We start from the raw sequence: 1153433 nt of genomic DNA on the forward strand, positions 1-1153433 counted from the left end.
GGTCATCATCCCTGAGTAGATGGGTAATAAGTAATCTACCGTCCTTGTCATGCGTATGAGAGGTGAGTGTTAGATTGGATTTTTTTTAGATTAAAGTTATCACCCCTCCCTTTTTGTGGATTGCTGAGGAGCATAGGGTGTGAGAGACCCAGTGGAGGTTGATAAAGCGCAAGTCATCTTCTGATAGTTTAGTCTCCTGCAGTAGAATGACATCCCCCTTGGATTTAGAAAGGCATTCAAAAACCTTGTGTCTTTTCACAGGGTGGTTGAGACCCTTAACATTCAGCGAAATTACAGTGAGGTTCTCCGTTATTGAGTTAGTCATAGTCACCTATCCAAGCGGCGCTGAGGGAAGTCGCCCGTTTAAAACAGTCATGGGCAAAGGAAGAAGTGGTAAACGGAGTTGGCCAGTTACTGTCTCTGTGGATGGGTGTACAATCGAGCGCAGTGTGCGCAGTCATAGTAGGCAGTGTAAGAAGGACCTTCGCAACAAAAAAGAAACAAAAAACAGTAAACAAAATAAGTTGAAACTACCAGTGAGGTGAGAGACCTCAAGTTTGCCCCCCCTCTCCCCAACCACCCCCTCCCCACCTTCCCCCACCGTCTGCTAAGAGAACAGAGGATACTAAAATGGGCCATGAAGTTTCAGGCTGGGCAGGTTGCAATAGGAGCCTACGATAGCCCTGAACAATAATTGCTGAGTGAGGAAGCAACAAAGCAACAAGTGCAAAGCAAAGGACAACGGGTGGATCCATCGGAACAGCTCAAGAATCATAAATTGTGAATGACATCTGCATACCCTCAACAAATTCAACATGGCATAGTTTGTTCATAAAGAATAAGCAAGGATACAACCAGCAGCCCATCAGGGGCAAAAAGCACACAGAGTGCTGTAACCTAGTGGCCAACCAACGTGGTAAATGGCAAGATGGGACTCCAGATCAATCAGCACATGCACAGAGTCCAGAGCACACATCACAGAAGGACTTAGGAATTGATGGGCGCATCTAGTTTGGGCCGGTTGGGGGAGGGGGGAGTGTGACAGGGGGGGGAAGTTTGGCCTAACGGGGGGGGGGAACCTAAATGATTGACAAGTTTCTCTTTTTCTTGTTTGTATGCAATATGTAATATAGTACAGACATGCTTGGTACATCCACTGGTCATTTATTATACTGTAAATGAAAGTTACTATTTTACCTCTGTTAACACTGAACATGATTCCTGATCTGACGATGACAGACAATGCAGCCGGCCCGAGAAGGGATGTAGGCGAGTGACACTGTACTACTTACTGTTTCCACTGGTTAAAAATTTAAAAAAAATAAATACATAAAAAAATTTAACACAAAAAAAAAGTAAATGGCAAGATGGGAAAAGATATGGAAACTGATATTACCTATAGTCACTGTAGATGGGTACATCGGAGCAGTTCAAGAAACATTAATTGCGATCAACATACCCTCAACAGAATCAACATGACATAGCATGCGCACAAAATTAAGCAAAGATGCAACCAGTAGCCCAACAGGGGCAAAAAAAAGCACCTCAGCGACGTGTATGGCATGATAGGAAACCAGACCGTACTCATAGCCAATATAGAAGGCCTGAGTTATGAGCAAGCGATGCGACTGGATGCGTGGCATATCAGGTGTTTGAGGCGTCTTGAGAGTCCGTTTTCCGTTTATTGGGCCAACCGCTCGACAGGTCCATGTTCTGGGTTGGACATCCTTCCAAGTAGTTTGCTAGTTCACGTGGATCAGAGAAAAAAAGCTGTTTGCCTTTGTCAGTGATTCTGAACTTGGATGGGCCAGCAAAGGAGAACAGGATGCTTTTTGCTTTCAGCTTGTCTCGGAGTCGGAGAAAGCCTTTCCGCAGATCTACTGTTTCTTTGGAGAAGTCCTGGGTAAATATTATCTTCTGGCCTTCCCATAAGATCTGGTGTTTTTTCCTTGCGAACTGCAGGATGGATTCGACGTGCTGATTTTTAAGAATCATGTCCATGGTGGCTGAGATGTCGGCCCTCGCTTTGATGGGGGAATCCAAGAGTGTAGGTTCTGGTCGCACTTTCTTGGAGTTATTCCGTCCTTCCCTGTCCGCCATTTTGGCACAAGAAGCGGTGCGAGGGCAGCAGGATATAGCGGGGCCCCGTAGCAGAAGAGGCGAGATCTACAAATGAGGTTCGTCAGCTGTCAGGCTGGTTTCCGTGGGCCTCACGGTACAATGAGTGGCTCCATGTATTGAAGTATGATGAAGGTCAAGCCGCAACAGTCCGCGTTACCGGCGTCTGGTAGTGACTAGAGTAGTCAGGTAAGTCTCTGGCAGCTTGGGCTAACGTACGTTTTTTGTTTTTTTTCCTGGTTACAAGCCGCAGGCGGGCAAGTAGCAGCGAACCGAGGCGAGCCGTCCCAGGTGTCTCTGCAATATGTGATGTCCGTATTGGTGGGTTTTTTTTAAGTGCGTATGCCGTATAGGCGCTGGTACCGTTGTTAGGCATGGATTAGTGAATTAGGTGCGACGAGATAGAACAATCACTGCTGAGCACACTGCCATTTTAGAGTGCTGAGGCGCGGTATAGGCTATGGCAAAGCGTGGCAGGTACAGTGTGCCTCTCCAAGTAAGCGCTAGTGGCTTGTATGGCTCATAGGACGACACCGGAAAAACTCAGGACCATTGTGGTGGCAACAGAGAGCCAAAACCCGGGGCACAGTGGCATGGTGCTGTGGCTGGGAGAAAGTCAGTATTGTAGCACCATGTTGCTGCTGAGGAGCACAGAGCCAGGGAACTCCGGACACACAGTGTGTCTAGGGGTGGTTTGTTGGTGGCTAGCAGAGGCAGGTAGTGTGGCAAAGCACCGTAATAAGAACAGGCTAAAAGCAGGTGTCATCGGGCATTTTAGCGCGAATCAGCACTGGAGCGTCTTCAGAACCGCCATCTTAAAGTCAGGCACACGCTGGGGCTCGTCTGGCAGGAGCGCCGGTAGCAGGTAAATTGTGCACCCACCTCAGTGAAGGAGGTCTCGGCAGAGGTCTTAAAGGCTGGGCAGCACGCCCGTTGTGTAGCAGGACATAGGAGGCTGAGCGATCTCTGGGGCGGAGGAGACCCTTTTCATCGGAGCGCCGCCATCTTAAGGCTCCGGCCCGGAGACGGAGAGCGTATCGTCTCGCTCAGAGGTGAGGATAGAATTGCGCTGGCGGACCCAAAATACCTTCACAGAGCTCACGGCAGGCAGCGCGGATTATGGCATGTCAAGTCGGCCGTGGCAGGGCTGGTGTAGCTCCTGAGGAATCGCTCCTCTGCCTACAGAGCGACGCGATCCGGCAGCCATCACCGCTGCCGTCCAAGCCACGCCAATGTCTTGCATTTCTAACCACTCTTAACGCATTATATATAAAGTGCCAATTTGTGCTGTTGATGTTGATGGCTCATTTGGCTGTTTCTCAGTTCCAGCCCACAGGTACAGTTTTTCTAGTGCCCCCTTGCAGCCTTACATCGATGCGAGAAATTTAAAATGCAGGAAGCTTGCTGAAGAGACTGTTTAAATATATTGAGCTCCAGGCTTGTTTGATCCTGTGAAGTAAATTGAGACTGTTTAAATATATTGAGCTCCAGGCTTGTTTGATCCTGTGAAGTAAATTAAGACTTGTATCAACGTTGACTGCTACAAAATATGGCGGCGGAGTGTTGCACGGTATGCAAGATGCTATTACATGGATAATGTGTGTTTTCATTTAAAAGAAGCAGAGAAAAAGGAAGCCTATTGCAAGTCGTTTCCTTTCATACAGTAGACCTCAGCTAGTCTTCTGGATTGGTTCCCTCGTCGGAAGCTGTCGTTGCCACTTGCGAAAGAACAGATGATCTCAGGTGCCGCTGAGATGAGTTCTGCTCTTGGCAAGGTCTGAGTTAAACTCACAAAAGATTCCTGGAGAAAAGCCACCTGAAATAAATGCCCCGCCAGTTACAACCCATTTGCAAATCAAAACATAGTACTGATGTGTGGGGCCGATGGACAGTCGGTGGTCACTTGGATGGCTATGTTACTCCCTTTATGGCTTTCCATGTGCAGTGAAGTTACACTTACTCTAGGAGATGGTAAGTGATTAGAAACTCAGATGCAGCATATTACTGTAGCTAGTACTCATCAGCGTCAGTGTCTAGTCAGTGTTGTAGCTTAAAAAGAATAACAGAACTTTATTAACAGATATGATTGAAAAAGAGCAGCTAAAGCTTTCGTATGCTTAGAGAACCACAAGATGCTGTCATCCTCCTGACCCAAGATGCAACCCAGAATTATTTATGTGCTTGTCGCCAGATTTGCTATTGGCCCTATGGTGAAGGTTATCCTACAGTGCATGGTGCCAAATTTGCTATTGGCTCTATGGTGAAGGCTATCCTATAGGGAAAGCACTGGGGTTGAATTGGGGGGGGGAGGTCTGTTTTACCACAGTGTTTACTAACAATGTCTGAATCAATAGGGAAGTGGTGGCAGATAAAACAAATCACAAGAAGCAACCTTGCTGTGATACGCCGTAAGTAAGTGTTCTCTGGCTGTGGGTTTAAGTCAAGACACCTCCGCTGGCTGATGCTAGTTTGAGAATAGCAGAATCCTCGATTCCCAAAAACCCACCTCCCAAAAACAGTAGTACCTCACAAGTAAGTCAACTGAATTTCACAATGCCATGAGTTTCACTGTCCAAGTCCGTGGTGATCAGGGGTCCAGAAATCATATCTACGAAACTTGTTCAGAACACGGAAGGTCCCAACTGGTTTCAATCTTTTGCAGTGACGATAGATGAAGAATCAGGTCTTCACCCATTATAACACCTCTCCACAGTGGGGGGGGTGGTACTAATCTTTAGTGGCCTATATTCCAGAAATTACAGGTAGCAGTCATATTTTCTGGTGGTGGAGATACACTGCCTAGGGGCAGCCACTGGATCACAAGGCTTCGTCATTTCCCTCGGGGAAATGGTCGTTAGGGTTGTGGATCAACAGCAATGTTAAAGAACCATCCTGTGACATTATTTGTTGGATGACCTATTCAAAATTATATCATCTCTGGCATCTAAAGGGCTAGAGAAATGGTTCAACAAGTTGCAGAATTAGGGTGGCTGCAGCAACAACGTAACAGACTAGACCCTACATTGTCAGATGAAGGTCTGGAACTTTAGGCCTGTCTGGGTCTGGGAAGGACGGATTCTGAGAGTATAGGGAGGGTCGGGCAGTGCAGACTTGTATGTGATCTTGCAGAAAACCATCTCTGCAGCTGCTCAACCTGAGAAAAACAGTTGTATGATCTTTGGTCTTTGTCACAGGTCATCTGTGATGCAGGGATTTTGTGGCCCTGGGCATTTTCAGTTCATCAAGGCCTCCTACACGCGTGTCCTTCTGTCAGTTTGAACCTGTGGAGATCATCCACCAGTCAGGCAGCTATATTCATTGAAGGGTAATCCAGCTCTGCCTTCCACAGTTCAAAGAGCAAGGGTCCCCAGGAATCCAGGCTATAACCCAGCTGGGGGGCGAAGGGGTGCACCACTAAATATTCAGCCCCTTCAGTGTATCTACCCAACACTGGTCTAAAGTGTCTTCTATTTCCAAATGACATACAATATACCAGCTTGAGTAATTGATCTCAGTTCTCCTCTGGGGATTGGAGCAAAAATACTGAGCCAATCAAAGTTACGCATTCTTTCACAATATTCTCCCAATCTAGGAGATTCAAAATGTGTTCCCAGTTGGGGAGAAGTACCTCTTTCTTCTCTGGGTCCAGCTGTCCTAGGCATTTGGACATAGGGATTCCAAGGTCGGACCAGTTAGTACTGGTCAAACGTTTTATGACTTGGTCTAGTCAGAGGTCCAACAGGCCACTCCGCACCCTACATGTGCCTCTAGAACTAAAACTATTTGTTTGTTTTATTTATGTATGTAGTAAGCAGCAAAAATGTTTCAACCAGAAATATTGTACATAGCATAAATGATAACGCATAGGTCATTTAAATGTGGTTATTTGCACAGTAGGTGTTATTTGAAGTTATGTTTTGACAGAGCCTATGCGCGAATCAGATCATGGAACAAATAGCATAACCTTTCACTCGATAAAGAACAAAAAGTACAGCAAGAGGGCTTTTTATGTACATATTTACAGGTGGATTGGGCATTACCTGTTTTGGTTTACATTCTGTAGTAGGTTTCTTTCTTAATTTCTGTCAAGTTTTGAACTCCGGTGGGTAGGTGCTATGGCTGTTAGGCAGTAAGCAATTTCAATAAAACAGACCAAACAAGTAGTTGGCACTTTGAATTGAATACTTGCTAGTTTGTCAGAGACGGCATGGGCCCAGGTTCTTTCACTTAAACACTAATATTAGCAATTTTTAAATGGCCCTGTTCGGCCATGAGCCAGCCGTCTTGGTATCTTCATGCTGAGAAGGTGGGGTGTGGGGGGGGGGGGGGGGGGTTTAGACATGATAGTCAAATTGGTACATCAATTCTCTATTAACTTCCCCACACCAGTTAAGAAGCTGGGTAACATCAGTCACAAATAACTCCGCTAACAATGACCCACACATTCCCACCACTACATCCCTTTGATCCACTGACTATCAACACCATTGTCAGATTAATTAACTCTGTTTTAAAAAAACAAAGACATTACAGCACAGGGAGAGTATTCGTACTATGTAAATAGTGCCCATTATTCTCAGTTACAATGACAGTAGTGCATTGACCGTGCACAAGTAGCAGTTGACCACGGAGCTGGGGAAGCGGGTTTGAGTCCGGTCAGAGATGCTCAGTATCCTGTGATTTTTGGCAAATCACTTAATCTCCCCGTGCCTAGCGAAAATGAATGTGTCCGTCTGTGACGCAACTGGTGCTGATATAAAGCGCTCTTATACCTTTGGGTCTAGTTCGCACTGTATAAAGCTAAAAACAAAATAACTCTGATTACTCAGTCTCTAGTTCATTGCAACTCCTATGAAGGTGATGTAAAGTCATTGTCCCTCATCAAATCACTCCAATGCAATCATCCCTCATTTCAACATTGTCCACTCCTCTCCCAGGGAGGCATATTTTCCTCTACCTTTAAGTTGGTAGTGGATCACAAGTACTTCTCAGATTATTCCTCAAATTATCGTGTGATTGTGATAGTCCTCCGAGATAGCAGCAGAAAGGAAGGGAAGGTATGGGCCTGCTATATTATTCAACCATGTAGCTGCTTGTCGATTGCCATTAGTTGAGTTTATTATGTTTCTGTATATGGCTACACCTTTGGTAGACCATCCAATTCATAGAGATCTTAAAGTGACATCACAGCAAACTTGTCTTGGAAAAATGTGTGTGGCAACTTTTTCACCAACTGGTCACCATGCGGATCCTTAAAGCACCTGAATTTTTACCTTTGTCAACAACACCAGGACTGAAAAGTGGTCTAAGTACCTGGGTGAAAGTGTCATGGAAAGTGTAGAGATGAGATTTGTTCTCAGCATTGTAAAAGGAGACTTTTCCTGCCTCATAATCCAGGAAAACTCCCACTGCTCTCGGCACTGGTTTAGGGTTAATCTGTGTGGTGGAAGAAGTGAGAGCGCTGTAGTTGTCGCCATCCCGAAGCCGAACAATCCAGTATCCCGCTTCTGGCAGTAGTATGATCCGGCCCTTCCTTCTCGCCAATTCACTGCAAACTCCAACTCCCCAGTCGGACTTGTGCCCCACTTCTACCTCCCAGTAATGCCTTCCTGAGGAGAAGCGCTCACATCCCAGCACAACAGTGTAATGATCAAATCTATCATTGGTTGGTGGAAGGTCCTGCTTTGTGTCCCCGTCCCTCACACTTTTCCAATCTTCGGACAGAATGAGGTAAGGATGGGCAGTTTCAGGAGCCAGGGTCACATCCACTGGAGAGGAAGAGAAAATAACAGCTCAATTCCAAGAGTCACATTCAATTTCCATTGCAAGATTTGCAGCACGAGTCAATCCCAACAGCTAATAACCATGTACCATATCCTCTACCTAATCGGTTCTTACCTTGAGGTCCGTGGACCCCTGGAGATGTGCAAATGTTTAGTAAATTATATAATAATAACACATTAATAAAGGATGTAAATAAAATAGAAAATGTAAAAACCAAATAATCTCGGATCAGAATAGTTTATTTGAGAAAGTACATTGATTTCTTTTTTAATCCTATTGTAAAAATGTTCGCATTGTATCTAAGGGATTCAGCAGATTTTTTAAAACTCGTCTACGATGTCAAATTGGAACAAAAGATGGTACTTGTAACATTGGATGTTTCCTCGCTTGTAATGTGAAGAAATGTTAAACAGGAGGCTAAAACCAATTTTGGTGTTCTTAGCTGGATTTGTGGGTGCAGCCCAAGTGCACCACATAGAATATATGTAGTATGGCAATGAGTGGCCTTAATTAAACAAAAAGACAGCAGACTTTGATATGCTAGAGGATAGTATATTGCTTCGTCTTTTAGAATTAGAAACCAAATTGAAATTGTTTGATTTGTCTATATTTGTTTGTGGATTAAATTAAATATTTCATCCTTTAGTGAATTTCTTTGATTGTTTCTGTAGTTTTATGTATTGTTTTGAGGTTCAAATAATACTACTAATTGCTTAGCCCGGGATCTATGGTTTCCATTAATAAATTGGTAGTGGTCACTAATTTCCAATAATGGTTTTTGGTGGTCTCTGAATGCCAGTAATTACTCAGTGGGGGGTCCACAGAAGATAAAAGGATAAGAGCTGTTGCTTTACCTAAATCACTGGCGTATTAGCGCTCAAAACCCAGCTCTCTGAATCACGGCATAGAACTTCACCCGTAGCTCCCAGAAATTGCAACGATCAAGCAGCGTAAATTCCTTCATCACAGATTTAATACCCACCAGTTGCTGTAAGAACAATCAAATACAGTGATATCAGTTAGTGCGCCCTCTAGCGGTAGTACTGATATCACCCAAAACCTGTCAGAACTGCAGTGTAGACCCGCCAAATCGCATAGTAATACACGAAACTGCAGAAGTAACATTTGTGGACGTAATAATCCAACAAAAAAGCGCAATTTACGCTTAAAAAGTTATTTCTATAGTACGAGATGTGAGCATACACCTCCAAGATAGTGACTTCCTCTGCCATCACAAGGGGCATACAGCCGGGGCTAACTGCCATGGGCAGTGCACTAAAAAGGGTCTGCTATTCACCTCACAAGAACAGATGAGCAGAAGATTTCTGTCTCTCAATAAAACAGAAAAACAAGGTATAGAAGATGTTATGAATCCTGCAATCAGAGAGAGGGGTTTTACAGGGCCTCGTGAAGCAAGTTTGGGTATTCTTTCCTGCAAAGAGCATCCTCCAGAATACATGCAGGTTACCAGTTGCATTGCAATTAGTCACTTCTATTACTTATATTTTTTAAACAATTCTTGTGGCAGATTTACCAATGTAGCCCCCAAAGCAGTGCAGTAGCCAAAAATGCTGCGCTGTTGCGTGATCGGGAGGTAGCAGGAGAGCGCCATGACTACAGAGATATGTCTCTCTCCTTCCATCTCCCTAGCACTGGCGCAGAATTTTGCTGCCAAGCGTCAGGCAGACACCTTAGCGCCATAGTGGAAAGGTGTTTGTCAGAGTCTAGCATAGGTTTTGTACTGGAATGGTTCCCGTCCAGTGCAAAATACTATGCCTAGACAACATTTAAAAGATTCCTTCTTTGTATGTGTGCTGTACAGTGCAGAACATATGCTAAGTCGGAAAAGAAATGAGAAAGGACATTTCTCTTTTTAACGGCGGGTTTTAAAAGGTGCTATTTTTTTCCATGCAAAACCCAGTCTCACATTTTTGGTAGATAGGGTTTTGTGTCAAAAAGTGTGATTAGTTGCATGGGAATGCCCTTGGCACTAAGTAATGCAAAGCAGCGCTTCACGCTGCATTTTGTTACTTTAACCCTTTAACCGCGGCGGAAATTCCGCCGCGGTGCAGGTGATTTATAGCGTGGGCATGGTTCGGACGGTCCTCCGCACATGCCCACCGTGACGTCGGACGGCCGGCGGCCGGCCGACGCACGGAAGGGGTTAAAATAACTTCCAGTGCAAAAGAAGTTTTGTCCTGGAAAGTAAATAGTTGAAAAACATTTTGTGCTGGTTTGTGGCACTTTATGATGTCAAATCAGTACAAAATTTTTGTAAATCACCCCCTCTGTGTTCTGCTGCAGAAAGGGGGTTTTTGTACCAGAGCATGATTTAAAAAAAACAGTTTCAGGGCTCTTGTCAGGAGGCTACAAAAGCTTTCACCACACGTTGCCCCTGCTGTGCTGCCAATGATAGTAACAACTCAACTATTAACCCTTACAATTCTCAAGTGTGACAATACAGACTATTCCAGGCCCCCAAAGCTATACGAATGGCTTGGGTGGCACGTATTAGTAAATTTTAATGTTCATTGAATTAATAATTAACTGTTTTTGTGGTCATCTCTAAATTAGCCAGACAGTGTGAGCTTGTGGCCGACCTTCTCAAGCGCTGGTGTTGACGATTAAGTGCTGGTGCTGAGAACCAGAAACCACCGGCTCAAATTAAGCACTGTTTTGTACGTACTGACATTTTCATATATTTAAATATTGCAGCTTTTATTTTAACTGCAATGGGTACAGCCATGCCAGACATTCATTATTTACATAGTAAGGGAAGTAGCATTGATTTGAAAGAGCTATGTATGGATTTCTGCTGTGGAATTACAAGTGTGCTACCTATAAGGACCATGGGGCTTTTATTTTGTCAAAGTGTCGCATGCGCGGGTTCACTTTATTGTCGGCCATGCCCGTTTCTTTACACGCGGCTTGCCTAAAGAAAGGGGCGCGGCCTCCATAAATATGAAAGCGCCGTAAATCAAAACATATTTGCAATGCAATAGGTCTCGCATTTGCGAGAGTTTAAGCTATTGTGTTTCCAACAGCTCAAACTCTCATAAATGCAGGATCTATTGCATTGCAAATGATTGTTCATTGGTGTAGGGTTGGGCAGTGTCGATGATGCCCTGAAGGTAGCTGCCTTATGGTGCTAACGCACATTGTATTGTAATGTAATTGCATTTATAGAGCGTCAAAGCGCTTTTTCGGCGAGTAGCACGCTACTCCGGGACCCATAGAGGATTAGTGTTGAATTAGTATAGTGAAACATGCAAGTACATTTTAAGTGGTAGATAGGTTAGTCAGTTATTTGGAATGATAGCAGAAGGATAGAGGAGGAAAAAGGTTTGTATTTATATAGCGCTTGTTTCCCTTGATGGGGTGTTGACGCACGCTATTCAGGAAGCCCATAAAGGATTAGTGGTGAATTAATATGGTGAAATATGAAGTAATTTCAGTGGTGGATATGGGTGTTTAACCGCTTTTCTGGCGAGTAGCACACCACTCCGGAACCCATAAAGGATTAGTGGTGAATTAGTATAGTTGAATATGGAATTTGAGAAGTGAACATGTTAGTCTGTTCATTTTGACTGAAAAGGATAGTGGAGGAATAAAAGAGTGAAACATGGTTTTTTTCTTGTTTTTTTTTTTGCAGTAGGAGGAGGCTTTTGCATGAGTAAAAGGAGTTTTGGGGGGAGGAGACAGAGGGAAGAGTTTAGAAAGGTTTGTTTTTAGGGGATCGGTATAGTAAAAGAGGTGTCAGATGATGCAAGGAGGGGTAGAGTAGGAGAGAGTCTAGAAAGGGTTATTTTGGGGATCATAATAGTGGTATGGGGTTTGGGATAAATGAGAGTGGATATAGAGGATATATTGATAGATGTATAGGATGAGAGATAGGGTAGTGCATTGGAAATAGTAGTGGAAAGATGTTTGAGATGAGTCAGAAGGTTGGGCTAGAAGATATGAGTGAAGTATAGGCTGAGAAATAGGGTAGTGCATTGGAAATGCTAAATTAAAAGAAAGTGATAAATATATAGATCCATAAGTACCATGAGTTTGTGGATGTGAATGGTGTGGGCTGGGTATTACTAAAAGGGTTAATGGGCAGCATTTCTGGCCCTGGTCCCAACCAGGTTCAAACAGGCAACTGCCCTTGTCCTCTCCGTCCTTTACAGGCTCAAACAGGCAACTGCCCTTGTCCTCTCCGCCCTTTACAGGCTCAAACAGGCAACTGCCCTTGTCCTCTCCACCCTTAGCCTCAACGCCCATGCTGAGACGCCCTAACCCTGGCCTTTTATAGCCCTAGTAATCAGGTGACCCCTTCAGCCAATGGGAACCCTAGCCCTAACACTATCCAATCACAACACTAGCCCTAAAATCTAGTACCAATAGGAAACCAGGACATTACAGCCAATCTTAGCCCTAGTCCAAGCACCCAAACCGTTCAAAAACCCTGTTCTCTACGTCCAATAAAGGCCCTAGCCCTACCAGTAGTCCCAACCCAAGTCCAAGCAACCAATGGCACAGGAAGCCCTAGTACCTACTTCCAATAGAAAGCCTAACCCTACTCTTAGTCCCACACCTAGTCCAGCAACCAATCACACCATAAGCCCTAATCGCTACTTTCAATTAAAGGTCTAACCGTAGCCCTAGTCCCCCCTATTCCTAACAACCAATAACATAGGAAGCCCCAGTCCCTTCTTCCAATAGAAATCCTAACTCTAGCCCTAGTCCCAACCCTACATTGATTGAGTCACAGACCCAGAAACCAATCAGAACCCTCAAATACCCAAACAATGAGGACACTAACCCTAATCCAATAGAAACACCAGATACAACCACCAATCAGTGTACACATGTACCAACCACTAGCAGACTATATAAGGTCCTAGCGACCTCAGACAAGGTTTGCTGGTCAGGGAGTTGGAAGCTGCTTCTCCTGTTCAGAATCTCGTAGGAGACAGACAGGCTCAATCCACACTTTGGACTTCTGCAGGTAAAGGCCTCACTAACTTGAAATCTAACAATATTGTTTGAATAAAACTTTACTCCCTCTCCTGGCCAAAAAACATTGTTCACAGTCCCTAGTAAACACAGTTTGAACAGCTCACAGAAGAACTCTCTGATGTAGAATATCCCTGTTGCTGGGGGGGGGAGGCAGGGGGGCTGGTTTCACTGGCTTGTGAACACAAAATGGTGGCTGGGGGTGCACTGTTTTAACATACAGGTCTTAGCACAGAGCAAAGGAGAAATTTGGAGGGAAAACTGAATTGTCGCCAGGAATGAGAGGGATAAACTACAGAGTTTGGACTGCAAATCCCACAATTCAACACGTTACATGGAAGCTATCATGGGCAGGAAACACCACTAGTTTAAAACACAAAACAGGTGATACAATATGCAATCACAGGCATGTTAAAACTACAATTTTAAACTGTAACAACCACAGGCAAAGACAGTAATCACAGAAAGGGAAAATCGATGTTTTTAACAACTTTTATTTTGGGGTAGAGACATCACTAGTCTTTCTCCTTACCACTTCCTGGACTCTGCTCACTGCAATCTGGGGCACAGGTAGGCTGCAACTCACAAGATGGAGGAGAATGAGTTGGGGTGCACCCAGAAAAGCCTTAAGGGGCCTGGGCAAGTGTGAGGGGAGGGCTCAGAGTTGCCTGGTAGCTGAATAGCCAATGGTCTGCTGGGGTGGGGGCTGGGGAGGTCTGCTAGCCTGGGAGTGGGGGCTTTGGAGCTGCTTCTCCTGTTCAGAATCTCCTAGGAGACAGACAGGCTCAATCCACACTTTGGACTTCTGCGGGTAAAAGCCTCACTAACTTGAAATCTAACAATACGGTTTGAATAAAACTTTACTTCCTCTCCTGGCCAAAAAACGAACTGTACAGTCCCTAGTAAACACAGTTTAAATAGCTCACAGAAGCACCCTCTGATGTAGAATATACCTGTTGCTGAGGTGAGGTGTGTGTGGGGGGGGGGGGGTTAGGCACTGTGTATATGACTTGGAAGGAGGAATTACTGACGGACCAGAGAAGCAACTAGAAGCACTGTCTAGAGCACTTAGAATGAGGAATTACAACTGAGAACAGAGACAACTTCAGCACTGTTTAGAGGACTTAGAATAAAGAATTACTGACAGGACCAGAGAAGCAGCTATCAGCACTGTCTCGAGGGATGTATGTCGTTACAACGCATGCTTTTTCCACGCATGCCTTTACAACGCAGGTTTTACAACGCAAGTCGTTACAACGACTTGCATTGGGGGGCGCTGGATAGTGGAATAGTTTATTTACTATTCCAACTCCAGTCCCCGTGGATAGTAGGGAAGGTTTTGGATAGTAAATTAAACTATTCCCTATCCTACGGCACCCTCCAGCGCAAGTTGTTGTAACGACTTGCGTTGTAATACCTGCATTGTAAAGGTACTGCATGGAAAAGGTCTCGTTGTAAAGGATGTTTCCCGTCTCGAGGTCTATGAATGAGGAATTACTACATGGAACCAAAACCCAGCGGCATGCAGCACTGTCTAGAGGACTTAGAATGGAGAAGTGACAGACGTGAGCAGAGAAGCAGCTGCAGCACTGCCTAGAGGGCTTAGAATGAGGACTTACCACAGGGAACAGAAACACAGCTGCAGCACTGCCTAGAAGACTTAAAATTAGGAATTACCACTGTCACCAGAGACACAGCTAGTAGCACTGTCTAGAGGAGTAGGAGAGAAGTTGGGCTAAGGCAGTCGACCTAGAGTCTGGGGAAACTGGTTAGTCTCTGTAAGGACGCTGAACATCCTGCGATTCTGGGCAAATCATTTCATCTCCCCGTGCCTAACAAAAAATAAATGTGTCCTCATGTAACTCAACTGCTGCTATGTTAAGCGCTCCAATACCAGATACCTTTGGGTCAAGTTTTTGCTATATAAAACTCTGTTAAAAAAAATAGTGGGGAACTACCACTAGGAACAGACATCTGCAGCACTGCTTAGAGGACTTAGAATGGAGGAGGTACCGACGGGACCAGAGAAGCAGCTAGCAGCACTGTCTAGAGGAGTAAGAATGTGGAATAACCAAGGGGACCAATTTGAAGTAAAATGAACGTTAAAGATTTGGTGCATGGATTTGTAAATCTCTAGGGTGTGTTGCCTTTGGACAACTTTTAGCAAAGTGAAATAATGTCACCGGCGCAAACCTTTTGTCAGAAGTAGGCGCCAGGATGGAAGCCAGATATGGCCTAAGAAGGACACTCGCCGTTTTTGTTTTGCAACTGACCTTGCATTCTGCTAACAATACCAAACTGTAGTTTGGAAGACAAAAGGGTTGGTTTTGAGCAGCAGTGAGGCGTGTACTGCACTGAGTAATGTGTTCATTCCGATTTTGGTGAACAAAACGCATTGTTTTCAATAATGTGCGCAGATTTTGCTTACAATAGAATTATACATTTTGTCTTCCGACCTAAACTCCACTTCTGTACTGTTTCTTTTGCTGAAGCTCCCGAACGCTTTCAATACAAAAACTATGCATGCCACACGAAGGATAACACGTGAAAAATTACTTTTACTTAGTGTGGTGCGCTTGTTCTAAATTTGAAAGCCAGAAACCAACAAGCAGTCTGATTTCCAGAGGAGGTATTTCAAAAGAAAACCAGTAATTCTTTGAGAGAGGAGGTGGCATAACATGGAACCAGGGTACCGTGTTAGAGTCTAGCGTTAGTTAATTTCTCCTGTGTCAAAGCAAAATGGAACAAGCATTGGCATAGCCAATAGGGCTTGCCTCTGGGACCCCACAAATGTTTAGCCATGCAACGGTTGATGTTGTTGCACCAAGGATATTGTGCTGCGTAACTAAATACCCACAAGGTCCCAAAAGCGAGACCCACTGGCCACGCCAATGCTTGTTTATTTTGAGGAGGAGAGTACCGGCACTTCTCAAGAGAAATATAATACTTTTAATTGGAGAGTACCAGCACTTCTCAGAAACAAGCAGGTACTCTGATTCAGAGTACCTGAACTTCTATTTTCCATTTCAAGCACTGACCAGCACCATGTTTTTGCTGAGACTCCGTAGAGCTCACTCAATTGTCTACGTTCCTCAGTTTGATAAGAGGCACCATGAAAGGTGTTAGCCACCATCTTCCTAAAATACTTATGGTCATACACATGTTCTAGGTTTTCCCATGTTGTACCAGCATCCAGTGTATTCCATGTTTTAGTCCAAAAACGTTATCTTTCACAGAAGGAAAATGAAATGTGATTTGGCACACTATGTTCACAAGACGAATATCCACAAACATGAACAAATAGATATGCGTCCAGGACAACATTTAGTCAAGGACTCACACATGGAACGCTTGGCACCCGTACAGTGTCGCACATAAATACTTACAGAGCATTACTCAGAAGTCTGAAACATCAAGTGCACGAGACTAGCAGAGAAAATGGTGTACATGTGATAAAGATAGCTTTATAATTTATTCCCCAAAAGTATAATGCAGCAGAGAAGAAATCTCCAACATGTCACTACTAGCGGAAGTGACGTCTTGCACCTTTTGACCACGTCCAGGTAGTAGGGTTGATCAGCTGAAAGAAACAGACGGAAAGAAATAAGGAAGAAAAAGAAATGAAATACAAAAAAAAAAAGAAAAAGAAGGAAAAAAGAATCCACGATGGACACAAATAAAATAAAGAAATGAAAATCGAAGAGGACAAAAGGAACTACAGAAATAGACAAAATAAGCTATTGAGGATGAGAGAAGTAAAAGAAAGATTGGGAGGCAAACAGAGAAAATAAATATAGACTGGGCAGATAAGATAGCTCAGAGGACGAAAGCACTGATTGCGGAGAGCTGTCTGAAACTTTAAAGTCACATCTTGGAGTCCTGGTGGTTCAAATTAGTCTTTCCTTCTTCCGAGGTGGCTAAACAGCACAACATTGAGGTGCAGAACTACAAACATTCTATGCCATCAGCGTTAAATTGTTATGTAAACATGATGCACAGAGCCAGACTTGCAGAAGTATACAGCCAGCTCGGTGGGGAGAGACATTGCAGAGCGAAGCATTCGAGCTAAGACTGCAGAAGAGAAACAGAGATGGGCTGCAGCAATCACGAAGAGATGGCATGAAATAAACAAGCAAAAGTGACGCGGCCGCCCGTGAAAGCAAATCTGATCGCGATTGCAATTATGAACAAAGGGTATGCGGGAAGAAGGGGAAAAGGAAAATTAAACTGACGAGGAGGGAGTGGGAGGGGGTAGGGGAAGAGTGGAGCAATAGGAGAGCGGCGGAAGCAACAGAGGGCAGGAAATGTGAGGGGGAGGGGAGCAAACTAACAGGGAGAGAGTAACATGGAGCAAGCTGGCGGCTGCGCGCGTGAACGCAAGCGCTAGACCAGCAGAAGCCTGGGGTAGAACTTTTAAAAGCACACAACATAATGTCTTGCAGAGCAGCGCATGCGCTGACTCAGTGAGACCTAAAAAGGAGTGTAACCAGACAAACACAAATAGACAAAAGGGCAATGACGCATGTAAAAGGGTCAGTCGCATGGGGCAAGAACCACGCATGGAGGGAAGAGACAAACAAGATCAATTAACCAAGGAAAGGAATTTTGAGAAGCACACAGGAATAAATGGCAACTGAGGGGCGTGCTGCATGCCCCTCAGAGAAGAAACACAATGTCGCGAAGCAGCACATGTGCTGCTTATGCGAGACATAAAAAAAAGGGATGGCTTAAGCGTAAACCAGGGTTGAGAGATGTACAAAATGTAAAGCGATCTGCATTAGTATAAACAGCACGTCATACCTCCCTGCTATTCAATCAAGACTTAGCTATTAAAGGGTAATTTCACTGCAAAACAGAATTTGCGGTTTATGTTCTTGCATGTGGATTGAGAATACAATGGCAGCACAGCTCTGTCTGAGTATAATAGAATTCTTGAGCACGAGAGCAGTGGCAATGGTCAACAGATGCCAATAAGAGATAAACCGATTGCATCTAATAGCATAAAATTACCGTTTTGCTAGGGAAAAACCATCACCCAAAAGTATCAGCTTTTACTCTGAATAACATTGCACTGGCAATTCTTAAACTAATATTATGGTCCAGCCTGGATAGGAGAGAGTCCGAGTGAGCGTCAGGAAACAGCTGCTTGGGCACTGGTCCGGGGGTGTGTGAGTGGTTCATTAGAGAGCAAAGAGTTAAGGGTGGGAGAGGAAATGTCCAGGTTTAGCAGCAGAGGTAAGGTGAAGAGAAAGAAAGGTGCATAGGGAAGACACAGAGGGGCTTATTTACAAGCCCCTTGTGCTACCCGTGCGTTACTTTTACATGTTAAAAATGACGCAAAAGTGGCACATGGGGCTTGTAAATAAGCCCCAGGGTGTTTGTTGCAAGGTGTGCGGGAAACAGGTAGAGGGTGAGAGGTAGGATACGGGGAGAAGAAAATGGGGCTTTGGAAAGGAGGGGACTTGAGAAGTGTGATCAAGTTAGAAAAAGGTTGAAGGATAAAATAACATGTCCTGTATTCTGCAGAAATAGGTTCTTGGGAGAACCAACTATTTTTATGCTGGGCCCCTCTAAGGTTTGTGACAGCCCTGGTGGAATTCTAATATCTACAGCATTGTGTTTCCACTGAAGGCAGGTCACTATGTCAATGATAAACAATGCAAGCAGCCTACTTGAGTTTCAGCAGGAAAACTGATGTGTTTCCCTTCAGAAAACTTACCAGCGAGGTAATAAAAACTCAGTAGAGTTCAAAAATGGTGAAATGGAAAAAACTGGGTAATAGACAGGAGACAAAAAAGAGCTACGGAATTCTGATAATATCTTCCAAGAGTGATATAGGCCACAATGAGCCTGCCACTTTAACACCTAAGAGATCAACAATCATGATCAATTTTGCAGAGAAGGTGGATATTTGAAAAGAAACTACTAAAATATGAAGTTGAGTAGAGAGCTGCGACTACAATTCATTTATTTGTGTTTGTTTGTAAGACATGGTGTTTGCATTATAACTTTGCACTCAGCAGTACTGGTGAAGAAAGCCCTGATGTAGCTGCTTAGCTTTGCCAAGACATTATTAACAGTGTAATACAATCTCCTTGCAAGAGTCAGGCGAAGGGCTCCCATAGAGAGATGGCCTTGCACGTTCTAACCCTCGGCTCCATAGCAAATGCAGCAGGTTAGCAGGGGCTACGGTGCATATTGTGAGGGAATGGGGAAGGGAGGGACTAATCGAAGTATTTAGGATGGTTGACAAGGGGAGGGATTTCTCTTTCCTTTCTCTAGAACCACCAAGGTTGTTCCGGGTGAGTTTTAGAGAGGTGGGCTATTTAGGAGAATGCAGCTTTGAGCCCAGTTTATGGGTCCAGGTGAGCAAGTGTGGTGGCGCTTGTCACTATGCACAGTTAGAAGGGACAGAGACCAGTGAAGGGGGTGGAGGCAGTGCATGCACATGGAGGGGGTAAGAGAGCTAAGCAGGAGTAGATGCAGGGAAAATGATCAGGGGATGATGAGGCAGGGAAAGTCAATCAGAAGTCAGTAGGAGGTATGTGCAGGTCAGAAAGAGTTGCTGGGGATGGTCAGAGGGCCTAGGGGGTATACGTGTAATTGAAGTTGATAGAGGGGAAAGAGAAGATCCAAAGTGCATGGTAGATGAATATTGGTGGAAAGTGAAAAGTGAACATTTGTGGAGGCAGAGGGACAACTGAGGGCAAGTCTCCTCCAGACCTGGAGTATGCCTGAGTAGAAGGAAAGCAGGAGCAGCGAAGTAGGCGGATTGGCAGTCCATCAAAGTATGGCTTGGGGCTGTGGTGTCAGCAAGAAAATAGAGATGAGTCCAAGGGGGGGCCATCTCCACAGCAGTGCAGATACAGATAAAGGATTTATCTGATGTGGGATGGTATTATGTGGTAACCTTGTATTATAAACAGGATATGGAGGGAGAAAGGTGCTATAGGGATCCAGATTTTGGAAGAGGGGTGGTGATTGAGAAAAAAGGGGTAAAGGGCTAAGGGAGCTTTCAGGGTGGGAGGTATGGGACAGTGGACATGGTAGGCAACAGAGGGGCACAGAAGTACCATAAGGGGTTCTAGGCAGCATTTTTTCAAAGTCCAGAAGGGAGTTTGAGCCAGCGAGGGGCTAAAATACGAGTACAGTGATAGAGAAGCAGTACAGAGACAATGGACAGAGCTTCGAGGTTAAAGGGCTGCTTCTTATTTGACATGGGATCAATCATTGTTTATGAATACTTATTCATGCTTTTGGAGTTAACCAAAAAATTATTTTATTCCTCTATTAGAATGAAATGTTTTAGCAAATTTGTGGAATAGCTATAGGCTCCAGCTTGGCTCCATTTTATGAAAGCCTCTTTAAAGGGATGTATGAGAGACAGTGAGCCTGGAGAGGGGAGCTGTTGCAAAAGCTGTTCTTTTGGAGAAGGTTTATTGATGATATACTAATAAAATGGCAAGGTGAAATGAACAAACCATTGGAGCAGCATCAAGAATTAAACAGAAATGCGTTCAATGCAAATTTGACTTTGGAATACAGTGCCTAATTTGTATAATGATAAATGAAAGTTTGCCTAAGAACCTAGCAGCCGGTGCTGACAGATGTTGGATTGCAGATCATCAAGACTGCATAGTCTTGATTCAACCACATTCCTCTTTCTACCACCAATGAGGTGACTTACACAAGGAACAGAACAATTAAGGGCCTAAATTCGAAGAGTGATTCAGTTTCTTATACTCATTCTCCCAAGAAATGTCAACCTGGCTACTTTCTCTGCCAACTGGCTGTTGCAAATATGGATCCTGTATATGATGTCCATACATACCAGAAAAAAGCAGTACTATTTTAAAAGTTCCGAATCAAAATCCCAACAGAAAAGGCAATTCATAAATTGCAAGACAACTTTCAATTATAGACTCCACCAAGCATCAATTGAGGTGTAGGTGGAATGAACATGTCTGAGCAATGAAGAACAACAGTAACTTTTTTTAAACATTTCTCAAACCTACATGAGGAAACACTGCTTAAAATCATTAGGATATATGGAATTCGCCATTTGGTGCCAGCCTGGTGTGGAGCGCAATCGAAACTTGCATTAAGGGAGAAAGAAGTATACTGGATACACACATTTGGATAGAGTTAATCATGGGTTATCTACTGAAGAGGAATTTCACATTTTGCTTTATATTATAAAAGGATAGGCTACATTACATGTAATAAAAACTACATATGCTGTAACATGTTCAACTAATTAAAGATGTAAAACTATGTTATTTTAATTTTTGCAGATTTTCAAAAATAATCGGAATGTTGAAATCGCTGTATTCCAAATTTCACCTACAAAGTTTGCATTAGAGTGTAGTATGGATTTAGAAACTAACCCCATCCTTTGTTGACAGAAACTGGTAAGTAGATAGGGCATTATGGGAAACACTTAACCATTAAATAAAACTTTCTCATGGCCAATTCCTATGATATTTGTTGGCATAAGATGCTACTCTCCAACCTTGTATCTGTAAACAGAGATTTGTGTTTTTATCATGGGGGTTTGAGCCCCACATAGCAGGTGAGAACGTTAAAGTTACTAACTTTAGTGTCATTTCATTCTGGACTCAGCACCAATTGTGTTATTAGCAACTTGCTCCTGACATGGAAGTCAACTGCTGGTCATTGTATTAGAGGACTGGCAGGCTGTAGGTTCTCTGTTGATTTTTAGCACTCTAGGGTTGGGTATTAAGAGTGTGAAGCACTGTAGGTTCCTGAGTGAGGTATTGATTTTCTTTCCAGGTCATAACTCAGGAGCCAAGATGCTGTTGTTTTTAAGTGAAGTAATGTTTTCAGGCTAGTGAGTCAGTATCTGCAAAGTTGTGGTATTTGCAGTAGAATTTCAGGGTATTTGAGTTAGTTCCAGTTTGGATTTCATATTCACATCCAGCTATTGCCCAAAGGGTAAACAGAGTTTCTTAGTAGAATATCTATTGAAAGTAGTGGAGTTTTAGCGCACATTCATTTAGATTAATCCTACAGGAAGGAAATACTAGATAGCGAAAGAAAGAATCGAAAGAAAAAGGCCACAAAACAACTTTTAGGACAAAGTAACACCAAAGGGTGACTGATTACCAACTTTACAGCCAACTGCAGAGAACTGCGATGGTCACCAGCTTTGCCTCCAGTTATGCAAATGTATTCATGGGGTGGTGGGAGGAGCAGGTGGCCTGGAGTGAGACTCTGGTTGGGTATATAGAATATGTGATGTTATGGATACGATATGACTTGATCATAATTTGGAATGGTTCTCAGAAACTGGCAAAGGAATTATTTGAGGTCCTGAGAGTGAATAATCTTAATATTACTCTTACAGGCATGGTCAATGACCTAACAGTGGATTACCTGGATGATAAGTTATTTATAGCAGATAATGTCCTAGTGACCTCACTGTACAGAAAAGAAACAGCAGGGAATAGCATACTGCATTACGTGGTGCACACCCAGCAGCACTGATAAAGAGTATCCCTATCATAGTCAAACTGCAATACAGTTGAGGTATTTGAGAATGAGCAGAAGGTAATGCTAACTAGATTCAGGGCCTAGGGGTATGATGATTGAACATTACAGCAGGGGGTGGAATTAGGTTGCAAATCAGAAGAGGGAAGATTACTATTAGAGTAACAGTTTAAAAGAGAAAAGGGCAAAATCACGTTTCATTAAAACATTTAGTAAGCAACATAAGAAAAAACATGGAATCTTTAACAAGCATTTAGAAATTCCTATGGCTAGATCCAGTAATACAATTGAAGTTAACCAGTAAACGTAGTGTCCCTTTCTGGAGGACTTCATCATTGAGATGCAAAATTAACAACTAATCATTTCTCCATAAAAGGTAACACAGTTACATAGTAAGGACCCAAAAGTTTCTATAAATGTCAGAAATGTAAAGCCTGTAAAGTAGGAATATCGTGTAAGATGTATAGGGAAGTACTTACTGGGAAAGAAAGGAAAGTTACCAAAAGTTTGACATGGAAACTGAGCTATGTGGCTTACCTTTTGAGTTGCCCTTGCTCTAAGAAATATGTGGAAAGCACCATCTTCCCAGTACATAAACATATTCTAGAACATATCAGAGCCACAACGGCAGGATTTTCATATATATGTTGTACCCATCATAGGTTTCAGGATAATTATATTATAAGTGTGGAAGATAAAACATTATTTTCTGTATATTAGTTATCTACACTGCCTGTTTTGCTTTGATTGAGACATGTATGGTAATTCTGTGGCAGATGTGAGAGTCTGTTACCACTTTCTGCTACTTCACTGTTAACAGGAGCTGTGAGCAGAAACGAAGTGATTTGAGAATTCGAAAGCCAAAATGCATCACCTGTTTTTGTGGCCCTACCATTAAAATTAATTAAGCACTACTTGTCCCAGAGTGCCACCTCTTCAGTTGTTTCTCTGGATGGTTGATATATATATATATGGCGGTGGCCACTGAGTAGTTATAGCTAGGACAGCTGGTTCATAGGAAAAGCGTTTTTGTATAGCCATTAAATTTTGCCAAGAAAAAAGGTGGGTCCCGAAATCCAAAACCCTCATGCATTCTCCACAGACTTCTTCAGAGAAAGCTACAGCAAAAACTGCAGAATGGAATTACACCAACTTTGGCAGGAAGCTAGATCTCGGTCCACTAATTGTGCTCTTTGTGAGTTGAGGTAAATTCGGTCAATATTTTTTGAGAAATTAGGTTAAAAAATAATGGTATATCTGAACGATTGGGTCCGTGAGAGGCTCAAGAGAGTCTTGTGGGAGCGTCAGTTTAAAATAAAGTGTTCTGATTTGCCCAGAGAGCTTTATTTCCTTTGAACCACCTCTTCCCCACAGGAGTCAGACTTTTGTGGGAGTGAGCGCTCTGGCTGCCAGCAACATCAGAAAAAATGCTGCTGGCAGCCGCTACAAGACTCAGGGACCTAGTCCCCTATCCTGAAGTAAAAAGGGAAAAGTAATAGAAATGAAAACAAAATTTATAAAGCGCGACAATCATCTAGGGGTATCTAGGCGCTAAGCAGAACCTTACAGGCTGGGAAGATCCAGAAAATGGAAGAAATATTTGGAAAAAAACAGGTTTTTAGATTTTTTCTGAACTCTAGTAAGTTTGTCTCGAATTTTAGTTCTGCCAGAAGTGAATTCCATAATCTCGATGTGCATTAGACTAAGCCTCTTCCACCCCACTCTTAAGTCTGGGGATTACCAGGTTTCCACTTGTGGATGAGTGCAGTGAGCGCGCTGGAATATATAGTTGAAAATGCTGTATGAAGTAGTCTGGGTCGACAGCATGTTGTGCCCTGAAGGCAATGCATAGTGCCTTAAACTGTATACGTTTATTAATAGGGAGCCTGGGTATTTGAATGAGTGCTTGAGAGACAGATGTACGTTTTGGAATGCCCAGCAGTAGCCTAGCTGCCGCATTTTGTAGTGTTTGTAACTTATGTAAAAAACGTTTTTGAATGTTGATAAAAAGTGCATTGCCATAGTCTACTTTGGACAAGATCAGAGTTATGACCACCCTCTTTTGCAGGCTTGGTGGAATGAAAGGTAATACTTTCCTTAAGGTTTTCAGAATGAGGAAACATGAAGAAGTGATGTGATTTTCCCAGGGGGTAGGCAGACTCCCCAGTTCCTAAGGCCACCACTTGTTTGACCAGAAAGAAGGGTTGTTGCCAAACAGCAGGACCTCCAGTTGCAGATATGGAGCATACAGTCATGGAACTGGCCTTCCGTGGATCTAGGATTATTGGTGATGGAGACAATGATCTGCGTGTCATCTGCATATGAAACCAAGGAAAAACCGAGGGGCATATTATCAAGAACGGCGTTAAAATTATCGCCGGTTTAGAGGCAGAAAACTGCTGCTAAAGCGGCGATAATGGGGTTGATAATATGCCCTGGAGAATTACAATAGAATCCCATGTTCACACCAGAACATGGACTTCTGCCGCTAAACCGGCGATAGTTTTTAACGCCATTCTTGATAATATGCCCCCAAATGATTTAATTAAAGCTGCAAGTAGAGTGACATAAAGATTGAACAAAGTGGGGCTCAAGGATGACCCCTGAGGGACTCCACAGTGTAATGAAAAAGCTGGTGAGGTGAAATCCTCTAAGGAGACTGATTGCGGTCCGTCAAAAAAGAAGTCTTGAACTTGTGTGCGTTATCTTTGATCCCAATTGATTCAAGGCGATCAATGAGAAGAGCATGGTTGACCGTATCAAATGAGGGGATAGATCCAGAATGACAGGGCCTGATTTCCCCCACTGTCTATCGTTTGCCTAATTTCTTCCAGGGCTGTAATCAGCACCAGTTAGATACTGTGGTAAGTTCGAAAACCGAAGTGTGTTGAATCCAAACTTGTTTTTTTCTAAAAAGATGGTCAGTTACTTATTGACAATTTTCTCAACCAGTTTGGAAGGAAATATTAATCGAGTTATTGGTCGATATTTGTTGGGGTCACCAGTGTCTAAGTTAGTCTTTTTTAATAATTGCAGAATAGATCCTACCTTCCAATCTTTTGGAGAAAAAAACAGCTTCAAAAAGATTGTTAAAAATGGCCATGAGATGTGTGGCTATCACCTCTGGGGCTGAATGAATTGTTCTGGCCGGGCATGGGTCCTGTGGTGAACCTGATTTGATCTGCATCAGTATGCTTTGCGTCTGATCAACCGTCAGAGGTCCAAAATAGGATAAAGCACTGATATTGTGTGTCTTTCGGAGATTTAGAATCTAAGTCAGTCGTTTAGCTCAAGTTTAGAAAGGAATTATAGACAGACTTAACTTTATCCTGAAAATGAAGTGCTAGTTTGTTACAGAATTGTTGATTAATATTTGGGTTCTTAGGGTCAGGAAGTTTTGATAATTTTTTAACTGTTGCGAATAGTTCCTTGGAGGAGTTAATTGCTCCTTCTATTTCTAAGAGGTCAGAGTAGGAATGCCCTGACCCACTAGGCCCCATGGGGGGGGACTCCCGCAGGATCAAAAAAAAAACGCAACAAAATAGCAGAAGGGCTGCATTCAATATAGGGAGGTGGCCACAAGGACCCCTCCCGGAGCCATTAAAGGCCCCAGGAAGACCAACCCCCCCCCCACGCCCCCGTGCCAACATCATGAAAAAAGTGGAGGGTGCCACAACCCCCCACCCGAGCTATTAAAGGTCCCGGGGAGTCCACCTGGAGCCAAAGATCTGCAAAGATGGGGTGTGGATCCGCGCAGTCTACCTTACTGAGCATCTAAAGGCCCTGGGGAACTAATTCCCTGGGACCAATATCAATATTGGAGGGAAAGGGAGCACACCCCCTGGGCCGATATTACTGAAAATGGGAAGGGGACATCAGGCCCCCCTCCCAAAGACATTAAAGGCCCTGGGGAGCACACCCCCAGGGCTGATTACTTTAATTAAGTGAACAGGGTTGCACAGCCCCCTCCCTGAGCCCGGGGACCTTATCTCTTCGGGCCGTCTCACTAGCTATGTCCTGGAGAGCCACCCTTTCTGGACATAGTGGTTTCCCTGCCTGCACCGGCGCGTGTAGGGAAACCTATGTTTGCTCCCGCATGGTGGGAGCATTTTTTAATCTCTCACCACGCAGCAGTAAACACTGAGTCTGCTCCCAGCCAGTGAGAGCTTTAAAAATGTTCCCTCTTGCTGGGAGCAGACTTTTGATCTGTTTCCCTGCCCGCACTGACGCGGGCAAGGAAACAGATCAAAACATTGCTCCCACCCAGAGGAAGTAGCATTAGTAGCTGCTCACTGCGGGCAGGAGCAATGCCGGCTCCCGCAGCATGCAGGGAGCCGGTGCCGGCCGTGGGGGCCCTGGGGCTCCCCCACAGCCCCAACAAGTGTATGGCGAGTGCCTGTGTGGGCACCAACCTTTATTAGAGTGGGCCTGGGCAAAGGGGTCCCAAGGGCCGGAAAAGACTCCGGGAGAGGGGCACTCCTCTCCTTTAATTTTAGTACTGGCCCTGGAGTTTCCAGGGCCTAACATGGCTCGGGAAAGAGGACCACAGGGCGCCCCTTTAAGTTAAAACAACGGCCCTGGAGGATGGAACCCCAGGGCCAAACAAGACTCTGGGAGGGGGGCCACGCAACCCCCTTCCCTTTAATTAAAAAAAATATACCTGGGGGATGAGGTCTACAGTGCCTAACAAGGTTCGGGGAGGGGGGGGCCCATGGCCCCCCTCGCCTTTAATTTTAGTAATGGCCCTGGGAGATGGGGTCCCCAGGGCCTACTTAGGTTCAGAGAGGTGGGCCACGGGCCCTCCTCCCCTTTAATATAAATAAAAAGAAACCTGCCCTAGCGGATGGGGTCCCCAGGGCCTAATAAGGCTCAGGAAGGGGCCCAAGCAGCACCCCTCCCCTTTAATAAAAATAAAAAAACAGCCCTGGGGGATGGAGTACCCAGGGCGTAATAAGGCTCGGCGAGGAAGGCCACACAGTCCCCACCTCTTTTAATGATACAAAAAAGCCCTCAGAATAAAATAATCACAAATTGGAAGAAATTAGAAAAATTATGACTCAATAAAATGATCAAATACCCTTGCCCAAACATAACCATACAGATGTGAGGCTGATATTACATGTAAATGTAATTAGTGAAGGATTCCCCTAAAGATATATATTCTCTTTCTAGTAATCTCTGCAGAAAAGCAACAGGGTTCATATTCATTGAACATCACACAAATGAGTATCAATGGACTTTACACACATTGTGGCTGTTGCAGCACCACATGCATTATCACTAAGCACAAAGTAGCAAGTTATCATTTTTAGTCACACAATTACAAAGCACAAAGACAAAAATGTCGGATTTTGCAGGTTATGTGCCAAGATTTAGTTAGACAAGGATATCCTTTTTAGTTACCTGCATGTCTGCGAGCCCATCGCCACTCTGAAACCGAGAAAGAAGAGCAGACATCAGAATGATACTGAAGCATACGAGTGTCATGTGCAGTGCAGTGTACATTTATTAATAGGGAAGCCCAAAAACATAAATAAGAAATACTGTAATTAGAGAATTTGCATCGTTCTCTGAAGTATCTTGAGCTCATCAAGCCTGGCACTTTGTTGAATTTGTAAAATAACCTTGCCTACATTTACATTGACCATGTACGTCTGCATTGTGTAAGAAATGTGTTATTGATGTAACGTTATCTTGGATGAGGGCATTGGGGCACACTGAACTCACAGTTGGTACTTGATGGTACAGTAACAGTAATTACCATGTGCACTATCACCCGACGGCTACATAACTTGGTACCACTGCCTTACTCTCTAAATCTGTCTTTGTGCTTATATCATGATAATAAGTGTACATGTCCATAGCTCGCAAGATATTAAACTCAGTTTGGGGGTCACCAAGCCCATCTAGCTTGTCGATTTCTCAATCTACTGTAACTTCATATCCTCTAAGAAATCTCTACCTCTGTCTTTGCCATGACAATGCAATTACATATTATAAACTGAAAAGGGAGCTGGTGTGGGTGGGCAGGGGAAGGCTGGTGTGTAAGTGTTTCTGTGTGTGTGTGTCTATGGGGTCCATTTTACTGCAGTCACCAGGTCTGTCTTTGCAATATAACACCTTAGACGATAGCTAAATAGATCATCAAAACCATGCACAAATATACACAAAGACAACCAGACTTGCTTGATATGTTAAATGCCCTGACCCACTATAACCTTGCAGACCATGCTTAGGGGTACATTTACAACCTGGTGGACAGTCGACAGGTCTGTCAAAAAGGATACGCCCATGGCTTCTGTCACTCAGGCAGCTGACTGTCTACCCTATTTAGAGACCCCTCCCCCTTTGTGGCTGGGATTTATGTGCTGTGAAGTCAACTGCCATGGTAGCACCCCCTTTAGAGCACTGCTGAATTTTTGACCAGGCACCATTTAAAATCATACATTCAGCAAACTTCTTTATATTGTGAAAATTAACTGTCAAAGTGGGGAGCTTCTTTCTCAAAACAAAACACAGATGACCTGACGTGCAGGGAGCTTTCTTCCTGCGTATGATGGGCAATTGGACACTTCCCTGGAGAGCTCCGCTGCCTCACATTATAATCCTTCATAATCCTGCCCCAAAATTACTCCTCGAAGCCAGGAATGCTACTAGCAACCCCCCACCTCCCTAACCAAATGATAATTGAGGCATTACTGGAGGCGGTGCATGGGTGACTGGGCCTACGGAGTGGTGGTGCTGTGGCCTGAACCAAGGAGGAGGTCGTACCGAGGAGGGCGCTGTGGGAGCTGGACGTTGCGCCAGTGGAGCCGGATTTGGGTGCAGAGAGGGCTGGCAGCTCTTGATCCCAGGAAAACAACTGTAAGGCTTCAGCAGAGAGTAGAGTTTCTGCAAGATGCAGACAGCACTTTCGGGCCAGTGCCCGTAGCGGCCGCACTGCCGTGTGGAGGAGGTGTCGTGACTGGAGTCTGGGCGATGGCCATGCTTCGATGCCTCTGAGACCCCGTGGACACTGAGCCCTGTGAGGACATAAGTAACATGCATCTGAATCAGCAGAATCTGAAGCTCGCTGGGACCTGATTGGTCTGCCAGACAATGAATCAGTGCGCTCTCTCTCTGATGGAAGTGCCTGATACTTTAAGCCTTATGTGCCCCGAGCCTGGCTAAATGGACCACCCCCTGCTGCCGGAATGAGGAGCTGGACCTCTGAGAGTCATAAGTCACATCACATGCCTTTCCAGGACATCCTAAGATGCACGCCTCCATCAGCTGGGAAAGCTGGTAACGAGAAGCATGGAGTACGACAGTGGGACTGTACATTCTTATACTGGGGGTCTAGACAGACATCCTAGCAAACCAAAGGCTGTGCGGGTGTGAGTGGCTCTGCTTTTGCCTTTCCTGTATTGCACGCAGGATACACCGTGGGACTAATTGATACCTGACCCACCGGAGTCTGGACGTGTGCCCTCTGGACTGGCCCTGATTTGCTAGCCCCGGGTGGGAATGAGTTGCTACTCCCCAGGCCCACATTGATAACCACTGCAAGGAGCCCTTGGGTTGTCACCCTGACCTCTGGTGGAGGGACTTTGGGAATAACTCTGGTGACAAGTCATGAAGAGCAGGGTAATTGATTGGCAGTGGAGTGCTCTCTATGTGAAAATGGGAAAAATATGTCCACCAGGGCTCCCCAAGGCCATACATCACCCAGTACACGCACAGCACAATACCAAAACCCACCAGACAAACGAGTGCCAGGACAGCGGATGAGCAGGGAGTACTGGTAGAGAAGCCCACTAGAGTCAAATTACTAGCAGCTATACACAAATCACAAATGGCAGTGGAAGGGAAAATAGACACTGTCTCTATTGAGGTTAACTTGCTCCACATAGCCCTACGCAATGTAGTAGAAAAGGTCCGGGTAGGTGAATACTCCCTTGACAACCTACAGGCAGAGGTGAACAAGCTGAAAGAGCAAAAGTCTAGAATGACTGCGACAACCAAGATGCTGGAGGACAGACTAGAAAACAGGGAGGGACGCTTGCAATGCAGCAATCTGCGAATGCTGGGCTTCCCAGAGGAGGTTGAATATTCCACACCAGAAAAATGCTTGGAGTGGCTTCTTGCCTCACTGAGATCACAGAGCCTGTTGACGATGTTTGCCATAGAGCACATGCATAAGACCTAAATGATCAGATCCCCCCCCCAAGTTCCTCCCAGGCCTCTCACAGCAAGTATATTTAACTACAAAGACCAGGACATAAACCTTAAGGCAGCCAGAGAGGCAGTCCGCATACACTACAACTATGAGACTGCAATTTATCCTGAATATACCAGGAAGGTCAAAAAGAAGAGAAATATCTTCATATACATGAAACAAAAGTTGTGCACTCTGAATTTGCCTTGCACGCTGTTATACCCAGTTCGCCTCTGAGTTGTGACACAAGATAAGGCACACTTCTTTGACCGAGGGAGACTCCCGGCAATGTAAAAAGTTTAAAAAAGGAGGGTGTGGACAGCAAGATACAACTGGGACTCATGGATTGACATTCCTGGGGAATCAACGGACACTCAGGGTGTATGTGCGGGAACAAACAATAACACGAAGGAGCCAAGAGGGGTCTGGAAAGGTATATAAGGGATCGCCCTCCACTCTAAACAGTCAAACAACAACAAGATCCCTATACCTGGGGTGATTAATACATTTCACAGACATGAGTAAACATCACTTCAGATTTTATTTTTAACATACCGAAGTGGACCCCTGCTATCTATCGCAGTGTGGTCAATCCTCTAATGTCTAATTATCCCCACTTAATCTATTGTTCCAGAAAATTAAATACTAAAGTCTCTATACAACCAGTGTCCAGGGTGATGTCCAACAAATGTCTGCCTTTTTTTACTGGCAGTACATCTATCCACACTTTACCACATGTGCACAAACCTCAAAAGGAAAAATGTGTGGTGGAGAGGAAGGCACCTCACGGGCGAACAACCCTCGGGGATGTTGGCAGATGTTGCTAACTCAAAGCCCCTTTCTCATCATCGGTTGCCTTTCAATCCAAACAAAAAACAAAATGAATACAACACATAAACTGAAATGCGTGTGCAGGTGCAAAATAAAGAGTATCACAACATTAACTCATAACGGACAGAGTGACATAAAATCGACAGCCACACCCACTCAATTACTTTATTCTTAGATTCAGTGTGAGCTGAAGAGTTAAAAGAGAGGTTGGTAGCTTAATATCGCCTACCAGTACCTGATACCAACATGTTTCACTGCCCCAAACATTTCGGCAGATTCATCAGGGTATTCAACACTCGGTCACTGCACCAATTTTTTGAACATCCTTTCTGGACACTGTTGGATCGAGACATAAATAAAACCAGAGCCATGCCCACGAGTCAATATGGATTCATAGGTTTCCACATTAAAGTAAAGGTTGCAAATATCCTTATAGTGATGTAACTGAAAAGTAATCATTATAATTACCCCAGGCCAGCATGGGCAACTCATACCGGCCGACCAAATCACACTTTGAATCGTTTAAAATCGATTGCACTGTCACGTACGGTGAGGAGTGGGGGCTGGTAGATGGACATATTCAGCTTCTATAACAAACGGATAGTCAGTTCATGTAGTGTTACTGCGCAGCTAGGGCTGAAGCTACATAACGAGGCGCTTCGTGTTTTTGTGTTTGTATGTTCTGATGCACCGCGCCCCCCACGTTGTTAAAAGATGACTGTGGCGGCGCGTTGTATGAGACTGTGCGGATCCAATCTGCCCGCGCTTGGTGGTCATAATGCGCAGTTAAGGTTGCCACGGGCCCCAGTATTTTCAAGGCTTTGATATAAAACACGAGTGAAATTAGCGCTGTTGTGCAGTTTCATTGTATAGGGTCTGAATGTTTCATACTATCTTTTCTCATTTCCTATAGATTGACAGTGCAATCGATTTTAAACGATTCTAAGTGTGATTTGGTCGGCCGGTATGAGTTGCCCATGCTGGCCTGGGGTAATTATAATGATTACTTTTCAGTTACATCACTATAAGGATATTTGCAACCTTTACTTTAATGTGGAAACCTATGAATCCATATTGACTCGTGGGCATGTCTCTGGTTTTATTTATGTCTCGATCCAACAGTGTCCAGAAAGGATGTTCAAAAAATTGGTGCAGTGACCGAGTGTTGAATACCCTGATGAATCTGCCAAAATGTTTGGGGCAGTGAAACATGTTGGTATCAGGTACTGGTAGGCGATATTAAGCTACCAACCTCTCTTTTAACTCTTCAGCTCACACTGAATCTAAGAATAAAGTAATTGAGTGGGTGTGGCTGTCGATTTTATGTCACTCTGTCCGTTATGAGTTAATGTTGTGATACTCTTTATTTTGCACCTGCACACGCATTTCAGTTTATGTGTTGTATTCATTTTGTTTTTTGTTTGGATTGAAAGGCAACCGATGATGAGAAAGGGGCTTTGAGTTAGCAACATCTGCCAACATCCCCGAGGGTTGTTCGCCCGTGAGGTGCCTTCCTCTCCACCACACATTTTTCCTTTTGAGGTTTGTGCACATGTGGTGAAGTGTGGATAGATGTACTGCCAGTAAAAAAAGGCAGACATTTGTTGGACATCACCCTGGACACTGGTTGTATAGAGACTTTAGTATTTAATTTTCTGGAACAATAGATTAAGTGGGGATAATTAGACATTAGAGGATTGACCACACTGCGATAGATAGCAGGGGTCCACTTCGGTATGTTAAAAATAAAATCTGAAGTGATGTTTACTCATGTCTGTGAAGTGTATGTGCGGGAAGACAGCACCCTGAAGGCTAAGGAGAACAGTACTTCAACATGGGATCCTGCCACTGGCTCCTCTCCCCGGAGGAAATGGAGAAAATGGAAGACACGGTGGAGCAACAGAAGGACAATGAAACATAAATACTGCTTGTCTGATGGTGGGTAGGGAAATGGGGTAAGGGCAACATGCAGAGAGCTAAGGATGTCAATTGAGATTAGGCTGCATCCATTTAAACAATGTTCACAGAAAAGCATCCTTTTTTTCCAACATACTTTAATTGGTGTTTCAAAGATATACAACAATAGGGTAGCAACCCATGTATATACTTAAAGTTAGCATTTCAAACGTGCAGATTCTGAAGTAATATTATTAGAACAAGAGTTGCACACATAATTCCAAATATCACCACAGCAAGCATATTAAAACATTTCTAAACTTAACTTCAACCCAGCTAATATATAAAAAAGAAGTTAGAAAATTGGGGCACCGTATGAAGGGAGGGGGCGGGAAAGTACAACGTTCTGTCATAATGACCATCCCAACAACTCCCATCGAGGGAGCATTGGGGAGGGCAACAAAATAAAAGAAAAAGTGGGGAGTTGTCCAGAGTAGTGTTGGGGCTAAGGAGGCCTTTCATTATCCTCTCTGTAGTGCTTCAAGGCCCAGATTTTCAAAACTAGCATGGAACGCAGCACAGAAGAAAAAAATGATGCTGCGTTGCATGACAGTGAGGGAGCAGGAGAGTTCCATATCTACAAAGATGTGGCTCTTTGGTCCCCTCTCCCTAGAGCCGGCACTGATTTTAGCTGCTGTGCGCCAGGCACACACCTTTGCGTCTTAGTACAAGGGTGTGTGCCTGAGTCTACCTTAGATTTTGTACTGGAAGGGTAGCTTTCCAGTACAAGATACTATACTTGGACACACTTTATAACTTTTCCTACTTTGTATGTGTGCCTGCAAAGTCCGAAAAGAAAGAAGAAATGGCATTAACTTTTGGCACTAAACCCTGTCTACTACTGTTTATAGATAGGGTTTTGTTTCAATAGGCATTGGTGGTTGAATGGGTACACCCATGTAACACCACCTTGGCACTTCGCACTGCTTTGCGTTACTTTCAGGGTACTTTCCAACACAAAACAAGTATTGCACTGGAAAGTAAACTTGGGGAAAAAAATTGTGCTGGTTTGCATTACATTTTCTTAGGAGAATAGATTTTCCCTTCGCAATTGTGTAAAGCAATAAGGTCTAGTATTTTGTGTCCCCCCATTTTGGGCAAATAATTTTTTCTGTCAAAAAGTTAGGGGATAAATCCGGTTAAATATAGAAGAAAGGGAGCAGGGGTCAAAATGCACCCTTGTCTAGCACTTCTTTGAATGGTAATATCCACTGTCAATTCTCCTGCTGGTCCCCACCTAACCCTTGCAAAGTTTTCTGAGTACAGGCCTTGTATAAGAGACAATAGACCCAGGGGAACACCTACCCTGTGCAAGACCTCCAAAACTTTGCCCTCAGGACAAGGTCAAATGCAGAATGGAGGCCCACAAAGGCAACAAATACTGCCCCCCTCCCCCCGGTTAATGTCTACATTCTTTCATTTAATGGAGAAAAAAACGCATTATCTGGTTGACTGTACTAATATTTTGTCAAAATCTTGCCTGAAGGTGGGACAATACTTTCCTTGAGGAAATCTGCCTACTATAGACTTTTTGTATATTATCATTTAGGCTTATAGGCCTGTTATGTCCCGGGACCAGCTTATCTCCCTTTTTAAATGTAAATGTAAATGTAGAGTATTTATATAGCGCACTTCTACCCGGAGGCCTCGTAGCGCTGTCTTCATACCGCTGTGGAACCCATCCTGGCTTTCCTGTGAAATGTCCACTCCTGGGCACCCCCAAGGTGAAGCCAGGCATCCAAGCGCTGGTGGGGCCGTTGTGGAGATTAAGCAAGCTATTGCCCAAAGTCACAGAGTGGGACCCATGATTAGACTAGGCACCGAGGCGAGAATTATCAGGTCCGGGGCAATTGAGTTCAAGAGCCGCCGAGGCGGGAATTGAACCCTGGTCCCGGGCCAGACCTCTGCATCAGGGTCTGCCGCTCTAACCATTGAGCCACGTTTCTCCACTAAATATGGGGATTATTACAGCACCTTTTCAAGAGTTTGGGACAGAGTCCCTGCCAATAGAGCATTCGAATGGGAGTTCACACATGGTCCCCAAATCTCGGCCTCAAAGCAAAATAAATCAGCAGGAACTCTGTCCAGGCCAAGCGCCTTCCCTGGTGTCTGTGCCTGTATAACAGCATCAGTTTCCTCTATTGTAAAAGGCCTTTTCTCAACATGTCATTGAATGAATCATTAGAACCAACATATGGAATGTCTATTAACTCTTCATCTAAATTTATGTCTGCATAATGGATTGTAAAGTGTTTAACCCGCTGTTCTGTAACCATATGACAGTTGGGGCGAATTAACTCTCTGCAACCATTATGTGCAACCAGGTTTCAAAAGTGCTTGTTATCTCTTTGTTTAACGGCAACCAAGAATTCACCCCAGATGCTGGCTTCCCACTGGCTTTACTGGACTTGATAATCTCAACATATTCCTGTCTCTTTGCTACAATCTCTGCTCTTTGGTTACTCCTCAGAACAATAACCAAATCGTTCTTGGCCATTTTACACGAGTCATCAACCATTCATTCACTCTCGTTTTACGAGAGACCCGGCTGTTTTTACAGTCTTTTATAAATATATTCTCGAGCTTGTTAAAAAGGCTTTTATTGAGAATCATAATCTGCCAAGAGAGTCAGGGTCTGGTGCTCAAAACTTTCAATTCACCAGAGACAATAGTATAGCGTTTATATATGACTATATCAGATTTAGAGACGACCTCCCATCTGACATTCTGTTTGTTATTGAACAAAACAATGGGGGAAGATAATGAAATTGGGTCTAAGCACTCCATGTCCAATATCCAGTGTAGTGTGATTGGGAAATGGTCGCTCTTGTGACGGTAAATAACTTGTATGTTATTTCATGCCACGTCTGCATATCCATTAGAATATAATCGATGTGGCTTTTACAGTTGGCCCTCATGAATGTTGGCCTAACATCTATATCTGAGTTTAATCGACCATTATACAGTCTCAGGCTATAGGAGACCACAATATAAACAAATCTGAAGAGCAGCTAGGCTCATTCTAGGTGATTTTCTGTGGTCAGGGTAGGAGGAATACCCGAACATTAATCTTCACCCCTAGATAGATCAATAGGAAGGGTATACGGTTCAGACATACATTAAAATTACCTGAGATGATCGCATTATGATTACAACTAAGGCCCTCTAGGAAGGTATTCAAGCTTCTTAAGGTCGGAGAAGATTTGATGAAAGGGGTCGACCTGCTGTAGATGTTAATAAGTACGAGGACCCTAAATTTGGTGATATCTTGAGTACTAAAAGATCCAAGGAATTAATATTGGTTCTCTGAATGGCACAATCTAAAGATATTTTCAGACAAATAATGAGCTCTCCTGAGAGTCTACCTGCTGATAGAAGCCTTAATGCTATAGGTTGTAAAACCCTGCCTATGAATTTTCGTAAGGGCCCATGTCCCTTGAAAAATGCATATGTGAAAGTTATCTATAAAAGAGCCCCAATCTTCATCATCTAATTTGGAACTAATTCCATCAATCTTCCACAAAACTAAGTGCAGAGAAGACATATCCTTTTGTGCATACAATTCATATTTGGAGACATTGACACTAGCTGCAAACTATTATTTAAGAAGTGAGCTACATTAGTGCCCTTCTTCATATCTTCATTTGGAGCCAATTACCCCAAGCTGGGTTAAAAATGCTCTTCTCTTACTGTTAAAGAAGGTAATTGAGTCATTGTAGCCAATGCACTCGCTTGATAAATACCAAAGTTAACCCCAAATTCCCAACCTGCTCAATTTCTCTCCTTGTTAGAAATCTCACATCCACTCCATTTTTAAGCACAAGCATATCCGAAACTGGGGGACTTGATTGAAAACAAATTTCGGAGCCATTTGGGGGGAGGATTCATTGGTCTATTGAGATCAAGTCCTCAACCAATTCAAAGGAGGTTAGGTTTAATTCAATTGAATGTTGTACTCCCACAGGCGCTACAGAGTGTTTTGCATAATTAATATCAGAGTAAACAATCGAGTGACATTTCCTAAGATGCCTAATCCAATGTAAAGCCTTATTTGTCAGGGAATCGTTATTTTCAAAAGAACCAGACGGCAGCTTAGATGCTCTCGCCATAAATACTGAATAGCCAGCTCGGGTGTCAGGTACCCTGCGGTCTCCCTGTGGGGACAGTGTAAGAAGAAGGCATATGTGTGGAATTGGGCACCCCATAAATATGACCCGCTTTATTAGGCTTTGTAGACATAGGACAAATAGATGGCAGGCGAGCATTTGAAGGGCACGGTAACACACTCTTAGCCAACCCACTGCCTAAACTATCATAATAACTACCCCAATGGCTTTAAATAGTTAATCGGAAGGATGCAGATTCAATAGCAGTTGCAGATAAGCTATTCATAGTGCCCTGACCTTGTTGGGATTGCAAAGTCCGGGCACTATGCTTCCACTGTGATGAGAATTTTAAAGGCCCTGGTTTAAGGGTTTTCGCCACATCCAGGAGAATTTCCTTCAGGTTGGTAACCTCTTCTCTTGGAGCTAATATCAAACTGATTGCTTCACTAAGTGTTGAGGGTGCCTGAGCAGGTAAGCTATATAGGGTGGGTTTAGGCAGTATCCGTGAAGGAGAAGCAGAATCACCTACTTCATGTAACACCACAAACCTGTTACAACATTCTACATATATGCATGCTTGAGTATCACCCTTGTGACCCGAGTTCGGCGAGGGCTCCTTATCTGGGGCCAATGTAACAACAAGCATGGAACAGCAGGCAGAACCGACTGGTGCTATGATAGCGTGTTTCCGGTACCCTGGTTTTAATTTAAATAAATATGGAACTTTCCTCTCTCTATTAACTTTAGTAGCTTTATATCAAGTATTACCTTTGTTGCCTAGAATAGACCCCACGTCTTCTATCATTGTATCAATCGCATTTGTTACACACTTTGCTGCCACACAGCTTGACTGCTTTGGAGTTTTGTACGTTTGGGCGGCACAGTCTTATCCACCGGACTATTTAAAGCTTTTTGTTTCCTCATTCTTTTCACACCTGTATAGGCTTTACATAGTAATAGCTGCTGTACTTTCAGTTATCTGGAACACTAAAGTCTTGGAGCTTAAATTTCTGAGCCGGGGGGAGGGAGGAGGTGGCCCTGCACTGCTTCTTCCTGGCGCTGACGGGCGCAGGACAAGCCAACCCTAGGCCTGGGCTAAGGCAAACAGGGCTGCTAAAAAATACTCCCAATGGTGTTTCCCAGGAATCCAGTCCCCACTAGTTCGTTTCAAACAATCCGGGCAATCTGTGACCTGGAGTCCCCCTCAGAGCGCATCGTAGGTGTATGTTTACCTGGGTTGTGTCATGATACAGTTTGTGATGTGACTATGGGGGCTGAGGGGTGCATCAACCCTGCATTCCAAGCCCAATGTTGAGGGGCTATGCCCTGTATTGCCGTCCTCACATTGCTTGGAGTTTGTCATCAAGCAGGCAAAGTCAATCCCCTTGTTGGTGATGCTTACTCTCAATGTATCTCTTAATGCTGATTACTGCTACTCCCCCGTCCAAAAAAAAGCAAAATAATCTAACCTGTAATATGATGCAGATTTATATTAATTTGTGGCTGGTTCAAACTACAATGCTAGGGTCTGTTGTCTTTGATTCCATGTCATGTTAATCCACATGGGATGGCTGAGTGACCCCTAAAAGGGAAAGGCTGGCCTGTGTCCTGTCCCAAACAATATACCCCCACCTGGCCCCAACAGGTGCAGGCATCTAGCCCAGGGGGAGGTTTGTGCAGGAAGGAGAAGTTACATGGTACTGGGATCGAACGTGCCAAGGAATGTTGAGACCCAATGACTCCTACCGTGACGCCTGAGAGCAGCCTTTGGAATTCAAAAGCCAACAGTGGGAGCAGTCAGTTTGTTTCCTGGTGCACTTACAAAGACACACCCACCCACCATCTCTTTCAGGAAGAAACAGTGGTGGCTTAGGTTAGGAATTGTCATTAACAATCATAACAGTAATGCAGCGACTGATACCAGCTTAGATATCCTGTAGCGGCAACTACTCCTGGGTGTTTGTTTACGTGGGTTGTGTCATGGAATGGTTCTGGGTGTGAATATGGTTGAGGTTTTGTGTTCGAGCGGCACATAAGCCCTGCATTCCTGGATTAGTGTAGCTAGGCTATGCCATGCATTGCCAGTTCAAAGTTGATGCGAAGTTCAGTCCTCAAGCAGGCAAAGTCTCCCTCACTGTTAGTGATTCTTAATGGAGCTGTATCTGTTAATGCTGAATACTGCTAATCACCCCTTCTACCATCAAGTTAAACTACCAATCAATCAGGATTTTTAAAACGTGGCTTATCACCTGTTAGGGTATCCAGTTTGTAATATATTGGAAACCTATATTTGGTTTAAACCTCAACCTAGGAGTACATTTCTCAATCTTTCACACAGTGCAACACAGCAAGCCAGCTTGCTGTGATGCACTTCGTGAAAGGGAAATTGCAGGAATGTGCCATATTTAATATTATACGACGTATAAGGAAACCTTCCTGCACAAAAACAATCCTGAAAGGCATTCCTTCTTTCTATGTGTGCTGCATTCTACATCACATATAGAACGAGTTACAAACTAGGTGAAATAAAGATAATTATCCTTGGTTATGCCTTTTCTAGGGAGGCGTCGCATTTTGACGCATTACCAGGTCTACCCCACTAATGGTAAATCTGGGAATGGGCGGATGCGTGGGAACAACCACCCTCCACCCATGGTGGAACGCCTACGTGGAGCTGAGTAAAGCAAGGGCAGCGATTTGCACTGCCTTGTGTTACTCTAGATTTATCAAGCGATGCTGGGTCATGCAAGGTGGCCTTGCATGGCTTGATAAATCTCACTTAGGTTTTGCGTCTTGTCCCCAGTGTCTGTTGTCTTTGACTCTGTGTTATGTTATTGTGCAACAAAGGGATAGGAAAGGTGTGTCTGGTATGAGAGAGGTGGCAGGTGAACCTCAAAAGGGTAAGCAAGGTCTGTGTCCTGTCCCTGAGAATCCTTATACAAATCTAAAAAAACATTTGGTTACAAAAAAGGTCCAAGATAGGTCATATAGGATATTTTTGATACATTTTCCAAGGCTTCATGAGGGACCTCCCGCTTAATTAGATTAATTTAGGTCTCTGGCTAGTCAGTTACTATCCTGTCTACCAGAAGAACAAGTTACTTACCTTCGGTAACGCTTTTTCTGGTAGATACTATATCTGCCTGTGGATTCCTCACCTTGTGAATATCCCCTTGCGTCTAGTACAAAAGACAGAGCCACCCAATTATCCCTCGAGGACTGGGTATGATAATGACTAATCTACATAAATGTCCCCTCAGGAATTATTTCAAAACTCCTTTACTATTTATAAGTTGTCACAGTAAGTGAACATAGGTTACGTAATACATAGGATATATCACAATACTTTTTTATTCACAAAATAGATTCAGTTACGGCAACAACAATACTACTAACATTTCAAAATTCTTTTGTAAGCAGTATGTAACATCTTTTGCTTATTTCGTATGGACAGATGATATACCATACAACATATGATTTTAGAAAGCAATATAAAGCTGTTTACAAAATGACACAAAAGTTCACTTCTAAGCAAATCGATGTTAAGAAGCGTCGACGTTTCGGTCCACTATGGTGAAAACATTCCCAGGACCATCCTCAGGACGAAAAATTGTTGCACAATCCTAATACTTCCAGCCGGAAGTATATATTTAGTCAACTGGACCTCAATGTCTAAAAGAATCTACAATCAGAGTTTATGTCCACAATAGTTGAACGTGCCCCAGACGTATTTTTTCACTTAATACGGGGCTTTGTGTCTTACAAGTACACTTGAAGCAGGAAGCAACTACTGCCTTCACTGACCGACCGTTGATACTCGTCCCCTTGCGTCAGCAACATTCGGAAATTCTTTTTGTAGCTTCGCGCCGACGTGGATCCGGACGTCACAGAGGCACGGCACCGCTCGCGACTCCGCTGACGTCACCGACGCCTATAATAGGCCCACGCCGGCGTGATGACATCAGTTCCGGCCTTTTTTCCGTGCCTTCGAGGCACACGGACGGACCGATGACAGTAGACATATACACAGTATACACAGTATAGAAATCAAGGTAACACACACAGTGTGAAGCAAATGCAATAAAACATTTGAAATAAACAACTCCTTGACAATAAAATAATACATTATAGAAACTCTGGCATAGAAGAGTGGACAACGGGGAGGCGGGTGGGTCAGTGAGGAATCCACAGGCAGATATAGTATCTACCAGAAAAAGCGTTACCGAAGGTAAGTAACTTGTTCTTCTGATAGATACATCTGCCGTGTGGATTCCTCACCTTGTGAATAGAGTCCCACAGCAGTCCCCACTCCCGGAGGAGGGTGTCCACTCTTCTAGACCAGGAAATCCTGGAGGACAGAGCGTGCAAAATGACCTTCCCTCCTCACCTCGGAATCCAAGCAGTAATGCTTCGCGAATGTGTGGAGGGAAGACCAAGTTGCTCTACAAATATCCTCAACAGGCACACATCTAGCCAACGCTGAGGTTGATGATTTAGCTCTCGTAGAATGAGCCCTTATACCCTCTGAAGGCTCCTTACCGGCCAAAGAGTAGCAGATCTTAATACAGAGGTCGATCCATCTTGACAAAGTCCTCTTATGGACCGCTCTTCCTTTCTTGCAGCCAGCAAAGCCAATAAAGAGCTGGTCATCCAAACGACAGTCTTTAGTCCTGTCCAGGTAAAAAGACACCGCCCTCTTGGGGTCAAGACGGTGTAATCTCTCCTCCTCCTTGGAAGGGTGTGAGGGAGGATAAAAGGTAGGAAGGGTAATGGATTGACCAAGGTGGAAAGAAGTCACCACCTTTGGCAGAAAAGCAGCCCTGGTCCTAAGAACCATTCGATCAGCATGAATGGACAAGAAAGGGGGCTTGTGACTAAGAGCTTGAAGCTCACTTACCCTCCTTGCCGAGGTTATTGCAACGAGGAAAACCGTTTTGAAAGTCAGACCCCTCATAGGACATTTGTGAAGAGGCTCAAAAGGAGCACCCATTAAAAATGTCAAAACAAGATTTAAATCCCACTGAGGCACAATAAAAGGGGTAGGAGGGAACTTATTCGTGAGGCCCTTCAAAAACCTTAAAACTATAGGAGATTTAAAAAGAGAAGGCTGGTCAGGCAAACAGATAAAAGCCGACAGCGCAGAAAAATAACCCTTCACCGTGGCCACAGCAAGCCCTTGCTGTGCCAGAGAAAGGGCAAACTGGAGAACATCAGATAAATGGGCCCTCAGAGGGTCTATAGACTTCTCCCTGCACCAAGTAACAAATTTAGACCACCTATAAGAATAGATGGACTTAGTGGAGTCACGCCTGGCTGACAAAATGACATCCACCACATCGTGAGGGAGAGAAAAAGAAATCAGGTTGCCTCGTTCAATCTCGAGGCATGAAGGTGTAAGGTCTGGAGGTGGGGGTGTAGAACCTACCCCTCCATCTGAGAGAGGAGATCTGCCCTGTGAGGGAGACGGAGCGGCGGGTGAGAGGAGAGGTGGAGAAGGTCTGAATACCACACCCTTCTTGGCCAATCCGGGGCGATCAATATGACTTGGGCCCGGTCTTGGCAAATTTTCCTCAGAACCCGAGGAATCAATGGTATGGGAGGAAACGCGTAAAGGAGTTGCGAGCTCCAACTCAACTGAAACGCGTCCCCCAAGGCTCCTTGCATCGGATACTGGAGACTGCAGAATGAAAGGCAGTGACCATTCTCGCGAGTGGCGAACAGGTCCACCCGAGGAGTCCCCCACATCTGAAAGATGTTGTGAACTACCCCCGGATGGAGCCTCCACTCGTGATCGGCAGAGAACTGCCGACTGAGACTGTCTGCACGAACGTTCTGAACTCCGGCCAGATGATTTGCCATCAGACAAATCCGATGGTCCTGAACCCAGGACCAGAGATGCAGAGCCTCTCTGCAGAGACACTGCGACCCTACTCCTCCCTGCTTGTTGATGTACCACATCGCGGTCGTGTTGTCCGTCAGGACCTGAACCGACTGACCGCGAAGGGAAGGGAGGAAGGCCTTGAGCGCCAGACATATCGCCCGCAATTCTAAAAGGTTGATGTGAAGCAACCTTTCCTCTGGAGACCAAAGACCCTTGACCTCCAGGTCCCCCAGATGAGCACCCCACCCGAGAGTGGACGCATCCGATATCACTGTGGCAACCGATGGAGGAATCTGGAAAGGCTTCCCTTGAGACAGATTGCCTTCCACGCTCCACCAAGACAGATCTGCTGCAGTTTCTCTGGAGATCTTCACTGACTCCCTGAGATCTCCGTTGTGCTGATACCACTGCCTGCGGAGGCACCACTGGAGTGCCCTCATGTGCCAGCGTGCATGGTTGACCAACAGAATACAAGAAGCCATCAGACAGAGCAGGCGAAGAACCTTCAGAACTGAACGACCGCTCCATTGCAGAACAAAGGAATCATTTCCTGTATGTCGCGAATCCTTTGAGGAGGAGGGAATGCGCGACACACAGTAGTGTCCAGTACCGCACCTATGAACAGGTTGCGCTGTGAGGGCACCAGGTGAGACTTGGGTACATTTATCGAAAAACCCAACCTGTGCAACAACTGAGTTGTCTCTTGCAGATGATGGAGCACCTTCTCTGGCGACTCCGCCTTGATCAGCCAGTCGTCTAGATACGGAAACACATGTATCCCCGTTCTCCTGCGATGAGCTGCCACCACTGCCATCACCTTGGTGAAAACTCGAGGTGCAGTAGTAAGACCAAACGGAAGGACCACAAACTGGTAGTGTTGTGACCCAACCGTAAAACGGAGATACTTTCTGTGCGACTTCAAGATGAGAATATGAAAATACGCATCCTGCAAGTCGATCAACACCATCTAGTCTTCTTCTAGCAGCGCTTGAAGAACCTGCGCAAGAGTGAGCATCTTGAACTTTTCCTGTTTCAGGTAAAGGTTCAAAATTCTGAGGTCCAGGATTGGCCGAAGCCTGCCATCTTTCTTGGGGATCAGGAAATACCGGGAGTAGCACCCCTGACCCCTTTCCTGCTCTGGAACCACCTCTATCGCACCTTTTCGGAACAAAGCCAGGACTTCTTCCTGCAGGAGAAGCAGGTGGTCCTCCGAACAATAACCTTGGCAAGGAGGGTAATTGGGAGGGAATTCCTGAAAAGGAAGTGCATACCCATTCTCTACAAGATTGAGAACCCAAAGATCCGATGTTATTAATTCCCAATCTTGTAGAAAATGTGTAAGCCAACCCCCCACTGGGCCCACATGATCCGGAATGGCGGATCTAGGGCTGCTTTGCTGCGTTGGCAGGGGGTTGGGAAGGGGAGGAGGAAGAGGAGGAGGAAGCTTGACGAACTCTAGGGCGGGATCTTTGCCTGCCCCTGTACGACTTGTACAGCGTATTCTGCTGCTGTTGTGGCTGCTGCTGAGATGGTCTGTAAGAACGAAAGGAAGATCTGCCAAACCCTCTGAAGCGTCTTCCAGTAGTACCTCTGGACTGGAGAGCCAAAGATTTTGCAGTGGCTCTACTGTCCTTAAAACGTTCCAAGGCAGCATCAGCCTTCTTACCAAACAATCCTGAGCCATCAAAAGGCAAGTCCATCAAAACAGACTGAACGTCTGCAGAGAACTCCGATGATTTAAGCCAGGCAGCCCTCCTAGTGGCCACGGAAGAGCCCATGACCCTCGCCACCAAATCAGCAGTGTCCAGACCACTCTGAATCACTTGTCTCGCAGCTGCTTGAGTGTCCGATATCACCTCCTGAAAATCTTTCCTCTCTTCCTCAGGGATTTTCGGAACCAACTGCTTGACAGAATCCATCAATGCATGAATATACCTCCCCATCAGACAAGTTGCGTTAGTTGACTTAAGCGCCATACTGGCTGAGGAGAAGACTTTCTTAGCGGTTTGATCCTGCTTCCTGGATTCCTTATCCCCAGGAACCTGCGGAAAAGCCCCAGCAGACATTTTCGAACAGGCAGCCTGTACAACTAAACTCTCAGGCAGGGGGTGTGTTGACAAGAATTCAGGGTCACCTGGAGCAACTCTGTACCTCCTCGCTACTGTCCTAGCAACTGCAGGAGCAGACAAAGGCTTCTTCCAGACTTCATAGATGGGCTCAGATAAGGCATCATTGAAGGGTAACATAGGTTCAATAACAGATGAGGGTGAATGAAGAACCTCAGTTAAAATATTTGGCTTATAATCAGCAGTGGGCAGAGTAATGTTCAATAAACTCGCTGCTTTTTTAATAACGGTGTGATAAGGCACCACATCTTTCGACGGTACATTTGACACTGAAGTCAAGCCCCACTCAGGAGACAGTTCAAGCCCACTGGCCTCACCCAAGTCCTCAAAAGGATCTTCAGAATCCTGTAACTCCCCTTCTTCAGTATCTGAATATTGATATCTTTCTTCTTCCAGAAGTCTCTGAGCTTCTCTCCGAGATCTTTCCTTCACAATAGAAGCCAATGGATTCGGAATCGACGGGGTCGGTGCCGGCGTCGAACCCGAAGTCGGACGAGGTCGTTTTATACGAGGTCGAGCAGAATCCTTCTTCGGAGTCGTAGGTATCGGCGTCGATGGAACCGGCGTCGACGGAGTCGGCGTCGTGCGCTTCGGCGTCGACGACACCGGTGGTGTCGGAAAATGCCAATGCGGTGGTATAGCCGGCATAAAAGGCATGAAGGGCGCAGGGGCATAAGCTTGGGGAACACCCAAGTTAAAAGCCATAGGACCCGTGGGACCAACAGGTGCACCAGACGGGAACATTGCCCTGGAATAAACTCCAAACATGGCGTTCAGGAACTGAGATGGATCCTGACCTGGAGTCGGAAAATCCGGATATGGACCTCTTGGTTGTTCCTGAGGAGGCGGAGTCGAAACGACGTCGACCTCTTCATCGAGTCCAGGAACCGGGGTCGACGAACCCGCAGGTACCGGAACCTCGACTTCACCAGCCCCCTGCTCCTCACTTTCATCCTCCTGACCAGAAGGATTGGATAGAACTGGAGAATGGACCTGCTTCTGAGACTCGGGCGAATTCGGATGCGAAGCCTCACCAACAGAGTTATGATCTTCCGATTCCGAAACTTCCACTTCCTTACTCAGAAGTTTGACCTGGGACTTCGGTCTTGAACTAGAGTCCTTTTCTGAGGGATGACGTGACTCATGGCTCCTCTTCTTGTGCTTCTTCTTCGAAGATTTCGAAGCATGAGCCGAAGACGACTCCGAGCGTGACCTCGAACGAGACCTCGACCTCGAACGCCGAGATCGAGACTTCGAAGACTTCTTAACTCTCTTATTCTTTAGTTTTGCCACGAGGAGTTTCGTCTCCCTCTCTCGTAAAGCCTTCGGGGTCATCTTCTTGCAGCAAGGGCAATCTTCGACGTCATGGTCGGAACTCAGGCACCAGACACAGCATTCATGCGGGTCGGTTATAGACATTGTCTTGCCACATTCCCCGCAAGCCTTAAAACCAGTCTTCTTCGACGACATCTCGAAGAAATTAAAGATAGACACAGTAATAGAATAATAGTAACAAAGTTACTGTGAAGCTACAGTACGATCCCAGAAAACCGTTAGCGTCGACGACGCGGAAAAAAGGGAACTGATGTCATCACGCCGGCGTGGGCCTATTATAGGCGTCGGTGACGTCAGCGGAGTCGCGAGCGGTGCCGTGCCTCTGTGACGTCCGGATCCACGTCGGCGCGAAACTACAAAAAGAATTTCCGAATAATGCTGACGCAAGGGGATATTCACAAGGTGAGGAATCCACACGGTAGATGTATCTATCAGAAATAGGTTTTCCAAAAATTGGTAGTTGTTTCTATTGCCATCTTTCCAAAATCTATGACTTATTCTTATGCTCTATAGTCTGCAACCCGCACAACTTAAATGGGCCACGATGTACAGCTATATTTGAAAAACAGTCTCCCATACTTGAAATTATATTTGTTTCGCACTGTTTGAACGGTCTACTTTTAGGGACTTAGATTGTCATCTCTTCTGGTGGCATATTTACAAGGGCACTGAGCCACAGGAGCGTCACTTTTGACAACGTTATATAAATCTGAGGCAGCGCCAAAAACTAACGGCATGCAATAGCAGGTGTTAGAATGGCACAAGGATAAATACTTCTATTTCTCCTCGATTTTGCTTTTTCTATGTGTATTGCATTATGCAGCACACATAGAAAGAGCAAAATGCCATTAATGATGGTTTATGTGAAGGAAGGTGTCCCTTTCTGCACATAAACAATCATTAAGTAATGACGATTTGCTACTTCTATGTGTGCTGCAGAATGCAGCCCAGATAGAAGTAAAAAATTCGCCATTATTGATTGTTTATGTGCAGAAAGAGACACCTTCCTGCACATAAGTAATCATTCCCTGCAACGCAAGAACCCTTGAACTATGGTGCAAGGATGTCTGTTTTGGCGCTAGAAAACTATCTTTTGAGCAGCACTAGGGAAAACACACGGGCGCCACATATTGTTGTAAATATGGCGCATCCTTGCGTTTTGGAATTGGAGCGCAGGGCTGCAAATTTTTGCCACAGATCGGTGCTCCGCCATTTCTTTGTAAATATGCCCGTTAGTGCCTACATTATCATAGATGCATTGCATGGAAGCTTGTTCCTATAACCCCAAAAGGTACTCGACTCTAGAAAGCTTTGAAGGGTTAAACCGTTTTTTTCCTCCCTTGCGATTGAAAGTCAAGTTCAATCTCTGATCTTTCTCCTGAATCAGCACCTTCAGAGGTTTAAGGGTGCCCAGACGTTGTCCGTAGGCATTCCTCGCCTTCCTCCTTGTCATATGGATATGCTCAAGATGTTTCTCCATCCCCTTTGTCATCTCCTGTGTCTGAGGGTGGTGAGGATCATGACCGTAAACCGGCTTCAAGAGTCAAGCTTGTCCAACATTCTAACATGTGTTTCATCTTCAAATGCTTGGCATACAATCTTCACCAACAGGTGGATGATGAAGTGCCAATAACTAGCAAATGGCTATTTCAACAATTTCAGAATTTGCTGGTGAACTGGGAGGTTGAGGACTACATGAGTGAAGGGATCCTCAGAAATTTGCTTTGCCAAGGTTTCTCACGAAGCTCTACCCCCTTGCCAGGGGGGACTGGGTCTTCCTTCAGCTTTGACTTTGGACCCCACTTTGGCCTATCTGGCAGGCCGCTCCTTTGTGGTCACTGATGAGGTATTGGGGGCTGATCTTTTGAATAGACAAGTGGAATCAGCTCCCTAGATGGGCTATGCCAGATTGAATCTAGCTACCAAAACTGTTATTTAAGCTGTGTATTCCTTTCAGTCCTTTGTTAAAAACTTTCAGGCCATGACACCAGCTATTAAGCCTGGAGAGCCACTATTTGGCAAGCATCAGCCTTCAGGCTAAGTTTCTCTGTAATATTTACTGAAATGGACTCTATGTTGTTGCCTGAGTGATTGGAAGCTTGAAGTGGCTCGAAAAGCAGCTCTATAAAGGTTGCTCTTTGGAGGGTCTGTTCTGTTAAGGGGACAGTTGGAGGAGCAGTTACACCAGGCCTTCAAAACCCAGATTCATATTTTCATGTATCAGTGTGGATATATGGAGGTCCTACACTCTGGAGCTCCACTGTGACATAATGCAGCAATAACAGTGGGGCAATTGGAGGTACGCTGGACGATCTGGAAGCGGTGTGAAATTCAGTGCCAGGCTGACATGCCGAGGGAAGGAGAGAATAAATTAGTTCAAGAGCTACATGGAGATTTTAACCTACCACACACGCCAGCTTGGAGATGCACTCATTTGAAAAGTGCCCTTTCGAAAAACACTTGGGAGGGCGCCCAATGAGCTAACTACCGCCCCAGGAGATACTTACTTTCACGTGTAGAAAATTTGGGGGATACAATTTCTGAGTTATACACTTTTATCATTGATCGTGCCTACTCCTTAGACACATCGAAGAGACTTAGAGGGTGTGGAATAACCGACTTGTGCACACATTTGAGGATGAGGGAAGCAGGATTGAAGTTCAACCACTTCAAAGTTCTCAATGGATGGCACTGGATGCTGATGAAAGTTTGCGGTTTGAAATTAAGCCAAGTGACGTCCTGCTGGCGACGGGAGGGGACATAGTCCATATTGTATGGGAGTTCTAAAAGTTTTCTAATATTGGCAGCGGGTATAGACCCCCCCCCCAGAAACAGAACTGCGAGAACACACTGCCATTTGGGGCGCCTACAGCACTCCTTCATGATTTCTTGAGAGTATCCCCATTAACATCCCATGTGAAACGATGGTTATCGACGACACTAGTAACAGCTAGAATGGTCATTTTGAGACTCTGTTAAACTCAAAGAGCCCCCCTCCCACAAACAGTGAATTGAAGATGTCTATGAAACTGCTGGATATGAGAAAATAGTGTACTGACTCAATGACAACATGCACAAATACGATGAGATATGGGGCTTTATTTTAGAAAGATGACAGGGGTAGATAAAGTTTGCATATAAAAGGGGTTCATGAACGTGTGTGGGGTTTTGGTCTTGTGTTTATTTTATTCATTTGGGTGGAGTGGAAGAAGGTGGGGAGATGGGCAGGGAAGCAAATGGGGCGGGGCAGCGGATCAGCAGATTATTATGCTTACGGGAGGGTTATAGTATACGTGCAGTATGTTGTGATGTTTGGTCCTTGTTTTGGGGAAAATCAATAAATAAATAGTATCAAAGAGTTTAAACCTGCATCAGATGAAAACGTTCAATTAATGAGCGGAGGTGGAGGGCCTGGTGATGAAGTATATGGCCTTACGATGAGTGAGAGTCTCTAGGCCTACTAACAGCAGTTTTCAGAATGGTGACCTTACACTCTGCTTCCCAATTGGCTATAAGGGACATAAAATATGTGAGATAATACCACAATTGGCTCCCACTTCCCCTCCCTAGAGTGCTTCATGTTTATGAACTGAACGCTAGAGGGTGTACACTTGGGGTCTTCCTCTCTTCCTTTCTCTTCTCTAGTTGCGTACCTTTAAAATCTGCCACAGCTTTCTGTAAGTCCATGTGCTGTTGGTGGAAATGATGGATCTCCTTCTCTGGCTCTAGGTACTCTGCCTCTGTTTTCTGGACATCCACAACTTTGCACCTGAAAAAAAAGTGAAAGCGTGAAATGCAACCCACCATTCCTTGAGGTGTACACCGAGTCAAGGAAGGTGGCACCAAGTCAAGTAATCAAGTTGAAATTTAGGTTCTACGTCTTGCAAAACCATTGACTCTTACCCATGTGTTCGAACAGTCTGGTTTTCAATAAAAGAGTACATTTAATCAATGTGTGATTATGGAGTCCATGTAATATTCATTAAGCTTTTTATTAAAATGTAGAAACATTTTGAGCCTGTGGGATTACAAAATAACATATGATTCAGCTCAGCAGCTGACGATCTCACATGTTGAAGATCGAAGGTCAATTAACCAAACGTTATGGACACCTAAATTCCATTTAATTGCAAAACAATCAATTTGTATGAGTTAAATCGACATACTTGGCAAAAATGTTTGTCATGGCAATTGCCCTTATAGATACAGAAAATCTGACAGTATATTGTTATTTTTCAGCATTTGTAAATGCAATCCCAAGGCAGTACAAAGGCCATTCCAAGAAAGCCCACCACAATACAGTGAGCAGCCACAACTTAGCAGGTTTCAGGAAGTTCACAAACAACGTGGAGGTAGTTTTGCACACACCAAAAACACACACATCTACTTTTGTGAAAATCAGGAAAAAGTGCCTTTCCATTGAAGGAAAGGGCAGGGAACATCCCCATATTTAATGTGGGTCTGGGGGGGGGCCCTACAGGGAAAGATATTGTTCCTGCGAAGAGGAAACTAAATTGAGTGTACAAATGCATAGGTTTACATCCAGTATTGAAGTTGAATTTTACACTGGTGCAATTCAGAATGCGATATTCGTGCCCTCTTGAGTACTAGTGAAATCTAGGTCTGTCATAGATTTCCATGTATATTCTTGGGATTTTTTTCTGGATTCATTTAAAATCCTAAATCTACTTAACACTTGTGATTAACCATGGTATTTGTAAATCGGACACTATGGGAGTTGCAGCGCTGCCGGAAGATTGCACCCAACACCAACTTTGCTCCAACATCTCAGGAACCAAGTTCATAAGATGCGCACTTCTAAGGCACAAAATTCACGATTTTAAGATGCGCACTTCTCAGGCACAAAATTCATGATTTTAAGATGTGCACTTCTGAGGCGCAAAATTCGCAATTTTCAGATTTGCACATCTCAGGCACAAAATTCACGATTTTCAGATGTGTACGTCTCAGGCACAAAATTCACGATTTTAATATGTGCAATTGAGGACTAGTTAGCCAAACGCTGATGGTGGAGCAGGGTGTGGAAGAAAGAAGCAGTAAGAGGCTGCTGTCAAAGTCAATAAAATACCTAATAAATAATCACAAAATGTTGTATTTCAGTCTACATGACATTCCCCTTCAGTCAAGAAGATTGAGAAAGGGAGTGAATGTTTGAGTAAGTCAGTGGGCAAATGAGTGATTAAGCAAGAGTGAGGCAGGAACATAACTTAAATGTGGGCAGTGCAACATAATCACCTCTTTGTAGTAAGGTCCACGGTGGATTACATGCATGCCATACTTGCAAAATGTAATTTCATTACATTCGACCGTACCTCCATAACCTCTGTTCATTTGAGGACTATATGCACAGTACTTTAGGAAACATGTTGTGGGTGAATAGTAAATACGAATCACACAGGAACGTGTTGGAAAAACAGAGAGTCATGTTACAGGAGTTTCAGGCTAAAAAAATGAAAATGAATGGAAATTGTAAAATTACGTGTGATTTAAAAAAACATTGAATCCAATTACCAATGTAGTGTATTTCATATAGGCTTTCTGTACCTAAATACACATAATGACATAGACCTGAGAAGGACTATGAAATATTAAGACTTGATAATTCTAAGGGCTCCAAGTTCAGATCTTAGACAATCTGCTCATTGTACTAAAGAAAGTAAATGGTCTTACCTGTTCAGGAGCGTTCTAGATGCCTAGAAAAAAGGACAAAAGGGAGTTACTTTTTTACTGGAATATCGATCATTATTGAAGGTAATGCAAGAGCAACATTTATGGTGCTTGATAATGAAAAGGGGATTCTAAATACATGCAAGCAAAATCTAGTTATTTCTGGAGAGAAAGGAGAGAGGAGATAAAGGCCAAGATACATAAAGAGTTTAGGTAGAACAGCGGATAGTCATTGAAACCACATTGTCAATCAGACAGATGTACAATATGAAAATGCAGCATCTTGAGTGTACCCAAGCCACGTAAGGTATTTTAAGGGAAATTAAATACAGCCAGAAGATGAGACACAACCCACACATCACTATCCCTAGTTTAAATAAAATATGCTTGTTAGAAAACAGTTTTCTAATCAGAGATAGAGTGCTAACCTGCCTAACAGAATGACTTAACTTACTGGTAATCTTCAATACTACTCATGGAAAAGTGAAAGGAGCTTAGCTCACAAATATGCTTGAAGCGATATATACTCAGTCAGCATCAAACACTTCCTGTTTGCTTCTCCTCTATCTCAGTCGGGATACGTCAGGGTATAGAGGGGATCTGAGCCTTGGAGGGCCCTGTAGACTTTAATCAGATGCACCACTATGGGTACACCCCTAAGTAGGGCTTCGGAACCAGGAAGTTCTGATACATCTGCAGTATCACTGGGCGTTGATTCACCAAAACCTCAAGGGTATCAAAAGCCCTATAGCATCATAGCTTCCAGCCACCAAGAAAATTCCATGCCCCACCCCTCCACCCCCAGCCTCCCCGACACCTTATTTTTTACTGCTCTGTATTAGGGACATGGCAAAAACTGTTTACAAAAGAAAGTAAACACAGCTATTACAGAGATAATTTCTATACATTTCTGCTGCTTCCTTCTTGAACCCTGAGACAGCAAATGTAGTAATGGGCATGCCAGGGATAGCAGTTTTTACCCCTGACTACCACTAATTAATGCCCATACCAGTACTTAATCAATTTTAGGACTGCAGAGGGTTGCTTCTCCAGTTTCCTCACCTGCAGTAGGTCCCCACCAAGCTGTCGGTAGTTCTCCTCTATCTCTTGGATGAGTTTTCTGAGGCGGGAGCTACGTTCTTCCAGCTTGGCGACATTACACTGAATTGTCTTCAGAGTCTTCTCTTCTTCCAGTTGAAGTCTGGACAGAAGGAATTGCTCTTCCTCCTTCAGAAACCGCTGCAGACCCTCAAACTCCAACTCAATTCTCAGTCTCTGGCGCCTGAATTGAGTCTAAGGGACGGAAACAATAGGTAATGAAGAGGTAATGCACAAATATATTGAAAATAAGAGCAGAGTTCAGAAGGAACATGATGGCCGCTTGCAAATTGGTGATCGTATGAGCAGCACAAATAGCTATGGGCTCCCAATACAACACAGCAGGGTACAATGTCTGTCAGTTTCAGGTTGCAACAGAGGGACAGTCTAAATAGTCACCTCACATCAAGCCAATTCTTTTTTCCCTATATTGGCTCCTCTCCCCAGCAGAACCATAGTATATTTCCTATAAATTCCTCTAACTGCAGAATCCTTCAGTGTCTGAAAAAAGAGCATAAGCAGAGGGATTAGCTCCACTAGAAGCATATCTGTACTCCTAAAAATAAAGCAGTTGAAAAAACGTTCCTCGACTAGTCCTCAACCTCGTGAGCACTTTGGTTGTGGAATCCTCTGTTTCTAGATTTTAAAATATTTTAATAAACGTTTTTCAGTTTAAAAATTAATGTACCGATAATTTATATTAAAATATAATTAAAATACTCTCAGTTAATTCTGTACATACATTTTGAAAATACATAAATAAAAATATATGTTTTTCTTTTGGTGGGAATTTTTTTAATTTAATCTTCAGATCTATCATTTTAATTTACTTCATTATATTCAAAATGTTTCAATTAAAATTAGGTTAATAGTGCAGCAGCATTTTTTATTTCGTTCTACATTTAAAATAAATATATAACCTTAATTTACATTATTTCAAATAAAAATATCTTTAGTAATTTTTGTTTAATAAACTTGCTTTTGAAATGTAATACAACGGTGTTCTCTTAATAAAAAATTATTGAAACATGTTTTATACATTTGTCAATATTTATGCCACATGTAGTCCCGCTAGATTTAGATTTGTGCAGGATGTCGCCATACGTGGCAGATCTAAAATGAGGTCGGACTAGAGACTTTGAGGGACATGTAAAGTGAGATTATTCCGTTTAAACAGCAAATGCGAGCAGTTTTGGGTGCAGATGTTTAAGCCAGACTAATCTAGATTTTATATTAGGTTAAGCAACTTTTGCAATTAGATACCAGGGAAGGAACTGGCGGATGCAATTATATGCATCATACTTCCTTCATGTCATATAGGATGAATGATAATAGGCCAACATACTGTTGGAACGGTAGCAGGGGAGAGAGAGGGTGTAAAGCTTGTATATCAAAATATCAATGAGACATGCATCGTCCTAGTAAAATATTGAGACCAAAATACCGTGAAGGTAGGTATATGTGGGTAAAGATAAATGTAATACTCTTAACTCCACAACTACGTACCTTCAAGGTGGATAGACAGGTAGTTAGTTAGGTAGGCAGGCAGACGGACGGACGGACGGACGGGCAAGCCGATGGACAGACAGACAGACAGACAGACAGACAGACACATGGATAGACACCTAGATCATTAAGGTTAAATATATTTCAGTGGTCAGTATTCAGGTTACAGTTTTTTTGTAGGATGATATTTCCCACAAGATCATTCTGGTACTATACAGCATGACAATGCACATGTGTTGAAAATGTAGCCCAATCATACTGCATTGAACAGTTTTTTTTAATTAAGTGCATGTGCTACTGTGAGCACAATATCTAGTAATTTTCTTTGCATTGTTACAGAATGACTGTTTCTCATTTTCTTCTGGTGTGTAAACAAATCACCATTGTCTAGTTAAATTAGCCTAAAATACCCACAACGACTTCCATGGAAACGTATGGGACTTACTAGCAAAGACGAAAAATCTCATAGGATTTACAACAGTCCAAAGCGATTTACCAACTTTGAGCTGCTCTACTTCAATATATCCGAGCCGGCTCAACATCTCCCATGCTCAAGAAGTTTAAATGAGGGTTCTTTGTCGTCTCCCCGATTAAAAGTATAAATATCACCGTCATGCCTCGAACTTACAAGATACTATGGTCCTCTGTTGGGAATAGCTTGTGCAGGATCCACTTGCAGAGGAGGGGAGATGGGAGAGGTGGAACAGGCAGGGGGAGAGGTGCAGGGGAAGTTGTGTTGTTAGGGCTCTCCTGTTGACTGTAACCATTAAATTAAAATAAGCACAATAAAAACTGAAAACGTTTTTACCCTCGTGGTGCAAAAAAATACTTCAAGGTCATTGTGTATGAGAAAGAAACTCGAAAACTTTAAGGGCCTAGAATCTAGTGTTGATGACATCCAAAGGCCTTACCAAATAAGCTCAGAGGCATGTTCTGGGACACAAAGAAAGGATGAAGGGCATAGTCAAAAGCCATAGCCTTTGCTTAGAGGCAGTTAGGTATGCAAGGTCTGAAACTGGGCCAAGGACAACCCTCTCACGCTTGGGTCCTAGCGGTAGTGAGGGCAAGCTGTCACGGGCTTCTCAGGGAGGTTTGGGTGGAGTAATTTAGGCTCAAGAATCAATACCATGGCCCCAGCAATGCAATAAGAAAGATGTCCAGTCTAGTGCTCCTCTATGTGGAAAAAGAAAAGTGTTTATCACACAGAAAACATAGAATTCTGCTGCACCATCAATAATGCATAAATACCCGTTCATGGGTGTGAGTTTTTGTGCTCTAGTGGCTTCTGCCGACTAGTTCTCCACTTGCCACTTGTGGGTCTACTGGTCTGTGGGCTCCCTACCTCAGGCCAACGTTCTTGGTAGATTGGAGGGAGTCCTTCGTACCCCCAAACCTCCATCTACTCTTTGCACCCAGTCTCTCAGGTCAGAGCCCATTCAGTCACTCACCAAGTTTGTAGCAGCAGTGCTGGGCCGTGTTTGCCCCCCTCCTGCAGCAGGATCTCATTGGAAGAAAGAAGGTGATATACAGTGGTCTTCTCAGGGGTGCATGCCAGCCTCGATGGGTTGCTGCAGGGGTGGAGGCTTATGTCGGAGGTCCTCTTCTGCGTGACGAACTGCAGATCTGCAGCTCACTCCTACATTCCAATCAGTTCTTGACTCATGGCCTGGGTCACTTCGAAACTCCTGTGATTAGTTGGCGCTTCTTGTTGAACGCAATAGCTACATCCCTGCAGTTGATTACTTTTGGGTGCACTCAATGCCAGTCTTATCTCCCACACACAGTGCCTTCAGGCAACAACATCAATTCTCTGTCAGAGGGACCCCACGCCAGCGTCATTTACAGCAGTGTCTTGCTTGATCCTCTCCTCCTGAAGAGCTGTTTCTTCATTTGCTCACAGGGAGGGTATCTTAGCATCCAGCACAGTCAAGTGATTCCTCCTTCAGACTGGACTCCAAGCAATGCCCATGACTATGAGGAGTTGGCGTTCAGTGCGAAACCAACCCTTGGTTCGTACGATGGGATTTGAGCTGCCACATTTATACTGGGCTTGTAAACAGAGAGGGCCCAATTCACAAAGGTAAACTTAGACCTGAAGTCTAAGTTTAGACCTGAAGTATAAGGGCCCAATTCACCTTAAGTCTAAGTTTACCTTTGTGAATTGGGCCCAGAATGTACATTCCAAGTCTGCTTCCTTGGAACTGTTTTGGTTTAGTCCCCCCTATCGTGTCCTGTCCAGTCCATTTTCTAGGCCTGACATCTGTCTGTAAGAATACTCTGTCCAGCAGGACGGCCTTTTGGTGGAGGGCCCACCTCAGAAGTATAAAGAGGTGAGAGCAGTCTGCACCCAGTTAACTACAACCGCTCCTCACAGAGATCATGAAGAACAAGAGTATGTGCCCCTTCAGAGGGCTCCTTTCCCTAACAACATATACTGCAAGCATTATCCTGAGCTCCCTGCCATCAATCTGAAGGTAGCTGCAGTCAGAGCAGTCATGGACAGCCCAATGCAGCAGGAATGGTTCTGGCACGTCTAAGGGAAGCATATCTCCTCTTTCCTCGCCATATCGTCTGGCGCTCCGACCTCCCATCTAGGTGATTCATCAATACATTTAATCTGGCCGGAGAAAGCAACATCTAGTAAGTTTTGTACTCTATGTTGTGTTCCTGTCGCCAGTTGTTGTGTTCCTGCTAGACAAACTCACGCAGAGACAGGTCAGTTACATAGGTTGCTTTATTCGTCCTTTTGTTTCTGCTTCCTGCATGCACATCCATGCCCTTGCCCTCCTTGTCCAGGAATCCCCTCCCCACTCCCTGACTGGAAGTGGTGTCGGGTTACTGTCCCTCCCAGCATGCGGGTGCAGGTTCCTAGTGCCCCGGCAACAGGGAGAGCAGTCTTCTATCACTATGGGGGTGCACTAGGTGCAGCCCTGCCAGTTCAGGACTATGTCTAGAACCTATCATTGTCATAAAACTGGGCCTTAGATACTGCATACATACAGGATTAGTGTACACGTAGAGCAGGAGACATGACTGTATATCACGCATAGACATTACCATTCCAACAACATGTAAGACTATAACCATAACCGCTCCGAAATCTCCCATGTGATATTATCCACGATACTAATGATGACATCATTACTATTACTGATGGTATCACATATGACTTCACGAATGGCATCACATAGGTCATCACAGACGCAAAAAAGATGGGATTGGTTCACACATGTTTGCTGACGGAGGAAATATACACTTTTTCCGGTATGTAATTTCGACCTGGACTTCTAGATGGGGACTACTGTGACACTGCATTTAATATTTATTGCTGGAGACTGTAACTAATAATAAAAGGTCTGACAATAACCCAGGCAAACTATTCCTGATTGGTTAGTCATTGAAATGTGTTCTTTACTTTACTTGTATTGATTGTAGAGTGAGTGCATTTTGTGACTTCAATATAGAGGGATCTATGAAAGGAAAAGGCTATAACTTTCAAAGGTTTTCTAACACATAGCAATTAAAACCTTTTTAGGGCTCGCACCTCGTGATGCACTGCGCAGCAGTGCTCGCGCAGGTGAGCCGTTTTGTAGGGGGTTTAGAAACGGACTCTGGAATCGCACACGCTTGTGCGTGTGCTTTTATTTTTGGGTTCCGCTATTGGGCTTTGCGCGAGTGTTTTTTTAAACAGACGACGCAATAGGCCAAAGGTCAGCGCATTGCTCCGCCCCTGGTCTATTGGTGTCTGTTACGTGCACCAAAGTCCATATGTCTTCAATTATCGTGCCCAAACACGGGCGCGATAATTGAAGACATATGGCGTTTTTATTTTTTTACAATGGCGATCGCAAAAGCGATCGGTTTCAGTGCCGCTAGTTAACATTCCAAGGATGATAAATTGAGTAGAGAGGATATTCGATATAGTTCTTTACTTAACTACCTATACACCAAAGGAGACTAGAAAGGGTTGCATGTGTCATAGAATGAAGGCTATTATGTATTACACAGGCTTGAATCCAGGCAGTGCAACTTAGGCAGCCATCCTTAGTAGGTCGATAAAATTATGGAGACTATAAAGTAAGGTAATCTTAATCATTGTTATTTACAGCACAAGTAAACTGCAAGCAAATAATATATAGTCACTGTAATTTGTGTATGCCTGTCTATATAATCGTGCTATTATAATCTCACCAGTGTGACCCTGAACAGAAGTATCTTACAGAGCAGCACAGAAACCAATATAAAGCATCAGGAAGACAACTCATCAAAGAACGAACTGCACCTCTTAGATGTGGGGTTTGGTATGTGCAATAGAAGAGGTGTGACCCAGCAGGTCTACAGCAGATTGGCAGAGGCACCCCCTTGGGTCAAAAACTGCAGCACACCCTGAAAGGGAGGCAAGCTGACTTCTAGATTGACTTCCATGCCACTTTCAGCACATGCCAACTTGCATATTTGTGAAAGAATTCATGCAGAAAAACACATTTGTCCGGCACCTAGATATTCACCAGAGCCCCTAGTCATTATCAGGGTGCTGACTGCGGTGTGTGCTGGCCGTCAGTCAGTATAGAGGGTAAAATGAACTCAGTGGCTTGCCATAATGCACCCTGTTCAAATCCCGCACTCAATGCTTCGCAAGAGACCGCACATGACTACAGAAGCACACAGAAGCGGCGCATTAACCGGAATTTGTAATGCAGATGAATGTAGAGGAGTTTCCCTTGTGACAGGCTCATAAATAAGGCATCACGCCCACTCTAACTGCACATTCAACTATTTCTGTGTACTCATCTGTTTCATCTGAAGCAGCTTCCATGACACTTCCAGAACAGGGGGAATACTTTGATTCTTCCAAATAAAAGCAATAGTTATTATATTGTCATAGGAAACGTGTTCTATTCGCCAAACCCCTGAAAGCTCAATGTAGACATCACAATACCTACGACTTGCTCTTTTCTTTTGTCTTCATCTCACAGAAAGTATCACTTGACAGTACCTCGACTGTCACCCACAGCACTCGTGCTTTACTGCACCCTCTGCTGTTTCCTAACATGATGTAGGAGTTATCCAAACCTCCTGGCTTCACTTCACAAACTGCGGGACCGTCCCACACCATCTGCCTTTACCACACAGCGCTCAGTATTTTTACTTCTCTCTGCTTTCACTGCATGAAACTTTTGGTTTTCAAGTACTTTTACCCTCCCCTACAATGAATGCACAACTTTCTCACGTCTTATGTCTCCTTCGCACAAGACGCATACCTTCCCATACCTTATGCCTTCACCGCATGAAGCATTACTTTTATATACTGCTGGCTTCACGCGCTGTATGCCTTTCCCTCACCTCTGCCTTCAGCTCAAGATTCATGCATATGATCTCCCCTACTTTAACCCTTGCTCCCCATATAGGTCATTGCTTTCCAGCACTTCTGCCTGCAGCAACTCCGCACTTTCCCCTATCTTAGTTCGTGAAATCCCTTCAGTGGGCTCCTGGACTCCCCTCAGGCTCTTGCTGCTTCCTCTGAACTCCTGACGTCCGTGGCTGCCTGTGCGTTGATCCACCCACGAGGAGCGGGTTAGAAGCCCTCGGAGTCTCTTAATTCGTGTAATCGCCCGCCTCCCTTCGCGCAATCGCCATTAGAAAGGTGACGTCGCAGTTGCCGACGAAAACAAGCGTTTTTCCGAGCGTGGTTTGCTGATCTGGCACTTGGGTGTGCAGCAGGGTTTCGAAGCAGCTCTGTCTGTCCAGCGATTTCCACATCTCAAGTAAATATCTGTGTGAGAGAGAGAGAGAGAGAGCAAGCATCGCTCTAGAGCCCCTGCGCGCGGAGGCTGTGATCAGACCGTAATCCAATCCCACAGCCGCCGTTCGCACAGATTCCCTTTCTGGGCGCCAAATGGCTGCTGAGAGGGTCCGATGGCTCAGTGAGCTAATGCATTCCACTATGGAAATGTCCCTGGCCGCTTGGTCACCATTTCGAACCCCTGAGGGCCCAACTAGTCTTTCATCCTCCCGAGGTCGAACACGAGTGCTACCGAGTTATAAAAAAAGAAACATCAGTTTAAATGGAACGATGGTTCAGTACTTTAATTCGAATTATGGCATGACAAAAATAGCTTTCTAGTCTTCTAAGGAGGATATATTGGGCAATACCAACAACGGTTATTTACGCTATACAAAAACAAGCGCTGAGAGACAGCTTGGGGCCAATGTGTGCTTTAGAAACACACATGGGAGCCCTGCTTCTACAAATATCAACACCCGCTGGAATTATCCAGCAGTAAATGCCAAGCTTATGCTGCAGGGTTTATAAGAAGATGCAAATTATGCAGCACATTGTTTGGCATCATCAGCTCATAATTTTGGCATTTTAAAACACATTTGTACAGAAAGAATTCAAATATTCTAGAAAATACAACCCTTTCTAAAGAAAGACAACTACCCTAACTCCGCAGATCCCAATTCAAAATGTTAGTTACCAAAAAAAAGCATTTGCAATGCAATAGGTCTCGCATTATTAAAGTTTGAGCTTCTGGTGTTGCATTATTTAGCAATGCCAATAGCTCAAACTTTAATAATGCGAGACCTAATGCATTGCAAATTCCTGTCTTATGTTTACAAACTGAACTTTCAGAATAGTTCCAAATATCCTAGAAACTGTAAAGTATATTTGAGGCAGCTTTCACTCTTTGGGCAGGATTCATAAAAAAGTACGAATTCAATTTTGAAATTCAGAAAAAGTTAATTTGTACTTGTAACAGGAATTAGTCATGCTTAATGGTGTCCTAGTATGGTGAAATATTTAGCATCAGTAATTATTTTCTCGGGTATGATCACTTCAGGGTGGCGATGCCATGAAGGTGTGGAATCAAAGACAAATTCCCAAATTTGGGGTATTTATTAACTTCTCTGTGACCCGTTCCCACTATTGAACTAGACCCTCAGACCCTCATGTATCAACGCAGTTTCTCAAAGAAACAAAATGGATAAAACTATTAGATACACTAGGTCCTTAGTCCTGTCAATCGTGGGTGAAGATATGTTTTAAGGTGGGTTGGTACATTCTCACATTTGGTGTGGGTGTTGGTAAAGGGCTTTCTCCACTATGAAAAATATTTGCCAACTGGTGGAAAATAATGAAGAAACGTAGGAGTGCAATGGCACTAATGCAAATGCATTTTTACATGCACAAATGTACATGGTGTCCAATTAGACAAGTGGAGCTGCTTCTGCATATACTTAACTGAAAATCCACAAAACTCTCCATGCATAATCCTGTAAACTCATGACTATCAGAGGTTTCCCCAACTTTTGAAACCCTTTTAAATTTGGAAATCTGCAATGATTTCATTGAGTGAACCTACAGGAGCAGCTTCATGAATGTTTTAAGAAACTGACCCCCTATCCTTAAGTGTGAGCAGAAAAGAGGTTTTAGTGAGGTCAATTCAAGCTATGAACCAATACGTTTTCTTTATGTGATGCATACAAGATAGTGAGGTCAGATCATTCCTCCATTTTAAATTCTGTTCAATTCTAAGCATTGTAAACTAGACATTCAGTGCATTTTTTGAAGCAAGAGGCACGTCAATCGTATTTACGCTTCCAGTGCTATTTACCCCCAAGTTACTTACCTTCGGTAATGTTCTTTCAGATAAAGACTTCTAGCAACAGATTCCTCACTGACTGGCCCTGTTCTGCTGTTGGACTATAGTCATTAATAAGATCCCAAGTCTAGCAATCTGCACAATGTTCACTGCAATTTGCTTTTAGGATTCTGCATTTGTGGACGCAAATGCTCTCCAAAGCAACTAAAGTCAGCATGCAGGGGTGGCGCCCCAGAGGTTCTGCACGTCATTTACAGAGTGGAACAGCATCAGTGCGGAAAAGCACTGTGCTACCTACCAATGTGTAGAGGTACTGCTGAAACGTTTCCGGATCCAGTCTGATACCTGGGGAAATATTCAAAAGGTGAGGAATCTACAGCTAGAAGTCTCGATCAGAAAGCCAATCGGTCTCAACAATTTGAGAGCTATTGGCTTTGTCAATGTAAATGTGTTTCAGCTTTAAATGGCCAGATGGTAAGTGTTCCTAAGCTGATGCAGCACCCAAGCATCCATAGCTGATGCGCCGTTACTCCTTTGTGTAACTACGGGCATACATGATCAAGGCATCCCAAATTACATTTGCCATTTGATAGAGAGAAAAACACAATATGAAATGTGTCAATTCCTTTTAAAGAGAGCTGCAAACATTATCTAGTAAAATCATATTTATTTTGTTTGCCTCGCAAGAAAAGAAGGTACCGTCTGCCTTAGAGCAAGTCATATGTGTACCTTGCATGTTACACATACATGCCTGCTGAAGGTACTCAACCCACTGAGCTATCTGACTGGCTAGAGGTATCACAGCCAACAGTCATCAAAATGTAGAGCTCATTTATTTATTTATTCAAAGTTTTATATAGCGCGAACAAGATCTTAGCAGATATCAGAGCGCTTTACAGTAGGGTGAGTAGACATAGTAATTGGGTACAGTATAGTGCACGGTAGCATAATAGGATAACAATCATGTGCAATAAGATACAGGTAAACACTCAGCTAGACAGTAGAATAAGGTGGTGTAGAGTCTTTGCTCTAACTAAAATAGAGATCATGAGGTAGCAGAGAACACTCAAATAGACAAAAAAATATAAGACAGTGCTGAGTCTGAGCTAGCTACAACACAGGTCTACAGATAATATTAAACATTCAAATAGACATTAGGATAGGGTGGTGCAGAGGGACTCTGATCCAGCTGCCATGGAGATCAGTGGATACCAGTAAACACTTAAAAGATAATACTATAGTACGGTGCAGGGTCTATGATCCAACTGCAAAAGAGGTCAATAGGTCATGAACAGAAAGTTAATGGATCACTAATTATCCGACGTTACAAGATCGGTGCATAGACTCTGAGCAGCAACAGTGTGGATCATGTAAACTTGGCCATAAGGATGGCTTTCACTTCTTTCTTGAAGAGTACAGTGGAGGAGATAATCCTCGTTTCAGGAGGGAGTGCATTCCAGATCCTCGGTGCCATTCCTGAGAAGGAGCGCTTGTAGGTTTTTTCCCTACGGAATCTGCGAGGTTTCAGGAGCAGACTTTTAGTACTTCTATTGGATCTCGAACCTCCTGATATAGTCAGCTTTTGAGTGAGGTAGGTAGGAGCCTTGTGGTGTATGGCTGAGTGTGTCATAACCGCAATTTTCAATTGTATTCTGGCTTCGAGGGGGAGCCATTTCAGCGATTTCAGGTCAGGGGTTATATGAGAGTGTTTCCTTGAGCCCGAAATGAGTCTCGCGGCCGCATTTAGGGAGGCTCTTAGGGGTGCTGTTGTTGCTTGAGGGAGACCGCTGAGGGCCACAATTCCATAGTCTATGCGGGGGATGACTAGTGCTTGTACAGCAGTTTGGAAATCCTTGGCTGGCAGGAAGGGTTTGAGTTTCCTTAGAGTGTTAATTTGAAAGTTAGCTCCTTTCGTTGCTTTGCTAATGTGCTGTTGCATATTGAGCTTTGCGTCAAGTGTGATGCCTAAGGACTTCGCAGAGTCCACGATGGTGGGTTGGACATTGAATGCGGTTAGGTGATTGAGCCATATTTGGGTGGTGGTAATTTTCGCAGGGGGTGATATCAGGAGGAACTCAGTTTTCAATGCATTTAGTTTGAGGTGATTGTCGGCCAACCAAGATTGGGTGTTCCTAAGTGTGCAGTTCAGAAGTTTGATATCTTCCGGGGATTGTACCTTTAGGTATAGTTGAGTGTCATCGGCATACATGTGGAAGTGTACATTGGATGCCTGGAGCAGGGTAGCGAGTGGTTCCATGATGAGGTTGAACAGCGTGGGTGAGAGGGAAGATCCTTGTGGGACGCCTAAATCTACTGGCACTGGAGAGGACAGCACGTTGTTAATCTTGAACTTCTGGGATCGGTTGTGAAGGAAGGAAGTGAACCATTTGAGTACAGTCCGGGATAAGCCCATTCTGGTATTTAGGAGCTCTAATAGGTTCTCATGTTTGACCGTGTCGAATGCTGAGGAGAGGTCCAGGAGAATGAGGAGGCAGGAGTCGTTGCGATCCAGGATTTGGAGGGCGTCATCAATTATGTGTGTCATGGCCGTCTCTGTGCTGGGTTTCGCCCGGAAGCCCGATTGGTGAGGGTCGAGGAGTTCGAACTGGCCAATGTGTTTTGTTAGTTGGAGTTGCACACATTTTTCCAACAGCTTGGCCAAAGTGGGGATATTGGTGATAGGGCGGTAGTTGTTTAAGTCAGCCGGATCAGCTGTCGGTTTCTTGAGTATGGGCATGACTTGCCCCACTTTGAGGGAGTCTGGAATGAGACCTTGCTGAAGGGAGCTGTTAATGATTTTTGTCCAGAGTGGGAGAAGCACGGGGATGAAGTCTCTAACAGCATTGGCAGGTAATGGGTCTGTGAGGTGATTAGAAGGCTTCAAGGAGCCGAGCAGTTTGTGTATTGCTTCTTCAGAGTAGGTTTCGAAAGACTACCAGGAGGCGTTATTTTTAGGTTGAGTGTCAGGCATTTTGGTGATGCTCGGGTATCGTCTTACATCATTAAGGAGGTCATTCCTTATGTTGTCGGTCTTTAGCTTAAAGAAGGCAGAAAAGTCTTCACAGTGTGGGATGATGTTTGTTGAGTCGTTTGAGAGAAGGGGTTGCGTCTTGGTTTGAGTTTTGACTAGTTCGAACAGCTTTCTTGGTCTGTTTTTTGCTTGGTCCAGCTGGAGGCTGAAGAAATCAGATTTTGCGCGCTTTATTTTCCTAAAGTAGGCATTTCTCTTGCTCTTAAGTATTTTGCGATGCCGCGATGAGGGGACTGATCTCCATGTGCGTTCTGCCATTCGCATAGCCCGCCTGTCTTCATTGAGTCTGCCATCATACCAAGGGTTCGAGATCTTGGTGGAGACTCTCTTTAGTTGCAGTGGGGCGGCTTCATTGATTATTGAGTTCATAGAGTCGAGGTAGTGGTCAGTCAGTGATTGAACATCAGAGGTGCCAGGAGGGGGAAGGAGGCTATTGGTGAGGTGGGGAGGCAGGGAGTTGGGGTTAAGGTTCTTCATGTCCCTTTTCCAGATCTTAGATTTGGTGGGTTGCGCCGAGACAGGTTTAACCTTTTCATTGATGAAGAAGGAGATAATGTGGTGGTCTGACCAATCACAAGGTTGGATTGCCCCTAATTGGGTGGAGTCTTCGTTGGCGATGATGAGATCAAGTATGGAGCCTTTGTCGTGTGTTGGGCTGTTGCATATTTGAGTGAGGTTAAACGCGTCAAGGAAGGATTTGAGACTATTCACCACTGCGTCTTTCTGATCGTTCCAGTGGAGATTGAAGTCACCCAGGTAGATTTGCGGGATCTGCCGACCAGCATTGGATGAGATCGTGTCCATGAGTTGTTGGGTGAAGATGAGGTTGTCCCTAGGCGGGTGATATATGAGATGTAGAGCACATACTGGTTTGCCCTCGCTGGAGATATCAAGACAAATGAGTTCGCAAGACGTGATGGAGGGGGAGGTTAATTTAGCAACCGAGAGGTTGCTCCTGAAAATGCATGCGATTCCCCCGCCCGTCTTGCCGGTTCTGTCAAGTCTAATTATGTGGTAATTGTGGGGGACTAATATGTCCATGATAGGTGTGGAGGCTTCAGTTAACCATGTTTCCGTCAAAATGGCTAGGTCAAGATCCATTGATGTGACGAGATCTGCAATGTTGGAGGAATGCCTCTGGGCCGATCTACAGTTGAGTAGGATGCAATTGAGTCTGGGGGTGAGAGGGGTGGTCGAGTGTTCTAGCGCGAGAGGTATTTTTCTGAGATTGCTGGGGATAGCGCATCGGCTGCTTAGAGTTGGGTGCCTAATGGGATTCGAGAGAATTGTGGGTATGGGGAGTTGTGAGGGCGTTGTGCGCTTTACCGGGCCAGGGCCAAATGAGCGGAGGAGGGTGTCTATGTCATGAGCCGTCAGGGAGTTATGAGCGCGACGGGGGCGGTGGACGTTGTTGCGGTCGGGGATAGTGGGCCAGCGCGGAGAGTGTGAGCCCACCCGTTTCACCCATGGAGCGAGATGAAAGCGAGGGCCTGTGCGGAGGGTGTGACCTTTGTTGGACACAGAGGTGTTGGTTGTAGGTCGGTGTTGTCTGGGGTGTGTGTGGAGGAGTTCTTTGATGGTGTGGACCTCGTCTTTGACTTGTAGGAGCGTTGTTAAAATCAGGTCGAGCTGTGAGTAGGGGCTAGCGTTGGAGGTGAGGGCCGTAGGCAGGTTGTTGAATAGGGAGCTGAACTACGAGCTGGGGTCGGGGGGGTGGGGTGTGCCATTGTCCGTGGAGTGTTCTGCGGTAATAGGGGGAGGGGTGGTATTCGGTGGGTGAGAGAGGGTGTGTGCGAGAGGTGTGGGTGAGGGATGGGTCGGCTGGGACGTAAGGGCGGGGACGTCGTTGGGGGGCGATGCCGGAGAGTTATGGGAAGAGTGAAGACTGAAGACAATAGGGGTGTCAAGAAGGTAGTGGGGGCTGAGTATGGGGGGGTGGAGCGGGGGGGATGTTGAGGAGCGGGGGGTGGTGGGCTCTGTGTGTCTTGTTGGGGGGGTGGGGGGGTGAGGAATGAGAATGGGGGGGGTAGGGTGAGAGAGATAACTGCTGCGGAGGAGGGGAGATATGCTCAGGTCCGTTGTGGGTACCGCAAGACTCTTAGGAGGAGTGGAGTGGGTGGAAGGTAGGGTGGGGGTAGGTGTGATGTGGGAAGGTGTACGATCTTCGTCCATGAGTGCAGGGTGAGGAGTGGAGGGGAGTGGAGTAGAGTGGGGTGGAGTGGAGTGGGGTGGAGTTGAGTGGGTGAAGTGATCTTCGACAGTGGGTGCGGGGTGTGGGGTGGAGTGGATGAGGTGATCTTCGACAGTGGGTGCGGGGTGTGGGGTGGAGTGGAGTGGAGTGGTGTGGGGTGGTGTGGAATGGGTGGAAGGGAGGGTGGGGGAATGTGCATGCATAGATTCAAATTCAGGAATCCTTTATTTAATCTATTCCTGCAGCCTGTTTTATTAGTAACCAGAGAGCCAGTTATGACGTATTCTTGTTTTATGTAACAATCTCAGGAGTGAGATGGGGGGTGGGAATGAGTGAATGAAGGACAGCCAAAACAAGGCTGTCACATGACCTACCAAGGCAATGGAGACCATGGAGGGGATTTATGATATACTGTGCCCTGTACTCTAAACCGCAAAACACTTACTTTACAGATGCACTCCTGCACCAAGGAGTGCAGTTGGTGGCATGTGGCGCTTTACAATGACCATCCAGTGAATTGAAACAAGCCCTTCCGGCAGCCTGTTTCATTAGTAACCAGAGAGCCTGTTATGACATGTTCCTGTTTTTTGTAACTTTTTCAGGGATGGGAAGGGGAGTGAGAATGAGTGAGTGAAGGGCACCTGAAACAAAGCAAGACAATGACCTTGCAAGGCAATGGAGAGCATAGAGGAGATTGCTAACTTTCTCGCTCTCTCCCTGCAAATGTACTCCTGGTAATTGAAAAACATGCTGTAGCTTGAAAAAGAAGTTAGGAACATAATTTACAGGCCTGTTCCATTATGATAGGAGAAGCATAGGACAAGCGGCTAACGGCGTGGGAGGGAGCAAGCAACAGCGGGAGGAGGGTGAGTGGGGGCAGGATAAGAAAAAAATGAGGAGTGGGAGACCAATTTCATGATGGTCAGAGCACATGGCAGGCAGGGACGGGGGTGCAGAATGAAGAAAGCAACAGCAGGAGGAGGGTGATTAGGAGACAAGATAAGAACATGATTTACAGGCCTGTTTATAGAAACTGTGCAGTGCTCAGAGCGAGTGAAAACACGACCGCTCCTGAGGTGGGCTCTTAAAGAAAAAAGAAGTTTCTAAAATGGTCATTAATTGTAAGGAGTGGATGGATAATAGTAATTGGTCCATGCTCTCGGGAGGGCTAAACACATAAAGAGGATGCATGCCATGGACAAATGGGGAGAAAGATTAGAACAGCGACGATGGAGCCAGCAAATGGGAAGCCTATGGGCGGGCTGAAGTTCACAAAGTATATATACAGCATGTGCTGTCTAGAGCCAATACCTAAAAATGTGCCAAAGAATATGATTGTATTGAGGCTGTGCGCCATTTTTACCCAAGGAAAGCTGAAAGGGGAGGTAAGGCTGAGCAGAAATAAGAAATATTATTTCTGCTATCAAGTTTCACATCTTGGCTGAGCATTTTACTATGAATATCATTGTATATTTGTTTTAACCTTATCCAGGATGCTCCGTTTTTTAGTGTATCGTAGATTGTTATTTGAAATATTGTGAGGTCTGCACAGAAGAGCTTTATCCCATTAAACCACTGTTTTGCTTTTAATTGGCCCTTAATCGATGGTTAACTGATAGCTCCTTGTTCTTGAATTCTATGTATAGATGGACGGTAAACCTTGATGTTAATAGGGTGTCAGAAGTATGGAGTTTACCAAACTCTGAACACTCCTGCTTCTTACTACAACCAAAACCAACGTGTGCCACTATTTGAATACTTGTTCATGGACGTCTGGTGGAGATCACCTGACTCATTTCACATAATTACATGAACCAGTAATTGGAAGATCCTGGAAAGAACATGTTCAGTTTGAGGTGGAAGGCTCATAGCACAGCACCAATTCATACTGACACCTGTGATTCCCCAGGTTCGATTTTAAATCAGACAATCCTACGTTGTGAGAGCGGTTAACGCAATACTTTTCCTAAGTAAAAATCGAGTTGCCTGTCCAGTGCTTGTTTCTGGTGATTTTGTTTTGCAAATGTGCTCTTTGATGGAGCCTGTGGCATCTATATATGACCTTACATTGCCGATCATATTTATCCAGACATATGTAAAAATGCAAAATGTACCACTAGACCCTCCAATATGCTCCCACATCCCGCTGATATGTGCAGTAGTGCCCTTACTCTAAGTCCCAGTTGGATTTTTCACAACCCCAGAGATTTCAGAGAGGATATTGGCCAAACCCAACTCTGAAAATTGTTCCAGCACTACTGGGGACATGACAGCCCTTTCTGTTCTGAAATCAGCCCCCTTGCCGGCTTTGCACCAAGGAAATACTAGTGTTTCAGAATGGCCAGTATGTCCCTAAAAAGACCCTGATATGAGTCGCTGTGGAAAGTAGGGCAGGTAAATTTGTAGACAATGATTTCAGTTTGATATCACAGGCAAAATGGACCTGACTGACCCGAGCAGAAGTATGCATTTTAATTTCTCAACATTGGCTATAGTAAGCAGTCGACGTATTCTCACACAATTTAGTTCATCAATATGTACCAGCTGTGAAGGAAACTGGACAAAGTACATACGATTTATCGGGATCTGTAAAAACAGTTTCCTTCCAATCAAACTGAATGCTTTGTAAATGGCTGCACAACGAAAGGAAGAACACGTGCGAGAAGAAAAACCAATATAAGCAAGTATAGCAGACTATAGCACAAAAATAACAGAAAATCAAGAGGTAGAGGCGGTAGAAAACAATAAGGCGCCTGAGAGCGTGCACAAGGCCTGGCAACAAGCTCTTTGAAAGATTTGATGCATGGGCGAGAGATAGCCTTCCCATAGCTGGAGGAGGTCCCGAGTAAGCAGCTGCTGCTCTGGTGAAGGTTTTCATTCACGGGCGGGACTTTCAAGCCATACCATACACAAACATGTTGTACCAGAAACTCTACAGAGAATACAGGACACTCCTTACCCGACAGCAACCATCCCTCTCCTCCTGTTGCACTTTCTCCTTAAGAACTTCTTCTAGGGCCGCTTGCAGGGCAGCAAGGCATTTCAGTAAATGTGGCTGCGGAGGGACAGAACACACGTCAGTACAGAGATCAGTAGAGCAACACGTGCAGTGATATTGATGCTCGGGTGTGTGAGGAACCTACCTATACTAACCCAATTATTGCTGTCATTTACGACCCAATTAGGGAACTAGTTAGTATTCAATATAAATGTAACCTTCTAGAAGGTTTTCCAAAGTCAGATGTACTATATATGGCCAGATCATTCGCTGAGGCCTTAGGGAGCTGGGCCTCTTTAAACTGTCTACCTATAGAGGCATACAGTGCCTACAAGATAGCTTGTATCACACATAAGATGCATCTTCAGGGCAATCCCGAAACCCAAGCTGACCAGCTCACCATACCTAGACAAAACAGAGTTGAAAAAGGTAATTCATCTCTATGGCTCATAATCCCCAAAAGATCAGCTTTGAAACACTTCTTCTCAAGTAACCCGCCCTAAAATCTGGATCTCCCCTCCGACATTTACACGCTTGGCCACCACCTTTAAAGAGTTCAAGATTAATCTAAAATAATACCTTCTAAGTACCAGTAAGTTCCAAAAATCATGTACCTGCATGACCAAATGCACAGTATTTCGTTAAGTATATATGCCCATAATTTTATGAAACTGAGTACTTGATTATGCACATCAGGCACTTGTTAAATTGTATTTCCTCTACTCTGCTTTTCCTTGTGATGTTAAAGTGAGTTTTTCCTATTTCTCTGCAGTGTTCTCACCCCCACCCACCCCAGTGAGGATCACAACTGTGCTACACGGAAGCCAATAAAATAATATAGAAACTGTTGGCTGCTCCGGCTAGCCTGAAGTTGATGGCCTCTTGTAAGGTGGAGGCGAGGAACCTTTTGCTGTTAGTCTTACCTGGAAAAGTGTGTTGGCTACAGGAAGGAGGACAAGGCCAAGCAAGCATTTTGAAAACCCTCATCAAACAATATTACTGCAGAAAACTGACATATCTAAATATGTAATTTAAAATTAATGTATTTATCATTTGTCAGCAAGTTTAGAAAAAACACATAAAAACTATGTAGCTACAGATATAAGTTTCATTCTATAATAAAATTATCAATATGTGCAATGCATAATAGAATTCCTTTTCACTTTAAATTACAATACCATTACTCCTCAGCATCATTCGCACTGATATTTTAGCAACAACATATTGTCAACAACAGTTACAATTAATTACATTTTAATTACAAAGCCATGGTACAAGTTCAAACAGAGTGATTGACGTTTGCCAACATTATTGCATGATCTCAAGGCAATGATCGTGATATGAGATTAGATAATACATCCTAACAAAAAGTCAATGTTGCCCTGGATGTCTGAACACAGTTCTCTAGTAGTGGAAATATTTGTTTCTCCTTATATTTTTGAGATGACGGTTCAATGACAATATGGGACATTGACTCTTCCGATACCCTACATGGCCTGCAAGACGTATGACCCCATCAATCCCAGACCAGGCACCAGTGATTACTGGGAATGTGACGGCCATGAGAGAAGCAAAACATCTAACAAGCAGAAAGCTGATGCGAAGAGGTAAGGAGTCTGCAGCAACACTCTCCAGGGAGACACAATAAAAACATGAACTTAGGCACACCCATGGAGAAGAGATGATGAGTTGTATTTACTCATAAGCGAGCCACTGGTCGTGCTTGGGCTTGTTCCAGATACATGCCGTTAGAAGAACATAATTAGGACAAGTTATGTGTAAATAAACCTTGTGTTTTTTTAATTGTGGCTGAGCTAGGTGCTCTTAAAGAACAGCTTGTTCTTAATTAAATACATGTCCCCTCTTACCCTATTTGGAAACACTGTATAATTTATTAGAACTCAAAAACTTCCGCCTCCAGATTTCCCAGTCATGATTTAACAACTAGGCAGCACTGAGAGTTCTTTTGGGCCAATAAGCCCAACATAGTTGCATTTAATGTGTTCGGGCCACTTACATTTGTCTATACTATACTACTGGGTAGCATAACTCCTGACGGTGAACGACTGGATGCACGTGGGCTGGGAGAAACCGGCATACTGGGGGGTATAGTACTGATTGGGCTGGATAATGTAAGGTATATTTTATACTGAGTGCCACTCCTCGGACACCTCCCAGGACTGACCAGGATAGTGTGTCTTCCAGGTTTGGAGGGCGGCAGTGCCTGGATGGGCTGGGACCACAAACTTACACAGGGAGTCCCCTTTGGGCAGGTAGATGGCTGGTACGAGTGGGGAGCCGGGTGGGGGGCGAATTGGCATTTCGTGCCTGGGAGACGTGTGGGACAAGGACCATATCCGCTCCTCTCAGGAGCTACAGACTGAGTTTAATTTGCACAAATCCCAGTTTCTCTTTTAGCTACGACACACCCTGTCCGTGTATCAGGATGCCCTGGGGAAGGTCCATGGGTACAGCCCTCTTGAGGATCGGGTGCTGATGGGCAACTTAAGAAAAGGACAGATCTCTCAGATATACAAGACTGGTCATGCACTCACCTGTCCTGCTGGACGCCCTGAGGGAACAGTAGCAGGCGTCAGTGGGCCCACTGGAATAGGCCGACTGGCGGGACACCTGTACGGCCCACACTTCCTTACAATCTCGGCATGACTGCCTCGTCAAGTTTAAGTACCTGCATCTGGCATATATCACACCCTATCGCCTTTGAAGTGCCCAGGTGTGCCTTTGTCTGCATGTTTTCACTGCCCGGAGTCAAGAGGAGATTTTTATCATGTGGTAAGAGCCTGAACCGTTATACTGCACTTTTGGTCTGTCCAGGATAGTGGGGTAGCAATTATAGACAGGCACTACTGGGCATCCTGAGGGACTTAGGAGGTCCAGGGGAGGGGGACAGGATTCTGGTGAGGATGGGTACGTTGTTGGATAAAAGAGATTTAGCTAAATATTGGAGGTCCTCCACTGCACCCCCTCTGGCGCAAAACTAGAGGAAACAATTCACACTGCACGTGGTTGCCCCAGCAAATACGACAGAGTTTGGGGCAAACAGTGAGCCCACCACGGACTAGGGGGACAAGTTGAGTAAAGTGCTAATATACACATTAAAGGGGGTGGCGAGCGGCCTGGATGTGGCTGCGGGCTTAGTGGGAAGGTATTGTAATTAATGTGTCCATTTGGAGAGAACAGTTTGTCATCTTAAAAATCAATAAAAATGTTCTTATTAAAAAAAATAACCAGAACTCACATATGGTGTTGCTGTCTGATTGAGGTATGCTTGGCAAAAACCTACTCACTATAGTAATCATCTGCAGTCAATGGCCTACAATTTGTCAGCAAAGCTTTGATTTGGGAAATGGAAGCATTATACTAGGCTGCTCGTATTGCTGGCGACTTCACCAGTTCTAAACTTCTACCCAATCTCATTAGTTGGCCTTGTATTGCTGTTACCCCTTTCTTGATATCGCACCTCATGAGAAAAACTAGTCTTCTGTGTACCAATGCATGTTGTGCATTCAAGCATTTCGAAAGTCTATGTCAACTGCAGGCAGACAATGTGCTTTGAAGGCACCTCACCCATCAGTCCATGTATGATATTGTTACAGTTGGAAGGGATGCCTGTCTGGAAGACATTTACCTAACATATGACAATGTATTGAATCTCTCCACCTCCATCAGACTTGTTCATGAATAAGCAGAAGATTAATATCCTTAGGAAAAGGGCTGGATGGGTAAGAGAGTCTCCACTACTGGATGACAATACACAAGTGCAATTCAATAAAGAGTAAACCTGACATGCCTCCTAAAAGCACCCACGATGCTCCCAGATACTGGAACTTCTTGCAAAGAAAGTTCATTCATAGAACCAATCTGAGATGACACTGAAAAATACCCCTCTTGTTCTGAATTCATATAGTGATATTTGATACTTTCTGAATCAGATGCAAGAGTATGTCCACCAACATATATCAGGTCAGTGCAGAATGGTGACCTTTAAAAGTGGTGAGGCGTAATCCTTGGCTGAAATTTCAGTGAGCAAGACTGACTTTCCATGAACTGGTTTGGAGAGTTCGCTCACATACAGCTGCGATCAGTCTTACTCTCTCACTCATATTCAATATCTTACTTTAATTCATACTTTTACTTACTCTGACTCACTTGGCCTCGCTGACTTCTGCAGTCTCACTTATTCTCATTCAGTCTCACTCATTCTGTTTCAGTCAATCTCACTCTGACTCACTCATCCTGAGTCACTCAACCTCACTCTGACCAACTCATTCTCACTTAATCTCATTTTGACTCACTTAGTCTCATGTGCACTCCTACTCACTTGGCTTCTCTGTAATTCACTTAGTCCCACTCGTTATGATTCACCTAGTCCCCACTTTGGTTCACTTATTTTCACTCATTCTAACTCAGTCTCACTCACTCAGTCTCACTCATTCCAAGTCTCTCCCAGTCCCACTCATTCTCACTCTGACTCACCTTGTCTCACTCATTCAGTCCTACTTATTCTCATTCACTCAAACTTCCTCTGACTCAACTAGTCTCAGTCACACTCTTTCTCACTCAGTCCCACTCATTTATTACCTAGTCTGATTCAATCAGTCTCACTGATTCTCACTCTGACTCACTCATTCTCTGACTCACTTAACATCAGTCAGACTGTGACTCACTCTCACGCACTCAGTCTCACACTCGGTAACACTCAGTTACACTCATTGTCGTTTTCCTTCACTCACTGTCATTCATTCTCACACTTCATATCACTCATTCTCACTCACTCTGACTCACTCCCTTACTAACTCGTTTTTCACACATGCACACACTCTCTTTCCCTGCCACCAACCTTCACCCATAGGCACACATTTAAAAACTTTTTTTTATTTAACTTGCTGCCTATGCATGTCCAGTTTGAACCATGTGCATTGATGCTGCCAACACTAGAATATGAAACTAAAACCTTGAACTTGTATAGTCTCAGGCACCAGTTTTCAGTCTCTGATTTTCACCGCACCCTTTACAAACTCTGTGATGAGCTGGTTCGCCTGTAGCCACGGACACTAAAGGACTCAACCCAGCAGCGCTCATGGTTACCTTTAGCTGCGACACTTTAGCACGCCACAAATTGGGTGATACACTGAGGCATGCTACGGCCCTGAGGCCAGGGCTGGGATTTTACCAGCCCTGAATAATCCCTCTGCTGGCTGGTGCATGTGCTTTTAGGTACCTGCGCGAACCGTCAAGAGAGAATACAGGCTGTTGCTGCACCTGAAGTTGGTTGGCATTTTTCTTTTATTACACCATGATTGAATAATCGGTTATCACTCACTTTTGCGATGATAAAAAAAGACCAGAAAACAAGAAGGGCATAGCCCTGAAGCCCATAAAGGAGAGCCGTCACTAGTGTGAAGGCAAAAGGAACCCCAATACACCACCACATCATTACATAAAAGCTAATATGGAGTAAAGATGGTTAGTGCAGGCTCAGCAATGGCACTCACATCAATAAACGGTGAACTCTCTTCCAGATTAGATGGAACCCTATACTGGGGTTGTTAGCCCAATATATAACTTGTACAGAGCAAACACCTGTATCTTTACTCTGGCACTGGGTTACATCAGTAGTCTTCAAATTGTGTGCCAGGCCCCCTAGGAGCCATGAAGAAATCTGCCCAAGAGGAGCACTTAGTTTATCCCTGGGAAACATAACAACATATACACCGAAAAGCAGTGCTGTCATTTAGAGAGGAAAATGGAGTGGCTTTGTGCGACTGTAATAGGCCATCAGAAATGTATATTGCCATTCATTTCTTGGCTTGAAGATGGTGTCTTTCCTCAGATAAGTCTCATCTCCTCATTTCCTATAACATCGAGCTGTGGATGAATAAGGCTGTCGGTCAGCCAATAGCATGTTGGCAATCATGTATTTAAATGTGCTTTTCAAAGGGATAACTTAACATTCCAGAAAGATATGTATTATTAACTATGTTTGGAGATGCCACGTAGTCGCATTTCTTGGGCAAAACCTTTTAGCTAGTCCTGGTATTTTACCCTATGGTGTGTTGAATTTTGAGACTTAAAGTTTCATTTTTAACACTGCAGCTACAGGATCAATAGTCCCACCATCAAAAGTGCTCCTGGCTAAAATTCCCGAAATGGCTGACAGTGTCGCACATGACATGGAGCCAACTGTCAGCTAGGTATGATAATGTGAATAATAAAGTGATCGTGTTTGTCAACATTCTTTGGATGGACTATGATGCAAAATGATGGGATCCCCTTGCAAAATGTGATAGGAGGCCCTGCAGTCTACAATATCTCACAGATATTCCTTGGGGTGAATGTTGGCACCCTGAAGGGTTGATGACTGCTCCAAATTGCAGGGGCCTGTGTGACACCCCAATATAAGGGGGTATTCCACCACAATATCGACAACAGACTACTGTGGGTCAAAAATATCGATGACCAAAATATTGTGCAGTTAAGTCTGTATAGGTAGGCATAGGTTTACTACACTTAACTCCACATATGTGAGCCTTGGTAATGCATATCTTCTGTGCAGGGTTGGATTGGGATTAAAAAGGGGCCTAGGCGCGCCAAAAAAAAGTGGCCCACATTTGCATACTGTCTTTCCACAAAAACTGCTTCGGCGAAATTTACTAAAAAGGGGGGGTGTAAAAAAATGCACGGATTAGTTTATACTGGTGAAACACAACTGAAAACAAGTGAGGCCACTTTTGTTCAGGCCCCCTGCCCCTTCTCAATATGCATATATATATATTAATAGGCCGCCCAGCGAGAGAAAGTAAGTGCCACCTCTACCGTTGATAAAAGGGAGGTAGTGGACACCCATCTACCTCCAGAAAGGGCACTCACTGGTCTGCTGGCGCCATCGAACAATGCAGAAACTGCCTAAATCGGCCCCTAAGCTGCTCAATAAACAGCCCACAGCTGGAACAAGGATACCGGCCCCTCTGGCATTGCCCGAGTGCCCGCGTTACCAATCCGACGCTGCTTCTAGGTACGTACATGTAGAGTTCAGAATAATAAATCTGTACTTACCTATATGCAATTACCTTCTAGATATTCTGATCCTTGATATTTTTTGCCACGATATCCAGACATACAACCATATGTGGGGCAGTAGGTCAGTTTGGGCTAAGAGATTAACCCCTTCCAACATCGTGGGGCTCAAGTTAATAACCTAGTCGCACATGGAAGAATTCCACGACCCAAGACTGTGTTCTTGTACTATTATCTCGCTTGCATTGAGGACTTCTTCAACACATTTATTGACTAAGTGATGACAATACTTTTACTGTACCTTGTATTCTTCGCTGCCATCCTCTTCAGATCCCCCGTTGTGACATTGATCATTTTGGGGTTCCCAGCACACTGGACACACACTGGACCTCTTTACTTGACTGTGGCCTTCACAACAACTCCTCTGCGGCCTTGCCGAGGCCTCCATCCTGATCTGCCGAAAGGCCTGCGCGACGGCCGAGAGCTCCGTGTTGGGCCTCAGGCCGCTCTGGCCGAATCGGTGCCGGCACCTCGGGCACGAGATGGTTAAATCTTGCTGCTTCATGTAACGGCTGAGGCAGGAGCGGCAGAAGGTGTGCCCGCACTCTATGGTCACCGGGTCCGTGAAGTACTCCAGGCAGATGACGCAGGAAGCGTCGTCACCGAGCGCCGCTGCCGGGTCGGGGCCCGTGCAGAGGGAGGCCGAGGGCTGCTGGGCGCCGGGGGCCGCTGGCGCGCTCGCGGCCATGGCGGCCTCTCCCAGTCCGGCGTGTGGACTGTGAATTCCGCGCTCGTGCTTTCGCTGGCTATTTGTGGAGAGGAGTGTCCCTGGGTGAGAACACTTCTAAGCGCGGGCCCTCGGAGGCAGCAACAAAACAAGCCGTACCCAAGTCCGTCAGGTTAGAGGGTGATCCGACCAGTGGAACGGGTTTGTACGAGCATAATGTGGTACAAAAGTCGGGGACACAAGCTGATGTGGAAACTCATGCCCCTTCTGGGAGGATAATTAGACGGGACGATGGACGCAGATCCCAGGCTTATACGTTTTGTTTTTTTCCACGGTGACTAAGCGCACTATAATATCCTACTTATATTTAAATGTTATATTTGCCGAAGAGTTTGCGTGCACCTGTCTGTGCACTTCTTTGTGTATGCACCCGCACATTCTTAGTGTGTGTGAGCAGAGCATGGTGTAGTGTTGGGCCCTAGGCCCACATTGCGGCGCTCATGGAGACACGGACACAGGGTAGTGGGTTACTAAACTGGCCAAGAGCACGTGCGCTCCGCCCTATTTATTAACTGTGTCACCTGACTCGTGACATCAGTGGTGGGTGGGTGTAAAGTGTAGGTTTACATGACACAACAACTAGAACGTGTCCAGCAGGACACTACATTCCTCCCCAACTTCATAAAAGTTGAGACAAAACAAAAGTCCAAACCTGTGGGAGGAAAAACACAAAATATGCCACCTCATAATTTTAGAAAGTCTCTTCAGCTGCTTGCTATATGACGACGGTGGAAATTTCCAGCTGAAACATTCGTTCTCTTGGGCTAGACGTCGTGGTCCTCGGTGGGCGTGCTCTTCTGGACTTGCGCCATGGCAGTGTGTTCTTCAGTCAGTTGAGAGCTTGATCATGGGGTGACGCCGAACAGGATGACCAGAAGGTAGACTTGATGGAGGTTGTCTTTTACTAGTCCGTTGGGTTTCTTCACTGTAGGCAGCTTGGCTTCACATTGCAAAGGAGTGAGTGGTTGAAAGGCATCCTTCTCACTGGGACGCCCCTCTCGCGGGTGTTCTCCTGCCACGAGATGTCCCGGAGGCCCTCTTCTTCAGGTTTCCGCTGGGCAGGGTGTTCTCTGCAGCGTTGCTCCAACTCCACAAGCCGGTGTGAATGTAGGAGGCGATGAGATTACTACCATGCATCCGTAGCTCCGCCTGGAGGGTGGCTGTTGACTCTTTCCTTTGCGCACAAGTTCCCCTTTTTCCTGGGACGTGCAGGGTAGACGGCGACGAATCCATCTCTCGTGTCGGGACCCTCTGCCACCGGTGTCCCTGAGGCCTTTGCCCCTTGGATATCCACGGGCTGGTGTGGGGTGGTCAGTTCTCCCTCTGCTGGGCGTCTGAGCGTTCTCCCCATCCAGACTTCTGCTCAATCCCAAAGGTGGGTGTTGCCAATGGTCCAGCCTGTTCATTCCTGCAGTCGACGGGTTGTCAGAGGACTTGTAGGTAGGGGTCTGTTCTTCACCTAGTGCTACTGATGTTCCTCTGGACTTGTAGGCCCTTGTATTCGATGTTGTGGTCCGTGTCACCTTCTCTTCTGGTGGGTGTGCAGACTTGTCACACCGCTCCTCACCTTTCTGGATGTTGCTGTTCTTGATGGCGTCGTGCCACTTGACTCCTTTCTTTTTCTCTTTCCTTCGTGGCGTCGAGCCCTTCTACTCTGTTTTCCTTTTCGCGGCGTGGTCTGGTCATCTCGCTGCTCTTGTCCTCCTAACCAGGCTTCTCCGAGCGGCGTGCACTCCTCCCGTTTCCCTCTGGTCTTGTCCTGGCTCTAGGACACTGTCTTCTTTTCTACTCTGTGACTGGACCAGTCGCCGCGACCTTCTCCTGTTAATGGTTATATTTCTGGTTCTTAAGGGTGTCGAAGTTCGTTGGTTCCTTGGTCGCGGACCACGTCATACTTGAACTTCTTGCCAGTCTACACTGCCGGTCGCTGGCAGTGGTGTTGATTGGCGCAGGTGCTGATGGCTGGGGTGATGGTGGTTGCCAGCCATTTAGAGATTCGGGATGATAGGTGTTGGGGACTTGCTGGGAGCGTTGGATGTCTGGAGAGATTTGGCAGCCATGTGCCTCCGCTTTGTTGATGTTGGCCTTAGGTGGCGGCTTGACACGTAGAGTGTTCGGTTCCTCTCTTGCCTGTTGGGGGGCCACTGCCGACCCCATCTTGAGGCGATGAGAGAGCGGCCGCTCAATGCTGATCTCCACCCTTGGCATCTGCGGACGAGAGCAGGGAAGCCGACTGACTCAGACTGCCGACGCTCGGGGATGGACGGTCGCCTGGGGAAGCGTTGGGATGAGACATGGACTGCGCTTGCTGCGGCTTATGTTTGGTTCATCCGTGGGGCTGTATCCTGGGACGTCGGTCCGCCTTGGTGGCTGTCTGGCGTGTCAGGGTGTGCTTCTTGGCTGGCTGTGAGTCCTCGGTGTTCTCCCTTTGTTGGCTTGTTCAGTCCACCTGTGCTCATCCGGTCTTAGGGGTGACAGAGCTGTCACTCTTCTTTTCTTCGAGGGCGTTGCGTTTGGACCTCGAGGCGGCGCTGTCGTGGCACCGGCTTCTGTTTTTGCTCTGGTATGCTTGTCTGGACTAGTCACTTGGTGACGTGTTTCTTGCTCGCTGGGCGACGTGACGTTCGGTCTTGTGTCGCTGGTTGTTGGAGCACATGGTGCTGTGGCGGCCTGCCACGTGGGGTGTGAGACTCCTCTCTTGCCGGTCTTGGGTCGTGGCTGACTCCGTCTTAAGGCAGTGTGAGGGAGGACACCGTGGGTGGTCTTCGGCCTACTGTAGGGCTTCGCTGTGGCGGTGGAGATGTGTTTTCTCCAACCTGCGTTCAGCAGTGTTTCCGTGTGGAGAGGTTTCCTAGGTGCTGACTATGCAGTCAGGTTCACTGGCGCGACTTCCTGCGCGCTTCTGGTTTGGCGTGTCCTTTGCGGACTCGGTTTTTCTTCTTAAATGCTTCCGAGGATCTGTGTGATCATTGTTCTTTTCCGTTGCAATGCTTTAGCGTTGGCGCGCTTTGGATTCCATGGGCGCACTTTGCTGTGTGTTCTCCCGAGTGTCCTGTGTGCAGTCCGTTTCAGCTACTGGGTGTGAGCAGGCGGTCTTTCTGGTGATGGCGGGGCGTCCTCTGAGATCTGCTGGCTGCGGTTGCCGATCAGTTCGTGTGACGCTGTGTGGTTCTTGCACTTTGCTGCTTGTGTTGCTCTTGCTTTGGTGCACTTTTGTCCGCGCTCTTCGGGTGCTTCACTGTGTCCGGAGGGTTGTGCCACCGCTCCTGTGACTTTCGCTGGTGTTTCTGTGCGGGGTTCCAGCTTTGGTGTCGGTGTAGTGTTTCAGGAGGGTTGCGTCACCGCTCCTCTGACCTTTTCTATGGCGCACTTGCTGCGTGTTGTCCCGAATGTTCTTGGGTGGAGTTCTAGCACTCCTGGCGCGACCCTGCGCTTCTGGCGCGTTCCTGGGCCATCTCCTTTTGCCCTTGACGGCTGTGTAGTGGTCTGGTGTCACTTGGGCGCGGCAGTGTTCATGCGCACTCTTCATGCGCTCGCTGTTGCCATTCTTTTCTGTCCGTGGCGATCTGTGGTACAGGTCTCACCCTTGGTTTTGAACCTGGCGCCGTATGCAGACAGTCTTCTTGACGTCCCTGGTTGTGTTCCGGACAAGGTTGCCCTTTTCTTTTGGGCGCTGATGCGCTGTGCTCCTGTAGAGGTGTCACGATCCCTTGTGTGCACCGGTTCTAATCTTGGATGTGTCCTGGTGCAGCTACAGGGATTGCTTGTCTTGTTGTAGGCTTGTTTTTGTTCGTCGTGCAATACTGTGCAGTACCGGGAAATGGCCACTAGATGGCAGTGTAGGATTAGGCTTTTCTTCAGCAGCAGCCTTCTTTTCTTCGTAACTACTTTCCCGTGTTGTTTGTGCTTGAAGGACTTGTTCCCCTCGACCTGCACAGAAGCTGCAGCCACTGCTGACCACCGGCGTCTGGAGCAGGACACCGCCCTTTTCCCCGGTAAGTCTCACCTCCGTTTTTTTTTTTTTTTTACAGGCTTGGGGCAGTAGGGCACAAGCATTTGTGTCTGAGGTGCGAGGGGGGGGAAACGCCGGCTGAGTCAGCGCTGTTGGTGTTCCACCTGGGTGTGCCCTGTGTGTTACAGGTGCTGGGAATGTCTGCCCAGAGGCGGTAACTGCAGGCACTTCCCAGGCCAAAGTTCCTCTTCCTTGAGGCCTCTCTGGATCGGAGCTAGCAAAGCGGGGGCGGGGGGGGGGGGGGGGGGGGGTCAAGCAGTAGCTCTGCCTCGCCGCCGCTACAGATGCCTCCTGGTGCAGGGAGTGGTGTGTACTTTATTTGTCTAAGACGGACCGCTCCGCTTGAAGTCTCCTCAGTGCAGCAGCCGCAGGGAGCGCAGACGACGGGGCTATGGCTTGCTCTGGGGTAGCAGGGTTGCCGCACGGAGATGGACGAAGGGCCGTTTAGTTATGGTGGTGCTTTGCTGGCCTTACTTTGCTCGGGCCGCTGCCGGCAGGTTGCGGGTGGGCTCCGCTTGCACTATGTGTCCGCCCGGCAGCTCTCCACATGCTGCGGGCGCTTCTCTCTCGTTTTTTTTGTTCATTCACCCCGCCGCAGCCTCACACCACACGCGCTGCGCGGCGGGGACAGGGGTGCTGCAGGTAGGCCGTGGGTGGGCTCCGCTGGCCCTGCTGCACATCGGGGAAAGTGTTGGCCGGCTCCAGTGTCTGTGTCGCGCTGGTGGGGCCACGTTGTAACCTTACAGCGGGTGGGCTCCGCATATCGTTACTGTCTGAATGGGGGGTCGCTTCAGGCTCACGCGACCCCCGAGGGCATTATCAGCGCCCGGGCTCACCTCTGGCCTACGGGCTCTTCTGCCTCGCGGGTGGGCACTGCGTCGGTCTCCACGTGGTGGGGCCTCAATTGCGGCCGATGCGGGTGGGCTCCGGTCGGTCAGCTGTGTCCCTGTGCGCCTTCCTCAGCAAGGCAGCACTCGGCAGGGCTGGAGAGGTTCGGGGTGGGCTCCCGGTCACCTCCTCGTGGACGTGCAAACCCGGGGCTAGGCACTCGCTCAGCAGGCCTCTCGGTGGCCGTCGCCGATCGTCGCAAGGGGGGTGCCTTTAGGTAGGCATCCTTCTCTCCCCCTTCTTCTTCGGCTGGTGCACGCGGGGGTACAGCCACTCTCGTCGCCAGTGTAGTGTTGGGCCCTAGGCCCACATTGCGGCGCTCATGGAGACACGGACACAGGGTAGTGGGTTACTAAACTGGCCAAGAGCACGTGCGCTCCGCCCTATTTATTAACTGTGTCACCTGACTCGTGACATCAGTGGTGGGTGGGTGTAAAGTGTAGGTTTACATGACACAACAACTAGAACGTGTCCAGCAGGACACTACACATGGAGAAGCTGTGGCTGAACACGTCGTTTGTCAAGAAAAACAAAAACGACACTAGATAAACCTAGTACACGGTTGTGTAATTGTTGTGTTGTGGTTTACCTTGTGGAACAGGCAGCATTTCTTCGTGTCGTCTGTGCTTACTTCAGCCAGAGTATGCCTATGAGGCAGTGCTGCAGGAAGAGTGACAACGTATTTTATAATGTTAGTTGTGCTTCTGTGCAGAGTTTAAATTCTGTTAACACTTGCGAAGTGGGGTAGATAGTTATAACGCTACTTTTACTCAATGGTACTAAAGAAAAGAAGCATCTGCTAAACGTGAAAAGATTTGACCTTCTCTCTAGGTGCGTGTTCATGCATGTGAACTGTTTTAATTTGGTGCTAGAGGGCGGGTTTATAGAGATATAACTATATGTCAACCTCCAGCAGCACTTTCTCAGAAGGTTGCACAACTTCTAGGTGACGAAACTAAGCTGTTGGGGTATCCAAGTCGCCAGTGGCCTAGGAAGGGTGTCCAGGGTCGGATTGGGATGGTGGGCATTTTGCTGGTATCTTTGCCGCAGTTCTTGAGGTTTGATGTGGGACGGTTTTTTCATCATCAACGTTCAGGCCTGCTCTGCTGTTATGAACTCGAGAGGCTGTGTCAGCCCCTTCCCAGCACGAGATTATCGCAGACCATTGTCATATATAGACCATTGTCATACATAGAATGATAATAGGCCAGCCCCAGCATACACAGCATGTGGTGTGTGCTCCTGCCCTAGACTTGTGGTATGATGGTGAGGCCTCGCCAAGGGAAATGCTGCTTCTGAGCAGCAGAGTTTTCACTCCTATTGGAAGGGGAAGTGATGGGGGCAATAAACAGGGTTCTGCTTTTGTCCCAGCAGTGGATTGTCACGCATTCTTGCTGCTCTACCAACCCCCCATCTCAAACCCAGAATTTAACCGGAAAGCAACACCCCTGTCTTACCTGTCTCTTGCAGATTTGGCACTTAATTGAGAGCCTTTGTCATCAGATGGCATTGGCAATGAGTTTCCATAGCTTTAGTGCCACCGCAGTGCAGGTTTTAAATTACCTCAGTCAAAGGATGGCCCCACAGAAAGTGTTACTATTTTACAGCAAGATCAGATGTTTGATCATGTACTACTTCCTTAAATCAGAAAAAATAAATCTCTTATCAGTACACCCCAGCAGACAGCATGTTAATGACTGCGCTATTTTAATGATTAAACTACGGTCGTAAACACTTTCAGTTTCACTGGTTTTGACAATGGTCTGCGATAATCTGTGCTGGGCTGGGAAGGGGCTGACACAGCCTCTTGAGTTCATAGCAGCAGAGCTGGCCTGAACTTTGATAATGAAAAAACCGCCCCACATCAAGCCTCAGGAACTTAAATAAGAAAAAATAAAGCCCTTAAAATAGCACAGTCATTAACATGCTGTCTGCTGGGGTGTACTGATATAACCAGGGCCACTGGAATTATGCGGCAGTGGAGGGCCATATTATGCAGCAGGGCTGAGTAAATTATAGGGCAAGAAAAGGAAAATTATGTGGCATAATGCAGCACATTTTATGATAGTATTACTTCATTTTTTAAAACATTTTTATACTTGTGAACAGTGTGTGCATTGGCTGCACCTCATTAGTATCAGTTTAACACTCAACAAAAAAAATAAGTAACAGAAAGTAGAGCAGTCAAGCATTGCAAAGGGCCTTCTACTCTGCGGCAACACGTGTTGCTGCGTTTTAGGTAACTTTTGAACCCTTTGAGCTAGAAACACCTTTTGTTGTTAAAATCTGCGGATTCTGCAGAAGATTATGGAATATGTGGCAAATGCAGCAAATCTATATGCAAAAAAACGCTGTCGCTGCACAGTCACATCCTTCCTGTGGCCATGGATATAACTTGCAGGCTTCATTTTGCACAATACCAACCCAGTTATTCATCTTTCTGAGACCAATGGATCATGGTATTAAAAGCACCTGTTAGGTACAGTGCTACGAAATGGCAGAAATTTCAGTGGAATGCACTATGTAACCACACAAATTGTACTCGCAAGTAACAAGGACCCCCTGATTGTGGATCAAATTCCTGGGTCAGGGTAAAAAGTATAATGACAAATAACAATCCCAGGCAATATATAGTTTGACGAAGCAATGTTAACCAGCAAATTACAAATAAAGCTTTACAATTTTTTTTTTTTAAATCACACATTTTAATGATTTCCATGAACATTCAAGTTAGTTAAAAATTAATAACACTTTACAATATGACAACAATATACATAAAACATATATGCTGATAGATAGTGAGATATAAGTAGTGATGGTTTCTTCTGAAGAAACCGTCACTACGTACATCTCACTATGTCAGGAAATGTCAGGAAATGTGGGGTTAGACAGATTAAATACTTATTCCTAGGAAGAGCTACTGTTTATCTGCAAAAGTCTTACCCGGAATACCAGAGTGCTCCATGAGAAGCTGACAGACACTGCAGCTAGTATGGGAATAGATATTTCAAAATCAAAGCCATTACAAAAACTCTATAGAGCTGATTTCTCAGACAAAGACTTAGAAAACATGAATGTAGCAGGGAAAAAGGCACAAATCAAAGAATTATTGACTGTGCTGCAAAAATGGGGAGACATAGAAAAATGGAAAACCAGGTGGGCAAAGAAGAAAGATGAGACTAGATCTAAACAGACGTCTTCTGAGTTCGTTCTAAAGGAAGCTGACAAGCCAGAGCAATTATACCCCATGCGTGAAGTGCCAGGTGGAAAGTACGTGCACGTTCCATGGTCCAGACAGGATATTGTGTCCTTTACCAATGACTTTCCCAAATTACGAGAAAAGCCTGTGGACTGGTACAGGCAGGTGGAAAGGTTCGTAAAGGTGCAAAAGTGCCTGTGGAAAGACCTGGATGGGTTTTTCGACATAGTGGTTCCTGTGGATTTATGGACCGAATGCAAAGTTGCCGTTGATTGGCCTAATAAAGAATACTCCAGTGACCCTGTTACTGGTGCTCCCTCAGATGAGGTGATGAGGAAATATGACCAGGTCATGTTGCACCTAAAGAAAAAGGTGCCTGCAAAGGAAACTGATTGGACCAAAATAGACAGAACCACGCAGGAAAGGGACGAGACTGTGCACTCCTTCTATGAAAGACTGTTGCAGGTATTTAAAACATACAGTGGTATAGATAACATCGAGATGAAGGATATGACCCACTTCATTTACAGGTTTGTAAACGGTTTAAGACCCGAAATTTGCCAGTGGATCAAAGATAATAAAATTTGTTGGCAGTCTAAGAAAATGGATGAGGTTTTACGATATGCAAAGTATTGCGAAGTTGAGATGGCAGAAAAACGAAAGGCTCTGAAAGAGAAAGTCATGTGGGCACAGGTAAAGTTGGCAGAACAACAGGAAAAGCAACTGAATAAAATGAATAAGAATTCCCAAAATCAAGGCTCTGGGGGTGGAGGGAAGCCCAAAGTAAAAATGAGTAGAGAAGAAGCTAAAAAGAAATTCCCCTGTCACCAGTGCGGAGAAATTGGGCACTGGAGAGACGAATGTCCATATTTACAACATGGTAACCCCCAAACCACTGATTTAATTCCACAGACGCAGAATGAGAAACAAAGAAAGACCCAGCATCAGGTAAAGGCAAGTCAATTGCCCCGAGCACCTAAACCGAATTATAAAGGGAAAACACCACAGGGTGATGATATAGAAATCTGGGGAGGCAATGAGGATAGAAATGCAGCAACTTCGCAATCTTTGTTGAATGACACTTTTCTCTGTGACGATCAATACTGACGGGGCCTGAGAGGGGAGGACGAGGAGTGTGTACTTGGCGCCTCCTTGCCGGTAGACCAGTCAGGGCCATACATTGAAGGAAAGGTTGACGGAAATGATGTCACCTTTCTATTGGACACTGGTGCTACCCGTTCTACTGTGAGAACAGCGGACGTTCCAAACCTACCCCTCTCGGGAGAAGCAATCCAAGTAGTGGGCGTGTCTAATCAATTGATTAGTACCCCAGTTACTGAGCCCATGGAGATCACAATAGGGAATTTCAAAGAAATGCATAGATTTGTAGTTTGTGATACCAGTCCAGTAAACTTACTGGGACGTGATTTGTTGTGCAAAATGAACTGTACCATCTTTTGCACACCAAAAGGCGTCGAGATTCAAACCCCAGACGAGGATGGCATATACAAATTAATGTTAATTAGACCAGACTCAGAAATTAAACAAATGACTATACAAGACTTACCCGAAGAACTCCAAAAGACAGTGAAACCAGAAGTATGAGACTTTACTGGAAAAGATGTAGGATTAATGGCAAATGTAGACCCAATCAAAATAGCCATGAAAGAAAATGCAGTTTACCCCAATACCAAGCCATACAAAATGAGTGCAGAAGTGAGAGCAGGAGTTGCCATTGAAATAAAAAGACTGCTAGAAGCAAACATCATACAAGAAGTGATGAGTAGCCCATGTAACTCACCGATAATTGGAACCAAGAAACCTATTGGCAAGTACAGGGTAGTGCAGGACCTGAGAAAGGTAAATAAAATTGTCGTTCCTTGCTGTCCTATTTTTCCAAACCCAGCAGTGATACTGTATCAGATTCCCTGGGATGCTGAGTGGTTCACCGTGATAGACCTATGTCATGCATTCTTTTCGATCCCATTGCATCCAGACAGCAAATTTCTTTTCTCATTTGCTTTCGACAGTCACGTGTTCGTTTGGAATCGTGTCCCTCAAGGGTACACGGAAAGTCCCTCTATCTTTAATCAGATTCTGAAAAAGTGTCTTGAATCTTTAGTCTTACCTGGAAAATCTGTTTTGGTGCAATATATAGACGACCTCTTGGTGGCGTCTAAAAGTCAGAGAGATTGTGTTGTTGACACCATTGCCTTACTGAATCACCTAGGTGAAAAAGGACATAAAGTATCTCCTGACAAATTGCAATTCTGTACAAAGTCAGTAAAATATCTGGGGCACCAGATAGAAAAAGGCGTCAGAAAAGTTACCTCAGAGAGAGTCAGAATAATTCGGAACATGCAGTTACCCCGTACTCAGAAAGAAGTCAGAATGTTCCTTGGGGTGGTAGGTTACTGCAGGCAATGGATTGTGGGATTTGCAGTCCTGGCAAAGCCTTTGATAAAAATGACAAAGAAAGGAGCAAAGGACCCAGTGGAATGGGATGATGAAAGCTTAACCGCATTTACTAAATTACGAGAATGTCTGTGTACAGCCCCTGCTCTAGGGATGCCTGACTATTCCAAGGAGTTTGCACTGTTCTGTGACACACGAGATAATTGTGCACTATCCGTCTTAACTCAGGAGCATGGTTTAACTAGACGTCCAGTGGCATATTTTTCCGCCACTTTGGATCCAGTTGGATTACCCGGATGTTTGAAAGCAGTAGCTGCAACTTGCACGAGTCTAGAACAGAGTGAATCTATTGTTATGGGACATCCTGTAACTGTGTATGTTCCACATGCAGTTGTGATTTTACTGACCAGAACTAAAACTCAGTATCTCACCCCTAGTCGGCTGACTAAATACGAGAGGATTCTCGTGGGTGCTGCGAATGTAGTCATTACTCGGTGCAACATTCTGAATCCAGCCACATTGCTACCTGACTCAATGACCGCAGAAGCAAAGGGAGAGGACGAGCATGACTGCATTGACCTGACAGAATTTAGTACTAAACCACGCCCAGACATCAAGGAAGTGCCCTTGCCTGTGGAAGATGAAGAACTGTTCGTGGATGGCTCATGTATGAGACACAAACTTGTAGGCCTAAGTGCTGCTTATGCTGTAGTCTCAGTAAAACAAATTGAAGAAGCATCCTGTTTATTTGGAGTGAAGTCTGCACAAGTAGCCGAATTGATTGCATTAACAAGAGCCTGTAAAATTGGGAAAAACAAAAGAATAACAGTATATACTGACAGTCAATACTGTTATGGGGTTGTGCATGACTTCGGCCAATTGTGGCTACAGAGGGAGTTTCTGACTTCTTCAGGTACTCCCATCCGAAATGGAAAAGTTGTACAAGATTTACTGGAGGCAATCCAATTACCAAAAGAATTGGCAGTGGTCAAATATGCTGCTCACAAATCTGGCACTGACCATGTGACTTTAGGAAATCGATTTGCTGATGAAGTGGCCCAACATTGTGCCAAACATCGCATGTCTGTAAATATCAAATTGGGGGACCTGGAACCAGCTGCCAACTTATGGTGTTTGAGGATGTGCCTACCTGGGAAGAGTTGAGAGATTGGCAGCATGCTGTGCCATCAAAGGAAAAGGAAAAATGGAGGAAACTTGGTTGTCGGCAGAGAAGTGAGGATGGTGTCATTGTGGGCCCAAATGGTATGCCTGTGTTGCCTAGACATCTGCTTGCTTCAATGGCCAGGTTGATACATGGAAATTCACACATTGGTAGGGACGCCATGGTTCTGGTTTTCCAACAAACATGGTACAATCCAAAATTCAGGAAGGTAGCAGAGTCACTCTGCCAGAGGTGCGTAACATGTCAGCAGTTTAACGCTGGGAAGAAAACAGTAGTCGAATTGGGAAAAATTGGAAAATCAGGAGGTCCCTTTGTAAGAGTACAGATTGACTTCATCACACTGCCTCGTTGTGAGGGAATGAGATATGTCCTTGTCATTGTCTGCCTGTTTTAAAAATGGGTGGAAGCCTACCCTGCTAAAAAGAATGACGCCATAACTGTAGCCAAATTGTTACTGCGAGAATTGATACCTAGGTTCGGGGTGCCAGTCACAATTGAATCAGATAGAGGCGGACATTTTCAGAATGAGGTGATTGATCAGCTCTGTAAAGCATTCAAGATCACACAAAAACTGCACTGTGCATATCGTCCAGAGGCTTCTGGAGTGGTGGAACAAATAAATGGCACTATAAAATTGAGATTAGGAAAGATGTGTGAATCTACAGGCATGAACTAGATAAATTCTTTGCCTCTTGTTCGGATGGGACTCAGAAGTATTCCAGACCGAAAAACAGGCCTGAGCCCTCATGAAATCCTGATGGGAAGAGTAATGAGACAAGCATGGGTACCAGGACATAAACTGATAAACATTTCTGATGATTTGGTACTTGAGTACTGCAAGCAACTGGGTTACCAAGTGCGTTCTATCTCTCGCCAGATTGGGGAAGACGCCGTCGCCAATCCGACAACTCCAGTCCATAAATTGGTTCCAGGCGACTGGGTTGTAATAAAGAAGCATACTCGTACAAATTGCCTTGCACCGAAGTGGGGACGACAACGCCAAGTGATACTGGTGACCACGACAGCGGTGAAGTGTGCCGGCGTTCCAAAGTGGATCCATGCCAGCCGTACACAGAAGGTGATCCGAGACGAGAAAACTGACGCTGAAGGTTGTCCTGCTGAGGGGTCTCCAGATGATGGTCCTGAAGTAGCTGACGACGAACAACCGAGCACCAGTCGAGATGAGTGGATACCCATAATCGACCTGACTGACGACCCCATCAGAACAAGAAGTAAAACCTACACAGACAGAGAGTGGGCTAGAGAGGAAGAGACAGGCACAGGCGAAGACAATCAGGTTATCGAAATCCATGTAAAATCTGAAGACGAAGAAGGTCAGACAGGGACAGAGCAAGTGATTGACACACCTCCACAAACTCCTGAAGTTGAAAAGGGACAGATCAGAACTAGTGTAAAAGTTCAAGCAGAAGAAAATCAAGGGTTCGAAGGGCTTGAACAGGACCAGATAGAAATAGAAGAACGTGTTCAGGACACAGAAATAAAGACACCCGAAAGCCAAACCCAGAATACACCTGAACAAGGCCAGCTTAGTAACCAGGCAGAAGAAATAGAAATAAGACCTGGGACTAGTCAGACAGGAAGGGAAGAAATAGAAGCAGAAGTGCCACAAACAAAAGAACATTAGAAGAAAGCCAAATCACAGTGCCAGCTAAAAGACTCAAGAAAAAGAAAAATATCGAACCCAGATATATTAAGAGACTGAGACTGAGACTAAAAACAGTAGAAGAAAAGCTCGAGCAAAGAAGGAAAAGTTCCCGTATTGCAAAGCAAGCTGGAGAAAGTTCCAAAAGAAGAAGTGATCGAATAAAAAGACTGAACGAGAAATATCAGGATCCTGAATGGACATATTTGATCTTGGAGGAGTTTGAGGATCTTGATATAACTGACGAAAGTGACGAAGAACAGACAGATGATCATTCTGCCGAAGAAGACGAACCACCCTGAAGTTGCGCAGTGTAAGCTACCTGTGCAAAGTTACAAAGAGGGGTTGAAAACTTCTTCTGAACGAAAATGTCTGATTCAAGTGTGAATGGAAGGCCTAGACGCAGTTGTTGTAAAACATGCTGCAAAGTATGTATATGTAGCATAGCTATAGTGTTAATAATTTGGATAGGACTAACAGTTTTCATTCCTTATATGGTGAGCACAAATACTAATATTGACCCTACACAGACTGTGACCACTGACACTGAAGAACTGACAACACGAAGTGTAGAAAGACGTGAAAAAGCACTTAGACAAACAAAATCAGACTTAGAAGCACCAGATGAGGAAGGACTACATTATCACGGAGTTAAGAACCAGACACATTTAAATGTATTCGCAAACCTGTTAGTGCATTATGTAGAAACCATGGAGATAGAAGACTGCTATGTCTGCATGAAGCTACCCACTTCTGTAGCTGAAGGCGTGACTTATCATCACCTACCTTTGACCTATGGAATTTCCTGTAGTATTTTAGCTAGCTTATTTTACAAAAGAGGACCGTTACAGTACTACTACGCTAACTCTGACGTGATATTTTCTGAACTTCCAATACGTGGAAATCTGAATCCTGTACATACTAAAAGTGACGTTACACGTTATATGGGAGAATACTTTCTGACTATAGGTACCATAGACTTAAATGAAGCACACAGAGATAACTTGACCTGTTCATTACATCAACAAGAAAAAATGTTTCTAAACATGGCAGAGAAAAGAAGGGAGAGTTTCCAAAGAAAGGCAAATGATAAAAGACAGAAAACTCCTAAATGGGCTGAAAACATGGAAAGCACCTCAAATGGTGGGAGTGGTCCTGCTTTGTTGCTGGATTTCGAGAGAAAAGGGAAACTGTGTCTTCACCTCGAAAAAGACTAGTTATTAAAATAACATTTTCATTGGTTCCAGTCAATGTGAGCACAATTACAAGGTAATTGGAGGTTGGGGTTTCAAAAATGGGTCAGAACCTGTGTTTCCCGGAATTTATTATATATGTGGAAACAAGGCTTATTTCAAATTGCCGGATCACTGGTATGGAAGCTGCTACTTTGGCATTGTCTTCCCGAAAATATACCATGTGAATGAAATTGCTGGAAGAAATGAAAACACTAATGGCTTAGTGCGTAGTAAAAGAGAAAGCGTAGGTGAAATAATGGGTAGTATTTTTAGTGCACTGATACCTGGAGTGGGAGTGGTTCTGAACACACACAGAATTTGCAAATTATCCACAATAGTGGATGTGTTGTCCACTGACACAGCTCATGGATTCCTGCTGGTCAATACCGAAATGGTTGCGATCAGATCTATGGTTTTACAGAACAACTTGCGCTTGATACCTTATTAGCAAAAGAGGGCGGAGTCTGCCAGATGTTGAAAGCGCAACATTGTTGCACTTACATACCGGACAAAAGTGTACAAATCAAAAAGTATGTGAAGAACATTACTAATTTGGAAAAAGAACTCAAACCACTGGAGGTTGATAGTGCCTGGAAGAGACTTACTGATGGTCTCTCCGCTGTAGGTCATTGGTTTGCTAATTTAGGTAAAGGTTTATTGTTTAAGGTACTGATGCCAATTGGAGTGATAGGGTTTGTCATATTCCTCATATTTGTCTGTTGCAAATGTCGCAAACACAAAGAAGTACACTGTGAATAAGAGAGGTGTGAAACGGAGTGTGGATGAACTTGAATTGGAAAACTTAAATAATAAGATTTACAAAAAGATGAAAAATTCTCACCCTGATAAAGATGTGAAAGAGAAATTGAATCGAATGTTGGAAGAAATGGAAATGCACAAAGTTTGAAAAGTTGGCATCTGGTTCCATTAGTTTGTGATGATAGTAAATATTATCAAAGAGGGGATTGATGGAGCAAGATTTCGCATATTACGCAACTTGCTTGAAATCAAGAACCTCGAATAACTTATAATCCTATAACTCAACCTGTACGTCTTACTAATTTCCCTTTATTTTTTTGATGTTTGTGTATCCTAGTGACGCTTGCCTATGTGTTTACTAATTCAAATAACCCTTGTTCCTAAAATGGCCGCCGCTTGATGGGTTTCTTCTGCGCATGCGTTAGTCACACTCACGTGACGTGACGTATTTGCAGTTTTGGTGGGAATTCTTGCGCCTGCGCACTTGCTTCTAAAATGGCTGTCTGTACACTCACACGGTGAAGCTTGCGCAAAACGCTTTACGTTATTGTTTGTTGCACTAATTCATAATGGCATCATATATTTTTATAGTAAGAGGTATAGAGTAGCTATTCATGAGTCATTATATTTTATGTTATTAACTTGTTTTCGCTTACTTTTCATGTACCGCGCTATTGGGGGTCTGAGGGAGACGCGAACCATCTTGAAAGTCTCTACTGCGCATGTCGCGCAGGCAGAGAGAAGGCAACCTTGAGCAATGGAACTCAGCCAGCTGGCAGCCACAGTCAAGATGCTCCTGTGAACGCGACCTGTGACCCAGCAGAATGGAGCTGATCTGTTCCTAACTTGCTACAAATGTTATTTTCTATTGTATTCTGTCAAAATATCTCGTGAGAACCCCAAAATCACTAGGCGGTCCCAGAGCATGCAAATTTAGACTTGTAGACGTAAATTGTGATTGGTGTGTTAACCTATCCTATGTGGAGACCAATCGAAATTGGGTATTCGGACGCTTGCAACATTTGGGGGGTGGTACACTGACCCGAAAACAGTATAACTAGCCTAGGTTTAGCTAGAGAAATTGTCCGACTTGTCTGAATAGCTGACCTGTCACTGACCCAACGCACTTAATAGGTGACTGATACAGAGGTGCTGCGGAGCACTCTGTCCGAAATATACCATAGACTCAAGAGGTTTTACTGAACCTTAAGTGCTGGCGGAGCACTTTGCTGGGGAGTTCAATAACCCAATCGGGGTTCCGGCTGATAGCTGCAGAGAGGGTGGAGTGCAGGCGTTGCTTCCGAACTGTGGGTGCTGGTCGTGCCTTGGTGGTCCTGTCCTGATCCTAATCTGGTTTTCCTGTCCTGTCCTGGGGTGTCCAATCTGCACCTGCTGTCCCATAGATGACTGTCCTTCCTTGGGGTATTTCCTGTCCTTGACTGATCCGTGGCCAGGGTTGGTCTTCACACCAGTCTAGGTAAATATAGTGTTGAAACTCTATACTGCACCTTTTATTTTTCTGTGTTTGCTTCAATAAGGCATACCTTTGCATTCGTTAATTTTCCATGCTTTCCGCAATCTGCTATATGAGAAGTCGTACATTTATTCTCCATAGCATGTTCCTATGTTTCCCTACCTTTAGAGCACTTTTTCTCCATACTGTTTATGAAATATAGATGTGGTTCTATAATTTTCTCCTGTAAGCTGATTTGAAGTAATATTGCTAGAACTATAGTATGTTCCACTTTTTTTCCCTCCTATAGATATATAGGATTTCCAGTCTTTTTATCCACTCTTGAAGTACTTTCCCCAATAGTAAATTCTAGTTCGTGCCTAAGTTTGCCCCATTTAGAGTTATCCATTCCCAAATCTGCTTGGCATATTTCATTTTGTTCATATAGAGACATAAATGGTTGCTTTAAAAATTGTATGCTCTCCGAATCTGAATTCTAGATAAACTTTTAAAACTTTCCAGTAGTCTGTGGTCATTTTAATGAAAGTATAAGAGTATATGTTGGTATTTGGGTTGTCTGCCTTTCTTTTTCAGCTAGCTCCCTGATCCATTGTGATCATAGGTACCCGTAACGGTGGATTGGTAAGTCGGGTACATGAGGAATAAATAGGAAGGAACCAGGGTTACTGGTAGTAGAGTGTAAGGTCACCCGATTAATGTATATGATAAATTGAAACAAGTATATGGGCCTGGTACGTGTATGGTGAAATTATTTGGCCGGGTGACCTGCGATCTCTATCACTGTTACCCAGAATCGCTCGCAAACCTAAAAAATTGATAAAAAAACACATTTATCTCACTTTTCTGTGGTGGAAAGTTCTGGAATCTGCGTGGATCAACAAATTTCCACCCACCCCGCGTTCCCCAAAGTCTTAAGAGAAAAATGGTACCTCACTTGTGTGGGTAGGCCTAGTACCCGCGACAGGAAACGGCGCAAATCGCAACGTGGACACACCACAATTTCACCGTGAAAAATGACCCTTTTTTGGCAAAGTACCTAGCTGTAGTTTTTGAACCCTAGCTCTGCTGGCACCTAGGGAAACCTAGCAAACCTATACATTTTTTAAAACTAGACATCCAGGGGAATCCAAGATGGGGTGACTTGAATGGCTCACACCAGGTTCTGTTACCCAGAATCCCTTGCAAACCTAAACAACAGTAAAAAAACAAATTTTCCTCACATTTCTGTGATGGAAAGTTCTGGAATCTGCGTAGATCCACAAATTTCCACCCACCCTGTGTTCCCCAAAGTCTTCCGAGAAAAATGGTACTTCAGTTGTGTGGGTAGACCTAGTGGCCGCGACAGGAAACCGCGCAAAACACACCGTGGACACACCACAATTTCTCAGTGAAAATTGACCCTTTTTTAGCAAAGTACCTGGCTGTGGTCTTTTAATCCTAGCTCTGCCGCCACTTAGGGAATCCTAGAAAACCTATACATTTTTGAAAAACTAGACGCCCAGGGGAATCCAGGATGGGGTGTCTTGACTTTCTCTCTCTAGGTTCTGTTACCCGGAATTCCTTGCAAACCTAAAAAATGGTTTAAAAAAACCACATTTTCCTCACATTTCTGTGGTGGAAAGTTCTGGAATCTGCGTGGATCCACAAATTTCCACCCACCTCGCATTTCGCAAAGTCTTCCAAGAAAAACGGTACCTCACTTGTGTGGGTAGGCCTAGTGCCTGCGAACAGAAACAGCGCAAAACGCAACCTGGACACCACAATTTTACAGTGAAAAAGTCATCTTTTTTTGGCAAAGTGCCTACCTGTAGTTTTTTAACCCTAGCTCTGCCGGCACTTAGGGAAACCTAGCAAACCTATACATTTTTGAAAACTAGACACCCAGGAGAATCCAGAATGGGGTGATGTGACTGCCTCTCACCAGGTTCTGTTACCCAGAATTCCTTGCAAACCTAAACAATTGTCCAAAAAAAACACATTTTCCTCACGTTTCTGTGGTGGAAAGTTCTAGAATCTGCCTGGATCCACATATTTTCACTCACCCCGCGTTCCCCAAAGTCTTTCGAGAAAAATGGTACCTCACTTGTGTGGGTAGGCCTAGTGCCCTCAACAGGAAACGACGCAAACCGCAACGTGGACACACCACAATTTCACAGTGAAAAATGACCCTTTTTTGGCAAAGTGCCTAGCTGTAGTTTTTTAACCCTAGCTCTGCCGGCACCTAGGGAAACCTAGCAAACCTATACATTTTTGAAAGCTAGACACCCAGGGGAATTCAAGATGGCTCACACCAGGTTCTGTTACCCAGAATCCTTTGCAAACCTAAACCACTGTCAAAAAATTTCTGTGATGGAAAGTGCTGGAATCTGCGTAGATCCAGAAATGTCCACCCACCCAGCGTTCCCAAAAGTCTTCTGAGAAAAATGGTACCTCACTTGTGTGGGTAGGCTTGTGGCCGCGACCGAAAACCGCGCAAAACGCAACGTGGACACACCACAATTTCTCAGTGAAAAATGACCCTTTTTTGGCAAAGTACCTGGCTGTAGTTTTTGAATCCTAGTGAAGAACCATTTATACCCACTTACTGGGTCTCGGCGGGGGGGAACCGCCCAAGTCTTCCATACCCTCCTTATATAGAAAAAGGAGACACAGGAGCCTTCGTCTGCCGGAGGAACCAAGTTTTATTCGAATAGCCCGGGCTATGGAGCAGAGTCCCAAGCTCGTCGGAGACAAGACAGAGGAGGCTGCTGCGTCACTCCGCAGCTTACAAGCCTCATATACACATTTCCCACCTTAAGAAACCAGTTCGGATGGGGGCCTGGCGCCTCCGAGTCAGAAGGCAGTTACGCCATTCTTTGTTCAGACAGGACGGTGCCGCAACACATGGTACAAAAGATTACGGACAGATCTTGCAAAATGGGATATGTACGTGAGAGAACAGACAGATCTTGAACAACAGAATATGTGAAAGAAACACGTTCTGGGACGGTGGTGTGACCAAATCTTGCGAAACAAGGTTGGTGTGTGCAGGAGTTCAGTCCGGGGCCAATTCTTTGTTCCCTTTTTCGAAATTGGCTCCACCAAAAGGAGCAGGAAGGGCAGGGTGGTCGTGACAGTAAGAGTTTAATCAGACATCAGCAGAAACCACCAGGAGGGTCATGCAGAGGTGTTTGACACGAAATGGCAACGCAAAAATAATGGAGTCCTAACACAAAATAAATGCCGACAAGAAGGACACTTTTCCTCAGCCCTCCTTTTGCCATTGAGTGGCAAATACTCTAGGAAACGTCGATATTCATGAGATAATCTGTTTCTTGTTGGAGCATCATCTTCATATTTGTGTCGGGAATGTTAGAAGGTTGAGGCTTGAGAGCCTGAACACAGATTGCACAGAGCATTGGCAGGCACTAAATGCACAAACAGCAGGAGAGTAGGACAGCTATTCCCAAGGCAAGGAAGATGAGGACCCTCATCCCCACTGGGAAAGGAGGCCCCAGATCCAGGCTGTGAGGGACCAGTTGCTTTCATCCTGATGAATTTCAGAGGAAAGGTGATGCAGACGTTGGATGGCATCATATACTGTGGGTGCGTGATCTGGAATATACACACAGCAGCTGGAGCCAATCAATTTACATACACCACCACGATCAGCAAGGATGATGTCAAGGACCATACGATTTTGAAGTGTTACAAGGCGGTTTGCCTGTAGCTCTGCAGTGATGTTGGAGAGGGCACCAGGTGTTTCTGTGATGGTGGCCTCAAGGACCCTGGTCAGTCGTCGTATAGCCCGACTGTTTGCCATGGGGCCCCAGAATGGGAGGAAACCCTAAAGAAGTCCCCGGCTTCCTGGCCTACTGTATCCTAAGTCGATATGACACCCTTACGTGAGCGGTGCAAAGCGCCGTTCATCGACAGGTGGTAATCTCCATGGGTAGAATACCTTGGTGGAAGGAGGAAGGCCAGATAGGAGATACCAGACCAGTTACGGGGGAGCAAAGTGTAGGCTGCTGTGCCACAGATATAATAAGTGTTGGGGGAAGCCACCAACTTTGGAGGAGATGTAGAGTTTAAAGTTTTAATGGTGTCACAGATACTAGCACCAACTTTCTTTCGTTCCCAAGCCATGGATGCAGACACGGTCCCGCACATTTATAACATTCAGAGTGTTTTGTACATCAGGTAGTAGCTTTCTGGCGTGAAATTTGGTAAATGTTTGTCGAGAAGTTGAGTTAAATACCACCATCTCACCGAGTTCATCCGTCGTTAATAGCAATGTTGATGAGCCGGTCGGGCAAAAAGGGGTATTGGTATTGCCAGACCTGTTTCGCCAGAAGTCATCTTGAAATGTTCCAATGGCAGAATTGGCAGTACCATTGATAATATAGGCCTCCTGCATCAACATCAACCATGCAAGACAGGACCCAGAAATGGAAAAAGGATAAGGAAAGAATGGGACAGGTTGTGTCATAGCATGCAGCATCAATCCACATACCCAACAGTTGGAAGTATTTATGATCAGCTGAGGATGATGTAACATCTGGACAAAGGTGTTATTGAAAAATTCTGCACAGCGGGGTAATTCGTGGGCGGGTAACGTGAAATACTGATGCTCTGCAGGAGTCGAGGTAGGAGTTGGTGGGGTAACAGGATAGTAGATCAGTAACATCCAACCGATGATAGACAAGATGATTGAGACAAACAGCGTCACCACGGGGGCCACAAAGCACTTGCTATGTAGGAGACTGGCATATTGTTTCTGGATTTGGATGTATTGGACTGCAATTGTATTAAGCCAGTGACCACTAGCGGCTGTCTGTGATTGGTGGTTGCTTCACTGGATGCAGGTGCCAAGAGCCCTAGGGGCGTTCCTTAGTCTGACACACCAGCACCGGTCTTAGCTGGGAGATCACAGCTCTACAGCCTATAGGTACCTGGGTGAAGTCAAGTGCAAGCCTTCCTTCTGGAACGCAAGTTTTATCGGGTAGAAGTAGGAACAGTATGATCGGGGAATAATTGTTCCTGATGCTGAGCAGAGTGAGGGGATTGTTCCATCTTTCCCTTCAGTATACTGTCACTCTGCTTTCGTAGATGTAAAATGTAATCTTGCGTCGCTGAATGGAACAAACATCGGGACTATTTCTGTCTCTGAGTCTCCTCGTCCTTCTCTCACCCACTGATCATAGGGGAGAGGCAGAGGCACTCGTCTACAGTGTGTTTCGTGGATCCAGTTCTTCCAACCTTCAACTTTCACGGCAGTGCGGATGGCCAGTAACACCTGACGGGGCTGTGTCCAGCGGGGCTCGAGGCTCTTAATACGTTGAAAGTTACAAATCAGAACCCAGTCGCCAGGTTGGATAACGTGTCCTGGGCCCTCGCTTTTATCAGGTATGGCATCATGCACCTGGTGGTAAAGAGTACAAAAGGTGTTAGTCAAACTGTACAGATAATCAGTCAACACAGGGTATTCAACATCAGACAGTTTCTGGGGCCGTGGAACACCCCACACATTGGCAGGCCTACCGAACACAATCTCATGGGGAGATAGTCCTATCCTGGTATGGGCCGTTGTCCTGACAGACAGCAGAGCATCAACCCAAGTGACACCTGTCTCGGCTATAATCTTGGCCATTTTAGTCTTTAGGATGCCATTGTACGCCTCCACTAGACCTGCTGACTGGGGGTGGTTAGCTGCATGAAATTTTTGTTTCATTCCCAGTGCTGAACAGACATTCTCCATTATTTGAGCCGTAAAGTGTGTCCCGTTGTCACTCCAGACCAAACGTGGCAAACCAAATCATGGGAAGTATTCTTTCAATAGTATTTTGGCGGTAGTGATAGCGGAGCAGTCTTTGACAGGGTAGGCCTCCACCCATCGGCTGAATGAACAGACCACCACCAGGACGTATTTTAAATTGTTACATCTGTCTATCTGGATATAATCCATCTGGATGGCTTCGAAAGGAAAGGTAGGGGGAGAGAATCCTCCAGGGGTTACTGTACCTTTTTCCCGGTTGTACATAAGGCAAATCATGCATGTTTTGACCATCCTCTCAGCATATGCTGGTATCTTTGGGTTATACCAGGTGGGTTCCAGCAACTTACATATCCCTTTCGCACTAATGTGAGCAGGGCCATGAGCCATCGTTAATACCGGTAGCACATCACTGTCGGGCAACATCCATTGTCTCTCCATAGTGACACGGGCCCAACAACCATCTATTTCCTTTACCGCCAAATGCTCTGTCCACATCCTCAGCTCCTCAGGGGTAGCATGGGACTGAATATCGATTACACTCTGTACTTTGCAGAGTAGGTGCTGGTGAGTGTAGTTGTGTCTTGTAAGTGAATTGTATATTTTTTCTAAATATAGTTTTTTGTGAAAAAGTCTTACATTTTTTATCTTACTTTGCGCAGTGTTGGGGTTGTTGAGTTGTTTGTGCAGACTCCTTTATTTGTAAGGATAATGGCTAGCCGCCGGATTACTGCTCAGCAAGTTGTTGGAATGCTTTTTGATTCTTCCTCTGACCATGGTCCAGAGTCTGACTCTGATTCTGAGCCAGAGGTGGGAGGTGAGATTCAGGTAGTGAGTTTTCTCTACACATGGCTTCATCTGATGATGAAGACACTTTGAGTGCTGATGAAGCTACTTTTGGTGTGGATGATGTGCCTGTGGTTGGGGAGGACATTGCTGTGGTTACGGTTTGGGAGGACATTGTTGTGCCTGTGGTTGCGGAGGACATTGATGTGCCAATAGTGCGGCAAGAGACATCTGGGCTGCAGCCTGGGGCTGCTAGACTTCCAGTTGGTGTAGTGAGACAAGAGGCAGCTGGGCGGCGGCCTGCGACTGCAAGACTTGACGATGAAAGTTCTGACCTCTGGGTTGCACCAGGCATGGTGCAGCCGGCATTGCCTGAATTTACTGGTGTTCCAGGGTGTAGGGTGAACACTGAAAACTTTTTGCCTATTGATTTTTTCAAGTTGTTTATGGATGATGTGTTTTTGGCAGAGATTGTAGAGCAGACTAATTCGTATGCTGAAAATATTTTGAGGGTGAACAGTGCCAGCCTTAAGCCCCACGCTAGAGCTACCCGGTGGACTCCCACAAATTTGGAGGAGATGAAAAAGTTTATGGGTTTAACTTTTTTGATGGGCTTGCTTAGGAAACCATCAATGGCTTCATATTGGTCTACTAGTCCCTTGATGGCAACAGCTATATTTCCGGCAGTCATGAGTCGTGATAGGTATTTGCTTTTGCTGCGGATGATGCATTTTGTTGACAATAGTCTTGCTTTGCCACGAGATCACCCTGATTGTGACCGTCTTTTCAAGATTCGGCCTGTCATTGATCATTTGGTTGATCGATTTTCTGAGATCTTTTATCCTGGGAAAGAAATTGCAGTGGATGAGTCTTTGCTGTTGTTCAAGGGCCGCTTGGTATTTCAGCAATACATTCCTAGTAAGAGGGCACGCTATGGAATCAAACTGTATATGCTGTGTGACAGTGAGACTGGATAGGTCTCCAATTTCAGGGTGTACACTGGTAAGGAATCCAGGATTAACCCCCCTGGTTGTCCGTCGACTTTTGGAGTGACTGAGAAAATTGTGTGGGAACTTGGTCGTGGATTGTTTAACAAAGGCCATCATTTGTATGTCGATAACTTCTACACTGGTGTGCGGTTGTTCAGGGAATTGGCCAAAGTGGACACTGTTGCTTGTGGCACAATCCGCTCAAACCGTAAAGGTTGCCCAAAAGAACTAGTTTGTCGAAAGCTTGCTCGGGGACAGTGCAGTGCATTGCGTTGTGAGGAGCTTCTAGCTGTGAAGTTTTCAGACAGGAGAGATGTCTACATGTTGACTACAATACATGATGAAAGCACTGAACCGCGGACTGTTTGGGGTCAGGTTGCAGAAGTGCGCAAACCTGTGTGCATACTGGACTACAATAAGTACATGGGTGGTGTTGACAGAGTTGATCAGAGGTTGGAACCGTATGCTGCTCTTCGTAAGGCTTACATTTGGTACAAGAAGTTGGCTATCCATCTTTTCCACTTGGCAACCTTTAATGCTTTTATTGTGTTCCAGAAATCTTGTCCCCAGTCAAAGTTGTCTTTTGTAAAGTTTCAGGAGTCTGTAATAGGCAGCCTTGTTTTAGTGGAACAGGCAAGTGTTCCTGGAGTTGGAGTGGTGGAGGATGTTGCCAGATTGAAAGATCGCCACTTTCCTGATACAATTCCTCCTACAACCTCAAAAGACTTTCCCAGTCGGAGATGTAGAGTCTGTTGGCAAAGAGGTTTGCGGAAGGAGGTTCGCATGTACTGCCCCGACTGCCCTTCAAACCCCGGGCTGTGTGTACCTGCTTGTTTTAGATTGTACCACACGCAAAATAATTTTTGGGAGTATCAATGAGTGGTAAAGTGAACTGGTTGGTCTTTATTCTGTAAAACTTATTGTTCAGTTTCAAAGTTTGTATTTGTGTAGTCTTTTTAGATTTAGTTGTCGAGTTAGTAGATTTGTATCAATTTGCAATTTGTTTTTGTTTCTCTTTTATTTAAAAAAAAACTAAAGTATGATGTTGGTTTGCGTGTAGTGTCCATTGTCTGACTGTGTGCATGGTTTGGCGCTTGGCTGCCGGTGTCTGTGGACTGGTGCTTGTCTGGCGGTGTCTGCGGACTGGTGCTTGTCTGGCGGTGTGCGTGGTCTGGTGTTTGGTTGGCGGTGTGCGTGCTCTTGCGCTTGCCTGGTGTTGTGTTTGGATTTGTCTTTGGCTGGTGGTGTTCGTGGAGTGGTGCTTGGCTGGCGGTGTGTGTGGAGTTGTGCTTGGCTGGTGGTGTGTGTTGAGTGGTGCTTGGCTGGTCGTGTGTGTGGAGTGGCGCTTGGCTGGTGGTGTGCACGGAGTGGTGCTTGGCTGGCGGTGTGTGTGGAGTGGTGCTTGGCTGGTGGTGTGTGTGGAGTGGTGCTTGGCTGGCGGTGTGTGTGGAGTGCCGCTTGGCTGGATGGTGTGCGTGGAGTGGTACTTGGCTGTCTGTGCACGGAGTGGTGCTTGGCTGGTGTTGTGTTTGTGGAGTGGCGCTTGGCTGGTGGTGTGCGTGGAGTGATGCTTGGCTGGTGGTGTGTGTGGAGTGGTACTTGGCTGTCGGTGTGCGCTGAGTGGTGTTTGGCTGGCGGTGTGCATGGTCTGGTGCTTGGATGGTGGTGTGGGTGGACTGGCGCTCGGCAGGCGGTGTGTGAGTAGTTACTTTCTGTTGGTCACTACACACACTGCTAGTTGAGTGACACTCCACACAGTCCATCATTTTGTGTAGTTGCAGTGTCAGAAATGACGTGGGCGTGTGAAAGTGATGGGCCCGTAAATGGCGCTGTTTGCTGGTGTGAGTGTTGAAATGTGATGGGTCCGCGGCTGGCGGTGTGAATGTTTTGTATGTGTCACGCGTACGAAAGGTGTATGAATGGCCTGTAAAGAGGTTGGTGCCTTGACGTGGCTTTACAGCTCACGAGCTGTGAGTCAGTGGTTCAGTTTATCATACTTTCAATTATACACAGTGTATTTCATTTTTGTGAAATTACTTGCGTATACAATTGTATGTACTGAATCATCACTCACCCTCGTGCCAAATCCAACCAGTATGTGTGTGTGCTTGCGGATTAGATGGGTGTGCAGTAATAATTGTTTTTTTTCTCTTTCTGCAGTAGGGTGTACCTTGTCCCTTATTGTGATTGTTGTTGTGTGTTGCTTTTCCATTCGGATGGTGTCAATGGTCTGGTTTGTATCAGGTATGAAAGGTGCGTGAATGGCCTGTAAAACGGTTGGTGCCTTGTCGTGGCTTTACAGCTCACGAGTTGCGAGTCACTGGTTCAGTTTTTATGCATTTATCTATTGACAGAGCATTTCATTTTTTTGAAATATCTTGTTAATAAAATTTTATGTACTGAACCATCACTCGCCCTTGTGCCAAATCCAACCTGTATGTGTGTGTCTTTGAGGAATAGATAGCCGTGCTTGAATGTTTTACTTTTGAGTAACTCTGTTAAGGTGTGGTATCATTTTACTCGGGAGAACAAGGGGAACGCTGGGTGGTAGGACATTTTTGCCGGCACGGCGATCCCACGCCAAAAAGTTTTGATAAGTGCAATTTTTACCTAATTTTAAGGTTTGCAAGGAGTTCTGGGTAGGAAAACATTGGGGGACCCACGCATGCCATACCTCCCTGGACTCTCCCGGCTGTCTAGTTTTCAGAACTGTTTGGGTTTGCTACTTTCCAAAGAATACCACCCAGCCCCGGGCCAAAAACTCAGGTGCCCCCCTCCCCCCAAAAATCAAAGTTATATTGCTTCAGGGTATTTTGAATTCACCACCATACGATTTGAACCTTTTCCTGTTGCAGCCACTATGGCTACCCACACAAGTGAGGTACCGTTTTTATCGGGAGACCTGGGGGCACGCTGGGTGGGAGGTAATTTGTGTGAGCCCAGTGATGCCACGCTTTCCCACACTAAAACTTGTGAAAAAATTGATTTTTTTCCAGCTAAAAATGAGGTTTGCAAGGGATTCTGGGTAAAGGAACGTTGGAGGATCCACGCAAGCCATACCTCCTTGGAAGCCCCCGGGTGTCTACTTTTCAGAAATGTGTGGGTTTGGTAGGTTTCCCTAGATGGCTGTCTCGCACGGGGCCGAAAACCCAGGTAACCCCTCTTGCAAAAGCTAGTGGACTTGACATTGTCACCATTGTCAAATTCACCAGCTTTTGCAAGAGGGATTATCTGGGTTTCTGGCCCCGTGCGAGGCAGCCATCTATGGAAACCTACCAAACCCACACATTTCTCAAAAGTAGACACCCGGGGGCTTCCAAGGAGGTATGGCTTGCGTGGATCCTCCAACGTTCCTTTACCCAGAATCCCTTGCAAACCTCATTTTTAGCTGGAAAAAATCAATGTTTTCACACGTTTTAGTGTGGGAAAGCGTGGCATCACTGGGCTCACACAAATTACCTCCCACCCAGCGTTCCCCAAGGTCTCCCGATAAAAATGGTACCTCACTTGCGTGGGTAGGCATAGTGGCTGCTTTAGGAAAAGGCCCAATTCTTACTGTGGAGACCAAAAAATTTCCTTTAGCCAAACAATCTTATTTTTTGAGGGGGTCACCTGAGCTTTTGGCCCGGGGCTTGGCGGGCATCTTTGCAAACTACCAAACCCAAACAGTTCTGAGAACTAGACACCCGGGGGAGTCCTGTGGTAATACATTCTTTATTGATTGGTTAAAAAAACCATTTACAATTACAACATGACAAGAAAATTAGTAAAAGTGAATCCGATAAAATGAGTTTAAAACAGTTAATTTAAAATAACTTAAGATTCAGAGGACCAATGAGTTCTAGTAGTGTTCCGGTACAGTACTTAAATCTGAATTATTTGTAGACTGGTTCTGATATTGTGTCTGTTAACACCACCATCTGCTATAATGGGGAAACTTTGGGTTGGAGAGTGGCTTCGAGGGATTTTATCGCTTTGTGGACAAATTTTGAAAGCCCAATGTTTAGCTTGACGTTGTCAGGGTCAAGAGCGGCCATTATTGCCTGGCGGCAAGATCGAACTTCCAACTGGATAAATTGGCCTCGCAACAGTGAGCGTCTGACTGTGAGCAGTGCAGGACATGCACAGACGATATGTTCAATTGACTCTGAATGGTAGCCGCACAATCTGCATTTCGTGCAACTACTTGGCCGCCGCCATTCCGGGAGGTTCTTCAAAAAGGGCCATTCTCCCATCCTCAGGGCTAAAAACTTGCGTTTCCAATAAAGTGCGTATGTGCTTGACAAGTAGAGCGGTGGAACACCCACTTTAAGATTGGCGATTACAGCCCAGGCATGTCTCCTCTTTGAAAGGATCGCCCTGTCAGAGTGGAAGGACCACAATCTAACAGATTTTTTGATAGCAGACTTTAGCACCGGGACAGATGGATTTATGTCCCAGAGATCTTTTGCACCTAATAGCTGTAGGCTGTGGTCCAGGAGTTGCCGATGCTTGTAGCTGGTCTGTTTATGCTGTATTTCCTGCCAGAGTCGGGCCTTCAAAGAACCCACCTCGGCCTGGCGCAGACTATGGCACAGTTTGATGAATGCACCTGCCTCCACTCCATGCTGGTCTTGGGAGACCCAATTCAAGTCTCACTTGAGCTGGTGAGGCAGATTTTGGCAACCCAAATGCTCTTTTGAAGATTTTTGTTATTAACTTGTTTAATAGAGTACTGGTTGCACCTTTGGTGATTTCGTGGCCATAGGTCAGGGAGTTGATTACTTTGGTTTTCATTACTTTCAGCATAGGTATTAAGCTGGGACCTAGTAGCTGTTTTGCCAGCTTTGCAGCAACCACTTCTAGCGACAGAGCTTTCATTTTTAAGGCTTCTTTGTGCTTGATAAATGAGCCTCTTCTATCCAGATGGATGCCCAGGTATTTGTAGCTGTGGGTTGAGTCTAACTTTGTTTTGCTAAAATACCACCTTTCTGTTGACCTTTTTTGCTTCCCAAAAGAGATGGTTTTGGTTTTTGACAAGTTGAGCTCTAGATGATTACATGTCGTATAGGGTAGCAATTCATCCAGCAATCTCTGGAGACCCACTTTTGTGTGACTTAAAAGCACAAGATCGTCGGCATAAAGCAGGTTAGTGATGCGAGTCCCATCAAGTTGAGGAGGGTGGCAGTTTACACTGTCGAGAACTGGAGAAAGATCAGATATAAACAAGTTGAAGAGAAGTGGGGCCAGTACGCACCCTTGTTTGACGCCGGTTTCGGTTTGTATCTTCCTGGAGACATGGCTGCCTTCGCCTAGCTTAATTCTTATCCACGTTTCAGTGTGGAGTTGAATAATCGCCTGAAGGAGAGACTGCGGGATGCCCCACGATTGTAGTTTCTGCCATAACAGGCCCCTAGACACACGATCAAAGGCGGCTTTGAAATCTACAAAGCAGCAGTGCAGCGGGATATGTTGGCAGGTCGCTTTATCCAGCAAGACGGTTAGCGCTAGCAAATTGATTGTGGTACCGGTATTAGCCACAAAGCCCGTCTGATTGAAAGGAAGGAGTGCAGTTGATTCGGTCCAAGCCTGTAGCTCCTCCAGTAGAATATTTGCGTAGTACTTGGACTCCACATCAAGAAGCGCTACCATTCGGTAATTTTTTGGCTCATTTCTCTTCCCGCCTTTGTGGATTGGATGGATAACTGCGCCACGCCAGGATTCTGGGACCGTGTTGTTTAGACTGCAGTAGAGAAATAAAGGGGTCAAGTGTTCTGACCATAGACTGATGTCAGATTTAAACATAGCTTGGGGGAGACCGTTTGGGCCTGGGGCTCCATCGGCTCTGGCTTTCCTTATGCAGCTTGAGATCTTATTTTTTAAGGCGACCAGCGACACCGTAGGCTCCAGTGCAGTGTCACTCGATAGTTCCTTGTGTGACAGATCTTCAGATGGAATTGCTGCAGGGGAAGCCCGCCTCAAACTCTCCAGTCCCAGAAGAAATCTCGTGGAGTTGACAGGGCTGGCAGAGTTGGTGCAAGCTTCGTTTGTGTCGGTGACTCTGAAGTGCAAAGATAAAAACTTGTACCAAACTGCTTCGCTGATGTTTGCGCTGCCGTATCCACTTGCACTTTGATTACTCCTATTTACGAGAGACCAGAATTGCTTTGGGTTAGGATTTTTACTTTCGTGGATAAGCTTTATCCAGAATTGATCCGATGCCACTCGTTTTTCCTTTTGTGTGGCGATTCTGAAGGCGGCTTGAGCTTGCTTATAGTTATTAAAATAGGTTTTGCTGCTGGGGGACTTTCTTGATTGACGGAGTGCTCGATTCCTTTCGGTTCTTAGTTTCCTTGTGGCTTTTGAGATATGGAATTGTAAGGTTTGGTTTCTTTGGCCCCTCTTTATTGGAAGTTCCTGGAGAAGGAGATTTGTAAGAGAGGTCCAGCCGCTGACAACGTGGGTATTTAGCGCTAAAGAATTTTGTAGTAGGGCTCTGCTTTTTCCCGTCAGGGATGGAGCCGAGGATTGTGACCACTTTATCCGCTTTAAATCCTCTGTGTGACTCCCTGAATGGGAGTGGGCCAGTTCTTGATGATATGAGTTACTGGTAGAGAGTGTTATTATTTGTGCCCGATGATCACTCTCTCCTTGTGGAGCAATTTGATAGTTCTTAATCCTTGCCAGTATTTCTCTGCTCCCTAGGGTAAAGTCCAAAAAGGAAAGGGATCTGCCGTCTGACCGGGTCCAAGCGTGAGGGATGTCAGATGAGAGGCGCCCATTCAGTATGGTAAATCCTAGGCTGTTAAACTGCATTGCCACGTATTCACCCAATTTTGATGATTTATTTCCAACCGGAATTGACGGGGGTGCAAAGTGTAGGGGAATACTGGGAGGGTCTGATCCTGGGTCGTCGGCAAGGTTGCAATAAAGATTAGTGTTGAAATCACCTGATATTATGCCTGGTATACTGCCATACTTGCCAATTAGATCGCAGATAGAATTGATCAGGGTATCCATTTTGAATTTTTTCTTATTGGTGCAGGGGGATATATAAACATTGAGAATGAGCAGCTCGGGGTCCGTGGGTGAACTTCCAAGGATTATTCCAGAGAGCCAATTCTCTTCAAATTTAATCTGTTCGATGCATTGGGCTATTTTTGTCGAAGCATAGATCGAGAGACCGCCGCTTGGTCTACCGAACTTGGACTGCCTGGTGGCAGGGGTCATAAACTCCAGATAGCCCGCTATTGGAATACTTTCTCCTGCCCATGTCTCCTGCAAAAGGAGGATGTCATATTCTTTTAAAAAACCTAAAATGGCGGGAGATTGTTTTTCCCGACCAAATCCGTTAATGTTCCAGGAGCATATCGTCAAACTATGGTTAGTGATGGTTCAATCGGACTGGTTTCTAGATAGAATCCCCGGCAGCCATAACCAGTCTGCTTCACCAGGATTTCGATGGTTAATTGCTCGGTCGGTGGTTCCCGTTTGAGAGGTGCCTCTTGCGGACCTCAATACAGAATAAGGGATTGAGGAGGAACTAGGAGTATCTGCCTGGTTATTTTCCAGTATTGAGGGATAACGAGGGGGACTTGGTATTGTTATTAATATCCCCCATGCTTTAAATTGATCGATTTGCGTCAGAACCAAATCCCGAGTTGCCGGTGATGCCAGTGTTACTAGTGTAGCTTCGCCCATGTTGGAACCGATGAATGGAACAAATTTGATAGCAATTATATCTCTCGATTGCAGTTGATTCAAATGTGGTAGGGTTTTAAAAAGTTTTAATATATTCCCTCGGTTAAGGAGGTCATGGGGGCCCCTTGAAGTAAATTCTGGGATAAGCAACAATTCGGTGTTCTCATTCCTGCTTTGGGGCAAGCTGGATTCATTGACAGTTACTGACTGTTTTTGCTTTGGTTTTTCCCCCAAGTGCTTTCTTGGATCTGTGGATATGGTGAATGATAAAAGGGGGAATTCCTTGTAGTTGGTGTTTGAGGAATATGGGGCTTGGCTTTTGTTTGGAGGCACCAGCTTGCGACAGTTTGCTGGATTGCCGACGTGCTTGCGACCAGATTCTGTGGCTGTGCTCTGCGTGCATAAGTTGTTCTCCTTAACGATGGGAAGATGAGAGAAGGTGATTTCCTGAGATGGCAAGTGAATAGTTGCGAGGCTGTGTTGCTCTGCTTCCGATACTGGGTGCTCTAAAGATGGTTGTATAGAGCTAGAGTTTACTTGTATGGGCGGCAGGAGAGGGTTTCCAGGGACTCGAGGTGGCACTGACAGCTGGATGGGCCTATTTGAGGGACCTGTCTGAGGGGACTGCAAGATCAGTGATTGTTGGAGACTTGTCAGATCTCCTTTCAAAGATAGTGCCAGTGCGGCCGGTGGAACGTTTCCTGAACGTACTGCGTCGCTTCTAGGAGAGTTGCTTATGTTTGAGTTTGTTACGTCAATTTTTAATTTGTTCCGGCTTTTTCGTTGTCTTTTCTTTTCCCTTTTTGACATCCGATGTAGATTATGATTTCTAGATGGTTCGCTGGTCGGTAGATTGACTACAACTGATTCTACAGTGTTTGGTGAGGATAGACTGGAGTGGGCTTTCTGGCAGGGTGACTCATGTGCCTGGCTTGGCGCCTCGGTTGGAGAGGCTAACGACTTGGACTCCAATGTTTTTTTTATTTCCGTTAGGACGGCTGAAAGAAATTGGGGCAAAGATGAGAGGGCGTCAATTATGGGGGAGCAACAGCACACTGATTGCACCAGTTGAGTTTGGGCTTGAGCTTTTATAATAAAGGCGTTTAGCGCCTCCAATTTTTGATCAATCCCGGCAGTGTACACCGCAAGTGTGTTTAGTAGGTGCACCTGCATGTCCATCTTATCGGAGTGATATGTTAATGCTGCTGACGTTGTTTGGAAGGTTTGAAGTAATTGGGTCCATAGATTGTTGAAGTTAGCCGAGGGGTAACTGTCCTGCCTTTCGGGCTCTTTTGGTTCAGTATTAAAAAACGATAAGTCCAGAGAGGTATTGATTATATTGATATTTGACCCCTCATGCATGACCTTTTGACCCGCTTCTTCGCCTTGATTTTGCTTATCCAGAGAGTGATCTGGATCTCGTTGGGGTTGGGCCCCGGCCTGTACAAATGAGGCTTTTGGGCTCTTTTGGGGCTTGTACGATTTAGGAACGGTTGGGGGGTAAAATACGGGTGAAGAAAGCAGGCTTAAATTTAGTAATGGTTGGAAAGTTGGCGGATCAATATTGCTGTGCAGCGTTACATTGGATGAGGCTTGTTCTAACGGAATTAAATCATGGGCTGATGGTTGAAGAAGGGGCTCTTGAGATGGACTGAGGACAAGGACTTCTCGGCCGCTTTTGCAGGGGGATTCTGTTACTGATGATATAGTGTTAGGTTGCCCTAGGTCGAAGTGCCCTCCATCAACAATGTGAATCATTGGCTGAATCGTAGTTTGATATGGCCGTAGCTCAGGAGCTGCAGGGGCAGGTGCCCGTTGTTTGTCCTGAGTGCTTGTGTGGTTTTTTCTTGCTGTGGCTGGGACTATGACCCTAAAGTAATCCCTTAGAGTGGGTTTAATGTTTGTTGATTTGAATTGATCTTTGGAGCCGGACAGTTGTTCCTCGACAGTTGAATAGGGGTATTCTAACCCTGGATCGGACACAGTCCTTTGGTTTACTGGTGTTTGAAGAGGCAGGGGTACCACCGGGGGTTCAGCCAGAGGATCACAGAGGTCCATCTTCTTTACACCTTTTTTGGGAGGTTTTGGTGGAGCTGTCCTTGTTCGTCCTGACCTCATCCCGGGTGCCCCAAGGCTTTCCAATTGATACGAAAAAAAATCCTATTGGCTATTTTGAAAAGTGGTCCGGGTTAATAAATTGGGGCAACAAATTAAATTGATGTGAACCTTTTTTTCTTTATGTTGAAATTTATTAGATATTTGAAAAGGTTTACCAATACCGGGAAGATTCTTGGGAATCCGCTTTTCCAGAGCCCAAACAGCCGTTGTGGATTATATTTCCTGGTTTTTTCCTTGTTTTTTCCTTTTGTATTCTTTTCGGCTATTGTGTTTTAACATTGGGTATCTTTGGTTGTATCTCAGTAATTTAATTTATCTGAATTATTAGGTTCTCCTTTTTTCCTAATTTGATGGTTATTGACTCTGATGTTGTGGATAAAGGCGGCTGATTATTACTTTTGTTCCTGTATGATTGTAGATTTTGAACTGTATTATTCAATTAGCTGCTGTTCGGGTGTTGGAATTATACAGTTTTCGCTGGAATGCTTTGCATATATTTTGATATGACCTAGACTGAAGGTTTTCCCCCTCATGCAAGGCGAAAGTTGGGGCAGGACGGGGTTGGTGGATAGATATGGGGGGGGGTTGCGCTCCTCAACCCCCTTGGCCTGCCCGTTGATGGACTCCCCCTTTTACACTGCCTTTTGATGGACCATTGTAAGCTCGAGAAGCTTCTCCCCCAGGGCAGAGGGACAGAAGGGGTGCCTCTCACCTTCTAGACTTGCTTCCGCTGCACGATCCCCTGGCTCTCCTCTCCTCCCCCTTGGAGATAGAGGCAGTGGTAGGGAGTGATAGTCGTCTGGGCGTCTGGACGTCTGGATGCGGCTGAACGTAGAAGCCGGGCAGAAGCAGAGGAGCGGGGGAGCTGAAGAGTAGAATTCACGGCTCGACCCCTGCTCAACTCGTTCTCACGCCGCACTCAACTCTCAGCTCTCTGCCTCTACCGCTGAGGGGTCCGCTGCTGAACTCCAACTCCGGCCCCGAACTCCAACTCCCCTGCTGAGCGGCCACAGCGCGGAGGAGCAGAACGGGGAACCGGGAATCGGACCGCCGAGATGGGCCGCCTGCCTCGACTGCAGGGCCGCGGAAACACAGGACAAAGCAGCAAAGCAAATGAGCGGGAGGTCAGGGGTACTGTAAAGTGCTGTGGCCGCAGTTTTTTCCGCAAATTTTTCCGCAGCCACTCCTTCGCCGCCTCGCCACGCCACGCCGCCTCGTCTCTCACTGCTCTGCTCTGCACTGCACTGACGACGAACTGCAAAACCCGGACTGGATTCTCAAACAGCAACCCGGGGGAGTCCAGGGAGGTATGGCATGCGTGGGTCCCCCAATGTTTTCCTACTCAGAAACCCCTGCAAACCTTAAATTTTGGTCAAAAAACCCACTTTTCCGTACTTTTTTGGGTGGGATCTCGCTGCCTTCACAAATGTCCTACCACCCAGCGTTTACCTTGTTCTCCCGAGTAAAATGATACCTCACTTGTGTGGGTGGGCCCAAGGCATGTGACTCAGGCTGGGGGGCTTAATTTGTAAAACTTAAATACTACTAAATACTACATTTTTCAAAATTCATTTTTGGCGTGTTCTGCTTTGGGGCACCCACACAAGTGAGGTATCCTTTTACTCGGGAGAACAAGGGGAACGCTGGGTGCTAGGAAATTCTTGCCGGCACGGCGCTCCCACGCCAAAAAGTTAGGAAAAGTGTTATTTTTACCTAATTTTAAGGTTTGCAAGGAGTGCTGGGTAGGAAAACATTGGGGGACCCACGCATGCCATACCTCCCTGGACTCCCCCGGGTGTCTAGTTTTCAGAACTGTTTGGGTATGCTACTTTGCAAAGAATACCACCGAGCCCCGGGCCACAAACTCAGATGCCCCCCCCCCCAAAATCAAGGTAGTTTTGCAATAGGGTAATGTAAATTCACCACGTACGATTTGAACCGTTTCCTGTTGCAGCCACTATGTCTATCCACGCAAGTGAGGTACCATTTGTTTCAGGAGACCTAGGGGAACGCTGGGTGGGTGGAATTTTGTGGATCCACGCAGATTCCAGAACTTTCCACCATAGAAATGTGACGAAAATGTGTTTTTTTGGTCACATTTTTCCGTTTGCAAGGGATTCTGGGTAACAGAACCTGGTGGGAGGCAGCCGAGTCACCCCATCCTGAATTCCCCTGGGTGTCTAGTTTTCAAAAAAGTATAGGTTTGCTAGGTTTCCCTAGGTGCTGGCAGAGCTACGGCGCAAAAACAAAAGGTAGTCTTTTTGGCCAAAACGTGCTAAATTTCACTGGGAAATTGAGGTGCGACCATGCTGCGTATTGCGCTGTTTCATGTCGCAGCCACTATGCCTACCCACGCAAGTGAGGTACCATTTTTTTCGGGAGACCTGGGGGCACGCTGGGTGGGTGGAAATTTGTTGATCCACGCAGATTCCAGAACTTTCCACCACAGAAATGTGAGGAAAATGTGTTTTTTGGTCAAATTTTTATGTTTGCAAGGGATTCTGGGTAACAAAACCTGGGGGTAGGCAGACGAGTCACCCCATCCTGAATTCCCCTGGGTGTCTAGGTTTAAAAAATGTATAGGTTTGCTAGGTTTCCCTAGGTGCTGGCAGATCTACGGCGCAAAAACAAAAGGTAGTCTTTTTGTCCAAAACTTGCTAAATTTCACTGGGAAATTGAGGTGCGACCATGCTGCGTTTTGCGCTGTTTCATGTCGCAGCCACTATGCCTACCCACGCAAGTGAGGTACCATTTTTTACGGGAGATCTGGGGGCACGCTGTGAGGTACCGGGTTTTTAGGAAACCGGTGGTGCCAGGGGACAACACCCGAAGACCTCTGAGTTCTCCCTTGTTCCGGACCACAGAAACAAGAGTCTTCTAGTCGCCGTCAGAGATCAAGTTTTTATTGGTAGCTACCAAGTAACACGTGTCCTAGAAGCACGACAAACACGGGTCATGTATTCTCAGGAGACTGTACGTGTTCGTTTTTACAGAACCAGTCTTCTCCTTTTATACAGAAATAATGGCTTCAAGCAAGAATTCTTGAGTTTATGATACGGCTGTAAACATATTTCTGTAATAATACAAAGTGCGGCGTCACGTAAGCAAACCCACATTTTAGATGTCCAGTTCGTGACAGATTACCCAGCAAGATCCGGGACTTCCATCAGATATCGATGAAACACCAATAAAGGCAGGTACCACCCAGTCATAAAACTGGCCATAAAGAAGAAGTATGGACAGGTGCATGTTTGTAGAAAGCATGTTCTGTATGGGGTGAATGGTTTTGTGGAATGTTATGTGTCGATAGTATCGTATTCGGCCACTGGGCGGGGAGCCGCCCAAACAGGTTTGGCTTAAGGCAATGGAGTCAGTTTGGACAGGTCAGGGGGAAGTCAGGGAAGGTGGACGTGTCCTTTTGAATCAAGCTCGACCTTTAATTGACTTAACATGAGGGCAAGAAGTAAGATGGATGCCGTTCACAAAATGGAGTCTAAGGAATTGGGACGGGAACTACGGTTTAGGGGTGTTGGCAACCCTCGATTGTCACGCAAATACATAGGAATGATGTCCTAATCATTATCGGTTCACGGACACTAAATTCGTCATGGTACGTTGATATTTTGTGACACGGGTATTGGACCTCGATATTGGGATAACAATAGGGTCCAGATTTTCAGAACTACAGACCCTCCTTTTGCCCTTATGTAAGGCAATAACTCATGTTAATCCGAGTCCAAATCTGTATGAAGGAATTCGTGGAGATGCTGCTGTAACATCATCCTGTTGCTTAGTTCGTCCCTTGACGCAGGCTTCCGTACACATGAAGTAGCACAGAGGCCACAGAGTGCAGGAGCGCACTGGACACATAGGCAGAACATAAACAGAACTGTTAAGATCATCCCAATGAATATTAGCGTTTTCCATCCCCAGGCAGCGATCAGTCCCCAGAACCACCCTAGCAAGGACCAATCCCCTTTCTCAACGTGAAGGGAACCAGATATTTCATGTAGTTTAGAGATGGCCTGGGATACTGTCGGTGCATTATCAGGGATGAATATGCAACAACTGGATTGGATGACTCTACACACACCACCACGATCGGCGAGTATGATATCAAGGGCAATTCGGTTCTGAAGGGTCATAAGTTGATCCGACTGAAGCTCGGTTGTCAAATTGCCAAGTGCTCCGGCCGTTGTAGTCACGGCGGATTCAACTATCCTTGCTAACTGGCGAATATTCCTGCTGTTCACCATAGGCCCCCAAAACGGCAGAAAACCTTTTGTGAAGTCAGCGAATTCCTGACCCGCGGTGTCGTCTTTACTCACGACACCTCTAGCTGTCCTTGTCCGATGGTAATCTGCTCGGGCCGTGTAGGTAGGAGGCAGCAGAAATGAGATGAAACACGTGCCTGAGAAGTCAGGGGGTAACCAGGTATAGGCTTGGTCGTGGCAGACGAAATACGTGCCTTTGGCTGCTAAGAGTATAGGAGAAGTTCGGGAGGCGAGCACATATGTTTCTGTGCAAATGCTCTTTCCTAACTGTGCAGTGGGATCTCTACCAATACCTTGTAAACATAGGTGACCTCGGTGGGGCACTATCCAAACTGGGCGGGATTTCTTTGCTGCCTGGCTCTTGATCAGGTAAACGCCATGTTTGGTTACGTTCCAACGAGTGTATGGGGTCAGTTCGTCTTTGGGGATAGTCAGATATGTGTCGAACTCTCTACTCATATTTCTTATCCCTGCTATTAGTGCCTTGTTACTGGAATCGCTTTCAGTGGAACGGGTCGGGTATGGTTCTAGGGCGAATAGGAACATGGTCTGAAAAGCCCACAGAGAACCATAATAACTAAATGGCAGGATAAAGTATGGGATACCCTTATCCGTCGTGTGCGGCATGAGTCCGCATATCCAACAGTTTGATGTGTTCATTATAGACTGGTGTTGGTGTAGGAGTTGGATGAAAGAGTTATTTACAAATTCGAGCCTTCTGGCAGACTCGTGTTCAGGTAGAGGGTGAAAAGAATGTGGTGAGAGAGTGGGAGAAGGCGTCGGCAGAGTGTCATTTGAGAGTAGGGAAACTTGAGATACGAATAGAGCATAACCAATCAAAAGCATCACAGTGCTACACAGCATTAGAACACATATTATTAAAAATCTTTTCTTGGACAGTATAGTACACAATTGTTTTTCAAAGTTCGTAAGTTTGACAGGTCTCTCTACCCTTGGAAACTCCATCCTCTACTTGCTGCCCGCGGTGGTAGGTTGATTCTGCCAGGGAGCGCGCTCCGTTCGGTCCGGGGTGACTCCCTCGGACCAACCAGAACCGTGGACCTAAAACTTCCTTGGTTGCACTCCCCACACTTCAACCGCGACCCTAGCAGCAGAACCGGATGGCGGTTCGAAAATCAAAAAATGAGCTAGTTCCCTGGGACGAGAGAGCTGGAAGATAAAAATTGTTCTTGGGGGAAAAGGGAAATCACATTAGATCAAGGTTTTATTAGTCCCTGGGGCTGGATCTCAGGTTGTATCGTCGCTTCTCAGGTATGGTGTGGTCTTTAAACAATGTCTCAGGTTCGGTAGTGTCCAATTGCATAGATGGTGACACACGTCCTTGCAAAATACGATCACTCTCCTTTTCGGTACCAGTCTCTTTTAAACGTGCATCGCTGAAAAGGATGGAACGAGGTACGGATTCGGTCGTAGAGTCGGCAAGTCCTTTATCGACCCACCGGTCGTATGGAAGGGGCAGAGGGACCCGTTTGCAATGGGTCCCATGCACCCAGTTCTTTTTGCCGTCCACCCGAACCGCTGATCTCGTGGAAAGAAGTTCCAGGTATGGTCCGGTCCACCTCGGCTGTCCGTTGTTGGTGCGCTGGAAATTCCGCACCAATACCCACGTACCGGGTTTGATTGTATGACCTGGATCGTCAGAGGCTGGCGGAGAGGAACTGTGAACCTGTTGGTGTAAAACACGCAATTTAGCTGTCAATTCGCAAAAATAATCAAGCAGTACGGGGTGTTCTATTTCACGGAGTTTCTTTGGTCTTGGCACGCCCCAGACGTTGGCTGGGCGGCCAAACACGATCTTGTGGGGGCTAAGACCTAGTCTGGAATGGACGATCATCCTAGTTGACAAGAGTGCTAGGGGCAAGGCGTCAGGCCATTTAAGACCTGTACTGGCTTGGATCTTGGCTAGCTTGAGTTTCAAAGTGCCATTGTAGCACTCTACCAATCCAGCTGATTGGGGGTGATTTGCAGCGTGGAATTTCTGGTGTATGCCTAGACATTCACACACTCTCTTCATCACTCGTCCTATGAATTCACTTCCATTATCACTCCAGACAATTCTAGGCATACCGAATCTCGGGAAGAACTCTTTGACAAAGGCTTTGGCAGTTGTCATAGCAGTATTGTCTTTAAGGGGGTACGCTTCCACCCACCTTGAAAAAGCGCAAACAACAACGAGCACATACTTTAGATTGTTGCACCTTTCCATGTGAATGAAATCGAGCTGCAAAACCTCAAACGGATACGTAGGAGGCGCAAAGTGACCAGCTGGAGTTGGAGTTCCTTTACCGGGATTGTGTTTTAGGCATATCATACAGTTTCTGACCACATTTTCTGCATATTTTGGGATATTGCTATTCTGCCATACTGGGGCCAATAGCTTACATATTCCTTTCGAACTGATGTGTGCCATGCCGTGAGCCATTGTTACTACTGCAAGTACGTATGCATTAGGTAGTAGCCATCGCTGGTGTTCCGATAATTCGACCCAACAACCATTCGCATCCAATCTACCCTTACTTCTTCTCCATTCATTCAACTCATTCTCAGTTGCCTCAGCTTGTATGCATTTTACGCTTTCAATGGTGTCCTCACACATTCCCACATCCGTAGTACATCCAGCGGGACCCGCAACATACATTCGACTCATCGTGTCCCTTGCGGTCTCTTTCGCAACCTCGTCTGCAAATGCATTCCCGCGGCCAATATCGTCTTGAATTTTCTTGTGTGCACTGCATTTCATAATGGTAACCTGTAGTGGCATGGTCAGTGACTCAAGGAGCTCATGAACTAGCTGACCATGTTGTATCTTTGCACCATGTGAGGTAAGGAAACCACGTTCACGCCATAATCTCCCAAAACTGTGAGCCACGCCAAAGGCGTATTGGCTGCCCGTGTACACATTCACTCGCTTTCCTTTTGCTAACACGCATGCTCTGGTAAGTGCAATGATTTCCGCAGCTTGTGCAGAGTTGTGGGAAATACGTGCGGTCTCTACAATGGTGTGTAATGTTGTTACAGCATATGCAGCAGTCGTATCACCATTCGGTAACTTGAAACATGAACCGTCAACCCATAAAGTATCATTGCATTCAGGAAGGGGAGTGTCCTGTAAGTCTACTCTCCCTTTTGTCTCTTCTTCTGTCCTAAAGCAGCAGTCATGTTTATCACTCTTGTCTGTTCCTGTCGGAATGGGTAATAACGTTGCGGGATTCAGTGTATCACACCTCTTTATGTGGATGTGGCTTGCTAGCAACGTCAGTTCGTAACTGGATAGTCGAGCACTAGTAAGGTGTTGTGTCTTCGTCCTGTTTAGTAAAATGTCTACTGCGTGCGGAACCATAACGATCAGAGTATTATTCATGACTAATCCAGCGGATTGTCGAATGCAGACAGCTGTTGCGGCGGTAGCCCTCAGACAACTTGGTAGTGCCTTAGCCACAGGATCCAGAGTTGCCGAAAAATACGCGCATGGGCGCTGTCTGTTCCCAAAATGCTGTGTTAAGACTGATAATGCACAACCTTCCTTCTCATGGACATATAATGTAAAAGGCTTACTGTAGTTGGGGTTTCCCAACACAGGGGCTGAACACAATGCATCACGCAATTTGTGAAAACTCGTCTGACAATCTTCAGACCAGGGCATAGGATTGGGCGTATCTTTACGGAGTAGTGCCAGCAAGGGTTTAGCTAGCAGTGAGAAATTCGGTATCCATTGTCTACAGTACGATGTAATACCCAAAAAAGCTCGAACTTCTCTCTGTATCCTTGGGGCACTTAGTTCTGCAATTGCCTGTATTCTTTCTGGTGTCAGTCTCCTTCCCTCCTTCGACAAGACGTGACCTAAGTAGGTTACTTTTTGTCGGCAAAATTGTAGTTTGGAAAGGGAGACTTTGTGCTTCATGTCACATAAGTGATGCAATAATGATAACGTAGCTTTCTTGCAAATGTCTTCAGTGTCCGCAGCGATCAGCAGATCGTCTACGTACTGAATCAGAGTTGAACCACTTTGTAGAACAATCGTGTCTAGTTGTGTTTTCAGGGCCTGACTGAATATGGATGGACTTTCGCAGTAGCCTTGAGGAGCGCACTTGAAGCGGAAGCTTCGTCCTCCTAAATTAAATCCGAAAATATCTCTACTCTCCTCGGCAATCGGGATACTGAAGAAAGCGTTCTTCAGGTCAATCACCGAGAACCAATTTGCTGAAGCTGGAACCATTGTCAATAAAGCAGTAATGTCGGGGACGACTGGAAACTGTGGGATAACTATCTTGTTTACTTCTCTGAGGTCGATCACGAACCTATACAAAGGGGGTTGTGAAGGATCAGTACGTTTTAAGACGGGCAAAACCGGACTGTTGCAGACATTTCCTGTCGTTTCTTCGATGACGTCTTTATCAATCAAATCATGAACAATTTTCAACAATGCTTTTTCGCATTCGCTAGATATTTTGTATTGGGGAATACGTGGCAACTTAACGTCGGCTTTCAACGTTATGACATATGGTGTTATCTCCAAACGACCTACATCATTAGAACCATTAGCCCAGAGTATATCAGGAAGTGACAATAATTCAGTTGGAATATTTTCCTTTGATAAATACATCGAAGATATGACCTTCTTGCCTAAAGTAAGTTGTACTCCCGAGGGAGAACAGTACAAGGTCGCATATAACCTTTTTAGTAAGTCCAAACCTAGCAAATTTTCACCACAACCTGTTGTCAAAATGAGGGGTGCTTCTAATTCGCATGGGCCAACAGAAAGAGACATAGGACTAGAGATCGGGTTTCTAACAGGGGCGCCAGAGAAACCTACTGAGACATTCATTTCGCCAGACAAAGGTGCGCCAGGAAGTTTCGAGTGCATGATAGAACTTTTTGTGGCACCAGTATCCAGCAGAAATGGCTCTGACACTCCTGAGGCTATTACCTCGACATAAGGTCCATTCTGATCTACCGGAACTGAGACAACTCCCTCTCTTTGTCCATGGCTGTCCTAGCAATCGTTACCCTCATTTTCGTGTTCAGCGTAATAGTCGTCAGCATAGTACTGAGCTGATTTAGACGATGAATTATTCTGTTGGTCAAAGCTATTCATGGACTTCTGTTTGCTAAATCTCGCTGATCTGCCCCGAGCCTGCGCTAAAACCATTTTATCTTCAAGCGCTGCGAGGCCCCAGGGCAGTTATGCGCTATACAAATGCAATTTTTCAAAAGAAGTTGTATTCTGAGTGAAATTTCCACAGCCTCTACCTCTAGGGGCATGTTGAACACCTCTCCCCCTTACACCTTGACCACCGTTTAAACGTCGTGCAAGAGCCGGACAATTATCCTTAAAATGACCCTCTTCTTTGCAATACGCACATTTATTCGGGCCATATGTAGGACGCTGGTGGGAAAACTCGTTACCTTGCGCGTTCCTCGAATACTGCTGTCGTAGTTGATAGTCGGGCTGACTAGCCGTGCGAGGCGGATAGGCCTGCTGGAGGAGAACCTTAGTTTTCAAATCTTTCGTCTTTATATCTGCCTTGTCTAGCTCGTCTTTACGCCTATTCTCATAGTACTGGGCTGTAGCTAAAATCTGTGCTGACGTAGAGACAGCCCAAGCACTCTCAGAGTCTTTTAGTTTATTACATAGTTCAGGGAGCAAATTATGTACGAACTTGTCCACAAACAATCTTTGGCCACCCTCGGTAGCCATATCTTGGCCACTGTGGTCGGTGAATGTTTCCTCAAACCTCGTGAAAAAGTCAGACACATTCTCATCTTTCTTTTGTTTACATGCTGATAGCTTGTCCCAATTTACGCGTACTTCAGGCATTATTGTCTTCATGTACGCTATAATTCTACCGGGAAGTTCAGCTATTAACGGCTCAGGTTTAAAACCACCGACTTGTCTAGCATCTGTAGTCGCAATGTTCGCCCATGAGTCATCTAGTTCCTGATCGTGATCCGTATGACGTATCTTGCTCCATAAAGGATGTGGAACAACGTTCCCAAATAACATGTCTACATCTGCTAAATTCATTATACATGAGCTTGCAGTTTGCGATAACTCCTTATAATACCCAGTTGGGTTCTTACGAGGGTCAGGTAGTGACTGTTTGAGTGCTAATACTTCCGATCTTTTCCATGGGACATGTACCCATACACGCTGGAAATGGGGCAGAATTGGTGGATTAGCATTCGCATCACCTTCCCTCCAAACAGGAGGAACCTCTCTCATGGGGTACTGTTTCGCTCTTTTCCTACTAGACGTACCAGATTCAGACGATGACCCAGAGTTACCACCTGTGCTTCGATATGATAATAATACCTCAACTGCTTTGTCGACATCGGGACCTACAATCATGCCTTCCCCGAATTTAAATCGTATACTACACAACTTTCTACAGTTGCTCTCTTGACCATTATCTTCCAAATCCTCACACAGAAAAACACACATCTGTTCAAAAACATATCTTTGCGTCGGTTCATCCCATTGACGGAAAACGTTCATGACGGACTCTACATCATATCTGGCTGTATCCAGAGCCCAATTCCGTGCTAACTTATTCAGGCATTCCCTCTCTCGATAATCAGGCATTTGGCTTCGTAACTGTCTTAGTCCCGTATTAGGGGTCGTTTTAGGCGACCGAAAAGTGGTGAAGGAATGTTAGTAATAATACTGGCCGTTTTATGCCAGACGGAAGGTGAAAGTGGAGGAATAACTGGTGTCAGAACAGAGTCACGCAAAGCAGAAACAGAAGCGTTCGCAGAACTAGTATCGGAAGAAATAGAAGGTGCGCTAGGCGAAGTTGTAGAAGGAACAGTAGGAGAAATAGATGCGACTGGTGAGCCTTGAGGAGGCTGCACTAGAGAAATAGAAGCCAGCTGAAGAGTAGCTGGTGAGTGCTGTAGAGGAGCTGGTATAACAGCTACCAGAGGTGCAACTAAAGGTTGCGGAGGTGCTGTGGCATTTTGCGCATAGGGTGGTGGCGAACTCAGCAAATGCGCCATTAATGGATCTTTCTCACGCTCTTTTACTGTCTCTTGCTGAAGAGATGGTAAAACAGGATAGCATTTATCTATTGCCATTTTACGTTGCCTGTGCAACTGCTCACTTATTCGATCCTCTTCGTTGTCTTTAAATTTTATCGCGGCTTGTATTACCGAAATACCCCTTTCCCTCTTATTCTTCTTTTCTAGTTTAATTGCCTTTTGTTTGGCCTCTTTACGCCATAAGCGGAAAGAGTCAAACATCGCCGGTCGGGCTTTCTTTTTGAACAGTTTGATCTCTAGGTTATCTAGAATTTCTGAGTCGAAACTACCATATTGGGGCCATTTTAAAACACCATCTTTACGGGTGTATTTTATCCACACTTCATTATATGTGATAGGACCTACGCCATGTTTCACATAGAGCTCATACGTTGGAGTTCCAATTGGAGGAACCAGACACGAATCCTCTAATCGGGAGTCCCTATTATAACCAAGACAAAACAAGTTTCCAAGTCTGCTAAAACCAGGCATCTTCGCTCACTAGTCTAGCTTCAAACTTCAAAGGTTTATCTATTATGATATTTCTCGTGAAAACACGAGTCCTTTGGCTTTGGGGCTTGCAAGTGCCAAATCAAGTCGTATCTCCAGGATACCAAAAACTAAGGACAAACTAAGGACTGGGAGACGCTCCACTTATACTTAACTGAAGTATTTGAAGATCGGTGACGTCGCTAGAAGACTCGTCTATCGTTTCGCTCTACCAAGGATCACTGGGTCCAAAACAAGGCGATAGTCAGGGCAGCAGTCCTTCATAGCCGTCGGGACGCGGGGAACCTCGCAGCAAAGACCTTCGGAACCACGTCGACATACAGGGGTCGCTGAAGTGGCTGGCCGTCCTCCGGAATTTTCACACGAAGCTCCTCACGAACATCTGGCTTGGACCGTCGGCGCTTGATATCGCTCCGAGTTGGGCGCCAATTGAGGTACCGGGTTTTTAGGAAACCGGTGGTGCCAGGGGACAACACCCGAAGACCTCTGAGTTCTCCCTTGTTCCGGACCACAGAAACAAGAGTCTTCTAGTCGCCGTCAGAGATCAAGTTTTTATTGGTAGCTACCAAGTAACACGTGTCCTAGAAGCACGACAAACACGGGTCATGTGTTCTCAGGAGACTGTACGTGTTCGTTTTTACAGAACCAGTCTTCTCCTTTTATACAGAAATAATGGCTTCAAGCAAGAATTCTTGAGTTTATGATACGGCTGTAAACATATTTCTGTAATAATACAAAGTGCGGCGTCACGTAAGCAAACCCACATTTTAGATGTCCAGTTCGTGACAGATTACCCAGCAAGATCCGGGACTTCCATCAGATATCGATGAAACACCAATAAAGGCAGGTACCACCCAGTCATAAAACTGGCCATAAAGAAGAAGTATGGACAGGTGCATGTTTGTAGAAAGCATGTTCTGTATGGGGTGAATGGTTTTGTGGAATGTTATGTGTCGATAGTATCGTATTCGGCCACTGGGCGGGGAGCCGCCCAAACAGGTTTGGCTTAAGGCAATGGAGTCAGTTTGGACAGGTCAGGGGGAAGTCAGGGAAGGTGGACGTGTCCTTTTGGATCAAACTCGACCTTTAATTGACTTAACATGAGGGCAAGAAGTAAGATGGATGCCGTTCACAAAATGGAGTCTAAGGGATTGGGACGGGAACTACGATTTAGGGGTGTTGGCAACCCTCGATTGTCACGCAAATACATAGGAATGATGTCCTAATCATTATCGGTTCACGGACACTAAATTCGTCATGGTACGTTGATATTTTGTGACACGGGTATTGGACCTCGATATTGGGATAACAATAGGGTCCAGATTTTCAGAACCACAGCTGGGTGGGTGGAAATTTGTTGATCCACGCAGATTCCAGAACTTTCCACCACAGAAATGTGAGGAAAATGTGGTTTTTTTGTCAAATTCTTAGCTTTGCAAGGGATTCTGGGTAACAAAACCTGGAGATAGGCAGTCGAGTCACCCCATCCTGAATTCCCCTGGGTGTCTACTTTTCAAAAATATATAGGTTCGCTAGGTTTCCCTAGGTGCCGGCTGAGCTAGTGCTCAAAAACAAAAGGTAGTCTCTTTGTCCAAAGAGCGCAAGATTTCACTGGGAAATTGAGGTGCGACCACGTTGCACTTTGTGCAGTTTCCTGTTGTAGGCACAAGGCCGACCCACACAAGTGAGGTACCGTTTTTATCGGGAGACCTGGGGGAACGCTGGGTGGGTGGAAATTTGTTGACCCACGCAGATTCCAGAACTTTCCACCACAGAAATGTGAGGAAAATGTTTTTTTTTTGTCAAAATCTTAGCTTTGCAAGGGATTCTGGGTAACAAAACCTGGTGGTAGGCAGTCGAGTCACCCCATCCTGAATTCACTGGGTGTCTACTTTTCAAAAATGTATAGGTTTGCTAGGTTTCCCTAGGTGCCGGCAGAGCTAGGGTGCAAAAACTACAGGTAGGCACTTTGCCAAAAAAGGGTCAATTTGTAACTGCAAAATTTAGGTGTGACCACGTTGCATTTTGCGCCACTTCCTGTCGCAGGCACAAGGCCGACCCACACAAGTGAGGTACCGTTTTTATCGGGACACTTGGGGTAATTCAGATTTGTAAATCAACTGTTATTACCAATTGAGCTTTCATGCATTTCTCCCTTTCAATGAAAGACATTGTGTAAAAAAAAAAAATCTTTTTGAAAAATGACCAATAATTCTCATGCTAGTATGAGTATTCCCAATTTTGAAAATGTGCAATTATATACTGTTTCTGAACTCTATAATTTGTACCCAATTCAGAAATACATAGGTGTCTTTCATACAGATTATTCCATGTATACATTTTCCAAGACAAATTGCTCTATACCCAGTAAATGAAAAAATACCATTGCAAGTTGCTGCTCAGTTTTTGGATCTGGGTTCGTCGGGTTCATGGTGAAACTACAAGTCCTATATATCCCCACAACCAGGAAGGTCTAACAAATGTAACGGTATATTGCTTTCCAAGAGCTGTCAAAATTAGAAAAAGTTATAGGTGAAAACGTTGAGACAAAAGGCTGTTTTTTTCAACAAATTTTCAATTATTCCAATATCTAACTGTTAGTTTCTATAACGAAACCTTCATGGATTTAGACAAATGACCCTTTTCTGAATTCAGAATTTTGTCTACTTTTCGAAAATGTAAAGCTTTCCAGGATCCATTATTGCTTTCAAACTCATTTCTACCATTAACTGGAAGGAGGTGGAAAGCTCTAAAAATAGCAAAAATAGGCTATGTCCCAGAAAAATGCCAAAACTGAGTAAAAAATTTCGGTTCTCTGACAAAAGACTGGCATTCCCTAAAAGCTGAGAAAATGGAGATTTCAGCCCCACAAACCCTTTTTTGATACCATTTTCAGGGAAAAACCCAGAGGCTTTCATTTGCAGCCCGTTTTTCCCATTTTTCTGAAAAAAACAAAAAAATCACTTTATTTTGGTTAATTTCTGGGACCCCTCCAAGGGAATCCACAAACCCTGGGCGCCTTTAGAATCCATATGATGTTGGAAGAAAAGGACGCAAATTTGGCGTGGATACCTTATGTGGTCAAAAAGTTACAAGGGCCTAAGCGCGCACTACTCCAAAACGTCAAAAAAAGCCTTAGCACAGGAGGGGAAAAGGCCTAGCAGCGAAGGGGTTAAGAACCGGAATAATGGGACTGTTACAGATATTACCACGTGCCTCCTCCACTACGCCTTTGTCCATCAATTCAGATATTATTGTTAAAAGGGCCGCTTCTCCCGCGGGCATTCGATACTGTCGAAGGCAGGGAAGGATGGCGCAGGGCTGAATACGTACAACATGAGGGGGTATATTGAGACAGCCGACATCAGTGTCTGATGATGCCCAGAGGGAGGAAGGTAAAGACTGCAACTCTGGTGGGAGGGGACCGGACAGATACATATAGGACGCTGCGGTGGGGGAAAATTTTTAGGGATACACCTTGGAGACGCATGCAGAGCTTTCAGTAAATCCAGGCCTAATAAGTTTTTGCTGCAACCTGTAGTGAGGACCAAGGGAACATCAACATGTGCGGGGCCAATATCGGGAGGGAGGGGTTCAGAGACAGGGCTGGTCACGGGTGTTCCTGCAAAACCCACGGAGACATTCAAGTTGCCAGAAAGGGGTGCCTCCGGGACTGACAGACGTGCAATAGAAGACCTGGTGGCCCCAGTATCCAGAAGAAAATTCTGATTGTTTCCCACACCTGACATTTGAACATAAGGGCCCCTTTGATCCACTGGAATTTGCACTCTAGTAATACCCCTTTCCTGGCTGTCCTATGCTTGATAGAACCCTGTCTCATCAACTTCGTCATAATCATCATTCTAATAAGTGCGTGTTGCTTCGTATCCATCAAATCTATTGGCCGGGCATTGCCGGACAGGGGCGTCATCCCTGGACCTATGCTCTTTGTCCTGCGGACGGGGCCGGCCATGGTCCCTAGTTGGCCCCCCCTCCCTAGGAGCACGAGGCCGAGTCTTCCCTGTTCTGATGTTTTCAGCTAATACGGGACACTCATCTATCAAATGGCCGTACCCTTTACAATAAGCACACTGATCTGTTTGAAGGGCTCCCGTGCATTAAGGGCCTGAGGGGGTAGACTGGCGAGCCTTCGGAGGGGGTGGGGGCTGTGGTCTGAAAATCCCGCAGGCATCGGGACCTCAGGGAGGGTAAGCCTGCTGCAGAAGTACCTTAGTCTTAAGATCCCTAGCCTTCTTACTTTCCTTCTCTCTAACTTCATTCTCCCTATTCTTGTGATACTGTGCTATAGCCAAGATACCAGTCATAGTCTGGGCAGACCATGTACTCTCAACTTTCTTGAGCCTGGCGGAAATCTCTGGAAATCTAGGGAAGCAAGTTGCTGACAAACTTATGGACAAATACTGGGCTAGAGCCTGGGATCCGGGGCTCCAAGCCACTATGTCCCTTGTATTCTGTTTCAAAACGAGTAAAGAAGTCAGCCATTTTTTCATCTTTTCGCTGCCTACAGGCATTTATCTTATCCCAGTTAATGACTGTTTCTGGCAAAAATGTTTTCATAAGCGTTATTATTTTACCGGGCAAAGTCAGGATGGCAGCTTCTGGCTTAGTCCCTCCTGCCCTTGCATCTTCCATAGCTTCCAGATTGGCCCATTTACCTCCCAGCTCTACTTCATGGTAATAATGTCGAATTTTACCCAAATTTCAGTAGGAAGGACCGTACCAAAGAGCAAGTCGATGTCTTAAAGAATAAGTGTACCAGCAGATATTATCTGGCCTAATTCTTTGTAAATGGCATCCAGATTTTTTCGAGGATCTGGTAACTGCCCTTTCAACTGCATTACCTCTGACCTTTTCCAAGGGGCATGAACCCATAGCCTACGCCAGTGGGCTTCAACAGGCCCTCTGCCATTATTTTGAGCATCGGTGAGTGCGTTAACAAAGACAGGGGCCGCCTCCCTCATTGGCATAGGTGTCTCTAGAGGGGGTTTGGGGAAGGCGGTCATTTCACGGTAAGCTGTCAAAGCAGACATAGCGCCAAATATCCCCTCTCCCTGCACATCGCCTCTTTTTATTTGTGACCTGAGGCCCACTAATCCGGCGGGTATCTGCATAAATGAATTCTCGAATCTCTGCATAACCAAGGGACACATGTATTCAGCCCAGGTGGTCTGTTCCATAATCGTCCACTGGGAAAAGGTGGACCATATTTCCTTAAATGGATAAATATTCCCGCTATTTATCCAACATTCACACTGTTGCTTTTGCAGGTCATCTTCTCGAAGGGACGAAAAGCTGACTGCAGAGCGCAAGGAAGCCAGTCGGGGGGAATTCAGTAATCTATATAAATCCTGCTTAACCATAGACCACAGGGAAGAAGGGAAGGGGTGGGCAGGGGTAAAGCTGCAGGGATTGGGCGTATGGGGACTCGTCATTCCCATGGCGAGGACAGGGGTAGTGTGCGCAGTCGGTGTCATAGGCGTCAAAATAGGGGGGGTCGGTGTGACGGGGGAACAGTAGGAGGGGCAGTGGGGGCAGGAGTGTGCAGCACGGCTGGTGCAGCTGCATGCGTGGCAGGGGGTGTCAGTGCAGGGTACATGGGGGCATAAGCAGGAGGACTTTCCAACATGGTATCGAGCAGAGAATCGCCCTCTTCTCCCGCTTCCATAAAGCCTTTTCCTTTCTCTTCACGGGCCGGGTAGCACTTCTGCACCCACGCCCTATGTTCCCTATCAGCTATCTCTACAGATTTTTCCATTGAGTCCTGTAAGTGCTCCCTAGCATGGTCAGCCATTGACATCCGCTCCCGCTACCTTTCTAGTGCCTTTTCCTTCTTTGCTCTCTGCTCAATTTCCTTCCTCCACAACCTGACAGACTCAAACATCGAGGGACGAACCTTCCGTTTTAATAGTTGTTCCTCTAGATTTGCGGGTCAAAAGACCCATAAGGCGGCCATTGTAATTCTGAGTTACTTTGTTTAGTGTATTTGGTCATAAAGGGGACAACATTATAGCAGAAGGACCATGTTTAGTGTACATAGTGTGACCAGGGGTACCCTCTGGAGGAAGCTGACAGACCGCCTCCAGCTGGGAGGCCTGCGCACATATACAACAACATCATTTCTTAAAATTACTACTGGCCGACATGTTTGTAAACAGATAACAGACAACAGCGGGTTTAAAAAACTCACCTCGCTGGCTTGGCTTTTGCAAAAATCAATAACAGCAGAATCACACAGCCTCGGTGGGTGATCAGCCCACCCTTACCTGACAGGGGTAGTTCTCTTCTGCAGACGTAGGGCTGTGTCCTGTTCCAGAAATCACTTTGTTAGGGGACCCCAGCGAGGACGCGGTCATGTGGCCCAGACCGGGCAGGGAGGAACAGCGGGCAAGTCGTTCGGCTACCGGACTGCAAGAATCCCTCGGGTAGGGTACCTCCGTCGGAGTCTCTCCGTGCACCTCCTCACATCCATCGGCCCTGACCTTCGTGCTCATGGGGTCCCTGTTCAGGCACCATTTGAAGAACCGTTTATACCCACTTACTGGGTCTCGGCGGCGGGGGAACCGCCCAAGTCTTCCATACCCTCCTTATACAGAAAAAGGAGACACAGGAGCCTTCGTCTGCAGGAGGAACCAAGTTTTATTCGAATAGCCCGGGCTATGGAACATAGTCCCAAGCTCGTCGGAGACAAGACAGAGGAGGCTGCTGCTTCACTCCGCAGCTTACAAGCCTTATATACACATTTTCCCACCTTAAGAAACCAGTTTGGATGGGGGCCTGGCGCCTCCGAGTCAGAATGCAGTTATGCCATTCTTTGTTCAGACAGGACGGTGCCGCAACAGATGGTACAAAAGATTACGGACAGATCTTGCAAAACTGGATATGTACGTGAGAGAACGGACAGACCTTGAACAACAGGATTTGTGAACGAAACAAGTTCTGGGACGGTGGTGTGACCAAATCTTGCGAAACAGGGTGGGTGTGTGCAGGAGTTCAGTCCGAGGGTGGTGAGGCCAATTCTTTGTTCCCTTTTTTGAAATTGGCTCAACCACAAGGAGCAGGAAGGGCAGGGTGGTCGTGACAGAGTTTCATCAGACATCAGCAGAAATGACCAGGAGGGTCGTGCAGAGGTGTTTGACACGAAATGTCAATGCAAAAATAATGGAGTCCTGACACAAAATAAATGCCGACAAGAAGGACACTTTTCCTCACTAGCTCTGCCGGCACTTAGGGAATCCTAGCAAACCTATACATTTTTGAAGACTAGAAACCCAGGGGAATCCGGGGTGGGGTGTCTTGACTGCCTCGCACTAGGTTCTGTTACCCGGAATTCCTTGCAAACCTAAAAAATGGTTAAAAAAAACACATTTTCCTCACATTTCTTTGGTGGAAAGTTCTGGAATCTGCGTGGATTTACAAATGTCCACCCACCTCGCATTTCGCAAAGTCTTCCGAGAAAAACGGTACCTCACTTGTGTGGGTAGGCCTAGTTGCCGTGACAGGAAACGGCGCAAAACGCAACGTGGACACACCACAATTTCACAGTGAAAAATTACTCTTTTTTTGGCATAGTGCCTAGCTTTTTAACCCTAGCTCTGCCGGCACTTAGGGAAACCTAGCAAACCCATACATTTTTGAAAACTAGACACCCAGGAGAATCCAGGATGGGGTGACTTGACTGCCTCTCACCAGGTTCTGTGACCCAGAATCCCTTGCAAACCTAAACAATTGTCCAAAAAAACACATTTTCCTCACATTTCTGTGGTGGAAAGTTCTAGAATCTGCGTGGATCCACATATCTCCCTAGTGGATATGGGATTATGAGAGTGGATAGACTGTGTGGCAGAGGAGGGGGCATTGCTATCATTTTTAAACATGATATTCAGTGCTCTCTTGAGCCAGTTGACATAGCAGACAGTGAGGCAGGCTCTTTTATGATCAGGACAGGCATTAACTATGTCATCAAAGGCTGCTGGTCTATAGACCTCCGGGACCCCATATGAGGTTTTCATCTAGTCTGATTGACTACCTGCACTCCGGTATGAAAAGCTACTGGTGTTGGGCGATCTTAATCTGCATTTTGATGATGCACTCAACTCAGGGGCACAAGAGCTTTGCCAGGAATTGGCAGTGCTACAACTACTGTTAAAGTCAGAACTTCCCACACATAAGTTAGGTCACTTACTTGACCCTATCTTTGCCAACTGGGGCGCGCTGGAAGTGGAGCGCCCGCTTCCGGTGTTGTGGTCTGATCATTTCCTGATTTCTTTCACGATAAAGCTGCCCTTGCCCAAAATGCAGAAGAAAGCTATGATCTGTATAAAATTCAGGAAGTGGGCTGTTTTTTCTCAGGGGAATTTTAATCAGGTGCTTTTGTGGGATGGACCACCTTGTGGCCCGGATGCAAACTTGGTTTACGAAGCCCTTGAGGGTCGTATTATTGATGCACTTGACTGTACCACACCCTGGACACAAAAAATGTCTAATAAAAGACTCAAATCAGCTCCCTGGTTTAGTGAGGAGTTAAGAAGCGCTAAGTCAGCATGTAAACGCCTAGAAAGGCGCTGGAGGAAAGTTTTCTCAGTACAACTGGAAAGGAATATAAAATCTGCCTAAAGAACTATCATGCGCTTATTAGAAAGGGGAAGGCAGCCTATTTTAAGGAGAGGATCGAAACAGCGTAGAATTCAACCAAAGAGCTGTTTAAGGTTTTTAAAGAAATATCTTCGCTGACATCCATTGCAGCACCCATTGCAGGCTCTGAGGAATCCTGCAATCGAGTAGCCGAATATTTTGCAGGTAAGGTGGAGGAAATATACTCCGCTCGGGATGGCAATAGGGTGGAGGTGATACCTGCTGATGTTTTGGAAATACAGGGTCTTCACGAATTCTCTGTACCCTCCCCTGACACTCTTAAACAGATAGCCATTAGTATCAATTCGGGCTCACCAAGGTGTTGTAAACGTATCTAGGACCCTATTTAAATATTCCCGATTCATGCCCTTATGTGGTTATAACAAATCCTACCCTTATAAAGGCATAAGAATCATATCCATATTTAGTCATAGCCAATGCAGTCCAAATACGGCAAGGCTACTCCCATAGACTCCTAGACAGTACAACGCGTTCTTTAAACAAACCAAGCCTCCAGCAGCCCGGGAATTCCCCTGCTTTTGTTTTGATTTGTCCAAGAACTCCTGGAGTCCTGAAAGAACTGTAAGTTCTTAGTGACGTCTTATGTCCAACCTTACGTCAAACCCGGCACCTTCCAGGTATAAATATACCAACAGCTGCCCTAACAAACACACAGTGGTTTGGAGCAGAGCAGCTATCTACTTGCCCGAAGCCCAGCTGATGCGAGAGCCGAAGGAAGCCGACCCTCCCATTTGACGCACTGGGAGAGACGCTGTCTTTTCTCCTACCGAGAAATCCAGCTCCAGTGTTTCCAGTCACCCTTGCGGGTTTCTGGGAGATCGAGTCCTGAGAACGAGATACAAGACCTCCTTCATTCTATAACCAAGGTACGGAGCTGATTAGATCCTCAGAGAATTCTTGATTCAGATTCTTGGCAAAAACTAACTTAACTTAAACTGCAGCTCACTTACTCCTTCCCACGTACTAGGCTTAGGTTAGGTACACCGGGGTAGGCGTATCTTAGAAGCACCAGTTGACTACGTTTAGTCAATGATTTTATGTATGTATATACTTTATCCATTTTAAGTATCATATGGCTCAGAAACCATATAAATGCTTTTACAGTATTATTTCATAATACTCCTTTTACTGTACGCACTTTACTTTATGACAAGTATTACAATTGTGGCAATTCACTTCTCTTGCACGAGAAAGAGGACTGCTCAATAAATAACTTTTATTGAAAACGCCCGTCTCTCTCTTTCTCAGCACTCTGGTGAAACTAAGCTTGCACGATTGACTGAGTGAAATAGCTGTCTATTGTTTTCACATGACTCTGGAGATATACTCCTTATTCTGGAGGGAGCAAAGTTGGCATTTTAATGCGGTTGTCAGAAGCTAATCCCTTCTTGTCTATTCAGGAGAGTTAACACCTTCCTGTTTACTCGAGAAAGTTTCTAGTGACCTCTGAGCTAGCTGGCATTCATAATTAAGTCTAACATATTCAATAGAGATCTAGTCGACCTCAGTCCTATGTCTAAACTATCGTTTATGTTATTCCAATGCGCAGAGCCTATTGGGAATATAGGAACTACACTACAAAGGGACCCAGCTACCCCATAGGCGCTCAGAGGGAGTATCGACATACTCGAGCCTTTTATGAGACATCTTTTAGAGCTGTCTTTTAGTTCAGGAGTGGTCCCAAAAACATGGAAGGAGACAGTTGTTCTCCCTCTACAAAAGAAACCTCACATTAGTGCAGATCAGCTTGATAATTTACGACCTATCTCCTTGCTCCCTTATTTTGCGACGGTTGCGGAGAAGGTTGTTAATTTACAACTTACAGAATATATCTGTAAAAACAACCTTCTCCATCCAAACTCAGTCAGGCTTTAGGGCCTTTCATTCCACCGTATCTGCCCTATTGTTTTCGATTGAGACCTTTCGCGAATATGTGGACGAAGGCCAGACGGCAGACTTAATTCTTTTAGATTTAAGTGCCGCCTTTGATATTGTTGCCCATCATATCCTGTTGCAAGACCTAAAGAGAGGAGGTGTAATAGGTGGTGGCCTGAAGTGGATGGAATCCTTTCTATCTGAGCACAGCTTTCAAGTTTTGCAGGGTACTCACTACTCCAGGAACATCAAGCTGTTACAGGGGGGGCATCAGGGATCTACTCTGAGCCCGACATTGTTTAATCTTTATGTCGCCCCCTTGGCTAAAATCGCGGATAGTTTTGGGATTAAAACTCTGTCCTATGCCCACGACACCCAGCTGGTGGTCTCCCTCACCCAAGCACAGGCTGGGGCTGCCGCCAATTTTGTATCCTACCTTCAAGAACTGGCTGTGTGGATGGCAAACAATTGCCTGAAATTGAATGGCAGCAAGACCGAGGTGCTGGTGATAGGGAGGGCGCCTTCTGTGTGGTTGTCGGCATGGTGGCCCCAGTCTCTGGGCCCCACTCCTACACCTTGTGAACAAGCTAAGAATCTGGGGGTATGGGGGGACAACAAGCTGTCTTTTGACTACCATAACAGGCGGGTGGCATGCGCCTGCTTTGGAATTTTACGGGGTCTACAGAAAACTCTAGGCACCCTGCCCACTGCATTGACGAAGACTATGGTCCAAGCTTTGGTGACTTCTCGCCTGGATTACGGCAATCTCCTGTATCTGGGTGCTACTGCCAAATGCATGCGGAGATTGCAGTGTATCCAGAATGCAGCAGCAAAGCTGTTTTTATGCTTCCAAAGAGAGCCTCAGCAAAAAGGGCTCTGGCTTCCCTTCATTGGCTTCCAATTAGGGAGAGAGTACAGTTTAAGGCCCTGTGCGTTAGTCACCGGATTTTACAAAGGAAGGGGCGGTCGTACCTGCATGATTTTTTAACTCCCTATGCACCGACCAGACACCTGAGATCTGGTGGTACAGGAAAGGTGTGTGTTCCCTACATCAAGAGAGCCAGGATGGGTGGCCGCTCCTTTCGTTTTTTTAGCTGCACAGCTGTGGAACACACTTCCTCAGAGCCACCGGTTGGAGTGCTCTTAGTCTACTTTTCGGAAAGGTTTGAAGACCCACTTGTTTCCTGCTGTATAATTGTAGACTTTAGCCTTAAGCCATTGTGTTGCTGCTAATTGAGGCCGGTATCTTAGCGCAGGGACACACTGGCCCAGTGTAACCAGGTGCTCTACAAAAGCAACTATTATTATTTTATTATTATTTTCACTCACCCCGCGTTCCCCAAAGTCTTCCGAGAAAAATGGTACCTCACTTGTGTGGGTAGGCCTAGTGCCCGCGACAGGAAACAGGGCAAAACGCAACATAGACACACCACAATTTCACAGTGAAAAATGACCCTTTTTTGGCAAAGTGCCTAGCTGTAGTTTTTTTAACCCTAGCGCTGCCGGCACCTAGGGAAACCTAGCAAACCTATTCATTTTTAAAAACTAGTCACCCAGGGAAATACAGGATGGGGTGACTTTTGTTTTGTTAACATTTTTTTTATTAGGGTTTTCTACATTTCCAGGATAGGTCGCAGTACAATCAACATAGATGCAATCATTACATGACAAATACAATTGTGGTACGATGACGACAGGTCGGCTTTTCTCTCCTGGGTGAGACAGTCATGTATAGAGTCCCTGAGTTCGTCAGTAGGCTATCGTGTAGTAGAATGCCATGTCTTAGTGTACCTGATCCCGTGGTCGGTATGATCATGGGGTTGTGAGGGGCTGTTACCCTCTGTCAGTGTTCCACCCTATTCAACTTATGCCAACAGTAATGTTATGTGTGAACTTGTCGGACTTGAACTTGCTGACTGAGGCTGAACTGCGATCCGCGGGGGAGGCACCCCCGAGGGGTGAAAGGGAAGGATGGAGAGGAAGGTAGCGTGAGGGAGGGATAGCGGCGAGCGTAGGGGGCGCAGCCCTGTAGGGCGATGTCCCGGCGGGCATAACTGGGTGGGAACTGGTTGTGCGTGTCACGGGGGGGCAGCGTGATAAATGGAGGGGGGAGATCTGTGCCCCGTAGCTGTGGACCACCGCCTCTGGGTGGGTCGTCGCGACACGTCGGCTACCCTACAGGGGCACTATGTATGCAGTAGTGGTTGTGTTCGTGGGCCGGGGTCCCGAGGGGGGTCGTCAGGTTGGGTCTGCGTCGACTCTGGGGTGTCTCGGACTGTCGTTTCGTGCTTAAACTGTATCAGCAGGCGTGCCCATTCCATAGAGATAGGGTGTTTGCGCGTCCCTTTTACCTCTTCATCTCTCAGGATCTCCTCTTCCGCCGCACCCCACTTATTTACGGCTCCCACCCAGGCCGCTTCCGGCGGTCCTGTTGGGGCCCTCCAGTGCATGGCTATATTCCGTTTGGCCAGGAGGATGGCCAAGGATACGAATCGCCACTGCAGCTTCTCGGATTTCTTCCTTTTATAGATACCCAGGGCGCAAGCCTCCCAGGTGGTAATGTGTTGCAGGTGCACCAGCGCGCGCAGCGTTTGGTATACCTTGTTCCAGTATGTTTGCAGGGACGGACAGTCCCAGAACATATGTTGAAAGGTTGCATTCAGCCCCTGACATCGGGGGCAGCGGAATTCCGTGTCGGGATAGTATTTATGCAGCTTGTCGGCTGTTAGATAAGCTCGGTGTAGAATGTTGAATTGTATATTTTTGAAGCGGGCGTTCCGGGAAACTTTTTTGGGGTACTCTAGCGCCCGTGTCCGCTCCGTGTCGTGAATAACTCGTCCTATGTTGTCTTCCCAGGACTGTCGCAGCCTATCTAGAGGAGTTTCAATGAGTTCCCGAATGGCCTTATAGTGCTATGTCACCAGGTGTCTGCTCGTTCCCATGCGCAGTATTGTGTGTAACACTGGGTGCATTGGGGGTTCTCCCGCCCGCGGGTCCCTTTATGTTCGGCTGCTGTCTATCAATTGTCTATGCGTTAGGAATTGCCCGGGAGGAAGGTCGTGCCATTCGATCAGTTGCTCGAATGTCTTCAATTGTCCCTCCTGGAACAGGGCTTCCATTTCAGACACCCCACTATCCGTCCACGACTTCAGGTCCCTGTCGGTGTAATATTCCTCTTTCCAGGGAAAGCCTACTAGGGGGGAGCAGCGGAGAGTATAGCGGCCGTTCTTTGGATAGTCTGTGAACGCGCATCATGCACTTACGGGCAGGATGGGGTGACTTGACTGCCTCTCATCAGGTTCTGTTACCCAGAATCCCTTGCAAACCTAACAAATTGTCAAAAAAAACAAATTTTCCTCACATTTCTGTGGTGGAAAGTTCTGGAATCTGCGTGGATCCACAAATTTCTACCCACCCCGCGTTCCCCAAAGTCTTCAGAGAAAAATTGTACCTCACTAGTGTGGGTAGGCCTAGTGCCCGCAGCAGGAAACGGTGCAAAACACAACATGGACACACCAAAATTTCACAGTGAAAAATGATCCTTTTTTGGTAAAGTGCTTAGCTGTAGTTTTTGAACACTGGCTCTGCAGGCACCTAGGGAAACCTAGAAAACCTATACATTTTTTAAAACTAGACACTCAGGGGAATACAGTATGGGGTGACTTGACTGCCTCCCACCAGGTTCCGTTACCCAGAATCCCTTGCAAACCTAAACAATTGTCCTAAAAAGCACATTTTCCTCACATTTCTGTGGTGGAAAATTCTGGAATCTGCGTGGATCTACATATTTTCACTCACCCCACGTTCCCCAAAGTCTTCAGAGAAAAATGGTACCTCACTTGTGTGGGTAGGCCTAGTGTCCGTGACAGGAAACGGCGCAAAACGCAACGTGGGCACACCACAATTTCGCAGTGAAAAATGACCCTCTTTTGGCAAAGTGCCTAGCTGTAGTTTTTTAACCCTAGCTCTGCCGGCACCTAGGGAAACCTAGCAAACCTATACATTTTTTAAAACTAGACACCCAGAGGAATGTAGGATGGGGTGACTTGACTGGCTCTCACCAGGTTCTGTTACCCAGAATCTCTTGCAAACCTAAAGAATTGTCAAATAAAAAACACATTTTCCTCACATTTCTGTGGTGTAAAATTCTGGAATCTGCGTGGATCCACATATTTTCACTCACCCCGCGATCCCCAAAATCTTTAGAGAAAAACGGTACCTCACTTGTGTGGGTATCCCTGGTGCGCGGGACAGAAAACGGCGCAAAACGCAACTTGGACACACCATAATTTCACAGTGAAAAATGACTCTTTTTTTAGCAAAGTGCCTAGCTGTAGTTTTTGAACCCTAGCTCTGCCGGCACCTAGGGAAACCTAGCAAACCTATACATTTTTTAAAACTAGACACCAGGGAAATACAGGATGGGGTGACTTGACTGCCTCTCACCAGGTTCTGTTACCCAGAATCCCTTGCAAACCTAAACAAGCATTTGCAATGCAACAGGTCTCGCATTATTAAAGTTTGAGCTATTGCCATTGCTAAATAATGCAACACCAATAGCTCAAACTTTAATAATGCGAGACCTATTGCATTGCAAATGCTTGGTATAACTTGGTGTGGGGGATTCTATGTGTGTGGTGCTTTTTTTTACTTTATTACTGCTTGAAAATTTGCACAAATTCTTTACACCTTGCCTCCAAGTTAAGCCCGACTGCTCTGTGCTAAGCTACCAGATTATTGAGCACAGGTTAAGTTAGGGTTGGCTTGTGCCTCAACCAACAACCCAATTTCTTACAGGTGGCACTTAACGTGCCCTCTGGAAGGAAACAGGCCAAGAATGTGGGAGATCGCACTATTGGGGGTAATAGGCATGTATGTCCTGCGAAACAGACGGAGAAGAATGCCTCCTCTGCCCCACCACAACTATTTTTGGCAGTAATGCTCACATATGGGACCTGGGAAATTCATGTCCCTGTAGGTTGGGGAGTTATGTTTTTTTTTGGGCGGCGGCAAATATAATTTGCAGTACTAATGTGTCACTCAGCACATCACCTATGCACTTACATGGTAGTATTTGCTGCAGCAAAAGAAACATAAGAGGGCTGGCCTTGGAGACCTCCCAAGACCATGGAGGTTGGTCATCAACGGGGTCTGGTTCGCAGGCCAGACCCTGCTCCGCATGGCCAAAGAAGAAAGAAAAAAAAAGGGATGTCAGCATCAGCTGTAGCAGTATCTTCGGAGTGCTGTTCCTCTAGAAGTGCACAAAATTCTTATTCTTATAACTTAATAAAATTGCATTCCTATTTTGATGTTTCACTTCTGAACATTTTTGATTCCATACGAAAACAATTTTTTAACCATTTCTCTACCTCTAATAAATACTTTACCCTACAATAAGGCATGCTTATTTTTTAGGTTTATCAAATCACTGAATGCATGCCTAGCTTTTGTGAGCACTGGTAAACCTTCTGAAGTCTGAAAATATGTAAATTATACATGTATATTTATTTTCCCGTATTTTCTATTGTTGGATTATAAAAGTGTTTTTAAAGACAAACTACAATTTACTTTCCTTTAAGGAAAAGATTCAAAGAATCCCTCAACACTGCAGCTGATTTTATAGAACCATTATTCAGTTCTGTGAATTGTGAAATCTCAGGTAAAATATTAATTGAACTTCGTGTCATGCAACATGAGTGTGTTAAACCTCTCAAGTTTATATGAAGAAATATGGCCCAGTGCCAAAGAAAATGGCAACGACAATAACATGTTATACACAGAAATGATGCGAATTCAGAGAGATGTGCACTTTAGTCAAAAGACACCATTTTACTGTGGGTAATAATGGACTCAGATTACAGATACTAGAGGGTGTGATAATTGTGAGGTGCTATATTACTGCAGTATTGTGAATTCGAACCCTCAGATAAATTGCACCTGCTTTTCAATGGGTAAAAAGGTCTAGGAAAAATCTCAGATGGGTAGGTTTATTGCACAAGACTCCCAATCTAAAACTAGTCTCTTCCTACGTCCCCAATTTTTAACAGGGGGTGTGGAGTTTTACAACACACCAAAAACAAAAATGCTTGGGGTACAAATTTAAACAGTTTATAGTTACAACATTTCATGGCTTATTTTTTTTTAACTAAATAGCACACAATCCAAGGGGACTGACTACCAGGTGAAGACTATTTTCTTCAGCAGCAGTACTCAGGAAACTGCTGAGAATCACATCCCGTCACCACAAGCAATGTGTGGTCCTCCCACCTCCAAAATGATCATACAACTTCATAACATTCCTCTGTATTCAATCCTGAAGCTCTCTCGGAAAAAAGCCGATCTGCAGAATGTGTCACTTTGTGGAACATATACAAGCCAGCCGACATGTTTAGGATGAATGGCCATTTCTCTGGACAGGAACTGCTTAGCAAGCTTTGCCGGTTTGCAATTCAATGTTAACAAAAAAAGAGCTGAAAACCTGACCAAGCCAGACGTCAGCTGATATTTGGTGAGGCTCTCAGCAAATTGCAGCAGACTGTTGGGTGTAAATAACAAATAGGTTTTATTCCTCTATGCTAATCGATATAATCCTTGAGAGAACCGATACAGACCAGTATAGAGTAAAGCGAGCCACAGCAGAACAGAATGCATTCACGTTGAAAGAGCCTATCAGTGGAACTTATTGTTGCTGAGGGAAAGTGCAGATTAGTCAAGGTGTCCTTGCAGCCGAGTGAACTGTAAACACACATCAAATAGTTTCACCACATATTGCAATTTTGCATTGCAAATGCTTGTTTCCATTTCAAATTATGCCAGCAGTAGCATAATACACAAATAAATTTCTTTCAGGAAGGAAAGGGTGCAGGACCAGGGACACCTAGTGACAACCTGTGGTACTACCCCTTATGTTCTGGTCAGTGGGATTGGTGTGCACAGCTGTGATTCTGCAGCACCAAGCATTCTCTGCTATATATAAAGCTCTTTATTAAAAGGCGGTCATTCATCATGCGTGTGCCTGCTACAGCAGTATGAGCACTTATTAAATACACGTAATTATAGATTCGCTGTGTGTGTGCCCAGTTCGTGCCGCAGTTTACACCAGAGCTGCTGTTTGTGGCCGGTGAGGGTGCCTTTCGCTCAATTGTGCAGTGTGTGTTAGATTACAGTGAAATAGTTTGCAGATTACTTTGTCTACACCCCTGCTGATGGTGTCTGCACTCACACAACGCATCAGCCCAACTTAGAAACAACTGGCAGGCAGCATTGCGAGAACGTGCTGGAGTCTGAGCCGCTCCCAGCGGTGCAACCCGTGTCCTGGCCTCGCCCTCAACACATACAGATGGCTCTCACACGCATAACACCCCCGAGATAAGCCTCGAAAACACAGGTCACAGCGGTCGCTTGTGCCGGTGACACCATCTCAAAAGCATGTTTAATTTTAAATCCAAAGCAATCCATTAGCAGATCTTACACATGAGTGTAAACACGCGTAACTTCTGGACCATTTTACACACACGCAGAAGGCGGGCGAGCAGACAGGCCGGTCAGAAATCCTAGACTACCCGGGAATTCATGGAAATTACAGCCTAAAAGAGCACACATCACACAGCTATTCCTTTTATCCTGGTCAAAGAATATTGATGACATCAGATGAGCGCTCCACTTTCTGGAGAAACACATACACCTCCCAAGTGTGAAAAAAATTCAATCACTCCAGAGGTTAATTAGTGGAGAGAAAGATATGCTCCCTCGGTGGAGATGAATCCTAGATGAAGCATTATGTAAATGTGAGCGATTGGCGTTGCAGATGGTAATTGTTTTTTTCCATTTCAAAGTATGCCAGCAGTACGCAAAGAAATTTCTTTCACGAAGGAAAGGGTGCAGGACCAGGGACACCTAGGGACAGCCTGTGTTACTGCACCGTTTTCTCCGTGAAAATAATTTCTTTGTTTATGCTAATACTGGCGTACTTTGAAATGAAAGAAAAATTTGCATTTGTAATGTCAATAGCTGGCATATTGACTAATACGAGTGGTATTGCACTGCAAATGCTGTGAGCAGCCTCTTGTGTGGCTTCAGCAGTAAAAATGTAATTGCGGCAGGAAGCAAAGAATAAACATTCAATTTGCCCAATGTAAGTTTAAAGGTTGGTCAAAGTAAAAGGAGACAGGCAGCCATGGAGGTCAGAACAAGCCCGGAATTGGTAAACGCACGTGCCACAGCAAAGCATGTCATTTCTATTAACATGCCCGTTGCTGTGCACGATCATTGTTGCTCCTCCCACGGCCTATTGGTGTCTGTTACGAGCTTCCTGCCGTAATAGACACTAATGCGCGCGACACAAGTGGGAAGTCTTTTGTTATCGGAAGGCCAAGACCAATAACGTTACACCAAACAAAAAGGCACACGCACGAGCTTCCAAAGTGACTGCTGAAACCCTGTTTTTCGATTACAAAATGCCTCGTGCTGCGCGAAGCACAGCTACGCAGTGCAACGCTAGGCGCAAGACCTAAAAAAAAATTAAAAACCACATTTTCCTCACATTTCGGTGGTGAAAAGTTCTGGAATCTGCGTGGATCCACACATTTCCACTCACCCGGCGTTCCCCAAAGTTCTCAGAGAAAAATGGTACCTCACTTGCATGGGTGGGTCAAGGATCCGTGACAAGCAAGGGCCCAAAAACGATTGAGGCAACATCAAAATTACCCATCACAAACCAACCTGGTTTTGCAAAGGGGATCCCATGAGTTATTGGCCCTGGGCTCGGTGACCATCCAGGGAAACCTACCAAATCCACACATTTCTGGAAACTAGACACCCGGGGAAGTCCAGCGAGGTATGGCTTGCGTGGGTCCCCTAACGTTTTCCTACCCACAATCCCCTGCAAGATCATAGAGGCAGATTAGCCTAGAAAGGCTGCATAGAAAACAATTGGAAAATTGGCGCCGTGCCTTTAAGACCTTCAGGAACGCCCAGGCTCCCATCATGCACCACAGGTGACAGTTAGGTCAGTTCTTTTTTCCGGCTCCTTCTGTGAGGATCCTGGAGCATTGAGCTCGCCAGTTAGTGATTTTTTAGCATTTTTTTCTGGTAAAGTGAACTTTTTTGGTTTCACTCGACGTCTCTAGTACTTAGCTTACTAATACTATTATTTTTTCTGACTTTTGGCTATTTGTTCCTGTCCTGTCAAAATGCCGGCCTTATTTAATAAGTGCCCAGCCTGTGGAAAAAAGATGGCTAAGTCAGACCCTCACTCGGTCTGTACTGCTTGTTTACCTTCATCCCACAAGCCAGACCAGTGTTACCACTGCAGCAAGTTTTAAAAAAGAACCCTTCGAGAAAGCGAGAAGATTAAGCTGCACTCCATGCAAGAGAGAGGGAAAGAAACAGCAAGTGGGCGAGAAGAACATCCTTCAAAGAAGCCCTCCTCTTAAACAAGGTTGGAGCGCAAAGAAAAAGGTGAGAAAAGTAGACATCGGTCTCATACGCCATCATGGGGCAGTTCGACATCCAAAATACCTTTGTGTTCTGAGTCGGCGTCGAAATCGACGTCGAGACGTCCTTTGCTGTAGAGACATACTTCGCCGTCGAGACAAGGTGAGAAGACCCATAAGATGAAGTTGACACCAACGCGTAGGAGGTCCAAGTCTTGCTCGCCTACGACGTCAAGAGGCCGGGGCTCGACGTCAACACATCAAAGTCGAAGCCTACCACCAAGAGGGACCATGCCGACGTCGAGATCACCGCCTATGTCGAGAAGTCCAATTACATCAACGTCGAGCCGAACACCATGGGCTTCAATGCCGAAGAGACACAGGCATTCAACGTTGAGACGCATGACGTTGGCACATCCGTCGCCGAGGAGGTCGATGTTGAGGAGGTCGCCGTTGAGGAGATCGACATCTCGAAAAATACCCCCTGTGTCTAGAAGAAGGTTGCAATCGAGGTCGACGTCGAGAAGTTCACACCCAAATCATGGGTCTCCGCCTGCAAAGAGATCTAGGGCGACGTTGAGTGACCGTTCGACATGGGACGCCCAGGTGGTGATGTCAAGGAGTGTTTCTTCCTTCCCAGGACTTCAGATAGTGCAGGTCACGCCTGAACCCTCACCAGTACCGTCTCCAGCCCCGCAACTAATATATCACTGAGATGGCTAGGGGACATAAGAGAGGGAAAGATCCGCAGGATTAATCTGCCACGTTCCCCTACAAGATCCAGATCGCCTATAATTCAGTCCGTACACTCTTCTGAAAGACATGAGCGTGCCACTCCACAAAGGTCCCCATCTGTAAGAAGGCGATCATCACGTTCTCCTAGAAGTTGGCCTCCAGATCTCGACACCGCTGTCCTAGAAGACGGAGCCATAGATCTTCTTCATGGTCGTCAGACTCAAAAGCTGACTATTCTGCTACTCTTTCTTCCTCTACTCCGAGTAAAATATCGCCCATTGATGATATTCTGACCTTCAGTGAGGTTCTCTGCCGAGGGTCTGCGAAACTTCACATTGAAATGCCTGTCTCCGCTACCAAGACATCAGTCATCTTTGAAACACTGCACCAAAGGTCTTCCTCTAGACCATTGCTTCCTCTAGTGCCTGGATTGCTGGAGCCTGCACTGCAAAAATTCCTTATCCAGCATCGGTGGGGGCAGCCCCATCTCGGATCACTAAGAAATATAAGGCTCCAGAGAACGACCCCTTTTTTCTGAGGCCTGACCCTCCACCAGAATCAGACAGGGGCAGCATCGTCTGCTGTTATAGGGATTCTGCTCAGACCCAGAACTGTGTACAGAGACTCAGGACCTCAGTGAATTAGAGTGTACCAAAACTCACCTTAGTACCCAAAATCCCCTACCCGACTAGCCTCAGTGTTTCATTAGCTCTTCGTCCTATAGCAAAGTTACCAATGATTAGACAACCCAGAACATGCGACTTAGGATACCTCAGGTAAGGTGGGAAACATGAACACTCTTTCGTTATACTCTCATACCAGTCCAGAACAGGGAGTAAAGGGAGACACGAGCAAGTTTAAAATGTTTATTTTAATGCCGTGATCTCAAGTGCAGCATCTTAGCTAATACAAGCAGACATATGATGAGAAATAAGATTGTCAGCATAGTTACTATTCCATAAAATACAAAGGGAGAAAGCATGTTATAATGCTAAATCGAAACAGGTTAAATATATACCTATATTTCACCCTCCCTTGCTAGTAGGTTATTTTATAACTAAAGAAGGTCTCTTAGGCTTGCATAGGCGACCCCATACCTCAGAGTTTAGCAGGAGTGAATCACATCAAGTTCTGCACAAGCTCTCAGCATACCAAAGTTCTCCAAGTATGTTCAATCATGCCAATACAGTGTATTATTAAAGGCGCCCGTATCTGAGTTGTCCACAGCTGCATATATGTTATGTCTAGAACATGCGCTGATCAGTTCGAACAAAAGCAAACGTGTTGATATAACCTTGAAAGCCTCGGCACTCACTGTTCAGACTACCCTTACAAAGCAAGTCTAACAATGTGGAAAAACAAGTTATTCTCATGTGAAGCAAAACTCGCAGCCTAACGTGAAACAATAACTAACGTGTGTGCCGTGTGCAAAAGAAAGCAAAAGGTAAAATGGCGTTTAAACTTCTAATAAGCTTATGCTAACTTAACAATGTAGAAATGCAAGGCTCAGCCCCACTACACCCCTTAATCGGAGCACGGATAAGAAATGTGGGCATAGTAGGAACGGAGAGTTCAAGTTCGAGAGATAGAATCAAGTTCAAATTTTGCCATAATGAAAAAACGGGAGCAAACTCAGAATTTCGGGAAAAAAACTCCAAATTAGTAATTACTTTTGGTCCTAGTAAAGCCAATAGGCCTAAAAAAAATAGTAAAAAAATCTGATGTGCAACATGTGACTCCAGTCGTGATTAAGAGAGGGCAGGAAATGCACCTCACTCCAATAGTGTATATGCGCAGTACGTTGCAACAGCGTCCAACAGGAAGTCATTGTTCTCATCTGAAAACATTTCAGCCATCCAGTTTAGTAACGGGAATGAACATACATGTTCCTCAAGCACCAGAGCCTCTAGTACCATCAGAGGACAACTCGGATTTACTTCAATATAACTGCGTGCAAAGAAACCATGCGCCACTGCAAAAATATTCCAACGTCCCAGGACTCCATGCATCGCTGCAAAGGCCATAATCCCGCCGCCAGAACAAAGCAATTCATGAGCAACTAAGGGGCTCGTCAGTTGATCATAATCTGCGTTGGGAGACACCGTACTGCAGAGACACAAATCCAAAGCCCATTTGAAAGCGCAGCTCAGGCAATGAAAGACAGGCTGGACGCAAGTGAAAAAGGAAAATTGGAACAATAATCCATAAACTGCACTCAATGTAGCAAGAGGCAGCGCTCCATAGAAATTAAGCATTCGTTTGCGGAGCCGCAACAGCCGGGGCAAATCGTCTCGTGGCACAGGATGTGCATCCATTCTGAAGTAAACAAAGTAGTAGAAGCACTCCACCAACCAGAGCAAGCATCAAGGGAAATCCACCAAAGAGACTGGAGAAAAGCGAATGAAAAAATGCTGGGAACACACCGAATATAGTTTGGAAAGAAGTCACAAGGCCACTGCTAACAACTTTTAAAAAGTGAGCCAGCCCTGTTGTCGAGGAGGCATTAAAGATAGTGTGAATTAACTCCCCAAAATGCAGGGCAGATCGGTATTCAATAAGGCATGCACTTCTGTGCGGGTGTTTGCCACGTGAAGGACAAATGTTTTACGGGCAGAAGTAAGGGTGACTTCTTTCTGGGACAAAAGAGCTCTTATTCAACTCATCTTGTTGAACTCTGCCTTCGAGGTCGGAATCGACGGCCAGATGGAAACATCCAGCTTCCCATGTGGAGGAGGAATCATTACGTTTTTACAACAAACTACACATTGGGAGACCGTAACGATGTAAGGAATTCCGGCCAGCATCTCACAACAATCTTCATTATTTAAAAGTAAATAACTACAGTTTGCTAGTAATGTGAATGTGGGTGTGATAGCAGATGTTGGTGTTCCTTTCAAGACACAGGCCAAATTAGGCGCATACTGATTACACAAGCCATGTAAATGGATATTCCTACACACTAACGAGTGATCAGGTGTTGTTGTGCAATCTTCACCATTCAAATAAACCTCTTTTCCCTCCCTCAAGCACTTATAAGTAAATGGTAGTGACCAAGCTTCATGAAGATAAGCGGTACCCAGAGGTTCATACCTGCCAATAGCATAGTACTTCATGCAAGCTTTGAACTTGAACAGAGGGAAAGGTAAAGGTATTAGCCCATGTACGAACCACACAGCAGAATTTGTCTCGACCACAGAAAACGGAAAAGGTTCTAACTTTTGAATATGTAACATATAAAAATTTGCATCTTTCAAAGACATAAATTGCTGTTTGTCAGGCAAATTAAAGGGGGCAAATTATAAGGACGTGTTCATGTAGTCCCAAGGCACTCTTCCGGACTTTAACGTTTGTAAAGTCCATGCAAACTGCATAATGGAACGTAATTGATTTTGACCATGGTACAAAACAGAGATATCTTCTTGCACAATATCAACAACAGACAAAACAATATTATCTAATGTGTAAATGCGGGAAGAAAGTGTGTTAATGCTGTTATCTTAAAACTGCTAGGACTTTTTCTAAATTTGCTTGATCTATAGCCCTTAAACGGGGAGCAGCCTCAATCTGGGACACTTTCCAAACTTCGTTGTAAATAGCATATATCAACCTTTCGGATCTGCCAGAAGCAGGGCCCTTAACAAAGTCATTCAGATCAACATCGTCAGTCAATTTAGACAAATGAAGCTTAACTGTCGCTAAAGTGGAGTGTTTGAGCCAATTCTGACACAGCTTGCCTACTGAATAGGTAGTCACAGAATGGTCACTCTCAAAACGGGGATTCACCCTAACCTGTGTGTAGCCAGGGGCTAAACCCAGAAAACGACGTTGGCAAGAATCCACACTTCTGTGCCACAACAGCCAACCTTTAGGATCCAAATTGGATATGTTAAAAGTAGAATTCAGCAACATGGTCTGTAATTCTCTAATAGAAATACTGGTATTATTATCCCACCTGGGTATTTTTCCAATTCTGGAAAAGAAGGAGCATTTAATTTTTTAGTTGTAGCCAATCCAAAGCAGGTGGTTTGTGAAATAGTTGAATTCAAAAGCAACATATGGTTCGGGATGAGAAATGCACGATGCAAAGCTTTGGTGCCTTGCACTTGCCAACTTTTAGAACCCCAAACAGATTTAAGATCAATAGTATCTTTCCACAGGTCATAGCACCCAATAGCCAATTGATCAAGAACAGACTTGGAATATAATAATTTTGTGTGGGTTCAGTCTAACTTTGGAAGAGGACTTTTCGGTCATCTTAAAATAAAATACATTAGGATTTGACTGATTGAAATCAGTAAAATAAGTGAATCTCTTTAAAAGAGAATTTGAGCTGCCTTCCACAGGAGCGGGACAATGTTCCCATTGCGTATAATTAACCACATTCCTCCTTGTGTTTGCCTTTTGCAGGTAGTGATTGCCATAGTGTTGAAAACAGAACAAATCACCATAATTAGCTGAATCTAAATATAAATCCTCAGCATCAAAAGCAGCATAATATTTCAAATCTGAAAACAAAGCCTCTACGGCTTGAACATTCCAATCATCAGAGCGTATATTTTGTTTTATCACATCCCCCATAGAAACTCTTAGTACATTCGGGACATTTATAACCTCTGTGGGACCATGTATATGAAATTTAACAGCATCCCATACAATCCCATCTAAAATTGGCCAAGCAGTAATGTTTACAAACCTCAGGTCCCTCTTCAATCTGTGTGATGAGGAAAGGGGGGCCAATGTTCCATTAATATGTCGAATAGCAGTCCTCTCTTCAACGTAGTGTCCATTCACAAGACGGAAACAAGCATTGAAAATGCAATAGGTCTCGCAATAGAAGAGTTTGACATTTTTCGTTTTGCATATAGATGAGTGGCGTTGCGTGGATGAGTGGCGTTGCGTGGATGAGTGGCGTTGCGTGGGTGAGTGGCGTTGCGTGGGTGAGTGGCGTTGCGTGGGTGAGTGGCGTTGCGTGGGTGAGCGGCGTTGCGTGGATGAGCGGCGTTGCGTGGATGAGCGGCGTTGCGTGGCTGAGTGGCGTTGCGTGGCTGAGTGGCGTTGCGTGGGTGAGTGGCGTTGCGTGGGTGAGTGGCGTTGCGTGGGTGAGTGGCGTTGCGTGGGTGAGTGGCGTTGCGTGGGTGAGTGGCGTTGCGTGGGTGAGTGGCGTTGCGTGTGTGTGTGGCGTTGCGTGTGTGTGTGGCGTTGCGTGGCTGAGTGGCGTTGCGTGGGTGAGTGGCGTTGCGTGGGTGAGTGGCGTTGCGTGGGTGAGTGGCGTTGCGTGGGTGAGTGGCGTTGCGTGGGTGAGTGGCGTTGCGTGGGTGAGTGGCGTTGCGTGTGTGAGTGGCGTTGCGTGTGTGAGTGGCGTTGCGTGTGTGAGTGGCGTTGCGTGTGTGGCGTTGCGTGTGTGTGTGGCGTTGCGTGGGTGAGTGGCGTTGCGTGGGTGAGTGGCGTTGCGTGGGTGAGTGGCGTTGCGTGGGTGAGTGGCGTTGCGTGGGTGAGTGGCGTTGCGTGGGTGAGTGGCATTGCGTGGGTGAGTGGCGTTGCGTGGGTGAGTGGCGTTGCGTGGGTGAGTGGCGTTGCGTGGGTGAGTGGCGTTGCGTGGGTGAGTGGCGTTGCGTGGGTGAGTGGCGTTGCATGTGTGAGTGGCGTTGCATGTGTGAGTGGCGTTGCATGTGTGAGTGGCGTTGCATGTGTGAGTGGCGTTGCATGTGTGAGTGGCGTTGCGTGTGTGTGTGGCGTTGCGTGTGTGTGTGGCGTTGCGTGTGTGTGTGGCGTTGCGTGTGTGTGTGGCGTTGCGTGTGTGTGTGGCGTTGCGTGTGTGAGTGGCGTTGCGTGTGTGAGTGGCGTTGCGTGGCTGAGTGGCGTTGCGTGGCTGAGTGGCGTTGCGTGGCTGAGTGGCGTTGCGTGGCTGAGTGGCGTTGCGTGGCTGAGTGGCGTTGCGTGGGTGAGTGGCGTTGCGTGGTTGAGTGGCGTTGCGTGGTTGAGTGGCGTTGCATGTGTGAGTGGCGTTGCATGTGTGAGTGGCGTTGCATGTGTGAGTGGCGTTGCATGTGTGAGTGGCGTTGCATGTGTGTGTGGCGTTGCATGTGTGTGTGGCGTTGCGTGTGTGTGTGGCGTTGCGTGTGTGGCGTTGCGTGTGTGAGTGGCGTTGCGTGTGTGAGTGGCGTTGCGTGTGTGAGTGGCGTTGCGTGTGTGAGTGGCGTTGCGTGGGTGAGTGGCGTTGCGTGGGTGAGTGGCGTTGCGTGGGTGAGTGGCGTTGCGTGGGTGAGTGGCGTTGCATGGGTGAGTGGCGTTGCGTGGGTGAGTGAATGGTTAGCTGTTGCTTATGCGACGTATAGCACTTAATACTAAAGTAGGCAGACCTTCTTAGCCTTTGTGAGAATAATAGCAAAATAAAAATAAAAACCAGATCAAGTCAAGGACGCAAACGGCACCATGCTATTGTTTATTTACTCAGATGATTTGCATAAAAATGTAACTTGTGAGCACGTTTCTCTAACTCTCCAATAATCCCATTACAACACTTTGTACAAATGAGATTGGGACTCATCCTTCCGAAGTCGAGAAAAATGTGCAACGCTGTGTTGAAGTTAATTTTTTTAATTAACAAAATGCAAATAATGTGGAGAGATTTCAAGTGATTCAGGAATGGGCGCCCTTGTAAAGAGAAAGTACGGCCGGCCTGGGCAGTGATAGGGGAGGAGGAAGGAGAAATGCGAGTCACGGCAGCAGCAGCCTTTGATGTGCCTGCCGGCCGGCCGTGAATAATTAGGGGGTGAGAAATGCGCTCGGAGGGCTGCCTTTGATGTGGTAATGCGAGGCAGGCAGGCAGGCGGCTGGTGGCATTGTGCACGCGCTTTTTAGGGCTTGCGCAAGCGCAATGACCTAAAAAGCACATGCACTTGAAGGAATCGCCAGTGGAATCGCCAGTGGATAAACACTGGATAAGCCCCTATAGAGCTTCGCCAGCTATGCGCTGAAGCGCATCAGCAGGCGAGCCCTAAAAATACACCACAAATCCATTTGACATAAACAAAAAATTTAAAAAAGTACCAACCAAATGTAACTCCAAGGAGGAATCAAAAAATTTTTTTTAAACATGTTGCAAAAACAGAAATTTTTGACGGGGTCTTTGATGTGGTAAAGTTAGTGTCAAATTAAAATCTGGACTCAGTGGCCAAGCATGTCTGTAAATCGGGCATCGATAAGTCTGTGGGGTAAGTATACTCAGTCTCATCAAGATGAGCATCAGGTAGGGTATTCAATAAAGGACTTGAAATTGCAGGCATCTCGAAGGCAACGTCAGACCTGTTGTTTGTAGCCGGAGCCAAAACAGAATTTCTCAGTATCGATGGACAGGAGACCGCAGGTATCATACTAAGAAGAATCGGCCACTCTGTGTAATTTGACATTGTCAATGGAGATGTACCTTTTTTCCTTTCGACCTGGAAGTGGAGGTAAAATGACTGTTCTTGTGCCCTGCACGCCAAATACATGAACTGGAGCTCGATATGAGGGACCAAACGCTTTCTTTTTCTCGATCTACTCTCGGATCAGTTCTCCAACTCGGGGTAGCCAGCCAACTACCGGAATCTGCAACGCAGCATCAGATGTGGAAGGCAAGTGTTCCTTTGCAAGACTATCTCTCGTCTCTTGTAGATTCTGTAAAACATTACAGTGTTCATCTACGTCAAAGGGGGCAGCAGCCGCCGCCTGGTCTAGACCTTCAAGGTCCGGGAAAAACATTTTGATACCAAAGAGCATCTCGTATGGGGTCCGCCCACCCAGTGACCTTCTAGGGAGATTATTAAGTGCACACTGTATGCTATTGAGACGGGCCAGCCAGTTCCTGCGGGTACCTATAACCCAAGCTGTCAATAATTGCTTTAAGTCACGGTTCATCCTCTCCACAACACTATTACCCTCAGGTCGGTATGGAGACGAAAATTTGACATGGACCCCCAATGAATTCATGGCATCCTTGCATGCCTTAGAGGTGAACGCTGGACCCTGGTCCAAATGGAAGGTGCCACACGCAAAAATTCCCACAAAGACACGCAAATCTCTTATGCCAGATCGTGAATCAGCACTTCAGTGGGGCCACACCCATACAAAGCTCGTGCAAGAATCAACTGCAACTAAGATGTACTTATACATAGTATCTGAAGAAAAAGGACGCAGTGGTCCAAATAAACACAACCAAGTGGTTTATTGGAAATGTACAACTGTGTTTGGGGCGGACGCGCAGCAGACGAAGGCTTTATCTGCTGACATATGTCACACTGAAGGACATAATCACACGTCTGTTTATACAGTCCCCGCCACCAAAAGCAAAGTTGTAGCTGAGATACAGTGGCCGAAACGCCCACATGAGCGGACGCAACACCCTCGTGGGCTGCTGTAATCAGCGCTGACCTTTTTGTCCGCGTTGGGAATCAATCTGTCACCAACGTCTAGTATTTTCACATAACAAACTTTATCAGGACTTAAATGATAAGAATACTTTGAAGGAAATCCAGTAGGATATTTACTTCCCTTCTCAGTAGCGGCAATCGCTGCCAAGATATCATCAATCTTACTTTTGGAACGTGTAACTGCTGCAACCAAATATGTCGAAACTGCTGTCTTCGCGGCCTCATCGGCCAAACTATTGCCAACAGCGTGAACTCCCACACGCTGATGACCAAGAGTATGAATTACATACACGAGCGGCAGTTTCTCTTTAAGTTCAGCCACTCGAACCCAGATCATTTTGTGTTTGATTGTGCTACCTTTGGAGTCACGATAGTCGTTCTGAGTCTAGATGAACAGATTGTCATTGTAAGACTGGACACAGTAGTAAGAGTCACTCACAATAAGAGTAGTCACACCAGGGTCTGCTTACTCCAATGCAAGCATCAGAGCACGCAGCTCCGCTAACTGGGTGGTACAGTCCCCTAATGTCTGTGTATGCACAACATCGGACTTGAATTCTCCATCCACCATGGCACCACCCACAATAGCGCAAGCTGAGACGTATGCGTGCTTAGACACATGCGCAACTTGCGCAGAACCATCAGTGTAAATGATACAATGGAAATCCTCCAAAAGGGCGCATAGTCAAAGGGGCAGGATGAACAAATTCATACTGCAAATACTCCTGCGACCGTAAGGAGGCATAAAAAATGAACGTGACATCCGGAGACGTCAATGATGTTGCCCATTGTATCTACCATGGGTGCAAAGCTTTAGAATTAGGTACACTGGCTTTCGTCACTGCCTCCAAGGCAGGATACGGGGTAACAACCAACATGCGTTTTCCCTGCGACAGTGCGCGTTCCTTCAGAATCGTCATTTGCACTGCTGTCAAAACTTTTCCACAGTGGAAAACCACATTTCAGCTGAAGTGTACAAGTGTGACTTGTAAGCGATAGGTACTGTGTCACCTTCATTAAAGGTAAGGTACGTGAAACCCATCGCCCCAGGGACGATTCTTATCACCAGGTTGGTGTGGTTATCACGAGTCAGTAAGAATTTAGATTCTAGCAGATCAGCCTGCAAAGATTGCAAAATGGCTGAATGTTCAGGCAGCCAGCACAATTTGGTAAAAGTTGGTTGTATCAAAGCATATAAAGGCTTGATACCCTGGGCATATTCTGGAATGTAAATTCGCCCGAAATTAAAAAATCCCAGCAAGGATTGCAATTTCTTCAGTGTTGTAGGAGCAAGCAGTTGTGCGCATTTCTCCAAGAAGTCAGGAGCCAATCCTCGACCTTCATTGTTGAGCTCATAGCCCAGGAACAACACTGTGTACTCTGCAATGTGAGACTTTGCAAAGTTGAATTTGTAACCGAAGTCAGCAAAATTGCAAATTATGCGGTCAACGTGGCACAGATGCACCCATCGTCGTCTGTGAGATAAATGTCATCCACATGCGAACACGCATCTGGGTCGATTCTCTCCAAAAGAGAAACTATACGGGCAGCAAACACACCTGGACTATTCTTATAGCCCATTGCCAAACGTTTGAATTTTTTCTGTGTGTCACCACTAGTGAAAGCAGTCCATTGACTACTTAAATCAGAAAGATTGTGGGCAAAAAAAATATTAGATATGTCAAGTGTGGTTTTGAACCTTTTACGCACAAGACCATCCACTAGGGCAGAGCCGTGGGTATTCTGTACTGCACAGGTACTGCAATGCGAGATTAGATGCTGGTAATCCAATACCAAACGGTAAGAACCATCAGGTTTGGTCACAGTAAAAAGAGGGTTATTCATTGGAGACACACAAGTTTCAATCACACCTTGATATTCCAATTGTTCAAGGATTTCTGCGACTGAAGCTTTCGCTTCACGCCGCATGGGATATTGAGGTTGAGGCTGTGGCATAGACCGCAAGGGAATCTCATGCTGGGGTGAGAATTTATCCCAACCACAGTGAGTACGCTACAATGCAGGCGCAAGGGCCTTAACCCACTCTTCTGCAAAATTGAGCGCATGCTCCTTTGACAATGTGTGCATGAAACTAGGGAGGATTACCTCCTCCCCTCTCGGAGCTGCAAGAACAAAAGGTGGGGGCCAGTCAGCCTCCGCTAACAAAATGTCGTATGTAGTTGTAAGATTTTCCCAAAATACCCCTTTTATGGTACGTTGTAGGTCACCTTCAATTAAAAGGCTGATTTCAAATAACCTATCAGGGGGAGCTACTCTAGTATCAGCTGTCTCAACAACAACAAATTTGTCAGTTGCTGTCACCTTCAGTAGTGGACGCAGGGCCTCTCGCACTATGGTAATCTCCGCCGCGCTGTCCAACAGTGTCAGCGCCCACGTCTGATTCCGAAGCTGCGTTCTCACTATCTGTGGCGTATCTCGCTGTTAAAGCAGCAACTTTCTTTTTCTGAAACTGGGGTCTTTTCTGTGAAGAATCGTCGTGCTTGCCTTTTCCTTCTTTCAGGCGGGGCTGGCTCTGCTGGCCACCCCTTCCTCCGCCGCTTCCTCCACCACCGGACGATGAGGCCGATGTGTCCTGTAAAGAACGAGGAGAACGTTGATCAGGAACCTGAAATCGATCAGGTGACTTAATCGTAGTGTGGTCGCGCAAGTCATCAGAGCGCTCAGTAGACGCAGGCACTGGTGACGCAGGACGGGACTCTGTTTCTGTTGTTGTTTACCCTGTTTCTTGTTTTTGTTCCAAATTTGCTTTGGATTGATCGTCTTTTTCAGACTTTGACCCTTGAGTCTGTTTTTTATCTTCAGCAAAAAGGGCTTGGCACCTAAACTATTACGGCGTATGGTCTTATAAGCCGCGGTAATAATTCTCGGTAACTGACGGGGTTTATCCGCATCGGGGACCTCGCGTAAGGCATTAGACACTTGGAAGTTCACCGCATCTCCCTTTATATTAGAAAAGACGAGATCATCAAATGAGCCGAGTCTCAATCCCAATTCAACCGCAGCTTCAGGACCATGTTCATCTTGAACGCATTTGATGACCGTCGGCAGGACAGCCATTGACGGAGTGCCGAAGCACCTCCTGTACACTGCCGCAAAGATTCTACCCCATGACTCGCAGTCACCGGCTTCAGGTACCAAGTCCTTGGGTAAACTAATTGTAAGAATTCTGTGTTTTTCTATAGGACTCGAATTAGGAAAAACTGCTTCCAGCTGGTCAAATTTTTTGGCAAGCCAGAAAGGCATATCATCCTTATCCTGGGGGCGCTTGCCCATAACCGCATTAACCATGACGGGACTAAGCTTCATCCCGCTCGGTCCAGCTCGGAGCGCCGCAAAGCCAGGGGCCCCGCCCTGGAAATTGCGTGTAATATATTGAACCAAGGCCCTAATAACTCCAATTGCGGAAGTATATAGGGGCCTCAACTCAGCAACGGGAACTGTCCCCACACAAGGATGTGGGGTAAACCCAGCCAAAACAGGCCAAGAGGCGCCTGGAATGGACAAAGGACCTAATCTAATCGCCGTTAAACTGTGGGGAAGGGCGCCATTAAACCTAACTCGGTGCTGACATGCAGAAATCGGAATTTCCTGTGTCCTATAAGGAACATATTTCCCAGGCACGACTGTGTGAGTGTAAGTGTGAAACACCTGAGTAACCACATCCACTGGTGGAAACGTCACCCATGAGTAGCAGATCTCAAACGGGTAAGCTACCTCAGCACTCACCACTAAAATAACTGCCATGCCCTCCAAGCCAACGTTATAAGCCTGCAAATGATTGCGGACCGCAATGCGACTATGCTGCGGTATGTCAACATCAGCCATAACAACACAGTTAAGTAAAGTACAATGCAAAACAATGTAGCACAACTGGGTAGTAATTCAAAAGTAAACCGTTTTGAAAGATTCAAGCTTGAAAAGACCTATGTAACTATAGGTAGGTTTATCTGTCACCACTGTTAACTGGAAACAATAGTGAGGGGGTTAAGGACTGATATAACCACTACTCGAGCGTCATTAGATAAGGCCACCAACGTATGGGCGCCATGTTGCAGGGATTCTGCTCAGTCACAGAACTGTGCACAGAGACTCAGGACCTCAGTGAATTAGTGTGTACCAAAACTCACCTTAGTACCCAAAATCCCCTACCAGACTAGCCTCAGTGTCTCATTAGCTCTTCGATCTATAGCAAAGTCACCAATGATTAGACAACCCAGAACATGCGACGTAGGATACCTCAGGTAAGGTGGGAAAGATGAACACTCTTTCGTTATACTCTCATACCAGTCCAGAACAGGGAGTAAAGGGAGACACGAGCAAGTTTAAAATGTTTATTTTAATGCCTTAATCTCAAGTGCTTTAGGAAGCAAGGGGAGTTAGGTCCTGGGGCTTGTAGTCAGTTGGACCATTTATAATTGAGAAGAGGGGACAAGTGACCGACTACACATTATTTTAAACCCACTATTAAAGGGAAAACAAACCAAGTGATACTCCTAGGTTGTTGGGGTATTTGTCATTCGTACCCTTTTAGTTTATTTTTTTAAATATAAACATCTCATCTGAAAAGGACACTTTACGTTTTCTCACAATTGATCCATTTTTCTTCATATATACAAATATACAATACATTTAGACAATACAACACTTACATGTACAAACTTTCTTTAGAATATATACAAACAAGTATTTCTCAAAAAGAGAAACTGATATTTCTCAAAAAAGGACAAGAGTCAAACTCACGACTCACAAAATGATTCAACTACAAATGAATGAAAACAATGTTGTTCAAACAATAAATAAACCGTAAATTAATTCTGTGGTCTATTCAACTACTGATAGCTAATCTTTTTTGTGTGCCGACGCGTTTCAAACTCGATGTATTCAATTGTCGAGTTCTCTTCAGGGATCTGTCTCTTGGATTTTTCTAGAATTATATAAAAGAAAGTATTTTCACTTATTTAATCCATGTGCCGTCTGCTTTACAAGAAAAACACTCTAATGTCACCAGTTTTACCTCTGTCCCAGCAATCGCCGGTGCGCAGGTACTTTGTTTACTTTCCACTGCGGTTCAATGGACCTATAAAGGAGTGGGGACATGGTATGATTTTCTCCTCAATTTGACTTGGTACGAAAAAAGCGCATACTTTAAATCGGCATACCTTAAAGTGTAGGCAGGATTCTTGCGTGTACCCTTAATGTCAATCCTCATCAAGAAGAAACCTTTTTCTGTTCCTCACGATATTTGGGCTGCCTAAAAATGACAGTACATTACTTCAAACATTGCGTCCGATTAAATTAGACTAATAAGGCTAATGACCCCTCCGTGAGGCATACCTGGCGGTCTCGCCGATTTTCACTGACGCTGCGGCGTCTCTCTGTGTATTCTGTGTTTGTGCCTAGAAATGACAATACATTACTAAGCAATTGTGTTCGATAGAAATTTAAACTACCCAAGGCATTTCACACTCAACAAGGCATACCTGGCGTTATTGCCGGTTAACGCTTGGGCTGCAGCGTCTCACTACGTATTCAGCTTGTACTTCGGACTTCTATTATGAATTCGGGGCGCCCGCTGTTCACCTATGTTTATTAAAAAAAGCTTTTAGACTTATGACGCCGGGAAGGAGACATTTCTTACCGCTAAAGTCTAGATTTCTCTTACTTTCAAGGAGCGGCAATCCGGCGACTTCCTTAGTGAGTCTGTGGATGCGGCGGCCATACTGACAAGGCTTTTTAAAAAAACACACAATGACATTACTTGGTGTCTGGTTCAGTTCCCATTGGCGGCCATCTTTGAGTGGAGTTTCTAGTAGTGAGACAAGTTGTGTATAATGTATTTAATAACGTGCAAGTTACCAGGCATGATGATTTTGCATTTAATATTACAACCTTGAAATTTCTGATAGTGAATTCATGCCAGTAAGCGCGCTATTGAATTTAAGTATTAGGTATGCCTCCTTCTGCAACAATATTTCATCTGGATCCATAAGCTTGGTTTGTTGCAAGACATACAAGACAGTCCACTCAAAGTCATTTTTAGTGTGCTTCTTCTCAATGAAATGTTCGACCATAGGGGCGGTTAAAATTCTATTTTGTAACCTTGATTTATGTTGTGTCATCCATGTATTCACTTGCTGTGTAGTTTTGCCAATATAAAGTTTTTGGCATGGACACACAATGGCATACACTACATTGCGTGTCCTGCAGTTAGAAAAATGCCTTGTCAGTATGGCCGCCGCATCCACAGACTCACTAAGGAAGTCGCCGGATTGCCGCTCCTTGAAAGTAAGAGAAATCTAGACTTTAGCGGTGAGAAATGTCTCCTTCCCGGCGTCATAAGTCTAAAAGCTTTTTTTAATAAACATAGGTGAACAGCGGGCGCCCCGAATTCATAATAGAAGTCCGAAGTACAAGCTGAATACGTAGTGAGACGCTGCAGCCCAAGCGTTAACCGGCAATAACGCCAGGTATGCCTTGTTGAGTGTGAAATGCCTTGGGTAGTTTAAATTTCTATCGAACACAATTGCTGAGTAATGTATTGTCATTTCTAGGCACAAACACAGAATACACAGAGAGACGCCGCAGCGTCAGTGAAAATCGGCGAGACCGCCAGGTATGCCTCACGGAGGGGTCATTAGCCTTATTAGTCTAATTTAATCGGACGCAATGTTTGAAGTAATGTACTGTCACTTTTAGGCAGCCCAAATATCGTGAGGAACAGAAAAAGGTTTCTTCTTGATGAGGATTGACATTAAGGGTACACGCAAGAATCCTGCCTACACTTTAAGGTATGCCGATTTAAAGTATGCGCTTTTTTCGTACCAAGTCAAATTGAGGAGAAAATCATACCATGTCCCCACTCCTTTATAGGTCCATTGAACCGCAGTGGAAAGTAAACAAAGTACCTGCGCACCGGCGATTGCTGGGACAGAGGTAAAACTGGTGACATTAGAGTGTTTTTCTTGTAAAGCAGACGGCACATGGATTAAATAAGTGAAAATACTTTCTTTTATATAATTCTAGAAAAATCCAAGAGACAGAGCCCTGAAGAGAACTCGACAATTGAATACATCGAGTTTGAAACGCGTCGGCACACAAAAAAGATTAGCTATCAGTAGTTGAATAGACCACAGAATTAATTTACGGTTTATTTATTGTTTGAACAACATTGTTTTCATTCATTTGTAGTTGAATCATTTTGTGAGTCGTGAGTTTGACTCTTGTCCTTTTTTGAGAAATATCAGTTTCTCTTTTTGAGAAATACTTGTTTGTATATATTCTAAAGAAAGTTTGTACATGTAAGTGTTGTATTGTCTAAATGTATTGTATATTTGTATATATGAAGAAAAATTGATCAATTGTGAGAAAACGTAAAGTGTCCTTTTCAGATGAGATGTTTATATTTCAAAAAATAAACTAAAAGGGTACGAATGACAAATACCCCAACAACCTAGGAGTATCACTTGGTTTGTTTTCCCTTTAATAGTGGGTTTAAAATAATGTGTAGTCGGTCACTTGTCCCCTCTTCTCAATTAATCTCAAGTGCAGCATTTTAGCTAATACAAGCCGACATATGATAAGAAATAAGATTGTCAGCATAGTTACTATTCTATAAAATACAAAGGGAGAAAGCATGTTATAATGCTAAATGGAAACAGGTTAAATATATACCTATATTTCACCCTCCCTTGCTAGTAGGTTATTTTATAACTAAAGAAGGTCTCTTAGGCTTGCATAGGCGACCCAATACCTCAGAGTTTAGCAGGAGTTAATCACATCAAGTTCTGCACAAACTCTCAGCATATGAAAGTTCTCAAAGTGTGTTCAATCATGCCTGCACAGTGTATTATTAAAGGCGCCAGTATTTGAGCTATCCACAGCTGCATATATGTTATGTCTAGAACGTGCGCTGATCAGTTCGGACAAAAGCAAAAGTGTTGATATAACTTTGAAATCCTCGGCACTCACTGTTCAGACTACGCTTACAAAGCAAGTCTAGCAATGTGGAAAAACAAGTTATTCTCATATGAAGCAAAACTCACAGCCTAACGTGAAACAATAACTAACGTGTGTGCCGTGTGCAATAGAAAGCAAAAGGTAAAATGGCGTTTAAACTTCTAATAAGCTCATGCTAACTTAACACTGTTCGAAATGCAAGGCTCAGCCCCACTACACTGCTGTACCCACAGATAGAGACAGTAAGGCCATAGATTCTGTCTGCAAGAGAATGTGCACGACCTCAGCCTCTTACATGAAGGTAGCCTGCGCCTCGGCCTTGCTGGGTCGGTATGACCATTCTTCGTGGGACTCACTTTCACGCTTCACTGAGAAGCTCCCAAAAGAAGACAATCAAGATTTCCTGGAAATCCTGCATGAAGGTGGCTTGGTAGCCAATAAAGTTATCAGTGCAGCGGCTGATGCCTCTGATCTCGCTGCCCATGGTTATGCTCATGGGATTTGTGCCCCTCGCTCTGCCTGACTTGGATTGACTGGTCTGAAGCCAGGGGCACAACATCGCATTCTCAATCTCCCCTTCAATGACACATCACTCTTCGGCTCTCATGCTGATGACGAAATGTCCAGGATGAAGACCGAACTGGATACGGTGAAGGCGGTTTGGCTCGAGAAGAGGAATTACTTCAAGCGACGCTACCACCCTCACATCGGCGACAATACCAACAGAGGGTTCAAACCCCTCAGTGGTCCTCCCAGCAAAATCAAGGAAGATAACAATCCTACAAGCGTCGTCATGGTAGAGGAAGAGGAGGGAACTCCAGACAGTCCACACCTGCTGCCAAACAACAACAAAAGCAGTGAGTGCTTGCTTCCCCTAACTCCGTTACCCACTCTGGTGGGGGAAAGTGTCAGTTTCTTCCTGGAAGAGTGGACCAAGATCACACTAGACAAGTTGGTGCTGAATATTGTAAGGAATGGGTATACCATCAGGTTCAAGTCCCCTCCACCTTCTATTCCTCCTCAAAAGACTGTCTTCCATCGCATAAATCTTCTGAGAGAAGAGGTGTCCGCTCTACTCCTAAAGGAAGCCATTGAGGAGGTCCCATGGCATCAACGTGGGCAGGGAATCTACTCTCGATATTTTTTGATCCCAAAGAAAGGTCCAAACAAGGAGTTCATGCCTATACTAGATCTTAGACGTCTCAACAAGTTCATTCTGAGAGAGGTTCAGAATGCTGGCATTACATCAAATAATCCCACATCTACATCAAGGGGACTGGATGTGTTCCATAGATCTTCAAGATGCCTATTTCCACATACCAATCTCTCAAAAGCATGGGAAGTTTCTATAGTTTGGCATCCAATCAAACCACTTCCAGTTTACTGTCCTGCCTTTCGGTCTGAAGTCGGCTCCTCGCACATTCTCAAAGTGCATAGCAGTAGTAGCTACTTTCTTTTTTTTTTTAAACAGTTTTTATTGCAAAAGGTATAGCATACACAGCTGGTCATTGCCTATAACCCTGGGGCCGGCAGCGTATAATAGTCACGGAAAAACAGAATAGTACACAGCCTGTGTGCCGACATCCCGGAGGCTCGGCGGCGATTACAGATCAAGGCGTGATGCTAAGACCAGGAATACGATCGTAAGGTAGTGTATTCAACTGCTTGGTATTTTCTTTTGTAAAACCAACGACAACCACATAATTGGAACATGCAAAATAAGAAGAGCAGAGTCAAATAATAGTCACAATTGGTGTAGCAAATAGGAAGAAACAGCACAATAAGGACGCATCAGTAATTAACGCAGGAGCCTTCCCACCGGTCCAGCACGTGACATAGCTAATTCAGCAGTTGGAGAGTCACACAGTTCACCCCTGTATACATTCTAGTGACCCCACTTCCTGTCCCACACCTTAGGGCAACCCCGTACCTTGTACACCGTCTTTTCTGCAATCATGCAGCGATCCATTTCAGCCACCCATCCCACCACCAAGGGGCTATTTCGGGAGCCCCATTTCATCGCAATGGAGCGTTTAGCTAACAAAAAACCCAGAGCTGCCCATTGTAGTTCCTGAACATTAAGGTCGTTGGCACCCCAGACATCAAGGACACATGGCCCCGGCAATGGTGGCAGTGGCTTACCCAAAGAATCGCCCCAAAACTCCTGCACCCTCGGACAATCCCACAGTATGTGAAAGAAGGTGCTAGGTAAGTTACAGCCTTGCAGGCACAAGAGGTCAGGGCGCCGCCCAATTTTCGCCAAAGTAAGAGCGGACATGTAAGCCCTATGTAATATCTTCAACTGAATCAGGCGAAACCTATGGCAGATAGCCAATTGTCTAGGGGACATGAGGGCCGAACGCCACTCTTCCTCATCGAAGGGGCCCAGGTCCGCTTCCCATTTGGCCCGCAGTGACGGGAAAGAGTTGGAGGTTATTACACAGTTTTCGGTAGGTATAGGAGATAGCCTTCTCAGGGAGCGGTTCAGATAACAATCTGTCCTCTAGGGGGGAAATAGGAGGAATTGAAGAGAGGTCTGGAATGGCGGACCGAATGGCATGTGAAATTTGCAGATAACGAGAGAATTCTGTGGATGCCAGGGAGTATTTAGTCTGAAGAGCACTAAAAGACAGGATTGAACCCTTGTGAACCAGATCTCCCACCTCAGAAATCCCTATCATGTCCCACTTGTCAAATCCCTGGGAGAAGCAGAGGGAGCCCAAGAGTTGCGACGACCACAAGGGGGTAGCTTTAGAGAGCGTGTCAGCCCATCCCAAACCCTTGTTGGCTCTGTGCCACAGTGTAACTGTGTGAGTCATGGGGCCGACGTATCTATGTTTAGCGGGCTTGCTATAGAGGGCTCCTAGATAGCCCTCCCGACCAGTTTGAATTCTATCAAGGAGGAAGGCCGGGTTAAGGGGTGAGCCGTGTACCCAGTGGTTGATAGCCACCAACTGTGACGCCCAATAGTAGAGGCGGAGGTTGGGCAGGGCAATGCCTCCGTCATACCAGCCTTGAAAAAGCTTAGACAGGGGAATCCGAGCGGCACCACCGTCCCACAGTAGAAGACAAAGCTCCCCTTCAACCATGCGAAAATAGGAGTCAGGGATCAAGAAGGGGCAGTTTTGTAGGGCATATAGAAAGCGCGGGAGAGCTAGCATTTTGAACAAAGACGCTCTGCCCGGAAGAGACAGCGGGAGGGATCGCCAATGTGCAACGTCGCTGCGGAATCTGCGCAGGGGGCCTAATAAATTACGATCATGAAATATCTTCGGTCAGGCGTGATATAAATGCCAAGATACTGGAAGCCGTCAGTGGCCACCGCAATGGAGAACCCCCGGGGCAGTTGGGGAGGGGGGCCATGCAACATATATAGCGTGGATTTAGTCCAATTAATCGAATATCCCGAATATTTGCCAAAGTTGGTGAGGACGTGAAACAAGCTATTAATGGAAGACCGAGGAGAGGACGCACAAATCAAGATGTCATCAGCATAGAGGGAGATTTTGTCCGTCACGTCGTAATTCCACTGGAGACCTCTGATGGAGACGTCCGTGCGGACCCAGTATGCGAGGGGCTGGAGGGTAAGGGCGAAGAGCAATGGAGATAGAGGGCAGCCCTGCCTGGTGCCCCTGTGGAGACGAAACTGGCGCGAAGTGTGGTCGTTGACCCTGACCTGGGCAAAGAGGTATGTGTAAGTAGCTGCTTTCTTGAGGAAAAAGCAGATCTTCGTCTACCCTTACCTGGACGACTGGCGTCTCAAGAGTGCGTCGTCAACTTTTCTGCAGCAGCAACTCGCGTACTACATTCAACAACTACTTCGGCTTGGTCTACACGTAAATTTAAAAATACATCCTCAATCCAACACAGATGATACTCTACCTCGGCGCAACTTTGTACACAGTCAACACAAGAGCGTATCCTTCGGAGGAGAGACTATCATCCATTCTCCACAAGTGTCAAACTCTCCTGAAGATACCTCAGCCCACGGCAAGGCAGATCTCATCTCTGCTGGGTTTGATGGCCTCATGCATTTTTCTAGTCCCAAATGCCAGACTTCACATGACACCTCTACAACAGACTCCTGAGGATCAGTGGTCTCAAATCTCCAATCATTGGGAGGACACTTTAACCTCTGTCAAATGGTGGATGTGAAAGATTCATCTCATCGTAGTAGTCCCCTTTCAAGAGAAACTGCCCAAGGAGACTCTGGTGACGGATGCGTCCCTTCAAGGATGGGGTGCTCATATGGGACCACTACAGATCCAAGGAATGTGGTCAGAGAAAGAGCAACTATACCACATAAACATGCTGGAACTCAGAGCGGTACATCTAGCTCTCAAAGCGTTTTTTCTTCCCATCAAATCGACTACTCTGCTTGTCCAGATGGACAATACAACAACCTGAACAAGCAGGGGGGCACCAGGTCCAGACCCTTGTCGCTGGAAGCACAGGCGATTTGGAAGTGACTTTTGGCACAAGACATGAAAATCTCTTCAATTCACTTACCAGGCGTCCTCAATGTCCAAGCGGACGGTTTAAGCAGGCATTTCGCAGAAGCACACAACTGGGTGCTAAAACAAGAAGTGGTGCAAGACATCTTCAACAACTGGGGAACACCAGACATCGATCTCTTCGCGGACGCCGAAAACACAAAATGCTGCGTCTTCCCCCCAGGTACCCGCAACCAGGTTCCAAGTGGAATGCTCTGTTGATAGACTGATCAGAGACATTACTCTACACTTTTTCACCAATTCCCCTCATTCCCACGGTGATCAGGAAATTGTACAAGTCCAAGACAGAGATGATCCTGGTTGCTCCAGAGTGGCCTCGCCAGTGGTGGTACCTGGACCTTCTTCACCTGTCCAAGGTACCACACAGGAGGTTGCCACGTCATCTGGATCTGCTGACCAGGGCTGGGGGCAAGGTGTTCCACCCCAACCTGCCGTCCCTGAGGTTAGCAGCATGGCTCCTGAGTTCATCCAATATGGACATTTAGGCCTCTCTCAAGACTGCATGCAGCTCTTGAAGGAGGCTAGGAGACATTCTACGAGGAAGTCTTACGCTTTTAAGTGGAAGCGTTTTTTACATGTGGTGTACTGCTGAAGGTCATGGCCCTGTTTGACGTCAGAAACAGGTACTGTTTCCATACTTTTCTTTGGCCAAAGCAGGCTTGCAATACTCCTCCATAAAGGTTCACCTGGCCGATTTAATAGCATATTGAAAGTTTCCCACTCAGGCTTCGTTCTTTTAGATGCCAGTTGTTAAAGATTTCCTGGAGGGTCTCAAGAAGGTCTATCCTCCTGTTGGGGCTCCATCTCCTCCCTGGTTGCTGAATATAGTCCTCTCTAAACTAATGGGCCCCCCATTTGAACCCATTCACAAAGCTTCCCTTAAGCATCTTTTGTGGAAGACTGCTTTTCTCGTGACAATCAGATCTGCTCGCAGGGCAAGCGAGATACAAGCCTTATGCTCTACAGAGCCTTATCCCGTTTTTCGCGCGAACAGAGTGGTGTTACATATTCACCCGAGGTTTCTTCCTAAGGTGGTCTCGGATTTTCACATCAACCAGTCAGTTACTCTTCCTACTTTCTTTGCAAACCCTGTCACTCCTGCTGAGAGAGCTCTGCACTCTCTAGACATGAAAAGAGTGTTGAAATTCCATCTTGATAAAACAAAAAGTGTACGAAAGTCTGACCAACTGTTTGTGAATTATGGTCCGTTAAAACACTGGTTTCCCTGCCTCTAAAAGGTCAATTTCTAGATGGATAGTGTCATGTATCAGGTTATCTTATCAACTGGCACATAAGCAGCTCCCGGGCAAGCTGAGGGCGCATTCTACAAGAGGAAAAGCTGCTACGATAGCAATGCTTAGGAATGTACCTATTCAAGAAATTTGTAAAGCAGCCACATGGCGTTCTGTTCATACTTTCTCACGCCATTACTGCCTTGATTCTGATACTCAAGCTGATGCTCAGTTCGGTCAAGCATCCTTGAGAAATTTGTTTGGGTAATATATATTAATATATGTTGGGAAAATGGTTTTGATATGCTGGTATTCATCTGCAGGGTACGGGGATGGGCTTGCTACACTATTCAGTGCTTATGACTATTGATGAGTATCCCCTGGAAGAGAAGGATACGTTGCTTACCTGTAATCCTAGTTCTCTTCCAGGGGTTTACTCATCAAAGTCATAAGCAACACTCCCTCCTCCCCAAACGAATACCATGTCTATATATATGTACCTGTTACCCATACTGTGATTACACTGTTATACGCTGTCCAAAAGAACTGACCTAACTGTCACCTGTGGTGCAGGATGGGAGCTTGGGGGTTCCTGGAGGTCTTAAAGGCACAGCGCCAATTTTCCAATTGTTTTCTATGCAACCTTTCTAGGCTAATCTGCCTCTATGATCTAGCCTTTTTACCTTTGAAAATAAAGGTTGTGTGCTTCAAAGCACACTCAGGGCAGTTTTCTTTATATATATATCATATGTATATCATGACTTATATCTCTTTATTTTTTCAAATGTAAAAGATTTACATGCAATGATGGCAGTTTTGGAGCCTAGTAATATTTCAGGCTGCATATGTATATGTATAAGCATATTATCTGTATATGTATAAGCATATTATCTATATATATATGGGTATATATATATATAACATCCATCACCTCCTCCAACGACGAGAGTGAAGAGGCCACATCAGGGGAACGGGTAAAACCAGCTTTTATTCCACTGCAGCAGGTAAAAGAGTCACGCATCACCCGCAATAAGGCGAATGCATTTCGGCTTAGTATTAGCCTTCGTCAGCGCGACAGGTGTGTATGCTTCAGGTGGCGGCAATTCTCACTGACAGTGTCACTCCCCACCTGATTGATCCAGCACTAGTCCGCCCCTTGTGATGCAAATACCTATCGCCAGTGTCTCTGGTATGTCGCATAATGTACCGCGACTACCAGTCCCAGCATGCAGATCTGTTGCTTGTAACTGGTGAGTGTAGCGAGGGCTGATGACAAAGCGCTGTATTCGTGAGAACAACTTCACACTTGCTGACATGGAACACGCCGTCCTCTCCAGTCCCCAAACCGTCTCAACCTCCGTGAATCTGGTGTCCATTATGCGGGGGCAAGGAAGAAATTCATATCCTGCCCAACGTTGAGCCGATTGACTCTTGCACCGCTACAGTTTAGTCCAGACCAGGGGGTGGGCTCTGGCAAATCCCGGTACCCCGGGCGCTTCCAAACGCCACCGAAGCAGCAACCAGCAGGTCAGAGCCAACTTAAAGGGACGGGGGCCTCTTTGCGCAGTGCTGGAACCTGCGCTGTAAATAACATCCATCACCTCCTCCAACGACGAGAGTGAAGAGGCCACAGCAGGGGAACGGGTAAAAACAGCTTTTATTCCACTGCAGCAGGTAAAAGAGTCACGCATCACCCGCAATAAGGCGAATGCATTTTGGCTTAGGATTAGCCTTTGTCAGCGCCACGGGTGTGTATGCTTCAGGTGGCGGCAATTCTCACTGACATAGTGTCATGCCCCACCTGATTGGTCAAGCTATCCAGGCTGATGAAGGCTGATAGCCAGAAACCGGTCCTTGGATGCTGGATTCCGGTCTGGGAAAGACATGGCTTGGTAGTTCGGACTGGACTGTTCCCATGAGGCACAGGGTCAGAGCTGATTTGCATATAGCCAGTGTCTAACCCAGGGTGGTGTGGAGTGCAAAAAAACGATGGATTTAGGCCCAGATCCTTGTACTGGGGTGAATGTATGACATTGTTCTACATTCTGTCCATCAACTGTGTTTTTTGCAATTTTCACCCCGAGTGGGCTGGGTATGCTCAGACGTGAGTCCCAGGCTCTCCACACCACTGGAGTCAAGCTATCCAGGCTGATGAAGGCTGATAGCCAGAAACCGGTCCTTGGATGCTTGATTCCGGTCTGGGAAAGACATGGCTTGGTAGCTCGGACTGGACTGTTCCCATGAGGCACAGGGTCAGAGCTGATTTGCATATAGCCAGTGTCTAACCCAGGGTGGTGTGGAGTGCAAAAAACGATGGATTTAGGCCCAGATCCTTGTACTGGGGTGAATGTATGACATTGTTCTACATTCTGTCCATCAACTGTGTTTTTTGCAATTTTCACCCCGAGTGGGCTGGGTATGCTCAGACGAGAGTCCCAGGCTCTCCACACCACTGGAGTCAAGCTACCCAGGCTGATAGCCAGAAACCGGTCCTTGGATGCTTGATTCCAGTCTGGGAAAGACATGGCTTGGTAGTTCGGACTGGACTGTTCCCATGAGGCACAGGGTCAGAGCTGATTTGCATATAGCCAGTGTCTAACCCAGGGTGGTGTGGAGTGCAAAAAAACGATGGATTTAGGCCCAGATCCTTGTACTGGGGTGAATGTATGACATCGTTCTACATTCTGTCCATCAACTGTGTTTTTTGCAATTTTCACCCCGAGTGGGCTGGGTATGCTCAGGCGTGAGTCCCAGGCTCTCCACACCACTGGAGTCAAGCTATCCAGGCTGATGAAGGCTGATAGCCAGAAACCGGTCCTTGGATGCTTGATTCCGGTCTGGGAAAGACATGGCTTGGTAGTTCGGACTGGACTGTTCCCATGAGGCACAGGGTCAGAGCTGATTTGCATATAGCCAGTGTCTAACCCAGGGTGGTGTGGAGTGCAAAAAAACGATGGATTTAGGCCCAGATCCTTGTACTGGGGTGAATGTATGACATTGTTCTACATTCTGTCCATCAACTGTGTTTTTTGCAATTTCCACCTGATTGGTCCAGCACTAGTGCGCCCCTTGTGATGCAAATACCTATCGCCAATGTCTCTGGTAAGTCGCATAATGTACCGCAACTACCAGTCCCAGCATGCAGATCTGTTGCTTGTAACTGGTGAGTGTAGCGAGGGCTGATGACAAAGCGCTGTATTCGTGAGAACAACTTCACACATGCCGACATGGAACACGCCGTCCTCTCCAGTCCCCAAACCGTCTCAACCTCAGTGAATCTGGTGTCCATTATGCGGGGGCAAGGACGAAATTCATATCCTGCCCAACGTTGAGCCTATTGACTCTTGCACCGCTACAATTTAGTCCAGACCAGGGGGTGGGCTTTGGCAAATCCCGGTACCCCGGGCGCTTCCAAACGCCACCGAAGCAGCAACCAGCAGGTCAGAGCCAACTTAAAGGGACGGGGGCCTCTTTGCACAGTGCTGGAACCTGCGCTGTAAATAACATCCATCACCTCCTCCAACGACGAGAGTGAAGAGGCCACAGCAGGGGAACGGGTAAAAACAGCTTTTATTCCACTGCAGCAGGTAAAAGAGTCACGCATCACCCGCAATAAGGCGAATGCATTTCGGCTTAGGATTAGCCTTCGTCAGCGCCACGGGTGTGTATGCTTCAGGTTTATTTATACATGTAGATATATGCATATTATTGGCTACTGCTCCGGGGTCCCCGCACATGGGCGGGACTATTCTGTGCTTATCACTTTGATGAGTATACCCCTGGAAGAGAACTAGGATTACAGGTAAGTAACTTATCCGTCTTTTCGCAGGCATGTGCATCTTCTTGTTTTTTTAGCCTTGCTGCACAGCAGCTGGGATGCTGTACAGTGTGGCTAAAAATACTGTAAAAGCCAATACATTGTCTTTGCCATTGTTGCACTTGATTACCCTGATAGTCCCACAGATTTTGCCTGCAGCAACCAGAAATGCAAAACGAACAATTGATGGACGGAATGCCTAACAATGACTAACACTTACCCACGGTGCAGAGATCTGGTCCTAAATCCATCTTTTTTGCTTGTTGTGCGTCCCATGCTCGCTATGCCATTGGATTCAAGCTAGCCTGGCTGATATGGGATGATACCCCGAAACTGGTCCCAGAATGTTTATTTTCTGGTCCTGGTAGGACCAGGCCTGGCAGTTCGGGCTGGACTGCTCGGACTAATTTGCACATGGCTGGTTTCATACTGAGGTGGTTTGGCGAGCAAAAGTTCAATGGGTTTAACCCAGATCTGTGACTGGGGTGTATGCTTGACAATGTTTAACATTCTGTCCATCAACTTTTTGTGTTGCTTCAGCTATCACAAATGCATGCAGACGTCTATACCTAGCAAAACACCTGTACAGCATGTTTAATCAGTCCAAAACTGCTCCGATTTGCAAATGTAGGCCACTTTTCATTAGCACTGTTAGAACTTTTTTTTCGCTAATGGCGATGGCAGGTTACTTTTATTTTGGTACCTGGCCTATTCTCTGTCACTACTGATTGTGTTTAGCTTCTTCATTATTGGTGGGTAGCAGTAATACATAGACCCTTGACCACCGGTGTGGAGATCAAGAATCCACTATTCGGTGAGTCATCAAACATTTGAGGTGAGGAACCATATTGGAGAACATTAGAAGAGAAATTTGTCTGCAGACATGGACAAGTGTCATGAGATAAAGGTAGGGTGGAGAATCCAATAGGAATGTGATTCCGCACTCCTTTTCTTTTAAATGTTATTGAGTGTAGGTGATGTGTGTAGAATTTTCCTATAGGTCGGTGGTGCGTAGGTAGGTTACCCTACTGAGCTGTTAGGGTACTTCCAATATGTATAGCCTGCGTGGTTCCTGGCAATCAAGAATCACCCCTGCCTCGCACTCCTTTTGATTTTCCTTGAATAAGTAATCCACTTGAATTCGTTATTTTCATAAAATTTTTTATTTTTTATTTCCAGGTATTTTCATTATTTTCAATGAGCATAATTTCTGTATCTTGTATTGTTTTCATACAATTTCTCATGCATTCTCTCCCTGAAGAAGGGCTTTATGCTTGAAATGCATTGGGAATTAAAAATGCATGAGAAATTGTATGAAAACAATACAAGATACAGAAATTATGCTCATTGAAAATAATGAAAATACCTGGAAATAAAAAATAAAAAATAAAAAAATTTATGAAAATAACGAATTCAAGTGGATTACTTATTCAAGGAAAATCAAAAGGAGTGCGAGGCAGGGGTGATTCTTGATTGCCAGGAACCACGCAGGCTATACATATTGGAAGTACCCCAACAGCTCAGTAGGGTAACCTACCTACGCACCACCGACCTATAGGAACATTCTACACACATCACCTACACTCAATAACATTTAAAAGAAAAGGAGTGCGGAATCACATTCCTATTGGATTCTCCATTATTCTTCCTGAGCAAAAGGATTCACGCACCACAAACGACCTATATTCAACAATGCAATTCGCAGAAATTGCACATACCACCGAACAAAGGGCAGACACTCTAGTTTTCACAGAGGAGGACACTAGTCGCATTTATTCCTTGATTGAAGAAACAGAGGAAATATGTCCTGGTATAGGTTCTAAAGAGTCTACAATTAAACAACTACTGTACATATCCAAACGAATAGTCAATCATAAATTACACGCGAGTACATTAATAAAGTACCACAAAACGCAAAGGATTCCATGAGGATTAAGGATATCTTTAAAATCAACCCTATGTAAAAATAACGCAAGGTTCACGGAGCGCTGGCACGCTATATTGAACAAGTGTTCACTCGACTTGATCTTACTAATAATTGAAGAGTTGGCCAAAGTAATAGAGGATCTCACAAAAGAAATAAATCAAACCAAAGAAGATCTATCAAAATTAACAACCAAAGAAGAATGGAATCAAATTTTAGAAGATACAAACAAAAAATTGGACGAATACACAAAAGAGATAAATGACAGGAAGTTGCGTAAATTCAAAAGGGATACTACTGATTACCGCTTGAGTGAAGTATATACATGGGCGGAAATTTATGCAAAAAGACGCCAACAAAAACCAAATGCATCAACCAGTGAAACCTCGTCAGATGGTTCTGAATACAAAAGACCAACTTTTGAAAGAAGACCAAGAACAGGTAAAACAATTCAAAAACAAATAGGAAAAGGTACTACCCAAGAAACAATCAATGTAGAAGTACCAACAACATCACAAACCCCAGTCTCTTTTTTAGAGACAGGTCCCGGACCTATGGTAGAACCTGGAGGAGCAAAAAAACAAACAAACACGGAAACGGTGGCTCAAAACACCAGGAGTCAGAAACCCTAGTCATAAATATCTCAAAATACAAAATGAGTGATATTGAATTAAAGACACTTCAAAAAGGATCATCATATGTACCAACATACCACTCAAATCAACTAGAAACCAAAATATGTCTGTACAAATTTCTAAGATCGTTGAGATTAAGACACTTTTTCAGTAACGTGATTGAACCAGGACCCACTACAGGTGAAGAGAACACACTAATGGGACTCAGATCTAAAAGCAAATTCATGGCCCCTGTAAGCCATAAAGTTCTGGACGCCTTTGAGAAAGTGGTAACAGTGGATTTGGAAGGAATTTTCAAACGCCCTAGACCCAAGCACACCAACTTGTCGTCAAAAGAAAGAAGTACACTGCAAAACCTGGCTAATAATTCCCAGATCACTATCAGACAAGCGGATAAAGGGGGCTCTTTAGTTGTGATGGACACAACATTTTATGAACAAAGTGTAAACACCCACGTCAATGACACCAATACATACACAGTCATCACCTCAGACCCCACGAAAGAATTCATCAAAGTCTTAAACAACATAATTGAAACAGCTATGAACTTAGGAACCATTGGCTCGAAGGAGAGAGAATATCTAACAAAGACCAATCCAAGTATACAATACATATATATGATCCCTAAAATTCATAAGCATGCAACAATACCACCCCTACGACCGATTGTATCAACTGTTGGATCAATACACGAACCTGTGGGTAAATATATTGATAGACACTTACAAAATATCGTTCAAAACAGCAGCACTTACATAAAGGACACAACTCACTTCTTAAATATACTTGAAGATGAAAAAGACAAATTTACCAGTGACATGCTCATGGCAAGCATAGATGGGAAGTCGTTATACACTTCCATACCCCACGACTTGGGTATATCAGCGGTAGAAAGTTTTTTAGTCAATGAGGACAAATCTGAAAACTTGAAAGTGTTCATAATGGAGTTGCTATATTTCACGCTTTATCACAGCTACTTTGAATGGAAAAACAAATTCTACATACAGGCCTCTGGTACATCTATGGGCAATTGCGCAGCTCCTTGCTACGCGAATACATTCATGCACAGATTTGAGATCGACCATATACTTAACAATGAACTATGGCAGGAGAAACTAATTACCTACAAGAGATACATCGACAACATTTTCGTCTTATGGAAAGGGAATCAAGACAGCCTAGAGCTAGCTCTAAAAAATTTGAACTTGGTTAATGAAAGGATTCAGTTCACTTTTACCATCAGCAAAAAAGAATTATCATTCTTGGATGTACTGATAAATAATAACGAGGGAGTGATTACCACCAGTGTATTTTCAAAACCAACTGACAGAAACAATTTACTACATTACAATAGTTTTCATCAAAATTCACTCAAACATCATTTACCATTCTCTCAACTGCTGAGAATAAAAAGAATAGCATCGACCGATGAACTATACCAGAAACACAAAAGGGAAACATTGGACAAATTCAAAAAACGAGGATATCCCGACACCATCCTGGAATCAGCTGCGGAAAGAGCAGATAAACTTCAAAGGAGACATTTACTTACACAAACGACGAAAGAAGAAGAACAGAGAATGGTATTTGTGTCAAAGTTTTCCACAAGAAGTGGAGAAATCAAAAGAAGTATCAAAAAACACTGGCCACTTCTAACCCTTGAGGATGACTTTAAAGGAATTTTCAGGAAACCACCCATCTTTGCTTATGAAAGAACGAAAAATGTGAAAGAACTAATCAGACACACCTCCAACCAAACGGCTATGACCTACAAAGGCACTTTACCTTGCCACAATTGTGGCAACTGTTCAGCAATAATAAAAAGTAACACTATCAACCACCCTACAAAAGGAACACCCATCAAGTTGAAAGTAACAGGCACATGCGATTCGAGCAACTTAATTTACATGTTAAGATGCCCGTGTGGGATGTCATATGTGGGCAAAACCCAACGTAAATTAAAAACCAGAATAATCGAACACAAAAGTAACATCCGACTAAAAAAACAAAAATCGCCTATTGCCATGCATTTTAATGAAGCAAATCACAACGTGAGTCAACTTCGATTTTGCATTTTGGAAATGGTGTCAATCTTGCCAGGCAGAGACAATAACAGTCACCTCTTAAGGAGAGAAACTTTTTGGATAAACTTTCTCAACACGATGAATCCGTCTGTACTCAATGAAAAATTAGACTTTAATTGCTTTTTATAAATCTGTTTTTCTAATTTTGATTATCATGTTTTGGATGTAATCATGTATGAGAATCATCACAACTACGTTGTGATTACACTGAATCTAATGCGTTGTATGTACTCCATTCACTGAACATCATTGAAACTTGAATTTTTGTTTTTGATTGATTATAAGTTGGACATGAATTAAAATCATAGCATTGTCAACAAAATTCACTTTAAGACCCCCACAGCCATTTACACTTTAACCGCTGTTCGTTTTAAACCACCGCAATTGCAATGTTAGTTAATCGAGTCCTTCATTTATTTTTAACACACACGATCGTAAACAGGACGCCTGTCCTTCGTTTCTTTTTTGCACCCTCGACATTAAAACGAGGCGGTTTCCGGTCACATGATCGGACCTTGGAAACAAGTTCAACTAACCCGCGGGCAGCGGGTTATTGGAAAGACGGGAACACCGGTTATGAGAACCACAGGTAAGACGCTATTTCAGCGTCATTTGATCTCGCTATACATATCGAGCGTAACTCATAAAGACAAAGTTTACAAACTTTAACGATCGCCCATTGGTTTTTAGATCGTGGTCCCAGACTTTTATCGTTTTGAAGATTTTTTATTGTTTTGAACATCTACGACGACTGCGTAAAGGTCAGTTTCAATATTCCCCCAAAAATCTCGTTTTTAGATTAACAGGGTTATAAAGGTCTCTTTACACCACCATACATTCTTCTGTTCATGTTCATAAAAAGGCTAATGTTGCACTTATCAATGTGGGGGTCAAACACTCTGAAAACAAAATTGTTGAAAACAATGTGTATAAAATTGTAACACGAACGAATGTATACCAATTTACTAAATCACCATATATTAACTGTTTCAGACAAGGAATCCCCTGAAGAAGGGCTTTATGCTTGAAATGCATTGGGAATTAAAAATGCATGAGAAATTGTATGAAAACAATACAAGATACAGAAATTATGCTCATTGAAAATAATGAAAATACCTGGAAATAAAAAATAAAAAATAAAAAATGTAATGAAAATAACGAATTCAAGTGGATTACTTATTCAAGGAAAATCAAAAGGAGTGCGAGGCAGGGGTGATTCTTGATTGCCAGGAACCACGCAGGCTATACATAAAGGTAGGGTGAACAGGTGTCCTAGATTTGCCGGGACAGTCCCTGTTTTTCACCAGCAATCCTGACAGAAATTGGCAAATTGAGCACGTCTTGGTGGGTCGATTGCAAACAGAGGAAGACATGCTTTCATATGTTTCATGGCGGGGCTTTTTAGTAGCTGTTATCAGATAGAAATGTAATTAACATGCATGATAATGGTTTCAAAAGTTTCATTTAATGTGTTCTGTTAGTGCCTCATTATCTCTGTGTTTAAATGTTTATGAGTGCTGTAATTTAAGTCATTCTGTGCCTCTTGGTTGATGTATAATTTTTGTATTTCCTCTATTTTTGCGAAATGTCCCAGTTTTTGTTTTTCAAAACATGGGCATCCTAGATAAAGGGCTAGTGCCATGGTGCAGAACAGGATGGGTATGGTATAGTGCATTAGAAGGGGGGAATGCTCTGGGTGGTGGCAGCCTGGCAGGACACCACCGTGCAAGCAGTTGTTGTCAAGAACATAGCGGCACTCCACTCAGCCTTTCATCCTCTCAAGACTGATAAAAAGAAAACTACTGAGTTGGGTAAAAGTGAACATTTGTCTTCACCCATCATCCCAGAAAAACCCACCCAGAGAAGATCGGGCAGCAGATGTGCCTGCTTTGCTAATTGCATATTAAAATTCTGTATATGAACTTCCACCCCATCACTTTTTGCAATCACCAGCTGCCACTGGACAGGGTCACCCTGGTTGTTAACAAAAACAGAGCGCTGGTGGACTGGGCAAGTTACGAGGAAAAAAAGATGGCAGTCAAAAGGCAGCTTACCGCCAGATCTCCCAGCGCTTACAGACCCAAGTAGCGTGTGTGGCATTGAAGCAGGTCCGGCTCTAGAGGGTGGGCCAGGTGAGTCAGGTCCACCCAAGGGAGCCCACTTGCCCTCCCTAGGCGCATTCAGAAGCCGAAGAGTGTACATTGTGTGCCCTGCCAAGTGCCGCGCATGTGTTACTCTAACTCATCATCATCATCATTGATAACTTTATTTCGGTCACCACAGACCATAAAAGTACAGATAAAATGCATACATACAAACAGCTAAAACAATAAATAGCATGTCCAGTAAAATTTACAGCTAAGAATAGATTAAACCTAAATAGTTATCAAGATAGACAAAATAAAAACTAGAGATAGACATGATTTATCATAAAAAGCTTTTCAGTCTATGCCACATGCCAAGTAGGAACCGTGAGACAGCAAAAACAATAGGGGGGTGGGTATCATACCTTAAGACTCTACAAGCTTGGGCACATTGGCTGACGCCTAGATTCCTACAGAGTAGGATCAACCAACATTTCCTTGTGAACTGATAAGCAGGGCAAAAAAAAAAAAAAATACATCTTCTCGCTTATAGTTGCATGCAGGGCACCCAATGTTCTCTGTGTTAGCCCATTTACAAGTAAATGCCCTAAGTGGAAGACTACCGATCCTAAACTGCATGTAGAGTTTTCTCGCAAGTGAGGAATAAATCACATCCAAAGAATCCTCCTTTTTAAGTTCGATTTTTACTTGGAGGAACTCTATCGTCAATTTTCCTACGGTAGTACACCTCTGTAAGGATAATGAGTTGTAGCACCTGAGATGGTGTATCAATTTTGCCTTAGTTATCCCTGGACAACTTTCTTCAGGATTATCCCACAGCTCAGGTAAGCCTGTACAGCTACTGAGTGCCCTAATATGTGAGTGTCACGGAATATTCTTTGTTTTTAAAGAATCCCACACCTCGATAAATTCTTCTTTATAAGAATGCTAGTTCAGGCACTGACCATAGTCTCTTCCAGTTCAGCATTCAGCCGTGCAGCTGCTGCCTCCTCTAGAGGATCTAACCTTAGGTCCATACGTAGGGGAATGAGTGGTGTACTAACTGGCAGACCCAATAGATTCCTCATGAAGGTATGCTCAGCCTTCATGAGGCTGGGTATACGTTGGTGTCCCCATAATTCTGCCCCTTACATAGAGGCCATTCTGGCCTGAAGTTTGTAGATTTCAATGACCGGGCCCACTGGCTTAAAGTCTGATGTTCTCGGCACTCTGCCAATTTCACCCACCACTTGGGATAGCCTTAGGGCCGCCTTTGCTGTCTGAAAACCCCAATCGTGATTTTCAGATAAAGTAATACCTAGGTATCAAAGGTTCTAACTCTTTCCAGAGGAGTACCGTTCAAGAGCGGGTTTGGGCGGGTCTGTTTAGGGGGATTAAAAATCATAAACTTGGTCTTATCCAAGTTTATCTCTAACCCACGCAATGTGCAAAATGCTGCGAAACCGTCTGAGATGCGTTGGATGCCCGTTGATGTTTTGGACAAAAGCAAAGTGTCATCCACAAACATGAAAGCGGGCACCCGACCGGACGCTAACCTAGGTGCATCATTGTCCTTAACTCTAAGCAGATGATCAACTAGGCCGTTTATATAGAGACAAAACAAAGTTGGAGCCAGGACGCAGCCCTGGCGAACCCCCTTCTTCACGGGCAAACGAGCCGACAGTTCACCATGTCTCCCACACCTAACATGGGCATAATTATCCGTATGGAGTCTATTTAAGACATCCAATAAGTAGGTGGGAAGGCCCAGATCCATTAGCACTCTCCACAACTTTCCCTTAGGCACTAATTCAAAAGCGGCCCGCAGGTCGACAAAGATGAGGTAGAGTCTGCCACCCTCCACTCTCACCGTTTTCCAAAATAACACCTGGAGCCTAAATATTTGGTCTAGGGTAGAAATACCCGTCCTGAACCCAGCCTGAAGAGTACTCAAAATCTCATTTTCCTCTATCCAGCCCTGAATTCTGTCTAAAACACTCCTGCCCATCAGTTTTTGCGTGGTGTCTATCAAACTGATGGGCCTATAGTTAGACGGAGTTAGGGGGCAACCTTTTTTTATGGACAGGGACTATCTCTGCTTCAAGCCAGGTTTCTGGTGGGTCCATCCCCTTCAATATTGCATTAAATAAAACGACCAAATATGGTGCCCAAATTTTCGGTTGAGACCGAAATAGATCTCCAGGCAACTTATCTAAACCAGGTGCCTTATTGGGTAGAAGTTTAGCTATTGCAGCTTCAACCTCAACAAGCGTGATATCAAAAAGCCCACCCAGTCGATACTCGTGGAGGGCTCCTGGTGAAGCTAGCAAGGGGGCCACTACGATCCTACCCAGAGCAGTATCCAAGGGCCCCGCCAATCGATGCTCATGGAGGGGTCCTGGGGTAGGAAGCAATGGAGTCTCCTCAGCCTCACACAGCACAGCATCCATCGGCCCCTCCAATCGACACTCATGGAGGGGTCCAGGAGTTAAGACTGAAAAAGACTCCCGACTGGGATTAGCATAAAGTGCTCCAAAGTGTGCTTCCCAGACCGCAATTGCTATGTGCGATACGGGTGCTAATCCACCCTCACACACACCAAAACTAACAATGGCCCAGAATGACTTGGAATCCTTTCGTAAGAGTGCTGATCTTAGTTCTTCCCATCTATTCATCTCCCAGTCTTTCTTTTCCCTGTTGATAACCTAGTTATACTTAATCCGACATTGTTTAATGCCGGTTTTATCCTTTTCTTTTATTGCGGTTAGCATATCTTTTTTTGCTTTCCGACAGAATGCATCATAACAGGGATGGGTTAGAACTGGGCTTAGCTTCTTGCTTCCATGAGGGTAAAACACATCAGACAGTTTAGCGACCAACTGCTTATGCGTTTCTAAAATCTTGATCTGAGAATCCCGCTGGGGATCCTTTGCTCCCAACTCTCCCATTTCTATCAACTGCCGTAGTGCCAGCTGGTATATTCCAGCAAGTTTGGCTGGAGAACCCTGCAAATTGCACCATTTAACTCTCCTCCTATTATTAGTTAGAAGGAGGGACTGTTGAGCAACATTAGACTCAGGGGCTGGGTTAGACAACCCAAAACTCCCAGGTTTCATTGTCAGGACCAGGGCATTATGGTCACTGTCTTTCCTCATGTGTACCCTAGAATCCAGGATCTTATGCCAATGTCTGGGCTCAACCATTATGTAATCAATAATAGGGTTTTGCCCTACTCTATTAAAAGTTGATGAGCCCGGTCTATCTGGTTCTACCCTCCCATTACACGCCCGCAAGGACGCTGTAAGGGAGAAAGATTTGATTTGAAGAGCCAGAGGAGTCCATGCTCTGGCAGGTGGTATCTGCGGATCTGGGACGCACCAATACTGGTCCTCATCAGCTAATCCTCCCATATCTAAGCTACTAAGAGGTTCAAATTGACAGTTGAAGTCACCTCCAACTATTAGGGCTACTGTTGGATCGAGAGTCAGGATAAACTGCCTTAGCGTGTCAATAGTGCCAGATTCCTGCCCACACTTCGTAGGCCTGGAATAGATGTTAAGTAGTGCAATCCGGGTGGAATCTAAAAGCGTTAAAAGAACACATTGAACGTCAGGTGAGTCAGTTGGAATATGAGCTGCTTTGGCACCTAAGTGTGTACCCACCAATGTGGTTTGGCCTCCCGAGGGTCTGCCACTTCCCGAGTTGTAGCCAAGATATTAAAAGTGGCAAATCTGGCCATTACAGTCTCTTCCAATGCCCACATCTCCAGCATCAAGCAGATGTTGTGTTTTTCTATAAAAAGACCCCACTCGGGAACGGATAGTTTATTTCTGATCCCTGCCAGATTCCAAGACAGGATTTTGATACTACCCTCTATTGCCCTGGTCCCTGTTAGACCTAGTTCTCTGACTGGGCTATAATTCCCAACATATGAAGCTTCACCAGTTTCTGCCTCACTAAGACCCATTGGCCTCACGGTTTCTTGCGTACTTTCTGTGTCCCCGCCAATTAGCAACTCCGCTATAGTGTCACCTACCTCCGTCTGTGTCTCAGGAGATTGGGGACCAATATCTACAGCCGGGTTATCCTTCCCCTTAATCTGCCCACATTATCCCTAGTTGCCACCCTACCCCCGACCCCCACTTGTTGAATAATGATTGGGGTGTAGAGAGTATTAACATCAAGATCACTCCCCACTCTCACTACTTGGGGGCCTGAATCGTCAATCCACTTGATCTAAAGTACTAAACCTATTACTTTGGGGAAACAATGAAAGTAACGGAGTAAATGGGTATGAGCCCTGCCAATTTGGTGCCCCCTCGTGATCTCTGTCAGGCTGCCTGTTCTGAGCCCCCCAAGGGTGCCCGCCTCTATTTCGTTTAGGGCCCAACAAGGGAGCAGGACAAAAATAGGATAAATGTAAGGGTTGAATTTGTGATCCAGACCGAACTGAGGCCCCATTACAAATGTGATCCACAGCACACATATTCCTAAAGTTAATTATTACACAGTCTCCCACAATGGTTTTTTGTCTTGTCCCTAGCCAATCGACTCGTCTTACAAAGAGTATTTCAGCAGAGACCTGTAATGGGAGAGGCCTGTTAAGATTGAGCCAATGCATACATATGTTTGTAAATTCGGCATATTCCCCGGATTTCCCCTGACTTAAGACTGGCACCCCTGCAAGCACCACCACATACGGTAGTGACTCTGGGGGAAGATCAATGCGGGGTAGAGCTTTTACGAGCCTATCCCCAGTGATGTTTCCGCTAGGTAAAAATTGTTGGACCACACCCCTTGGCACCCCCCCTGATACGCCCCTTCCAGATAGAGCGTTGTTATTGTATACATTGCTTTCCCTTAGTATTAATGGAATGGCATTAGAGGGGGGATTATGGTTTACCACTACGGGAGATGCAGCAGGTAAGTTATTGTTAATGAGCAGGTCATTAGAGTTAGAATTGCCTGCTCCATCTCCGTTTTGCTGCAACCCATCAGAAGTACCATCACCCCCCATAACATGTGTGTCTACCCGTCCCTGGACGGAATCAAACGGTGACTCTAAATGCAGGAGTCTGTCTTCAATCAAATTAAGTCTATCATAGATGGGAAGACAAGTTTTAGTAAAAATGAGTTCCAGTTTCGCTCAAAATGCAGTTCCTAACTCTGCAGGGTCTACATCCCTAAAGTTCGTTTCAGCAACAACCAGTTGAGTATTCTGCGGGCTTGTGGCACCCGCCTCTGCTACCTCCTTTGCGGACTCGGGTATAAGGTTTTGTTTCGATCTCGCCTTTGGCCTCGAGTCTGACGGGCCAGAACCTTTATGATTAGGATGAGTTGTGCTTATGCTAGGTGGTGCAGCGTTCGTGCTATCTGATAAAATGCACAGATCTTCACTGCTTTGCGTTTGATTTCCCACCTCACTGCTAGCTCTTATTAAACCAGTGGCAGTCCCCGATTGGTGGTTTGAGGACAGTACATGCAACAAGGGGCCCAGAGATGACCTTTTATCGAAAGCGGGATCCAGTGACAACCTTTTTTCAGTCAGTTCTATTTCACGAGACAGCACGGATTATGTCCTAGTAATAAAATTATCCAAGGTGCCCATAAGTGAACCATTAATGTTAGACTTCCTCCCCTTCAGTTCCTTAATGGTGGCCATAACGGAGACAAGAGGAAGAAAACTGGCTAAATAAGTATTGATATAGTTGCTACTCCGTTAGGTGCACTAACCTTGATTTACAGATGAAAGAGGGTGGCCCCGTCATGTCCTCATCCGGTCTCGAACGGGCCCGCCCTTGGCCCGGGCTTCGCCCGGCGTGCGCCCGTGCGCGTTCTGCAAAGCGGTAGGTGTTGACAACTAAGTACAGGCAGGTAGAGGGGCGGGAAGAGGCACACAGCTGCAGGCTATCACGAGGCTGCTGGTCCTCGCAGTCCCGTCACAGAGAAAACACCAAGAGCACCAAAGTCCAGGGAAACTGCTGCGAGCGGCTCCCGCGGAGCGGGGGGCGCGAGCAGTTTATCTGCTGGCAGGTAGAGGGGCGGGAAGAGGCACACAGCTGCAGGCTATCACGAGCCTGCTGGTCCTCGCAGTCCCGTCACAGAGAAAACACCAAGAGCACCAAAGTACAGGGAAACTGCTGCGAGCGGTTACTCTAACTAATTTTGGCAAATTCATTGCATTACCGAAACCACCCAAGATTGTCACATGACGCAATTATGTTTAGTAGCGTGTTCTTTCTCAATGTGCTTGCACTGATGGTGTTGATACTTGCTCTGCCTCCGGTGTATTATTTCTCAGGTGCAATAAAATAAAGTCAATAACACTTCTCAGGCAGGGAAAAGGCGGTGGTAGCCCTCATTGCCTGCAGTTCAGTTATGCCCTTCCAGGAGGTGGGTTGTGCCAGCCCCACATGGACTGCACAGCCTGCTTGGGACCTCAGAGTGAGAAGATAGCATGGGGAGGCGATCGGGCTCTACAGTTGAAAGCGTCAGAGCCGAGCACTCCTAGCCTTAGCAGCCTAACTGTTCACCAACTCCAAGCTAGACTAGGAGGCCATCGATTAGATCTGCTCCAGCGCTTTAAAAGTGAGGAAAACACGTTCTAAGAGGCTCCGTCATGGTTGTCAGCGCTGGTATGCGAGTCTGAGAGTGTGTACTGAGCTTTATTTTCCTATTATCGTTTTTCTGTTTTGCCCTTCCCATCCATCACTTGGAACCCATCTTCTTATTATCATGTCCTTCTGTCTATATTGCTTGCTTCTTTCTATCTTCCTTGTCACATCTTCTCCCATTTCACTGTCCCCTTTCTCCAGCTGTCTCTTTGTGTTACGTAAAAAAAAAAAAACTTTCCAAGTTGTTTCTCTCATGGTCTTACTTCCTGCCTCCTTGTGTTTTTTCTCTCCGTACCTCTTCCTATGTTTCACCTTCCCTCTCTATACCTCAAAGATGAATACGGCACTAATGCAACAGGTGCAGTGGCACCAGATCCCAGAGGTGCAAAGGACCCACTACACCGCTGTTTTGGTTATCTTTCATTATTCAACAGGCAATAGGAGGAACCCTTTCTCCTTCTTAACATTAGGGCCCAGGGTAACCTTTCTACACAGATACTGTCTCACTCTATTGGGCGCCACCATTTATCTCACTTTGTTTGTCACTTTCACTATCTGTTAGCTGTCTCCCCACTCCCAAACACTGTTTCTTATCTTCCCGCCTTTCGTTTTCTTCCTCTTCCATATTCTCTTCCCATTCCCCCTCCGCTCCACTTTGTCTCGTTCTACCTTGTAAGTAAATCTTTTTCCGTACAAACCACACATTCCCGGACCTCATTCTGATTCAAGACCAGGTAGCAGTAACTGGCTAGAGAAGAGATTTGAGAAGTGGCAGTAATGCAAGGAAAGCCTCACAGTGAGGGCACAACCCCCACCACGCCCTCTTTTAAGATGTAACACATACCTGCACTATCAACAGACACAAGAACTGACAGCAGAAGACCTTTAGGGGGTGGTTCGCCTCTCTGTCCTGTGAACAGCTGTTGCTCTGTACTGTCTGGAGTAGTTAAGGCTAGCAGCAGAATAAGTACCCAGGATCCCCCACCCCCCTGATCAGGAATATTGTGGCACTACACTAGCCCCTCCTCAGGTTTGTTAGCAGAAAGTGTGCAAGTACTTGGGTCCTCATTCATCAAGAGATGAGAAAGTGCTGTATATTAAGAAGGAAGTGTGGGGTTCATATTACATTCATTAGCTAGCAGAGTCTTCAACACCAGGTCTCAAGTATATGGGCTTACACCAGAACAGGTACTAATTGGTTAGATAAACTGACTGCAATTTGCCATCCAGGAACCTTTTTTTCTGTTGTATTTTGGGACTTGGGATTTTGGTATTTTTATTAAGAAAACAGAACTACGAGTACCAAAATTCAAAGATAAGTCACCTGGCAAGTCAGTAGCTTTTATTTTCAACTGTTTGCTATATATTGTCACTCAAAGTGTCACACTTGAGGTATATAAATATCACACATATGAACACTGCTAACATAGAATTGTCAAACATGTACATATTGAAAAAATGGCAGCTATGCTACGTTCATGTTGTTTTTTAAATGTTTGATGTGTACCTGTAGCGTATCCTCTGTGCCTAGCATCTCATTCACATGAGAGCTAAGGTGATAACACTTTTTTTGCTGCAACAATCTCATTGCTTTCTTTAGTTGCTCACAAGGATGAGACACTCAATGTCAGTGAGGGGCAGATTTTTACTGGCAAGCTGTTAATCTGTAAACTGCCAATTGAAAGGGTTGCCTCAATAAATATATATGTTCTAAACAATAAATATTCACAGTTAAAATGTAAATGTTTGGCATTACCTGGCCTCACTAAGGAAGCTAAACTGAATTGTTAGTAATGGGCAATCTACAGGACACATTAATAAGCAATAGTCTACAACTCAATCCTGGTCAAAATGACATAAGAACATTTCACAAACCACTTGTGAGTTGAGGGTCTTGCCCACCTAATCAAGCAATTACTACATTTGTTTGTGTTGCTTTTACTGCTATATTGTTGTTTACGCTGTACATGTGAAGGGCACTTAATTGATGCAACAGGCTGATACTAATTCGGTTCAATATGATTATGTCAGCTGCATACTGTAATATTGATGTCAAGTTCCACCCCTGCTTATGGGATCCAGATTTATGATTGGCCAAAGCAACCCCATAGTCTACTACATAGAGGCTGGACAAGAGAAGGGTGATCACACCACCTTATTCCAACCCTCTAAAAAGATAGGCCCTAGAGAATAAAGCAGAGACAGTGTTAAACTTTATTTGAACTGAGGTTCTACTGTATAGCTGCCAAATAGCTTGTAACAATATGGAATTTCCCAGTTATTAAATGTATTCAACCATAAGTTCTTATCAACTCCAACAAATGCTGTTTCAAGGTTCATCAAGCAAGCATACAGTAGTTCCCCAGCATTAACATATTTGCAAAAATAGGCAGTGTTAAAATTGTGTCTGATGTACCATTAAGGAAGCCTATTTAAAGAATGGCAAGAGATTTTTGTGTGCGACCCAAGTTTGTAGTTCATGTAACAACTTCAACATCAAGTAATGTCAATAGTCAATAATTTGATAGGTCTATGTGGGAGGCTGTTTTATATAGCGGGCACAGCAGTGTATTTCGTAAACCCTTGTTGATTTTTGCCTACCTCCCCATGCATATTCATGGCCCACCCAAGTGTTTTCATGGCCCTCCCAGGTTGAGAACCCTGGAGCCGTGCCTGCATTCAAGCAGTGGCTTGCCTGGCAGAGACACACCAGAAGAACTAAGGAAAAGCGACACCATCCTCCTGAAGCAAACTGCAGGGCGGGGGAGCCAGCAAGCCACGAGAACTTTGCAGCAGGACAGGCTGGAACTCTGGATTACAGAATGAGGCATCGTGGTGGAATTGCCAACTCCGCCTGAGTGCAAAGCGTTCAAATGGAAACGAGACTCAGAGAGTGATCTGAAGCCAATGAGGGGGAGCAGGGGTTTAAAGCATTGTCAGAAAGATTGCGGGGGCATATAATTTTAAATACATTACCCAACAAGCCAGACGCATGAGTGGAAATTGAGGGGCCGTGGAAAGGGAGAAGAACATTGATTGTAGGCATGCTATATGAGAGAAAACATACTATTTTGTAAAGTAACAACATTTTTGAAGACTTTCAAAAACAGAGAGAGGGAGAGAGTGTGTATGCGTTTTTGTCTGTGTGTGTGTAAAAATTCCTGGTGAATTACAACAGACTGATCCTTTACCATCGCGCGTGTTGCCGAATACTGCTGTTGCCATTTTTAAAATTTTCACTTGTATAATCTAGGCACTTTTGCTTTTAATTGCGCCGTTTGTTTCTGCTTGTATTCGCGCTACTGTATTTTTTGTAAATCATCTGACCAGCAACGCGGGGGCATAGTGAGGCTTACCTGCACTGTAATAGTTCTTTCACCCGCATTTAGCGGGGCTTAGATAGAGGGGCTCCTGGGTTCCTGGTGGTGCTACTCCGACCGCCATCTTAGGTGGGGGCTAACGCTTGGGCCACTTCTGGCGCCATATTAGGTGGGGCTAGAGGCTCTAGTAGCCGGAAGCCCGGGCATTGGAGAGCTTATTTAAGCTACTCCCTTGGTAAGTGCCACAGATCCTTTACCATCGCGCGTGTTGCCGAATACTGCTGTTGCCATTTTTAAAATTTTCACTTGTATAATCTAGGCACTTTTGCTTTTAATTGAGCCGTTTGTTTCTGCTTGTATTCGCGCTACTGTATTTTTTGTAAATCATCTGACCAGCAACGCGGGGGCATAGTGAGGCTTACCTGCACTGTAATAGTTCTTTCACCCGCATTTAGCGGGGCTTAGATAGAGGGGCTCCTGGGTTCCTGGTGGTGCTACTCCGACCGCCATCTTAGGTGGGGGCTAACGCTTGGGCCACTTCAGGCGCCATATTAGGTGGGGCTAGAGGCTCTAGTAGCCGGAAGCCCGGGCGGCGTAATAATATAAATAGGCATGTGTAAACAGACGCACAGCGGATGCGCGCAGCGGACGCGCCGTAGGTGCGCCTGAGGTAAGCCTGTTTGCGCCCGTTCGCGTCCCTGACGCGGCCGGAGCGCCGCTCTCGGATACCTCTCTTCCATCGGGCGCTCAGACGGACTTACACGCATCAACAGAGTGTAATACAGGGGGAGAACAACATCAGGCTCTCTCTTGCGGACTTTTAAATGTCCGCTCCCTCGTAAAACACTATGCTGAAATCGCCCTGGTAATAGAATCCTACCATCTGGACATACTATTTGTGACCGAGACCTGGATTAAGGCAGACTGTGAGGTGGAACTCGGTTGGGCGTGCCCACCGGGATACCTCATAAGACACATTCCTCGAGGATCCGGGAGAGGGGGTGGAGTCGGTTGTATCTTTAAAGACTCAATCTCTCTCCTGCAGCTAGTGGTAAAGGAAGTCTAAGTGCCTTAGACAAGCCGCCCCGCCCTCTCTGCTGCCAGATGGCTTTGTGTTAGGAGCGAGTGTGGATGAGAGTTATGAGACTCTCTGCCAGAAAATCTCCACATCGCTGGACTCCGTGGTTCCGAAAAAGAAAATCAAAGATAGACCCAATCTTGCTATGCCATGGTACTCGGAAGATCTCCGGCAGCTCAAGCTACAATGTAAACGGGCTGAGCGTACCTGGAGGAAACAGTACCTGGAATTGCATAGGGTCCTCTTTAGGCAAGTTTTGGCACGCTACAAGACTAAGATCAAGCAGGCTAAAGCCAGCTTTCTAGAATGCTCTCTGCTGGCAGCGGCTAATAAATCTCAGGCCTTATTTAAGATCGTAAAGGACCTGGCCCACCCCGGATGTACCAAAAACACCATTCCGGCCTCACAAGAGCTTTGCGATCAGCTTGCACTAGCCTTTGAGGAGAAGATTACCGGCATTCTAAACAATCTCCCTTCTTCAATCGGGAGTACTTCACATGATTCCATCTCGCCTGAGAGTGAGAAGGAACGCACTACCTCGGCAGAGCTAAGCACGTTCCCGATACCATCGTTTGAGGACTTTTGTTCGTTGGCCGACGGGGTGACCTCTGGTTCTCCTTTGGACCCTCTACCACCCAGATTCTGGAAACTCTGTCGTGATGAGCTTTTTCCACCACTGTTTCTGACATGCTGTCAGTCGCTCACCACGGCACGGGTACCAGACTGTTGGAAATTGGCGGTGGTTTCTCCACTGCTAAAAAAAGAGAACCTGGATCCCACATGTCCAGCCAATTTCAGGCCCATCTCCCTCTTGCCTTTTCCCATTAAGATCCTAGAGAAACTTGCCACAAAACATCTATCCAACTTTCTCGAGCAGAATGATTGTTTGGATGTGGCTCAGTTCGGGTTTCGACCGGCACACGGGACAGAGTCAGCTTTGGTATCCGTTCTTGACGATCTTCGGACGCGGGTCGACATGGGTCAGGCAACCTTTCTAGTGTTGCTTGACATGTCGGCCGCGTTCGATACGGTTAACCATGTGACTCTGATCAGGAGACTGTCCGAGGTGGGGGTGTCAGGGTCGGCTCTCGAATGGGTGATATCTTACCTCGAGCAAAGACATCAGGTAATTGCACTACCACCCTACCAATCTAACATCAAGAGGGTAGGTCAGGGTGTTCCCCAGGGCTCGGCCATCAGCCCCATTCTCTTCAATTTGTACCTCCGGCCGTTAATCACACTGATCAAGTCATTCGGCATCACGGTCACCAACTACGCTGATGACACCCAGCTTATCTTCTCGTTGGAGGGTAAGGGGGGGTGTCACAGGAGGTGTTCCATCGTTGCATGAGGGCCACGGCTGTTTGGTTAGGGAATAACTCCCTTCAATTCAATTGCTCGAAAACAGAGGTTCTACACTGCTCCTTGGATCGGGCTCCTAGACCCCTTCCCCACGGTTCTTGGCCGCCTGACTTTGGGGGTGTAAACCTGCCGGCTGATTCCGTTCGGAATCTGGGGGTGATGTTCAGCTCCGATCTACAACTGGGCTCCGCAGTAAATAAGACTGTGGCTACGTGCATGGGCCTACTGGGATCCTTGAGAAAGATCTTACCGTTACTCCCAGCACCGGTAAGACCAGAAGTAGTGCGGAGCATTATCCTTAGTCGTCTGGACTATTGCAACGCACTGCTTCTGGGGGCTCCAACTACCGTGCTTGGGAAACTTCAGCGGATTCAGAATTGTGCCGCGAAGTTGGCGCTTTCAAGGCGCCGCTCGGATTCCTCCACTAAGGCACTCAGGGACCTTCATTGGCTCCCAATTTTCCAACGGGTGAATTTCAAGGCTCTGTGTATTGTCTTTAAAGCTTTGCATCATCAAGGCCCGGTCCCTTTACAAGATCTGTTCTCCTGGTATACCCCCGTAAGATCTCTTCGGTCGGCGTCGGCCTTCTTGGTGGTGGTACCCAGGTTTCGGAGGACCAGGATGGGAGGTCGCTCCTTTAGGACAGCCGCGGCGCAACTGTGGAACTCCTTACCATTGAGCCTCAGGAGCGTGGAAACCCTTCCCATCTTTAAAAAGGAGCTAAAAACTTACCTGTTCCCTAGGACAATGTAGTATGTGTAGAAGCTGGTAAAATCTCGCTCTGTGTCAGAAACAGTCGTAGCGCCAGGATGCCCGGTGGGTGACAGTGATAGCGCTTTATAAGAACGCCTATACATACATAAGTACAGGGATTTGAGCTTATGGGTTTCTCTATCACCGCTCAAGGGGGTACGCTGATGGCTGGCCTTTTATGCTATAGGCCACCTTCGTCAACTACAGCTGCCCTCCAGTCTCTGGTCGATCTGATCTATGATCTTTCAAATTCCCACTCCACGTTTTTGATACTGGGCGATTTTAACCTTTGGCCCTCTGGCCCTCAAGATCTAGCCTATAGAGAACTTTGCCAAGCGTGTGGTAATATTCAACTTGAACAGCTGGTTCTGTCATCTACTCACACGAAGGGGCACATACTGGATCTGGTATTTGCAGAGAGGGAATTAGTCATCGTGGAAGAAATTTTAGATCAATGCTGGACCGACCACTCACTGATCCTTTTAACCATAGCCCAGCCTGCCTTAATAAAACCAAGCAACCTGGAGAGCACTAAGCTCAATCGACAATGGACCCGCCTGTTAAAGGAGCCGATTCGACCCATGCTGTTGTCTGGAACTTTTAGGATGGAGGACAGTGCGGATAAGAGCTATGCTGCCCTCTGCCAGCAAATTCTGACATCACTGGACGAGGTGGCACCTCTACGGAAAGTGAGGGATAGACCTAGAGGGACTAACGCCTGGTTTACTGAGGAACTTGGCCAGTCCAAGCTCCACTGTAAGCAGGCGGAACGCACATGGAGGAGAGGGTACATGGAGCGGGACCGGGCTGCATATAAAGCTACTCTGCTGGAATATAAGCTCCAGCTAAGGAACGCTAAAGCAAGGTTTTTGGAAGATACCTTGGCAAAAGCTCCTAATAAATCGCAGACCTTGTTCAAACTGGTTAAAAGCTTATCCAATCCCTCATGCGCGGTACCATCTATTCCTGCGTCTCAGGAACTTTGTGATTCCTTAGCCCTCGCTTTTGAAGAAAAAATTAGGAACATTCTGAATGGACTAGAAGCCCCCAGACAGCACGCACCAGCTTTGCTTTCTTCCTCGGTATCCCTTTGTCATCTGGAATCCGAAGAGAGTAAAAACAAGGAGGGGACCTCCCAGTTGCTAAGCTTCCCTGCTCCTTCACTGGAGGAATTTTGCGCACTGGCCAACGGCGTATCTTCAGGTTCGCCCCTAGATCCTATGCCGCATAAGATTTGGAAGGCCTTTCAAGACGAGCTGTTTCCCCCGCTACATTCAATTTGTTGCCAATCGTTGGCTACAGCATCAGTTCCACACAGTTGGAAGTTGGCAATAGTAACACCTTTATTAAAAAAGGCTACCTTGGAGCCTCTCTGCTCAGCCAGCTACAGGCCTATTTCGCTCCTTCCATTTGCGATAAAAATTATGGAGAAGTGGGCTACGAGAGCCTTGGCCAACTTCCTGGAAACCAACTTCTGCCTGGACGCAGCACAATTTGGCTTCAGACCGGCCCATAGTACTGAGACTGCTCTGGTCACCGTGTTGAACGATCTGCGAACGCGTGTCGACAGGGGCAAGTCAGCATTCTTAGTGCTGCTTGACATGTCGGCTGCGTTCGACACGGTGAACCATGAGGTCCTACTGGGCCGTCTTCGAAATGCGGGAATAACCGGCCTGGCCCAATCCTGGTTAACATCATATCTCGGCAATAGACAACAAGCTGTGGCGTTACCACCTTTTCACTCTGCCATACGACAGGTGAACCAAGGTGTCCCCCAGGGATCTGCGATAAGCCCGATCCTTTTTAATCTGTACCTCCAACCCCTGATACAACTTATAAAGTCATTCGGCATACAAGTCATCAAATATGCCGATGACACGCAATTGATCTTTTCTTTTGAGGGTTCTGAGGTGGTTTCGAGGGACACTTTTCACCATTGTATGTCGGCCACAGCAGAGTGGTTGCAAGCCAACTCACTCCAATTCAATGGGTCGAAAACGGAGGTATTGCACTGCTCCTTAGACCGACTCCCTCGTGCTTTGCCAGAAGATTTCTGGCCTACTTCTATACCATGTTCGGTGGAGGCTGCAGAATCAGCTCGTAATCTGGGAGTTGTATTTGAACCAAACTTACAACTTGATGCCTCGGTGAACAGGACTGTAGGGACTTGTATGGGTCTGCTCCGCGCTCTTCGGAAGATATTACCACTCCTTCCTCGGGAAGCTAGAGCAGAGGTAGTGCGTAGTTCCATTCTCAGTAGGTTAGACTACTGTAACGCACTACTCCTGGGAGCTCCAAAGACCCTGATTCTTAAGTTACAAAGGATCCAAAATATGGTGGCTAAATTAGCTCTGTCTCTCCCGCATTCGGCTTCTTCTTCTGGAGCTCTGGCTGATCTTCATTGGCTACCGGTCCAGCAGGGGATCACCTACAAGGCTCTATGTCTTGGTTTTGGAGCTCTGCATGGACAAGGACCAATACCACTGCAAAATCTTTTCTCTTGGTATCAAGCTGCCAGACCCCTGAGATCCGCCTCGGCGTTCCTAGTGAGAATTCCTAGGATAATCAGAGTGAGAATGGGTGGCCGCGCTTTTAGCTTTGCAGCCGCCACAATATGGAATACTTTACCTCTGACGCTGAGGAGTAGACAAGATCTGGTTTCTTTTAAAAGGGATCTCAAAACACATCTTTTTCCAAGAGTAGTTTAAAGCATACATCGGATGGTTGAATTGATCTCAGCGCCAGGATACCCTCTGGGTGACAGCCGCGCTTAACAAGCATTAAATACATACATACATACAATACATACCATGCCCTATTTACCACCAGACACATTTCGTAGGGGTGGGGGGTGTAACACACACTCCCAATTCCCCTTCCCCTCAGCTGTGCCCCTAAGAGGAAGTGATCTACATGCCTCTTTCGCTCGGAAGGCACTGAAGCCTGGCATCTGCCCCTGAACACAATTGCAACAAAGATTACCTGGCTCTTGAGAGATTCAGCATTAGGACAAATGGCTTCATGTTACCACTGATCGCTGCTGGAGAAGTATCTAAATTGATTTAAAAATGTGGCTGGAAAAATATTTGTGTTTTGTGCTCTGTGAGCTTACACTTTTCACTTCTGACTCAGAAGACCTTCCTGAGAAAGTAAAAGCAATATTTTTTTTAAAACAACTTCAATTAAAATTTTATGACCGAGGATTGAGAGCCAACAGTGGCTCTGAATATGTGAAATTGTTAAAAACGTAGACAAATCTTTTGAATTCTATGCTGCAACTGACATGTGTTAGCTATCTTGCTTCTACAACCCCCAGGCCTAAGTTTTCATAAAGCTCTTAGATCTAAGACCTACCGAACGCCGAAGCTATAGGGATCGTTCCATAATTGTCAAATTGAAGTTAGAGATGAATAAAAATATTAAAAAACATGTATAAATGGAGTGGGTAGGGGCTGGAAGCCAGAACTAACAATATCCCTTGCGGCCTATATAGGAAGGTTCTGTCGGCCTCTCCTCATAAGAAATGACAGACTTTAAATGTGCTTAAGCCTTTTTTAGGTCTCGCCTTTTCCATTCCGGAGGAATGGGAAATGGCGAGAATTCAAGTGCTCAAAATCCTCGTGAAACCACCGCTTTTTTCGTGCGGTTTTCTTCGAGTTCACGTGGCCACAGGCACGCGCTTTTGGGCCATAAACTTTCACGGCCATCTGTTCCCAGCTCCAGCACCTCCCCTCTCTCTCCCTGCGCACACCCTTTACTTGGATTTCTCCTCCCCCTCCCCATCCGGCTTCCCTCCGCGCGCCTGCCACACTTCTCCTCCCCTCGCTCGCATTCCCGCCCCCCCACCAGGCTCTCCCGCCCCCATCCGTGCTTGTTTCTTTTGGTTGACACACTCTACAGATTGCATCTTTGGTAGCTGGCTCTGTCCTGCCTTTCTCGTCCGTCCATCTGCTCCTTTCCACCCTTCCACTGTTGTGCTTGCGAGCAGGCTTTCACTTCTATTCACTTTGGAAGGAATGATGGCAGAATCTGGGGTGAAACTGAGCAGTCTGCCTGTGTGATAAGGAAAGCAATGGACATCTGTAGTCGTAGAATGCCAGATTCAGCGGCTGCAGGAATGTGTTCCTCTGTTACCGTACTCGATTATTTCGGCTTGGAAGCCTACTCAGCTTTCCTTCGTTCTGTTTTTTTGGCATTTTCTTTTTTATTTGCCTTCAAATATTTTCGCTTTCGTTCTTCGCTTTCTTTTTTTCTTTCTTTGCAGGCAGGTTCTTTCCATCTCTCTCACCCCCGCCTTCTTTCGTTAAATTCCCTCCCTCATTCCTTCCCGCCTTACCTCTTTCTTTCCGTTTGTTTTCTTTCCTTTTCCCTCTTGATCGGGTCTGTTATATTTCTTTTTCTGTTTTCGATATGAACATTGTCGTCATCGCAACAGTTTTATTAACGCTATTTATTCCGCTATCGAAAACGATAACATAGCTGGCTCTGTCCTGCCTTTCTCGTCCGTCCATCTGCTCCTTTCCACCCTTCCACTGTTGTGCTTGCGAGCAGGCTTTCACTTCTATTCACTTTGGAAGGAATGATGGCAGAATCTGGGGTGAAACTGAGCAGTCTGCCTGTGTGATAAGGCAAGCAATGGACATCTGTAGTCGTAGAATGCCAGATTCAGCGGCTGCAGGAATGTGTTCCTCTGTTACCGTACTCGATTATTTCGGCTTGGAAGCCTACTCAGCTTTCCTTCGTTCTGTTTTTTTGGCATTTTCTTTTTTATTTGCCTTCAAATATTTTCGCTTTCGTTCTTTGATCCTTTCCCCCCTTCTCTCCTCTCTCCCTCGCTCCACTTTTTTCCTTCTCTCTCCCTCTCTCCTTCTCTCGCTCTCCCTCTCTCTCTGTCTCCTTTGCTTTCTCTATCTCTCTCTCTACTTCTCTCCGCCCACACTCCTCACTTACATGCTCTCCGATTCTCCATCACTGTGCCTTCCTCTCTGCCTTGCTCTCTATCCTCTCTGCTTCGCTGCATCCCCCTTCTTCCATGCTGCCCGCATCTGTCTCCAGACTCCCTTCCTCCCGTTTTTATCTCTCACTAACACACCCTCTCGTCTTTTATATCTTTGTGTCTCGCTCATACTTTTTTGCACTCATCACCTTTCCTCATCACCCTCGCACTTCATTATACTTCTCTCTTGCACTCCTTCCCTATCTCTCTCTCCCGCCCATCTCAGTTTACTTTCTCCCCTTCTAGAAGGGTGTAAAAAGGCTGTTTATTAGGGAGCAGGGTGGGCAATGAAACAAACATCATAGCAGGATGGGCAATAAAACAAACACCCTTCAATAATTAAAAAAATTAAAAGCCATTGTTATTTGTAATATCAATACATCTAAGTCACGTCAATACAAAACGTGGCATTACAAATGCTAAAAGTGTCACATTTGCTAAAGTTAAAAGTATTGGCATTGTAAATCACAAAACATAAATATAAAATGTCATTTACAAAACCAATAGCTCCAACTTTCCTACTGCGAGACCTATTGGCAACGCCAGTGCTTGTTTTACTGGCACATGCAGAAGTAAATAAAGACAGCGTCACAAGTAGGAAACTAGAGAACCCTCGTACACCTTTAAACATAATTTTGAAATCTCTGAGATTTTCCACATTCAAACCTTTACAAACTGGTTTTGGGGTAATTGTAAGGCTGGGTGATGTGTTTTCGAACTCTGCTCTGAAATAATTTGAGCAATTAGAGTACAGAATTGCAACGTCATAAAAATTACTTTTTATGTACATACAAATTAGATTTTAAAAATGAGTTCACCAAAGTAACTCCCTCCACTACATCACAGTAATACTGTGGGATCAGGCCCCTTTTTGACATGGTCACCTCTTTTTTTACTGGTATTTGCTGCAACGTTTACTGAAGTGCACTGGGCTCCTAATAACCAGGACCCCAGTGACAGTTTTCTGTCCCCAAAACAAGGTAAACTGTGCAATTGTTTCATAATTGGCAAGCCCTTTAGCACCCCTGTAAGTCCCTAGTAAATGGTATCCCTGGTACCTAGGGCATGGGCACTAAAGAGGACCCCCTAAGGGCTGCAGCATGTTTTGTGCCACCCTAAGGGACCCACCACCAAACTCATGCAGATGGCCATTGCATGCTGCATGAAATGGTACAGACAAAAGTGAAAATGCGACATGGCACACACCCTGTGGGCCATGACCCCATACACTGCACGAACTATACGTAAGGCACCCTTACAGCCCTTCAGCAGGCCTTACAGGCCTAAGGCAGGGTGCATTAGGTTACATGTGAGGACATATATCCTTGAGCAGGTCTGCACCGGTGTTGACTAGTCCAATTACCATATAGTATAAGTGTTTAAATTGTTTGTGAACAGGGAAACCATCTTAAGTATATGTACTGGACACTGGTCATTACGAGTTCCCCAGATACATGATGGCTTAACTAAAACCGATGGTGTTTGGTATCAAACCCCTTGTCTAAATAAATGCATACTGATTCCAGTAGTCCTTTTATTAATACTTACACCCAGAGTGTACCTTAGAGATGCCCCCTGAAAACCTACCTACCTGTAGTGTGCCGGCTGACTGGTATTGAACAGCCTGCCACCACAGATGCATTTCTGACCCTCGGACGTGAGAGGCAATGCTCTATGATGTAAGAAACAATGCCTGCTCTGGTTGGAGGTGTTCTTACCTCCTCCAAGCAGGATGGGTAGTAATCCGCATATCAAGGCAGGATGCTTCAAAGACCTCTGCCGGCTTTGATATGCGACCCCAGCTTCCCCCAGATAGGGGAGAAGCCATACACTGGCCAGGGCCCATTTGGCACCAGGACAGGCAGGAAAATTAGCTAGTCAGGAGGCGTGTTCACTGTCAGGCTAGTTACACCGCTAAGGTGGGCTACCTGAAGTGAAAAACAGAATTTCGCCATCTTGGTTCTGGTGAAACTAGATACACTGGGTCAGAGTTATGCCCACTCCCCACAGGAAGTGGTCATACACGGGGTCTAGACCTTACACTCCCCTTAAACACACCTACATTCAGTATTTATGTGGCACCCCTGACACCAGCAACTCGGATTCGATGGGCACAAGAAGAAGAAGACAAAAAAGAGCAAAGAAAGCGAGAACTGAGGACCAGTTGCAGACTTTTTGGCGCCAAACCTTGCCTGCCTGCCTGCACTTGCAGGCGCAGGCAGGCAAGTAACAAACCAACTCATCCTGATGCATCTGCCAGAACCCCAGTAGGCTGCCTGCACTTTGCAAACTGCCAGCAATCTCCCTTGAAATAGAGGAGCTTCTCCCTTGCAGCTTGAAGGCACAAAACAGCAAAGTCCGGTCCATCGTTCTGCTGCTCCCCAGTCTCACTGATGGAGAAGCCTTCCATAAACAGGTCACCATGTTCCAAGAGGTGGTCAGATCCATCTCCCCACCAAGTGAGAAGATGCCAGAACCAACCAGAACCACACAACACCAATACCAGGGGTACAGGACCCCTTGCAGCAACCAAAGCCTCTCACAATCCAATCCGGATTCCAATAACTCCAAGACCAAGCAGTCATCGAGAGATGTCAGCACCACAGAGACCCACTTCAAAAGTGGCCCAGCTGTCCTGTTTTTGTCCCCTCAACCGGTGAAGGCAGACAACCGTGAGTGCCCATGATGCACAAGCCCAGCCAACGTAACCATTCTACACCCGAGCTTACAGCCCAGGTTTCCGAGAACAAACTGTGCTTCACAAACCGAGCCCCTCCCCTCCCCCCATTGGGAGCTCCCGGGCTTGTCCACGAGTGCCTCTCTTCAGCCTGTTTCTAGGTCCCCCACCACCCTCCTTTGGTGTAGCGAGCAAAGCTACTAACCCAACCAGCACCTCTGCACGCGGATGCCCCAGAGTGAGTAAAGACTAACTCCGGGTGATTCTTTGAACCGTGGCCCCCTACCACCTTAAGTCCTGATGGGGAACCCCAGAAATCTATTGCAAGTAACTGTATGTAGTATATGCCTTTTTTCCCCATAGGAAAGTATTGCCACTTAACACCTTGAACGCTATGGGGATTTTTCTCCTGTGCTGGGATTCTACAGATACCACTTTACATGACGAGCTGGGCTCGTCATCAGCGTAGCAGGAGGCTACTGCATGACGAGCCCAGCTCGTCATGAGCGTCGAAGGGGTTAAAGATGCATTTAAGTGAATATTTTACTTATCTGTAAAAATCAATATTTCAAAAAGTACTTATTTGATAGCGAAGATCTTGGTGTTAAAATTGATATAAAAATCTGTGTTATTTTTCTAAATTGGTCTTGGATTTATTGTTGAGTGTGTGCCTCATTTATTGCCTTTTAGCACTACCCTCTGATAAGCCTAAACTGCTCACCCTCACTACCACAAAAGAGAACATTTGGATTTGTTACTTGTGCCTCTGTAGACCAATAAGGATTGCCTGAACTCTCTTCAAAGTATAACTCATTTTGGTGCACTATATAGAGAGCCAGCTTCCTACCAATATCTTAACATTATTTTTAGGGCAGATCCCTCCATCTATTTGAAACTTATATTCTGATTTCTTATAATGAAGTCCAATGATAGGGAGGTCTGGGCTGATAAACAGGGTTGAATTGGGATCAAAAATCGGCCTGGGCACACCAAAAAAACAAGCATTGGCATAGCCAATAGGTCTCGCTTTTGGAAACTTATAAGTGTTTAGCCATGCAACAGTTGATTTTGTTGCACCAAGGATATTGTGCTGCTTAAGTAAATACTTATAAGGTCCCAAAAGCGAGACCTATTGGCTATGCCAATGCTTGTTTATTTGGCCCCACAGCTTCGTCAGTGTCACAATTTCTTTAGAATTATTAACTTTTGGTCTTACACAAAATACTCATTAAAGACCAACAGCAATACAGACCAGCAACCAATCTTTGCCCAAGTACCTAACGAAAATGCGTGAAAAAAATGTTTCTAAACAAGTTCATATTGTCACAACATCTTTCAATTCCTTGTGGAGAATGCAAAATAAGACTTCTAATCTTAGAATATGCCGAAGCTTCTCCACAACTATTTGAACCTTTTCAGATTTATACAGTGCCCACAGCCAAACTGACCGAGAAATTTTTAAATATGAGTTAAGGCGAACATCTATATATCTTTTTTATTGTATATCCGATTGATGTCTTGAACTCAATTTCAAACAGTTTTTAACTAATATCTTCTGTCACCTCTCACTTGTAACAAAATGTTTGCCTCCATTTTCAGGACATTGCCTTGGTGTATGGAAGTGGTATTTCTGTCGATTCTAATATGTTGTTTGAATTTAGTACTGCCTGTTTATGCTCTGTTCTTATGAGAAACTCAATAAAACAAAGTAAAAAAACAAAAATAAATCTGTGTTAACTGTGTCCCTCATTACAACAAAACTAGCAGCTATGCAAGTGATTGCCCATGTGCCCCATTTACGCTAACTAGTATTATGCGGCAATCACAGAGCACTACAGACCGAGATCCTGAGATCTGTTCACAAAACGAGAACATGTATGCAGTGCAGTTTCGCTTGCTTACGTTTTTTTGTAGCTTAAAAAACATAAATCATAAAAAAGCAATACAATCACTGCTTTTGTGTTTCCAGTGTATCACCAAATTAGTATTTTTCTGTGTTATTTGCATGTCTTAAAAACGAAGTATTGGGGACACAGGAGTGCACTGCTTTTATTCCAAAACCATCTGAATTTTGGCGACCAAAAATATTAATAGGATAACCTCCTCATGAAGTGGCTGTGCTGTGTGTATGTGTTACACGGGTGCTTCCTTTTCAACTATCAAAACGTGTACAATAAACAGACAAAAATGTCTAAGATAAATCAATAGGAATGGGGGTTCTAACTATGTTCAAAAGTATTAAATATAATTAGTGGGCTTACTGATGCACCAAACTGCTAGTGTCTTGCAGGCAGACACCTAACAAGTCGCACTTCTGTAGTGAGTTAAACGCCAAGAAAGGCAACCTTACTCCTGAGCAATCTTGACAACTTTACTGGGTGAGCCTCACGTACCTGCATTTATCATTAGAATGTCACGTTTAAACTCAAGAACACCCGCCCCGATCTCAAACCTGTATGACTGATGTTTGTTTGCCTGTAATAATCTTTTTATCCTTTAGTCCAAATTTCTACGGAATGCAAAAGTGAAAGTCGCAGTGAGGTTTCAAATCAAAGCAAATTAAAGACGTACAGATCCACAGCGGAAAGGCTTTTACCGTTGTTTACTGATCACATTTACAGGAGCGGGCCCCTTCTTTAAATACACAGCAGGCTCAAACACTAATAAGCAGCAAGACCCCCAAGATGCACGAAGCCTTGCCTGTAGCTATGCCCCTCCCACAGAATAATCGTGACACATCCAACCCCAACCCACTAATAACCCGACACTGCTATCTCTCTCCTTCACAAGACAACAGCAGAAGAGTTCATTCATCAGCTCCTCCACTATCCCGGCATGCAGCTCTTAGACTACCAAAAACAAGCCCGGATGTTGTGTGTGCCCATGCGCGCTGGAAGAAAAAAAAGCACCCGAGTAGTACTCTGGTGCGCCGGCAAAAGTAAAAAAACAAGAAAAGACAAGCGCCTCGCGCTGTAAGTTTACATTGGAGAGGCGCGCGCGCTTGTGCTCGTAAGAGTAAGCTGGTGGCTGCCTTTGGCAGCACTTTAAAAATCTGCTTACTAAATGTCTCGCTAGACCAGCGAATGCGCTGGCTCTAGCGAGACCTAAAAAGTGGCCCACATTTGCATTTTGCCTTTCCGCAAAACACTGCTTCAGCGAAGTTGTATGAAAAGAAAGGGGGTTGGGGGCATGTTTTATTGAACTTCACTTAGATAAAAAAAAATGCACAGATTAGTTCACACTGCTGAGCCACACATGAATGCAAGTGAGACCACTTCTGCTAAAGCCCCCTGCCCCACTCAATCAGCATACTTTAATGGGCTGGCCCAGCTTGATAAAGGGAGTGATACCTCCGCCCATCTGCCTCTAGAAAGGCCACTCAGGCACCCACTGGGCCGCTGGTGGCATCCTAACAGCACTAACAGCTTCCAGGCTGCCCAAAAAAGCAGCCAACATCTGGAACTCGGCTACTAGCCCTTCGGCCATTTGCCGAGTGCCCGCTTTACCAATCCGACCCTGCTGATAAATGGTCCAACTAATAAAATTCACCCATAATCCATGCTGAATCTGAGCCAGTGGTTGGCGGTTGGGCCCACCGGCACTTTTTTTATTTTTTTTATTAGACATCAACAAAGAGCAAGAGAGGGAAAAACACACAAACAGGAAAGAAGAGGGAAGAGAAGGCAAAAAAACATGAACAAGGGAGAAAGCAAGAACGTGCAAGACTAAGATAAAGGGACAGGAAGTGCCTGGCAGTTTATTAAAGAGGCATGAAGTGGATTCAAGTCTATGCAGCCTTGGTATTCGATGCAGGACATTTACTAGCACCTGCTGTTGTCTTTTGAGCAGTGCTTTGGGCACTGGCACTTATTATGTCACAAATTGAGCACTGCCCATATCTTCTGAAGAGATTTCAAATCTACTCCAACAGTTTTTCCAAATCATCACTTCCACACGCCTTAGACGTCAGGTCTATCAAACACAATACGACTTCGACATTACCCAAATTAAACTTTCCAAATAATTTCCAATATAATTATGAGTAAGTAGATTCTATTTATACGTTCACCAGCTGTCCTGAACTTGGGTAATTTTGGTTCATCGTCTTCGAAAAATTAAGCAAAATCATGAGAACGTTGCTTCAACCAGACCCAGTTACTATACTATTAGATATCAATATCAACAACCACACCATATATGCTTTTGTCATTGCACAGCTCTTAGTTTGAGAAAAAAATGGAAGGTCTGTAAAGCCCTGGTTTTTGAAGACTGGTGGCAAGGAGTATTATCAATTGGAACACAGTTGGCCGATAATAGAGGCAGCCTACTTTATTTTCTTCATAGATGGGCACTACTGGCTTCATATTTGAGTGATAGACTGTATCACATGTATGCTTTTTGCATATCGTTCTTTTGCCAATAATATAAACAAGTTTTTAAAAAAAGAAATTACTACTTCCACGCAACAAAATGTACTTCACTTGAAAATGATAAAGATTTTTTTAAACAAATTACTACTTCTACAGCTGCAGTGTTGCTGTCAGTGATGGCATTCAAAACGTTATCTATTCCTTTCACACAGCCTTCATTCAATAGCTCTGCACTCTCCCTCTGTACCTCCTTGCATACACCAAATTCAGTCCTTTCTCCTTTTACCCACAAACACACTTGAGGCAGCAACCAAAATGGGTCTACTTAAAAAATATAAAAATCATTAAACCAGAGTTAAAATGAAGTTTCCAACAAAGATAAAATGCTAAAAATCACATTTAAAAAATGGATTGAAAAATACCACAGTCCATCACCACCCCCTTTTGTACCGCTTTGTTCGCCATAAGTTGGCAGGGTATGCTCAGACGGGAGTCCCTTGCTCACTTTGCCACTGGATTCAAGCAAGCCGGGCTGAAGACGGTTGAAATGCCAGAAACCGGTCCTCGGAAGCTTGTTTCCGGTCCAGGGAAGGCATGGCTTGGCAGTTCGGGCTGGACTGTTCCCATGAGGCACAGGGTCAGACTGATTTGCATATGGCCATGTCTGAACTGGGGTGGCAGAGTGGGCTAAAGAATGGTGATGGACTAAACCCAGATCTGTTGACTGGGTGTGAGTGATTGATTGGTTCAGATGCTCCGTCCATCACCACCCCCTTTTGTACCGCTGCAGTTGAAACAAAGCTTTAAACCATATATAAAGTACAATAAGGTATGTTTGCAACCAAAAGAAATTCAGAGAAAAAACACAGTTAAGCTGAAGTTATGATTAAAGGACCCATAAAATATGATAACTTACATTTAAAACAACCTCAGAAATTCACTGAAGAAACCCCAGTCAAAGTACAGTTATGGTTATAATACATGTAGGTACTATGTAGCAGAATTATGGTTGTTTAACGCACACCAAGCAAAGCTGCTGAGTTGTGTTGTGTAAGAGGAAGAAAGCAGCGAAGAGCTATATTTATTTATTTTAAAAGGCCTGCTGCTGGTATTATTCCATGCACTGACGCACTAACAGGCTGCCTATCGACATGCACCACCTTTTTTTGTTTTTGAGTTTTAAATAGCGAACACTCGACCCAAAGACTTCAGAGCGATTTACAGAAGCACCAGTTGCATTACAGACAAACACATTAATTTTGTTAGGCACGTGGGATTAATTGATTTGCCCAGAATGACAGGGTGTTGAGGGTCCTGCCGAAACTCGCATCACGGTTCCCCATGCTACGGGGCGACTGCTTTAGCCCTTAAGCCACATCCTCACCTTTGCATCATAGTGCAGAGGTGTGTGCAAGCTGATAAATTATTGAATATTCCACACATTGTAGCTGTGCTCCACAGTGCAGCACACATGCAATGTGTGGAATGTTTGGAGATACAAAAACATTTCTCCTCTTTAGCGCTTGCTTCAAGAAGACATAACTTTATTGATGCAAAGCATGTCTGGCTACTTTAGTAGATCAGGCTTTGACAGAAAAACTATGGGTGGTTATGCTGATCCGCCAAAGTTATACTCAAGTCAATACCTCTTTGATGCAAACCGACACAAAGCACTATTTGCAAGGAGGAAAGAACAACTTTCTAGGGTAAAATACCTATTATGCTGGAAAGTAAATATCTTTAAAATATTTTGCGCCACTTTGCATCGATTTCTGTGATTTTGCCCCAGCTCAAATCCTTAGTAAACTAAGCCCTATAACTTATGCTTCATTAACCAAAAAATATCACTGAAACAACTGCACTTAAAGTGAAGTTATGTTTACAAAATAAACCCAAAATCCCATAAATTCATACGTTTTGGGTCGGTGCGCTAAACATAACTTGCACCGCTGTCATGCACTGCTTATGACCTCACATTTCACTGATTACATGCTAAATTACATTTTTGATGACATCACTGCTGACATCTGAAAAACATCATTGATGATATCCCTGCTGCCAATATATATATTACATAATATATACATGTGATGGAGTGTAAATTGTTGAAAAACGTTTACCTCTAGCAGTTCTCTTTTCTAACTGTATTTACGACTAATATTGATAAAGTTGATATGATAATGAGTTAAAATATGAACGTGAAAATGGTCAACTGAATCGTAAAAGTATGCAGAGTGTTCGAAAACCTTATTATTAAAAATATTGGCAAGAATAACCTGAGTGATAAATGTGTGATATAAAGAAAAATAATGAATAAGATAAAGGTAAGTGTGATATATATTAAAACATAATGTGATGAAAAAGAAATTAAATATGCAGAATGATGCTTAGGGATTTGCTAAAGAATCACTAGTTATTGAAATAACAAATACTAATGTGTTTTACAGTTTGAATGTAATAATTAAAGTCTGTAACATATAGAGAAGAAAGTGAACATTAGAAAACACATGTAAATAATGTACTTTTGAAATATATGTCTATGAGAAGTTTTCCTAATTAATGTGTGACAATAATTTAGATGTAGTGCATTACAAATGATTTTTATTAATGAGTTTGGTTATAGTGTCATAGTGATTAATGTGAAAGTGATTCAGCTACATTTTCATGTAGGCCTCAAAAACGTTTTATTCTGCTGACCTGTGCCAAAATATGGAAAAAAGTTATACTGAATAGTCATTCTGCACGCTGTGAGAACTTTTTGTGAAGTTGCTTTTTAACAAATGATGTTTCTTCCTGTCGGACATTGTATGTAGAGAATTAGTAACAATAGATAGAAAACCCAGGAAGAGTACTCGACTTTAATGACGGAAAGTATCTAAAGAAAGGTCCTGTAATGGTTCTCAGGCAGGTTCCACAGGAGCGCCAAGGATCCGATGAATATTCCACAGCCTTCCCCTACGGCCTTCCGACTCTATCAAGCACTAGAGTACCGAGAGGCTCGCCAGGGGAAAACAGGGAGACAAAACAAGGAAAGGCGGGGGAAAAAATATTCTTCTTGGTATGACGACTTCTGTGTGGTTGTACAAGCACCTGGCCTGGACCTCTGATGGTTGTAGAGGCTAAAACCAAAACAGGAATTACTAACCCTCAGAAACATGCACAAAAGAACAGTAGGCACATTTATAGGTTAAGTGTATTACATACCAAGAGTAAATAAATTCTGCTGGCATAGAACTGTGTATGGGGGACAGGAGTTAGGTTGAGCTAAGGTGAAGGAACAAACAAGAAACACAATAATGATTACTCGAGGAATACTGTGCACTTGTCTAACACTGTTCAGGATTATAGTTGTCTTACTTGGTCATATGTAGAAGACTCTTAAACCAACATCTGTATTGCTGTAGAGCCCACCCGAACCAGACTGTAACATTCACGTAGAATTAACTGGCTGAATGTAAAACAAACATACATTAATACAAGTATGATTTCATAGAGAATAACATAGAAATAGCGCACTGCGCTGTTACCGTGATTCTGGGAGTAGTGTAGATGAATCATTCACGAGTCCACGCAAGTGCAGAACCCACACACAGCACGTATGGCCAGGAATGCAGGAAGTGAGGTAAGATGAGTAGTACCAAGAAGGAAACAAACTGCGGGAAAGGGAATCACCGGATGGCGGAGACTAAGCCCGGCCGCCGGGTGAGGGAAGGGCAAAAAGACGGCTAAATACCTAAAGGGTCCCCTGCTGGTTAGCGGGAGAAACAGCCCGGCCAGACGACGGAGTACAAACCCGGCCGTCGGGCGGAGCCCAGGAAAGTGGAGGAGAGGTGAGAGATTGCCCGGCCAGACGACGGAGCACAAACCCGGCCGTCGGGCGGAGCCACAAACCAAGGGCAACACTGACACTCTGCCCGGCTGGACGGCGGAGTCAAACCCGGCCGTCGGGCGGAGCAGTCAATAAACAAACGGGTCTCAAGGACTAGTTCCAGAGCTAGGAACTAAAGCAGGAACAAGAAGATAACCTATATCGCAGAGGAACGAAGGAGAGCTCGTTCCACCACAAAGGGAAATCCGGAAATCAGGCAACAGGAAACCAGGACAGGAAACGCTGTAACGGGAGCTTGACGCAAGAACGTAAAGCGTCGCTCCCAGGGCTCTAACAGCTTATGAAGGGGTTACTTAAAGGGACCGCTCGTTTGCGGACCTCGAGGCATGACAGCACACTCCCCCCACAACTCCCCTCTCCAGGTTTGGGTTTGTCAGGATGACCTTGGTGAAACAAACGAATCAGACGTGGGGCATGGATATTAGTGTCAGGTTCCCATGTACGCTCTTCTATTCCATACCCCTTCCAGTGCACCAGATACTGCAATCCCCTTCCTTTTCTACGGGAATCCAGAATCTCTTCCACTTCATATTCATCCGAATTTTGGAGGTACACAGGAGCAGGTCTTTGGGGCAGTTTGGTACCTGGTTCAACCGGTTTCAACAGGGAAACGTGGAACACGGGGTGAATCCTGAAAGAGGGTGGAAGTTCCAGTTTCATGGCCACCGGATTTATCATCTTCAGCACTTTGTAGGGGCCGATGTATTTAGGGTTGAACTTGCGTGGACCCCTCAATGTTATATGTTTTGTGGAAAGCCATACTCTGTCTCCTGGAGTGTAAATGGGTTCTAATCTCCTGTGTAAGTTAGCACCTTCTGTGTACCGCACCTTCGCCATATCTAGACAGTCGATGGTATTCTTATGTACCTGTTGAAGTTTCTCTAGTCTGTCAATGGCAGCCGGATTGGATCCATCAGTATGGACTACTGAAGGCAATAGCTTGGGGTGATACCCATAAGAACAAAAGAAAGGGGTTGTGTTAATAGAAGAATGCGGGCTGTTGTTGTATGAAATCTCGGCCAACCATACCAACTCATCCCAATCACTCAATGACTGTAATACTTGATTACGTATGTATTGTTCAAAACATTGATTGACCCTTTCTGTCTGTCCGTCTGTCTGCGGATGATGACTTGAGGACAGTCGGACATCGATTTGGAGCATGGAACAGAAACTTTTCCAAAAACGTGACACAAATTGGGCCCCCCTGTCGGACACTAAGACGGAAGGGACCCCATGGAGTCTGGTTATGTGTTGTAGAAATATGGAAGCCAAGCTAACTGCTGTCGGTAAGCCCTGTAGAGGTACGAAATGGGCCATTTTCGTAAATAAATCCACCACTACCAGTAGTGTGTTGTTCTTCCTCTTAGTCACAGGCAAATCCACTATGAAGTCTAGTGACACCGTATGCCACGGGCTTGGAGGAGATGCCAACGGCATGAGCAGGCCAACTGGGTTAAGGTGAGAAGCCTTAGTTTGGGCACAAACGTGACATGTCTTCACATAGGTCTCTATATCCTTAAGCATACCAGGCCACCAAAACCTCTCCCTCACTGCCTTGGTGGTCTTCTTTATACCTGGGTGTCCTGCCACTGGATGTGAATGATACCACTTCAAAACTAGTTGTTGTAGGTCCATAGAAGGTATCACCACTCCTCCCTGTACCCAGACTAAACCCTCTTTCACAGTCATGTCTTGGGAACCCACCAACGTTGTCATGTCTACTGCAGCCTGGCTCCTCTGAACCTGTGCTATGAAATCTTCTTCCTCTGAGGTCCCTCCTACAATACTAGTCCTAGGGATGATGTACGGTTGTTCAACTACGTCCGTAGGTACTTCAAACCCTAATCTTGACAGAGCATCGGCCTTTCCATTCTTTCTCCCTGGTCTGTAGTGAACTGTAAAGTTGTATTCGCTAAAGAATTGTGACCAACGTAATTGTCTCATAGAAAGTGCCTTAGCGGAATTGATATATTGTAGATTGCGATGGTCCGTATATACCACCACGGGATATCTGGCACCTAGTAGATACTGCCTCCATTCTTCGAATGCTTTCTTGATGGCCAGTAATTCTTTGTCTCCCACTGCATAGTTGTATTCAGCAGGGGTGAACTTATGGGAATAATATGCCACCGGATGACATTCGCCTGACTCCGTGTCTATTTGGGACAACACTCCACCCACTGCCACCAGTGAGGCGTCTACCTCCACCACAAAGGGAAAGGCCGGGTTCGGATGACTCAAAACAGGAGCGCTAGTAAAGGCCTTCTTCAGCAGGCGAAAAGAATCGGCTGCTGCTAGGGACCAAACGAAAGGGACGCCTTTCTTCAACAAAGCAGTGATAGGTGCCACGAGTGTAGAGAAGCCATGTATAAATCTTCTGTAAAAATTGGCCAATCCCAAAAAACTTTGGATCTCTTTAATCGTACGAGGCTCTGGCCAGGACAAGACTGCCTCCACCTTAGCGGGATCCATGCTGAGACCCCAAGGAGACACTATATAACCCAAAAAGGGGACTTCTTGTGTATGGAAGTTGCACTTTTCAAGTTTGCAATACAAACGATTCTCAAGTAAACGTTCCAACACGTTGCGTACATGCTGTACATGTTCACCCAAAGATGAAGAAAAAATCAGAAGATCGTCAATATATGCAATGACGTATAGATCCAGCATTTCTTTCAGGACCTCGTTTATAAAAAACTGAAACGCTGCAGGAGCGTTGCAGAGCCCAAAGGGCATCACCAGATACTCATATAGCCCAAATTTAGTACAGAACGCGGTCTTCCATTCATCTCCCTCCCTGACTCTCACAAGATGATATGCACCACGCAAGTCCAGCTTGGTAAAAAACTTGGCATTGCGGATTCGGTCAAGGAGGGAATTGATCAGAGGCAATGGATAACGATTCTTGATCGTGACAGTATTCAACTTCCTGTAGTCAATACAGCACCGCAGACCTCCTTCTCGTTTAGGGATGAAAAATAGAGAAGAGGAGGCCGGGGAACGGGAAGACCGTATAAAGCCTTTAGCAAGCATGTCGTCCAAGTAATCGCGTAAATATATATTCTCCTTTTCTGTAAGAGCATATACTCTGCTACATGGAATTCTGGCTCCCGCCTCTAGGTCTATGCGGCAGTCATATACCCTGTGTGGCGGGAGGATCTCTGCTTCCTTAGCATCAAAGACCGAGTGCAGATCTTGGTAACACGAGGGTAGTTTAGTCTTGCTCTCATCACTACTGCTACATAAGGAACCCATGTCAACTAATGTACCCCCCACTGGTTCTCCTGGTTTAGGTGGAAACGTTATAGTCGAGGTTTCCCAATTGATGTTAGGGTTTTGGGCTCTGAGCCAGGGTATGCCTAGGAGTACTGGAAATTGCGGAGAACAAATAAGGTCAAAACTTATGTCTTCGTGATGTTCGGGGTCTATAGTCATGTGTAACACAGAGGTATGATGTGTCACAGGGCCTGAGACAAGGGGACTACCGTCAATGGTGGTGACATGACTGGCTATTGTTTTTGGAGTACAAGGTAACATGTTTTCTTTGGCCCATTCTTGGTCCATATAATTTCCTGATGCCCCTGAATCAATCATTACTAGCGCATGTAAACCATGCGCTCCGCTAGACAAAAAGGCAGACACATACATGTGATTCGTTGGGGTGTTTCTAAAGTCAGTGGAAGAGACGGTTAATCCTAACCTACCTGGAGTCCTTGTCTCACAGGACTCCAGGCTTCCTAGTTTCCCGAAAACTTAGACTGTGCGGGTTTTATAGGACAATCCTTCAAAAAATGGCCTGCCTTCCCACAATACAGACACAGTCTGAGTGTTCGTCTTCGGTGCCTTTCCTCTTGTGTGAGAGGTCCCCTCACTATGCCTATCTGCATGGGCTCGCTCTCGTCAGTGGATTTCTCTGCAGTGACCTTCTTTTCCCGTAAAGGCAGATACCTTGCTTCAGGTTTACCCTTCTCTTTCTTTCTTTCTTGTTGTCTGTGATCTATCTTTACCACTAAATCAATGAGCTCGTTACATGATGTAGGCAGATCTACAATTTGTGATAAAGCATCCTTCAAGTCATCTCTGAGACCTTTGTAAAACATGGTACCACGTTTCTCCTCTGGCCAGTGGGATTCGACTACAAGTCTACGAAAAGAAGTAATGTAGGACACGAGATCTTGATTGCCCTGTTTCAATGCTAATAATTCTGTATCCGCAGACTGGGTGTATACATGTCTATCAAAAAGTTTACGAAACTCCCTCCTAAAAGCGGGGTAACTGTGTAGCAACGGATCATCCCTGTCAACTAATGGTATGGCCCAATCTGCAGCACCCCCACTAAGGTAGGAAATTACGAAAGCTACCTTAGCCTGGTCAGACGGAAAACATGCAGCCTTACAGGAGAAATGTAGCTGACACTGACTAAGGAAGGCGGCACATCGTGCCCCGTCTCCAGAATACCTTTCAGGTGGTGCTAAAGGTAGAGAAGGGGGTGTGGTTACTTGAACCACCGACGGGTTTCCCCCGGTAGCTCCACTCGACTGTTGTCGCTGTAATACATCCATTCTGGATATCAATGCTTGGGTCTCTACCTGTAGATTCCCCAACATACTAGCAACATCAGCCAGGGATACGGCATCGAGATCCATGACGCTCGGGCAGAACAAACCACGTGGGCTTTACGTTCTGTAATGGTTCTCAGGCAGGTTCCACAGGAGCGCCAAGGATCCGATGAATATTCCACAGCCTTCCCCTACGGCCTTCCGACTCTATCAAGCACTAGAGTACCGAGAGGCTCGCCAGGGGAAAACAGGGAGACAAAACAAGGAAAGGCGGGGGAAAAAATATTCTTCTTGGTATGACGACTTCTGTGTGGTTGTACAAGCACCTGGCCTGGACCTCTGATGGTTGTAGAGGCTAAAACCAAAACAGGAATTACTAACCCTCAGAAACATGCACAAAAGAACAGTAGGCACATTTATAGGTTAAGTGTATTACATACCAAGAGTAAATAAATTCTGCTGGCATAGAACTGTGTATGGGGGACAGGAGTTAGGTTGAGCTAAGGTGAAGGAACAAACAAGAAACACAATAATGATTACTCGAGGAATACTGTGCACTTGTCTAACACTGTTCAGGATTATAGTTGTCTTACTTGGTCATATGTAGAAGACTCTTAAACCAACATCTGTATTGCTGTAGAGCCCACCCGAACCAGACTGTAACATTCACGTAGAATTAACTGGCTGAATGTAAAACAAACATACATTAATACAAGTATGATTTCATAGAGAATAACATAGAAATAGCGCACTGCGCTGTTACCGTGATTCTGGGAGTAGTGTAGATGAATCATTCACGAGTCCACGCAAGTGCAGAACCCACACACAGCACGTATGGCCAGGAATGCAGGAAGTGAGGTAAGATGAGTAGTACCAAGAAGGAAACAAACTGCGGGAAAGGGAATCACCGGATGGCGGAGACTAAGCCCGGCCGCCGGGTGAGGGAAGGGCAAAAAGACGGCTAAATACCTAAAGGGTCCCCTGCTGGTTAGCGGGAGAAACAGCCCGGCCAGACGACGGAGTACAAACCCGGCCGTCGGGCGGAGCCCAGGAAAGTGGAGGAGAGGTGAGAGATTGCCCGGCCAGACGACGGAGCACAAACCCGGCCGTCGGGCGGAGCCACAAACCAAGGGGAACACTGACACTCTGCCCGGCTGGACGGCGGAGTCAAACCCGGCCGTCGGGCGGAGCAGTCAATAAACAAACGGGTCTCAAGGACTAGTTCCAGAGCTAGGAACTAAAGCAGGAACAAGAAGATAACCTATATCGCAGAGGAACGAAGGAGAGCTCGTTCCACCACAAAGGGAAATCCGGAAATCAGGCAACAGGAAACCAGGACAGGAAACGCTGTAACGGGAGCTTGACGCAAGAACGTAAAGCGTCGCTCCCAGGGCTCTAACAGCTTATGAAGGGGTTACTTAAAGGGACCGCTCGTTTGCGGACCTCGAGGCATGACAGGTCCTTTTGAAAACTTCCATGGGAAAGATGAAAGTTTATCACAAATAAAATTTAACAAATCAGATGATATTCAAAATGTATTACCTATCCTTCCGGATTTCTAAGATTATGTCTTCATCACACCATGAGCAGACCATTGAAAGGACCAATGAGCATTCAACAATTTCGCTAAAAGAAACATTTATGGGTGTATACGGAGAACATTTGGGGCCCGATGTAGGTCGGTCGGTAACGGCCGAAAATCGGTATTTTCGGCCGTTACCGACCGGTATCGAGCCCTCGGGATGTAGCAGTCCGAAAACCGCCCAATTCGGTGAAAATACCGAATCGGAAAGGTTACCGAATCGGTATAATACCGAATCGGAAATGACACAGAATCGGAAAATATACCGAATCGGTAAAAAATTGGGAATCGGAAAAATCACCGATTCGGTAGAATACCGATTCGGATAAACACAGATTCGGAAACAAAAACCGAATCGGTAAACTCATCGATTCGGTAAAATTACCGAATCGGTATAAAACCGAATCTGTTGGAAAAACTGAAGATTGAGATGTAGGAAAGCTCTGAAATACCGAATTAGCGTCAAATTCGGTATTTAAGAATCGGTATTTACCATAGATTGGAATCAGGTGGTAACCAGGTGCGACCTATAAAAAAGGACCCAAAATGCAATTCTTCTTGCACCATGCCGGCATTTTATGTCATAGCAAGACGGCTACGGCTACAGCAGGATGGAGAGAGGGAATGGCTGAGACAGGAGCAGGTGTATAGACAGCGGATCACCCTGTTCATGCAGACAGATGCAGAGATCCAACAGAGGTACAGGCTGGACCCAGAGACCATTCTAGAGCTCATTAGGGACCTCCAACCCCTGTTTCAGCACCCCACCCCAAGGGCACACGCAATCCCAGTGCACGTGCAGGTGCTATGCAGCCTACACCTGCTTGCGTCTGGCAGCTATCAAAGTGCAGCAGCTGCGGTAGGAGGGGTGACCCAGAGCAGCCTGTCAAGGTTCTTCCACAAGTTCCTTGACGCCATGATACAAAGGATGGACCAATACATTTCCTTCCCTGCATCCCATGCAGAACTGGTACAGACAAAAGCAGACTTCTACCACATAGCAGGATTCCCCCACATCATTGGCTGCATAGATGGCACGCACATTCCGATTTGCCCCCCTGCTGACACGGAATACGTATACCGCAATCGGAAGTCACGGCACACCATAAATGTGCAGGTGATTTGTAATGCTAAGTGTGTCATCACTGACGTGGTAGCAAAATTTCCAGGGAGTACCCATGACTCCTACGTCTTTCAAAATAGCGGAATTTATGCACGGCTGATGGCAGGGGAATTCGGTGAAGGATACCTCCTAGGTAAGACACAGTGTCAGACCCCCATAACCTAAATAGCAGTGTGAAGTACATGTATGCATGTGAGTAATGTTACCCCTTTTCCTTCTAGGCGAGAGTGCATATGCCCTCCGCTCATTCATTCTCACCCCCTACCTCAACCCCTCAACACCCAGCCAAAGGAGGTATAACCGTGCGCACAAAAGCACAAGGAATGTAGTAGAACGGACCTTCGGCATCTGGAAAAGCAGGTTCAGATGCTTGCACAAGAGCGGAGGTGCAAGGCAATATACCCCCATCACCTGCTGCAAGATGATTGCAATCTGTGCAATGTTGCACAACCTTGCAGTCAAGAAGGGCACAGAGGTAGAGTTGTCTGACTACGAGGACCCTGACGATGACATTGCTGTGCCACAATCACAACCTGCTGGAGTGTCTACACCAAGTGATGGCAGGGTCAGACGTGAGGAGATAACAGGTAACTATTTCTGAGTGAGTACAGATGCACAGACACGTTATGTATGTGAAGAAATGTAAATTTTAATTGTGGTACAACGGTGCAGCACTGATGTGCAACTAATGAAAAGAATAACAACAATATGTGGTCAGGAAATAGGCCGGGTTGACTCACCCACACTGGCAGTGTCATTTCTTGCTGCGCTTTGCAGACCCACTGGGATGCGGCTCCCCCCCCTTCTGCATGTCCGGCTGCCTCTGCGGAGCGCCTGGAGCTCCGGCGCGGCTCGGACACTGCGCTGGCAGGACTGCTGCGGCTGCTGCTGTTACCAGCCTCGGCCACGTCCAGGGCAGGATTCACTACTGTGTTTGAAATAATGAGTGTCTCCATGGCACTGGTGATGCGGGCCATGCCCCTGGTCACCTCCGCAGTGTTATTAGTGAGGCACTCCTCCATATTTGCCCCTCGGCGGCACAGCAGGGCTGTTGATGCGGCAAGCCGGTTAATTGCCTGGTTCTGAACTCGGCCATCCCTGCGCCTTATGTGCTCATGCTGGTCCAACTTGGCACACAGCTGTGTCATGGCAGTTGTCATTCTACCCATGCCTGTAGCCATTTCCCGGTTGCTTGCAACTAAATCAACTATTCCCTTTGTCAACTCCCCCATCTGCAGGTTATGTTGACGCAATTGCCGGTGACAAGCGAGGATGGACTTGGCCTGCATCCGCTGTATTCGGACCATGCTCCCCTCAAGCCCTTGGAAGACGCTGCCCTCCCGTGATGGGATAGCACTGCTGGAAGTGCGTGGACGCCGGCGTTCGGGGCTGGTGTGCTGGGTGGCCTGCTGTGCCACAGGTGTCGCAGGTGTGGGTGCTGGTGCCTGACCCGCAGCTCCCTCCATGATGGACAATGGGGCCACAATACTCCTCCTGGCTGGAGCAGTGGCAGGTGCTGGCTGTAACCGTGTGGGTGATTTCTCTGGTGAGAAATGCAATATTGGGGATAGTGACAATTGGGGGGAGTGGGGAAATAAGAGGGCATGTCCTGAGTCATCCTCATGTGTCATGGCGCTGCTGTCCTCCACCTCCTGCGACTCATCCATACTGCTTGGCCCTGCCACCTCACTGTCCGCTGTTGCTGGAGCTGACACTTGTGCAGCTGCTGCTCCACTACCTGATGGCGCCCCTAGAAATAAAGTAGCATTTGTCAACTGAGTGGAAATGTCTTCCTGTCACTACAATACATGCATTGCACATGTCATTTTCATTACTCTGATTATTTCTTAAGGTGCAATGCAGTTTAATGTGCACTGTTAAATGTTCCTACATTAGCTGGCTACATTTCCCATCATGCATTGCACATTTATATTTCTAGCAGTACTGGACTGGGGTTTGGCTGTACATGGGGGCCAATGGGGAGGTGTCTGGTAGGGTGTGTCATGCTGTGCATGTTTCTTACCTTTTGATTTGGCTCTGGCTGAGCTGTCCATGTCCCCAACTCCAACCACGCTCTCCCTCTCGATTGTTGTGGACACCAGTTCCTCCAGTTCTGTGAGGGGGGGCGCGGGGTTCCTGCCGCCACCGGTCAGTCCTGCCTGCTTGGTGATCTCCGCCAATTTCCTCTTGGTGAGGCTCCGGATATCATAGAACCTCTTCTTGAGGTCATCCATGGTCCTGGGGGTCACACCAACTGCATTGACCCTCTCACTGATGGCACTCCAGTTTCCTTTTTGTTGACTCAGGGACTGTGAGGGACAGCCTCCCATACAGCTGCCTGTGGACCCTCATCACCTCCTCCACCAATACTTGCAGCTCATTGCTGCTGAACTTGACCTTACGCTTTCTGTCAGCCTTCTGGCTCTCAGAGCTGCTTGCCATTTCCACTGTTTTCAAAGTACTCCCAACACTCTCTCTGCTGCTCCCTCTCACTGCTGAGCTCTGGCTGCCTCTCCAGAAAGTTCTGATGAGTTGCACCTGCCTGGGTTGCCACTCCCTGCTAGGGTGGGGGAGGGTGCTTCCACCTCATTGGCTGCTTTCATTAATTTCACTTCCTTGTTTGCCGATCACGTGTTTACCGATTCGGTATTTTCCGATTCGGTATCTACCGATTCGGTAAATACCGAATCTGGAAATACCGATTCGGGAAATACCGATTCGGTTTTGACAATGCATTCCTATGGGCCTTTTGGCCCATACGGTTGTATTGCCATTACCGATTCGGTATCTACCGAATCGTTATTTCCCGATTCGGTAAGTGTCGAAACACGATACCGATTGTTACCGAATCGGTATTTTAACACATTTTTTTCTCTGCATATCATTTACCGATTTCAGAATACCGATTCGGTAAAAATCGGTATTTTAGAATCGGTAAATGACTTTTACCTACATCGGGCTCTTGGAGTATAATTGCCGTGCAAAGGAGGAGCAATGGGCTTGCTGAATTTCTTATTCCCTGCATGGCATGCTGAAGGACTAAACTCTAATTTTCCTTCATGCCAACTCTGAACTGAACTTTCCTGACTGCGAACTCGAAATCTGCACTGTGTCGGCTGGCAACGTTAGCAGAGATTAACATTTCAGCTGAAGGGTTACTGACTCCATCTGTGGCATTTTAGCTCGTCGCCATGTAGGCCGCAAAGCCGGGGCTCAATTGCAGGACGGCTGCAGGGTCAGTACACCCCCAGCCGTTGCGCCGGGTGAAGCGGAGCGGACCCACCAGCGCAGGTCTCCCGCCGTCTCCGTCATTCACCGCTCCTCCTCGCCTTCAGCGGGGCTCTCGGGCCAGGTCACTGTCGCGCCCGGGGTCGGTCTCACCTCACAAGTCGCACTACTGGGCCGCCATTTCCCCTCTGGAGCACTACACAGCTCTGACAATCTTGCAGGAAAGACGCCTCGGCGGGGGTCCAAAGGCAGCACGGGGGGCAGGAACAGAGACCCACCACCTAATCGCTTCGCATCACCTCAGATGGCTTAAAATACAGCAGGATAGCCGCAGGAGGGAAGGAGCTCGTCTAGGCAGCGGCCATTTCCCACGGCTGCAAGCCACGCCCCCCTCCTATTTCTGTTCTTACTAGCTTGACAAGAGCAAAGATGACCTCTTCTTGCCTGCAGCTGAAAGACAAAACAGCCTTAGTATAACCATGCTGCAAGATTCTTCCCAACATCTCTTCCTTTCCTACATGCTAATTATCAATGCAACTACAATTTCTCCTTTACCTGAGCAATTCTCCATAGGGGATACTAGCCTTTGAATGATGAGGATGAAAACTACATGCGTGTAACATCGAAACACCCTATGTCTTTTTCCTTAATAGTTTTGTCTCTAACTGCCCCCTGTTACAAATACTAGTAGGTCAAGGAATTCCATTTTTCATTGCACTTATATTGCCAGAGAAATGTAAATTAAGATCATTTTGGTTGAGTGCCTCAATGAATTCAGTGGCAGCCTAGAATAAACCCCTCCATATCAAAAAGAGGTTGTAAAGAAATTGGAGCCAACAAATGACATGCTAATCCCAAACATTCCTGAAGCAATTGATGAGTACCTGCTCCTCCCACCAGCCCATATGCAAACAAGGAAAGCTGGGGGGAAGCAGGTCCTATAGCCCTACCATGAGCCTGTCTGAAAACATTATTGTGGAAAAGAAAGATGTTATTTAAGCACCACTTATTCATTGTGATCGACATTGTAACAGGTTTGTACAGATTTAATGGCCAACTTCCACAGCACAAATTCCATCATCATGATTGATACTGATATATAAAGAGGAAACGTTATCACAAAATAGAGGCGCAGAGGATATGCTCGCGTACATCCCCTCAATAAGTATCTAGTGCATCACAAAAGGTAAGGGAGCTCACCATACACAAGAGAAAAAATGAGTCACAAGAAAAACAGGTTCCTAAATTTTAGGAAAGTGCTCAGCACTTGTAAACAATTTTACGTAACAGGATTTCTGTTAGACTGAGTGGGGAAAGCCACCCTTTATGTAAAAGGATGCCCCACACACATAATAGTGTCATGCTTCATCATCGGCATCCTCTCCCCACCATGGTAAGATGGTACCACCCGGGTGGACTCAACCTCCTCAAATACTTGACGGTAGGAGGGAGTTCTTGAATAAAGCTACTGGACAAAAGCGGGATGCAGAAAATCTAAAACTACCTTAGAGTTCCTCTGTTATCACCTTTATTAGTGAGGACTCTAGGTACATCTAAAAATACTATATCTGGCGGGTAAACAGAGAACAATGGCTGAAACCAGTCTCGAACTAGCCAACATGTTTCTGACAGCAGTAACTAGCCTAGCTTGTCTAGGACAATAATCAAGGCTCTTCGGATCCCTAAATCTAAAACATAGTGTCAATCTGCCTTATAGGGTAATGCACCAACATTACGACGGAAAACACAAAACACACCCAGGCGAGTCCTACCTAAGTTTTGAATTGACTTGATAGGTCAACCCTAAATGTTTTAAAAGATATTGGTAATCTGGTCAGGGAGGGGTGGTGTCCTTTGTACTCACACATACATCAAAAGGTCCACCACACCCGGGGACCTAGAAGTGCCCACTCCTTGCAGATGATGAAGGATGACACTCCTGTGTGTGAGGCGTCCTCTTCCATAAAGGATGGCTTTCCCACTCAGTCTAACAGAAATCCTGTTACGTATAGAACTAGTTACTTACCTTCGGTAACAATATATCTGGAAGAGACATATATTAGTTATAGCTTCCTTACCTTAGAATTACCCCCAGGCGTCAGACTGGATCCGGAAATGTTGTCTTTAGAAGTACCTCTGCGCATTGGTAGGGGGCCTCGGTCGATTCCACGTCAGTCGTTGTTGCCAGAAGGACGTCGCGGTGTCTACCTGGACGCCGCCCCTGCGAGCTGACGTCAGTTCTTTACATTACATTCCACGCCAGAAGTGTAGAGCCTTGCAAGACACTGACCACTGGTGCACATAACTAGGGCCCTGAAAGGGAGTCCCTCACTCTAGAAGTCAGTTCGCAGAACGGGGAGGATGGGTGGGGTGGTAAGGAATCTATAAGTAATATATGTCTCTTACAGATATATCGTTACTGAAGGTAAGTAACTTGTTCATCTAAAAGAGACTATTAGTTATAGATTCCTTACCCTAAAATAGATACCCAGCAGTACCAACCCCAGAGGTGGGTCTGTGAACCAAGTTCACACCAGAAAGTCCTGGAGAACTGAACAGCCAAAGAAGCCATGTCTCCGGCCTTGACTATCCAGGCAGTAATGTTTAGTAAACGTGGACAGTGATGCCCATGTGGCAGCCTGTCAGATGTCGCTGAGGGGGACTCCACATCCCAAAGCAGTAGTGGCTGCCGTAGCCCTGGTGGAATGGGCGCGCAGTCCTACCAAGGAATAGCAGTTTTTAATGCAAAGGACGACCCATCGAGAGATGGTCCGTTTTTGCACGGCCCGACCTTTCTTACTGCCCACATAGCCAACAAAGAGTTGATCGTCCACTCCGAATTGTTTTGTGCGATCCAGATAAAATGATAGCACACGTTTTGGATCCAGACGGTGGAGAATTTTCTCCTCCTTGGAAGGATGCGGGAAGAAGGTGGGCAAAGTAATGGTCTGTCCTATGTGGAAAGAGGTAACCACTTTGGGAAGAAAAGAAGGTCTAGTTCGAAGGACAACCTTGTCCGGTTGGACAGCAAGGAAAGGAGGTTTAGAAGATAGAGCCTGAAGCTCACTCACCCTGCGAGCAGAGGTGATGGCAACCAGAAAAGCTGTCTTGTAAAGTCAAGAGTCTGAGAGGACAATTATGTAGTGGCTCGAAAGGAGCACACGTGAGGTAAGTTAAGACCAGATTCAAGTCCCACCAGGGCATTACAAAAGGAACAGGAGTAAAGAGGTGAGTAATGCCCTTAAACACCTATTTTCAGTAGGGGACTTAAAAAGAGAAGGCTGATCAGGAAGGTGAAGAAAGACCAAAATGGCCGAAAGATAGCCTGTAAGAATGCCCAGAGCAGAGCCCTGCTGGGCCAAAGAAAGAATGAAGAGGAGAACCTCTGAAAGAGGGGCAGAAAGGGGGTCCACAGACTTTTCTGTGCACCATGCCACAAGTTTGTTCCATCTACAGACATATACCGTTTTAGTGGAGGGCTGCCTGGCTACCAAGATAACATTACAGACTCCGGGAGGTGGGCGAAAGCTGTAACTGTTGCCGCTCAATCTCCACGCAAGGAGGTGGAGGCTGGACAGGTTTGGGTGGAGGACCGTCCCCTGCTACTGCGACAGAAGATCCTCCCAAAGAGGCAGTCTGATCAGAGGATCGATGGCCATGTTTAAAAGCTCGGGATACCAGACTTTTCGTGTCCAGTCCAGGGCCACAAGAATGACTTGGGCTCAGTCGCGCTTGATCTTCTTCAGCGCTCTGGGCAGAAGTGGTATAGGTGGAAAGGCATATAGAAGACCGCAATTCCACTCGCGTCACCGAGCGTGTGCCACCTTGGAAATTCCAACGTGCAGAACTGCTGACATTGCACATTCTCTTCGGTGGCACACAGATCTAACCAAGTCTCTCCCCACTGCTGAAAGAGACTTTGCACCACCTCCGAGTGAAGACACCATTCGTGTTCCATCAGGCATCCGCGGCTGTGTTCTCCGCCCTGGTGTTCAGAGGACCTTCCAGGTGTTGAAGCACCAGGGACATGCCTTGATGTTTCATCCGTGTCCAAAGGTGAAGAGCCTCTTGACATAGGGTCCATGACCCCCCGCCCTGTTTGTTGCAGTAGTACATGGCAGTAGTGTTGTCGGTGAACACCTGTATCTACCCTTCCTCTAACAGAAGGAAGGAATGCCTTCAGTGTATGACGATTCGCCCAGAGCTCCAGAAGGTTGATGTGGAGCCCGGACTCCGCTGGAGACCAGAGGCATCTGATCTCCGCCTCTCCCATGTGGCCGCCCCATCCCAGGAAAGACCCATCTGTCACCACTGTGAATTGTGGTTGGGGATGGGAGAGGGATCTGCTGTTGACCCAATCCTGGTTTGTTAGCCACCACTGCAATTGGTGTGCAGTGCCCTCTGAGATCTGGATGCAATCAGAAAGATTCCCCTGATGCTGCGCCCACTGGAACTTTAGGTCCTACTGCAGAGCCGGCAAATGCCACCTGGCATGATCCACCAGCAGGGTGCAGGAGGCCAAGAGGCCCAGCAGCCGCAGGGTCATTTTAAACGAAATCCGGGCTAGAGGCTAAAACATTGTTATCATAGCCTGAATAGAATATCCTGGACTCGCTGCTCGGGAGGATAAGCCCGAAACTGCGCTGTATCCAGAACCGTTCCAATGAAAAGGAACTTCTGAGAGGGAATCGTGTCTGACTTTGGCACGTTGATAGTGAACCCCAGTGAGTGTAGGAGGTCCGCCGTAGTCTGGAGGTGGGAGAAGAGCCTGGGGTGAGCTCGTCTTCAACAGCCAGTCGTTGAGCTAGGGGAAGACTGGAACCCCTGATCTGCGCAGATGAGCTGCAACCACCGCCATCACCTTCGTGAACACCTGAGTGGTGCTGGTAAGGCCAAAGAAGAGCACAGTAAACTGAAAATGGTCGTGGCCTAGAGTGAACCGTAGGTAACCCCTGTGGGCTGGCAGGACAGGGATGTGAAATTAGAGTCCTGCAAGTCCAACACTACCATCCAGTCTTCATGGTCGAGGGCAGCGAGGACCTGAGCTAATGTCAACATTTTGAACTTCTCATTCCGGAGGAAGTGGTTGAGATCCCTGAGATCCAAGATAGGACGCAGGCCTTTGTCCTTCTTGGGTACCAGGAAGTAGTGGGAGTAACAACCCCAAACTACTTCTGGAACAGGGACTCGCTCAATAGCTCCCTTGGCCAAGAGAGCCACAACGTCCTGACAGAGAAAGGCCAAGTGATCCTCTGACATGCGATGGAGTGTTGGTGGCATGGAGGGAAGGGGGAGGGAGTAGCCCCTTCAGACTATCTGCAAAACCCACCTGTCCGACGTGATGTTGTGCCAGTGGGTGAGATGATGGTGGAGCCTGCCGCCTACTGGCAACTGGTGGCCACAAAAGGTCGGACTAGGAAGGTTTAGAGGCTGCTGCAGAGGGGGCACTGGTGGATTGGCATGCCCGCTGGGCCCCATTCCCATAACACCGGGTCCCACGACCCCGGCCGCGCAGAGGCTGGGTAGCTTGCGCCGGCCTGTGGCCCTGGGTGGAACGTGGTGGGGCACGCCTTCCGTAGCCACAAAAGGGGTGAAAGGCAGACTGAATGGAGCGAGAGGTTGCAGCGAGGCCCAAGGATCTGGCCGTAGCCCTAGAGCCCTTGAAGTGCTCGAGCACATTGTCCGCCTTGTCGCCAAACATGCGACAGCCATCAATGGGCATGTCCAAAAGTGTCAGATACAGAGAATGGTACCACTAACCTTATAGCCAGATACAGCGGGAACGATGAGATGCTTATTAATCCCTTCCCCTACCTGGTACCACCCATGAGTTTGTATCTAACACTGCACAGGTATTACCATGACCAGGGAAAGGGAAAAAAGGGATAAAGAAACAATAAAGTTGCAGCCGCTAGGTTCAGATAAGGGATGTCCTCAGAGATGATGTACCTCACGCTCCTACCATACAACCCGCTGACCCTGTAAGTGAAATACAAAACACACATAAGTAACGGTTTCTCACCATTTATCTCCCCTTTGTCCCCTATGTGTGGTGTTACTTACATATCAGACAACTGCATTTCACTCAACGTAAATAGTCTCAAAAATAGGAAAAATAAAGAAAAAACAAACAAAAAGAGTTTCAGAAATGTCTTGTACTCGTAAATATACTGATGAGGTACTTATCTTACTGCAGATAATCCTCGGGAAATGTTCTGTACTTCTGAGAAGTCTCTCAATGCTTTAGAACAGTTTCCACAGGTTTCCACACATCCGATTTGGTTTGAAGCAGGTACAACCCTAGGATGCAATACACAGGCTTAGAGCGCCCTCTAGCGTCCTCTTTTATGCTGTAACTGCTGAATTATCCAAACTGCTGGATTCCTTGTGGATTCAATTGTACAAAAAATATGAAACAAGTTAGCTCTTCCGTAGCGCAGATGCCACCCATAAATACTCTTGACAGGAAGAGAAATGCTTTCGGTCTCTCACTACCGCAGGTTCCTCTCCATATCACAACCTGTTTAGGCAGTTGAATGCGGGTAGAGCCGAAGGACGACGAGCTTCTGCGTCCCGTGTCGCGTCTGCCGACGGACGGGGAAAAGGCGAAAAGCGACGGTGCTTCTTCGCCTTCTTCTTGTGCTTCGACTTACCCAATGACGAAGACTTCGAGGAGGAATGATGGTGGTGACTGCACGACAGGTCCCGTGACATCCCTCTTGACCGGGACCTCGAGCGGCACGGAGCGGACTGGCAGGCCTCTAGAATTTTTTGGGACCGCTCATACAAATGCTTTGAGTTCATGGCCCGACAGTCAGAGCACGACTTTGGGTCGTGGTCACGCTCCTGGCATCAGAGGCACACAAGGTGTGGGTCCGTGACTGACATCAACTTGTGACAGGAGTCACAAGGCTTTAAGCCGGTCCGACGATGGGACATCCCTACGTGCACCAGAAGTTGAATGACTAGAAAAGATGTCGACAAAAGTCAAAGTATTAGTAAAAAAATTACTATATGTATAGCCTTGTAAATGTGTGTATAATATATATATATATATAGATACACACTTACACCGATATAAGGCGACGTATATTAACATTAGCTATGGTAGGACCTCCTCCCCACTCTGCTTCCCCTCTGTAGGGTGCATGCAGCCGACCAGGAAAGAAACAAATACATTATTTCAAACTTTAGACGGGCCCTGTGAAAATGAAAACATACATTTCTATTCTCCTTTGCAGGATGATTTGATCTTTGTCCCAAAAACTGGGACATGTATTTAAATTATTAAAAGAGTCTGGACACCGGGACGGTCCTTTAAAAACAGGGGGAAAGCTGGGACGTCTGGTCACCCTACATTTAGCTTCAGCACAACACACTTGGAATGCAGTTCCATGGTGTAAGCCATTACTTTAAAACACGATTTCCATAGTGGCGTTTCCGAAAGTGACAAACCATTGTCTTATGAATGGATTTTTATGATCAATGTAAGAAACAAGGAATCTTTTGACATCTAAAGTGTGTAATACTCTTTCTGAAATTAATCACGGTTGTGGAGAGAAAATTGGTAAGTCAATAGTATGATTAACATGGAATGTGGAAAAAACTGTAGCAAAAAGCAAGGGTTTTCCTTAGACTGACCTGCTCTTTGTGACCCAGAAAGGTCCTTCCGCCGTTACAGCTGGCCATATCTACTGGGCTCAAAAGGAGGCCTCATAAGCCATATAAGAACAACATTAAGGTTCCATGAAGGGATCGGTGGTGTTTTTGGTGGAATAACTCTTTTTACAGCTGGAGTCTTAAATAGAGATCGGTGTTGTCTAACTTGCATCTAGATGGTTACAGCTACCAAATGTAGCCTACAAGAGGTGTGTGCTAGGTCTGTTTTTGGCAAGTGAAGTAGATAACAAATAATGTTCTTGTACCCAAGCCTGGATAGGCTTCTTGTTCTACTGAGACAGTAGCATAAAATTCTCTTCCATCTGGCAGTGTGACACACTCTTGTAGTAGGTCTACGTGTCTCTTTCAAAATAACAATACTCTTTTCAGGAAGTTGAAGCTCAAAAAAATTCTATGACCTCAAGAACAAAATCACAAGATTCAGTGCTTTGAGATGTTGGTGCTGTAGTTGCCCCTGATGTTGTGTTACTATATCTGGACACAGGCGTAGCTTACTCTGCAGGTAAATAGACATATCCAGAAGCATGAACTATCATGGTTGTCTAACTCTTGTGGGAGAGATTAAAATCAGTTTCATTGATGTGTGGCTCTTTTTATACACTGCATACAGAATCAGTGGTAGTGGGGGATATGTGTAGGTAAAGAGCCCTGGCAAGTTCATTCATATAGCATTGTCCATTGACCGTGGATGAGGATAGCTGGGGGGGAGATTGAATGTTTCACATTTTTTTGTGGTGGCAAACAGATCGACAGTGGGTGTTCCCCATCTCTGAAAGAACTGTTTAAATACCTGGGGATTCATTTTTCATTTGTGTGCTTGTTGTTGCATCATGCTTAGCATGTCTGCAAAGTTGTCTATTCTTACAAGGCACTCAGCTAAAGAAAAGGACCTTGTGATGAAAGTCCCAATCCTTATCTTTTATACTAAGGGTGACAACTGAGACTAATGAGTGCCCCCCCCTCTTTCTGAATGGAACATGTTGTAGTCAAATTGTCTGACCGTACAAACTTGTGTTGTTGCAAATTAGGGTATAAAATGCTACAAGTGCCACTGGCACTTACATCAGCTCCAAGAAACTGAAGTGCATTTGTTGCTGTTGCTCCATACAGGTTCCCAGAATAATCAGGTTGTCTAAATGCGCCACCTATCCTACGAAGGAAACGTCTATGGCAATGGTCACAAGTGGTTAAAGGTCGATAAATGATCTGCCCATTAACAACTCGGTGTTGCTCCACCATTCTAATTGTGCTAAACACTGCTCTACCAACACCATGTACTCCGATGGACTCGAAGTCTCTGACCATTGCCTCGACTTACATTCTTATGGAGGGCGCAAATAAAGGCTATCATTTGGAACTATTGTAATGCAAGACGCCATCATCCCCAACAATCGTATGACCATTCTCACTGTTAGAGGACACAACTTTAGGTAAGGGGACAGCAGCCTTTGAAATGACATCACTCTCTATTGGTCCGGACAGGCCTTGCCTGTCGCCATGTTTATTATGGCATCCAAAAGGGGTTGTGGTTGTTGGGGACCTAGATGTAATTTTTTGGCATTTACTGTAAAGCTCAATCTCTGTAGAAGTGCTGGACATTGCTGCTGCTCTTTATCAACCAGTCGTCCAGATATGGAAAGACATGAATGGCGCTACACATTTGGTAAATACCCATGGGGCTTTCATGATCCCAAATGGTAGTACTTTGAACTGATAATGTAGTCTGCTAAGCACAAACCGAGGTAGCAATGATGTACTGGTTGAAGGGGCCTATGGAAGTAGATGTTTTTGAGTTAGAGTGTCGTCATGTGATCAGTTCAAAAGCAGAATGACATCTTCGAGAGTTGCTATCTTGAAGTTATCGGACGCTACGTAACAGTTGAATAGCCTGACATTTTAGTATTGACCTCAGTGTGCTGCCATTCTTGGGGATTAGGAAGTATAGTGGGTATGCTACTTGTCTCTTTTGGTGCAGTTGAAATGCTTCCATTGCAACTTTCTGGAGCAGTGCCTGTGTAGTGTAGTTCCTATATTCCCAATAGGCTCTGTGCATTGGAATAACATAAACGATAGTTTAGACGTAGGACTTAGGTCGACTAGGTCTCTATTGAATATGTTAGACTTAATTATGAATGCCAGCTAGCTCAGAGGTCACTAGAAACCTTCTCGAATTCACAAGAAGGGATTAGTTTCTGACAACCGCATAAACATGACAACTTTGCTCCCTCAAGAATAAGGAGTATACCTCCAGAGTCGCGGAAACAATAGATAGCTATTTTACTCAGTCAATCATGCATGCTTAGTTTCACCAGAAGTGCAGAGAAACAGAGAGACGGGCGTTTTCAATAAAAGAGGTTATTTACTGAACAGTCTTCTTTCTCATGCAAGAGAAGTGAATTGCTACAATCGCAATACTTGTCATAAAGTAAAGTGCGTACAGTAAAAGGAGTATTATAAAATAATACTGTAAAAGCATGGTATGGTTTCTAAGCCATACAGTGTTTAAAATGGATAAAATACATACAATGATAAAATAATGACTAAACGTACTCAACTGGTGCTTCTAAGATACGTCTACCCCAGTGTACCTAACCTAAGCCTAGTACATGGGAAGGAGTAAGTGAAATGTAGTTTGAGTTAAGATAGTTTCTGCCAAGAATCTAAATCAAGAATTCTCTAAGGGTCTAATCAGCTCCGTACCTTGGTTATAGAATGAAGGAGGTCTTGTATCTCAGTCTCAGGACTCGATCTCCCAGCAACCCGCAAGGGTGACAGGGAACAGGGAAGCACTGCAGCTGGATTTCTCGACAGGAGAAAATACAGCGTCTCTCTCAGTGCGTCAGCGGGAGTGTCGGCTTCCTTCGGCACTTGCTACAGCAGGGCGTTGGGCAAGTAGATAGTCGATCTGCTGCAAAACACCGTGTGTTTTGCTAGGGCAGATGCTGGTATATTTATACCTGGAAGGTGCCGAGTTTGACATAAGGTTGGACATAAGAGGTCACTAAGAGCTCGCAGTTCTTTCAGGACTCCGGGAGTTCTAGGAAAATCAATACAGAAGCAGGGGGAATTCCCGGGCTGCTGGAGGCTTGGTTTATCTAAGAACACGTTGTGCTTTCTAGGAGTCTATGGGAGTAGCCTTGCCGTATTTGGACTGCATTGGCTATGTCTTAATATGGGTATGATTCTTATGCCTGTATAAGGATATGATTTAATATAACCACATGAGGGCATAAATCGGGAATATTTAACTAGAGTCCTAGATTCGTCTACAACACCCACTCCACGTATAATGTCCATCATTACTAAATACTAAGCAATTTGAAACATATCTATGCATGTGTTTTCCATCCCACCCCAAAATACATAAAATGCATTTGAAATGGTATAAACACGAAAAATGAGTATTATACTGTATGTTTTCAAGCAGTGGTATCATTCAGTTAATATATTTTTAGTACATTGGAATATTGACTGAATGAAGCACGAAATTTACATTTATGAAATGGCTCTTAATACAGAAGAGAGGGTCGATACCATTTCATCACATATTTATACAAGACAGTACATGTGCTAGAGGCTAAGTCAAAATATTGTCTCTAGAGTTTTCAAAAATAGAAATCTTGTTCTCTAAGAATAGTTCTACTTTAAGCAGAGGATCATGTGCCATAAGGTAAATATTTTGACAACGTGGAAAAATATAATTTCTCTTTCAGGGAAAAAATAGTTCCAGAGTTTTTAGAAGTTCTGTTTATCAAAACTGAAGGCCGAATTCAGAGTTCAGGGAACGCTGTGTGCTCGTGTTTTCAAAAGCTATTCTCGTTGTTAGGAGAGAACATTAACTCAGATAGGCTGGCAAAGAATTCGTCTACAACAGTAGGTGAAAGTTGGACCATGTCCGAAAAAGTAGAAATAGTGCATATGTGAGATGCATTGCCGTCATCGGTGTCTAGATCAGCAATGGTCACAGAAGGTTGTATCTGTGTGCCGCTTTCATCTTGTACCTCACCGCCACCTAGTCGTAATGGTGAGGTCTCAACGAATGCCGTCATCAGAATAGGTAGCCGCTGGGGACAACACGTTGCATGAGCCGTTACCGAACCAAGCAAAGTATCGATATCCATAGGTACTGCTGATGGGAGTGTGAGACAGACGTCTAACACGCATTCTTCTCCACAGAGCAGGCATCGTAGAACAGGTAGGATGCAATCTTGCCAGATTGGTCTGAACGAAGGAAACCAGGTAGTATTCAGATCTCTTAGCCGAGCCAAGCCGAGGACTTTAGTAATCCGATCTCGGTATCGCATTGCTAGGAGCGTTTCTTTCATTGTAGCCTGAGTTTTGTCTGTGACTGGACTTGCCATATCGGAGCAGAAGGAACAAAACTAAGATTCCTGCTACGAGTCCCAAGATGAGAGGCAGGCCGCCGAACACAGAGTGCACAAAATTCGGGAAGATGCTCAGGACTGCTTCAAAGGGTGCTAACAGTCCCGAAAAAATTGTCTTAAATACATGTGTGATGCCACTACGAAATGCACGGGGCAATTTGTTGATAATAATGCATGTATCTCTGCTGCTGTCCTTGCGACTTGCAGATCATACGTTTCTCTAGACGAGGTTAAAGGCAGTTTGTAAGAGAATGGACTTCATTCTGCTTAAAGTATCAATTTGAATAGAAGAGATATTCAAAGAAGGCCATATCGTTGCCTCCTTGTCTGGCTTGCTGTTTGGATACAATACTTGCATACAGCAAGTGACCCTGGATGTAACACTGACGAGATAGGCTGTTCCTGGCAACATGCCACTACAGCTGCAGTCACTTAACATAACGTAACTGCCGTTGGAAAGTTGTCTGAAAATAGGCTCTATTTGTGTAGCAGGGGTGCCGTGCAGGTGGCATGAAAGGTTATTTGATGAACCTTCGCAGGCTCCATGCAAGTTAATTCCTTTACACAGAAGTGTACCGCTCAGTGGATTTTTATAGTTGTTACCACTAAGAAATACCTCTTTTTTCCCCCCACTCCAACATCTATGTGTGTTAGGTAAATTCCAGGTTGACTTGATGTACCCTTTACCCAACCTTTCATACAGGCCCGCTGGTATGTGCTTTTGGCAATATTGAAACTGAAAAGTCGTTATCGGAATTGTAATGGTGCCATGTATTATCCATTCAATGACAGGTTTTTCGGAGATTGTCAATGGTAATCTTTCTAGTTTTTCAATGCTCAGCACCGTATAGTCTGCCCCTCTTTGTGCCAAAGAGATTTGTTTATCTGTAAGGTTAAAGACAGAAAACAATGACGTTGTGTTGATTAGACGCCATGGCACGTAGCCTGAACAGAGATTTTGTAACGTCCAGCCTAACTGTACAATAGAACGTAATTGGGACTGGCTATGTTGTAACATTAGCATATGCTGTTCTATTATATCAATAGCAAATGATACAATGCTGTCCAGTGAATAAATTCTGGAGGACAGAGTCATTAACCCATTGTCCACTACAGACAGTGTTTTTTCTAAATTAATACGATCAATTTCTCGTATTTTTTCAGCAGTTTCAATTTGCGTTACTTTCCAAGCTTCGTTGTAAGCAGCATATATACCAGCATATATGAAACGTTTTTGACGCTGTTTGCGAGGACCCAATAAGAAATCTCGCAAGTCAGCACCTTCTTTAAGTAAGGTCAAGTGTTGCTTAATTTCAGGTAGTGTGGATTTCTGTAGCCATTCGAGGCATAGTTTTCCTACACTGTATGTTGTTATTATCCCTGGATATTGTCTCTGGGAATAACTTGGATCTGGCCTGCTCTGTTTGAACCCCTGTGTTTTGTTCAGGAATCTATCTTGACAGTTATTAGTGTCTGTGGGCCAGATCAACCATTTTCTCCAATCAGGATTAGTTCTATTTTGGTGTAAAATATGGGCTATGTCTAACTGCACATCTGTAGTGCTATTACTATCAGGTATGGGCTTTGGTATAGACAGTTTGTTTAAGTCCTCTATCCTGGCTAGGCCAAGACAGGTTGTTTGTTGAATGGTGTCATTCAGGAACATTATCTGTTCTGGGATCATGCAGGCTCTGAATAATGATTCTAAACCATGTACCTGCCAGTCTTTTGTACCCGAGACAGTTCTTGTCTCAATGTTGTTTTTCCAAAATTCAAAACCAAATGTGGACAATTTTTCATAACATTTTGCAGAATATATCAGTTTAGTATTTGTCAACATGTTTTTCATTCCTGTCTTATTTATAATCTTAAAATAAAATGTTTCTGGATCAGTGTTATTAAACCCTGAAAAGTATTGGAATTTCTCATAAAATGTTTTCAAGCTGCCTTTTGGGGGTGTTGGACAATGTTCCCATTGATTATAAGTGAAAACATTTCTAGGATTAGCAGATTTATGCAAATAGTGGTGCCCATAATGATTAAAGCAATACATTTCTTCATAATCTGATGAACCTTCTAAATAATCATGTTCCGTAAATTTTGCTGACATTTCTAAGTCTGACATCATATTATTAATAGTTTCAAAGTCCCAATCATCAGAGAAAGTGCTAGGTGATACAAAGTCACTTAAAGAAACCTTGAACTGATGTGGATATTTCAAGAGTTCAACCGGGCCATAGATGTCGTAATCAGTAGCGTCCCATGCTACACCACCAGGTATAGGAATGGCTGTGATGTTTACTGATGATAGTTCTCTTTTTTCAATGTGAGAAGATCTGTGAGGCTTTAGAACCAAGTTGATTTTCTGACTTGCTGTGCCCATTGTACTGTATTTTCCATCAATCATTCTTCCCAAGCTTAAAACCAAAATGAGCCAGAGTAGGAGGAAAAGTACACCTAACACAATCCACAATTCAATCCATGGTGAAATCAGATATGTTTCTCCAAGTTGATGAAAGAGTTCAGTTATTTTTTCTTGGAAAGTTTTATTTGCTGGCTTTTCTTCATGTTCACTTGGATCTTCAGAAAAGTCATCGAAATTGATGAAGTAGGCAGATGCAGTTCTGTCAATTGTTGTAATTGCTTCCGGACTTTCATTAATCTTTGCATTTGTATGGTCAGAGGCTACATCATTGTAGACAGGTATTTCTTGACGAGCTGTTGCAATTTGGATTTCAAGAGGCACAAGTTACATCGCTTTGTTCCATAGTCCTTCTTTATTCACTGCAGGTTTATCAAATGTGATTAGTCTCTCAGTTTGAACCTCTTGGATTGTAGCAAGGTTTGATCTTCTGCTACTTCTTGGGAGTCCACTGGGCCTACTACTTATTATTGGCCACATGATTGTGGTTTTACCAGGTCGATTGACACAACTCTGTTCTCCTTTTTACCAGCAAGGGGCGGTAGTACTACTGATCTTGTTCCGCAGATTGCTAAGACAGGTACTGCTTTCCTGTAAGAAGGCCCAAATTCCTTCTTCACCGCGATCTTTTCTCTGACCAGATCCCCAATCTTTGGAATCCAGACAGGTCTTGCTGGGACAGGTGGTTTTTCTCCAGTGGCCGTTGGCTTTAGCTTTGTGTTACTTAGACTTCTTCTTGTCTCATTTAAGTCCTGTAAAACAGCCAAACGATCTTTGATATCAAAGGTTTTTTGTTCCACCACTGAAGTCTGACTATCGAGGTCTTCGATTATCATTCTTGTACCAAACAAAAGTTCATATGGAGTGATTCCACCCAGAGAATGTCTTGGCAGATTATTAAGACTACATTGGACACTTATTAGATGTTTGACCCACCCATCACCCGAACCTAATATCCTCGCTGTTATAGATTGCTTTATGTCACGGTTTTTTCTCTCCACTACCGCGTTTCCCTCAGGATGGAATGGACTAGAGTACCGCAATGCAATGCCCAAGCTGGCCATGGCCTCCTTGTAAGCTCGAGAGCTAAACGCAGGACCTGGTCAGAATGTAGCATGGCAATTGCGTATGTGCTGATAAAGACTCGCAAATCTTTTATAACAGTTCTGGCATCAGCCGAGTGCTGGGGCCACATCCAAATGAATCTCGTCTTAATATTTATGGGATCGCTTCTTTCCGTGTGGACGTCTGCGTGTAGATAGCCTAATGTTGTCTAATAGAGGTGTCTGGGCTGGTCTTACTGTGCCTGAGTCTGGTATCTGGTCCGGTTCACAACTGCGATCTCTGTTGCAGTCCTGACAATCTAATGCAAAGTTATAAACATGCACGCTCATCCCCAGCCACCAGTATTTTGATTGCAATTCTTTTAGAGATTTCAAGATCTCTTGGTGCCTCAGACCCATTCCCATGTGTGCTTCTTGAATCAAGTAAGCCCTCCGGTTCGTGTTTGGAATTACTCTGTCCCCCACTCCAGGGATTCGAGCAAAAGGAACGGAGTTCACATCAATTATGTATGTATTATTGAGTGGATATTTTAGAGGTAATGCCGCCTAGTAACCTTTTAATGAGGCTTTTACTGCCAGCATGGTTTCTCCATCTATTTGTTTTTTAGAATGCTTTTTTGTAGCTACGGAAGCCGGTTGAACAGCTGCCGTTGTGGCTTTGTTAGCCAATGAATTCCCTGCAACGTGAACACCATCACGTCGAAGACTCTGCGTATGTATCACGTGAGTCTTTCGTAGTTCTTTCTGTAAAAGAACTACTTGTTCCCATAGTTTTTTATGCTTTATTGTGACAGCTGTCTCATCTTTGTAACCGTTTTCAATCCAGGTCTGCATGAAATCATTGTAAGACTGGACGCAGAAATGCGAGTCGCACACTATTAGTGTGGGGAATTCGCGATCCGCATTCTCAAGCGCCATCTTTAAAGCTTGTAGTTCAGCTCGCTGAGCTGTACAGTTTCTGAGTGATTCAGTTTTAGTGACCATTGGTCTGAATTTACCTATGCGCCAGCGACCTTTAACAATCGCGCATGCTGCATTGTAAACTTGCTTATCCTCAACGTAGTGTTGTGCAGATCCGTCTGTATATATTATACGGTCGTAATGTTCAAGAGGCAGAATTTCGATCGACAGAGGACATTCATGTTCAAATTCTAGATGTTCTAGCTTTTTCATTTTGGGATCAAATGCGTGTATCACGTCTGTTGCAGCAAGAGAATTAACCCATTGTATCCATCTCGGATGTAAAGCTTTAGCATTCAGAATGCTGGCTCTTGTTACTGCCTCTAGGGCAGGTACAGGTGTAACGATTATTATACGTTTACCTTGTGCGAGGGCTCTTTCTTTTGCTACAGCAGTTTGGACCACAAGAACTTTTTCAGTAGAACTGAATTTCATTTCAGCTTGTGTGTACAAGTGTGATTTATAAGCTATTGGTACCGTTTCTCCCTCATTAGAGGTCAGGTACGTAAATCCGCATCTTCCTGGGATGACTCGGATTACAAAGTTGCGTTCGTTTGCGCGTTTGCAGTTTTGTTTTAGTTAACATGTCTGTTTGTATTGATCGTCAAAATTTTGTGTGTTTCTGTGTCCAATTAATTGGTTTGAAATCAGGTTTTATGAATTCGTAGAGGGGTTTAACCCTCTCTGCGTAGTTTAGAATGTAAGTTCTTCCGAAATTCAGGAAACCTAGAATTGATTGTAAGTTTTTCAGCGTTTTTGGAGCTTGGAGTCCTGCACACTTTTCTAAGAAGTTGTCTGCTAGGCTTTTGCCTTCACTTGATAACTCATATCCTAAAAATAGGACAGTGAGGTGGGCAATTCGTGATTTTTTAAAGTTGAATTTGTACCCTTCAGATGCGAACCCAAGTATAACGGTGTTCACTCTTTTCAAGTGTGTCTCCAGGTCATCGTCTGTAAGATAGATGTTATCGACATAAGATAATGCCTCATCATCATACATTTGTAGTAATTCTGTTACTCTGGCTGAAAATAATCCTGGGCTGTTCTTGATTCCCTGGGGGAGACGACAAAATTGCCTCTGGGCCCCCACACTGGAGAAAGCGGTCAAATACCTGCTTTCTGGTGCAATGTTTTGACAGAAGAAACCATTTGAAATATCTAATGTCGTTTTATATTTTTTGCGCACGATGTTATTCATTAGTGCTGCACTGTGTGAGTTTTGTACTGCAAATGTTTTGCAACAAGAGTTTAGGTGTCTGTAATCCAAAACTAGACGATATGAATCGTCCGGTTTGGAGACAGGAAACAAAGGGTTGTTCATTTGTGAGGTGCTTGTTTCAATCACCCCCTGGTATTCAAGTTGATCTAAGATCTCCCTGACTTGTTTTTTAGCTTCTTGCTTAACAGGATACTGCCTCTGTGCAGTAGGTTGATTTTTTAACTGCATTTTATGGTGAGGAGAGTCCTCATCCCATCCTACATGATTTTTATATAATGCATGGGCTTGGGCCACTGCCCATTTTCTAGCATATGTGTATTTTTTATGAATTGGAATGTGATTTGAGAAGGCAGGCATAATCATTTCTTCGCCATATGGGCACTCCCTGACAAACTCTGGTGGCCAGTCTTTCTCTGCTAGAAGGATATCATAGCCTTGAGATAGATTCTCCCAAAAGAGACATCTTATTTTCCTAGTTTTGTCCCCTTCTATACATAATGTTATTTCATATAATTTATGGGGTACACTAACTCTGGTGTCTGCAGTTTCCACGTGAATGGTATTCATTCGTGTCCACTGTCTCCAGAAGGTTCATCAGGATCTTGCGAGCTATGGTCACTTCTGCTGCGCTGTCTAGCATTGTCTGGGCCCATTCTCCGTTCTTGAGTTGTGTCCTCAGAATCCTCAGCATGTCTTATTTTAATAGTAGCTACCTTCTTTTTTGGAAATTGTAATTTTTTACTTTGATGAGCAGGTTCCTTGTCTTTGGACTTGACGCGCTCTTCTTTATGTTCTGACCATCCTCTTCTTTCCGATTTCTGTGAGGAAGTCTGAAAAGATCGAGAGGGACGTGTATCATTATCTTGATATCTGTCAGGTTTTCTTAAATTGTCCCTAACTCTAAGGTTGTATCTTTTTAGGTCTCGCCTGTCGATGCGCATGCGCATCGAGCTTGCGAGCCTATTGCGGCTTAAACAACTTTTAACTAAGAAGCAAGGAATCGTGGCGATTCCTTGCAGTGCCCGTGACTTTTAAGCTCAATGCGCATGTGCATTGAGCTTAAAAGCGCGTGCACAGCCGCAATCGCCATCTGTTCCTCTCTCCCGCATTCCTCCGACACCTTTTGAAGTGAAGCTTAGCTTCACTTCAAAGGCCCGGCTTCTTAACACCCACATGCCGCTCTCCCCGCTCCGCCCCCTCTCCTGCCCGCCTTGTGCATTTCTCCTACACCCCCTCCCCACAGCAATGCCCTCCGTCTCCTGATCTTCACTCATAAATATATATTTTAGTTTAACAAGGGAAATTCCCTTCAGACAATAGCACAGGAGCTTGGTTTTGTACTTGTAGACGTGCGATTTCATTCGACTTGAATTATTTTATGTATTATGTCAGTTATGTATTTTTATTGCCTTTTTTATCTTCCATTTGGATGTTTTCCGCGTTCATGTAATTAATACACAAGCGTTACATATTTACAAGTTTGATTGCATCCACGATGAAGGCACTGCTGGACAGGAAACAAAAAGCAGCAATACAAATCTGTTTTATTTTTTTTGCAGTGCGCCATATTTTATCTTCAAGTATACTGGCTGCACCTTTCTAATGTTTATCACGGCGCAGCTCACTTTGCTGTTCCCGGCAACTAATACTCATGAGTGGAGATGACTTGCACTGAAACACTCCACCCATGTCGCTTTCTAAATCCTGCCCCCCGCAGCTAATAACCATTGGTGGAGCTGACTCGCTCTTCAGCACTCCCCATGTCGCTTTCTAAATCCTGCCCCCCCCCCCCGCAGCTAATAGTCGTCAGGGCTGACTCGCTCTTCAGCATTCCCCTTGTCGCTTTCTAAATCCTGCCCCCCCCCCGCAGCTATAACCATTGGTGGAGCTGACTCGCTCTTCAGCACTCCCCATGTCGCTTTCTAAATCCCCCCCCCCCCCCGCAGCTATAACCATTGGTGGAGCTGACTCGCTCTTCAGCATTCCCCATGTCGCTTTCTAAATCCTGCCCCCCCCCCGCAGCTAATAGTCGTCAGGGCTGACTCGCTCTTCAGCACTCCCCATGTGGCTTTCTAAATCCTGCCCCCAGCAGCTGCCTCGAACTCCAGCACTCACCTCAGCGCCACAATCGCCTGCGTCGGCTCAGTCTGCATAATAAAGATGAGAACTGAGGGTTTGGGGGAAACAAAAACGCAAGTGCTGGGGCGGGGATATGCTGTTTACCACAATGCGTTATTTGTGCAATCAAATGATGCATTTCTTTGACAAGGGAAGCACAGTTCATTTTCATACATGCCCAATTATATTACATGTGGTTTGAAAAACCAACAGGGCTTATTATGCTTGTTTCACAAAATATAGAGCAAGTGTGTATTTATTCCTTTTTGTCACCCTCGTGTATATCTCCCTCCTCCACTGCACTCACTCACGCTTTCTAAATCCTGCCCCCCCCCCCCCCCCCCGCAGCTAATAGTCGTCAGGGCTGACTCGCTCTTCAGCACTCCCCATGTGGCTTTCTAAATCCTGCCCCCAGCAGCTGCCTCGAACTCCAGCACTCACCTCAGCGCCACAATCGCCTGCGTCGGCTCAGTCTGCATAATAAACGGCATTACCCTGCTACTCGCTGATCTCTGGACAGGTTCCTAAAGTTTTAGAAAAGGCAGAAATGTCCGCTTGAAAAAAAAAATCATTGGGCTAACAGAAAGGGGTGATTTTGGCAAAATTACTGGAATTAATGTTGACACAGCAGTTAGTCTTTTTGAAGAGGCATATTTACTTGAATCTGTCCCAAAGCAGAGGTAATGTCTGTTGTGTTATCTTTGCAAGGCAAGCTTGGGTTGATATGTGTTTTAAGAGTTGCTTCTCTTGTCACTTTTAGACCGTTCAGCACGTTTGGTACTGGGGAACACTGAGCATTCCTGAACTGCTTGGGCAATTGGGGCTGCATCAAAAGAACACTAGATTGGGGTTTCCTCTCCATGATCCAAATATTTTTGCTTTTTTTTTACGTTGAGCCTGGTAGCAGGCATGCGCTGCTCTCCGAGGTTTGTTGTATTTAGTCACGTTGGTCAACCATGCCCACCACTTTCCATTTGTTCCTACTTGTCCATTTCTAACAATTGCTAAGGCATACAATCAAGAAATCGCTGTAACAAAATGCCCCTACACTTGTGTATCGGATCTTTCCCTGTTTGCTCGCATACTATGATTACTTTAAGGTACACGCAAATAGGAAAACAAACAGACTGCATTTTTACTTATGTTTATTTTGTAGGGGTTTCCTTTTTACTGTATTTACTGAAGATTCATAAAATATTCTGAAGAAAAAAATAGCCAGGTTTTAAGGGATTTTCCAAATTTAATTTGGGATTGTTTCTTGGAAATTACTATCACAAGTTTATTCCATTGGCTATTACTTTTTTTGCATTACTTCTTCCCTATGTCTCTCTCCCCCACTCTCTTTCGCTCTCTCGCTCTCTCTCTCCCCCTCCCTCTCTCTCTCTGTCTCTCCCTCTCTCTTTCTCGCCCCACTCTAATTCTCTATCTCTATTCTTTCTCTCTCTCTCCTTAATTCTCTGTCTCCTCCCTTTATCTCCTTCTCTTTCTCCCCACTTCTTTCTCTCTCTCTCTCTCTCCCCCTTCATTCTCTCTCCTATCGTTCTCTCTTCTCTCACTCACTCCCCCACTTGAGTTCAATCTGCCATTGCTTCTTCCATTCTTTCTCTCTTGTATTCGCTCCTTCACTTTCCTCCTCTTTGGCATGCAGGTTGTAACAAGCATTGGCATAGCCCATAGGTCTCGCCTTTAGGACCTTATAAGTGTTATTTTATGTATTATGTCAGTTATGTATTTTTATTGCCTTTTTTATCTTCCATTTGGATGTTTTCCGCGTTCATGTAATTAATACACAAGCGTTACATATTTACAAGTTTGATTGCATCCACGATGAAGGCACTGCTGGACAGGAAACAAAAAGCAGCAATACAAAAAAGCTCCAACAAGCTCTGCTCCCTTCCGCTCTTTCTTTCCGTCCATGCACAGCCGCAATCGCCATCTGTTCCTCTCTCCCGCATTCCTCCGACACCTTTTGAAGTGAAGCTTAGCTTCACTTCAAAGGCCTGGCTTCTTAACACCCACATGCCGCTCTCCCCGCTCCGCCCCCTCCCCTGCCCGCCTTGTGCATTTCTCCTACACCCCCTCCCCACAGCAATGCCCTCCGTCTCCTGATCTTCACTCATAAATATATATTTTAGTTTAACAAGGGAAATTCCCTTCAGACAATAGCACAGGAGCTTGGTTTTGTACTTGTAGACGTGCGATTTCATTCGACTTGAATTATTTTATGTATTATGTCAGTTATGTATTTTTATTGCCTTTTGTATCTTCCATTTGGATGTTTTCCGCGTTCATGTAATTAATACACAAGCGTTACATATTTACAAGTTTGATTGCATCCACGATGAAGGCACTGCTGGACAGGAAACAAAAAGCAGCAATACAAAAAAGCTCCAACAAGCTCTGCTCCCTTCCGCTCTTTCTTTCCGTCCACTTTCCCTCTTTTTTCTCCCTCTAGCTCCTCTCCCAGTATATCTTTCTATATCCTTTTTCCTCGCCACCAACTACTCACCCCTTCAATCCCTACTGTGATGAAGTTGGAGACAGTTGTTCCAAACCGACCTCCAATGGTGCCAGCCCCCCGGTGAAAATAAATTCCCATTGGCATAAAAGGCCATTGTTAATATACCTGCATATGGTTGACTCACCGAGCAAAGATGGAATCAGGCACACACGCTTCACTGCTAATCCATACAATTTCAGTTTTCAGTCTTTCTTTTACTCTCCACGTTTCTGCCTCTTTCACTCTCTCTTCCAACTCTCTCCCCCCTCTCCATTTACTTACACAAATCTCGCAGATACCCCAAGCAGCAGTGCCCGCACTACCAATCCTTCTGTTATGCCACATCTCTCAGCTTACATATTCCTTCGCTCTTTCTTTTACTCTCCAAGTTTCTGCCTCTTTCACTCTCTCTTCCAACTCTCTCCCCACTCTCCATTTACTTACACAAATCTCGCAGATACCCCAAGCAGCAGTGCCCGCACTACCAATCCTTCTGTTATGCCACATCTCTCAGCTTACTAATTCCTTCGCTCTTTCTTTTACTCTCCACCTTTCTTCCTCTTTCACTCTCTCTTCCAACTCTCTCCCCCCTCTCCATTTACTTACACAAATCTCGCAGATACCCCAAGTAGCAGTGCCCGCACTACCAATCCTTCTGTTATGCCACATCTCTTAGCTTACAGATTCCTTCGCTCTTTCTTTTACTCTCCACGTTTCTGCCTCTTTCACTCTCTCTTCCAACTCTCTCCCCCCTCTCCATTTACTTACACAAATCTCGCAGATACCCCAAGCAGCAGTGCCCGCACTACCAATCCTTCTGTTATGCCACATCTCTCAGCTTACATATTCCTTCGCTCTTTCTTTTACTCTCCACGTTTCTGCCTCTTTCACTCTCTCTTCCAACTCTCTCCCCCCTCTCCATTTACTTACACAAATCTCGCAGAAACCCTAAGCAGCAGTGCCCGCACTACCAATCCTTCTGTTATGCCACATCTCTCAGCTTACATATTCCTTCGCTCTTTCTTTTACTCTCCACGTTTCTGCCTCTTTCACTCTCTCTTCCAACTCTCTCCCCCCTCTCCATTTACTTACACAAATCTGGAAGATACCCTAAGCAGCAGTGCCCGCACTACCAATCCTTCTGTTATGCCACATCTCTCAGCTTACATATTCCTTCGCTCTTTCTTTTACTCTCCACGTTTCTGCCTCTTTCACTCTCTCTTCCAACTCTCTCCCCCCTCTCCATTTACTTACACAAATCTCGCAGATACCCCAAGCAGCAGTGCCCGCACTACCAATCCTTCTGTTATGCCACATCTCTCAGCTTACATATTCCTTCGCTCTTTCTTTTACTCTCCACGTTTCTGCCTCTTTCACTCTCTCTTCCAACTCTCTCCCCCCTCTCCATTTACTTACACAAATCTCGCAGATACCCCAAGCAGCAGTGCCCGCACTACCAATCCTTCTGTTATGCCACATCTCTCAGCTTACTACTTCCTTTGCTCTTTCTTTTACTCTCCACGTTTCTTCCTCTTTCACTCTCTCTTCCAACTCTCTCCCCCTCTCCATTTACTTACACAAATCTCGCAGATACCCCAAGTAGCAGTGCCCGCACTACCAATCCTTCTGTTATGCCACATCTCTTAGCTTACAGATTCCTTCGCTCTTTCTTTTACTCTCCACGTTTCTGCCTCTTTCACTCTCTCTTCCAACTCTCTCCCCCCTCTCCATTTACTTACACAAATCTCGCAGATACCCCAAGCAGCAGTGCCCGCACTACCAATCCTTCTGTTATGCCACATCTCTCAGCTTACTAATTCCTTCGCTCTTTCTTTTACTCTCCACCTTTCTTCCTCTTTCACTCTCTCTTCCAACTCTCTCCCCCCTCTCCATTTACTTACACAAATCTCGCAGATACCCCAAGTAGCAGTGCCCGCACTACCAATCCTTCTGTTATGCCACATCTCTTAGCTTACAGATTCCTTCGCTCTTTCTTTTACTCTCCACGTTTCTGCCTCTTTCACTCTCTCTTCCAACTCTCTCCCCCCTCTCCATTTACTTACACAAATCTTGCAGATACCCCAAGCAGCAGTGCCCGCACTACCAATCCTTCTGTTATGCCACATCTCTCAGCTTACATATTCCTTCGCTCTTTCTTTTACTCACCACGTTTCTGCCTCTTTCACTCTCTCTTCCAACTCTCTCCCCCCTCTCCATTTACTTACACAAATCTCGCAGAAACCCTAAGCAGCAGTGCCCGCACTACCAATCCTTCTGTTATGCCACATCTCTCAGCTTACATATTCCTTCGCTCTTTCTTTTACTCTCCACGTTTCTGCCTCTTTCACTCTCTCTTCCAACTCTCTCCCCCCTCTCCATTTACTTACACAAATCTCGCAGATACCCTAAGCAGCAGTGCCCGCACTACCAATCCTTCTGTTATGCCACATCTCTCAGCTTACATATTCCTTCGCTCTTTCTTTTACTCTCCACGTTTCTGCCTCTTTCACTCTCTCTTCCAACTCTCTCCCCCCTCTCCATTTACTTACACAAATCTCGCAGATACCCCAGGCAGCAGTGCCCGCACTACCAATCCTTCTGTTATGCCACATCTCTCAGCTTACATATTCATTCGCTCTTTCTTTTACTCTCCACGTTTCTGCCTCTTTCACTCTCTCTTCCAACTCTCTCCCCCCTCTCCATTTACTTACACAAATCTCGCAGATACCCCAAGCAGCAGTGCCCGCACTACCAATCCTTCTGTTATGCCACATCTCTCAGCTTACTAATTCCTTCGCTCTTTCTTTTACTCTCCACGTTTCTTCCTCTTTCACTCTCTCTTCCAACTCTCTCCCCCTCTCCATTTACTTACACAAATCTCGCAGATACCCCAAGTAGCAGTGCCCGCACTACCAATCCTTCTGTTATGCCACATCTCTTAGCTTACAGATTCCTTCGCTCTTTCTTTTACTCTCCACGTTTCTGCCTCTTTCACTCTCTCTTCCAACTCTCTCCCCCCTCTCCATTTACTTACACAAATCTCGCAGATACCCCAAGCAGCAGTGCCCGCACTACCAATCCTTCTGTTATGCCACATCTCTCAGCTTACATATTCCTTCGCTCTTTCTTTTACTCTCCACGTTTCTGCCTCTTTCACTCTCTCTTCCAACTCTCTCCCCCCTCTCCATTTACTTACACAAATCTCGCAGAAACCCTAAGCAGCAGTGCCCGCACTACCAATCCTTCTGTTATGCCACATCTCTCAGCTTACATATTCCTTCGCTCTTTCTTTTACTCTCCATGTTTCTGCCTCTTTCACTCTCTCTTCCAACTCTCTCCCCCCTCTCCATTTACTTACACAAATCTCGCAGATACCCTAAGCAGCAGTGCCCGCACTACCAATCCTTCTGTTATGCCACATCTCTCAGCTTACATATTCCTTCGCTCTTTCTTTTACTCTCCACGTTTCTGCCTCTTTCACTCTCTCCTCCAACTCTCTCCCCCCTCTCCATTTACTTACACAAATCTCGCAGATACCCCAAGCAGCAGTGCCCGCACTACCAATCCTTCTGTTATGCCACATCTCTCAGCTTACAGATTCGCACTTTCTTTTCCTCTCAACGTTTCTGCCTCTTTCACTCTCTCTTCCAACTCTCTCCCCCCTCTCCATTTACTTACACAAATCTCGCAGATACCACAAGCAGCAGTGCCCGCACTACCAATCCTTCACACACGCAACGCCACTCACACACGCAACGCCACTCACACACGCTACGCCACTCACACACGCTACGCCACTCACATACGCAACGCCACTCACACACGCAACGCCACTCACACACGCAACGCCACTCGCAACGCCACTCATCCACGCAACGCCACTCATCCACGCAACGCCACTCATCCACGCAACGCCACTCTTCCATTTGCAAAAAGAAAAATGTCTAACTATTCTATTGCGAGACCTATTGCATTTCCAATGCTTGTTTCAGAGGGCTCCCGTTGTGGAGACTTGTCCCCTCGTCCTGGAGATCTATTTCTCCGTTGGGGAGACCTTCCTCTGGACTGAAACTGTTTTTCTCTGGGAGTGGTTTGTTTATTACCCTCCCACTTCTTTTTGATAGTAATGAGATTATTCTTAATAAAGCTTTTTTCAGGATTTTCAGTTAGTTGTGGTTTTAGTGGTTTCCCACCCAAACTATCTCTACCTAATTCTTCATAGCACTTTTCAATTATCCTGGCAAGTTCAAAGGTTGGTCTTTTATTTCTGTTTCTTTTAATTTTTGGCGGATCGCCACAGATGCTGCTTTTCCTTTTATGTTGGCTAGTAGTATAGCCGAGACTTGCTTAAAGTCTTTCAGTAATTTCATACCTAGATTTAAAGCAGGCTCCGGACCGTATTCATTTTGAATCTGTCTTAGTACATCTGGTATAACCGCCATCGATGGAACACCATGTGTTTTTGTGTATATTGAAGCAAAGACTGTTCCCCAAGTGTCACAGTCCTCCACATGTGGTGCGATCCCCATTGTTAGACAGATTGTCAGAATTCTGTGTTTTTCATGAGGTGTACTATCAGAAAATACTGCCTCTATTTGAGTAATTTTTTTAGCGGAACGGAATTTGTTACCGTTTTGCGGGTAATTTGCCAATGACTGATTGTATAGTCTGTGGTGTAATTTTATTTGTGTTCCCCTGGTGAGTGATGTACTGTGGAATGTTTATTGCTGGTTGGACTGTTAAAGTCCGCATGACATATTGGACCAATTGTCTATGTATTTTACTTAATTGTTTTAGCTGAACTAAAAGTTCTCTGTCTGACATTTCTTCAATGTCAGGATGTGGTGTATAGGTGGCTAGAACCGGCCATGTGGCTCCTGGTCTACCTAGTGGACCGATCCTGGTAATGTGATTTTGATGTCTTAGGGCGCCATTAAACCAGAGCTGATGCTCCTGGTAAGTTAGTTGAATTTCAACGTCCTCGAAAGGAACGTATTCCATCGGAGATTCCTCTGCTTTGTAGTAGTGGAACTCGTGTGTCACAGCATTTGCTGCTGGAAAAGTTATCCATGAATAGAATACCTCTGCCTGCTGATCTTCATGTGCCTCTACCACAAATACGACTATACCACCTCTTGATGATACTCCATTATTTATAAGTTTGTAAGTTACACTTCTTATATTTATCGGGATCTTTATAGCCTCCGGGTCATTTTGGAGGGCTGTGTCATCTAAGACTGCTTGAGCTTCTATTCTAGCTCTTTCCCTTTCGTCGTCACTTTCCGGCATTTTGGTGACAGAAAGTTTGCAGAGCAAGTTTCAAGGAAACAAAGATTAGGTGCACAATATTTTGGAACACTGTATCCTTCAACGTTGACTAAACCAAAAACGAATTCATAGGATTCTCCTCCTACTAAGTTTTGGCGGATATTAACCTTTTACCCACTCCAGACGTCTATTGGAGTTTTTACGTGAAAAAAGGGGTCTGTGTGAAAAGCACGACTGAGTTACTCTAGTATCTAGCGTTAAATTATCGCCTTACCAAACGTTGGGCACCATGTAGTGTAGTTCCTATATTCCCAATAGGCTCTGCGCATTAGAATAACATAAACGATAGTTTAGACATAGGACTTAGGTCGACTAGGTCTCTATTGAATATGTTAGACTTAATTATGAATGCCAGCTAGCTCAGAGGTCACTAGAAACTTTCTCGAATTCACAAGAAGGGATTAGTTTCTGACAACCGCATAAACATGAAAACTTTGCTCCCTCAAGAATAAGGAGTATACCTCCAGAGTCGCGGAAACAATAGATAGCTATTTTACTCAGTCAATCGTGCATGCTTAGTTTCACCAGAAGTGCAGAGAAACAGAGAGACGGGCATTTTCAATAAAAGAGGTTATTTATTGAACAGTCTTCTTTCTCATGCAAGAGAAGTGAATTGCTACAATCACAATACTTGTCATAAAGTAAAGTGCGTACAGTAAAAGGAGTATTATAAAATAATACTGTAAAAGCATGGTATGGTTTCTAAGCCATACGGTGTTTAAAATGGATAAAATCCATACAATGATAAAATAATGACTAAACGTACTCAACTGGTGCTTCTAAGATACGCCTACCCCGGTGTATCTAACCTAAGCCTAGTACATGGGAAGGAGTAAGTGAAATGTAGTTTGAGTTAAGATAGTTTCTGCCAAGAATCTAAATCAAGAATTCTCTAAGGGTCTAATCAGCTCCGTACCTTGGTTATAGAATGAAGGAGGTCTTGTATCTCTCTCTCAGGACTCGATCACCCAGCAACCCGCAAGGGTGACAGGGAAACACTGGAGCTGGATTTCTCGGCAGGAGAAAAGACAGCGTCTCTCTCAGTGCGTCAGCGGGAGGGTCGGCTTCCTTCAGCACTTGCTACAGCAGGGCGTCTGGCGAGTAGATAGTCGATCTGCTCCATACCACCATGTGTTTTGCTAGGGCAGATGCTGGTATATTTATACCTGGAAGGTGCCGAGTTTGACGTAAGGTTGGACATAAGACGTCACTAAGAACTCGCAGTTCTTTCAGGACTCCGGGAGTTCTAGGACAAATCAATACAGAAGCAGGGGGAATTCCCGGGCTGCTGGAGGCTTGGTTTATCTAAGAACATGTTGTGCTTTCTAGGAGTCTATGGCAGTAGCCTTGCCGTATTTGGACTGCATTGGCTATGTCTTAATATGGGTATGATTCTTATGCCTATATAAGGATATGATTTGATATAACCACATAAGGGCATAAATCGGGAATATTTAACTAGAGTCCTAGATTCGTCTACAACACCTGCACTTCCTCCAGCAGCAGCCTTTGATGGTCCTGGCTGAATGTTTGATGGTGAGGAGGTATGCTTAGGTGTGTGGTATGGGAACTACAAGCAGTATCCTTTGTGTACTATGGATCAGGCCCACTTGTCTGGGGTTCTTTCTTCCCAATGTGGAAGGCATAACCTTATTCTACCCACAGCAGGTGTGTGTAATTTGAGGGGAATGGTGGGCATGTCCCTGCTTTGAAGTAGAGGAGGCCTTACCTTTGTTTCGTCTACCTTTCCTGCAGCTGTTGCCTGGGAATCGGGTCTGGGGAACATTGTCAGAGTCAGGCCTTCCTGAACGGACTACTGCTGCTGAAAGCTGGGGCACTGTGTTGTTGCTGCAGCCTTCGCACTTCCTCTCACCTGCCGGTTTGTGTGCCCAAACAGCCTTGACTGTGTCCATTTCCACCTTGACTTTCGCAAGCATGGAGTCTACTCGAAGTCCAAACTAAAGAACACCATCAAATGGAACACCAACTAGATGCTACTTTAAATCAAGGTGGAAGCATGACATCCTGGGCAATGTACGCCTTTCGACAAGGGCAGTGGTGTTGGTCTCTTGTAATGCAATGTCAGCCGCATCGAAAGCACATTGTATATCGACATTGGGAGATTATTTTACAATCATGCACTAAACCCTTGCCCATCTTGTGTTAGGTCTCCAGCAGTTGTTTCAGCAGCTGTACCATCTCCTCTAAGTGATACAGGTCATACCTGGATAGGAGGCCCACTGGATTGCTGATGTGTCACCGCTTTACTACTCCTACAGCCAGTTGCTTGCCTGCTGCATCAATCTTGGGGTCTTCCTTTTTTAGTGATGATCTTTGCCAGAGCCTTGGGTATAGGTTGTCTTTCTGGCAGTATTTTCTGGAGGGTGTTGGGTGGCATGTAACCTCTTATGTACTACAGTGCATTCTTCTTGACTCTCACGGCTTCAACCCTTATGTTTACCAGATTCTTTAAAGTGCCAGGTGCACATTTAGCCATGCTCTTCAGCAAGGGCAAGAACTGAAGTGATTGTCAGTTTTGTAGAGTGTTTCGGACAGAAAAAACTCTTCCTATGCACGCAGCTCCACCTTGTGGAAATCTGTATCCCTCTGGATGATTGTGTGATTTTTCATGGTGAAGCCATCACTGGGTATAGCTCTAAAGATATGCCTTCCAGGCAATCTACAATGTAGTTGTGCCAGGGGTGGTCATCATCAACTGGAATGGGCACATCATAGGGACCCGAAGGATGTACATTATGCTCATGGTCAGAATTAGTGTGGGGCAATGGATGTGGTGAAGCTAAATATGCTGGTGTGTCTAGGTGGGTATTTTTATTTTATGGGGAAAAACAAAGTTACTTACCTGTACACAGTGGTTCTCCAGTATTGATATCTTTTATAGATTCACATGCTTAAATCTGCCCCGTCGTCATGGTGGGAATCCCACAGTAACAGTACAAATAGCAGTATTAAAGACATTACAATACCCCTCCATAGAAAAGAAAAGCACAATTTAGCAACCTTTCAACCTCATTTAATAACATCCAAAATTCAGCCAATTACAGCAGAGTCCTCAGAGTAACCTTCCCCTAAAGAACCATAATACCTTAGATTTCAAGAACAAGTGCATATATGTAACCAAGCTTATAGTTATTCCAGGCGATAGGAGGGCCAAAGCAGGCTTGTGGACCATTTCCTCGTCAAGCTCTAAATATTTGGTTGTTGGAGGATCCAAACCGCAGTAAAGCCATTGGATTTTTATAATCTCTTGAGGACGTAGTTAATTCGTAGAGAGTATACCTAATTTCATATCTCACTATACTCATTCACCACTAATCCTTTAAGGGTTCCAGAGTAGCGTGCTACTCGGCGAAAAAAGCGCTTTAACACCTCATGAGGAGTAGCAAGCACTATATAAATGCAAACCATTTTTCCCTCCGCTATCATTCTCAATCCAAATAACTGACTAACCTATCTCCTGCTAAAATTATTTTCATGTTTCACTATACTAAGTGAACACTAATCCTTTATGGGTTCCGGAGTAGCGTGCTACTCGCCGAAAAAGCACTTTGACGCCTTGTCAGGGGTAGTAAGTGCTATATAAATGCAATTACAATACAATACATTATAGATTACTCAGAGGTAAAAAGATGAGCCTGATCGGTGAGGAGGAAGGATCGCATGTGAATCTATACAAGTTATCAACAGTGGTGGCTGGTGACATTTGAAAGTGGTGAAGCGTAAATACTGCACTGTGGCAAGCGTAGTGTAAGGGCTGGACCCACCTATGGGGGGGGAGGTTCAGGGTGGGTTGGGGGTGTTCTCCCCCGAGAAATGTTTGAAAAAAGAGTGGGCAAATGGTGCATTCTCAAGCAAATTTGAGAAAGAGGTGGCTTGGCAAACACATCTTTCGGAGTAGCCAGACAAGTCTCTTTGCACTTGCACAGATACATCACTCTCCCTGCATTCACATAGGCACACTACTCACCCTGCACTCATAGACCCATTACTCACTCTTCCCTGACAGATCACTAAGCCTGCATTCACCCATCCACATCACTCACCCTGAACCCACACAGGCACACTGTTCAACCTGCACTCACACAGACATCACTCACCCAGCGGTAGAAGTGGGCGGGGACGGAAGGGCACGGCGTGCCCCGACTTCTAAAAATTATTTCAGTCCGTTCCCCTACTTCTTTCTTTCAAAAAAGCATCCCGGGACGGCAAGAATAGTCTTACTTAAAACGATAACTTTTTTTTCAGCTTCCAGGGGCTGCTCGCACTTCTCTGTGAACTCCAGAGGCTGCAGCAGTCCCCGCCCCCCATGAGCTCGCACAGACTGAAGGCAGGCCCATTGCTTTTCCGATTGAGGCTGATTATTCCCTTTGGAATGACAATGCGCCCGCCGCGCTGCCTGCCGTTAGCATATGCCAATGAGATCTGCATGAGGTGTCTCTGGTATCTGGGTGCAGGCCATGGCTCGTTGTGCAACAAATATACCAATGTACACTCAACTGTGATTGGCACTAAAACAAGGGCTGTTTTCCAGTGCCTCTGTAAGCAGGAAAGAGATTGAGACTGAAAAGGGGAATAAATTAACTCATAGCCAAGAACAAATATTGGGAATTTCTGCTGTATGTATATGTGCTGTATGTGCTTGGTGTGTCTGTGTGCCTTTGTATGTGTGTGTGTTTTTATTTTGTGTAACGTGATTGCGTGTTTTGCGTTTATATGTGTGCACATTCTTGTTTTTATTGTGGGTGTATTTTCATTGTTAATGTTGTGTGTGAGTGTGGATTGTGTGCATTTGTGTGTGTGCGTAGCACATTATACAGCGGTACAAAATGATGTGGGGCTCCTTCTGCCTCCACCTTCCTCTTCACCAGCATCAAGCTATGAGTAATGAACATCGACCAAATTTTGCTCATTATGCTCCCAGGGCTCCACTGCTGCCTTCCCTTTTGTGTGGGCACGGCTCAAACTTAAATGCCCCTTTCACGCAGCATGAATGAACTTCATTTTCCCAAAAATAACTTTGTACTGATGGGGAGAAAAAAGGCACGTTGTTTGGCAAGGAAGGACAGACAATTGGGACAAAATGAAGAGGTTTCTGTTTTCATTATGAGCATATCGCTCCTTTATTCGCAGTTGTTTATACATTCCCAGCACAATGATGCCTCTTTGTAGTAATATGCTTTCCCTTTTACACTAGGAGCATACTCATGCCCTCACATCATGACCATGGCAATAAAATACTAAATGTGGGTATAATGTCGATTTGTATTCGGCGAAAACGCTCAAGGTACACATATACAGGCAAAAAAAATATTCGGCTAATACGCATTTATCATTCGCATGAGGAAAACCAGAGTATACCTGTGAAAGGAAAAAATGAGAAGCAGACGATAATAATGATGAAAGCAGGCGCAGCGCTAGCCCTAAACTATAAAGTGCAGAACCCGTGCATTTTTTAGATATGTACATGGCGGCCCATGAAGGGGGCGACATGTTGATAGATAAAAAAAAAAGAAAATAACATGAAACCGGGTGCAGCGCTTGGCACTGTTGTGATAAAATCCTGCAAGCACAAAACAGAATAAATAGTCCCAAACAAAAGACATAGACACTGTACTGCGTAACAACACCGTAGTTGGTCGGTGCTGCTTCCGATACAACGGAAGTGATGTTTTGGAACAGCCAACCTATTCACAGCCAAGAAAGAAGAGCATCGGAGGAGTTAGCCAACTGCAAGCGGTAGGCGGGATTCCACGCCAGTATACTGCTTACTCCAAGTCTTGCAACAGCGCATGTGCTGTCTAGCCTCGACCTAAAAAAGTATCTGTACGTTGCCGAACATAAGTGGCAGCCCTCGCATATGTCTAACTCGAAGTCATCGGCATGGACTCAGTGCTGCTCCCAAGGCTGTTCCTGCTAGAAGGTTACCTTCGGAAAGTCAAAAATGTAAAGTCCAAATGCAAAAACAATCTACGAAGTAGGACTCAACCCTACCACACCACTGTTCAAAGAGAAGACACATGGGCGCCACAATGTCAAGTCAGTCTACATTAAGGAATTGGTCGTGAAACCGATTCCCCAGCTGATTCCGATGCGCCCCGAGTTTTCTGGGCTATCGATAATGCCTAAACAATTTGATGCCTTACAGAAGGCTATGCTGCAGATTTTGGCACCCTCTGTTTGGCATGCATTCAGACCCCAAGGAACATCAGGAGCCTCCAGTTGGGTTTCTGTCAGCAGATTTGTCTTCAGCAGCAACTGACATTTTGGGAGCCACGTCAGGCCACGTACTAACTTTATTAAAAACATCAAATCCTTCTCCAAAAACTGCACCGGGCTAACATGACGGTGCCTTTGTGGCCAGCGTCGCAAGAGAATCTGGTGCTATTTCTGATGTCAAATACTGTACTGATTCCAGTTCGATTCAGCCGATGTCACAATTTAAGATTTCAAAAGAGCTCTTCATACAGCTTGACTCTGAACCAGTTTATGTACCAAGGCGGACGCAACAGCAGAGGCTTCATTATCTTTTTTGGCTCTCATTCCGTGCCCCAAGAGGGAGATGACGATGGGGTTGTTTTTGATAGGCACTTGGTCAAAGCCCTGTTGCTGCTCACAGGTAGATAGGGAGGTGTCCAGGCATCACAGACCAGTTCCTGACAATCCTGATTTTTTTTTTTCACTAAACATACTACTCCAGAGGAGAGGCTTCAGTCAGCAAGAAGAATCGTATTTCATTCCCTACAACTCCTCTGGACTGGGTGAATTGGGAGTCTGAGATGAAAGCAGCTTTCCGAAAACATATGTTATCTTCTGCTAGCCAGGCATTGATATCAGTCAATGTTGTTTGTTTATAAGGTCGCTACACGCATGTTCTCTGGGACATGGCCATTGGAATCTTACTGGGGGTCCTGGAAAACCTTAGGACCTCTCTTGCTCAGACGAATCATTGCTAAGGAGACGCAGGCAAGTATGTGATTCATGCCGTCCTAGATACTTCTGATAACGGACGCTCTTGAAATGTTTTCTTGTATCTGATGTAATTTGTAACTGATGTAATTTTGTGGAACCTTATGTAAAGCGCTCTGATACCTCCGGGTCTAGCCAGCGCTATATAAAACTCAGAATAATAAAAATAAATAAAATCCTAGTTAGTGATTACAGAGCTTTCCCCAAGCAGAGTACTGTGGGGAACTTGCCACCTTGTGTAATTTGTCAATGTTGTACACAGAGTGAACTGGGCAGGAGCAGTGATGGGAAAGAAGAGGTGACTGGGCAGGAGAGTTGACTGGGCAGGAGAGGTGACTGGGCAGGAGAGGCAACAGGGCAGGAGAGGCGACTGGGCAGGAGAAGTGATGGGTCAGGAGAAGTGATGGGTCAGGAGCAGTGACGGGACAGGAGAGGCGACAGGAAAGGAGAGGTGAACGGGCAGGAGCAGTGAACGGGCAGGAGCAGTGAACGGGCAGGAGCAGTGAACGGGCAGGGGCAGTGAACGGGCAGGAGAAATGACAGAGAAGGAGCGGTGACAGGGTAGGAGAAGTGACTGGGCAGGAGAAAGTGACAGGGCAGGAGAAGTGACTTGTACTTATATTCCTTGCCTATTTATTTATATACTATTGCATGCCATATACTGATGTGTCTGCAAAGCATACCTGTTGCCCCAAATTTTTGTCCTGAATTTTGACCCCTTGTCCTGAACTCTTACACTCACCATCCTGAATTTGCACCCATGCCAGTTGGCCAGCCTAGTCTGGAGTGCCTACAACCTCCTCCCCCTTCCCTTCTATTTACAGGCACACAAACTAGTTTATTTTATTTTAACAAACTGACTACACTGAACTGAGTACCTGTGCGCCCTAAACTGGAAACACATTGAATAACACAAGAGACTTGGGATTAGACAGTGCCGCCAAATCTGGGACTAGTAGAAAGGCCATGAAGAGGCAGAACACACAGCTCCTATTCTAAAGAGCTGGGTGATCCTCTGCCTTGACAAAGCACCGTCTGGGTCACACTGCTTCCAATCCACTTATGGCAAGCGTGTCTCTGAACCAGCAAGAGGAGAGTTTAGCCTCTGGCACAACACAGGAACCTCTGCCTCAGCAAGGGTTCGGCTGGGAGTTTCCCCGGCCTGGACCCAAACCCATCTGTGCACAATACAACTTCTCTTCAACTCAAAGTCACAGGACTGCAGATGCCATAAATGCATTCTGCCTTTACCTCTGTTCTGTTCGGCCCTAAAAAAATTACAAAATTGGCTAGAAGTTAAAAGAACATTATATTGCTTGTTAGAAAGATTATGTTAAAGGTGCAAACTTTAAAACTTCTGCCAACAGATTATGCATAGTTAAGCACAGGCAGGAATTGTACCGGAAGATCAAAAGGGTAAGTGGTCCTGTGTGAGGGTCCTTATAAATAACATTAATGTGCTTACCTCAGAGGTCTACCCAGATACCTTCTTTTGTGTACCAAACATGCTCATGTGTGTCATTCAGGCAGGAACCCAATTCAAAGGATATTCAGGAAGAATCTGTATCTTACACTAACAGTGATCCATGACATTTATATCTAATAAGTATACATATCTGCAGTATTGCATTGAAAAAAGTAACTATGCCGGACTGGCCGTTCCGGGCATCAGGAGTTTCCCAGGGCTACTGGAAGGGTAGGGGCCAGTTTAGTTTGGGGGGACCGGTTTTGTACAAGTGCAGGAGATTTAAAAACACAGCAAAGTTCTTTGTATATTCAGCAGGTTTTCGTCAACAATACAAGTGCCAAGACAGCTTTGGTGATTAATGTACCTGCTGGAGAGAGATGGGAGCGTGTTTTGTCTAGTGGCTGTTTTACTCATCTAAGGTAGCGCAGAGGCGTAATATGCCTGCTGCAAAGAACATGAACCATGCATATCAAAGAGCAATATTTTATGTGCATAGTTCAGTGGGTACTGCTTTGTGTTCACTTCTCGAATTAAAGGACACTTGAATACATATAACCTGGCAGTTTGAGCTGGACTGGTCCCATTGGGTGCAGGATCAAGACTGATTTGCATATGGCTGGGTCCAAACTGGAATGGCATGGTGAGCAAAAAACAATGGATTTAGGTCCAGATCTCTGTACTGGGGTGAATGTATGACATTGTTCTGCATTCTGTCCATCTTGTTCTTTTTGCTTTTGTCATCCCGAGTGGGACGGGTATGTCCAGACGTGGGTCCCGTGCTTTCCATGCCACTGGAATCAAGCTATCCTGGCTGATGAGGGCTGAAAGCCCGAAACCGTTCCTAAGATGCTTGTTTGCAGTCCAGGGAGGACCTGGCCTGGCAGTTTGGGCTGGACTGTTCCCATTGGGCGCAGGATCAAGACCGATTTGCATATGTTGCATGCTTTACATAAACCTGCATTCTCTATGAGTGTTTGCTTTTTCCTGAATTAAACCTAAAATAACATGTTTATCCATTGTTTGAATTAAATAACGTTATAAGCTGTAACTGATCAGTGAAATGCTAAACAAACTAAAAATTGGAATGTTTTGCTATTTCTAGCCACACACCTGACTCCACCCACTGATCCAATCTTCGGGTATTCCCGTACCCTGATTCTCCACCCACAGTTCCCCTACTTTTTTTTCCCCACTTCGACCACTGCACTCACCCTTCGCTGCACTGCACTCAATAGGTTCAATATATTAAAGCCTGTCTAGGCCAACATTGCCTGGTAACAGACTACAGTAGAACCCCCATGCTTCGGCAATCCCCAGGAAAGCCCATGGAACATAACACCCTACAACACGACTTAGTCATAACAAGTCCTCACTGCCCACCTCCACGTTTTAAATTGTATCACATATGCAGTCTGATCACCTTAAACACAACCCTGACCTTCTGAAAGCCGAGAAGCGCTACTTTAACAACCAGTTTAATGGTGCAGCCTGACAATCACAGAACTTCAAAATGGCAGAAGTGGCTTAAAAGCGCTATATAAAAATGTTATTAAATTGAATGTAAAAGCAATGCGGCTACAGATGGGTGGGAACCAGAGAACAAGGGCTCCTGACAGGGCCAGGAGGTAGGCACTGGAAGCAGACTTCCCTTCTTGAGACTAGTCGATGGCAAGCCTTTTAGGGTGATAGGGCTGGGGAAGAGTCAGTCAAGCATGGCATGGCATGCATGTGTCTCCGGAGAGCTAGACAGAGCAGGGCGAATAGCTCTCAATAGTGCAGCAGGTGCAGTGGCACTGTGGCCACTGCAGTGTTGCCTAATTATAGGTGGTTTTTCAACACCAACTGGGGTGGTGGATGTAGGAAGGTAGATCCCTGATTATGGTTGCCCCCAACTTTTTGCCTGGTGTTTTGCTGGTTTTCTGACTTAGTTGACCTGGGACCCTGCTATTCAGGACCCCAGGCCTACTGCTCTCTCTGTAAAATGGATTCCATGTACCTTAGGTACATATCTAATTGGATACTGAGTCACCTTATCAGTCCCTGTATAGTGTACCTTAGGTACCCAGGGCATAGGTGTACCCAGAGCCTACCAGGGGCTGCAGCATGTATTATGCCACCCCTGGCTGGCCATCCAAATCTGACACAACTGGCTGCACGACAGCTGGGGCAAGGTGGTGTAATCACCCTTTGCTTTAGATATAGTATACCTATATCTAAACCTAAATGGGCACACAGATCTCCTATCAGTCACTCCTATGGCAGGCCTTGACAATCCTGAAGGCAGAGTGCTTGGAATCGTGTGAGATAGTGCTCTGGCATGAGCTGGGCCTGTCTGCGGCTTTCGGGACCCATCCCTTAGCCGTTTCCATGATATCGCATACCATATACTCTTAAGTGCATTATAATCCTCGCGGTTAAATGCCAACTCTGGTATCGCTTTATCAAAATATGTCGAGTAAGGTGTCATACGAATTGGAATACTAACCCCTCGCCAATTCTGGCGACGGGGTTAGCATTCCACCCTTCTAGAGGGACACGACATGTATGTAACCTGTAACCCTGGTTAAAGTCAGACAGAGCCTTAGCTCCACAAGATGGATGCTGCCACCGAGACACAAGTCTGCCCTCCTGCTGCTGGGAGTCCTCCCAGCCCAGGAGGCAAGGACAAAGGGTTTCCTGCCAGGGGCGGTGCCAGCACCGTCCCAGACAGGATTTTGTGTATCCTAGGTAGGCAGGGCTTTAGAGGAAGGTGACTGCAAGTGGCACCCCGGTGCTCACTGTGCATAGGCCGGCTGGAACCAGTTCCAGGGGCACTCCAGCCCCTGATCTGGGGAAAGCCCGCCAAAGGAGAGGGGTGTAACCACCCCCCTCCTAGTCCCACCCATAGGGCAGGACTTAGTCGCGTGCCAGCCCCTTTTTGCAGGATAAAGGTAGGAACTGGCCCCCTTCCAAATTAGATCAATCTTTGAATCCTGAACCGACCTTCTACACGAAGAACTCAAGACTCTTCCCAAGATTTCTCCCTTGTGACTAAGGAGTAGTCACCCTGCAACAGCAGGCACCAACCAAGCATCGCAGTTTGTTGCCAGTCTCTCCTCCGGATCAAGACTGCTCCAGCATGACGAGAACCGGCTTCCCTGGCACCTCTGACCTCAACCTACATCATCAGCCCAGCTGTGATCCGTGGGTGCGACGAGACCTCGAGGGACCGGCCATCTTCAGAACTGCACGACGCTTGTCCAGCACGACCACCGAGTGACCCTCGACTGAGTGCTTTGGGGTAAGAGAAGCCCCGACCCTGAGCAGCTCCAGCACCGAAGTTCAGCCCCCCTGCATCCACGAGATCTGCGTGGGGCCCTTCTGCTTTTTGCTGCTCACCGCGTTGTCCAGGTCACTTGCCCGTTGGCTAGTGACCCTCTGACGACGAACTCTAACGACAAACACCGCTGGTCTGGTTGCTCCAGACTGGCCCTTGCTTCCCTTCTTCAGAGAAGCACCCTGGACCCTCCTGGTCCACTCAAGACGCCATCTTAGGTCCACCGCGTGGGCCTTGCATTTGCCAAGACTTGTTGCCCCAATCCTGGGTCCAGCGACGTCGACAGCAGAGACCTTCGTGGGACAGCTCGCACCTCCATCCTGGTCGCCGACAACGCCTCCTGGTCCGAGAGACTGCAGAGCCCAGCAGCGCCCACTCACCTGGCTGAGGTGACTTCGTCCGGTGCCATCCTGGTGCCCACCTAAATCACTGGCTAGTGATTCAGAACTTGGTCCCCTCTGCTTACAGGTTTCTTCTTCCCTGATCCAGGCTTGGATCACCACGAACTCCTTCACTGGCCGCCTGCCAGCACCTTCTTTCTTCAGGCTCCTGGATCTTCAACGAGGGTTTCCGACGCAACTTGAACCCTATGCAGCCGCAGCCCCTGGGCTAGGTAAACTGAGTACTCCGGTGCCCCAGCATAGTCCAACACCCTAAGTGTTCGGTTCCACCCTTGTTTTCGACCCACCTAGTCGGGTTCGCCCGAGAACAGTAACTTTGCAAAGTGCTAGTATCCATAGACTTGTTCCCGCATTACGCGTGAGAGTTCCCACTCTGCACACGGCGTCCTTAGGCCTCCTGCTTCTAATCTAAGGGTTCAGCATTGTAGGCCTAGCGTTTCTACAGTCTAGAAAAGTATTACTTACCTGCTAGTAACTTCGCATTCCACTTCTTGTGTATATGGTTTTTCGTGCCCCTCGGGCATTTGTGTAAATTGTGCGACTTTCAGTAATTCTTTAAGAGTTTTGTTGTGTGCTTAGCTCCCTGTCTCATAAAGAGCCAGGGTAGTCTTGTTATAAATAAATATACTTTATTTTTGATAACAACTTGTGTGGTGTCCTTTCACTTGGTGTTCAAGGGGTAATGTGATGGTAAAACAGCTGGCTTAACACGCCCTCTAGAGTCTTAGCCTTAGACTGCTCGTATCCATGCTACTAGGATAGCTGGTCTATAAGGTTGACTTACAACCAATCATCAATAAGGGTTGTTTGGACTGATACATAGTGATCAATAGAATAGTGAGCACTGCATATCAGGCCAACTTCTCACAGTGGAGCCCTTATCCCTGTTCGCATTAGGGCCCTCACTACGTCACTGGGACAGAGTCAGTAGTAACTCAGGCAGCCGTGATCACAATCTGATGGCGTCATATTTTGTGCCTCACGTGGCAGGAGCCGCAGGCCTCGTTCCGGTTATCTGGCGCAGTGGTGCCTCCTTCGATAGCAAACACCATCAGTGTAAGCATATGCTGGTAGACGCTCTATCAATCCGTCGAATGGGCTATGAGGCTGGCAATCGAACCCTAGCATGTCATTTACTCCTCTAGAGGCTGAGTGAGTTAACTGAAATAGTCTCTTAACATATCCACGGACCAAAAAATGTTTCTACACTAAAAACCTGGGGCTAGATGTAGGTAAATCTTTTTTACCAATTCTAAAATTCCGAATTGTACCGATTCGGTATTTTAGAATCGGTAAATTAGATGTAGGTAATAATTCAGTATTGTTTACCGAATCGGTAAGATTCTGTAATTACCGAATCGGTATTTACCGATTCGGTAATTGCCATTCATTCCTTTGGGCCTGGAGGCCCATAGGAATGAATGTCAATTACCGAATCGGTAAATACCGATTCGGTAAAATTGGGAAATAGTCAAGGGTGGCAGGGTGTCACTTTGACACCCTGGTGCACCCCTGATTAGTGCTTGTGTGCCATATGGCACACATACATGCCCTAAGGGCATGTATGTGTGCCACATGGCACAGGTGTAAATGCACATATTTGCATTTACATAGGAATTCATTATTTACCACCAACTAATAGTTGGTGGTAAATAACGAATCCTTAAAGCCCTGAAGCACTGTTTACAGTGCTACCTACATCTCAAAATACAGATTCAGTAATTTTACCGAATCGGTAATTTGACCAAATCTGTAAATTTACCTATTCAGTAAAATTAATGATCGGTAAATTTACCGAATCTGTGTTTTTAATGCCCTACATCTCAGTATCCAAATACCGGTCGGTAACAGCCGAAAATCTGTATTTTCGGCCTTACCGACCGGTATTTGGATACCTACATCTGGCCCTTAGTCATTAAAACGATTCTAACCATTATGGAGACGCTCAGTCCGTCAAGGTAGCACTATGAGGACTGGCTCTGTTCGCAGGCAGTTTGTCTCACTCGTTCTCTCTCTCTCTTTGTGTGTCAGTCTCGTTCTTTCTCTGTCTCTCTCCACAGTTACCTCTTTTTATCTTTCTCTACCCCCTCTCTCGCCGTCTTTCCTTTTAGTCTTTTCTTTTTTTGTTGCCTTTTCTCTCCTTCTCTTCCTTCCTCTCATAAAAGCAATCAATTAGCAATGAAAGGGCAAATGGCTGAAGCAGCCCATACCAGCAATATTTGAACATCTTGCCCTTGAATTACATGCAGATTTCCGCAGTCGGTGCAACAACCACTGAGCAATACACTACCTGGGTAGAAATTCCAGTTGACCAAGTTACAAATGGCGTTCACTTGGCCCGGCAACTGGCTTGTGAGTTTTCAGCCTAGTGTTAAACTGCTTTGGAGAAACCCCCCGTTGGGATTCCAGTAACATCGTGCAAGTGGAAAGGTGCGCATTGATAAGTTGCTACAAGTAAAATGTGCTCGGTTTTTGTCAGCTGGTCATAAGTAACCCAGTGTCCTGTCCAGTGTCCACAGACCCTTGGAATGCAAGTGGGTAAAGCAGAGCCTTTCTTCTTAGTGCACTTGTAACCCACCCTATCAATTATTCTGACCTACGTGCATATTAGGAATGAGAGCGCAGCTTGCCCCAGCCATTCCTCGAGCCTTTCAATGATTTCTTTGTGTTCGAGGCTATATTACGATCCAACCCCGCTTCTCCCACCCTCGTCCCTCTCTGATGCTCCGGGTCACATGAGAGGAGATCCGAACGAAAGGGGGGTGAGACCTTGCCCATTATTCCCACTAACACCCCCCCCCTCGTGGCACTTTACACCTACTCTTAGCCAGTTCATTAGTGACAAAAGTGGTTAATGGTGGCCCGTCAGAGTGCCTCACTCACATTCTGCTTTTTATATAACAACACATCGCTGTTTTTAGCATGATGTTCGCTAGAAAAGTGCTTGCTGCCCCTCTTACGTCAAGTCCGGTGTTCCACTCCGGGGAGATTCATTGAGTGCAGCACTAGAAGCAGCGACAACATCATGAAATAAATGCATACATTTTACTCTGCATTATTTGATTTCTTATTTTTCATAACACTTACAGGGAACCAGTCGCGGCTCGCATCGCAATACTCGCGGGGGGCCAGGGAATAAAAAATAAAACAAACTTACCTGACAGCCGGTCCGTGCCACCTCTGCTCCCCTTGGCGCCTTCACGAACGGCACTGGAGTGGCAATGGCAACCCCTCTCAGCCAATACTGGCGCTGCTCCTGCAGCACTAGGTTTAGCTAAGAGCAGGGTTACTAGCCGCCCGCCTGCCCATTAGGAGACCAAGGTTTAAGCCTTTGCTCAACCCTCGCTCTCCTAATGGGCATGCGCCAGCCGGAGCAGACACTAGTGCGCATGACTGGGCACGGCGGAAACATTTACCAACCTTCACCAGTCATGCGCACTTGTGCTGCTGCCTGTTGCCCCTGGTCTGACAATCATGTCAGTTAACATGACGCCGGATCGCCCACCCCCTTCAGACTCTGAAGGGGGTGGGTGGTCCGACGTCATGCTGACTGACATGATTGTCAGTTCTCCCTCAGCGTCTTTGAACTTAAGTAAACTGAGTCAGTTTACTTAAGTTCAGAGACACAGAGGGAACTGCGGGAGCGGGCGGGGAGGCAACGCCCCCAATGGACGCACCCCCGCTGGTTATCAATACTGGAGTACCACAGCGTACTGGTGAGTAACTTGTTTTTTATCCAGTATTGTATCTTTTATAGATTCACATGCTTGAATCAGACTAGTTAGCAGTATACCAGCAATAAAACAAAATAATGGCGGTGGGAAGGCGACTTCTAGACAACATCTCTACCAGATACATCGTTCCCGAAAGTAAGTAACTCGTACATCTGATAGAGACATCTAGCCGCAGATTTCTTAACTTACAATAGATACCACAGCCATACCCCAAAAGGGAGGTGGATCTGCGACAGAACAACAGAAAGCGCCAAGCTTCCGATCCAGCAACAGAGTGACGAATAAGGGGAGGAAAACTGTGGCGGAACAGCCAAACAGTAACCCAAGCAGCTCGAACAGCAGAAACAACAGGATAAAAGATATCCTAAAAATGCCAGAACGGCATTATACCATACCCATATAAAAAAAGACAGGTAGAACGGCATGATCCCTATATCAGAGCAAAGAAAGAGGGCGGAAGAAAGACCACTCTCTTGTTGTGTGTCGATTTAGATTCCGTATGAATTTCCTGATTCATGCCCTTATATAGGTACAATTCACATTGCCCTTATTTAGGCATAGAAATCCAGCCCTTACTTAGGCATTGCTCATGCTAACCAAATACAGGCATGGTTACTTACATCCGTTCATCTATTTCACAACGAGTTCTTGGAAAACCAGACTCTTAAGCCTTTAGGACTTCCCCTTGCTTGAATATTGATTTCTCCAAGAACTCATTTATTATGCATGAACATCTATTCCTTAGGGGTTCATTCATGACGTTCTTATGCCCGACTTTTACGTCAATACTGCATTCATAAACACCTTCAAGGTATAAATATAACTTCACTTGCCATGGCAAAGCATGGTTCGGTCCACGGTATGACTGCCTACTTGCAAGACGCGGCTCGCCATGGCAAGTTCGGAAGGAAGTCAACTTCCCAACAGACGCAGCCATCCTCCTCGCAGAGAATCCAGCTCCAGTGTTTCTGACTCCCCTTGTGGGGTTTTAGTGATCGAGACCCGGGAAAGAGATTCCAACCTCGGTTCAATTCCCCGCCTCGGCGGGTCTTGGGCTAAGAATTCCACGGACTCGATAATTCTCGCCCCGGTGCCTCCTCGACTCACGGGTTCACACTCTGCGACTCTGGGCAATAGCTTGCTTAATCTCCACAACGGCCCCTCGTGGCGGGATGCCTGACTTTCACCTTGTGGATACCCTGCTATCTCACAGGGGAATACCAGGACGGGTTCCCTAAGCAAGCGCCGGGACACCCACTGCGGGTAGCTGTGCGCTATATAAGCTCAACTACATTTACATTTACATTTACATTCTAAGGTATGGAGCAGATTAGAACCTAGAGGGACTCTTGGCAACTATAGCTAAACTAAGGCGATAGCTAAATAGCACCTACTTCTTCCCTCGTACTGCACTTAGGTTAGGTACATTGGGTTAGGATTATTTTAGAAGCACCAGATGAGTATTTTAGCCTGTGTTATTTATGTATCTATTTTTGTGGGCTCGCTTGTGGAGGGTCCCTGAGCTAGCCTCATATGCAGCAGGCTTGTCTGAGGTGATCGCAATGGAGGGATGGCATCGAATCAAATGGCTAAGGGATGTTAAGAGCCTATTGGGAGAGCTGGGGTTGGATGACTCTTGGGCTACCCGTTCTGCTCCCCCCAAAGCCACCCTGAAAAAACTATACTGGGAGTGGGTATCGTCTAAACTCATTGGCAATCCTCGTCACTGCAACTCAACCGCAGCATTCCTAAGAATTAAAGACGTGGTTGCATATGAGCCTGATCTGGACTTCATTTCTATTCCATTGGACAGGGCTCTCTACTTTAAGCTCAGAGTGGGTACTCTACCTTTAGGCAACCTGGTGTCCAGGTGGAAATCATCTTCCCAGTCCTCACCCTTCTGTGCTCTGTGTTCGACACGGGTGGAGACGGTGGTACACATTCTTTTTGAATGCCCAGACTATTGTGCTCCAAGGAGGCGCTGGCTTACACCAGTGTGCAGACTTTTAGGTACACGACAGCATTTGGTGGCCCTCCGTATCTTACTGACTGATACATCATCTCCCATTGTCTGTGGTGTTACTAAATTCTTAAAATGGGTATGGGCGATCCGTTCTAAAAGGCTTTCCATTTCCATTTAATTCCTTTTTAATTATTTATTACAACAGTGTTGATTGTTTTATCCTTTTTAAATCTATAATGTATTTCATCTTTGCCTTAAGAATGTAATTTTTAATGTATGTACTGCTTTTAAGATATTTATGTATCGGAATAAAGCATATATCACTCACTCGAATATATGTCATAGCTACAGACCATGCTATGGCAGTATTATTTAATCCTACTGCTAACACTGTACGTATTATACTTCGCATTCTGTCTTACGATTGTAGCAGTTCATATCTCTTGCATGAGAAAGAAGACTGTTCAATAAACCCTTTTTATTGAAACGCCCGTCTATCTAGTTCTGTGCAACTCTGTAGAAACGAAGCATGCACGATTGAGTGAAACGGTTATATGTTGTTTCCACGACTCTGAAGAGATTGTTCCGACTCTAAGGAAAACAAAGTTGTCATGTTTATGCGGTTGTCAGAAACGAATCCCTTCTTGTTCATTCAAGAAGTTTCTAATGACCTCTGAGTTAGCTGGCACACACAAGTAATTAAGTTTAATGTACTCGATAGAGACATACTGACCTCAGTCCTATGTCAGAACTATAGTGTATATTATTCCAATGCGCAGAGCCTATCAGGGATATAGGAACTACACTACATGGCGCCCAAAAGTTTGGTAAGGCACTAATTTAACGCTAGATACTGAAGTAACTCAGTTGTGCTTTTCTCAGAGATCCCCTACTCATAATACTCCATAAGACGTCTGGAGTGGGTAAGGGATAATATCCGCCATAGCGGAGTAGGACGAAAATCCTATGTATTCGCTTTTTGGTTTGTTCAACGTTGAAGGATACAGTGTTCCAAAGTATTGTGCACACCTTATCTTTGTTCCCTTGAATCTTGCTCTGCAATTTTCATTAAATAAAATGTCTCTAAATGGCATAATAACACCGAAACCAGTGGAGCTACAGGCGACAACCCCGTACCAGCTTTTAATCATACAGGTTTTAATGAAACCGATGAGAATGCTATAATCATTCCTCCAAATTTAAGGAGAGCCATCACTCTAAAACTTATAAAACATGGCCTAACACCAAGAGGTGGTACAGCAGTTTTTGTGATAGAGGCACATGAATATCATCAGACAGAGGTATTCTATTCATGGATAGTATTCCCAGAATCAAATCCAGTAACACGTGTTTCACTTCTATAAAGAAGATCAACCACCTGAGGAATATATTCCTTTCGATGATATCGACATTCAACTCACATACCTGGAGCATGAACTCTGGTTTAAAGGCACCCTAAAACATTTAAATACCATTACCAGACTCGGTCCACTAGGTAGACCAGGAGCAACTTGGCCGGTTTTAGCCGGTTATACACCTCACCCAGACATTGAAGAAATGTCAGACGTAGAATTACTTACTCAACTCAAAGAGTTAATCAGAATTTATAGACAATTGGTTCAATATGTCATGCAGCCTCTCACAGTCCAACCACCATTACTTATTCCACAACAAACCTCCCACCAGGGGAATACACTAAAAATCACATCACAGACTTTACACGCAGACATGGGAAAATTGCCCACAAAACGTGAACAAATTCCGTTCTGGATAGCTCAAAAAATTACTCAAATCGAAGCGTTATTTCCTAATACCAGCCTTTATGAGAAACATAGAATTCTAACAATCTGTTAACCAATGGGGATAACCCCACATATGGAAGACTGCACCACTTGGGGTACAGCCTTTGCAGCTATCTACACTAAAACACATGGTGTTCCGTCTATGGCTGTAATACATGACGTCCTGAAATGGATTCAAAACGAATACGGGGCAGAGCCTGCTCTGAATTTAGGTAGGAAATTACTAAAAAACTTCAACCAGGTCTCAACAATAATATTATCTAATATTAAAGGAGACGCAGCATCAGTGGCAATCCGCCAGAAACTAAGGGAATTTGATGTAACAGAACAAACACAAGAAATAGCCAGAATAATTGAAAAATCTTATGAAGAATTAGGCAGAGACAGTTTGGGTGGGAAACCAGTTAAACCACAACTGTCTGAAAGTCCTGAAAAGGCCTTTACTAAGAACATTCCTACCTCTTCTAAAAAGAAGTGAGAAAATCACAAACATTCGAAAGAGAAAGATTCTCAACCCCGAGGTTGGTCTCCTCGAAAGTAGCCCTCTGAAAGGAGGAATAACCTCAGGAATAGGGATCATTTGAGAAAACCTGACAGGTATCAAGATACTGATACATGTTCCTCTTGTACCTTTCAGATATCGTCACAGACATCCGAAAGAAGAGGATGGTCAGATCAAAAAGAAGAACGCGTGAAGTCCAAAGACGATAAACACGTTCAGAAAAACAAAACAAAACCTCAATTCTCCAAGAAGAAAGTAGCAGGTTTAAAGATCAGACATGCCCAGGATTCTGAGAACACAGCTCAAGAACGGGCAATGGGCTCAGATAATGCTGGACAGTGCAGCAGAAGTAACAATAGCTCGCCAAAACCTGAAGGGACTTCTGGAGACAGTGGACCTGAATGAAGACATTCAAGTTGAAACTGCAGACACCAGGGTTAGTTCTCCACATAGGTTATATGAAATAACACTCCGGATGGAGGGAGACATACCAAGAAAAGTGAAAGTCCTCTTTTGGGAGCAACTTTCAAAGGGTTATGATATACTTCTAGCAGAACGGGACTGGCCACCAGAATTTGTCAGGGAGTGCCCACATGGCGAAGACATCATTATGCCAGCCTTCTCCAACCATGTTCCAGTACATTTAAAATATATTTATGCCAGGAAATGAGCAGTTGCCCAAGCCCCAGCATTATATAAGAATCATGTAGGATGGGATGAGGACTTGCCTCACCACACAATCCAGTTAAAAAATCAACCAACTGCACAAAGGCAGTATCCAATTAAGCAAGAAGCTAAAAAACAGGTCAGGGAGATCTTATATCAACTTGAATATCAAGGGGTGATTGAAACATGCACCTCATCAATGAACAATCCTGTGTTTCCTGTTTCCAAACCAGACAAATCATATCATCTAGTTTTGGATTACAGACACCTAAACTCTTGTAAAACATTTGCAGTGCTAAATGCCCATAGTACAGCATTAATAAATAACATCGTGCGTAAGAAATATAAAATCACATTAGATATTTTTAACGGTTTCTTTTGACAAAACATTGCACCTGAAAGTAGGTATTTGACCGCTTTCTCAATAATGGGGACCCAGCGTCAATTCCGTCATCTCCCTCAAGGATTCAAGAATAGTCCAGTGTTATTCTCAGCAAGGGTAACAGAGTTACTATAAACTTATGATGACGAGGCATTGTCATATGTCGATGATATCTATCTGACAGACGATGACCTGAACAGGCACTTGAACAGGGTGAACACCATTATACTAGGCTTCGTCCCTGTGTGGGTTATAAATTCAATTTTAAAAAATCAAGAATTGCCCATCTCAACGTCCTTTTTTTTGGATATGAACTATCAAGTGAAGGCAAAAGCCTGGCAGCCAACTTTTTATAAAAGTGTGCGCTGCTCCAACCTCCAAAAACGCTGAAAAACGTAGTTGATTCTAGGTTTCCTGAATTTTGGAAGAACTTACATTCTAAACTACGAAGAAAGGGTTAAACCGCCCTACGAATTAATTAAACCTGATTTTAAAATCACACATTGGACAAAAGAACACAGAAATTTTGCATTCACTTCAAACAGACATGTTAGCAACAAAACATTTACAAACACGCGTACACGTACGCAACCTAGTGATCCGAATCATTCCGGGTCAATGCGGATTCACCTACTTAACTTTTAATGAAGGTGACAAAATACCAATTGCATGCAAATCACATTTGTACACACAAGCAGAAATTAAATTTACATCGACAGAAAAAATTCTGACAGCAGTTCAAACCTCTGTAGCAAAAGAAAGAGCCCTAGCACAGGGGAAACGCATTATGGTCGTAACTCCTGCACCAGCCTTAGAGGCAGTTACAAAAGCTAGCATTCCGAATCCAAAAGCTTTATATCAAAGATGGATACAATAGGTGAATTCTCTTGCTGCAACTGATGTTGAATATGTTTTTGATCCTTATTTGAAAATACAAGCATTCCTGCAATACGAACACAAATGTCCTCTGCCTACTGAAATTCTACCTCCAGACCGGTCTGAATGTATAGTTTATACTGACGGATCAGCACAACCCGCTACAGGGGCTAAGCAAGCTTATAGTGCTGCATGCGCGATCGTTAAAGGTTGTATGCACGATGGCAAATTCAGACCTCTGGTCACGAAAACGCAATCTCTAGGAGATTATACAGCTGAGCGAGCTGAACTACAAGCATTCATAATGGCACTTGAATGGCACTTGAAAATACGGATCGCGAATTTCCCACACTCATAGTGTGTGATTCCTTTTACTGTGTTCAATCTTACAATGAATATTTACAGAATTGGCTTCAAAATGGTTTCAAAGATGGAAAAGGTGGCACAATCCAGCACCAAACGCTTTGGGAACAAGTAGTTCAGTTGCGAAACGGACTACAAAACACTCATGTCATACACATGCTGAGTCATCAACGTGATGGTGTTCATGTTGAAGGGAATTCATTAGCTGATGAATCCGCGAGAGGGGCTGTGCAAACGGCTTCCGTAGCTGCAATCACTCATTCAAAAACAAAAATAGACAGTGAAATAATACTGGCTGTCAATGCTTCCAGCAAAGGCAGCAGTACAGCATTACCTAACAAGTTTCCACTCAAATACTCTTATGTAATTGATGCGAACAGCGTTCCGTTTGCTCGAATCCCTGGAGTGGGGGATAAGGTAATTCCAAACATGGAAAGTAGGACAGCTTTCATTTACGAAGCGCACCTGGGAGAGGGTCTGATACATCAGGGGATCTCTAAAACAATATTAGCAATAAAAGAAACGTACTGGTGGCCAGGGATGAATGCACATATTCACATCTTTGTCACTAACTGCATAAACTGCAATAGAGATCGCAGTACGGAACGCCACCAGATACCAGACTACAATATAGCCAGCCCAGTACAGACACCATTGTTAGACAGCATTACACTATCTACATGCAGGCGTCCTTATGGATGAATACAGTCCCACAAACACTAAATCAAGGTTCCTTTGGATGTGGCCTCAGCGCTCAGCTGACGCTCGAACTGTTATTAAAGATTTGCGAGTCTTTATCGGCACATAGGCAATAGGCACACTGCACTCTGACCAGGGCCTTGCGTTTAGCTCTCAAGCTTACAAAGAAGCCATGGCCAGTTTGGGCGTTGAATTGCGGTACTCTTCTCCATTCTGTCCAGAAGGAAATTCGGTTGTGGAAAGAAAAAAACGGGACATAAAGCAGTCTATAACAGCTAGGGTATTAGGTTCGGGTGATGGGTGTGTCAAACATCTTTATGGGGTCCAACGTAGTCTAAACAATTTGCCAAGAAGTTCTCTAGGGGGTGTCACTCCATAAGAGGTCCTATTTGGGACAAGAATGTTGGTTCCGGATCTTGATTGTCATGGAACAGTGGTGGAAAATAAGAAATTTGATATCAAAGATCATTTGGCTGTTTTACAGGTCTTAAATAAACTAAGATCGGAACAAAGCAATGTGTTCCTGAAGCCAACCACCACGGGGGAAAAACCAACCGTCCCAGCAAGGCCTGTCTGGATCCCAAAGCTTGGTGATCTAGTCAGAGAAAAGATCGTGGACAAGAAGGAATTTGGGCCTTCTTACAGACAAATATATAACAAGGTATAGAGAGCAAAGGGATTTTATCCACTTGAGTGGACGGAAGGGTACTCCCGTTCCCCTGGTTAGGTAGCTATATAACAAATTGAGGAGTACCACCAAAGATAAGGCTACGCAGCTCTGTTGCCTCTCCCCTCAAAACCCCGTGCAGCGAGCATTTCTCCATTACGGAGTTTTTGCAATTTTATTGTAACCACCTTTGGGTTGCAATTTATTTTTACCCACTTAGCAATTTCGCTATTTAGGGTCCTGAAAGGGTTGCAGGTATGGCAGGGTGTTAGTGTACCTTGACCACCCAACTCCTTTTACATCCTTTTGGTCCTGAAGAAAAACCGGTAACTCCCACTCTGGTTTGAAACATGTAGACCTACACATACTATGGATACACTAGGTCCTATTAAAGCCTTTATTGTATCAACACACACTGTTTTTAATATTGTCCAGTAGCCTTGGAATAAATAATATTTGATAAGTCATACCAGGACAATTTTTAACTCACTGACTTTTTTCCTTTTTTCACATTCATCACTCACATACCCGCTCCACTGTATTTCAGGTGTCGCAGCACACCTTGGCGGCACTCGGCTGTCAAGGTGGCCCCGATGATGAAGCATGTCACCGACCAGGTCGGTGAGTGAGGGGTTCCTAAAAAAAGAAGGACTTCTTCTTTCACACTAGTGTCTCATTCCACCAATATCGGCTGCGTAGCCTTATCTTTGGTGGTACTCCTCAATTTGTTATATACCTTCTTACAGACAACCAGTACCTGTCCTAGCAATCCACGGATCAAGAACAGTTTTACTGCTGCCCCTTGCTGGTAAAAAGGAGAGAAGATTTGTGTCCATCGACCTGATCAAATCACACTATGTGGCTAATACTAAGCAGTAGGCCAAGTGGACTCCGACAATGTAGCAGACGTACTCCGCTAGCTACAATCCAAGAGGTTCAAACTGAGAGACTCATCACCTTTGAAGATTCTATAGTGAGAAAAGAAGGACTAAGCAACAAAGCTATGGAACTCGTTCCTCTTGAGACCCAAATAACAGTTCGTCCTGATACACCTGTCTACAACGAAGTAACAAATGATCAAGTGGTTCCAGCGATTTCAACGAATCCTGATGCAATTCCAACCATTGACAGAACTGCCTCTGGCTATTTCATTAACTTTGATACGTTTTCTGAGGATCCCAGCGTACCTCAAACGACGCCAGCACAAAGAACTTTCAAAGAACAAGCAACAAACTTTTTTCATCACCTGAAAAAGACTTATCTGGTTTCACCATGGATTGAACTGTGGATTATTTTGGGAATATTCTTCTTTCTACTTTGGTTAGCTCTGGTAATAACTCTGGGTATGCTAATAAATGGAAGATATATTCAAATGGACACAGCAAGTAAAAAAGTGAACTTACTTCTCCAGCCACACAAATCATCCCATTGTGAACAAAGAGACTTGTCAGCAGTGAACATCACAGCCGTTCCTATACCAGATGGTATAGTTTGGGACAGAACTGAATATGACATTTTTGGCCCGTCTGAGCTGTTGAAGATTCCACACTTATTCAAGATTCCATTAAGTGACTTTATTACCTCTAGTATCTCTTCTGATGATTGGGACTTCGAGACTGTTAACATGATGGCTGGTCTAGAAATGTCTGCAGTATTCACAAATCATGAATATTTAGAGGGTTCATCAGACTATGAACACATGTATTGTTATAACCATTATGGTCATCATTTCTTGCACAAATCTGCAATACCTAGAAATGTATATATGTATAACCAATGGGAACATTGTCCTACACCTCCAAAGGGTAGCTCAAAAACTTTTGCAATGAAATTTCCATATATATGAGGGTTCAATTTGTCCAATGCTGAATAATTTTATTTTAAAAATGTGAACAAGACAGGAATGAAAATTATGTTAACCAATACAAAACAGATTTATTCTGCATCCTTTATTGCCCAACTGTCTAGACAGGGTTTTGACTTTTGAAAAGACAACATTGAGACAAAAACTGTCTGGGGTACAAAAGATTGGCAAGTGCAGGGAGTAGAAGCTTTGTTTGGAGCCTGTATCATCCCTGAGCAAATTATGTTTTTGAATGACACTGTCCAACAAACGTCTTGCCTTGGGTTAGCCAAGATCAAAGACATGAACACACCGACCATACCTATACCTGCAAGTAATAGCACTACACGGGGGGAGATCGACGTATATAATATATTGCATCACAACAGATCAGATCCAGAATTTAAAAAATGGTTACTCTGGCCCACAGACACAAACAACTGTCAAGATTGTTTCCTGAACAAAACACAGGGTTTCACTATCAATAGGCCAGACCCAAGATATGTTCAAAGACAGCATCCTGGGGTAGTAACAACATACAGGGTAGGGAAACTATGCCTTGATTGGCTACAGAAATCTACACTTGAGGATGTAAAACAACACTTATCTTTACTTAAAGATGGCGCAGACCTTAGGGAATTCTTGCTAGGACCAAGAAAACATTGTCAAAAACATTTAATATATGCCAGTGTATACACTGCTTATAATGAAATATGGAAGATTACCCAAGCAGAGATTGCAGAACGAATACGAGAAATTGATCGTATTAATTTAGAGAAATCTCTCTCTATAGTAGACAATGGGTTAACGACTCTGTCGTTCAGGATATATTCATTGGACAGCATTGTGTCTTCTGCCATAAACATCATGGAACAAGACTTGGGCATGTTGCAACATGGTCAGTCTCAATTACGTTCTATCAAGCTATTGGGCTGGACGCTACCAAACTTGCATGTAGACTATGTGCCTTTGCGTTTAATCAACACGTCACTGTTTTCTGAATTCAACCTCACTGATAAACAGATCACACTAGCACAAAGGGGAGCAGACTATACGGTGCTGAGCATTGAAAAACTGGAAAAACTACCATTTACAGTGGTAGAGAAACCAGCTACTGAGTGGATCATACATGGTAAAATTACTCTGCCTGTTACAATTTTCGATTTTCAGTATTACCTAAAACACATACCAGCAGGCAAATATGAAAGGTTGGGTAAAGAATACATCAAGACATCCTGGGATTTACCATACACATACAGATGTTGGAGTGGGGGACGTGAAGTGTTTCTTAGCGGTTCTAACTGTGAAAACGCACTAAGCAGTTCACTCCTTTGTCAGGGTATTAATTTACACGGGGCCTGCAATGGTTAAACTACGAACTTATCCTGTCACCTGCAAGGCTCACCAGCTGCAGTGATTAATCCAATTTTTCGACTACTTTCTAATGGGAGGTACCTAATGTTGAATGATCACATCTGCTGTAGCATGTTGCCAGGTATTCCATATCTAGTCACTGTTTCACCCAGGGTCACTTGCTGTATGCAAGTATTGTTTCCACAAACCAAGACAGTCAGGGAGTCGCCTTTATGGCCTTCACTGAACATCTCTTCTATACGAATTGATACTCTAAACATAATGAAAGCCATTCTGTTACAAAAAACTGTGCCACTGACCTCGGCCAAAGAAACCTATGATCTACAAGTCGCAAGGACTTCTGCCGAGATACATGCCCTTTTGAATATAAACTGCCCAATACATTTCTCAGAAATGTTGAAACGTATCTTAAACATGTCTGATACGAGCGGTATTGTACATCTATTTAAGAACGGGTTTTCAGGACTGTTAGCACATTTTAAAGCAGTCCTTGGAATACTTCTCAACTTTATTTATTTATTTATTTGTTATTGCATTTGAATGGCGCAACAGCTACCCTGAGGGTTTCCCGGCGCCCTGGATCCGAATTACTGGTAAGAGAGCAGAGGACACTTATTGGTCAAACAGCCAAGATTTCACTCCCTTGCGGAAGCGTAGATAGCAGGGTTCAAGCCGTAGGTGAAGGGGGAGTGAATTCCACAGTGCCGGTGCTATAAAGGAAAAAGAGCGACCTCCTAGTCTAGCCCTTTTTACCCTGGGCACGATGAATTTGGCTTGGTTTATTGAGCGTAAATTACGCGTAGGCAAGTATTTTTGTACCATTTTGCATAGATACTCCGGGGCTGTACCTGAGCTAATCCTGTGCATATAGCACAATGCTTTGAATTTTACTCTGCTGGTTACTCTCAACAGTGTAGTTTTTTAAGATGACCTGTCATCCTCGCACGTCCTGGGAGATTAAGGAGCATTCTGGCCGCGGAGTTCTGGACTACTTGCAACTGGTTCAAAGCGCTATTTGTAACTCCTAAAAATAGGACGTTGCCATAGTCTATTCTTGACATAATTAGGGACTGTATGACAGTCCTCTGAGCCCCATCTGGCAGTTGCCATAATATTTTTCTCAGCCATTTAAGGATGAGAAAGCATGTGGAGGCAATTTTGGCTGTGTGTGTCCTCATGGACAACTTATCATCGATTATTATCCCTAAATTATCCCTAAATTGCGTGCCGATTGCACTGCGGTCGGGGTAGTGCCCATTTCCGCGGGCCAATGAGTTGGGCCCCAGAGATTCTTGTGATTGCCAAAGATGAGTAGCTCTGTTTTATCCCCGTTCAGTTTTAGTTTTGTAGAATGCAGCCAGTTGGCCATTCTGAGTAGACCAGAACGGAGTGGAGAGATGTCAGATTTATCTGTAGATGTGAGGGAGAACACAAGTTGTGTGTCGTCCGCATACGAATAAATGATGAGGCCCATCTCTTCGGCGATTTTGGCAAGGGGGTGACATAAATGTTAAAAAGGAGGGGACTCAATATAGAGCCCTGGGGTACTCCATAGGGGGCCGTAAATACTTCTGACCGGTTGCTTTTAGAGAAGACCTGGTATGTTCGCTGTAGGAGAAATTGCTCCAGCCATTTTAATGCTTTCCCACTAATTCCAATGTCTTCCATGCACTTGATGAGGGTTGTGTGGCAAATGGTGTCAAATGCGGCACTCAAATCTAGAAGGATGAGTGCCGCAGTGCCTCCTTTATCAAGTTCTTGACGTATGACCTCAGTGACCCCAAGTAAGGTGGACTCCGTAGAATGGCCTTTTCTAAAACCTGATTGTGAGTAGTGCAGAAGGTTATTACTGTTGACAAAGTCTGATAGCTGCCTATTAACATGTTTTTCTAGGACTTTTGACAGAATGGGTAGTAACGACACTGGGCGAAAATTGGAAAGCACTTCAGGGTCACTATTGGCTTTTTTTATCAGGGGTACTACCATAGCGTGTTTCCAGTCGTTTGGTAGTGTTTGGCGGACTGCCACTACTTTTTAGACTTGTTGCAGGGATCCTATTTTTGCTCCTACTGCTGCGATATGGCAAGCCAAATCACCAACACCACTCCAAGCACCATAGAGTGAGCTCTATTGGAGATGAAGTGTCGTGAGCGCATCGCCCAAATTCTAGGGTTACCTCGTCTACGAGAATTAAATACTACATAGTTTCTGTCATTCAGGCCAATTTGGCAAGATTGCATCTTACCTGTTCTACGCTGCCTGCTTTGCGGTGAAGAATGCGTGCTAGACATCTGTCTAACACTCACATCAGCCATGCCTACGGATTGTGATGTATTCCTATAGGTTCTGTATCGATCCCCCTATTCCTGACCCTATTCTGGTTAACAAGTTAACTAGCAGCCATCCAATGAGGCAGAAAACCCCCATGATGCAGGAACCGTTATCTGATAAAGCCACACTACGGCACAGGAACGTGTTATCTGATTAAGTCATAACGCTTGCTATCTAATTAGACAAGCGATATTCCTCCAGCCCCCGATAAGGCATACGGAGTTCTCAAAACAAATCAAACCTATGACAGACCTGGGAAAAACCCTGCGGCCATTGTTTTGATTTCACCGAGAACTTCAGCAAAAGAATGTGCTAACGACCAGGTCGTATGACATCCTTATTGACGTATCTATGTCCATCCTTACGTCAATCTCGGCACCTTAAAGGTATAAATATTACCGATATTGCCCTATGCAAACACACGCGGTGGTGACGAGATCGGAGCAGCCAGACTTGCCGAAGCCCAGAGCAGAGCAGACCCCGCTGGCGCAGCCCCGCCTTCCTGACGCGCTGAGAACGAGACGCTGCTTTCTCCTGCCGAGAAATCCAGCTCCGGCGCTTCCGGGTAGCCCTCGCAGGCAGCCTGGAATATCGAGACCAGAGACGAGAGATACCATCCCTCATTCATCCTAGATTCCAGGTACGGAACTGAATAACCCCTTGCAGAGAATTCTTTAGTCAGTCACTTGGCAAAACAAACTTAACTTAAACTATTCCCGCCCACGTATTAGGCTTAGGTCAGGTACACGGGGTAGGCGTAGTTCGAAACACCAGTTGAGTACGATTAGTCAAATGTAAATGTGTATGTATTCATTTTATTCATTTTAAACCTTCATATGGCTTAGAAACCATATCAATGTTTTTACAGTATTATTTTATACTTCTGCTTTTATTGTATGCACTTTACTTAACCATAAGTATTGCAATAATATCGATCCATTCCTCTTGTATGAGAAAAGAGACTGATCAATAAATAACATCTTTTATTGAACACGCCCGTCTCTTCCTTTTCTCTACAATCTGGTGAGACTAAGAATGCACATACTGACTGAGTAAAATAAGTCGTCTTTTGTTTTCACACGACTCTAGAGATACACTCTTGATTAGGGGAGAGCAAAGTTGTCATGTTCTATGGTTGTCAGAAACTAAATCCCTTCTTGTCTATCCAGGGAGGTTCAACTCCTCCTTGCCTATTCGAGAAAGTTTCTAGTGAACTCTGAGCTAGCTGGCAAAACCCAAAACTTTAAGTCTAATATCGACAGTAGTAGACCTAGTTAACGTCTGGTCTAGGCCTATACTATTGAAGGTATTATTCCAATGCGCAGAGCCTATTGGGATAATAGGAACTACACTACAGGATATCGATACTCTGCTGGACCCGGTAATGACCCATGCTCTGTGTTGTCCCCAGCGGCTACCAATCCTGATGATGGCACTCACTGAGATCTCACAGACGCAAATTGCTACTGCTGAGGTACGAGAGGAAACAACAGGCGCGCAGGTAACATCCAATACAAACATTGCTGATGCGACCAATGCTGAAGGCGATGCTTCTCATCTATGTGCGGTTAGTCTTCTAAACGAGGTAATCCAACTTTCACCTACAATGGTAGATGACTTTTTGTCTACAGACATAGAAGATTTCATGTTTTCTCCCAGCGCTAACACTGACTTTTGATTTTGGCAAACAATGTTCTGAGAGACTTTGAATTTGACCTTCATTTTTTTTAAAACAATGCACTAACTTTGGAACTTTTTTCTACGAATAATTTTTTTTCTTCAAATTTGTATTTTTCATTTTTTGGCACAAGTAATCTCCTTATAGTAGAACTATTCATAGAGAACAAGAATTCTTTGAATACTTCCAGATACAATATATGACCTTCTCCACAACTAAATGATTATGTAATCTGAAATGAAATGGTTTCGGACCTTTTTCTTCTGTGTTTGTTTGAAATCTGTTTTATTTTCGAAATCAAAAACATAGCTTGAGTCCATATGTACACAGCGTTAAGCCCACAACCCCTTTTAGGGCCGTCCGCGTTACTTTCAAGTGTTTTCCAATGGATAGGAGACCAGTTGCAGGTTGATCATGACACAGCAATTCTCCTACAACCCTTATTGGGACGGCTGCGTAAGCTAATACCTAAACCATTAGTAATGCTCTGTGGGATAGTTCAGGACTCATGTAGAACCAATAACATTCGGAACATGGGCTAGAGGCCCCTACAAGGGGATAGTGGTAGATGGACAGAAAAGGCTCGAAAAAGAGAGGAAAGAAGATAGAGGAGAGTCAGAAAGCTATGTGGGTAAGCTGGTGTACTGACAGGGAGTGGCTTACGGTGGTGGTGGTATCCGGCGTGGGGAACAACAGGGGTCTTACTGATCATTGAAGGAGCAGGCGGGCATGGCCAATCGAGTTACACAAGCAGCCTATCCGGGTCTGGCGGGAGTGTGGCATCCTCAAAAAGTTGCAGCGCTCTAAGCTTGGGGGGCAAGTGTCGTGCATGTTCTATTTTACAGAGATATTAAACTAAGGGGCGCCATATAACATTAAAGCAGGTGTCCCGTGATTGCAATTGCGCTGTGAAAAGTTCCATAGTTATTACATGCCACAAGCGCACGAACCAAGCAGCAATCGGGGGTGTCTCTGCCTTTTTCCAATAAAGCGCTAAGAGTTGCTTAGCCGCCCCCAGCATGTGAAGTGCTATAGCCCAGTCACTGCGGGTGAGTGCTTTTAAATTATCAGGTTTAATGCCTTGAAGAATCATGGCCGTAGACTCAGGCAGGGGGAAGCCCAGCACTTCCTTGATATGACTAAGGACTTCCTTCCAGAGCAGGGTCAGGAGCGGGCAAGCCCACCAAATGTGAATGAAGTTGCCAGATGCATTCGAACACCTCCAACACAAGGGGGACGTGGCAGGGAACATTTTGTGCAGCCGGGCGGGTGTATAGTACCACTGTGTCATAATTTTGTAAGCATTTTCCCTTTGCGGGATGCTACGATAGACCCTAGGAATGTCTCGCCATAGTCGGCTCCACTGTGTGGGCGTGATTTCCATGTTGGATGTCACTTGCCATTGACGCTGATATGGGTGCGTGGCCAGCACCGGTGGGTGTTGTAGAATCTGATATGTCTGGGACATGAGGCCTTTCGAGTCATCAAAGGAGCAGACCAGCCGCTCAAAAGGGGTGTATGGCCATGTAGCAGCCTGCTGCATCTATGGTGAGGATACCCAGTGGTGCAGCTGCGCATACTGGAGCCCCGCGTCTAGTGGGAGATGGAATTCTTCTCTGCACTGGGCGATCGTTTTTATGAGTCCCCCCTCGAACAAGTCCCTGATCACTCTGCAGCCCCCTGTGACCATTTGGCAAATGCTGGTGAATGGATGGCCGGAGGGAATAGTGGGTTGCCTGTTATAGGAGTATGAGGGGAAGGGAAGGTTGTCAGTCCCTTACGTGTTGCTACCCTGTCTCATATATCTAGGACCGTTTTAGTAGGCACTGCAAGATAAGCACTATGGGAGCGTGCCGTACGGTGGAGCCACGTGAGGTCCCAGAAAGTACATCCCGTGACCATCCTATCCATATGGAACCATACTTTTTCGCTTTCAGTGGTGGTCCATTCCGAGACAATACGGATGTGCGGCCCAGTAGTATTCCAAAAGGTTAGGGCATGCTAGTCCCCCCCCTATCTCTTGGCAACATGAGGATCCTGTGGGAGAACCGCGGTCGGCGTCCACACCCTATAAAGTTAGTGATATCCTTTTGGAGGCCCTGTATCTGTTGTTGTGGAATAGGGGTGGGAAGACATTGGAATAGGTATAAGAATTTAGGGAGTATCGACATTTTGACGGCATTAAGCCTGCCGAGCCAAGAGATAGTGAGGACTTTCCACCTTCGCAGATCCTCCAGTACCGTTTTCTTGCATTCTCGCCAATTTACCTGAGACAATGTGTCCAAAGAAGGCGTCAGTTGAAGTCCTAAATATCGAATATGGTCTGTAGTCCATGGATAGGGGGCAAGTGCTTTCAAAACTAGCACCTCCCCCGGAATCATGAGGTTTAAGGCCCAAGATTTGTTATGATTGACTTTGAGGCCTGGTGCCCTTTCAAAGTTCTGCAATAGAGCGTGAAGCGCCGAGAGAGAAGTATGCGGACATGTCAACGTGAAAATAAGGTCATCTTCGAATAGTGCTACTTTATTTTGCCGCCCCCAAGAGCGAGGCCGCGGATGTCAGCATTCTGTCTTACAGCTCTGCCAAGGGCTCAATTACCAGAGCGAATAGCAGAGGCGACAGAGGAGAGCCCTGCCTGTAACCCTATGTATGAAAAAAGACTCTGTGAGCTGCCCATTAACTCGGACTCTCGCCTGCGGGAGAGATAGGGGGCCATGATCATAGAGATTATGTTGCGTCCCAAGCCGATCTTGCGGAACACCGCACAGAGAAAGCCCCAGTCCACCCGATCGAACGCCTTCTCCGCATCAAGCAACAGAAGGCAAGCCGGTATGTTCCAGTGATGTGCTTTCCCTACCAAATACGCAATTCTACGCACATTTTTCCGCCCCCTGTCTGTTGCGAATGAAGCCAACTTGGTCCGGATCCACAAGGCCAGGCATGTGGGGGTCTAGGAGTTTAGCTAACATTTTAGTATAGAATTTGAGGTCAGTGTTCAGTAATGCGATAGGGCGGTAGGATGGACACAGCGTGGGATCTTTACCTGGTTTGGGTATAAGGGCTATTTCTGCCATACTCATGGAGGGCGACGGCCCCTCTGTGTCCGAGAAGGAGTTATATAGACGCAGCAGGTAGGGCTGAAGTTGTGAAATGAACATACGGTAGAAGGCCATCGACAAGCCGTCCGGGCCTGGCGTCTTTCCAAGGGGGAGGTCTTTGAAGGCCGCAGTCAGCGCCTCCGCCACGAGGGGGCTATCCAGTTGCTTAGCGTAGTGTGGGTGAATTGGGGTCCAGGGGCACTGATTGTTTTAAAGCAAGCAGGGACCGCTCAGCCCTATTAGTTCGCAGGGAGCGAAGTTGACCCCGAAGGTTGGCACAGTTCCGCCTGTTTGCAAGTGAAGAATGCTCCTGATCCTGTTTCTCCAGTGTCTTAATGTCTTTGGAGAGGCTATCCTCTAGGCAACTAGCGTGATCGCTACGGACGTGATGTGACCACGGATCGTCGCCTTGAAGGCGTCCCACACTACCGGGAATGGGGTCTCGGGTAGATCATTGCTCTCAAAGTAAGAGTCAGTGGCAGTCCGTATCGTCTTCACATTGGCCGGGTCCCGCAGGATGTGTGGCGACAGGCGCCACTGTGCCAAATGAGTGGGGCAAGCGGCTGGATCCTGCAGGAGAAGCTCAGTGTTAGCGTGATCGGATATCAAGGTGTCGGACAGGGATGCCGCCAACATATCCCGTATAAGGGTGTGCGATACAAATATATAATCAATGTGCGAGTACGAGCAGTGAACGTGCAATTAGAAGGAATAATCCCGGACGTCAGGAAAGTGATATCACCAGGAATCAATCAAGCCAAGGTCTGTTATTTGCTTCAGGAGTGCAGAGGACATGGTACCCGACCCATTCAGGGAGGCTTCGCTGCGATCCATCGCAGGGTCCACCCCAGGTTAAAATCCTCCTCCAAAATCAAGAAGGGGCCGCCCTGGGGCACATGTTCCCGTATTAGCGTGCGGAGGTAGGAGTCCTGCATCTGGTTTGGTGTATAAACATTACACAATGTGAGTAGGCATTTTCCAATCTCCACCCCTGCCCTGAAAAAACGCCCGCCTGAACTACGGAAGACTTTTGGGGTCCCCTGCCTGATACCTTTTTTGCATAAAATAGCTACTCCAGCCGTTTTGGTGTCCGTCGAGGCTCAGAATTGGAGGGGATATTTAGGGTGCGCCATGCGAGGGGTGTCAACCTTTAACAGGTGGGTTTCTTGAAGAAAAATGATGTCTGGGCTATTGTGTAGTATGTAACGCCACACTTGCTGTCTTTTATTAGGTGAGTTAAGCCCATTAACATTAAGAGAAAGTACCTTCAAAGGATCGGGAAGAGTCATAAGCACATCAGCTCACCGACTAGGCCAGCATGCTCCCCAACAAGACCTAGCAAACCAAAGGAAGCAGGGTGTAGGGGCAAGCCCTTCCCATGACCCGGGGTCTACTGTAGCCGTGGAGGTCCCCACCCGCCATATCAGAGGAAGAGTGAGAAGGAGAGAGGGAAAGTCAAGTAAATAGTACGAAAGAAGGGAAAAAGCAAGATGAACAAGCAACATCGGCCAACCAGGCCACATTGTTCTGTTCCAGTCGTGGGTCACCCTACACCCTAGGGTTAGGGTGGACCCACAGATGTCACTCTCTCAGGAACAGAAGGGGGTAGATCTTCAGCTGTATCCAAAGGCATCCACTTGAGGGGAGCTCCGACTCCAGCCATCCCGCGGAGAGGGAGTTGGGGAGGCGCCTTCAACAGAGCTACAAACATGAGAGTGATCGGGTGAAAGTCATGGTCCTCAATACAGAGGTCAGAGAATAGTACGGAGTCACCTGTCTACTATCAAGGGACTGTGGGATCTAAGCCTGAGTCCGAGTTGTCTCCCTCAAGGGATCTGATGTGCTCTATAATGTCCTGCTTAGCCTGGGACGACGATCGTTCATCTAGTGGTGGTGAGCGTCTGCGCAGGCGCACAGTGCACCAGGACGGCTTGGCAGGCACCTGCACAGAGGGCGAAGGACGAGTGGGGCTGGCAGATTGCGAGGTGGGGAGGTGGAGCAGTTGAGACGCTTCTCGGTAGGAATGTATTACTCAACGCTTAGATTCCCATGGAAAGATAAGGGCGAATGGATGACCCCACTGGTACAGGATGCCCAGGCTACGCAGCTTGTCAGTGACCGGTTTGAACTCTCGGCGGCGCCGCAAGGTATTGGGCGCTAGGTCCTGGTAGATTTGAATCTTGTGGCCATCATATGTGAGGTCCTACATCGCTCTCGCCGCCTGAAGAATAGCTTCTTTCTCCCTGAAAAAATGGACCCTGGTTAAAATGTCTGGGAGGAGACCCGTTCGGCCCGCGGGCCCAGAGACTCGGTGAGCCCGGTCCAAAGCCAGCAGGAGGCATCGTCGTCCCCCAGACCTCGTGAAGTAGTTGTGCCACATAGGTCATTATATCCTTGCCTTCTGCTCCAAGAGGAATCCCCCGGATGCAGAGGTTGTTCCGGCGACTGCGATTTTCCAAGTCCTCTTGCTTCAGCTGCAGTTCTATATTCTGGTCCTCCAGGGCGGCAAGGCGCAGCCAGAGTTGCTCCTGATCCTCTGTATGGGCGATCTTCTCTAGTCCGTCTACTCACTCGCCCAAGTCCGTGACCTTCTTCCTGAGTTCCCGGACACATGAATGAACTTCGGAGCGCAGAGATCCGATTTTAGTTTTTAGTTCCGACATGAAGGTTGCCATGAATGCCTGTGTGACCGGTAGGGAGTCACCCTCCGCCGGCGGTGCCATCTAAGCCAAGGCAGACGAACCGGCCTTGCACCACATTGCTACCACACTAGTGTCCCTAGAAGTTGTTGCCGAAGCGTCCTTGCCTCTGTTGGTGCGCGTCATTTTGGCAGGGTAAATTGTTCACAATGCTCCGGGTACTAGGGGCAGCAATGGGCCGCGTGACTGCTTATTAGAGCACCCTACTGCCAAGCAAGCTTCTCCTCAGCCCCACCGGTCCCAGTACTAAGAGAGAGAGCAAATGGGAGGGCGTCCGCTCCCTGACCCCTCCTAGCACGATGAAGTCACAGCCTTCTCTGTATCAGCACCCTCAGGCAAAACACTCCAGATGCTGAGAAGGCCCCTACACCGAGCCAGGGAGTGCAAGTGTCCGCGCACAGAGCCTCTGGCAGTTTAGCAATGCCCACATGTACTTCGCACCCCACCTTTATGGCTGACAAACTTGAAGCTTTTTGGGTCCAACAACGCACTCTGCCCAGCTTGGAAGTATCTATCACCCCGTCCATGCCTTACGTACTGCCTCTGGTACTGGTCAGTTCACGCACCCATCGGAAACTGCACCATCTTCGCGCAGAGGCTCACACCCCACCTCCACTTTGGACCTCGCCGCGCAGCACCTTATCCGTCGTCTCTCCACACCTCTCCTCTTGCTCCTCCCCAGTCAGCCCAGGGCAAATCACAGGTCCTTCCACTATGTCCCTCTGTGCCCTTCCAACCGACGTTGCAGGGATCACAGGCCTCCCAAGCACATCACCGCGCAGCCTAGTGTCCCCAAAGCTGTCCGGTGGAGGAGTCACAAAATGGCACAGGGCGCCTATTCCTGCCGTGCCTCTCGCTCGCTGCCCCCAGCCTCAGCGTACCTGCTGTGAACGCCAGTGCTTCAGAAATCCAGTGCCCACACTTAGTCTCGCCAAGTCCCGCACAGCAGAGGAGTCTCCAGGCGTGCGTCGCGGTGCAGAATCCGCCAGGTCGGCCAAACGTATCCTGCTTCCGCCAGCCCTGATGCGGATTCCGCTGACGCGGCCTCTATTGTGTCAGCGGCCCGTCCACTCCAGATGCCACCAGTCACACAAAGGCAAAAGCGCCGCCCGACACCCAGCCTCCGCTCAGCACAATCTCTATCCTACCGGAGTCTCAAGGGGTCACCAGGCTACAGGTAGGACTTCGCTAGGATCCACACAAAATGGCGGCCGTCACCGCCAGTCCACCGGGTCCCAGTCCGCCTTCCTCTCTCCACGGACTGTCGCCGAGCAGCGGGCAGTCCGGCACCCGGTTCCTCAGGGCACAGCAACCTGCGTCCGTCCAGAGGGTGACCGTCACCACCTCCAGGCATGAACCGTTGGGCAGTCTCCACTGGGCCTCTCAGGCTCCACCCGTCTCAGACTGTTGCAAGGTGGGCTCCGTCAGCGTGGTCAGCAAAATATCGCCAGCTCGACCCCTTCAGCTGTCACCAGTTTGTCAGGGGAACCAGCGCCGCTGGGTCTCCTCATCACTCGCTCCCCAACACTCAGGTGCCCTGAGGGATCGCCAGGACCCAAGGAGGGCTCCGTCAGAGACCTCGCAAAATGGCGGTCCGCTCCACCAGGCCTCCACGCCGCCATCGTCCTTCGTGCGGCAGACCGCAGCGGGACAGAATGCAGCCCCTCAGCTGATGGCCCTGGTCGCCGCCGGCAATGTCCACCCCTTAGGTGACTTTCGTGGCTCCGCTGTAATTGCTTATAACAGTGGCGGCCAGCCGGAGCCCCCCGGAGATATGGCTCACTCCATCGCTGGTTAAGCCAAGCCCCCTTTCCTCTGTGTTTACGGGCCATTTCATAAACGCATATATATGTATATTCATTCACTTAGCATTCATTGCCAACTTATGCTTAGAATGAAACATTGCTTTCATATGTACAGCACCATTGCATTTTATGCATCGCAACAGTTTTAAAAGCATTTTTTACAATGTATTTTTAGACATGTTCTTAGCCATCCATATGTAGCTATGTTTTAGACGCACTGACAAGACACTGCCATCCTCCTCACAGAGAATCCAGCTCCAGTGTTTCTGACTCCCCTTGCGGGGTGTTAGAGATCGAGACCCGGGAAAGAGATTTCAACCTCTCTCATTCTAAGGTATTGAGCAGACTAGAACCTCCTAGAGGGACTCTTGGCAACTATAGCTAAACTAAGGCTATAGCTAAACAGCACCTACTTCTTTCCTCGTACTGCCCTTAGGTTAGGTACATTGGGGTAGGATTATTTTAGAAGCACCAGATGAGTATTTTAGCCTGTGTTATTTATGTATGTATGTTTATGAATATATGTCATAGCTACAGACCATGCTATTGCAGTATTATTTAATCCTAATGCTAACGCTGTACATATTATACTTTGCATTCTGTCTTACGATGTAGCAGTTCATATCTCTTGCATGAGAAATAAGACTGTTCAATAAACCTTTTTTATTGAAACGCCCATCTATCTATTTCTTTGCAACTCTGTAGAAGCGAAGCATGCACGATTGACTGAGTGAAACGGTGATCTATTGTTTCCGCGACTCTGAAGAGATTGTTCCGACTCTAAGAGAAATAAAGTTGTCATGTTTAAGCGGTTGTCAGAAACGAATCCCTTCTTGTTCATTCGAGAAGTTTCTAGTGACCTCTGAGTTAGCTGGCACACACAAGTAATTAAGTTTAATGTACTCGATAGAGACATACTGACCTCAGTCCTATGTCAAAACTATAGTGTATATTATTCCAATACGCAGAGCCTATCAGGGATATAGGAACTACATTACACTCTGCTTAATGGCGCACAAGGAGTACACCGACTGAAGCTTGAAATCAACTTGAAGTGATGCAATCCAGCCAAACAGACTAGCCTATAGAAGGAAGTCGAAGGAGCCGGTGTCAAAGTCCAAGGGCAAGAGCTAGAACCTGAGCAATGCTTTGGAAATAGCTAGCGGAACAAGAAACATGCCAAGTGTACACCTAACCCCAAAAAAGGGAAATTAGGGCCAATTAGCATGAATCCTGAACCGCTGAAGCAGGTAGAATAGGCAGCCGGCAAACGGCCATAGAGACCTTAAAGTGGCCTACACACGAAGCATAAGATTGCCCAACCGGGCAATATGAAACCAAAGTGAGAAACAACCCACAATATAAACTTACAGGCAGTAGCCAATGACCACTGCCACCAGAAGAACTACCCCGCAGGCGTATCTTTAACAAGAGCAGGTGATAATTTGGAAAAAGGGCATATCTGAAGGAAGAGGCCAAAAACACCAAGTTAATGAATGGTGGAAGAGACTCAGAATCCGAGACCAACACAGCAGAAGACACAAGCATATGTCAATTGGGAGATCACTCCAAGAAGCGGAAGCAAGAAAGACTGTATGCGCAACTCGTAACCACTTAGAAAAGCTCCCTGACACAAGGAGATATTGGTACAAAGTTCGCAACCATGACAAGAGGTGGCAGCGTAGAAAGAGGAAACCAAAGGAACCGGCATGTAGACATAACGTAGATGCCAGACCAACCCGGCACATTGAAAAGTAGGTAGGAGCCGTTTGCGAAGAGTAGACCATGAAATCTCCAAAGAGATGGATATCCACAGCGAAAACAGATGGTACCAGGGAAGCATAGGATACTGTCGCAGGGATTCTGCTCCTACACAGAACTGTGCATAGAGACTTGGAACCTCAGTGAATTAGGGTGTGCCAAAACTCACCTTAGTACCCAAAATCCCCTACCAAACTAGCAATCAGTGTCTCATTGGTTCTTACAAACTCCCAATGTTTAGACAACCCAGAACATGGACTTAGAACACCTCAGGTAACGTGGAACACATGAACACTCTTTCGTTATACAACCATATCAATCCAGAACGAGGAGTAAATGAAGACACGTGCACATTTGAAATGTTTATTTTCTAATGCAGTGTTCTCAAGCACAGTATCTTAGCTAATACAAGCAAACATATTATAAGAAACAAAGTAATCAGCATAGTTACTAGTCCGTAGAATACGAAGGGAGCAAGCATGTTAAAATGCTAGAGGGAAGAAGGCTAAATAGCACCTAAATCTCACCCTCCCTTGCTAGTATATTATATTATATCTAAGAAGGTCTCTTTGGGTTTTAGCAGGGCGGCCCCATACCTCTGATCCTAGTGGAAAGGGATCACATCATCTTCCACCAGCTCTCTGCATGCGAAGCATCAAGTGTGTGTGTATGCTCTGTGCAGTACAATATAAAACGTGCCTAAAGCCAAAGTTGGCCCAGCTGCATGTATGTTATGTCTAGAACGTGCAAAGATCAGACCTCACAACAACCACTGTGTTGAAATATCCTTGAAGGCCTCGGCACTCACTGTACAGACATAGCTTACCAAGCAAAGCTGATACAATAGCAAAACACATTATTCTTGTGTGAAGCAAAACATTCTACTAGGCTCAAAGCTCTAATAACAATATGTGCAGTGTGCAGAAGCAGCAGAAAGGTAAAATGGTGTTTAACCACTTGCATGCTAATGACAAGGTGAACTCGTCATGAGGCACACTGGATCTGTGCTCATGACCAGGTCAACTCGTCATGTATAATGGGATTCATAAATATGCAGCACAGGAGGGGAAAACCCCTTAGCAGCCAAGTGGTTAAACTCCTAATAAGCTCATGCTAACTTAACACAGTGTGAAGGCAAGGCATATCTATATGACAATACCGTGCCACAGACACTCAATAGGCACATGGAGCCCACATCAACCCCAGGCCGAGGGAGATAAGCAAGGCTATATAAAAGCGCACAAGTACCCCACATGGAGTATGCATACCCCGGAACACCTCTTAGGGCAAAAAGCCAAGTCCAAAACAATGCAGCAACGAACCGAACCCATGAACAGAGTTCCGGGCCGTAATGACGTTACCGAGCTGAACTACTGGCTGAAAGCCACAAGCAGAGGTCACAGCAATCTGTGAAACACGGCCACAGAAGGCCAACAGGCAACCGAAAGCAAGATACATCCAAGAGACGCTAATAAAAGGGTAACAACCTTGACCACATAAAAAGAAGACGTAAAGCTCACTGCTCACATTAACACAGAGTGTATCTAGAGGCTATATTAAACATAGAGCGCATCTAACGGATGTGAAAATTAAAAAGTACCACAGAACACAGGCCTAAAAGGACCTAAGGGGGAGGCAAAGGCCCACCAACAGCCGGTGCACCTCCATCTTGGCGTGAGCATCAAAGAGCAAAACCCCATCAAAGGGTAAATCAACCAGACGTTCCCTGATGTTTTCAGGGAAGACACTGTCTCGCAACAAAGCGTGATGCCTTAAGGCAACAGAAGTCGCCATGGCCCGGCCCAAAGAATCCGCAGTATCTAAGGCTGAACGGATTGTGAATTTGGCCAGATCATGGCCTTCCCGACTGGAGTGAAGAAGATCAGGGCAAGCACATTCGGAGGTGGCAGTAAGCAAAGACTCTGCAGAGTCCCCCAGGGCAGAAGTAGCCCGAGCCAAAACACACACGGTATTTAAAGACCGAAGGGCTGCACTAGTGGATGCAAAGACATTCCTATCCCATGATTAGAGCCACCTGGACTCCCGAGAGGGAGGAAGCATTAAAGGGGGTAGAGAAGGAAAGGCAGTCTGTAACACAAACCCCTGCGCATCAGGGTGCATAAAAAGACAAACCGGATTGTGTGGAGCTAGGCGGTGGCGATGCAAAAATGAGCGCGTCACTGCATCACGTGAAGAAGGGCGGACCCAGGTACCCAAGAGGGCATCATAGAGGGAAGCCTCAAAAGGTAAAAGTGGCTCCACATTGCAGGACCCACGATGGAGGCCACCAGCAAGGGGTCCCCCGACAAGGGGGTAGAGGGGGGTTGCATATTCAAGATGCGGGTGGCCGAAGAAACCACTCTCAAAAAAGCCACACCAGCCTCAGTGGCCCTACGAGGAGGGGAAAACAGCTCATCAGTGGGGGAGGATTGTAGGCTGACCCTCCCAAGACACTGAGGGTGTGCCCAGTGCCCCAGGGAAGCGAGCTCCATGGAAGATTGAGGATCCTGACGGGGCTCCTGGGGAGGCGAAGTGCCTGCCGGCTCTGGCTCCACAAATTCTAAGGGGTGCACTGGTAGCACTAGTTCCGGCGACGCCGGATGGGAGAGCTGCACCAAACCCTCTCCAGCGGCCTCCATGGAAGAATCCAGAACTCTGTGTCCACCCGGCATCGAAACGACACATTAACGACATGTGTGCCTTGTCAGGCGCCGATTTGGCAGCCTCCGGCATAGAGTCAGCGCCGAAACTATAATAAGTTCCCCTTCTGAAGAAGAAGAGGTCGCCGGGGCTCTGATTCCGGAGAAAGGAGCGGCGGCAGAGCTGAGGAGGCGAGCCTCCGGCGTCGGGACGCCGCCGACCCCAGCTCCGGACGGGCGTCCGCCTGCCCGGACGGCTGGGGTGTGCTCAAGTTAGGGCTATGAGCACTGGCAACCACCTGCGGCACCACAGGGAGCCCCGTGGGGCTATGCAGCGTGGCAGAGGTGACTTGAGACGAAGAGGGGGACCGCGCCCTAACAACCCCATGTGGAGCGTAGAGGTGGACCCAGCTGGGCCGCGCACTGACACCACACCTCCGACGTTCCTAGAAGGTAAGGGCTCAATAGGCGCCGGGGACTAACTTGCCGCCGAATCCGTCAGAGACCCCACAAGAGGTGGAGGTTCCCAGGACGCTCCAGGAATGGGAGAGGACTCAAGGGAGGCCTGTAAAGCCGTAGCATAGGCATCCATTTGGACCAGAGTCGCTCCAACACCCAGGGAGGGTGGATAGAGGGGGGGGCGATTGCCAGGAGCGCACGTCCGGAAAGTTCCGGGAACCAGCGCCCCCGACAAGAGAAGAAGGTGAGGTCAATGACCTAGGCGACATGCGCCTCGACTTACCAAGTGGAGAACGACGGCCCCGGGCCCCAGAGGGCGATCAACGGCGGAACCGGACAGTAGAGGGACCTGCAGTCTACGAAGAGGCCGGGGGGCGAGACGACTCGGACCGGGACAGCCGTGCCGAGAGAAGCTTCAAACAGCACTCCCGCCGAGACTTCAGATGTTGGCAGGCTTCACAGTCCGTGAAGTCATGGTGCTCGCCCAGGCATAACATACCTGACGTGGGTCCCGTGCTCTCCATGCCACTGGAGTCAAGCTATCCTGGCTGATGAGGGCTGAAAGCCCAAAACTGGTCCTAGGATGCTTGCTTCCAGTCCAGGGACGACCTGGCCTGGCAGTTCGGGCTGGACTGTTCCCATTGGGCGCAGGGTCAAGACTGATTTGCATGTGGCTGGGTCCAAACAAGAATGGCATGGTGAGCAAAAAAATGATGGATTTAGGCCCAGATCTCTGTACTGGGGTGAATGTACGACATTGTTCTGCATTCTGTCCATCAATTGTTGTTTTTGCATTTGTCACCCCAAGTGGGACGGGTATGCCCAGACGTGGGTCCCGTGCTCTCCATGCCACTGGAGTCAAGCTATCCTGGCTGATGAGGGCTGAAGGCCCGAAACCGGTCCTCGGATGCTGGTTTCCAGTGCAGGGAGGACCTGGCCTGGCAGTTCAGACTGGAGTGTTCCCACTGGGCACAGGGTCAAGACTGATTTGCATATGGCTGGGTCCAAACTGGAATGGCATGGTGAGCAAACAAATGATGGATTTAGGCCCAGATCTCTGTACTGGGGTGAATGTATGACACTGTTCTGCATTCTGTCCATCAATTGTTTTTGAGCTTGGAAGGAAAGCGCTCAAGATCTTGTGCCTCCTTGCTTTTGAAGGTAGAACATAGTCATAGTATTGTTTGTCCAGATAAGAACTGAAGAGCCCTGGATTCAAGGTAAGAAGATTTTCAGGCCCAAGAACAGCGCCCTTAGCTCTTGAAGGTTTATGTGGCATTCAGACTCCTGCTCGGACCATTTGCCGTGAACTTGAAATTCCTGTAGGTGAATCCCCTTCCCCCATCCCTCCATCAATGCATCAGAGGTCATCACTAACTGTGGCACAGTGTGAATAAAAGAGCGGCACTGTGTAAGATTTTCCTTGGTCCTCCACCAAGTCATCATAGGAGCCGAAATGTGAATCATGTCGTTGAACGATCCTTGGGATTGAATCCATTGTGTATTCAGCTGCTCCTGCAGCGGTCACATGCAGAGATGGCAATTGGGGATCAGTGGGATGCATAAGGACATCATCCCCAGCATGGACTTGAATATCCTCACAGAAACTGACCTTTTTGATGAGAGAAACTGTGTTATCTTTTGAATACGTAATACTTTTTCTTGAGTGGGAAAGGCTTTGCCGAGATCCATATCGAGGCATGCCCCCAGAAAAATCAAGGGTTTTGGAAGGAATTAGGGATGATTTTTCCAAACTGAGATTAAGCCCTAGAGACTGAAAGATTTTGGCAGGCTTGAGTGGAAGCTTTGGCCGCTGGGAACTTGAGAGGCTTTATTAGCCAGTCGTCCAGGTAGGGAAACACCTTGTGTCCTGGCAGTCTTAGGAAAGCTGCTACCAAGGCCATGCATTAGGTGAAAACACTGGGCCAATTTTAAACCAAAAGGAAGCATCTTGAACTGATAATGGTACTCTGCCACTTCGAACCCGAGACATTTTTGATGCTTGGGGTGAATGAGAATGTAGAAAAAGGGGATCTCCTGTAGAGAGCATCATGAAGGATTGTTTTTTGATGAACTTGTTCAGCAACTGGAGGTCCATGACCAGTCTCCATTTTCCTGTTTTTTTCTTGATGAGTAGGAAATAAGAATAAAACTCCTGATTGCATTGTTTGAGGGGTACCTCCTTATGGCGTGTTTGGAAAGGAGTGATTTTATTTACTTATTGAGATCTGGTAGATGAAGTGAAACGTTCCGCAGTGGAACATTTGGAGGGTGCTGAACGAATTCCAGGGTGTGACCATGCTGGAAGATGTCTAACACCATTTGTTGGATGATATGGAGTTCCATTTTTGCAAGAAGTTTAAATGGTAGGACTGAATTGCTGTGGGACTATGATGGCAGGGGCCTGGTGATACTCATTGTCTCCCGTTTGAGTCCTGGGACCTTTTGGCAAATTGCTGTCGCTTACGTCCTGTTGGTCTTAAATAGGACTGAGCAGCATTGGTTCGGAAGGATTGATTGTATGGTTGGTACATATACTGTGAGTAAGTCTGGAACCACTGTTGGAATCGCGGCTGAGATGTATCTTGCCCCCAAACTCTACCTCGAAAGGACATGAAGTGGCATTGCTGGAGAGTGGCTAGTGATTTTGCAGTGTCCATGTCTGCTTTTAGGGACTGTAGCACCTTATCAATGTGCTTACCGAACAAACACTCCCCATCGAAGGGCATATCAAGTGCTTTGGCCAGCACCTCAGGACGAAAGGTGGTCGCTCTCAGCCAACCCTGTCGATGCAACACTGCTGCTTCTGCCATTTGGAACGGTGGTAGATAACACATCCATGGCAATCTCAATGAGCTCAGAAGATGCTCTTTCCCCTTCCGACAGAATGCCCTTTGCTTCCTTCTTACCTTTCTGAAGATGCTCCAACAATGAGGAAATGTCTGACCACATCTGCCAGTCATATCTTCCTAAGATAGCCATGGCATTGGAGGCCCTAGTGGAGGGGGTCACCAGAGCAGAAAACGAATAGTTTCTTACCTGTCGGTGTAGTTTTGCAGCTTGAAGATCTTTCTGGATTCACTATGCTGTGTATTATTGGGGAACATCCTTTACAACGCAACTTTTACAACGCACTACCATTACGACACAACTTTTACAACGCAAACTATTACAATGCATAGCGCTGGGGGGCGCTCTAGGATAGGGAATAGGTTTAATTTACTATCCAACACCTTCCCTACTATCCACGGGGACTGGAGTTGGAATAGTAAATTAAACTATTCACTATCCAGCGCCTAAAAACACTATGCGTTGTAAAGGTATGCGTTGTAAAACTTGCGATGTAAAGGTAGGCGTTGTAAAAGTATGCGTTGTAACGTCATACATCCTGTATTATTCCGCGGTCTAGTGGTTGGGTCCAGAATCGTAGTCTTTTCTTTTTTTCCTTTTTTTTCCATAGCCTAGTTGGGCGTCCATGTCCCACCTTCTGGTGTACTTCCTGTGACTTTGGCGTGCTTCCTGTGGAAGCTCCCACCTTTGGGCGCCATCTTCGGATTCTTTTTTTCTTGTTTTTTTGTTCTGTTCGTGAATCCTTGGCAATGTTTTCAAGTTCTTCCTTAAAGTAAATGATTTTCCACTTTGTCTCTTAAGTGTCTTTTTGTATTTTATTCCTTGTATTTCCAGCTTCTTCTCCTGCCTCATCTTTCTGGCGGAGTCGGGTGGGTTCGCTTGTGAATCCAGAAAGATCTTCAAGCTGCAAAACTACACCGACAGGTAAGAAACTATTCGTTTTGCAGCGTGAATCTTTCTGGATTCACTGTGCTGTGCTTAGACTTTGTAGCGGTTTGTTATGGTTGTGGCGGCTGGGTGGAAGATGAGCGTTGGTTGTTGAATATATGTTGAAGCATTTTCTGTCCTACTTGTGCTTCCTTGTTCATTTGTATATCCACGCAGTAGTGCTTAGTGAACGTGTGCAGTGAAGCCCACGCCAGGCGTATGTCCTGAATGGGTGTGTTAGCCAGGAAGGCTATTGTTGCTCCCTTTTTCCTGGTAGAGTGGGCTTGTGCCCTCTCTGTTAGTTCTTGCCCAGCCAATTTGTGGCAGAATTGTATCGTTTGTGCGATCCATCGTGTGATGGTGTCTTTTGTTACTGGTCTACCCAGGAAACTGGTTGCGAAGGACACAAAGAACTGCTTTGTTTGCCTGTGCTCTTTAGTTCTTTCCATGTCATGCATTACTGTCCTTCTAGCGTCCAGAGTGTGCAGTGCCCTCGCTGCGCTTGTGGATGGCTTCTGAAAGAAGCTCGGTATTTGTATTGTTTGGTTCATGTGGAACCTTGACACCACCTTTGGTATAAAGTGTGGGTCCGTTCTCATTCCCACACTGTCATTGTGTATTTGGATGTAGGATTCTTGTAGCGTCAGTGCTTGCAGCTCGCTTACCCTGCGCAGCGAGGTGATTGCCACCAGAAAGGCTGTCTTCATTGTGAGCATTTGTAGTGAGGCCTTATGAATGGGTTCAAAGGGCGCTTTCATAAGCTCTTTTAGGACTAAATTGAGGTTCCATGCCGGTGCCGGCATCCTCTTAGGTGGTGCGATCCTTTTTGACCCTTCCAGGAATCTCTTAACTACTTGTGATGTAAAGAAGCTATTTCCTGTCTCTCCTCTTGTGTAGGCTACTATCGCTGCTAGGTGTACTCTTAGCGAGGATGAACTTATTTTTTTTCAACAGGTGTGTCAGATATTTTAGCACTGTTGATTCCCTTGTCATTTTCTTGTGTAGCTTTTCCTTGCTGCACCACTGTGTGAACCTCTTCCATTTTGCCACATAGCACCTTTTTTTTTTAAGCTTTATTTTTCAGTTTTATACATACATAAACAAGGTATATAGCACATTGCGGCATATAGTATCGGCATCAACAAATATATATGCATTGTGATATGCATGACATGATACAACCCCTGGTGTAAGTGGACAATGGAATGTGGGGGAGAATCGAAGACATATCATAAGTTATTTAACCGGGTATTTACAATACAAGGAAATATCTGCTTCCCTCAGCCCCCCTAATGCAAACAGAACTTAAGTGTGAGTGACAATTAATAAAGACATTTCAACCCCATGGGTGCCTATCCCGGTCAATGCTCCTAGCCAACCCCCTCGGGATCGATACCACTAGACGTCTGTGAGTCATGCTCAGTTTGTTTCTTAGCAATGTAAGTTTTGTATGGTCCCCAAATATCCACCAGTCGCGAGGAGCTAGGGACCAAGGTGGCGTATACCTCGCAATTTATGTTGCAAAATGCCAAGCTGCGAAGCCATGACTGTAGTGAAGGGGCCCTCTTGCTACCCCATTCTAAGGTAAGGAATCTATCACTAACGTGTCTCTTTCAGATGAGCAAGTCACTTAATTGTAAAGGTTTTTTCTTTTATAGACTCATCATTTTAATATTCAAGAACAAAGACCAATGCACACTCTAATTAATAAACAGTGATGTCAGTGTAGACACTTTAGAACATGGAGACAAAGCCATTCATTTGCAAAGAAATAATCGATTTCTTTGGAAGTCTGTCGTTGGAAACTGTCTTTAATGTTCAAGAGAACCAGCCGACACGTGTTTCGTCGTGTATGGGACAATCTTCCCGCAACTCCTCAGGGCTGGGGGGATACAAAGAGGAGGTGATGGGGTACATGTCAACATCATACAGAAATCAAAAAAGTGTATAACCATATTCTTAAGATTAGAGCCTAGCCAAAGGAAACCACTGGAAACGTGATCAAAAACCACGGTGATGTGAAAGCGGGTGACGAATTATGCACAGGTGACTGAGAGAATCTTGTGGTAAAATGTTAGATCCAAGTCGCCTGTGTCATGCGTGATGTAAAATATAGAACACAGTGTGAAAGAAAAGGTATTGTCGTGAATAATAATAGTGGGGTGCGTAGAGTGGGGGACACGAACGAACCATAAAAGTGAAACTAAATAGAGGAGTGTCCTATTGATAAAAAACATGCAAGTGTTGAAGAAAACCTTGACGGACTGATTGAAAAGATCATACCTAAGAAAAAAAGAAAACTTGTTGGGAGAGTCTGGAAGACAAAAGTAATTTATTTATTTTTGTTCAAAAGTTTTTGTTGGGAGCTTCAGAGATATACAGCTGGACAAAAAATAATAACAGAATAGAATAAAGAGTACATACCTAACAGCAAATACGGAAGTAACAAAAATTGGCGTAAGTGGGCATGCACATGAGTCGTGTCAGAGATCTTGCAGTAAAAATAAAGAACATAATATACACGTACGTTAACCAAACAAGTATTCAAAGGAGAGTTGCATCCAATGTTACATGACGGAGTGTATACAGAGACCTAGAATGATAGTATCACCTCCACAGCAAAACAGATACAACGTAAGTTATACATGTATGTGGAACATAAATGTGTACATGTGAGAGTTGTAATAGGTAACTCTTGACGATCAGCGTACAGGGTCATAGATTAGTAACTCTGCCACCCCAGCAGGCAAGTTAGGAAGGTGAAAATATGGTATGTGCGCGAGGTGACCAAGTTTCAAGGAGGCTTGTATAGGTCAAAGTAATCGTCCAGCGAGGACCAGATTTTCCTGAGTGGCGGACGCCAAGGGGTTGTGGCTAGGTTTATGTTGTCAGCCCCTCTTAAGTTGGTGACCCAATTCAACCAATGGGGGAAAGAAGCTTTGTTCGTGCTTTTCCAGTTATTAAGTATGATATTAACCGCAGCCGTCAGCAATAGGTCGAGTAGGGCTTTGTCATTATCATTGAGTGAGACAGCTTTGGCAAAACCTAGGCCGAGCGTTGAGAATTCCCTTGGGAGGGTGATATGAAGGACTTTTGATATAAAATCAAAGATTCTGTCCCAATAGGAGGTTACACAGGGGCATCTGAAAATTAAGTGTTCAAGGTCCCCTCCCTCACCTGTACAGTTCCAGCACGTGTCATCGACCTTGATTTTGTGCAGAAACAGCCTCCTAGGTGTCCAGAAGGCCTTATGAAGTAACCAGAACTTGGTTTGTGAGAGTGTAGGGCTTATTTTGTGGCGAGTGGTGGACTCCCAAGTTCTGGCCCAGTCTGCCTCTGAGGTAGGTGTTGATGAGAACGAGTCCCAGTAACGTTGGAGAGGCTTGGTTAGGGAGGACGATTGTGGGCGAATAAGTTTATATATTCTAGAGACTTGGTGGCCCAGTTTGTTAAGTGAGGTGAGCAAGCCGGGGAGGGAGGGGGTGACGTCCTTCAGGTTAGCTTTAGTTAATGCAACTTTAATGTGTAAGAAGTTATAGAATTCAATGTGGTGTAGGAGGAATCTATTCTGAAGGTCACTAAAGGTGAGTGGTAGCGAATTTTCGGTGAGTTGGTGGGGGAATAGTATACCTCTTTCTATCCAAGTGGAGTAATTTAGTTTTCCCTTTGTATGTTAAGGCGGCATTGTGCCAGAGCGACTCCCAGTTTGAGTGCCGGAATTGATGTGGTAGGTGTTTACTAACTCGTAGAAGGGCCATTTTGGTATTCTTGAAGATAGGGCCCGAGCCCAAGGTGGGACGGAGTTTAATGATGAGTAGGGCACAGGGGTTGAGACCTTTTAATATAGACCTTTCCACAGAGAGCCACACAGGGGTATATTCAGTCTGTGAGGTTAGCCAGTACGAACCCTGTTTAGCTAAAAAGGCAATTTGGTAAAGTTTGAAGTCTGCCAGGTTGACTCCCCCTAATTTTTTGTCTAAACGTAGTTTCTTTAAACTGATTCTGGCTTTCTTACCCTGCCTTAGAAAGGACGAGATCATTTTATCTAATTTACAGTGAAACTCTTTGGAAAGCATGAGTGGAAGCATTGTGATAAGGTAGTTGACCAGGCGGGATATCATCATTTTTATGGTTCCTATACGACCCCACCAGGTAATGAAACGGGGTGACCAACCGTCAAGCAGTCGTTTGATTTTGGCCAGGGTTGTATTTTCATTATGTTTAAGGGTACTTAGTAGGTCATCGGTAAATTCTATCCCCAAATATTTAATCATGTCAGTTTGCCAAATTAGGCCTGAGTCGCCCAGCACTTCTCTAGAGGTGTGGACATTTAGGGGTTTTACCTCGGATTTATCTCTATTTAATTTGTAGCCTGATAGGGAGGAGTATTTGTCAATTGAGGACATAAGCCCAGCGATGGAGTTAGTAGGGTCTTCCGTAGTGATTAGGATGTCGTCGGCATATGCTGCTAATTTGACTCGTGTGTCACCAAAGGAGATACCCGCAATGTCACTATTATTTTTGATATCTGTAAGGAGGGGTTCAAGGGCTAAGAGAAAAAGAGCTGGGGAGAGGGGGCAGCCTTGTCTGGTACCCTGGTGTAGTTGGAACGGGTCGGATAGGGTGCCGTTTATAGCTATCCTGGCAGATGGGGCAGAGTATAGGGCCATCACCATTCTGGTAAAGGAGTCGCCAAGGTTGAAAGAGTGCATGCACTGCCTTAGGAAGGACCACGAGACCTTGTCAAAGGCCTTTTCCGCGTCCAAGGTTATCGCTACCATTGGGGAGGAAGAGGTCTTTGCTTTTTCTAGTAGGTGACACAGCAGTCTCGTGTTGTCGTTTGACATCCGGTGTTTTAGGAAGCCAACCTGCGAAGGGCTAATCAGTTTGTGGAGGATGGAATTTAGTCTGGTCGTCAATATTTTTGCATAAATATTGCAATCAAGGTTTATCAAAGAAATGGGGCGGTAATTTTTAGTGAGGAGGGGGTCTTTCCCTTCTTTGGGTATTACTATGATCGTTGCTTCACTCATCGATGGGGAAACATCGCCGCTGGACACTGTAGAGTTATAAAGGTTGAGGAGCGGAGGGCTAAGCTGGTCTGTAAAGGCCTTATAGAAAGACGCTGTGAAGCCGTCCGGGCCGGGGGCCTTATTATTCTTCAGAGTATTGATTGCTGCTCTGATTTCTGTGCTAGAGATTGGGGAGCCTAGGTGAGTCTTATCTGTTTCTGAAAGTTTGGGAAGGTGGAGTGAATTGAGGTAGTCAGTGCAGGCTGATTCGTCTAGTGGTTTGTCGCTTTTATATAGGTCTTCGTAGAATGCTTTGAATGTGTCAAGGATATTAGATTGTTTAGTGTGTGTGTTGTTTCTGGAATCTTTAATGGACGATATGGTGGACAGTTTCTGTTTATGTTTGAGATAGGAGGCTATCAGCTTCCCTGCTTTGTTTCCCTCTCAGAGTTTTAGGGCCTTGAAGCGATTGATCCATACCCGCGCTCGCTTGCTGGTGATGGTGTTGTATTCGTACTTTTTTTTGGTTAGTGTATCTAGCAATATAGTGTCTAACGGGTTGGACTTGTGTTGGGCTTCTAGTGCCCCAATCTGGTGTTCCAAAGATTCTAGTTCTTTATTTAGTGCCTTGTTCGCCTTGGCTCTGATGTTGATGATGACCACTCGGATCGTGGCCTTCAGAGCATCCCACAGGGTGTTGGGCGTAGTGTCGGGGGTGTCATTTATGGTTAGGTAATCCTCAATGGCGGTAGCTATTAGTAGTTTGTTTGTGGGATCTGAAAGTGTTTCATCGTTAAAACGCCACCTCTTGGGTGGGAGAATCGATTTGGAGCCAGCCAGCTTGGTGCGAATACAGGCGTGGTCAGAGACCAATTTAGGGGCTATTTCTGTTTCCTCAATAAGATGTGTGAAAGGGCTTGAGACCAAGATGAAGTCGATGCGTGAATAAGATTTGTGAGGTGCGGAGTAAAAAGTATAGTCCCTACTGTCCGGATTTTGGAGGCGCCAGGAATCTTTCAGATTATACCTATCACAGAGGCGAAGGAGGGCGTCATGCGAGCGGGATGGGTGGAAGGAACATTTAGATTGCCTATCAAGGATCGGGTCAAGGGGGAGATTAAAGTCTCCTCCCACTATCATCAGGTCTTCCGAGGGGATGGGTTCTAATGAGCGGGAGACTGAGTCCCAGAATTCCGGGTCGTCAGCATTTGGGCCGTAGATATTTACTACATGAATGGGGTCGTCCTCCCTTAGTAAGTGTGTAATGGAGAGTCTACCTACTTCGTCGTGAGAGTGCGAGACTAGTGTTAGATTAGCTTTTTTCGCTAATAAGGTGATAACCCCTCCCTTCTTATGAGTTGCTGGTGAGGTCAGTATGTGTGACGTCCAATGGATGTTCAGAAAGCGTAGGTCATCCTCAGACAATTTGGTTTCTTGGAGTAATATAATGTCCCCCTTAGATTTGGTGAGATACTCGAAGATTTTCCTCCTTTTTACCGGATGGTTAAGGCCCTTAACATTAAGAGAGACTATCGTGAGATCATCGGTTAGTGATTTTGCATTAGCCATAGGAGATGGGTATCATCGCTGGGAAGTTGCGCGGTAAAACAAGGATATCAATGGGTATCGCCGTGATCTGGTCATCATGTGGGTCATTGTGTGGAGATATATTGGATTGCAACGAGATACATGTGTCAAATGTGTAGTAAGTAAGCATAAATAATATACAGTACAAAACAGAAAGAAAGATTAGGATACTTTGAACTCTTTTAGCTCCGTTTTCTCCCTCCCCTGTCCCCACCCCCCTCCAACCCCCTCCCTCTCTCCCTCCCTCCCCTCCCCCCCAAATACGTACATCGGGAGTGCGACGGCAGCCCCGTGCAAGGCGGAGTCAGGGATACATAGTTGGTAACAAGTAAATTCCCTAGACATTTGAGAATAACATGGTATTAATGAACACGAAACTCGCTTTACACTTCATGGTGCTTAGCGGCTGAAAAAGTCTATTAACTATAGCGGTAAACATTGGCTTAGGCGTGAGAACGTAAGCATTTCACGTTAAGGCGAAATGAGTTTAACGATAGCATTAGAAAATACAAGTATAGACGAGCATTAATGAATAACAATAGTGCGACATTAAATTGCGGCACGAGGCCCGCTTGCATTAAAGTTGTGGATACCTGCACCCGCCGAGAAGCAAACTGAAGAGGAAACAATGGCACACTGTTAAGAACAATAAACTCACTATACAGGAGAGTGAACATTGAGATGAATGGCTTCAGTACTGAAGCGGCCGATGTCCGATCACAGGGCATGATGCTAGGATCATAAGAGCATACGGTGTGGCGAGCTAAACGGAGGGTGAGTTCACGTTTTCCTTTTGTTCGAGAGGCCGGACGCTAGGTCCATTTCTTGTTCGCGACGATCTTCAAGTAGATCAGCAAGGGCTCTGGGGTCCGTAAAGTATTTTGGATGGCCATTGACTACAATCCTGAATTTCGCCGGACCAGCAAAGGAGAATGGAATATTTTTGGATCTGAGTCTGTCTCTGAGCTCCAGGAAACCTTTGCGGATTGCCACCGTGTCTTTTGAGAAGTCTTGCGTGAAGATGATTTTATGGCCTTCCCATGAGATGGAGTGGTTTCTCCTTGCGAAGTGAAGGATCATCTCAACGTGCTGAAACCTGAGCGGTTTGCAGATCAATGGTCTGGGGCCATTGGAGCTCCTGGAAGTGAAGGTGGGGATCCTGTGCGCCCTGTCCAATTCAAGACCGTGTGGAAATTCTAATTTGGTGATCATGGGAATCCACGATTCAAGGAAGGCCACGCAGGAGTCAGCATCTTTTTCGGAATTCTCTGGTACGCCAAAGATCCTGATGTTACCTCTTCTGTTCCTGTCTTCCAACTCCGCGTTATGGCGTTTAAGTTCGTCCGTGGTTTTTTCTAGGCGTTGGATCTTGGAAGCTGATTGTCTTGTCTGGTCCTCCACGTCACTAATACGTTGTTCGGCCGCACCCAAACCTGTGTTTATTGCACTTATATCGGCTCTGATCGCAGTGAGTTCAAGTTGCATAGAGTCGGTATTGGATTTGGTGGATTTTAAGAGATCGTGTAGGTCTGCCAGTTTTCTGAGAATCATATCTATATTGGCTGCCATATCCGATTTACTTTTAATGGGCGAGTCCAAGAGTGAGTCCGGTTTCACCTTTTTGGTGTTGTTTCTGTCCTCCCTGTTCGCCATTGTTGCGTGAAGTGCGTTGATGCCTGCAGGGAACTGGGTGGTCCTTGTAGCGCCTGTAGGAAGACACTGTGGGCTGGCAAGGCTGGGCACCCACGAAAGTAGGATCGGGTGCAGAACTACTGCTGTGCTTGGGATCTCGTGAGTAGTTCAGGACCAGGATCCAGGGGTGGAAGGACAGTGGCTACAGTCTTATGGCAGAGCAGAGAGCGTGCAGAGAGGTACGTAAGCGCTGTGACTGAGCGCTACTGCAGTAGATGGATCACGCTGCTCAGATTAGGCTAGGGGTGTGTTTCCCCGATCAATAGGAGACGTTTGGCAGTGAGGCAGGACTTGATGGTCACTTGGGAGGCAGCACCGGGCACGTGGCACGAGTAGTCGCTTCCAAGGATGGTATGGCAGAGTGGAGCCGCACAGATGCTGAAGAGACTCACTGGGATGGTGAAGTTGGGCTTTAGAAGGGCTTTATATGGGTCTAAGAAATGCATAAAGGCTCACCGTGTGCCCACGCAGTGAAATTCGCAGGGGTCGCCGCCGCCATTTTGGGGTCAGGCACGTCGAGCCGATCGGCCGCTGTCGAGTCGTCTACTTGCCAACATCCATCACAAGCGACACTTAGGGTTGATTTTCGTAGTGTTGTGGCGCTTCCCCAGCCTGGGGTGGTCGTCTGCTGAGAGTAGGAGCATTGATTAGGCTCGCGGGGTCAGGCGGTGCAGCCGCGACCGGGCGCCGCCATTTTGAATATAGCCCGGGTCGGAGAGCGCACAGCCGACAAGGTCTAGAAAAGACCGCAAATGACGGTTGCAGGCAGATTTCAGCCCACCGGAGGGTTCAGCATGGTTCACAGTGCCGGCTTCTCGGATTTGGGATGAGTTTCGCTTCCGGAATCAGGGATGGCTGAGGTATCGCTCTCCCGTTCCGCGGAGCACTCGGTTCAGGCGGCCATTCCTCCTGCCGTCCAAGCCATGCCCCGACAAAAGTAATTTATATCCAATAAAAATACCATCCTCCTCCGTATGACTAGAATCATAATTACACTAGCAGGGAGGAAAAAAAAAATCCCAAGGAAGGGAAAGGATGTTTTTTTTTTTTTTTTTTTTTTTTTTTTTTCCCGCAAGACCTTTATTAACATATAGCAGGTGACACAGCATGAGCCTACAACCCTGAGGCCGGCTCGCTACGTAAATATCAGCAACCAACATAGGATAAGTACGTCGTGTATAATCAGCGTTACAGTGTGAATCAGAGTTCTTACGCACGCCCCACATATGGTTACTAGCCGGTAAATGAAATGAGTCTCACTTTTTTTTTTTTTTTACACATTTGTTTTCAACAGTGAACAAAAGAACAACTTTCCCCAACTTAGACCGTAAAGTGCTATCAGTACATATTAAACTTCCGTTATTATGGTAGTCACAGTTCCCCTTAGGTTCCGGCCGGTACATGACTCATGTATGCGTTGTTTACCTACACAGTACCCCAATCAATTCAATCCAATGGTCGGTTCTCTTCATCATCCTGTATGGAAGCGAGGTACTCCTCTAAATAACCCCAAATACTCTTGGGCCTAGATTTCGCCGGCAGTAGCTCCTCGTATGTTTGTAGCTTATCCCGGCAAGTGGACATGTCATGCAACCATGTTTTTACCTTCGGCACCTTGCGACTGTGCCAGCATTGTGCCACCTGTCGCTTCGCCAACAACAAGGCTATGACACAGAACTTGCGTTTCAACGCCCTGAACTGCGGCACTATCCCTAGCAGACAGACTTTGGGTGTGCATCTCACCTCTTCCTCCAAAATGATAGACAACGTTGCGGTGACCTCCACCCAGTAACTCGCTATTGTGGCGCAGTCCCATGCCAGATGAGCGAAGCCCGCTCCCTCTCTGCTGCACCTTTTGCACCTATCTTCCTCCTGCAACCCATATCTAAGCAGTTTTGTCGGCGTGTAGTAGAGTTGGTGAAGGAATTTAAAATGAATGATTCTTAAATTACCGTTGGGTGTCAGAAGTTGAGTCAGTGCACAGGTGCCAGCCCATTCGTCGTCTGTCAGTGGGGTGTCTAACAGTGTATCCCACCGCCCCTTGGCCTTCAATGCGTGTCCCGCTAACTCGGCCTGTGCAGCTGAATAGAGTCTAGAAACCAGGTGCGATAAATCGGTAGTTGTGATCAATAGTTGTAGTGGTGTAAGGCATTCGGGTTCCAATGGGAACGTCGGATAGTGTTCCCTCAAAGCCCTTGTGAGCCTGTAATATGTAAAGTGGAACATGGGAGTCTGGTTCTGGATGTAACCTAACTGGTCTAGGCCCACAAACGTGCCCCCCTGAAACACATCCCCCATCCTGTCAATGCCAGCTCTACTTAGCAGGGACATTCCGACACTCTCCCTAGTGACTGACAGCTCCTGATGATGGTGTAATGACATGGCCGGCGCGTACAGTGGGGTTTTATGAGCCAGCTGTCCCAGCCTGTGCCATGCTTTGACCGTGGTGTCCACAGTGTTAATATCCCTAGTATGCAGCGGCGGACGTGTGTGTGAAATAATCGCTGAAAGGGGAATAGGATGCGCATCACTCTCCTCAATAGCCGCATGTGTGATGTATGGGACCGCATGGTACCAATACGCCGCGTATTGCGCCTGTGCACAGAGGTAGTATAGGAGAAAATCGGGCACGCTGAAACCACCCTGTGCAAAGGGGAGTGTAAGAGTTTGCAGATCCACACGTGCCTGTTTGCCAGCCCATATCAGGGTCCTAACCAAGGAGTTAATGCGGCGGAATATAGCCTGCGGTGGTGTAATCGGGACGTTATTAAAGAGGTATAATAATTTGGGCAGCACGTTCATCTTTACAATAGCTATCCTGTCAGCCAGCGAGAGGGGCAAATGTATCCATCTCTGGACACTATCCTCCAGCCTGGAGAGTACCACACCGTAGTTCGCCCGCAGTACCTCTTCTGGGTCTCTATGGTACATTATTCCCAGGTATCTGACCGGGTCTTGTTGCCATTCTAGCGGGAAGTCCACCGTAAACTGGGATGTAGTGTCAGTGAGGGGTATTATAGAGGATTTCGCCCAATTTATAGCCAGCCCTGAGTGACCTCCGAATCTGATGTATTCCCTGAGTAGTGAGTTCAGATGAGTCTCAGGGTCACGGACATAGAGTAACATATCGTCCGCATACAATGATATGTGAAGCGGCCTGGCTATGAAGTTTAACGCCGATTCTTTATAGTTCTGCCTTATCAGACAAGCCAAAGGCTCCAGCGCCAGAGCGAATAATAGGGGCGATAGCGGGCAGCCTTGCCTCGTTCCTCGCTCAATAGCAAATTGATCCGAGACATAACCATTGATTCTAATCCTTGCACAAGGCTTCGTGTACAGTAAGGAGACCCATTGCACAAATCTCCTAGGAAACCCCATTCTATTCAGGACGGTGAGCATATATCGCCACTCGATGGAGTCAAACGCTTTTGCAGCGTCAAGCATGACCGCCACCGCTTTGACCGAGGGCTGCAGGTAGTGTGAGAGTGCAAACAGGGATCTAGTGTTGTGCGTGGTCGATCTGGAGGGTATGAAGCCAGACTGGTCCGGTAGGACCAGACTGGTCATCAGAGGAGATAGACGTTGCGCTATAAGCTTCGCTAGGATTTTAGAGTCCACATTGATCAGTGACAGTGGCCGGTAGGAGTCGCACTCCTCCGGATCCTTAGATGGTTTAAGGAGAGCGATGATCATTGCTTCGCGTAGTGTGGGGGGAAGCAGCTCCTTTTCAAAGGAGGTGCCATACATTTTCACCAGGTGCGGTGCGACAATATCTGCATATTGTTTATAAAATTCCGAGGTATACCCATCCGGGCCTGGCGCTTTACCATTTGGCAGCGAGCCTATTACCTCGGTCACCTCTTCCGCCGTGATAGGCCTGGCTAAGGACTCCCTATGCGCATCCGACAGCCAGCCAATGGCTACATCGTGCAAGTAGTCATACGTGTCTTCCGCTGAAGCCGTAGGTTGGGATTGGTAGAGTGACCCAAATGAGTCCACAAAACATTTCAATATATCCGCAGCATGCGTTTGTGGCTCCCCCTCTCTGGACTTCACCCTGAGTATAGTAGCCGGACCACGGCCCTCACATATCTTCCGAGCCAGCACAGCCCCAGGCCTACCCCCCTCCCCAAAGGCTCTAGCCACATGCGTGCGATTCAGGTACTTCATTTCAGATTCAAGAAATTCTGCGTGCTCAGTGTGTATGACACGCAGTTCAGCCAGATGCGAGACATCGTTAGTGGCCTCATAGAGGGACTCCAGGTCTCTCATCCGCTGCTCGCATCTGCGGATTTGGCCCCTGATATCCTTGAGAACCCCTACAGTGGTTCTAAGACAGACCCCTCTGATCGTGGCTTTGAACGCCTCCCAAAGGAGGCATGGGTCATCAGTCGAATGCTCATTAGTTGCAAAATAATCCCTTATCGCTGTTCGTATGGTATCAGCATATACCGTGTCAGTGAGGGCTCGTGAATTGAAACGCCATTGGAAGGGGGGGGGTGCATAATGTGGGATATCCAACTGTAGCAGGACGGGATTGTGATCAGAAAGTGTGCGGGGCAGCACCTGCAAGTGACGTACCCACAGCGCTAGGTCCTTGGTGCCCAGCCAGTAATCTAGTCTGGACCAGCTATTATGTGAAGCCGTTATGTGTGTGGCCCCAGATGCATCCGCATGTTTCAGCCTCCAGAGATCTGCTAAACCCATGTCTTTCATCATGTGACCCACCATTAGGCGTGACTGTTTGTGTTGTTCCAATGAGTTAGATGAACGGTCCAACCCATCTCGGAGGGTCATGTTCCAGTCACCCCCGCATAGTATGTGTTCGCTATTGTGTTTCTGCAAGTGATCCCATACTTCCCTAAAGAACTCCGGGGCGTCCGTGTTTGGACCGTATACATTCAACAACGTCACTCGCTGGCCTCTTAGTGTACCTGATACTAACACATATCTCCCAGCTGGATCTTGTGTCACTGTCTGAGTCACAAAACCTACCCCACGCTTAATCAATATGACCACCCCCCTGGAGTAGGAAGAGTATGAAGCTCTGTGGACTGCCTCCGCCCACCTCGACCCCAACTGAGCGTGTGAATGTGGTGCTAGGTGTGACTCTTGTAGAAACGCTATGTCCACATTCCATCTAGTCAGGCTTGCAAAGATCTGTCTGATTTTACGAGGCTGTGAGAACCCTCTAATATTCCAAGTAATAATGTTCAAGCTGCTCCTACCCGCCACCCTCGAACCCATCAAGTTTGATCAATACAATACATGACAGCGCCACATTTGTCAACTGTGTTGGAATTACCAGCGTCCCCTTCTTAGGAGCACCTAATTGTACAACAGCAGTCTGAACCATCGGGGAACCACAAAACAGGAGATGTATATCGCACCCTGACGGTCCATTCATACATGTAGGCAACCCCCCACCCCTTATCCCACCCACTCCAGCAACCCCAACCTGCCGAAGCCTTACCCTTGCAGTGCACCATTCCCTTAAACTCAGAACCATAACTACAGTGCTCAGCTCCGAACTTTGATTGGGTTACACCCTCACGGAGGTCCGCTGGAGGCACAACTCTCCACCCGATGGACGGGTGTGGGCGACCCTAGACAAACTATAATGAATGCAATGCAAGTGTTCAACCGCCGCCACCCCCCCACCGCCCCCCAACGACACATCAACAGCGCTGTAGAACAGCCACATTCCTAGGAAAAGCCCTTCACACCTTGACGTCATAAGGCCAACAGGAAACAATACATTCCTCCGCCCCCCCCCCGACCGCTGACCCCCATTTACCGCATATCGGAAACAGCAAAGACAGCGACAGTTTGATGCGCCCAATAGTGGGAGCCTAGTGGGCAGCTTACATATCACGAGGTCCTGCGGTCCACAATGTGCGAACCATGCTTCACAGTACAGACCTCCCCAGTGCTCCAATTGTCCTCGCCAACGTTAGTAAGTGCAGCACAATGGGGGGGGCTGGCAGCGCAGAGTGTCTACAATCCATAGTCCGTATCACCCCCACACAGTTGAGCAGCAGTATCAGTGCCCCAACGGGTCCTTGCCGTCCAGCCATGCAGGTCTTACTGCACCAGTATCTCGGCTCCTCACTCAGGAGATGTGCGCCAGGCTGGGCCTACCAATGCAGACAACAGTCGCCATGCTAGAACGCTCATAAGCGGACAGGAAAGGAACTCATCTTCAGTCCGATTCATGATGCCGTTCATTTTGCGTGTCGTCTCTCATGTCGCGCTGCACCTTCTTAACAAATTCTTGTGCTGCCTTCGGAGTCGCCAGGATAATCGCTTTCTCCTTCCACACCACCCTGAGGCGTGCCGGATACATCATTGAGTACACAATGTTCAGGTCTCGTAGTTTGGCCTTGACGTTGGTGTATTCTTTCCGGGCCTGCTGGACCGCGACCGTGTGATCTGGATAAAACTCTAACGAGTTCCCTTGATGCTGTATCTCTCCTTTTTCTCTTGCCAGTCGAAGGATCGTGTCCCTGTCGCGGTAGTTGAGGATGCGCGCCACAATTGGCCTCGGCCGGGCGCCAGGAGGTGGCCTTGGGGCCAGTGACCTATGTGCCCGCTCCACGATGAAAAGTGGTGATAAGGCCTCAGCTCCGAACAGGTCTTTACAGAGCGTTTCCACGTAGGACTCCATCCGCCCTGTGTTGGTGGACTCCGGCAGGCCCGTGATTCGGACGTTGTTGCGCCTCGAACGCGCTTCCAAATCCTCCTCCTTCGCCTTGATTACTTCCAGGAGTCGTTCCATACCAGCGCACTTGGAGGTGGAGGCACGCGCCTCATCTTCGACCGCAGAGATTCTCGTTTCGGCCTCGTCCAGTCGCTCGCCATGCTTCTCCTGCCGCGCCGCCATGTTATCCATTCTGCATGTTAGATTATCCAGCTTCCCATTTATGTCCTGCAAATTGGACTGGATAGCCAATAAAATCTTTTCGATGTTGTTGCTTGGCCCCGTATTCTCGCCATCTTCCACCCCATCCTCCGTGGGTTTCTGCGCTTTTCTGGCCTCGAACGGCAGTTTCTGTTGTTGCTTGTCCGGTTTACCCATGGCGGCGGCCGGGCACACTGTCTTCTTACTTGCGGGCCCCGATGCCCTCGTGACTCTTGCCGCCGTCGCCGTGGTGATCCCCACAAGGTGTGTGACAACCTTGCGCTAAGCTTCTCCACAGAGCCGCGAAGGGGAGAGAATCGGTGGTAACGTGGTTACTCGCAAGAGGCCCAGCCACCCACAAGCGCTACTTAGCACGTCCAGCAATTGGCCACGCGGTCGTAGTGTATTTGCGACGACCTGCGGCAGCGCACTATGGCAGTTGGCTCCCTGTTCTCGCCGCACACCGGGGTGGCACGTGGTTGCAGTGGGCTACACGTCTGCTTGCTGTGCACAACCTGCACTGCTCCTCCAACGCGGTATGCAAACCGTGCACGCCAGCACAGTCGCCCTACAGGCCTCAGCGTAGTTCGGCAAGGAAACCGGCAGACCCGCAGGGTTTGGGCCCAAGTGCGCTGTGTAATGGGGCTGCTAATATTCGCGCCGATTCGCGCTGACCGCCGCCATCTTGTCAGGCAAAGTCAATTGCGCCATTGCGAAGGTTCTAGGCGCCCCGCAGCCTGGGGGCGCATGTTAAGGGCCCCGGTACGTCTTGCAGTGCACAGTCTTACCCCAGCAGCGTTGTAGGCGGTGTGGAAGGTCGATCGCATCTCGCCGGTATCCCGTTAGATGTGCGTTTGTCCCATAGCGTCGGCCATTTTGTCAGGCACTCCAAGGCGTCTCCGCTGTTCACGGCGATTATGCCGGCAATCCTCGCTCTGTGGGGCGCCCGCTGCCTCACATTTAACGCAGCAGGTCTTCCCCCATCTGGTGATGTGCTCAGGGAGCGGCAGGCCGGGGCGACACCGGCGAAATCACGCTGAGTGGACGATCGCCCGGCGGAGCTGCTGCTCAGGCAGCCATCTCGCTGTGCGCCCCCTAGCGCCTCCCCAAGGGAAAGGATGTTCACCGCTCCGTCGGTGATACTTCCGACCCGCTAGGGACCTGGACTGTTGAAAAATAACGTGGTGGTTGGAGAGATCTAGTGGTGAATAACAAACAGAGCAAGCACAGTGAGCAGCTCTGAGTAATGACAAGTTTGAAAGTAGTACGAGCACTGCTGTGGTCATAGATCTGAAAGCGGTTGCCTGCTCACCTATTCAGTGTAATATCCGTGGTGCGTGATATAGCAGGTTGGATCACTCACATGGGACACTCCAAACGAGTTGGTAAAAGCTTGTAAAGACTCTAGTGAAGAGGGTGACATAAGGGAAGGAGAGTTTCGAAAGACTATGAAACAGAAAGTTCAAAGTTTAATCCGTAATTAAGTGCCGGTGAGCCAAGAGGTATTACGGACGGTATTATCCATAGATGTTGGCATAAAAATTGCCCCATGAGTAGTGGCTGCTAGGTCTGGAAAAATTACAAATTAAAATTAAAACGGCACCAACGGTGCTTGCTTAAAGAGTTATTAAAAAGGCCACGTTGTTACAGTAAAACTGTAAAAAAAAAGGCTAAATCAGGAAGATAGTACGGAGTGCCGGGCGGGAGAGAACGTAAATGACACAGTCGAGTTGAAAGTGCAAATCCACACGTGGCCTAAAGGAGTCAGTTGTGTAAAACGACTCGGTGAAACGCCCCTAGTGATGGCCTGATTGATGCAAATGCAAAGGACAAAGCTCAAATCATACATGGTACAGTAAAAGGGGGGAGGGGTTGTGTTCAGTGACTAGTAACGTGTATGGCGAAAATCCTGGGTGAAACGCGGAGGTGAAATCTAAAAAATGCGGCGGAGCACACACTTACTTCAATAAATATGTGTGTCTCCACGCTGTTTGGGCGGTGAAGATTCGATAATCCTTAGAATGAGCTGCCCTTATGGAAAAAGAACGAGATATCATTGAAGCATCTAAGGAATGTTTCAGTACAGAAGTGGCGAAATGTACAGGAGCCGTCCTGAAACTTACTTCTGTCAACAGACGGGTGCGTCCGTATCACAGCTCTTCCCTCTGTGTACCGGGTATGGTCACGGGTAAAACTCCCACCGGAAGTCCAATAAAAAGGAGATTCCAAGAGCACGGTTAGAACCCGGATGTAGAAAAGCTAGAATGCTAACTAGTTAGTTATGTTTACGGCGTCTGGCACAAGAGAATACGTTCGTACGTCCTGTCAACGTGGTAAATTCCGATTTGACAGAGACAAGAGCGATTGAAAGACCGATAATATACAGAAGGTTTTGACAAATGGCATCGACGATAATTCGGTGCCTGAATGAGAATCGGTTATGACAACCGGCATCGATGATACTTCGGTGCTTGAATAGGTTTATGTTGTACATAGCTTTTCCCTTTCAGCCCTCTCCCTGCTTGCCCTAGCCCCAACCTTCTAGATTGCTTACATGGTTCTCTCTGCCTCACCTTCTGATTCCATTCTGTGGCAGTTACTCGCTGGCCAGATGAGGATACGGTCCTGTTACTTTTCTGTCTGCTGTATTAAACGACTTACCTGCCACCTATCCGGATTTGGTGTCTTCTTTTCATTTACAACATTTTGGCGACTTCTGGACGGGAGCATCTGGCCAAATGCTGCTACAGCCTATGAAAAGACAAACAAAACAGTGATCCGTTCCTCGACGAACCCACGAGCGTCAGCGCTTTGAACCCTCGACGACATCTTCTCCTGCAACTGTCGGATGTCGAAATTTTCCGGATTTTACTTCCTCTTTCAGCGTTTTTGCCTCAGTGGTTACTACCGACAACGTCACCTGACAACCAAGCCTGAGGTGCGTAGCAACCGAATCAAACGTCGTATATGTATCTTGCGTAGCCATAGCAACTGCCTTGACAATTTCTGCTACCGCGAGTGGTATCTCGTGCCTGGACTACGCATTACCGCATCACGTACCTGGTAGTTTACTGCATTTCCGGACGCCTCGCATTGTCTACGTAAGGTCATTGACGTGACCTTCGTGACGACATACGCTGGCGGCCATCTTTGTTTACATCTGCAGTCCGATGCGAACAGTGCATCAGTCCGATGCGAGCAGTTCTTCACTAAAGGATTACATTTAAAGTCGTTGGCACGCAATAGTTTTACCACTCAAGTAAGCACGTTATTTAATACTTTTAACGCATGGAAGTGTAGCGCTGAGCTTATTTATTGGACATCGTTTTTACATGTACCGTTTGTATTGAGAGTTCAGTATCCCGTGGTCAATATTCATTATAATGGCGCAATCTATAAATATTGCTCTTCCTCCTCAGTTCCTGAGTGAACCTGGCAATCCTTCTACACCTTGGGAGGACTGGGTTATTATGTTCAATGACTACATTGAAGCCTTGGATGGGGAGGGTTTCTCTGCCAAACGTAAGAAAGCCATCTTGATGACCACATTAGGCAAAGAGGGACAAAGACTTTTTAAATATTTACCTCAGGTTCTCTCTGCCACGTCACAACCTTTGGACGAATTTGAAGAAGCTATTGCCAGACTGGAGAACAGATTTGGAAGGGAGGAAAACCTAATTCTTCAACGGTATAGGTTTTACAAGAACAAACAACTTGAAGGCGAAAGTATCGATGAATTTGTTGCCCGCCTTCGTGAGTTGTCAGTCAAATGCAACTTTGGCCAAATGGCTGACGAGCATATCAGAGACCAATTGGTTGTACAGGTCAACAATAGGAAAATCCAGGAGCGCTTGTGGGCTGCTAAGAACCCCACTCTCAAGGTAGCAATCGAACTTGCTAAAGTGGTTGAGGAGAGCGAAAAATGTATTAAGGAGTTATCAAAATGTGGTTCTGACACCAAAGTTGCTGAAGTTTCTCATAAATTGGTGAATAGTGATATCAGTGATGACGAAGCTGCCGCTGTTGCGATTGTTAGAAAGAAAGGTTATGTGTTACAAAAGAAAAATATGTCTCAACAGTCGTTCAGTAGACCACAGTCACAACCTGGTAGCAAGTTTGTATCTAAAATGTGCTCTAGATGTGGGGGTTACTCTCATTCTTCCGATGCCAAGTTTTGTTTCGCTAATAACAAAGAATGTTTAAAATGTGGTAAAATAGGCCATTTCGCAAAGGTTTGTAAGAATAGAACCAATCAGAGGGTTACTGTGGTATGTGACTACAATGAGTTGAAGCGTGATGTCAACAAAATATTGATTTTGTATGATTCGGTGTGTACATGCGATGAGAAGAGAGAGCGTATTATTAAAGCAAAGTTTTTGATTGATGGGAAAAAGGTTGATTTGATGGTTGACACTGGGTCCAAGTGGACTATCATTCCCTCGTCTATGTTGCATGAAGTTTGGGGTAACAAGGATTTGGAAGAGTGTGATATTTTTCCATCCGGATACCAGGGTGAAAAAATCAACCTCCTTGGTTACTTCAATGCCATGATTCTTTTCAAGAACAGGTCAACCCAGGGCAAGATTTATGTGTCTGTGGATGGTCCCGCAATACTGGGTCGTTCTCATCAGTACGACCTACACATTATTGTTAATCCCAGAGCAGATGAACCCGTTCTTGTTGTGGATGATTGTTACATTGATGACATACTTGCCAGCCATAGTCAGGTTTTTCGTGAGGAACTGGGTGAACTACAAGGGTACACACACAGGATACTGTTAAAGGAGGGCAGTATTCCTGTACAGCACAAAGCGCGGCGTGTTCCTTTTGCCTTGCGGGCTGAGGTTAAGGCTGTTCTTAATGAGATGTTACAGGGAGGTATCATCGAACCGATTGAAGCCTCCCCATGGGTTTCTCCCGTAGTCATCTCGCAAAAACCTGACAACAAGATTCGTTTCTGTGTTGACCTACGCTCTGTGAATAAATGTGTGGTAGCCGATGTTTTCCCTTTACCCAATATAGGCGAATTAGTGTCCACCCTTAAAGGAGCTAGGTTTTTCAGCAAACTAGACCTTAAGCACGCCTATCACCAGATTCGTCTGGATGATAGCTCCAAACATCTTACAGCTTTTATCACGGGCGAGGGAACTTTCCAGTTTACCCGCTTACCTTTTGGCCTAATCTCCGCTGCCAGTGTTTTCCAGCGCATGGTTTCTGAAGTGTTCAAAGGGCTAGATAAAATTATCTTCTTCCAAGATGACATTCTCATCTTTGGCAATACATTGGAGGAGCACAATGATGTTTTACGCAGTGCTTTAGGGAGAATTGTAGATGCTGGTCTCACGTTGCGCCGAGAAAAATGTGCGTTTTTGGTTGAGGAGGTTGAATATTTGGGTTTCTGTCTTTCTGCTGAGGGTGTAAGACCTAAGAAAAATCTTTTAGAAGCTATTGAGCTGGCACCTCCCCCTGTAGATAAAGAACAACTCAGGTCCTTCATGGGGCTAATTGAGTTTTATTCTAAGTTTGTCAAAGATTTTTCCTCGAAGACTGCTCCCTTAAGAATTTTATTAAAGAAAGGAGTCAAGTTCTCTTGGACGAGTGAGCAAGAGTCTTGCTTTAACTGCATCAAATCTGAACTTAAGTCCTCAGGTGTTCTCACTCCTTTTGATATTAGACGTCCTTCTATTCTGATGGTTGACGCAAGTGGTGTTGGTCTTGGAGCTGTTCTTCTTCAGAAACATGAGTGTGGCGAAAAAACTATCGCTTTTGCCTCGAAACCTCTGTCATCCTCTGAGGTCAACTATTCCGTTATCGAGCGAGAAGCTCTTGCGGCTGCGTGGGGAGTTAACTACTTTAGAACATATCTGTGGGGTTCTCGGTTTGTTCTCCGCACGGATCACAAACCCCTTGTAAATGTTTTAGCACCTGGTGGTACAGGCAAGGGCTCCCCTAGATTGGCCAGGTTAGCTTCTCGCCTTCAGGATTACCAGTTTGAGGTTGAATTTGTTCACGGTTGGAGGAATGTGCAAGCCGACTGTTTGTCGCGCCTCCCGGTTTCTTCCCCTAAACCCGGGGGTTACTTGAGTGAACAGTGTGATGATAAAGCTGTTGCCTCCTTACATGATGTCGTGTCTTTGTGTGAGAGTTCCTTTTCAGCTGAGGAGTGGTCCAAGGGTATGGATGAAGATCATGTTTTGAAAGCAGTTATTAATCTTGTTCTCAAGGGGGCAAGAAGAGAAAGTACCTTAGAACCAGCTGTCAGACCCTTTCTTAAAGTTGTTAATGAGTTGTCCGTGTTCGGGAAAAACGTACTCATGAGGGGTGATCGCTACGTTCCTCCAAGCTCTTTGAGGGGAAAGATCCTCAGTTTAGCTCATGAGGGCCATTTGGGCCAAACCCTTACTCAACGGCGTGTAAAGGAAAACTTTTGGTGGCCCTCAATCGACAGCGATGCTGTAGATTGTGTGGTCAAATGCTCCTTGTGCATGGAAGGAGAGAAGCGTCTCAAAGTTATAGGTTCCCAATCAGTTGGCAACATTTCCTTTAAAAGCTTGCCTTGGCATACAATATGTTTGGATTTCATTGGCCCGATGTGTGAACTGCCATTAAATCAACGTTTTGCAGTAGTTGTTGTTGACTGCTTTTCCAAGTGGCTGACTGTACGTTTCATGAAGGAGATCACAACTGACTCCACTATTCTTTTTCTCAAGTCTGTTTTTGTGAATGAGGGTTACCCTTCAGTTCTAATTACGGATAACGGTACCCAGCTCACCTCTACCAAAATGGCTTGTTTCTTGCGTGAATGTGGTATATCTCATCACCGCACCTGTCTTTATAATCCCGAAAGCAATGGTCTGTGTGAAAGGGTCAATCGTCTGGTCAAGGGTGTGATACAGATGTCAGTTGCTAGCGGGTGTTTTTCTGACGAGCGTGTGCAAGAGCTGGTTTGGGCTTACCGCTCAACACCCCATGGGCAATCTGAAAAATCCCCTTTTGAACTGATGCGTGGGCGTTCCCCTGTGTCCAGGCTAACTCCTTCCTGGTTGAGAGATGATGGTAAGCTTTCTCCTTCTTCAAAAGCTTCCATTCTTCCCATATCCACTGGTGATTTGGTCAAGGTTAAGCCGGGTCGCTGCTCTAAGGGCCTCTCTAAGTTCAGTGGTCCCTTCCGAGTTAAGAAGGCTTTTCCTCATTTCGTTCTACTTGAAAATGGTGCTAAGTGGAACTACAGAAGGGTTGCCTTATATCAGAAGGAAGTCCCCAATACCCAAGATTCAAATCTCTATTCTGCTGAGACAGGCTGCAGTGGCTATATGTTGTCTGCTCGACGGGATTCTGATTTGTGTGGTTCGCCTGCTGTACGGGGGGAGGTGGGTGGTGGCGATGCTCCTTCATCAGTGTGTGATAATGTGCTTGGGAGTTCTGATACTATTTCTGATGTTCCTTCTTCCTCAAGGTGTTCTCGTTCCCGCCATCCTCCAGCTTACCTGAGTGACTATGTTCAATAATGTTTGTTACAGATATTTTGTTCTTTCTTTCTCTCATTTTTGTTTTGTATCCAAAGGGGGGAGATGTGTTGTACATAGCTTTTCCCTTTCAGCCCTCTCCCTGCTTGCCCTAGCCCCAACCTTCTAGATTGCTTACATGGTTCTCTCTGCCTCACCTTCTGATTCCATTCTGTGGCAGTTACTCGCTGGCCAGATGAGGATACGGTCCTGTTACTTTTCTGTCTGCTGTATTAAACGACTTACCTGCCACCTATCCGGATTTGGTGTCTTCTTTTCATTTACAACAGTTTACAAAAATATATTTGTGTTCCGAGTAATTAAGCGTCGTAGTGCGTCACCAACAAGTGTATATTCGGGCATGCTAGGGTAGTGTCCTAGTGAATTTCAAAGCATGCACAGATGCTGGCGTGACTGTTTATAATACAAATTCAGAGATTATAAATGACAGAATAGAAACACGGTTCTTAGCAAATCCAAAGCCTGGTTCAGAAAACACCAGAAAATTGGAACCTCACAGAGGCCATGATTATCAGAGTGAGAAGCACGCTGTACATTCATAACAATATACGTGATTAGCTCCACCATTTTTGAAAAAGAACAACGTCATGCTATGATAAGTGCAATACAATCGTAATCAGAAAATTCATTAAAATGAGACATTTCAGGTGTAGACGGACAAGGTGGAAAATAGACCTTGTGTTCACTCCTTGTGTAGCCAGCCATGGTATGCTGTGATTGACGATTGCAGTTCAAAATTATTTACCAATGTTAGAAATGTGTCTAGTCTCGGTGACAAAAAGTAAATTCGGTAAATACATTTTCTTTAATTCTAGATTAAGTATTCGATACAAGAGCTTGCATTACTAAGTTCGATATATACTGTAAAGGACTGAAAGGCCAGGCAAGGCAAACATATTACATTGTACAGTATAGTATTTTGCAGATGGGTATGAGTGTGTGAAGATTGATTAACAAGCAAAGGAGGAATTTCTCTACATGGGTCAAGGGAGATGTCATGAAACAATTGACCTGATCCAATCGATCAGATAAGTGGCCATGATTGCAAACTACATGGACAACAGACATTAAAATATGGAGAGAAGTACTAACAAACACGTTACAATGTAGACAATACTATGTGTTAAGCTTCTCCGAGCACATATTAGTCCCCCAGAAAGTATTGTAACTCATGGTCATAATTGAGACCGCAGTCCACTGCATGAAGGTGCATAATCCATAGGGCCTTGTTGCGTCTCAGTTGCAATTCTCTGTTACCCCCTCTGATATTCTGTGGAGTGATTTCAATACCAAAGAATTTTACCTTTGGGTGACCTTCACGCGGTGCCTGACATGTGGCAGCATGCAGTGCAACAGGGTATTTGGGATCTTGTTTATGGATCACACGTATATGTTCTGAGATCCTGTCTTTTAGGGGTCTGATCGTGCTCCCCACATAACATTTTCCACAGGTACACTCAATAATATATGTCACAAATCTGGTGGTGCAGTTTATATTGCTTTTGATGGTGTATTTCTCCCCATTGGTGCCGGTAAACTCCTTAGTGTCATGTTTAGCCTATCTGCACATCGAGCAAAATCCGCATTTGTAGAAACCAAGGCTGTGTGTTGTCAGCCAGTTTGATGTGGTGACGTCACGTGGAATGGTAGGGCTCAACATATTCCTGAGAGTGCGGCCTCTTCTGTACGTGATCAGATGGTGGTCAGAGATATAGTCATTAAGGCTCTTGTCAGTTTTTAGTATGGTCCAGTGTTTAGACAGACTCATGCGTATGTGACGATGTAGATTAATGAAGTCTGTTATCACGCGTACAGCGTTTCCTTGGGACTGTGTGCGAGTTCGTGAAAGAAGAGTATCAGCCCTTTTCACCTTTCTGGCACTTTCTGCGGCTGCTCGAAGTGTAGTGGTAGAGTAACCCCTTTTGGAGAACCTATTCTGAGTTTCTGAGAGGTGTTTATCAAATTCTTCCACCTCGCTGCAATTCCTCCTTACTCGTACGAATTCTCCATATGGTAGGGCTTGAATTTGGTGTCTGGAATGCGAACTGGGAGCGTGAAGGACTGCATTGCAAGCTGTCTCTTTCCTAAAGAGTTTGCTTTGTAAGTGATTGTCTTTCACATAGAGTTCTAGGTCTAGGAATTCCACCTTCTCTGTACTGGAATTCATAGTAAAGCTTATTTGCCAGGTGTTGGTGTTAAGATGTTGGAAAAAAGCCTCAAGATGACTCTGGGTGCCTGACCATAGTAGAATGCAATCATCAATATAGCGTCCCCAGAAAATTATGGAGTCTATAAATTCTGCTCCTTTCGGACACCAAATTAAGTCTGCCTCAAGGGACCCCATAAAGAGATTAGCAAATGAGGGGGAGAATTTGGATCCCATTGCCACCCCTTTGGTCTGCCTATACCAGTTTCTGTCGAAAACGAAGAAATTGTTATTCAGAATGATCTCCATGCAGATAAGCATGGTGGTATGTTGCCACATGGTTGCAGGCCTGTTTTGTAAAACTTTCGTGACCGCCTTCAAGCCAAGTTCAGGATTAATGCTCGTGTATAGAGCGACTACGTCCAGTGTCGCTAGAATGGTGCCTGGTTGCCATTGGAGGTCTGTAAGAGTGCTGAGGATGTGTTTGGTGTCCTGTATGTAGGATGGCAGGTTCCGCACTATGGGGCCCAGAAACAGGTCTACGTACTCTGCTATCCTCTCCGTAGGCCCACCAATGCCTGAGACAATGGGTCTGCCTGGTGGGAAAGGCATATTTTTGTGCACCTTAGGTAATGTGTACAACCATGGGTGTTGGCCGGGAAACTTTCAAATAGAGGTATTCGTCATTGTCTATTAGTCTTGCCTCTTTCCACAAGCTCAATTTCCTGTTTATTTCAATTGTCAAGGGTCCTATGGGATTGTGTAGCAGACGTTCGTAACATGTGTGGTCATCTAGTTGGTTGAGTATCTCTGCCTCGTAGTCCGCTCTATTCATTACTACTACGTTCCCTCCCTTGTCAGCTTCTCGTTTAGGGATTTCATGGTCATTGGTCAATAAGGCTAGTGCAGAGCGTTCACCCCTTATAAGATTGTCTCTGTATCTGAAAATCTTTCTACCTCTTTGTGGGTCTAGTTTGTCAATATCCTCCAGTACTCGTTTGTGAAAATTGTCAATAGGATTTCCTCCAGGTAATGTGGGAATCCATCTTGATTTGGACCTAAGACCACTGGCAATGGTCCGGTCTGTTTCAATGTCTAGTTCTTCCAAGTTCAGCAATAGACAAAAGAAGTTGGGTTACCTGTACGTCATTAATGGTGAGCATATCAGAATCAAAGATAGTGGGAATATTTGTAGATGTTTTATTGGAAGATACATTGCAAGCAAAGTGTTTCTTGGTTTCAAGTTCCTGACAAACTTGAACAAATCAATTTTCAATCGACAAATATCACCAATGGAGTATGGATTGTACGAGAGACTCTTACTAAGGAGTGAAACCATGTTAGGTGAGAGGGTTTTAGAAGAGAGGTTAATAACGAATAGTTTTCTTACCTGTCGGTATAGTTTTGCAGCTTGAAGATCTTTCTGGATTCACTATGCTGTGCATTATTCCGCGGTCTTGTGGTTGGGTCCGAAATCGTAGTCTTTTCTTTGTTTTTTTCGTAGCCCAGGTGGGCGTCGGCGTCACCCCTCTGTGGGTGTATTTCCGGTGACGTCGGCATGCTTCCTGCGGAAGCTCCCACTCTTGGGCGCCATCTTCGGATTCTTTTTTCGTGTTTGTTCTGTTTCCGAAGTTATGGCAATGTTCCATTAAGTCATTGTTACTTTTAACCTTTATGGTGTTTAGTTTTAGTATTTGTCTCTGTTTTTACCACCTTTTCTCTCTCCAGCCTCATCTTTCTGGCAGAGTTGGGTGGGTTCGCTAGTGAATCCAGAAAGATCTTCAAGCTGCAAAACTATACCGACAGGTAAGAAAACTATTAGTTTTGCAGCGTGAATCTTTCTGGATTCACTATGCTGTGCATTGATTTTGTAGCGGTTTCTCATTTCTGTGGCGGCTGGGTGGAAGATGAGCGTTGGTTATTGAATATGTGATGAAGCACCTTTTGTCCGACTCGTGCTTCCCTGTTCATCTGTATATCCACGTAGAAGTGCTTCGTGAACGTGTGCACCGAAGCCCATGTTGCCGCCAGGCATATATCTTCTATGGGTGTGTTAGCCAGGAAGGCTATTGTAGCACCCTTTTTCCTAGTGGAGTGGGCACGTGTCCCCTCTGCTAGTTCTTGTCCTGCTCGCTTGTGGCAGCGCTGTATTGTTTGTGCGATCCATCATGCAATGGTCTCTTTGGTTACTGCTTTTCCCATGAAACTGTTGGCGAATGACACAAAGAACTGTTTTGTTTTCCTGTGTCCCTTCGTTCTCTCAATGTAGTGCATGACTGCCCTTCTGGCGTCCAGGGTGTGCAGAGCTCGCTCTGCGCTAGTGGCTGGTTTTTGGAAAAAACTCGGTATCTGTATAGACTGGGTCATGTGGATTTTGGACACCACCTTTGGCATGAAGTGTGGGTCTGTTCTCATCACAACCCTATCATTGTGTATTTGTATGTAGGGTTCTTGTAGCGTTAGTGCCTGAAGTTCGCTTACTCTGCGTAAGGACGTTATTGCAACCAGGAAAGCTGTTTTCATTGTTAGCATCTCTAGGGTGGCTTTGTGAAGTGGTTCAAAAGGCTCTTTCATGAGTTCCGTTAGGACTATGTTCAAGTTCCATGCAGGTGGTGGCACCCGTTTTGGTGGTGCGATCCTCTTCGCTCCTTCCAGGAATCTTTTCACCACTTGTGATGTGAAGAAACTCTTGCACGTTTCTCCTCTTGTGTAAGCGACTATCGCTGCCAAGTGAACTCTTAGCGAGGATGAACTAAGGTTCCTCTCCAGCAGGTGCGTGAGGCACCTTAGCACTGTGGAGTCCTTCATTTTATTGTGAAGCTTTTCTCTTCTGCACCACATTGTGAATCTTTTCCACTTCGCAACATAGCACTTCCGAGTGCTGAATTTTCGTGCCTCTCGAAGAACCCTCAGGGTGCTTTCTGGTAGTTTTAAATGTGCAAACTCTATGTCCTCAGGAGCCATGCCACCAGGCTCAGGCTCTCTGGTTCTGGGTGCAGCACTTCTCCGTTCTGCATGGAGAGTAGGTCTTTTCTTTTGCCGAATCTGTGGGGTGCACACTGTGCCATCTCCATGATCTGCGAGTACCATGTCTGTCTGGCCCACTGCGGTGCGACCAGTATCAGGGTCATGTTGCTCGTTCTGCACTTGCTGAGCACTCTGTGCATCAGCGGTATCGGGGGAAAATCGTAAGCAAATGTCCCGGACCAATCTATCCATAGGGCATTCCCCAGGGATCCCTCCTCGGGCTGTCTGGATGCGAAGTTTTGGCATTTTGCATTCTGGCGTGTGGCAAAAAGGTCCACTGATGGTGTTCCCCATCTGTTGAACAGCCACCTTGTCTCTTGTGCATTGAGCTCCCACTCGTGGGATGCCGATGTCTGTCTGCTGAGCCAATCTGCTTGTACGTTGTCCTTCCCTGGTAGGTGTATGGCTAGCAGGTCTATCTTGAGTGGGATGGTCCATCTCCATATCTCCTGTGCTAGCTTTGAAAGCATGGCTGACTGTGTCCCACCATGCTTGTTGATGTAGAACATTGCTGTGGTGTTGTCTGTTTGTATCAATACCTTGTGTTTATACAGCCACGCTTAGAAAGCTTTCAATGCAAGGAAGATTGTCTTCAATTCCAGGTAATTGATGTGCTTGGTCGCATCTGCTGGCGTCCACAGTCCTCTCACTTTGAGTTCCTCCATGTGAGCGCCCCATCCCTTCAGGGATGCGTCTGTGGTGATGGTCACTGTTGGTGTTGGGGGCGTTAGAGGCTTTCCCCATGTTATGTTCTCCATGGTCCACCATGTCATTTCCTTCTGCACTGAGTGTGTTACAACCACTAGATCTTCCCAACGACCTGTAGCTTGTGACCATTGCTCCTGTAGCCATTCTTGAATGGGTCTCATGTGGAGCCGTACATTTGGTACTAGGTGGATGCATGATGCCATCATGCCCATGATCTTGCTCGCAGTCCTCACTGTTCGAGCTTGCCCCTTCTGGTAGAGTCGAGTTTCTTTCACTAGCGCTCTCGCCCTCTTCTCGCTGGGGACCACCTTGCCCTGTAAGGTGTTGATCTGTGCTCCCAGGAAAATCTTCACTTATTCCGGTTCCATTGAGGATTTCTTCCAATGGATGGAGAACCCCAGGTTTATGAGCGTGGCCGTCACTGTTTGTGCGTGCCGCTTGCATCTCTGGTATGAGTTTGCTTTTACTAGCCAGTCGTCCAGGTAAGGATATACGTGTATTCCTTTCCTTCGTAGGTGTGCTGCGACCGCAGCGAGGCACTTTGTGAAGACCCTTGGTGCTGATTTTAGCCCGAAGGCTAGTGTTATGAACTGGTAGTGGTTTTCTCCGATGGTGAATCTGAGCATATGCTTGTGCTTTCTGTTCATTGGGATGTGTAGGTAGGCATCCTTGAGGTCTATTGTGACCATGAAGTCCCCGATTTGCAATTGCGGGAGCACCTCTTGCAGGGAGGTCATTTTGAACTTTTGCGTTCTTATGAATCTGTTCAGGAACCTTAGGTCCAGAATGGGTCTCATAGTTTCGTCTACTTTTGGTACCAGGAAGTACGTTGAGTATACACTTTTGTTCCTTTCCCTGAAGGGTACTGGTTCTATGGCCTGCTTCTGCAGGAGCTCCTTTGCTTCTTCCTGAAGACGCTCTAGTTGTTTGTTTGCTAGTGGTCTTCTTTTTGGTTTTCTGCTTGTTGGCCTCCCCTCCAACTCTATGCAGTATCCGAATTGGATGATGTTGAGAATCCATTTGTCTGATGTGATTTCTCTCCATTTTTGGAGGTAAAATCTTAATCTTCCTCCCACTGGTGTTATGTGGTCCTAAGTGATTAGTTTGCGTAACGCTTGATCCCTCTGTACGTGCTGCACCCTGGGATCATTTCTGTGGGTGGGCACACAGAGTTTTTTGAAGTCACTTAGAGGCGGGCTGCTGACCCCCTCTTTTATTCTGTCCACGTCCATTTCCTCTCCCTCGAAAGGACTGGCCTCTTGGCTGGTACTGCCAGGACTGCCTATGCTGACCATGCTGAACTTGTGTGTCTGCCTGGTGCTTTTGTTGGAAAGCCTGGTGTGATGTACCTGGCTGGTTTCCACCTCTCCCGCTGGGTCTTCGTGACGGGGTGCCCCTTTTGCCACCTCTGAACTGCAATGCTCCCATGGACCTTGGCGTTTCGTTATCCTTTTTCAGTTGGCTGAGCTTCTCATCAACTGGTGCCCCAAACAAGGTTTTGCCGTTGAACGGTGTGTTCAGGATGCTGTGCTGCACCTCGGGCTTGAAACCTGAAATCCTGAGCGAGGCGTGTCTCCTCTCAGTGATGCCCATCATCATGAGCCTGCTGGAGGTGTCTGCTCCATCCAGGGCAGTCTTGAGGCAAGAAAGAATTTGCTGCGTTCTTCCCTTCCTCCACCAATTTCTCGGCATTTTGCCTGGAATCTTGGGGCAGGTCTTTCACCAACTGGCCGAGCTCCTCCATGATCTGGTACATGTGCCTGTTGATCAGGGCATTGGAATTCGCCCTGCGCCAGTGGGTTGCGGCATTCCGTTCAATCCTTCTGCCCACCAGGTCCATCCTCTTGCTTTCCTTATCTGGAGGTGGCCCAGAAGTAGTGGGCACGTTTGCCCTCTTTCTTGCTGTGGCTGTGATGATGGAGTCTGCTGAGACCGTGCCCTGAATGTAGGGTGGGTCTTTTGACAAATGTTTGTATTTTTTCTCCGCCCTGGGGGTGACCGCCTTGCATGTTGCGGGCTCCTTGAATGCTTCCCTTCCCTGAGCCAAGACGCTGTCGAGCATGGGGAGGTACTGGCTCTTCGTTTGGGTGGGGAGCAGTGTCTCTAGAAGGAAGTCTGCCTTCTGCTGCTCTTCGTCGAGCTTTAGCCTGAATGCCGCTGCGGCAGTCTTTATCACAGAGTTGTAGGCCCCGATGTCGTCCGGCGGCGAGGGCCTCGAGGGATATGTGTCGATGTCCTCCTTTGGGCTTAAGGTGTCGACATCCAGATAATCCACATCTTGTGTTTCAGAGGGAGCAGACCCGGGGTCCGTCCTGCTGTCCTCTCCCTCCTCATAGTCGTAACTATAGTAGGGACTCTCTTCCTCTTCCTGGTCTATTTCCTCGACGTCAGCCGCCTGTTCCTCGGCGTCATAGTCTACCTCCTCGACCACTTCTACAACCTGTGCCTTGGTTTTGTGGGGGATCGTGTAGACCTTCATCTTGGCGTCGAATTCCTTCTTCCGCTGCAAGATGCTCTCCAATTCGGCCTCGAGGCGCCTTTTCTTTTTCTCCATCTCGGCCGCGTGTTCCGCGTCGGATGGCTTGGCCACTCTTTTCGGCGGTTGGCTCGACGCCGAGCTGATCCTCGGCGTCGAAGGCTTCGTCGCCGAACTGGATTTCGTGTCTCTGGTCGGCGTCGACCTCGAAGGTGCCTTAGGGTCCTTCTCCCTCGACGTCGAACGATCCTTTTCGGGAACGTTTTTCGACGACTTTCGCTGTTCAACAGCCCTCGGCGCCGGGGACTCCTTCTCAGAGGATCTGCTGGGCCTGGATACAGCAGCGGGCACCGAAGTTTTCGGCGCCGGCGCTTTCGGGGCCTTGCCCTCGTTCTTTCGAGACTCAGAGTCTCTCGGGTGTTTAGGGGCCGTAGAGTCTCCTACCTTATCAGAAGTCTTGGTATTATCGGTCTCTACGACTGTGTAGCTGTCGTCTTCGGCGGCGGCAATGTCCTCTTCCTCGGAAGACATTCCCAGTTCGTGAAGGGATGGAGTCAGGGCTTTGCCCTGCAGGGTGGCGTGCGCTACCCTCTGCCTCGCTCTCACACAAAGGGTCTTCGGGGTGAAGACGGAGCAGGCGTTGCAGTCCTCGCTCCCGTGGTCGACCGGTAGGCAAAGGTTGCAAACCTGGTGCTCGTCCTTCTGCACGTACTTGTGGTGGCAGTTACGGCAGAACTTGAAGGGCGTGTTGTCCATCTTGAGCGCTCAGGGGGCCCCCTGGTCGTGCGTTCGTCGACGGGCGTCGAAGTTTTCTCCTTTTCCTTCGTCGGCCCTTGGTTGATGAAGTCTCTTGAAGTTTTCCGAGTTGTTTTCCGTCCAATTTCTGTATTCGTCGTCTACTTTCCCCAAAAATATCTGGAGCCCAAACGGGAAGGATCCAGACCCGACCGCGGAAAAAAGAATCCGAAGATGGCGCCTAGGAGTGGGAGCTTCCGCAGGAAGCATGCCGACGTCACCGGAAATACACCCACAGAGGGGTGACGCCGACGCCCACCTGGGCCACGAAAAAAAACCAAAAAACAAAGAAAAGACTACGATTCCGGACCCAACCACAAGACCGCGGAATAATGCACAGCATAGTGAATCCAGAAAGAATCACGCTGCAAAACTTGCACTTCACTTTCTGTGGGACTGGTTACTTCCTCATGGTCCCTGATCTGAGTTTCTGCCTGTAATGTTCTGTTCCTGCCCCTTCTCCCTCTGCAGGTTTTGGCTCTAGCCCCTCTCTGGTTGCTGGTAATCTGTACCCCCACCTGATACGTTGTACCTCCTGTAAAAAAGAAGATGTGTGTTGACCTGCGTTCTCTGAGGTGTTGGACTCGCTTTCAATGGTGCTGATTGCACTTAGTGAGGTGTTACTAGAGGAAACAAATAGGTTTCTTACCTGTCGGTGTAGTTTTGCAGCTTGAATATCTTTCTGGATTCACTATGCTGTGCATTATTCCGCGGTCTTGTGGTTGGGTCCGGATTCGTAGTCTTTTCTTTTTTTTTTTTTTCTTAGCACAGGTGGGCGTCGGCGTCACACCCCCTTGGGTGTATTTCCGGTGACGTCGGCATGCTTCCTGCGGAAGCTCCCACTCTTAGGCGCCATCTTCGGGTTCTTTTTTTTTTTTCGTGTTTCTTTCGTTTCCAAAGTAATGGCAATGTTCTATTTAGTTGGTATTTACCGCTTTGTACTTTTAAAGTCCTTTCTTTAGTTAACCACCTCTTCTCTCTCCAGCCTCATCTTTCTGGCGGAGGTGGGTGGGTTCGCTAGTGAATCCAGAAAGATCTTCAAGCTGCAAAACTACACCGACAGGTAAGAAAACTATTCGTTTTGCAGCGTGAATCTTTCTGGATTCACTATGCTGTGCATAGATTTTGTAGCGGTTTCTCATCTCTGTGGCGGCTGGGTGGAAGATGAGCGTTGGGTGTTGAATATGTGCTGTAGCACCTTCTGTCCAACTTGAGCTTCCTTGTTCATTTGTATGTCCACACAGTAGTGCTTCGTGAACGTGTGCACCGAAGCCCATGTTGCCGCCAGGCATATGTCCTCTATGGGTGTGTTAGCCAGGAAGGCTATTGTAGCACCCTTCTTCCTGGTGGAGTGAGCACGTGTCCCCTCTGCCAGTTCTTGTCCTGCACGCTTGTGGCAGAGTTGAATTGTCTGTGCGATCCATCGTGCAATGGTCTTTTTGGTTACTGCTTTCCCCATGAAGCTGTTTGCGAATGACACAAAAAACTGTTTTGTTTTCCTGTGTCCCTTTGTCCTTTCAATGTAGTGCATGACTGCCCTTCTGGCGTCCAGGGTGTGCAGAGCTCGCTCTGCGCTAGTTGTTGGTTTTTGGAAAAAACTCGGTATCTGTATAGACTGGTTCATGTGAAATTTGGATACCACCTTCGGCATGAAGTGTGGGTCAGTCCTCATCACAACTCTATCATTGTGTATTTGTATCTAGGGTTCTTGTAGCGTCAGCGCTTGAAGCTCGCTTACTCTGCGTAAGGACGTTATTGCAACCAGGAAGGCTGTTTTCATAGTTAGCATCTTTAGGGAGGCCTTGTGAAGTGGTTCAAAGGGCTCTTTCATGAGTTCCGTTAGGACTGTGTTCAAGTTCCATGCAGGTGGCGGCACCCGCTTGGGTGGTGCGATCCTTTTCGCTCCTTCTAGGAATCTCTTCACCACCTGTGATGTGAAGAAGCTCCTGCACGTTTCTCCCCTTGTGTAGGCGACTATCGCTGCCAAGTGAACTCTTAAAGAGGATGAGCTAAGGTTCTTCTCCAGCAAGTGCGTCAGGTACCTTAGCACTGTGGAGTCCCTCTTCATTTTATTGTGGAGTCTTTCCTGTCTGCACCATATTGTGAATCTTTTCCATTTCGCAACGTAGCACTTCCGAGTGCTGGGCCTTCGTGCCTCCCGAAGTACCCTCAGGGTGCTTTCTGTTAGTCTCAAATGTGCGAACTCTATGTCCTCAGGAGCCACGCTACTAGGCTCATGCTCTCTGGCTCTGGGTGAAGTACCTCTCCGTTCTGCATAGAGAGTAGGTCTTTCCTCCTGCTGAATCTGTGGGGTGCACACTGTGTCATCTCCATGATCTGCGAGTACCATGTCTGCCTCGCCCACTGTGGTGCGACCAGTATCAGTGTCATGTTGCTCGCTCTGCACTTGCTCAGCACTCTGTGCATCAGTGGTATCGGGGGAAAGGCGTAAGCAAATGTCCTTGACCAATCTATCCATAGGGCATTCCCCAGTGACCCCTCCTCGGGCTGCCTGGATGCGAAGTTTTGGCATTTTGCATTCTGGCGTGTGGCAAACAGGTCCACCGATGGTGTCCCCCATCTGTCGAACAGGTACCTTGTCTCCTGAGCATTGAGCTCCCACTCGTGGGATGCCGATGTCTGCCTGCTGAGCCAATCGGCTTGTATGTTGTCCTTCCCTGGTAGGTGTATGGCTAGCAGGTCTATCTTGAGAGGGATGGCCCATCACCATATCTCCTGCGCCAGCGTTGAAAGCGGGGCTGACTGTGTGCCCCCCTGCTTGTTGATGTCGAACATCGCAGTGGTGTTGTCTGTTTGTATCAATACCTTGTGTTTGTACAGTCTTGTTTGAAAGGCTTTCAGTGCAAGGAAGATTGTCTTCAGTTCTAGGTAATTGATGTGCTTTGCCGCATCTGTTGGCGTCCACAGTCCCCTCACCTTGAGCTCCTCCATGTGAGCGCCCCATCCCTTCAGGGATGCGTCTGTGGTGATGGTCACTGTTGGCGTTGGGGGCGTTAGAGGCTTTCCCTTTGTTATGTTCTCCATGGTCCACCATGCCATCTCTTTCTGCACTGCGTGCGTTACAACCACTAGATCCTCCCAACCGCCTGTAGCTTGTGACCATTGCTCCTGTAGCCATTCTTGAATGGGTCTCATGTGGAGTCGTACATTTGGTACCAGGTGGATGCATGATGCCATCATGCCCATGATCTTGCTCGCAGTCCTCACTGTCCGAGCTTGTCCCTTCCGGTAGAGGCGAGTTTCCTTCACCAGCGCCCTCGCCCTCTTCTCGCTGGGGAACACCTTGCCCTGTAAGGTGTTGATCTGTGCTCCCAGGAAGATCTTGACCTGTTCCGGCTCCATTGATGATTTCTTCCAATGGATGGAGAACCCCAGGCTTATGAGCGTGCTCGTCACTGTATGTGCGTGCTGCTTGCATTTCTGGTATGAGTTTGCTTTCACCAGCCAGTCGTCCAGGTAAGGGTATACGTGTATTCCTTGCCTTCGTAGGTGCGCTGCGACTGCTGCGAGGCACTTTGTGAAAACTCTTGGTGCCGATTTTAGTCCGAAGGCCAGTGTCGTGAACTGGTAGTGGCTTTCTACAATGGTGAACCTGAGCATGTGTTTGTGCTTTCTGTTCATTGGGATGTGCAGGTAAGCGTCTTTGAGGTCTATTGTGACCATGAAGTCCCCGGTCTGCAATAGTGGGAGCACCTCTTGCAGGGAGGTCATTTTGAATTTTTGCGTTCTTATGAATTTGTTCAGGAACCGTAAGTCCAGAATGGGTCTCATTGTCTCGTCTACCTTTGGTACCAGGAAGTACGTTGAGTATATTCCTGTGTTTCTTTCCTTGAAGGGTACCCGTTCTATGGCCTGCTTCCGCAGGAGTTCCTTTGCCTCCTCCTGAAGACACAGCAGCTGCTTGCTTGCTAGTGTTTTTCTTTTTGGTTTTCTGCTTGTTGGCCTCCCCTCCAACTCTATGCAGTATCCGAATTGGATAATGTTGAGGATCCATTTGTCTGATGTGATTTCTCTCCACTCTCGGAGGTAAAATCTTAATCTTCCTCCCACTGGTGTCATGTGGTCGTAGGTGTCTAGTTTGTCTTGACCCATCTGTACGTGCTGCGCCCTGGGATCTTTTTTGTGCGCGGGCACACGGAGTTTTTTGAAGTCACTTAGAGGCGGGCTGCTGCCCCCCTCTTCTATTTTGTCCCCGTCCATTTCTCCCTCGAAAGGACTGGCCTCTTTGTTGGTACTGCCAGGACTGCTTCTGCTGACCATGCTGAGCCTGCGAGTCTGCCTGGTGCGTTTGCTGGAAAGCCTGGTGTGATGTACCTGGCTGGTTTCCGCCTCTCCCGCCGGGCCTCCTTGACGGGATGCCCCTCTTGTTCCCTCTGAACTGCAATGCTCCCATGGATCTTGCTGTTTCGTTATCTTTTTTCAGTTGACTGAGCGTTTCATCAACTGTTGTTCCGAAAAGCGTGTTGCCGTTGAACGGTGTGTTCAGGATGCTGTGTTGCACCTCCGGTTTGAAACCTGAGATCCTGAGCCAGGCGTGCCTCCTTTCCGTGACACCCATCATCATGAGCCTGCTGGCGGTGTCTGCCCCATCCAGGGCAGTCTTAAGGCAAGAATTTGCCGCGTTTTTTCCCTCTTCAACCAGCTTCTGCCTGGCATCCTGGGGCAGGTCCTTCACCAACTGCCCCAGCCCCTCCATGATCTGGTACATGTGCCTGTTTATCAGGGCGTTGGAATTAGCCATGCGCCAGTGGGTCGCGGCATTCCGTTCGATCCTTCTGCCCACCAGATCCATCCTTTTGCTCTCCTTATCCGGTGGCGGGCCCGAGGTAGTGGGTACGTTAGCCCTCCTCCTTGCTGTGGCCGTGATAATGGAGTCTGGGGAGACCGTGCCCTGAATGTAGGCCGGGTCCTTTGTGGAATGTTTGTACTTCTTCTCAGTTCTGGGAGTTACTGCCTTGCATGTTGCGGGCTCCCTGAATGCTTCCTTCCCCTGAGCCAAGACGCTTTCGAGCATTGGAAGGAATTGGCTCCTCGTTTGTGTTGGGAGCAATGTTTCTAGAAGGAAGTCTGCTTTCTGCTTCTCTTCGTCGAGCTTGAGCTTGAAAGCTGCTGCGGCAGATTGTATCCCCGAGTTGTAGGCCCCGATGTCGTCCGGCGGCGAGGGCCTCGAGGGGTAAGTGTCGACCACCTCCTCCGGGCTGTTGGTGTCGACATCTATGTAATCTACCTCCTGTAGGTCAGAGGGTGCCGACTCTGTGTCCGTCCTGCTTTCCTCTTCCTCCCCATAGTTGTAACTATCGTAGGGATTCTCGTACTCCTCCTGGTCGTCGATCACCTCGACGTCCTGGTCTTGTTCCTCGGCGACTTCGGCGATCTCATCTTCCTCCTCGACCGCCTCCACCACCGGTGGCTTGGTCTTGTGAGGGATCGTGAAGGCTTTCATCTTTGCGTCGAAATCTTTCTTCCGCTGCATGATGTTCTCCATTTCTGCCTCGAGGCGCCTTCTCTTCTTCTCCATCTCGGCCGCGTGTTCCGCGTCGGATGGGTCGGCCGTTCTTTTCGGCGGATGGCTCGTCACCGTGCCTTTCGGTGTCGAAGTTTGACGTCGAACCGGATTTTGGGTCTCTGGTCGTCGTCGTCAGTTTTGGGTCTTTCTCCCTCGGCGTCGATCGATCCTTTTCGGGGACGATTTTCGACATTTTCTGCTGATCAGCAGCTCTTGGCGCCGGGGACTCCTTCTCGGAGGATCCGCTGGGCCTGGGAGTAGTCGCGGACGCCGCCTTTTTTGGCGTCGGCGCTTTCGGGGTCGTGCCCTCGACTTTTCTAGACTCAGAGTCTCTCGGGTTCTTGGGGGCCGAAGAGTCTCCTACCTTGTCAGAAGTCTTCGTGTAATCGGTCTCTACGACCGTGTAGCTGTCGTCTTCGGCGGCAGCGTTGTCTTCTTCCTCGGAGGACATCCCCAGCTCGTAGAGTGACGGAGTCGGGGCCTTCCCCTGCAGGGTGGCGTGTGCTACCCTCTGCCTCTCTCTCACACGAAGGGTCTTCGGGGCGAAGGCGGAACAGGCGTTGCAGTCTCCGCTTTCGTGGTTCACCGGTAGGCAAAGGTTGCATACCGGGTGCTGGTCCTTCTGCGCGTACTTGTGGTGGCAGTTACGGCAGAACTTGAACGGCGTGTTGTCCATCATCGAGCGTCCAGGGCCTCTCTGGTCGCGTGTTCGTCGACGGTCGTCGAGGATCTTGATGAAAAACGCCTTCTCCTTGCTGACTTTTCGTCGATGAAGTCCCCTGGAGTCTTCAGATGACTTCTCCTCGTCTTTTCTGTATTTTCTTTCTTCTTTCTCCAAAAATGTCTGGAGCCCAAACGGGAACGATCCAGACCCGACCGCGGAAAAAAAGAATCTGAAGATGGCGCCCAAGAGTGGGAGCTTCCGCAGGAAGCATGCCGACGTCACCGGAAATACACCCAAGGGGGTGTGACGCCGACGCCCACCTGGGCTAAGGAAAAAAAAAAAATAAATAAATAAAAGAAAAGACTACGAATCCGGACCCAACCACAAGACCGCGGAATAATGCACAGCATAGTGAATCCAGAAAGATTCACGCTGCAAAACTGAGCTTGCTTCTGTAGGTGGTCTGGTCAGTGCATTGTTGCTGGTTGTGTTACGTATCAAAGAGTCATATTTCTTGGCGTATGTAAAGATTCTACCACTTATGTAGTCTGCCTCATCTCTCTTGAGTTGTCTGGCCTTTCTAGTTTTGATGTCGTTCTGGTGTTTCAATAGTATCTCATCTAGAATCGTGTAGTTCTTGACTGTGGCCTCTGGGAGATTCAAATCCTTGATCTCCTGTTCCAGCGTGGTTATTTCTAACTGGAGTTTGGACACTTTACGGTCCGCATTTTCAATGAGTATATCCATAAGGGTAAAGGAGTTGTTGGTAAATGCTTCCTCCCACTTGCTCAAAAGATCTAGGTCAAGGTCATCGTAGGTAGGGAATATCTGAGCTCTAAGTCCGTCAAGGTTTTTTTAACACTTGCATGTTTTTTATCAATAGGACACTCCTCTCTTTAGTTTCACTTTTATGGTTCGTTCGTGTCCCCCACTCTACGTACCCTACACTTTTTATTCATGACATACCTTTTCTTTCACACTGCATTCTATATTTACATCACGCATGACACAGGCGACTTGGATCCAACATTTTACCACTAGAATCTCTCAGTCACCTGTGCATAATTCGTCACCCGCTTTCGCATCACCGTGGTTTTTTTATCACTTTTCCAGTGGTTTCCTTTGGCTAGGCTCTAATCTTAAGAATATGGTTATACACTTTTTTGATTTTTGTATGATGTTGACATGTACCCCATCACCTCCCTTTGTATCCACCCCAGCCCTGAGGAGTCGTGGGAAGATTGTCCCATACGCGACTAAACACGTGTCGGCTGGTTCTCTTGAACATTAAAGACACCGTTTCCAACGACAGACTTCCAAAGAAATCGATTATTTGTTTGTAAATGAATGGCTTTGTCTCCATGTTCTAAAGTGTCTACACTGACATCACTGTTTATTAATTAGACTGTGCATAGGTCTTTGTTCTTTACTGTACACAGTGTTAGCCTGGGCTGACACTGAAATTGGGGGGTTATAGGGCTCATCCCCTCACCCGCTCTCTTTGCACCTCACTTTCCACTAGGATTCGTCAATTATCATTGCACTAATACTTAGCTGTGCGCCCTTTCTTGAACCTGACTAAAAACATTTTAATATTCCCCCACATCAAACTGAGAATCCTCCAATAAAAGAAACCTCTAACATGCTAAACAAAACACTCCCTAGATATGCTCTTTTATTAAATCAATCCAGCTTAACTCTACCCATAATCAAAAATGTTCCTTTATCTGTATTATTGCACTTCACTGCACATACTTTTCACCCTCTAATCATCTCCAACTTCTATGGTGACAGAAGTGATGCCTTTGCTCGGTGTTCAGTGCTCTGTGCTATCGAAGTCAATCACTGACCTCAACAGGCTGCTTCAAACCTTTTTGCCATGCAGTGACCTGTAGGGAAGAGAGGAGATATTCTTCATTTGGCCCCTAACGTGAACAGTGTGACATGGCTGAAAGTCTATGGTAAGGTGGATTGTGTTGCTGTTTCTTTTCGTCTTTCACTCATTTGCTTCTAAAGAGGACAATGTCGAAAAGGACTCTCTTTTTACTTATGTCGGCAATGCATGCTGTGTGCAGCAATCACATAGAAACTAGTTAAACATGGAATTCCAAATGAGATGTTCGTGGAGACATTTATCAAAATATTACAGCAAAGCACATAGAAAAGTGTTTAGCAGTCAATATCTGTGTAAAAAATGAAACCATATCTTTCAACAACAAAGTGGAATTATTTCCAATTTATATTAAACATCACTTTATGCTTTCATTTTGAGCTCCAGCTTAAAATTTGCACAAACAATGATTTTGATTTAAACATTTATTGCCGGAAAATATAATGCTGGCCTATGTCATACATTCATATAGACACTTTTGTGATTGCAAGAATTACACTGATACACACAGTCATAGGGTGAAAGCTTTCCCCACTTCTCACCCATCTCCAAAGTCACATTTTCATGAATCTGTAACTTTCAAGGAAAATGGGGTTTAAAAAGGCTCTTATGTAGACATTTCTAATAGTGCAATGCCCAGAGGGGACTAAAATCATTCAGGTGCTTGAAATACTCCTGTTACCAGATGAATTCAAAGGACATTTTGGAGGACAGGATTGCTTTTTTAACACCACTGTAGACAGTGTCGCTCTATTCCTGCCCAAGCCACCTTCACAGAGCTACTGGAAACCTGCATTGTTTCAAAGCACATGCAATTGAGAGAACTTAGTGCAAACAAAAAAGACATGGGGTTAGAAGCAATCACAATAGCAATCATGCCCTTTCTTCACACTTTGATATGGGCACCACTCAGAAAAACAGCTTGGCAGGAGGGCATAATTGAAGAGACCCATTGAAATGGATGGAATGCTGCATCTCACATACAAGTGAGGGGTTTTCTAAACATACATAAGGCAAGTCGCTATCGGGGACAATTAACAATGAGAAATAAACCATTGATGCGTTAAATATGCCATAAAAGTTGACCTTTTAAAATCTGCCACACTTCAACCTCTATTGCTAGCTACCAATTTTATGTGTTTCCCCGCTTCAAGCAGTAGTCCCATATATTATCGTATAACTCACTTATTGTAAACATTTTATATTAAGCACAAGATAAAAAATATCTAATGTGTTTTAACACAAGTAAATAAGGATGGGAGCAAATTGTTCCCAATAGCTGTGCAAGAGATCTTATAAAGCAGTAATCAGGCATAGAAATGAAGAACATTCCACTCATTTTCACAAAGGTGAACCTGGCCCACATATACACATCAAGAAGCCAAAGACAGCTAGCAGTTCCAAATGGCCATTCTGGTAGCCTGAAGGAGGCCAGGTCCATTCGCTAAGACATTTGTAAATGTTTCCACCAAATGAGGCACAAGTTCATATTTGGAACTCAACTATAGCAAGAATAAAATTGTTTCAAACCTCAAAATGTCAAAAGAGCATCAAACAATCTGCTCTATCACAAAGATACAACTTCCCATTATCTGTATAACAACCATGATGGCAAAAGACGTTACTGTAAAACCAGCGAACTGACTAGAGGCCTTCGGCTGACGGGTTACTCCGTCACAAATAAGATGGATATCCTGTCTGCTGTATTACAAGAGCCACAGGATATAATACACTTGTAATTCAATGAATGGGATCTCCGTCATGTTGGAGAGGGAGTAACTCAACCACCAAACTATAAATCAGGCCGTAGATTATAAACCGCATACACACCATCGTCTACCATATTACTAGCACATCGCTGCATTCTGGTTAACCAGAGGCACAAAATGTGACCAGGAGAGAAACATGTACTAATGCTCTCTTCTCCATTACTCCGGTTCCATTCCCCATCTCGTTCATTTCAAATAAAGGCCAGAAAACAAAGCTTTTTGTCAAGACATTAAGTGTCAAGGAGCTACCATCATGTATAGAGCTAATTTTATGTGGCAGTATATGAATGTAAATCAGTAGCAGCATCTAAAATACTAGCTATTACATTCAAATTACAAAATCTGTTTCAATTTTTTTTAGTTTGTCCAAAATGATTGTTTCTGACTAATTTTTACCAAACCCATCCACTTATATTTCAAACACACAGGGTCTCAAAAAATAATTTAAATTTGTTTTGCATAATTTGGTGCATAAGACGTTTTGCTGCAGTTACTCATTCTCTGCTAAGTGAGTTAAATTAATATAATTTTTATCGTAAACAAAAATTTAAAAAAATTGTAGGATTTACTGAAAGTTCATAGTTTTATCAGCACTCAAAGGCTGTAGCAAATGCAGAAATGATTAACAAACAAACTGAATTTATTTTAAAATGAAGTTGAGGGATGAATGAACGCCAACAACATTTGCAATTTCGAAATTAAAACTCTGCATTATCATAATGTAGCACTTCAAATGTCTTGCTACACGCACTTTGGGTACACCTACATACTCCTAAAAGATGCTCTCAGGTTACATGTTTAGTCTATCATGCCTTTAAAGGGGGAGGAGGAGGTTAGATGTCTCGCAAAATATTTTCACTGCTTAATCAAAATGAACATCATGAATTGTGGTTAGAATGTCCCTATTTTGCACCAAAGTATAAAAAACCTGAATAGAAATTTAAGTCAAGTCATGATGTCGGCAAGCCACTAATGAGTGAGCCTCAACGGGTGAGACATAGTAATGACACACATCAGAGGGTTTGTCGAAGCATTTACTGCTACGCCTATGCTTCACTTGTTGCGGTCAACAGAAGGGTGACCCATGCTTTTATTTTCTGGTGGCCTTTGATCCTATCAACATACTGCTGTATGCATCCCTAAATCTATTTCCAGCCTATATGCCAGTGCACAACACACAGTGTAACTGCAGCGTAATATCTTTGAATTGGATTAGCCCTCTTAGGCGTGTTCTTATGACATTTCACAAGTCTACGCTAGCTGTAATAGTAATTGATATGTAACAATCTAGGCAATCATATAAAACAGACCAATGTCAAGAATATTAGTAACAAGGAAATTAAGCTACAACAATATTATAAAGTTCCAGGGTTTTATTGATAATTAAACAGAAAATCATATTTCAAAACATAAAATATATTCAAGTTAAAAAATTCTACAATAGGAGAATTGACATAATAATAAAGACATTTTGCATATTAAAACATTCTTTTTGTAAAAAACGAGGAGTGGCAAATTGGTACTCTATGCGCGTTTCGGCGACCAGCGCCTTCTTCTGGAGCAGCCACGAATGATTCTACAAAATACAAATTTACATGAAAAGAAAAATTACCCACAATATAAGGATAAAGAAATGATATACAAATTTAACAATTTCTTTTGTACAATACATTACATTGTACCACTGTACTATCACACCATGAACATATGAGTCTGAAAGATTTTATCAAATTCACCCTTTCTCTTTTTTGGTTCACCCACCTAATGGCAAGTGTCGCAAGGAAATGAAATTGCTAGTATGGATGTATTATGACATGTTATATATCCTGTAATTCAACAAGGTTTTAAGCTACAAAAGAAATTGTTAAATTTGTATATAATTTCTTTATCCTTATATTGTGGGTAATTTTTCTTTTCATGTAAATTTGTATTTTGTAGAATCATTCGTGGCTGCTCCAGAAGAAGGCGCTGGTCGCCGAAACGCGCGTAGAGTACCAATTTGCCACTCCTCGTTTTTTACAAAAAGAATGTTTTAATATGCAAAATGTCTTTATTATTATGTCAATTCTCCTATTGTAGAATTTTTTAACTTGAATATATTTTATGTTTTGAAATATGATTTTCTGTTTAATTATCAATAAAACCCTGGAACTTTATAATATTGTTGTAGCTTAATTTCCTTGTTACTAATATTCTTGACATTGGTCTGTTTTATATGATTGCCTAGATTGTTACATATCCATTACTGTTTTTTCCCTGGTCTAGGAATCTGATTCTTATTGAATACAGGGGGTCCTTGTTACATATACACTACGCTAGCTGTAATGCCCCTCAGAAATAGATGTTTCTGTGCACAAATCCTCCTGATTGCTAATAAGCCTTGATCTTGATCACACCCCATTTATTTTGCAGCCAGGTATATACAATACAGAGACGTTTTCCTCAATCGCATGATCCATAATTAATGCAGATGGATGGGTAAATTATTTTTGGAATATTCATCGGCAATAGGGGACAATAAATAAATAAAAAAAAGTATGATAAATATATCACCTCCAGCAGAGGTGTTTTTCTTTTTCTTCTTTCAGTTTCGGCAGTGAAAATCTGTACAGTACCTGGACTTGAAAAGGCTATGCGGTCAAAAAAAAAAACACTCACTGGTAAACAGTGGAACTGTCACACTAGAACCGTCAGATGTGACCTAGATTTAAGCCACTTTGCTGGTGTTTCTTCTTAAAATACTTAATTTGATGTAATGCTGCCTCTGCCAAGCCTTTTTCTTTTATTGCCACAGAACACTAGACTCTCTCTTAGAAACATGACCACTGCTCGCTACTGGCCTCACCAGCGTCATGGCTCTGCGCCTGCGACACAGGGGCAAACCTAAGGCTGATTGCACTTTCAATAACATTGTACAGATGGAGTGCCAGTATTGAAACTATAGTGATTCCTGCTTCCATCAACTGTGACACCTCAGAACGTAGATGCAGATCGCAGAGGTAATGCCAGATTCACATTCTTTTACATTTTTGCTTCAACTCCACTGATCTTTCCTTTTTGACCCTAGCCTATGCTCGGGCCAGGTGAGCGGTGGCGCGTGCTCTCTGCACTCCAGGTGCCTGCCCATTTGTTCGGGTCAAAGAGGACTGTAAACTTCTAACTCCTGTGGAAATTTTGCTCAGACATTTACAACACACATACACTTTACAAGTTACATCTCTCTGAACTAACACTGCACGTTAAAATAACAAGGCTGTTTTAATACAAGTACCTTTGACAAATATTTGGTTATATCAAACCCCTGAGTCAACTGTACCGCGGTACAGATCTGAAGAGAATCTGAGACTACTCAGTATATAATCTTCATCGCATTGTCTCACCCATGGTGCAAGTCCCAAGGAATTCCCTCAGCCTGGAACTGGAGCTCGTGTCAAGAGTTTTTGTCCAGCATATGTTCCAGATTTGCGGCTCTGATTGTTGAAAACAAGTGTGCAAATTAGAGATATCTTAGAGCAAAAGCTCTTACTGATCGTGTCTACCTCCACAATGCAATAAAGACACTTTTGCAGTTCTTTCAACAAATCTATCCAATGTCAAAGCCCCACTTCTGAAGAGTCAGTTATAAGCTGTAAAAGTCCTCTTTTTGGTTTCCTTGAATCATTTGGCAAAAGTCTGGCTTGCAGTTAGTTGCACTTTGCTCCACAGTGATTGTACTTGACAGAAATAGAGAAAAGAATCGCCTCAGTCAATCCTGCAGCTCATATATGCCGTCCGGTTAAAAAATAAAGTGGTTTGTCATCGCTACTGTTTGCTGTTTGGAACTCATCTCGGAGCCTGAACTGCCACTCGTCTTCAAGTTCCAATCGCACAATAGTTTGTCGCAGTGAGCTTCTGTCTTGGCAAATGACACAAAGGGTGGCACCTGGAATACAAACAGAAAAGTTGTTGTTTACTGATCAGATATAAATCCAGATTTATCTTGCAGATTTGCATGGAAAGTAAACCAAATATACTTTTAATAACAGTAGCTGACCATAGAATAAATCCCAAGTGCCCAAGTTAAAGTGGGCGAATGTGCAAAGATGATCAATTCTGATGCAGGCTACTTAGGTAACCCATACCGTTCACTAACTGCGTTTTTCAATGCCCGCCCCATGTTGCATTTAGGCAAATGAGGAAAGATGCGCCAAGCTCGCACATCAGAGGCACAACAATACTTTATTCACACAGGGATGCTCCACATTAGACACTACATCCAAATATGAATAGAAATAAAGCTGATCTGGCGAGCAACCACCAAAAAGTCGTTATAACCACAGCCTGGCCCATTCCCTTACTATCAAACTGCACTTGTGTCTTGAGTGTAAACAATTCTCAAATTAGCCTTCTTCTCCAAGTGATTCTACCAAATACAAACTCTTAGAATAGTGTGGAAGTACTCGAAGTTGCTACCCCAAAAAGGCTTTTCTGGGTGCCACTATGTCTTTACTGTGGAGCCCAATTAAACCAGAAGCTAGTTCTTGCCCAGTGTTAACAGAATTACGTGCACCTGCATACTGGTTTAAAATGTACTGGTGGACAATAGAGCGATTTATTTATATTTAGTTTGGGATATTGTTGATCCTGAGGACCTTGCCCCACATGGCATCTGAGCTCTTTACATAAGAATGTATGATCAAGGAGGCTACGGTGCATGACCTACACACAGGATTACACAGGGTATGTGAGCAATTTTCATCCCACTGGGAGAGAGTGGTGCACAGGAGTATGGTGGAAGATGGAGGAAAACAATGTACCCTCGTACAACAATTCAGTTTCCAGAGGTGCCTATCCAAAACCTTTTACTGTGAACTTAAGTTGCTAATATAAAATAGAAATTAAAATTGCAGGTTCTTGACCAATAATACATCCTTAGGAAGATAAAAGCTCCTTAATGTGGTTACAGTAATAATTAATGTTTTGTAACTAGTTAATGATCATTTCCCACACAAGGTGAACAAAACATGTAATCATGTCTATTAATTAAGGTCTACTGGATGTGAAGGAAAATGCTACTTACCCAGTATGCATCTGTTCTTGGCATATAGAGCTGTAGAGCCATATGCTGTGCATAGATCACCATCTAGTGTTGGGTCTGGATGTTTGCGCTTTGTTTTTCCTCGAAGCAGTCTTTACTGTCACGAGGTAGGTGAATCCTCCTTTCAGTGATAATGTGCATGGGCATCGACTACATTATGAGATTGTTTTCCCGCAGAGGGTGATAATGGAGTTAGTAAGAATAGTAAAAGGAGATGTCCATGAATGCATGTATATAAGCAAGATGTTACTGCAAGAGGTATAGGTACCCGGGGAGGCAGGTGGGCGCATAAGACTCTACAGCTCTATATGCCAATAACAGATGCATACTGGGTAAGTAGCATTTTCTGTTCGAGGCATATGAGCTGTATATCATATGCTGTGCATAGACTATATAGCAGTTATCTCCCAAAGCGGTGGCTAACCTGTGTCTGTTGCAGTGGTCTGAAATAGTGTACGTAAAACTGCCTGGTCCACTCGAGCTTGTTGTCTTGCGAGCACATCTACCCAATAATGTTTTGTGAATGCGTGAGGTGTAGACAATTTTGCAGCTTTGGATATGTCATCTATGGGTATATGTCCTAAGAATGCCATAGAAGCCCCCAGTTTGCATGTAGAGTGTGCTCTAGGGGAACTGTTAATGTTCGTTTTGCTTTTGCATAGCATATTTGAATGCACTTGACTATCCACCTTGCAATACCCGATTTTGATATGGGATTGCCTTTGTGTGGTGGAGCAAAAGCGACAAAAAGTTGATTTGTGTTACGGAAAGGTTTTGTCTTTTCTATGTAGTAAAGCAATGCTCTCTTCACATCTAATGTGTAGGGCACATTCTGCCACTGAATCTGGTTGTGGGAAGAACACAAGTAACTCAACAGATTGATATGAAAAGCAGATTTGACTTTAGAAAGGAATTTAGGATTAGTCCGAAGAGCCACTTTATTTTGGTGCATTTGTAAAAAGGGTTCTTCTATAGTTAATGCCTGAAGCTCATCCACTCTTCTGAGTGATGTGATGGCAACAAGGAAAGCTGCTTTCCATGTGAGAAACTGCAGTTCCCATTTGTGCAATGGCTCAAAGTGTGGACCCTTTAGTCTGGAGAGAACAATGTTGAGATTCCACACTGGAGCAGGTGGCATTCTCGGGGGAATGACTCTTGAATCCTTCCACAAAGGCTTTGATAACAGACACTCTAAAAAGAGATAGATGTACTCTGGAGGTATGCAGTTATTGCAGCCAGATGTAATCGTATGGACGTATATGATAAATTGGAATTTATTTATTTATTTATAAAGTTTTATATAGCGCGAACTTGATCCCGAAGGATATCAGAGCGCTTTACAATTTGAGGCAAAGGTAATGTTAATAAGATTGAATTCCAAGAAAGAAGAGCCCCTAACTTGTCCCCAAAAGAACGGAGCACGTTATCTTCTCTGGCTAACAACAACTAGTTGACTTATCAAAAGACTGACAAAGGTAGGGCACTCGTCATGATGGACATCAAATTTTACTAATCTAGCGTGCTTACACAAGTTGAAGATACAAGCATCTACATATCCTTAGAACAAGATCCCACTGAAGATTATCAGTGCATTCTCAAGCTAATACTAGAAAGAGCATTGAATGGGGAATGAATCAACAATAAAACTTTAAAGTTTTTATACACCGAGTATCCATGCCGGCCGCAACTCTATATGCTGCCTAAGATACACAAACACCTGATCAATCCTCCTTTCAGACCAATCGTATCAGCGTGTGGATCCATTTCTGAACCGATTGGTAAATACCTGGATTTTTTCCTTCTACCCATCGTACAACAATGGGAGACACGCATTAAGGATACCACTGCATTTTTGAATATGCTGACCACATTGAACACTGATCACAGACAAAACTGGTGGCTTATGCACCATTAATGTTGCCGCACTATACACTTCCATCCCTCACAATGAAGGTTTAGAAGCAATGGAATGGGCTCTTCTTAAACAAGACACCATAGTAGTGTTGTAGATATAACAAATAACATATCATGTTCTGTACAGAAGCATCAAACAGGTTGATGTGCTTGTTATTACAGTAAATCACAAACCTCATCCACTTTGCTGCATAGCAGGCTCTTGTGGTAGGCTGTCTAGCCTCTTTGGAATCAAACGTTTTTATTGAGCAGCATAGTATCCCATAACACAGCTTGACTGCCTACATCCATCGGCCGGCAGAGCACAGTCCAGCAATATTTGCACACAGCCTTAGGGCCTACACCCCTGTGGGCGACCCGGCGAGAACAAACAAAAGGCCAAGCGGAACAGCTAGGCCTATAATTGATACTGCATTTTATAGAAGAGAAAAAACAAACAGTGACAGAAAGACAGAAAACCACCCACCCCCCCTACCCGTCCCCACCATCATTCCCCCCTCCCCCCGCCTCCCACCTCCGCCCTAACCACGCCTCCGTAACTGCCCACTCCCACCTCATCGCCGGTACCTAGCAGACCAAACCTCTCTAGGAGCTTGCAGTCTGTGGCCCCAATGGAATAAGTTGTAGGATTTGCAAAAACTTGGGGCATGTCACTTCGCGAAAATCGAGTGATAACAAGTGTATGAATGGTTCCCACAGCTCCGCATACGTCTCACCCCTGCCATCCACACAAAGCGACAGCCTCTCCATGCCCAGCAATAGCCACAGTCGTCGGATCCAATCTCCCGGGTCGGGGGCATCAGGGGACCGCCACTGCGCAAGGATAACTAGGCGCGCAGCCAGCAAAGCTAGGGCTATCTGCCTACCCCGCAAGGAGCGCAAGGGGAACACTTTAGAGTGTGGTAGACCAAGCAGCACATGCTCCGGGGCTCTGGGGAATGTGGTGTTGAACGCGTCAGCCACGTCGCCCAGGACCGCTTTCCAGTATCGCTCTAGTTTGGAGCAGTGCCAGAGCAGATGCGTCAGGGTGCCCGTCGCGCCACAGCCCCGCCAGGATAGACTCGGGCATTTAGGGTCCTATACGTGAATCCTAGCCGGGGTATGGTACCAGTAGGACACCATTTTGTAGGCCGATTCGGCCCCTGCTACGTTAGCTGCAGTGTGGTGTGCGCGATAGAATACCTTGTCCCACTCCTTGCGAGACAGCGGGTGGCCTAACTCCGTCTCCCAGCGAACCTGCGCCTTAGTACGCTGTGCATGTGGCCGCGCGGGAATCAGCGCGTAAAGTTCAGAGATGAGCTTGCGGTCGTCCTTTTTACAGATCACCCAACGCTCCAGCTTTGTCATGGGACGGGACATGGCAGCTACATTAGAGGGTTGCGTGACCCAATGCGCTACCTGCGAGTAGGGAAAGGCGTCGGACTCAGGAAGGGCAAAGTGTTCCCGACGCAAGGAAGAGAACGGGATCAGCCCGTCTAGATCAAAGAGATGACCCACCCTCTTGCAGCCCTGTTCTCTCCAGCGCTGGAAAACTGGCGACGCACAGCCTGGGGGGGAACTCTGGATTATCGATGATGGGCGTCATGGGCGATGGAAAGGTGGTCCAGCCTCGTCGGTGCGCCAGTTGGTCCCAAGCAGTCAGCGTTGGGGAGGTGACCGGTGAAGAATACAAGCCCCATGCTCTGTATTTACGCGGGAGCCACAGTTCTCGCCAGATATTGCAGCCCGCCACTGCCTGGTCCATAAAAAGCCAGTGTTTGCTGGACAGCGGTCTATTCCACTCAAGGATATAGCGCAGGTACGACGCCTGATAGGATGCCTCAATGCATGGGAAGCCCAAACCGCCCTCGGCCCGCGGGACCGTGACCCAGGAGAACGCCAATCGTGGACGCTTGTGGTTCCACAGAAATTTGGTGAGCAGCCCCTGCAATTTCTTCAGCGCACCCGGTGGGGGACGTAGGGGCAACAACTGAAAAAGGTAGAGAATGCGCGGGAGGATCGTCATTTTCACCGCCGCCAGTCGACCAAACCAGGCCAGTTGTAACCGGGACCAGTCCGATAGGGACCTGGTTGTCTGCTCAATCAGTAGTCTGTAATTGAGGGAAACAGTCTGCGCTATCTTGGGCGCTAACCGAATTCCAAGGTATGGAATGTCCATACGGACCCATTGGAAATCGAGGTCCCTCTGAAGGTCCAGGGAGTCCTTGGCCAGGACCGAGATATTAAGTACCTGGGATTTGAGGAAGTTGACCATAAATCCAGTAATCGCTCCGAAGTCACGGAGTTCGTGCGACAGGTGCCGCAAAGAAGTGCGAGGGTGGGTGAGCGAGAGGATCACATCGTCGGCGTACAGACTCACCTTGTGCTCGTCCGCGCCTAAACGAATTCCCTGGATGGCCGCGTTATCTCGGAGACGCTGAGCGAACGGCTCCATATAGAGCGCGAAGAGCAATGGCGACAGGGGGCAACCCTGCCGCGTCCCGCGTGTGATGGGGAAATGTTCCGATCTGCAGCCATTGATCCGCACCGCTGCTCTCGGGGAGGCATAAAGGCAGCGCACCCAGTTAACAAAGGTGTCTCCTAGCCCGAAGGTCTTCAGGACCGCGAACAGGTACGACCAGTCTACATGGTCGAAAGCCTTCTCGGCATCAATGGATAGAAACAGGGCCTGCGTACGGGAGCGGTGCACTGAGTCCATTAGATGTAGGAGCCTCTTTGTATTTTCACCCCCCTGTCGCGTGGGGACAAATCCCACCTGGTCAGGCTCGACAACTCCATCCATGTGAGGACTGAGGCGAGCGGCTAAAATGCCTGCGAACAACTTCATGTCAACGTTGAGGAGCGAGATGGGGCGATATGAACTACACTCCATTGCGTCTTTGCCTGCCTTGGGGATGACCGTGATCACCGCCTCCGACATAGAGGGAGTCACCGTCCCCGTCTCCCGGAAGGAGTTAAAGAGGCGAGTTAGGAAGGGCATAAAGTTCTCTACAAAACTTCTTATAAAAGATGGCCGAGAAGCCATCCGGTCCCGGAGACTTGGCTTGCTTCAGCCGCGAGATCGCGGAAATGACTTCTTCAATGCGTATCTCCGCATCAAGAGCCGCCGCCGAACCCGGGGAGAGCGGCGTGATTCCGCATGTCGCTAGGTAGGCTTGCACTCGGTCAGGGTCGGACGGCTCCCGTGTATACAACGTATGATAGAAGCGTTGAAAGGCTGCCGCGATATGATCGTCTGCCGTCTGTTCCACCGCCATCGAATCACGAATGGCCGGAATAGCCGCCTGCTGCGTGCGCGCCCGCAAGCGGGGCGCCTGCATATTGCCCCTCTTATCGCCACTTAGATAGAACTTGTGGTGTAAACGCAGGAGTGCATATTCCGCTCGGTCGAGATCCAAGTGTTTGAGCATGCGCCTCTTCGTCTCCAGTTCCCTCCAGACAGACACGTGGCGCCCCGGTCCGCTTATGGATCGCCTCCAACCCCCGGACCTCACTCTCAAGTTCTGCGCAGCTTAGCCAGGGACGCCGAGATCGCTATGAAGTCGCCCCTCACCACTAACTTAAGCGCCTCCCACACCGAGCTCAGCGGCATGTCATCTATATCGTTGGCCACAAGGTACTGTGCAATCGTGTCTCACATGCGGTCGACTACCGATTCGGAATTAAGGAGGGAATCTCGCAGGCGCCAGCCCCCCGTTGGTCGCTTGTGTTCGTTACCGGCCACGCGCACGGAGATGAGGGCATGATCGGACAGCGAGCGCGGGGCTATCTCCGCCGCAGAGAGCTGGGGCATGAGCGAGGTGGAAGCAAGGAAGTGGTCTAAGCGCGTGTAGGTTTTGTGTGCCGCTGAGTAATAGGTGTAGTCGCGCTCTAGCGGGTGCGGAGTACGCCATACATCATGAAGCCCCCCTTCTTGTAACCACAGTAGCCCTCCCTTGGAAATGGCCCCAGCTTGGTGTGAGCGGGCTTCTGACCTATCTAGGGATGGGTCCATGACCAAATTTAGATCACCTCCCACAAGCACCCAGGGATCTGGCGACGCCAGGGCGTCCGCAAGCGCTGAGGTCAAGAAGGGCTCTAGCTGAACATTAGGAGCATAGATAGAGCCCACTGTAAGGCGAGTATCGCCTCATTGGATCCTAACCGCTACAAAACGGCCTTTAATATCGACAACATGAGACAGTATCTTACAATAAGCCTTGGCCCCAATGAGGATCGCTACTCCCTGCTTCTTCGCAGCGCAAGAGGACCACACCTGTATCGGAAAGCGCCTATCTCTCATTCTCTTAGTATCCTTGGAGAGGAGGTACGTTTCTTGCAGCAAGCAAATGTCGCCTTCCGCACCCTCCAGTAGTCACAAAATGGCCGCACGCTTAACTGGGCTGTTGAGGCCCCGCACATTCAGACTAATAATTTTCAGTTCCTTCCCCATCATTCCGGCATAACACTGAGGGCTCTAGATATGCTTTGCGCACCGTACATTGGCAGCAGATCACGTAGCATCATCTTGGAGGCATTCAGAGACTGACCCCACACCCCATCCCCCTCCCCTAGAACCAGAAGGAAAACCCCGATTAACAGAATCCCCAACAATGTGACCGTACCCCCCCGCAAAACAGGCAAAATGAGGGAACAATAGTCCGCCACACAAGTCCAAAGAACAGGGGGCCAAGACTCAACCCCGCTTACCACCCAGGTCCTGATGCAGGGCATCCCCCTTGGCGGGAATGACACAACGTTACCCATCTGGCTCCAGACGACAGTCCCCTCCGGCACCGGCTGTCGGCCTGCAGAGGCCAAGCATGTGAAGATAGTGATCAGGAGCCCTCCGGGGCCTCCGTCACCTTCGCCACAGAAGCCACAGCCGCTCCTCTCTCTCTCAGGCTGATGGACAAATCAGGTCCCGCTCGCTTCACTGGCTTGCCCACCTTTTGCCACTCCGCGGAGCGGCGTCGCTGGCGGGCAGGGGAGGCCGCAGCTCCAGGCGGGGTATCAGGTCGATCCAGCCCCAGGATTTCACGCGCCGCCTCCAAAGACAGCACCTGGATCAACTTGCCTTTCCATTTAAAAACCAGTCTGAATGGGTGCCCCCAAGAATAGGGAACCCCTTGCTCCCGCAGAAAGGTGGTGACAGGACGAAAGTCTCTACGCTTGGCCAAGGGAGAGGTCGCCAAGTCCTGGTATAACACCGGGCGATGGTCACGGAACTCGAGGGGGGGCGTGCTCACGTGCCTTCCTCAGAATCCGTTCTTTGAGCTGAAAATCGTGGACGCATACCAGGATGTCCGGGGGAGGAGCATTGGATCCACTCTGTAGGCCAACCCTATGAACCCTGTCCATCTGGATCTCTCCCAGATCCTCCACGTGCAGGACGTGTCGGAAGAGAGCTTCAACGTATTACCGCAGATCCGCTCCTTCTTCTTTCCATGGGACCGCCCGAATAATGATATTATTACGACGGGACCTATTCTCTAGGTCCTCCGTGTGCGCCTGCAAATCCAAGTTCTGCTCTGTGAGGCGCTGGACATCTTGCTGGAGCTGATGGATATCCTCGGCGCCCCCCCAGGTCGTGTTCTGTCTAGCCTCTTTGAATATATTCATGCAGTCTGGCGGTAGTTTAAGATAGCAAAACTCTTAAGACTTCAAGAGCCAGATTGAGTTGACTGTTAGGTCAACATGGCTCTGTGTGAGGAGATTGGGTGTAAGACGTAGTTTTTGGTGAGCAACTACTGAGAGTTCCAACAGGGTTGTGAACCAAGGTTGACGTGCCCATGTGGGAACAACTAGGATTAGAGTCAGGGACGGTTGTTTGAGTTTCCGAACCACTAATGGAATGAGTGGGAGAGGCGGAAAAGCGTAAGCAAATATCCCTGACCAATTCAACCATAGCGCATTGCCTTTGGACAATGGGTGTGGATTCCTGCTCGCGAAGTTTGGGCATTAAGTGTTGAGTTGTGTGGCGAACAGGTCTATGTGGGGGAACCCCCACATTTGGAAGAATGGGAGAACTTGAGGGTGTATTTCCCATTCGTGGATTTCCTGTGTCTGGCGACTGAGCAAATCTGCCATCCGATTGTCTACTCCTCGAAGGTGTTCTGCTAGGAGATATATTTTGAGATGTATGACCCATTTCCAGATGGTCTGTGCTAGTTGGAGAGTGTGTCCCCCTCCCTATTTGTGTATGTAGTGCATGGCTGTCAAGTTGTCTGTACAAATTAGGACAGTCTTGCATACCAGCTGAACTTGAAATGCTTTCAGCGCCAGAAAAATCGCTAGCAGCTCTAGATGATTTATATGAAGCTGCTTCTGCTGCAAGCTCAAAATGCCCAGAATTGTGTGGGTTTGGAGATGCATTCCCCAACCTGTCCGTGATGCGTCTGCTGTTAGTACTATCTGTGGAACCGGGTCGCTGAATGTATAGAGAGCAATGGGTGCGGCGTCTACCAACACTAGATCTGATAACTGACTGTGAGCTTGGTTCCACTGATGTGCTAAACACTCCTGTAGTGGATGCATATGAAGTCTACGTAGGTGTAATGAGTAAATTTGGATCAATGGTTGAAGAAGGTGGAATGTATGGTGGAGAAGGGTTAGTACCCACATTTTTCCTTTTGAGAGAAATGTGGTAGTCTTCTTGTAAGCCCATTTTCCTCTTCTCAGGAAATCTGGCAGGAATCTGTCCAGTTTCTGGATTAATTACAATCTCCTTTTGTTTCTGATCCGAAGGTGGAATATCGGTTAGAGGCTCTTTAGCTGAAGTACTTTCTTTAGACGCCGGTTTTGGTGTCGAAAGTTTCGGCTCCAAAGTTTTTGACTCTGAAGATTTAGCCTTATAGACCGGTGGCACGGAAACGAGAATGTGTATGGATTTCGACGCCGAAGGTTTCGGGTCGGCACCGGCGTGGGGATGAGTAGAACCCGAACCGGAAGGCTGTTGTTTATGTTTTGGCGCCGAGCTCAAAGGTGGGGCACTCAAAACCTTTTCTCTGTGCCAACCTTGGCCCGAAGGCAGAGGAGGGACCATAGCCTTTTTATGGAGGAGATGGTAGGGGAAGGAAGTCTCTTTACTCATGATCAGTTGTCCCGTTGTGAGGTCTTCGACATCAGAGTCGACTTCAGACACAGAGATGTGTTCCTCCTCCATTTTGGCTTCCTGCGCTTGTGATTCTTCGTGTTCGGACTCATCTCCGAGAAGGTCCTGCGTGGAGCCACTTTGCTGGTACATTTCGTGACGTCGAGCCTGACGGTCACGGAGCATCTTTGATCGAAATGAACGACACGCGTCACAGTCCTTCTCGTCATGTTCCGATGATAGGCAAAGGTTGCACACTTTGTGCAAGTCGGTGCGCGGAAACTTTGCACAAAACCCTGGACAGAACTTGAATGGAGTCCATTCTATCGACTGCTACCAACCCTGGCGCGGGTAGACCCAACGGCCTGCCACGGATCTTCTGATCGAAGGTTTTCGAGCGTAAACGACAAGAGACTGGGAAACGCGATCGATAGACAATCCCGTCAAGGGTAGTGGATCGCGAGTCGAAGGAGGCCCGAAGAACAGTGCCAACCCAGAGTGCAACAATTCACATCCAAACCCGATGGCAGAAAAAAACAATCTAACAATGGAGTTGATGCGCAAAATCACCGAAAGGAGGAGTCACCTACCTCGTGACTGGGAAGACTTCTTTGAAGAAAAACAAAGTGCAAACATCCAGACCCAACACTGGATGGCAATCTATGCACAGCATATGATCTACAGCTCCTATGCCTCGAACACTATTTTCTTTTACCAACCTAGGATCAACAGTGTTTTCTTGGAAGTTAAAACCAGAATTTTCCCTCTGGAGCTCCTTATACACACTTGGTCATTTACTCCTCACTCAGGCAAAACACTATAGTGCTTATATACTCTTATTAGAGTCTCTTAGTTTAATCTTGGGGAAATATTGATACATCAGATAGTGTTTGGCATGAGTGAGGAGTAAATGACCAAATTTGTATAAGGAGCTCCAGAGGGAAAATTCAGTTTTTAACTTCCAAGTTACATAGGAACTCTGTCCCTCTGGATTTGTAGAGCCCCTCTCCTTGTTTTCAAGGTCAACAGTGTTTTCACCATACTATCTTGTTTTTCGGCATTACTGAGTTGATTATAACTTACAAGGGAACAGTATGCCTCATCAGAGGACCATTCCACAACATTCTGTGTAGCCCAGTGGAGTGTAAATGCATGGATCTACTGGCCCAAGTTACAGGATACTGTTAAAAATGTCAACAAAGCATGAGTGAATACACACTTTGTGCACCTTCTTCTGCATGACTGCCTACACCGGGCTCCGAGTCTTGCTGGGGCACTTTGGAATCGGACCTAAGAACATTTACACCGACCTGACCTGCTGCCACTCGCTGTTTGTCTCCCCTGCCGCCGCTGCCTACTCCAACCACGCGGCCGCAGTGGGGGCAGACTACAGCCACCAGGTCCACCTGCGCCCACGCACATGCCCACTTCCGCGCCCGGTGGTGCTCAAAGGAGAGACAGCGCGGGGGGGGGCACCGGGAGAAGCCTGGGACAAGGGCGGGACCGTCTTAGGCCCTTCAGAGGCCGATTGAGGCCGGGCTGGGCTATCTCTCTAACCTGCCAATTGGACTAGGAGCCGACTCAAAAGGTAATTTTTTCGGGATTGAATTACAGCTAACCTAAGAATATGGCTAAACAGCAAGCAAAACCCCTGTTAGAGAAAGCTCGTTCTACTATCAACACTTACCTGACAAAAGCAGTTAATGTCCTAGCCGAAGAAATTGACCGCACGGACAGGAGTTTATCTAGGGGATCCAGTATACTGTTTAATGAACAGGTCCACTTAAGTGATGATCCCCTTTCAGTCAGTAAGGAAAGACTATTCACCCCAGCTATGGCTACAACCCCCTCCGCTACAATAGATATATTAGATGGTGAAGTCTATACTGATGGAGAGCACTCACGTATTTCGGTTACACCTACATTACCTATCTTGGTGACCTCTCCTGCCTTGCCAATATTAACAAAAAAGAGTACAAAAAGAAAATTATGGGGCAAGGCAAATTGGGGGCGAAAAAGGATAAGAAATTTACTACACAGGGGACCCTAGCCATACTGAATAGCAAATCAGTCCCTGATGATGTTATAGGTGACTTAAACATAGAAACAATGTTTGGGAAGTTAACAGAGCTCCTTACACGAGAAGGTAGATAATTTAGCTAGGGAAGTGCACAAGTTAAGTGGAGAGATCGACAAATTTAGTTTGAGAGACCAATTACTCCACCCAAGGGTATCTACCACCACCAATACGCCCAATGAACAGCCCAATCCAGTCGTTAATGGAAGTGGGACTTCACTAGTTCCTAAAATAACCAGGGAACAAGGTTATGGGAAGGTCCCCAGGAACCACTTATCCCCTAGTAGAACTGTAAAGGGAATCACCCCGTTAGTACAGGTACCCCTGCCCAATATGTTAAATGACAAACCGAACTCAGGAGAAGATCAACCAACGGGAGCTAGAAAGATGCCAATAGATGAGACCAATAACGCAGGACATGTGGATTTACTGGCACGTGGTACAAATAGGCCCCAAGCATCTATTAACCTGCAGCCCGAATATGGGGCTTATGAGGCAATTCTCACAAATGTGCCAAAACTTCGAGAAGACCAGTTAGAAACCCACGAAACACTCAAAAACAAAACACTTCATTGTTTATCTAAAAATTGCGGCTTCCCTGTGGAACGGGCCGGGCAGATATTACTGACCCAAAGGGTGGGGTGGATTGGCCCTCTTACCAAAAGGTGTGAAGGTGATTGTATTATAATAAACTTTAGGTCCCCCATTTGGGCAGAGAACACCTTATTAAGTACCCCACGACCTTCGTGTTGGGATTTCAATACAACCCTTTCGCCCCTGGGATATTTTTATAGACATATGATGGAGTCATAACGCCGATAACCTTAACCCAAATTATTGTAATTTCAAACAGAGAGCTATACCGCCAATACTACCTCCCATTTTTTAGTACCCGTATATAACAGATTTCAAGCACTCAGCCCCTTGGAAGAAAATGACTGACTCCCAGAGTGCGAGGGGACTATACTGAATCAGCATAAGAAACACCATGTGGAGGAACAGAATATTGGATTAGTATCAACTGAGGAGCAGATAATCCCGATCACCAACAGTAATACATTTTTAACCCGAAATCCTTCGATTGAGGTTGCCACTCATGATGGGTACACGCTTGTAACCTGGAACATAGCGGGACTAGAAAAGAAGCTAGATACACCATTTGAGTGATTTCATTACCTCAGGCTATGATATTATCTGCCTGCAGGAAACATGGAGCAGAGAACCAATCTATGTTGAGGGTTATACATCACATTGGTTAAGTGCAAATACACCAAAGGCGGGAAGAGCAAAGGGCGGCCTTCTGCTGCTTGTTTCAACTAAGTTAACTGGGTATAAAATCAAAGGCTGTTCTAATGTAGATATGCATAGCCAGGTAATACGGATTGAATTCCGCAGGGGTAAAGACCTCATCCTGATTAACCATTATAACAAAATGTTTACCAGTAGTAGGGGGATTTTATTGCAGGCCCTAGAAAAAGAGATAGATAGAGTTTTGGCACTCTCTAGCAAACTGCCCATTATAGTATGGGTCGGAGATTTCAATGGCAAAGTGTGCCCTTTGGCACAGTCCAAGACATGTGGATTTTTGAACGGTCACGATAATGCGGATGATATCAACACCAACCACTTACACTTCCCACATGGAGATTATGGCTCAACCCTAAATACTATGATGGCAAAATTTTACCTTGAACTACTTGATTGCTCCAAGAGAAGGAGTAACATTAAATGTCCAACTTTCACAGGCCGAAACGCTGACAGTAATATTGACCACATTTTAATTTCTTGCAATGAGTTATACGCAAATTTGTGGATCTTTGAACAGGCGGGTAAGCGACCACAACAGTATTTCCATCTCATTATTATGTTGGGTAAACAAATTAAACAACACTGATGAATGTATCTCCAACATTACCCCAATAAGACCCAATGGTATGAGGATCAAATGGGATGGAGTAGATCCTGCAAAGACCCAAAGGGAGGTGATAACTAAATGTCGGGAAGAAATTGACCGCTGTCTTAGCGATGAGGTCCATCCACATGCATTACTTATTATATTTTCCAAGATAAATAACATAATTAATAGTATCTTTACCAGCAGGATTAAAAGTAACAAGAAGACTAATGTAGGTTGGTTTGATAAAAAATGCTCCCAGGCTTTACACAATTTGAAATCTGCCTTAGGTACTAAACCCTGCAACCAACCACTTATCCATGACCTTCGCCTTACATATAGGTTAGTTATTAAGGCGCGGAAAAAGGAGCTTCAAGAGGAAGCGTGGGGCAAATTAAAAACTTGGCTGCAGATACAAACAATAGCAAGTTGTTTTGGGAGACTGTAAATAGTACCTTTCTACAAAATGACTGTATGCCTGAACTTACCTCACATGTAAATTGTAACGCATGGATCGAGCACTTTTCCAACATTTTTAATCCTGATAGGGAGGCTTCAATTTTAAACTCAAATTGTGATTTTACATGGCCTACCTTACCGCTGCTAATTAGTACAGAAGAGGTACATGAGGGGTTACTAAATAGCAAGGGAGGTAAAGCATCAGGCCCTGATGGGGTCCCAATCGATTTATATAGAGATGAACCGGACCTCTGGGTGCCATTGTTCGGTAGGATTTTAAATGCCGCAGCAACTGGAGATTTTCCTTCTTCATGGAGCCAGTCAGTGATTATTCCCCTTTTTAAAAAGGGTTCTCGTTCCGAAGCATGCAATTATTGCCCAATATCCCTGCTAGATTCATCTGTAAAGGTTATGAGCAGGATGTTATTGAAACGGTTGGAAACCTGGGCCTCAGACAATAAGATTTTATCCCCAGTGCAATATGGATTTAGGAAGGGCATAGGAACTTTAGAACAGTGTGTTAACTTTGATTTGCTTATTAGTAAATACACACTAGTGAAGGGGGGCAACTTGCTCTTATGTTTTGCAGACTTGAGCAGTGCCTTCGACCTTGTGGACCATTCGCTCTTGTGGTCCACTCTGCTCGAGTCTAGGGCCCCCTGAGAGATTGTGTTTTGTCTGGCCAGAGTATATGAGAAATTATCGTGCAGTGTACGATATGGGCCTACAGGTGAACGTACTCCTTTTTTTGATGTAAGAAGGGGCATCCGGCAGGGTTGCGTGCTGGCCCCTCTTATTTTATTTATTTATTAATCAAATTGATGTTATTTTAGGTCAAATATCGGCTGATGCCCCAATGATTGACAAGAAACCAGTCCCAATTTTATTATATGCGGACGATGCTGTTTTAATCTCTCGTACCCCCATAGGCCTCCAGCGGCTTATTGACAATTTTAAAGAATTTATTAATGGCAGAAAACTTTTAATTAATAAATCTAAAACATTTACCATGATTTGTGGCAAGAAAATGTATTTAACAAGGTCCTTTTATCTGGATAATACAAAGGTGCAAATGGTTAAGTCATTTTGTTTTCTAGGCTTAACCTTTGCCGCGAACGGGAAGTGGCTAGCTGAATTTGAGAATATATGTCATAAGACGAACAGGAACACCAACAGAATATTTAAATTTGCTACAAAACTAGGGGACCATAGATTAAAAGAGATGGTAGCGATATATAAAGCCAGGTGTGTCACTCGTCACTTTTTCCCTTACAGATCATTTGATCTTATTGGAATATGATGTTCTAATGCCTATATTGTGCATTATTGCTTAGACTATCTGTTATTTGGGGAGATTGATTATGCATTTTAAATGACCATGGAAGACAGCATATAGGGAACTTTGTATAATGCTGATTTTAGAATATATAGGGCACTTTGCTCTGTAACTTGCGTATTTTGCACATTATTGCGTATGGATTTTAAATGTCCAGAAGGTATTTAACAGCGTAATTTGCACATCGTGGATCTTAGAATGTTTAAAGGCACCTTTCTGGGTAATTTGCACATGATGTTCCCCGCCAAGAGCATTTGTTATCCACTGTAATCTGACTGATATAACAACGAATAATAGATTCTCGTTTAGCGACAACGTACAGTTTAGGCTGCAAGAGTTATATGTTATGGTGTATGTATAATTTTATGCGTCAAATAATTTGTCTATGTTTTTTTCCTTGAAGATAGAAATAATGATAGGTGTTGTCACCAATATTGAAGGATAACATTACTAAATGTATGCATTTGTGATGATTTTAACATGTTTATTTGTGATTGCTTATATGGTTGTGCTTTGCAAACCGAATAAAGCGTTTTGAGCTGAACTGACTGCCCACACGACAATGCAACGTACCACCACTTGTGAAGTTCAAAATTCGCCAACCTAAAGGCCACCATGCAGGCCTGAAGACAGTTTGATGGTGGTGAGTGACATATTCCAGAAAAGGGACAGCAGAACTATTGCAGCTCAACACTCATACACATATTTTGAAAATCATGACAAGAAGACCCCAACCAAACAATGATGCACTCAGGCAGCACCATGTTTAAGCATTTTCTGTAAGTCAGTATGACCATTTGAGCCCAAGTCCTAAAATAATTGTCAAAGGGAATGTTAAAAGTGAGCATGAAAGGTGATAGTTCTACAGTGCACAACAAAGGGACCCATTCCAAAATTCAAGAATACTACGGCAGGAACTCCGAACCAAATAGGAGACAATTACAACTGTGGGAATAGGCATGTCCATTAAATAATAACATATATCAAAAGAAGCTGTAGGGCAAAAGTAGAGATTGAGATCTACATAATTATTTCTTGACCTCCTTTGCAAAACATACAGTTATGCTCCTCCTTTCAAGTCTCACTTTGTAACAAACATAATTTAACCCTTGTATATTGAGTTTACCAAGTTCAGTTTCCATAGTAGTTCGACAAGACAAATAATGAATCAAAAGTAAAGAAAACCTTACTCACTATGAAACTAAAGATAGTCAACTCTTCTATCAAATAGGAAATTGATTCTTCTGCCCCTCCCCCACACACAACTTCCTCCCAGCAACAATTGTGCTTCCACCATCAGTGTAAACCTTTATTACAAATGCAGAAGAGAAGTTACCTTTAAGAAACTTGAATTTCTTTAGAAGGTCAGCACCCACAAAAGAATCACAGAGGTAAAGCAGAAGTCCGCTGAAGGATACCCCTTCACAGTTCACATTTACAGAGTGGGGTCTGGAACTGACACAGCATATCGACACCTAAAACAGAAAACAGAAAGACGCTGCTGTCAAAAGCAAAAGAAAGAGGCTGGGAACCTAGTTTTGTTCTCCGAAAGTACAAGAGTCAGGCCTCTTTGCGAACAGACCCAGCATGCATGCCATCAGAGTTTTAAAACTCTGCCTATTCATATAATGTTTTTGTCCCATCACTTCTGTAGCATGGCTGAATCTGGTATGTTGGCTTTTTTGTGGCCTTTGCCTGTTTCTTATTCCAGTTCCTGCTTGTCAATCTTGTGTTTGTCCCTCCCATTGAGCTCAGCCTCTTTACCACTCCTTTTGATGGTCTGGCTTCTATGCTTCAACTGCTCATTTTCAAGCACTACTTTTTTCTTTTGAGTAAAGCACTCTATGAAAGTGCAGGTTTTTTTTTCTAGTTCCCTTCATCAAGTGCTTAATCTTTGCTGCTCTGCATCATGTGTGTTTTTCCCCTGACCCCTCGATGTTGCACTCGCCCTCATGTACTTCTCCCCCATCCTTTGTTTCTCCCCCCACCCTCCTGTGTAGCTTCTGTCACAACGCTGTGTGTGTTTATTTCGTCCTACCACCCTCCTGTTCTATTTTCTGTATCTTCTCCTCCCCACACTCTAATACTTTTGTCCTCCCCGCATTGCTCCCTCCACCTATGACCTGTGTTGCAAACCCTGCACTTCAAAAAATGTATTTACTCCCCCCCAAAAATTCTAACCAATCCAACATGGTAAATGAAAAAGAAAAAAAAAGCTGCAGTGTCATTTTGTAGGCACATGCATGCACCTAAGTAATGCAGGATCCGCTCCATCGTAGGCTTCTTTTTTTCTTATTTTGCCACAGGAGGAATGCTATTCAGCATCACTAAAATATATTGACAAAGCCAACAGTTCCCAAAGGAGAGACATACTGGTTTTGCCAATGCTGATAATTAACCAGACACACTTTATTGTTTAAAAAAACGAAAATTCAGTTTTCAAAACACTCATGAGATGTATGTACCTCTGGTCCAACATTTAAATAGCAGTCAATTGACAGCACAGGATTTTTATAGTTGTTGACAGCCTTAGGGAAAAGCTTGTACGTAGCGTGCTGCAGGAACTTCTCCAGAAGGAACTGAGCCGGGGCTGCCAAGAGAGTTTGTTCACTGTCAGGAGCACAGACATAGTGCACAGGAGAGATGGGGGCTGGGCTTTCAGACACCTAGTGCGAAAAGTGAGCAAAACAAAAGACCAGACAATAAAAATAGGGTAAGAATAAAAGTGGTATAATGCATTTTAAGGCCAACATGTCCCTTTAAGGTGCATACATTTGATTAAGTAACTCCCTAAGGTAGTTCAAAAGTCACAAATAACAGCTTCACACGACACTGTGCAATGTTTTCACCTTTTTTTATAGTGGAGAAGCTCGTCTCTCTTCTCAAGATGCAAGGCACAGAAGTGCAGCTCTTAAGTGCCAGATTACTTCATCACCTCTCAAGAGTATTCTTTTCAGGCGTGCTTCCATCAACCAACTTATAGCAAGACATTTACCGCACCGAATTAGATGGGGATCAAACGTCTTTTCTTTTTCAGACACAGATGTTTATTTTGTCATTGGTGGGCCACCATACTGATTTCCCCAAGCAATGTAAAGTTACCCATTCTCCAAGCAAAAAGGCGGCAACACTTCTAAAAGAATGTGCTGATAACCTCTTAGTAATTCAATTAACACAGTTTTGGCCACCACAACTACACTTGCCAGTCAGCTTTTCTCAACGTTGGAAAATTGATCTGCCAAACATTTCAACTCTTTTACACGGTTTTTCTTCTTTTAAATGGTTACAATTGGATGGTAACAGAAGCAGAAGTGTCCCAAGTCATTTTCAGATGTGTGTATAAAAATGTACGGGGTCCCACTGCTGACACATTCATTCACATCTAGTTCAAGTACAGCCAAACATATCCCTTTAAACTGAGTGGACATCAAATGTTTTTCTGGTTGGTTATTTGTTAAAATCAGAATCTTTATGTTTAGCTTTAATATGCGATGTAAGGCTGTCCCTAAACTATACACACTTACCATAATTTTGGGCTTTATGACAAAGTCCTTTTGCCCTCCGACTGGGATACACTTCTTCATGAGGCTGAAGGTGTTGAAGCAGCAGATCAGCAGGCCGCTGCTATTCGTCCTGAGGTTGAAGTCCACATCCTCACAAAAGTACCTAGGTATAGGAAAGATTAAGTCTGATAAAGCTCACCAAACCCCCTGTTATTTTAAGAGGGAAATTATGAATTGTGTTATGTCTCACAATGCTAGAAAGCCAGAGTGGACTCTGAAGGGGGATGGGGGGTGTAGATACCCAGTGAGAAAGAAACAACATGAAAGCTGGAGACTCACGTGCCAGCAGCCCAGGCAGTAAGCAAACCAGGAACCATGGCAGCCAATGAGTGAGGCGTCTTTTTGTGTTGCATGTTCACCCTAAGTGGGATGGTTATGCCCAGACGTGGGTCCTGTGCTCGCTGTGCCACCAGTTTCAAGCTAGCCTGGCTGATGAAGGGTGATGCCCCAAAACTAGTTACAGGATGGCCTGGTAGTTCAGGCTGGACTGTTGCCATGGGGAACAGGGACAAGACTCATTTACATATGGCTGGTTCTGAACAGGAATAGCGTGACAAGCAAAATAACGATGCATTAAACCCAGATCTGTGACTGGTGTTGAATGTTTGGCAATGGTCAAGATTCCGTCCATCATCTTTTTGTGTTGCAGCTGCAATAGATGTCAGCGAGTCAGGCAGCCTGTTTACAAAAGGCACTGGCATGGCAGCTAGTGGGCCTCGGCAACCAGGAAATAAGCTAACACATCGGGCAGGCAGAAGGCCAATGACACAGCAGGCCAAGGACCCAACAGGCAGCACACCAGGACCCTAGCACAGCAGTTAGCAGGTCACAAACCAGTCAGTGTTCGAGATAGTTTTGTACAATAAAAATTATCCTGCCAGAATTGTTCCTACCTATTAACATCATACTGCACGTTCTGGGTCAGGTCCACGTTGAGCAGTATTAGATCATGGACATGGCACCTGGAGAATGGAGGTTTCGGCCTCTTGGAATTTAACTTGCTGTTCCACTTCTGAATGCTTAGCATTGCGTAATGAGTGATTTTTGGCGTTGCTTCTATGTGCTGCAGGACACACTTCAAGGAAATATTTTTATTGCTAACTGTTGGCTCCGGAGCTTGGCTGTGAATGAAAAAAACACAAGAAAAAGTGTTAGGTAAGAATAAAATTCAAGGATTAAACAAATATGCACGAGAGAGAAAAAACGTTCACAGAAGAAAGAAGGAAAGGATAACTTTTGGGCTATGGGACAAATCAACACTGGTGCCTGGTCTCAAGAGCCTTTTTTTTTTAATTGAAAGTTTCCAGTGTCGAACAGAAAATACATCTACTGAGAATACATTACAATGCCGCTCCACAGACAATATAACAAAGAACAATATAACCCATCCCGTAATAAGAAACATTAAAGAACAGGTACCACTTTGTGAACAGAAAACCACATACATGTCTACATCTCAATCCTACTGTACTACATGCTTGGATTGTCCAAATTTATTCCGACTCTAAGTGACTCACTTCCAGCATTAAGCTACCCATCCACCTGTTCACACTGTGCCAATAAATATTCCTGTAAAGGAGCCCAGATGTCCGTAGGTCGTGAGGCCGTCGGTAGTTCCCCAGCATACACTTCCAGCTGCTCACGACAGTATACCAGGTCCTTTATCCACATATCAGCTTTCAGACGTAGTCGACTATCCCACGTGAACAGAACCCGCCTCTTCGCCAACACCAAAGCTACCCTTACCAATCGTCCCACTACAGCTTTCAACCCAGGCACATACCCTAACAGACATTTCAATGGTGTGCAGGCAACCACTTGGCCGGTCATGGTGCATATAGGAGTAACAACCTTCTCCCAATATTGATGTACCAGCCTGCACTGCCACGCAAGGTGAAGGAAATCAGTCCCGCCCTGCCCACACCTTTTACAGCAGTCCGAGTCTCTTAGTCCCATCCTGTGCAACTTCTTGGGAGTGTGGTATACCTGATGAAGGAACTTCAGATGGATAATTAGTGTGTTACAATTAGACGTCAGTCTCCCAGTTAACATGCATACCTGTTCCCATACTGCTTCAGTCATCAGGGGGTCTAGTGTAGCGTTCCAACGTTCCATACTTTTATCCACCCCATGAAATGACTCCTCCTGCATTGCCCTATATAACCTAGTGAGCAGCTTCTTTCTCGAGAAAGCGACTATGATCAACTGTAGCACCTTCAATGCTACCGGTTCATCTGGGAAACTAGTGTAATGGTCACGTACTGCTCGTCGGAGTCTTTAACAGGTGTACTTAAAGAGAGGCGTGGGATTTTGTATATATTCTAAGTCATTACTCGTGATGTACTTTCCGTCAAGATACAAGTCGCTCATATGTGTAAGACCTGCCTCTCTGAGGGCTGTAACTTGGCCTCTCTCTCCTGCAACGGATAAAGCAGCATGTCGTGTCCCTCTATAGGCAACGCTGGAGCATATAGAAGAAGCTTATGGGCCCACCTCCCAATCTCTTGCCACGCTGAAATAATGCTGTCTATCGTGTTTATCTCTAACTTGGGCGTCTGCCTATTGGTGTGGGTGACAATGCTTTTCAGTTGCAAAGGATGTGCGTCCCCCACCTCCACAGCCACATGCGGGATGAAATTGTGAGTCCTAAACCAGAAGTACACGAATTGATCCACATAAATAGTACACAAAGAGATCCGGAGCATTGAATCCCCCTTTCTCAAATGGCAATGTCAACGTAGACCAGCTTATCCTCAGTTGCTTTCTCTCCCATACTAATCGCAATAATTGGATCTGAACTGTTTGAAAGAAATGTTTAGTCAGGTTGGTAGGGATATTGCAGAACAGGTATAGAAACTTGGGGAGAATAATCATTTTTATCACCGCTATGCGGTCTGCCAGGAACAGTGATAAGCAAACCCAATGATCGATCTGCTGCACCAGCTCGGTGTATGCACAACCATAGTTCTACCTGATTAAGACCTCGGGGTCTCGATGTATCCATACCCTTAAGCATTTGACAGGTTCTTCCGACCATACTAATGGATATTCCACCTGGGGTGATTCTGTGACAGGCGTCAGTGGAATTATAACGGATTTCCCCCAATTTATTTGAAGCCCTGAAGAGAGACAAAATTTGATGTATTCACGGACAACCGGGGAAAGATAGCGCTATGGTTCACGGATATATAGGACCATGTCGTCCGCGTATAGTGAAATTACGACCGGCCGATTGTTAAAATTTAAAGCAGCCGCCCTAAGAGATTGTCTGATTTTACATGCTAATGGTTCCAATACTATGGCAAAAAGAAAGGGGGACAGGGGGCAGCCCTGTCTAGTGCCGCGCTCTATACTAAACGGTTCTGATGTGAGCCCACCCACCCTGACTCTCGCAGAAGCGTCGGTATACAGGACCTGAATCCAGCTAACAAAAACAGGGGGGAACCCCGTCCTATTAAGGATGTACATCATGTACTTCCACTCTATAGAATCAAACGCTTTGGCAGCGTCTAGAAGAATTGCCACAGGCGGCGACTCTGGATTGAGAACATGGCAAATATCGTACGTAGGTTGAGAGAGGTCGAGCACTCCGGAATAAAGCCGGGTTGATCTGGTAGCACGAGAAGTGGCATCAAAAGTTGTAATTTAGTGGCTAGAATCTTCGCCAATATCTTTGCGTCCAAATTTATCAAGGATAACGGGCAATAGGAATCGCACCGCGAGGGAGAATGATTTTTTTTTAACAAGGTGATAATTAGGCCTGTCTCAGGAAAGGGGGGAGAAAACCCGTCTCGTGGGCCTAGGCGTACATTTCCAATGTATGTGGTGTAAGTAAATCAGCATACGCCTTATAAAACTCCGCCGTCAGACCATCTGGCCCCGGAGCCTTCTTATTTGGCAGAGAAAGGATGGCCTCTTTAACATCCTCTTCATCAATGGGTAGGATACTTTCTATGTACATCCAACAACCATGCACAGGCCGTGTCATCCAGATATTCATTCATAGCAGACTCGGTCCTAAACATGGATTCATAAAATACTCGAAATTGCTCTACAATACTGTGTTGGGAGTGATGGTCTTCACCGGCGTCATCCACTATAGGATCAAGCAGGGGTTATCATTCCTGTCTCATAGTCTATTAGCCAAAACCCTACCCAGTCTTCCACCCTCGCCATATGCTCTAGCCACAAATCGTTTAGATAAATATTTTACTGCCATAGCTGCTAACGAATTATACTCCTCTATGTGTTCGTGAATTCTGGCCAGCATCTCGGTGGATGGTCCATTAGAGTATTGGGACTGTAATGCCCCCAGTTGCTCTTCAAGCCTCTGCAGTTATCCCCTCAGGTTGTGGAGGATTCCCGCTGAGGTGCTTATACACACCCCCTGATAACACCTTAAAGGCTTCCCTCAAGGTCGCCTGGCTGTCGACTGTGCCCATGTTCAGGTCAAAATACTGTATAATAGAATTCCTAATAGTCTCTGCATAAACCGGGTCTAGCAGGAAGTCAGCACGAAAGCGCCAGTTGAATGGTTGGTGCGGATTGGGGGGTGTATAGCCATTTCAAGGACAACAGGATTATGATCAGATAAGGTTCTCAGGAGCATGTAAACCTTCTCCACCCATCCATTGGCCTCCTCACTAAGTATCCAGTAATCCAACCGAGACCAACTCTGAAATGCAGGAGTGATGTGTGTGCCTTCCATAACACCTTCATTACGCAGCTGCCAGGCGTCCACCAAGCCCACCTCCACCATGACATCGTGAATGCACTGCGCAACTTTAATCGTTCGCGCCCCAGTTGGATTAGATTGGTCTACATGCGAATTAAGATGTGTGTTGCGGTCACCCCACATATAAGTGCAGCCTCCAGCAAGTGCGTAGCACACTAAACAGTTGTAAGAACGGTGTCGTATCATCTACACACAGGGTCATATATGTTCACTATTGTCACCAATACCATCCCCAGCTTCCCATGCGGTCACCCCCACATATAAGTGCAGCCTCCAGCCAAATGCGTAGCACACTAAACAGTTGTAAGAACGGTGTTGTATCATCTACCACAGGGCCAGATATGTTCACTATTGTCACCAATACCATCCCCAGCTTCCCATGCACCATAGCCCAGCGGCCTTCCGTATCCACGCGGGTCTGTATAGGCGTGATCGGGACCCCCTCTTGGTAAGAATAATGACCCCACCTCGCATACATGGAGAAAGATGAGGCCAAACGGTAGGACGCCCATCTGCGCGCCACAGAACCCTCTGTGTGTTTGCTCAAGTTTCCTTTAAGGAACTCAAGAAACAACTTTTTGTGGGACCTTAGGTAGAAAGGTCCCGCCCTCTTTAACCATGTGATCAAGCAGAGTGCATCCACCCGCCACTACATGTCTCTGGACACATATAACATTTCCATCCAGCTGAGTTGGCTATATCAAGCCACTTGTCCTGGGTATCGAAGTGTCCTAGACTACATCAATCTCACCACAAATATTGTACAATCCACCCAGCCAATACATCCTGCGCACTTGTGCACACATTAGCACAGGTCCAAGCCCCTCTTACTGTTCATTCATCAATGTCAGATGTGTGGTGTGGTGATTTCCGTCGACTATGTAGGGATCGAGCATATTCCATCGCTTGCTTGGGACTCGTGAATATTTTGCCGTTGTCCACTTCCCCAACTCGCAGCCTCGCCGGGTAAAGCATGGCATAAGGAATCTGTTCCTTAAGCAGCACCTTCTTAACACTTTGAAACTCCTTCCGAGCCGCCTGCACATTTGCTGTAAAATCCCGGTAAAATGATAAAACATTATTTTGATAAGTGATCGTGCCCTTTCGCCGAGTTACCCGCAAGACAGTGTTGCGATCCCGAAAGTTAAGCAGTCTGGCAATTATAGGATGCGGTGGAGCACCAGGTGGCGGGCGCGCCGCCAGGGATCGGTGGGCCCACTCCACAGCAAACATAGGAGACAGTTCGTCGGCTCCGCAGATTTCATGTAGCGTCGTCTCCATATAATCCTCCACGTTGGTGGATTCTGGAAGGCTTAAGATGCAAATGTTGTTGCGTCTTGACCTTGCTTCAATATCTTCATTCTCTGCTTGTATGACCACAGGAAGTTTCGTGATGTCCGAAGTCTTAGCTGCCACCTGTTGCAACCCATCCTCCACGTCTGAAGCGCTGCTCCACTTTGCCGATTCGTGCCGCTTGTTTGTCCAGTTTCGCGGAGAAGTGATCCATCCTGCCGTTGAGGGCCTCAATTTTCCCATCTATGGCCTGGAGACAAGCCTAAATGGCAGCATACGACTTCTCCAGGGCTGTGGGGCCTTGTGACGTCGACTCCAACTCCGAGTCTGAGGCTGCATTTTGAGCAGATTTGCCGCCCTTGCGTAGTTCAAAGGTGAGGTGCAGTGGATTCTTTTCTGGCTTACCCATGCTGTCCGCCACCCAAAGCTAGGGTTCAGCGCCGTAAGACCAAACAATGCTACATGTTACAACTCACTGGAAGCACCCTTGACGTCTTTACTGTAGATTTATAAGCAGAGTGAAAGAAGAGCAGCCCTTAACTCTACCGTCTCCCGATCTGTAGTAGCGGCAGTCGCAGTTAACCCGTGGCAGCTCAAGCAGGCAGGCGCTTTATTCTGGACAAATTCTATGGCGCAATGTGGGTGGTCACTCAATCAGCACAGGCGCTGCAGCCGCATGCAACGTTGGCTCAATCTGACTGGCCATACAAGAGATGAACGATGCATGTCAATAGAGGGCTTTCAGGGTGTGGCTTAGGTAAAGCAGCACAAGGGAGGAGGGCACAGATAGCGAGATTCACGGTGAAGAGGCAGAATAGTGACCCATGCTGATGAAATGCACGCTCAGCCACTAGACGGGGAACCTCAGGCAAGCAGTCCACCTAGCCTATGCGGCCTGGAGACCAGCCGCACTGCTTCGCGCATATCTCCCCAGCGGTGTTCACCACATGCATGTAATCCCGTTAACAGTCAATTCGTGCTCACCTCCTTCACAATTAAGGATCGGGTGTCGCCAGCATGAGAGTGGAGAAGGGTCCAAATCGGCGATGCACCGTAGCAAAGAGTTTCGGTGCCGACGTGATTATCAGCCGTGCGGCTTATGCGCGGCCCAGTCTGTGATCTCGCGCCGGCCGCTTGCGTGTCCCAGTGGCCCGGCGCACCTCGCAAATTACCAGCACACTCAGACCGTCCGTCAACGCTGCTACGCTTCACGGCTCCATTGACCTCGAGGCACTGCTCCAACCTGTGCAGTGTCTGCCGCTCTCCGATCTGTCCAACATACCGCAGAATAATAATAATTTCAGGCAGCTGGAGGGCACGAAAAGCGAGGCACCCTCGCTCACTCTGCAACCATAACCACGAGGGCGGAGCACCTCTCTCGCAGTCGATCTCGTCCAGGGGCTCCCACTGTGCTCAAAAACACATCAAACGTAGTCGCTCTACGCAAAGCTCCGCAAAACGGCAACAAATCTCCGCAAGCACGCAGAGGTCCGCAAACACGCATTTTGAAACCGCAAACAAGTAAAAAATTCTGTGAAGCTGTGGAATTTATGGCAATTCCGCGGGTTTCAGCGGGATGGTGTATTGGCTCATTTTCCTATCGAAGTCCTTTTTCCACTGCAGGATGCTCGCCATTTCGGCCTTGGGCCTCCTCTTCTTCCTCTCCATCTTGGCGGCATGTTCGGCGTCGAGGGTTGGAGCGCCTCTCTTTGGGGCCCTTCCTTTCTCGGCACCGAGGTGTCCTTTTCAAGGGCAACCTTCGACGATCTTGGTTTTTCGAGGGCTTTCGCCGATTGGGATTCCTTTTTAAAGGATCCGCTCGGCTGACTGTCCTTGGTAGTTATTGCATTCATCGAGTGTTTCGGCAGCAATGCTCCCTTCGAGGACTTAGCTTCACTTCTACGAGTGTCACTGGGGTCTTTAGCCTCACCCTTTCGAGTGTTGCTCGATTGTTTTGGGGTCGACGACTCCCTTACCTCCTTAGACATATTCTTATGGACCTCAACGATCGGGCAGTCCTCCGGTGATGTTGTCCTCCTCTCCACTGAAGAGGCCCAAGTCTCGGAGCGATGGAGGTGGCCCCTACCCTTGCATGTTGTGGTTCGCACTTCTCTGGCTCTCCCTTACTCTGAGGGTCTTGGGTGTAAACGCCGAGCACGCGTTGCAGTCTTTGCTGCTGTGGTCGAGCTGCAGGCAGAGTTTGCAGACTGGATGCTGGTCCTTCTGTGCGTATTTGTTGTGGCAATTGGTGCAAAACTTGAATGGTGTTTTGTCCATCCCCACGCTCAGGGAGCCCCCTGCGAGTGCATTCTCCGTAGAACATCGAGATCCCCTCATCGTCCCGGTTACCTGACCTTTAGTCCGGTGTAGCTGAAAACTTGATTTTCAACGATTTTCTACGATTTTTCTCGATTCCTCTTCCAAAAACTCTGGAACTCTTCGGCAATGATCCAGACCCAACGGCAGAAAAAAGAATCTGAAGATGGCGACCAAAGGTGGGAGCTTCCAGAGGATGCACGTCAACGTCATGAAGGACACCAAATGGTGGTATGTCGACGCCCAACTGGGCCACGAGAAAAAAAAACAAGCACTGGCGTTGCCAATAGGTCTCGTAGTAGGAAAGTTGGAGCTATTGGTTTTGTAAATGACAAAGCCCTTTATGTTTTTAAAATGAAAACAAAAATAAAAGGCATTGTTATTTGCAATTGTAATAGCTCCAACTTTCCTACTGCGAGACCTATTGTGAGGGGGTTGAGGGGGTGAGGGGGTGAGAGGGTGTGAGAGTGAGGGGGTGTGTGAGGGTGAGGGGTATGTGGCGGTGTGAGGGTGAGGGGTGTGATGGTGAGGGGTGTGAGAGTGAGGGGGGTGTGTGAGGGGGTGTGGGTTCTGAGGGGGTGTGAGGGGGTGAGGGAGTGTGAGGGTGAGGTGTTGTGAGGGTGGGTGAGAGTGTATGTGAGGGTGAAAGGGTGTGTGAGGGTGAGAGGGTGGGTGAGAGGGCGAGTGAGGGTGAGGGGTTGTGTGAGGGTGAGGGTGTGTGAGGGTGAGGGGGTGTGAGGGTGAGGGGGTGTGAGCGAGGGGGTATGAGGGGGTGAGCGAGGGGGTGAGCGAGGAATTCAGGTACAAAGACAGAAACATATGAGAAGTGCGGCTGGTTATCAAAAGTAGGACAAAGACTCAGAGGAAGAACGAACGAGGTACATACATGCATACATAAAGACCGTCAGAGGGGGAAGAAAACGACAGAGAAAAAAAACACATACATGAAACAGAGAGGGAGGGATAGTTTGACTTGTGAAGACAGGGAAAGAATGAAGAGCTGCAGCAGTAACCAGGCAGAGAGATGTGCTGAAGTGAAGCAAAGACACAGGGGGAGAAGAAGAGCAGAGAGAGGAGGTGCAGAGATAGTGAGAGACAGACAAACAGGAGGAGAGAGGGGGTGGGACAGAAGTGCACAAATAGATGGCATATAGGAGAGAGAGATGGCAAGAATGAGTACAAGACCTGGCAGATGAACAGATAGAGAGGGGGGGGATAAAGGCCGAGGGAGACACGCGATGAAGAGGAGAAGGAGAGAGACAATAACTAAAATGGAGAAGCGGCTACAGCTACAAGAAAGAGGAAAAGAAGGAGGAGTGTGATTGGATAGAGTGCGAGGGGGAGGGAAAAAGAGGAGACAGTACAGCGGGGTAGAGAGAGAATGGAGGGGACAGAAAAAGAAAGGGAAAGCGCGAGGGGTGGAGGAAGAAAGAGATCAGGGGCTAGAGACAGTGAGATGGTGTGACTGTGAGAAGGGTGACAAGCAGATAGAAAGAGACACAGGATAAGGAGACAGGGTGAGAGCGACAGCAAGAGGCAGAGAGTGACGTCACAGGTGGAGGGTGCGATAGAAAGTGAACGTTTGTGTATGGGAATGAGAGAGAGAGTGACAGAGAGAGAGAACCATCGAGTGCTGTAGTGAAAAGATAGGTGCCTGGACGCTTTGTATGTACATCCGTCTCATTACTAGTGCAAACACAAAAGTTTCACCTTTTTAAAGCACATGGATGGATGACAGCCAGCAACACATGATTGGGGGTAGGAGGAGTAGAGTGTGCGTGTGTGGGGGGGGGACACAACGTGAAGGGTGGAAGCAACAGAGTTGACCAGAAGCTACACGGATGGCATGTGTGGAAAGGGAAGAAGCAGAGGGCCTCATGCCCAGTAGTCCGAACAAGAAGTGTGTGTGTCAGTCGAACAAGTTTAAACAAGAAGGACTGGGCGAGAAGGGAGGGGGGGAATAGCAGCAGCAGCAGATGAGCCTGATTAAAGCTGATGAAAAGGGAGGGGGAGGAGGGAGTGCGATGCGAGCAGCAGCAGGGAAGGGGCGGAGAGGAGGCTCTGATGGAGAGCGACGCAACCACGACCATACACAACATTGGTGGGCCACTTGCGAGATCAAAAGATGCTTTAAAGACGAGCAGCGAAATTGATTCATGCCCGGTTTCAGTAACATTCAGCTATTGCACCACTTAGGTGACAGGATAAAACAAGCAACACACCAAGCAGATGAGCACAAAGTAAAAGCGGCGCTGTTATTTAATAAAGGCCTAAGGGCATGTTGTGTCAGAGGTGGGAGGTGTCTGGAAGCGGCACTGTTACTAAATAAATCAAGGAGCACAGGCATGCTGTGACGCAGGTGTGAGAGGTCTGGCAGGGAACAGATGGCCTGGCCGTGAAGCAGGGGGCGGGGCAGCGCTGGGGAAGCCTGTGGGAGGGTGATTGATGCCTTTGATGTGGGGAGGGAGGAGAGCCTTTTGCGAGCCTTGTGCAGGAGAAATGAACAGATGTCCGTGAGGTGTGGGAGGAGTGCCTGATGCGCGTGCTTGTTTGTTCACGTGATTCATGTGAACTGAAAGAAAACCGCGGCTGAAAGCCCTTGGTGGTTTGACGAGGATTTTGCCGACTTGAAATCTCGCTCCCTCAATGCGCTTGCGCGCATTGTAGGTCACGAGACCTAAAAAGAGAAAAGAGACTCCAATTCCGGACCCAACCACAAGATGGCGGAATAATGCACAGCATAGTGAATCCAGAAAGATTCACGGTGCAAAACGGAATTTACCGCCCCAGCCCTAAAAAAACCACAATAGTCAAGAGAGGCAAAGGGAAGGCGAGAACATAATAAATGAAGGGGAGGCAACATATTTGCTCCACCAGCTTGAAAAAGACAAAGTGTGAGAGACCAAAAGAGGAGGGACGGCTTTAGCAAGAATTTACCCCACTCCACTATTCCTCAATCTATCTTACTCCACTCCAATCTGGACCCCACTCCATTATATCCAACTCTACCCCTCTCCAAACCACCCAATATACCCCAATCCACTCTACCCCAATCTACCACACTCCATTCTACTCTACCCAATACACTTCAACCGATACTACCACGTGCCACTCAAATCTACCCCACTCCAGTCAAATCTAACCCACTCCACCTCACTCCAAACTACCGTATCCCAAACTACTCTACTCCGATCTACCCCATCCAATCCGCCCCACTCCAATCTACCCCATCTAGTTTACTCAATCTACTCTACTCAAATCTATTCACCCTAACCCAATCTACCCAACGCACAAGTTACTACTTGTGTAACGATATATCTGTAAGAGACATTAGTTAGTGATAGATTCCTTACCTTAAAATATCCCCAGGCGTCAGACTGGATCCGCAAAGTTTTGCTTAGCAGTACCCCTGCAGGCGTACACCGTCTTGGTGGAAGGATGCCTGGCAGCCAGAATGACATCACAGAATTCGGAAGGAGGTGGGGACTGCACAGGTTCGGATGGAGGACCGTCCCCTGCTGCTGCGACAGAAGATCCTCCTGAAGAGGCAGACAGATCGGGGGATTGACGCTCATACCGAGTAGCTCGGGAAACCATACTCTTCGAGCCCAGTCCGGAGCCACAAGAATGACTTGGGCCCGGGCGCGTCTGATCTTCTTCAGCACTCTGGGCAGAAGTGGTATAGGCAGAAAGGCGTAAAACAGACCCCAGCTCCACTGGTGAGGAAAAGCATCTCCGAGCGAGTGCCGCTTTGGAATGCCTTTAGTGCAAGTCGGATCGTCCGACGCTCCAGAAGGTTGAGGAGGAGCCAGGACTGTGCTGGAGACCAGAGGCCTCTGCATCCCAGGAGGGACGCATCCATCACCACTGTATGCTCCGGTTGGGGGAGGGAGAGGGATCTGCCTCTGACCCAATCGCGATTCGTGATCCACCACTGCAACTGCTGCGCAGCGCCCTCCGAGAACTGAACGCAATCGGACAGGTTGCACTGATGCTGTGCCCACTGGAACTTCAGGTTTCATTGCAGAGCCCGCATATGCCATCTGGCGTGTGTCACCAGAAGGTGCAGGAGGCCATCAGGCCCAGAAGCCGGAGGGTCATCCTGACGGAAACCCGAGATAGAGGCTGAAAGAGCAGAATCATAGCCTGAATATCTCAGACACGCTGTTCGGGAGGATAAACCCGAAACAGTGCCGAGTCCAGAACCGCTCCGATGAAGGGGAGCGTCTGAGAGGGACTCAGGTGTGACTTTGGCACATTGATGGAGAAACCCAGCAAATGCAGGAGGTTGGCCGTAGTTCGGAGGTGGATGACAACCATCTGGGGCGAGCCCGCCTTCATCAGCCAGTTGTCGAGGTAGGGGAAGACTGACACCCCTAACCTGCGCAGATGAGCTGTGACCACCACCATCACTTTCGTGAACACCCGAGGGGCACTGCTGAGGCTGAAGGGGAGAACGGCAAACTGAAAATGCTCCTGGACTACCGTGAAATGCAGGTAGCGCTGGTGGGCCGGCAGGACGGGAATATGGAAATAAGCGTCCTGCAAGTCCAATGCCACCATCCAGTCTCCAGGGTCAAGGGCAGTCAGGACCTGAGCCAGAGTCAGCATCTTCAACCTCTCCATCCGGAGGAAGCGATTGATGTCCCGGAGGTCCAAGATGGGCGTAAGCCCCCCTTTTCCTTCTTGGGGACCAGAAAGTAGTGGGAATAACTACCACTTCCTGACCGGGAACGCACTCGATGGCCCCCTTGGCCAGGAGGGTCGTTACTTCCTGACGGAGAAGAGCCAAATGATTCCCCGACATGCAGCGGTTCCGAGGTGGCATGGCTGGAGGGGAGGACAGAAAGGGGAGCGAATAAGCGTGGCGGATTATCTGCAGCACCGACTTGTCTGATGTAATCTCACGCCAGTGGTGGAGGTGGTGACGAACCCTGCCACCCACCGGCGTGGGGTGCTCCCTGGAGCTCGGATTAGGAAGGCTTAGAGGCGGCAGCAGAGGGGGTGGAGGTGGACTGACCCACGCGCTGGTTGCCAGACCCGCCCCTGCGGAATCCACGGCCACGCTGAGGCTAGTTCTGCACAGGCTTGTTGGAGGGATGCGCTTGAGTGCCCCTTTCCTAGCCACGAAAGGAACGAAAACCAGGCATGGTAGGGTTCTTTGTAGAAAGATCCAACGACTTGGCCGTAGCCCGGGAGTCTTTAAAGCGCTCCAGGGCGTTATCTGCCTTATCGCCAAAGAGGCGGGAACCATTAAAGGGCATGTCCATGAGCGAGCCCCGGACATCGGGTGAGAACCCACTTGAACGCAACCAGGTGTGGCGCCGCAACCCCACCGTCGTGGAAATCGTCCTACCCAATTAATCAGCGGTATCCAAACCGCACCGATGGCAAACTTTGCTGCATCCTTACCCTCTGCAATAGCTTGGGAAAGGACAGCCTGGACCTCCTCAGAACACTGAGGTAAGACCTGGGCCACAGAATCCCACACTGCATGGGAGTAACGGCCCAAAAAGCAGGCGGTGTTTACCGACCGCAGGCCCAAGCTGGCTGAGGAGAACAACCTCTTGCCAAATTGGTCCAGCCGCTTAGAGTCCTTGTCCGGCGGAGGTGAGGGAAAGGCACTCTGCGACGTCGAAGCATGAATGACCAGGCTCTCAGGCGTGGGGGTGAGCGGTCAGGAAGGCGGGATCACCAGGTGCCGGGCGATGACGCCTAGCGACGTTTACATCCACCGGCCTCCCCGTGGCCGCTCTCAACCAAGTGTCCAAAAGGACTTCGGTGAGGGCCTCATTGAAAGGGAGCAGCGGCTCCGACGACGCATACGCGGTCTAGAGCACCTCAGTAAGGAGGTTGGTCTTGAGGGCCACCATAGGGAGGTCGAGATGGAGAGCCTCCGCCGCCCAATGGAGCACCACGGTGTAGGAGGCACCCTCCTCCAAGGTAGGCGGAGGAGAGGAAAACCCCGGGTCTGAAGACACATCCATCCACAAGGTCGTGCACCCAATCCTGCTCGGAGTCACATTGCCGAGGGAGGGGGTCCACGGACCCGTCCCAGTCTTCATCCGGCTGCGGCGTAGCTGGGGCCGGTGGTGGCGGCAGAGGCGGAGCCGGAAAAGGGACAAACGGCGCAGGCTGGGCTGGGCCAGAGCAGCATCCCAATGCAGATCCCAGGCCGGAACAAAATGGTCCGGGAACCGGGGCAGGGGTGGAAGGAACGCCACTTAGTGCGGTGCCTGGGGCGTAGCAGAGGGTGGCGCCAGGGCCGTAGGCGCTACACCTCGTGACGCAGAGGCCGGAGCCAGCGGCGCAGGATCCTGTGGCACAGGGCCGGAGGCTGAGCCGCCAGGCCAGCAGGACCTGGACACGGGACCTCGGGGCCCGAACCTGTAAAGGCAGTCCAAGGCAGCAAGAAACTCTTGCAGCTGTTCGGTAGTTGCTGACGGACCCGGGTATAGCGGGTAGGCCGCGGGATTCCCAGACTCCAAAGGAGCAGCAGGCGGGGAGCCCCTGTCCCCCTCGTCCGCCTCCGGAGAGCAATGGGGGGACGTCGGAAAGCGAACGCGCTTCTTGGATTTCTTTTCATGGTATCGCTTACCGGAATCTGAAGGTGAAGACTTGGAACCCGAGGAGCGATGGCTCTGGTCCCGCGAGGGGTCGCAGGAACGGCCCCTAGACGTGGGGTGGCGGTGAGAGGATTGCCGGACTTTCAGCAACTTCCGGCGCCGCTCCCACAGGGCCTTCGGGCCATGGCTCGACAGTCTCGGGAGTCATGGTCAGTCTCTAGGCAGTAGAGGCACACGCCGTGGGGGTCCTCCACCGACATGTTACAGTGACACGATCCACAAGACTTAAAGCCTGGCATCCCTACGTGCACCAGGAGACAGAAGGGGAGACAAAAGTCTCAAAAGAGTAGTCAAAAAATTACTGAGGTACATGCTCAATCCAGATCTGCTCTTTCGGCGCGGAAAAAGAAAGAACTGACGTCAGCGCGCATGGGTGGTGCCTAAGTAGTCTCCGTGATGTCATCTTGGCGCATACGACGCCAGCGACGTACGCGGAGCCGCACGACGCCACCTACTCATGCGCAGGGGTACTGCTAAGCAAAACTTTCCGGATCCAGTCTGATGCCTGGGGATATTCTAAGGTAAGGAATCTATCACTAACATGTCTCTTTCAGATTGCAATCTAGCCTACTCCAATCTACCCCACCCCATCCTGATAAACCCTGACACCACTCTATCTAACTCTACTCCAATCTACCACACTCCTATCTTTCTCACTCCAGTCTACTCCACTCCAACTCTTCTCTACTCCAATCTACCCCAATCCATTGCACTCATCTATACCCCAATATATCCCACTCTAATCTATCCCAGTCCACCCCACCCCAATCTACCCTAATTTAATCATCTACCCCATTCCCCACTCCAATCAACTCCACTCTAACCTACTTCAAACTACCCCACTTTACCCCCACTCCATTCCTTTTAACCCTACTATAATCCACACAATCTACCCCACTCTAATCTACTGACTCCACTCCAATCTACCCCACTATCCCTCAATCTACCCCATTCCACTGTAACCCAATCTATCCCACTCACATCTACCACAATTCACTCTATCCCAATCTACCCCACCCCACTCTAATCTACCCAACCCAATCTTTCCTATCTACTCCACTCTACTCCAATCGCCCCCACTTCACCCTACTCCAATCTGCCCTACTTCAAATTACCCTACTCCAATCATCCATCCTCAATCTACTCCACTCCAATCTACGCCACTTGAATCCATTCTACCCTACTCCAATCCACCCAATCTACCACAGTTTACCCTAATCTACCCCATTACACTCCATTTACATTTACCCCATTCCACTCTTCCTCAATCTATTTTACTCCATTTCAATCTAGATTCCACCCATATATATCCAACTCCACTCCACTCCAACCCAATGTACCCCACTCCAATCCACTCAACTCCACTCTACCGCAATCTACCACACTCCATTCTACTCTACCCAATACACTTCACCCCATACTACCACGTGCCACTCAAATCTACTCCTCTCCAGTCAAATCTAACCCACTCCACCCCACCCCAAACTTCTCCACCCCAATCTACCCAATCTAATATGCCCCACTCCAATCTACCCCATCTAGTCCACTCAATCTGCTCTACTCTAATCTACCCAATCTACCCCACTTCACCTCAATCTACCCCAATTCACCCCAATCTACCGCACTTCACCCTAATCTACCCCACTCCACCCCAATCTACTCCACCCCAATTTAATAATCTAACCCACTCCCTCACTCCAAACTATGACAATCTACCCTGCCCCATCCCAATCTATCCCACTCCCTCAATCTACCCCAATTCACTCCACTCCACCTGAATCTATCCCACTCCACACCAATATATTCCACTCCACTCTTCCCCAATCTACCCTACTCCCATCTACCCCAATTCACTCCACCTGAATCTACTCCAGTCCACCCCAATATATTCCATTCCACTCTTCCCCAATCTAACCTACTCCCATCTACCCCACTCCAATGTACCCCTCTAATCTACCTAAATCTACTCCATTACAACCTAACCCACTCCATTCCAATCTACCCCACTCCACCACAATCTACCATGCTAATCTACCCAACTCCCAAACGCCAATCGAACCCAATCCACCCCATTCTATTCTATCCCACTCTATCCCCACTCCACTCTACGCCAATCTATACTATTCCACTCTACCCTAATTCAGTCTACACTGCCCCACTAACATTTAGCCATACTGAACAACACCCACATTGGTGTTCAACATGGCAAAAACACATTGCCAATAGCTCTTGCATAGGTGAGACCTATTAGCTATGCCAATGCTTGTTTACTCTTGGCATTAAATGCATTTGATGCAGCTGGTTCCCGGAAGGCCTCCCATCCTTAGTTCAAGACAATCAGCAGCCTCTCATTTGGGCTAGAGGCAAAGATTCCAGAAGGAAACATGACTGAATGCTAGTGTTTAAACTGGACCCAATAAGTATCTGCTGCCTTTTTTATTAGAGCTGTATGTACGAGAGTCTAGGCGAGTCGCTATAGAGGTCCTGTCACTCTCCTGCAGTTTCTCCTTCCTGGAGGGATTCCTGCTAAACTTGGTCCTCTTCTGTCTCTTCTTCATACTTGAGGAATTCCTCCTCTACCTCTTTCTGGTGTTTTGGTGTGGCAGAAGGTATCAGCTCCGTAACGGCCTGTTCACAGATTCGTTCCCTCAATGGTTTCAGAGGAATTCTCTAGGTCTTGAAGTGTTTGTTGAACTCCCTGTACGTCTTCATCAGACCCTCCATTTCAGCCTCAAGGAGCTGCTGGTGGCCAACTCAGGCTTTCTCTTTATCACTAAAACCTTCTTTTTGCGTGTTCCATCTGCCTCCCAAGCTTTCAATCACCTTTTGGTGTTGAGCCCACTTTCGTGGGTTTGCCTCCTACAGTGTCTTTACGTCTCAAGCTATGGGCTTCTTTATCCTTATCTACTTTCGATCACCAAAGCTTTTGGCATCAAGGTTGATTTGGCTCTGTGTGCTCTGTGTGAGTTACCTGGCATTTCTCGATTTATTCATGCTTTTTCATTTTTGGCCGCAACAATTTTTCGGGCGTTGGAGCCTTCCTCCTTATACTTCCTCAGTGTCTTCATGGGTTTCACATTCCCTCAACAAGCCAGAATCCTTGAGAGAACCTTGCTTGTGCTGGAACTGTGCTATGCCATAATGTGCCCACCTCTGTTTCTGTCTTGCTTTCAGGGTCTTTTGCTGAAATGTGGCACATACTTGATATCTTTCAGGAAGCAAAGTTAGCACATTTCGTGGTTGTTCTTCTGTGCAAATTTGTGTTGGCAGTCGGTGCAAAAATGGTTGTGTTCTCCTTACCCCTTGTTCATTGTCTGACCCACATGGTTGATTTCTACTTTCTTGAAGACTTCAACTATCTTTGGTTTTCCTCAGTGCTTTTGTGCTTCTCCTTCAATGTCCATTGGTAAATCAGTTAAAAAAGTGACCTTTAGTGTTTTCTTGGATCTTTTGATTAAAGTTCTTTCCTCTTTAGTTCTGGAGCCCTTGGATGTGCTTCCAGACCAAATGGCGGAAAACAGAATCTAAAGATGGTGACAACGTTGAGGGATTCCTGGAGGCATGCAGCTGATGTCATTCATGGAGGGAGAAGTGACTAAATGGCTGATGACTCAACAATGTCCACAACAAACCAAAAGAAAAAAAAGACCAGAAAGACTACAGAAACCAATTCCGGAGCCAACCACTACACAGCAGAATAGCGCACGTGACTCCAGAAAAAATGAACAATGCAAAAATATATTTTAATGTGCGCCGCAAGGGTTGTCAGGATTGCCTGCCTGGTGACCAGACCCTGTGCCCAAACCCTCTGCGTGGGGGCCAACCTTAATGCCACCTTAGCCATACGCAGTGGGAGTTGTCTGCAGGATAAGCCCTGCACCCAAACCCACTGCAGCCCTTCCCTATGGGCAATCCCTGCTGCACATAGCCTTTAGTGATTGGCCCACCCATCTGAGGGCAGCCAACCCCCACAGTGCCTTAGGCTATGTGCCACAGGCCCTTTAACAAATCCCCACTGTGGCCAGGTCCTGTGCCCAACCCCCACTGTAGCTAGGCCTTATGCCCAATATGCAGCAGTGCCTGGACTTGGGCAGGGTGCAAAGGAAGAAGGCACTTCAACACCACTCATCAAGCCATCGTCAGGTACACTAGAAGGAAACTAAGGTTATTCTCATCATAATTGTAGCAAACTCTAACAATGGGTGCACAATCAAAATAACCAACCTGAGCTGCTCTGGAACATTGCTGTGACTGTTCCATAAAACGCAAGAATCATCCATGACAACGACAAACGGCCACACACACTGGCGTTTAACACCCAGCTCTTCCATGCGGTTCCTTTCCAGCTCCAGATTATGGTAGGACAGTTCCTTTATAAGGAACCTTGCAGCACCTGTGCAAATAGAAAGGTCAATAAGATGTACGTTACTGTTACAGTTTATCCCCTAACTGGATAGAGATTACCCAATTAGCACTAATGCTAAGAATTGAGTGTCAACTTGCACAGTGAAGAAGGTCATGAATTTGAAGACAAGTGTCACAATCTCAAACAAATACACTAGATCGAACCACACCATGTTAAATCCAAAATAAATTTAAAAAATTGTTTCCAAGACTAGTGGGTTCATTTAGAAATAATGCAAAATTTCAAGGTCAAGAGAGGAGAATCCAACAATCTTTAGCAGTTTTACCAGCCTCATCTAATCAAAACATTTCATAAATAAAATATATGTATATAAAATTAAAGTCTCTGGCTTTTTTCATCCATTGGTTTGTTCTGGTGACAACCACATTTTGCTTGCCTCCCTGATAGTATACAGCTATGAGCCAATGTGTCTGCCCATTTCAGTCGCTGGTTGTAAGGCACTTTGTAAGGCACTTTGGGTGACCGTGTTTCTCCTGGTCACGTGCACATCCATATCAAAAGAGAGCGGTTCACTTCTAGGACTGGTGGACCCAGCACTACGTTTGTTCATTTTTACCGTTGTATTTATTTAAAAGCTTATACCTGCCCTCTTTAGTTTTTATCTTTTAATTTCAATTGCCTATACTTTTAAATAAATTGCATGCTTGCGAAGGCCAGATCTATTGGCTTCGCCAGTGCTTATTCGCATTGAAATTAGACATTTGCCTGCGTGAAGACTGGAGAGTTATGAACTTTCTGTATGCAGGGTTTGTCGACCTTCACTCACTGCTGTGAAACGAAAAGGAAGGTACCAGACAAATCACTTGAAGCATTTGAAGTGAAACGAGTTTGTTGGTTGGCCGCGTGATAAGGCTGGCGATTGAGCGCCCATAAACCCTGTCCCTTGAATGGGAACTTGACTACGGTCTTTTTGCGCGTTGACTACAGCTTTTATCAGACACTGCGACTGAGATCTAATACGATTGAAAAGTGCTGACCAATCTGGGCTCACATAATTTGGAATTCACTTTCTGGACTGTATTAACTATTTTGTTACCTTGAAGAAGCCTGCAACGGGTGAAACGCGTTGGCTGTTGTGTACTTAATAAATGAATAAAAGGATCAACAATACCTCCTAGTGAAAGACTGACTTTTTTCTGTCATCATTGTCCTCCATCATCTGTAGGATTAAAACCTACGAAATGTATGTTTGTGTATCAATGCCTCTCTCAATTTATGTGCTTTCAAATCACTGAAGTATTGACATGGACAATTCCTGAACGTCCTGCACCCATCATAGGGAAAATGCTACTTACCAATATGCATCTGTTCTTGGCATGTAGAGCTGCTGAGTCTCACACTGAGCATTAGATCGCCACCTGGTGTCGAGCACAGATGATTGCATGTTGTTGTCGTCTTGGAAGAAGTCTTTGTAGTCAAGATATAGGTGACTCCTCCCTTGGATGATAGTGCGCATGGGCATCGACTCCATCCTTAGATTGTGTTTCGCCATGATGGGAAATGATGGAGTTAGTAGAAGTAAAGAGAAAAGATGTCCATGCGTGTGTATCTAAGTAAGATAGAACTAGAACAGACACAGGTCCCAGGGAGGCGGGTGGGTGTGTTAGACTCTGCAGCTCTACATGCCAAGAACAGAGGCATACTGGCAAGTAGCATTTTCTGTTCGAGGCATATGAGCTGCAGATCTCACACTGAGCATCGATTATACAGCAGTGTCTCTCCTAGCGGTGGTCATCTGTATCTGCTGCAGTAGTTTGAAAAGAGTTTTGAGGACAGCTTGGCCTACAGCAGCTTGCTGCTTGGCTTGCACATCAACACAATAGTGTTTAGTGAAGGTATGTGTTGTAGACCATGTTGCTGCCTTGCAGATGTCTTCTAGGGGAATGTTCCCTAAAAAAGCCATAGAAGCTCCTAGTTTGCGTGTGGAGTGCGCTCTAGGAGGAATTGTTAATGTACGTTTTGCTTAGCATATTTGTATGCATTTTACAATCCACCTTGCAATCCCAGCTTTAGAGATGGGTTTGTCTTTATGTGGTTGCGAGAAAGCTACAAACAATTGTTTTGTTTTGAGAAAGAATTTGGTCCTGTCAATGTAATAGAGAAGGTCTCTTTTCACGTCTAGGGAGTGTAGAACTCTTTCTGCTACTGAGTCTGGGTTTTGGAAAAACACTGGCAACTCTACTGATTGGTTTGGAAGAAATGGAGTAATGACTTTAGGAAGGAATTTGGGATTTGTTCTTAGGACCACTTTGTTATGATGTAATTGTAAAAATGGTTCTTCTATAGTGAAAGCTTGAATCTCATTCACTCTCCTAAAAGAGGTAATAGCAATAAGGAAAACCTTTTTCCATGTGAGGAATTGCAGTTCACATTTATGTAAAGGTTCAAAAGGGGGTCCCATGAGCCTGGTCAGAACAACGTTTAGGTTCCACCCTGGAGAGGGTGGTAACCTAGGAGGAATGATTCTTTTTTATCCTTCCATAAATGCTTTAATTGCAGGTACTGTAAATAATGACAGATGTTGTCTATTTTGTAGGTATGCAGCAATGGCTGCAAGATGTAGACGTATAGATGAATATGCTAGATTACATCTTTGTAAGTGTAGAAGGTAGCAAATGATATTCTGGATGGAAGCATCCAGGGGATCAATTTTATTATTGGTGCAGTAAATGGCAAATCTTTTCCATTTTGCCACATAGCAAGCTCTAGTAGTAGGTCTTCTGGCTTCCTTAATGATATTCATACAGCCTGGTGGCAGGTTAAGGTAACCAAACTCTAAGACTTCAGGAGCCAGATCGCCAGATTCAGTTGACTTGGAACTGGATGTCTGATGTCTCCATGGTTCTGCGTTAGCATGGATGGTGTCAGACACAGTCTTTGGTGTGTAACTAGAGAGAGATCGAGCAGCGTTGTGAACCACGGTTGGCGTGCCCATGTGGGAGCTACTACGATCATTTTGAGAGACTGTTGTCTTAGCTTGCGCACTACTAGTGGCATTAGTGGGAGTGGCGGAAAAGCGTTCCCAAATCTGCCTGACCAGTTCATCCATATCGCATTGCCCTTGGACAGCGGGTGTGGAAACCTGGCGGCGAAGGATGGGCATTTTGTGTTTTCGTGTGTGGCGAACAGATCTATGACTGGGTGACCCCACTTGTGAAAGAATGGTAGAACTACTTGCGGATGTAGTGCACATTCATGAATCTGTTGTGTCTGTCGACTTAATAGATCTGCAATCTGATTGTGAACCCCGGGAAGGTGTTCTGCTAGTAGATATATGTTTTGTGGAATGGCCCATCTCCAAATGTTCTGTGCAAGCTGGGACAGTTGCAGAGAATGTGTGCCTCCTTGTTTTTGAATGTAGTACATGGCTGTCATGTTGTCTGTCCGGATCAGGACAGCTTTGTTCTGTACATGTACTTGGAAGGACTTCAGTGCTAGGAATATTGCTAGCAGCTCCAGGTGATTGATGTGGAGCACTTTTTGTTGAGTGGTCCATCTTCCCTGAGTTGTATGGTGTAGGAGATGGGCTCCCCATCCTGTCAGGGATGCGTCAGTTGTAAGTACTATTTGTGGAACAGGGTCGAGGAACTGCCGCCCTCTGGACACGTGTTTGGTGTTCCACCACTGCAGAGAGCGATGTGTGCGGCTGTCTACCAACACCAGGTCTGTAAGTTGTCTTTGAGCCTGGTTCCACTGATGTGCAAGACATTCTTGCAATGGGTGCATTTGCAGTCTTGCATATGGTACAATAAAAATGCAAGATGCCATCATGCCTATTAGTTGCATGAACACTCTGGCTGGGGGAAGAGTGTTGGTCTTGAAACCTTGTGACTAAGGCTTGAATGCTCTGTATCCTGGCTGGACTGGAATAAGCCAGAGCTGTAGACGTGTTTATTGTAGCCCCTAGGTATTGATGTACATGAAAGGGCTGGAGATGCGACTTGGTGTAGTTGATTGTAAACCCCAAATTGTGCAATGTTTGAATGGTCTGAGATGTGTGTTGGACACACTGATTGAATGTCTTGGCTTTTATGAGTCAACCGTCTAGGTATGGGAAGACATGGATGTGTTGCCTTTTGAGATGTGCTGCTACTACTGCTAGGCACTTTGTAAACACTCTTGGTGCAGTTGTGACCCTGAATAGAAGGACTTTGAACTGATAGTGTCGTTTTTCTAGTACAAACCTTAGATACTTCCTGTGAGAAGGATGTATGGGAATGTGGAAGTAGGCGTCCTTGAGATCTAGTGTAGTAAGAAAATCGCCTTGTTGCAATGGGAGCACCTGTTGTAAAGTGATCATATGAAAATGATCTGAGGGTATATACTGATTGAGGGGCCTGAGGTCGAAAATTGGTCTTAGTGTCCCGTCCTTCTTGGGTATTAGGAAATACAGTGACTAAACCCCTGTTCCTTAATGTTGTAATGGAACTATTTCTGTTGCGTCCTTTTGAAGCAATCATAGAACCTCTTGTTTGAGCAGTGTAAGATGTTCTGTAGACATTGGACGCTGTCTGGGTGGTATATGTGGAGGGGTAACTGTAAGTTCTAGGCTGTAGCCATACTGGATAATCTGTCTTACCCACTTGTCTGTGGTGATGGAATTCCAGACAGGTAGGAACTGTGTTAGTCTCCCCCCCCACAGGAGTGGAATGCTGTTGGGGGAGCGGAAGGAAGGAAGTCACTGTTTTGTGGTGGGAGAGGTTCGATTGTTATTACCTCGACCTCTACCATTGTTGTTGTTGTCTCTGTAGCCTCCTCTAAAATATCCCCTATTGGAGGATGTTTGCGTATTGGTTTTAAAGGAAGCTGAATTGTCTGCTCCAGCTTGTTGGAGACTCCTCTATAGAAGGAGCGACGAAAGGAGCCTCTTGTTTGTGGGGACTGCAAAGCTCCCATAGATTTGGCAGTATCAGTGTCCTTTTTTATTTTTTCAAGTGCTGTGTCTAAAGCTGGGCCAAAAAGCTGCTGTTGATAACAATGGCTGATTTAATAAGGTAGTTTGCACCTCTTGCTTAAAGTCTGAGATGCGTAGCCATGCATGGTGTCTAAGGAGGACACTAGTGTTTATTGCTCTAGAAGCTGTGTCTGCTGCATCAAGTGCGCACTTGATAGAAGCATTAGAAATTAGCTTTCCCTCTTGGATAAGGTCATTAGCTTGTGCTTTATATTGGTCAGGTAAGAGTGTTTCTAGCTGATCATAATTAGCCCTGTCGTATCTTCAGAGGAGGGCTTGTGTATTAGCTATGCGCCATGTGTTACTTGCTTGGGCAGCTATTCTCTTGCCTGAAGCATCTATCATCTTTGACTCTTTATCAGAAGGTGGCACTTCACCTGATGTTTGGGAGTTTGCTCGTTTTCTTGCGTTTGAAACTACTAGGGAATCTAAAGGTAGTTGTCCCTTAATGTAGGCAGGATCCCCAGGAGCAGGCCTATATTTCTTTTCTATTCTGGTGTTTATGATCCTAGCACGTACAGGATCTTTAACCACTTCTGGTGCATGCTTAATGACCCCTTTGATCATAGGTTACATCTGAACTGACTTTTGGAATTGTTCAAAAGTGTCAAGTAGAAAATCTTCGTCTGCCTCATCTGAGAGCATTGTGACCCCATGATGGATGGCAGCTCTATTGAGTAATTGTCCAAACCCAATATTATCTTCTGAAGGAGATCGTTTGGATGGGTATGTATATGGGTCAGGGATATCTGGTACACTTAGTGGGACATCAGGTGGGATTGGGTACTCCCAGTCAGGTGGATCTGTTGGGTAGTTAAAAGGGTCATTTGGGTTGTCCCCTCCCCCCCATAATATCATCATCATCATCATTATTATGAGGAGGTATATGTTATGGTGAAAAATTAGTAGGAGAATTTCGAGGAGGTGAAGAAAGAGGAGGTGGAATAGAGGGAGGTATAGGAGAAAAAGGGCGCATAGGTGATGTGGCAGAGTCCTTCTTTACAGGAACTGGAGGTGGAGGTGCTGTATCTAACTTCCTCTTACTGTCTGGTACAGTAGAGACATGTCATGTCCTTGGGTCAATATAGATCTTTTTCTGTGTAGGATCAGGGTGAAAAAGCTCCTCTTCTTCAGGAACTGCTTTAGGTGCTGATTTTTTCGGTTCCGAGCGTGGTGGTCTCTTTTCTTTGTCCTTAGCCTTAGGAGTTGTGGCAGAGTCCTTTGGCATAGATCTTTGCTCCGAAGACCTTGGCTTTGGAGCCGAAGCTGGTTTCGTCGGCTTGGAAGCAGGCTTTATTATGTTCGAAGCCGGTTTGTCTTTCAGAGTCGACGGTTTCAAAGTGGCTTTCGGAACAGGGACTTCTTTCGGTTTCGGTGCTGAGGGAGCTGGTGGTATCGGCACATGCAGTTTGCTCGGTCCTGAGCTACCGGAAGGCTTTTGTATTTTCTTCAGAGCCAGACTCGAAGGCGGGGCTTCTGAAGTAGTTTTTCGGTCTCGACTGGGCCCCGGAGGCAGAGTGTTGACCTTTGCCTTCGATTTAGGTGTTGGGGATGGGGCAGGGGCAATAGTACTCACGCGTTGACCCGAACGTATGGAGTCATCAGAGTCGTCTGCCCCAGAGACGATTTGGAGATCTTCGGAATCTTCCTCTGGGACATCTGGACCCTCGAAGATGTCCTCCGGTTCCGGAGCTGATCTCTGCATGATGTGTTGACGGGCATTCAGATCCCGAATGGTCTTCTTGGATCAAAGGGATGCGCAGGCTGGACAGCTGGACTCGTCGTGTTCTGGTGATAAGCACAGGTTACAGACCCCGTCATGGTAACTCTGCGGGAATTTTGCTCCACACTGGGGGCATTTCTTGAACGGCATCCTTTCCATGAGCTGGAGGCCTCACGGCGTGTATAGGCCCAACGGCCCGCGTCGACAACCGGAATCGAGCTGATGAGATCGAGACAATGGTTCTGGATGTCGAAAGTGGTTTAGAAGAGTTAAAGTAAGTTTTTGACGCATCAAACTACTTAGAAAGTAGTTTTCGAACCGGAGCGGAAAAGTTACATCCGAACCCAGTGGCGGGAAAAAACAATCTAAGGATGGAGTCGATGCCCATGCGCACTATCGTCCAAGGGAGGAGCCACCTATCTCGTGACTACAAAGACTTCTTCCAAGACGACAACAATATGCAATCAACCAAGCCCAACACCAGGTGGCGATCTAATGCTCAGTGTGAGATCTGCAGCTCATATGTCTCGAACATGCATTTACCTCTCACATGCTCTTAGATCCCATCTTCTTAGGTGCACATCCTAGTTTCCGTCTTTGAATGAATAGTCCAAATACTTTGGATGTTACAACCCTTAAGCCTCTTCACTGTTTAGTGACCAACAGCTTTCACAACTTGTGTGTTTGAGGTATTTGTGTACCATGAAATTAGCCAAAGGAGCGCTCACCAGAGAACTCTGAGAACTGCTTGGTGCGGCATGCTCCTAAATCACTCAGTGGAAAATGCAGTCAGATTCTATCACCAACTCACCAAATGACGGCCTGCTATTAAGAACTTGTGATTCACCTTACTGACCCAATTATCTGCTTCCCTTGCAAATGAACCACGTGTCTTTTCCATCATCCTATTGATATCCAAACTCCACCTGGATCCCATGCTTAATTTGTAAAAGGATAAGTGCCTTTCTCCAAAGTTTTGCTCAGAAGCCCACAACAGGTGCTATTGTATGTTGGTGGTGTCAAATACCAAGGCTGCACAGTGTTGGTTCCACCTCATGTCTCCGACCAGACACTCCCTCACTCACTCTTTTAGAATCCTGCTTTCTGCCTGTTGTGTTTTTCTGCCTTTCTCGTCCTCCTTCTTTTCCCCTTGTGTGTTTTTTTCTCTGTTGCTTTCGGTCATGGTTTAATGATAAATGAGAACTGCTGGTTCCCAAAAATGAGTGCTGGTGGCCCCCACCTGTAACCACCACCTCAAATGTATAACTGCTTATATCATTCTTCAGGCTGCTCTTATTCAGTCCCAGACTAAACCCCACGACATGGGAACCATTTTTTATATCCGGATACCAGAAAATCTGCCTTTTTGGTTCAGGAAAAAGAAACTGCAGACCTTATTTTAACGTTATGAGTCTCTGACACAAAAACAATTTGATATTTTGAGCACTACTCTGGTAATAAAGGAAACTTTGCTAAAATGGGCTTACCGACTCCAGCATTGTTGAACATCCCAGGCAGCACTAGAAATATGTGATTGGGCCAGCATCTTCGATAAAGTGGCATTTCGTATTCTTTGACTACCAGGATGTGGAGGTGGCTGATGCCCTCCATGGCATGGAAGAGGTTCAGAAGGCCATGCTCATGCCGCCCACTAGAAGGCGTGAATATTGGACTCTTCAGTGTGTTTAGGTGCTGCTAAAAGACGCACAGGAGGAAAGTAGACAATGCACATTATGAGCCGATGCACACAGTGAAAACTTTAAACAAAGCAATCAATAGAAGCACTGTAGAAAGAGGCCTACCTTCTCAGATACCAGCGGGAGGCGCATACTTTCCAAGTGCTTTCCTTGCTTACTGAAGACAAAATGGTGCTCTTTTGACTTTGGGATGATGAAGTGAAGTTGCACCTCTTCTCCTAACATAGAGGAGGAAAAGGTAAAGGCATGCAGGGAGGAATCGGGCAACTGCAAAAAAAGGAAAAGAGTATAAAGCTCAGAATACAATACATCACAAACAGAAACCACTGCAAACAAGACAACATTTGGTCTTGTGTTACATTTAAATCAGGCATGTGTAATGTAAGAGCAAGAGTCATTTAAACCCAGCATTAACAGCAGATCAGAACCAATGAAATTTGGAGAGTATTGACTATATGTGTTGCGTCATGGCGGAACACGGTCTCAGCCATTTGAACTAAACAGGAGAAGCCTAACTGATTATGACTACAAACAATACTCGTTTCTATGTTTGAAGGACTAGTGTGAGACTATGTATACTAAGTTCACGAAGATATGTAATTGAGTACAACTTATAGATCCCGACGATGGATATGAATTTAAGTTGGACACCATCGCAGAGGTAGATGGATATGGGAGAAATCATGGAAACCTCCGTACTTAAATATTTAGGAACAATTCATTTGAATTTCTTTGGCCCTGAAGAAGCCCAAATGTTGGGCAAAACGCATTGGCTGTGCTGAACTCTCGCTTACATTTAAGAAGATGTTGAATAAAAGAATCACAACAAGCAAAGAAAAGACCTGTTGAATCTTTCTTTTGTGTAATAAATACAACAACGTGCTGTCTCATGTTTTCACTTTGAAATTGCCTCTCTACTCCTTGGTATATATTAGAAAATGAAAGGCTAATGCGGTGGCTAGCCTTTTGAGGTGGGCAAATATCAGAGGGTTATCTAGAATTTTGTTTTAAAACACATGTAGTGATGCAGTAAATAGTATCCCTTGCTGCCGATACTTGTTCAGTTTGCAGATAAGAACCACCAGGCCTACCTGTTTTCCCAGTTTTCGTAAATGCGCTTGAGCTACTGATCTCATGTAGTATCTGGATTTATCATATACTCTCTCTGTTCTAATGCCCATCCTTTTTGTTTCTGGCCTTTCTGAAAGTATGCACGCCCCTATTTCTACCATTTCCACTAATCAAACATTTATCATCCTTTTTTTGAAAAAATATGATTTAATGTTGATGTGGAACTGCAGCCCCTTCCATAGCTTCATATTGAGACCTCTGAAATATGCTGCCATATCTTAATTCAAGAACTGAAACATGATAGATTCACTGTGACAGTCTAGCACTCCATTAAACTACCCACGAGGCATGTCTCAACCGTTGCATTAAAACTGCATTTAATCGAAATCAATGCTCCCTTCCCCTTGTTTTTGCAAAAAAAGGCAACATTCACCTCTTATGGTGAATTCTACTTGCCATAATGGTTTATAACTCAGACAATGGTAGCCTTCAAACAAATAAAGACACTTAACAGTAGATAACAAAAAACAGATAAACAGAATGAAGGAAGAAAACATTAAGAAAAATAATTTGATAAAAAACTGCCGCTATTCACCTGTGCCAAAGGGTTGACATCCATGTACTGATGGCACTGCTCGCAGTGATGGAATGTATTATAAGCAGCATATTTTGTTAACATCATTGACACTGTCTCTCGCTTGCGAGGTTTCTCAACCCTCCCCTCTTTATCTTTGTTTGCTTCTGTGGATATAAAAACATAATACATAAAAGGTTTCAGCCTGCCTAAAATTCTGCAAGTTTCATATGCAATTTTAGTGTTGAAGCCCATGCCCACAACTATACTTTACATGCATCATTAGTTCCAATGGCTGTGGTTTCAAAAGAAAACCTGTCAGCAACCACTGAGCTCAAAAGCATCAGCCTCAGATCCATGCTCAAAAATGCATTTGCACAACAGTTTCATGCACATAAATACAGTTTACACTGACCTTGTTTAATTCTTATGAGACTATCCGTAAACACAGGGCTCACTTGACTGTACTTTGGATCATGAACACTTGCATCAAAATTCATTTTACTGAAAACTTCAATGTCTGGCCACTGACCACTGACAGACTGTGTGATGTCACCATTTTCAGTATCACCTAAAAAAAGAAAAAGCATGAAAGGAATAAGAAAGTAGTGAACAACAGAACACTCATCTAATTGTGTATTTTATGGAGAAATGTATGTCTCGAGGCGTAGGAGTGATGAAATGTGTTCACCAAGTTTTATAAATACAAATTCACTGCTTACAAACTGTCAGCCCTACACTACAATGGTTCTACCGGGAAGAATACAACTCAGAAACACATATTTCAGTACAGTTTAATGATTCTTGTTTTGAACACTGTGCACATACAAGGGGACACATTAACGTTTTTCTAACTCAATGCATAAGTTCCGCACCAACTCTTCAAAATTACACCAGACATCGAATTAGAGAAAAAAATGCTGTTTTAGCAGGTGTTTTCTCAAACAGGTGATCAATACACTTGACTATGGCATTTTAGTAAATCAGAAGGAAGTATTTTGCAAACATGTTAACTGAAGTTAAATATAACACTATTTCACATCCTGTGATTTTAGTCAATATGATAAAGCATAAAAAAGATTGTGCATCATTAACTTGAGAGACAATTTATAATGCAATTAGGCTTGCTGTGTGACTTAGGTTGTGGGGAAACTTCCCATTATTCAATAGGGGTCCACTTCTTCGAACCCACGCTTACACAGGCAATACATATTTGGGTTAATCTGCACTGTGCTTGGGGCAAGTCTGGTAACATTCTAACCATGAAGCATAAATAAGCTATTAAATTAAATAAAAAAACTAAATTTTAAAATAGACTAAAATATGCAGCTAAAAACAATCAGAAAAAAAGATCTATATCAAGGTTCATACTTGTGTAAATCTCTTGCTCGTCATACACATCTACTTCCAGTAAGCGTATCAGCATGCGGAAGAGGATCTTGAGAAACTGCAAGTAAGCACCCGTCTTTCCTACCTGGCAGGAAGACAAGAAAACACATTTAATCCAAGTGAGCAACACTGCCACAACGCCAACACGTAAATATTCATATATGCAGAGATACATTAACATTTAATATTTGGGCAAACAACTTGGCTTTGTTATAGGTGCACTGACCTTCTGTGAGAACTTTCTTTAAAAGAGGATTTTAAATCTTTTGCTTCATTTGAAATGTAGACATGCAGTCACAGATAAATTCTAGAGACCCTCACAATGACCAAAACGTATGTAAAACAGTATATATATATAAATCCATGATGAGACAATAGACATGATTTAGCTACGAGAGGACATCTCCCACATGAGATGAAACAAACTGAAACTCATACATTCGGCAAGCGTGTGAGTTAGTAAGAAAGAGATTCCAGTTTGGAACTTTTACATATTGTTTAAAACAAATAGTAAAAAAACTAAAGTTTGTCACCCTATCACGTGCTGAAAAAGCACTTCGTTTTAACATCAACTGGGCCACAAGTTTGGCTTTGACCATTACTCTGACTTGCCTTCCCCTCGACCTGGTAAATTTACTATTGCAACTCCAGTCATACCATATTCCAGTCCTAATAGGTCTTTAAACTAGAAGATCGCAATGGTAACTTATCTGTAGGAGCAATTTTGAGGCTTGAAGCACTTCCTAATTTCAATGCTGTCCGTCATCTATTTGTTAGGTCTGGTATTGGTTATTTTAGTCCCTTTTCTTGTAAATTTGTTGTGAGCATTGTCGAGTTGTCGACCATTTGGGCACTTGCCTGTCCTTGCTTGAATGGTTTCACACATACGCCCTGGAAATCCTTTGAAGTATTTCTCACCTTCAGATGTTTCCCCATTTTCAGCAATTTCCTTGTATAATATTCTCGTCCGATACTTTACTTCGCTTGCTTCTTATGCAAAATCACTTCATTTGAGAAGATGGGAGGGTCGCATGTGAATCCAGAAAGTTTCTTAAAGCTGTAAAATTACTTCTATAAGTAACCATTTTGTTTTGCAGCATGAATCTTTTCTGGATGCGCATGCTGTTCATTGATTTTGTATTGGTATTCTCTTCCCTTGAGAGCCTGGGATTATAACAGTGTTTAGTGTCCTTTGTCCCATCTGAGCCTCCTTATGGGCTTGAAGGTCTGCCTAGTAATGCTTTGGGTGTAAACAGAAATCCACATGGCTGCAACGCAGATGTTGTGCAAATATGTTAGTCAGGAACACAAGTGTTTCTCCTTTCTTCCTTGTCAAGTGTGCCCTTGTCTATTCTCTCAATGTCACAATAGCCATTTTGTAACATGTCTGGAATGGATAGACTATTCATCTCACAACAGATCCTTTAGTAGCTGGGGGAAACTTTGCCTCTTTGTGTAAATGAGGTTAACAAGCCCTTCCAGATTGCTTTTGGTAAGTAGCAAATAATCACTTTTCTATAATTCAGCTTATGTAGGATCCGCTCTGCATGTGTATTAGGCTGCTGAAAAAACACTTTCCTCCCTTCACCACAACACCCCTTACCTCCCCTCTCCAACACCCATGTATGTCTGGAAAGCCTCGAGGGCTAACACAACAGTTTACAGTTCCAGGATGTTTATGTGTTTCACTTATTGCTCTGAGCTCAGTGTTGTGATGGTTAGGGAGGAAGTTGGTAGTATGAAAGGCCTGCCACTGTAATGGTGTTTGTATTCTACCACTGTATCCCCTAGTGTACTCTGTGATAACCATTAGATCCTCACAACTCCCCATTGGCACCTGTGACCATTAACCGTTGTAGCTACTCTTGGAGTGACCTCATGTGAAGTCGTGCATAGCATATTAGGGGTATGAAGATACCTTCATACCATCAATTTCTCCACTGTCAAACATTGACTATTTTGGGAAAGTTGAGCTGTGCCTGGGCTTTCTGCTATAGGGAAGGCCTTGGCTTCCACTGAGTTTTGAGCCGCTTCTGGGAAAGTATTCTCACTCTTTGATGACTGTTCTAAGTTCAGGGAGAAGCCAAGTTTGTGAAGTATTCTTATCAGACTTTGTATCTTGTTCTAGCATTGTTTGCACAGCTTCGCCTTTTCCAGCCAATCATCTAAATAAGAGTAAACTTGTATATATCCCTTCTTGGCAGCTGTTCTGCTTCTACAACAAGGAACTTTGTGAAAAACCTTGGAGCAGACTTTACCCCAAAGAGTAGGCCCTGAACTTGTGATGTACCCTGGCCACAACAAATTCACTTGTAAACCTGTAGAAAGCCATTAGGTCTAATATGGATCTGTGTGCTTTGTCTGAGTTTGATAAACCAAATACACCTCTTGTTTACTCTCCTTCAGTGGTACCTCTGCTCGACTGCCCTCTTAAGTAAGAGATCAATGACTTCCTGCCATAGACGCCGCTATACTTTTTTGCGCCTGGTTTTATTGTTGATAGTTTGTTTACCAGTTATATGCAGTACCCATGTTCAATTATGTTTAATATCAATTTGTCAAAGGTGATTTTCTTCCATTCCTAGGGGAAAAATCAGAACTTCCTCCCACAGGTCTTTTTGTGTAGAAGGGATCTGTAGTGTCACTTACTGGGGTTCCCAAATGTCTGATGGCGGTTCCTCTTCTTCTGCGTTTCACTCTGTAGGAACCTGGCTCTGTATATGGTATGCCACTAGGTGGTTATAAAATGCAAAGTGCTCAGGGGTTCCCCAAAAGTATTCAGTGCTCAAAGTAAAACCCAAAGTGTTCTATTGGTGGTAGTGTGGGCGAGCAGCTTAGGCCTAACCCAGAGGAGTGTAACATTTATTGCACAACAGTGATCAAAAATATGCACACAACTCAAATAAGAGATCCACACCAATTTTAGAAACCTATAATATGGTTGTATTTTATTTTACAACCAAGATCTTTGCAGTAAGGTAAGTATGTTTTTAAATAAATAATATATTTCACTTTTAAAAATCGACACTTAGAATATTTTCTGAACAGTTCAATGTTATCATATGTGGAAAACAATATCGCGGTTGAACAGGTAAGTATCACATTTCCAGTCTTCGGGACCAAAGGTCAGCAAGGGTCAGGTTAGTACCAAAACTGCACCACTAGCGGCACTGGGGCAGCCAGATGCAAAGGTCAAAATCGGAGCTTGGCCCAATGCGTTACAATGGAGACTGGGGTGCTTGGAGCCACGCTGCTTGCAGGTAAGTAGATCAGTTTCAAGTGCCAAACTTTGGGGATTAAGACCAGCACGGAAGGGGGGGGGGCACAAAGCAGCACCAAACATACACCACCAGTGGCACAGGGGTGGCTGGGTGCAGGGTGCTATTTCAGCGTCTGGAGCCCAATGCTGTTCAATAGAAAATCAACATTTGGAAAACAGGCTGCGGGGGGGGGGGGGGGGGGGGGGGGGGGGAGAAGTTATAGGGACACAGCTGGTCCGACTCCGCAAAGCCTGGGGGCTGCGGGTGCAAGGGTGCCTTTAGATGTCGGATTTCTTCTTACTGGGCCGGTCGCAGAGGGGAGGGACCCTTCAGGTTAACACTGCAGGCACAAAAGTGTCTGTTTGTATATTGTCATTGTACTTCCACCTTCTTCTCCTGCCTCATTTTTCTGGCGGAGGTGGGTGGGTTCGCTAGTGAATCCAGAAAGATCTTCAACTTGCAAAACTACACCGACAGGTAAGAAACTATTCGTTTTGCAGGGTGAATCTTCCTGGATTCACTATGCTGTGCATAGACTTTGTAGAGGTTTGTTATGTTTGTGGCGGCTGGGTGGAAGATGAGCGTTGGTTGTTGAATATATGTTGAAGCACTTTCTGTCCTACTTGTGCTTCCTTGTTCATTTGTATATCCACACAGTAGTGCTTAGTGAACGTGTGCAGTGAAGCCCATGTTGCCGCCAGGCATATGTCTTGAATGGGTGTGTTAGCCAGGAAGGCTATTGTTGCTCCCTTTTTCCTAGCAGAGTGGGCGTTTGCCCCCTCTGTTAGTTCTTGACCTGCCTGTTTGTGGCAGAATTGTATCGTTTGTGCGATTCATCGTGCGATGGTTCCCTTTGTTACTGGTCTACCCAGGAAACTGCTTGCGAAGGACTCAAAGAACTGTTTTGTTTTCCTGTGTTCTTTAGTTCTTTCCATGTAATGCATTACTGCCCTTCTCGCGTCCATAGTGTGCAGTGCCCTCTCTGCGCTTGTGGATGGTTTCTGAAAGAAGCTTGGTATCTGTATTGTCTGGTTCATGTGAAACCTTGACATCACCTTTGGAATAAAGTGTGGGTCCATTCTCATCACTACTCTGTCATTGTGTATTTGGATGTACGGTTCTTGTAGCGTTAGGGCTTGCAGTTCGCTTACCCTGCGTAGCGAGATGATTGCCACTAGGAAGGCTGTCTTCATCGTGAGCAATTGTAGTGAGGTCTTATGGATGGGTTCAAGAGGCGGCTTCATAAGCTCTTTCAGGACTAAATTGAGGTTCCATGCCGGTGGCAGCATCTTCTTTGGTGGTGCGATCTTTTTAGCCCCTTCCAGAAATCTTTTTACTACTTGTGATTTAAAGAAGCTCTTTCCTGTCTCGCCTCTTGTGTATGCTACTATCGCTGCTAGATGTACTCTCAGCGATGTAGAACTAAGGTTTGCTTTTAGCAGGTGTGTTAAATATTTTAGCACAGTTGATTGCTTTGTCATCTTCTTCTGTAGCTTTTCCTTGATGCACCATTGTGTGAATTCGTGTGGTAGGTCTTCTTGCCTCTCGTAGCACCTTCAGTGGGCTCTCTGGCAGTTTGAGGTGTGCAAACTCTATGTCTTCAGGAGCCATGCAGCTAGGCAGAGGCTCTCTGGCTCTGGGTGGAGTACCTCTATGTTTTGCATGGAGAGTAAGTCCTTTCTTTTCCCGAACCTGTGAGGTGGTCCCTGCGCCATCTCCACAATTTGAGAGAGCCATGACTGCCTGGCCCATTGTGGCGCCACTAGGACCAGTGTCATGTTGCTGGTTCTGCCTTTGCTGAGTACCCTGTGTATCAGTGGTATCGCGGGAAAAGCGTAGGCAAATGTTTTCACCCAGCTTATCCATAGGGCATTCCCCTGGGATTGTTCTCCTGGATGCGAAGTATCGGCATTTTGCATTCTGGTGTTTTGCAAATAGGTCTATTGTTGGTGTCTCCCACCTTTGAAATAGCCTCCGTGTTTCTTGTGCATTGAGCTCCCACTCGTGGGATGCGGATGTCTGTCTGCTGAGCCTGTCTGCCTCCACGTTGTCTTTTCCTGGTAGATGTATGGCCAGGAGGTCTATTCTGAGTGGTATGGCCCATCTCCATATCTCCTGCGCTAGGCTAGATAGTGCTACTGATTGTGTTCTTCCCGGTTTGTCGATGTAGAACATTGTTGTTATGTTGTCGATTTGTATCAACACTCTCTGGTTGTACAGTTGTTTCTGGAAGGCTTTTAGGGCAAGTAACACGTTCTTTAGCTCCAGGTAGTTGATGTGGTTGATTGCATCTGTTGTAGTCCACAGACCCCGCACCTTGAGCTTGTTCATGTGTGCTCCCCATCCCCTCTGGGATGCGTCTGTGGTGATGGTCACTGTTGGGTTTGATGGTGTGAAAGGACTCCCCATTGTTATGTTCTTCTTGTTCCACGACGCTATTTCCACTTGCACTGTGTGTGCGTTACAACCACTAGATCCTCCCAACTCCCTCTAGCTTGTGACCATTGTTGTTGAGCCATTCCTGGAATGGCCTCATGTAGAGTCGTATATTGGGGACTAGATGTATGCAGGACGCGATCATCCCCATGATCTTGCGCACTGTCCTCACTGTCAGAGCTCGCCCCTTGTGGTACTGACGTGTCTCCTTCAGCAGGGCAAGCGTTCTCTTCTCGCTGGGGAACACTTTGTTCTGTATGGTGTTGATCTGTGCACCCAGGAAGATCTTCACTTGTTCAGGTTCTATTGAGGATTTTCCGCAATGTATTGAGAATCCCAGATGTGTCAGCGTTTCTGTGACCTGCTGTGCATGTAATTTGCATTGTTTGTAGAAACTTGCTTTTATTAGCCAGTCGTCGAGGTAGGGGTTTACGTGAATTCCTTCCCGCCGTAGGTGCGCTGCTAAGGCAGCGAGACATTTGGTGAACACCCTCGGTGCGGATTTTAGTCCGGAGGCCAGGGCTGTGAACTGGTAGTGTGCTTTGTCGATAGCAAATCTCAGCAGATGTTTGTGCTGCCTGTTCATCGGGATGTGTAGGTAGGCATCCTTTGGGTCTATGGTACATAAAGTCTCCGTCCCTTATCTGTGGAATGACCTCTTGTAGGGAAGTCATTTTGAATTTTGTGTCTTTATGTATTGGTTTAGGAACCGCAGATCCAGGATGGGTCTTAACGTTTCGTCCACTTTTGTTACTAGGAAGTAGTTTGAGTACACTCCCTTGTTTCTTTCGTTGAATGGTACTGTTTCTATGGCTGCCTTGTGGAGGAGTTCTTCTGCTTCCTCTAGGAGTAGCGCTAGTTCTTTTGCTGAGCGCGCCTTTCTTTTTGGTTTCCTGTTTGGCGGTTTCTTTTCCAGTTCTATGCAGTATCCAAACTGTATGATGTTTAGTATCCATTTGTCTGTAGTTATCTTCTTCCATTCCTGGAAGAAGTGTTTTAGTCTGCCTCCTACTGGTGTTACATGTTCGTTCATCTTTAGTTCGTGTAACCTCTTTTTGGTGACTTTGTTGTGCCCCTCCCCTAGAGGTGTTGAGTGGCTGGGCACGCTTGGTGTTGTGCAGTCACTTTGAGGTGTATTGCTGGCCCCCTCTTCTTGTTTGCCCTCGTCCATTCGCTCTCCCGCAGAAGGACTTGCCCTGTGGCTGGTATTGCCAGGATTGTTTTTGCTGGCCCTGCTGCGCCTGATTGTCGCCCTCATAGGTCTGCTGGAATGTCTGATGAGATGTTCCCGGCTGGTTTCCCCCTCTTCTGCTAGGTCTTCGTGTCGGGGTACCTCTTCTCATTCCTCTGAATTGCAAGGCCCCCATGGACCTTACAGTCTCATTTTCTTTCTTGAGTTGGGTGAGTTTCTCATCCACTGGTGACCTGAACAGGGTTTCTCCATTGAAGGGGGAGTTCAGGATGTTATTCTGAACTTCCGGCTCGAAGCCTGATAACCTCAGCCAGGGCTGATTTTAGGCATGAGTTGGCTATATTCTTGCCTTCCTCCACCAGGTGTGCTGCGCTCTGCTGGTATTGCTCATGGAGGTGTTTGAGCAGTTGTCCGACCTCATCCCAATGCTGGTACGTATGCCTGTTGAGAAGGGCATTAGAGTTGGCAATGCGCCAGTGTACTGCTGCATTCCTCTCTAGCTTCCTTCCAGTGAGGTCTATCCTCTTACTCTCTGTCAGGTGGTAGGCCTGAGTTTGTGGGAACGTTGGCCCTTTTTTCTGGCTGTTGCTGCAATGATGGAGTCAGCTGTGACGGATCCCTGGATGTAGGGGGTGTCCTTAGAAGAGGGTTTGTATTTTTTCTCTGTCCTGGGTGTGACAGACCTACAGCTTGCTGGTTCTTTGAATGCCTCTCTCCCCTGGTCCAGGACACTTGGTAGCATGGGGAGGAATTGACTCCTGGTTTGAGTGGGGAGCTGGGTCTCTAGGAGGAAGCAGGCTTTTGTTTTTTTCCCCGCCAGCTTCACTCCATAAGCGGTTGCCGCATTCCTGATGACCATGTTGTAGTTCCCAATGTCATCTGGCGGCGAAGGCCTCAAAGGGTACATCTCCACGGCCTCTTATGGGCTTTCGGCGTCGAGGTCCTGCCAATCCAGGTCCTGCGCCACCGAGGATGCAGAGTCCAAACTCGTGCGCTGGTCATCTTCGCCTTCCTCGAAATAGTATAGGCCCTCTTCATCTTGGTGTTCCTGGGGCTCGGGAGTTTTCGGCGGCTCTTCGGCGTCAAACTCCTCCTCATCTTCGACGATACTCGTCGCCGGCTTTGACGGGATGGTAAACCTCTTCATCCGCTCGTTGAATTCTCTTTTCCTTTGCAGGATGTTATCCATTTTGGCCTCGAGCCTTCTCTTTTTCCTTTCAATCTCGGCAGCCTGTTCGGCGTCGAGTGTTTCGGACGATCTCTTCGACGTAGACTTCGAAGAAGCCTTTGGGTCCTTTTCCTTCAGCGCCGAGTGCTCCTTTTTGGGGGGGGGGTGCTTCGACGACCTATGCTTTTTATGTGTTTTCGCCGCCTGGGAGTCCTTTTCGAAGGATCCGCTGGGCTGTTTGTCCCTGGATGCAGCTGCGGCCGTCGAACTTTTCGGCGCCAGTGCTCCTTTCGTGGACTTAGAATCTGTTTTTCGAGAGTCTGTCAGAGCTTTAGGGGTCGACGTCTCTCCTACCTCTTTTGTAGTTTTCTTATCGGTCTCTACGACCGTGAAGTCATCTGCTCCCTCAGCGATGTTGTCCTCTTCGTCACTAGAGAGGCCCAATTCCCGAGGCGACGGAGGTTGGCCTTATCCTTGCAGGCTGTGGTTGGCTATCCTCTGCCTCTCTCTAATCCTGAGAGTCTTTGGCGTGAAGACGGAGCAGGCGTTGCAATCCTTGCTTTCGTGGTCGACCGGCAGGCAGAGTTGGCAAACTTGGTGCTTGTCCTTCTGCGCGTACTTGTGGTGGCAATTGCGGCAGAATTTGAACGGAGTCTTGTCCATTCATGCGCTCAGGGGACCCCCTGTGTGCGCATTCTCCGTTGGATTTCGAAGTATTCGAAGTTCTCCTCCTTCTTCGTCGTCCCGGCTCGGTGGTCTTGTTCCTGGATATATTCTCCAAACTTTTTCGGTAGATTTCAGCTTTTCCCTTTTTCTTTTCTCCAAAAACCCTGGAACCTCTGGGTGACGATCCAAACCCAACGGCGGAAAAAAGGATCCGAAGATGGCGCCCAAAGGTGGGAGCTTCCGCAGGAAGCATGCCGACGTCACAGGAAGTACACCAGAAGGTGGGACGCCGACGCCCACCTGGGCTACGAAAAAAAAAAGAAAGAAAGAAAAGAATACGATCCCGGACCCAATCACTAGACCGCGGAATAATGCACAGCATAGTGAATCCAGAAAGATTCACGCTGCAAAAATATCTTTTTTAAACAAGCAGGAAGTGGGATAAGGGAGAGGGTGGCAAATGCAGAGCACTTTCAAAGTCGCTTTGATGTTCTCAGTGGCTGCGCGGCTCACGGAGTGCTTCAAAGCGGCCGCGAAAATCCTCCCAAAGGCTGCAGGCGGACAAATGGTGCGCGCGCCTGTCGCACATGCACTGTCCCCGATCCGCCTGCAGACTTTGGGAACATTTTTGAAAGTCCCTTACTATACTCTCGCTGAGCCAACGCGCAAGACCTAAAAAAGGAGCACTTTCAACAAACAAAATCTTTATTCTTCGGCACCAGAGCCCTCAACCATGTCTCCAGATCAATCAGTGGGGAAAAAGAACACTCAACAAGCTGTGGTTACTGCAAATGCTCTGATACCCAGGGTATTGGTGCTGTGAGGCTCCTGGAGGATCTAGTATCTCGAAACTTGCTGGAGAGACCGGGCAGACCTCCTAGAACCACTAAGACCTCCTCTTGTTAAGATGCTCTCTTGGTGGACCCGGTAGCCAGCAAAATGGAGTACTGGACATGTGCGTTAGGTGCCTGCAGATGCAGGGGAGTGGCTCCTCCACCCCAAGGGAGATGCTGCTTAGTTGCTGAAGTGCTGGACAGTCCTCAAAGGGTTTGGAGAGGGTACTCAGCTTCTGGACAAGTCGGTGTTCATGACTGTCGTGGTGCATGCAGCCAGGCAGAGTTTTGTGACAATTTCAGTGCAGGACCTCCGTTCTCACGTCTTCGGCTCTTCTTTCTCCTTCTTCTGTTCCCAGGTAGACTAATCTGAATTCCTGGTGTCAGGGGAACCCCTAAATACAGATGTTTGGGCCGTTTAGGAGTGTGTAGGGCAGCAAACAATGGGCTACTTACCCCTGGGATGACTACACCCCCTATATGACCACCTCCTGTGGTGAATGGGCATAATCCTGACCCAGAATTTCTAGTTTCGCAAAATTCAAAGCTGTGAAATCCTTTCTTGGCTGTTCACTTCAGTTGGCCCACCTCAGGGGTGTGCCAAGCCTTAAAGTGTAACTCACCTACTGACTAACTTCCTGCCTGCTCTGCTGCTAAATGCGCCCCAGGGCAGGGGGCGCTATTACCCAGATCTGAGGGAAGCCGTTGTCACATATCAAAGGCGGCAGAGGCTTTGAAGTATTTGGCCTTGACATGCTAATTCACTAGCAATCCTGCTGGAGGTGTGATCACCTTCTGCCAGAGCAGGCGCTGTTTCTGACCTCAGAGCAAGCTCTCACCTACAGGGGGGTCAGAAACAAGTCTGTGGTGGCAGGCTGGGAGATGCTAGTGATTCAGCACACTAGAGGACTAGTAGTAGTAGGTTTTCAGGGGCACCTCTAAGGTGTTCTCTGGGTGCATGTCATAATAAATCAAGTACTGGCATCACTACAGATTTATTAAGACGAGGAGTTCGATACCAAACATCATTAGTTTCAGAGCAGCCATCATGTAGCTGGGTAAATTGTATTGACCAGTACATGTCCTTTAGATGGGTGCTTGATCACTGGCAATATCTAGCAATGGAACTAGACATTTACATGGGCCTATCTGCTCATGCAGATGTGCCATCATATAGAAGATAATGCACCCAGCCTTAGGGTTCTAAGGCCGGCTGTGGGGGTAACTTACATACAGTATAATGCAGTGTACCGTAGCATGGCACACAGTGAGTGTTCCAAGTCGTGTTTTCAGATTCGTTGGCACTATTTCACGCATCCTGCATTTGCAGTCTGCATGCTGTTTGGGTGCGGGTCCCTTAGGGTGGCATAATACATGCTGCAGTCCCTGAGGACCCTCATTAGTACCCATGCCCTATGTGCCAGGGGTACCATTTACTAGGGACTTACAGGGGTGCTAAACTCCTTGCCTATTAGGTTAAAATTAGACATTTACCTTGTTTTAAGGGAAAGAGCACCTGCAATGGGGGCCTGGTTAGCAGGGAGCTGGTATTTCAGTCAAAAGGGATCAGTACTAAGGCAAAAGGTGGGGGTGACCAGGTCATAAAGGTGGTGGTTGTGGAAGGAAAAGGTGCAAAAAAAGACATTAACATTGCTACCACACACTGGTCCCCTTTGTTTTTTTAAGGTCTGGCTTGACAGCACACCTATTCGAATGTGCTATTTTTTGCCAATTATTGAAAATATACAGTCAGTGGACTTTGGATCTGTCCATATGAGCAGCTCTCTCTCCAACCTTATACAATTGGCTGTTTAGTGCATCATTGTGCAAAGTATGGAGCGCTTGCAATAAATGTAATGTATAAGACTATTTTACATCTCAAAAGTACAATGAAGAAAATCCAATCTTGAATTCTTTATCTCATCAAGACTCACTTTGTTTAGTGTGAAATCACTTGAATTTCAAAATACATTGGCAGTTCTGTCCCAGATGAAGTTTGTTGTTAACAAATCGGCAATGCTAAACAGAACCTTATTACACAGAGGTTGCACTATGTTAACAGGCAAGAGTGAACGCACAGCAGGTTTGCTAGGCAAAGAGATATGCTGTACAGAGGAAACAAATATTCATGGAGATGCCACAATGTGCAGATTCCAGGAAGTACACGTATTGTTGTCACACTTTGCAGAGAAGCCATAATGAGCAGAGACCACATTGGGCCCCAAACTGGGGTGAAATGGTCTACTCTATGGATACTCTGGACAACCATCTGCTTGTTCACTGGATTCTGTTCAGGTGCATATTTCCACATAACCTGCTACTTTCATACAGCATTTGGAGCTAAACAAAAAGCTTTGACTGCACACTACAGAAAAAGTCGGTCAAGAGAACAGGTAGCTGGCATGTGGGGACAAAAGCACCATCACATAATCCTATGAAAGATTTAAGGTGCAATTATGTGTAAATAATAAAACAGAAAAGGAGAATGGCTATCCCAAAGAGCCCGGATATCATAATCCTAGGAGCCTAATTAGGTAATACATAGTCACAGGTAACAAATAATGGGAAGGTAATTTCCCCATATGTTAATAGGAGGGAACTTAGTCTATGCTTGCTCAGTGGAGCTTCAACCGAATCTTGCTTGTAAAATGGCCAGAGAGAGTGGCACCTACTATTTACTAAGAAGAAACTATACAGCATACTTTATACCCCACCATCAAAACATTTGGGAGGGTATCGTGCCTTGGGTGCCTCACAGCTATGTGCATGCAATATACAGGATCACATATTAAATTGAGTTTTGCAAAATAACCTAAGAAATACCATGCGGTAATCAAGTCCTTAAGCATGACCTTGCATACACATACCTTAGATAATTTTTAAAACGGTCTAGCCAAAGAGAAAGCAAAATCAGGGACAAAAAGAAAGCATAACTTGAAACAATTCAGGACCCGGTGTTTTTCATCAAGACAGAATTAAGAGTGAAAAATCCATCCTTTTCAATGGCAGGCTAATAAGTGTTTCAAATGTATTAGATAGATGGGTTGAGCTAGGCAAGAGTGATGCAGCATAGCATTAGGTCTGTGGCTCCAACTTCAGCCTGTGTGTGTTTGCACCCCTACTTTAATTTTACTTTCTAATCCTTGGAGTGTTGTTGGTTGAGCTAGGTAAGAGTGATCCAGCATAGTAATTAGGTCTTGTGGTTCCAACTTCAACCTGTGATTGTGTGTTTGTACCCCTAGTTTAATTTTACTTTCTAATTTTGGGAGTTTTGTTCCGATTAGTGTTGTGTGTAGTTATAGGTTCTTTTACTGAGGCTTTGACTTGGTCATGTGTTACAGCTCTTGTTCTCAATGTGCTCCCATTATGCATCTGACAGTTAACTTGTAATTGTGGGTTGTCATCACTTAAAGAGTGTTTATGTAGTGGACTTGTGATTTACCACTAGCCCACGCAAGTACAACTTTGGCATGGAATAGCATGAAGTTATGTACATATTAATATTCTTGACAGAGCTCTCTTTACACTGTGTGGCATTGAGTGCTAATATCTTCCCCCTAAGTCTGGCACCGGGAGCCCCCCAGCAGCAGTTCCAAAACACTGTCTATATGATGTTGCTGCCCAGTGGTCCAGTTGTAAACTTCTTCCTCGTGTTTAATAATTAACTGCAAAAGCCCCCCAAAGCTGTCCCAAAATTGGCAAGCAAACGTTCAGTCTGCCAAAGGAATATGTTAATCACGGGTAATGGACACTCTACTGCTGATCCAATACTATCTGTGAAAAGTCATGTCACTACTATTGAGTGATAATTTGTATGGCGGAGTGAGCACCCTGCTGTTGTTTGGCAGCATTTCAAATCAATAGCACGTTTGGACAGTTCTCATCATTTTGAGAGGTTGGGGGAGTGTTGATTCGAATTCTATCAAATATTACATTTGCAAAAGTGATTACCAGGCAAAGGTTGGTATTGTTATGTTACGCTACACAGGGTTGTATAGTGCTGCACTTCCACTAGTATGTTCTGACTGCTCTGTCAGAGTTTGGGGACTTCTCATTTTGGTCTAGAGGATTCCACTAATGCTCAAAGTTAGTAGTCCAATTGTTGAGATGATGCATCAGCTGCTAGATGCTATTGTGTATTTGATTGGTTGCAGATGTGATGTCAAGTGTTATCTGCTGCGTGTAGCCAGAGATCATGTTCAACTCTAGTCCAACTTTTGAGTTTTCAGTGTAGCAATGGAAAGGTATTTATGCTCAAAGCTATGCAGAGAGATGGCCCAGTACAACTGAAGCTACATTTGGTAACACCATGAAAGAACATAGCACATCTTTTGTATCTTCTGTAAATACATGGAAGCATTTATTTGCTAAAAGTTCGAAAGGAGATTTTTTTCCCATCACAGATCACAAACCGTTCTAACAGTTTACTAAGTCTGGATCACTTATGTTAGACGAAGTTTGAAATGGTCACAATCTTGCAAAAATCATCTATAAATGTGCACTGGACATAGAAATCGTTATGGTTACTCTCTAATCTAGCACAAAATGTTTGGCAAGAAAAGAGCATCCTGAGAAGGAGATTCCTTCAGACCAACACAAAAAGATGAGGGACGGAAGTAATTTGAAGTATAATCCTTCTTGTACTAAAGTTGAAACTGACCTGTCTTTTTACTCTGCGAAAGTGAAAATCTGTTTAAGAAAAGAAGCCAAATGACTATCCAATAACTCAATTAGAATGCAACATTTTGTATAACCATTTTTAAAATGTAACTGCCAAAAGCTCTCCTTGTGATTGTTTTTTTCATTTTAAAAATGTAATTCCATAGATTATTCGGAGTGATTGACGTTTTAGGCAGAAAGTGACAGAAGGTCATTAGTGGATGCAGCTTGAAACTTGAGAGGTAAATATTAGTCAAGATTTTGGGGTTTGCTAACAACTTGCTACAAAGCATGCACATTTGTAGAGAAGAACATGGGATGAGAAGAGGAAGTCTACCAAGATGGCATGCACAAAGCTAAGGAATGGGGCAGGAGTGGTATCGAGAACAACAGAGGTAAAGGTTGTGATCATAAAAGAGAGAAGTAATCATTCTTAAAATATGTCCTGCGTTTCATTTTAGTAGTATACCTTCATTTGTTTTGTGCAAAGGGAAACAGAAAATGTCTGTAGGCTGCTATGAGTCTGAGACATTATCAGGTCTAGTGTTAACATTCACACCCTGGTTCTTATAGGTAGGTATTTGATTTTTGTAAACATTACAGATCCACTGCTTCGGGTTGGGTAATGTTTTTTACTGTCCTATCTAAAATACTTACCTGAAATAAAAAAGGAAGAAGCTTAAAAAAAAAAGCATATGCACTAGAAACCAACATTAGCCAATCACTTAAATTGTCACTTAAACATGCCACATTAGAAATTGAACATATAAAAGAAAAAAACCTGTTAACCTGTGGGGGTCCAGTCAGAAGCAATCGTCGTGGGTGGGTATTCCTACAAACAGCTGCTTCCCCTAGATTGTTAAAGTCTGCATGGTGCTGCCTCGCTGTGGTCCACTGGCGGTAGTAAAGTGACTGGTCTTCACTGTTCATGTCCTTCAAAAGCAAAGGCCTCAAAGAACTCAGCCAAGATACATCCGCATGAGGCAAGAGAGAAGACGTGGAAGGCAACTGTCCGCTTTTCTCTGAACCCAGAAGACTGTAAGCCGCTCTGGATAAGATTACAATTCGTGGCAGTGCTGGAGTCAAAGTCCTTGCTTCTTTCACAGACTCCCCCGACCACTCCAAAGCGTGAGATACTGAGGATGATGACAATTTAGATGTGGTGCTGCTTGCCATCTGATTCCCCAATGAGTCACATTCCTGTTTGCAGACCTCCCTGGCAGTGGAGTTTGGATAAGTGCCTTCATCCACAGAACTGTTAGCCACAGTTTGAAAGTCCAGAGAGGGAAGGTGCCTCTGGGAATGGTCCGTAGCACTAGAAGAGCTCACTCCATTTTCAGCAATGGAGCCTGTAGACAATAAAAAAGAACAAGCTCAAGATCAGGGATGCCAGATCCAGTATCAAGTCAGACGGACATGACAGTGACTATTATCAACGGGATTCAGGAAATTGAAAGAAAAGACATTCAATACACTACTTTTTGATAAATAATTGTGGCATTACAATTCTACTGGGGTTATTCACAAGGCAGGCACCAAAAAGCGTGCAGACTTTAAACCATATATATATTATTCACTAGTCAGACACTTTATGATCAATCATGTAAATTGCTGCAATAATAGATTTGGTATGAATACCTATTGAGCACACATTTTAGAAATGCTCTGCAATTTATATATTTAAATTCAGATTGTAACCCAATTGTTTCTCTTTTTTTTATTAACGGACAAGGACTGGACTTAATTTATCAATTTGCTTTATGACTGAAGCCAGTTGATGCTGAAATGCATTCTGGCAGTGAAAATGAAGGAATATGCTACTTACCAGTATGCATCTGTTCTTGGCATATAGGGCTGCTGACATTCATATCTGTGCATAGATCGCCGCCTAGTGTTAGGTCCGGATGATTGAACTTTGTGGTCCTGAAAGAGTCTTCGAAGTATCACGAGATAGGTGACTCCTCCCCTGGACTACAGTGCGCATGGGCATCCTCTCCATGCTCAGATTGTTTTTCGCCATTGTGGCAGAGATGGAGATAGGAAAGTAAGAGATGTCCATGCTAGAGATAATGCTGCAGCTGCGACAGGCGCCGGGGAGGAGGGCGGGCGATATGAATGTCAGCAGCCCTACATGCCAAGAACAGATGCATACTGGTAAGTAGGATATTCCGTTCGAGGCATGTGGGCTGCTGAATTCATATCTGTGTGGTGGCCACCTGTGTCAGTTGCAGCAGTTTGGAAAAGAGTTTTGAGGACAGCCTGGCCTACAGCAGCTTGCTGTTTTGCTTGCACGTCTACACAGTAGTGTTTAGTGAAAGTGTGTATGGTGGACCATGTGGCTGCCTTACATATGTCTTCGAGAGGAATATTCCTTAGGAAAGCCATGGATGGCCCCATTTTCCGTGTAGAGTGCGCTCTAGGGGGGATTGTTAAAGTGCGTTTAGCTTTTAGATAACATATTTGAATGCATTTAACTATCCATCTGGCTATTCCTGACTTTGAAATAGGATTTCCTTTGTGTTGTGGTGCAAAAGCAACAAACAGCTGTTTTGTTTTCCTAAAGGATTTAGTTCTGTCCACATAGTAAAGTAGAGCTCTTTTTACGTCTAGTGTGTGCTGGGCTCTCTCAGCTACTGACTGTGGATTCTGAAAGAATACTGGAAGTTCAATTGCTTGATTGATATGGAAATTGGATACGACTTTAGGCATGAATTTAGGGTTTGTTCTAAGAACTACCCTGTTAGAATGTACCTGCATGAAGGGTTCTTGATTGTTAGTGCTTGCAATTCGCTCACTCTCCTGAGTGAGGTGATGGCAACTAATAATGCAACCTTCCACATTAGGAATTGCAATTCGCATGAGTGTAGCGGTTCGAAAGGAGGTCCCATGAGTCTGGTAAGCACTATATTTAGATTCCAGACTGGGGAATGAGGGTGTCTTGGAGGGATCACCCTTTTTAAGCCCTCCATAAATGCTTTAATTGCTGGTACTCTGAACAGTGAAAGGTGTTGCCTGTTCTGAAGGTATGCTGCTATAGCAGCTAGGTGTAGTCGTATGGAAGAGTATGCTAAGTTACATCTTTGTAAATGCAGCAGGTAGCATATAATGTTTTGTATGGAAGCGTCTAATAGGTTGATTTGGTTATTGTTGCAGTAAATAACAGATCTCCATTTTGCTGCATAGCACGCTTGTGTGGTTGGTTTTCTTGACTCCCTAATGATGTTCATGCAGTCTGGGGGCAAGTTAAGGTATCCGAACTCTAAGACCTCAGGAGCCAGATCGCTAGGTTAATCTGATTGGGATCTGGGTGTCTTATTTCTCTATGGTTCTGAGTTAGAAGATGTGGAGCAAGGCACAGTCTTTGATGAGGAACTACTGAAAGTTCATGGAACGTTGTGTACCATGGTTGTCTCGCCCATGTGGGAGCAACTAGGATTAGGGTGAGTGAGTGTTGTCGCGGTTTGCGTGACACCAGCGGGATCAACAGTGCTGGGGGAAAAGCGTACGCAAATCTGCCTGACCAGTTCATCCATATCGCATTGCCCAGTGACAACGGATGTGGGAATCTGGCGGCAAAGTACTGGCATTTGGAGTTTTCTTTTGTGGCAAAGAGGTCTACCTCTGGGTGACCCCATTCCTCGAAGAATGGCTGGAGAACTTGGGGGTGAATCTCCCATTCGTGTATTTGTTGGCTGTGCCTGTTGAGCAGGTCGGCAATTTGATTGTCCTTCCCTGGGAGGTGTTCTGCTAGGAGAAAGATGTTCTTTTGAATTGCCCACTTCCATATGCTCTGCGCCAGATGGGACAGCTGTGGAGAGTGAATTCCTCCCTGTTTCTGGATATAGTACATTGCGGTCATGTTGTCCGTCCGGATCAACACCGTCTTGTTGTACACGTATTTTTGAAAGGCTTTTAGGGCTAGGAAGATCGCTAGCAACTCTAGTTGGTTGATATGCAGCCTTCTTTGTTTGTTTGTCCAGAGCTCTTGTACTGTGTACTGAAGGAGATGGGCTCTCCAGCCTGTCAGTGATGCGTCCGCTGTTAGTACTAGTTGTGGAACCGGCTCTTGGAACAGTCGCCCCTGTGAAAGGTTTTGTGGGTTCCACCACTGCAGAGATTTGTGTGTGCGACTGTCCACCAACACTAGGTCTTTTAGTTGTCCACGAGCCTGGTTCCATTGCCGTGCTAGGCATTCCTGTAACAGGCGCATTTGAAGTCTGGCATGGGGGACAATGAATATGCAGGAGGCCATCATGCCTATGAGCTGCATGAAAACTTGGGCTGGCAGGGAGTGCTGTGGCAGGAATTTGCGGATGAGTATCTGCATGCTGGCTATCCTTGCTGTGTTTGGGTACGCCTTTGCCACTGAGGTGTTTATAGTGGCTCCCAGGTATTGCTGTATGTGGGAAGGTTGCAGATGCGATTTTGTGTAGTTGATTGAAAAGCCTAGGCTATGTAGCAACTGGATTGTGTGGGACGTGGGTGCTGCACACTGTTGGTACGAATTAGCTTGTATGAGCCAATCGTCCAGATAAGGGTACACATGGACGTGTTGCCTCCTGAGATGCGTTGCTACTGTCGCTAAGCATTTTGTAAACACTCTTGGAGCAGTGGTAACCCCGAAGGGCAAAACCTTGAATTGGTAGTGTTGCCCTTGTATTGTGAACCTGAGGTATTTTCTGTGGGCTGGATGGATGGGTATGTGGAAGTACGCATCCTTGAGGTCCAGTGTTGACAGGAAGTCTCCTTGCTGTAGCAGCGGGAGCACTTGTTGTAGTGTGATCATATGAAAGTGCTCCGATAGTATGTATTGATTTAGGGGCCTGAGGTCCAAAAGTGGTCTTAGAGAACCGTCCTTCTTTGGAATAAGAAAGTATAGGGAGTATACTCCTTTCCCTTGTTGGTGGAAAGGGACTTGCTCTATGGCCCCCTTTTCCAGCATGCTTTTCACCTCTTGTTGTAGTATGGTGATGTGTTCTATGGACATAGGATGATGTCTGGGTAGTATGTTTGGTGGCGTAGAAGTCAGTTCTAGGCAATAACCAGACTGGATAATTAGTCTTACCCACCTGTATGTGGTGATTGCGTGCCAGACAGGTAGGAACTGTTGTAGTCTGCCTCCGACTGGTGTTAAGTGGTCTGGAGGCAGCGTAATGAAGTCACTGTTTTGTGGTGGTGGAGGCTATGGTGTTATTGCCTCCCCGCCCCCTTCCCTTATTACTGTTACCTCTGTAACCACCTCTGGTGGTGTTCTTTGCGAAGGAACCTTGTGTGTTACCTTTGTAGGAGGCAGATGTTTGTGAAGCATTTCCTCGTGTATTTGCTCTGTATGAGGAGCGTTGAAAGGAGCCCCTATGTTTCAGAAATTGCAGTGCACCCATGGATTTTGCAGATTCTGTGTCCTTTTTCATTTTGTCCAAGATGGTGTCTACCGCAGGACCAAATAAAAAATCTGGGTTGACGGGTTGATTTAGAATGGTGGCCTACACCTCATTCTTAAAACCTGAAACCCGCAGCCATTCGTGTCTGCGGAGGAGGACACTAGTATTAATGGACCTAGCTGCAGTGTCTGCAGCATCCAGCGCACATTTAATGGAGGCATTTGATATGAATTTTCCCTCCTGAATGAGATCATTTGCTTGTGCTTTAAACGGCTTGGGCAAATGTTGCATAAGACTTTCGAGCTCATCATAGTGCGCCCTATCGTAACGAGCCAGTAGGGCTTGTGTGTTAGCAATTCTCCAAGAATTGGATGCTTGTGCCGCTACCCTTTTGCCTGATACCTCTAGAATTTTTGACTCCTTATCAGGGGGAGGTGCTTCCCCTGTTGTCTGAGAGTTTGCTCTTTTACGTGCGTTAGCAACCACCAGTGAGTCTAGCGTCAACTGGCCCTTGATATAAGTAGGGTCTGTAGGAGCCGGTCTATACTTTTTTTCTATTCTGGGATTGATTACCCGTGCCCTGGCTGTGTCCTTGAATATGTCAGGTGCATGTTTTAGAACTCCCTTCAACATGGGAAGTGTTTTGACACTTTTCTCTGCAGTAGTGAAAGTGTCAAAGAGGAAGTCCTCTTCCACGGGGTCACTGTGCATGTCCACGTTGTGGAATTGTGCTGCCCTGTCTATGAGTTGGTTAAATACTACTGTGTCATCAGTGGGGGATGGTTTAGTAGGGTAAGTGGGCACATCAGGGATGGGATGGGGGTCATAAGGGTCAGTTGGCTCCTCCCAAGGTTCTTCTTGGTCAGGATCTTGAGGAAAGTCATAGAGGGGCTGTGGTTCATACCCTGTGTCCCCCTCATCGTCCCCGTGGTGAGAAGGTGAGGTAGGTGCTAAGGGATTGGAAGGCATAATAGGTTGAAAAGGGATTGAGGGTCTTGTGGGAGAAGTGCCAAAGTCCTTTTTCTTCAGCGGGATAGGTGAATCAGGTTCAAAGTCCAAAGGTCTCTTTTTCCTATGCAGGATGGTAACTTTACCAGTCTCTGGGTTAATGTAAATTTTTGCTTGGTCGTCGGATGGATCTGGGTGGAATAGTTCTTCCTCTACAGTCCTGGGTTTAGTGTTGGAATTTTTTCGGGTGGACAACACCTGGTTTGTCGACGGCCTTTGGTGTTTTGCTGGTTTTTTTCGGCTCGGGCCCCGATTTCAGCTCGACGGGTGGTTTCGGATCGACCGGAACTTTCGGGTCGACACGTTTTTTGTGCTCCGTAGGCTTCTTTGAATGAGTGTCTTTCACCGGATCGATGTTCTTTTTTGGATCGACCGGTGTCTTTGGAGCTGTTATCTTTGGGTCGACAGGTTTGTCCGGCTTCGATGGTTTCGGTACGGCACCGGATGCTGGGTGGACGATTTTCAGGACCGCAGGCTTGGTCGGCTCGGCAACCTTCTTCGGTTGGGCGCCATTCGGCTGCGTGCCCTTGTTCGGGTCGACCGATTTTTTGGGGTCGGCGGCTTTTGGCTGAGCGGCCCTTACGGCGTCGACAGTCTTCTTTGGCTCGACGCTCTTTGGCTGTGCGGCCTTTTTTGGATCGACGCCCTTTGGGTCGGTGACCTTTTTTGGCTCTGGAACCTTCTTCGGCGCGATGGTACTAGGCCCTGGGGTTTCTGAAGGTTTCGGTTTCGGAGCCAAGCCTGAAGACGGGGATGTCGAAAGTTTTTTATGATCTTGGTTAAGGCCTGTTGGAGTAGTCCTCGACTGTGACGATCTCTAGGTCTGAGTCTTGAACGTCCGGTAGGTCCTGGTCATCATCGAAGATGTTGTCCGGTTCCGGTGCCTGTCGCTGCATTTCTTGCCTAGCGGCCCGTCGGATCCGTATGGTTTTCTTTGACCGGAACTGGGCGCAGGCCGGGCAGGTTTCTTCCCTATGGTCTGGGGAAAGGCACTTGTTGCATACTGCGTGTTTATCAGTATGGGGAAACTTGGAGTGGCATTGTGGGCAACTTTCAAAAGGGCTTCTTTCCATCGACGGTTGGCTCACGTGGCGTCGAAAAGGCCCAGCGTCCCGCGTCGACGACCGATTCGAGATGGAAGTTTGTATCGAGTAGAGAGGTACCGAACGAGAACAATACCGTCGAAGTTGAAGGCCTTTTTGCCTTTAGAAAGTTTTGTTTTCGATTCCTAGTTGGAGTATAGGAGTTTGCATCCGAACCCAATGGCGGAAAAAAACAATCTGAGCATGGAGAGGAAGCCCATGCGCACTGTAGTCCAGGGGAGGAGTCTCCTATCTCGTGATACTTCGAAGACTCTTCCAGGACAACAAAGTGCAATTATCCGGACCCAACACTAGGCGGCGATCTATGCACAGATATGAATTCAGCAGCCCACATGCCTCGAACTACGGAGTTCCAATTTATGAATGGAGACAGGTGGAGAGAAAAAATGCTGAAATACTAAGACCAGGATCAGGACAGAATACATTGCAAGGCTGAAAACATAAGCACTAGTCAAAATACAAACAAAGTTCTTTACACTCTAACCCCTCAGTTGGCTGTCTTTCACCACGCACAATCTGTAAGAAATCAGATTTGTGGTGGGTTGTGAGTTGCAAAAGACATAACCAACCAAGGGGTTGTAGTGAGAAGAAGTAAGTTATATTGTTAACCATTAGCATATTCTTCACCGGCACTTCAGTTGGAATTCTGAAAACACTATTGACTTCAGAGTTGTTGTTTGGCAGCACTGACAAATGGTAATGTTGGTCAGATTCTGTACAAAGAAAGGTTTTTCATAGAGTGATGCAGACAAACACCTGACCAAAAAGATAGTAACAGAACACGTGAGAGAATAACAATGCATAGTGTGCAATGAACAAATCTTTTCTAAAAGTTTGAAGAGCTACAGAAAAGGGAGATGGAAACAATGGATCAGGTGTTTTTTTGTTTTTTTTGTAAAGATGATTAAGAACTACAACAGAATTAAGAGTCAATAAACCACTGTAGAAAGCGGATGAACAAAGATGCAAAACGAGGGAGCAATTGTGAGTATGTAGATTTGATCATCACAGTAAAACACACTACTGATTCCACAGGATTAAAACAATCTGTACTTTGTGAATAAATAATAAGATTATAAAGAACTTTTTGATCACTACAGAAACTGACCAGAAGTCCCAGTGACTGCGCTGCTGTTACTCTGGGGCCTTTCCAAGTCTATTAGAAGCTCATCAGAGTCATTCTCACTGGTGTTGACTTTGTCCTGCTCCTTCTCACTGAGGTCGAGGACTGCCATAGGCTCTCGAATGGCTTCTTTGGAAACGTAACAGCATGCAAGACCAATCTCTTGCTCCAGGGCAGTGCGTGTTAAATAACTGGAATCAATGAGTCGAAGGTCACAGTATTTCAACGATCTAAGAGCAAATAAATTAAACACTTGTAAATCCAAGTAATCGCAGCCAGCGCGCTAAAGTACCTCCTGAGCGGAAAATGCCTGTATATTGCAAAAAGACTTAGGCAAGTTAGAGAATTCTTGATTGTAATCAGAACTGTGGCACAAGATGTGGTTACGTAGAAAAGGAACACACAGAAAGCAGGTGCATCAGAAATGATCATTACAATAAGGTTACATTCTGTACTCACAACATATGTCTTCTACTCAGTTTCAACGATGCCCACCCCACCCGAAATTTGCCTAGAAAAAAAGTGCAAGTGATATACAAATCTTGGACTGGGAAAAACTCATTAAATAGATAAAATTGCACGTTTTTCAAACACAAGGCTGATATGTGTGCGATTGTGAAACTAAAATAGTGATCTAGTCAACAAATTTCCTTTGCCTTACCTCCTTCATTAATTGTTACAAAATGTACATGCCTGACACTCAAGTCTAAAAAGAGGCAATCTTCTAGTAAAACATAACAAGAATCTACATAAACGTCAAACCTTGCTTTTAACGACAAACTGTACCTTGGGAAAGTCTCTCCAAGCGGATCCTTCCCTGTAAGGATCACGATGCAGGGCAACCCCTCCAAATCAAGGTACGTCTGAGGACTCCAGTCTTCCTGACTGCAGCCTGTCCAAGCCTTCAAATATATTAAAAGACTCCAAGTTAGAAGTTTCTGTATTCTAGCTGGATTAGATGAAGAACATTTCCCACCCAATCTGAAAGATTATAGTATGAAAAACATCTGCCCTCACAGCATGCTGTTTTTGAAGTTGTGTGCAAACATCATTGATGAATGAGAAATATACTAGATGAAGTAACTGTCACAACACACTATTGCTGAGACTGAAATCTGAAGGTAGGATTGAGATTGTGCTGCAAGAACAGAAGGTGAACAGCATTCAAGTTAATATGTAGCTGCTTTTTCAACATTACAGATATTTGCCACTGGCAATCATGTTTCAAGCGCATACTTCCTGCAACACAATGTCAGCGATCTTGGTGACCTCCAGAAGTCACATAAGAAAGAAGCCAATAGCAACCATTCAGAAAGAACCATATAGGCTCATGTTCCCTTGAACAGACAGGTGTCTCACACACACTAAGCAGCAGCGATGGACAGCCGTTACAGAGAGTAGAGTTGTCATTCAGAAAGCTAATTTAGCCAGGGCCTGATGAGACTAAGTTTCAACATACCAGACATGGGCTTTTGCAGGTTGGCAGAGAACAAACCAGAACAGAACTTGGCCCTCACGCCAACTCAAGTAAAGAACTTCCATCTCAGTTGATATAGCAATGACTCGGGCCTCTCAATTATCTTTCAACTATGCAATATGATTGGCTTTGAGATTCTGAATGAAAGGTGAGCACGTCCGTCAAGACATGAACAGAAAATGACGTTACAGTCCGCTACTCACCACAAATCATTCATTCTTCTGCAGGATAGAGCCATCATATGGACTTTGGAGCCTGGTGTGTTCAAGTGTCAGTTTTAGACAGAGAAATGGGATTTCTAATCTACTACTCGTGGACAACTAAAATCTGAAATAAGGGTTTTTGAGAGAAAGCCCAAACATTACTGTACTTCAAATTTAAACAAACTCAAACTGGTCACTCACCTTCAAACGGGCCACAAAGTGCTGTGCTACATTCAGTTCTGAAGCCGGGTTTCCGAGAATAATTTCAAACCGGTATTGCAGGCCAAGTTTATCTCTGACTTCTTGCAGTCTTTCTTTTGCCAACATGGCCAGCTGTACCGAAGGGATCCGAATGATTAACATATGCCCCTTTCCGCTCTTGTCTTTTCCTGGGGAAATGAGAAGATCGTCGATGATACTGAGGGTCTCGGGCGTAGTGTGATCTCTGAGGGAAGCCATTGTTGTAAGAGCCATGAGGGCTTCAGAGTATTGCTGTATAAGGAGGTAGCATCGGATCACCATACTGTGCAGTCGAGGATGCCTGAAAGAAAAGACTGCGGTTTTAAAAACAACAAGCACTACAATGCATCAGTCAAAGTAACTCAGACAAAAGTTGATCAGCATATATAAAAATGTAAAGCCCAGGAAACAAGTTCACGAGGAACCATGAAGGAAGATTTGCTTTGATCTGTTAACCCTGAATTTGCTCCAAGTATGGACAGTGTTCTTCACAATACACACATTGTTATGGACTAGAAGTCTACGTTGTGGATAAGAACAATGAGTTGCAGAGACTGTAAATACTGGTGTCTGAATATGCGGAGTGCAACCAGATATAGTCTTTAACTCTTGATGTAATCTACTTTAGGGCTAGTTATATAGTACATTATAAATAATAATATATTGCAAAAAGTGTGCTGTCTTTTAACAATTTACAATTGAATAATGTTTTTTGAAGGAACATTTCGAAGCAAGCCCACTGCAATGGTGAAATCGACATGACACAGAATAGCGTGTACAACAAATACTCAGCCCGACGAGGAAGCCTATCTGACATGCCCCGACAGGAAACGCATCAGTCAAATGCACAGGCAAGGAACCCCATGGCCCACAATCGGACAACAGGCTTTTAAATTTAGGAAGCACAGAATTTCAAAATAATTTGCATATTTAGACACAAAACACATCTCTAGGAAACTGCTTCAGGATTTGCACCTTGAAGAGATCATGTATGTAGGATGTGACAATATACAAGCATAGACATTCAGAAACAAATAGCATGTTCTGTTCACATGAAACACTGATGGTCTGAACAAATAGCCTAGAATTTGTAGCAGCCGTCTATGATTAACAGACAATGTGATAACAGCACAGCATGCTACAGACACAATGGCAATGTGTGCTATATTATCACCAGAATAGCGCCAGCTGTGTATACCACATGAAGTCATTATGTCACCAAGAAGCTGGATGAATAGTAAACATAAAAGATACAGCCTCCTTCATTAGTTACCTCTCCAGGAGTGTGTTCACCATTTTCTCAAATGTTTCGTCACACCTTAGCAGAGGACTTGTGATTCCCCAATGTAGGGAATTGCTGTACTCATTCAAACCGAAGTACATTTTTTCCTGTCTATCCATCTCCTCCTGCAACACAGGAGCAAAAACACAATCAGATGAAGAGGCACAAGACAAATAATACCATCAGAGAGGATTACAGCTATGACCTCTTTCCCACCGCAGCATTGAAGTAAAACCGTTTCAGCCCCTGCCACCAGAGGACTAGCTTTTAATATGGCTATTGAAGTCCCAGGAATCATATATTCACATCAGAAATGATCAGGCACACAGATACATCAGCCAACGTGAGGGAAGATGGGACTTTCTTATTTCAATTATGCCGTGTTGCCAAACGTGTGTCAAATTACAGAATGTGCTGGTGACAGGAGAATAGAGTATGCAAACTAACTTTTGTATAACAATTACAAATTGTAATGATTAAAGGAAGGGAAAGGGGAAAAGGTACTTTTGCACTGTTTCCTTGCAATCCATAGTTGCTTTGCATCAAGTGAGCATAGCCAATATCAACCTTACTTGGCAAAGAATGAGAAGTTGATGCCGAATAGCTGTCAATCTATCAAAGCTACTGGCAAACATTGGGATTATTGACATTTTGTTTTCATACCTCTACATAGAGAATTATAGAAGTCTTGCACCATAGCTTATTGCAAGTTACATAATTATAAAAAACAAGGGAACATGGACTGACTTATGCCATCAGGGGAAGGCAGCCATCAGCTTAACATGGGCATATTCACTTGAACGGACAGCCTTCTGTGGCATTAATAGCTAATTCGGTCCACCTCTTTGCTATAAATCGACATTCCTTGACTAATCATCTCTGCCAATGAAAATTCAAATCAATAGAAATTTGAGGTTTTTAAGCGACCCAACATATTTTCTCTTTAATGTCCACTGGTGCAATGTCATGATCTGTCATGATCTGTGACCAACAAAAAAGCATCAGTGGCTTTTTTAAGTCTTGACATCAGTGAAATGTTAACAACTGTAGAAAAGGGAGCGTAATGCAATTTTAGGAATATAAACAAAACTTACCACGCTGTCCGGCTGGATCCAGTGGACCTCATTGCAAGAGCTGATCCTGGATTGCTGCGTTTGCAACGCGTATGGGAAAGAGCTGACCTGCAGCACAATCAAATTGAGGGCGTCCAGCACCTCTCTGCAGTTAATGATTCTATCTGCTAGCCCCTGGCCAGGCTCCCCGTGGGACAGTGAACCGGAAACTGCACTGTTTGGGGCAAAAACACAGCATTGTCAATACCTAGGTGGGAAAGGGGGTACTTCAAACATTATAGCAGACATTTTGTGGAAACCACATTGTAGTTCTTGCTGTGAAAAATGGTGTCCACTTCTCTGAGTTCAGAAATGCTACAATTTTAAAGGAGCACATATTTTACTTCGGGCAGGTAAAAACTGCGCATTTGCTAGATAGCTGCTGTTAACAATGCTTATTGGTAAAAAGGAGAAAATAGGAGAACAAGTTATAATAAGTTATACAATCAATCTACACTAACTACTTGTGTTTGGATTGTGAAGAAAAAGGTTTTTAAGCTGCTGTCAGGTAAGGGGTGTGTCAAAGGAATGGGGAACGGGAAGTAGTATGGTACATAAATTAGCATATCACCGATTAGCATATCACCGATTTATTCTTAACTGCACAACATTGGGGTTAGAAATGTTTCTTCATTTGTTTATCTATCGAAAAGATGTAAGTTAAACACCTGTGAAGATTCAATCAGTCATGTAGACTGCCCCACACCGATAAACCACAAACAAGATGAAATGTGTCTCCAATTGTTCAATATCTTTGGAAGATGCGGAACATGCACTAAGAAATTCACATTCAAAGTTGGATTTCATTTAGGGCATGACTTTAAGCATTGGTTGGAATGTAATAAGCTAAAATCTGGATGCTCTTAGCAAAGAAAGGTACATACTGACGTGGCATGATTTTAATGAAGGTGCCATCTTAGGGACAGATTTCCACTGTGCTCTCTGCACACATGCATAAGTAGAGGAACTGCCCAGATATTGTTTTTAAATAATACAATTTTAAGTTAAACATATGATCTTGCAAGTAAGTTTAATTAAATTGCATTGGCTACATACGATGGATGGGAAGGGGTTTGTACCGTAGTAATATGTTAAGCCGCTAAACTCAAGAACAGCAAGCAATGGCAAAGCCAACAAGTCTCACCACTAAGATTGGCCTTGTCAATGCTTTTTAGTCATGATGGTCAACATCTCAATGCATGACTAAATAAGACAAAAAAGCCTAGAGACAAGCACAACGTATTCCTACTAAAGGAAGCTGTGCTTTTTCTAATTTGCCAATCCAAGTTGTATCAGCAAATACAATAATAAAACATGTGTGAAAGTGTTTTATTTTTTTATAAGTGACAATGAGGGGAGAATTATGGTGGGTGTGGGTGGGGTGAAGCAACACAAAGGGTCTGGCGGGGACAGCGTAATGTGAGAGGGGGAGCAAATGCATGCAAAAACAATCGGGAGAGGACACAAGAGTGCACGCAACATGGAGGAGGGGCGTTGGAGAAACACACAGGCGTCAGTTAGCAACGCAGAGTACAGGAGAGGAGACGTACGTAAGGGACACTGCTGGAAAAACACCTTCTAGTGAAGAGCTTAACCAAAAAGAAAAACAATGCTTGAAAAGAAAGGGGAGCGAGAGAGAGAATGTGTGTATGTATGTGTGTGTGTTATTTAGATTACTTTTCTGTTTACTCATTTTTGATATGCTAGTTTTCTTGGATTATATTTGTTGTTTAACATGTTTGGAGATTTCAGTCTTTCAACCACACACAGAAATGATTACCTCGGACAATTTTAAAGACAACAAAATATCCAAAGATTTTCAGCAACAACAAAAAAAAGTTCTAGCAAACCAACATATTAAAAACTTTTAAATCTTTATTTTTTGGCGAAATTCTCAATTTGCTAATACCGGATTGATGAAAAATAGGAGCTGATTGATTGAGCCTAATATACAAAACACATACTACAGACAGCCCTCCCATCTTAACATCCAAAAGACAACCAACAGATTTTACAGTGAGACCGTTTCTAACTCACAGGGTCCCTCCAATAGTCCTCCGTAATCCTACTGCACATTTCTTTCATTGAATGCCCCATCTTCTTCCTCAGTAGCCAGCACTACTGCCATTTACCACAGAGACTAGTCTCAAAACAAGACTAACCCCATAGATCATCTGTTGGGCCACTGTGTTATGGATAGTGCTGTGCCAATAATAGATAGTGTTCTGCCAATAAGGACACTTTTGGGGCATACTGAGTTCAAGACAAATACAATTAATGTTTGGAGACAGAGTTTTTTAAATGCCACAAAGATGTCTTAGGTTTCCAATCCGGCTTTCATTTCAATAGTTTTGAATATTCCAAAGGGTGGAACTCTCCTCCATGTCACTGGGATGGCAAACTTCCTGGCGCTTTCAAACATCAGATTGTATCACATACATCTGTTACAATTGAAATATTACACTAGATTCTTACAGGCAATTCATTGAATTAATCGGTTTTCTAATATAATTACAATGTCAAATTTATTTAACAAAAATGCAGCCAAGTCCACATTTTCTTCAAAACTTCATCAGAGGGGCAGCCTCTTCAACTGAAAATAAACATGTACAGTCACTGCCTGACCCTCAGTTGTGGTCTTCTGAAAAATGGGGTGTCTCACAAATTATTCTAAGAGGTACATGCAGAACTCACGAGTCAGCAGTTCTTTCAGCGATAAATGACCCAAATGTAAGTGCACCATTCTGAAAAACACAAGGAGTTTAACCGCTCTCCTCATTCTGCATCCATTGCATAAGCGACAGGTTCATTCTGTCCCGAACGATGAATTAGAAAATTAAGCCAAGGATATATTTCAGACCGGGACGAACGCCACATTAAAAGTTATGATCATGAGTTACAAAGCAGTTGTGCAATTACCCAGATGCAAAAGAGTCACCTATAAGTCTGCTCCTCTGAGCGTGTCTCATGCTCTTTGGAGCATTTTTCATCCGTTTAAGACAGTCAAGGCATACAATGTTCTTAAAGTATATAAACTTAACAGCAACCTTCTCCGCTACAGAAGCTTGCTTGCCCGCCAAGAGCAGGACGTGATGTTCGGCTTGGTGAAATGCTTGGGTAACTACTCTGATGCCCTGTAGTGGGCATATTATTCTCCAAACGAAAGGTTGTTTCCAGGCCAATGATGTCTTACTGCGATGCTGCTGGAGAGGTCTCAGGTGAAATTAAGACCCTTCAACCTTGTAGGAGAATACAAGTGCACATGCTGTTCTTCAGGGACAATTTCTGCGTCAAGATAAAATATTGTATTGGCTTCAACTCCCAATTGTTCCAGGAAAAAAGGTTAAAAATTCTGCTCGGACTTCTAAAGTCCCCGTACTTCAGACGAGCAGGTAGCCAGAAAGCAAACATTTGAGTAAATTTATAATTTCCCCATGAGTGAATACGCTAATCTTGAAAGCCCAACTTTCTGTTCTAATGGTCAGTGGAGGTAAGAAGACGTGGGCAGGGCTCACTGCAACAATGCTGTATGTTCAATATGTTTGAAGCCGGCTGTGATTAGTGCGATATACAAATCAAGATAACATAACATATATCGTAGTGTAATTTTCAGAGCACAATACAGCTCCTCTGTAACACGGTGGATGAAAACCACTGCAAGAGACAGATTATGGTATCAACAGTTGTATAGCTAATTTTCGTGATCTTTTAAAGATTTCAGGGTCTAGGGCCTAGGCATCCTTTCTACAGCGTCTAATATTTCTTATTCTCCGGAACAACGTTGGCCTGGTGTCAGTATAAAATATTGTTTAGTATTTGTGTTCACGGGTCAACAAGCCGAAAGTGGTTTATATAATTGTGACATAGATCCTTGATAGGCACTATGTGTATATAACCTTGCCATAGGATTTTGGCATTCATTTAGTTCTTTCAGGGTGAATGAATGATGGTCTACTGCCAAGCTGGAGGTGACTGAAGTATGCCCCGTCGCTGATCCTACTGCTACCAACAATCATTCAACACACTAAGCATTTAGTTACTGCATTTAAAAAAATACATCTAAGTTCTACTGGTCATTCCTCACTTCAGTTAGCTTGTTCTTTCCTCCGCTCCTTTATTTAGGCATGAATACCAAGGACACTAAACATGTTTACTCGTTTTTTGTGGAAAACGCAAAATAACTTTCACGAAAATGGAGTATATACCATGCATCATTCTTCGCTAAACAAATTCTACAGTCAATAAACACCAAAAATCCGACTGGCCAGCAAACCAATTCCCTGGTTGGATAAGGGTGATAAAATCCTGAATCAAGATATTCCTACATTCATTCAGGATATTTTTAATCTATAGCACTATTATTATTGGGCAGCTCTTACATGGGAGCCGACAGCCCTTGGGATCTATATACGAGAAAATAAACACGTGGCTTTGGCCCGTATTGCAGATCTGGCCATACTGCTCGCTAAGCACGTCCTCACCGTGCATTGAAGAGCTCCCCAGCCACAATTCCCGATACAATGGCAGGTTGCTCTTCTGCGATGGGGAGAGCCCAAAGAATGAACCTCCACAGAGAAGCACGTTGCCTCTGCAAGCAGCCCATAGCCACAGCATGGGACATCATGCTTACACAGTTCAGTAAGGAGATGTGGAAGGCTGGCGCCCCCTCTACCCGCCAGGGCCGTATGGCTACACCACCCATCCCATGTAGACCAGGGCAGCACCTGATATGAACACCTCCACCCCTCCCCCAGGATGCCCTGGCCTCTCCCCATATCCTGCCAAAGACCATCCGGCAACTATCTCAGCTGTGGATCTTAGCCCCTACCATAGTGACTCCCAGTTATCCCTAACTGCCAAAACCCTCTTCCTGTATCCCTGGTCACTCACGCTCGCACCGTTGTGCACCCCTGCCCTCCCCCATATTCACTGTTCAAGAGGTATATCCACCTGATAACATGTTGGAGCTGCACTCTCCTAAAAACATCCAGCGTGAATTGCATAGCCATCGCATTCTCCTTCTACTCATGAGCTAGTGATCAACAGCAAGCGTTCAAGCCGTTATTTGACAATTGTATGTAATTAAATGTCATATTGACTCTGCCAAGATGCATTAAAATGAAAAAACATCAAAAAGTTTTTAAACCAGCATTTGCAATGCAATAGGTCTCGTATTTACGAAACTCGTAAATGTGACACCTATTGCATTGGAAATGCTTGTTTGTAAAAGCACCCATGCGGCGCTTTCACTTTAATGTCGGCGGCACCCTTTTCCTTAGATGAGCTGTGGCTTAAGAAAGGAGCGCAGCCGCCATTAAAGTGAATGCACAGTATACGCCCCATGCCGTGGTTTCATTTTAATGGCAGCCACGCCCCTTTCCTTAGATGCGTCTTGTCTAAGGAACGGGGCACGGCTGCCATGAAAGTGCGGCATGGGACAGTTTAAAAAAAAAGTTACAAAATACTAAAGTAAAACCATGCGACCGCGTTCGGTGCCGAAAATAAACCAAAGGCACGGCCGCCACTGTATGAGCGTGTTGTGCTATTAAAAAAAGAAAATTATTAAAGCAATGAGGGAGAGCGTGTCTTCCCTGCAACGCAGGCAGGAGAAAACCATTTAAGCAAACAGTGCTCAGAGGCTGTAAAAAAAGCCTACCGAGTAACAACACATGTAACAGGGGTGTCCTCATGGGAGATTACAAAATGAGACAAGGCGTTACTAAAGGAGGACAACTAACACTATTGACCAATGAAAAGCCACAGTTTCTAAAGGACAAAGACACAAGCCAATGAAAAATATGGGCAGAGCGTGGGCGAAGCTTTAAATCCATACCTGAATACAGCATGCCTCACAGAGCAGCACGTGCGCTGCGCAGGCTCAACTTAAATATCAACAGCGGCCCTACTGACGCGCCTACTGTGATCGTCCATGCTGTGTTTTCAAGGAGTGCAATTAGAGCTAATCTATTGCTGTCCTCATGCACCACTGCATCCTCAGCATCAAAGATATCAGACCATCGGCAGAAGTGCACAGATTACTCGATATAGAGCACATTTTGAGTGAAGTAGATCCATCCATCAATGAATACACTGTTAGTGCCTCCCTAACTTTCCTTTGGTTAGCTCCAGCCTGTTCATTCAGAGATTATTTTATAAATATTTTGCTCTTTCAAAGATGCAGATTTTTGCCTAGCTTGAATAATGGCTTGAATACTGGCAAATGCATTTGTTCAATAAGTCAGAATTCTACACATATACTACTCTTTACATTCTCAAAATGTCTTAATTGCACTTCCTCCAATCGCTAGTATAAAACTGACAACAATGGCCTGACAATGTCTGCATGTGAGCTAAGCTTTAATCTGTTGCAGTTATGTCTCTCTCGCTCATAGATGTGCGCCACGCCCGCGTATATCCTTCCAACGGAAATTATTAGTGCCTTTTAAATGCATCACTTTACTTTTGGCTTTTGTGATCATTTTTGTAATGTATCAGGCTACAGGTGACACCATCAACAAGCACAGGAACTTAAGACCAAAGTCAACTAAAATTAAGCAAGGAGTAAACCAACGCAATAGCTTAAGTGAAAGTTACAAGAGTAGATTTTGGGTGGAGGCCCTGTAATAAAGGGGAATGTATGGTTGCAGGTGAACATTACTCAAAAATCTGCTGGTCTTCAACATACCAATGATTCCCATAATGTGTGCTCAAGAATAAACTCAACATGAGACCATTATCAAAGATGAGGGGGGAGTAGAATCCAAGATGTCATGGAGTTTATTATTGGTAGGTGTGTAAAGAATTGTGCTCTAGAACAGAGAAACTATAAAGACAGGAACTGGTGGAATTTGACGCACTACTGCAAATTCCTTTCCAAGTGAAACTGTGACAAGTGCGTAAGGCCACTGCTATCATGAACGTACAACTGTACTCCTAGCCACTGGAGTGCAATGCCAGGAAATGTTTCATGACACTGGTAATTTTCATCTTTTTTCATTTTTAGAGAGATCTTTGTCCAGAACGCTTAAAGCTTGTAAACAGAAATGCATTTACAATCAACCTTTGGGATTCCAAAAGGTCACCAATAAAAGACCAAAGAAGGGCAAGTCCCCAAGACGAGTCAGCAGTTATGTGGTTCATGGGTGCTGTGATGTCTCAATCTGGAAACTTGGGAAAACCTACACCAACGTAAACTTTATTCAGATTTGTTTTGAAGATTAACTGCCCAATCTGAAAAAAATTTATGATCTTATTGCAGAGTTTATCAAGAATTCTAAAGTAAGTTAAGAGATTATAAGAGATAGATCTCCCGTCAACTTTGTGCCCCTGGGAACTGATGACAGTGTGCTTGATCCCGCTAGAGTATAGATAAATATGAAAACAATATATTACTAATATATTACTATTTGACAGCGGACATCTTTGTGTCAAGACATTTCCTCAAATGTTGGCACAGACCTGGTACAAACATTGCAGCAGCACTTCCCTTGACACAAGGGCCTCATGCCCATACTGTACACATACATCATGAGGATGTACTAGGTACACCTTTATATGACACAAAACAGACAGATAGACAAACAGATCGATCTTATCAATAGTGCAGTGAAGGGGGTGAGGATCCAAGAGGCCCGAGTTCGGCAAGTGTTTAGCCAGAAAGTTTTTGACTACGTTTCTCAAGCGACATTGTGCAATGCCCATATGCAGGCACGCACACAGCATTTTTCAACTTGACGAGGATGCACAATGCAAGCCGTTCATCAGCCAACAACAATGTCTGATATGGAGTTAAGTGCAGCAGGGAACAGTATGGTAGGCATACTGCAGAAGAGGACTGACGAGGAGACAAACCATATCTAAATATCTACAATTACAAAAAGAAACACTGAAAGCCCCAAAAATATAACATAGCATACAAAAGGTCAAAAGAGGCAAACTAAATCCAGACTCGCAGTTAATCAGGGCTCCACTCTGTCCAACCTAAAAATACAGAAGAAAAGTGGAGCGGGTATTATACTCAGGTAGTGCACTTGAGGAGCATGCAGCTGTGTCAGTAGAAGCGAAGGATGTAGAGTGGCAGAAGAAATCATTCCCCGCAGCTTCTACAACTTTCTATTTCTAGCCCTTGAGTAACTGGCTTACCAGCATCAAGATCTTGAATGCAGCTCTCTTGTCGATGGAACGAGCCCTCATCAACATGGTCTAATCATTCATGATCTTGGATCACACAAGCAGCAGGATTTACAAAACAAAGAATAAGAGGCTTAAAAGGCTCCTCAGGCTTTAGAGAGGGTATTTCAATTGGAAAGACAAGCAGACAAACATCACTGACTGCTCAATAAAATATGCCCATTGATAAGTTTAAAAAGGCACCCCCCAAAAAAGAACAACTTGAACCATTTCTAAAAAAAATAGCTCTATTCAGCTCAATTTTCACAGTAACTCAAAAGCTATTGTTCATCAACCAGAAATTAAGGGATTCATTAAAACTCTTGACACAAACACTTTAACAACCAACAAACTCAAGAGTGGACATTATAAAATAGGAGGCAAGGCCCTGCATTGCTGGATTCAGCCCCACTGCAAGTTTAATAACTTTATTTAACATCACCAAGAGCCTCAAGGATCTTACACCCGTGTAATAATTCAATCTCTTGTGGGCATGTAACAGTAGGTCTTTAACTGAACATACTAGTGCATTTTGAGAGTTTTAGTTAAGGTTTACGTCAATTGAACTAACTGAAGAAATGCAGCTGATAAACAATTTGTAAAGGGGAAACAAGTGACAGAGTTGTGAGAGTGATAAGAAGGCACCTGTTCACCATGCTCATCAGTTGATTATGTGACATCAAAGAGCAGTGCAAATATTTGATAAAATGAGGCTCTAAGAGCAACTTGGCATTTTGCATATGCATTTTAGCGTTGTTCTACTTAAGTTTGGATACCGGTTTTTGGTCCTGGGGTACAAACATTTTTGGGCTCATTAACCCTACAAAAACTTCAAAACACAGGGTGTGCGACTGCAAAAGGACTTTTTACAAGTGCCCCTTTAAATGCTGGAAAAGTCTTTCCGACTCATACAAGGGTGTTTGCAACCCAATCCAGACACAAACAAGAGGGGGGGCAAGAAAGGAGCGTCTCACTTCTAAGCTGGAAAGGCATACAGAAGTGGTTTCTGATTGCAATTGTCATTGCAAACCTTTGATCAGTTTGATTGGGGTGGTAACTGATCATTTATATAATCTTGTTGGCGGCCTCAGGAGAAGCAAGACGTGGGCCTGAGGACCACTGCCTACTCACCCGAGGTCTTCCTAAACAGGAAACCCTTTTTTAAAGCAGCATCTCTCCATTTAATGGACACAGTATGTTTCTCCCAGTATACCCACTCCAACCTCAATCGCCCCAAGATTTGCACCTTTAAAACACTTGCCTTGTTAGGTCAACGTGGGAGTTGTCATGAATTAAAACAAAAAGCGTGTATGGATTCTGTTTAACTCTTCTCATGAAGCCTTCAAACTTGGTCTGGATGTCGCCGTCAAGCCGCAGAATGTATTTTTCTGCCTTCTGGCAAGCCATACTTCTCTCTTCTAAACTCAAGTCTGCAAGGACTCCTGTAACAACAAACATTTTGTCTTATTTGAATTAAAAACATGGATGAAAACTTTGTGTCTGGGATATAAAATGGTAGCTGGCACCATGAAAGGAGGATGAAATTAGATACAAATCAGCTTTTCTTATGCCCATTTATTAGCCTACAGTCCATGTTTTCTCTTATTTACCTGACTGCTGAATCCTTTGAAGTGTTTGCTGAACCAAGACTTCAGAACGAGAGACCAGAATCAGGAAATCCACTTTGCTGAAGCGAGCCAGATCCAGACTCTGGCTGCTGCTGTCGGCGATGGCGCACACTTGTGACAAAAGCTTCCTTGCAACCACAAGCTGTGGCTGATAGATTTGGAAGCTCTCAACATCCTGAACTAGACAAAGAGAACCATCAGATTATTATTTTTGCGAGAAAACCAAAACCAGTTTACAAGGTAATCAGAAAGAGCACAATATGAACAGGTGCAACCATCAAGTGCTCCATAAAACAAGCATTTGAGAAGAAGAATCTATCGACTGCAAGAACATATAAAGACAAATATACACAAACAAGAATAATGCAAAATATGTCCATAAATACAGTGAGCGCATTTAGAATCAGCAACACATCACAAATTCCATTACAGCACACACAGCGTGACTTCATGTATTGGGGTAAGATAATTTTAAAACAAAGAAAATGTGAAGACAGGAGAGTTGCTCCCAAAATGGTAGTGTAATATAAATTGTGGTCTCTTTGCTTACACAAAAACTAGTACGCTTTCCAGTATTTAAAAAAGTGCATTAAAATGAACATGGCTTAAATAATAAAATGAAAAATAATAATATAATGCACCATGTTTGAAAATAATGGGCAGTAAACATGAAAGCATCTCCGGGGTCCTCCAGCCTTAACCAGCCATCTGTATTCCCTTGTGATGAGGTACCGAATGTTCTATGTACCAAAATAGGTTAAAGCTGAAAATATAAATGTTTTGATGTTGCTGCATTGACTTTCAAGTATTTCTATCTAATACTGTGAAACGGTATAGGGCTTCCAAACTTCACTTGAAATGCACTTGCATTTGGGAAGATTAATATCCTAACCTACGAAAGATGCAACAATGATGTAACTTTTGGATGTAAATAAATAAATGTAGGAATTTGTAAAGCGCACAGCTACCTCCACCGGAGGTGTCCCGGCGCTGTCCGTATACCGCTTAGGAACCCTTCCCGGCTTTCCTGGGAAATGTCCACTCCTGGGCACCCCCAGGTGCAGCCAGGCATCCCAGCGCTTTTGGGGCCGTTGTGGAGACTAAGCAAGCTATTGCCCAGAGTTGCAGCGTGGGACCCATGATTAGAACAGGCACTGAGGCGAGAATATCCAATAAGGGGAATTAATGAGCCGGAGACCCGCGGAGGCGGGAATCGAACCCTGGTCCCTGGCCAGAGCTCTGCATCAAGGTCTGCCTGCTCTAACCATTGAGCCACACTTCTCCACAAGGAGGTACCAGAAGGTAGTCCACAATGTGCATACGGCACTCGGTTCTTTATAGCAGTGGTAAAATCAGCATTACCAATATACTGCAGGAAATGGAAAGCTTTTGCCTTGACTGTCAGGATGCACGCTACAAGAAAGGTGGAAAGTGTTATTAATTGTGCCTTTGCCATAAGGAAACAATAGGGACTTCATTGATGTGCCCACAGGATCAGCTCTTGCCAGAATGAAGTAGTAGTTACTCCCTTCCTAAAGGAAAGAAGACAGATTCACTAAAATCAAGATTGTCCCCTGCTGCTCTCCAACTAAGAGCACCTTTCACAGAAAAGTCTATCTGGAACAATCTGAGCTGGTCTCGATAATTCCTACAAGCATTCCTTTGTGAACACTTCCATCCAAGTTGCTCCTCACAAATGTGTTTGCATGAAGAGTAGGATCTCCGTTTCACAAGACTACAATGCTCGGTAGCTCCAGAGATCAAAGCCTAACTTCAGTGGTGGCTGGATGTCTCCAATATGTAGAAAGGGACTTCTGTTGCATCCAAACCCTCCAAGGATTGTTACTACAGGTGCTGGTTCCCTTGCCTTGGTGGCTATGTTGGAGGGTATAACACTCCATGGGAAATTGTCTTTGATGGAGGCTCATCATTCTTTCATATGGAAAGAGCTGTCCGCATTGCTCAAATCACCGAGATTGTTCCATCAGCATGTGCAGGCGTATCATGATTTGATAATATCAGACAACATGGTGTTAGTGTCTTATGTGCATCGTCAGAGGGAGAGGGTATCTTAATTCAACACTTGAGAGGATGTGGCAAATCCATGGGGATTTTTGGCAGAATCCCAACTATTGACCTTGAAAGAGATTCACATATGGAGGGGTAGACAATATTCAAGCTGATCTACTGAGCATAAAGTTCAAGTTCATCTCTTTTGCTCCATGGTTGCAGCCTTGGGAGCAAGGGTATGAATGGGTTGTTGGCTGCTTGCCCTTAGAAACTCCTTTATGCCTCCCTACTCCTACCACCAATTCCCAAGTTGTTAGCCAGGGTTCACAGTCGATAATCCTGGTGATTCTATTTTAGTCCTGGTATCCTCTCCTGAGCTCTCGGTCTCTATACCCTTAGTGACGAATCCTCATGTATCCCTTTCCTTTTCACCCCTGGAGGTTTTCAATTCTGGAGAGACTCTGTCGTACAAGTTACTTACCTTCGATAACGATATATCTGTAAGTAACATTAGTTTTCTACCCCTATGTCCAGCCTCTTTATTTTCAGCCTGTTCATCAGCCTTCGGAGGGAGGGAAGGGCTGGGGGAGAGGTCTGAGGACCCTCTCCCAGCACGGTGTTAGTTTGACCCGGACTGGGCAGAGGAACTGGGGGATGCCAGTGGTCTTGACACCTCTCCTAACCTTGGCATGCCAACTCCTCCTACCGTGGCTACGGAGGAGGGTGCAAGTTACGCAGTGGTGTTGCGTAGGGTGGCCGAGGCTCTCCACCTCGAACTCCCTACAGTGGCCGTCAGGACTAACCTCTTGACAGAAGTGCTCCTGCCGGCGGCTACCTCTGCGGAGCCACTGCTGCCTTTTAATGATGCACTTTCAGACGTTCTTTTAGGCATCTGGTCCAGGCCCAACACAGGGGATCCTGTGGAAAAGAACGTGGCCCGATGCCATCGCCCAGGACCGGGCGACCCCATTTTCCTTTCCCAACACCCCACCCCTGAGAGCTTGGTTGTCCAAGCCTCTGTGTCCCAAAGCGTATTCCCTACCACACCCCCGGACAGGGAATCCAAGAAACTGGAGCAGGTCAGTAAGAAGATTTTTTCTTCCGCCAGTTTAGGGCTGCGGTCTGTGAACACTGCATGCCTCTTGGCTGGTTATTCCCACTCTATGTGGGATACGGTGGCGGAGGTGCTGCCTCAGTGTCCGGAGGAGGCTCTGACAGTGGTCTCTCAAGCTATTGCTGAAGGGAGAGATGCACCAAAGTTCACTATTCGATGTGGCCTTGACAACGCCGACTCGCTGGACCGAGCAATTTCCACTCATGGCTGAGGACAACTGGGTTTTTGGGGGATGTCCAGAATCCCCTGATGGACATGTCTTTTGAAGGCATTCGCCTTTTTGGCAATAAAGCAGATAGTGCGTTGGAGCGCTTTAAGGACTCGCAGGCAACGGCCAAGTCCTTGGGCCTTTCCGCCACGCGCCCTCCTCCGCCTTCTGCTTTTCCCTCCTTTCGTGGCCACGTAAGGGACGCCTGACACGTTGGCTTCAGAGCCACAGGCCTCTGCAGTAACAGTCTCACTGCGGACGTGGGACCCTCTGAGGCGGGTCAGGGGGCCAGCGGGCTGGCCAGTCTACCTCCACCCCGGCCACCACTGCCTCCTAACCTTCCTAGTCTGGTCTTTCAGGCCCATCAAACGCTAGTGGGCGGCAGGATTCACCATCACCTCCCCCACTGGTGCATCATCACTTCGGACAGGTGGGTTTTACAAATAGTCCGAAGGAGCTACTCCCTCCCCTTCGAGACTACCCTTCCAGCCATGCCACCCCAGTACCACCGCATTGCAGTGACCATTTGGCACTTCAACAGGCAGTCGCGTCCCTATTGTCCAAGGGGGCCATCGAGCGCATTCCTGCTCCAGAAGTAGGACGTGGTTGTTATTCCCACTACTTTCTGGTACCCAAGAAGGACAAGGGCCTGCTTCTTATCTTGGACCTCAGGGATGTCAATCGCTTCCTCCGGAAGGAGAAGTTCAAGATGTTAACTCTGGCTCAGGTCTGGTCTGCCCTCGACCCTGGAGACTGGATGGTAGAGTTGGACCTGCAGGACGCATATTTCTAAATCCCTGTCCTGCCGGCCCAAAGGCTTTACCTGTGGTTCATGGTAGGCCACGAGCACTTTCAGTTTACCGTGTTCCCCTTTGGCCTTACCAGCGCTCCTCGGGTGTTCACGAAGGTGATGGCGGTGGTCGCAGCTCATCATCGCAGATCAGGGGTTCCAGTCTTCCCCTATTTCGACGACTGGCTGTTGAAGGCGGGCTCGCCCCGGACAGTCGTCTCCCACCTCCAGACTATGGCCTACCTCCTGCATTTGCTGGGGTTCTCCATCAATGTGCCGAAGTCGCACCATTCCCTCTCAGAAGCTCCTCTTCATCGGAGCGATTCTGGATACGACACACTTTCGGGTCTATCCTCCCGAGCGGCGAGTCCAGGATATTCAGCCTATGATTCCGATCTTTCGGCCTCTATCCTGGCTTTTGGTCAGGATGACCCTGAGGCTGCTGGACCTCAGGGCCTACTGTATCCTGCCGGTCACTCATGCCAAACAGATGGCATATGCGGGCTCTGCAGTGGGACCTGAAGTTCCAATGGGCGCAGCATCAGGGAAACCTGTCTGATTACGTCCAGATCTCGGAAGGCACTGCACAACCACTGCAGTGGGGGCTCACAAACCAGCATTGGGTCAATGGCATATCCCTTCCCCAACCGGAGCACACAGTAGTGACGGATGCGTCCCTACCGGGATGGGGTGGGCACATGGGAGAGGTGGAGATCAGAGGCCTCTGGTCTCCGGCGGACTCCAGGCTCCATATCAACCTTCTGGAGCTTCGGGCAATCTGACGTGCAATGAAGGCATTCCTTACCTCCGTCAAGGGGAGAGTAGTGCAGGTGTTCACAGACAACAACACCGCCATGTGGTACTGCAACAAACAGGGCAGGGTGGGGTTGTGGATCCTATGTCAGGAGGTCCTGCGCCTCTGGACATGGCTGGAACATCAGGGCATTTCCCTGGATGTTCAACACCTGGCAGGTTCACTGAACGCCAGGGCAGATGAACGCAGGTGCATGATGGATCACAAATGGCGTCTTCACTCAGACGAGGCGCAAGGTCACTTTCAACAGTGGGGAGAGCCTTGGTTAGATCTATTTGCCACCGAACAGAACGCCCAATGTCAGCAGTTCTGTGTGTTGGAATTTCAAAGGCGGCACTCGCTAGGTGACACTTTTCATCGTGAGTGGAGTTGCGGTCTGTTGTACGCCTTTCCGCCTATACCACTTATGCCCAGAGTGCTGAAGAAGAGCAGGTGCGACCGGGCCCAAGTCATTCTTGTGGCTCCAGACTGGGCTCGAAGATTTTGGTATCCCGAGCTACTCAGTATGACCATCGTTCCCCCGATCCGACTGCCTCTTCTAGAGGATCTCCTGTCGCAGCAGCAGGGGACGGTCCTCCACCCGAACTTGTCCAGTCTCCACCTCTTAGCGTGGAGATTGAGCAGCGGCAGTTGATTCCTTTCAACTTGCCTCCTGAAGTCTGAGATGTCATTCTGGCAGCCAGGCGTCCCTCCACTAAGAACAGCGAACCCGTGGCTTCCCCTCCTTATGAATCACCATGATAGTAGCAAGACGCTGGTCACGAGGAAGGGAGCCGGTGTCTCGCGACTCTAGAAACATATCGGAGCCATTTTGTCAAGACACAATTGGTACAATTCAATGGGAAGACCATTGGGACCCATGGCCTTGCCAGAACGCACTGAACGAATGGCAGTAGCTACCTCATCCGCCGAAAGTGCCGCATGCATTAGGTCTCTGTCAGCCTCAGACAGGCAGGGCAATGTAATATCGCGGAGCAACAAATTTGAGTCCTCCTCCGGCCTGTCAGAGACCGGAGAATACACAGTTCGGAAGTGTTCCACAAAGCACTCAACAATTTCAGCCGGGTCAGTCACACACACTCCGTCAAGGTTCTCAATCACAGGGACTACACGACTCGCCCTTTCTTTCTTGTCCAGCCACGCAATCAATTTACCCGCCTTATCCCCAACATCATACAGTCTGCCCTGCTGTTCTCTGCTCATGACTTTAGCAGCATCAGTAACCAGGGTCCTATAATCTAATTGTTTGAGACTGAGAGAATGAAGCTTGGCATGGGACACATGGAGCTCCAAGTCACCCTCCAGCTCGGCTATCTCTGTCTCCAAACGGACCACCTCTTCGTGCTTACTTTTCTTGGCGTTAGCAATTAGAGATAAAGCCTGCCCACGTATCACAGTCTTAAAAGCTTCCCACAGTGATACAGCAGAGGACACAGACCCCACATTTTCAACAAAATATTGATCGAGGGATTTCATCAACTCAGCACGGGTCTTGGGATTGCGAAAATACCAGGGGTTTATTGGGGCGACTCGTCCCTCATTACTCATAGTAGTATCCATGCTAAGCCACAACGGGGAGTGATCAGACATGCCCCGGGCAAGGTGCTTCACCTCCCTGATAGAGGAGGCCAGCGCCGCCGGCATCAGAACATAGTCGAGTCTAGACAGACTGTCATGGGCTCCAGAATGGAAGGTGTATTGCACCTGATCTGGATGTAGCAACCTCCAACAGTCTACCAGGCCCAGGGTCTCCAAGAACCCACTCAACCAGGATTGAGACTTGATAAGATCTCTAGGGGGGTAGCGATCCATGTTACCGGAGACAACCGAGTTGAAGTCTCCGCCCATCACCAAGATGCCCTCTGGGAGCCCCAGTACCACACGCCCAAGATCCGCAAAAGTCGAAGTCTGTAGACCCGGCGGGATATATACAGTAACAAAGGATACAGTCCTCCCCTCCCATCTACCAGTAAGAGCAGCGCAGCACCCCCTGTCGTCAAGAATCACATCGTCTATTGCCAAAGGGAGGGAGGACCTGACGAGGATGCCCACACCCCTAGAACCAGAGGTAAATCCAGAGTGTGCCACAAGGCGATACCCTCGCCGATTCATGGCGTGGCACGTGTTCCCAACCAGATGCGTTTCCTGCAGCAATACAATATCAGGGGAGAGGCGCCGCAGCAACTGTAAAACCACACCCCGTTTTATCCTATCCCCCAATCCATTGACATTCCAGCACATTAGTTTCAACCCACTACCCCCCATCCCGGAAGAAGTGCTGAATCCACCCCATAGCGAACACAACGACCAGATCAATAAAAGAGACGCTACGTTGCCTTGAAAGAAACTCACAAACACCCAAAATCCCCCCAACCAGAAACCGTTACAACGCCCCCCACCCTGCACCCCTGCGTTAGACTCAAAAGCCACCCCAACTTGCAGTGTGTCTGTCGCCCTATCATTAAACTAGTCTACAAGAAGAAACCCCTGAGGAGGCAAGAGTCCCACTCCCCCCGCCACCTTCGGGTATACAGCAAGAGAACACAGTAGTAAAAGAAGTATCGAACCCAGCCGAATGTCATGTGAAGTGTTTAGAAATCAGGAATCATAATGTCACTCTAGTTCCGACACACCGCCCTTGGCTCCACCCGGATGCCTGGTCGAGTCATTCTGTTTGGGAAGGGTATCCAGCCAGTCACTAACTCAGTCGGGACGATCAAAGAAGAAAGTCCGGTCTTCGTATTCGACACGCAGCCTGGTTGGAAATAGCATTGCATATTTCAGGCCCAAGTCTCTCAACCTTCGCTTCACTCCCTGAAACCCCATCCTTTGCCTCTGAACAAGCTGGGTGAAGTCCGGGTAGAAACTCACCATCGTGTTCTCGAATTTTACGGGGCCACTCACTCTCGAGGCCTGCAGGATAATGTCTCTGTCTCTGAAATTGAAGATCCTGGCGATGATAGGTCTCAGAGAGGCACCCGACTTCGGTTTTCCGCCTGGCACTCGATGGGCACGCTCCACGGCGAAGAATTTACTCAGGCCTGTAGGGGCGAGGTGATTCAAGACGAGGTCCTCCACAAGGAGATCAGTTGCCGGAGCACCATAATCTTCAGGGACCCCAATAAGGCGTATGTTGTTGCGTCGGGCCCTGTTTTCAAAATCCTCCAGTCGATGGGCCATGAGATAGTGGGAGGATCGCAAGTTTCCAACTTCCGTCTGCAGATCAGACACATCGGTCGTGAGGATAGAAGTCTTCAGATCTAGAGACTTGACCCTTTCATTGGTCTTCGACAAATCAGCTCTGATCAAAGTAACATCAACGGCTACAGTGTCAATTTTGAGAGCGACCGCCTCGTACTGCTGACCAATGGAAGCCTTCATGTTGGCAATTGCGCCCATGACATCTTGCAGAGTCAATTCGGACGACGCAGTCAGATCGTCCTTGGGGTCCTCCAAAACTCGACCGGTGCCACCGGGGGACCCCTTGGGTTGAGTATAGCGATCCATGACGTTGGTTTGGATCGGTCCCCCACGTAGAGGCGTTTTGGTCTTCCGAAAGCCTGGCAGTCATTTTGAATGGTGAGCCCCGAAGGGGCCCGCGAGACCTGGTGAAAATGGCCGCTTACCACCAGACCACCGAAGATCACGAAAGTGGGCCGTAGGGGCGAAATTAGCAGCTCAGCCCAACACCCACGACCGTTGGCATACAATTAAGAAGCGGAGTTAGGCTAGACCTTGGTGGGGGCGCGAAGCAATCCGGCAATCAGATGAGACCGGAGGCACAAAAACGAAACCTCAACTCAGGGCAACAGGGGTAGCCCCTCAGGCCGTTGTTCAACTACTTCCCGGGGTCTTGGTGTGCCAGTCCCCGGTGTCGCCGTAGGGCGGGCCTCAAAAACTGCGATCAGCTTATCTGCGGTTCCCGAAGTCCAAATGAAATTTTGAAAACAGCTAAGGTGTCAGCTGAGGTTCATCTTCAAGAACCCGTCGTCAAAGTCAAGATATCTGTCAGGATATATGCGGAGGGCGGCGAGGGACTCGGGAGCCCTGTGCTCACGCGCCCATCTCGGATGCGCGCGAAGCTCCTCCTCGGCGGCATTCTTTTTGGTGGCGCTATTCTTTTAGCCCCTTCCAGGAATCTTTTTACGACTTGAGATGTAAAGAAACTTCTCCCTGTTTCTCCTCTTGTGTATGCCACAATCGCTGCCAGGTGTACCCTCAGCGAAGATGAGCTTAGCTTAGATTATGTGCGTGAGGTATCTTAGCATCGTTGATTCCCTGGTCAGCTTTCTATGGAGTTTTTTCTTGCAGCACCATTGAGTGAATCTTTTCCATTTTTCCCCATAGCACTTGCGTGTGCTGGCCCTTCTTGCCTCTCGCAGCACCCGCAGGGTGCTCTCTGGTAATTTTAGATGTGCGAACTCTAAGTCCTCAGGAGCCAAGCTGAGAGGTTGAGGCTCTCCGGTTCTGGGTGTAGAACTTCTCCGTTTTCCATGGAGAGTAGGTCTCTTCTTTTTGAGAACTTGTGGGGGGGGCCCTGCGCCATCTCTATTATCTGTGAGTACCAGGTCTGCTTGGCCCATTGTGGTGCCACCAGGATGAGCGTCATGTTGCTCGTTATGCATTTGTTGAGAACCCTGGGGATCAGTGGTATTGGGGGGGAAAAGCGTAGGCAAATGTTTTTGACCAGCTTATCATAGGGTATTCCCCTGGGATAGTGCCTCTGGTTGCCTGGATGCAAAGTATTGGCATTTTGCATTCCGGCGTGTTGCAAACAGGTCTATTGTCGGAGTGCCCCACCTCCTGAATAGTCTCTCCGTTTCCTGTATGTTGAGTTCCCACTTGTGGGATGCTGAAGTCTGCCTGCTGAGCCAATCTGCTTCTACATTGTCCTTCCCTGGCAGGTGTATGGCTAGCAGGTCTATTTCGAGTGGTATTGCCCATCTCCAGATTTCCTGTGCCAAGCTTGACAGAGGGAATGATTGAGTTCCCCCCTGTTTGTTGATGTAAAACATCGTTGTGGTGTTGTCTGTTTGTATCAGCACCCTCCTGTTGTGCAGGTGCTTCTGAAAGGCTTTGAGGGCAAGCAACACTGTTTTCAGCTCCAGGTAATTGATGTGCCTGACCGCATCTGTAGGGCTCCACTCTGAGCCTGTTCATGTGTGCGCCCCATCCCTTCTGGGATGCGTCTGTGGTGATGGTCACTGTTGGGTCCGGTGGCGTTAGAGGTTTCCCTATTGTTATCCTTTCTTTGGTCCACCACTTTATTTCTTCCTGCACCCTGTGCGTTACAACCACTAGATCTTCCCAACTTCCTGTAGCTTGTGACCATTGCTGTTGCAGCCACTCTTGGAGTGGTCTCATCTGTAGGCGTACATTGGGGACCAGGTGTATGCATGACGCCATCATTCCCAAGATCTTGCTCACTGTCCTCACTGTCAGAGCTCGCCCCTTCTGGTAGTGACGTTTCTCCCTCAGTAGGCTGAGTGTCCTCTTTTCGCTGGGTAACACCCTGCATTGGACGGTGTTGATTTGAGCTCCCAGGAAGATCTTCACCTGCTCTGGTTCCATTGAGCATTTTCCCCAGTGTATGGAGAATCCCAGGCTTGTTAGCGTTCTTGTGACCTGCTCTGCATGACCCTTGCATGTCCTGTAAGAGCTTGCCTTTATGAGCCAGTCGTCGAGGTAGGGGTACACGTGTATCCCCTTCCTTCGCAGATGTGCGGCCACTGCTGCGAGGCATTTGGTGAACACCCTTGGTGCGGATTTTAGACCGAATGCCAGGGTTGTGAATTGGTAGTGATCCTTGTTTACTGTGAATCTTAGCATGTGCTTGTGCTTCCTGTTCATGGGGATGTGCAGGTACGCATCTCTGAGGTCTATGGTGGACAAGAAGTCCCCGGCCTTTATCTGTGGGATGACCTCTTGTAGGGACGTCATCTTGAATTTTTGAGTCTTTACATATTTGTTTAGGAACCGTAGATCCAGGATGGGTCTTAGGCTTTCGTCCACTTTTGGCACCAGGAAGCAGCTTGAGTACACTCCCCTGTTCCGTTCTTTGAATGGGACCGGTTCGATGGCCTCTTTGAGGAGGAGTTCTTGAGCTTCCTCTTGGAGCAATTGCAGCTCTCTTCCCGAGTGCTCTCTTTTCTTTGGCTTTCTGTTTGGTGGTCTCTTTTCCAACTCTATGCAGTATCCGAACTGCATGATGTTGAGTATCCACTTGTCTGTGGTTATTTTTCTCCACTCCTGGAGAAAAAATCTCAGCCTGCCTCCTACTGGTGTTACATGTTCTTTTGTGTCTTGTCCGTGTAGCCCTCTCCTCTTTGTTTTCCCGTGCTCCTCCCCCGGAGGGTTCGAGTGGGTGAGCACCTTTTTCCGTGTGAAGTCACTTAGAGGGGGGTTGTTCACCGCCTCTCCTTCTCTGGCCCCGTCCGTTTCCTCTTGATCGAAAGGACTGGCCCCTGTTCTGGTAGTTCCAGTTTTGCCTCTGCTGGCCCTGGTGACCTTGGTTGTCACTCTGTTGCCCCTGGTGGAACGCCTGGTGTGATTGTCATTGCTGGTTTCCACCCCTGCCGTTCGGCCTCCGTGTAGGAGTGCCCCTTCTCATCCCCCTGAATTGCAGGGCCCCCATGGACCTTGCCGTCTCGTTGTCCTTCTTCAGTTGGGTGAGTTTCTCATCAACTGGGGCTCCGAACAGTGTTTCACCATTGAAGGGTGTGTTCAGGATGTTGTTCTGAACCTCAGTTTTGAAGCCTGAGATCCTGAGCCGGGCTTGCCTTCTCTCAGTGATGCCTATAGCCATCAGTCTGCTGGATGTTTCAGCCCCATCCAAGGCAGTCTTCAGGCACGAGTTAGCAATGCTTTTCCCCCCTTCCACAAGGTTTGATGCCCTCTCACGGTATTGCTCCGGGAGGTGCTTGAGCAATTGGCCAATCTCATCCCAATGCTGGTATTGATGCCTATTCAGGAGGGCGTTGGAGTTAGCCATCCGCCAGTGCGTTGTGGCGTTCCTCTCTATTTTTCTGCCCTTCAGGTCCATCCTCCTGCTCTCCTTGTCAGGTGGTGGCCCAGATGTTGTTGGGACGTTGGCCCTTCTTCTGGCCGATGCAGCGATTATTGAATCTGCTGTGACGGTCCCCTTGATGTAAGCAGGGTCCTGGGAGGAGAATTTGTACTTCTTCTCCGTCCTCGGCGTGACTGATCTGCATGTAGCCGGGTCTTTGAACGCTTCCTTCCCCTGGTCTGTGATACTTTTCAGCATGGGCAGGAACTGGCTTCTTGTCTGCGTGGGGAGCAATGTTTCCAGCAGGCAATCTGCTTTAGGCTTTTCCTCTTCCAGCTTAACCCCATAAGCTGCTGCTGCCTTCCTGACGACCTCATTGTATGCCCCAATGTCATCCGGCAGCGAAGGCCTCGAGGGGTATGTCTCTACAGCCTCCTTCGGGTTTTCGGCCTCGATGTCCTGCCATTCCTGGTCTTGGGCCGTCGAGGATCCTGAGCCCTAGCTTGACTGTTGCTCCCCATATTCCCCTTCTGTGTAATAGAGGTCCTCTTCGTGTTCCGAGGGCTCCGGAGTTTTCGGCGGCTCTTCGACGTCGAACTCCTCGTGCTCCTGCACCTCAGTGACGGTCGTCGCTGGCTTCGAGGGGATCTTGTAACTTTTCATCTTTTTATCGAAGTCTTTCTTTCTCTGAAGGATGTTCTCCATCTCGGCCTCAAGCCTTCTTTTCTTCCTCTCCAACTGTGCGGCCTGCTCGTCGTCGAGCGTTTCGGCTGCTCTCTTCGACGGCGTCATCGACGTCGAAGCTTTTTTCGGCTCCTTTTCCTTCGAAGTCGAAGACCCTTTTTCAGGGGCTTGCTTCGATGACCTTGGCTTTTCGCAGGTCTTCAGCGCCCGGGAGTCCTTCTCGAAGGATCCGCTGGGCTCTTTTTCGGAGGATGCAGCTTCGGACGTCGAAGTTTTTGGCGCCAGTGCTCCTTTCGAGGCTCTGGACTCTGACTTTCGAGAGTCTGCCTCAGGCTTTCGAGGCCCTGTCGAGGTCGTAGACTCTCCTACCTTGTCAGACATTTTCTTATCGGTCTCTGCAACCGTGAAGTCATCTGGACCATCGGCGATGTTGTCCTCGTCGTCGGTGGAGAGGCCCAGTTCGTAAAGCGTCGGAGCCTGGCCTTTGCCCTGCATCGTGTGGTGAGCTATCCTCTGCCTCTCTCGAACCCGGAGTGTCTTCGGCTTGAAGACGGAGCAGGCGTTGCAGTCTTTGCTCTCGTGGTCCGTTGGCAGGCAGAGGTTGCAGACCGGGTGCTGGTCCTTCTGCACGAACTTGTGGTGGCAGTTTCTGCAGAATTTAAAGGGTGTCTTGTACATCCCAGCGCTCAGGGGGCTCCCTGTGTGCACATTCCCCAAAGGACGTCGAAGATCTCGAGGTTCTTCCCTTTCTTCGCCGTCTCCTCTCTGATGGTCTTCTTCTCCCAATCTTCTCTGGCCTTTACTGTCGAAGAGTTGTTGTATTTCCTCCTTTTCTCCTCCAAAACTTCTGGAGCTTCACGCGACGATCCAGACCCAACGGCGGAAAAAAGAATCTGAAGATGGCGCCCAAGGGTGGGAGCTTCCGCCAGAAGCACGCCGACGTCACCGAAAGTACACCAAATGGTGGGACGTCGACGCCCACCTGGGCTACGAAAAGAAAAAAAAAAAAGAGAAAAAAAGACTACGATTCCGGACCCAACCACCAGATCGCGGAATATGCACAGCATAGTGAATCCAGAAAGATTCACGCTGCAAAAAAACAACTTGCACACATCCGGACCCAACACTAGATGGCAGGAGTATGCTGAGCATGTGCATCTACAGCCACACATGTCGTCAAACACTCATATTACTGGTGTGATGGACAAGCAAATATATTTGCTTGCTTATTGTTTTATCTTTCTAATGAAATAGAAAATAATAAAATTAATTTAAAAAAAAGTTCCATCTGTCACAAATACGTTTCTATGCTCTATGCATCTTTAAATTCATTGGGTTGCATTGGTACATGGATGGTGTTCCTCGCAGGTCATAACTGGGATGAGGGTAGTAGACACAATTGACTGGTTACCTATACGACATCGTCATTCCTTCTAGTTGTACTCAACCATGTTACAGTCATTATGACCAACCCTCCAACCTCTGGCAGTACAGCCTCTTTATGGCAATCAGTATGGATGGTTGGGATTCATTAACTGCATTTTCATGGTGTTTCCTTTTACAATGAGTGGGTTTAATCTCATTAGTGATGACTGTGCCAGGATGAGTAATACTAGGAATATTAAAGATTATCATAATGGGGCCATTCCTCTGAAAAACCTAATCCTCCCCTGTGACCAGAATGCTAATTCGGGTTAAGTCAACGCCTTCATTTTACTTCAAGCAACTCCTCTTCAGAAGCCACCTCTATTTCTTCCTCCTTTTCTTCCACTACAGACTGCCACAATTACTTTCAATGAGTGTTCTGGGACTCCTGATACTTTGAATCTTATGGCAAAAATGACTGCATTTGCGATTAGAGAAGTCTGTTTGAAGCACTACCTCTTTGGCATGCCACTGTGAAAGCTCCTCATGCAGTATTTTACCTTCAATTAAAAAAAATGAAAGAAATCCCAGATTTTTTAAGTCTCTTGATTTCCTGCTCCTATAGTTCTCCAGTTTTTTTTTTTACTCATGTTCAAATCTGATGGTGGAAAAAAAACCTAAAGAAGGGGATGAATAAAGAGGCTTTGTGAAACTCTAGTTGTCTGCATACTAAAACATTTTAGAGAAACTGTGCACTTTTCCAAGCTAACCACTACATGCACAGGTTGGATATGCATAGCATGTATACCTAAGCTATAATAACATATCCATGTTGCAAACCTGTGGATCACTAGTTATAAATAACACCCATCACTACAAACTGCCCATTTGTGGCAACTCTTACCTGTGCTCTGAGTAGGAACCATGACAGACGCCTCCTGAGCAGACAAACAATCATTCACATCTCCATTAAATGGAACAACAACATTATCTCCTCTTCTCTGCTGTATGCGCTCCAGTAACTTGTCCAAATCATCACCTAATGCAAAAAAAACAGCAATACAAATTGTTATTTGCAAATAGATATTTTTAAGCTCAAGTGGCATCTCTCTCTCTCTCTCTCTCTATATATATATATATATATATATATATATATATATATATATACATAAATACATACTAAAAAACACAAAGGTTAAAGGGGCGTTATTGTTAGGTGAAAATGTCAATAAAATATACTGTTTTAAACAAAACCACTTAACTTCACCAGTTATAAGTTATCTGAAGCCCCTACGAGTTAAAGCACATCAACATATATAAAGGAGACCTATTATCTTTATCAAAAAGTCACCAATACCTATAATCAGATAAATATTTTATAAATGCACATGTTGCAATGTTTAATAAAAGTGAATGTTATAAAATAATTTTAATAAAACCTTATTAAAAAATCATCAACATGTCAGATTTTCTTTTTTTTTTTTAAAACACTTGTCAGGCCACAAAATGAAACACCACATGGGGTCCCTGCACTTCATCTGAAGACAGCCACGGCCCGTGGAGGGAGTTATGGTGGGGCGGGGGAGGGACAGGGTGGGGGGTGCTAAAAACCGGAGTATGGATAATTGAAGGTAAGTAAACAATTTAATAAATTAAACATATTTCGTAGCGCGGCCTGCATCGCAAAAAATTCATTTTATTAATTAAATTGTTTACTTACCTTCAATTATCCATACTCCGGTTTTTAGCACCCCCCACCCTGCCCCTCCCCCGCCCCGCCTCTCTGCCCCACTGAAACTCCCTCCACGGGCCGCGGCTGTCTGTAGATCATACAACTACACCTTAGAATGCGTCAAAAAAGTATTGTAAACTCTCCTGGGGATCATGGATTAAATGACCCAGGAGACTTACTGTGTTTTTTTTGTTGCAAGTTTGCTGTGGGGCTGCTGCACTCCCTTGTGGCCCTCTCGCAACATTAAAATAAATGGTTGGTGGTGCCCCTGCCTCTTCTAAGGACACCACCAGCAATAAAAAAAGAATAACTGAAAAAAGCCCCAGGACATTAAGGGGCGCTTCTGGGCGCTCATTTATTATTTTTGTTTTTTAAAGTGGGTTCCCCGGTACCTAACCGGGGCACCTCCAACATACCCAAATGGTTGGGGCTGCATGGGGAGCCCCAAGACCTCCACTGCCCCTTCCCACCAAGGGCACCCAAAACATATGCCATTGTTGCGCCCAACCCCGCTGGACATACCCAAATGCGGTACACAGCGAGGGATATGTAGGTTGCATGCAAGGCCTGCCCTCACGGATTGGAAATTAAGTACAGCATTAAAAAAAAAAGAAGTAAACAAAAACGTATTTATGGTTCTGGGTCAAATGGAACTTATGGTTATAAATGCACATAACATACACCATAAACCACGTCGCCCACTATGCTCAAAAAATGATTTGCCAATGGTGTGCAAACAGAGAAAAGCTATCAAGACTACATGCTGGATGGCATGAGTTATTGCTTTTATTCTGCATGTTTGTAGCCATAACTTGTGATGTTCAATGGTTTAACACATTTGAGCTAGGACCAGACTTCAGTTTTTAACACATATGTTTCAGCAAATATATTCCTGTGATTAGCATCTAACACTGTTTGTCTTCTCCCTGGCAAGGTGGTGTGCATACCGGCTCGGGCAGCCCATGTAACAATAAAACAACATTCCACTTCTTGCAGAGAAAAGGCATGCTCAAAGAGTAGATGGGGTACACTTATTAGTCTAGCGGATCTAAAAGATGGGGCAGTTTGTTTTGAACTATCTGGCATTGGGATTGTAAGAAGCAATTTGGAACAGGTTTCTAGCTAAGGTATACTACATGTGATGGCAATCATTCTTACATCTTTACGAAGGAGGAGGTATTTTCAACAAAAAGACGTGTTATACCCATTTGTTTTGCACCTTGAGAGAGGTGGGGCAGGATCTGTATTAGGCAGCAGGTAACCAAACAAGAAGCAACGTTACTGTAGGGAAAAGAGGGCTACTTAAGCAGTACAGTCAACACTATTCAATAAACAACTGTTTCAGGAAACAAGGGAAGCTACTGTGGGATAGTGCCCCTTTTTGACATATTCACCCCCACTTTTCGACTGGTATTTGATGTGGTTTTGACTGGGAGTGCACTGACTTCCTGCTAACCAGGTCGCAAGTGCCAGATCTCTTTCCCAAAATCGTACCATTGTTTCCCCAATTGGCAATACCTTTAGCGCTCTCTGTAAGTCCCTAGTAATGTGACCCCTGTTACCTAGGGCAAGGAGTCTAAAGAGGGTCCCCAAGGGCTGCAGCACGAATTGTGCCATCCTAAGGGACCCTTCACCAAACACATACAGACTGTGTATCTTAGTGCAGACAAAAGTGAAAACATGACATGGCATATATCCCTGTGTGCTATGGCCACAGACACTACATGCAGTATAGGTAAGTCAGCCCTACAGCAGGCCTTACAGAGCCAAGGCAGGGTGCACTATACTACATGTGTGGGCATACGTAAATGAGCAGATATGCCCCCATGATGTGGAAGTCGATTCTTAGATAGTACAAGTGAACAGGGAAGCCATTTAAGTACATGTGCTGTACACTGCTGAAAACAAGTTCCCCAGCTACATGATTGCTTCACTGAAACCAGAGATGTTTGGTATCAAACATCTCGTATTAATATTCCCACACTGATTCCAGAATGTGGATTTATTCATTCAGGCACCCAGAGGGCACCATAAAGGAGCTCCCTGAAAACCTACCAACTACTGGTCTGCTCACAGACTGGTCTTAGCCAGTCTGCAACCACAGACGGGTTTCTGACCCCCAGGTGTGAGGGCCCTTGATCTCAGGAGGTCAGGAACAAACAAAGCCTGCCCGGGCAGAGGGTGTTTACTTCCCCATCCAACAGGATGACCTACGAATTAGGATGCCAAGGCAGGGAGCTTCAAAGAGCCGAGTTTCTTTGGTATCCACAGGAGAGGATGCCAAACCCCCTTGACAATGGCCCATATGGCAGCTGGACAAGGCGGTAAAATTGATAGAGTGGCGTGTTCCACCCATAAGGTGGGCTACCTGAAGTGAAACCGAAATTTCAGAGTCTGCCATCTTGGTAATGTCAAACTTGGGGCCTCTGGGACAGAGTTATGCCTGCTTCCCACAGGAAGTGGTCATATAGGGGGGCGTAGTGACACCAGAGGTAGGTAGCCAATTAGCTACTACCCTACACTCCCCTAAAACCTCTAAACTCAGTATTTAGGGGAGCCCCTGGCACCAGAAGAGCAGATTCTGCCGACCTGAAAGAAGACAGACGTGAAGAGTCTCAAGAAGCAAGAACATAACAACCAGCCACTGACTTGGCACCAACCCTGCCAGCCGGTCTGCTGACTTAGACAGTTACGCCAAAGATGGCCTGCAGATGCTATCTCTCCAAAGCCTGGACAACCTACCAGCACTTCGTCCACGAACCAGGAACTCCAGTGGAGCAGCAGAGCTGCTTCCCTGCATCCTGCAGGCATCCAGAAAGACCTGAGAGGACTTTTGGACAGCCAAAAACCCAATGGAAAGCACCACTGCAGCAGTGCTATCTAGCCCAAGCTGAAGTGGGTCAATGGCCCTGCAAAGACAAATCCCACCTTGGCCTTACCCACTGTGAATTCACTAGTGACGCCTGCAACCTCTGTCTGCAGGCCTCCTTGACTGTGAGGTTTCCCGGTGACGAAAACCTGACGCCTAAAGACATCTTTACACCCATCACCCCTGGAGAAGAGGACCAAAGGTATCTCCATGTCCCCGAGCAATCTGAGGCCTGGGCCTCCCTATTGGTTCCGCCCGACTAGCCTCCAAGTCCAAACCTGCAGCCTTGTTTTCAAGAAGAACGATCCCCATAGACTAACACTAGGCACCCAACGCTGTATTGCACCACTGCACCCAGCCACCATGGTGCTGCTGGAGGTGACCTGCTGGTGTTGCTTTGGACCTTGCCCCTCACTCACCTTAAGTCCATGAGATTGGTCAAGTAAGTTGCTGTACTCTACCTGTATGCCATATTTGTTTTTTTCACCCACAGGATAAAATTGCAGCCTCTCAGAATTGCAGTCTACTTCTGAAAACGTCCAGTATTTCTACCTAGAAATGTACTTACCTGATTGTATTGATTCTGGTGCCTAAATATATATATATATATATATATATATATATATATATATATATAGGGACATGTTATTTTTATAAAGTGGTGCGGATCTCCTTATTGAGTTGTGTGCACCATTTGTATTCAATATGTGTGTATTTGCAAATGTCTAAAACTCCTCTTTGAAAAGTCTAAGGCTGCTTGACCACACTACCCCCTAGATGAGTACCTTGAGATTGCCAGAGCAAGCCCCTGTCCACTTTTAAAACAATACCAGGACTATTTGCAAAGTGTACATCCTTTTGGTGTACCCTATAAAAAGACAGCTTCCTACAGCTACTAGTGAGGTTTCAACCACTACAAAATCTATACACAGTATTTGAACATAGAATAGAGTCAGGCTTCTAAAGAAATGCTTCTAAATTCATATTTGAAAACTATCACTTTAAAAAGATTCTTCTCAATGCAGTGATTTAATCTGATGTGCTAATGTGAAACGGTTCTGCATGTTAATGCACATTGTTTGAATTTTGAGAGACCTTATCACATTATATGCCTTTCTTTAACTTCAATTAACCTTTAAATGTAGGCTTGCCTTTTTATTTAACATCTTTTTAATGTTAGTGCTGAGTCAAGTGACCAGCAGCCAGGTGCTGGCGTTGATCAGGGAGCCGAATGTAAATGTCAGGAGGGCTGCATGTAGCCTCCAGGCTCTACTTTGAGTATCACTGATCTAGAAAAATCCCAAGCTGCAAAATAACTGTGTACATATGAGTAACTGATATATTTTAAGAGCTTGAGTCCTCTTCTAGATTCGTACGCTGTGCATAGATTTTGTAGTACTACTGCCACCATGTGGAGGAGGGTTTTAGGGCAGGGCATCACTAAAAACAAAACGTTTTAATATAGTCTCATCTACAATTACTTCTGATTGTGACTCAATATTAATGCACTGTTTTGTGACTGTACGTATTGACCACGTGGCAGACAATAGCTAAAATGACTAAGGTTGCTCCCTCTTTCACAGTGAAAGTGCTTTTGGTTTGTTATTAGCGTTTTATTGGCTAATGTGTAAGGAATTTGCATTCTCTGCACAATTTAGTAACCGACAATTTTGAAAGAGGCAAACCTAAAAGAAGCAAGCACTATGAAAAACAGATTCGTTTTTCTAATATTTTTGTGTTTTACCAATAACACATCATGGCTCTTCTAACATCAAGAGGATGTAACATCCGCATTTGAAAGCGTCTGTACAAATGCAGAACTTTGGATAGATCAGTCGATGTAAAGGAGATATACAATTTTAAGAATAAATCTACAGTAGATTTTCTCATAACCACCTTAAATTTGTATACAGACAGATATTCTTCATCTATTTACCGTGCTTGCCATTCCACTTACTATACGTAATGAAGTGATTGAAAATAGACTTTTTTTAACTAAGGAGATTTACCTCATTCTTCTGTGCTGGTTCAAGAGGTAGTGTTGCTAGTACTAAGAGGATATAGCTTCTTCGTTCCTTCCATTAATCACTGTATAATTGAAAATCACACACTTAAATGTCATTTATTCCTCCTGGGTATGGTGCAATAATTGACAAAGGCATACTTAAGATGCCTAGCTATACATAAGATATTCCACCAACACGGATTGATCTCCTTTTGTTTCCACATCATTTTTTTCAAACACCAGTTTAAGTGTCTGCTCTATTTTGCTGCGTAACATTTTCGAGTTGATAGTTTCTTAGTTTGTTTAATGGCTTCCATACAATTCTGCGGAAGATCCAAAATTTGACATTTTAATACTTCCGGAGCCATGTTGCTAAACGTGGGCTCTGATAATCTGGGTGATATATAATTCCATACTGCAATGGCAATACATATCTCACTACAAGTATTATTACATTCTGTTGAGCTAGTTGTGTTACTAATGAGAACCATATCTGCAAAGCCCCCAATAGTGACACTGAATACGTTTTTTAATGTTTTGAACTTGTTGATTACTTTTGGAATCAGATGTATAAGTAGAAAAGAATACCCAAGTGACTGTGGTTGAAAGTGACTGGCTGGATGTCTTAGCATTTTGTATTTTCTTTTATTGCAAATAAATCTATTCCTGGTGTGCTCCATTTAGTAAATTTATCTTTTAAAATGTCCTTTTTTAATTCCATTTGAGGAAGTACCTGACTGACACTGAAGAAAACAGCTTGATTTGTTCTCGTCCCTGTTAGAAGACTGGAAAGAAATACATTGTTTCTTGCAATGGCTCAATGTCAATTTCTTTTGAGATAATCTTGACAAAGGATCTGAAATTACCTGTCTCTGCTTGTTCAGGTAGAAAATCGCTATTGTGCTGCCTGTTAGTATTTCTTTCGGAGCAAGTAAAAGTGTATTTCGTAAAATTAATTCCATAAAACTTGCACACACTAAAACAATGATTTAAATGTAATGTTACAAAATTGTTAAGACCAACTGAGATCACTGAAACCTGACATAGCATAACTCTCTTAAAAACAATAAAATCACAAAATGGCACTCTTTAAAAAGAAATAAAGAGTGGAGCAGGTCCAGTAACCCCACCTAAAAAACAGAGTCAGACAAATAGAAAGGCGGTGATCTGTATAAGCAACCCATTTTGGCCTAAGCTAGAGTTTAAGACCTTTGCTTTCCTTATTAATCCGGCCATAAATAAAAACTTGCTTAGAGCAAAGACAATGTAAATAGTTGTGTTGTCCTTCAAGATTGTCATTGCCTCCTGGTATCTGCGTAAGCCATAATACAAACAGAGTAGGCATATCCATTTTCCTCTAGGCTTTGCGTATGCTGGACAGAAAAATAATACATGGTGTATGGATTCATTTGCAGCTAGCGAGCACATAGTGCATACGGATGAGTGAACAACGCTCCTGTTCAAATTCCATAGAGCAGTAAATGACCCCAGTGTATCACAGCGAATTTTAAATGGAAGGTTTTTGCTAGTTGCTGGAACGGGAGTTCAAGAAAGGTTTCATAAAATGGGTGATCCTTGATAGGCAGAAATTGATCTGTCAGCCTACCAAGTAATGAACTGCGAAAAAGACTAGTGCATATGTGTTCCTCCAACGAGGCGGGATCTGACCAAATGGATCCAAGGTCCAATTTTTCAAAGCACTGGTGGACATATTTGAACCAGGGAAAAGCCAGGGCTTTCTTGAATACCAACTATTCCTCAACAGCCATCCGGTATAGCCTCAACTCTACTGTGCTCCAGAGCCTCAGCCAATACAAAAGGGGGCCTTATTCTGGCTACTTCTCCAACTCTTTTTATGTTGACATCATAGAACATCGGTATTAAGGGAGTGCTCGATGGGAGATGGAGTAGTGAGCGGACAAACTTGTTTTTGCTTATGATGAGAATGTCTAAATTAGCATATCCCCAAAGTTCTGCCCCGTACAACGTGTCTGAATGGGTCTTTACTTTGTAGAGCTCAAGAGCCGGGAGAGGAGCTCTTGATATTGTTCCCTGGCACCTCCTGTATATTGTTGAGGCCTGGAGTTGAGTCACAACCCTTCTTTTCTCTATGTGTGCAGACCATGACAATTTACTCACGAGCATTATGCCCAGGTCCTCAAATCTAGATACTCATCCCAGGTTTTCATTTGCCAGAGAGATAGCTGCTTAAAAGTTTTGTGTGGTCTAACAGCCATAAATTCGGTTTTCAAAATGTTGATCTCGGGGCCCTTAGCTAAAAAACAAAGTTTTAAAATTAGTCAAGAGCTGCTGGAGGCCCATTGGGTTCTGGGAGATTAAAAGGGTTTCATTGGTGAATAGGAGTGTGAGCTCCCTAGACCCGTGCAGTTTAGGTGCATCTATATTCCCCTAGGGAGAGAGCTTACACTAGGTTACTAGGTTGTTAATATATTGGGGAAAAAGGGTAGGGGCCAGTACGCATCCTTGCCTCACTCCCCTGGAATCTGAATTCGGTCAGTTAATGCCCTCCTGTTCCCCAATGTTAGTATTTGAATTGTTTGGACTTGAATTTGACTTTAAAAAGCCTTTATTAATAAAAATATCATGTTTAATTCTAGGTAGTTTATATGTTTGGAAACATCCTGTTTTGACCTCTGACTTTTAAGATTGTGAAGTTGTGCTCTCCACGAGTGACACGTCTTTTGTAATGATGGCCGTTGAACTTTGTGTTTTGTATAATTTGCCCCCTTTAAATTGTTCACCACTGTACCTCCTGCACGTTGCAAGAGCTTTATTCTCCAAGTTTGCATTCACTTGAGATCACGGACTGTTCATCAATTCTTGAATGGATCTCATGCGAGGTGCTGCATTTGTTATCCAATGGAAGTGTGTGAATTTCCAATTACTTCATTAATGTTCTCACTGACTGAGATGCCTGGGCAGGCCTCGGAAAATCTACTCACCTTCTTGCTATGGTGAATCGGATTTTATCAGGTTGAGCTATTTTTAGCACTTACTCAGCCATCCGTTCTGGCAAGTGAACTTAAGCTGAAAGGAACAGGTGTTCTGTTCATTCAGAAAGTGAGCAATAAAGAGGACTTTAAATCTTGTTTTTATCCTGACACATTTGCTGTCTGTTCAAGGACAGAGGACAAATGTCAGTTTTACTAATTGTTTTTTTTATACCTTATCCTGGAAAATTGTATTCACTTTTCTTTCTCTTATTACAGTTAGAGGTTTTTGTCAAGTGAGAAATCTGACAATCATTGTGAAATAAAAAGGCTGTAAGATGTCAGTTTTTCCCTAACATACAACATTTAAACAGCTTGTAAATAATAGTGCAAGTATTTAAAAATATATCAGGAATTACGAAATATTTTTTTGGGGCAATTTAGAAGTGTGATGTAAACTTACATAGGGGCTAAACAAATCAGAACACGTTACTTAGTGATGTTCAAATGACATTTGCAGAAATCTTATTTCCAAACATTACACATTATATAGTTTTATCAGCAAACTCACGTTCAGTATGAAATGTTGAAGCCATTTCAATTGAAAATCTGTTGACTGCAAATAAGTGTGCTACCACTTCATGCTTCATGGATGTACTTATTTAAAGTGAATGTTTTTAAACATGATTTGAGAAAAATGATTGCCCCCGCCCGTATGACAATGCGGTTAATGAACTGAGAGGCAAGGTAGTTGTCATGTGTATCCTTTATTTGGCTATATTTGTATTATATAAGGGACAAACGTTTAGTCTATTAAATCAAACAAAAGTGTTTTTTGTACAATACACATTCTGAAATTGCATATTCGAAGGTGCTCTCATATGTGATAAAGAAGAAAATGGCGGCTCAGTGAATTAAAATATTTGCCCAGGATCCCAATTTGAAACCAGTTTATGGGTCAAAAGAATTATAATTAGGAAGATTATTTAAGTCACTAGATCTGCAGATCTATTAAAATTATTATGATTTTTCAAGGCCTACTGGTATAGATGATACAGAAAAGGGGGTGGTGATGAACAGAGTGTCTGAATTAAGCAGACCACTCTTACCCAGTCCAAAGATCAGGGCTTGATCCATCACCGTTATTTATCTCACTGCCCCATCCCAGCTCAGAACCTGGCTATATGCAAATTAGTCTGTCCCTGGCCCAGTGCATCATGGGAACAGGGCAGACCAAACTACCAAGCCAATTCTTCACCAGAAAGGAGACAAGCTACCGGGGACCGGTTTCTGGCATTTCAGCCTCTTCGGCCCGGCTTGCTTGAATCCTGATGGAGCAGTGAGAAAGGGACTCATGTCTGAGTATACCCTGCCACACCTATAGTGGCCAAAAACGATACAGAAAAGGGGGTGGTGATGAATAGAGTGTCTGAATTAAGCAGACCACTCTTACCCAGTCCAAAGATCAGGGCTTGATCCATCACCGTTATTTATCTCACTGCCCCATCCCAGCTCAGAACCTGGCTATATGCAAATTAGTCTGTCCCTGGCCCAGTGCATCATGGGAACAGGGCAGACCAAACTACCAAGCCAATTCTTCACCAGAAAGGAGACAAGCTACCGGGGACCGGTTTCTGGCATTTCAGCCTCTTCGGCCCGGCTTGCTTGAATCCTGATGGAGCAGTGAGAAAGGGACTCATGTCTGAGTATACCCTGCCACACCTATAGTGGCCAAAAACGATACAGAAAAGGGGGTGGTGATGAACAGAGTGTCTGAATTAAGCAGACCACTCTTACCCAGTCCAAAGATCAGGGCTTGATCCATCACCGTTATTTATCTCACTGCCCCATCCCAGCTCAGAACCTGGCTATATGCAAATTAGTCTGTCCCTGGAAGCTTGTTTCCTTCCCAGTGTAAGAATTGGCTTTTGTAGTCTGGTCTGCCCTGTTCCCATGATGCACTGGGCCAGGGACAGACTAATTTGCATACAGCCAGGTTCTGAAACTGGGATGGTGCAATGAGCTAAAAAACGGTGTTGGATCTAGCCCTGATCTCTTGACTGGGTGAGAGTACTCTGCTTAATTCAGAGACTCTGTCCATCACCACCCCTTTTTGTAAATACTGGTATAGATGAGCTTGTTCCTGTAGTTCCAACACTCGCCTCTGAACTGGATATGCCATTATCAATTCTGTACTCATAACTGCCCACAGAAAATTCTTGTTTCTTATACACTGATGATGACTTTTTCATTTTGTCTGTGAACCCCAATTGGTACAGTAGGTCTACTACCATCTGGAGATTCAGTTGACATTGTTGATACTTGCCTTGACCAGCCAGGTATCAATGTATACATGAATTCCTACCCTCCTGAAATGTGTTGCCACCACTACCAGGGACCACTTGAAGACCCTTCGTGCAGACCTTCCCTCAAAGGACGAACCTTTAACTGATAACAAGAACCTTTTTATTACGAACCTGAAATATTCCTGTGAGCAGGAAGAATTTGTATACTGACCTAAGCATCTTTAAGATCTATGGTGGGCAAGTTATTCTTTTCCTCTTTTCTTTTTTTTAACCAATTGCGGTAATACATAATGTGGTTCAAGTGGCACAAATCTTAGGTCTAATAGAGGTCTTAAAGTCAAATCCACTTTTGGAATCAGGAAATATACTTAGCATACTCCTATATTTCATTTGTGGAGTGGTACCTCTGCTACTTCATTCTTGAGATTCAAACATTATTTTAGGACTTCTTGATCCAGTATTTACAACTGTCCTTGCTTGTGTGTGTCTCTTTGGTGTACATTTGTTTGTATTTTGTTTTGGAATCCTGTGTAATATCCAAATTTTAGAATGTTTAATACCTATTTTCAGCTGTGATGAACTGCCACATGGACCGTCCTTAATTCTGTCCCTCTGCTGTTGTTACATGTGATGGGACCAGCACTAAAGAGACATCTATACATACATAGTAATACTAGATGTAATAGATCTCATCTGAGTAGCTGTGTTACTGTCTGAATCAGTGTGGGAGTAGATGTCTGAGTGACTGTATGGGTGTGTGAGCAGATATGTGAGCAGCTGTTTGGGTGATTGGGTTGTTGTATTAGAGAGTGAGTGGGTGTGTGAGTGGCTGCAGAGGTGTGTGAGTGGCTGTAAGAGTGGCTGTATGGGTGAGTGTTGTCTTGCCCTGGAGCAAATTGGTTGCCTACCCTGGTTGTTTTGGTGCCATTGGGACTGGCCTTGGAAACCGGAGGAGGGATTTGTTTTTGAGGCATTGTACTGCCAGTTGTCTATCTCGCCCCTGGGTGTCATCTACGAAAGTAGCTTGTTATTTGCAATGCCACTATTGACTTTGCACTGTCATTGGCTTTTTTTCAATTGTTTCAGATTCTGATCCATTGCTGGAGCAATGTGTCCCCTCTTAAAGCTGGATCAATAAAATTTGCTGGAGCTTTCCTTTGGAATCCTGAAATAGCGGTCGATAATGGCCTTCTGGCTAGGTAGCTGAAACAGACTTTGAGTAATAATTTGCAAATATTTTAAAATCTTTCACTATTGACTTGACCCTTTTTTGGTATTGCTCCGAAATGTAACTCCAAGTTTCTTCCCCCAGTCTCAAAAGTTAGCTTTCTCTATACGGTGGTGGGCCATGTATCCTTGAGAATTGGGGCTGTTATCCTGGCTCTGAAGACAATATAAGAGTAAGGCTTAATATGTGACCTAAAGTCAGGACCATTGTAAATATGCGACTGGGGGCATAAAATTTGAGGCAGGGTTGACTAAATTATGCAACAAGACAAGGAAAATATGCTGCAAGACAAGGAAAATTATGCTGCATAGAGAGACTTTTTTATACTACTGCTCCATTATTTTGTAATTTTGACACATGGTAATACTGTCTGGGCAAATTTTTCCCCTCATTAGTAACACTTCAAAAACCAAATACTGAAAGAAAAAAAGAAAAAAGTTGACCAGTTAACCTCTGCAAAGGGTCTTCCACTCCACATGAACCCACGTCACGTTTTTAGTAACTTCTGATCAGTTTGAGCTAGAAACAACGTTTTTTGTAACAAATCTTCAGATTATGCACCAGATGATGAATTAAACAGCAAATGCAGCAGGTCCATAATTATGCGTAAAATGCACTAGATTTGCATCATTCCAGTGGCCCTGCTTAACGTTTTGTCGGTTCTGTGTTTATTATGTATTTTTTTTATTCTAGGAGGTACTGCTCTAGAAGTAGCTTGTTTTTGGAAGACTTTACAACTTTGCTGCAAAGCTGTCAGAATCATTAGAAGGTAAAGATTTGTCCTTAATATTGGGCGTATTCATTAATAAAAAGCATGACTCCTTCTGCTTGACACCCAGAGTTTACAAAGCATGTATGAAGTGTACACTGTGTCAAAACTGTTTATGCGGTCCTTAATTACGGGTGGTGCAACTTGTTTAAATGACAAAAAAAATGATTAATGCTGGGCTACAAGAGTAAGAAAATAAATAATAGGGATAAGGGAGACTGAAAAGAACAAGCACTAAAGGCAACTAGCCAGGATCACAGACTTTGTCGATGGTGAGATTGAGGATTAGCAAAGAAATAGCCAGACCAAGGAAGAGACCACTTTATCCCAACAACTAGATGACGGAATAATGCACAGCATTGCGAATCCAGAAAGATTCACGCTGCAAAACTCTAGTGACCCTGTCCAAGTACTTGTAAAATAGAAGAAAGTTTTTTTTTTTTTTTATAAACGGTGTGCGCAGACTTCATCTCACAATAGAATTGCATTGTCCTGTTATTTAAATAGCGCCATATGTACCCCTTGCAAAATGTAAAAAGAAGTCTGGATGGTCTGATGCATTTCATGCTCCAAACAAGGCCAAGAAGCCCTGAGATTCCTAGTCAACCTTGAGTTTGTGTTTAAAAAGGTTTTTTAATTTATAGTGTCAGAACATGTAAGTGGGGAAAATTAATGGAATTCCCCAGAAAACAATAGCCACATACAACACAAATACAATACAGTATTTTTAAATATGATGGTTTTCAGAAAATAAGTTTACCAAGAAAAATAGGGAACAAATGTACATGGATGTCCAGAAACACGCACCAATGGAAAGTGGTGGATGTGCTCAACTGACATTTCACAAAAGGTATTCAATAGTATTTAGGGTACATAATCTGCAACAGATGAGGGAATAATGGGTTTTAAAGGCCATACAAAATAGCAATTTAAGAGTTGCAGTATCAAATGATCACTGTAAAAGGGCTGATCAGAGTGAAATAAAAGGAACAGGCACTGGCAACGCCATAAAGTTGAACAATCACACTAAAGCACTGACATATACAATGTAAAACTTTCTGCTGCAAAGTGCAACAATTAAAATAAAAAGGGCTGGTTTGTGTCTGCAATGTAGGGATGAGAAAATTGTAAAAAAAATGAAAGTAAAGTTAACTTACCTTTGCCGGGCCGTCGGTCTGCGTCATCTTCTCTACAACAGGTAGCAGGCGCAGGCAGCCTCCCTCCCCAAAGCCAGTCACAACGCTGCAATGGCAGCATTGTGATTGCCTGGGACGCCGACCCTACAGGCGTCTATGGGGAGGCCATTTTCTCTATGTAGGCTGCATGCAACCTACACAGAGAAAATGCAGCATGCATATGACTGGTTTGGTCTGCCCTGGGGCCAACCAAACAGTCAGCGCCACAACAGTGGGCAAGCCACTCCTCCCCTGCCCTCGAGCAGGACCGCCCACAGGCCCAAACAAAACCTGCCCCACTGCTTTCTCGCAGTGCATGAAGCAGAAACATAAAATGGCATTAAAATACCATTTTATGTTTCTGCTTCTCTCACTGCGAGAAAGCAGTGGCGTGACGCTCTTCCGCCCACATGGAGGAGCTGCCCCTGCATAAACTGTGAAAATGTCATTACATGTCAAACCTAAAGAATGGTGCAAGCACCATTACTTGTCAAACCTAGAAAGGAGCCTGCATTATCAACACATAAATCCAATTATTCAACAATGTCACTGTATAAGGACTGTAAATGTAGGCAATTTAATAAGTCAAAAAAATATGTAATTAATGCATTCAATAAATTTGCAAGCAGAACCATCAAAATAAATTAAAGAACTTGAGTCAAGGAACAGTGTGCAATGTTACAGGCCAATCAAGGCCAGACCGGATGTTCAAGTAGAGTCCCTCAGGACACGGAAAGAAATCAGTGACCCAGTTCTCATCCGCTGCATCTTGCTACTATGGCATTTCTGACATCTCTCTTTGTAAAACTCCTAAAAATGTTAACTCTACAAAACCTTGCAGAAATATTGTTAGCAGGAAAGCTACATGCTAGTAATAGAACAACATTACTCGGTGAAATGCACTAAGGGACAAATCAGCATCTCAAAGGAGCAGACTTACCCAGGGAAGTGTTTTTGAAGTGAGATGCTAGGAAGCTGACCTTGCCTGTGATGAGCTCGTAGCTGATCTCTTTTAGAAATTCACTGGTGGTAAGCATGCTCTCTGCCAGAGCTCTAGACTGATACTGACCTGTGTACAAAAAAACCCCAACATAACACTAATTATTGCAATGTACTACAACAGCACGCAAGGTCAATTGGCTCCAGTCTAGCAATAAAAAGCTAAATTGTGAGCAGAGGAGGCAGTCTATCATCTCAAATATAATAGTTAGACATCAGATCCAAAGGTTTGTTCCACATCCTCAGAGCACTCCCACGACCTGCACAAAACACCCGAACTGCCCCAACCCTCCTGCAAATCACACTATATTTCTACACGGCAGTAACTGACACCCCTGAGTGTGCTGCCTCACTGTAAATTATTCCTAATCTTATCTCAATGCTTAGTCTAGTATTCAGCGCCTACTTGCTCTCTAGCCAAGGTCACATTACACAAACACCAATAGATACAATCATATATACATAAAAGAGCAAAATTGTCTACAAAAAAGTATGATCAGAAGGCTTGTTAAGTATACATGCTAGCACATATGAAAGTGACACAATTGTGAACTAACATTGTCTATGCGTAGAATATTTATTGGAAAAAAGGCGACCAACCACGCATAAAGTTAATATAACACTGAATGTGATGGTATACGTGAACCAATAAGAGTAAATAAACGAACTGCAATGTGTTCCAAAATACAAGTAAACATGTTGAAGGGAAATTCACATTACACCAAGGCAGTTTCACATCAAAATGTTAATTGAACATGTGTTCACCATCGGTTCACTAAAGTCAATCACTACAATAGCTCAATAAGCTTCACCCTCCTTGGATTCCTCAATCTGATCATCAACAGGAATGTACGAATAATTGAATGTTGTTCATGCAATTGTCATACATGTCAAGCATGAGATAGCAAGGATTTTGATGCATCTCACTTGAGTGAGATACAAAGGCAAAGGTAAGCCGCATTTCCAGTAGATTTGATCAATGTCCCTGTGTTAAAGGGGTCAAAAACGACAGCAAAGGGGGCATTGCTTGGCAAGCCAATATGGCGGACGTGTGCTGCGAGCGCTCCGTCCAGCATAATATTTATCCTTCACCATCCTGCTTCTCCGGTCACATCCTGAGCCCCAGAGCTGCCCCGCAGACATGGGAGATTGGCGTCTCTTACCTGAACCGCTCCCGGCTTTGTGAGGTGGCCTGTGGCGCCGTGCGGCGCATGCAAGAAGATGGGGCCTACATGCACTGTTTGACATAAGTATGCATATGCTCATGGAGCACATTCAATTGCATTTACGCATTGCCACAGGATTATTAAGACAATATAGAATTATGTATACATGTATAATTGTGCAGTGGATGTTGCTACATATAAAGCTTGAACAAACTTAATATAATTTGTTTTAAAATAAAATACATTTTATTTTAAAAACATGTATATAGGTGACTGCATAAATAAGGAAATCTTTTATCATAGCTATCTACAATTGGGGAGAGGATGTGACCTAACGGATAGAGCGGTCGACCTTGAAGCTGGGGAACCAGCTTAGAGTCACGGCAACGACGCTCAACATCCTGTGTTTCTGGGCAAATCACTTAATCTCCCCATGCCTAATAAAAACAAGCATTGGCATAGCCAATAGGTCTCGCTTGTGGGACATTATAAGTGTTTAGCCATGCAACAGTTGATGCTGCACCAAGGATATTGTTCTGCAGAATTAAATACTTATAAGGTCCCAAAGGCAAGACCTATTGGCTATGCCAATGCTTGTTCTGTTTCTATTGCTACCGCCTCAGCCCAGTGGCTGTGGCAGGTGCTGCTTCGATATGAAAAGTGCATGATCTAATAGTCTACTGCTTGCAGCCTGCAGCCTGTCTGTGTGTCTGCATGAGCAGAGAACATAATACAAACAGGGCAGTGTTAAATGTAGGTCTGTGAGCCAGTCTCCATTATGCATATGGCATAAATGATGCCGTTTTAGGAGGAGGCCTGTAGGTCCACCCAACCTGAGCACAGTATGGACACACATAGCAGATAATTTAGAATCTGTCAGCGGACCACATGCCAATCCTATGAAGAGTGCTTTTATATATCTCCTGTCATTATTAAAGATGCCATTCCCAGGCTGGCTCCAGCGTTCCCCCTGGGAGGCAAAGGCATGAAGGGACTTGTGTGCGCGCCAACTGTACACAGACAGGGGGGAAATAATGGTATTCATCACAGCTGACGGTGACAAATCTGCATATGCAAGAGCGAGAGATGGCGGGAAGGGAGAGGAGGGAGTAAATGTTTCAGGAAACGAGGGGCATATGAACAGGTAGTAGAGGAGGCAATGAGATGGGAACTGGGTAAGGCAGGAATGGGGACGCAGAAAAAGAACACCAGGGAGAAAGCGGGAGAAGGAATGTCAAGTATTGTTTACGTAATACTGGAGTACAGGAAGACATGCAAGGTGAGGGACTGCAAATGGACGGAGTGAGGTACACAAAGAAAAAAATTAAAAGAGAAGAGATTATTTCTGACATATAAAATAAAGAGCAGGCATGTAAGAGGAGAGACGTGAAAGAGAGAGAAGAGGAAAATGAGGGATGGGTGGAGATGGCAAATAAAGGAGAACGACAGGAAAGGAAATTCTGAGGCGAGAAGACGACAGAAATCGGGAAGGAGAAAGAAGGAAGAGGCTATACAAATTGAAAAAAGCGAGAGTGAGAAAAAGAATACAGAGGCAGCAAGAGATCCGAAGTCAGAGAGAGATGGAGTTAGAGAGGACAACAGATAAAGGACGTCAGATAAAGAGAGTGACAGTGCAACAAAGGGGACAGAGCACGGGAGAGAGAGCGACAAAAATGAGGGCATTAAAAAGGGACTGGCAGAAGAAAAAGGAAAGAAGGAAATAAGGAGATCGTATGTGAGACACGAAAAAGAAAACATGGGAAAGAGAACGTGATGGAAAGAGAAGGTGACAGAAGTCAGAAGAGTAATCAGAACACATAGCTCGGAGAGTTTGAACAATAAAGAAAAAGTGAAGAACACTGGAAAATAGTAATACGAGTAAATAAGAAGGAGAGGTGATTGAACAGTGAGGACTGATTGAGATGAAGGGGGAAAGGTGGAAAATGAGACGGAAAGGTGAAAAAGAGAAACAGAGGAGAAAAAGAATAGCAAACATGGGATATGGGGTTGGAGGGGGTCAGTAAATAAAACAAGGAGAAACACGAGAGACGGCCTGTGGCCGTCAAAGTGAAAGTACGGCGGAGGGCATTGCTGTGGGGAGGGGGGGAGGAGAAATGCGACACGGCGGGAGGGGGCGGAGCGGGGAGAGCGGCATGAGGGTGTGAAGCAGCAGGGGCCTTTGAAGTGAAGCTAAGCTTCACTTCAAAGGTGTGGGAGGAGTGCGGCTGAGGGAACAGATGGCGATTTGATGATGTGCACGCGCATTTTAGGTCAATGCGCTTGCGCAATGACCTAAAAGCGCACGGGCACAGCACCAAATCGCCAGCTAGTTAAACCTCTGTTTAAGCCCCTTTATATCTCGCTCCCGCTCAATGCGCATGCGCATTGAGATAGGTCGCTCGACCTAAAGAATGTGACCATCTGTAATGAACTGGTGCTCATGTAAAGCAGTCTGATACCCGATATGTAATGAAATGAAATGAAATGAAATGTATATTTGTAGAGCGCGATTGCTGCCCTGAGGCGTCCAAGCGCTAATGACAAGTGTGGTTTGCTTAACAGCGGGAATTCGCTGAGGGATTAGTGAGGAGCGTTAAAAAGGAAAGTCTTCAACTGCTTCCGAAAGGAGGACAGATTAGGGTTGGACCCGAGTTGAAGGGGGAGTGAATTCCATAGCTTGGCGGCGTTGTAAGTAAACATCCTGCCGCCAGCTCTTGCCTTTTTTAGGTCGAGCCTAGACAAAAGCAAATGCAAAGCATTTGCTGTGTGGGTCGACAACTATAGTCAGCCGTCTTGTGGGAATGTGAGACAGGGGCCGGGCACGAGCGTCGACTTCACCTCGTGGGCGCGCACGCCCAGGCCGGCGCCGTGCCCGTCCCCTGGCTCAGATTAACCGCAAACACACACACACGCAGGCACGCACACAGACACACATACGCAGGCAGGCATACACACACACAGGCAGGCACGCACACACACACACACACGCACGCACGCACCCCACTCCCCCACCACCACCACCACTCACGGGCTCACGCGCACACACACACGCGCACACACAGACACACATATCCCCCCCTTCACTCACCGTGCTCTTTTGTCGCGTCGCCTCGCTGCGCTCCTTTTCTCCGGCGCATCTCCACACGCGGGGCACTTCTCTCGATTTTCACGCTACCGCGGGGCTCTCCCTCCATGATGGGAGCCCCGCATCAATGAGCAACACCGGCCTCTTCTGGCCGCGTCACAGGACCCGCCCATGTCACGGGCAAGGATGCCTGACTTCCTGGTTTCGCCCCGGCTGGCAACACTGCTTTTTCAGCGTAAAGCTCACGCGTGCATCCCTTAGGTTTCGTTTTGAATTGTTTCTCATAATGACGGTGATTCCCCGGTGCGAGCCTCCGTTAAAACCAACGGGGCTATAAAAACGACTAATGTTCCAAGCGTGTGACACTTGGGTGAAACAATCTTTGCAGACCATGGTGTGTACTTCAAGGCTGTTCCCAGGGTGAGCCTCCAATGGAACCAATGAGTTTATTCGGATTTGCGTCGTTTGTGCGCAAAGCTGTGAGGCACAGTTCAGTCAGTGGTGCTGTCCGAGTGACATTGTGTTCGTACTCGCTATGTCCCATGTCGGGAGTGACTGGTTCTTGTAGCTCAAAGTTCTCAAGCGGGCCCCTTCTAAAGTATTCTTTTCTCACCCGTGCTGCGATTTTAGTTCCACTTTTTTCACACAACACACCCCAACCCTCAATTCGACCCCTACTCATTTTTTAATATTACTATGGTATTTGCTCCATGTGCACGGGCACCGTGCTTTGATTCAGCATAGCGCCCCCTTTCATCTTCACAAAACAGACGCTGCACTTTCAGCACAGCGCCGGTATTCTGTTGACAAAGCCAATAACTGCAAGGCTGGGCTGCAGACTTGCAGCTATTAGCTTTGTCAACAGTATACCGGGCGCCCGCTTTATAATTATGACGGTAGGCACTGGGCTGATGCAATGTGATTTTTTTTTCTACAACTCACTAGGTTTGTCCCATTTGTTGCCTCCTTACTCGCTCACACTCCTCCCTTCTTCTTTTGTTCCTGCTCCTTCAACATGCCTTCAGCTTCACACAGCAAGCCTGCAAGCAGCAAAGTGTGTTGTGAGGAACACATGATGGGGGTGCTGGGTATTAAAAGACCAGATTGTGTTGCTTTTGTTAACTTTATTTACACCGTGTGTAAGCTTGATGTGTTTTCTAAGTTACTCAAAAGTAGATTTTGATTTGGGCGTCGTTTACATGTTGTTAGAGCCAACCCTGCTTGCTCCACTTGCATTTTCATACCAGGTTTCTAATGCAATTAGGAAACTTAGTCAGGCGTTTTTTTAATAGAATTAACACATTTCCAGACCAACTCTCGGTTACAAAACATCATTCTTTCCGCTGCCATGCTTTCTTACCGTTTCGAATTATGGAGACGTGTAAAATGCCCAGGAAGTGTACTTAATGACTGGTTTCCCACTTTGAACAAGTATTTGCAATGCAATTGGTCTCGCATTTACGCGAGTTCAAACTATTGGCATTGTAAATGGCAATGCGTTTTATTTATGGTTCAAAAACCAAAACATAAATATAAGGCATTGTCATTTACAATGCCAGTAGCTCAAACTCGCGTAAATGCGAGACCTGTTGCATTGCAAATGCTTGTTATTCTAGGGACTGTGGCCATGAACGCCTGGCTAGAGCGAAGATTTCTACTGGGATGGTACTGTGTTATTAGTTCACGGACGATAGCCGGTCCTGTGTCCCAGAAGGCTTGATGGGATATACACATAGCCTTAAAGGCAATTCTTTGTCGTACTGGTAGCCAATGCAGACTGCTCAGTCCAGGTTTGGCTGACAGTCTATGCGGCAGCTGGAGCAATGTGCGGGCCGCGCAGTTTTGAACTATCTGCAACTTACGCAGTGTGTATTCAGGGACACCGAGATAGAGGACATTGCTAAAGTCCAGTCGGGACTGAATCAGGCCCTGAATGGCCACTTGTTTTGCCTCCATCGGTAGGAGTGGAAGAACTTTCTTCAACATCCCAAGGAGACCAAAGCAGGTAGCCGAAAGTTTTGTGGCCTGGGTATTAAAAGATAGAGCTTTGTCCAGCCAGACCCCCAGGCTCTTTATGTTGTCCTTGGGGGTTGGAGGGGTGCCTAGGCACGGGGGGCCAGAGGGAGTTGAAAAATATGGGGCTCGTGGGACCCAGGAGCATCAGCTCCGTTTTGTCCCCATTAAGTTTGAGGGAGGACAAAGTCATCCAACCCTATACCTCCTCCAGGCACTTCGTCAGCCCCGCTGATGCTGATAGGCCATCCTCCTGCGCCAAGGAGACCACTAGCTGAGTGTCATCCGCGTAAGAGATGATTTTAATACCAAACGGGCGGACAACCTCAGCTAGCGGTCTCATATAGATGTTAAAGAGCGCAGGGCTTAGGGAGGAGCCCTGCGGGACTCCACATCTCAGCGGCCTGCTCGTGGATACCATGTCTCCATCAAAGATTTGGAAGGACCTGTTGCTCAGAAATTATTTGAGCCACAGCTATGCCCTGCCTGATATTCAGACATTCGAGAGACGGCACAGCAAGGAGTCATGGCTGACCGTGTCGAATGCCGCGCTTAGATCAAGGAGGATCACTGCCACTGATCCCCCTTGATCCAAGATCCTTCTGGTTTCCTCGGTGACTGCCAGCAGAGCGGTCTCCGTCCCATGTCTGGGTCGAAAGCCCGTCTGGGTGGCATCTAACAGCTGGTTATTCTCGAGAAAGTCCACCAGATGGATGTTGATGTGCCTCTCGAGAATTTTGCTCACCCAGGGGAGCAAGGAGATCGGACGATAACGAATAGTTTTCTTACCTGTCGGTGTAGTTTTGCAGCTTGAAGATCTTTCTGGATTCACTATGCTGTGCATTATTCCGCGGTCTTGTGGTTGGGTCCGGATTCGTAGTCTTTTTTTTTTTTTGTAGCCCAGGTGGGCGTCGGCGTCACACCCCCTTGGGTGTATTTCCGGTGACGTCGGCATGCTTCCTGCGGAAGCTCCCACTCTTGGGCGCCATCTTCGGGTTCTTTTTTTGCCGTGTTTCTTTTGTTTCCGAAGTAATGGCAATGTTCTATTTAGTTGATATTTTACCGCTTTGTACTTTTAAAAGTCCTTTCTTTTTGTTAACCACCTCTTCTCTCTCCAGCCTCATCTTTCTGGCGGAGGTGGGTGGGTTCGCTAGTGAATCCAGAAAGATCTTCAAGCTGCAAAACTACACCGACAGGTAAGAAAACTATTCGTTTTGCAGCGTGAATCTTTCTGGATTCACTATGCTGTGCATAGATTTTGTAGCGGTTTCTCATCTCTGTGGCGGCTGGGTGGAAGATGAGCGTTGGGTGTTGAATATGTGCTGAAGCACCTTCTGTCCAACTTGAGCTTCCTTGTTCATTTGTATATCCACACAGTAGTGCTTCGTGAACGTGTGCACCGAAGCCCATGTTGCCGCCAGGCATATGTCCTCTATGGGTGTGTTAGCCAGGAAGGCTATTGTAGCGCCCTTCTTCCTAGTGGAGTGGGCACGTGTCCCCTCTGCCAGCTCTTGTCCTGCACGCTTGTGGCAGAGTTGAATTGTCTGTGCGATCCATCGTGCAATGGTCTTTTTGGTTACTGCTTTCCCCATGAAGCTGTTTGCGAATGACACAAAGAACTGTTTTGTTTTCCTGTGTCCCTTTGTCCTTTCAATGTAGTGCATGACTGCCCTTCTGGCGTCCAGGGTGTGCAGAGCTCGCTCAGCGCTAGTTGATGGTTTTTGGAAAAAACTCGGTATCTGTATAGACTGGTTCATGTGAAATTTGGATACCACCTTCGGCATGAAGTGTGGGTCCGTCCTCATCACAACTCTATCATTGTGTATTTGTATGTAGGGTTCTTGTAGCGTCAGCGCTTGAAGCTCGCTTACTCTGCGTAAGGACGTAATTGCAACCAGGAAGGCTGTTTTCATAGTTAGCATCTTTAGGGAGGCCTTGTGAAGTGGTTCAAAGGGCTCTTTCATGAGTTCCGTTAGGACTGTGTTCAAGTTCCATGCCGGTGGCGGCACCCGCTTGGGTGGTGCGATCCTTTTCGCCCCTTCTAGGAATCTCTTCACCACCTGTGATGTGAAGAAGCTCCTGCACGTTTCTCCCCTTGTGTAGGCGACTACACAAGGGGAGCCAGAAGCGAGAAGGGTGAGCGGAGGCCACAGCAGGTTGCACAAGCGATATCGACCCAAGGGCAAACACGCGGACCCACTTATGGATAAAGGGGGTTCTTTTAACAGCAATTTCTTCTACGGGAGCCTGGTATGCACCTCAACATAAGGCTACCTGGTACAATAAAGGGAGAAAATTAATACGATAAGTGCAAGAAGTACGCTGACCCAGACACAACCCTGATGAAATCGCCGGTAATGTATAACGCGGCGATGAAACATGTTGGTTTTTATTAGAACAGGCACACGGCAAAGAATAAAGTGGAAAGTGCTAGTGGAGCCCAGTTCTTTTTAACCGAATAGGTCCTATAACTCATAACCTGGAGGTTAGGCCCTATCACTTAGGTGGGTCATTCACACAACTACACTGAGTTTCTTTTTGTGCACAGTTTTATCCCCTTTATTTTCAAGGTTGGCAACTGCTGATGATGATAAAGCGGGGAGTCAAGCGAGAACCAGTTTGACAAATCCCCCTTGGTGGTTGCTCCCGTGAGGCGTTGCCAACCTCCCCTCCCCTTTTTTCACCAGAGAAGGGTAGAGTAAGAGAGAAGTATAGCACAAGGAATTAGCTTGCACACACATACGTGGTTTTAGACATGGATATGCAAAGAAAGAGTGACATGAGACACTGAAGTTGGTAGTAGGAGTAAGATATACCCACTACTGAGATTGTTTGAAAAACCCAAGTGAAGGGATAGTTCACCTTGTTGTAAGGGCAGGCACAGTGTTTTGAGGAGTCGAGTGAGTAGGGGGCAGCCTGTACCCAGTCCAAATCCCCTTTGGGCCCCTTGTTGTTTGGAGGCGACTATCGCTGCCAAGTGAACTCTTAAAGAGGATGAGCTAAAGTTCTTCTCCAGCAAGTGCGTCGGGTACCTTAGCACTGTGGAGTCCCTCTTCATTTTATTGTGAAGTCTTTCTTGTCTGCACCATATTGTGAATCTTTTCCATTTCGCAACGTAACACTTCCGAGTGCTGGGCCTTCGTGCCTCCCGAAGGACCCTCAGGGTGCTTTCTGGCAGTCTCAAATGTGTGAACTCTATGTCCTCAGGAGCCACGCTACTAGGCTCATGCTCTCTGGCTCTGGATGCAGTACGTCTCCGTTCTGCATGGAGAGTAGGTCTTTCCTCCTGCTGAATCTGTGGGGTGCACACTGTGTCATCTCCATGATCTGCGAGTACCATGTCTGCCTCGCCCACTGTGGTGCGACCAGTATGAGTGTCATGTTGCTCGCTCTGCACTTGCTCAGCACTCTGTGCATCAGTGGTATCGGGGGAAAGGCGTAAGCAAATGTCCTTGACCAATCTATCCATAGGGCATTCCCCAGTGACCCCTCCTCGGGCTGCCTGGATGCGAAGTTTTGGCATTTTGCATTCTGGCGTGTGGCAAACAGGTCCACCGATGGTGTCCCCTATCTGTCGAACAGGTACCTTGTCTCCTGAGCATTGAGCTCCCACTCGTGGGATGCCGATGTCTGCCTGCTGAGCCAATTTGCCTGTATGTTGTCCTTCCCTGGTAGGTGTATGGCTAGCAGGTCTATCTTGAGAGGGATGGCCCATCTCCATATCTCCTGCGCCAGCGCTGAAAGCGGGGCTGACTTTGTGCCCCCCTGCTTGTTGATGTAGAACATCGCAGTGGTGTTGTCTGTTTGTATCAACACCTTGTGTTTGTACAGTCTTGTTTGAAAGGCTTTCAGTGCAAGGAAGATTGTCTTCAGTTCTAGGTAATTGATGTGCTTTGCCGCATCTGTTGGCGTCCACAGTCCCCTCACCTTGAGCTCCTCCATGTGAGCGCCCCATCCCTTCAGGGATGCGTCTGTGGTGATGGTCACTGTTGGCGTTGGGGGCGTCAGAGGCTTTCCCCTTGTTATGTTCTCCATGGTCCACCATGCCATCTCCTTCTGCACTGCGTGCGTTACAACCACTAGATCCTCCCAACCGCCTGTAGCTTGTGACCATTGCTCCTGTAGCCATTCTTGAATGGGTCTCATGTGGAGTCGTACATTTGGTACCAGGTGGATGCATGATGCCATCATGCCCATGATCTTGCTCGCAGTCCTCACTGTCCGAGCTTGTCCCTTCCGGTAGAGGCGAGTTTCCTTCACCAGCGCCCTCGCCCTCTTCTCGCTGGGGAACACCTTGCTCTGTAAGGTGTTGATCTGTGCTCCCAGGAAGATCTTGACTTGTTCCGGCTCCATTGATGATTTCTTCCAATGGATGGAGAACCCCATGCTTATGAGCGTGCTCGTCACTGTATGTGCGTGCTGCTTGCATTTCTGGTATGAGTTTGCTTTCACCAGCCAGTCGTCCAGGTAAGGGTATACGTGTATTCCTTGCCTTCGTAGGTGCGCTGCGACTGCTGCGAGGCACTTTGTGAAAACTCTTGGTGCTGATTTTAGTCCGAAGGCCAGTGTCGTGAACTGGTAGTGGCTTTCTCCAATGGTGAACCTGAGCATGTGTTTGTGCTTTCTGTTCATTGGGATGTGCAGGTAGGCGTCTTTGAGGTCTATTGTGACCATGAAGTCCCCGGTCTGCAATTGTGGGAGCACCTCTTGCAGGGAGGTCGTTTTGAATTTTTGCGTTCTTATGGATTTGTTCAGGAACCGTAAGTCCAGAATGGGTCTCATTGTCTCGTCTACCTTTGGTACCAGGAAGTACGTTGAGTATATTCCTGTGTTTCTTTCCTTGAAGGGTACCCGTTCTATGGCCTGCTTCCGCAGGAGTTCCTTTGCCTCCTCCTGAAGACACTGCAGCTGCTTGCTTGCTAGTGTTTTTCTTTTTGGTTTTCTGCTTGTTGGCCTCCCCTCCAACTCTATGCAGTATTCGAATTGGATAATGTTGAGGATCCATTTGTCTGATATGATTTCTCTCCACTCTCGGAGGTAAAATCTTAATCTTCCTCCCACTGGTGTCATGTGGTCGTAGGTGTCTAGTTTGTCTTGACCCCTCTGTACGTGCTGCCCCCTGGGATCTTTTTTGTGGGCGGGCACACAGAGTTTTTTGAAGTCACTTAGAGGCGGGCTGCTGTCCCCCTCTTCTGTTCTGTCCACGTCCATTTCCTTTCCCACGAAAGGACTGGCCTCTTTGTTGGTACTGCCAGGACTGCTTCTGCTGCCCCTGTTGAGCCTGCGAGTCTGCTTGGTGCGCTTGTTGGAAAGCCTGGTGTGATGTACCTGGCTGGTTTCCACCTCTCCCGCCGGGCCTCCGTGACGGGGTGTCCCTTTTGTTGCCTCTGAACTGCAATGCTCCCATGGATCTTGCTGATTCGTTATCTTTCTTTAGTTGACTGAGCTTTTCATCAACTGTTGTTCCGAAAAGCGTGTCGCCGTTGAACGGAGTGTTCAGGATGCTGTGTTGCACCTCCGGTTTGAAACCTGAGATCCTGAGCCAGGCGTGTCTCCTTTCCATGACACCCATCATCATGAGCCTGCTGGCGGTGTCTGCCCCATCTAGGGCCGTCTTAAGGCAAGAGTTTGCCGCGTTCTTCCCTTCTTCAACCAGTTTTTCGGCCTTCTGCCTGGCATCCTGGGGCAGGTCCTTCACCAACTGCCCCAGGTCCTCCATGATCTGGTACATGTGCCTGTTTATCAGGGCGTTGGAATTAGCCATGCGCCAGTGGGTCACGGCATTCCGTTCGATCCTTCTGCCCACCAGATCCATCCTCTTGCTCTCCTTATCTGGTGGTGGGCCCGAGGTAGTGGGTACGTTAGCCCTCTTCCTTGCTGTGGCCGTGATAATGGAGTCTGCGGAGACCGTGCCCTGAATGTAGGCTGGGTCCTTTGAGGAATGTTTGTACTTTTTCTCTGTTCCGGGAGTTACTGCCTTGCATGTTGCGGGTTCCCTGAATGCTTCCTTCCCCTGGGCCAAGACGCTGTCGAGCATTGGAAGGTACTGGCTCCTTGTTTGTGTTGGGAGCAATGTCTCTAGAAGGAAGTCTGCTTTCTGCTTCTCTTCGTCCAGCTTGAGCTTGAATGCTGCGGCGGCAGATTTTATCACCGAGTTGTAGGCCCCGATGTCGTCCGGCGGCGAGGGCCTCGAGGGGTATGTATCGACCGCCTCCTCCGGGCTGTCGGGGTCGACATCTATGTAATCTACCTCCTGTAGGTCAGAGGGTGCCGACTCAGCGTCCGTCCTGCTGTCCTCTTCCTCCCCATAGTTGTAACTATCGTAGGGATTCTCGTACCCTTCTTGGTCGTCTACCACCTCGACGTCCTGGTCTTGTTCCTCGGCGACCTCGTCGATCTCGTCTTCCTCCTCGACTACCTCCACCACCGGTGGCTTGGTCTTGTGAGGGATCGTGAAGGCTTTCATCTTAGCGTCGAAATCTTTCTTCCGCTGCATGATGTTCTCCATTTCTGCCTCGAGTCGCCTTCTCTTCTTCTCCATCTCGGCCGCGTGTTCAGCCTCGGATGGATCAGCCGTTCTTTTCGGCGCTTGGTTCGGTGCCGAGCTTTTCGGTGTCGAAGTTTTCGACGTCGAACCGGGTTTTGGCTCTCTGGTCGTCGTCGTTAGCTTAGGGTCTTTCTCCCTCGGCGTCGATCGATCCTTTTCGAGGACGATTTTCGACGTCTTCTGCTGATCAGCAGCTCTCGGCGCCGGGGACTCCTTCTCTGAGGATCCGCTGGGCCTGTGAGTAGTCGCGGACGCCGCCTTCTTTGGCGTCGGCGCTTTCGGGGTCTTGCCCTCGATTTTTCGAGACTCAGAGTCTCTCGGGTTCTTGGGGGCCGAAGAGTCTCCTACCTTATCAGAAGTCTTCGTGTAATCGGTCTCTACGACCGTGTAGCTGTCGTCTTCGGCGGCAGCGTTGTCTTCTTCCTCGGAGGACATCCCCAGCTCGTAGAGGGACGGAGTCGGGGCCTTCCCTTGCAGGGTGGCGTGCGCTACCCTCTGTCTCTCCCTCACACGAAGGGTCTTCGGTGCGAAGGCGGAGCAGGCGTTGCAGTCTCCGCTTTCGTGGTCCACCAGTAGGCAAAGGTTGCAAACCGGGTGCTGGTCCTTCTGCGCGTACTTGTGGTGGCAGTTACGGCAGAACTTGAACGGCGTGTTGTCCATCATCGAGCGTCCAGGGGCTCCCTGGTCGCGTGTTCGTCGACGGTCGTCCAGGATCTCGATGAAAAACGCCTTCTCCTTGCTGATTGTTCGTCGATGAAGTCCCCTGGAGTCTTCAGATGACTTCTCCTTGTGTTTTCTGTCTTTTCCTTTCTTCTTTCTCCAAAAATGTCTGGAGCCCAAACGGCAACGATCCAGACCCAACCGCGGAAAAAAAGAATCTGAAGATGGCGCCCAAGAGTGGGAGCTTCCGCAGGAAGCATGCCGACGTCACCGGAAATACACCCAAGGGGGTGTGACGCCGACGCCCACCTGGGCTACAAAAAAAAAAAAAAAAAGAAAAGACTACGAATCCGGACCCAACCACAAGACCGCGGCATAATGCACAGCATAGTGAATCCAGAAAGATTCACGCTGCAAAACTACTGAAGTCACCGGGGTCCAGGTTCGATTTTTTTTAGCAGAGCACGGACCATGGCCCGCTTCCAGGCAGGAGGGACGGTACCGGAGGTGATTGAGGCATTCAGGAGGTTCATGATGGTGGGTAGAACGACCTGAGGTGCCAGCATCATAACGTCTGGGGGTGCTGGGTCACATGGTGACCCAGATTTTACTTGGCGGGCTAAGGAATCCAGGGATTCGGGATCTAGCAATGGGAAGTGTTCCAAAATTATCGGGAGTTGTGATGGAGCATCCTCCAGGTTTGCCTGTCCCTGAACTCTGGTGCTATGGAAGGAAACGAGGAGTAGATTTGATTGACTTTTGAATGCCATCCCACTCTTTAGCACCGCAGAACCCTCCAACAATGCTAGTATATCTACCCCCTCGATACCCTGCCCGTTTTCCAGCTCACTACTCAATGATTCACCAATGGCTCTCACCACAAACCCCATCCCCAATCCACCTCCTGACCAGACTTTATCCACCCTCCAGCAAGTCAAAGAGGATATTCTACAAATCAAAAAAGATGTCCACGCAATCAAAGAGCTTCTCTCCTCACAGCCCAGTCTACCTCCCACCATCCCTCTACCCTACAAACGACGCACCCTCCCTACATACCCTCGCCTCCAACGACACCCGCGTTGGCCGACTATCCCCGTTCGCATTAACGCCCACCGCCCCCGGCGTGTCCTAAACCCTTTGTCGGACCGTGACTTATGCTCTCTACTATGCTCTTATGGCCCAGGTCCGGTAAAACACATACCCAACACACCCATCCCCATACCCACAATTCCTACAAACCCTCTGAGGCTCCCATCACTCAACAACAGAGGTTCCGTCCCTAACAACCTCAGAAAAGTTCCCCTCACATTAGAAAGCTCGACCACCCTTCACTCTCCCAAACTCAAATGCATCTTACTCAACTGCAGATCGGCCCAGAGACACTCCTCCGACATCGCCGATCTCGTCTCAGCTAGGGATCTGGACCTGGCCATTCTAACGGAAACGTGGCTTACTGAAGCCTCTACCCCGATTATGGACATACTAGTCCCCCCCAATTATCACATCATTAGGCTGGACAGGTCTCCTGGCAAGACGGGCGGGGGAATTGCATGCATTTTTAGGAGCAACCTCTCCGTTACTAAAATCACCCCCCCCTCCTTCTCCTCCAGTGAACTCCTCTGCCTCGACATCACCAGCGACGGCAAACAAGCTTGTGCTTTACATCTCATCTATCACCCGCCTGGTGACAATCTCATATTCACCCAACAACTCATGGACATGATCACTTCCAATGCCGGTCGGCAGACAACCCAAGTCTACCTGGGGGACTTCAATCTCCACTGGAACGATCAGAAAGACACAGTGGTGAATAGTCTCAAAACTTTCCTTAATGCGCTTGACCTCACCCAAATATGCGATAGACCAACACACGACAAAGGCTCGATACTCAATCTCATCATTGCCAAAGAGAACTCAACACAACTGGAGGCGATTCAACCCTGCGACTGGTCTGATCACCACATTATCACCTTCTTTATCAATGAAAAAGTTAAACCGATCCCAGTTCAACCAATCAAAACCAAAACATGGAAAAGGGACTTGAAGAACCTTAACCCCTCTACCCTGCCTCCCCACTTTGGCAATCTCCTCCTTCCCCCTTCAGGTGCCTCGGATGTTCAATCACTGATGGACCACTACCTTGACTCTATGAACACAGTAGTCAATGAAGTCGCCCCACTGCAACTGAAGAGAGTCTCCACCAAAACTTCTAACCCCTGGTATGATGATAGACTCAATGACCACAGGCGCTCTATGTGAATGGCAGAACGCACCTGGAGATCGGACCCTTCAGCACTACACCTCAAAAGGCAAAAAACAGGCCAAGAAAGTTGTTTGAACTAATCAAGACCCAAACAAAGACTCAACCACTACAATCAAACAGCACAACAAGCGACATCCCACACTGTGAAGCCTTCTCTGCTTTCTTTAAGCTAAAGACTGACAACATAAGAAATGACCTCATCATGGATGTAAGTCGATTCCCCAACGCCACCAGAATGTCTTACACTCAACCTAAAAACAAGGCATCTTGGCTGCATTTCGATACCTACTCGGAAGAAGCAATACGCAAACTGCTCTGCACCTTGAAGCCCTCTAATCACCTCACTGACCCTCTACCTGCTAATGCTGTAAAAGACTTCATCCCCTTGCTCCTCCCTCTCTGGACCAAAATCATCAACAGCTCCCTGCAACAAGGCCTCCTTCCGGACTCCCTCAAGGTGGGGCAAGTCACGCCTATACTCAAGAAACCTACAGCTGATCCGTCTGACCTAAACAATTACCGGCCCATCACCAATATCCCCACCCTGGCCAAACTGCTGGAAAAATGTGTCCAACTACAACTAACTAAACACATTGACCAATTTGACCTCCTCAACCCTCATCAATCAGGCTTCCGAGCGAAACATAGCACGGAAACAGCTATGACACACATAATTGATGACGCCCTCCAAATTCTTGATCGTAATGAGTCCTGCCTCCTCATCCTTCTTGACCTCTCGTCAGCATTTGACACGGTCAAACATGAGAACCTGCTGGAGCTGCTAAGCACTAGAATGGGACTATCGGGAACTGTTCTCAAATGGTTTTCGTCCTTCCTTCACAACCGGTCACAGAAGTTCAAGATCGACAATGTGCTATCCACACCTGTGCCTGCAGATCTAGGTGTTCCACAAGGATCCTCCCTCTCCCCCACACTGTTCAACCTCGTCATGGAACCGCTCGCCACCTTGCTCCAAGCTTCCAATGTCCAATTCCATATGTACGCCGACGACACACAACTCTACCTAAAGCTACAATCCCCGGAAGATATCAAACATCTGAACTCCACGCTTATTAACACTCAATCTTGGCTGGCAGATAATCACATCAAACTAAATGCTCTGAAAACCGAGTTCCTACTTATCTCACGCCCCGCCGAAAATATCCATCACCCAAACATGGCTCAATAACCTAACAGCACTCAATGTCCAACCTACCATCGTGGACTCGGCGAAATCCCTAGGCATCACACTCGACGCCAAGCTCAACATGCAGCAGCACGTTAGCAAAGCCACAAAAGCAGCTAATTTCCAAATCAACACTTTGAGGAAAATTAAACCCTTCCTCCCTGCCAAAGACTTCCAAACTGCTGTACAATCTCTAGTCATCCCTCGAATAGACTACGGAATTGTGGCCCTCAGCGGACTCCCGCTATCCACAACTGCACCCTTAAGAGCCTCCCTGAACGCTGCAGCAAGACTCATTACTGGCTCAAGAAAACATTCACATATATCCCCAGACTTAAAGTCTCTAAAATGGCTGCCTTTTGAAGCCAGAATACAGCTAAAAATTGCAGTTATGACACACGCGGCCGTGCACCACAATGCACCCAACTACCTCGCTCAAAAGTTGTCTATCTCAGGAGGTTCGAGGTCCAATAGAAGTACAAAAAACCTACTCCTGAAACCGTGTAGATTCCGGAAAGAGAAAACATACAAACGCTCCTTCTCTGGAATGGCACCCAGGATTTGGAACGCGCTCCCGCCTGAAACTAGGCTGATCTCCTCCACTGCACTCTTCAAGAAAGAGGTGAAAACCATCCTTCTTGCCAAGATCTCCTGAACATGAGTGGTACTGTATCCGAGACTCTGCATTGCTTTGTATCACTGTTCACCTTGTCCTCTGGCACTTTACCTCTAACTTGATGTTGTCACTACCAATATATGACTCACGCTGATTCACTCTCCAGATGCCCCCACTCAGTGTTCTCGCTTCACTAAGACTTTGGTATAACCCATCCACACACCCAAGATGCACCGCTATAGTGGGATCAATGACTTGTACCGTCTTATATTACTTGTTTACCTGATTGTATATTGATATGTTTTATGTATGTTACTATTATCCCGCCATGTTTTGACTACCATACGCATTGTGCCAGTACCCATTATCCCTGTACACCCCTACTGCCCCTACCCTTTCTTTGTGAAGCGCTCTGATATCTGTAAGGATCTTGTTCGCGCTATATAAAACTTTGAATAAATAAATAAATAAAATAAATTGACTTTGTGATGGAAAAATTCTGCCAAGTCATTGCAGTGGGCTGTGGTTTTACCCGGGTGCATGCCGGGGGAGGGAAGTTTGGTGAGGCTTACGGGTCTAGTTTGAGCTATATAAAATTCTAAAAAAATTATTTTTAAAAATTGCTTCACTATTGAATTACATTAAAAATTGAAAAAAAATACTTAAAGTACAGCAACACTTGAAAGTCTGAGTTAATTAAATACAACTTAAATCTACATATATTACATTACTTATACATATATACCTTACATGTACATATGTATCATTATATTTATTACTTTGCTTCTAATTCAGCATCTCCAATGTACTACCCTACATCTCACCCTATACCTCTCGCAATATATCCTCTACCTCCACTCTGACTCATCTCAAACCTCGTTCTACTGCTCTTTCCAATGCACTACCCTATTTCTCATCATATACCTCTCAATATATTATCTACCTCCACTCTCACTCATCCCAAACCCCAATCTACAACTGTGATCCCCAAAATAACGCTTTCTAGACACTTCTCTCCTTACATCTTATACCTCTTTTACTATACAGATCTCCCAAAGAAGCCTTTCTAAGCCCTTCCCTCTGAATCTTTCCCCGCCACCTCCCCTTTACTCATCCCAAACCTCCTCCTATTGCTATAAACACCCCCCAAAAAAACTTTCTGAACCCTTCCCTTTTCTATCCCTCCACTATTTCTTTTCAAACCAAATAACAGACTAACATATCAGCTGCTCAAATTAATTTCATATTACCGTAAACTAATTCACCACTAATCCTTTTTGGGTTCCAGAGTAGCCTACTACTCGCCGAAAAGCGCATCAACATCTCATCAGGGCTAGCAAGCGCTATATAAATACAAACACTTCCCTCTTCTAACCCTCTACTATACATTTCAATTCAGACTAACATGTCCACCTCTCAAATTAATTTTATATCTCTCTATACTAATTCCCCATTAATCCTTTTTGGGTTTTAGAGTAGTGTGCTACTTGCCGAAAAAGTGCTTTGACGCCTCGTCAGGGGTAGTAAGCGCTATGTAAACACAATTGCAATGTTTTAAAATGGCTTCCTAGTTCACTTGCACTGGCTGCAATAGGACTGACCAGCACAGGGGCATTTCTGCTCATGCAGGTATGCCCTCACAGGTAATCCTTCAGCACCCTGCTTTAGGGTTGTCAGGCATGCTATATGGGTGACTTACAGATATCACAGGCAGTGGTAGGGAACATGGCACACAGGGATGCGTGATGTTGTGTTTTCACTTTTGTCTGCACCAAGACACGCAGCCTTCAATGGCAGCCTTGCATGTGCTTGGGGAGGGGTCCCTTAGACTGGCACACTTCGTGCTGCTGCCCTTAGGGACCCTCTTTAGTACCTTATGCCCTAGGTACTAGGGGAACCATTTACAGGGGACTTACTTACAGAGCGTGCTAAAGGTTTTGTCAATTGGGGAAACAATTGTGCAGTTTTGGGAAAGAGCTCTGACACGGAGGACCTGGTTAGCAGGAACCCAGTGCACTTCCTGTCGAAATCACATCCACTACCAGGCAAACAGTGTTAAAAATGGCTACTTTCCTAGTGACAACTGTTGTTCTCTGGATGATAACTTTATTACCATGTAAGGAATGTTTTTTCATGACATGAATGATATACACCATTGGGTGTTTTGACCTTGAGTTTTGCTTTGGTATAAGGTGTCTAGATATTGCAAGCTCCTTCCCCACTGAAGACTTATTTTGTATCTTGGCAGTTTTTGGACGTCTGTACAACTCTGAAATGTACATCGGCAACAGCAGTTCTTATGAAGTGTGATTCATCAGCACTGATTGTTTTATTTCACTGCTTTAAATCAATCTTTTGACTGAAAAATTCTTGAGTGATTGCCCAATGAGGTTCAACGGACTTGTGCAACAGTACTACCTACAGGTCTCATGGAATTGGCTCAACATGATTTGTTGACTCTCAATATCCATGGAAGATCTGAGAGTAACCCTTCTTTAAGTAAACATCCGCTGACTGATTTGTTTTCCAAACTTTGACTAGCTGTGCAGGCCATCATTAAATATCAGGAATATAAAGAGCAAGTCTAACTATACCAATTTATGCTGCTAAAGTAGTTATGGTCAGTGGAAACAATCGGTATTAAACAGAAGAACATACAATTAAACTATACACAGACTCTCAATGAAACAGCAGAAAGCTACTTACCCAAGACAAGGACGCAAAATTCATTGCCTCGGACCTTCGAAGAGCAGATTGCAATGACATAGTCTGGCACCCTTTGCTGATGGTTCACTTCACTGAGAGATCTAAGTGTTTCAGAAATTCCCTCTGCCAGAGAGTTTTGAGTAACCACCACATGAACCAAATCTCGGGAAACACTGGCAGTTAATCTGGCAAGCCATGGTAGCTGTCCTGGTGACATGGCGATACTCTGTGCACTCATCTGCAATGATCGCTCTTTCAAAGTGAACTCCTGCATTGCTTTGAGCATGATCTGTTCAAACTCTTCCCGTAGCGGTATTTGATAAGGACCTAAATAGAAAAAACAATTGCACCTGTAAGCGAACGTGGAAGATATTTCCAGCTTTTACTTGAAACATGTCAGAAAAAAACATACAACGTAGCACAAAGTAATAAAGGCACCATCATGAATCCTTACAAATACACGTCTTAGGGCAGCAAAGTCTTTATACACACTGGAGTATGTAACCTTCAAGTTTCAATGCATGTACCTGACTGCATAAAGGATTCTCAACTCTCGAGCGTTCATCACAAATACACAAAAGAGCAAATACCAAAGTAAGACAGAATCTCTCTTCATCACCATGGACTCCTCCAAGCAGGTGTGATCACTATGAAGGGGCCCTCTTCTCTCCACAAGGAAGTGTATCAGCTTAGATCAGGGTTTTCCGTCAGTCCTGGAGGGCCGGATCCATGGCATATTTTTAACATATCCCCATGTAGATAAATGTAGTTATCTTAAAAATCTGGCATGGATCCGGCCCTCCAGGACAGACTTTGGAGAACCGTGGCTTGGATGGAAGGAACCCTCTGGGAACACGAAAAGCAGATGTGATTTTGCTTGTTTGTTTGTCTGTTTGTCTGATCCAGGCTGCTGAGTATGTATGAAGGAGACTTCAAGCAGTGAACATGGTCACATAGAGGTCAGTTATGACGCAAACATTATTAGTAACTCGTTAATGGGGACTCAAAATCAGGACTTCAAGGTCAAGCCAATGTTGCATGGAGAATTGTAGTTATTTTTTTTATTTAAATGAATAAATAAATAAAAACCACTTGTAGTCAATGTTTTACATCTTTGGTAAAGAGGAGAATAAATAATGTTTTGACTCTCCAGTTCATTTCAACTCCAGTTTGTATCTCTAAGTAAAAGAACTGATCCTGTGTTAATGGCAAGCTGTGGTGTTTTGCTTCATCAGGAACTAAAATAATTTCCATGTGAGGAATACTTTTGTAAATGCTCATGTTCTAGTAAAGTGTCTTTGTTAGTAATTTGTTACCAGCTCACTTTTTTCTCAGTCTCCTGCATCAGACGTTCAGTCTAATGCACACTGTACACACAGATTATGTGATTGCTATAGCCTTGACTCCACACTAAAAACCACCAATGCTCAACCGTCCATACACAGAAGCCATCCATCACTTGCAGAATCATCAACATAGCTGTCTGGCTGCACAGCTTTTTGTATTCTTTAAACAAGTGCAAGAGGAAAATTCAGTTGACTGGTTGCAAAAGGTATCAGGTGAATATCTAATGAACTGAAACAGCACTTTTTTTGGGAAATCCGTACTGGAATCTGTTGGTTTCAGATTCCAAACTTTTTACCACTAGCCTGTCATAATTTTATCTTTAGACATCATTTATCACCAATGAACTGGCATTTCGCAACTCTGAAAAAGAAAACATTATTATAATCCAGGGTCTAAAAGATGCTCTAATTATAATAAGTACAGTAATGATGGTTTCTGTGGTATCTCATAATGCCACCAGGCCACAGGTATCAACGTGAAAAGAGAAGGGTTAACCTGGGGACTATACACTATCTGTGCAGACAATAAGGACTGAAATGGGAAGATTTATTGAAGTATGCTATGCGGACGGATTCAAAGAACTCATAAAAGAAAACCCGAAATCTATAAAGTGTAGGTTTTCTCCTATAATTTGTATGACTTGAGACTTTATAGCAGTTTGCAGAAATCCCCTAGACTATACGTGGAAAACATAAAAAATCATAGTTTACATGAACATGTTTAACCCTACACTGCAACATGGAAATTCTGCAATATTTCTATAGCTGAAGTTAGGAGCTTATTATGCGATGCCAGAATGGAAAATGCCTGGACTCTTACTAGTAGCTCCCAGACTAGTTTCAACACTGCATCACACATGTACACAGCAGATGTTTATAGAACCATGTAGAACACCATGCATATCAGACATCCACTCACCTCCCCCCCCCAAAGATTTACCAGGGTAATTTCACTGGGAAAGGAGCTCCTTATTCGAATTTTTGAAGCTCAGAAGAAGGAAAACGAATCTCTAGGTAACTAATGGGAGTCTTTGGCAACCAAGTACCATAACTCTGAATGCAGCGGTAAAACCTGCCCTGTGGTATTGCTATCTTCTTGGGCAACTTTAGCCCTGAAAAATACTATGAAGCCTTAGAATGAGTCGCTATGTCTACACAGAGCAAACATGCTCCATATGCTGTTTCAATGAATGATATTCCAGAAGTAAAAAACTATTAATGTACAGAAACATATAGCCAGAGAATAGGACAGACATCAATGCTTACGAGAGAATGGGCTAGAATGTCTGCAGGTGGGTGTGAAGTAAAAGTAAATCTTATTGTATCAATGGCACTTCGTGGAAATAGTACAAGTGATTGGTCTCTTCCCGGTTACCCATTAAATGCAAAATTTCGAAAAGCAAACAAATGTTCATGTATATAAGTTTAATATTAAAGGCTTTGAGAGTTTGTCTTATTCTTGCACCAGTGATTTGTATCACCCGTATTGGTGCAGACAGACGGAGTGGTGAGTGCAGTTATGTTGCATATGTCGCTTCAAAGCCCTCATCATCATAGCATTAAAGAGTAAGCGGGTAGCTTTTGGGGAAGGGTATCACCCAGAATGAAGGAGTCCATTATCAGAACAAATATGTGCACAAGGAACTTTTAATATTAAATTCCGGTGCGTTTTTACAGCCACCCACTTCAGTTTAATAGACAAAAGACATGCACACCATCTGTCTGATTCTGAAGTAGCTGTAGTTTCTGGCATATTTTTAACCCTGGTGACAAGTCACCGAGATTGTGGCTGCTGTATTACCGGTGAAATGCTACGTTATAGGGAGCTCTTATATATATTTTTCTGGATTTAAGCATCCTTTGCAGCTATGGAAATATTGTTAAGCCGACTCACGATGGTATAAGCCATTACACAGACAGGAATGTGGACTAAATGTGATAAGGATTTAGGTCAGGTTAATTTTACAATGTCACTGGATGCACATGTACATCCTATAAATGTCCATATTGCCATAGCTAAGGGGATTATGATTTGATAACTAACATCGAAGTGCACACGAACAATAAATGTAGACATCACAAGGTTACATTATGTTAGCCTTCACCATTATCTAACCAGATCTCTCCATTCCTTCTGTGGTGACATCAACCCTATCCGAGTGTAGTGGTTAATGACTTTGCTACATGCATAATGTGATACTGGAGCATGAAACTATGACAGAAATCCTAGCCTTGCAGCACAAGGGCTCGAACAGAGACTGCACAGGTGCTGGGTGAGGGGACTAAACAAGATGCACATGTGCACTCCTTTAAGGTGTCTGGCTGCATGTGGGTGCCTGCTGTGAGAGCACAGGCATGAAGAACGAGGCTGATCATATGGGCACAGATAAACCATTGCTGGAGGAATAAGAAGTCTACATGACTTTTCTATTTTAACCAAAACCTGAGTGTTTGTGGTTGGGCAAAGTTAGCATGGTTTTAAAGTGAGCACCAACCAGGCCCACCTTACTAAAATACCCTGGGATAACCATTTCTAACTCCCGTGGGTGCCTTCAAAGGGATTTTAGTTTTGAACGTCTTGCTTGGTCACAACCTACATACTTTCATCAAAGCACAACTTAATGCCTTAGAGTTGCTGACCGTGTCTAGATTTGGTCTTTTGCACAAGAAAGAAAGGCAGCCACCCTCAAACAAAAGTTATCCCCAACGCCACGCAGTGGACAGTTGGGCATTGGCACTGGTTCGAACTGAGTGAGATAGTTTGAAATCTACTCTGCTGCCAGCCCATCTACATTTAGTAGCAGAAACCCAAAATCAGTAAGAGTCCGTTGTTTTAAAAGATCAGCTACGCAACGGCCTGCACTCACCATTCTAAACTTACAACTAAAAAGTGGCGCTAGAATTATAAAACCATCATTGAAAGTCAAAAACCTTTTCTATACCGTACTTCGAAAATTATTCCTCAAAATGAGTAAAGAGTAAAAAAAGCTCATCAGCCACTTTGCTGATGTCTTTTATCGGTTGTCTGGGGAAGTTGCCTTTAGAGGAAAACACTTTAGAGGCTACTGTAGACCCTTTACCACCAGCCCCAAAAAGGTAATGCGGGAATGCTTATTGTGGCCTGGGGCTACACGGGCACTTAATGGATGAGTCTCTTGGAACTGACTCTAAACTCAGGCTAAAGGTCAAAAAAGTGAAATTAGTTCATTGATCTCCACCAACACCTCAATTGAAATCTGTCATCATCTAAATGGAGGTGGTAGCCCAGGGAATAAACACGAGAGAATGTGCAGAAGAGATGCTGAGAATAAAAAAGAAGCAAATACCTCCACGGCACCAATTTAAAATAAGGCTGAGTCAACCTTGCAGCGATCAGGAAGGTAAGAGGGAGTGTTCGAGAGACAATGGACCAAAAAATGGTCTTCCCCACCAGCATCGTTACCATGGGTGCCAACCAAAATGCGTGTAGAAAATTGCTGAGAAGGAATATGCTACTTACCAGTATGCATCTGTTCTTGGCATAGAGGGCTGCAGAGTGGTACATTTATGAATAGATCGCCATCTGGTGTTGGGCTCGGATGATTGCACTTTGTTTTTCTTCTGGAGAAGTCTTTGTCGTCATAGGTGACTCCTCCTCTCGGTGTTAGTGCGCATGGGCATCGGCTCCATCCTTAGATTGTTTTGCCATAGTAGGGTTAGATGGAGTAGTGTAGTGTAGTACATAAAGATATGCCCATGTAAATGTATCTAAATAAGATAATGTTGGGACAGACACAGGTTTCCGGGGAGGCAGGGAGGGCATGTACCACTCTGCAGCCCTCTATGCCAAGAACAGATGCATACTGGTAAGTAGCATATTCCGTTCGAGGCATATGGGCTGCAGATGGTACATTTATGAATAGATTGTACAGCAGTTACCTCCCTAGCGGTGGTCACCAGTGTCTGTCGCAACTGTCTGAAATAGAGTTTTTAATACAGCTTGGCCCACTCTGGCTTGTTGTGCAGCCTGTACATCAACACAGTAGTGCTTTGTGAATGTATGTGGTGTAGACCAAGTTGCTGCTCTACATATGTCATCTAGGGGAATGTTCCCTAAGAATGCCATAGATGCTCCTAGTTTTCTTGTGGAATGAGCTCTAGGAGGAACAGTTAATGTTCTCTTTGCTTTAATGTAACATATTTGTATACATCTTACAATCCATCTTGCGATGCCTGCTTTAGAGATAGGATTGCCCTTATGTGTTGGGGAAAATGCTACAAATAGTTGTTTAGTTTTCCTGAAGTCTTGTGTTCTTTCTATGTAGTACAAAATGGCTCTTTTAACATCTAGTGTATGTAGAGCCCTTTCTGCCACCGTCTGTGGCTTTGGAAAGAAGACTGGTAATTCCACTGGCTGATTGATGTGGAATGCTGAAATTACTTTAGGCAAGAACTTTGGGTTTGTTCTAAGAACCACTTTATTCTGGTGTATCTGTAGGAATGGTTCTTGTATTGTTAATGCCTGTAGCTCGCTTACTCTTCTGAGTGAGGTAATGGCTATAAGGAATGCCACCTTCCATGTAAGGAATTGTATTTCGCACCTATGCATAGGTTCGAAGGGTGGCCCCATTAGTCTGGTGAGTACTACGTTGAGGTTCCAGACTGGGGAAGGTGGTAATCTTGGTGGAATGACTCTTTTAAGACCTTCCATGAATGCTTTTATCGCTGGTACTCTGAACAGTGATATGCGCTGCCTGTTTTGTAGGTATGCTGCTATAGCTGCTAGATGTACTCTGATAGATGTGTACGCTAGATTACATTGCTGTAAGTGTAACAAGTAGCAAATAATCTCCCTTGTTAATACGTCTAGAGGGTTGATATTGTTATTAGTACAGTGTATAGCAAACCTCTTCCACTTAGCTGCATAGCATGCTCTGGTGGTTGGACGTCTCGCTTGTTTAATTATTTCCATGCAATTTGGGGGGAGATCTAAGTACCCAAATTCTAGGATTTCAGGAGCCAGATCGCTAAGTTCAATTGAGTTGGATCTGGGTGCATTATTTCTCCATGGTTCTGTGTAAGGTGCATGGGTAGAATTCGTAGCTTTTGATGTGGCACTTGTGAGAGTTGCAGGAGCGTGGTGAACCACGGCTGTCTTGCCCACGTGGGTGCTACTAGTATCATGGTCATTGAATGTTGTTGCAGTTTCCTGACCACTAATGGGATTAGTGGGAGAGGGGGAAAAGCGTATGCAAATTTGTTGGACCAATTTATCCATAACGCATTGCCCTGCGACAGGTGATGTGGGTACCTGGACGCGAAGCTTTGGCATTTTGCGTTCTGATGAGTGGCAAATAGGTCTATCTCTGGTTGTCCCCATCTTTGGAAGAATGGCTGCAGTATTTGTTGGTGCAGTTCCCATTCGTGTATTTGTTCGGACTGTCTGCTTAAGATGTCTGCTATCTGGTTTTGAACTCCTGGTAGGTGTTCGGCTAACAGATAGATGTTTTGAGGAATGGCCCATCTCCAAATTTCCTGTGCTAGTCTGGATAATTGGAGAGAGTGCGTCCCCCCCTGTTTTTGAATATAATACATTGCTGTCATGTTGTCTGTTCTGATCAGGACTGCTTTGTGGATAACATGTATCTGAAAGGCTTTCAATGCTAGAAACACTGCCAGTAGTTCTAGATAGTTGATGTGCAGTGTTCTTTCCTGCACACTCCACCTTCCTTGTACTGTGTATTTGTCCATATGTGCTCCCCATCCGGTGAGCGATGCGTCTGCTGTTATTGTCACCTGTGGAATTGGCTCTAGGAACGACCGCCCCTTGGTAATGTTTGTTCTGTTCCACCACTTCAGAGAGCGGTGTGTGCGGACGTCTACCAACACCAGATCCGTAATCTGTCCTTGAGCCTGATTCCACTGTGTCGCTAAGCATTCTTGTAGCGGACGCATTTGTAGTTTTGCATATGGTATTAGCAGTATGCAGGATGACATCATGCCTAATAGCTGCATGAACACTCTTGCTGTTAGTGAGTGTTGTGGCTGAAATCTCTGAATGATTGTAAGCATTGCTTGGACTCTGATTGGGTTGGGGTACACTTTGGCTTTTTCTGTGTCTATGGTAGCCCCCAGATATTGTTGAACTTTGTTTGGTTGTAGGTGTGACTTTGTGTAGTTCACCGTGAACCCTAGCTGGTGTAGTAGCTGAATTGTCTTTTGTGTGTGTTGCAGACACTCCTCTTGCGACCTGGCTTTTATTAGCCAGTCGTCCAAGTATGGGAAGACATGAATTTGTTGTCTTCTTAGGTGAGCTGCTACCACTGCCAGGCATTTTGTGAACACCCTTGGTGCCGTCGTGACACCAAATGGGAGGACTTTGAACTGATAATGTTGTCCTTCTACCACAAACCTGAGGTATTTCCTGTGGGCTTTGTGAATAGGGATATGAAAGTAAGCGTCTTTTAGATCCAGTGTAGAAAGAAAGTCCCCTTTCTTCAGTAAAGGAAGTACTTGTTGGAGCGTGACCATGTGGAAATGTTCCGAATTTATGTATGCGTTGAGAGGTCTTAGGTCCAGTATTGGCCTTAGAGACCCGTCCTTTTTGGGGATTAGGAAGTATAGGGAGTATACTCCTGTTCCCTGTTGGTGCTGTGGAACCTTCTCTATGGCATGCTTTTCTAGCAGTGATATTACTTCCTGTTTTAACAGTGTCAGGTGATCTTGTTTCATTGGACGCTGTTTGGGGGGGATGTTTGGTGGGGTAGCTGTGAGTTCTAGGCAATAACCATGTTGGATAATTTGTCTTACCCACTTGTCTGATGTGATGTTTTCCCAGACAGGTAGGAACTGTGATAGGCGTCCCCCTACCGGTGTTATATGGTCTGGGGGAAGCTCTATGAAGTCACTGTTTTGGGGTTGGAGAGTTGCGGTTGTTGTTGTTTCCGCGACCTCTACCCTTGTTGTTGTTACCCCTGTATCCACCTCTAGAATTACCTCTGGGTGATGTAGGTGTAAAAGAGGTTTGCTGTTGGTTTGTACCTGTACTTTTGGATCCTCCTCTATAGGTGGATCTACGAAAGGAACCTCTTTGTGTCGGCTGTTGCAATGCTCCCATTGATTTAGCCGTTTCTATATCCTTTTTCATTTTTTCTAGGGCCTCATCTGTCCCTGTGCCAAAAAGTGTTTTCCCATCAAAAGGTTGGTTAAGTAACGAGGTTTGTACCTCTTGTTTGAATCCTGACACTCTGAGCCATGCATGTCTCCTTAACATGATGCTTGTATTTGTCGACCTTGCCGCAGTTTCTGCCGCGTCTAGGGCGCACTTTATTGAAGTGTTAGTAATTAACTTCCCTTCTTGTATAAGTTGATCAGCTCTCTTTTGATGTTCTTTAGGGAGATGTTTGATGAGTGTTTCTAACTCATCATAATGCGCTCTGTCATACCTTGCAAGTAGTGCTTGCGTATTAGCTATGCGCCAACTGTTTGCCGCTTGAGATGCTACTCTCTTGCCAGAGGCATCTATTAGTTTAGACTCTTTGTCAGGAGGTGGCGCTTCTCCTGTAGATAAAGAGTTTGCTCTCTTGCGAGCGTTTGTGACCACTAGTGAGTCTAGAGGAATTTGTCCCTTAATGTATATTGGGTCTTTTGGAGCTGCCCTATATTTTTTATCAATTCTTGGGTTCAATACCCTAGCCCTCACTGGGTCTTTGAATATCTCTGATGTATGACTGAGAAGGCCCTTTAGCATTGGTAGTGTTCCTGATGTTTTTTGTGCAGTAGGTAGTGTCTCTAATAAGAAGTCCTGTACTAGAGGTTCTGTATGTAGGTCTACCTTATGAAATGTTGCTGCTCTAGTAATGAGTTGTGCAAACCCAGTATTGTCATCAGGAGGTGAAGGTTTTGAGGGATATGACTCAAGGTCGGTATCATTACCTGATCCCACATTATACTCCTCCCATGGGTCTGCCTCCTCTGGGATTGTGTCCTCATCATCCCCAGGGTGTCCCCCCTCCCCTGTGTCACTCTCTCCATCTGTTGTAGGTGTAGATGGACGTGTGGGAGGAATATCTGGCCTATTGTGAGGAAGAGGCGAAGATGGTGTGTGAGGTTTGGGAGAAGGGGGAGGAGTTGTATTCGTCCCCATTGTTCTCTTCTTTGGATGAGCCTTGTCGTCCAAATGTTCATGTTTCCTCTTTTTAGGTAGTTCTGTGACTACCTTGCCAGTCTTTGGGTCAATAAACAAAGTCTTTTGTTTAGGATCCGTTCCGTGTTCCTGTGTCGGTACCGCAGTTTTCGGTTCCGAAAGGTGTTTTTTCTTTGAAATGTCCATTTGTATTTTCGGTGCCGAAGTTTTGTTCGGATCCGACTTCTTCGGTATCGAAGATGTCCCCGGTGTCGAGGGTGTTTTCGGCGCCGAAGCGTGCTTCGGTGTCGACATGGACTGCTTCGACTTCGAGCTTTCCTTGACCTGGTGCTTCGGTGTCGATGTGGTCGGTTTATCGGAACCGGAACCACTATGATGGGGGACCGAGTGTTTCGGTTTCTGTTTCGTTGCCGGGCTCGAAGGCGGGGCGTTGGAAACTTTTTTCGGTTGTCTGACCGGGCTCGAGGGCGGGGTCGACACCGTGCGGGGTCTGTTTTTCGGTAAAGGGACGTCGTCACTCACGGTTTGTTGGACGTCGATTTCCTCGACGTCGGACTCGTCCGCTTCTGACCCCGCCTCGTCGGCCTCTTCTTCCTCCTCTTCTGGGTGCTGGTCCTCGAACAGCTCCGGGATTGCTTGTGACTGCATTCTCGATACCTCGTGTCTTCGGGCTCGACGGTTTCTAATCGTCGACTTTGACGAGAACGCTGCACAGGCCTCACAGTCCCTGGATTCGTGTTCAGGGGACAAGCAGAGGTTGCACACTTCGTGTAGGTCCTTGTGTGGGAACTTAGCACCACACGTTGGACATTTTTTGAATGGAGTCCTTTCCATGGACCCCGGGCTGGACTACGTCGAGTTTCTCGTAGTCGTCGTCCTTCGAATCGCGTCGGTATGGAGTGAAGTCGCGTTCGATAACGATACCGTCGATTTGGAAAGGAATACGCGCCGGTTATAACCTTCTTTGTTGAAGTCGGTCCGGAGCGCTTCGATCCTCATCCGAACCCGATGGCGGAAAAAAACAATCTAAGGATGGAGCCGATGCCCATGCGCACTAACACCGAGAGGAGGAGTCACCTATGACGACAAAGACTTCTCCAGAAGAAAAACAAAGTGCAATCATCCGAGCCCAACACCAGATGGCGATCTATTCATAAATGTACCATCTGCAGCCCATATGCCTCGAACACACATTTATAAAGTGCCTTTAATCACACCCAATATAAAAGTATAATGCAAAGGTACACAAACAGAACAGTAAAGAAATTAAAGAGTAAAAGAAATAATAATGTAAAAAAAAAAAAAAAAAAAAAATATGGCACTTTATGTGCCGTGGCTAATCAGTATATTAGTTATCAGTCCATAATAATAGCCTAAAGCAAAAACACGTATAATTGAAGAACTGCTTATGGAAACAATACACTCTTGAAAGGAGAGTGACAACAAATCAGTACACAAATTGGGCAGTGTTGCTCGTCAAATAATGGATTCCCTCTCTTTTTCACTGCCAAACAGGAGGAACACAAAGGTAAAAAAAAAAAAAAAAAAAAAGGATGGGTGCCGAACAAAAAGCAGATTTATAGATATAGAATATCTACGGTCTTCATTAAGTAAACTATAAACGAATTAGAAGATATTATTTTCATGATAACAAAATAACAAAACATTTTGAAAAGTCCTACTTTTCTCTATACAATTGGGCTTGGATATAAAGGAGCACAGAAGCCTATCAGTCTTCACACAACCTCTTTACACATCAATCACGTGACATCCCTGCCTGACCTCTCCAGAGAGCACTGGTCTCAACTTCAGTGCGAAGGAAAATAACGCAACCAGTTATCAGTGCATAATGGACACAGAGTAAAGGGGTTAAGCCACCCGCAGTTCCATCAGGAGCCCAAGCCTGACAACTTGTATCGTCAATCAGAGTTTCGTGCACTTCACAGGGTCAGAATTAGACTGAAGACCATTTTGTATGTGCATTGGTTCAGAACACTCACCACTTATATGATCTTGAAGGACTTTCAGAATCTGGGTGCCCATTACAGATGTGGGATTCTCTTTGACAAGAGTTAAATCCATATACTGATCATGTACAAGGTAGTGTTTTGTATAATTTAGATGCGACTCATACCGGATAGAGGCTGGGCCACTTGGAGCAGACTAGAAAATTAGCTTTACGTGTTTGTTATGTTTTCAGGCATTCTTCTCCATTACATCGATTTGACGCTATTCTACGCATAGGTAGGTGATATGAATTTTACTTCTAAAAGTTAGTTCTAGGGTGTACAAAATGTACCTTCTTTCTTCGATAAAGCAGTGTCATAGGTTGGTTACACATTCACACTACCACGACACGGCTGTGGGTCACTAATTTCGAAACTATATTTTTTTAAGTCCATTTAAAGTATGGATGAGTTTAGAATGCGGAACTGCTTACCCAGACGCACGAGATACTGACTAGTTAAAAGTATCATGTTCTCCACATTTAATAAATGGCTTCCTGCAACGCCCAGCTCGTCCAAGTCCTTGTTTTGCAGCTGCGGTATCTTGTAGCAGTTGACCAGCAAAGGGCTGACTACAATGTCACCCACATTTCCATAGAAGTATGGTAACGTACCATAGCCTGCAACAGAGGACAAGACAAGTTTAGTAATATTAGGCTTTAAATCAACCATAATCAAAAAGGAATGTGGGGACATCACTCTGCCAGAAGGAAAATCTCTGTACATTTCTAGGGCTTTTTCCTTCTCTTCCCTCTCAGCTTCAGTTCTGCTTCTTGGGTAGGCTATGTGGATGAAACAATTTCATTAATAATCTACCATAAATGGGCAGAAACAATGGCGATAAAACCTAGTATGCAAAAATGTTTCCAGCCAACTTTTTTTTAGGAAATGCACCTTAACCGTTTTCTCTGTATTAACTTTACTTACAGGAAAAGGGAACCTAGTTTCCATGCCCATTCAAATACATGCCATATCAAAGTAAGTTAATATCCAGCTATATTCATAGATGTATTTGTTTTTAATAGCCTTTTTACATTTTCTATTCACTTTTTAAAATGATAAAAAGGGTATAACAGATTTCATAATGTTGCAAAATATTTTAAAAGTTAATTGTGAGAAAGTGGCTCTATATATACTGGACCAGAATAAGGTGCAGTGTGTATAGAGTCCACAATCCCAGAGGTATAACAGAGGTTAAAGCCAGGTGTGACCTTACTCTCTAAAGTGGTAGCTTGGTCGAGCAGTAAGGCAGTACCAGAGGACAGTGTAAAGCATTTGTTGTACACACTCAGTCAGCAAAAGGTTTCACACACTCAAAGACTGAACTCCAGCCAATTGTTTTTGTATCAAAAGATATAGTTGTTTTATTTCTAGAACCACCGGGCATCAAAAATAGACTGTTCTCAATATGAGAGGTCTCAGATGAGTACCTTTCAGAAAGGCAATAAACTTTGTAAAGACAATAGGTACAGGGGTTGCAGTATGCAGCACAATCCTACACACAATTTAGCATTGAGCTCTATGGATTCCCTTATATAAACACAGGTGATTACTTTGTAAATTACTGTGGTAATTCCAGGACTGGCTCCTAGGTTTAGTCCTGGGGTCTAAGCTTTAAACAGTTTAGCAAAAAGTTTTAGATATTGTGGTGATTATTCAGGAATAAAAAGCGATTTTAAAAGTTCACACTTAGAAACTTTTCAACAGAAATCAGGCAATGTTATCTAATGGGAAAAAATTCAGGTTGCAGGTAAAGTACAATCTCGTTACTTTTGTAATCCAGTACTGGTCTCCTGGGGCCAGCACTGGGTTCTCAACTCAAAACAGGTAAGTAATTACGGTTCAGTATTTCGTATGATTTTTAAAGAATATTTCTAGTTTTCAAAAGTAGACACTTAGAAGAAATTTCATAGAAAAGCAGACAATGTATAGTACTGGCTTCTCTCCTGATCACAGGTGAGTATTTCGGAATTCGGATGATTTTATATAAATATTTCAAGTTTTCAAAAGTAGACACTTAGAAGATTTTTCGAGTCAAACCAGTCAATGTTATTCAATGACAGGTAAGTGAGTTACCGGTTTCCTGGTGAGTACTCGACTGGTGAAGTTGTGGTTCTGGGTATGAACTCAGGGGTCCCCCAGGGTCAGGTAGGTACAGTTGGTACAAACTCAGCGGCGCAGGGGCGGCCGGGTGCAGAGGTAGTTAGGCCCAATGTTATCCAACGGGGGACAGGGGTCTTCCGGTTGGTGGCTGCTGGCTAGCAGGCCACGTGGCTGTGGGAGCTGGGCTCCTGGTCATTTGCTCAGGGCAAAGGGGGAAGCAGGATAGGACAAAGGTGGCACAGCCAGCGGGACTCGGGCAGCTGGGTGCAGGGTGCTTTTGAATCGTCGGGCGCTCAATGTTATCCAATGAAGAAAGGTCAAAAGGGAACAAAGGCTGCAGGCTCGGGGGCGGAGACTCTCCAGGGGCAAGCCAGCACGTCGAGAGGTAAGTTGGGATCTTGGAGTACAGGTCGGTACCCCAAAGGGAGGCACAGGGGGCTGTAGCGCGCCGGGTGCAGGGGTGTCTTTGGGAGTTGGAAAAGCTTACCCTCAGCTCGTCGCGGTTGGGGGGGCCCCTGGTTCCGAGTCTGCAGGCGTCGTCTGGTTCGTCGAGGGTCTTTGGGCACTGGACTTCGTGTCCCATCCTCGTGGTCTTGGATCACTTGGGCACGGGCTGGGCTCGGCGGGTGCAGAGTGGGCTGGTCCGGAGCTTCCTGGCTGGCCCCAGGGGGGTTGTTGCAGCAGAGCCTCTTCTGATGGGAGTCACAGTCTTTAAGAGGGTCAAGGCAGGCAGGTCCTCTGGGTGTCCCAAGGTTGCAGTCCGCAAGAGTGGCCGGAATTTAGGCAAGAGCAGGTTCTAGTATCGACAGGCCGGTAGGGCTGGGGCCAAGTCAGTTGTTGTCGTCCTGTTAGCAGCTGCGCAGCGGGTCGTCTTCTTCTTGATATTCTTTCTTCTTTTGGTATCGGGATCTAAGGAAGGAAGGTTCAGGGAGCCCATAAATACTGAATTTAGGGGCGTTACAGGTAGGGCAAGGGCAGGGACCAATAGGTCCCGGTCCTGGGGTGGGTACACCCCCTAGCCTGCTCCTCTCCTGTGGGAGGGAGGCAGGAGCCTAGCTGGGATTGGGCAGGGCTCCCCATCTTCCAGATGGCCGGAGCCCGGGGTCGTGCTTCACCTCGTCTTCCCCACCTGAGGGGTGGGGTTGGCACAGGTTGGCACACCCCCCTTCCTGACATAGTTTTTCCCCCCAGAGTTGGGGTCAGAACTGGTGGGGGCCAGTTGCTGGGTACAGCAAATGGTCTGGAGAAGCTCACAGAGGCGGCATGCCTTTGAAGCTTCCCCCTACCCATCCTGGGCCCCTACCCATCCTGGGGGAGGAGACCTAGCACCTCACCCAGGATGTGCATTGTTGCAGTCCCAGGAAAGCGTGGGGCTCTCCACCCAGGGGTCCAGCAACATGTCTGCTGTGTGGCAGCCTCTGCAGCCACTCAGCCCAGACGTGGATTGTAGATTAGGATTTCAGAGAGCATCTCTAAGATGCCCTCGGGTGCATTTTACATTAAATCCCACACTGGCATCAGTGCGGGTTTAATGTGCTGAGAAGTTTGGTACCAAACTTGTCAGTCTTCAGTGTAGCCATTATGGTGCTGTGGAGTTCGTAATGACAACCGCCCAGCACCATATACTCTTAATGGCATCACTGCACTTACAGTGCCCAGGAAAGGCCCTGAGTACTGTAGGGGCACAGGGGTCATGCACCTGTGCCCACACCTCTGGCATAAGGCACCCAGCTAGAGGGGTGACTGAAGTATGCCAGGGCAGTGGGTTCTGTGCGCATGGCACACAGGGTTGTGTGCCAAGTCGACTCTTGGTTTAGCTCTGTACCTAGACACTCAGCCTGCAAAGGCAGTATGTGGGTGTCAGGGTACAGGGCCCCTGAGGGTGGACAATAAGTGCTGCAGTCCTCGGGGGTCTTCTCTGGTCACCATGCCCTGGGTACCTAGGGTACTATTTACTAGGGGCTGACAGGTGGCCAGAGATGCCAATTGGGTTTTGGTTTCAACACAGCTTTTAGGGAAGGAACACAGGCCCTGGGTCCCTGGTTGGCAGGGACCCAGGGCACACTCAGTCAAAGCACATCAGCAGTTCAGAAAAAAGTGGGGGAATATCAGTGCAAGGAAGATGGTACTTTCTCACATTAATATAAAGTTTCACAGTTAATAATATAGCTTGTAAACCTGCGTTATTCTATTAGAAAATTATTTTGGTCAAAACTGTGCCAGACAAAGCAATAGTCTTTGTTATGTGATCATGTGCATTGCAAAAAAAAATTGCAAAAAAAATTATACGAAAAAATATTTAGGAAAATGATTTTTATCACATGCTCCTTATTTGAGGCTAGGTGTACCATAAGAAAAGTGTCACTGGAAAGGTAATAAGAATGCAACTCACTATTTTCACTTAGGCAGTAGGGCGAAAAGCAATCAAGACCCAATCATCATGCAAGTGATCTCAAAGGATAGTGGTGTCCAAAAGAAGTGACCAGTGGAGCTCTTGTGCTCACTGAAATAGAGATGTGCCACTGGCAGCCATCCCAGAAGAAATCTTCTACATTGAAAAGTAAATAACTACAAATTGGTCTTACCTATGAGAATAACCGGTCGCACTCCTGAATTATTTAAAAGGTTCTCAGGAACAATTACAGTCTCGCCTGCAGGGATGGGTTGTGGTTGCAGAATAGCACTCATCGCTGTTTGAGAGAGTGGGACTGGGAAAAAAAGAAGAACACAAAAAGGCCACAGAGTTAATAATCTCAGAACACAAACAAAAGAATGTGCTGAATAGGAAGATACACCAGCAAAAGGTTTGCACGTTGTTCCCTGCCCCACCTGGTTAGTACTTTAATGGAGGAAAAAAACCAACTCTGAGAAAATCAAGCAGAGCCTACCATCCTCTTTCGCATGCTGATTTGTAAGAGCATTAAACTGCTTCAAAACAGTGCTGCAAAAGTGCAGATTCTTCCACTGCTTGCACTGCAAGTGACCATATGCTACAAAACCCTTCCAGAAGGAATGAAACTGCAACAATTTCAGTATGAAAACATCTGATTGTTAACACCAATCTAAAAATATTGTTTTGCCTATCATCAATCATTTAATCCAAAAAGGAAAACCACTAAAAAGGAGAAAAATGTGTTTTTGTAATTTATTACTTAAATGGAATTCAGCTTAAACTTTTTAGGTCGAGCTTAGCACAGAGCGCATACGCTGCGCTATGGGGAGGCCTCTTGGATTCACTCCAGACTGTCTCGAAACTTGTCCGTGTGGTTTTTCAACTTCCACACATTCTATTGGCCTTTACATGTGGCTTTCAAAAATGAAAGCATGCAATTGGCCAAAGGCGAGTGCATGTACCACCAATTCTGTAAATGTTCACTCCCATGGCATCCAGCTGTCGGGAGCGAGCAGCATCGTGCAGGGTGCCAGCTGCATTCCTCGTCGTGGATCATTAAACACAGCGCGGTTGCTTTCAGTTTAGTGGCCACGCTTATTTTTTTCACTCCCTGCCTCACTCCCACGGCATCCAGCAGTTGGGAGCGAGCAGCGGCGCCAGCTGCATTCTTCACCGTGGATCATTAAACACAGCGCGATCGCTTTCAGTTTAGCGGCCGCGCTTGTTTTTTTTACTCCCCACCTCTCCTCTCTGACCATGCCTCCCTCCTCTCCTTCCGCCCCGCAGCCTCTCCACATTCTCCAGCAGTTTCACATGTGTATTTTCTCACTTCCACCTCTTTTCTCGTTTTGATTTCCCTTTACATCTTCAATTAATGCCCCCATACTCCTTCCCCTCACCCTCATTACCCCTGCCCACTCATGTTTACTCAGTCTTTACTTCTGATCACAAATTCCTACGTCGGCTCTGCCTTGCCCCCCCTCGGCTTCTCTCTCACCCCCACTGCCGTAGATGATTTCCTCGCCCACTTCACAACCCCTAACTTCCCCTCCTTCGTCGCTTCTACGAAACCACTCAGCACTACCCTTTTACCCCTCACCCTGAAAATGTATTCTAACTCCCTTCCACACATTCCCTCCCGCACTCCCTTTTGCCACCCTCCCGTACATTTGCCCCGACACTCCAATTCTTTGCTTGAGTCCTATCTTGCCTCCACACCAGGTCCACATCTCACTTCCACAACCCTCCCCTCATGCAATTACCCCTTCCTTTTACTACACGCCCCATCCTCAGCACCCAACTTCGCCTCCCTCATTCTCATCTCCTCCTTTACCACCTCCCCACATCCTTCATAGCAACGCCAATTCCTTCACTCACCTTCACCCTCTACTCTCCATTCCCTGTTCCACCAGCCATCAATCACCCCTTCTTGCCCTCGTTCATTCCCAGCTCTCTTCCACTAAGATCCACTCATCCCTTTCTCCCTATCATACGAACTTCCTCCACGCCCACTCATTCCTACACCCATTCTGTGTCCACTGTGTTGTACGTGTAGCACGTGCTCCGCGTTTACCTTGTATTGTGTGCTTAACTCTGTGTACTCTCGTCTACTGGTACTTGATTTACGTGTACTCTGATGTTTCTATATCTTTTTACCCTTTTTAAACATGCTACCACCACCTGAATGACTTCCATAGCGACCTTGCATACTGCACATGTACTAGGTGCTTTGTGGCAGTCGTGTGCGCATGCTTTGTGCTCGACATGTTTTATGTGCAATATACTACTACCTTGTTCTGTGGTCTCGGTGCTGTACATCTACCGACCTCTTACCTGTGTTTTACATGCACCCTTTCTACCCCGCGCTTTGCATACACTAAGCTCTAAGTATGTATTGCCACAACAGGGCCCTACTGTGATCCCTGCTGTGCATATATTTCACAACATATTGCCATGTGCTCCTTGTGGGGTGTATATTCTGTGTTCTACACTTACTCTGTGCTATGCACTCTGCTCAACTTACACCATGTTTCCCGGGTTTTACATGTATTTGTGCTCACTGCAGGGGACTGTGTTCGACCTCACGGTCACAAGTCTAAATCCCAGCAAATTCACTCAGCCTTTCATTCAATCTGAGGTCGAGAAACTGAGTACTATTGAGTTGGGTAACCAATAGATGTCTGTTATTCAGCACCAAGATGCGCATTTGCGGGTGAAAGTGCCCTTTACAAATACACGTTATGTTATGTTACTGTGATGAACTGCACCCACCTAACAATAAAACTATAACAAAAAGGCATTAGAACAGGCAGGGAAAAATTGACAGCATTGCATAAACAAAAAATCTAGAAGACCTGTTTGGTGTTAATTCTGGTTTTTATTAGGGTACTTCAGTTGTATATAATGTGTTCTAGGTTATATATAAGGTGACAAAAATGGTTATAAATACTTTTTTTTATTATAACATAACTTTTAAACATGCTGCAAAACATTCACAATGCTCTACAACACATATTAAAAACGTTAACAAAGCCAATAGCTGTCTAAATACTTATAAAGCCCCAAAGGCGAGACCTATTGGCTATGCCAATTCTTGTTGTAAAGTGCCTCCTGGCCCACATAAACGAGCATTTAATTCTGCAGGCTCGTCTTGCAGGCTCGTCTTGTTTTATAAACGGTTAAAATGAATAAATATATATGTAGATAAATAGGGAGGTAAATGAAAAGTATGCTCCCCCAAGCTGATTCACTGACTATATGACAAACAAGATCAAGTTTAAAAGACAATGCCGAAATGTGTCAGCAAGAGAAGAAAGCAAGTTACTTACCTGTAACTTTGGTTCTCCAGTATTGGATACTTTCATAGATTCCCAGGCTTGTATCATTTCCCGTCGTCGGAATGGGAGTCCCCGGTATACATAAAATAACAATAGAAACCATTACCAAAACAGAAACTAGGCCTAGGCCCATTCTTGTTTTGCAACCAATCCACCTCTTTTTGTAAAAGAGACCAAAAAAAACGAACCAATCAGATTAGCCTTGCCCCTTAGAACTCTCCTGAGAGAAGCTCAGAACCTCAGATTTTCGTAGCCGTTGTGTAACCACACCATTGAAGCTGCTAGAGGCTGAGCTTTCCCAGGGGAGGAGGGTTGGTCGCGTGGGAATCTATGAAAGTTTCCAACACTGGAGAAACAAAGTTACAGGTAAGTAACTTGTTTTCTTACTCCAGTATTGGAACTTTCCTAGATTCCCATGCTTGTATCAGAGTAGCTAGCAGTTATCAGCAAATTGTTGGAACCATGACCATTATAAATAGGACTCCCGGTTTTATGGCATTTATTTTTAACATTTCCGTCTGTATTTATCCATATTTATTTTTATGTCATTTTATCTGTATATATCTGCATTTACTTTTTTCGCACACAAAAAAATAGGTTGCAGCTAGTATTTTTCCACATTTATTTAAATAGACAGTGCAAATGGTTGTTATAGGTTTAGCTGTATGTATATATGCGCCAAATAGGTTTTATGCAACATCCACCCAAAAACATTTCTGTTAGATCAAAACAGGAACTCACATATGAGAAATAGGAGTGGTGTCACAGAGATTACTTGCAGTAATATTAGTGGTCTGATGCTGCGTTACAATATTGAAAACACTGACCTGGCCAAAGACAGCAGCAAGCTCTCAATTCAGAAAAAAATAAGGGCCCTTGCATTAGTCCTGCCAGGCTCTATTTCCCTCAAAGCCCTGAAGCATGAAGCCTAAAATATCCAACAAAACCCATGTGAGCTAGCAGCTTTTGATTCACATTTTTAAAACTAAGTCCTTTGCTAGTGCAAACCCCTTTTCCATAAGTTAAACAGTCCCCGCTTTGAAGACATTGGGCGGGTATCACTTCCCTTATTTTACATTGTACTGCCCCGTAGCATTTGAACAATTTACTTTAATGCTGTAATCCCACACAATGTAGCTGCAGCCACAGTTCTTCCTCACACTGGGGAGAAAAAAAAAACAAGTTAACTTGAAAAGGGGTTTACAGATATGCCCTGGCTGTCTGTCTCTCAGAAATGTTGTTTCCTCATGCTGCACCAAGTCACGGAGGAAAGTTGCAATTTAAGACCTGAAAGTGAATGCAACCTAATTTTCTTAATGTGTTTATATTGCCGATCTATCTGACCTCTTTGGGTCACACATTTCTGCCGGTCTCAATAGCTCCAAGTATTCACGCTACTAACAACGCCCCTCCTCCTCAAATATTAACACCTGCAGTAGTGCGAACAGTGAAATATAGGTCCACCCCCACCCTTTTATTAACCTGTGACCTAAAACTCACTGAGGTGCAAGCTCAGCGCCGGAGCTCCGGAGATGTCAAAGGAACAGCTGAAGGAAATTCCAGCGCCTACCAGCAGGTGCTAATGTGGGCAGCCCTACATGGCAATCAGGAAAAGGCAGGTAACCCTGGCTGGAGCATGGATTGCCAAACAATTCTCGGCATCCGAAAATCCAATTTGGTTGTATTTTTCCGCTTCTATTTATAAATATAGACAAAACTGGGAGCCTTAATTATAAAACCAATAACAAAGCATTAGCAAATTCACCATAATGACAATTGCAATGGTCAATAACATACTTAGAAACTGTAGAAAATATAAACAAATGAGGTTCAAAAATGCACTAGAGCTGAAAAAACAGTAACATGGAAGGAGGGATGAAAAGGAAAGCTCACCACTACTGAAAGAGGTTCCTCAGGACTGCCTGGCCGACTGCTATGTCACGCTGCGTTGCAGAATCCAGGCAGTAATGTCTTGTAAACGTATGAGTACTGCTCCAGGTCGCCACCCTGCAGATCTCACGGATAGGAACTCCGGCAAAGAGGGCTGTCGAAGAAGAAATCGCCCTCCTGCAGTGAGCACGACCAGACCTTCCAGGGGCTTACCCGCTGCTCTGTGACAATACTGGATAACGCTGGTAATCCATTGAGCAATCTCCTGCTTGGAAAGGGGAAAACCCTTACGAGGGTCACTAAAGGATACAAATAGTTGAGAAGACTTCCTGAAGTCCTTAGTATGTTGGAGATAGAATTTTAAGCACCTCTGAATGTCCAGTGGAGTGCCTTTTCTGCCGGAGTAGCCGGTTGAGGGAAAAAAGTTTTGAGTATAGCCGGCTCATTCAAATGATAGTCTGAAGGCACTTTTGGTACGAACCTTGGGTTGGTACGCAGTATCAATGTACCCTTTTTGAACTGGAGAAAGGGTTCCTGAATGGTGAAAGCCTGAATTCACCCACTCTTCTAGCCGAAGTCAAGGCAAGCAGAAGAGCCACCTTATAGGAGAGGAATTTCAACTCCGCCCGGTGAATAGGTTCGAAGGGAGGCTTCATGAGCTGGGCTAGAACCAAATTAGGATGCCAAAGAAGAGGAGGAGGCTTGACTGGAGGGAAAACTCTGAAAAGGCCCTTGAGAAACTGTTTAATTATCCTTGCCGACCAGAAGGAAGGACCTGAAGACGTGCGTCTGAAGCAAGAGATGGTGGCAAGATGCACCTTGATGGAAGAGTGAGCCAGTCCCGATTTTGTTAATGAAAGAATATATGGAAAAACTTCATGCGGTTCAGAAGAAAAAGGATGGACACCCTTTTGTTGACACCAAACGCAGAGACTCTTCCACTTCAACTTGTATGTCTTGTTGGTACTTGGGGCTCGTGCCTGAGAGAGAACCTCTCTACATTCTGCTGAAAGGGTCAAACCAAGAAATTCTCGCTGCTCATGAGCCATGCCGACAGCTGCAGAGACTGAGGATCCGGATGCCGGGTCTGGCCCTGAGACATCGTCAGCAGCGAAGGAATCGGCTGCAATGAAAGTGGAAAGTCCATGGAGAGGAAATGAGGCTCTTCTGAACCAAAAGTGTTGGGGCCACGCAGGAGCTATCAAAATCATCTTGCAAGGTTTCGCTTTGAGCTTCCTGAGAAGCCTGGGGATCAGAGGAATGGGGGGAAAAGCGTAAACAAATGCGCCTGACCAGGCCATCGAAAACGCATTCGCCAATGATCCCGGATGGTGAAGCCTGCTTGCGTAAATCGGCATTTCATGTTCTACGGATTGGCAAAGAGATCTATGGAAGGCCTGCCACATCTGCGAAAAACCTTCTGCAGAGTGGATTGGTCCAATTCCCATTCGTGGCTGACTGGTTTCAGTCTGCTCGGCTTGTCCGGTGCCTTGTTGAGAACGCCTGAAAGGTGCTCTGCCATGAGTGATACCCCCTGCTGGATTTTCCATTCCCAAAATTGCCTGGGCATCTTATGACAAAAGTCGAGATCTGGTGCCACCTTCCTTGTTTATATAATGCATGGCCGTCGTATTGTCTGTACGTATTAGAACTGCAGACTGCTGTATTTGCAGAAGAAAAGCCTGCAAGGCCAGGCGAATCGCTCCGAGCTCTAGCAGATTGATATGTATAAGACTATGTTGGGGTAGCCAACGGCTGCTTACATGAAGGTCTTGCAACACGGCTCCCCAGCCCTCCAACGAGGCGTTGGTAGTTATTATATGAGGAGCAGGGGCGATCCTGAAAGAAAGACCCTGAGAAATGTTTTCCTCGTTGGTCCACCATGATGCGGCGTCCCTCATGGCCAGGGTAACTAAGACCTTGTTGTCGAAGGATCCGTCGACTTGGCGCAATTGCAAGTCCAACTCCTCCTGGAGTGGACGCATCCGCAACCTGCAGTGAGGGATTAAAGGAATGCAGGAGGAAATGGACCCTAGGAGGGACTTGAAGATGTGAACTGAAAGTGGCTTTCTTTTAACAGCAGACGAGCCATGGCCATCAGCTTTTCTTGCCTCTCCAGGGGCGGAAAAGTCTTGTTGATGGACGTGTCCAGAATGGCTCCCAGAAATCTGGCTGTTCTGGATGGACAGAGAGTTGACTTTTCGGTGTTGAGATTTAGACCGAGATTGCCTAACAGGCGTGTGCACACCAGGACTGATTCTTCTGCTGCATGCTTGGTAGGAGCCTTCAGCAACCAGTCGACCAGGTAAGGGAAGACCTGATGCGGTTTTCGTAGAAAAGCTACTACCTGAGCTAACAGCTTTGTAAACATCCGGGGAGCAGATCAGAGTCCAAAAAGTAGGACCTTGAACTGAAAGTGGCTCTTGGCAACTGTGAAACAAAGGAACCTCCTGTGGGCTGGATGGATGGGTACGTGGAAATACGCGTCCTCTAGATCCAATATGGCCATATAATCCCCCGAGTTGAGAAGACGAAGGATGTCCTGCAGAGAAACCATTCGAAATGATTGTTTGATGAGATAGGTGTTGAGCTCCCTCAGATCCAGAATAGGGTGCCACTTTTCTAAAGTCTTCCGGACCAGGAAAAACCAAGAGTAGAAACCCTCTCCCCTCTGATAGAGCGGGACCAGTTCTATCGCTCCTTTGAGGAGCATTTGATGGACTTCCAACTGTAGAAGACAAAGATGTTTTGACGCAGTGGCGGGAAGGGGCTTTGTAGGTGGTGCTTGGACAAATTCCAGAGTATGGCCATATTGAATGATCTTCAGCACCCAGGGGTCCGATGTGATTTGCTGCCAGTTGAGTAGGTAATTTGATATTCTGCCTCCCACTGAGGTTACAGGAGGAGAAAGAATAGTAGAAAGAGCCAGCAAGCTGTTATTGACGCTTAGAGTCGTCCCTCCCCTGGCGTCCTTGTCTAGAGAAAGAGGATTGATTTTGCCGCTGATTGTAATTCGGGCGGTAAGACTGCGGGGTTGATCCATATGAGGTATACCGTTGTTGGTATCCTCCTCTGTACGTGGTATTACCTAAAACATGGCTCCACGGAAGGGGAACTTGCGGTACTGCAGTCCCTAAGGATTTTGCTCTTTGTGTCTTATTTTAATGGCCTGAAGCGCATCATCAATATGCTTCCCAAAGAGCGCTTCACCATCAAAGGGAAGATACAAGATCTTGTTCTGTATCTCCGGACTAAGCCATGTGGCCCTCAGCCAGCCTTGACGACGGACAGCAGCGCCCGCAAGAGAGCCGAACGCAGTCGTTGCAATGTCCATTGCACAGTCAATAACTTCAGCAGATGTTACCTCTCCCTCTTGGAGAATCTACCTCGCTTCTTTCTTCATATCCACTGGCAAGTGGTCCAGATAGGGGGGGGGGAAGGTCGCACCACATCTGGCAAACGTAGGGTCCAAGTATCGCTAAGGCGTTAGCAGCCCTTCCAACAGGCTGGACATAGAGGAAAACCTCTTGCCCGCATTATCGAGGCACCTGCCCTCTTTATCTGGAGGTGTTGTGAGGGGAGCAGAAGGATTTCTGGATTTCCTTTGGGCAGCCTGAGAGATCACAGAGTCTTGTTTAAGCTGGCCAACCAAGCAGGCTGGGCTATCGTCCGGAGCCTTATACTTTTTCTCAAGGCGAGGAAGCACAGGAATTACCGCGCCGGATTCCGCATCACCTTCAGCCCTTCATCCTAGACGTGACCAACTAGAGGAATAGATCTTACAGATCTTTTGTACGGCTCCTTGAAGTCACAGAGGAAGCATTGAGACTAAACCGTGGGCATGGGCAGTTCAAATCTCTTAGTCGCCCGCTCCATCAAATTATGGAAACACCCTATGTCTGCAGGGGGGGGGGAAATCAACCGGTGCAGGTGCAGGAGAAGCAGGATCCGGAATGACAGTCATCCCACTCTGTGTCTGGATCTGGGACCGTGACCTGTCCATGTTCCTCATCCAAGGTGTCATCCTGAACGAGAGGCACGAGAGGTGGTGCATACTGGGCCACAGGCATTGGCTGAGGTGGTGGTAATTGAGGAGTAGTAGGCGGAGCCGGCAGAACAGCAGTAACAGGCACCACCACAGGAACTGGAGGTTGTGTTACAAACCTCCTTCTATAGTCCTAGAGCATGGTCTGCAAGTCCGCTAGTAGGGAGGAAGGCATAGAGACCATCTCCTGCTGGTAGTCCTCCTGATAATCTGAGGAAGGGTCATATTTTTGTTCCTCCAAGTATTCACCCTCAGAATCTGTGTCCTGACATTTGACATGTAATTGAGAAGGGCTATTCGCATAGGCAAATTGTCTATCATCCTCATCAGATCCCTCTTCTTCAAGGAGGAGTGCAGGAGGTAGAGGAGTCACCCTCCTGGGAGACGTCATCTCAGGTGTAATCTGGCGTTTTCTGACAGAAATAGTAATTTTTTCCACCGTCGACGACGTTGTGAGTCGTTGACGAAGAAATGGACGTTGTCGATGCAGCAGTCGTCGAGACCGTCGGCACCCCAGCCATAGTCGTCGTCGACGTGGTAGCCGTAGTCACCCTCGTCGTCTACATCCTCGTCGACAACACCATCGACGACCACACCATCGACGACCACACCATCGACGACCACACCATCGACGACCACACCATCGACGACCACACCAGCGACGACCACACCATCGACGACCACACCATCGACGACCACACCAGCGACGACCACACCAGCGACGACCACACCAGCGACGACCACACCAGCGACGACCACACCAGCGACGACCACACCAGCGACGACCACACCCTTCAGACCCATGAGAGGTATTTTTTAAGGCCTTACCAGGATGTTCTTCAGACAGCGAAGGAGGTGCTCTACCCCTTTTTACCAACCTTCCGGAAGAGGTAGCAGAGGATGCTTCATCACTGTCACTGGAGACGGGTTCCTTTCTTGACTTAAGTTTCTGGATCCAGGTCAAAAGACATCCTTCATGGTCTCGCAGCGTTTTTGTTGAAAAAGTGCAGCATATTTTACGATCTTCTGCCTTGTGGTCTGGGTACAGACAGTAAATACAATCCTTGTGCTTGTCCTCCACATACAACCCCTTCTTAGCACAAGTTGCACAGGCTTTAAAGAGGGCTTTCTTCTCCTTATCAATCATCTGGACACAAAGTTCAAGCAGGCCTTGAAGAAAAAACAGGTGAAAAAAACGGTAGAGTTAAGGATAACCGGAAAAAACTTGGCAGAGCTCAGTGGAGACTCCATTGCACAACTTGCGGTAGAAAATCGGAGGTTCGGAGCTTCTCTCAGGAGGGTTCGAAGGGGTGAGGCTAATCTGATTGGTTGTTAATTTTTTTTGGTCTCTTTTACATAAAGAGGTGGATAGGTTGCAAAACAAGAATAAGCCTAGGCCTAGTTTCTGTTTTGGTTTCTTTTGCTATTTTATGTATACCGGGGACTCCCATTCCGACGACGGGGAATGATACAAGCATGGGAATCTATGAAAGTTGAAATACTGGAGTAATTAAAGTATGGACCGTGTGAACACAGACTGATGTCCATCTCTATTTAACATGGCAAAATAACTTCTTTATAAAGATTTATTATATGGATAGCATACTGAGATATACAGAAAAGGAGGAATGTTCTTAATACTTCTTAACCATTACACTACAAAAAGAACAACCAAAATACACTCTAGTCTTACTGTTCCCACAAAACACCACCCCACTCTTCTCATACAAACTTTTTTTTTTTGCCAATAACTCTTATGACTTGTGTGAGCTCGTTCTATTTGCTCAACATCTGAATGTATGCTTCTATAGATGCACATTTCCGTGAATACAAGTGTAAGCACAGACATTTTTCAGAGCTTTGGTGTTTAAAAAAAAAAGAAATATTCTCATGCAGGTTGATGTTTCAGGCATTTTATAATGTTTGTAAACTTGTGCATCTTTCATGCTAATTTAAACAGATTTTATCCAAAAGAAATGTTCAGCAGCACACTAGTATGTAAAACAATTTAACAAGAAACCTAAAATGCTCATTTCCAACCTGTAAAAAGAATAGAATTGAGAAAAAAACGTGCTGGTCCTAAATTTTGTGTGCATCTAACTATGCAGTATGTTTTCCTGCAAAGGAATATTTGATTAGAACTGCTAAGCAGCTGTGCCGTTGAGTTTTGAAGACTTACCGGTTCTTGCAAGTGGTCGGATGGCAGGGACTTGGACAGGTAATGCAGGACCAGTAACAGGAGACCCTGGAGACCAACCCCGGTGTCGCTTCTTTGGTGGGCCAGAACTAGCCATAGACACTACAGGAGGCAAAAGGATTTGGAGCAGGTTTGAGAAAAGGCATAAAGCAATGCAATGTGTCTGTGCATTCACTTAACATGCATGAAACCCAGAATCAATTAAAAGGGTAGGTTTCTATGGAATGATTTATAGCACATTACAGTACGAATTAATCTATACTTGCAGTTAAGAGACCTTTTTGTTAAAAACACATTTCTTTGTTAACTCAACATCAGAAATCACATCAGAAATCATAACTGTTCAGCTATTTATATTAGTAATTTATGGATTTTAACTTCTCATTGGGAAGAATTACGTAGGGGATCAGATGGATTAGGCAAGTCAATGAGAAGTGCCTTGATAGATTTTTCATGATAAGTGCTTCTTCCGCTTTACTGAGAGCCTATAGATTCTAGAAGATTGTTCCTGATGGTAATGCTCAGAGACATCTCCGGTGCCAAATTTAGGCTGAAGATTGATCACAAGAGAAATCAAACATGTTGTAGTCCCCTTCCACTATCTTCACCCAGTGGGCAAATTTGTAATTATCAGCAACAGACCAGAATAAAATGTCTATTTCGTCGTTAGAGCCATATACTGCGAAAAGTGTCGATTTGGTAACCCACTTACACAGCCACCCTCCCCCAGTCTAGTACTGTGCATTCTGTACTACTACATGTCGTTTCCAGTGTAAACACTGGGTCATGGTACATCAATAAGGATGTACATTTAGTTTTACTAGGGTACTGGAATGGTATTACAATGGAAACTAGTAATACATTAATTTCCGCTACAACATGCAGGCCTCTGCCCCTTCTGATGGTCAGCAAATGGATACATCAATCAGCAATGTAGGACACTTAGCGAGGATAAATATGTGACATTAAAAATATATATATTAAATAGCCCAGTCCTGCAGTATTCCTTATGGAAAAGGGCATGAACCATGAAAGTGAAGCACTCTTAATAAAAACGTGAATTGAGCTTGTTCTGCTCAAGTACATTCTTAAAGACTCTCACAGTTAACTCTGATCATAAACTTAAAATACTGATCTGTGTTACTCGTAGTTTAAGGTTTAGGTTACATTTACATATACAATTCTGAGCAAATAGGTACCAACTATTTTATCATCCATGTAGCTAACAGTAACATTTTCTGATTAGCTTAATTTAGCTTAATAAACATATGCATAAGTGAGACCTCCGGACTGACCATAAGATCACGAAGAGGTGCCAAGCACCCCAAAGTTAAAAACAAAAGTACTACGGTCATAAAATCCTGGGTAACAACTTGGCCTGCTGGCAAGAGGGAAGGGTATCAAATAGATATACAATAGAAGGAACAGCAGAGAGCCTTGGGTGATGGTAGGGCACAGTGGCTAAAGTGAGTAGTCTTACATCACTGGAGTTAGGAAAGAGAGAAGCAAAAAGTAGCAAAGGCAAATCTTTTCAAGCCAATTTATTGTATTTTATGAGTGCAGCAGTAATGGATGTGGTTAGGTCAAGAAGCAGCAACAGTGCACAATTAATAATATTGTGATGACAAGGACATATGCAGAGCTCAATTTAGTCAAATGCACAAGTCTGTTTTTAATTTTGAGGGCACACACACACAAGTGAAATTGCTCTGTAACGCCTGATTAACTTTAAAAGGTCAGAGATGTCATGTTAGAATGGGTGTCCGGATGACCCCACCTTGAAGAGAGTATCGTAACATGCATAGAAAATTAGAATTGTAATGTCTTTCGTTTTCTAGGGTAGATTAATGACTTTTATAGGGAATTTTGCCTAAAGCAATGCAAGGCTCTGGAACATTTGCAAACACTTGTTTGTATATGTTGAGGCTCACCCCAAATGCTTTTACACAATTAATATTAATTTCAAGCTCTCCATAGAAGGTTTCTAATGCACAAGTTACTGCTTCTGTAACAAAATATCTGTAAGAGAAATTAGCTTTGCAGCGTGAATCTTTCTGGATTCACTATGCTGTGCATTATTCCGCCGGCTAGTGGTTGGGTCCGGAATCGTAGTCTTTTCTTTTTTTTTTTCCGTAGCCCAGGTGGGCGTCGACGTCCCACCTTTTGGTGTCCTTCCTGTGACGTCGGCATGCTTCCTGCGGAAGCTCCCACCCTTGGGCGCCATCTTCAGATTCTTTTTTCCGCCGTTGGGTCTGGATCGTTCCCGAGAGGGCTCCAGAGATTAGGAGAGAAGAGAAGCAAAACTCGAGATTTTTTGAGAAAATCGATTGAGAAGACGAAGGAAGACTACACCATCGAAAGGACGACGAAGAAAGAAAGAATTTCGACTAAATATTAGTTAGTGATAGATTCCTTACCTTAGCATATCCCCAGGCGCCAGACTGGATCCGGAAAGTTTTGCTTAGCAGTACCCCTGCGCGTTGGTAGGTGGCGTCGTGCAGCTCGGCGTCCGTCGCAGGTGTCGCAAGCGCCAAGATGACGTCACGGAGACACAACTTTCCGTGCCGAAACGCAGAGCCATGCAAGAGACTGACCATTGGTGCATAAAACTAGGGTCCTAAAATTTGATAACCATAACCCTAGTAATCAGCTTGCAGAACGGGGAGGATGGGTGGGGCGGTAAGGAATCTATCACTAACTAATGTCTCTTGTTACCCAAGTAGTAACTTGTGCATCTGAAAGAGACATGTTAGTGATAGATTCCTTACCTTAGAATAGATACCCCAGTAATACCAACCCCGGTGGTGGGTTTGCGAACGAGATTACACCAAAAAGTCAAGGAGCACAAATCGGCCAAAGAAGCCGTCTCTCCGGACCAGACTGTTAAGGCAGTAGTGCTTCGTAAACGTGTGCAGAAAGGCCCACGTAGCTGCCTGACAAATGTCCTGCAGGGGAACACCGCGTCCCAAGGTAGTAGTGGCTGCTTTTGCCCTGGTGGAATGGGCACGCAGCCCCAGAGGAGGCTCCTTCTTAGCTACAGAGTAACAGACTTTAAGGCACAGAACGACCCACCGGGAGATGGTTCGCTTGTGCACGGACCGACCTCTCTTGACGCCCATGTAGCCAACAAAGAGTTGATCATCCACCCGGAACTGTGGTGTACGCTGCAGATAAAAAGCAAGCGCACGTTTTGGGTCCAGCCGGTGGAGACTCTCCTCTTCTCTTGAAGGATGCGGAGGCGGAAAGAAGGTGGGCAAAGTGATGGTCTGCTCGATGTGGAAGGGCGTAACAACCTTTGGCAAGAAAGAAGGACGGGTCCTTAAAACCACCTTGTCTGGATGAACAGAAAGGAAAGGAGGTTTAGAAGAAAGAGCCTGGAGCTCACTCACTTCTGGCAAAAGTGATAGCAGCCAGGAAAGCACTTTTTATGGTAAGAAGACGTAAAGGACAATTATGAAGAGACTCAAAGGGAGTGCACATCAGGAAGGTCAAGACAAGATTTAAGTCCCACTGGGGCATTATGAAGGGTACGGGTGAAAACGTATGTGTAATGCCTTTGAGGAAACAGTTAACTGGGGACTTAAAAAGAGAAGGCTGATCTGGAAGCCGTAGAAAGGCGGAGATGGCAGAAAGATAACCTTTGACAGTGCCCAGAGCAGATCCCTGCTGGGCCAAGGAGAGAAGGAACAGAAGAACCTGAGAAAGAGGGGCAGAAAGGGGATCCACAGCCTTTGCTGTACACCATGCCACAAATGTGTTCCACCGGCAGGCGTATACCGTTTTAGTGGAGGGATGCCTGGCTGCCAAAATGACATTACAGACTTGGAGAGGAAGGTCAAAAGCAGTCAATTGTCGCTGTTCAATCTGCACGCATGGAGGTGGAGGCTGGACAGGTTCGGGTGGAGGACAGTCCCCTGCTGCTGCGACAGAAGATCCTCCCGAAGAGGCAGACGAATCGGGGGAAGGATGCTCATACTGATTAGCTCGGGATACCATACTCGTCGAGCCCAGTCCAGAGCCACAAGGATAACTTGAGCCAGGTCACGCCTGATCTTCTTCAGCACTCTGGGAAGAAGTGGTATAGGCGGAGAAGTGTACAGTAGACCGCAGCTCCATTCAAGACGAGCGAGTGCCGCCTTGGAAATTCCAACGCGTAGAACTGATGACATTGCGCGTTCTCTTCAGGGGCGAATAGATCTAAAAAAGGCTCTCCCCGCTGTTGAAAGAGGCCACGAGTTCAGACAACATTTGTGATCCATCAAGCACCGGCGGTTGAGTTTGTCCGTCCTGGCGTTCAGAGAACCCGCCAGGTGTTGAACCACCAAGGGAATGCCTTGATGTTCCAGTCATGTCCAGAGGCGCAGAGCCTGCTGACATAGATTCCAGGACCCCACCCCGCCCTTTTTGTTGCAATACCACATGGCGGTGGTGTTGTCCGTGAACACCTGCAATACACTTCCCCGGACAGAGGGAAAGAATGCCTTCAGTGCAAGTCGGATCACCCGAAGGTTGATATGGAGCCGGGACTCCGCCGGAGACCAGAGGCCTCTGATCTCTGCCTCTCCCAAATGGCCGCCCCATCCCAGGAGGGACGCATCCGTCACCACTGTGGGCTCCGGTTGGGGAAGGGAGAGGGATCTGCCATTGATCCAATCGCGATTCGTGAGCCACCACTGCAAATGTCGTGCAGTGCCCTCTGAGATCTGGACATGATCGGACAGGTTGCCCTGATGCTGTGCCCACTGGAACTTCAGGTCTCACTGAAGAGCCTGCACATGCCATCTGGCATGGATCACCATCAGGATGCAAGAGGCCATCATGCCCAGAAGCCGGAGGGTCATCCTGACCAAAACCCGGGATAGAGGCTGAAAAATCGGAACCGTAGCATGAATATCCTGGACTCGCTGCTCGGGAGGATAAACCCGAAACAGCGTCGAATCCAGAACCGCTCTGATGAAGGGGAGCTTCAGAGAGGGACTTGGGTGCGACTTCGGCACGTTGACGGAGAACCCCAGCAAATGCAGGAGGCCGGTCGCAGTCTGTGGAGGTGGGAGACGACTGACTGGGACGAGACCGCCTTCAACAGCCGTGGTAGGGGAAGACTGACACCCCCGACCGGCGCAGATAAGCCACGACCACCGCCATCACCTTCGTGAACAACCAAAGGGCACTGGTAAGGCCGAAGGGGAGCACGGCAAACTGAAAATGCTCCTGGCCTACCGTGAACCGTAGGTCGCGCCGGCAGGACGGGGAAGTGAAAATAAGCGTCCTGCAAGTCCAACGCCACCATCCAGTCTCCGGGGTCCAGGGCAGCCAGGACCTGAGCCAGAGTCAGCATCTTGAACTTCTCCTTCCGGGGGAAGCGTTTGACATCCCGGAGGTCCAAGATGGGGCGCAGGCCCCCTTGTCCTTTTTAGGGACCAGAAAGTAGTGGGAATAAAAGCCACACCCTACTTCCTGACCGGGAACGCATTTGATGGCCCCCCCTTGGCCAGGAGGGCCGAGACTTCCTGATGGAGAAGAGTCAAATGAGCCCCCGACATGTGGTGGTACCGGGGTGGCATGGGGAGGACAGAAAGGGGAGTGTCGCAACCAAGTGCCCAAGAAAACTTCGGTGAGGGCCTCATTGAAAGGGAGCAGCGGCTCCCACGACGTCTGGAGCACCTCTGTAAGGAGGTTGCTTTTAAAGGCCACCGTAGGGAGGTTGAGATGGAGAGCCTCTGCAGCCCGACGCAGCACCACGGTATAGGAAGCGCCCTCCTCCATAGTAGGTGGAGGAGAGGCAAACCCCGGGTCAGTAGACACATCAAGTTCGCCTGCATCTTCAAGGTCGTCCACCAAATCCTGCTCGGAGTAACACTGTCGGGCAAGGGGGGGCCTCGGAGCCGACCCAGTCCTCGTCCGGCTCCGGTGTAGAGGGAGCCGGTTGCGGCAGCAGGGCCGGAGCCGGAGAAGGGACAAGCGGAGCCGAAAACGGCGCCAGCTTGGGCTGAGCCAGAGCCATATCCCAAATCGGATCCCAGGCCGGGACGAAATGGTCCAGGAACCGGGGCAGGAGCGGGAGAAACGGAAACCAGCGCAGCACCGGAGCTGACGGCGCTGCACCTTGTGGTGCCCGGGCCGGAGCCAGCGGCGCAGGATCCTGTGGCGCCAGGGGCTGGCGCTGGTGGCGGAGCCGCTGGGCCCACAGGATCTGGACACGGGACCGCAGGGCCCAGAGGCAGGCCGGTGGGAGCCCGGGGCCTAAAAAGGCGGTCCATGGCAGCAAGAAACTGTTGCATCTGTTCGGGAGTCACCGACGGGCCCAGGTATAGCAAAGCCCCTGTCCGTGGAGCGAACACACTTCTTCGACTTTTTATGGCGTCGCTTACCGGAATCTGAAGGCGAAGACTTAGAGCCCGAGGAGAGACGGCTCCGGTCCCGCGAACAGCCTCAAGACCCGGAGAGGCGGTGAGAGAAATGCCGGACCTCCAGCAACTTCCGGCGCCGCTCCCGCAAGGCCTTCGGGCCATGGCTCGACAGTCCCGGGAGTCATGGTCGGTCTCCAGGCAGTAGAGGCACAGGCTCCCAGACTCCACTAAGCCAATCACAATGCTGCTGTCACAATGACAGCAGCGTTGTGATTAGTCTGAGCACCATAGGCGCTCAGACAAGAACTGGGAGGCTGGGCATGTTCTCCACCCAGGCTGAGCATTACAGTCTGGTGGAGAACATGTTAAGTGTGCATGACTGTTGGGCCGGCCCAAGACGGCTGGCCAAACCGTAATGCGCCCTTAGAAAGTGCCCTAACCACTCCTTCCCCTGCTGTGTGAGTAGCCCAGCCTCATCACGCCTCGCAGAAATGCCTTAGCAAGGGGAAACAAAAGGTAACAGTGTGTTGAATATCATTTTCTTTTTTTGCAGTGCTGAAAATCAGTGGCATGACTGTCCTCTGCCTCAGTGGAGAAGCTGCCCCTTCGTAAAGGGTACCATAGGCATTATCCCATTAAGGGAATCTATCTCAGTAAACATTGGCGAAGCTTTGAAATTAAGGTGATCCCTTAATTCGATTAGAGTGCATTGGATCACCAAACACATCTTATTGTAGCTTTGAGGTAAATGTGTTTAGACAACATTTGCTTCCTGAGTTTGTTTCACTGCTGCAGCAGGTAGGCCCGCGGGTAGCCATGAGCTTTACAAATCCAATACAGGACACTAGATAAGCCTGTGACATCTTTGTAAAACCATGCACCACCTAAAACTCACATGTACAAACCAGGCCTCTGCAAGGCTTTGAAATGAAGCTGATCTGTAAGTCTGAAGACAGAGCACAGACTCTTCAACATCAGTCATAGCTCTTGATTGCAGTATGGGGTTAAATGCTTCCAGTGTTTGTTTACCAAGACTTTGAATGTCAAGCTTTCCTGCTGTAATGGTTAGGGAAATAACACCTTTGTGGAACCACCCCAAAAGTTGGCACACTTTACATAGCAGCCAGTGAATGATTTTGATGTTCAGCTATGCACAGCCCAGTCCAAAATCTCTTAAGAGTCAGGAGCAGTCACTTGCAACTTTCTCCGTGTCTCAGTTCTTTAGTTATCTCAGTGACCCTCATAAAGCAGTGTGGTGATCCCCTTCACTCAATCAGTTCAAAGGTGGTTTGTCATATCTGATGCACTTTCTACTTCAGAGTTCTGACTTTTAAAATCATGTTATTATGTAATTTCCTGAGGGGATGCTGCATGTCTGGTCCCTCTCCAGACTACAACTCATTTTGTGCTTTGAGAATCTAAAGTAAAGACTGTTACGTTGCTAGCCAATTAAAAACAAGCTTATAGATGTGTCTCAAAGCTGCTTTGTGAAGGTATCCAAAGGAGATGCACAAAACTTAGTGACTGCTAGAGTCAATCGAAGCATCATACAAGCAGAGGCCAACACTACTGCAGAGACAACAGCAAAAACATTCCAACGCCCTATCTGAATGGATGATGCAAACTGCAAGAACAGTTGTGTAGGGTTCGAGTGTCATGTCCTTTTTCACTCTGAGTTCCAGGATGAAATATTACTCCCTTCCTCTCATGTGGACATACACCATTGTCCAAAGTACTTAAGTCAAGGTTTGTGCCAATCAACCACTCATGAGGCTGGGCTGTGCCTGATCCCCTATTCTGTAATCTGAAAAGGTCTGCAGGTACCCCGTTCAATGCCCTTTTTATAGTCAGACCACTTTGCTGTTCCTTTCTCCCTTCCAATACTCTCTGTGCCTAGAGAACATGGGAGGACCGCTCAGTCTACTTTTCTAGGAACTAGACGAAACTCAAAACTTCCTCTCTGAATTCCACTCTGGAGTCAAATACCCGGCATTGAGTCACTCAGTGGAAGCAGACTCAGCCACCATCAGCAATTGTCTTTGGTTCTTGCTCGACTTCATTTTACCTATTAAACATGCGATGAATCATAGAACCCTTCCCCCAGCACCATGGTTTAATGATGCCTTGCACGAAAATAAAAGATCTATAAACATTTGGAAAGAGTCTGGCGCAAATCTTACTGTGAAAATTATGAACAGAAGTATAGACTGGCTCTAAAAGCTTTTTCTAAAAATTGCCGCACTACTTTATTCTCTTTCCATTCCAAAAAAATATCCATGGCGCAAAATTGCAAAAAAATCCTTTTTCAAGTGACAAAGACCTTATCAGATTTCACAAATCTTTCTCCTGTGGTTTCTCTCTCGCAGCCTCAGTGTGACTAACTACAAGCTTTAGCTCTAAAAATGATGCTGACATTCAGACTTCATTTTTTCTACGCCCGACCCCAACGGTCGTCAGTCAGATCGGAGTTCAATAACACCTGTGTTGCCCCTGTGATCTGTGATAACACCTGTGACTACACTCAAGTTGCACTTGTTTGCTCGCAACCATGCATAAGAGGTTACCCACCCTGGCACCTGCCCCGCATTGCTCTCGGAGTCCCTTTCTGCCCTTGGTCCACAATTTCTAGGAAAACAAACTCAACATCTGAATGCATTACTTTCAGAAGGTAGCATTCCTAAGGTGTGGAAACACGCAATGGGAATTTCTCTGTTGAAAAAGATGAGTCTTGACTTTTTTACTTCATCCAATTACAGGTCAATTTTGCTCTTGTGTACACTGAATAAAATCCTGGAAAAACTTCTCCACCCCTCTTAATTGGGTTTCAGAGCTGGCTACAGTATGGAGTCAGCCCTACTCGGAATCACTGAACATCTAAGGTGCCAGTTAGATAAAGGCGGCACTGCTGCTTTGATTCCTCTAGAACTCAGTGCCGCTTTTCACACGGTTAACTATAGCAGAGCTCAACAAATCTAAAAAATCTTACTGGACCTGCAGGTCGAGTAAGTAGACTTTTCTACTCGACCTAACATCAATTGCACTCGACCCACAAATTGGCACCTGGAACTGCAGCGACAGATATCACTCGCCAGGCCGGTCAAGTAGGCCTGAAAACTGACTCGCCCTTGAAGAAAGTCACTCGCATTGGCGAGCGGTCGAGTACATTTGTCGAGCCCTGTATAACCTACTCCTCCGAAGATTAGCAGATGAGTGTGCATAGCAAGCCTTTGAACTATTTAAATGCATTTCTATTTTTATTTTGGAGCTAAGCTTGGGAGTGGACAGGCGAATTCCATTGTGACATGATGGTGTATTCTCTTTTTTCATTAACAGTCTGACTAGATTGATGTGTCCAACTTCCGTGCTGTGACGAGTTGTCTAGCCCTGAAGAATTTGCCGGAAATTATAGGCAATGAAACATGTTGACATGTGAAAATGGGTATGCATGAATAGCTACCTGTTCACATTTTTAATTTGACAGTTCACCCTTAGTGAAGAATAAAGTTATCGTGTGTAAGGTGTGCCTGTCAATTTTAAACTCTTTTTTCCGTTACTAACATAGAGTGTAGTTATTCATCATTCTCTTGCACTCGCACGGTCTTCTGTTGTTCTTTTCTTTGGACACTTATTTACTTTAGACAAAGTGACTACCGATGATGAGAACAGTGGGCTTATCTGGTGAGTACCTGCCAGTTACCCCTTTGGTGGCTCGCCCGTGAGGTGTCACTTTGTCTCTTCACACATTTTTTCACCACGATTTTAGGTGGAAGGATGGATTTGAAAAGATACAGCAGCCACTCAGTATCAATCCTCTATTAGAGGGACTGTCATTGGATAAGAGTTCTTTACTATAAGTGAAATGGCATGGAAGTGCTGCAAATAACCATAAGAAAGGAATTAGGTTTGTTTTGCAAAAATTAAAAGTAATGCACATACGTCGTAGAGTAGGAAATAAAAGTGATCTACACACGATACCTTTTGCCATAGAGAACGGGTTTTGTTGTTGGATATGATAAGCCCTTGACTTGGCCAAGTTCACTCTTGCAGGACTGTGTCTTTCAGATACATACTCAGCAGCATTATTTATAACCTTATCCACTATCATTTAGCGAGCCTCAGGGCTCCTCTCTTAGTCCGACCCTATCTGATCTCATTGTAAGCCAACTTGTGGATATTTTGGAGAGCTGTGGTTTCACTTTTCTCATATGCGGACGACACCCAGGTTGTTGTTTCCTTGCCACCTCAGGAGAACTGATGCCTTAAGAAAGGTTCTGCATGGATGAATGCTAACTCCCTCAAATTGAATGGGGAGAAGACCGAGACTCTGTTGGTGGGCAACTAACCTCACCTTTGGGGACCCCATCTGTGACCAGAGGCTTTTGGTGCATCTCCAACTCCTGTACCCATTGTCAAGAGCCTCTGTTTTTGGCTTGACAACAAGCTCTCAATGAACCATCAGATTACCAAGGTTGAGTCAACCTGTTTGGGAACCCTAAAATGGTTAAGGAAAATCCTTGGATGTCTTCCTGTCTCAGCTCAAATAACAGTGATTCAGGCCTTGATTATTTCCAAGCTGGACTTTGCCAATATATTCTTTTGTCTTGTGTCCCTAAGGTTTCGCTCAAGCCACTTCATATAGTGCAAAATGCAGCCGCAAGACTTTTACTGCATCCGCCTAACTTTATGTCTACGGCGACACTTCTTCATTATCTTCACTGACTACCAATTTAGAGGCCAGTTCAATTTAAAGCACTATGTTACACACGTAAATGTATCTCAAACACTGGTACTCACTATCTCAGAACTTTGGTGCTGTCCTACATGCCAAATTGTTCACTGCGTATTATTAACTTCAATCTTCCTGCAGTTACCAGAGTGAGGAGATCCCATCAAGGGGGTCGGGACTTCGCCTACCTGGGTCCAATACTGTGGAACTCATTACCATCCTTCATGAGATCTTGTCGCTCTCTCTCAGCCTTTTGCAAACTGTTAAAAACTTGGTTGTTATGATTCAGTGTGCACTGCTAGTTTGACTTGTGGTACCATGAGAAGTTTAGCGCAGGGAAGCCTCTTATTGGGTAGCCATGCACTTTATAAATCTGTAATAAAAATAATAATTTCACTGCAGCTCACAGATTGTTTCAAGCTGTGGGGAAAAGTTCAAGTTGGGACGAACAAAACTGCCTGAAAATCACAAAGCAAACAAATGGACATGGCGGCTACTCACCTTGATCTATAGCCACACAGCCCGGGCTAGGAGACGTAGAATGTGGCACATGTCTGGACAGCACTGTACTCCTCCCACCATTATTACTGCCATTAGCAACGTCAGGGGCACGTAACGTAAGAGGGACTAAAAGTAAATAAAATTAAAACATTTCAGGAAATGCAGCCTAAAAGTTTAATAAAGAGCAGTACAAACAGGGTGGAAGACTAATGTGAGGACGCCAGTATCCCTCTTGCCTTAAAACCAGAGCTGCTTTATGAAAATATAGAGACACTGATTAAACCAGGCAGCACAGCATCCAAAATTCAAGACACTTTAATACATCAGGTTGTGCAAGGTTGCACCAAGTATTATTGGAGGAAAGTGCGCAATAATTATACTGATTGAACAAAGGAAAACTGTAAAGAACTGGATGTAAGCTTGATCCATGCAGAAAGGATTAAGTTCAAATAGTTGTAGTGTGATCAGCAGTACCATATAAAGGTTGTTTTTTCCTTCTATGTGCCAATCATAAGTCTGCAGATCACATGGATACGGGTACATAACGAGGTTCCCAAAGTGAAAAAAGTTGTGGATCCACAGCAAAGGAATTACATCACAATGGGAAAGGGGTGCAGATGGAAAACAGCAGCAAGAGTAAAGAGGAAGCAGTGGTGAGGGGAATATGGTATGAGGTTGGGTAACAAAACACAGGAACGTGGCAGGAGGGAAATGGTTATTGCAGAGGCGTAGACCACAAGAAGTATTTTAGGGTCTCTTTTGTCCTGGGCCTTTCCATCATCACTACCTCACCACGTTTATGTCTCAGCATTCAAGCCTTTGAAGAAGCAGGTTCAGAGAGGAGTGTGTCAGCTACTTTCTGCTACTGACCATAAGCACAAATGAATGTTAACTGGTCACCGTCATTGCTTTAAATTAAAGAATCTTCTCCCTGACAGTATTCATCCTTACAAGTTAGGATTGGTCTAAGTGTCTCAGACCCACAACAACATATGGAGGGTTGTCCACCTAGCAAGGAAGGTCATGAGGAACAACATTTTTGTAGTACTTGTTTACCTGGACACCAAGAAGACCCTTGACCGGTTAGAACGGTGCTTCCTCTTTGGGTCTATGCATAGAGTGGGCCTTGGACCCAGATGTATCTCAATGGCTGTGTTTTTAAATGTTTCCCCCATTCCAGACTGTACTGAATGGCTGGCTCGCCGGCTGTTTCCTGCTGTGCAGGAGTATAGAACAGGGAAGCCTCCTCTTCACGCTTTAATTTGCGTTTAGCATAGAATAGTTGGCATTATGCATCTAGGCAGACAAGGACATTGCAAGTATAATATTTGGACAAAATACGAAATAAATTGAGTTTGCCAGGGGCTCTGTTACTAAGCAAACTAAGCAGTTGGGTGCCTCTGAAATTAGAGCTCGGTTTAAGGCTGCTTGATTGAAATCTGAAATTCTTAATCGCATGTTGTCCCAGGAAAGGGGCAGCTCACTGAAGGCAAGAATACCATTCAGATGGTGAAGATGCCAAATAAAATCCCGGGGCCGCGGTTATTAACCTTTTGACTTCTGTGATCTCCCACTTCCCCATAACTGCAATCTATGGACCACACATTGAATCATAGCAGCATGTATGATGGGACCCCCTCAAGAGAACAAGATGTGGCCAAGGAACAGAGGGGAACAGAAACACAGAATTATGTAGCTGTGGTTTGGCTTATGTGGGTGAGACGGGTCGTGAGTTCCGCGTCCGTTTCAGTGAACACAAGTCTGCCATCAGGACCAAAAAGTTATCAGCCCCTCTAGTCCAACATTGTCTAGAGAAATCCCATACGGAACATGAGATTAAATGGTCTATTTTGGAAAAGGTAGTACCTAAAATGGGTCAATCGAATGAAATCACTCGCAAAAAGCGTGAAACTTTTTGGATTTATCTTTTGGATAGTGTCAAACGAGGTTTGAATGAGGAATTATCTTGGTATGTGTTGGACCCGGTCCTTTGGGCAGGTTTACCCCGTGACTTTGTGCTTTTTCCTAGCCTGTTTTTGGAACCTGGATTGGTGATTGTAGGCCTCTGCGCACTTTTTCACTGTGGTACAGTGTAAAGTGCGTGTGCTTTCTGTGTATGGATGGTGAGTGACCTGCCCTCCCATAGGAATGAATGGGGAATATGTATGCCCATGGTAGATTCCTGATGCATGGGGAGTGCAGGGGCGAGTTTGATATGTATGAACTCGTGAGAATGAATGCTGCAGAATGGTGTATGCGGCATGGCTGTGTGTAGCCTAGAAGCGCCACTTTTAGAAGTTGGCATAATTGTGTAGTGAGTCTGCTAGCACGCGATTGGCTGATGGGCCTGGCCCAGGCATGCCTCGGCCTGTTGGTAGATGGACTGTCTGGAGGAGGGGGTCTGAGTCAAGCCGTAGATGAAAGGCCCCCCATCTGCTGTTAGGGGGGAGTGGAAAGAGCTCTGGTGGTGCCAAGCTGTGTCTGTCGGCCCACCCTGGATGACTCTCCCTCCCGATGGCCCCCTGTCACCTCTGACCTGAGGCTAACAGGCGAGGGAAACCAGATACTCCCAGAGCTTAGGGCTCGCCTACACAAAGACTTCTAAAGACTTCAAAGCTTTTTCTGTGGATAAGAAGGGGCTCTGCCCCTTCCAAAATGTTCTTCTTTCTCTGGAGTTGAATCGACCAGGGGTGGGTGCTGCCCAGCTCCTGGATGTCTGGACTCCTGGGGGACCCCTCTGCCCTGCCTGGGCTGAGGAGGGGACTTGGCTTTACCCCTGGGAGGCTCTGGGACCATGGCAGCATGGAGAGGCTGCCTTTTCCTGTTGAGAGCGCTTTCTCTGGACTTCCTAGCGCTTAGGAGCGCTTTTATGCTCACTTATAGCGCTGGACGCGCTGAGGCTTCTTGCCCGTATTTATTTAATTTTTTACGAGTGCCCACCTCGATCTGCCGCGGAGAAAACAACCACGAAGGGGCCGCGACCGGATTGGCCGGGACCCGAGGAGAGCCGTGCTCTGATTGGTCCTTGGACGGGAGCCTGGTCCAGGAGCCGCGCTGTGGTTGGCTGACCCCTGGAAGCTGCGTGACGTGGTGGGGAGCCGAAGAGGAGGAAGGACGCATGGTGGCCGGGAGAGGGCTGTTCCCGCTTCCCCCTGCCTGGGGAGAAGCTCTGGGTTGTCGTTGCCGGTCTCCCGTGTGGAGAGGGAGACCGGAGATTCCCCCGCCGCCAGTGGAAGCCGCCACATCGAGGCCGGCGGGAGGAGCTGCCGTCTGGAGGAGCAGGCGGGGCTCCGGCGGCAGGAGCAGAGAGCCCCCGCGTGCAGCCGCCGCCTCAGGAGACCGGTGAGTGGGGTGCGGGCGTTTGACCGGCCCTAAGACGCTGGGGTATGCAGGGCGGCCCCCGATGGCAGTGGGCCGCCCCAACGTCGCGCAGAGCCTGTAGAGGCTCCCACAACCCGGGAGCAGTATTTGTGCCAGAGTCCCCCGTGAGGGACTCCAACGGAGCGAGGATGCTTTGGGCGGCCCCGCTTGGCAGAGGGCCGCCCCGACGATCGCGGGGCATATTACTTGGAGCCCTGTGAGAGGCTCGTGCCCGCATGTTGTTTGGTGAGCCTGTTGAGGCTCAGGAGGGCGGTTTCTTGACTCGAGTCCCCCGTGAGGGACTCCAACTGCCCTAAGTCGTGTTCAGAGCCTGTTGAGGCTCTTGGGGGCCATGTTAGATAAGTAGGGGCGTCGGGGCATATTGTCGGTGCCCGTCCCCTCCTGCCTGGGAGAAGCTCGTGTCCAGGGAGGCTCCAGGGGGCATGTTGCTGTAGAGCCAGTGTGGCTCCAACGTTTGACCCGTGTTGGCCAGGGCCTGTGTGGCTCCAACGTGCGCAGTGTTTGTTTTAGAGCCTGTGTGGCTCAGGTGGCGCCGATTTGTTCTAGGGGCTACTGAGAGCCCTGCCACAGCTTCTGGTACACAGTTGCCCAGCACTTCGTGGGCAGCTGCCACGTTTAGGCTTTTTGGTACTTTGAGACTGGCGCTGCATGGCAGCGCACCCTGACACTGAGACTCAGGGCGTTCTAGCCCCAACAAGGCCAGTTGGCCTAGGGACTGCCACAGGTGGTGGCTTATGTAGGTTTTGCGCAATTGTATGGTTATTGCACCTCTGAATGTATTTCCTTGCATCATGTTTTATTCCTGCACCTCTGAATGTTTTAGACATCATGTGACTTTTGCGCTACTGTATTATTCTGGTACCTCTGAATGTAATTTTATTGCATCATGTGCTTTATTCTTAACACCGCTGAATGTGTAGGTTTATACATTATGTGTTTCTTTTTATTACTCCTCTGAATGTATCTTTATGCATCATGGGTACTGTGTTCTTTCTTAGACCCCTAAACGCTGTGTGATACTTAGGTGGTTTTCCTTTACTACTCCTCTGAATGTGTTTCATACATCATGGGTAATGTGTTCTTTCTTAGACCCCTAAATGCTGTGTGATACTTAGGTGGTTGTTCTCTTTAGTACAGGTGGTCCTAGTGAGGTCCTGGTCCCCTGCGTGACAGTCTCCCAAGGAGTTTAGGGTTGCGTAGGTGGTACTTACCTGTCCCCAGTAGTTACTGGACGTGATCTATGACTGTTACTTTGTGTTACAGTGAAGTTTATATACTTTTATTCTAATTTCTGACAAGTATTTCTATATCTGCAAAGTGTTGATTCAGACAGTGGCCCATGTGGCCCTGTCTTGTAAATAATCCCTTGTGAATATTGCCGTGCCAGCTGGCACAATGTACATGTGTGATTTCTATCTGATATGTTTTGACAATACAAAAGTTATTTTAATATAACCTTGTGTGGAGTCTCTTTTGTGGTGTGCCTAGTATGTTGTTGCTGTCGTGCGCTGACGCAAATGCTTTACACATCGCCTCCGAGTTTAGCCTAGACTGCCCGCGCCATGCTACCTAGAGGGCGAGCAGGGGTTATCTTGGCGTGTGACTTCCTTGCCCTGACTGGAATGGTGGTTTCTGCCTGGCTTTGGCATAAGCCTTAGCCTACCAGAAATAGCCGGTTTCCAACATTGGTGGGTCAGCGGTGCGGATTTGGACTTGCGTTTGCCCAGTGCCATAGCGACAACTGGCTACATTACAAAAACTCTGCGTTTTTCAGATAGTCACATATTTGGGATTATTGTTTTTGATTTTGTTTTTCCTCAGAAGTGTCATTTTCAGATGGTGTTCCTGCGCTTTATGTTTAGTGGCAGATGAGAGAAAATGACAGGGCGGGACGCCAGTAGATAGGGGAGGTTCCCATAGGTTAGGAATCCCTTGCTGGGTCCAGTGTCTAATCCCTATTCCTGTCCCTGTGTGGGTAGATGGAAGAGAGGGAGGGTGGAGGAGAAATTGCTCGCTCAGGAGGGTGGTTATTCCCTGAGTGTAGTGTGTGTGTCTGGATTCCCCAGTATGGTAGGATCCAGTGGTGGCAGCTTAAATGTTTCCGGTGCGTGAAGTCCCATTCCCAGTTCCCAGAGTATGGTGCCTGGTGCTCAGTAAGAGGGTGACAGGTTGAGAGTCAGAGGCAGTGAGGAACTGTCTCACCAGTCTGGAGGGGGAGTGTGTGGATGAGTGCCGTGTTGAACTGGAGGAGTTGTGTGAGTTTTTTAAGGAGCTTGCACGTGAGGTGTACCTCTGGTGGTGTGCAGGAGATCCTGCAGAGGCATTGGACAAGAAGGTGGATGTCTGGCGGTGTGCTGGATGTCGTGCAGAGACATTAGAAAGTGATTCTAAAAGTAGTGGCTTGTGTATCTGATGACCCTGTGTAGGTGAAGAGGTTCATGTGTAGCCCAGCTATGTCCCATTAGGATGGTAGGGGTGTAGGGGCTCACGTCCTGTCTCAGTGGAGGTGGAGTGAGTGTGGGACGGCGTGTCCCACGTTGGCCCGAAACCCTATCTCAGGGCCTGGAGGGTTCCCTAAGGGAGCGCCAGGTCAGGGGCCTAGGCTGTACTTCTAAGTCATTTGAGGAGGATCTTCCTGTGTCAAGAGGACGGGGAGTGTCTGTAATCAGAACTCCGGCGGTCCTAGTGTTGGGCAGTACCGCTTCTAAGTGGAGGGTGCAGAAGTCCTGGCTCGCTGAGCATTTGACAGTCTAGAGTGCTTGACCATTTTTTTTTTTTTTGGGGCCTCTGGAGGTTGTTCCCCGAGGAGGGGGGAGGCCAGGTTCAGGTTCAGCCTGACCTGGAGGGAAGGGCATCTGGAGTTAGTGTCCTGACCGGTTGTTGGCTTCCAGGGGTACCGCTCCCAGGTGGGAGGGTGCAGAACTCTGGAGGGGGGTGCAGAGGGACGGTGTCCTTACTTCTGACCCCGGTGGGAGGAAAGTGTGTTGCTGATACGCCGCTGGTGTGTGCTCTGTCTAGCCGGGAACATACTGAGAATCACCCTGTGATAGGGAGTACTGGAGGGGAGTGTGTCGCTGCTACGCCGCTGGCGTGTGCTCTGTCTAGCCTGAGACATACTGTGCCTGTGATAGTGGAACTGGAAGGAGGTGCAGAAGGACGGTGTACTTCTGACCCCGGTGCAACTTAAGGGTGTAAATCCTAGGTTGGGAGATTAGGAAACTTCTAGGTCAAGAGGAGTCTCTACTAAGGTGGATCAGCTAAAGAGACTGAGGAGGCGGCCCTTGCTGTGTGTTCTGGGGCCCACCTGCAGTTTGTTGTTTCCACTAAGGTAGAGGAAAGGGGGCTTTGCTGTGTGCTGTGTCCCCCCACCTGCTTGAAGAGGGACTGTGCTGTGTGCTTTGTACCTCAGAAGTGGAATCGTTTCCAGGTGATAGACCAGTGACGGAGTGAGGTCCTGATCTGGTAGGAGAGTTGTGTTCTGGTGAGTGCTTCGCTGTGAGGGTTATTCCTTCACCCTGACTGGAAGCCAGGGTCCCTACTTGGTCTAAGGTACTTACCTCTGCCAACTAGAGACCCCCAGTTCTAACATTGGTGGAGTAGAGGTAGGATCGGGCATTCTTGCTGTGACCTCTAGTCAGCCTGAGGGTGTGGTCCCTAGGGTATAGGATCAGTGGTAGTGTAGCTACCCTGAGAGAGAGAGTGGAGATTGGCTATTGTGTGCCAGGGGCTTCTGCCCCCACTCTGTGGATTGGTTAGGACCTGTGATCGTTGGGTGGCCTAGGGCCTAGTCCTGGCTGTGGATGACTAGTGTGTACCAGTGGGGTATCCTAGTTGTGTCAGAGAGCTTTTGTGAGGGAAATCCCTGTGGGTTCAAAGTGGCGAAAAACTGTAAGGTGGCCCTGCCCTGCAGGCCCGTCTCCGTGGTTTTGTCGCCCAAAGCATTGAAGACCATCAGTGTAGTGATTGGTCTACCCTGCGTTTTGTCTGGAAGGGGGATGTGTTGGACCCGGTCCTTTGGGCAGGTTTACCCCATGACTTTTTGCTTTTTCCTAGCCTGTTTTTGGAACCTGGATTGGTGATTGTAGGCCTCTGCGCACTTTTTCACTGTGGTACAGTGTAAAGTGCGTGTGCTTTCTGTGTATGGATGGTGAGTGACGTGCCCTCCCATAGGAATGAATGGGGAATATGTATGCCCATGGTAGATTCCTGATGCATGGGGAGTGCAGGGGCGAGTTTGATATGTATGAACTCGTGAGAATGAATGCTGCAGAATGGTGTATGCGGCATGGCTGTGTGTAGCCTAGAAGCGCCACTTTTAGAAGTTGGCATAATTGTGTAGTGAGTCTGCTAGCACGTGATTGGCTGATGGGCCTGGCCCAGGCATGCCTGGGCCTGTTGGTAGATGGACTGTCTGGAGGAGGGGGTCTGAGTCAAGCCGTAGATGAAAGGCCCCCCATCTGCTGTTAGGGGGGAGTGGAAAGAGCTCTGGTGGTGCCAGGCTGTGTCTGTCGGCCCACCCTGGATGACTCTCCCTCCCGATGGCCCCCTGTCACCTCTGACCTGAGGCTGACAGGCGAGGGAAACCAGATACTCCCAGAGCTTAGGGCTCGCCTACACAAAGACTTCTAAAGACTTCAAAGCTTTTTCTGTGGATAAGAAGGGGCTCTGCCCCTTCCAAAATGTTCTTCTTTCTCTGGAGTTGAATCGACCAGGGGTGGGTGCTGCCCAGCTCCTGGATGCCTGGACTCCTGGGGGACCCCTCTGCCCTGCCTGGGCTGAGGAGGGGACTTGGCTTTACCCCTGGGAGGCTCTGGGACCGTGGCAGCATGGAGAGGCTGCCTTTTCCTGTTGAGAGCGCTTTCTCTGGACTTCCTAGCGCTTAGGAGCGCTTTTATGCTCACTTATAGCGCTGGACGCGCTGAGGCTTCTTGCCCGTATTTATTTAATTATTTACGAGTGCCCACCTCGATCTGCCGCGGAGAAAACAACCACGAAGGGGCCGCGACCGGATTGGCCGGGACCCGAGGAGAGCCGTGCTCTGATTGGTCCTTGGACGGGAGCCTGGTCCAGGAGCCGCGCTGTGGTTGGCTGACTCCTGGAAGCTGCGTGACGTGGTGGGGAGCCGAAGAGGAGGAAGGACGCATGGTGGCCGGGAGAGGGCTGTTCCCGCTTCCCCCTGCCTGGGGAGAAGCTCTGGGTTGTCGTTGCCGGTCTCCCGTGTGGAGAGGGAGACCGGAGATTCCCCCGCCGCCAGTGGAAGCCGCCACATCGAGGCCGGCGGGAGGAGCTGCCGTCTGGAGGAGCAGGCGGGGCTCCGGCGGCAGGAGCAGAGAGCCCCCGCGTGCAGCCGCCGCCTCAGGAGACCGGTGAGTGGGGTGCGGGCGTTTGACCGGCCCTAAGACGCTGGGGTATGCAGGGCGGCCCCCGATGGCAGTGGGCCGCCCCAACGTCGCGCAGAGCCTGTAGAGGCTCCCACAACCCGGGGGCAGTATTTGTGCCAGAGTCCCCCGTGAGGGACTCCAACGGAGCGAGGATGCTTTGGGCGGCCCCGCTTGGCAGAGGGCCGCCCCGACGATCGCGGGGCATATTACTTGGAGCCCTGTGAGAGGCTCGTGCCCGCATGTTGTTTGCTGAGCCTGTTGAGGCTCAGGAGGGCGGTTTCTTGACTCGAGTCCCCCGTGAGGGACTCCAACTGCCCTAAGTCGTGTTCAGAGCCTGTTGAGGCTCTTGGGGGCCATGTTAGATAAGTAGGGGCGTCGGGGCATATTGTCGGTGCCCGTCCCCTCCTGCCTGGGAGAAGCTCGTGTCCAGGGAGGCTCCAGGGGGCATGTTGCTGTAGAGCCAGTGTGGCTCCAACGTTTGACCCGTGTTGGCCAGGGCCTGTGTGGCTCCAACGTGCGCAGTGTTTGTTTTAGAGCCTGTGTGGCTCAGGTGGCGCCGATTTGTTCTAGGGGCTACTGAGAGCCCTGCCACAGCTTCTGGTACACAGTTGCCCAGCACTTCGTGGGCAGCTGCCACGTTTAGGCTTTTTGGTACTTTGAGACTGGCGCTGCATGGCAGCGCACCCTGACACTGAGACTCAGGGCGTTCTAGCCCCAACAAGGCCAGTTGGCCTAGGGACTGCCACAGGTGGTGGCTTATGTAGGTTTTGCGCAATTGTATGGTTATTGCACCTCTGAATGTATTTCCTTGCATCATGTTTTATTCCTGCACCTCTGAATGTTTTAGACATCATGTGACTTTTGCGCTACTGTATTATTCTGGTACCTCTGAATGTAATTTTATTGCATCATGTGCTTTATTCTTAACACCGCTGAATGTGTAGGTTTATACATTATGTGTTTCTCTTTATTACTCCTCTGAATGTATCTTTATGCATCATGGGTACTGTGTTCTTTCTTAGACCCCTAAACGCTGTGTGATACTTAGGTGGTTTTCCTTTACTACTCCTCTGAATGTGTTTCATACATCATGGGTAATGTGTTCTTTCTTAGACCCCTAAATGCTGTGTGATACTTAGGTGGTTGTTCTCTTTAGTACAGGTGGTCCTAGTGAGGTCCTGGTCCCCTGCGTGACAGTCTCCCAAGGAGTTTAGGGTTGCGTAGGTGGTACTTACCTGTCCCCAGTAGTTACTGGACGTGATCTATGACTGTTACTTTGTGTTACAGTGAAGTTTATATACTTTTATTCTAATTTCTGACAAGTATTTCTATATCTGCAAAGTGTTGATTCAGACAGTGGCCCATGTGGCCCTGTCTTGTAAATAATCCCTTGTGAATATTGCCGTGCCAGCTGGCACAATGTACATGTGTGATTTCTATCTGATATGTTTTGACAATACAAAAGTTATTTTAATATAACCTTGTGTGGAGTCTCTTTTGTGGTGTGCCTAGTATGTTGTTGCTGTCGTGCGCTGACGCAAATGCTTTACACATCGCCTCCGAGTTTAGCCTAGACTGCCCGCGCCATGCTACCTAGAGGGCGAGCAGGGGTTATCTTGGCGTGTGACTTCCTTGCCCTGACTGGAATGGTGGTTTCTGCCTGGCTTTGGCATAAGCCTTAGCCTACCAGAAATAGCCGGTTTCCAACAGTATGTGACCAAGTAATTAAATCACCTCTCGATTCACCATATACTCATTTTGAGACACTCACTGATAATCTTTAGGGAAACATCCCTTGACAACTGACTGATTTCTAATGTGCCCTTGATATTATTGAATTTGGTATCACCAGTCGCTTCACGCAGGAATACTGTCCCCTTCTATGCACATCGCATGTATGGTTCGTAATGGGAGAATTTCGACTAATTTGGGTTTTTATTTTCCATTTGGTTTTTTCTCCCAGTTGGTTAAGAAAACTAAAATAATTTTTCATATAACCTACGGACCCTCCCCCTTTTCTTTTTTGGGGCACAATCCGATTAGAGTGTTTCCCATTAGCTAGATGGTTATTGCATTCTTAGTCCACTGTTGATGTTTATTACGAGAGACGTCCTCCTCTACCTTTACTCTGAGGACTCACTCGCGTCTAGTGTGTTCCCCTCGCAAGATGGAGTATGCCCTATAGTCCTCTGTTTATGTTCACTGCTAGAGGCGTTTTTCATCACGTTCACATTATGCGAGATCTCGCGTGACTGATGGCTCCGTGAGACAGTTTAAAACGGTACATCGAACCCCCTTTAATGTTTGTCTAGTTTTCCGGCAGTGGTGAGGGTCGGCGGCGTGCTTTTACGAGTTGCAAGGTAGGCGTGTCTCACGGGTAGCGCTATGGCCCTTGTGTAGTCGTACTAGGCTTTTGGGCAATTTCTCTAATGATAAATAACAGGATACTTACCCTTTGGTTGCTCGTATATTGTCGTGCCTTGAGCTGAGAATACTTGAACCTTCCTATAATCGGTTGATCACATACATGCCCTATTGATTTTACTTGTGAAATTAGGGGATTTCTCTTACAACTTAGGCATCCCTTATTTAAATGTGGATATTGTACGCTGAAATACGTGTTACTCGCCATGTCGTCTCCCTTCCCCCCTTTTTTTTGAGTAACATATCGATATATTCTCACATTTTAGGGACGCTGAATTTTGGAATACCTGCACTCTATGAATTGGACTTTCGTCGCCTATATAAGTAAGATCGCGCTTAATATAACTGTGGAGTTGCCACCTTTTGGATACAACTGCTTAGTGTATTCCTTGGTCTAATTCAGGATTTTCGATTCTCTTTTTCTCTTTAGACTATGAATTAAGCAAATCCAACCCCCTCGCCGGCCGCGTTAATTTGAGTCATAAAATATCGACATCAGTAAAAAGTGTGCGTGCTTTGAAGATTGTGTAATACCGAATCCTATTTCCATCTCGGTTACGTTAATTTGGGCTTAAAAAAATCGACATCATATTAAAAAGGTGCAGTTCCATATAACATATAGACCAATTCATTACCCTTGAAGAGTCTATTCTCCACTCATTACATCGCTGTACTAATAATTTCTTTTGTAGCCACTTAGATGAGACGTAGTAACTGCCAACTGCTGACATTAAGCCTTGAAGTATTGACGTTTTCTGACACCACCGTGAGCGGTGTTATTGGTAAGTTTTCCATCCTGGAATACAATTGAGCCTCAGTCAGTTCCCCTTTAGCAATCCAAACTAAAGCCTTTTTTAACCTTCCATGTAGATGCTGTGAGTCTGTTTCATCCCTACGCATGATTCTACCTACACAATCTCAGGCGATAGGATATCCTTGAGTTGCATTGTAAGTAGATTGCGATTTATGTATTGTATGCTACGATGTGGTTGTATACGGTGCTATAATCTCTTTTGCAGAATGATAATTTCTGTCATTACTGCTTTGACCCTTGAAAACGCGATTTGTGACACAGTTTGCCTTGTCATGTTGGTACTATGAAAAGATTTTTCATGTGTAGACACGACTTGTAATGTGTATTTTTAGTAGTCCTTGGTCACGTTGATGAGCTCCTGTAGTTAAACTGAACAGTGAATGAATTTTTTATGAATAATCACTATATGGTGACACTGTTGTGGTGACAGAATTTCTCTTTTTTATGTATATTTTTCAGATCCCCTGGTATCTGTTCAAACATGATGAAAAAGGTCCTGATGAAGGTGGCCTAGAGCCGCCGAAACGCGCGTAGACCTGTTGCAAGGGCTGAAAATTACATCTTGGGGCCCTATCAATGGCATTGTGATCTTGCCAACCCAGTTCCTTTTCTTCATTTTAGGATGTGATTTGACTGTGGTATGAGTGTTAGTATGTGAGCAGATTGTCTGGTATGGTTGATACCAAGGGGTATTTTTCTAATGATATTTATTATCTATTTGTGTTATTTCTGACTTTAAATATGAAGTAAAAAAAAAAATTCTCCTCGAAATAAATAGATGCATTTTTTTATGAAATTTCTAATCTCTAAAAAAGTATGTATATGAAATGAAAAAAGTGAAATAAAATATTTTTTGAATAACTTTTGTTTAGAATAAATCCCTTTTGTCACCCACCTTTGAAATCTAAGGATGTATACCAATTATTGAAATGTATGGCCACTGAAGCTACATAATTCCACACATTGAATCATTACAGAAATCCGGGAACCCCTACTCAGTCACTACTGGAAGCCAGGTACCACGGCCTGAGACACTTCTACAATTTCAACCTCCAAACAATACATAAAAATACAGAAACAAGTATACATCAAATAAGTAAACAAATCTGGAAATTTTTTATTTAATTTACAAAACGAAAATAAAGTTTTAATTTTAATAGGAAGCTTGGACCTTGTCTAAACTAGTTTTTTTAATTGTAAATGTTAATGAAAGAGAACCCAACTGCGGACTTACAGCTCTGCACCTCACGCTAGTTTCATTAGTATCAAAGTCCTGCGCACTAGCACTCCAGCAACTGCCGCTGTATGGTGCATCTGGGTTCCAGATCGTTAATCGATAAAGCGAATGGGGGTGTGCCAGGTAATGAAGTCCAGTCAATCTTGTAGTTTCAAAACCTTTATTTATGCTTATTTTTTCTCAATAGAACATACAGCTCAGCCAACGCGTTTCGTTCCAAAACAGTAGGCGATAGACAAAGCGGTTTCTAAAAAAGTAGAGTCCGAGTTGGTGGTGAAAAAGTATCCACCTGAAAGCGTTAATCTTTCTGCACAGCTTGAGTTTGAGCCCGGGAAGGACGCAGCTGAATCTTAGGAGTGGGAGGAAGAGCTTGGGAGGGCTGGTGTTGAAAAAACTCAGACCCCGGGTGGGAGAAAAGTTACATAAGTCAGCTCCTAAGAATCAGCTGCGTCCTTCCTGGGCTCAAACTCAAGCTGTGCAGGAAGATTAACGCTTTCAGGCGGATACTTTTTCACCACCAACTCGGACTCTGCTTTATTAGAAGCCGCTTTGTCTATCTGTAAGGTTGGGGGGGGGGGGGGGGGGGGAGAGTGGAGGGTTGAGGGCCTGTACTAATGTCGGCCACCAAGTTGGTGTGCTTGAATTTTGATCAGAACAATAAAATATTTGAAGCAATAAAACCGAAATTGTCAGGGTTCGTAAAAGTGTTTGACAGCTCAAGTTTGTAGAACTGAACTCTTATAAACAAACCCTTAATAGATCTCAAAAACTTAAATCAGGAGTCGCAGGAGTTAGGGGCCTGGGTAGTTAAATCAATGGAAAACAAATAATAATAATATAGGTGAAACATTAACATCCCACACATTATCAATATTGTACAAAACAAAGTAAATCCTACCTGAGCCGAATGCCTTCCCTATGAGCTGCCCCGGCAATGCCAGTGGCTTTACGATGCCTTTGTTTCGTGGCATAGACAGGTCCTGGGTCCCACTCAGGTTAACAGCAGCAACTCCTTTGGCTGGACTGTATGAGGTGCACTCTGGTAAGGGAAATACTCTATTAAATTAAAAGCAAACTTTGCCTTAAGTCATGGACTGTCAGGTAAGTCCCATTTTCCAGAAATAGAGGTTTAAAAAGGTTTTATTTCACAGCATATACAACTGATACATATAGGATAATATTACAAAATAAACCTAAGAAATGTTATAATCGATAAATGAAATAAAAGCATTAAGTATCTCACCCACAACTACAGGGATTACCCTAAAGGACACACATCTGATCAAATGCCATTCCCTGCAACAAAAAAACCACAATGCACAACGTACGGGGTATGCACGAGAGCACACTATATGTATCATTTTATTTTCAGGATTGAATCAATAATAACTAATAACATTGATCATGACAAATTAGCATCATACACAATCCAAAGCACATCAGCTAAAAATTGTAAAGATTCGCTCTAATTAGATGTCGTCTGAATTTATGAAAAATAAATTAGAAACAAGTTTTAAAAAGTTATGTGAATAATCAGAATCGTTACATTTAGATCCGTTTTTTCAATCAATAAGTGAAGGAACTATCACACAAAAAGAGACAAAAATAATCGGTGGGATTGTAAAGTAATGTCAGAATGCTAGGACCAGGATGCTTGTATCCAGTCCGGGGAGGATTTGCCTTGGCAGTTCGGGCTGGACTGTTCCCATGAGGAACAGGGTCAAGACGGATTTGAATTTGGCTAGGTCTAAACTAGAGTGGCACGGTGAGCAAAAGAACGATAGATTTAACCCAGATCTCTTGACAGGGGGTAAATGTGTGATTTGCTCTGCATTCCAGCCATCATCTGTGTATCTTTTACTTTCTCACACGAAGTGCGCCGGGTATGCCCAGACAGGGTCCCGGGCTCACTGTGCCACTGGATTCAAGCTAGCCTGGCTGATGATGATGGGTGATGTCCCGAAACCAGTGCCAGGAGGCTTGTTTCAAGGCCAGGGAGAATGTTTGATTTACTCTGCATTCCGTCCATAATCTGTATGTCTTTTGCTTTTTTGCCCCAAGAGTTTAACGTATACATACAGAAAAACATTCAAAACCAAAATAAGCATTCGCAAAGCCAAATGGTCGACAGACTTACTAGTTGGTAGTGTCAGTGCTTGTTCTAGAACTATATTTCATGTCTTGTGACATGTTCTTTGCTTATTTCACTGTTTCTCTATACCTTTCCTTGTGAAGTGCTCTGCAACCCGATGCCTAGGGCCTTGATGCACTATATCAAGAATCTAAACAAATAAATGGCTACAATTGCAGATTTTCCACAATGTACTGCTCAACGAGCAAATATGTTTTTTCTCCAGACCATGACCAATAGAATACCAGTGTGGTTAGGTGGCAGACAACTACACACGAAAGAAGTGGGAAACATTAGATTTCACAGTAGAATTGAAAACCTACAAAAAAAGGGAAACCAAATAGCAACCGCTCCATTCATCCCACCCAACAGGTAAGACTCCTTTAGAAGCAGAAGTCTTAAGCACAGAACATGCTGTCATACTGTGCACCCTATGCAGCTCATGCCTCCCAAAAAGACACCTTCTACCTATTTTTACAGAGTAAGAGAGATACACACACACACACACACCCCATCACCATAAACACACCCACCAACCTCATATGGAAAAGCAAGGGTCTCTTACAAAAACATGCCAGTTGAACAGTCTCCTCTGAGTGTGGGTTAGAAGGATTGCACTCAAAGTTATAATTCTGCTGCCATTACTGTCTGACATAGTTTGAGATGACGAGGCACTAAACACTGACTCAGGCTGGGAGCTCACTTTGGACTAGATTCAAGGACGGATAGAAAAGTATATATATGGACCACTTCTAGTGATCTTGCAGGTTGTCCAGTTTATTGGAGGACAAACATGTGCCAATCCTGAAAAAGGTAAAATCGTACTGTTATATTATGTATATTTATCAAGCGCATTATCACCCACGAGGGAATCGTGGAGAGGAGCAAGTGTGTGTGCCAAGCCCTGCCTATGGTTGTGCAGATTTGCTTTTGCAAGGCATTCAAAGAGCTCACATCTCCACCAGAAGGGGGTAATAACTACATTTAAGAAGATTTCCTCTTCACAAAAATCAGCTACAAATTGTGAGCAGCTAGTGAATAATGGGCAATTTCTTTCCACCTTTTCCATTTGCCAGGGTGATTTATATTCACGTCTCACACTGCAGCAAGGAGGAAAACGTTGGCAATCTTCACCAAGCAGTGCAATAAATTTCAGTCAAGACACTTTGAATTTTCAGTTATTTTACCTGTCTGCATAAAGCCTGACTTGTACCCATTAGTCGTTTCACTTTCTGGCGTTGAAGAAGGAGACCCTGAACAGTTGGGTTTTGTGGAATGGCTACCAGCAGGCGAAAGCCGACTTCTACATTCTGCAAAGTCAACAAACGATAAATTACCAAAGCGAGATTCCCTTGAACAAAAAAAATTATCACAATTACATGCTTACATTTTTCCACATTTACATTTTGTGTAGTGTGTACGCGAGAAACCTCCACACTGGTTTTTCATTGTTCTCTCAACATTTATTATGTACAAAAGAAATCCATCCAAATAGAGTAACTAAAAGAGGACACCCAGCTGCCTAACGTCTCCATGAAAGATTTAACACGTACAACTCCTACTCAGGACTGTGAAGGATCAATGAGGACAAACTGAGTATATCACACAAAGGATTTTTTCCATGACGAGGTGAATTAATGTGCAAGTCAAAAGTATATTACACATGTTCACTAAAAATGGTTATAAATCAGGGTCTTAGATGCAATCACAAAATAGTTGTTCCTAGTCAACTAACGATGAACAAAATGGGCTACAACTCACCCTAAGTTCTGTATGTGGCAATCTTAATTGCAGTTATACGCTGAGCCTTCACCACATTTGATTGAGTTGCATATTTCTGAGGATTAGACCCTTTGGGGTGCCTATAGTATTTGAGTGGTGACAGTCCCCTCCACCCATACCTCACCAATGAGATGGGCTCATAAGCTAAGGGGTCTTCCATAGATGTATAACCTACGTGAGTGACTTCGACAAAAGCAGCATATTTTGCTGGCCTTCATCTTAACACTTCCTGTAAGTACCGACTGTTGTCTGTGAGACCCACCAGTGTGTGGGTGGAGGGATTGGGGTTTCAACGGACACTGCCAAAGCCCTACAAAATCAAAATGACTTTTCTTCACTGCTTGATGTGAAGTGATAAGAACGATACAGTTCTTCTGTTATTTAGGACTACCTCACCCGAGCTCGGGATTTCAAAGGGTCTGCCTGTAACCGATCCCAACGTTCAACGCACTTTCTACATGGCCACATTGGGCAACAGTACAAAACACTAGCAACTTCAGGCTCTGGCCGCTGACATTCTCTGGGACCTACAGTAAGGATTTAAATCCCGGCAGAACAAACAGCCTTTAACCTATTTCAGGGGTCTACATTGACTGATGGGAAGCCCTTTAGCATTAGTTGCTTCGAAATGTCACAGTTGTGGTAACAGGCGTTATGTAAAAAAATTTAAAGTTGTTAATTTTATACATTTAGTTTAGCCTGTAATTGCTTGGAGTTCGTACTTTGTTTTAAGCATAAGAAAACTTGCGGAAACCTCTCTGGGTTATGCAGCAGGTAAATAAGAAGTCCTTCGTAAAAAAAGAAAATGCAAAATATAAGCAACAAGTTTGGAGACCAAAGCAGGCCACAGATTAGATCCTAAGTAGGGTGTGCCATGTTTTTTTTCCCCAACCTTTGCAAAGGGCTACGGAAAACACTGAAAAAGTTTCCTTTCGTGACATCCATTTAAAAGTTGTGACTTTGGCAACAATTTATGTTGAAAATAACAAAACGTGGGTGGAGGGCCAAAGGGATATTTATAGACCAGCCTAGGTAGTACCCCTTAAAGAGATAAATGAACCACAGGAAAACCTAGGGGTCTCTGTAGGAAAGTATCATGGAAATTCCTAATTACTTAACCTGACGTCTAACATAGTACATCTGGTTGGAATCAAGACTAAATAGTTCTGACAAGACACAAAAAACCTAAAACGGGGGGCCACCAGTGATTGTAGATCAACAAAACCTTTTATAGGATTCCCATCAAAAGACTTGTGATGATCAATATTATCATTTGGTCGTCCTTAGGGTCGTTTTATGTTGCACATAAGTTATGTAAAGTTATTGTGGTTGCTGATTGCTCGTACTCCTGTAAAGGCTTCATGGCACTATGGGGAAATTATCCTTCCTCACAATCAAATAATACGTTTCTAGAAGAATATTCTTTGCACAGAGCAATTAGTGTTCTTTCATCGACACAGAAAAGCTCTGCAAAATGTACACTTGCAGACAAAAATTGCGAGTACGTGTTCCCGCATGGAATTATGCTGCAAATATGAAAGAGGGGTGACTGGAATACTGCAGGCTGTGATCTGCTGAATTTTATTCAAATAGGATGAGAATTGCATCACTCTGAGGGGAAACAAAACTGCATCTGGGTAAGAAAACTGGGACTCTGCAACCATTCTTAAGGGTGAAAATCAGAAATGTCACAGCCTGACAAGACAAAAACAAAGGCACGTGCCCTAATTAATTCTGAAGTTCTCCGTTATAGGTGCTGCTGGTTGCACAAGACAATATTCAAATACAATGGTCTTCAACCAATATTTTCACAAGAATCATTTAATCAAAACATACTACAAAAATCCTTCAATTTATGGGATATGTCTCACAGATCAACCCTATACAATCAATGTATTAATTCATATGGAATAAAAGAAAAGCAACAGCAATCATTACAAAATCAGGAGCAATTTTAATTCATTGCCTACATCACTATCTCTATATAAGAGAATATATGGGTTGCCCAAAGCGAGCGTGCATAAGATAAAGAATGTAGAGTGCTTAGTGAAAGAAATAGAAAATAGAGAAACATACAAATATATTTACAAATTTATATGCGAATTACATCAGTTGTCATGACAACGTACTTAGGTGATGGGGAAGACAAAGGTCTATCCCACAGGATGGCAGAGAGGAGACTGCTATTTTAGAGGTCCACTATGCTAAGATTACATTAGATTTATGATCCGATGCCTAATCAAAATGTCGGGTCTTCGATAGCTTTGGTGGCTACGACTAACAAAGACCACATGCATGTGGACTCTTGTGAGAAGGGTGGAATTAGGAAAATGCAAAACATCAGTGACGTGCATCCAAAAAAACCTAGCCCATCGGCACACTGTACCTTCTCTGTTGCCTTTCCAGCAGATGAGGGGGCCCTTTGACAGAGCTCCTTGGGAGTTCCTCACTATGTAGTACTTTAAGTGCTTCTGCTTCTTCGGCTGAGTTGTGAGCTTCAAGTTGATATGGTTCGAGAACTCCGTGAAATATCGAAATCCCCTCTCACCACAACCTACGCAGTTTCCGGAGAAACCTACAAAACGGCAAGAAGACAATTTAAATCCACTTCCAACAACCAACGCAGAAAACGTTATTCAAAGTAATCAGTTCAATTAACGTATAGTGCAAAAGGGAAAGAGTGAAGGAGATGGAAAGGAAACCAAAAAAGAGCGAGAGAGAAAGTGATAGACGAGGAAAAAGGAAGACATAGCAGAAAAGAGATGTAAAGAGATACATAAAGTAGTGAAAATAGGGACTGATGATGCACACTGCTGGAATAATTACAAAAAGGGGGTGGTGATGGACAGAGTATCTGAGTTAATCAGAACACTCCTACCCAGTCAACAGATCAGGGCTTGATCCATCACCGTTTTTTAGCTCACTGCACCATCCCAGTTCAGAACCTGGCTATATGCAAATTAGTCTGTCTCTGGCCCAGTGCATCATGGGAACAGGGCAAACCAAACTACCAAGCCAATTCTTCACTGGAAAGGAAACAAGCTTCCGGGGACCGGTTTCTGGCATTACAGCCGTCTTCGGCCCGGCTTGCTTGAATCCTGATGGTGCAATCAGCAAGGGACTCATGTCTGAGCATACCCTTCCACACTCATGGTGGCCAAAATAATTACAAAAAGGGGGTGGTGATGGACAGAGTATCTGAGTTAATCAGAACACTCCTACCCAGTCAACAGATCAGGGCTTGATCCATCACCGTTTTTTAGCTCACTGCACCATCCCAGTTCAGAACCTGGCCATATGCAAATTAGTCTGTCACTGGCCCAGTGCATCATGGGAACAGGGCAAACCAAACTACCAAGCCAATTCTTCACTGGAAAGGAAACAAGCTTCCGGGGACCGGTTTCTGGCATTACAGCCGTCTTCGGCCCGGCTTGCTTGAATCCTGATGGTGCAATCAGCAAGGGACTCATGTCTGAGCATACCCTTCCACACTCATGGTGGCCAAAATGATTACAAACAGGGGGTGGTGATGGACAGAGTATCTGAGTTAATCAGAACACTCCTACCCAGTCAACAGATCAGGGCTTGATCCATCACCGTTTTTTAGCTCACTGCACCATCCCAGTTCAGAACCTGGCTATATGCAAATTAGTCTGTCCCTGGCCCAGTGCATCATGGGAACAGGGCAAACCAAACTACCAAGCCAATTCTTCACTGGAAAGGAAACAAGCTTCCGGGGACCGTTTTCTGGCATTGCAGCCGTCTTCGGCCCGGCTTGCTTGAATCCTGATGGTGCAATCAGCAAGGGACTCATGTCCGAGCATACCCTTCCACACTCATGGTGGGCAAAATAATTACAAAAAGGGGGTGGTGATGGACAGAGTATCTGAGTTAATCAGAACACTCCTACCCAGTCAACAGATCAGGGCTTGATCCATCACCGTTTTTTAGCTCACTGCACCATCCCAGTTCAGAACCTGGCTATATGCAAATTAGTCTGTCCCTGGCCCAGTGCATCATGGGAACAGGGCAAACCAAACTACCAAGCCAATTCTTCACTGGAAAGGAAACAAGCTTCCGGGGACCGGTTTCTGGCATTGCAGCCGTCTTCGGCCCGGCTTGCTTGAATCCTGATGGTGCAATGAGCAAGGGACTCACATCTGAGTATACCCTTCCACACTCATGGTGGCCAAAATAATTACAACAAGCATTTGCAATGCAATGGGTCTCGCATTAGGAAAGTTTGAGCTATTGGTATTGTAAATGGCAACGTTTTTTTTTTTTTTTTTTAAATAGCTAAATTAATAGCTTTGTCATTTACAATGCCAATAGTTATAACTTTCGCAAATGTGATACCTATAGCATTTGTAATGCAATATGTTTTGTATTTACATGACTTAGATGGCATCCCAGAAGCGCAACGGAAGCATCTAAAAAAGGAAACATTTGAAAAATAAAGGAACAAGCTTCTTGGTAAAGCACAGAGAGTAAGCTTTATAAGTAGCATCAGTGGATGTAGTGGAATAGAAAAAGTGAAGATTGGTGAGAATTCCCCAAGTGAAGGCCCCACATGGATTTACAGATTACATTGCTCGACTCCACCAAGTCCACGCAACGCCGCCGGCCTGCGACCAGGAAGTCAGGCAGGCCGGGCGGGACAACCGGAAACAGGAAGTAGGAGGGCGGGAGCCTACCCCGCCTCCCACGGAAGAGCCGCGATTGTTTGGAGCACCAGAGCAGGCAGGAGCCTACCCTGCGCCCCGGTGCCGAAGAAGGGAGGAAGAGTCCTGCTGCCGGTGAGTGGGGCTTCGCCTTCTTGATGGGCTGCGAGGGCGGGGGACATGTGTGTGCGCGCGCGCGCGCGTGCGGCGGCGGGCTGTGTCTGTGTGTGAGCGTGCGTGCGTGTATGTGTCTTGGAGTCTGTGTGTATGCGTGTGTGTGTGTGACTGTGGGGGGGGTTGCCTGTCTGGGTGCCTGCGTGTCTGTGTAAGTGCGTGTGCGCGCGTGTGTGTGTCTGTGTGCATGCATGCGCGTTAGGCTGGGAGTATGGGAGGGAAGTGCACGGCGCCGGACGGAACGTGTTCGTTCGCGCACACGAATCCAGGAAAAAAAGCTCATACACCCCCTTTTCCTCCTTCCCCCCAGACCGATAACTATACGTCTCCAGCTGGACACATGCATCCTTTGGATGCATTACCAGAGTGACCCAAAAAGCAGCAGCCAGCCAGGAGAGTAAGGTCAGGCAGAGCCCTATTGATCCACGGAGAGAAACATCAAAGTCCAGATACAACTCCTAAAGCCAATGACCTCTCGCTGTGCAACACGCTGAACCAGAGGCTAAAAATACAGACTAGCCGCAGTGCAAGAATCCGCCAAAATGCCACCTATTCAAACAAACCTTCATTGTGTAGCGCAACTCTCAACGATACACGAGATTGACCCGGTTCAATACCACGCGTGCCCCACATTGTACGGACAAGCAAGCCATGCACTTCCTACATCCTGTCTATATCTGGATCCAGTACTCCAATCAAACGCAACATACATCAATGCCTCCTGCCAGTGATACATAGAACAATGTAAGTTCATATTAGAACGGACACTTCCTATCACCTCAAGGCGCGACATTGAGTCCACATCAGCATCATAGCGGCAGGAAACGGAAGTTCTCTAGTTATGTAAATTCAACTTCTCAGGGCAAAGGTCCAAGCATCTCTGCTTGATGCCAGCTTTGAAAGGCCTTGTCCATCTAGGGGTCAAGGGTGTATCTGTTAAACCAATTCCAAGTAAAGACTAGGAAATCACTGATAATATAGGCTTGTTCGACAACGTCATTTACAGGAAGGATATATTTGCGAGCAGACATTGAGGTCTCTCTGTTCCAGGACAACAGTCTTGTTCTCATGTGTTAGTTCTTTATACGAAAAGGGTTGATGAAATAATTGTTGGTCATATAGTATCTGGAGCGCTGGGACAGCCGTGGATACCAGCAGTGCCCAATACAGATGGTGCCCAGTAACCTCTAAAAACGTTTGATTCCAGAGAACAGGTCTACACCGTCTCGCCTCCAACCTCTAGGATGGGATCTTTCTTTACAGCTTAAGCAGACTGTGGCTCAGACCAGTGAACAAAAAAATCTCTTCACCCTGAAACCCACTTTTCTGGGAGAAATGACCATCTCAAAGCGTAAGTTACAAACTTCACACCAAGGTCCGTAAAATCAAGAACAGGTCTTCTCTGCCGTGCTTTGGGGAAACCACAGAACCTTCCTTCTCCTGGGTCTTAGCCTAGAGCAGAGGTCTTCACAGTGCTAGAGTGGGCCTTAAATGACCCCAGGGCGCTCCAGAGTCTGGTTAAAAGAAGCATCGTGCTGATAACAGAGCTTTATTTTAAGCTGGAAAAAAATAAGCAGCAGTAGCCACTCTGTATGGGCCATCACAAACATCTTTTGTCATTTATATCTGGCTAGGAGTCTGTGTCAACTCCAAATATGCTACTATCCTCCAGCCCCATTCCTAATATTCACACTGTGGATACTCTTGCATGTTAGTAAGGCGTAGCTGGCCAGAATAGTTTGTTTGGCAATCATGTATTTGACTGCGTTTTTTTAATGTAAACATTTAACATAACTGTACTGTTTAAATAAGACTAAACATATTTAAAAACTGTAAATGCAATAGATTAACTGTGAAAAGTTCTGGGGGGCCCCCAATAATTTGTGTTTTTTTTTTTTTAATGCTGTGGGAAGGGGGCACGGCATTAAAAAGAGTGAACACCACTGGCCTACAGAAATGCCTGCAAGAACTTTCCCCGTAGGGTGCCCTTCCTCTCTAGATACCCCATCAACTCCAGGGGTCCCTGTCTCACCTGGCACCTCACAGAAAGACTGCAAACACCCTCATTTACTCTGCCACCTTGACCCGCCACCACGCACACGCGTGCCCTCTACACCCGAGCACGTGCTCGAAGACTTTTGCAGTGTGCATAAATTAATAACTCACCGCATTGTGCTAGTATGTACTGAGGCACGCCCACCACAAACAAACATGCATGGAATCCAACATGGGTCAGAATTTGTGTTAAGGCGATGGGGGAATGGGAATTATGCTGGACAACCATTTCACAGCAATGATAATGAAACTCTGGAAATAAATCGAGAACTTTAAGGACGTGAATCTCAGATCCTGGCAGGGCAGCTAGCCCTAGTGGTGTAATAAATTACAGCTTCTCCGTACCCAGAATTGTGAGGCTATGTGGATAAAAATAAAATGCAAAAATATATATATATGTAGTTAAGAGTTTTACTAAGGCTACGTTGAAAGTTGTTTCCTTCACAGGCTCCTGGATACTTCTCTGTTGCTCTTTACAGCCGGAATTACATTGCCAGAAATACCGAGACACCCCACATCAGGTGTGAATAGCTCATGCCAGTTGCACTGTGGGACTTGCAGTTTTAAGCATAAAGTTCCAGTTCACCAGTAGCAAAGCATGTCTAGTGCGTGGAGCAGCGGCAGCAGCGCGCACCAAAGCGAGGCGGTAATGGATAAAGCTGCGTAACAGTGCAGGTGAAAAACACTATTTAAAATAAATTTTAAAAAATAGGGGACCATACTTGGTCCATAGTCGTGACGACAGAACCCCGTATACGATCTAATTCAATGAATTATTAACATTATTTTCACTTTTAAGAAAGTTCCACTCACCTGCTGCCACTTGGGGATCCGAACAGACACAAAAAGATCATAATTTCGGCCGCAGCATGTTAACACGGGGGCTCCAACCCGCCCTGCTGCTGCCGCTCCATCTGCAGAAATATTTAACACCCGGGGTAGAATTTCGTCTTCGCCGCCACTATGCCTCAGCCACGCCCACCGACAGGGCAGTTCGTACGTTCACAGTATCCCGATCTGGTCCCCCCTGCAAGCAACAGGTGCCCTTTGACCCCAGGCCGCAGAAGACAACGGGTTCTCCTCACCGGCATAAAGGGGGAGTGAAATAGAACTGTGGGGTCGGGGCTAGCAGCCTCACAAGTGCCGTGCACTCAGATCCAGCCCAGAGGAAGTCCGGGAAAATAAAACCAGAAGCGCAACGGAAGCATCTAAAAAAGGAAACATTTGAAAAATAAAGGAACAAGCTTCTTGGTAAAGCACGGAGAGTAAGCTTTATAAGTAGCATCAGTGGATGTAGTGGAATAGAAAAAGTGAAGATTGGTGAGAATTCCCCAAGTGAAGGCCCCACATGGAGTTACAGATTACATTGCTCGACTCCACCAAGTCCACGCAACGCCGCCGGCCTGCGACCAGGAAGTCAGGCAGGCCGGGCGGGACAACCGGAAACAGGAAGTAGGAGGGCGGGAGCCTACCCCGCCTCCCACGGAACAGCCGCGATTGTTTGGAGCACCGGAGCAGGCAGGAGCCTACCCTGCGCCCCGGTGCCGAAGAAGGGAGGAAGAGTCCTGCTGCCGGTGAGTGGGGCTTCGCTTTCTTGCTGGGCTGCGAGGGCGGGGGACATGTGTGTGTGTGCGCGCGCGCGTGCGGCGGGCTGTGTCTGTGTGTGAGCGTGCGTGCGTGTATGTGTCTTGGAGTCTGTGTGTATGCGTGTGTGTGTGTGTGTGTGTGTGACTGTGGGGGTGGGGGTTTCCTGTCTGGGTGCCTGCGTGTCTGTGTAAGTGCGTGCGCGTGTGTGTGTCTGTGTGCATGCATGCGCGTTAGGCTGGGAGTATGGGAGGGAAATGCACAACGCGCGGCGCAGGGCGGAACGTGGGCGTTCGCGCACACGAATCCAGGAGAAAAAGCTCGTACACCCTCGTGTCCTCCTTCCCCCCAGACCGATAACTATACGTCTCCAGCTGGACACATGCATCCTTTGGATGCATTACCAGCGAGACCCAAAAAGGAGGTGGCGATGGACAGAGTATCTGAGTTAATCAGAACACTCCTTCCCAGTCAACAGATCAGGGCTTGATCCATCACCGTTTTTTAGCTCACTGCACCATCCCAGTTCAGAACCTGGCTATATGCAAATTAGTCTGTCCCTGGCCCAGTGCATCATGGGAACAGGGCAAACCAAACTACCAAGCCAATTCTTCACTGGAAAGGAAACAAGCTTCCGGGGACCGGTTTCTGGCATTTCAGCCGTCTTCGGCCCGGCTTGCTTGAATCCTGTTGGTGCAATCAGCAAGGGACTCATGTCTGAGCATACCCTTCCACACTCATGGTGGCCAAAATAATTACAACAAGCATTTGCAATGCAATAGGTCTCGCATTAGGAAAGTTTGAGCTATTGGTATTGTAAATGACAAATATTTTATTTATGTTTTGGTTTTGAAAATAGTGAAATGAATAACTGTCATTTATAATGCTAATAGTTTTAACTTTCGCAAATGTGACACCTATAGCATTTGTAATGCAATATGTGTTGTATTTACATGACTTAGATGTATTGATATTACAAATAACAATGGATTTTAATTTTTTTAAATAATTAATACCTAAATAAAAGTATTGTAATTTATAATGGCACTAGCTTTAACTTTTGTAAATAACTTTTGTGAAGATTACGTTTAGTGTATTTTATCGTGAAGAAAAATCAAGAACAGAGGTGAAATATTAACATCCTTTTGTGACATTTGTAATAAAGCTTGAAACATTGAGAAAACATAATTGAACCACTTGTTGTTGAATGGTTGCACAGATTGATGCTGTGGTGGTGCAGATTGATGTATTGGCGACGAGTGATGATGTGGCGTTCAGTCATGCTGTGGTAGCGCATAGTGATGTTGTGGTGCCCCTGAATGATGTTGTGGTGCCCCTGAGTGATTCTGTGGTGCTCCTGACTGATTCTGTGGTGCCCCTGACTGATTCTGTGGTGCCCCTGACTGATTCTGTGGTGGTGCTGAGTGATGCTGTGGTGATGCGATAGATAGAGTGAGTGCGATAGATAGATAGAGCGACACAAGGGGGATGGGAAAAGTCTTATATTGGACAGCAGGCCAGTCACATTGTCATAAATAAAATACATGCGTTGGGTTGAAAGGGACAGAGCAGCACGGCACTATTCGCACTTTCCACCACTATCCCTCTAGTTGCGTTTTACTAATCAAAAAGTTGTTACTCTACAATGTTTCACTCCAAATGTGTGCTATTGCAACACGCTGGGGAAGCCTGTGGGAGGGAGGCTAAGATTCAGCAGGTAGACGCTGCAGTAGTTTAAGTTTCAGTTGGTGCAGGCTAGATACGATCCCCGTGACAATTTGTAGCAGCTGTTGATGACCGCCCAGGCTTGACTTTTTTTGGGCGAACTTTTTTTGGGCGAACTCTTCTGTGTCCTTTAACCACTTTGCTGCTAAGGTACTCCCTCTTCTTCCCATTGACTTTCCATTGAAATCAATGGAAAGTCCATGACGAGTTACCCTTGTCATTAGCGCTGAAGGGGTTAAGAAAGAGATTTTAGCCGTTGCGGAGTTCACTAGATTTTTAAAGACATTATATGAAGATGGCAATGCTCAGAGGTTTTCAAGATGTAGGTTATTTAGCGATTGGTCCAAGAATTCTTTAAGACTATTACTGCAGCCATCTTTAATAATTGCAAATCACCTTGTTTGACATTGTTCAGCTGTGGTGGCTGGTAATTTAGCAGGGAAGGGGCTGATGGGACACACATACACACTCACAACCATGCATGCGTGTACACACACACATCCATTCACAACCCTAATTACTAACTATTCAAACAAACACGCATGCACCCACCAAACATTAATACAAACAAGAGAGGCCAAGAAGCTCATCTCAGTAGGCGGCTGAGCGCTGTGAAAGCAACGGGTCTGAGCGGGGGCCGTGCCTCTTTCTGCATCACTCGAAGCACACGGAAAAGGAGGGGGTGGGGGAGGGGGAGGGCAATGCTGCATTTGTTCTCGGAGGGTAGGGGAAGGGCTCAAAATGTGAAGCGGGAGGGGGAATACCCAGAAATACTAGTGACGTACATGAAATTAAGTGTTGTAAAATAAAGAGTGTGCAGTGCACTCTGATGTACATACAGCACTGTGAATTATATAATGAATTGCACGTTAGGTTTCACAGGGCTGTGAAACTCCACCCATCCAAAGTGGAGCGATACGGAGCCCTCCTACAGTGTGGTGGCAAACTGGGGAATGGAAAGCAACCGACAGAGTTGCACACCGCCGAGCAGAAGTAAAGGCCCGTGTGTTAAAGCGCGGTGCTTGACGAGCCGCATAAACAAGATGTTAATTAGGGGGAGGAGAAGTGAGGCCGAGTGCGCTGGGGAAGCAACAGATGGCTTTGATGTGAAGCTCTTGGAGGCAGGCGGCTCGGACAAAGCTCGTGCACAAGAGCACATGCACTCGTGGAAATCCGCTTGGGAGAGCTTAGTGATTTAACTCTTGGTTTCACCACAATAGACTCGTCCTATTCATTCCTGCAGAATGGAATAGGCAGAGACCTAAAAATACACAACATGTAAGGATGACACTTTGCATACGTTAGACAGTGACACATGAAGATGAGACAAATGTAGTAGAAGCACTGTAAAAGTGTGTTCTAAAACGTGAAGATGAGGTGAAGATGAAGAAAACATATATCAGACCATATTAATACTTCTAAACTAGCTGCACTAATACATTTATAATGCACATTCATGTATATTGATGGAATTTTGACGTTAAGTGAAGTGGCCTAATGTTTAAAATCCTTTCTGCTGAGAATGCACCAGCTAGAAAAATCGGTGCAAAAACATGTAGAAATGAAGTACAAGCTTGAAACTTCACATGGTTCTATTAGAACTTCTATAGTTTATGAAAATATAAAAATATTTTTGTGATAAGAGTTTAGAAAAAATATGCACTTATATGAATGTGGATAAAAAATTGTGGTAGTTGTGCATTTCTAAAGTTAGCTATTTTCAAGTAACAACTAATGGTGATCATTCTTTATAACCTTTATGTGGTTTGATTTAATTTCACTATATGTGAGATTCATTTAGAGCTCAGTTAATTTAAAGGTGTGATGCTAACTTAAAAGGTTTTCTAAATGCTTTTTTCTAATGCTGACGTTTCCTTTGAAAGGAGCCGACTACCTATCTTCAGTCAGCCCTGATATTTTAGTAAACACTTTGTAAAATGGGATTTTTCAGCCCACACATACTAAGCTAAAATAGAAATAAAAAGAATCCTAAAAAAAATCTCACTTTTACTTAAAAATCTAATAAAGGCTAACTGTATTACACATGACAGAGGACCATTTGGAAGATTTGCAGCAGGGGCTAAAAAATGTTTGGCCAAAAAGGGAACAAATGGTTTCAACTGAGGTAGAAAAGGAGTTTTCAAGAAGGGAATAGGTCTCTAAACAGTTCGAATTCACAGAAATGTGATCAGTGAGCAGCCCAGACTTTCATGGTGTTGAACTGTGACATGCTAGGCCATTACATCTATATTGTATTAGACTAGCAAAGTACCAGGATGGATAGAGGATCCAAAATATTCCAGAATGTCCAAGGTTTTGTGGCGGCACGTCAGGGTGTGAAGGATGGGGTATCGGGTTTCTGTGTTAAACACTCATGAAGGTACTGAACAAAAACTGAAGATAATGCATTAATAAAATAAGGTCAATATTTTCGGGCAGATGGCTCCCCGTCAAGAGATGTAAAGCTAAGGGCAGATTACAGATCGCTATGCTGCAGACTTTAAAAGTACCAACCTATCCGGCACCAGCAAATCACAGCATTTCTCCTTCCCTGCACCAAACACTTTGAATTGTTCGACTACATGACAAAAGCTCTCATGAAAAGGAAAGGAAAGCTTGGAGAGAACATGATCCAGTACACGAAGCTGCCGCCTGCAGGTAACCTTGGAGGGGAGCCTGCAAGGTTACTACTGCACGAGCTGTGCAGGCAGCTGCAGCGCCGGCCGGCTCTGCCATCGCTGCGCTTTGTTACGCGTCTGATGTATGTGGGAGTCAGGGAAGCTACTCTGACTGCTTCATGAGACTCTCCCTGCATGCTAAACACGGGAAAACCTCCGCGTGGCTCAGGAATCCCGACTCTCCTGACGCCGCAGGATTCTGCGCGCGCTGCATTTCAATTCCAATAAAGCGCCACTGATTAAGATGAATGGGGCTTATTTGATGCCGTTTTTTTCCTTCCCGCCAACTCCCAGGAGTGGAGAGCGCCTGCCAAGGAAATGCCTCAGACCTGATGTAGGGGAGCTCCCCGTGGCAGGGATGGTAAAGTAAAATAACGATGCTCCGGTAGATTGTGAGGCACCTCTGCAGAGAGGGGGAGGGGAGGAGTGGGTACACGTCTGCAGTACCTCGGCACCGTGGATAAAATACAAGCAACTTCTTATTTCACACGGAATCTCGGACTAAACGGTTATTGGACGGAATCGTAGGAGACGATATAACATAGAAATTTAATTTCCCAATCAAATGTAATAAAATATCCAAGATTTTCAGACAACTATGTAGTCATCCTTTACCTATGTGAACGTTAAGCAATGATTTCATTTGGCTGAGGGACTTTTAAAAATGAAGGAAGGGATGAACGGAGCTGCGTTTAATATTGATCCTACAGAAAACAAGCACTGAGCAGGGAAAACATTACAAGCATTACCCCTTCCTCCGCCTCCGTTGCTGCTCGTCGTGTCGGCCTGCGACCAGGAAGTCAGGCAGGCCGGCGCGACAACCGGAAACAGGAAGTAGGAGGGCGGGAGCCTACCCCGCCTCCCACGGAAGAGCCGCGATTGTTTGGAGCACCGGAGCAGGCAGGAGCCTACCCTGTGCCCCGGTGCCGAAGGAGGGAGGAAGAGTCCTGCTGCCGGGCCCTGCAGCTGCCGATGAGGAGAGCCAGCCGCCGCACCAAGGAAGCCGGTGAGTGGGTTGCTGAGCTGCGGGGGGGCGGGGCCTGTGTGTGCGCGCGTGCGGGGGCTGTGCCGCGCGGCGGGGGGGGGGGGCTGTGTATGTGTGTGTGTGTGTGTGCGTGCGTGTGTGTGTATGTATGTGTCTTGGAGTGCGTGTGTGTGTGACTGTGGAGGGGGGGAGCGAGTGTCTGGCTGTATGCGCGCGCATGTGCACGGCGCTGGACAGAACGTGCGTGTTCGCGCACCCAAATCCAGGGGAAAAGCGGGTAACACCCTCTTGTCCTCCTTCCCTCGTGACAGGCAACATTAGGTCTCCAGCTGTTACCAGCTCGACCTAAAAAGGGGGTGGTGATGGACAGAGTATCTGAGTTAATCAGAACACTCCTACCCAGTCAACAGATCAGGGCTTGATCCATCACCGTTTTTTAGCTCACTGCACCATCCCAGTTCAGAACCTGGCTATATGCAAATTAGTCTGTCCCTGGCCCAGTGCATCATGGGAACAGGGCAAACCAAACTACCAAGCCAATTCTTCATTGGAAAGGAAACAAGCTTCCGGGGACCGGTTTCTGGCATTGCAGCCGTCTTCGGCCCGGCTTGCTTGAATCCTGATGGTGCAATCAGCAAGGGACTCATGTCTGAGCATACCCTTCCACACTCATGGTGGCCAAAATAATTACAAAAAGGGGGTGGTGATGGACAGAGTATCTGAGTTAATCAGAACACTCCTACCCAGTCAACAGATCAGGGCTGGATCCATCACCGTTTTTTAGCTCACTGCACCATCCCAGTTCAGAACCTGGCTATATGCAAATTAGTCTGTCCCTGGCCCAGTGCATCATGGGAACAGGGCAAACCAAACTACCAAGCCAATTCTTCACTGGAAAGGAAACAAGCTTCTGGGGACCGGTTTCTGGCATTACAGCCGTCTTCGGCCCGGCTTGCTTGAATCCTGATGGTGCAATCAGCAAGGGACTCATGTCTGAGCATACCCTTCCACACTCATGGTGGCCAAAATAATTACAAAAAGGGGGTGGTGATGGACAGAGTATCTGAGTTAATCAGAAACCTCCTACCCAGTCAACAGATCAGGGCTTGATCCATCACCGTTTTTTAGCTCACTGCACCATCCCAGTTCAGAACCTGGCTATATGCAAATTAGTCTGTCCCTGGCCCAGTGCATCATGGGAACAGGGCAAACCAAACTACCTTCCAGTAAAGAATTGGCTTGGTAGTTTGGTCTGCCCTGTTCCAATGATGCACTGGGCCAGGGTCAGACTAATTTGCATGTAGCCGGGTTCTGAACTGGGATGGTGCAGCGAGCTAAAAAACGGTGATGGATCAAGCCCTGATCTTTTGACTGGGTAGGAGTGTTCTGCTTAATTCAGATACTCTGTCCATCACCACCCCCCTTTTTGAATAGCACACTGCTGGAAAGCATACAAAATTAGGGTAAACCATATTTATTGAAAAAAAGCTGCCTAGTTTAAACTAGAGAACCAGGGTCAGTGATAAACAGAGAGATCAGAATGAAACCTCAATAAAGACCCCTGGAGAGACATGAAGATAGAATCTTAGCTGGGTAAGATGTAGCATAACCAATTACTAGAAGGTTCCTAGGCCCCTTCATACATTAAACTTAAGTATCAAGATTACGCAGCCTCGCTTCCTGAGGCAGTTCTAGAGTGAGAGGAACTGTCTACCGAAACAGAGACGATGAAAGAAACAGGGGATTCCTGCGGTGACAAACCCTTCCCTTGGTTTCTCTTCGAAGGCCATAAGACACATGCAAAACTGAAGGAGAACATCGATCAGAATGTTTTTGCTACTTGTGGTTTAAAGCATGCCTTCGCCAAGCTTGTTTAATAAAGGGGTATTTTTCAGCTTTTAAATTTTGCTGAGGACATGCCACGTACAGGGTGAAGAACGCTGCAAATGTCACCGAAGCTTAAAATATGGATATAGCTTTATGCACTTTGCCAGGGCATGGACACGTTACTGGAATTCCTCATCCATCTAGTTATTTATATGACACAACGAACCATTTCTATCTCAATCACCTAGCAAGCATTGCTGTGGTAGCAGCCAACAAATAAACCATGCCAACCCAGAGTCTATGAAACTTTGATGGATTACTGGACCAGGCAGGATTGAAAAGTGCAGTGTTCTACAAACACGATCAACAGGAGCATCCAGTCAGTGAAAAGAGAGACTTCTAAACCAGTCGTATCGCTTCACTTTGGGGAAAACTTCACGCTTAATCTCCGTAGGTCTTGGATCGCAGATAACTCAACATTTTTGGCTCTTGGTCGTGGAAAAAAAGGCACTGAAAAGAACAGCACATTCTCCATTTTCCCAAAAGGATTAAAACGAAATGTTTCTTTCCCACCGTTCCTTTGCAATAATTGTCAAACTTCTCAAAGGCTTATTATCGCAGCTTCACAATGCTGGAAGTTCTGCAGCTTGTCTATCTATGGCATTCAGCACATTATAAATCACTGAGACACCTAGGATAATTTTCACTTTTCTGCAGTATCCAGCTCTTGCAAGAGAACAACTCTAGCTTAAAGGGAAAAGGGGCATCTTTGCCAGAGTCCGACCGAAGCAGTCGGGTGGAGCAGGACATTTTAAAAAGATCTCTTTATTGGCATTTCAAAAGTATAAACATGAAGCCCAGTTTGAAACAAAAAGAAATACCATTCGGAATCAATTACACTCGGGTGGAGCAGACTTGTCATATGAAATGCTTGGTCAACAGAGCAAGTATCACAGATCTTTCAGAATGGAATTCACTGAAGTAATTATACACTCGGGATAGAGTTGCCAGTGCAATTAAAACTGGAGTCCATAAGTTCCTCACAGTGGTCAGAGGGCTGCCCAAAACAGTTCACGATGAATACTTCAAAGAGGTCCAGGATGCTGCAATCTCCAGTTACCTGGAAAAGGTACTGTGCAAGAGGTGACATCTGGTACTTGACCTCCAATCCCTTTTAATATCAACGATGGGAGCAGAAAACACAGTAGGATGATTCGGAGGTCAATCAAACATTCACTTAAAACAGCCCGCTGGATTTGAAGTGTGTGTCATGTTCTACCCAAAGCACACTACAACATATGAACTTCACGAGCAAAAGGTTAAAGGAATAAAAAAGAACTATTATTTCAAAAGAAACGAGATCCTGAGGGCAGCCCATTGACATGTCCTCTGCAAATAAGGAAAACCAACGATTGGGCATGAACGATGCAGATGTTTATATTACTGTACCTAGAAGTGCATTTTTTCCATTGTCATCTGGTAGAAACCGTTTGTCAACAGCACACACCAGTATGTGCTCAGGAAGATTTGGTGTTTTAGCTCCGACCAGAAGAAACCCTGCTGGTACCTCGATCTGCTCCGGGCACACCGACACCAACCGAAGGTCTTTTCCAGCGAGACAAAAACCTGAAAAGTAAAACAACAAAAAATAGTCTTCAACATGCTTCCATGCAGTCTTGGATGAGCTAGTCAAACAGTTTAACAACAAGATGAAGGTCTGTTTACAGCGAGCACGAGTTTCAAAACAACGACAAATAACTTGTCCAACAACAGCTCCCATAAACAAACTGTACCGCTCTTAAGACCCTTTCTGACAGAAAGGGTGCTAAACATGCTGAAGCAGAGGTCAGTTACTCAGAGGTAAACTGTAATGAGGGAGATGTTGTGTGGGCAAACTCTGAATTAGGACCATATGCATGACCTCCCTCCCCCACAAGGAGGCATAGTGTCCAGAGACCGACATTACCGGCCTGTCCAAAGGTAGAAATGAGGTTTTACTGGTACAGAGAGGAGAGGGGCAGGGGGGCGTGGCCAAGAGCCGATCATGGCGGACGTGTAGTGAAGAAGCTCCGTCCGTAGCCCTTTGAAACTAGCTATTAATCCTGTCTACCTTCAACGCAACCCACCTCAATCTTTCGCCCGGATCTACACCAGAAGAGCGGCGGGCAGTGGCGGCGAGCTGCCTTCTTCGGACACCGCCTGCCACCCTGGTGAGCTGCGGAGACTGCTGGGGCCTACTGCGCAGAGGGAAGCCGCGGCCTCAATTAACCCGGAGGCCTGTTTGCTGCTGCTCTGCCGGCGAACTGCCGAGGGGGCGCCGGAGGTGCACTAGGGCGCGAAACTGAGTGCGCCTGCAGCCGGAGGCTGGCGCTTGATCCTGCCGGCGCCGGACCGCCTCCCCGGTCGTTGGTGAACCCCTGGGGCCCGTCCTGACCTGACTGTCCTGATTGCGGCCGGGGGAGCGCCGGACTGCGCTGCGCCCGCTGGGCTGTCGCGGTGGTGCCCGCGCCCAGCGGAAAGGAGCGTCGGATGAGCTGAGGGGAGGACACTGGTGCCCTTAGGACTGCTACAGTTGCATGGGACGCCCGGCTTCCGCCCGACAAGCATTGGCGCCGAGGCGGTGTCACGGGCGCCATCTTGCCTCCACCCTGGACACCCGAGGACCTAAGAGAGACGGCGCGAACACTGGCGCCACCCGCAGCTCTTGAAGGTAGCGGGGGTGACACGGCCCTGGGGGCGTGACGCGGCGCCGGCGCGACCCCTGCAACCACACTACCGCTGAAGACCCCGAGCAGCATCGAGGGGTCCGGCTGCACAGAGGCCCACGTGGCGGGCCGCTGACTACAAGACCGCCTTCACTAGGGCAGGTATGAGGCACCACACTGCTGTCCTGCCTCTGGCGGTCCCCTCCTCCTGCAGCCTCTTGACCATACCCACCACCTCACCGGGACCGGCACGGCAGCTGCACGGAGGATCCTCCACGGGGCGCCACCACACTGACCAGAAGTGCCGCCACCGCTACAACGCCATTGACCCTACCCGGCGCCAGGGATTCACCACTCCCATTGTCTTCCCCGCTGTGACACCGGTGGCCGCGAGGAGATTCTAGACACACGAAGCGGCGCACTGAGGGCTATACCATCTGTGGACAGAAACGCGACTACCCCGATGCCGCACTGCATACTAGATCGATGGGACGACACAGGGGCAGGACCCAGGATCCCGGTGCATCGACGGACATGCAATCCACCGGCTCGGAAGACCCTCTGTCCTCCTCAAATATGGACGTTATCCCGCCGACTGGGAAAGGGACGCAGGACGCCAAGCTTGACCTTATCCTCAACGAAATACGAGCCACACGGGAGACACTGGAGACGCGTATCGATAGCATGGCGACGGGTCTCTCGTTGCTCCGAGCAGACCATAATAAACTTGCGGAGAGGGTCTCCGAACAGAAACTTGCGCTAAATGATCTCATACCTCAGCAAACGGAACATTTGACGAAACAGGAAGGCATGGAGAAACAACTCAAGCAGCTGTGGGACAAAGAGGACGATGCGGAAGGACGAGCTCGCCGCAACAACGTCCGCATCTTAGGCATTCCGGAACGCAGCGAGGGAAGGAACCCTACCCAGTTTGTGGAGGACTGGCTTAGGCAACTGGTGGGTCCAGAAGATCTTACGGCCCTATACAGCGTAGAGAGGGCGCATAGAATACCGTCCAAACCGCCGCAACCAGGTGCACCCCCACGTCCTTTGATCGCACGCCTCCTTCACTACAAGGACCGAGACACTGTGCTACGCGTGGCCCGAGAGAAAGCGCCGATTCGCTATGAAGACAAGAATATCTCCGTGTATCCTGACTTCACGCCCACGGTGCAGCGTGCCAGGTCCACCTTCCTAGGGGTAAAACGCAAGTTACGTGAGAGAGACTTGAAATACGCCCTTCTGTTCCCTGCCCGCCTTAAGATACTGCACGGTAACAAATCATACTTCTTTTACTCGCCGGAAGAGGCAGCAGAGTGGATGGAGGCAACGCTAACTCCGCCGGCCTCACAGGACCCTTTTACGGCCGCCAGGGGAGACGGCCGTCGGGGTCGCACAGATCGGAGAAGCACCACTTCAGACACTGGACGAGCCCCATCGCAGAGGACAGCGCCAACGGATCAAGCCGCTATAGACCGTCTAGCAGACCACACACCGGTGGTTCAATTGACGGAAGAGGCACTCGCCGCCCATGACGCGGGCACAACCAGGGGCCTGATTAGCAACTCTGACACGCACACGGAAGTGTCAGGATCAGCGGACAGCATACAACTCTTCCCCAAGATCACGGCGCAGATGGCAGAAGAGTTTTAACGTCAACATCCTGACCGCACTCCGGGTGGTAATGTATTGACTGTATCATTCCTTGCACACTGGTGGGTTGCATGAGGGCTTGGTTTACTAAGGGCCGCCATGCCACCGCAGGCCAGTACAAGTAAGGCACTAGTGGACTGCGCCCCCCACCGCAGGCACATGGAACTGTTTGACTTCTGCCCCTGTTGGGCATCATGGTTCGGACCTCGAGCCCGTTGGCCTGGGGACCTTAGTGTTCAGGGATTAACTGTTTGCTTGACACTCCTCTTCTGCTATAAGATGTACCAGGCGCGTGCACCCACGTGCTCAGTTTTGCCACGCTACACGATCAGACATGGGGCCACTTAATGTTTATAACTTGTGCACCTGGAATGTGCGGGGCATGGGTTCGATTCACAAAAGGCACAGGATACTCGCCCAGCTTAACCGTAGGGTAATTGTGATAGCCTGCCTCCAAGAGACACACCTGAACTATGCTGAAAGTCTGAAACTGCATAAGAAGTGGAAGGGTCAACTTTTCGCTACGTCCTACTCCGCATTCTCTAGGGGGGCCGCTATTTGGCTCCGTAATTCTGTCCCCTTCAAGCCACTAGATCAGAGAATTGACAAGGAGGGCAGATATGTATTTGTGAGGGGCTTACTTGATGGGGCTACTGTTGTGATTGGATGTGTGTATTCACCAAACTCGGGCCAATCAGATTTCTTGGTAAATGTCAATGGGGTCCTTGCAGATTGGGCGGATCATCAATGGGTGGTTGGAGGGGACTTCAATGCTGTATTGGATGTTGCACTGGACAGATCACACCCCCCACTACACGCCACGGAAAGCAGAAGACAGGCGGATGCGCTGGCACAATGGGCGGAGGGATGGGGTCTGGCAGATGAATGGCGCAGTACACATTTACAGGACAGGGAATATACCTTTTTCTCCCCGCCACACCAACTTCACACCAGGATAGACCGCATTTTTTGCTCCCGTTCCTTACTAGGATCGGTTATTCAGGCCCAGCACCTGGGGAAGACCCTCTCTGATCACAATCCTGTCGAGATGACATGGCAATGGGGCCGACAGACGACCCCAATCCCGACTTGGAGATTACCCACGGAGCTGCTGGAAGATGCAGTCTTCAGGTCGACTGTGGCGGATGCCATTGAGAGTTATTTTGACATGAACACTGATACTGCCAGCTCCCGACAAATAGAATGGGACGCTTTTAAAGTTTTTATCAGAGGGGAAGCGATGGCCACTAGAGTGGGCATGAGGAGGGCAGTGATTGAAGATCTGAAAGAAGTGGAGGGTAGACTGGCAACGCTGGAGTGTGAAGCTGCGGGCACAAACACACATTTCACGCCACTGCAGGACGCGCATGTAAAACACGCTGCATTGCTAGAAGACCTGAGATTGTTAGACTACAGGGAATACACAACTAGATAGCACACACAGGCAGACAGGTCGGGCACTATGCTGGCCCGTATCATACGTGACTCCCCAGTGCACCATCCCGTCTTAGAAATACTGGACCAAGAAGGCACACTAGTTTCGACTCAAGCCGGAATCAACGCCGCTTTCGAGGACTATTACACCACGCTTTACAGCCCACACAGCTGCCTCTCACAGACCGCATTTGAGGGATTCATGAGGGATTTAGAACTACCCCAACTCACTGACAGGCAAAGCGACGATCTGAAGCGTAGCATTACTGTTGCGGAGATTAAACAGGCAATACGCGCACTTCCGAGAAACAAAACCCCTGGGACGGACGGCCTGCCGGCCGAGTTCTATGCCACATTCATAGACCTACTAGCCCCGCGCCTCCGTGCCATTTACCTAGAAGCGCTGCGGACTGCCTACTTGCCGCAGTCTTCCCTCCAAGCTTTGATAACCTCCCTCTTAAAACCAGGTAAGGATGGACTGCGCCTTGCTAGCTACAGACCCTTATCTCTCCTTAATACCGACTACAAGATTCTGAGTAAAGTGCTAGCGACGAGACTGGCACAATACATCCCGCAACTGATCCACCCTGACCAGTGCGGATTTGTACCGGGCAGGAGCACGGCCATGAATCTTAGACGACTAGCCCAACTGATGCTACGAGACCCGACAGACATGGGCTCTGAGGGATGCATCTCACTGGACCTGAAGCAGGCCTTCGATTCCCTCAGATGGGATTTCATGTTTGCTGCGTTCACGAAGTTCGGGATACCTCCCGAGTATATCGCGTGGGTCAAGCTGCTATACACACACCCCACGGCTCGGGTACGCACATCCAGATACATCTCAGGTCCCCTAGCCATAGCGAGAGGTACCAGGCAGGGTTGCCCACTCTCCCCGCTCCTCTTCATCCTGGCACTTGAACCACTGCTCTGTAAACTCCGGACTGTGGCCCCCCACAGTGGCATTCGGAGGGGTGAGACAACTCATATAGTGTCCACCTATGCTGACGATATTATCCTATACCTACATGATCTGCGGGGCGACCTGGACCCTATCCCTTCTATATTCGAGGACTTTAGATCGTTATCTGGCCTCACCATAAGCGAACCAAAGTCTTATGGGTTTACCTTTGCTGCCCCTGACTCGACCACGCCACTGCCCTTCGCGCCACACGCGTTTCAAAAGGCATATACTACCTTCCGATACCTCGGGATACAAGTTTACAGGGATGCCGAATTAATGATTGACGGCAACCTCGGAAGGGCTATGAGGACACTTAAATCTCAGATACAATTCTGGTTGTCGGTGGCCGGCAGAATAGCCATCTCCAAGATGGTGATGCTTCCCCGTCTCATCTACTATTTCACAAACTTGCCGTTCCTGATCCCTGCCGCGACGTTCAAGACACTGGACACACTCCTCACGGAACTCATCTGGGGACAAGGGCGAAGGCGCATAGGCCTTGCTAAGTTGCAGCTCACCACTGGCGCAGGAGGTATGGGAGTACCAGACTTCAGGGCCTACAACTTTGCATGTCAGCTGCAGTGGCAAGCCTATTGGCTTGCTGGTAGAAACCTACATGAGATTGACATGATTGAAGACGATCGCTCCAAAGGGAAAATTCATGCCCTGCTCTTACCCCGCTCGGAACTGCCGAGAGACACCTCACCGCTTCTCCGACTTGCGGTTCACTACTGGCGGAAGGCGATGAAGTACACGGCCCGATGTCATCATATGCCCCCACAATTCCACTACTGGGTATACCCCTGGGGTCGGGACCGCTCACAACTCACAAACTTGTGCCATGGCAAGACGCAGGTGTAACACACGTAGGAGACCTTTTTGCTGAAGGGCAGATGCTTTCCTTTGCAGACTTCAGGGCCGCACATGGCGTCCCCGGGGGATCGTTCCTTCTGCATGCTGGCCTCCGACGATATGTACTGGGAAGATGGGCGCCCGAGGGAGTAGAACCACCCACGAACCCCTTACTGACGATGCAGTATCTCATGGGAATGGGAAGTTATCTAACTAAATGGCTCACTGCTAGCATTAGAACAGGACGGGCGATCTCACTGTCGCCTCTCAAGACCAAGTGGGAGGGTGATATAGGGAGGCCACTACGGGACAAGGAATGGGAGCGGATCCTTCAATTCCCCAAAAAAGTAGCTAGGAACCCCAAATTCAAGTTCATCCAGCTAATGGTCCTGCATAGAGCATATTTAACACCACACCGTATACACGCTATGTTCCCCAACGCAGCCGACACCTGCCCTAGATGCGCTATAGATGATGCATCACTGACACACATGTTGTGGAGCTGCCCCAAACTAGGCTATTACTGGACTACTATTAATGACTCGCTCATGGGCGCAGGTGCTTTGATACAGACGCTCACCCTGGAATACACGCTCCTAGGGTTGGGCCCAGCAGCGCGTAAGAGGAGCGTAGCAACACGTTTTGCTGATGTAGCCATGTTACTTGCGAAACGTGCCATCACGATGAGGTGGAAGTCTCCCAGGCCACCTGACCCCGAATTATGGAAAACGGAAGTGATACGTTGGGGCAAGGCAGAGGGTGAGGCGCTACAGCGTGAAGAACGCAGAGGTCTCAGGAAAACACCGATCTCATTGGACTGGTTTACCATTCTGGGGAGGTTCGAGGCAGGGGGTGATGATGAGTCTGATATTTCAATACCGTAAACTGAAATGTGTCCTACAGTCGGTGGGCTTCCATGTGCCATGCACAAACGTATTGCACTAGACTGTAATACGTGATACCCCGTGATACTATTGCTTATGCCACTGACTGGTTGTGTAAAAATGCATATTTGATCAGATCTGTTCGTTGGGTGCAACCTGGTACTAACTGATGTATAAGTATGTACAAAGAGAGTGTCTAGGGTGGGTTTTCTTCTTGTGGGTGGCGGGAGGGAGTTCTTTCACTTCTTGAGGGGTTTGTTCAACTACTTGAAACTACAACAAAAGTTAAACTGTATAATGTACCTACTGTTATTAAGCCCGGAAGAGCTTCATTACTTCATGATATGTCATATGATAACAATTCTGTACTGTTGCTCTGAACACTCTGCTAATAAACAGATTTTTCAAAACAGAGAGGAGAGGGGCGAGATACTTATACTCAAGTCTAACAATTACTCAGATACTTCCAAGGGTGCACCCAAAAGGCACACGCTGATGTATCTGTGATCGTGCAAAACTGACTTAGAAGTCTCAGGCCATCATTAAAAGTTGTGATGTCAGATGGGTGCAAACTGTACGCTCGGTAAATATAGTTTGCATGGAGCCCAGTATTTGCCAGGTACGCTATTTACACCCGACTCCAACTTTAGGACATCGAAATGGGATATACTGTGAAAATTGTGCACGCTTCCTCCTTTCTGTGAAGTAAAAAAATGGAAATTCATGCGATATGTCTGCAAGATTTTTTCCCAATTTTACCTGAAAATCATACTGGCAAAAACCCCTGGTGTACAATTAGTGTTCTAATTCTAGTCTTGATCTTTGCACGAAAGGGAATTACCAGATACCTTGTAATAACATGAACAAATTAATGAATAAATCATTTAATGTGTATGACTAACTAAAAGCATTACTCAAATGCCTTATGTTAAAATCCACACAAACAAATATGATATATATATGGTTTGCACTCCGCTACTGTAATTCACATAATGTTTATCTTCAAGTGCAGACTTGGCAAATATTTTACATGGGAAGTCCAGAGCCTTTCGGCTGTCTTTTGGCCGTTCATAAAACATTCTTTAAAATAGTTGAATAATCACGGCTGCCTTGTTTGGTTCCAGGCTTTGACGTTTTATTGCATTATATTAAAACATTTCCCATATCGAGCCAGAACCATTATGTCTGTTGAGTTCCTTGTTGCGGGTCAGTATTCCTTATGTTAAAAACATAGGTTTTAAGAGAAACAGGTGGGCAAACCCAAATTCCGGGTACCAGAATAGTAACTGTGTAAACTATTCTTTATTGCATGTGCAAAATCTGCATTTTGGATTGATGCTGAATCTTTTACTCCAGTTTGGTCGTGGTTCTTGAGTTGGTAATGCTAGAAACGTGGCAAGCATTATACTTCTCCTGCCTTTCAGATAGTACTGCGGTAGTAGGGCTTCAAGAGAAGGTAAGTTCATGTGTATGTAGTGATTCTGTCAGTTGTTCTGCAATTTGCAATGACGTTTATTCATTATTTCTTTCAGAGCTGTAATCAGATACTAAACTTGTAGCGTGTGCATGCCATCTAGAAGACAACAATTCTCCAGGTCCCCTTTTGTCAGGCATGGGAGACAAAGGCTAGGATATATACGTCGTTTTCGTCTGGGGCTGAAACGGGACTGCCTCTCTTACAGTGCCAATGCATGCTTTTCAACTTTCTAGTGTCTAGAGCAGAGGATTTCAAACTGGGGCGCAGGCACCCCTAGTGGGGGGCTCAAGTGCACCAGGCTCTGGCCATGAGTAACATTATGCTAATAACAGTGCTTTGTTTCCAGCAGAAAAAAAACATGAGCGGCAGTAAACCGCTCTGCAATAGGCCGTCACTTACATCTTTTGTCATTTGTATCCTAGCTGGGAGCATATGTCAAAAGGGGAGGGCCTCCAAATATTATTCAAAACCCCCACTCCCATTTCTAATAATCTCACTGTGGATACTTCTACATGTTAGTAAGGCCTGCCTGACCAGAATAGTGTGTTTGGCAATCATGTATTTGATTGGATTTTTAAAACAGGAGCAGAACTTCAATGTAATGTTCAAAAAAGTCTAGACATATTTAAACATTGCCAATTTAATAGAATAATTGTGAAAACTTCAAAGGGGGCCCAAATGATGTTTTCCCCCCACTAGGGAGCCTCGGTTTGCTCAATACCATTAGCAGCACAAACGCGATGCACACGTGATTGGCAAACCCTGTGACCGGAATTCTGAGTCACCAGTGCTGCTGCTTCGAGTCCAGAGCACTAGATGTTCTTTCTGAATTTTCTGGCATTACAGCACTGGCCCTTTACCGGTCTGTGGGGGATTTGGAGATATTCAATCTCTTTCAACCAAAAATGTCTGTCATGCTTTCCTACAATGCACGCAAAGGCAATGGAAATGTCTGCTGAGAACCAGACACAAGCAAAATGGAAATACAATGGGTAAATGGGGGCAGAGCGAAGGGAATGGTACTCCTGCATGACCCTGGCTGTCAAGAGAATTGTGGGTAGCAAGAAAACATAATTTCGTACTTATCATATTTCACCATATTAATTCACCACTAATCCTTTATAGGCTTCCTGAATAGCGTGCGTCAACAAGCGAGCGATAAATAAATACAAACCTTTTTCCTCCTCTATCCTTCTGCTATCATTCCAAATAACTGACTAACCTATCCACCACTTAATATGTACTTGCATGTTTCACTATACTAATTCAACACTAATCCGCTATGGGTCCGGGAGTAGCGTGCTACCCACCGAAAAAGCGCTTCGACTCATCAGGGGTAGTAAGCGCTATATAAATGCAATTACAATACAATACAACATTTCGCTGCAGGGTTGACTAAATTATGCGGTATGAAAAAGAAAATTATGTGGCGCATGGTGCCACATTTATAGCTACTATTACTTGATTATTTTTTAAAACGTCTACATGATGTAATACTGTTTGGGCAAAGATTTCACCTCACTAGTACCAGTTTAACAACCAAATACAGAAAAAGCAATCCAAGATGCTCAATTAATGGTTGCAAAGGGCTCTTCGCTCCGCGCAAACCCATTCATCAAGTTTTTGATAACTTTTGATCTGTCTGAGATAGAAAAATGTTTTATGGTAAAACCTACAGATGATGAATTGTGTGGTAAAAGCAGCAAATCTACAATAATGCGGAAAAAAGTTTCACCAGTGGAATCGCCTAATTCCAGTGGCTCTGACTATGACACATATTGGAGGAGGAAGAAAGGAGAGTTCATACGGTGTATGACTGCAGTCCGTAACATGATGCACGCTAACATTGTTACATCTATGCCAAGAATGAAAAAAAATGCGTTTCCAAGACCTTTTAATGTGATTTTGTTAGATTTAGACTAAAGAACCACGTTATCAAATGTCTGGAGAGGTTTGGAGGTCACTCTCCAGTACCGAACACACTAACAGCCCCCACGGTATCCCTATATTCAGCTACTTCTCAATAGGATAAAGGGTATCGATAAAGCACATCTTTGCAACGGCTTCTTGGCGCGAAGGTCAGTAAATTATATGCAGCAGAATGAAGGAGGAAATTACCAACTGTATAAACACATTTTAAATGTTTCCGAAAATAGTGAAAGAAGGCTGAGAGCGAAGTTGGAGAGGCAGCAGGTTCTAGAGTTGGGATGCTGCAGTGGAGAAAGACTTGTCTCGTGTGCAAACTTTCCAAGTACAAGGAATTTGTTGAAGGAGATGGGCTTGCTTGTCTTAAGGAGCAAAGGACTGATACATTTTACGGGAAGTGAAGGAGAGGAGGATAAATATGCTACTTAGTGGATGAATGTTAATGATTGAAAGATGGTGCATTTCCTAAACGGGAACCAGTGAGGTCATGGCAAGATTGCGGAAATATTATGAAGAGAATGGTTATCCACAAAAACACATGCTACGAACAGTGTATTACCATTTCTTGCAAACTCTAATGAATTCAGCAGCTGCATACTGGATAAGCTATAGGCAGGGTCACAGGAATGATGCAATTCTGCGGCCACAAATATTTTCAGCATGTACCACATAACATAATCCATCATCTGATGCATAAAATGCAGATTTTAAACAAAGAAAAATTGTTCCTAACTCAATCAGATCAAAAATGTTTTTATTTTTTTCTAAATGGCGAGTAGGGTGCCTGCGCACCAGAATGCTTTTTGCAAAGGTTGACTGGTGTTCTTTCGTTTGCTTATTGCTACATTTGGTTGTTAAATTGGCACTAATAAGGTGAACTGTTTTCCTAGACACTCTTACCAGCTGTACAAATAATAAAGTAATAGTATCACAAAATGTGCCACATTATGTCACATATTTTGCCGTTCCTTGCCGCATAATTTAGTCAACCCAGCCACATACTTTGGGCTTTGTCTGCTGCATCATTCCACTGGTTGTAGCTATAGGTGACTGAGGAATTTTTCCACTCTACCATATGCTATTTACATAGGTCAGTCTACACTACATGAAGGCATGTACCACCGGAGCATGCAATTTGGAATCAACAAAAGGTACAGTAAACCACGTCAGAGGATAGCTGGCTGCAGATGCCTCTCTCCCACCGAGGCACCTCTTTAGTGGCACTGCCTCTTTCTTCATAAGTCAACCAATTTATTCATCGACTCCCTGGGTGGACAATGCTTTTTTATTTTATGCAAGTTCTTTAATTTGTTGTCTCTGGGCCCCTACTTGGTCCCTAAACCTTCTGTGAGCATCTCTGTCAACTGCTAATGGCTTCTTGTAGGCGCTATGTAAAAACTTCTCAATATATTTTTTAAAAGATGATGGTCACCCTGGGAGACCCCTGTAAGCTCAGGGCGATTTGGGACCCCTGCTTGGATCCTTGAAAAGAGCCCTCCCTGCACTACGCAGAAACAAGATGGCTGCTTCCAGCCCCATCAGCATTTGTATCTGGGGGAAACCCGCGGCTTGTGTGAGTGAATATTTTACAGACAGAACAGGAGCCCCACACCCATCAATCAATTCCAAGCAGTGGGCAACCACATTATTCTGTTTGCAGTCACCAAAAAAACTCTTGCAGGAAGCAACCCAAAACAAGGTATGTGCAGCACATTCAAAGTCTGACAACTATTCTCCACACACCATTTCTTGTGGGTGGCCAATTGGAGACTCTCCCCACTAAAGAGCAAAGGAAAAAATAAATTAACATTACTCAGGAAGGTAACAGCATTTAGTGCTGGAATAATTTACCATTTGAATCCAAGGACGTGATTTAACAAGTTATGCACAATAGCTGTTTTTCCTTAGATTTGATAGCTCTTTTTCTGTTGCCAGGAACACAAATATTACTGACAGCCACTTTTTACTCTTTTTTTAGGTCTCGGCTAGCCGCGCGAAGCGCGTCTCCGCCGAGCCCCTATTGTTGGCATGTGAGCTTCCCAGGAGACAATCCTGGCCGCGCGCATCGCCTTGGAGGCGATTCCAAACTGACACGCGCATGTGAACGAGCGCTGCGGCCAGGCGCTGTCTCCTAGGAAGCTCAAAACACCACACACACGCATGCACATACACACACAGACACACACGCCGTCGCACACATCATACACACACACACGAGTGCACCGAGCCCCCCCCCCCCTCTTTTCAACTTACCAGTTCAATGTAGAGGGACTCCGCTCTCCTTCTGGCGTCCCGAGACGCTTTCACTCCGCCTGCCTTCTTTTCCGGTGCAGACGCAGCCCCGCCCCCGTCACAGGCGACTTTGCCTGACTTCCGGACACATCGCGGAAGGAGTTTGTATAGCTGTGTGTGGAGTAGCTGGGTGTTGGAGGCCCATCCCTAGTTTATCGCTTACAAGTAACCGGTGCTCAAAATGTATTCGTTTGTGGACCGTCATCATGGTCGCTTCTGGCCCGTTAAACTTCCTTTAGCACGATGCAGAATTTCCCCAAGATTGGTAGATTAGGGGTTTAAAAGAATGCGCCGAGAAGTCGCTGGCTGCTCACGTGTCCTAACTTCACGCGTATCATTTAGTAGTTGTTTATGACCCAAACTGCAGGTTAGTTAAAAAAAAAAGTTCAAAAGATTAGAAAATCTGCTTTAACTTTTGACACCGACGTGTTTTTAGCTTTGGGCTTTATTGACAGACTTCAACTCCCACAATGCAGCGTCTGAGTCCGTAAAACCAAGAGCCTGAAAATGAGGGTTGGAATTCTCGTTGAATGCACCCCCTTCGCCCCCCGAGATAATCTGTTTAGTATGTGTCCCGAAAAGGCTAATGTATACATATGTACTAATGGAGACGTGTTGCAATAGGCATGCATAGGATAATCCGCTCGTCCTGTCGCTCATGTTTAGAAGAAACGCTCGAAGTGTAGAAACCATGTGTGGAAGTGTTGAGGCAAAGAGAGCTTTGGGTTCCAGGAGGCCCGGGCGCAGTGTTGGAGTCGTGACTAAACACACAGAGAACAAACGTGCAGCGGCCAGCGGGTGAGCCGTGTTTGAATAAGTATGCACTTTGTGCGTACCTAATGAAAGCGCTGTCACTACGGAGTAGGTCGGTAGGCCTTTTATTCTACGTAGGAGGCAGTGTCTCGTCCTTCGCCTCTAGGCTGGCGCGCCGCGGGACCCGCTCAGGGGAAGGGGCCCAGTGTCGGCCCCCGAGAGGTCACATAAATGCATTTGAGGGCAGTGGTGGGCGAGTACACCTGGAGCCGGACCCCTCCCCTCTCAGCCCGCTGGAGCGGGGGCCCAGAAATCCGCGGACCAGCCCGCCAAGGACCGGCCTCTGCGCGGGTCACCTCGGGGTAAGTATGCACAGGTGCATGGGGGAGGGGAGGGTCAGTGGAGGCCAGCAGGCCAAGTAAACAGGCTCGAGAGCGGGAGCACTTTACTGCCGCCGGCCTTGCAATGCGAGTTACCGCCCTTGTTTACAGGCGAATTGTTACTCTTCAGGGGCAGTATAGGCCTTCATTCAGTATAGCGTGGGCGGCTTGTGTGCATCCAGAGCCTGGCTACTTAAGTGCACCCAGAGCCTGGCTACTTAAGTGCACCATGGAGGTCTCCTTAGCGCATTTCCACGACTCCCAGGCCTTCCGCCTTTCCCTTGCACTGCGATGTTTGCAGCCCTCGAGGCGAGGAAAGCCACTCTCAAGCCATGCCGTTGTTATCTGCTTGGGTTGGAAGCGATCCGATGAGAGGGTCCTGCCCCACTTCCACTTTCCACTCCGGTACTCACGCAAAGGTTACAACTTAACGCTAACTGCGAAGGGACATTAACCGTAAATTCACTGTGGGATGTTCCAACTCAGTCTCAGGACGAGAAAGAAGTGATTTTCATGCATCTATTCAAGGCATAATCTCTACCGTAAATAAAGACCAAAGAAAATGTGGACGGGGAGGTAGATTCAGGTGGGCGGCTGGTGGTGGCAGGGATGGAACGCAAGCAGAGAAAAGCGTGGGTGGCACGAGTTTTACATCGGGTTGTGGTGGCGCGAGTGGCTTCCAGAAAGCCAGGAAAAGGAGTAGGTAATGAAAGTATAAATGGGGAGAGAAAACAGGCCAGGCCATCGGGGAAGTTTGTAGATATTGAGCATTCAACAGTTAGGGCAGACAGAAAATGGCAGGGTGTGTGCAGAAAAGGTGAGGTAAGGTAGGAGCAGGCAAACGACGGGGGTGTTTTAATGGCGCGTTATGGAAACTGTTGGGGGAAGCAGAACGAGAAAGAAATGCGAAGACCGTTTGGAATTAACAAGACAGTTTTTTACCCCCTGGTTAGCTCTATTGAATTGGTGTTGGAACTCACAACGTAACATATGGTGCCCAAATTGTAATTGGTTACGCCACTTGTTTTAGCAGTACCGTTAGACGCCTCAGTATAGCCTGCTCTCCGGTTTGTTTTGACACGAGCGGGGAGTGCTGGCCGTTGTCTTTCGTATGGTAATGAAACGCACACAGACGGAAGTTGGGGGTAAGCTTAAAAACTGTTGGCTCTGCCAAAGAGTGCCTCGATCTTTTGTTCACTGCCGCCCAGTGTTAGTTAGCCAGGCGCGGTAGGAGGGCTTTATGCAAAATCACGCATTCCATTAAATGGCCTGCAGAGAAAGCGCCTAGACTCTAGGCGCTAGAATCTGGGCTAGGGCATAGACACAGAAAATCACATGGTGCACAGACTCAGCAGCGCCCGAGCGACCACACATACGCTGGGTATACTGAAGCACGTGGTATACAAAATCCATTATTAGGTCGCACAAAATTATATAAGCAGAGTTGCAAAGTTGAAATTGAGCCCGGGCGCTTGTAAAGCATCAGAATGCGGGACACTGTCTTTTCTCTAACTTTTGTAATTTATTGTGCACACGGAGATGCCAGTGGCGAGACTTATTGTATTTTATCACACGGCGGAATATTGTTTTGTACCTCGTTATATGGCATTGGAAGCGTGTGTGTGCAGCGCTGACATTCATTTAGTATGGGCTTGTTATTGCTGATGGTTTGCAAAGCATTTTTCATTACAGTTACAAAGGCGTGCTTGGGCGAGAGCGTACATCACACTGTCACTGGCTTTTTGTGGCCGTGTCTCCTTTCCAGGAGACAATCCTGGCCGCGCGCATCGCCTTGGAGGCGATTTCAAACAAGCCCGCGCACGCGAACGCGCTCGCTGCATTCTCTCAGACACACACACATGCGCCCATGCACGCACGCACATACAGCCCCCCACACACATACACACGTGCACGCACACAGACACACGAGTGCTTTTCTTCAGTAAGCTGCTTAGCCCGCGCACCAATTTTCAAAATTCGTTAAGTTTGCTAACATTTAAGTCTGAAAAAAGTCTTTAATGCACCAGTCGGCAGACCCATCTATTTTTTACAAGATGCAAGTAAAGTTGTAGGGGAGAGACTATTAAACCATCTATTTGCTAAACTAAGTTTTCTTTTTAGCTGCCTATCACTTTAAAACACTGTTTGCATATTTGACAAAATATGACTTTGTTAAACGTTGATACTAAGGCATGGCTGGACTCTTCCTAATATACATCGGAGTTTACAGATATATTTTATCAGAATTAGAAGCAACGATTGTTTTTTGTTATTTATTCTGTTATTTATTCTGTAGCCCCTGCAGCATGGGTGGGAAACAACTGCTCTCGTTTAGCCGCGAATAGCAAGTCCGAAGCGCTTTATTTTTAAACCCACTGTCTGTGCAACTTTACCTCGATGCTGCTTTGATTGAGAGGAACCATAAAGAGATGTTTGTCAGAGCAGTGAGTAGTGAGTAGTGAGTAGTGAGTGCAGAGTGGTGAGTGCAGAGTGGTGAGTGCAGACTAGTGAGTGCAGAGTGGTGAGTGCAGAGTGGTGAGTGCAGAGTGGTGAGTGCAGAGTGGTGAGTGCAGAGTGGTGAGTAGTGAGTAGGGAGTAGTGAGTAGGGAGTAGTGAGTAGTGAATGCAGAGTAGTGAGTAGTGAGTAGAGTAGTGAGTAGAGTAGTGAGTGCAGAGTAGTGAGAGTAGTGAGTAGTGAGAGTAGTGAGAGTAGAGAGTAGTGAGTAGTGAGAGTAGTGAGTAGTGAGAGTAGCGAGTAGCGAGTAGAGTAGTGAGTAGAGTAGCGAGTGCAGAGTAGTGAGTGCAGAGTAGTGAGTAGTGAGTAGTGAGTAGAGTAGTGAGTGCAGAGTAGTGAGTGCTGAGTGCAGAGTAGTGAGTGCAGAGTAGTGAGTGCAGAGTAGTGAGTGGCTGGCCCTGTTTCTAGCTCAAGCGGCACCGGCACCTGTAGTCTAAAGATAATACCTCTGCCTCAAGTGAAGTACTCTGGTACCCAAGGATGACTAGCAAACAATATTATTCACAACGTTGCTTACTATTCAGCAACATTTGACAGTTTGCAAATCATCTTTATAAAACAATTCAGAGTTTGATAACAAATTAATGCAACACATTGTAATATACAATGCCAATAGCTCAAACTTTAATGCTGCGAGACCTATTGCATTGTAAATGCTTGTTTATTTTTATCACAAATAACTTTTTTTTAAATGTCATGATTATTCAATCAAATTTACTATGCTCAACATTCATATATTACTTGCTGACGTATTTGCTTCACAAATGGAAAATAAAATTCATATTTTATACAAGGGTCAGGATTACATTTTGAGTGGGGATTTTTTTTGCGGAGTGTTATTTCTCACCATTCTGCTAAAAGACAGACATGTGGGGAGTTGGAGATGATGGTGGGAAAGGGGTACAGTTGTGAGCTGGGAAGAAGTCACAGAACAGGCTCAGCCTGAACACAGGAAGGACAAGCCTACTGATCGGGGACTGTGAAGGAGGAAGCAGGAGAAATTTGACCAGGGAGCTTTAATGAACGCACCAAGAGTTACGCAATATTCATGGCATACTAGATGGAGAGAAAGTACTAGGAGCGGGAGGTACAGAGGTGAGAAAATGTGAGGCATAGGGCAAGACCTTTGATTGCCCTTGTATGCTAGATACGTGCTCAACCTGGTCCCCGTTCCACTAAGGCTGCACTACCAACTGACTCCAGTGTGACCAAGAGCTGGTACCATCAAGGACTTCGATGCAGTGTGTGAGAAGTTGGCCTGGTATATGATGTTCACTATTCTAGTGAGCACCTTGCACCAGTCCAAACAACCCTTATGGTGATGGTTGTAAAGTCAACCTTATAGACCAGCTATCCTAGTGGTAGCATGGACAAAAGCAGTCTTAGGCTAAACTCAAGAGGGCATGTGAAGCAAGCTGTTTTACCATATGCAATCCTTTTAATACCAAATGAAAGGACACCACACAGGTTATATATTCAAAATATATATGTATTTATTTCTTTTAAAACCCTCTATACTCTTTATGAGAACAGAAGCACAAGCGCATAACAAGTTACTTAATATAGCGTACAATAAGTTGCACAAATATGGATAGGCCCTGGTGGCCCGCTAAATCATATACTAAAATAGTACGTCACGAACAATGGTATGGCCCAGGGCCTTGGGAATCGCTGTGGCTACACTGGGCTAACAGTAGTTAGGGAGCAGGAGGCCCACGGGATGCGGGTGCAGTGTCTAAATGCACACGCGTGCACACATAGAAGTCAATGGGTGCGTAAAGTTAGAAGGTTAAAGGTTTAGGAGTCTTCCTACTGGACTAGAAGCTAACCACTTGAAACTAGGACACTCGGAGAGTTAATCTTTACAGGAGCACCGCAGTACTCGCTTTACCTCACCCACAGGAAGCGGGTGCATAGGTGTCAAAGTGTGTCGGGTTTCGCCGTGGAGTTCTATGGAGCCTTGGAGAAAAGATGCTGCAGGCGACCAGGAGAGAAGAGTCCGGTTGGATCCAAGGGTGGATCGAGGATGAAGAGTACCTGAAAGCAGAGGGGACAAAGTCTGGGTCACTAGCCAGTGACCAGGATGGAACCAGGAAAGAACCAGGAAGGAACCAGGCGATGTCGGGAAGCAATCAGGTGATGTCGTGAAGCTTGTCTCTGCAGCCACGTGGACCAGGAGGTGTCGACGACGACCAGGAGCTGGATACGGACTGTCCCACGAAGGCTCTCGCTGTTGGCGGTGTCGGATCTCTATTCGGAGTCAACAGGCCTTGGCAAATGCAACCCACGCAGGAATCGAAGATGGCTTCTTACTCAGGCCAGCAAGGACTGAGTGGCTTCTCCTTCGCAGGGAAGCAAGGCCAGTCTGGAGCAACCAGACCAGCGGTGTAGATTTCAGATTTCGTCGTCACAGAGGCCACTAGCCAACGGGCAAGCGACCGGACAGACGCGTCGAGCAGGAAAATGCAAAAGGGCCCCACGCAGCACTCGGTGAGTGTGGAGAGGTGATCGCCGGTGCAGTTGGTGCTCGGGGCTGGGGCTTCTCAATCCCCAATGCACAACTTCGAGGGTGCCTCAGAAGTTGCACGGAAAGCAATTCGCTAGCTTTCCCAGATGGCCGGTCCCACGTCTCTCGTCGCCTCCACGGGTCTCAGCTTTGCTGTGGATCGGGCTGTTGGATGTCTGGAAGTCCGGGTCTTGTCAGGCTCTGTGTTCGGGCTCCCGCAGGAGCAATGACAAAGCAAACCATTGAGCGCTTGATGGTGCCTGCTTGCACAGGGTGGTCACTCCTTGACCACAAGGGAGATTCTTCAGTCTTCTACGTCGAGTAGGATGTCGAAGGTCCAGAGTTTCGTATCAGAGTTTCAGTCCGGATATATCCAAAGTCTTGGGACTCAGCTCCTACCTATATACCAAATCTAGGGGCTGGATTACCAGCTAGGTCCCTCCTATGGGTGGGACCCAGGAAGGGGATGGTTACACCCCCTTCCCTTTGTCCAGTTTCTTGCCAGAGCTGGGGCTGGAGTGCCCCAGAACCGGTTTGAACTGGACTATGCATGGGACACCTTGTGTGCCCCAGGCAGTGTCTCATTTCATTCAGCCCTCCCTGCCCCAATCCACTATCTCCTGTCTGGGGTGGTGCTAGCACCTCCCTGTGACAGGAAACCTATTGTCCAAGCCTCCATCACTGGAAGGACTCCCAGCAGCAGGAGGTCAGACTTGTGTCTGTGGCAGCAGCATCCATTTCGTGATGCTGAGGCTCTGGTTAACTTTAACCGGGATTAATGGAAGTAACATGTCTTCTCCCTCTAGAAGGGTGGAATGCTACCCCGGTCGCCAGGACTGGCGAGGGGGTAGTATTCCAAAGCGTATGACACCTTACACGACATGTTTTGATAAAGCGAAACCAAAGATAGCATTTAACCGCGAGGTTCATAATGCACTTAAGAGTATATGGTATGGCATTATCCTAGAACAGCTATAAGGACATGGTTCCGAAAGCTGCAGACAGGCTCAGTTCATGATGGAGCACCATCTCACATAAAACCAAGCACTCTGCCTCCAGGATTGTTAAGGCCTGCCATAGGAGTGACTTATAGGTGCATATGTGTCCAGATATAAGGTTAGACATAGGAATACTATATCTAAGCAAGGAGTGATTACACGACCTTGCCCCAGCTGAGTGATCAGCCAGTTGTGTCAGTTTGGATGGCCAGCCAGGGGTGGCAAAAGATATGCTGCAGCCCCTTGTAGGCCTTGGGTGCACCTATGCCCTGGGTACCTATAGTACACTGTACAGGGACTCATAAGAGTGACCCAAATCCCAATTGGTGATGTACCTAAAGTACATGGTGTGAAATTTAGAGAGAACAGCAGGGCTGTGGGTCTGATTAGCAGGCCCACAGCCACATTAAGTCAAAAACCAGTGAAGCAAAAAGCAAAAAAATGGGGTGACCATAGGAAAGCAGACCCTACTCACTTACACAGTGTTTCCAGATGAGGGCTCAGGAACTGCACAAAACACTTCTGAGGATTTCTCAGCAAACCACAGACAACCTTTGGAGAGACCCACAGAACTGGATACCAGACTCTACAAGCAACTTTTTAACTGACCAGAATGCACCAGGTGATGTATCCAGAGATATGCACAATACAGCAGCAGTGGCAGCCAAAACGCTACACAAAACTAAGTAAAGTAAATCCGCCAGTACTAGTTCGATAGCTGCTACTTTTATTATCTCTCTCGCAACAACATCACACCAAGAAACCCACCACCAAACACTACAGGTAGTCACCAAAGATAGATAGCATGATAAATCACAAATGAACACGCTCCAGAGGTGGATCGTGTTGGATTGCCAGCTGCAAAAAAAATGGGGGAAAGGAAGGAGAAGGAAGTCCAGGGACCAGATCAAGGATGTCCACAGGCAGGGAGGCGGTAAGCATCACAGGCCTATAGCAGTAAAGAGGTGGCACAAGTCTCAGGCAGGGGTAGGAATGAGCTTAGATATGACAGGGCAGGCTGGGCAGGAGGACCAGCTGAAATCTCATGGCAGCATGGGACCAGACAATGCCCTACCGCCTCCCGCCCCCACACACACAGAAAGCAGGCCTACCCCCAAAAATAAGAGAGCAGCTGTCCACTGCGGATAGGTCAGCCAGCGCGAGTAACTGGGATCTAGCGCCCCAAGGCCTGTTAGCTATGAAGTTCACACTGCCATGCCTTAGAGCGCAGATGGCAACAGAAACACGGGAACTAGGCCCGTGAAGAGTATGAGCTGTAACCCTACAACCCTCAGAATAGCTGGCCATGGCAGAAGGAGGAGGCTGCATCAAGGATGCCCAGGAAAGAGTCCTGTGACTGCACAAGATATGACAGGGGGGCAGCCAGGAGAAGAAACACCACGATAAAGGCACAACTAAAGATAAAGCCTCCAAATGACATTTGTAGCAAGGTAGTTAAAATACAAAGACCAAGGGAGCAAACGTGGTTATGAACTGCAAGTGTCAGAGTGGAGATCAAGTTCCACCTTTTTGAATCAAGAAGTCAAACCAGGTAAATTAAAAATCTACTCTTATGATCAATCTTTCTCCTTGCAACTTTGTTCTAGCACTTCTGGCCAGGGGCACTCCTTCGCTAAGGCGGAGAAGCGTCGCCCCTCTCCCTTTCAGCACTGCAAAAAAAAGGAAAAATAAAATGATAACGCGCTGTTACCATCATTTTAGTCTTCCGTGCTGAGGCAGAATGTTTGGCAGGCCGGCTCGGGCCAGCCAAACAGTCATGCAAACTTTGCATGTTCTCCACGCCTGGGTGGAGAACATGCTCAGGCTCCCATTCCCCATCTGAGCGCCGAACCACAGCGCTCAGACTAATCCCAACGCTACATTGCAGCGTTGTGATTTGACTTAGGGGAGCCTCAGTGCTTCCTGTTCGAACAGAAGCCAGGAAAAGGTCCGAGAGGACAGAAGAGAGGCAGGAGCTAGCAGGTAAGGGATTTTTTTTAATCCCCCCTTACCCGCCACTACTATTGCAGCTGCCATAAAGCACAAGTCTTTGCATGTGATGAGCCTACTATTCCCATAGATAATTGCACCTCATTTCTTTCAAAAGCATAGTGGGAGCAACTGACCCACTTACTTGGTCCATTCCACTTGTAAAACAGAGCCATTCGCCCAATGGCTCCCTTTCTTTCACTCTCAATCGTAAAACATACAATCCGGCAAAAGAGATCTATGAGATTTGAGGATGTGGAGGTTTCTTGCGTTTGCCAGCCCAGCTGCCGCTCTTAAAGGCCCATCACTGTGCGGCTGGATTACAGCCAGGAAGGCGGAGAGCAGGTCCTTCAAGCCAGTCATAACATGATGGCCCAGCCAAGAGAATAATTCATCAGTGCACAGGCTCAGCCCTGACATGAGGAAATAAAAATTGAGGACAGTTGGCAGTTGGAACGCTGTTTACGTTGGGTTGGCAGACTGACCTGCTCAGGCTGTTCCCGGCCCCTTCTTTGTTTCTGTGTTTCTAGATCAAACAAATCATATCACACCTACTCCATCCCTCTGAAGAGCAATGCAAATAGCAGAAAGGGGCTCGGAGGGGGCAGCCATTTTGAATTCCAATAAATACTTAACACAGTTTCACTGAGATGTCACTAGCAGCGGCATGGCACCTTGCCTTAAATTTCTTCTAATTTCAGAGATCATTTTCTCGTGAGGAATCCTAAATTTGCATTATCAATTTAGCAACGTTTTGTTTTTCATACGATCCATTGTAAAGTGATGAGCCCCCCCCCAAAAAAAAATCCTAGTCTGGGGTCGGTCGTAGGACCTAAAGCGTTAGGCAGGGTAACATATACATTCTTCTCCAATAAATGCAACCAACCACAGGACGCACAAGAGGCGCAACAGTACAAAAAACACTCAACTGATGTGTAAATTACCACGGGTGATCAACTACATAGCCAGTCACCCAACGGGAACTGTGGTAATTAGATATTTTTTTTAAGTTAGGTTAAAGTGCTGTCCAAATGGTCGCTATATGACACTGGAGGCGATTTGTGATTAACATTATAAAGACATTGTGACATGAAACGGATACTACATGTGGGAAGCAACTTGCAAGCACAGGTGAGGAGGCAAACCATTAAATCATTTTGAAAATGCATTTGAAAAACAGCATGTGTGAATGATTAGAAGGGCAAATGTAAACTGTCAGCCTCATGTTTATATGTGTTATTATTTTTATTCTGAATTTCACTGCAATTTGTATCACGGTTTTAACTATGTAAAAATTTACTAAAAAAGAAAAATATTCTAAGCCTATTTTACTCTTCCATAGACAGACCGGATGGAGCTTAAAGTTTTGTGTACCATTCATTTCTGATTCATGTAAGCTTCCAAAATGTCAGGCAGAGCAATCCAGGAATATTTTTAGAGCGCAAATCGCTCCCCCAGGGCACGAATAATCACAGTTACCCACTGTTAGAAATTATGGGCTCTGGTTGGCAGTGGTTGGCCCACTGTCCAAGCAGGGACCCTTACTCTAGTCAGGGTAAGTTACACTCTCAGAATATCCCACGGTCACCCCCATGGCAGCTTAGCAAAAGAAGGCAGGCTTATCTTAGAGGCAATGTGTTAAGTGTGTATTTACAACACACACACACACACACACTAAAAACATCACAAAAGTACTCCACAGCAGTTTAGAAACATAGCCAATATTTATCTGAGTAAAACAAAACCAAACCGACAAAAATTCAACATACACAAAGCAAGATACAAATGTTCAAAGATTAAATGTAGATATAGTGCTTAGAAACCCAATAGCTCCAACTGGGACAAAACAAAGTGCTTAACGAAGTCAAATCCAACAGTTCATTGCTGATCACGATGGAGCACAGACTGGCTACGGAGTTACACAGACCGCGTTTACAGTACCTTGGAAATCGATGAGAAACAAAGACGTTGCATAGCACATGGGAGGTAAGGCGTCGCTGAAGCAAGTTCTGCATTGGTTCCTTACTGCTACAGGGGAGGTGATGCGCTGGTTCTTTACTGCCAGGCAGGATGTGTGATGCATTGGTTTCTTACTATTGCAGGGGAGGTGATGCAGCGTTGGTGACGAGGCGTTCGTTCTTTATGATGGTGCTGGGGTCGATGAAGCTCCGAAGGTAAAGCTGCGAAGCGTAACTTTGCGGTGTCCATGTCGCATCACAGGGCCACAGGTGCTGCCGTAGAGTCGGCTGTCATGGATGTCCATGACACGGCACTCGAGACTCACGCGGTGACGGGACTTCGGGGGTGCTGCGGCGGCCTCGGCATGCACTGCAAGTCATGGTTTTTGCACTCGGCAGGGACCACAGCTCTTGACCAAAGTCACACTCGAAGTCGATGTACAGTTTCTTCATGATGAACACAGCAAACAAATTCCCATGGCCCAGGAACTGGATTTGGCACCACTTGACAAGTTGGAACTCCCAGCAGAGGAGTCTAGGTGCTGCAGGTGAAGTGAAGTCTTCATTTGCCTTGAGACTTCCAACAGGAGGCAAGCTCAACTCAAGCCCTTGGAGAACCTTACAAGCAGGATGTAGAAAGTAAAGTCTAGTCCTTTCACTACCAGGTCAGAAGCACCAGCAGCGGCAGGCCAGAACAGCAAAGCAAAAAAAAAGTGGCAGTCTCTCCTGACAGCAATAAACTCTTCTTCCTAGCAGGATGTCCTCAACCCAGAGGTTTTCTGAGTATATGGTGTCATAGGTCCAGTGCTTATACCCATTCCAGCCTTTGAAGCAGGGATGCTTCAAAGGGAAGTCTTTGTAGTGCACAATACCCTCCCTTTCCCTGCCCTGGCACCTGACACACTCCAGGCAGTGCAGATTTCTTTGTGTGAGGACAGCACAGCCATATTCAGGTGTCATTGTCAACTCCTCCGACCACTCTTGCTTAGAATGGTGATTGGCCATCAGGATATGCAGGGCACAACTCAGCTCCCTTTGTGTGACTGTCTAGAGAAAATACACATACAGCCCAGACGTGTATTCAGAGACAGGGAGAGGCACAGAATGGTTAAAGTAAAGAAAATGCCAACTTTCTAAAAGTAGAAAAACATGTAGGGCCCATTTTTCTGGTCCCTATCAAGCTGCACAGCGAAGTTTGCCAAAAATGAATCCAATAAATCAAGTGTTATTTATTTCTTCAATCATTCCACTGTTTCTCCATATTTGACGTCCATTTCTTTACTCTGTCAATTTATTATACTCATTTTAATCATTGTTCTTGGTTTTTTCATAAAGCACACAGGAGAATCAAATGTTTCCTTATGTCACTACGTTTTATTAAAAATCACCCAATGCATTTCGGGGTAAACCCTTCGTCAGGGGCATCTAAAAGGGATAGGGACCAGAAAAAATAGCCCCTACGTGTTTTTTCTACTTTCATTGCGCAAGTGGGTGGAGCGCGTCTAAGTTTGCAAGCCTACAGTGGTTTGATGTTTGATGTAATGGAACAGAATAATGTGGTATAAACCAGGAGAAAGAGGAGTGCATTCCAGAACCTCTGCTAATTATGAAACTTTCTAAAAGTGGCATTTTCAAACCTGCAATTTAAAAAACAACTTCACCAAAATATGCAGTTTTAAATTGAGAGTCCATAGACACCAAACTCTAATTTTCGATCAGCTCCCAATTGGCAGATACAAGTGTAAGATGTTATAAGACAGCTCCAGTGCTAAGCTGTGGGAGAAATAGGCCTTGCTGTAGTGAAAAACTAAATTAGCAGTATTTCACTACCAAGACATGTAAAACACAACAGTACGTGTCTTATCTGTTAAATAAACTGCATCCTGCCTATGGGGCTACCTCTGTGCCTACTTTAGGGGTGCCTTACATGTAGTAAAATGGAAGGTTTGGGCCTATTAAGTGGGTGCACTTGCCAGGTCGAAACGGCAGTTTAAAACTGCACACAGACACTAGAGTGCCAGGCCTGAGACATGTTTGCAGATCTACTTGTGTGGGTGGTACAATCAGTGCGGCAGGCCCACTAGTAGCATTTGGTTTACAGGCCCTGGGCACACTGTACTAGGGATTTACTAGTAAATCAAATATGCCAATCATGGAAAAACCAAACATACCATGTTTTAGGGAGAGAGCATCTGCACTTTAGCACAGATTAGTAGTGGTAAAGTGTCCAGAGTCCTAAAACCGACAAAAAGGAGGTCAGACAAATAGGAGGAAAACAAAAAAAAGGCCAGGTCCAACACCCAGGGTAACCCAACTAATTTTTTTGACCTGGCTAAAAGGTGAGGAGACCTGTCTGGAATCAACAGGTAACCACAAGATGGGGTTAGGCATTGATCTATGAAGAGGATGCATTAGCAAATTAAGTATACTTCACCCGGTGCCTCTCTTTATAAGCCATTAGCCGTTGGGGTAATCACATGGCATGCAAGACATCATGCAAGACTAAAGCAATAAAGGCTCTGTGGAAAAACATGAACATTCAGAGACAACCCTTCAGACACCGCATACCGGGTTAGGATTCCAAAGGAACTTTAACTATACCAAGCAACGCATGGTGGAGAGTAACACAAACCGTCTGTCGTGCAAGCGCCTTCTGGGGCTGGTTTCTGGGCGTACGGGAGAGGTGGGCTATTGGTATCAGACAGGTCTTCCTCTTCCTCCTCTTCCTCCATTTCGGAGACCGTCTGGCCGGTGGTAAGATCGAAGCTGCCGTTCTGGGTGCATCGGTGGCCAAGTTCTTTATCCAAGTCCTCCACTCTGGGCTTCATGTCTGAGCCAAAAGCAGATACACAGTTACCTTTATTTTGAACAAACAAAAAAAAGTCCTGGTTAAGACAATTTGGAATTTTAAAGTAAGCAATGCAGGTCCTAAACACGCTAAACGTCAACACATGTGAAAATATAATACATTAAAACAGCATTAAAAGAGGCAAAAGGTCAAAGAACACTAACACCTAGGAGCCTCAAGATTTTAGTGTGTGCGTAAATTAACTCCATACTCAGTCACAGTGTAGGTGGTTCCAAAGGGCCAGCCTATTATTCAAAATTATCTCAGTTTTATCTGCATTTCATTTTAAATGGTTGTTACCCATTCATACCTAGGTGAAGTGCTTTATATAGGTTGTACCGTCACAACAAATATATAACTGTAAGCCATTCGCATAACTGTACAGACTGCAACCTCGTGTGGCCAGCTCCTTTATTAGTGATCTAGCATATAAGTTGAATATAATGTGTGACGGATTCAAGATCGCTTTCATATTCAACGAAAAACTCTGTGACCTTGGCTCTAGTTTTCAGCAGAATAGGCTGCAAGTGCAACAGTAATAGAAACTACACCTTTGGAGTTGCAAACTTGAAGCAAACAGCCAGGAGCTGTCAACCTGATCAATGACCAGGATGATTGAAGATTTAGTGAGGAGTAGCACCATGTGTAGGGCTGCTTTCAGAGGAGTCTGTACTTTTAATGTGAAAGACTTAGGATCTCAAACTTAAACCCACTTGATTGACAAATCATCATATGTGATAAATGCGATTTACATTGTATTCAAATTGAATGTTGTTGAAATAGAGGGACATGTGAATAATGCATGTGGCTAACAGATGTCATACTTAATACGTAAATAATAAATCAGAACAGACAAAAAGTATAAGCAGGACATACTTAAGTGCATCTAGGAATAAACACGTGCTAGGAAAATATCAAAAGTAAACAGGGCAGCTGCATCCCCCTAATGTTTCAGCATCTTATTACCAGGGCATCACAGTGGGACTGGTTTTCTTACGAAAATTACTATAGAATGGGTTACAAATGTATTATTGCCCAGAGTGTCATCTGCAGGCATGTCCACCAATATACATCAAATATTTATATAGCACTATTTGGTATATTAAACTTCTTTGTAATGTAACTTATGTCAAACTACGCTCCTCAATGAGCGCTGAAGCCCTTTAAATGGCGCACTATGTCTTGTCATCTGCTCGAAAAAAACACCCCTGGAATGATCTTTTCTGGCCACAAGAACTGGGCATCACCTCCACGCCAGTTCCTGTTGTAAAAAATCTGGGCATCAAGATTGATGGCAATCTATCCATGACTAATCAAGTCGCCACAATGGTCGGCACCTGTACGGGCTTAATGAGACAGTTGCGGAAACTGGCCCCCCTCCGCTCATTTACCACATTACATATGATTGTGTCGGCCACGACTATGGCAATGCTCTCTACATTGGCCTCCCCGAGAAACTTCTCAGCTCCAGGTGACCATGAATGACGCAGCCAGGCTGATTTTTAAGCTCCCTAGAAGGGCCTATGCCACTCCTCTGCTGTGTAAGTTGCGTTGGCTCCCCATCAAACAGAGAGCTACGTTCAAGTGCCTCTGTATTGCTCACAAAGCCATTTATGGCCAGGCCCCCGTGTATATTAAGGAGCGCCTAGGAAACTATGTACCAGGACGTACACTGCGGTCGTCCGAGACAGGTCTGCTGGCCTGCCCGCGGGTCAAAACCGCATCCAAAGGCGGCAGAGCCTTCGCTGTCCTGATCCCTCAACTTTGGAATAAGCTGCCTGAGAGCCTCCGCAAGGATTCGGCTCTCCTCCCATTCAGGAAGTGACTCAAGACCCTTCTTTTTAGGGAAGCTCCAAGTACAGCCTAAAGCTTTCGCCAAGTGCATGTTTGGACTGCTGGTGGACGCTGGCCACTCTCTCAAAAGCGCTTAGAGACCCGCCAGTGATTATGCGCTATACAAACCTCAGTTAACAATAACAACATAACATAACAAACTCATTTTGTGTGCCAATCCGGCAGCATCCATAAGATACACATAGAGAAAAAGCCCAAGCAACCAGCAGAGCCATTGCAAGCCACAGTGTGCATCTGCCCTGCCTCCTCAATTAACCTTTAAGCACAAAGCAAGGCCACTTTACCTTCTGGGGTGAGAACAGGATGTTCAGGGTCCAAGTAGAGCTGAGAGAAAACCGGCCTTGGCACAACACTGCTGCACCGGAGCGATGCCTCGATGGAATTGTGAAGTGCTTCCTCAAAACGGGCAGACTTAAGTTGCCCAGCATATGAATTCCCCATGATCTAAAATAAAATGGGAACAAAAACATTTACCAAAAATTCTTAAATCTATAAACGCAGATGCAATTTGGCAACAGTGGCATTGCAAAGTTCGTGAGAAAGAGAGTGGGAATATAAATAGACACTATATATATATATATATATATATATATATACACACATACATACACACGCACATATAGCACTGTGAAGTACTGGTTCTTGGTAAACTACAGGCAGGGCCACTGGAAGTACGAGTCAGGGGATGACCAAATTATGCGGTACAGGTGACTAAATCATGCAGCAAGAAAAGGCAAGTTATGTGGTGTGATGGGGTACATAATTTGGTAGTATTGCTTTATTGTTTTGTCATGCTTGCACTTGCTGACATAGTCTGGGCAAAGATTTCACCTCATTAGTACCAATATAACACCCAAATACAGCAAAAAGCAACAGAAAAGGTGACCAGTCAACCTTGGTAAAGGTTCTTCCACTTCAGGGCAACTTGAGTAGCCGCATTTTAGTAACTTTTGATCCGTTTGAGCTAGAAACATTTCTTTGTTAAAATCTGCAGATTATGCAGCAGATGATAGGCTATGTGGCAAATGGGCAACCACATAATTATACAGAAAACACCACAGCCGCAAACTCGCATAATTTCAGTGGAGCTCACTTCAGGTGACTTTGCATACAGTTATTATCATGCAGTTACAGTGTGTACTTTTAATACTACCCATTGTAAAAAGTAACAAGCATTGACAACAACCTTCTGTGTTGAGCAAACATTTGATATACCTGCATACAGAAAGAATGTGAAGTAATAATTGGCCAACAGAATTCTCAAAGGGAGTGTACTTGTAAAACAGATGGTATAAAAGGATCTTGTGTGATAATAGGTGTCAGGGACAAACTTGAAAATCTTAATCTGGCTACAGGTTTTCTAAGAATTTCACAGAATTTATAGTGTAAGAGTGGCAGAGACTAGGACTAGTCTTCTCATCCTCAAGGTTATTAAACAGCCAAACAAAGCCTGCAATGCAATGCAACACAATGAAATGGGAAACCTAGATACATATGGGCCTTTGTGTACAATGCCAAGACCATCGTGTGTCCATGGCTTCTTACACACTTGGGCGCCTAAGAGCCGCAGTACTTTGTGGGGTCCTGTGGTTCCTGGGGCACAGAAGACACTGTCGGAAGCCTGCAGCGGCGGCCTGGGTGAGTTTCTCACCTGAGCTCATTTCATCTTGTGCTCCTGGCTGCTGCTCTCTTCAACTTCAAAGTAGCCACCACCAGCCTGAGGGTTTGTTGCTGCCTTTTAAGGAGACTCCGAAGCTGGTCCACTTCAAGTTTTTGTTCTCGTTCCCATCATGGCTGCTCTTTCCTTGACTTCTTCCCGACTTTCCCAATCCATCATGTGGTGTTTGCTGCCATTCCTTTTTCACTACTCAATGGCCTCAGTCTGGTTGGAGAAAGCATTGTAACAAAGTCGTATTTCTTTCCTTGTTTTCTCACTCCCTTTGTTTGATGATCCGGACTCTTCACGGTTGGGAATTCCTCGCCTTGATTCCAACTCCTGGTTTTCTCCAACGCTGTGATGACTGCATCAGCAACACCCTTGGCGTTTTTCTACGGAGGGGGTGGCAGCTTCTCGAGGGCACTTGCCTACCACATATTCCAGTGTGTGGTGGCATTGTGGTTTCTGGAAACAGTTGCCCTTACCTCGCACAGTCGCTCTACAACGCTTGAAGCACTGAGCTGTTCACAGTTAATTGTGCTATGTGTTACAATAAGCACAACTTCTTTCTGCAAACTTACTAGCAATAATGTTGTGCTGGTAGCAATAATGTCGTGCTGGTAGCCATTTCACAAGCTTGGAACAAAATGTTCTAGCGATTTGCTACACTGAAGTGGTACCCTTTTGTAGGAGTGCATTCTATGTTACTTTTCTTAAGGTGAAATTTCTGCATTTCATAATGTTTGACCTTTACAAAGTTTCTCAGTGGGTCTTCGCCCTTGCAAAGCTTCTCTGTGGTTAAAGGCATCATTTTCGCTCTCCACCATGCTGTTAAAGGTCTGAGGCCTTTCTCCTCACCAATGACTGCAATCAAGCTGAAACCTGATGATATAGTACAGCTACAGTAGCTGGTGCACATGAGCAGCCCAAGATGATGGTACTTAATGGGGTTTCTTGTTCTATAAAGGCTGTTTCTTTTTCAGTCTCTTTTTTCCTACGTTTCAAAACCTGCAATTTACCCAGTCATTATTTTATTGTCATGACTAAATACATATGAAGGTCCTTCTTGGACAGATGCTCACCCATCTATAAACACAGTGGGGGCAATCAGCAAGCACTGCCTACTGCCAACTGGATCTGCCCCATTGGGACAATGGGACCTGCTGAGGCCACCGCCTGCATGGGAAAGGTGCGAACAGGGTCCACACAATCAGCCTGTCATTTAGGCGTGCCCAGGAGCTCACCGTTGCCGGCCATCCTAGTCACCTATGTGACAGTCCTCTTCTACCCACCTTAGTTGAAACCCGCAGCTTTGCATTTCGCACAGCAGACTACTCGTGCGTTGTTGGACTACTCATGTGAAGGCAGCTGGGACGTTCAACGTTGCTTGGCATGCTCTTGAAGCACCACCAGCCGCCATCTTCTACGTTCAGCAACCAGGCCGGGGTACTCCACTTCCTGCTTGTCAGGCTACAGAGAGCATTCCCTTAATGCACCTTCCTTGATTGCACGGTTGAAGTAAGTTCAAAGTGAGGCACTACTGCCTTAAGCAGTAGCTCTGGGTAAGGGGTTGTTGTTCTTACAAATCTCTGCTAGCAGTGAGCAAGGAGGGGTGGGCATTCTGAGTAATGTGATTGGGAAATCATGTAATCCCTGGCCTTTCACTGAAGGCGGCTCTCTGTTTTTAATCACCTCGGAGTGCGGGTTTATCAGTGGTTACTGAAATCACATGGAAGACGGGGACCTTTGAATAAGTTATGCAAGGTGCCAATTAGCACATTACATAGATTGTTCAGCAATTTGATAAGTGTGCTTTTGTTGCAGGTCTCCTTCCCCGCTCTTCCCTTTCCTCAGTTGTGCACCTCAAACTTCTGTGCTGTAATAGCATCCAGAACTGAGGCTGTCGAGAGGTGGACCAAACTGGACAGCGAACCAACCCTGAGGGATCCAATCACGATATCGCTGACAATTCTTTAACTGAGCGATAAGTGGGTACCAGCGCAGCATAGCTGACTGGAATATACCTGGGGTGTTACATTTGATGTACTGTTACTGAACGTTATGCCTTCAGTCCTGTTTTAAATCGCTAATAAGCTTGAAGATGCTTTTCAGCCAAAAAAGGGTAGTACTTAGTTACTAAAACATTTTTAAAAGGCGTGTTGGGACACAGGCCTAGCCAATGTGAAAAAAGGTCAACATTATTAGAATAAGTCACTGCCAACTGGTGGAGAGTTAGGGTACTGAGCCAAGGGTGAATGCATGTGAATTCACCTGCAGGTCTCATGCTGGCAACCCTCACCTCCTAGCTCAGAAAATCAAAGCATTGTGCTGCTTAATGTGGTGTGTACCCGTTACACGCTTTTTTTCATGTGAGTGCTGTGTCAGAGTAGTCTGTGCCACCCACCTTCACATTCCGAGTGAGAGATGTGCCTGTATGAGTGCAGAGAGAGGAATGGGGGTGAGGAAGTGTGCCTGTGCGACTGAGGTGGTGTGCCTGGGTAATTGCAGGGTGAACAGGTGAGCCTGTGAGAGCAGGGGGCAGGCAGCACTTTGAAGCCAGATCTGCTAGCATTACCAGTGCTTGTTGTGCCTTGCCGTTTGCTTTGGTGGAGGCAACGACAGCATACCAAAGACGAAGACATCCAAAAGGCAGAGCACGGCCCTCGTTTTATTTCCATGTTTACAAATATCCCACAGCTGTTGCCTTCATTAATTATACACGCAGCCGTCAGATCAAAGCCCTTGAGACTTCACACGCCAGAGGCGCGCTGGCCAGGGCGCACCAGTGCATTTATGAGCTGCGACCATCACACTGACGCGGGAGCCCACCCCCAGAGCCATCACTGCGGCAACTGGCAAACTTGGCGGCAACAAACTCAAAGGGGACGGAGGTCAATCGGAGGGAGGTGCCAACCGTGGGAGGGGGTGGCCAGAGGACAGTCAGTGCAAGATTATGGTGAAGGTTAGCATCCAGCTGGTTTGGCTCAGAGACACATGGCTGAGGACAAACGCAGGGTCTGAGCTGCAGATACAGGGATCGTGCGTGCGCCTTAGGGAGGACAAACTTATAACTTATCAATATATTCTGCAAGTATTTGCACCTCGCCGCTCATCACTTCACAAGAGACCGGAGAATATCACACGGGACCCCTGGAATGGTCCTTGAGAGCAATGAAGAAGTCCAAACGCAAGGTCAGGGGTAGAGCAGAGGTCTACAAGCTTTTTTGGTCCGAGCAAAATGTTTTGAAGCTGTGCCTCCACTCCAAAACAATATGGCAAGGATTTGGGGAGGGATGATCACAGGGGGTGGGGATCATATGATCATTTCAGGGGTGCTTTTCTGTAGCTCGTAATCAACACTAAATGGGGCACTTTTAATCATTTTTTTTTAAAAGCACCCGCATCAAACAAGAACAGAATTATCCAAAAACACTACTGCCCATATTAGGGGTGCCGTGGACCCCAATGAACTCCACCTGCTGCACTAATGATGTGTGTAACTCTGAGACGAAGGCTCTCTCTTCTTTCACTCCTTCCCCACCATGTCTGACCATCAAATCAACCTCAAAGCAAGTCCAGTCTCTATCTGAAAGAAAATGAGCTACTGCATGCTGTTCCCCTACTTGTACGTGCCAAGGGAGCCATCTGCCCTAATGCTAGCAAAGAAAATGAGCCCCATGCCCATTTTTTTTATTGTAAATCATTCATAATTGTAATGCAGAGGCCCCCTGGTCAAAAGGGTCACAGCACCTGTTTCACTAATGATAGGGACTGCCTTGTTGCTTCTGACGTTATTTAATGACATGGGCGCCCATCTCACAGCATCCCTCTCCCTCCCATCTCTCAGCGTCCCTCAAATTTCTCTGATACCCAAATCAAGGTGTCTTCGCTGCTTCATTTTTCTTCTTCCTTGCTCCAATGCTCAGAGAAACAACGGCGCATCAAGTATGAGCGGGCCTCTAATGCAGCAGCAGCACCAATGGCGCCTACAGCTCTGCGAAACCGGGTGCCTTCTCTCCCCACACCACAAGGCCATTCCTTCTATGCCAGATGCCCAAAGCAGGCTTTCTGCCCCTTTGTGTAAAAAAACAACACAAAAAAGCACATTTTGCGCAAAGCTAATGGACTCAGATTTATGGTAACACATATTTATTCTTTTTGAAAGGTAATATATGTATCCGTTAAAAGGAGTGCACCCTTTTAATGGACACACATATGTATGTATTATGCAGCAGACTGTTTTATACAGTGCAATACAATAAAAAAAAATGGCATTCACAGTGCTTTCAGTCACAGATTGACAGATCAGGACCTCGTAGCACTATAAACAAGTGCAAATCGCAAAGTTTGAAGATCTCTGGGGGATAAATAGATTTACTTGCAAGCAACCTACAAGACTACTTACCTGAAGATGCGAACTGCTATCCCCTCTCACACATTTTTTCTCTTCCGCTTTTGCTCCATATGCAATATTGCATTGCGACATGATTACGTCAACAAAGCCAGAGCACACTTCCAAACCTCATTCATGACACCAGAGCACGAAATCTATAGACAACCACTCATGCAACAGTCCTTCAAATATTTATAACAAAGAGTAGATAACTACTCGTCCAGCTCAAAAGCGCTATGGCTTGACATGGGGTAGGAAAGCACTATATAAATGCCAATCTATACACTGAGAGCCTAGATGGGGAGAGCTTTAGTACTAAAGCTCAATGGGGCAAATGTGATATTTGAAACTGACAACACCGAGTGAAGAAAATGCACACGTTTGAACTATACATTTTTAATTCACAGAACTATTAAACATGTTTACACTTTTCATAAGCACAGGCACATCAAGCAGTTCACCCAGAATCACATGATTTTGTATCATGCACCTTAGACAGGGTCAGAACCCATAGAACCCAGGACTCCAGAGTCCCAAAAAAGCAATCTGGAATCTAGAAAAAAAACATTTCTCTGCGTACACAGCGACTGCAAGAAAGTTTGCAGTTTCACCAAACAAGATATTTAAAAAAACTCAAATGAAATAAAAACATGTTTTTAAAAACTACAGAAGAATTCATTCCTGCCTACCCACAGAAGGTACCATCAGGCAAAGAGGGACTAGCGAAATTGTTGGGAACTTTTCAGGAATACGAGAGCAGACTGGGTTTACACGGCTCAAACTTTGACTGTCTGGGCCTTTTACTACTGATTTCCTCAGGTTTAACCTTACTATTGAGATCAAAACTGTGCATCATGTACATCTCTTTAACAGCCAACCGAGGGTACCAAGGCTGAGCAGCCCAAGTCTTACTCAGGGAGGGGGTGTGAGGTTAGAGACTAAAAATTCAGCAAAACATGAAACAAAAGTTAATAATCTAATGTCCAGTCAGTGCTTAATCTTTCAAAAGAGCAAGCGCTTCAGTAATTCAAACTCAATGCAATAAAGTACATGCAACGCAATGCTGTACATTACCTTTCAGAGGCCAAAAATTAGTAGTTGGCATGCTCATAATATTCTCAACATTTAACTGGGGAGGTAGCCTAGATGAAGGGTGGCCTCCAGTGCTCAGGTTCTTTGCAGTGACACCTGGGGTTGCGTTCTGACTTTTTTCCATCCCCTTGTGTTTCATGGTGCTTTTGATTCTTCAATAGAACTTGGGCAGATTCAAGCTCCACAGTACCCTCCATTCAAGGTTTAACACATTCCAGTCCACAGTCTTGAGGCACTTTCGGGCTCCAAGGCCTCACTCTTGCAAAGAGGGGCAGATTATTTCCTTGTTTTATAGTGGACAGCTTTGGTTCGTCCTGTGTCTACTCCTTCAGGGATCCTCTTCTTCTGAGCAGATTCTTCTTTGTGCGAGGCCAACACCAATGCTACTCCTGAGCAGTTGGTCAGCTCTCTCCCTTGACGGGTGCCATCTTGGCGGAAGTCCCCAGGTTACTGTCCCCGAACCGTGTAAGGGGATTTTGCAGTAGCTAATCCAGCCACAAAGCACCGTTTTTGCTTTTTCACCAGTGGTGTCCACCTACTGGAAGTTTCTGTCCAATCTTTATACTGAAGTTGCAGTCATTAGTCATGAATTCCAGAACTCTGCTATGACATCAACTCTGGTCAGTTCCTACTTTTTGCTATTTCACTGACTCGTCCAAGAATGATCTCTCAAGCAGGGAGGTGGGTGGAGATGGGAGTCTCCTGTCATGAAAGAACCCAAAACAAGGGTACAAAGTAAATTTAGGCTATATCGCTTAGCTACCTTTTAACATATGGAAGGTAAGGCCGTCCAGTGAACATTAATGCAAGAAAGGCATGAGAAACTCGATAGGCGTAAAAGGGGCCCACGTATTTTTCCTCCATACCAAAAAATCTGACCCAACCCAAAGGATCCCAGGAATGTCCTGTAGGAGCCCTGCAGTTCACATCTGCTGACATGAACTCTCTCCGCACTGAACTGCAGATGCCACTGCCATGCATCAAAAAGATTACTCCAGTCTAGCTATTACTACGTCACAGATGCTCCACACATATGCAACATACAAAGATGGTATAAAAACACAGCTTCAATGTCCAACATGGATGGGCAAAGGACCCAGAGGCAAGGGACTGGCAGACCGATTTAAAAAGGTGGGATGTGGCAGTAAATAATTCCCACTTGCAATAACAGGTAAAAAGGCCTGGCTTTCCCACTACAATCTATTTGCTGCTGCGACTGCCAGTTCTCCACAGCTCAGCAGGCAGTAGTTATGTTCGATATAGAAGGTGTGCTCAGTGTACCCTTCAAGACCAAAGAGCTCCACTCTTGGTTGCGTTCCCTTCTCACAGTAAAGCCTTCAATGCGCGCGCATACTGGACTGTCGCGAGTGCTGAACCATACAGCAAATTAAAGTGTACTTATAAGTCACTGATTCGCTCTGTACAAAAATGAGAATACACCTATGTTAGAAACACAAGAAGCTTCAGGAGAGGACCCCAAGGGATCAACAGATGTGCTTAAGCAATCCAACTTCTCACTCACAGATGAGGTATTGCTTCCTCTCGAGTCACAAAAGGGCCCACAGAGTGTGCAATTGCTGTGCACCGTAACCATTAATCGAATCATAATGCTGGCACCAAATGATCTAGGAAATTTTACTCCCATAAATCATAAAACTTGATCCCAGTGAGCCATGGCATTTGAAATAAGTCCCACGAGGCACTCATTCTTTGTCGGACACAAACCATTACAAGTTTGTCAGATGACCTACACGGGTTATGTAATGGTTCCCATAAAACTGATTTGCAAAGAACAGGGAAGCCTATTGTTTGCAGCAAACACCTCTGTGGAAGCTGCATTTGGTTATCTCCAAAAGACGAAATTGAAACTGGAAAAGGCAGATGCATGTCTCATTATAATATGGACCTTTGACTGCCACTGGCATGTATTGCAGCGCTTTTAGTAATCTGGCAGTTGTAAAACCTGGTTCCATGGCTTTAATCATAGACCAGAGCCTGATTCAGCTTCTAATGTCTCAGTGATATTGTTTTTCTGCTTATATGCGGTTCGGAGGGTTTATTACATTCATTGAGCTTTGGGTTATCGTCAGGGCACAAGCAACACCTAAAACAGCATCAGGCAAGAGGCTTTAAAGTGTTAGTTAAACTAGACTTCCTCCTAGTCAGAAAAGATCAATCCTGGTATTGAAGAATGACCAAGAGGTATGGACAAATGTTCACTGACAGAAGCATCACTATACCAAATGAGGGATTCTTCCCACAACCACAGAAAGATTAGGGGTCCTCTTTGGGATCAATTGGAATTGAAATGAAACAGATATCAGTTTATTTCAGCCGTACACCTGGGGACACCTGGCTTCCCTATACCTGCGGAAACCAGGATCTCTCCTGATGAACATCTAATGCAGTCCGCGTAGACTACCATTAAGACTCGATAAAAATCAAATAGCAAAAGTATTGTGTGTACCATTGCAAGTGCAGTCTAATATCTAAGAAACAGGTATTTTGCCTGGAGGTTTGGAATGACTAAATGCTACCACAAGATCACTTACAGAAAGCCTATGTTAACTATTCAGTTTCTTTTAAATATTGGCTTTTATAAAGAAAAAAAAACGAATGGCTCTACTCTAATTGGGGGAAGAACAAAAATCAGATTATGATGTTTCTGGTACATATGACCAACACGTAGGCAGAAAAACTAAGACTAGTGCATTACAAGTGGAAAAAAATTAAGGCTAGCTTTGTGTGTCTGGTAGAAGTGGGGGGAGAAGAGCTCTCTGGGCCACATCTGCTAATGGGAAAACGAGAAGCCTTGAATGGGAAGACAGGTGGCCGAAAACCACAAAGCCAGATGACATCTCACCATAAGCTGTGACAAGTGGCAAAGAAGCAGATTAAGTCTGAACTGGTCAAGCGCAAAACTGAAGAAAAAAAACACTCCGGGCTCCACACGGCGCCTGCAGCCATCTGACCACAGGCCGAGCAGCACGGGCCGCCGCGTGTCACAAAGGGCACAGGGTCTATTCAGACCGGAGGCTGCCGGGAGGGACGCGGTTTTCATTTTCATGCAGGTCTGCAAAAACCAATACCCTGCGTATGAAACCAACTCACCGCCCAGTGTGTAGAAAGGCGCCAAAGACAATGCACAAAAGTCAAAAACAAAAGGGGGCAGAATGACACCAAAAACCATTAACTCTGCTCTTTGCCCGGGTTATGACGAAGTGGGTGCAAGTTGAAGGCACTCGATGCGCCACTGCTGACGCAGACAAAATATAGGCGTCTGAGAGACCGGAGAGCCTGGGAATGGCTCGGATATCTGTCCTATCAGTTTATTTGCGTAGATCTTTGAAGCAAGCGGCTATAGAAATGTACAAACAGTACTAACATGGCGTGTTGTTAAAGCAGCAGCTGCACTCGAAATAAACGTCTACAGGAAAAGGGGGCAAATGTTTCACAGAAGTAACAGCACGCAGGAGTCACGAGGGTTATTCAAAGCAAAGTTGGGTCAAGACTAAAACGGAAATATGGAAGGAGTCGGAACCCAGAGGCACACTTTAAGGGAGGAAAGAACTAAAACACCTACTTTTGTAAACCCTTCCACCAACGTTTGGAAACACCCCCCCAATTATCTTTTCAAACCCCAATGTCTGCCTTTCGTACCAGACCGTCCATCTGCAGCAATACACTTTCGACACCTACCCCGAAATGGTACCTTCAGGAGGCCATGGGACGGGAAATGGACCAAGATTGTAATGTTGCGCAATGCTACCATCATCTACGATGCATATTTTTCCATTTGATTCTTTCAGTCCTGCTTCTAAAGTCTGGGTCCCGTTTCAGCTTGATTCTGGGACTTCTGGTAGACTGGAGCCATTGTCCTCTGGTGTTATTGTGTTTTGTCAGGGAGATAAAGATTGGACAATTTGATTTATTGTTTAGTAGAGTTAAGTTCGGGTAAGTGATGTGATCAAGTAAGACCAATCTTTTGTGCTGTGAGCCAGCTCTGGACTAGACACACTAAGTTGAAGGCAGTTTTCCCGTATGAGACAAGAGTTTTCTCTCTAAAGAGCTGTTCTGTTTTAGGATTCAATGTGCGCTAGCAAGAATGGAGTACCAGTGGCTACCCCATAAACCATGAACGGGCAGTGGCACAACCAGCTTTAAACTATCACCAACCATTACATACATGCCTTGTTGAAAAAAGAAATAAAGGAGAGAAAAAAAGAACATATCTTTTTTAGGGTAAAATGTACTCACATGGACTCCAAAAGCATAAATGACCATTAGAGAACTGCTCCAATATATTAGTGAGCAAGCTCTTGTACCCTGGACAACATTTTGAAGAATGGGAAAATGTAAAGCTCAAATTTAGTGCTCACAGAAGCATATGGTTTTTTCTTGCGAAATATGAAGCTCCAAGCTTGTATCAAAACAAAAAAAAACTAGACCTGAAAGCGCAAAGCCTGCAGCAGTCTGGCTGACAGACGGTAAGAGCGGCACGCGCCACATGCCACAAAGGCCACCGGGCCCTATTCATATCACAGCTTGCCCCCAAGCACAGTTGTTTTCATTTTCCTGTCATGCCCTTTCAACTCTAATCAGCGACCTATCCACCCCTTCTCTTGAGTGTCAACTGTTAGGCTTGGAAGACAGACAGCGACATCCCGGCAAGTGCAACGCAGTGAGTGCGTTGCTTTGGAACTTCCAAACCCTATGCTCTTACGCTGCATTGGGTTTTCCCTCACCGGATTGTTTTGGAGCACAGAGGATCTGAAAGTGTGTAATCAGGGGCGGCTGTCATGGTCCCAGAGACATTAGAGGGGCACTTTGTTTTTAGATGCCCCTCAAATGTCTTCAGCACCTGATGGCCGCCTGTCCCTTTACATTTACCTTTTGTAGTTTTGTGTGGTTTCAAAGTGTTTTGTTACTTCTCTGATTATCATATAGTGTATATGATGGTAATTTTATCTTTGGTTGTAGGAAGGAGTGAGGTCAGTATTGCTCCAGTTTTTTTTAAATGCTTTTGGGGAACTTTACATCTCATAGTTTCACAGATGAAGACATTAAATTAACAAATTTGCTCCTTGTGTGGGCAGGCAGGTGAGCAGACAGGTTTGTAAGCCTACTTCTGAGGGGGGCACAAGTAGTGCTGCAGGTCCACTAGTAACATTTAATTTACAGGCCCTGGGTATAAGGGACACCAATTTACAAGGGACTCACAAGTAAATCAAATATGCCAAACAGGTGCAAACCAATCATATCGTGCTTAGAGGAGCGAGGACATGCACTTCAGCACCGATTAGCAGTGGTAAAGTATCCAAAGCCCTAAAGCCAACAAAACTAAGGTCCTAAAAATAGGCAAAAGAAGGCAAAACATTTGGGGATAACCCTGTAAAAAGGGCCAGGCCCAACAGTTGTCATCTTAGTTTATCATTTTTGAAGGTCCTGAAACTGGGTAAGACTTGTCAAGCATTTATACTTGGCCAACAAATAACTCCACTGGGCTACAGCAAAGCTTACCTCAAATTTTTCTGTCAGAGGGAACTATATTTCTTATCAAAATAAAGGTAGCAGAGGGATGTGTAAACCTGTCGGATCCCATCTTGGCCAGATCATTTGAAGGTCATGCGAGTTCATGTGGGGGAGGGGTGGGGGGAATCTGGTTGAAAATCCCGCAGTATGTTAGAATCATACAAAGAGAATAATCTGTACTACACAAGTTGCACATCTTGCTTTTGGTAGCCAAGAAGATTAAGGAGAAATTATCTTTTGCGCATGTGGAAGATTTAGAGCATGCTTAGCATTTTTTTTCTTTAGCAAGCACAAGTCTGTACTTTTGTACATTACTAGAAAATCTTCTCCTTGGCCACAACCTTGGAGGTTACAATGGACCATAGAGGGTAAGCGCACTCCAAGGGACCAAACACACTAAGTCACAAAAAGACTCAGTGCATTGAACAGGCCTAAAATATATAAATCACTAAAATCCATTCTATCCCCAAAAACATCACAATACCAATAAATATTGTTGTGTACATCATACCTACAAAGCTACTTTATGAGATGCACAAACCTCAGATACCATTTTTGCCTTCAAAGGCCCTGTTTATAAATACTTGTGCGCACCCACACCGCTCCGGAACACACAAATCATGTTTTTCCGCCACTCATTCCACAGGCACAAACAACACTCAATCACATAGGCTACATTCTCGAACACTACCCTCAAGCATACACTCTTACTTTCCTTGACACAGCCAACTTAAAAACACACTAGTTTCTGAGACACAACCCAATGATTCTATGCACACATCTTAAGGTAAAGACAAACAATTCATGCATCCACATACACCAGATACAACACTCAACAGGTCTATAAGCACTTCCATTAAATAAAGGCACGTTAAGCAGGTAAAGCTCTTTTGAGTCTGGTGAGAATAATCCTGGCTACGCATGGCCACACATCATTGAAAAAGGTAGGCAGAAGATAGTAATCTTTAAAGAGGCTTTTCCTTTAGAACAGCACCACTCATGCTGATCACAGTTCCATTTACAACGACCCTTCATTCCAATCCCAGGTTAAACATGTACAGATACACCTTTCCCACTCATACCCGCGTCGGTGAATTTTACTTCATCCTTCATTTCCATGCATTCTGCACACAAACATACTGCGCCCAGGAGCTGGACATAAGCAAGAAGGCAGACACATGGAGCAGTGCACCAGGAATAGAGAGATTTGGTAAGAGGTGAAAGCTACATACAACAGCACAGCATATTGAAGCTGGAACATAACCTAGAGACGATATGGTTAATGTAAAATGGCTTGACTGCAATATTTTCCGTCAAGTATTAATGGTCAAAATAAAAACAAAATGTAAAAAAATAAATATATATGGCATGTCTGAACCTTTACGCGTCTCTTTGCATTACGGAAAAACTAAAATCTACCTACTGCTGACAAATCCACCTAATCCCATGAGCGTCATAACTGCTTCTTGATGTTTTACAGTCACGCCACTAACTATTTAATCAATAAAGTCACCAATTTCATCACACAAGACCTCACCGATGGCACATTTGACCTTCGACATCAGAATCTTTCATATTGAATTGTTTTTAATTCAAATTACTTGTGAATGTGTACCATAGTTATCATGCGTCAACACGACCTGGAAAATGAAGTGGAGCAGTTCATTAACTTTGCACAGAAAACTTCAATATTTATGCTATATAGCCTTATCAACCCGTAAAACATTCAAATCAACAATTAAAAAAAACTATAACATATGAAATAGTTAAAAGTTTGCGAGGGCAAATATAGGCTTTCTTTTCTTCATAATCTCCTTCAATTTGTCTACATTTTAACAGTGATACTGCAGTCCAATTGCATTTAGTGCCAGTTAAAGTATCTGTAATGTGATGAACTACTCACATCTCTCTTCAACATGCAATTTGTACGAGGATAATTACTTGCGCACAGCTGTTGATCATAACAGCAGCTTTAATTAGTCTTTAAGTCTACCTACTTCTTCATTACTCCACAACATAAGCTCTACAAAAACATAGCGCCTCACGTACAAGGTTTCTAGCGTTCTCAAACCCTCTGATTCGATAAATCAGAGGGTTGGAGGATGCCAAAACCCTTTTTCAAATGTACTAAACTCATTTAATAATTCAGCAAAGGTTTGTCAAATCGCTAAATGGGTTTAGGAAACCATTAAGAATTGCTATTTGGAAGGACTGTTTTAAGGGCGTCCTTTCCAAATACTGATGTATGTATTAATGCTCTTCGACTGAAAATCAGTCACAAAACATTAATAGTTTACCACTAACTTAAAGGAGGTGGTAAGCCATCTGCGAACAGGAATGGATCTCTAAGGGTTCGCTTCCTCTTTGAGCACGCAGACGAAAACGTTTTTTAGGAGTAGTCAGTGGTCAATGGGGACCTCTGACTACTCCTATAAAATACTTGTGTAACTATACATGTTTTGCCTAAATGCATCGCGTTTTCCTTTAAGAAAAAACAGGATGTGTTTGTAAAAACATAATTCCTTTACTTAAAAGCAATCTCGTCACCACAGCAGGTCAGCATCCATGTTATTGTGGCCAATCAAAGCGGGTTGCAATTTGTGACCTTCCTCATGCATATTAATGAGATGGTTGAATTGCAACCCCCTACAAATCAGTATTTTGAGAGCTGACAAAGGTAGGTGCGCAAAATACCAATGCATTCGGTAGAAGTCGGTGCATAAATTCTGACCACTTTTACCAAATCCAATTTTGTGCATTTTAAATAAGGAACTGCAAATTGTTACAAGTTGCATTAGGCGATTTGTTTGGAATCTTTGAACATCTGTCACATAGCTGTTTAAAATAGTACTGCAGGCATACATCTACATTTAATATCAGCCAAGATGCCGATCTGCTGTGAATGAATCCGCAGCAGGACACATAGTTGCAGACACTGGTATAGCAAGCTCTACTCGCCACACAACCTCTTCAGGGACAATTCGCCTGTGTGTTTGCAGACATTCTTCACTTTATTTTCTCTGTGAGAAAATCTGTTTTACTTGGATACTGAAAATTCTATTTCCTATGGAATGCTTATGTGGACACCTTTTGCTCGACAAAGCTACTGTAGCCTTTCTCATGAGGTGCATGATATATTATTCCGATCACCAAAGTCATAAAGGCAGTGTTTTATGTCATCTGTGATATTATGTTTAAGGTCAAGAGCAGCACGCGTTATATATATTAAACTAAACTATCCATAGGCTAGAATGCATGGTCTTTATTGGTTCACTGCATAAATCATGTTCGTTCGTGGAAATTAAAAATATTAGTAAAAATGTAATTGATAGTTAGGATATAACAGTTACATGCTATGATAACAAAAAAAAGATTGATACTGAAAAGCTTGGAATAAAAGTCCTAAAAAAGGGGGGGGGGGACCTACCACCAAACAAAAATTTACCTGTGTGGTGATTATGCCAGGTAAACTCAGGTCTACTGTTGTCGTTTCAACGAACTGTGATCTTAGCTCACATTGAAAATGTTTCCTTTTAGGTCGAGCCTACGAGACAGTGTTTTGAGCCATCAATTTCTTACCATTGGTTGACTTTCCCCGTCATTCTCATTAGTTTGCTTCATTTTTAGGTCTCGCGACCTATCGATGCGCGCATGCGCATCGAGCGGAGCGAGAAATCAAGCGGCGAAAACATCATGAAACCACCAGCTTTTTGCTGGCGTTTTCATGGCGTTTTCATGCAGTTCATGTAAACCACGTGTTCAAACATGAACGCGCATCAGCCTCCCTCCATTTGCCGCAGAGCACATCAAAGGGCTTCGCCCAGCGTGCGCTCTGCGGCTTCTCGGCTTCTCCTCCCCTAATTAGTCATTTTCGCCGCTCCCCTGCCCGCCGTGTCGCATTTCTCCTCCCCCCTCCCCTTCTCTGCCTTCTGCCTTCCTTTCCCGGCGCACGCATTTTTTTTTTTACTCCCCCCTCCCCTTCTCTGCCTTCTGCCTTCCTTTCCCGGCGCACGCCTTTTTTTTTTTTTTTACAAGCCAAGCCGGCGGTAAACTGAGGTTTTTTTTTTGCCGAGTTTTATATAGCGCGAACTAGACCCGAACGGAATCAGGTATCAGAGCGCTTTACATATTTTCCTTCTTTGCTTTCCTTTCTTTAGAGTCCCCTCCTTGCAGCTCTGGAGCAGTTTAGGGTTAAACATCATCCAAGCAAGCAGTGTGACGTAGCATCATGTTCCCTCTTTCCCTCACTCCAATTCCCTAAAGTATTCCCCCCCCATGCCCTGTCATTCCCTCTTCAATTGTGTTGCAGCGCTTTAAACGTCTTAAACGCAATAAGCACTATACAAGCCAATACATTACATAAAGTGACATCCTCCCCTCGCCACTTCTGTGTACCTTTCCCCTTCAGATGCAGCGCTTTGACTCTATCTGCCTTGGCGGTAAACTGAGTTTTTTTTTTGCCGAGTTTTATATAGCGCAAACTAGACCCAAACGGAATCAGGTATCAGAGCGCTTTACATATTTTCCTTCTTTGCTTTCCTTTCTTTAGAGTCCCCTCCTTGCAGCTCTGGAGCAGTTTAGGGTTAAACATCATCCAAGCAAGCAGTGTGACGTAGCATCATGTTCCCTGTTTCCCTCACTCCAATTCCCTAAAGTATTCCCCCCATGCCCTGTCATTCCCTCTTCAATTGTGTTGCAGCGCTTTAAACGTCTTAAACGCAATAAGCACTATACAAGCCAATACATTACATAAAGTGACATCCTCCCCTCGCCACTTTTGTGTACCTTTCCCCTTCAGATGCAGCGCTTTGACCCTATCTGCATGTGGCATAAGCACTATCTATGCAAACTGCTGACATATTACATCGGGTTTTCCTGTTCCCTCTCTCTAATTCCTTTTCTCCTTCCACTTGTTTCTCCTCACCTTTACTGCTTCCTTAAAGTACTAAGTTGCACTATAAATGTAGGGCAACTTTACTGTCGTATAATAAGCAGCCAACGTGACATAACTTCCAGGTTCCTTTCTTCTCTCTCTCCGGCTCCCTCCTGTGTCCACTCCTTCCCTTGCTTGCCCCCGCTCTGCGCATGCGCCAGCTGTTTGCAAGCGTTTATTAACAAAAGGAAAACATAGTCTGGGAATCACAGAGGCGGGTAACAGGGGGTCCTCAAGCATTGGCATTGCCAATAGGTCTCGCTTGTGGGACCTTATAAGTATTTAGTTTTGCAGCACAATATCCGATTATGCAACAAGGATATTGTGCTGCAAAACTAAATACTTATAAGGTCCCACAAATGCGAGACCTATTGGCAATGCCAATGCTTGTTGTATTCCAGCTTTTCAATCTTTTGTTTGCCCCTCCCAAGAACACAACCTCTTTATCATCTCTTTTCATTGGCTGCCATCTAAACTTCTATTGTTTACGTTTCAGGACTACTTTTTACTTTTGTGCTAAGCATTCCATAGGAGTGCATGTATTTTCCAGCTATTTCCCTCTTATATTGGTCTCCCTCTGCACTCAGTGTTGCTCTGTCACTCGTCACCTCTATATTACACGCTCTGCCTCATATTCATCTCCCTGTTACTTTCTTGTCTGTGTTTCTCCTCACCCACCACAAATTCCTCTCACCAGTTGCTTCTTCTCCCCAACCTACTCTTCACATTATTTTCCCCACCCGAGCTCTCTGCTATGCTCCCCCATCTCTCTGTGATGCTCCCTCAACTTGCGCTTAAAAAAAAGAAATATCTTGCTTTTATTTTATTGTTTTATTTACCAATCCAGCTTGGTAAATAAAAACATTTTCATTAAACTTTTGTTTCATTTAGCCACGATGCACAGCATCGGGATGCTGTACCGTAAAGCTAAAAACCACTGGCAATGCCAACAGGCCCCGAAAAAGCAACCTACTGGCTTCGCAAATGCTTATTTTAGTTAGTGACACTGCTTTACTGAAGGTATAAAGCTCATGGAAGAGTGTATTTTGGCCAAACTAGGCATTGTTTCTAAACTTTATTTTGGTGCATATGCATGCACAATGTTGCATTTTCCCTTAACAAATGTGGCTTCTTTTATGGTCCTTTCACTTCAGCTTGTTTTTGGTGTCCTCGGGATCTGAAATGCAGAAGACTTGCAACACAACTATTTATCAACAACAAAGCATCAAATACTCTCACACTGCTAACCACTACACCTTACTAACACCAGGCACCGGTCCCCAAAGGAATCCTGGAAACCAGGTGAAATCAGATAAGCATCCCAACGCCATACTATGCACGCCACACACACGTGTAGAACGTAACACGTACTTAACAAAAATGCACGTTCCTTTCTACAAATGTACAGGCGCTTCCTCAAAAAATACATTCACTGTCTCCAACAGATAATCAGTCCCAACAAATGTACGTTTGCTGGAATGAGCATTTAACTAACATTCATTTGTTTGTCTAAGAGCACATTAATCAGAGCAAAAGTACATTCGTTGGGTTCTGGTCTATATATTTAGACTAATTGATGTGGCTTGGTACACGCATCGTTACCTGCTCACATTAAAGTGTAAAGACGCAGGGCTGTTAATCTAATGGCCTTGTGCAAGCCACATTGGAGCTGAAATCAGATCTCCCGTTTGGCCTGCATCGTAAACGGCTGGATCATTTCATCAGTTTAAACTACTTTCGTGGTACAGGCAGATTCACAGTGGATATCAAGTCTGGTGAAATGTGAGGCCGACAGCTCTGACCTATTTCAGGTCTTTTGTTTTGCAGGAGCCCATGTTCAAAGACTACTCAAAAACTGGTCCAGTAAACCCGTTTTAAATAAAGTGGTTTTACACCAAATTACTCGTGAACCCAAAAATAATGCAACACAATTTGATGTACTTTTTGTCCAAAACTGACAAAGGTGTGTGTGTGTGTGTGTGTGTGTGTGTGCGTGCGTGCGTGTGTGTGTGTGTGTGTGTGTGTGTGTGTGATTACGGCAGTATATTAAAGAAAAAGACCCAAACACACCCCCCAGAAGCGCACACGTGCCAAAAGAAAAGAAGCCTTTGGCCATTCTCAAGAGGTCCATTGGTTAAAAGCACACTCGGCTCATGAATATTTAACTAGTCGCTTGGGTGGCACTATGGAGTGCCATGGCAGGAAGAAGCATGCCACTAAAGCCAGGCCATCTTAACACTGCTCAATATTTTAGAGATGTCAGGGGTCAGCGGGTCACACCCTTAAAGTGGCAATGCGGTTCCTTCCAATATCTCAGCAGAAACCTAAACCAAATTCGCCCTCTAAACACACATTTATGGCCACAGCTGCCTTCCCAGACAGAAAAGTGCCACAAATTACAGGAGACCAAAGTCACAGAGGATGATGAAAGCAGGCTTCAGGTATGTAGTTGAAAATGTATGTTCCTTCTTCCTTGATATACGAAGGCAATAAAAGGTGGTCATATTATCCACACATCCTAACTCATGCTGGTGCATTGTTAAAAGTGAGAAACGATGAAAAGGTCCACACAAAAGTGGCAGAAGGCCACTCCTTTTAGGAGAAATTCAGCAAAGCCACAGAAGGTTACTCTAGTCTTCCTACCTAGTGTGTTACATTGTAAACATCACACAAAAAGGAAAGAAACGACTGTGCCAGAGGGAAGTGGGAACATGTTGAGAAATTAGGTGCTGTCTGCACAGATCGGCAGTGCCACATTCAACCCCAGAAGCTTGACGAGGGAAGGGCCCTTATAGCTAGCGGCTACTGCTTCAACAAGCATTGGCAAAACCAATAAGTCTCACCTTTGCGATCTCTGGGATTTGCTAATTTTTTTAATGAAGTTGTGCAGCATGGCCACAGAGGAAATAAAAAATAAGTAACTATGACGCAGCCACTGTGTCATTTTGTTGGGATGTGCACCACTCATACACGTGTCTTTAATAAGCACATGGGTTTTTTTTTTTTACTGATCCAGGTTGGTTTGGTAAATAATTAAAAAATAAATAACAGGTGAGGTAAGCAACAAGGAGAATAACCGTGGAAGAATCACAAAGGACACAGAATCACGGAAGGCGGGGTCAGAATCAGCACAGATGGCTGCAGGAGAAGTACATAACGGGTAGAAGAGAGCAACACGTAATATGAGGGAAGAGAAGTACATCTGCAAAAGAGTAGAACGTGGAATGAGCAGCACACAGGTAAGAAAGCATCGTGGGGAGAAGCACGAAAGGTCAAGCACAACATAGAGAGAGGTGGAGAGAAGAATGCAGGTATGAGCAGCATAGAGAGTTGTGCAGGAGCGAAGAGAAGTACACAAGAGAAACAGCGGGAAAACCCATGCACTCTCATGCAGAGGTTAATTAAAAAAAGAAAAAAGGTGAAAAAAGTAGGCAGTGGAAGCACACAAGTAAGTAATCCATGCTCCAGGGAAGGACAAACAAAAGAAGAGGAATGAAAGTTCAAAAGCCCACACAACCAGTCTTTGAAACAGGACTGACTGCGTTTGTAGATTGCTTTAATAAACGCAAACCATGTGGTGTGATGAACACTACGTGCTCTTATTCTCACTGCACAGCAATTAAAAGTGTACAAAGCAAACTAATATGAAGCAACATCCTACCATACAGCTCCTTCTCAACGTTCACATACCGATTTTCATAGATAAGGTGGGCACAGGTTGATACATAGCTGTAGACTTTGTGTAAATGCTTCTTAATCTTTGATATGACTCAGTTTTACAAGATACCTAGATGCATAGTTTCAGTTGAGAACAAATTACTCAAGTAAACAAACACAAGCCACAACTTCCCGTGAAAAGAGCAATCCAGTAATGAGTCGGAAATGGTTGTTAAAAAATGAAGAGCTTCTACAGGATTTGAGAGCCATTTTGAGTCACAAGATGGTGGTGGTTACGGCATGGTAGTGGTGGGGGTGAGGGAGTGTGGTGTTGAGGGTGGGATAATGGCAGTGGTTAGGGTAGGGTGGTGCTGGTTAGGGTACTGGTAGTAGACTCGTTAGGCAGGTGGTGGTGGTGATGAGGGCAGTAGAGATGATGGTGTTATAGTTGGTGGTGGTTAGGGTTGTGGTAGCAGGGTGGTGGTAGACGGGCTATGGTGGTGGTGGTGGTTAGTGTAGTAGGTAGGGTGGCAGAAGGGTGGTGGTGTTAGGGTGCGGAGGGTGGTGGTGATGGCAGTTAGGGTGGTAGTTATGCTATGGTGGTCAGGGTAGAGTGGTAGTGGTTAGGTTAGTATGATGGTTGAGGTGATGCTAGTGATTAAGGTGCTAGTGGTAGTTGTTAGGGTGGTGGTGGTGGTGCTGGTGGTAGAATGGTGTGTTGGTGGAAGGGTGCAAGTGGTACTGTTGTTGTAAGGTGGGTGTGATAGGGTGGTTGTGGTAGGGTTGTAGAATTATGGTGGTGGTGGTGTACAGTGTTGGGTGTAGGTGGTGCCTGCATGTGCTTGAGCAGATGGGTGTAAAAGACTTTGTTTAGATGTTTATGATCCCCTATTTCCCCAAACAAATATAATTCATATAACATTTTTTCGAAAGCATATGTGAAATATTTTAAAGAGGGAAAAGGAAACATTCTGAAAGGGTAGACCATGGACTGGACAATTCGCAGACGACGTAATTCCTTTGTAAATTTTGAACAATAAAAAATTAAGGGGCCGATTAGGATCGTGGTGAATCCGCATCCTCCGGGCTGGCGGAAGCCACCGCCGGCCAGGAGGATGCGTATTCACCGCTGCGGAGGCTCCAAAGACCCACCGCCAGATTAGGATGGCTGGTGGGTCAGGAAGACCGTCCGCCGCTTTTCCACCGCGGTCGCATTCCGACCGCGGCGGAAAAGCTCTGATATGGTGGCGGTGTCTATCAGACACCGCCAGCCATATTAGGATGGGGCAGAAGACATGCTTTTCCGCTGCGGTTTTTCCGCAGTGGAAAAGCATGTGGTCTTTCGTTTTTGGGGGCTTGTTGCGAGCCGCCAGGGTGTTGGGGGGTCCACATGGGGGGTACCTATGGTACCCCCTTGCATATGCATGCACAAAGCGGCAGGCACCGCGCGGTGCCTGCCGCTTTGTGCATGCATATGCAAAGCATGCACTTTTAACCTTGCGGCGGGCGCTGCTTCAAGCAGCACCCGCCGCAATGTTAAACATAGGGTATGTGACCGCCAGGGTGGCGGTCACATCCTAATCTGCATGGAGGGAACGCCACAGCCCCGCCGCACCCACCTCGGGGGTGGCGGACGGACGCAGGTCCGTCCGCCATCCTAATAGGCCCCATAGTGTGGGAGACCTGGTTAATGACAGACCTGTAATATAGAAGTAGCAGTAATATAAAAAATGAGTTATATTATGATTGATATGTAGAACTGCTCCTCCTCCTATACTCATTGTGCCACCATAATCAGGGTCCTGCTCTCTATCCACCTTAGTAACGCCAGAAGCAACTCAGACCACATTCGCCTCGCTATTCCAACCCCAGCATGCATCAGCCTGCTTACAACATGCATAAGCAGCAAGTTGCACCGTGGGACTTGTAGTCTTCTTGCTTCTCCTTTTTCAATGGTAACTGACACATTCTGTCTCAAGGGTCCACACGTTATGTCGCCACCGCCAGGGGTACATGTATTTCTTCGGGGTTTTTAAATCGTACATGGGGGTTAGTAGGTGGTGAGTCAGTTGACTTCTTTAGGGAAATCACAGATGCCTTGGGGCACACAGTCACCATAAATGTTACTCTTCTGTCTGACCCAAGCTTGTTTGCCACAAACCTCATATGATGTGCTTGTTTCATGTAAAATTGAAATAGCCACAGTAGGATCAACTTGCTGACTTTTTTCCACTTCCTATTCATACAACACTGAGGCGGTTGAAGGGGGCAAGAAACAATGCAGCGCGGCTCAGGGGGTGGATAGACGGCCTGCAAACACATGCACTTAATAATAAAGGAGTGACTCAGCAGTCAAGACACACTAGCTCAAGCAATAATGTGCACTCCGCAGTTGAATACATCTGAGCAGGCAAAATGCTGTCACTCACAGTGCAAACGAGCCAATGGCCGAGTGGTGAGACCCACTGCTCAATGCTGTGGTGGGCAGAAGCAAAATATGAATGTCACCTGAAAAGACCAATGGATTAACAATTTTTAGAAAACAAGCATCTTGCAAAGAAATAAAGCGGACGCTAGGCCAGAGCTACCAAGTACCATGCAGCTGTTAAAGTGAGACCACTGGAAGTAATGAAAGAAGAAACAAGCATTTGCAATGCAATAGGTCTCGCATTATTAAAGTTTGAGCTATTGGTGTGCATTATTTAGCAATGCCAATAGCTCAAACTTTAATAATGCGAGACCTATTGCATTGCAAATGCTTGTTTAAAATGGATTTAGGAGCTAGTTGGATGGATGAATGAGTGAAGGGATGATGAGTGAAGGGATGATGAATGGATGGATTGATGGATGGATGACTGAAATAATGGATGGATGATTGAAAGAGAGGGTGGATGGATGGATGATAGGGTGGATGGATGGATGATTGAAAGGGTGAATGGATGAAAAGTATAGATGCACGAGTGAGTTAAAGTATGGATGGCTGACTGCATGGATGGATGAAGTAAAAGGGTGGATAGATGCATGAGCGAAAGGATGGATGGATGAGCGAAAGGATTGATGGATGAGCGAAAGGATGGATGGATGAACGAAAGGATGGATGGATGAGTAAAAGGGTGGATGCTGGGGCATTATGAACACCACCTTTAGCAGCTACAGCCAGAGTGATGTTCTTGATGGGCCTCTTCTGTCTGCAACTTGGCAGGCAAAGGCGTGCGAGTGATAGGATGGATGGATGTGAGTGAATATGTGGATCGATGGGAGAGTGAAAGGATGGATGGGTAGATGGATGAATTAATGATTGGGTGTAAGGGTGGATGAGTGAATGGGAAAATAGATGGATGAGTGAAAGAATGGATGGATGACTGAAAGGGAGGATGGGTGGAGGGATGGATAGATAAGAGGGTGAATGGATGAGTGAAACTCAGAATGGACAGATGATGAGAGAAAGGAAGGATGGATGAGTGAATAGGTTTAATGGATAGGTTTGGCTATAGATGGGCAAGCAGACAGAATGAAGAAAGACTGAATGATGGATGAAAGAATGAGTGGACGACAGATGTAAAGGTAGAATGGTAGATTTCACCAGGTGGAGGGAAGGATGAATGGACTGATTATTAGATGAAAGAGACAAGAGAGGTCTTCTGGGGAGGGTCGTGTTGACTCGATTTGTTTGCTTTGTACCATAAGAGCTTTGGTTTGAAGTTGGGCGGAAGGGTATTTTCATTTTCTGGCTACTCACTTCTGTCCCTCTCTCACTCTGTTTTGCTTTTGGGACACATAAGTGCAGTTATTTGGTAGCAACGACACCATATGCGGACCTTGCCATGTACAATAACATCATCCGAAGAATAGTAAATTATGGGTAATTACATCTAATCTCATGAAATACAAAAATGCATTTGATGCCATATAGTAGCGTAAAATGCAATCGACGTGAGAACACATTTAAGGTCAGAATAAGTAGCGCAAGAAACATAAGCGTTACAAGCTGCAGCCTCTAAGTTTTCGTCATTGGGATTATTCTCATTTTCTGTGCGCGTGTGCAACACGTTTTATGCAAAAGGAATACTTACACAACAATAGTTTAATTTGGGGATTTACTCGTAACAAGTGTAAATTGAAATTACAAGAGATTATAAATAGAATGGAAATTTTGACGGGTCATTGTTTATCTTTTGCAGAGGTCTTATTTGCACAATGTCATTGTGGAAACACAGAAACAAACATCCCCGGTCGCACTCTATCGTGCAAACCGAGCAACTGTCACAATCCACTTTGCAAGCTTTTGTGGGCCGATGCGGGGCTGGGCGTTATCTGCGAGGACACCTGGGGGGTGGGGGCTGTCAGAAGCGGCCCTTTAAAGGGAAAAAAGAGCCAATGTCAGCGAGGCGAGCCTTTCCCGCTGCCCAGCCTCCCCGTATTCCAGACTGGGTTCTCTACTCGGGGGCTTTCCAGCTGGTTTTCCGGTCCAAGACATGTGCTGGTGAGATTTACAACCCAGTTCAGTTGTGCAGATTATGTACTTTATAACAGACTCTGTTGTGCCGAGGAGTCTTCGGCGTGTCCAGATGTGCTGATGAGTCCTCCTGGATGCTACGTTGTATCAACAATGTTAACAAGACCGTGGAAACGGAGAAAGGACTACTGTGAGCACGGTACGTGCTGAAGTAATCAAAGACATTTGGAAAAAGAAATAGAAAACAAGCACTCACCTGGGGAACAACGGAGGCCCAGCACGGAGCGGGCATTTCGGCAACCCCGCCCACGGCCGCGGTAATGTGCGCTCTGAAAAACATGAAGCACACTGACAGGGGGGGGGCGGGAACGGACAGCGGGAGGGGGGTCTGGAAGGCTTCCTCCGTTGATAATGTGCGCTCTGAAAAACATGAAGGACAGGGGGGGCGGGGGCGGGAACGGACAGCGGGAGGGGGGTCGGGAAGGCTTCCTCCGTTGGCGGTCGGCCGCGGAATGAGAACACAAACATGGACGCACCAAAAAAATAAACCCCGCCCACGGCCGCGATGACGACATCGCAGAGGCGGAGATGGAAAAAATCTCGGGAACGCCCACGAATCTGGTCCGGCCATGACAGACAGATCTCTGTTCCAATGGCTAGCCTCCATTTATGGAGCTAGCCAATGGAAGCAGAGGCGGGACTAAGCCCCACACTGTAGAGACATAAGATTTCTCCTGGGCGGAGCTAGGAGCTCCGGCCCCAGGCGAAACCTAAAAACAGGGGTTACAAATGGTGGATTCTCATTAACTGGACTACCATGTAGATGACGACTGCTACAACGACATGGCAGTGCATCTTCTCGGCTCTATTTCCTTGAGAATTGGGTTAGAATAGTAAATCTGCCTAGCTTCGTGGGCTACATAGAATACAGAAAGCAGCATCCAAAAAACAATTGAGGAAGTAAGAGGCAGCAGTGATAGAATCACCCTCCTAAGCTTAGTATGTAAACAAAGCGATTCTATCAAAAGTGATGGAAGTGATTTTTAGGGCTCGCCTGCTGATGCGCTTCAGCGCATAGCTGGCGAAGCTCTATAGGGGCTTATCCAGTGTTTATCCACTGGCGATTCCACTGGCGATTCCTTCAAGTGCATGTGCTTTTTAGGTCATTGCGCTTGCGCAAGCCCTAAAAAGCGCGTGCACAATGCCACCAGCCGCCTGCCTGCCTGCCTCGCATTACCACATCAAAGGCAGCCCTCCGAGCGCATTTCTCACCCCCTAATTATTCACGGCCGGCCGGCAGGCACATCAAAGGCTGCTGCTGCCGTGACTCGCATTTCTCCTCCCTCCTCCCCTATCACTGCCCAGGCCGGCCGTACTTTCTCTTTACAAGGGCGCCCATTCCTGAATCACTTGAAATCTCTCCACATTATTTGCATTTTGTTAATTAAAAAAATTAACTTCAACACAGCGTTGCACATTTTTCTCGACTTCGGAAGGATGAGTCCCAATCTCATTTGTACAAAGTGTTGTAATGGGATTATTGGAGAGTTAGAGAAACGTGCTCACAAGTTACATTTTTATGCAAATCATCTGAGTAAATAAACAATAGCATGGTGCCGTTTGCGTCCTTGACTTGATCTGGTTTTTATTTTTATTTTGCTATTATTCTCACAAAGGCTAAGAAGGTCTGCCTACTTTAGTATTAAGTGCTATACGTCGCATAAGCAACAGCTAACCATTCACTCACCCACGCAACGCCACTCACCCATGCAACGCCACTCACCCACGCAACGCCACTCACCCACGCAACGCCACTCACCCACGCAACGCCACTCACCCACGCAACACCACTCACACACGCAACGCCACTCACACACGCAACGCCACTCACACACGCAACGCCACTCACACACGCAACGCCACACACGCAACGCCACACACACGCAACGCCACACACACATGCAACGCCACACACACATGCAACGCCACTCACACATGCAACGCCACTCACACACGCAACGCCACTCAACCACGCAACGCCACTCACACACGCAACGCCACTCAGCCACGCAACGCCACTCAGCCACGCAACGCCACTCAGCCACGCAACGCCACTCAGCCACGCAACGCCACTCAGCCACGCAACGCCACTCACACACGCAACGCCACTCACACACGCAACGCCACTCACACACGCAACGCCACTCACACACGCAACGCCACACACACACGCAACGCCACACACACGCAACGCCACACACACACGCAACGCCACACACATGCAACGCCACTCACACATGCAACGCCACTCACACATGCAACGCCACTCACACATGCAACGCCACTCACACATGCAACGCCACTCACACACGCAACGCCACTCACACACGCAACGCCACTCACACACGCAACGCCACTCAACCACGCAACGCCACTCACCCACGCAACGCCACTCACCCACGCAACGCCACTCACCCACGCAACGCCACTCACCCACGCAACGCCACTCACCCACGCAACGCCACTCACCCACGCAACGCCACTCACCCACGCAACGCCACTCACCCACGCAACGCCACACACCCACGCAACGCCACACACACGCAACGCCACACACACACGCAACGCCACACACACACGCAACGCCACACACACATGCAACGCCACTCACACATGCAACGCCACTCACACACGCAACGCCACTCACACACGCAACGCCACTCACACACGCAACGCCACTCACACACGCAACGCCACTCACCCACGCAACGCCACTCACCCACGCAACGCCACTCACCCACGCAACGCCACTCACCCACGCAACGCCACTCACCCACGCAACGCCACTCACCCACGCAACGCCACTCACCCACGCAACGCCACACACACACGCAACGCCACACACACACGCAACGCCACACACACACGCAACGCCACACACACACGCAACGCCACACACACACGCAACGCCACTCACCCACGCAACGCCACTCACCCACGCAACGCCACTCACCCACGCAACGCCACTCACCCACGCAACGCCACTCACCCACGCAACGCCACTCACCCACGCAACGCCACTCACCCACGCAACGCCGCTCACCCACGCAACGCCACTCATCCACGCAACGCCGCTCATCCACGCAACGCCGCTCACCCACGCAACGCCGCTCACCCACGCAACGCCACTCACCCACGCAACGCCACTCACCCACGCAACGCCACTCATCCACGCAACGCCACTCATCCACGCAACGCCACTCATCTATATGCAAAACGAAAAATGTCAAACTCTTCTATTGCGAGACCTATTGCATTTTCAATGCTTGTTTTTTTAGGTATTTTGGTTCTTGTGAAGACCAACTGTCTTGTGAATAAAGGGGGGGGCCCTCTCTGCAGTTGGCAGAAGGAGAGCACTATGTGCTTTTAAAATACCCCTCACACAAGGACCTTAAAACTTTTCTTTTTCCTAGAGCAGATTAATTTGTAGACTTGATGGTGGAACTGATCTCAGCGCCAGGATACCCGCTGGGTGACAGCTGCGCTTAACAAGCATTAAAATACATACATACATACATACATACATACATACATACATACATACATACATACATACACTATGAATCCCATAGTGTCATGCTTCATCATCGGGGTCTTCCCGTCCCTCTACGGGGCGGGGCGTGCTGCGACCTACGAGCTACGCGGGAGCACTCTGAAAAATTGACGATAGGCTATGTGTAGTGTAAGGACAGTGATTAGTGATAGGGGTGTAGGGACCTATATACGTGAATAATGTGAAGAAATATTAAAAATGGTTAAAAAATCCCTGGCTAGTCGAAAAAATTGATTTAATGGCAGCGCACAGCTGCGGAAGTCTAACCAGCCTTTCCACTGACAGCTTCCACACCAACGTGCTTCACCAACACACCTTTTTCAAGAAATAACTCCGGAATAGAGACTTATCTTAAATATGGCCAATGTAGGCCTTGCCTTCACTGAGGAAGAAATCTCCAACCTCATGGCATCACTGGGTACCTTCGAGGGCCTTAACTCTGCAGTACCAAGTACCAGCAACACTGACTGAGATGAATTGGAAGAACTACGGAGAACACAAATAAAAACTGCCATCCATGGTTTACTCATGTCTGAATATCTACGAGTAAACACTGCCCCACCTGGCTTGGTAGTCCACAACGAACCATACATTTTTCTGGACGGTAAAACTTTTAAAATCGATTGGTCCCAGCTTTCTTGGCGATGCACAAGAGATTGGATTGTGCTCATAATAAAAACTGCCAGCAGACTGGCGTCTGAATTGAAAGTGGAAATTCAAGCCATTGAGGTTCGTTTGAAAAATTATGAGTCCCCCACTGCTTTAAAAAAACATCTTGATGAACTGAATAAAACTCTGAATGACTTTGAGACTTCGTTAAAATTTAGCAAGTACAAGATATTCAAAAAAGACACTGGACGGTGGACACAAGAAAAAATCTACCCATATATAAAAGATGATTATAGATCCAACAAAGACAATACTACAGATGATGATTCATCGGATTCAGGTTCAACTGGCTCGAACTCAAGCAGAGGAAAAAACCCTAGATATCATGGTACTCGCCAAAACTACAGGCGACCGAATTTCAAAGGAACAAGAGGATGGTACAATCAACCGCCTCCAATGATGTATCCCCCTCACCAATTCGGTCCCCCACCATTCCAACATCCACAAGGACCATATCCCCCATGGGCCTACCAACAGGACGATTATAGCTATTACAATCAACAACCTTTTTTAGGGGCGCGCCAAGGTAGCAACAGGGGACGGAACCGGAGGAGTACAACTGTATATTGGAACACAGAAGAGGAAGAACCAGTAAGAATGTCAACAAGAAGCATGACGGGGGCGGCAAAGAATCGGAAATGAGCCTCATAGTAAATCTTACCGACTTCAATCTATCGGATGCACAGAGGGAAGTGCTGGAAAAAGGACTGGGCTATGTTCCTACAGCCAACATGGATAAATTCCTTCTCTGCAAGGAAGTACAGGAATTTCTGAGACGGTTGAAAATCCAGATCTATTTCAAGGACAAGGAACAAGAGGATGGTCAAAAAGGTGACACCGGACTGAGACCCAAGTCCAATTTCACACCTATGGATAACACCCTCCCAGTTGAGGTTCTCACTTTCGAGAAAGCGGTCATGAAGGACCTAAGTGAACTGGACGCAAAGGAGAAGAGATTGTTCCACAACATCACCACTGTGGAACGACTAGCACTCCAGGAACTGAGCAACAACACCGACCTCATAATAAAACCTGCAGATAAGGGCGGCGCAACGGTGATTCAAAGTAAACAACAATATGATGAGGAATGTGCAAGACTGCTACAAGACCAGCGCAACTACGAAATACTGAGGACTGATCCCACTGAAAAAATCCAGGTAAAGATCAAGAGCATGGTGGAAGAAGCGTTGGCCCACAACTGGATAACCAAGAAGGAGAGTGACTTCCTGTGTCAGAAGAATCCCGGAATCCCGTACCTATATACCCTACCAAAAATACACAAACGGCTGGATAATCCACCTGGACGGACGATTGTGTCAGGGATCGGATCGGTTCTAGAGCCTGTCCCCAGATTTGCTGACGCATTCCTTCGCCCAATGGTACAACGGACCTCTACATACCTTAGGGATACTAAGGATGTACTCAATCTCCTTGAAGATATTCCCTTTGATCCATCCTCCCAATTATTGATCAGCTGTGATGTGGAGAGCCTTTACTCCAGCCTCCCACACAATGAGACTCTGAACATCATTGAGGACGTCCTATTTGAGGACGATTGGGAATACCAAACACCCAGAAATATCGTCATGGAGTGCTGCTCATTAGCACTAAAGGAAAAAAAAATTGAGCACGATGGCACTCTCTATTTGCAAAAACACGGGACCAGCATGGGGAGCACATTTGCTCCCAGCATAGCTGGTCTCTATGTGCACAATTTGGAAACCACCAAGATACTACTTCCCAACAATCCATTTAGACACAACATAAGAACATGGAAGAGGTACACTGACGATATTCTCATCATCTGGGATGGTGATGAGAAAACCTCACAATCCCTAACATGGCTGAATTTACAGGACCATTTCCTAAGATTTACGAGTACTGTCTCGAACAGTAATCTCGTATTCCTGGACCTTAATATCTTTCCCAAAGATGGAAGACTAATGACCACCACTCACTTTAAAAGTACTTCCAGGAATTGCCTGTTGTACGAAAGTTTTCACCCCAAACATTTATGAGACAATCTGCCCTATGGACAATTCCTCCGTCTCAGACGGAATTGTACCGAAACAGTAAATTTTAAACACCAATCGGAGGATTTGAAGAGGAAACTAGAAGTCCGCCAATACCCAAAGAGGATTATTAACCAAGCGTTTAAAAAGGCTCGGAACAACTGCAGGGAGAGCCTACTGGAAGAAAAAACACCTAAGGAGGTAGACAAGAGACCAATATGTATTACAACGTACAATACTTGCTCCAACCAGATCTCTAAGATTGTTAATAAACATTGGAGAATTCTAAATAGTGGTGGACTACAGTTGCCCAAACTCATGTTTTCCCATAGAAGAGAAAGGAGTATCCGAGATATCCTGGTACACACCAGACCGAAAACACTGAACAACAAATCTAGTAATGACCCAAACTTTGTCCAAGGCCACCACCCATGTGGCAATTGTAGAGTGTGCTGCCTAACCAAGAAGAGCAAAAAACTGTCCTTCAGAAACGGAACCAGCTGGGAGCAGAGACGCTTCACGACATGCAACCGCAACAACGTTGTATACCTTATCACGTGTCCCTGCCAGCTTGAATATGTCGGGATGACTAGCAGGGCCGTGAAAATAAGGAGGAATAAGGGGAACACAAGAGTACGATCAAATGTCAGCGAGCAGGCACAAAGCTAACCACCCACTTTCTAGAAAAAAAGCACAAACCAGAGGAGATGTCATGGACAATAATTGAACAAGTGGATAGAGAACAATTCCTCCTAGAAAAGGAACAGAGGTGGGTGTTCCGTTTAGACACTAATAACACCGGCCTTAACAACGACATCCCGTGGGGCCAACTGTGAAAAAAACAGCATGATACATGATTTCACCTTCATGCTTGAAACCCCCCATGAACTGTCTTTTGAATATGTGTAAAAGCCTGCAAATACATGGTCTGAGTAGGGTCCCTATTCCCGAATTCAGCGTTTCATCCTACTGGACAATGAAAAAAATAGATCCACCGGGGTCTTATTTTAAGATTCTTGCTGCTGCAGGTCCGATTATGTATGTGTCAATGGATGAACGCAGTATGGCAGTGTCTAATTAGGGACGCCGAGTGTTTGAAAAACACGAATTGACAATATCGGCTAGTTCTAATTTAGTTTGTCACCCCGACCATCGTATATACATTTCCTCTGAATAAATAAACATATCATTAACATCATGATTGTAGCTGCTTAACTTCCTTACGATCAGATACAAAAATAGAAAAAAGACTTTCCGTTTTTCCTCACATATGTCCATTGAGGAACGGCCATCTTTGTTGGCACTCTAGCTTTCCCGAGCCACGCCCACTCAGCCTACCGGGAGCACTCCGGCACAAATACCAAGTCCCTAGCAGACTGCCGGTAACCCACGGAGCTGCTGCAGGGAATGGATTAACACAGAACTGATCTAACGGCCACGTAAGTCAGACTCAGTCCTTGGGTCTTTAAAAACAAGGTCAGATGCGACCCGGGGGCAGAACCAACACTCGTTCAGATACACTTCCAGTGATTCGGTTTCCTTTTTCCTTTTCAGTACTCCGCAGACCAAAAAAACCCTAAGACGAAAGCTCATGGGGCACGCAACTATAAAATAAAGTGTATGTATCAATGAGGACATTTATGCGATGAATACATGTTTTTTATCTCTATTCCGTTTATGTAAAAACGAGCTATCTGACCAACGTAAGGGCTCATTTTAAATACAGATTAAGCTCCTACTGGAATTGTCTTAGGGGATTTAACACCATTCCCTTCTACTCTATTCTAATCACAACGACCCAGGAACTGGTCGGTCGCAAGGTGTATGTGTGATGTGTGTCGAGGTGTGTTTTTTTATCAGTGTGAAAGTTCTGAAGGGTGATTCCACCCACTGACCGTAACCGTAGACTAGACATTACTGGTTCGTCTTTGATAAATATGCATATCTATTGCAAAGTACCTAATGATACAAGAATACAATGTGATTCTTGGTACGAATGTGTTTTTTGAGAATCACGGTTAACTATTTCCTCTGCCCCTTTTTTTCCCCATTTGTCTCCACAGGGACCACAAAAGGTCGCATTGTTGCGACCAAGTAGACAATACGTTTTGTTCTGCTCTTTTACCCCTTTTTAATTTTTCCAGCCAGCGAAACCATTAAATCAATTTTTTCGACTAGCCAGGGATTTTTTAACCATTTTTAATATTTCTTCACATTATTCACGTATATAGGTCCCTACACCCCTATCACTAATCACTGTCCTTACACTACACATAGCCTATCGTCAATTTTTCAAAGTGCTCCCGCGTAGCTCGTAGGTCGCAGCACGCCCCGCCCCGTAGAGGGACGGGAAGACCCTGATGATGAAGTATGACACTATGGGATTCATAGTGTGTGAGAGGTATTTTAAAAGCACATAGTGCTCTCCTTCTGCCAACTGCAGAGAGCCCCCCCCCCTTTATTCACAAGACAGTTGGTCTTCACAAAAAACTAAAATACCTAAAAAAACAATCACTTCCATCACTTGTGATAGAATCTCTTTGTTTACATACAGAAAGCAGCAGCCAGACAACTACTTAGACTACATAGCCATGCTCCCGTCTCACTAGGTCTTTAGTTTTTCCGCTGGGTGACTGGGACTAAACATATATTCTTTTAAGCAATGTGCCATCTGCAGCACTAGGCTATCCTTCCCTCAACAAAAACTCCATGCCTATTAACACTGTATTGCTACACTAGAGGCTGGCCTGGCACTACTGAAGCTCACAGTCCACCCAGCCAAGCTCTGGAAACAGATTCCTGCAACGGTAAGAACAACTGACTATCACCGTGAATTTTCGTGAACGTTAAAAATTTGCACTTTCGAACACACAAAACTGTATAAAGACAAGCCAGCCATAATAAGAATAACAACAAAAACGATAATAATAATAAAAGAGGAAGTTCTTGCATGCATGGACACCTCTACTTTGAAACTTTTCTGCAACACCTCTGCTTATGCCCAGCTACCAGCCCATCACGCAATGGCGAGAATGTTCTTGATCCTGTCACACCAGACCCCACACCACTCACATAGACAATCGTATGACCGACATCCTAACAACTATGCACTCTTTAAAGCCTTAATTCGAAGTGAAGCGTAGCACTTTATAGCTTTCCCGTCGGTATGAAGATCTATATAAATTCTGCAATATTAACTCCTCTGAAGTAAAGGCATGATGGCGTAATAATGGCGGATGTAAGGTCCAGTGGAAGTAGCAGTTAGGTGCTGCAATAGAGGGGCCGCAGAAACACAAATGACATAATCGACATGTTCATCCAGTCACTGAGCTGGGCACATTGTCCAATCGCCTGCTCCAATAAACCAAGGACGGTAGTTTTTTGTTCAGAAAGCATTTGTGTCTACCTTGAATCACAAGTTTCATGAAACCGGCCACTTTAAAAAGCAACTTATAATGTTCTCTAACTCAAGGCTGTAAACTAACCTAACTAGTAAAGAGCTGGAGGGGCAAATATTTTCTCAAATAAGCAACAGCCAAAACAGTGCATATGTGCAGTGTTCTCAGTAACCTATTCAAAGAAGAGGAGCCTAGAGTCTGAGGAGCGGACGGGTTAGGCACTTACCTGTGGTAAATTAAGGGAATGTAAAATCGACACAAGACCACAGCGAAAAATCTAGACTGTCCCAAATCCTAGTTCTACCAGCACCAAGTAAGTTAATTCCCGCAACACAGATCCGAGATGCCTTCTACATAAAACAAGCATTACCCATCTAATTGCAGATACTGTTCGAGAGAGACGCTGTTGCCCAAGAGGGGCCATTATCCCATTAGAAGGAGGAATGCCTTAATGGCAACACGGCCATTAGCTGGTCAATTACCCCGGCCATGGGCGGGGAACGCCGCTCCTGGCGAGCGCCCCGTGGCAGGTCTAAGACGGGCCATCTCCAGCTCTTCACATGATGTGATAAGAGAGAAGCAACAAAGGATCCCGAATGCCTGAATGAAAAGTCTACCCACTAGGGAGACACTGAAATCGAGATGCAGTGTCCCCTTGGCACCCTTTATCGCACTGGATCGAACGCCCTTCACCTTTCAGGTTCCCTGATACAGGTCACAGTGCTGGGCCTATTCGCGCGTTGAGGCTTGCAGCCGCATGCACTGGCCACCTTTCGCAAGCACCTCGAGCATCTGCCTCATAAACTGGCCACAAACCTCGTTTGATTTCACCCGGGAGCCCGCCTTCCCGTTTCGCCAGTGTCTGCCGTTCTGCAGCTGCTGGGCAGCCCCCCCCCATGGACAACATCTGCGGCTTACGGGGCCCAGGCACGTGCCCCGAGCATGCACGGAGCTCTCAATCCATACCCAATTCAGACTGGGTGTGAGCACACCAAATCACACAAAAGGAGGGAATTCAATTACTGCAGCAGCTTGCTTCAGCCCACCATATGTACACGCCTGGGAGGATCTGCGGAAATTGAGTTAGAGTTTGCGCAGTCTGTTGCGGGTTGTGTTCTTTCATCGATAACCTCTTTAGCATTAATCCAGACGGCCCACTGCCTGGCAAAAAAAGGTCAAAGAGTATTCAGAAAAGGAATTCAAACATGGCATCTGAAACGTGCATCTATCTACCCAATAGTTGAGAGACGTATGACCCCAGATCTGGTTCCGGTTACTTAGGGAAGAACAATGCAGGGCGATGTCCACAGGCTTCTCTGAATGGACAAAAATGTCTGTTTTCTGTTAAGTAAGAATGGGCACTGTATGCTATACTTGGAAACCTGCCTTTAACAGCCAGTTCTGAAGCGGGGTTTATGGTTGCAATGCTTTATAGATTTGCATGGATCCGGGACCACAGATGCGAACATACTTTTTGGTAATCCATTTTCATTCTCTACCTCTTGCCCGTCCCCAGAGAAACTATTGTGGCCCAGCCTTGCGGTTACCCTGCCTGCCCTGCTTTTTCTTCCTCCCATTGTCGGGGGAGGGGAGGCTGACAAGGAAGTAAAGGAAGTCCATTTCGATATAAACTCCTCCTTCACTCTACCGACCATAAACCACAGCCAAGTTGGTTTAGAACTACACGCCGCTTGCATCAGAAAGGGTGCAATAAATCTGGTCACTGTTTAGAGAAAGTGCAATGCTGAGTCAGTTTGCACCATCTTAAACTCAATATCTCCAAAGCAGGGATTTTAGGCCTAGTGAAACCTATACAACACCATCTCCATCAACTTTCTGGCCAGGGAGTTTGGGGGCCACCTCCATTACTGTTGCCAGTAGTGAAGTATGTAGGTGTCAAAAGTGACTGTACAGGCTCTGTCAGATCAAATATCTACGATGACTAAAGAGCAAGTAACTTACCTTAGGTAACAATGTATCTGTAAGAGACATATTAGTTATAGATTCCTTACCTTCAAATTACCCATAGGCATCAGACTTGATCCGGAGAAATCTTTTCGTAGCTGTACCCTTGCGCATCAGTAGCTGGCGTCGGTCGACTCCGCGTCCGTCGTCGCCAGGATGATGTCGCAGTGTCTACTTAGACTCTGCACCTGCACGCTGATGTCAGTTCTGACACAACTTTACACGTCAGAAGCGCAGAGCCATGCAAGACACTGATCACAGGTGCACAAAACTAGGACCCTGTAAAGGAGTCCCAAGCCCTAGAAGTCAGTTTGCAGAATGAGACGGATGGGTGGGGTGGTAAAGAATCTGTAACTAATATATATCTCTTACAGATACATCGTTACCGAAGGTAAGTAACATGTTCATCTGAAAGAGATTATTAGCTATAGATTCCTTACCTTAGAATAGATACCCCAGCAATAATAACCCCGGAAGTGGGTCTGCGAACTAAGTTCACACCAGGAAGTCCTGGAGAACAGTACAACCAAAGAAGCCGTCTCTCCGGACTGGACTATCCAGGCAGTAATGCTTTGTAAACATGTGCAAGGATGACCACATGGCTGCCTTGCAGATGTTAAGTAAGAGAACTCCGCGTCCAAGGCAGTAGTGACTGCCGTCGCCCGGGTAGAGTGGGAGTGCAGCTCCACAGGAGGTTCCTTTTTAGCCAAAGAAAAGCAGATCTAAATGCATTGCACTGCCTGACCTTTCTTGGCGCCCACGTAACCCATGAAGAGTTGATCGTCCACCTTGAAATCTTTAGTGCTGTCAAGGTAGAAAGACAGCGCACGTTTTGGGTCCAGACGGTGGAGTCTCTCCTCCTCTTTGGAAGGGTGCGGAGGCGGGAAGAAGGTGGGTAATGTGATGGTCTGACATATGTGGAAAGAGGTAACCTCCTTGGGCAGAAAAGCGGGCCTAGTATGGAGGACTACTATGTCCGGATGAACAGCAAGAAAAGGAGGTTTGGAAGATAAGGCCTGAAGCTCACTCACCCTGCGAGCAGAGGTGATGGTAAGCAAGAAAGCAGTCTTCGAAGTGAGATGACGAAGAGGACAATTATGTAGTGTTTCAAAGGGAGCATACATAAGATATGTGAGGAGAAGGTTCAGGTCCCACTGGGGCATTACGAAAGGAGATGGAGGAAAGAAATGAGTAATGCCCTTCAGAAATCTGTTAACTATTGGGGACTTGAAAAGAGAAGGTTGATCAGAAAGGCGAAGAAAGGCCGAAATGGCCGAAAGATAGCCTTCTAGAGTGCCCAGACCAGAGCCCTGCTGGGCCAAAGAAAAAACGAAGATGAGAACCTCAGAAAGAGGGCCAGAAAGGGGATCCACAGCCTTTGCTGTGCACCATGCCACAAATGTGTTCCATCTACAGGCATATACCGTTTTAGTGGAGGAACGCCTGGCTGCCAAGATTACTTTACAGATTTCAGGAGGAAGCTTAAAAGCTGTCAACTGTCGCTGTCAACTGTCGCCGTTCAATCGCCACGCAAGGAGGTGGAGACTGGGCAGGTTCGGGTGGAGGACCGTCCCCTGCTGCTGTGACAGAAGATCCTCCCAAAGATACAGTCTGATCGGCCATGCTCAAGAGCTTGGGGTACCAGACTCTTGGACACCAGTCCGGAGCATCAAGGATGACTTTGGCCCGGTCGCGCTTGATCTTCTTCAGCACTCTGGGTAGAAGTGGTACAGGTGGAAAGGCGTACAGGAGGCCGCAACTCCACTCGCGATGAAAAGCGTCGCCTAGCGAGTGCCGCCTTGGAAACTCCACGGCTCAGAACTGCTGACATTGCGTGTTCTCTTTGATGGCGAATAGCTCTATCCAAGACTCTCCCCATTGCTGAAAGAGACCTTGCACCACCTCCGAGTGAAGACGCCATTCGTGATACATCATGCATCAGCAGCTGAGTACTTCTGCCCTGGCGTTCAGGGAACCTGCCAGGTGTTGAACCACCAGAGATATGCCCTGATGTCCCAGCCATGTCCAAAGGCAAAGAGCATCTTGAAATAGGGTCCACAAACCCACCCGCCCTGTTTGTTGCAGTACCACATGCTGGTGGTGTTGTCAGTGAAAACCTGCACTACGGAAGGAATGCCTTCAGTGCAAGACAAATCGCCGGGAGCTCCAGAAGGTTGTTGTGGAGCCTGGACTCTGCTGGAGTCCAGAGGCCTCTGATCTTTGCCTCTCCCATGGGGCCGCCCCAGCCCAGGAGTGAAGCATCCGTCACTACAGTGAACTCTAGTTGGGGAAGGGAGATGGATCTGCTGTTGACCCAATCCTGGCTCATGAGCCACCATTGCAACTGGACGACATCCGAGGGGTGCTGGTAAGGCCAAAGGGAGCACAGTAAACTAAAAATGCTTGTGGCCTACCGTGAACCGTGGGTAATGCCTGTGGGCAGGCAGCTGGGATGTGAAAATAAGCGTCCTGCAAATCCAACGGAACGATCAGGTCTCCAGGGTCGAGGGCCAACAAGACCTGAGCTAGTTAGCATTTTGCACTTCTCCTTTCAGAGGAAGCGGTTGATGTCCCTGAGGTCTAAGATAGGATGCAGGCCTTTGTCCTTCTTAAGTACCAGGAAGTAGTGGGAGTAGCAACCACGACCTACTTCGGGCACAGGGACGCTTTCAATGGCTCACTTGGCCAAGAGAAACGTAACTTCCTGGCGGAGAAGGGCCAGATGATCCTCCGACATGCAATGGAGTGTTGGTGGCATGGAGGGATGGGTAGTCTTGAAGGTGAGGGAGTAGCCCCTTCGGACTATTTGCAAAACCCCCCTGGCTGACATGCTGTTGCACCAGTGGGGGAGGTGATGGCGGATCCTGCCACCCACTGGCATGTGGTGGCCCTGAAAGGTCGGACTAGGAAGGTTTGGAGGCTGCTGCAGGGGGTGCATTGGTGGACTGGCCTGCCAGCTGGCCCCCAGACCCACAACACTGGGTCCCACTCCCCGGCCATGCAGAGGCTGGGTAGCTTACGCGGGCCTGTTGCCCTGGGTAGAACGTGGTGGGCACCCCTTCCGTAGCCACAAAAGGCAGACTGCATGGGGCGAGAGGTTGCAGCGAGGCCCAAGGATTTGGCCATAGCCCTAGAAAGGCTCGAGTGCGTTGTCCGCCTTGTCGCCAAACAGGCAACGCCATCAAAGGGCAGGTCCAATAGGGTCGATTAGACATCCCAAAGAAGCAGTGGACCTCAGCCAAGTGTAGCGGCTCAGGGATACTTACGTTGAAATCATTCTACCCAGCAAGTTGGTCGTATACAGCCCACATCGGATGGCGAACTTCACTGTGTCTCTACCCTCCGCGAAAGCCGGGGTGAGCACGGGCAGAGCCTCCTCCGGGCAATGTGGCAGCACTTGCCCAACCGTGTCCCACACAAAGTGTATATAACTGCCTAAGAGTCACGCGGTGTTCACGGACCGCAGTTCTAAGCTGGCCGAAGTAAACATCTTCCCAAGATGGTTCAGCTTCTTGGATTCCCTATCTGGGGGAACCGTAGGGAATGTGCCTTTTGAGGTTAAGGCTTGGTCCACCAAGCTCTCGGGGGTAGGGTGAGGAAAAATGGGTCACCCGGAGGCTCGCGGTGGCGTCGGGCAATCACCCTATCCACAGGAGCCCCTGTCCTGGGCTTGGACCAAGTGCCCGGAAGGATGTCAGTGAGGGGGCTTATTAAATGGCAGCAGGGGCACTGAAAAGGCCGCTGCTGGCTGAAGCACCTCAGTCAGGAGGTTAGTCCGGACTGCCACCGTAGGATGCTCAAGGCCCAAGGCCTTAGCCACCCTACGCAACACCACAGCATACGAGGCTCCCTCCTCCTTGGCCAAGGTAGGGGGAGACAGCATACTAAGGTCTGGGGAGGTATCCACATCACTGGCATCACCCAACTCCTCTCGCCAGTCTGGCTCCTCAAGTTGGTCTACTAGAGTCCTCCTCACCCTCCTCTGGCTGCCACTCAGGGTAGTAGGGAACGCCAGGAATGAAACAGCAGGACAAAAGTACCCTCCAGGGCCAATACAGACATCGGTGTGGTGCCATGTCCATATCGGGGGTGAGGCTGGGGTCGACGCCAGTTGGGGCACAACCAGGGGCGTCATCACCAGAATCGGCGCCGGGGAAAGTACAGTGAGTCAACCAGCACCTATCCAGATCCAGGCCTGGATCCATTGGAGCCCTGCGGCTCCGGAGCCGCTGGCATCGAAGGCCTGGGGCCCCCACCCAAGTCAGTGGGGCCCAAAGGCGTGCTGTGCAGCGCTTCATAAAACTGACGAAGCTGGGCAGGGGACGCTCCGGCTCCGGTAAAGGGAGGGAAGCGCAGAGTCGTCCCAGAAGCGGGCTCTGAAAAAGGAGCCGGAGAGCGACGACGCTCCGGGTCCTTTGTTGCGTTGGCCGACGGACGGGGAGAAGGCGAAGAGCGACGGGGCTTCTTTGCCTTCTTCTTGTGCTTCGACTTACCAAAGGAGTGCGAAGACTTCAATGACGAATGGTGATGGCTTCACGACCGGTCCCACGACCTTCCCCTCGAGCGGCATGGAGCGGACCGCCGGGCCTAGAGAAGCTTTTGGGACCAGTCCCGCAAAGACTTCGGGTTCGGGGTCCGGCAGTCAGAGCACGACTTCGGTTCGTGGTCACGTTCTAGGCACCAAAGGCACACAAGGTGTGGATCAGTGACGGGCATCAACTTGTGACAGGAGTCACAGGGCTTAAAACCGGGTCGACGGTTGGACATCCCTGGTGCACCAGGAGTTGTTAGACTCGAAAAAGATGTCAACAAAAGTCGAAAAAGAGTTAGTAAAAAAGTGACTAAGGACACGCTCTCTCCGGATCAGTGCTGGCTGGCGAGGAAAAGGAAGAACTGAAGTCAGCATGAAGGGGCGGCGTCTAAGAGAATGCGACGTCATCCCAGCGACCACGACGCCGAACGTGGAGTCGACCAATGCCACCGGATCCAGTCTGACGCTTGGGGTAATTCTAATGTAAGGAATCTATAACTAATACAGGGGTGTGGAATTTATTGAAATATCTACTTGTCCATGGGGCACTTTGCTTCATAAATCTACTTGTCCTGTAACAAAATCCACTTGTCCCTTTGGTGCCATGTGGTTCGGCGACAAATTATGGCAGCAATCTCATTATGTAAGCGCTCTTATATAGCCTCTCTGATTATGCCAGGGCTCATACCGTAGTAGTTTTTGAATACTAGCAATCCCTTTATGTTGCCACGTTTCTGCAGATCTACATATTGGGACTGAAGGTAGTGGTAAGTAATAGTTCCAGGGTTGGAATGCCCTTTAAGTCTGTGCAAATCTACTAACTTGCATGTTTTAAGGGTTTTCAACAACTCTTCTCTAATCTTTTCCCATACTGAGAAATGTTGAAAATTTACTGACAATGGCAGAGATAAACCTTCTTCCAGAGTTGGGAAAAAAGTGGTTGATGGGAAAATGACCTTGCAAACACTCGGGTTTTCACTTGAGCAAATCTACACATGCATATTTGCTCATGATAAACTGCAGTTCACAAATATTTTCCAGGAGTACATTTCTTGTCCTACTTCTATAAATTCTTGTAAATTCACGAAAGCCATATAGCTGCACTTAATGCAAGGACATATACCAAGGGTGCACTTTTGAGACTTTCTTTAATAATGGGGCCCTTAATTTGGTCTGGCGTTAACCACAAACCTTTGTGTTTATTAAAATTCTCTCTCCCTCTCTCTGAATCGGCTGGCTTCACTGTGAGTGACAGCATTAAGCTCTTTCACAAGGAGTATATTGGCACACAAAGTAGTTTTGTTCAGTGGCAGTAACTAATGTGGCAGTGTGTGCTTTTTTTAGAACTATTTTTTTTGTTGCTTTTGCCAATGTTTGTTATAATGGAGAGGGCCCGGCAGCTCTCACATCAAGAAAGGCTTTACAGAAACCATGCCAAAACAAGTCGCATATTGGCAAAACTAAAAAGCGGACCACTAATTTCAGACCACTGGCTTTGCCAATGCTTGTTTATTTTTATGTTACTCATAATCTTATTGAAACTGGTTACACTGATTTTCCAATATAAATATTTTTGCAAAATACTAGCATGCATCAACACATCTTACTAAATGATGCTGCAAAGAAACGGTACCTGAAATTTCACAGTAGTTTAGCAAATGTATTTTTTTCCTACTTTCATTTTTTTGGGAACATTTTATATTGAAAGCAAAGAGTTATTAATCTTGCTCTCAAGCTTCTACAAATATTTGCATCTAATCAGAGAGCATCCTGGGAGCATTATGCATAGCCTCATATTGCTACACTTTGAAACCGTGAGTACACATTTTTATACTGTAACCACTGTCAGTAGTGCAGTCAGAACTTACATTTACTTAGAGCGCGCACTCTAATAATAAAGGCTTTCAATTAATGAACCATAAATACAAGTTTGAACAGCATTAACATAGGCACACAAATAATAACTTAACTTCAGGCAGTGCCCTTCCCTGGCCCTTAATGTGCTACTGCAAACTGGCAGCCAAAGGGTTTGTGCTGAAGAGGGTTGGGCCTACTTGTCCCAAGGACAAAATACACATTAAAACTTGTTGCCCTTGACCCCAAACAATATGTCCTGGGAGTCGGGCTATAGGAATTCCACATCCCTGCTAATAGCCTCTTTCAGATACCTGCTTATTTAAAATGCACTCACTCAAATGAGTGCTCTGCATGTTTAATGCTATTAAAGAAAGCTGTCCCCATCAAGGAAAATATGTAACCATAACCACAAAACTACAATCAGAGTTGGGTATATTACTGTCCAAATGGAAGGTATTGTATTTATTTACACATTCAATAAACATGAAGCAGCATATAGTATCATGAAGTGAGCAGGAAGCGACGGGGGTTCTGGAAATCAACAGATTTCCTGACCTCAGACATATAACTGCAAATTGACTTTTTTGGTGATACATAAATTACAGCAGTCACAGTAACAAGATCATCTTGTGCTCCACATTAATCATAAGTAAGAGTTTGGAGTCAAGATGTGGTTGTGTGGTTGTCGACGACATTTCAATACCCAACGGAAGTGATGGGATCACCATCAGGACAAGTGAATCAGAATGCCTGAGAGGTTGCCTTAGTAAGGAGGGGGAGTGGGGGAGGAGAGTGGAGAAAATGGTGGGGGGGGGGGGGTTTGGGTGAGAGGATGGGTCGTCCAATGTCTCAAAATTATTAACCATATTATCGGTGATGTGGAAGTGATAGGTTGTGGTTCGTCGCATACTAGAGACCAATACTGGTTAACCCCTTATGAGCCACAATGAACTCAGGTTTAACTTGTGTGCAGAAGTGTGTGAAGTCATGATTGGCGTGGGAAGTGGGATGCAGTTACGTCGCACATTCAGGTAGAGGTATTGCGCAGAATGTGGCAGCCACTCTATGATTACTTATAGTGCAGTGTGCTTGGGAAATGCTGCACTTAGTGTGGGTCCTGGATGAGGACCACAAGGTAGGGTGTGTGAAAGGAATGGTGTACAGCCCATGGCAGCAGAGGCTCAGAAGAATTGCTGAAAGACATTCAGTAGGTGAGGGCCAGCGTAAAAGGGACGTAGGGAAATGTGAGGGAGACCATGGTCTCCAAGGGACGCCTAACCAAGATAGGATTGGTGCATACTGCTACCCATGGTCCCTCTTGACTTACAGGGTTCCCTTGTCCTTTGTTCACATACTGCGTGTTTAAATCATCTCAAAGAATCACTATTCTGAATGCAATTATGTCGTCTCGTTTGGATTACTGCAATTATATTTATTCGGGCCTACCAGGCTGTCTCCTCAAAAACTGCAATTCATCCAGAGCAAGATTGGCTACAAAGATACAAGGCAGCGTTGCTACCTGATGTGCTTGAAAGAGGGCGAGGCCATCTGAAATTTAGGAGAAACTTGAAGCTCTGGTTCTTTCCCCAGGCGTAATTGAAAATAATCCAAATAACTACTAATTGGTTTATTACCTTTTGTTAGAACCATAATGCCCCAGTGGAGATATTAATGTGCTTTATAAAAAACAAACAAACATAAGGCAAAAAAATTGCAATTGCTTTCGGCTGCGTAGATAGGATACTGGGGGTACTTGTATCTCACAAATAATTTTGTAAGACAAACTCGGCCAGTGAAATGAATATAAAATGTCTAATGTTTATATAATACGTCATAATTGTGTCTAAACTTCCTTAGGATACTCAAACTTTGCAGATAAAGGAACTAAGCAGCTGGGAAGATAAATCAAGTTACACAGATGCACACATGTTGGCATTTGGAAAAGCTACCATTGACAGTCTAGTTCCATATCGCAACTGACAATTTGCAACAAAAATAAAACTGCACCCGCCATGCCTGTCAACTTTCTAGAACCTTTCATTACACTGATCGGTGCTACGTGAAATGAAATTCCTCATCTGTGATGCAGCACCTCTGCGTTGCAACACACAGAAAAGATTTAAATGCAAAGATTTCAGGAGCTGCGTCTTGTATACTTAATCAGTACCCCAAAGTCTCTCGAGGCACTCAGCGCAACATACAAAATGGTAAATAGAGGAATGCACAGCTAACCACAGATGTAAGCCACATACTATTTTGGCTAGAAAGCAAAATAAGGGTAAAAGTGACAAGACTACCACGCGGTCATCGCACACCGGGTTCACTCAAATATGGACATTAAAGCTTCAAATCTTTCTGGTGTACTAGAGTAACAATTCAGCTACATTGGGTGAATCCACACATTCTAGCCCGGGCATTTAAATCGAAAGGTTCTACATTAAAGCCACCACTGCTAAAAGGGAGTGTGAACATATTAACAATCCAGGAACAGATAAAACAGTCTGTTTCAGAGCACATTTAAGGAACGTGGCCTAGGGCTTTCCTCATTTAAGAATAATGGAAATCAATCTTTTCCCCAGCATATTAAAGAAAATGGAAAATATACATCACAAGCTCTCCTTATTTAAAACTCTCCTTGCCACCGAACAGTACCTAATCTCCACCATCCTATTGATTCCTCTCACTAACCATTTGCATGAAATCACATAGACACTCTAACAATCACACTTCACTCCTAGTAATTTAATCTGTCACAAAGAAACAAGAGTAAACGCATGGCATGGTTTCCTGAGAGCACATGATTCTAATCCCAATAACCAACACTAAGCACTTCTTTAACCACTAACCCTGGGTTCAGAGCAGAGCACTACTCATCATAAAGCACTTTAACGTCTCATCAGGGATAGTAAATGCAATTACAATTACCAGCCGCACCACCAACAGAAATTGTGCAGTGATGGAGTTAGGCAAATCCCGCCTCAGAAAATCGCAGAGCCTCCCGCTAAAGAAACGTGATCATAATTTTATTAACAATTCCCGTTGGTTGATCGTACCTGCATCCATGCTGGAGGGCAGTGAGAGCTAGAGGGAACTTTTGGCGATAGGCTGCATTGTAAACACTCTCAGAAAAAATTAAACCAGAGATTTGAAACACTAGTATACATATGTAAATCAATGTATTGATTGAGTTGATTGAGCACCCATCTCAATTTCTGAACACTGCTCCTTGTCCTGTCTCTAGACCTTCTGAATGGACTATAGGCTCCGACTTGCTGCTAAATTTTCAGTAACTCCGTCCTCAGCCAGTTTAATCTTGCCGCCATGGAAAGTATTTATAGCACTATGTACTTTTAATCGTATCCTATAAAACTTTTCTTCACATGCTTTTGTTTTAAATATTGTATGGAAGCATTGTATCTCCACTGAACTGATTTTAGCATGACTTTTGGATTTCAACAACATTTAAGTAATTTATACATCAGGTTGTTAGTTTAAAAAGTCTTCACATTCACAAATTTCATCATGTTTATGCATTCTGTTTTGCATCACGTGAAGTACGGAAGACAATATAAAAAAAATAATGAAAAACTTATGAAAATGCAAAAATAAATTCGTTTCAAGTACAGCAAAACTTGAAAGTTTGAGTTTAGACACTTTTATTTACTTATGTATCTATTATTTTACTCAGACTGTAGTAGAGAAAAACAATAATATCCTTTGACTCTCTCCAACGCACTACTCTATGCCTCACCCTATACTATGCCTCTCTCAGTATATCCTTAACCTCCACTCTCAGACTCATACCAAACCTCATTCTACTACTATGAGCTCTAAAATAACCTTTTCTAGACTCTTCCTTCCTCCATCCCTCCTTGGCTCATTCCAACCTCATTTAACTACTATGATCTCTCAAACAACCCTTTCTAAATTCATCCCTCATGTATACCTCCTTTGACTCATCCCAAACCTCATTTTACTACACTGATATCCATAATACCTTTCTAGAGATTCTACTCTCCTCCATCTCTCCTTTTATTCACCCCTAACCTCATCTTACTACTATGATCACCTAAATAACACTTTCTAGACTCTCTTCTCTTGCATCCCTCCATTATCCTATTCAATACACCTAACACACATGTCCACCGCTCAAATTAACTCATATTTCCCTCTACTAATCCTTCTAGCACAACTTGGAAGCTTTCAGAAATCAGGAGAGCTCTCTACACCAAGTTAATGGACTCTTACAATGATTTGTGGATATTCATTTCGTTTTTCTGTACATACATATCCCTAAGGAAATTACTTCCATCTACAAGATTTGATTGTAAACCTTTGCACAGGGAAAATTATCCTCTAACCATGATTGAAGGACATCAAATAGTAGAACACACTTCTGCCTTAAACTACACACAATTTTGGTTCAAGCAGTCACCCACGGCAAATGTGTTGGAGGATGCTCTAAAACAGCCAAAAAATGTAACTAAATTCCTGCCAGAAAAAAACAAAGTGCAACTACCTCCAACCTCGCTCTTTCCACACACCCACCTTTATGACACAAGCTGCAAAAAAATTAATAAAGGCAGGTACCCGCACGCGGACTTCTATTCTCTGTGTTTTCTGCAACACCCCATGCTTATGCACAGCTATCAGTTTGTGGGACCATAAGAGTACATTTTCAATTCTCAGGCACCTTGCTCAATATCTCGACATTCCCAGAGTAGAAAGGGAAACCAAACTCTGTAATCCCCACATTTTGGCTGCCATCTTAGACTGGTCTCTCTCTCTCTCTCTCTCTCTCTCTCTTTGTCGGCCATCCTGGACTAGTCTTTCTCACTACTTGAACACACCCTAAGAAAGCCTCATTAGGCTAATATTAATTAGCGAATGTCTGCTATTATTGCAGTATCATACCTCCAATTGCTTTTAATGCACCGATCGTTAGCTCATACAGCATCCTAAGAAATGGCCTTTTTAGACTACTCCTTTTATTGCAGTATTATATTTTTACTTGTTTATAATGCACCGATCGTTAGCTCATATAGCACCCTAGGAAATGACCTCTTTAGACTATTAGCAACTAGTGAATGTATGCCTTTTATTGCAGTATTATACTTCTACTTGTCTTTAATGCACCCATCGTTAGATCATATTGCACCCTATGCATGATTTACTTGATTGTACTGTTTGCTCCTTCCGATTTATTTGTCTGACGATGTATTGTTTCTCATCTGATTTACCCGTCTGACTATGCTCCCTCACGTACTCCTTCTATGTAAAGCGCTCTGATATCCGCAAGGATCTTGTCCGCGCTATATAAAACTTTCAAAATAAAATAAATAAATAAAAATAAATAAGCCCAATCCTAACACACATACTATAAACCATGTACTGCGAAAAAGAGCCCTGGGGCATAATGTGAATCGTGCACTTCCTGGCATCAGCAGGGCGATGCAGCACTAAATCAAGTATACATTACAGTACAAAAGAACTGGAGCAAGGTCCACAAATGGAGGTGTGGCATATTTAAGCAGAGAAGAACTAGATTATATATACATACATAGACACACACACACACACGCTAAGACAGAGACTTGAACAACATTCTGTGGAGTGGTTAGGCAACGTATGCTGGTACGGTTTCCTATTCTGCCAAAACAGCCAGTGATCCAACGAGATTACTGACAAGTGCACCATGTATCGCCCTACTGCACTGAACTGGCCCAGTGTGCCCCTCTGTATGAGCTGGGCTGGCACCTCTTAAACCAAAAAGCATACAGCTCAGAGAAGCTTTGAGGCCCGAAATTGCTGACTAAGTTGCCTGAGAGACAGTGCGGGGTCCAGAGCCATCTAAGACTGGCCTTGATGGAATACTGTGTACCAGCGCCTGGATACTGCCTGGGGTGATAAGCCGCGCTATATAAATACTGCTTGATTGATTTTCAATGCAGTTGCCGTGAATGTTTTGTCTTGTGCGTAAGAAATCGTATAATTGCATGCTTTTTCAGAGAAGTTCCTAAATTCGACATCCTATAGAATCCTTAACAGATGGTGCAAACTGACAAAGAATGCACGGAATTTGCATAAACGTAAATTACTTTTATAGGCAGGTAGACTTGCTCAAGCCCATGCATAGTCCAGAGCATTTTTTCACAGCATTAATCTCACTAGTAAGTCTTTTTTATCTTGACGCAATACCCAAGCCCTGCCGTGGACACCTCTACAAACAGGGGCACCATCTACAACCCCCATGTTTACTGTAAGGCTGGGTGGGGGAGATGGAACGGGAGGGCAACGAATGCATACCCACGCCCCATCCACCCCCACTTCTCCCTCCCACCCACACGCCCATCGCTCCACAGAGTTGACAATAATTGGCTTTTAGGCTCTGCTTAGTCTTTTAGATAATTAATTGATTCTTTGAGCATGGAAACGCATTTCCTGAATTTTCAGCTAATTGTTACCAGTTGTTGGCGCTCGTGTTGCACTACTGTTCGCTGTTGCTCGAGCTTCCGTTGTCACAATGCTTCACACTGAGCCACGGTTGCACCCGTGTTTGTCTTCAGCCAGGCAGTTCCTGCTCTGAATGGCGGTATGGCTCAGGTCATGGGCGGCCTGTCCAATCAAAACTCCAACCGAAGCTCTGTGTCCTTGCGAGGCGCCGTGTCACATTGGCCAGCGGATCCATCCGCAGCCCCCTTTCTGGAAGTTCCAGGCATTTACCAAGTGTCGGGGCCGGGGACTTTCTCCCGTCTCTCAGATGCCAGGGATTCCTTTGTAGCGTCAACAAAGCTCTCTGGGAGCAGCTCTGGGTCTCCTATAATTTACTCGAGGCAATTCCAGCGAGAGATCAAAGTGGCAGGAATGTGACCTCCAAGGTGTCACGGCAACACATACCGCTGACAAGGTGCCTCCCTCCGCCCCTCGCCAGCGCCATTATCTGACCCTTCCCGCCCACCCCCACAGACCTCAGGTGCTCGCGCCGTCATGCAGTTAAACCTGCACCTCGGCACCATTATTTCTGGACAATAGCATTGACTTCCGAACAACGGCTACTGATTTTATTTTAGCAAAATAGGAATTCCTCTCATGCAAATCTGTAAACACGCAGCGTGTGTCGAGCGGGTATTGGGTTTCCGTCCATAGGTTTGTGTCCTCGTCACCTGGACCTACAGTCATATTTGGTTATGTGATGGGCCATATTTAAGTCACCACGTCCTGAGTTTGTGCCATTCTTCTGAACGTTTGATATTAATCACTAAAGCACATCAGCGGCTGATCCTTGGTGAAAACTGCTGTTGCTTTGAGTTTCAGGAACAATTTCCAATGTTCCCTGATAAGTGGGAGCTGGGTTGGGATGTTTATGGTGTAGCCTGGGCCCAGTCATGCAAGCAATCGAACAATAATGCGAACATATTTTTAACTGAGCGACTCAAATAAAAGGTGTACTATTTGGCGATTTAAAAGTACTAAATTCACTGTCCTGGGAAGGGATCAATGAATGGTCGAGTCTGCCTTTCCGAGATTCGAACTCGTGACCTTCAGATCACCGTGGAGGTTAACTTACTCACCACATCCTGTTGGCGGTATGATAAAAGGCTGCTCATCTTATTGCTCTTCATAACAAGAAGGGCGTGTTTAACTTGATGGAGAGATCCAGAAGCCGTGCCAAAGGATTAGCCAAGTGAAACTAAAAGCGCATGGATGGTCCTCTGGTGTGCCCTGGTCATGTCCCCAGTGCGCCCCGTCCAGAGTTGTGCACCAACCCCAAAACCTAACAATGATCATATATCACAACCGGATGGGTCTAACATTATAGAAGAGTATTTGTCCATTCCGCTAGCTACCACCACTGCCAACATTTAAGGAGATTACAAAACAAAACCGACCACAAGACTAGTGGTGACAGAAGGTGGTGATCAGGCAGAGATGTCCTAATCCTTTGTTTGTTTGATCAGTTTGCCACCCATGGACCAGGAGTCCAGCTCTGGGGCTTCTGGGTCACCACTGTGATTCCATCTATAGACTATGAATCCAGAAAGCCACTAAATGTGCGCTGGTGGTGACTGAGTAAAAAACTCTTCTGAGAGGGTGGCCGAACACTCCCAGAGGAGCAAGTGTGACAAGTAGGAGACTACTCCAAAGAACATGTATGGGTGGCAAGGCTGACGCACAGACCCTACTCGTCCCCCTTGCCCCCAGCACCACCAATGGACAGCACAGGAAGCTCTTTGCTGTAAAACCTGGGCTCCACTGACAGAATTTTTAGGGAACTCACCACACCTAGCCTTTGAAGTGTCTCTGGCTTGGAGGTAGTGATTCATCCAAACCGGGGTATGAAGGATGTACATCTTCTGACGCAGATGGAGGTTTGAGAATGACCAGGGAAGAATTCCCAAAGCGCCACCTTGCGCTTGTGTATCTCAGTACATAATTAGTAAAGTGATTAACTAATCACTTATATTTCCAAAGAGCACCATATGTTCTGCACCCTCTAATTCAGATGCTGAGTGGGATTCAGACTTCCTTCCTTACTTTTTTGGTCAGATGTTTGCATCAGAAAAGTCAGTTGTCCATGTCCACAACTGAATGGAGTGGCTCCCATGGGTTCGTCCAGGCAACTAGCGACCATGGTTAGAAGGCCATTTAAATCCCACTGGTGTGCAGAGCATAAGAGAGATACTTTGGGTGGGTGCTTCAAGGTACAATACCCCAGAGTAGGGGCCCACAAAGGATCACATACCTTCTTCGAGAATCAGTCTTACTTCTGTAGCAGCCGGGCAACAAAGGTACGAAGGGTCATGCTCAGGCCCATCCTCGGAGAAGGCCCTGTGTAACAAGTCACAGAACACTGGTTCAGCTCCGTCAGTGGACGACAACTCTGCAACTTCCAGCCATGTTGTACTAGTGTCTGCTGCAGTTTCACAGTGTTGTTATCCGGCCTCCACAGGGAGGCCACGACTGAAGAATTTACACTGGGAATAAAGCTAGATTCCCTTTAGGTAGCTTGTTCCAATCTTGACCAACAATCAATCAAGCTGCCACACACAGATCAAGTATTACCCTCACCAAACTCACTTGTCCACCATAAAGACGACTGAACCATATAAAACAAGGAATAACACAAACCACTTAAATAAAAAAACGTATACATTCATTTACTCGTCTTAAAAAGGATTTTGGGTTTCAATGAAAAGCACAATCCCTGTACAGCACATCAAATTAATACTAAAACAAAATGAATTAAAAATCGATCAATAGCACATCATAAAAGAGAGAGTATGAATGAATGAAGCCTGATTTATATAGCGCTACTTAGCCCAGTGGGCGTCAAGGCGTAGAGTATAAGAAAATTAGACAGATACAATATGTCTTTGTCACACATCCATCATGTAACAATATCAGGAGCACAGAATTCAGCAATTGTACAGTTGATACTCTAAACCGTGCCTTTTGTTGACGGATTGCGTATTGGTATTAGGGCGTCGACGCGTTTCAATGGTCGAAATTATATTTCCATCTTTGTCAAGACAACATTATATACTCTCTTTATTTGGTAAAATAGTAAGGTCACCTTTTAATCAGAGGAGAGAGGCACATTCCATATTGTTGTTTGTTATTGATGTCAAATGTCTGGTTGGAATTATTTTGAAACCCAGAACACTCAGATTGAAATTTCTTTTCAAATTCTGTCTCAGAAGGATACTAATAAAATCTACCCTTTAACCCCTTCGATGCGGATGACAAAGCCAGCTCGTCATGGGCGTAACCTGCGCTACGCGGATGACGAGCTGGCTTTGCCACAAACCGCGCATTTTTGAAATTGCAGCGCACCTCGGGAAAACGCGGTAGCGGTTAAAGGAAACACTGCTAGTTTGAAGCAAATTTTCACGTTTTCTTACAGCCAGCTTCAAAAGTCCTCTCAGATAAATCGGAAGTCATGTAGTTTTGTCCTCCCTGTAATATTTAGGGTAGAACTTCTGTGGAGTGTTGAGCGGTCCAGCGTAGGTCTTCTCGCTAATAAAGTCCAGCGCTATTGTGGCATGGTACAGTTTAGAGTGAAACAATCATTGGTAACCGCAAGGCCATTGTTAGCACTGCACACTTGGTATATTGACCGTGGCTTGCCAGTTAGCAGAAATGTAGCGGTCACTGTTACCTGTCAAATGTAAAGATAGCCCCGTCGCACTCCACCACCTCTGATATGTTGAAGGCTGGATTATGCATGCATGCATGCATGCAGGGTTCAAAATGTGCATGGATGCAGTGTGGCCTATGTGGGAAGAGTTTGGTCACATATATAGGGTTCTCGGATCAAAATCAATTTCTCTTTTAAATGTTCCACCCCAGCCCCTCAAATCTCGCCTCGGCCATTAAAATTATTTTGCGTTTTAGTCAGCAGAGAACCAAGGTATTTACTCCACTAGCAACTTCCAGGTACCGACGTAATCGTGTCTGTTTTATTTTTATTTATTTATTCATGCGTTTTTATATAGCGCAGACTTTACCCGAAGGCGTCAGAGCGCTTCACAAAAGGAACAGAAAATTACATGTGAACAAATTACGAAAGCAGACGTTAAGTTACATGAGGTAAAAGTGACAATTGTGAGCAACAAAATACATGAGGTAGCAAACAGTGCATTACAGGAGGAAAGAGTGACAAGTGTGCAGGTTACAAGGGAAAACAAAGTGCAATTAGAGGTAATATACTGCAATATAGGCTAGGCTAGACACTCAGGCACAAGAACAAACGTTACGTAGGCAATGGTCGCACTTGTGCAAGTATCAAAAGCAAACAAAATGTGAGAGGTAGCAAACAGTGTGTTACAAGAGAAAAGTGCCATGTGCATGTTACAAAAGAGTACCAAACACAGGTACAATGGATAATAATGCAATAAATGGAAAACACTCCAACCACAAGAACACATTGGGAAGGCACTTCCATAGTCATGGAGAATAGAGTTTTCAGTAATGGGAGGTCTTCCTTCAGATAATAGAGAGGGTGTGAATTACTTTTGGAGGTGTCTTTGGAGGAGGAGAACTTTGAGGTCAGTTTTGAAGGCCTGGGAGGAGGTGGTGGTCCGGAGCTGAGGCGGAAGTGAGTTCCAGATTCCCACCGCGTTGCCTGAAAAGGATTGGGCCATCGATCTTTCCTTCTTGAAAGTGGGAGGTTAAAGCAGTAGGTTTTCCGCATTACGTGATGGTCTAGAGCCTCCGGAGAGTTTCAGTTTATTCGCCAGGTAGCAAGGAGAGGAGGAGTGCAAGGCTTTGTGGGTGATACAGGCAGTCTTGTAGATAGCTCTAGCCTCGATGGGAAGCCAGTGGAGGGTGGATAACATCGGTGTGATGTGGTCGCTTCTTTTGGCCCCATAAATGAAACGAGCTGCTGAGTGGAGAACAGATCTAAGGGGGGACAAGTGGGATTTGGGGAGGCCAGTAAGAAGAGAATTGCAGTAGTCCAGTCTGGAGAGGACCAGCGATTGCACCAGGGTTTTAAGGTTCTGCTCCGGGAAAAAGCGACAAATTCCCGAAAGAAGGCGCAGCTGGTATCGAGCACACTTTGCAATGGAATTGATGTGGGAGATTAGATTTAGTTTTTTGTCGAGTATGACACCAAGGGATTTTGCGCTGTCGACAATGATGGGTTTATTATTAAGTAGATTCATCTGATCCATCCATGATTGAACCGGGGGAGGAGAGAGTGAGGAGGAGAGGAGGAGGAATTCAGTTTTGGAGGGATTCAGAATCAGTTGATGAGTTGACATCCAGTTTTGGATGGAGTTGAGAGTAGAGCTTAGGATGGAGAGATCGTGAGTGGAGGCAACCTTGAGGTAGATTTGAGTGTCGTCTGCATAGAGATGATGGTGGATCCCGGATTTACTTAGATTTCCTAGTGGTTCTAAATCGAGATTGAACAATGTGGGTGCAAGTGTAGAGCCTTGAGGAACACCTTGATCTACCGCCACAGGAGCTGAAAGACTGTTCGCTATTTTGATCATTTGGGATCTATCTGAGAGGAAGGAGGCAAACCATTTAAGCACAGTGCCCTCCTTGCCCATTCTCTGTTGAAGAGTGTTGAGGAGGGTGTTGTGATTGACAGTGTCAAAGGCTGCAGAAAGGTCTAGGAGAATTAGAAGACAGGACCCCCCCGAATAGAGTATCCTCAGCGCGTCATCAACCACTTGCAGTAGGGCTGTTTCAGTCCTGCGGTTTTGGATGAAGCCGGACTGACAATTGTCAAGAAGATCATTGTCCTTGATATGGCGAGAGAGTTGTTTCACTACACATCTTTCTGTGATCTTCGCAAGAAAGGGTAGATTAGTGATGGGGCGGAAGTTCGCATCAGCAGTGGGTTTTTTAAGCAGAGTGGTGACCTGCCCAGTTTTGAAGGAGACAGGAAGGGAGCCTTGACAGAGGGAGAGGTTGACCAGAGTGGTCCAATAGGAAAGGGAATGGGTATAGAAGTCAATGGCACTGGGGATGGGGTCCAGAGTATGGTTGGAGGGCTTTGTTTTGCGGATGCACTTGAGGAGGGCATCTTCAGATATTGGGTCAAAGTTCTGCCAAATGGCTGAGGATTTGCACTCCTCTGGAGGGGTAGGATAAGCGACCTGATCCACAAGTGAAAATCCGCTGCTTTATTTGTAGAATCCTCCAACTTGGAGGTTGGGGGAGAGCAGTTAGGAATCTTGATGAGATCGAATAGTTTTTTGGGTCTATTTTTGGCTGAGTCAAGAAGGGTTTTGAAGTGCGATGCTTTCCCAAGGAAGATGTGCTTGTGGTACTTGGATCTTGCTGAACGAAGCGTGGCCAAATTATCGGTGGAGGGCACTAGCCTCCATTGTTTCTCCAGGAATCTTAGCTGCTTCCTTTCTTCATGGAGGGATTTGTTGAACCAAGGTGCTGAGGGAGTGGGCCTTATCTTTTTGCTTTTGAGTGGAGCGACGTTATTGATTTCGGCTGCAAGGACTGTGAGGCATTGGGAGGTGAGTTCGTCAACATCTAGGTTCGGGTCCAGCCTTGGAAGTGATAACAAAGCTGATTCACAGAGGGAACCGACATCAATATTTTTAGCATCACGGAACCAGGAGGTAGCCCTCTTAGGTTGGCCAAGAGTTATAGAGTGTGATAGGTGAAGAGAGAATGGGATGAGGAGGTGGTCGGACCAGTCTACATGAATAGGGGTAGTGATAGAGAGCATGCCTGCTTTAGAAATAACAAGGTCCAGGATTGAGCCCTTAGAGTGTGTTGATTCTGTGCAGCGTTGGATAAGATCGTTTGCAGAGAGGAAGGTGGCCAGCGAGTTCGCAGAAGAGTCATGCGGTACGCCCCAGTGGAGATTGAAATCACCCACAAAGGTCTGATTGTCACTTCGCGAGTATTGGTCGCTGATGAAGTCAGTGAGTTCCTCCATAAACGAAGGGACACTACCAGGCGGGCGGTAAATGACATGGAATCTGAGCGGTGGTGCAATTGAAGCTCAAGAGAAAGGCATTCAAAGGTGTGGAAGGAGCTGCTAGGAGAAGCCTTAAGTTGAAGGGAGTTTCTAAAGATGACTGCAACACCTCCCCCAATGTTGTCAATTCTGTCATTCCTAAATATAGAATAGCCTGTGGGTAATAGGAGATCAAACAGAGTGAGAGGTATCGTTGAACCAGGTCTCTGTGAGGAAGATCATGTCAATATTGTGAAAGGTGATGGTATCGGAGATTTTTTTGTGTTTTACTGCAGATCTGCAGTTGTGGAACAGACAGCGCAGCTCTGTCAAGACTGTTTTGGTGACGGGGGCACTTGGGCTCTGAAGGGTGATCGGGATATTGTACTTATGCTGGGGTGCTCGGGAGGGTTTAGGTGGATGCCTGGTTCTGACAGAGGAGATTGTTGGAATAGTGTAGATAGTAGGGTTACTAGGGGATGCAGGTTGAAGAAGGGTGGCGTTCAAGGGCTTGTGTGAGTTAACGAAGTTTGCGGACGACAGTTTGAGCTTGGCTGTATTGGGGTGAGGGGGCGAGGTGCAACTTGTGGGAAGGTGTAGAGGTGCATGGAAAAGTGGAAATCTTGGAGCTTAAAAGTGAAATGGCAGCTACAAGCTGGGAGATGGAGGTGATGAGAGCCTAGCTTATTTTCCAGAGAGAGTAAGGCAGAGCACGGAAGGTTGGGTGGCTCGATGGAAACAGGAGGGGGTGGAATTGGTGGTGGAAGGCAGGGAGAGGTGGGGGGACAGGAGGTGAGTTGGGGTTTAGGGTTCAAGAGTGGGGAATGGTGGAGGTTGAGAGCGGGAGTTGGTGAATCAGAGGTGAAGGGAGAGTTGTCTTTGTTGGCGTTGCAAGAGGGAGAAAAATTAAGGACATATTTAGGGGGAGATGGGTGCGGAACAAGGCGGTGAGGTGGAATGAGAGGGGAGGACTGTGCCTGTCCGGTGACCCGTGCTGCTGAGATCGCCAACACGCACCTCTGCAACAATCCGAATTTATAAAATAACTCTTAAAAAAAAAAAAACATCTTTTACGGGTTGCTTCATTACATTTAGAGAGCATGATGTAGTGTTCTTAGAAAATAAAAAGCCATCTGACCGCTTTGGCTTTCTCCTCTACTCCCCCGCCCCCCTCCTCCAGCCCCCTCCCCCAGCCCCACTTCTCTCTGCAAAAAGCCACTGAAATGATAAATATTTGGGAAAGCGAAGTACACTCCAGCCCCTCAACTGTCCTTTCCAGGCACGCTCACGGCTGCCAGAATTTGGGCGGATTGGCCTTTCATTTCGACAAAAGCAGGCATTCCTTAGATAAAGCCGCGCTCGGCGCCCACAGGCCAATAAACCCTTTCTCACAACACAGGCGCTTCGAGGGGACTCCGTCGCGGCCTCAGGAGGCTCCCCTTTTTACACAGTCTCAAAATACACCCCACGGTGTCTCGTTGGCCCCACTCAGTGGTCCTTTGACCTCCCCAATTGTTAGCGCCTAGCGGCAGGAGCCACAGAATCTGCCCCCACCGCTACGCCTAATGCGGCTTCCTTCCTGGCTTTGGTGAAACCAAATGCAACAGTTCCTTTCAGTCCCCCCTCCTCCCTCGCCACTTACACTTCTGCTCCAGATGTTAGGATTGAAATGTTGCTGACTGGGGGCGTGCAGGGAGGGCGATCTCGCATCTGTGGAGCAACAGCCAAAACACAGAACAGAACAGAGGCTGTGACAATGACCGAGCGCTGCTCCCCCACTTCCCGGTGCCCCAGCGTTGCCCCCAGGATACAACCGGCCATAAAGCAGCAATATATCTGTGGCCACATGACAGCGCCGAGCCCCTTGACACTGGCACACAATGAGGGAAGTGGAGCTCTAGGACAGAACGCACAGAAAAAACACCATAACCCACCCACGTTTCTCCACGCCCACTGCCAACACACTCTTCCCACCCCACAACCAAACAACCACTCCTACTCGCCGATCTCCAGACTCACCACCCTACCTACCCCTCTACCATCCTCACCCAGCCACCAACCCTCACTAATATCTTGCCAAAATCCAGGTCCCAACCCCACACCCTCCACCAGCACCAAATTCACCAACTCAACCACCATTGAGAAAACTCAGCTCTACACCATCCAAGATGTAAATGCTATTCCCCGCCAGCTTCATCCGTGCTTTAAACATAGCTCCCACCCCTGAATTATCCTTGCTATCATCCCCACCCCACCAAGCCATCAACTCTCACAAACACCTTGCTACTATCTCAGCCTCAACACTATCTCTCAAAATTCAATACCAGCATCATAATAGCCGCCAACCGCACCCAGCCACCACCCTAAATCATCAGTATCACCATAATACCATTCAAGCGCTCAACCAAACCAGTGCCCATGCTCACAATCACTGTCACTATCCCTTCCATCCCCTACCCGCCACCATCCACTAGCCTGTCCCCGAGGCTCCAACCCTCACTACCATCCCCAACTCAATCCCATCATCATGCCACAGCTACCATCAAACAGCAACCATCAAAATGAGGATAAGGCGAGAATAAAAAAAATGATCACACAATCACAGCAGCAATGGAGTTCCCTCTTAAATTAAGGAAGTTAATCTTTGCTCACAGAATTAAAGATTTCAATCTTGGAATACCCCAGCTAAAGCGCGAAACTGTAGTGGAACACCACAGCTGCCGGCAAATGCAAATTTACTACATGCAAACTGCGCCCACTTCTGTTATCCATGGACCTAGAATATGGAGTTTGTTGACCAGCAGAGATGTTTACATTTTATTTGAGGAATGGATCTTCTCCGTCTGAGCTTATGTGAGAATTGAATGACGTTTGCTACATACATTGTTTGACTGCAACAAAAATAACGGACACAAAAGCCTAAAGACTTACTCTAGATTGGTGTAGGAGCTGGGCTTCAATTTCCTCATCTCTCCATTTTTATCATCCACGGTTTCCCCTTATGCATCACCACATGAGTGCTTCCTACGTGTGCCCTGCTCTGCATCCCTATCTCAGTTTCGTTTCAGGAGTCACTCTTCCCCTGGATCTGGCTTTCCCTCCCGGTGACCGTGAGAGTCAGTCTTCCCTCCATCCCCCCCCCCCCCCTCCATGTCTTTTCTCCCTTACCTCACAACACTCCTGCGCCCCAGCTCCACCTCCCACCTTCCTAACCTGGGTGCCCACTCTTAACTGCATCCTCCTGTGCCAAACTATTTCCATCTGAGCATCCCTCACCATATGTCCTTCACTGAGGGCGCCCATCTCAAAGTACCCTGTGCTATCTATGTTGTCCTTAGCGTCTCTTGGTCTAACTCTGTACACAAGTTCTTTCATCCCCCTCAGCAGGTCTCTCTTGCTCAAGTCCAATTCTGAGGTTCTCCATTTCTAACCCCCTGCCACTCCTGCTCCAGCCGCTCTTGACCTCAGGCACCTTCTGTCAGGCTGACTCTAGGGCCACAGTCCCTGTGCTTCAGTCTCCTTTACTTGGGGTCTTGCTGTGTTGTTCTCTCACCCACAAGTCTGTCCAACCCTCCTCCTCATGGATTCACCATGGACATCACCTCGCACAAGCAACTTTCTCTCTACCCCCTTACATGATGGTGCCTCTACCCTCATTTAGTCTCCTACAAATCACAGTGTGTCTCTTGCCTGACAATGTCTCGCTCTCACCAGCCACTTGCATATCTCCATCCATCCCACTGCTATCTCACACCGTCACTTCCGGCCGACCTTGGCCCCTCCCACCCCGGAGTCCACCTGCTGCTAGAACCAGTTTGAGGGCCTCTGGCAGCTGGCAGGTGGCTGAAGGCCTGCAAACAGGGAGGCGATGAGATTAGATGTAGCTGTTTGTAATGGGAGCTTAGAAAGGACAATGGAGGGGGTGGGTTACACGGGGGAAGGGCCCCCACACACCTGTTACAGTGCACGCATGGGAGGGGGTGTCCGTGGAACAGCAACAATAGCAGTGGACAAGCCCTATAGCAATATTTTGAAAAGACATCAAGCGGAGGATACCAACACCTCTCCTACAGATTCAACCTTGGCACACCCCGAAAAGCACCAGCACTTGGATCTGACCTGCGTGTGAGGTCACAAGAAACTAAGCCACACACATGAAACATTGTTATGTAACAGGCAGGGCTGCAAGTGCATTAGCACGGTATGATAACGCCAAAAGCAAGGTTCATGTTAAAATACACCCGGATTATATCTGCACATTGTCGAACATGAAACAGGGCCTCGACCATTCACAGCGGAATGGAGGAGAAAGGAAACATTCGCAGTATTGTATAAATCACATCTACAATAATTTGCGTCACATCTACATTAATTTGCGTCACATCTACAATACTTTGCGTATGTGTGCGCATATACAATGCATTCTCGCTCTAATACATATATACAAAAAAAACATGCGCACCATTTTAATAAAAAAGCATACAAAATAGCACTTCAATTACGCCATTCATTTAAACCGCCGATTGTATTAGAAACATACTTCACAGAGTCAAAACAACAGCAAGGTAAAGTAAAAACCATCCTGTAATCTATCTGATAACTGTACTTGTATTTATAGATTATTCAGGTGTCGAAAGCAGACAAAACATATCAAGGGGAAAGCAGTGCGTTTCGCAACAAAAGATGATAGATAACATCAAAGACAAAACAGGCACGGGTTCAGAGTAGCATATTATTAAGAGGCGGTACCTACTGCCAGTGGTTTCAGTCTGTTGGAAATGCATTCATCTTGGTTTCGGGGAGCCAGCCATCAGAGAAGCCCGAGGCCAAGTTGCCTAAAGCCTTGGCTATCACACACCGCCTGCAACAAAAACACAAGATTACAAATGCATTCATGCTTACAAAACTAAAACAGGAGTAAACAAACAAGAGCAGCAAAGCAAACTGCCTAGCACACATGTTCAAGTGTTATAGGGAGCAAAAGAAGGGGGTGGCTGTGGGAACGGCGTGTGCGTCTTCAAAATAAAAAAATTAAAAAAGTTAAAAGAAACTATTGAAAACTAATGAGGCTTCATTATAAACGTTCTATGTGGCATTGATGGTGAAAATTACCTTCAAAAAGGAGGATCTGCCTAATCAGTGAGTAGTGTTGTGCTGCAGCGCAGAAATGTGGGCTCCTGGATTCGTGTGCAATTTATGGCCTGGAAAGGGCCATAAATTTGACACGGTTGGACTGAGCCTACCCTTGAATTCTGACATTCTTGACCGCAGATTACACTCACTCGCGGACACACCCACCAGGGCGGCGGCCAACGCTCCCGCCTGCAGGGCTCGCCCCCGGCACCCCGGCCAGGGAGGGGAGCCGGCGTCTACCCATGCATGGCCGTGTTACACCCACCGGGCCCGGTGCCACGCAGCATCGCCGGTGACTGGCAGCTGGCAAAGACACGCGCTGGAAGGCACCTGAGCAAAACTCTCTCTCCCCGTCACCTTCTCCCTCCCCCTCTCCTAATTACAACCCCCGATCACCCCGCCACCCGTTGTGTATCTCTTTAAATCTTTCGCTCATTCTGTCTCTGGTGTGCTATTAAAAACACTGTGCCCGTCTGGGCTTGTCTATCTGTCAGCGGGACAATGCCAGGCGGGCTGGCCACGACAGACAAGCGGAGGCGGCTTTTGGAGCCAACGTGTGCTGGCCTCTTAATGGCTAACGCATTACTCTCTTCGGAGCTGCAGTTGGTGAGCAGAGCAGTTCAGCGGCTGCAAAATGCAACCTTGGCACGCATGGCTTCGTAAGGCTGCCCTCAGAGGCCAGCAATCAACACGGTCGCTAAAAGACTGAAATCGGAATTTGTGAATGTATGGAGCTTTTATTTTTTCGTACCCGGACAGTTTTTTTTGGGTCCGGGCTAGACCGTAACACTGTATCAGAGTAAATACAGCAGGGCCACTCAAGGATTGTTCGACTTCAGCCCTAGGGGGGCACACCAAGCTAGGCTGACGGTGTATAATTGGCTTTGGTTGCGCCTTTGTCTCACAGAGACAAAATAGAGCCGACCCAAACATTTCATGCATTGACTTTTCTTTCCCTCGCCCTATTGCAGTTATAAAAGACAACACATCAGACACATCTAATCTGAACATACAAAATATTTTAAAGGGTGCTTTCTGCTTTGTGTCTGTAGTTGAGCTGCAATTTATATATGTCTAACTGAAGACCTGTGGTAACCTAGTGAGTGCTCCGTTTGTATGCAATTCTTGACATGGGGGTGCTGACACTCACGCTTTACTGTTTAAGTCAGTGGGCATCAGTGATTCTTGCCGAAAATCAGTTGCCTGCGTTCCCTTAAGCTTAAAGTTCTACAAGAAAACCTTTCTGACGTTTTATGGGCTGGGTCCAACTCAACATTTATCCAGTGACTGAACAGAACAATATTTAATCAGGAAAACTGCACCCAAATCATAGCTTCCCTGCTTGACAAAATGTGTGATCGTTGTCAAATGACTTTACTTCACTGTGCCTCGGTTTACTCGAGGGTCGAATCCGAGACCTCTTGTGGATATTACGTTTAGAATGTGTGCTATATAATAACAATTGTGAGTGATTGACTAGACAGTTGCTCCACATACACAATATTGCTTGTACATACAGTGAACATGACCCACTGGCTTTCCTTGGTGCACTCATGCCGATTTTTTCAGGACATGCAGGTGAGGAAAAGTTAATGTTTAAAAAACATTACTTTCGACTAATGCCAAGGGAGTGAAGTGTTCGTGAAATAAGCTATTTTTAGTCTGAACGAATCTTTCTTTCATGTTTACAGGACCTTTGCAGCATCATTTGACTCCCTTGCTGTCTCGGCCCGGGTTTTTTACTCTGAAAGCAAAGCCAATGCTCGTCTCTGCCGATGAATCTCCAGGCTTGCCCACCCCTAGCCACACCTCGATGTGTGGGAGAGGCAAGTTAAAAAGGCATGTTTTGAAATTATCATTTCCAAACCGGGTGATACTGCTGGCTTTAGAAGAGGGGATGTTCTTCTGGTGAGTGCTAATGACAGGGCTACGTAGATACAACGTCTCCTTGCAGCTCCAGTCCCAGGCTAATAAAATGCAAGGCATACGATGGGGCACTAACAGTAGCACAGAAAGTGTGACATAGGCCCTAGTGCTTGGACGGAAATGAGCCCCGGGATGCTGTCTGAATGATAAAATGCAACAATAATGTGGTTCACTGGGCCCCTCTCTTGCATCTGGGCCCCGGTGCACTGTACCTGCAACACCAATGGAAGCGACGCCCCTGGCCACTACCGGGTATTTTAATTTTTGGGGGAAGAAAGGGGCGACGAAATGAGTTAATTAAGATGCTAAGAGCTAGAAACTTCATAACCCCTGAGTGGAGATTTGGTTTTGTGACTAACATTTCTAGCTGTGTCTCCGGATTTACCACACTGTGTGATCCTGGGCATACGGATTCACCCTTCTTCATTTCCTTTGTCTGATAAACTGGCCAAATTAAGAACGCCTGGAAACGGGTTTAACACCACAGTTAAGCTATATATAGGTGGACATCTGCATCTGAAAAGAGCATCTTCGTCTCCCGGGAGGCCCTTGGCGGCTGTGCATTCAGTTATTTGACGGAATCAAAATGAGAATTGCCTTTTTGTTCGAGGGGCGGGCCCCGCCGCCATTTTAAAAGATTAGCAGCTGATAAAGCTGCCAGAAGGTACTTAGTATAAAGCAGACAGTGTGTGTCCTTTGATTTTATACCGCCTGCACAACTCTCGATACCCATTCCGGCTAACACACGTGCCAAGGCGGGTGTGATGCCAACGTAGGCACAGAGCTGCCTGCCAGCGATGTCTGTCACGCACTGTTAAAGAGGTGCGCCAGGGGTGACAGAAGGAGCGAGAAGGCCCACTGGGCACACGCCCATGTTTATAAGTGGCACACAGCTATCACGAATCACTGTTTTGTGCTGCGCTTAAACACAAGCGCAGCGACCATTTAACGATATTCAATCAACCACAGCAAAATAACATGCTACACGTGGCCCCCTTAAACCAAGTCACACGTGTCTTTGTAGCAGGCACACCAACCCACCATCTCATCAGTAGTGAAAATGAATCACTTGACAGTATAGATTTACAAAGATTCACACATTCAGTAAAATACCTTCATTAGTTGAGTTTAAGGTGACGAAAGGGCAGCTCCAAGCGGCCTCCGGCCCTGCTGCAAAAGGCCTTACTCCGAAGTATACAGAGAGATCTCTCGGGACAAAGTCACAGCCCCAAGAGTGCTTTAAACGCGAGGACGGGTGCACGCTGTATACAGCATAAAGCACCCCGGGTCTGGTTGCCTATGTAGTTCAAGCATCAGCGACCCAGCACCAGCGCCGCAGAACACGTCGAGGGCACACTTCACCCCAAGGAACCGCACAGCCTCTTCCTTAAGGTCAAAGACGGACAAATCCCTTCAAGCTCCGGGTCAGGGCCCCGCCTGACCCCAAGCGTCCGTGCAAAATCCCCACACCCCAGACTGACTGCAACAACCAGGGCCGCTGCGACGACCAACTGCCGGAACCCTCTAAAACACACGCATCACCCACTCCTGTACCTTTGCATTTATAACATGACAACTTTTCAAAATGTGGGGGGTGATTCTCCCGGCAAATATTCCCAGGCATCTGTTTTTGGCTTCAGTAACGTAATCTGTTAAAGCGATTAAACAATTCCAGCTCACCTACTCAATTATACAGGGAATTTCGGGTGCACGGAGAGGTCACCTGCCCCATTAAAGGTAAATACTCAATTTGCGTTTTAAAAAATAAATAAACCATTAAATAGGTTTTCTCTACTGTACCTCCGCTTGGGGTCCGAGAGAGGGATCCACACGCCACGCACTCTCGCCTCCCCGCGAGCGCGAGGCTCTGCAAATGGAAGCCCCCCGCAGCCCGGGGGAGAAGGGGCGCGCGGCAGCCCAGCCCCCACGGTATCACAGATGGCGGCGAGGCCAGGCGGCTGCACCGCTGATAACGCCACGGCGCGCGGGGCTCCTCTGCGCGCGGCGGGCGCTGCTGCTTCACGTGCCGGCGGGGGCCGCTGGGCTCTACTGCCGGAGTGGTGGCAAGCGGGCCCTCTGTCCCCGGCCGCGGCCTCCCTCCCCGCCGGCGGCGCCCGGCGCACGCCCCCTAGCCTTTGTTGTTGGGAACTGCAGCTAGTCCGTGCAGCGGGCGAGGGGCGCCGCCTCAGAGCTGGGCGGACCTGGGCACCGCCGCTGGCAGCCCGAAGACCGCCTTTCCAGCCTCAGTCATGCCTCAAAATATACCCCTACTCGGCTCCAGCAAAAACCCGCATCGCCGAGTGCTCCTCTCGCTCATGAAACCAGAAAAAGCAATCCACCAAGGACAAAAACTCAACAGAAAATGCGACAACGAAATGAAAGGAAATACCTGAAACGGGCAAGCCTCTATTTAAAGGAAGAAAAAAAAATACAAGCATGCGGATTTATTAAGTACCATGTATGTGGACGGTGTGATTGGATTTACAAAAAAACGATAACATCGTAGCCGAAGTGTAAATGGGTATGCAATGCAGCGACGTGATGTTGTATGGAATATATACACTAAACAATTATCTTTCGGTATTTAAAAAGGTACCTGGATAAACTACGAGTTAAGCAAATACTGGCTCCACTTTTATTTGGATCTCAATGTATATATCACTATATGAATGGTGTATGCGTGTTTAAATGAACGAAAGAGCGCTATTCCAATCTCACAACTGGCTAAGTGCATGCACTATAATACAGTCCACGTTGATTGAGCACAGGGACAAAGAAAGGATTATTGCCATTATAATGGAAATAAAAACAAGGCATGCGCAACCCACCATCTACAACCCTTACATTACCATCGGTCAGTGATTGGTGCAAAATAAGTATCCCTCCGACCCCTCTGTATATATTAATGTCATAGTGCTGTGCATGTACTCGGCATTGCAAAAAAGACTAACTACACATGCGTACAAACCCCTAGACCAGCTGAGGAGATGTAAAAGACACGAGGCGGCACACTTGGTGTCTGAGCATTGCCACGGGGACAGACAGGACTCTCCTGAGCAATATCCCGGGCTGCGTCTGTTAACAAGCCATTATACACATTCCTAGAAATGGGGCAAGGCTACATCATTTCATATCACTCTCGAGTGCCAGCGACTCCGGCAGGGGCCTAGACTCACCAGCGCACGCACGGGAAGCCTGCCAGGTTTGCCAGCTACATCCAACAGCACGGCCGTCTGTCTGGTCTATGCACTCCAATTTACTGTTAATCCAGGATTTACACGTTTCCAAGACAATTCACCGATTCAGGTAGAGGTCTGTGAGGGTCTGACAGTTGATAGGCTGTTTCTTTTGCTGGCATCAGTGGGCCCACCGATACTCCAAATCTTTCACCCGACCACAGTCGTCAAAATCCAAAGGCGTGTTCTTCACCAGGAGGAAGGCACACCACCCACGTCACCAGAGAAGCGAGATTTCCGAAACCTTCAGAACACGACCCTTGAATCATCTCGGTCCTTTCTTCACCGCGTCCTCCTTTCTTACATTTCTCATTTCTTGTCTGTCACTTCAGCAGTGCCCGCTTTCCTCTCCGCCCCTCACCCAACCCAGTCCTTTCTTATTTTGGCCATTTGCTACCCCCCTCCTCCCGCCCCCAGCAGTTCACTTGAGACCCATCCATCTTCCTGTCCCCAAAAGTGACAGATGCTCCGAGGAAGGTTCGCATTGGCCGAGGGAAGACAAAAGCGAACATCACCTCCAAGAAACTACAAGGAATGGGGGCTGCGAGCTCTGCTCTGAGGGGCTTCTACCCACCCCTGCTGGACCATAAACCTCTCACAAGTGCACGGGGTCGGGGAGATGGGGGCCAAAGAGAAATGGAAAAACAGAAAAAAACTGAAAAGACAGTGGGAGGCCTGAGACGCTGGAAAAGGGGTTATAAAAACACGCCTTCAAAAGGTTTTATATTGGGTGCAATTTACAGGCCAGTCAAGCGTTCTAACACACAGAATAAAGAAAACAAATACAAGGGCCGCTACGGGAACATTCCAGGCGTCGCAAAACCTTAAAGTAGCACATGGATGTTCTTGCATATATGTCAGTCACACTTTAAAACACTGCTGGAAATTCCACTTGACCAGCTGCTAATGGGTTCTATTGGGTGCTGTAGCTGGCCTTTGATATTTATACATTTAATTATTTATTTAATGCAATTTTATATAGCACGAACAATACCCAAAGGTGTCAGAGCGCTTTACAATAGAATGAAGCAAGTTACATAAGGTACTCGTGAAGAAGTTTACATATTAACAAGTTACATATACAACCACGATTATACAAATGGAAGGTGGCATAATTAGGGTCAAACAAGAATAGAATACATATTTACAAAATTGAGCTCATGTGAATGCCATGAGGGCATTGACCTGGGTTGAAGTATTCCTGGGAGTTTCTTTGGAAGCAAAGAGTTTTAAGATCGGTTTTGAAAGGCCAGCAAGAGGCGGTGGTTTACTGATTACCTGAGAAGGATTGCACCATAAATCTTTCCCTTTTGAAAGTAGGAACTTCGAGCAGTACGTTTTCGGCATTGCCTGAAGGTCTGGAGCTGCCTGATAATTTGAGTTTGTTGTCCAGGTATCGAGGGGTGGAGGTGTGTATGGCTTTATGGGTGATGCATGTAGTCTTGTAGATTGACCTAGCTTCAATGGGAAGCAAGTCAAGAGAAACAAGCATTGGAAATGCAATAGGTCTCGCATTAGAAAAGTTGGAGTTATTGGTCTTGTAAATGACATATTTTATTTATTTGTTGGTTTTTAAAATTGCTAAATTGATGGCTTTGTCATTTACAATGCCAATAGTTATAACTTTCGCGAATGTGACACCTATAGCATTTGGAATGCAACATGTTTTGTATTTACGTGACTTAGATAATGCAACATGTTTTGTATTTACGTGACTTAGATGGCAGCTCTGGTCGTTAGGCCACATCTCTAGAGAGCAGGAGAGTGCAGCAGGGGAGAGAAGCACAGAAATGCAATAGGTCTCGCATTAGGAAAGTTTGAGCTATTGGTATTGTAAAGGACACATTTTTTATTTATGTGCTTGTTTTGAAAATAGCGAAATTAATAGCTTTGTTATTTACAATGCCAATAGTTTTATCTTTCGCAAATGTGACACCTATTGTAACACAATATGTGTTGTGAGGGTGAGGGTGAGGGGTTGAGGGTGAGTGAGGGTGAAGGGTTGAGGGTGAGTGAGGGTGAGGGGTTGAGGGTGAGTGAGGGTGAGGGTGGGTGAGGAGTTGAGGGTGAGGGGTTGAGGGTGAGTGAGGGTGAGGGTGGGTGAGGGTGAAGGGTTGAGGGTGGGTGAGGGGTTGAGGGTGAGTGAGGGTGAGGGGTTGAGGGTGAGTGAGGGTGAGTGAGGGTGAGTGAGGGTGAGGGTGAGTGAGGGTGAGTGAGGGTGAGGGTGAGTGAGGGTGAGGGTGGGTGAGGGTGAGGGGTTGAGGGTGAGTGAGGGTGAGTGAGGGGTTGAGGGTGAGGGGTTGAGGGTGAGGGGTTGAGGGTGAGTGAGGGTGAGGGGTTGAGGGTGAGTGAGGGTGAGGGTGAGTGAGGGTGAGGGGTTGAGGGTGAGTGAGGGTGAGTGAGGGTGAGTGAGGGTGAGTGAGGGTGAGGGTGAGTGAGGGTGAGGGTGAGTGAGGGTGAGTGAGGGTGAGGGTGAGTGAGGGTGAGGGTGAGTGAGGGTGAGGGGTTGAGGGTGAGTGAGGGTGAGGGTGAGTGAGGGTGAGGGTGAGTGAGGGTGAGGTTGAGGGTGAGTGAGGGTGAGGGGTTGAGGGTGAGTGAGGGTGAGTGAGGGTGAGTGAGGGTGAGTGAGGGTGAGTGAGGGGTTGAGGGTGAGGGGTTGAGGGTGAGTGAGGGTGAGGGGTTGAGGGTGAGTGAGGGTGAGGGGTTGAGGGTGAGTGAGGGTGAGTGAGGGTGAGTGAGGGTGAGTGAGGGTGAGTGAGGGTGAGTGAGGGTGAGTGAGGGTGAGGGGTTGAGGGTGAGTGAGGGTGAGTGAGGGTGAGGGTGGATGAGGGTGAGTGAGGGTGAGTGAGGGTGAGGGGTTGAGGGTAGGTGAGGGTGAGGGTGAGTGAGGGTGAGTGAGGGTGAGGGTGAGTGTGAGGGGTTGAGGGTGAGGGGTTGAGGGTGAGTGAGGGTGAGGGGTTGAGGGTGAGTGAGGGTGAGGGGTTGAGGGTGAGTGAGGGTGAGGGGTTGAGGGTGAGTGAGGGTGAGGGGTTGAGGGTGAGTGAGGGTGAGGGTGAGGGGTTGAGGGTGGGTGAGTGAGGGTGAGGGGTGAGGGGTTGAGGGTGAGTGAGGGTGAGGGTGAAGGGTTGAGGGTGAGTGAGGGTGAGGGGTTGAGGGTGAGTGAGGGTGAGTGAGGGGTTGAGGGTGAGTGAGGGTGAGGGTGGGTGAGGGGTTGAGGGTGAGTGAGGGTGAGGGTGAGGGAGGGTGAGGGTGAGTGAGGGTGAGGGGTTGAGGGTGAGTGAGGGTGAGTGAGGGGTTGAGGGTGAGGGGTTGAGGGTGAGTGAGGGTGAGGGTGGGTGAGGGTGAGTGAGGGGTTGAGGGTGAGTGAGGGTGAGGGTGAGTGAGGGTGAGTGAGGGTGAGGGGTTGAGGGTGAGTGAGGGTGAGTGAGGGTGAGGGTGAGTGAGGGTGAGTGAGGGTGAGGGTGAGTGAGGGTGAGTGAGGGTGAGTGAGGGTGAGGGTGAGTGAGGGTGAGGGTGAGTGAGGGTGAGGGGTTGAGGGTGAGTGAGGGTGAGGGTGAGTGAGGGTGAGGGTGAGTGAGGGTGAGGTTGAGGGTGAGTGAGGGTGAGGGGTTGAGGGTGAGTGAGGGTGAGTGAGGGTGAGGGTGAGTGAGGGTGAGTGAGGGTGAGGGTGAGTGAGGGTGAGTGAGGGTGAGTGAGGGTGAGGGTGAGTGAGGGTGAGGGGTTGAGGGTGAGTGAGGGGTTGAGGGTGAGGGGTTGAGGGTGAGTGAGGGTGAGTGAGGGTGAGGGGTTGAGGGTGAGTGAGGGTGAGGGGTTGAGGGTGAGTGAGGGTGAGGGAGTGAGGGTGAGGGGTTGAGGGTGAGTGAGGGTGAGGGTGAGTGAGGGTGAGGGGTTGAGGGTGAGTGAGGGGTTAAGGGTGAGGGGTTGAGGGTGAGTGAGGGTGAGGGTGAGTGAGGGTGAGGGGGTGAGGGTGGGTGAGGGTGAGGGGTTGAGGGTGAGGGGTTGAGGGTGAGTGAGGGTGAGGGTGAGTGAGGGGTTGAGGGTGAGTGAGGGTGAGGGTGAGTGAGGGTGAGGGTGAGTGAGGGTGAGTGAGGGTGAGGGTGAGTGAGGGTGAGTGTGAGTGAGGGTGAGGGTGAGTGAGGGTGGGTGAGGGTGAGTGAGGGTGAGGGGTTGAGGGTGAGTGAGGGTGAGGGGTTGAGGGTGAGTGAGGGTGAGGGTGAGTGAGTGTGAGGGTGAGGGGTTGAGGGTGAGTGAGGGTGAGGGGTTGAGGGTGAGTGAGGGTGAGGGTGAGTGAGGGTGAGGGTGAGTGAGGGTGAGTGAGGGTGAGGGTGAGGGGTTGAGGGTGAGTGAGGGTGAGTGAGGGTGAGTGAGGGGTTGAGGGTGAGGGGTTGAGGGTGAGTGAGGGTGAGGGGTTGAGGGTGAGTGAGGGTGAGGGGTTGAGGGTGAGTGAGGGTGAGTGAGGGTGAGGGGTTGAGGGTGGGTGAGGGTGAGAGGGTGAGGGTGAGTGTGGGTGAGGGTGAGTGAGGGTGAGGGTGAGGGTGAGTGAGTGAGGGTGAGTGAGGGTGAGGGGTTGAGAGTGAGTGAGGGTGAGTGAGGGTGAGGGTGAGGGGGTGAGTGAGGGTGAGTGAGGGTGAGGGTGAGTGAGGGTGAGGGGTTGAGGGTGAGGGGTTGAGGGTGAGTGAGGGTGAGGGTGAGTGAGGGTGAGGGGATTGAGGGTGAGGGTGAGGTGAGTGAGGTGAGGTGGTTGAGGGTGAGGGGTTGAGGGTGAGTGGGGTGAGGGTGAGGGGTTATGAGGGTGAGTGAGGGTGAGGGTGGTGGTTATTGAGGGTGAGTGAGGGTGAGGGGTTGAGGGTGAGTGAGGGTGAGTGAGGGTGAGTGAGGGTGAGGGGTTGAGGGTGAGGGTTGGTGGTGAGTGAGGGTGAGGGTGAGTGAGGGTGAGGGTGAGTGAGGGTGAATGAGGGTGGGTGAGGGGTTGAGGGTGAGTGAGGGTGAGGGTGAGGGTGAGTGAGGGTGAGGGGTTGAGGGTGAGTGAGGGTGAGGGGTTGAGGGTGAGTGAGGGTGAGGGTGAGTGAAGGTGAGGGTGAGGGTGAGCGAGGGTGAGGGTGAGTGAGGGTGAGTGTGAGGGGAGATGTATATGGGCATATAACGAGAACGAGAAAGCGAAAGTGAAAGAACAGGTGATGTGGAGGACTCAGAGGTAATCAGAACGGAGCCGAACGCAGAGGAGATGGCTTCGAGCTCCAGTACAGATAGAGAGAGGAATGACAAGGACACGAGGGCAGCTTGGGAAGGACTTCTGCTGATTACCTTCAAGTACCGTCTTCCACTGCCAAGTAAACTGCTCTCAGGACAGAAAGGGCAGAGGGGGAGCATGAAACAGAAGACAGGTATAGTGACTAAGCAAAGGGCAGGGCGACAAACAAGAATAATGATCATACGGATAGGGGTTCAAAGGCGGCAAGGATGAGGCTCATGAAATTACGCGTTGGCAATTTGGATAAATACATTAAATGATTACGTTAAACAGAGTAGGCTATAGCCAGAGAGAGGAGGCATGCAGGGAAAGAAGTTAAGGCAAGAGGGAATCCAGGCCAGACTCTCCTGCTCTGGATTCATAATAGAGTGTGAAGAGGGTTATTAGATGACGTGCAATATTAGGATGTAAAACTGTTAACAAAAAAAACCTTTAGAAATAAACATTTTTACGCAATAAAGTGCTAAAGTAGTTGATGCACTAAAATCACACTAACGCTGCTATGATTGGTTCCTGGCAGTGCTCTTTGCAACCAGACTGGAGATGCATATGAAGCGGTACTGATTCTCACAAGAATGAAAACTGGTCTAATGAACAGACTATATGTTTACAGACTCATCTATGAAACAGCAACTTTGTTACCCACAAAAACATAACTAAAACAGACAATAGGTCCAGGTCATTGTTGAGATTGCACACAACAACTTAAGACACCGAAGGGGAGACATACGGCGGGCAGGGGAGGGGGCGGAGCGGGGAGAGCAGCATGAGGGTGTGAAGCAGCCGGGGCCTTTGAAGTGAAGCTAAGCTTCACTTCAAAGGTGTGGGAGTGTGGCTTTGGGAACAGATGGCGATTTGGTGATGTGCACGCGCATTTTAGGTCAATGCGCTTGCGCATTGACCTAAAAGCGCACGGGCACAGCACCAAATCGCCACAGTTAGTTAAACTTTGTTTAAAGCCCTATAGTCTCGCTTCTCTCAATGCGCATGCGCATTGATAGGTCACGAGACCTAAAAAGCGAGTAACCAATTGCAATGAAAGCTGTACAACTTGAAGGTAGTTATTAAAGTATGAACTAGTCATTTGAGTATAGTTAGGCATACTGAGATTTACCTGGATTTTCTTCAGGGCATATGCTATTTAATATCAACAACTCCAATTGCACAGATCTAATTGAAACTGGGCAACTGGCAACTGCACAAGAACACTTTCCTGGCTTCAGCTTACACCCCATTTATATAACATATAACTTGGGTAATAAAAGGCACCTAAATACGAAAATCTCCAACAACAAAGAACAGCCATGTTAACCTCTCCCATCAACACATTACGGACAAAGAAACTAAATTAAAAAAATACAGGGCAGGCAGTCCTTCACTACAAAAGATAGAAATATGGTGTGAAACCAGGTACCATGACCACCCCTCCTCAATATCTTGTGGTGCGGTGCACAAAACATGTCCATACTGAGGAAGACTTGAAAATGTTAAAAAAACAAGTCTATAATGCAAATGAGGGAGAAAGAAACCCTTTCTCTCAAATCACCTGAAGGAACACACCTTTTACTATGAGGCAAAAGACCCTGCAGAAACTGTAAACTTGGGCCCAGTTTACAAGTGGATCAGAATGAAACAAAGTATTTAACAGACCTAGATCCATTACATAGCGACACACCAGGGAGCATTTTTTTTACCAGTAGCGGTCAATATTTTATAGTTAAGTTTTCCTCTTGAAAGTGAGGAATTATATGCAGAACTGGTGCATTCCACACCGAAATCTGCCAGTGTCAGAGAATGGTGAGAATGGCAACGGGTGCAGTCATTATCGCACATCTCATAATTCCAATCGTTGCACAAACATGGTTGCCACAGTGATAAGAATTTAATGGTTTACTTGTAATCAGAGCCACACACATTATGTGGCAGAGCAGGACCAAATGTGCACTACAGGTCACTAAATTTTGAGTCAAGGAAAGGAATATTATCCACCATAATGCAGTACATTTTATTGCAGTTTCAGCTCTTTAGTATCAGTTTAACCCATGAACAAGCAACTTATTCACCTTTAGTAATGCTCTTTCTGATGGATACTGTATTTAACTGCAGACTTCACTTTTTGAATTCCCCCATGTGCCAGACTGGTTCCAGACATTTTTTAGCTATTGATATTTATTATTTTATTAACAGTTCTGAACTCCTCAACACTTCCATCATCACAGCCACCGTATCAAACATCTGGAAGCATGCAGAGGTCAAGCCCCTCCTGAAAAAACCCTCTGCCAACCACAACAAACTCAAAACCTACCACCAATCTTGTTCCTCCCTTTCCCCGCCAAAGTCTTGAAAAAAGCCACCCACCATGAGCTCACGGACTACCTCGAGACCAACAACCTGCTCAATCCTTCCGAATTCGGCTTACGACCAAACCACAGCACCAAGACTGCTCTTATCGCAACTAATGACGACATCAGACGCCTTCTCGACCAAGGTGGAACAGCAGCCCTCATCCTCCTCAACCTTTCAGAAGCGTTCAGCAACGTCTCCCATCAAACTCTGATCACCAGACTCCACCACATCGGCATCCAGGGCAATGCAGTCAACTGGATCTCTTCCTTCCTCTCCCGCTGAACCCAGAGGATCTAATTACCACCCTTCTCCTCCGCACCCAATGACAACCTATACGGCGTACCCCAAGGATCCTCCCTCAACCCCACCCTCTTCAACACCTACATGACACCTCTGGCAGATATCGCCCATGGAGTCAACATCATCTCCTACACCGACGTCACCCAGCTCATCCTATCCCTCACAGAAGATGCCAGCTCCACATGGGCCAACTTCTACCACACCATGGCTAATATCACCACCAGGAAAAAGACCAACTGCCTCAAGCTCAAATTGGATAAGAGAGAGGTAATCATCTTCGGAAAGAAGCCCTCCCTGTCGGAGGAAAAGCCCCAATGATGGACAGTATCGACTACCAGTACGTCAGTGGCAAAAACATACCACTAACAGAAAGTAGTTATTGAAGGTCCCACAGATTTTTTTCCAGGGGTCCTCCAAATAGCATGATCCCACTCCCCTCTGATGATTTTGATATACACATATGGAAGCAGAGTGGGTCAATGACCCTTGCCTCTTCTTCCCCTTTTGATATTTAGTGCCTCTGGTGGCAAGACAGGACTTAGGAGTAACCTCTGAACCACCAGTTGTTGGTGAAATTGGCGGGCCAGGGATAGTAAGCTCAAGGAGGGGCCCATAGCATAGCTATAAAACATCTTCAAAGCTACATATGTGTTAGATACAGACAGTCTGGAACCATTAAAGTCATTCATATGATTCTGTTCATGCTTATGAATGCTGACTACTGTTCGATAAAAAGAAATTTAAAAAAAAGTCATATTCATAAGGGACGCATGCATGTCCTCAGTGGAGCCTGTAGCACACATCCAGGAATAATAGCAAATCACTACACTAGTGCCTACATAATGACCCACACATACAGGTGTCAAGCCTAACCCGTAAAATATACTTAGCCACACCCTTGCCTTCACGAAAAGTCAGTGCAGTTACTTTGCAACTCCTCAGGAAGGGTGGACACCATTTCACTCACAACATCCTAGAGGGCATGGGTGTATCTCCCCAATAAACAGCATTCAGAGAACGCAATGCCAAACTGGCAGAAGAGAATACTTTTTTGCCAACTGCACCTTGATTCTTTATCAGGCAGCAGTAGTTAAGGCATTCAGGTTCACTGTGCTTGCAGAAGACTGAACAGCAAGGCTTTCTGGTTGAGGTTCTGTAAAAACAAGGCAAGATCACAAGGAGCAAGTATAGGGCGTCAACAGGAGGAGCAACTTAACTGTGGCGCTGAACATTGTTAAGACTATGCCACTGGTTCCTACCAGGACTTCATTGCAAGCTAAGATCTAAAGGGATCATTCAGTGAAAGGGAAGGACCCACCTGCGGAAATCAGATTGGGGGCCAAGGAAATCCATAAGGTCCATAGGCATTATCCTTTTAGACCTCTACCTGCCACAGTCTCGAACATGGCGTGGAACCTCAGGGTGTATCAGATGGTGAATAGGACAGACTTTGAGTGTCAAAAATATATATAACCAAAACCAGATGCAAGGGTTAAATGTGCACAGTATGATACATTCATTTTGAAGAGGCTTTGTGACCATTAGGATAATTGTTTCCATGTGTCAAGTAATTATATTGTGCAATGAGTGAGGCTTTAAATAGTTATTTTCTCTTGTCAACTTTACTCTACTCTGGTAATTAATTAGAAGTTGATATTCGCAGTAATAAATGTGTTAATTAGTACACTTCTAAATAACATGCTGTTGGGCCACATTAATTTTCACTGTCACGGTATATTATGTTACCTGTGAGAGCTAGGGAGGGGGTTTTTAGTGAGGACAGGAAGAAGTGGCGCTCAAACTTGTTTGCGTGATGTTCGAGGATTTTAAGTAAGTACAGTGCTGCCAGGTTGGGGGATTTACGCGATAACCCCCAGATTTGTGTGGGTCAAGGGATCCACACTGGAAACTGAGCACAATCCCAGGCACACGTGGGAGAGGGTATTTGCAAAGTTTGTGTCAATGTTCTTGTTTGTGACAAAGCGGTGGTTGACAAAGTGTGCGTATTGAAATTTTTTTTTATAAATCACAAGGCAACGATTGTATTGGACAAAACAACCAGCCGACATGTGTTTCGTCACAAGGAGTTATCCTGTGACTCTTCAGGGCTGTTCCAAGTCGGAAGAGGAAGATGAGCAGGCCCCAGGTGTCCGGTGATAATTCCAACCCGGGCTGGGGTATGAGATGAGCTTGATTAAAAGCGTGGATGGTTTGTGTTATGGGATGAATGTAACTGCTGGTCCTGGATATAGGAACAGATGTTGTAAAATCAAAGGAGCCCCGGAATGAGATCGGGTGGCAGTGGAGTCAGACGCGATAGCCAAGGCGGGTCCGCGCGGCGGTAGAAGGACAGGTGGTGCCATGAAATCGGTGTGTAGGCGTCCAGTGTCTGCAAGAGCGAGGTGGAGATTCTAGAATATTAGGGGGTTGCGGAAGCCGGATCGAAAAACTGTTCTTGATGTCCGGGTAGGGACATGTGGTGCGGCGGGTTCACCTAAAATATCGGGAAAGACGCGGTGCATCGACACTGGTGCACCGCGTCTTTCCCGATACTCCAGGCGAATCCGCCGCACCACATGTCCCTACCCAGACATCAAGAACAGTTTAGAAATTAAGGGGCAGCTGCTGGCATACCGCTTTTGGATTAAAGGCCTCGCTCTAACGATTGGAACTGTATACGTTCCGAACACGGGCCAGGAGATATTCCTCAGAACCACCCTATCAAAGGTTTTAGAACCACAAGATCGCTTCATTCTGGTGGGAGGCAACCTGACTTAGTCATGGACACAATAGCAGACAAATCTGGCAGCCGATATTCCCAGGTGGGGGAGGTCTCGGGAGAGGGCAAGAGATGGCTGGAGAAAAGGGGCTTGATAGACCCGTGAAGGGGGTCTCACCCTTGGGCCTCCCAATTTTCCTATTACTCACATGCACATCACACCTATGCTAGATTAGACCACTTTTTGGGCTCCGCGGAGGTCCAAGCGACGATAAAGGATATCTATATTACAGCCAGACCATGGGGGTCCCACGCATAGATCGGCCCGTGGGTAGCTGGTGGTTGAGGGAGGCTATGCTTCACAAACCGGCAGTACAGGAGCAAATCCTCTAGTGCATTAAGGAGTACCTGGAGATCAATGATACCCTGAACACTTCCGTAGCTACACTATGTGTGAGGAGCGCTCAAGGCAATTGTGAGGGGTGAGTTGATCGCTCTGTCAGCAGCAGAAAATAGGGAGCGCAAAGCTAAACAGGACGAACTTACAGCTCAAATGCTTGAGCTGGAGGGAGTCCATAGCCGAACGGGAGCGCCTAGAATTTGGCGGCAACTGAAGAACGAGCGAGCCCTGCTGGAGGGGCTCAACTTAGCCAAAGCAGAAATATACAGCTCTTCGCTTAAAGCATTCTTATTATATAGGAGAGAATAAGACAGGCCGGATGCTGGCTAGCAGATTGAGGGCGAAGACACAGCAGAGTAAGGTTAAGGAGATCACAAGTCCAGAGGGAGGCAAGCTCACTGATGACATAAAAATAGCACAGGCTTTTCAGGATTTTTATACCGCTCTATACGGGGGGGATTGTTGTCCACCCCACATATAGATGCCTACCTCAGAAATGCACACACGACAGCGCTAAACCAGCACAATAGAGAAGTGCTCGATGATCCCATTCGCATTGAGGAAGTGGTAAGAGCTATCGCCCGCCTTAAACTCATGAATGCCCCGGAACCGGATGGATTCTCGGCTGGGTTTATAAGAAGTTCTGTTCCGTTATAGCCCCAATACTTACCAGACTTTTTAATTCCTTCACAGGCCCAGGTACAATCCCCCAGGAGATGTTACTGGCCTTGATAGTGCTGCTACCCAAACCGGGTAAGGACGCCTCCAATTGCAGCTCCCATCGGCCCATTTCGCTGCTTAATGTCGATCTAAAATTGTTCACGGGGATACTAGCGACATGCCTGGGTCCCCTTATGCCGGGCATAATTGATCCAGACCAATCTGGCTTTCTACAGTCCCGGCAGAGTAGTGACAACACAAAACGTATATTTCATCTTAGAGATAAAGCCTACCGCACCAAGATGGATGCTCTCCTTTCATGAGTGGATGCTGAGAAAGCATTTGACCGTGTGGATTGGCGCTTTTTGGATAGAACCCGGATACATTTTGGCTTTAAGACAGGTTCCGAGCATGGATATCGAGCTGCTACACTAACCCGAATCAGAGAAAAGCTGGCTTTTCCAAGATAGGTCAATAGCCCAACTGAATCTATGGAAGGTCCCCTTTCTTAACCAGACTCACAGACTCCCCGGCCTTCGGGTTTCTCCGGTCACAGACTATTCTGAGAGCGTGGGAGTTGGTAGCGGTAAAACGTAGCCGGACGACATTTCCTTCTCCCATGACACCTCTTTTTGACAATAAGGAGTTTTCCCCAGGCATGAACGCAAGGGCTTTTTCTGTTTGGAGGGCATCCGATTGCCGGTCAGCAGGCCATTTCTTCGACCTTGAAGGTATCATCCCTTTCCAGGACCTCAAGAGCGACTATGGGCTTCCGGACACAGAGCGCTTTCGATATTTCCAGCTCAGACACTGGTTTCTCCACACTGAAGTTCACCCTAGCGTAGCCAGGAAACTAACTAAGTTCGAGAAGTGGTTATATACCAAGAATACTGACAAACCAATGATTTTTGACATTTACGACATGCTCAGAGGTGGGGCCCCCACAGAGCCAACTGCAGGTCAGAGGAGATGGGAGAGAGAGCTAGGGAGAGAACTAACGGGTAAAGAGTGGGCGGACATCTATTATCGCACGAATTGCGAATAGCTAGCAAGGAGGCAGCAGTTAAGGTGGCCATGTATTAGCATCTGACTCCGGCCCCCTTATACAAGGGGAATACAGCACGTAGTCCGCTGTGCTGGCGTGGCTGTGGGTAGGATGGCACTCTAGTACATATACTATGGGACTGCAGAGAGCTACAGAACTACTGGAAGGAGGCTATGGATGATATCGACCGCCAATTCGATACCGAGATACCGCGTTTTCCGGCATACGTGATTTTGGGGCTTCCCAACCCCATAACATACCCACTTAGGCCCAGCCAAGGCAGATTAATGGGGATAGCTTTAGGAGCCGCTACTCAGAACATCCTTTCACACTGGGGCTCACCTACGATCCCGACACGGCTGGGGTGGCTACATAAACTATGGTATATTATAGGAATGGAACGCATATATACCTCCTTATCTAACGCTATGGCCTGCTTCACAGATGCCTGGCAGCCACTGCTTTCTCTTCTGTCGATGGAGATGAATGAGATCACATGCCCTAAATATATTCGCCTTCTCTGGCTCACAAGCTTGGCTCCCACACCACAACATATGGAAATTACCCCATGACTTTCCCTTTCAACAAAACACACCCTGGTACACTAGGAAGGCACACCAGGTCGGGGGAGTTGGGGGAACGGGGGGGTCTACTTTTATTTCATTAAAAGGCATTATATCACCAATCCTCAACGTCTGGCTGCTTTCACAGCAGCTACTAAGGCAGCGAAGGAGGAGTCTTGCGGCAGTTATGTTGCTAAAGGATCATTGCTAACAGGATGGGACCTATTTCAGAATTGACGTGCACGTGCCTTATGTATGTCCTCATTGGAAATGTTTGTACCTCTTTTTTGATGCAAATGCCAAAAAAACCAAAGTTAAACCAAAAAAGTTTCAGGGTGATTCGTCAAGCAGGGCACAAGAAAAATAGGGTTCCCCAAAATATTTTTCCTCATGCAATCTCTATTTGGAATTTGCATTTGTTTTAACACGACTACAGGCCGGACCGCTAAATGGATTTACAACAAATTTGGCAGAAAGCTAGCTTTTGGTCCAGAAAGAACACTTTTTAAAATTTTATGTAAATGTAAGAGTAATTAAATAAATAAAATAAGTGTATATCTAGGGAAGCAGATCTCAGCAGATCCAATTAAATATTACTTTATGTTAAAAAATATAATAATTCACAGAAAAAAAAACAAAGGTTACAGGGACGTTATAGTTAGGTTAACACAAAACCATAGAAATTAATCAGTTATAGCTATACTTATCTGAAGAAACTATAATTCACACAGTTATGTTAAACTATAACTTGTGGTCTAAGTTACTTAAGAATAACTATAAGTATAACTAAAACTGATGAATTTCCATGATTTTTTGTGGGTAAAACTTTAACCTATCTATAACATCCCTGTAACGTTTGGTTTCTTCAGTGAGTACATATATATTACCTACTGCTGGTTGCCAGTAGGTAGTTAATAGACAGGACCATGTTTTCATAGGAAAAGTCTTTTTTGACTTGCCTATCTATATCTGTGGCACAGTTTGACAAATCTTCACAAAATTTCCCCACAAAAGTGCCTCAGTGATTCTAGTTGTGCATGGAAAGTTTTAGAGCGATCCGTCAAGCAGGGGCTGAGAAAAAGGGGAGGGGGTAAAAAAAACGTACATTTCCAATGTTAATTCTCATAGAGTCTTTAGACATGCCTGCAGCCCAAACTGTTGGACGGAATTATACCAAATTTGGCCGAAAGGTAGCTTTTTGTTCACAGATTACGCTTTCAGTTATTTGGTGTAAATCCAATTAGTAGGTTGCTGGAAATTATAAATTCAAATTTGTATATTTGTGGTTGTGAAGCCTTTACGAATAACAAGCTTGTGCAGAGCTCTTATTGGCTGCCGACACTTCAACCAGGAAGTGTTGGTAGCCATCTTGGGATTCTGCTTCAGGCGAGTCCCCCCCCCCCCCAAAAAAGCAAAAAAATGAAAAGGGGGCAGGGTATGTATGGCATTGGTCCTGGGGTCGCAGAGGGACCCAGGCAGAGCAAAAAAGTATTTTTTTTTAAAAGTTATGGCGAAATACGCAAAGACCACCTTCTGCTAGAAAAACAAAACATGTGCGTTCTCCCGTGCTTGTTTTTAATGTCTCCCACGGGTGAGCCAGGTCCCGCGGGCATGCAGATATTTATGAATAAATGGATGTGGGCACGCAAGGCCCCTCTCCAAGGGCCTATTGATGCCCAAGGGACCACATGCCTGGGGCTCATGCTAATAATAATAAGGAGGGCCTCACAGGTCCCCCCAAGCACCGCCACCTCCCTGGGGCTATTTAGAAAAACTAATGTGGGGGACCACACGGATACCTCCAGCCCGGGGACTACCACCTCCTTGGACCTACAATACACATTGAAGAGGGGGGTCGGCACGGACCCCCGGGGAACACCGTCTCCCCGGTGGTTGAAAATCAAAGGAAGGGGTCAGCACAGACCTCCTCCTGGAGCCATACATGACTCTGGGGACCGCCACCCCCCAGGGCTGACTCCTATGTCCCAGGATGCCCACCCCAGGACATAGCTGTTTGCTTTTACTTGGTAGGAGCTTTGACAGTTCCCGCCAAGCAAAAGGAAACACTTGACTTCCAGCAAGCAGGAGCTGTCAAACTGCTCTTGCTTGCTGGAAGCCGAGTTTTCATGTCTTTACATACCCGCAAACATCCGGGCAGGGAAAGAGATGTAAATATTGCTCTTGCATGCAGGTATCTGCCTTTCCAGCAGCTACCTGGGTGCAAGAGCAATGCTGGCTCTCGCAAGAGGAGGACAGGTGGCTGGGAGCCTTGAGGCTACCCCTTCAGTCCCATAGCATAGCACTGGGTGCGCTCCAGGACACCCAGGGAGACATGGCCAGGCCCTCAGGGATAGGGTCCCAGGGCCAAAATCGGCTAGGGTAAGGGGGCTGCACAGCCTCTTCCCCCATTAAATTGTGGACAGGCCCCGAGGGAAGGGGCCCCTGGAGCCATTCTTGCCCGGATTCTGATTTCACAGAAATTAAACCTCAACAGGAGGCACTTACAAATATAATGCCATGAATGATGTAATATGTGAGGGCATAAGCAGTGCATGGTTGGGGTGCAAGTTAAAGTTACCTCTGCTAATTAGAACTGGTGAATTGCTGTGTTTTTTTTGTTACAACAATACATTGGCTCTGAACTTTTCACCTAACTGTAATACCACTTTAACTTTTGTTTTTTATAGTGAATTTTGATTTTTTTTCTCCTTACTATAACTTCACTTTAATTACATAAAAAAGATATATATCACTTTTATCACATAGATAAAGATACATATTAAGTAATATTATAATACCATACGTAAAGCCACCCCCCGCCGTTCACGGCCTTTGGCTGTGAGCGGCTGGGTTTTGGTGAAAGGATTTGCCTTCGGCCAACCCCTCACATGCAGCCAGCTACCTGCCAGAGGAATCATGTGGCCCACCCTCCAAAATCCAGTACTGGCCTCAGGACCATATCCCCTGGTACCAAAAGCATTTATATAAAGAGAGAGGGCGCACTGTCCCCCACACCAAGCCCAATGAGCCTCGGGGACTACATCCCTGGGGAGGGTGGGAGGGAGCAAGCATCACGGGCAAGGGGAGGGTGGGAGGGAGCAAGCATCACGGGCAAGGGGAGGGTGGGAGGGAGCAATCATCATGGGCAAGGGGAGGGTGGGAGGGAGCAAGCATCACGGGCAAGGGGAGGGTGGGAGGGAGCAAGCATCACGGGCAAGGGGAGGGTGGGAGGGAGCAAGCATCACGGGCAAGGGGAGGGTGGGCGAGAGCAAGCATCACGGGCAAGGGGAGGGTGGGCGAGAGGAAGCATCACGGGCAAGGGGAGGGTGGGCGGGAGCAAGCATCAGGGGCAAGGGGAGGGTGGGCGGGAGCAAGCATCACGGGCAAGGGGAGGGCGGGCGGGAGCAAGCATCAAGGGGAGGGTGGGCGGGAGCAAGCATCACGGGCAAGGGGAGGGTGGGCGGGCGGGAGCAAGCGGGTGGGAGGGAAGGAGCAAGCATCACACAAGGGGAGGGTGGGAGGGAAGGAGCAAGCATCACGGGGAAGGGGAGGGTGGGAGGGAGCAAGCATCACGGGCAAGGGGAGGGTGGGAGGGAGCAAGCATCACAGGCAAGGGGAGGGTGGGAGGGAGCAAGCATCACAGGCAAGGGGAGGGTGGGAGGGAGCAAGCATCACAGGCAAGGGGAGGGTGGGAGGGAGCAAGCATCACAGGCAAGGGGAGGGTGGGAGGGAGCAAGCATCACAGGCAAGGGGAGGGTGGGAGCAAGCACAACGGGCAAGGGGAGGGAGGGAGCAAGCACAACAGGCAAGGGGAGGGAGCAAGCACAACCGGCAAGGGGAGGGTGGGAGGGAGGGAGCAAGCATCACGGGCAAGAGGAGGGAGCAAGCGTCACGAGCAAGGGGACGGTGAGAGGTCACAAGCAACACGGGCTAGGGGAGGGTGGGAGGTCGCAAGCAACAACAGGATCCTAGGAGTGAAGAAGTAACTGACAACGGGAAGTTGGCAGGGAAGAAGTGACATGGACAATGGATGACAGGGGAAGAAGAAAGAAAATAGTGCTTCAATCACAGGACAAGCAGCGGAAAGACACTAATCAAAATTAATCAATCAGGACTTGGTGGGTGCTCCAAACAAAAGAAGGGGAAGTGAAACTGGATGTTCTGGCCAATTAAGAGGTAGCGAATAAGTGTGACAAAGCCCACAAATGTTTTTAAGACCCTTTTAGTAAACCTAATTTTTTGCGAGCAACAGCGCATGTGAGGTCTTGGGAGAGAACTAAATAGTATCTTTGGGTCCTATGCCCTCGGGTAATGAGCAACGACACATCAAACCTCCAGAGAATAACTGGAGACCCATTTTATAACAGGCAGAAAGTAGTAGCTTGAAAGGCCCAGCTAACTCATGCAAGCCGAAAAAGTGCAACAAAGGCACATGTATTGAAATATCTGAGCACGACTTTACATGGCAATTAAACTGGATACCTATTGTACCTGCAGAGGACCTACCTCACTGTGGTCCGAAATGCTAAGTACACATGAACCCTAACCTTATGCCTTCTTAGTAAGCACCAACTATATCAAGAAGCTGAATGACACCAAACCAGGCCGAAAATATCACCAGCACTGAACTGGAGAGAGATAGAATGTATATTGCCATGCTGTAGAGACTGTATGACTCCAAACTGGACATGTGGTCAATGGCGGGCACCAGACCGTCTAATTCCAGACTAGAAAGAGAGAATATTCAACACCACATCGGAGACAAGGCTGAGAAAAAGTGCCCAACACTAGACGTGACAGAGAAACTGGACCACAGTATATAACCATGTCATTTTCGTAGTCTATATTGCATTTATACGGTCCTTTGGCTTCTTTAAAGAGCCAAGAGGAAACAGAATAGGGTATGAAAAAACAGGAAGGACAGGCAAGAAAGGTATACATAGGTCAGACCATCTCGAGTTGGTTGCTTTATAGAACTTAGATTGGTTTTAGACAGCTTCAAAGCTTGTAGAGACAAGAAAGTCATGAAAAGGAAGTGGAAAACCTGACAAAGAGGGTACAGTGGAATGGAAAGGAGTGCCAAGGTAGTCTCTTGCATAGAGCTTTTTAGGCAAAAGGGCCACTTGAAAGTGCTAAAGAGAACAGAAGGAAAAGGGACGAAGCTAGATAGATTGGTTTTTTTTTGCTTTGATTGTTGTCAGCCAGTTAGAGAGGCTAGGAGAATCCATCCAAAGGAGGAGGCAGAGTATTGGGAAACCTCGAAAGAGAGACATATGATAGTCTGCTGCAGAACTAAGAACAGAGTTCCAACCCTGACTTCCCTTGTACATTGTTTAATCCATAGGCAAATCACTTCAACTGCATGTGATTTACTTCTTTTATCCGGAACAGAAAGGCTACTCCTTGAAACAAACCTAGACATGCAGATGTACTTTTAGTGAACAAACATGGCTCTGTCTGCAGAAAGAGAAGAGGAATGCAGTCTGTGCAGGGAAACAGCTCGCGGAAGAAGATGGGAGCTCCAGTGAACCCGGCAGTGCGGCCCAGCCCTGATGGACTAACAAAAGAAGCAAGCACTGCGCTGGGAGCAAAGTTCAGGCAGGGCCGAACCATGAAGAGCAGGCAGCCCCACAGCGTGCCCCAAACTTTCAAAGCACGCAGAGCAAGTGGGCAGAGGTAGGCTTTAATTTCCTAACTGTGCAGGCAACAAGGAGGAGAAACAAGCATAGGGTACAGCTATCATACTGGCATTTGGGCTGGTTGTATCCACAAGGCCGCAGCTACACAGAAAGAAATCTGAAACTTTCCATCCTCTGAGAAAAGAAAGATAGTCTGAGCTGAGCTGATGATGCCTAACTAATGCGCCCAGTGATTAATCAATACAGAAAGAGAACTGACCAATTGTTTAGCAGGGCCTCCACAGGTCTTCCTTCCCTTGCTTCACTAAATACATGAAAAACAAGAAAAAGAAAAAACAAGCATTTGCAATGCAATAGGTCTCGCATTAGGAAAGTTTGAGTTATTTGTCTTGTACATGACAAATTTGTTATGTATGTGTTATTTTTGAAAATTGTGAAATTAATAGCTTTGTCATTTACAATGCTAATACTTTTATTTTTTGACAATGAGACACCTATAGCATTTTTAATGCAACATGTTTTGTATTTACGTGACTTAGAAGTATTGATTTTACAAGTAACAATGTTTTAAAAAAAAAAAAATTATTCCTTAAATAAAAGTTATTGTAATTTATAATGTCAATAGCTTAAACTTTTGTAATTAACTTTTGTGAAGATTATGTTCAGTGTATTTTATTGTGACTAAAATATAAGAACAGAAGGAAAATATCAACATTTTCTTGTGACATTTGTAATAAAGCTTGAAACATTGAGAGAACATATTTGAACCAGTTGTTGTTGAATGTTTGCACAGATTGATACTGTGGTGGCGCTGAGTGATGTTGTGGTGGCGACAAGTGATGTTGTGGCGTTCAGTGATGCTGTGGTAGCGCATAGTGATGTTGTGGTGCCCCTGAGTGATGCTGTTGTTGTGCGATAGATAGATAGAGGGAGGGGGAAAGATAGATAGAGTGAGGGCGATAGATAGATAGAGTGAGGGCGATAGATAGATAGAGTGAGGGCGATAGATAGATAGAGTGAGGGCGATAGATAGATAGAGTGAGGGCGATAGATAGAGTGAGGGCGATAGATAGATAGAGTGAGGGCGATAGATAGATAGAGTGAGGGCGATAGATAGATAGAGTGAGGGCGATAGATAGATAGAGTGAGGGCGATAGATAGATAGAGTGAGGGCGATAGATAGATAGAGTGAGGGCGATAGATAGATAGAGTGAGGGCGATAGATAGATAGAGTGAGGGCGATAGATAGATAGAGTGAGGGCGATAGATAGATAGAGTGAGGGCGATAGATATAGAGTGAGGGCGAGAGAGTGAGGGCGAGAGAGTGAGGGCGAGAGAGTGAGGACGAGAGAGTGAGGGCGAGAGAGTGAGGGCGAGAGAGTGAGGGCGAGAGAGTGAGGGCGAGAGAGTGAGGGCGATAGAGTGAGGGCGATAGAGTGAGGGCGATAGAGTGAGGGCGATAGAGTGAGGGCGATAGAGTGAGGGCGATAGAGTGAGGGCGATAGAGTGAGGGCGATAGAGTGAGGGCGATAGAGTGAGGGCGATAGAGTGAGGGCGATAGAGTGAGGGCGATAGAGTGAGGGCGATAGAGTGAGGGCGATAGAGTGAGGGCGATAGAGTGAGGGCGATAGAGTGAGGGCGATAGAGAGAGGGCGATAGAGAGAGGGCGATAGAGAGAGGGCGATAGAGAGAGGGCGATAGAGAGAGGGCGATAGAGAGAGGGCGATAGAGAGAGGGCGATAGAGAGAGGGCGATAGATAGAGAGAGGGCGATAGATAGAGAGAGGACGATAGATAGAGAGAGGGCGATAGATAGAGAGAGGGGATAGATAGAGAGAGGGCGATAGATAGAGAGAGGGCGATAGATAGAGAGAGGGCGATAGATAGAGAGAGGGCGATAGATAGAGAGAGTGAGGGCGATAGATGTGTGTGGTTGTATGTGTGTGGTTGTAAGTGTGTTGTTGTGTGTGTGTGTGTGTGTGCGTTGTTGTATGTATGTGGATGAGAGCAGCCTGATTTCACTAGGCGCCGCTCTTCTTCGCTGTATTTTAAACCTTTTATTCTTGCCACTTGCACCAAAATTGTATATTTTGCGCACTTTGTTCCTACCTGCTTCATTTGTTATCTGGCTCCGAGGCCCCGTTCCAACACGGCTTGTGCCGATTGCTTGGAGGGCTACACTGGAAGGCACAGAAACACCCTCACTTCCGGCGGATGCCGAAAGTAGCGCTCCAGTCTCTCGACTGCCCCAGTCTACAAAGGGCGGAGAGCAAGCGCAAGCGCAGCGGACGCGCGCAGCGGGCGCGCCGAAGGTGCGCCCGTCTGCGACCGTCCGCGCCTAGGGCCACAAACTCTGGTCCATCGGCCTCGGCTCCACTTCATACCTACCATCATCAAGACCTCCTCAATCTACGCCCCTCCACGACATGTTTAGACTGTACCTACAATCTACATGATCCCCTCTACTATCTCAAACCTTGTACTCATTGTGGTTTTAAACTGGAGGCCCCTCAATTAATACATGCCTATACCCTGTCCCCCTAAATTAATCCCAAACTTATCAAAGCCTCACTTATTAACGCTAGATCGTTAAGTAAGCATAAAGAGGAAATCGCTGATGTCATTTGTAGTGAAAAATTGGATATACTGTTTCTTACTGAAACTTGGACCAACCCTGCATCTGACCCCGATCTCCTAGTAGCCATACCGGAAGGCTATAAAATTCTTAGGCAAGATAGACAAACAAAAACGGGAGGGGGGATTGCCATTATATACCGCAGTCAGTTGAAAACCACGATCAATCCTTTGCCACTCTCCACATGTGAGGCCCTGCAGTTTACCATAGTTTTAGGCCCCTCCAACCACTTTAAAGGTGTCCTCTTATACCGTCCCCCAGGAAGTAGAAGCAAATTCCTAACTTCTTTCGCTGAGATGATGGAATCTCTAGCCTTAGAAGATACCGCCACCATCCTAGGAGATTTCGATTTCCCTTTAGAAAATAAGACTAATAATGACACCAAAGCCCTTATCACCGACCTAGAATCTCTTGGACTCACTCAACGGATCACAAACCCTACGCATGAAGCAGGGCATACTTTGGATGGGTTATTTACTAATGACAACAACTTACTTATTACGGAGATCATCCCATTAGGATGGACAGATCACCACGCAGTAATTTTTACCATCCCATCCTATTCGTCATCACTCAAGGAACATAATCCCCGACCACTTAAAACATTCAGACCATGGAAACACATTGACCACCAACAACTTCGCGATCTGCTATCCGCCTCGGCAGCCAATTTACCCCAAGACTCAAATAGCGCAGCCAGAGAATACGCTGCATGGCTTACATTGGCTCTAAACAAACTAGTCCCCACTAAAACCATTTTTAAAAATCGCACCACCCCTTCGGCACCTTGGTACTCTGAGGATCTTAGGCTACAGAAATAACTTTGTCGCAATAAAGAAAGACACTGGAGAAAGACCTACTCCGCTGAAGACAAGGCTATCTATAAGAGAGAAATGACCCTGTATAAATCTCTTATCCAAAATGCCAAAAGCACATTTTATTCCTCTCAAATAGAGCAAGCCAAGAACTCCAACAAAGAACTTTACCAAGTGGTAGCCAAATTGTCTCACTTGCCTCCCCAATCCACCCCTAATTCTTCCCAAGCATTCTGTAACAACCTGGCCACTTATTTCTTTGATAAGGTAAATGACATTTACACCAATCTTTCACAAGAAACTCCCATAGACACTTGCCCGAATGTTGTTCTCATCAAACATCCTATTTTTTCACAATTCCTAGACACTAACTCTGTCCAAGTTGCTGAGGCCATGAAATCTATCAAATCAGGATCAGCCAAAGATCCTTGTCCTGCCTCAATTCTCCTCCCTATCTCTGATATCATTGCACCCCAACTTGCTAACATTTTTAACATCATGTTTAGCACTGGAATCTATCCTGCAATCTGGAAGGATACGCTTCTCAAACCCTTACTTAAAAAACCCCATCTGGATGCGGAAGATACGAACAACTATCGACCCATAGCCAGTTTGCCACTTCCAGCAAAAATAGTCGAAAAACTCATGAACTCTCAAATCTCTCAATATATAGAACAACATTCTCTATTAGACGATAGTCAATTCGGCTTTCGCAAACTGCACAGTACTGAGACCGCACTCATCAAATCCACCGATGAGATAAGGAAAGCACTTGACCAGGGAGGAGCGGCAGTACTCATTCTTCTTGACCTCACAGCGGCCTTTGACACGGTCGATCATAACATCCTGATCGACCGTGTCAGTGCCATAGGCATTCAGACCAAAGCAAAAGACCTATCGAGATCTTTTCTAGCCGGCCGTACCCAGACAGTTCAGCTAGATACCTTCCTGTCTGAACAACTGGTCCTACCTTGTGGTGTCCCCCAAGGCTCATCCCTCAGTCCAACCCTATTTAATATCTATGTCACTGATTTGGCAAGGGTTATTAAAGATTGGGGGATGAGCCTAACATCCTACGCTGATGACACCCAGTTGGTTCTTACCATCAAGGAGAATGGAGACAAAATTGCAGCCAACTTTCAGCAGGGCATGTTGGCCATCAGTAATTGGATGTCAGTAAATTGTCTCAAGCTGAACTCCAATAAAACTGAGGTCATGACCTTTAGCAAGCTTACCCCTATGTGGTCCGATACTTGGTGGCCCACGAACTTGGGCCCTCCCCCCCTCCCATCTACCAAGGTTAAAAATCTAGGAATACTTCTAGACAATAAACTTACCTTTTCATCCCATGTCAATTCCACTGTTGCATCATCATTTTTCAAACTGAAAGCTATAAAAAAGATTCTCCCATTCCTTCCTCCCAATTCCGGACAAATATTGGTCACCTCATTTGCCATGTCCTCAGTGGACTACTGTAACGGACTTTTGGTTAATGCCCAAGATAAAGTCATCAAGAGGTTACAGTCTATACAGAACGCCGCGGCCAGACTGCTCTCGAACACTCCTAAATTCAAACCTTTTTCTGACACCATAAAAAAATATCACTGGCTCACTGTCAGAAATAGAATAAAGTTCAAGGCGCTCTGCATCGCCTATAAAGCCACGCACAAACAAGGCCCACATTTTCTCATTGATCAGTTCACATTCCATGTCCCTAACCGATCACTCCGGTCAATGAACAATCTCACCATGACAGTCCCACGCACTAGAACGGTGGCATGGGGTGATCGTAGCTTCCATGTTTCAACGGCAAAACTCTGGAATTCCCTCGATCCACACGTTAGGGCTGCTCCCACCTTGACCGTTTTCAGGAAAAAAATAAAAACATGGCTCTTCAACCAATAATTCAATTCCCTTTCTCAAGCTGTTTTTCATCCATAGCGCCGAGACGCCCTTGGGCAATTGTTCGCGCTCAACAAATCGCATAAATAAATAAATAAGTGTGTGTGCGGTTACAGAAGGATGTATGTGGAAGAGAGCAGCAGATCAGCATATTATAAGAGAACAGGGAGTTAAAGAAGGATGCATGTTGAAGAGATCAGCAGATCAGCACAGGAGAAGAGAACAGGGAGTTAGAGAAGTAGGCGGTGAAAGGGAACAGCAGATCAGCACGGGAGACGAGAACAGGGTTTTGGAGAAGTGGGCGGCCTGGAAGAGAGCAGCAGATCAGGATGGGAGAACAGAACAAGGAGTTAAAGAAGGAGGCGGGTGGTAGAGAGCAGCAGATAAGCACAGGAGAAGAGAAGAGAACAGGGAGTTCAAGAAGGAGGCAGTTGGAAGAGAACAGCAGATCAGCTCAGGTGAAGAGAACATGGAGTTAAATAAGGAAGCGGGTGGAAGAGAGCAGCAGATCAGCACAGGAGAAATGAACAGGGAGTTAAAGAAGGAGGCGAGTTTTAGAGAGCAGCAGATCAGATTGGAGTTGGAGGGTGGATTTGGAGGGTGGAGTTGGAGGGTGGAGTTGGAGGGTGGATTTGGAGGGTGGAGTTGGAGGGTGGAGTTGGAGGGTGGAGTTGGAGGGTGGAGTTGGAAGGTGGAGTTGGAAGGTGGAGTTGGAGGGTGGAGTTGGAAGGTGGAGTTGGAGGGTGGAGTTGGAGGGTGGAGTTGGAGGGTGGAGTTGGAGGGTGGATGCGGAGGGTGGAGTTGGAGGGTGGATGCGGAGGGTGGAGTTGGAGGGTGGAGTTGGAGGGAATGATTGTTCCCCTTGATAGGCTCATCAGTACAGGATCCCTCCTTAGTCCTCATTAGGTCTGGCTTGAGAGGACAGCAGTAGTCTATTACGTGTAGCACCTAGAAGCTTACGCTTACTCCGCAATATAAGGCACTGAATATGGGGTGTTTTAGCCAATACTGTCTACAATATGTGCATGTTGCGGTGTGCACGGTTGTGTACTGCTGTTTAAATGTTTGGTGTGCGTTTGTGTTGGTTGTGGCTGTATTTTTCTACTTGGGTGTTCATAATTTGCATAATTTTTCCACTTCAGTGCACGGATAACTGACATTTATTTGGCTGTAAACGAAATGTTGTTGGAGCAAAAGCCATGATCACACAAACGAGGTGCACTTCCAGTTAGTCCAGAAAATCTTTATATGCAGCTAAATGTCAGGGAGAGAAGGTCTTTATAACCCATAAACTCGTTTTAAACATCAGAGAAAGGGCACATGCCCATTCAAACGGAGACATGGAGCAGATGCGTGTCCATGTTGGTTTATCTTATATCATTACACATCCCAGAGTAAAGAAAATCCACATAAACACAATGTATCCTGCTCTCTGAGTCATTAAAATTAGTAATGGCGTGTGCCTTATTCGTCAAGAGGGGCTGTTAAATAGCACATAATCTGCACTATGTATCCGGACGTTCTGTTAAATAGCACTGGTTATATAGTATTTGTTCAAATGTCCCCTGAAACAGTATATATTCAAAATTAGTGGTGTGTTGTGTGAAATACCAAAGATACACAACATTACTTATCCGTATTCCCTGTGAAATATCTCAAATCTAGTATTATTTAGCCAGATAGTTGGCTAAATAGCAGATTCTACACTGTGTATCATGTTGTTCTGTGAATTGGCACAAATTCACCTCAATTATTAATGTTTTCCATTAAATAGCGCACAATTGCACCAGCTATATGCGTACATACAGATTCTGTACTGTTGCAAACTGTAATACCGACCGGTTTTACTATTAATCAGTGTAATGGCACTCAAGACACAAGACACAGTGCTAAAAACACACAGAGTATAACTACCAATAAAGTAATGTGAAAATCTTTCTTTGAATACGAATACTGCAGCCACTGTAGGACAAAATAAGATTACTAAATATCTCTGATCACACTTAAAACAGACTCTCTATCATTTCGCGAGATGTGATATAATCGCGAAATCAGAAATAAGCTGACTAGCGCAATGACAGCAAAACTCATCGTTTTGTAAAAAAAAAGCTCTGCAGTAGGCAGCCGAAAACAATGGTTACATTTTAAGGCACGCACGTCACCACGTGCTGCTGTATAGCCGTAAGAGCTTCCTGCTGCCTCTTGCCACATTACAAAGTTGTTGAAAGAAAGATGAGAAAAGGAATGCAGTGCGTCACTGGCAAACTCTGTAAAGTGGCGCTGATGTGTTTGGGTATGAATAAAATCTATCTGGTCACCTTGTCTTATTTTACTTATTTATTTTGACGGACTTTCTCGGGGCTAGGACGCCAGGAAGTCGCTTTACACTGAAACACAAGGTGTCAATGCTAAAGCGTGAATTCTTATTGAAAGGCGTTATCGCAATTAGACTTTACTGCCAAGCGTTATGTGACATAAACTGGTGTTCTTCAGTGACATCCTTAGTGGCTTTGCATTGGTCCTAAAGCGAGAAGGGCTGTCGGTGGTAAAACACTTTCCTGAGCTGTGTGCAGACAGCGGTAGGGTTGCTGGAAGGCGCCGCAGGCAGCATGCGGCCTGGTTGCTGTGTGCTCCGGTTCGTTGGTCTCACCTCGGTGCAGGGCACAAGTCCTAAGAACACATTGCTTTGAAGTCTGATGCAGGGGGCGGAGAGCGGCAGCTTTGAAGGGTGATGGGAGGCGGGAGGCACAGACAAATGGTTGTTTGTGACGTTACTGGTTGACTTGGCTGGTGTGGCGGGGGAGCGGAAGGGATTACTTTGAAGTCTGATGCCGAGCGTCGGGGAGCAAATGGCAAGCTCGTGCACGGGCACATGCACTATGCGTAATCCGCCTGCCAAAGCCCCTTGATCAGCTTTCCTGATCCACCTCTATATGTCTCGAGCTGCAATGCGCTTGCGCATTGGCAGGTCGAGACCTAAAAAGTACCTCAATCTGAGCGCAAGCAGCAGAGGAATGCTAATAAAGCAATTAGTCAGTACATGGTCCGTGCACCAACGAAGGAACAAACGCAAGAAAAAGAAAGTGAAATCAAAGTGCTGATCAATGAGAAGCAAGGAAATAATAAGGGCAATCAAGCTAATCAATAGTAAGCAGCGGGTGGGCTAAAAGCATCAATTGTAAGTAAGGGGTGGGCTAAAAGCCCCTTTCCAGAGGCTGATTGTCACAAGCGACAGTGCTTGCGCGGTCTGAAGTGAAGCCCAAAAACAAGCTTTTCCTCATACGGGTAGTTATGTGCAGATTTCCGAATCTGCTAATGCAATAATAAAGGCTTTTTCTAATGGCTCCAACTTGGAAGCTCAAGTATGATTTCTCATTGGCAGAACGGTTACAGGTAAGAAAACGGTTTTCAAATATTTGAGCACACTGTTAATATTCCACTATACTAAAGGGGAATAATGCTGTCATTATATAGAATAGAGGTAATACTGTGTAGGCCTCTGAATCATATTGGCTCACACCACTACTCAATATCCCAGCACTCGGTAATTCAGAATTACCAGTAAATTTCATATGACAAAATACGCAAAAAATGTAACATGTAGGGTTTTAAAAGTGAGGGAATGATTGTGATTTTTTTTGCTGTTTTCAACAGTTTACCTTCTCGTATGATTTGATAGATCGAACATTCTTTGATGGAAGTTATCGAAGTGGAGACTAATAATAATCCTTTTAAGTAGAACTCTCAGACATATGGTGCTAAACATAAACCCGCATCGGCAAAACCAGCAAGCGTGGCCTTGGCAAGTTGGTGCGATTGTTAATTATTTTCCCATTTATTATAGCAAGCATATGCCACAAAAAATAAAACCAAAAAAAGAAAATATGATGCTGCCTAAACATGCAGATCTGTTGACAGGGTGCGAGTGTTTGATTGGTTCAAATGCTCCGTCCATCACCACCCCCTTTCGTACCACTTTGTTCGCCATAAGTTGGCAGGGTATGCTCAGACGTGAGACCCTTGCTCACTTTGCCACTGGATTCAAGCAAGCCGGGCTGAAGATGGCTGAAATGCCAGAAACCGGTCCTCGGAAGCTCGTTTCCGGTCCAGGGAAGGCATGGCTTGGCAGTTTGGGCTGGACTGTTCCCATGAGGCACAGGGTCAGACTGATTTGCATATGGCCATGTCTGAACTGGGGTGGCAGAGTGGGATAAAGAACGGTGATGGATTAAACCCAGATCTTTTGACTGGGTGTGAGTGTTTGATTGGTTCAGAAGCTCCGTCCATCACCACCCCCTTTTGTACCGCTTTGGCCGCCATAAGTGTGGCAGGGTATGCTCAGACGTGAGTCCCTTGCTCACTTTGCCACTGGATTCAAGCAAGCCGGGCTGAAGACGGCTAGAATGCCAGAAACCGGTCCTCGGAAGCTTATTTCCGGTCCAGGGAAGGCATGGCTTGGCAGTTCGGGCTGGACTGTTTCCATGAGGCACAGGGTCAGACTGATTTGCATATAGCCATGTCTGAACTGGGGTGGCAGAGTGGGCTAAAGGACGGTGATGGATCAAACCCAGATCTTTTGACTGGGTGTGAGTGTTTGATTGGTTCAGATGCTCCGTCCATCACCACCCCCTTTTGTACCGCTTTGGCCGCCATAAGTGTGGCAGGGTATGCTCAGACGTGAGTCCCTTGCTCACTTTGCCACTGGATTCAAGCAAGCCGGGCTGAAGACGGCTGGAATGCCAGAAACCGGTCCTCGGAAGCTTGTTTCCGGTCCAGGGAAGGCATGGCTTGGCAGTTCTGGCTGGACTGTTCCCATGAGGCACAGGGTCAGACTGATTTGCATATAGCCATGTCTGAACTGGGGTGCCAGAGTGGGCTAAAGAACGGTGATGGATCAAACCCAGATCTTTTGACTGGGTGTGAGTGTTTGATTGGTTCAGATGCTCCGTCCATCACGACCCCCTTTTGTACCGCTTTGGCCACCATAAGTGTGGCAGGGTATGCTCAGACGTGAGTCCCTTGCTCACTTTGCCACTGGATTCAAGCAAGCCGGGGTGAAGATGGCTGTAATGCCAGAAACCGGTCCTCGGAAGCTTGTTTCCGGTCCAGGGAAGGCATGGCTTGGCAGTTCGGGTTGGACTGTTCCCATGAGGCACAGGGTCAGACTGATTTGCATATAGCCATGTCTGAACTGGGGTGGCAGAGTGGGCTAAAGAACGGTGATGGATCAAACCCAGATCTTTTGACTGGGTGCGAGTGTTTGATTGGTTCAGATGCTCCGTCCATCACCACCCCCTTTTGTACAGAATAGTAGAGGTGGCACACAAGCAAAAGGTGCAAGGACTGATATTGGCCTTATGCAGGTGTGTGTTTTGCCTTTGTTGTTATTTGACTTATATCACACAGAAGAGGTTAAAAAAGGAAAGTAATGCATAATGTTCCCCAAGGGGAATACGGCAACCAATTTTAATTCATTATGCAAAGGACACCGTAATGTTTGATCGTGCTCCTGCAGGCCTGGCTCCTAAAAGATTTAATATAGGTCATGCCAGAACATGGCTTGGCAACTTAATCGCTTGAAATTGATATCGGCATTGACGGTCAGGACAGAGCACAATTTCTGGTAATGCAGACTCCACTTTCCATCCTTTTGATGTGAACCAAGTATCATGACACTAAGGGCCTGATTTAGAGTTTGGCGGATGGGGTAATCTGTCGCCAATGGGGCAGATATGGCGTCTTCCTTATTACCAGTGTGTTATATCATATGGGACTTGTAATAATATGAATCAATCGCTCACCAGTCTATATAGAATACATTGCAGATTTCAGAGCCGTAAAACCCGACACTCGTGCTTTACACAGCCACCTCTTGTTCATATGTAGGAAGCTGGCTCTGTATATACTATACCAAAATGAGGTGTGGTATGTACAGAGTCCAGTGGAACCCCACTGGTAGGCAGAGGTAAAAGTAGATAGCACCTTACTCTCTATCTATTTGTGGTAGTGTGGGAGAGCAGTAAGGCTTTATCAGAGGGTCGTTTTTTTAGGTCTCGGCATAGAGACGCGCGAAGCGCGTTCTCGGCAGAGAACTATAGCAATCGTTTCTGCCGACAAACGAGAAAAGAGCTGGCCACGCGCCCAGCATTCTGAATGGAGAGGGAGCGACAAGAGCTGGCCATGCGCGGATTTGGTCGCGCGCACGCTCACGGCGCCAGCGTCTCCGCCGCGCGTAGATGACTGCTCTCTTCCTGCTTTTTGTATGTTATTATTTGATGATACATTTCCTGTGCAGCGTGTGCGTCGCGTCTTGTCCTGTGTTACCCTTCATCCGGCACAATATATATATATTTACACGCATATTTATTGAACTTTCGGAAAAGTTTGGTAGGATTGGGATCGGCGGGTGTCCGGGGAGCCCCCAGGAGTCATTGAGGCGCTGAGGGAAGCATGGACCTGCTAATCTCGGGCTGATCTTGTCAGAGGAGAGCCGAGGGGAGCGAGGGAGAGGGAACTCCGGCTGGGGCAGCAGCGCCTCTGAGGTTTGTCGCTTCTTTTCCTACCTAAAAAGCAGCTGGGCAGGGGGTGGGCGTGGGCGGCCACGGGCGCTGCTCCTGGGTCCGTGTGGAAGGCGCCCGCGGGGAGGGCGGGTTGCAGCGGTGTGCGCGCACGCCAATGCTGCAGGAGCAGCGGGAGTCCTGCCGGTTCTCATATGCAAATGACCGCTTTGCTTGTAACAAAAGCCTTGATGCTCGCTCCGGAAGAATGATCAGACAGTGCAAGAGCCCCAGGCCACTTTCGCCATGTTTGTTTACTCGTGATCGCATGGCGGTTGATGTGGCACTGGGGTGCTTCGATTGTGCTGGATTTCGGGGCTGGACGTGGGGACAAGTGACATTTGTTGTTTTAGGAGTTAGCAACTGTTAGACCTGTCTGGATTTTTTTGCGCAGTCCCTCCTCATTATTATTTATTTTGTCCCCTTTTTGCCCCTCATACCCTTACTATTTTTTGTGTCTACTACTTTTTAGGTGTTGGTCAAGGGGATAGGTGTTCTTTTTCCCCCCATAATCTTTTACCTCAGGCCCAGAGGCCTGTTCTGACAGGGAAGCTGGCACCACCTAAAATGGTGGCCACCAACTGCCCCCAACTGTCGCACCTAGAACTTGGCCATAGCTTAACATAGGGCATTCCAGAACCTTCTGGTCCATGCTGGACCATTGAAGGGCAGCCTATAAAAGGCGGAATGCGAGGCAGCCATTTTGTCTACCTGTGGAAGTCAGCTGGAGGACAGGTGGTAGCTGAGGGTGGGAAGAGGTTGGACTCAGGGTTGACCTCCTGAACTGGGAGGCTGCTTTACTGGTTTAACCCACTATTCCCCTGTTGGTTACTCGCCCTGGCCCCGCTGTGGGAAGTTGCTGGAGACCCTGGGCGCCTAGTTTGCCCCTTTCTAACTAATAGTGGGGAAGCCCTAGGAGAAGGAGACTGCAGCGCTGCGGAGCGCAGTCCTCTGCCCAGAGACTGGTAATTGAGATAGACTGTTCCCTGGTCCCTGATTCTCTGGAGCGTCACCTCTCACCTGCTGTGGTGGAGCGCCACTGAGGAGAGTAGAAGCCAGGAGAAAACGGGCTGATCCGCCCTTCTGAACCCCCAAGTTGGCACTGGACGAGCGGCGCCGTTGTGGAGCCGAGTTTGTGTGCCCTGTGGTGAGAAGCAGACCGGGGAGAGCCCTTGTCAAGTGCCCAGAGGAAGAGCAGCGTCAGACAATCAGCGCGGTCTCCGGAGGTGAGACACTCCTCTCTCGCGCATGCCCAGTGGCGCTGTCAGGCTCCGTGAGGCGGAGTTGGAGTAGTGCAGGCGGGAGCGAGGGAAGCGTCGCGCATGTCTGGAGGATCAGCGCGACCCCTTTCAGAGTGAGGAGAGCGCCGCGCATGACTGGAAGAGCAGCGCGACCCCTTCCAAAGTGAGGAGAGACGCGGAGAGTCCCTCGGCGGTTACTACACAGAGGAGCTTTTCCCTTCCCCCCCCCCCCCCGGCTCGAGCGCCCTGCAGTGAAGTGAGCGCGAGCGGGGAGGGAAATATCTGAAACCCCCAGCGGCCCCCTTCCTTCTGAAAAGTATTAGCGGGAGCGGAGCAGCGCGACCCCTTCCCAGCGCCTGTGTGGCTGTGCTGGCGAGGAGGCGGCGCTGAGAGTAAGAGACCATCAGCGGTGAGCTCCAGCTGCTAACGCTGCATCACAAGTAAGGTGGGGGATCTGGGTTAGTAAAGACTGGACCACGAGAAAGGAAGGTCCTACAATTAAAGTACTATGAACAAGTCCCTAGTGTGAGTTCATGGGACAGGTTTAATGAAATTGTGATCTTGAGACTGGGGGGAAATCTCCCAAAATACTTAACCTGGTTATTGAAGCAAGATAAGATTGCCAGATTGATGAACTGAGTAATACTGCTGGTTAGGATGTTTGTTTTTATTACAGAGTGGGACAAGTGAAGAAACTAGATAACAGTAGTGATAGAAGCCAAAGTTAATTAAGGTTGCTGTCTGATGCCATGTTTACTTTTGACCATAGCTCTTGAAGCAGGTTCATATTCCTGGAGGTGGCACTACTGATGTTCATGATGTCCAAATGAAATGAAAGCTACTGCTGATTAACTTATTATTAATTCAATAATATCTTCTTGTGCTTATATTGTATGATAGTTTTCTCTCCCAAAACTCTAGTGAATTGCTCTTTACTTGATTTATTGTAAAGTACTGAACTGTAAATGCTAACCGAATAAGAGAACAGAGTATATTATTTTTATAAAACAGTACTTATTTTTCCACATTTTTGGTGTAGCGTTTTCTTTTGTGTGATATTGCGTGATTTTACTTTTGGGTGGTCTGCAACCTTAACACTGTGCCTCTGAAATGCATGTCTTGCCCTAGGCCAGGCTACCCAGTTCCAACATTTGGTGCCTAGCGGTGGGATAACTGACTTGGTTGCAGCTACTCACTAGTAATTCAACGCAATACACTAAAACCTACACCAGGAGTTTTCTCCTTGCGGCCCTCCTAATTTACATTTTTGTTTTTTCTAAATTTATTTCTGGTGGTGGGTGGAGGTTGACCCCAGGACACTTTCGGTTTCCTCCTGTGTGAAAAGTTTATACTCAAAAATGGAGATAAATGTGGAAGAGCTGGATAACTATACTGTGACCCAACTAAAGGACTGGTGTCAGCAGCAAGGTGTGTTTTTCAACAAGGGTGCCAAGAAAGGCGAGCTGCAGACCAGCATACGGGCATGGGTGGAGGCTCATTCCGGGGAGGTACCAGTGTCAGAGGGGAGTGACAGGGACACTGTCGTTGAGACTGCAATGCTGTACCAAACGGAGGGGGGAAATCTACTGACAGGTTCCAAGACACCTCCCAGGGCAGGCAGCAGCGTCTCAGAGAAGGGTTTAACTGAAGCCGAGCTAGAAGATAGGAGGGAGGAGAGGAGAATGAGGCTGGAGTTAGCTAGGATGGATATGCAAAGGGAGGAAAGGAGGTTAGCTCATGAGCGAACCCTCAAGGAGATGGACCTACAGGTCCTAATACGAAGGCCTCCCACTCCAGACAATGGTGGCAGCGAAAAGAAAGTAGACACCAGGGAATCCAGACCCTACTTACCTAAAGATGTCATCGCTAGTTACACCTCAGGTGATGACATTGCCAAATGGTTAGCCGCCTACGAAGTTTCTTTAAGGGCTCATGGGATCCTAGAAACTCACTGGGGAGGTGGATTGTACAAATACATGCCACCTGCTGGCAGAGACACCTTGTTGGCTCTGGGGCAGAATGAGCAAACCCACTACCCTGCCATGAAGGTGGCACTGGTGAAAAAGTTTGGACTTACCCCTGAAAGGTACAGACAAAAATTCAGGGGAAGTCACAAAATGAGTAACCAGAATTGGGTAGACTTTCTAGACTACGCCAAGAAAGCTTTAGAGGGTTGGGTCAAGGGCAGCGAGGTAAAAGATTATGAGGGGCTGTACAACCTATTTTTGAAGGAACACCTCCTCGAGAAATGTTTTCCCGAGTTGCGCCAACACCTGGTGGACAGCAAGCTGACCGATCCCCGCAAGCTTGCAGAGGAGGCGGACACTTGGGCAAGTACCCGGGTGTCCTCCAAGGGGACTGGAGGGGATTCTCAAAAAGCCGGACAGGGCGCCCCCCAGAAGAAAGAGGGAGGGGATAAAAAGAAGGAGTTCTCCAAAGGTCCCCAAAATAATTTCCAAGGTAAGGGAGCAGGTTTCACCCCTAGGGCAAACCCGCCCAGAAACCCTAATCCTGGCCAAAGCCAGCAGCCAAGGGTTCTCCACTGTTTTGAATGCGGTGGTGTTGGACATTATAAGGGAGATTTCAGATGCCCAAAGAGACCACCCCCTCCCACCGGAGGAAAGTCACCGGGAGTAGCTAGTGTAGCGCTCGGGGAGGAGTTGCCCTTAGATAAGGGGGGTGAATGGGCGGGTGTCACCTTAGTGTCCCTGGGAGAGCGGGAGATGGTGCCAAAGATCCAGGTGCCCCCAAATACTATCAAGTATGGGCAATGGGTTACCATCAATGGCCAAAGAGGGGAGGCTCTGAGAGATACAGGAGCCAGTATGACTATGGTGAGAAGTCAACTGGTGTCTCCAGAGCAGGTTGTTCCTAATGTACTCCACCCCGCCGCGATGGCTGACGGCAGAATGGGCCACTATCCAGTGGCTGAGGTTCCCTTTGAGTGGGAAGGGGTTGCAGGTTCACTTCGAGTTGCCGTAAGCCCTGCCGTGCCAGTTGATTGTCTGTTGGGGAATGACATGGAGCACAACACTTGGAGAGAGGTGGAATACCGGACGCATTCTGCGATGCTGGGTACACCTGACTGGGCCTGTGTAAGCACACGGTCTGCGACTGCCCGGAGAGGGAGTTCGCCTGGGTTGGAGCCTGGAACAATGGCCCAACCCGCTGCCAAAAAGGGTCAGAAACGGAGACAGGGACAGCCTGCTCCAGCTTCCACGCCCCATGTGACAGATCGGCCACCTGCGGTGGAAGGCCAGGAGTCCGTGGAGGGGGAAGTAGACTCTCTGGAGGATTTACCCATCCCTGCTGAATGGCATGTGGAGGGAGGTCCTACCAGAGAGGAATTCTGTAAGGGGCAGAGGGAGTGCCCTACCCTTGAGGGACTGAGGCGTCAGGCTGAAGCCCAGGCAGCAGGTGATGCTACGGGACACCACCATATTTACTGGGAGGATGGCCTCCTCTACAGTGAACCCAAGGTACCTTTACCTGGCTCATCAAGGGCCTTGGTGGTCCCGCAGCAGTACCGAGCCTTTCTGCTGGAATTGGCTCATGCGATACCACTGGCAGGACACTTAGGCCAGGACAAGACCTTTGCACGGCTTGTCCTCCACTTTTACTGGCCTCAGATGAAAGTGGCGTCCAACACATACTGTAGGACATGTGTATCCTGCCAGGCCAGTGGGAAGACAGGGATGAAGCTAAAGGCTCCCCTGGAACCACTCCCTGTCGTTAGCACCCCCTTTGAAAGGGTGGGCATCGACATTGTAGGGCCATTGGATCCACCAACAACAGCTGGTCACAGGTTCATCCTGGTTCTGGTGGATCATGCCACACGGTACCCAGAGGCCATTCCTCTGAGGACTGTTACTGCACCTGTGGTAGCTAGGGCCCTGATGGGAATCTTTACTAGGGTAGGATTCCCGAAGGAGGTTGTGTCTGACAGGGGGACTAACTTCCTGTCTGCTTACATGCGGACCATGTGGAAGGAGTGTGGGGTGACCTACCGATTCACCACTCCCTATCACCCCCAGTCCAATGGACTGGTTGAGAGGTTCAATAAGACCCTGAAGGGCATGATAAGAAGTCTGCCAGAGAGCTTACGGAGGAAGTGGGACATCCTCCTACCTTGCTTACTGTTCTCCTACAGAGAGGTGCCACAGAAAGGAGTGGGCTTCAGCCCGTTCGAATTGTTGTATGGGCACCCGGTGCGAGGGCCTCTCAGCCTGGTGAAGGAAGGATGGGAGAAGTCTCCCAGAAAACCTCCCCAGGATGTGGTGAGCTACATGCTGGCCTTCAGAAGCCAGATGGCCAAGTTGTGGAAGCAGGCTGCTGACAACTTGGAGGCCAGTCAGGCAGTCATGAAGGAATGGTATGATCAGAATGCTCACCCGGTGGAGTTGGAGCCTGGCCAGAAAGTCTGGGTGATGGAACCTGGAGAGCTAAGTGCCCTTCAGGATCGTTGGACAGGCCCCTTTGAGGTGTTGGAGAAAAAGGGTAAGGCCACTTACTTGGTGGATCTTAAGACCCCGAGGCAGCCCTTACGGGTGCTGCATGCCAATCGCCTCAAACCCCACCATGAGAGGCCGGAGGTCATCCTCATGTTGGTGACTGATGGTGCTGAGGAAGCAGAAAGCGAGCCTCTCCCAGACCTCTTTTCATGTCAAGAGAAGGATGGGTCGGTGGAGGGAGTGATTCTCTCCCCGTCTCTCACTCCTGAGCAACGAGAGGATTGCCGACAGGTATTGGGGCAATACTCTTCACTGTTTTCCCTTGTCCCGGGAAGAACCCACCTGTGTACCCATGATGTGGACACAGGAGACAGCCCCCCAGTGAAATCCAAGACCTATAGGCTGTCGGACAAGGTGAAGGCTAGCATCCATGGCGAAGTTGCCAAGATGTTAAAGCTAGGAGTGATAGAACCGTCCAGCAGCCCTTGGTCCAGTCCGGTGGTGCTAGTCCCAAAAGCTGCCCCACCGGGCACCACACCAGAACTGAGGTTCTGTGTGGATTACCGAGGACTGAACTCAGTTACCAAAACTGATGCTCATCCAATCCCCAGGGCGGATGAGTTGATTGACCGGCTAGGAGCTGCCCAATACCTAAGTACCTTTGACCTCACTTCAGGGTACTGGCAGATCTCCTTGACAGATGGAGCAAAGGAAAGGTCAGCCTTCTCCACGCCTGAGGGACACTTCCAGTTCTGTGTGATGCCCTTTGGGCTCAAGAACGCCCCTGCCACATTTCAGCGACTGGTGAACCAGGTCCTCTCTGGAATGGAGGGTTTCTCGGCTGCTTACCTGGATGACATTGCTGTCTTCAGTAGCAGTTGGGAGGACCACTTGCAACATTTGCAAGCAGTTCTCCAGGCGCTGAAACAAGCTGGATTGACCATCAAAGCCAGCAAATGCCAGATTGGACAGGGGTCAGTTGTGTACCTAGGACACTTGGTGGGTAGGGGGTCAGTGCAACCCCTGCAGGCAAAGATTGAGGCAATCATGGCCTGGGAACCCCCCAAGACACAGACTGAGGTCCGAGCTTTCCTGGGCCTCACAGGTTACTACCGTCGCTTTGTGAAGGGGTATGGCACTATTGTAGCGCCCCTCACAGAGCTCACCTCAAGGAAACAACCTCGACGGGTAGTTTGGACAAAGGCTTGTCAGCAAGCCTTTGAAAAGTTGAAGCAGGCAATGTGTGAAGCACCGGTCCTGAAGGCTCCCAATTTCTCCAAGGAGTTTATTGTGCAAACAGATGCATCCGAACATGGCATTGGGGCAGTGTTATCGCAACTAAATGAAGAGGGCCTGGATCAGCCTGTAGTCTTCTTATCCAGGAGACTGCTTCCCCGGGAACAGAAGTGGAGTGCAATTGAGAGGGAAGCTTTTGCGGTGGTGTGGGCTCTGAAGAAGCTGCGGCCATACCTTTTTGGCTCGCACTTCCTGGTTCAGACTGACCACCGCCCCCTTCGTTGGCTGATGCAAATGAAGGGGGAAAATCCCAAGCTGTTGAGGTGGTCCATCTCCCTACAGGGAATGGACTTCCGGGTGGAACATCGGCCTGGAGTGGACCATGCAAATGCAGACGGTCTCTCCAGGTATTTCCGCCTTAGTGATGAGGACTCCCAAGAGGTTGGGTAGTTCTCCCCACTTTCAGCTGGGGGGGACGCGTGTTAGACCTGTCTGGATTTTTTTGCGCAGTCCCTCCTCATTATTATTTATTTTGTCCCCTTTTTGCCCCTCATACCCTTACTATTTTTTGTGTCTACTACTTTTTAGGTGTTGGTCAAGGGGATAGGTGTTCTTTTTCCCCCCATAATCTTTTACCTCAGGCCCAGAGGCCTGTTCTGACAGGGAAGCTGGCACCACCTAAAATGGTGGCCACCAACTGCCCCCAACTGTCGCACCTAGAACTTGGCCATAGCTTAACATAGGGCATTCCAGAACCTTCTGGTCCATGCTGGACCATTGAAGGGCAGCCTATAAAAGGCGGAATGCGAGGCAGCCATTTTGTCTACCTGTGGAAGTCAGCTGGAGGACAGGTGGTAGCTGAGGGTGGGAAGAGGTTGGACTCAGGGTTGACCTCCTGAACTGGGAGGCTGCTTTACTGGTTTAACCCACTATTCCCCTGTTGGTTACTCGCCCTGGCCCCGCTGTGGGAAGTTGCTGGAGACCCTGGGCGCCTAGTTTGCCCCTTTCTAACTAATAGTGGGGAAGCCCTAGGAGAAGGAGACTGCAGCGCTGCGGAGCGCAGTCCTCTGCCCAGAGACTGGTAATTGAGATAGACTGTTCCCTGGTCCCTGATTCTCTGGAGCGTCACCTCTCACCTGCTGTGGTGGAGCGCCACTGAGGAGAGTAGAAGCCAGGAGAAAACGGGCTGATCCGCCCTTCTGAACCCCCAAGTTGGCACTGGACGAGCGGCGCCGTTGTGGAGCCGAGTTTGTGTGCCCTGTGGTGAGAAGCAGACCGGGGAGAGCCCTTGTCAAGTGCCCAGAGGAAGAGCAGCGTCAGACAATCAGCGCGGTCTCCGGAGGTGAGACACTCCTCTCTCGCGCATGCCCAGTGGCGCTGTCAGGCTCCGTGAGGCGGAGTTGGAGTAGTGCAGGCGGGAGCGAGGGAAGCGTCGCGCATGTCTGGAGGATCAGCGCGACCCCTTTCAGAGTGAGGAGAGCGCCGCGCATGACTGGAAGAGCAGCGCGACCCCTTCCAAAGTGAGGAGAGACGCGGAGAGTCCCTCGGCGGTTACTACACAGAGGAGCTTTTCCCTTCCCCCCCCCCCCCGGCTCGAGCGCCCTGCAGTGAAGTGAGCGCGAGCGGGGAGGGAAATATCTGAAACCCCCAGCGGCCCCCTTCCTTCTGAAAAGTATTAGCGGGAGCGGAGCAGCGCGACCCCTTCCCAGCGCCTGTGTGGCTGTGCTGGCGAGGAGGCGGCGCTGAGAGTAAGAGACCATCAGCGGTGAGCTCCAGCTGCTAACGCTGCATCACAAGTAAGGTGGGGGATCTGGGTTAGTAAAGACTGGACCACGAGAAAGGAAGGTCCTACAATTAAAGTACTATGAACAAGTCCCTAGTGTGAGTTCATGGGACAGGTTTAATGAAATTGTGATCTTGAGACTGGGGGGAAATCTCCCAAAATACTTAACCTGGTTATTGAAGCAAGATAAGATTGCCAGATTGATGAACTGAGTAATACTGCTGGTTAGGATGTTTGTTTTTATTACAGAGTGGGACAAGTGAAGAAACTAGATAACAGTAGTGATAGAAGCCAAAGTTAATTAAGGTTGCTGTCTGATGCCATGTTTACTTTTGACCATAGCTCTTGAAGCAGGTTCATATTCCTGGAGGTGGCACTACTGATGTTCATGATGTCCAAATGAAATGAAAGCTACTGCTGATTAACTTATTATTAATTCAATAATATCTTCTTGTGCTTATATTGTATGATAGTTTTCTCTCCCAAAACTCTAGTGAATTGCTCTTTACTTGATTTATTGTAAAGTACTGAACTGTAAATGCTAACCGAATAAGAGAACAGAGTATATTATTTTTATAAAACAGTACTTATTTTTCCACATTTTTGGTGTAGCGTTTTCTTTTGTGTGATATTGCGTGATTTTACTTTTGGGTGGTCTGCAACCTTAACACTGTGCCTCTGAAATGCATGTCTTGCCCTAGGCCAGGCTACCCAGTTCCAACAGCAACCAAACGTTGCACAGTGCGAAGGTGTTGATCCATGAGGGATTGCTTGGTGGGATGTTGGTGGTGCATTCTCAGTTGCAGCTGGATGAGTGGATGATGGTCAGCTGCACATACTGAGATGTTGTATTGCATGCTACTGCCAGGTGGGTGGTTTTAGAGTTCATGTAGCTGCAGAATGATGTGAAGATTGGCAGAGTCCATTCCAAAAAAAGGTAGCTCTCAATATGATGGTAATCAAACAACACATTAGAGATCACTACATTTAATCTGATTATAGTCTAATGGAAGTGAGGCCACAATACAACGTGTCTGCTGCCCATAAGGACATAAGGTGTTTGGTCCATCCTGGCTTTATTAAGGCAAATTAGAGTTTTCGTTTGTGTGTGCAGGGCTCAAAAAGGCTTGATGTGACAGAATGTATAGTAAACAAAGAAACAGGAAATACTTGCATCAGCCTACTGCATAATTTGATCTTCCATCAAAGGAGTCCGTGAGGAATACCGAAAAAGGTGATGTCACGAGGGGAGGAGCTGACAATCAAAATATAGAATTTCAAATAAGGATTATCCAAGGAGCAATTATATCTAAAGTATGCCTCACGGATGCCTTTCTGTTTGCATCAAGTGTGATTAGACCTATGAACTTGCCTTAATTACACAATATTTTTAACTTTTTGGCGCCTCGCTTAACAATTTTTTCCGCTCTCAATTTTTCATCCCTACAGGGTCAGGCATATTGGCAGTTACCAGTGTGTGTTTCTATTGTCCTTAACTGCAGTTTTATCTGGGCATTGCACTTTTACACCTTTTAACCATGTTAATTCATGCTTTCCATTCCCCCCCTTTTTTCCCCACAGATTCCTTGGATTTGATACATTACCTATATTTGGCCTTTTGATACCATTTTCAATGCATTTACATCTAACTTCCTTGTTTACTTTATTTTTTAAACCCCCCCCGCGCATTTCTCGCCTCTAGCACACAATTTTATGTACAGCACATTCAGCCTTGTGCCAGCCGAGTAGTCTGCAACCTCCTTAATGGGTAACTTCGCCAAACTCAGAAGACGACCTTTGTGCTCCGGATCTGTGTGGCACAGTGAAGTACTGACATAATGGGAGAGGTGGTAGGCTGCCAATCATCGCGGCAGTATTGGCAAGCGTGCTTCGATCAGTTAGGTGTCCGTGTCACCCTGTTGAACGGCCCACTCCTGCTCTTTGAGACTAACTCAGAGCCCGTACTTCCTTCGCAATTTGAGGACCGTGAATGTGTGTGCTGCTACCCCAGGTACTGCTGAGTCTAATTTCACCCTCACAAGTCATGATTCACTGCCATTAATTTATGAACAGCTCACTCAGAAGACAATAGCAACTTTAAAGTACATCTGTCAGGGTCACAAAACAGCCTTTTTAGGTCTCGGGACAGTGCAGTGTAGCAGTGGGTGGAGTCCCGAAGATTTTATGTTTTGGAGTTAGGGGGGGCTTGAACCCGCCTCTCTCCCCCATTGGCTGGCTTCCTAAACGGAGGCCAGCCATTTGAGGAAAAGGGCATCACTCCTAAAAAGCCCCGTCTCTTTCGGATTGGGGGGCGTGTTTTGGCGTTCTTTCGCCCTGTGACGTCATCCATCACTCAGAATGCCAAAAACACGCCCGACTCCGAAATTTTCGGAGCTTTGTGGCAGCCATTTCTGCCCGCTGGGAGATTCAATAAAGATGTTAAAAACCTGTGCTCCACTAAAGTACAGCTCTTTGTATTCGTGCAACCCCAAAACTCTGTCCCATCCATGATCGACCCCAGAGCCTTGATGCTGTCGATCTCGAGCTCTAGGGCCCCCCTTCTAGGCGCCTGATCACATTAAAGACCTGTTGTCTTGGCCAATCCTTGATGCAGTTGGGTGTTTTCAGAAGGGTTTCCACCTTGGGCAACGTACATCAGCAATGGATGATGAGTGTGGGGGAGTTGGGGACAATGTGGAGTTATCTGGTTGGTAGTGTCTGGTCTCTCTTGGGGTCTGTGATCTGCAAGTTCCCTCTTTTCTTGCTGCAATCCTCAAAAGTCCCGGTGCGGTTCTTCGTCCTCTCTCACCCTTACTGCTGCTCTTTCCTCCGGTCTGGGCTCGAGATGCTGGCAATCCGGGCTGCTCTCACTTCTCTGGCTAATCTCGGCTCACTCTCTTCCCTTCCTGCTCCCACATTCGTGTTGTTTCATCAATATGGGCTTCCGGTTTCTTGCTGGCATCACCCCTTTTATCTTGACCAGTTCGGAGCACACACGCGACTGCCCCCCCCATTCCTCCCCCCCCAGTTATTCAGATTCAGAGTGCAGATGCAGATTCAGAGTGCAGATTGTGAGTGCAGAGTGCAGATTGTGAGTGCAGAGTGCAGATTGTGAGTGCAGAGTGCAGATTGTGAGTGCAGAGTGCAGAGTGCAGATTGTGAGTGCATATTGTAGATTGCGAGTGCAGAGTGCGAGTGCAGAGTGTAAAGTGCGAGTGCAGAGTGTAAAGTGCGAGTGCAGAGTGTAAAGTGCGAGTGCAGAGTGTAAAGTGCGAGTGCAGAGTGTAAAGTGCGAGTGCAGAGTGTAAAGTGCGAGTGCAGAGTGTAAAGTGCGAGTGCAGAGTGTAAAGTGCGAGTGCAGAGTGTAAAGTGCGAGTGTAGAGTGCGAGTGCAGAGTGCGAGTGCAGAGTGCGAGTGCAGAGTGCGAGTGCAGATTCAGAGTGCAGATTCAGAGTGCAGATTCAGAGTGCAGATTCAGAGTGCAGATTCAGAGTGCAGATTCAGAGTGCAGATTCAGAGTGCAGATTCAGAGTGCAGATTCAGAGTGCAGATTCAGAGTGCAGATTCAGAGTGCAGATTGTGAGGGCAGATTGTGAGGGCAGAGTGCAGATTGTGAGGGCAGAGTGCAGATTGTGAGGGCAGAGTGCAGATTGTGAGGGCAGAGTGCAGATTGTGAGGGCAGAGTGCAGATTGTGAGGGCAGAGTGCAGATTGTGAGGGCAGAGTGCAGATTGTGAGGGCAGAGTGCAGGTTGTGAGTGCAGATTGTGAGTGCAGAGTGTGAGTGCAGAGTGTGAGTGCAGAGTGTGAGTGCAGAGTGTGAGTGCAGAGTGTGAGTGCAGAGTGTGAGTGCAGAGTGTGAGTGCAGAGTGTGAGTGCAGAGTGTGAGTGCAGAGTGTGAGTGCAGAGTGTGAGTGCAGAGTGTGAGTGCAGAGTGTGAGTGCAGAGTGTGAGTGCAGAGTGTGAGTGCAGAGTGTGAGTGTGAGTGCAGAGTGTGAGTGCAGAGTGCAGATTGTGAGTGCAGAGTGCAGATTGTGAGTGCAGAGTGCAGATTGTGAGTGCAGAGTGCAGATTGTGAGGGCAGATTCAGAGGGCAGATTCAGAGGGCAGATTCAGAGGGCAGATTCAGAGGGCAGATTCAGAGGGCAGATTCAGAGGGCAGATTCAGAGGGCAGATTCAGAGGGCAGATTCAGAGGGCAGATTCAGAGGGCAGAGTGCAGATTCAGAGTGCAGATTCAGAGTTCAGAGTGCAGATTCAGAGTGCAGATTCAGAGTGCAGATTGTGAGGGCAGAGTGCAGATTGTGAGGGCAGAGTGCAGATTGTGAGGGCAGAGTGCAGATTGTGAGGGCAGAGTGCAGATTGTGAGGGCAGAGTGCAGATTGTGAGGGCAGAGGGCAGATTGTGAGGGCAGAGTGCAGGTTGTGAGTGCAGAGTGCAGATTGTGAGTGCAGAGTGCAGATTGTGAGTGCAGATTGTGAGTGCAGAGTGCAGATTGTGAGTGCAGAGTGCAGATTGTGTGGGTGGCTCTGCATGTGTGTGGCTTTGTGTGTGTGGCTCTGTGTGGGTGTAAATGCAATAGGCCATGCATTTGCGAGCGATTAAGCTATTGGCATTGTAAATGACAATGCCATTTATTTATGATTTTAAAAAATAAAAAAAAAATTTCATGAGCAATGCCAATAGCTCTACCTTTAATAATGCCGAGACCATTGCATTGTAAATGCTTGTTCAAAGAAAGCGGAAGGTGCACACGTTGCGGAGTCAAGAGGCAGCAGTCAAAGTATATTCCAAAAGTACTTCTTTTTATTTCAATAAATCCTTAAAAACTAGCACACAGCCAACGCGTTTCGTTCCCGTTTTTTTTGCCAGAGGGAACTTTGTCAGGGCTGTAATTTCATAGACAAGACATAATTTTAGAACCACATTAACCAACTTCTAACAGACATTTAAAAAAACATTGAAGGACAACATTCAAAGACATTTTAGAAAATCATCTCCAAATTAATAAAAACGAATGAGAAGTAATTTCATACTGTACAACAACTCATATAGGAGATAAAGGAACCCCAATATGATAATCAAACCCCCAAAAAAGGAAAGAAATCAAGACCCCACATAGAAACCACAAATATCAAAATACATATAAAAATATCACGTTTTTACACACACAACAAAGAGATTATCCTACTCTGTCATAAGAAGTGCCTACGCCTAATACCAAAAATCTATATACAATTTTATACCCAAATAGAAAGACAATAAAATGATCTTAAAAGTGTCCATATATTTTGAAAAAAAGCACCTTGTTTTGGAAATAAACGGAAAGTACCTCTGTAGATTACAATCTGTCCATTGGCATGAGACTGGTGCATCATTATAAATGATCATGTAAACAAGGCATCTACCTGGAAGGCCATAATAGAGCAAAATAAGTGATAATTATAGCAGAGTAATCTCTATGTTGAGTACTCCAATCGAATAAGAGACCTATCGGAGGAATAGTATACGAGTGAATAGGGACTAAGAGAGAAGCAAGCGAAGAGAATAATCAGATCTCACCTCTTTTATATGGTCTTGAGCAAAGATAATAAGTAATATCAATAAACACCTCTGAACGGCGGGTGTGGGAAGTGATTGCACCACCCTAAAAATATACTGTATATAAGGACTGGATGTGCAGGGCCTTGGTCTTCCACTCACCCTTTTCTTTGTTAGTTTATCAGAGGGTAGTGTTAAGCATTTGTTGTACACACTCAGGCAGCAAATGATGTCACACACCCAAAGACTGAACTCAGACCAATTTGTTTGTATAAAAAAATATTATGTTATTTTATTTCTAGAACCAAGTCCAGCCTGGAGCAGGTAAGTGGTTTTATACTTTGCAGTAAACCGTACAGTTGAATCCAGTTGTATATACCTGGCTTTGGTTACAGATAAATCACGTGTAATGCAATACTTTGAAATACTGTACATATGCTTTGTAATTACTTTAGTAGCTTGGGTTATATTGCTCTGCAGAATACTTTTCTTACAAAGGGTAGTATACCGGTATACTATACTGGGACATTTCCTGAATAAAGGTAAGTAAATGTAGTTGTGTTATTAGAATACAATTGTGTAGGTTTTTATAGATTTTCCAACACCACACTTAGAAACTTTTTACTATACTGGGACATTTCCTGAATAAAGGTAAGTAAATGTAGTTGTGTTATTAGAATACAATTGTGTAGGTTTTTATAGATTTTCCAACACCACACTTAGAAACTTTTTCACAAGAAAACAGTCAATGTTATCCTATGGGAGGAAATGGAGTTATCAGTTAACAGGTAAGTACTTTGCTGTGAGAGTTGGGGTTTCTGGGGTAAGAACCAGGGTTCTCCCAGGGTCAAGGATGCACTTTCAAAATACCCTCCGTGGCACTATGGCAGCCAGGTGCAGAGTGCTGAGGCCCAATGTTATCCAATGGGGGATAGGGGGACTTTGGTTGGTAGCGGCTTACGAGCAGGCCGCAAGGTTGAGGGAGCAAAGCTTCTCATGTTAGGCTCAGGGCACAGGGGGATCCGAGTTAGCACCCCAAGCACACACGCAGGGGCGGCTGGGTGCCCAATGGTCGTGGGGTCCTCCAGAAAGAGACTGCAGGCGGCGTCTGAAGTGTCGAGGCGGGTCAGAGATCACCAGATCTCAGGTCAGGATCACCGGGGAGACCTCCTTGTGGTGTTGGGACACTTGAACTCGGGCCGTGGGCTTCGGGTGAAGACTCTCAGTTTTGGCTTGGGCCAGAGTCTGTGGGGGAGCAAATCCTGCTCACGGGAGACAAAGTCTTTGGGGTTGAAGGCAGGTCTGGTCCTTCAGGTTCTTGAGGTTGCTGGCTGCAGGACACACCGGGATTTTGCTGGAGCAGGTTGGATGTGGGGACAGGCCGGTAGGGCTGGGACCAAGTTAGTGGGCATCCTCCTCTTCTTAGTTTCAGCATGGCTCTTCGGTCCTTCTTCGCTTCTTCTTGGTCGGTTCTTGTCTGAGACAAGGTTCAGGGTTGCCCCTAAATTCTAGATTTAGGGGAGTTACAGGTAGGTAAAGTTTGGGGCCAATGGGTCCTTTCGTTGGTGTGGGTCCACACCCTATTATGCCACCCTCCAGGGGGAGGGGGGCATATGCCTCACTCTGGTTGGCTGGGTCCCCCCATCTGCAAGATGGCATGGACAGAGTTTGGCTTCACCTCGCACTCCACCACTTGAGAGGTGGATTTGGCAAATGTGGGCACCTGGCAAAAACAGGTGATGGACAGAATGCAGAACATTGTCATACATTCACCCCAGTACAGAGATCTGGGCCTAAATCCATCGTTTTTTTGCACTCCACACCACCCCAGGTCAGACATGGCCATATGCAAATCAGCCTTGACCCTGTGCCTCATGGGAACAGTCCAGCCCGAACTGCCAAGCCATGTCTTTCCCGGACCGGAATCAAGCATCCAAGGCCCGGTTTCTGGCTATCAGCCATCATCAGCCTGGATAGCTTGACTCCAGTGGTGTGGAGAGCATGGGACTCACGTCTGAGCATACCCATCCCACTCGGGGCGACAAAGGCAAAAACAACAGGTGATGGACAGAATGCAGAAAATTGTCATACATTCACCCCAGTACAGAGATCTGGGCCTAAATCCATCGTTTTTTTGCACTCCACACCACCCCAGGTCAGACATGGCCATATGCAAATCAGCCTGGACCCTGTGCCTCATGGGAACAGTCCAGGCCGAACTGCCAAGCCATGTCTTTCCCGGACCAACCGGAATCAAGCATCCAAGGACCGGTTTCTGGCTATCAGCCGTCGTCAGCCTGGATAGCTTGACTCCAGTGGTGTGGAGCAGGTCGGATGTGGGGACAGGCCGGTAGGGCTGGGACCAAGTCAGTGGGCATCCTCCTCTTCTTAGTTTCAGCACGGCTCTTCAGTCCTTCTTCGCTTCTTCTTGGTCAGTTCTTGTCTGAGACAAGGTTCAGGGTTGCCCCTAAATTCTAGATTTAGGGGAGTTACAGGTAGGTAAAGTTTGGGGCCAATGGGTCCTTTCCTTGGTGTGGGTCCACACCCTATTATGCCACCCTCCAGGGGGAGGGGGGCATATGCCTCACTCTGGTTGGCTGGGTCCCCCCATCTGCAAGATGGCATGGACAGAGTTTGGCTTCACCTCGCACTCCACCACTTGAGAGGTGGATTTGGCAAATGTGGGCACCTCCCTTCCTCACTTGGTTTTCCCTTCAATTCTCTCGCTCCAAGTGGAGGTCAGAACCAGTGAGGGTGTAATCCCTGATTGCCCTCGGGATTTGGTGTGGACCTAAGGTTTACTCGTGGCTCTCCTGTACTAGAAGAAAGCAGACTCAGGACAAGGAAAAGGTTTGAGGGTTCTTTACTGGTAATACAGAGTTTCAACCGAGGGATATATTTCCCTAGAAGCACAACACAGGGTTAACGCCACCCTATATTTCTCTACCTTCCTTAACCGTCCTCCGCATGAGTGCCCGTCCAGACACTCTCCAACGGAGGGCACCTTACACTGCAATGGCCGAAAATGCCAATCGAATACCCGGTTTCAAACCGTCCCCCGCACGAATGCCAGTCCTGGCACTCTCCAACGTGGGGTACAGTAATCCTGGTTAGCTTCACCAGGGTTTAAGGACCCAAAGTCAGTTAGTCCATATGTCACTTGAAACCCACGTTGATGGGTTCGCCTCTCAGAGAGCGCAGTTAAGTCACTGTGTTCCCAGAGCGTGGAGCTGTACAGTTCAGTCTGCTCTCAGTGATACGGATAGTTCACAAGTCGGCTACACCGAGCGAGCAGTTAAGACACTAGCTCCCCAGTGCATGAATCAGTTCTGGAGCGGTTACAGTTCAAATCGCTCACTGTGCTACAAAGGTAGGCTCGCACCTGCTTGGCGCCGAAAGAATACTCTCACAGCGCTGGGAGGCTCCGTTGGTTCCAACGAGTTCGCCTGCACTAGAGGGAGACGCCGCACTAGACTAGCGGCTGCTGGGTAGGGGGGTTGAGCTTCCCCTGTATAGAACCTGAAAGCAAGCGCAGGAGAACGCCGTCTCTTACCTTGCTACGAAGCCTCGGCGTAGCGTCAGCAATAATCAACAGGGTCCGCGGACGCCGCCATTCCTTAAATACTGCCCGTGTGCAGTGCGCATGAGCCGCGCATTGCCTCACGGGAGTTGTAGTCCTTTCCGGTATCGCGAACCCAGAAGTGTAGTCCGCGGCGTTCGCGCTGTGTTGCTTTTCCTTCTTCGTTGTTCGCGCGCCCTCGGGAGACGTATGACAGCACATCCCTCCTCACACGGCTCCCACCGACAGGCCAGGCTTTTCAGGATGTTTCTTGTGGAATGCCGCAATCAACCGGGTGGCAGAGAGGCCCGCTACGGGCTCCCATGTCTGCTCCTCCGGACCGTACCCTTTCCATGCCACTAGGTACCACAGTTTGCCTCTTTTCCACTTCGAATCTCGGATACCTTCCACTTCATAATCCAGGTTGTCCTCCATCTGAACCACCACAGGAGCAGGGGGCCGAGAGGACACCGATGGCTTCAAAAGGGATATGTGGAATACTGGATGTATCCTCATGGAGGAGGGCAAAGACAGCCTCATGTTCACAGGACTGAGGCACTTCACGATGCGGAACGGACCAATGTATTTAGGGTGAAACAGGCTATGCTTCCTGAAGTGCATGTTGCGGGACGAAACCCATACGTAGTCTCCTGCCCTGTACAATGGACCAGGCCTCCGGTGTTTATCCGCTTGGGTCTTGTACCTGTCCTTGGCCTTGGCCAAACACTCCTGAGTACGCCCCACCAGTTCCTTCATATGGGCTGCTCTCCGGGTAGCCTCAGGCAAGCTCCTGGCCCCTGTTGGATGTACCAATGGGAGAAACCTGGGATGATGACCATAGTTGCCGTAGAACGGCGACACCTTCGTGGAGCTATGCGTGGCATTGTTGTACGCTATTTCGGCTAGCCACAGATGTTCCACCCATTCCTCTTTCCCCTGATCGATGTAACACCTGAGGTATTGCTTGAGCGTTTGGTTGAGCCTTTCTGTTTGGCCGTCTGTCTGTGGATGGTAGCTAGTGGACAGAGCAGACTTGACGTGTAAGGAGGCGCACCAGGTTTTCCAGAACCGTGCCGTGAACTGGGACCCTCTGTCCGACACGATCACTCTGGGCAATCCGTGAATCCGTACCACCTCTTTCAACAGCAAGTAAGCCAGTTTCCCGGCCGTTGATACCTTCTTACATGCTATGAAGTGTCCCATCTTTGTGAGGTAATCTACCACCACCAGAACCGCTGTCATCCCCTGATCCACCGGTAGTCCTACCACAAAATCCAGGGAAATGCATTCCCACGGCCTATCGGGCGTTGGAAGAGGTTGCAGCAGGCCTTGAGGTTTTCTGTGATCAGCTTTCATGGATGCGCATACCTCACATAACGCCACCCACGCCTCCACGTCCCGGCGAAGGCCTGGCCACCAGAAGTTCCGCAGGATGTACTCTCCCGATTTCTCTGATCCCAGATGTCCGGCACTTGGCGATTCGTGGACCATCTGAAGGCTTGTTTCCGTAGTTGTAGGCTAGGCAGCAGCATGCTGCTCCCTTTCATAGGGATACCGTCCTGCATTTGCCACTCAGGGTGATGTTTTAGCCACGTTCTCCACTCCTGAGTCCGTACTCCCATTTGCACCCTTTTCAGGAAATTAACGGGTTGGATCGCCCCGATTACCTTATCGGGTTGAATGATGGAGGCCACTGGTGCAGGGATGAGTGAAGACACCGAGGACTGGCGGGAGAGAGCGTCTGCTTTACGGTTTTCCGCTCCGGGTCTGTAGGTGATGGCGAAATTGAACCCAGAGAAGAAGATCATCCACCGCATCTGCCTGGGGGAGAGTTGCCTGGCCGCTGTCATGAACTGGAGGTTCCTGTGATCCGTAAACACAGTGACTACATGTTTAGCCCCCATCAGCAGATGTCTCCATTCCGAGAAGGCGTCCTTGATAGCCAGCAGTTCCTTCTCGGCTATATGGTAGTTGCGTTCGGCCTCGTTCAATTTCCTAGACATGAATGCCACAGGGTGTAGCTCACCAGAGTCTTGTTGCCGTTGAGACAAAATGGCTCCCAGAGCCACATCTGATGCATCCGCCTCCACTATGAAAGGTAGGTCCGTATTCGGGTGGGCCAACACGGGTGCCGTTCCGAAGGCCTTCTTCAAAGCAGAAAAGGCAGTTTCTGCTTCAGGGGTCCATAGAAAGACATGCGCTTTACGCAGTAATTGGGTGATCGGGGCCACCAGTCCCGAAAAGCCATCGATGAAACGCCTATAGAAATTGGCAAAGCCTATGAAACTCTGCACTTCCTTGACGTTCCGAGGCGTTGGCCAGTCGTTTATAGCTTTTACTTTCCGCTCTGCCATCGTCTGCCCCTCTGGGCTCAGCATCACTCCCAGAAACTCCACTGTTGTGACGTGGAAGTCGCACTTGCTGAGTTTACAGAACAACAGGGGTTTTCGTAGGACTTGCAGAACATTAGAAACATGCTGAACGTGTTCTGTTTCGTTGTTGGAGTATACCAATATATCGTCAATATATACCACGACGGAAACGTCCAGCATGTCCCGGAGGACATCGTTCAGAAAAAACTGAAAGGCCGCTGGGGCGTTGCACAAGCCATATGGCATTACTAGGTATTCGTACAGTCCAAACCGTGTTTTGAATGCCGTTTTCCATTCATCCCCTGTTCTCATTCGCACTAAGTGATATGCCCCTTTCAAGTCCAGCTTGGTATAGATCTTGGCCGTTTTCACTTGCTCCAACAGAACATTGATAAGCGGTAATGGATAACGGTTCTTTACCGTGATGGCATTGAGGGCTCGGAAGTCCACACAAGCGCGGAGTTCCCCATTGGCCTTGGGGATGAAGAAATGGGGAGAGGCGGCCGGTGATCTTGATGGGCGTATGAACCCTAGACGTAACATGGTGTCGATGTATTCCCGCAGGTGTACGTTCTCTGGTTCAGACAGAGCGTAAAGCCGTCCGCTCGGGACGTTTGCCCCCGGGACCAAGTCTATCTGACAATCATATATGCGATGCGGTGGGATTCTTCGGCTTGAGTGCTATTGAACACGTCGGCGAATGCCAGATAGGCGTCGGGTAATTCCACACGTTTTTCTGCTGCTGTGGCAACGGCATGTGGTATCGCGTGCTTTTCCTCCTGAGCGGGAACAGACACCCCGCAGTTGCGGGCACAGTAACCAGACGTCATGTTTATGCTATGGGATAACCAGTCTATCGAAGGGTTGTGTTTCTGGAGCCACGGCAACCCCAATATTACTCCGTATTGGGGGGCTTGTATGATACTGAAGTCGATGACTTCCGTATGTTCTTTCCCGTATCGTGTACTGATGTTCCCAGTATGTTGACTGATGGGTCCAGAGGCCAGACGCCTACCATCCACTGCAAAGACGTCCTCTGCCACTGTCTTAGGTATAAGCTTCAGAACGAGTTCTCTAGCCTTTTCTGCATCCATGAAGGTACCCGTGGCCCCTGAGTCCACCATGGCTTCTACCGGAGACCACTCTCCTTTGACTTGTAGGTGAATGGTTATGAACATGTGTCTTGGTTTGGGCAACGTTTTCACTTGTACAGAAGGGATCAAACAACGACTCCCGGAATCCCCTTCATTCTTCCTGGAGCTCATCAGTTTTCCGCAGGGTTGTCGATGGGCGCGACTGTTACTCTTGGGCCCTTGAAACGACTAGTTTTTCGGTTTAACCGGACACACTCTCACAAAGTGGCCTTTCTTGCCGCAATACAAGCACAGGCCTTGCTTGCGGCGTGATTCTCTTTCTGTGGCCGTTAGGCTGGCCCTTATGGCCCCTACCTCCATGGGCTCGGTTCGTACTGGGTGGGGGGTTTCTGTGGTTCCAGGAGACCCGTGTACAGGCAGGGTTTTATCTTTTTTCTTGTGATCCCCACGGCGTTCCCCTAATCTGTGGTCAAGCCGAAGGACCAGACCGATGAGTGCTTCACACGTGGCTGGTTGGGGGTCGATTTGGGCTACCACATCCTTCAGCTCTTCACTCAAGCCTTGATGAAAGAGCGCAGCCCGTTTTTCATCAGGCCATTTAGTTTCCGACACCAGTCTTCGAAAAGAGTTCATGTATTGTACTAGCCCACTGCTTCCTTGGCGTAGCTCTAACAGCTCTCTGTCTGCTGTATATGAATCGGCTCTCCTGTCGAACACCTTTATGAATTCGTCTTGGAAAGTGTCCCAGTCGTGAATGAGAGGATCGTCTCTACTCACTAGTGGCACCGCCCACTGTGCTGCGTTCCCGGCGAGATATGAAATCAAAAAGGCGACTCTCGCCTGGTTCGTGGGGAACGACCTTGGCTTGCAGGAGAAATGCAGCGCTACTTGAGTGAGGAATACTTGCACCGTGCTCGGATCACCACTGTATCGTTCGGGGGTAGCAAGCGGTATAGACACAGGCAACTCCACCACCACTGCAGCCGGCTGAGGCCCCGCAGGCGTACCCGCGTTGAACGGGTTCCGTTGGATGTGCTCCATTCTGGCCCGTATGTCCGCCGTCTCCAACCTTGAGGCCGCTAGCTCGTTCTGAACTGCCAGAAGGGCCGCTAATACATCGTCCATATCTGACATACCCTTTCACCCAACCGGGAGGCCGATTAGACTGTTAAAGGTTGATTATTTTGTAATCCCTGATTGCCCTCGGGATTGGGTGTGGACCTAAGGTTTACTCGTGGCTCTCCTGTACTAGAAGAAAGCAGACTCAGGACAAGGAAAAGGTTTGAGGGTTCTTTACTGGTAATACAGAGTTTCAACCGAGGGATATATTTCCCTAGAAGCACAACACAGGGTTAACGCCACCCTATATTTCTCTACCTTCCTTAACCGTCCTCCGCATGAGTGCCCGTCCAGACACTCTCCAACGGAGGGCACCTTACACTGCAATGGCCGAAAATGCCAATCGAATACCCGGTTTCAAACCGTCCCCCGCACGAATGCCAGTCCTGGCACTCTCCAACGTGGGGTACAGTAATCCTGGTTAGCTTCACCAGGGTTTAAGGACCCAAAGTCAGTTAGTCCATATGTCACTTGAAACCCACGTTGATGGGTTCGCCTCTCAGAGAGCGCAGTTAAGTCACTGTGTTCCCAGAGCGTGGAGCTGTACAGTTCAGTCTGCTCTCAGTGATACGGATAGTTCACAAGTCAGCTACACCGAGCGAGCAGTTAAGACACTAGCTCCCCAGTGTATGTTTCAGTTCTGGAGCGGTTACAGTTTAAATCGCTCACTGTGCTACAAAGGTAGGCTCGCACCTGCTTGGTGCCGAAAGAATACTCTCACAGCGCTGGGAGGCTCCGTTGGTTCCAACGAGTTCGCCTGCACTAGAGGGAGACGCCGCACTAGACTAGCGGCTGCTGGGTAGGGGGGTTGAGCTTCCCCTGTATAGAACCTGAAAGCAAGCGCAGGAGAACGCCGTCTCTTACCTTGCTACGAAGCCTCGGCGTAGCGTCAGCAATAATCAACAGGGTCCGCGGACGCCGCCATTCCTTAAATACTGCCCGTGTGCAGTGCGCATGAGCCGCGCATTGCCTCACGGGAGTTGTAGTCCTTTCCGGTATCGCGAACCCGGAAGTGTAGTCCGCGGCGTTCGCGCTGTGTTGCTTTTCCTTCTTCGTTGTTCGCGTGCCCTCGGGAGACGTATGACAGAGGGGCAGTTGCTGGAAGCAGCAAAAGGCCTGGCGAAGCTCACAAAGGCCGCAAGCCTTTGAAGTTTTCCCTTCGTGGATCCTGCCCATCCTGGGAAAGGGGGTTTGGCACCTCGTCCCAGGATGTGCATTGCTTCAGACCCCCCAAGAGCAGCAAACTCTCGACCCAGGGGTCCAGAAACATGTCTGGTGGTGGCAGCTGGCGAGCAGCCACTCAGCATGGACACTAGTGTTGGGTCATTTTTCAGGGGGCATCTCTAAGATGCCATCTGAGGGCATTTTTCATCAAATCCCACACTGGAATCAGTGAGGGTTTAATAAGCTGAGAGATATGAGACCACTTCTCGGTTTTCAGTAAAGCCAACATGGTGCTGTGGTGTTCGTAATAACAAACTCCCAGCACCATATACTCTTAATGGCAGTACAGTACTTACAATGTCTAAGAATTTACTTAGACACTGTAGGGGTACAGGGCTCATGCACCTGTACTCTCACCACTGGTATAGTGCACCCAGCTAGAGGGATGGCTAACCTATGCCAGGGTTGTAGGCCTGTCGACTCTTCACTTTGTTCTGCACCAAAACACACAGCTTGCAAAGGCAGTGAATGTGTAAATTTACAGGGCTTCTAATGGTGGCACTATAAGTGCTGCAGCCCTTAGAGGCCTCCTCTGGCCACAGTGCCCTTGGTACCTATGGTACCATTTACAAGGGACTGACCAGTGGCCAAAGAGTACGAATTGGATTTTGCTTCTGATGTATTTTAGGGAGAGAACATAGGCCCTGGGTACCTTTTTGGCAGGAGCCTAGGGCACACTCTGTCGAAGTACACCAGCAATTCAGCAAAATGTGGGGGCAACCATGCAAAAAGAGGGCACTTTCTTATACCATGCCCCTCTCTTCCAATTTTAACATACAGAAAATAAAGGCACTGCACACCTGTCTTCATAACCTTCCAACCATCCCCTTGTCTACCACACAGCAATGCTACTATTCAAAGACAAGTCCATAGTCCATCCCCTCAAATACAGCCAGTCTCCCCACCACCCACCCACAGACAGACCCTACAAAATACTAGCCAAGCAGTTTAGACGAGGAGACAACATCCACAAATCTTCTCAAACATTCTGGGAACGAATTCAGCTGTCATCTTAGTCAGAACACTGATCAACAACTCCTTAACAGGCATTTTTTCATAAAATGAAATAAGGTACTCATATGTCTAATATTAAAGAAAAGAAACCTGGACCCTCGGCACCAACAAATTCAGATTGGTAGCAAATGGGACACTCCTTGGCTGACTTTTATAAAGAGAAGCCTTTGCCCAGATGTCACAATTAATTGAAAAACACCATACTTTCTGATTTCTAAACGGGATTGTCTACGGGGAGGCACCTAATCGCTATCTGGGACAACCTTAAAAACACAGTACACCAGAATGGGTTGCTGCTGTGCTTCTCTTAGACCTTTCAGTTGCCCTAGATACAGTCAGTCAATCATGACACACTACATATCTTCAGTTGAATCTGGGCCGCTGACCAGTGGACGACATGGTGCCACCTCAAGTTGAAGGCCTGCATAATTGAAATGCTCACATATGGTGACTAGGAAACTTATAACTGGTTTAGGATGGGTGCACAGCCTTTGAATGTAAATTAATACAGATTGGGTTCTCCTTGGGTGGCGTTAATACCCCTAAATACGCCAATAGTAAGTACGTGAAATGTGATACCAGTGGGTCACTGGGACCATCCCCTTGGGAACACCTTATTTTCCTCTTATCAACAGAGGATTCCACAAAGTAGATTTGGAGCATCAAGTTTCATTTATTTTTCAATGTTCATTGTATGTAGATTCAAAGCAATTCGTTGTTTAATTTCACAATCTTTTGAGCATAAGTGACATATTTATCCAAAAGGCATCATAATGATTCAAAATGTCCAATGCATTTCGGGCTACGGAATGAGCCCTTCATCAGGGAATCATGCTGTGAAAAGAAATCATAATTTGTAACCTCCTTTCATATGACCTTCCAGTGTGCATTCATAGAACAAACCAACATAATCAACTGTGACTTATAAGGTGCACGAGGTGTGTTCACATTAACAGAGAGCATAGTAAAAAATGGTGACTTACATGTCTGTCTCGTGTTTCTGGTGAGTGTTCAAAAAATGTAAAGAAGCTGAGAAAGAAAGAGAAAAGCGCGGGTTGTTTTACAAAGTTTAACGCAGTGTTTGGAGATGCAGCGTGGCCGCGTAGGTTCAAGCAGTCGCACTAACCTGATATTAGTCGAACCGAATTCTAACAGAGGCGAGAGTGTCAGCTCTCCGAAAGTTAACGTTCTCAGAACAGCTCAAGATTTCTTGTTGCAACAATGTTGCTATTCCGCTTGTGCGTTAAGATGCGGTCCCGGTCACATGATGACTGGAATCAGAAGAAAGACTGTCGGGCAATGGTAAACGAAAATTGTGGCTTAAGCTACGGACTCGGTTATGTCATAGGGGGGCGAAGCCTGAATTGAAAGGTGTTTGAGAGCCAGATAATGTGAATGTGAAAAAATAAAAATAATAAAAATTAAGAACGGTAAAGAAAGCAAAGTAAAAGTTACAGTAATCATCAGAGTGCGGTCGCGAACCGGTGTTAGAATTTTTTTTTTTTAATCTCGATGAGATGTGCTCGAGTGTGTTGTGCCATTGAAGAGTTCAAGTTTAATGAATGCTTTCTAGGGTGTAGTAAGGTCTAGACAGGGGTACCAATCAGAAGACGCTAGGGCAAATTTACAATTCATGCAGAAAATCATAGGTAACATGAAAATTCACTTCTGTCATTGAGTCCATATGGTTTATGCGTACACAATTTATAAATCCAGTAGTTCTCTCTTTGAAGTATGTACTTGGTATTGTCTCTTCCTTCTTTTTTGATGATGGTTTCAAGAATCAGGAACTTGAGTTGGGCAATGCTGTGTTTGGCTTCCATAAAGTGTGTTGCAACGGTGGATTTTGCATTTTTCATCCGTACATTTGACTTGTGCTCTGTGAGTCTTATCTTCATCTTGCGTTCGGTCTTACCGATATACAGTTTGCCACATGGGCACTTGAGAGCATATATAATGTTAGACGAGTCACAGGTGGCGTTGACTCTTAACTTGATCTCCTGTCCTTTCATGGGATGATTAATCTTGTTGCCTTTTATTATATTATTACAATGTCCGCAATTGTAACATGGTTTAGTTCCATGATAAAATTCAGAAACAGGATCTAAACAAATTCAAATACCAACGACACACAAACAGAAACATTACTCAGAAGGACCTGGATACTTTGAAAAAGCTATCTCACAATGACAAAATAATCTGCACCAAAGCCGACAAAGGTGGCGCAATTGTTATAATGGATCGAGAACAATATGAATTAAAAGTTATGGAACATGTGAATGACATCGACACCTATATGAGACTTGAACAAAATCCAACCATGGAATTCTCACTAAATCTCAAAGAAATTGTGGAAAGAGCACATGAAATGGGTACAATTAATGACAGAACAAAAAAATTTCTGTTGAAAGAGAACCCAAAAAGTCCCACTCTAAACATGGTCCCAAAAATCCACAAAAACTTGTTAGATCCTCCGTTAAGACCAATCGTGTCCACCCGCAACAGCATGCATGAACCTGTAGGACAACTACTGGATAAGTACTTACAACCTGTAGTCAAAAACATGGCAACTTATCTAAAGGATACCACAGAGTTTATAACAAAACTTGAGACCATCAGATTGGATCCTGAGGAAACCATAATCCTATGTACAGCAGACGTAAGGTCACTATATACCAGTATACCGCATTCCATGGGCATAGAAGCCATAGAGAACGCACTAACCAGCACAGACCTTGATGTGAACTTTCAAACATTCCTGATGGAATTAATGCTTTTCTCTCTCTACCAGAGCTACTTCAAACACAATGACCAGTGGTATTTACAACTGGTTGGGACAGCAATGGGCAATTCGGCTGCGCCGGTCTATGCGAACCTTTTTATGAAGTTCTATGAAGAGAAACATATACTTTCTAACGAACAATGGATCAAGAATCTAAAAACCTTCATTCGATACATAGATGATATCTTCATAATCTGGTCTAGCACTAAAGCAGAATTACAAGAAGCTCTTATACAGTTCAATCAAATTGATGAAAGAATCCAATTAACATGGGAAATGTCAGAGACCACCATTACATTTCTAGATGTCAAAATCATTCGTACTAATAAAGGCCTTGTAACTGTTCTATACACCAAAAGCACGGACCGCAACAACATGCTTCACTACAACAGTTTCCATGAGCACAACCTTAAGAGATTTTTACCTTTTTCTCAGATGGCCAGAATCAAGAGGATCACGTCAGAACCCAACACTCTACAAAAAAGAATAAAGGAGATGGAAGACAAATTCAAACAAAGAGGATATCCCCAACACATCATGGATGACTCAAAACAGAAACTTGAACAAAAAGACAGAAGCTCTCTATTACAACCAAGTCATAGGAAAGAGCAAACTAGGATAGTTGCCATATCCAAATTTTCAACAACCAGCTATCAGTACAAAAAGACCATTCTGAAGCATTGGCAAATGCTCACTCTGGAACCAGACTTCAACCAGAGCTTTAGAGATCCTCCGCTATTTGCGTTCACGAGATCAAGAAATTTAGGGGAAATGATACAACCTAGAACTCCTACCTCTGAAATTTATCATGGAACTAAACCATGTTACAATTGCGGACATTGTAATAATATAATAAAAGGCAACAAGATTAATCATTCCATGAAAGGACAGGAGATCAAGTTAAGAGTCAACGCCACCTGTGACTCGTCTAACATTATATATGCTCTCAAGTGCCCATGTGGCAAACTGTATATCGGTAAGACCGAACGCAAGATGAAGATAAGACTCACAGAGCACAAGTCAAATGTACGGATGAAAAATGCAAAATCCACCGTTGCAACACACTTTATGGAAGCCAAACACAGCATTGCCCAACTCAAGTTCCTGATTCTTGAAACCATCATCAAAAAAGAAGGAAGAGACAATACCAAGTACATACTTCAAAGAGAGAACTACTGGATTTATAAATTGTGTACACATAAACCATATGGACTCAATGACAGAAGTGAATTTTCATGTTACCTATGATTTTCTGCATGAATTGTAAATTTGCCCTAGTGTCTTCTGATTGGTACCCCTGTCTAGACCTTACTACACCCTAGAAAGCATTCATTAAACTTGAACTCTTCAATGGCACAACACACTCGAGCACATCTCATCGAGATTAAAAAAAAAAAAATTCTAACACCGGTTCGCGACCGCACTCTGATGATTACTGTAACTTTTACTTTGGTTTCTTTACCGTTCTTAATTTTTATTATTTTTATTTTTTCACATTCACATTATCTGGCTCTCAAACACCTTTCAATTCAGGCTTCGCCCCCCTATGACATAACCGAGTCCGTAGCTTAAGCCACAATTTTCGTTTACCATTGCCCGACAGTCTTTCTTCTGATTCCAGTCATCATGTGACCGGGACCGCATCTTAACGCACAAGCGGAATAGCAACATTGTTGCAACAAGAAATCTTGAGCTGTTCTGAGAACGTTAACTTTCGGAGAGCTGACACTCTCGCCTCTGTTAGAATTCGGTTCGACTAATATCAGGTTAGTGCGACTGCTTGAACCTACGCGGCCACGCTGCATCTCCAAACACTGCGTTAAACTTTGTAAAACAACCCGCGCTTTTCTCTTTCTTTCTCAGCTTCTTTACATTTTTTGAACACTCACCAGAAACACGAGACAGACATGTAAGTCACCATTTTTTACTATGCTCTCTGTTAATGTGAACACACCTCGTGCACCTTATAAGTCACAGTTGATTATGTTGGTTTGTTCTATGAATGCACACTGGAAGGTCATATGAAAGGAGGTTACAAATTATGATTTATTTTCACAGCATGATTCCCTGATGAAGGGCTCATTCCGTAGCCCGAAATGCATTGGACATTTTGAATCATTATGATGCCTTTTGGATAAATATGTCACTTATGCTCAAAAGATTGTGAAATTAAACAACGAATTGCTTTGAATCTACATACAATGAACATTGAAAAATAAATGAAACTTGATGCTCCAAATCTACTTTGTGGAATCCTCTGTTGACTAGGAAACTTATGACACCAGGGCCGGACTGGGAACGAAAACCGGCCCTGGCAAAGTGTTCGGCCGGCCCCCCAGGGGGGAGATTGAGGGTGAGACCGAGCACTTTGCCAGGGCCTGTTTTCAGCCGATTTTGTTACAGGGCCGATCTTGCAGCTATGCTGCATAAACGGCCCTGTAACAAAAACGGCCCCCAGGGGCCGAAAACCGGCCCCACCCTTTACGGGGCTCCGGGGGATTGCCCGGTGCCCGCAACGGCCAGTACGGCTCTGTATGACACACTCTCCCCTGGCTAGAAAATCTAGGATCACCCCCGCAAATATCCAAGGAGGTACAAAACTTTGGGATTACCATAAACTCTATGCTGTCAATGAATGCCAAGTGGATAAGCTATCCAGATCAAGCTTTCTTACTATGAAAACACTGCAACGCTTCTTCCCAGTCTTAGGATTTTCCTCACAAGGTCCAAGCAACAGTCGCTTGTCGTCTCAAAACTAGATAACGATAGTGGTCTTTAACATGGTTTATCTTTCTCAATCATGAGAATACAGAGTATTCAGAACTCTGCTGTCAGACTACTATATGAAAATCTGCAAGCCTTGATGCCCTCCACTGGTTAACAATTTCCAAAAGATCCTCCTAAAGGAAGGAAATCACAAAAGACATCCAGCAAAGGTCCTATGCAGTAGACTGTCACCCTGTATCAAAATCCCAGCTTAAAATAAAAAAACATGGATGAAACATCTTTCTCTGTGCAAGCGGCTAAACTGTGGAATTTGCTACCCCCAACAATAAGATCCGCTGAGAACCACCATCTCAACTTTAGAAGACTAGCAGAAAGCTGCCTCTTCCCTACATGATCGCAAAAACCACAACAATGTACAGCAATAGTATGAAAAAATCTTATAACATATTTTAGAAATCTGCTATGAATATAAAAATATATGTATAACTTAAACATGTCTATATGTGTATGTATAGAAACACTGTAATGGGCAAGTTTAAATCTGTAGATATATAGGTCTGCACTTGTACTGTATAGGTCTGTACTTTGTATATGTGAATGTGAATGTATATATATATATATATATATATATATATATATATATATATATATATATATATATATATATATTCTCTCTCCTCCAATGCCGGTCTGTGCACTTTGGGCTGTCGTGGCGCGGTCCTGGTTAGGCCACCGACAGGCCTACAATATCCACACCAATTACCTCCAAAATAGCGAAGTAAGCCAGGACACACGGAGTTCGTTGCAAAATTTAATGGCAGAATGAAAAAGTACGACGCGTTTCGCCGATAAGGCTTGTTCACGCTCACCGAACCAAACAATGACAGCCATTTTTAAAGTGCTGAAAACACACCCAGTGAAAACAATTATTCACAGAAGCCTTTACATGGTCGCCATATTGTACTATGTAAATAACATGTATCAGTATATCTCATAGCATAAATAAAACATAATATAGAGCTGGGGCTAGACATGCGAGTATTATAATAATTACTCAAAGATTGTCCTCAGAGCGCAATAATTACATAGTGCGATGTTACCCATCAAATTGTGTTATATACAACCATTTGATCATTCATATAATTGCAGGCCCGATTATTCAAATGCATATGAAAATAAATTGCAAGAGTAATTCATGTATAACATTAATCTCATGTATTACACCGAGTAGCGATCACAGGTTATTCACTAGTCCGTAATCTAAGCGCTCATTGGATGCTTCAATGCAAAGGCATGTACGTCCCCCTTTGATTGGATATCCGTTGCTGGGAAACAAATTAACAACATAAATCTCGTTGAAGACGTGTAACCCTTAGAACTGAGCCCAAGTGGGCATATAAATACAATTACATTCGCCCCATTGGCATATCTCGGATGAGCGCACAGGTTGTAATGATTGCCCCAATTATCGCCCCTGTGGGCTTTCAATGTCAGTTCAAAAGAGAGTCCAATATATATATATATATATACATACATACACACACATACATATATACCTGTATCTACGAAAAAATCAGATTTTTTAAAAATACATCCTTTATGTATATGTAACATATGTGTGTTTAATAAATCCGTATAATAGCTAGCTACTGTCATATTGGCCAGTATTGCTGTCAAACACATCACAGCTGTGCCTATTATTTTATGATGGGAACTCACTGGCATGCATGGCTCCCTGTTCAACTGTAACTTCTTCACAGGGATTAGCACCAAGTAAATAAAAATGTAAACGTATGGTGCAAGAGAGTGATATTTCAATGCACTACATATACTTTGTGCAATGTCCCATCACTTAAGTATTGAGGTCAACTCGACTATGGAAACAAGCTCTATGCTGGAACCACCAAACGGCTCCTGAACAAACTCCTAACCTTCCAGAAAGCAGCAGCAAGACTCGTCCCCAACCTACCATGCTGCACCCACACCCAGGGCTTAATTTGAGCCAGAGCTTTCCGGTGCTGAGCACCGGCACTTAATTGGTTTCCGGTGCTCAGCACCGGCACCTGTCAACACCTCACTTAGGGCAACACCTCACTTAGGGCAGCCTGCCACAAGGCAGCGCTGCTCATGCAATTTAGATATGAGCAGTATAACAGTGGTTTAGGAAAACAATGCACATGAAAAAATTACTAATACCTGCCTCCCCAGCCATTCCTTTAGCTTTGGGGACCTGGTATAATCTGAACTGTCGCATTTACATGCGAGCGAGATGGTTAGTAGTTGTTTTGGCAGCGATGACAGGGGCGATGGGTGGTGCAAGCTGCAGTGGCCTCCTGGTCAGAGCCCTGGCACTTAATATTTTACAAATTAAGCACTGCCCACACCTCAGAGAATTCCACTGGCTCCCACACAAAAACACAATACAGGCTCCTCATGCACACATACAAAGCACTACACAACTTGGGGCTCACATACCTTACCAGCTGTATAGCCTTCCACCAACCCTGCAGACACCTGCGCTCAGAACTCTGTTGCACACGTACCCCCACACATACAAAACCAGAGGAGGAGGGTGCGCCTTTTCTTACATTTTCCCCAAAACATGGACCAGCCTCCTTCAGCACATCAGAGCTTCTACATCGCTTTCCGAGTTCTTCAACAAGGTGAAGACCTGGCTCTTTGAATAACCTCCGGCAGTCGTAACCCTTCCCCTCCCCCCACCCCAATCTCCGCACCTACCCACCTGTAAAGCGCACTACACAAATCTGCATAACATAAGAAGCCCTAACATAACCAAGATATTAGGAAGGTCCAGCAAGTGAGCCGGCGCATCCGTGCAATCTTATCGTTAACTTGTTTTGACCTCAGGTAAACCCGGTCATCAATTTAGTGAAAGCAACAGGGTTATTTCCCTGCCTCGTCTTTCAGAGTCCAACTCTTCTCAGTCCCACCACTCGCCGACTGGAAAACATGGCCTTGAAGTGACAGCTACAGCAAACAAATGTCTCATTTGAGGGGCGCTAAAACGCGCGGATCAACGAACTGTTTAAAACACAATAGGCTCAATACGAATGCAGAATCCGCGGGCCCCTTAGCAAGCCTTTGTCGCCTGGCTGAGCAAAAACAAAGGGCTGTGCTCAATCCAACTCCCGGCCGGTGCCAGCACTCCGCGCACAAAACAAAATCCATCAAACGGAGCACACATTTGCACTTCAAACCTCCCCCCCAAAAAAGAAAAAACACTCCTTAAAGTCTTCAGCTAAGCCCCAGGCTGCAGCCAATTCAATCATGGGAAGTGAAAGCCAGTTCCTTCTTCGCCGTTTGGCTTCTAAGCTGGACAGTGGTGATGCCTGCCAGACCACTGTCAGAGGGCTACTCAGCCTGGCACCCAAGGCAGGTATTAAAGTTATGGCTTCAGACTCTGTTCGACCCATTTGTCTCCACTCGTGTGAAAAGGATACAGTGGTTCAAAGACAACAACTGGGTTTGCACCCAATATTGCGCACTCTTTATTTCTGTTCGTTGTTCTAAAAAAACTCAAAAGTTTTGTTTAAGGCATTAGTGTACGACACAGACCTGTGCCATCAAAGAAGTGTCGGTCATGCAGGTTGCCTCCCATATGATTCCATCACAGTGTGTGAATTGTCGTGAGGTGATGTGTACGTTAAATAAACATTTCTCGTTCCTCTCTGCCCATCCAAATCACGCCCCATCGCCTGTTCTTCAGAAGTCATCATGATGGGTGCAGCCAATGACCAATTAACACACACAAACAGAAGATCATTACAAAGAGAGGGGTGTAGTTATGCTGTGGGCGTTACCCGCTCAGGGGACAGGGTGTGGCTTAACGGCCAGTCTTGGCCACTCTGGAACAGGGGAACCAGGATCCAGTCTCGGCGTCGGCTCATCAACCTGTGATTCTGGGCAAATCACTTTATCTGCACCTGCCTAACAAACATGCATGTGTCCTTGTGTAATGTAACTGGTGCTCGTGTGAAGCGCTCCAATACCTTCGGGTCGAGTTCACGCTATATAAACCTGCAACAAAAAACCTGAAGTACAGGTTAAACACAAACGGCGGAACAGTAATCCCAGAGTTGGACATCAGGCTTCACCACCCGCCTGCATTTGTGCGATGTGAAATTTATGTGGCAAGATCAGACTGTGAAACAGATGCTAAAAAAGAAACCTTGCAATGAGCATACCACAACCCACTTCCCTTACTCATCCAGCAAACCACACATCGACAAACGCATGTCACCTGCGCCACTAAAAGCATGAGTAGTTGAATGTGGGTTACTTAATCGAACATGAGCTAAACATCGTTGCTTCCTAATTACCTTCAAAACTGGACTCCTTATTGTTTTATTGAAAATGTGTGCAGAGAGCAAGAGGAGGGGAAAAACGCACCTCAAACAAAGAAGCAAGTGGGTAAATTCAAAGAAGCAGTAAGTAACCCTTGAGAAAGGAGGATAAAAAGATGAGAACAAGCAACATTGATTCGAATATAAACAGCTCTTAACAGATGGACAAAGTTAGTTCTTATCCAGTCAGCCTGGATTAACTAATCTGTTGGCCGTATAGTTGAAGGTATTCACACAGTTTTTTTTAAATGACCCCTGTCAATGGTGAAGGAGGATTTCAGCAAGAGAGACTTTAAGAGTGCTCAGGAACACCGCACATTGTATCAAATCAAGCAGACAAAATGGCGTGCCTCGTTCAGGAAGCACATAAAGCAAAGATGCACCTTAGACAAACCTTCTAGGCCATAGGTAGTGTTGGTAATTACCAGAAACGTCAAAGTAGGCTGCTCCTGGTCCCATAGTGGCATAACATATGATTAATAAAAATGGGTTTGGGGGAGTATAACTATAAAGCAGTAAGCTGAAAACATGGCACGAACTGGATATATGATGAAAGTAAATGGAAGATCAGACAATACTATGAAACCCCCACCTCGCAGGCCAAGCCTGCACTACCGGTGTTCTCTTTAAAAATAAAAAATAAATCCTACAGCATTAAGACGCACGCCCAATTAACTCATGTAAGTGTAGGTGCTTAAACTGCCCATCGTGTTTACTATGTAACAATTACATCGTGTTTGCGATTTAACAATGAGCTTTTACAACTAGAAAGGACGAAAAATAAGCATTTAAAAAAAAGAAAACAATATTCCATGACCCTTATGTCAGAGCGTTATTCCGGGATATAAATTCCCTACATTCTTCAGTGCAACTTCACACAGTCGACATAGGTGATGGCAGAAAGGAAGGTAAATATATTCTTGTAAAACTACCCCTGTGGAATATTCATCCTCACGCCAAGCTTATGCAGAGCCAACAGTTTACTGCAACATGTTAGAAGACAGTCCGAACCTCACCAAAATACTACCCAAACAGCCCACGCTATAAAATACACTCTACTAACCAGGCACAACAAAGTTGTTGCTTGCCCGACCATCCAGGAAGTGTTTCGAGGACTCGTTGGGAACAGAAATGCACTATATATGTGTTGCAATACTTAACACTAGACTAGCAAATGTTCCCTCAAGTTCCATTTCAGGTGAGCGAAAAGCCGCTTCACGGCCCTTGAACCAAAAGGCCGTTTCTGATGCGAGATAACAACCGACTGCGCCCTGCTTGCTGTTGCGGCCATTACCAAAGACACGGCCAGGAAAGCAATCTATTTATTTAAAAGTATATCCTGTACTGCCATTTTTTTTTTCCAAGCGGCGTTCAGGACTCGCTGCTGCACAGGGGCTCTTGTCCTCACAAAATGGGCCGCAGGAGCTTCAACAAGAAGACACGCCGTTCCTTTAATGGAAGTTAAGTGGCAACGCGCTGCCCTGCCCTGCCTTCGCCGGTGCACAAAGAGAACGGAGCCTAACGGTTCACCGCGAACTAATCATTTCTAGTGAGGGCTGGGCGCGCGGCGCGTGGTTACGCAGTACAGTGTTCTGTGACGCGCGCTCCCCTTGACCCCGTCGTCCCGCGCGCTGACTGCGCACGTGCGCTGCTTACAGCGGCATAGTTCACCTCCGCCGCGTGCCAGGCACCCTCCCCTTTTCCCAAGCACAGATAGCTCAACGAACGGACGCCTCTGCGTTTGCCTGCTGGTCATGTATAAAACACACATTTCAAATGTTTGGACTTCCGTCTCAGTCTTGGTCAAAGGGACGCCATTTTTTTTGTAATACAGGTTAGTCGGAATTTTCCAGGACGTTAATTGAATTGGACCAGTGAGTGTGTCTCAAGTGGGATTGATAGCGAGAGTGCTAGGAGGGTGCTGAACTTGGATGCTAAATGTCTTCTAATGTCAAAAGCAGCTTCTTTCATCGATTCAAATTGTAAAGTCGGCTCATGAATGACAAAGCGGTGGGCATTCGTTACAAGGAATGGTAAATATAAAATGCCTCTAAATATTTTTGAATGCTTAGCTATTAAACCTACTACTAGCAATAGACAGTGTGCTTTGAGTCTACCCTTTCAACGAATGGCATTCTTTAACTAGTCTATTTCAGCCATTTCCTGGAGGCTTAGTTAACCACTCCTTGGCAGTGGCGTAGCAAGATCAGGTGGTACCCGGTGCGGAAAATTTCTTGTAACCCCTTCCCGCCCACATTGAAAGGATTATAATAATGAGAAAAAAAAGTTTTGCCATTTTGTCACCCCCTCCGTGCCATTTTGTCACCCCCGTCAGTGATGACACCCGGGGCGGCCCGCTCCCACCTTCCTACGCCACTGCTCCTTTGCTTCCTCACTTAATGCTATTGCCTGCTTGGTCGTACCCTTCCGCCTCCATTCTAGTGGCTGCCCTGAACTGCATGATGGACTACTGTAAACCTATAGTCCTCTCTATACACACCTGCTGGCTCCCTCTCAAGTGTCTCGCTCTAACGTGGTAACGCATTAAACCCAGGCTGACTGGCTTTGGCAATACTTTGTATTTTTTGTTTTTGGTTAAGCGCAAAATCTGCTAGGAAGATAACAGAATGTTTTCCTTTTTTTTTAATTCATAAGACACACTGTCATCCGTAGACGTCACTAAGATAAGATGCAAGGACAACATCACACAAGAGAAAACTACAGGGAGAAGAGCAAAACAGAAAGGTTTTTGCACTCAGTTCATGGTGCACATTAACAAAAAAGTCCCAGCAGAAGTCTACTCCACAGCCTTGGGCCAAGGACAGGAACAACCCTGCCACCGCGAGCGCATGCATGGAGTGAAGGAATTTAAGAAGCCTGAAAGTGACAGCTCTTAGCAACTTCGCAGGCATATGAGGTCAGTCCAAATGCCTACCTCTGCCTTTCAACTGGCACAATGAACATAACACACGGGTTTTAAACGACAACAATCTACAGACAATACTGAGACTAAACAAAATAAAACCCAATGCAATTCACTAACAGGATTTTCAATACACAAAAGAAGGTTCACGGACAAAATATACTTTCCTGTGAAATGGAATGACCACAACACACAAATGAGCCCTTGTGAATTCATTAGCTGACAGGGTGGCACGTCGGTGATTAAATCCCTTGCAACGGTGCCTGGCTGCCCACCGAGCATGGGAGTGCAAAGGGCATTAGATGAGGCACCAGACGTGAAAGAAAGCAGGCAGGCCTGGGAAGTCAACAAAGGGCAGAAGCAGTGCGGATGAATGCGTTGCTTGACTCAGCATTGTAGCCTTCCCCGGGTTTAATAACCCACTAGGTAGATTAGCCTGAGGCTACAAAGAGCCAACTAATTCACAAAGGGGGTCATTTGGACATGTGAAGAAAGCATCTTCATTAAGCCGCTGGGCGTTTACTGCCCAGTCATAAAAGTATTTGAGCTCTAAGCCACATGTGAGCCAGTGAGAGGGTGCTAGACCTGGAGGTCAGGTCCTCCACGGGGTGGGCCAGCACTTGGGCCTCTAGGCCGCCATATTGTTTAAGAAGTGGCAGAAAAGCTTGTGGCCTGACAAAACGTTTTCAAACGCAAAAGAGCACCGAGCAACCCTGCAAGGATAAGAACTGTAATATGTTAACACATTTTTGCGTGCAGCCATTTTGTGTCACATCAAAATATTACTGGATGGTGCCCCCTGCGACTGCAAAGTAGGGCAACACAATTTTATCTACACCCGTGTTTGCATGTTGTCCAACATAAACTTTGCCTTACAAAGAAGTAATACTTTTAAGTAGGGGTTATCTCACGAAAGGGAATGAAGCTTCAGGGGAGGAGGGAGGCCATTATATTCACACAGTAGTGTCCCTCAGGAAAATCAGCCAGTTAAAAAAAAAAGACCTGGGTGTGGGTTTAAAACTCAGTAATGATAAATTCCCTAGCACCAGTTATGGATGAGGTGAAAACTCCAATATCTTCTGTTGGTGAAATTAAAAAAGTAAGAATGAACTGCAGGCAGTGTTTCTGCCCAGTTGGGTAGCAAATTATCTCAGTTATCAGAAAAACTCGTACCTTGGTGTTTCTCTAAAAAGAGAAGTTTTGTGGCAAGAAACAAAGGTAAATTGGAGAATATTTGCAGCGTTTCAGCACAGACTAAATCCTCCTATCATTAAGCATTTGGAGAAATAGGCAGATTTGCCCGCAACCCTTCAACTCCAGGATTTTGTAGCTTGGAATGGCAAATTTTGTAGCAAAAAAACAAAGTTTGCGATCCCAAAATTTGCAGTATTTTAGCAGCAGGGAAAACATGGTTCTCACAAAAATACAGCTCAATCAGTACTGGAAACTCTGGCAAGTCACTTTCTGTGAAATAGGTAAAAACAAAGGAAGTAAAACATGCAGACTCAGAAAATATAAACCATACGAAAACATATTGCGCCATAAATGCACAGCAATTTGACGGCCCTTGTAGAGGTGGTGGACTCCATTAAACTGGCACTAGACCAGGGAAAACAAGATGCCCCGGTTTTATCAGATCTATCAGTGGTTTTCACACACTATCCTCCTATAGTGGCTCGAAGATTTCAGAGTTGGAGGTCTTGCCTTGACATGGATTCGCTCCTTCTTAGAGTACATAAGTCAAGCAGTCTGGATGGTTCCACAATCCTCCAATCCTAAAAAGCTGAAGTTTGGCGTGCAGCAGGGCTCTGCCTTGAGCCCAACCCTAGATAATATTTGCATGGCTCCTCTACCACATTAGTCGAATCTTTTGGGGTCTGGATTGTTTCTTATGCGTATGATACACAGCTCCTTCTTGCTATGGAGAAGGATACATGTGTGGCATATACTGCCTTTAAGAATTATCTGGAAGCGGTCTTTGAGTGGAACATGGGAAAACAGATATATTGCTGTTCGAGTCTCCTTGTTGGGGAGCTGATTGCTGGCTGGAGCGGGCCAACTCGCCCCTCCCTCCAACCACCCTGGCCAGTAACGTAGGTGTAAGACAGATCTCCACCTGAACATGCATCCTCAGATATCCACAGTAGTGTGTGCATGCTTAGTTTTAATAAGGTCCCTGAAATGTTTTTTGTCCTTGCTCCCTTTCCAGGTGCAGAGGACAGCGATTTATACTCTGAGCATCACTCTCATATGCTTCAATGCTGCCTGATCGAAAGCAGGAAGTTGAAGTAATGTACACCTTTTATATTTACATACATTCACTGCAGCAAAAAAACATAAGTGTGCAAAGACATAAGTGAGACAAACGCATGCACCCTACTGACGTGAAATATCGTACAGTAACCATTGTTACCTGGGATAAGGAAAAAGACAAGTCCAAGACTCGCTTGAGTGAAACCACACACACATCTGTGCCAGAAACACATACCTCTTGATACTACTAAGTCAATGAGATCTTCACTTTTAGCTGGAACTACTAAAAAAGCAAGGTGTACCTAACTTACCTTTTATGCCAAGCGGTTGAAGAGCCGGCGCCTTCAGTGGGTCCACCCAATGGTCCTGCCCTCTAACCATTACACTTACTTACTGTCCCTTCTCATGATCAACCTGTCATACCTAGAACGTTCACCCGATATGCAACCTCTTCCACAAGGTGCTTTCTAAGACATCCAGGGGCCCGCCGAACAGGTGATACCAACAAGCATCCCATGTCTTTTGGGCGCATTAAATCGGAATGCATGGTGCCACAGCCCTGGCCAGCCAAGTTCTCAAGAGGCACACACCTAGAAAAGGCAAGACGTGTGCATGATCACCAACCTTACAAACAGCTCCCAACAACTGGAGACAAATCAAAGTATACAGCAGTGTCTTTTGCTCTTCTGCCTTGAAAGCGGTACATTAAGAGCGCGTGCGTCTACTGCGTCTTGATACTGATTAATCTGCGGTGTACTGAGGCCGAGTAATCTGTGAGGCGTCCATACTGATTAATGGCAGTGTCAAGCGACGGTGCCAATTACAGCATTTGGTTTGTTGGGCCTGCACTCCTTTTTTGTTTTGACAGCTCTAAATGCCTTGCACGCAGATGGTCTTAGCAGCACCAAACATCTGCAGCTGGGAGCATGAGAAATGGAAATCAATACATCAAGCTCTTTCACCAAATCAGCTGCCCAAAAGCAGAGGTGGGAAGGAGAGGTCGTTTTCCTCGCTGGGGAAGCGGGTTATTCCAAGAGGCAGAATGGAACAAGCTCTACCCTTGATGAATGACAACCATTAACCCATCTGATCGCATTCCTCGCCCTGCCCTTCACCCCCAAATAGACACCGAGGGCTACTTAGCGGCTCCCATGTTATCTGGAGAGAGTCCAATTCAACACTGATTAAGTTGCCTCCACCGTTAGCTTAACCTTTGAAACATGCCAACCTGCGGACCAAGCCATCAGGTGAGGTCAGCACAACCTTGTCCGTCCTAGCATTCTCTTTTTATTTGCACAGAAAACAAATATGTGTTTAGGGACTCGGTCCTGATAAATGGTAAGCGCGCAGTAAAAAGCGCTTGCATTGTGCCAGGAGAAGCTACAGATATTTTAATCTACACAGATCCAAAATGAATTTAAGAAGAGGGTCAGGGGCGGGCTAGCAAGGGTCGGGTGCAATAACCGCGGTTTTCCACGGTCCCAAACTCACTGCCAGAGTTTACAGTTAGATGGCACTCTTCTAGCTTACTTCTTTGAGTGCTTGTATGTACCCTGCCTCTTCTGCCCCATCGCAGTGCCTCTGAGAAACTGACTCAGCGCCTCATCTCAGGTCTTTCGGGTTAAGGGTTGCTCCTCCTGTTCTCCATATCACTTATTACAGCTTTGCCCTCTCTTTGCAAATTGGTTTAGAAAGGGGGTTAGCCAGGAGAGTCGCCACACTTCTTTTTAGCAGTGAAATAAAAATAAAATAAAATGATAACTCTCGTTATTATCATTTTTGTCCCTCCTGTTTCTGCAGCTTTGTGTGAGGGGGCAGGGGCGTGGGAGGAGTGGTAGCACCCTCCTAAGTGCGCAATGACTGCTTGGCCGGCCCTCAGGGGCCGCCCAAAACAGTCTTGTGGACTTTGCATGTTCACCATGCAGGTTGCATTACAGCCTGCATGGAGAACATGCCCAGGCTCCCAGTCAGCGTCTGAGTGCCGAAACAAGGCGCTCAAATTAATCACAACCAGGGCCGGACTGACTACCGGGCGTTTTGGAATTCTGCTGAGCTGGGGGATGATTTCACTGCGGTGGGGGCTGATTTCGTTCATGGAGACCTGCGTGTACTTTGAAATAATTAAAGCAAAACTAATTTTGTTCAGTACACGCAACTCCCCATCAACGAAATCAGACCCCAGCTCTGCAGCATCCCATAACGCCCAGTGGCCAGTCCGGCCCTGATCACAACGCTGTTGTGATTGGGAGACTGGTTGTGCTACCTCTTGTTCAGGTCAGCAAGGGAGAACTACGGAGGAGAGACGTGGCGAGGAAGCAGCAAGAAGGTACATTTTTTATTTTATTTTTTGCTGCCCGCTTCCCCAGCGACCACTTCCCTCCCGCTCCTGCCCCCGCACTCTGATCCGTGTTGGCCGCCGCTGAGGTTTGCCGAACCTTGCCCGCTAGAACTACACTGAACAACAATAGGAAGAGACCATGCCGGTCTTCTTGGTTCACTGCCATTTTGTCAGTCAGTTCCTAACTTACCATAAAGAGTCCCTGGCAGTGAAACACACAGACTCAGCAGCAGGGCTCGAGTCGGGGTACCACGCGGGAGGACGGCGTCCCCCCACTTATTTTACCGGGGGGACGCCGTCCCCCCTGCCAAACAGCTAGACTTCACTCTTTGGCTTTTCTCGGACGAAGAGCACGGCACCTTTCGTGACGTCACTTCCAGTGACAGCGTACCCCCACTTTTTTTTTTTTTTTTTTTGAGGACTTGTGCCCTGCTCAGCAGTACTTGTAGGACGGAGGGAAGGGTCTCACCCATCATGCTTTTGGGACTACCTCTTTCTAGTAGCCTGGCTATGGCAAAATTCACACCCAGGCGGCAACCTTCGTTTCAGTCATACTGGAACTCAGGTTTAGAAGAAAGGAAGAATCTTGCTGTGGCCAAAGAAAGCACTCACCCAATTCTCAGTTTCAGTTTCTTGTGCAGTTTTTTACCCCGTTGTTCTCCCGTTGGATATTGCCACACCTGCACAACACATTGGATATATTTGCTTCATAGATGCAGATAACAAAAAAAAGGGGGGTTGGGTAATGCCAGCAACAAGGAAAGCACAGAGAGTAGGGGTAGAAGTAACATAGAGGACATGAGCTGGCGGTGAAAGAGCACAGAGGAAGGGTTTGAAAGCAATATGGAGGGCAGCTGGAGGAGTACACAACATGGACGAGAAAGCACCATGGAGTGCGAGGGAACAGAAACGCAGGCAAGAGAAAGAGCACAAAGTGGAGTGGTGTGAAACACACAGGCCAGAAGCAATGCAGGGGAGAATCGCACAAGGGCAAGCACTAGAGACTTAAAGCATGGGCAAAGTAGGCCCTGGCCCAGGGCCAAAGCCTTTTAGGAGGGGGGGGGGGTGATAGATACGGCTCTGTTCTCCACACAGTCCTGCCCCGATGACCTAGAATGCTTCTTAAAAATAGATTGTTTTAAGCCCTACTTTCTTTTAAAAGATGTTTAATTCGGGTGATGCGTTGGAGTCTTTTACACACATTACGCAGAGAAATGTGCTTATGTTTATCAACACCATGCAACATCCGAAACAAGTTTCTCTTAGATCGAAATATGACCTACATATGAGAAATGGCAGTGGTTCACAAAGATTATTTGCAATAAAATTAATGACCTGCTGCTGGATTACAATATTGAAAACACACATCACTATCACTGATTAAAATATGGAAACACATTAGACCAGTGTGCCTGTGTAGTATCAGAGACTTAGCTAAAGAGGACATAAAAAAGCTGACATTGGATCCTAAATTTAAATTGGTAACGAAGAGGGACCACAAAGTCCGTAAGATATCCCTGGCAAGCACATCACGGAGGGGCCTGGGGCACAAGCCTACAGCAAAAGAAACATGGAGCGTGGTTAAGTGGAAAAGAGAAATACACTAGAGAGACAGCTGGAAAACCCATGCACTATCATGGAGTGGTTAATCAAAAAGAAGTGTCTGAAAAGTGAACAGTGAAAGGACACAAGCAATTAGGCCATGCTCCATTGGAAGGACAAACAAAAGAAGATGAATGAAAGCCCACACAACGAGTCTTTAAAGCAGCATTGTCTGCATTTGTAGATTGCTTTATTAAAATGTACATGGCAATCAAATGTGAAGCAACATCCTACCACAGAGCTCCTTCTCAACGTTCACATACTGATTTCCATGGATAAGGGGGAGGGGGTGGGGTTGATAGATCGCTATAGGCCATGGGTACTCACAAACATTTGACCAGGGGCCACAAAGTACTGTTTAAGGTGAGCCAGAGGGACGCACGGATGCCAGCAGGGTGGGGGTTTGGGTGGGTCATGCATTGTGTAAGGCGGTTCAAAAACATGTTAAATAAACGGGCAAGCATTTATTTGCAGGTTAATAAATACTTGCCCATTTATTTAACATCTTATTCTAAATATTAGTACTCCCAAACAAACAGCAGCTGGTGCTGCTGTTCACCAAGGGGGCTGCATTTAAAGGTCAAGAGGGTCGCAAGCGGCCCCTGGGCCGTACTTTGAGTATCACTGCTATAGACTAACACAAACGTACGTCACCACTTTCTGTGAAAACAATCAAGTAACGAGTTGAAAATGGTTGGTAAAAAATGAAGAGTTTTTACAATAAAAGAGGCAGGTTGAGTGAAAGGGAGGGGAGTAAGGGTGGTGGTAGTGTGATGGTGGTGTTCGGGTAGTGGTTGGGTGGTGGTGGTAGTGGTAAGGGTGGTTAGAGTGGTGGTGTGAGGGTGGTTAAAGTAGAGGTGGCGATTGGTGGTGGTTAAGGTGGTACTGGTTAGGATGATAGTGGTTAGGGTATTGGTGGTAGTTAGGGTATTGGTGAAGATTGTTAGGTCAGGCTGATGATGGTTTGAGTAATGGTGTTGCTTAGGGTAGTGGTGGAGGTGGTGAGGGTGTTAGGGTATTGGTGGTACGGGTGGTTAACATAGCAGTGGCTAGGGAGTTGGAGGTGGTTATAGTGGGGTGGGAGTGGTTGGTGGTAGGTGTTAAGCTGGTGAGGTGGTGCTTAGGGTTGTTGTTATTAGGGAGGTAGTACTTAAGGTTGTGGTGCTTAGGTGCATGTAGATGGTCTTATTTAGGGTGATGGTAGGGTTGTGGTTTCTGCAGTGTAGGTTAGGGTGGTAGTTAACGTGACAGTGGTTGTTAGGGTTGGGTGGTGGGTAGGGTGGTGGTGTTTAGTGTGACAATTGTGGAAGTTAAGTTGGTGGGCAGGGTAATTGTTATGGGGTGGTGGTGTGGGTGATGGTAGGGGTTATGGAGGCGATAGTGGTTAGGGCAGGGTAGTAGTGTTTAGGGTGGCCATAGGCTCGGTGTGGTCGTAGGGTGGGTGTAGTATGGTGGCTCTGGTTAGGGTGGTGGTGGAACGCATACCGATGTGGGAGGACTGCGGGGAACATGTAACCACAAGGACAACGAGGAAAAACAAGCATTGGCAAACCAATGTGTTGCTTTTGAAATTAAATGAAAAGAAGTTTTATAAAGCGCGGTTGCTGCCCTTGGGCGTTCAAGCGCTAAAGAAAATGGTGCTACCTGATGAAAACGGTCGACAGGGGGGTTTTAGTCAGATTTATTAAAAAGAAAAGTTTTAAACTGTTTACGAAATGAAGACAGATTGGAGTTGGATCTAAGATAGAAGGGAAGTGAATTCCACATTTTGGCCGCGTTATAAGAAAACGACCGGCCTCCTGATCTTGATCTCCTAATTTTGGGGACTGTGGCAAAAAAGGCATGAGTAGAACGAAGCGGTTTATTGGGAAGGTACGGAGTGATTAAAGAATGATTAATCACAGGACCTTTTTTCCAATAAGCCTGATGAGAAATACACAGGGATTTATAATTAATTCTCTCCCTGACAGGGAGCCAATGTAGACTCCTCAGCCCAGGCTTAGCTGAGAGCCTACGGGGGAGCTGAAGCAGCGTTCGCGCGGCACAGTTCTGAATTAACTGAAGTTTCCGTAAAGTGTACTCAGGGGCTCCTAGATAAAGGGCGTTGCCAAAGTCGAGGCGAGACTGAATCAGACCTTGAACCACCATTTGTTTGGCCTCGAAGGGCAAGAGGGGGAGAATCTTCTTGATAAGTCTGAGCAGGCCAAAACAAATGGCTGATAGCCTGGTTGCCTGGCTGTTAAAAGTAAAGTACCTGTCCAGCCAGTTACCAAGGCTTTTTATGGTATCTTTGGGTATTGGTGGAGGGCCCAGACAAGAAGGCCATATTGAGTTAATCGTAGGGGCAACGGAGCCGCCGAGGAGCATAAGTTCAGTTTTGTCTCCTTTGAGTTTGAGACATGAGGCAGTCATCCACTTTTTGACTTCCTCTAGGCAGCCCGCCAGATCAACCTGTGCTGATTGACAGTCTCGCTGTGTAAGAGAAACCACTAGCTGAGTATTGTCTGCATAAGTGATGATCTTAATACCATAGGGACGGACAATCTCAGCCAGCGGTCTCATATATATGTTGAACAACGTAGGGCTCAAAGATGAGCCCTGCAGTACCCCACAGCCTAGGGGTCTACTGAAAGAGACAGTATCCCCTTCAAATACCTGAAATGATCGGTCACTCAAAAAAGACTTGAGCCAGGTTATCGCTCTCCCTGACACTCCTAGGCTGAGGAGTCGATACAGTAGAGTTCTGTGATTCACCGTATCGAACGCGGCACTTAGATCGAGGAGGATGACTGCCACCGATCCCCCCCGATCCAAGATCCCTCTTGCTTCTTCTGTTACCGCAAGCAGGGCAGTCTCTGTGCCATGCTTGGGGCGAAAGCCCGTTTGGGTAGAATCGAGCAGATGGTTGCTCTCGAGGAACCCCGTCAAGTGCCCATTGATGTATTTCTCGAGGATTTTGCTCACCCAGGGAAGCAGAGAGATAGGGCGGTAGTTACTAGGGTTGTTGGGATCCAAATTTGGTTTTTTTTAGGAGTGCTCGTACCATGGCTTGTTTCCACAAGGGAGGGACAATGCCTAAGGATATGGATGCATTGAGTAAGTCAAGAATAGTGGGGAGAATAGTATGAGTGGCAGCAGCTAGGGTGCGAGGGGGGGCTGGGTCGCAGGGGGAGCCCGATTTTACTTGAAGCAATATGGGTCCGAGCATCTCTGGATCTAACAGGGGGAACTGGTCCAAAGTGTTTAATGAGTGCTGCATGGTATCTTGAAGGGGCGGGGATGGACTATCAAAGTAAGAATCCGTATCGGCATCGGGAAATGACAGGTAAATTTGATGATATTTTTGGAAAAAAGAATTCCGCCAAATCGTTACAACGGGATTGTATGTTGTGGTTAGATGGCGGGGTTTGGGAAAGTTTAGTAAGACTTTTTACAACCTGATAGATTTCTTTTGGTTTGGAGCTAGCCGCCATGATTTTTTCTGTATAGAAGGCGGATTGCGTAGTTTTAATCTCATTTTTATAAGATTTTATCGCATCCCTATATATGATTTAATCAGCTGCAGCATAGTCCAGTCGCCACTTCCTTTCCAGTTTTTTACACTGACGTTTTTTCTCCCTGAGCCCAGCCGAATAACAAGGAGCAGTTTTCCGAAATCGTTTCGAGGTGGTTTTACGAAGAGGGAGTGTGGAGTCAAGTGAATTCGAGATCCAATTATTGTAGTTGTTATTGGCTAGTATGAGTTCCTGATTAGTTAGAGGTCTGGAGATCTCTAGGGCTACGGTCCACTTGTCTAGAGGGAGTTTAGACCAATTGCGTGATTTTCATGAAATAGGGATTAAGGGGGGGGGGGAGAATTATGTATGTTCCAAACAAGAGGGATCAGGGAATGATCCGTCCATGGAAGACGGATAGGACAACCTACCTTAAGATCAACACAATTACTAAACACAGGATCAAGAAGATGACCTTTAGTATGGGTAGGGGAAAGGACAAGTTGTTCCAATTGTAACGCAGAGAGACTGGCTACCAGCTCCAGAGCTGTGTGGTCGAGGTGTTGTCAAAGTGAATATTAAAATCACCTAGCAAAGTAAAGTTGGAAGGAGTGGTGGCTAGGTCGGCGGTGGTGGAGGGGAGAACAGTATGAAACTGTTTTAAAGGTCCAGGAGGGCGGTATATAAGTATTCCAGAGAAACTATTATTAGGAGAGAAGCCAACGGAGAAGGACAAACTTTCACAGTCTGGGATGGAATCAGAGGAGCAGTGGCACGTAAAACGATCTTTATGTATAATTGACAGGCCACCTCCTTTCCCATGGGAACGGTCTTTACGTACGATCTGATAGCCTAGAGGAAGTGCTTGTACTAGGTCTGGTTCGGAGTCAAAGGTTAACCAAGTTTCAGTTAAGAAAATTGCATCTGGCGCAAGTTCATCTAATAGCAGGGCAATTTCTGTACGATGTTTAGGAAGGGACCTGCAGTTCAAGAGATACATTTTGAGTTCCAACCTTTCTTCTTTATGGTTGATGTTATTAAGCTCAGTGTTGCACTGGAGGCAGATGGTAGGCAAGTCTAATGGGTGGCAGGAATGATGGCACAGAGCTTTTACCTTTGTTCTTAAATTAAGGAGGGAGTGGGGGCTATAGCGCCTGAGGTGTTCAGGAGAGGATGCAGTGGTTGTGGCCCCTGGCCCCAGCCGGGCGCGGACGGGCGCAGACGGGCTTACCTTAGGCGCGCCCGCTGCGCGGCCGGCATGGGGTGCTCATTATAAAGAAGAAAAGAGGGAGTGGCCAGACCACTACACCGGCAACACGATCTTACCCCCAAGATGGCAGCTTGCTCCCTGTAACAGCGCCTAGTCGGCTGTAGGGGATATGGTGCAGTGAGGCGAGTGAGGAGAGATAGGTTGTGCGGTTGTGCAGGTTAAAAATGACAACAGTTATAAAAATGTTATCAGCGACGACTAACTCTCCCAGCTTCCGCCTCAGGAGATGGCACAAAATTCTGATAAGCGCGCGTGGCTATGAGCGCGACTTATGTACAGGTGAGGGTGGGCGGGAGGTCCAAACCACTACACCGGCAACCCGATCTTACCCCCAAGATGGCGGCTTGCTCCCCGTAACAGCGCCTAGTCGGCTGTAGGGGATATGGTGCAGTGAGGCGAGTGAGGAGAGGTAGGTTGTGCAGGTTAAAAATTACAACAGTTTTAAACAAGCATTTACAATGCAACGGTTTCACCTTTGTGAAAGTTAGAGCTATTGTCATTGTAAATGACAATTTTTTTATTTATGTGTTGGTTTTGAAAACAGATAAATAAATGGCATTGTCATTTACAATGCCAATAGCTTAATCTCTCGCAAATGCGAGACCTATTGCATTTGCACCCACACACACACACACACACAGAGCCACCCACACACACACAGAGCCACCCACACACACACACAGAGCCACCCACACATAGAGCCACCTACAAAAAAAGCTAGCCACACAGACAGAGCCCCAACACACACCGAGCCCCATCACACACAGAGCCCCAACACACACAGAGCCCCAACACACACAGAGCCCCAACACACACAGAGCCCCAACACACACAGAGCCCCAACACACACAGAGCCCCAACACACACAGAGCCCCAACACACACAGAGCCCCAACACACACACAGAGCCCCAACACACACAGAGCCCCAACACACCAAGGGTGGGGGATTTCTATCGCCCGACGCCCGGAACATGTGGATTTTTGTCAGAGACAAGAAGTTTTAAACTCTATTTTGTCCGATGGACAAGCAGACATTCTTTCTACACTGCTAAACCGGACTGTCAATTATTTTTAACGAGCAGCCTATAAATCTTTGTCTAACTGTTTTCACCCGTAAATACAGTAAACAGAACCTGTACTGTGGCGTCTCTGATCACAGTTGATTAGAAAATTGGAAATGTGGAGAAAACCTCGCCAGTGGAAGGAAATGTTGTACAGGCTCGGATTGGCCGGAAGCCCGAGTCTGTTGTCTAGGCTGAGATCGGTTGTTGTTTTTAGTAAGCTTGTGCACCTTTAGCCCCTCTTTTCGATGGTGAACTTGGTTAGGACATTATATGTTCTTTTTCCGTGGCGTGCGCGTGTCCCATTTTGTTTAAAAATGTTGCTCCATGTTAGCGAAAAGGGTCTGCGAGCCCAGGGCGCTACGGGCACACAAGAGCAATGGAGAAATGCAAAGGCGTCACACAGGACACAGTCGACTCGTCTCACTTTAAAAGAACCGAATACATCTGATATTTGTGCATTCCCACTGAGCCAGCACAAAGCCGTTCTTTACTGCACACCGACCTTCACCTCTGATGGTGGACTGTGCCGTGTGCTGTTAAGAGTCTGCAAGGCTTCTGAAGGGCTTTAAGAAAGGTGCAAGTAAGAACTTAGTTGAAAAAATACAACATTGGCGCGAGAGAAAAAATTGAAGTAGTTGAGGCAGTTTGAAAGATTTGTTGATGTGAGTAAAACGGGATTGTTCTAGGTCGGAAAGGAACAGACTGTGTCAGTCTTCAAATGCCACCGTCACTGGTTAGTCATTAGCTAACTAAGTCTGCCACGGGAAACCCACACGTCTGCCTTGCGATTGTTTGCAGCGTGCAGAGTGAGTTTAGATGTGGACTACAGCCTGCCGACCCCCATATTGCCTCACACTGTAAACACAGAGGATGAAAGAAGCAATGACTCGCAAAAGTGCACATGACACATATCTTCACATGCAGGGTGAATTCCTGATCGACCTGTGGAATCGCAACTAAAAAGGAAGTATGTTTTTACAGGTCCATTTAAAAGAGTATGCCAATTCGTTTTACAGTTAAATGTGCACACAAAAAAAATCTAATGAACGGTTTCCAACTTCTAATCTGCCACAGAGTGGAGTGTTCTTTCTCAGTGGTTAATCTACATTAATGTGTCATGACTGATGGCGAGGGTTGTGACTATCAGAAAATGTTATAGCCGCAACATCTGCATGTCATTCTGTGCCTGTTTTGTCTGAATTTCGTTTTCCCCGTGTTTTGCCTTCCTTCCTTGTTGCCCGCCGCCCTCCGCCCTCCCTTCCCGCCAACGCCGCTTTTCCCCGCCCTTTTTTGTATTCTGTACCCTCCCCGCTCCCGCCTCCCAGCTGCTCCGCCCACCCGCGCACTTGGCCTTAAATGGCGACCGTGCGACGCAGGTGAGTGTGACCCACTTGTGGGACACCCCCGCGCCGCACGGCCACCAGCTGCTGCGTGTGCCCCTTGCATCCCTGTGCCTCGCTGCTGCCTCGTTCCTGATTGCCGCCGCTGCGGTTGTTTTGCCCTTTGTTTTCACGTGAATTTGTGCCTGCTTGTCTTAAACCCGATTTTTCCCTTGTTTTGACGAATCTTTGTGCCTGTTTTGTCTGAATTTCGTTTTCCCCGTGTTTTGCCTTCCTTCCTTGTTGCCCGCCGCCCTCCGCCCTCCCTTCCCGCCAACGCCGCTTTTCCCCGCCCTTTTTTGTATTCTGTACCCTCCCCGCTCCCGCCTCCCAGCTGCTCCGCCCACCCGCGCACTTCGCCTTAAATGGCGACCGTGCGAACGCGCAGCGTTGACGCGCAGCGGGCGCGCCGATTGTGCGCCGAAGGCGCGCCAAAGGTAAGCCCGTCTGCGCCCGTCCGCGCCTGGACCGCGCCCAGGGCCAGGACCCCTGGCCCACGAAGACCCCGACCGACCCGCCTGACGTACGCCGCCGCCACCCTCACCGCTCTCAACACCGGCCGACTTCCAGACTGCCACCAAGCCACCCCACGACGCACCCACGGACCGTTCAGCTGCCACGCCTGCAAGTTCACCTGCACCCGGACCTGCCTCGCACCAGCACCCACCAAGTCGAACGCCAGCAGCACCCACCTCAAGTGCATCCTGATCAACACCCGCTCCGTCCACAGACACGCCATCGAACTCTGGAACCTCCTAGACGCCACAGCCCCTGACGTTGCCTTCCTCACGGAGACCTGGATGAACGCATCCTCAGCTCCCGACATCGCCATCGCCATCCCAGAGGGCTACAAGATCGTCCGGAGGGACCGAAACGCCAACCAGATGGGAGGAGGCATCGCCATCATCCACAGGAACACCATCCGTCTCACAACCAGCACCGACAACACCCTGACCAGCGCCGAACACCTGCATTTCCAGATCCACACCAACCCGACCACCACCCTCAGAGGCACCCTGATCTACCGACCCCCGGGACCACGCACACAATTCAGCGAGGACATCGCCGACTTCGTCAGCCCGCATGCCCTCCCCTCCGCTGACTACATCCTCCTGGGAGACCTCAACTTCCATCTGGAAAACAACAACGACCGCAACACCACCACCCTGCTCGACAACCTCGCCAACCTTGGACTCAAGCAACTGGTGTCCACCCCCACCCACCTCGCCGGACACACACTCGACGCAGTCTTCTCTTCCAGCACAGACATCGAGTTCAGCCACGCCACAGAGCTTCAATGGACGGACCACAGCTGCGTCCACTTCACTTTCAAGAGAACGACGACCCACCAACACCAGCAACAGGCCGCCCGCAGAAGCTGGAACAAGATCACAGCAGACCAGCTCGCCACCTCCCTGAGCCAGCACCCCCCTGCCAGCTCAGCGAACCCCAGCCAGGCCGCCGACAACCTCACGAAGTGGATCAGCAACTGCGCGGACGAACTCGCCCCTCTGAGGACCCCGCCTAGCAGACCCGGCAGCAAGAAGGCCCCATGGTTCACCGACGAACTCAAGAGCTCCAAGAAGAACTGCCGAGCCCTCGAGAAAGTCTGGAAAAGGGAACCGACACCAGACAACAGGACCTCCTACAAACTGGCCACCCGGAAACACCACCAGCTGATCCGCGCCGCCAAGAAAACAGCATTTAAGGACCGGTTGGACAACAACGCACACAACTGCAAGGAACTCTTTAACATCGTGAAAGAGCTTTCCAACCCCAGCGCAGGAAACAACGACGTCACCCCATCGCAAGACCTCTGCAACTCCCTCGCTTCATACTTCCACAACAAGATCACGGACATACACAGCAGCTTCAACAACCAACCAACGCACACCGTGACCGAACAACCACCCCCCACCACCATCCTTCACGCCTGGACCCCGATCAGCACCGAAGACACCATCCGCACAATGAACTCCATCCACTCCGGATCACCGACCGACCCCTGCCCTCACCACGTCTTCAACAAGGCCGACGCTGTCATCGCACCCCACCTGCGAGACATCATCAACACATCCTTCGACACCACCATCTTCCCGGAGAGCTGGAAGCACGCCGAACTCAGCGCTCTACTCAAGAAACCAACAGCGGACCCCACCGACCTCAAGAACTACCGCCCCATCTCGCTCCTCCCGTTTCCAGCCAAAGTCATCGAGAAGACCGTCAACAAGCAGATGGCCGCCTTCCTCGAGACGAACGGATCCCTCGACCCCTCACAGTCCGGCTTCCGAGCCAACCACAGCACCGAGACCGCCCTCATCGCCGCCACCGATGACATCCGAGCCCTGATGGACAATGGAGAAACAGCGGCCCTCATCCTCCTGGACCTCTCCGCGGCATTCGACACTGTCTGCCACCGCACCCTAGTACAGCGCCTCAGCAACGTCGGAATCCAGGACAAGGCGCTGGAATGGATCATCTCCTTCCTCGACGGAAGAACACAGAGAGTCCGCCTACCACCTTACAAGTCAGAGGCCTCCGAAGTCATCTGCGGCGTCCCCCAAGGATCATCTCTGAGTCCCACCCTCTTCAACGTCTACATGAGCCCCCTCGCGGCCATCGTACGCAAACACAACCTCAGCATAATCTCCTACGCCGACGACACCCAGCTGATCCTCTCCCTGACCAACTACCCCGCCGCCGCCAGAGCCAACCTGCACGATGGGATGAAAGAGGTAGCCGAGTGGATGACGATCAGCCGCCTGAAACTGAACTCGGACAAGACGGAGATCCTCATCCTGGGCTCCTCACCCTCCGCCTGGGACGACTCCTGGTGGCCTCCCGCCCTGGGCACCGCACCCAAACCGACAGACCACGCACGCAACCTGGGCTTCATCCTGGACTCCTCCCTCTCCATGACCAGGCAAGTTAACAAAGTCTCCTCGACGTGCTTCAACATCCTACGCATGCTACGGAAGATCTTCTGGTGGATCCCCACCGAGACCAGGAAGACCGTCACCCAGGCCCTCGTCACCAGCCGTCTGGACTACGGCAACGCCCTCTACGCCGGTACCACCGCCAAGCTCCAGAAGAGACTCCAGCGGATCCAGAACGCCTCAGCCAGACTCATCCTCGACATCCCACGAACCAGCCACATCTCCGGACCTCTGAGAGACCCTCACTGGCTCCCCGTCAACAAAAGAATCACCTTCCGCCTCCTCACCCACGCACACAAAGCTCTACACGACCGAGGCCCGAGTTACCTCAACAGCCGAGTCAACTTCTACGCTCCCAAACGCCACCTCCGCTCAGCCAACCACGCCCTCGCCGCCGTCCCCCGCATCCGAAGAGCGACTACAGGAGGACGGTCCTTCTCCTACCTGGCCGCCAAGACCTGGAACTCCCTCCCCCCCGACCTGCGCCTGACCCAAGACCACCTCTCCTTCAGGAAGAAGCTGAAGACCTGGCTGTTCGAGCAGTAGCGGAACCCCCCCCCCAGCGCCTTGAGACCCTACGGGTATGTAGCGCGCTCTACAAGTGTCATTGATTGATTGATTGATTGATTTACATGCCCTTTATTTTGTTAGGAAAAGAAAATCCTGCACCTACAGCTTCATCCACCTTTGCGTTTGAACTGCATCAGCAACAACCTTGGACCACTTTTCTCAACCCCATGTTTTCGGGAAAAAATGAAGTACAGTCTGGTATATGTTTATCAAGTCCCAGACACCAAAGCACGGTCTCCTTAGTTTCCACTTATGCTAGTGCCAAAAACAGAACAATTTATTTTTGGAGCATTATTATGGTGGCTATTGCCAATTCAACTGACTATTAAATAAATTAGTTTTTGTCGGTCTTTCCAATACAATAATAGATGGTTGGGTGCACTTGTTTTCCCCTCTGAACGCATTTCCACTTTGTGAAGAAGTCTTACCATTGGCAAGCACAGCTCAATTCACGTGTTTAAAATGGAGTTCTAAGCAGCCTAAGGTCTGTGAGTATGTGGCAAAGGAGAAGGAGCAATTGCCACAAAACAAAATGTGATTTCGAGCCAGTGTGCTGGATAATGAATGGGAACGGGCCTCTGGTGGGATGTGGAAATGAAATAGAGTCTGCGGTGACAGGGAGGAGGTGAAGGGGAACGGAGCGTTTGTTACAAAAGTAGAGGAAAAGGAAACATGTAGAGTATGGTTGAAGAGTAGCTGTGCAGACAGAACAGCCTGCTTATGGTTAGAAATTTGAAGAAAAATAGGTATGTAGCTGAAGGTGGGGGAATGGCGTTGCTGGTGACAAAGTGGATACCTTAAGGCTAGTTTGGACCTGTGTTGAGAAAATGGCAATGAAAGGAATTGAAGAAATACTGAAACTTAATGGAAGACTGCACTGTGAGAGAATATATGAAAGGGAACATGTAGGGTGTGGTGGGAAAGCAGGGGGGAAGCATGGAGAGTTGATAAAAAAGAGGGTGAAGGGAATTTATGCTATACTCTAAGAGTTGAGTGAAGGAACTCATAACTCTGTCATGTGTATGGGGATATGCAAGCCTATGGTGTGTGAGAATACAGAAACCAATAGATTTAACACCCATAGACCAGCACATCCATTTAGGCAATAGCTGGGACAAGTTGATCTCTTCACAGGACAAGTAGATTTCTGTTGCTTTTAGTCCTCTGGACAAGTAGACTATTTTCAAAATTCCACACCCCTGCACACACAGAGCCCCAACACACACACAGCCCCAACACACACACAGCCCCAACACACACACAGCCCCAACACACACACTACAGAAAATAAGTTGAGGACTGTGCACCAACGCTCTGTAATGAGTACACATTTGCAGGCAGCTGCACACTGTAAAGATTGCACGCTTCCCGGGCTGGGGCGAGCTGCCGGCCTCGGGATTGGACGGCAATGATCTCACGCTCACCGGAGCCTGCGATAGAGGCACCAAAAATAGCCTGATCCTGAAAAGGAAGAGAAGAGGAGATGTTGCACAGTCAGCCGCCACAGAGCGCGGGCACACACACCACACACACACTTCCACTACCGTGCATTACAGCATGGGCACCACCCAGGGGCTTCAGGTGCGCCCAGCGGCGGGGACCCCAGTACGGCTCACTGGACAAACGTGATATTTGTATACTTACCGTGCAGCTGTAAGCAGGGGTAAGCAGGGTCAGGGAATAATCCCCCGTAGAAATACATTTAGCACACTATCCTTGTATGGGAAAATAAGAAAACGCGTGCACGTGTTTTTAGATCTGCTAGAAAATAGTGTATAATTATAGCTATTCTTAAAATTACATTTTAATGCAGTGCAAGAAATGAGCTCTTTTAAAATAACACATTGAGTTGGGCGTGTGTACACAATATCTATTAAGAGCGTGTGCGAGTGCGGAGTGGGCTGTGGGTGGGATACATGGCGATCCATGGATAAGCAGCAGGGTGCCCGCTTCCTGATCAGTGTAGAAGCTTCCTGGGCTCAGCACCAATCCTACCCACCAGGCCTGGGCAGGGGCTTCCGCCACCGCTCGGCCTGGGACCTTGTGATAACTAGGCCAGCTGAAGGGACCGCTCCTGCCCTCGGGAAACAACCCTGCTGGCTGCAAGAACTGTGTCTAAAGGAATTATTTCATTTTTCGAAGGATTCTGTTTTTTTTTTTAATATTGTAGCGTCAAACATTCTGCCCGCTAATGACAGCTTCATGGCGCACTCTTAACTAGATGTACGTGAAGGTTTAACCAGGGTCAAATTCAAAGTGTGGTACATGCATTTCAGGCAAGCAGACTGTAAGAGTACAGTCACTGTACTTGGCACACACAGCTGGCATGAGGGGCACCAAGGTCAATGGGTGCCAATCGCCAGAGAGGGGCTGGCGGGAGCTCCAGGAGTGAGGGCGGAGGGATGGAGGGAGAGAGCATCGTGAATCTCTCCGAATCTAATGAAAGCCCTTCCTAAGCCTGATGTATTGCACCTGGCAGTCACTTGGTCTGCTCTAGCTATTGAATAATTGAAAGGGTCTGATCGGGGGGGGGGCCTTCCCGGGAAAGTGTCTCTACATATGTACATTTCCAGGCGGACCTGCTCGGCTCCCCCTCTCTGGAGCAGCTTTAAGTGTTCCACTCTTCGTTGTGTGTCTTTCCTTCCCTTGTTTATTCGTTTCCTGTCCCTTGCGATCTTTCTATGGTGGGCGTTTTTGCGGCGGTGGGAGGCGCTGTCTCTTCTGGTGACCAGAGAGAGCAGACACGAGGGGCACAGATTGAGCGAGGAAAGAGGAGGGGTGAGAGGAAAAGAGACTGCAGGAGGGGAGAGAGAGTGAGAGAACGAGAGAAACCGAAACTGTAAGAGGGAAGAAAGAAAGCTGAGAGGGAAAGATGTGGAGAAAGCACAAGAGAGAGAGAGAAAGGGGACGGAGTAAAGGGGTAGCGGCGGGTCATGGAATGAGCCGAGAGGGCAAGAGGTAGATTTGGAAGAGGAAAGCAAAAGAAAGATAGGGCAAGTACAATGTATCAATGGAGGATGTGAGAGGATGGGAGGGAGAAAGGAAAGGAGGGGGCATCCGAAATGGAGAGGGGTGTGTGAGGACAACGGTGAGCGGGCAGGAGGGACGGCGAATGGAGGAGGTTGAGCTGGTCGTGGTGCGAGGAGAAGAATGAGAGGGAAAGGCAGAGCGAGGAACCAACGAGGAAATAGAGGGGAACGCGAGAGGGGACGGCTGGGGCAGAGGGGTGAGTGAGGGCAGAAGAGAGGGAAGGTAGGGGGACATTTAAAAAAAGTGTGAACGGGACTGATGAATGGGGGAGGAGCTGGGGAGGGAGTCTTATGGGTGAAGAAGACGCGAGGAACAGATAGGAAAGAGGACGAGAGAAGAGAGCCAACGGCGGGCAGAGGATGGGGACGGAGTGAAGACAGGCAGGAAAGGATGAGATCACCAGGGAAAGAAGAGAGGACAGTAAAGGGAGGGGACGAGATTAATGAACAGAGGCCACTGGGGTAAGAATAAACTGTTGGCGAAGTGTAAGCTTACAAGAGAGGCGGAAAGGAGTGCGGGGGAGATGACGAGTTTTACTCCGCCCCACCAGGCAAAACATTCGTAAACCCCAACTCCACCTGGGTAGATCCAGTCAGAAGGGACACCAGCTTACTGGGTGCCGCAAAGGAAGTTACGGCGTGGAAGGGTGCATAAAGAGGCGCGTGTTTATTTCTGAAGATTTATCAATATGCAAACACACCATATGTAAAGCTGTCACCGTGCCTCTAAACGCTGTTAACAACAATGGCTACAATAAACCGACTAACAAAACGCTAATTGTATTGCCTCCCGGACACACTTTCCCAGCGATTCGACCAAGTGATAAGCAGATCTCTCCAGGAAAACCTTAACCCGCTCAGCTACCTCATCAGCGCGCATTCAGGCTGCCCCGTGCCAGCCCCGGCCACCCACACTCTCAGGCGCGAGGCCAGCGAAGGAAAAGAGAGCCATTGAAAGCAATATGTCTTGCTTGGCGGGGAAGGGGGTGTTTAGGGTCCGCTTGAGGGGGACAGCGGGAGGGGGGGCGGGCACACAGACAGTGGGAGGGTTAACGGGCTCACGCACAGCGGGAGGGGGGCGGGTTAACGGGCTCACGGACAGCGGGAGGGGGGCGGGTGAACGGGCTCACGGACAGCGGGAGGGTGGCGGGTGAACGGGCTCACGGACAGCGGGAGGGGGGGGCGGGTTAACGGGCACACGGACAGCGGGAGGGAGGTAGCGGGAGGGGGGACGGACAGCGGGAAGATGGTCAGAAAACAGCCAGCGGGACAGGGACAAGGTTAACAATAAACACAAACATCGGTGTAAAAAAAAAAAAAAAGTACACACCCACAGTGGCTACGTCTTCATGACGTTGCGGAGAGGGAAAGAATCGGCAGAACGCCCACCAATCGCCTCGGGAAATTACGGACAGTTCTCTCTTCCAATGGCTAGCCTCCATTTATGGAGCTAGCCAATGGAAGAGAGAGGCGGAACGAAGGCCACACTGTTCTAACATAAGATTTCGCCTGCGCGAAAGGCTGCGCAGTGCGCAGCTTTCGACAGGCGAAACCTAAAAATGTATCAGCGACGACTAACACTCCCGGCTTCCGCATCAGGAGATGGCACAAAATTCTGATTCTTTTATGCAAGATCTGTTTGCTTTTCCAATGTGTTTTAGCCACGATGTACACCAGCAGGTCTGCTGTTCAGCTAAGTTAAATGTTGTGGCGTGGAGGAGAGTAGAGTGGAGGAGCGCACAGAGTGGAGGGGCGCACAAAGTGAAGGGGCGCACAGAGTGGACTGAAGTATCAGCGTGGGGTGTTGTAGCATGGTGTGGCGTAGCATGGCTAGAGTGGAGTGGCATAGACTGGAGTGGCTTAGACTGGAGTGGAATGGAGTAGATTATCAGAGTGGAGTAGAGTGGAGTGCAGTGGTGTGAAGTGCAGTGGCCTAGAGTGGAGTGGCTTTGAGTGGGCTAGAGTGTAGTGGCTTTGAGTGGCCTAGAGTGAAGTGGCTTTGAGTGGCCTAGAGTGAAGTGGCATAGAGTGGCTTGTAACAGCATAGAGTGGCGTGGCCTAGTGTGGTGGAGTAGAGTGTGGTAGCATGAAGCATCGTAGAGCAGAGCGGCACAGAGCAGAGTGGAGTACAGAGAATCTTCGCCTCATGCTCGACAGAGGAGACACTGCCGCACTGATTCTATTAGATCTCAGTGCGACCTTTGATACCATCTCCCACACCATCTTACTCGGAGCACTAGACTCCCTTGGGATTGGTGGCAAAGCCCTGAAATGGCTGTAATCTTTCCTGACTGATAGGACCTTCGAAGTCTTTTCCCAGTCCTCGACATCTAAGATCCATGCCTCCCCCTTTGGAGTGCCCCAGGGTTCAATCCTTAGCCCTCTTCTTTTTGATCTATATGTTACCCGCTGGCTTACATCGCGGAGCATGCAGGACTCACGCTGTTTACTTACGCGGACGATTCGCAGATTGTCTTTTCCCTTTCACAATCGGATCGGTCATCTACCTCCCTCCTTCAGTCTGGACTTGGTGAAATAGCCACATGGATGAACCAAAATCTGCTCAAGTTAAATGGGGGGAAAACGGAGATTCTTATCCTTGGGAACAAGCATGATCTGTGGTGCTCCAAGCATTGGCCGACTGTAATGGGCCCCATTCCACCCGCATCTACGCATGTCCGCAATCTGGGGGTGACCATAGATCAGGGGCTTACAATGCAGAAACAAGTGATGAAAGTGGTGGCCACCTGTTTTGTCATCTTGCGCTGGCTGAGGAAGCTTTTGTGGATGCTGCCTGCCGATACTCAGAGGTCGGTGGTCAACGCCTTGGTGACCTCCCGGTTGGATTACGGAAATGTACTCTACCTGGGGGCTACCAAGGCTATCACCAGGCGCCTCCAAATGGTCCAGAACGCCGCGGCGCGATTACTTTGCGGCTGTAAAAGAAACAAACCTATTTCAGGACGTCTTAGGGAACTTCACTGACTCAGAGTGGAGAGCCGGGTGAAGTTCAAAGCCCTAAGCTATTTGCATAAAATTAAAGCAGGCACAGCTCCAAAATATTTGAAATCACTGGTTAAGACATACTCCCCAAAACGCACACTGCGGTCGTCCACCCAAGAACTCTTTTGTGTGCCCATGGTCAGACTGGCAAGAATGGGCGGAAGGTCCTTCGCCTTTTTGGGGCCCAGGCTATGGAATTCCCTCCCATTGTGAGAAAAAATGATTAAGGAGGCCCCCTTCGAGTAGTTGTAAGGGACTAGGGGGATTGAATGTAGAAAATATGGGGTGTCCCGCGTTTACAGGACGACAGGGCCTGTTATCCAATGGGACAATGCTGCATCTATGGGGTTCAAGGAAGGTCCGGTATGGATTTGGCAGCCAACCACCTCTGATATTTAAGGGGCTACTTGCACACAAGGTATCTTAGACTGATAAATAAACCATAGAAAACATGAGGCACTTTTAGAAACATACAAAAAAATATATGAATAAAAGGAATTAAAATATATAAAGGGTGACACTCTTATATGCTAATACCAACACACAGTGAAATAGATTCTGGTAGAAAAAATACAAATTTATTTTCATAATGCACGTTAAAGCATGTCATAATGTTAAAAACAATAATAAAACAGTAAGCCCAATGTTATACACTTAAGATTAAACACATAAAAACATTTGAGGTACATAACATCAAGAATCGAAGATTCAGGTCGACGCAGCGTTTCGGTTTCTTTTATAAGACACCTTCTTCAGGACCGATTCTTAGAATTTCATGATTTTTCTGTTAGGTTCCACTTATTTCAATAGCAGTTGGAAGTACTATTTCCGTATCAAATCAAGGAGTTTTTTGCCTCCAGTCTTATACGATCTGTTGGCGTTCAATCAAATTCATTCTGGGGTGGGTTGCCTTATTGTTTTGAATGAAAAGGCCTTCCACACTGTGCGAGGGAGCCACCGTTATTTTCTTAGAGGTAGAATTTCAATTTGTATGGTTGCAAACCGCTGTAGTAGGCTGCACCTTTCTCTGGAGGTACCCAGGCAGTCTTGCGAGTTGTATTTATATTCCGCCTTTTCTTATGTCACCGTGCACTTTCTAAGTTGATTCGGCCTCCCTGCTCCTCGACACAGCTTCTCCCGCTCTTCGCTTCGTGGTCGAACGCATTCATATATTTTTTTGTATGTTTCTAAAAGTGCCTCATGTTTTCTATGGTTTATTTATCAGTCTAAGATACCTTGTGTGCAAGTAGCCCCTTAAATATCAGAGGTGGTTGGCTGCCAAATCCATATCGGACCTTCCTTGAACCCCATAGATGCAGCATTGTCCCATTGGATAACAGGCCCTGTCGTCCTGTAAACGCGGGACACCCCATATTTTCTACATTCCCTCCCATTGGCCATTCGCGCCGAGAGTTGCTATAGCCGTTTCCGAAAAGCAGTTAAAACCTGGTTGTTTAACCAATAACCTATGATTCATTGGTTTGTGGCTCTTGTCTCAGTTAGCGCCGGGAAACAAGTGTTGTGGTGTAGAGTGGAGAAGCTTGGAGTTTTCGAGTGGAGTGGCGTAGCATAGCAGGTGTCATAATGTGTTGTGGAGTAGAGTGTTGCAAAGTGGACTAGTGTACAGTGGAGTAGAGTATTGTAGAGTTATGTCAGTGATGTATACATGGTGTGGTAGCTCACTTTCAGTACAGACAACACATTTTCAATTGAAACGACCATTACATTTGCACAGACATACAATTTAACTGATAAAATTATACAGCGCACAAACAATAATGTGTGGAAATTGTATCACCAAGTGTATTGATTTGATCATATTAAAAAAAAAATCCACCACAACTTCAGATTTTTTTTTTTTAACTGCTTCATTTGTGCTTTCCTACTTCTGATATATTCTGAAATATTTGCAGTTCATTTATAGACATTTAAAATGTGTTATGTGCTAGAAAAATAGCATCCTACAGTTGTTCCTCTCACATGGGTAACCAGCAGGAAGGTCACATAAATCCTCTCACTTTGTAGTCAGAGAAAAAAAAGTAAACAACAAGATCTCTTGAAAGACACACCCTGATATTGGACTGCCTCAGGTGAGGCCTAAAAACAGTGGAGAAAATCAGATGCTGCACAGCTATGGAGAGCCCCTAAAAACAGCTTGCACTAGCCTCCACACCAGAGCCTGCACTATCACTTCTACAAAGCACCGTAGCACAGCTGTGAACTGCTCAAGATGTTCTTGGCAACTGGACCACAACAAACACACAGATAACGGTCAACCGTACCAACCCAACATTTCCCCAAAACGCCTTGATTCCAGCAACAAACTTACACGTGCATGGATCAGCACTTCAAAATCTTTAAAGACATTCAACTAATGTCATTTCCATACACTTGCAAACGAAGGGTTGGTCAACTTTTAATGAGATGACAAATTGGCTTCACAAAGACCCACCAACCAGTGTCCTGCTTTTTGGAAAATAATCTATTAACTTCAAATTAAAGTCCAAACACGAGAGTTGGCATAAAAGGGGCAGTGTGTACAGAAGGGACAGCAAGCTTGAATGGTAAGACAGTGAAAATAAAGAGAAGCAGATACCATAAACGAGTAGTAGAAACCACAATTGAGGCACAAACCACAAATGACATACAGCAGATACTACAAATTGAGGGGGAGTGGCGTGGTGGGCAATTGCAGTGAGCAAACATACGGAGCAGGAAGCAGTAAAATCATAGGGACAAATCCTTAGGTGATCTTTACCAGCAAAACCTCTGTTCCCTCTCTCACCACAAAGCACTTCATGGTAGTCTAGCAGCGACATGCAAAGTTTTAAATAAAAACCTTTAACAATAAAATCCTACGTTTTGGAATTGAATAAACTCTAGCTGGCCTAAAGAATCATTATAGTTTTGTCCCTATAATCTCTGCCCCTCAAAATGTTTATTTGCATCTACTGGTCATCCCAGACCCAGGAACGGAAAACAAAATCCTCCAACATATAATCTGCATAGAAAATAAATATACATGCATGGAAGCAAAATTAGGTAAAAGTCTGTGACCATCACCCATTAAGGAATGGTTACCATTCATAACTGCATAGATTATTTAGCCATTTTAGTTAAAGAATTGTTGCACAACAGTGTGCCAGAGTCCTGGTCGGAGTGGGCACCGGACATTTCCCCGGTGAGCCGGAGGGGTGGGGGCCAGTTTAGTGGCTGTGGGGGCTGGTTTTGCAGCAGTGCTGCAATATTGGCCCCCTGTAACAAAAGTGGGAGCGGTGCTTCTTCCTAGCACCCCCCCTACCTTGGCCGGTCGAGCAGCAATCTGCCAGGGCTGGATGCAGGTCTCAGTCAGGCCCTGGCCAGAGTGATTGCGCGTGCTACAGAAGGACAAGAAGACCAATAAACAAACCTCTAAGGGACCAACCCAGCTTGAACCTTGTGAATAATTGAAGTGTCAGAACAATAACATTTGCACGATCAATATGCTGCAAATAATTGGACAGTGAGCTAACAGCTGCCCAATTAGCAGTCGCAGAAGGTTTTTTTTTTTTTTACTGATACCCAATACGATATTTGGGATGTATGACGTTACAACGCATACTTTTACCACGCCTACCATTACCACGCATTTTTTACAACGCAGGATCCATGACAACGCATACCATTACCACGCATGTATTTACAACGCATATACCTTTACAACGCATACAATTACAACGTAAGTATTGGTAAGTATATAATATTTTTTAATATTTAATTTAATTAAAATTAATATAATGTAATTTAATTTAATTTAATTTAAATAATTTAATTTAATTTAATTTAATGTAATTTAAATTTAATTATATTTAATTTTTACACTGTACCCTTTTACCCAAAAACCCAAAACTGACCCTGAACCCAAAAAATACCCCTTTTACCCAAAAACCCAAAACTGACCCTGATCCCTAAAAATACCCCTTTACCCAAAACCCAAAACTGACCCTGAACCCTAAAAATACCCATTTACCCAAAAACCCAAAACTGACCCTGAACCCTAAAAATACCCCTTTACCCAAAAACTAAAAACTGACCCTGAACCCTAAAAATACCCCTTTACCCAAAAACCCAAAACTGACCCTGAACCCAAAAAATACCCCTTTTACCCAAAAACCCAAAACTGACCCTGAACCCTAAAAATACCCCTTTACCCAAAAACTGAAAACTGACCCTAAACCCTAAAAATACCCCTTTACCCAAAAACTGAAAACTGACCCTGAACCCTAAAAATACCCCTTTACCCAAAAACTGAAAACTGACCCTGAACCCTAAAAATACCCCTTTACCCAAAAACTGAAAACTGACCCTAAACCCTAAAAATACCCCTTTACCCAAAAACTGAAAACTGACCCTAAACCCTAAAAATACCCCTTTACCTAAAAACTGAAAACTGACCCTAAACCCTAAAAATACCCCTTTACCCAAAAACTGAAAACTGACCCTGAACCCTAAAAATACCCCTTTACCCAAAAAATGAAAACTGACCCTAAACCCTAAAAATACCCCTTTACCCAAAAACTGAAAACTGACCCTGAACCCTAAAAATACCCCTTTACCCAAAAACCCAAAACTGACCCTGAACCCAAAAAATACCCCTTTACAAAAAAAAACAAATAATATTTTTAATAAAATAATATACTTACCAATACTTACGTTGTAATGGTATGCGTTGTAAAAGTACCTGCGTTGTAAATACATGCGTGGTAATGGTATGCGTTGTAATGGATCCTGCGTTGTAAAAAATGCATGGTAATGGTAGGTCGTGGTAAAAGTTGCGTTGTAAAGGTTGTATACCCGATATTTGTATTGGAAGGCAGGGAGTGAATATCCTCTTTGATGCATTGGACTGTCCCCGGCCGTCCGACGTAACGGTCACCATGTGCGGAGGAAGGCCGTCGGTCCGCTCACGCGTGGAATTCTTCCGCTCACGCGTGGAATTCTTCCGCCACACGGGGGAATTCCAGCCGCTTCGGATATAGGTAACCACCAGAGTGGGCCCTGAAATATACCACAAAGCCACAACCTGTTGTAGAGTGTAAACAGAAAACTGGACATGTAGAATCTACAGGGCCGTCAGACAGCGAAATGTGCTGTAAGGGTTGCCCCACCAGCCAGCATCTGCCTTCAATATCTTTCTATCTGCTAAAAAGGGGTGCCTGGAAAAGGACTAAGTCAAAAGGCAAAATCTTTGACCAGGATGAACCTAATTGGTGTATCTGACTCGCCCTCCATAGAGGCCAACCTTAAATTTCACCATGGTCCTGGTCTAATGCTATCACCGACCCGCCCTCCATCGTGGCCAGCCTCAAATTTCACCATGGTCCTGGTCTAATGCTATCATGGACTATCATTGGCTTTTCATGCTTCTTGACACTATTCTTACTTAAAACTTTAAAAATTCATATCTCCGGTTCCCCTTATTGGATTATTGTGCTTTTGGTGTCTTTTCGTTTATTAAATGTTACTCTATTCTTCTCATTTGGCTTGAGATTATTATTCTTTTACATTCTGACTTTATTACTATTTTGGTACTGCGTAAATATTTTACACATTGCCAAACATTAGGCCACAGCTATTGAAGGGGGGGTGACTTTGACCGTGACAAGCATTGTTCGTGCCACTGGTTTCTAAAGCTGTTCATTGCTTTTGATTTTTTGTTACAACGAAAGTTCAGTTATAACATGGATTTCAAAAACCTGCATATTATCCGGGTGGGGCAATAAGCATTTGATAATTGGTGTACCAGAATTTCCACCACATCCGCTGTGGAATTTCCAAAAGTGCTAGAAATGGAAAAATAGAAGTGCAGGTACTACCTGCTTGCTTTTGAGCAGTGCCGGTACTCTCCCTCTGAAAGTAAAAAAGTGCCAGTACTCAGTATCAGACAGTACCGGCCCATTTAAAGCACTGATTTCCAATGAGACCCTATTCATAAAGCAAGACTGATTAAAGGTCTCAAGTAAAAAAGTCAATGCTGAATGCCAGCAAATAGCGATCAACACCACATCTTTTTAGCTTATACCTGAGCCTGTGATGTCGGTGTTAATGCTGGCACTTGGGAGTTTTGCACGCTTTCTGGTGCATTGGTAGTTGGTTGAACCCCTCATTACTAGATGGCTGTATGTACAGGTAGGTACATTTGCCCCAGAGAAATTCAATGCCACACCTTGCAGTACAGCCACTGGGTAAAATTACCCTTTCAGATGTCAGAATAAGCTGCAATGTGCTGATATTTGACATATTTACCCCATACACAAACGTCACCCGAAATTACCTAGCAAAATCTGCACAGAAATACCGGAACTGGGAGCAAACACTGGGTTCACTTCCTCTGTGTTTCGGGACAAATCACAGTGTGGGCTTAGTATACTTTGCAGGGTTTTGCTGCCTCCAGGCAGATGCCCAGGGCGAATAAGCAACGCCAACAAGTGCCTCAGTGAACCATCCACAAGTCCAAAGGACTAACTATACCCGCCTTTTCAGCTCTGTTGCGGTGACCTCTCGGTGGCATCGGAATCCCTGCCCCACACTGAGCCACAAAGCCCAGCCCCAGAGGCCTGAACCCGGCTGAGCCGCGCTGCGCTGTGCGGGGTCGGCCGAACAAAGCGCTGGAAACGAGGGTTAATTTGCCGTGCACGCTCACAATATTAGCCTTTATCGAGTAACATTCAAGGTCAGTCACATCAGGTTTTTTTAATGTTCTCTTTTGTGGCCCGACTTCCCCAAGCCATAAAAGGGAGGCCTGTCCCCGGAATGTCAATAACGGGCCCTCTGACACCGCGCCATTTATGTGAGATACAAAGCATTGTGGCGTCAAACGCGTTTCCTCCTTAGTAGCCACTTCAAGGATAAAAAGCTGAGGCCATGATAACATACCAGTAATAATTCGAATTGTTGTTGCTTTGAGCATCCGCTTTTGCGACAGGCATACGCAGATCCCAAAAGTCTGTCACAAGGTATGTCAATAACACCCCCATATAACACTTTGCCCTGCTCTTAATGAAATCAACGCCTGAAAGCTAAGCCGCGCTCTAAGATCATACACAGGCCGCATGCCGTGAGCACTGACTGAACAGATGAAATAAGGCCTTGCACGTGAAAGGTCTAAAATTCAGGCACTAGGAAAGTACATGAAAAGACAAGGAGACAATCACTGGCAAAGCCAATAGGTCTCAGCTTGAAAATGGCGAGCTATTGGCTTTTGCAATTCTCTACCCTCAAAACGCTCGAGTCCAAACGCAGGCGCGCACAAGACTGGCAATCCTGGAATGGGTTTTACATTAAAGGAAACCCTTCAAGAAGGCCAATAATATGCATGTATTATCTGTGACGTACATTGCTGGAAATATGGGGTGGGGGCGGATTCATGTTCCAGCAGCCATTTCTGGGCCCGGGAAAACATGCTGAATTTATTCTTGTGTCATTTTCAGGCACTAGGACACCATTGTGCAGTGCCTACAGGTTCTCTGAACCCAGTGGTGTAAGTGGGGGGAAATGAGCAGGGGAACTGTGGGCGGAGAATCAGAGGGCGGCAATAACCTGAGGATTGGGTCAGCGGGCGGAGTCAGATGTGTGCCCAGAAAGAGCAAACCATCCCAATTTTTAGTATTTGTTTAGCATTTCACTAACCAGTTACAGCTTATTACATTATTTAATACAACTAATGGACACATGTTTATTTAAGGTTTAACATGATTTATTGAGATTTACATGCATTCACAAAGTGGGATACGTTTTCAATCACAGAATGCCCAAATACGCTTAAAAATGGAATCACAAGCCTTTGTCTACGAGCCATGGAGTTTCTGTCATCAGCACTTTGCCTCCTTTTTCCACAAGTGCAGTTCATACATGAATGGCGGTACAAAAGGGGGTGGTGATGGACGGAGCATCTGAATCAATCAAACACTCACACCCAGTCAAAAGATCTGGGTTTAATCCATCACCGTTCTTTAGCCCACTCTGCCACCCCAGTTCAGACAACTTCAGTATGGATTGTGGTAGACTGGCCTTCAAGGGTTTACATATTTTTTTATATAACAGTTGGCAGTGTACACAGCATCAGCATTTCCATCAAAGTGAGACATTCACGCATTGCAATCAGATTTACAGACAGGCCTTCAAGGTTAACCCACACTTGCCACCACTAGGGTCCACTTTCTGGTGCTAAGACATCTGGGGTTCTAAGGTCTAGTAGGGCCTTTTAAGGTCTAGCATGAGAATGTGCTCCCTCAGGAGAGTGGTCTGGTGGAGTGGTCATGAAGGCTGAACCTGGTTCCCCAGTTCCAAATTCGGCAGCTCTGGCCATAGTGCCACACCCTCTCCCCCACTGAACACCATACTGCCCCTCTGAGAAACTTGCACTGCCTTCAGCTCAGCTACAACCCAATTGTTCCCCGCTATGAACACCTGGGTGTGACTTAATTCAAATTATGCACTAGACAAGAGTAATATGCAGCTAAAAAAAAAGTAACAACATTCCAGAACAAGCAAACACTCATAGGGAATGCAAGATTAGGTAAAGAATGCGAAATGTAAGCAGGACCAATAAACAACATCGTTACCTTAACGCTTTTACACTCATTATTCAGAAATCAGTGAGTGCTTTCACCTGAAAAGTTAAGGACATGGGCACATGGCCCAGAAGGGACCCATTGCAATGTCCATTGCTTATATCCTTACAAAAAGTAAGCAGTATGGTTTAAATGGACCACATTCATGAACACATAGGCACAGTACACATTTTGTTGTCCAATAGACCCATCAACCAGGTATTGCTATACCTCCAGGAATGGTGCACTTCCTCACCTGGGCAAAACAATGTTGTTCAAAAAAAGACAATAAAAACTAAAGTAGCGTTTAACTGGCAAACTCTGTAAAGTGGCACTAAAGTGTTTGGGTGTGAACCAAATCACTCTGGCCACTTTGCGACCACTTAGCCTAGCTTTATGCAGTTATTTATTTTTCATATTTAGAACCTTTGATTTCTCTCTTCCCAAGGCTGCACTTTGGAATAAAAAATTTGAGAAAAAGACATTTCCAGCAAAAGTGTTTTTCTGTTTTTGGATCTATTTCACAGGGGAACAAATAAACTAAAGAAGTGGAATAAGAACCGTTTCCTGAAGTCACGGTTTTCAGCAAGTAAGGAGGTGCGAAACAGAAAGAGAGGGAATGAGATGAAGAAAGAGGGGGTGGGGGTGGGTGCAGCTGCTAGTGGCAAAGCAGGAGAAGTGTACAATGATCTGTCTTCTCTGGGCAAAAAGGGAAAAGACAGAGTCCTATTCCTTCTCTGCTCACCCGCCAGTCCCCGAACGGCCATGAACACAGAGCCTTATTTATAGACCTGGGCTATTTCTGCCATCCTGGAATGCATTTTAATAACACAAAAGTAGGGGAATGGATCCTATTACATTAAAGACGTAGGGGTACGCCATGCCCTGCCAATCCCGCCCGCTTCGACCACTGTCTGACTGCATCCCATTTGGTGCAGCAACCTGCAGACACAGAGAGATCCTTCTTATTTTAACATCTAGCTGGGACCAAAACAATGGCCATCATCCCTCATTTAATTTATCATACTGGTTGGGAGCCATCTGGAACCTAATACAATGCATTGCAATGGAAGGAAACAAAAGGCACACAGCGTATCACTTCACAAGTACTTAAGAGAAAATATTGGAGGCTGATTTTTTTTACTTTCTCCAGTTCCTTATATAAGAGATGTGCTTGCACTGTAGGAATGGAAGATTTTTATCTGTCTGTATGTGTAATTACACAAATATGATTTGAATGACTCCTATTTTTTTTATTTAATCCTTATATAGTGCTAATTATGGGAGAATCTCTAAAAGGGGTGTAGCAAAGACGTACAACTAAGAGCCTTTTTGAAGCTACGTGGCCTATGTAATTAAGACCATGGCTTCAAATAAGTAAACTAAAATTCTGCAGTACTTTCCTAAGCAGTCTCTCCCTGTTGGACACTTTTACCTTTTTTTCTACCCCACAATCTTCTTAAATCGCCCCTCTGCAAATCTAACATGTGATCTCTTTCGTCCTCAACACCATATTTTCACTGTCCTTTTGCACATAATTCTTTTTGTCCTCTCCAATTAACCAATCCCCCTACGCACAACCCACCCACTCACTAACTAGTAAACACTGCATTATCTTTTCCTTTGTTGCTGTTAATATTTCAACACCAGTATAGCTCCTTCACATACCTTCTCAGCGAATCACAACTACAATTGGCACATTTGTCGCCATTACCATATGCGTTCTGCAAAGAGGCCAAGAATTGGATGTGCATGTAGCCTGAACAATGTAATGACCCATTGATCGGCACTATGGGAAAAAGCATGTCCTTCAGTTCCAGCTTCAGAGCCCTTGGTCGTGCCTTGTCATACATACTCACACACAGGTGTCCACAGTTTGTGCCATACAAGAGTTGTGTGTGTGTGTGGGAAAAAAAACCTTCAAAAACTCAATATTGGAAACCTGGGCTCACGGCATGTTACGTTATTTTTCACAGCCTTAATGCGGTTCAGCCCTAAAGGCAAACGATACATTTTTCGATAAACGTTATCTCATTTCTTTTACTTTCCGGATGCAAAGCAGAAAGTATGAAACGTGGTAGACGCGGGACAAAGCCAAGTGGGTACAGGCGAGCATTGACCAGCGGGTACAGGCGAGCATTGACCAGCGGGGTCCACCCCTTACTCACTGTAAATCGCTAAGACAATAGGTGCAGTAACATAGAAAGCATTGGCAACGGCCTGAAGCCGGAGAAGTGTAAAAATGCCCCCACCTCTCAGCACCCTGTCCCCTCTCACATAAAGACCGCCTCGGAGAGGCACAATTAATCATTTGACTCCTTGACAAAGAGGCCCCTTGAAAGTCAAAACAAAGATCCCTCAGACTTCCTCCTAAGACAGGAGCCTGTCTTTATCCATCACTCCTCCTTCCTGCTTACCTCTACCCCGCTTCCACAACAGGCGAAGAACAGATTAGACAGGCCGGCAGGGGAAGGGGGAGGGGGTCACCCCTAGATTGATAACCTACCAGTGGGCTACCGAGGCAGACCACGTCCATTGTTGGAAACGCTCTACAGGGCAGCAAAATGCCACCGTAAACACAAAGGTCAGCGCCACTGTCCTTTTCAATGATTAATATCTTCGTGAATGTGTGGCCCAAAAGCTCCGTGTGTTATGCATGGGTGTTCCCAAATATGAACATGGTGTGACGTGGCCGGGACGTTGGATGTGGCCCTCCTTGAAGGAATGTGGGATCCTGCAAACGCCAGGAGTGGTGGGTCCTACGCCACTGCACAAGAGATTGGTGCAATGAGTAGCGGTCGACAACCAATCAGGCAAAAACTGGTCATCGCATCATAACATTGACTGCGTCCATTGGTCTGAAAATGAAAACACCCTTTAAGGTATGCTTGGAACAATGATACCAGCTCAAAATGATAGAGTGGCTACAGCGTGGCAGGGTGACAAATAATGCCACATTAAAAAGGACCGCAGAAATAAACTAGGCTAAAGCATGGCTGCAGTGGAAACTTGAGTAGATCGACCTTTGATATATTTTGCTTCCAAACATTCATTTGTATTAAAACAAATAATCTAAGCCATGGTATCGGAATTCTGCAATATGATTGGCTGCTGAACTGGCCAGAAACTATATGAGATGTCATGTGTGTATGTAAAGTGTGTGTGTCTGTCTGTCTAGCCCTGCCTAAGGTAGGTTGGCTAATTGAAACCCCAGGTCTTCAGCTTCTTAAGGATTTTAGGAAGAGAGGAGCAGAATAAAGTGTGGAGTAGGATGCCATCCCACTCTTTAGGAGCAATGTAAAAGAACACCTGTCATCCTGAACTTTTTCTGTGTACGTGGGGGTACGTGCGCAGTGGAGGTGTCTGGTTGGTTGGTGGAAGAAAATATGACTATTCATGTAGGTGGGGCCTAAGCGGTGTAGTGTCTTGAATGTGTTTGTGAGGAGTCTGAAATTAGTGTTTTTGTGTATCGCGAGCTAGTGAAACTTCCCGAGATGTAGTCTGATGCAAATGCTGTGTGGGAGGTTGAGGATGAATCTGGCTGCCAAGTTGTAGTTTTCTGGTGAGTAGTATGATGACCCCGGCGTAGAGGGTGTTCCCATAGTCTAACTTGCTGGATACTAAGGAATGAGGGCTTTTTCTAGTTTTGCTTCGGAGCCATATGAAGATCTTCCTCAGCATCTTCAGGGTGTGGAAGCAAGATGGATTCAGAGGTTCTTGGTGAGGGTCGGAGTTCGGCATACCTCCAGTTGACGTCCCATGTTGGGGAGTTCTTGCCGAAGATGACTGCTTCTGTTTTTCAGTGTTGAGTTTGAGACAGTTGGCTTTTACACAGTTCGAGAATTCGGTCATGCAAGCAAGGAACTTGTTTCTTGTGTTAGGGGTCTTGTTGGATAGGGAGAGTGGGAGGAGAAGGGGCTTGATGGTGGCATTTTTCAAGGTGTCTGTGAATGTGGCAGAGTCAATGGTGGTGTTGAGGATGGGTGCTAGTGCTTCACTGATCTGCAGGAGTCCTCTGGTGAAGATATGGTTACATGGGGCACCTTCACTGATTGGGCGAGAGGGAGGCAGTCCTTTCTCCCTGCAGAAAATGTACTGTAGGTGAGAATGGGAAAAAGTTCCCATCACAGATGTGCTTCTTCCTGCACTTAAACAGGACTCTTCCAGCTGCTCCCTACAACTGGGTTGCATTGGAGGGAGTAACCTGGGCAGGGAATCAAATTGGTAGTGGACCACCCAAGTAAAGGATGGCGATTCATAACTTATGTTCTCCGAATCTGCAGGTACTCAGTGGATACTGGAAAGTATGTGTTGTTTGTTCACAGATGACCACTCATGTCCCAGAGCCTCAGGCACAATTGCACTACACATAAATAACTAAGTTACTTTTTGAATACTTGACTCTCAAGCAACAGCATTGGCAATCGGTTTAGGCATACTCCACGGAGTGACGGCGGGTTTGAGACTCAGATACTGTATGACACACTCAAGCGCAATCCTTCACTCTAGCCAGGTCTTTTAAAATTCTAGTCCTTATGTGACCCAAATAGATCTTAATCAGTAAGGCAACGTTTAACAAATAAACTATGGATCCTAGGGCCTTTGTTAACATATGGGAGAACATCAAGGTGCCTTCAATTGACTAAGAGAGCCTGTTCATGCAATATTTAACTATGGGATGTGTTTGCTCTGTTCAAATGGGGCATTTGGTCAGTAGCCCTGGGTGCAAGCGAAGGTTACCAAGAAGCAGAATAGCAGATCATAAAAGTTGTCAGCTAAGAGTCTACCACCCAAAAATGAACAGCCATCTAACCCAAGTCAATCGTACCGATTTCAGGGTATCCAGGGCTGCCCCCATTGGTAAAGTACTTTGGTAACTACATTTTCCTTGTAGAGTACTGATCCGAATATATCGAAAAAATTACAATTACCTATGTCTCCCGTGGTGATGAACGAAGCTGCATTTTATTGCACTGAAGTGCAAAACCTTTTATTAAAGGTATACAGGTTTGCTCCACAGCAAGTCCTGCTGCTAAGGACCACCAATTTAAATATCATCATGGAACAAAAGACTGTCCTTTGACTAAAAGTCCCAGTGTATCAAATGAGGAAGGAACACTGGTGGGGAAGATTGGCACAACCTCAGTCTTTCTGATACAAAGCCAAACCAAAATGGCCAGATCAGGTATTTTTTTCCCTCTCATTTCTCAAAATACAAATCAGATACCACCCCCCCCCCTCCCTCTCTCCCCCGGTTTAGCAAAAAACACAGGAGGCTTTGAGCAGCTGACTTCAGTGCTATATGCGAAGTGGAGTGACCTCGATTCTTATCCAAGAGTGGATGCGAGGTTGTCATATATCGACACTGTTCCCCGGTGCCCTCTTCGCTTCACCAAAAATAGGCTGGCTGAGCCCAGGAAATCTGTGCTCATGCTGCCAAGAGCAAGCTTTTTTTGATCCTAGATGCAGGGACTTGCTGACCCTCTGCATTTCATCAATGCCAGAGCGACCTGGATTATGGCTCTTTCCTCCAACAAAAAACATTTCATCTAGTGTATGTTCCACAAAACCCTATTGAAATTGGCCTTCTAGATTATAAATGCATTCCAGCCGAAAACGACCAGCGCTAATCAGAACAGGGATTATTCACTGAAACCAAAATGACAGTGCCCCTCATCTCTCTGCCATTCTATTGGCCACCCTCCTAGAAAGCTATACCAATATTAGGAAACTTATTGATTGCTGTTTTTAACTGACTAATTTAGTAAAATCCTGCTACTGTGGTATACTGCAGCATGTCACAGCAGTAGGAATACTTTACTCTCATTGACACAAAAAAGGTGGATTTTCTTCTGAAGGAAAGAACCCGCCCGGAAGGGAAGGGAGACCTTCTAAGCAGTAAGGGAAGAGTCAGATACGTTTTCCTGGAACGTGAAACTTCAAAATAATGAAGTACCGGCCTGCCCATGCAATAGAAAACCCACAGTACCAAAGTAACATAGTGGGGTGTCTTGAAATAAAGGGGAGTAAAAGGCTTCCCTTTTTATACACAACCCTCACTCACTCTAGGAGCGACAAGCTTCATCATCAGGTTCATCCTGGCTGCTTTGGCTCGGCCGTATTTCAGGGAGCTCCTTCTGTATATTTTTTTGTGGCTGGGGATTAATATTGCTATTAAACATGACTCATCCACACCTAGGTATCCCTTTATTTCCAGGATGGATGGGCACTATAAGACTATTTATACTCATGAAAATTATGGGGAGGGGCAAAAAAGGAGTACAATGGTACTATGACCCTCAGCTTGACAACATGTTTTTGCCCTATTCTAAGTGCCAAACTTGGTCCTGGCCATTCCTCAGAACAAAAGGAATGTCAGTGTCCCGGTGTGATTCTAAGGTTCATTACACACAAATGGCATGCACATATAGTTGCATGCGGTACAAAAGGGGGTGGTGATGGACGGAGCATCAGAACCAATCAAACACTCACACCCAGTCAAAAGATCTGGGTTTGATCCATCACCGTTCTTTAGCCCACTCTGCCACCCTAGTTCAGACATGGCTATATGCAAATCAGTCTGACCCTGTGCCTCATGGGAACAGTCCAGCCCGAACTGCCAAGCCATGCCTTCCCTGGACCGGAAACAAGCTTCAGAGGACCGGTTTCTGGCATTCCAGCCGTCTTCTGGCTAAGACGGCTGGAATGCCAGAAACCGGTCCTCGGAAGCTTGTTTCCGGTCCAAAGGCTGAAGACGGCTGGAATGCCAGAAACCGGTCCTCGGAAGCTTGTTTCCGGTCCAGGGAAGACATGGCTTGGCAGTTCGGGCTGGACTGTTCCCATGAGGCACAGGGTCAGACTGATTTGCATATAGCCATGTCTGAACTGGGGTGGCAGAGTGGGCTAAAGAACGGTGATGGATTAAACCCAGATCTTTTGACTGGGTGTGTGTGTTTGATTGATTCAGATGCTCCGTCCATCACCACCCCCTTTTGTACCGCTTTTGGCCGCCATAAGTGTGGCAGGGTATGCTCAGACGTGAGTCCCTTGCTCACTTTGCCACTGGATTCAAGCAAGCCGGGCTGAAGACGGCTGGAATGCCAGAAACCGGTCCTCGGAAGCTTGTTTCCGGTCCAGGGAAGACATGGCTTGGCAGTTCGGGCTGGACTGTTCCCATGAGGCACAGGGCCAGACTGATTTGCATATAGCAATGTCTGAAATGGGGTGGCAGAGTGGGCTAAAGAACGGTGATGGATTAAACCCAGATCTTTTAACTGGGTGTGTGTGTTTGATTGATTCAGATGCTCCGTCCATCACCACCCCCTTTTGTACCGCATATAGTTGCATGCAACAGGAAATCCTACAGGTCTATCCAGGGACTGGTACAAAAGGTAACAGCGAGCAGGTAAGTGCGGTGCCAAGTAGGTCCATGGCCGTTTCAGGACCCTTAGAATCTCCGATTACCGTGTCAAACCAGCATCCGCACCCCGTGGGGCTAGAGTATAACATCCGTACGAGTATGGTGTTTCTAGTACTTTTGTACCAGTCCCTCAACGGGCACAAAGCCATACCATTTGCATGCCATTGAATATGCATGCCATTTGAGTGTAATGAAGCTTAGAATCGCACCTGGGTACGAATATTCCTTTTGTTCTGACGAATGCACGGGAAATATATAAATGTACCTCCTCGCCGCGTCTCTACTCCATCGTCTCTCCGCGCCTCTCTCCCGGCTAGAACAGGAAGCACCCAGGTTCCCCAAAGCCAATTACAACGCTGCAGTGCAGAGTTGTGATTGTTCTGAGCGCTGTGGCTCGACACTTAGGCAGGGACTGGGGGCCTGGGCATGTTCTTCACCCAGGCTGTAATGCAGCCTGGGTGGAGAATATGCAAAGTGCGCATGACTGTTTGGCCGGCCAAACATTCATGCGCACTTCCAGAGTGCCAACCACTCCGCTTCCTGCTCCTCTGTCAGCAGAGAAGCCCAGCCAAGCTGATGCAGCTGGAAAAAATAAAGTGATACTAATGAGTTATTATCATTTTATTTTTCCTTTATTTACACTGCTGAAAAGCTGTGGGGCGACGCTCCTCTGCCTTAGCAGAAAAGCTGCCACTGGGGAGTAGTATATTTTTAATGTATTATTTATTTATCAAAAATGTTGGCCTTCGATTAGCCAAATCTCTGATGAGAAACTGAAGCTAGGACCCGTGTTCTGCATGTGTTTCCACTTCAAAGAGCCCCAGTCCCTGTGTCTTCACAAGCCTTGAAGTGTTCTCGATCACATAGGACATCAAGTTCCTTTCAGCTATGGCCTAAAACTATGCCCAGAACATGTAGTTCCAATACATATGTCCCATTACATTTGCTCAGGAGTGCCTCATATACTGAGCCCATTACCTTATTTCTGATGCTGGAGTAACTCCTACAGACTATCTGACCTCAAGTGTACATTCGCATCCGTGCAACTATAGAGAAGCAGAGGGTTGAAGAGGCAGGTCTCCACCTGTATTAGCTGTACGACTCTACATTTTCAAGTACACTTCATTCTCTCCTTGCGGCAACACAAGATTTACTTTGGAGGGCTGGGCGAGGTGTGTCAAGGCGTTTCAAAGTATCAGCCAACAGAAATAACAAGCACTGGCAAACCCAATGGGGTTGTCGGTACTTTGCAATTGTAAACACCAGTATTTACATACACTAGTTTTGTTTGCATTTTATGCCCAAATGCTCTCCATCACATTAAATAAACCTCTACTGGCGTTGCCTGTGCTGGAGAAAATGTAGTAAAAAGGTATAGCTTTCTGAACGGAATGCATATTGAAGAACTGAATGTATTTTTCAGATGGAAAATAGCCCTTAGGCTTGCCTAGAAGGCAGATTTATATACCGAATTGCCAATGCAGTAGGTGAGGTAGATAGTCCCCTGGGTAGAGCCAAGACTAGTGTAAATACATTTTAAAGAATTGGCAGCAATATATCAGGTAGACAATTGTACTGTCCTACCAGAGAACTCTTCTTTTGTACATATTGTACATTTTGCCCACACTAGTTGCTACATGCTGTGGGGCTCACTTTTTGCATTTGCACTGTGCAGTCACTTACAGCATCTACATTATTATGAGTACTGTGTTGAAATTTTGATACAGAAGAAGGTTGATAAAGAAAGTATTTAAACGTTCTATGGATTTGTATATATTGGATATATTTTGAATTATGCTAAGGCGAGAATCACGAATGATAAAGTGATTCCGAGAGGAACATTATTTTTGGATGATTTTATTACCTCAGTTCCTTGGAATATTGGGTGTCCAGTACCTTTGGTTGAACTTTTTTTTCTGTACGCAGTATATATTTTGTTTAATGTTCTGATATGTATTCTAATTTACTACAGATATTTTGTATTCCAGCAAATGCACAGTGGCGGGAAGTCCTTAGCACTTTTAAATTGGAGTCCAGGATTGCTGGATTGAAGCTTATACATTGTAACTGTTTACACCAAGTACATGCAGGGTCTGACCGGGACACAAAACCAGCCACTGGACCAAAACAAAATTGGCTTACATTAGCAAATGTTATGTTATGTTATGTTACTGTTTGTTTTGTAGAGCGCTCAGCTGCTCCAAAGAGCGTCCCGGCGCTAAAGATCATCACACCAAATACCAGCAACTAACACAAAGCCATAACGGCACCAGAATTAACCATAACAGCATTACAGGGCAAAAAGATACGTTTTAAGTCCCTTCCTAAAAACAGAGAGATTGGTGCACGTCCGCAACGTCAGGGGCAGAGTGTTCCAGAGACGGGGTGCAAGGTAACTGAAGGAACGACCTCCACAGCGAGCACGCTTCAAATTGGGTGGTTAAAAAAAATAGCCCACAAAAAGAGTGCATATCAAATAAATGGGGACCAGATTATGTTCCTACTGCAGCATCACAAAGGGAGGAGGGGAATACATATATCGTAGCCGTTTTAAAAAGCTCACTACAAATTGTGACTTAAACAATAAGGGCTGACCAGGCAAGCGTAAGAAGGCTGAAAGTACCAACAGATAACCCATAACCATGCCCAAAGCAATGCTTTACTGGGCAAGAGACAAAACAAACAACAGAACGCAAGATAACTTGCATCGAGGGAGTTAATCTGGCATGTGCTACCCCAAACCACAAATTTGTTCCCACAAAAGGCATATAAAGTTTTCCATCAAGGGACGCCTGGATCAAACCACCTCTGGAGGAATATAAAAGGTTTTCAGCTGTAGCAGCCAAATCTCCATGAAAGAAGATGGAAATTGCAAAGGGCTGGGTGCAGAACCCTGCCATGTTGCTGCAACAGGGCGTCCTCCCAGAAGGGCAATCTGATTGGAGAACATATGCTCAAGCCTAGCAATTCTGGATACCATACTCTCCATGCCCAATCTGGAGCAGCTATGATGGCTAGGGCCCAGTCAGTCCTCATGTTCTTGAGAACGTGGGACATGAGTGGTATTGGCAGAAAGTCATAAAGGAGTCCAGAGTTACACTCAAAGCGGACGCATCTCTGAAGTGAGAGATGCCCTGGAAACTCCAACATGCAGAAGCGCTGACATTGCACATTCTTGGCGGTGGCGAAGAGAGTGAGCCATGGTTCTCCCCATTCATCGAAGAGACCTACTGCCACCTCCAGTTGTAACTGCAACTTATGATCCTCTAGGCACCAGTGGCGGAGTTTGTTCACCCTGGCGTTCAAAGAGGCCACCAGGAAGTTTGCCAACAAGAAAATTCCCAGGCAGTTCAGCCATTTCCAAAAGGCAGAACTATCTGGTACAGGGTCCAAGATCCCACCCTGCCCTGTTTGTTGAAATCACACATAATGACGGTGCTAGCCGTTGGCACCATAACCAGCCTCCCCATGACGAACAGAAGGAAGGCTTTCAGCGCCAAGTAGATGGCCCTCAGCCCCATCAGGTTGATGTGAAGCTAGGACTTTGGAGACCACTCCCAGATGGCCACCTCTCAAAGGGTGCAATCCATTAATATGCACAGGAGCAAAACGACGACCGTTCCCAATGCCCCACAACAGTTTCCCAGTAACACGTAATATCTCGTGAATAACTGCGAAAACCACTGAGGGAAAAGGGGATGGGACAGAAAAGAGACGGTCATAAAATATGTTTGCTCTCGTAACTCCTCCGGTTTATTCACTCTTCTTTCGTGTTCTTTTCTCGTGAATTTTGGTTACTGGGAGTTGAACTGCAAGAAAATGTAGTCATTAGACAACTATATACAATTAGAATGAAAATCAATACTTTTCCTCTAAGTATTACCTACCCAAATATCCTGTGCCCTATGCCTCTCTTCATGTAATGGATTATATTTAGCTTTCTGTAACTTTTTAAATTTCACGATGTTTTCTTTTTCTCTAACACTTGTCTTCTCTTCTGTTTTTTTATTTTTTACCTAGGGCGTTCTCACCTATTCTCCTGCACTGACGCAGCTCCAAATGGGTTTCTGGTACGTATAATATCTTTTTCTTTCTTTTCCAGAAATTAGTACTCACTGTAGAAAGTATTTCCCATATAGTTTTCTCTTTTGAAACCTTACTAACTACGTATATACATTTGGATTAAATGTCTGCCCTAGCTGCAGCTCGGAACTAAACTTTACGTGAGTTTAACTGTAAATGGAAAGCACTATGTTTCATTCACAAATTTTCTATGGTGCGGAATGACTTGTGCTGACTCTTCCACCATATGTGTAACACTGCTCTAAAAGTGTGGTATGCTAAACTCGCTCAGTTGCCCATGCGCTGCTGAGGAAATACAATCTTCACAAAGACTCACTGCGAGCATGACCATGAGTCACTAAGTAACATTATTCAGTTTACTGACTTGCGCTTCAAGTTGACCCTGCTCACTCTGGCTGAAAAACTAGACGCACCAAAGATATGCCAAAAACTGCTGCGCAGCAAGTTTTTCCCTGACTAAAACTTTCGCGCCAAATCCCTGAACACGTCCTACTGCTCTAATTCCTCAGGTTTAGTGCGCGCTAATGCGGGCGCCTCACCTGTACATTCCAAATTGCCACAGACTGAATAGGAACTAACATGCTGCTCGTTAGTGAACATTTTGGCGGCCATCTTGGGTTTCCTCTTTGCCCAATAACTTCTCCTGTAATTACCTATTCTAGTCTCTGTAGGGGTCCTAAGGCGGGTTAAGCTAATTGAAAAACCTTTCCTTTTGAAGGGCTGGGTGATCCTGACACCACCCCAACCCAGAAGTGATGAATCAGTCACTACTATGAACTCTGAAGGGAGTAGAAAGAGGGGTCTGCCGCTGAACCATTCATGGTTCAGCAACCACCAATGCAGATATTTTGCAGTCTTCTCTGAAATCTGAACATGGTCAGACATGTCCCCTTGGTGTTGAGTCCATTGGGACTTCAGATCCCACTGCAGAGCCTACTGCAGAGCCCCCATATGCCACCTGGTATGGTCGATTAGCAGCATGCAGGAGGCCATCTGCCCCAGTAGCCTCAGACTCAACCGCACTAAAACCCAGGACAAAAGATGTAAGATCTGGATAATAGCCTAAATGCCCAGGGCTCTTTTCCAGGGGAAAGGCACAAAACCAAGCTGTATCCAAAATGGATTCAATAAAAGGGAGCATCTGAGAAGAAGTCAGAAGTGACTTTAGTGCATTGATTGTAAACCCCAGGTATTACAGTAGGTTTGCCATATGTGGTTGGTAACTGCCTTGCATGAGCCTGCCTTTAACAACCGGTCATCGAGGTAGGGCGAAGACTGAAACTCCCGACATCGATGGTGTGCTGCCACCAACGGCATCACATTAGTGAACACCCAAGGGGTACTGGTGAGGTCAAAGCGGAGCACTGCAAACTGGAATTGTTCAGGTCTCACTACAAACAATCCAGTGGGCTGATGAGAAGGGTATATAGAAATAGGTGTCCTGCAGGTCCAAAACCACCATCCAGTCTCCAGGCTTGGGAGCAGATAAGATCTAGTCTAGGGTGAGCATTTTGAATTTGAAGCCGTTGAGGGTGCAGGTCCAAAATAGGCAGCAGTCTTCCATCTTTCTTTACACCAGAAAGTAGCAGGAATAAAAATCACATCCTAAATCTGGCGCTGGCACCCTTGCACTTCCTGCTGAGAAATGGAGAGATGGTCCTCCGTCAGTCACCAGGACAAATGTGGGAGGTGTGATGGAAAAGGGTAAGGCGTAGCACTTGCGATCCATCTGTAGTACCCACATGTTCGATGTTATTGCTCCCAGCCCGGAAAAAAAATATGTGAATTTTGGAAAACAAATATGTGAATTTTGACTTGCACAAGAAGGATGTGCTCCTGTAATAGCACACTAAAGAGGTTTGGCAGAGAGACTGCAGGGGGTGTGGTAGACTGAGCGGCCCATTGACCATAGCCATGGGAGATGTGGTCAGCATGGCCTCTACTGCAAAACTGCTGGGTTCCTTGTGGAGGCAGGACAAACTGACAGTATGGGCACCTTGGCCAACGCAGTGAAAGGAGAGCTGGAACTGTGATGGTTAGTGAGGTGGGACGGACAATCCCAGTAGCTCTACTCTCTTTAAAACGCTCTAGAGTGGAATCAGCAATGTTCCCAAACAAGCGGGTCCCCTTGAAGGGGCATGTCCATCAGGGAGGACTGGACATCTCCTGAGAACCCAGTCTATTGCACCCAAGCAAGGCGGAGAAAGGCAACACTGATGCTGATGGCTTGCCCGCTGCACTCGGTGGTGTCCAATCCCCAACACATTGTGAACTTGGCCACAGCACAACCATCTTGAATCACTTGAGCAAAAACAGGTCAAAGAACTTCAGGCAAACTAAGTAAAACCTCTGCCACCGATTCCCAAAGGGCATGGAAATAGCTTCCTGACAAGCTAAATGCCAGGCCGGTAGTTGATAACACTTTTTTCCCCAAACGTTTCAACATGCTTGGACTCCCTGTAGGGGGAGTGGTAGGAAGGTGCTGGGGATTAGAACTGCTTGTAGAGGCTTACTCCACTACACTTTTGGAGGAAGGGTATTGTGAGAGAAAAGCAGAGTCATCTGGAGGAGGGCAATTTGTCGATTGACTGGGGGACCAGGACAAGGGGTGACATAAGCCCCCATAAGGTATCAGCCAGAGCCTCTTTAAATGAAGAAGGGGCACCAAAGTGGTTTGCCCTAGTTGGAGGACTTTAGTAAAACGGTTATCTTAACCTCCAAAGTGGGAAACTGGAGGACAAGCGCTTTAGCTGGCCTACGCATCACCATGACATAGGAAGAGGACTCTCCTCTGTGGCCAGTGCAGGGGAAGAGAGTAGACCCGTTTCAAAGGAAGTAGAGACACTAGCCTCCTGCAAGTCATCATAACGATTATCATCCTGGTAAGGTTGAGCAAACTCATCCCCCAGATCATAGTCGTCATCGGAGTTTGTACCAAAAAGAGAATGCAAGGTATGTTGTCTCCAGGGCTCAAGTCGAGGGTACCTGTGGGTGGACGGCTTCCACCCACTCATTTCACAGGGTGGATGCTGTCCACCCTGCTAAGAAGTTGAGCCCCACTCTAAAATATGCTGAACTCGGACCGGTGTAAGTTTGAGACACCGGGATTCATTCAGAAGCGCCTGCTCATTATCTGCTTTCCTTCCGAGCAGCAATGTGCAGACGGGCAGGGGGTTTTGTTATTTGAGACTCCAGCTGGGCCATAACAAAGGCCGAACTTAAGGTCTCATTTAGCCTTCTTTTCCCCAGTATCCAGGCTGGGGGCTGCCTGTAGCCTCACACCTAGATGTAAATGCAGAGGAAAGGAAACAAAAGCAGCAGCTTGTTAACACTTCAAAGGCGCATAAGAGAGGCATGATTTTGACTTTATTCGGACCCCCATATGTAATAGATATTCATGCACTGTAAGAATGCCAGATACGTTACTCTGTCCAGTACAAAATCACAATTTAAATACCAGTATTTTTTATTTGTTTTACAGCGCTATTCATCCCTATGTAGGATGCCAGATCACTTTACAGCAAACAAACATATTATAGTGTCAATAAATCACACAAGTTTGTAAATCATTGCACAGGATGTGTTGCATAAGACAGTGAGGGTTACTGGGTGTGGGAGCCACATATCATCCTTCATAGCTCACTGTGCTATATTAGAAGCATTACAAATGCAACTGCATGTAACAAAAGGATCTCTGTGTTCAAAGCAGTAACCAACTTACCTATCTACATAAAATAAAATCTGCCATCTGTATGTTACATGATGTGCTTTGCAGGAGGCGCATTAGCTCTGAATGCTACTTTAAGTCAAAACTGGGACTAAACAAAAACAGATTTTCCCATCAAATGTGTTAACCACCAGGCAGCTAAAGCGATTACATCTACATGGAAATGTGCTGTACATGGAATATTACGCCTGGTGGGGTAGGCTGGCAGCAGAGTTAGTTTTTCAATCCTGGGTAAAAGAACCTGTCACTTCCTGTGAGGTCACTTCCTGCAGTGCCACCCGCCGGGATGTCACTTCCTGTAATACTACCTAACTTGGAGAGTCCCTTCAACTCTTTTTTTAGGACTTGTGCCCCGGTTGCCTCCCTTGTGGAGGCAGTAATTTAGGTGAGGTAAATGGCGTCTTGAGTGGCATCGGGTACAACTTTGTTTGAGGTTGGACCGGCATCAAGTCAAGAGAACTTTCTGGCATCAGCATCAAAGTCCAGGGCCAGTGTAGCTCGTAGAGCCGGAAACTGGGTCAAATGGGAGCCGGACAGAAGATTGGCTCGGGGGTCCAACTAGCGCCAAGGGCAAACTCGCCAGTGGTACTCCAGAGAAAGGGCCCCTCTGCCCCTTGAGGCCTGAAGGCGCGCCAGAGGATGTCAGCAGGGATTAGAAGAGCCAAAGCATAGTTGCGTGGATCTCTTCAATCAGATTTTGCGAGACTGTTGTCCCCAAAAACTTTGTGATAGAACCAGCTCAGGGTGGTGTGATGGAGCAGAGTACAACTTTGATTTCTGGTGCTTCTGTTTTGACTTGCATGATGATTTTGACCGCTATGGAGACTGATCTCTAGAGCAGCTACGTTGACTCCGATAATGGGACAAAACTTTGGATGCAGACCGCGTCGTGGAGCGTTTTCAGCGTAGTGTGTTTTTATGCTTGCTGATGTAAAGCCACGCCTCACAGTTCCTGCTGGCCTTCAAGTTCATTAACGCGCAGGCGATGCAGCCCTTGGAGTTGTGACTCAACCTCAGACACCACAGGCATACCTGATAGGGATCTGTCACAGACATGTGTTTGCAACAGTCACTACAGGTTTTAAAACCGGTTGTTTTTGGGGGTGACATCCCTTGCACACTGCAGAAAGATTCAAGGTAAACGTCTCAGAGAGACAAAGTGAGCTACGGATCAGTGTCTGGTGGTGTTGAAAGAAAGGAACTGACTCCAGCATGCAGAGGTGGATCCTTTATAGACTCTGCTTGTTATTTCAGGAGTGGACTGGCATCAGTGTAGCACCGCCCACCGCCCCGAGGTACTGCTAAAAGGTTTCCGGATCCAGTCTCACGCTGGAGTAATATTCAAAGGATGAGGAATCTGCAGCTTGAAATCTATCCGAATGTAACAGTTTAATGAAAACCAAAGGTTTCCATTACGTCTTCATCATATGCTTTACAGATTGCAACGAGGGCAGTTTCTGTGCCTTTTGCTGGACAGAATCATGTTTGGAAGTCTGAAAGCATGGAATTATATGCAAAGAATTGTGACATCTGCGCGAATGCTGCTCTTTCTATCAGTTTGCCCAGGAAAGGTCCATTTGAAATTGGTCTGTAGTTGTCGGGGTTAAGCGGGGCCAGGTTTGTTTACTTTAGTAGTGGGCGTATGTATGACTTGGATCTTAGGGAAATATTCTGGTAGTTAAGGAATTGTTGATGATTCTTCGTACTAGTGTGGCAGCAGAGGTGATTAGAAAAATTGTCTTGAAAAGGTTTGTGGTGGAAATGCATCAGAAGGACTACGAGCAGGCCTGCTTGCTTTGACGAGGTCCATAAATTAACAGTGTGAAATTTGTTGGAAGGAACAGAGAGGCTGGGTTACTGTATTCTTGGATTGTTGTTTTGAAAAATGGTCAGTGCTGGTGTTTTTTCTTTGCTTTATATACGAGTCCAACGTGTATGCTTTGGTCATGTAATAATTTGCCAGTTTGTCTGCGAATTCTTGAGTGCTCGGATGAGCTCCTTCCAGACAATTTGGTTTACAAAATTCTGTGAAAAGTTTATATTACACAGTGTTTATATATATATATATATATATATATATTCACTGAAAAAACCATAGGTTTCAGGCCTGATATAGTTAGGAATTAGCATTTAAAAAACCTTAGAAATTCACTGAAAAAACCATAGGTTTTAGGGGTGTTTAGTTAGCTGGACATTTCACTCATACAAAACAATTGAAATTCCTCCGATATAGTTAGTTGTACTCACTATATCTTGCACGCCCGCAATCCACTGCTGATGAGGTCACATATTACATCATTCATGACATGGTCAGTGACATCACTGATGACATCTCAAAATATGCTTCGAGGGGAAGAGCGCTCACCAAGCTGGCTTCTCGGTTCACTCCGGAAAGAGTTATTTTTCAGAGCTACGTTACTTTGCCATTGATGCTAATCAACCCTTAAATCTGCTGCTGCACCACCAGCCTTGCTTTGCAATGCAATAGGTCTCACAGCACTGAAAGTTTGAGCTAATGGCGCTGCATTATAATTAGCAACGCCAATAGCTCAAACTTTCAGTAATGGGAGACCTATTGCATTGCAAATGCTTGTTTGAGATAGCGTGATACCTGGATTCGGAAAAGTGAGCAGTCCTATGATTATACCCGTTTCATATAGTTGCTTTGGTGTAAAAACCCTGGTTGGTGTGCCGGCCCACTGCTCGTGCATCAGGTGTGAGGGCATTCCATGTTTTTCACCTGGGATTCCAGTAGCTTTTGGTGATGTGGGGACATAAATTTATTTTAAAAAAGAGGTGCCCACATTCAAATTGGATGATAGCACATCAGATTACACGACTAGGCACTGGCAATTGCTTGAGTTCTATAACAGAAAAACGCCTACAGAAGTCTGTTGATAGAAGGACTCTTGCAGCAATTTTGTCAGCTGTGGGACCATAAGACCACAAATCTAGTTGTGCCTTTACTACCCCCCCCCACCAAATGACCTGATCCTTGGCAGATGACTCAGTCAGAGTTCACTAGAAAGAAGGCAAGAGGTGCTCATACATCCCCAATAGAGTTTCACCGGGATAACCAACTTCTTGCAGATAACAATCACTGGGAAAGGGGGCATCTGGACAATCAAAGCAAGAAAACACACTCTTGCCAATTAGATCTATCCATGGCAGGTGGGGAACACACCCACAAAGATATGGATAAAACTTTCAGGGAGTCAGATAAATGATAAGATACTAAGAGTAAACATGTGCTAAAGTATGTTGAGACCAGAAGCCTAACAGGAACACCATCCTTCCTAATAAGCAATCACATTGCACTGTTACACTGTAAACAGTATTAAGAGAGCACTTAAAAAGTGTATGGTGTCATTCTCCGGAACTGCCCGCACCGGATTCCGGATACATATTTTGTAGCAGTGGAAGGGGAGATACGTACACTGCTCTGGGATGGTAAATCCCAGAGGATTGCGCTTCGGAAATTGATGAAAGGATGGTATGATGGGGGCATTGCGTTACCTGACATAAGGTTTTATTATTGGGCTTCTCAATTGGTGGCTGTGAACAGATGGAGATACGCCCCGCCAGATGACCCTGCATGTGCCCTAGAAAGGAATCAGATGGATCGTTCGGGCTATCGAAGGGCTCTGTACTCCCGTACTAAGAAGCAACAATATACTGGCCCCACGTTACATACGGTACAGATCTGGCGGTTAGCTAACTCACGTCTGGGATGTGCAGGGGTGCTCACCAAGGCAACGCCACTGTGGTATTCACAGAAACCCGGCATGCTCTGCTACCACCCCGGGTTTGATAGGTGGGATGTCATTGGTATCTCGACAGTCAAAGACTTGGTTCAAAGAGGAGCGATTCTCAGATTTGAGGAGCTGCAAAGGACCTGCCACTTGGCACCAGGAGAGGTTTTTAGGTATCTGCAAATTAGACATGCTTTGCAGGCGGCCTTCCCTAGTTGCGAGGACATACCGGAATCGTCACCCCTTGAGGATCGCTTGTTAGATGGGTTGTTGCAGTACAAGGCTCCTTGACCTATAAAAAACTTAGTAATAATTTGCCTGATACCTTTGGAAAGCTTAAGGAGCAATGGGAGGGAGACCTTGGGCCGATTGATGAGGAGGACTGGAGACAGGCTTATGTCGCCTAGAGAGGCTGCCATTACGCTCAGATTAAGATTAATACAGCTTCGTACCCTACACCGCTCATACTTAACAGGAATATTATTAGCAAAAATCGGATCTCGACAAAACGACCTGTGTCTGAAGGTCTGCCGACATCCGGCTACCTTCTATCATATGGTATGGGAATGCCCGTTTGTACGGAGGCTATGGGACAGGCCCTCAACACATGTACAATCTGCATTGGGGACGACGCTGAGCCCGACGCCCCGATTGGGCTTGCTTAATGTCTGGGATGATACAGACCTAACTGAGACAGAACGGCAGTTGGCAACGCTATGCTTTACGCTAGTCAAGAGGGAGATAGCGAAAGGGTGGGGCGGAGTGGCGCCGCCGGCAGCGGAAGTATGGCTGAAAGAATTCGATAGATGTATGGTAGCGGAGAAAGAAGTATTTATAGCCAGGGGGTGCCCGAAGAAATGGGATAGGAAATGGTCGAAGTGGAATTTCTATATGGGGGAGATATGTGTGGTGGAATTGGAAATGCGTAAAAGTAGAGACAGAGAGGTAACTGTTTAATATATATGCTTCTCCGACCTTTGTCTCAGGTGCGGTGTTAAATGTAACTTGCAAGTGCTGTATGTAATTAATGTCGGTCTGTCATGCACTTTATTAATAAAAACAATTACAAAAAAAGTGTATGGTGCGCAATATAAAACCTCAGCAGTCCACTGCCCTAAGATCTACAGTCCTTGGGCTTTTAATGCAAGTTGTAACTGACACCAGGGCCCATGTTAAACATAGGGCACGCTTTCCTGGTTTGTGCCATGGTGCACCTTTAAATAAATGCGCCAGGTGCAAACAAGGACAGTGCGCCCTATTACAGATAATGCAATGCCCCCAAGCCGCTGTGAACTCACACCTGCCCTGAGGGGCAGCACATTAGGGAAAGGCACTCCGGCTCTTTGACACAGCCAACCTATCTTCCACAGAGTAGGTGGCAGCTCAGCCTCCTTTTTAACCCCTTCACTGCGGCGCCACCGTGCTTGTGATGAGCTCAGCTCGTCATGAGGCACAGTGGAGCTGCACTCATGACTAGCTGAGATCGTCACAGCCACACCCGTTTTGGAATGTTCAGCACAGCGGGGAAATTATCCCCGTGTGTGAACGTTCCAACGGCGGTGACGAGCTCAGCCCGTCATGAGTGCAGCTCAACCGTGCCTCATGACGAGCTCAGCTCGTCATAAGCACTCAACGGGTTAAGGGTGGACTTGCATCCAGTAGGCAGGCGCAGTGTGTGACTGCCCCGCCTGCCAGGTGAAATCTGGGGGGTGGGCATCCATGGCCCCCTACCTCCCATTTCAGACAGCATACCCTCGGGGGAAAGGGAGGGGCAGGGACCTCTCTTTGGCGCATGATCAGTGTATCTATTGAAGGCCTCTTTGCCTCTGTGCCTGCATCCATAATACACTGCGGGGACATACACAAAGTATTTCCCTCATAAACATGAGGGCATGCCGTATGCTAATGAGGGAATCCCTGATAGAATCACGCTGACATGATCTGTGATATAGAAAGGCTTACAAGCAAGAGTCTACAGGCTCTCCTGTAATACCAAAGTGCTCTGCGAACGTAGTGAGCAGGTTCACACACCAGTTGCGCCCCTGGGACACTTTCTGTAATACAGCTACATACCAAACAAAAAGGGCAGCTGCCCCAAATGAAAAAAATAAAAATCGACCTTGCAGTGCCAAATCAAGATGGCAGGCTCACCATTGGGATCGCTGACTGCACAAGCCCGAGCCTGGCTCCTCTTTTTAACAGTGACAGCTGAGATATGTTTCACCCGGATTGCAGTTTGTTGGGTCCAGCCTGTACTCTTCATAATGAACATGCACAACAGTTTAACAATTCTTATCTGCCGCTAGCGGTACAGGCTGTACCGAGCTCTTCAAGCCAGTACTCCCCTAACCATTAATGGAGGGCGGTCTGCAGAGACGCTCAATGCTGCTTCAGAATGGTTGACTTCACCAGTGAGGGACACTTCACTCCGGCTTCCTGCTCTTGTGTAATCAAGTGATGATCAGGGAGCCTTTAACCCACTGCTACTCGAGACGCTTTGTAGGCAGGGTCAGCGTTCATCTACTTTCAATTACCTGCTGTGCACAAGACTTGTAGTCTTGCATACTTTTCCACAAAGGAGTTATATTATATATATCTATATATATCTATATATACATACACACATACATATAAATACATACATAAACACACACACACACATACATACAGTGGAGAAGTGTGGCTCAATGGTTAGAGCAGGCAGACCTTGATGCAGAGCTCTGGCCAGGGACCAGGGTTCGATTCCCGCCTCGGTAGGTCTCCGGCTCATTAATTCCCCTGACTGGATATTCTCGCCTCAGTGCCTGTTCTGATCATGGGTCCCACGCTGCAACTCTGGGCAATAGCTTGCTTAGTCTCCACAACGGCCCCAAAAGCGCTGGGATGCCTGGCTTCACCTGGGGGGTGCCCAGGAGTGGAAATTTCCCAGGAAAGCCAGGAAGGGTTCCTAAGCGGTATACGGACAGCGCCGGGACACCTCCGGTGGAGGTAGCTGTGCGCTTTACAAATTCCTACATTTACATTTACATACATACATACATATATACACAAACACACACATTGTTTTTTTACCATTCTGTACATTTAGCTTTACTTCACCATATCGAGGGCCATATGTAGGTAAATTGAGAATACCGAATCCTAAATACCGAATCGGTTTTAAGGATTCGGTATACGCGATGTAGATAACATTTCGTTAATACCGATTTCGGACAAATCGGTAAAAAATGAGAATGAAATACCGAATCGGTTGACAGAATCCATTACCGAATCGGAAATACCGAATCGGTAATTCAAAAATTCGTAATTTGCTGAATCAGCCAATCCAGATTCACCCAATTACCTCCCAAACAGGAAGTGGCCACACCCAGCCAGGTGCACAGGACCTGGAGCTCACAGTGAGGCAGGCAGGCAGGCAGACAGCCTGGTGAGCTGAGGAGCCAGCAGCAACACAGCCACACAGCCACAAGCAGGACTGCAAAACAACAACAAGCATTGAAATGGCAAGCCAGGACAGGAAGAAGGAGGGAGGTGACAGAAAGAGAAAACTCAAGTTTAGTGACAAGGAGCTGGAGGTCCTGATCCAGGATGTCAGTCAAGAGCACCACAAGCTTTTTGGAGCCCAGTCCCACCAAGTGCCAGAGTCACAGAAGAGGCAAATCTGGAGTGGCATCAGGGACAAAATCAATGCCATAGGTGTGACCCAGCGCACCATAGAGGACATCAGGAAGAGGTGGTACGACCTCAGGAAGACAGCCAAACTGAGGATGGCAGAGAGACTGAGGCAGGCTGGAAAAACAGGAGGAGGGAAAAACAGAGCCCCAGTACCAACACCACTTGAACAAATGGTTGAATCCACCATCCAGCAGGAGAGTGTAATTGGCGTGGGAGACGCCGACAGCTCCGCCAGAGCAGCTAGAAAACAAGGTAAGAAGCATGCCCAGCATGCTGTGCTACCCCCTCCCCAACCCCAATCCCCATAGTGGCAAAGGGGCTCCCACTCCACCCCATGTCTTACTGGATACCTGCAATGCATTATGGGTGATGTAGTCAGAGGGAACACATGAATAGGACAGTCAGGCTAGCAAACACAATAGCATGGTAAAGTAATAGGCAATGTCAGGACAACCACTGTGCTCTGTAGGCATGTTGTTTAATGAAATCACATGGCAGACAGAGCAGTGAGTATATCTACATTTGTGTCATTACAGGCGAGTCATCTCGCAGTGCAGCAGAGAGCAGCCGAGCTAAGTCAGCCAGGCCGGAGGGGAGGCAAAATGAAGACGCCAGCAGGCCTGCAGGGACCACAAGCTCTGCGTCATCACGGCCATCTATTCCACCACCACAGCCATCACCACAGCGCCAGGGAAGTCCACAATCCCCTCTCACACAGTCCCCACTGCGAAGATCACCAACACCCCCACCCCCGCAGTCAGGCAGGAGGCATGCCGTGGCCACCCTCCAGCAGATGGAGGAGTCAGATGAGGAGGGCAGAGGGGGCGAACAAAGTCCCATAGGGGAAAGATCCAACAGGGAGAGGTGTAGTTCTGCATCCAAGGGTACCCACATCTCATCCAGACGCCGCAGGGCAAGGCCGGACAGCCCAGAGGCAGCCGAGCTGGGTGACAGTGTGTTCGCTGGACTGGAAGGCAACATGCTGAAGGTCCAGCGCCTGCAATGGAAAGAACTGAAGTCAATGCACAGGGAGGTGGCACACATGAACAAGCATATGCACAGGATGGAGAAGGGCATCAGTGCTATGGGGGAGAACATGAGTGCAGGAATGGAAAGAGTGGCTACTTCGGTGGACAACCTCTGCAGCCAGCTTGAGCAGGACCGTCTAGCCAGGCGCAGGGAGAGACAGAGGCTCCAGGGCTATACCAAGTCGGTGAACCGGCTCGCCACTTCAACATCACTGATGTGTCGCAGGTCCATCGCCATGCAGGAGGAGATGGCGCATTGCAGCAGGGATGTGGCCAGGGGGATGGTGTCCTTGACCTCAGTGCTAGAGCAAATCCAGAATGCTAAGGCCGCCACAATGGAAGGGGGGGGGGGACAGTGAGGAGGCCACCAGCCGTGGTAGCATCACGCCCTCACCCACCGAGTTCAGAAGGCGTAGTGAACGTAACGTGCCTTCACATGAACAGTCCGACACACCGGACAGTGTTGATAGGGAACGGTCACGGGCAGCACGTGGCCGCAAGAAGTAAGGACCTATGGCTGTTGCCAAGCATGAGATGGGTGATGTAACCCATGTCCAATTGGACATTGCTCACATTACTGGGGGTGTGCCTAATAAACACCTTGAAATGTAACTGGAACAGGCTCTGTGTCGTTACTCACTCAGAAGTAGTTTGCCGTTATCTCTGCCCGTCTCTGTCTCCCATCATGTTCAATAGCAACACCTACCGAAAAAGGCCAGTTTTCGTTGTTACCGACCGGTAATTAGCCATGTGAGATGTACGTAATACCGAATGGATTCGTTAATAACGAATCGGTAATAAATTACCGATTCGTTATTTTCCGAATCAAAATTACCGAAACAAATATTACCTAATCGGAAATAACGAATCGGAACAATCCCCAAAAATGCTATGTAGCAAACCTCGGTATTACCGAAAATGACCCGATTCGGTAATAACGATTCGGTATTTACCACTTTTCAGGAGCATGTGGTAATCAGGTGGAGTGCATAAAAACAGGCCCAAAATGCATCAGTGGGAACACAATGGCGCGACTCTACCTCATTGCAAGGCGGCTACGCTTGAGAGCAGCAGGAGTAAGGATCTGGAGACGGGAGGAGCAGGTGTACAGATTGCGCATCACATTGTTCCATTTGACAGAAGCAGAAATTCATGAAAGATACAGACTGCACCCTGATACCATCCTGGAGCTAATACGGGACCTAAAACCCTATCTGGAGCATCAGACACCAAGGGCCCACGCTGTCCCCACCCATGTCCAGGTACTCTGCTGCCTGCACCTACTTGCATCAGGAAGTTTCCAGGGTGTGATTGCTGCAGTGGGTGGAGTGTCACAGAGCTGTTTGTCCCGTTTTTTCAACACTTTCCTAGATGCCATGATGGACAGAATGGAACACTGCATTTCCTTCCCCAGTACACAGGCGGAGCTGCAGAGGACCAAGCTGGAGTTCTACCAAATGGCACAATTTCCACACGTCATCGGCTGCATAGATGGGACCCATATACCCATCTGCCCACCTGCAGCTAGTGAATACATTTACAGGAACCGCAAATCCACCCACTCCATCAATGTACAGGTGATATGTGATGCCAAGTTCTTAATTACTGACATCGTGGCCAAATTCCCCAGGAGTAGCCACGACGCGTACATCTTCCGGAACAGTGGCATCCATACCCGTCTGCTTGCAGGTGAATTTGGAGACGGATACATACTAGGTAAGTAAATGTGACACACTCTGATGTACACCCTGGCTAAAGCTATTGATCACACAACATAATGCCACTTACATCTGTACATAGGTGACAGCGCATATGCCCTCCGGCCGTATCTACTCACACCTTATCTCAACCCAACCACCCCGAGGGAGAGGAGATACAATGTGGCACATAGGAGCACACGCAACGTGGTGGAGCGCACGTTTGGATTGCTCAAAAGCAGATTCCGTTGCCTCCACAAAACTGGAGGTGCACGTCTCTACAGCCCCATCAAATGTTGCAAGATTATTGCTACATGTGCAATGCTACACAATCTGGCCATCAAAAAAGGAACAGCAGTGGAACTGACTGACTCAGATGACGAGGACGAGGACAACCCTCAGCCAGAGCCCAGCGCATCTGTTACCGACCGGTAATCGGCCACCTACATATGGCCCCTAGACTGTAGCAAATTTGGTTGTTCATTTATGAGAAATTACCAATATATGCTATTCTTTAAATAACGTTTTAAAAAACTAATAATAATAAACTCCTACTTACCACACTAGCCATGCAAACAGTAAACTTATTTCATCTCAGCACAACGAATGTCAAGTGGTGCGCGAATACCTTTCTGGAAATTAATCTAATCCAAGTTCACACATAGCTAGAATAGCAAACTGCACTTCAGCAAAACAAAATACAATAAATAAAAATAAATGTAGAGCACACATTGCTCTCTTTCTATATCTACTCAGGAACGGCCGACTACCCCCAGAGCTTCAACCCCAGATGTCCATTTCTTCTCAAATAAATTGCATTACTGCTGTGTCACTTTAAGTTAAGGAATGGATGGATTTTTTTTGCATCATTTTACTCATGACTAACGAAGCACAAGAGTATTGGTGCTCCAACATGCATTTCAGAATAGTAATTTGATTCACATTAAAACACAATGTCAACCCACAAAACCTATATTTCTTCGAGTGTCTGCATTTTACATCTCTGTTAACAGTGGATTTATGCTGTAGGTAGCTCCTAGTAACACTCATTTACCATTTCAGGGATTTTTGTTCTTTCAGACTCATTTAAATCTATAGGATACATATGCAGAGCAAAATACATTCCAAAACCTTGCCATTTCCCTTAGTTGCATTAGACGTCCTTTCATTACCCATTACAGAGTCACAAGATTATTCCTTGTTGAAGAAGTCACATCTTCAGGCATGCCAGCCCACATGGCTCCCAGAATCACAGGGTGGGAGAGAACATAAGCTGAAACCCCTGCATCGTGTGGGTTTCCAGCTCGGGTTTGGTAGCTGGACACAGCTGATGTCCATGGAGGGACTTTGCAAACTCCCAAGAACATTAGTGGCAGCATCAGGATCTTTTTCGTGTTTGGGGAGGAGGGGTGTGGAGGATCAGTATTTGGCACAGAACTCCTCCCCCTCTCCATGGCCCTTCCTCTTCTGCCTAGCAAAAGTCACACTATGTAGGCCCCACCCCTTTAAATTTCCTGCCTCCTCTTACACTGTGAGATTTCTCTCAAAGTTGGGAATCATCACTTGCCTGGATCGGAAAGAATCGGCAAAAAGAGATGGAGCCTTGGTGGTTCAAGGTGTATGAAATCCCACTCACCAGGCCCAGGAGTGGCATAGCTGGAGTGCTGCGTACCCGCTCTAGCCTTAACGGTTGCCGCTATTCCCTCCAGCCACACTAAGCAGGAGGGAAGAAGTGAACCTTCAACAGACAAAAGGACTAAATTGCTACCCACCAACTTGTCCCCGTATGTGACGCCGCCAGTTACATGTACAACGGAGCAATTCAAATGTCTAAAGTGGAACACAGATGGCAAAACTATGTTAAAACAATTGTGTAGTCGTGAGTACATGCATCGTTGAGCATCGCCCATTCACCAGTTGGGTGAACAGATGTGCTGTACTTTTCACAATAACATAGTCACTACTGCATTTCATTGCTGAGAGTTTGTTTAATTTTGAGTGTTCTGGAGGCAACAAGTCTGTTTGGGATCCTTGCAGGCCTTGGGCTCGTCTTGTTCTCCATCTTCACTTTTTCCACTTCCAGCTCAAGAGTTGCGTGCCTAAACCCTGCTTGCAGCGTGGACCTTACCCATGCCAAGAACAGAACATGCTGCACTTCTGCTCTACCGTGTTCTGTACAGCTTGCATCGATCGGCCCATTCTGCAAAGTGGGCAAGCCCCTCGTGGATAAGCTATACATTGACCCACTGCATTTCCGCTCCTCCCCTGATATACCTTACTTGTTCAAAGGTCCCAAGGCTGTTCACCTAATGGAGGACATTGTAAGAAAGAAAATGCTTGCACAAAACTTGAAAAATGAGGTAGATACACTGGGAAACACTAAAGAATAAAAAAAAGAATGACTAGTAAATTAATTTTGTATATGTACACTTCACTGCACTCACAAACGTCAAGCACAAATAAATCAAGCTGGCCATGGCAGAAATTATCAAAGCTAGGCTCACCGTGTGCTTGCAGGCTAGCCTGCCATGTTCCTGGGATGCTCGGTCAAGCTAGCTTGTCATGTCCCAGCTGCAGCCTGCACACTTTATCTTCACATGTACTGTTCTTTCTACAAGTGATTCCATTCCCAACCTCTAACCCAGAAGGGTCACTTAAAACCAACCCAAGCAGACCACTTTTTGCCACAATTATAACAGAAACGAACCTCTGGAGCTTGCAGTGAAGCAGATGGGGCAAGCAAAAAAAAAAAGACACCCAAGGACAGGACATTTGCTCCGAGGTGAGCATCCGGCCAGGGCGTTTGAGTGACACAAGATGCCACAGTGACATTACAAACTCCAAGGCTCACTCACCTTGGGTAGCATTCGCAGCTCACTGGCATAGGTTTTGTTTCTTACAAAATACCCCAGTGTCTCTCCTTACAATTGCTTGAAGAATATTACAAATCGCCTGATGTCTGCGCCACGTGCAGACATCTCACGTGAGCTACTCAGGCCGCATCAAGTGACGCCAGGCCCTCGTGTGCAGCCGAGCTAGCTAAGGGTTGATGTTTCTCAGTACAATGCATCTGGCTAACAGGAGTCCGTGCTTATGGATGAGAAAAAGCAGACAAAGGGCAGGGAAAAGTTAACGCTGTGCAGAAGAGGGGCTGACTTGCCTCAAGCGATGAGTGAGCGCCACAACCAAAGCGGGGATGGGTAGTTTGCACTTAGTTATATGAAGGCAAAGCTGTTCAAAGTCAGAATGGTTTTGCCAAGTCCATTTACTTCCCACCAATATTCTATCTGCTAGTATTAAGATCTTTAAAGTACCATACCTGGTGCTATACAAATATATATATATATATATATATATATATACATATACATATATATATATATATATATATATATATATATATATATATATATATATATATATATATATATATATAATCACAAAACTATGGAAAAACTAGGTCCTAACTAAAACTACCTACTGGCGACCGCTAGTAGGATATATATATATATATATATATATATATATACGAACACAGAATCCAGGCGAGCCCGTAGTTCGTTCCAAAGATCCTTAATTTGGCAGTCGCAAAGTCGAGGGAAAAACTCGGTCCTAACTAAAACTACCTACTGGCGACCGCTAGTAGGATATATATCCTTTCATGCTCTTCCACAGTGTCAATTGCGAAATAAGTCATTTTCCTCCAATCTCCATTTTGGCATGACAGAAGATGTTTCGCTGTGGCGTATGATAGGTCTTTATTTTTGACTGCCCTAATGTGCTCCAATATTCGCTTTTTCAGATTGCAAATGGTGCTGCCTATGTAAAGCATCCCACAATTACATTGAATGGCATACACCATGAATATATATACACAGAATTCAGGTAAAGGAATCCAGACAAGCCTGTAGTTCCTCCGAAAGGTCTTTATTCGGCAAACACAAAAGTCGAGGGATAACGCGTTTCGAACAACAAGTTGTTCTTGGTCACATGACACATGGCCCGCGTTCATCTCAAACCACTATTTAAAGGTATAGCCACACAGAATCATAGAAATGGAAAACATTTTTCCTTATACGCTCAATAATGCTTGAAAACGTATTAGCTTCAATATCAGTTATTGTCACTGACAGAAATTCATATAATGTTTACAATTGTGATTAGTGTGAAAAAAAACATGATTTTAAAAGTGCAAAGTGCAAAATAATACAACCAGCTCTTTGTAGCAATGCAGTCCATTTTGCAACAAAATTACGGAAACGGTCCTTGATTAAGGTATAGTACCCTTATAAAATACAGTATCATTTCTTCATAGACATATATATATATATAAATAATATACACACACACACAGTATATATATATATATATATATATATATATTTGTTTTATTTATATGTACACACACACACATATATATATATATATATATATATATATATACACACACACACACACACACACACACACACACACAGCACAGGTGATCTGGTATTTAGGAAATCAGATGCTGCCGACCTGAAAGAAGATGATCAACGGTAAAGAGTTGCAAGAACAGAAGACCAGCAACTGACTTGGCTCCAAACCTGCTGGCCCTTTGGACTAGTCCTGCAGCTACCTGTGCCTCAAAAAGCCTGGAAGGACTTCCAGCCTTCAACCAACACTCCCATAGCGATGCTGCTCCTCTGCATCCTACAAGCAACCCAGAAGAGCTGCGAGGACTCCGGACCACCAAACATCCCGACAATGGAAAGCACCACTGCACCTGTGCACTCTAGCCCGAGTTGAAGTGGGCCAACGGTGCCATTGTGGTCCCCAGACCCCTCCAGAATTAAAGCCCACGTTGGGTTTCCCAGATGTGGACTTCCCGACGCCGCCTGCAGCCTCTTTGTGCAGCCCCCCTCTACCGTGTCTCCGGTAACAAAAACCTGATGCCTCAGGACACCTCTGCACCTGGCCGCCACGGCCTGAGAAGAGGACCAAAGGTGTACCCATGTCCCCGAGCATTGTGAGACCTGAGTCCCCCCTATTGGCTCAGCCGAACTGGCCCCCCAATATAAACCTGCAGCCTCTTTGTGACCGGACCGATCTTCATTGACTTCAATGGGGCACCTGACACTGATTTGAACCTCTGCAAGCCCCTGTCCACTTATAAGGGATACCTGGACTCTTTGCACAGTGTGCCTCGTCTTGGTATACTATATAAAGAGCAGCTTCCTACACACAGCTGATGTTTCAAAGCATTAATGGAAAGCTCCCCAGCAGTCCATTCATCAGTTCAACCTTCTTCGAGTAACAGTCTCAAGTACATATAACAATTCACAGTACATTCAGTAGGCTTTGTTGTAAGCAGCAAGTTGGTATGCTGCTGTCATAGAAGCATCCACATGCAACAGAAACACAGCATGAGCAAGTAGGACTTCAGAATACATTTGACATATTAAAAATAATCATAAAAGTGTACAGAAACGGCCGTGTGTGAGGTCTTCAGCACTTAATGAGAAGCAACTTTAAAAAATACCACAAGAAAAAAAATGCAGCTTCGCCAACGGTACATGTAGTGAGTGTCATGGCCTTCTACAAAAGAGAAGTCCCTTGGAAGGAAACTAGCTGAGAACTGTCTACATTCCCTGGAATGTTCACTTTTAAAAAAAGTGCATTATCCTGGCAATTTCAATATTTCATAAATTGTAAGCAAGGCGCTGGATACCGGAGATACCCAGGAGCCTCAGCAGAAATGTATATTTCATGTAACGTACAGCAGTGCAAGTTAACCTGCACTTGGCTCGCCTCATGTTACCAGTATACACCCTGGGGACGCAGACAGCCTTGAACTTGATAGCCAGGACTCTCAAAAACAGTGTACTGAAAGTAGGATTGCACGGCATTACAAGTATCTGAAACACGTAAATCTAATGCGAGCCATCCAACACTACATTACTCTAAATCGGTCTTAAGTTTGCTTAAGAAATTTGCATCCAAAATTTCACTGGACACGTCTCTAGATTTAGTCTCTTTAAATCTAAACTCCTGAGCGAGACGCATTTTTAAATGGAACGCACATGCTGATGTAGAAAGATGCAACATTTGTTGTAAATAATCAGCTTCCATTGGCTTCAAAAGATTCTCAAGTAAACATTACAAGTTTGCACAGTCCCTTCATGGGGCAACAGTGCACAATTGCTGTTTACAACCCTGAGGAAATCCAGTAAAGGGACGATTCTGCTCCATTTTTAGAAATTTTTAGTGTGTTCATTTTTTTTTCCTTCGTGCGTGCTCAAGGTTAAACACTACAGCATCACCCAAGGAGCATGAATAATTATAAATGTCATTGGTCACCCCCGACCCCATCACGTGACATCTTATGCAAGGGCGGCGGTAGGAACGTGCTTATGGTACCTGCAATTATCAGAGAATTTCGTCAAAAAGCTACGAATACAAACTCACTGCAGCTGGTAGAATACCCTACGGGGCGGCACAAGGAACTCCTCGGACTGCTCGTGTTTCCATTTTGCTGCCAGACTCTCGGACCATGAGAATGCCACTGACATTCTTCCATTTGAAGTACGCTTTTTTTCTTTTTTTTTTTTTTATCTCGCACCAAAATGGGCAATTACGCCATAAACGGCAATGGCGGCGCAATTAACCATTCTCACCGCCCAGCAGAGGGGCGGGCATGTGCACAAATGCTTTTTACAGCATCAGTAAATTTTGTGTCACCCGGGAACAAGAACTACTAATGAAAAAAAATGTTGGCAAAAGAAATGTTCATCTTGTACGTAAGTAAACTTTACTCCATCACAGCTTTCTGATAAAAATCTAGTCAGTGCAACCAAACATGCCGGTTTTAGTAGCCCGCCGTGTGCTAGTATAAAGTATTTAAGGGGTTTTCAGCAGCGCAAAATACGACCCCAGCCACCCCCTAAAGATAAATGCCCCAATAAATTGCAGTGCAAGTGCGTGTCAGTGCTAATGGCGTTTGTGCAGAGATTACGAGGCAGGCCCAGGAGGGGAAAGGGCAAGTAAAGAAAGGGGGTGGGCAGAGGGCAAGGAGAGGTCAGCTTCGGTTGAAGACATGCTCAAGTGCCTCCTTGCTGAGGTTTCGTTTTCTTTGAGGCAGGAAAGGTGGAGCAAAAAGTAAAAGGTGTGGGATTGCAAGCAATGCAACATGGAGGTCACCACTAAAGTGCAGCCCCTTTAACCAGTACTGTGTTTTTAGCCACCATCGCTTTGATTAGTGGGACTTGTAGTTTAATGTTTCCCCATAAAAAGTATTGGCATCATTTGAAAAGTACTCTTGGTTCAAAACCCATTTCAGGATTACAGATTCTGAAGACAGAGAACCAGTTGCCAAGTATTTAACAGTGCATTCAGATGGCACAGGGTGACTCCATATTGAAAGGAAAACCCATGTTTCCAGTTTCAGAACTTCTTGTAACAAATTAATGCACTCTGGGTGTTACAGTCCTTGTTCTCCATAACTGGACTAAAGATCTAAATTAGATGGATTAAATCAGGAAATCCCAGGGAAGCATGATGCCACCCACCATCCGCCCGCAAACAAAATGGCCTAACATAGTAAGCCTGGGGTTTGATACAGTCCCGGACAGCATCTTACATGCTTTCCTTAGCCGGGGAGAGTGCATCGGTTTAATAATGATTATATGGTGAGGCTTTGTAAAGCAGAGATCAGACAGTCTCCGATTAGCCTAAACAGTTTCTCGAGGCACTAGGACAGTCCCTATAAATGAAGTTGCCATAAGCAATTTTCAGGACATACACATGAAAGGAACACTATGGAAATATGTTTTGGAGATAAACCGCCTCCATAGGTTTGTACATAAACTTGGCATGTACCTGGTTTGCCTGCAACCCGGATGCCATGTGATGGTAACCCAAGCTAAAACCTGGTTATTTAGCTAAAGCTTGAAGGTATGGGTGCAGTTGTGCCCTATTGTAACTGCATGTATATGCTGGCAAGATGCTGAAGCACACTGGTGGATGAGTAGAATGCTAGACCATAATGACTGGTTTGGAAAAGTATTTAACTGGACTGTAACTTATATGGAAAGCTTTGTAGTGTAGTGCTTTGTAGACCAGAGTGGTGCCCTTATTCTGCCTTTGGTCGCAGAACGTAAGAATGTAGTGGAGGAAAAGACAACTGAGCAACAGTATTTCTATGCTTACCATTAATTCCTAGCTAATTTCTAGCACCCTTGGGCATGTAGTGGATACTAGCAGCCACTGTAAATGCTAAATTATAAATGGTGTTTGAAGTCCAGCAGCAATTGTCAATGGAGCCACCCAAAGGGGTGTACTGGTTACAGAAAGCCTGCAAGCAACTTTTTTTTGTTCTCACATTTCCATCAACCCTTCCCTTCTGGAAAATATTGCTTGCTTGACTCTCATCACGTCACCCGCCATAAGGAAACCCAACCAGGACTCAGTGAGCAACTGGGGGGAAATACTGTGGGTATGTAATGCTCATGGGGTAACAGAGATGGTAGTATGGGAACGCTGTTTAATTAGTAGGTCTGACAAATTGGGTCGACGGAGGCTTTAGGAGGAGGAGAAGTGGGGAGTGAAGGTTAAGGAGCTGGTGATCTGGTCTACAAAAGGAAGACACACTTAACACCCGTCATTAGCCTTGATGCCCAGGCTGGGCCCCTGAGAGGAGAGGTCATACTGGCAGGTGGAAGCCTTGGTCACCTTATCAAGGGCAGAACATCCCTGAATGAGGGAGGGACTACAGAAGAGAAAAGATGCTCTGTGGTGGGCAAGGTGGAAAACGCAAGCCCCAGGAAAGAGGGCCAGTGGCCCCAACAGAGAAGGGAAAACAGGAAACTAAGGAAGCAGAAGGCTCAGTGGGGGCACAAATCAGAGGGGCCTCAAACAAGAAAGATCTTTTTAATCGGAGTTCTGACTACCAGTACGCAGCACAATTATGGGGGGGGGAAACATCAAGCAGATTGATAAACTGATTACCCCGAATGCAGACCATCCAGGATATCATTTTACAGCACACTTACAACAGGTGTATTTAGTATTATAATTCATCCGCCTAAGACTGGACAGAGAAAATAGAGCATTTATAATGAACACTAGTATTACAGGGGCCAACAATCCAGTGTAGGGAAAAAACTCTTTTTTACTTAGCCCTGTATCGCTATAAATCATCAACAGGCATTTTAGAACGTTGCTGTGGTCATCACAGGATATCCTCATTGATTTATATTTATAGTACACAAATATATATTACGTGGAAATCCTGAATATGTGGCATCGATCTGGCTGGTTTGGAACCAAGTTACACACACACACCTCTAGAGCAGGATTATCCAAGGAATAGCTCGTATGCTACTGGCAGCCCTCCAGCTACCTGCACATAGCTGTGGTGTGTGCAGGTCAGCCTGCCACATTAGAAACTTGTGTTTGGCTACATTATTATGAACACCCAAATTGATGTATATTTGAGACAAACATCTGTGTGTGTTCTGAACTCATAAGCGGATGGATGTTGGAGATAAAAAAGGACTGAACTGACGAAATATATTAAAAGCTGATACTTATAAATCATGTTGCGCTGGGAGAGCTATTACTAGTATTATTAACTTGGTGCCAGGGCATTTTAAGTACAGGTGCTATGTATTACCCATGTAGAGGGAGGCATTTTACATTGACAATGCTTTTTTTTTTTCATTCCCTCTGTCAAACAAGAGGTGATCATTGCTGCTAAGCTTGCATATGGTGAAAACTAATGCAAGCTTGTCTGATGTGGTCACTATTACATTACAACACTAATCATATTAGTAGCTTAGGATAATTTTCATTGACCACAAGTAGCTATCATTACAGAAAAGGTTGGAGGCTCCCCCTCTAGAGCAACTATTGCCCCCTCGAAATGTGAAAGCACACACGAGGCACAAGAAGAACACCAAGTGACTTATGTTAAAGATTTGCCGGAAGCCTTCCCTAAAGTTGCCCATCGTGTACATTTTTTTTTTGTTATTCCTTCAGAGCCGTGATGATGGAGTGGGCGCGCGAGGCTTCCTAGACGAGTGACGTGATTGGCCCCGAGTGCCGCGCCGCGTGGCAGCCCTGGTTGCTCGTATGAAGCGGTATCAAATTAAGAGACCGTGATGGTGACCTTTGATTCTATAAACATTAGCCATTGTAGAGCGGGCGACCTCTGTGCCCCCATAATTCAGACACCAGGAAAAGGCAACAAGCAGCCAGCAGGAGGCGGCAGGAATGAAATAATGACGGCTAATTTAGATATCAAACATCTTCCCCGAAGGGGGAGGGCGGAGGAGTGAAGGACAGGCTTAGGATCAGAGAGGATGTTCCCAAATTGAAAAGCTTAACAGGTTTCTAAATATCAAGAGTAATAAAACTGCAAAATCGGAAAAATCTATCCTTCCCCTTATCAATAGTGTTGTTCACTGATACACAAATATGTAAGAAACAAATGTAGCCTCAAGGCAGTGATGAACAGGGAAATCTGAGCACCTTGTAGGGTTTCTTTTTAACGCTGATTCTTGTGTGAAAAGATTTTGGTGACTACTTTCTTCAGTCTGCTGAAACACCTTTACGAGCTTGCTGACACTGCTAAAATCGTGCCCCAAGTGCTCTCCTTTTCTTGTTGAAAGACTATCCCCCACATGCATCAAAGGTTTTTGGAATCGCAAACGGTGCGAATCGGAAAATTCGGCCGTTTGCGATTCCAAAATCACTTTTTGCTATGCATGAAACTTGTAGGAATTTTTTGCACTTCTAAAAAATGCGTTTACATTTAAGGAATCGCATGTGTGCGATTCCTTAAATGCAATGCATGATTTTTAAAAAAAATGCGAATTCTAAAATAGGAGGTGCAAATTAACACGAGGTTGACCCTCGTGTTAATTTGCGAAAATTTGCAAAAAATTGCATTTTTTAAACATGCATGTTACAGACACACATGTCCTTAGGACATGTGTGTGTGAAACATGCACTTGAAAATACATTTCAGGGGTGCAGGGGGGGGGGGGGGTCCAAAGGACCTCCCTCTGCACCCTTGCAATGCATCAACAAATTGCGAGTGCAAAAAAAAAAATGCAAAACGGCATTGATTCCTATGGGCCTCTAGGCCCATAGGAATCAATGTAATGCCATTCCTTAATTGCGATTCGCAATTAAGGAATCGCAATTTCCGAAAATTAAGGAATCCTAAAAACTTTTAGGAATTCTTGATGCATACGATTTTGCATTTCCTAAATAGCGATTCCTTAATTTTCGCTATTTAAGAAATGCAAAATCCTAGATTGATGCATGTGGGGGTAATCCCAAATTTCCCAAACTCGTCCTCCTCCTCTAGAATAAGGCACGCACATCCGCTCGATCCCTACCACTTTTTTTAAATATCAACTTAATAGGCATCGCCACCGGTCACTTGCCCCTCCCCAGCCAATGCTGACCCGGCAGTGCCACATGTACAGGCACCACCATTTTATTTTAGTATGAAACTGTTAAAACATTGTGGTCAGAATGTACACCACATATACATAACTTAAGAAGGAAAAAAGTTATCAACTCATGAAGAATACCCAAAGCCATTTAGCTTTTAAGGAAAAACATTTCTAAAACCCCTCACAAAGGCAGTCTCTAACCTATACCACACCACTCATTGGCAATGCCAATAGGTCTAGCTTACGAACAGACATGTCTTTCTGTCACTGATAGGATTGGGCACTCAATAAGTTATTATGCATGCTCTCGAACTCATCTTTGCACTCATGCAACCATTCACTGGCTCATTCTTGCATTCACTCTCGGACACAACCACAGTAAAACGCACAATCTCAACAACATGCAAGATAACAGAATACAAGTAGAAAACAAGCATTTGCAATGCAATAGGTCTCGCATTTGGGAGAGTTTAAGCTATTGGCATTGTAAATGACTATGCCTTTTATTTATATTTTAACCCCTTTAAAGCGTTGTAAATAGACCTCCCCAGTGCTGCGCTGTCCATTGGAACTAGTGCTGAATGGACGTCCAACGGTCGTGCGCAGCACTGGGGAGGTAGTGGCCGTGACGACCGTTGGCCGACGGCAGCAATTAAGGGGTTAAAAACCAACACATAAATAAAAGGCACTGTTATTTACAATGCCAATAGTTCAAACTGAGTAAATGTGAGACCTTTCATTGCAAATGCGTGTTAGTAATTAGGATGAGTCATACAAATACGCAGTCATAGTCTAACAAGGGTATCACGGAGGAACTGCATGATGAACAAAAATAAGTTCCAAGCTGCACGCCGTAAGAAATGAAGTTGTGCCGCGAACCACAAATTCGAAAAAATAAGAGAGGGTGGTGGACGCCACACTAATAATGAGCTCAATATCACCAGGCATTTTTGAGCAAAAATAATCATTAAAGCTAATAAAAAATACCTTATATGTCTACACAAATCTTCCACGTCTGTATATAGTTTAACCATGTTCTGGCCGGTGCCCCGGGGAGGCTCGCGGATGCTTGCTCATCCTCCTCCCCCCTTGTACCTAACCGGGCTGAATCCTGAAAGTGGCTAAGATGGGTCTTGGGCCGCTGCAGGAGCATGGATTGCAACTTGAGGAGAAGTAGCGCAGTGTATGCGGATCAGGGGGACAGTTTAACAAAGGTTGCCCCGATATAAAAAAGGGCAGACACTATGGAGCGGACACTGCGTTTGGTAAAAAAAAAAAGAAATCAAGATACTTGAAGTGCATGGATGGGGGCGGGAACAATGCATCATGGAGGAAGCCTCCACGGAGTCTTTAGTGAGCAGCGCCCGCGTCCCAAACCGTGAAGCGCAGGTCTGTGCAGTGGGGTGAGGGTGCAAGGAATGGAACATATTTAAAATAGGCGCTTTGCTGAGTTACTAAAAAACAGTTTTGGCAAGCTGCGCATACCCACGCAGCTACCATTGTTACTGCTCAAAAAGAAAGAAACAAATTGAAGAAAAAAACAAAGTCATGCTTCGAGCACAAATAAGTAAAAAAAAAAACAATGGAGGAAGCGTCCACAGATTTCTCAAATTAACACAGCGCCCGCTTGTGCAGCGTCCGTACAGGGGGAGCTGGGGTGGGGGGGCGTATTTAAAACTCACAGGCGACGCCCATTAAACACAAGGTACACAAAGCCTATAACATACATCATACTGCACCTGGGACACTGTGGAAGGCACATCACTACCCAAAACCTGTAACAACATACTGCACCTGGGACACTTGTGCTAGGCACATCACTACACAAAGCCTGTAACATCATACTGCACCAGGGACACTTGTGCAAGGCACATCACTACACAAAGCCTGTAACATCATACTGCACCAGGGACACTTGTGCAAGGCACATCACTACACAAAGCCTGTAACATCATACTGCACAGTACCCAGACAGTTTCCTGCACTAACCGCCCCCTCACAAAACGTGCTGATCACACACATCCACCATACAACCAAAGGCAAACCTGGATATTAATATGCCAACATTAATGTGACGTCAAACTAACAAATACACAATAATTTGTGATGTCACTGTCTAACATTGTGCCTCGAACTCCACAGTGCACAGCGCATTGCCGGGGACCTCACAGAGCAGTTACTTAGAAAACGACCTTACCCCACTCCGCTGTGACCTTAAAGTACATCTTCTATATGACGAACAGAATAAGTTAAAAAAAATATTTCTCAACTACAGTTAAACAAGTTCCCGCTTCCCGCCGGGCCGCCGCGCTGCCTGCGACGACCCGGAAGCGGTTGGGCAGCTGGCCAATCGCAGCGCAGCCCCAACCGGAAGTCCCGCCCCCATCGCGGCGCGAGAGAGAAGCCACTGTCCGAGGAGCCCCGAGGGCTCCTGATCGAGTCCCGGTCCCGAGATGGGGGACCGGGTGAAGAGCGGCCGGGCGCATGAAGAAGGCGGGGCTCTCATGTGGTGAGAGTGCCCCGCAAAGCGCAACCGCCGCCCGAGAGGCACGCCGAGCACCGCCAGAACAGGTGAGTGTGTTACGGAGGAGGAGGGGTGAGTGGGGGTGGGGTGTGCGCGTGTGTCTGTTGTAGTGTGTCTGTGCGTGCGTCTGTCTGCGCGTGTGTCTGTTAAAGGGGGGTGCGTGTGTGTGTGTGTGTATGCATGCAGTGTGTGTATGTGCGCATGCGTGCGGGAGCCTTTCTGTGCATGGGAATAGCAGGGACGGCGACGCGACGTGCGCGCTCACGAGCTACAATCTCCAGGAGGACAAGCTCGTCACAGTCTGCTGTCTACATTCCCCGGAAAGCCCGGAAAGTGGCGACATAAGTTGTCTCCCTAGACAGCAAAAGCTTCGCTTTTGCTTTCGTCTAGGCGAGACCTAAAAAAGAAATGTGGACATTTAACCATGGCGCATGTCCACCTTGTATACCGTTGTTTTAACCACTTGGGAGCTTCGTAAACATACCTCCCCAGTGCTGCGCTGTCCATTATCCGGTGCTGAACTGGACGTCCAGCGGTCGCACGCAGCACTGGGGAGGTAGTGCCCGTGACGACCGTTGGCCGACGGCAGCACTTAAGGGGTTAAATCTCCAGCATAACCGCCATGTTTAGAATCAACGTGTTGTCCGTTTTGGAATGGTAAAACAATGATACAACCAAACAATCACAACAGCATTTCTCAGTGATCGCCTGGTTTAGAGGAAGCGGCCATGCAAGATGTGATGCAATGTAGATGAAATGAACGGCAAGCAAACAGCTCGTTAGCACTGCCTGAGGAGCTATAGTAACCTCGTCAGAAAAATAGAAATAAAGAGAAGCAAAGAAATGAAAGGGGCACTATTAAAAGATGAACACTGAAAACGAAAGGACTGTCCAACCAGCCCTGACACTGAAGCGCACTCATTAGATGTGCATGTGATAAAAAAAATGCAGTCATTCACAGGGCAAGAGCCAAACACCGTTCCGCCATCACATGCAGTCATGGATGAAAGCACAGTGTAAATGACACTCTGACAGACCAATATTTCTAGGTTCTTCCCTCTCTTAAGTTTTCTCAGTCCATAACTAGGGTGCCTTTTCCAGCATTTTTCACCATCATACAGGGCAGATTCTACATGTGTAAGGGCAGCACAACAGTCTTTGTGAGTGCCGGGATCTCTTCCTCATCGGTCCCCTACTCCTGGAAAAGTTAAAGACTTTCTTATCTCTGGGAGGGGACAATTACCCTTTTACTCCTAGAGGGCCCTGGAACTAATGCAATGGGGACAAGTGATTCTCGGTGAGTTACCAAGCACCCATTTAGGTCAACTACAAAAATCCCTTAAGAGTATGACTTTGAGAACATCGGTTGTCTGCACGCCACCCCTTGGCTGCTGTCATGTGCTGAGACCTCATGGAAGGAGAGTCCCCACAGCCTTTAAGTTCCATAACCATCATCACACCACCCTGGTCTTTTCGAGGCATACAACACCATCCTATTCACTCATCCACCGGGTAATGTTAAGCCATTGTTTCTCAATTACAGCCGCATGGCTCCACGATTTTGATTCAGATACACCAGAAAATTCAAGCCACTCCAACACGCAACAAGGAGAAGCAAGAAGATAAATATATGCCCACCTGAAACCCCGGATTCTGGACTGAGGTCGAGGTGGAAAGCTCAGGGTCTCTCAACATTGACCAAACATCAGATGGAAGTGCTTGTGGGGGATCTGTCATAGGAGCATCTTAGAATTTTATTTTTATCTCCATTGAATTTCAAGGAATTCAAGGATAACCAGGAGGTAATGTGATGCATACATTCATGAAAGATGTATAGATTGAAATGAGAAATAAAAGCAACCCTTAACACCCTAGAAGTACTTCATGTGCGTCCCGCGAAGTTCCTAAAGAGTTAATTGACTTGTTTTACACTTAAAATTACATCTTGTAGAGAACAATGAGAGGCTTCCTGGGCAACTGAAGTCAGCTAGGAGCAGGTTATACATCTCTGATGAAACCAAGGTTTTTTTTCCAATCCATCTTAGGTGGGCGTTCATCTTCTGTACCAGACACACACCAACCGGGTATCATGGGAATTACACAAGTGAAGCAATAACTTCTATAATAATTGTAAAAAAAGGAATAGGTAACATGAAAAATTCTATCTGGCAACATTTAAGGTGCCTGCATAAATAGGACTGGATTTTACCAGAAAAATAAAAGGTTACCAAAGTAGACTGAGCAAGTTTGGGGGTTAGCACCCTCAAAGCAAGAATCGGCCGCTGAGTGGCACTATTCTCCACTATGAAAGCCTCATGCTCAGCACAAAGAAAGCTTGGCATACATGGTGTTCCCTCTCTCCCAAATCATTGGGGAACGGAACGAGACAATAATTGTAGGTCTAGAGAACCGAACCGAAGACTGTTCTAATATAAAACTAACTACTGTTACCACTGGGACTACTAGGGCAGGCATGTTCAGACTGTGGTCAAACAGGACACAGATTGTACACACCATTTTCTGAGAGAGGTACGGGAGTTACAAATCATTAAGTAGTGCCCAGTCATTTGAATGCCACTTCTACGAGGGTAGCTGATGGGTAGTAAAGAAACAGGAGGTTTTCACCTAATATACAGCGAGAACAAAGACCAAGCCATCTATATAGTTTATAACTTGAGGTGTAAGAGATCCCTTTTTTACTCATGGATAATTTTATGTTGCCTTTGACTCCTGCTAGCCTCCCCACTTGGCCATTCGTCATGGCCAGGAGCTCTACTCATGGGCAAGAGATGAAGGTGATGTGGAGAGCGGCATGGACTTACTATACATAAAGTATATATAATAAATAACCATGGTGGCTCAACTCCTTCCAGCACCTCCTTCAGGTTCGCGGAGACACTGCAGTGGAAGCCAGCTGCAGCCTCTCTGACGTCACGTTAGGGTACAGTAAATTAAATTGTATACTGATGTGATGTCAAAGCAGGTCACTGCTACTGCAAGTTTCTTGCCGGCCATACATGCCCCTATAATGAAGTCCATCTCTGTTTGCTTCCATCCCAAGCCAAGAAGTCCCATCATTCCTGAACCTGCAAAGGTTGGACCACACATTCCAGGATGCAGTGAGATGGAGAAATAGAGCCAAAGTAGACATGCTTATTGGGGTTGTCATGTAACTCAACTAGAAGAACTGCATCATGAAGAGCGTCCAACCTTGCTATCCAGTTTCTTATGCTTCATGTACTGCTTACCAGTGAATCAAAATATATACCTGTAGGGGGCGTGGCTAGCAGCCGATGATGGCGGCAGCAACCTAGAGAGGCTCCCGTAGCAAGGCGGCTTCCCACATCAATCCGCATGCCAATCCGCGCACTACTCAGTCCGAAGAAGGTGTTCTGGGTGCGGTGACCGAGCGGCACCGGCGCATACAATTTGGGAGTGCCTGGACCCCGATTTCGGGGCGAAACTTCAACTCCGTCCCCTGGGCGAGGCGGGCCTGGTGACACGAGGCGAGCATCGGTGTCAAGTGAATCCTGAGGCCGGGCGGAAGTTCATCCTCCCCGGCGCATCCATCCGGAAGTGGCCGACGACGCCATCGCCCGACACCTTTGGCTGGCGATCCTTCCCCGCCGGCTGCTCTGCCCCTCCCGTGGAATACACTGTGACGCTGGGCATCTGTGCCCCTTGGCTGCGCTCGGCGCGGACCGGAGGTCCTGCGCGGCACCAGACGCCGTTTTGCTGAACCGGCCGGGGCCGCCAAGGCTCCGCGGCGGCCGGCGACACCTGCATGGTACCAACGGACGTTGTCATCCCACGAGTATTGAACCCCCCCCCTGCATTCCCTAATTTCCCCCCCGTGAACGGCGACGGACCTCTGGCCCGTTCCAGCTTGGACTTTGTCTCACTGGCCAGCAATGGCGGGGACGGGAAAGCGACAGCTTGCTGCCCAGGCGAAGCTCGGGAAATATGCCTATGAGGGCCAGTCGGCCACGCAATCTGAGCAGCGCAAATCATTGGGGAAGGGTTCTGACAATGACGGTGCAAAAAAGGCCACGCTGGACGACGTGCTACGGACACTGGAGCAGGTGCAGGCCACGGTGGGTTCGACCGCGACGGAGGTTACCCTGATCAGAGCCGACCTCCAGAAAATGAGCGAGAGGGTGAAACAGGTGGAGGTAGTGACCAAATCTTTGATAGAAGACGTTTCGGACCTGCAGGTGGAAATGGAGAGGCTGCGGGCGGACAATAAACTTTTGAAAAGTAAGCTGGACGACCAGGAGGGGCGTTCCAGACGCAACAACGTCCGTATTTTGGGGGTCCCGGAGTCTGAAACGAGGGGGGCCATGGACCTGTATGTTGAAGACCTTATTAAGACCAAACTGGCCCCGAAGGGACTGTCAAACTTCTTCACAGTAGAACGGGCCCATCGGGTCCCGGGCGGGACGCCCACCCCGGGTGCAGCTCCGCGCCCCATCCTGGCGAGACTCTTCAACTTTCGAGACCGCGATGCAGTCCTCCAGGCCGCTAGGGTGGCGCCGCCCATCCAAATCCAGAATTCAAGGATTTCATTTTTCCCCGACTACACGGCGGAGGTCACCCGCAAGAGGAGGACTTTCCTCGAAGTTAAAAAGTCGCTTCGCGACCAAGAACTGCCGTACTCCATGCTGTTTCCGGCCCGGCTACGAGTGGTAGCGGATAAGAAGGTCTGGTTTTTCGATTCTGCAGAGACTGCCAGGGAATGGCTGGATGGCTGGCGCACAGTGGACCGCACCTCTAACCGTCGACGCAACAGATCGGGGGGGACAGGCCGGCGGGGCTCCCGCTCCCCTTCAAGGACCAGCGAGACTGGATCACCACCGCGAGACCAATTGGGAGCGGCTGGCGGCAAATGAGGATGCCACAAGGGACTATCGAGTTACTCCTGAACTCTACTCCCGCTGTTTCTCTACTGAGCCGCTAATGGACGCTGGCTCGGACGCCTGAGGGCCACAATGGGACCGCCTGCTTTGGGGGACACTCTCCCCCGACGTGCAAGTACTCTGTTTCAGCTAAGGGTTAAGCGCTCTGCTAAGTTGGGGTGGCGGGCAGTTTTGAGTCCGTTTGGCAGGGAGGCAGGGTGGGGGGTGTTGGGAGGGGGACTTGTTTGGTTTTACGGGAATTCATGCTATCGTATGAACAATGTAGAATGTACTGTGCTGTTTACTGGAACGGTGCTGGGTGGGTGGGCTGTGTGCTTCGGGTTCAGGCCCCTGAGTTTCGATGGTGATGGGTGAGCGGCGTAACATGATGCAGGCGGGTGAGACACAATTGGGCGGCTCCTCCCTCAAGCTTCTGGCATGGAACGTGCGTGGATTGGGTGATAAAGTGAAGCGAGGCCTTGTTCTGTCCGAGGTCAAACGACATAAACCTGACCTCATACTCCTTCAAGAGACCCATCTAATGGGTACTGCCACCAAGGCCCTGGACAGGCGGGGGTACTCGATGTTGGTCCACTCCGAATTCTCCACTGGGTCCCGGGGCACGGGTATCCTGCTCAGAAAATCCTCAACTTTTATCACCATTTGCACAAAGACCGACTCGCAGGGCTGTTTTGCGGCAGTGAGTGGTCAATGGGAGGGGCGCCCCCTGACAATAGTATCAGTGTACATCCCGCCGTCCTTACACTCTGTGATGCTGCCTGCCCTGGGCGATTTCCTACTGTCCCTCCCCGAGGGTGACACCTTGTTGGGCGGGGACTTTAATTCCCCTGCCGATCCACTACTCGACAGGTTCCCCGCACCCGCTCTCCCCGGGGGTCCCTCCAGATTTCAAAGGTTCATTGAGGCGTTGGGGCTGGTGGACATATGGCGGCACGTCCACCCTACATTACGACAGTACACCTTCCATTCCACCGTCCACAATAGTCTGTCCCGCATTGACCACTTTCTGGCGCTCGGGGATGGGTTGCAGCGCGTGGAAGAGGTGCTCATTCACCCTAGGGGCATTTCGGATCACTCCCCACTGACTCTCACCATTACTTCACGACCACGCTCACGCCACCGTGTCTTCCCGATGCATGCCTCATATCTTAAGGTGCCGAAGGTCCGGAAAGCACTACAGACCGCCACAACACATTACTTTATGGAGAACGAGCCTACCGCAGCCTCGGCTGAGGTGCTATGGGAGGCCTATAAGACTGTCCTGAGGGGGCAAGCCATTAGCTCCGTAACCTCGTATAGGCGAGAACGGGCGGCGGACCACTCGACGCTCGAGATACGACTGCGCGACGCAACCGCAGCCCATGAAACGGGCCCCACTGACGACACACTACATGCACTCACGCTGGCCCAGCGTCTCTATACTGACCATGCTCGACACATTGCCCAAGATCACATCACTGACACACGAAACAGAGTGTATGATCTGGGGGACAAAGCAGGGAAAATGCTGGCCTGGCTAGACAAGAGAGGCGGGAGTGCCAAAGGGATCCAACAGGTCAGGGATGACCTGGGGAATATTCACACGGACCCAGCTCGGATAGTAGAAGAGCTAGCTGCCCACTTCGAGAAAGTCTACACCTCGGAGCGGGACGTCACGGCCATAGCGGCCCAAAGCGCACTGTATGATCTGCCCATCCCGGCGCTGTTGCCCGAGACGGCGGCTGAGCTTGAGACGCCTTTCACTGCTGACGAACTGCGGATCGCCGTTGGGGCCCTACATACGGGCAAGGCGCTCGGACCAAACGGCATTCCAATTGAGTGGTTCCAGGACCGCTCTGCTGTTCTTAGCCCATTCCTGCTTCGAATGTATGAGGAGTGTCGTACGGCGGGGATACTCCCGTTGGACCAACGAACGGCCACGATAGTGGCTATCCCTAAGCCTGGCAAACCTCCGGAGGACTGCTCCTCATACCGCCCTATCTCCTTACTCAACGCTGAAAGTAAAATCTTGGCGAAACTGCTGGCAAATCGTCTCCTGCCCCACCTCTCAGATCTAATTCACCCGGATCAGTCCGGATTCATGCCCCACAGGAACACCTCGCTCAATCTACGACGGGTGCATGGGGTGTTGGCCAAGGCGGAGGCCCTCGACGAACCAGCGGCCATCTTGGCCCTCGATGCCAAGATGGCCTTCGACATGGTTGAATGGGCCTATCTCTTCGAGGTTCTCCAATACATGGGTTTCGGCCCTGTTTTCATTTCCTGGATTAAACTGCTGTACACTATGCCGGTAAAAAGTAAAAGTAAAGTAAAGTCCACATTTGTAAAGCGCACAATCACCCGTAAGGGTCTCTAGGCGCTGGGGGGCCGTCGGGAAGATTAAGCGAGCTATTGCCCAGAGTCACATGGTGCTGGGCTAACCTGCCGCCGGAGCTGGGGATCGAACCCTGGTCCCCAGATTCCGGCGTCAGTCGCCCTGGCCGCGGCGCCACAGCGCATGTTGTGGCGAATGGCCACATTTCGCGCTCCTTTCCGCTCAAACGCGGCACTCGGCAGGGCTGTCCTCTGTCCCCCCTACTTTTTGCACTGTCGCTAGAACCCTTGGCGATCCGCATTAGGACCACCCCCTTGCTCAAGGGGATTCGATGGAGGGAGGGCTGGGAGGACCGCATTTCGCTCTACGCGGATGATATGCTTGTATACCTGACGGATCCTGACCATGGCATCCCGGCTCTTTTAGATGTCTGCAATGCCCATGGGGAGGTGTCGGGCTACACAATTAATTGGACTAAATCTGAACTATACACCCTGGCGGGCGGCCCACTCTCGGTTGGCTTTGACTGCCCCTTGCGGTTGGCCGGCACGTCCTTTAAGTATCTTGGTGTTCATGTTACGAAGGACCCGACGGAATTTGAAAAGTTGAACTTGGAGCCGCCGCTGGACCGCCTTAGGCGAGATGCGAGCTTCTGGGCAGGATTACCGCTAACGATGTTGGGAAAAGCAGCCCTCTTTAAGATGAAATCCCTGCCCCGCTTTCTGTATATTCTGGACAACACCCCCTTTGCAGTGCCCCCCAGGTACTTCAAGAGGGTGGCGGCAGTGGTCACTAGTCTACTATGGCACAATCGCCCGGCACGGATAGCTCACGCCAAGCTCTGTAAAGGTTGGTACGAGGGTGGCATCGCACTCCCTAACCTTCAACTTTATTATTGGGCGGCTCAGCTTAGGCCGATTAATCAATGGCTGCATGCACCACAATCGGACCCTGCATTTCAGGCGGACCGGGCCCAGCTAGGGGCGGGTACCCTGCTGGCCCCGCTCTATGACAAGCGTAAGCTCAGGTTGTTGAGGGGGCCCACTAAGATTACAGTTTCCGTCTGGCACGCAGCCACCGCTGCGCTAGGCTGGAAAGATACTATCACTAAGCTCACCCCGCTTTGGGATTCCCGTGTTCTGGGCAACCTTCGGACCAGCAAGGGGTTCTCCCGCTGGGATGCCATAGGCATCTCAACAGTGGGAGACATGTGGGACCATGGGGCTGTCATCACGTTTGACCGCCTGAAGGAACTCTACGAAATGGGACCACATGAAACCTATCGGTATGTTCAAGTGCGTCATGCTCTGCTGGCGGTTATTCCGGTGGGGTCAACCCTCCCGGAGTCGTCCCCGCTGGAGGATCGCCTCCTAACTGACTATATGGTGGAGAAGGCCACCTCCCTTACCTACCGGAAACTCCTGAATAATTCCCCAGACCCGCTGGTGCCTCTTAGGGGGAAATGGGAGCAAGACGTGGGGGAGCTGGATGAACACGAATGGAACGGAGCACTGGCATCCCCTAAAGAGGCGGGCGTGTCCTCTAGAATGAGACTCATCCAACTCAAGGTTCTGCACAGGGCATACTACACCAGGACATTGCTTCATCGCATACAGCGCGCCCCTGACCCCTTCTGCTTGCGCGGCTGCGGGGAGGAGGGCACACTACTCCATACGCTCTGGGACTGCTCCCTTATACAAACGTACTGGTGTCGGGTCATGCGCACCGTCTCACAGGTCCTAGAGGTCTCCGTGCTTCCTGAACCACGTCGCTGTCTTCTTAATGTGTGGGAACCAACTGACCTGTCCCGACATGGTCGCCTCTGGGTGACGATTGGTATGATGATGGCGAAGAGGGACATCGCGCAGCGCTGGGGGGTGGCGGATCTGCCGAAGGCCTCCCAATGGTGTGTAAATATGGATAGGACCATGGTCACGGAGCGGGCGGTGTATTTCTCCAGGGGGTGCCCGGCCAAGTGGAACAAAATTTGGTCCCCATGGAATGTTTACCGAGGTAAGATTTGTGAGCCACTCCCTGAAGGGGACGCACTGGAGTCGGATGATGATGAGTGACTGAGAGGGGAGGGCATGATGGTGGGGGGAGGGGCTGCACTGGGTGGGGGCGTTATAACGGGATGGGGCAATAGCCACGGTATTTACCAAAATGTGAAAAGCGCAATCTGACTGGACTCAGGGGCGCATTTCCACCTGAATGGCATTCAGTTTCCTGTGTCGATGGCAACGTGATTTCCCGAAGTTTGAATGTTTTTCTTCCTTTTTTAGGTGTTAACCATAAAACGAAAACCTCATAATTTGGCAAGGACCATTCGCTACTCCTTCTTCACAATTTCCTTTTGGTGCTTTATCCTTCAGTCCTTATGACAGCATGTATTGTGTTACTGCATACTTATTGCCCACACGCAATGCTAGCGGCCGGCCCGGTTGGGTTGTAGGCGACGTGCTGTGTACTGATTTGTGAAGACTCAATAAAGGTTTTCAAAAAAAAAAAAAAAATAAAATAAAAATAAAAAAATATATATACCTGTAAACTTTCCCCTCTGCTGCTTGGACAGACTGGAGCAGATGGTCGGGAAAAAGCGGTTAAGCTAATTCTCAGTCTGAGATGGTGCAACACATTTTTTTTCACCAACCTAATTATAAGTTTAAAAGAAGGACTCTGCTAGAGAATCAGGGTGAATAGGCATACGACGACGAAGGGGACACCTGTCCAGTTGTTACAAGCAAGCTCAGTTGTTGTGTGTGGTCCAAAAAAAAAACGCAGCCCGTTACAATAGCATTCATATGGCATTGCTCCTTCGTGGTTAACGAGCAGTTCAACAATGCTCTCTGGATTACATTTCTCACCTGTGTAGACCGGAGTTTTTAAGATAAATATTTTACAGATTTCACATTCTCAGCAGCTTCATCTACAAATGATTTCAACCTGTTCGGCATGAAGGAAAGTTTTTCCTTTATTGCTTTCAAATTATCTTGAATATACAGTTTGAGGGACTCTATGGTAAAGCCAGCTTCCTAAGGATCATGGTTCAGCACTATGTCAACATGGGTGATTGTTGCTGTATCCGTCCCCTAGCTCTCTTTGCCCTATGCCAATCGGATCCCACCAGATAAGTGCATCATCGATTTTACCTTCTGTTCTTGTAAAACCTTCCCCTCAACCTCAATGCAGGTCCCTTACAAAAGCCCTTCATTGTGTCGATTGTAGGAGAGTAGGGTCTGCTTCCTATGGTTATCCCCACTTTTTGCTGTGATTCTCTGGTTTTTCGACTTTAGTGTGGCTGTGGGCCTGCTAATCAGGCCCGCAGCCCAGCTGTTCTCTCTCTAAATTGATACCATGTACTTTAGGTACATACCAGATTGGTTACTGGGTCACCCTTGTGAGCCCCTGTATAGTGTACCATAGGTACCCAGGGAATAGGTGCACCCTAGGCCTACCAGGGACTGCAGATGTATTGTGCTATCCCTGGTTTGCCTTCCACACTGACACCACAGGTCTGTTCACACAGCCTGGGTAAGGTGGTGTAATCACCCCTTACTTAGATATAGTATCCCTATATCTATGTATACATATAGACACATATACACCTATAAGTCACTCCTATGGCAGGCCTTAACAATCCTGGAGGCAGAGTGCTTGGTTTTATGTGAGAGGGTGCCCTAGCATGAGCTGAGCCCCTCTGCAGCTTTCGGAACCATCTCCTTATAGCTGTTCTATGATATAGCCATACCATATACTCTTAAGTGCATTATAATCCTCGCGGTTAATGCGAACTTTGGTTTGGCTTTATCAAAACATGTTGTGTAAGGTGTCAAACACTTTGGAATACTACCCCCTCCCCCGCAAATTCTGGCGGCGGGGGTAGTATTCCACCCTTCTAGAGGGAGAAGACATGTAGTTACTGGTTTACACGGTTAAAGTTAAACAGAGCCTCAGCATCACAAAATGGATGCTGCTGCCACAGACATGAGTCTGCCCTCCTGCTGCTGGATGAAACTCCGGCTGGGGTGGCCTGGACAATAGGTTTCCTGCCCAGGGAGGTGCTGGCACCTCCCCAGACAGGCCTTTTGTGTATTGGGGCAGGGAGGGTTGCATTCAGTGAATGCTTTCCAGACACTGCCTGTGGCACACTAGGTGCTCCATGCATTTCCCAGTTCAAACCGGTTGCTGGGGCACTCAGCCCCAGCTCTGGCGCGAAACTGGACAAAGGGGAAGGGGTGTAACCACCCCCACCCAGGTCCACCCATAGGAGGTACCTTAAAGTTTGTCCAACCCCTAAACTTAGTACAAGTATAGGATCCCAGTCCCTAGGACTTTAGATTACCCTGGATTTTGAAACATAAATCCTGGACCTTTGACATTTCATTTAGACTGGAAGACGGAAGATATCTCCCTTGTGGTCAAGGAGTGACCACCCTGTTCAAACAGGCACCAAATGCATCTTTGCCAGTCTGCATTTTCGAGGCTTCCGCCCGATCCCGAAGAATCTGCGACACAGGACACTGACTTCCAGACATCTCTGACCCCAACCTTCGCTCACAGCAAAGCTGAGACCCGTGTAGGACACGAGAGACGTGGGACGGGAACTCCTGGACATCCTGCATTTTGCTATCTGCAGCGCCTTCGAGGTATACCGAAGTTGTGCATTGGGGTGCTTGAAGCCCCAGACCCAAGCACCTTTTCCACCGAAGCACAGAGCTCCACACTCCACGAGTGGCCCGTGGGCTCGCTTTGTGCATTTCCGCTCGACGAGACTTCGTGGTTCCTAGTCCGTTGGCTAGTGAGCCCCCAAGAGGACACACCTTTAATCTAACTTGATTTCCTGGTTGTTTCAGGCTTGCTCCAACTTCCCTGAAAATGAGAAGTTCCACAGACCTTGCTGGTCTGCACCGAAGTCCATCTCGACATCCTGCGTGGGTTGCGTTTGCCAAGGCTTGTTGAGTCCAATCCGGATACCGACACCGCAGTCAACTAGGTCCTTCGTGGGATAGCTCGAATCCAGCTCCTGGTCATCGTCAACGCCTCCTGGTCCTCGTGGCTGAAGAGACAAGCTTCACCTTTTCACCTGAAATCACCCGACATCTGGTGGCCTCTTCCTATCGCTGCCCTGGTCACTGGCAAGTGGCCCAGACTCTGTCCCTTCTACTTTCAGGTTCTACTGATCTTCGATCCCCCCTTGGATCCACCCGGACACTTTTTCTCTGGTCGCCTGCAGCACTTCTTTGCAGATCTCCATTGAAATTGACGACGAATCCCGACACCAAAAGAGACCTATGCACCCGGCTTCCGTGGGTGAGGTAACACGACTACTCTGGTAGTCTCGAGGGTATTAGCCCTCCTAGTGTCTAAGTCTAAAAGGGTTCCATCGTAGTTCCTTGAGAAGTGTCCTTAAAGTGTAAATTTGTAACTTGTTCGTTTCCCATAGAAAGTCAATGGTAACCCGCGGCTGTGTTTAGACACTGCACGCGTCTCCCGTGGGCCTCCTACATCCTAACCTTTGGTTGTTTAGAGTAGCCCCAGCGATTCCACAGGCCACAGGTCCCAGGCCTGCTTTCTAAGTCTCACGTGGTTATTATACCACTATTTTAGTATATGGTTTGTGAGGCCCCTAGGGCAAAACGTATATTGTGCAACTTATCGTATGCTAATTAAGTAACTTGTATTGTACTTTTACCTCTGACCTCATAAAGAGTGCAGAAGGGTTGTGTTTAGAATAAATACATACATATTTGATATATACCTTGTGTGGTGTGCTTTCATTTGGTACTCAAGGGATTATAATTGGTAAAACAACTGTAGGAGAGTAGGGTCTGCTTTCCTATGGTCACACCATTTTTTGATTCACTGGTTTTCGACTTAATGTGGCTGTGGGCCTGCTATTCAGACCCACAGCCCTGCTGTTCTCTCTCTAAATTTCACACCATGTTTTTTAGGTACATCACCAATTGAGATTTGTGTCACTCTTGTGAGTCCCTGTACAGTGTACTATAGGTACCCAGGGCATAGGTGCAGCCAAGGCCTACCAGGGGCTGCAGCATATCTTATGCCCCCTCTGGCTGGCATCCAAACTGACACAACTGGCTGATCACTCAGCTGGGGCAAGGTTGTGTAATCACCCCTTGCTTAGGTATAGTATTCCTATACCTACCCTTATATATAGACACACAATTGTAATTCTGAAGCTTATAAAGCGCATGGTTACACTTACCAGTGTGTCCCCGCGCTGAATAAACCGCTGAGGAACCCGTCCTGGCCTGTTCCTGTGAGGCGGCTAACTCCTGGGCACCCCCCTGGTGAAACCAGGCATCCTTAGCAATTAGGGCCGGTGTGGAGACTAAGCAAGCTATTGCCCAGAGTTGCAGCGTGGGACCCCATGATTAGAGTAGGCACCGTGCCGAGAATTATCGGGTCCGCGGACATTTGAGCTCAAGACGCTGCCGCGACGGGAATTGAACCCTGGTCCCGGGCCAGACCTCTGCATCAGGGTCTGCCGCTCTAATCAGTGAGCCACACTCCTCCACATATGCACCTATAAGTCACTCCTATGGCAGGCCTTAACAATCCTGAAGGCAGAGTGCTTGGTTTTATGTGAGATGGTGCTCTAGCATAAGCTGAGCCTGTCTGCAGCTTTCGGAACCATGTCCTTATAGCTATTCTATGATATAGCCATACCATATACTCTTAAGTGCATTATAATCCTCGCGGTTATTGCTAACTTTGGTTTGGCTTTATCAAAACATGTCGTGCAAGGTGTCATACGCTTTGGAATACTACCCCCCTCACCAGTTCTGGCGACGGGGGTAGCATTCCAGCCTTCTAGAGGGAGAAGACATGTTGTTCCTACTAATCCCGGTTAAAGTTAACCAGAGCCTCAGCATCACAAAATGGATGCTGCTGCCACAGACACAAGTCTGACCTCCTGCTGCTTGGAGCCTTTTCAGCGAGGGAGGCTTGGACAATAGGTTTCCTGCTAGCACCACCCCAGACAGGCTATAGTGTATTGGGGCAGGGAGGGCTGAATGAAATGAGACACTGCCTGGGGCACACAAGGTGTCCCATGCATAGTCCAGTTCAAACCGGTGCTGGGGTAATCCAGCCCCTAAATTTGGTATATAGGTAGGAGCTGAGTCCCAAGACTTCAGATTTATCCTGACTAAAACGTGAAACGAAACTCTGGACCTTCGACATTCTACTGCAACTAGAAGACTGAAGAATCTCCCTTGTGGTCAAGGAGTGACCACCCTGTGCAAGCAGGCACCATCAAGCGATCAACGGTTTGCTTTGTCGACGCTCCCGCCGGAACCCGAGCACAGAGCCTGACAAGACCCGGACTTCCAGACTTCCAACAGCCCGATCCACAGTCACAGCAGAGCTGAGACCCGTGGAGGCGACGAGAGACGTGGGACCGGCCATCTTGGAAAGCCAGCAAATTGCTTTCCGTGCAACTTCTGAGGCACCCTCGAAGTTGTGCATTGGGGATTGAGAAGCCCCAGCCCCGAGCACGAACTGCACCGAAGATCAGCCCTTCACACTCCACGAGTTCTGCGTGGGGCCCTTCTGCATTTTCCTGCTCAACGCGTCTGTCCGGTATCTTGCCCGTTGGCTAGCGGCCTCTGTGACGACGAACCTTTTGGTTTACACCGCTGGTCTGGTTGCTCCAGACTGCCCCTTGCTTCCCTGAAAAGGAGAAGTCCATCAGACCTTGCTGCTCCGATCTGTAAGCCTTCTTCGATTCCTGCGTGGGCTGCCTTTGCCAAGGCTTGTTGACTCCAATCCGGAAGCTGACACCGCCGACAACGAGAGCCTACGTGGGACAGTCCGTATCCAGCTCCTGGTCGTCGTCGACACCTCCTGGTCCACGTGGCTGCAGAGACAAGCTTCACGACATCATCTGATTGCTTGGTGACATCGCCTGGTTCCTTCCTGGTCACTGGCTAGTGACCCAGACTCTGTCCCCTCTGCTTTCAGGTACTCTTCATCCTCGATCCACCCGGACACTTCTCTCCTGGTCGCCTGCAGCATCTTTCTTCAAGGCTCCATAGGAGTCAGCGACGAAACCCGACACACTTTGACACCTATGCACCTACTTCCTGTGGGTGAGGTAACGCGAGTACTTCGGTGCTCCTGTGGGTATTTAGTATCCTAGTGTCTAACTTTCAAGTAGCTTTCTCCTTGTCCATCCGGAAGTGACCTAAAAGAACTAGTTTCCAATTCTTTCGTTCCCATTCTAACTCTATGGTAACTCGCGTGTGTGTAAAGACACTGCACGCGCATCCCGTGGGCCTCCTGCTCCCTATCCTTTGGTAGTACAGCGTAGTCCCAGCGATTCTCCAGGCCCTAGGTCTATCCTTTGTTCGTGACGTGGTTCTTATACCACTATTTTAGTATATGGTTCAAAGTGCCCCTAGGGCATTACTGTATTTTGTGCAACTTATTGTATAATAATTGAGTATCTTGTTATGTGCTTGTGCCTCTGACCTCATAAAGAGTTCAGAGGATTAATTTAGTAATAAGTACATATATTTTATATATATATATAACCTGTGTGGTGTCCTTTCACTTGGTATTAAAAGGGATTGCATATGGTAAAACAGCTGGCTTCACCTGACCTCTTGAGTTTAGCCTAAGACTGCTTTGTCCATGCTACCACTAGGATAGCTGGTCTATAAGGTTGACTTTACAACCATCACCATAAGGGTTGTTTGGACTGGTGCAAGGTGCTCTCTAGAATAGTGAACATCATATACCAGGCCAACTTCTTACAACAACTTGCTTAATTCGCTCTCTGAAGGCTTAGCCTGAAGACTGCTCGCCACTGCTACCCCTAGGATAGCTTTCTATAAGGTTGACTTTACAACCACCATCAATAAGGGTCGATTAGACTAGTGCAAGGTGCCAACTAGAACTAGTGGACATCATATCGATGTTCGAAAACATCTAATCGCCTGTGAGGTAGTCCTTGTAGATGATCATGGCTACAACTGGGTTATGTTCCTCTTGGAGTGCAGATGGGGTAAGAGTGTGCAATAAGAAGAAGTTGGCGAAAGGAGGAGATGAAAGATGTTAACCAGGAAGTACTATCTAGAAAGGAAACGCTGCAATGAAATTCCATTTTCTCAGGCATGAACTGTAGTTCACAGGAGGAAATCCTAGTTCAAAGCAATACACAAGGTGCTCCAACTTTCAAAAGGTACAAACTGAACGATACAGTTACTTTAAAAAACAAAATCTGTAAGGTCTCATCAATCAGACTGTAGACTCTTGGTTTTAACTTTAATAGGACATTACCTCAAAACTACATTTATTTTATTTTATTTGCTGGTTTGCATAGCGCTAGGAATAGACTCCCGAAGGAGTATCTCCGCGCTTATGACAGCTGCATCAATGAACTAAGTAAGTAATAGAGATGTTAAATTTTATTTACAATAGATAAATGATCAGGATCCGGAGAGAGGAGGATTAACTACGATAAACTAAACAGAAAAGTTTTCAGGTCCTTTCTAAAGCGGAGATGGTTGGGACATTGTCTCAAAGAGAGTGGGAGCGCATTCCAGATAATAGGACCCACCACAGACAAGGCCCTGCCACCTAATCTAGTTTTGCTGATTTTAGGTACATTCAGTAGCAACTGTTCGCTGGACCTAAGGGTACGGGCAGGAACATATGGGACAAATTTTCTTGCCAAGTATTCTGGTCCTAATTCATGAAGACCCTTATGAATGACACAGCAGGTCTTAAACTTTACTCGAAGACGTATAGGCAACCAATGAAGTTTGTGTAATAAGGGTTTCGATGGAGATCTGGGGGGTGCATTAAGCACCAACCTGGATGCAGTATTCTGCACTACCTGCAGACGATCTAATACCTCTTCATTTGCACCTGCCAGGAGCCCATTGCAATAATCAAGACGGCTGATCACTAGAGCCTGAACTAAAGTTCTCCTGTGGGAGTCAGGAAGGAATGGAAAAATCCTACGGAGGAGACCTATCACGTGGAAACAAGATCCCACAGTGATATTGACATGCTGTTTCATGGTCAACTCCGGTTCCAATCGTACCCCCAGGTTCTTGATTATTGATTTAGGTTCAGGGACTGGGCCTAAGTCCAGTGGCCACCAATCAGGGGACCATTGGACCCTGGCTTTGTCGAAAAGCATCACCTCGGTCTTTCCAACATTACATTGAAGAAAGTTGGAAGACATCCATCTCGCTATTGCCTTCATCCCATCGGAGAAAGATTGTATAATCTCCGGAGTTAGTTGTTTAAAAGGGAAGAGCAGCTGTGTATCGTCAGCGTAGGACACTGGACAGAAGCCAAATGTTCTGGTTATTTCTGCCAAGGGAGCCACATAGGTGTTAAACAGGGTCGGGCTCAAACACGATCCCTGCGGGACCCCCTTGGTGATCTTAACCTCTTCCGACCTAAACTCACCCATGGTGACAGATTGGGTGCGGTTGGAGAGGAAGCTTTTAATCCAGTCCAGTGCCCTACCGCCGATTCCACTCACAGACAGTCGTTCGATCAAGATGTTGTGTGAAATGGTATCGAACGCTGCCGATAAATCCAGCAGCACCAGGACGACGGAATAACCATCGTCCTGGTACATGCGTAGATCGTCTGTTATCGACAGCAGGGCCGTTTCGGTGCTATATTTTGGCCTGAAACCTGACTGTGATGGATCAAGGCTGCCTGAATGTTCAAGGTAGTTAGAAAGATGTTTATTGGTGTGCTTCTCAATGATTTTCCCTACAAATGGTAACAAGGATATCGGCCTAAGATTAGACATGTTGGTCCAGGGAGATTATGTATTTTTTCTAATAGGTCTAACTAGGGCCTTTTTCCATTGCTGAGGGACATTTGCTGTTATAAGTGAGAGATTCACCAATCTCTGGATGTTGGGACCAAGTGTTCTCCCTAAAGGTCCCATAAGCCTGGCTGGAAGTAAATCAGCCGGGCTCCCACTTTTGATGTCAAGAAGCAGCTTCTGGACCTCAGGTAAGGATATTTGAGGGAAATCATTAAAGGAGTAGGAATTAGTAGGCACAGATTGTACCATAGTTTGATTATCCAAGCTAATCGAGGTTGGAATAAGTGCCTCTATCTTTTCATAAATGGCATCAATTTTGTCAATAAAAAAGTTCGAAATACTATCACAAAGATGTTGAGATGCCATATCTGCACTTTCGCATGCTACAGGTTTTAAAAAGGTATTAACAATCTGGTACAGTACTTTAGAATCGTTACCAGCTGCCTCTAACTGTAAAGTAACATGGTTCTTGCGTGCAGATCGTATAGCTTTGTGATATATATTAAGAGCCTTTTGGTAGTTGGTTTTATCTTCCTCTATGTGGGATTTTCTCCATATCTTTTCGGTCTTTCTAGCCCTGCGTTTAAGACTCCGCAGTTCTTCCGAAAACCAAACCTCGTTTCCTAGCAAGGCATTTTTTAAAGGTTTTTAGCGGAGCAATTTGTTGAACCGCATTATTTATGGCTAGATCCCATTTGGAAAGAGCGGTATTTATGTAATCTGTGGGCAAAATAAGAGGAGAAAGATATTCCTGTTCAAAATTAGTATAGGTAATTTTATGCCATTGTCTTCGTTTGGATGGATTTGAGCAGGGGGAATGGGACATACATTTTTCTCAGGCATAGAGAACTCAAGCACAAAGTGGTCTGTCCAATGGTATTGTTTAGGTACATAGCATTCAATACCAGAAAAGTTGGATATTATCATATCCAAGGTGTGCCCTGCTTGATGTGTAGGTCCCATATTACATTGTTTTAGTCCTAGTAAGGATAGATCTACCAAGAAGGATTGTACCTCACTATTATTTTCTTCCTCGCTATGAATGTTAAAATCTCCAAGCAACAAAAAATCTTTATCTGGGCGTACATGGGGTGCTAGTGCTTCCACTAACTGTTTAGAAATACCTTTTATGGGGCCTGGGGGGCGATAAACCAGAGCTCCTTTTCTACTGTGTTTAGCTGATAGACCGATCCTAAAGATCAACACTTCAAGATCCGGGTGACACCATTGATCAAGAGACGAAACCGAGATGCTATCTTTAAATACAATGGCTAATCCCCCACCTACTTTTTTGGGTCGGTCCATTCTAATAATCTTATAGCCCTCCGGTATACCAAGGGTGATAGCTGGAGTAGAGTGGGGTTTGAGCCATGTCTCCGTTAAAAAACACAGATCGGGTTTATGTGTAGAAATAAGGTCCCAAACTTCAATATAGTGCTTTGCTAGGGATCTTATATTGCATAATAAGTTCTTTCCACCCTGTACTGTAACCGTAGAAATATTAACAGTATGTTGTTGGGGGGATGTATCTTTTTCTATCTGAAATTGAGTATGGCAAAATCTACACGTAAATGGTCCTTCAGGAGAAAGGTGGTGTAATTGCTTGCAGTTGTTTGTAGGGTGATTAGAGCGTAAACACATTAAAGCCCGTGAAGAGTAAATCGTCCTAGATCTCAACTGGGAACTTAATAAACTGTAATTTCTGAGTCTGTCACAAGCAATGGATCATTTCCTTAAACCCTGGCACGCAGATGGGTACTTTAGTTCTATGATAGTTAGGATGGAAAAGGAGTCGTACATCTCTCCCCTTTTTGATATGAGATGAGACAGATCAGCACCCAGAATTCTCTTAAAGAGTTCCTAACAAGTTCCCAAAGTGGGCACAACCCTGACGGACCCTCAACCTGTGCAGTCCAGTCACCTGGCCATCCTTTCCCACTAATGCAACTTCATGAGATGTTCAGTGTGGGGTAATCTGTTTGCAGTTTATTGATACATACATTCAGCAAATTAGTGCATGCAGACGAGAACTTAATGTGAGACAAGGGACCCTTTTCATTATTAATTACATCTAGCAATCCGTGTTTTCAATACTGGTATGGGACTGTTGTTGGCCCCGCCCCCTTCTGGGTACTCGACAGATTCCTGGCTTCAACTTGCTACCAAATGCCTGTTTACCACTGCCGGGCCCTGGGCCAGTTTTGGGCTGATAGCACCAAGTCTGCACTACTGAGTAACCCTCATCCTTTTATCCCGCTGCCAAGCATCCCAGAGCCTGCGGAGTACAATACCTTCCCCTTCAGGTTGCCTGAAGCCCCAGGTTCTTTAAATTCACTATATTTTGAAACCCTTTTACTGGCTCTCCAACCCCCACCCCTCCAGGTTCCCCGTTTACATTTGTGTTCCAAGTGAAGGTTGGTAAGTAAAGCGCTGCAATAACCAAAAAGCTTTAACAATGTTATTTATATGTATCGTTAACCCTAGGTCTTTTAATGTTGCAGACCAATCCTGTGCACAGGAAAAGGACCAAACCCTTGCTCATTGCAGCATCTGTGTAGAGCTCCAATTGGCGCAAAGTCACTCAGAGCTGCCTCTGTATCAACGTCTGATTAAATCTGTCCAAACAGGCTATAGCATTGATTTTTACCTACTTCCCCTGCTAGTAGGAAAGCCATCCAGGTAATATAAAATATCGCCTTCTGGGTGCTCCTTCTTGAGGGTGCAATCAAGGAAAGTGGTGCACATTACAAAGTATGCACATAGTATGGAGCAACCCATTGGTTGGAATTCGTCAAAGTAGTGCTTGCCTCCAAATGTAAAACCCAACAGGATGAAACTGTCAGGGTGAACTGATAGTAGTCTTAATGCTAACTCGATATCTACGTTTGCCATTAGTTCTCCGGCTACCCACTGCTCTCACCAGCTCCAGTACTGCGTCGAACGAGCTGTAAACACTGAGCAGTTATCGTGGTTAAGCTGGTCATTCACTTAGTCATCCTCAGAAAAGGTTACGTAATGTATCAACTTGAATTGGGCCAGGTTCCTTTTTGGGCACCACACCCAAAGTGAACACTACAGATTCTTTCTTTCGGGGGTGGTATGTAAAGGGTCACTTTATACTGCCCAGTTTTAATTCATCAGTGATTTTCTGTCGGACTAGGTTGAGATGCTCTAGGACAGACTTAGGGTTAGTGCCAACCCTATCCCTCGCTTGACCTTAATAGGGTATGATTTAGCCTTCTTCAAAACCTGACCTAGGAGTGTTAGCCTGTTTTCGCCTATGGTACTGATTCAGGTATGATCAGAGCCTGTGCTTGCTCACTAGTATATATGAGATAGGATAAATGCAATGTTTTAATCCTAAACATAATTATTTCTGCAAGCTTTTTGTCATGGTCGGTGGCAGGGGGTCGTATTTCATTTCCTGGTATGCTCCTTTGTGTTTGTATTCCCTTTCTAATTTTTAACACTCTGTGGCTGGCTGTTCTCCCCCACATGATATGGGCCTAAACTTGCAGGCTGGTCCCAAAGGGGCAATCACCTTTTTCGTACCTCCAGCTGATGGCATTGGCACCCTTTGCACCACCATAACCCTTCTGCATCTAAGGGGGTCTTTGTTTTATATAACCGCAGACTTTTTCATGCTTAACTTTGTAAAGTGTCTGAAAAGAATGGTCTGACCTTCCAATTCCTTCTTGTGCATGTACCCAGACACATCTTTACGGTCCTACTCTAAGGTGGTCCATGTATGCATTTTTTACTAGGACCCAAAGTCAGATTTCAACCAAGTGTCACTCCAAAACATTCTCTTTGCTTAATGTTCTTTTTATACACACGCAGCTATATGTCTGCAGCATACCATGGGAATTTCTCAAGTTATACATTCTTTTATTTGAAATGCATCCAACCAGTTTCCAATATTTCTTTCTTTCCTCACTCACTTTCTCCTTTTTTTTCCTTCTTAATTTCTGATCATGATTTAGCAGTAGAGGCCGCCACAAACAATGGGTGGTGGGGCGCGAAATATATAAAAATAAATAAAATACGTACCTAAAGCCAACGGCCGCCTCCCGCATCACACTTCATCCTCTCTTCCTGGCAGCCTGTGGAACAGACTCTCAGACAAACCAGAGAGCAGCGCGGGGATTGGCCTGAGCGGGCTGAAAAGACGCCCTGCTCAGGCCAGGGAGTATGTGGGGATTTCTCCAGCCCGGCTGTTCAATGGAGCCAGGACTTTTACATGCATTAAATCCAAAAACAGAGTAAACAATTCTGGTGTAATTTGTTGCAGGCATAAAGTCAGCACTGAGCAATTAATACATGTAATATTTTAAAATATGCACCTTAAAGATAGAGGGCACCCACTGGATTTTAACGAGAAATATCAGTTTTTTTCACAGAAATAGTTGCTAAGGTAAACATTACCAAATGTACAGTAATCAAAGAGGTTGCTCAAATAAAGGGGGAGGGGTGAAGGTAAAGTGCTTGTGTGTGCAATAGATCGAAGTAGAAAGGTCACAGAGGGAAGCTAGTTAAAAGGAGATCATTACAATACTTTTACAGCCTCAACTGGTTGCAAGAGACATCAAAACCAGTTGATTGTGGCCTGTCCATAATAAATTACTTTGTCATTATTCAAGACATTTTTACAAGAAAAGTTGCAGTGAAATATCGACTGTTCGTTGGACGTCTTGGCTTTGTTGTCCAGGAGGAAGGGCAGAAGGTACAGGAGCCATTTTGCTGCCCTTCAGCCTTCCGCCAGGTTATGGCTTCTGCCTATTGAGTGAATGCTGCCAGTGAGTGAATGCTGTGCATGCCTGGCCCCTAAACATAACTTGAGCCTCATAAAAAATGTGAACCTCATTGAAGCAGTCACTCCACCACCATAGAGGTCTGGCAAAACAATGCAAGGCTACTCCGGGTGTTTCTAGAACAGTTTCTTAGCACCCAGGAGAGGGCTTCCACCTCAAAATTGATGGTGCCATTCTCCTACAAGACCCAAGCACTCAAGGAAAGGAGGGAACGCATAACTGGAAACATCCTACCTCTCCCTGACGTGCTCCCTGCGGAAGTAGACTCTGAATGTGAAGGTATCAATTGGGGAGGAGGAGTCTGTTGCGTGGGCTTTCTTTTAGTTCCAACCCAATCACTGTGCTTTAGTACTTGGGTTCCTGGGGTTTCTAAATGCACATTTTTTTTCCTGACCATCTCTCTCCCGAGCTGGCTCCTTTAGCCTTCTTCCAAAAAACCTAACTGCGCTTTCAAAGCATATCTTGTTCCTTTCACTTGTGCTCCCCATCTCTACTTCGACTCCATCACCCTACACCTCCTTCCTCCAGTCCTCCCACTCCAGACTTAGACAGCATTGTGAAATTACTGAAAAGTAACCGGGCAGCACTAGATAAAACACAAAAATTACATTGCAACAAGTCCCAAGTCAACTAATAGATTAACTAAAAACATACATTAAGTACAACTTTTTGCCCGGAGACAGGTTTTCCAGACAGAAATTTGATCTGAATCCATTAAGAAATAGCAAGCCGTAAGCCTTTGAACAGATGGAAATGAAATGGTAGTCCGGTGGAAGCATCTGCACATTTAAGCTGATTTTGTTTTTGGGGTGGGGGGGGGGGACATACAATTATATCATCCCGCAATCCTCCCAAAACATACTAGCAGCAGTGCTTTAGTTCTGCTACTTATTTAGCACACAACACACAAGTTTCCTATATATTGTTTTACATGGTACATCAAAAACCCATCAAAGCATGCCTTAAAAGCTTCCCACATAATCCACTACATATTCCCTTATCCTTCCAACCATGCGAAAGTAGCATTTTGTCTTGAAGACGTTAAGTAGACGCTTTTATCCGTCTTACAACCCCCTTGGTCATTGTAAGCTTAAGCGTAACCATAAGAACCCTGAAACACACTTAGGACTCCCCGGTCCAAATCTTGCGCGCAACTCTTTCCACATACGCCACTGTACAAACCCACACACTAGCAATCATGCACAACTAATGGAGTAGCCTCTCGTTCTACCACCTGGAACAGCAATGAGGCCTTGATGCAGGTTTGAGGTGCTATCAATAAGCAAGAACACATTACAACTTCTGGATGCCCCCACCCCTCCCCGTGAAGTTCCTTTTCAATTGTATGTATTGATTATCCTGTGACCCCCTGATGTAAAATCTGCAACCTTGAACGTACCTCTGTAATGTGTCTCTCTGCTGGTGTTTTATTTCAATAAAAAGAATTATAAAAAACCCAGAAAAAAACACATTACAACATGAATGGACAACATTTGGGCATTGTAATCAATTCAGCGCCTCTATACCATTGTGCCAGATCAATGAATCAACCCCATAGCTACTTTAAAATAATGTACGCAGAATATCACAAAAGTTAAACTTCCATGTTATTACAGCAACACAGCTTGAAGACCCTGATAAAACATTGGTTATTGCTTCACAGATTTGACCCTAAAATCAGTTTATAACATAACAAATTGGGCCATGCCCAAAAGGCTTAGTTTTTTTTTGTACTGTAAGGATGTAACTTCTTGTGCTCTGGGTATATTAAAAAACCTTTGTTTATAACATGACAAAACAGCACGGCATGAGCCATACCTGCAGGTGTGCAGTGTAATATGCGTTTTATTGGGGGGGGGGAAATGGCGGCCGTTGGTTAGCGGCGGTCGGAGGCGCTCTCTCTCTGCCGAGGCACACAAAAAGTGTAATAATGGCTGAATGGGGCTTTGCGGGGGGTGGCCGACCGGAGGGAGGCTCGCCCCCCCGGGGATTTTGGGGCTCCGGGAGGAAGGGGAGGGGAGGTAAATAAAGAGGACACAGGAAGGGACTTTTGGGCTGGTTGGGCTGGGCGGCGGTTTTTGGGCTCCTTTTGGGCTGGGGGGGTACATAAACGGCCATTTTGGGTCACTGTGCACCATTTTATGGGACAGTGACCCAGCAGCCGGGGAGGTTAAAGGGTTTTTTGTCGTAGTGTGCATTTAGGTGGTCAGAGGGCGTTGGCGCGCTTATTGCGTGTTAGGGAGATTGTGTTTTCCTTACTTCTGGGCAGGCTTGCTGGTCGGTGGAGGCGCGAGGTGACAGGCGGGGCGCGTAGACGACGCGAAGTGCAGAGAAGATGGCGGCGGACGGCTTGGCGGATCCTCGTGTGCAGGAAGCGCTGCGCCTTCTTGGGGAGGCGGGCAGGACGGATCTCCTCCGCAGCGATGTGCGGGTAAGGCCTCCGCGGCGCGCTGCTGATGGCGCCGCGGCGGCTGTTGCGGCGTGTGACCCGCCGCGATCACGTGCGCGGAAGGGGGAGGGGGCGGGAGCGGCGAAGAGGGCGGCGCGCGGTGGCGGCCTGCATGCGGCTGGTGCGGCGAAGCGAGGAAAAGGCCCGGGGAGGAGGCGCGGTGCTGGGAAGAAGGCGCCTTTAGTTTTTGTAGGTACTGCCGAGGGGCTGGGGGGGAATCGGAGTGGCGGGGGGGCGGGGGAGAATGGCCCAGGAGGATCGGGCATGGTCGGGGAGACAGGTGTGCTGGTATCCGGGGACGCGAGTGCGGGGGTGGAGGGAAGACACGAGGGGGGCGGGGCCGGGGGGCAGGGACAGGTGGAGGAAGCAGTGGGGGGGGCCTGGAGGGAGAGGGGAGAGAGGGGCTTTTGGAGGGAGCGGGTGGGGGCCCGGGGGGGGAGGAGCAGGGAGGGTTGGAGGGGGCAGGGGGGGAATCCCCATTGCTAATTGAGGATACTGAGGGTGAGGATGAGGAGGAGGTGGGGGGCGAGAGCGGGCTGGAGGGGGAGGAGGCTGAGGATGAGCTTATCATTCCGCCCAGCATTAGGGGCTCACCGCGGGGCGGGGGGCGGAGGGGGCAGGGGGTGCGAAGGGTGGCAGACGGGAGCAGGCGGGGGGTGGGGGATGCGCCAGGGGGTGGGGGTGGACGGAGGAGGGGGGAGGTTTTTGGGGGGACCCAGCGGGAGAGGTTTCGGTTTTGAGGGTGCGGGGGGGAGTAGCGGGGGGGAGATGCGTGGTTGGGGTGGGTGGGGGGGTTTGGGAGGGGGAGCGTGGGGCGGTCCGGGCGGGGTGGGGAGCTGGGGGTGGGGGGAGAGCGGGTGGGGAGGTCGTCCGGCGTGGCGGGGAGGACATTCTGCAGCAGGGGGGAGAGGCGGTTGGGGAGGTAGTGGTGACGGTTTTGCCCCGGCTTGCTGGACTTCCCCGTTTTTCTCTTGGCAGGAGCAGTGGGGTAGGGGCTCGGGTGAGCAGCATGCGGCTCCACCCCGCCGAGCGGATGGGCCGGCTCTGCCTAGTACGGGCGGTCTCGCTCCAACGAGGGACCTGGGGTGGTCGGAAAGAAGATGGACGGGATGTAGCTCTCCAACGCCCCCCTCCCGATGGGTCGAGCCGGCCGCCGGGGGACGGGGATGGAGCAACGATGCAACGGTTTCTTCTGATTACCAAGAGGGTAGACGGAGAGTGAGTGTGGACTTAGGTGCATTGATGACGGAGTGTAGGGCCAGAGCAGGGTTGAGCAGGGTATCCATTGGTAGGATTTTGGGGGAGGGGACAGGGAATGTTGAGCTGGAGTCGGAGGAAGAAGGGGAGCTGAGGGAGGCCGGGGAGGAGGTTTGTAACGTTGTTGGCAGTGTTTTACAGGAATGCCCCCGGCAAGTGGTGCCGCGAGTGACGGCCCCCCCAGCAGATCTGGTTAGGCGGCGGGATCCGGTGAGGACGCCAGCCTTGACGCCAGGTAAGACCAGTACGGGGTCTGGGAGTGGCTTGGGCACGCCTCAGGGAGGCAAGGCGGGAGGCAGTGGGGTCGGAGGTCACCACGTGTCGGTGGGGACTGATGCGGCGGGAGGGGATGAGGTGAGACTGGTGAAGGGTAGGTATGTGATGGATGCCGGTGTGTGTACAGAAGCGGTCAGCAGGGCGTCGGGGAGTGCGGGGTCAAGCTCGGCGTCTGGGGAATTAGTGGCGACGTGCGCCGGAGCGAAGGGGAGCAGCGAGGGACCGGTCGCGAGCGCAGCGTTGGGGACTGCTGGGACGGACGTGGCGTCCGGCGGGTCGGCGGCGTCGAGTGCCGGGGCGAAGGAGAGCTGTGACGTACCGGTTAAAAAGCTGCCGTACATGGGGGTGGCGAAGCCGTTGGGGGCGCATTTGTCGATGGCGACCAGGGAGAAAATATGGAAGGGGGAGTATGTCGAGATCTTGAAGTTGCTGCATCGGGAATTGACGGCCAAGGAGGGGTCGAAAGAAGAGGAGCAGGAACTGGCGAGGCGGCCGAGAGTGCCGGTTACTATCGAGAATTGGTCGGCGGCATTTTTAATCTATGCGAGCGTATACTGTGAAAAGTATACTGACAGGGCAGTCGCGCTTTTCAAGTACATGGACGTGGTGCGGCGGGCGCAAGTGACTTACGGGGGCAATGCTTGGTCGCATTACGACGAGGAGTTTAGGGCGCGCATGGCGTCGGACCCGGAGGCTAAGTGGGGGGAGTTGGATGCGGACCTTTATCAGCAGACGATGAGTGGGGCGAAATTTGGCCGCACTATCTACACGGCCAGTGGGTTGCCACTGGCTCCCTCACCCTTTTTGGCTCGCACCACCCGTGGGGGGGTGGGACCGGGGGGAGCCGGGAGCTACCAAAGCGGAGGGGCCTGCTGGGATTTTAACAGGGGTTCCTGTCTCCGGCAGACGTGCAAATTTAGACACGAGTGCTCCTCTTGTGGAAAACGCCATCCGGAATCACGATGCTGGGGGCTGTGGGGAGGCCCCACGCAGGGCCAATACCCGGCTCCCGTGCCCGGCAGGGGGAGGGGAGGGGGAAGGGGGGGGTGCGAGTACCTTGGGAAAAGGCTCGTACACCGGTTAGGCTGGACCGGTTGGAACCCCTCTTGGAAGTTTATCCGCGGGCGGATGATGCGGCGGTGCTGCGTCGGGGTTTCAGGGAGGGTTTCCGGTTGGGGTACGAGGGTCCGCGGATCGCTCGATGGGCGGAGAACCTGAAGTCTGTGAACGCACACAAGGGCATCGTCCGGGAGAAGCTCTTCAAGGAAGTGAAAGAGGGGAGGATGGTGGGACCTTTCGAGGTAGCGCCATTGGAGGACCTGATCATTTCACCCATTGGAGTGGTCCCAAAGAAAGAGCAGGGTCAATTTCGCCTGATTCAACATCTCTCATGGCCGGAGGGCGCGTCGGTGAACGATTTTATCTCAGCAGAGTTGGCGTCGGTGTCCTACTCGTCCGTGGACGTCGCGAGAAAATTGGTGACGACGGCGGGGCGGGGGGCGCTCATGGCAAAATGCGATGTAAAATCAGCGTTCAGGTTGCTGCCGGTTCACCCGGCGGATCATCAGTTGCTGGGGATACAGCTAGACGGGTTCATTTTTGTGGACAGAGCGCTGCCGATGGGGTGCTCCGTGTCGTGTGCCTTGTTCGAGCGATTCAGTTCTTTCTTGCAGTGGGCTTTTTCCTGGCGCACAGGCTCTGAGGCGATTACGCATTATCTGGACGACTTCTTCCTGGTGGGTCGCCCCGGTTCAACGGACTGCCAGCAGCAGCTGAGTAGTTTTATGGACCTGATGAATTACCTGGGGGTACCTTTGGCGCCAGAGAAGACACAGGGGCCCAGCACGGTGCTGTCGTTCCTCGGGATAGAGCTTGACTCCGCGGCCATGGAAGCACGCCTGCCGGAAGACAAGCGGTCGGCGATGGGGGTTTTGGTGAGGGACATGTTGGCCAGGCGGAAGGTGTTGGTGCGTGAGGTACAGGTGTTGCTGGGGCACTTGAATTTCGCGTGCCGTGTGGTGCGGGCGGGGCGGACTTTTTGTCGACGGTTGGGAATGGCCTTGTCTGGTTTGTCGATGCCTCATCATCACGTACGGCTACCGGCGGGCGCGAGAGAAGATCTGTGCATGTGGCTGGCCTTTTTGGAGCGATTCAACAGTGTTCCCATGGCGCCGCCGGAGGAGTGGGAGTGGGACGTGACGATGTCATCGGATGCGGCGGGAGTCGGCGGTTTCGGACTCTACTGGGCGGGCCGGTGGTGCGCGGAGCAGTGGCCGGAGCAGTGGCAGGCGGGGGGGAGGAGCATTGCTTTCTTGGAGTTGTTCCCGCTGGTGGTGGCTGTGACAGTGTGGGCGCGTGAGTTGGCGCACAGGCGCGTGTTGTTTAAGGTGGACAATATGTCGGTGGTTCAGGTGGTGAACCGGCAGTCTGCGAGGGAGCCTCAGGTGCTAAAGCTGATGCGCGTGTTCGTGTTGAGGTGCCTGGAAAACAATATCTTGTTTCGGGCGCAGCATGTGCCGGGAGTGGACAATGACATTGCGGATGCTTTGTCTCGTCAACAGTGGCAGAGGTTCCATGGGCTAGCCACGGAGGCGGCGGCGGTCAAGACGGAGGTGCCAGAGGAGATGTGGTTGGTGGGAGAGCGCGGGTCGTTCGCTTGGTGAGGTCGTCCGTGGCAGTGTCCACATGGAAGAGTTATGAACAGGCCTGGCTGGAGTTTCTGCGTTTTGGAGCGGTAAGGCAGCGGGACAAGTGGCGGCGGGAGGAGCAGGTGGTGCAATTCATGCTGGGGTTAATGGACAGAGGTCTGGCGAGAGTGACAATTGCGGGTAAGCTGGCGGGTGTGGCGTTTATGGGCAAGCTTTGGTGGGGCTATGCTCCCTCGGCGGGGGAATTGGGAGGGCGTCTTCTGGAGGGTTGGGAGAGAGAGAGGGGGGCCCGGGTTCGACAGAGACGGCCCATCACGGAGGCATTGTTGGAGGGGTTGTTGAGTCGGTTGCCGGTGGTGTGTAGAGATCAGGAAGAGTCTGTGCGGTTTTCCACATTGATGTCGTGGATGTATTTTGGGGCCTTTCGGGTGTCGGAGCTGGTGGGTTTGAAGGGGCAGGCGGGGTTGACGTGGGGGGACGTGGAGTTTCGGGGACGGGAGGTCGCCGTGCGGCTCCGACGTTCTAAAACCGATCAGCGGGAGAGGGGCACGTGGGTGTTACTGGGTCCGGGGGGAAAGGAGGCGGTATGTCCGGTGGAGTGGGGGAGGCGGCTGGCGGCCGGAGGAGCGCAGGCTGGTGCGGAGGTTTTTGACAGGGGGGAGGCGGGACGTGTGACGGCCGCGCAGTTGTTATGGGTCCTGCGGCACGCCCTACGGTCTATGGGTGAGGATCCTAAAGACTTCGGGACGCATTCCTTCCGCATCGGGGTGGCGACGGAGGCAGCGCGACGGGGTTGGGGGAAGGAGGACATAAAACGGTTGGGGCGTTGGAAATCGGATTGTCATAAGACATACGTCAGGCTGCGAGGGGTAGTGGTGGATTGAGTGGGTGTGTGGACTTGCTGCTTACATGTGTTTCTTTACAGGTGCGGTGGCGGGGCCTACGGCGGCAGCGGTGTCCATTTACGTGGTGGGACATTCTTTTGTAAAAAGAGCAGAAAAGGCCGAATGGGAAAAATATAAGAACCTTAACCTGGAATTAGATGAACAGTTGTTTCGGTGTCATTGGAGAGGCAAAGGGGGTATGCGTTGGCACGAATTGGTGCCGGTTTTGAATAACGTTGTAAGGGGAGGGGTGTGCCCGGATGTTTTGGTGGTTCATCTGGGTGAAAACGACCTGGTGCAATGTAAGGGAATGGCTCTGGTGAAGCAAATGCGGAGGGATTTATTGGAGATCAAGAGGCAGTGGGCAGGGTGTTACATTATCTGGTCGGAGTTTATACCGAGGAGATGCTGGAGGGGGGCAGTGAGGCCAGGGGCGATTGACAGAGCTAGGAGAAAGATCAACAGGGAGATGAGGGCCTTTTGTGATAAGGAAGGGGTGGGTAGAATGGAGCACCCGGAACTGACGTATGGAGCGGTGTATTTTTTCTTAGAGGATGGGGTACATTTGTCCAGATACGGGATGGAACTTTATGTTGTACAGTTGAAGGAGGCGTTGGACAGGGCAATAGGGGTACAACGGTATCCGAAGGTACAGAGGTCCTAGGGGGGGGGTCGAAAGCGGAAAGGCTTTAGAGTGGCGCTTTTCCCTAATTATAATGGGGGGGGTAGGATAGGAGGAAGGAGCTTTACTGGTTTGAAAGGGAGGGAGTGTACATAGGGCAGAGGTTAAAACAGTTGAGCCAGGCGTTTGGGTAAATGATAAGGAGGTTTATGATGTTGTCGGGGAACTGTTTAGGGGTGGGGGTGGGGGGATTGGCAGGTATGTGTATATTTAGTTAGGCCTAGTTTTGTACGGCAAAGGCCAAGGTTGGGGTATGTTCAGGATGCACCTGTTTCCAATAAAAGCGGCCTTTAACACACCTTATACCTGTGTCCGGTCGGTTTCTTCCCCTCCCCGTCTCCCGATGGGCCCCAATGGGGCTTTGCGGGGGGTGGCCGACCGGAGGGAGGCTCGCCCCCCCGGGGATTTTGGGGCTCCGGGAGGAAGGGGAGGGGAGGTAAATAAAGAGGACACAGGAAGGGACTTTTGGGCTGGTTGGGCGGCGGTTTTTGGGCTCCTTTTCGGCTGGGAGGGTACATAAACGGCCATTTTGGGTCACTGTGCACCATTTTATGGGACAGTGACCCAGCAGCCGGGGAGGTTAAAGGGTTTTTTGTCCCACCCGCCCTCCCTGTTTTTTCTGCTAGCTAGGGTTGGGGAGACTGATTAGGGTTTTTTGTTGGTCGCAGGTGCTTTCTGTGGTAGGGTTGACAAGTGTGTCGCTAGGAGCAGGTGCTGGAGTAGTTTTGTGGGGTGGCGCTTTTCCCTAGTTATAATGGGGGGGGTAGGATAGGAGGAAGGAGCTTTACTGGTTTGAAAGGGAGGGAGTGTACATAGGGCAGAGGTTAAAACAGTTGAGCCAGGCGTTTGGGTAAATGATAAGGAGGTTTATGATGTTGTCGGGGAACTATTTAGGGGTGGGGATGGGGGGATTGGCAGGTATGTGTATATTTAGTTAGGCCTAGTTTTGTACGGCAAAGGCCAAGGTTGGGGTATGTTCAGGATGCACCTGTTTCCAATAAAAGCGGCCTTTAACACACCTTATACCTGTGTCCGGTCGGTTTCTTCCCCTCCCCGTCTCCCGATGGGCCCCAATGTGCTAACCTTCTGGATGTTTTTGTCCTCTAAAGGGCTCTGGACAGAGCAAAGGGTTTCTGGGACCGCTGGACCGTCTGAAAATCCTTCGGTGGGGGCTGTGGACTGCGTCTGTTGGCATTCGGCATCCAGAAGGCGTTTGGGGGTGGAGCTCTCCGTGAGCAGACGCAGGCAGGGTGTGTTGAATACGACGGGAAGGAGCTCTCGCCCACCGGTGAGGCGCCGAGGCTCTGCCCGATTATTGTGCTGGATCGTCGACACGGGACTGCTTGAAGTAAGGGCTTGGTATGTTTTTTTTCTTTTCTTTTCCTGTCACGGATTGTTTTTCGGGAGGAGGACCGTTAAGTCAGGAATTTGGTTGGGCAACTGAATCTGTTCTTCCCCTTTCGTATCAAGCACCGCCGAGTCTGACCCCCACCAACTAATTGTACTGGTTGTACTTTCTGTTCTTGTTTTTTTTTTCTTTTTTTTTTTGCACAGGGCTCAGAGGTGGTTTATTGCTAGGGCTCCTTCGTATATTCTGCTCCCTACTTACATGATAGTTAGTGGATAAGCTCGAGAGCCAGCATATCTCCCAGCCAGAGCACACTGTATGTACTCTTCGGGAGGACTCAGCCAGTCCCCCTAGCTAGAGGATTGGCTTTCTTAGGAGTCCCCCCGAGTCTCTTGTACGCCCGGAAGGGAAGGGAGGTGAGGTGCCAGGTTTTCCAGGCTCAGCACCGTAACATTAAAATAGAGGTGGCGGTCAGGGGGGAAATGACATCACGGTGTCGCTGGCTGGAAGCGGCAGAAAGGATCTTGTATAGGAGACGTGCAGGCGCTGAGATTGGGTTCAGGAGTGACGGTAGTCGGGTGACTGCCTATGCTTTTTTGCGTTGGGCTACCAGGTATGCAGTAATACCTACAAAAAGTTTACTAGATCATCCACCCTATAAAATAAACAAAGAAAATAAAACAAAACAAATCAAAAGTATAGAGTGTCAACGGATTGAGGGTGGGAGAAGCGATCTGTTAGACAAGAAGAAAACAGTTTTCAATGCTTGGCCTCCTCAGGTGATCCCAGTAAGGAGGAAGGGGAGAGATTGAGGGCCCAAACTGAATGTTGAGCGTGGTGGAGCCAAGAAGGAAAGACAGGAAGAGCTAGGAACAGGCCTTAACAAACTAAATAGATATACCTCAGAAGCAGGGATATCTGGGGCCAGACCCAGTCACCCCCTAAGACAGATAATAGAGACCTGGTGCCAACATCCAAAACCAAGATTTCAAAAACTACTCAAAACCTAGTTAAGGTTCAGAATAAAAAAGGCTCCCCCGGGAAAGACTCCTATTGGTAAAAAACAAAAGAAACAGTTGAAGGCAAGCTTAGGTAGTTCCCGTGTTACTCCTTCACTTAGATCATATTTCAAAGTCCTAGATACACTGCCTATATCCAACACATCATTGGATTCCACAGAACCTATAGGGTTAAACGAACAGATTTGATCCCCTGGCTCTTTTGATGATGTTGATGTTAGCGGTAGTGCCTCTACACTTCCACTTTCTAACGAAAAAGATAATATAGAGACTCAATTGACTGGAGAAGCAATCCTGGTTAACATCTCTGGTAGCATACAAACAAATCCCCCACGAGGCAATTTAACTGCAGCAGACGAGCCGGAAGCAAGGGGGTTCCCGATATCAACAAGCTGCACGGGAGCTCAGCCCGTCACAAAGGACTTGCTAACGACTCTCTTAAAAGAAGTAAGAGACAAATTTGCTATCTCCGAGAGTAACCAACTGAAAATACAAACGGCATGTGAGACTTTAGAGGCTTAAATGAATGAGATATCTGAAAGAGTAGAGGTAGTGGAGTCAACCGTAGAGGAACTTAAAAAGCAAGTAGATGAAAATACATGGGACATTCAAACAAAGAGAGGCGACAAAATTCTGCTGGAAAAGATGGAAAGTTTGGAAAATAGCGCACGGAGAAATAACATTTGGCTTTTGAATATTCCTGAAGATACGGAGTGCGGGCATATTAGACCCTTTATAATTAACTTGCTTGCAGAATTACACCCTGAAATCGAGAAGCAAATCCTGGATGAGACATACAGAGTTCATCGGGATCCATTTTTTAAAAGACCAGGAAAAAAAATCCAAGAAGGATTTTAGTGAACTTTAAAACCTATGTACTCAAAGTGAAAATGTTGGCAGCAGGGTTAAAAGTAGGGATGTACAAGAGTGCAGACTGGTCGTTCTGTATAAGGTCAGATATCTCCCATATAACTCAGGACAAACAGTGGGAGTTAGGGAAATCAATGCAGGAACTGAGAAACTTGGGTGCCACAGCAAATCTACGCTTTCCGGCCTCTCTCAAAGTCATGTGGAACAATAAAATGTTTAACTTTAGGGACCCGGAAGAGGCAAATGCATTAATTGAACAAATAAAGAGCACATCCAAATGAACAGATCTACGTGTTTAGTGCCAGACCAGAGAGAGAGCCAAAAAACAAAGGTATCCAATCTTGGATCTATTAGAAGTAAGGGAGGGTTCCCCAAGGGAGGTTTCCCCCCCATCACATATAAAATGGAAAAAATAAAAATATCGTGCACAGGGTGGGGGAGCAAGTGGGAAAAAAAAATCCTCATTTATTCTTCTATTGTCAAGGGTGGTATGTAGACTTTGAGGGCCTCTGTTAAAACAAAAATGACGGTAGGGTTTTCAGTATGTTCCGGGCCGGCCCCTATGAATAAGGGAAAAATAAATAAAATACGAACCATGTCTTGGAATGTCAATGGGATAAGGGTTCCCCCTAGAAGGAAAAGAATATTGGAATACTTAAAATTGTCGGAGTGTAATGTTATTTTGGTTCAAGAATCACACTTACTTAAAGAGGTGTGAGGGGGTTGTAAAACAACAAAAGTGGATTGAACACTGTGTCTGTACAACACAATCCTGTACAATAAAAGGAGTCGCCATCTTAATCAAAAAATCAGCCCAGGCTATGCTAGGGGAATGTATGGTAGACTCCCGGGGGAGGTGAGCCATTGCCAGAGTTCAAATCAATGATATGTGGACATCCTTTGTAAGTTACTACGGGCAAACCTAGGCAACCCTGTCACCCTATATACTCTACTTCACCACCTAGTAAATATAAACAAGCACATTATAATAGGGGGAGACTTCAATATGGTCCTTGACACAAATCAAGACTCCACATCAATCAGAGTAGGTTCCAATACTCAGAAAATGAGAAAGGCCCTGAGACAATAATGTCAGACATTGGGCTTGTAGATATCTGGAGCGAGAAGTCCAAGGAACACAAGACATTTGGTGGTAAGTTCACCTTTTACAACAAAAAGTGTGGACATCGTTCCAGAATTGATTTCTTCTTAACCGACATTGCCATAAGCAGAAATGTCAATTCGGTTAGACATGTCCCGGAACACCTTTCTGATAATTCGGCAGTCATACTGGAACAGGAAGTGGGCGTAAGTTCTCCCTCGCAGAGATGGACAATTAATCGAGTATTACTACAAGACGATGAAGTAGTTGAAAAGTTGAAGGGGGAGACAAAGGAATGTTTTGAAAATAATGTAAACTCAGCATCCCCACAAATAATTTGGGCCACATATAAGGCTTACTTAATAGGTTCCTTAACAGCTATATCGTTCTTCCAGGCCAAAAAGGTGAAAGAGGAATGTAAAAAATTGGAAGCAGATATTCAGAAGCTGCAGGAGCAGCTAGAACAAGATCAGGGGAATTCAAAGTTTCTTGAAGAAATAACATTGCGAAAGAAACTCGCAGACTCTTTAGAAATTCGAATTAAAAAAAGTGTGACGCCAGTAAATTATCACATCATGAGTATGGTGAGGGTTGCAGTAAACGTTTGGCATGGAAAGCCAAAGTAGACCAAACAAGAAACTGGATTAGGGACCTCCGATGCTTGAGCACTGGTTACATCATTTCGGACGATTCCGAAATAGAAGAGGCCTTTGTCCAGTTCTTTCAGAGTCTATATACTGATGAGACGCCTCTCGAGGAAGCTAGAATGGAGGAATTCTGTCAGGCATAGTTCTTCCCTCCTTACATCGAGATGAAAAAGAACAATTAAACCTCCCCATATCTGAAGAAGAAATAATTCAATGCATCAACTCTTTAACAAGGGGGAAAGCGGGCGGCCCAGATTCAATCCCCAACAAAGTTTATATCATTCTGAGGGAAAAACTTGTTCCTTTCCTCCTTCAACTTTTTAATTCCTGCTTTGTTGAAGGTCTGAGCCCACCGGCCTCATGGGATGAGGCCACGATAATTTTATTAAAACCAGATAAAAATCGTAGACTCTGTGAGTCTTATAGACCCATTTCACTTTTAAATCACGATCATAAGATTTATTCCCAGATAATCACCAAACGCCGGAATAAAGTAATGGGCAGCCTAATTCACCCAGATCAAAAAGGGTTTATGAAAGGGAGGCAACTCAGTAAATTGACGCATGACCTAATTGTGGCGATAGACATGGCACAGACCCATAACATCCCTTTGGCAGCAATGACATTTGATGCTGCCAAAGCTTTTGATCGGGTCAATTGGGCCTTCCTGTTTTAAGTATTTCAACATCTTGACTTAGGCGAAAATCTATTTTTGGCATTTAAAGCCATCTATAAGAATCATACTGCTAAAAGTCTTATCAATAGGAATCTAACCAGGTCAATACAAATAGGCAGGGGCACTGGGCAGAGGTGTCCCCTGTTCCCTTTACTTTTTAACATCTATATTGTGCCCCTAGCCTGTATTTTGAGAAAGTGCCAAAACATCATCCCTTTCAGCTGTAATGGCTGGGTAAAATAAATTGGGCTATATGCAGACGATCTCATAATTTATACCAGCGACCTGGAAAGTTTGCTTCCGGAGATATGGTCTAAATTATAGAACTTTGGCAAGGTCTCTGGGTATAGTATAAACCAACAAAAAACTGAATTAATGAAATGGAATGTCAACTATAGGAGTACGTATACAAAGAAGGAAATCAGATATCTGGGCATCCAAATAGTCCATAATATTGAAAAAATAGCAATGGTTAATTTCGAAAAAGTTACTAAAAAAGGCAGATCACAGTTGCAATCATGGAGGGGGCTCTCACTTTCATTATTAGGTAAATCAAATCTACTGAAAATGTCTAGCCTGCCTAAGTATACCTTTTTGTTTAATTCTATTCCCCTAGATTTTCCAAAAGTATGGTTTAAAAAGGTGCATGGCCTTTTCTCAAGTTTTATTTGGGAAAATAAAAATCCCAGAATCTCCCTAAAAAAACGTAGAAAGAAAAAAGCTTACGGCGGCATAGCAACCCCAGATCTATTCTTTACGCTTTCCACGTAAAAAAAATTCGGCAACTATTACTGGAAAGCAAATTATTTTCTCCACTCTATAAGGCCCTCACAGCAGAGTTTTCCCAACAAGCGGGGTGTTTTTACTAAAATTCGGACACCCAAAATACTTTAAGAAGGTCAAATTAATGAAGCTTGTCTCTGCTATAAAGCTTTGGTACCACGATAGATGTCTTTTCAAGATTCTATATTACAACGAGGCAGCTCCCATCTGGGATTCCCTTGGAAGACGCTCTTGCAACCCCCCTCCGCATGTGCGGCATTACTACCTGGGGACAACTGATTTTTGAAGCTAAACTGATTTCCTGGCCCCATTTTTCGGTGGTGTGTGAGGACTCCGTTTCGAAGTTTAAATACTATCAGCTGAGCAGTTGGGCAAGATCTGTGGGCAAAGAGTTACAAGGGAATTCCGGACTGGCATCAAAAATGTGCGCCTATAAAACAAAGCCTAAAGAAGTAGCAGAGTGGTACTGGTTATTAGCCCAAAACAGAGAAGATATGCAGGCCGCATTCAATAAGACTTGGAAGAAGGACCTGCCAGTCGAAGACCTCGATATAATTGGGCAAGTATCTAGTTCTTTTTTATGGTCAAATGTGAATGCTGCACCCTTAAAAAAAAATCACCTCTTCACATTACATAAAGCCTACTGGACACTCCAGAAATTATCGAAAATGGGAAGTCAAGAAATCAAGAAGTGCCCAAAATGTGGAGAAGAAAAAGCAAATGAGGTGCATATGTTTTGGAGCTGCCCGGTAATACATGCATTTTTGCAGAAAATAGGTAAGACCATTTCATATATTATGGGCTTGGAAATAACATTAACAACGGTGGCTATAATATTTGGGATTCTGCCAATAGATTTAACTGTGGGCTTTTTAAAAAAAAAACAGAGCATTGTTTTTCACTTTAATTCTTCTGGCACGAAGAGATTTGTGCATTAAATGGATTTTAGCATGTCCTCGGACTGAAGCCGAATGGATACATGTTATCCAAAGAGTAGCAAAATTGGACCAAGCTGGCACTAAGCGAAAGAAAACTATTATTTGGGAAATCTGGGAAAACTGGGTGGAGAAGAGTTCAGGGACTTAAGTTGAAAGTTCCTGGTCAGGGGTCTCACACTAGTTAAGGTATGACATTTTTTTTCTAGTACTGGGGTTTCCTATACACGTATTTTGGGTTGGGCAGGCACAGAGGCAGATTATTTATTGTTGTCTGGTCCAATGATTAGAAAATATGCTGTAAATATGACCCCAAGGATTAGCACCTTTCAAAAATCAAGATTGGGGTTGGCCCTCTCACAACAAAGCCGAAGGGAAAGTTCTTCCGGAGTCTTAGGACATTCCATCTCTCCGTAAGGAGTGACCGGAAGCCCACCAAAACACCTAGCTACCTGTGATAGGCGAAAACTTCCATTCTTGAACTTAAAGCATATTTAAAGATAAAGGAGGACTATAATATATATATATATATATATATATATGTATGCGTTTTATTACCACTGTTGAAGAAGAGGTGGGGCAGCATAACACACCAGAGAAGAGGCCTTACTAAGTCACGACCCTCCCGCAGGCAGCACAGTTAAATAAAGAGCATATTTCACTCTACAAACCTGCATAAACTCTGCATTATGTATGGGATAAAGTACCCCCTCTGATATACTATAAAGGTACTGCAAGTCATGCAGGAGTTCCATGGCCAGGTAGGGATACGAGACTGAAGGCTGCATTCCTTTATAAGTTAATGGAACTGAGATGACTGTTAATATCCTTATGCTGTACGGCAGGAGGTTGGTTATCTCTCATACTACTTGGTCACATCATTACCCTTCCCAAAAACCTCTTAAATCTTATCTTGCTCTTTCATAAGAAAGAAATAGCATGGCTGCAGAGATCAAGGATAAATGCAAAATCTGAGTGAAAAACTAAACACGCCTAAACCACCTGCCACATGCACGCACATACATAAAAAAAAATCACTGAGAGGGGGGTTGACTCATGTTTTTAGTTGGTTCATGGTTACCTTGTTGGAGAAGGAACGTCTAGCTTTAATCGATGCTTCTCAGGTACTAATATTACCGCACCCGTAAACTCAACAAAATGCGATATGAAAAAAAAAGTATTACCGAGTTTTAAAAAAAAGAAACAAAAAAACAGATTTTTAGGATCACAAACATCAAAGCCTACACATTAAGACATTTGGGGCCAGATGTAGGTAATTCATATTTACCGACTCTTAAATATCGAATTTTACCGATTCGGTATTTAAGAGTCGGTAAATATGAAGGGGGGAGATGTAGGTATTACAGATTCTGTAAATACCGAATCGTTAAGATTCGATATTTATCGAATCTGTAAATACCGAATCACTTTGACACCCTCTGGCACCCCAAAAATAGGCATGTGCACCATGTGGCACACAGACATGCCCTAAGGGCATGTCTGTCTGTCACATGCTAGGTGTGCATGCACACATGTGCATGCACACCTGAATTCGGTATTTTAACACCCAATTGGATTGGGTGGTAAAATGCCGAATCTGAAAGGCCTGCGGCATTCAAAGATGTGCTACCTACATGTGCTTTTACAGAATCGGTATTTTTACCGAGTCTGTATTTACCGATTCGGTAATTTTACCGAATCTGTAAATACAGATTCGGTAAAATACCGATTCTGTAAAGCATGCTCCTACATTAGAAAACCCTAATACCGGCCGGAAACGGCCGTTTCCGACCGGTATTAGGGCTCCTACATCGGGCCCTTGGATTCGGAAAATACCTCCCTCTGGCAGCCCCAAATAACACCACTATCAACACAAAGGATATTGGGTAAAAAAAGTCTTTTTTTTTTTTTTAAAAGCTTTCTTTTCCACGAACAAGTGGGCTGGAACAACGTCACCAAGGCATGATCTGTTCCATTCTCATGCCGGAAACACACACCAAGTTTATTTTCATGTCCCAAACCTTAATACGAAAAGAAATAAAAGGAGCGGGCGATGACCCCTATTCCATCTGCAGATGGACTGCACACAGATACCTGTAGGCTTCGGCCAGATGAAACCAGGTTTATGTCAGAAACACACAACTGCAGTTGTCTTTTAGTACCCAGATAATATTCCTCTAATCAACGAGCACACCTACCTACCGGTCTACTCTGTACTGTCACAGTAATACTAAACTCTTCCATTCCCATTAATTGAGATCATAAAAATCGAGAAGCTTCAGTGTCACACTCATTTGCTCCTCTTCCAGTTGCTCTTGTAGGTGGCATCAGAAGCGAATGAACAGGAAGACAGTCGGGTTTGTGAAATTTTATTTCCTTAAATGCACGAGTAGTCAATGCCTGGCAAAGTAATATGGCTCACCAGAATGCACCCATTAAATCTAGCTTGGGTGGTCAACGACAGCCTTCAGCTCCTTGGTTTAATCAGAAACTTAAACTTAACCGATGCGGCCAGATTGCAAAAAGCTTGAGAGAGCTTGGCACAAGCAATAGCTGTAGGAGGATAAGGAGCGTTATGAACTGGAGCTAACCACTTTGCTTAAGGCATCAGACAGGCCTGTTACACAAAATGCATGCACATATATGACAATTTACCTTGGGTGCAAGCATTAGATCTACTTCACTTTTGCTGATCATCACATCCAATATAAACTTGCCGTGGACAAAGCCCTCGCAGACCTAACTCTCCATACATAAAAGGCACTTTCAGATTGGCTCCCTCTCGAGTAATGAGAATATGTTCCTGATTCGCTGAACCGTATAATAAATAATGAATGGAAAGTGGAATAGAACTTTTTCCAAACATCATTTACAAAGTAATTCGTTTTCCAACTTCTGGAACCACAAAAGAATCTTTACAAGGTTCTTAACAGATTTCACGTTTTGAGAATACTGCCTGCCAGAACAAGAGAACTGTGTGCCAGACATTGTGAAATCCATCCACTATCCTTCTCACTCCAAGTAACAGACTAATATCCACCACTGAAATTACCTCATATTTCACCATATTAGTTCACCACTAATCCTTTATAGGCTCCCTGAATAGCATGCGTCAACAAGCGAACGATAAATAAATACAACCCTTTGTCCTACTCTATCCTTCTGCTATCATTCCAAATCCAAATAACTGACTAACCTATCCACCACTTAAAATGTACTTGCATGTTTCACTATACTAATTCAACACTAATCCTCTATGGGTCCCGGAGTAGCATGCTACCCGCCGAAAAAGCGCTTCGACGCCTCGTCAGGGGTAGTAAGCGCTATATAAATGCAATTACAATACAAAGTCACAATGTTCACGTCCAGAAGTCTGCCTATGTGGATACATTCAGCCTGAAAAAAAGACTGGCCTGCTGCATCCATTTGAGAAGTCCTCTTTAAAGTGAAGACACATCGAAGCCAACACACTTATGAACACAGACAAAAAATGCTCACGCCGTTGCCTCATAAATCGATGTGATGTGGTTTGGTTGCCAGTCAAATCGCTGCAAAAGGCCTTGTATGGCAGCCTCTACTTTCCACGTCAAGGAAAACAAACTAATACATAGTGAATTTAGTGCCCAATGAAACTTATTATTATAAAACACTAATACCAAAGTGCATATTTGTCTAAAGACTAAATTCATGTGGGATGGCTGCAGTGAGGCGGACGCAGCCAAAATGCAGAAGTCAAGGCTAGAAATTGTGCTCTCATCTTAACCGAATAAATAACACATGTTAAAGACCTTTATTTTGAAATACCTGCAACATCATCCCTGCTGTCTCCCTCCAAATATTCGATGGGTAAGAGGCTCCCAAATGCATTGCAATATAACAGAACAGTGGAATACAAAGTTATAAAAGGAGTTGGCCTAACCGCTAGTGCGGTCTACGTCAAATCTGGGGAACTGGGTTCGAGTCTCGGCAAGAAAGCGCAACATCCTGTGATTCTGGGCAAATCACTTAGGGCCCCATGCATCAACAAAAAAAATGGTTGCAACTGCCCCTTTGTGACCGATATTTTTACATTTGGGATGCATCCTCCCAAATGCAAAAATCACAATTTAAGGAATCGCAGAATTTGCGATTACTTAAATTGTGATTGCATTTAACGAATCTCAAATTGCAATTCCTTAAATGCAATGCATGATGCAATTTAAAATAGCGATTTCGCTATTAGGGGTTGCAAATTACCGTAAAATAAAACTGGACGGTAAAAATTTGCGAAAACTTTGAAAAATGCACTAAATTGCATTTTTCAAAGTTCCATGTCACACACACACATGCCCGTCGGGCATGTGTGTGGGTAACATCTGCACACATACATATTTCAGGGGAGCAACGGGGTGGACCTTTTGGTACCCTTGCACCCTTAAAATTGCATGCTCAATTTGCGAGTACCTATTAGGTACTCGCAAATTGAGGAGCCTACCTTGATTCATGTGCCACTTAATCTCTCCATGCCTAACAAATATGAATGTGTCCGTCTGTGAAGCAACTGGTGCTCATGTAAAGCGCACGGATACCTTCGGAAATATATAAACAACGTAACAAAAAAAAGCAGTACCGAGCATAGATTTTGAGTGGTCGTCGCCAGGACTGATTAGAATATCAAACCATCCAGCCATAACAAACAGGTAGACAAAATAAATTACAAATACAAAATGAAAAGTCTGTTGACAGTAGGAGTGGCGAATGACAGCGGATCTCGACGTTGGATTGTTTACCCACAGTGCAAAAAAATAGCACGCACACTGCACTGAAGCATATTCACAGGCATCTAAATTGTACAGTTGCACAATTACAGCTTGCACTGAGGCATGACAAAAATACACTAACTATCGGCATGCGAACACTACGTGAAAACCGTAAAGCGCTCTGATACCTTCGGGTCAAGTTTGCGCTATATACAACTCCGAAGGAAAATGCAAGCGATCGATTATTTTTTACTGTTTGGTCACTGTTGGCATGAGAGGGCCTCTATCGTGAGTAGGCCTAGGCCTCGCTGTTGCATGTCCGGCAAGCTCATCTTTCACATTTAAGTACCAAAACAAAACGCCCTTAAGGCTCACATAAAAGTAATATCTATGGTAAGCAACTGTTTTCTCTGCATGACATACACGAAAGGTCACAAGCTATCCTAAAACGATTATGTCTCCAGAATAATTCTGACTGGAGTTAGGTCAAAAATCTTGAAGTAATTTTTCTAGGCCAATTCAGCACTCTTCAACCTACATCAATTAAACCCTATCTGTACTTGTCTCGCATTTCCGAAAAGTATATTTTGTAGGACAGGGCTCTTTAAATGCTATATTTGCACCCCAACAATAAAAAGAGGGTATTGGAATATTTGGTTGAAGAAATGAGGACAACAACAAAAACAAGCATTGAAAATGCAATAGGTCTCGCAATAGAAGAGTTTTACATTTTTCGTATTGCAAATGGATGAGTGGCGTTGCGTGGATGAGTGGCGTTGCGTGGATGAGTGGCGTTGCGTGGATGAGTGGCGTTGCGTGGATGAGTGGCGTTGCGTGTGTGAGTGGCGTTGCGTGGGTGAGTGGCGTTGCGTGGGTGAGTGGCGTTGCGTGGGTGAGTGGCGTTGCGTGGTTGAGTGGCGTTGGTTTTGAAAATAGCAAAATTAATAGCTTTGTCAGTTACAATGTCAATAGTTTTAACTTTCGCAAATGTGACACCTATATCATTTGTAATGCAATGTGTGTTGTATTTACGTGACTTAGATGTATTGATATTACAAATAACAATGGCTTAATTTTGTAAATAATAAATACTGAAATAAAATGTATTGTAATTTATAATGGCAATAGCTTAAACGTTTGTAAATAACTTTTGTGAAGATTATGTTCAGTGTATTTTATTGTGACGAAAATTCAAGAACATTGCATTTGCACCTACACACACACACATATAGATGTGGTGGTGGTGGATCTAGGGGATATGGTGGTGGTGGATGTGGTGGTGGATGTGGTGGTGGTGATGGTGGATGTGGTGGTGATGGTGGTGGATGTGGGGGTGGATGTGGTGGTGGTGGTGGATGTGGTGGTGGATGTGGTGGTGGTGGTGGATGTGGTGAAAGTGGTGGTGGATGTGGTGGTGGAAGTGATGGTGGGTGTGGTGGATGTGGTGGTGGATGCGGTGGTGGATGAGGTGGTGGATGTGGGGGTGGTGGTGGATGTGGTGGTGGTGGATGCGGTGGTGGTGGTGGATGCGGTGGTGGTGGTGGATGTGGTGGTGGTGGTGGATGTGGTGGTGGTGGATGCGGTGGTGGTGGTGCATGCGGTGGTGGTGGATGTGGTGGTGGATGTGTTGGATGTGGTGGTGGATGTGGTGGTGGTGGATGTGGTGGTGGTGGATGCGGTGGATGTGGTGGTGGATGCGGTGGTGGTGCCTTTTTTTTTTAATGTGCTAAAGTAAGTTATTAATGCAATTTCGGATTAGGGGGGCATGACGACAGTGCATCTTTGCTTTGCACTTGGACATGCTGCAAAACATACTGTGTTGTATTCTTCTGTGAAATCCCCATGACATTTGGCAGTTAAAAGAATGTATTGAAAGAAATGTTCATCTAAATAAGATAATTAGTGTGCACGACATAATTCTGTAGAACTACAGATTCAGTTTAGGTATGCAGCCCTGCGTTACAAAATCATTTAGAACTGAAATGCAAGAAAGTTGCAGTTTGGCTTTGAAACGGATCAGAGAGGTGTCTGCGTGATAAATGAATGATGCATAGGAATGGACAGAATGGAAATGTGTTTCGAAGGACGTGCTCGGTGTGTGCATACTGGAAGCAGGGCGATGGATTCGAGGCTATGAGCGAGGGTGATGCCGAGCTCACCTCAAGGAGAGGGGGAGGGGCCAGGGCAGAAAGTAGGGAGGGGAGGTGTAAGTCGGCAAAGTCACACGGATCGAACAAACGATGAGTAAGGGAAGAATTGTTAAATAGGTTTAAAATGGAACAGGAAAAAAGAAACAAACTAGGGAAGGAAAGAAACGGAATCTGAAAGGAAAGAGAAAAAGAATAAAGGAAAGAGCAGAGGGAAAATACAAGACGGAGGGAAGGCAGAGAAGGGGAGGGGGGAGGAGAAATGCGACACGGCGGGCAGGGGAGGGAGCGGAGCGGGTTTCGGATTAGGGGGGCATGACGACAGTGCATCTTTGCTTTGCACTTGGACATGCTGCAAAACATACTGTGTTGTATTCTTCTGTGAAATCCCCATGACATTTGGCAGTTAAAAGAATGTATTAAAAGAAATGTTCATCTAAATAAGATAATTAGTGTGCACGACATAATTCTGTAGAACTACAGATTCAGTTTAGGTATGCAGCCCTGCGTTACAAAATCATTTAGAACTGAAATGCAAGAAAGTTGCAGTTTGGCTTTGAAACGGATCAGAGAGGTGTCTGCGTGATAAATGAATGATGCATAGGAATGGACAGAATGGAAATGTGTTTCGAAGGACGTGCTCGGGGTGTGCATACTGGAAGCAGGGCGATGGATTCGAGGCTATGAGCGAGGGTGATGCCGAGCTCACCTCAAGGAGAGGGGGAGGGGCCAGGGCAGAAAGTAGGGAGGGGAGGTGTAAGTCGGCAAAGTCACACGGATCGAACAAACGATGAGTAAGGGAAGAATTGTTAAATAGGTTTAAAATGGAACAGGAAAAAAGAAACAAACTAGGGAAGGAAAGAAACGGAATCTGAAAGGAAAGAGAAAAAGAATAAAGGAAAGAGCAGAGGGAAAATACAAGACGGAGGGAAGGCAGAGAAGGGGAGGGAGGAGGAGAAATACGACACGGCAGGCAGGGGAGGGGGCGGAGCGGGGAGAGCGGCCTTTGAAGTGCACTTTACACGGCCGGCCGGCAGTGAAACTGAAAGCACGGCCGGCCGGCCGTGAAAGCCTTTGATGACGCAGCAGGGGGAACAGACGGCGAGAGGGTGTGAAAGCAGCAGGGGCAGGCAGGCGGCTGGGGGCATGTGCACGCGCTTTTAAGCGCATGCGCATTTAGCTTAAAAGTCACGGGCACTGCAAGGAATCGCCACGATTCCTTGCAAGTTAGGTAAAGAGTGGTTAAGCCCCCATAGTCTCGCAAGCTCGATGCGCATGCGCATCGACAGGCGAGACCTAACAAGCTTTTCAATGAAATAGGTCTCGCATTTGCAAGCGTTTAAGCTATCGGCATTGTAAATGGCAATGCCTTTTATTTTTGTGTTTTCAAAAGCAACACATATATAAAAGGCATTGTTATTTTTTTTACTTTATTTTTTTTCTCAGGCTCACACACACACCTGATAGATTACACGGGAATTGCAGCAAGAACGATCTCAGACCACTCCTACATCAGTCTACATCTAACTGGCCGGCATAACGAGCACAACACGCGCAGATGGCGATTGAACACCATAACGTTAGCTTAACAGGAGGACAAAAACAAAATTGAGAAAGCAATCAAGGACTACATAAAAGAAAACGACACACCAGGCATAGACCCTAAATGCCTATGGGACACCCTTAAGGCGACCATCAGAGGCACGCTGATAGGAATCAAAGCCAGAAGAGACAGGGAAGCAAGCGGGCAGCTAGACCAGCTAGAAACGGACATTAAACAACTGGAAACTAAACATATCAAAGACACATCAAACTCAGAGATCCTAATAGAACTTACAGGGAAGAAATACGAATTCAACAGGATCCTTAGCGAAAGAGCAGGTCTGTGGATAAGGAAATACAAACAAATCAACCTCTGCAAAGCCAACAAGGCAGGGAAAATACTAGCATCATACCTCAAATGCAAACATAGACAACACTGCATCTCCACAATCACAGATTCAAACAACAAGACACACACCCAACACAAAAAAATCCTACACACGTTCAGGGAATTCTACAAAGACCTCTACACAAGGGATGATAACAATGACCGGGAGGGCAGCTCAGCCTACCTAGACAGACTAAACCCACCCAAGATAACGGAAGAAGAAGCCAAGACACTAGGCCAAGATATAAAAAATGAATGAGATCGGGTCGTAGCCAACAGCATGGCCGAGTAAGGCGAGTCCCTCCGCAGCTCCGGCGAGCTGACTATGATCCGGCATTTATACACTGTATTTAAGTCTCGTTTTTGGCAGTAAGGGATCTCTAAAGGTCCCGTCGCTCCTGGGAGGCGGCCTGTAGTGCCCGCAGTGCCGCTGACACTCCACAAAGGCGAGGTACGCTGAGCGGACACCGGAGCAGGTCGGCCCTGCCTGCAAGATGGCGGCGCCCTGTTGCCGATGACGGAATGGTCGTGGAGGGAACTGTCGACACAGCTGGTGGCCAGCGGTGTGATTAGGCGGTGACCTGGTGTACAGCCGTAGCGGAGGCCCACCCGGACTGAGGTGCGGAGCTGCGGGAGTGACGGCGGCTGACGGGGCTGCCGGGCGCTCTGGCGTGTCCACGGCGGTGAGAGGCTCTGTTGGCGATTGGGTGGAGGAGGGCCTGGAACTCAGTTGTGTGGGCCGGGCCAGTCAGTGAGACCCTGTGCCGCGCTGGCTGCATGGCCCCCCCCCTCTACAACCGGAGAAGAGCCAAGCACCTAGGGTGGGGGCGCCCGACTGCACAGCCCACTGAGCCCCGGAGCTGGAGGAGCAGAGCATTGCCCGGGTGTGAAACCAAGCTGGACTCCGGCGGCCCCAGCGGTGTGGGCAACTGAGACAGTAGGTGGGGGCCAGGTCGGGCATTGCAGGGATTCGACCACCCCCTCCCCCACCCCCTTGGATGCCTCATTGTGACGGGAGGGCCGGGGGAGCTGGTGATTGGGACTGGAGACGCTGCACCTTGGCGCTCGCGCTCCGTCCCCCCTTGCCCGCGCCCGATTACTAGGGGAGTCCTGAAGCCGGATCCCGCTGGAGGCTCGGGAAGTCCATCCGCCGGACGGGCAGTGGCACTGGCTGGGGCACCTTCTGGGTACTGACCCCCAGCGCAGGACACATCTGAGCGGCCAGCCAGGGGAGCTAGATAGGCCCAGACTGCGCAGAATTTGAAGGTCAGACAGGGGGCCGGTGCCTGGAGGGGAGGAAGAACAGACCGGTCGAGGGAGAGTCGTCATCTTTTGGCCCACTGGGACTGGCGAGATGGGGAAGAAGGAAGCGCCCGCCAAGAACCCCCGCCAGGGCTCCCTAGACCGCTACGCCATTGGGACTGCTGGTGCTGAGACGGAGCTACCGGGCCGCGCTCGGATACGGACCGGTTGCTAAGGGCCATACAAGCCTCGAGGGAGGACATACAGGCATCTCGGGCGGCCCTGGAGGTCAAGATCGGAGAAGTGGGCTCGGAGGTCACACTGCTGCGACAAGATTTCTGCAACTTGACTGAGCGGGTGACAACGGCGGAGACCAGATTGGGCGAAGCGGAAGACTCCATACATACCCTCAAGAAAGACATGACAGAACTCCAGGCCTCACATAGGCAACTACAGTGGAAGGTGGACGATGCTGAAAATAGAGCCCGCCGCAATAATCTACGCTTTGTAGGTTTTAGAGAGGGTATCGAGGAGAACAACATGGCGGCGTTCCCTCATGCTTGGTTACAGCAGACCTTCCCGTCCGCGAAGTTCTCCACTTGCTTTCTGATAGAACGAGCACACCGGGCGTTGCTGGCAAAACCTCCAGTGGGGGAGAGACCGCGGCCGGTAATTGCCCGCTTCTTGAACTTTGCCGACCGAGATTTGATACTGAGAGAAGCCAGGAAACTCGGGGAGATTCGAGTGGAGAACACGCAAATAATGATATTCCCGGACTATAGCCAGGAGGTGCAGAAGCAGAGGCGCTCCTTTGACCTAGTGAAGGCGAAATTCCCAGACCGGCATATTCAATATATGCTGCTTTTCCCGGCAAAACTGAAAGTAATGTACAAGGAGAAGACGTACTTCTTTACCCATCCCGAAGATGCGTGGCAATGGTTGGAGGAGCGCCCCCCCTTCGGAGAGCAGAGGAGGAGAGACGTGGGGCGGCAAGAGAGGCGACAACCGCCGGGGCTCAGTGGGAGCAACCAAAGACCCAGAGACAGAGAGGCTAGCGAGGCAGTAGGAGGGTGAAGGCGACGCCATATCCCACACACAGTCCGACGAGACGGCAAAGGCGGAACTCGGCGTCCCCTGCCCTAAGGGATCCTGCAGGTTCAAGGTTTCGCTGCCTGGAGAGAACCGCCCGATCGGAGGGGGAGGAAGATATCAGCGGCAATGCATCTGGCAAAGAGGAAGCTGTGGCACAATCGCTGCACCCGCGGGTGGTGGCAATCCGAGAGATGGAGCAGGACTCGGCCAAGGAGGCCGGGGGTTCGCAGGAAGCCACCCAGGACTCACATTCTTGAACATGGGACATAATGGACGGAATTGATACAGGCTTATAGCTGGACAGCACGCAAGTGGTTTTAACTTCTATACATTTTGTTTCATTGTTTATTTGGGTACCTGACCTTTGCATGTGTATGTACAAGTGAAGGGGGTGTTCGTTGCCGTCCGGACCCGATCCGGGGGCTGAGTTTGTAAGGTTTTGTAGGGGTGGGCGACAGACCTTCTCAGCCCGAATGTCCTCTACGGAGCCTATGCCGGTGGTGGGACGGACGGATGGGAGGGGGGGGAGGGGTGGCGGGGGGGGTGAGTTGGGAGTGGGAACAGGTATTGCATGTTGGGATCTCATGGGGGGGAATGGGACGGGACTGTCAGATCTTTTGTGGGAGTTGGGGGAGGGGGGATTGTTACAGCAGGTCACACGGATCACACACACTCACGACCTTGTGGCCTCGTCTCTGACACACGAGATTTAGCCGCTCCATGGCCACGGACTTCAGACATCTTATACCATGACGCAGGGCCGGACCCGGGATAGAATGACAGACACACTACAGGCTCCAAGGGGGATTAAAATACTTAACTAGAATGTTAACGGGCTGGGGAGTAAGATAAAGAGAGGGTTAGTTAATGCATACCTGAAGAGAGCGGGCCCTCATGTAGTCCTCCTACAAGAAACTCACCTACAGGGAGTTAAATGTGGTTTCCTGGCTAGAGGACAGTATACAGTGCTTGCGCATGCTGGTTTTACCACCAGTTCCAGAGGGGTGGCAATTATGGTGAGAAAGAATCCACCTTTTCAAGTAGCACAGACCTGGATAGATCCCCAGGGGACGTATGTGGGGGTGAGGGGCCGTTGGAGAAGGCAGGAATACACTATCATTTCGGCATATGCGCCACCGTCACTGCAAGCACCTACACTTAGGGGAGTCACAGATATCATCCTGAACACGTCAGATACCCAGCAGATCCTAGGGGGAGACTTTAATGATGTGATGGCCTCGGGAACCGACAGGACAGGGGAAAGGACCAGGGCCCAAACACCAACCCTGCTCTCCAGGACGATGACTGCATTAGGGCTCATAGATATGTGGAGATGGCTACATCCTGAGAGGAGGGCATATTCGTTTTTCTCTGGGGCACATTAGGTGTATTCCCGTTTGGATTATATCTTTGTGGCACGGCAAGCATTGACTGTACACGACACTGCAGAGTATCAGGCTCAAGGAATATCGGATCACTCGCCCCTACTAGCGGTGGTGGGGGGAGGTAGGGAAGGAAAAGGCCGTTTCTGGAGGTTGACGGCATGGGACTTGCAGAATGCCGGAGTCATAAAAGGCCTTCGGGCGGATTTGAAAGTTCATGTCGCTGAAAATGAGGGTTTGGTCTCCTCGAGGGTGGTCTTCTGGGAAACCCTTAAGACGGTCATGCGGGACAGGGCGCAGAATAGACTGGCCGGGGAAAAGACGAAGCGGCAGGAGGAGGCGAGGTCACTGGTAGTCCAGATATTGACGATGGAGCGGGACCATCAACATACCAAAGCAGAGGGAACTCTTAGACGCCTACAGGATCTACAGCGCCAGTACAGAGACATGGTTACAGGGGAAGCTAAAATGCAGGCCTTAGCGACCTTACATCGTTTATATGACGTGGGCGACAAGTCAGGAAAGCTGTTGGCGTGGCTTAGCAGAAAAGAGAAGGATGCCAGGTGGGTGGAGCAAGTTAGGGATGCCCGAGGGAACCTGATAAGGACGGGTGAACAGATAGCGGAGACGTTTGCTACATACTATAAAACATTCTACTGCGCAAAGGACCTAGGGACGCAGGAGGATGCTCTCCACTATATGGCGGACATTGAGCTCCCGGCCTTAGCGGACGAGGACCAGAAGGAACTGGAGGGAAACTTCATATTAGACGAAGTTAGAGCGGCCCTATCCAAGCTTCGGGCAGGGAAGTCCCCGGGTCCCAATGGTTTCCCGGCGGAATTTTTCAAAAAGACAGCGGACTTACTCTTGCGTCACGTGATGGGACTCTGAGGCGGCGGCGCAGGAGGGGAAGTTACCATTGGACCTCCGGCATGCTACGATAGTCCCGATATATAAGGAAGGGAAACCAGTAGATGACTGTGCGTCATATCGCCCCATTTCCCTCTTGAATGTAGAGGTGAAACTTCTTGCGATGGTACTCGCTCTCCGGTTGCGACGTGTGATACCGGGGTTGGTGCACCTGGACCAAACAGGTTTTCTCCCAGATCGGGCCACGAGATTGAACCTCCGTCGGACCCACAATTGACTACAGGAGGTGAGAACGAGACACGACCCACAGTGGATACGGCAGAGGAGAAGATATCGCTGTATGCAGACGATATCCTCCTGTATGTAACGCATCCAGCTACAACGATAGGGGCCCTTTTCTCCGAAGTGGATCGCTTCGGGGCACGTGCTGGTTACTGCATAAATTGGCATAAGTCGATCCTCTATGATCCCAGCGGCCGAGATGACTGGACAGCACTACCGCGAAGGCTGCAGACGACAGGTGTAGGGTTCGTATATCTAGGGATATATGTGACGCTGAATACGACTCTTTCCTATGATAGGAACATTAAAAGAATCTCGAATAACTTTGCAGAGGACGCGGCCAGGTGGCGGATGCTCCCCCTCACGCTTCTGGGCCGAGCGGCCCTGTTCAAAATGATGACGCTTCCCCGATATTTATATGCATTCCAAAACGAATATTTCCCTGTATTGAGACAGGTGTTCCGAGATATCAATGCGGAATTAAGGACCTTCTTGTGGTTGGGCAAACACACCCGGGTGGCATTGACGACCCTTCAAAGGCATCAATACAGTGATGGGATCTCATTACCTAATATGGAGGCCTATTATTGGGCGGAACACCTGGCGCCTATTAATGACGATGCATGCCCCGGCTGCACATCCCACCTATGCACTAGAGGCATGGTATGGCGAAATGCACCTTCCTCCATTATCTCTATGGGGGCACGGGGAAAGCCAGTCTGCTTCCAGCCACAAGAGCTACCCTCGACCTTTGGGTACGGGCGACGAAATGTACAGGCTGGGAACGGAAGCAGACGAGGCAAACGCCGCTGTGGAAATGCGCATGGCTGCGGGAATGGAGTAAATTAAAGGGCTTCCAGAGATGGGACGATATAGGTATTTCGACAATCGGTGACGTGATGAAGAGTGGGGCGCTCAAGTCCTTCCAGGTCCTCAGGGCAGAGTACGGCTTAGGTCGCACTCAATATTATAGGTATGCACAGCTGAGCTACGCCTGGCGGGCGGAGGAATTGTTGACAGGCACGCTCCCCGAGTACGCACCACTGGAGGGCCGTCTCTTGCAGGAGCAGATCCCAAGTAGGGCAGTCTCCCTGACCTACAGAACTGTGATGCATAACCTCCCGGATGGGCGAGGGAAACGTAAAAGGAAATGGGAAGCAGATGTGGGGAACATGGATGAGGTGGATTGGGACACGGTCCTGATGCATCCGAGGGAGGTGGCCATTAAGTCCCGCCTACGGCTTATCCAATACAATATCCTCCATAGGACCTACTATGACCGAGTGCGCCTACATAACATGGGGAGGGCCGGTGACCCGAATTGCCTGTGCTGTGGTAGGGATGGTGGTGATTTGTTTCATACCATCTGGTCGTGTTCGGATATTCAAAGCTATTGGATTAAGCTCCTGAGAGAACTAGGGGAGGTACTGGGGACCACTTTGCCGCTAGATCCCAAATTGGTCTTATTGGGTATGACTTACGATGTGGACCTTGCCCGCCCACAGTCGATCTTTCTAGTTTTGGCTCTAGTGGTTGCCAAAAGGGATATAGCACGGAGGTGGGGGCTGGCCACGTTACCGCAGCTGGAGGAATGGAGACGAGGCATGGATCTCTACATGGCAGCTGAAAGGGTCACGTACAAGGCACGGGGATGCCCTAAAATGTTTGGAAGAGTGTGGGGCAGATGGCGTACATATCATGGCTTGGATGGAGGGCTTTGAGCTGGCAGGGGCGCAGAGGTATTTCTACTTGGGCCAAGAGAGAGGGTGCCAAGAGTCTTTGTGATATTATGGGGGTGGATCAGGGATACAATCAACGGGGGCTAGATGGGGCAGCGGAGAGTGGATTGTTCTTTCTGATGAATCAAGGAGGGGGGGGCAGAAGGGGGGGGGGTTGATTAATGCTGACATGCTGGTTGTGTTCATGTACAGTAAAATGCAAATAAAAAGAATTTTAAAAAATGAATGAGATCAACTTAGCTATAAAATCACTAAAACATAACAAAGCCCCAGGCTCAGATGGTTACACAGCACCCTTCTACAAAACGTTCCGAGATCGTCTCCTCCCAGTCCTAACCAAAACCTTCAATCACTGCGCTAAAGAGGGGATAGTAACAGAAACCATGACACAAGCCAACATAATTGTCATACCCAAAGAAGGCAAGGACCCGCAATGGCCCAAAATCTACCGACCTATATCACTAATAAACCTAGATTGCAAGTTATATGCCAAAGTGCTAGCCACGAGACTAAACAAACTATTACCTCAACTGATTAGAAATACACAGATAGGCTACATGAAGTCACGCATGTCTCACGACAACACAAGACTGATAGCGCTACTGAAGACTCTGCCAAGTTATAGAGCACTCCTCAAAATCACGCAACTCTGCGATAGCAATCACACTAGACGCAGAAAAGGCTTTTGAGAGTATCCTGGCACTTCCTCGAGACGTGCATGCAGGCATACAACCTAGGAGACGATTACACGAAGAAAGTCATGGCACTGTACAAAAACCCCAAGGCACAGCTAGCCATTAATGAAGGTTCTTCAACCCAATTTAACCTTGAGAGAGGGACAAGACAGGGCTGCCCACTATTCCCGCTACTGCTCCTACTAGCACTCGAACCCCTGATTAGAGACACTTTGGCTAACAGCGACATAGCAGGCGTAACAATCAACAACAACACTGCCAAACTTGCTGCCTATGCTGATGATCTACTCATAATAACGGAGAATCCAAGCCAATCCATACCGGCACTCATGCAAACAATCGAAACATACACTAACCACTCAGGTTAAAAACTCAACAGAGACAAATCAGAATGCATGCCCCTCAACATACATACAACCAGAGAGGTAATGGGGACCTCAGGGCTGGCATGGCAACCTGGATTTGTCAAATACCTGGGCATCCAATTTGGGAAAAGCCTAAGAAGCATCTTAGAACTGAATGAGAAAACGACTCTGGGAAAGATCACGGAGCTACTAGAAACCTGGTCACTCAGGTTCATCACATAGTGGGGCAGAATAGACACTGTAAAGATGATGATCACTCCGATAGTCAACTATCTAGCAGGTATGCTACCCCTGGCTCTCACAGAAGATTTCCACAGGAAAATAGACCAAATGCTTAACAAATTTATATGGAGGGGTAAAAAACCCAGAATAGGCCTCCAAACACTGAGACTAGAAAAGAAATTGGGAGGGCTCAACGTGGCGGACCTAAAAACATTCCAACTAGCCTTCATAGCCAGACAAGGGATGCACTGGGTGCTCCCGAAACAGCAATACACGCCGACATGGTTCTCCATAGAGAAAGCCGTTCTAAACAACACAGACCCACTGACACTCCTCACATCCAACAAACAAGCACTCAAGAACAACCCGATCCTCAGAATCACAAGGTATGCGCTGCTCAAAGTAGATCAGAAACTCGCAGTCAGCATCAAGAACTCGCAATGGGAAACACTCTGGGCAAACCCCAAGATTAAATACAGAGGAAGACCACTCGACATAGAGTCATGGAGGAAGCTAGGAATCTTGTACCCAGCTCAACTGGAAGCAGAGGGAGAACCGCACACTTTTAACAGTTTGAAAAAAAGACATGTCCTCCCTGACATAGAACTGTACAATTTCCTGGCAATCAAAACAGCCTTAACAAAGTCAAAATTAGACAAACATACACCATCAATCTTTAAGTTTATGGAGCGGATTCAATACTCACGGCTTTTGGTGAGATGTCGGGACTCCGGGTAAATTGGGCTAAGACCTGCCTGTTTCCGGTCCACAATGACAGCCCCCAACCGGACATTCACAGAGAGATCCGATGGGAGCCTGTTTGTTTTAAGTACCATGGGGTGCATGTTTACCATCGCCCTGCTGACACACTCGAGGGTAACATCTCTAGAGGCATCCGGGCGCTCAAGGGTAGCATGGCCTTTGGGTCCACTCTGCCCCTCTCAGTGGCAGGACGGATAGCGCTACTGAAGATGGTGGCGCTGCCCCGCCTACTATACTACTTTAAGACGCTTCCGATCTGGATCCCTAGATCTAGCTTCCAGGGCCTGGACTCCATGATAGTGGCGTTCCTGTGGGGCTCGGGCCGCCGTAGAGTGGGGCTCAAGACCTTACAGAGACCCAAGGCGGAGGGAGGGCTAGCGGCGCCCGACTTTGAAACGTACTATTTGGCTGCCCAGCTGCAGACCTACACCCAGGAGGTGGCGCATGAGTTCCAGGGCCCGGAAGAGACACGGGGCAGTGGCATACCCAGACATGTCTTATCATATATTGCGCTGCAACAGAGGCACCTCACCCAGGAGGAACGCACCATACGCTCGTGTTGGAACCGAGTGCATCGCAAACTGGGAAGGCCGCGACCTTATGCCCCGGAGATCCCGCTGGGAATGCTCACTGCCTTGCCCCATGGTGGCGACTGGTCTCGGCTGGGAGTTTGGGAGGAGGTGGGTGTACAGACCCTGGGCGACCTCTACGAGAACGGGGCGTTGTTGCCCTTCCAGGCGCTTCTGGACCGATACGACGTCCCTCGAGGTGATTTTTTGCTCCATGCGGCGGTCACAAGGGCACTCCAGGCACATTGGAAAACTGGTCATGACGAACCACAGGTGTCGGCGGCGTGTCAGTACGTCATGATGTCCGCGGGAACGGTTAAAGCTGTGTCATGCTTATATTCCAGGATGATAGATGAGAGACTACCCCCCCAGCGGATCTTAAGACCCGATGGGAAACAGACATAGGGAAGGAAATCCCGGAGACCACGTGGGCCCAGCTGCTGCGTCGGGCCTGGAAGGGCACCCGTAGTGCCCGATTCCAACTGGTCCACTTCTATATATTACATCGCGCTTATTTGACCCCGGAGAAACTACAGAAATATTACGACCTGGAGACGGCAGCCTGCCCTAGATGCAGGACAGACGGAGCGGGTCTTTTTCACATGCTATGGGCCTGTCCTATGCTGACTTCCTACTGGTTGTTTGTGGGAGACACGCTGTCCGAAGTGGCTGGGAGAGCGTTGCAGATAGATGCCGCTGTAGGGATCCTACACTGGTTTCCACATACCCCTAAAAATAAGATCACTAGTAAATTTATCGACTTAGGGTTGCTCCTAGCCAAACGGGAAATCACCAGACACTGGAAGGCGCGAGTTGGTCCTACAGGCGTTAAGTGGCGCAATGAACTTCTCAAGTGGGCGGGAAGTGAGAGCATGTTGAGACTCCAACAGGCGAGGCAACGACGAGATGAGAGAGCTCTAGAGGCGGCGCAGGCATGGGAGACGTTGGTGCAGGCCCTGCGCGACCATACCATACATACTGACTCTGATAGTGCCGATGAGGAACAGCCTGGTTCACGATAACAGGATATTGGTGCGTTAGGCCCACTAAGAAGACCTAGCTCTCTCATCACATACTATTCGACCATGCGATATTCTGCCGATGACGAGGGGGGTGGTGGGAGGGGGAAAGAGGAAAGGGAGCGCCATTCGCTTCCTCAAGCTTCGGAGTGCTGTACCATAGAGACTGACAATTCACTCCTCTGGGGGGATAGAACTGTTTGGGAGGGGGGGACATTTTCTGTGGGTTGTTTAGAAAAGCAGAAGAGCTTTATTCTTTTCACCTGTTATACACTACTAGAACAGAGGGTTATTACCTGCGAACCAATGGCACACGCCGCCCGACCCCCGGGTTGTGGGCTGAATGGCCGTGTATAGAGATTTTGCCACTAACGCCGACATGGCTTTCATTACCTTATCAGGTGCCATTAATGTGATTCCAATTGTTTCCTGCAATAAAAACACATTTGCAAAAAAAAAAAAAAAAAAAAAAAAAAACAATCTTTCAGTTTATGGAAACCATAAACAAGACAGGGCACCAAATGTCACTCCTTTACAAACTCCTCCGACCTGCCTCCACCAAACTCAACGATAAAAACACTGACTACTGGGAAACCCAAATAGGCTCCAAACTCACGGAACAGGAACTACAAATCCTCTGGGCGTCCCCATCGAAAAATATGATATCCCCAGTGCTGGCACAAACTAAATTCTGGCTACTACACCAGGCATACTGGACATCAGCCCGCCTCGCTTCGATAGGCCTAAGAGATAGCAATACCTGCTGGAACTGCGGTACAGATAGGGGCGAACTAGAGCACCTCATCTTGCGCTGCACTAAGGTAAAAAACTTCTGGAATAAGGTGTTAGACTGCACAAGCAGAGCTTTAGGCTGCAGCTTAAAACAAGCATTTGCCACAACTATCACAGCACACATCACATCAGACATCGCCACTCAAGAGGACAGATACCGCCTAGACTTCCTCCTTACGTCAGCAGTCAAAGCAGTACTAACCAAATGGAAGGACACCTCCAAAGCCACGTTCAAGGGGTGGCTGAACTGGATGACCTTTCTCAGAGGAGCTGATAACACTGCACTCAGACACACACCTTGGAGGTACCCCAACAGAAGAATGTGGTCAAAGCTAGACAAATTCCTAAACACCTACAAACCCGCATAGACAGCGATTTCATGTCCAAATAAGCCAATCTAGGGCAAGCATCCTCAAGGATTCAGCGTTCTGTCACCAAAATAACCACCACTCACTTTTATGTTTTATGTACCAACTAGACACGCGCCCAATCGCAACAAATTATGTGTTTTATGTAACAAGTGGGCTAGTCTACGTGGGGTGGACAAGCAAGACTGATCCATTGCTGCCCTAACGAACAACGGCGAAACCAGCTATATGTTATGCGTATGTCTTTTACAATATGGAACCTGTAAATACCAATAAAAACATTTAAAAAAAGGCATTGTTATTTTTAATGCCAAGTGCTCAAACTCTCGCAAATGCAAGACCACTTTAATGGTGGCCACGCCACCCCCTTTTTTTTTTTAGGCGCAGTTCGCGTATTCAGGTTACAGTGAGCAGCATCTAAAGAAGGGAGCGCTGCAACATTAAAGTGAAAGCACGTATGGGCGCTTTTACCCAAAGTGAGAAAAAATGAATTCATTTGGAAAGCTTCTGTAGCGCTGGTAATTAAATGAATAAGCACGGCCGCTAAGGGGAAAGGGGCCCACAATGTAAATTAAATAAGCGTGGCAGCTAAAGGTAAAACAGACCGCGCGGTAATTTAAATAAATACATTGCTAATAATATAAAAGCGGGCAGCGTGACGCAATGTCGTAGGTGGAATAGGGGAAGATCATTAAAGAAATTAGTGCTCACTGACTTATAAAGCAGACCGTGTAACAAAACAAGTAAAGTCCAGTCGTTATGGGAGATTACAAATGCAGACAAGGCGGTACCAGGAGGTACTATTAAGCCTATTCACAAATGAAAAGCAACGATTTTGCAAGGTCATTAACAGAAGGCAATTGAAAAGATGGGCGGAGCTTCTATGCCATACCTCAATACAGCATGCCTTGCAGAGCAGCGCATGCGCTGCCCAGGATCAAGTATAAGCTGTGACTTCATGCTTTTGGTCACACAAAAATTAAAACATGAGGAAGGGGTGGCCAACCACTGAGAAAGATGGGCCACTCGCTAGAGCAGCTCCCGCTGTCCACCGGCCTTAATCTCTTACATCCACTAAAATATCCATTCTCCGCGCAAGCCTAGATCAACAATCGGGGGCTTCCGGCGGCTGGAATACCAGGGCTCCCTTTATCTTGGCTGGCACCAGGGCACAAGTCCTAAAAAAAAAAAGTGGAGGAATGCGGACGTCACAAGAGGAAGTGACATCACGAAAGGTGGCTTGCACCACCAGACTCATTGCCTCCCCTCGCTCACCCCTTAGATGCGATTGCATCAGAGAAGCCAGCGCGTGAGCAGCGTTCTGAATGAGCTCTGATCTCGCCCCAATAGGCCAAAGAGTGAATGTGTGGCTCCATTTGCTCCAGTTATCGAGCTCCTAGTAAAATAAGTGGGGGGACGCCGTCCACCTGCGTGGTACCCCGACTCGAGCCCTGGCTGGCACTCACGATTTCATGCCATTATGAAGTTGCGGCCTAATGGGGACACTGAGCTGCAACCTCGATTAAGCCTTCGGAGTTGAATGCCACCCACCCCCGGGGATGGGAGCAGAAAGGAGTATTGGAGGAGCTGCGCGATAGGGCACTGCCGTTAGCCCAATGCTGACCCAGGGGCGAAGACCCCAGACCGCTCCAGACTGGAAGAGGTGAGATGATGACACACCAGATCGACACATTCACTGAACCATGCAAGAGAGGCCCTCGCTGCAGCATCGAGAACATCATAAGTCTGAGCAAGAATCATCCCACAGAGACAGGTTTGAAAGAAAGGAGTGAAGCCGGAGGTCTTGTGACTCATTATGCTTATTATGAACATCGACAGTGACCCACAACTTGTCTTTTGCATCTGTGATTGTGAAACGCAGCAGCTCTGGGAAACCAAACATAGAAAACTATGTTAACACTTGAACTTTCATAATCGGGTGGGGGGATGTGACGGGGGAGGGGGGTCTTGGTCGTGGCCGCTGTTCCTAGATGTTGAATTTTGATATGGGGCGACAATCACCCTGCACAGTTGGAGGGGGAGGGCAAAGTTCACTATGCAGGGTGGGGGGGGGGGGAATGTTTGAGGATTTTGTTTGTTCAGTTACTTGGTTTGATTATCAGCAAGCGCTCTACACCACTCAATTGCTGATAGGGCTGCACTACACCCAATGCGTGTTCCCAGTCCGACCAACTGATTGTACTGGTGTGATGGGGAGAAGAAATTGGTACATGAATTACACACTTTTTTTTTTACACAAACTTTATTGCATTTTGTTCTAATGAACAAGTAGTAGTACAGGAGAGGGATATCCATCTTGGTAACATATATTATATAATGCAATCTGTGACACATTAGCATAATGTGTACGTTAGTCTACATCTTAATGTGTGTCAGACCATAGACTGGTACTAACCAAGGACAAAAGATCAGTTGCATGAATTTAGAACAGCACCCCCCTCCGCCCGGATCCTAACTCTAACTAGAACCATAGTGTCTTACTTGAGGGCATCAATATAAGCTAAAAAGAAGGGCTTACTCCACTTATGGCTGCCGAGGTAGACACTGCACACAACCGCCTTATGTCCTGGAATGTTAATGGCTTAGAGACAAAATCAAACGAGGAGTAGTACTACAGTACATCAAATTACACTCCCCAGATGTTGTATTTCTCCATGAGATGCATCTAATAGGTAATACTTGTAGGGCTATGGACAGATGGGGGTGTACAAGATGGTTGCCTATGCAGGTTACACTACTGGCTCAAGAGGAATATGGATACTTATGAAAAAGTTGTTGCCACTCACAATTTAACTATTAAGATGTTGTCAGTTTACATCCCTCCAGGACTATATGATACTACACTCCCTGATTGGAGTGCTCTGCTGCTCCTTTTTCTGGATGGGGAGCTACTATTGGGAGGGGATTTCAACATGACACTCCGTGATGTTAAAGATCGCTGGCCCCTCAGACTGACAGCGTCCCCTCGCTGATCGCTGGCTGACTTCCTCTCAGCCCACGTCCTTGTGGATGCATGGCATGCCCTTAATCCCTTGACCCAACACTTCACATTCCTCTCGGGAGCCATGGTAGTCTCTCGTCCATCGACTAGATCCTCACCCTGGCATATGGGCTCCCTCACTTCCGAGAAGTCCGCTACTTAGCCAAAGGCATCTCTGACCGCTCCTCGCCGTCTACGGCCTTGGCAGTCAACACGAGCGTCGAACGATAACCCTCAACCCCTGGTCTCTCAAAATTCCTAGAATTAGAGAGGTCCTTATAAAAGCAACAGAACAATACTTCTTAGGAAATGAAACCTCAGTGGACTCCGCACGAGGAGTCAAAGATGTTGTTCTGTTCAAGGCAGTCATTATGGGACAGGGTCTCTCCTTAATAGTGGGTCACAAAAAAGATAAAAGGGCCAGACTGGAGACACTCAAGCATGTAGTACTTGATCTAGTGACTTAACTGACGGACCAAGAGCACGTAGATGTTAAGCATACTCTGGAACTCAAACAGTGAGAATATAGGGACATGGCATCAGATGTCACAAGGCATAGGGCAACATAATATTGCCTTTATGAAGTGGGGGATAAGGCGGGCAAACTCTTAGCAAGGCCTGACAGGCAGGAACAGGCTGGCCCCTGGGTACTGAAAATGAATATAGAGGGTGGTAAATGCTAGAGAGGCAGACTGGGGGTGAAAGTAAAGTAAAGTAAAGTCCACATTTGTAAAGCGCACAATCACCCGTTAGGGTCTCTAGGCGCAGGGGGGCCGTCGGGAAGATTAAGCGAGCTATTGCCCAGAGTCACATGGTGCTGGGCTAATCTGCCGCCGGAGCCGGGGATCGAACCGTGATCCCCAGATTCCAGCGTCAGTCGCCCTGGCCGCGGCGCCACACCTCTTCCAAGGTGAAGCCTTCGCCACCTATCACGCCCACCTATATTGCCCAGCGAATATCACCATGGCAGCAGAACCGCAAAAACGTCTGGGTGATATACGGCTCCTATTCTCACAAGTGATGACAGAACGCTAATGGAGAGCAACCTCACGGGGAGGGGGGAAGGGAAGGCGGAAGCAACACAAGTGATGATAGAAATCTACTGGAAGGCGATCTCACAAAGAAGGAATTCGTCCGGGCGATACAAGATTTAAACTCATGCAAGGGGATAGGCTCCAATGGCATAGCAATTGAGTTTTGTTCACTGCCCAGAAACACGCCCTGCATCTGTTGCAGATGTACAAAGAGAGCAAGGATCAGGGTATACTTCGAAGTGACCAAAGGTTGGCTTCCATAGTCATCTTTCAAAACGAGGGTAAACCGCAAGAGAACTGTGCTTCTTATAGACTGATTTTGCTCCTTTATGTCAAAGCCAAAATCCTAGCTAAACTATTTGCTTCCCAGATAATTCAAATCATCACTAAACTTGTCCATCCAGACCAATCCAGCTTTATGCCGGGACGTAGCACTGCCCTCAACTTGCAGCGTCTCCAAGGTATGTTGGGTCGGGCGGGTGGAGTTCAAGAGAACGCCCTAGTCCTCTCGTTAGATGCCCTTACGGCCTTTATCATGGTTGAATGGCCTTATCTTTTTGAAGTGCTGACCAGGATGGGCTTTGGCCCTAGATTTTTAGCATGGTTGCAGCTACTCTACACCAAGCCTTTAGCGCATGTTACCGGCAACTGGGGAACTTCCCAGGTCTTTGGACTGCAGGGCAGAACTAGACAAGGCTGCTTGCTCTCCCTGCGTCTCTTTGCTCTCATACTGAAACCCTTGGTGGCCTGGAACAGTATGGCTCTGCCCGTCCATGGTCTGTTCTGAACAGAGCAATAGAAGAACAGAATTTTGCTTTACACGGATGACATCCTGCTCTAAGTACCAGACCCCCTATTTTCCTCTCAACAGAATAATGCATATACGTGTTTGGTCGCTATTCGGGGTATACAATTAACTGAACGAAATCTATAATCTACATTCTACATGGACAGACGCCCAAACTGCCCCAGGGGTGTAAGGCAAAGGAAGCAGTAGAGAAGTTCCAATAACTCGGCATATATGTCACCACTGACCCAGATCTGTTTTGTGCAAAAAACCTAGAGCCCCCACTGACGCGATTAAAGAGTGATGTCCCGCACTAGAGGCCTCTACCATTATCACTGCTCGGCAGAGCTGCGTTGTTCAAAATGATGGCCCTACCCTGCTTCCTCTACACCCTGCACAATACACCATGCCTAGTCCCTACGGCCTACATTAAAGCCATAGCAAGTGAAACCAGGACACTACATTGGGATGGGGGCCCGGTGTGCATAGCACTCAACAAACTGACAAGGGGATGGTACGATGGGGGGGGGGGGATAGCCTTGCCCGACATTCAAAAAAATACTATTGGGCGGCTCAACTCATGACCATTAATCAATGGGTGCACCATCCTGCTGATGCGCCCACGTTCCCAATGGACCGGCTAGTCCTGTAGGCCCTCTACTTCAGCCCACAACGCTTAACTCTCCAAGGGCCCACTGCGGTCATGGTTACACTCTGGCACACAACACTTAAAAGCGCTGGCTTGGAAGGGCAGGATAACCCAGGTTACACCCCTTTGGGACTCCGAAAGAGTTGGTCATCCTGGAGAGACAACAGGGATTAATTTGAGAAGTGGGATCTTATTGGTCTCTACAGAGTAAGGGACCTCTGGTCCCAGGGACAGGTTGTCCCTTTCACTGGCTTGCAACAAGATTATCAGTTAGCTCTGTCGTTCCCAAACTGTGCGCCGCGCCACCCCAGTGCGCCGTAATGAGGTGCCAGGGGCGCCGCGCACACTAGGGTGACCAACCATCCGTAAATTCCACGGGCCGTCCCTACGCCTTTTATCTGTAATTTTGGCCATCACAGGGAGCAGCACTGCTTCCCTGTGAGAGGCCTCACCCCCGCTGATGGAGCCGCCTCGCACTCCTCCAGGAGCACATGATCAGCCCCACCTGACCATTGAAATTCTGTATGGGGCTGATTGCCACTTACTGAATGACAATGGGGCAGTCAGGGGTGTTCAAGCATGTGGTGGCGGCCTCCTGCCTCAGTGTACAGAAGGGCCTTCTGTTAGATAAAAAGTAAAACGCCCATGCTGCAATGTTAGAGAACACTTCATTTAAAGAAGCCTGTGAAATAAGTTTAAAAGAACAGGTTATCGTTCTTTCACTGTCTCATCATTTTTTAACTGAAGTATTTTCAATATTATATTCAACAAAGCCATGGTTGCTGCTTTTTTTATTTTAAGGAACTAGCAACCATTGACAAAGCCAATAGTCCTGGCTTGTTGTTGGTGCAATGATACTTGCTGTATTATATATCTGGATGCAATGACAGAAATCACATAATACCAGTCGGGCGCAACACTATGCTAAGCGCAGATTTTTAGCCTAGGTGTTTTAAACTGCGCTCTTAATTACATCCAACACCCCCTTTGAAGAGACCCCCCAGTTTTTTTACACCGCTTAAAGCCCTGGAAACAACACCATGTTACAGTAACCTCACATCCTGGCACTGTGCATCATGCATGACTTCTACGTTTTCAGTCTGCCTATGTGCAGGGGCATAGTGAACTCTCCCCCACCGCACCCCACCCCTTGCTGTCGTTCGTTCTTGATAGGCCTCTTCTGCCTGCAACTCTGCAGACAAAGGCTCAGCTCATAATGTGGAAAGGTGGGTGAGTAAGTGAAGGAATGTCTGAATGGCTGGATGGATTACTGAAAGGATAAATGCATGAATGAAAGGGGGAATGGATAGATAATGAAAGAAAGGATGGATGAGTGAATGAGTGGAAGTATGGATGAGAGAAAAGGTAAATAGATGGATGTATGGGTGGAAAGGTAGCTGGATGGGTAAAAGTGTGGATGGAAGTGTGAAAGAATGGATGGATGAATGAAAAGGTAGATGATGGGCAAGTGAATGGGTGGATGGATGAATTGATAAGTGAAATGGTGAAAGGATGGATGAGTGAAAGGGTGGACATAAGGATTGATGAGTTAGTAAAAGGGGGAAGATGGACAAAAGGATGGATAGATGAGTGAAGTGAAAGGGTGGATGGATGAGAGAACGGATGGCTGGATGAGTGAACGGATGGTTGGATGACTGAAAGAATATGTCCCAATTACTTTAAGGAAGATAACAGGAGGTACATACCACCCACCCACCGGTAAAAAAAATGGTGGGGAGCCACGGCCAACTGCCGATTAGGTCAAGGGAGCCACAGGTCAAAAAGGTTTGGGACCCACTGAGTTAGCTCCTACGGAGACCTTCCTCTACCTACAGATAAGACATGCTCTCAGGAGGCGCTTCCCCAGGGGGATACCTACCACGGTCTTAAACCCTGGGAAATAGACTGCTCAATGATGACATGTCCTGCAGGACGACTTCACTCGCATATAAAACAAGCATTGGCATAGCCAATAGGTCTCGCCTTTGGTACCTTATAAGTGTTTAGCCATGCAACAGTTGATGTTGTTGCACCAAGGCTATTGTGCTGCATAACTAAATACTTATAAGGTCCCAAAAGCGAGACCTATTGCTATTGGCTATGTCAATGCTTGTTTACATTACTACTGGCAACTCTGTCTAATGTACTGAGGTGACCATAGCTGGTAACCTCACATACAGTGGCCACTAATGTAATCTAGTCTGGTGTGGTCACTACTACAATCAAATGAACGAAAGAGTGTACCTCTCAAAGAGAGGGGAAATGGGCAGATGACAAAAGAATCAGATTACATTCTTTTAGAAGGCCCTCACTCACCAACCTGGTTGGTGACATGCTTCATCATCGGGCCCCACCGGGAAGGTCTAAAACCAACCCGGTGTGCTTCGACGCCAGATTTACTGCGGAGCTGGTTAATGATACCGTGTGTGGTGAGTGAAGTGAGTTAAAAGTGACCAGGTTGTAACCTCAAAACCTTTTATTTACAGGTCAGCCTGGCATGGTTAAAAATAGAGCGGGCAGTTGGAAAGCTGGATCGATATGTCAGCTATGCCCTGCTTGGTGAGGTCAACATGTTTCTGCCTATCAGACTGCGAATCGCTAGGCATTCGTCAGGACCAATGTGTAGACCCCGGCGGTATGAGCGCGCTAAGGCTCACCTTAACCTAGTGGTCATAGTGTGAAAAATGAGAATAAAAACAACAACAGGAAAATATTGATAACCTGGTTGTAGGTAAGGTACTCGTAAATTATCGGCACCCAGCAGTGATCTGCAAGAGAGAAAAAAAGACACAAACAAACCTAATATATATATATATATATATATATATATATATATATATATTATGCACACAAACAAGCCAATAGCTCGGATTGTTTCTTCCATTATCGCTGGTGTCTTGTCTGTGACGTGGTTTGCCATAGCGAAGTAACAGGATAAAAAATAGGATGCCTGCCACTAGTCCCAAAAGGAGTGGAAGTCCGCCAAAGATGGAATGGACAAAATCAGGAAAAATACCCAGGATGGCTTTGAATGGGGTTAAAGCTCCTGAAAACACTGTCTTAAATACACTCGCGATTCCGCTTGTATCAGAAATATTTAAGATTTCGCTCAGTATTTCTGCGAAATGTATGGGGGAATTGGTTGATAACAGTGAATGAATCTCAGCCGTTGTCCTTGCAACTTGGAGATCATATGTTTCTTTTGATGACGATAACATGGTTGGCGTCTGTAGGAGCACTGTCTTCATTCTGCTTAAAGTATCAATTCGAATAGAAGAAATTTTCAAACTGGGCCACAACCATGCCTCCCTGTCTCGGGCATCGTTCGGGTACAATACTCGTTCACAGCACATGACCTTCGTAGTCACGGTTATGAGATAAGGTTTTCCGGGCAGCAGACTGCAACATCTGCGATCTACAATTAGAATGTAACTCCCGTTCGAGAGTCTCCTAAAGAATGGTTCTATTTGTGTTGCAGGTGTGCCTAGCTGGTGACATGAAAGGTTATTTGAGTTCCCTTCACAAGCTCCATGCAAACTAATACCCTGATACAGAAGTGTACCGCTTAGTGACCTTTCACAATTATTGCCACTAAGGAACACACTTTGTCCTTTATTACTAACACATGCGTGTGTATAGGGCAAGTTCCATGTTGACTTAATGTATCCTTTACCCAACCTTTCATACTGGCCTGCCTGTATATATTTTTGGCAGTATTGAAACTGGAAAGTTGTTATCGGAATATTTATTATCCCGTGTATTATCCATTCAATGACAGGTCGTTCTGACATTGTCAATGGCAATCTCTCAAGTTTTTCAATGCTCAGAATTGTATAGTCAGCGCCCTTCTGTGCCAAACTGATTTGTTTATCAGTAAGGTTAAAGATATTAAATAGTGACGTTGTGTTGATTAAACGCCAAGGCACATAGCCTGAACGCAGATTTTGTAACGTCCAGCCAAGTTGTACAATAGAACGCAATTGGGACTGACCGTGTTGTAACATCAGTAAGTCTTGCGATATTATATCGATTGCTGAAGATACAATACTGTCCAGTGAATATATTCTGGAGGACAGAGTCATTAACCCATTGTCCACAACAGAAAGTGATTTTTCCAAATTAATACGGTCAATTTCCCGTATTTTTTCTGCTGTCTCAATTTGAGTTACTTTCCAAACTTCATTGTAAGCTGCATATATAGAGGCCGCTATGAAACGTTTTTGACGCTGTTTGCGTGGTCCCATAATGAAATCACGCAAGTCAGCACCCTCTTGAAGTAAAGTTAGGTGTTGCTTAATTTCTGCCAGTGTGGATGTTTGTAGCCATTGAAGGCAGAGCTTGCCCACACTGTAAGTAGTTACTATCCCTGGATGTTGTCTTTGGGAATATCTAGGGTCTGGCCTTGTCAATTTTAACCCCTGTATTTTGTTCAGGAATCTGTCTTGACAGTTATTTGTGTCTGTGGGCCAGATCAACCATTGTTTCCAATCAGGATGTGTTCTGTTTTGGTTTAAAATATGGTTTACGTCTATCTCAACATCTGTAGAGTTATTACTGTTCGTTGTTGGCTTTGGAATAGACGGTTTGTTTAAGTCTTTGATTTTGGCTAAGCCAAGACAGGTAGTTTGTTGAATAGTGTCATTCAAAAATATAATTTGTTCTGGGATCATACAGGCTCTGAACAATGATTCTATACCTTGTACTTGCCAATCTTTTGTACCCCAAACAGTTTTTGTTTCAATGTTACTGTTCCAGAAATCAAAACCAAATGTATTCATTTGCTCAAAAAATGAATCTGAATATATCAATTTTGTGTTTGTAAGCATGGTCTTCATACCTGTCTTATTTGACAATTTGAAATAAAATGTTTCTGCATTACTTGTATTAAACCCTGAAAAGTATGAATATTTATCAAAAAATGTTTTGGAACTACCCTTTGGTGGAGTAGCACAATGTTCCCATTGGTTATAATTTAAAACATTTCTAGGTTGTGCAGATTTATGGAGATAATGGTTACCATAGTGGTTATAGCAGAACATTTGATCATAATTAGATGAACCCTACAAATAATAATGTTCTGTAAATTTAGCAGACATTACTAGGTCAGACATCATATCATTAATACTTTCAAAGTCCCAATCATCAGCAAATGTGCTTGGTTTTACAAAGTCACTTAACAAGATCTTAAATTGGTGTGGATACTTCAAGATTTCAACCGGGCCATAGATTTCATAATCAGTATTGTCCCATGCTACACCGCCTGGTATAGGGTTGGCTGTGAAGTTCACTGAAGAAAGATCTTTTCTTGACGTGTGAAGACGTGTGTGGTTTTAGGACCAAGTTGACTTTCTGGCTTGCTGTGTCCATTTTAGCATATTTTCCCTCAATGAAATGTCTCAAGCATAGTACCATGATGAGCCAAAGTATGAGGATGAATGCACCTAATGTCACCCATATTTCAATCCATGGAGAAGTCAGATAGGTTCTCTTTAGTTGATGAAAAAGTTCCTTTGCTTTGTCTTTAAAAGTTTTTGTTGATGGCTGTACTTCTGGTTCGCTTTGTCCTTCTGAAGAATCATCGAAGTTGATGAAGTAGCCGGATGCCGTTCTGTCAATTGTTCCAATTGCTTCTGGATTACTTTTTGCTTTTGGCTTTTGCTTTGTTTCATTAGAAAACTCTGTAGTTACATCATCGTAGGTTGTTGTTTCTTGATGAAAAGCTTTGATTTGGGTTTTAAGAGGTTCAAGTTCCATCGCTTTGTTGCATAGTCCTTGTTGTTTCATTGTAGATTTTCCAATTGTGATCAGTCTTTCAGATTGAACCTCTGTGGATGTAGCAAACTTTGGTGTTCTGCTACTTCTTGGGAGTCCACTTGGCCTACTATTTGTTATCGGCCACATGATTGTGGTTTAACCAGGTCGATGGATATGACTCGGTTCTCCTTTTTACCAGCAAGGGGCGGTAGTACTACTGATCTTGTCCCGTTGATAGACAAGACAGGAACTGCTTTCCTGTAAGAAGGCCCAAATTCCTTCTTTACCGCTATCTTCTCTCTGACCAGATCCCCGACTTTTGGAATCCAGACAGGCCTTGCTGGGACAGGTGGTTTTTCTTCAGTGGTTGCTGGCTGCTGTTTCAACTTTATGTTGCTCAGGTCTTTTCTTGTTTCATTTAAGTCCTGTAAAATAGCCAAGCGATCTTTGATATCAAAGCATTTTTCTTTAACCACTGAAGTCTGACTATAACATTCTAGTCCCAAACAATAGTTCGTACGGACTGAGTCCTTTCAGAGAATTTCTTGGCAGGTTATTTAGACTACGTTGGACACTTATTAAATGTTTGACCCATCCAGCTCCCGAACCTAATACCTTTGCTGTTATAGATTGCTTTATGCCTTGGTTTTTTCTTTACACCATCCCGTTTCCCTCAGGAAGGAAGTGAGAAGAGTCCCGCAATGCAATGTTCATTCTGGCCAGGCACCCCCCATAAGCTGTTTTAGAGCTAGAGTGAAGATTTGGTCAGAACGTAACATGCTTCTAGCGTATATGCCATTATAGACTTGCAAATCTTTGTATAACAGTTCCGACGTCAGCCGAAAGTTGGGGCCTACATTATAAGTAAAAATAGTCTTTATATGTTAATGTGACGCATTATTCATACTGGTTTTTATTTTGTTGATTTAATACATTCTGGAGTGTCACGCCATTGTATTAAACCGTTTCTCTCGCCACTGCGATCTCTATTGCAGTCTGGGCAGTTTTTTACAAAAATGTGATGATGCAGGCTCATGCCTGGCCACCAGTACACTGATTGTAATTCTTCCAGAGAATCTTTTAGCTTAAGGTGTCTGAGACCCTCACCCATATGTGCGTCCGCTATTAACAAGCCTCTCCTGTCCATGTTTGGAATTACTCTATCCCCCACTCCAGGGATTCGAGCAAAAGGGACTGAGTTTGCATCGATTATGTATGTATAGTTGAGTGGGTAATTGATCGGTAGCGCTGAGCAGTCGCCTCGTGATGACGTTTTCACAGCCAGCACAGTTTCTCCGTCAATGTATTTTACTGCACGCTTTTTTGTAGCTACGGAAGCAGATTTAGTTGCTACCGCTGTGGCTGTCTCAGCCAATGAATTCCCTGCAACGTGAACGCCATCACGCTGATGACTCAGTGAATGTATCACGTGAGTTTTTGGTAGTTCTTTCTGTAAAAGAACTACTTGTTCCCAAAGCACTTTTTGCTTTATTGTTGCACCTGTGTCATCTTTGTAACCGTTTTGAATCCATTTCTGCAAATCGTTATTGTATGATTTGACGCAGTAATACGAATCGCACACTATAAGTGTCGGGAATTCGCGATCGGCATTATCTAGCGCCATTTTTAACGCTATTATTTCAGTTTGTTGTTCTGAATTATTTTCTACTGAGTGTGTTTTTGTAAGTAGAGGTCTTAATTTACCTCCGCGCCACACTTCTTTTACAATTTCGCATGTGGCATTGTAAGCCAGCTCTCCCCAAACTGAGGGTTGAGCATGTCCGTCTGTATATATTATACAGGCGTACTGTCGTAAAGGCAGAATGTCGATTGGCAGAGGGTATTCTCTCTCATATTCTAGATATTTTAATTCTTTCATTTCCGGGTCAAAATAGTATTTTACTTTGTCTGTAGCAACAGAATTTACCCATTGTATCCATTCTGGATTCAGTGCCGTTGTCTGTAAATTACATGGTGTTGTTAATGCCTCAAAAGCTGATTCTGCTGTTCTGACTGTAACCTGTCTACCGTCGGCTTGGTATATTTCTTTTGCTACAGCTGTTTGAACCGCATGAACAATGTTTTCCTTAATGCTGAACCTTTTTTCAGCTTCTGTGTACAAATGTGATTTGTATGCTATAGGTACCTTCTCTCCCTCATTAGAGGTCAGGTATGTGAATCCGCATCTTCCTGGGATGACTCGAATCACAAGGTTGCGTGTGTTGTCACGTGTTTGTAATTTTGTTTTAATTAACATATCTGTTTGTAAAGATCTCAACATTTCTGTGTGTTTTTGAGTCCAATTGATTCTTTTAAAATCTGGTTTTATAAGGTCATAGAGAGGTTTAACTCTCTCTGCATAATTTATAATGTAAGTTCTTCCGAAATTTAGGAAACCTAGAATTGATTGTAAGTTTTTTAGTGTTCTAGGTGCTTGGATTACAGCACATTTCTCTAGGAAATTGTCAGCCAGGCTTTTGCCTTCACTTGATAGTTCATATCCTAAAAACAGGACAGTTAGATGGGCAATTCTTGACTTTTTAAAGTTGAATTTGTAACCCTCTGCTGCGAACCCAAGTATTATGGTGTTCACTCTCTTCAAGTGAGTATCCAAGTCATCATCTGTTAGATAGATGTCATCGACATAAGATAATGCCTCATCATCATATATTTGTAGTAACTCTGTTACTCTTGCTGAGAATAATCCTGGGCTGTTCTTGAACCCCTGGGGCAAACGACAGAATTTTTTTTGCGCGCCATTTATTGAGAACGCGGTCAAATATCTGCTCTCTGGTGCTATATTTTGACAGAAGAATCCATTAGAGATGTCTAATGTTGTTTTGTATTTTTTGCACACTATGTTATTCATTAGTGCAGCACTATGCGAATTTTGTACTGCAAAGGTTTTGCAACACGAGTTAAGGTGTCTGTAGTCCAAAACAAGACGATATGAATTGTCTGGTTTGGAGACAGGAAACAAAGGATTATTCATTTGTGAGGTGCAAGTTTCAATCACCCCCTGGTATTCAAGTTGATCTAGGATCTCTTTTACCCGTTTTTTAGCTTCTTGCTTAATTGGATACTGCCTCTGAGCAGTAGGTTGTGATTTTAACTGGATTTTGTGAGGAGGAGAGTCCTCATCCCATCCCACATGGTTTTTATATAATACAGGAGCTTGGGCTACTGCCCACTTTCTTGCAAGTGTATATTTTTTATGTATTGGAATATGATTTGAGAAGGCAGGCATAATTATTTCTTCGCCATGAGGGCACTCCCTGACAAACTCTGGTGGCCAGTCTCTTTCAGCTAGAAGGATATCATAGCCCTTGGAGAGATTATCCCAAAAGAGACCCCTTATTTTCCTAGTCTTATCCCCCTCTATACGCAATGTTATTTCATATATTTTATGAGGTTTGCTAACTCTGGTATCTGCAGTTTCCACCTGAATGTATTCATTCGTGTCCACTGTCTCCAGATGATTCATAAGGATCTTGCGAGCTATGCTCACTTCTGCTGCGCTGTCTAGCATTGTCTGAGCCCATTCTCCGTTTTTCAGCTGTGTCCTCAGTATTCTCGGCATGGTTGATTACTTTAATACTGGCTACCTTCTTTTTTGGAAACTGTAATTTTTTATTTTGATGAGCAGGTTCCTTGTCTTTGGACTTGACGTGCTCTTCCCTGTGTTCTGATCGTCCTCTCCTTTCCGATTTCTGCGAGGAAGTCTGAAAAGATTGAGAGGGACGTGTATCAATATTTTGATATCTATCAGGTTTCTTCAGATTATCCCTATTTCTAAGGTTGTATTTTTTCTCAGAGGGCTCCCTCTGGGGAGACTTGTGCCCTTGGTCCGGAGATCTTTCTCTCCGCCGAGGAGACCTTCCGCTGGACTGGAATCTTTTTTCTTTAGGACTGGATTGTTTATTTCCATCCCAGCTCTTTTTGTGAGTGTTTAGATTATTTTTAATAAATACTTTTTCAGGTTTTTCAATAAGTTGGGGTTTCACCGGTATTCCACCCAAACTATCTCTTCCTAGTTCTTCATAGGATTTTTCTATGATTCTGGCAATTTCAAATGGTTGGTCTGCTATATCTGTCTCTTTTAACCTCTGGCGGATCGCCACATTTGCTGCTTCTCCCTTTATATTGGCTAATAATATTGCCGAGACCTGCTTGAAGTCTTTTAGTAATTTCATACCAAGAGTTAAAGCAGGTTCTGGACCGTATTCATCTTGAATTTGTTTTAGCACATCTGGTATTACTGACATGGATGGAACACCATGTGTTTTTGTGTAAATGGAAGCAAAGACTGTACCCCAAGTGTCACAGTCCTCCACATGTGGTGCGATTCCCATTGGAAGACAGATAGTCAGAATCCTGTGTTTCTCAACCGGGGTGGTATCTGGAAATACCGCCTCTATTTGAGTGATTTTTTGTGCTAACCAGAATGGAATTTGTTCCCGTTTTGCGGGTACTTTACCTAGACAGGACTGTATGTTCTGTGGTGTAATTTTATTTGTGTTCCCCTGGTGAGGGATCAGCTGTGGAATTTTAATAGCTGGTAGGACTGTTGAAGTCCGCATTACATATTGGACTAATTGTCTATGTATTTTAATTAATTGTTTTAGCTGTGCTAAAAGATCTGGTGCAGACATTTCTTCAATGTCTGGATGTGGTGTGTATCCGGATAGAACCGGCCACGTTGCTCCTGGTCTACCTAGTGGACCGAGCCTGGTGATGTGATTGTTATGGTTTAGGGCGCCATTAAACCAGAGCAGGTGCTCTTGGTATTTGAGTGGTATTTCCACCTCCTCGAAAGGAGTGTACTCATTAGGAGGTTCCTCTATTTTGTAATAGTGGAAGTCCTTTGTTACAGCGTTTGCTGCTGGAAAGTTGATCCATGAATAGAATACCTCTGTCTGCCGATATTCGTGTGCCTCAATTACGAATATGACTGTACCACCTCTCGGTGTCAGCCCATTTTCTATAAGTTTTAAGGTTATAGATTTCCTTATGTTGACCTGGATGAGTATTGCCTCCGGGTCAGTTTGCAGCAGAGTATTGTCAGCTGCTATGAGTTCAGCTGCTATTCTAGCTGTCTCCCTTTCTTCTTCAGTTTCTGACATTCTACTGTCAAGAAGATTTTGTTTATTTGCAGATCAGGTTTCTATGGAAACAAAGATTAGATGCACAATATTTTGGAACAGTGTATCCTTCAACGTTGAATAAACCAAGAACCATACATAGGAGTCTCCTCCTACTTATTTTTTGCGGATTTTACCTTTCACCCACTCCAGACGTCTTTGGAGTATTTTGGGGTAAAAGGGGTCTGTGTGAAAAAGCACGACTGAGTTACTCTAATGTCTTACGTTAGATTTATCGCCTATCCAAACCGTTGGGCGCCATGTAGTGTAGTTCCTATCATCCCAATAGGCTCTGCGCATTGGAATAATATCTTCAATAGTATAGATGTAGGACAGGTCTTCTACTGTCCATATTAGACTTAAAGTTATGTGTGTGCCAGCTAGCTCAGAGTTCACTAGAAACTTTCTCGAATGGACAAGGAGGAGTTTAACCTCCCTGGATAGACAAGAAGGGATTTAGTTTCTGACAACCATAGAACATGACAACTTTGCTCTCCCCTAATCAAGAGTGTATCTCTAGAGTCGTGTGAAAACAAAAGACAACTTATTTTACTCAGTCAGTTCAGTGCATTCTTAGTTTCACCAGATTGTAGAGAAAAGGAAGAGACGGGCGTGTTCAATAAAAAGATGTTATTTATTGATCAGTCTCTGTTCTCATACAAGAGAAATGAATCGCTATTATTGCAATACTTAGAGTTAAGTAAATTGCATACAGTAATAACAGAATTATAAAATAATACTGTAAAAGCATTGATATGGTTTCTTAGCCATATGATACTTAAAATGGATAAAATAGATACATACATATATACATTGACTAATCGTACTCAACTGGTGCTTCTAACTACGCCTACCCCAATGTACCTGACCTAAGCCTAATACGTGGCGGGAGTAGTAAGTAGCAGTTTAAGTTAAGTTTGCTTTGCCAAGAGTCTGCTTCAAGAATTCTCTACAAAGGATGATTCAGTTCAGTACCTGGGAGTTTAGAAGGCTGGAGGGCTGGTATCTCTATCTCAGGTCTTGATATTCCAGCTGCCTGCAAGGGCTGCTTGGAAGCGCCGGAGCTGGATTTCTCGGCAGGAGAAAAGGCAGCGTCTCTCTCTCAGTGCGTCAGAAAGGAGGGGCAGCGTCTGTGGGCTTCGCTGTCAGCTGGGCTCCTCGGCAAGTCTCGCTGCTCCAATCTTGTCACCACCTCGTGTGTTTGCTTACGGCAATGTCGGTATTATTTATACCTGAAAGGTGCCGGGATTGACGTAAGGATGGACATAAATACGTCAATAAGGATGTCATACGAACTTGATCGTTCGCACATTCTTTACTGAAGTTCTCGGCCAAATCAAAACAATGGCTGTGGGGATTTCCCAGGTCGTGGTAGGTTTGATTTGTTTTGAGAACACCGTATGCCTATGAGGGGGCTGGAAGAATAGTGCTTGCCTAATGAGATGGCATGCGCTATGACCTAATCAGATAACGGGCTTCTGTGCCGTTGTGTGGCTAATCAGATAACGGGTTTCTGTGCAGTTGAATGGCTGCTAGTTAATTATTAACCAGACAAGGGTCAGAAATAGGGGGATCAATACAGGACCCATAGTAAATACACCACACTGGGATAATACCCAATAAAAAGAGAGACCGGGGAGGTTACTTTTCATGGTGAAACGTGTGATGTGCCCCCATTTAACTTCATGTCATCGTGTGTAGATAATATGAAAACATAAATAGTTCAGATCATATTTACATTGGGTGTAGTGCTACAGTGTTGGTTATCTCTGAGCACGGAATTCCATGGGACTTTATCATTGAGCCCTACTCTTCCGTGCCCAGGCGATAGACCCATCTCTGTTCATTTTCTAACAGAGATTGATGAATGTTACGGCCTGTCTGCACCTGTTCTATGACTGTCCAGTGCACTTGATCTATAGAATGTCTGTTTTGAATGTATTGTTCACTCAGTTTAGTAGTGATCCTGCCACACCTAATGTTACTCCTATGCTCGCATATCCGTTGCTTGACTTTGCATGTAGTCATCCCCATGTAATTCAATCCGCAGGGGCAGGTTACTAGATACACAACGTTCGTTGAGTTACAATCGGTGTGGGAACGTTGTACCCAAGGCTCAAGGTCAAGTGTCTTTGAAGATTTTGTCAAGTGACATACGCTGCAACTAGAACACGGATAGTGACCCACTATTTTAGGTAGGCCCCAGGAATCAGTGATGGTTGTGGTTTTGCCTGTGGTTGTTGCATTCTAGGTCTAGTGTGCAAAAGTGAGTCTTTGAGACTCCGGCCTCTCTTAAAAGAGAAAAGGGGCTTCTCCCATCTCCTGTTGTTGCTGGTGAGGATGCTCCAATGTTTATTGATCACTTTTTTTACAGTGTTTGACGAGTGCTGTAAGTGGTCACACAGGTTAAGGGGATGCAACCTGCCTCTTTGTGGATGTTTTCGAGGAGTGCCTCTCTTGGTTGATGACGTGCGCTCTTATAACCTTTTGTCAGTATTTTAATCGGGTATCCTCCATTCTGTAGTTTCAGAGTCAGATCATTAGACTGGGCACGGAAGTCTGTTAGATTACAGCAACACCACCGCCCTTCTGGACAACCTGGCCAATCTCGGACTCAAACAACTCGTTAACACCCCCACCCACACAGCCGGACACACGCTCGACCCCATCTTCACCTCCAGCAAGCACATCTCCTTCGATCACACTACAACTCTCCACTGGACAGATCACAGCTGTGTTCACTTCAGCTACAAAACCACCCTGACCCACAACCGACCACTCCCTATTCCTCGGAGAAACTGGAACAAAATCACCTCCGACCAACTCCTCACATCACTCAACCAAAACCCTCCCACCCTATCAATGGACCCAGAACAAGCGGCCACCAACCTCAAACAATGGATCACCCACAGCGCCGACGAATTAGCACCCCTGAAAAAGCACCAGATGACATCAGCCAGCAAAAAGGCTACCTGGTTCAATGATGAACTTAAAAGATCCAAGAAGCTATGCCGCACCCTGGAGAAGATATGGAGAAAAAACCCAACCTCAGACAACATGGCCTCCCTCAAGAAAGCCACCCGCAAACACCACCAACTGATTCGATCCGCCAAGAAATCAGCACTCAAGGATCGTCTCGATAACAACACTCATAACAGCAAGGAACTCTTCAACATCGTCAAAGAATTCACCAACCCCACCGCAGCAGCTAACGACATCACTCCCTCCCAAGACCTCTGCGACGCATTATCCTCCTTCTTCTACAACAAAATTGCCAACATCCACAACAGCTTCGCCAACTCTCTCAGCGATCTACCCTCCCCACCCCCCTCAGTTCCCACCCGCCAAAAAACAACCTCAGCGCCTGGAACCCTATCACCACTGAAGACACCATTCGTCTCATGAACTCAATCCACTCCGGCTCACCATCTGCCCCCTGCCCCCACCACATCTTCAACAAAGCTGACTCCATCATAGCACCCCATCTCCGTGATGTCATCAACTGCTCGTTCAACTTTGCCACCTTTCCAGAAAGCTGGAAACACGCCGAACTCAGCGCCCTTCTGAAGAAACCCACAGCAGACCCCTCTGAACTTAAAAACTACCGACCCATATCCCTCCTCCCATTCCTGGCCAAAGTCATTGAGAAAGCCGTCAGCAGCCAACTTGCCGCCTTCCTTGAATCCAACAACTCCCTTGATCCATCTCAATCCGGATTTCGAGCCAAACACAGCACCGAAACAGCCCTCATTGCAGCGACTGACGACATCCGAGCACTCCTAGACAACGGAGATACAGTGGCCCTCATCCTACTTGACCTATCCGCCGCTTTCGACACAGTCTGCCATAGCACCCTCATACATCGCCTTAGCAACAGCGGCATACAAGGAAAAGCCCTGGACTGGATCATCTCTTTCCTCTCCGGGAGAACTCAAAGAGTCTGTCTTCCCCCATTCTACTCAGAAGCCACCGAAGTCATCTGCGGCGTACCCCAAGGTTCCTCACTCAGTCCCACCCTCTTCAACGTCTACATGAGTCCTCTCGCCTCCATCGCGCGCCAACACAACCTCAACATCATCTCTTACGCCGACGACACCCAGTTAATCCTTTCCCTCACCAAAGACCCCAACACAGCCAAAACCAATCTTCACGAAGGCATGAAAGAAGTAGCCGAATGGATGAAACATAGCCGCCTTAAACTCAACTCAGACAAAATGGAGGTGCTCATCCTAGGATCTTCCCCCTCAGCTTGGGACGACTCTTGGTGGCCTTCCGCTCTGGGCACAGCACCCACACCCACAGACCATGCTCGTAACCTTGGATTCATCCTAGACTCCTCTCTCTCGATGTCCAGACAAGTCAACGCCGTCTCGTCCTCCTGCTTCAACGTACTTCGCATTCTCAAAAAGATCTTCAGTTGGATCCCCCTCGAGACAAGAAAGACTGTCACCCACGCACTGGTCACGAGTCGACTGGATTATGGTAACACACTTTACGCCGGAATCGCAGCAAAATTACAGAAAAAACTCCAGCGCATCCAAAATGCGTCAGCGAGACTCATACTAGACATCCCGCGCCTAGATCACATCACCGAACATCTAAAAGACCTCCACTGGCTTCCCGTCAACAAAAGAATTACTTTCCGCCTTCTCACCCACGCTCACAAGGCCCTCTATAATCTAGGACCCGAATGCCTCAACACTCGACTGTCCTTCTACAAACCCACCCACCAACTAAGATCGTCCAATCAAGCCCTCGCCACAGTCCCGCGCATCCGGAAATCCACCATGGGTGGCAGATCCTTCTCCTTCCTGGCTGCCAAGACCTGGAACTCACTCCCCACCCACCTCCGCCTTACTCAGAACCACATCTCCTTCAGAAAAGAACTTAAAACCTGGATATTCGACAAATAATTGAACCCCTAACCCCTTCCCCTAGCGCCTTGAGACCCTCTGGGTGAGTAGCGCGCTATACAAATGACCGAACTTGAACTTGAACTATTACTGCAGTTTCGTCTGAGTCTCAAGTACTGACCGTACGGTAGGTTCTCCCGGAGTGGTCGCGGGTGGAAGCTGGTAAATTCAAATAAATTGTTCCGGGCCGTGGGTTTGTAATGTGTCTTGGTGGAGACCACTCCGTTGTCTTTGGATATGGTCACATCCAAAAATACCACCTCCTGGTGGTCAAAGGTATAGGTGAAACGTAGGTTATGATCAAGTGTGTTAATCCAGGTTAGGAAATTAGTCAGATGATCCTCTGGTCCTTCCCAAATTAGGAGGACTTCGTCGATATACCTCTTCCATAATGTTATGGAAGAGGCAAAAGGATTATTGGTCCGAAGGATGAATCTACGTTCAGAATCGAATACGTAGAGCCCCGCCACACTTGGGGCGAATGTGCTGCCCATAGAGGTCCCGGTGGTTTGGAGAAATAGTGTTCCTTGGTACTCGAAATAGTTGCGTTAGAGGGCTAAGGATGCACATTTAATGATGAATTCCCTCGAAGTCTGGTAGTGCCAGGTGACGTCATCCAATGCTTCCTCCAGGACTTTGATGGCGTCGTCCTGGGGAATGCTGGTGTAAAGGCTCTCTATATCTAGAGTGACCAGTATGGTCTGGGTCTCATCGATAGTCAGTTCCTGTAAGATTTCTATGACACTGCCATTCTACATAACATAGAGTGGTGTTTAGCCACGTTTCACCATTGTGCGTTTTAGTTTATTGCACCTATACCACTCGACGCCCTAGTTGGCGTGCAGGTCAAGTAGCGCTGCTATCCAATGGTACCTCGACCATTTTGAGTGGCTATGTTCTTTTATGGTTTAACTCTTTTTTATTGAAAGCAACACCAAAAAGAAAACCAAGAAGTACAACATTCACCTTCGGGTTGTATACTGGTACAGTGACATAAAAGTAAATGGGGTTCAATGTACGTATGTTGCGATCTCCAAAGTATAGTCAGAGAAACCCCCAGCCACTGAAATGTCGAGCTAGGTGATAACAATAAAAGAAGAACTTCCCTTCCCACCCCACCCCGCCCACCGTCCCTCCCCCCTCCCTCCCTGTCCAGTGTTCACAACCGCCCCCGTGTTTCCAGTCTCTCTCATCCACTGTGTCTCCACCTCCATTTCTGCTTTAGGGGTCTGTCTCCTGTGGCTCCGTGAGCCTCAGCAGCCGGAGGTACCTGGGACAGGTGAGTTCCCTGAATTCCGTGATCAAGAGTGATCTAAATGGTTGCCAAAGCTCCTCGTATTGATCTCCCTTCCCCGCCATGGTGAGTGATAGTTTTTCCATGCCCAGCAGGTGCCACAACTTGTGCAGCCAGCCGGTGATGGAAGGGGTTGTGTCGGTGCGCCAGTGCGCGAGGATGTTTTGCACCGCGGAACCCAGTGCAATGGCCATTTGACGACCTCTGCGAGAGCGTAAGGGATACGTGAGAGGGTTCGGAAGCCCTAATAGCACATATACTGGGAAGCGCGGAAGCTCCGTTTGGAAGGGTTTGTCCACATCATCCAGTACCTGTGTCCAGTACGCTTGGAGATGGCTGCATTCCCACAACAGGTGGGCCAGGTTGCCAACCTGGCCGCAACCTCGCCAGCAGAGTTTCTCTTTGCTATGATCCATCTCATGCAGGCGTTCCGGAGTGTAGTACCAATATGTTGTTATTTTCGTGAGTGTCTCTGTAAGCCCTATGTGGTATGCGGAGTGCCGTGCTCTGTAAGATATCTTCTCCCACCCTTTATGGCTAAGAGCCCTGCCTAGTTCTCTCTCCCATCATTCCCTGCCGGGGTTATAGATGTGCGTCTGTGGTGTCTGCAGCATCTTGTAAAGGTCAGATATGAGTTTAGAGTTTGAGGAGCGAGTTAGGAGCCATCGTTCATACAGTAAAAACCGTCTGTCTGCGTCTGTCCTCACCTGTGGCTGGAGTGCCCAGTGTCTGACTTGAAGGTACCGCATCCGTTCTGTCTCTGGTAAGCTATACTCTTGTTTGAAGTGTGTAAATGGAAGCACTCCCTCCGGGCTATAGATGTGGTATAAAAAGCGGCAGCCCACAGGCCTCCAGTGCGCAAATGCCAACTTCTTTGAGCCTGGTGTAAAGTCTGGGTTATCTACCAGCTGGGTGAACGGGGACGGGAAAGTTGTAAGGCCATGGGTAAGGCTAGTGGCGTCCCACACCTCCAAAGGGACTCGCCTGATGAAAGAGGCATACAGATTGGCAGGCCTGTGGCCTTTCCGGAAAAAGGGGATTTCCTGCAACGGGCGGCCTGCCACGGCCTGGTCCTGGAAGAGCCAGTGTTTCTCCGACTCCCATTTGCTCCATTCTACCAGGTAGCGCAATTGCGCCGCCTGATAGTATTTGTGCAGGTCTGGTATCCCCAGGCCTCCGGATTCCGGGCTAGAGTGACCAATGCCCTCCGCATTCTAGGTTTCCGACCCTGCCAGATGAATTGGGCAAGTTCAGCTTGTGTTTGCCGTATCCAACCGGCGGGCGGTCGCAAGGGTAGGGCCCGGAAAAGATAGAGAATTTGGGGTAAGCTGGTCATCTTAACCGCTGCAATCCTACCCAGCCAGGAGAGCGGGAAGTGTCGCCAGCGGCCTAGTTCCTCCCGTATTTTCCCGCGTAGCGCTGTGTAGTTAGCCACCACCATAGTGTTAAGTCAGGGGGCCAGTTGAATCCCCAGATATGGGACTGTGCCCGATGTCCACTGGATGGGGAATAGACCCTGTAAATAACTTCTCGTGGAAGGAGATAGCGATAGGTCTAGGGCAAGCGATTTGTCGGAGTTCATTTTGAATCCCGCCACTTTGGCGAATGCATCCAGCTCCGCCATACAGGCTGGTAGAGCAGTTCGTCGACTTTCTAGGGAGATCAATATATCGTCTGCATATAGACTGACGGTATGCGTGAAACCACCAAACTTTATCCCTGTGATCTCCCGATTTTGGCGTATGCTTTGGGCGAGAGGCTCCATGTACAGGGCGAATAAGAGGGGTGAGAGTAGGCACCCTTGCCTCGTGCCCCTCTCAATGATAAAACTGGCCGAGCTGTATCCATTCACCCGAACCACTGCGGTGGGGGATCTGTGGCAGTTAAAAATGAGGTTGCGGAATTTCTCTCTAATCCCTACCTTTGCCAGAACTATTTCTAAGTAAAGGCCAATGGACTCGGTCAAACGCCTTTTCGGCGTCCACTGCCAGTATCAGTCTCTCTCCCGGAATGCGGGTAGCTTTTTCTATCAGGTGCGTGATGGGCTTCATGTTATCTACCGTCTGGCGCTCAGGAATAAAGCCTGCCTGGTCTGGATCTATTAAGCCTGTTAGATGGGGTGCTAGGCGGGCTGCCAGGATTCCTGTATAGAGTTTGAGGTCTACGTTTAACAATGATATCGGTCGATAGCTCCGCTTCCGGTCGCGTCTTTCCCCTGTTTGGGAATGACCGTTATGGACACAGGTAGAAGGTCAGGCGGTATCGCTCCGGGTTCAGCAAATGTGTTAAACAGGCGAGTGAGGAGCGGAGCTAGCGTGGTGCAAAATTTCTTATAAAAAATGTCTGGGAAGCCATCCGCCCCCGGTGCCTTCCCAAGTTTGAGCCTGGAGATAGCGACGATCACCTCTTCCACACGAATGTCCCTCTCGAGATGTTCTGCTTGAGGTGCAGACCGTGAGGGGAGTGGGACCGAATCTAGGTAGGCTGTAGCCTCCGGACCATTTGGTGGGTCACCCGCGTAGAGGGAGGCATAAAATTTGCAGAAGGCATCCGCAAGGTCCGTGTCCTCCGAGACACCAATCCCATCGGGTCGAATAATCTCTCTAACCTTTTGTTGTGGATGTGTAACTCGCAACCGGTTAGCTAACAGGCGACCACACCTGTCCCCTCCTGCATAATATGCATGCCGCAACCTCAACGCCGCAAATTCTGCACGATCCACGTCTAGGGCCGACAGCTGGTGCCTCATGGCCTTTAGCTGCTTCCAAATTCTCGGGCCCCTGTCCTCTGGTGCATTTGTTCTAATTCATGGATGCGCTACGTAAGCTCGTCGCGTTTACACTGTCTGTCCCCGTTTTCAGATGAGGAAAGGGCTATAAATTCCCCGCGGAGGATAGCCTTCAAAGCTGCCCACTTTGTCGCAAGAGATGTGTCGGAGTTGGCATTATGGGAGAGGTAATCTTTGATTGTGTCTTGAATGTGTGTTATCGCGTCCTTTCTGTGCAATAGCGCATCTCGAAGGCGCCACACTCTAGGGGGTAAGATGTAGGTGGCAGAGTGAGCGTGGCGGTGACTGGTGCATGGTCTGAGAGAAAAATAACTCCTATCTCTGTCGCGGTCGTTAGTGCGCATGTCGGTCCTGAGGTTAAAAGGTAGTCTAATCTAGCATAAATTTTGTGTGCATTAGAATAGTAGGAGTATTCTATGTCTCGGAGATGGTGTTTGCGCCAGAGATCGTGGAGGTCTAAGTCCCTCAGCCGTTCAATGCCGCCAGGGGAGAGCGCCCCTACTTGGTAAGTGCGGTAGCCCGACCTGTCCAGGATATTGTCGAATACTAAGTTGAGTTCACCCCTAATATAATGTGTCTGTCTGGCGTGGCTGTGATTTCAGTGATGGTCGAGTGGAGTGATAGCTCTCATTAGGGGCGTACACTGACCCCACCGTGAACGTGAGGCCCCCCCAAGGTAAAGCGGTATGCAAGCAGACTCCCTTTAAGCTCTGCACTCTTATGTAATACCTCCCCCTTGAAGTGTCGCGCCAACTGGATCGCTACCCCCGCGGTCTTGGCCGGGCCAGAGGAGAAGAACTGTGTTGGGAATTTGCGGGAGCGCAGCCGATGTCAGTCTCGTGCTAATAAATGAGTCTCCTGCAATAAGCATATGTCTGTGTGCGCGTTTTCTAGGCATGACAAAATCGATCTCCGTTTGACAGGGTTGTTAAGACCCCGCACATTAAGAGTCAGTACCTTAAAGGTGGTGGGAGGCATAACCTATGGGAGATCTGGTTGCGCTAGAGTGTGAGGCCCGACATGGCCGGGCATAGATGCGCGTGATTGTTTGGCACGGGTAAAGCAACTGGGAGCAGAGTCCGATCACCGAGCACTAGACACCCTTCCCCCCCTTCCCCAACTCCCCCAAGAACTCCCCCCCCCCATCCCCCCTCCTCCCCCCCCCCCAGAACCCATCCCCCTGTCTCCCCATTCCCCGGCCCACCCTAACCCCAACAAATAACTCTCGTAATCTATCCATAGTCCCAGGCCGGTTAACTCTCAGTTCTGGCCTGTGGTAACAACACATGAAGGAGCACGAGTTTGTGGCGACCTGATCGGCCCCCGCCCGCACCCTCGTCAGACCCGCTAAGACAAAGTGCAAGGAAAGCCCCTTTCCCTATGTGGTCAGTGTCATGCAGCTGTGTCCTTAGACACCTCCTGAATAGCCGATGCTTGTGCCAGTGCCACCGTGGCAGGGTCCGGTTTCAGGGTGGTTTTAGGTGAGCGATAGCGGTCCACTCGCTGCCACCCATCTTGCGAGGGGCGTGGGGACTTCTCTTGGGAGGATCGCAGAGTACCCTCCAGCGGCTGGGGCTCCTCGGGAAAGTCAATGCCCAGCAGGGCACAAGTGTCACGCAATGATCGAAGTTGATGTAGAGTCCCCTGCCATTTGAATACTAGTCTGAAGGGGTGGCCCCAAGTGTAGGTTACTCCCTTGTCTCTAAGGAACGACGTAGCATCTTGGAAGTCCTTCCTCTTGTTAGGGTGATGGCGGAGAGGTCCTGATACAATGCCACCTGGTGCCCCTGGTGGCTTAGGGGTTGTTTTCTCTCTTTCAAAGGGTAGTCGGGCAGGAAAGCCAGGATGTCAGGCGGCGGGGCAGGGGCCCGGCGCGCAATGCCCACCCTGTGTGCTCGGTCTATGCGGATGGGAAAATCGTTGGTCTCTCCTAAAATGTCCCTAAACATCACCTGTAAGAAGCGTGTAACATTGCCCCTTCAGCTTTGGACAGAACGCCTCGGACCCTGATGTTGTTCCTCCGAGAGCGATTCTCGAGGTCCTCCATGTGTGCCTGGAGATCTACCTGTTGGTCCTTCAGGCGGATAACTTCTTGCTGCAGCTGATCAATCTCCTCGCTCCTGGCTTGCGTCAATTCCTCCACTGCTGCTACCCGTTCACCCAGACCATCGACGTCTCGCCTTAGCTCGCGGTGCTCCCCGGCCATTTCCTGTTTTAGTGTTTGGAAGTCTTCGCGCAAGGAGTTAAATAAAGTCTCCAAGAATGATTTTGTGATGGGCGTCTCCACTTCCCCCGACCCCGAGGCCTCCTTCTGCACCCCCTGGGGTATGGATGAGGGGCTCTTCTCTCCTTTAGGGGTGCCCTTAACCAACATTTCGGTGATAGTGCGTCCTCCCCTGCATCCAGTGCTGGCCACGATTCACCGCGTCCCCCTCCTCAGTGCCGCCCGCACCTACCGTCGGACAGGGGATAGTGCGTTGATCTCAGTCTCCTCACACCCTCAGCTGACACAGATCCTGGGTGCTCCCTGCCAATCACCTCCTCGGCTAGGCCTCTCGAAGCTCTGTCGCACCCCCGGATCTCGGAACGCTTGGGGTATCTTGCTCACGAGGTGAAGTGGTCGCGACTATGGCAGGAAGGGGGGTCCATGCAGGTTCCTCTTGTGCCGTGGGTCGAGGTGGTCCCCAGAAGCCGCACGTGCCAAATGAAAGCAGCGTCTAGAGGGCCTTCCCCCAGCCACCTTCCCGCAGACCTTCAGGTGTCGTAGGGTGCCCGCGGGCCGTGGCCTCCCCTGCTCTCCTCACCTCGTAGGTTGTTGGCCCGGGCACCGGGCAGGGGCAGGCACCCGTTCAGCTCCTGGCTCCGGTCTCTCCGGTGTCAACGTTGGGCCCCGTGTCTCATCTTCAACTCCACTGCCTCTACCTCCAGCAGTCAGCCCCCTGCCATAGGGCCCTGTGTGCCGTGGAGGGTGCCGCCTTATATGTGGCCGCGGGGCGTCAGTCCGGCAGGGCCAAGCAAAGCCCCAGTCCCAATTTTCAGCTCTCACCGTTGCTGGGTCTCCACTGCCACACTTGGGCCCCGGTCTCGATCTCGGCGGTCGCTAGGTGTGGTCACTTCGCCACTCCCCCTCGCCTTCTCAGCCTCTACTGTGCCGGGGTGGGACCGGGCCAAACCAGCGGATGCGAAGGGCCGTAAAGCCAGGTGCCCAGGCGCCGCGCTGCTGCTGGCGGCCACGTCCGCCAACCCACTTATCTCAACGGTGGCCTCCGCTGCCACCCCACATGCGGTCACTCTTCCGCCAACTCTCACCGCTCTGGCTCCATCGTGCAGGTGGTCGGGTCAGGCCCGTCTGGTGGGCGCCTCGGGTTGTAGGCCGCCAAGCCTGGGGCTCGATTTTCGCGTACCCCACGGCGGGGCTACTTGTGCTGATGCTGGCGTCCCTCCGTCGCCAGAGCAAAGGTAAGGCCAGCAAAGCTGACCGGCGGTCAGTCCCAATCGTGCTAGCCATGCAGGGCCAAGGGGTGTTGACGTCAGGCCGCTGCGTATCTCCCCGCGTAGGCTTCAAAGCCCAGGGCTCAAGTTTGGTATCTCCCCCGGAGCATCCCCTCCACAGCCGTCGCTAGCTCAATACGCGAGCCTCAGCGGTAGCCCCGCTCCACCTGCTCACCGCATCCCTCCCTATGTCGCGGTGGCCGCTCACGGCTCTGTACTGTGGGCGAAGGTCTTTTCAGGGCCCCTCGGGCAGCTAGGCAATTTCACGCTGCCGCGGCCCGGACCGCCGCCATGATAGAATCGCGTCCCTCCGGATTCCGATGCTCACAAGGAAGGCTCTTCTCCACCAGAACACCCCAGAAACGGTCCCCAGGTGCTCGGGTGATTTTGGGCATCGGGGTGCACTCATCAGGGGTCGGAGCGCTGTACAAGGTCACAACAGGGGACCTCGGGCGGGGAGCCTCTCGATCTTCCGTCTGTTCAGGTCGCCATCTTGGCCACGCCCCCAGCTATGTTCTTTTAAACCACTCACACTGAAAAACCTAAAGCGTAAGTACACCGTGATTAGACACGAAATAGCACACTAGTTTCGTGGTAACCTTCACCGTGTGCACAGAGAGGAGCACTTTGAGTCTAAATGTCGCGAACACGCATGAATTGCTGGAACCATGTGCATATATATATATATATATATATATATATATATATATATATATATATATATATGTGTGTGTCTTTTTTCTCTCTTACATATCACTGCTGGGTGCCGATAATTTACGAGTACCTTACCTACAACCAGGTTATCAATATTTTCCTGTTGTTTTTAATCTCATTTTTCACACCATGACCACCAGGTTCGGGTGAGCCTTAGCGCGCTCATACCGCCGGGGTCTACACATTGGTCCTGACGAATGCCTAGCAATTCGAAGTCTGATAGGCAGAAACATGTTGACCTCACCAAGCAGGGCATAGCTGACATATCGATCCAGCTTTCCAACTGCCCGCTCTATTTTTAACCGTGCCAGGCTGACCTGTAAATAAAAGGTTTTGAGGTTACAACCTGGTCACTTTTAACTCACTTCACTCACCACACACTGTATCACTAACCAGCTCCGCAGTAAATCTGGCGTAGAAGCACACCGGGTTGGTTTTAGACCTTCCCGGTGGGGCCCCGATTATAAGGCATGTCACCAACCAGGTTGGTGAGTGAGGGCCTTCTAAAAGAATCTAATCTGATTATTTTGTCATCTGTCCATTTCTCCTCTCATTGAGAGGTACACTCTTTCGTTGATTTGATTGTACTAAATAGGGGGACCAAGAGTGTTCCTTATAATATATACAAAAAAAACTCTCTCTCTTGTTGATCATTGTGGTCACTACTACAACACTAATAATATTAGTAGCTTGCACTGATTTCCATGTAACGTAAGTAGCCCTTGTTGTAGAAAAGGTTGGAGATCCCCGGATTAGCCAGTGCCTTCCAGACCCAGCTGTTTTTGTTCATTTCAGGCTGGCTTGGATGGTATTTCACCACTCCAAAGCTGTAAGTAATACTGTGCCTGGGGTGGTAAAAACTTAAGTCATTTATCAGCCCGGGGACACTAGCCTGCAACTTACTTTGACAGCCCCTCAGGCGTTAATTTCGGACTCGTAGTGGGTAGCTTAGCATTGGAAGAGGGTCAGATTTGGCGATAAGCTTAAGGTTAGCACATATAACGCAAGACTTGGCTGCGGAGAACTCCAAAGCCATGGGATATGAATTTCACCTGTTTTCCAATAGCTGGGTCTCAATAAACGATCCTATGCCTCCGAAACATGCCATGGGGAGCGCTGATCACATCCAAATTTTTTATGTAAATTAGCCACACCTGTCGCTTTGGTGGGTAACTCACAGTGCCTGCCTTGCCAATGGCGGGGAAGTCAGTACAGCTCTTGGTGACATGACACCACAGAAGGCAAGCAGAATACAAACTAACAAACCAGCAACGCTAGAGTCTGATAAGCATATTTGAGTATATGAAGCACCCTCTATGGGACGTTGGAGCTAAACAGGCAGTCGCCGTAGGTCTTTGAAACATACAATAGATCCAACAACTGGACTTTATTGAATAAAGTTGCTTCCTTTATACAGCGCATAGTCTGGCACAATCAATACCATTGCAGGGTTTCGTTTACAGAGCTCAGTCTGTATTTTACGAGAAGTAGCCTGGGGTATGTGCATAAGAAATAGCAATTTTTGCCGCAAAAAGTCCCGGAAAACCATTTGACAGTAGCTTATGTGAGAATTGAAAACGAGGGTACATTCCACATTCAAACTCATCCATGCCTACTTCTAAGCCTAACCATGACTATTTGGTCACGTGGTGTGATCCTGGCCACACCTGGTTTCCATGTAATGCCAAAAACATAGCCTCGAGCCATCAATTCAAGTGTTATGCACTTTCCCTCGCATTCACAGCTGCACATTTTGCTACATACACCTGGCCGCATTAAAGTGATTAATATCTAAACGTGTATTATGTATTTTTTCTTAAACTGGCTCCTGCTATCATCCACGTAATGCAACGCATTGCAAAACTGCTGTGTGCATTTAAAACCCATGTTGGTAGTGCCATCAACTGGGCGAACATGAAAAAGGCAGCTGGGTGCAGTTTCCACGAGCAGACGACTGCCAGGGGTCAAGCGCTGAAAGCCCAGAGCCAAATGACATGCAGGACCCCACAACATTTCCGCGGCCGTCGCGCGAGCCAGCATTGTTACAGAGCATGATGTGAGGCGAAGGGGGAAGCGAGTGCGCTCTGTGACATCTACCCCCTCCAGGCTGGAAGAATGCACCCCGAGCCTGCTTTACTGGAGAACTGAGAACCCCCATACATCCACTGCTGGCCTCCTGGATCCTGGACAGGGGGCACCGCAGGAACAAAACGCCAGCTGCCTCTGTCCTCAGGAAGCAACACTATACCGTATTAACTTCTATGTTGTCTATATTAAGTAGCTTCCATATACAATGTGGGAACACCACCACCTTGTGGACAGTTGTAGTAACAGTTCCAAACACAAATGTACTAGTGAGAAGAGCAACAAGGAAGCTATCGACTTCAGGAATGTGAAAGAAAGCTCTCGTATCTTGAAAGCTGATGACCCATGAAGAGAGAGGAAAGCCATATGGTGCCTCTGCTCGTAAGCGCGCCCTCGCACGTAACCGCTAGCTCTTGGCCACAGTGGTAGCATTTTCTGAAGCCCTTACTAAAAGTCTCGCCAGACAGCGCATGCGCTGGCTCAGGCGAGACCTTGGGCCTTCCCCTCCTTTGTATGCATGTCCTACTCGGAGCCCCATTTAAGCTTCAGTCTTCCTTGACTTACAGTAAGTTTGTTTGCGCACTCGCTGTACGTTTTGTTCTTCGGTCACCCAGCGTTCGAGCACCTATGATCTTGCTTGCGACTGTGTCTTTTGAACCACATCTTATTCTCAGCTATGGATTCTTCATTGGTTTGAGTGTTGAATTTTTGCAAGAATATAGAACATATTTATTATTTGGTACGTTTGGCTCTTATGTTGGTTATTTCTGATGATCTTTTGACTTTATTGTTTTACTTTTTTGCCTTAGACTTGGCAAAATTCTGGGACTCTCTTCACACAGGTCCTTTTCTGTTTATTTTCACCAGGTGGAGGCATCTCTGAAAACCGATGTTGTTCAACTGTATCCATATCTAGAGGAGAATGTGTCTAAATATATTACATGTATTTTTTTGCTTTATAGTGTGGACATAGCTGCCATACACGAACTGTATTTGACTCTGGATCTGTTACATCTACAGACTACCTTGTATATAAATTGATGCTGCCTTGTATGTATATTAGTACTGCCCTGTCTTCCCCCACTTTCGCTGCTTATCTGCATAGATTTTTTTGTTTTTAGTACCCTGAAGAAGGTGATGGCTACTTGCTAAACCCACCACCGAAAAGCGCGTCGGCACCGTGCAAGACAGGGAGCATTGGGTGATAATTTCTTGTGAATACTGATGTACCATTGCCCAATGCACTTCTTATTTTCTGGGTCTGTGCCTTTCTCTTTTTGCATTTGGCTGTTTATATTTATTGTGTCATTGCCGTTTGTGAGAGCGTTGAGTGTGTGTTTAGCAAGATGGATGAGAGTATTTGTGCAAGAGACTGAGGTTCGATTTTTACTGTTGAGATCTCTGTATGTGGGGATGAAATAATTTTCACTTATTCAATTTGAAAATTTATGTTTTGACCCTAAATGGCCTAAAAAAAGTAAAAATGATTTTGTATTTTTGGATGTTAGCAGCACATAATACATTTTTATGTTTGTCTTATCTGCCCTGTGATGCATCCCTTGATAAATTAAATAATTTGTATGTACAGTACTCCTAATAAATCTTGTTTTTTGTATGACAATTTTGGTTTCTACGTTTTGTCGCATTCTCCATGGATTTTACTTAGTATTGGTTCTTGTTATTATCTTTGAGACGTGGTCACGCTCCATCATTATCATTTGGCAGGTGACACCCGTGTCGCTCACTCACGAGGGGGCTTCTTTACTGTCAGGCGAGACCTAAAAAAGGATTAATAACTCACCGGCTACTCTCCTGAATTTGTGGGAACAAAGGGACCAAGATCGGGGGGGGGGGGTTGTGGGACAATGAATGGCCTGAAGGTATGGCCTCCCCAAGAGAGGTATCGAATAAGGCTGGGTTGAGTTTAGAGCAGCTCAAAATTCTACACAGGTGCTACTTTGCATGCACCACCATGGTAAAAATGGGCAGGGCAATGGATACGGCCTGCTGCAGGCAGTGTGGTCAGCTGAGAACCTTCTTTCATATTATTTGGAGCTGCCTGGCTATACAACGCTTCTGGGAGTCTCTGGTGGCCTGCATGAATGACCTATGTGGGAGTGAGATGGCAGTCTCCGCTAAGTGGTGCTTGCTTAATATTTGGGACGCAACCAACCTAAACCACTTAGAACGGACCTGGATAACCTTGGGTCTGGAAATAGCCAAACGCAACATTCACGTTTAAGAGAGTGGGGGGTTTGGGGGGGTGCCTCCACCACGCCGGAGAGACTGGAAGTGAGACATTGTCTGGTGCATGGTGGCTGGAAAAGCGGTATACAAAGGCCGGGCTGGTCCTATAAAGTGGGAGAAAATCTGGGGCAAATGTAACGCTTATAGAGGGGACCCCAGTAGCTCACTTGCTCCAGTTGATGCTGCTACTGTCATTCCTTAGGACTACATCTCCAGAACTATGGCTGTGTTGCATTGGCATGGGAGACAGGAAACACGTTTAATGGTTAACAATGCAATCTGTAATCTTGCCAGAAACAGGTGTGATAAATTGTTGTTTACCTGTCTGTTAACTGCTTGCCATGACTTTAATAAAAAGATCTTTAAAAAAAAAAATATATATATATATATATATATATATATATATATATATATATATATATATATATATATATAATTAAAAACATGGAAATTCAAGCAAAATGAATAAAAATAATAGAGAAATTTAGAACTATACAAAGTGGTTTAAAGGCCAAGCACTATTCCAACTGAGAGGTCAAGAGGCCCAGCGCTCACTCAAAAGTGAATATACCAGCCGCATGAAATTGGTCATTAATACTTAATGGGTCTATGCCCAAGTAGGAAATGTTATCTTCAACACGGTTATCACTACACGTGATAACTAGGCTTATTAACGCACCCAAATCAATAGAGCTGCATTAGGCTACTTAATGGTGCAATGAAAAATTCCTACATAAATCGTTAATAATGAACTAAATTCAACATACTGCTTAGCTTTACAAAAATGCACGCCCTAGATACACTTTACAAAAAAAGGCACTAAATAGATAAAGTGCAAAGAAAAAGGAAAAATAAATTGCACAACACAGCCCTCAACCCAACCCCCCAAAAAAGAGATTGATGTTATATATTCACCCACATACCTTTTTGCATTTTTATTTGCTTCTTCAAAAGGAAGCCTCCGAATTGCCCCAATCACGAACAAAGACTCGAGGAGCAAAGCCTTGACAATGAAGATGGTAGGCCTGAAATACCCGGTTCCCTTGGTGATCAGGGAAAAGCTGGGGAAAAGGGATGAATACCCGGGCAGTCAGTGCAGCCTTTCAGATTCCGTTTAGCCTTTCAGTTATTCTTTGGCCCAGCAGGTTGGTCTTTCACACAGACCCTGACTGGCAGGACCGGGCTACTTCATGTGACGTAAAAAGAGGGCACGATTCTACTATGCAATGTTGAATGTCACCTAACCCGCACCCTGGGTATTTACAATGCACCACCTTCCATACCCAGCCAACCAAAATGCAAGCCAACCACCCACAATGTATACCGACACATCCAACCTGCCCCAAACGCCTCCAAATCGAAACTCTGCACATCTGCTTGTACAACAACACAGACAACCCCAAATAGCAAATGGGCAGGTTTTGGAGGGAAACACCCACGTTTGCAGAGATTCTATTAAAAAAACTGCTAAATGTCCAGGCAAAGCTGATAAGCAACAAGTTTGATACAAAAGGACATTATTTCCAACAATATTTCAGCCTCAGTAGTTTTGGAGAGGGTGCTTGGTATAAACTTAGTCTAATATTAACAGCCATATTAATGACAATTTGGGTTTAAAAGGACTCTTCCATTCTAACAAGATGACCGTGCTCAGTTTGCTCCTTTAAACACTCAGTCTTCAGCGTTTCAATTGTAAAGGTAGAACCTGGCCAGCAGTTCCACCTCCGATGGCCTATCTGCGTCACAAATGACATCAGAGCTGCACAAGATACACCAGCGCTCCAGGGCAATTTCTTGGCAATTCCAGGCAAAAAGTAAATACATAGCAGTTTTTTTCTTCTGGGGATAGATTCCCACGGGGCTAGGATGGGCATGGATAGAGGCGGTGGGGGTGGGGGTGGAGGGGTGGGGGGGCGGAGCTATTCTGAAAATCCCAGGAATGTGGACACAAGGGCCTGCTTTTCCCATCAATGGCATGCTGTGTTTGATGACATCTCTCAGAACCTGCTGAGCCTCTTCCTTCCCTACTCAAGAGTGCCCTGTGGGGCTTCAAGACTTCACATGGAGAAATAATAAAAATCCAGGTTACTCCAGTAAGTGCCGGGTGGGCAGTCATTATTATATATGTGTCTGCTCCAAATCGTTATTCTAGCGCAACCCACAGACTTTTAAGGGCGAGTATCGGACACACAGAAGGGCTGAGTCAAAATGAACGCTAGAAAAATAACAAAAACATTTTTATTTGAAAGAGAAAGAAAGACACACAACCCCACCCCTCTCAAGAGCATGAGTGTATATGTTTGTTTTTCGCTTTGAATTCGCTGGTCTTTATTCCCCAGCCGGTTCAGTGCCTTCTTTTTTAATGTCTGCATGTCTGTGATTAATACTTAAGCCCTGTCAATCATTTGTTCAGTGTACTCTCCACTTCATTCCTCTACACACTCTCCTATTTTGTGCTCCACTCCTAGCTAGTATGTAATTTTCTTAGGTTTTTTTCCCTCTTCATTTGTGCTCTCTGCCCTTTTTTTTTCCATGCTGACTTTGTCCAGTTTTGTGCTTGTCACTTTTTTTGTGCGCTCTCTTTGCATCCCCTTTTATGCTATTTCTATTCCCTTCCGTGGATCCGCCTTTTCACTCACACACCATCTAGCCCTTGTTCTTCCTTTAAAACTTCTCCCTTTTCTGTGCCATTTTAACTAAAAGAGTAAAGGATTACATAGCTGTGATCACGTATCATATAATCATACAATTCCTATGAGTTCAACACTTTGGGATCATGAGAATAGTCCCTTCTGCAGGCATTAAGAACGAATAAAAAAACCTATTTGTAGTCGTGTGTGTGTGAGAAGACACAAGCGCCTTGAGGAAATATTATACATGTTTTTGCATCAGAACCAAGACAATAGGTGCTGGTGATGGATTGGCTCAGGTGAAAGACAGGAGAATTATGAACTGTCTTCGCGCCTCGTCCCGGACACTTCAAGAGATACTTTCTACCAAGTCTCTTTCCGCCAGTTTGGAGGGGGATGTTCTCCTAAAATGGCCTTTGTCAGGGATACAGACGGAGAAGTGTAGGTGGCAACAAAGAATAGGGTAGAGCCCTGCTCATGCCCTACTCCTCAGCTTTTGGGTGTTGGGCTAGTACAAGAGAAAGAAAGGTGAAGCAGCCTGATATCAGCAAGGATATGTATCCTTCATGAACTCCTGTGCTCCCCTTGTCTTTAATACATTTTTTTAAAGAGTTTTATATAGCGCCAACTTGACCCGAGACCTCGGGTGTCAGAGCGCTGTACATGAGCACCAGTTTTGTTACAGATGGACACATTAATTTTTGTTCGGCACGGGGAGATTAAGTGATTTGCCCAGAATCAAAGGATGTTCAGCGTCATTGCCGAGACTTGTACCCAATTCCTGGTTTTCCTATATCTCTTAGTGGGAGTGGTTTCCTAGAAAGGATTACGGATACATGCTTCGCTTTAAAAGTATTGCTGCATAAGTGTTTGTGAGTATAAGAACGCAGTTGAGTGTTCTGCCATTGTGGTATGTGTGCAACTCCCTGTTCTACTCTCACACATCTCTCTTTTCTTTCTTATCCAGCACTTACGTATGGGGTGGCTTCTGATGACGTACCAAAATCCTAGACCAGACTCTGGTACAAAGAAGACACTATCCTAGCAGCACTGTTTTTTGTTTTATCTACTTCCCTTTTCCCCAGGGTGTTCCCTTGCATGGTGGTGTGTCATTACTCTGTGTGGGGTTACGCTCAAGGGAGTAGGGGGGCTTCTCTACGCTGGTGGTTTCAAAGGTTAGTGCATTACTTGTTTTGCTCTGCTGACAGATCGCGACTGCAAGACACCAGCACTGCATGTCTAGGTGCAGAACCGCAAGCTGGTCCTAGAGGTCCCTACTGAGCATCATAAACTACGTAAGTGAAACAGTACACAGTTGATTGAAATACGAGCAATTCTCTGTTTAAAGTTGTATGGCCTGTGGTGACATCAATGGACAGCTGACGATCCACTATAACAAAACAACCATTTGCAATGCAATAGGTCTCGCATTAGGAAAGTTTGAGCTATTGGTATTGTAAATGGCAAAGTTTTTATTTATGGTTTTTTTTTTTAAATAGCTAAATTAATAGCTTTGTCATTTACAATGCCAATAGTTATAACTTTCGCAAATGTGATACCTATATGTGAGGTCTAGATGTAACCCCATTCACACTTTACCTCTCCTACTATGTCCACAGCTGCATGCAGGAATAGACACTGCCAAAAAGGAGATCAGGACATTTACACTCTTAGGACCCCAAGATCGAAGCTCACGCTCTTTTTCGTTTTGTTTCTACTAGTATTTTTATTTCCCTGTATCTACCTATCTCTCTATCCGTGAGCATTTCTATTTTCCTTTTTTCTTCCATCACTGAATCGACATGCATTTATGAACCAGTCATATAGTGACCCATGTACGTCACAAATTCATTGCTCCTGGTGCCTCGTGAATTCTTTAAACGTCTGCTAGTAAAAACGTGTATGAAACTATCTACACAATACAACACAGGAAGATTCGGCATTCATTTTGAATTGCCTCAAATGTTACCTGTACCAGATGATCATAAAGTAAAAGCAAATATATGAACAGGCAGTTGAAGAGGACTGTCCAGTCCCCCTCCTCCCACAGAGTGGTATGATCCATTGATCCGACGTCGTGCCACATTCCGAGACATCGCCCCCGTCCTCGTGCGCCAGTGGAGGATTCCACCACCCGACGCTTTTGTGCAGGGGGTTGAGTTCATTGTTTAGCTTCTCTAGCTTCGTGCAGTTAAAGATTTATGATTCTTTTTCGTACAATGAAGCGATCGATTCCACGGCCTATGTAGTTCCTCTTCATATTTAAATGACCTGTGAGACGAGTGGATGACACATCTTTTAATTTCATAGAGTGAAGCTGTCCTCTGTCCCCCTAGCAGAAGTGCAACCAATTGCTCTTTAGTGCAGTTTCGGTCTGACTTGCAATTTGTTCGTTAGAATAATCCGTGGCTCCCCCAATGGCATGGAATGATCCAGAGCCCCCTAATGGAAAGGGGTGATCCCTCTCCCCCTCTCGTGCAGTGGAACATTCTGTGGACATCCTCATGCAATGGAGCAATCAAGCATTCGTTGCAGTTTTCTCTTACCTTACAACTGCGAGGGCAGGGCAATCTTCCGAGAGCGCGTGCTGCAGTCCGCCCAGAGCTCGCGCCGCCGGCCTGCGACCAGGAAGTCAGGCAGGCCGGGACAACCGGAAACGGGAAGTAGGAGGGCGGGAGCCTACCCCGCCTCCCACGGAAGAGCCGCGATTGTTTGGAGCACCGGAGCAGGCAGGAGCCTACCCTGCGCCCCGGTGCCGAAGAAGGGAGGAAGAGTCCTGCTGCCGGTGAGAGCCGCTGCACCAAGGAAGCCGGTGAGTGGGGCTTCGCTTTGTTGCTGGCCTGCGGGGGAGCATGTGTGTGTGCGCGCGCGGCGGCGGCGGGCTGTGTATGTGTGTGAGCGTGCGTGTGTGTGTGTGTGTGTGTCTTGGAGTCTGTGTGTATGCGTGTGTGTGTGTGTGTGACGGGGGGGGGGGGAGGGGTTTGCCTGTCTGGGTGCCTGCGTGTCTGTGTAAGTGCGTGTGCGCGCGTGTGTGTGTGTGTGTGTGCATGCATGCGCGTTAGGCTGACTTGCTGGGAGTATGGGAGGGAAGTGCACGGCGCGGCGCAGGACGGAACGTGCCCGTTCGCACACACAAATCCAGGGAAAAAGCTCGTAACACCCTCTTGTCCTCCTTCCCTCGTGACAGACAACATTAGGTCTCCAGCTGGACACCTGCATCCTTCGGATGCAGTTTACCAGCTCGACCTAACAAGCGCGCCTATGTTCAGGTAAAAGAAAAGACCGCCCACCATAATGCCATCTGAGGCGGCTGTGCTTCTTATATTTATAAAAAAAAGCGTTGTGAGAGAAAGAGAGCAAGTGTGTCCTGCCTGCAACAGCAGGCAGAAGAAAGACAATTAAGAAACTAGTGCTCCCAGGCTCTAATTAAAGCATAAGTGTAACACCCGAAGTAAAAGGGCCAGTCCTCATGAGAGGTTACAAATGAAGACAAGGAGGTACTAAGGAGAGACTAACAAGCCTATTAACCAATCAGAAGCCAGCATTTACAAATGACAATGACACAAGCCAATGACAAATATGGGCAGAGTTACAAGCACATACTGCAATACAGCACACCTCGCAGAGCAGCGCACGCGGACTCTAGGTTTGACCTAAAAAACAAATGTGATGCTAACTGCTATAAATTGCACACACCAGACAATAATCCATGCTTCCAGTTCCTCTAAACCAGTGGTCTCCAACCTATTCTGTAACAAGTGCTACTTATGTTCAATGAAAACCATACTGAGCTACTAATAATCTTAGTATTGTAGTCGTGATCACAGACACGATTACAGTATGCCTATTATAAGCAAGAGAACCAGCAGGGCACCAGCTAGGGTATCCAGCAGTAATGTGAAAAGGGCTTTGTCAATGTGTAACCCTTCTATGTGGGTAATCTAAAACAACCATGACAGCAATGCCCCTGGCACAAAGTTAATATTAGCAATAGGTCTCTTAAAATGTGCATGATTTATCACTCAATCAATCAAAGGTATGTTTAATTAGACCACTGACCTTTTAACAATACAACATTTATAACACTCAAATATCAGCTTTAAATAGATTTTTGAAATGTAGCCATTTCGCTCAAAAAATCACATTTTAGTCCTTATTACACACTTTCAAAATTGGTATATATATTCAATCAAACAAAACACTCCAGTTTAGTAAACTCGGCTGCACACAGTTTTCCACAGATCCAGACCTGAGCTCGGTCTTGACCGGAAAAAGTCCACCTACAGACTTCGACCAGTGCAGCAACAAACACACAAAAAATGAACAGGTGAGCCCACAAAAGAGGCATAAAAGAGCACCTGTAAAATGTTCTGCTGCAGGACTTCCTGTTAAGCGTTAAGTATATTTGGTTTTCAAGTAATTTTGTAATACGTTGCAAAAGCTGTGCCTCGAGATTACTTCAGGTGATATTTATCAGAGGAAAAGAATGTTTAACAAAAATAACTGCCTTTGTTCCTACACAAGTACAGTGGTTTCTATTGTTCCTCTATATCTCGCTACTCCCGTGATTGAAGATATGGGATTCTCTGCCATGGTGTCCTTATCTCATGTCAAAAAGCCTTGACGCAGGCTGCTGTCCTGTGGCTAAATCGCTCGACCACACACATCAGCCCTTGATCTGGGGCCAGCCTGGACATGTACTCCCGCAGCCCTCCGTCTGGCACCAGACTCTATTCATAAGGCACTAAACAAAACCGCACCTAGGCTAGACATGCAACATATGCACACCGCCACTGAGTATTGTTATTAAAGTACTGGTGGCACCATAAGGAGCGTCGCGTTGCTGCGCACTGCAACGCTAGGCGCGAGACCTAAAAATAATAGAACTAACTTTTTTTTAAGCAGATGAGGGGAGGATCAACACAGAGGGCTTTGGTAATGGGAAGCAACACAGAGACAAGGAGCAGAAGCAACAGTGGATGAGGGAAGGGGGCAGACGCAACAGTGGATGAGGGAAGGAAGGCATAAGCAACACGGAGAGTGGGGGGGCAGAAGCAACATGAAGGGTGGGAAGGCAGAAGCAACACAGAGGGTGGGAAGGCAGAAGCAACACAGAGGGTGGGAAGGCAGAAGCAACACGGAGGGTGGGAAGGCAGAAGCAACACGGAGGGTGGGAAGGCAGAAGCAACACGGAGGGTGGGAAGGCAGAAGCAACACGGAGGGTGGGAAGGCAGAAGCAACACGGAGGGTGGGAAGGCAGAAGCAACCGGAGGGTCGGAAGTAGGCCTGGGCGGTAAATTCCGTTCGCGGAATTTGGGTAATTTTGCATTCCACGGAGAGCATGAAATTGCCCAAAATTCTGCGTTCCGCGAAATTTTTTGCTTGTTCGCGTTCTCAAATGCTGTTCGTGAGATATTTCCTCCCGAGCACGCAAACAGCGATCGCGAACAGTAAAAAAGCATCGCAAACAGGCAATTCCGCGTGTTTGCGGAATTTCTGCGTGTTCGGAGATTTTTTTACCATTTCGGGGAGATTTGCTTAACGCGATTACGCAAATTCCGCCCACCCCTAGTGGGAAGGCAGAAGCAACACAGAGGGTGGGAACGCAGAAGCAACGCAGAGGGCGGGAAGGCAGAAGCAACACAGAGGAGGTTGGGGGCAGAAGCAACACAGAGGAGGGTGGGAGCAGAAGCAACACAGAGGAGGGTGGGGGCAGAAGCAACACAGAGGAGGGTGGGGGCAGAAGCAACACAGAGGAGGGTGGGGGCAGAAGCAACAAAGAGGTGGGGGGGTAGAAGCAACACAGAGGCAAATAAGGAATTGCTTCCTATTCATTCCTATGGGCCAGCCCATTGGAATCAATTGGAATTGCATGCACAATTTGCGAGTGCCACATAGGTACTCGCAAATTGCGCATGAAATTTCAAGGGGGCATGGGTGCCAAAAGGACACCCTGTAATTGCAATTTAAAAACATGTTGCACACACACATGCCCCAAAAGGCATGTACGTGTGCAACATAGAACTTTGAAAAATGCACTTTTGTGCATTTTTCAAAGTTCTCGCAAATTACCATCAACTTTGAGTTGATGGTAATTTGGGTTTCTTAAAATGCGAAATCGCGAAAAAAATGTGTTGCATTGCATTTAGGGAATCGCAATTTGCGATTCCCTAAATGCAAGTGCAATTTAAGTAATTGCAAATGTAGGGATTACTTAAATAGCGATTTTTGCATTTGGGATGATGCATCCCAAATGCAAAAATTCTGGTCGCAAAGGGACAGATTCTGCGAATCTGCACCTTTGCGACCGCAATTTCCAATGATGCATGTGCCCCTATATTCTTTATCTCATAGATGCACTCTATACAAAAAGAATATTTTTCACTTCAGCAGAAGTGTTAAATTATTTTAGTCGGAACTGAAAAGCATGTCGGATCTATTGGCTTTGGCAATGCCTTTTTTAATTTCCTCCTAAAAAGGTTTTTTTTAAATAGGATGTGATGGGGCGAGATAATCACTGCAAAAACTACTAAGAGGTCACACAATGCATGAAAATCCACCTGCAAGCACAAGTAACACCTCTTCACATGACGGTAGTCTAAACTTAGCATCTTACTGCTGTGTGTGCAGCTTAGGTAAAACACATAAACAAATAAAACAGAATATCTTTAAAGGGACAGGTGGGGCCAGAAACATCTGTTGACAGCCCTCCGCAAACAAGCGTGTATATATATATGGCTTAACGTCCGCAGTCGTTAGCTTCAAATGTCTTATCCGCCCAATTTCTTTACTTGTTGGTCTCAGAAGAGCCACTATGTTTCGATATGGCATGCCCGGTCACCCTTGAACTAAATAACCATCATACATCAACTCTACTGCTTCTCTGCAGAGCTGAAAGCTGCTGCAGAGAAGAGGGCGTGGGGAACCCTAAACGTGGTCCCATCCGATTGTCCTTAAGGGGTTATCCTCCCTTCACAAGCTTTCTGAAGAAAGTCAGCTTAATAGCTGGTAGCAGTGATTATCATTGTTGGTGGTACAGAGAAGTTATACTTCAAAGGTAATATTGCTCTGCATCCCCAGGAAAAAGTGCAGGAGCACTAGTAAAGATGGACGGGGAGGTTTAACACCCTTTCCCTCTCCCTCAGAATGTGTGATCTATCTCTAGTTGACTTCTATCTGACAATATAGACTTTGAACCTTCTAATCTTTTTATATTTTATGCCCGTTCCTCAGTGACCAATGATGCCAGATGAAAGAAAGATTTGAATCAAAAAACGGAAACTCGTCTCCGGTCTCTCTTTTTCTCTAGCTGAGGAGACTTTAGAACATCCCAAACAGCCAATGACACAAAGATAGCAGGCTTCTCCAATGCGTAGCTTGTGAGCGACTGTTAGCCCTCCAGGTACCAATAAGTAGCCCTCCTGTGTGCAACCTAGCATACCAAACTAGAAGCTTTTGCTTTGTTCAATTAATGTATGTGTACCAAAATTGAAAGCAAGTATTCAAAAAGAAAATGTGTTTATTTTCAGAAGTCGTAAACTGATGTTTGGAGAAAAATCGCTGAATTTCCAAAATATATTTAAAGCGGATATTTGAATAATAAATCATGTGGTGTTGGAAAGAATTTGTACTAATATTATTACCTTGATGCAAGGGGCAATACTGCTATGGCTGTTACATATTACTCACGTAGAAGCATTCTACATTTACAAAGCCTTTATTACGTTACTGCTGGTAACCATGCCTGAAAAACTAAGGTGACCACTGCTTGTAATCTTGCATAGGGTGTCCACTAATGTAATCTTGTCTGATGTGGTACTGGCTGGATATGTTGATATACGGGTATGATTAGTAGATGCAAGTGGCGTGATCAGGGAGCCCCATCATAATTGTATGTGAATGTATATATTTTCTATTGGACATACTGCTAACAGTGCATTTAAATTTTGCATTATGTGTATTAAAAAGAAAAATTATAAAATAAATGTATGATCTATCTTAGAATATGTCTGATTCATGAAACAATATACAGTTCAAAGAAATTGAGTTATACATATGAAAAAATAAGTGGAGGCAGTATTTGTAATGTCTACTTGAATGTATCTTTTCCTCTGGTTGCCGTCCCCCAGCATAAATTTTCCGGAGCCCTCTTCTGTCCAGTAAAGATGGTAGATGTCTACAGGAGAGAAGATAGCTTCCTTCTCCACAAGGCACATCTGTCATGGGTTTCTGCTGTGAGCCAGACTACCATGATGATGGCTCCTGGACCATGAATGATCCTCTATTCCAGTGTGCCCTGTGCCCATTCCTCTCTCATTCTTATTACTTGCTCCCCTGTCTGGTAGTAGACAACAACCTGCTCAGCCAATGGCAGCCTCTCCGAGAAAGTGTAATAGGAACATCTAAAACCTGAACTGCAGAGACATCGGAAACTTCTGCAGTGGATGAGTTTTTCAAAATGCATAATTTGGATCTGGGATTCAGAAAGGAATTCTTGTCCCAGCAGCTTTCTGTTCTCTACTGTGAGAGAAAGCATGCCAAGATCCAGCCTAAATGGTTGGTGCTCTAAATATTGCATTCAATGAATGCCAGTAAGCTGCTCGTTATCCAACCACACATGGAGGCTACTTGCTGGAGCTTTGCTCGAGCACCTTGAAGAGCTACACAACAAACATAATTAAACATAAATTTAAGGCATTATGTATTGCCTATAAAGCCGTTAACAACTTAGGCCCACAGTTTCTCAAGGATGCCCTCTGCCCGCTAGAAAATCTAAGAACGCTTCGCTCCTCATCAGCTCATCTGCTCAAAATTCAACAAACTAACAAGCATTGGAAATGCAATAGGTCTCGCAGCATTAGAGTTAGTGCTTTTAGAATTGTTTATGGGTTTTTGTGTAAATCTTTAGCATTTTTGTTTCCTGTAGCCAATGCTAAAGAATAAAAAAAAAAAGCCATAAACATTTCTAAAAGCTCTAACTCAAATGCTCCGAGACCTATTGCACTGTGTGAGGGTGAGGGGTTGAGGGTGAGTGAGGGTGAGTGAGGGTGAGGGTGGGTGAGGGTGAGTGAGGGGTTGAGGGTGAGTGAGGGTGAGGGGTTGAGGGTGAGTGAGAGCGAGGGTGAGTGAGGGTGAGTGAGAGTGAGGGTGAGTGAGGGTGAGAGTGAGTGAGGGTGAGGGTGAGTGAGGGTGAGTGAGGGTGAGGGTGGGTGAGGGTGAGTGAGGGTGAGGGTGAGTGAGGGTGGGTGAGGGTGAGGGTGGGTGAGGGTGAGTGAGGGTGAGGGTGAGTGAGGGTGAGGGGTTGATGTTGAGGGGTTGAGGGTGAGAGGGTGAGTGAGGGGTTGAGGGTGAGTGAGGGTGAGGGTGAGTTAGGGTGAGGGGTTGAGGGTGAGTGAGGGTGAGGGGTTGAGGGTGAGTGAGGATGAGTGAGAGTGAGGGTGAGTGAGGGGTTGAGGGTGAGTGAGGGTGAGTGAGGGTGAGTGAGGGTGAGTGAGGGTGAGGGCGAGTGAGGGTGAGTGAGGGTGAGGGTGAGTGAGGGTGAGTGAGGGTGAGGGTGAGTGAGGGGTTGAGTGTGAGTGAGGGTGAGTGAGGGAGGGTGAGGGGTTGAGGGTGAGTGAGGGTGAGGTTGAGGTGTTGAGGGTGAGTGAGGGTGAGGGCGAGTGAGGGGGAGTGAGGGTGAGGGCGAGTGAGGGTGAGTGAGGTGTTGAGGGTGAGGGTGAGTGAGGGTGGATTAAAGTGGATGTGGCCATTTCACAACTGTCCTGCTTTATACTCAATAACCACTCTAAATAGTTCTGGTCTGCGCCCACTTATGAAAAGGGGGCAATATTTGGTCTCCAAATAGCTAAGAGCTCAAAACCTATATCAGGGTCCTGGTTTGTCCAGTTCCAAATACCTTTCTATCCACTATGCACCAAAATATCATCGTGGGGTCAAACTAAACTGCTTTGTGTCAGAAACTTCAAAGACAGCAGTCCCAATTTAATAGAGTCTAAGATTTCTTCCACTCATAGGAATATACCAGATTAATGTGAAGTAAACTATCATGACAAACAACGTTGTCTGGATCAAGGTCAGCAAAAATATAGACCAGCAAATGTGCTATTAGGGCGATGGAATGCAGTTTGAGATAAAATCCTTCAAAACATCTCTCACCTCTTTGAAAAAAATGATTTTTAATGAAAGTAAAGCAGCTTTCTCCGATATTACCATGGAAACAAACAGATCTTTGCAAGACTTCAAAAGATTCTAAGGTTTCAAAACACTTCCTTTGAATCTTACTGCAGAAAAAGAGAAAACGGACTTCTTTAATGCAGTAAGCCAAAATGATCTAATCAACACAATCGACATGGCATGTCTCACTATTATCCTAGGTGGGCAGGAGTGGATGACTTGACATTTCAAACAGCAGGAAAAACGATGGGAGTATCTTCTTATATCAATCTGCCTATTTGAACACTCAAGAGTGCATGCCTGACTAGATGCATCAAAATTATCATGAAAAAGCAGGAAAACTAATTTACATGAATATCGACTTCACATAGAAACAAGATGTTTCTTCAAGTGAATAAGTGTTAAACACAAGATAGCAAAATAAATAAATCTGCTTAAGAGTGCGCCACTCAGTGCAAAGTTTGGACTCTGCCAGTCTGTGAATTTCCAAAAAGGCTTTACTTTTGTAATTTGAAGAGTCAGGATAAAGGTGAATGGTGTATGTGTAGAATGAATCAGCCATCTTGAAATTTTTAACAAACTCCCTAAACCATTTGAAGAAATACATTTGTGGCAACGGATTTTTTAAACGTCTGAAAATTAATCCAGTTCTCCGATCAAAAACAAACGTATTTTGTTTTTTACTCAAATATGACGAATACATGCAGTAAAAAATGTTTCAAACCACTCCAAAATTAGAAGGTTTTTTTAATTTCTTCTATACATTTTGTTTCAATCGTAGAGAACACACGCAATTAGGGATTAACGATCTTCGTCAATTTGCTGCCGCTAAATGTAAACAATAAGTACAACACACTTAAATTGCCGAGAACGCTCTTCATATCTGGAAATGGGATTAGGCGTGTTTCTTGTCCTTCCTTGATTTCTATTACATTCAGGGGTGTCGCGAGAGCCGAGAGTTGCTAGCGAGGAAGTTTTGATTTTCATACAGGGCACTTAACTTTTTCAAAGGGTGGGTGAGGGTGAGTGAGGGTGAGGGTGAGTGAGGGTGAGGGGTTGATGTTGAGGGGTTGAGGGTGAGAGGGTGAGTGAGGGGTTGAGGGTGAGTGAGGGTGAGGGTGAGTTAGGGTGAGGGGTTGAGGGTGAGTGAGGGTGAGGGGTTGAGGGTGAGTGAGGATGAGTGAGAGTGAGGGTGAGTGAGGGGTTGAGGGTGAGTGAGGGTGAGTGAGGGTGAGGGCGAGTGAGGGTGAGTGAGGGTGAGGGTGAGTGAGGGTGAGTGAGGGTGAGGGTGAGTGAGGGGTTGAGTGTGAGTGAGGGTGAGTGAGGGAGGGTGAGGGGTTGAGGGTGAGTGAGGGTGAGGTTGAGGTGTTGAGGGTGAGTGAGGGTGAGTGAGGGTGAGGGCGAGTGAGGGGGAGTGAGGGTGAGGGCGAGTGAGGGTGAGTGAGGTGTTGAGGGTGAGGGTGAGTGAGGGTGGATTAAAGTGGATGTGGCCATTTCACAACTGTCCTGCTTTATACTCAATAACCACTCTAAATAGTTCTGGTCTGCGCCCACTTATGAAAAGGGGGCAATATTTGGTCTCCAAATAGCTAAGAGCTCAAAACCTATATCAGGGTCCTGGTTTGTCCAGTTCCAAATACCTTTCTATCCACTATGCACCAAAATATCATCGTGGGGTCAAACTAAACTGCTTTGTGTCAGAAACTTCAAAGACAGCAGTCCCAATTTAATAGAGTCTAAGATTTCTTCCACTCATAGGAATATACCAGATTAATGTGAAGTAAACTATCATGACAAACAACGTTGTCTGGATCAAGGTCAGCAAAAATATAGACCAGCAAATGTGCTATTAGGGCGATGGAATGCAGTTTGAGATAAAATCCTTCAAAACATCTCTCACCTCTTTGAAAAAAATGATTTTTAATGAAAGTAAAGCAGCTTTCTCCGATATTACCATGGAAACAAACAGATCTTTGCAAGACTTCAAAAGATTCTAAGGTTTCAAAACACTTCCTTTGAATCTTACTGCAGAAAAAGAGAAAACGGACTTCTTTAATGCAGTAAGCCAAAATGATCTAATCAACACAATCGACATGGCATGTCTCACTATTATCCTAGGTGGGCAGGAGTGGATGACTTGACATTTCAAACAGCAGGAAAAACGATGGGAGTATCTTCTTATATCAATCTGCCTATTTGAACACTCAAGAGTGCATGCCTGACTAGATGCATCAAAATTATCATGAAAAAGCAGGAAAACTAATTTACATGAATATCGACTTCACATAGAAACAAGATGTTTCTTCAAGTGAATAAGTGTTAAACACAAGATAGCAAAATAAATAAATCTGCTTAAGAGTGCGCCACTCAGTGCAAAGTTTGGACTCTGCCAGTCTGTGAATTTCCAAAAAGGCTTTACTTTTGTAATTTGAAGAGTCAGGATAAAGGTGAATGGTGTATGTGTAGAATGAATCAGCCATCTTGAAATGTTTAACAAACTCCCTAAACCATTTGAAGAAATACATTTGTGGCAACGGATTTTTTAAACGTCTGAAAATTAATCCAGTTCTCCGATCAAAAACAAACGTATTTTGTTTTTTACTCAAATATGACGAATACATGCAGTAAAAAATGTTTCAAACCACTCCAAAATTAGAAGGTTTTTTTAATTTCTTCTATACATTTTGTTTCAATCGTAGAGAACACACGCAATTAGGGATTAACGATCTTCGTCAATTTGCTGCCGCTAAATGTAAACAATAAGTACAACACACTTAAATTGCCGAGAACGCTCTTCATATCTGGAAATGGGATTAGGCGTGTTTCTTGTCCTTCCTTGATTTCTATTACATTCAGGGGTGTCGCGAGAGCCGAGAGTTGCTAGCGAGGAAGTTTTGATTTTCATACAGGGCACTTAACTTTTTCAAAGCGGCACCTGGAGGAGGAACAGAAGTTGCAGGTGCTTATTGACGATTCCTCTGGAGTATTTTATTTACAGCCAATGTCTAGTGAGTTTTTAGTGCTTTAGACTTGGAGATCCGAGAACAGGCTACTTCATAGGCAGAAGTGAAAGACTCGGAGTATCAGTCCTTTCGAAGGAGCACCAGTATCCTCTCGTTGGGCATGGGCACCCATCGCTTCCAAGAGCTTGTCATAAACTAATACTACCTAAAGATACCGTAGCAGAGAGCGCCCTTCCCTTGCAATAACCGAGGCGGGAATTAAGGGTGCACTGCAGCAGAGTCCTTCAAGATTCTAGTTGTGAGTTGCTTATCGAATTGAGAGTGTTTTTTGTATATCTGTAACCCTGTTAATCCCATTACACATACAGATTTACAGTAACACGATGCCACGAAAGAAATGTGAAGTGGGTGGAATTTGGAAAACCAGAGCGAGGGAGGACTCAGCTAGCGGCAGGCAGGCAGGGGAGGAGGGGGGAGGAGAGTAGGGGAGGCACGGCCTAGCGGCCGTGCAATCAAGTAGTGAGGGGGCGGAGCTGGGGGAGGCTGTGGAAGAGAGTAGGCAAGGCGACACGGCGGGAGGGGGCGGAGCGGGTAAACAAAGACGGACATGCACGCGCCCGTGACTTTTAAGGTCAATGCGCATGCGCATAAGCTTAATGCGCATGCGCATTGACCTTAAAAGTCACGGGCACTGCAAGGAATCGCCACGATTCCTTGCAGTGTGGATAAAGAGTGGATGAGCCCCTATAGTCTCGCTTGCTCGATGCGCATGCGCATCGACAGGCGAGACCTAAAAAGGCCAACTGGGGTGACAGATGCTTCGTGATTTCCACAGCCAAACTTTGGAACACTCTCCCTCTTTACATTAAAACCGCCCCTACGCTCATTAGCTTTAGGAAGAAACTAAAAACTTGGCTTTTCCCACATTAAATTTCTGCCATAGCTATCGTTCTGTTTACTGAGCGCCGAGACACCCCCGGGTAGTTGTGCGCTATAAAAATTGCAAAAAAACATAAACATAAAAACAAACAACAAAACATGTAATGAGGACCCCCATGGATCTTTGAATACCAAAGTCCTCCTTCACTCCTAAATCTGGGACCTAGCCTAAAGTTCTGCCTGTGGCAATACTCCTTTCCGTCACCTGCTGCATGGAAGAATTTGTTCAATAGAAGGTACCCCAGTGTAGTTGAAGGTATCCGGAGAGCTATATAGAGCGCCTTGAAGACCTCTAAAGGCCTTTTACCAGAGACAGTGCAGAGGTATAGCAACAGAAGAACAGCCAACAAGAGATGGGTTTCCAATGATCCAAGAAGGGAAAGGCTGTCTTGCAAACTTGCTCCTAAGCACCAGTGAGTAACTATTTGGTTAATGTGGGAATCTTCCCTTCACCAGAACAACCTGCACAGAGCTTTCCATGCCATAAGCATGTGTCCCCTCCAGTCTTGGGCCGGGAAACCACAGAAATGCTCCCAAGCCTAACCCGGGGTTTGGTGAAGGGGGGCTATCCTGACGTGCTAAATGTGCACAAGTAAAGCAATCCGGCCCCAACAAAAATCGATCTAGAGCTAGTAGATGGGAGGCCAGTTTGGTATGTTGATCAATCCAGGCTTAATAAAAAAAACATATCTCGGCCTTACACACATTTCCAACTCCCTTCCCCACAGAAAGAAACTCTCTAAGGACCCTGGACTGCCGAGTACCAGAACTACAATGATTCCCATGTTACGAAAGCCTCTAACTTTAACAAGGAGTCAACCAAGTTCTAACAGACTCAAGGTCCAGACCAAACCCTTCAGAAAATGGAGCAATGCCAAGAGCATTTTCCTTAATTAGTTTCAAATGGTTACTACCAGACACCAGTCACGTCATGCTTTCCCATTTTTTACTTTAGCATAATTATATGGTGTTCGTTAAAGTTGAACAGTCAAAATAATTAGGATTGTAATATTGTACGTGGGTCAACATTTGTTGTATTGATTGATCCATTCTTTCTTTTCCCTTGGTGTACTGTCTACTGTTCATTCCTTACTGTGTCTTCTTTGAACCTGCATTCCCATTTTTTTGTGCTCCTTATACCTTGGGCTGTCTTTCCTGTTCTTGGGTTATCAAATATTGAACTGTTCGTTGTTTTGATTCAGAGCGGCTCAGCATTCCAAAGTATTGTGGAACCATGACGATGCCTGTCTGTGCGGCTCAAAGAAAGAGCTGTACTCTGTGCAGAAGTAAAATGTGAATGGCACAATAACTGTTAAGTTGCTGAAGTGGACTGACACACTGCCATATGCTGTGTGGGCAGAACAAGAGGGGCATGTGGTGACTTCGTTGTGAGTCACCGGTTTTCTGCTCTTTCACAAGGAGCATGTTGTTAGACAAAGAGTTTCTACTGCATGAGGGAGGACTAAGGAAATATATGCCTTTGCCTTATTCGGTGTGTTGGAACTGGAAGCAATTTTTTTGTTCTTTCTCTCTTTTCGTTTCCTTGGAGATGTTCTTTGCATCACAGCATAGTCAGATAAGTGCTATTTTCTTTTAGGAATGTTGTGATCACACTTCACTACGCTCTCACATCATTGCACTGCATTCTTTCAGTTCACACATAGCATTTATTTATACGAGTACCTCAGCATTCTACCTAGGTCAGAAAGCTTTGGATGGGAAACACAGATGGCGTCTCATCGGACGACTGCTTCCAAGGCTCTAACTCAAACAATGAAAGGCAGCTCTAAGGCAGAGTCTGACACCAAGGCATCATCTGAGGGAGAAGAATCTGGAAGTGATTTTTCAGTTAGAGTTCCTTCAGGTGAGGACTTGTCTCCCAATGATTCTGAGGAACATGCTCATAGCAGTCCTGATATCCCTTTGCAAGCGCAATCTGTTCAGCAGAGAGCCAGTGACAGGGTAGCCTAATACAGAATGTAGGCAGGTAGTGCACCGAGCACAGGCAGAGTGCTCACTTGGCAGCATCCTAATTTTGTTCAGCTACAAATACCCCCAATTCACTGCTAATGCTGAATGTACAGTAAATAGCAATTTTTTTTTAGCTATTGACAACATCCAGATGACTCTGGATTCAGAATTCCTCACGGAAATTCCTGAACAGTTTCTGAGGAAGAATGGAAGCACTCTAGGGCGTAACTCTAGGGTAAACCTGTGGGCTCCCACTTCACTTGGGCAGTTAAAACAATTCTGGGCCTAAAGCTGAAAATGGTAATAGTGTGCAAACCAACCATACAGTCCGATTGGTCTACTTGCACTTTTTGGGGGAATTAACGGTTTCAGATTGGTCCCCAGCAGAGAAAGGTTTTTGATTTCTTAGCATATGTTGCTTTTCAACGATAATTCTGCAGCACTTCCCCACGGCCACTCAGACCATGACAGGTTATTCAAAATTCAGACTATCGTGGAACATTTGTATGCAAAGTTTCCAGCGATTTATAATCCTGGAACGATTATAGCAGTCAACAAGTTGTGGACCTTGAGCGAATGGCGACTGCTGTTCAGGAAGTACATACCAAGCAAAAAAAACATGTTACAGCACCAAGATGTACGTTGTGTGACAGCTCTACTAGCTTTGTACACAGTACTAGTGTAAATGCAGCAAAGGAAGTAGGAATTTAGTGGACCGCCACTGATTATGGAAATTTCTGTCACCAAAATGTGAGGAAAATGCATGATTTTGCCATTGTGGGTATGAAAACCTTGTGTACGCCTCCCTCTAGGTGCCTAGTTTTCAGAAATGTCTGGGTTTGGCAAGTTTCCCTGGATGGTGGCCAAGCCTGGGCCCAAATACTGCAGCTAGCCCCATGGCCAACAGGTCCATTGGCCAGGAAATGTTGATGTAGACACATTACATTGGTGAGGCAAGGGGGCATTTGTGTTGCAGGCGCTAAGCCAAGTCACCCTAGTGGGTGGAGTTTTTATCAGAAGTGTGGATACACAGAATTTTGTAACATTAATAATTATGAACTAGATATACTCCTTTTTCCATTTATTACATTTTACCAGATAAATTGCTGCATGGTCTGTACAGAATGAAAAATCATTAAAAAGATACAACTCAGCTGTTGGCTCTGGGTAACCTGTGTTTTTGGACACTCAACAAACACTATATTACGCAGACACCAAAAGGGGCCGACAGAAGTGACACAACGGATTGTTACTTTTCTAAATGGTCAATATGGGCAAAAAAGTTACAGATGAAAACATGGTCACTAATTTCTACTTATTTTTTTATTTTAACAATTTGATTATTTTGGAATACTATGAGCAACGTACACAAATGAACCCTAGCTGAATTCAGAATGTTCTCAAGTTTTTGCACAGCTTTCTGGGTGTACCCATGGCTTTATAACAGTTTCCACCACAAACTGCAAGTAGGCTAAAACTACAAAAAAATGGGGAAAATAGACTCTTAGAAAAATGCAAAACTTTGCTAAAAATATTGGTTTTCTTTTATAATTCTGCTTGCTCTTTAAAAGATTGTGATCTTAGCACTGCAAATCCTTTCTTCCTGTCATTTTAGGAACTAAGAAAAAAAACACTTCCTCACACTAGAACGGTTTTCTAAATTTTTCCAAGCAAAAAACTACATTTGGCGATATTTTGGCTATTTTCTAGTGTTCCTCCAAGGGAATCCACAAACCCTGGGTAGCTTTAGAATCCCCAAAAGGTGGGGGGAAACGACGCCATGGATGTCTTCTGTGGAAAAACAGTTAGGCTGGACTAAGTGTGAAGAGCCCAAACATCAATACAAGGGTTCAGCAGGGGGTAGAAAAGCCCCCACCACCTTAGGAGTTCATTTTCCTGTACATCTGAATCCAGGCAGAAGAACTATTGGCGTTGCCAATGCCTGTTCATGGTGTCATAAAGGCGGGATTTGCATTAAATTGGCTCTTCTGGGAGACAAGAGAACGAGGTAGAGGCATTTCTTGGTTGTCAGTGATATAAACTAGTCACACATGCATGTTGGAGTGCCATTCCTCTCAAACTAACCGCGTCGTTGGTTTCAACAATTCACGGCCATTTGCTCTAAGAAAAGAGCCAACCGGGAGGCTGCATTCGTGGGTTGCCCTTGACCAGCCCGCTAACTTTATATGAGGTCCCCCACAGTGTGATTATCGCCACGGAGGTGCAGGGCGTTATTAACGAGGTCTTGCTATGGGAGGGTCCGCAGGAAATGGACTTGCTCAAGGCAGGCCGCCGCCCTTTCCATTACTGCTCCGAAATCGAGAATAAGAAGCGTTTCTTTCTGTAACTAACGGATCGGAACAAGGTGCAATTCAGTTGGAATCTTTCCGGACACCGGGGCCTCGTTTCTGCTTCAACTCTGGGTCTGACCAAAACGTAGGCATTCGGGCAGTTTAGCGAGACCAACAAGTAAGCCGCCGATAAATGAGTTTCCTATGTGTTTGTTTCTTCGTTCTCTCCCACCGTTCAAGGCTGCTGTGACAGCCTAAACTGAGATACAACAAGGCTGGAAGTGTGCACCCCTCCCTAGCCTCTAGCCCTCTTCGCTCCTATGGGATGCATATCGCCCTCTTCTAAACGTACTGGCTCGGTAAAGTATTTCTGTCCGAGACGCTCCGGACTGACTATGAACTTATAGCGCTGCCTGTGGCTTCTGCGCGCAATGAAGGGTCGCGGTCCTCACATACAAAGAAAGGGGCCAGTGCAGCTCATGCTTGCAGCCTAGCGCTCATCCTTAGGGAAAGTAAGTGGACGTGGAGCCAGTTAAGACTGGACAAAACCAGTGGGGCTAGTTGTTACACGCATGTGGTCATTAGGCGCATGTGTTTGCAAGCAGGGACCATGGGTCGTGACAACAAAGCGCGTGTCGTGCCCGGAGCTGCGCGTGCTCGAGCGCCAGCCAGGGCCCATTCAAAGGGGTTAATGATCTCATCACGCGCGGCAGCTTACTCTCTGCGGGGGGCAGCGCACCCATGGTCACTACCGGGGAGACAGGGTCTGTGATAAGCCAGTTAGCCCCGCCCACCCCCAATAAAACAAAGGCTCCGACTTTATCTATTCATTACTACCACCAGCACCTACCCGAAGTTTAGATGTGGCTGCTTTATTGTTACTAACTATAAATTAAATGAGCTTCGGCCCTGGCACCACATGCTATTGAAGTATCACTCCGCCTACGCGAAAGAGCTTTGGACGGCACGAGGGACTATTTTACATCGGAAAAGTGCACTCGATCTTTGCGATGACACACACATTAAATCTTCTCGGTGCACTGTATAGGAAAAGGCGTAGTTTTTTGCTAGTTTTGCGCCCCGTCGCCGGTAATGCTAACAGGAGTACAGGCTTTAATGTGATAAGCAGTATGTTTGCAAGCCCGTGATTACAGGCCAGCTGGTCTCAGCCAGTTCTGGTCTTTAGCCTTCTGGTGACGGCTGCCACATTAAAGCTCGGCCTGTTGACTGCCTATTCCAATGCTTCCTCGGTGTTCTTCCACCAACACAGAGGAGCTACGTACATTTACTACACGAGGCAGTATCTGACCAGTGGTCAGTGGTGTCAACATGGTGTCTAAAAGGACCACACTGAACAATGACCAACCCTATAGATCCAATCAATGCACCATCTGACGCCCTCCAGCTCCCCGAAAGTGATGAGCAGTGCAGGTCAGTGTAGAAGGCAGAGGCACCCACCTTTGAGGGGCCACCGCTCATGCGCCGCGGCCGCCTCTCTGGGGGCTAGTCTGTTGCAATGCCACGCGCTATGCGGGCGGCCTCGCACGCACGCATCTCCCTGTAAAATCACCGTAATGGAAAACGAAATAAGCTCTCGGAAAAGTGTTTAACCCAGCGGTCACGGCAGCAGGCCGCGAATATAATTAACGGCACACGCGTCCTTTCGTAAGGATTCCTTATGGGGGCCTGCCGCTTGCAAGGGGATGGAGACGGGGCCCCTCGCCATACCCTCGAGCTGACAGGCTGAGGGTGCCCCCTTCATGTATAGAAAAAAAAGACACAGATGGGGCTGCTGAGGTGTCTGATAGGCCCCCTGGGTTGTCATGGCTGTCCCTTCTGATCTTAACGCCGCAGGGTCTGAAGCCCACGGAGGGGTGGGGGGCGCACCGGCTCTGCACAGCAACATGGCTAACTATGCTGCCGCACCCCAGGGCCAAGTGCGCGGGCGCGAGTTAAAACGCCCCCCTCCCCCAAAGGGAAAGAAACGAATCTTATTGTGGGTTTTATTACGCTCTCCGGGATAAGGGTGAAGGACACAGGCGTAACTCACAATGTAATCTGTCCAGCTGCAGCAGTGTGTAGAAATATCACACAGAACCACAACTTTCACCATCTTATCATCAAAGCACACGTTATCCTAAACGTTTAAATGCATATGTATCCATAAATACTGCAGTAAGAACCGCTGCCGCCACCCCCCCCCCCCCCCCATCTTACATCAATAGCTCCCCATGAAGACTCCAGCAGAGCGACCAGGCAATGTCTCCACCCCACCACCCACTCCCGGGCAGCCAGGATGCACTGGGGCTCGCTCCCAGCCCCCCCTGATGGGCAGGGCCACCTGGCTCCACCGAGTCTGTGTCCTGCAGGGCTGCAAAAGGCAGATTGTATTTTTGTAAAGTAGGAAAAGAAAAAAAGTGAAAGGGGTGTGCTCTTCTGGGGCGAAAAGGGCCGCCAACACCGGCGTCACATAAACCGAACAGGCCAAAATCTAAAAGCACAACTTGGAGATTGTGATCAGAGTCGAGCCATTAAGTTTAACACTGTGTGACACAAGATGGCGAAAAGTGATCAGCCTCACACTACAGCAAAAGAACGAGTATATAGAGTGTAACGAGAAACTAGTAGGTTTACGATCTTTGCCCACTCTCCCCCCAAAAATTACAAATTGAAAAAAAAAGTCCAATTGAATCAGCAGGCCTTCATTAAACAACCCTATAAAAAGGAAACCGCGTAATGAACCCGGATCGTGACGTGTTTGTCATCACCAAGCAAGTGCAGAGATGCTTGTGTACAATGTTATAACAGAGAAACAAAGAAGTGTTATAGGGAGCCAACAAAGGATGTCTTTAATAGGAACTGGGGCTTTCAATTATTTATTTAGCTCTTTAAAAAGATAGGTGGTTTGGGGCAATGTCTACGCGCTCGGCCTCTTAGTACAAAAACACAAAGACAGCATAGGTGACGCCAACAGTAGAGGCTCAGCGAGCCCCCTCCCCCGGGTGGCAGGTGCGGAGGTAATCACTGGTCCATCACCAAGCAGACCTCGAGAGCGAGGTCACGGGGTCAAGGAGAGAGGGTCGTATTTGCATTTATCTATTTATATACTCTTATTTGCCCGGGTATCACTGAAGCCTCACCGTGTGTGTGTGTGAGAAGGGGGGTGCATCGTTGTGTGAGGGGGGAGGGGGGGGCGGGAGTGGTGGCACATGAGTCTATACATAGACCTCTAGCGTGACATTTCGAGGGATTTATAAAAGAGAAGGAAATAAACTATAAAACGGACATGAAGATCCAGCCACAGATGGGAACCCCTCCGCCGCTAAACCGCGTCCCAGCGGGAGACACTCAGCCATCTTGCATGTCATTTCGGCGCCAATGAAAATGCAATACTACTCATACATACATCATATGAAGGACTCCGTGCTGCTATGTCATCCCTTGTGCCACAGAAGCACCCACAAAATATATTAGTATGTGCTGACGCCCAATCAGAGTCCACGCCGTTCTATAATGGGCATCAAGGTAACAGGGGCCAGTAAAATTGGTGAGAGGTGGCATACTTCCATCAGTCTGTAATAAAACTCACCCAAAGGGGGTTTGGCAATTTACGTCAATCTAGCTCTTAAATGTTCTAAATCTGAGTTTCACACTGGTAATCGAAATATCCAGGTTCTAGAGCTGAAGAGGGGATATACTACCTATACACTGATTAATTTTTACTATGCAATTAACCATTCGGGTGATTGTAATATCCAATTTCTTTGTGACTTTGAGGGAAAATGCGAATAGATTGTCCCGCCAGTTGCTACTAGTTGGTGACTTCAACACTCATCCATGCGGAAACCCAGGAGAGACTACCATTAACCAACTAGGTTGTAACGATCTGGAAGGTTTCCACTTTGAACACACACAGCGTGGAACAAACTTGAACTCACTATTGAACGAAAACAACTTAATTTCTGCTATGTCAACAGTGGCGGACCAAACTCTCTTTTCTATTCCTACGTTCAAAGGTCACACCACTGGTTCATACATAGACCACATTTTACTATCTGCTGACCTTGCCAATACTGTCCTGAATTTCCAAATCCAAATGAGTATTTATAGTGACCATAATCCTATATGTATTACAATGGATGCGGGAATTTTTGAACAGCGAAAGCCACACATGGATCGTGGGTTCATAAAACATATAAATGGGAAGCGTCGCTTAAAATGGTCAATGGTGAATCATGAAAACTTGTATAAATCCATCAACAAGACCTGTAGCACTGAATTTTCATTATGTACATCACCCGCATCAACACCACAACAAATCTTGGCATCCTTTGAGGGAGTTGCAATTAAAGTAGGATCATTATTAACGGTGACAACCAGAGGGAGCATAAACAATAGCCCGAAATGGTTTGACAAAGACTGTTCCAAGGTTAGCCGTGAGCTCAAGGCGGCATTAAAAACTAAACCCAGATATAAGGCATTAATAAAAGTTGTGCGTGCTAGGCATAAAAAGGCGCTCGCAACCCGTAAAATAGAGGTAAAAAAAAACGCATGGGAGTCTTTATTAGACCCTGAAATTCTAAGAAATAGTGCAAAATTCTGGGACATTATAAATAAACCCCTTTTCGATAACCCAATTGATTTCTCAATGGGCACAAATATCCCAGAAGAAGAGTGGGTTAATCATTTTAGTTCTATTTTTAAAAGCAACGAATTACAGGCAGAACGCACTTACACTGCATCAAAGTAAAAATTACTGCTCTTCACAATAAACGAGGTCGAGAAAGGAATTGAAGGGCTTACCAGCAATAAGGCTCCGGGACCGGATAACTTACCACCGGACCTTTTTAAATCCTGCAGCTCATTATGGGCACCAGTCCTCACCTCAGTAATAAACGCGGCAGTGATTTCTGGATGCCCTAAGTCTTGGGGGGTATCTACCATTGTACCCGTGTTCAAGAAAGGAGACCGCAATAGCCCCCTCTGCTATAGACCAATATCCTTAATTAACTCTATTGTCAAAATAGTGGGGGGCGTAATCTTAAATAGACTGGTCACATGGGCTGACGAAAATAAAATAATATCCCCCATTCAATACGGTTTCAGACCTGGCCACTCCACCGTTACACAGTGTCTGAATCTGTATCTAATTATAGGGAAATATACTAAGGCCCGTGCAGGTACAATCCACATGGCGTTCATGGACCTCTCGTCTGCATTTGACTGTGTGAGCCGCAGAGGCCTCTGGACTGCCATGGCAAAAATGGGCGTAGAGCAGAATATAATTAATTTTCTGGCAGATATGCACTCTGACACAAGGGCAAATGTCCGGTTCACACAGGATCTAAAAGTGACAAAAGAATTCAGTGTGCACCGGGGTGTCCGCCAAGGATGCATCTTAGCCCCGTTCCTTTTTAATTTATACATAAACGACCTGGAAGAGCACCTTTTAAGCACAGGAGCAGATTACCCCTATATCGGCCGCAAGGGATTGCCAGTCCTGCTTTATGCGGACGACGCAGTCCTCTTGTCTAGAACTGCTAATGGCCTTCAAACATTACTGAACTCCTTCTTTACATTTATGAAATCACGTGATTTGAGTATAAATAACTCTAAATCCTTCGTAATGAAGGTTGGCCAAGGCAGTAAAAAACCGGACTGTTTAAACGTGAACGGGTCAAAAATTCCTACCACTAAAACCTTCTCCTACCTAGGGGTCCTATTCGACCATCAAATGAATTGGGGACCTGTAGTCCCAAAAAAAAGGGGAGAGGTAATTAGGGCAAATGCTGCCATACTTAATTTCGCAAGAAAAATGGGCAACAGCCCAGTGACAGCATTACTCAAACTTTACCAGGCTAAGAGCATCGCCATAGCATCCTACGGAGGTGAGCTATGGGGACATGTCCCACTAGGGGCACTTGAGATAGTGGAAAATAACTTTCTCAAAAAGATATTAAGGGTCCCCGTTGGAACAGCTAACTTTTCCGTACATGAGGAGCTAGGAGTACCATTCCTATGCGACAAAATAGCAGCTAAACCCTTAGTATGCTGGCTACAATGTTGGACAAACAGTGATGTCCCCCTCACCCAGCTAATACTGAGGGAAGCATTAACATGGGAAAACAGGTTTAAGGTCCCCTGGTTAAGTTATTTAAACAATTGTTTTAGGGAAATTGGGCGCCCTGAACTTTTCCAAAACCCCAATTCTATCACGAAACAGGATGTTTTGTCTGTAAAAAAGGCCTTTATCACTTTACGCTATCTAGATAGGGAGGCTGGTGAAATAATGAAGGGAAGCGTACGTAAACACGTGGTGTTAAAAACAACAATGGTTATGGAACCGTACCTGTCATGGCCAATGACTGGTTATGATCGTTTCCTGTTGACAAGATTTAGGCTGGACTTATTTCACTTATTGCTGGCTGTGCCAAAGGGAGCTTATCGTGGACAAGTGTTGCCGGCTTGCGGCTGCGACGAAACGTCTCCGCAAGATCTGGAACACTTTATTTTTTTGCCCATTTTATGAAACGCCACGTAGGCTCTTTTTAAAACCTGGTCTTAAAAAACTACACTTCTCTCAATATAAACCAGCACTCTATTATTTGCAGATGTTAGGGTGGGATTGTGCTCTATTTGTGTGTAGTTTCTTGAAAATGGCACTCAAATTCAGAAAAAGTATGGAGGGCTAACTACTCTTGCAACTGATATAATTTTTAGCCTAATTATTTTTACTTCTCTGATGTCTTGTCTGATTACCACTAAAGTGTATGCCTTGCCTGTAAAAATGTGCTATCTTAATCTTATAATCATAAATGCCAAATACAATCAAGTCATTTTCCCTCACTTTTTAAAAACCCTATTTATGTAATCATGTGATAATATATGTTTTGTTTGTAATGCTTTTATGGTTGTTTTTTTAAATAACCGAATAAAGTTATTTGACACCCGCACTCGACTGGCCCACCCAAAAAAGACTTTAGTGGCCAGCCCATCACAGTAAATTCGTGTTCAAGCTTCAGCTCCGTATAGCCGAAAGGGGAGCTAGAATGCGAGATGGATGAATAACTGGGGTCTGGTCGCAAGAGAAAGGTCACTGCCATAGCTCAAGGTTTGAGGGAAAGGTTGGTTAGTCCACGGCGTTGCAGAGAGGAGTTTTCGTCTCATTTACTAGTTGATGGAGAGAAGATAGGTTTTGCTTCAAGCAAGTCATGTCAGATAATTCGGGTGGTGTGTTTTTTGCGCCTCGTCTATAAAGGATTTGGTGGCCAGAACACTTTGAAGTGCAGGGATCCTCCCTAAGCGTTATTCTACCCCGGTATGTAAGAGAGGGCCGGAAGGCGTCTCTCCCCCCACTCCCCACAGCCCCCACACCCGGCCAGGTGAAGGGAAGAGGCCTGGGGCAGGGCCAGTGGAGCAAACAATGCTAGGGCGGTCAAAGCTGGAAGCTAACAGAGTAATGCAGCGTTATGTCCCGGCAGTGCATTTCTGCCATCACTGTCCGCGTGACGCTACATCTCATATCCCGTCTGTGCCTCATCTAATACCATATCCGGTTCCAAGTGCTTTGTGTAAGTGATAAATCTCCTAGACACACACGCACCATATAAAGGGGCGTAATAACGCCTACTATGAAGCGCCCCCTTAGGAGTCATTCACTAGGCCCGGACCCGTTTGGCGTACAGGAGGTCAGCCAAAGGGCATTAAGGGGCCCTCCACTATTTATCGCCGAGGATCACACATTCGGCTTTAAACCACTCACTGTATATCTCACTGTTTCTATTAATTCCTGTCGAATGTCGGCACACGGAGAATAGGTATATACAAAAATGTATTTGTTGTAACTTGTGTTTCCCTGCTGCTCAGCTTGTATGCATGATGAGTGGAATGTTGGATGATTAGAATGTTGGTGTGCTATGAATGTCAGTTGAGTGAGGGCTGAGCAGCAGGACAGCTGCTCCTGATGGGGTTATCATCATAACTTAATATCTTAATAAAGTAACATAAAGAACCTACAGTTCCAGCATCCTTTGATTACTTCATTTGGCGACATTTGGTGATCAATCTGAAGAAGAATCTACGCGTGCAAATTAAAAAGAAAAAGTATCAAAAAGGGAAAGGACTGTTGGACTAGAACAAACAAAAGAGCGAAGCGGTGAAGAGAAATAAAAAGTTGAAGAAAGTGTAACTGGACCGTAAAAGAACATCGTGGAAATAGACCAATTTCAAGGTAAATGACTTTTATCTGATGATGTATGCATGTTTTAAGCGTTGTCTGGCACAAAAAGGAAGAACCCCATCAGTGACCTTACCATCGGTCGCCCTGATACGCAGGTGTGCCAGACAAATGTAATTCAAGAGCATAAAATCATCTGTGGTCTTCAGTAATTTTGAAACTGATGGGTTGTACGGGGGCATAAATCGAGCCTCAGTGTAATGTGATGAACGTTTGTCAGCTGATGGAAAATTTGGAAATGTAAACTGCCTAGGAAGTATTTATATTTGAAATCGAGCTACAGTTGTTTCATTTTAATGGAAAAAAATGAGTAGCGACTTCAGACTGAGAGTGAATGCCTTTCAACCTCATGTGACAAAGTACTGCAGAGAAAATGCCTAGGAAGTACTTATATTTGAAATCGAGCTACAGTTGTCTCATTTTAATAAAAAAAAATGAGTAGCGACTTCAGACTGAGAGTGAATGCCTTTCAACCTCATGTGACAAAGTACTGCAGAGAAAAACCCGACATCGTAGTGTGAGGAAACGTCTCTTTGGCGTTTTCTAGTTGCTATTTAATTTTGTGCAGAAAGTTGGAGTGTAAGTTCTACAGTCGCAACATACAATTATCAGCTTTAGTGCGTTATTTGAATATGAGCATTAACGCTTACCGCGAGACTCTGTTTCCTGAAGGAATGCTGCCATTGTCATCCTGCGTAGTTTAGATGACGGAGCTCCTGGTGACTCACGTGCTGACGTGTTGACGTTGTTTTCACTACGCGATGGCAGCCATTTGTCATTTAAAGCAACAATGATGGTTGCTAAGTAACGCAAGTAAAAGCGTCAAGAAATACCGAAGCAGTCGTCGGAAGGAGAAGTAGTTCACAAGGCCTTTGTACATCTACAGCAGACTTGAAGGTAATGCTTGACTTTAACCTTCATTAGAAGCGCGCAGAGAGCCTACATCGTTTCTTGAGTCTTCGCAGTTCTTTGGATTGATGAATATGTTAGCACCCAGGATATTTATAGTATAAAAAAAGAAAAAGATAAGAGGGAAATGGAAACCAACAGCGTAGTAATGCGACAGTGTTCATGGAAATCGATGTTTAAACGACCTGATCAACAGATAAGAACCGATTTGGAAGTGTTAAATGGGCTCAAGTCACAGGAACTGCACAAAGAAGAAACTGTACAGTAGTGGGCACGCGAGCCCAGAAGTGACTTAAAAAAAAAAAGGAAAGTGTCCCAGAACTGGAAAAGCAATAGAAAACATAAGAAGATTATCAGAAGTACAAGTTTATGTCAAAGGTCTTAAGACTTATGTATAAATGGTGAACCTTATATATGTATGTGTTGCGTATGAGATGACTACTGTTTAGTATCTCGCTTCTAATGTAGTTTGGTAATTAGTATAGTATTAGGATGTTGTTGTCTCGCACGTCAGGTTGCGATTGGGTTTTATAATATCTCGCACGTTAAGGTTGCGATGAGGATATTGTTGTCTCGCACGTCAGGGTTGCGATTGAGTTGTATGTTACCTCGCACGCTAAGGTTGCGATGGGGATGTTGTTGCCTCGCACGTCAGAGTTGCGATTGGGTTGTATGTTACCTCGCACGTTAAGGTTGCGATGGGGGCGTTGTTGTCTCACACGTCAGGGTTGCGATTGGGTCTTATGATATATCGCACGTTAAGGTTGTGATGAGGATATTGATGTCTCGCACGTTAAGGTTGCGATAGGGATGTTGTTGTCTCGCACGTCAGGGTTGCGATTGGGTTTTATGATACCTCGCACGTTAGAGTTGCGATGGGGATGTTGTTGTCTCGCACGTTAAGGTTGCGATTAGGTTGTATGTTACCTCGCACGTTAAGGTTGCGATGGGGAAATTTGTATCTCACACGTCATTGTTGTTGTTTACATGTGATGTACATGTGATTTCCTGTTATATTTGGATTATAGGGTTACGTTGCTTATTGTACTGGTCTGGCCAACTGGTATAGTTTGTAACGTATGGTTGTTGGATGTGGTTTTGTTGCTTATTTCAGGAAATAATGTGTTACATAAGATATTTATTCAAACTGTGGTATGCGTGGGTTTGTATGGAAGGAGATAGGATGTGTCTTCTTGAGTCAGTTTGTTTATTGTGTCATTAGTTGTGCAATGAGGTATGTGAGTACCTATCGTTTATTGAAAAATTGCTCGTTTTATCTTATATGTGTTATCTAAAATTTCTTGAATTTATTGACCAACAGTACTTGACTTATTGTCAATGTTGTATTTGTTTATTGCTTTGTGCAATTGAACCCATAACGAAGGGAGATATGTTGTAACTTGTGTTTCCCTGCTGCTCAGCTTGTATGCATGATGAGTGGAATGTTGGATGATTAGAATGTTGGTGTGCTATGAATGTCAGTTGAGTGAGGGCTGAGCAGCAGGACAGCTGCTCCTGATGGGGTTATCATCATAACTTAATATCTTAATAAAGTAACATAAAGAACCTACAGTTCCAGCATCCTTTGATTACTTCAGTATTCCTGTAAGCTAAGCGAGTAGTTCACAATCGGTTTTCACTATTAATTTAAGACGCAATTCAAAAAGATTAAGCAGTATCACAACAGTCAAATACACGGAAAAATACAGGCAGACCTACTTGCCCCCCAAAAACTTATCGTAATGCCAAAGGGCGAAAAATGTACAGAAGGACACCTCTAAAACGCACAGACTTGCAAAAATATAAAGGGCACAACATTGTCAGCAGGTTCGAGACTTCATAGCGTGAGAAGAGAATCACCCCACATGTGAAGTCGCCGAAAGCTCCCCTGGAAAAAAAAACTCTCTCCAGCACCCTGCAACAAATGGAAGGGTGGCCGCCGTACACCAGGAACCACAGCTGTGAAACACAATCCTCGTCATTGATTCGCGAGCTCCCTGCTCCAACCTTACTGCCAACCCCATGCAGGGTTCAGACCTCACAGCCATGACATGCACATGACTACAGGCTGCGCCGCGCAACCCTATACATCTCTCAAAAAGTATGAAAAAGCTGCCAAGCTAAAGAGCTGTATACATGTCAAGATGATATCCAGGGGAGGTGATTAATTAACAGCGAAGCACGGGTTATGTAAAGCCCCACTGATTAACTTGGTAAATGCATTTTGAATCCTATGCCCACTGATTTCCATAACTGGCCACTCAAGCCATACCCAAGGTTAAAACAGGGCAGGCGTTCCACTCCAATGCGGCTTCACGTCCGAAGTGTTGGGCATCCGAGGTTTTAGTTCTATAGACACAGCTCTCACGCAAACAGTAGCCTGACGATTCGAATTCAACCCCCTCCCTCTCTCCCACCTCGCGGGTAAATCTTTTGCATTCCCATGGGACATTAGCATTTAAATGAAACACACACACAGCAAGCTGATCAGATTACAATTGCTTATATGCTAAAATTCAAGCATCTTCTTTTCCTTGGGGTAGGGGGTTATGCGAGACATGCATGCTTTGGGCAGTACTCGAGTGACTGTCATTCAAATGAGCCATCGAATGCTCGACATATACACAAAAGGTATGCTAAAGGAGCCCAAACACACACTGCATCTGGAACAAGGGTAAAATGCCCCTCTAATCCAGGACAACTCGGCAGAAAGCAAATTAAGACATTCAAAAATATCAAATGGCTAAAAACATGTTTAGTTGCTAAAACGTCTAGGTCCCAAGGTAAATTCTGCGGTATTGGCACATTGTCCCTAAAAGTTACAGATGCCAAATTCAATACAGACGGAGTACTCTGCAGTCCCCGAACCCCCCCTCCCACTCCCTTGCTTTTTTGTGTGAGATGGCCTTGGAGGTGGCAGCCAGCCCTTTCCTTTAACAAGGCAGAAACACACGGGTGAAGAGGAGGTAGCAGAGACCACACCCCAAAGACTATTCGAGCTTAGGCTCAACAGACTTGGGTACAGGTGTTTGCCACGTTGACTTGGCCTCAAAGATCCCAAGGCCCAATGACTTCAAGCACAATGGTTTTCAGGGAGCTAGAAAGGAGTGAAACACTAAAAGCCAACAGCAGGCTACCGCCCTTTCAGATGAACACACATACTCTTTCCAGTAAACAAACACGAGAATGGAAGGCAATTTAAAATGAACTTTTAGTTCAATATTGTGTTTATTCTGATATTTCCGTATTTCATCCATCCCAAAGTCTTTGAAAAATGACACGTGTTTGACTTTATCAAGGCTTTCTCAGCGAGCGATACGTATACTTGTAAAGATCCCTCATACGTATGACCCTCCATTCTAATATGGCTCTTACCGTACCCAGACTCATTCGGGTCTTTAGTTAAAATGAAGACTTTGTCCGAATATTTATATAAATCCGCTAATTGCCCTTAACTCAATAACACGTGAGGTTCAACTCGTTCTGATTTAGACGCTACGATGCACTTGTATGCTTTTTTGCCAAAAGACGCTGGCTGCTCGACGCAAATAAGTTCGGTTATTTGAATTCTTTCCATATAATATGCACTACTGCAACATTATTTTTGCCCTAGAACGGATGGTCCTATAATGTAATCTTCCTTAGATCGTTAATTCCGGTCTGCATGGCTTATTTTGAGTAAGAGCTGATGCTGAAGCCACCCGATGCAACCAGTATATGTACCCTGAGATTATTGCATTATATATCCATTGCGCACGCTGATGCTAAAAGCACTCCAATTTAATATTTCTACGTCGTGCATGATTTTCAGTACTCTATACTGAAGGTTTTTACAGTTATGTTTTACTTTTATGGTTTATGCTGAAACAATGATGTAGTTACAGCCTTGACCCCATCCACATTGAACTCAGCAACAACTATAGGGGACTAAAGGGATAGGGTGAACGGGAAAGCAGCTTAGTGGCGCCAGAAACCCACACACTGCCACCTAATATCAACTCGGCCAACCGACATAGGTAGCTGCTTCCTCTTCCGGTTCCCGCAACCCTTTGCAGCTAGTCCATTGTGCATCCGGTTTGGCGTTGGCCTAGAGGAAATAGCTGAGCAGTATCGTCATCAGGTGCCCACCACAACTAACCGCTTTCGAGTAAGAACATGGTTCGGTAAATACAGACCACTCTAGTGGCGCCCCTGCTACACGACAGGACGAAACCCACCTCTCACCTAAGTTCCTCAAGACTAACAGTTTTGTAAACTTGAACGAGGTACAGGGCGCAGATGACCATATATTTAACCTGCGGCCCGCCTATCATATGATCTCCTACAGCAACCAAGGCCTTGAAAAAGCCCCAAGCACACTGGCTGTCCAGGGGCATTGCCCGTGTTGGCTGAGCAACGTCCCCTCTACAGGCTGAGTAATCCTACAGAACAATTCATGTGACAGGAATCAAGACATACAAAAATGATGCAAAAGAAATTAATAAACGTAAATTGTCTACTTACGCCGCCAACTGTGGAACTTGATACAACCGTGGCACTGTTCTTGTTCATTCACAATAATTAACATTGTTCTAAGAATGGTCGCTTTCTATACACAGCTTCATCGAGTTAACTGCGCACCAGGAGCTTTGCCAACACTGGAATGGCACTCTTGTCACTGAGGATACATTTTCAAAAGATTCCTGTGTGCATACTCTGCCATTCATCATTTTAAGGATTATGTAGTTAATACCACTAAGGGAGCAGGTGGAATATATAAAACTACCGGGATATTGGAATCCTATTTTCTATAAATATGTCTACCTATAGGCAAGCACAAAGAAAGGAAACTCGTCAATTAAAAATAACAACACGAACCAATGGACATCAAAATGACAAACGAAACCCGTTTTAAAAACCACCAGGCATCAGCTGCAAATGCTAACAGGGAGTCCCCACATAACGACTAATATGGATGTTACAGAGAAGGAATGACGACAGAGTAATTGCAACAATTTGTGTTAGTATAACACACAGACTAAGACGTGCAATGAAGTTTGTTGCAGGGTCTTGTATATTGCCTGCTGTTTCTTAAATTTGGCCGCCTGTCACCCCAAAATATACCGTTTTCCTGCACACCATCCAGCCACACTAAACTCTGAGCACACTAACCGTTGTAGCTGGCACCTTCCTTTTAACGAACATGCATGCTGGGAGTTGTAGTATTAGCTCACTTCCATTGAAGAAAAAAAACTTAACTGATGCACCAGACGCCGGAGATTTGTTGGCGCACGGTGCTTGTTCCTGATCACATCTGATAACCACGCGGAGGCACCGAGCCAGCCAACAGGTGGGTGCCACGGTATCACAAGGGGATCGGATCAAGGGTGCAAAAAGAAATAAAACACAATCATTCGATGCGCGGTTTGAGAAAAAAAAAATCAACAGCTCGGGGTGAGATTCTGGTTAGGGACATTTTTCAAGGAAGACATCGATTATCTCTCATGGGACGGAGCGGTGGGTTTTAGAAATAAGCTGCTAAACAGAATAAAACGTCATTGGTCCCTAAGATTGCCCTTTCCTGGCTTGACAAAGCGAGGATCAAGTAATGTCCAAAAGGTCAAGGGTGTCAGGCAGAAGCCCTTGTTTACCTGGGAGCTGCGAGGCTGTAGCCGATGTTTCTCCAGCACAGGATCTGCAGCCAGGCATCCTAACAGAATCGAGCCCCCAGCTCCTCTGCGGGAGCAGCGCAGTCACGTGATGCCAGCTCGGCCTGCCGAGGATATTTAAAGGTGCAGCGCACCGCTCTGTCCACCACCACGTACACTCTAGCAAGCTCTCGTGCTATACTTATAATAACTCTAACCACTAGTATATGTAGTAGACCTTTGTACTTACTACCATTCCTATGTGATTTTAGAGTTTATCTGATTGTATCTCTTCCTTGAGTGACTTTACAACTTGCACATTTGCAATTTCTGCAATAAGATGCTTGCCAGCCCGCGAAGCTGTCTCTGCCCGGGTTGAGGGACACGAGGGAGGGGAGGGGGGGGGAGGGGGGGGGGGCGGTTGGCTGAAGCCCCTGAGCCCAATGGGTGTTGCGCGCCTGACCACTAGTATATGTAGTAGACATTTGTACTTACTACCATTCCTGTGTGATTTTTGAGTTTATCTGTTTGTATCTCCTCCTTGAGTGACTCTCCTACATGTACATTTGCAATTTTTCCCTCCCCTCGCTCCACTTGACATTTTAATTTTTTTCTCCTGTTTATATCTCTTATGTAACTCATGTAATCCAAAGTCCTTATGTAATGCAACTGGTTCTTATGTACAGTGCTCGGACACCTTCGGGTAATGTTCGCGCTATATAAAACCGCATTAAATAAAATAAAATAAGGGTTCTCTGCCAAATGACAGACGTAGGGAAAGATCAAAATTACCAGATGTGGTGCTCCTCTGAAGTATAACTATACACGGCCACTTTAGAGAGGGTATTGGACCAGGAAAAAGTCCCTGCTTGCGAGTGGCACTGTTCCTATGGTAATTGATGCCGCAATATTATGCTAAATACACTTTGTACTCAAAGAAACTTTATAATGCAATTGAAACAATAGTTGTTTTTTTTGCTAATGTCTGTATTAGTCTCACAGCATTAGGAATTTTGTTCATACATAGAATCAAACATATGTGAACATAATGTTTTAGTGGATTACTGCTCCACACATATTTTCAGAAAAGCAATTCCAATATAAAACATCTATTGGTAACAAACAAAACATTATCCTTTACAATATGAGCAGACATGTGAGAGATTAGCCCAATGCATTTCGGGACATAGATAGTCCCTTCATCAGGGGCGCGTCTGTAAACAAACAAATAAATGAACATTTGTTATATACATATGTATGGAGGAAACTAGATCAACAACAAATGATTGCTTGTGAATGTCTCATTGCCCTTGTTGCAAGGTCATGCTGATGTGCCCACACGTGATGCGAAGCAACAGTGAAACACTTGTAGCCAATGCCTTACGAAAAAAGATGCCTTATGAAAAAAGATGCCTTGGTGTAAAGAGTGCCATTATTAAAACATGAAACGGTGTGCCGTTCAGTGAACTACCCGATGCTGAGTGTGGTGCTCTTAAAAATGTGGTGCCGAAAATATCGCCGGTGTAATATGTCCACATGGCTCACCTGCTAAAGTATGGAAGAATGTGTTCCCTTTTAGTCGAGCCAACTCTTAACTAATGAAACCGAGAGTTCTGGAAGTGAATAGACGTGATTATAACCAGTGTGTACATTATCGATAGAAAAAACGCCTGTGCGTATGTTAATACTCAAGAGTTCTTACCCAGGGGTGTTATCCCCTTATCAAATGAGCCAATGGGGTTTGGACCATCCTGTGGAAATAGCGGAAAGTGAAATGAAGTATATGCGGTGTGCCGCAGTAAATATATCCATATATCCATATCCATATGTGACAAGCCGAATACAACAAACCATCACGTTCCAATCATACACAAAAGGAACTCCGTACTCTTAATGCCTTACGTCAAGACACGTCAATCACTTTTCAACCGGCGGACAAGGGTGGAGCCCTGGTGGTTCTTGATACTGAACACTACAACTCACAGGTAGACTTGCACGTACAGGATGAGGAAACGTATAGTCTATTGGAACATGACCCAACGAATGAAATGTTAACTTTATTGACTGACATTGTTACTGCTGCTGTAACCGCAGGCACAGTCGATGAAAACACTGGTAAATTCTTAGTGAACTCTACACCTAAGGTTCCACATATTTATATGCTCCCAAAGATGCATAAGCATAGATTGAAGCCACCATTTCGACCGATAGTTGCAGTATGTAACTCGATACATGAATCCATTGGCTACTATATGGATACCTACTTGCAACCATTGGTACAATCCTGGGGGACCCAAGTCAAGGATACTACTGATTGCCTATTACAACTTGAAAAAGTTTGCCGTGTTTTTGATGAAGAGGTGCTGTTGTGCACCATTGACGTGGTTGCCTTATATACATCGATAGCCCACAATGAGGGCTTGGAGGCAGTGGAATGGAGGTTGCTGGCCTCCTCTTTCAATACAGATATGAGCATCTTTCTATTGAATTTATTGCATTTTGCTTTATACCATAGTTATTTCATTTGGCAAAACAAAGTTTATTTGCAGAAAACGGGCACCTCAATGGGCTTTCCCGGGGCTTCCTCATATGCCAACAGCTTTATGGCTTACTTTGAACACAACTACATTCTGAGCAACCCCAAATGGACAGATAATGCAGCAGTGTTTCTGCTCTATATAGATGATATTCTTGTTGTGTGAAAAGGATCTAGGGGACTTTTAGAAGAATGCATTACTGAACTTAACACACATAATCCTAGGAATCAATTCACACATGAGATTCACAATACAAGAATTCATTTTCTGGACATTGAAATTTGTAAGACAGACACTGGACTCATGACATCTGTCTATAGAAAACCTACAGACATCAATAATGCGCTTCATTTCTCAAGTGCTCACCCTTATTCATTGAAGCAACATTTACCAGTGTTGGAAACCGGCTATTTCGGGTAGGCTAAGGCTGATGCCAAAGCCAGGCCGAAACCACCATTCCAGTCAGGGCAAGGAAGTCACACGCCAAGATAACCCCTGCTCACCCTCTAGGTAGCATGGCGCGAGCAGTCTAGGCTAAACTCGGAGGCGATGTGTAAAGCATTTGCGTCAGCGCACAACAGCAACAACATACTAGGTACACCACAAAAGAGACTCCACACAAGGTTATATTAAAATAACTTTTGTATTGTCAAAACATATCAGATAGAAATTACACATGTACATTGTGCCAACTGGCACGGCAATATTCACAAGGGATTATTTACAAGACAGGGTCACATGGGCCACTGTCTGAATCAACACTTTGCAGATATAGAAATACTTGTCAGAAATTAGAATAAAAGTATATAAACTTCACTGTAACACAAAGTAACAGTTATAGATCACATCCAGTAACTACTGGGAACAGGTAAGTACCACCTACGCAACCCTAAACTCCTTGGGAGACTGTCACGCAGGGGACCAGGACCTTACTAGGACCACCTGTACTACGAAAGAACAACCACCTAAGTATCACACAGCATTTAGGGGTCTAAGAAAGAACACATTACCCATGATGTATGAACCACATTCAGAGGAGTAGTAAAGGCAAACCACCTAAGTATCACACAGCATTTAGGGGTCTAAGAGAGAACACAGTACCCATGATGCCTAGATATACATTCAGAGGAGTAGTAAAGAGAAACACAATGTATAAACCTACACATTCAGCGGTGTTAAGAATAAAGCACATGATGCAATAAAATTACATTCAGAGGTACCAGAATAATACAGTAGCGCAATAGTCACATGATGTCTAAAAACATTCAGAGGTGCAGGAAATCACATTCAGAGGTGCAAGAACCATACAATTGCGCAAAACCTACATAAGCCACCACCTGTGGCAGTCCCTAGGCCAACTGGCCTTGTTGGGGCTAGAACGCCCTGAGTCTCAATGTCAGGGGCCTAAACTATGCAGGGGCCCACTACTTGCTGGGCCCCTGGGAACACTCACAAGGGCCTAAACGTAGCAGCTGGCACTAAGTGCTGCGCAGCTGGGTAGGCCTGGCACCACGGTGCCCTCGCTGTCCCACACAGGGACTCTCTCCTCAAATTGCGCCTAAACGGTGCAGCTGCCCACTAATTGCTGGGCCGCTGGAGAATCATAAAAACTGCGCCAGGGCCCTCATTGGCCCTCCGGCGCAAACTGCGCCACGCTGGAGCCACACAGGCTCTACACACACCTACGCCCACGTTGGAGCCACACAGGCTCTGGCATTACTCGTGCCCAACGTTGGAGCCACATAGGCTCTTGAAAACAATGGTGCCCCCTCCACCTAAAACGAAGGGCCCCGAACCTTCTCAGGGCTCTACACAAGCATGGCCCCCAAGCCCCTCACAGGGACTTCTGAGACAGCTACGGGCCCTCGGTGGAGCCTCTCTGGGCTCTAGGCTACGTTGGGGCGACCCGCTGCCAACCGGGGCCGCCCTGACTCTGTGCCCCGAAGCGGCACCGCACGGAGCTTCCTCCCCCGCAGCCCTTCACTCACCGGCTCTTCTGTGCGGCGGGGGCGGGCTCCGGCGGCATCTGCGGAGCTCCTGCTCCACGCAGACTCTCCTCGCTTTCCCCGGTCCCCCGTCTCGGGACCGGGACCCAGGGTGGAGCCAGCAAGGCTCCCGGAGTCAGTCTCCTCTCGCGGGGGCGAAGGCGGGGCTCTCCCGGTCACATGGGAGCCTCGCTGCTCCCGCGCCGGACTTCTCTCTCTCGGCAGGGCTCCCTCGGCACACGGGAGCCCTGTCAGCCGGCCGCCACGTTTCTTCCTCGCCGTCTCTTCCCCTCGGGGCTCCCTCAACCAAGAGGAGCCCCGCGAACGGCCGCCATCTCCCGGGGGTCTTCCACTCCCCCTCTCCAGCTTCCAGGAGCCAGCCACTCACAGCGCGGCTCCTGGATCAGGCCCCCCTCGGAGGACCAATCAGAGCACGGCTCTCTTCGGGTCTCGACCAATCCGGTCGCGGCCCCTTCGTGGTTGCTTTTCTTCCGCGGGAAAATCGAGGTGGGCACTCGTAATTGCTAAAACAAATACGGCCATGAAACCTCAGCGCTACCAGCGGACATAAAGCGCTCCTCAGTGCTAGAACAGTCAAGAGAAAGCGCTCTCAAGCGCTTGGGGGAAATGAAGCGCTCCAAAGCGCTAGACAACAGGCAGAGCGCTCCCAGGCGCTCAGGAGGAAGCTCAGCGCCTCCAGGCGCTAGAAATACAGTTCCAGCGCTATCCACAGGGCAATGCAGCTCCTCCACGCTGCCAAAGCCCCAGAGCCTCCCAGGGGGGCAAAGCCAAGTCCCCCCCTCAGCCCAGGCAGGGCAGAGGGGTCCCCCAGGAATCCAGGCAAGTCCATCAGGAGTCCAGGGGCTGGGCAGGACTCAGGGATTCCCTGAGCCCAAGCATCAGCACGCCCCTGGCAGATTCAAGTCAGAAAACAAGAACATTTTGGAAGCGGCAGAGCCCCTTCTTATACACAGAAAAAGCTTTGAAGCCCTTTGAAGTCGTTGTGTAAGCGAGCCCTAAGCTCTGGGTGTATCTGGTTTCCCTCTCCTGTCAGCCTCAGGTCAGAGGTGACAGGGGGCCATCGGGAGGGAGAGTCATCCAGGGTGGGCCGACAGACACAGCCTGGCACCACCAGAGCTCTTTCCACTCCCCCCTAACAGCAGATGGGGGGCCTTTCATCTACGGCTTGACTCAGACCCCCTCCTCCAGACAGTCCATCTACCAACAGGCCCAGGCATGCCTGGGCCAGGCCCATCAGCCAATCACGTGCTAGCAGACTCACTACACAATTATGCCAACTTCTAAAAGTGGCGCTTCTGGACTAGATACAGCCATGCCGCATACACCATTCTGCAGCATTCATTCTCACAAGTTCATACATATCAAACTCGACCCTGCACTCCCCATGCATCAGGAATCTACCATGGGCATACATATTCCCCATTCATTCCTATGGGAGGGCAGGGCGCTCACCATCCATACACAGAAAGCACACGCACTTTACACTGTACCACAGTGAAAAAGTGCACGGAGGCCTACAATCACCAATCCAGGTTCCAAAAACAGGCTAGGAAAAAGCAAAAAGTCACGGGGTAAACCTGCCCAAAGGACCGGGTCCAACAACCAGTTTCTCAACTCACAAGGATTAAAAGGATCACATCAGATCCAGAAACATGTGCAAAATTGATGCAGGACCAATTGTTGAAATATAAGTCCAGGGGTTACCCTGATCAGACTTTGCTTAATGCTCAGAAACAAGTTGCTTTAAGAACTAGAGAGGACTTACTAAAGCCAGCTGCACAACAGGCAAAAAATCGAGAAGTATTTGTTCTTAAACATTCAAAACAAGCGTCTCGTATTAAAGCTATTATAAGAAAACATTGGGAGATCATAGACCAAGAACCTGATTTTGCCAATCTGTTTCAAGGTCCTCCGTTATTTGCACACACCAGACCTAAAAATTTGTGAGAGTTGTTAAAATCTAATGTAAAAATTGAAAAACAGGTCACCAAGGGAATGAGGAAATGCTACAATTGTGGACAGTGTGGCAATGTAATTTTAGGTGATGTTTTCACGCACCCACATACGGGTAAAAAACTAAAACTACGTCATACTTCGGATTGTAATACTGAGAGGGTAGTTTATGCTATTAAGTGCCCATATGGACTGGTCTACGTGGGGAGGACAAGCCGAAAAGTCAAAACACGTATGATAGAGCATAAGAGTAGAATTCGCAATAAAAACACAACCTCTTCACTTGTTGCTCACTGGTTGCAGGCTACACACTATACCACAACTCAGGTTTACCATCTTAGAACAAGTAGCATTGAGTTCAGGCATAGATATAAATGTTGCTCTGGCGCGCAAGAAGACTCATTGGATAAAAACATTGGGCACAGTGACACCTGGGGGGCTCAATGATCACTATGAATTATTGTGTTTCCTTTGAGAATACACTGTTGGTATATTGAGACCTTTGTAAAGGATTTGCACTCACTCACCTACATCGTTAAATCTTTTTTCTACTGTACCTTGAAACATTATTCCACGTAGACACATTCTCTCATATAGCACACATGAATTTAGCATTGCTGATTCATCTTTATATTTTGCAACACTACACAACATACTTTCCATCGTTACATTATATTTCATTGTGAGAAATTATTCACCGATGCGGTCCCAAGGGCCGGAATACCTCATGATCAGGCTCACGACCGGGACGAGGAAACTCCCGATCCGCATCCATGTTGTCTTTTCGTATCCCCACAGAGAGCTGGGAGGCAGGACCCGGAAGAGGACAGCAACAACCCCGGAAGGCATCGCGGACGACCAATGAAATCGGCGATCTGCGAGGAAGAGGGCGGGCATTTACACAAAGCTGGAGAGCGGGAGACGGCGTCGGAAGGAGCAGCGAGGAAAGAGACATCCTGCGGAGAAACCAGCGCGGAGAAGCCCAGGAGAGAAGACATCGAGGGAGAAGAGACCAACGAGTCCTGGTGTGAAGAGTGGTGGATTCCACCGGAGGACGCTGAAGAGCGGCCGCGGACTCAGGAGAGTTTGCGGCAGGGGCCGGTGAGTGTGGGATTGCCACGAGGATTGGAGGGAGGCGGGAAGGCAACGGAGGGTGGTGGGAGGAGCGTGAGGTAAGGTGCAGTTCACCCTGATGATGTGTAAAAAGCAAGGACCCCCTGAAATAATAGGTACTGCAAGTCCTAGGTCAGGGAAAAACAGCGTGCAAAATAACAACCATGGCACTTGAATTAAGAATTCTTTCCGATCAAATCAATAAATGTAAAGAAGAAAATAGGAGGTCTGTACTCAAAATTTATTATTGACCTTATCTAAAAATAAAGCTCACAAAACATACATCATAGCTATCAGTTTAGACATTATCAAATGATTCATAATATACACATTATTCATAAAATACACAACACCATCAATATACATTAAAAAGTAATAACAAATCACAATAAAAATATGTGTTCTCAGCAGCCTAGGATTCTCGTGCCTTGCTTTCAGTTTTATCGACCTCAGAAACGTTACCTTGGACGAAACGAAAGAAGTTTCTTCACATCAGGAAGACTTCTCTGCCGCAATTCGTGCAACAATTTTATTAATTTAAGTAATTTATACGCAATCAACTTCACATACTGGGAAGCGAGGCAGGATCTCTTCACAAGTTCAGATCAGAATTTGTGTGAGCGTCAAGAATAGACACTCTTTACAACACAGATACAGGAAGCTGCCTGGCGAGATTAATTCAGCTAATCCTGTTTCATCTCTTCACACATTATCAAATTAGAATCTATTTATATGATTATCTTTACAACAGAATTCGAGCAAAAACGTGTGATACGTGGCTACTCCAGAAGAAGGCGCTGGTCGCCGAAACGCGCGTAGAGAACAATTTGTTATGCCACCTTTTTTAATATTGTGATTTTCTATTATAAAAATTATTTGTTGCGTTATTATATTTTTTATTGTGATTTGTTATTACTTTTTATTGTATATTGATGGTGTTTTGTGTATTTTATGAATAATGTGTATTTTATGAATAATTTGATAATGTCTAAACTGATAGCTATGATGTATGTTTTGTGAGCTTTATTTTTAGATAAGGTCAGTAATAAATTTTGAGTACAGACCTCCTATTTTCTTCTTTACATTGATTTGATCGGAAAGAATTCTTAATTCAAGTGCCATGGTTGTTATTTTGCACGCAGTTCACCCTGATGTACATACTACTGCCTATTGCAATAAGCGCGAACCCTGAATGTGGTTACTGTTTGCCTATGCTCAAAGTGATAAGATGACCTGAGTCTACCTACAGTAGGATTTATCGTGGTTTAAATGGCATTACGTTGGAGGCGTGGGCTCCCTACTTGATTCCTTGTTTTCCCACCCCCCTCACTGATCCCTTTCCTTCCATAAGCACTGATTCCACACCCTAATTGTGCATAATACTGAACACTTCCAATGGTGCGGTGACGGGTTACCCACTGAAAGTTAGGTAACTGGTGTTCTGACGGCTCCTTCTCTTTCCTCTTTTATGAGCCTCCGGGGAACACCCTTCGACTCCGAAGACGAGGAGCCTGAACCATCGCCCTCCACCCCACTATTCAGAGAGGAAGACTCACCAGAAGAGGAATATTGTGACACCCGGACATCTGTTTTACCTGCACCTAAGCTTGTTGAAAATAAACCTCTACCTGTTCGAACACTCATCCAGCCTCCTCGCCTGTATATTAAACCTGCGCTCCCACAAGTGGTGTCAGAAGTGGGATTTAAAGGCACTATGGACGCAGCCCTAGCAAGAATGGCAGAAAATCAAGAACATCTGGGGAAAGTCATGGAGCGCTTCCTGACTGTAGTGGAAGAAGACCAAGGCAAAATACAACAAGTGCTTTCCGGACAAGGACAAACCCATGATGCAGCCATGACTAAATTGACAGAGGCTTTAGGACAGCAGAGAGGTCCCACAACTTTGCCCTCAGTGGTGTTACAGAGATATGTGAGTGGGGAAGATCCGGATTATTTCTTTAACAATTTTGAAAGAATGGCAGCAGCAGTATCGTGGCCCGCAGATAAGTGGGGGCAATACCTGGGTCCTCTATTGTCTGGTGATTTACAGGCAGCGTACCAAGCGGCGACAGTGCAAGCAGGAGTTACTTATCCTGACATTAAGAGATGCATCATGGAACGCCTGGGGGTTGACGATGAAGCATACCGTCAAAAGTTTCGACAAATGAAAGAAGGACCACAAGAGATACCCCGGGCTTTGTATTTCAGGGTAAAAGATATGGCGGACCGCTGGTTAAGACCAGCCACGACCGACAAGGACGGGATTATGGCTAAGATCTATTTGGAACAATACTTGACCTCCTTACACCCCCTATTCAAAAATGGGTACGCCAACAAGCCAACCTTACCCTTGAAACAGCGGTGGAGATCGCCAGTGCTTATAGTAGAGCCCAAGACCTGCAGAGAGGAAGGGACGAAGCCCCGGGAAGAACAGGAGGACAAATAAATCATCGACCTCCCCGACCCCCAGTGGTCAAGAAACCAGAACCAATATTCATCGTGCCCGGAACCCCCATCTTTAGAGCTCCGATGGGACCGCAGTGTTTCCAATGTGGGGGTATAGGACACATAGCAAGGTTTTGTCCACAAAAAGAAAAAGAAGAGCCAATGGAAATCGGGGTGGCTCGAAATTATTATTGTTCCTCATCAGAAAGAAAACAACCTCCCTATCATTGCATGGTTGCAGTGAATGGTCAACCGGTAACTGCACTGGCTGATACAGGATGCCTACATAGTGTGGTACGCCCACAAGACCTAGGCCCTATATTGGTCCCATTGATGGAGCAGTCGCTATACGATGTGTACACGGGGATACTAAACCCTATCCTACCGCTCAAGTAAAGATACTACACGCTGGTGATACCGGAACCACCCTGAGCGTTGGTCTAATACCTAGGTTACCCGAACAAGCTATTCTTGGAAATGACTATCCCAAGTTGTCACAACTGTTACAGAACAAACCTAACCAAACGGACGAATGGTGGGCCAATGCCCCATTTGCACAGGAAGAGGAAAAAGAATGGCCTCCTGCCAAAGCACGAAAGAGCAAAAGACAAAGAAGAGCGGAGAAGAATCCGAATCATATAGTACTGCCTGTATTCCAGGATGACAATCCTTGGGAGGCTGACAGAAGCTTTCATGCACCCCAACAAGAAGATCCTGTACTACAGGAAGCATGGGTCAAGCATTAAAAGAAGAAGATCCTCAGCATGTAGGTCCTTATTTCTTTACGAAGAATGGTTTGTTATATCGGAAGGGAAACCCTACCCAGAAAGCCCAACTGTTGGTTCCAGGTCCATTTAGAGAGAAAGTATTATATCTAGCCCACAGCCACCTCCTTAAGGGACATTTTGGGGCTGAGAAAACCGAGAAACAGATCTTAGAACTCTTTTATTGGCCCAGTATATACCAACAGGTTAAAAGATATTGTAGGGAGTGTCCTGTTTGTCAGCGAAATAGCAGATACCATCCACCCGAGTCCCCCTTCAACCACTTCCTATCATTGATGAGCCTTTTCAGAGAGTAGGGATGGACATAATAGGACCTCTGTTACCCTCTTGTAGTGGGTGCCGATACGTGCTCGTTATGGTAGATTACGCTACGAGGTTTCCAGAGGCCATACCACTACGCAGGCCAGATGCATCCAATATCGCTAAGGCCATGATCACGGTCTTTTCTAGAGTAGGTTTTCCAAAAGAAATCTTGACTGATCAAGGGACACCCTTTGTGTCTCGGTTAATGAAACAGGTCTGTACCCAGTTAGGAGTGAAGCAAATTCGTACTTCGGCTTATCATCCTCAAACGGATGGATTAGTCGAACGGTACAACGCTACCATAAAAACTACGCTAAAAAAACTTCTGGCTTTAGAGTCCCGAAAGTGGGAAGACATGTTACCACTGGCTCTATTCGCTATTAGGTGCAAGGAACAAAAAAGCACAGGGTACTCTCCATTTGAATTGTTGTACAGTCATAAACCACGTACCTTGTTAGAAATGGCACAAGAAAGATGGGAAACAGAACCACATGACTCCAAGCCCATTACGGAATATGTATCAAATCTGCGTACACACTTAGGTCAGATTAGGACCATTGTCAAAAACAACCTAGAGGGGGCACAAGAGGCCCAAAAGAAACAGTACGATAAAGGGACAAAAGAAAGGACTTTCAAAGTAGGAGAATCGGTACTGCTTATGATGTCCTCCTCAGATCAGAAGTTGTGAGGACAATGGCAAGGCCCATATACTATAATTGACCGGGTCACTCCTGTGACCTATCGCCTTGAATTGGATCCAGTCAGACATACATCCCAGGTATATCACGTTAATTTATTAAAGAAATGGGACGGCCCGGTTCCAACCGTTGTGAACATGGCCCGAATATCGGCATCCCCATTTGATCAATCTGTAGACCCTGAGTTACCGGAGTCTCTACGAGAAAACCTATCACAGGTTTTGAGACCTCTACAAGACACCTTTTCCACCACCCCTGGTAGAACCACGTTTATTGAACATGCGATAAACACTGTCCCCGGGAAGCGAGTTAGACTCAGACCTTATCGCATTCCCGAAGCGCGTAGGCAAACTATACGAGAAGAGATCCAGAAAATGTTACAGATGGACATCATAGAGCCCTCTATAAGCGAGTGGAATTCGCCAATAGTCTTGGTTCCTAAAACAGACGGGTCGGTGCGCTTTTGCATCGACTTCAGGGAAGTCAATAAGATATCAGAATTTGACACCTACCCCCTTCCGCGGGTTGACGAAATGGTGGAAAGAATCGGACAAGCCAAGTACATTAGTACCCTCGATTTATGTAAGGGATATTGGCAAATTCCCCTAAGGAACGAGGATAGAGAAAAAACAGCCTTTTCTACTCCTGATGGGTTATACCAGTTCACGGTTTTACCCTTTGGCTTGCATGGAGCTCTGGCTACTTTCCAGAGAGCTATGAATATCATCTTACAACCACATGAGAAATACGCGGGTGCCTATATTGACGACATAGTCATATATAGCGAGACCTGGGAACAACATCTATGTCATCTTACTAATGTAGTACAGGCTCTAGGACACTGCGGCTTAAGGTAAATCCTGCTAAAAGCCATCTAGCAGCTCAAACTGTCAAGTACTTGGGCTATTTGTTAGGGGAAGGAGTAATCAGACCACAGGATTCCAAACTAACAGCCATATCCCAGATTCCTTTACCCCGTACTAAAAAGGATTTACGAGCCTTTCTGGGTTTACTTGGTTAACACCGTAGATTCATTCCCCAGTTTTCCCAGACGGCAGCCCCTTTAACAGACTTGCTCCAGAAACATTGTAATACAGAAGAGCTACTCAAATACCCTTCCTTGGAGATAATACAAGCTTTTGAGGCCCTGAAACACTCACTGACATCCGACTCCGTGTTAACCAGTCCTGACTATTCCCTTCCCTTTGTCCTGCAGACCGATGCTTCAGATCAGGGTTTAGGGGCGGTATTATCCCAAGACACACCTCAGGGAGAGAAACCCATCTTGTACATCACCCGCAAGTTGTTTCCCCGTGAGAAAAATTATGCCACTATAGAAAAGGAAGCATTAGCCATCAAATGGACAATAGAGACCTTACGATATTATCTTGAAGGCAGGGAGTTCACCTTGTATACAGACCATGCCCCTCTAAAATGGTTAGCTAGGAATAAGGGCCATAACAAGAGAGTACTCAGGTGGTTTCTTTCACTACAACCTTACCGATTTCATACCAAACACAGGAAAGGAAGCGAACAAGGAAATGTGGACTTTTTCTCTAGATTTCCTCAGGAGCCAGCCCCGAGTAGAAGGACAGCAAGGGGAAGGGGATGTCAGAAATTACTCACCGATGCGGTCCCATGGGCCGGAATACCTCACGATCAGGCTCACGACCGGAACAAGGAAACTCCCGATCCGCATCCATGTCGTCTTTTCGTATCCCCACAGAGAGCTGGGAGGCAGGACCCGGAAGAGGACAGCAACAACCCCGGAAGGCATCGCGGACGACCAATGAAATCGGCGGTCTGCGAGGAAGAGGGCCGGCATTTACACAAAGCTGGAGAGCGGGAGACGGCATCGGAAGGAGCAGCGAGGAAGGAGACAGCCTGCGGAGAAACCAGCGCGGAGAAGCCCAGGAGAGAAGACATCGAGGGAGAAGAGACCAACGAGTCCTGGTGTGAAGAGTGGTGGATTCCACCGGAGGACGCTGAAGAGCGGCCGCGGACTCAGGAGAGTTTGCGGCAGGGGCCGGTGAGTGTGGGATTGCCACGAGGATTGGAGGGAGGTGGGAAGGCAACGGAGGGTGGTGGGAGGAGCGTGAGGTAAGGGGCAGTTCACCCTGATGTACATACTACTGCCTATTGCAATAAGCGCGAACCCTGAACGAACCCTGAATGTGGTTACTGTTTGCCTATGCTCAAAGTGATAAGATGACCTGAGTCTACCTACAGTAGGATTTATCGTGGTTTAAACGGCATTACGTTGGAGGCGTGGGCTCCCTACTTGATTCCTTGTTTTCCCACCCCCCTCACTGATGCCTTTCCTTCCATAAGCACTGATTCCACACCCTAATTGTGCATAATACTGAACACTTCCAAGGGTGCAGTGACGGGTTACCCCACTGAAAGTTAGGTAACTGGTGTTCTGACGGCTCCTTCTCTTTCCTCTTTTATGAGCCTCCGGGGAACACCCTTCGACTCCGAAGACGAGGAGCCTGAACCATCGCCCTCCACCCCACTATTCAGAGAGGAAGACTCACCAGAAGAGGAATATTGTGACGCCCGGACATCTGTTTTACCTGCACCTAAGCTTGTTGAAAATAAACCTCTACCTGTTCGAACACTCATCCAGCCTCCTCGCCTGTATATTAAACCTGCGCTCCCACATTCATATTATATTATTCATACCCCTCTTCATAATGTATACACACTTAGTTTTTTCTAGATTGCTTTAGGGGTTTTGCAACCTTGACTTTTTCATTATGACATTGACTCTCCTCAAGCATATGAGCAGGTTCTCACTATATATATCCACATGTGGGTTTGGCACCGCTTCAATCGTTATCATCGTTTTCTATTTATTTCCGTTGTTTTCATTTTGGCAAGCTCACACTGACTCCTTATGTTTTTCAATTTGACTCTTAGTGTCCGTATGTGGCACAATAAAGCTTTTTTTGTTACAGCCCTGGTACCGCTGAAACGTCATTCATTTAATTAAGACGCTGCTCCTTTAAGAACGTGAGGCATGCCGGGTACGGTGCACTCACCATGACGACTGGCGTCTGTTTCGAGTGAAGAGACTCCTGTGTAGCGTTTCGGAATCCCTTTAAATTTGGTGAGGGCTTTGGCGTCCTGGCGTACTTTGGCAAGGCATATCGGCACGTTCGATTTTCTAAATTTAATATTTCCATTGCCTTTTGCGTTCACAGTTGCAGCCGAAAAAAACTCCCCTTGTTGCATGTTTAGAGACCACGCATTGAATCTTCCGTTCGCTGCTGAGTCGGATAAGATGCATATTACTGGTTCTTTCATATAGAACGCACCATTGTCTACTCTTTGGGCGGCTCAGTATAAGCTTGAAACATTATGCTTTACAGCAGCACCTTGGATTGTTTATACAACTCTTTTCAACGCACGGAGGCGCGACGTTTCAAATTACAGGGTATCTTGCCGGGTAACACTCACTTTTATGGGAATCTTCACTAGGGCTATTCGCATTCATCATGTAGACCTTTCTAGTAACTTTCACTATTATTAGTTTCCAGCGTCAGAAAGTACAAGAGTTTATCGAGTGGGGTAAGACTTGACACCCACTTCACTTGCTCATTCTCACTTGGCATTCTCGAATTTTAACTCCACCTTGCGCTGTGGCTCATCATATGCAGGGCATTGCACGAACTAGTTGGTTGATGTGAATGTTATATTCAGCACAACACCCCTTGCACCTTGAGTTTCACTTCTACCACGCTCATGATTTCATATAGTTGGCCGTTGTCCTTTTCTCTTCTTTTTCTGTTCCTTTGCCTTCTGCTTTATTTCTTGAGTGCAAATCCTAGCCTTTTTATTGCATGGCTTTCATGTAAATATCTGTACAATTTAGGTAATTTGGGTTTAATACTCAAATCTGTTGTGTTGTAGATTCCTGAGGAAGATTCACCTGACTCGATCACGTTATATTTTAATGACACTTATCTCCTGAAGAAGGGTTCCACTTGAACCCGAAATGCATTGGGATTGTCCTTGTTAATGCATTGTATATAGGGAGTTGATATTTATGCAGTGCGCATATATATATTTGATTTTGAAACATATTGTTTTTGCATATGTTGAAATTCTGTACCATTGCACATGACTTTTTGATTTGATACATGATATTCATCACACAGTGTCATATCTATTTTGATGTACAAATAAACAGGAGAGGGGAGGTAGAGTTATAGAGCAGGATTCTTACTCCACAAACTTAATTGTATAAACAAAAGGAATCCTACTGGGGGTGCCAGGGAAGTGTTCACCACAGTGGTATGGGAGCACTTAGTGTTTTATAAAATACCCCTCACACACCAAAAGGCCCCTTGGTGTCATGCTTCATCATAGGGGTCTTCGCACCCCTCTAACGGGATGCGGCGTGCTACGACCTACGACTACGCGGGAGCACTTATAGTAATGACTATGTGTGGTGCATGTGATGCATGTGATTAGGGATATTTTATGTGAGTGGTGGGATTTAGTGAAGGATTAAAAAATACCTGGCTCGTGGGTATGTTCGAATTTATTTTTTATTCATAACCCCGGGCTGGTACTATTAAAAGAAGTGAAGTGCGAGGTTGAACCTGTCGTGTTAATGGACAGTACACCACCTGAGAGACCCATCATCTCTGGGTTAGGTTCGGCTCTGGAACCATTATCTACCTTTGTGGACTTTTTCTTAAGGCCCATTGTGCGCACAATGCCCACCTACCTTCAGGACACGAAGGATGTCCTTAGAGTCCTTCCAGACATTGAATTCGATCCAGATAAAGATTTTCTGGTATCATTTGAGGTGGAGTCTCTGTACACCTCTATCCCCCAGGATGAAACTCTAGAAGTTGTTACATCCATCCTGCGGGAGCATGTGAGAGACACCATCACACCAGTACCTTTCATTAAGGCTTTGGCCAAGCTGGCCATGAAAGAGAATGTCTTTCGTTTTGAGGACACTATCTATCTCCAAACCTCAGGGACGAGCATGGGCAGCGTTTTGCGCCAAGCCTAGCGAACTTATACGTGCACCAATTTGAACAGCAGCATGTCCTCACACCCACCAATCCATTCCATGCTTCCATAAGGTGGTGGAAGCGGTATATAGATGATATTTTGGTGGTGTGGAGGGGGACTGAAGAATCCATAAAGGACTTCCACGTTTGGCTAAATGGGAGGGATCGTTTTTTTAAATTTACTGTCGAAGCTCATAAGGAAAGACAGGCTTTTTTGGACCTTTCAATCTATGCAACACCTGCAGGCTTGCAGAGCGAACTTTATAGGAAGCCCATGGCCAGAAATTCCTTGCTTCTATATGAGAGCCATCATTCCAAGTCCCTACGGGACAATTTACCCTATGGACAGTTCCTTCGGGTCCGAAGGAACTGTTCAAATACTGAGGATTTTAGAAGCCATGCTAATAATCTGAGAAAACAACTGCTAGACAGACATTATCCACGCTCACTCATCAAACAGTCCCAGAAAAGAGCTAGGAATAATAATCGGGAAGCTCTTTTAGAACCATCAGTCCTGAAAGCTCCATAGAGAGATTGACTTTTGTCAGTACTTTCAGTACCAGAAGCAACCAGATTCAGAAAGTAATCCGGAAGCACTGGCGGATATTGAACCACAGCAAGGATAAAATTGCATTGCCCCTGTTTGCCTTCAAAAGATCAAGCAGCATTCTAGACCGCCTAGTCCATACCCGTCCCAAAGAGATTCCTGAAAGAACAGTAGGCACCCTTTGGGATTTGCCCCCTGTCACCGGGCATTATCCATGTGGAAACTGCTCAGTTTGCCCTCAGACTAAACACACCACTGAGGTTGACATAGGGACTGAAAGGCCATGGTCACAGCTTCATTTCACAAACTGCAACAGCGACAAGTTAATTTACTTGCTCACATGTCCCTGTTCAATCCAGGAAGTGTTAATTAAAACAACTGTGAGTTAAGGGCAATGATTTATTAGTGGGCAACGTGCAAGTGAAAAAATGTTTAAATACATAACTTTGGTCTACATTGTAACATTTATATGTACTGATTGTGGTTTTTGTGATTTTTCTAGTGACCCCTGACGAAGGGCTACTTGAGCCCGAAATGCACTGGGCAGTAACATGAATAAAAGCTGCTTTTTATGAATAGCGCTTTAGTCGTGTTCCTAATTGAGGCCTGGATGGGCACTTTGGGAACATAAGAAACTTGGAAAAAGGCGCGTATGCTCGCGTGTGGACTGTGAGAAGTTGGCCTGATATGCAGTGCTCACTATTCTAGTGATCACTATGTATCAGTCCAAACAACCCTTATTGATGATTGGTTGTAAGTCAACCTTATAGACCAGCTATCCTAGTAGCATGGATACGAGCAGTCTAAGGCTAAGACTCTAGAGGGCGTGTTAAGCCAGCTGTTTTACCATCACATTACCCCTTGAACACCAAGTGAAAGGACACCACACAAGTTGTTATGAAAATAAACAGATATTTATTTATAACAAGACTACCCTGAACTCTTTATGAGTCAGGGAGCTAAGCACATGACAAAACTCTTAAGAAAATACTTTAAGTCGCACAATTTACACAAATGCCCTAGGGGCACGAAAAACCATATACACAGTAAGTGGAATGCGAACTTGCTAGCAGGTAAGTAATACTTTTCTAGACTTAGGAATCGCTAGGCCTACAATTCTAAACACTGGGATTAGATGCAGGAGGCCTGTGGACGTCGTGTGCAGAGTGGGAACTCTCACGCGTAAGGCGGGAAAAAGTCTATGGAGGCTAGCAGTTGCAAAGTTACTGTTCTCGGGCGAACCCGACTAGGTGGGTCGAAAACAAGAGTGGATCCGAACACTTAGGGTGTTGGACTATGCTGGAGCACCGGAGTACTCAGGTTACCTAGCCCAGGGGCTGCGGCTGCATAGGGTTGAAGTTGCGTCGGAAACCCTCGTTGAAGATCCAGGAGCCTGAAGAAAAAGTTGCTGGCAGGCGGCCAGTGAAGAAAGTTCGGAGTGATCCAAGCCTGGATCAGGGAAGAAGAAACCTGTAAGCAGAGGGGACCAAGTTCTGAATCACTAGCCAGTGATTTGAGTGGGCACCAGGATGGCACCGGACGAAGTCACCTCGACCAGGTGAGTGGGCGCTGCTGGGCTCTGCAGTCTCTCGGACCAGGAGGCGTTGTCGGCGACCAGGATGGAGGTGCGAGCTGTCCCACGAAGGTTCTTGCTGTCGACGTCGCTGGACCCAGGATTGGGCAACAAGTCTTGGCAAATGCAAGGCCCACGCGGTGGACCTAAAATGGCGCCTTGAGTGGACCAGGAGGGTCCAGGGTGCTCCTCTTTTGGAGGGGAGCAAGGGCTAGTCTGGAGCAACCAGACCAGCAGTGTTTGTCATCGTGGAGCGTCGTGAGGGGGCCACTAGCCAACGGGCAAGCGACCTGGACTACGCGGTTGGCAGCAAAGAGCAGAAGGGCCCCACGCAGATCTCGTGGATGCAGGGGGGCTGAACTTCGGTGCTGGAGCTGCTCAGGGTCGGGGCTTCTCTTACCCTAAAGCACTCAGTCGAGGGTCACTCGGGAGTCGTGCTGGACAAGCGTCGTGCAGTTCTGAAGATGGCCGGTCCCTCGAGGTCTCGTCGCACCCACGGATCACAGCTGGGCTGATGATGTAGGTTGAGGTCAGAGGTGCCAGGGAAGCCGGTTCTCGTCATGCTGGAGCAGTCTTGATCCGAAGGAGAGACTGGCAACAAACCGCGATGCTTGGTTGGTGCCTGCTGCTGCAGGGTGACTACTCCTTAGTCACAAGGGAGAATCTTGGGAAGAAGTCTTGAGTTCCTTTCGTGGAAAGTAGTTTCAGGATTCAAAGATGATCTGATTTGGAAGGGGGCCAGTTCCTACCTTTATCCTGCAAAAAGGGGTTGGCACGCGACTAAGTCCTGCCCTATGGGTGGGACCACGAGGGGGGTGGTTACACCCCTCTCCTTTGGCGGGCTTTCCCCAGGCCAGGGGCTGGAGTGCCCCTGGAACTGGTTTCAGCCGGCCTATGCACAGTGAGCACCGGGGTGCCACTTGCATTCACCTTCCTCTAAAGCCCTGCCTACCTAGAATACACAAAATCCTGTCTGGGACGGTGCTGGCACTGCCCCTGGCAGGAAACCCTTTGTCCTTGCCTCCTGGGCTGGGAGGACTCCCAGCAGCAGGAGGGCAGACTTGTGTCTCGGTGGCAGCATCCATTTTGTGGAGCTAAGGCTCTGTCTAACTTTAACCGGGGTTACAGGTTACATACATGTCGTGTCCCTCTAGAAGGGTGGAATGCTAACCCCGTCGCCAGAATTGGCGAGGGGTTAGTATTCCAATTCGTATGACACCTTACTCGACATGTTTTGATAAAGCGATACCAGAGTTGGCACATAACCGCGAGGATTATAATGCACTTAAGAGTATATGGTATGCGATATCATGGAAACGGCTAAGGGATAGATCCCGAAAGCCGCAGACAGGCTCAGCTCATGCCAGAGCACCATCTCACACGATTCCAAGCACTCTGCCTTCAGGATTGTCAAGGCCTGCCATAGGAGTGACTGATAGGAATATATGTGTCCATTTTAGGGTTAGATATAGGAATACTATATCTAAAGCAAAGGGTGATTACACCACCTTGCCCCAGCTGTCGTGCAGCCAGTTGTGTCAGATTTGGATGGCCAGCCAGGGGTGGCATAATACATGCTGCAGCCCCTGGTAGGCCCTGGGTACACCTATGCCCTGGGTACCTAAGGTACACTATACAGGGACTGATAAGGTGACTCAGTATCCAATTAGATATGTACCTAAGGTACATGGAATCCATTTTACAGAGAGAGCAGTGGGCCTGGGGTCCTGTATAGCAGGGCCCCAGGTCAACTAAGTCAGAAAACCAGCAAAACACCAGGCAAAAAGTTGGGGGCAACCATAGTCCGGGATCTACCTTCCTACATGGACTAACATCGTAGATGGAGTAAAAGGAATAAATGTTAAAGGTCAAACATGAACAAGATAAAGATCGAGCAAGGAAATAAACACGCCTGCAAAGGCAAATTGTTGCTGTGCACAGGTTTGGGGAGAAAGTTTCAATCCAGTATGTGGGCATGACCACTCGTAAAGTTCGCATCCGAATGTCGGAACACAAAAGTTCCTTTCGTTGCAAAAAAGCTCTGACTAGTCTTACCAAACATTTTCTGGAGAAAAATCATGGGGAGGCAGACTTCTCTTGGACTGTCCTGGAGAAACCTTTCATACCGGCACATACGACTAACATCTCCAGGTTTCTGTTCGTTAAAGAACAGAAATGGATATATAGGCTCCAGACTGACAAACATGGATTGAACGATGACATACCGTGGACTACACTTTAGGGTCCACAATATGACTAAGGGTGAACATTTGGGGACTCCAATAGACTATCATGGGTCTGAGAATGATACTGGGTTGTTGGGAGACAACACTCCGAGGGACTCTTCACCTTGATTTATCCCCATTGGTCCGCTCACTTTATAGTTGGGTAGACATTTGAAAAATGGGCATGTTTTGTGTTGCTCTACATGTATCTATACACTAATTAATGTAAGGCATACCAGTGAAAAAGAGAGTAAATAAATGAGCATTTATACAGCTACATACAATAACTGACAACTAAGCAGCTGAAAAGAACTATTTTATCACATGTGTCCCATTTTAACTTTATTTTGCGGACAGAGTGTGCAGGGAACAGGATTGACACCATAGATAGTCAAGACAGTCTTTGGTACTACAATAGAAGACGGAATCACGTCATTTTGTAGTTCTACAATATCGCTATACGAACATGCTAATATGTTAATTATATAGTCCAGGAAAGACGGACTAAAGTTGTTAGACTCTGTCAACCGGAGTTCTTCCTTTTTACAGCAACACAACATGTCTAATAACTACTGACAACTAAGTAGCTGAAAAGAATTATTAATCACATGTGTCCCATTTTAACTTTATTTTGCGGACAGAGTGTGCAGGGAATAGGATTGACACCACAGATAGCCAAGACAGTCTTTGAAACTACAACAGAAGACGGAATCACGTCATTTTGTAGTTCTACAATATCGCTATATGAACATGCTAATATGTTACTTATATAGTCCAGGAAAGATGGACAAAAGTTGTTAGACTCTGTTAACCGGGGTTCTTCCTTTTTACAGCAACACAACATGTCTATTAGCAGTGCACACTTGCATTTTGAGTGGACACGCGTACGAAGGCAAAGTAGTGCAGCGGAAGGATCTCGGATAATAAAACATTCTGTTTCCCGATCCTCGGTGCCTCCCCCTAGTCTCAGGAGAGACATAGAGGTACCGACGGAGAGGTGAGCAGATGTCTTTTACATCTTTACTATTATATTCTGTTTTACAGCACCACTTGCCCAAACAGACTGTTCAAGAAATTGAGTAAATAAACACCTTGAGTATTAATATTAACATGTAAGATTGCCATAGAGAGAAATATAATTTGTGAATAGTGTGACTTTGGTCTTTCACTGGTAGGGATCATTGATTTACTCACTGTGTTGGAGTGGAAGTTGGGTGATATGAAACAGTCAATTGAGTTTGACATGGACACCTGTGGAATAAGGAGTTACATGGAATGTCTCTCTTTTGCCTGTTTTTACCTTTTTCCACAGTGCGGGGCCTCCTAGTCCTGAGCTTTGTCCAGGCGAGGTGAGGTCTTTTCCCCTGTCAAATTAGGTGAGGAAAGCATTAGATATTTTACATAAATTTCTCAGAGAGCACTTGGGTTTGATATGCACATTTTATTCAAAAATGTATATTCTTTACTCACAGATCGTCATACATCTACTGACAAGGAGGACTAGATATACACGGTTGGTACAGGTTGTATCATTACCAACTATTATTATTTAATTAATTTTGTTTAATTGTTCACGTTTACAACAGTAGCAACTCAGTAAGAGCAGAGGCCCTGATGAAAGCCGGGGATGGATTGCCCATTAGGCAGATACATGTTAGACTATTTATTTGACAGATATTTGGTCACACTGTCACTTGCACTGTCTAGTTTTTAATTAGGGTGTGTGCCCTGACAGGCATTAAAGTAGTAGATTCTGAGGACACACCATTCTATTTTAAGTCACCAGGTTTTGTTTATGTTGCACTGTTTTTTCATATTTAGTTTCTAACCATCAGAAATCAGCCATCATAGGGCGATTCATAGTTTTGTGTGGACCAGATCGGGTACCATTAATGTGCGGCATGAGGTCTCGATGATCAAGGGACCGGCCTTTGCACAAGCGGAACAGCCAGATGATAGGACTGATCACTGAGTCTGTTTGATGGTTATCCACGTGTAGATGGTAATGGATCTTGTTGCCCAACTCTATTTTGAATTTAGTTTCTGATGTGTTTCTCACACTTTAAGTGCTTTTTGAAATTTGTGATAGCTGCAGGAGGACGACTAGGGCATCCCTGATACTCACGGATAGGGTTGAAAGCAGCTGAGCCTTTCGTGTAGTGCTCATAGACTCCCTGTTTCGTTTTGGTTTTTCTATAAGTGTAGCTGGGGATGAGAACCAGGAGAGAGTCTTTAAACTTTGGATTCCTTTTGACCCCCATCTCTCGGATTGTTAGTATATATTACCACATGTCTTGCCACTGGCCTGACAGGTAACACAGGAGCTCACAAACTCCTTCACTTTTTGGTTCATCTGGGGCCAGTAAAAGTGGCTAACCAACCTTTCCCAAGTTTTGGTTTGCCGCAAGTGTCCAGCTAGGGGGATGTCATGAGCTAAAGTTAGGAGGAACTCCCTGTGCTTCTGTGGTACTACCACTCTCCTGGTGGCTCCATGATTAGGGTTTCTTGCCTCAGCATACAGTAATTCCTCTTCCCAATAAGCTCTGTGGGTACCACTGACATCTCCCTTGGCTTCTGCAGCTGCTTGCTGCCTCAGGCTTTTAAGAGTGGGGCAGTCTCGCTGACCCTGGCACAGCTCCTCCCTAGTGGGTCCCCCTGGGCCCAGGAGTCCAGCCTGGTAAGGCTCAAGCTCCATAGGCTCAGTTCCCTCTAGGGTTTGCAAGTCCTCTCCCTGAGGAGAGGGTCCTGAGAGGCTGGCTGTATAGAAGCTGGTTCCCCAGTCTCCTTGCTTTTTCTCTTGGTTGGTTGGGCCATACTTTCAGGCTCCAACCTCACTTCTTCACCCTTCTTTTTGCTTGTGCTCTGGTTTGGACACACACCAGTCTAGGGATACCCAGCATGGCTGCATGGGTTACTTGATCAACTTCAGCCCAGGCTGAGGTCTCCAGGTCATTTCCAAGCAGACAGTCAGCTGGCAATTGTGGTGAGACCACTACCAGTTTCAGGCCAGTAACTTTCCCCCATTCTAATGTCACCATAGCTAGGGGGCATTGGGTGGTAATGCTGTCAGCATTGGTAACTGGGTAAGTTTTCCCAACCAGGTATTGCTCTGGGAAACCAGCTTTTCCCTTACCATAGTGATGCTGGCACCTGTATCCCTCAGGGCTTCTACTCTAGTTCCATTGATGGAGGGGTATTGCAGATATCTGTTACAGTTGGGTGGCCACTCAGCCACACTGGCAACCTCCATATTCCCCAAGGAGACTAGACTAGCTTGAGTGTATTCCCAGATTTGCTCTGGGCACTCCTCTGATCCCATCTGTAGATTTACTGTCCCTGGAGTAGCTGGAATGGGTGCCTTAGGGGCTTTGTTGTAGGGGCAGTTCTTGTCTACAGTTAAATGTCCCAACTTCTTACAGTTGTTACAATAGGCCTTGTTAGGATCAACGTTTCTTCCCCTATAGGGCTGAGGCAGATAGGGAGTAGATTGGGACCCACCCACCTGAATAGGTTTTTGGGGCCCTTTGGAAGACTCAGACTTTTTATCTTGGGGATTCTCACCACCCTTCCCCGGGGGGGGGGGGGGGGGGTTGTGACCACCTTCTTTTGGTCACCCCCAGTGGCTGTCCTTGTCACCCTAGTATTGACCCAGTGGTCTGCCTTCTTTCCCAATTCTTGGGGAGAAATTAGACCTAGGTCTCCCAAATGCTGATGTAACTTTTTATTTGTGCAATTACTCAAAATGTGTTCCTTCATAAACAAATTATACAGTCCAGTAAAGTCATGCACATTGTGTCCAGTTAACCAACTATCCAGTGTCTTTACTGAGTAGTCTACAAAATCTATCCAGGATTGGGTCTGGGTTTTGTGTGCCCCGTGAACCTAATTCTGTACTCCTCAGTGGTGAGTCCAAATGCCTCAATCAGAGTCTTCTTCATGAGGTCATAGGACCCTGCATCTGGCCCAGAGAGGGTCAGAAGTCTGTCTCTGCAGTTACCAGAGAACAGTTCCCACAGGAGTGCCCCCAGAGAGGTTTCGGTAGCTGTCTGATATCACAAGCCCTCTCAAAGGCTGTGAACCACTTGGTGATGTCATCACCTTACTCAAATATAGGGACAATCCCTTTGGGGATTTTAGGATCATAAGATTGCTCTTTATCCTTGTTATTGGTATTGCTGCCACCAGAGATTGGGGCTAGGCCCATCTCTTTTCTTTCTTTTTCTAGAGCCAGGAGCCTGGTCTCTAGGTCTAATCTCTTGGCCAACGTTGCTAGAAAGTTGTCCTCTACATTGGGGTTCCCCCCAATGGGTTCCCTGGGGCCCAGTCCACCTGTGTGGTTCCCCGGCTCCCAGAGGCTGACTCTGGGAATTAAGGGTACAGGGACCCCTTCTTCCCTAAGGATGGGGGGGGACCATTATCCAATCCCCTCTTCCCTCTCTTTTTCCTCTGTGTGGGTGTCACCCTGCTCAGAAGGGTGGTCATTTGCATACTCAGCCAGGAGCTCCTGGAGCCCTTGTTTGGTTGGATGCAGACCTACAGTTATTTGTTTAACTTTGCATAGGGCCCTCAATTCCTTGAAGTCCAAGTGCAAGTAAGGTATGATTTCGAGCTCCTCCACCAGGCCAGTGTTATCTTCACTAGCAGCTGGGTTCCTTTGAGACATCATAACCTGATAGTTCTAACCCTCTACCCTAGCTTGTAGTGACTTTTATTTTTCAGAAATTCTAATGGGACTTAGGCAAGGCCCTACCAGAGGTTTAGTATTTTTGGAAAGACCAATTTCAGAATTCTAAAGGTAATTTATGAGTTCTGTCGTGTGATCAGATGGTACCCAAGTAGTCCAACAAATGAACGTTTGTATCCCACCGCTGCCACCAATGTGAGAAAGTGGCTCTATATATACTGGACAATAAGGCAGTACAGTGTGTATAGAGTCCACAAACCCGAAAGGTATAACGGAGGTTAAAGTCAGTACTGGCCTTACTCTCCAAAGTTGTAGCTTGGTCGAGCAGTAAGGCAGTACCAGAGGACAGTGTAAAGCATTTGTTGTACACACTCAGTCAGGAAAAGGTTTCACACACTCAAGAACTGAACTCCAGGCCCATTATTGTTATATCCTCAGATATAGTTGTTTTATTTCTAGAACCAACAGTTATATAAATATAGTTTTCAAGGTACGAGTACTCTCATGTAAATACTTTGCAGAGGAGCAATAAGTTTGTACACACAATAATTACAGGTTAGCTAATAAGCAATACAGTTCTGAAACACACTCTAGCATTGAGCTCAATGGGTTTTTCATAGGAAAGTACAGTTGATTACTTTATGGATTACTTTGGTAGTTCCAGGACTAGATCTTCGATTCAGTCCTGGGGTCTAAGCTGAAACCAGATTAGCAAAAACGTTTTAGTTACTGTGATGAATTTTCCTGAAAATAAAGCTGTTTTAAAAGTTCACACTTAGAAACTTTTCAAGGTGATTCTGACAATGTTACCCAATGGGAGGAAATTCAGGTTACAGGTAAAGTACGATCGCGTTACTTTTGTAACCCAGCACTAGTCTCCTAGGGACATCACTGGGGGCTTAACTCAAAACATGTAGGTAATTGCGTTTCAGTATTTCGTACGATTTTTAAAGAATATTTGCAGTTTTCAAAAGTAGACAAGAAATTTCATAGAAAAGCAGACAATGGGTTCCTATGGAGAAAATACAGATTACTAGTGAACCCGCTAGGGATTACTTTTGCGGTTCAGTACTGGGCTGAAAGGTACAGTACTGGTGTCTCTCCTGATCACAGGTGAGTATTTTCGAATTCAGGCTTTGGCTGATTTTATAGGAATATTTTCAGTTTTCAAAACTTCACACTTAGAAAATTTTCGAGTCAAAAGGGGTCAATGTTATCCAATTGTAGGTAAGTGAATTACCGGTTTCCAGATGAGTACTTGGTTGGTGAAGTTATGGTTCTGGGCGTAGACTCAGGGGCCCCCAAAGGTCAGGTGAGTACAGTTAGTTCAGTCCCAACGGCACAGGGGCAGCCGGGTGCAGAGGTAAGTAGGCCCAATGTTATCCAGTGAGGGCAAGGGGGCCTTCGGTTGGTGGCTGCTGGCTAGCAGGCCTCGCGGCTCTGGGAGCTGGGCTCCTGGTCACTTGCTCTGGGCAAGGGGGAAGTAGGATAGGGCAAAGAACAGCCAGCGGCACTCAGACGGCTGGTTGCAGGGTGCTTTTGAGCCGTCGGGCGCTCTATGTTATCCAATGAGGATCTTGAAAAAGGAACAAAGGCTGCAGGCTCGGGGACGGTGACTCTCCAGGGGCGACCAGCACTTCGAGAGGTAAGTTGGGATGATGGAGCACAGGTAGGTACCCCAAAGGGAGGCACAGGGGGCTGTAGGGTGCTGGGTGCAGGGGTGTCTTTGGGTGTCGGAAAAGCTTACCTTTGGCTGGTAGCGGTTGGGGTGGCCCCTGTTTCTGAGTCTGCAGGCGTCGGCTGATTCGTCGAGGAGGGTCTTTGGGCACTGAACTTTGGGCAACAACCCACCTGGTGAGCACCAGGTGGGTTGTTGCAGCAGAGCCTCTGCTAATGGAAGTCCCAATCTTCGAGAGGCTCAAGGCAGGCAGGTCCTCTGGGTGTCCCAAGGTTGCTGTCCATGGAGGTCGACGGGATTAGGCAGGATCAGGTTCCAGTATCAACAGGCCGGTAGGGCTGGGGCCAAGTCAGTTGTTGTTGTCCTGTTGTTAGCAGCTGCGCGGCGGGTCTTCTTCTTCTTGATCTTCTTTCGTCTTTTGATATCGGGATCTGAGGAAGGAAGGTTCAGGGAGCCCCTAAATACTAAATCTAGGGGCGTTACAGGTAGGGCAAGGGCAGAGCCCAATGGGTCCCAGTCCTGGGGTGAGGACACCCCCTTGCCTGCTCCTCTCCTGTGGGAGGGGGGCAGGAGCCTAGCTGAGATTGGGCAGGGCTCCCCATCTACAAGATGGCCGGAGCCCGGGGTCGTGCTTCACCTCGCCTCCTCCACCTGAGGGGTGGAGTTGGCAAAGGTTGGCACACCCTCCCTCCTGACGTAGTTTTTCCTGCCAGTCTTCCCGCCAGAGTGGGGGTAGAACGGGTGGGAGGCCAGTTGCCGGGTACAACAAATGGTCTGGAGAAGCTCTCAAAGGCGGTATGCCTTTGAATCTTCCCCGTGTCCATCCTGGGGGAGGAGACATAGCACCTCGCCCAGGATGTGCATTGTTGCAGGCCCGGGAGAGCGGGAGGCTCTCCACCCAGGGGTCCAGCAACATGTCTGCTGTGTGGCAGCCTCTGCTGCCACCCAGCCCAGACGTGGATTGTAGGTTCGGGTTTTGGAGGGCATCTCTAAGATGCCCTCTCGTGCATCTTACATTAAATCCCACACTGGCATCAGTGCGGGTTTAATGTGCTGAGAAGTTTGGTACCAAACTTGTCAGTCTTCAGTGTAGCCATTATGGTGCTGTGGAGTTCGTAATGACAACCTCCCAGCACCATATACTCTTAAATGGCATCACTGCACTTACAGTGCCCAGGAATGATGCATAGGGCACCCAGCTTAGAGGGGTGACTGAAGTATGCCAGGGCAGTGGGGTCTGTGGGCATGGCACACAGGGATGTATGCCATGTTGACTCTAGTTTTAGTTCTGTACTTAGGCACTCAGCCTGCAAAGGCAGTGTGTGGGTGCCAGGGTACAGGGCCCCTTAGGGTGGCACAATAAGTGCTGCAGCCCTCAGGGCTCTTCTCTGGCCACCATGCCCTGGGTACCTAGGTTACCATTTACTAGGGGCTGACAGGTGGCCAGAGATGCCAATTGGGTATTTTGTTTCAGCATAGCTTTTCTTTTTAGGGAAGGAACACAGGCCCTGGGTACCTGATTGGCAGGGACGCAGGGTACACTCAGTCAAAGCACATCAGCAGTTCAGAAAAAAGTGGGGGCATACCAAGGCAAGAAAGATGGCACTTTCTCACACACATCATTAGAGAATAAATCTAAATCAGTATGCAGTGCATCTCCAACCCCCATTACTAGCTATTCTGTTGACCACTTTAGAGAGGGGCCACACAGTGCTGGGGCCCCAGCTCTATTTGTCCTGTCTCTCTCTCCCCCACAACAGCTGTTGAATTGAGGCGACACAGAGACCTAAAACGGACATGGTGCATTGTCACACACGTTAATTTGTCCAACACACTTTTATTGCAAAGCAACGGTGTTTGCTTTAAATATTTAAATCAGACTTTGTGTGTGTGTGTGTGTATATATATATTCACTGAAAAAATCATAGGTTTCACACATGTTATAGTTAGCTGGAAATGTCACTCATACAAAACCATTGAAATTCCCCCGTTATAGTTAGTTCAGTTAACTATAACTCGCGCGCCCGCAATGCACTGTTGATGACGTCACATATTACATCACTCATGACATGGTCAGTGACATCACTCATGACATCACTGATGACATCTCCAATGACATCACTGATGACATCACTGATGACATCATCCAGTGAATGTGTTTTTAAAAAAAAAATTAAATATGTTTTATATATGTACATCTCAAGGTCGATGGAAGAATAAATGGGTATATAAGTGTCTAAATGGATGATTTATTTTGTAAAATTGATTGTATAACGGACTGATTAAGTGTATCTTAGTGAATGCAAGTATTACAGAGTAATTTTTTAATATTTAGATATCTGTATCAGTGTCTCACTTTGTGTATAGGTGGCTGCATGGGATGGTGAGTAGCTACATGAGTTATTAGTTGTTTTTTAAACTATCAGTATGAATGTTTGTATGGTTTGGTGGGGTATATTACTTAGCGCATAGATGCATGAATGAGTAACTCACTGTTTGTATGTGTTTTGAAGACAGCATGTGTGCAGGACTATATGGGTGGATGCTTGTGTGTATGGGTGTGTTAGTGAGTGAATGACTGTCTCAATTCTATCTTTATAAGTAAGTACATATGTTTTAAACTACTATATGTGAGTATTAATGTTTATAAGTGAGTATATATGAGAGTGAGAGATTGTAAGAGTTCCTTTATAAATAAGTATGTGTTTCTATAAGTGATTGTTTAAGAGAGTAAGTATGTGTACATTTCTGTAGAAGTGTAGTGGTGTGTGTATAGCTGTATATGCAACTAAATGGATGTTCGATAGTTTATTTGCATGTGTGAGTATGTGTGTAAGTAACTATGGATGAGTATCGGCATGTAACAGGATGTATAGGTGTATGAGTACATATTATGAGTGAGTACATGTATGAGTGACTATATAGAACTGTTGGTGAATGAGTGGATGTGTATGTAGATGTTGGAATTACTGAATAGGTTGTTGTAACTGGTATTGGTATTTCCATTTTTTTGAAAATTTTAGTTTCTATTTTTGAATGTGTCTATCAAAGGTTATATTAGAGTGAGAGGAGGTCTGCCATTCTCTCACAAGGATGATGTCATCAGTGATGTCATTTGAGATGTCATCAGTGATGTCATGAGTGATGTCACTGACCATGTCATGAGTGATGTAATATATGACGTCATCAACAGTGCATTGCGGGCACGCGAGTTATAGTTAGCTGAACTAACTACAACAGGGGAATTTCAATGGTTTTGTATGAGTGAAATTTCCAGCTAACTATAACATGTGTGAAACCTATGGTTTTTTCAGTGAATTTGCAAGGTTTTTTAAATGCTAATTCCTAACTATAACGTGGCTGAAACCTATGGTTTTTTCAGTGAATTTCAAAGGTTTAGTAAATGATAATTTTTAAATGTATAAATTACTACATTTCTTTCTTTTTATACTAATTTCTTACATTTTTATGAAAAATATTTGTATTAATTTTATTTTTTAAATTATGTTTCATATTCTTAATGTAAAATAATAACAAAACTAAATCCCAAATGTTTTCCCCATTTTTTACAATTAGAATCTCTATAATTCCTTTTTCATATTTTTGGGGATAATCAGACCGTACGTGTACAGTGATCACACCACACTTTGTACGGCAAATGGCCCTCTGCGCATAACCACGCACTCGTTACAGATACACTTCGACCTTGCGCATCGCATCAACGCTTCTGCGTGACGTCATATACGGCGTCCCGTAAGCATACGGCGCAAATGTTTCTAATTGTTCAAAAACATATATTTATGTATTTAATGTACATATTAAGGGAAGACAGTATCTAGGACAAACATGAAAATACTCTTTTTTAACTTTCAATAAGCAATTATTACTTTTAAAAGCAACTACGCAAATCGTAAAGGTACGTCGTACATACTCGCACCTTAAGAGCACTGTAAGAGCACTGTAAGCGTACGCAAAGTCATCTGACCATAAAAGGAGAGTTTTGATTAGTTCATAATACTTCCTATTCCAACTGTTGAAAGACCCCTCTCATTTTGATTATCCTACTTCGACTTTCCCAGGAAAAACATCTAATCTGTGGAGCTGTAGTCTTTTACAACCAAACTCTACAATGGCTGCTCTTTTAGAGACTTCATCAGTACATTCCTCTAAGAAACATTTTGTTACTAAGCCACCTCAGAAAAAGAGAAAAGAAGCTTTCATTTGGAAGTTTTCTTCATTTCCGGAGGAACAGAAACACGTGAATGTACCGAAAGTAACATGCAAGATCTGTGAGGTTACACTTTCCAGGGCTGACCCCACTAAAAAGTACTCTTTTGGGACAGCCTCAATGGTTCACCATGTCAAAATTTGCATCCAAATAATTATGGAAGGATGACAACACAAAGGTTCCAGGAAAACCCTCAACCTGCAGTTCCTTCTACCTCAAAAGCACCACCACCTCCTCCGAACATTCCACATCCTATTATTGTGCCTCAGTTTGCAAATCTTACAATTCATTGTAAATTTTGCAGAGAACTCCTTTGTTACGGTAAGCAGTCTATTCACCTCATTGTGAAGAGCAAAAAAGAGCATTGTTGCCCAAAACAATAATATATTTTTTTCTTTTTCTTCCTGTTCCACAGTTTTTTTGTTTCCAGTTTCATTTTATTGGTTTTAAAAAAAAAAAACTAAAAACTTCCTGAAAAAATAAAAAAAAATAGAAAACTAAAAAGAAAAAACCCCACTTCTTTTCAGAACTACCTCCACTGGTTTAAAAAAGAACTATATTTCTATATTAGTGTGTAAAACTTTGTCAAAATGAATGTATAGTGCATAAATGAATGAATGAATTAGTAGTGTATGGTGAATGTGAAAGTGCAAAAAGTATAAGAGTGCTACAGCTTAAATGTATAAGGTGTTTACCTATACTATACTGTAGTTCCTCTGAAGTACCTCAATGTAACACATCCATATAAATATGTTAGAAGTCTATACTTCAATTTGCACTGCTAGTGAAACTGCATGGGCGAATTTGTATGTGTTAGGAGCGAATTTACAACCCCCTTGTACCTCTTTTACACATCTTTTCCGTCACTTTTGTGATGCTGCAGTGTTGCAAAAGATGTACCATAGTACCTGATATTTACAATGTGATGCATATGGAAGGTGCATCATATGCTAAAGCCCTGCGCCAGAAAGACACTTTCCTGCGCAGAGAGGGGGTGGGGAGTGCAAGTGTTCTAGCATAGGAACGCCTCCTAAAAGTGACTGAGTGAAAGCTATAATATTTCATTCAGTCACTTTTAGTGCTATGCTACATCAAAACCCTGCATCTGCTTTAAACAGGTGTAAGGATTGACACGGCTTTGTGAGCATAGAACCCCAAGAGCATTGCTAGAGCTGCGTTGCACTTGGAACGCAAGTCAAGCAATGCACCACTTTCACAACACAAATACATCACATATCTGTGCCGTTTTTGCACCATAATACACTACATTGTAAATACGGTGCATCCATTGTGCTGATATCACAGTGCACAATAACAGCCATATCTCTGGGAATGTACCACTTATTGTGCATCTCTTGATTACTGTTTCAATGTAGAGAATGGATTACTACACACTGATCAATGAGTCACTACAAAACTATAAGGGGAATGACAGAGTGTTTGCTGGAAGTGTAAAGATAGAGACTGGGGAATTCAAAATATAAAAGGTAAATTTGCAGGTGCATAGAACAGTACATGCATAGTAAATAGGAGTTTGAAGCAGTCCATATATTAAGGCCTACTTTGCCCCATAATTACTTGGGTACTGACTGCATGATTACAGTTCTGCAAAGAGAGTGCATGACTGAATTCATAAGAGCTTCAGTTTTACCACAGTACATATATAAGGAAATACTGCTGAATGGCTCACTACAGTATTGAAACAGTAGAGTGAGAGTAATTGTGAAAGTCTAATGATACAGACTGGACAATTGAATGTATAAAAAACAAATGTACACCTATATAGAAGAGTGCAAGCATACTCTATACAGGTTTAAAGCAGTACATGGCCTAAGGCCTACTTTGCACCATGATTACTTGAGTACTGACTGGATAATTACAGTTCTGCAACAAGAGTGTCTGTCTGAATTTGGAAGAGCTTCGTTTTTAGCACAGTGCATACATAAGGGCATTCTGCTGAATACTTCACTACAATACTGAATCAACAATCACACAGAGTTTGCTAGAAGTGTAAGAACATAGACTGGATAATAAAAGCTATAAAAGACAAGTTTGCCCGTGCATAGAAGAGTGCATGCATAGTGTATAGGACTTTGAAGCAGTCCATGCCCTAAGGCCCACTTTGCACCATGACTACCTGGGTACTGGCTGAATTATTACAATTCTGCAAGGAGAGTGTCTGGCAAAATGTACAGCAGCTTCACTTTTAGAACAATGTATACATAAACACATACTGCTGAATGGCTCACTGCAATACTAAAATAGAAGTACCAAAATGTTTGGAGGAAGTGTAAATATACAGATTAGGCAATTGAAAGTTTAAAAGCCAAGTCTACAGGTGCATACAAAAGGGCATTTATTATTTAATAACCTTCCCAAAGCCCCAAGCGCCAGCACACCTTTCCGAGGGTAGGATTACGATCTACAAATGCTAGCATTTTTTAAATTAAGAACCATAAAAATAAATAATAATAAACCTTTTTTTCTTCTAATGATACTGATATTTTTTATACGTCTTCTATTTAGATGCTTTTAATCATGAAAATACAAAGAACACAGTTTACCGAGTAACACTTTTTAAACTCTCCAACGTATGTAGATAAAAATACCTTATACGTGTTACTATCAAAATCGAAACCTTTATAGCTTCACAGTTTTAATCTTTTCCGAACGCGTGCAGACGAAAAACAGTTAAAACGCGAGCACGTGTAAACTGCAAAACGTGCCATCTACATAGGCGGAGCCACATCTTCCTTCCATAGACTACTAAACAACAAAAAACTATATAAACCACACCTACTGTGCAATTAGTTTTGTTTTCCCGAGTTATTTCTAAATCGCTAATCTCTGTTGCAGATTCCGTTCTCCAGCATCAGATTCTCTTTTTGCGTCAACAAACATATTCCGGAGTTGTAAGTTGTTTCAAGATGGCATAGACATAGTACTTAGTTATACATTGTGACTATTTGTCAATATTTAAACATTTATATGTAGAAAAAAATGTTATTGCATGTTTTTCCCTTTTTCTCTGTAAAGTCAGCAGCTTGTTCTTAGAAACAGATATATTATAACAAATATTACTCCTTTTCTGGCTCCTATTACCTTATATATAGTGACTTTTTATATTATAATATTGATACTGTACTTCGCTCGAGAGGTGTTAGTGACCCGTCGACGCAAACCCTAAACATTTACAATCAATGTCACCATCTTCCACTTATTATTGTCTTCCCCTAGAGATCACATACTGTTACTATGTATATTATAACATTAACAGTCTTGGTGATCTTAGTGGAGTTCACGATCCGTCGTCACAAAGAGTAACGATAAGTAAGCAACGTTACCGACTTGCGGCTTTCAGTGTATTTTCCCCTTGTAATCATATGCTGTGAGAATATATACATATTATTATTCTCACCGTCATGATCTCAGAGGAGTTTATGACCCGTCGCCACGAAGATCGAATTTTTTCACCTCCCGGAGAAAAGAAGTTCAGTAAATAATTACCGCTCGAAACTATTCATTATGGATGTTCTGTTAAATACATAAGTTTATTTTCCTTTTCTTTTTACTGTAACAATGGTATCAATCAGTATATTATAATAGATTTTACTATTGCTACAGAAGAGGAATGGGAGATTTTTCAGGGCCATCTGTAATATAATTATCAAATATTTATAAAAACTTGATCAGATATTTTTATATATATTAAAATATAGCTATCATGCATACTTTCTTACTTTAAATATTTAATAAACCCTACATTTCTGAATGTTATTTTCTAATATCTATTCTTATTTGCGATTCCTATTCACCTTCTCCCTAAAGAATATATAGGACGTGTACTATATATTATAAAAGTAACATTCTATATATTCTTTCGTGAGTATGTGATTTATTAGCGGAACAGTCTGCAACTTGTAAACACTACGACAGCATGTTTCTGATTTGTACAAAATACAAATTTTAAGAATAATAATGCATGCATTTCTATGTAATATGAAACAATTTAGATTTTACTGTTTTACTTGTTCTCTTGATCTGAGATAATGTAGTGCGGGAGTGTTTGTTGTAGCACTTCTATTCTACTTTATCTAAAAGTAACTGATGCCCTCTTACATCAACAAGAATGTGGGGCTACACTTTTACAAACTGTAGCACAAAAATGAACTATATAGCCACGCTTAACTGATATTATATGAAATTCCATTTTTGATTGTCACCCATTTCATATATACTGCAACAGTTTCTGAAGAAAGTTTATTTGTATTTGCTTAATAAAAACTGTTTTAAACCTAGACTGAATTTTTTGCTGCGCAACCACACCTCCCCATCATGAAAGTAAACACCACATTATAAGTAAATAGTAGTACTAAGAAGTATGTCACCTACAAACTTGATAAAAGAAAACAGCACAAAACACTGTAATTTTTCCGCCGTGATTTATACACCACACGGCAATTATATAAATGGCCCTTGAAACATATATAACAAATTGTTTACCTCATAATTCCTCTCCACCACCTTATGGACACTGTACACATTTAATAGTTTTCCTAACTTACCCTCTACTACTTTCTTTCCTCATACTCCTTTGGAAAATGCATCACAATTTCACTGACAACAGTGAACCGTTCCCACCCAATAAGGAGCAAACTTGTGTTTGAAACACTTTAGCTAATGAAATGTCCATGTTCTCCAAAGACGAGCAAGGAATGACTGCCAAACCTTCTACTTTTAATACTTTACAGCTAATGGACATTAAACTTCGTAAAGTCCCGCTTGGAGTACGTTACCCTAATACTCCCAGAACAGGAAGGAATCCTTAATAAAACTTTTCCACAAACTTCTATGACTAACGGTTCCTATGAAAAAAAAATATATAAATCTCCAGCACAGTAATATTTCAATTACCAACATATTGTGGTGAACTTCTAACCTCTTTACTCACGCAAGTGATCCATGAACTGTCACTATGGTAACAGGCAGAAAGGTTGTGGCTCTACAAAAAAAAACGTTATATTTCCCTTGGATCCTCTACAAGACAGAAACAAAACCAAAATACCACATTTGCAACACCTTTGCACAGTTTGTTTTAATAAAAAGAGGCTCCGGAGGTGAGGGAGGGAATCAAGTGGAGGAGAAAGCGGTCCCCAGAACTCCGGGGGGCCATGAGTCCCCCCGCATACATATAGTTAAACATCCGGGGGTAGCGATCCCCGCGCAGGGGAGACCCTCTAGGCCCCCAATTATGAAAACAAATAGCCCCAGAGATTTGACCCCCCGAGGCTAATTAACAATAAAGCGGGCTTCACGATTTTTTTTTCTTTTTCACCCAAAACGCGTACCCTGCGTCTTTTTAATTAAAAAAAGAAAATATACGGCGCCCCGTCCACATACTCCACGTAAGATTCTAATTATTGAAAAACATATATTTATGTATTTAATGTACATATTAAGAGAAAACATTATGTGGGATAATCATAAAAATAGTTTTTTAAACTGTAAAAAAGCGTATATTACTTTTAACATCAATTACGGAAATATTGTACGTACAGCGTAAGAGTTAAGATAGTTTGAAGATTTATACACTTTATAAAACAATATAGCACTGCATACTAAAGAGGAAAAGTCAACACAATTATTGACCCCTCTCCCAACATTTAAAAGCCCCTGGGGGAGGTGGTAAATTAATCGAGACTGAATACGTTAGTACAGCCTACTGTGCTTACGCTACCAGAAAAACACAACAACAGTACAAAGCCCAGATTTCCATTGTATTGATTTCTTAGTTGCAGGTCTAGTTGTCAGATCGACACACACTCTCTCATGGCTGGTATACACCCCCACCACACCTATCCAGCACATCCGTCACTACACACGTGACCCTATGTATAAAAAAGACGTGTTCTACGCCATTTTAGAGGTATTCCCAAAGCATCGAACAAGGGGCCTACTACCACATGCGTGACCTCTTTGGTCACTGAGTTAGTGGTGCCCAAAGCACTGAGCGGGTGAAGAACCTGCGATGATGATGGGAGCACAAATATATTGTTAGCCATAGAGATATCAAGACTCTGCACCATATGTGAGACTTCTTTGTTGGAGATCGGAACTACCTCATGAAGAATGTGTCTTTTCCACAAAAAGGTGAGCAGTGAGACTTGAGTATGCATCGCAAGGAGTCAAAGGGTTGTAGCTGATTACATACAAAAATGCGACTTAGTATTTTAGACGAACGCACTGCTACATAATGTATTAATTTATATGTTTAATTTTTTCCCCCAATAGTAGTAACGTTTTTATAATCGCTGAAATGTCTGAAATATATTCACAATACAAACAGTTCGTAGAAATCCAACAATCAAACAACTATAAAAGCGCAATATTATCTAACTCCAAATTAATATAGCAAGAATTACCAATCATAACATCTTTCTTTTAATATCTTTTAGATGTACTGCTTCAGGATGGATTATGTAACACGGACAACGGCAATAGCACAAGTTGAGCAAACAAACTTGTTTCTGAAACAACGACAAGTTATCTGTCAAAGGAGAGAATATGTAGTATGCAGCAGGCTAACGGGGCTTCAGCAAGGATGACATCGCTTCCTGGGCCCACACACACACTCGCACCCGAGTACGTGACAGGTCTTTTAAAGACATTTTGGTTGTTAATGAGGCTTTGATAATCCCCCCCGGTTTACAGCCCCTGCAGCTCTACTCTTCTTTTTGCTTGAACTAAAGCCCCCACCCCAGATTTTTTCTTGCCCCCCCACCCCTGTTATTTTTGACTGGTTGCGCCTCTGGCTTCACGTACCCCTCCCCTGTCGTGTGTGTCTCTCCCACGTTTTAATATCCTTTTTTCCCTTTCTCTTTCTTACTCTCTCACATCATTTCTCTTTCTTTTTTAAAGATTTGGACGCTGCTATCTCCACTCTGCTGTATACAACCTTATCTGAATTGAAATGATTAACTCCCTTGATTACAGTGAAGGGTTCTTCCACACGTAGAGCACCATGTTTCAATCACGCCAATGGCACTAGGTGACAAACAATTTTGTTTCCCGAACAACAACAAATTATCTGTGAAAGGAGTGAGTGGGTAGTGTGTACCAGCTTCACTGTCTAAAAGGTTAAATTAGCTCCGAGCAGTGACAACACATAGGTTGCAACAGTCTGACAAACAGATCTACAAGCTTATTACGCCACTTTTGTGTCACTTTTAACATGGGAAAAGTGACGCAAGCAGCTTGTAAATCTTTTTAAAAAAAATCTCAACTCCAGACTCTGCGAGACAGTTTTAATGTTGTTTTCTCTCTCTTTCTATCTCTCTCTCACTCTGTGACATAATTTCTCTTTCTCTTTTAAACTTATAGACACTGCTGTCTGCTTTGACGTCTAGAACAGTTGAACTCAAGTTGTGAACTCCGGTGGCCGCACTGTTTATACAACGGTAAGCACAGAGGCCTAGATATACAATGCCTTCATTACAATGCATTAGAAATAACTCGGCATATTTACAATACCGTTCTGCCACTTTTGTGTCAGTAACGCAGTAGGCACTTCCATATAGACACCACTTGATCGCAGCACTATAACAGAACTGAAATGTACTAGCACACTGCACACGTAAAACTATAGTGTTACCTTCATTTGTGAAAGGAGACAGTGAGTAGTGTGCACCAGCTTCACCGTGTTGAAATGTATAATTACCTCCAAGCAGTGACAACAGATAGGTTACAACAGTCTGACAAACAGATCTATAAGCGTATTACGCCACTTTCGTGTCACTTTTAACATGGGAAAAGTGACGCAAGCAGCGTGTAAATCTACGTCTAACATTTCAAGAAACAATCTCAACTCCAGAGTCTGCGAGATAGTTTTAATGTTGTTTTCTCTCTCTTTCTCTCTCTCACTCTCTGTGACATCATTTCTCTTTCTCTTTTAAAGTTATAGAAAATGCTGTCTGCTTTCACATGTAAAAGCAAAGAAGTCTTCAAGTTTTGAATTCCACTGGCCGCAGTGTTTATACAACGGTAAGCACAGAGGCCTAGATCTACAATGCCTTCATTACAATGCATTAGAAATAAGTAGCCATATTTACAATCCCGTTGTGCAACTTTTGTGTCAGTGACGCAGTAGGCACTTCCATATAGACACCACTTGAACGCGGCACTATACCAGAAGTGAAATGTACTAGCACACTGCACACGTAAAACTATAGTGTTACCTTCATTTGTGAAAGGAGACAGTGAGTAGTGTGCACCAGCTTCACCGTGTTGAAATGTATAATTACCTCCGAGCAGTGACAACAGATAGGTTACAACAGTCTGACAAACAGATCTATAAGCTTATTACGCCACTTTCGTGTCACTTTTAACATGGGAAAAGTGACGCAAGCAGCTTGTAAATCTACGTCTAACATTTCAAGAAACAATCTCAACTCCAGAGTCTGCGAGATAGTTTTAATGTTGTTTTCTCTCTCTTTCTCTCTCTCACTCTCTGTGACATAATTTCTCTTTCTCTTTTAAAGTTATAGAAAATGCTGTCTGCTTTCACATGTAAAAGCAAAGAAGTCTTCAAGTTTTGAATTCCACTGGCCGCAGTGTTTATACAACGGTAAGCACAGAGGCCTAGATCTACAATGCCTTCATTACAATGCATTAGAAATAAGTAGCCATATTTACAATCCCGTTGTGCAACTTTTGTGTCAGTGACGCAGTAGGCACTTCCATATAGACACCACTTGAACGCGGCACTATACCAGAAGTGAAATGTACCAGGCCCACTGCACACATAAAATCGTAGTGTTACCTTGGTTTGTAGTGCTTCAGCTCATTTAGTCACATCTACATAATTGTAAACTCTAATTTTCTTTTTTGTTTTGCAGATTACCAATCGTACGTCTTTTGGAGTCAACTTCACAATTTGTTTATACTATTGTTTTTAAAGTTATTTTTCTAGTTCTTTATTATATAGTTATCATTAAGTTTTGTTTACAGTTATTCTTTTAATAAAACTTAATTAAAAAAAAGTACATACTACTTTTTGTTTGTGGGGGGGTGACGATCCACAATAAAAATAATATTTGAAATGTTGAAGTACTATAGTAAGATGTTCAAGACTAGGATTGAAAAGTACTGAGTTATATTTTCTCTGGATACACTACAACATGGTAAAGAAATCAAACTAATACGAAACAATGTGTACCACATTTACAAATCTCTTGCGACATTTCCCCATGCAATGCCTACCCCCCTACAAAATTAAGTGTGTGCGCCTCAATGACGCCCCTCAAAGCACAGAAACAATAACCCCACAAACACTTCTATATTACATGAGAGGGGCTGCGTGGCCCTCCGCCTGGTGCCCTGCAGTCCACCACGCCCAGACCCGGTTTCTGCAGTGTCCTTGGGGGAAACAGCCATTACAACGCCTGATCGTCACCACAAAGCCATTAGCACGCATATGGCATTACCACACATGCTTTTACAACTAGTATGCATTTACCACGCATGATAAATGCATAATCTTAATAATGTCTTTGTGTTGACGAACACGCGTTTTAATGGCTGTGGCTTACGTCCTTCAAATTAGTTTCTAGGTATACGTGTAACCAAGTCTGATAAGATCGGAGGCCAAGGACAAACACCGTGGTGTCTGTGGCAGGAAATCTCATCGATCACAGAGAAAATATACGGAAGGTAAAATGAAAGTAACAGGTATAATAAAAATAACGGAGGAAAACTGCTAAAATGGCGGTGGACACTGTATGTAGTCAACGTTTCGCGCGCACGAACCGGCTGCTGGGGACCAGCAGCCGGTTCGTGAGCTGAGAAGCAGATTAACTAGAGCATTTACCGCGAGCATTTTCATGACGAAAGGACAATTTTTGTTTCCACGTGACTAATGCACCTGGATGGTAGGCCTGTCGTGCCGCGCATATTTGTCTTGATAAAGACCCACTGCGACTGCAAACATTGGCGCTTTAAGGGTCGAAACGTCGACATCTGTTCACAGGCCACATAGACTTGGAGCCCTAACGAACTTGAAAGAAATAATAGGGTTCCCACATTGTACCAGTTGATGGCCCTTATGAAATAATACTCTGTACATACGTGTATAGTTCATCTATATTTTGAGTTCATGAAATTTGGATGTATTTTGTTGATCACAAGTTCACTATTCACTAATGTCACATTTTCTTGCACTATATTTGATATATTGACAATTTTCTAAAATGTTGGCACGCATGCTGTGGTCCAATGTTGTAATTAACTTATTGAGATGCCACTCTATGCGGCTGCTAAAGCCTGACCTATATTCTATTTATATTAGTTCTAAGCCTGATAATAATAACAATAATAATCTACTTTTTACAACACTCAGATCCACATTTTTAAACATTAAGCGGGGTTATAAATAACAAGGGTTTCACACTGATGCTATGGGCAAAGAAACACATGGGACAGCTGTATTTCTATCTCTCGCAGGGTGGCAGGTGCCAGGAAAGTGATACATTACATTTCAAATTCCATGCTGTTTTGCAATATTTGGGGAATTTTGTCCTTTCCCCAAAATATTACAGGATGGGAGTTAGATTAGTAAATAGGCCTCCTGGACTATATGTCGGAAAACTGTACTTCACCCAAAAACTCTACTGACTGAGTTAGAAAAGCTAATTGGCTGCCCAGGATAACCTCAGAACCTCTGCTGCCCTAAGGGGGTAAGTGAAAGCAAGGGGTGAAAGGCAGTGAGACAGTGATCGATGTTGTATACTCAATCAGTTCATCCACTGGTCCACAGGTCTTTCATACAACCTACCGAACCTCTTATCTAGTCTGTCTAGTGCACCCAATGCGACCAAACCATTTGTTGGCGCACTCATCAATGCTGCTGTGCTCCACCAATTCCAATTTAGACTCCCCTTTCTGACCCCACGCCACTCACCAGTAACTTTGAAATTATTTATTATTTTGTATTTATTTGTTTAATTTGTAATTCAAACTGCAATGGCTGTCACTAAACAGTACGTATGAGAGCAGATGTGTTAACATGCAACAGCCATGATCGAACAAGGAATTGACAGAATAGACAGCTCTTCAAGTTTTTCCTAAACGAGTGCAAGGAATAACTTTGGCAGAGTTCAAAGTCAAAGTCAAAAACTGCTTTATTCGATTTTGTTTCTTAAAAACCATAAAAGCACAATAAAAAAATAAAAAGTGACAAGCACATTTACATAAACATTAATACAGTTCATCATCATTATACTTTTTATACCAAATACATTAATGTGATAAGAAGCAGCTCATATTATTTGCACAAGAATATTAGACTCAGTCAATAAATATGACAAATTAATTTATGGTGTTCCTATGTCTGATAATAGATTTTAAAAATGACGACATAACCAACATAATCAATTCGTTCTCTAGCATTTGAAGCCTCAAAAATGCTGTTCTGCATTGTCTAAGTCCCCACTTCTTTAAGATAGATATTAAAAATCTTCTCCTAGGTAAATCATAAAATATACAGAAAAGTATGCAATGTAACATAGATTGGGTGGAAATATCATGACACGGGCATGGTAACAGATTTTTAGACCATGAGTTTAACTCTGGGAATGTAACCATTCTAAAAAAGGATCCGCCACGGAAACGTGTGAGTAGCATACGAGAGTAGCAACTTTGAACCTGTATCAAATAGGGTTGGATACCATGACATTGCAACATCAAATGATTCTCCATAACTGAGGTCTTTTCTTTTTCGGACAGCCAACGCTTGTTCTCTAAGTAATTCAAACAAGTTACTTTCAAGTTTTTCTTCGATATATTTTCTAAACAGTTTGGAGAATCAAAATATTCAGGATGACCAATGTCATACGATAGTTTTTTTTTACATATTTAATCCATAATATCCTGGCTAACCCCCTCTAATTTGAGACAGTCCTTGATTACATCTCTATTAAAACTAGTATCAGCAGAGGACTACACCTTGTGCCACAATAAAAGGGGATTAACTTTGATAATATCTGATATGTAAGGCATGCCGAGTTCCTTATGACATGCAAATTTAGCAGTAAATCCCGGGACAGCTAAAAGATAGCGCAAGAACTCATTCTCGCAGCGTTGAATTTTTTGAATGTCAGCTATTCCCCAAATCCCCGCCTCATATGTCGCAGTAGATACACATTTGGACTTATAAATATCCACTAGCTCCGGAACTGGTCGGCCGCCCAAAGAAAATATGTCTGTCGTGTCTATTTTTGTCTTTTCAATACATTTTTTACATGTAATGCCTTTTTTACCCCACAACACATAGTAAAGGTTTTACTTTTATTTATTTTTAAGCCTCTATCTTTCATATAGGTTGTAAATTTGATAACAGCTCTTTGGAGGCCTATCTGTGTCCGCGCCATGATAACTGCATCATCCGCATATAGTAAAAGGGGGACTGGGGTGTTCTCAATCAGGCGGTATCCTGCCTGTCCTGAGCCAAATAAAAACCTACACTGTTTATGTATAGGTTGAACAAAAATGGGGCAAGTATACACCCTTGTCTTACTCCCTTGTTTACGCTAAACTTAGATGTACATTCTCCCTGATTCCCATACCGGACCCTTTACTAATACATATTTACCTATGATTAGAGCTAGATTTAATCCCTGTTCAGTCGTTCCCAGACCTGCCCTAAACTTGTATTGAAACTTCGAAAGTAAGCCCGTCTCTTCTACCCAAGATTGTAATTTATTTAAAATAACCCTCCCAGCAACTTTTATAAGTGAGTCCAATAATGAAATTGGACGATAGCAGTTAGGTTAATTTCTATCTCCCTTTTTGAAGATGGGTACCACAATAGGGTCTAGCCAAGTGGGGGTAAACCTATGTGTATTACAGCTATTCAAAACATTTATTAGGAGCGGGGCCCATAGCTCAGTATTAGACTTGTATACGTCCACTGGCACACTATCAGATCCTGGGGCTTTTCCTGAGGCACTCTCGCTAATGGCTGTTAAAGCTTCGTCATAGGAGATTCCGATGTTCAAAGGGAAGGATGTAATGTGAACATTATCATCTCTCTTACAGCAGTAATTCCCTCACTCTGGGTTAAGATGTCAGCCTTATAAAGATCCTCAAAATAAGTAACCCATTTATCTTCCGAAATTGCCACGTCGGTAATATCGGTTTCCCTATCTATGAAAAAGGGCGCATTAACAGCCCTCCAGAAACCCGTATTATCCTTTGTTATACAGTCCTGATGTAACGCCTGCCATGCTTCCATTTTCAACTGAGTCTTACACTTTTTAATTGCTAGTTGGTAATCAATTCTGGCCAGTCTCACTTCTTCCTTACTTCTGGTCTCTTGTTTTAGGACTTTCATTAAATTAGCATGTGCCTTACTACAATACCTGTTGAACTAGCCCTGTGCCTTGTTCTTGCCCTGTTTCTGCGTCCCTGTGACAAGATTTCGTGTTTCCTCTGAGATTCTAAGGTAGGCATCGAAGACTAGTGCATTATCACCTGTCTGCAAGAGGCATGTTTCAAAATCCATATATTTGTTTTTAACTAGGGTTTCAAGACAAACCCTGGGGTCCACTTTGGTCCAGTTTATAGTATATCCATTTATCCTTGCGAGATTTATTTTGTAATTATATGTTGTTTCTATTGCTTTGGAGGTTGATTTATCCCCTGCAAGGAAAACATCTAGCCTAATGGGGTGATGGTCACTCATCGCTATTTCGCATGTTTTACAAGTATAAACATTGCAAGAATACCTTTTTGACATAAGGGTAAAGTCAATTATTGAGTTACACCCCCTCACAATAAAGGTTGGCTCAAAGGGTACAGGGGGTATGTGAGAAATTGGCCTGATATGTGATGTCCACTATTCTAGTGGGCACCCTGTATCAGTCCAAACAACCCTTATGGTGATGGTTGTAAAGTCAACCTTATAGACCAGCTATCCTAGTGGTAGCATGGACAAAGCAGTCTTAGGCTAAAACTTCAGAGAGCATGTGAAGCCAGCTGTTTTACCATATGTAACCCCTTTAATACCAAATGAAAGGACACCATACAGGTTATATATAAAATATATATCTATTTATTACTAACACAACCCCTCTGAACTCTTTATGAGGTCAGAGGCCAAAGCACATAACAAGTTACTTAATTATCATACAATAAGTTGCACAAAATACAGTCGTGCCCTAGGGGCGTTGCAAACCATATATTAAAATAGTGGTATAAGAACCACGTCATGAACAGGGAGTAGGCCTAGGGCCTAGTGAATCGCTGGGGCTACACTGAGCTAATGATAGTTAGGAAGCAGGAGGCCCACGGGATGCGTGTGCAGTGTCTAAACACACACACGAGTTACCATAGGGATACAATAGAAACGTAAAAGTTAGAAACTAGTTGATGTAAGACACTTCCGGATGGACTAGGAGAAAGCTACTGAAAACTAGGACACTTGGATAGCCAATACCCACAGGAGCACCGGAGTACTCGCGTTACCTTACCCACAGGAGCCGGGTGCATAGGTGTCAAGTTGTGTCGGGTTTCGTCGCTGAATCCTATGGAGACCTGTAAAAAGATCCTGCAGGCGACCAGGAGAGAAGTGTCCGGTTGGATCCAAGGGTGGATCGAGGATGAAGAGTACCTGAAAGCAGAGGGGACAGAGTCTGGGTCACTAGCCAGTGACCAGGAAGGAACCAGGCGATGTCGTGAAGCTTGTCTCTGCAGCCACGTGGACCAGGAGGCGTCGGCGATGACCAGGAGCTGGATACAGACTGTCCCACGAAGGATCTCACTGTCGGCGGTGTCGGCTTCCGGATCGGAGTCAACAGGCCTTGGCAAATGCAACCCACGCAGGAATCGAAAATTTGCTTCGAGTCAGACCAGCAAGGTCTGGGGGGCTTCTCCTTTTCAGAGAAGCAGGAGCAAGCCTGGAGCAACCAGCCAGGTGGTGTAAATTCAAAGGTTCGCCTTCACAGAGGCCACTAGCCAACGGGCAAGTGACCGGAAAGGCGTGTCGAGCACAAAAGCACAAGCAGGCCCCACGCGGCACTCGGTGAGTGTGGAGGGCTATGCGTTGGTGCAAAAGGTGCTCAGGGCTGGGGCTTCTCAATCCCCAATGCACAACTTCGAGGGTGCCTCAGAAGCTGCGCAATTAGCAATAAGCAGGTTTTCCAAAATGTCCGGTCTCACGTCTCTCGTCGCCTCCACGTGTCTCAGCCCGCTGTGGCTGTGGATCGGGGTCAGAGAAGTCTGGAAGTCCAGTTGCTGTCTGGCTCTGTGCTCGGGCTCCGGCCGGAGCGCAGACAAAGCAAACCGGCAAGTCGCTGTTGGTGCCTGTTTGCACAGGGTGGTCACTCCTTGACCACAAGGGAGATTCTTCAGTCTTCTAGTTGCAGTAGAATGTCGAAGGTCCAGAGTTTCGTTTCAAGTTTCAGTTCAGGATAAATCTAAAGTCTTTAGACTCAGCTCCTACCTTTATACTAATCAAAAGGGATGTATTACCTGCTAGGTCCCTCCTATGAGTGGGACCAGGGAAGGGGGTGGTTACACCCCTTTCCCTTTGTCCAGTTTCACGCCAGAGCTGGGGCTGGAGTGCCCCAGCAACTGGTTTGAACCGGGCTATGCATGGAGCACCTTGTGTGCCCCAGGCAGTGTCTCATTTCATTCAGCCCTCCCTGCCCCAATACACTAAGGCCTGTCTGGGGTGGTGATTGCACCTCCCAAGGCAGGAAACCTATTGTCCAAGCCTCCCTCGCTGACTCCCAGCAGCAGGAGGTCAGACTTGTGTCTGTGGCAGCAGCATCCATTTTGTGATGCTGAGGCTCTGGTTAACTTTAACCGGGAACAACAGAAACAACATGTCTTCTCCCTCTAGAAGGGTGGAATGCTACCCCCGTTTCCAGAACTGGCGAGGGGGTAGTATTCCAAAGCATATGACACCTTACAAGACATGTTTTGATAAAGCCAAACCAAAGTTAGCAATAACCACGAGGATTATAATGCACTTAAGAGTATATGGTATGGCTATATCATAGAACAGGTATGAGGACATGGTTCTGAAAGCTGCAGACAGGCTCAGCTCATGCTAGAGCCTCATCTCACATAAAACCAAGCACTCTGCCTTCAGGATTGTTAAGGCCTGCCATAGGAGTGACGTATAGGTGCATATGTGTCTATATATAAGGTTAGATATAGGAATACTATATCTAAGCAAGGGGTGATTACACGACCTTGCCCCAGCTGAGTGGTCAGCCAGTTGTGTCAATTTGGATGGCCAGCCAGGGGTGGCATAATTCATGCTGCAGCCCCTGGTAGGCCTTGGATGCACCTATGCCCTGGATACCTATGGTACACTATACAGGGGCTCACAAAGGTGACCCAATTCCCAATTGGTTATGTACCTAAAGTACATGGAGTCCATTTTACAGAGAGAGCAGATAGCCTTGGGCCCTGATTAGCAGGATCCCAGGCCAACTAAGTCGAAAACAAGCTAAACACTAGGCAAAAAGTTGGGGGTAACCATAGTCAGTTATCCATCCTTCTACACAACCCCCCCCCCCCCCAAACAAAAGGAAATAAGGCTATCCTTGACCAGGTAAGCCTATATTACCTGAGTGGCCATTAAAGGAGGTACCTGCACTGGCATGGTTATCTCCTGTCTCATGGTCCACTAAGCAATCCCTCACCCTAGGGGTATCAGAGGGTCTCCACCATAGGGAATCTCTACCTGTGGTGTGTTTTGGCAAAGTAAGAGGCTGGTGTGGGGATGGAGTACTGAAGTGAGGCTCCACTAATGTAGGGCTCAACTTCCTCCAATCACTCTCCACCATGTATGCCTTTCTTTCCATGACTGAGTTGCACTGTGCTCTCAAGGTCAACCTCTGGCTACCTACAGCTGGAGGCTGGGGCCTTTTTGTTGGCTTACTGGAGGGACAGGTCAGGTTTGGGGCCCATAGGTCCCATGTTTGGCTGTGCCCAACAGAGTCCATCTGGCAGAGGTTCCTAACTAAGAGTAAGGGAGTTCCCTCAGGAGTTTTTGGAATTTTCACCTTGCTAGGGCTGCGAGCGTTGGTGCCCCTAATCTGCTGATGCGGGGGTTCCTGTGGACAGGGGGCCCTTGGGGGGCCACTGGCCTCCCTGTCCTCTACAGCCCTGGGCTGACTGAGGCAGGGTAGAAAGGGGAAGGTTACCTGCTCCAGACTGGGTCCCACCTTGGAAGGGTCCACTGACATCAGGGGCTCTGCCAGGCTAGGCCTGTCTACCTCTGGGGCAGTTTCTTCACAAGGAGTAGGGTCAGTTCCCTGAGGGGGCTACCATCACTCAGGGCATCCTTCTGCTCACAGGCGCTCGCTCATACCTGGGGTGCACACGCTGTGGTCTCGCCGCGCCGCTCAGCTCCATCTCGCGGCCGGCGGCTGGAGACTACAGCTCCCAGGGAGCCCTGCGCCCACTTCCTGTTACTTCCTGCTGCCTGACGCTGCGCGCCCGGAGGCGCTACATAAACCAGACGCTCCCTCGGTGGAGCGGGGGCTACCATCACTCAGGGCATCCGTCTGCTCACAGGCGCTCGCTCATACCTGGGGTGCACACGCTGTGGTCTCGCCGCACCGCTCAGCTCCATCTCGCGGCCGGCGGCTGGAGACTACAGCTCCCAGGAAGCCCTGCGCCCACTTCCTTTTACTTCCTGCTGCCTGACGCTGCGCGCCCGGAGGCGCTACATAAACCAGACGCTCCCTCCGCGTCGCGGGACGCGCGTGGGCGACGCCGGGCGGAGCCCGGGCAGAGGGCGGGCCGTCTGTGGCCGTCCGGGGACGACCAGGGACGGGACGGGCCACCCCTCTTGGTCCTATTGAAAGGTACTGTAACAACCGCTTCTCATATTGTAGAAACCCACAGGTAAAAAGGAGCTGGAGGGTCAGGCAAAAAACCCCCACAAAGACTGGACACTGAACACTTATAACTGCCAGTGGGGAAAGCAGACAGATCATTGCTATTTCTAGTACTACCCTGGTCCGAACTGTTCTATACAAAATAGGAAGAGGGAAGAAATCACTGACAGAGCAACCTGAAAAGCCATGGCTACTAAACCCAAAACTCGTTCGACGAAGAATAAAGTAGGAACCCCTCTGAAACCAAAAAACCCCGGCCCAGGGCCTGGTGATTCATCCACCCACAAAGCTACTCCAACGGTCATTGATTTAATGTTACGAAAGGTCACAGGGGATATTGAGCGCGCGGAGAGACGCATATCAATGACTCTAACCTCCCTGCCATTGACACCAACTCAAACCGAGGTTGTAACCTAAGTTGATATATCACCTGAAGGGAGCCGTGAAAACTCACTAGACACTATCCCCTGTGCACAATTAGTAGCAGACGACCAAGCATCCGTAAATATAGACACAAACGTAACACCTAAACTACCTATTAAAAAACGCCAAAACAAAACCAGATAAAGAAGGGCTAGGAAAAAGATCAATAAGTGTAGTAAGTCTAAAGACATAGAGGATGAAGTCCTAATAATAGAACCCAAAGCCGCCCCAATTCCCCCGAGGTGGCTTGACCCTATAACTCTAGAGCTACAAAAGCACCTGGAGACATTTATAAATAGCCTAATTAAACCACTAGTGAGTAAGATAGATAAAATAGCTAGCGAACTGCAAAGACAGGGAAAGGCAAGGGAATCCCCAACACCCACACAAAACGATAAGGGTATTTCAACAAATAAGGTCCCAGTCCAACGACCAGTACTATCCAATAATTGTGTTAGCTATGATCAATGCACCATTGCTCAGGTGCATGTTGCGACCGATGGGGCAATTGCAGACAGGGGCGGGAGTACAAACACACATGGAAACTCGGACAGAAATAACCCTCAATGACAGGGTGGGGGAGGGCCAAGGCAGCCAGATTACACCGGCACCCCACACCAGGCAAAAAATCATCAACATCTTACTGAGCAAAATGCTAGAGCACAAGGCCCACTTCCATGTGTAAACCTACCCCCGGAAGCAAGCCCTTTTGTCGTTATTTTCACGGGGGTCCCAGGGCTAGGACGGGGGCAGAGAGAAACTTTCACAGAACTAAAACAAACAAGCATTTGCTATGCAATCAGTCTCGCCTTGGAGACCATATGTGTACTTAGCTATGCAGCACATTAGCCTGGGTGCTGAAACATATACTGTTCTTTAACATGGAGGGAAAGTAAGTACCAAACTGTGTTACACGCCAGGTATGGCAACACGTGGAGAGAAATATTGCCTTTCTGCGGGAAATGGGATAGTCCAAAGCTCTGTTTTTAATATAAAATCAGGGCCTTCTGTGGTCATATCACTGACAATACAAGATTTGGAAAAAATATTATTGTCTTTGGGTGCTCGTGAAAGACATTTTCTATGGACTGGAATCTAGAGAATGCTAAATTGATTCTGATATTTTACTGATCTCTGCTGGTCGTTTTATATCAAGAAAGTTAAAACAAGGCAGTTGCCAGAATTTTTTTTTTTAAAAAAGGCCCTCAGCAAAAAGCAATTCTGGTATTTTACTGACCTCTACTGGTCATTTTATATCAAGACAGTTAAATAGAGGCAGTTGAACAGAAAAAAAGTCCCTAAGCTGAAGCAGACAAGTCCTAGGGCTGATCTACAGAGCCCACAGAGTACATACACATATAAGTATATACTAAAGAATATAAAAGAGGTCTCAAATAATCTACCTAAAAAGAGACAGTGATAGTCAAATACACAAATGGTCCTTTTGAAACATGAGCTCTGGGATATGCAGACAATGAGAGACACAGACACTGGACACAATGGCCCTAAGTCAAGGACACTTGTAGAGAGAGAGTTGGAGAAAGAAACACAAGCCAAAGGGAATATAGGCACATAACAATACCGCAATACATGAATACAGGGAGAGACAGAAGCATGGAGAAGGAAACATGTGGTGACTATGGGGAGACTAAAACATGGGACTACACATAAACATGGAACATAGACCCAGGGACACATGAACCAATTTGACAATGTCACACACGAATGCTAGATTAAACAAGCATTTACAATGCAATAGGTCTCGCAGCATTAAAGTTTGTTATTGGCATTGTATATTACAATGTGTTACATTAATTTGTTATCAAACTCTGAATTGTTGTATAAAGATGATTTGCAAACTGTCAAATGTTGCTGAATAGTAAGCAACGTTGTGAATAATATTGTTTGCTAGTCATCCTTGGGTACCAGAGTACTTCACTTGAGGCAGCTCACTACTCTGCACTCACTACTCTGCACTCACTACTCTGCACTCACTACTCACTACTCTGCACTCACTACTCACTACTCTGCACTCACTACTCACTACTCTGCACTCACTACTCACTACTCTGCACTCACTACTCTGCACTCACTACTCTGCACTCACTACCCTGCACTCACTACCCTGCACTCACTACCCTGCACTCACTACCCTGCACTCACTACCCTGCACTCACTACCCTGCACTCACTACTCTGCACTCACTACCCTGCACTCACTACCCTGCACTCACTACCCTGCACTCACTACCCTGCACTCACTACCCTGCACTCACTACTCTGCACTCACTACTCACTACTCTGCACTCACTACTCTGCACTCACTACTCACTACTCTGCACTCACTACCCTGCACTCACTACTTTGCACTCACTACCCTGCACTCACTACTCTCTACTCTGCACTCACTACTCACTACTCTGCACTCACTACTCTGCACTCACTACTCTGCACTCACTACTCTGCACTCACTACTCTGCACTCACTACTCTGCACTCACTACTCTGCACTCACTACTCTGCACTCACTACTCTGCACTCACTACTCACTACTCTGCACTCACTACTCACTACTCTGCACTCACTACTCACTACTCTGCACTCACTACTCACTACTCTGCACTCACTGCTCAACTCTGCACTCACTACTCTGTACTCACTACTCACTACTCTGCACTCACTACTCTGCACTCACTACTCTGCACTCACTACTCACTACTCTGCACTCACTACTCTGCACTCACTATTCTGCACTCACTACCCTGCACTCACTACTCACTACTCTGCACTCACTACCCTGCACTCACTACTTACTACTCTGCACTCACTACCCTGCACTCACTACTCACTACTCTGCACTCACTACTCTGCACTGACTACTCTGCACTGACTACTCACTACTCTGCACTCACTACTCACTACTCACTACTCACTACTCTGCACTCACTACTCTGCACTCACTACTCTGCACTCACTACTCTGCACTCACCACTCACTACTCTGCACTCACTACTCTGCACTCACCACTCACTACTCTGCACTCACTACTCTGCACTCTGCACTCACTACTCACTACTCTGCACTCACTACTCACTACTCTGCACTCACTACTCTGCACTCACTACTCTGCACTCACTACTCTGCACTCACTACTCTGCACTCACCACTCACTACTCTGCACTCACTACTCTGCACTCACCACTCACTACTCTGCACTCACTACTCTGTACTCTGCACTCACTACTCACTACTCTGCACTCACTACTCACTACTCTGCACTCACTACTCACTACTCTGCACTCACTACTCTGCACTCACTACTCTGCACTCACTACTCTGCACTCACTACTCTGCACTCACTACTCACTACTCTGCACTCACTACTCACTACTCTGCACTCACTACTCACTACTCTGCACTCACTACTCACTACTCTGCACTCACTGCTCAACTCTGCACTCACTACTCTGTACTCACTACTCACTACTCTGCACTCACTACTCTGCACTCACTACTCTGCACTCACTACTCACTACTCTGCACTCACTACTCTGCACTCACTATTCTGCACTCACTACCCTGCACTCACTACTCACTACTCTGCACTCACTACCCTGCACTCACTACTTACTACTCTGCACTCACTACCCTGCACTCACTACTCACTACTCTGCACTCACTACTCTGCACTGACTACTCTGCACTGACTACTCACTACTCTGCACTCACTACTCACTACTCACTACTCACTACTCTGCACTCACTACTCTGCACTCACTACTCTGCACTCACTACTCTGCACTCACCACTCACTACTCTGCACTCACTACTCTGCACTCACCACTCACTACTCTGCACTCACTACTCTGCACTCTGCACTCACTACTCACTACTCTGCACTCACTACTCACTACTCTGCACTCACTACTCTGCACTCACTACTCTGCACTCACTACTCTGCACTCACTACTCTGCACTCACTACTCTGCACTCACTACTCTGCACTCACCACTCACTACTCTGCACTCACTACTCTGCACTCACCACTCACTACTCTGCACTCACTACTCTGTACTCTGCACTCACTACTCACTACTCTGCACTCACTACCCTGCACTCACTACCCTGCACTCACTACTTTGCACTCACTACCCTGCACTCACTACTCTGCACTCTGCACTCACTACTCACTACTCTGCACTCACTACTCACTACTCTGCACTCACTACTCACTACTCTGCACTCACTACTCACTACTCTGCACTCACTACTCTGCACTCACTACTCTGCACTCACTACTCTGCACTCACTACTCTGCACTCACTACTCTGCACTCAGCACTCACTACTCTGCACTCACTACTCACTACTCTGCACTCACTACTCACTACTCTGCACTCACTACTCACTACTCTGCACTCACTACTCTGCACTCACTACTCTGCACTCACTACTCTGCACTCACTACTCTGCACTCACTACTCACTACTCTGCACTCACTACTCTGCACTCACTACTCTGCACTCACTACTCTGCACTCACTACTCTGCACTCACTACTCTGCACTAACTACTCACTACTCTGCACACTCACTCTGCACTCACTACTCTGCACTCACTACTCTGCACTCACTACTCTGCACTCACTACTCACTACTCTGCACTCACTACTCTGCACTCACTACTCACTACTCACTACTCTGCACTCACTACTCACTACTCTGCACTCACTACTCTGCACTCACTACTCTGCACTCACTACTCACTACTCTGCACTCACTACTCACTACTCTGCACTCACTACTCACTACTCTGCACTCACTACTCTGCACTCACTACTCTGCACTCACTACTCTGCACTCACTACTCACTACTCTGCACTCACTACTCTGCACTCACTACTCTGCACTCACTACTCTGCACTCACTACTCTGCACTCATTACTCTGCACTCATTACTCTGCACTCACTACTCACTACTCTGCACTCACTACTCTGCACTAACTACTCACTACTCTGCACACTCACTCTGCACTCACTACTCTGCACTCACTACTCTGCACTCACTACTCACTACTCTGCACCCACTACTATGTACTCACTACTCTGCACTCACTACTCTGCACTCACTACTCACTACTCTGCACTCACTACTCACTACTCTGCACACTCACTGTGCACTCACTACTCACCACTCTGCACACTCACTCTGCACTCACTACTCTGCACTCACTACTCACTACTCGACACTCACTACTCACTACTCTGCATTCACTACTCACTACTCTGCATTCACTACTCACTACTCTGCATTCACTACTCTGTACTCACTACTTTAGACAGCTCTCTCTCTCGCCATTCTTCTCGTTCTCTTTCACTGAGTGTTTAATGACCTACACCAGAAATCGCTCCCCACCCTTACTTACGTCTCTTAGCCGACCTACCCCATTCACCCACCTGCAATGGCTTCTCACTACACCTCCACTAGTCAGCTCAACACTCTGTCGTGGGCGTGTGACTTCCCCAACGCCCCGTGTGTTCAGTTACGGCCACCAAAATAGTGCACGGGCCCCCTTCAGACATTTCATTTTTTCCCAGGCAGTATTAAAAAACAAGTACACTGTGCCCAGAAAAGCGTGAGAATGAGAAACTTTTTGCCATAGCTGTAAAAACAAGCTACAAACTGAAAATAAAACGCTGCGATGTGGGCACTCGTGTGTCTGTGCGTGCGCGTGTGTATGTGTGTGGGGGGGCCTGTATGTGCGTGCGTGCATGGGCGCTTGTGTGTGTGTCTGAGAGAATGCAGCGTGGGGGGGCCTGTATGTGCGTGCGTGCGTGCATGGGCGCTTGTGTGTGTGTCTGAGAGAATGCAGCGAGCGCGTTCGCGTGCGCGTGATCGTTTCAAATCGCCTCCAAGGCGAAGCGCGCGGCCAGGATTGTCTCCTGGAAAAGAGACACGGCCACAGTAAGTTCTCGGCGGAGACGCGCTTCCGCGCGTTCAGCCGAGCCCTAAAAATCACAACCTGGCTAAACATTCATAGACCCTTACAGAGAGGAAGAGCGGGGGAGATTTTACATTTAAGGAGAGCACAGTGGGTGGGAACCAGAAGGAAAGAAATAGAGGGGAATTGTATTATCGCTAACTTTAGGGACCCGAATCTTGTGGAGTATATATTAGCTAATGACAATAGAAACACCACTAGCACGATAAGGACCATGCCACTAGCATATTTTTACCCCAGGAAATTGGTGACACGCCAACCAAACTTTCATTTCCCGGGAAGGAACAGACTCACAGATGGACATGGTCCTAGGCTCATAGAGTATGGCATGCAAACTACAGCATACCAGGGAGGTCCCCAATGGACAAATAGATACAGCCCCTTACAATCCATGGATGAAAATGAATGACTAAGGGAGGCAGAGAAGGATAAGGGAGAAAAGATTGTAATTTTGGCTAGAGGGGAGGGAGCGGGGGAAGGCGAAGTCACTCAAACACGGCAGAAAATCTAAACAATAAAACAACAGAATTAGCGAGGGCTGGCAACGAGACGCTAATTGATTCAAACCCTGTCTTAGGGGATACGAACAGCGGGGAAGCACAGACACGAAAAGTGAACATTCTGTCATGGAACGTAGCGGGTTTAGCAGGTAAATTTGATAACCCTGAATGGAGGAACGAGATCCAGGGATTCCAAATCTTGGCATTTCAAGAGACATGGGCAGTCAGTGCGGCATCATACCAAATAGAGGGCTACAAGTGCTTTTTTGTGCCCGCACAAAAAGGTAGGGCGGGTAGAGCGAAAGGAGGGTTGGCGCTCTATGTCGATCTAACACTAGAAGGTAAATGGACTGTACCATCCTGGACATCACATACCCTGCAAACCGTAATACTCCAGAACAGAGGGCTGAGGATACAGTTTTTCAATTTTTACAACCCTGGACCCATAAATGGAAAAAATGTTGCACTCATTGAACTAGATGATAAAGTCACACATGAGGCTGAGTTGAAGAAGGGGGGGGTACCAATGACAATAGTATTGGGGGACTTTAATTGTCATCTCTGCCCAGATCTGCTTCAGGATCGCCTATATTGGGATACTTGCCCCCTCAATGAGGGGCCCCATTGTGAACATAACCAGGAGGGCACACATTTAAACGCAATGATAGAAGCCCATTCACTAGCACACACGATGGACCCAATAGTCCCAGAGGCAGAGGGTACATACGTTCCAACCTTCAAAGGCAGAGGGAGTTCCACCATAATAGATTATATATTAATATCCTCCTTTGCTAAAAATAGAATTGCCAGGGTCAAAACTAAATGGAGTCCCTTTAGTGACCATAACCCTCTTGTTCTGGAAATTAGACATACTTGTGGGGTGGGCAAATCTCAAAGGGGGGGGGACTTAGCCCCCAACCAACAGATCAGGGTAGGCGACTTAAGTGGGCAAGGGTAAACTCTCATGAGTTTTATAAATCCCTTGTCCAAATTGGAAGAAAAGAGATAGAAGACTGTCTGGACCCCCTAAAGGAAGGCCCAGAATTAATGGAATCATTCACAACCCTTACAAGCATAGTGGATAAAATGCTGGAAGTCAAAGGCCCGAGGAAAGAGCAGAAGGACCCACGTTGGTTCGACAAGAGCTGCTCCAAAGCCCTAAGGGATCTAAAAGCTTGTCTTAAAGTTAAACCAAGGAATAAGACAGAAGTGGCCACTTGCAGACTAAATTACAGAACTAAAGTAAAAGAGAGGAAGAAGCTGCTTCAAGCAGAAGTGTGGGCAGATCTGAGAGAGGCGGGAGAAAACAGGGACTTTGCAGAATTCTGGAGAATTGTAAATCGGCCCTGTTTTAACGAGAATTCTGCCCCAGCGATTTGTAGTAACATCCTCCCAGAGCAATGGGTCAATCACTTCCAAGGGTTATACAACAAGTCACACCTAGCAATTCAGGAGGGCGAATGGCAGGGCACACGGAGTGATAATATAACCCTCTCACTAGCGGAGATAACAAATGCAATTAGCGGGTTGACCCCAAACAAGGCCCCTGGTCCGGACGGCACCCCACCGGATCTATATAGAAGCAATATAGAATTATGGGCACCAATCCTAACAAGGGTTCTAAATGCAGCCATCAAATCTGGCCTACCACGCTCCTGGTCCACGGCACTGATTGTACCCATATTCAAAAAAGGGTCTAGGGATGATCCTAAATGTTATAGGCCGATCTCACTCATTGATGTTTCTGCTAAAATTTTGGGGCGAGTGATTTTAAACAGGCTTATGGAGTGGACTGAGGAACATCATATATTGGCTGAAATACAATATGGGTTTAGGGAGGGCAGATTGACAAGTGACCAGTGCCTAAATTTGTATCTTTTGACAGCTAAGTACACGAAAGCAGGCAGGGGCACGGTCTACATGGCATTTATGGACCTAGCCGCGGCCTTTGACAATGTCAATAGGTCTAAACTGTGGTCCATGATGCATAACCTAGGGATTGAGGAGGGGCTGATTAATATCCTGAAAGAGCTGCACTGGAACACCACGGCCAGGGTCCGCTTCAGCCCAGAGGGGGGGCGAACTGATCAATTCTTATGTTCAGGGGGAGTAAGACAAGGGTGCATATTAGCCCCTTTTCTTTTCTCTCTTTACATTAACGCCCTAGAGAGTGCCCTTACTGCCCTAGAAGTTGACTCTCCTAAAGTAGGACGGCGTCACGTCCCAGTACTATTGTACGCGGATGACGCGGTCCTGCTGGCCAGGACCCCAAGGGCTTTGCAACTTCTAGTATACAGATTTGTTGAGTTCATGGGGGACTTGGACCTGTCTGTCAACTTAACAAAATCCTTTGTTATGGTGGCCGGTAAAAAACCTGCCAACAAGAGCGTGTTCAAAATTGGGTCACACACCCTGGGAAAAGTAAAGACCTTCTCCTATCTAGGGCTGCTAATGGACGGGGACATGCAGTTTGGTCAGCTGCTGGAGGCTCATTGCATCAAGCTTGTTTCCTCAAATGGGGTCATCTCGGGCTTTGCCCGTAGATTGGGTCGTTGGTGCCCAGAACAGATAATGGCATTATATGGCTCAATCAGAACAGCAAAGGCCTTGTATGGTGCTGAGGTATGGGGCTTCAGAGATTGTAAGCAACTTCAACAGCAGGAAGATAAATTCTTTCGAAGAATTTTAAAAATTCCGCAAACCATCCCTGGCGAAATTGTACATGATGAACTGGGGATGCCATATATCTCTGACATTGCTAAATTAAGGCCAACCATGGCATGGATGAGAATTTGGACTAACCCGGAGGCAGCCCTGACCAGGGAAATAGTTACAGACTGCTTACAAAGAGACAAGGCCCTACAAATCCCTTGGTTAAAATATGTGAAAGACTCTTTAACGAGTATTGACCAGTGCCAACTTTTTAGTGATCCTTCCTCGATTGTAAATAGCTGTAAACTGAAGGTGAAAAAATTGCTTTTAGAAAAATTTGTTTCCGTCAGAAGAAGTCGTGGCCTGGCAAATAAATCATTAGCAGCCTATGATCTTGTAAAAAATGGGGTGGGAATGGAACCATATCTGTTTCTGATGTATAGGCAAAATGATCGTTTTTTAATGTGCCGTTTTAGGCTCAATTGGTTACCAAACATTTTAGCTTACCCTGCTGGTTTTACCGTAACAATTGAGCAGAAGGGTGCCTGCGGCTGCGACAATAGGTCTCCGCAGGACACCCTTCATTTTGTACTTTTATGTCCCTTTTACAGTAACCCTAGACGTATGTTTTTGGTAGACATTTTTAAGAAACAGAAATTCCGCCAAGCAAAAACCACATTGTTGTTTTTACAGAAAGCTAGTGACCCCCATACCCTATGTGCCATTTTAAGCTTTTTAAAAGTAGCAGTAAGATTGAGGAATACAAGAACAGAATTTGTTTTGTAAAACCATACCTGCCTCGTGAATTATACCCTCTCTTTTTTATTGTTGGTTTTAATACCAATAGTTCAGGAATGAAATGTAATGATATTTAATGATTTTTATACTGTAATGTGCTTTTATGAGGAATTTTTATTCTTCGAAATAAAGATTTACTGAACTGAACTGAACTGAACAGTTCCCTGAGGAGGCTGACTCTCACCTAAAGTCTGATGGGAGGGAGACTTTTCTTCCTCCCCAGTGCTCTCTGTTTGTGTGGAGTGATCCATGGTTTCAGGCTTCACAATACATGAATCTGTTTGAGTTTGGGCTGTGACCATCACAGCCCTACCAACCTTTTCAGGAGGGAACTCTGTTTACGTGTAGGCTGTGACCATCACAGCCCTGTCAACCTGTTCAGGGAAGGAGTCTGTTTGAGATTGGGCTGAGACCATCACAGCCCTACCAACCTTTTCAGGGAGGAAATCTTGAGCTGGGGCTGTGGCTATCACAGCCCCACTAACCTTTCCAGGAAAACAACTATTTTGGAATGGGTTTCTTGTTGTGCCTCAGCCCAGGCTGAGATCTCTAGATCATTTCCCAGTAGACAATCTACAGGCAAGTTTGTAGACACTGCCACTCTCTTTGGGCCAGTGACACCTCCGCAGCTGAGATTTACTACTGCCATGGGATGATCTTTCTGCACTCCATCAATATTGACTACCTGGTATGTGTACCCAGGTAAAAGTTGTCCTGAGAGGACTAGACTCTCAGTCACCATGGTGATGCTAGCCCCTGTGTCTCTATAGGCGTCAACCTTCTGACCATTGATGAGGGGCTCCTGTCTGTACTTGCCCAAAGTGTTGGGACAATCAGTGAAGTTGGCCAACCCCATGCCATTCTCACAGACAAGAGTAGCTATGGTAGGGGACCTGGTTAGGCAAGAGTGTACCTGAGTTCCCCAAGTAAACCCAGCCAAATTCTTGGGGGCACTCCAACCGCCTGGGGGATTACTACTAATAGTAACAGGAGGTTTTGGAGTAGTACTTGGGGGAACATTTTCCTTATTGTTTCCTTTTGGGCAACTGCTGTCAGTTTTCCAATGGCCAGGCTGTTTACAGACATGTCAATAAGGTTTCTTAATGGTAGAGGAAGGAGTTTGGGACCCACCCCCTCAGAGGAATTTTGGGGCCCTGTAGTGGATTTGTCCTTAGATTTATCCCCACCTTTCTCTTGAGGCTTGGTATTATCTTTCTTTTGGTCACCACCCTGATTTTTAGGCCTAACCCTGGTTCTGACCCATTTGTCTGCCTTCTTACCCAATTTTCGGGGAGAGGTCAGATCAGAGTCCACCAGGTGTTGATGTAGAAGCTGGTTCAGACAATTATTAAGGATCTGCTCCCTCATAATCAAAGTATACAATCCTTTATAGTCATGTACCTTGCTGCCCAATAACCAGCCCTCCAGAGCCTTAGTAGCACAATCTACAAAATCAGTCCAGTCCTGAGTCTGTGTCTTCTGGGTATCCCTGAACAGCAACCTATACTGCTCAGTGGTTAAGCCAAACCCATCAATCAGAGCAGTCTTCAGGACTGTGTAGTTGTTAGCATCCTCATCACTAACTGTGAGGAGTTTGTCTCTGCCTTTTTCTGAAAAGGAGAGCCATAAGATTGCTGCCCACTGACTTTGGGGTACCTGCTGTACTTTGCAAGCTCTTTCCAAAGCATTAATCCATTTGTGGATGGCATCCCCAACTTTGTAGGGTGGGACAATCTTGCTTAGGTTTCTAGTATCATAGGATCTATCTTTATCCTTAGGGATATTGCTGCCACCAGTGGAATCTAATCCACTTAACTTTTGCTCTCTTGCAAGAGCAAATCTCTCTTTGGCGAGGGCAAGTTCTTCCCTCTCAATCCTCAGATTGACTTCCTTCATTCTGGCCTGATGCTCTCTTCTCTGAGGAGAAGTCATTCCCCTCTGGGCAGAGGCATTAGAACCCCTTGAAGTGGAGAGATTCCCTAGAATGGGATCTTCCCCTCCTATACCTCTGGTTAAGTCTACTTAAAGGCCTATATGGGGCTAGCCCCTCTTCAGCACCATGTAGGCTTAGGTTAGCCTGGCTAAGTCTTCTAACTTGGACCTGGCTGTCTACTTCCTCCCCAGAATCTTCTGCCTCCACCTCTTCCTCATCATCTATGACAGTAGGGTCAGTGGCATCTTCTCCTGAGGGTAGTCCCTCATCTGCATTACCTGAGGGGCTTGGGTTAGAGGCTTTCTGAGCATCATATCCTTCCATGAGCTCTATCAGGTGCTTGAGGGTAGGGTTAGAACCCTGTTTTAACCTCCTAGATGTGCACAAGTGCCTCAATTCATGGAAGGTTAGGGTATCATATCTTGAAGGTGCCCTGGCAGGGTCACTTCCCACAAGGAGAGTCACACTAGGCTCTCCTGAGGTAGACATGATCTAGTGAGGTGTGGTGTGTGCACCTACCTACACTAAGTGTTTCCTACTAGAACCTCTCTAGGAGTTATAGTCAGGGTGTGCTAAGCCCTTTGCTCTACAACAACTAAGTTCAGTAGAACTTAAGTATTATAAGACTTGTTATATGTACCTATGATCTCTTAATGTGATCTTTCAAATGATATCTTAAGATTACAATTGGTAAAACAACAGCAAGCTCTTATCCCAACCGCTGCACACCAATGTGAAAAGTTGGCCTGATATGTGATGTCCACTATTCTAGTGGGCACCCTGTATCAGTCCAAACAACCCTTATGGTGATGGTTGTAAAGTCAACCTTATAGACCAGCTATCCTAGTGGTAGCATGGACAAAGCAGTCTTAGGCTAAAACTTCAGAGAGCATGTGAAGCCAGCTGTTTTACCATATGTAACCCCTTGAATACCAAATGAAAGGACACCACACAGGTTATATATAAAATATATATGTATTTATTACTAACACAACCCCTCTGAACCCTTTATGAGGTCAGAGGCCAAAGCACATAACAAGTTACTTAATTATCATACAAGAAGTTGCTCAAAATACAGTCGTGCCCTAGGGGCGTTGCAAACCATATATTAAAATAGTGGTATAAGAACCACGTCACGAACAGGAAGTAGGCCTAGGGCCTAGGGAATCGCTGGGGCTACACTGAGCTAACAATAGTTAGGAAGCAGGAGGCCCATGGGATGCGTGTGCAGGGTCTAAACACACACGCGAGTTACCATAGGGATACAATGGGAACGTAAAGGTTAGAAACTAGTTGATTTAGGACACTTCCGGATGGACTAGGAGAAAGCTACTGAAAACTAGGACACTTGGATAGCCAAAACCCACAGGAGCACCGGAGTACTCGCGTTACCTCACCCACAAGAGCCGGGTGCATAGGTGTCAATTTGTGTCGGGTTTCGTCGCTGAATCCTATGGAGACCTGTAAAAAGATGCTGCAGGCGACCAGGAGAGAAGTGTCCGATTGGATCCAAGGGTGGATCGAGGATGAAGAGTACTTGAAAGCAAAGGGGACAGAGTCTGGGTCACTAGCCAGTGACCTAGAAGGAACCAGGCGATGTCGTGAAGCAATCAGGTGATGTTGTGAAGCTTGTCTATGCAGCCACGTGGACCAGGAGGCATCAGCGAAAACCAGGAGCTGGATACCGACTGTCCCATGAAGGATCTCGCTGTCGGCGGTGTCGGCTTCCGGATCGGAGTCAACAGGCCTTGGCAAATGCAACCCATGCAGGAATCGAATATTCGATTTGAGTCAGACCAGCAAGGTCTGGGGGGCTTCTCCTTTTCAGAGAATCAGGAGCAAGCCTGGAGCAACCAGGCAGGCAGTGTAAATTCAAAAGTTCGCCTTCACAGAGGCCACTAGCCAACGGGCAAGTGACCGGAAAGGCGCGTCAAGCACAAAAGCACAAGCAGGCCCCACACGGCACTCGGTGAGTGTGGAGAGCTGTGCGTCAGTGCAACAGGTGCTCGGGCTTCTCAATCCCCAATGCACAACTTTGAGGGTGCCTCAGAAGCTGCGCAATTAGCAATAAGCAGGTTTTCCAAGATGTCCGGTCCTACGTCTCTCGTCGCCTCCACGGGTCTCAGCTCTGCTGTGGCTGTGGATCGAGGTCAGAGAAGTCTGGAAGTCCAGTTCCTGTCTGGCTCTGTGTTCGGGCTCCGGCGGGAGCGTCGATAAAGCAAACCAGCAAGTCGCTGTTGGTGCCTGTTTGCACAGGGTGGTCACTCCTTGACCACAAAGGAGATTCTTCAGTCTTCTAGTTGCAGTAGAATGTCGAAGGTCTAGAGTTTCGTTTCAAGTTTCAGTTTAGGATAAATCTAAAGTCTCTATACTCAGCTCCTACCTTCATACTAATCAAAGGGGCTGGATTACCTGCTAGGTCCCTCCTATGGGTGGGACCAGGAAGGGGGTGGTTACACCCCTTTCCCTTTGTCCAGTTTTGCACCAGAGCTGGGGCTGGAGTGCCCCAGCATCTGGTTTGAACGGGGCTATGCATGGAGCACCTTGTGTGCCCCAGGCAGTGTCTCATTTCATTCAGCCCTCCCTGCCCCAATACACTAAGGCCTGTCTGGGGTGGGGCTAGCACCTCCCAAGGCAGGAAATCTATTGTCCAAGCCTCCCTCGCTGGAAGGACTCCCAGCAGCAGGAGGTCAGACTTGTGTATGTGGCAGCAGCATCCATTTTGTGAGGCTGAGGCTCTGGTTAACTTTAACCGGGATTAACAGGAACAACATGTCTTCTCCCTCTAGAAAGGTGGAATGTTACCCCCGTCGCCAGAACTGGCGAGAGGGTAGTATTCCAAAGCGTATGACACCTTACACGACATGTTTTGATAAAGCCAACCCAAAGTTATCAATAACCGCGAAGATTATAATGCACTTAAGAGTATATGGTATGGCTATATCATAGAACAGCTATAAGGACATGGTTCCGAAAGCTGCAGACAGGCTCAGCTCATGGTAGAGCCTCATCTGACATAAAACCAAGCACTCTGCCTTCAGGATTGTTAAGGCCTGCCATAGGAGTGACTTATAGGTGCATATGTGTCTATATATAAGACCTACCTAGTCAGTCCTCCTGAGGCGGAAGAAGGGAGCTGACTTGCAGTGCGCGATTTAATGTGACTTCTGTATGTGCTCTGCTGATTTTAAAAGCGTATCATTTTTAATTTGAATTGCCCTGGTATTCCCTGTTTTTATAATCACTGAATCATTTCTGTTGGCATTTAGTATTTTTTAATTCTACCGCCGTTCTCCTAGCACTCAGCCGACCTAGGTGCTGAGCAGACACGGAGGCGGACGGGAAACTAGCGCGGCCATCTTATGGGAATTGTGGCCAGTAGGCCAGCACTCTAGACGTTTAGGCGCTCTGCGCCGAGAAACCCTTAAAACCAGATGGGCTCTCCTCCGCGCAGCGGGCGCGCCCTTCCCACGCCAAAGGAGCGCCCAAGGAAAGCCCGTCTGGGCCCGTCCGGGCCAAGTCGGGCCCAGGGGCCAGTCACCCTATACATACCTTGCGAGGTGAGTAAAAGCGATGTTACAATAGAGAACAGCTCATTAGATTAGGAGAAGGTTTGAAATGCACAAACGTTCTGCCAGGAATTTTTTCCCAAAAGCCCTGCCCCTGCTGCGATTTCATATTTAATGTGGATAAGCCCACTTCATTAACTCGCTGCGCAACTAAGCCCTTTGCCTTAGCGTTTTTTAACTGTCGGTCATTACCAAAGCATGCCACGGAGATTGCCATGTTACTGGAAGACAAGGACTTTGATGTCTTGTTCTTAACTGAGACATGGACGAACTCCTCCTCAGACCCTGACATTCTTCGGGCACTACCCTCGCATTATGCCATCTGTAGGCAAGATCGTAGGGATGGGAGGGGTGGGAGCATTGCTATCATTTATAAAAATAACTAGGGTTGCAGGAGCCTGCCCTGCCCTATTCCTGACTCTGAAAGTATGTCATTTGTTATCTCCTTCTCCCCTACCTGTACTTTCTCGGGCATGCTCTTATATCGCCCTCCAGGAGCCCATACTACATTTTGTGAAGAGCTTCCTAATATTGCTATGAACTATGCTAGTCGCTCCCCCAATTTTTCAGTTCTTGGGGACTTCAATATCCATGTGGATAACCCAGATATACCCGCAAGTCAGAATATAACTTCAGGACTGGAGGTAATTCAGCTAGTACAAATTATAAAAGGCCCTACACACATAGCAGGACATACCCTTGACCATTTTTTCACGAATTTAGTCAATCTTACATTCGATGAATCTGTAATGGTCCCTTGGTCAGACCACACGCTACTATCTTTTCTATGGGCGCCCAGGGAGCAGGTAACCCGAGCAACTATTAACAAGAGAGCAGCCCGTATCTGGTCCAAGCTATCGACTGAGGAATGGAGTATGAACCTGAATAAAACAGTGTCAGCCAATAGCAGAGACCCAGAGGTAGCAGACTCCCTTGTTAACAAATGGTTGGAGACCTCACTTGACGCTGCTCTACCTAAAGTGGAAATCTGTCATTATAATGGCATGAATAAAAAGCCTGGTATACACCTGAACTTAAGGCACTGAAACTAAATTGTAAAAAGCTGGAAAGGAACTGGAGCAAAGATTACTCTGAGGATAGTAAAAGACACTACAGAGCTGCACTCCGGACTTATAAAATCCAAATAAAAGCAACGCAGTCCAATTACTATTAAGAGAAGATAGCTTCAGCTGCAAATTCACCGCGGGAAATGTAATTTAAAAAATTTTTTTTTAACTACTGCCCCAGTCCACCAAGAGACCCGCTCCTCGCACAAAAACGATGCGATGAACTAGCAAAATTCTTTGCATCCAAAGTCGCAAACATTTACTCCCTTTTTCAAAAGACCGATATACCACCACCTTTGTCTCGGCCTGTAGGGAGTGCCAGACTCGAGGAGTTTACTCCCCTTGACTAGCAGATGGTGCAGCAACTCCTCGGTGGCATTAAGTCTGGCTCCCCCGCCGACCTTGCCCCTCCCACCATCCTTATGAAGGTATCAGAGACAGTGATTCCAGTTATCACGGAGTTGATTAACTCCTCCTTAGCAGCAGGTGTTGTCCCTCCCTCCTGGAAACAAACGAGAGTGAAGGCCTTACTGAAAAAACTGAACCTGGACCCAGAGGACTGGGCAAAAAAAAAAAGGCCAATCTCCTTGCTTCCAGGAATTAGTAAGGTAGCGGAGAAACATGTAAATACCGCACTGTACTCCTTTTTGGAGAATAATAACATCTTACACCCTACCCAGACGGGCTTCAGGCGGAAACAGGGTACAGAGACCGCCCTGATTGCAGTGATCGAAGAAGCAAGGAAAATATTAGATGGAGGAAGTTGTGCAGCTATTGTGCTATTAGATCTGAGCACAGCCTTCGACACTGTTAATCACTCCATTCTGAAGCAAAGACTGAGTGACATAGGCGTGGATGGTGTCGCACTCAGATGGCTGGACGCCTTCATCACTGGCAGAACCTTTGCTGTCTTTGAGGAGGATGCTATCTCAACCCAAGTCCCTCTGCAGTGCGATGTCCCCCAGGGCTCCTCCCTCAGCCCACCATGTTTAACATCTACATGAGACCCTTGGCTGAGGTGGTGTTGCCCTGGGGAGTACACTTGGTCACCTATGCCGATGACACCCAGTTAATAATGTCACTCTCGGGCCAGGAATCCACCAGCGCAAATCTCTCGTCCTGCCTAGTGGAGGTGTGTAATTGGATGAACACCTCTTTCTTGAAGCTAAATGGCGCAAAGACAGAGGTCATGACGCTGGGATACAACCCCCCCTTGTCAGTTAACGCCTGGTGGCCTAATAATCTTGGCCAGCCCCCTTAGCCCAAGGAACACATTAAAAGCTTGGAAGTCTGGTTGGACCGCACACTTAGCTTTCGGGTGCAAGCGCGTAAGGTAGCAGCCACCTGCTACGCCTTAATGAGAGTGATAAGGAAGATTCTCAAGCTCCTCCCATTCGAAGCCAGGCGCCTTTTGGGCCAGGCTTTGATCTTATCCCGGCTAGATTATGCAAATGCTATCTACCTGAGGGCTCCACAGGGAACGATTAAGCAAACAGTTCAAAACTGCGCGGCTAGGCTGCTGCTGGACTTGCCCCGGAGGAGCTCTACTAAAGCGGCAGTACGTCAACTGCATTGGTTACCGGTGCAACAAAGGATATGGTTCAAGGCAATGACGATTGCACACAAAGCGATGATACCATCTGGACCTATCGTATTGCAACCCCTGTTCCAACCCTACCAGACCCCTAGGACCTTAAGGTCCAGCAGTAGAAATCTTCTCATGGTACCTAAGATAAAAATAACCCGCTCAGGTGGCAGACGATTCTCCCTACAAACAGCAAAATTTTGGAACCAGCTTCCTGACTCCTTGCGGCTGGAAGCAAATCATCTGAAGTTTAGAAAGCTGCTGACAACATTTTTGTTCTCATAAGCCGTTGAGGACTGACTAGGTTTATGTGAAGCGCTGGGATGCTCACGGGTAGCCATGCGCTATACAAATGCGTAGTCATTCATTCATTCATAAGGTTAGATATAGGAATCGTGGTCAGCCAGTTGTGTCAATTTGGATGGCCAGCCAGGGGTGGCATAATTAATGCTGCAGCCCCTGGTAGGCCTTGGATGCACCTATGCCCTGGGCACCTTTGGTACACTATACAGGGGCTCAAAAAGGTCACCCAATTCCCAATTGGTTATGTACCTAAAGTACATGGAGTCCATTTTACAGAGAGAGCAGATAGTTGGCCTGGGATCCTGCTAATCAGGGCCCCAGGCTAAGTCGAAACCCAGCTAAACACTAGGCAAAAAGTTGGGGGTAACCATAGTCAGATATCCATCCTCCTACAGGGTATACATAGTAGGTTAGCAAACTAGTTAAATCAGACGCAGTTCCAGAGTTTGGAGCCTACCCCTGAGAATCTTCGGTCACCTTGAGTTGTGTAAGTGGACTGCAGTGACATAGGAAGACCCAGATTTTCCAGCCAAAGTAATCAACTAGGTTGATCATGGCCAAGAAATCTTTTGTGCAAAGTATTGAGGTCCCAAAATATAAAGGGATTTGTATTGTATTGTATTGTAATTGCTTTTATATAGCGCTTACTACCCCTGACGAGAGATCATAGCCCTTTTTCGGCGCGTAGCACGTCACTCTGCATGGGCGGCCTGAAGCATGTGCAAGCTGTGCACCTGCACAGGGCCGCCAAACCCCAGGGGCCGCCACGCCAGTATATAACCTTAATATAATAATCCTCTGAGGATGGATACATATTTGCGTGGCGGCCCCTGGAAGGGATTTGGTGGCCTCCGGCTCTGTTCCACTTCCAAACACCCTGACCCCCCCTCTTCACTGGCCTCCGCACCTGCATTCCTCTGGGGGCCCCCTACCTCCACTCCCTGCCTTGAGCCTAGAGCCGCCCCTGCACTCTGTACCCCAAAAAAGGAATAGTGGTGAATTAGTATAGTGAAATATTAAATTAATTTGAGCTGTGGAAATGTAAGTGTGTTCTTTGGATTGAGAAGGATAGCGGAAGGATAGAAAAGGAAAAGGTTTGCAATTATATACCGCTTTGTACTCCTCATGAGGTGTTGAAGCGCTATTCGGCTACTCGCGAGCCACCAAGGTAAGAATTATAATGCCTGTAAATAGATTTTCTCTATTGTGAAACCTTATATCGTTTTTCATGATCAATATAAGGCAAATCTGGCAGCACTTTAAATCCAATGAAGGTGGGCCAATTACGTTTTTGGAAGGTATCAAAACAAAGCATTACCATGTTCGCTATGACATGAGTTGTTCAGGAGTCATATTTTGGGACCTAAGTTATTTGCTTTTTAGTGCAAGTGTCTGGGCTGGTATTGAGGAATACATGCCCTCCTGGGGAACTTGATGGCCTATAAATGCTGTGGAGAGAGATGGGAAGAGAGGTATGTTGCTGGGCTGGTGTGGTGGATGTTGTACTCCCTCCCCGCATGATTTCCTCTGGGATTTTTCTGCTCACTTTGACTCCATTTGCCAAGAGGTTTCTCAGCAATGGCCTTTTCACTTATAGGGTTCTTCACTTCTCATTATTCATATCTCAATGGCATCTCCATTTTTTCCTTTCTGCTTATCCTTGGTGGACCTACCTCCTGCACCCTGATAGCACAGCCCTCCCTATAAAACTCTTTCTTAACCAGACAGCTGTGATGTTTGTATGCACAAGTAAGTGGTGGTGTGAGTGACCATGATGAGTGGGGTAGGGCTGGGAATGCTCTTGACTGCAGGTAGAGGAGATCAGACAGGAGGAGGGATTCTCAGGTTTTCTAGCGTTGTCAGTTGTAGGTGTGTGAGAGCGGGTGGTCACCCGCGCAAAACGTCGCTCTTAGTGATTTCCCCCTTATCCACACCTGTTTCATCCTCTTAAACATTGAACATTTTGCTTTGTGGTTGGTTCTGGCAGCCCTAGTTAGGGCCACGTGTTGAGGGCGGTGAGAGTAGATTGATTAGCAGCAGAAGTAAGTAGAGATGTATGGGTGTTGGAAGCTGGCTCTGTATCTACTATACCAAAGTAAGGTATAGTGAGCACAGAGTCCACTGGATGAGATAATACCTTACTCTCTATTTATGGTAGTGTGGGCAAGCTGTAAGGCTTTATCAAAGGGTAGTGTTAAGCATTTATTGTACACACTCAGACAATAAATGATTTCACACACTCAAAGATTGAACTCTGACCAATTTGTTTTGTATAAAAAATATTATTTATTTGTACTTTATTTCTAGAACCAAGCAAGGCCTGGGACAGGTAAGTGTAACAGTACTTTGCAAGAATAATACAATCAATCAATCAAGACATTTATAGAGCGCGCTACTCACCCGTGGGGTCTCAAGGCGCTGGGAGGGGGGGGGGGGGTGCCGTTACTGCTCGAATACAGTTGAATACAGTTGAATGCAATTGGTTTGGTTACAGGTAAGTCCAGTGTTCATAAACAGTTGCAATTATTATATAGTTACTTTTTAATGTATTTCTGAGTAGTTGCTGGATTACTTTTCAGATTACTTTTCTTACTCAGTCTGGTATACCTAGATGCCACACTGGGACATTTCCTGGATAAAGGAAAGTAATGCAATTTGTTATAAAAAACACACGTGTATGCCTTTTGATAGAATTTCCAACTCCACATTTAGAACTTTTTTCACAGAAAAGCAGTCAATGGAAACCCATGAGAGGAAATGAAGTTATTGGTTTACAAGTAAGTACTCAGTTTTGGGAGTTGGGTTTCTGGGTTTAGAACAAGGGTTCCCCCAGGGTCAACAATGCACTACAAAAGGACCCTCAGTAGCACTAGGGCGGCCGGGTGCAGAGTGCTGAGGCCCAATGTTATCCAACGGGGATAGGGGGTCTCCGGTTGGTCACAAGGTTGAGGGAGCAAAGCTCCTACAGTTAAGCTAAGGGCAAGGGGGGGGTTCAAGTAAGCATACAAAGTGCCCCCAGGGGCTTGCGGGGTACTGTTTTGGCGTTGGGTGCTCTGTTGTTTTCAATGGTGATTCTCCAGTTTCAACAAACACTACAGGCTCGGGAACAAAGATCTTATGAAGGCGACCGCCGGTTGGAGAGGTAAGTTGGGAAGTTGTGGGATGCCGGGACTCCATCGGTTGGGCCACTCAAGGTCATGGGGCGTCAGGTGCAGGGGTGTTTTTTGGCATTGGGTTTTCCTTACCTCTGGCCACGGTTGGGTGGATCGTCTAGAAAGGGGCTGCAGGAGTCGTTCAGAGACTTGAGGTAGGTCAGGATCGCCTGGGAGACCTCATCGTGGTGTTTGGCCATGGATGTCGGGTGTAGAGTGGTGTAGAGTGGTGCAGACTCGCGGATTTGTCCAGAACTAGAGTATGTTGGTGAGCGAATCCGGTGCTCACTGGAGACAAAGTCTTGTTAGGTAAGGCATGTGCAGGTCCTCCGGGTTCAGGGGGCTGCTGGCTGCAGGACACACCAGGGTTCCGCTGGAGCAGGTCGAGGTTGCGGCAGGCCGGTAGGGTGGGGGCCAAGTCAGTTGGTGTCTTCTTCTTCCTCCAGCACAGCTCTTCAGTCCTTCTTTCTTCTTCTCTGAGGAGGCGGGGTTACATTCATGGGCGTTTCAGGTAGGTACAGGTTGGGACCAATGGGTCCCTTCCTTGGGTTGGGTACACCCCGTATTATGTCACCCTCCAAGGGGAGTGTGGCTTAAGCCTCACTCTGGTTGACTGGGTACCCACATCATCAATATGGCGGGTACTGAGAGTTGTGCTTCACCTCACCTCTCCCACCGAGGGGTGGGGTTGGCAAAGGTGGGCACACCTCTCCTCCTATCTTGATTTTCCTGCTGATTCTCCTGCCCAAAGTGTGATTCAGAACTGGTGGGAGGCAGTTGCTGAAGGCAGCAAATGGCTGGGCCAGCTCACAAAGGTGGCAAGCCTTTGAAGCTTCTCCTTCGTGGACCCTACCCATCCTGGGGGAGGAGGTTGGCTCCTCTTCCCAGGATGTGCTTTGTTTCAGAACCCCGAGAGTGGGAGGCTTTCGACCCAGGGGTCCAGAAATGCCTTGGAGTGGCAGCGGGGGAGCAGCCAGTCAGCCAGGACACTAGATTTAGTTTGTTTGTCAGGTGGCATCTCTAAGGTGCCCTCTGAGTACATTTTTCATTAAATCCCACACTTGCATCAGTGTGGGTTTAATGGCCTGAAATTTTATAGCAAACTCCCCAAATTTCAATAAAGCCATTATAGTGCTATGGAGTTCGTAATGATGAACATCCAGACCATATAATCTCTATGGCTTTACTGCACTTACAATGTCTAAGAATGGACTTAGACACAGTAGGGGTACAGGGCTCATGCACCTGTATCCTCACCAGTGGCATAGTGCGCCCAGCTAGAGGGGTAGCTGACCTATGCCATAGGCAGTGGTTTGTAGGATGGCACAGGGATATGTGCCAGACAAGTGATTTAAAAATTACAAGAGCAGCAAGCGGCAACTGTAGTGTCCCACTCATCTATGGCTGGACCCTTATTACATTTCCAAAGTGATGTAAGGACAGCCACTTCTGCCCTGAACCATTTAATTACATCTAGAAGCTGTTTATGTAAATCAGGAGCCTTTCTCACTTTCCAACCCATTGCAATGGTCCTTTTTGCCATTAACAATACCAGATCTAAAAGCCAGCAAAGTTGTTCCGATGGCTTAGGCCTGCGGAACTTCCCCAAGAGATACTGCAACAGCACCCGTTCGGTGTTGGTGCCTCTCACCTCCCTAAGTATCTCTCTGGCTCCCTACCAAAACACCTGAATGTGACAGCTCTCCCAGATCATGTAACTGAATTGCATTTATATAGCACTTATTACCCCGGATGAGGCGTCACGTCTCTTTTACACGAGTAGCACGCTACTCCGGAACCCAAAATGGATTAATGGTGAATTAGTATAGGGAAATATGAAATTAATTTGAGCGGTGGACATGTGAGTCTGTTACTTGGATTGAAAAAAGGTAGTGAAGGGATAGAAGAGGGAAGGGTTTGGATTTATATAGCGCTTGCTACCCCGGAGGAGACATCAAAATGCTTTTCGGCAAGTGGCACACTACTCCGGAACCCAAACACTAATAGTGGTAAATTAGTAGGTTTACAGCTCAAATTAATTTAAGCTGTGGACCTGTGAGTCTGTTAATTTGGTTAGAAAAGGATCATGGAGAGAAAGGAGAGGGAAGGGTCTATAACATGCTTATCTTAAGATCATAGCAGTAGGAGGAGCTTTGGGATAAGTAAAGAGGAGTTGGAGGGGGGTAGAGTCAGAGGGAACGTTTTTTGGAAAGGCTTGTTTGGGAGCTCTGAATAGTAACAGAGGTTTGAAATGATGCATGGAGGGGTAGAGGAGAGAAGAGTCTAGAAAAGGTTATTTTGGGGATCATAGTAGTAGAATGAGGTTTGGGATGAGTCACAGAGTAGAGGTAGAGCACATATTGATGGAGGTATAGGGTGAGAAATAGGGTAGTGCATTGGAGATGCTGAATTAGAGGTAACATAATAAATATAAAGATACATAAGTACATGGAAGTTATATGTATATAAGGTAATATATCTAGATTCAAGTTTTATTTAATAAACTCAGACTATCAAGTGTTGCTGTATTTTAAGATAATTTACTTGTTTTTATAATTTATATATTTTGTAATTCAATAGTGAAACAATTGTAGATAGTTATGATAAAATTTCCTTATTAATGCAGTGACCTATATACATGTTAAACATAAAATATTATAACCATAAGTAATATGTATATTTGTTAAGCAGAACCTAACGACTATCTCTCTCTCTCTCTCTTTCTCTCTCTCTATATATATATAAATATATATATATACAGAGAGAGATTCGTTTTATATATATATGTACAGATATTTATTGACATTATTTTAATATGTGCAATAGTGTGCAAATTACCAGCATTTATGCTGTAATTTTGAAAGACATGTGCGAGTTAACTTTTAACATCATAGTAACTCTTCTATTTTTACATCATGTGATGGCTATTATGCACTTTAAAAGGGTGGCCAGCCCTCGTGACGCTGTCATGTGAACAAGGCTACGTTCTAGCCGAAACGCGTCGTGGCGGACTGGTGCTGGGTTTAAAACAATAAAATAACTTTGCACCGTAATTTGGGTCTCGTTGGTTCCTGTTCGTTTGTGTGGCAGACTGCAGCGCTTGTGGACGAAGGAGCTTGACATACCTCGTATTTGGCATCCGGGACTGCTTCCCCGGACTTTACGAGACCCCTCCACGTTTTGGGCAACGGCGGCAAGAAGCAACGTTCTTTTGGGACTTTAACCAAAGCTCCGTGTAGGAGACGTCGCCAACGCCCCAGGGAAAGCGGAATTGACTGCGGCGGCGGGTCAGAGGAAAACCGGAAGGAGTTCGGGATTCTGGGTCGGCGGAAGCGGATTGAGAACCTCTGGACTCCCCGTGTGTGTACCTGGGACGCTGTGCGGACAGACCGCAAGATACCCTGTGTGGAGTAGCAGGATCGGCTCGGCGGCATTTCAACCGGTAGGAGCATCGACTGCTGTGTGCACTTTTGTATTTCACCCACTTCCACGCACCATGTCGGCAGACACGTTAAGGGGGCGTGTTGAGGCGTCTAGGGGCATGTTTACGGATTCCCCGGCTGGGGGATCCGGGTCTAATACTAATTCCATTGTGGTTGCGGTTAGCGGCACGAGAAATGAGGCAAAAGAACTGTTCAAACGTTTGGAGAAGTGCAGTAAGAGAGAACTATCTAAGTGGTGGGAATTTACCTCCTTGACTGGCTATTTGGACGTGGGGCGAGTACCGCGTGGCTTGCGCATTATGCTAGCTCCGTCCTATGAACAGCCTGACCCACTTATGCTACAAGCCTGGGCGCTCTGCAACTTAGAAAATTCCAAACGATTGATGGCCATATTAGTTCAGTTCGCTGAGAGCGATAGATTGAAGCTCTTAGATGAAATCAACTTGATTGAAGCTGATATACTCAAATTGCCTCCTACTCCGGAAATTGACAAGTATAGAACGGACATGAATGCGCGACTAGCACGTGAGGAGGACATTATTAAGAAGAGAAAAGCCTTCAAGTTCATACGAGATAGACTTGACTATGAAAATGGCCAAATTTTTACTTTTGCAAGAAAGTACGATAACATCAAACAAAGTAAAAATTTATCGGCCGGTGCTGCTACAAGCTCAACTGATACCACTGTACCGCCACAACAGGTAGAACTGTCCTCAATTTCGGGGGATAGCTCACAATGCGAAAGTGAGTCGGACTCGGAGATAAGGCGACAACAACGGTCGGGGTTTCGAAAATTTACCCCAGGGCAGGAGTTGGAGTTGGTCCAGCGGGATCGCAAATTAACTTTGCGCTCAGCAAATCAACTTACCGGAGGCAGCAAGCCAACCGGAAACGCTCAGAGAGGCGCAAAAGCAACAAACGCCGCAAGCGTAAAGGGAACGCCAAGGAGACAGCGTCCTCGCTGGCAGCGCAACAAAGCACAGCCAGCACCAGCACAGGATTGAACGCCAACACAGTAGTTGATGAGAATGGACACTCTGTCATCAACTTGACTGACATCGTTCTAACCCCCAAAGAAACCAGCATTCTGGCGTTAGGCTTAACGTACAGTCCAAGGGGAGATTTTGATTATACGACCACGAAGATCGATGTATTTAAATTCGTGCGCAAACTCAAGTTGAGGAAATACCACAATGCGCACAAAACAACTGAGAGTGTGGCAAAAAGCAGTGATCAACCTGTAGACTCTAGCCTTGGCACCCCTGCAATTAGGAATGTTGAAACATCTATGGGATCAGCTCTGACGCAAGAACTCTTTGAGCTTCAAGAGGAGGAATCCTCCTCAGGATCCTACAACTCAATGACACTTGGGGGTGAACCTGCCACTGCCTTATGTATAACACCTTTCAAACCAAAGTCGAAATTTTGTCCACTCATGATAAAAGATAATGTGGATATATTTCATGACAAGGTGGCAATACAATTAAAGGAGCTACAGATTAAGAATGCCCACAGAAGGAAACGCTTCAACTACAGGGACAGTGAATATCATCAGTTAATCAAAAAGCTGAGTGCAAACAAAAATGTGGTGATACGTCAATCAGACAAAGGGGGCAACGTGGTCTTATGGCCACGTAAGATGTACCTAGAAGAAGCCCTGAAACAACTGAATGACAGGGATTGTTATAAACGTATTACGCCACAGGTTGCTCTACAGGCGAGGAACACAATATATTCAACATTGATAGCCTGGAGGAGCAAGGGCCTCCTCACAATGGATGAACTTAAATTCTTGAGGAATGATTTTCCGGTCACACCAGTCATCTATTTCATTCCGAAAGTTCATAAGTGCTATCAACAACCTCCAGGCAGGCCCATAATTTCGGCTTGCAATAGCCTGTTGGAGAACATGAGTAAATACATTGATTTCTTTTTGCAAGACTTTGTGAGAAACCTGCCATCTTTTATTTTGGACACTAGTGACTTATTAAGGAAACTAGCAAAGTTCCAATGGAATACGAACTATATATTGGTATCTATGGATGTCACCTCTTTGTATACCAGTATATTTCATCAAGATGGTATAAGAGCAGTACAGCATTTTCTTGGGAAAAGACCAATTGGTTTCCAAGATCATTCTAAAATGCTGATAGACATGATTGCAATCTGCTTAGAGAACAATGTGTTTTTGTTTGCCAAACAACTTTTTCTTCAGACCAGGGGAGTGGCTCTGGGGGCCTGCTTCTCTCCCAGTTATGCCTGTTTGCACATGGGGTACTGGGAGGAGCAGGTCCTGTGGCAAGAGCATTTGGCCATTATGAACACCAAGGTAAAACTGTGGTCAAGGTATATTGATGATTTGATTTTTATTTGGGAGGGCACTGAGACGGAGGTGAGTGATTTCATTGAGAAATTGAATGATAATGATCTTAACATCCGTTTTACCAGCAATATCAGTGCAACCTCTATAGTGTTCCTTGATGTTGAGATTTACGTCCAGGCAGGCAGCCTTCAAACTAGGTTGCATCGAAAACCCACTGCGGGCAACACATTGCTGCATGCTGGGAGTCATCATCCAGCACACCTGATACGGAGCATACCCTACGGGGAGATGCTCCGTGTCAGGAGGATCTGCAGCAGTGAGGAAGAGTGCCGGCTGGCACAACTCCACTGTAAATCTCGTTTCCTTCACAGAGGCTATAAATCAGAGGCCATTGATGTGGCAATTCTTAAGGCCAACAGAACGGACAGATTGTCACTCCTGGGCTCAGGAGGGACTAATTCAAAAGCCCAGATTAAGGACTCACAAGGGGTAACAAGGATGATTATGGGTTACAGTAACCAGCATAATAGCATCTATAAAATCATTAAGGAGAATTGGTCCTTACTGTCTGAGGATCCTATTTTGGGTCCAGTTATTCCAAAATTCCCCAGTATAGCATACCGCAAAGCTAGGTCAATGAAGGATAGCTTGGTGTCTAGCAGCCCTGAGGTTGTGATGGGAACTTGGCTTAACGAGAGTAAGGGCTTTTTGAGGTGTTCGAGTTGTAAGGCTTGTAAGAATGGCGTTAGCAAAACTGAAGTGAAAACACCATTGTCGCCATTCCCAATCAAGATCAAACATAAGCTCAACTGCAAGACAGAGTTTGCAGTTTATGTTTTGGAGTGCCCTTGTGGGCTAAGATACGTGGGCAGTACGAGGCCTCAGGTCCACAAGCGCATTCTCCAACATCTACGAGCAATAAGTAACGTTGACACCTCATATCCAGTTGCCCGGCACTTTGATAAGTGCCACGGCAAAGATGCTTCCCTCTTGTCTTATTTCGTGATAGATTGTGTTCCTCCCCAGAGGAGAGGAAGTGATAGAGAGTCCCTGTTGCGCAAATTAGAAACGCGCTACATTATTCTTCTAGATACTAAGGTACCACAGGGCCTAAACACTGGGGAGGACTGCCACACCTATCTATAATGAATTCTGTCCGTAGTTATATGTAACTTATGATTATTTTGCCTTTCTGTAGCTGTATTTGACCTAAAACTTTATCATGTACCCTAGACGCCTTTCCAGATCATTATGTAACTGATTTTAATCACATTGTATGTATTATCACCATTTTTTCACTTTATGGTAGCACCTTTTCTTAGCCATCTGTATATATATCAACTTAGATATATTTTGCACAAACTTTGCTATTTGCACATTAGTCAACTGTACTGTAGACGCCACACACTGATTTAGTTGCTAATAAGGTCAACTATATATAAACCTAGGAGTGAGTTCCACCATCAGGACATGGTTGTAAATGTTAATATTTATGTTTTTAACTTTTATATGTCCTTTTTGAGCTTTTATCAATTATTGAGTAACCATTGTGATTTGATGTGTATATATGAAATTTTGGTAATAGGGACTCCATAGGAATTATCAATGTGCGGTGGTAGTTTGTATTTTGCAACCAGTTGTACAGATATTTATTGACATTATTTTAATATGTGCAATAGTGTGCAAATTACCAGCATTTATGCTGTAATTTTGAAAGACATGTGCGAGTTAACTTTTAACATCATAGTAACTCTTCTATTTTTACATCATGTGATGGCTATTATGCACTTTAAAAGGGTGGCCAGCCCTCGTGACGCTGTCATGTGAACAAGGCTACGTTCTAGCCGAAACGCGTCGTGGCGGACTGGTGCTGGGTTTAAAACAATAAAATAACTTTGCACCGTAATTTGGGTCTCGTTGGTTCCTGTTCGTTTGTGTGGCAGACTGCAGCGCTTGTGGACGAAGGAGCTTGACATACCTCATATATATATATATATATATATATATATATATATATATATATATATATAGAGAGAGGTATTAAAAAATATATATACACATAATTATTATGCACCTTTATACAAAGGAATACACATATCTAGGTACACATATATAATCCAAATACATGCTTAGATACACAGGGATATGCTGTATATTTATTTTTGATTATGGTGGTTATGTGGGGAACAGGCAACTCCTGAGTAGTCTTCTGAAGAAAAAAGGCAGTTATCCGTGGAACGTATGTTTGGGGGTAAATAAATCCATAGCTTAGCTGTTTGAACAAAGAAGGATGTGTCACCTATGTTTTTTTTCATGTATAGTGGTATTTTGAGGCAAGGTGCTTATCTAGAATGGAGGTTCCTTTCTTGAATGTATTTGGTGATTTTATTCCTGATGAAGAGCGGCCCTGTTCCATGTATCTCTTTGTGGGTGAATGTGGAACTTCTGGCAACTGGTAACCAACATAGGACCTTCAAGTGAGGAGAGATGTGGGTTTGTGACTTTACATGTAAGAGTAGTCTGGCAGTAGACTTCTGAATCAGTTGTAGTCTTTTCATAGTTGTTAAAGTTGATCCATGGTAGAGGCTATTGGCGTAATTGAGCTTAGACAGAGCAAGATAGATAGTAGCCTGGGCCTCGCGTGGAAATCCTAGGTGGGGGAAGACGCGTCGCAGAATTTTTATAGTACTGAAGCATGATCTTGCTAGTTTGCCAACTGGGGAATTCATTGATAGCTTGGAGTCCATGGTAATTCCGAGGTTTCTAACCTCCTTAGATACTTTAGTTGGTGTTCCCTGTTCGACAGGCCAGGCGGCAAGTGGATCCAAATTTTTCCACTCACCATATGTAAGTATTTACGTTTTGGAAGCATTCAATTTGAGATGGCTCCATGTCATCCACTGATCAACTGCTCTGAGGCAAGTGAAATTTTTTTGTTTACAATGTCTTTCTGGCTTTTCAGATTAAGGAGTATTTGTGTGTCATCTGCATAGCTATATCATGTGAGGTGAAATTCATTGATCAGTGCCGGTTTTGAGTTCATGTAGATGATGAAAAGCATGAATGAGATGATAGAACCTTGAGGGATCCTAGCTTTTGTGAAGTACGGTTTGGATGAGAAAAGGGGGCATGGATGACATTAGTTCTGTTTTGAAAGCAGGATGTGATCCAGTCAAGAGCAGGCCCCTCTATGCCAGTTTTGTAGAGTCTTTGTATTAGAGTGTCATTGTCAACTGTATCAAAGGCAGCTGATTGAAAAAGGATAGTGGAGGGAGCAAACCTGTTCTGGTCAACTGTGTTCTTAAGGTCATCAAGGATGGGAATGAGGGCAGATTATGTGCCTCTTCTTGGAACGAATCTTGTTTGGAAGTCTGATAGTATGGAATTATCTTCAATGAATTATGATATCTGGGTCGAATGCTGCTCTTTCTATCAGCTTGCCCAGGAAAGGTCCATTTGTAATTGGTGTGTAGGTTTCGGGGTTAAGCGGGTCCAGGTTCGTTTTGTTTAGTATTAGGCATATGTATGTATTTTTTTAGGTCTTCTGGAAATATTCCTGTAGTTAAGGAATCGTTGATGATTCTTATTACTGGTGGTGTGGCAGCAGAGGTGGTTAAAAGAATTTTCTCGAAGGTTTGTGGTGGACACGGGTCAGAAGTGCTGCCGGCAGGCCTGCTTGCTTTGACCAGGATCATAAATTCACTGTGTGATATTTGTTAGAAGGAATTCAGAGTCTGGGTTAGCCCACACTTGGAGTTTTTTTTTTTAGACAAGGGTTGGTGCTTTTTCTTTCTTTTAAATAGGAGCCCCACATGTCTTCTTTAGTGGTCTCATGATTTGTCAGTTTGTCTGTGAATTCTTAAGTAATGGATGAGCTCCTTTAAGACAATTTGGTTTCAGAAATTCCGTGAGAATTTTATAAAAATTCTTTATTTGCACTTTTAGCATTTTGAATTCTGTCTGAATGGTATCTTTTGTTAGCTTTTTTGATTGCTGACTTGTATAATCTGTTCACTTTCTGTAGGTGTAATTTGTCTTGATTGATGTTTGTTTTGAGCCATTTATGTTGCAGCTTTTTAATTTACTGATTTATCTCTGTATTTCTCCAGGGCGCCTGTTTTCTTTTGTTCTACTGTGTTGTTCTTAGTGGTAAAAGGATAGCAAAAGCTTCCTATAGCCACTCATATAGTTTTTGAATGGAATTTATTGTGGCTAGATCTGTATTGGATTTTAGTTGTGTTTCTAAGTGTTCTCAATTGAGTTTGTCCCATGGCTGATAGGTGAATGTATGTAAGATGTGTTACTTTATGTTAGAAAGCAAGCAAATGGTGGTCTGACAGAATGACTGGTGTAATTGTTTAAAAGGTAACTAGTTCTAGATTTGCAAAAATGACATCTAGGATGTGTCCAGCAATGTGTGTGGGTTTGTGGACGATCTGATGTAGGTTCAGTGTGTCTAGGCCAGTGATGATTGTTTTTGGATGGGGCATAGTAGGTTTGTCAAACCAAATGTTCAGGTCACCAAGAATGCATAGGTTGGATTGGAGTGTTATGAGGTTTGAAACTGTCTCTGAAACTGTGTCTGGGAATGTTGCATTGCTAGGTGGAGGTCTGTAAAGGAGTAGAAAGTTACAGGAAGGAGATGGTGTAGGGGTGCATCTGGTGAAAGGGTTTCACAATTTTGTATGGAGACGTCATCAGCTTTAGAAACTAGGGAACCGGCACAGCACCCATCGGACCCAGGGGGATGAGCTGTAGGATTTGAAGGTACTTCGGACATGTAACTTCTCTAAGCTCCGTAGACAGAAGTCGCAGAAACGGGGCCCACAGAGTAGCATATTCGGACCCTCTGCCATCCATATTCAAGGAAAGATGCTCTATCGCCAATGCATGCCATAGGCGCATCAACCAGTCACTCACATCCGGGACGTCCGGGGAGCCCCATCGCGCCAGCAAGACCTGTCGCGCAGTCAGTAGTCCTAGTGCAATTTGTCGTCCTAGCAGCGTGCGCAGGGGAAAACAAGAGGGATGTGGGAGGTCCAGCAGTGTGTGCTCGGGGAGCCTAGGCAATGTGATCTGGAACGCAGCATCTAGTTCATCAAGAACCGTTTGCCAGTATTGTTCTAGCTTAGGGCAGCGCCACAACAAGTGCAGGAGATTACCCGACATACCGCACCCCCTCCAGCAGAGACTGGATTTAGCCTTGTCCCAGGATGCAACACGCGGTGGTGTATAGTACCAGTACGTCGCCAGTTTGTAGGCCGACTCCGTACCCGCCGTGTTAGCAGTAGTGTGATGCGCACGATAGAATACCTGTTCCCACTCTCTCTGCGAGAGTGGACGCCCCAGCTCTACTTCCCAATGCACTTGCGCCTTTGTACGCTGCCGCGGCGGGTCACGCAAAATCATGGCATATAGTTCTGAGATAAGGCTCCGATCATCTTTTTTGCGCAGGAGCCATCGCTCGAAAGCCGTGAGGGAGCGCGACATCAACAACACATTAGCCGGATGCGTCACCAAGTGTACTACCTGTGCATAAGAAAAGCCTTCCGACACGTCCAGCAGGGAATGGTCCAACCGTAGCTCCGAAAAGGGGACAAGCCCCTCTAGATCAAAAAGCATACCCACCCTCTTACAGCCCTTCTCCCGCCAGCGGGGGAAGACTGACGATGCACGGCCAGGGGGGAAGGCGGGATTATCTACAATCGGCGTCATGGGTGAAGGGAAGGTCGTCCAACCCTTACAGAGTGCTAACTGATCCCACGCCTTGAGTGTTGGTGATGTCACCGGCGAGGAGTATAGCCCCCATGCCCTATCTTTGTGAGGCAGCCAGAGTTCCCGCCAAATGTTGCAACCCGCCACAGTCTGGTCCATAAACAACCAATGCTTACTCGATTCAGGTCTGTCCCATTCAACCACATAGCGAAGGCAGGAGGCCTGAAAATAGGCCGAGAGATGAGGGAAACCCAAACCACCAGCTGCCTTCGGGAGTGTGGTCATTGCAAACGCTGCCCGGGGCCGCTTGTTGTCCCAGAAAAACCTATTCAGCAAGCTCTGGAGTTTCCTCAGAGCTCCCCTCGGTGGTGTCAGGGGCAGCATTTGAAAAACGTAAAGTATTCTGGGCAGAAGAGTCATTTTAATAGCTGCCAATCTGCCAAACCAGGCCAGATTGAGGCGCGACCAGGCGAAGATAGATTTGGTGGTCTGTTCTATTAGTTTGGTGTAGTTTAAGGAAAGCGTCTGGGGCACAGTCGGAGCAAGGCAGATGCCCAGATATGTGATGTCAGACTGCGTCCAGCGGAAGTAAAAATCCCGCTGCAGGTCAGCCACTTCCTCCGGTGGGACAGAGATGTTCAGGATTTCAGATTTGGGAAAATTAACCTTAAAGCCTGCCGCGTCATGAAAAGCCAGAATCTCCGCAGAGAGGCAGCATAAAGAGGCAGCGAGGTTCTGTAGGGCCAGAATAACATCATCAGCGTACAAACTGATTTTATGCCCGTCAGCTCCAAATCGAATGCCCGCAATGTCGGGGTGGGACCTGACACCTTGGGCAAAGGGCTCCATGTAGAACGCAAATAGGAGCGGGGAAAGGGGGCACCCCTGCCGTGTCCCCCTGGTGATAGAAAATGGTTCCGACCTACAGCCATTGACACAGACGACCGCCCTCGGAGACGCATAGAGGGCCTGAATCCAGCACAAGAAATTACCCTTAAGACCAAAAGCCTGCAATACTCGGAAAAGGAACCCCCACTCAACCCTGTCAAAGGCCTTCTCCGCGTCGATGGATAGGAGGAAGGCCTGGGTCTTTGCGCGGTGGACTCCATCCAGCAGGTGCAGCAATCTCTTGGAGTTGTCACTACCTTGGCGGGTAGGAACGAAGCTCGACTGGTCCGGCTCAACCACTCCATCCAGGAGAGGGCTAAGCCGTGCCGCCAGGATGCCCGCAAAGAGCTTGGCATTGACGTTGAGGAGGGAGATAGGTCGATAAGAACTACAGTCAGCAGGGTCCTTGCCAGGCTTAAGAATGACCGTTATGGCGGCATCAGACATAGAGGGCGTGACCGAACCCGTGTCCAGTAACGAATTAAAGAGGCGGGTCAAAAACGGGGCCAGTTCCTGGCAAAAGGTTTTATAAAAAAGTGCTGAGAAGCCATCAGGCCCGGGGGATTTAGCTAACTTTAGTCGGGCAATGGCAGAGATAACCTCCTCCACGCGGATCTCCATGTTCAGGTCCTCAACAGCATTCTCAAATAAGGGCGTAATGCCCGCCGCCTCAATGTATCGGTCACCATCTACGGGCGGTGTGCCCTCCTTTGTGTACAAGGTTTGGTAAAAACGGCGGAAGGCCGCCACGATCTCGGAGTCAGTGGTACGTGACACGGATTGGTGGTCGTGGATTTCCGTGATGGCATGGGATTGGGCCTGGGCCCGCAAACGATGTGCAAGCATTTTACCACCCTTGTCCCCACTCAGGTAGAACTTGTGACGCAGGCGCAGCAGCGCATATTCTGCCCTATCGAGATCCAGAGGCTTCAGCATGCGCCTCTTGGTCTCGAGCTCCCTCCAGACCCTGCGAGCCCCAGTTTGTTTATGGACAGATTCTAAGCCCCGCACTTCCCCCTCCAACTCCTCTCTTTTATCTCTGCGAAGCTTGGCATACGTGGCTGCTAAAGCAATAAAGTCCCCCCTAACCACCAGCTTCAGTGCCTCCCAAACAGATGCTATTGCCGTATCTCCGATTGGGTTCTCGGCGAAGTAATGTGTGATAGTGTCCCTAATCTTCGCCACTACAGAGTTAGCGTTAAGCATGGAGTCGCGCAGCCGCCAGCCAGCTGAGGGAGGTCGCATGCCGCATAGGGTAATCGTGACCATCAGGGGTGCATGATCCGAGAGAGATCGAGGGGCAATGTCCGCGTCTCGGAGGTGGGGTAGCAGGGCAGTAGAAGCCAGAAAGTGGTCAAGGCGCGCGTATGTTTGGTGTGCGGCCGAGTAGTATGTGTAGTCGCGCTCCTGGGAGTGTTGCAGCCGCCACACATCATGCAAACCACCATCCGTCAACCATTGCTTCCCTTCTGCAGACCAGGTCCCTGAAGTGTGCAGCCTATTCGCCGATCTATCGAGAGTCTCATCCATTACCAGATTAGAGCCCCCCCCCCCCCCCCCACCAAGAGGAGAGCATCAGGGGAAGCAAGGACTTGGGCCAGAGCTGTACGCAAAAAAGGCTCCTGCTGTGTATTTGGTGCATACAAGGACCCAATGGTGAAAGTCGTGTCTCCCCACTGCACCCGCACCGCCAGAAATCTCCCCCGTATATCTACCAGATGAGTCAAAACCTTCCAGCGCATCCGGGAGCTGAAAAGGAGGGCAACTCAGTTCTTCTTAGCAGGGCCCGAGGACCACAACTGAAGTGGGAATCTCCTGTCTCACATTTGACGCTCATCCTTGTGGAGGAGGTGCGTCTCCTGCAAGAGGCACAACCCCCCCCCCCCCCCAGATTGCTCAAGGAGGGACAGGACAGCAGAGCGCTTCACTGGATTGTTTAGCCCCCGCACATTGAGGCTCACCACTTTCAGCTCCCTAGCCATCCCACTCCAACCAGATCAGCATCGCATGCACTCCAGAGCAATTCCAGGTCAAAGCACAGCCGGCCCAAATGCCTTGCGCACACACCAATCGACATGAAGGGAAGCAGCAAAAATGCACAGTCATACACAATCGGCAGAGGTCTGATGCGGAGTCCCCCCCCCCTGCCCACCCCTTCCCTCCCCCAACACACACACCGAACCCCCCCACAACAGAACCAAACAGGAGCAGAAGAAGACAAAGTAAGATACGAAAGTTCGTAATACAGGCCACAAAGGCAAGGGGAATAGGTACCAGTCTACAGTCTTCCAATTCCCGATACGGGACTCACTCATCCAGCAGGACGTACTAGAGTACCTTCAGGGGATGCCCCCCTCCGACGCCGGCAATGTACCCTCCCGGGCATCACGGCACCTCCGGAACATCATCTGGTGCTGCCTCCGTAACCAGGGCCACGGAGGCTACGGCTGCACCCCTCTCCTGGAGACATACTGAGGGATCAGGCCCTTTCTTGGGTACAGAGCGGCCCACTTTCTGCCAATCCGCCGAGCGTCGTCGTCGCCTGAAGGTACCTCTACCGCCAGCAGACTCCGTCTCCGTGTGTTCTATGCCAAGGAGGTCCATGGCAGCTGTGAGTGAACGGACCTGAACCAATTTATTTTGCCAGCGGAAAATGAGTCTGAACGGATGACCCCACGTATATGCGATGTTGCGATCACGCAGATGTGACGTGACCGGTTTGAAGTCCCTACGCTTCTTCACCGTTGACGCCGCCAGATCCTGGAAAAGCACTGGATTATGCCCACGGAACTGCACAGGGACGACCTCGCACGCCATCCTGAGGATGCGTTCCTTCAGTTGAAAATCATGCACGCAGACGAGAATGTCCGGTGGTGGTGCCTTTGTACCCTTCGGCAGACCCACACGATGCACTCTGTCCATACGAATCTCCGACACCTCCTCGTCCTGCAGGATCTGCTTAAAGAGGGCCGCGACATACTCACGCAAATCTGCTCCCTCGCCCTTTCACGGCACCGCTCTGATCTGGATATTGTTGCGGCGGGACCGGTTCTCCAAGTCCTCCGCATGTGCCTGAAGGTCGAGGTTCTGCTCGATCAGTCTGATGACGTCCTGCAGAAGCTGGTGTATGTCGCCCCCTGTCTCAAGATCGAGCTCTTCCAGCGTGGCTACTCTCTCTCCTATATCATCTATGTCCCTTCGAACATCCCGCAGGTCCGCGGCCAGCTGAGTACGCAGCCCCGCAATGTCCTCCTTGATTGCCGCAAAGAGTTCCAGCATAAAGGCTTTGGTCGCAGGCTCCTCCTCCCGGCTCTTATCAGCTACCGGTGACACGGCCTGCACTGCACTCTTCGGTAAGCCGTCCTGGCCCGGCTTATATTTCTTCAGCCTAGCCGCTGCCATGGCGGGTCACAGTGGCCTCTCCTTCGCAAGACGCTCCCGACCCAGGGGAGACCGCCGCACAACCCGTACAGCCAGGCCCAGGTGCCCACGCGTCCAGCTAGGCCTCACACCAGTCAAACGTGCCTCGCTTCACTACGAGGCCTCCAAGCTCGGCAATACTCAGGCAGAGAGGCCGGCACCAGCAGTCCTCCGCTTCAGTGGGGCACTCCACAGAACCAACCGTCACCGAGTCGATCAATGATCAGGGCCGGAGCGCGGAACAATACTGTGCAGGGTGGGGGTACAGCGCGCTCCAACCAGGGCCCACCAGCGCAGACGATGGAGGCCTCCGGAAGCCCTAAAGATCCGGGCTCAGGGTGGGCAGCTCAGCACCACCGTGCGCAAGGCTGCGTAACCGGCGGGCACCTCTCACGCACCAGAAAGGCTGGATCCAGTTCCAGCCCCCACCGGCAGGGAGAACCCGGCAACCAAGCCCTGAAGAGCCGCTCTGATCCGCGGCAGGTCTTTTATGGGGCAGGCCGCCCCCGAGTCCAAGGCCGCCGACACTCGCACCCGCTGAAGCTCCCCACCGGACGGCGGTCCGTCACTCACTCTGCTCCTCCCCGCAGACTCGTCCGGGCCGCACAGGCCTAGAAGCCACGGCCTCACGTAATCCGCCGGGCCAGGGACCGCGCTCCTCCCACACTGGGTGCTCAGTTCCCTGTACTCTACTGGGGCGCCGCTGCTGAGCGCTGTCCGGGTCCGTCCTCCTGTCCGGTCACTTCTCGGCTCGCCGATGGGGCCCCAGGTATCTCCTCGACCTGCGTCCACACTCGGGAGGGCCCTGTGGCAGCTCCGCGCACAGGCCGGTGGCCGCCACGTTGCGGGCCGCCCCAAGAGCCGCTCCCGGTTCGTCGGCGGCGGGAAGGCTGAGCGCCGATATCAGGTCACACCGCCTCGGGGAGAGGTAGAGGCACACAAACGTCGGGAACCGGGCTCCGAAAAGGGTGCTTTACAACGCTAAGAACAGCCAGGCGCCAGAGGGACACAAAAGCACGTCCCACTCCGCCGCCATCTTGGTCACGCCCCCCTATATAGCAGTTTTAGATATGACAGGAAGCAATATTCAGTCGATCCAATAGTGCGAACAGGTAGACCCAACTAAGGGAGTCAAACGCCCTACCCATATTCGCCAGCATGAGACCGACCAGCACTCCCCTTCCCTGAACAGCGGCTATGGCCGTGTGCGCTCAACGGATATTATGGCGTGTGGCCCTCTGGGGCATGAATCCAGCCTGGTCGGGATGGATCAAGTTAGTTATTCGAGATTGAAGGCGATTGGCCAACACCTTGGCCTCAACGTTTAGCAATGAGATGGGATGATACGAGGTGTGCAGGTCGGGGGGTCGGCCTGATTTGTGAAACACCACTATTTCTGTGTGCCTCCAGTCTCGTCGTAGGCACCCCTGGTCTCTAGCATCCTCGACAACTTGAAGATAATGAGGCCCGAATTTTGAAGAATATTTCTTGAAAAATTCACATGGGAACCAATTAGGGCCCGGCACTTTCCAGAGTTCAGGTCTTCCAGTGCGACGCTTATCTCCTCGTCAGTGAATGGAAGTTCAAGGTCTGCTCGTGCCTCGCCTGATAGAGCACACATTTAGGAAGCGATGTACCACATTTTCCTGCAGGAGTTCCCTAGTGGTGAATAGCTCTGCAAAATAATGCGCAAAGTTCTCTGCAATAAGAGATGGGCCGCTCATGGTCTGTCCATCAGGACCCAGTATGCTTGGGAGGACCTGAGGTGGCAAAGCCCCTTGACACAGTCTATGCAGTAATGTCTCCCCATTGATAAATTCTGCTGTGGGATGCCAGACACGGAAGTCGAGCCTCTTCCATCAGGGTATCAGCATGGGATTGTTGGTCTAACGCCAGCTGTCAGTGCACCAAACTTCCTCCCACCCTCTACTACTCTGCTCTTGTTCTAATAAGCAAGACTCCGACCGCAGGAGCGATTCCCACTGGACTCGACGCGCAGCAGCGCAGAATGAAATGTCCACCTCCCGCAGGGTGGGCTTCATGGACTCCCATTAGGTTGCTGCCTCAGCTAAGGTTCCCACATTTATATCCAAATATTGCTCAATTGCCTGCTCAATGTGCTCCCGATAAGTCCTGCAGATGCCAGGGGGATAAACGCCAACGAAAGGGCTGTTTCTTGGGACCCAACTGCACCGGCAAAAGCACTGGGAGTGGTCGGACAAACCTCTTGGAAGAATCTCCACTGCCCTCACCGGTCCTACCACACCCATCGGTACAAATAGATAATCAAGACGAGAGTATGAATCATGGGTTGTCGAAAGGTACATATATCCTATATCCTCGTGATACAGTCGCCTCCATGTATCCACTCAACCCAATCCCGTTACCAAGGCATGCAGTCTGGTACCGTGTGAAGCAGCGAGATATCCTCCTGCTCTCCATCTATCTATGGTCAGGTCCAGTACATCATTCCAATCACCCCCTACTATTGCCAGCCCCTCTGATATATCGGCCCACAAGGACGTAAGGCGCTCTACTAATGTCCATTGCAGCGGCGGGGGAGCATACACACACCCCAAGACCACCTGTTCCTCATATATGGTGCCCCTAATGAAGACATATCTCCCCTGAGTGTCGGTCCATGTCTTGATATGTTTATATGGGACACTGCGATGAAGTAAAATCGCGACCCCTCTGGATCCCCTAGTGAAGCTTGGGTGGAACACTTGAATATTACCATAGCGGAGGAGCCACAAGGGTTTAGTACCAATTAAATGGGTCTCCTGAAGCATCAGGACATCTGCTATCCTTTCTGTGGGGACTACCATCTAAGGGTCTTCGGGTATCAATATGTGGGATGGCTATGGACCAATGTACGAATCGTATCTGTAAGTGGCAGTGACGCAGTGCAAACAAATAACTTGTGTACCTCACCTTCCTCCATCCACCCCTATACCTCAAAACAGCTGAAGTATATGTCGCAGTGAGGGTGGCTTGCGGGCCTGAAAGGGATCCCCCCACCCACCCCCCAATGATTCCCCAATAATCTGCCCATATTCAACAGGCATGCCCCTGAACTACTAAGAGTCAAAAAGAGGTACTAGCCCCTGCTCATGTTTTGTCGGTTTAAGCCAATGTCTCCAACAGTCCCCCATCTAGAAGAATTGTGACGTAATTATGACGCCGAAGACCCCTGTCGGGTGCCAAGGTAGATCTGTTAGAATCACTGCAGGATTTGGAGCGGCGTTGGGATCTTGACCGCCTAGTTCCTTTGATTTTGATCTTGGGTGGCCTGTGGGCGGCTTCACTGGTTGAAGAGTCTGACTCCAGCCTGGGTGGCGTATGTAGCCAAATATTCACGCTTTCAACTGTCCAGTTAAAGACATCTTCTAGCGATTCGAAGAATAGAGTCCAGGATTGGTACACCATTCTCAACCTAGCAGGATACAACAGTGCGTAGGGAAGTTTCAACATGCGCAGGTGGGCCTTGGCTGCCATAAATGACTGTCTCTTCTGCTGGACCAGCAAACCAAACAACAAAAGCTACAGCCTAGATTTCAAAATAGTAAGGGCCCTACATTGGAGTCCCAAAAATATTTATCGTTCACTGAAACTTACCCTGACATATAGATTATGCCATAAGACCACAAGCAGATTAAGAAAAAATAACAATTGTTATCATATCCATGATATAAAAACAAGATAAAACAATCTACACATATCTCATAAATAAGCTTCATCAATATCCCAAAATTGTCCCACACATCACTTCATTCGTACTACCAACCCCATTCATACAGACATTCGTCAATCATAAAACATCACACTTCACTCAGCATGGTATAACTGCCAACTGATGACAGGATGACACAGGTCCCATGCGTTTTCCAGGTGGTAAGAAAACACCATCCGGTGGATACGGGACAAGCTTCAAACGCCGACGCGCGTTTCGGTGTATGGCCCACAGCGGGGCCACACCTTCATCAGGACGAGCTGGGGATGTGGGTGTGATAACCATTCTTAATAAAGAGATAGAAGAATTGGAAGAAAAACTGAAAAAAGACAATTCAGTGGAAATGGGCAAAAAGAAATTAGAAGACCTCTGCCAAGAATTAGACTTTTTCTCCGAATATCTTCTGAAGAGAAAGACAGAAAGGTTCAGGAAGGACATCCGATTGTTCTCACAAGAACGAGCGTATCCATATCTAGCATCTAATTTTTATACCATGCCCCAAGGGAATGGCTCCAATCAGGGCCCTCCCTGATGGGAAAATCGACGGGTCACTACCTTCTCTGACACTACTGACTCGGATGGAGAAGGATCTACTAACTATGACCCTAGCTATAACCCGAATTATCAATCACGGCAGGAAACATTTGAAAGACCGGTGGCACAGGATCATTTTTTAGGCAATCGCATGGGGAACTACCGCCCCAGAAACCGGACTCCCCAACAAAGGAACTTCCATCGGGGTCAGGGTCAACCCAAAAGATATATACAAACAAGGCACCATCAATACTGGAAAACTTAAAAAACATCCCTGTATTCAATCTGTGTACGTTTACTATTGACCCTGAATCCGTGACCCTCTTGTCGAGGGGACTCACCTTTTTGCCTACTGTCAACTTCAACAAATTTGAGTTTATGAAAGACCTTCAATCAATTTTCGTAGATTGTTTTATCTTGTTTTGATATCATGGAAATAATAAAAAAATTATTTTTTCTAAATTTGATTGTGGTCTTATGGCATAATCTATATGTCAGGGTCAGTTTCAGTGAACGATAAATAATTTTGGGACTCCAGTGTAGGGCCCTTACTATTTTGAAATCTAGGCAGTAGCTTTTGTTGTTTGGTTTGCTGTATTTAAGTCCCCTGTGCTATCTGCCTAGCATCAGTTCTTAGGGGTCCCCCTTTTGATGGGTCTTCTGCTGGACCAGTCTCGTAGAATCCGGGAATATGAGGATGCGAGTGTTCTCAAACATCTTGTCTGGCTTGCTTTAGGATTGTGTCCCTGTCATGGTAATTTAATATCTCCTAATATCTCCGCAATGACTCTAACCACTTAAGTGCATTCTGCTGAACACCCGCTCGGTCCACAGACACGCCACCGAACTCTGGGATCTACTCGACACTACATCACCGGACGTCGCCTTCCTCACTGAAACATGGATGAACGCATCATCAACACCCGACATCGCCATAGCCATCCCGGACAATTACAAGATTATCCGAAAAGACCGCACCATCCAAACAGGAGGAGGCATCGCCATCGTACATAAGAACACCATCAAAATCACGACCAGCTCCGACGATAACCTCACAACCGCCAAACACCTCCATTTCCAGATCCACACCGACCCTAGGACCACACTCAGAGGCACCCTCATCTACAGACCACCAGGAACGCGCACACAATTCAACGAAGACATCACCGACTTCATCAGCCCACATGCCCTCACCTCTGAGAACTACATTCTACTAGGAGACCTCAACTTCCACCTGGAAAAGAAAAACGACTGCAACACCACCACCCTTCTGGACAACCTAGCCAATCTTGGTCTCAAACAACTTGTTGACACCCCCACCCATACAGCCGGACATACGCTCGACCCAATCTTCACCTCCAGTAAGCACATCTCCTTCGATCACACCACAGCTCTCCACTGGACGGACCACAGTTGCGTTCACTTCAGCTACAAAACCACCTCAACCCACAACCCCCCACAACCTATTCCCCGAAGAAAATGGAACAAAATTACCACCGAACAACTCCTCACATCGCTCAACCTTAACCCACCCGCCCCCCCATCGGACCCAAACCAAGCTGCCATCAAATTCAAACAATGGATCACTCACAGCGCTGACGAATTAGCACCCTTGAAAAACCATCACACCACACAAGACAGCAAAAAGGCCCCCTGGTTCAACGATGACCTTAAGAAATCCAAGAAGCTATGCCGCACTCTCGAGAAAACATGGAGAAAAAACCCAACCACCGACAACATGACCACCTTCAAGGCAGCCACCCGCAAACACCACCAGCTGATTCGATCCACCAAGAAATCAGCACTCAAGAATCGACTCGACAACAACGCCCACAACAGCAAGGAACTATTCAACATCGTCAAAGAATTCACCAACCCCACCGCAGCTTCAAACGACATCACTCCCTCCCAAGACCTCTGCGATTCGTTATCCTCCTTCTTCTACAACAAAATTGCCGACATACATAACAGCTTCAAAAACAGTTCCAACGAACAATCCTCTCCACCCCACTCAGATCCTAAACCACCCTCCAACTACCTCAGCGCCTGGAACCCAATCACCACTGAAGACACCATCCGAATAATGAATTCCATCCACTCTGGCTCGCCAACCGACCCATGTCCCCACCACATCTTCAACAAAGCAGACTCCATCATCGCACCCCATCTCCGTGATGTCATCAACTGCTCCATCAACTCTGCTACCTTCCCAGAAAGCTGGAAACATGCCAAAGTCAGCGCCCTCCTGAAGAAACCCACAGCAGACCCCTCTGAACTTAAAAACTACCGCCCCATCTCCCTCCTCCCATTCCCGGCCAAAGTCATCGAGAAAGCCGTCAATAGCCAACTCGCCGCCTTCCTCGAATCCAACAACTCCCTCGATCCATCACAGTCCGGCTTTCGAGCCAAACACAGCACCGAAACCGCCCTCATCGCAGCAACAGACGACATCCGAACACTACTGGACAACGGAGAAACAGTGGCCCTCATACTACTCGACCTCCCTGCCGCCTTCGACACTATCTGTCACAGCACCCTCATACAACGCCTCAACAACATCGGCATAAAAGGAAAAGCCTTGGACTGGATCATCTCATTCCTTGCTAGGAGAACCCAGAGAGTCCGACTTCCCCCATTCAAATCAGAGGCCACCGAAGTCATCTGCGGAGTACCACAAGGATCATCACTCAGTCCCACCCTCTTCAACGTTTACATGAGTCCACTCGCTTCCATCGCGCGTCAACACAACCTTAACATCATCTCCTACGCTGACGACACCCAGCTGATCCTTTCCCTCACCAAAGACCCCAACACCGCCAAAACCAATCTTCACAAAGGCATGAAAGAAGTAGCCACATGGATGAAAAACAGCCGCCTAAAACTTAACTCCGACAAAACGGAAGTGCTCATCCTAGGATCATCCCCCTCTGCCTGGGACGACTCATGGTGGCCTTCAGATCTGGGTTCTGCACCCATACCCACAGACCCCGCACGTAACCTAAGCTTCATCCTAGACTCCTCCCTCTCGATGACAAGACAAGTCAACGCCGTCTCATCCTCCTGCTTCAACGTACTTCGTATGCTCAAAAAAATCTTCCATTGGATCCCCACCGAGACAAGAAAGACCGTCACCCACGCACTGGTTACGAGTCGACTAGACTACGGAAACACCCTCTACGCCGGAATCACAGCCAAATTACAAAAAAAACTCCAACGCATCCAAAACGCATCGGCGAGACTCATTTTGGACGTCCCTCGCCAAGACCACATTACCAGCCACCTGAAAGACCTCCACTGGCTTCCCGTCAACAAGAGAATAACATTCCGTCTCCTCACCCACGCGCACAAGGCCCTCTACGAACTAGGGCCCGATTGCCTCAACACTCAACTTTCCTTCTACACACCCCCCCGCCAACTAAGATCCTCCAATCAAGGCCTCGCCGCAGTTCCGCGTATCCATAGATCTACCATGGGAGGTAGATCCTTCTCCTACTTGGCGGCCAAAACCTGGAACTCACTCCCCACTCACCTCCGCCTTACACAGAACCACATCTCCTTCAGAAAAGAACTTAAAACCTGGCTATTCGATAAATAATGAACCCCCTCCCCAAGCGCCTTGAGACCCTCTGGGTGAGTAGTGCGCTATATAAATCCTGAACTTGAACTTGAACTTAATGACGGGCCTCGGTCTGGCTCCAGGGGGAGGCTACTGTATCAGGACCCTGTGCTCCCTTTCCACAACAAAGCAGCTGGACACCAACTCCTGGGGGAGCCAACTCACAAGCCACTCAGTTAGGAACCGCTCCATGTCTCCCCCTTCACATCCTTCAGGGAATCCAACAAAGCGGAGGTTGTTCCACCTGGCCCTGCCCTCCGTGTCTTCCACGCGAAGCCAGACCCCTGGTGATCGTTTCCATAGACGCAACTTTTTTTTACAGGGTAGTGACCGAGTCCTTTACTCCAGAGACCCTGGTTTAAGCCTCGTATATATACTCCACCGCATTCCTAAGATCCTGCCGAAGGAGCATAACATCGGACCCCACCTCCCCAATCTTCACTTCCAGAGTGACCCTGGAATGTGAAATGGCCGCCATTAGTGCGGTGTTGTCCGGAAGGCCTCCCTGCGCAACTCCCTGGTCAGCCGTCGGGGCTTCTGTTCCAGTATAGCAATCTAATGTACTCTGCTTAGCAGAGCCTCCGACTGTTTCATCCCTTGTCATTGTACAGGGCAGATCGCCTACCTCTCACAATGGCGGATCTGAAGCCCCTGGGGCGGGCCTCCGTCACGATCCACGTTCACTCGGCCTGTAATATGTTGGCCATCACCTCTGCAGACTCTGTTGTCGCCGAGGCCCCAATTCATCTCTTCCCACGGCGCCGCTGTTTCCAGGCGCAGGGAAGCTTTCTGCAGCATTTTGGCCACCATCTTCCATTGGGAAGGCTGGCCTGATAGCTCTGCGCCCCTCCCACCCTCCTCCCGCCCCGCCCAAAGGATGTATATCAACAACAGTATCGCCCGTCCGCGCCGAAGGCGCGCCAAAGGCAAGCCCGTCTGCGCCCGTCCGCGCCGGGACCGGGCCCAGGGCCACAACCCCTGTCCCTCCTCTTACGTATAATCGCAGTACGCTGTTGGAGATCTGTCCCTCCCATGCCCCTCTCTGCACCAAATACGATTTATCCCTTATGCCTCTGGAGAAATAAACACAATGCCCACATTGCAACATCGTGCCCGCGTTTGTTAACCCTACTATCGTTGCTAAATCTTCAGTGTCAGAGAAAGATTCACACGTGACCATGGCACTCATAAACGCGCGCTCCCTGAGTAAACATTGCCAGGAAATAGCTGATCTCATCAGCGACCTTAACTTAGATGTTCTCTATATTACAGAGACATGGTCCAATGAGGCATTCGCCCCCGACTATGTAACGGCAGTTCCTCCAGGCTTTAGTGCCTATCGGCAGGATAGGCCCAAAGGGAATGGAGGTGGGCTAGCCATCTTAGCCAGAGACCAATTTGAGGTCCGCTTCTCGCCTATTCCCATTACTTCATGTGAAGCCATGCATTTTAATATAAAATTGTCTTCTACGTATAACTTCAAGGGAGTACTTCTTTATAGACCCCCTGGGACCAGATCAGCGTTTCTAACTAATTTAAGTAACATCACTGAGTCCATAGTCACAGAAGAGTCCACCACAATTATGGGTGACTTCAACTTCTATTTGGAGCAAATCGGTGACAGGGATACTAATTCCCTTATATCAGATTTAGAAACAATGGGCCTCAAACAATTGGTCATGACCCCCACCCATCAGGCAGGCCACACGTTGGATGGAATTTTTACAAATGTGGAAGGTCTCTGTATAACCTCAGTTCTCCCCATGACATGGACAGACCACTCAGTCATTCTTAGCAGCCTCACTATCAAAGGCTCGCTGAGGAAAAAGACTGTTCACTCGAAAACTGGCACTTTCAAAGCATGGAAGGACATTAATTCCAATGACCTAACGTTGCTCTTAAACAACACCAGCCCGGATCTATCCACCGATCCCAATATTGCAACCAACCAATTCCAGAAATGGTTGGGCGATGCCACGTCTCAGCTGGCACCTACTAAATCCCTCTCAAGAAACAGAAATCTGCCTAAAGCTCAGTGGTATACACAAGAGCTAAAAATCCAAAAACAATTAACTAGGAACAGGGAAAGGCACTGGCGAAGAACCTACGACAGCGAAAATAAGGAAAAGTACAAAAAAGCTCTTGCTTCTTATAAAGCAATGATAATAGCAGCAAAAAAACATTTTTTCACACTCCATATAGAGACTGCGAAAAACTCTAGTAAACAGCTATATAACATCGCCAAAACTCTTTCTGGAAATGCCCCGGATCTTAATCCACCCCCATCACAAGCATTATGTGATGCCTTATCTAAGTTCTTCTTCGCGAAGGTAAATGATATTTACCAAGCCTTTAAATCAGACCTGGGCATCAGTAGTGCTATCACCCCCATGATCACCCCTAAAAATACCATGACCAGTTTTAAACCCCTTACCACTGACCAAGTTGAGGGCATAGTAAAATCGATCAAAGCTGGATCAGCTCTGGATCCATGCCCAACTTCTGTGATCGCAACCGTGCCAGACACAGTCATCCCTATCATTACTCATGTCTGTAACACTATACTGACATCTGGAACCTACCCTGACTCATTAAAAAATACGCTGATCAAACCCCTGCTTAAAAAGCCCGGTCTAGATAAAGGTGAACTAAAAAACTACCGCCCTATAGCGAGTCTCCCTTTTCTAGCTAAAGTTACCGAAAAGGCTATGAATCAGCAGTTGTCGGAATATATAGAAAGTCATAACCTGCTGGATGACACTCAGTTCGGTTTCCGTAAACACCATGGTACGGAAACCGCTCTCATCAAAGCAGCTGATGACATAAGAGTCATCCGCGATCAAGGAGGAACAGCTCTGCTTGTCCTTCTGGATCTCTCAACAGCCTTCGACACGGTCGATCACAAGATCTTGGTCGATCGTGTCGAAAGGATGGGTATTCAGCTCACTGCTAGGGACCTACTTGCCTCCTTCTTGGCCAACAGAACCCAGGCGGTTACACTGGGCCTTTTTCAATCAGCTGATTTGTCATTACCGTGTGGGGTCCCCCAAGGCTCATCCCTAAGTCCGACACTATTTAATATATATGTGTCGGACCTCGCTAGTGTCATCAAAGCATACGGGATGGGCCTAACCTCATACGCCGATGACACTCAACTAGTGTTGGCCATAAAGGGTAATGGACAGGAGGTGGCAGAGAGATTCCAAAGCGGGATGAATGCCATCGGTGAGTGGATGGCAAAAAATTGCCTGAAGCTCAACTCCGATAAAACGGAGGTGGTTATCTTTGGTAACCTTATGCCAGCTTGGTCTGCAGCCTGGTGGCCATCGGCTCTAGGAACCCCTCCCTGCCCCACCGTTAAGGTCAGAAACCTAGGAGTGACATTCGATGACCAGCTCAACTTCATGGCCCACGCAAATAAGGTGGCAGCTAATGCCCATTTTAAGCTTAAAATGATAAGAAAAATCACACCGTTTCTACCAGATTCAGCAGCCAAGACGCTAGTCACCTCCCTGGTCCTAACATCGTTAGATTACTGCAATGGTCTTCTGCTTAATGCACAAAACAGAGTTACCAAAAAATTACAGACCGTGCAGAACGCAGCGGCACGCGTGCTGTCCAAAAAACCTAAATTCGCACCCATCTCGGACACTCTGAAAAGTTACCACTGGTTAACTATCCAAAACAGGGCAAAATTCAAATCATTGTGCATAGTCTACAAAACCCTGCAGGACCAAGGCCCGCGTTTTCTCAAAGAGCAACTAATTCCTTACAATCCGTCCAGAACACTTCGATCTACCTCACTTAACCAACTAGTGGTCCAACGCAGCAGAACAGTTTCTTGGGGCGACCGCCGCTTTCCAATCGCGGCCCCTAAAATCTGGAACACCCTACCAAACCACATAAAAACAAGTTCCTCACTGCTTCAGTTTAGAAAAAAACTGAAAACATGGTTATTTAATCAGTAAATCAAGCTTCTGAACATACTGATCAGGGAGAGACATCATTGCATATTAGCGCCGAGACGCCCACGGGTAATTGTACGCGCTCTATAAGTGTCATTAATAAATAAATAAATATATCTTCCTTCGTCAGGGGGCTTTTGAGATGTGGAACTCGGTGGGGCCCTCCGGCCCACAAGCCGCACCAAGTGCAAACCTGGCCGCTTCCTTGGACTGTTGGGCCTCCAGCCCCCCTAGCGGGTGTCCCCTAGTTCTTGCGGATGCACCCTCTAGGCCACCAGGGAAGCGTATTTCACCAACCGTGCCGGATCACAGTCGCATAGGGTGCCAAGGCCCGACTCCACACCGGATGAGGGTCAGTGATTTCGATGAGGTCCAGCAATTCCGAGCCAGGTTCCACCCCTGAAGGTCACTGTGTACCACCAGCAATGGGGTCACCCGTGGCTGCGCAGAGCCGCTCACTGCCTCGCTGAGCTCTATAATCCTCCCGGGCCCGCTACATCCATAGGCTTGTATTCAGCTCCGCTCTCCAGCAGCCCCACAGCACGTCTCCCACGCAGTCAGGAGAAATCCAGCACCAGAACTAGGCCACAGCGTCTTCCTGCGTTGGTGTGACCACAGTGCCCCTTTATGCAATGGCCTTTCAGGGCAAGCGAGACCCCGCAACATCTGCAGCAGCCCCCTCGCCGCGAGTCCCAACACTGCCAGGGAGCAGAGCTGCACGAACCAGCTCCCGGGCCTCAAGTTTAGCCTCTGCGCAGTTCCAGGGGCCCCGCCACCGGTCGTCTGAATTTCATCAGGCACCGCACTCAATTACAGCCCCCGGCGAGCCCGCTGTACACCCCCTCTATGCGGCCCGATCTGACCGCCGGACCCAAAGCAAGAGGTGGGGGGAGGAGGGGGATGCGCATGGATACTCACCGAAGTCCACCGGGGGCCTCTCTGCTGCACGGTCACCACCACAGGTCAGCCTCCACGCCAGTCCCCAGGGACTGATTCTCCGCCCGGTCAATTTTGCAGTCCCCGGAGTGTTCCGGCGCTGCAGCGCCCGTCGTCTTCTGTTCCTGCCGGTGCCCAAGGAGCTCCACTCACTAGGCCTCCAGAGCCGTATGCTGCTGCAGCCGCTGCGATCTCCTCGGCCTCGGTTCGCAGCCGGGTCTGACTGCTCTCCACTCAATTCCCCACTACTATGGGAGATTTCGGGGCTATATATGACCTACGAATCAGGATAATTGCAGGAATTTTTAATATGGGATGCGCAGAGCTCATCTAAAACGTGTCCACCATATTGGATCACTAGGCCACACCCCAGCTTTAGTGGTATTTAATGTTAGCATGAATACAACTGCTAGGCCACCTCCTCATTTGCTTATACAAGATTGTATGATAGTTTGATAGCCTATAGGAATGGCTCCATGCAACACTGGAGCCATGTCATTCACCAACCATGATACAGTAATGAAGAGTAAGTCAAGTTGTGTGTCAATGAGAAGGTCATAGATGCTATGCTTGTTTTTTTAGAGTGATCGAGCATTTAGTAGTAGGCAGTTTAGAGAATGTGTTTTAATGATGGTGTGACTTTGTTTTGTAGAAGAGTGAGCAGTGTTTTGTGGGCTTGTAGTAGGTGTGCCCTTAGTGCTGGTATTGGCTGTATGTGGATAGCAATATTGTAGCAGTTCTGTATCGTATTCCTTATCCAGCAGGCTAAGAAATCGTTTTGATGGGTCTGTATGTGTAGGTGGTGGAGATGGTGGTTAGAGTGAATTGGTGAGCTGTGTTGTTTTTGTAGATTAGCCTTGTTGTGCAGTAGACATGGAGATGCGAAGTTGTGAAGAGTGGCATGTAGTTTATTTTGTTTAAGTCTGTTTAGGGTGGGTGGAAGGTGCATGAGTTAGGGGTTGTGGTGCAGTATGTGGGTCATGTTCTAAGGTTCTAAATTGTCTAATGGATTAGAGGCAGTTAAAAGAGAGTTGCTGTGTTGCTGTATGTGTGGTAAGTGTGGGGAATGAGAGAACGCTTGGCTGTAGAGTTGGTTTAGGGGTGTATATTATTTGTGTAGTTAAGAGGGGGAGTGGGTGTATGTTTCTAGTTTTTGATCGAAAGTATTATGAGGTAGTGTGGGTGTGTGAATTTGTTGTGCTGGTGTGTGTTATGTTTTGTTTTTGAGGAGTAGTGAGAGGAGATGATGATGTATTTATTTTCTGAGAAGTATTTGTATGTGAAGTATTGTTAGTGAGTGGAAGCTGTAAAAGTAAGGGAGGGGTATTGTGTTTTGGAAAAGAGTGTATGTGGTGTGTGAGAGGGGATTGACAAGAGTTAAGAGTGCTGCTGTTTGCATACATCTGGGGCACGAGTGGCTAGCCCCCCTACACATCTTGCTAATCTTGTAAGGGGACAGGTATGTCTGATGTATGTAGTTGAGTTGTGTTAATTTGAATTGTGCATTGCGAGTGACAGGGTGCGCATATTCCTGGATTTCAGTCCAGATATATCACTGCACAGGGAAGCCTCCCCAGTCTAGATCATGATATATCTACATGGAAGGCTGGCTATTGAGAAGGATCACTGCATGGCGACAAATCCCCAGCGTCAGGAGGTATGTGAGTAAACCAGACAAGGAAGACCATCTAGTGCATCAGGTCAGCCTTGTTGTGCTGCATTCATCATTGCTGTATGACCTAAGAACTGTCCTGCGCCCAGTCTTGTCTTTTCACTAAGAACATCAAATATCATGTAAGTGGTGCCACCTGATAGCCAGTTCCCCACCGTCTGCATTCCGGCTTCCAACCATAGCCGTTGGTCCACCCTCCCTGACAATGCACTAAACCTAGGAAAACTCCATAAAAGGCATTTCATGGGAGCATAGAACAGACCCTCCATTTGCTTATGTATAGCGCTGCCAGCAATATCTCACCACTAAAAGCGCGAACAGCAAGGGCACTTGCAGTGCGCCTACCTTCATCAACAAATCAATCAGGGAGGCTCCACGATGGAGGACCTCATCGCCAGCGTGTCACAGACAGCCTTATCTCCTATCCACCTCATTGGCCAAGATATCTGAGTGGCTAGATGATTATACACCTCAAGGCTTGGAGGACCCAACTCCCCTGCATCTCTAGTAACATAAGTTTGACCACCGAGATTCTCTTACACTTACCTGTCCACAATAGGTCAGTAAACAGACTGTTCAGATCCCTGAAGAATAAATGATGCAAATGTACGAGCAAGGCCTGAAAATAGTAGCGCAATCTTGAGAGGACCAACACCTTCACAATTACCACTCTACTCATCGGAGATAATGGAAGCCCCTTTCAGGAGTGAATTTCGGAAAGTATCATGCTAACTGTCCTACCTAAGTTACCTTATATCAGTTCGTCATTCAACCGATAACTCCAGACCCCGAATACGTAAAAGTATATGGTTTTCACGCCAAGGGTGTGACAAAACCTAATGGGTATGACTCTACATCATTTTGTGATTCAAAAATAGACAACTTACGACAGTTAGTCCTAAAACCCAATACATCTCTGAATCAGGACAGAATATTCATCACTCATTCAACGCTCGGTTGCAAGTGAGCCAAATAAAGTAAAGCATAATGCGCATACAACAAAATTATGTGTGATGTATGCCTCAACTGTATACCCAATTATGCTACTTTCTCATGAAACAAACAGACCAATGGCTTCATGACCCGGTGAATATCAATGGAGAAAGTGGACACCCCAGGCGCCTTCCTTTGCATTGATCATGGGGCTGAGAACACCAACTTACAACAAATAGAGCCAGACAGAGAGGCAATGGCCTTTTCAATATTGAGGGAGACCATAGGCAGCCGATGTCCCCTGATTGAGGACTTGAAAAATTCTTCAGCGGTTCATATGTGTATGCCTGAACCTGTGTTGATGAGGGAGTACACGTTCACCCATCAGGACTTCTAGGAGGGTAGCCAAAACCCTCCCCAATATTGTATATGTAGCATTTAGGATGGATAGGGTTCTACAGGCACGCACATCAAAGGAATACGTCCTTTTAAGTAACACAACTATAGTTACTGTCCTGGTAGTCACGAGCAGTGCCCCCACACCATTGTAAAGTGCCAATGGTCGTGGTACCAATTGTTGTGTATGAGTAGCGTAAAACTTACTAGCCACTGGAGTCTCTGGAGAATTGCCCTTAGTTAGCCGTTTAAGGCTGCCTTGATACCGCATGCCGTAAGAGGCGCAAGTAATTCTTCCTGATGGGAGGTGTTCAGCTTGGGGAGAGGATACCTGGCGTTAAAAGGGTTTAGTACCGGAGGCATCAACAGCCTGGGGCCGGGAGTAGAGCAAAGCACAGTACAAAGTGAACTCAGTGTTAATGTGTTGTTGAGTATGTACAATGTCACCCTCCTTCGTTCTAATAGCATTTATCAGTGTTCTGCCAGAACTGTTGCGTAACAACCAGGACAACATCTGGCTCACCCTGGAGGCCCCATGTGTTGTCTGGCAAAGTATTCCTTGTAGCGGACCCCACAAGCCTGTCAACCAACTCAGCATATTCATTGAAGACCTCCAATCGATGTCTCCAGGCTCCTGATCAAACTCTGACCTAAATCTTGCAATTCAGCTTCTTTGGCTTGTATTTGTTATGTCTGTACCTTCTTAACCCCATAGGCAGTCTTAAGGTAGATAGCATGTATCTGTAGCATGTATGCGTCTAATTCAGCATAGAAGACAGTTCTAAAAGAGCATCTGTGTTCATTCGCCATGTGGGTATCCTTGGTCTGGCTTTCGATAGGCCCAAAGTGAGGGGAAATTATTATGATCTGAAAGCGTACGATATAAGCATTCTGAGTGTACAGACCACCAGCACCCCCCCCCATCCTAGTCATTAACATATTGTAGCAAGGATTCATTCACATTCTCACATGCATGAGCACGCCAGTGATGTTCCGCCACAACGCGAGGGTGGTCAGGCAAAATGTTTTCTTTCATATTTTGTTAGCACGCGGAGCCCGCATGCTGTTTACATTTGTATGTATTACAACATACGGAACTCATGGCTGTGTTCCTTCTACATGGCATTGGCAACTTCATCTCGGCAGATTCAGTTGCGATCTCATGGAGACTGGACCTGCGGCCAGAGGGCTCCTGCATATCTAAGAATAAGCTACTTTCTACTTACCGTGAATTCCTCTTCGTGACTTCATTTACCCACACAACACATATCGAGCTTGGTGTATAGCCCGTTGACTGACGAATAGTGAGATAATTCCAGAGATTTTGAATGTATCGCTCTCCAGGACACCACGAGGCCCCACCACCCAGGTAACTCCACTATGTTATTGCACATGCGCACTACAGGCAGCTCTCTGAAGCGACATCTGGATTTGTCTTTATGCACATCCATCACCATATTGTAGTCTCTACCTGAGAAACGGCATGTGTCCCGGACATGGGATTATAGAGAGCAGGGCCGGACTGGGAACCGAAGCCCGGCCCTGGCAGACTGTTCGGCCTGCCCCCCTAGGGGAAGAGTGGGGGTGTGGCTGAGCTGTTTGCCAAGGCCAGCTTGGGCTGATTTTGTTACAGGGGCTGATATTGCTGGACTTCGGCAACAAAAACTCCCCCCCAGGAGCCCAAAACCGGCCCACATCCTGGCGGCCCACCTGGGAAACGCCCGGTGCCCGCTACAGCCAGTCCGGCCCTGAATCACAAAGGGCCACGGAACTCCTTGCGGAGTCCCTGCACTCGTGGCAGGGCCTTGAACTCGTGGCGGGGAGCAGGGCCGCACTCGTGGCGGAGGTCCTACACTTGACCGCCATACTGCAGTTGCCCTTTGAGGAGGTCGCGCCATGTGTGCAGGGCTCCTGCTACGAGTGCCCCCCGCCATGACTGTGGGGCCTCTACCACTAGTGCGGAGGCCCTTGGTGAATCTGCCCAAGAGAGTTCATGGTCTCCAAGTATTGGGTCTGGTTCGTTCTGAGGCTGCACAAACGCATTCATATTAACCGCTTACCCTCCAGCATCCCTAACTGCATCACATATTACCCCTCTGGGTCTATTGATGTGTTCTTTACCTCATAGGGAACACCCAGGGAAATGCAGTTTATCTGTGTACCCATGAAGTACTTCCCAACCACAGCCCCAAGGAAATGCCCCAGAGTGACTGTGAAGGCTTTTACTCACTACAGCAGCATACCATCCTACGATGCAGCAACATCAGCTCATATAGTGATCCGTTCAATCCCTGCAGCTGGCCCTCCCTGCTAAACCCACACATCCATCCCTTTCTGGAGAAGAACATGTACCTTCACTGTTTGACTGACGACAGGCATTTCCCATGCGGTTGCGGCAGCGCAGTGTGCAGCACAGAACAATAAAAATAGAAATAAATGTTAACATCAGTATGAGACTGCCGACCCCAGCTATTATCATGTCAAGAAGAACCCTACAGGTGACGCATCTGAACCTTTTCTTTACCACCCTGATATGTCCTAAAGTTTCCCCTGCTCTGCCCCCTCCCACACAACCATCTAGGCCAGCTGCTCCTTGGCAATACATTGTGTGAATCTCAGTGTCAAGACACATAATGTTCCAGTACAACCTCAAATAGGAAAGTTGGCCATCATCGGGGTAATTGCTAGCCTAAGGCTCCTGGGAGAAGACACTTGCCCGCCCCGTCCCTGGTCTGAGGTGCCCTCATCAGACTCTGAGGCAGACGTCTGGCGACACCAGCTGTGCAACACATCCTCCACAAAACATGCTTGTTCACTTGTTGCCTCTGCTTTCATAGGCCTGGCACTCCTATTGCTCCTTGCTGTGCTGTCGCAAAGCGGAGATCCCCCGAGGCACCCTGTGTCAGCGGTCTCCAGAGAACAGGATGTAACTGGAGTGTCCAGCCAGGATACAACTTCTTAAGGGGAGGTGAAAATGTGCTTTCTCCCTTGTCATCACCCTGAACCTCAGAGGGAACATCAAGGCGAAGTGCATCTAATCTACCCGGAGGCATTGTTTAGCATGTAAATAAGCTCAGTGTTATTGCTGTACCAGGTCTGTGAAATCAGAGAAAATATTTATCTTGGAGTTCTCATAGTCCCAGGGGCCATGTGCTCTCATCATGGCGAGGATATGATCTCAGTCTTAGTAATTCAGTAGCTTTGCAATAAGCAGATGGAAAGGTGCCCCAAGAAACTGTGCCCTCCCTGGTATCCTGTGGGCTCACTCCATTCCAAAATTCTGTGTGGGTGTCCCTGCAAAGACGCGCTGCACTAACCATCGCTCTACAAGCTCCCCCACTCGGCTTCCTTCAGACTTCTCAGGTAGCTCAATAATACGCATGTTGTTCAGGTGAGACCGCCCCTCCTCAACTCTGTGCTGTAACTCCTTCTTCTCTAGCCCCTTATCTCTGACCCTATTTTATAACTCCAACACCGTGGGTCTCAAGGAAGACATGCCAGATTCAGTGTTGGTAACCCTGTCTGCCAGCTTTTTTTAGTCAGCACATAGAACTATATCACCACTCCATTGATCTTGCCTTCCAACGCAGTCTTAGTGTACATTACCGCCTGCAAAATAGCGTTGAACCAGTCCTTATAACTTTCTAATGTGGACTCCATTGCCCCATGCGCTGCATAGAGGTGTAAGGAGCTCTGTGTAGCTGGGTCCATCATTTTATCACCTGGTGGGGGCTTGGAGATCTTTGGCTTGACCAATATGCAAACTGTGGGTCTAGCAGAGTTTCATTCATCACCCTTATCACGTGACTAGCAGCCACAGTCCTCAAAGGCACTGATTACCATCTCTATGATGAGAACGGTCAAGTGAAGCAGCGTTCCAGTGATCCCTCAATGGCAATCCACGCAACGGTCATTTGTGTCTCTTCATCTTATTACCAGACCCAGAGTCTTCAAGTCCTTGCAAGGGACCCCAGTCCCACCCAGTGCAAGTTCTGCTGCTGTGGCATTTGAAAGCCCCACAGCTGATGCAGCAGTAGTCCAATATTTGAGTCCCTCACTGTTGGCTTTCATTGGAGTGTCGCCAGTAGCGCCACAATCCGGGTGCCAGCACCCTAACTCAAGATGGCTACCAGGCATGGTAAACTATAGGCCTCTCCAGCAAGCTGCCTGCAACCCCTTCACTGCACTCAACAATCGGGGAACAAAACTCCAGGAGTGTAGGGGCTCCCAGCACAAGCCAGGGTAAGGGCTCTACCACAGGGCTGATCCCTCTTGACATGAAAGCCTTGCAGGGGGAACCCTGCTCATCAGGCAGGAGTCCCAAGAGTTGCAAGGCTCATCCTCCATCTGCAACACTCCTCACACGATAGTCAGCAGGGCCAGCTACCGAGGCAGCAAAAGATGCAGAACATCAGTGCATGGTTCACAGCCTCGTCGTCTGAGTTAAGGAGCCACCATCTCGCCACCCGCCAGAGCTTCAGGCCGATAGCAAAACAATGCCTCAAAAAGATTGCTGGCCTCTCGCCTCTCCTACATTCTGCAGCTCTATTTCATCTGCTGCAAGGGGTAGGCACCAGTGGGAGTCCAGAGTTGGGCGAGGGTCTTCAAGGATATATATTACAACATTGCCAGGCCGGTGGCAGTCTCAGGCATGTCTCACCATATCGCCTGCAGCCCACGGCCCATGTAAGTCAGTTTTTGATTGGCCCACTGAAAAGCCTCAAGGACAACTGCCAAAGAATAAGCCATCTCCAGTTACCATGCAGAATTATAAAGAGGTGGTTGATCATTTAAAGACAAAATTTCCTCAGAAGCAAGTAAATTGCTAGTGTAAAGGTACACTAGAACGGCCTTTTCATGGAAAGAGAAGCAAAGGGCCACCCTGTATACTTTTTTGATCACTACAGGTGTTACCCGCTCTACCATTAGACCGTTGGAGGTTCTAAACCTACCCCTCTAAGGAAAAGAAGTTGAAGTTGTAGGAATATCTAATACACAAGTAGCTAATAAGATGTCAACAAATGTCCCAGTAAGAACTAACTCAATGTCAGATAACCATGAGTTCATAATCAGTGAGACGAGGCTAGTTAATTTGTTACGTGGGATCGACATTGTAAGTTGAATTGTCTGATTTACTATACACTGGATGGTGTTGTAATTTAAACAAAATATGAAAATCGTGATTAAAAAAAACAAAAAACAGAAGAGTTAAAATTTAGCACGTTTTCACAGAGGAAGATATACCTCCAGATTTAACACATACAGCAGAAAAGGAGGTTTGGCATTTTTCAGGAAAAGAAACAGATTTCTCGAGTGCAAAGCCAGTGCAGATCACTGCAAAACTGAATGCAGTGTGCCCCCATACTCTGACCTGCAATATTATTCCTTGGGCAAAGGGGAGGAATGCTCCTGGAATTGATAAAATGATTGAACAGGGCATTCTGAGAGAAGTGTTAGGTTGCCTATGCAATTCTCCTATAATGGGAATAAAGAAATAAAGCAGAAAATGGGGGATAGTGCAGAACCAACATAAAATAATGACGCATCATTCATTATTGTAGTATGGTACTTACTGAATCCTTCTGTAATGCTGTTCCAAGTTCTCAAGGACAACTGCCAAAGAATAAGCCATCTCCAGTTACCATGCAGAATTATAAAGAGGTGGTTGATCATTTAAAGACAAAATTTCCTCAGAAGCAAGTAAATTGGTCAAAGATTATGAGAGCGACACTAGTTTCCCGGAAACCAGTGCATGCATTTTATAAGAGGCTAATCGTACATGGGGTCATCACCTAAGTACTACAAAGCTAAAAGCTGACAGATTTTCCAGTATGGTTGGTAATAAACAAATAAGGGAATTGATCCAGCTTTATAGGTGCAAATGTGTTTCCTCTGCTACCTATGGAGCCGCGGTGTGGAGTTCGACCAAGACAGGTATTCAACAAACTCAGGAAAATATTTTTTATGTAGGCTCTTGGCCATGCCTTGCTCTGTAGCATCGTTTGTTACCCACAAAGAGAGCTAGACATGTTCTATCTTGAAGATATCATTTGCTTGAACATGCTCACCTGTTCGCATAACATCTGGAAGAAGCCAGGGGCTAACTTCACCAGGGATGTTATACATGATTATCTCATGCTTGAATATTATAATAAGATCCTGTGGTTAACAAATGTGAATGGCCTATTAAAAGAGTTACATGAAGGATTATCTGTAAATATTTCCCGACAATATTTAATTTTACCACAAACATGAATTGAAATGTATGTTCATAAATAACAGAATGGAAGATAGAGAATTCCAAGAATCCAAAAAGCACACGGTGGCCAGATATTTGCAAGGGCCAGTTACTCAGGGAGTGCTGCGGTATTTGATAATGGTCATGAACCCCCATGAGAGATTTTATTTAACAAGATTATGACTGGGCATTCTCCATCATCTAGAGGCATTCCCAAAGGGGGATGCTTGGTCAAACAATTTACCAAACTGCCACTATGATGGTATGACCACTAAGTCAACCATTCTTCTTATGCTCTTTTGTAGTTTCTACAGACATAAGAAAAAGTTTGTTGCAACCCCTATTTTTACCAGAGAGATTTATGATTTATCAGGACGCTTTACATGTTTTATGTAAGTTAAGGAATTAAGGGCCCGATGTAGGTAATCCCAGATAACCGATTCTTAAATACCGAATTATACCGATTCGGCATTTAAGAACTGGCAATCGGGATTTAGGTATTTTTACCGATTCAATTACCGAATCGGTAAAAATCGGTAATTACCGAATCGGTATTTACAGATTCGGTAATTGCCATTGATTCCTATGGCCTTGAGGCCCATTGGAATCAATGGCAATTACCGAATCGGTAAATACCGATTCGGTAAAATTACCGAATTTACAAGGAGAACAGGGTGTCACTTTGACACCCTGTTGCACCCCAGATTCTGGCTTGTGTGCAATGTGACACACATACATGCCCTTAGGGCATGTATGTGTGGCACATGGCACCGGTGTACATGCACAGATGTGCATGTACACAGAAATTCATACTTTACCACTAAATATTATTTGGTGGTAAATTATGAATCGGTAATGGCCTGTGGCACTGTTTAAAGTGCAACCTACATCTTGATTCACCGATTCGGTAACTTTACCGATTCGGTATTTAACCGAATCGGTAAATTTACCGAATCGGTACAATTCAGGCCACCTACATGTCCAATCCCAAATACCGGTCAGTAACGGCCGAAATCGGCCGTTACCGACCGGTATTTGGCGACCTACATCGGGCCCTAAGTGATCTGCCATACTGTTTCTACTTTTATCATGTGTGTAATCAAGAGAAGAAATTCCTTGACCCATCTGGATAATGTAAGATAAGAACATGAGTAAATATTTTTAATTCAAATTGTAAGTTGGATACGATCTGTAATAGTTAAAATACTCTGTCTGTTCCTAACTGGTTTTACGTTTTAAATCAAAATATTGCCTTAGAACTGGAGCTTCCTAGGCTCTAGAGGACACGCTAGTTGGCATGAGACTGTGAAGACTGTTTGTTGATCTGTTGGACTTATGTTACCTCTTATTCCTTTTGAAACTGATATACTGTAAAGCGATCTGATACACCCTGTGGTCATGTTCGCGACATAGACTGAATCCCTCCGTCGCCTTTTTCAAGGAAGCAAAAACGACATTGATGAAGAAACTTTTGCCTTAGAACCCTAGCTTCCAATGCTCCAGAGGACTCGCTAGTTCTATGAGACTGTTAAGATTGTATGTTGTTTTTTTTATCTGCTTTTTCCTCCTCATACCCTTTCATGATTGTTAAATTGTAAAGCGCTCTGATACCCCCTGGGGTCATGTTCACCCTATATGAAACCTTTTTTAAATTAAATTACATTGAATAAACAAAAGTACAGTTATTTTTTATCAATGTTACCATTGTGTAGCCCTGTTTGTGTGCTATCCACTTTTTGCATGAGCTAGATACGGTTTTGCACAAGTATTTATCCACCCTGTATTGGCAAACGACTTGTATATGGTGTTTTATCCAAATAAGTTTGTATGTGTTGAACATCACACTTTATCTCTTTTATGGATTATATAAATCACACGTTATCTCTTTTATGGATTATATAAATCCAAATAAAGATTATTATGACTTTTGACTTGAGAGGCTAATGCAGATTTACAGAAATTACAGGGATGTTGAAGACTCAGCGAAAGACGGCAATTCTGGTTTTGTTTCTGCTTTTGTGTTGGGTTTACATCAGAGATTAGTTTGCATAATCAGCAGAGTGTGATGTGTAGGCAAGCTAAATCTCTGGATTAAATTTTGGCGTACGGGAACTATTGTAGGGATTGTTGCAATGTCAAAAAGAAGTTTACAAAGGACAAAATTATGATGGCTCAAACAAACTTTTTCCAGAAGGGTATTTGCAGTCGGGCTAGTTTTCAGACTCCTAGTTTCGGCCTGGTCCTGATTTTGGCACGGATTTGGTCCTGGTAATGGTGTTGGCATGGGCATGCAATTTGTGATAAAAGGCAATGATGCGCAGTTTATGCGAGGCACTAATGGAGGTTTTATGAATAACCTGCTTGATCGGAATCTGAGGAATGTAGAAATGAGTAATGGTCCTTGTCACATTTGTGGGAAGACAGAACATTGGAAATTAGATTGTATGTTAAATCTAAATAGGTTTCAAAATGAGATGAAAAATGTTCCGCAAATGCAGCTTAATATGAATCACAAGTCACAAAATAGGATGATGCAGTCAGCTGCTCCAGCCCTACCTACTTTTGTGTAAAATATGCAGAATCCAAGGCAGTTCAATGGAAATATTCCTTCAGCTCCTTTTGTGCAAATACAGCAGAAAAATATGCAAGGTTTCAACCAAATTACAGATTTCAACAAAATGTTTGAACAATTAATGGTGATTTTTCACAAGTTTCAGGTTCACTCTGAGTTCCTCTAGGATAGTCAGGCACAATGATGATGCATGAGGAGGAAGGAGGATTCATGCTTGGTGCTGTCCTAAAGGTACACTAGAACGGCCTTTTCATGGAAAGAGAAGCAAAGGGCCACCCTGTATACTTTTTTGATCACTACAGGTGTTACCCGCTCTACCATTAGACCGTTGGAGGTTCTAAACCTACCCCTCTAAGGAAAAGAAGTTGAAGTTGTAGGAATATCTAATACACAAGTAGCTAATAAGATGTCAACAAATGTCCCAGTAAGAACTAACTCAATGTCAGATAACCATGAGTTCATAATCAGTGAGACGAGGCTAGTTAATTTGTTACGTGGGATCGACATTGTAAGTTGAATTGTCTGATTTACTATACACTGGATGGTGTTGTAATTTAAACAAAATATGAAAATCGTGATTAAAAAAAAACAGAAGAGTTAAAATTTAGCACGTTTTCACAGAGGAAGATATACCTCCAGATTTAACACATACAGCAGAAAAGGAGGTTTGGCATTTTTCAGGAAAAGAAACAGATTTCTCGAGTGCAAAGCCAGTGCAGATCACTGCAAAACTGAATGCAGCAGGGATGTGGAATTCCTATAGCCCGACGCCCAGGACATATTGTTTGGGGTCAAGGGCAACAAGTTTTAATGTGCATTTTGTCCTTGGGACAAGCAGGCACAACCCCCTGTAGCACAGGGGAAGGGCACTGCCTGCAGTTAAGTTAATATGTGTGTGCATATGTTAATGCTGTTCAAACTTGAATTTATGGTTCATTAATTGAGAGCCTTTATTATTAGGCTGAGCGCTCTCAGTAAATGTAAGTTCTGACTGCACTACTGATAGTGGTTCCAGTATAAAAATGTGGACACACGGTTTCAAAGTTTAGCAATATGAGGCTATGCATATTGCTCCCAGAATGCTCTCTGATTAGATGTAAATATTTGCAGAAGCTTGAAAGCAAGATTAATGATTCTTTGCTTTCAATATAAAATGTCCCTAAAAATGAAAGTAGGAAAGCATTTTTTGCTAAACTACTGTACAATTTCAGGTTCCATTTCTTTGCCGCATCATTTAGTAAAATGTGTTGATGCATGCTAGTATTTCCCCAAAATATTCATATTAGAAAATCAGTGTAACCAGTTTCAATAAGATTTTGGGAAACATAAAAATAAACAAGCATTGGCAAAGCCAGTAGGTCTGAAATGGTGGTCAGCTTTTTCATTTTTGCAATGCGTGACTTGTTGTGGCATGGGTTTTTGTAAAACCTTATTGATGTGAGAGCTGCTGGACCCTCACCATTATAACAAACATTGGCAAAAGCAAAAATTGTTTTTGGTCTCAAAAAAGCACACGTTGCCACATTAGTTATTGGCACTGAACAAAACTACTTGGTGTGCCGATAAGCTCCTTATGAAAGAGCAGAATGCTGTCACTCACGTGAAGCCAGCCGATACAGAGAGAGAATTTTAATAAACACTAAAGGTCATGGTTAACACCAGACTAAATTAGGGGGCCCAATTATTAAAGAAAGTTTCAAAAGTGCACCCTTGGTTTATGTCCTTGCATTAAGGGCAGCTATAAGGCTTTCGTGAAATCACAAGAATTTACAGCAGTAGGGCAAGAAATGGTACTCCTAGAAAATATTTGCGAACTGCATTTTAAAATGAGCAAATATGCATGTGTAGATTTGCTCAAGCGAAAACCTGAGTGTTTGCAAGTTTATTTTCCCTCCAATCTCTTTTTTCCCAACTCTGGAAGAAGGTTTACGTCTGCCATTGTCAGGAGTACATTTCCAACATTTCTCAGTATTGGAAAAGATTAGAGAAGAGTTGTTGAAAACCCTTATAACATGCAAGTTAGTAGGTTTGCACAGACTCAAAAGGACATTCCAACCCTGGAACTATTGTTTACCTCTTCCTTTAGTCCCAGTATGTAGATCTGCGGAATCGTAGCAACATAAAGGGATTACTAGTATTCAAACACTACTATGGTATGAGCCCTGGCATAATCACAGATGCTATATAAGAGCTCTTTTATAATGAGATTGCTGCCATAATTTGTCGCCGCACAACATGGCACGAAAGGGACAAGTGGATTTTGTTACAGGACAAGTAGATTTATGAAGCAACCTGCCTCATGGACAAGTAGATATTTTAATAAATTCCACACCCCTGATGCAGTGTGCCCCCATACTCTGACCTGCAATATTATTCCTTGGGCAAAGGGGAGGAATGCTCCTGGAATTGATAAAATGATTGAACAGGGCATTCTGAGAGAAGTGTTAGGTTGCCTATGCAATTCTCCTATAATGGGAATAAAGAAATAAAGCAGAAAATGGGGGATAGTGCAGAACCAACATAAAATAATGACGCATCATTCATTATTGTAGTATGGTACTTACTGAATCCTTCTGTAATGCTGTTCAAAATTCTTGCAGATGCCCAGTGGTTTACAAATTATTGAATTGTGTCCAGCATTTTCCTAGATTCCTCTTCATGAAGATAGTCACTATCTCTTTGCATTCAGATTCGGCAATTGGGTTCTAGTGTAGTATGGCATCTCACAGGGCTATACAGAAATCCTTCAAACTTCTCCCAAAAGAATTTGGAAACTCTAGATTTGCCTTGTAACGCAGTACTAGTGTAGCACACATGTTGCCTGTTGGTCGCAACTGAAACAAGAAAGGATTGTAAGCTTGATCCAATTGCATGGATAAATCACTTAGCTGAAAAGGGGCATAAAGTATCTCCTGCTAAATTGCAGTATTGTCAGGAAGACGTGATTTATTCGGGACTCCAACTTGAAAAAGGAGTGAGGAAGGTGCCCAAAGAACATATTAATGCACTTCAGAAAAATAAACCACCAATAACACAGAGAGAAGTGAGAATGTTCCTTGGGATGGTTGGCTACTGCCATCAGTGGATCCAAACCTTTATATTGATTGCAAAGTCTTTACAGAAGCTAACTCACTGTGATATGAAGGATCCTGTACCATTAAACAATGCATGTTTGCAGGTCTTCCTGGAGCTTAAACACACCTTGTGTAGTGCCTCTGCTTTAGGAATTTCAAATTGCAAGAACGATTTGTATTTATTTTGCCATGAGTCAGAGGGGTGCACATTTTAGGTTCTTGCACAAAATCATGGGGGGAGGTGGCAAGGCAACCTGTAGCTTATTACTCAGCTACATTAAATGCTGTGGCCGCCATGCTTCCAAGATGCTTGAGAAGCAATGCTGCTGTTTCTCTTGCAATCAATTAGAGTTAAATGATTGTGAAAGGACACAGTTGTTATGCTGGGTCCTCATACAGTTGCGACGTTGCTGACTTGTATCCAAACTTATCATCCTACAAACTGTCAATCGGCCTAGTATGATCAGATGATACTGGGAACTGAAAAGGTTTTGAACAAATGGTTCAATGCTTTGAATCCTTTTGCCATTGCCAGGGAGCAGGCTTGTCTATGAAGTAGATAAATGTGACCACAATTGTATTGCTGGAACATAGATCCAAGAACAAACATTAAGATGTACCACTCAAATTGGCTGATTTGATTTTAGTTATCGATGGTTCTTGTCTGAGACTCAATTATGGAATTCTTTGGGCATCATATGCAGTCTTAACAATATCGCATACTGTGAAAGCATCCTACTTGTATAATGTAACTTAAGCACCGGTTGTAGAATTATTTGCACTTATAAGACTATGCTGCATAGCCAGGGGACTGAGTGTTAAAATCTATACAGAGAGCCAGTATGCTTTTGGTGTGGTCCATGACTTTGGACAGTTATGGTCACAAAGGGGTTCCTTGACAGCCTCTGGTTCCCCTGTAAGAAATGCCCCACAGATTCTGGATCGGTTGAAACCCTACAGTTCCTCAACGAAGTTGCAATTGTGAAATGTGCCTCACGCAAGAGTGGAAATTAAATGCTTTTGTTGTGTAGGAATCTAGGACCCTAGTGTAATTTTCCCGATTCATGCCCATATATAGGTATATATTACCCAATCCTTATATAGGCATAGAAATCATTACCATATTTAGACTGAGCCTATGCAGCCCAAATACGGCATGGCTACTTCCACTAAGTTCCGAGAATCAACAACGATTTCTTAGAAAAACCCGCCTTCAGCAGCTAGGGACTTCCCCTTGTCTGAATACTAATTTATCTAGGAAATCATGGAGTTTTCAAAGAACTGAGTCTTTGATGACGTTATTATGTCCAATCATACGTCAAACTCGCCACCTTCAAGGTATAAATATGCCTACATTTGCCCAGACAAACACACAGTGGTTTGGAGCAGATCGACTAACTACTTGCCCGACGCCCTGCAGCAGCAAGTGCCGAAGGAATCCGACCCTCCAGCTGAAGCACTGAGAGACGCTGTCTTTTCTCCTGCCAAGAAATTCAGCTCCAGTGTTTCCAGGCTACCCTTGCGGGTTGCTGGGAAATCGAGTCCTGAGAGAGAGATACAAGACCTCCTTCATTCTAAAACCAAGGTACAGAGCTGATTAGACCCTTAAGAGAATTCTTGGAATAGATTCTTGGCAAAGAATACTAAACTTAAGCTACACCTCACTTACTTCTTCCCTTGTACTAGACTTAGGTTAGGTACACCGGGGTAGGCGTATTTTAGAAGCACCAGTTGAGTACTTTTAGTCATTATTTTATCACTGTATGTATTTTATGCATTTCAGGTATTTTATGGTTTAGAAACCATATCATGCTTTTACAGTACTACTTTATAATACTTATCGTATTATATGCCTTTACTTTATAACCAGTATTACTATTGTAGCAGTACATTTCTTTTGCTTGAGAAAGAAGACTGTTCAATAAATACAGTTTATTGAAAACGCCCGTCTCTCTATTTTCTCAGCACCTCTGGTGAAACGAAGCATGCACGATTGACTGGGTAAAATAGCTATCTATTGTTTCCGCGACTCTAGAGATACGTTTCTTATCCTGGGGAAACAAAGTTGTCATGTTTATGCGGTTGTCAGAAACTAATCCCTTCTTGTGAATTCAAGAAAGTTTCTAATGACCTCTGAGCTAGCTGGCACTCACATTTAAGTCTAATAGATTCGGTAGAGACCTAGTCGACCCCAGTCCTACGTCTAAACTACAGGATTTATTATTCCAATGCGCAGAGCCTATTGGGAATATATGAACTACACTACATGGCGCCCAACGTTTGGTAAGGCGATAATTTAACGCTAGATACTAAAGTAACTCAGTCGTGCTTTTCACACAGACCCCTTTTTCCCGTAAAATACTCCAATAGACGTCTGGAGTGGGTAAAAGGATAATATCCGCCAAAACTGAGTAGGACGAAAAATCCTATGTATTAGTTTTTGGTTTGTTCAACGTTGAAGGATACAGTGTTCCAAAATATTGTGCACCTAATCTTTGTTTCCTTGAAACTTGTTCTGCAAACTCTTCAGTCAGTAAAATAATGAATAGTGACGAAGAATTAGCTGCAGCTGCAGCTGCAGCTCAAGCAGTTTTAGAAAACAGAAATCTCCTACAGAATTATCCGGATGCTATAATCATCCCGGTAAATGTAAGAAAAACTATAACTTACAAACTCATTAATAATGGAGTATCATCGAGAGGTGGTAGAATAATATTTGTTATAGAGGCACATGAATATCGGCAGACAGAAGTGTTCTATTCATGGATTAACTTTCCTCCAGCGGATGGAGGGACACACGAGTTCCACTACTACAAAGTAGAGGAACCTCATCCCGCTCAATCAGGGTTCAGGTCAGCATATAGCACCGAAACTGCGCTAGTTGTAATGGCGGAGGCCATTAGAGAGTGCCTGGATGGGGGCGGCAGAGCGCCCTTGATTTTGCTTGACCTCTCTGCTGCCATCGATACGGTGCCTCATGAGCTTTTGCTTGCCTGTCTATCTTCCATTGGCATTACGGGGTCAGTGTGGGCCTGGCTTAAATCCTATCTAGATGATCGCTTCTAGCAGGTGTGGATGCCCCCCTTCTCATCTACCGACAGGAAGCTAGCAACCGGAGTCCCTCAGGGCTCGACCCTGAGTCCTCTGCTCTTCAATGTCTATTTGACCCCCCTGATCTTTCTGGCTCAGGAGTTGGGCGCGAAAATTATGGCATACGCAGATGATACCCAACTATTATTCACCTGGAATGGCCCTGATTCAGTTGTAGGCATCGCTCATAGGTGCCTGTCAGTTGTATTTACCTGGCTGGCTCGGGCCAAATGAGGAAAAATCCGAGGTACTGCTGTACGGTCAGTTTCCCCCATTCCTTAGAGAAACCTTATGGCCCCCTGACTTTCCTCAACCCTCCTATGAGGGTGGCTCAGCAAAGAACCTAGGTGTGCTGTGCGGACAAGATCTCCGGTTCTCCGAACACATAAATAAACTTACAGGCGTGTGCTTTGCTACCCTGAAGTCCCTGAGAAAATTCTTCCCTCTGCTTCCTATGCCGGCCAAGGAAATGGTCGCGCGTGCCCTCATCCTCTCTAGGCTGGTTTACGCCAATGCCCTCTTCATCGGCATCCCCGGCTATCTGCTGAATAAACTTCGGCTGATTCAGAATGCGGCGGCCAGGCTCTTATTCAACATCTCTAAGAGATCTAGTGTGAGAACGCATCTGCGTGATCTGCACTGGCTCCTGGTGGCCCAGAGGGTTCAGTTCAAGGTCCTTACCCTAGCTCATAAAGCACTGCATGACCAGGGACCCTCCTACATTCAGAAGCGTTTTGCTTTCTATACACCCAGCCGCACACTTCGTTCGGCCTTCCATCGTCGGATGGTCGTGCCACGCTTCCGCCGCATTAAGTTGGAGGGCCAGTCTCTTTCGGCCAAAGCCCCCAATCTCTGGAACAACCTCCCAGACAGTCTGCGTCATACTCAGGACCTCCGCATCTTTAAGAAACTGCTCAAAACTCACCTTTTTAACCAGCCTTCTTAAGCACCCTCATTCTTCTTTTTACAGCCTCAGTCTTCCTACGCGCCAGGACACTCCCAAGTATCAGTGCGCGCTACAAATCATCTATAACATAACATAACATAACCTCCAACGGAATACGTTCCTTACGAGGACGTTGAAATTCCATTAACTTACCAATAGCATCAGCTCTGGTTTAAAGGCGCCCTACAACATGAAAATCACATAAACAGGCTCGGTCCACTAGGTAGACCAGGAGCGACATGGCCGGTACTAGCCAGCTATACACCACATCCTGACATCGAAAACATGACAGGTCCAGAACTGTTAGTACAGCTAAAACAGTTGATTAAAATACGTATGCAATTGGTTCAATATGTCATGCGGACCTGAACAGTCCAACCTACTATGGGGATTCCATAGCACGCCCCTCACCAGGGGAACACAAACAAAATCACACCACAGACTATACAGTCAGTCATTGGTAAATTGCCGCAAAAAGGGAACACATTCCATTCTGGTTAGCTAAAAAAATTACTCAAATTGAGGCAGTATTCCCTGATAGTACACCTCATGAGAAACACAGAATTCTGACAATCTGTTTACCAATGGGGATTGCACCACATGTAGAGGACTGTGACACTTGGGGCACAGTCTTTGCCTCTATCTACACAAAAACACATGGTGTTCCGTCTATGGCGGTAATACCAGACGTTCTGAGACAGATTCAAAATGGATACGGTCCAGAACCGGCCTTGAATCTTGGTATGAAATTACTGAAAGATTTCAAACAGGTCTCGGCTATACGATTAGCCAACATCAAAGGTGAAGCAGCATCTGTGCAATCCGCCAAAAGCTAAAAAAACCCAGATATAACAGACCAACCAGATGAGCTTGCAAGAATTATTGAAAAATCTTATGAAGAACTAGGTAGAGATAGTTTGGGTGGGAAACCATCAAAACCTCAACTAACAAAATCCTGAAAAGGTTTTTATTAAAAATAATCTCACTACTCCTAAAAAGAAGTGGGAAAATACTAAACAGACACTTCCTAAAGAGAAGCGTTCTCAGTCCAGAGGAAGATCTCCCCAACGGGGAGGTAGGTCTCCCCAACAGGGACCCTCTGAAAAGAGGTACAACCTTAGAAATAGGGATAACCTAAGGAAAACTGATAGATATCAAGATACTGATACTCGCTCCTCTCGTATCTTTCAGACTTCCTCGCAGAAATCCGGGAGGAGAGGACGATCAGAACAAAAAGAACGCGTGAAGTCCAAAGACGAACAGTACGTTCCAAAAAATAAGAAAACTCAATTCACCAAGAAGAAGGTAGCAAGTGTAAAGATCAGACATGCTGAGGATCTTGAGGACACAACTCAAGAACGGGGAATGGGCCCAGACAATGCTAGACAGCGCAGCAGAAGTAACCATAGTTCGCAAGATCCTGAAGGATCATCTGGAGACAGTGGACTTGAATGAATGCATTCAAGTTGAAACTGCCGACACCAGGGTTAGTGTACCTCACAAGTTATATGAAGTAACACTCCGGATGGAGGGGGACATAACTAGGAAAATAAAAGCACTCTTTTGGGAGAAGCTATCTAAGGGTTATGACATTCTCCTAGCTGAACGAGACTGGCCACCTGAATTTGTCAGGGAGTGCCCACATGGCGAAGAGATAATTATACCAGCCTTCACAAATCATATTCCTATTCATAAAAAATACACCTATGCCAGAAAATGGGCTGTGGCCCAGGCTTCAGCATTATATAAAAATCATGTGGGATGGGATGAGGACTCTCCTCACCATAAAATCCAGTTAAAAAATGAACCCACTGCACAAAGGCAGTATCCAGTTAAGCAAGAAGCTAAAAAAGGGGGGGGCGTGGCTAGTGCCCGTTGATGATGGCGGCTCCTCTGTAGCTCTCCCGGGCGGTGCGGTGAATGGACGGCCCGACGTGACTCCCTACATTGTCTCCATCCTCGGCAGTCATGAACTTCATTGTCGGATGATGTTGAGATTTACCAGGGTGCTTTTGGATGCTCAAATATGCCTGCGTGCCGACTTTTTCAGGCAAGTGTAAGCTGTGCCGATTCTCGGCATTACGGCAACCATTTTGCGATACCGCTGACGCAGCTCCGCTCCTAGCGGTCTTCTGCTAAATTTGGACTCTGCGGCTTACTTTCTATACCACCTTGGTTGCCAGCCTGCTAGTCAACATGTTGCGCCCACTTGCCTTCACGGAGCGATTTGGCATATATTAACGCGTTTTTCGAGCGCTTTGGATATCCTGTCACCTATGACGCTGATGCTGCTCCTTCACAGCGATGTTGCAGCCTGCTTGTTAAATCCACTGCAGTTATTATTTCTTCCGAAAATGCACTTATCAGCCACCTGTTATTTTCGCTCCTCTGTTTAACATTTATTTTTTCCTCACAAATAAGTGGGGTGTTGTCTTTTGGACTTGCGGCCGCCATCTTGTGAATCTGCTGACGGAGCCCCACTCCTAGCAGTTTTGCATTGTATGGAGAATTTATTATTATATTTACTGCCGCTTAACATTTAAATTTTTATGACAACCCACATTGGTATACATTTATATCACTATTGTGACCTTATTGTTTTCGACGATTCCCTCATGCCTCTGGATGCCACTGATTATATTTATTGCAACTCATTTTTCCTCAAGCTGATGCAGTTGACTGTCTAACTTCTCTGGGGTTATACCTGTTTATAAACTAAGCGCTTGTTTCACATTCTCTCCGATAGCGCTCTTAGTGTGTCATACATTTCTTTCTCCAGAACTGTTGTGGTTTCTCTACCTAAAAGTGACAATTTTTTCATTTTTCTTGTCATATGACCTGCTTGATGTTGCATTACATTGCCTACTTGGCTCCAGAGTTAATCACACAGATGTTTCTACTCTAATGGTCCTATAAACCTTACACAATAATTAGCTCTAATGCTGTTTCTTTCACTTAACTGTTTTGCCTTTTTTATATAAATTGACATGTCTTTAATTGACCTTCCTATGTGGTTCACTTAGTAATAATTCTTGTTTATAGCATTTCAGCCTTACTGCACTTAACTGTACACGTTTGTGTTATTCATTTGGAGGCCTTTTGCGTCTTTTGACCTTTGTGTGCTCATACTTTCTGCTTTTTTTTAATTCACTAACTCTGTTTTGATGGCATCTTTGCCTTAATACCTCAGTATTAATGTGTATGGTCATGTTTTACTCACACTTGGATTTTCGTCCATGGTAGCAACCTTATATTGCTCACTTACCTGTTCTAATGTACTCTAGTTGTATAGGTCATTTACTCTATGGGTAGATTATATAAGGATCTTCGCAAGCCTTCTTCAACTCCAAGTAAATTTCTCCTTCATACGAGTTTTAGGTATCAGTGTCTCGAGATAGATGACCCCCTCGACGCTTCTTCTAAAAGTTCCTCATCTTCTTCGGCTCCACAAGCGAGTGGTACTACCAAAGATCCAATTAAAAGACTAAAAAAAGACCCACTTTCTCCTCCCAAACAAACCTCATCAGTAACAATGGATATTCTTTTGGAGGAAATTATGGCCCTAAGCCCTTTTATTCAAGAAACTAAGACTACTCTTGAGGAAACCAAAACTACTCTTCAGTTGTTATCTGACAAGTGGTCGAATATTGATGAACGCGTAACCCTTCTTGAACAAAATTTTGTCACTCTTGCCTCCTCTACTGCCAAAGTTGATCCACTTTGTGTCCAGGTATCTGCACTCCACAAACAAGTTGAGAACTTGGAAAATAGGAATAGGAGAAACAATCTTCGCATTTATGGCCTTGCGGAAAATTCAGAAGGGTCTGATGCCCTTACTTTTTTCAAATCTTTTTTTGCCAAAGATTCTCCAGCTACCAGATGGCACTAATCTCAATATACAAAGAGCTCATCGTTTAGGCCCTCCTCCTACTGGGTTATCTACTACTCATGTTAAAAGGCCGAGAGGTGTTATCCTATATTTCCTCGAGTATACGGATCTACTTACAGTTTTATCTGCAGCCACAGCTCTCCCTCGAATTACTTGGTCTGGAAATCAACTTTTCTTTTCACAGGACTATGCAAAATCCACTGCTGACCGGCGCAAAGAATTTCTTTCACTCAGACCACAGCTGTGTTCTATGGGAGCGAGATATGGGCTTTTTCATCCTTGCCTTTTTAAGGTGACTTTCAAAAGCAAAACTACTACTTATGATGATCCGTTGAAACTAAAGAGCTTTTTGTACTCTCGTACTGACAACAAAATGGACACTGCGGCTTCATCAAGTTCTTAATGATTGTTTTTCACGCACCTATCTAGTATTAATGCTTTTATGATATGTTCTTTGTTGATCTTCATGATTGTTATGCTTTGACAGTTCTCCTAGTTGCTTGTTTTACACTAATTGTCTGTGTTCTTAATGTTTTAACTTTATTCCTTTTTACCCCTTTGCACAGATTTCTTCCTCCACGTCACCACCCACCATCCTGCCCCTGGAGTCCGTTGTGGTCGTCTTCCTTCCCTGCCTTCCCTTTGGAGCTTTAGTCCCGTCATTGTTCTATGTGGCCTTCATCCTCCCTTCCCTTTGTTTGTTCTCGACATTATGTACGTTTTTCGTTCTTCTTATTTTGCTATTCTGTTCTCATATTCCTCTCTTTTTCTTCCTCATGTTCCTCAGATTCTTTACTCTCCTTTGGCTATTTTGCTTTTCATCCTCTTTTCTGTATCTCCTTATTGATTCAGTCTTCTCATTTTCCTTCTTTTCTGCTCACTTTTTTACTATACCTTTTCTTCTTTCTTCTCACCTTTTCTCTTCATCATGTAATTGGCCTTTACTTTGCTGGTATCTTTGAATTTATTTTCTTTTACTTTTGGTATTTCTTACCAACATGCTTATATGCCTTAATTGTTTTTCTTTCTCATATTTGTTCCGCAACTGTTTTTTTGATATGCTTTTTAAAAATTATTTTATGCCCTTGAAATTAATCTCATGGAATGTTAGAGGTTTACATTCGCCAATTAAAAGACAGAGTATTATCCCACCTGTCTAAACTTAACGCAGATATAGCTTGTATACAGGAATCACATTTATCTGCAGATGAATCTGCTAAACTGAAGAGGGGTTGGGTAGGTGAAGTATGTTTTTCCCCAGGTGATGGTAAGCGAAATGGAGTTTTGATTCTGTTTCGAAAATCTCTTCCAATGAAGTCAATAACGCATTTTGCTGATACTTCAGGTAGATGGGTGTTAGTTAATTTAATTCTAGATAATGTTCCTATTTCCATTTTAAATGTTTATGCTCCAACAAGTGGTGATGCATCTTTCTGGCACTCCTTAGCACCGCTCATCACTCAACACTATGTTGACAATTTCATTCTTGTGGGTGATTGCAATGATGTTTTTGACCCTTTTCTAGATAGACATTCAGCTGGTGCATACATTCCACATAAGTCACAAAAATCTTTCACTCAACTCATTACACAATACAAACTTGCTGACGCATGGAGACTCTGCCACCCCACTTTGCGAGAGTACTCTTTCTTTTCACCTCCTCATCAAACTCAATCTCGATTAGATTATTTTTTTATTTCACATCATTTTACCCAATCCCTTATTTCTTCTGACATTGGCTCCATCTTAATTTCTGATCACGCCCCAGTCTCCATTGTTTTGGATGTATTACATAAACCTACTTCCATTAAAAAATGGTGTTTCAATAATGCTCTCCTTCTTGATCCACAATTTGTTTCTTCATTTACATCCTTTTTCCACGAATATTTTTTGCTTAATCATACGGGTGAAATTCAATTTCCTGTAGTTTGGGACGCCTTCAAAGCGTCAGCCAGAGACTTCATCATTAACTATGTTTCTCGCAAGCGGAAGAAAGCCCAACAAGCCACTAATGACCTTCTTTCTAAAATTAAACAATTGGAGCACTTATATTATACTTCCAAATCAAAAGATTGCTTAAACGACCTCATTGCTTCTAAACTTCAATTTAATAAAGATTCCACTTATAACGCCTCTAATTTTCTTTTAAAATCTAGCGCCAAGTTCTATGGTGGGCAGAATAAGGCTGGGAAATTGTTGGCAAATTATCTAAAGGTAAAACAAAACAAAGTCAACATTGAATCTATTTATGGTCGTGACGGTTTACTAAAACACAAGAACGAAGATATCCTACAGGAATTCTTAAATTTTTATGAATCATTATATTCCTCTGAATCATCTTCGTCTGAACAGTCCATTTCCCAATTTTTATCTCAAATTTCTTCTCCGTTTGATACTCCTCCGGACCTCTCCTCTTTAGAATCCGACCTTACACAAAAAGATCTCCTTCAGGCCCTTAGCTCTCTTAAACATGGGAAAGCTCCGGGCCCGGATGGTTTCACTGTTGAATTCTTTTCCTATTTTTCAAAATTACTCATTCCCAAATTACATACTCTTCTCTCTACTTTTCTTCAAACTGGCTCCGCTTCTGTGTCTTTCTCTGATGCCCTTATTTGCATTATCCCGAAACTGATTAAAGATCCACAGTATTGTAAAAATGATCGCCCTATTTCTTTAGTAAATATTGATTATAAAATGTTTTCAAAGGCATTAGCACTGCGTTTAGAATCTTTACTACCTCAGCTATTAGGGAAAGAACAATCCGGCTTTGTTAAGGGTAGACTGCTGTCGGATAATACTAGGCTATTTTTTGACATTCTCTCCAAGACCTCACATTATTCTCATTCCCTCGCAGCCATAGCTTTGGATGCGGAGAAAGCTTTTGATCGAATTGAGTGGCCATATTTGTTTAAAACTCTGAAATGGTTCGGTTTTGGTCCAAAGATTTCCTCCCTGATTTCATTCCTTTATTCTTGCCCTAGAGCAGCAATCTCGGCGAATGGTGGCTTATCCTCTTACTTTTCCCTGAAGAGAGGGGTTAGACAAGGATGCCCACTTTCCCCTTTTTTGTTTAATCTTGCTTTAGAACCTTTCCTCTTGCGAATTCGTCTGTATCATTGCCATTACTTATCTTGATGTTTCTTTTGCTTGTTATTTTCTTTGTCTTAATTTGTAAACTTTGATCATATTTTTTTTCAATAACATTTTTCTGAACTTAAAAAAGAAGCTAAAAAAGAAGTAAAGGAGATTTTAAATCAACTTGAATACTTATTATTATTATTATTAAATCGGTTTTGTATAGCGCCCGGTTACCCTAGAGCATCCCTGCGCTTTTGCCAACTAGCGACATCCTGAATAACAGAAACCAGGAAAATAAAAATTAACAGAAGAGGAGGGTCTTAAGTTGTTTTCGGAACCGCAGGAGGCATGGTTCCGCGCGAAGAGCTAGGGGTAGGGCGTTCCAGAGAATGGAAACGTTGACCGAGAATCTCCTACCACCCGATCGGGCCTTTTTTACCCTAGGGACGACCGTCAGGTGTTGCTGGTCTGAACGTAAAGTTCTGCTCGCTTTGTACGGGATCACCATCTTCTGCAGAACGGGGGGGCCTTTGCCTTGCAAGATTTTGTGTGCGAGGCATAGGGATTTAAATTTCACCCTTTCCCGTATTGGCAGCCAGTGTAGTGCCCTCAAAGCTGGTTTGGCGGAGCAGGACATGGGGATGTTGTAGAGCGTTCGAGCTGCCGCATTTTGAATTTGTTGGAGTCTGTTCAAGGTGCTCTCAGGGGCCCCAAGGTAGATCGCATTGTTAAAATCCAGCCTGGACATAATTAGACCCTGTATCAAGAGCTTTCTTGATAGCAAAGGAATGAGAGGCAGTATCTTACGTACTGATCTAAGGAGACCAAAACAGACACCCGCCAGTTTGGATGCCTGGGCTCTAAGGGAGAGATCTCGTTCCATCCAGATGCCCAGGCTCTTGATCTCATCCTTGGGTTCAGGAAGGCACCCTAAGCAACTGGGCCAGGCTGAGCTGGGGAAGGAGGGGTTTTTTGGTCCCATAACCATGATCTCCGTTTTGGACCCGTTCAATTTGAGTGCTGAGTCCCCCATCCAGGAGTGTACCTGTGAGAGGCAGGCTTGGAGTGTCTGGGAGTTCTCCGAGGATTGGGAGAGGGCGAACACCAATTGGGTGTCATCGGCATAGCTCACGATCTTGATGTTGAATGGAGCCACCACTTCCTCCAAGGGGGCCATATACACGTTGAAAAGTGTAGGACTCAGGGAGGAGCCCTGAGGCACACCACAATGGAGGTGGGTGGATGCCGATCGTGCGCCCCCTTCCCATACCTGAAAAGATCTTTCGCTAAGAAATGAGTCTCTGGAGTAACACTTGATGGTTCACAGTGTCAAATGCTGCACTCAGGTCCAGGAGGATCACTGCCACTGATCCCCCTGAGTCAAGAATGCAGCGTGCCTCCTCCATGACTGCCAGCAAGGCGGTGTCAGTGCCTTGGCCCGGGCGAAAGCCAGTTTGGGAGCTTTTTAGCACTCCATTGGTCTCCACAAAATTGGATAACCTAGAGTTAACCAATTTTTCTGAGATTTTGCTCAGCCCTGGAAGGAGCGAAATGGGCCTATAGTTGGCCATGTCTGCAGGGTCCAGAGAAGGTTTTTTTAAAAGGGCTTTCACTATAGCACTCTTCCAATTAGGTGGGACAGTGCCGGTGCTTAACGAAGCATTGATGACTTTGGTGATAGGTTCCACAATGGAAGGGGCCACTAGTTTAAGGATTCTCATAGGGGCAACATCCCGGGGAGAGCCACTCTTGATAGAGCATAAGGCTTTGAGGACTTCATCCCTGGTGACGGGCCCAAAGGATTCCAGCGTTGTCTGGGGACATACCCCATCCTCCCAAGGCCCAGGTCCTATCTTGGGCGGGGGTAGTGAAATAAGAATCTTTTCAATCTTCGTAAGAAAGTATTCTGCTAGATTCTTACATTTGGTCTCCAGGTTCTCCGTGGGGGCAGATGGTGTTGGAACTTTCAGAAGTTCTTTAACCACCAGGAAGGTTTCTCTTGAGGAGTTAGAGGCATTGTCAATTCTCTCCTCGAAAAACTGAGTTTTAGCCAACCGGATGGCATTTTTATAACTCCTCATTGCCGATCGGTATTCCGTTTTACTGGCTTCCTCCCAGTCCTTCCTCCACGAGCGCTCCAATTTTTTACACGCCCTCCGCATGGCCCTTAGCTCGGGAGTATACCATGGGGCGGTGTGAAGTCTTTTCTCCTTTGTGCCTGCCGATCTTATGGGAAGGACAGCGTCTAAAGTGTTTGATATCCACCTGCAGAAATCTGCTTCCGCCAAGATAGGATCCTGTGGAAGAGAAGGACGTGAAGCTTCTAGGCTGCAAGTGAAATTCTCCACTGAAAGCCTAGCCCATGGTCTGTCAGGTACACCCACAATGGAGGGGGGGATGCTTACGCGTTTAGTTTCCCAGGTGAAGGGGATCAGAAGATGATCCGTCCATGGCAAAGGAATGGGGGGGGATGCTTTCATGGTGGGAATATTTGTAAGTATGGGATCTAGCAAGTGGCCTTTGTTGTGAGTCGGATCTAGATTAATGAGATCTATTCCATAAGTTTTGAGGTCACATAGGAGGGCCGTTGCCAGCCGCTCTTCCTGATCATCGAAGTGGAGATTAAAGTCTCCCAAGGCGATGAAGTTAGTAGCAGAGGCAGCGTCGACCGTTACCGTTTCCATAAGGGAACTGATAAAATTACCAGTCTTTCCAGGGGGGCGGTAGATTAACAGCCCCAACAAGGAGGTGGTAGGTGAGATTTGGAATGAGAACTTACAGCTCTCACAATCTTCTAGTTCACCTTTCTGAGTTCTGCAGGTAAATTCGTTCTTATACATGATGGCTACGCCTCCTCCTCGACCAAGAGGACGATCCTGTGTAAGGATATGAAAGCCGGGGGGGAGAGCGTCAACAATATCTGCCTCCGCACCCTGTGTGAGCCATGTTTCTGTTAGAAACAGGATATCTAGCTCCTGCTCCCAGATGAGGAGGTTCACCTCAAGCGAGTGTCTGGGGAGGGATCTGCAGTTCAGCAGTCCGAGGCGAATTGTGTGTTTTCCCGACGCTGGGTTAGGGGGATGGCATCGGGCGCAATGAATAAATGGTGCAGAATCCGTATTGAACGAGGAGCAATACGAGGGTGACAGGGAGCGTAACTGATGCAATGCTTCTCTGCCATAGGAACAAGGGGAGCCGGGTGAAAACGGCAGAGTAGCTGGCCCTAGGCTCGTGTGGGCTCGGACGGGCGCAGACGGGCTTGCCTTCGGCGCGCAAACGGCGCTCTCGCTGCGCTCGTCCGCTGCGCTTCCGACCCCGACACATTTTATAGTTGGTTGGTGGAAGTGACGCTGGCTGGGGGGCGTGGCCTAAAGGGGGCGTGGCCTGCGCCCTCGCGGTGCTCGCCGAGGGGGGGTGAATGGCGGAAGGCGGCGCGGCAGCGTTAGGACTCCGCTACCCGTGCCTCTCAGTATCTCTGGTGCCCTGCGGCGAGTTGCAGATGGGCAGGAATTAAAATCAAAGTAACAGGTACAATTTTTAAAATCAAAATCAAGTAAAACAGAGTGCGCTCTCCCGGCTGCTTTGCCTCAGGAGTTGTTGACAGGTTTAGTATGAGACGCTAGTATTCAGCGTCTTATACGCTGGCTGGGGGGCGTGGCCTAAAGGGGGCGTGGCCTGCGCCCTCGCGGTGCTCGCCGAGGGGGGGTGAATGGCGGAAGGCGGCGCGGCAGCGTTAGGACTCCGCTACCCGTGCCTCTCAGTATCTCTGGTGCCCTGCGGCGAGTTGCAGATGGGCAGGAATTAAAATCAAAGTAACAGGTACAATTTTTAAAATCAAAATCAAGTAAAACAGAGTGCGCTTTCCCGGCTGCTTTGCCTCAGGAGTTGTTGACAGGTTGACCGAGTTGACCAAGGGGTGATTGAAACATGCACCTCGTCAATGAACAATCCTTTGTTTCCTGTCTCCAAACCAGACAATTCATATAGTCTAGTTTTGGATTATAGACACTTAAACTCCTGTTGCAAAATATTTGCAGTACAAAATGCACATAGTGCAGCACTGATGAATAACATCGTGCGTAAAAAATATAAAACCACATTAGATATTTCAAATGGGTTTTTCTGTCAATATATTGCACCTGAAAGCAGGCATTTGACCGCTTTCTCAATTATGGGGACACAACGACAATTTTGCCGTCTCCCCCAAGGATTCAAGAATAGGCCAGGGTTATTTTCAGCCAAAGTAACAGAGTTACTACAAACGTATGATGATGAGGCATTATTTTATGTCGATGACATCTATCTTACAGACGATGATTTGGACGTGCACTTGAAAAGAGTGAACACCGTAATACTTGGGTTCGCTTCTGAAGGGTATAACTTCAATTTTAAGAAATCAAAAAAGTTGCCCACCTCAACGTCCTATTCATAGGATATGAGTTATCAAGTGAAGGCAAAAGTCTGGCAGCCAACTTCCTAGAGAAATGTGCGCTGCTCCAAACTCCAAAGACGCTGAAGAACTTACAGTCAATTCTAGGTTTCCTGAATTTCGGAAGAACTTATGTTCTGAATTACGCAGAAAGGGTTAAACCTCTCTACGAACTAATCAAACCTGATTTCAAACCAACAAATTGGACTCAAAACCATACAGAAATGTTGCGTTCAGTGCAAACAGACATGTTAGCAAAAACACAATTAGAAACACGCGATAATACGCGCAATCTTGTGATCCGAATCATCCCAGGGAGATGCGGATTCACATACCTGACCTTTAATGAAGGTGAAAAGCTACCAATAGCATACAAATCACACTTGTACACACAAGTTGAAATAAACTTCACTTCTACAGAAAACATTCTGACAGCGGTTCAAACGCAGTAGCAAAAGAGAGAGCGCTCGCACAGGGTAAACGCATAATGATCGTTACACCTGTACCTGCCTTAGAGGCAGTGACAAAAGCAAGCATTCCCAATGCTAAGGCTTTACATCCAAGATGGATACAATGGGTTAATTCTCTTGCTGCCGCAGACGTGGAATACGTCTTTGACCCCTGCTTGAAGACACAATAATTCCTACAATATGAATACGAATGTCCTCTGCTGACCGAGATTCTGCCTCTAGAACATTACGGATGTATAATCTATACAGACGGATCAGCACAGCCCGCAATTGGGGGTAAACAAGCCTATAGTGCTGCGTGCGTGATTGTTAAAGGTCGCAAAGGTAAATTTAGACCTTTCGTCACTAAAACTCAATCACTCGGAGACTGTACAGCTCAGCGAGCTGAACTACAGGCTTTCAAGATGGCGCTTGAAAATACCGATCGCGAATTCCCCACACTGATAGTGTGCGATTCGTATTTCTGTGTTGAATCTTACAACGAGCACTTGCAGAGCTGGGTTGGAAACGGTTTAAAAAATACAAAAGGTGGCACAATCAAGCATAAAAAGCTTTGGGAACAAGTAGTTCTATTAAAGAAGGAACTACAAAAGACTCACGTGATTCATACACTGAGTCATCAGCGTGATGGCGTTCATGTTGCCGGAAATTCATTGGCTGATGAAGCCGCGAAGGCAGCTGTACAAACGGCTTCCCTAGCTACAATCACTCGCTCAAAAAGAGTAATAGACGGTGAAACAATGCTAGCAGTCAAAGCCTCAATGGAAGGTAGCTATGCAGCGTTACCTGCAAACTATCCATTCGGTAATACATACATAATTGATGCAAACTCCGTTCCTTTTGCTCGAATCCCTGGAGTGGGGGACAGAGTAATTCCAAACAGGAACGAGAGAGATGCTTTGGTTCACGAAGCACATATGGGAGAGGGTCTGAGACATCAAGGGATCTTAGAATCTCTAATATAATTGGAAGAGATGTACTGGTGGCCGGGAATGAGCTTCGAAGTTTACAAATTCGGTATTAACTGTGACACCTGTTACAAATATCATAGCTTCGACAACCACCAGGTACCTGACTACAGTATAGCCAGTCCAGTCCAGACACCATTGTTAGACAGCAGCAGGCTTTCTACACGCAGAGGTCGCAATAGACGTACGCGATCCCACAAATATTAAGACAAGATTTATTTGGATGTGGACCCAGCGCTCGGCTGACGCCAGAACTGTTATAAAGGATTTGCGAGTCTTTATCGGCACATATGCAATCAGCATGCTACATTCTGACCTGGGTCCTGCGTTTAGCTCTCGAGCTTACAAGGAGGCCATGGCTAGCTTGGGCGTTGCATTGCGGTATCCTAGTCCCTTCCATCCTGAGGGTAATGCGGTAGTGGAAAGAAAAAAACGTGACATAAAGCAATCCATAACAGCTAAGGTATTAGGTTCAGGTGATGGGTAGGTCAAACATCTAATAAGTGTCCAACGTAGTTTTAACAATCTGCAAAGAAATTCTCGGGGGGGAATCACTCCCTATGAATTACTATTTGGTACTAGATTGATAATCGAAGACCTCGATTGTCAAACTTCAGTGGTGGAACAAAAACCCTTTGATGTCAAAGATCCTTTGGCTGTTTTACAGGACTTAAATGAAACAAGAAGAAGTCTGAGTAACACAATACAGAAGCAAACGACCACTGAAGAAAAATCACCTGTCCCAGCAAGGCCTGTCTGGATTCCAAAGATTGGGGATCTAGTCAGGGAAAAGATCGTGGTAAAGAAGGAATTTGGGACTTCTTACAGAAAAGCAGTACCTGTCTTAGCTATCCACGGAACCATATCAGTGTTACTACCGCCCCTTGCTGGTAAAAGGGAGAACAGAGTTGTGTCCATCGACCTGGTAAAACCACAACATGTGTCCAATAATAAGTAGTAGGCCCAGTGGACTCTCAAGATGTAGCAGACAACCAAATCTTGCTACAATTCAAAAGGTTCAAACTGAAAGACTTATCACCTTTGATAAACCTGCAGTGAGAAAAAAAGGAGTATGCAACAATGCCATGGAACTTGTGCCTCTGGATACCCAAATAACAGTTTGTCAAGAAACACCTGTCTACAATGATATAGCATCTGACTATACCAACATGGCAAAAGAAGATACGGCTCCAGCGATTTCAAGTAATCCGGATGCAATTCCAACAATTGACAGAACTGCCTCTGGCTATTTTATCAACTTTGATACCTTCTCTGAGGATCCCAGTGAACTTGAAGCAACGCCAGCAAATAAAACTTTGAAAGAAAAAATAACAGAACTTTTTCATCAACTTGAGAAAACATATCTGGTTTCACCATGGGTTGAATTCTGGATTGTGTTAGGTGTACTTTTCCTCCTGCTCTGGCTCATACTGGTGTTAAGTTTGGGAAGGATGATAGATGGAAAATATAGTACAATGGACACAGCAAGTAAGAAACTCAACTTGCTCCTGAAACCTCACAAATCATCTCATTGTGAAAGAAGAGACCTGTCATCAGTCAACATTACAGCCGTCCCTATACCTGGTGGTATAGCATGGGATAGAACTGATTATAACATCTATGGCCCGGTGGAACTGCTGAAGATTCCACACCAGTTTAAGGTTTCTTTGAGTTACTTTGTCTCACCCAGCACATTTTCTGATGATTGGGACTTTGAAACTGTTAATAACATGATGACAGCTTTAGAAATGTCAGCTAAATTTACAGAATATGAATACCTAGAAGGTTCATCAGATTATGAACAAATGTATTGTTTTAATCACAATGGTCACCATTATTTGCATAAATCTGCAAGTCCTAGAAATGTTTTTACTTACAATCAATGGGAACATTGCCCAACGCCGCCAAAGGGCAGCTCAAAAACATTTTCTGAAAAGTTTCAGTACTTCTCAGGATTTAATGTTACAAATCCAGAAACGTTTTATTTTAGAAATAAGAATAAGACAGGAATGAAAACAATGCTGACCAATACTAAACAAATTTATTCTGCAAACTTTTATGCTCAGCTGTCTACATTAGGTTTTGACTTTTGGAAAGACAACATTGAGACAAAAACTGTCTGGGGCACAAAAGATTGGCAGGTGCAAGGTTTAGAAGCCTTGTTCAGAGCCTGCATCATACCAGAACAAATAATGTTTTTAAATGACACTGTTCAACAAACTTCTTGTCTTGGCCTAGCTAAGATAAAAGATTTAAACAAGCCGTCCATACCAAAGCCCTCACCTGACAGCAATAACTCTGCAGATGAGGAGGTAGATGTAAAACAGATTTTACTTCAAAACAGAAATAATCTTGATTGGAAAAAATGGTTAATCTGGCCCACAGACATGAATAACTGTCAAGATAGATTCCTGAACAAAACATAAGGGTTCACAGTGAATAGGCCAGATCCAAGATACTCTCAGAGACAACATCCAGGGATAGTAACTACTTACAGTGTAGAAAAGCTATGCCTTGAGTGGCTACATAAATCTACACTTCCAGAAATCAAACAACACTTATCTTTACTTAAAGAAGGCAATGATTTGCAAGATTTCTTAATGGGGCCTCGCAAACCACGTCAAAAACGTTTCATATACGCTGCTTACAACGAAGCATGGAAAAGAACACAAATGGAAACTGCAGACAGAATACGAGAAATTGATCGTATTAATTTAGAGAAAAGCCTCTCTGTAGTGGACAATGGGATAACAACTCTGTCCTCCAGAATATATTCTTTGGACATCATTTTATCATCTGAAAATGACATAATAGAGCAAGACTTGCTAATGTTACAACATGGCCAGTCGCAATTACGTTCTATAATGCTGCTAGGCTGGACGTTACAAAATCTCCGTTCAGGCTACGTGCCATGGTGTTTAATCAATACCACGTCGTTGTTTACTGTGTTTAATCTTACAGATAAACAAATCTCTTTGGTACAAAGAGGAGCAGACTATACGGTGCAGAGCATTGAGAAACTGGAAAGATTACCGTTGACAGTTTCTGAGAAGCCTGTCATTGATTGGATAATACATGGCACCATCACGATACCAGTGACGATTTTCCAATTTCAGTATTGTCTACAGCATATACCAGCGGGCCTGTATGAAAGGTTGGGTAAAGAATAGATTAAGTCGACCTGAACTTTACCTTACACACACAAATGTTGGAATGGGGGAAAGGAGGTATTCCTTAGTGGTAAAAATTGTAAGAACTCACTAAGCGGTACACTTTTGTGCCAAGGTATTAATTTACACGGAGCCTGCGAAGGTTCTGCAAATAACCTTTCATGCCACCTGCACGGTACACCCTCCACAGTGATAGAACCAATTTTCAGGCAGCTATCCAATGGCAGGAAAAGCGTATCTAGTTAGTGTGTTATCCAGTGTTACTTGTTGTATGCAAGTATTGTATCCAAAGAGCAAGACAGAAAGGGAGACGGAGTTATGGCCTTCACTGAATATATCTTCTATACGAATTGATACTTTAAGCAGAATGAAGGTAATTCATTTACAAAAAACTGTGCCCATGACCTCATCTAGAGAAACGTATGATCTGCAAGTTGCAAGGACTTCTGCAGAGATACATGCATTATTATCAACAAACTGCCCAGTACATTTCGCAGAAATGTTAAGTCAAATCTTAAATATGTCTGATACCAGTGGCATTGCACATGTATTTAAGACGATTTTCTTTGGGACTGTTAGCACCATTTGAAGTAGTCCTCTGCATTTTTCCAAATTTTGTACACTCTGTGTTCGGCGGCTTGCCTCTCATCTTGGGACTCGTAGCAGGAATTCTATTTCTATTCCTTCTGCTCCGATATGGCAAGTCCAGTCACCAGCGATACCCAGACTACCATGGAACAAGCCCTCCTTGTCATGAGGTACCGTGAGAGAATTACACAGATTCTTGGTTTGGCTCGTTTAAGGGATCTGAACACAACTTGGTTCCTTTCGTTCAGACCAATCTGGCAAAATTGCATCTTACCTGTTTTACGATGCCTGCTTTGCGGAGAGGAATGCGTGTTGGACATTTGTCTTAAACTACCATCAGTCCTGCCATTGGATGATGATGCTTTGCTAGGTCCGGTAACGACTCATGCATCGTGTTGCCCCCAATGGCTGCCCATTCTGATGACGCCATTCATTGAGGTCTCACCGGCAAGTCTAACTGAGGGTGAGATACGAGATACTACAGGCACACAGGTACCACCAACTGCGGACATTGCTAATGCATCAAACTCTGACGCCGATGATCCTCATCTATGCACATTTGACCTGCTAACTGAAGTGGTTCCACTTTCGCCTACTACGGTAGACGGTTTCTTTGCCAGCCTAGACGATCTGATGTTTTCTCCTGACACCGAGAATAACTTTTGATTAATTCACACAGCGTTCCCTGAACTCTGAAATTCGGCCTTCGTTTTTTCCAAAACAAACCGTCTAACAAATTTGAACTTTTTCCAAAATAGAACTTGCTGGCACAGAGTAATCTGCTTAAAGTAGAACTATTCTTAGAGAACAAGATTTCTTTTGAAAATTTCCTAATGGCAATATTTGGCCTTGTCCTAAAAATGAAACAGTTTAAATATTATGCTATGGGATGGTCTCAACCTTTTTCTGTACCTTAAAGAGACATTTCATGAATGTAATTTCGTTTTTTCATAAATGTTAGGATGTATGCTCCCATACTATGCTTCATATCAGTTGAGACCTATTTTTTCATACAGTTTATACTCATTTCATGTGTACAAACCTTTCAAATGCAATTTGTATTTTGGGTGGGACTGTAAACACTTGCCTTAGATATGTTCAGTGCTTATACATTTAGATTTAATTGAACTTAATATCGTGGAGTGGGTGTTGTGTAGGAATCTAGGACCCTAGTGTAATTTTTCTGATTCATGCCCATATATAGGTATAAATTACCCGATCCTTATATAGGCATAGAAATCATTACCATATTTAGACTGAGCCTATGCAGCCCAAATACGGCATGGCTACTTCCACTAAGTTCCGAGTATCAAGAACGATTTCTTAGAAAAACCCACCTTCAGCAGCTAGGGACTTCCCCTTGTCTGAATACTAATTTATCTAGGAAATCATGGAGTTTTCAAAGAACTGAGTCTTTGATGACATTATTATGTCCAATCATACGTAAAACTCGGAACCTTCAAGGTATAAATATGCCTACATTTGCCCAGACAAACACATGGTGGTTTGGAGCAGATCGACTAACTACTTGCCCGACGCCCTGCAGCAGCAAGTGCCGAAGGAAGCCGACCCTCCAGCTGACGCACTGAGATACGCTGTCTTTTCTCCTGCCAAGAAATCCAGTTCCAGTGTTTCCAGGCTACCCTTGCGGGTTGCTGGGAAATCGAGTCCAGAGAGAGAGATACAAGACCTCCTTCATTCAAAAACCAAGGTACGGAGCTGATTAGACCCTTAGAAGAGAATTCTTGGAATAGATTCTTGGCAAAGAGTACTAAACTTAAGCTACACCTCACTTACTTCTTCCCTTGTACTAGACTTAGGTTAGGTACACCGGGGTAGGCGTATTTTAGAAGAACCAGTTGAGTACTTTTAGTCATTATTTTATCACTGTATGTATTTTATGCATTTCAGGTATTTTATGGTTTAGAAACCATATCATGCTTTTACAGTACTACTTTATAATACTTATCGTATTATATGCCTTGTACTTAACCAGTATTACTATTGTAACAGTACATTTCTTTTGCTTGAGAAAGAAGACTGTTCAATAAATACAGTTTATTGAAAACGCCCGTCTCTCTATTTTCTTAGCACCTCTGGTGAAACGAAGCATGCACGATTGACTGAGTAAAATAGCTATCTATTGTTTCCGCGACTGATACGTTTCTTATCCTGGGGAAACAAAGTTGTCATGTTTATGCAGTTGTCAGAATCTAATCCCTTCTTGTGAATTCGAGAAAGTTTCTAGTGACCTCTGAGCTAGCTGGCACTCACAATTAAGTCTAATAGATTCGGTAGAGACCTAGTCGACCTCAGTCCTACGTCTAAACTACAGGATTTATTATTCCAATGTGCAGAGCCTATTGGGAATATAGGAACTACACTAGACTTTCATCAGGAAACAATTATGCAGATCAAGTTGCAAAATTCTGGGATCTTGTGTCTGTTACAATAGAAATAAATCAAACATTAAATTGTGAAACAGGGAAAGTTGATATATTTCTATCTATGTCAGTCCAGTCACTTGAAGAATTAAGAGAATTGCTGAAGCCGGTACCAGAAGAAGGAAACAAAAGATGGAAAAAACAGGTTGTTGAAAAGATGTAAGTGAAGGGTGGGACATGACGGTATGTTGTCACTGTTAAGAAATAATGATTCGATACGTGTTCAAGAGTTGTTGCAGATATACTTTGTCAACAGTTCATTACTTTCCAGCATATGAACATAGATAGGAAGGCGAAAGTCATCATGAGCCATATAGTGAATTCAGAAGGACCTTTTACAAGTTTACAAATAGATTTTGTAGAAACGCCACCATGTAATAATTTGAAATACATTTTGGTAATTGTTTGCCAGTTTAGCTGGAGGGTCGAGTTATGAATAGCACTCGTTTCATCGCATAGAAATACCACGCATGCCTTTACAATGCGGGTATTACTACGCAATGTCAATTACAACGAGTACAATTACAAAGCAAAAGTGTAACCACGACTATACCTTTACCACGCATGCCATTGCAACTCCAAGGCATGAGGTGGTAAAGGTATACTCATGGTAAAAGTTTGCAAGGGTAAGTGACTCCAACCTACCCCACCCTAATCCCTAATGTAGTTCCACTGCACAAGCCTCCTCCGACCACCAGTCCTCTCCCTACAATACCACTACACTACCCTGCACAACCCCCGACACTACACTAATTCCTCGACCCTCCCCAACCCCCAGTCCTCTTCCTACAATAACACTACACTACCCTGCACAACCCCCAACACTACACTAATTCCTAAAACACTACCCTACACTACACAAACACCACAACACTACCCTAAACCCTAACAAGCTACCCCTAGCACGACGGTCCCCCTTCCGCCACTCCTGTCCCTACACTCTAACACTACCATGCACGACTCCCCTACACTACCCTAAACCCTATAACACTACCCTACAATACGCAAAAACCACAACACTACCCTAAAACACTACCCTACACAAACACCACAACACTAAATCCTAAACACAACCCTGCACAAACATTATTACACTACTTCGACACTACCCTAAACCCTTAAAAAGTAACCCCCACCCCAAGCACATCACCCTTACCTCTCTCCTTGTGTTTCCTCTCTCCTGGTTCCAGCGTCGACACGGTGCACGTCGTTGTGAGGAAACGGAACAGCCCAGTTTTCTCACAACCATGTGGATAACCATTACAACACTTGTGTTTTAAAAGCGCAAGCGATATAATGGTTTGCTTTGTAATGGTAGTCGTTGTTACATCGCATGCGTTGCTACACTACGATGTAACAACTTGTGTGGTAACAGCCTCGTTGCAGTGGCTGTTTACCTCGAGATATACCCACCAGAAGATATGATGTTATCATTGTAGCCAAGATATTTTTGAAGGTGTTTATTCCTATATTCTGTTTGCCAACTTCTTTATAATAAGATTGGGGAACTCATTATAGGTGTTGGAAGTCTAATTGAAGGAAGACACGAAGGAAGCGTGTTGAAAAGAGACGAGGTTTATTTTAGCATCCGCTCATCAAGAAGTCCAGTCTCATAATAATGCCAACTCCCCTAACAACATTACTCCCCAACATTCCACATATGTGAATCACAACAAGGTCCCCAACATTCCCATATTACACAAGCTGGTCACGAGCTAAGAAACAACAAGCATGCTCGTGACAGCTCGCACATCATTACATAAATAGTACCCAACACACCTTCCCCCCTTTAAACAAAAACAACAAAACAAAACAAAAAAAAAACAAACAAGAAAACAGAATAAGAGTGATAACCTTACAAGTCTATTCCATTACAAAATCGTTGTACCTAGCCAACATATGGTGAGAACGCACAATTCTTGTGTTACCAGGAATACACTCAGTATAAGTACAATTCCTTTTATCACTTTGTTCCCCAACGTCCAAAAATACATTGCTGTCATAATCACCCTCAACTGGACTAACCCCAGTGAACACCGAAATTCTACTCAAATTCCAAACTGAACCACCATCAACCCTGACTGCATTCCTAAAAACCTCAATCACCTTTTTTGGACTTGACCACACAGGAAAACCTTTGCTCACACCTTCTTTTTTTTTAATACGAACAAAATCACCCACTTTTATTGAACAAATAGACGTAGAACCAACTTTCTTTACCATGGCACGTTTCATTTTATTCTTATATGATTCAACTCTGCGCTGAACTGCCTCAAAATCCACTTTCAAAAAATTGTCGGATCCACATATATTTTTCTTAAACCACCAAGGTGCCAACCTTGTACTAGGTTTACGCCCTCTTAAGAGTTCAAAAGGAGTAACCAAAGTTACAGAATTAGGGGAAGTTTTGTAAGCCAACAGCATAGATTGTAATGCATTCCTCCAATTCAAATTACCCTTAATTGAAAGTTGAATAGCCTCTTTGATCACACGGTTGAACCTTTCAACCTGGCCATTGGCCTCAGGGTGGAAAACTCCAATTCTTCTATGAACAATACCACATTTATTCGTGTATCAAGAGAGAGAGAGAGGACCAGAAAGCTAGTCCATATCCCCCGGATTATATGTAGTTAATCAAAAAGAGACTAGCTCGAAAGGTAAAGATAACAAAAATTAATTAAATTTTAGTTCAAGGACTCAAGTATGTTTTGTCACGAGTTAGTGGCACCTGGTAGGTGTGCTCATGAAGCCCTCACCCACCAACCTAGTTGGTGGCATGCTTCATCATCGGGCCCACCCAGTGACACCTAGCGTGTCCCGGGTGTGCTTCGACGCCTGATTACAGCGGAGCAGGTATGTCGCTGCGTGTGCGGTGAGGAATGTTATGGAAGATGAGTTTTAAAACGGCTTGGCGGGGATCCCAGTGGCCGAAGGCAAATTACACTTTAATAGCTGGGTCACCGTCAGCAGTTAAAAATAAGGCTGTTGGATGTTAGAGGCGAGTTACGACCTCCCACATCCTGGGGTATGTCAACATGTTTCAGCCAGTGCCTTATGACTATGCTGGCTTTCTTCAGGACAGATAAAATACGTGTGTGTGATTAAAACTAGTGGGTGTATTTTACAGACTATGTGTATACACGCCCTAAAGTGTTTTTCTATGTGTGAGTGGGGGATTCCCAACTCAAAAACACGCTAGTTTGTAGTGCCTCCTTCACAGATCCGGTTCTGCGAAGGAGGCACTACAGGTCCAAAGCAGGCTCTGGCCAGTAATTCTGGTCTACCCTCGCCACTTCTCAACTTTGAAGTAGCACTTTTCTAAAACTAGCGTGTTTTTGAGTTGGGAATCCCCCACTCACACATAGAAAAACACTTTAGGGCGTGTATACACATAGTCTGTAAAATACACCCACTAGTTTTAATCACACACACGTATTTTATCTGTCCTGAAGAAAGCCAGCATAGTCATAAGGCACTGGCTGAAACATGTTGACATACCCCAGGATGTGGGAGGTCGTAACTCGCCTCTAACATCCAACAGCCTTATTTTTAACCGCTGACGGTGACCCAGCTATTAAAGTGTAATTTGCCTTCGGGCACTGGGATCCCCGCCAAGCCGTTTTAAAACTCATCTTCCATAACATTCCTCACCGCACACGCAGCGACATACCTGCTCCGCTGGAATCAGGCGTCGAAGCACACCCGGGACACGCTAGGTGTCACTGGGTGGGCCCGATGATGAAGCATGCCACCAACTAGGTTGGTGGGTGAGGGCTTCATGAGCACACCTACCAGGTGCCACTAACTCGTGACAAAACATACTTGAGTCCTTGAACTAAAATTTAATTAATTTTTGTTATCTTTACCTTTCGAGCTAGTCTCTTTTCAATACCACATTTAGCCATAAATTGTTCTATTTCCTTGCTAACAAACTGTGGACCATTATCAGTTACGACCTCTTGAGGAATCCCCTCTCTACAAAAAATCTCATCCAGAAACTCTTTTACATGGTGAGAAGTAACATACCTGACCATCTTGACCTCTGGCCATTTAGAATAATAATCAATAAGGACAATTCCAAAAGCTTCTTGTTTAGGTAAACAACTAAACGGACCAATGATATCTAAACCAAGTTTACGCCAAGGACCAAGGGGTAAATCAATTGGATGAGGTTCCGGACGCAAGGCAACAGCTGTTTTATCACTGTTCGAGCAATGAACACACGAACGCACAAAATGGTCCACACAAGAATCAATCCCTGGCCACCAAAAAGACTCCTTTAAACGTCTTCTGGTGAAGGATATTCCTAGATGCCCCTCATGAGCAATCTCAAGAACAACATTCCTGATAGAAAAAGGTGGGACAATTTTGTCTCCTCTTAGAACCAAACCATTCTCCACAGCAAGTTCTTCCTGAACCTTAAAAAAGCCCATCATATCCCCAGATAATTTCCTCTGTTCCGGCCAACCATGTACGAGATAATTTTTGACATTGCACAATTCCAAATCTTTATCCATTTCCTTTAACCAAACATCTTACTGCAAAGATGACCGTTCACCACAAACTAGATTAACATCACGCATAGTGAAAGCAACCTCACACTCATCCTCTAGAACCACCTCAGGACTGTCCATTCCAGAAACAAGTCTTGACATGCAATCTGCATGTACATTCGCCTTACCCTGAACATACTCAATTTTACACTGAATAGACGGCAATCTTGAAGCTAATCTTGCCAGACGCGCCGACATGGTCCTACCACCACCAGGAGCCATGAGGTAAACAAGGGGCTTATGATCAGTTTTTATTATAAATCTCGTACCCCACAAAAAAGGTCTAAAATGTTCAGCTCCCCAAACACATGCCAACAATTCCCTTTCTATAACGGAATAAATCTTTTCAGCATCTCTCAAAGCTCTTGAGGCGTACACAACTACCCATTCCTTCTAATTGTCTCTCTGCAAAAGGGCACCACCCAAACCAGAACAACTAGCATCCACCATAACAACACATTTCACACCAACTACAAAAGGTTTAAGGCAAGGCGCATTGACAACAAACATCTTCAATTTCTCAAAAGCTTGCGTCATGTCATCAGTCCAAACAAATTTTGCATTCCTCTTTAACAAACATCTAAAAGGATCAACCTTTGCAGAAAAATTTGGTATAAATTTAGCGTAGAATTCAATAAGCCCCAAAAATGCAACCAATTGTTCTTTTGAAACAGGCACAGGAGCATTTACAATACTTTCAACATGATTTCTCTTTGGTTTAATTCCCATTCCACTAATGGTATGCCCTAGATATTTAACCTCTTTTTGTCTAAACTTGCATTTGTCGAGACGGAGAGTAGCCCTTTCTCTGACAAGGCAGCAATCACACACTTCAAATTATTATCATGCTCCTCATTATTCTTCCCGTACACCAGAATGTCATCCTGAAACGCCACAGCGCCATTTAACCCCTCCAAAGTGTCTCTCATGAGTCTCTGAAACACTGAGGCAGCACTCGCCAACCCAAATGGCATACGACAAAACCTATAAAGGCCCTCTGGAGTAATAAATGCGGTGATGTTCTTAGATTCCTCAGCAAGTACCACCTGATGGTAGGCGCTGGCCAAGTCAACACAAGAAAAAACCTGTGCACCAGCCAAGGTTGAAACCATTTCGTGAAGATTAGGTAAAGGGTGTGAATCCACCCAAATGGCACTATTAACACTATGAAGATCTACACACAACCTAAGCTCCCCAGAAGACTTAATCGAAATCACAATGGGAGAAACCCAGGGGGAAGATTCTATTGGTTCTATAATATTCTTTTGACATAAGTCCTTCAGCATATCTTTTAATTTGCTCCTATATGTCAATGGAACATTCCTCACTCTGTGTCGAACAGGGATAACATTCTCATGCAGCTTGATGACATGTTCAAAACCTTGATACGTCCCAAAGTACCACTAAAAACACTTGGAAATGATTTCCTCAAACTGTCTACTAACTGTTAATCATCATCACGAGCACTTGACAAACACTGTGGTTGCACAACAAAAACAGGAGGATTGGCTCTTGAATCAATTTTCATTTACAACTGGTGCTGGTGCGGCCAACCTAAAAGTGACAATCCTGATCTTGATACATAAATTTTCCCAAAAGTGTGTCGGTCAGAAAATTGTAAATTAGCATTAAAAAATCCAAGAAGATCAATTTTGTGGCCTGTGTAACCACCAGGAAATACATCAGGTTGGAACAACGTTCTATTAGGCCACTTCTCACGAAAAACATTCAATGAAATGATGGTATACCATGCACATGAATCTACGAAAAATTCCAAGTTAATGTCATCAACAGTTATCACACAGGACGGAATTTTTTTACAATCCCCATCCTCACATACATTAATGACAGTGTTTACAGACCCCGCAGTTCTGTCTAACTACAGACCCATTTCACTGCTCCCTGCCTTTTCCAAACTCTTGGAAAGGCACATCCACTCTGCCCTCAGTACTTTTACAGAGGAGAACAATCTCCTTCACCCCTCACAATCAGGCTTCAGAGCAGGATTCTCTACAGAAACTGTCCTCCTGGGCGTAACCGAAAAAATCCGAAAACTCTTGGACGAGGGGCAAACAGTCGCACTCATCCTTTTAGACTTGAGTGCGGCGTTTGATACCATTTCACATAGTACCCTCATTACTACCCTTGAGAGAAATGCCATCCGTAGCAATGCTCTACAATGGATAAAGTCCTTTCTCACAGGAAGAACCTTCCAGATCAAATCCAGTATAGCTTGCTCCGACATTGTTGCCGCTCCACAAGGGGTGCCACAAGGCTCCATCCTAAGTCCGTTGTTTTTTAACCTGTATCTAAGACCACTGGCCGATCTAGCTGATAGCACAGGTCTGACATTAATGACCTACGCTGACGACTCCCAAATCATTTTTTCTTTATCTGAGTCGAATCCAGCAACATCCTCTCTACTTAAAACTGGACTCCATGAAATTTTCAACTGGATGTCCGACAACCAGCTGAAATTAAATGGGGACAAAACAGAGGTTCTTGTACTGGGGAAAAACAAGGAGCTCTGGAATCCCTCCCATTGGCCACCTGAGCTGGGTAATCTTCCCCCTCTAGCGTCTCAGGCAAGAAACCTGGGGGTCATTCTTGACAATACTTTGTCAATGAAACAGCAAGTAAACAAAGTCGCGGGCCTATGCTTCACCATTATAAAATGGTTAAAAAAGATCTGGATGTTGCCCCCTGTCACACAAAAAACCGTAGTCAACGCATTAATAACGTCGCGTATTGACTACGGAAACATCCTATACCTAAGTTCCAACCTAGCAGTGATCAAGCGACTCCAAATGATACAAAACTCCGCCGCAAGACTCCTGTGCAGGATACCTAAGTTTGAAAGAGTATCACGGCACCTAAATGACTTGCACTGGCTCAGAGTTGAACATCGGATTAGTTTTAAAACACTCAGTTTTATGTTTAAAATAAAATCCAAAACGGCACCCTCCTATCTACAAGCCTTAGCTTCCCCCTACCTGCCAACCAGAAACCTGCGTTCCCAAACTGCAGCGAAGTTTTCTGTCCCCAGACACAAACTCCAAAGGATTGGCAGAAGATCTTTTTCGGTTCAAGGGCCGGTTCTGTGGAATTCCCTCCCCCAGTTCATCCGAAAAGAAGAAAGCTACACTAAATTCAGGAAATTTGTTAAAACGTGGCTTTTCCAGAAACAACTGTGCTAAAATTCCACACAGCACCTCCCTTCATTCAATCTAAAGTCACAGGCGCCGGGAAACCCTTGTTGGGTAGCTGAGCGCCATACAAATGCAAAAAATAAATAAATAAATAAATAAATATTTACTTGGAATTCACTCTCATCATCTAAGGCATAACATTCACAACAATCATGTATGTAATTCACTTTCCCTGGTAATGATCTACAGAATCTTGTGAAATTGCCTTTTTTGTTGCATTTTGAACATGTTTTCCCTAAGGCTGGACAATTTCTACAATCTGGTAAATGCCCATCGCTACCACATCTGAAACACAGTAATTGTGATGATTTTTTTCATGTTTTTGACTTCTGAACTTGTTATCCATTCTAGATGAAAAATCACTTCTCGGCGAGTAGTTTTTCTTTGACCTATCTGAATCCTTAGATACGCTGAAAACATCACTTTTATCATTTCCTCTAATCTCCTTCACAAATTTTTCTGAATGTTCTATAGACTTTGCAATATATATGGCATTGTTCAAGGACATATCAGATGTTGTCCAAAGTCGTTCTTGCACTTTTTTGTTATTAGTTCTCATCAAAATTTGGTCCCTTAAGAACAGCTCATAAGAAATATATTCAAAATCACACGTGACAGCTAACGATCTTAAGGCTGAAACAAAATCTTCTACAGGTTCATCTGCACGTTGCTTCCGTGAGTAAAAAATAAACCTTTCCATAACAACATTTTTCTTTTTACCATATCTTAAACTTAACTGCAAGGAAGCATACTCATATACATTAATATTCCCTGGATTCACTAGAGCTGGTAATGTTTTGAACTCTTTCAAAGCAATTCCACCCAAACAATGTTTTAACAACGACAATTTCCTTTCTGGCTCACATTCCCCCTCCTCCAACACGTCTACATAAGCTAGAATGACAGGTTCCCATATTTCCCAAGCCATGGGGGGTTCACCTGGAGACGATAGAAATGATGGAGGAGGAACAATGCCTGACATTGTAAATCAAATAGTACACAGACACAGATTGTATAATAAATATTAAACAACTAATCTTGAAAATAAAAGAAATAAATAATTGATAAATATATTGTAGTAATAATTACAATATATTCAATATGATAACTGAAATAAATGGTGTGCGTGTCACCGACGCTACGATTACACTAATATAAAGAAATGTTTCAAGACTATAAAATGATACACGCGGTGTGCGTGTCACCGATGTAAGTAAATGTGCAAGTTTTCCACCTTTAATCCAAAAATGCGATAAATCCTCCGCAAGTGCTTCTTTTCCCGATGGTGTTGCTAAGAAACACATAAAATGGCGTTCACGTCGCGTAATGATGCTACGCGTAACACGTAACGTGATGACAAACGTGAAGATTCTGTGCCTCGTCAGTCTCTTCACTAGGGAACGCTGGCTCCTTTGAATTAGAAGAACAGACGGCAACTCACGTGAACTCGCGGCTCATTTAAAAGATGCCATCAGCAGTAAGGTTACTTCTCTTGTATTTAAAATCTCCTTTCTTTCTCCTTTGATCGCAGGTAAAAAAAATGGAATTCAGCTCAATCCATAACCATGTCTCCGCAATCCTCGTGAGGATCTCAAAGCCCGATCCGATTTGATTTAAAAAAAAAAAAGAAATTCTTCCTTTAAAGTCAATAAATCCTGTTTTTCAAGGAATAGCAGGTAACAAATCCCGCCTGTCGCCAGTGTTGGAAGTCTAATTGAAGGAAGACACGAAGGAAGTGTGTTGAAAAGAGACGAGGTTTATTTTAGCATCCGCTCATCAAGAAGTCCAGTCTCATAATAATGCCAACTCCCCTAACAACATTACTCCCCAACATTCCACATATTTGAACCACAACAAGGTCCCCAACATTCCCATAATACACAAGCTGGTCACGAGCTAAGAAACAACAAGCATGCTTGTGACAGCTCGCATATCATTACATAAATAGTACCCAACAATAGGAATGAGGTTATAGAGGTTCTTTGTATGGCAATGATGATGGAAGAGAAGTTCAATTGTGGGTAACTCAGAAGCATCAGGAATTGTGGAGAAAATAAACAGTACTTTGGAAGCAAAGCTAGCAAAAGTGTGTGTGTCCACATCACAGATACGGCCAGATGCTCTTCACTTAGTATTAATGAACATGACTAGTACACCCAGTAAGACTACGGGGTCGTACCCACATGAAGTGATCATGAGCAGAGCTATGAGAATTCCTGATATTACTATGGCTGCACTTGTGAACATCACTGCTGATCAATTCTGGATTACTGCAGAGGTTTGGCTGATCTGGTACACTCTGTCTCTCACCGGGTAAATTGTGCTACACCCTCTTCAAATGAAGAACTCTTTCACAACCTAGAGACTGAAAATTAGGTGATGGTGAAGAAGCAGGTTCGCAAGCACTGTCTTGACTGCACTGGAAAGGACCCTACTAGGCAATCATGGTGACATATACTGCTGTGAAGTGTCCTGGTGTGCCATAGTGGATACACACATCTCACACAAAGTAAATGGAGACTGCAGATGAAGAAGTAGTGATATAAACTGCTAATTCTCAGAGGGATCTATGATGTTACAATGCGATCAAAATGATCGCGGTACATCACAACGCATCTTTTACAACGCAAGTCGTTACCACGACTTGCGCTGTAGGGTGCTGGACTTTGGAATAGTAAGATTTACTATTCCAACTCCAACTCCAGCCTACGTACAGTAGGGAAGGTGTTGGAATAGTAAATCTACTATTCCTTAGTCTAGAGCGCCCTCCAGCGCAAGTCGTGGTAACGACTTGCGTTGTAAAAGACGCTTCGTAATGGCACCGCGGTGTTTTGACCGCGTTGTGAAGGATGTTTACCTTCACAGAGTCATGCTTGAATTCGCTACGTGAATCCAGAGGGAAGAGAACAAAGACAAAAAAGAAAAATACAGTAAGAAAAAGATAATCAAAAAATTCAAACCTCAAAAATTGGTACTCTGAAAACCAAAAGAGGAGTACTAAGTAGTTAAGTGTCAAATGCAGGTGAAGCTGAACACGAACCAATTCTGTCTGAAGATGAGAGCTTGAATTGAGCTGATTGGTCTAAAGGAAGAAGTGTATTGCAAATAGTACCACATCTGAATGGTGAAGATTCTGAGAAGTTAGAGACCAGAGAGGAGTAAGAGTGACATGCTAATGGTGCCCAGCACCTGAATGGACATATATCATATAGATTAAACCGCCAAAAAAAATTGATTTAAGTGATTTTCAATCTTTGCTGGAAGAACCTCCATGAATATTTGCGAACTGAGAATGGTGATGACTGACAGTGAATGATTTCTTTATGGAAAAATTAAAATTTGAACCTGAGAAGACCTTTTTGATTTTGCCATTTTTGATTTGTTTAATACTTTATCCGCAAAGTCATTTAGATCAGAAATTAAGTTAGAGCTTTTTGATAGTCAGACCTTCCGAAAGAAGAATGGTTTTGTACCTTTGGCATCCTGCTAAAGATAGATTTATACTTGCATTGACCCTCATGCACTAAACGTTTGAATTGTTTACTACATCTGCTTATATCATTTTTTATTGAGTGCTGAAGAGCATATTTGTTAATTTTGCACCAGTAGGCATTACATTTTGGTTTTGACAAGTTTAATAAAAGAATGACTATTAATAGCAAATGGCATTCAGCTAAAAAAATAGTATCCATAATACTTATTATAGTGTTTTTGATTTGTATTTTAATGGGCTTATACACTCTTATTTGGGTATGCTTCTAAAGATGGAAGTGCAAAAACAACAGTTGATGGACAGCATGCAGAACAATGTCGGACATTCACCCCAGTACAGAGATCTGGGCCTAAATCCATAGTTGTTCTGCTCACCATGCCATTCCAGTTTGAACCCAGCCATATGCAATCAGTCTTGACCCTGTGCCTCATGGGAACAGTCCAGCCCGAACTGCCAAGCCAGGTCCTCCCTGGACTGGAAACAAGCATCCTAGGGCCGGTTTCAGGGTTTCACCCCTCTTCAGCCAGGATAGCTTGATTCCAGTGGCATGGAGAGCACGGGATCCATGTCTTGGCATACCCTTCCCGCTCGGGGTGACAAATGCAAAAACAGCCTGGCAGGTCGGTCTGGACTGTTCCCATGGGGCACAGGGTGACTTGCTCACTGTGCCACTGGATTCAAGCTAGCATGGCTGATGAAGGGTGACATACCCTGAAACCGGTCCCAGGATGCTTGTTTCTGGTCCAGGGAGAACCTGGCCTGGCAGTTCGGTCTGGACTGTTCCCATGGGGCACAGGGTCAGGACTAATTTGCCTACGGTTGGGTCGAAACTGGGGTGGAGTAGTGGGCAGAAGAGCGATGGATTTAACCCAGATCTTTTGACTGGGGGAGAATGTTTGCATTGTCAGCATTCCGTCCATCATTTGTTCGCTGTAACACTTTTCGCCCTGAGTGGGATGGGTATGCCTAGACATGGGTCCCTTGCTCACTGTGCCACTGGATTCAAGCTAGCCTGGCTGATGAAGGGTGGCATACCCTGAAACCGGTCCTAGGATGCTTGTTTCCGGTCCAGGAAGGACCTGGTCTGGCAGTTCGGTCTGGACTGTTCCCATGGAGCACAGGGTCAGGACTGATTTGCATATGGCTGGGTCCAAACTGGGGTGGTGTAGTGGGCAAAAGAGCGATGGATTTAACCCAGATCTTTTGACTGGGGGAGAATGTTTGCATTGTCAGCATTCCGTCCATCATTTGTTTGCTGTAATACTTTTCGCCCTGAGTGGATGGGTATGCCCAAACGTGGGTCCCTTGCTCACTGTGCCACTGGATTCAAGCTAGCCTGGCTGATGAAGGGTGACATACCCTGAAAACGGACCCAGAATGCTTTTTTCCGGTCCAGGGAGGACCTGGCCTGGCAGTTCGGTCTGGACTGTTCCCATGGGGCACAGGGTCAGGACTGATTTGTATATGGCTGGGACCAAACTGGGGCGATGTAGTGGGCAAAATAGCGATGGACTTAACCCAGATCTTTTGACTGGGGGAGAATGTTTGCATTGTCAGCATTCTGTCCATCATTTGTTTGCTGTAACACTTTTCGCCCTAAGTGGGATGGGTATGCCCAGACGTGGGTCCCTTGCTCACTGTGCCACTGGATTCAAGCTAGCCTGGCAGATGAAGGGTGACATACCATGCAACCGGTCTGAGGATGCTCGTTTCTGCTCCAGTGATGACCTGGCCTGGCAGTTCGGTCTGGACTGTTCCCATGGGGGACAGGGTCAGGACTGATTTGCATATGGATGGGTCCAAACTGGGGTGGTGTAGTGGGCAAAAGAGCAATGGATTTAACCCAGATTTTTTGACTGGGGGAGAATGTTTGTGATGGAGCAAGGTGGAAACAAAAAATGTTGTATACCCCTTGTGAAGATAACGTTCCATAACAGTAATATGTACTAAATGTGTTGTTTTGAAATGAACCAACATAGAATAGAATACACACACACAAATACACGTGGGATATTAATTTGCATGTAATTGCTAAGCCTAAGCATCATTTACTAATTTGTCATGTATCACGTCATAAAAGGTACGCATTTGTCGTAATTTAATCGGAAATTACATGAATGAGCTTTTTGTCTGTTTTTTTGTGGCATAAATTAAGAAGATTGGTAAGAAAATGTACGCATATGTGTTTCTTAAAGCTAGGTAAACACTAACTGAGATATTATTAGAAGGGGGAGGTAAACAGGAGGACTTTATTTCATAAATCTGCGTTTAATTGTGTTTGTTTCTGTAATAGTTCCTAAATTGAGGCCTATGTGACCAAAAGAAAATGGAAGCTGACTGTAACTCTGAGGTGGCGGTTTAAGAACGCATGCGCCGACTGGAAGTGTGAGCTGCCTGTGCCTGTGCAGTATGGGTCAAGGACAGCGTGGCCTGCCACATGGAGCAGATGCCAAATTTTATGAAAGTCAGCAGATGATCCGTGGGAATGGGGCATTGAATAACAATTTAAAGGACACTTCTAAGGAAGTAGAACATGAACAATGGCACCACTATTTTTTTTCAATTATAATGATGACTCAACATAAATTGAACAGTAAGGCGATGAGGTGATGCTCATCCACCTCTAAATTGACCTATCACGGACACTCTAGGACATAAGAGTTATGAATTCAGATAGATAAGTTAGTGAAAAAGGGTATAAAAAAGGACAATTGGGACAATGAAAAAAGGCTTGCTTCTCGACTTAATCTTTGCACCCCGAGATACTGTTGGTCTGCGCAATTTTTCTATGGTGCAGGGACTTTGACATTTTTCTGAACTTTAATTTTTAAATGGGTGCGAAGTCCTATGAGAGGGAAATATCGAGAGAGATAGAGAGGTGTTTCTTTGGGAACTATTCTGTTCTATGCTGATGTCTGCGTCTCTACATCTTGGTAATATGATTTGAATTATTTTTCTAAACTGTCATGCTAATAAATTAATGTTTTAAATTTAATTTTTCTTTCAGGAATATTAATGCATAACTGAATTTTTCTTTCAAATAAAAGGTAGAGATCATGCTAGGAGATTAAATCTCTAAATAAAAATTAAATAAATGGAGAATTAAGCAGGTCTTGTTGTCCTTTAGTTAACTTTTACTAGCTGATCCATCGAAAATAAATGGTGGGGTGTTTTAAGTCTTTCCTTTAGAGAAAAACCATGGTATTAGAATTAAAACTGCAGATATAAATAATGTATAAAATCTTAAGTTTAGACACTCCGCTATAGCCCTGCGGCTCTCCTTTGGCCTTCACTGAATCCTCGGAGCAGAGTAAATGTGTGAATGAATGAATAGCAGTGTTATGGGACCACTGGTGAGAAATTCGTGAATAGCTCCTTGGATTAATGTGATGGTTTATGAAGAATTTCTGGAGCCGCGCTGTGCCAGTAATACTTGGTAGCAGAGCATTGGTTGCTATAGGTTGACTAGGATATATGATGAGTAGAGTAGAATATATAGAATTTTGATGTACAGAATTTTGGACTAACATCTGTTGAGTTCGTATTTTGTTATATGTAGTCTGGAAAAGGCTTCCCGAAAGTGTGGGAAGCTGGTCACTCTGTCTGCAGGCAGAGGAAGTGTGGCAAGTGAAGTCGCACATCACATAGTCTGTTTCAAAGTGGTGACATTGTCGTATGTTACAAGTTTAGGGACCTTTACGCGTAAAAGTGGTGAATGTATAGCGAAGGCAACCTGTGAAATCTTGGGTATGAGCATAGAGATCATTGCGTATTCTGGCTGAAACTCTACCCTGAGAGAGTTATAAAGTTTAACCTAAGCTTGAGAGAAGGGTAAGGTAGAGGGAAGTGCTACTTTATCGGGAAAAGTACAATTCTGTGGTAGAGAATAGGTAAGCGCTGTCTACTGGAAACACAGAATTCTTGTGTGATTGAGGAAACTATCACTTTGGTTTTAGCGAAACAGACCAATGGAGTTGTTTTATGTAGTTACTAACTGATTTTTCTGTATAAAGATGTAAAGACAGTGTGCCGATAAATTTTGTAAAGGAGGGGTCAGTCGAAGGTGCAGAAGCCAGAGCAGGGCTGACGTCAAAGGTGTCGCGCTGGGATTGGGCCGTGTGATCAAGACAGAGTAAGGGCTGATTGGTGCATCAGCGAAAGCAGTGAAATAATTGGTTGAGCACTAATGAAACGTATCTTGTTCTAATTGGTACGTTATTGTGAACCGCACTGTGATAGGCTGCTGTTACGAAGAAGTTTACAGAAGAGTGCGCGATGTTTTGAAAGATAGGAGATTAATAGCAAAATGGAATTTTATTACAGAATGGAGAAAGAAAAATCTTCATGGTTCCAAAAATTTGAAAAATGTGTTTAAAAAGAATAAAGTAATTGAAACAAGGGAGGGAAAAATAATTCCTCCGCCGAAAACGTCTGCATCATACATGATGACAAAATATGGCTACCATACATGCATACGGTTAGAAAATTGGGCAAGGTATACTAAAAATGATGGTGCATTAGCCTTCCCAGAAGTAGGATCTTTCAGTCTTGCAGTTCTGAGGAATTTGAGAGAAAAGATGATGAAGCTTGAACCAAGACCTAGACCGACTCAGTTTAAAGCTTTAGCTGAGTGGGAAGATGAAATGCATGATTTAGAGCAAGAAAGGTTTGGAGACTACATGGGACCAAGGAATAGAGGTCGTGGATTTTGGAGAGAGACACATGAGAGTAGAATGCGAAGGTGGAGAAATGCTAACATGCGCGATGAATGTATCCGGTCAGATTGGTTGATGAGGAAAAAGGGCGAAAATGTACAAAAAATAGGAATAATATAGAAACAGGAAAAAGAAGTTATGAGGATTGTGGGACCGAGGATGCAGTGCTGGAGGAGATCCTAAATAGGAGACCACTGCCATACCAACCAAATTCTATGGGTACAACTCCAAGTGCTCCACAGTCAGAGGATAGACTAGCAGAAACTCCAAAACGATTTTCAAACTTCAGAGATGTCCCGGAAAGAGTAGAAGTGAGATATGATTCGGATGTTCCATTAATAGGAACCAGATACACTGGGATGTAAACAAAGGGATGGAACAGAGAAAATTGGAAATAGAGTATAACAACTAATTGAAGCACAACAGAGTACTTCTGAATATATACGTTCAACAAATGAATTAGCTGAAAAGATACAGGAACTTACTAAAAATATAGAAGCTGTAACTGTTCCAGTAACAATAGGTCCTGTAATCCCAGTGTTTGAAAATCAGAAAATAAAGGAACCATCTTTAACTATTCCTTTAAATCAGAGTTTACAAAAAGTAAAAGAAAAGGTTTACCCAGACTTGTCAGAAATTAAACATACTAATCAAATGACACCGCCTGATTTGACTTTTAATCAGAGTCTTCCGTATACATTCCAACAGGAGCGGAGTCTGGTTCTATAACTCCTGAGAAAAGTGTAGAGAAAATTGATTTAACACAGACTCCAACAGGACCATCAGAGCAGGAATTAAGTGATTGGATTAACACTTTAAGATTGAAAGAAACAGAACCAAAATTGTTAGATGTGGCGAGACTAAAAATTGATATGGAGGAACTAATAATTGGAACGATTGGTACAGATAGATTTAAAAATTATCAGGATGATGAGATAACATTTATGTGTAAGAGTATTACGTGGAAAACCAAAAGCATGCATGATCGATTTGAAGGGCTGGCAAGTGAAATAGATGTAGATTTTCCAAAATATAAAGCATTGCAGAAACCTTATAGAGTATTGATTTTACTGACAAAGATATAGAAAATATGAATACAGCAGGGAGAATTACTCAAATAAAAGAGTTGATTGTGTTATTGAGAAAATGGGGAGACATTGATAAGTGGAAAGTGATTTGGACAAAGAAAAGAGAGGAAAGCAGTGACAAATCCACATTAGCATTCCCAGTAAGAGAAAAGGAAGAAGTGGTAAATGAGTTTCCTATGAGAGAAATACCAGGAGGAGGATATGTGCATGTACCCTGGAGTAGACAAGATATTTTATCATTCACAAATGACTTGCCCAGATTGAGAGAGAAACCAGTAGAATGGTATAGGCAAGTAGACCGATTTGTGAAGGTTTCAAAAGTTTTGTGGGAAGACTTAGATGGGTTATTTGATATGGTAGTACCAGCCGATCTATGGTCAGAGTGCAAGATTACAGTGGACTGGCCAAAAGCTGAATATCCACGAGATAAAGTGACAGGTGCTCCTGGACATTAAGTAATGCGAAAATATGAGCAAGTGAGAGTGTTTCTGAAAAACAAAATTCCACCAAAAGAGACAGATTGGGTAAAACTAGACAGGACAATACAAGAAGCAAAAGAGTCAGTTCTTGCATTTTATGAGAGACTGTTATTAGTGTTTAAACAGTATAGTGGGTATGAGGAACTGAATGAAAAGGATATGAGTCATTTTGTATATCGTTTTGTGTTTTGATTGAGACCAGAAATAGGAGATATGATTGAACATGATTTAATGGGATGGCTGGCAGTCAGGTTCTGTGGACGAAGTCTTGAAACATGCAAAATACTGTAGTGATGAATTGAAGTAAAACAAAGGAAACTTAAGGAGAAAGCAATGTGGGCACAAGTAAAGGCTGCAGAGCATCAAGTAGCTCAACTAGAAACAAACTGCAGAAGGGAACCAAAATAGAGTAAAGGGAAATTTCAGTAAGCAAAAATTAATTGGAAATATAGAAGAATTAAAGAAGAAATATCCATGTCATAATTGCAGTAAGATGAGGCATTGGAGGAAAGAGTGCAAATTCCCACCGAAAGTTAATTCAGAAAATACATAATTGAATCCACAGGTGCAGAATGAGGTAATTAAACAACCATCGCCACAGCAACAGGTAGTTAATCCACAGAGTCAGGTGCCACAACCTCCACTTCCTCACAATGTAAACCCACAGAGATACAATACAGAGACAGGATTCTGCGCAGGAGATCAGGTAACAAGAAATCCTAGAGTGCATGTGAGTCCGCAATATTGGCTGAAAGAAGACGGAAGTGAGTCAGATGACAGTTTCTGACGGTGCCTGAGAGCGGGAGAAGAGTGCGTACTTGGCGCTACTCTAGAGGTAGGTCAGTCTGGTCCATATGTGAATGGGAAGGTGAATGATGTAGATGTGACTTTCCTAGTGGACACATGTGCTACCCGTTCTACTGTTAGATCAGTGGAAATTCAAAATCTTCCTCTCTCGGGTGAACACATTCAAGTTGTAGCTAATCAGCAGATTAAAACGTCCTTAACAAAACCAATTAAAATAGAAATTGGAAATTTCAAAGACATGCATCGATTCGTGGTGTGTGACAGTAGTCCTGTTAATCTTCTTGGAAGGATATACTGTGCAAAATGAACTGTGCCATTTACTGTTCACCAGATGGCATTGAGCTTCAAACTCCAGACGAGGATACTTTGTATAAAATAACAATGGGGCATATGTAGGTAATTTCCATTTTGCGATTCCCAAATAGCGATTTTTAAGGAATCACTATTTGAGAATAGCAAAATGGAATGTATTTAAAAATTCGCATTTATTTTGCGAATCTTTAAAATTCCTTATTTGCGATTAGCAAATCGCGAATCACAATTAAGGAATGAGTGTCCCATTCATTCCTATGGGCCAAAAGGCTCATAGGAATGAATGGGGATACATTCTCAAATTGCGATTTTCTGTGTGAAAATCGCAATTTGAGAATCGCAATTCCAAGGGTGCCAGGGTGTCCAAAGGACACCTTTTGCACCCCTGGAATGTGCCTGTAAGTACATGTGGCGCCCATACATGCCCTAAGGGCATGTCTGTGCGCCACATGGCACTTTGAATTTTTTTAAAAAAATGCATTTTTGAAGGAAATCGCAAAATACCATCTCCTTGAAGTAGGTGGTATTTTGCGATTCCTTATGCAAAAATCGCAATTTTTAAAGCACCCCTACATAGCATTTAAGGAATCGCAAAATTGCGATTCCTTAAATGCTATTAGCAAAATAAGGAATCACAATTTTTGCGATTCCTTATTTTGCTAAGTGGCACCTACATATCAAAACGCCGTTTGCAATTCGCAAACGCCGAAATTCGCCAAATTTCGGCATTTGCGAATCGCAAACGGCTACCTACATATGCCCCAATGTCACTAATAGAAGCAGAAAAGAATAGTATGTTTCCTGTGTTTGATTGAGAGAAAATACCTGATGAATTGAAAGAGGTAGTCAAAGAACAGGTGTGGGAATTCACAGGAGAAGATATTGGCTTGATGAAAAACGTAGATCCTGTGAAAGTTTCTGTGAAAGAAGGAATAAGTTATCCGAATATTCCCCAATACAAAATGACAGCTGAAACAATTGAAGGAAAAACACCAGTAATAAATAAAATGATCAAACAAGGGATTTTGAGAGAAATAGAAAGCAGTCCTTGTAATTCGCCTATAATGGGATTGAAAAAGCCTAACGGAACATTCAGAATAGTAAATAGTAAATAAGATTGTTGTTCCATGTTGTCCAATTGTGATAACCCAGCAGTAATTCTATACCGAATTCCACATGTTGCAGAATGGTACACAGTCATTGATCTATGTAATGCGTTCTTCACTGTTCCATTACACCCTGAAAGCCAGCCAATATTTACGTTCCGATTCAAAGACCGTATTTTGGCATTGTGCCGAATTCCTCAGGGGCATACTGAAAGTCCCTCTATTTTTAATCAATTGTTAAAGAAATCATTAGAAAGTTTAAGCATGCCTGGAGAGTCAGTTCTAGTACAGTACATTGACAATTTGTTGGTGGCATCAAAAACAAAAGATGCATGTGTTTCAGACACTGTTGCACTGTTAAATCATCTGGCAGAAGAAGGACATAAAGCGTCACCATCAAAGCTACAATTTTGTCAGAAAGAGGTACAATATTTGGGCCACAAGATTGCTAAGGGAATTAGACAAGTCGCAATAGAAATAATGAGAATAATACAAGGAATGAAACCTCCAAAAACACAGAGACAGGTGAGAATGTTTCTTGGAATGGTTGGATACTGTGGACAATGGATTCGTGGATTTTCACTAATAGCTGAACCCTTACAGAGATTGACAAAAGCAGATGTAAAAGATCCAATAATACTGAAAAAGGCAGAACTGGAAGCTTTTGAGCAGCTAAAAACAATTCTATGTGAAGCACCAGCATTGGGAATGCCAGATTATGAAAAAGAATTTGAACTATATTGCAGTGAGAGAGAAGGATGTGCATTGTCAGTTCTAATACAGAGGCATGAAAAACTGAGAAAGCCAATTGTATACTTTTCTGCTGTTTTAGATCCCGTTGCAAGGGCCTTGCCGGGATGCTTAAAAGCAGTAGCTGCTACAAGTATAAGTCTTGAACAAAGTGACGGTATAGAGATGGGATTTGTCATGAATGTGGAAGTAAGAGATGAAGTGGATCACAAATGTTTGGATGTTCTAGAATACTGTACTAAACCAAGGCCTGATACAAAAGATGTACCCTTGCCTGAATCTGATTATGTGATGTTTGTTGATGGATCATGTTTGAGAACAGATGAAGGTGTACTGAGCGCTGCATATGCTGTTTATTCAGTAGCAGATGTCCTAGAAGCATCTTGTCTGAAAGGAATCCGTTCAGCTCAAATTGCGGAATTGATTGCTTTGATTCGAGCATGTGAGTTGGGAAAAGAGATAAGGGTCACCATAGTGACTGACAGTCATTATGGATTTGGGGTTGTCCATGATTATTGTCAACTGGGGTCCCAAAGAGGTTATATGACTTTGGCAGGATCCCCCATTAGAAATGCTGAATTTGTGAAAATGTTAATTGATGGCATTCAATTACCAGACAAGATAGCTGTCGTGAAATGTGCAGCTCATAAAAAAAAGCGGGGATTACATTACTCACGGTAATAAATATGTAGATTCAATTGCAAAATACTGTGCCAAAAATCTTGCATCCATAAATCGGGATAGGCAAGCTGAACATGTTTCAAGTTCTTTGATGCTAACCACAGTAGTTGAGACATGGCAGGAGGTAAAACAAATGCAGGAAGAAGCTAGTGAAGAAGAAAAAGATAATTGGTTAAAAGCAGGATGTAGACAAAGAGAAGAAGATGAAATTTGGGTTTACAGAGATGAAAGACTAGTAATGCCTGATAACAAATATGGCCCGAATGTATCATGGTCAAGCACACATTGGAAGAGACGCTATGATCAGGATGTTTAGACCGACATGGTATAATCCTAAGGTTAGAATGATTGCCGAGAGTCTCTGTCAGAGGTGTCTCGTGTGCCAGCAATTGAACCCAAGAAGGAAAACTGTTGTGAGTTTGGGAACCATAGGACGGGAGGGAGGTCCATTTACAAGAATGCAGTTGGATTTTATTGAATTACCACAATGTAACAGACTTAGGTATGTACTTGTGATCATTTGTCTATTTTCACGATGGGTTGAAGCATTCCCCACTAGGAGGAATGATGGAGTGACTGTTGCCAAACTCCTGTTACGTGAGATAATACCACGCTACGGTTTCCCAGTAACAATTTAAACAGATCGTGGAACTCATTTCCATAATGAACTAATGCAAATGATTTGTGAAGCACTGGACATTCGTCAAAAGTTAGACTGTGCTTACAGACCAGAAGCTTCAGGGGTGGTTGAACAAGTAAATGGAACAATAAAAAACAGAATTGCAAAAATTTGTTTGGCCACAGGACTAAAATAGCCCGATGCACTGCCACTTGTTCTAATGACCCTGAGGAGTACCCCTAACAAAAGAACAGGATTAAGTCCCCATGAGATATTGATGGGAAGAGTAATGAGACAAGGGAGGGGGCAGAGCTAGCCGGCAGCGACGATGGCCGCCTAATTCCTTTGCTCCGCCGGCACTACCAAACTATCCTTCATTATCCTGGTCCGGAGCAACGGATTTGGCCCCCCGCCCCCAGCATTTGACGGCGGAAGGGATCGTGACTCTAGTGGTCGCAGAACGGTGAAATCCCGACATCGAGGGAGGTGCGCGCGGCTCTGCGAAGAGACGTGCGGACCTAGGCCGCAAGCCGCGGTCCCCAGCAGACCCCAGATCCGCGCGACGTGAGCGTGCGTGCGGCAGCGGTGAGTGAGGCTACCCGGGGATCGGTCCCAGCGTCGGCCGGCCTGGAGCGCTCCCAACGAGTGTGTGCACTGGGGGGCCTGCCGCGCGGTCCCGGCTGGGCCAGTCCCGTATCGGGTTACGCGCTGAAGGCTATGTGAGACTGTTGAGAGGCGACGCCGCGAGGGAACGCCATATTGAAGACGGACCTAGCGGTTGAGGAGGCCACGCGGCGCCGAGGCTGAGGGCAGAGCGAACGGGCCAAGGACACGCCTGGGGACAACGGTGCACAGCATAAACCCACGCAAACATACACTGGTCCCGGTGGGTAGTCTACTGCGTGGGGAGTTACCCAATTAGCCCACAGCGCCCGAGGGCGGTCCTCCCGGCCGGGGACTGGCAGGGACAGCAGGTAGTGAGTCCGTGGTGAATACCATTCGAGACTGACAACAGGTCGAATCGGCGAATTGGGCACACGAGCAGCAGCACTGAGACCGTGGGAGTGGGTCCGAGGAACTGAAGCCTGCAATCACGGTGCCTGGCCCGGTGTATAGGTGCGTCCCTACCTGGCACGCCTTGATAAACGGAAAAGGACGGGTGCTGGTCCCTTCGCCTCGCTGAACCTGCCTGGCCGGGTGGACGGAGTCGGACATCTCGAGGCTCCCGGGGGAATCCCGCCCCTGGAGGTGAGGCCCTGACGTTCTGTTGGTCTCTCTGATAAGGCTTGCTACTGCATTCTGGCGGACTGGCAGCGTCTGGTCCATCACGATGGGGAAGGGTGCCAAGACACAAAGCAGACTCCCTTTTGCGCAGCGAAGGGTGCAGGTCCAGAGCCCCCCAACACTACACAGGGAGACCGAGCAACCGGAAGAGGAGCAGGTGATGGACTCCGACATTAAAACTATGCTCCGTTCCATGGAACAGAGTCTACAATCCAGCATCTCCGCGCTGGGCACCAAAATGGACGCTATGACGTACAGGATGGACCGTATGGCCGAGCGACTCGACAAACACGCAGAGAAGCATGACATGGCGGAAAGGAGAATAACAGAAGTTGAAGAGGCGCAGACAGAGCTGGACTCGGCCCACAAGCGTGTGGAAAACCTAATGAGATCTCTCCAAGACAAGACCGAAGACTTGGAGGCGCGCTCGCGACGCTGTAACCTACGCATAATGGGCCTGCCGGAGTCCACTCAAACCGGTAAGATGGAACTATTCATAGAGAAGCTGCTAACTACTCTGCTAGGTGAGGGTTTTTTTTCGACGATGTTCGTGGTGGAACACGCCCACCGATCCCTGGGCCCTCAGCCACACCCGGGGATGCCTCCCCGCCCAATTATAGCAAAACTGCTCAACTACAGAGACCGGGACACGGCACTCAGGCTGGCTAGAGCCAAAGCTGATCTAAAATTTGAAGGTTCGACGATCTCCATATTCCCAGATTTCACGGCCAGAGTGCAGGAAGCACGTAAACAATTTGCGCCACACAAGAAACGCCTCAGGGACCTCGGACTGGACTACGCGATGCTGTATCCTGCCAAACTACGTGTAAACAAACAGGGACACTCACACATCTTCACGGACCCTAACGAATTGCAGAAAGCATTGAAGAGCTGGGTGAGAGAAAAGAGGAATGGTGACTTGGAACGTCAGGCTGAGGATGATAGTAGTCGACTGGATGAGCAGGAGTAACCAAAACCCTGGCCTCATGCTGCGGGCTGGTCTGGCACCGAACACTTGATGGTTGCAGTACATACCGATTGAGCTGAAGAGATTGAGATAACTGATTGGCTCACTCAGCGGTCAGACTGACTGACTCCTAGCAGATAAGTTACGATGACTGTTATGGGACTTGCATGGGACACATATGTTGTGGACAGCAACTGCACTACAGAGGCGGAAACATATACATAAAGCCTCTTTAAGATGTGTGAGAGTGGGATATGCTACTATGTGGGGGGCGGGGGGAGGGAAAGTGTTATACTGAATGACTATAGATGGTATATGAAGAGCTCTGAACATAATTCTGGTGGTGCATGGCGGAGGGAGGAGGAGGCCTGACAACTCTTCGAGAATATAGAGATATATGAGCAGTCAGGCGACCTTTGGCCCTGTGCGCAATGCTCAGTTGAAGTACGAGTCACCATGTTAGGTGGTAAAAAGAGAGGTTGGGAAGGGTGGGTTGGGGACCTGCAAGGCCAAGTTGGGGAGGGTCTGCTGTGGGAGGTGGGAGGGGGGTCAGGGGACTGTTTATGGTTCAATGTTGCGCTTACTAACTGCTCACACTGCCTACCCTAGCCCTGGGCTACCTGTAGCCCTACATAGTCCAGTTTCACTGATACAATGTCCGCGACGATGGGGGGACCCATGACGGGGGAGAGGGGGACACTCAGAGCAATGACGTGGAATGTGAGGGGTCTGAACGATCACCGCAAAATTAGGAAGGTTATTAATTACTTACAACGCCATGATGTAGACCTAGCTCTCATCCAAGAAACACACCTACCGCTCACCAGTAAAATGCTCCAAAGCAGGGGACTCGAGGGGAACATTACTGTGGCTGGATTCACGACACATTCTAGAGGAGTACTGACATGGGTAAACCCAAAAGCCAAGTTGACGTTGTCGTTGTTGAGAGCAGACCCAGATGGCAGATATCTAATATCCAGATGCTCGGGGAAGGGGTACGATTTCATAGTGGTGAATGTTTATGGCCCTAATTATGATTCCCCGGACTTTTACGACACTCTGTCACAACACTGCCGTGCATACACCGACGCACAGATGCTCTGGGGAGGAGATCTCAACTTAGTACTTAACCCAGATCTGGACAGGTCATCAGGCCCACCACGTAGGATCTCAACCTCAGCACTGAAGGTTCAGTCGGAACTCATCACGTTAGACCTGGTAGATGTGTGGAGAAACAGACACACTGGGAAGGGAGGATTTACACACTATTCCGCCTATCATAACATACATACCAGGATTGATTACTGGCTTATAACGTCATCTGTGGCCAGATCCGTTAACTCCTGCACTGTATTCGCGCGTACACTCTTGGACCACTCGCCACTTCTCTTGACCCTAGAGACACCAGCGAAGAGAATCCCACCCTTCACATGGCGCTTCCCGCCGTACTCACTTCTGGACGATCAGTTCAGGGGGGAGTTGGCTGAAGAAATAGAGGTTTTTTTTGACACCAACATAGGGTCGGTCGACAGTTTCCACACAGTCTGGGAGGCGTTCAAGGTATTCGAGGTGTAGAGATGTCGAAGCATTCGAGTGTGCTCAAGGCCATTCGCCAGAGGTTGAAACACTTAGAAGAGCAATTAGCTGAGCTGGAAAGGCGGCAGCTGAGCAAGGCCTGCGACAGCGTTGCGCCGGACATTAGGTCTCTCATAGAGGAATACAACGAAGAAGCAGATAGGGAGGTGCGACACATGGGGAAATATGCCACGGCCCGATCATACGGCGAGTGGGACCGCCCTGGCTCCCTCCTGGCCCGGATCTTGAAAAATACCAGACGACCACAGGTGATATCCGAACTAGAATCAGCGGACGGAACACTCCTTACGGAGGAGGCTGAGATAGTCGATGAGTTTAAAACGTACTTCTCGGGGCTATACTCTTCCAAAGCAGGGAATATGGAAGATGATATTGATGATTATCTGAGCCATATACAGCTACCATTTCTGAAGGATTCCGATCGGGAATTCCTGATGCAACCCATACATAAGGATGAAAAAATAAATAATGTGAAAACGCCACACACAAAGGGTCCACACCAGATTAGGACAAAAGAGTAATTTTTAGTAATTCAAAGAAGAGCAAAAAAAACAAATCAAATCAGTAGAACTGGCGATTTGCAAGATAAAACATTTTTGTGAAAATAGCGCAAAAAAGCGCAAAGTGCAAACTGTGTGGTCACGCCAGACCGGGACAAAGTCACAAATGTTGGAGCCTTCTGTCCCGTGGTTGATGTCAGGATGCCAGCCAACTAGCAGATGGAGTCACTCTGGGATTCTGGGTTCCAGGGATGCAGGTCCAGTCCTTCTCACCCAGGCAGGAGGGCAGCAGGCAGCTGGTCACCCCAACAAAGCAGCAGTACAGCAAGGCAGAGGTCCAGCAAAGTGGCAGTCATTCAGCAGCACAGCAGTTCTTGATGGCAAAGTATCTGCAGGTCCAGATGTGTACTGAAGAGGTGGTGTCTGAGGTCTAGTATTTATCCCCAGTTCTGCCTTTGAAGTGGGGGAGAAGCTTCTAGAGATTATCATTTGATGTCCCCAGGCATTCTGCCTTCCCTGTGCTGGCTCCAGATGAACTACAAAGGGTATTGTAGCCCTTTGTCTGGAGGCACAGCCTATTCAAGTATATGTGGGAATGTCGCCCAGCTCCTTCCTCCCATCCTGCCAAAAAAGGTCCATCCGAGTACACCTAAGCTCCCTATTGTGTGTGTCTAGGAGGAATATACAAAGCTCAACTGTCAGCTACAACCAATTCATGCGACTCGGGTACAGGCATCAAATGACTAAGAAAGGAGAATGCCAACTTTCTAAATGTGCCCTTTTCAGAATTTGAATTTAAGATCCAACTTCACCCTAAGTTAGGATTTTAAATTGTGATTCCAGAGACACCAAACATGAGATGGATATCTCTTCCCATTTGGAAATTACACTTATAAAATGTAATAAGGCAACTTTAATGTTATCATATAGGCGAGATAAACCCTGCAACAGTAAAAAACAAATTTAACAATGTTTCACTAACATGACGAGTAAAACGTTAAAGTACAAGTCCAACTTTTTAAATACATTGCACCCTTCCCTCTGGGGTGTCCAGTGCCTACCCCAGGGGTGACTTACATGTATTAAAAAAGTAAGATTTGGGCCTAGCAAAAGGGTTATTTTGCCAGGTTGAAATGGCAGTTTAAACTGCAAACATGCTATGGCAGGCCTGAGACATTTTTAAAGGGCTACTTAAGCGGGTGGCAAAATCAGTGCCACAGACCATCTAGTAGCATTTAATTTACAGGCCCTGGGTACATGTAGTTTCACTTTACTAGGGACTTACAAGTAAACAAAATATGCCAATTGGGTATAAGCCAATTCTACCATGCTTAGAGGAGACAGCATAAGCACTCTAGCACTGGTTAGCAGTGGAAAAGTGCACAGAGATCTAAAACCTGCAAAAACAAGGTTAGAAAAAATTGAGGAAGGAGGAAGGCAAAATGTTTGTGGGAATACATTAATTTAGAATGGGTTCTCTGACATGGGGTCATAGTCTCGGCACGGGGTGCAAGATAATACAAATATATGAAGGTGTAGGTGAGAAAACTATGCAGATTTCATACGCCCAGGTATTCCAGTACTTATTTACTTGTTTGTTTATTTACAGTTTTATATAGCGCAAACCAGACTCACCAGGACAGGAGAGCTCTTACAAAGCAATAAGGATTGTGGTAAGGAACATCAAAGGTAGAATATCAAAGGGTCACAATATTGTGACTGAAATATCGAGTTACACAAGCAATAAGAGTAAAAGTACAAAAACAGTCCAAAAAAGCAAGACAATATGAACTACTAGGTATGCATATTGACCTATGGATTACCAAAAGTCGTTGGGGTAGAGTTGTCTCTTTTGCTGTACAGGGAGAGGAAGTGAAAGTAATACATAGACTTCACCACCTACAGTATAACGTCTATAAGATAACAATATTTGTCCCAGTTAAATGTTTCTTCATGGCTATCTAGATCAAGAGGTTTTTTTGAGGCTGGATTGCCGGAATCATAACTGGAGATGATGCTGGAAAAGTAGGTCTTTAAGCTCACTCTTAAAATTCTCATGAGAGAGACTTGTCCTGATAGCTGCATAATAATAGTGTCTTAGACAGCAGATAAGAGGGATGCTGATGGGTTTTCTGTATGGTATGTACAATTATGAAGGGAATGAGAAGAATGGTCTGGTATTAGCCAATCAACATTAATACTGTGACTGTAAGCTGAATATTGTCAGGTCTACTGTACCATTTCCTTGGTCTGTTCAGCACTTTCGATAAAAGGGCTATAATAAATTAAAAATAGAAATATAAAAAAAAAGAGTAATGAGACAAGCATTTGTACCAGTTGATAAACTATTAAGTATAAATGATGATATCATACTGGATTACTGCAAAAATCTGTCTGACGTAGTAACTTCTGTGTTCCATCAGGTGGGAACTGAGGCACAAACGAAAGAAAAACATCCAGTTCATGATCTAGTCCCTGGAGATTGGGTTCGGATAAAGGTTCACAGGAGAAGAAACTGTTTAGTGCCTCACTGGCAAAAGCCTCGACAAGTTAATCTGGTTAGTACCACTGAAGTTAAATGTGCTGGAGTCAAAAGATGGGTGCACGCCAGCCACACTATTCGTGTGCCTGAGCCTAAAAATCTGCAGGAGGAAAGTGAAAGCACCACTCACTCAGACTCTGAGGGTGAACCAGAAAAAGATCCAGATACTGAAGCTCGACCTGCTCGTCGACATCTGGAGATATCAGATACTGAATGAATGAATGAGCAATTTGTATAGCGCAACCTAAGCTCAAGGGCATCAAGGCGCTGTGTACGGACCGCCCACAGACAACTTCGGAAATCGTACTTAGACCCTGCTCTTGGGAAACAACCAGGGCTTAAGGGACTTGAGAAAAACAGAATGTTCTTGTTGCCCCGAGAGGGAAACAGGGAGAGAGTTCCACGCCTTGGCAGCAGTCAGCGAGAAAGCTCTCCCCCCGCCTCAATCTTTTAAACCTCGGAACCACGAGGAGATTACGGTTTGCTGACCTAAGGTTCCTTGAGGGCGTATATCTTTTAATATTGACTTTTATGCGTTGTGGGTGAGGCAAAGGGTCTTAAACAGAGCTCTACTGTCCACCGGAAGCCAATGCAGCAGACTGAGAGAAGATGAGACCGAATGATGCTTAGGGAGATTCAAAACCACCCTTGTTGATGCCCAAATAATGGGCATTACAATAGTCTAGTCTGGCCAGGATTAAGGCCACAACCACCTTTTTTTGGGCTTCAAAAGACAAACAATTGGATATTTTTCTTATAATACACATACGCCCGAAGCAGGTGGACACAGTCCTTGAGACCTGCAGAGTCATGGAGAGGAAATTATCAATAATGACTCCAAGGTTTTTCCCATGGGGAACAGGAGTGGGACAGGTACCCAGGGAGTCAGGCCACCACTCACCCGACCAGATATCCGGGCCTTCCCCAAAGATCAGGACTTCAGTCTTTTCACCATTTAATTTAAGATAGTTATGACCCATCCAGGATGAGACTGCTATCATACAGTCTTTTTGCGGGGAGTTCCTGACCTTTTGCGTAATGGATATCATGATCTCGGTGTCGTCCGCATAGGATAACACCTCAAGCCCAAAGGCTTTTATCACCCTTGCCAGCGGGGCCAGATAAACAAGGTAGGGCTCAAAGAGGAGCCCTGGGACACTCCGCAGGCAAGGGGGGAGGACTCTGAGGAGAAACTCCCAATTCTGACTAGTTGGGACCGCTCACTAAGAAAAGAAGCAAGGAGATCCAGTGCCCGGCCCCCGGCCCCTATCTCCTTGAGGCGTTCCACCAACCTCTGGGGGGACAGGGTATCGAAGGCGGCGGTAAGATCGAGTAAAATCAGAAGAGTGGTATGATCCGTATCCACCTGAACTCGAATATTATCCAGCACCATTGTGAGTGCAGTCTCCGTACTGTGAGAGCATCTAAAACCATGTTGGGAGTCATCTAAAATCTGATGGTCCCTCAGGTAAGCACTCAGATGTGAATTGAGGTGAGATTCAAGAATTTTTGCGGGGAGAGGGAGAAGGGAAATAGGACAAAAATGTTTGAGACTGGAAGGATCTAGAGAGGGCCTCTTAAGTATGGGTCTGACCACTGCAGCCTTCCAGATCAACGGGTAAATTCCTGAGGATATGGCTAAGTTCAAAACTGTCATGAGGTGGGGGATGAACGCTGCTTTTGCTATTTTAACGACTTTAAGGGGACAAGGATCCAGAGGGGACCCAGATTTGAATCCTTCAATCAGCAGATCTACCGCCTCAGTCGTAAGGTTAGGGAAAGTGCAAAAACTCCCTGAAGGGGGGCGTGTCCAAGATGGCGGCGTGATCGGACGCAGGTCTATGAGGCTCCCTGCCCGATCCCGCCCGAAAGCACCCAACTGCACCGCCCGGTCTCCCTAAAGCACGGGGAATCGCCGGCGCCAGAAGCGGAACGCAGCCGCGGTCCCATCACGGTGCCTGCACACTCCGGGGAAGCATCGGACTGTGAAGAAACCCTGGCCGCGGCCCCGGTAATGGCGGCCGCCACGGAGCGCTGAACGGCCTGTACTCTCGCCGCCCCTGCCTCTCCTAGCGGCGGGGCTGGCCGGCTGCCTGCGGAGTCTGCCTGGGCGGCCCCCTGATGCTGGCCTTGGAGGTGGGGCCCCTGCTTGGTGTGATCTGCCGTACCCGCAGCCCAGCCCGTGGTGAGGAGCGGTCCGGCCGGGAGCGGTGAAAATTGAGGCCCCGGCTTCGGGCCTATTGATCGCGAACCCGCGGCCTTCCGCGCGGCCTTGCTGGCTGGCCCCTGTGGCGCGGGGGAGGTCCCCGCCAGCTGTGGACAGCACTGCCCCACCCCGAGACAGTCCGAGCCTGTGAATGCACCCCAAGATCTGACGATTGCGGATCTCCCCTGGGCCAGAGCCGACCGGAGTGAGGGGTGAGTGAGCCCGAAGTGCCAGAATCGCGGCTCCAGCCAAAGAAGGAAGGTGAGGAGAGTGGAGCAGGGCACGGCGGCGAGGGCTCGGGGGGCATAATCGAGCTCCCGGTGGGGGGACTGACCGGCTGGTCCTACAGGCCAAGCTTCATCGACGTCCAAAGGGCGGGACCACAAGCTCCCTGGTCAAGCATCTGTGCCCATTTACCTCTGTGGAATTGCGCGAGCGGCCACCGAGGAGCCAAATGTGAGGGAGCGCAGCTGCCTGGAAGAGGGGGCCCGGTAGGCACTGGGCCTGACGCGGCGGCCTGCCCCTTGGGGACACACAAGGGACCCCCGGGAATTCGCCTGCCGGCTGGCTGCCCCTGGTGCTGTTAACTCCGCTACCGCACGCTGCTCGGCTGACCATTAAGCCACATCTGCCTCACGGGTCCGGGCCCAGACAAAGCCGAATAAGCTACCACGCGACCCGCCAGCGGCGCACGACCCGCCTTCCTCTTTCAACTGCTAGACCTCTGCACCCGCCCCCGAACCCTAAAGCTAGCCGCCCGAGCCATCTTGGTGGCTAGCTGCAACATGGCAGGTCTTAGAGGGAAAAAGGGGCCCCAGACACTCCCCGAAATGCTGGCCAAGACCCAATCTAAACCCAGCAAGGATCCACCCTCCCCGGTGACCACGGGAACTTCGCCGGCACCGCCCGACGATCAGGTACCTATTACCAGATCCTTCCTAGAGACTCTGTTTAATTCCCTCAGGGAAGACTTCAAGTCCCTGAAGCAAGAAGTGGCGGGCGAGGTCCAGGAGCTTCGGCGAGACGTGGAGGGTCTTGGAGAACGAGTGGTGGCAATCGAAGAAGCTGACCGAACCATGAGCGACGAAATCGAGCAGCTCCATCAAGAAGTCCTGCGCCTCACAGACCAGCAGCTGGACCTTCAGGCCCACACAGAGGACCTCGAAAACCTTTCCCGTCGCAACAACATACGGGTCCGGGGGGTCCCTCAGAAGTCAGAAGGGACTGATGTCGCGGGATACCTGCAAGCCCTATTCCGGAACATTCTGGGGGAGCCAGCAGACTTTGCCATCCGTATTGATAGAGTGCACAGGGTTGGGCTGCCTCGGCGCGCCTCTGCCCCGCCACCAGTCATCTTGGCCTTTCTCCCTGATTTCCCGTTGAAAGAGCGGATTCTCCGGGAGGCTCGACAAGCACAACCTCTTCAATTTCAGGGTAACCCAGTCGCCCTTTATTAGGACCTGTCGGCCATTACATTGCAAAAACTAAAAGAGTTTAAAATAGCGACGGACTTCTTGAGAAGTCAAGAAATCCCTTACTCCTGGGGTCACCCATTCAGACTGATATTTAAATGGAATGGAACACTACATCAAATGCGTTCGCTTAAGGACACCTGCACCCTTCTGGGACTTGACCAGGAAGTCGACACGCCAACAGTAAAAGCTTTGCAAGGGCCCTCCAGGGGGGGCTGGCAGACAGTGGGCCGAAGACGGTCCACGTCACACCGCTTGAAACCTGACGCCGCCATCATTACGCAAGAGCGGGCGACTGCGGTGGCGGAGGTGGCCAAAGAGACCTCCCCCCCGAATGACCTATACTCTTGATAGGGAGATTACTCACAGCACGAACCTCGCTGGTGCGGTGGCGGGGTGTCGGGTGGGGGGCCAGGACGGCCGCCATCGGATATGACCCTTGTAAGAACCTTTACCACGGCCCTGTGCGAACTGACAGGACTAGGACTATACCTTTTCTTGGTTGGGGGGTTGGGGGGAGGGAACTGGGAGGGGGGGGAGGAACGTCCAGTTTTGAGACAATAGGTTTTGGCTCTGAATAGTCAGTTTGACAGTCGGGTTGTTTGGGGGGGGCTCAGGGAGGGCTGGTGGGGGGGACCCAGTGTGCCGAAAGGGAAGTGTCAGCGGTGAAATCGCTGTGTTACATACCATCAGTCCCGCCAGGAGTTTGCAATCACACAGCTCATGGTCTACACGATCTCCTGTGATGGAGTCCAGTTTGAAGGTACTGACTCTTAATGTTAAGGGCCTGAATAACCCGATTAAATGGAGGGCGGTGATCTCGTACTTGGTGAATTCTGGAGCAGACATATGCCTACTACAAGAAACCCACCTCTTACTTAAAGATTGGCACAGGATGCGCTCGCGCGCCTTCCCCCAAAAGTTCTTTTCCTCGCTTCCAACAAAGAAGGCAGGAGTGGCTTTTTTGGTCTCCAAGCGCTTCCGCGGCTGCGTGGGGGACAGGGTGGGGGAGATTAGGGCAGATTGCTGGCATACACCTTTCTCCTGGGGGGACAGCGCTTCACGATTGCCTCACTATATGCCCCGAAATCAGGTCAAGAAACTTTTCTGAAACAGGCTGCCTCCGAGTCCCTTCATTCCCCTGCCTCGCCTCTACTTATCAGGGGAGACCTCACTTAGTAATGGACTCAGACATGGACAGATCGGGTCGTCGGTATGGGGTCACGGGAGCCATAATGGCTGCTGGTAAGGACTGGCTGCACGACCGAGGCCTGGTGGACCTATGGAGATCCGCTCATCCCACCACATCACATTTCACGTTCTACTCTCACGTTCACCACACCTATGCCAGGTTAGACCACTTCTTGGGTTCTTCCGAACTACTCCCCATTCTCAAAGACATAAACATTACCCTGGCGGCGTTATCTGACCATGACGCTGTTGAACTGACACTACTGGTTCCCAGGTCCACTCGCCCCCCCTGGGTCGTGGCGTTTGCGCGAGACCCTCCTACAGCGGCCGGAAGTCACCAAACAGCTTCATACATGCCTTACTGACTATCTGACTATTAACGACACTCCCGGGACCTCTGCGACCGCCCTATGGGGGGCCTTGAAAGCGGTGGCCCGGGGTGAGCTCATTGCCATTGCTGCAGTGGAGGCCAAGGAACGCAAAGCGAAGAGGGTTGACCTCACGGCCCGTGTCTCGGAACTCGAGAGGGTCCATAGTCGTACTGGCGCTCCGAGAGTTTGGAGACAACTAAAATCCACCAGAGCCCAACTGGCCAGCCTAGACACGGATCGAGCAGAATTTGCCGCTCTGCGCCTCCGTCATTCTTATTATGTCGGGGAGAACAAAACAGGCCGCTTACTTGCTAGCGCCCTAAGAGCGAAGGCCCAAAGTTCCCAAATCACTAGCCTGACGGATGACTCCGGTCAGGACATCTCTGGCGAGACCCAGATAGCAGAAGCATTCAGGACGTTTTATGCTACATTATACAAAGCCGATGATGTCTCGCAGGAGGAGGTCCATCGATACTTGGAATCGGCAAATGTAACGGAGCTGTCTCAGGACAATGTAGATTCCCTGGACGCCCCTATTCGCTTAGAGGAAGTCATTGCTGCTATCTCTCGTCTTCGCCCTCTGAAATCCCCAGGACCTGACGGATTTTCAGCCGGGTTTTATAAAACCTTTTGCCAGCTGCTGGCCCCAGTCCTCACCCGGCTTTTCAACTCCTTCGAGGGCCCGAGTTCCATCCCTCCAGACATGTTGGCAGCTGAGATTATTGTGCTACCCAAACCGGGCAAAAAACCCTCCTGCTGTTCCGCATTCGCCCCATATCCCTACTTAACCTGGACCTGAAGATCTTTACAGGGATCTTGGCTGCGCGCCTAGGCCCATGTCTGCCCGGGATCCTGGAGCCTGATCAATCCGGCTTCGTCCCCAATCGCCAATGCAGCGATAACACTAAACATATTTTGCACCTAATTGATAAGGCCCACTTCCAGAACTCGGACTCCGCGTTGCTGGCTATTGACGCGGAGAAAGCGTTTGACCGGGTGGACTGGCACTACCTCCAGCAAGTCCTGCGGCACTTTCGAGTGGGAGATAGGTTTCAGGCCTGGATCGCGAGCTGCTACCACCGCCCCCAAGCTCGTGTCCGCATGGGAGGCCTGCGCTCTGATCCTTTTGAGATTCAGCGGGGCACGAAGCAAGGGTGCCCCCTTTCGCCCCTTCTCTTCGCCCTTTATATAGAGCCTCTTGCGCAAAAGATCCGCGACAACCCTACCATCCGAGGCATGACCTTTGGTCGGGAGCCCCATGTGATAGGCCTTTATACCGATGATATCATCGCCTCTCTGGATAATCCGGATCGCTCCGTCCCCGCAATCCTGACGGAGCTGGAATCCTTTGGAGCCGTCTCCGGCTTCAAACTCAATAAAGGGAAATCCCTCATTTTACCTTTGGGCAGGAACGTCCACGCGCACACCCCTCCACCCGCTTACGGAGGAGGAGTCCCATCTGCAGCACACCTCCCATACCTGGGCGTCACGCTCACGGCTTCCACGGACTCCACGCTGACTCTCAACTACACAGCCCTCTCCTCCCGGATCCGGTCTGACCTTGCTCGTTGGGCCAAACAACCACTCTCCCTACTGGGTCACGTTGCGGCGGTCAAGATGTCTGCCCTGCCTAAGATTCTGTACCTCTTCCAGACTCTCCCGATGCTCCCCCCCAGGGGTACTATCCAGGCCCTCCAGGCCGCCATCCATCATTTCATTTGGGAGAGCAAACGGGCGCGCCTACATAAACACTTAGCCTATAGAAATGCAGATGAGGGAGGTCTTGGTATCCCCATCCTGTTGCAATATTTCCAGGCGGCGCAACTCCGGTACTTGGCAGAATGGTTCAGGCCAGAGTCCGAGAAGCGCTGGTTATTCCAGGACAGGGCAATGGCTGGTACCTCCCTTTGGAAGATCCCGTTCCTTCCCCGGCAGCACCGACCACGCTATCTCTTGCGGTCTCCTATTACTCGCACTGTCATGCAGGTCTGGAATGCGGTAGCGGTCAAAAGGGGTCTCACCACCTTTCCTTCTCCCCTTACGCCTGTTCTGGACAACCCGGAGTTCCCACCGGGCAATGCTCCTAGAGCTTTCCCGCAATGGCGAGGAATTAGTAGCTTCTCCACTGGTCATCTCTTTGACCTGCGGGGTTTCCTCCCCCTTAAAGACATAATCCAAGGCTACGATGTTGTATCCCCTCATTTATTTCAATATTTCCAGCTCCGACATTGGCTTACCCACCCGGACGTCGCCCCCTTGGTTGGCAGGCCCATGACAGTCTTCGAGAAATGGCTAGTGACAAAAAACTCAGACAAGCACCTTATAACGGACCTTTACAAAATGCTTACACCCAATCCCCCGGCAGGCAAAACGGCAGGCCAGAGACTATGGGAGGCGGAATTAGGGAGGGCCTTGTCACACAAGGAATGGAGTTATGTTTACTACAGAGCTGCACACACCACTCGTAACACAGCTTCCAGGGAGGCGGCGACGAAGCTGGCCATATATTGGCACCTCATGCCGGCTCGGCTCAATAAGGGCAACCCCGCACGCAGCGCGTTATGTTGGAGGGACTGCGGGGAAAGGTGCACTCTGACTCAACTCCTCTGGGACTGCCGTGAGGTCCAAGACTATTGGAAGGCTGTCCTAGACGACATCGACTCCGCATTTGACACCGAAATCCCCAGATTCCCGGCATACGCCATTTTGGGTTTACCCAACGCACTGACATTCCCCCTAAAATCCCTTAGAGGTCGCCAGATGGGAGTTGCCATGCAGGCCGCAACACAACATGTTCTGTCCCTGTGGGGCTCCACCACCAGGCCTACTCACACGGGTTGGTTACATAAAATATGGTTTACTCTGGGCATGGAGCGCATTCACGCCACAGTTACACAGTCCACCGCTGCTTATCAGAAAGTGTGGCTTCCACTGCTCTCCCTTTTGTCCAAGGAATTCAATAAGATCACGTGCCCTCAATACCTGCGCATTCTGAGACTCACCGCGAATGCAAACGACTCCATACATCCACCTGAGTGACTGCTTCAGCTACTACACGATTAGGGCTCCGCTTGCCCTGCAAGTTCGGCACACTGGGCGGGGTGGGTACGGGGAGGGAGGTTGGGGGAGCGAGGGGGGTTACAGTTGGGGTTTTTCTTCTTACGATTTCATTGCTGCATGGCAAGGAGAGTTAGCACTTTTAGCACCACGTCATCGTTTTACCAAGCGCAAATGATCAATCATATGTTTACTGGATACTGCATATTTTTCTTGCTTGATTGCCTTTTATGCCTACTGAGCCTCCCTTGCAATGTAATGTCTAAAGCTGCTCTTGAAACCAATAAAACAAATTTGAATTTAAAAACTCCCTGAAGTGGTATGGCTAGGACCGCTGATAGGGAGAGAATCTGACGTAATATCAGTTATTTGGGTGGTATTTTGAATCTCCAACTGGACATAGATGTCCGCTATCTTAGAGCGGAAGAAGGAGGCTAAGCTATCACAGAGTGCCTGTGAAGGTTCCACCTTGTCTGAAATAGAAGGAGCAGCAAGAGCGTTGAAGATGTTAAAAATCTCCTTGGGGGAGGTAAGACCCCCGACGATATTGGAAAAGTATCTTTCTTTTTCCTCGAGTATCGCTGCTTTGTAAAACTTCAAAGATTGTTTGTGGGACTCCCTGCCTGACGGAGCCAGGTCCTTCCGCCAGAGTCTTTCCTTCCTTCTACACTCCTGCCTCATTTCACGTAACCGATCAGAGAACCAGGGAGCGGTTGGCTTAGATCTAGCAGAATGGTGAGATTTTTTAGGGGCAATGTTATCCATCATGGATGAAATTCTTTCGACAAGGTCAACCTCGCGAATTTCCGCGTTAGAGAAGTCCAGGGTCTGTGAGTTAGAGAGAAAATTAGCGACCGTTTCATTGGAGATCAAAGTGAAATTGCGTTTTTCTTCCGTTTTGGGTTGTGCCTTTTGAAAAGTGCCTAACGTAGTGGCCTTTAACTCAAAAGGAACGGCATAGTGGTCTGAATAAGAAAGAGGCACATGCACATTCACAAAAATGCGGTCATCATTTGAAAAGATCCCATCAAGGGTATGACCAGCGATGTGGGTGGAGGACTCCACTAATTGATATAGGCCACAGCCATTCAAGACCTCTAAAAGTGTAGGGGTATCATGATTTCTATTGTTTTCTAAATGAAAATAAAAATCTCCAAGAAGCGTGAGATTAGTACGTTACAGATAAGGTTCTAAAAGGTTGCATAATTCCTGGCCAAACAAAGCCCTTGGCCCTGGTTGCCTATGACAGACAATCCTAGGGAAACTTTCTGTGGGAGTGAAAGAACTGACCAGAGAGAAAATAAGCTCAGAAAAATAATCAGATCCTGTAAAATTCATTATAAATGAAACTATAGAAAGATCTGAAACAGAGACGGTTGACAGTGATGATGACACTCAATTAAGGAGAAGTTCAAGAAAAAGAACTTGGAGAGTGGAGTGAAATACTACTGAACCTGAAATAAAAAGAGTTTGAAAAGAAGATAATTGGTCTAAAGAAACTGATGGACTGAAAATTAAACTGGTTAACAAAGTAAAAGTACGAGAAGATCAAGTGAATGAAATAACCAGTCAAAAGGAGTTGTTGGGAAAGAAAATAGAGGTTGTGCAAAGGCCAAAAGAAGTGAGAAGACAAAATCAAAAATATAAATCATCTGAGTGGACCTACATGTTGCTGGCTCCAATAAGTGAAGTAAACAGCAGCTAGGAAAACTTGCATTGTCCAGGTGTTAAAAAAGAAAGCGAGTAAACCATGACACAAAGAAAGAAAAAAGATTGCAAGAGGTTTGGAGTAACCGTGAAAAGAAAGGGTATATATCCATACTAATATTATAAAGAGAGAGCCCAAACCTTTGAGTCGGGTAATCTCAGTAACCACAGCACCAATCACAACATCCAATACAGCGTTGGAAAGGGCATTTGCAGCAGAAACACATGGGCTATGCAGACGGCCACCATATTTATTTTTTTTGCAAAGTTTTATATATCGCGAACCTGACCCGAACTGAATCAGGTATCAGAGCGCTTTACATAGCACCAGTTAAGTTACATGAGGACACACATTCATTTTTGTTAGGCACGGGGAGATAAGTGATTTGCCCAGAATCACAGGAAGTTTGGCGTCGTTACCAAGACTCGAACCCAGATCCCCAGGTCCGAGGTCGAGCGCCTTAGCCGTTAGGCCAACTCCTCTATACATTTAAAAGGTAAAAGAACCGTGCCAGCAAAGTAGTCCCTTGTGGGGGTGTCTGTGTTGTGCTGTGGGCATGGGCTGGGGGCGTGACTAACGCTGGGGGCGTGTGGTACGGCCATCAAATCGTGGGTTGTGGGCGTGTGCTGGGGGCGTGACAAACGCTGGGGGCGTGTGTCCGCCCTTCATGCCATGTGAGTCGTACATACAAGCGCCAATTACGTTGCTGCGCAGCATCAAGGGGCACGCTGGGGGCGTGACACACTGGGGGCGTGACACACTGGGGGCATGAGAAACGCTGGCGGCCTGTGTCTGGCCTTCATGCCATGTGAAAGCAATTGTGCCGCATCAAGGGGCACACTGGGGGCGTGAGAAACGCTGGGGGCGTGTGCTACGTTCCGCCCTTCATGCCATGTGGGTCGTACATTAATCAGAAGATCGTCTGCTGTGGCCGTGACAAACGCGTTCACCTGGAGGCCTGGTAAGTAATGTTACTGCAGCCTCTCCTGCGCGCTGTTACTGAACTCTCTCATTCAACGAAATTACACGCGCCTGCTACCATCAACCAGGGCTCTAACCGGTCTCAGGCGGCGGATCAGTACACTAATTACACGCACCTGATAACATCAACCAGGGCTGCAGCTGGGCCTCAAGCGGGGGAACACGCGCCTGCTAACATCAAATAGGCCTGGATCTGGGCCTCAAGCGAGAGAACACGCAAATGAGCGTGTCTGCGGGGACAATTACTGCAGCCTCTCCTTCTCGCTGTCACTGAACTCTCTCAATAAATGGATATACCCGCGGCTGATAACTCTCTCATTCAACGACCTTACACGCGCCTGCTAACATCAACCAGGGCTGTAGCCGGGCTCAGGCGGCGGATCACTACACCAATTACACGCGCCTGCTAACATCAATCAGGGCTGCAGCTGGGCCTTCTCCGTCCTTATTCTAATTAAACAAAAAATGTTGTCTACCGCAAGATTGTAAAATAAATTGCCCTTGCCAAATACACACATTCTATTTCATACCCGGACAACGTCGGGACGGGCTGCTAGTATATATTACCTACTGGCGGTCGCCAGTAGGTATATATAGTTAGGATTTTTTCTCTATGGGTTTTTTGAAAATTCTATGTCTAATAACTTTGCCGTTTGTGGACGGAATTGGCTGAAATTTTCAGGAAAATGGCACATTTTGTTTCTGAGCAGCCTTTGAAAATTTGGGGGGGGTTCGTCAAGGGGGGGCCGAGAAAAAAGGGGGGTCCCAAAACGCGTTTTTCCCATGTTAATTTCCATAGGGCGGTTGGCCTCACTTTTAGCCCGAACGGCTGAATGGATTTGCACGAAACTTGGCAAAATTGTAGGGACTGGTAGCCCGATGTGCCTTTTGTAGGTCTCAATATATGTGCTCCAGTGGATTTTGAGAAATGAACGTTTAAAAAAAGATATATATCTGTAAGCGCGGACCAGGCAGCGGTCTGGTTCGCGGACTTTTCGCGCAACGGAGCTTTGTGAAGCGAAGCGGATTGGTTCTCCGGCGTCTGTCAACATTCCAAACAGTCCGTAGCGGCCGCCATCTTGTCTCTCGGTAGGATCGAGAGACAAGAGGAGGCGAAAGCGAAGGGGCAAATGACCATAAGGGGGAATAGTAGATCCTCGCTGACCCCCTAGGTTTGATGTGGAGGTTTTAAAAGGGCCCCGCGGGGCAAAAAAAAAAATAATAATAATAATCGAACGGCTGAATGGATTTGCACGAAACTTGGCAAAATTGTAGGGACTGGTAGCCCGATGTGCCTTTGCTAGGTCTCAATATATGTGCTCCAGTGGATTTTGAGAAATTAACGTTCAAAAAAAGATATATATCTGTAACAGCGCTCCGCTTCGCGTACTTTTCGCGTTACGGAGGTTTGCGAAGCTGATTGGTTTTTCGGCGTCTGTAAACATTCCAAACAGTCCGTAGCGGCCGCCATCTTGTCTCTCGGTAGGATCGAGAGACAAGAGGAGGCCAAAGCGAAGGGGCAAATGACCATAAGGGGGCATAGTAGATCGTCCCTGACCCCCTAGGTTTGATGTGGAGGCTTTGAAAGGTTCTCGCAGGGCAAAAAAATATATACCGTTTTTTTAGTTTTTTTGCGTGGAGTGCGCTCGGTTCGCGAACCGGGAAGCGTTCTGGGGAGCGTACTTTCTTGAAAATTAGTGAAAAAAGTTAGAGTACAATAATAATTGTGAGTGATCAGATGTAGGGTAGCTCTGAGAAGAGCTTTTGGGTTTATGGTACATTTAGGTACTTATAAGTAGGTACCAATGCACATTCTTAAATTCAGAGTGAAAACTCTGTTGCCCTCATCTGAGAAGTGAACTCCATCTCCTCTGTAGATATCTTGCATGTAGTAACGCAAGTTATTGTTGTACAGGGAGCCCATTCCATGGTCTCTCATGTAAGCTGAAACAGATTTGTTTACATGCTTCCTCGATTTCTCAATTTGTGGACAAAATTGGTTCGACCACCTCCATTTCTGTCTTTGGCATATATTTGAATATACCAAGGCAGTCTGAGGAAAAAGTGCCATCAATTGCTCAAAGGTGTCCTTTAAAAGCATTTCCAGACCTACCCCAGTCAAAGTGCCCAAATCATTACCTCCACAGTGCACAATTAACAGGTCAGGTTTTGGCAAATGCATAAAGGTTTTCACCAATGGTATCAATTGGTGACATTTTAATCCTCTGTGGCCAAACCACTTAATTTCCACATCTTGTAAATTGAGGTTAGGTAAATTCCTGTTTTCAGCGTACCTTTGAGCCCAATAGATGTAGCTATGTCCAACAATCCAGACAGAAAACATGGCGAGAGAAGGTTCTCCTGCAGTCAGATGAAGTGTGGCAATGAAATGGCAGTTGAAAAAATGAGAGTGTAAAATGAAAAAAACTGAGGAGTTTCTGTGTTAATGAAGCAGTAAGAGTGATTGGTGGATTTTGATTGCTGAAAACAGAAAGTTAGTGTGCATGGATGAGTTCGTTGAAAGATGTATTTTGAGTGGCGAAGAAAAAATCATTAAATGAAAGAATGCTTTGGATATGCAGGTGCACTGAGAGTTCAGAGTTCAATTGCAACATTGTTGTGTGAGAGGTCTTGCAAGAGGTGGTTGCTATGCAGAAAAAGCAGAGAGGGGGCAGAGGGGGGAAGGGTTTTGCTTTGAAAAAAAGTGAGGGAAGAGTTTTGATTGGGTGACATGAGAGATCTGTGTGAGGAATTACAGCATTTCTGTGCTTTTGATAGCTGCAGACTCTGGAGTGCATACCTTTTGCTCTGCTGAAGACAAATTGGTGTGTTTCTGAGACTGTTTTGAAACTCAAAGTATTTGCTAAGGTGAGAAAAAATTTCTTTAATTTAGATAGAAAATAGTGTGCTTTAAGGAGAAAATTATGAAGAAAGTTGTGTTTTTCAAATGTTGCTTTGTCTCAAGTGTTTCACAAATAGATTTTGTTTCTTTGAGAAATTGTAATTGGAGAAAATGTGAAGTATTAGTACTGACAGGGTTTTTATGTGCATAGGAGCTGTGGAGTGTTTTCAAATTATGACTTGTAAATCGTTTTTGAGAAAAAGCAATGGTTTTAATATTGATGAGAAGGACATAATGGTGTCTGCTTCTTTATAAGGTAATTGAGAGTCTCTGATGTTATTTTTCCCATTTCAATGTAAGAAGTTTGTCTGTGGAGCAAATTGCTTGTAAATATGCTCCCACCTGTGCATGGCAAATTTAGATTTTGAATGTTTCCGTTACATAGGCATGTTAAAGGTGACTGAAACATGCTGCAAAGGCAATCAAAAAATGCTTTTATGTGTCTTAAGGACATTTTAAGTCATTTCCCCATGTGCAGTGTTTTCAAATTATGAGTTGAAAATCGTTTTTGAGGTAAAGGAATGTTTTCAAAATTTATGTGCGCCATATGACCCCAAATATTTTTTTTCAGGGGTGCAGCAGGGTGTTCTTGAGATACCCCTGCACCGTCGGAAAAATTCGTAATTTGCGATGAGGTAATTGCTAATCGCAAATTGCACCTTCATTCCTATGGGCCTCCTGCTGCATGGAAATGAATGGGTAATCTTGCTGAAATGCAAAGTCGAATCTGTATTTAAAAGGGTCTGCACCTCTGTACGGGTGTTCGCTATGTGAAGCACGAAAGTTTCACGGGCCGAACTCAAGGCCACCTCTCTCTGAGACAAAAGAGCTCTTATTCTTGCCATGCTGTTGAAATGTGCTCCCAAGGTTGGTATTTGTGGCCAGATTGAAAACTCCCTATGTTCATGTGTGGGAGGAAATAGAACATTTCTGCAGCAAATAACCCGTTCATTTACTGTTACGATAAAATGAATACTTTTAATTAACCCAGAACAATCTTCATTATTGAGCATCAAATAACTACCATTTTCCAAGAACTTGAACGTGGGGATGATAGCAGGAACTGGCGTGCCTTGCAACACGCAAGCCATATTTGGTCGGTGTTTGTTGCATGAACCGTGTAACTGTCTGTGCCTACACATTAGTGAATGATCTGGCGTCTCAGTGCATTCCTCTCCATTCAGATAAAGTTCTTGATCATCTTTGAAAATCTGTATGTGTATGGAAGCGACCAGACTTGATGAAGAAAACCACTACCTAAAGGTTAATAACGACCTATTGGTATATATTTCATACAATTTGAAAACTTATATAAAGCAAAAGGCAGCGTTATTAAACCGTGGATAAGGCACGTTGCCAAAGCAGTCAACCTTTTGGATTTATACTGGAAATGTTAAAGGAAGAATTACGGAGTAGGGCCTGTAAATCTTTAATAGACAACGAGTAAAATTACTCCAACCATCGTATTCCTCTAACTCCGGGATAGTAGGGGTGTTTAATTTTTTAGAAGTAGCCAATCCAAAGCATTTGGTCTGGGAAATTGTTTCATTCACAAACAACATATGTTTTGGGATGAGACATGCACGGTGGAAAGCCTCAGTGCCTTGTACCTGCCAGGTTCGTGAACCCCAAACTGATGTGGATCCTGGATATTTTTACTCTGTATTACGTTAGCATGGTCTCATTACTGGTTTAAACGCCATTTTTCCTTTTTTGTAACTTCTGCACACGACACTTAGTTGTTGCTTTAGCTTTCAGCCTACCTGCGTCAAGATCTATGCCTGCTTCAAGCAGGCGCAGGGTTTTGATGTAGCTTTGTCCTATCTGATTGTAAATGCGGCACACCGTGGGTGGCAGAGCAGCGGTGCACGTTAACTGGTGCATCCCTGGGGATGTGCTAGTTAATATAAATCTGCCCCTTTACATTTAATTATGTGCAGGGGACACAGAGTAGGTGAGGTTTATCCAAGGTTAAGAAGAGATGAGTCCTGTTCAGTGAAAAATTGGAGATAGGCTTCAGTATATTATATACTTAAGTAGTGTGTTAAGTTTTTGATGACTGTTATTAATTTACTGTTGGGTAATAGTGGTTAATAACATTTTTTATTATATTTTACCACAGATTCAACTGCAGATTATTTCAAGATTTTAGGATGCCTAGCAAAGAAAGAGTAAGAAAGGCTGGAAAACGTCAAAGACAGCAGGAGCATGGAATATTGCAGCAGTCCTCTAACAAAAAGATTTGTCAAGTCACCAAGAAAGCACCGGGTAAGAGTCGAAAAACAGTCATAAGAAATATGTGTAGTAAAAAAAATATTACTACAGAAAATGTTTCACTCCAGAAAAGGAGAATGAATTCAAATGGTAAGGAAAGGCCAATGAGAAATGTTACTGCTAGAGTAAGAGATAACTCTATGCATGAAAGTAGAAGGAAACAACAGTTTAGGGATATTTGTAAACGAATGTTCCGCAACAGGATAATTGGGAATTTGTTAAAAAATATTAAGAAAGGTCAGCAGAAAGTGGTTTTTTATAAGAGAAAAAAAATAGTTGAGAAAGTTATTGATCAGGCATTTGAAATTAAACGTAAGTTATTTATTTTGACAATCAATAGAATTAGGAAGCTAAACAAGGTAATTTATGATTTCAAAAGAAATAGTAGATGGAAGAGAATAGTTAATCGTAGTAATTTTTGTGAAGTTTTTTCTGGAGAATGGATGCATAGTTCAAGCTCTGAGGCATTTTTTAATGAGGAGAGTTATTTCCAGGATAATGATTTGGTGCATGCAGTTGACACCAGTGGTCGAGCTTATGAAGTGAAAGATGGTTGTCCAGTTGAAAAAGAAAAACTTGTGAGAACAGAGATAGAAGAGGTGTTAGGTAATGAGGTTTTAGGGAGACGTCCTAAGGGTCCTGTGTACACCTGGAAGTGTAGTAGTATTTGCAGTGTACGACAGGATTCCATCAATTTGCTTTGTGATTTTATACGGTCATTTAGTAAGAAAAGTTTGAAGCAGAAAATGAAGTTGTTGCAAGAATTAGATCCTTGCAGAGTGAGAGAAGTGATAGGTTTGCATGGTCATTCACTGGCTTGTCTTTCCAGGAGAGTATGCCAGAGTGTTTTTCATCATTTCAGGATGCTAGCAGTGCAACATAATAAAGTGAGGAAATTAGTTAGAATGTTGTATTATGCTAAGAGTCCAGCAATTACGCTAAAACAATTATGCGCTGCTCTTTTGCATGGTTCTGAAATAGATGTGAAGAATATATGTGAAGAAATTGAGTTTTGTTACTTTGGAAGTAAAGAGGAGAATGTTGAAATTGACCAAGAAGAAGAGAGTAATGTGGAAGATAGTGTACAGGTTTCCAGTACAGATAATTTCCAGAGGGAAATTGCGACGTTTGAGGTGAAATCAAGTGAGAGGCCAAATTTCACTTGTGTGTGTTGTCGACGCACTTATTATAAGAATCAGACTAAGTTAGTGGATTTATATGGAAAAAGTGAAAGGGAAAATAATAGTGAATGGAAGGATTTTACAACATACTTGATGGTAGAAAATTGTTTTGATTTGGGATTGGATCAACGTGTGTGTACTTATTGTTGTAACAAATTAAATCAAAACCAGATGCCTGCTAGAGCAGTTCATAATAATCTGGAATTGGTTGAAATTCCTTCTGAATTGAAGGATTTAAATACTTATGAATCTATTTTGATTCAAAGTATCCATCCCTTTCAGGCTATTGTAAGAATGGAGCCAAAGACAGGGAAATTGCCTCCATCAGATTTACAGAGAGGATTAAAGGGAAGAGTTGTTTATTTGCCTCTAGATTTGAAGAAAAACATTAACACAATTGGAGTAGAAAAAGTGGAAGAGGAACCTCTGGTTATCTTAGTTAATGGGGTTCCGACAAAGAATAAGAAAATATGGCAAGATTTAGTAGATGTTAGGAAAGTCAAAAGGGCAACATTGTATTTGAAAAAATATAATAAATACTATAAAAATGTATATGTTGCAGAAGAGGAAGTAAGTGAGGAAGAGGATAGCGATTTGTGTGCTGGTCAAATTGAGAAAGTAGAACCCTGTACTAGTGAAGAAATATATGAACATTATAGTGTTCATCCTTTGCATTCCAAGGAAGTCATGGGGAATGCTATTGAGTTGTTTCAAATGAAACAAGCGAAAGGGAGTCCCATTAGTGTTTGGGAGGAAAGTTTGGAAGCTCGGTGTTTCCCACAGCTTTTTCCAACAGGTCAGGGAGGAAGATATGATGAGCGACCTCATCAAATTCCTGCTTCTGAATACCGGACTTTGCGATTGTATGCAGGAGATCCTAGGTTTCGACAATGCATTCCTTATTTGTTTCATCTCCTGTTTGAAAGCGATCTGTCTGGACTGTCATATGCAGTGAACCACATCTTGAAAAGTGGTATACACATGCAAAACATCTCGGCAAGTGACTTTATGGATAAAGTCAATGTCCAAGACAGTATTTTGGATTCTCACCTGATTAATCTCATGGCGTGTCAGCGTGGTACTAATGAGTACTGGTACCGTCGTCATGGTGATTTAAAATGTATGCTGAGGAACTTAGGAACTCCCACATGGTTCCTCACTTTGAGCTGTGCTGAGTATGGCTGGGAAGACTTACTTGAATTTCTACGAGAGGCAAATGCTAACGTAGAAAACATCGAATTCAAGACACCCGGAGAACTGTGCTCTTTGGATCCAGTCAATGTATGTAGGTACTTCAATCATAGATTTGAAGGTATGATGTCTTTCATCATGAATAAGAAGAATCCACCTCTTGGAGAGGTGTTGGATTTCTTCTGGAGGAAGGAGTACCAAGCAAGAGGTGCTCCTCATATACATATGTTGCTGTGGATCAAGGATGCACCTAAATTTGGAACGGATGCAGACGACTCAGTGATGAGTTTCATAGAACAGTATTCTACGTGTGCTGTTCCAAACGCAAAGGAGAAAAAAAGCCTAAGAGAAAAAGTTCTACGTTTCCAAAGCCATCGATGTGGAAAGTACTGTCGTCGTAAATTCCGGAACAAAGACAAGTTCTACACCAAATGTCGTTTCGGCTTTCCACGATCGGTGATTTCTAAAGGAAGAGTGAACAGTTTGATGTCTTCGCTGCGACATAATGTGATGAAGAAATCACCTAAAAACACATACAATTTGAAGAGGAACGAAGAGTCTAAGTACATCAACGACTACAACCCGGTGATTTTGTCCATGTGGAATGCTAACATGGATATACAGTTTGTGGCTGATAACTGTATGGCTGTGGCTAGGTATGTGACATCTTACATCACCAAAAAAGAGAAGACAGAATTGAAGGATATGTGGGAGGACATTTCCCATGAAAAGAGCCTCAGCAAGAAGTTGTACAGTTTCAGTCTGAAGATGTTGTCGCATCGAGAAATCGGAGCTTACGAATGTTCTGACCGGTTGTCTTCAGCAAGTCTCTATGCCAAGTCCAGGAGTATCGTTTGGGCGAGTGTTGGTCTTGCTGCAACGCGTAATCGAGTTCTGAAACCTGTGCGGGAAATTGAGTATTTGGCGGAAAAGGAGCCAAACAGTACCGACATTTTGAAGAGCAACATGTTGGATACATATTATCCAAATCGAAGCAGTCACCTCGAGAATGTTTGTCTGTATGAGGTTCTGCAAAATTACATATTCAAGAGGAACATCAAAGAAGATACTGAGAAAGGAGTGTATGCTGTAATAGGAAGTGAGGGATGTCTGGTCAAGCAAAGAAAATGCCACTTGATAAACCATCGAAAATTGAGTGGCGAATCTCCTGAAAAAAAGGAGTTTTTCTATTTAGCACTTTTGCAACTTTTTAAGCCTTGGCGTGCAGAAGAGGAACTGCTTGGAGATTTCCTCTGTTACGAAGACTCTTTCAATGCTGCCAAGGAGACCATAGAATGTCCTGCTTTTTCCAAATATGTAGAAATGTTGAATGTGGAAATTGAGCAGGAAGCAACGATTGCAGCCGAGATTGCCAGAGACAGTTCTCAGGACAGTCAGAGTTCTGCTTCATTGAGTCAGGATCCACTAGGAGGACCTCTTATCGAAAATGAAGCTGCCACTGCTATGAATGAAGTGGAAAGAGCCATGGCACATGCTCAGGAGGATGCGGTTAACTTAGAAGAGTTGGAAAGACAACTCAACGTTGAGCAGAGGAAAATATATGACGAACTTACCATGCAAATTGATCATGGATTAAGTCATGATAAGAAAGAGTGCTCATGTACGTCGTTGAAGCCTGTCCGATTGTACGTGAGTGGAGAAGCGGGAACTGGAAAAAGTTTCCTTATTAAAGCAATTTCATGTTATTTGCAGGAAAGGACAGAGTCATCGCTGTCTTGTGTTGTCACCGCTCCAACTGGACTGGCAGCACATAACATTAAAGGGATTACTTTACATCGTTTACTGATGCTGCCAGTGGAGCATGACAACAAATTAGAATATCACAAGCTATCTGGAGATGCTTGTTTTGAAGTTTCAAGAGTCTTGAGGAAAATGAAACTTCTTATCATTGACGAAGTAAGCATGGTTTCCAATGTCATGCTTGCCTTTGTGCATTTGAGAATGCAAGAAGTTCTCAAAACAGAGTATGATGTGTTATTTGGTGGCAAACACATCATTGTTTTTGGAGATCTTCTGCAGCTGACACCAGTGAAAGGGCAACCTGTGTTCAAAATGCTCACGCATGAAGATACCAGGAAGTGCTTAGGGAGTATTGGCAACGTCAATATATGGTTAAACTTCAATTATGCTGAACTGCATGAAAATATGCGTCAGGCAAAGGATGAAGTTTACAAGACTATTCTACAAGATGTTAGAATTGGAAAAGTGACCGAGCATGGGAAAGAAGCTTTACATGCACGATTACTGACAAATTTATATCCAGACGAAGATGTTGTGCCTGAGAATATTTTTCAGAAAGTTACTGAGAAAAAATCTGGAATATGTTTGATGCCAACTCTTGCAGAATGTGCCAAATTCAACAACAAAATGTTGCATTTAGAAAAGCAAGAGATTGTGAAATTGGAAGCTATTGACAGAGTAGAGCATATGGGATCAACAATTATTTTGTCTGAGAATCTGAAAACAAAATTGGATTCATTAGAGAAGAGTATATCTAAAACTGCGGGTTTTGAAAAGACTCTGAATGTGTGCTTGAACTGCCGTATAATTTTAAGAAGGAATTTACATGTTGAAAGAGGTCTGGTAAATGGATCAATGGGTAATGTTGTTGATTTTGTGAAATACAGAAATAGAGATGGAATTGAATTTTTAAAAATTAAATTTGATGGCATTGAGGAAGTACAGCTAATTGCTCGTTGTTCTGCTAGATTTTTGCTTGTAAAAGACTTATATGTTCGTCGTAAGCAGTTTCCTGTTTGCTTGGCATATGCGGTGACAATCCATAAATCGCAAGGTTTAAGTGTAGACTGTGCATTGGTGAATATTGGCAGTTCTGTGTTCAAGGAGGGTATGGCATATGTGGCATTGTCACGAGTTAGGACTTTATCGGGATTGTACTTGATTGAGTGTGATGTCACAAACATTTGTGCGGATCTAGATTGTGTTAAGGAATACAATAGGTTGAGAAGAGAGTATGCGCCACATTTGCCTCAGTATCCTTTGTTTGAGAAACGTGTGGTAGGCCGGAAACGAAGAAATGTGACCAATACTGGGGAGGTTGTAGCAAAAAGACGAAAAGTTGATGAACCTGAAATTATAAGCAGAAACAAAAAGGATTCTGTTGAAGATGTTGTTGGTTTTCAATTTGAAAACAGTTCTGGTGTCAACTGCTATGCTAATGTAGTGGTTAATGTTGTCTTTTCTCTAGAAACTTTAAAAGAACAGATTGTGGTCAATTCGGATCAAAGATTTTGCAGTTTGTTAAATTCTGTGTTAGAGAAATGTAGCACTGATAGAACAAACATAGAAAGTGTGTCTGAAATTCGAAATCTGTTAGACAGATGTTCAGGCCAAACACAATTCTCTCAAAATAGTCAGCAAGATTGTCAGGAGTTTTTAATGTATATGCTTGATGTATTGCATGATGAAGGTGTAGATGTAGATCACCTGTTTGGGCTTTCTTATCAATGGCAGCATGACTGCGAGAACTGTAGGGTATCAGCTACTACTAGTGTAGACTCAGAAAGATTTATATATTTAACTTTGCCAGACAGTAAATCAGTCTCTTTTAATAAGCTAGTAAAAGCAGCTGATCACAACATGGAGTGTAGCCAATGTAAATCTGAAATGATGTCCACTTTATTTATACGAACATATGGCCAGTATGTCATTTTAATGTTCCAACGATGTAGGCCTGATGGAACAAAATTGACAACTTTAATTAAAAATTTTGTGGCTTCACAGTTGTCAATATCAGGAAGGACTTTTGTAACTGTAGCAATTATATATCATGATGGTCCTTCAATAACATCAGGACATTATACAGCTTATTTAAAGTGTAGAAATGGCTGGTCATTCTGCAATGATTCTGTTTTAATTTTCAAAAAAAAATTGCCATATGACCTTAAAAACTCTTACCTGGTGTTTTTAAAACCAAAATTTTAGGGAAAGAATCTCGTGATGTGCTCTGAGGAATTTCAAGAAGTTCTCATGGCTCCTACACTATTTGGCCTTGAGGATAAGTGTAGTACAGAGACATAACTTTTTACCATAACACTGGACGTTATTGAGAAATACGTGCACTTTGAATGAGTTCAGAAAAACGATTTCTTTTTATAAGCTAATTGAAGCAGCGAATCAAAACATGGAGTAGAGGGAATGTAAGTCTGCAATGCTGTCTACTGTTTTACATTGCTTTGTGATTAAAAGTGATGTAGAGAATTAAATAATTGTACTAGTTATAAAGGTAGTGTAAGTCTGCTTCATAGTAAGCAGTATCAGTGTGATAGGAAATGTAGAACATGATTGAGCAAGAAGGGGAAGATATTACTAGTCCAGGATTGTGTAAATGATCTTCAACATTTTAATTCTGAAAGTTGCGGAAATGCGAAAAGACGGGATTGGCTTACAAGAAATCCAAGAGTTATACATGGCTCTGACACGATTTGGCCTTGTGGAATCGTGTGGTAGAGAGCGAGAAGTCATTTATTGTATGTAACATGTTTTTGAAAACGATGGAGGTTTTCTTTCAGAAAGTGGCGGGTTGAAAGTAATAACAGCACAACAGAGTGTAAGCTGTTCATAGGACATCCTTGGCCGTCATGGAAAGTAAGTTAACTTTAAGGAGTTCTGAATTCTGATTTGTAATGTATGGGTTTTTTAAACACAATCATTTTGATTGTGTTTTTTTTTCCCCGCTGTTATATGATGAATACCTTCAAGTCACTGTTTTAGTGAAATTTGATACATTCTGAGAACAGCAAAAATAAACCATTTAACATGTATAATTAATTCTGTTCTGTTTGCATTTATGATGTACATGTAGAACTGTGTAGGAGGCATGGAGAAGGTGAGGCTTCTGTCAGTGTCAAAGTTGTTGCATACAGTGCTCATATTCTACGTAGTCTTTTATATTTCATTACTTTCACTGTTTCTGACAGATCTAAAAAATTTTTTTTTAAAAGAACAGTAAGTATAAGGGAAGGAAACAGACAGTTATGTTAAAAGAAACACAGCTATAGGGAATAAACTAGGGATACTGTTACCCGCAATCCTCTGCTGATGATGTCACTGAGCATGTCATGAATGATGTAATATGTGACATCATCAGCAGTGGATTACGGGTAATAGTATCTCTAGTTTACTCCCCTATAGCTGTCTTTCTTTTAACATAACTGTCTGTTTCCTTCCCTTATACTTACTGTTCTTTTTTATAAAAAAACTTTTTTGGTTCGCTTCCGGTTCGCGTACCGGGGAGCGAACTGGGAAGCGAACTAAGAGAAATAGAGGTTGGCACAGTTGCAAATATTGTACCAATTTTTTTATAACGGGGAGGTAGTTCTGAAAAGAACTTTTTTTTAAATTGTTGTTGTTGTTTTATATTTTTTTTATTATTTTTCTGAACATTTTTTTACTTTTTTTGAATTTTTCTGAACAGTTTTATATTTTTTTTGTTTTTTTTTCGGAGGGGGCAACGAAAACGATTCATTGTAAAGGGCTCAACAGGAGGAAGAAAACAAAAAAAAGAATTTATTGTTTGGGGAGTTTCGGACAAACATGAGCATGATTGTTAATAGCTCTGTTGATCAGAGTGATGCGTAGCAAATGATTCCACTGCAATGTACGCAGACTTGTTTTACTTCACGAAATCTCGTTTGTATATTTGGCACCATCTCCCTGCCCTCTGGTCCCGTTACTTCCGGTACAACAGATCTTCTGGCCATAATAGGGAGATTATCTAGGTCGTCCTGTTCCTCTTCTTCCTCTTCTTGCTGAATTATAACTTTAGCAGGTGGTCCACTCTTCCTTGGATGTGGTGGAGGTGGTGGGGAAGCACCAGCTGAAGCTAGTAAAGAAGCCATTGCTCACTGGTAACAAAGGGTCTTTCTCTCACAATGATGAAAGTCAGAGTGAGGAAAGAAGGAGGGATTTTCACCATTTGGGAAAAAAAATAGTTCTCAACCAATGAAAAGTGTTCATTTTAGATCATATGACCTAGTCTTACATCATTAGGAAACCGAAAGTGAAATGAACCAATGAAAAGTGTTATTACCAAGTCACATGACCTGCTGTGTTTACGTTACGCGCTTTGCAGGGCCTCCCGGTTTGCTTCCAGAAACCTGTGCTTTGCGACTCGGTAAGCGTACGAGTTCGCTAACGTAGCACGTCATATGACGTATCACGCGACAACGCGAAACGTCATGCGGACGGGAGGCGTCACGATGTTGTTTTCTAACGCGGCAGTTGCGGTAAAGAAACGTTTACCGGCTCGCGGTCTATTTCGCGGCATCAAGGTCAGCTAACGGGAAGCTTCCCGATTCGCGAAGCGGGAACGAAGAAAAAAAAATATTTAAAAAAAAAAAATTATTCATAAACATATAAAATATATTTTTGGATTTAAAGAAGAATACATTTTACAGCTACAGATATTAGCTGTTAAAAAACCAATGAAATTCACAGAAAAAACCATAGGTTATAGACCATATATAGTTAGGAATTAGCATTTACAAAACCTTGAAAATTCACTGAAAAAACCATAGGTTATAGACCATATATAGTTAGGAATTAGCATTTAAAAAACCTTATTTTACTCACACAAAACCATTGAAATTCCATATATAGTTAGTTGCACTAACTATATATCGCGCACCCGTAATCCACTGCTGATGATGTCACATATTACATCATTCATGACATGGTCAGTGACATCACTGATGACATCACTGATGACATCTCAAATGACATCACTGATGATATCTCATTTGACATCAATGGTCACATCAATGATGATATCATTAATGTGACAATACAATGCATCTCCTCACACTTTAATATAACCTCTGTTACACCCAGTGTTAAATACAGAGTATAATTTTTGAAACCATTGACACACCAATACTAGTTACTACATACCCACTCACTGATTCCTACGTCTACACACACATTCACTCATTCACCCATACAATCATTCATACATACAATCACTCATCTTTACAACACTATCATATGCACTCATACACCTATACAGACACTCACACTCTGCCACTCATCCATGGAGTTACTCACACACCTAGTCAGTCCTGTAAAGAATCAATCACAGTTCCATTTTCTAATCTACACAGTTAAACATAGAGTACCTTACATTTTAAAACATATACTAACACATACTTACTCTCTTATAGAATCACTGATACAAGTACACATTGATCTGCACAGAGTCACACACCTCCCAGCCAGTCATACACACACTCAGTCTCCCATACAAATACTTGTGCAACCAATCAATAACCCATATAGCTACTTATATAGCTACTGATCAACACATGCAGCAGCTTGCACAACAACAGACATGCTGATGCACACTTTCAGACAGTTTAGTCACTAACCCGTGCATTTAGTAAGACGCATTTAATCACTCACTCATACAGTCAATCACGCACCTACTAAAACCTTCATTCAGACACTTATACATCCACTCATTCTTCAATATGTAAAACATATTTAAACTTTACAGAAACACATAATCACTGGATGTTGTCATCAGTGATGTCATTTAAGATGTCATCAGTGATGTCATCAGTGATGTCACTGACCATGTCATGAATGATGTAATATGTGACATCATCAGCAGTGGATTACGGGTGCGCGATATATAGTTAGTGCAACTAACTATATATGGAATTTCAATGGTTTTGTGTGAGTAAAATAAGGTTTTTTAAATGCTAATTCCTAACTATATATGGTCTATAACCTATGGTTTTTTCAGTGAATTTTCAAGGTTTTGTAAATGCTAATTCCTAACTATATATGGTCTATAACCTATGGTTTTTTCTGTGAATATATATATAAACAAAGGTTGTAATTGAACTTGAAGGGAACATTGTAAGTGAAAACAAGGTTAAAAAGAGACAACTTAAAGGAGAAAAGATTGTGAAAATTGCTGTGTAAAAAAATTGGCTACTAATGAAGTGACTAAATCTAAGTGTTCTATTTTTAGAAAATGGTGTAGAATGTGGTTACTTTGCACTGGAATATTAATGTTAGCATGGTTAATTCTTGCTGTTATCATTCCTTTTAGACCTGATTTTGAAAAATTGAAAGCAAATGAGAGTTTGAAAGATAAGAATGATGATTTGAAAAATGAAAAATTACATGTATATAGGCCTGAAATTCATCAAGATAAGTCACTTAGTGACTTTTCTAAAAATATTTTTTCGAGATTATTATCTGAATATGTAAGAACAATGGATGCCAGCGACTGTTATGTCTGTGTAAAATTACCAGCATCTGTTTCCGAGGGTGTGACTTACCATCATTTACCGTTAACTTATGGAGTAACATGTTGTGTAATAACAAGTTTATTTTATAGAACTGGAAAATTAGATTATTATTCTGATTCTGATGATGTATTTGCAAAGTTGAAAATAGTTGCTGAAATAAATCAAATTAAGCCTGCAAAAAGTTTTGGGGAATATTTCTTAGAAACACAAGAATTAACACATGATTATGCCTTTCAACATAATTTGGTACAAAAGGGGGTGGTGATGGACGGAGCATCTGAATCAATAAAACAAACACTCACACCCAGTCAAAAGATCTGGGTTTAATCCATCACCGTTCTTTAGCCCACTCTGCCACCCCAGTTCAGACATGGCTATATGCAAATCAGTCTGACCCTGTGCCTCATGGGAACAGTCCAGCCCGAACTGCCAAGCCATGTCTTCCCTGGACCGGAAACAAGCTTCCGAGGACCGGTTGCTGGCGCTAAGTGTGGCAGGGTATGCTCAGACGTGAGTCCCTTGCTCACTTTGCCACTGGATTCAAGCAAGCCGGGCTGAAGACGGCTGTAATGCCAGAAACTGGTCCTCGGAAGCTTGTTTCCGGTCCAGGGAAGGCATGGCTTGGCAGTTCGGGCTGGACTGTTCCCATGAGGCACAGGGTCAGACTGATTTGCATATAGCCATGTCTGAACTGGAAAAAGTGAAACAGACTAAATCTACAAAGTGGGCATTTTTAGATGATAATATTGGGGACATAATGTAAATGTGGCTATGAATATAGATACACCATTATTAGGGAAATTATGTATTCGAAGAGATAACACTGTGTATGACAATTATTTTGTGGATGCAAGTCAATGTGAAGATACTTATATTATACAAGGGGGATGGGGATTTAAAGGTGGAAATGACCCAGTTTTTGCTGGAATATATTTTTTTGTTTGGGAACAAGGCGTAATACAAATTACCAGATCACTGGTACGGATCATGTTATGTTGGCTTGGTCTTTCCTAAAATCTTTCATGTAGATAGAGGTACTAATCGAATTCATGAAATAGGTTAACCATTAAATAGGGGATGTTTTTGGAGCACTAATACCAGCAGTAGGCAGATAATTTAATGCAAACCGAATTAGAAAATTGTCAATAATAGTAGACCAATTGTCAACAGACACAGCGGGAGGAATTTTAATGGTTAACACGGAAATGTTTGCTATGAGAAGTATGGTAATGCAAAATTTACTTGCTTTAGATATAATTTTGGCAAAAGAAGTAGGAGTTAGTGGAATTTTAAAGGTGCAACACTGTTGTACCTACATTCCTGATAAAGGTCAGAACATCGAGAGATATATTGCAAATATTACACAATTACATAAAGAAATAGAACCACTGGAAGTTGAAGGTGTTCTTAAGAAACTTGGTAGAAGTTGATCAGCAGTTAAAAATTGATTTTTATGAAATAAGTAGATCTATTATAGGGAAAATACTAATACCAGAGACTGTAATAATAATAGTGATCTTAATTTTGAGATTAAGTTGTCAATGTAAAAAGAGAAGAAATGTCAAAAGGTGTTTGAGGAAGGAGATTGAAACAAAACAAGACAGGGAAAGGGAAAAAGATGATATTGAGATGGAACAGTTTAAAGAGAAATGTTATCAAGATAGAAAGAAATTAGAAGAAACAGAAATGTAACACATACTAATTAAAAGAATTTGAAACATGTTGAGATAACATTTTCTAAATTTTGGGAGGTATTTGGTGATAAAATAACCAAAGGGGGAAGTTGATGGAGCAAGGTGGAAACAAAAAATGTTGTATACCCCTTGTGAAGATTTATTTATTTATTTATTTAATGACATTTATAAAGCGCATACAATTACCCGTGGGCGTCTCGGATAATTTTCCCTAACAGTAATATGTACTAAACGTGTGGTTTTGAATTTAACCAACATAGAATAGAATACACACACACAAATACACATGGGATATTAATGTGCATGTAATTGCCAAGCATAATTTACAAATTTTTCATGTATCACGTCATAAAAGGTACGCATTTGTCGTAATCTAATTAGAAATTGCATGAATGTGCTTTTTGTCTGTTTATCTGTGGCATAAATCATGAAGATTGGTAAGAAAATGTACGCATATGTGTTGCTTAAAGCTAGGTAGATACTAACTGAGATATTATTAGAAGGGGGGAGGTAAACAGAAGGGATTTATTTAATAAATGTACGTTTAATTGTGTTTATTTCTATAATAGTTCCTAATCGAGGCCTACGTGACCAAAAAAAAATGGAAGCTGACTGTGACTCCGAGGTGGCGGTCTCAGAACGCATGTGCCCACTGGAAGCGCGAGCTGCCTGTGCCTGTGCAGTATTGGTCAAGGACAGCGTGGCCTGCCACATGGAGCAGATGCCAAATTTTATGAAAGTCAGCAGATGATCCGTGGGAATGGGGCATTGAATAACAATTTAAAGGACACTTCGAAGGAAGTAGAACATGAACAGTGGCACCACTATTTTTTTTCAATTATAATGATGACTCAACATAAATTGAACAGTAAAGCGATGAGGTGATGCTCATCCACCTCTAAATTGACCAATCACGGACACTCTAGGACATAAGTTACGAATTCAGATAGATAAGTTAGTTAAAAAGGGTATAAAAAAGGACATTTGGGACAATGAAAAAAGGCTTGCTTCTCGACTTAATCTTTGTACCCCGAGATACTGTCGGTCTGCGCAATTTTTCTATGGCGTAGGGACTTTGACATTTTTCTGAACTTTAATTTTTAAATGGGTGCGAAGTCCTATGAGAGGGGAACATCGAGAGAGATAGAGAGGTGTTTCTTTGGGAACTATTCTGTTCTATGCTGATGTCTGCATCTCCACATCTTGGTAATATGATTTGAATTATTTTCCTAAACTTTCATGCTAATAAATGAATGTTTTAAATTTAATTTTTCTTTCAGGATTATTAATGCATAACTGAATTTTTCTTTCAAGTAAAAGGTAGAGATCATGCTAGGAGATTAGGGCCCCGATGTAGGTAAAACGCATTTACCGATTTTAAAATACCGAATCATACCGAATCTGTATTTTCAAATCGGTAAATGAAATGTAGGTAAAAAAAATCGGCTAATTACCGAATCGGTAACAATCGGTATCGTGGTTCGATACTTACCGAATTGATATTTGCCGAATCGGTAAGTACCGAATCGGCGATTACCGACTCGGCAAATACCGAATCGGTAATTGCAATACACCCCCATGGGCCAAAAGGCCCATAGGAATGCATTACAAATACCGATTCGGTATTTATCGATTCGGTAGTAGCCGATTCGGCAAATACCGAATCGGTAAATACCGAATCGGCAAACACGGAATCGGCGAGAAAGAACAAGTGAAACTGATGACAACAGCCAATGAGGTGGAAGCACCCTACCCCACCCTAGCAGGGTGTGGCTACCCAGGCAGGTGCAACTCATTAGAACTTTCTGGAGAGGCAGCCTGAGCTGAGCATTCAGAGTGAGCAGCAGTGGTAGCACTATCCTGAACTGTGTGGAAATGGCAAGCAGCTCTGAGAGCCAGAAGGCTGAGCGCAAGCGCAAGGCCAAGTTCAGCAACAAGGAGCTGCAAGTGTTGGTGGAGGAGGTGGTGAGGGTACACAGGCAGCTGTTTGGGAGGCTGTCCCTCACACTCCCAGAGAGCACCAAGAGGAACCTGTGGATTGCAATCGGTGGGAGGGTGAACGCAGTTGGTGTCACCCCCAGGAGCCTGGACGACCTCAAGAAGAGGTTTTACGACATTCGCAACCTCACCAAGAGGAAACTGGCCGAGCTGCACAAGCAGGCAGGACTAACAGGTGGAGGCAGGAACCCCGCGCCACCCCTCACTGACCTTGAGGAACTTGTGTCCACGACAATTGAGAAAGAGAGAGTGTGGTGGGAGTTGGCGACCTGGACAGCTCATCCAGATCCACAGCAAAAGGTAAGAAGCATGCGCAGCATGACACACCCTACCAGACACCTCCCCTTTAGCCCCAATGCACAGCCAAACCCCAGCCCAGTACTGCTAGCAACATACATGAGCAATGCATCATGGTAACTGTAGTCAGCTAATGTAGTAACAAATGCCAGTGCACATTCAAATGAAATGCACCGAGAAAATGAATCAGAGTATTGAAAATGGGATGTGCAATGCTTTTATTGTAGTGACTGTAAGACATTTGCACTCAGTTCACAAATGCTTCTTTATACCTAGGGGCACCATCAGGCAGTGGAGCAGCAGCTACACAAGCTCCAGCTCCAGCGGCATCAGACAGTGCGGTGGCAGGGCAAAGCAGCATTCTACCATCACAGGAGGAGGAGGAGGAGAACAGCAGTGCCGGGGGCAATGAGGATGACACAGGACATACCCTCTCATTTCCGCACTCCCCCCTACTGTCACTAACGCCCCAGTGCAGTTCTCACCCGAAAATTCCCCAACACAGACCCACCCAGCACCTGCCACATCTCCTGCCAGGAGGATCACCGTTGCACCATTGAACATCATGGAGGGAGCAGCGGCTCAGGCTCCAGCACCCACCCCTGCAACACCCGTGGCACACCAGCCCACACAGCAGGCCAGCAGCAATCGGCGCAGGCCACGCACATCCAGCCCTGCTTTACCAGCACGGGAGGGCAGTGTATTCCAAGGGCTGGAGGGGAGTATGGTCCGGATCCAAAGGATGCAGGCCAAGTCGATCCTGGCTTGCCATCGCCAATTGCGGGAGCACAACCTGCACATGGGGGAGATGAGAAAGGGGTTTAAGAGTCTCGTTGAGAGCAACAAGGAAATAGCTACTGGACTGGGGCGCATGACTACTGCCATTACCCAGCTATGCAATAAGATGGAGGAGCACAAGCACTGTAGGCGCAGGGATGCCCGCATGCAAAGCCGGTCACTCGACCGCCTTGCTGCAGCAACCGCCCAGCTATGCCGCCGAGGGGCTAACATGGAGGACTGCCTCACCAAGAACACTGCTGAGATGACCAGGGGCATGTCCCGCATCACCACTGCCATGGAGACACTAATCATATCAAACACGGTGGTGAATCCTGCCCTGGACGTGGGCGAGGCTGGGGACAGCAGCAGCCGCAGCAGCCCGGCCAGCGCTGTATCTGAGCCGCGCCGGAGCAGCAGGCGCTCCGCTGAGGCAGCCGGACACACAGAAGGGGGTGAGACACATCCAAGTGGGTCAGCTAAGCGCAGCAAGAAGTAAGACTGCCAGGGTGGGTGAGGCAAACCGGACAATTTACAATCCCCACCTATTCTGTTATAGTTAAATTTGTAGCACATCAGTGCAGTAACGTTGTGCCAACATTAGTACATTTTAATATGTTCCACATACATTGACGTGTCTGTGCATCTGTACTCACTCAGAAATAGTTGTCTGTTATCTCCTCACGTCTGTACCTCCCGTCACTTGGTGTAGACACTCCAGCAGGTTGCGTTAGTGGCACAGCTATGTCATCGTCAGGGTCCTCATAGTCAGACAACTCTACCTCTGTGCCCTTCTTGACCGCAAGGTTGTGCAACATTGCAGATACAGCAATTATCTTGCAGCAGGTGGTGGGGGTATATTGTCTAGCACCTCCGGTCTTGTGCAGGCATCTGAACCTGCTTTTCCAGATGCCGAAGGTCTGTTCAACTACATTCCTTGTGCTTTTGTGCGCACGGTTATACCTCCTTTCGCTGGGTGTTGAGGGGTTGAGGTAAGGGGTGAGAATGAATGAGCGGAGGGCATATGCACTGTCGCCTAGAAGAGAATGGGGTAACATTACTCACATGCATACATGTACTTCACACTGCTATTTAGGTTATGGGGGTCTGACACTGTGTCTTACCTAGGAGGTATCCTTCACCGAATTCCCCTGCCGTCAGCCGTGCATAAATGCCACTATTTTGAAAGATATAGGAGTCATGGGTACTCCCTGGAAATTTTGCTACCACGTCAGTGATGACACACTTGGCATTACAAATCACCTGCACATTTATGGTGTGCATTGACTTCCGATTACGGTATATGTATTCCGTGTCAGCAGGGGGACAAATCGGAATGTGTGTGCCATCTATGCAGCCAATGATGTGGGGGAATCCTGCCATCTGGTAGAAGTCTGCTTTTGTCTGTACCAGTTCTGCATGGGTTGCAGGGAAGGAAATGTATTGGTCCATCCTTTCAATCATGGCGTCTAGGAACTTGTGGAAGAACCGGGACAGGCAGCTCTGGCTCACCCCTCCTACTGCAGCTACTGCACTTTGAAAGCTGCCAGACGCAAGCAGGTGTAGGCTGCATAGCACCTGCACGTGCACTGGGATTGCGTGTGCCCTTGGGGTGGGGTGCTGCAACAGGGGTTGGAGGTCCCTAATGAGCTGTAAGATGGTCTCTGGGTCCAGCCTGTACCTCTGTAGGATCTCTGCATCTGTCTGCATGGACAGGGTGAGACGCTCTCTATACACCTGCTCCTCTCTCTGCCATTCCCTCTCTCCATCCTGCTGTAGCCGTAGCCGTCTTGCTATGACATAAAAAGCTGCCATGGTGCAAGCAGAAATGCATTTTGGGTCCTTTTTTATAGGTTGCACCTGGTTACCACCTGATTCAAATATATGGTAAATACCGATTCTTAAATACCGAATTTGACTCAAAATCGGTATTTCAGAGCTTTCCTACATCTCACTCTTCAGTAGAATCGGTATTCTACCGAATCAGTAATTTTACCGATTCGATAACATTACCGATTCGGAATTTTTGCCGATTCTGTTTTTTCCAATTCGGTATAGTACAGATTTGGTGATTTTTCCGATTCCCTAATTTTTGAACGATTCGGTTTGGTTACCGATTCGGTATATTTGCCGATTCGGTTTAATTTCCGATTCGATATACTACCGACACGGTAACTTTTCCGATTCGGAATTTTTACCGATTCGGGCGTTTTTGGGACTCCTACATCCCGAAACCTCGATACCGGTCGGTAACGGCCGAAAATACCGATTTTCGGCCGTTACCAACCGACCTACATCGGGCCCTTAATCTCTAAATAAAAACTAAATAAATGGAGAATTAAGCAGGTCTTGTTGTCCTTTAGTTAACTTTTACTAGCTGATCCATCGAAAATAAATGGTGGGGTGTTTTAAGTCTTTCCTTTAGAGAAAAACCATGGTATTAGAATTAAAACTGCAGATGTAAATAATGTATAAAATCTTAAGTTTAGACATTCCGTTATAGCACCGTGGCTCTCCTTTGGCCTTCACTGAATCCTCGGAGCAGAGTAAATGTGTGATTGAATGAATAGCAGTGTTATGGGCCCACTGGTGAGAAATTCGTGAATAGCTCCTTGGGTTAAGGTGATGCTTTATGAAGAATTTCTGGAGCCGCGCTGCGCCATTTGCATTGTAAGCATTCCGTCCATCATTTGTTTGCTGTAACACTTTTCGCCCTAAGTGGGATGGGTATTCCCAGACTTGGTCCCCGTGCTCACTGTGCCACTAGATTCAAGCTTGCCTGGCTGATGAAGGCTGACATACCCTGAAACCGGTCCTAGGATGCTTGTTTCCGCTCCAGGGAGGACCCGGCCTGACAGTTGGGTCTGGACTGTTCCCATAGGGCACAGGGTCAGGACTGATTTGCATATGGATGGGTCCAAATTGGGGTGGTGTAGTGGGCAAAAGAGCGATGGATTTAGCCCAGATCTTTTGACTGGGGGAGAATGATTCCATTGTCAGCATTCCGTCCATCATTTGTTTGCTGTAACACTCTAAAGATGGAAGTGACATAATACTGTTGGCAGGGTTAGAAGATTAGATAAAAGTGATGTTTCTATTGTAGTGTTTAAGGAAAAAACTTAATAAGTTTACTTAATGGATACAGAAAATCTATGAATGTATGAAATTGTTATGTTTGTATGTAACGTACAACATCTGTCTCAGAGGAGGTTTTATATTCTCTACTGTCACAAAGTTATTCTTTGTCATGAAGTGTTACTATTCTATATTTAAAGATCAAGATCTTCTTGTGGAGTTTGAGATTGATTTCAACTTGTGTTTGAAGATTTGTTTAGAATTAAAACTCTGTGGCGAGGTGAGCTAAAGAACGATGATGGATTCAACCCAGATCTGTGACTGGGGGTGAGTGTCTGAAAAGTTTCAGCGCTCCATCCATCATCTCTTGTGTTTGTTTTGTTCGCCCTAAGTAGGCAGGGTATGCCCAGATGTGGATCCCTTGCTCACTTTGCCACTGGATGCAAGCTAGCCGGGCTGATGAGGGCTGTCAGCCCGAAACCAGTCCCAGGATGCTTGTTTCCGATCCAGGGAAGACATGGATTGGCAGGTTGGGCTGGACTGTTCCCATGAGGCACAGGATCAAGACTGATTTGCATATAGCTGTGTCTGAACTGGGGTGGCGAAGTGAGCTAAAGAACGATGATGGATTTAACCCGGATCTGTGACTGGGGGTGAGTGTCTGAAAAGTTTCAGCACTCCGTCCATCATCTCCTTGTGTTTGCTTAGAATTAAAACTCTGGCATTGTATTGAAAGATTGATGATAGACCTATTATGCTGAATAAAACAACTAATGAAAATAGTGTATGTAAGTTGAGTGATGTAGATATTTTTTTACCAGTTGACACATAAATGGAATCGATTCACCAGACAATGACATGATTAATGCGTGTCGGGCAGATCTCACACCACTCATCAGAAAGTAAGTTCTCAAAACTAAATGTCTAAGATTAGCCAGCATCAGGCATACACATACTATATGTGCAAGAGTTTCCTGAGGCCATCCGCAAAATCTACAATTAGAATCCGGCCACTGTTTGATCCACGATCGAGTGCCCTCCTTTGTTGGGTTTATTCCCATACGTAACTTTAAAAACTTTTTTTTAACTTTACAGAAAAGAAAACATTTAAATACGTCTGAACATGCAGGGTTTGGTATGAATTGATCATGTACCATGCATAACTTTTCTCAGCTAATGCAATTTTATCCAGTTTAAACGATTCGGCTTTAATATGCTTTTTTAAAATAAATTTACAGTTGGGCATTTTCAGAGCTGGCAGTTCAATTTGCAGGCCGATATCTCGTAGGGAAGTTAAAATATAAGCTCTCCATTTAGCCGTGTAAACAGATTCAGCAGTTTCTTGCCAACAAATATTCCCTAAAGAAGCAGGGGCTGATGTTGATAATGCGACCATACATTTTAAGAAAGATCCTTTTGATACCAGGCACTGCCTTTGGAGACCAAATTCCAATCTAATTGCTGCTTGACACACTGGCCTGGCAATCCCATGCTTTAAAACCCTTAACAATCAGTAATCAGTAAATAAAGCACCTTCACATCTTTCCCTCTAGTAATGGGAGAACCATAAATGAGGGTTGGTTGTAACTTGGCTTTAATTACTTTAAGAATAAAATCATATGATTGACAGTTCAGTGATTTTTTAAAACATTTAAAAGCATGGATCAATGTCACAGCCTTGGCCCTTAAAACTTTAAGATGAAATTTATAAGACATGCGATTGTCAAACATCACCCCTAAGTACCTGTACGTCTTAACAATATCGATTGTACCCACTCTGGCCTTCCAGGGATTAAACTTCTGTTTGACTACACCAATTTTCATTACTGTAGTTTTTTAACAGTCAGTTCAAGGCCATTCTGTTGTATATAATCATCAAAGGCAGTAATAAGTCTTTGTAGGCCGATAGGGGTATGGCTCACAAGAATCGTATCATCAGCATACTGGAGGTAGCTAATTTGCACTCCCCCATCCTAGGAACATGCCCATTAGCAACATCCAAATGCTGAGAAAGAGCTGATAAAATAAATTAAATAAGCAGGGGGCAAGAATACAGCCCTGCTTTAGGCCATTATATGTTCTAATATTCCTTGATAACGAATTGCCCTCCCCACTCTTAACTTGAACCCAAGTGTTGGTATACAGAAGTATAATAGCTTTCAAAAATTTCTTAGATATTCGCAGATCTGACCATTTTTTCCATAATACATTTTGTGGCACAGAGTCGAAGGCTGCCTTAAGATCAATAAAAGCAATGTATACATTTTGTTTATTCAAGACAGCCTTCTCCGCAAGTAAGGTTAGAGCCAACACATTTGTAATAGTGGATTGACCATTCTGGAAACCAGTCTGATTAAATGGAATAATACTCTCCTTCATAGCCCAGTTTTCCAATTCTATTAGGAGACAAGAAGCAAACACCTTTGCATCGACATCAGTCAACGAGATTAGTCGATAATTAGCAGGGTTTGACACCGGGCCGCTTTTATAAATTGGTTGCACTCTGCTACCTTGCCATGATTCTGGGACAACCCCCAGTGTCAAAACTTCCCTAAATAAATTATGCAGAATGCCGGCCCACAGATCACTATTAGCATGAAACAGGGCATTAGGTAGCCCATTAGGTCCCGGGGCTCCATTTGCTCGAAGCCCACGTAACAGGGTCAATACTTGATTACAACTTGGAATTTCTAAATCAAAATTTGGATCAAGACTAGTATCAATAACGTGATCAGTAGAGTTCAAATCAAGACACTCTCCATTCCCCGCATTGGTTATTGATATATTATTTACCTCACCTAAAGCAAACCTGTCTGGGTGTTTTCCCATCCGAACCGATAAACCGTACAAATTGGCTATAAACATTACCCAACTGGGTTCTGATATATTTACAGAAAAAGCCCTACAGCCACCCCTTTCGAGCTTATTAATAACCGCCCAACATTTTTTTGCATTATTTTACTTAGTGGCGATAGTAAACAATTCCATAGCCCAGTTTGATATTTAAGTTTTGCTTTCCATATTTCTTGTTTGAAGGTCTTCTTAAGTTCCTTCAGATGTTCTTTATGCACTAGGAAGGTCTGACAAAATCTACGGGCGTATGCCTCACGGACAGCTCTATTAAGTACTTTCTTTAACTTTAATAGTTTAGGGGAAAACCATATTTTGTGTACATTCAGATTGGTGTTAATTTTCCTAGTCTTTCCAGTTGAAAATTTGGTGTAGAGTGCCATATAGTGGCGTGGCATAGAGTGGAGCGGAGTGTTCTGGAGTTGAGGGTTCTGGAGTGGAGTAGAGTGTTGTAGAGGGGAGTGACATAAAGTGACGCAGAGTGGAGTGATGTAGAGTCGAGTAATGGAGTGGAGTAGTGGAGTACAGTGAAGTAGCGTGTCATAGAGTGGATTGTGGTAGAGTGGACAGGCATAAAGTGGAGGGGCGTAGAGTGTCATAGAGTATAGAGGTATAGAGTGTCATTAAGGAGTGGTGTAGAATGGAGTGGAGTGGAGTAGAGCGTTGTAAAATAGAGTTTAGTAGAGTGTTGAAGAGTTGGGTAGGGTATCATAGAGTGGAGTGTCATAGAGTGGAGTATCATAGAGTGAAGTAGAGTGGCATGACATAGAGTGGAGTGAAGTGGCATGGAGGGAATTGTGTAGCGTATCATAGAGGAGAATGATGTAGAGTGGCATAGAGTGGAGTAGAGTGGAAGGTTGTAGTGTGGAGGGTCTTTAAGTGGATGGGCATAGAGTGGAATAGAATGTCATGGAGTGGAGTGTGGTAGAGTGGAGTGTGGGAGACTGACGTGGACAGTTGTGGAATGGTGGGTCATAGAGTGGAGGAGCTTACAATGGAGGGGTATTGAGTGGGGCAAAGTGTTGTAGCATACAACAGTAATAGAGTGGAGTAAAGTAGAGTGGAGGGGAGTAGAGTGGAGAGGAAAGTTGTGGATTGAAGTGTCATCAAGTGGAGTAGTTTGTTGTGGAGTGGCATAAAGTTAAGCATGCATGGTGTGGTAGTACACTGCATTATAAACAACACATTTTCAATGGTAGTGCACTGCATTACAAACAACACATTTTCAATTTAAATAACCAATAGATTTGCACGTACAGTTTTACTTATGAAACTATTCAGCGCACAATGATAATGTGCAGAAATGGTATCACCTAGTGCAGCGGTTCCCAATCTGTGCGCCACTGCACCCCCCGCCGGGGCACCGTCAGAACTAGCAAGAGGCACCGCAAACAGATGCACAAAAATGATATAATTGGATTAAATTTAGATCATGTTTTACCTTAGCAGGGCATTCCCCCACCAACCGGAGGGGGGACTCGTGACCACACTATCATCTGAGGCTCACTTCCTCTCTGATTCCTCACGCCTTGTTTTAATACGTTTTCTCTTAAGTTCACCGCTATACCTAACCCTGTAGGTAGGAACTAGCATCCCTACCTGCTGAGTGACATGTCTCACACTCACCCAACGAGCCCATGCTTCCGGACAGTATTTGAACTGAAAATATGACCAAACAGTGAATGTGTCCCCAGCCCTCCAGCCAAAGACACTTTAAATGCAGTACACGGACAGCCTTGTGCATAAGACTTGTGCCTAGTGGTGTTAACACTGTGACAAATAATACAGTCTGCAATTTACCGGTGCCCATAATCGTTTCAAAATAACAGAAATATTGCCATTATCGCTTTGCTGTATGTTCGGAGGTCTGCAGTGAAGTTATTTTGTGTCCATTCTCAGCGGTCCCTATTTTAAACTTAACAATTGCTGAAAAATATCAAAATAGCCCAGTCCTAATGATGTCACTATTATTCGAAAGATGTTATACAGCACGCAGATTCCGCGGGTGTGTTCCCTTGTTTTTTTACCTTTCGTGTTACCGGGGCTGTGGAGGGACACTGAAGCAGAGCGAGGGAGGAACCAGGCGACCGGCTGGGCTCTGAAATCAGGAGACTCCTCTCTTTGTTACATCACTCTCAGCTCGTGTCATGACGTTATGAGGCTTGTGTTAAATTCAGGAGTTACGGTGGTTTAGCTTTTCTTTGCATCAGGGGCATAGCTAGAGCTTGTGGTGCCCGGGGCTATCCCTCAGATTGCCGCCCCTGGCAGAGGGGTGCTGGGGGAAAAGGACAGCAAGCACTTGAAAGAGGTGCAAGAGGCAGGTAGTATCGCCATTAAAAGTTTAACCCGATCATGCAAGTTACATGCACATACATGACACGGTCCAAGGCTACACTGTTGAAAACACCGGTGAGAAATGATGCGTGAGAAAGTGCCTGCAGTTATACCTCTTGAGAAAGCGGCACAAATTCTTACCAGACAGCAGCCGCTGCGGGAGCAGCCATGTGGCTCAGCTCTAGCCCATACAGTGGTGGGGCTCCAGCTCACTCTGTCCTGTACATTAGTGTCAAGGTATTTAGCTCCTATGACACACTTATGTTTTAAATTTCAATTTCCTGCTCATCAGGCCCTTGAGCTGCGCGGAGTTAAATAATTAAGGGAGGAGGCCCGTGTTCGGCCTGTCACCTTCATACCCTCAACACTTGCTGCATGCTCAGGCTCTATCATGGTGGGTTCTTTCCGGTCGGTGTGAGTCTGAGAGCAGGTGCTGAGTGTATTTAAAAGACACAGGGCACAGCTCTCAAGACAGCTTTGCAACTTTACAGCTTGTCTCACCATCATCAGTCTCTGCATGATGTATCCCAATTGCCAGCAGCTGTCTACAGCCAAGGAAGGTGACACTCCAAGGGACTATAGGGGCCCAAGGCCAGCAGTCTCAGTCTTTATATCCCTAGCTGCCGCACTGTGACTCACAGACTTGGTAAGTGTACAAAATGAAAGCTGCTGAGTGCTGACATTATAAATGTTCCTGCTAAGGTCGGAATTTAAGGTTTAATATCATAATCATGACTAGATATTTGTTTTACGATACGATTAGGTTACTAAGGCACTTCCGGTTCGCATGCTTTACAGCACTTTCAATATCTTCCTACAGTTTTTCATTGCTCAAATGAGTGTAAATTCTGATTTTTATATGTTTATCTCATATTCATTTTGTTTGTGTGAAAGTTTCTGTCACGATTCGCTCCCTGTGCTCTCGTGCCCACCACCAGGGGGCTGAATTGTGGGGCTTTCCAGTGTTCTAATATGCCTCCAGACACTCCCCTGTATGCATATCCTGACTTCCAGGCATTTGGACATCATTTAGGAATTGACATCCATTCCCAATCCATGCCAGGTTTTGTGAAAGCCAGCCTGCTTATACTTGAAGCCAGCCTACTCATGCCTGAAACTCCATTACCCAGAATTCCCTGCTCACTGCTTTGTCTCCACCCCTGGAGGCCAAGGATGGGTGGAGGAATTCAGCTCACCTGTGGCTGGCTGCTGCTAGCCTGCTCACACCTGATGCATATGATTACTGTGAGCTCTTTTAAGCCCCAGCTCCCTTCAGGCAAATGCTGGTCATTGTAGCTGTTTACCGGTGAGACCGATCCTTGTTTCCAGTGCTCCCTGAGCTTTTGCTGTTCTTGTTTCCTGAGCTTTAGTTATTCCTTGTTCCTGACCTGCTGCTGTTTTCCTTGTTCCTGAATTAGCACTGCCTGCAGTGCTACCCTGACCCCTGAGCCTTAGTATTCCTTGTTCCTGTACTGCAGCAGTTTCCCTTATCCTGAATTAGCACTGTTTGCAGTGCTACCTTGTTCCCTGAGTTCCTGAGCTATAGCTATTCTTTGTGCCTGAATTAGCACTGCCTCAAGTGCTCTTGTTTCCTGAGTTCCTGAGCTATAGTTATTTTTTGTTCCTGGGCTTCAGCTATTTCTTGTTCCTGATTTGCACTGCTTGCAGTGCTCTCTTTACTCCTGAGCTGTAGCTATGTCCTGTTCCTTGAACTAGCACTCCTATAGTGCTACCTTGACTCCTGAGCTTTAGTAATTTCCCTGTTCCTGAACTAGCACTGCCAGCAGTGCTACCTTGACTCCTGAAGCTTTGGTAATTCCTTGTTCCTGAGCCTGCACTGTCTGCAGTGCTGCCTTGACTCCTGAGCCTTAGCTCACTTCTTGTTCCTGCCCCAGAACTGCCTTCTATGCTACTTTGTTTTCATGATTCTTTAACCTGCACTATTCTATTATACCCCTGTAGCCTCCCCTTCTGTATATCCCTCTCCAGTCCCTGCCTTTCTTCCCAATTCCTTTATTCCAGTTCCTAGTTTGCTGTCTTTCTATTCTGCTGTTTTGCTTCTGTTGCCTTGTATGTTTGTTACCCGCTTTCTGCCAAGTGTGCCCTGTGATTTCCTTCCTTTCCTGTTAAGCACTCCTCCTTGCTAGCTCCTTGTCTATTGTGCTTGTGTTTAGTTCTACCCCTTTGCTGTTACTGCCTTGCGCCTTCCTGTTTGATCGCCAGGATCCGTGGGCTCAGCTGACTACCTAGGGGGTGTTTCTTGTTCACTGTGAGTTTTGTCTTTGAGTTACATTTATAACATCACTATAGGTATAAGCTCCACAGACCCTGCCTTTGCATGCATATCCTACATGTGGGTATTTGCAGTCAATATCTGTAACAGCAACTGTGGGTAAGAAAACTTACTGAGCTTCAGTCTTACTGTGTGGAGCTCCTGAGTGCTTTACCCCACACCCCCCTTTATTGTTAATGTTATTTCATATATATCTTGCATATTTGTCCTGGGTGTAGTTACTCTGAATGCTAAATTGCTTTGTGAGTGCCCTTCCTTTCTGTCTTACCCATTTTGTTCACTTGTACAGGCTTCCCCTTTGGATCCCTCTTTCTCCTCTAACTCCCTGCATGATCCTGGGCAGCGCTGTACTCCTCTTCCTGTATAAGTTTTCTACCCAGTGACCAGTCCTTGCCCAAGTCCCTGACTGTGTTCCCCACATAGTCCCGGACAGTCCCTGACAGAATGACCAACCTACATTTCCAGGATCACTTGTGAGGTTTCTTTGCATTCAGTTAGCTAACTTTTTTTTCTGTTTCATTTGTGAGTGCAAATATTAAAAGTGTGTTATAATGAGAGGTTTAAGAAAGAGACACAGCAATGCATCATTTAAGTTTATTCAGGGCTGTTCCCCAGTGCTCACCAATGAGACATTTAGTGTCTACTTTCCAGTTTGAGAATGTTCACCCTAGTACTGAAACAATTAATCCTTTTATGAAAAATGGACATTTACTTTCTGAATATTTTACTCATTGGCTCTCAAACACCTCTTTGCCAGATCATGACTTAATCTTCTGTTCTGATCCAGATTCAATGTCAGTGTCAGCATTGCAAAAGGAGAATGAGTTTACTGAACAAGAATTCTGATTCTCGCATGTCTGCTGACAGTGGTTGTAAAATACAATGTTCAACCACACAACCAAAGAAAGAGCAGATCCATTTCATAACCTCTGTTTTCCATTCACATAATATTACCCAGTCTTGTAGTCCAGTAAAGATCACAGTCCTGGAAACTAAAGGGACCTTGTTAAATTCTACATTCAAGGTAAACCATCAGTTTAACAAAAGAGAGAAAAATCCTACTAGAACACAGGTGATAGTCAGTTTGAACAAAATACAAGGTGTAGCTTTGTTGCTTGTTGTGAAGCTGCCAAGTCTTTGACTGTCCTTGTAGACCAAGATCGTCAGTCTTCACAGAATATAATTTCATCTAAAATTCTTGAATTACAACGAGAAAATAAAATGTTTCAAACTCTGTTGAAACACTATAACCCAGAGTTCAAGTGGGAATCTAAAACCCCTGTACAAGACAACTTTTCCACCTCTATTTTAGCCTCCTTAGAAATAGAGAATGAAACCTTGCGCTCTCTTTTACGTTCCCCTCAGAGCTGGTCCAGCAATTGTGTGACTAATACTGTGACTGATCACTCCGAGTCCATTCAGAAAAGCCATAGTACTTTTTCTCACAGTGTAGTTAATGAAAGTATGTGTATGAAGTCTGAATTGTCTAACTCCTCTGGTGTTTTGTCTTCTAGTGCTAAATTACATGTAGGCACTACATCTGAGATGCGTCCTTCCACTTTTCAGGAACCCCAAATGCCAGGCAAAACAAAAAACATCTCTTTGCTTTCTTTTCCTGGTAGTGAGGTCAGTTCTATCTCCGAGATAACCCATAGACAGGCCATTGACATACAGACAAAACCTGAACCAGTGACACACATGATCCCTGATGTGACAATATCCTGTGACTCAGACCACACTCTTGATATAACTGCTGTGACTCAAGTCAACCTCCTTGCTGAGAAGACACAAACTCCTGAGTCCTTGTTTTCTCCCTTGCCTTCAAGCACAACGCAAATTGAAAAGTCAGGAAATGATAATGCTCCATGCTCCGATGCATTTGTACCACCTTGTAATGCTGCAGAAAATGAAAAGACCTCCCATGACCAAGTATTCTCTGGCCTATTTCCTCGGACTAAGAGTTGTGAACTGCCAAATGGTAAAGAAAGTCTGGTCATCAGAGACTCTAAGAAAAGTACTATTCTAAGCCATCCCAAGGAAAGGACGTCAGTGTGTTTTAATGAGCCAAGGAAATGTGAAGATTTCACTATTGACAATAGGGATGTTCATGGGCAATCACCATTCCCATAATTTAAAGACTGACATCCTTGTGCCTCTCTGCCAACAGCTTGTCTGCTTTCAGAGTCTTCAGAGTCCTCAGCCTGCCTGCTGCCTCCTGAACTTCAGCCTGCAGCCTTCCTGCCATCTGAGCCCAAGCCTGAGCCCGAGCATGCAGCCTTCCTGCCATCTGAGCCCGATCCTGCAGCCTTCCTGCCATCATTACCAGGGCCTCCAGACTACCTTCCTTTGGAGCCCGAGTCCTCAGCCGGCCTATCTACAGAACTTCAGCCTGCAGTCTGCCTGCCTACGGAGCCTCCAACCAATTTGCTTATAGAGCCGGCGCCTCCTAAAAGCCTGTTTATGGAGCCAGAGCTTCCAAAGAGCATGTCTACAGAGCCAGAACCTGCAGGCCGCCTGTCTACAGAGCCAGAACCTGCAGGCCGCCTGTCTACAGAGCCAGAACCTGCAGGCCGCCTGCCTTCTGCACCAGAGCTTCCAGGCCGCCTGCCTTCTGCACCAGAGCTTCCAGGCCGCCTGCCTTCTGCACCAGAGCTTCCAGGCCGCCTGCCTTCTGCACCAGAGCTTCCAGGCCGCCTGCCTTCTGCACCAGAGCTTCCAGGCCGCCTGCCTTCTGCACCAGAGCTTCCAGGCCGCCTGCCTTCTGCACCAGAGCTTCCAGGCCCCCTGTCTTCTGCACCAGAGCTTCCAGGCCCCCTGCCTTTTGGCCTTGAGCCTCTATTTTGCCATCTTTTTGACCCTGTGCTTCCAGTTTCCCAGCCTTCAGAGGTCTCAATACATATATATTCAGAGACTGAACCGCCACCACCAGAGACAACATTCTCAACATGTAAGCCTCCAGGGCCTGGGTCTCCTGCATACCTGCTTCCTAAGTCTCCTGCATGTGTATCTTTTGTATGTTTTTGTCCAGGGCCAGAACTTCAGGTCTGCTTCCTATCACCTCCTTCATTTTCAGCCAGTTTGTCTTTGACCTCTGTGCCTCCTGCCAATCTGTTATCTGCTTTTGACCCTACAGTCAATCTGCCTTTGTTTTCAGAGTGCTTATCTAGCCTGTCATCATCAGGACTTCAAACACATTTAATGCAGGCTTCTAAGCCCTTGTCACTGGATTTGGACTCTTCAAGTTCTACCTTCAATACTGCTGTTAATTTACAGAGTATTATCCAACCCTCCAGAACATCACAATTTACCTTCAGTCCTCTGATAGCATGCACTGAATCTATTATGGAAATTGACTTCATTCTTAGGAGCAAAGGCTTTGGATCCAGTTCCAGACTCCGGGAGACGGTCTTTGGAGGGGGGGTACTGTCACGATTCGCTCCCTGGGCTCTCGTGCCCACCACCAGGGGGCTGAATTGTGGGGCTTTCCAGTGTTCTAATATGCCTCCAGACACTCCCCTGTATGCATATCCTGACTTCCAGGCATTTGGACATCATTTAGGAATTGACATCCATTCCCAATCCATGCCAGGTTTTGTGAAAGCCAGCCTGCTTATACTTGAGGCCAGCCTACTCATGCCTGAAACTCCATTACCCTGAATTCCCTGCTCACTGCTTTGTCTCCACCCTTGCAGGCCAAGGATGGGTGGAGGAATTCAGCTCACCTGTGGCTGGCTGCTGCTAGCCTGCTCACACCTGATGCATGATTACTGTGAGCTCTTTTAAGCCCCAGCTCCCTTCAGGCAAAGGTTGGTCATTGTAGCTGTTTACCGGTGAGACCGATCCTTGTTTCCAGTGCTGCCAGCAGTGCTACCTTGACTCCTGAAGCTTTGGTAATTCCTTTTTCCTGAACCTGCACTGTCTGCAGTGCTGCCTTGACTCCTGAGCCTTAGCTCACTTCTTGTTCCTGCCCCAGCACTGCCTTCTATGCTACTTTGTTTTCTTGATTCTTTAACCTGCACTATTCTATTATACCCCTGTAGCCTCCCCTTCTGTATATCCCTCTCCAGTCCCTGCCTTTCTTCCCAATTCCTTGATTCCAGTTCCTAGTTTGCTGTCTTTCTATTCTGCTGTTTTGCTTCTGTTGCCTTGTATGTTTGTTACCTGCTTTCTGCCAAGTGTGCCCTGTGATTTCCTTCCTTTCCTGTTAAGCACTCCTCCTTGCTAGCTCCTTGTCTATTGTGCTTGTGTTTAGTTCTACCCCTTTGCTGTTACTGCCTTGCGCGTTCCTGTTTGATCGCCAGGATCCGTGGGCTCAGCTGACTACCTAGGTGGTGTTTCTTGTTCACTGTGAGTTTTGTCTTTGAGTTACATTTATAACATCACTATCGGTATAAGCTCCACAGACCCTGCCTTTGCATGCATATCCTACATGTGGGTATTTGCAGTCAATATCTGTAACAGCAACTGTGGGTACGAAACTTACTGAGCTTCAGTCTTACTGTGTGGAGCTCCTGAGTGCTTTACCCCACACCCCCTTTTATTGTTAATGTTATTTCATATATATCTTGCACCTTTGTCCTGGGTGTAGTTACTCTGAATGCTAAATTGCTTTGTGAGTGCCCTTCCTTTCTATGTCTTACCCATTTTGTTCACTTGTACAGGCTTCGCCTTTGGATCCCTCTTTCTTCTCTAACTCCCTGCATGATCCTGGGCAGCGCTGTACTCCTCTTCCTGTATAAGTTTTCTACCCAGTGTCCAGTCCTTGCCCAAGTCCCTGACTGTGTTCCCCACATAGTCCCGGACAGTCCCTGACAGTTTCACCCATAGTTGTTGAAGTATCACTCCTAAATAAAAAATAATTATAAAAATGTCACACACAGCAATCTGAAACCTTGGCAGTTATGTTCCTTCCCTCTGAAAACCGTTTAGCTCTTACCTCACTCAGCCTCCAGAAGCACTCCACAGTGGTGGCAGCCAGTGCCAAGGTCTCTATGGCAGGGGTTAGTTCCCTTCTGCTGCAGCAGCAAATCGCCCAGCACTGCCACTGTCCCAGACTCCACTCCTCATGAGAGCGCGTAGTGGTGAAGCGCGTGACGCGTCACTGCTACGTTCTTAGCGAGAGGGCTGGGCAAAATAATGCCCAGGGCCGTCATTGGTAGTGTTGGCGCACAACAAGCTTGACTGCCCTGGGACGGACCAACAAGGAACTACAATAAACGCGGTACGTTGGGGCAGCAATTATAATCACAGAGTAACAGGAAACGTTTACCAGCCAAAAAGAATTGCGCCGGGAGGTCAGTAGAGACATGATTGGCAGATTGAAAGCGAGAGGATATAGCAAGAGCACGATCAATAGGGCAGTTCACAGTGCTGATAACAGGAGGAGGGAGTGCATTCTATTGGGAAGAAAAATGGTTGAAATCAGTCAGAAAGGTCGTAACAACATACAATAATGAACATCTATGTGTTGGTAACAGAATGAGAAAATATTGACACCTCATTAAAAATTACCCAGTAATAGGACAGGATGCACCTAAGAACCCAATCATCACTTTCTGTAAAGCTAAGTCCGTGCGAGACTATCTGGTTAGGAGTGACATGCCCAAGGAGAAGCCCAAGTGGATGTCATGAAGCCGGGATTTTATAAGTGCAGGGCCTGCAATGCATGTAAGCAAAGGTAATAAATTCAAAGCCTGCTGATGCTGTACCAATACAGACCCTTTACGCGCGGCGCCTCCGTTCGATTGCCTGCACAGCACGATTAATGCAACCACTGGAATGAGAAGGGAGAACTATTGTAATGCAGATTACAAATAATTAGAAAAATACTTCATTATTCTCTTCTACGGTATTACATGAAGGAATACCTAAACATTATACATTCAGTCTCATTCCGTAAAACAACATGAAGATGCACACCACACAATGAACTGCTTCTGCTTCTCACACTCCTCTGGCAATGACACACGAAACAACAATGGACAACAGCTGGTCTCTTATCACCAGCTTCCTACCAGTAGTGAGCGGCAGTCCTGTGTAGCACTGCAATGCATGTCAGACAGGCACGCCACCTCATCCACTTCACCCCCAGAGGCAATCACACTATGGCAGAAATGAGCTAGGTAATTCTACCTGCACTCTGGCATGGGCCAGAGAAAACAACATTTTCATCCGCCTTCTGAGCACCCTGCGAAGGGGATGGCTCGTCCACGGCTGGATCCGACCCTGAGCTGACAGAGCTCATTGGAGTCCTTCCGCCTCCATCTGCCATTCGCCGGTCCAGTCGCGCACCACACCACCACTACGCTACGTGGTGCTGCGTGCGCTGCAAGATATAGAAAGCAGACTAGTTGCAAGCAGGGCGGGGCGCTTAAAACGGAAACTGGGCCGCGCCGCGGCACTTGGCGCCCGTTGTGGCGGCCGTTCTAATTTATTTGGGGACAAATAAATTATAAAGTCCGCCGCAACGGGCCCCAAGTGCCGCGGCGCGGCTGCTGCCCCCAGAATAGTGCCGCCTGGGGCGGACCGCCCCCCCCACACGCTCCCACCTAGCTACGTCGGTGCTTTGCATGCTCGTAACTTTACTTTTACCTCTTGTCTGGCCTAGAGACAAGCATTGGGGACTTTAAAGGGACATGAGAGGAGAGAGGGGGCACTGTCACATCCAAGAGAGAGCATGAACCGCCTATCACTTCTGCGCCCCATTAGAAGCGTCTGGGAATCACTGTGTGCAACTTTATTGTGCTGTGAATCTATGCAGAGTGCACCGCCTTCTTTGACCTCAAAGATATATTGACATTTTAGGCCAATTTCAAATTGTCATTATCTGACAAAACTGTTTAAAAAAATATATATATTATTAGCAAAGTATACATAAGTAGATACATCGTGCATAATAACCGCATCTCTTATCCATCACGGTTCATGCATATAGTCGTATCTTACCATTAGCAAATAATACCATTTCATTTTTCTTGGTTGTTCGGTCGTTTTGAACATTCCCCAGCTAATAGCCCCCCCCTTCCCCGTTCCCTCCCTCCCCGACACTTATACATCAACATTGCATTCATTATCAACAAGTAAGACTTGGTCCAGCCTTAAACAATCACTATACAATCATTATTTGTCGCATTCCTACTTTGAACTACATTCGTTTCTCAGCATAGTTTCATGTGGTACTGTGCATCTAGGGTTATATACATCCTCCAACGTATGGGGTATCCACTACCAAGAGGTAGGTTCCATCTCCACCCAACTCGTCACATCCCACCCTAACTATCAGCTAACGAATCATTAGAGGCAGAGTCCTCGCCGGACTCGAATGATCCCATTAGGGTGTTCCATTCTAGAGATATTGGGGTTTTCCTAAGGCCCCTACGCTCCTCGCGCTGCAATGTCATGCTTTCTGCCTTCCCCCAGCGCACCACTTCCGCCTTCCATGTCTCTGGGTTAGGTGGTCTAGTCGATTTCCAGTTCATTGTGATGGTGCGTTTAGCAAGTAGCATGGCCAGGTCAGTGAAACGTGTAGCCAAGCTTTTCTTACGCTCCACAGGACCTAACCCCAGTATTGTATATTCCAAAGCGGTATATGGTTTGGAAGGGGCCAGTCTAGCTAGAGTATCCTGCACTGTTTGCCAATAGTATCCCAGTTTTGGACAATCCCATACCATATGTATTAAGCGCGCATCATCTGCGCCACATCGGGGGCACGTGTCAGCTGTGTTGGGGAACATGGCGTGAAGGCGGTGAGGTATCAGGTATGCCCTATGCAGTAGCATAAGCTGTATAAATTTAAACTTCGGGTTCCTCGATACTGCTCTCGGGAATTTGATGATTCTCTCCCACTCTTTGTCTCAAAGTGGTCTCCCCAGGTCTCCTTCCCACTTGGCCCGCAACGGCTGCAATGTGACTGCTCTCCCCTCTCTGATGCTATGTGTTAGCCATTTAGTCAGGTGACTTCCGGTTCCCATTAGATACTGCATTGTTAATAGCGGGTTCGTAACAGGCTCTGCCCCAGTCGACGCCCAAGTCTGTGTTATATAACGACATATTCTTGCATGCGTTAGAAACGTTCCTCTCGGGATGTGGTGTGTGTTCCGAATGTCCTCGAAGGACATAACCTGACCATCTACAAACAAGTCCCCTATTTGCGTCACTCCCGCCTCGTGCCACGCAGTGAGCGCTCGATTTGAGAGCGGTCCCGCTCCCAGAGGGATTCCCAGTAGCGGTATTGTGGGGGCATAAGAGGTTGCAGGAGATGTGTATTTCACCGCTCTCCTCCAGTAGTTAATCGCTAGCCTAAGCAGTGGGGGTGTCGTGCTTGGGATCTCCGCCCCCGGCAGTAATAAAGTATGAATCCTCCCTCTATTCCAGTCCGCCGCTGTCAAGTCAATTTCATGCAAATTACGGCCCGCTAGCCAGTAGGCCAGCCATTGTAGTTGGCAGGCGTAGCTGTATGCCCGGAAGTCTGGTACTCCCAGTCCGCCCGCCGTCATGGGAAGTTGCAATTTAGACAGGCCAATTCGGCGTCTTCCCGACCCCCATATTAGTTCCGTCAACAGAGTATCCAGCATTTTAAACATTGAGGCAGGGTCCATAAAGGGCAAGCTCGTGAAGTAGTAAATAAGTCGGGGTAGCACTACCATCTTAGAGATGGCCACCCAGCCCGCCACCGACAACGGCAACGCAGTCCAGAATTGTACCTGCGATCTCAGTGTTGTGGCTGCCCTGGCCAGATTGCCATCTAGAATATCCCTCGCCTCCCTGTACACCTGAATTCCCAGGTAGCGGAATGTTGCCTCCGCCATCTGGAAGGCGTGTGGTGCAAAGGTCAGTTGGGCGGGTGCCTCGGAGGCGGCGAAGCAGAACCCATATGATTTAGTCTCATTAATGGTGAGACCCGACAGATTATCTGACACAACTGTTAACGGAGGTGTTGACGTCACAGTTGCAATCATTTGTGCAATCTGTCAATTAGCTGGATAATCCTCAGGCTGGCTTCAGGCTCAACAAGAGCTCTGTTTCGGCATCACCGGTATTTTCTGTGACTGCATCTGGAGAATGGCCAGGATAGTATTCTTACAGTGGTTTTCCTGGATTGGTTGACCTCTTCAACGCATCTCCCTGTGCTAGGTTACCACCTGGCACTGCCAGGGCTAACTGAGAGCACTCTGGCTGCTGGCAGTATTTTGTGGTGATTGCTTAGGTGGCATCTATCTTTCCTTCATTCTTATCCTCATTCACTGGCCTGCAGTGTGGAGTCAACCCAGAGTTCTGCTCTGCCCACCACACTCGTTAATACTATCTTCACACACCCACACCCATTCTTAAACCATTGCGACTATTTACACTCCACTCTTGATCCACTGCCGCCTGTCTGTGGTGCTTCTCCAGACTCCATGCTATCACCAGTGGTGCTTAACTCCTATATGACTCCTCACACCGTAGCCCTAAACTCCTTTGGTTTATATCTTATTGATGCTGCTGACTCCCAGCCACATCTTAAGGTTCATGAGAATCCTGACCACTCACAGAAAGTTTTACACTGTCCATCCCAGGTTTGTCGTTGGGGCAGACAATGTGGTTATGCCTGAGTGATGAGAAACCTCAAACTCTGCTGCTGTGGCTGGTATCTCTGACCCATAGATCGGTCTTCGGGCTCGAGTCCCTGGCCACACTTTACCTCAACCAGTGATAGAAACAATTTGTGTATAATTTTTGACAAAAATACTCTCCTTTGTATCTCAAATCAAAGCGGTCTCCATTAGAATCTACTAAAAGGTGTACTTTGATTCTGACACCTCTCCCAGAGTATTTTAATCACCCTCGCAGTGGGAATCTCCTAGAATCACCTGCATCTGTGAATGTGCACACTGCTGGCACTGTGGGACCTGCAGGCAAGAGGGAGGCTGCATGATTATAATACCTTCATCGGCTTTATCCCAGCTATTTTCAGAAAGAAAAATGGAAGTACTCCAGAGGCCAGGCTTACACCCACTCACCTGCTGAAAAATGTAACATAATTGGGCGCAGCAGCCAACGCCCAATGGGTCAAGGGAGATATGGGTCGAAAAAGATTGAGAACCACTCAGATACTGGATCGGGGTTTGGGGTTCTTTTGAGCTTTTGCTCAATATGAATCACTAAGTATTTATAGTAACTATATTATTATAATTTTTGTATGATAAACATTCTATTAACTGTGATCTGTAAAGAAAATACCATTCTACCAGTCAGGCGCTTTATAACACGTTATCGATATGTTCCCAGTTTTTGTGTTTTATGAATAACTCCAACAGAGAAAAATACTTAATATATTGTAAGACTGATGACAATTACCATAGTTATAGGTATAGTTTATATTATCTTGAAGGAGAAAAGCCCATCACTATTTTAGAGATGCCTATTAAATCCACATTATTTTCATCCTAGAACAAAATGTGCTTTAAGCGTGCTATTTTCACAGATGTTACAAACAAACTCTGAGAAGGTCTAACTCACTTCTTCTCATCCCTCCGAAATTGAAAAAGAAAATTACCAAGTCCTGATATTTTCCGATCATGTACCCAGGATGTGGAACGCACTCCCTATAGAACTCCATCTCCTCAACAAATACTTTACAACCAAAGCCAACTGATCCAGGCTCCAAAAGTTTAGCTGACTCTTCTCACAATCTAGACCATTAAGGATTGGTGGTCATTTTACTGTCTCATCTACCTAAGCTATCACTCACCCCTTTAATGTATTCTGTCTTAACCACTTGGCTGCTAAGGGGTTTTCCCCTCCTGTGCTGGAGATTTATGTTTCACATTATACATGACGAGTTGACCTTGTCATGAGCACAGATTCAGTGTGCCTCTTGACGAGTTCACCTTGTCATTAGCATGCAAGTGGTTAAAATGTTATGCCTATCTCTTTATGCACCCTGATATATGTTAAGCCAGGCTATTTCTTTCGTGTATGTAAAGCACTTTGATATCCATGGGTTCTAGCTAGCGGTATATAAAACTTATAAATAAATAAATAATAAATTCCCGGAGCTCATCCTTCAAAGAGTCAGATTCCACCAAAGCATGCGCCTTGTTGTGCCACTGGTGAGAGATCCTAATTGGATCAGGGAAGCTTGAAGACCATTTCAGTAATAACAAGACATTGAAAATGATTAGTTGACTAAAGCCCTCGGGCCTGCTTACCACTGCTCATTAATCATCCTTTAGAAAACAGCCAGCAGAAGGTAGATTTTTTCAATAGGTATTTATGGTGTATGCTTTCCCATAATTTAGAAGTAGTGTTTTACACTGTGGTGTGTTGTTTTAGTATCTTCCCAAAATGTTTTAAACCCGTATTTTATCCATCGTGTACAGGTTGTCAATGATGTTTACCAATGCTGGGAGGTGGGGGGGACACAGTCAGCGTGAAGTTTTGGTTGTAACAAATGTTTTGTTTACCAAATGTATCTTACAGGTGGCCCAATTTGCGTACTATGCTATTCTCATGTGTTTAATCGATGTATGTCGGATATTTACTGATAAGGTACATTGAAAATGCAATAAACATGTTTTTGTTTAAAAAAAACAAACGTATTTTATCATTGTTTAGAATGTTCCTATGCAACATAAACAAGGGAATTGTGGGCTAGCATTTTCTCCAAACGATATTTAAATGGAACTCCTAAAGTCAATAGTTGTTGGTGAAAGACGGGCATCTACACATGTCGTTCAGTATGGGGCGTAGTGGAAGGTCATAGAAAGGGGATTACCGGTCTCCAAAATGTATTGTGGGAAGTGGGGGTAGGACTTTGGTGCCAGAGGGCCACCAACCCCGGAATCCATTGTGGGTGGTGTAATTGTTGTATGGGCATTACCAGGGAGCCACCTGCCCATAACGTTATTGTGCGGGGGTGATGGAATGTTGCCTATGCCAGAAGACCACCTACCTCAGTATCCATTGTAAGTGTGGGGCTTTGGTTTTAAACTGTAATACCTAAACAGCAACACCTTAAAAGAATGTTATTAAAACGCAGTGCTAACATTTAAAAAACTAAACGTTTCTTTACTGTTTTATGAGTATAATCCAGAAAATGTATTTCAGAAGTGCATGAAAACCCCATCACAATGGCAAATGTTATGCCTAAATGTAACCTTGGCAATCAATCAATCAATCAGGGGATTTGTAAAGCGCACTACTTACCCGTTAGGGTCTCAAGGCGCTGGGGGGGGGGGGGGAGAGGAGCTGCAGCTAGTGGTCGAAGAGCCAGGTCTTGAGCAGTCTTCTGAAGGCCGGGAGGTCTGCGGTCTGTCGTAGGTGGAGGGGGAGGGCGTTCCGGGTCTTGGCGGCGCGGTGGGAGAAGGATCTGCCCCCGGAAGTGGGTCTGTGGATGCGCGGGACGGCGGCCAGGGAAAGGTCGGTGGAGCGGAGTTTCCTGTTGGGTACGTAGAAGGCGAGTCTGTTGAGATATGCTGGGCCGTCTTGTGGAGTGCTTTGTGTGCGTGGATCATGAGTTTGAATGTGATTCTTTTGTCGACGGGGAGCCAGTGCAGGTCTCTCAGGTGCGGGGTGATGTGATCCCGGCATAGGATGTCAAGGATCAGGCGTGCTGAGGCGTTCTGGATTCTTTGGAGTCTGCTGATGAATTTGGACGGGGCTCTGGCGTAGTGGGCGTTTCCGTAGTCGAGTCGGCTGCTGACGAGGGCATGGGTGACGGTTTTCCGTGTGTCCGCCGGAATCCATCTGTAGATCTTGCGGAGCATACGGAGGGTGTGGAAGCAGGAGGAGGAGACTGCGCTGACTTGGTTGGTCATGCTGAGCTTGGAGTCGAGGATGACCCCTAGGTTGCGTGCGTGGTTGGTTGGTGCCGGGGGGGGTTCCCAGTGATGCTGGCCACCAGGAGTCGTCCCACGCTGAGGGGGTGGGCCCAAGGATGAGGATCTCCGTCTTGTCCGCGTTCAGTTTGAGCCGGCTTGCCTCCATCCAATCGGCGACGGCCTTCATACCCTGGTGCAGGTTGGATTTGGCGGTGAGGGGTTCCTTGGTGAGGGAGAGGATCAGCTGGGTATCGTCGGCGTAGGAGATTATGTTGAGGTCGTGTAGTCTGGTGATGCGAGCGAGGGGAGCCATGTATACATTGAACAGCGTCGGGCTGAGGGAGGATCCCTGTGGGACGCCGCAGATGGTTTTGGTGGTTCCGGATTAGAACGGGGGGAGGAGGACTCTCTGGGTTCTATCGGTGAGGAAGGAGGAGGTCCAATCCAGGGCCTTGTCTCGGATCCCTGCTTGGTGGAGGCGAGTGCGAAGTGTGTGGTGGCAGACGATGTCGAAGGCGGCGGAGAGGTCCAAGAGGATGAGGGCTGCTGTCTCGCCGTTGTCGAGTAGGATTCTGATGTCATCTGTGGCGGCGATGAGGGCGGTTTCGGTGCTGTGGTTGCTGCGGAAGCCTGACTGGGAGGGGTCCAGGATGTTGTTGTCTTCTACGTAGCGGGTGAGCTGGGTGTTGACGATCTTTTCCATGACTTTAGCTGGGAACGGGAGCACGGAGATGGGCCGGAAGTTCTTGAGGTCGCTCGGGTCCGCCTTGGGTTTTTTCAGGAGGGCGTTGATCTCAGCGTACTTCCAGCTCTCCGGGAAGGTAGCGGTTTCGAAGGGGAGGTTGATGTTACGCAGGTGGGGTGCGATGAGGCTGTTGGCTTTGTTTGCGATGTGGTGGGGAAGAGGATCAGACGGGGAGCCTGAGTGAATGGTGCTCATGGTCTTGATAATGTCTTCGGTGCTCACGTTGGTCCATGTGGTCAGAGGGTCGTGGACGTTGGGGTTCGGAGTGTTCGTCGTGGCGGGGCCCATAGGGTTCAGCCAGGGGTTGAAGCTGTTGTGGATGTCGGTGATCTTGCAGTGGAAGAAGGCAGCGAGGGTGTCGCACAGGGCTTGCAATGGTGGAATGTCGTTGGTGCAGGAGCTAAGATTGGAGAGTTCTTTCACGATGTTGAAGAGCTCTTTGCTGTTGTGGGCGTTTTTGTCGAGGCGGTCTTTGAACGAGGCTCTTTTGGTGGTCCTGATGAGGTGGTGTCACTATTGTCGGCAGCGCAAGAATATATAAAAACGCCACTAACCTGTCTCTTGTGACCAGCAGAGACGATGACAGAAGATATCCCCCCCTATTCCCCCTGACGCAACTCCCTGCAGAGGAAGAAACCCCTACTGCTTGAAATTGAGCCCCAAGGGGAAAAGGGAAGTGGACAAAATAATAAACTGGCTGATAATTCTGTGATCTCTTCAGAATCTGGTCTGGTATGCAGCACGGCAATAGTAGGAATATGTTTACTATGTGACAAGGAGACAAGTAAACAAGCATTAGAAAAACGCTTTCTTTGTATGTAACATTTTTCAGCTCTATTTACCTTCCTCAACTCACCAGAATTATATACAGCCCTAGTTCAAATTTGAGAAAGCAAATTGCAGTGCACACACAAGGTGGAAGAACAGTATGAATTAAGTCCTGAACAGGGCGTCTTCTCAGAACTTAAGGCAATGTTCCTAGTACATATAAATGCTGATCCGTAAAGGTAGCGTAACAGTCACAGCACCTTTAAGCAAAGAAACTGAATGTTAGACCCTCAAGGTCTTGAACCAAAACACGAGAACACCACCGGACTACCTGCCGATAAATTGAATAAACAAATGAGAAACAAAGGAGCTAATATATTTCCTAATAGCGCTCCAAGGAACATATGAGAGCACTGGCTTTTCAAAATAAAGAAAGCGCCTTAGTAGTTCTGCGCCCAAAATCCTTCGCAGATAAAGGCAAACAGTTCTGTTTTTGAACAGAAATACACACGGAACTCATGCGCGCTCCTGCGCCTTTTGAGCACCGCGGAAGGTCAAAGGAAAACAAAAATCAAGGACAGAGGGAGACGGCGAGCCCACTCTCCTTCCTTGCTACCTGAAAATACTTCCAAGTCTTGTCCGGGGAAATTCTGATGACACTCGGATGAATAGAAAAATAAAAGGCACGAAGCACGGCAAGTACGATAGAAAAACTGCACACGCAGGCTCTTGGTCGGCGCTGGGTCTTCTAGCTGAATTCCGGCGGGGACACACAATCCGCCATTCCTGAATCTGCGGGAAGATTGTCAAGCACCTTTCCTACGTGGGGGAGGTGCTAATGTAGGAACCGCCCTGTGCCGTGCTCCCATGCGCCCCATGGCCTTCTGGTAATAGTAGTTCCTCATCCCTTTCTGTAACCTGTAAAAGGGAACTACTCTAGAACCCTTACTCTTCCTGCAGGTGATCACTACAGGTGGTGATGGTTGCGAGTGGCGTCTTTGTGGGCTGTGCGGTTGGCGGGCGTTCTATCGTTGAGCCAGGTTTTTTCGAGTTTCCGGCAGGTGCGATTCGAGGCCAGGAGCTCCGGGGTGAACCAGCTGGCTCTCTTGCTGGTGTCTCTGTCGGTGGGTTGTCTCATTGGTGCTACGGTGTTTTTGTTTTGTAGAGTTTTATATAGCGCGAACTAGACCCGAACCGAATCCGGTATCGGAGCGCTTTACATAGCACAAGTTACGTTTTTTTGTTTTTTTTACATGAGGACACACACTTTCATTTTTAGGCATGTGGAGATTAAGTGATTTGCCCAGAATCACAGGAGGTTTTGGCTTTGTTACCGAGACTCGAACCCAGATCCGAGGTCGAGCGCCCTAGCCGTTAGGCCAACTTGGCACAGTCCTCCATCCAGAGTCTGAGGGTGCGGGCCCCATCCTCGGGGTCGGTGGGTTGAGTGCGAGGTGTGTTTCTAGGAGTTCCTTGGTGACTTTGCCCCAGCGTCGGCGGGGGATCAGTAGTGTGCGGTGGTGAGTGACGGGTTTCTGGAAGGTGAAGTGGACGCAGTGGTGGTCGGTCCAGGTGAGCTTGGAAGCATGGCTGAAGGCAACTTGTGGGCTGGTGGTGAAGATGGCATTGAGCGTGTGCCGGCGATGTGGGTCGAGGTTGTGACGATCTGTTTTAGTCCGAGGGTGGTGAGGTTGTCGACCAGGGTGGAGGAATTGCTGTTGTTGTTATTTTCCAGATGGTAGTTCAGGTCGCCGAGCAGGATGTAGTTGGTGGAGGTCAGTGCGTGCGTGCTGATGAAGTCGGTGATGGAGTTGCAGAATTGAGGACGTGGGCCGGGTGGTCTGTAGACGAGTGTCCCTCTGAGGGTGGTCTTGGGGTCCGAGTGGATCTTGAAGTGCATGTGTTCGGCGGTGGTGAGGGTGTTGTCGGTGTTTGTGGAGACCTTGATGGTGTTCTTGTGGATTATGGCGATACCTCCTCTGACTCCGTTGGTGCGGTCTCTGCGCGAGATCTTGTATCCGTCAGGGATGGCCACTGCGATGTCTGGGGCAGAGGCTTCGTTCATCCAGGTCTCGGTCAAGAAGGCGACGTCAGGTGATGTGGTGGTGAGTAGGTCCCAGAGCTCGACGGCGTGCTTGCTTGCGGAGCGAGTGTGGAGCAGGATGCATCGCAGTTGGTTGGGTTTCGCTGCTGTGGTTGCCTCGGCCTCCCTGTTGCAGGAGAAGATGCAGTTCTGGCAGGTGAAGGGGCCGTGGGTGTGCTTGGGGGTGGCCTTGTAGCAGTTGGTGGTGCGTCCGTGATTGAGAGCGATGAGGGTGTTGGCGTCGTAGCGGTAGCTGGCATCACGGGTTGCGTGAGGGCCAGGGGTTTTGGCGCTGGGCGCGATCCAGGCACGGACAGGCACAGACGGGCTTGCCTTAGGCGCGCCAGCAGCGCGCCCGCTGCGTGCCTCCGCTGCCATTTAAGGGGAGGTGGGGAGGGAGGATCAGCTGGGAGGCAGGAGGCAGGGCAATTCACTCTAACTCTCAGACTATTATTATCCCTAAACCTCAAACCTAAGCCTAATGCCATACTTTAGCCTAAACTGGGCATGAGCATAAATCCATCAACAAGGACCTCATTATGGAATATCAGCCATATTTTCCCCACCTCCAGAATTACTGATTGCAGGGGTAGGGGAAAATGTGGCCGATCATAAACTGGACCCTAATAAATGAAGAATTACTGGGGGACTCAGTAACCACGGGTTGGATTTTGCTGTATTTCCCCCATTTTAATCCAGATTTTCACCCTTTTAAAAATACACACCATAACATTTCCACGGCTCAAATAATTTCATATTTCCCTAGACTAATTCACCACTAATCATTTTTCTGGTTCCGGAGTAGCGTACTACTCGCCGTAAAGTGCTTCAACACCTCATCATGGGTAGCAAGCGTTATATAAATGCAAATCTCTTCTTTCACTCCACTATCCTTATCAATTCAAATAACAGATTAACATATCCACCACTCTACTTAATTTCGTAGTTCAATATACTAATTCATCCACTAATCCTTTTTGGATTCCGGAGTTGCGTGCTACTTATCAAAAATGCGGTTTGACGTCTCATCAGGGATAGTGAGCGCTATAGAAATACAATCCAATACAATACTGGAAACAGCCAAAGTCTCCTCATGAAAGCAGTAAACCTATAATTTCAAAAATGCGGTTTGACGTCTCATCAGGGATAGTAAGCGCTATAGAAATACAATACAATACAATACTGGAAACAGCCAAAGTCTCCTCATGAAAGCAGTAAACCTATAATTTCGATGGGGTCTGTAACTGCTATTACGTGCCACAAAGGGAATGAAGTGCCAGTCCTAATAAAGGTCAAAACGTATGTCTGACCCTAAACCTAACACTAACCTTAAAACTAACCTTGCTCTTAGGACTAACTCTAACCCTAAGCCCTAAACCTAAACTCTAATATTCCTATTAATTTTCAGCAACGTTAGTCAAGGAAAAAAAGACTTACCATGATTACAGCATTAAAATTCGAAAATAAAGTATTCGTATGTTCTAACAATGTGTGTTTTAGTTTTTTCCCCCTCTATTATGACTGCATGCCCCTTAAGTACATGCCAAATGGCTTGGTATGTTAATCAAAGTAAGGCTATCTTGTCAATACAAAAGAAACATTCATGGTTCTAAAATGAATTAAACTTAGAGAAATTACAAATATTGGAACTTGAAAGAGAATGTCAAGGTCTCCAGGCTAGCCGTACTGACATAATTACTTTTTTGTGTGTTTTCAAAAAACATATACTGCTGTAAAATGATATCTACTAGTATACGGGGGTGGCCTTGCTTACTGATTTCCTCTTCATTCATCTCAACTAAATGAATAAAAAATATTCTGATGCGGCTGGTAATGTTTGCAAAAATGTGAAAACATTGAAACTGATTTTTTTTTTTAAATAGAAACTAGTTTAAAAACTTTGGGGCTTATGATGTAGGTCATTCGTAACTAAAACTTTGAGGCTTTCTTCTCGCACCGTGGATGTATAGTACACAATTTCTTGGTCCTGGCCAGAAAAACACCTTGTGTGTCTGGAGGTGAGCTGACACTACCAGAAAAAGAATTGCAAGTGGTTTTGCGCTGAGGGCCTGAGGAAAACAAACTGTTTTATTACTTCTTGATATAAACAAATAAAGGCAGGTGCCAAGTGTTGCAGTTATAGTGATGTCTGCATGTCCAGTGAGCGACTTCGGCTATCATTATGCGTTGGCCGATATATTCCTTTACGCGCGGTAACTCCTGTTACGTCACATATCAGAATTATGAGTTGTGATAAATATTGGCAGGTCAAATCTGCTGCCATTTATCGGGTAAAATACCAAGCATGTGGATTTTGGTGTGTTAAGCACCAAAATGTGCATATTGTTCATCATCCAAGTGGGAAAACTTGTAAGAGCTGTTATGTATTGCGCCTGATATATAATCAGGGCCACTGGAATTATGCGACACAGGAGGGCCAAATTATGCGGCATGGCCGAGTAAATTACGCAGCAAGAAAAGGCAAATTATGCAATGTTATGGGGCACATTTTGTCATACTATTACATCGTTATTTTTTCATTGTTATACTTGTTAATACTGCCTGGGCATTTGTTGCACCTTGTTAGTACCAGTTTAACACGTAAATAATGCAATAACCAACAGAACGAAAACCAGTCAACTGCGAAGCAAAAGGCATTGCTGCGTTTTTAGTAATGTTTGAACAATTTGAGCTACATTTTTTTGTTAAATTCTGCAGTTTATTCAGCAGATGATTGATTATGTGTCAAATGCTGCTAATCAATTATTATATGAAAAACGGGTAATCGCATAATTCCAGAGGCCCTGTATATAATGTACCCCACGGTATTGTTATTTATCACGTGCAATGAATATCAAAACCAATACTGACCAACTTGTAATCAGGGCCTGTGAACTGCATCTGCTCGTGAACTTGTCGCCTGAAGATATGTTTACTCAACCTGCAACATGGTTTTCAGGGCACACAACAATAGTGCGGGAATGTTGGAATAGAACATTGTTCGTGTGGCTCTTGAGAGCCATTCTGCCCTGCCGTGTATTATTTACCTGTAGCTGTTAACGATTTTCACTCAGTGACCTCAACATTCGTTCAAGTCCACTGAAGGTTCTTCCTGGGTATCGATAAGAGACTCTCGAGCTGTGCTCTGAGGTCAAGGATACACTCGAGGTGCACTGCCCGCCCCCAACCCCCTTTTCAGGGGCGTAGCTAGAGCTTCTGGCGCCCAGGGCTATCCCTCAGATTGCCGCCCATGGCCGATAGCGGGAGGGGAAGGGGGGCAGCGGAAAAAAGGACATATTTGCTCCGGTGCCCCCAATGAAGTCAACTGCGTAGCTTGGCTCTATCGCGCCAAAAACATCTTGTGAGCAGCACGTGTCAACAAGACTTTTCTTTAGATACATTCAGGAATGACTTCCTGGGGGCCGTGCCGGGAGGATTTTGAGTTAAAATTAAAACACCCTGGTGCCAGTCAATGACGCTGACCCTGTCCAGGCTGGCTAGCACACAGTGCACTATCTGGGGTCACGCTGTGTGAACCAGAGTTGCTAGCCCTACTCTTATTGCTTTTACAGAGCCCGAGGCGTGGGGAAGAACTGGCTGATCTCAAGACTTTGCCTTCTGTCTCGGGTCTAGACTCGCTCGGCATCATTATGAAAGGTTGCAGGCACCAGCTAACTCTCTTCAGCACTGCAGCAACCGCGCTCCATTCTGGATTCGAATGGCACCTTGATGATAAGCTGCAGCATGCAATACTGGCCTGCGGTTCGAGCAGCGGCGAGTTCCACTCAAGCCAAACGTAAAGAAACTGATATAACATCCGCCCTCGCACCGTGGGCAGCCCGCCCTATTATCATAAGCCCTCTCTCACCATTGGGCAAATGCTGGACACACTGTTGCAGTATTTGTGATACACCATAGGCCGCGCAACGCAAAATTAACTTAAACACATTATTAATATTAACACCAATAAATGCGTACATGTCTTTACTGAATGTGGCTAATGTGCCTGTGTGTCAGATCAGGCGCTAGGCTGGGCACTTACATTTTTGCTGCAAAGAGAGCCTGCTGGTGGTGGCCCGCCGCCATAAACCAACTCGGACCCCGACCGCGGCAATGCAATGGCGGCCACCCGGGGCATCATTGAGGCTGCCACTGTCAAGCAGGATTCTGCGGAATAAACAGGGGTTCTGCCCACATTACCCTCCCATACCTGGGCAAGGAACATCACATGGATGAGAAAGTAGAACAAAAAGGTACTGAGGGATAAATTAAGCAAACGCTACTTCAAAACAGGAAACAATTTATTAACCTGTTTTCTATACTCTTTTTTTCAACAATAAATGATATAATTTTTGCAAAGGACAAAATATTGAGCCACAAAACAGGGGGGAGGTAACCAGACTATATACAGTAATCAAAATTAGGTAATTACAATATATACAAATATACAACTATGTACCCTAAAAAAAGAAAAACAGGGGGGTAAAGAAAACACTATTAATTATCTGTCGACGCAGTCGCGGTCGCGTTTCCGCCAGTGGTTTCTTATGGCTTCATCAGGACAAGGGTACTGAAAAAATATATATACAAATGCAATATATATAATTCCTAAAAACACACTAAGCCGCAAAGAAAGACTCACCCATTTACAACGATGCAATGACCACCAGAAAGTTAAAGGCGTGAAAGTAATAGAGTAAAAACCACGCCTCATTTAAGTGAAAACGAAACAGAAACTCCAAAAAGACCAAATCTACACATAAGTGATAAAGAAAAACACGGATTATAGAAACCCAATCACCAAGGACACATTCTTCTGTCCACCGTGTGCCTACAGATAGATATCAGGGGGCATGCACTCAAAAAAACACAATGGACCAGTTCAAAAGAACATATGCAGCCACCACAAGATTCTAAATACCTGCAAAATGTAGTGCACGTGAGCCCCCCAGTGGGAAGTGCGGAGGCACCACCCTGGGGGTTACAGACGACCTCTTCCCAAGGGTCAATCAGTTCACTCTTTCCTGAAATGTATATGAAGGAAGAGAGCCAGAAACCGAGTCTATTAACTTGTCGGTTACTCAGAACCATAGGTGAATAAAGCAAGTCAAGCCACATACAGGATTCTAGCCTACCTTAACAAATATCCGATTTAGGTGGAGGGGAGGGATTATTTCGTCGGTGTCAGCACACCAAGACTACTTACACGCCCTCAAAAGGAATAAACAGGGTTACCTGCAGTCAAAATAGAGAGAACACAAAAAAAAAGCCACAATTGCAGTTACTCCCCGCGTGTGCACGGACATTACTCAGTACTATATTGAAGGTCTGCATGCGGATGGGCGGTCAAACATGCCTACCTCTGGTGCTACAATTCCCCCAAGTCACACACGATCAAGGGAGACAATCCGTCTTCGTTTGGAAAGCTCCGCCGTCCATTAGTCAGGAGACAATCTCGCGGACAGGGCGCGCAGCGTCATAAAAAAGGGGACGTCTCGGGGGGCGTTCTGATCTGCGCGCTAGAATCACACGCATAGAAACAGGACAGGGGGTTGTTGTAAGGAAAAAGACAACAGACTGCAAGCAAGCGTCGTGTCTCAATGGGACTCTCCTCTACCGTCTAAAATATCCACACATCCACTCCAAGAAATTAAATAAAGAAAGAGCAGCCAGAAATCTTAGAAAATGAAAATAAAAATAACAGTAACAACACCACCTAGAATTGTGATTTATTTTAAGAAAAGGGTGGGCATTGCACCGACGCATCTGGGTTAACAATCTAATCACGATGCATCGAACAATAATCAAAACAAAATACCACTGACACCGTGAGTTCACAAACAACCCAACAAAACAGGTTTGAACGATCAAAATCAAGTATGGATCTATATTGCGTATAAAATTACTCATTGCATATGCTATGTCGTTCCTGAAGCTATTCAAGGCAGACTGGGTCCTAAGAGAGCTCCCCCGACAAAAGGGGTATCATCAGGGGTACTCATCTACGGGTCCAGGCAGCGTTAATGAACAGCATTAGATTAATGCCCACAATTCATCACGGTCATTGAGACCCCTGGTCGCAGTGTGGTATCTTTCGATTAGTCTAGCTTCTGTACAGTTTAGCTTCCGTTCTAGCTCTACTTTGTTTTTTGCTGTCACCACTACAAGTACTTCCCAAGTAAGGTCCTCCTCATTGTGTCCACATTCTATGTAGTGTTGCACTAGCGGGGCCCCACTAGTCTTACATCTGATTCTCGATTTATGTTGGCCTATTCGCATTTTGATGGCTTGTGTAGTTTGTCCTATGTAAGCTAAATTACAAGGACAAAGAACCACATACACGACGTTCTTGGTGTTACAGTTGGAAAATGAACGCATGATGTGGTTCTGGCCATTCACATCAATACTTTTTAGATCTTTAGAATTAGGGCACATAGTACAGTTCATACAACGAAAATGTCCTATTAAGGCAGGCAGGCCTAGTAAATTCCTGGTGTCTTTTTTGATCTTGGGCTCTCTACTAGCTCTAACCAGATGTTGTTTGATATTCTTTCCTTTACGGAATGAGAACAGTGGTAGAGGAATCTCAAGATGGTCAATGATTCGCCAGTTTCTTGTAATGATTTGCTTGATTTTATTAGCCTTAACATTAAATGTTAGAACACAGGTCATGACAGTTTTCTCACTTGTACCTTCTTTAGGGGTCAATAAAGTCTCCCGAGGGGTAAACCACGCCCTTTTAAGGGCGGCTTTCACTAGTTTCCTCGGGTACCCTCTAGAACATAATTTATTCACAAGGATTTCTGCATTGTCAAAATAATCCTTCTTGTTGGTGCAATTGCGCCTAATACGCAAAAATTGCCCATATGGCAAATTCTCTTTAACACTCCTAGGATGTCCACTAGAGAATTCAAGTAAAGTGTTTCTGTCTGTGGGTTTGGTAAAAAGGCTGACTTCTAGTGTACCACCGTTCTCCAAGATCCAGACATCCAGAAAGTTAATTTTTTCATTGCTACAATTCATTGTGAATTTAAGGTCAGGGGTGCAGACGTTTAGCCATTCATGGAATCGGCCTAGGTCTTCTTTATTCCCATTCCATATCAAGAAGATATCATCGATGAAGCGAACCCACCTCGACAAACAATGTAGAAATGGGTTCGCTTCACCAAGGACATATCTAGTCTCAAATTGGTCCATCACAAGGTTGGCAATTTCTGGGGCAAAACAACACCCCATTGCCACTCCTTTCAGTTGTAAATAAAGGCCCCCCTTGAAAGTGAAGAAACTGTTTTTTAAACAAATTTTAGCCAGCTCAATAATAAATTTGGTTGGCACCTGATGGGGTCTATTCCTTTTATCGAGTACCTGTTCCATCACAAGGAGTGCCTCATCCTGAGGGATGTTAGTGTAGAGGCTCTCGATGTCAAAAGAGACCAACAGCTGTTGGTCTCTATCGAACATCGAGCCCTCCACCTTGTGGATAAAATCCATGGTATCTCTGATGTAAGCCTGTGTCTGACAAACAAAGGGTTTAAGAAACGTATCAATGTACTTAGCTAGAGGCTCAAGCATTGATCCACATGCCGCAATAATCGGCCGACCAGGAGGGTTAACGACAAGCAGCCAAGGTTCCAGATTAGCATGTGTGACATTTTTATAACTTCAGTGTAAATATGAGTGACATTTCAACAACTTTGAGTGACACTTTCTCACAAGCAAAATCCAGAAATGAAGATGCAGGAATCATATCATATATGTACAATAGCACATAAACAGGTAAGAGCTGTCAGCATGACCGTCGATCACAGAGAGAGTATCAAAGAGAGCAGCACTCGAGAGAAACTTAGTTTCGGTACCTGCAGGTCTGTGGACTGATGCTGGGCAATAAAATATAATGTGCACTGTTTGTTTTAAATAGTTTCTTGTGCATGCATTTAGCAAGAATTATCTTTCAAGTTATATTGGCAAACAACTCTAATGCAGGTTACGATTTTCAATGCCATAGTGCTTCAGGATTGTGAATGTAAAAGCAGAAGAGGTAATAAAATGTAATACAGATCGTGCTTAACACGAATTTAAGAAAGTCACTGTATTTGGTATTTCTATTCTGGAAAAACAGCAACCTTTCCCTTGTAAAGTAATAGGTTAGCACATCTTACTATGCACGTCACCATATCAACTTAAGAAAAAATGATCTTACCATCAAATGCCTGCTGAAGAGTCCACTGTACACCTTCAGAAGCAGTAGATTGGTTCCGTGCTCGTAAGTCTGTTTTTAAACTATTTCTGGAGTTTCGTGCTGTATATTTGCAGGTTCAGATGGCTGAAGGCAGGCTGTAGCCACCGCGGGTCGTGGCAATTCAAGTTGGCCTCCAGGCCGCCATGTCTGTGGCCCACAGCTGGCTGAAGGCTGCGTGAGGCCTGAGCCACGCAGGCCTTGGTATTTCAAGTTGGCCCCCAGGCCCGCCTATAATGAAAGCCGTCCAGGCCGTTGTACTGCCTTGACCACTGTGATTCGGGCGGGGCCATCCAGTCTTCGTCAACTCCTCCATAAAATATTTAATTCAGCAGGGGGCGGGGAGCTGAAATAATATCAGCTGAGAGCACACGGCTCCCAGGCCTATGCGAGCTGTTTCGGTAAGAGCTGCGAGCATCACAGCCGTGTGCTATCATGATATCTGTAGCGCTCCGGGCGGCCCTGATCATTTGAAGCGCTCCGGCCTCGATATTATGGTGAGCTCCCTCCGGCCATGAAAACAGGCCTCCCTCCGGCCAGGATAAAGTAGCCGGCCGCCTTTCGCTCTCTTAAACTCCGCGCTCCAGTAGCAGGATGTGACATCCCCTGCATCGAGGTCAGGCTGCCATGATCCTGCCGCCGACTGCTCCAGTCTCGCAGTTTTTGCGACTGTTACAGCCGCAAGTGTGTGTACTGTACATCGCCAACTGTTGGGCCCCATGATGGCGGCGTTTATAATTTATTTGGGGACACTCTGTCAGTGTCCCCAAATAAATTATAAAGGCCGCTGCCCCGAAAATAGTGCCTCCTGGGGCGGACCACCCCCCTGCCCCCCCCCCCCCCAGCTACACCAGTGCCCCTTTTAAAATCAGAATCCAACATAAATGTGTGATTCTTTCAGGGCAATCCACCCGAGTAAGATTGTATAAAAACACTAGCAGCCCGTCCCGACGTTGTCCGGGTATGAAATAGAATGTGTGTATTTGGCAAGGGCAATTTATTTTAAAATCTCGCGGTAGACAACATTTTTTGTTTCATTAGACGGAGGAGGCCCAGCTGCAGCCCTGGTTGATGTTAGCAGGCGCGTGTAATTGGTGTAGTGATCCTCCGCCTGAGCCCGGCTACAGCCCTGGTTGCTGTTGAATGAGAAAGTTATCAGCCGCGGGTAAATCCGTTTAATGAGAGAGTTGAGTGACAGCGAGTAGGAGAAGCTGCAGTAATTGTCTCCGCAGACACGCTCATTTGCGTGTTCCCCCGCTTGAGGCCCAGATGCAGGCCTGTTTGATGTTAGCAGGCGCTTGTTCCCCCGCTTGAGGCCAAGCTGCAGCCCTGGTTGATGTTATCAGGCGCGTGTAATTAGTGTACTGATCCTCCGCCTGAGCCCGGCTAGAGGCCTGGTTGATGGTAGCAGGCGCGTGTAAGTTTGTTGAATGAGAGAGTTCAGTAACACCGCGCAGCAGAGGCTGCAGTAACGTTACTTATCACTCCTCCAGCTGAACGCGTTTGTTTCCAAAGCTGTATTGGGTGTTGTGATTGGTGCTGTGGTTACTGAGATTACCCACCTCAAAGGTTTGGGCTCTCTCTTTATAATATTAGTATGGATTTAAAACATATTCCTGCCGTGAGATCAATTTTTATTCACATCGAATACTCTGTATCATAGACCCTTTTGGAAGATTTAAAACTCTTTTTAAACACATATTTTCCAGTGGGTTTGAATTTAACCCTTTAATACTAAACATTTCAGACCTGTAACGTTCTTTTAATAGTGGTGTGTATGACAAGCCCACATGCACAGCACAGCACTGGTGGCTGTCGAACTTTGAAAGTGGTGAGGCGTAAATGCCTGCCTTGAGTTTAACAGAGCGAGGAAAGCACCTCTAGAAGGGTTAGGCAGGAGAGTGCTCTATTTCCCCCCTCAAAAACCTACAAAATGCCGAATTATGGTTTCAAATGGCACATTTATAGCAAAATTTTAATTAAAATTGGTTTAAAATCATCCTAAGATTCTGAAGAGACATTAAGGAAATAGTACAATACTTTTATGGTGTGACAGCAAAGATCTACACTCCTTAGGACTGTTTGTGGTTCACTATCTCTAAGAAAACGTTTTTTTTGTTGTTTTGTTTTATATAGCGCGAACTAGACCCGAGACATCGGGTATCAGATCGCTTTACATGAGCACCAGTTTAGTTACAGATGGACACATTTAGGGGCCGATTAGGATGGCGGACGGACTTGCGTCCGTCCGCCACCCCAGAGGTGGAGGGACCGTCCGCAGGGGCAGCGGCGGTCCCTCCGTGCAAATTAGGATGTGACCGCCACCCTGGCGGTCACATCCTGGATATTTAACATTGCGGCAGGTGCAGCTTCAAGCAGCACCCGCCGCAATGTTAAAAGTGCATGTTTAACATTTACATGCACAAAGCGGCAGGCACCGCGCGGTGCCTGCCGCTTTGTGCATGTAAATACTGGGGGGTACCATAGGTACCCCCCATGTGCACCCCCCACCCGCCTACACCCTGGGGGCCCGCAACGGGCCCCCAAAATCAAAAGTACACATGCTTTTCCACGGCGGAAAAACCGCCGCGGAAAAGCATATTTACAAATGCTTCCTAATTTGGCTGACGGTGTCTGATAGACACTGCCAGCCAAATGAGAGCTTTTCCGCCGCGGTTGTAATCCGACCGCGGCGGAAAAGCTGCGGACAGAAACCAAGACCCACCAGCCATCGTAATGCGGCGGTGGGTCTTTGGTGACTCCGCAGAGGATTTTCCGCCTCCTCCGGGACGGAGGTGGCTTCCGCCGGCCCGGAGGAGGCGGAAAATCCTCCATCATAATGAGGCCCTTAATTTTTGTTTGGCACGGGGAGATTATTTGATCTGCCCAGAATCACAGGATATTGAGCGTCGTTGCCGAGACTCAAACCCAGTTCCTCAGCTTCGAGGTCCACTGCTCTAACCCTAAGGACACATACTCTCCCCTTTAAAAAATGGTGACAAGGCATTGTGTTTTCAGCACAGTTTCTCTATGTATTGAATTTCTGAAGATTATCCAGGCGCCACTACCTCTCTTTGACCACAACTTACCTTGTATTGCTGCAAATATGAGCAAAGGATAACACTGACTTCTCCGTACTATTAAGTTTAGGCAGAGCTGAGCCAATGCTCTGTATTGGCTCAAAGAGCCTGTGCACAGCCATGAAACCGTTTGGCACGTATATCATGCAAGAAACATCATGTACCAAGATGATAACGTCTGTTTTCAGTTCAAGCTAGTATTTCTTTAACAAAGGGAAGCGTTTCACCTTAGTATTTTAGATTATATCGATACACACGAGGGGCATTTATAATACATTTAAAAAAATATATTCATGTCCCTTCGTCGACAATGCCAGTAGTGAACCAAGAGGCAAGTCATTTGTCATGCACATCCTAAATGTGGCGTAACTTGTTATTACACATGGAGCTACACTGTGTAGTAAAGATAAGAGAGGTTTTTGTATAGCACACATCCAGACCTCATTAATTTGAATATGCTCTGATATGCATAATGAAGTAAACAAGCATTGGCATAGCCAATAGGTCTCGCCTTTGGGGCGTTCTAAGTGTTTAGACAGAGCTATGCATTGTGAATGTTGTGCAGCATGTTGAAAATGCATGTTATAATAAAAAAAAGTGCTATAACTATTTCTGTTACCTTATGTCTAACTGAAAAAACATTATATACAACTGAAGTATTGTACTAAAAACCAAAATTAATACAAAAAATGTGTTCTAGTTTATTTGCTTATGCAATGCTCTCAATTTTTCCTTGCTTGTTGTAATTCATTTTTGTTAAAGTTTTTATTGTTAGGTGTGGGATATACACAACGGGAGGGTGGGTGTTGTGAAATAGTATTTGAATTAGATAGCAGTAGTGGAGAGTTATTTGAGGAGAATTAATAGATGCCACATTTTTATACCAAACTGAAGTGGTGTGAAGTGATGCTGAGGTTGTTGTTAGTAGTGGTGGAGGTGATGCTCAGGTGATCCGGAATGAAATTGAGGTGATGCTGAAGTGGTGGTGCGCTGGTTCCGAGGTGATGCTTATGTGATGCAGAATGATACATAGGTGGTACTGAGTGATGCTGAGGTGGTGCTGAGTGATGTTGTGGTGATGAGTTATGCCTATGTTGTAAAGCTGAACTGGTGCATATGAACTGTACCCTTGTGTACGCCTCCCACGGAAAACTCTTTATTTAACAATATTCCCAAAAACAAAACATCTTTTAATGCTCCGTGTCCTTTATTTTGTATAGTAGCCACCTTGTTGGCTGTTTGGATGGTTTTCGCATATCAATATAATCAGTGTATCTGAAAAATAAAATAACGGTGGCAGTGTGGGGCTGTTAAGGGTATTAACGTTCCTGCAGATTAACAGAGCCTAAACACTTATGTCTTTTGCACCAATCTCGGAGAGGAGACAGTGGGAGCGAGAGAGGGGAAGAGTGAAGGGGGCGGGTGAGGAGCCAGTGAAGGGAGATAAATTGCAGCGATAAGAAACAATACACAGACTGTTTACTATAGAGCTGTCTTTTAGAAGTGTGGGAGGGGTAGTGGGTCTGCCTCCTGTTACAGTGGCGGTACTGGTGTGCTTCCTGTCTGGGCAGCACTCGGCAAAAATGTTGCTGCTGATGATTTAAAAACTAACAAATAGTGTAATAAGGGGCAATAATGTCAATGCCAAAGTTGCTAGGAATAATAACAATGTATAATATTATCATACTATTGCAGCAGCTTGTGGCGGAAGAGTTTGTCCCTCGGCAAAGCTGCAAGGTCCAGCGCCTTGGTGCTTCTGTCAGGGCACCTTGTAATCCAGCTTATGGTGGTGGGGTCTGTCGCTCGGCCGGGGTGGAGGGGATAAGACTTGTAAGAAAAGCTGTGAGGTCCAGTGAGTTCACAAATGCTAACATCAGAAACCTAGGCATCTGTGTGTGAAATGTGTTTATTAAACAGAAAACGAGAGAACCACATGGGTGTGATGGAAGGGGCAAGTACAGTGGGGTGAAGGAAACATGCACCACAGCTGTGCACTGTGCAGTGGGGTGAAAGGAAGCACGCACCACATATCTGCACTGTGCAGTGTTGTGAAAGGAAGCTTGTGCCACTACTGTGCAGTGGGGTGAAAGGAAGCACGCACCACAGCTGTGCATTGTGCAATAAGTTGAAAGGAAGCACATACCACAGCTGTGCACTGGGGAGAAAGGAGTCACACACGACATATCTGCACTGTGCAGTGTTGTGAAAAGAAGCTCGCGCCACTACTTTGCAGTGGAGTGAAAGGAAGCACTCGCCACAGCTGTGTACTGTGCAATGGGGGGAAAGGAAGCACGCACCACAGCTGTGCACTGTGCAGAGATGTCAAAGGTAGCACGCACCACAGCTGTGTACTGTGCAATGGGGGGAAAGGAAGCACGCACCACAGCTAAGCAGAGGCATTATTTAGCAGCCGGGGCCAGCAAGCACGCACAAAAAGTGCTAATAATTTTTTTATTTTTTATTTATCATTTTAGTAACATAAACACAGTACAGCCGCAATGTGTGCATACATTTTCTTCCCTTATAATACAATAGTCAATCAACTGGTTGCAGTTACATTAGTCAGACATGGATAGTATTAGCAATGGAAATATCATTTGGGGTTGAAGCAATGCATCCGTGACATCATATATAGTCAGTGCAGACACAGTCGTCCTGTGCTTTTGCCAGCCGTACCATTGAGCAGGAATAAACAGTAATAGCGGTCTAATTATGTTTAGGAGGCTAAGGCAGTGCATGTATGACGCTTTATATATTCATTGTGTACTTAGTCATCTTCTGATTGTGTCAGCATGTATGCAGTATAAGGTCCCCAGATATCCCTTGGCCGAGATGCTCTCGGCAACCCCTCAGAGTTACAAGTGAGCTGGTCATGGCAATAAGCCAGATCCTGCAGCCATTGTGTCAGTTTGATTCATAAAGGGGGTGGTGATGGACAGAGTATCTGAATTAAGCAGAACACTCCTACCCAGTCAAAAGATCAGGGCTTGATCCATCACCGTTTCTTAGCTCACTGCACCATCCCAGCTCAGAACCTGGCTACATGCAAATTAGTCTGACCCTGGCCCAGTGCATCATGGGAACAGGGCAGACCAAACTACCAAGCCAATTCTTTACTGGAAAGGAAACAAGCTTCCGGGGACCGGTTTCTGGCATTACAGCCGTCTTCGGTCCGGCTTGCTTGAATCCTGATGGTGCAGTGAGCAAGGGACTCACATCTGAGCATACCCTTCCACACTTGTGGTGGCCAAAACGATTCATAAAGGGGGTGGTGATGGACAGAGTATCTGAATTAAGGAGAACACTCCTACCCAGTCAAAAGATCAGGGCTTGATCCATCACCGTTTTTTAGCTCACTGCACCATCCCAGCTCAGAACCTGGCTACATGCAAATTAGTCTGACCCTGGCCCAGTGCATCATGGGAACAGGGCAGACCAAACTACCAAGCCAATTCTTTACTGGAAAGGAAACAAGCTTCCGGGGACCGGTTTCTGGCATTACAGCCGTCTTCGGCCCGGCTTGCTTGAATCTTGATGGTGCAGTGAGCAAGGGACTCACATCTGAGCATACCCTTCCACACTTGTGGTGGCCAAAACGATTCATAAAGGGGGTGGTGATGGACAGAGTATCTAGTATTCAAGCAAGCCGGGCCGAAGACGGCTGAAATGCCAGAAACCGGTCCCCGGAAGCTTGTTTCCTTTCCGGTGAAGAATTGGCTTGGTAATTTGGTCTGCCCTGTTCCCATGATGCACTGGGCCAGGGACAGACTAATTTGCATATAGCCAGGTTCTGAACTGGGATGGTGCAGTGAGCTAAAAAACAGTGATGGATCAAGCCCTGATCTGTTGACTGGGTAGGAGTGTTCTGATTAACTCAGATACTCTGTCCATCACCACCCCCTTTTTGTAACTATTTTGGCCACCATGAGTGTGGAAGGGTATGCTCAGACATGAGTCCCTTGCTCATTGCACCATCAGGATTCAAGCAAGCCGGGCCGAAGACGGCTGTAATGCCAGAAACCGGTCCCCGGAAGCTTGTTTCCTTTCCGGTGAAGAATTGGCTTG

General features: G+C 46.1%; 2 protein-coding genes and 1 long non-coding RNA gene across 9 annotated transcripts; 1 reads left to right on the forward strand and 2 right to left on the reverse strand.

Annotated features, from left to right (window-relative positions):
* Positions 1-5995: 5995 nt before the first annotated feature.
* Positions 5996-78847, reverse strand: LOC144828868 (E3 ubiquitin-protein ligase TRIM39-like). The gene is made up of 7 exons (XM_078687435.1): positions 78301-78847; positions 70923-71018; positions 53596-53826; positions 52537-52559; positions 50499-50614; positions 27817-27843; positions 5996-7886 (listed from the first exon to the last, which is right to left on the reverse strand). Exons 1-7 carry the CDS (start codon positions 78745-78747, stop codon positions 7345-7347), a joined length of 1482 nt encoding a protein of 493 aa, XP_078543561.1. The 5' UTR covers positions 78748-78847; the 3' UTR covers positions 5996-7344.
* Positions 78848-337630: 258783 nt separating this feature from the next.
* Positions 337631-912700, reverse strand: GREB1L (GREB1 like retinoic acid receptor coactivator). 7 transcript variants are annotated; one of them, XM_078687443.1, is made up of 34 exons: positions 912578-912700; positions 639600-639707; positions 577931-578090; positions 575577-575774; positions 549108-549284; positions 534356-534544; positions 531375-531497; positions 528955-529095; positions 514820-514945; positions 503225-503344; positions 491966-492088; positions 487712-487897; positions 475801-476127; positions 455500-455628; positions 440429-440563; positions 425516-425713; positions 425167-425347; positions 415719-415911; positions 414616-414749; positions 413304-413643; positions 412209-412324; positions 411408-411652; positions 403597-404156; positions 388576-388678; positions 387620-387775; positions 387226-387371; positions 385665-385826; positions 385350-385554; positions 376984-377152; positions 358683-358910; positions 357751-357892; positions 356692-356892; positions 355563-355701; positions 337631-338319 (listed from the first exon to the last, which is right to left on the reverse strand). In XM_078687443.1, exons 3-34 carry the CDS (start codon positions 578085-578087, stop codon positions 338156-338158), a joined length of 5913 nt encoding a protein of 1970 aa, XP_078543569.1. In that variant the 5' UTR covers positions 578088-578090; positions 639600-639707; positions 912578-912700; the 3' UTR covers positions 337631-338155. The 7 variants fall into 7 exon arrangements, with proteins under 7 accessions (XP_078543569.1, XP_078543567.1, XP_078543563.1 ...); XM_078687441.1 differs by having other exon boundaries at positions 385350-385557; XM_078687437.1 differs by having other exon boundaries at positions 385350-385557; positions 575577-575801.
* A 39062-nt stretch (positions 912701-951762) lies between these two features.
* LOC144828870 (uncharacterized) lies at positions 951763-952988 on the forward strand. The gene is made up of 3 exons (XR_013610547.1): positions 951763-951839; positions 952337-952422; positions 952920-952988. It is a non-coding gene; the product is annotated as an uncharacterized LOC144828870 (long non-coding RNA).
* Positions 952989-1153433: the final 200445 nt, after the last annotated feature.

This window comes from Lissotriton helveticus, chromosome 4_1 (assembly GCF_964261635.1).
Source record: "Lissotriton helveticus chromosome 4_1, aLisHel1.1, whole genome shotgun sequence".
NCBI lineage: Eukaryota > Metazoa > Chordata > Amphibia > Caudata > Salamandridae > Lissotriton > Lissotriton helveticus.

What these genes read in the sequence shown, in the direction of transcription:
- GREB1L (XM_078687437.1), bottom strand. Translation starts at nt 578,087, where the DNA reads ATGGGGAATTCATATGCTGGGCAACTTAAGTCTGCCCGTTTTGAGGAA. An exon ending in CGAGCAAGAGATTTACACAA is followed by an intron (nt 387,776 to 388,575) that starts GTATGAACCTTG and finishes TTCTTTTTTTAG; the next exon opens with GTGATACTGAAAATGGTGAC. An exon ending in TCCCGCTGGTATCTGAGAAG is followed by an intron (nt 385,558 to 385,664) that starts GTAGGCCTCTTT and finishes TGCGTCTTTTAG; the next exon opens with CAGCACCTAAACACACTGAA.
- LOC144828868 (XM_078687435.1), bottom strand. Translation starts at nt 78,747, where the DNA reads ATGGCCGCGAGCGCGCCAGCGGCCCCCGGCGCCCAGCAGCCCTCGGCC. An exon ending in AGAGGGATGGTTGCTGTCGG is followed by an intron (nt 53,827 to 70,922) that starts GTAAGGAGTGTC and finishes TCCGTCCCTTAG; the next exon opens with ACTCAATTCAGGCGCCAGAG. An exon ending in ATGGGCTCGCAGACATGCAG is followed by an intron (nt 7,887 to 27,816) that starts GTAACTAAAAAG and finishes CTTCCTCTCCAG; the next exon opens with TGGATGTGACCCTGGCTCCT.